General features: G+C 41.2%; 5 protein-coding genes, 4 long non-coding RNA genes and 1 pseudogene across 37 annotated transcripts; 7 read left to right on the forward strand and 3 right to left on the reverse strand.

Moving 5' to 3' along the window:
• Positions 1 to 70,883: 70,883 nt before the first annotated feature.
• LOC132382347 (axoneme-associated protein mst101(1)-like) lies at positions 70,884 to 72,798 on the forward strand. Its single transcript, XM_059952471.1, has 2 exons — positions 70,884 to 71,399; positions 71,439 to 72,798. The coding sequence occupies exons 1-2, from the start codon at positions 71,118 to 71,120 to the stop codon at positions 71,658 to 71,660; spliced, it is 504 nt and encodes a 167-aa protein (XP_059808454.1). The 5' UTR covers positions 70,884 to 71,117; the 3' UTR covers positions 71,661 to 72,798.
• A 35,193-nt stretch (positions 72,799 to 107,991) lies between these two features.
• Positions 107,992 to 610,793, forward strand: LOC132382495 (WD repeat-containing protein 72-like). 14 transcript variants are annotated; one of them, XM_059952748.1, is made up of 22 exons: positions 107,992 to 108,593; positions 156,699 to 156,864; positions 163,230 to 163,330; positions 166,065 to 166,143; positions 171,752 to 171,926; positions 173,586 to 173,662; positions 173,749 to 173,868; positions 175,424 to 175,605; positions 176,240 to 176,342; positions 181,303 to 181,444; positions 183,423 to 183,668; positions 185,933 to 186,040; positions 193,237 to 193,457; positions 195,076 to 195,271; positions 228,130 to 228,329; positions 314,540 to 315,384; positions 325,285 to 325,370; positions 327,883 to 327,977; positions 328,498 to 328,687; positions 438,893 to 438,997; positions 453,255 to 453,341; positions 610,596 to 610,793. In XM_059952748.1, exons 2-22 carry the CDS (start codon positions 156,712 to 156,714, stop codon positions 610,688 to 610,690), a joined length of 3,606 nt encoding a protein of 1,201 aa, XP_059808731.1. In that variant the 5' UTR covers positions 107,992 to 108,593; positions 156,699 to 156,711; the 3' UTR covers positions 610,691 to 610,793. The 14 variants fall into 14 exon arrangements, with proteins under 14 accessions (XP_059808731.1, XP_059808730.1, XP_059808740.1 ...); XM_059952751.1 differs by lacking the exon at positions 610,596 to 610,793 and adding an exon at positions 569,572 to 569,603 and having other exon boundaries at positions 107,993 to 108,593; XM_059952753.1 differs by lacking the exon at positions 610,596 to 610,793 and adding an exon at positions 481,997 to 486,808 and having other exon boundaries at positions 107,993 to 108,593.
• Positions 243,110 to 262,729, forward strand: LOC132382498 (uncharacterized). Of its 3 annotated transcripts, none has more exons than XR_009508353.1 (3): positions 243,110 to 243,161; positions 249,049 to 249,671; positions 250,562 to 262,728. It is a non-coding gene; the product is annotated as an uncharacterized LOC132382498 (long non-coding RNA). The 3 variants fall into 3 exon arrangements; XR_009508354.1 differs by lacking the exon at positions 243,110 to 243,161 and having other exon boundaries at positions 247,505 to 249,671; positions 250,562 to 252,182; positions 252,216 to 262,729; XR_009508355.1 differs by lacking the exon at positions 243,110 to 243,161 and having other exon boundaries at positions 247,505 to 249,671; positions 250,562 to 251,781; positions 251,942 to 262,729.
• On the reverse strand, positions 270,296 to 270,948 carry LOC132382497 (large ribosomal subunit protein uL22-like; annotated as a pseudogene).
• On the reverse strand, positions 521,580 to 565,695 carry LOC132382494 (uncharacterized). The gene is made up of 3 exons (XR_009508352.1): positions 565,242 to 565,695; positions 524,649 to 524,719; positions 521,580 to 522,075 (listed from the first exon to the last, which is right to left on the reverse strand). It is a non-coding gene; the product is annotated as an uncharacterized LOC132382494 (long non-coding RNA).
• On the reverse strand, positions 566,312 to 625,165 carry LOC132382500 (uncharacterized). 6 transcript variants are annotated; one of them, XR_009508358.1, is made up of 6 exons: positions 624,799 to 625,165; positions 616,657 to 616,743; positions 602,511 to 602,668; positions 576,103 to 576,195; positions 568,020 to 568,141; positions 566,312 to 567,471 (listed from the first exon to the last, which is right to left on the reverse strand). It is a non-coding gene; the product is annotated as an uncharacterized LOC132382500 (long non-coding RNA). The 6 variants fall into 6 exon arrangements; XR_009508360.1 differs by lacking the exon at positions 602,511 to 602,668 and adding an exon at positions 617,787 to 617,871 and having other exon boundaries at positions 567,178 to 567,471; positions 624,799 to 625,163; XR_009508359.1 differs by lacking the exon at positions 616,657 to 616,743 and having other exon boundaries at positions 567,183 to 567,471; positions 624,799 to 625,160.
• Positions 625,166 to 733,442: 108,277 nt separating this feature from the next.
• Positions 733,443 to 742,749, forward strand: LOC132382502 (uncharacterized). Of its 2 annotated transcripts, none has more exons than XR_009508362.1 (3): positions 733,443 to 733,736; positions 735,400 to 735,486; positions 741,280 to 742,749. It is a non-coding gene; the product is annotated as an uncharacterized LOC132382502 (long non-coding RNA). The 2 variants fall into 2 exon arrangements; XR_009508363.1 differs by having other exon boundaries at positions 741,283 to 742,749.
• A 1,203-nt stretch (positions 742,750 to 743,952) lies between these two features.
• Positions 743,953 to 755,561, forward strand: onecut1 (one cut homeobox 1). 4 transcript variants are annotated; one of them, XM_059952759.1, is made up of 3 exons: positions 743,953 to 745,429; positions 752,439 to 752,582; positions 753,031 to 755,561. In XM_059952759.1, the coding sequence occupies exons 1-3, from the start codon at positions 744,322 to 744,324 to the stop codon at positions 753,321 to 753,323; spliced, it is 1,545 nt and encodes a 514-aa protein (XP_059808742.1). In that variant the 5' UTR covers positions 743,953 to 744,321; the 3' UTR covers positions 753,324 to 755,561. The 4 variants fall into 4 exon arrangements, with proteins under 4 accessions (XP_059808742.1, XP_059808743.1, XP_059808744.1 ...); XM_059952760.1 differs by lacking the exon at positions 752,439 to 752,582; XM_059952761.1 differs by lacking the exons at positions 752,439 to 752,582; positions 753,031 to 755,561 and adding an exon at positions 750,473 to 750,729.
• Positions 755,562 to 835,170: 79,609 nt separating this feature from the next.
• atosa (atos homolog A) lies at positions 835,171 to 916,963 on the forward strand. Of its 5 annotated transcripts, none has more exons than XM_059952764.1 (13): positions 835,174 to 835,602; positions 873,061 to 873,481; positions 890,647 to 890,831; positions 890,999 to 891,204; positions 894,691 to 894,816; positions 896,202 to 897,780; positions 904,365 to 904,493; positions 905,899 to 905,978; positions 907,089 to 907,194; positions 908,391 to 908,549; positions 908,790 to 908,858; positions 911,520 to 911,719; positions 916,319 to 916,963. In XM_059952764.1, exons 4-13 carry the CDS (start codon positions 891,062 to 891,064, stop codon positions 916,470 to 916,472), a joined length of 2,745 nt encoding a protein of 914 aa, XP_059808747.1. In that variant the 5' UTR covers positions 835,174 to 835,602; positions 873,061 to 873,481; positions 890,647 to 890,831; positions 890,999 to 891,061; the 3' UTR covers positions 916,473 to 916,963. The 5 variants fall into 5 exon arrangements, 4 of the variants coding, with proteins under 4 accessions (XP_059808747.1, XP_059808746.1, XP_059808749.1 ...); XM_059952765.1 differs by lacking the exon at positions 835,174 to 835,602 and adding an exon at positions 871,487 to 871,535; XM_059952763.1 differs by lacking the exon at positions 873,061 to 873,481.
• Positions 916,964 to 929,259: 12,296 nt separating this feature from the next.
• Positions 929,260 to 934,958, forward strand: arpp19a (cAMP-regulated phosphoprotein 19a). The gene is made up of 3 exons (XM_059952768.1): positions 929,260 to 929,412; positions 930,812 to 930,934; positions 934,089 to 934,958. Exons 1-3 carry the CDS (start codon positions 929,353 to 929,355, stop codon positions 934,257 to 934,259), a joined length of 354 nt encoding a protein of 117 aa, XP_059808751.1. The 5' UTR covers positions 929,260 to 929,352; the 3' UTR covers positions 934,260 to 934,958.
• The last annotated feature ends 10,687 nt before the right edge of the window (positions 934,959 to 945,645 follow it).

Below are 945,645 nucleotides of genomic sequence, written 5' to 3' on the forward strand. Positions count from 1 at the left end.
GTCAGAGCCTTGTTTACAGGTTGAACCAGAGCCTCCTCTCCTGTACAGAGGAATGTCTCACAGAAAAGCCAATACTTTTCTGTATTGAGCACTGGGTTGCTGGAGATGCGGGCACCCATCGTTTTGACTCGGGAGAGGGGCACTTACTGGATTGATGGGGCAAGGGATGACCAATGGTTTGATGAGAAGAGGAGAGATGCCCACTGGATTGACCAGGGAGGGTTAGGGGTGTCAACTGCATTACAGAGGGGAGGGGGAGGGGCACCCATTGGATGGTCCAAAGGAAAAAAGCCCTTGATTATACTGGAGCAGTACTGGCCTCTCTGGGCAACAACATCCTATCCTTCCCCAAGAGGGGATGGGAATGGTTGAGAAAGGTTTCCTCATGATGTGCATTGTCCGCAAGTTGCACTCAAAAACTTGAGCCGAGCAGCAGCCCCTGCTTTGAGTGCACTTGAGGTAGAAAGCATTTCGTCCCTTGGCCCGGTGTCCTGCCATATACAAAGCTACACCTCATGGGCTACATGCTGAATAAGTTCATTTGAACTCCATGAACACCAATGACAGATTCCCAGTGTCATAGTCTCATTATAAATTCCCAATAATCTCCAGATCCCTGAACCATAGGGTTGCTTGTTTGTGTTCGTGCTTAACATTCAGTGTGGGTGTGGTTGCTATTGTGACTAAAAATGGGGCTGTGCACAAATTTCAATGTTCAGACCACACCTGTATTTTTCATAGATTTTATCTTCTTCTTCTTCTTGAACCCTTAGCTCCCAGTGGAGCACAGTCCATGAATGACCTCCTATCTCTCTCATCCTCTGAAGTCGATGGTATGGTTGGAGTTCATCAATGCTTCTGCAATCCACTGTAGAGGGGAATTGGCCTATGCATCTTCACCAGAGCCCTGTTGGCTAGCCTTATCCATCACCTCTCAAAATGGAGACATAGGATTGAACTTTGAGAGGTGATAGATTTTATACTCCTGCCCAATTGCTTTTAAATCAGAATCAATTTACAATTTTTATTGCACCATTAAGATGCCTATTTTCCCTTAGTGTCATCAACACAAGTAAAAGTTGTCCAATTAAGAAAATTACCCTTTTTAAAAGGGCCATAACTAATAGCAACAAAGTACAAAAAGCAAAGGCAAACAACAGATAGAATAATAGCTGTTTTCACAATCAAATCTTCAACTGCACTATTCACAGAGTGCATACTAATACAAATGAAAAATGCTGGAAATATTGGACCGGTTTTGGGCAGAAGGTGTCATGCTCTTTGATAACTGCCCCATGTTCTTGTGCATTGGCTAATATAAGCTACAGAATAGGGCAGTCACTTAACCAGAGTAAATTATTCTACAGATCACATCTTACCTGGGCACATTGCTCGCCATCTCAGCAGGTCTCCTACCTCTTTCTCCTAACTGAGTGACTGAAGTTCAGGAGCTTGGGTAGGAGATGAAGCCAGAAATTGAACAAAGTCCATTTCAGGTTTATTCAGATCAGAATTGCCTTCATAGACCTCGTTACATCAGTTTCAAATTCTAACAACACCCAGCTTGTTCTCATTGCCCTTGGCCCCTTCTTCTATCTCCAAACTGTCAGCCTGGGTTTCCACCCTAACAATAAATGAGCAGAATTTTCCTCCTGATGAATAAAGGAAAGAATGAAAACAAACTTCTGGCAGTGTTGATTCCAAGATAAACAAAGGACCACGTATCTTTGTCATCGTTAATGCTGGCCACTTCCACCTCTGTGATAATGCCTGTCTCCACTCTAGGCATGAGTCATCACTGTCAGGAAAGTTTTAAATAGATGTCAGCTGTATGGCAGTTTTTATCATGACCATAAACTTATTTTTAAACTAAAAAACCCACGTGAAGAATAAGTTACGTTTTTGCATAGTTGATGCTTGGTGATCATTAGAAGAACATAAAGAAAAATTACACTGGCTTTCCTTGTCCAAATTATTGATAAAGCTTGGGTAAGTAAGATCCATCCTATAAGCAATCCCTGCAATTGGTCAGATGTCACAGTCTTTGATTTTGTTTTCTGTCTGTTATCTAATCCACAACCGATACATAGAGGAACAGTTCAGGAGGTAGATTTTATAAAGGTTCAAAAATAACAAAGTTTTTGTCATGGATGACTTAATATTCCCTAACATTTATTGGTATCACCTTAGATAGGGTAGAATTTCTTAGCCATATCCAGCAAGGATTCCTGACACAATATATGGACAGGCTAACTAGAGGAGAAGCCATATTGGAACTACTATATCTGGTCAGGTGATAAATCTTTAGGTGGGTATGTATTTTGGAGACAATGACCGCATGTCTTTAACCTTTAGCATAGCCTTGGACAAGGTTAGGAGTAGATAGTATGTGAATTATTTGGGGGAGTGCTAATTATGATGCTATTAAGCAGGAACTTGGGAGCGTAAATTGGGAACAGATGTTCTCAGGGACATGTATGATGGAAATTGGAAGTTGTTTTGGGAGCACTTGGGTGGGATTCTAGGTAGGTTTGTCCCACTGAGACAGGAAAAGATTGGTAAGGTGAAGCCATGTTTGACAAGAAATGTGAAATATTAGTCCAGAGGAAGAAAGAAACTTACTTAAGGTTTAGGAAGCAAGGATTAGACAGAGCTCTAGAGAGTTATAAGATAGCCAGGAAGGAGTTTAGGAATGGTTTAGGAGAGCTAGAAGTGGGCAGGAGAAGGCCTTGGCAAGTATAATTAAGGAAACTCCAAGGCATTCTACACAAATATGAAGAACAGAACAATGACTAGAGTGAAGTTAAGACCGAACAGGGATAGAAGAGGAAATGTGTAGGGAGTTGGAAGAGCTAGGGGAGGTTCTTAATGAATCCTTTGCTTCAGTATTCACCAGTGAGAGGGACCTTGATGTTCGTGCAGACAGTATAAAACAAGCTGATATGCTAGAACATGTTGATATTAAGAGGATGTGCTGGGACTTTTGAAAAACACTAGGACAGATAAATCCCCAGGGCAGGATTGGATATATCCTGGATTACTACAGAAAGTGAAGGAAGAGATAGATACACCCTTGGAGATGATCTTTGCATCCTCACTGGCCACAGGACCAGAACCAGATGATTGGAGGGTGACAAATATTTATTTCTTTGTTCAAGAAAAGGAGTATGGATAACTGGCAATTATATACCAGTGAGTTTTACCTCAGTGGTGAGCAGATTATTGGAGAAGATTCTTTCAGACAGGATTTATAAACATTTAGTGAAGCATTGTTTGATTAGGCACAGTCAGAATGGCTTTGTAAAGGGGGGGTCATGCCTCAAGAGCATGATTGAATTCTTTAAGGATGTGACAAGGCACTTTGATGAAGGTACAGCAGTGGATGTGGTAGAAATGAATTATAGTAAAGTATTTGATAAAGTTCCTCGTGGTGGGTTCATTTAGAAAGTCAGGAGGCATTGGATCCAGGGAAACTTGGCTGTGTGAATTCAGAATTGACTTTCCAATAGAAGGCAGAGTGTGGTAGAAGATGGAGCAAGCTCTGCCTGGAGGTCAGTGACCAGTGAGGTTCTGCAGGAATCTGTTTCTGGGACCACTGCTCTTTAAGATTTTTACAAGTGACTTGGATGAGGAAGTGAAAGCGTGGCATAATAGGATGACACAAAGGCTGGTGGTGGTATGGATAGTGTAGAAGTTTGTCAAGGGTTACAGCAGGCTATTGATAGGAACAGAGAAGTGACAGATGGAGCTTAATCCCAAAAGTGTGAAGTGATTCACTTTGAAAAGCCGAATTTGAAGACAGAATACAGGTTTAACGGCAGAGTTCTTAGCGGTGTGGAGGAACAGAGGGATTTAGGAGTCAGTGTCCATAGATCCCTCAAAGTTGCTGTGCAAGTTGATAGGTTTGTTAAGAAGCTGTATGATGTGTTGGCCTTCGTTAGTCAGGGAACTAAGTTCAAGGGCTATAAGGCAATGTTACAGCATTATAAAACCTTGGTTAGACCACATTTGGAGTAGTATGTTCAATTCTGGTTACCTTTTCATTGGAGGAATATGAAGCTTTAGAGAGGGTGCACAGGAGATTTACCAAAATGCTGCCTACATTAGAAAGCATGAATGATGAGGAAAGGCTAAGCAAGCTGTAGCTTTTCTCCTCAGACTGAAGTAGGATTAGTGGTAATTTGGGAGCCATGGAGATCTAAGTATAAGATGATAGGAGGCATAGAATGAGTGGACAGCTAGTGCCTTTTTCCCAGTGCAGAAATGGCTAATAGGAGAGGGCATAATCTTAAGGAATAGTGGGGATGGCAGAAGTAGGTTTTCTTTAGCAACAGAGAGTGGTGAGTTCATGGAACACACTGTCTGGGGTGATGGTAGAGGAAGATACATTAGGGACATTTTGTAGTCTCTTCAATAGGCTCATTGATGAAAGAAAAATTGAGTGTTTTTGAGGCAGGTTAAAGAGTTATCACAATGTTGTGAGACAAAGGGTCTGCACTGTCTGTACTGATTTATGTTCATATCAGTGTATCACACCCAATGCAATGCGTTCTAACTTTATCTACAATCTCTTATAAAGCACAACAGTAAAGACAATCTGAAAGTTCACAACAAGTTATCTGTAATTATCTATTATTAACTACAGCTTCAAAAACTGCATAAGTGTTGTTAGACCGGTGTTGACTCTGTGCAATTGTAGTACTATTTTCCAAGTGCTTCCTTAGTGATAGATTGCACAATTTCCCTATTGATTCTATCAGGCTAATTGACCAATTTCTTCCAAATCCTCCCTCTACTTCCAATATAGTGGTGTTACATTTGCTATCTTCTAATCTGTGGGAATCATTATAGAATATATGGAAATTTGGAAGATGCAAAACCAGAGTATACATCATCTATATGGTCAACTATTCCAAAGCCATCAGTTGCAGGGATTGACTTTCAGCACCATTAATTTAATAATACTCTTATTTTTATAGACACAAAGTTCTTTGAGCTTCTCATTTTTCCATGAAGACAGGTACAAAATACTTGTTCCTCTCCTCTGCCATTTCCTTAATATAATTTCTCTTATCTCAGTTTATAAGAGCCCATATTGACTGGCTAATCTGCTTTTTCTCTATCACTACTGAAGCTCTTACAGTCTGTTTCTGTTTTTTTCCCTTTTTTAATCAATGAAATGCTTCTCCTGTGTTGAATTCCAAAATGTTTCCAATCCTTATGCTTAAAGCTTGTTTTTGGCAGTGGTCGGATCACATTCAGAAGGAAGATACTTATTCTTCCTTCTTCGCATTTGAAGATTGACAGTTCTCACTGTTGCAATGAGGAAGTGTTTCAATATTGGTGGCATTTTCTTTTGAACCAGATATTAGTCAGGGGCCATTTATTGACTCAGCTGGAGGCAAACAATCCAACAACAAGACAGTTGTCCTGGTATCCTAGCTAACATTTATCTCTCAAAACATATCACTAGCACGAGTTATGAGGTCATTTATCCTGGCTGTTTGTAGAAATTTTTTAATTCTCTCATGCTGTATTTAGAACATTACTTTTACGTGGATGAGGTGTTGATGTAATGTCTCTACTAGCTAGCTGATCATCATTATATTTCCTGGTGTAGAAATATCAAATACCAGAGGGAATGAGCTGAGAGGGGGAAAGTTTAAGGGAAATTTAAATGCCAAGATTTAAAACAATTTATATACATAGTCTGCAACACACTGCTGTGTTGGGGGGGGGGGGGGCCAACAGATAGAAAAGCAACATTTAAGAGGCATTTAGATAAACACACAGGAGATGGAACAATACACACTATTTGCAGGCAGGCGGTATTAGTTAGGAATGGCATTGTGGTCAGTATAGATATAATGGGCTAAAGAGTCCATTCTCATGATGAATTGTTCTATATTCTTTGGAAAGGCTCTTTTTTTTTGTTCACCTAGAGTTGCCATGTCTATTTTAATATTGAATTGTTTGCAAGCCACTTCAAAGACCCCTAAGAAATTGGGGCAGGATTTGGCTATGCGGTTCTGTGAACCTGCTCCATCATTTAGTTAATGAAGTTAATGCCCCTAACTACATTTTCCTGTCCAGTTGCCATAACCCCGAACCGGCATTGCTCTAAGATCACGGGCCTCCTCCCTTGGCTACACAGCCCATTGAGCCTGATTCTGGGCGTAATCTTCCCACATGGCAAGCCACAGTATAGAGGCAGTCTTCGTTCAAACAGATGGCTGCACAGATATTGTTCGGAAAATCAGCAAATGCCTAGCTGAGGTTGCTGATCTGTCAGTGATATTTAATGTTCGTGAATGCCAATTACTTTTGCTTAACATTTTTAGCTTTTTAACGGATCCCAGTATAAAATCAACTGAAACTTGTTAAAACATTAAAATAATTTTAAAAACTTAAACATCGAAAGGCCATAAGACCTACACAACAACTCAACAATAAAATTAAATCAAAGCCTCTCCTTACTCTTCACTGACTCTCAGCAGCTAACTTCTCCCAGTTGAATTAGATGTCTACGCTTGTGCTAGGTAGGTATAAGCAAGTTCAAGCTCAGTTTTCCAACCTAAGAGCTGGGTTAACCATTGAAATTCACATCATCCTCTTGGACCCAATGTCCATCATTATTATGAAGGTGAGGAGAGTTGGTAATCAGCTGCGAAATGGCTAAATTCAGATTATGCGCAATCATAGCCTACTTATGAGCCTAGTTGACCCTAGAACTCCGCAGTAGATTACCCCCAAAAATGAGCCAAATTCACAGTAATTTATCGGTCAGACAAGGAATAGGTTGTTGCACTGGGCTAGCAGAGAAAGAGTTGATACATGTTTTAAGTACAATCAGTGGCCACTTTATTAGCTACACCAGCTCATTAGTGTAAATTTCTAATCAGCCAACACATAAAATCATGCAGACATGGTCAAGAAGTTCAGTTAGACATGAAAAACATTATTAAAGGCAAATCAAAAAGATATGGAGAAAACAATGGAATTAAGAGAGACAAGGAAGTCATCTTTATAATATCCCGAAAGAAGTGGGATGGTTGAGGAATGCGGGAAAGAGCAGGAGGGAGGAGGTGATAATGTTGAAATAGAGGTTTGGACACACAGGGTTAAATAAGACATTGTTTTTAATGAAGGAACACAATGATGGGAGGTGTGAGTATTATAATCAATAAAAACGGTTGAGCACGTGCTGGTGAGGTATTCAAGATATAATCAAGAGAGGGGATGGTTGATTTTAAAGTTATCACAGAATAGTATGTGATTTAACATGAACAGTATTTTGCACAATGGATAACAGGATTATTGCTTTAAATATATACTGCAGTTCCTTAAGAATACAGGTCTTTTTCATGGAATTTGATACAAATATAAATAATATTAGATATAGTTTAGATATCCTGACCCTCGCTGCAATTCAGAAGGTGGCAGTAAAGCACCTTGATGCTATTTGCCAACTCCCATAAAACTTCAGAAGAAGAAGAAGCAGAAGTTCAATTGGTGGTCAGACCAAACACCGGAATGCAGAAGAAATGTGATCTAAGTGACTTTGACCGTGGAATGACTGGTGTGCCAGATGAGGTAATTGGAGTATCTCAGAATCTGCTGATGTCCTGGGATTTTCATGCATAACAGTATCCGAAGTTGGCGGAGAATAGTGAAAAATAGCCAATAAAAATCCATTGAGTGGAAGTTCTATAGCAGCAAAAAAAGCCTTGTTAATGAGAGAGGTCAGAGGAGAACGGCCAGTCTGGATCAAACTGACAGGAAGATGGCAGTAACTCAAATAACCATGTGTTACAACTGTAGTGTTCAGATGAGTATCTCTGAATACACAACACATCAGACCTTGAAGGGGATGGGCTACAACCACAGAAGGACATGAACATACACACAGTGGGCACTTTATTCGCTACAGGAAGTATTAGGTGCGGTTACTCTGAGTGTGTTGTGAAATGATGTGGCCAGGTTGATTTTGCTGTCGTTGTTTCTCAAAGATTGATGAACCAAAGTGGGGAAATTATTTAGCACTCCAAATTTATTTTCTGCATCTTGAAGATCCATAAAGTTTACCACACCTTTTCTTAAATGTAAAAATTCAGAGGATACTATAGTAAACAACATAAAATTCTTAAACTTTAACATTTTCAACATTGTAATCAACATTGGTGGAGAGAGGGAAGTTGAATTAACATTTGGAATTAAGGAGCTTTTGTAAAAACAAGTAGAGGAGCAAGGAAGGCACCAAAAGTCCAGAGAGCTTTTATACGGTAGAAGGCAGCACAGATTAAATCCTGATGAATCCTGACGAGTCCTGATGAAAAATCTTGGCCCAAAATGTCAACTGTTTATTCCTGCCACAGATGCTGCCTGGCCTGTTGAGCTCCTTCAGCGCATTGTGTGTAGTGCTCCAGATTTCCAGCATCTGCAGTACCTCTTGTATTGTACCTCAGATTAAATCCTGTTATAGGATGGTGTTTCAGAGGCAATAAGGTTTGTAAATATAGAGATTACAGATGGGTCTTGAGAACCAGTAAATACTAAGTTCAAAGTAAATTTATTATTAACATAATATATGTCACCATATATAAACAAAATTCTTTTGCTTGGACATTTACAGCAAATTTAAAAAATGCAATACTATTTAAGAAAATTTATACATAAAGGCTAACAAACATCCAATTACAAAAGGAGACAAATCATGCAAATAATAAATAAATAGATAGATAGATAGATAAAGTTCACGTTCATTTTGAAATTATGAGGACGCAAGTATAAAAGATATAGGATGATGGTGAATTTTGGTGGCTCTGGTTGAGGTGTTGATGTTCAGTGTTCACCGAGCTTGGCACCAGCTTGGAGATGCACATCTCGACTGGTGGCGAAATGTCTGCAAGCTAATCACCAAGCTCAGCGGACACTGCAACACCAAAGTATAAAAGATTGTTTCAAAAAAGCGTAACACTGAAAAAATGTAATCTATATCTTTGGTTAGAGAGGAGAAAATAAAATAGAGGGATGTATGTCGTTAGGGTTACAAATGCAGCCGTATTTTTTCAACACAGAGTAATAACCTTCTGGATTCATCCTGCTAATTTACTGTGTGCACCTTTCATGATTCAGATATCGGGCAGTCATTTTTCACCAGGTTTTTGTGAAGTATAATCAATGATCCAGGATAATTCAGAGTCCATTCATTTATTTATTTCTAGTCATTATTTGTGAACTCAGTATCTCCTTTTAGCAGAAGGACAAGAAACAGACACTTAGCATGAATCAAGATCAAGGCACAACTGAACAACTGTTCCTTCCTGCCTTTCCACAGGCTTACCCATTTCTACAAGCGGACAATATATTTCAACTGTAATTCAATCTGCGTAAGTGATCATTTCATCGGGATTTGGAATCTTAAATGATCTGGGATTCATCAGAAATTCTGCTGGGCTTGTGGTTGGAAAAACTTAAACTACCATGAATCTCTTCAAATTAGTGAATAAACATGAGAACGTCTGCAGATTCTGGAAATTCAAAGCAACACGCACAAAGTTCCTGAGGATCTCAGCAGGTCTGGCAGAATCTATGGAAATGAATGAACATTCAACGTTTTGGGCCGAGATCCTTCTTCAGACAGAAGGTGATAAGTGAAGCCAGTTGAATGGGAAAGGGCAAGGGCTGGAGAGGAAGAAATCTGATAGGAGAGGAGAATGGACATTACGAGAAAGGGAAGGAGAAGGGGAACCCAGGGGGATGTGATAGGTAAGTGAGAAGAGGTAAAAGGTCAGAGTGGGCAATGGGGGGGGGGGAGTTTTTAATACCAGAAGGAGAAATTGATGTTCATACCATCGTGAAGATCAATTTCTCCTTCTTTTGGAAGCTACCCAGACAGAATATAAAGTGTTGCTCCTCCAACATGAGGAGGCCATGGATCAACATGTCAGAATGGGAATGGGAATTGGAATTATAGTGTCTGGCCACTGGGAAGTTCCACTTGTGGCTATGTGAATGTATTGGTTATATTCTGTAGGTGATCTCTTTAATATTTCATTATAACTATGGTTTAAAAATATTCTTCAAGTGTAGTATCTACACAATCTGCTACTCACTGCAAAGACTGCTCCCATTGATGCTGTTTCTAACTTTTTTTTCTCACTGGTTTATTTCTCTTCATATATATCTTCTTCCCACATTCTGTACACCTTCTTTATACTTGGCTGACATTGTGATGCATGTTACTTTCAAATAAAGTTTTAAAGGGTTTTCAGTGTCACTTTAGCTGGTAATAAATCTCATGCCTAATATTCTTTCACTCCTATCATTGCCTTGTATTTCTCTTCCCCTTCCCTCTATTTCAATTTTATGTCAGCATCGATGTTCATTTCTGTGACCTCTTCACTGAACCAAAATGACTTTGTTCTTTAAACTTCTAAATTAAACTTGTTGCATTTATCAGTTTATGACTATTCTACAATTGAATGACTTCCATATGACTTGCATGAAGATATGGACATCAGTGGATCTGGGGTTGAGAGGCTACACAATACCTGAGGATTTCAGGTGGTCCTGTATATACTGGCTGTGTGGTGAAAAAGGCACAACAGCACCTCTATCAACTCAGTCAGTTGAAGAAGTTTGGTATGGGCCCCCAAATCCTAAGAACTTTCTACAGGGGCACAATTGAAACCATCCTGACTGGCTGCATCGCTGCCTCATATGGGAACTGTACTTCCCTCAATTGTAGGATTCTGCAGCGAGTGCTACAGACAGCCCAGCGAATCTGTAGATGTGAACTTCCCACTATTCAGGACATTTACAAAGATAGGTATGTAAAAAGGGCCTGAAGGATCATTGGGGACCCAAGTCACCCCAACCACAAACTCTACCATCCGGGAAATGGTATTGCAGCATAAAAGCCAAGACCAACAGGCTCCAGGACAGCTTCTTTCACCAGGCCATCAGACTGATTAATTCATGTTGACAGAATTGTATTTCTATGTTACATTACATTAGAACAAACAGTTCTACATACTGTTTATTATAAATTACTATAAATTGCACATTGCACATTTAGACGGAGACATAACATAAAGATTTTTACTCCTCATGTATATGAAAGATGTAAAAAATAGTCAATTCAGAATTCAGAATTCACAGGAAAATATTTGTAAGATACTCATATTCTGACAAGTATATGCTGTATAGAGTGAAATAGAAAGGTTAAAGTTCCTCTGACTTAATGTTAAAAAACATCCTGTGGTTCATTGAAGTTCTTTGGCTACAACCAACTGTTTTAAAATATTGAAATTGTCAACTCTCGCTGGCTTTCTTGTCTACAACTGGTGCTTGCACACACTTATGAAAATTTGGGAAGTTGGAAACATGGAAGTTTCAAAGTTGCAATTAATACCAACAATACCTTGCTTGTTCTTTGGAAGTAGTCACAGATATAATCAAGATAGAATTGATGATTGACAACCACTGCTCTTTCAAAAATAAAAAAAACATTGACACCCTTCAGCCTTAAGTGGGGAATATAACTTCCACTGGTATATTATGTCCAAATTATCGACAAACAGCTTTCTGGTGCTAAAGAAAATCTAAAATCATGGAAGATTAACTCCATACAATTGTAATTCAACAATTTTCAAAATGGTAATTCTTACTTTTAAATAGATTATTGAAAACCTTTTTAATTCCATGTGAATATTCCATTTGTTTGTTTTGATTAAATAATGAAGTACTTGAAGGCCATTGAAGAACGTGTATTGGATATAATGTGCATAGACTTTGGCATGGTGTTTAATAATAAGTTCTGCATGACAGGCTTTTCAAAAAAGTAAAAGGCTTTTGCAGTGAGAGGTCCTGACAAGTTGAATCCAAAACTGGTACAGTGGCAGAAATGATCAATAGAATTCAATGGAAACTTATACACAATGGGGTTTTAAGAGGCTATGTCTCTGTTTTTTTACAGTGTATATTAATGACCTGGACTTGAAGATAAAAGCCATGATTAAACTTTGACTATTGGGAAGTATAAAGTGCCCTTGGCATGCATGTCTATCGGTCTCTGCTGCAGCAGCACAGACAGACAAAGTGGTTAAGAAAAAGTACAGGATACTTTATCAGTCGAGTTATAGAATACAACAGCAGTGGGCCTATGCCAGACATGGGCAAACTACGGCCCGGGGGCCATATGCGGCCCATTAAGCTTTTTAATCCGGCCCGCAGAACTTGATGAAATTATATTAATTAATAAATATATTAATTAGTTAATTAATTATATTAATTAACGTTTTTTTCCCCGCAATTCTGGCGTTTTCCCAATAGATGACGCACTCTATATACATTGACCTTTGTTGAGGTGCAGCGTATTACTCCACATTTGCGCTTTACTCTTTGTTCGGCTCGACCTATTTGTGTGAACAGGCGTTCAGCGTCATGAACATCAACAAAGCCAGCCACAGATCCAAGTTAACTGACCAACACCTCAGGTCCATCCTGAGAATCGCCACAGCAAAACTAAATCCAGACTTTGATGCGCTGGCTAAAAAGGGAGACCAACAACACTGTTCCCACTGAAATTAAAAATAAGTTTCTTCGTTGTGTTATGTAAAAAATGCATTTGAAAATATTTTTTTCAATAAGCCTTACATGTTACATGTCATTTCTGTTAAGTGATGGACATGAGTAGTGCACAGGTGCACGTACGTTCTCAAAATAAAAAATGCGCTCCAGATCAAATAACGCTCCGCATACTGGCGCGCTGTCACTGTTCTGTCTTTGTGCTGGACGTTGTTGAGTTTTGGCACAGGGGACAATTGAATAAGAAGGAGCAGGACAAGTAGACCTGCATCTCCTACCGTTTTTGAAATAAAGACAGTCAGGTGGAGAGTGATGATGATAATATCTTGAAGGATAACAGAATTTTCAGTGCTTCAAAATAATAACTGTTACTATTAAAAAAAAGCTGTATTTTATTCATTTAATTTTCAGTGTTTTAAAAGTCATTTCAATAAATAGCTAAATACCATGGGACTTCAAAGACAGATATTTTGTTGTAATGCATTTGTTCATTTTCAATTGAAATTAAAGCATATGTTTTCTACATATCCCATGATATTTTATTTTCTCTTATGAGGTGTATTACCAAAACACTCCGTCCATCTGCTCCTGGTCCGGCCCCCCTGTCAAATTTTAAAATCCTTTGTGGCCCACAAGTCAAAAAGTTTGCCCACCCCTGGTCTATGCTAACGTCATATACCACCGATACCTTAAATATAGTCCTGTGTTCCATTCTGACCACGTTTCCAGAAAAAAAGTGATAGCACTAGAAGATGCAGAGGAGCTTTGCAAGGATACTACAGTGCTGAAAAATACTTGAAATGAGAACTGATCATCACTCCTTTCGAATAGAGCTGGTTAGGGGAAGATTTAATGGAGCCATATAAAATTTTTGGAGGCCTCGTCAAAGTAACCCATTTCCTTAGACATTGATTAAAGGCATTTTGTTCAGAGACTAGAGACAAGTTGATAAGAAGTGGGGTCTGGAATTCTTTGCATCAAAGGAAGGTGATGGCAGAAATGAGCAAGTTACATAGTATTTCTATCAGCACTGAAGGTCTATAACCTGTATGGATGAGACTAAGTGGCAATAATGAGGATTAATGTAATGAGCCCTGTCCACCCCACTAATCATGTCAGACTTGACGACCTGAACAGCTTCCTTTCTGTGAATCAATGGGAACATTTCAGCAGCAGTCTCACTCTCCACTTGCATATTCCTAACCATCTTGTCCAAAAATAGGGAAGGGGATTACCTCCTTTTGGCTTTTTCTTCACTAAATTTCAATGTAGTTGGGGTGTATATTTATCAGGCCTGTTCTGAAGGGAGTCTATGGAGAATCTATTCTCATTTTTCACAGATGTAATCTAACAGTTTTACTTAATCAGTCAAGCTTATTGTTACCTGCCCAAGTACAGTAAGGCACAAGAAGTATTGTTTGTTAAGTACGGCACAACGGAAATCCTCTTACAGCAGGAGGTACAGACAACACCGAGAATATAACTTGTACAAGGTAGAGAGAAAAAAGATGGTGTACGATCGAAAGTGCAAAATAAAAGAAACATAATCAAAAATAAATCCATGGTGGTTCAAGAAGCGGTCTATACTGAGGTAGGATTAACTCATTCAGGTTAGTTAATGAACTTCATGGTTGTAGGAAAGTAGTTGTACCTGAAGTTGGTGGTCTGACAGCAGCAGTAAGCACAGTCGGAATCCTTAATAATGGACGCCGCCTTCTGGAGGAAGCACCTCCTGTAGTTGACGTCAGTAATGGGGAGGTCTGTGCCCATGATGGATTGGGCTATGTCCATTGCATTTTGTTGCACTCTTGTTAATTGGAACTGCTGTACCAAGTCACGATACAACCTGTCAGGTTACTTTTAATACTCCAACACTGCACTTTGGCACTGAGAGCATGCAGCTGTCTCATAGCTCCAGCAACCTGGCTTTGATGATGACCTCTGGTGCAGACTGTATGGAAGTTATCTATACTCTTATGACTGCACAGGCTTCCTCAGTGTGTTCCTGTTTCCTCCACATACCAGGGAAGTGCTTTCTGGGAATATAATTAGTTACAATATATCGTCTCTTATGGAATATTGGGAGTGTATGGCATTGATGCGCATTTCTGAGAACTGGTTACGGTCATGATTGTCCTGTGATCTGGCACTCACTCGAAGGACTAAATGATTCCAGTTTCATAAGGAAGTAGATTGATATTTCTGCTATTGTGGAGACATAATGGAGCCTTTGAACTTACAAATGTTGCCATCAACATTAATAACTTCTGGAACATTTATAAAGCTGACATCAGTTCCAATCCAGCTTCAATTCAGATTGCTTTTGTTGCAACTACTCCAAAATTCTAATGCTAATATAACTGTTGTATAACAATACAATAATTGCAATAAAGATTCAGAATCAGGTATATTATTACTCACAAACAAGAGAAGATCTGCAGATGCTGGAAATCCAAGCAACACACACACACACAAAATGCTGGAGAAACTCAGCAGACCAGGCAGCAATATGGAAAATAGTATAGTCGATGTTTTGGGCCAAGACCCTTCATCAGGACTGGAGAAAAAAAAGATCAGGAGTCAGAGTTAGAAGGTGGGGGAGGGGAGGAAGAAGCACTAGGTGATGGAGGGTATAGGGTTGAAATAAAGAGCTAAGAGGTTGATTGGTGAAAGAGATACAGGGTGGAGACAAGGAATCTAATTGGAGAGGACAGATGGCCATGGAAGGAAGAAAAGGGGGGGGGGGGAGCACCAGTAGGAGGGTGATGGGCAGGTAGGCAGATAAGGTGAGAGAGGGAAAAGGGAATGGGGAATGGTGGAGGAGGCTGGGCCATGATTGGAAGTTCGAGAAATCGATGTTCATGCCATCTGGTTAGAGACTACCCAGATGAGGTGTTTCTCCTCCATCCTGAGTGTGGCCTCATCGTGACAGTAGATGAGAAATTTGCTTGCCTTTGGTGATGTACCGAATCTCCTCAAAGCTGCGATGAAGTATAGACAATAGCGTGACTTCTTCATGATTCTATCAACTCAAGATAGGTCCTCCTAGATGTTCATGCCCAGGTACTTCATGCTGCTTATAACTTTCTAGCAGTCACCTCTCAATGAGGACTGGTGTGTGTTCTCCCAACTTCCTCTTCCTGAAATTTACAAGCAATTCCTTGGTCTTGCTAATTGTGAGTGTGAAGTTATTATTGTGACACCACTCAATCAGAATCAGAATCAGACTTACAATCAATGACATGTGTTGTGAAATTTGTTAACCTAGCAGCAGCATTACAACACAACACATAATATTAGAGAAAGAAAATAAATAAATAAGTAAATTAATTACAGTAATAATATGCATACACTTACTGTATATGTGGTCTTCTATGCAGTGACGTGCTCGGGCAATGGCATCATCATGGGTGATGCCAACAGGCTCAATAAGCTGATTAGAAAGGCTGGTTCTGTACTAGAAGTCAAACAGGACACAATGGAGACTGTGGTAGAATGAAGGACCCTACAGAAAATCCTGGCAATTCTGGACAACATTTCTCATCTTTTGCATGCCACCTTGGCTGAACAGAGGAGCACTTTTAGTAATAGGCTAAGACAACTGTGCTGCTCCATAGAGTGCTTTATGAAGTCATTCTTACCCTAGGCCGGGGGTCGGCAACCTGCGGCTCCCGAGCCATTTGTGGCTCTTTCACCTCTGTGCTGCGGCTCCCTGTGGCTTTGGGAAATAATTGGTCAGTATTTAATTAAAATGTATTTTATGTTAGTTTGTTAGCTTTTGAAATGTAATTCTAAATTTGAAGATTATGGTGATCTTGTACAATCTAAGTGTGGCGACACATTTCCTCACAATTAGCCAGCATTCCGGCTAAGGGAGATAGCCTACGGGGGTTTGTGAGTACGCGTCTTTTGCAGCATCTGCGTCCATGGGGGCTAGGTTGAGGGAGGCTTAAAAGCAAGGCTGTTTAGTTCGAATAAAGTTATTCGACTGCAGTTTACTGACTGCGTGAGCACACCGCTACAACGTGTTTTTATCGCTATTAATATACGTCACCACTGCCAATACCTGACACCCGCCAGTGCGCGATTTCTTTAATTTTTCGATCAAGGTAAGCCAACTATGGAGAATTCTAAAAAAAGAAAAGTGACTGAAGAAAACAGAACGTTTAATGATACGTGGACAGATTCATTTGCTTTCACTGTTGACGAGACTGGTTTACCGGTATGCTTAATATGCAATGAGAAACTAGCAAACAACAAAAAGTCAAATGTCGCAAGGCATTTCCAGAATAAACACGCAGCCTTTGCTCAAAAATATCCGGATGGAGATGAGAGAAAAAAAGCCGTTTCGGAACTGATGCGGAAGGTTGATCTGAGCAAAAATCATTTCCAGAAATGGATGAAGTCTGGAAAATCAACGACATACGCCAGTTATATTGCCGCTCAGGAAATAGTCAGGCATGGGAAGCAGTTTACAGATGGTGAATATATAAAAGAATCTTTCATTAAGATTTCAGAACATCTATTCACGGACTTTAAAAACAAAAGTGAAATTGTGCAGAAAATCAGGGATATGCCCCTCTCTGCAAAGACTGTCAAAGACAGAACCATAAAAATGGCAGAAGACATCACAAGACAGCAAATTAAAGACATCAATTCAGCTGTGGCCTACTCGATTGCCTGCGACGAGTCTAAAGACAAAGGTGATATTGAACAAATAGCGTTGTTCTGCCGGTATGTAAACTCTGCCGGGCCACAGGAAGAACTGATTGAGTTGATACCTCTAAAAGACCAAACACGGGGGGAGGACATCTGTGAGGCTGTCTTGAATTGTTTAAGAGCCAAAGGAATAAAGACCACCCATCTGGTGTCAGTAGCTACTGATGGGGGCACCGAATATGACGGGAACGCACAAGGGAATTGTGGCTTTACTGCAGAAGTCGCTGGACAGAAAGCTGCTGACTTTTCACTGCATCTTGCACCAAGAGGCACTGTGCGCTCAAACATTTCCTCCGGAATGCACAGAAGTAATGGATGTTGTCATTCAGATTGTCAATAAAATAATGGCAAAAAGTTTAAATCACCGTCAATTCCGTTTGTTACTGGACGAGCTGGAAATTGCATATTCTGATCTCCTGCTGCACAACAAAGTCTGATGGTTGTCCAGGGGGGAGGTGCTGAAATGCTTTGTCGCGTGTCTGGAAGAAGTGAAAACTTTCCTGGGCAGCAAAGGGCTCAACTTTCCTGAGCTGGAACAGCCAGAGTGGCTGGAAAAGCTACACTTCATGGTAGACATGACAGCGCACCTGAACACGCTGAACACAGCTCTTCAACGGGGTAAGGACGTACAGCCCTGCACATGTTGGAGGATGTTTTGGCATTCGAGCGCAAGTTGACGTTGCTTGCCAGAGATTTACAGAAAGGCACATTGTCTCACTTCCCCAATTTGAGAGAGTTCAAACAAGGTCACGACATGATAAATTCGGAGTATTTACATTCTGCAATCATCGCAATGCAAACATCGTTTGGGAAACGCTTCTGTGAGTTCAGAGAGGAAAAAAACACATTATCCTTCCCGGTCACTCCCCTAAGCATCGATCCATCCCTACTAAATACGACTGCATTGTCAGGTGTGAGTCAACCTGAACAAGTATGATAAATATTTTAATTGCCTATTATTTTACGTATATTCATATGTTTTCATTGTTCAGTGAAATAGTCCTTTTATTTTTCAGGTTGACAGCTGGCTGACGTTATTTTTGGTTTGCTGCTGGCGGCAAATTTAAGTTTGGCGTTTTTCATAAATACAAGAAGGACTCAAATAGACGTTGAGTATTTTACTTAAAAGTAACCTTCAACCCAACGTCTTTTTTTCGGAGTTCAAAATGTTTTTGTTGCATGCAGAAATGTAATTTCATTTTCTCTGCAGGAGTTCATCAATTTCATAAATGCAACACATTATAGTTTGTTTATACATAGCATAAAGGCAAAACAAAACGTTGTATGCAGTGTTATTTCATTTTAAATGTCAAGCGGGTTTTGCGGCTCCCAGTGTTTTCTTTTCTGTGGGAAACGGGTCCAAGTGGCTCTTTCAGTGGTAAAGGTTGCTGACCCCTGCCCTAGGCCATTAGGCTCTATAATGAGTCAACCTATAGCTGGGGAAATGATGACCCTCCTCCTGTTAGATTGTTTGAGGTAATTTATTTTTTAATATTTCTACTTCTCTTCTAATAATAATATCTGTGCACTTGTAATGCTACTGTGACACTATAATTTCCTTTGGGATCAATGAAATATCTGTCTATTAAGTAGAGTAAAAGTAGTGGAAAAAAACAGAAGTAATAGTTATTAAGAAAAAAGTAAGGTAGTGTTCATGGGTTCAATGTCTGTTTCGGAATTGTATGGCAGAGGGGAAGAAGGTGTTCCTGAATCGTTGAGTGTGTGCCTTCAGGCTTCTGTACCTCCTTCCTGACAGTAACAATGAGAAGAGGGCAAGTCCTGGGTGGTGAGAGTCCTCAGTAATGGATGTTGCCTTTCCGAGGCACTGCTCCTTGAAGATGTCTTAGATACTACAGAGGCTAGTACCCAAGATGGAGTTGACTAATTTTACAACTTTCTGTAGCTTCTTTTGGTCCTATGTAGTAACCCACCCACCCCCCCATACCAGATGATGATGCAGCCTGTCTGAATGCTCTCTGCACTACATCATTAGAAGTTTTCAAGTTTTCTATGTGATGAGCCAAATATCTTCAAAATCTTAATGAAATATAGCCTCTATCTACCTAACTCCTGATTCTATCTTACTCCTGTATGCCTCCTTGTCACCATCTGAGTTTATAACAACAGTGGTATCATCCGCTAACTTATAGATGGTGCTTGAGCTGTGCTTTGTCACAGTCATGAGTGTAGTGAGAGTGGAACAGTGGGATAAGCACACGTTCTTGAGGTGCACCTATGCTAATTGTCAGGGAGATGTTATTAATGGTCCACACTAATGAGAAATCAAGGATCCAGTTGCAGAGGGAGGCACAGAGACCCAGGTTTTGAAAGTGGTTGATTAGTATGGGGGGACGTTGCTATTGAATACTGGCCTGTAATGGATAAATGGCAGCCTGATGTATGCTTTGCTGTAGTCTAAGAGCTCAAAGGCAAAGTGGAGAACCAGGGAGATTGCATCAGCTATAGACCTGTTGTGGTGGTAGGAAATTTGCAGCTGAGGCAGGAGTTGATTCTAGCCTTGACCAACTTCTCAAAGCACTTCATCGCGTAGACGTGAGTGCCCCTGGGCAATAGTTGTGGAGGCAGCTCACCCTGCTCTTCTTGGGCACCAGTATGATTGTTGTCCTTTTGAAGCAGGTGAGAACCTCCAACTGCAGCAACGAGCTTAAAGATCCTGACGAAGATCAATCCTGACAAAGGGTCTCGGGCCGAAATGCCCACTGTACTTCTTCCTATAGATGCTGCCCGGCTTGCTGCAATCCACCAGCATTTTGTGTGTGTTGCTTGAATTTCCAGCATCTGCAGATTTCCTCGTGTTTGAGCTTGAAGATGCCCTTGAACACTCCAACCAGTTAGCCTGCACAGGTTTTCAGTAACCTGCCAGGTACTTCAGTACCTGACGTCTTGTGAGGGTGCACTCTCTTGAAGGATGTTCTGACATCAGCCTACAAGACAGAGATCACAGGGTTGCCAGATGCTGTGGGGATTCGTACTGGCATAATGTTATTCTCCCATTCCAAGTGTGCAAAAAAAATCATTGAGATTATTGGGGAGTAATCACTGACATTTATGCTGTTAGGTTTCACCTTATAGGAATTAATGGCATGAAAACTTTGACACAACTGCTTAGCATCAAATTGTGTTATTTCAGTTGCTTTCAAAGGCACTGAGGGCATTGAGTCCTGCCAAAGGGTTTCAGCCTGAAACGTCGATTGCACTTTTTTTCCATAGATGCTGCCTGGCCTGCTGAGTTCCTCCAACATTTTCTGTGTGCTACTCGGAGTTCCAGCATCTGCAGATTTTCTCTTGTTTGAGGGAAAGTCATCAAGATTCATCCTCCTAAGATCATTAAATGGTGATGTTGTTGGACAGCATGCTTGTTAGGTCATTGGTTCTCAACCTAGAAGGCAAGGCAAACCAAGGTTATAGTTGGTTTGTGAGGCTTTAATAATGTTGGGGCAGTTTTGCTGTTTACAGGAACATGACAAGCAAAAGTATGGTTGTCAATGAGTGTCCTGACATTTGGGCTGTGAACAGTCCATGGGACAGTCCGAATGAAATGAAGGAGCAACTTGAGTATTACTGGAGTTGGAGAGTATCCTTGAATTGAAACTTCTACTAAGAAGGGTTGGGGAATCTGCACTGTGGACCCGTGGGAACATCAGGATGTCTGTAGAGCAGGTGTTTCAGTCTGTTTTATGCCTTGGATCCCTACAATCAACCGAGGGGTCCGTGCATAGAGGAATGCTGCTGACTGGCACAGTCCAGGTTTCAGGAGTCCATGCTGAGGAATGCACTGAAGTTTGATGTGGCCACCACAAGGGCTCGGAGGGGAAGGGTCATAGAATAGTGTTCTTCCACTACTGGACAGGGAGGGAGCAGAATGGGTGAGGAAGCACCTCATTAGTTGCAGTAGTGTACCACTCAGGGCAACAGGGGGCCACATGAGTGGCAATAGTCCTATTGGTTTTAAGGAATGTAAAAAAACACTACTTAAGGCATTGCCTATGAATTTAAGAATGAAAAAGCATTGTGTGGTTATTCTTGTAAATATTTTAAAATTATGAATGAAGTTTATTTGATGTAAAAATAGTACTGGAATCAACTAGATTATAACCATTAAGTGAGACCTGGATTGGCCTAAATTCAGACACCATGAGAAATTAGTTATTTTATTTGTTGTTGAGATACAGTGTGATGTAGGTCCTTCTGGCCCTTTGAGCCAAGCTGTCCAGCAACCTTCCCCCCCCCCCCCCACTCCTGATTTAATTCTAGCCTAATCACGGCCAATTAACCTACCAGCCGGTACATCTTTGTTCTGTGGGAGGAAACCGGAGCACCCGGAGGAAACCCACACAGTCACAGACGGAACATCCAAACTCCTTACAGGCAGTGGCAGAAACAGAATCCAGGTTGCTGGTGCTGTAAAGCATTGCGCTGGTCACTACGCTACTGTAGAAAATGCTGCAAACATTTAAAATATCAGGTGGCATGAGAGAAATGGAGCTAATTTTCAGATCGATGAATTTTGCTTTAAATAATTGCAATGATGCCAGGTGAAAGCTGGATTGGACAAAAAAAAAACTGTTCTGGAAATACTCAGCTGTCCAGGCAGCATCTGTGGAGAGAGGAACGGTTAATGATTCAGGCCAATGATCGTGGCTTAGCACCCTTTATTGCTTTTACATTTTGTCAGTGATTGCTGAGGAGTTCAAACAGGCTAGCTCAGGCATGGGCAAACTACGGCCCGTTAAGCTTTTTAATCCGGCCCGCAGAATTTGATGAAATTATATTAATAAACCTTGTTAACTTTTTTCCCCACAATTCTGGCGTTTTTCCAATAGATGACGCACTCTATATACATTTGTGGCGACCCATTTCCTGGCACATCCGACCCGGCTCACAATTAGCCAGCGTTCCGGCGAAGGGAGATAGCCTACGGGGATTTGCGAGCACAGAGCTTTGGAGCCTGTGCGCAGGGGGGCAGGTTGAGGGAGGCTTAAAAGTGAGGCTGGGGATTTCGAATAAAGTTTTTTTCTTCGACTGCAGTTACCGACTCCGTGTCGTAATTTTAGCGCTGCACGTAGCACACCGCTACACATTGACCTTTGTTGAGGTGCAGCGTATTACTCCACATTTGCACTTTACTCTTTGTTCGGCTCGACCTATTTGTGTGAACAGGCGTTCAGCGTCATGAACATCAACAAAGCCAGCCACAGATCCAAGTTAACTGACCAACACCTCAGATCCATCCTGAGAATCGCCACAACAAAACTAAATCCAGACTTTGATGCGCTGGCTAAAAAGGGAGACCAACAACACTGTTCCCACTGAAATTAAAAATAAGTTTCTTCGTTGTGTTATGTAAAAAATGCATTTGAAAATATTTTTTTCAATAAGCCTTACATGTTACATGTCATTTCTGTTAAGTGATGGACATGAGTAGTGCACAGGTGCACGTACGTTCTCAAAATAAAAAATGCGCTCCAGATCAAATAACGCTCCGCATACTGGCGCGCTGTCACTGTTCTGTCTTTGTGCTGGACGTTGTTGAGTTTTGGCACAGGGGACAATTGAATAAGAAGGAGCAGGACAAGTAGACCTGCATCTCCTACCGTTTTTGAAATAAAGACAGTCAGGAGGAGAGTGATGATGATAATATCTTGAAGGATAACAGAATTTTCAGTGCTTTAAAATAATAACTGTTACTATTTAAAAAAGCTGTATTTTATTCATTTAATTTTCAGTGTTTTAAAAGTCATTTCAATAAATAGCTAAATACCATGGGACTTCAAAGACAGATATTTTGTTGTAATGCATTTGTTCATTTTCAATTGAAATTAAAGCACATGTTTTCTACATATCCCATGATATTTTATTTTCTCTTATGAGGTGTATTACCAAAACACTCCGTCCATCTGCTCCTGGTCCGGCCCCCCTGTCAAATTTTAGAACCCTTTGTGGCCCTCAAGTCAAAAAGTTTGCCCACCCCTGGGCTAGCTTGAAGAAGTCTCTGACAAACTAACACCGACATGTTACCTGCAGAACCAAAGGAGCTAATACAATGGATCACTATTATACCTCCATCAAGAACCCTTAACTGTGCCATCCCATGCCAACACATTGGCAAGTCCAGCCACTGTCTGTACTTATATATGCCCAGCACATGGGCTGAAATGTCCCAACCACCACTTCCAAGACACAGTCAGTGAATTTACAACAGCTCGATCGTGAACTACACAGACTTGATTAATGGTTTAACGCATTCTCTATTTTGAAATTTCGACAATATGAGAAAGTATCAAGTCCTACAATATAAACAACTCATTTATCTTTTCAAGTCTCACACCTTCTTTATATAGGCAAAAATGCCTTACTGCTTGCTGGAAATGAAACTAATTATAAGAATTATAAGTGCACTCAACAAAGCATTGCGTTTGCTAACTCACTACCTGCAATCAATTATATCTTAGGAGACCAGGAGGTAACACATGTTCTGCCAAGTCTTTACAGGCTTAATTGTCCCTCAGGCACCAGTTTTACTGCTTACTCTGTCTGAAAATTACAGTTTAAACAGTTTCTTGATGGTTCAATAACTTACCTGTTCATTTGGGATTGTGTACAAAGTGAACTCACAGAGCTTGGGAAGGGAACATTTCCCACGATCATTTGGAAAGAGTTATTGTTTAAGTCATCCAGTGCGTAATTAGACCATCTCCTGTTAATTATATTGCTACTTCACTTGAAAGTAAATGTAACAGTGTAACACTGCTGCCATCAGGAAGAAGGTCCAGGAGTCTCAGGACCCACAGCACCAGGTTCAGGAACAGTTATTACAACTCAGTCATCAGTCTCCTGAACCAGAGTGGTAACTTCACTCATCCTGACACTGAGCTGATTCTACAATCTATGGACTCTCTAATTTGAACATCATAGCCCCTTATCTTTAGCTGTAATGTCTACAGAAAGCTACTAAATGAAATACCCTACAGTAAAAATTTTAACCAGGATATTGCATACTTCACAAGTCATTTTATCAATATTTACTTATTTGTTTGTTTATTTATTCATTATTAGTTTGTTTCCCGTCTTTTGTATTTGCACATAGGTTGCTTGTTTGTCGTTGTGTGTAGTTTTTCACTGATCTTATTGTGTTTCATTGTACTTACTGTGAATGCCTGCAAGAAAATAAATCATAATGTTTCACAATGAGAATTATGTGGTGTATGTACTTTGAAAAAACTACTTTGAACCTTGAACTACTGTTTCCTATCACATCACTCTGAGCACATGAGGTTCTATGACTTTCTTGTCAGGTGTGCAAGAAGTTCTAGGTCTTCAAAGTTAGTTCCCGTTTTGGCTTTGTAAGTTTGTTTTTATAGAAACTGAATAAGGCAGACTTGGAGGATGAAATAGGGTTGGCTTCTAGAGTCTGATGTGCACAAGCTGAGCAAACATTACCAGACAATAATTAACCTTGGGTATTTTGGCAATTGCATAATTTGTGTCGTGTGTGCTAATTTGCTTTGCCCACACTATTCGCCTCAGCTGCTTCTGACCCACAGAACATGTTGTCTGAACATGTCAGCAAACATTGCTAAAAATGTTTTCACAGTTGAACAAAAAACCGATCTGGTTAAGATGAACTATAGTTACACACTGACTCGCTCAAATTTTCAAGCAGGAGTTTGATCAACACAGCTGACCCAGAGACCTTAAAAATAAAATGCCAAATGTATTCAGCCGTTCAGGCAGTACCTATAGAGGGGAAAAATTGATCATTCACTAGAAATGATACAAAGTGGAAAGGCAGATTCCATGAAATTGTTGGAAGTTTGATGTTTTAGGCTGAAATATTACTCTTCTTTCACCAGAGGCCGCTGGACTTGCTGTGTATTTCTGTTACTAATTCATAGTTGCACATGTAGGAATAAACAAGACAACCATTCTAAATTACCTGATAACATGGAAATGGAAAACTTTTAAACTGAGTGAGAACTTTGTGATTTCAGTAATGCAAGGAGAAGATTTTTTGGACGTATTTAGCAGGTCAAGCAGCATCTATGGAGAGTGAAATGTTTTAGCCTGGTGACCTCCCCTCAGAACTGGAAAAGCTGTACTTTGCAGGCAGAATTAGACAGCCAAATGGAAGACCTGTGATAGGATGGGGGCCATGAATGGAAGGAAGTAATGTTGGTGCCGGTTGTATAAGAAAAGGTATTTTAGGAAGAGTTACAAAAATATAAAATGAATGAAATCTAAAATATCAGAGGTGGAGAGAAAATTAATAATTATTGAGAAGTTGTTGAATTTGCTGTGGAGTCCAGAAGTTTGCATTATGCCTAGTCAGAAGATGAGGCACAGTTCCCCAAGTGTCTGTCTAGCCCTTGTTAGAATGGCATTGGAGGTAAAGACAGAAGTCAGAATGTGCTTAGAGTGAAGTCAATAGAAACTCAAGAGCTATACCAATTAGGGATCAGTTCAAATCATTTGTTGCTTCATCTGAAAGGGGTGTTTATGTCTTTGGACAATGGAATCAGAGGAGGTAAAAGGACATTGTTGATTATCTGAAAAGGTGCCATGAGAAGGGGATTGAAGGTCACTGGAGGTGGAAGAATTGACCAGAATATCCTGAAGGAAATAGTCCCTTCAGAACGCTGAGGGGAATACGTGACAAAATTTATGGCAGAAGAGCCGTCAAATGGCCAATGGGATGGCAGCTGATGATAAAGGAAATCTTACTCCTGTTTTGGTTGGAAGCAGAAATATAAATCTGGCAAGCCCAGATGAAGAGTAAAGCACAGTTAAAGAAAAAGCAAGACTTCTCTGGAGGACTGTTGTGAAGGTAGCAGAATGGAGCAAGAAATTGTACAGCCCAGGGTGTAGGAGCCTTGCATCTGTTCTCTTTCTATGTTGTATTCTTTGTTGCACCTTTATTATGTTTATTACGGTAACTGGTCAGATGAGTGGGGGTGCAGTAAAAGTGAAAGGAATCCGTTACATCATCAGGCTTTGTTCATCGCAGTTTGTAGCAGATGGTTGTTGGTTGTTGTATCTTTTGCTGACTGATCAATAAGCTTAAGTTTTATCGCTTCCAGATTGTATGTTTGCTAACTGCTAATAAAGGATCGAATACATTTCCTCAACTTTTGGAGCAACCATTATAGGAACGAGGGCATGTCAAGCAAGTATAACAAATCCACAGCATGCCTGGCAGTGGCAATTGTTTTGGTTTTGGTTCAGGTTGGCCACTACACAGGGTGAAAAGGACAACCAAGATAGCTATGGGAGTTTGTGAGCTTGTAATGGACACCAATTGCCAGGATTTCTTCTGGAATGAAAATAAAGGGGGGAAAAACGGTTGAGCTGAAGACAGATCATTTGAAAGTGGGGGCAAAATAGATACGTACAGTATTTGCTCATGAAATTGAAAAGGGAAGAAAACTTGAGACTGCGAAGTTTGGCTGATTTTGAAGAGTTACATTGCAATGCAGAAGTGCTGTTTTGTGCAAGAAGTGGGTGACTTCAGTGGTTATGGTTGGAGAATAGATCTGCAAAACACAGGAACATTGTTCAGCCAACATGAAAAGCTATATGTGACTTTTGTAAAACATGACCAATTTAAAACAATTTGAATTCAAATGTTTTAAAAGTCTGGCCCAAAGTTGTTTACATTCATATCTGGGCTTCAGTGAGTAAACATGAGGCCTAGTCACAAAATGGACACCGCTTGTTCTGTCTATTGGGGACATTGCTCTGCACTCTCGCTGGAGTATATGAATACTTCACCAGTATTTCTATAATCTGCAAATAATTTGCCAGCTCACTTGGTCACACTGCAAAATGGCACTAATGCTGGAGACATTGAATGAATCCACATATCCGGATTTATTTGCTGTAGTAGTTGTGGGATCCCACTGAAATAGAGTTCTAATATGCAAGGCAGGCATTCTACGTATCCCAGAAGTCAACCTTTTTAAACAGCCTGAGAACATTAGATTCCTGCAAGAAAATTTCTCCTGGAGTTCTGCACATTCCCTGGAAGGAGTATATTCAAGTCATTGAAACAGGCTTTAATTTCCGACCAACTGAGCTAATTTCGTCGTTGTCAGTGGCAGGGAAGAGGTAGTGTCAGCTTGTTAAGGTGAAGTCCTCAAAGAGGGGAGAAATATTCTTCAGTGTTTTTTTTTCTTGTTGAAAGAATGTTTCTGATTTTAAAAAAATGGAAAAAAGAGGCCTATTAAATGAGCCGGAGGATGACATCAGAATTAATTGTTTAGAGGGAGAAAAACAAAGAAATATGTTAATGGGCTTGTATCCGCACTAGAGTTTCAGATGCTTTGAGGGTGGCATCACAAACATTCCCTATAAAACTAGTGCCAGCTTGCCATATTTTTTTTGGCTGATATTTGAATGGAGAGGAACAGCAGCCCTTTCTTGCCTGAATGTTGGAGAATGCTGACAGGACTGCAATTAAAGATGCAGTACATCTCTCCCACTGTTCAAAATACAGTTGCCTCAGGGGCAGCACAGTGCAGGGGCGGTGACAGAATGGGCTTGCACCATTCATGGTAGTCATTAAACACATTAAAGACATGTATACTTGAAAGCATATTTCTTCAACCTTCTTAAAAGTGGTCAAATCTAAATTCCTGCACACACCCCAAATTGCATTATTAGGAAACGGCAGTACACAATGCATTAAGATGCCTCAAAGCCACGTCCTTGGAATGATTCCCTACAGTTAAGCTTAGTGTCTGCAAATGACCAATTTACAATTATATATGTGTCTAGATGAGAATGACAGGAAGAAACTTGGTTTGCAGCAAACCATGGCATGGATCACTGTTCTCCCACCAGATGTTATAGTGGGCTTCCCAACCACAATTGTAACCTCATGGCCACTCTAGTCCACTACTTCTTGTAAATGGTTGTTGGCAGACCAACATAAGATGCATTACTGCCTCCTACTAAGTTGGAATGTGGAGCAAAGAGACTCCCCCCTCAAAAAACTGAAACAATATCAAAAAGTCTAATGCTTTTCAGAAAGTCAAATGCACACTTTTATACATTATGATGGCAGTGATATCCTGACACACTTTCCAAGTTTAAACTGTGCCTGTCCCAAAGATCTCAATTGAGATTAGGTTAGATTAGATTCAACTTTATTGTCATTGTGCCAAGTACAGATACAAAGCCAATGAAATGCAGTTACTGTAGTGTTCTCGCTCGGCGTGTAAGATAACGCTAAACTAAACACCGAGGTAAACCGTTGTTAATGAAGACAGGGTCGCAGTAAGATTAACCGTTTACTGTTCACTCTTCCACATTAACATATGGTGAAAACTGTTGATAAAACAATACAAGATTTGTACAGCATTTGTTTCCTTCTTGATATTATGTTTACATCGTAAATACTTGCAAAGGTAAAACTACAACAACTACATTACATTAAAGTGCAGCATACAGTCAGAATCTACCTACACCATTGACTGCTTTAAATATACTTCAACACAAACTATCCGCAACTCTTTAACTAACGAAAACATAAACCTTATCGACCGTCGTTACTTTTAACAGGATCGGCGTTAACATTTTAATTCAACATATCGATTATCTCATGACTTACGGCGTTGCTCTCATTATGTTCCTAGTGCGTAGAGAAACAACTTTTCTTGCTCTGGACTCGCACATGTGTGGCCCCCACCTTCCTGTTTCTCCAAACCGGTATTTTCCCACAGGACGCAGCGAAACCGGATGTGACATCATTGCATGCCGCGGTATATCACAGACAATGAATTTACTTTAAACGATCCTGACTTTAACTAAAATGCTAACAAATGAATTACTAAGTGAAAATATTATAAACTAAATAACTGCCATAAAGACAACACACTCCCCGCTTGACCTTCGTAAGATCACAATGAACATAATACAAACTTCAGTCTCTAATCAGTCCTTAGGTAGAAGTAGAATGACTTCTGTAACTGGCCTTTGGTAAATTTTCACATCACCTTGGTCGGTAGTTTTCAACTCAACCTTCCTAACATGTCCATCCCTACTATGGAATGTAGCAGTGATTCTGGCCATTGGCCAGCAGTTGCGGGCGATTTGCTTGTCTCTGAGCAGGACTAAATCTCCAACTTGAAGATTCCTGCAGGGTTCTGTCCACTTTTGTCTGTGTTGCAACAAAGGTAGATATTCCTGTCTCCAATGAGACCAGAACCGATTTGCCAGAGCCTGGACCTGTCTCCACTGCTTTGTGTACAAATCCTTATCAGAGAAGTCCCCTGGTGGAGGGGGAGCTCCTGCCTTCTGCGTAAGGAGCATTGATGGCGAGAGTATGAAGGGGTTTTCCGGGTCGGAAGACACGGGTAGAAGTGGTTGTGCATTTATAATGGCTGTGACTTCTGCCATTAGTGTGCACAGTACCTCGTGGGTCAATCGGGTGCGTTGCTGTATCTCGGGTTTCCTTTTCAGGGTTTTTAGCAAGGGCGTGAACCGCTTGACTGCCCGCTCTTTGTTGTTTGGCAAGCACTGGCGTGGTTCTCTGAAAGGCAGTGGGGCGACCCCATTATTTGCTTCATCTCTGAAGACCTTGGTGCCCTTTGTTTTTAAGAAAATGGCATCTTGAGCTGATTGAGCAAGTTTATTATCATGCTCAGTTTGACCGAAGACTGACTGACCCAGCGTCTCGTCAGTTACTTTACGTTTGTTAAAGCCTTGTAGTGCTTCCTTAATACACATGACATTTGTGCGAGGTTGAAAAATTGATTGGTGGCCACTCTCTAGCACATTGGTCTTGAGTGTGCTAACCGTCGGTTTGTGTACATTGCCAGGGCACACCTCTCCTATCACCACCCAGCCCAGATCCAGGCGTTGCGCAAAGGGGGCGTCATGTGGTCCATTGACCTGCTCCCTAACCTTGTGCACCCGAAGAACATCTCTTCCTAATAGCAGGAGTATTTCTGCTTTTGGATCCAGTTCTGGGATGTGTTTGGCGATGTGGTGGAGATGTGGCTGGTGTAGCACCGCATTTGGCGTTGGGATCTCAGTGCGGTTATTCAAAATTTCATTGCACTCTAAGAGTGGAGGGAGACAGATGACGACTTTACCATCCAGGGACTCGAGCTGGAAGCCTTCTGCCTTCCTTCCTTGGGTTTCCATGATGCCTGAGCAAGTTCTAAGGTAGTATGGGGACTGCTCACTCTCAATGTTGAACAATTTAAAGAACTCTGGACTGACTGGTGAGCGATTGCTCTGATCGTCCAGAATTACATAGGCTTTGATGTCTTTGGCTCCTTTAGGGTACACCTTAGTGAGGCAGATCTTTGAACAAGAATGGCTTGACTGAGCTTGACCGCAAACTTCTGTACAGCTCGAGCTGACAACAGTTGTCCTGGAGTGAGCCTCTCCCTCCCCACCGTCCTGTTGTGGGGGTGAAGGAGCGTTGTCGGTTTGCGGTAACGGGCCAGGATGCATGGCCCCATCATGATTAGTGCTATCACATTCCGGACACTTCACGGCGATCGTACACTCTCTAGCAAAGTGAGAGGTCGAGGAACAGCATTTAAACATATTCTTTTCTCCTTGAGAAGGGCCATCCTCTCTTCAAGGGGTTTTTCCCTAAACGTTCTGCATTTTCTGAGGGGGCGGGGTTTGTTATGCAATGGACAATTCTTGCTAGGGTCGCGGTTAGTTGTAAAGACTTCAGTCTTAAGCACTGAGACAGGTTTATTAATGTTGAAATTATTCGAAGAGGATTTATCTGGCTTGGTGTAAATTGTACTGCTTCCTTGACTCATGATGCCAGGGTCGTTTCGCTTCTTCGCCTCCCTGCACACAAACCTAGTGAAATACTCAAAGGGAGGAAATCGACCATTGTGGTCTTCTTTGTACTCTGAGGCAACAGACACCCACCTGTCCTGCAGCCCAAATGGAAGTTTGTCCATGATTTGTCTAATCCCGGATGGAGTATCTAGGTATACTAGACCAGCTGAGTAGCCATCTTCTTTGGCACCTTGAATCTCCATGAGTAAATCTCCGAGCTCCCTTAACTTAATGAGGTCCTTGGCTGACACCTTAGGAAAATTTTCCAGATGTCGGTATAGCGCCGCTTCAATAATTTCAGGAGCCGCATAGCCCTCCCGAAGTCTCTCCCATGCTTTGTGTCAGGCTAGCTCGAGGTTGTTGATGTACACTGAACGTATGCGTCTCACCTGTTTGCATGATTCTTTCCCCAGCCATTTCGCCATAAGATCCAACTCTTGGGTTGCTCTGAGATGGATTCCGTCGATAGCATTGGTGAATGTGGAGTACCATGCACAGTAATTTTCAGGTTTATCGTCGAACTGGTATAGTCCTGAAGTGACGAGATCTCGTCGTGCTAAATACTGTGCCAGGGGTTCAATTGCAAGTGGCATGCAGCCTGGGGAAATATGTCGGCGGGTATGTGACTGAGGGCGTACCTCTGTTATGGAATTTGCTGTTCTGAATTCGGTCTTTGCCTCTCTTCTCTCCAAATCTGGTAAGTTTGGTGTCGAGAAGTATTTGTCATCAGCCCCTTTGTTCTTGAATTCATCGCGGAGTTGCAAGGGTAAATTGTCTTCCTCGGATGGAGGTGATGCAATCGGGCCTCTCTGAGGCTCTTCATGACGTGGGGCGTTATCGGATAAGTATGGGGAGGAAGAACGAATCTTCCAGTCTATTTGAGATTGGACATAGTCGCTTGTGTGTTCCAATCTGGTCTTTTCTGAAGTAGATTTTACGTCAACCAGATCGTGCATTTCTTCAGCATTTTCTATTAACTCTGCTTCCACCCTGGCAGCTTCTTCTTTTCGTTCCTGCGTCAGCACTTCTAACTCTGCCGCTATCCTTGCCCTTTCCAACTGGTTTTGGGCTTCTCTGGCAGCCTTTTCCATTTCTCTGGCAGCCGCTTCCTTCCGGTTTTTGGCTTCTCTGTCAGCTTCTTCCATTTTGTTTTCGGCTTCACTGGCAGCTGCTTCCATTTTCAATTTTGCTTCTCATTTGGCGTAGTGCACTCGCACCTTGGCGGATTCTGCTTTAGCTCTTGCGTGGGTGGCCTTACTTGATGATGCCCTACTGCCCCTGTCACTGGATGGCAATGACTTGATGTTGGATCGAGTTGTCATTGTAGCAATTGAAGCACCTGATAATGCTGCCTTTTCATTGTAGTGTTCTCGCTCGGCGTGTAAGATAACGCTGAACTAAACACTGAAGTAAACTGTTGTTAATGAAGTCAGGGTCGCAGTAAGATTAACCATTTACTGTTCACTCTTCCACATTAACGTATGGTGAAAACGGTTGATAAGACAATACAAGATTTGTACAACATTTGTTTCCTTCTTGATATTACGTTTACATCGTAAATACTTGCAAAGGTAAAACTACAACAACTACATTACATTAAAGTGCAGCATACAGTCAGAATCTACCTACGCCATTGACTGCTTTAAATACACTTCAACACAAACTATCCGCAACTCTTTAACTAACGAAAACATAAACCTTATCGACCGTCGTTACTTTTAACAGGATTGGTGTTAACATTTTAATTCAACATATCGATTATCTCATGACTTACGGCGTTGCTTTCACTATGTTTCTGGTGTGTAGAAAGACAACTTTTTTTGCTCTGGACTCGCACATGTGTGGCCCCCACCTTCCCGTTTCTCCAAACCGGTATTTTCCCACAGGACGCGGTGAAACCGGATGTGACGTCATCGCATGCCGCGACATATCACAGACAACGAATTTACTTTAAACGATCCTAACTTTAACTAAAATGCTAACAAACGAATTACTAAGCGAAAATATTATAAATTAAATAACTGCCATAAAGGCAACACAGTTACCATCTCACCAGAAGTGCGAAAGAATAGTATTATTTACAAAATAACTGTGAATAAAAAGTAAATGCTACAGCATACAAATATAAAAGTACTGAGACAGTCCAATATGGGTGCAATACTGCTTAGCGCTGTGATGTGAGGTTTAACACGGCCACAAACCCAGGGAAGAAGCTCTTCTTGAGGCTGCTGGCTTCCTTTGCACCTCACAGGTGCTGAATTTAAACGATATACATTATGCTGCTCCATCTCTTGACAAGCACACATGCCTGTATTATGCATATTAATTCTGAATATTAAACTATTCAATCTAGTATGTCTAATACATAAGCATGCAAGTATAACTTATTCCCTCCTTTTATACCCATATTCCAGTTGTGTTCCCATCTTCTTCTGAATTTTCCTTATCCCAACTTTTTTGTCACAGTGATTGAATATGGCTTTTACCTCCCCTTTATTATTTTTAATTTTAAGAGACTGTTTGGCTAGCAAATCTGCCACCTCATTTCCTTCAACACTAGCACGGGCACAGGCCCTTAAGAAATGTATGCACAGGCCTAGGCCCTGCAGCCTCAACCAATATTGTCCAACCTCAAGAAGAGTGTCTGGCCTACAATTTGAAATACCTGTTTTAATAGATGTCAAATCCGAGAATGAATCAGAGCAAAGTTTGTAATCAGGGCATACTTTTTTGAGCCATACCAAGGCTAAAATTATGGCAGTCATCTCCGATGTGAATACTGACACAGTGTCTTGTAATCTTCTCTTATTTGTCACCTGAAGCTTTGGAAAACAAATATGAAACTCTTGAATGACCTTTCACTGGATCTTTTGAACCACCTGTGTAAATATGTAACATCTGCCTTGCATATATTGTTGAACTTCCTGTGCCACTAATATACAATAATTGCTCATCTTGATCTTTTCCTGAAGGCCCAAATCAGCCAAGAGGCAAAGGGAAAAAAAAACAAGGAAAAGCAAGAGAAAGAGCTAATCTGGAACTATATTCCACATTAAGCAACCCAAGTTTTCGTTCCCATTCATTTCCCGTCTACGAGAAACTGAAGACCCTATAAATGCTGTGCTCCCAAAACTCTACTAATGTTGCCAATATTGGATGACCAACTTTATGTCCTCTTGCAGTTTATGTTAAACCAATAAGCCATTCTAACTGTAACTTGCATAGATGTAAAGGTATGTCACTCATTTCTCGATAGATTGATAGATACTTTATTCATCCCCAAGGGGAAATTCAACATTTTTCCAGTGTCCCATACACTTATTTGTAGCAAAACTAATTACATACAGTATTTAACTCAGTATAAATATGATATGCATCTAAAATCACCCTCCCAAAAAGCATTAATAATTAGCTTTTAAAAAGTTCTTAAATAGTTTACTAAAGTGCATTGAGTGGTAACTTAAGCTCAGTCCTAACCCCGGCACTTTAACATGTCTTGCCCCTGGTGGTTGAATTGTAGAGCCGAATGACGTTGGGGAGTAATGATCTCTTCATCCTGTCTGAGGAGCATTGCATTGACAGCAACCTGCCACTGAAGCTGCTTCTCTGTCTCTGGATGGTGCTGTGCAGAGGATGTTCAGGGTTTTCCATGATTGACCGTAGCTTACTCAGCACCCTCCGCTCTGCCACCGATGTCATACTCTCCAGTTCTGTGCCCACGACAGAGCCCGCCTTCCTTACCAGCTTATTAAGACGTGAGGCGTCCCTCTTCTTAATGCTGCCTCCCCAGCACGCCACCACAAAGAAGAGGGTGCTCTCCACAACTGACCGATAGAACATCTTCAGCATTTCACTACAAACATTGAATGACGCCAGCCTTCTGAGGAAGTACAGTTGACTCTGTGCTTTCCTGCACAGGGCATCTGTGTTGGCAGTCCAGTCTAGTTTCTCGTCTAACTGCACTCCCAGACACCTGTAGGTCTTAACCTGCTCCACACATTTTCCATTAATAATCACTGGCTCCATGTGAGGCCTAGGTCTCCTAAAGTCCACCACCATCTCCTTGGTCTTGGTGATATTGAGACGCAGGTAGTTTGAAACTGGGTATGATTTAATAAGACCACAACAATATCTCAATGCTTGAGCTTGAACTTTATCTAGGGGCTTTAAGACTGCAGGTGAGGCTGATCCATAATCAAAGACAGATCTGATTAAAGCAATATACATTTGTATATGAACTCCTTCTTGTACCTCTATTACACCCATCTAACCTGAGCACATTAAAGGCTTTTAAACTTTTCTAGAATTTTATTCTTATGCACCTTCCACATTAGCCTTGTGTCTACCCACATATCTAGAAACTTTACCACTGATTCTTGTTTAAGAGGTTGATCATATAACTTGAGATCAACTGAGGATATAATGTACCTTTCGAAAAACAAATTACTTGAGTGTTTGCAACTGCAAATTTAAATGCTTTCTGACATCCCCATTCCTCTACTGCCTGCATTTCCTAACTATATGATTTATATTCCTGTCTCTCTTCCACACTGCACCATCATCAGCATATAATGATTTGGAAATGTCTGAGCCAATATTTAAGAAAATATCATTAATCATAATATTAAAAAGGAGTGGGCTGCACAAACTCCCCTGTGGAGTCCCATTCTCTGTCTCATTACTCCTTAGAATATGTTGATCCCACCCTAACTTGCATTTTCCTATCACATAAAATATCTTGAATCCAATTGAACTTCCTACCACCTATTCTCATCTTTTCCATTTTAAGCAGCAACCCTTGTGTCCATAACATATCACAAGCTTTCTCACTATCAAAGAAATCTGCTACCACTGATTCTTTATTATCTTGGGCCTTACGAATATTGGATTCCTCACTGAACACTGAGTCTATGATCAATTCTGCCTTTATGAAATCCCAATTGGTGTTCAGCAAATTTTCCACAACTTTCCACAAAATAAGGAAGCCCTGCTATGATTATCTTACACACATGTGAACTTAGTGAAGCAGATCTATAACTGGAAGGATCTGATTGATCCTTACCAGGTTTCACCACTCCAGTGTATCTTCCAACTCCTCACTAAATATTTCAATGGGCTTCCTGTAGGTGAGACTATGGGAAAAGATTGCTTAATTAACTGGGAGCCCACTGCATTTAGAACAAAATAAAAGTTAACTACTGGAAGAGGTCGGACATTTTCTGTTGGTTGGGATTTGAACATATTGTGGTGAACAAAGTTTTCTCATAATTATTTTTCTCCAACCACCAAGGTAAAGGGCTTACCACCAACACTATGATACTATCCCACTGAGACCGATCTAAAGTTAATTGTAGGGAGTAACTGTGAAGTAATCTGCAGAAGGCAAAATGGACAAGGTATTATATTGCACTTGGGACAAACAAGAGACTCCGCTTGAAAATCATACAATATGTTACGCAGCTACTAATTGGGGGCTAGGAGGTGAACTTCACAAGGATAGACATATCAAGTGGCCAACAGTGCAAGGCAAAAGTCATGTGATACTTTTCTGGAAAATGTCCAATCCAATTTATGATCCTTCTGTCTCAGCAAGGATTTGAGGACAGAAAGTGGTATGCGAAGCTCATTCATTATTTATCCCAGTGTATTTAATGGTTTTCTTAATGTCTGTTATGGCTTTCTTAGTGTTAATCAATTTGCATAGCTACCCACTTTTCTATTTTCTGATGTATTCCAATGCTATTCTTGTTGTTTTGAGGAAAGGGGGAGAAAAATCCTGATCCATTCAGGAGAAAGAAACGGGTGTGACCTAGTCTTTAGAGGGAAAATTTTCCAGAAGCCCAAACTGATGTGACACAAGGAATGCAAATTGTGAGAGAGAGCTATCAAATATTATTATATTTTATTCAGTATTCCGATAAAACAACTACGTTTTATTATTACTCATCATGTTTTGCAAAATAAGGGGCTAATACAACCCACTTGGAATAAAGAAAAACAGATTCCAAAGCTTACTTTTTTTGTGGTTCAGTTGTAATTGCACCTAAGTTCGGTGTACTTTTGTGTCAGAAGTCTGCAGACTTATTTCTGCAATTCTTCCAGACTGTGCTGGTGTCCATCCCCTGAGAGTAGTATTCTAGTTACACAGTTTGCGTGCAACGATGGCCATACCCTGGTACACCATTTCAACAGGTGGGCCAAACCAGGTGAGGTAGCCGAGAACCTCCACCTCTGGTGAGATAGGGAAATGCCAGTCCCAGCATGCGAAGCCAGCTCCGGCAGACTGGGTGAACGAGATCAACTACAAGATCCAATGGCCAGGAAGGTGGTGCTGCAACGCTTCGAGGAGAGAGAAGGCAAGACGAGGCACAGTATGTGTCATGGCTATCCACTGCAGCTGAGGAAGTCTCCAGTCATGACAATTTTTTGTAACATTGCACCAAAATATTTAAGGCCGGGAGAGTGGATCTGCCCCAGTATAATGGCTTTTTCACTGTAAAACTCCTCATCATCAGAAATGATGGACAACCAACACACGCATTCACCAAATATATAGTGAGCCTGGAGCTGTCTTGGTGTATCATCACATTTTTCATAAAATGGTAGATGCATATAAAAGTCTGAAGGTAGTCTATTAACAGAAATAAATGTTTATGTGCATTTCAAGTCAAGATTTTTGTTGATATGCTGTCACTCAAGATAAAACTCCAAATAAGTTCAGAAATCAAATATTGTGCTGGGAATGAGCCACAATTAACAATGGGCTTGTAACATCCCCAAATCCCAATGGATCACCATGTTGTAGCACAGGCATAATGAGTGATACCCATTCTTAGTACGTTACAGTTCTTTGAATGTGGAGGAGGGGGGAACATGCTTCATGATTAACTCATCATGGTGCGCAGATGTGACGGATCTGTCTCAGTCCTGCTCACCGAACCTGGAACATTAACACAAGGAAATCTGCAGATGCTGGAAATTCAAGCAACACACACAAAATGCTGGTAGAACACAGCAGGCCAGGTGGCATCTATAGGAAGAAGCACTGTTGACGTTTCGGGCCGAGACCCTTCATCAGGTCTAACTGAAAGAAAAGAGAGTAAGAGATTTGAAAGTGGGGGGGGGGGGGAATGTTGTCGGGTGTCATTCATTTTGCCTGCCACGGGTGCATTCCGCCATCATCCTGGTAGCAATGCGTACTACACCGGGTCAGCATCAGGCAGGCACCAGAGGAGCTGAGCAACGTAATCAGGAGTCACAAAACAATGCACCCTGATGCCTTTCTTATCAATGTGGCGGATTTTAACCAGGCCAACTTGAATAAGTCTCTGAACAACTAAAACCAACGCATCAGCCATGGAAAAGACGAACCAACACACTTCACCACAATTATACCACCATCGAGAACGGTTATGGTGCCATCCCATGCCTGCAGTTTGGAAAGTCTGATCACCTGGCTGTATTTCTACTCCTGGCCTATAGGCAGAGACTAAAGGCTACAACACCAGTGGTGAGGACCAAGAAGGTATGGTCAAGTGAAGTGGTTGAAAACTTACAAAATTGCTTTGAGCTGGTGGACTGGACAATATTCAGGGATTCATCTGAATTGAATTGATACATGAGGAGTGAAAATCTCTATGCTACGTCTCCATCTAAATGTGCACTATGCAATCATAGTAATTTATGAAAATTTATAATAAATAGAATGGTCAATGTAACATAGAAATACACTTAAATCAGCATGAGTTCATCAGTCTGATGGCCTGGTGGAAGAAGCTGTCCCAGAGCCTGTTGGTCCTGGCTTTTAAGCTGCGGTACCGTTTTCCTGATGGTCGCAGCTGGAGTAGTTTGTAGTTGGAGTGATTCAGGTCACTAATGATCCTTCAGGCCCTTTTTACACACCTGTCTTTGTAAATGTCCTGAATCATGGGAAATTCACATCTACAGATGAGCTGGGCTGTCTGCACCACCACTTTCTGCAGAATCCTGCAATTAAGGGAAGTACGGTTCCCATACCAGGCAGTGATGCACTTTGAACCTGAATGAATATTCAACGGTTATTACCGACTTTACCTATGTGGTTGAGTGTGTGTCTTTGAGAACATACCGGACATACCAAAACCAAAAGTTATGGATGGACCAGGAGGTTGGTAGTCTGCTGAGAGCTAGATTTATGGTATTCAAGACTGGTGATCCAGAACTCTACAGTAGGTCCAGATGCAACCTACTGAAGGCTATCTTAAGAGTGAAAAAACAATTCCAATTGAAAGTAGAGATGGAATTGGATGCATGTTAGCCCTGGCAGGGTTTGCAGGCCTGAACATCTGAACATTAAGTGAAACCTAACATCATGGATGAAAGTGTTGCTTCACTCCTACTTCACTGCTTCACTCAACGCTTCTTATGCATGGTTTGAAATGGAGAGCAAAACCACATCTATGACGATCCCTGCAGCATCTGGTGATCTTGTGATCACTGTCTTGGAGACCGACTACAGGGCATCTTTCAAGAGGGTGAACCCTCACAAGGCATCAGGCCCTAGTGACGTACCTGGTAGGGCTCTGAAAACCTGCACCAACCGATTGGCAGGAGTGTTCAAAGATACTTTCAGTCTCTCACTGCTGCAGTTGGAAGTCCCCACTTGCTTCAAAATGCAACGATCATACCAGTGCCTAAGAAGAGAAGGGTGAGCTGCCCCAACAACTGTCACCCAATGGCACTTACATCTACTGTGATGAAGTGCATTGAGAGGTTGGATGGCCAGAATCAATTTCTGCCTCAACGAGGATCTGGCCCCGCTGTAATTTGCCTATTGCCACAATATGTCTACAGTGGATGTAATCTCACTGGCTTTCCGCTCAGCCCTGGATCATCTGCATAATAGCAATACCCATGTTAAGCTGCTCTTTATTGATTATAGTTCAGTTTTCAACACAATCATACCCTTACTAATCAGAAAGCTCCAAAACCTGGGACTCTATACTTCCCTCTGCAACTGCATCCTTGACTTCCTCATTGGGAGACCACAGTCAGTGCAAATAATAGAAATGACATATTCCCCTTGCTGAGAATCAACACTGGTGTACCTCAAGGACACGTGCTTTAGCTCACTGCTCTGCTGATTCTGCACCCTTGAGCTGGCCAGGCCCAACTCAAATGCCCTCTATAAATTTACTGATGACACCACTATTGTTGACAGAATTTCAAATGCAACAAGGAGGAAGCATACAGGAGTGAGATAGATCAGCTGGTTGAGTGGTGTCACAACAACATTGCACTCAGTGTTAGAACAAGGAAGAGGGCTGGAACAAAGTGAACAGCAACTCCTTTGCTCGCATCTTCGGAAACGGCTCTATGCCTATCTTTGATATCTCTTTTTTTTTGCCTTTTCAAGGTTCTTTTGAAGACCGTAACCTGGAGTTACACTCTGACTTCAGTTCTTTGCGGGAGTGGGACCCGCTCTGCACCCAGCTGCTTTCGGATATCCCAAGGATGTGGCCTGGAAGACGAGTGCACCTTCAGGGTGCCGGGTTTTCTTGGCTCTGGAGACAGGCTAATTCAAGGCCAGTGGCCCGGACTGAGGCGTCACGGGAGAACACAGAACATCGGGAGCAGCGGGTTAACGCCATGGGCTGTGTGTCCAGAGACCTGAGCCTTTCTGGGGCTGACTCTCTGGGTGCAGAGCCCAGAAAAAGCAATGCAACGGACTTTTAACGTCATAAATCAGCTAGTTGCTTGCTATGTCTCCCCTTTTGCTGTGAAGTGGGAACACATCTTTTTCCCTTATTAGGGAGAGAGAGCCTGTGGTATGTCAAATTACGGGGTGAATGAATAGTTTGCGGGGTGCTGCAAGTCTGTGCCTTTATTGATGATTCTTTGCCTTGCTGCTGCTTGTGTGTGGGAGGGGGGAGCTGGGGGGGTGCTTTGGGGCTCTAAAGTTTAACTGTCATTCATTCTTTGGGGCACTCGTCTGTTTTTGTGGAAGTTTGCAAAGAAAAAGAATTTCAGGATGTATATTGTATACATTTCTCTGACATAAAATGTACCTATTGAAACCTATTGAATAGATTGCAGACTTCAGGAAGGGGATGTAAAGGGAACACACACCCCAAACCTCATTGAGGGAGTCTCCATTGTTAGCATTTGTCACCCATAAATAGTTACAGGGCATCACCAGTACCATCCTAAATGGAAAGGCACACATTCAATGTTTTAGGAATAGTTTCTCCCCTATGGCCATCAGATTTCAAAATATACAACTAACCCATGGACACCACCTTACTATTTTTTGCTCTCTTTTTTCACTGCTAGTTTAATTTAATTTTTAATATATATTTGTTATTGTAATTTACAGTTGATGATTACATTTGCACTGTACTGCTGCCAGAAAACAACACATTTTACAACAAATGGCAGTGATATTAAACCTGATTCTGATTCTGATACTAACCGGTACATCTTTGGACTACGGGACGAAGCTGGAGCACCGTCTGGGAGGATTTATAGACTCCTTACAGATAGCGCCTGGAAAGAACTCCAGTGCCCTGAACTGTAATAGTGTCGCACTAACTACTTTGCTACCACGGCCTCCTTGAGAAGTCTGATAATTTCTGTTGCCAATTTGGTTTCGATGAATAAAGCACAGACCTTGGCTTGAATATGAAGAGTTGGGATCAACATTATTTTTAGTTCAGTAAGCCAAGCTCAATGTGCAAACTTCATGTTTCCCTGACTCTTCTGCTGAAAATCCCTGCCCCCCCCCCCCCCCCCTGGCTCTTCCTGTAAAGTTCCAGCCTCATGAAACTTAACATGATGAGTGTTTATCTAATCACAAACAAGAGAAAATCGGCAGACGCTGGAAATCTGATCAACATAGACAAAATGCTGGAGGAGCTCAGCAGGCCAGGCAGCATCTATGAAAAAAAAGTTCAGTCAACGTCCAAAATGTCAACTGTTTACTCGTTTCCATAGATGCTGCCTGGCCTACTGAGCTCCTCCAGCATTTTGTGTGTGTTGAGTGTTTATCTAATCCAGGGGAATTTCTTTGGAAAGAAGATGGCTCATCAATCTTGGTGGAAAGTCTGCAACAGCCACCAGTGGTCATGCTCAAGCTTGTTTTCTGATTTTTCCCCGTCGTGTCAGAAGCTCCAATTATTTTGGTCCCTTCATGTGAACACATTCTTGGATTTAGCTACACCTTTTGGTTTGGGTACTGTATTTACCAGCCACCAAACTGCAAATTCAATCTGATTCATCAGTGTATGCTACACCCAGTCTCACGCTCCAATTGTCATGTCTTTGTCATTCATTTTTATGTACTTTTTAATGACGCATTGTGAAAATTATCTCTGTGGAACAGTCTTCACTTGCTATCTTCATGTTGTAGAATGGTGACAATTGGAAATTGTGCGCACTTTTAACGATTTCACTTTGTTCGAAGAAAATTTCAAAGTGAATATGCTGTATTATTGGAATAATACACCACATACAATCTTGAGATTCATTTTCTTGCAAGCACCCATGGGAAAATAAAGATATACAGTAGAATCCACCAAAGAGCACACATAACAAAGTTCGGAAAACACCTAATGTGGAAAGCAGGGCAAGCAGTACAAAAAAGTAAAGGGGTACTACTGAGAACATGCATTGCATGTCCCTGAAAGTGAGTTCACAGGCTGCGGAGTAGCTTCAACGCTGAGCTGAGTGAACCTGGTCCAGGAATCCAATGGATGCAAGCAACAACTTCTCCCGAACCTGGTGGCAAGGGCCCCAAGGTTCCCGCACCTCCTGCCCAATAGTGGTAGCAAGAAGCCGGGGCGGCAGGTCGAATGCAGGCAAACAGAACAGACTCACGTAGGGCGTCTTGGCTGGACAGATTTGCTTGCTCAGCTTTACCTGCATTTCTCCAGCCTATGTCAATAAGGTTTCACAAATCAAGGCTGAATTCATTGTCAAAGTACATATATGTTACCACATATTACCTTGAGATTCATTTTTGTGTAAGCATTTACAGGAAAATAAAGAAAATAAAATTATGCAGAAACAAAACCTGACAAACAGCCAAAGTAAAAAAGATGACAAATTGTGCAAATACTGTGGATTCCGGTTAATTGGAATCCACGGTTAATCCAGTACATCTGGGCCAGTACGTACGGCCCAGATAAGAGGCTGCCCCAGTTAGCCACAGTTTTATGAAATGGTTAAAAGGTATAAAAAGACAAATAACCTTTTAACTAAGCAAAAAATTATGTATTGAAATGAAATACAGAAAAAAATGAGAACACTATCAATACCACTATAGTGCTAGAAAACTGTTCCTAAAAATCATCTATGGAGGATTGCATTCAATGTTTGTTGCCCTGTTCTCTTGATTGACTGCAAATTAAGAGAATCAGCGCAGACACCTGAAGATGACAATGGACTGCCATCATACAATGCTATTTGATGATTCTATTCAAATTTCATTTTTATTGTAATATTCAAGATAATTATCAACACCTTCAATTTTGTTGTAGTTCTTATCTTGTTGAATTAGTGAAATCATTTCATTTTCAATCCCGGCTGTTTATGGCATCTCCTAGCCTGAATGCTTGAAACCGCAGTGAGCAAAGCAGTTTTGAATTGTCTTAACAGCTTATTTCTTGGCAATTATCATTGACAAAAATCACTGTTTTTTTGAACACAAGCACACACAAGTGATGGTGTTTTAAAACTGTTTGTTCTAAGCACAGCTTAACAGCCACACTACTGCATGCGTCCTACTCTAGTTAGAAAATATTCGGCAGAAGTCTCCAGTCCCAATTAAGTGGTATAGTGTCCCAAATAAACAAAAGGAATCATGGCTATTTTCTCCATTAGCTTTTGTTCTTTAAGAGTTGTCCCAAATAAGCTGCTACCTTGAATAACCAATGACCCAATTAACAGGAATCCACTGTAATGATTAAAAAAACCAACTACTAAAAATAAATTAATGTGACACTATTCATAATGAACCAGCATTCTGCCTTCATATGTTTTGCTCCACAGCAGCAGCAGACTTTGTTTACCTTTAACAAATGAACAGTGGGTTTTGTTCCCAGTTGTACATGAATGTTATTGCAAGTAGTTGCTTCTCTGACCTGCAAGTTGCTACTTGACAGTTCTGCTGCTTGAGCAATTTTAATGCATACTCCAAGGTTGGGTTCACTTCTGATAACAGCCATCTCTGAATCCAGACACACATTGATTCTGCACACTAACCTGTTTGTTAGCTTCTTGGACTCTTTCTTGCTAATATTGCTGTCTTGTGTTAACTTCCAAAGTGAATTGCTAACATTCCTGTCTTGTGTTAATTTCCAAGATAAAGTTGCAGACTGTCACCGATTTGCTCAGCCTTGGCTTCAGTGATTCTTCTATAAATACAGCAATTCTTTAATCTTCCATTACTCACTCCAGACTGAGTTGGTTTTCATTAAAGTATATGCAGAAACTCCCATCACAGTAATTAGGATATATTTTGTTTATCTTCATCATCAGCGGTTGCAGCGAAGAATGTAACTGTGTTTCACAATATCCCTCCCTTGTTTGAGAATCATATAGAACCACCAAGGTTATTACATTTTCAACTTCTTTGTTTTCAAAGTGGGTAGTCATTAGTTTCTCCCTCTGTGGTAAGTTCAATCTTAGAATGAGGAACATTTTTTCTCATCATCAATATGTCATATCTTCACTTCCAAACTCCACAAAGAATGCATATGTGTTCAAATGCAGCCCTTGCTGAGACCAACAACAATAGAGTCTGTCAAAAACCAAAAACGCTGACACAAGATAAGCTTCCCAAAGTACCATGACCGCTGCCGGCTTGGAAGGGAACAAATCAATTGTATTTATAAAATTGAATAGCTGGGGCTGCACAATAGCATATTGTTTAGTGCAACACTATTACAGCACCTGCAACCTAGGTTTAATTCTGTCTGTAATGAGTCCCCGTGACTGTGCGTGTCTCCTCTGGGTACTCTGGTTTCCTCCGAAATTCCAACGACATACGGGTTAGTAGGTTAACTGGTCACATGAGTGGAGCCTGGAGGCTGTCGTGGGATTAAAGGCCTGTGTATGTGGGTGGGAGGGAGGGAGGAATGGGGCTTGTTTTTGCTGTTAAGTTATAAAGTGAAATATCAGAGAGATTTATTGGATTAAAGGAATGACCAATTTAACTAGCACAACAATAATTCAGAGAATCCTAATCTGAAGGCATAAATTTAATTTTTAGAGCCAGTGAGCTGCCCCTCAGTTTATCACTGTATAGTCTACTGCTGCATTTTGACAGCTAGCTTGTCAATCCTCGCATGTTTCATTGCACCATGGTGAAAGTCAAAGCCAAGCGAACCCATGGGGAGAGTTTTTCTTAATGGAACTGCCAGCCAGAGCCAAGTACAGTCTGGTCCGTTATTTTCAGGGCATTTTAAGATCAAAAATAGTTCTTAAATATTTGAAATTTGCTGATTTACCAGTTATATGTAGACTTCTGGTGAGACTGTATCTAGAATACTATGTACAGATTTTGTCTCTCTGTCTGAGGAAGAACCTATTTTAGACCAGGGGTTCCCAACCTTTTTTTCCATAGACCAATACCATTAAGTAATGGGTCTGTGGACCCCAGGTTGAGAACCATTGCTTTTGACAGAGTATGGTGAAAGTTCACCAGACTGATTCTGGGAATGTTGTATTTGGAAAAGTTAGACAGAGAGGTTCATACTCTTGTACTTAACAAATGATCTCATAGAAAATATGAATTTCTTATGGGGCTTGAGAGAGTAGTTGCAGCAATGATGTTTCCCTTGGCTGGTGGGTCCAGAATGTGAGTCTCATATTTAGGTGCTGGGCAAGAAGACAAAGCTGACAATTCCTTTCTTTCCACAAACACTGCTTAATCAGAGCTCCTCCAGCAGATTATTTGTTGCTCCAGTTTCCAGCATGTGTTGCCTCTCATGTCTCCAAGAACAAGAAGCGAATACTTGGAGGGTGAAGAATCTTCTGAGGCCTCAGTTGCTGATAGCATTCAAAAATAGATCGGTAGATTTTTGGATCTTAAGGGTAAGGGGCTGGTGCAGGGAGGTGCGGCTAAGATGGAAGATCGGCTATGAGAGTAGCTGGTTTAGTAGCTCAGCAGTTAGTGTAACACTATTTCAGTGGCAACCACCCAGGTTCAATTCCTGCCACTGTCTGTAAGGCAGATGACTGCGTGGGTTTCCTCCAGGTGCTCTGGTCTTCTCCCACATTCCAAAGGCATATTGGTCACGTGGGTGCAACTGGGCTTGACAGCCTGTTATTTTGCTGTATCTCTTAAAAAAGAATTGAAAAGGCGAATTGCTTCACTCTTTCCATTTATGCTTTGATGTTCCCAAGTAGGGAAGGCCTGTCCAGCCCTGGTAAGAGTCTCAGCTAAAATACTAACTGTACATTTCTCTCCATAGGTGCTACCTGATCCGTTGAATTCCTTCGGCAGAAGGCCATGAAAGAAAGAAAATGGGAGAGGAGCACCAGCAGGAGGTGATGGGCAGGCAAGGAGATAAAATGAAAGAAGGAAAAGGGGATGGAAATGGTGAAGGAGAGTGTGGGGGCATATTACCAGAAGTTCAAGAAGTCGATGTTCACGCCATCAGGTTAGAGGCTACCCAGACGAAATATAACCATATAACAATTACAACATGGAAACAGGCCATCTCGGCCCTACTAGTCCGTGCTGAGCGCTTAATCTCACCTAGTCCCACCTACCTGCACTTAGCTCATAACCCTCCATTCCTTTCCTGTCCATATACCTAACCAATTTCTTTTTTAAATGACAAAATCGAACCTGCCTCTACCACTTCTACTGAAGCTTGTTCCACACAGCTACCACTCTTTGAGTAAAGAAATTCCCCCTCATGTTACCCCTAAACTTTTGCCCCTTAACTCTCAACTCATGTCCTCTTGTTTGAATCTCCCCTACTCTCAATGGAAAAAGCCTATCCACGTCAACTCTATCTATTCCCCTCATAATTTTAAATACCTCTATTAAGTCCCCCCTCAACCTTCTACACTCCAAAGAATAAAGACCTAACTTGTTCAACCTTCTCTGTAACTTAGGTACTGAAACACAGGTAACATTCAAGTAAATCTCCTATGTACTCTCTCTATTTTGTTGACATCTTTCCTATAATTTGGTGACCAGAACTGTAAACAATACTCCAAATTTAGCCTCACCAATATCTTGTACAATTTTAACATTACATCCCAACTCCTATACTCAATGCTCTGATTTATAAAGGCCAGCATCCCAAAAGCTTTTTTCACCACCCTATCCACATGAGATTCCACCTTCAGGGAACTATGCACCATTATTCCTAGATCACTCTGTTCTACTGCATTCTTGAATGCCCTACCACTTACCACGTATGTCCTATTTGGATTATTCCTACCAAAATGTAGCACTTCACACTTATCAGCATTGAACTCCAACTGCCATCTTACAGCCCACTCTTCTAACTGGCCTAAATCTCTCTGCAAGCTTTGAAAACCTGCTTCATTATCCACAACTCTACCTATCTTAATATCATCTGCATACTTACTAATCCAATTTACCACCCCATCATCCAGATTATTAATGTATATGACAAACAACATTGGATCCAGTACAGATCCCTGAGGCACACCACTAGTCATCGGCCTCCAACCTGACAAGCAGTTATCCACCACTACTCTCTGGCATCTCCCATCCAGCCACTGTTGAATTCATTTCACTACTTCAGTATAAATACCTAATGATTGAACCTTCCTAACTAACCTTCTGTGTGGAACCTTGTCAAAGGCCTTACTGAAGTTCATATAGACAACATCCACTGCTTTACCCTCGTCAATTTTCTTAGTAACCTCTTCAAAAAATTCAATAAGATTTGTCAAACATGACCTTCCACGCACAAATCCACATTGACTGCTCCTAATCAGACCCTGTCTATCCAGATAATTATATATACCATCTCTAGGAATACTTTCCATTAATTTACCCACCACTGACGTCAAACCTACAGGCCAATAATTGCTAGGTTTACTCTTAGAACCTTTTTTAAGGTGTTGTTTCTCCAGCCTGAGTGTGGCCTCATTGCAACAGTAGAGGAGGCCATGGATAGACATATCAGAATAGGAATGGGAAGTGGAATTAAAATGGGTGGCCACTGGGAGATCCCACTTTTCTGGTATATGGAGCATAGGTGCTCAGCAAAGCAGTCTCCCAATCTATGTCAGCTCTCACCAATATACAGGAGGTCACACCAGGAGCACTGGACACAGTATACGTTCCCAACAGACTCACAGGTGAAGTGTTGCCTCACCTGGAAGGACTGTTAGGGGCCATGAATAGTAGTGAGAGAGGTGGTGTTCTGCTTGCAAGAATTAGTGCCAGGAGGGAGATCAGTGGGGAGGGACGAATGGACAAGGGTAGGCGTGGAACACAGACTGTTCTATGTAGCTAACAAAAAGGCAGGCAGAGCTGGGACCCACATGAGTGGCAATGATGACTCCTTTTGTTTGAAGGAAGTGGCAAGGGCCAAAGGAGAAATTATTAAGAGTGAGGACAAGTTCCACTAGGCAAAGGAGAGTTGTGGTGAGGAGCAGTGATTGGGTCTGGTGTCCAGAAAAAAAAATGCTAGGCCAACAGGGCCGTCAAGTAAAGCTCCCAAACTGAAAGTTGACACCAACACTGGAGCTTGAAACAATAACTAATTCTAATGAAAACCACTCCTTGACAGCATCAGTTGAAATGGTAATCTTTCCCAGACAAGGATGAGGGTAAGCAGGAAGCATAAACATTGCTGTGCTTTTGGACATCTTGACAAGGCTAGAAAGAAAAGAAAGGAGTTAAATACCACCACAATTAGACAGTAACTAACTGGAAAGTGCATACTCACAAGTGCATTTGTCAAACTCGTTGCGAAGCCTGTCTGCACGGGTGCATAGACCCTGCAGCAGTGTCCATGGTTGTGACAGACCCTATCCAAACTTTCCTTAAATGATGCAGTTGAACTTGCATCAACCACTTCCAGCGGCTGCACAATCCACACTCACAACTTCTGAGTGAAGAAGATCTCCCTCAAATTCCTCTTAAATATTTCACTTGTCACCCTTAGCACACTGTATGACCTCCAGCTCTCATCTCACCCAGCCTGAGGGGGCAAAACCTGTGTGCATGAAGCCCTATTTAAACCTCTCAATTCTGTAGACCACTATATAAGATCTCCCCTCATTCTTCTGCACTCCAGAGACTAAAGTCCTAATCTATTCAACCTTTCCCTATAACTCAGGTTGTCAACTCCCAGCAACCTAGTGCAAACTTTCTTTGCATTCTTTCAAGCTTATTGATATCTTTCCTGTAGGTAGGTGACCAGAACTGCACGCAATGCTCCAAATTCAGTTTCACCAATGTGTTTCACAACTTCAACAAAACAGGCCAACTGCTGTACTCAGTGTCCCGATTTATGTTGGTCAATGTGCCAAAAGCTCTCTTTATGACCTTGTCCACCTATGATGCCACTGTCAAGGAATTGTGGATCTGCACTCCCACGTCACTTTCTTCTACCATATATCTCAGAGCACTACCATTCACTGTTTAAGCCCTACCCTGGTTTGTCCTCCCAAAGTGCAACATCTCTCACTTGTCTGCATCAAACTGCATTTGAAAATTTTCATCCCATTTTCCAAGTTGGTCCAGATTTGCAAGCTTTGATAGCCTTCCTGTGTAGAGGAGGTTTGACACAAATGCAGAGCAGCAAAGACAGTTAAGCAGTGAGTGATACCTTTAATAATATGACTAGCTACAAGGGGCCACAAAGCAAGAGAGAACAGATACTTAACATTAGGGTGTTTTCTGGAGTTAGGGTATTTAACAAATATTAATTTCAGCAAGGAATCTTTAGACCTGAACATGGATTGTAGATTAAATTAAAAATGCAGTTTGGGACAATAGCTTCCTGGAGCTGTGGACACCAGTTCACTGAAAATCAGACAATGCTGGTGCTGATTAATATTCATTTTGGGTGTCTGGAATGTGGGTGCAAAGAAGGAAGTGCAAAAATCATATGTAATTCAAAGGAAGCACTGTAGATACAGTGTAACTATCGAATCGCCTGCTGTTATCCTTGATCTTTAAGATATAAAATGTCATGTAATATCACATCAAGCAGGCCACTTCTTTGAAGAGAGTCTCATCTCGTTGAATAAAACACTTACATATCTATTAGCTTCAGTGTCTCTCTGGTGACATACTCAAATTTGCTCATCCAGTTTACCATATTATCATTAATATAGAGCAGGGGTGGCCAAACCACGGCTCGCACACATGCGGCTCATGGAAATATTTTGGTTGACCTCCTTTTTACCATGTGCTGCCATTGCACAGAAATTAATGGGAAAGCATTTTGGCAATAAATAGAACCGCGGGAAATCCCTTGAGACTTAATTCAATTGCTCAAGAGTCGGTGAGAATCGCTATGTGGCGCTGAAGACAGCTTGAAGCCAGAGACGCGAGGTTCAAACTACACGACGTACATCTACGTCGTTGGGCACTCAAAGAGTTAGCCGACCAGGGACAAGGCTATTCTGGATTTAGTGTTATGTAATGAATAGGATTTGATAAGCAATCTTGAAGTAAAGGAGCCATTAGGAGGTAGTGTTCATAATATGATAAGTTTTTATCTGCAACTTGAGAAGGATAAGGGCAGCTCGGAGGTGTCAGTGTTGCAGTTGAACAGGGGAAACTATGGAGCCATGAGGGAGGAGCTGGCCAAAGTTAACTGGATGGATATCCTAGCAGAAAAGACAGTGGAACAGCAATGACAGGTATTCTTGGGAATAATGCACAAGGTGCAAAATCAGTTCATCCCCCAGAGAAGGAAGGATTCAAAGGGGGGAAAGGGGCCACAATGGTTGACAAAGGAAGTCAGAGATTGCATAGCATTAAAAAAAAGTAAGTATGACAGAGCTAAGGTGAGTGGGAGGACAGATGATTGGGAAATTTTTAAGGAACAACAGAACTTAACTAAAAAGGCAATACGAGGAGAAAAAATGAGGTATGAACGCAAGCTAGCCAGGAATATAAAGGAGAATAGCAAAAGCTTTTTTAGGTATGTGAGGAGAAAGAAGATAGTTAAGAACAATGTTGGGCCCTTGAAGAATGAATTGGGTGAAATTGTTATGGGAAACAGAGAAATGGCAGAAGAATTTAATAAGTACTTTAGATCTGTCTTCACTAAGGAAGACACAAGCTATCTCCCAGATGTATGGATGGGCCAAGGACATAGGGTAACAGAGGAAATGAAACAGATTGACATTAGGAAGGAAACGGTGATGAGTAGACTGATGGGACTGAAGGCTGACAAATCCCCAGGTCCAGATGGTCTGCATCCTAGGGTACTAAAGGAGGTGGTCCCGGAAATTGCGGATGCATTGGTAATCATTTTTCAATGTTCCTTAGATTCAGGATCAGTTCCTGAGGATTGGAGAATGGCTAATGTTATCCCACTTTTTATGAAAGGAGAGAGGGAGAAATCAGAGAACTATGGACCTGTCAGCCTAACATCAGCAGTGGGGAAGATGCTAGGGTCCATTATTAAAGATGAAATAGTGGCATATCTAGATAGCAGTGATAGGATTGGGCCGAGCCAGCATGGATTTACCAAGGGTAAATCATGCTTGACTAATCTATTGGAGTTTTTCGAGGATGTAACCAGGAAATTAGACGGGGGAGATCCAGTGGATGTAGTGTACCTCGATTTTCAGAAGGCATTTGATAAGGTCCCACATAGGAGATTGGTGGGTAAAATCAAAGCTCATGGCTTTGGGGGGGAAGACATTGACATGGATAGAAAACTGGTTGGCAGATAGAAAGCAAAGGGTAGTGGTGAATGGGTGTTTCTCGGAATGGCAGGTGGTGACTAGTGGGGTGCCACAAGGCTCGGTATTGCAACCACAGCTGTTTACGATTTACGTCAACGATTTAGATGAAGGCATTGAGAATAACATCAGCAAGTTTGCTGATAATACTAAGCTGGGTGGCAGTGTGACATGTGATGAGGATGTTAGGAGAATTCAGGGTGACTTGGATAGGCTGGGTGAGTGGGCAGATACTTGGCAGATGACGTTTAATGTGAATAAGTGTGAGGTTATCCACTTTGGGAGTAAGAACAGGAAGGCAGATTATTATCTGAATGGTGTAGAATTAGGTAAGGGAGAAATACAAAGAGATCTAGGAGTCCTTGTTCATCAGTCACTGAAGGAGAATGAGCAAGTGCAGCAGGCAGTGAAGAAGGCTAATGAAATGTTGGCCTTTATTACAAAGGGAATTGAGTACAAGAGCAAGGAAATCCTCTTGCATTTGTACAGAGCCCTGGTGAGACCACACCTGGAGTATTGTGTACAGTTTTGGTCTCCAGGGTTAAGGAAGGACATCCTGGCTGTAGAGGAAGTGCAGCGTAGATTTATGAGGTTAATTCCTGGGATGTCTGGACTGTCTTACGCAGAGAGGTTAGAGAGACTGGGCTTGTATACGCTGGAATTAAGGAGATTCAGAGGGGATCTGATTGCAACATATAAGATTATTAAGGGATTGGACAAGATAGAGGCAGGAAATATGTTCCAGATGCTGGGAGAGTCCAGTACCAGAGGGCATGGTTAGAGAATAAGGGGTAGGTCATTTAGGACAAAGTTAAGGAAAAACTTCTTCTCCCAGAGAGTTGTGGGGGTCTGGAATGAACTGCCTTGGAAGGCAGTGGAGGCCAATTCTCTGGATGCTTTCAAGAAGGAGCTAGATAGGTATCTTATGGATAGGGGAATCAAGGGATATGGGGACAAGGCAGGAACCGGGTATTGATAGTAGATGATCTGCCATGATCTCAGAATGGCGGTGCAGGCTCAAAGGGCCGAATGGTCTACTTCTGCACCTATTGTCTATTGTCTATTGAATCTAGGCCTGACCTCACTCACGTCATGTACTTTAACGCAGTGTAACACAGGACGCCGAATTGTGCAGACCTAGTTGGTACACTGCGGATACAAGTTTTGTTAACAAGTGTCTGCGAAAATTTTGTGAAGGAAGATTGCATCATCAAACTGTAAGAAACAAAAATATGAAGATGAAAACAGTCATCTTAAGCCACAGTGGGAAGAAGATTTTGCATTCACCGTTAAAGGAGGCAAACTTTTGTGTCTTATCTGCAATGTGTCACTCAGTCATTACAAAGCCAGTGATTTGAAACACCACTATGAAACAAATCACAAAAACTTTTCGGCTGATTATCCACGTAAATCCGAATTACGGAAAAGCAAATTAACTGTGTTAAATTCATCTCTACATAGCCAGCAGACACTGTTGACAACGTTCAGTAAGGAAGCCAATACAACGACTGAAGCTAGTTTCATTGTGTTATGAAATATTGCTTGCGCTAAATGCCCATATTCTGATGGTGAATTTGTTAAGAAGAATATAGCTGAAGTTGTTGCAGTGTTAGATCCAAATAACACAAAACTTTAGCAACTAATAGCACCAACACCAGTTTCACGCCACACTACAGGGAGGCATTATCTCCCAGATCAGTGTTGATGTTGCAGGCAAAATGCAAAATGCTGTAAGGAATTCCCTTGCATTCAGCTTAGCTTAGATCTGATTAAAATATCTTTAATTTTATTGGTTTGCTTTTTTTTTACATATTTTATCCATGTTTTGACCAGATATTTAGTTAGACAAATAAATATAATTAAAAATAACAACACACACAAAATGCTGGTAGAACACAGCAGGCCAGGCAGCATCTATAGGGAGAAGCGCTGTCGACGTTTCAGGCCGAGACCCTTTGTCAGGACTTCTCCCTATAGATGCTGCCTGGCCTGCTGTGTTCTACCAGCATTTTGTGTGTGTTGTTTGAATTTCCAGCATCTCCAGATTTCCTTGTGTTTGATCATTAAAAATATCTCAGTTTTTTTCCCTTTTATTTTCATTTTTGGCAGTCTAATCTTATGTTACTGAAATGCAAGTTCACATATTTTTCTTAGATGTTCCGGTAGTTCATCGCTGTATTAAATACGCTCAATATAGTTAAAACAATCATCAGTCAAGATTTTGAAAACATTTGGTATATGTACATTATGATTACTGAAACTAATACAAATTAACAGTTTAAAAATTGACATGCATGAATAAATATTATTGCGTACATGTATTTCTTAACATTTATATAAAATTTTTGTAACAAAATGTGTATGTAACAATAAAAACGTGTGTGTAAATTTTGTTCGTGTCTTGCGGCTCTCAAACATCTGAAGTTAATCGTATGTGGCTCTTACATTCAGTAAGTTTGGCCAACCCTGATATAGAGGATAAACAAAGATGAAGTCAGAACCGATTCCTGCATTACTGCACTAGTTACAGGCCTCCAGTCAGAGAGATAACCACCTATCAGCACTCGAGCTTGTCCCGCTAAGCTAATGTTGAATCCAATTGACTACTTCATCCTGAATGCCAAGAAACTTCATTTTCTGGACCAGCATCCCATAAGAGACTTCACTCACCTCTCTTAGCACCTCCTCAAAAATCTCTATAAGATCAGTCAGATGACTGAAAACGCACAAAGCTATGTCGACTATGAGAAAGGACATAGTCTTTTCCCAGTGTATATGATGAATAAACGCTTCTTGGGCTTACAGCTGGGTATGGGCATTGATTCTAACCGATGTTTCGATGACAGACTCTGTGCCATCTTCCCTGAAGAAGTTGGCAGAGTTTGAATTGACACATTGGTTATAATCCATATTTGTACCCGGCTGGAAGCCCGAGAAGAGTTTATTCGCTATATTGACTATCTTTAATCAGGTCGTACTCATATATCCTTTCCCTTAGACTACCTTTATTTATTTGCCTAGTAAAATGGGCTCTGAATTTTGGAGATACTTTCTTACTAAATCATCAGTCTCTTCCTGCACAGTATGTAATCTATTGAAATAGCCACAAACAATTGTAAAGTGCTTTGTAAGAATCTCAATCTTTAAAACCTAGGGGCTCAGTTTATTAATTTCCCAGTAACAACCTCCTCTTTCTCCACCTCGTTGCACCAGGAACAAGAGAAATATCATTCCTTTGAATATTTCAGGCAGTTTATAGGATCAGTACTTCTGAACAAAACTAATGGATTTTAATACCAATTTTTAATTTGTAACAGTGGATGTAAAAACCTGTAAATTTTTTTAATAACATTCATTTTGTAAACAACAGTGTTAGGAAATTTAGATACCATCTGGAGAGTATTGTCTCCTAGAAGCTGTACCACAGTTAATCATTTTTCCAAGCATTTTCTCCCTATACCATACGCCTACCATTGTAGATGTCAGAATGATCAATGCACATAAAATGGGGCGGCACAGTAGCATAGTGATTAGCACAAAGCTTTACAGTATAGGCAACTCAAGATCAATTCCTGTTGATGCCTGTAAGGAGTTCTCCCTGTGACCATATGGGTTTCCTCCAGGTGCTCCTGCTTCCTCCCATAGTCCAAAGACGTACTGGTTGTTAGGGTGGGCCATAAGACATAAAAGCAGAATTAGGCCATTCAGCCCCGAGTCTACTCTGCCATTTCATCATGGCTGATCCCGGATCCCATTCAATCCCATAAACCTGCCCTCTCACCATATCCTTTGATGCCTTGACCAATCAGGAAAGTATCAACTTCCACTTTGAATATACCCGTTGAATTGGCCTCTACCACAGTCTGTGGCACAGCATTCCACAGATTCAAAACTCTTTGACTAAAAAAATCCTTTTTTCTTCTGTTCTAAAAGGTTGCCCCTCAATTTCAAGGTTGTGCCCTTTTGTTCCGGATGCTTCCACCAGAGGAAACATCCTCTCCTCATCCACTTTATCTAGTCCTTTCAACATTTGGTAGGTTTCACTGAGAACCCTATGCATTTTTCCAAATTCCTGTCAGTACAGACCCAAAAGGGTCAAACACTCCTCATATGTTAACCCCTTCATTCTCAGAATCATCCATGTGAACCTTCTCTGGATTCTCTCCAATAACAATACATCTTTTCTGAGATAAGGTGCCCTAAACTGTTGATAATCCATGACTCCTAGTATGGCCTAACTAGCATCTTATAAAACTTCAGCATTATGTCCTTGTTTTTATATTCTATTTCCCTTGAAATAAATGCCTTCTTTACCACAGACTCAACCTGTGAATTAACCTTCTGGGAGTCTTGCATGAAGATTCCTACGTCCTTTTGCACCTCTGATGTTTGAATTTTCTACCCATTTAGATAGTAATCTGCACTATTATTCTTTTTACCAAAAGGCGTTATAATGCATTTCCCAACACTGTATTCTATCTGCCACTTTTTTGCCCATTCTTCCCATTTGCCTACATCCTGCTGTAATCGTAATGCTTCCTCAGAACTATCTACTTCTCCACCTATCTTTGTATCACCTGCAAACTTTGCCACAAAGCCATCACTATCTACATCATTGACAAAACAATGTTGAAAAGTAACAGACCCAATACTGACCCCTGAGGAACACCACTAGTCATCGCAGCCAACCAGAAAAGGCCTCCTTGATTCCTACTCACTGCCTCCTGCCTGTCAGCCATTTATCTGTACATGCCAGTATCTTTCCTATAACGCCATAGGATTTTATCTTGTTAAGCAGCCTTATTTGAGGCACCCTGTCACATGCCTTTTGAAAATCCAAATAAAGGACATCCACTGCCTCTCCTTTATCCACCCTGCTTGTTATTTCCTTAAAGAATTCTAACAGAATTGTCAATTCCCTTCATAGAAATCTTGCCTGACAAATGCTGACTCTAACTTATTTTAGTATTAGACTCCAATACCCTGAAATCTCATCCTTAATAATGGGCTCCAACCCTTTGCCAACCACTGTGGTTAGGCTAACTGGCCTATAATTTCCTCTCTTTTGCCTTCCTCCCTTCTTAAAGAGTGGAGTGACATTTTAAATTTTCCAGTCCTCCGGGACCATGCCAGAATCGAGTGATTCCTGAAAGAGCATGAACAATGCATCTGTTATCTCTTCAGCAAACTCTCTCAGGACTCTGGGTTGTAGTCCATCTGGCCCAGGTGACATCCACTTTAAGAACTTTGAGTTTGCCTAACACTATTTTCCTTTGTAATAGCAATGACACTCATTCCTGCTCCCTGACACTCACAGACCCCGGTACACTGCTAGTATCTTCCACAGTAAAGAAGGAAACAAAGTACTTATTAAGTTCATTTCCCATTTCATTGTCCCCCATTACTACCTCATCAGCATCATTTTCCAGTTGTCCAATATCAACTCTCAGCTCCCTTTTATTCTTTATGTAACTGATAAGACTTTTAGCATCCTGCTTTATATTATCAGGTAGTTTGCCCTCATCGTTCATCTTTTCCCTTCTTGTATCTTTTTTAGTTGCTTTTTTGCTAGATTTTAAAAGCTTCCCAAACATCCGACTTCCCACTCATTTTCGCTACCTTATATCCCCTTTCCTTGGCTTTTATGCAGTTCTTAACTTTCCTTGTCAACCACGGCTGCCTGGCTCTGCCATTTAGAACTTCTTCTGTAGGGCATATCCATCCTGCACCTTGTAGACTATTCCCAGAAAACTCAACCACCTCTGTTCTGCCATCATCCATGCCAGTGTCCCCTCCAATCCCAAGCTAATTGATGATTGCAAATTGTCAAGTGATTGGGCTAGGATTAAATCAGGGAAGCTGGATGGCATGGCTTGAAGGCTGGAAAGGTCTATACCTCTATATCTCAATAAAATAAAATAATAGAAAACATACAGTCTACTGTTCTAATTTTATATTGTCATTTTATTAACTTAGTTTGTGGCAAACAATTAAATAATGTCAGTACTAACAGCTTGACGTACATTATCCTTAGATTTGTCCTGCGTTATTCAGACTTAATCACCTTTTATTTCACTACCAGAAACTTGATAGATCAAAATCAGATCAAAAGATATGCTGTAGCAGTGATTTTGTGAACTCTGGATTCCCTCCAGTGTATCTATAAGCACAGTTATGTTTTTATATGGGGGAGAGGGAGAGAGAGAGAATGAATATGAATGTGCGTTCATCCTTCTAGGACAGCCATGTTTGCTCATTTTTTTGCAAATTAATCATCTATCAGACAATCCAGTGTATTCAGTATGTTAGTTTAAAGTTTCAGCATGTAACTAATTTGAATGTTCTGCCTTGCAAATAAACCATTAACTCTAATATGCAATGTTTTTAAAGAACTCTTCTGCTTGATTAACACTGAGATGCATTTTAAATCAACATGCAGGATCCGCTCTGGCTTCAGGTTGGATTTTATCCCACTGCTGAAGGTCATTTACAATAACAGTAAACCATATTCTGACTGGTCTAGTCTTAACTTCACCAGGGGCCATTGCTCACTTTCCACCTGTGTATGAAGTTCTTGCATCTTCCCTGGAGCATGTTCAAATAGCCCAAGGTGGTCCAAACATTTCAAGGCAGCTTGAAACATAAGATTACTGCACTCCAATCCAGATGCAAAGCATGATGTTATTAGTTAATGCAAGATTGTGCTTTTCTGTAGTGGATTGTGCTGAAGGAGAGCTGACTGCAATCCAGCGTGCAGGAGATTTGAACTGTAATTGTGGGAAGCAAACAGCCAGAAAATTCAATGGCCTGCTTAGATCTCCACAATTACACAGCCTGGTTTTGAGAACGGCAGGGTTATTATCGAAAATTTTCACTTTGTGATGAATTAGACTGCTTCCTGAGTTTTTCATGAGAAGTTAAAGCATGTAAAAAGACTTGAACCCTTGCATAAATTGCATCAGTTTGTTGACACTGCACTGGAACTGGCTTAAATATAGGAGTGCTTTAACATAGAGTGAGATGCTAATCAGTGAATCGTGGACTACCCAGTACAACGTTAATGGGACAAAATGCACCAAAGCATTTTATAGCGGGCTATCGATACTGAATCAAAGAGCAAAGATAACCAAAGGGGTATAGGAAACAATCAGTCATGCTTCATCAATTATGGAATGCTTTGAGACTGTAAGTAAGTTGAAAGAAAAGCTCCTTTTAGGTCTAAATTATTCACCGCTGTCAACATGGGCGTACTTAAAGGATGCCCGCGTCGATCACTGCTCTGGTTTACTCTGCACTTGCGACTGTGTGGCTCAGCACAACTCCCGCACCACCTACAGTGTAAAGTCACAGGTGACACCACTGTTGTTAGTGAAATCACAGGCAGTGATGGGGAGGCCTACAGGAGTGAGATGGATTCGATGGCATGTGTAGTGCTGAGAAAAAAGCCTTGCATTTGACGTCACCATCATCATTACGTGCTGGAATGTATGGATCTATTGCTTTTAGAGCAATGATCCCTCCCCTTACTATTATGTTTTGATCTGTTGTCTACGCATGCACATTGTTCTCTCTCCCTCTTGTTGCAATGTGAATTCACCAGTTAAAGCCATCTCCCACCTGAGTGCTTTAATTTAATTTTTATATAGTTGTGCACAGATTCAACAAATGGGTGATGAGCACAAACCTGAATGCCAGAAGCTATCAAAAACTGTACTGACATTTGCAGGATGAAACAGCGAGAGTTAAACAGCGTGAGAGGTGAGGCCTCACCTTGAGTATTGTGAACAGCTTTGAGCCCCTCGTCTTAGAAAAGATGTGCTGGCATTGGAGAGGGTCCAGAGGAAAAACAAGGATGATTCCAGGAGTGAAAGGGTTACCATACAAGGCATGTTTGATGACTCTGGGTCTGTACTTGCTGGAATTCAGAAGGACGAGGGGGAAATCTCAATGAAACATTCCGAATATTGAAAACCCTAGACCAGGGGTCGGCAACGTTTACCACTGAAAGAGCCATATGGACCCATTTCCCACAGAAAAGAAAACACTGGGAGCCACAAAACCCGTTTGACATTTAAAATGAAATAACACTGCATACAACGGTTTTTTTTTGCCTTTATGCTATGTATAAACAAACTATAATGTGTTGCATTTATGAAATTGATGAACTCCTGCAGAGAAAACAAAATTACATTTCTGCATGCAACAAAAACATTTTGAACTCCAAAAAAAAAGACGTTGGGTTGAAGGTTACTCCATAGTTAGCCTACCTTGGATCGAAGAATTAAAAGAAAGCGTGCACTGGTGGGTGTCAGGCATTGGCAGTGGTGATGTATATTAATAGCGATAAAAAACACGTTGTAGCGGTGTGCTACACGCAGCGCTAAAATAACGACACTGCAGTCAAAGATAACTTTATTCGAACTAAACAGCCTTGCTTTAAAGCCTCCCTCAAACCGCACCCCCGTGAGCGTGGATGCTCCAAAAGACACGTACTCACAAACCCCCGTAGGCTATCTCCCTTAGCCGGAACGCTGGCTAATTGTGAACCGGTTCGGATGTGCCAGGAAATGGGGTCGCCACAACGTTTGATTTAGATTGTACAAGATCACCATAATCTTCAAATTTCAAATTACATTTCAAAAACTAACAAACCACGGGGAGCCGCAGCACAGAGATGAAAGAGGCGCATGCGGCTCCGGAGCCGCGGGTTGCCGACCCCTGCCCTAGACAGAGTAGATGTAGAAAAAATGTTTCCTGTGGTCAGAGAGTCTAGGATGAGAGGGCACAGCCGCAGGATAGAGGGGCGCCTTTTCAAAACAGTGATGTGGAGAAATTTCTTAAGCCAAAGGGTGGTGAATTTGTGGAATTTGTTGCCACATGCAGTTGTGGAGGCCAGGTTGTTGGGTGTATTTAACACAGATATTGATAGGTTCTTGATTGGACATGGCATCAAAAGTTATGGGGAGAAGGCCGGGAACTGGGGTTGAGGATGAGAAAAAAAAAGGATCAGGCATGATTGAATGGCGGAGCAGACTCGAAGGACCAGATGGCCGAATTCTGCTCCTATGCCTTATGGTCTTATGGAGAAAGCTGACGGACTCATGAATAACTGAAAGATGCACTGAATTTAAAGTGAAAATGTTGCAAGGATGTGGTGGTGGAACGAACCCAAATGCTGAACACGGGTGCGGAGGCCGAGTCGGGAGGTGTTACGGTCGTAGCGAGCGTGGAATTGGTGCCAAGGGAGTCTTTACCTGGAGTCTTGATCTTAGTAGAGAATTCATGTAGAGATGTTAGACTTAGAACTGGTAGTCCTAAGAACCATGGAACAAGGTTACTCATACATCAGTCGACCAAATGAACTGGCAGCTCCTTGTTGTGGTCACAGGGTTCTTATACTGCATTTGCTGATGGAAAGCAGGTGTTTGTAGTAAGTGAAACCTGAGAATGATTGGAACTAAATGAGGTGATTGAGGCCCAATTCCTGCAGAAAATAACCAGGTGGGCGATCACCAGAAGGGACCATGACAGTACCCCTTCCTCAATGGGAGCCTCCAGGCGATCCTGCAGGCCTGTCTGGATGGTCCCGATGAAAATCCTGGATGAGGGAAGGGTCCAGGATGAAGGAGCGAGGGACCCAGGAATGCTCTTCTGGACTGTACCCTTTCCAGTCCACCAGGTATTGGAAACCCCTGCCCCGATGGTGCACATCTAGTAGTTGTCGAATGGTCTATGCTGGATGGTTGTCGATGATACAGGCAGGTGGTGGAGTCTCAGTTGGGGGACACAAGGGGATGACAGAAACTGGCTTTAACTGAGACACATGGAAAGTTGGGTAGATGTGCACAGATCTTGGCAGCTTTAGGAGGACCGCTGTGGGGTTGATAACCCTTTCAACCATGAATGGTCCCAGGAAGCGAGGGGCGAGTTTCCTATGTTTGTTTTTGAGCGGGATGTCCTCGGAGGAAAGCCACACCATCTGCCCAGGTTGGTACTCCGGCGCAGAGTCCGGCGTTAGTCAGCTGTCTTCTTATTTGGATTTGTTGATCTGAGTAGGGCCGTGCGTGTTTCCTCCCACATTTTAAGGCACAGATCAATATGGTCCTGAACCGACGGTACTGCAATCTCCTCATCTTGTGCGGGGAAGAGCGGAGGTTGGTACCCAAGGGAGCACTCGAACGGAGACCTCCCAATGGCAGAGCTCACCAGAGAGTTGTGGGCATACTCAACCCACGGGAGATGGTCGCTCCAGGTCGACGGACTGTTTGCCGTTACACAACGTAGCGTCGCCTCCAGGTCTTGGTTGACTCGTTCCGTCTGCCTGTTCGTCCGGGGGTGGAAGCCGGACGACAGTCTGACTTGACAGAAGGCCTTCCATACCTGCGAGACGAACCGGGGACCTCAATCTGAGACGATGTCCGCGGGGATTCTGTGGAGGTGGAAGACGTGGTGGATGAAAAGATCTGCGGTTTCTTGAGAGGAAGGGAGTTTAGGGAGGGCCAGAAAGTACACCGCCTTGGAGAATTGGTCTACCACGGTGAGGACAGTGGTGTTTCCGCAGGAAGGGAGTAGACCGGTGACGAAGTCCAGGGTGATGTGTGACCAGGGACGACCAGGGACAGGTGGAGGACACAGGTGGTCGATGAGAGAGCTTTCCCTGGGCACAGATGGAACAAGCCGAGACATAAGAACGGGTGTCCCCCTCCACGGACGGCCACCAAAAGTGCTTCCTCAGGAGAGCCAGGGTCCGATCACTCCTGGGGTGGCAGGTGAACCAGGATGTGTGCCCCCATCGGAGAAACGAAGACCTGACGGAGATGGGCACGTACAGGCGATCGCCGGGTCCATTGCCAGGGTCAGGGTCGTCCCGCTGGGCTTCCCGTTCTTGGATCCTGGACGGAACGTGAGGGTAAACTTGAACCGTCCAAAAAACAATGCCCAGCGGGCCTGGCGGGAGTTCAATCGTTCGGCCGTCTGAATATACCCCAGGTTCTTATGATCAGTCCACACCACAAACAGGTGTTCTGCTCCCTCTAACCAGTGCCTCCATTCTCCCAGTGCTAGTTTGACCGCCAGCAGTTCCCGATTCCCCACGTCGTAATTCCGCTTGGCGGGGGGACAGTCGGCGCAGGGGTGAAGCTTTTCATCCGAACTTGCCCGTTGGGATAGGACCACTCCTACCCCGGAGCTGGAGGTGTCCACCTCAACGATGAATTGACGGGATGGGTCTGGATGGACCCGGATGGGAGCGGTGGTGAAACGCCTCTTCAGGTCGGTGAACGCTGAATCCGCTTCGGAGTCCCAGCAAAACGGTGTGGTGGGCGAGGTAAGCCGTGTAAGGGGGGCCGCCACTCGACTGCAGTCTCTGATGAATCTGCGGTAGAAGTTTGAAAACCCCAGGAATCTTTGAAGTTGTCTGCGTGTCTTGAGTCTAGGCCATTCCTCCACTGCCCGGATCTTCTCGGGGTCTGCTTTTACCTGCCTGCTTTCAATGATATATCCTGGGAAGCTGACCGAAGGGACGTGGAACTCGAATTTTTCCGCCTTTGCAGATAACTGGTTTTCCCACAGTCTCTGGAGGACTTGACGGACATGGTGTACGTGTTCTTGGGGGATGCTAGAAAAATATCAGGATATCGTCAAGGTAAATAAATAGGAACCTATTGATAAAGTCCCTCAGTATGTCATTGATCAGGGTTTGGAAAATGACGGGAGCATTGGTGAGGCCAAACGCATGACCAAATATTCAAAGTGGCCCAGGGGTGTATTGAAGGCGTCTTCCATTTGTTCCCCTCCCTCATCCTGACTAAGTGGTAGGCGTTGCGAAGGTCCAGCTTTGAGAAGATGGTGGCTCCACGCAGGGTTTCAAATGCCGAACTAATGAGGGGTGGAGGGTACCTGTTCTTAGGCCTTGGTAGTCGACACAAGGGCGAAGCGTCCCATCCTTCTTTTCTACAAATAAAGAAACCGGCTCCTACCGGGCAGATGAAGGTCTGATAATGCCCGCCGTGAAGGACTCACTGATGTACTATGGCCGCTCTCTTCGGTCGGGATAGGTTAAAAAGGCGACTGGTGGGTAGTGAGGCCGCGGGGAGAAGGTCGCTGGCACAATCCTATGGGCAGTGCAGAGGCAGGAAAAGAGCCCGTTGTTTACTGAATACCAGTCCCAGGTCATGGTATTCTGTGGGGACTCGGGACAAATTGAGGGGTTCCGGGACAGGTGGGGTTGCGGTAGCTTCCCTGGGAGATGGGGCTGACCACAGATAGTTAGCGTGGGAAGACCGGCTCTATTTGGCTATCCTCCCGGTAAACCAGTCGATGTGGGGATTGTATTGGGTCAGCCGTGGGTACCTTAGAACTACTGGGGCTTGAGGTGAATGAATGAGACCGAATCGTACCTCCTCCTGATGGTTGCCAGATAGGATCAAGGTCAGGGGAGGCGTACAGTGGGTCACCCGAGCCAGCAGTTTTCCGTCCAGGGCCCAGGCCTCCAGGGGTGTAGTTAGAGGTATTCCAGCCTGGGAGGCTATGTTGTAGTCCAGCAGATTGCCCTCAGCACCGGAATCCACCAAAGTGGATCGGGACAGAGACTGTCGTTGGTAATTCATGTTAGTCGGGATCTGCATCCGAGTCTGGGGGGCTGAAGGGGGTATCGTCGGACCCACCAGAACAGTAGGAGCAGGAGCTCTGCGAGGAACGGAAGGGGGAGAGAGGTTAGGGCTGGTTAAAGCAGGTAAGGTGGACCATGGGATGGCCCGAGGAACTGGGTAACCAGTCTTCTCTCTCAGACGTTCTCAAAGTCAATAATCTAGTTGAACGACTAGCGAGATCAGAGAGTCCAGACAGTCCGTGTCATCCCTCGTGGCCAACTCATCCTTTATCTGGACTGAGAGGCCCTGTTGGAACTCCTCCCTGAGGGCCTCGTCGTTCCACCCGGAGTCTGCGGCCAAGGTCCAGAACTCAATGGAATACCTGGCTACACTTCACGAAGCCTGACGAAGAGTAAGCAACCGTTTTGCGGCGTCCTTACCGCGAATGGATTGTCTGAAGACTTTCCTCATTTCAGCGACAAAAGAGGGGTAGGAGGAACAAACCCCTGGTTGGTTATCCCATATCGCAGTTGCCCAGGCATCCCCTCATAGCAGCCCCATGATGTACGCAATCTTTGATTTATCGGAGGGGTAGGTACGTGGCTGCAGCTCGAAGACTAGGGAGCATTGTAACAGGAAGGCCTAGCTCCTACCTAGGTCCCCGGTGTAGGGTTTCAGGCTCGGGTACATATGGCTCTCGAGGGGATGGTGTTGCTGATTCCGAGGGTGAAGCCATCCTGAGTGGTGCGGTTTGGGTAGTTGAGGTTCTCGGAGGGGACGGAGAAACAGAAGCAGAGACTCGGTCCACTTGCTCACTGACCTTCTGCACATTCGTGGTTAGTGTCCAAAGGTCTTCCGTGACCTCCCAAAGTAGTTGGTCGTGGGCGGCCAATATGTAGCCCTGGTTGGCCAGGGCCTGTTGTACGGGATCCGTGTCTGCTGGGCTCATCATGGCCAGTTCGTTCTGTAACAAGGATTACAGAACTGTGGCGGTGGAACGAACCCAAGTGCTGAACACGGGCTCGGAGGCTGAGTCGGGAGGCGTTACGGTCATAGCGAGCGTGGAATTGGTGCCAAGGGAGCCTTTACCCAGAGTCCTGGTCTTAGTAGAGAATTCAGGAACGATGTTCAACTTAGAACTGATAGTCTTAAGAACCATGAAACGAGGTTACTCATACACGAGTCGACCAAACCAACTGGCAGCTCCTTGTGGTCATGGGGTTCTTATACTGCATTTGCTGATGGAAAGCAGGTGTTTGCAGTAAGTGGAACCTGAGAATGATTGGAACTAAATGAGGTGACTGAGGCCCAATTCCTGAGGAAAATAACCAGGTGGGCGATCACCAGAAGGGACCATGACAGAAAATAACATGGCGATGGCTTCAGTCAGGAAAATTGATAAATTTGATAGTGATAATGAATGCTGTGAGTTGTGTATCAAGAGGGCGGAATTGTGTTGTAATGTGAACAACGTGGAAGAGCAAAACAAAGCCCCGCACTTCTGAGCTTAATGGGTGCAAAGACATGCAGTCTCTTATGGAACTTAGTAATCCCTGCAAAGCCAGCAAGATGTTTGATGAAATTATTAGGATTTTACATTACTTGAGCCCTAATCTGCTGGCAGTAGCTGAGAGATTTAGATTTTATTAAAGGAACCAGTCAAAATATGAAAGCATTTCCAAATACATTGCAGAACTGCACAAACTTTCCCAGTACTGTGACTTTTGAGATGGACTTTCTGATGCACTAAGGGACAGACTTGTATGTGTCATGCATAATCAAAGCACTCAAACGAGGTTACTGACAGAAAGAGACCTGGCCTCAGAACAGGCATTGACTATCGCAATATCATTAGAGACTGCAGCAAAGGATGCAGCAGAACTACAGAAAAGGAGGTTAGAATGTGAAATGCACAAAATGTCCCTGAATGGTGCAAAAAGCCAAAAATGTTATCAATGTGGCAAATCCTCCCGTGATGCAAATGATTGTAGGTTCAAAGAAAAAGACTGCAGAAACTGTCACAGACAAGGCTACATAGAGAGTGTATGCAAGGCTGACAAAAAGCACAACCGAGTGAGAAGTCTCAAACACAAAACTAAGCAAATGCATAAAGTTACTGAATGTAAAACAGAATCAGACAACATGGAGTCTGACAAAGGTGAACTTTCATGCTTAGAACTGCATAGCATTGCTGAAGATCACAATATAATATCGATCACAATAGATGTGTCTGGTGTAAAACTGAGGATGGAGCTGGATACAGGGTCAGCTTTGTCCAGAATTCCAGAGCTGGACTACAATAGACTATTTTCAGTCTATTACATGAGAGAAGACCTCAGTGATGCTAAAGACTTACACAGGTGAAAAAGTGTCTCCCAAAGGCAAACTGATAATAAATATGACCAAGCACAACAGTTAAGAGATTCATGTATTGAAAAGTGGAAGGCCAGCGCTTTTCGGACGTGAATGGTTGAGAAAAATCCAACTAGACTGGCACACAATCAAAGCTCTCAATGTGGCATCAACAAGTAAATGCAGCCTAAATAGTAGCACTAGCCAGAGACTGGCACAGCTGCTTAATGCTAGTGAGAAGGTGTTTGAGAAGGGATTTGGTCAACTCAAAGGCATGAAGGCCAGAAATGAAATGGATGAAACAGCAACACCAAGATTCCACAAAGTGCGTGAAGTGCCTTATGCACTAAATCCTGAAGTTGATGCTGAACGTCAGAAATTGGAGGCGTCTGGAATTCTCGCTAAGGTTGAGTGGAGTGATTGGGCCATGCTCATTGTCTGGTGATCAAGAAAGTAAAGGCTGGAGCCATTCGCATGTGTGGGGATTTCAAAGTGAGCATCAACCCTGTGCTGTGTACTGAGCAGTTTCCCCTGCCATGAATAGAAGACACTTTTGCATCTTTGGTAGGTGGGAAAGGTTTACAAAGATTGACTTGTCACAAGCCTATCTGCAAATCGAGATTGAGAAGCCAAGCAGGAAGTTCCTCACAATCAACACTCACAAGGACTGTTCCAGTATAATCATCTCATTTTTGACATCGTATCAGCTCCAGCAATCTGGCCAAGAGCAATGGACCAAGTACCCCAAGATAACTTAGAAACTTCGATTACATCATTCTGACTGGCAAAAACGATGAAGAGCACCTCCAGAATTTTGGTAAAATGCTTATGAGGCTGAGTGAATGTGGTCTGTGTGCAAAGAGAGAGAAGAGTGAGTTTTTCAAAAATGAAATCTCATACTGTGGACATGTCATTGACAAGCATGGTTTACATAAGTCACAAGAGAAGACTGAAGCAGTATTACAGGCACCCAAAATGGAAAATGTGTCACAGCTCAGGTCATACTTGGTCCTTGTAAACTACTACTATTGGTTTCTCCCAAATATTGCTGCAGTGCTGAACCATCGAATGCACTGTTACATGCAGGAGCAAAGTGGGAATGGTCAGAAAGATGTGAAAGAACGTTTGAGAAAACAAAGAGACTAATAATATCCAATGAATTGCTCACCCAATATGACCCAACCCTGCCCATCAGACTAGCATGAATTGCATCCCCTTATGGCATTGGAACCATTTTGTCACATATTATGAAAGTTGGATCCGAACGCCCAATTGCACTTGATGATTGCAGAACATGACTATGTACAGATTGTCCGAGTGGCCCTTAGTCTAGTATGGGGAATAAAGAAATTCCAGCACTACCTCTATGAACAGAAGATGAGCAGCCCCTTGTGTCCATTTTCAATCCCAGGAAGGGAAATCTAGTGATGACTGCTACCTGGCTACAATGTTAGGCGATATTCCTCGGAGCCCTCTCTTATGACATAGAGTTCAAGGATACCAAGCAACACAGCAATGTTGATGGCTTGTCATGTCCTCCACTATTAGCAACTGAAGAAGAAAAGTCTCTATATCGTGACCCAGCAGAAGTGTTCCATATTGCATTTGTGGACCAGTTGCTGGTAACAAATTCTGAATTACAAAGGGAAACAAGAGATGACCCGACCTTGTCAAAAGTCTATGAAGTCATCATGCAAGGATGGCCAGTTCATGGTAACCCTATGTTTCCAGAATTCTCAATGAGACAAGACCAGCTGTTGGCATGTCAAAGAACACTGATGTGTTGATCTCGCCAATCACCTTTCCAGCTCTTAGCTTCATCCCACCCCTTCCGGTCCTCTCCTATCATTTTGCATTTTCTCCTCCCCCCACTACTTTCAAATCTCTTAGTATCTCTCCTTTCAGTCAGTCCTGACGAAGGGTCTCAGCCCGAAACGTCGACAGTGCTTCTCCTTATAGATGCTGCCTGGCCTGCTGTGTTCCACCAGCATTTTGTGTGTGTTGTGTTGATCTAATGTTGTGATACCCTCTAAACTGTGCACCAGAAAACCTGCATGAAGGACGCCTGGGTACATTCAAGATCAAGAGTCTCACCCAGAGCTATGTGTGGTGGATGGGAATAGATAAACAGATTGAAGGTTTGGCCAAAAGCTGTATGGGATGCCAAAAAGTTCAAAATGCATACCCACAGGCACCGTTACAACCATGGAAGTGGCCGTCATCAACATGGCACAATTGATTTTGCTGGACTATTCATAGACTCCATGTTTCTGATTGCTGTGGATGCTCATTCAAACTGGCCGGAGGTTATACCAATGAAGTCAACCACCTCAGCAAAGACTGTCTTCACCCTGAGGACTATCTTTGCCAAAAATTGCTTACCCGAACAAATTGTGAGTGACAATTGTTACGCCCGCAGCGTAACAATTGTGAGAATCGCAAGAGCATTATTGGGTTGGGTCAGAGGACCCAGGAAATGAGAGAGAGACATGGCCATTGTCTCCTGGAGACAACGTTTGTAGATTGGGGACTATGCTACGTGCAGGCCCTCGAGCAAAGTGGGCTGGTTGAGAGAGAGATTGCATCAACCCAACCTGATTGACATCTACTACCCTGCGAGTTAAGATAAAAGAGGGGCTGTAGGGACAGCCCCTCAGATGCACCAGAAGAAATGCTAGCGATCCCGTAATAGCGGGAAGCCATTTGAAGGAAGCCACGTGCGTTCGGTTCCCTTGCCTGGGGGCTGGTGGCTGGTACCACGGAAAACGACTTGGAACTAACAACGGGGAACCAACTCCCCTGACTCAACGGATTTGCCTCATCAAAGACCCGGGCAAGTTTAAAACCCTCTCTCTTAAACCCAAAGAGCTGCAGCTTGAAAGGACAGTGACTTTTATCTTTCCATCGGACAATACATATCCCCTAGACAAATGATAGAGCTATTGCTTAATTGATGATTATTATTATACCCGTGTTTTTAGATTGAGCATTGACGACGTATATTATCTGAATGTCTGTATTAATCTTATTTTTGTGCCCCTTTATAAATAAAGACTTTTAAAAATAGTTCCATCAGACTTCAACGGACCTCTCTATTTTTGCTGGTAAGTAACCCAGTTACGGGAATTTCGTAACAATTGGGGTTCTCGTCTCGAGATTTGAAACCAAATTGGGGAGCCAGTGAATCGGGCTTGTAAGTCCAAACTTGGATCTGGTACGCGGGTAGCCAGACGGGAAACCAGCAAAGATGGATGTGAATGAATTTATAGAAAACCTGACTCTGAAGGTGCTAGAGGTGGCCACCAAATCAGACTTGGTAAATTTGGCGAAGGGGTTAAACCAGGGGTGGGCAAACTTTTTGACTTGAGGGCCACAAAGGGTTCTAAAGTTTGACAGGGGGGCCGGACCAGGAGCAGATGGACGGAGTGTTTTGGTAATACACCTCATAAGAGAAAACAAAATATCATGGGATATGTAGAAAACATGTGCTTTAATTTCAATTGAAAATGAACAAATGCATTACAACAAAATATCTGTCTTTGAAGTCCCATGGTATTTAGCTATTTATTGAAATGACTTTTAAAACACTGAAAATTAAATGAATAAAATACAGCTTTTTTTAATAGTAACAGTTATTATTTTGAAGCACTGAAAATTCTGTTATCCTTCAAGATATTATCATCATCACTCTCCTCCTGACTGTCTTTATTTCAAAAACGGTAGGAGATGCAGGTCTACTTGTCCTGCTCCTTCTTATTCAATTGTCCCCTGTGCCAAAACTCAACAACGACCCACACAATGACAAAGCAGGGAGAGTGCGCCGGTATGTGAAGCTCTGTGCTCGCAAATCCCCGCAGGCGATCTCTCTTAGCTGGAACGCTGGCTAATTGTGAGCCGGTTCGGATGTGCCAGGAAATGGGTCGCCACAAGGTCACAAAGTAAAGCGCAAATGTGGAGTAATACGCTGCACCTCAACAAAGGTCAATGTATATAGAGTGCGTCATCTATTGGGAAAACGCCAGAATTGCGGGGAGAAAACGTTAACAAGGTTTATTAATATAATTTCATCAAGTTCTGCGGGCCGGATTAAAAAGCTTAACGGGCCGCATATGGCCCGCGGGCCGTAGTTTGCCCATGCCTGGGTTAAACCTTGCAGAGGTGAGGTCGTCAATGAAAAAGCAGGAGATGCGGAGGGCCATAACTCAGTATTACATCGAGAAGAATGTGTTTGCAGCTGAGGTATTGGGAAATATCCTTGAAAAGGTACCAGCTAATGGGACGGCTCAGTTAGAGATGGAGAAATTAAGGTTGGAACATGAAATTAAGTTAACGCAGCTGGAAGCAGCCGAGAAAGAGAGAGAGAGAGAAAGGGCCGACAAACAAAGGGAGCATGCACGCCAGCTAAAGGAGTTAGAGGTGAAACGGGATCAGGAGCTCCAGCTAAGGGCGTTAGAGGTGAAAAAGGAGCAGGAAAGAGTTGAGAAGCAAAGAGAGCATGAACCTCAGTTAAAAATGCTGGAAGCAGCTGAGAAGGAGCAGGAAAGAGCTGAGAAGCAAAGAGAGCACGAACTTCAGTTAAAAAAGCTGGAAGCAGCTGAGAAGGAGAAGGAAAGGGCCGAGAAGGAGAGGGAGTTGCCCAGAGAGTACCTGGGAGGATCGGGGGAACTTAGAATTTGAAAAGGGTACAGGTATTGAAAGCCTGGAAGAGGCCAATGTCCCGTTTGAGTGTGTCCAAGATGGGGATGCACGAGGTGCTGAACCTGGTAACGGAGCTCAGAAGAAGTCTGAGGTATTTGATTCAGTGGAACGGGACGGCCGTCCTTGTGGGTCAGATAGACTTGGTTCAGTGGAAAAAGGGTTAACCTTGGTAATAGTGGGAAGTGAGAGTTCCCAGGTGTTTGTGCTTGAAGGTGTGTTCAAACTTAATGCAGAGTTCAAAAATGGGGAGATAAATATTATTATTGAAGGAAACGGAAAGTCTGTAGTTCCCAAATTGAATGAAGAAATTTTAAACCTGACAGATCGCTTACAGAGTAAGCCGGGAGATAGCGGGGCCCCCGACTCTATTGTTATTCCAGGATGTGGTGTGAAGAGGCCGAATTCGAAATGCTGCTTGAACAAAGAGTTCGAATTAAAAACCAATAGTCTGAAGGGTCCTGACGAGAGGGCTAGCCACTTGTGTAAAATTAAAGAATTGGGTGGAAATGGTCTAAGTTTGGGACATGGTGTTGATAAAATAACCCCTATGAAAGAGGCACCAGTCCACATCGAGCAGTGGAAAAGGTGAGCAGCTTCAGGTTTCTTGGTGTTAACATCTCAGAGGATCTACCTTGGGCCCAACACATGAAGAAGGCAAGAAGGTACACCAGTGGCTCTACTTCATTGGGAGTCTGAGGAAATATGAAATGTCACCAAGAACTCTTGCAAATTTCTACAGATGTACAGTGGAGAGCAATCTGACTGGTTGTATCATTGACTGGTACGGCATCTGTAATACAGAAGAAGTGAGGCTGCAGAGGAGTGTAGATGAGACAACTCAATCACAGGCAGAACCTCCCCACCAGAGAGGACATCTTCAAGAGGTGGTGCCTCAATAAGATGGCATCCATCACTGATGATTTTCACCATGTAGGCCATGCCCTCTTCTCATTACTACCATCAGGGAGAGGATCAAGAACCTGAAAACCTGCACTCAATAATTTAGGTGCAGCTTCTTATCGTCTGCCATCAGATTTCTGAATGTTCCATGAACACGACTCTATTATTCCTTTGCACTACTTATTTTTTATTTTATGGCAATTTTACGTCTTTACACTGCCATACTGTGCAAAACAACAAACAAGTTTCACAACAAATTGGCGATAAACTTGAACTGATAGCCTCCAACTTAGTGACATGAACATCGATTTCTCGGAATTCTGGTAATGCGCCTCCCCCCTTCACCATTCCCCATCCCCTTTTCTCTCTCTCACCTTACCTCCTTGCCCACCCATCACCTCCCTCTGGTGCTCCGCTCCTCTTTTCTTTCTTCCATGGCCTTCTGTCATCTCCTATTAGAAACCTCCTTCTCCAGCCATTTATCTTTTTCACCAATCAACTCCCCAACTCTTTACTTCATTCCCCTCCCCCCAGGTTTCACCTATCACCTTGTGTTTCTCTCTTCCCTCCCCCCACCTTTTAAATCTACTCCTCCGCTTTTTTCCCCAGTCCTGCCGAAGGGTCTCGGCCCGAAACATCGACTGTACTTTTCTCCATAGATGCTGCCTGGCCTGTTGAGTTCCTCCAGCATTTTGTGTGTGTTGGTCGGATTTCCAGCATCTGCAGATTTTCTCTTGTTTCTGATTCATTTGTTGTTTGGGGAATTAAAAGAATGAAGCAAAGAATACCTTAATTCCAATTTAGCATTCAGTATTACAGTAAAACATTGTTAATGTTTTGCTAGGCCCTACTATCTGCAAAATATTTTATCTACAGTTGGATGCCTTACAGAATGAAAACAGTGCCTCTGTATATTAAGGGATAGGTTTAAACTATTGAAATAACAAATTATTTACATGTGGTGTACAACAGTCTTTGAAACATGTAGACCTTGGAGCAATGATGTTGCAAGCCAAACTATATTTGGCAATGAGAGATAATAAGGCAAATTTAGTTAATGGCTACTTAATATGTGTGTGAATATCTATATCTATTTGCAATCAAGATTGATGAGTGTTTGAAAAGGAGAATTGCAAATACTGAACTACATTGTGTAAAGTTCCATGATTTGAAAAAGAGGCTAATCAAGGTGGAGATTAAATCTGCTGATAGGTAAAACTACAGCCAGGCAGAGAAAGTTTTTTGGAAGTAATTCAGTATGACTTTACTTCCACACACCAAAAGCGCTTTTGCCAACAAGGGCATTTGATCACTGAAGGTGTAAGAATAAAGCAAAATGAAAAATTGTACAAAAAGGCATAGCAGCACTAATTTTAATGGGTTGGGAAGATGGTGGGAGAACCAAAACAATGACAAAGTAGAGAGAAAAAGCTGCAAGCATGTTAAGTGTACTGGTGCAAAGATTATATGAAAACACATGTAGGGTTCTCAGTAATATTAACTGTAATGTTAACTGTTAACTGCTAATAATAAAATAGCTTCTCTGTAGTGTTATAATGAAATGGTTTCTCTATAATGTTAACTGATGAGGTAATGTTCTTTGTAGCTGAAATGTTTGGGTTATAATGATAGATAACGGGGAACTAACCAATGGAAGTCATGTTATTCTGACTGTATGTGTGGGAACCTGGGTGAGTGGGCGGGGAAGTTCGGCAAGGAGAAGTGAAGAGGAAGGACGTGCAGGAAGTGCTCTGGTAGACCACCGTGGTTTGTCCCAGTCCGAGGGTCAAGGAGTTCAGAGGAGATTGTATGGTGGAGAGAAGACCCTGTTCTTTGAGCTCCAACAATTGTGCACAACTGTTTAAGTCTGATAATTGTGGCACCTTTTTCTGTTATATTTCTTTCCCTACTAACTACATAGCCACAGTAAGATTTATAAAGTATATTCATTTAATTGCTTATTGTGTACTGTCTGACGGTTTACATTGTAGGTTGTACCGGGGTGCATTACACAGCATCTACGCAAATGTGAGACACAGTTTGGCGGGCAGATGGCAGTATCCCTTAGATGAATGTGGGTTGATAGAGCTGGGTGTTACATTTGTGAGTGCTCGTCCAGAGGTTGAATTCTATAGATGCTCTGTGACCACTCTGTTTAAAGTACAGTTGTGTTGGCAACAGCTGCCTTTCTGCGATGGTGTGCGGCTGCGGGGGTGCCAGTGAGCAATGCGTGTATGTTGAGGGGCAGGTGGGTGGAGGCTAATGTATCGGGTGAAGTGATACTCTGAGGTTTGAGTACGTTTAAAACTGTTGGCAAAGTAGAAATTGTATCGCGAAACTTTGATTTTGAGACAGGCACGGGCCTAGAGTTGGTGCAGACAAGCGAAGATTTACGAGGGGCGGAGTTGCCGGAGAGGATTGGCGTCCTAGGGGAGACAGGACCATGGCATCTGCAAACTGTTGGGGAAGGAGGGGCTGGAGCTTAGTGAACTGAGTCGCCAGTGGGGTGGGGGGGAGGAGATCGTAGGGAACAAATTCTTTTGGTACTGAGGGATGGAGGGAAGGAGTGGTCAGATTTGGAAAATTTGGTTAGTTCCTGCCCCTTAGCAAAAGGTGAAAGTTCCAAGTTGGCATCTGCCATTACCTCCCTGGCGAGAAAGGCAGAGGGACCCCGCCAGTGGGTAAGAAGTTTTTCTCTGGGATAACACCCACCCGAAGGTGAAGAGGATTATGGGACACGGGTAGAGCAAATGTCGCAGTTGTTAAGTGAGTGGCAGTGCTGGGATGAGAAAAGGTGACAGTGATTGGTTGGAAGTTTGCGGGGAGTGGCGGCCGGTGTAGTGCGCGGTGTGAAGGATAACCAGCCCACTGAAGGGTCAAAGACATGCTGGCCTGTCTGAGTGGGGCGAAGTGGTTCAGTGTGTTGGATTTGAGGAGTGGATATTACCAGATCCCGATGAGTGAGGCAGATAAGGAGAAGATGGCCTTTATATGCCCTCTGGGAATTTTCCAGTTCAAAAGGGTGCCTCAGGGCACATTGGGAGCCCCTGCCACCTTCCAGAGGGTCATGGAGAAGAAGGTGGGGGTTGTGAATTTGCTCAAGGTATTGGTGTATTTGGATGATTTAGTGTGATTTGGAGCCACTATGAAGTGAGGCTACTGAAGGTGCTAAGTCGGCTGAAGGAGGAAGGGTTAAAACTCTCCCTGGACAATTGCCAGTTCTGCAAGATGTCTGTTAGCTATGTTGGGCACATAATCTCGCGGGATGGAGTAGCTACAGACCCGGCTAAGATAGAAACAGTGAGCACATGGACGAGGCCCCAGACTGTGAGTGCTCTGCGCTTGTTCTTGGGGTTCTGTGGTTATTATCGGAGATTTGTGAAGGGCTACACCAAAGTGAGTCTCCCCTTGAACCAGATTCTGCGTGGTTACCCTCCTTTGGGGAAGAAAGGGAAAGGGGAAAAGGGGACAGGAGGTTGGAGAGTATCTTAACCCTTCAGATCCCTTTGGACAGAGGTGGGAAGCAAAATGTGAGGAGGCTTTTAAATCACTGAAAGAGTTGCTGACCCAGGCACCGGTGCTGACTTTTGCGGACCCCCAATTGCCCTATGTACTACACACTGATGCCAGCCAAGAGGGATTAGGGGCTGTCCTCTATCAAGATCAGGTAAATGGGCTGAGAACTGTAGTGTTTGTCAGCCGGAGTTTGTCACCCTCCGAGAGAAACTATCCCACCCATAAGTTAGAGTTCCTGGCGTTGAAATGAGCGGCGGTGAATAAGCTGAGTGTTTATCTCTACAGGGCCAAGTTTGAGGTGAGGACGGACAACAAACCGCTTACTTACATCCTTACCTCGGCGAAACTGGATGCTCCAGGTCACTGGTGGTTGGCCGCTCTGTCTGTATATGATTTTAGCCTGAAGTACCAGCCGGGGAGTCGGAACATCAATGCGGACGCTTTGTTTGGATGGGCGCATGAGGGACTGGACAGGGACGAGGAGCGGGAGAGTGTTCCTGCCCTAGGGGTGAAGGCCATATGTCAGTTTGCTATCACCATGAAGGCTGAGGAAAAAGGAAAGGTCAGATCGAGCAGTGGACCCACAGGGGGCTTCTGAAGATGCCCTACCCCCAGTTTACTGTGACCTGTCTGCTCTGAAGACCAAGCAGCTGCTGGAATTAAGTCCAGGGGACGTGGCAGCTGCTCAGCGAGATGACCTGGGCATTGGCACTGTTTGGTACGAAGGTGGTAAAGGGGAACGTGGCGCGGACGGAGAAGACGAAACAGGTTTCAGTGCCTCCATTACTGAGGGCATGGCTTTGTTGAAGTTGAGGAACCAAGTTTTATACCGGGTAGTGTTGCCCCTGGATCGACCTCAGTGTTGGCAGTTTGTCCTGACTTAGAAGTATCGGAAGCTTGCGTTGAAGTCACTGCACGGTGATTCTGGACATTTTGGGGGTGGAGAAGGCCTATGGATTGCTCAAAGACAGATTTTACTGGCCCAGAATGAAGTCGAAGGTTGAAGAGTACTACAAGTCGTGCATTCGCTGCATACGCCAGAAGACACTGCCTGTGCAGGCCGCTCTTCTGTCACACTTGCAGAGTGCAAGGCCCCTGGGCCTGGTGTGTATGGATTTTCTGTCCACAGAACCCAATGCCAGCAACATGGCAAATGTCTTAGTCATCATGGATCACTATACTAGATACGCTCAGGCTTTTCTGACCAAGACCAGAGGGGTTATGGGAGAAGTATTTTGCGCATTGTGGCTTTCCGTAGTGACTAGGGACGGGATTTTGAGAGCAATCTCATCTATGAGTTACTGGGCATGCTGGGAGTTGAGAAGTCGAGGACCACGCCCTATCATCTGCAGGACGATCCCCAGCCTGAGAGGTTTAATCGGACCTTGATAGACATGCTCGGGATCCTGGAGATCAGCAAAAAGAGCAGATAGGGACAACATATTGGGCATCTGGTTCACTGTTACAATGGTACACGCAATGAAGTTACTGGGAATTTGCCCTATTATCTTATGTTTGGGTGTGAGGCAAGGTTGCCCATTGACCTCTGTTTCAGGACTGATGTGTGTGACCTACTGCCGAAGCCTTATCTGAAGTAGGGGTCTGATATGAGGAGAGAGCTGAAAAGGGCTTACGAATCAGCTGGGGTGGCGGCCGCCAAGCAAAATCGGGGAAATGAGAGGACGTATGACCAAAAAGTGAAGTTCTCCCAACTCCTGCCGGGAGGCCGAGTCCTCATACGGAATTTGGGGCTACCTGGAAAGCACAAGTTGGCTGACCGCTGGGCGTCAGTGGTGGAAAGTCAGATTCCAAACCTACTGGTATTCCGGTTAGGCCCGAGGAGGGGAAGGGGCCTGTCAAGCTTCTCCATTGGAACCAGCTGTTGCCCCTGGGGGCAAGAGGTGCAGGTAGAACTAGAGCCCAACTTGGAGTCTACACCTAGTACGAGGACTCTGCGGAAGCGCGGGGCAATGGAAGAGCCCACCGCGAAAGAGAATGGGCCAGGCCCAGCCCCGGAAAGGGACACTGGTTCGGAAGCTAATAATTCAGATGAGTGGTACATGCTGTCATTCGCTAACTTCCCTGTGACAGAGGAAGAGACGCCAGCCGCTTCCCACACTGCGTCAGGTGAGGTGAGGGGGACTATTGGTGGGCAACAGAGAGTGCCACAGGACTTGGGAGGAGAGGGAGGGAGGCCTGAACCCGAGACAGGGGGCTCTGATTTGCAGGGGTTTGAGTGACAGATTGCGGGGGGTTTCGCCAGGTAGCCCCGAAGTGTCTCCAGTAGTGTCTGAGCTGGAGCGACTAGAAGAGGGGGTACGGAGGTCTCAGAGGATTAGGACCCCCCCCCCCACTGGAGAAGTTGGCCTATGGAGCACCTGGGGAGCAGGGTTTTATCTCTACTCTTTTAGGGAGTTATGTCACTGCTTTCTGTACTTGGGGATTGGGCTTTGTGTTTTGCAGGAAGGGTTGGTGAATTATCTGAACATTATGAGGGCATGACTAAATTCGGTCGGGGGAGAACGTTGGGCTCTCAGTAATATTAACTGTAATGTTAACTGCTAATTATAAAACGGCTTCTGTGTAGTGTTATAATGAAATGGTTTCTCTGTAAAGTTAACTGATGAGGTAATGTTCTTTGTAGCTGAAATGTCTGGGATGTACACATGTTGGTAAAAGATGACAAATCTCTTAAAAATGTACAATTAATACACAAGCAGATTTTTGTCAGGGATGTCATCTGACTGTCTCAAAGGACAAGGGAGTGTACACTATGGATTAGACTGTTGTAGAGCTGCAATGTCTGGGGCAGAAGCCCGGGCGGGAGGTATGGTGATCCTGGGATGCCCAATCGTCAGGATGCCTCTCGGTCTCACCGGTGTAGTCCAAAGGAAAGCAAAGCAGAATGTTCGGCACCAGCTTGCCTGCAGGAGTTGATGTCCAGACACCTTAGGGGCTCCACTCCAGATACTCCAGCTGGGTTTACTCCTGTATCTTCATCTGCACACAAGACAGTAGGGCTTTTTACCCCTGGCTGGGGACATGGTTCATGAACACCTGGGTACGTCCACACGCCGGAGGGCCAGCGCGCTAAGTGTGCAGGATTCAGACCTCCTGCCCATCCTCCGTAGCTCAGCCTGAGTCCGAAAGGAGTTCAGTTTCCGTGTGTCGCCAGCGAGGGGGCACTACATGGGGCTTGCTGTTGGGCAGGCTGTGTACCGGCAGGGGGAAATGTACTCATTCAGCTCTCCTTTTCACAACGTTGCTAGCCAGTGTTGGAAGTTGAAAGTGTTAGCAACAAGCACTCGCACACTAGACGCGTCACAACAGCCATTTTAGGAAGAGGATAGCAATCTGCACAGCCCAAGGATATTACAGTAAATCAGGAATAGAGTCTTGCCAAAGCTAATGGGTAAAATAACAATTGTGAATAATAGCACTTCAGAATGACAAGTTCCCAGATGAATTCCATCACTAATTTTAAAGGAAGTAGATAAGAATACTGTTGTTGCCCTGATTATAATTTTCTAAAACACATTTGGGAATAGAGCCTTTCAGTAGAAAATCTATATACAGTATGTTTATCCAGTGAGTGAGCAAATGCCATGGTAAGGCCAATGTATAAAAACTAACATTTTTTTCTCCAGCACATACTGTACAATAACATGTAAGTGACGCACATTTTGAAACTTAAAAAGAAAACATACCACTTTTGGCAAGTTCTTCAATATTCTTACAGTATTTGCCAAGTCTCATTCTTGGCTGACAGGTCTCCTCTGTACTTTAATTGCGGAGGTTAAGCTCATCAGGAATAGAGCAGATTTAATGTATCTGGTCAAAAACCCTTCATCGAAATTTCTATGGATGCTGTTCATACAGACTTCCAGAGGCATTGTATCAAAACTCTGTGGATTATAGTCAAAGCTGTAGGCTGTAGGACGGAAGTTATTCATTGGCTGGGTCAGGTAAAATGGTTTGGAGTCTTGAGACAAAGTTCTGCATATAAGCCGATGCACGAAAGAGCAGAATGTGAATGACTCAGTCTGAGGCTGATGTTATTCATAAAAACACAAAATGCTGGCAAAACTCAGCAGGCCATACACTGAAGGGTTTCGGCCCGAAACGTCGTCACTACCTCCTCCCATAGATGCTGTCTGGCCTGCTGAGTTCTGCCAGCATTTTGTCTTTTTATTTATTTCCAGCATCTGTAGATTCACTCGTGTTGCCTGATGTTACTCATGTTCATTATAGACTTGGTCTCTGGGATGGAAGACAATGTTTCTGAAAATGCTGACAACTCATTAGATGACATGGTAAGTGGTTCCACTGTCAGGGATTATTACAATATATATATCAAATATTGATAGATTTAGTACCAAAAATGTGATTTGTATCACGATCCAATTTTAACCCACATGCTACAAGTGTTTAGAGCAGCAGAAAAATTCCTAAAATTTAAAAGTGTATGGTGCAAATCATCTCCATTATGAAACAATAATAATTTTCACTCTGGAGGGAAACCATTCACTAACAGAACTTGGGAGGACAAAGGTATTACTACTCTTCAAGATATTAATGGGGCAAGTACTATCCTTAGCTTTCAAGAACTGGTATCTCGATATAATATTGATAAAGACTCTCTTTTAGAGTGTAAGAGTAAGGTCAGCTTGTAAAGACTGTGGGGTTCCCTGGGGGTCAGATTTAAAAGACCATCCCATTTTAAGTTGGATACAGAGTGCTCCAAGACAGATAGTGTTATATATCTATGATAAATTAAACTCCCAGAAATAAGTGCCCACATCAGGAATGAAAGCCTGGGATAGGGACATATCTGAACTGGGACAAGACTTAGACTGGGATGCGATTTGGGTTAATGCTGCTGGTGCTTCGAAAAACCAGAGCATATCTAACACCGAGAATTAGACATCAAATGGGACTGGTTCTTGACCCACATTGCTCATATTGCCCCTACGGAACCGTTGGCTCTTTTATACATGTTGTATGGGAATGTCCAGGGGTTTTTGGTTTGTGGGGAAAGCTTATCAGTACTTTTACAGAACTAACGGGGATACAAATACCAATGGACCCTGCTGTACATCTTCTAAATGGTGACTCCCACCTTTCCCTTATGGAAAAAACACGCAAAATCTGGCTGGTAGGCCTGACTGCAGCTAGAAGATTGTAGTCCAGCGTTGGAAACCTCCTCATGATATTTCAAGTACTCATTGGCTTCGGAGCTTTTTGGACATTTCTTACCTGGAATTATCATCAGCAAGAGTAAATGATGCATGACCAGACACAATCTTAATGTGGACAAATCTGATATCTAACTTAAAAGATCTTCTGTTAAAATAGGAACCCTCTGTCTGTGTATGCACTATTATTCAGTTGCTTGGTGGAGGGAAAAGGGGTCAGGGAGGAGAGAGAGGGGTGGAGAGGGTGGTGGGGATGAGGGTTAGGACGTGGCTGGGTTAAACAGTCAAAATGTAATCGGCAACTGCTTGTATTGAATGTAATTTGTTGGCGTTGCAATAAAAATAAGTGATAAAAAATTGATAGATTTAGAAATGTACAAAACCATCACAACCCAATTTCAATGTGGTCAAATGTAACGGATTGTCTCTAAACAGGATGGTGTGAACTACTTTCTAAATAGTAAAGGCAATAATAGTTGCAATTCAAAGATGCATAGGTTCATATGTTACTGGTTCCTACGTTGCTGCTGTCTATGCATAGATAGATTTACAGTAGTTAAAGGTAATGAAATGTTGGTCATATCTGGAGTTCAAAGTTCAAAGTAAATTTCTTATTGAAGTACTGTATGTATATGTCCTCATATACTACCTTGAGATTCATTTTTTGCAGGCATTCACAATAGAACAAAGAAATACAATGGAATCATTGAAAAACTACATACATTGATTGACAAGCAACCAGCGTGCAAAAGAAGACAATTTGCAAATACAACAAAAAGTAAATAAGTAATACTGAGTTGTAGAGTCCTTGAAAATGAATCCATAGGTTGTGGAATCAGTTCGGAGTTGAGGTTATTCACGCTGGTTCAGGAACCTGATGGTTGAAGGGTAAAAACTGTTCCTGAACCTGGCAGTGTGGGACCTAAGGGTCCTCTACTTCCTTCCCAAAGGCAACAGAGAGAAGAGAGCATTGTGCTTGATGAGGGAAACTGCTTTCTTGTGGCACACTCCTTGCAGACGTACTCATTGGTAGGGAGGGCTTTGCCTGTGATGGACTAAGCTGTATCGACCACTTTTTGTAGGTTTTTCTGTTCTTGGGCATTGGTGTTTACACACCAGGCTGTGGTGCAACCAATCAGGATAATCCCTACTGTCTGCGTCTCGAAGTTTGTCAAAGTTTTAGATGACATGCTGAAGCTGTGCAAACTTCTAAGAAAGTAGAGGCACTCTCTTGCCTTCTTTGTACAAAGGTATGGATATTATGTTATTGCAGGAATAGTCCTAATTAGAATACATCTGAAGTACTGTGAACAGATTAATGGATACATACTTTAGGAAAGATATATTGGTCTTGGAGGGAGGAGGCACAGGTTTGTCAGAATAATGTTTATGCTCCAAGGATTATGGAAATAACAGCAAGCAGATGTTCATTCCTTGGAACTAAGAAGTTAGGAAGTAATGTGAGGAAGGAAAGGAAATGTGAGGAAGGAAAGGAAATTAGATTTTTTTTCTCTAGGTTGAGGAGTTGAGAACCAGGGATGTAGTGTAAAAAATGGTTCTCACAGAAATGAAGTTGGGAATTGCTTCTACCTTCAGAAAGTAGTAGCTGTTTTGAACTCTCCTTTACAATTGACAATTGATGTTTGACCACATTTAAAATCTAAGATATAGTTCTGTTAATCAGAATGACTATGGAATATAGGGAAAAAGTTGGTGGTTGGAGATATGTCACAAAGCAGCCATGATCACACTTGAGAGCTTAAACAACCTGCTTTTGTTTCTATTTTCTTGTTGCCTTGAAAGCAGTGAGCTTTTTTTCCCTTAAAAAAAGAAGGAATTGAGCCAATCTATGCAGAGAACAATCATATCTCTACCATTGTAAATAAACAGACAGGCTGATGAACAAATCTCAACTGTTTGTCTTTGCTGGAACCATGGTATGTTTCCTACTTGGGTTTGACCAGAAACAATTACATCTTCTAATTAATTGGTTTCAAGAACTTCAGAAACTGGAACAGAGGTTGGGAAATTGACCACGATATTGTGGGCAAGGCTTTATGCAACTTTCCATCAGATCCCCAAATCACTTTGATGCACCATCAATAACTCACACTGAGACGTAAGGTGAGATATCGGCTTTTATTGACTGGAAGAAGGAACCAGGAGTGAGTGTCCATCATACTATGTCCTGGAGACTGAGGCCGAGCGTCAGGCCTCAGATCGCCTTTATACAGGGGCCTGTGGGAGGAGCCACAGGAGCAGTCAGCAGGGGGCGTGTCCCGACAGGCACATAGTTCACCACACACTTCATCTCAGAAACTGCTTGAAAGAGTGATGTTCAATGAGTAAGGACACAATTCCATCTTAACTCCTACTTCCTTCTGATGCAAGGAGAAGTACCTCCCTTCCATACTTAATTAATGTCCTTGATTTAGGATGAACCTAAATCCATAAACTACCGACATTAAATATCCACAATGTATTTTCATTAAATGATTTCTGAGTCCTACCTCTTATGCACAAAAGAGAATTTGATTTGAAAGATAAACAGATAAACTCTGCTGCAGCACTAAATAAATAATGCAAAACCCAAAGAATGAGATAGATTTCATGACACATTTAGGAATTTGAAAATGGAGGGGAAAAAGCTGTTATTAAAATATTGAGTTTGGGTCTTCAGGCTCTTGTACCTCCTTCTCAATGTGAAGAGGATGTGCCCTGTATGGTGGCAGTCTTTAATGGTAGGTGGCACTTTTTGAAATGCCGCCTCTTGAAGATGGCCTCGATAGCAGTGAAGGTTGTGCCTGTGATGGAACTGGCTACGTCCACAACCCTCTGTAGCACCTTGCGATCCTGTATATTGGAGGCTCCATACCAGGTTCTGACTGAACGAGCCAAAGTGCTCTCCACCATGTATCTTTAGAAAGTTATTAGTCTTTGGAGACATACTGAATCTCCTCAAATTTATTCTGCGTATTGTATTTCCCGGCGAGACAATGGATTGCATAGTTGACAGAGAGTTCAAAAGAAGCCAGCACGGTCAATTGGGCCATTCTGCTCAAACTTAATCCTGCGTGCTACTGTTTCCAAAGAGACGTTGGATTATGTAGTGAGAGACAGAGTTCAAGGGAAACGGGTTGGGGCAGCTAGGTAATTCTGTGTACCACAGATGGGTTGCATGGTCTCAGTCCTAATGAAGGATCGGCCTCAAGCTGCAGTGTTGCCTGTTTACAGCCACCCAGGGGAGAGGCATCAGAGATGGTGAGCTCCAATGGAATCGGTGTGGCATGGCGCCGAACCGGGAGTTGGTGCTGCCCCCCAGTGATCGCTGGCAGAAGACAAACTGTATTGTATTCGACTGCAGACTGCTGCAAATATTCATGAACTCAAGGTTTTGGACTATATATTTTGTGTGACCATATTTTACTCACATATGTGCAGGCTATGTTATATGCGTTATATGTGTCTTGTGCTGCGTATGACTGTTAGTACAATGTTCTGCACCTAGGCCCGGGATTACATTCCAAAGAAGTATTCTAAAGGCAGGACGACACATCTGGGTCTGACAAGAGAGGTCAAAGTCACCATAAAAGCAAAAGAGAAGCATAAAATAGAACAAAAATTTGTAGGAAGTTTTGGAAGCTTTTAAAAATCAACAGAAGGCAGCTAAAAAGTCCTCTACTGTGCCTATTGTCTTGTTTATTAATTATTGTACTGCCCTGCATTGTTTTGTGCACCTTATGTAGTCCTGTGCAGGTCTGTAGTCTAGTGCAGTTTTAATGTTGTTTTACGTAGTCTAGTATAGCCTTGTGCTGTCTCACATCGTCTAGTGTAGTTTTGTGTTGTTTCATGTAGCACAAGGATCCTGGAGGAATGTTGCTCCATTTTTACTGTGTACTGTACCAGCAGTTTATGCTCGAAATGATAATAAACTTGACTTGAAGTCCAAAAGGAGCAAAAAGATTCAATATGAAGGTAAGTTCACCAATAATATCAAAGAGGATACTGCAAGTTTTATCTGCTATATAACGTGTAAAAGAGAGGCAAGAGTAGATATCCGACCACTGGAGAGGTAGTAATGGGGGATAAGGAAATGGTGGATGAACTGAATAAGTATTTTGCACCAGTCTTCACTGTGTAAGACACTAGCAGTGTGCTAGATGTTTGGAGTATTAGGGGGCACAAGTGAGTGAAGTTGCTATTACCAGGGAAAAGTTGCTTGGGAACCTGAAAGGTCTAAAGGTAGATAATTTACTTAGACTAAGTGGACCACACCTGAGGGTTCTGGAAGAGGTAGCTGAAGAGATTGTGGAGGTATTAGTAATGATCTTTCATGAATCACTAAATTCTGGAATGGTTCCAGAGGATTGCAAAACTGCAAATGTCACTTTAAGAAGAGAGGAAGGCAGGATCAAGGAAATTATAAGCCAGTTAGCTTGACTTTAGTGGTTGGGATAATGTAGGAGTCCACTAATTCAGATGAAGTCTTGGGGTACTTGAGTCCCATGATAAAAAGGGCCAAACTCAGCATGGTTTCCTTAAGGGAAAATCTTGCCTGACAAATCTATTGGAACCTTTGAGGAAATTATAAGCAGGATATACAAAGAGAATTGGTGGATATTCTGTGCTAAGATTTTTCAAAAGACCTTTGACAAGGTGCCACACATGAGGCTGCTTAGCAAAATAAGAGCCTACAGTATAACTGGAAAGATACTAGCATGAATAGAAGATTGGCTGATTAGCAGAAGATAGAGGGTGGAAATAAAGGATGCCTTTACTGGTTGGCTGCTGGTCTCTAATCATGTTCCATAGGGCTTGGTGTCGGGACTGCTTCTTTTCACGTTATATGTCAGTGATTTGGATGACGGAATCGATCCCTCAATGGGTGGGCGCGCTCCCAACTTCCCCTTCCTGAAGTCCACAATCAATTCCTTGGTTGCACTGACAATGTGTGCATGGTTGTTGTTGGTCTCTAGGCACATTCTCCTTCACAGATACTTCAGTTAGTGATTTTAAAAGGCTTTTTAAAAATATACATGATTCTCCATGCCTTGATGAGATGCTGTTTCTGGTGTAGAACCACTTGGCAATCTCATTATTAGTTAATCTTGAATGAAATGTTCTTTCTGAAGCTACAACTTTGACTGGGAAATCTGTTGAACATTGGTTAGGTATTGGGAAACACACTCTTCCTCTCTGAATAGTATCTCAGAAAACACACGTGACTTTCATTTAATGTCTTTCCCAAAGTGCATTGTTTTATGACTTTAGGCATTTGGTTATCTTTATTAGCTTTTTTAAAAAATCTATAGTTCAACGGTGAAAAACATTTAAAAAAAGTAAATCTATTACTTGACTTCAAACATCCATAGAAACACGATACTTTACATTTCATATTTCCAATTACATTAATGTGACTGTGAACTAATGTAATCCGGAAAGCTCTTTGAAGTAGAACGCCTTTTGCACTCTGAAAACCATTTGCTACTAAAGTTCTGCAAAAGATCCCTTGAATGTCAATGAGCATGCTCCCAGATCTCCAGTCATCATTCCACAAGTTTTTCATAACCTTGTTTTATGGAATAACTTTAATTATTTTCACTGCCCTTTTGTAACCAACAACTGTGCCATTTATTCTTCACTAAATTAATTAAATATGTAATTAGATCTGAAAAATTTGAACATACACTCACTCAGAACTAATTGCATTGCCCTATTGACCCTTGCTTACTGAACTAAAAGCTAATATTTCTCTCTCTATAAGGCAAGTCCTCTTGCGGATAAACACATACGGTTTGCATGTGGCGTAATTGAAATGGTAATGATAGAAAGCCAACGATAAATTGAGTGATTGTCCTCGGATTGCCAGATTTGGGATTTAGAACCAGAGGGTATAATTGGAAATACTTTAGATCAAGTGATGATGCATCAGCCACAATTACATGGTACTAAAATACAATAACAGATTTACTGCCTTACCCCTTTAAATTCGGTTTATATCCATTAAGTGATAGATTAAAAACATGGGGGAGTCTGTGTGTACATTTGTCTGTGGTGGGGGTGGGGTGGGATTACCAAATATCACACAGGGCTCTTCCCACAGTAACCACAGTGCAAGTTAAAGACGTGTGGATTTCCTCCGTGTGCTCTGGTTTCTTCCCACATTCCAAAGGTGGACCAATTAGTAGGTTAATTGGTCATTGCAAATTGTCCTCTGATTAGGCTAGAGTTATATCGGGGTCTGGTGGTATGATGCCTCAAAAGGGCTGGAAGAGCCTGTTCACATTGTATCTCTAAGTAAAATAAATATGCAGATATCTCAATATTGGACGTGCTTCTTCGAAAGCTAACTAATTTAAATTTCTGTGCATGTCCTTGTGCATGAATTATAGTTCAGTCTAATGTAGGAAGAAAGGATTGTGCTTAAATTCAATATTGGGCCCAACAATTGATCCAATACATGTTATTTCCTTTCCACTCTCATTTTGAAAGTCATCGCTGAATCTGTGTCTGCTAAATACTCATTTAGTCAGTGCAGTCTAGATCAGATTTAATCGCAAAAGTACAAAATGGTTAGAGTTCTTTTGACCTGTTGAGTATTTGCCATTCCTGTGCAAGATTCACTCCCATTGCTCCTCTCCCTGCCCATCTTTGAACGTAACATTCAATTATTCTCTCATATTCATTTCCCGTCCAAATATCCCGGCTAGTCCTTCAGTCATGCATTTCAAATCCTCACCACTTTTAAGGTCATGAAGAGGTAAGAAATAAAAAACAAGTCACTCTGCACATCCTTGTTAAATTTCACCTGCTGTTGATTCTGCCAGTTTCACTGTCCTTGTCCTCTTGCAGTCCACTTCAATCCTCTTCATTGCTTACCACACTTTCAAATTTTGTGTAAACAGAGAAAATTCAAGTTTTCCTGGCACGCCGCAGTCTACTTCATTTGTGTGTAATAAAAATAGCAGTGGCCATAGCACCAGTCCCTGAGGGATACCACTGTCTACTTCCCTTTCAACTGAAAAGTAACCATTGGCGATAACTCTATTTTCCATTCTAATTCAATTTGTTTTCAGTTCTGTTCTTGACCCTCTTGTTCAAGAGTTCAGTTCTGTTAATCAGCCTCTTAAGCGAGACTTCATCAATATCTGAAACTCCATACATATGACAATTGTTTCATAACCTTCGTCTACCCTGTTAGCTGGTCAAAAAGCTCAATCATATTAGTCAAAGGCAATTTGTATTTAGTGCATATGGACTGGCTTCCTTTATTTACTTGCTCTCACCAAGTGTCATTTTTTTCCTTGTTATTGTTTCTAAAAGCTTCCCTGCTTGCAAAGTTGAACTGACAGGGCTGCCATTGCTGGATCTATCCTTTTAAAAGAGTCCCAGCAGGCCTGGCAGCATCTATGGAAAAGAGTAAACAGTCAATATTTTGGGCCGTGGGCACTCGCACGGATCCCAGCTATGCTGGTCTTTTTGTCGGATTTGTGGAGCAGTCTATGTCCCAAACCTACACCGTTATCAATCCTCAGCTTCTCCTACGCTACACCGATGACTGCATTGATGCTGCTTCCTGCACCCGTGCAGAGCTCGTCGACTTCACCAGCTTTGCTTCCAACTTCCCCCCTGCCCTCAAATTCACCCAGTCCATTTCCAATACTTCCCTCCCCTTTCTCGACCTCTCTGTCTCTGGAGACAGTTGATCTACCGATTTCCTTTATAAACCCACTGATTCTCACAGCTATCTGCACTATACCTCTTCTCACCCTGTCATTCGTAAAAATGCCATCCCCTTCTCTCAAGTCCTCCGTCTCCAACGCATCTGCTTTCATCTCATTCCAGAACTAATGAGATGTCCTCCGTCTTTAAAGAAATGAGCTTTCCTTCCTCCATCATCAACACCGCCTTCAACTGTACCTCTTCTATTCTGCAAGCATCTGCCCTCAGCCCATCCTCCTGCAACCACACCAGTGATAAGGTTCCACTTGTCTTCACCTACACCCCACTAGCCTCCACATCCAACACATAATTCTCCATCTCCAATGGGATGCCCCCCCCACATAAGCACATCTTATTCCCCCACCCCCCTCCATTTTCTGCTTTCTGCAAGGATCACTTCTTATGCCACTCCCTTGTCCATTCCTCCCTCCCCACGAATCTCCCTCCTGATACTTATCCTTACAAATGGACCAAGTGTTACACCTGCCCCTACGCCTCCTCCCTCACTACCATTCAGGGCCCCAAACAGTCCTTCAAGTAAGGTGATACTTCACCTGAGAGTCTGCTGGGGTCATCTACTGTATCCAGTGCTCCCGGTGTGGCCTCCTGTATATCGGTGAGACCCAGCGTAGATTGGGGGACTGCTTTGCCGAGTACCTACGCTCTGTCTGCCAGAAGAAGCGGGAACTCCTGGTGGTCACTCATTTCAATTCTACTTCCCATTCCCATTCCGACAAGTCAGTCCACGGCCTCCTCTACCGTCACGATGAGGCCACACCCGGGCCAGAGGGGCAGCACTTTGTATTCTGTCTGGGTAGCCTCCAAACTGATGGCATGAACGTCGATTTCTCAAACTTCTGGTAATTGTCCCGTCCCCACCCTGTTCTTTACCATTCCCTATTCTCTTTTTATATCTTTTTATTAATTTTAAACAAACATAAGAGAAACATAGAGAGTTTGAGAATACATAATTAATAGGTTAAAGTATAAATACAAATAGATGATAATCCATATATAATAACCTCCCAAACGCATAGTGATTACTAATCCCTATTCTCATTTCCCTCTCTCACCTTACCTGCCCATCTCCTCCCTCTTCCCTTTCTTCCATGGATTTCTGTCCTTTTCCAGCCGCTTATCTCTTTCACCAATCAACTTCCCATCTCTTTTCCTCATCCCCTCCCCCTCTCCTGGTCTCACCTATCACCTACTACCTTGTGCTTCTTCCCCTCCCCCCACCTTCTTGCTCTGACTTCTCATCTTTCTCCAGTGCCCAATGACCTCGGCCTCCATAACCATCTGTGGCAATGAATTGCACTGATTCTCTACCCTCTCACTGAAGAAATTAGTCCTCATCTCTCTTCAAGTTGGACATCCCTCTGTTCTCAGGCTGTGTCCACTAGCCCTGGACTCCCCCACTATAGGAAACTACTTCTCCACATCCTCTTTATCTAGATCTTTCAATATTCAACAGGTTTCGCTGAGATCTCCCCTCACTCTTTTAAACTCGAGTGAGTACAGGCCCAGGGTCATCAAACACTCCTCCCTTTCATTCCCCAAATCCTCTCCAATGCCAGCACATCTTTTCTTAGATAAAGGGTCCAAAACTCCTTACAGTACTCCGTGCAGTCTGACCAATGCCTTATAAAGCCTTAGCATTCCATCCCTGCTTTTCTAGTCTAGTCCTCTCGAAATGATTGCCAGCATTGGACTTGAGTGATTATATCACTGATACCAAATCTGGAACATGGCAAGTTTTAGATAGTATGGTTTATGATTTTAAATTTGGCTTGATTAACCACTCATCCCACCAGATCGGATTGCGCTCCTTAATTTTAACTTTAAGATGCAAACCATCAGTGATGAAACTGAGAACTTTGCTGAAGCGAGCAACCCTGCCATTTGATCGAACGAAACCAAACGCTTTGTGACTTGCTCTTCGAGGCCTTTTATTTCTCGAAAGTCGGAAGCAGAGGCTCAGTTCTGGGTGAAAGCCATCCCATGACGGGTTGTCCTTACACCCATGCTTCAGCGTCCTCAGGTCCATGGATCTTCTTCACTTCGTGTAGGTACCTGTCAACTTCCCAGCGCACCTGCCCCTCCCCTGAGCCTGCTGCAGCTCACAGCTTGCACGTGAAATCATGGTATGGCACAGATTTCATACATCTGATTGCTGACCACCTGTGTAACCAAACTCGCTGTAAGCAGGCAGATGTATGAATTCTGTACATTACTCTAATTTCCAGTGTAGGTGGGGAGACAGGGAGGTGGGGGGGGGGGGGTCATGAACCACTGCAAAAAAAACATGTCCTTTCCATTTTCATTGAAATGAAAATCTACTCACCATGAATAAACCGCTTTTCGAACAAGAAATTACCCCTTGTAAAGTCTTTTTTTCAAAGTCACTGGGCCTTGGTATGTGTATTCAAAGAGGCAGTGGAATCTTTGGCAAGGCAAAATATCTTGTCTATGTATATGTTGTGTCTTTAGCTCTTGCCAAAGATTCTTCTGTCTGTAACACTGTTACAAAGCAGACACGCCACATGAATTTCCTGTCCAATTGGGATCAACAGTATGAATGCACATAGACACACTGATAACAGAAGTTACTTTGCTTAAAGAAACGATATACATCTTATAAATGCCTTGGAATGAAATGAGGGAAATGACATTTTTTCAATGCGGTCAAATAGCAACTTATTTACTTGGGGGGGGGGGGGGGTTAAGTTTTGAGCCACAGAGCATTATTTAAATCATAGGAAAATTTACAAACTGCAACCTCTCATTATGGCACTCTGGATTATAATTATACTGACGACAACAGCACAAAGTCTTGATTCTAATAATATGCTGGTTAAGTATTTCCATTTTTGTGTGAAATGCAAATCACGGAAGCCATTTAACATAAGTTGCATGTTGCCATGAATGTGTATTTTGGTTCATTTGCCTCTGAGATAAACTAACAGAAAAGATTCAATTCGGTTTTTTTTGATCAAGATTTATATTGACAAAAATCTGTAAAATTTGATTTTGTCTCCTCTGTTAAAACATACACACAGATCAAATCATCGCCGATCTCTTTAATAAAGAAATAGTAAGCATAGTAAAGCTCAATTATCTTGTGCTTTGCAAATCTGAACTGTATTTCAGTAGCTGGAGCTAAGGCGAGTTACTGCTTTGGAAATGGCAAGCATAACAAACAGGTGGGACTGATAGTGTGACAACTCAGAGGGTGCCCAACCCTTGGAGAGACAGCACCAAAGGCTTCCTGTGCCAATGAAAAGTTGGCATCAAGGCGTGCTTGGACTAACGTTGGGACCGGACCTGGGGGTGCTCAGACTAATGTATGGACAGCACCCAGGGGCGCTTCAGCTAAAGAAGGATCAGCATCAACAGAAAAATTGAACTGATACGGGCAAAGTATTGATGGTGTGACCGGGTGACTTCTGATGATTCAATGAACAGCCGCTTGTCATCCAGAAATACTGGATGACAGTGCGACTGTAGTAAATAAGAAAGATGCATAATTAGGTAATGTTACAGCTGTATAAGACTCTGGTCAGACCCTACTTGGAGTACTGTGCTCAGTTCTGGTCACCTCACAACAGGAAGGATGTGGAAACCATAGAAAGGGTACAGAGGAGATTTACAAGGATGTTGTCTTGTTTGGGGAGCGTGCCTTACGGGAATAGGATGAGTGAACTTGGCCTTTTCTCCTTGGAGCGACGGAGGATGAGAGGTGACCTGATAGACGTGTATAAGATGATGACAGGCATTGATCATGTGGATAGTTGAAAGGCTTTTTCCCAGGGCTGAAATTGCTAACATGAGCAGGCAGAGTTTTAAGGTGCTTGGAAGTAGGTACAGAGGAAATGTCAGGGGTAAGTTTTTTACACAGAGAGTGGTGAGCACGTGGAATGGGCTGCCAGTGAGTGTGGTGGAGACGGATACGATAGGGTCTTTTAAGAGGCTCCCGGATAGGTACATGGAGCTTAGAAAAAGAGGGCTCTGGGTAACCCTAAGTAATTTCGAAAGTAAGTACCTGTTCGGCACAACATTGTGGGCCGAGGGGCCTGTATTGTCCTGTAGGTTTTCTGTTTCTACAATTGCAAAGAAAGGAAATGAGCAGGAACGCAGAGAAACAATTGTTGTGAATCAAAAAAAGGTGGTGCTACGCTGTCCTCTGCAGGACAGATAAGGTATTGCTGCTCTTATGTGAAATAAGAATCATGGGAGCTTATTAATGTAAGTTACATAGAACCATAGACACGTTATAATGAATATGGTTTTTAGTTAATTTTCCTTTAAGGTAAACTAGCAGAGGAGATTCAATCACTCAGGTTTCTTGATCAATGATTATACTGATAAAACTAGGCAAACAAAAAGGAAAACTGCTGTTTTTGTATACCATGGAGTACATCACGAGAACTTGCTGAACAAAATATTGAGATTTAAAGATAAAGATTAGCTTTTTTTGTCACATGTACATTAAGATGCAGCGTGAAATGCATTGTTTGTGTCTATTCAAATCAACGATGATTGGGCTGGGGGGGGTAGCCCACAAATGTCGCCACGTTTCTGGTGCCAAAGTTGCATGCACATGAGTCACTGAACCTAACTGTGCATCTCCGGAATCTGGAGGAAACCCACGCAGTCGCGAGGAGAATGCACAAACTCCTTATGGATGCCACTGGAAATCATTGGCACGGTAACCGTTACGTCACCATGCTGCCCTTTGGGGAATTCAAGGTAAGTTCTAATTTTTTTGTTATTGTTAGCTAAATCAGAAGTTATTCATGCTTGTGTTTGGTCAAAGTAATGAAGCTTCATGTTTGATGCCAAAGAACTGACACAACTAATTAGTTTGTGATTTGATAACATCTTTGGTTTTGTAAGATGACAAAAGGCCTCGTGAAGCAGAAAAAATATTTGCTCTATTTGACTTTAAAATCAAAGTTGCCTGTCAAATGAATCATCTCATTCTTCGGATACAAGCTGGAGCTTCCGTATCCAATGGGAGTGAAATCTTTTAAGGGACCCAACTTTTCCAATTGTTTAAAATTCGACCAGCTGGTGCCCACATGAATGGCAGTTGACTACGTCGTTTAGTATTCAGTCAAGGACCCTGTGAATGACACCACATACTTCACATTTTAGTAATGTTATGAAATAAAATAAATGTTTTCTCGTTTCCCACACTTGCACAGGAAATACAGAGATGAGAAAGGCTTTTCTATAGACCTTGGTACATCCCAAGGGACTTTACAGCCAATAAAACAGTTGTGAAAGTTGGCAAACATTGAACAGTAGGAAATGTTGCAATCAACTTATATACAGCAAACTCCCATAAATAGATACTTAAAATAATTCTGAGTAGGAACTTTCTGCCTATGGTGATCCAACCATTAACTCATTTACTCTGGAACTTTATATTAGACTTGAGTATTCAGAAGTTTAGATTAACTCTGCCGCTTGCTGTCCCTGAGCATGCACGTTACTGATGGTCTCACCTAGTCCGTCAACATCACCTCATTAGACAAGAGAGGACAATAGTGCTTCTGCTTCCTGAGGAAACCCCTCTCCATTCTCACCACATTCTACCAGAGGACATTGAGAGTGTCCTGACCAGTTGGGAATTGCCATATATCAGATCACAAGATCCCGCAATGGATATTGAGGACTACTGAAAACATCACTGGGGTCTCTCCCTTCTACCCTCCCCCCATTCAGGACCTATATCAGAAGCACAGTGCCTCTAGCATTGTCAAACACCCCTCCCATCCTTCCCACAATCGCTGACCTCCTGCCGTCAGGCTGAATATACTGCAGCTTTTGAGCCAGAACTGATACACCTTCTTCCACAGGCTGTTAGACCCTGCTGCCACCCAGCGCACAGCTACACCCCGTCTAAAAGCCCTATCACTCTCCCCCTCCCCCAACCCCCAACTCCCCAACTCACAGATGCACTCTCACCCTGCACTGGTCACTTTCCATTTTTTGTCGCTGTTGTCTCACGTATTGACACAACTGCTTGTTTCATTATAGTAGTGCCAGTAACGTCATACTGCCCTACGTAAGCATGCATCTCACATTTTATGTTAACCTATCAATCTTTCAGCCATGCCACTCAGGGGCTTGTGTTAATGTTATTTTTGTGAGTGTGTGTGCTGGATTGTAACGATACGTACTGTGTGTAACTGTATGTGCTGTGTTTTGCACTTTGGCCCCAAGGGAACGGTGTTTCCTTATGTTTCCGTGTTTAGCCTTGTACATGTGTATGATTGAAGGACAATAACCTTGAACTTGAACTTGAAATATCTAGGCGCCAATGTCAGAGCAAAGAGTCAGCTTTCTAGCTTCCCCGTTCACGTGGTAATCTAAATATTTGATTTAATTTATTTACAGGACATGGGCACCACTGACACAGATTATCCATCTCTGATTGTCCCAGTCCTGAGGAGGTAATCACATTGGTGGTCAGGAGTCACATAAAGGTCAGGGAGGTAAAAACATCCGATTTCTTCCCCTAAAGGACATAAGTGAACTGAGTAAAGATAAAGATTGTCTTTATTTGTCACATGTACGTATGTGGAAACATGTGGCGAACGTGAGTGCCGTTTGTGCTGGGCAAGTGTCACTATAGTTCTGGTGACAACACAGCGTGGCCATGGCTCCCTACCCGTAATCCATACATGTTTGGAATGTGGGGGTAAGTCCGTACTCTGAAGATCGGTAGTTTGCACAATTCAGTGGTTTTATGGATAAAGATTGTCATTGTTCCTATCTGCGCCTCGTGGCGCATCGGGCGGCAAACTTGCCGTTTCTTTAGTATTTGTCTGTTTTTTTTATGAGGCTGAGTCACCAGCTTGATGCTCGACCCAGCATGGATGGAGAGCCGGACTTAAACTTGCCTCGAAATCCGGTGCTGTTGCCACTACATCACCAGCCGGCTCATGAGTGAAGATACTGTAACTATTTCTCCTCATCTAAATTTTAGATCCTAATGGCTTGAACTGACGGTCCTCAGATGCCGTGCCAGGATTTGAACTTTAAACCACACCCCTAAACTTAAACTGACTGTGCAGTACAAAAATAATAGCATTTCCCAACAAGTTCTGGCTTCACATCATTTTAATTGCTTAAATATTGATCAGAGTATCAGATAGCATTCTCACATTTTGTTCAAAACAGTCTCGTGGGATCTTCTACATCCACTTGAAAGAATAAACATGACCAAGGATTAATGCTTCAACCAAATGCTATCTTGGTGCTGCACTGGGCATCAGCCTGATTTTTGTCTATGGAGTGGCACCGGAGAATAGAGACCCACCTACTTACTACCTGTTACGTCATCGGCGTTTAGGCCAGCAGTGAAGATCCTCCATCTCTGGCGGTGTTCGGGGCTTCCTTCATCCTGTCAGTAGTTTGGTTTTCACTACTGTTGGTTCTGGGTGGAGACTCAGGAATACTGTTGCGCTCAGATGTAGAAAGATTCTTCATTGCTGTTTCCATAACAGGTTTGTTTTACCAGTCTGGGTTGTCAGCTCTGAGCGTGGTGGACCGGCAGAGGACTCTCAGTCTGGTCTCTACGCTTTGACCTGTTCGGCTTGGGTGACCCTACCAAGAGCCAAAGTGAAAATCCCCAACTCCAGCCAACGTAACTCTCTGGGTCATTGAGGCGTGCAAACCTTCATGCCCTATGGCGAGGTTCTGGTCCTCATGGAGGGGTATCTAGGAAGTCCCGACACAAAGGCAAGACTGACACCAGGAGCAAATTTACAAGAACTTGTTAAGGAAGATAGTGAAATGAGAAATAACAACTGCTCTCCAAACGCTGAATATGTGAATATCTTGTCATTAAATTGTGAAGTCATACAACTCAAAGTGGTCTTTCAGCTTGCAAAGTCTGTGCCAATTCTAAGCCCTGTTTTATCTTCCCATTCACCCAGGATTCTACCACTCAGTTACACTCCAGAGGGAAATTTTGCACGTGCACGTCTGTGAGAAGTAGAGGAAACTGGAGCAGATAGAGAAAGCCCAGGCAGTCATATGGAGAACATGCGAATTCCACACAGAAATCAGTACTGAACTCGAGTCACTGGAGCTGTGGTACTCCCACCAGCTGCCCCACCCAGCTCTTCCTGATACTGACGCTGAATGGCACCGTGCAGGTGCATTTGCCAGGGCTGAAAATAGACCACATTTTATTCTGGACAAGAGACTTTACTTAGATGAGTGAAGAAAAATTGGAAATCATGATGACTTATTGTATGCGACCACTGACACCATGAAGACAATCTCTGAAGAGTATTGATAATGGCTGGGGTCACCTGTCTTGTAAAGACACTACTGAAGGACAGCAATGGAAGACCACTCTGTAGAAAAAATTGCCAAGAACAATCGTGGTCATAGAGCATGATTACCCATGTGTATGGCACGATAACTAATGACAAAAATGACGATGGTGACTTAACTAACAACCAGGAGTAGCTGTTGTTGGTAAAGGAGGAACTTAAGGACAGATGAGAGGATGGGAGGACAGTGAGAGGAAATGAACACAGAAAATGAGGAATAGTGAGAGAGAAACTCTTGCCTCTTGAGTTTAGAAGATCAGTGATGAGGGAATGAACTGTGGATTGGAGGGGAAGGTGTGAAGTATTTGCTTTTATTGGAGATAATGTTACCAATGATAATCATCACTTGACATAAAATCTTATAAACACCCCATTGTGAAAAAGGATCTAGTGCTTTCCCAGCGTATATGTTGAAAAAACTCTTCTTAGGCTTTTGGCCGGGTACAGGTATCGATTTTAACCAACATTTCAATAACAAACTCTGCCATCTTCATCAGGGATGATGCCTAGGCATGTCTAGTCCTATGGAACTGTATATCTACACCTGTTGTCTGTCCCTATTGATTAGTTAGTCCTCATCCAATCAGATTTCCACTATCCCACCCTGTTTACAATCAAGTTACAGTTCTTTCTTAAAGCGAGACTTTTGTGGTTGTTGAATTTCATTTTTCTCCAGTTTTATTTCAATGGCTTCCTTCACCAGGCAGTCCCAAAAGTGTGGCACAGTAGGCAAAGTCAATCCTATGGTCACTGCGGATGCAACGTTCTCTCCGGGTAACCTGAATCAATACACCCCCTGTGCTCCTTGATGCTGGTTTCCACTGTACATCCCATTTGGACTGGCGGCAGATATATGCAAGACACTTCTGTGTAGGCGTGGGTACCTCAAAGACTTTACAGACCCCCTAAGGGTTCCCACCTGAGTCCTATCATCAGCGTGATAGATACTCCAACTTACTACCTCACTGGACCATGCAGTCTTCCTCTGCTGGGGGCTGTGAGCATCACACCATGAATTCATCTGACTTCATAAAAAACCGATAAACAACATCCAGCTGACCCTGGAGGACATAATGGTGAGTTTCGATATGGTATCCCTGTTTATGAGAGTTCCCATGAAGGACAGCTTGGTCCTACTGAGGTCAAGGTTTGATAAGGGTACCACTGACCTTTTTGAACGCACCTGTACACCAATATACTTCCTCTATAAGGAGTTCAAATGGATAAGGCGGCCATGGGATTGCCCTTGTCACCAGCTATTGCTAATTTCTACATGGAGGACTTTGAGGAGAGGGCTCTGATTTCACCACCCTTTTGCCCCAGACCCTTCTTCAGATATGTTGATGACACCTTCATTGTGTAGCCTCATGGGTTCCAGGCACACCAGCAGTTCCATGACCATCTGAACAGCATACATTCAAACATTCAATTTACGGTGGAGATGGAGAAGAATGGTTGCCTCCCATTCCTGGACATTCTAATATGACAGAAACAGGATGGTAGCCTCAGACATGGTGTCTATTGGAAACCCACTCACCCAGACTTATACCTCAACAGTAACAGTCACCATCACACCTCCCAACGTAGAGCAGTTTTTTTTCTACTTTGATTAACTGTGTGAAAACTATTTCAGACCTGGAAGGTCTCCACAAGGAAATAAGATGATTATGCATGACATTCCTACAGAATGACTACAAGGTGAAGGAAATCAATCGGGCCCTTAAAAGGGTTGATGGAAGACCAGGAAACCTAACAACACAGAGGAACCCGTCACTACTGCCTGTCTTTCCGATATATCCACTGTTTCTGGAAGGATTGCCAGGATCCTGAAGAAATAGCAGATCTTATGCGAGTCAAAGTTGACCTGGTGTGGTGAACTACATATACCTGTCTGGACATGCCCCCTGCTGACTGCTCCTGTGGCTCCTCCCACAGACCCCGGTATAAAGGTGACTGAGGCCTGAGCCCGGCCTTATTCTCCAGGATGTAGTATGGTGGTCAACTACTGCTTGTTCTTTCTTCCAGACAATAAAAGCCGATATCTCGACTTCACGTCTCACAGAGAGTTATTGATGGTGCATCAATTTTATTGACTGGAAGTTTTAAAGCATGGAAAGCGTTTTACATCCGGAAAGGTTGGATTTGGACCCCCTAGACCCTAAAGCAGCTCTTGCCTTTGAACTCTGGCTTGCATGCTTCCAATCATACTTGGAGGAGGTTAGTGCAACTGAACCCGCTGTTATGCACAGAATTCTCCTCTCGAGGGTCACCCCGAAAGTTTACTCATTTATCAGAGGCCTGCCAACCTACGAAAGGGCACTGGATGCCCTCAAAAGACAGTACCTGCGGCCAGTGAACACCGTCTACGCAAGACATCGCTTAGCTACGTGACAACAGCGGCCTGCAGAGTCGAGGGCCCAGTTTCTCCGAGCCCTACAGACACTCGTGCAGACTTGCGACTGCAAAACACTCACGGCGGAACAGCATGCGGAGCTGCTAGTACGAGACGCCTTTGTTACAGGAATCAGGTCAGTGTACGTGCGCCAGCGGCTACTGGAAAATGCCGATCTTACCTTACGCTCGGCGATCGAGACGGTCGACACGCTGGAAGCTGCTCTGCGCAAACCTGACGCTGTCCAGCCGCGCGATCCCTGGCCGGTTCCGTGGACGCCTCAGACCCCGCTGCTGCCGGTTCCCGCGAGCGAATTCGCCAACGCAGCTGCCAGTTGCGATTCCACGAACTCCCCGAACCCGACCACAGCTGCTGCCAGTTGCAAGCCCGTGCAGTGTTACTTCTGTGGACTCGAAAAGCACCCCTGAAAATGCTGCCCGGCCCGAGAAGCGACCTGCTCCAGCTGCGGGAAGAAGGGCCATTTCGCCAAGGTCTGTAAGTCTAAACCACGAGCGGGGTCGGGCAGCGCTGCGTGTGAGGTGTGGGGGCAGCCATCTTGCCTGCCCGCCTCATGCGAGGCATGGGGGCTGCCATCTTGCATGCCCAGATGGGGGTGGCTATCTTTGTCGGTGCCAACGTGCCCCGCCCCCTACCCACCGGTGCTTACTGGGCACCAAGAAGGTAGTTCAACTCTGGCCACCATAACCCTCGACCAAAGCTCCCCACACCAGCTTGTAAGGTCAATGATGGACATCCTGGTGGAGGGGCACAGGACTAGCTGCCTGTTTGACACGGGCAGCACTGAGAGTTTTATTGACCCGGACACGGTGCAACACTGCGGACTCGTGACACGGCCGGTAAGCCAGAGGGTCACCTTGGCTTCTGGGTCGCAGTCCACAGACATCCGGGTGGGTTGTGTAGCGACATTGGTGGTGCAGGGCACAGAATATCGGAACTTTGCGCTATTGGTCGTGCCTCAACTGTGCGCGCCTGTGCTATTGGGGCTCGACTTCCAGAGCCACCTCGAAAGTGTGACTATGGCATATGATGGCTCACTGTCAGGAATCCTCAGTTTTGTGGGACTTCGCCATATACTCCACTACTGACCACACACACACACCGACCCACACATCCCACCCAGCACCATGCTGACAGCTGCGCTACTGACACCACTGCTGTCTCTCCACCCTCAAGATCCCTCCCCCACCGCTGTTCGCCAACCTGACCCTGACTGTAAACCTGTGGCAACTAAAAGCAGGAGGTACAGCGCGGGGGACAGGGCCTTCATTCAGTCGGAGGTGCAGCGGCTGCTCAGGGAGGGGATCATTGAGCCAAGCACAAGTCCTTGGAGGGCCCAGGTAGTTGTTGTTCGGACTGGGCAGAAAAATAGGATGGTGGTGGACTATAGTCAAACCATCAATAGGTTCACGCAGCTTGACACGTACCCCCTACCCCGCATCGTGGATATGGTCAACCAAATAGCTCAGTACAAGGTGTACTCGACAACAGATCTGAAATCCGCTTATCACCAGCTCCCCATCTGCCCAGTGGAACGCCCCTACACTGCCTTCGAGGCGGGTGGCAGGCTCTATCACTTCCTGCGTGTCCCATTTGGTGTCACAAATGGTGTCTCGGTCTTCCAGAGGGAAATGGACTGGATGGTGGACCAGTGCCAACTGAAGGCCATATTTCCTATCTGGATAACATCACCATCTGTGGTCACGACTGGCCGGATCACAACGCCAACCTCCAACGATTTTTCCAAGTGGCCAAAGCCCTGAACCTTACTTATAACAGGGACAAGTGTGTGTTCGGAACCACCAGACTCGCTATCCTTGGGTATGTTGTGGAAAACGGGGTCATTGGCCCTGATCCCGACCGTTTGCGCCCCCTGTTAGAACTCCCTCTTCCCACCATCCTCAGAGCCCTCAGATGGTGCCCGGGCTTCTTTTCCTACTACGCCCAATGGGTCCCCCATTGCGCAGACAAGGCCCGCCCCCTGGTCAAGTCTACCACATTTCCCCTCTCTGCCGAGGCCTGCGCGGCCTTCAGCCACATTAAAGGGGACATTGCCAAAGCAACGATGCATGCAGTGGACGAGACCATTCCCTTCCAAGTAGAGAGTGACGCCTCCGATTTCGCGCTGCCTGCTACCCTCAATCAGGCAGGAAGGCCGGTAGCATTCTTCCCTCGTACCCTTCAAGGCTCTGAAATTTGGCACTCCGCGGTGGAGAAAGAAGCCCAGGCCATAGTGGAAGCTATTAGGCACTGGAGGCACTATCTCGCCGACAAAAGGTTCACCTTGCTGACCAACCAGCGCTCAGTCGCATTCATGTTCAGCAACCAACAGCGGGGCAAAATCAAAAATGATAAAAATTTTGCGGTGGAGAATAGAACTCTCCACCTACAACTATGATATCCTGTACCGGCCTGGAAGGCTCAGTGAGCCCCCTGATGCCCTATCCCGGGGAGCGTGTGCCAGCGCACAGCTCTACCAGCTATATGCCCTCCATGCACATCTTTACCACCCGGGGGTCACCTGATTTTACCATTTCGTGAAAGCCCGGAACCTGCCGTACTTCCTTGAGGACATCTGGACGATGACCAGGGACTGCCAAGTCTGCGCTGAGTACAAACCGCACTTCTACTGTGCTGAAAAGGTGCAACTTATCAAGGCCACCCGCCCCTTTGAGCGACTGAGTGTTGACTTTAAGGGCCCCCTTCCCTCCACCGATCGCAATGTCTACTTTCTCAATATTATCGACGAGTACTCACAGTTCCCCTTTGCCATTCCCTGCTCCGACACCACTGCCACGTCTGTCATAAAAGCCCTGCGCCAGCTCTTCACTCTGTTCGGATATCCCTGCTGTATCCACAGTGATAGAGGGTCCTCCTTTATGAGTGATGAGCTGCGCCGGTACCTGCTGGCTAGGGGCATTGCTACTAGTCAGACTACGAGCTATAATCCCCGGGGAAATGGACAAGTGGAGAGGGAGAATGCCACAGTGTGGAAGGCCACACTTTTAGCCCTTAAGTCAGAAGGGCTGCCAGTCTCTCAATGGCAGGAGGTCCTCCCTGAGGCACTGCACTCTATCCGCTCTCTGTTATGTACATCCACCAATGCCACCCCTCGCGGGCGCCTATTCTCTTTTCCCAGGAAGTCTGCCACTGGGACCACCCTATCAACTTGGCTGACATCCCCAGGGCCAGTGCTGCTCCGGAAACATGTGAGGAGCAATAAATACTCCCCGATGGTCGAGAGGGTTCACCTTCTACATGCGAACCCCCAGTATGCCTACGTGGTCTTATCTGATGGGCGGGAGGACACGGTCTCCGTCCGCGACCTGACGCCCGCAGGAGCAGCAGACCACTACCTCGAACACTCCATGGTAACTATGAACCCTGTACCCGAGGTGACACCGCGCACACCGAGCCCTACACAGACTCCTCACAACACTCCTATACCGGGCGTCTCGTACACGCATATACCAGGTGCCTCGCACACGCATGAGGGATCTCTGATGCCTAGTGGGCTGACACCTCCAGTTAGGCCGGAACCAGCACAACCATCATCTCCGGTGCAATCACCACCGGCACCTGTGCGATCAGAGCCGGTGCTACGTAGATCGCAGTGACAGATTCGACCACTTGATAGACTTAACCTGTAAATATACTTGTAAGAAACTACGCCCAATGGGGACTCTCTCTTTTAAAACAAAGGGGGGGGGGGGTGAATGTGGTGAACTACATATACCTGTCCGGACACGCCCCCCACCCCCTGCTGACTGCTCCTGTGGCTCCTCCCACAGACCCCTGTATAAAGGCGATTGAGGCCTGAGCCCTGCCCTCAGTCTCCAGGATGTAGTATGGTGGTCAACCACTGCTTGTTCTTTCTTCCAGTCAATAAAAGCCGATATCTCAACTTCACGTCTCAGAGAGAGTTATTGATGGTGCATCACCTGGGAATCAGGATGGCTGGCATTTCACGATTCCCTGTGAATGCAGAGCAGCGCAGATTGGCCAGACGGGACGTACGTGGAAACCCGCAGCAAGAAGCCCACGAGGTGTATCGAATTGGATTACCCAGAGAAATCAGTGATAGCAGAATATTGCATTCACAATTGCCATAAGATTGACTTTGACAGTACAAAACTACAGTGCCACACCAGTGGCTTTTGGATCTGCCTGGTGAAGAAAGCCATTGAAATAAAAGTAGAGAAAGAGAATTTTAACAAAGAAGATGTTGCTCTAAGTTTTAATTATAAACAAAGTAGGACAGCGGAAACTTGATTGGATGAGGAGTAACCAATCAGAAGGGGCAGATGACAGGGGTATATACCACCAGACTAGACATGCCTAGGCATCATCCCTGATGAAGATGGCAGAGTTTGTCATCGAAATGTCAGTCAAGATTGATACCTATACCCGGGTGGAAGCCCAAGAAGAGTTTACACCTGTTCTAATAATCAACAAAAATGGAAATTAATTGCCTTCTTTTTATCTGAACTATACCTAGTTCAACAGTAAGGATTGGCAAATATGCCCTTAAACTGACAGGTGAAGAGAAAGATTTGATTGTTGGGTAGAATGGTCCCTCAAGTTAAGAAGTGTATTTTCTAAAATGACAAAGGATTCCACCAATTTTGAACAAATTGGGGGAAGGAATGAGGTATTGATAGGGTCTTTACTGAATATAAAATTTAACATTAACAGTCTTCTGATCAGATTTTAACTTGACTAGTGAGCAGAATAGACCTGCCACTTGTGTGATCCATGGAGTGAACGATGTGAAATGTTACGGAGCCATGATTTTAACACGTGCAGAATCAGTGAATTGTGCAGCTCAGAGTGGGCTCTCTTGGCCTGCTTTAGGCCTCAGCCTTTCCTATCCATCAACATTGTGTGAAAGCAAAAAAGTTAATGATTACATTTTTGTCAGCTTATTTTATAAAAATTACCTTTGTGAGTAGATTTTAAGGTACAATGAGTAGTGATTCATATTCAGCTGGCTTTTAAAGGCATTGTGAAAGAACTGCTACCATACGTCATTGTCAGTGAACAAAACCATTTCTTTGGACACTGCCACATTAGCAAGACTTGCGTTAATAGATTACTGACCAGGTAAACTTGACCAAAATTTTACAGATCCATTTTCCAACTCCAATCATTACAAAGGTGATAGTATTAGTAAAGTTCAGAATTCAGATATGTGATGTTGACCAGTGTCAAGTTAATAATCTTCCTAGTCTAATTACAAATTTCCAATGAAACCTGGGTAGGAATTTGTGCTTCTTTTATGTAGTGAACATTGAAATCTTAAAGAAATTTATACAATTGTCATCAAGAAATTTATACACTAGAATATTTTTCATAAATCTTCAGTGAAAATAAATCAAGTAAAAATATATAGCTCTTAGGTAAACTGGCTATTCACTGTCTTTTGGAATTACTATTTGACCTTGGATTTGCTAACATAAAACAGCAGAGGAATCAAAAATCTCTCAAGTGACATATGGATTTATATGTTTATGACAACTTAGCTGTTATGACAGCAAAGCACAGCAAGGAAGTGAGGGTAAAGGTTAGCTTTATTTGCAACACCCACATCGAAACATACTGTGAAACGTGTTACTTGCGTCAATGACCAACACAGTTTGGGGGCACAAGTGTCGCCAGTGTAGCATGCCCGCAGCTTAGTAGCTCTAACACGTACATGTGTCTTTGGAATGTGGGAGGAGACCAGAAGACCCGGGGGGGACCTGCGTGTCTGTGGGGAAAGTGTGCGAACTCCTTACAGATGGCAGTGGGCGATCTTACAGCTGGTGCTGCAGAGTGTTACACCAACCCTGGCCCTATAATGAGACTATTCCGGTGGCAGTAGTTTTGTGAAGGCTCCCTAATGCCACAGTTTTATCACAACTATCTCTAGCAGTGTGCAGCTCGTGCAAACCTATGGCTCAGATGTTAAATAATTCAAAAGGTCCAAAGGTTCATTTTATTATTTAAGTCTGTTTGCCGGAATACAACTCTGAGGTTTGTCTTCTCCAGACAGCCATAAAAGACAGAAAACCACCGAAGGAGCTGAAAGAATAACATCAATCTCTCCCTGCATAAAAAAAAGGAAACAAAAACCTGCAAACCCAGACCACCCCCACCTCCTCACCCCTCCCTAGCACAAAAACTAACAGATCACCTGCATGGAGAAGCAACAGGAATGTCAAATCCCAAATCCCCAGCCAGCCAGTCGGCAACAAGAAAGAATGGCCGAGAACACGAAAAAATTAATGGAGTTGCAAAAGGCCAATATGAACTACAGTACAATCCATCAATCTCAGAATTTTGGTAACATCTCCAAGAGCATTTTGTGCTTTTATATTCTGTGCTTTTGGCTTGTTTTTTTTGATTGCCATTTGCGCAATTTTTTTTGTGCGTGGGTGGGATCAATGTTTTTCTTCGTTTCATGGCTGTGGGAAGATGAATTTCAGGGTCGTATACTGCGCACATACTTCAATAGTAAATGTACTTTGAATCATTGAATCTTGATAATCAGCAACAAACTTGTACTGTTAGAAAATAAATTATCATCCTCTCCAATCCAGACCATTGGGCTGAGGAATTTGCATTCTTTCCAGCAGAGACTCAAAGCTCTTTGCACACATTTCAAGAACTAAGTCTTCCCAGTAAGCTCTCCCAGTGAGAACAGGTGGCAAAAATAGTGGGGCTTTATGAGAGACGAGTCTGGTCAGTTAAAACTTTTTACCTCATCGCTACCCGATAGTGTTTTGAATGAAGTCAGTTGCACTAGAAAGACTTGTAATAAGCAAGCAGATGAGGTGTTGATAGGAGCAGATGGGGAATGCAGAGTTAAGGTTCATCAGATCAGTCCCAATCTTAGTGAATGTGAGGTAGGCATGAATCGCAGAGCGGCCTATTCCAGCTCTTTGTTCATAGGTTTATATGTCTGGAAACAGAATTTCTACAGACCCTACTACTGCGAATCATGTGTCCAATATCACCATTTTCTTCCCAACATTCCTTTTGGGATGTTGCTATGGAAACTAGTCAATATTGGTCTGGCTGCAACCACCTTTGGCCTTTCCTGGAACAGCCACATTTTCACCGTACAGCTCAGTCTGGGACTCTGTTAAGGAAAACCATACCTATCTTCCGTCCTTCAGGCCCCACCAGTGACGATATCCAGTTAATTCCCTATCTCTCATGGCCATTGGTCTCCAGCTCCTCCGTATCTCAGATGGACTTGATCCTCTGATTTGCAATGCTCCTTCTCCCTTAGGCTCTTGTTATTGGCTTTTTTTTCCCTGCCTCCTGGACACAACCTTAGTCTCAGGCCACTTTCTGCAGGTAACTTGCCACGGCATTTTAAGACCTAGTTGGGTCGAGGTGGGCGTGGTAATGGGAGCCACTGACCTTTGCAGCATTGGCCTCATGAGTAGAACTGGGCAACAGGACATATAGGGGCCTATTATGGCCTAGTTTTTCTGGGCCAAAACCTTTCCAGTTAAGAGTCAACATCTATAGGAAGAAGGCATATTGAATATCTTTACATGTGAAAAATTGTTGGAATTAAGTCTGAAAATGCATAGTTGCTCTCCAATCTTGGCAAGCCATTTGCAAATGTTTCATCACCATATGGGGAGATGTCATCAGTGCCCTCTTCATTTATAAATAGGATGGAGGTCTACATGTCTGTTTATAGAAAACCATGCTTCTAGGAACTCTCTTGCATGTCGCATGTTTGTTTAAGCCATTTATAAGCCAATGCAAGCAAAATTCCAGACAACGCACAGAGATCGTCACGCAACCAACCAGTGATGAGACCCCCCACCCCAGGTCACAATTGGGTTTCTGTAATGATGGCCAATTAACGGAATGTAAGTATATAAGGGCCAAGCATTCAGAGAACACGTGAGAAGTGAACAACGCACTGATGATGTCTCCTTGTACGGGGATGAAACATTTACAAATGGATTCCCAAGATCAGAGAACAACTGAAGCCAACTATCGCTCTCGTGCAACACACGCAAAATGCTGAAGGGACTCAGCAGGCTAGGCAGCATCTACAGAAAAGAGTAAAGACTTGACTCTTCGGGCTGAGACCCTTCATCAGGACCATTCCTGATGAAAGGTCTTGGCCTGAAACGTCGACCGTTTACTCTTTTCCATAGATGCTGCCTGGCCTGCTGAGTTCCTCCAGCATTTTGTGTGTGTTGCTTGGATTTCCAGCATCTGCAGATTTTGTCTTGTTGGTGAATCACTCATGTGATTGCTGCATATTCAATGAGAAAACTAAGGGCTGCCATACGTCACCTTTGCCCATCACTAAAACACAAACATCGTTCAAGTTCAGTTCATTGCCATTCAACCACACACATGTATATTGCTGAATGAAACAACATTCCTCCAGACCAACGTGCACAATATAGTCCAAATATCTCATAATCTACAGATTCATAGCCAGAATCTCTTCACTGCCCTGGTGTTTACAAGGTGCTGCTGTTAATCTGGTTAAAACTTACTCACTGTTTTCACAGTTCTGCTTTTGCCTGTGTTGTTTGCGACAAATATTTGACAGAAATGTGCACACTACATCTTCAGGTCTGCACTAAGCACTTAACAGCCCTTGCGCGAAATTAAATCGCTGAACAGATAGTAGATGATTAGACAAGGTGTGAGGTGTTTGGAAATCCACAGGATTTAAGCAGAAGTGACTCTCCCTGGAAGAGCAGTTGCAAGCTACAGGGCTGGGAGCTTGAGTTGCTGAGTGCATCGACTCTGTGGTTTTCCCTTCCAGTTTCTTGAACGACCTTCTCAGGTGAGTCCCCGTGAGTGTTTCTGTGTTCCATCAGCTCTGAGCTGTTCCCTGTAGAGCAAATCAGATGGCAGCTGCAGACTTGATAATCAAACTTTTCAGTTTTCCCCTCCTTTCCCCTTAGGGGAATAAAATCTGTTTCCCAAATTCCTAGAAGGAAGTAAGTCCCTACCTGACCACAAATTGTTCTTGGTGACTTGGAAGGAATATCCTCACCAGTAGTGATATATCCTAGATGATGTGACTGGTCTGGGTGAGGGGGAGCACAAGCTTGAACTATTTCTGACAGGTATCGTGTTGGAGTACTGTCGTAGCTTAGTGCCCCTCCCATCCCCAATCTATCAAGGGATCAAGAAGCCACTTCCAGGAGCCTCCTGGTCCTCTTTCTCTCATCTTGGTACAGGTGTTTGCCAATTAGTGTCTACCTACTGCAGTCTGGCCAATCGCTGGTGATATTTTCCACAGATGGAATTTGCTCCACTAATATGATTGACGTAAATTTCTCCCCTGAAGGGGCAGAAGGCCAGCGGATTTCATAATACTTGGTGAATGAAGCCTACTTGTCATTGACATGGACAAAGTTCTCTGCATTTTTATGTTATCTGTGGCTTGGAACGGTGTGTGTGTGTGTGTGTGTGTGTGTGTGTGTGTGTGTGTGTGTGTGTGTGTGTGTGTGTGTGTGTGTGTGTGTGTGTGTGTGTGTGTGTGTGTGTGTGTGTGTGTGTGTGTGCGTGTGTGCGTGTGTGTGTGTGTGTGTGTGTGTGTGTGTACACGCGTGCATTTAAGCCTGTGCAAGTCATAAGCCTAATAATGGAAGTGGTAAGTTCTAAGCATTACAGATGCGCTGTAAAGTCACAGAAGGGTAAATCTTCACCCCCTTCAACTGCAGCTAAATTTCTGGCTTGTGTTACTCTATAAAGGAAGGCAAGGTTACCCCAGCCAAAGGGAATATTGTAAATGCTCCCTACCTGGGATAGATAGATAACATAGAGCGGGGCAGACATAAGGAACTGAAGGTTTTCTGCTGTACAAAATTATTTATTGCAGCTGGATGTTGGACCAGCAGACCAGCACAGATGAGGGCTGGTGGGCCTGCCCACAAGCCCCCACCCCGCCAACCCCACCTGGGTTGGCGAGTTGTCAGTGAGTTCTGGAGTTAGCTCTGTGCAGGCAGGAGGAATGAGATCTAATAACCCCCTGGGTTTGCGAATCCAGAGTTTGAGGCCTACTGTTCAGGGTCCTGTCATCAACAAGTCTGGAGTTTGGGACTTGGTGTTTGTTTTGAGAATCGGGGAGAACAGAGTTTGAGGCCTAGCATTTGGGGTCCTGTCATCAGTGAGTCTGGAGTTTGGGACTTGGTGTTTGGTTTGAGAATAGGTGAGAACAGAGTTTGAGGCCTACCGTTCGAGGTCCTGTCATCGGTGAGTCTGGACTTTGGGACTTGGTGTTTGGTTTGAGAATCGGTGAGAGCAGAGTTTGAAGCCTAGCGTTTGGTGTCCTGTCATCAGCAAGTCTGGAGTTTGGGGCCTGGTGTTTGGTGATCGGCAGACCTAAAATTGATGCTGATGGTCGAGTTGGAAGTTGAGGACCAGTGGCCGGTGTCCCAGGCTGCAGAAACTCAGTGAGCCTGCTGGAGTAGTCAACAGCCCAATTTTGGCGTACCGAGTCTACTGAGGCCGGAGGCAGAAGATGGCATCCTACCTTGAGGTTAGAGGACTGTATATATACCAGGATGGGAGGGAAGAATGGGGCTTGTTTCGTTGCTTCCTGTGCTCTGCGTTGTTCTGCCAAGCATTGTGGGCATGCCATGTTGGTGCCGGAATGTGTGGCCTTAGCACACCGTTGTGTGCGTTGGTTGCTAACACAAATGATGTATTTGACTGTGTGTTTTGACGTACATGGAATAAATAAATCTGAATCTTGAAACCAATACTGAAGTCATGCAAACACACAAGACATACTCATAAAACACACACGTACGCACATAACACATACAAAGACATTACGACAAGATGGTGTCTAACAGCAATGTCCATTGGGTTTGTGGCTCAGAGTAGCATTTTTTAAGCTAATGGGGATGGTTTTGGGAAAAGCGTGCGTGGTTGGGGGTCAGTTTAAGGTTTAAGGACAGGCAGAGTGCTCCATGTTCAGAGACCAACAATCACCAAGGATGGAGGGCTGAGTTCTCTGGACTCCAAGTATGATTGCCAGTAATCCTCGAGGGTGGCCAGCCCTGGGGTCAGAGGTCCACAGTCCCGGGATTTGAGGCCCAAGGAGGTTCGTTGGCACATCTTGAGATTAGAGGCCTATAATGAGTGAGGCCTGAGGTCAAATATCAGTGAGTGAGGCCCGAGGTCAAAGATTAGTGATTGAGGTCTGAAGGACAAAGCTCCTGGTTCAGAGCGTCTGGAGGGTGGAGACCTGATGAATGACAGTCAAGAATGGGAGCATGGAGGATGGGAGGCAGCCTGTCCTGGAGGCCTGTTTGTGTCTGTGAGTGACTGGGTGGGAAAGGGGCTTGTTTTATGTTGTTAGTGTTAATGTTGGCTTTGGTTTTGATGTTGTTGCTGCTGAATGAACAGTTTAGTCATTCTATTTTGGTGCTGAAAGGTGTTATGACATTGGCAGATTGTTTTGTTAACAAAAATGACACATTTCACCGTGTTTCGATGCACATGTGATAACTAAATACATCTGATCTGATAACACACTTGAACTCCCCCCATCTCTCTCCCACAATCACTCCCTTTCTCCTCCACTCTCCCCCCGATAACTCTCCCCTCAAACTTTGTCTCTGTGAAACTCTGTCTCCCTCTAACGCTCTGTCTCTCTTGTACTCACTCTCTCACTCAAACTCTTTGTCTCCCTCTCACCGTCTCTCTCTCTCACTCTGTCTTCCTCTTTCCATTTCTCATTCATTCTCCCTCTCACTCTGTCTCTCTCTATCTTGCGCACTCTCTCACTGTCTCTCTCATTCTGTCTGCCTCTCTCTCTCACTGTATCAGTCTCTCTGTCTCACTCTGTTACTCTCTCTCCCTCACTCACACTCATTCTCTGAATCAATCTCTCACATTTCTTCTCTCACATTTTATTTCTCTCTCGCATTCTCTCTCTCTGCCTGCCTCTCTCTCACTCTCTCTCTCACACACTCACTCTCTTTCTCTCTTGCACTCTCTCTCACTCTGTTCCTGTCTTTCTCCCCTTTTTCTCTTTCTCTCACATTCTCTGTGTCTTTCTCTCTCTCACTCTCTCTCTCAAACTCTCTCACACTCAATTGCATTCTCTCTGTCTCTCACTCTCTCTCATGCTCTGTCTCTAACAGTCTGACTCTCAATCACTCTCCCTCTTTCTCTTAATCTGTCTCTCGTTCTCCCACTCTCACCCTCTCTCACTCTCTTTCTCACTCTCTCATACTCTCATACACCCTCATGCATTCCCTCTCTTTTGCACTTTGTCTCTCTCACTCACTCTCAGTCTCCCTCTCACTCTCTCTCACTCACTTTGCATTCCTCTCACTACGTCTCTCTCTTTCTTTCCTCACACTCTCTCACTCACTCTCTCCCCTCTCACTACTCCCCCTCAAACTATGTCTCTCTCTCACTCTCTCTCTCCCTCCCTTTCTCTCTCTCTTTGTCTCTCTCTCTCACACTGACTCTCTCACTCTGTCTATCTCTCTTGCACCTTTTCAAACTCTGCTTTTCTTATTCTGTCTGCCCTTTTCTCTCTCACTCACTCTCTCTCACACTCTGTTTCTGTCTATTATACTTCGACTCTGTCACTCTCTCTTCCTCTCGCTTTCTTTCTTTCTCACTCTGTAACCCTTTCATTCTGTAAGCCCTCTCTCTCACTCACTCTCTCACACTATTTGTCGCTCACTCTGTATATCTCTCACTCACACACTCTGTCACTCTGTTTCTCTCTTACTCCGTTTCACACTCGCACACACTTCACTCTTACACCATCTCACAATTCCTTATACTCCCTCTCACTTTCCCTCTCTTACTCCCTCTCCACTCCTTCTCTTGTACCCTCTATCTCTCTCTCACACACCTTATTCTCAAGTGAGTTCTGATGAAGGATTTTGACCTGAAGTGTGGGGTGCTTCTCACTTCACTGACGCTGCCTGACCAGCTGAGCATTTGTACTTCTTCCTCTTGCTGTTACTGTGAATATTTTGTTCTGTGTTGGCTTGAATGCTTGAGTCCTTGATTTGTGCTTTATAATAAAATTATTTTTATTACAAACATTCTGCAGTATTTACCATGAGAGATTTGGGAACCTGTAGCCATTTGAGAAAATATATCCACATTGTGATGCATTGTCGAGCAGTGTGCTTCAGTTTATAACATTGCTATGTAATGCAACTTCGTTTACATTTTCCAATGTCATTTTAAAGCAGGTTCTGTTGTGTTCTGATAGTAAATTGATTATTTTTAGCTATTTTCTGGAAGAAAGTATTTATCTTGAGTGAATAAAAATAGAAGATGGTCCTGATACTTCACCGTTCCAGCAACCTGAACCTCTGGTGATGTCTTTGTGGAGTTTACGCATTTTCTCTGTGAGTGTATGTGTTTCCCCTGGTACTGTATATCCCAAATATATCAGATTGATAGATTACTTGGTTTCTGTAAATTATCCAATTTCTAGGAGAATGAGGATGTGGAAAGCTGTGTGGGAGGGAATAGGTTACTGGAAAATAAGTGGGAAATGGAACTGGTGGGGACGGATACAGTGGTCAGAATGGTCTTCCTGGTCATATGGAGATGTAATGTGTGCAGTTTAAGTGCGGGCTACATTAAGCAAGCTAGGGAAACAGCTTTTTCAAATGGAACTGCCGTCATTCAACAGCTCAAGCTCAAGGAAGTTGCAGGCGGGATTTACTGAGGAATGTGGGGCAGAGTCGACATTCAAATCTTGTTCAAAGTCAGACCTGGAACGAGATGCACACTCCCAGTAGTTTCATTGGATTTCTGATCCTGCGGATTTAGAGGCCAAAGGGAAGTTAAATTATTTCCGTAGTTGCTCTGCTTTAATTTAATGTGTTTAACTATTCCTCTGTTTTTATGTTTTCAACTAAATGAACTTTTTCATTTTGCAAGGAAGTTCAGTTCTAAATACTTTGATTTTTAATGCTTTGTTGAAGTCGCTTAATGTTGGAAATATTTAAACGCTATTGTATTCATTGACTGCTGCAAAGTCAACAAATTTCACAACCTATGCCAATGATATTAAACCTGAATTTGATCTGAGAAGAATCCAGCTTTGCCTGAGGTTTGCCAGCTGTCAGATCTTATCACCAGGCTGTGGAGCTCTCTACTCAATGTTATCTGCAGCTCTGTCAGCCTCCAGAATTTACCAGCACACCTGAGGATGTTGCTAATGTGCAGGCACCAGTCTAGTGAGAAACAACTTTGAAAAAAAGAAGATTCTAAACAAGACAAAACTGGTTCAATTTTGAATAATTTAGAAACTGCTTCTTCCCCTCTACCATCTGAACTTTGAATGGTCCATAAACACTGCCTAGTTTCTTTACTTTTTTCACTATTTATTTTTGTATCTAACTCTCTATCTATCTACCTGTCTATCTCTCTGTCTGTCTATCTGTCTGTCTGTCTATCTGTCTATCTATCTATCTATATATCTATCTAACTATCTCTCTATCTATCTCTTTATTTAGTGATACAGCATGCAGTAGGCCCTTCCCACTCTTTTAGCTAAGCTGCCCCAGTAACCTCACAACCCCGATTTACCCTAACCTAATCACAGGACAATTTACAGACCAATTAACCCCCCTGGGAGGTCTATCAGACTGTGGGAGGAAACTAGAGCGCCTGGGGAAAACCCTCATGTTCAACGGGGAGGACACACAGAGACAACCATTCCAGAACAGAGCCGGAATCGAACTCCAAACTCCGGAACACCCCGAGGTGAAATAGCATTGTGTTAACCGCTAAACTACCGTGAGGCTAAATTACGTGGAGAATCCTGAATTGCATCAAAATTTGCACACGGGCCGTAGTCCGGATGTTTTCCAGCGCTGAGTTGAAATTTCTTTATCCAAGTCAATCAACTGCTGATAATTTTGGGAAGTAGTGACTCCGTGACACTTCATCTGAAGTTCTGGAGACAAATGCCTCTAGTATTCTAAAACATTTGTTTTTTCTCCCCCAGAAAACTGTTAAATAGACCAGGGGCAAATTAAATAGCTTGTTGACATTTTTATGACCTTCCTTAAATTGCGCCTTATGCTTGATACTGATTCCCTGACCGACTGCTTGTAAGGAGTGCTGGCTGGCTAATTAGGTGCCCACAGGCATTAATGTTTCTTTCTCTTAATAATTTGGTGCAACTGAGCGCCTTGCTTCAGCAGGTCGACTGCACTGAGGTAGGACTGGAGTCAAGCATTGGCCAAGTGGATAAGGATGACAAATTTACTTTTCTGGCACAAGGCAGAACTAAATTTTAAGTGTTTCCCGCAATATGACCACTTCAAGGTCATGTTTACTGATACTTGCTCTTTATTCTGGATTTATTTACCAAGGGCTATAATTTCCCAACTGTGCACTATTTCTCACTTAGAACCATCTGATGGGATAATTGCTACTCATATTTCTTTCCTGTAATAAGCATTTCTCACCGTCGCCTGAAAAATGTAAGCTATCAGTATAGTATTGGAGGGAACAGAAATATACAGTGGGCAATCCTCACTGTATCAGGTGTAACCCAGAAACAAAAGCACGGATTGTTAGCCTAAGGCACATAACATCACATTTACTGCATACATTAAGTCAGCCCTCAGATATTACTGATTCAGTCTTGCCTGGGAACATTTTGGAGCGCTGGGAACAAACTTGACTTAAAACAACTAGCAGCAGCTAAAACGAAACAGATGTCAACTGCAGAACAAATACGGATTGTTCAGAATAAATTGATCGAATGCAAACAGCGGTAAAAATAAGCACAACGTCCTAGAAAGGTGGAACTAGCAAATGCAGAAGTGGAAAATGTGTGCTGTGCTGGAGCTGAAATATTCAGTTTGATGAGTCAAAAGTCTACTTTTTGTTATGTGCACAAGCGCATGTGCAGGTTTAAAGGGAAACTTACCCATAGCAACATTACAGAAACGTAGCATCAGATACACAGAATTCAAAAGATAAACGTTAAATAATGCAACATTTGTAGGACAGAAGTCTGCATGGGTTTTCTCCAGGGTGACCTACATCCAAAATTTGCAGATTGGTTTGTTAATTGACCACTGTAAATTGCCTGTAGAGTCTGGATAATTGGTAGAATCTTGGAGAGCTGATGGGAATGTCAGGGAAATAAAATGGGTTAAGGTAGAATTATTGGACAAGTGGATGTTTGATGGTTGTTTTTGACTTATTGGATGGTGTTTGTTTCTGTGAGGGTGGTGGTGGGCAGGTGAGAAGGAAAGGGGTGAGCTCTGTCTGAGTAGCCTCCAATTTGAAATTGAATGTCAACTTCTTTAATTCTACTAATTATTCCCTCCTCCCTCCTCCTCTCTTTGTCCATCCCCCATTCTGGTTATCCTCTCAGATCCCTTCCCTTCTAGTCCTGGTGAAGGATCTTAGCCCGAAACAGCAACTGCTTATTCCCCCCCATAGATGCTGACTGACCTGCTGACAGGGAAGAAGAACAGGAATTCCTTTACCCCTGAAATTGTTTCAGGTGCTGGTGTTTGGCCCCAAGAGATGGCAGTAACTGACGGAGTTATACTGGACTAATCCTTAAACAGCTGGGCTTAATTAAGCCTGAACACTCTCAAGGCAGCAATGAAATGGATGCTCATTGATTGCCAAAGCCTAGTCATTTCAATATTTTATATATTGTTTATTGAGATACAGTGCAGAATAGGCCCTTCTGGCCCTTTGGCCACGCAGCCCTGCAATCCCCCGATTAAATCCTTTCCTACTCATGGGACAATTCACAATGCCCAATTAACCTACTAACTGGTACTTCTTCAGACTGTGGGAGGAAACCGGAGCACCCAGAGGAAACCCATGCAGTCACGGGGAGAACGTAAAGGCAGCGGCGGGAATTGAACCCCCGTCATCTGTCTAGTAAATAGTTTTTCTAACCATTGCGCTACCATGCCGCCACATTTAATCTAAACATTGACTGTTCACTGAGCTCCGTTGGTGCTGCCTGACCTGCTGAACTCCTGCAGCATTTTGTGTGCGTTGCTCAACATTTCCAGCATCTGCAGAATCTCCTGTGGTTGTTACCTCTTCCCGTTCAGAATGTTGGAATGGACCAGTGAATCTGAACAGCTTCTCACTCTAAATCAATTCAACAGTGTCTGCTTGAAAGAATACCTGGACTAACTGCACATTTCACTTAGATTTACTTATAAAATGAAAAAAGTAAGAAGAATACTTCACTGTTAACTATATTCCACTTGCTCACATCCTGTTGTTTTGAAACCATATTTCATCTTGATGGTATGATGTTTAGCAAAGAAAGGAGAAATCTTGTCTTAGGAAAGCAATTTTTTTTTAGTGACTGGATGATACTCTGTTCTGTGGGCCTCACTATTAGTAATCTAGATATCAGAAGATAAAAGATGTCTTCTAGATCAGAGGGCTGGAAGGTTCACTTGCTGGATGTAAACAGGATAGCAGTTAACCTGAAAGTACATCAGGTTTAAAAACTGAAAACAGTAAGAGATGCAAGGAGGAAACCTTTGAGACTAAAATCTGCCTCATTAAAAATTAATCCTCACCTTATTAGTGGTTTTATCCTTTGTTCTTCCCTCTAGTACTTTATTGATTCAGAATTATTATCAGGAATACCGTTGTTCAGAGAGCCATATGGAAAAATTTCTGATTCTATAGATGGAAGACTGTAAATAAAAGAAAAACCTGAAATATTGATCAAAAAGCAACACAACTAGTCCTAGAATGTGGATTAACTGCTTCTGCACTTTCCTTCTTTCTCCATGTGGTTTAAATCCTTTCTCGTTTCTCAGAAGGTGTGAGGCAGAGGCCAGCTGGAGCTGAACACTGTTCAGCTTTGGCCGGCTACTTGTGTTGGTAATTTGCCTCACTTTTTTTTCTGTTGTTGCTTTTGGCACCCTATTTGTTTTAGATGTAAGCATGTTTGTTTTTGTGCTTTTTCAGGGAAATATATAGCTCAAATAAACAGAGAGAACGAAGAAAATATATTATAATGCTTATCACCATGGAAAGTATCTTAAGCAACTTGGTATGATTTACTTCTTCAGTACACTGGTGGTAGTGGTAGCAACTATTGTATGTTTGGTAAACAAAATTAAACTGAATAAACAATCCTTTTTTCCTTTCAAGTACAGTTGAAGGATCTGTGATTTTGACTGAATACCCTGCATGATAAGTTGAGGCTTTAGAGTCTGACAATGTAGCACTGCCTAAACACTGCTCTGGAATACTGAAACACTCACCTTCAAAAGTTTCTTTTTAAATTTTTGCTGCCAGTTTTCACCCTGCTTGCAATTTCACATGATCCAATCCTCTCTTCTTTGCCTTTTAAGAATTCTCTATCTCTATCTCAGGAAGTAGACTAGTGATCAGTGTGCATGACAGAACCATTGACTTGTTCGTATTTCATAACCACTTCTCACAAGAACTCCATTGCATTTCCCTATTTATTTCAACTCCATTGCATTTGTTTTGGTGATGGCACTTTCCACACCAATGCCTCCAGAATGTCTTCCCGAGTTTCCTGCCAGCAGCCATGGTTGACAGAGCTTTCATCTGTCTCTGTTTCACTTATGGTATTTCTGCTCTGATTCCATCCACTCTCCATACCTCATTCCCTATATCCTTACCTTGCATCCTACTTACCTTTACATGCAACAGATCAATCCCTATTGTTTCTGATACATTCAATATGATACCACCACTGGACACGCCTTCCACTCCCTTACCATGATCATAACCTTGTCCAACAGTCTGAAGGATCTATAATCTTCTGTAACTCCCTCATTTACTCTTTCATCTCTACCAACCACTCTCCTTCTTATGCCATTTTGCAGTGTGTTTAACACTTCTTCAATGACGTTGCCTCTACTTTGGGGAGAAAAGCAAGTACACATTGGATGATCATTTTGCAGGACACCCCAGATACATGACTCTGAACTTACGTTCGACTTAAATAATCTCTCACTGTTTTCATGATCTTTTCCTGAATTCCAATAAGCATAAAATCAAGAAACTAGTTTCACTGAGTCACATTACATTGCTCAGGACTCAGCACTGGTTATCTGAAATTGTGGAAATCAGTTTTTCTATTTTCCACCTGGACTGACCAGTTCGACATCAAACTGCAATGTTGCCCATTTTTCTCTTTTCATAAATAATGCTGAACATTTCCAATATTGTTTTTCTTTCTCCTCTGTTCTCATTCTCTCCCTTCTAGCAGATCTGCTGCATCCAATAAGCCTTTCTCAGCTGCTACTACCACTCGTGTCTTTGATCTCCATCCTATCACAGACATCCCCTTTTTTTCTCTTCACCCCTCCTCACCTTAAAGCACGTTTGATTTCTAACTTTTCACAGTTCTGAAGAAAAGTAATGACATGGGACATTTTTTTTCTCTCTCTTGCTGCAAATGCTGAGCACTTTCAGCATTTTCTCTTTACGTCTGACTTCACACATTAGATCAGGCTTTTCATCCTCTGCCTGATAATGGGAGTGCTACTGATAAGACTCACAATGAGCTACTATTCTTACTGGATTACTTGGCAGCAGATGTCTTGACTTCAAATTTAACTGTCAATTTTTCTTGATGGCGTTTATTTCTCTAAAACATCTCTTTCCATCCACTTTCCCCACTTTGTATTTCCTCAATGAGCCTTGCTGAAATAGATATGCCAACCCAAGAGGAATGATAGGATTGATTGTTCAGCTATATCAGAGAGATTTTTTTTTATACTTTTAAATAAAGCAAGTGTCACTGGTTTGACCAGCATTTTATGGTCTGTCCTCAGTTGTCTGTGAGGTGAATAACTTTCCACATCAGGGGTTCCCAACCTTTTTTGATGCCATGGAACATTCCATTAAGCAAGGACCCCCAGTTGGGAGCCCCTGTTCTAGACCATTGCAGTGGGCTGCTAAGAATAAAACACATTGAGATGGGGTAGATGAGATAATGGAGAAGAATTTTCTTCCCAAATGGATAATAGCAGAAAACAGTGCTTATTTTTGAAAGCAATTCTCTGGATGTTTCATGAATGCATTAACAGGTATTTTCTATTGGTTCCAGATTACTTTAACTAATTGAATTTAAAATTCACTGCTGCTATGCTGGCGTCTGAGACGTTTTTCTTGGATTTTTTATCCAGGCTGCTGGATCGCCAATTCAATGTCGACGTTGCTGCATCCTGGACCAGCGCCTAATGTTATTGACCCTGTTCTCACCTACATCATTGTGTAAAAGTCTCGGGTTTATATATATAGCTAGGGTGCCTAAGAATTTTCCGTAGTACTGTCTTTGTCAACTTGAAGCAGAAAGCAAGTTTGTAAATCTGGTGGGAGAAAAGGGTGTTGGGCTTGATGAGGGTGGAGCCATACCCTTGATGTGGGAAGAGTGTGGGGCAGGTGGTGGAGAAGGAGTGCCAGGGTCAGGGAGTGTCACAGGTGCAGACACACCCAGCCCTGAGACACCAGGCAAGGTCATTTGATTCCAAACAATTGGTTAATTGCTCATTACAGAACGTCTCTCTGGTAGTCCCACTCCCTCCCCTTTTCCCTCCCATTTTCCTACTGTGATTCCCCTCTCCCTGCTTCCTTCCAACTTTCAGCCCACAATAGAGACCCATGTCAGAATAAGGTTTATTATCACTCACATATGTCATGAAATTTGTTTGTTTTTTGCAGCAGCAGTACAGTGCAATATATAAAATTGCCACAGTACTGTGCAAAAAAGTTTTAGACACCCTTGCTATATCTATGTGCCTAAAACTTTTGCACAGTTCTGTAGTAATTTTATGTACTGTAAAATGATCCACTTCAAAGCCTGGAGAAATGGTTAGGAATAAGCTACCTGTTGGCCCAAAGTCCTATCCCAGTCTCTAAGTGCAGCTTCATGCTCAGTTCTTTTGTTCAATCATCTTCCCTTGGGAAAACATTGATCATCTTGATGGCTCTTGTTGCCCTGATTGGCCAGCAGTATTCTTGTGAGATCTGTTTGTTCATTGTTGATCTGGGGAGTTAAATCCATGAGTTTCTGCATGGCTTCTTTCCAGACCATAGTGACTTTGACCATCAGATTGTTTTGATTAGCGGTTAATTTTAAAACTCGGGAAAAAACAAGTTCTACTATATTTTGTCCTCAGCTGGTTTGTCAAATAATCATTGAATCTTTCAAACTTGCAACCCAGTCATGTGGCTGTAGAATAAATCTTCAAGCTCTACCTAATATATGCAACAAAAATACATTTCAGTAAGCAGAGGAAACAAATAAACAGTTACCCAAGTGAAGGGGGTTCTCAAGCTTCTTTTATTCCATGGACTGCTACCATTAGCTGAAGGGTCTATACACCCTATGTTGGGTACCCCTGCCCTAGTACTTGCTTGATGAAAATACCTTTTTGGTTTTGAACCTTGTCTATCTCTACCTCTGTGATCTCCTACCAATGCACTCCTTTAATATTGGCATCCTGTATGTCATTTATTTTTGAATGCTCCACTACTAGCCATTATTAACAGTTGCATTGTCTGCTTTTATGCCCCATGCTCCAGACATTTTCTCTCTCTATCTCTTTGCCTGTTTTTCCATTGCTAGATTTCCCTTAAAATCTACCACATCCATCCATTACCACAACATAACGGGCTCCTGAATTGGCTGTGGCAGACTTCGTGGCTGTGGACTCATTTTCGTGAACCTCAGTTCTGAAAGGAATTTGCTCAATTTTATTGTAGGCATGATGTTTTTCCCCTCTGCACATTGGATGTTTGGTGGTCTTTTTTCTTAAATGGGTTCTATTGGGTTTCTTTGTTTGTGCCTGCCTGTAAGGAGATGAATCTAAAGGTTATATAAGGTGTGTCAACTTCGATAATAAATGTGCTTTGAACTTTGAACTCTTATCTCTTCCTGCAGCTTGGTCTCCAATTGAGTTTAATAACACTCTTTTGAAATATTATAGGTGGTTTCAGATGATAAAAATCAAAATCGCTGATATTATTCGGCAGGTCAGGTGGCATCTTTGGAAAGTGAAACAGAATCACTGTTTGAGGTTCAAGACCACTCAAAAGGGGATGGAAGACTCCTTTCACAGATGCTACCTGATGTGCTGAGTGTCTCCACTATTTTCTGTTTTCTTTCTGTTATTGGAGATTAAGGATAAATACGTTTGCTGTTGTCAAACTTTCATATAGAATTTGCATCTATCTCAAGATGTATCATTCATTATGTTTAAAGCTAGTTTCATAATGATCATTATTTGATTAATGACATTCTTAGGCTGAAGGTTTGTCTGAGGTATGGGTCCAAGAGTTATTAACTCAGGATGTGCTTAGTTATAGGAATAAAAATTCTCAAGTGGACAGTTAACCAGAAAATAGACCAATATTGAGTAAGGTTCCTGTTCATTATTGTCTGTCACACAGTTAGCCCTAGACATTGCGTACAATAATCAGGTCTTGCAAATAGAAACACTAAATCATTTTTTGCTTTGTCTCTCCTATCCGTAGGTTGGGGATGGTTAATGGTGGCCTGTGCCGGTGGTGGGGTTGGGGGGGATGTGGGTTAGATTTGAAGCCACGGGCAGTAGGAGAAATGGGATCTTGAGGGTTGTGAATATGATTGAGTGGCGGAGGGTGGTTATCATGAATGCATTTGGATGGGGTAACAGTCAGAGAGTGAATTGATGTTTGCCTGATGGAGATGGTAGGAGAAGTGATGCAAGTAATTTTGACAGTGATTGTGGTGCATTATGTGGGACGGGAGCTAAGACTGATGCGACAGACCCAACAGTGACGACTAACAGTGCTTGTCTCATTTAAGTAACACAGTAATGGATCTTGACAGTATTGCTATGACTTTCGCAGTGTAGGGTGCAAATGCCACTCATGAGCTATGTCCACACAATGGACTGCAGTACGAATAATGTAAAAGCACGCATTTCATATCACTGTACATGCCCAGAATCCTGTGTGAGTGTTGGCACATATGTTTGGAGAAAGCGGAAAAAATGTAGCAACAGTATGACTGGGCAGAAGGGATCTAATTACATATAGTGATAGGGTTCAAGGTTAAATTTTTCTAAGCAGCATGCAAAAGCACGGTGGCGTAGTGGTTAGCACAACACTTTGCAGTACTAGCAACCCGGGTTCAACTCCCACCACTATCTGTAAGGAGTTTGTACATTTTCCCCATGACCCCGTGTTCCGGTTTCCTCCTACATTCCAAAGATGTGCCGGTTGGCAGGTTAGCTGATCAGTGTAAATCGTCCTGTGATAAGGCCCGGGTTACATCAGGGGTTGCTGGGTAGCAGAGCTCGGCGGGCCGGATGGCTGTGCTGCATCTCAATAAATAAATAAAACACAGTTGAATTTCTGGCTGACCTTTTTTAATGCCAGACTTCTGATTGTCATAGAGCCATAGACATCCCACCCTGCAAAAACTCATTTCAGGGAGGTAGCACCATCAATTTGTGGGAGACTCCCGGGAGAGGTGGGATGTCTGCAGTAGAGTAGCTCCTTAGCAGCGAGCCAGCTAGTTTAAATAACGTTAGCTAAGCTGATGAACGTCTGTTAAACTCACCTCAACATGTCTTTTACATTTTAACCCACCATGGGCAATAGAAAAGTCACTGTTGCAAGCAGTGCAGCGAGCAACACTCTCATTATTTTGACCCCTATTAGGCAGGGGTACACTTTAGTGTAGTTTTGCGTGAAGCACGTTTTATATTTTCTTTTTTTTTTGGAACACTCTGCCAAGGTGCGCTCTCTCTTGCTCTCTTTCTCTCACTCTCTCTCGCCCTCTCTCTCACTCCCTCTCGCTCTCTTTCTCTCTCACTCACTCTCTCTCACTTGCTCTCTCTCTCTTTCTCTCTCTCTCTTTGTTTCTCGCTTGCTTTCCAAAAAATTGATTTCCGGGATATTGTATATAACTCGCGGGCGTCAGGGAGCCTCTATCAATATGCGGGAGATTCTGGAGAGGTGGGATGACTGCATAGATTATGACAACAGCACAGAAACAGTCCCTTGAGCCCATCTAGTCCATGCTGAGCTATTATTCTGTCTAGTCCCATTGACCTGTACCTCCCATCCATGTACTTATCCAAACTTAAATGTTAAAGTCAAATCCCCATCCACTACTTGCGCTGGCAGCTCGTTTCATACTCTGAGTAAAGAAGTTTCCCCTCATGTTCACCTTTCACCCTTAACCCAAGCCCTCTGGTTGTAGTCTCACCCAACCTGAGTGGAAAAAGCCTGTTTGCATTTACCCTATCTATACCTTTCACAATTTTCTGCTTTGTATTCAGTAGTCTCTTTTTCAGACATTAACACAAGGTTTTTCAGAAAGTGAAGTTATGAGAAGGCAAAGTAAAACATTGCCCGGTGGTACAGATGTGAAGTCAACTGTGTAATAATAATTGCATTCAAACATACCAACACATTCTTGGCTACTTGTAAAGCTCTTACATCAATAGTTTACCACCATATGCTTCAACTACTGTCAATATTTGTCTAAAATATCTATATTCAGGCAATGTTCAGCTTGGGTAAATGTAATGACTTCTTGCTTCAGCTCTTTAGAGTAAATTTCTGGACTTTCAATGATACAGTCAGCCTCTAGTCTGACAACATTATAAGTGAGCGAGGAGGGAGAATAAGAAACCTGTAACGTGGCCAAAGGCTTTCAAGTAATTTGTTTAACACCATCAATTCCATGTGACCCCCCCCCATAGAAAGTGAGTCAAATGTTTAAACAACACCGAACTAAGGAGTTGTGCAGTTCTGTTCTTGTGCATTATCCTGTTCTGGTAAAGTGAGAAGTGCACACTGTGATTAAAGAAGAAATTTACCTTCAACAGAACAGGCTCAATATAGCTGAACCAGCTTGGGGCGGCTCCTGCTCACTGTCTGGTGTTTGGATGTGCCACTCCTGTTCCGCCTTTGATTTCAGTGCACCCTGGAGAGTTTTTAAAGACACAGTTGTGTACTCCCACTGCCGGCTCTTACCGGGCATGTCGCTTGCTGTCACCTCCAGTGCCAAAAGGACCGTAAGTTTATTTCTTTGAGCCAAAATTACTTTTTTTAAAGTTGCATTCTGACGCAGGAGAAAAAAAATCTTTTCAGGAATTTAGAATGTGCAGTAAAATATTTTAAATTCATGCATAAATCTTTCTCTGGGATAGAACTGGTACCTCTTGTGTAGCAATACCCATTCCTGCATTGATGGAAGACCATCCAAAATTTCCTAATTAAGCCCTGTGCAGCATTGTTCATGTGTTATTCTGTGAGTTGTTGTGTGACTTTATTTCCCAAACCAATGGTAGAAATACAAACACATCGGCAAAGCTGCCGGTGTTTCAATGTATTAAAAATAATGAGCATCCCTGATGATTCAATGAGCATATCTGATATGCAAACTTCCGAAAGGGACCTCCAAAGTTGTATTGCTGGAAAATTTCAAGGTAGTGTTATCAATGACATTAGTGATAGCTATCCACGGATATGGTGGGGGAGAATGTGGGGCTCATTTGAGATTTTAAAGCATGGCTCGAGGAAGCATTCAGAGTCATATAGCACAGAAGCAGGCCCATGCTGACCAAAGTTCCTGTCCAAGCTAGTTCCTTTTGCCAGCATTTGGCCCATATCATTCTAAACTTTTCCTAACCATCTACCTGTCTGACTGTCTTTTAGAAGTAGCTATTCTACCTGTCTTACTCTTGCAGCTCATTTCATATATGCACATATTCTGTGTAAAAGAAGTTTCCTTTTAATTTACTATTAAATCTTTCCCCTTTCATCTTAAGCTATGCCCTCTAGTCCTTTACTACCCTACACTGATAAAAATACTGAGTTCATTCACCCTTCCTATTGACCCTCATGATTTAATACACCTCTGTAAGACCCCCTTTTAGTCTCCTGCACTCTGAGGGAAAATAGTCATAGTCTGTTTAACATTTCCCTATGACTCAGTCCCCTGAGTCCCGTCAATAACCTTGTAAATCTCTTCTGCAGTTTAAAACATCTTTCTTATAGTACAGTGACCAAAGCCGAACCCAATACACCAAGTGTGGCCTCACCAGCATCTCATATGACTGCAAGATAATTACTCAACCTGCATTTTCAATATCCCAACTGACAAGGGCCAGCATGCCGAAAGTTGACTTCACCACCCTGTCTATCTGTGAATACTTTCAAGGAACCATGTACTTGAACTTCAAGGTCCCTCTGTTCTACAACATTCCCCAGTGCCTTACTCTTTACTCTCAAAGTCCTACCTTGATTTGACTTTCCAACATGCAGGACCTTGTACTTATCTAAATTAAACTCCATCTGCCATTCCTTGGCTCACTTGTCTAGGCTATCAAGATCCTTCTGTAGTTTTTGATAATCTTCTTCACTACCAATGATACCATTTATTTTAGCATCATTTACTGATCTACTAACCACCATACCATCTTTCAGTCCTGTTATGTAAATGTAATTAATATTCCATTGAGCTAATCTGAAGACAAAGAACAGAATTATTCCTTGAGCATTGATTGGTCAATGCTCAATCTTTAATCAACTTTCATTTTGTGGTAGTTGATAGTGTTATTTTTATGCCATGCAGTTGGTTACTCTCATATGGGAGGATTTCACATATTGCACTCTACAAGCAAAGGTTATCGATTAAGTTCTGTCAAGTATCCTGCATGATGCGCCATGGTGTGCGCTGCGCTATCCCTTAATAACAAACACAATAGCTTCTAAAATAGAAAATGTTGGGAATACGTAATAGGCCAGGCAACATTTGGTTAGTAAATTAGTCTGCTATGATGATGACTTTCTAACAGAAATGGGAGAAGGATAGATCATGATTTATGACACTAAGGAACAGTGGGGGGGGGGGGGTGGGAGAGAAAAATGAGTTATATGAAGAATGGCAGATGAGATTAACTGCTCAGTGGGAATGGTACAAACTTTTGGTTCTGATAATGCAAGAAGAAACCAAGCAAGATCAAAGGAAAACAATTGCACTACATCTACTCCTTGACAAGACGGGTAAATAAGAGGGCTGCAGTGATTCGGTGAACAACTTGGTACTCTATTGAATCATACTGATTAGAAAGACCACCAGTTTTTATTAGGTCCGCTGATTGAAATAGGGTGACTCATCTATAATGACAGTATGATAAAGAAGTAAATACCTCCTTGTGATCTTTGTAAAATAACCTCTGCATGAAAAAGGAGAAAGTCTTGGACTAGTATTTTGCCTTTGTGGACATCACAACCAATGAGATAATTTTAAAGTGTAAACACTGTTGTAGCAGAGGGGAAAAAATACAGCCTATTTATGCATTGCAACAGCACCATGATAGTTATCAGATAGCCTGTTTCTCTACAATTGCTTGAAGGATAGATATTCGCTAGGATTGTGTAGATAAGTCCTGTGTTGTTTTTTGTGCCATTTATTATATTCATCTGAGAGTTCATACAGTGTTTTTTATACAAAGGTTAAAGCTCAGCACTGCCACATTACTGAATAGAATGTCAACCTGGAAATTTGTACCCAAGTCTCTGGATCAGGACTTGAACTCACGCCCCTCTGTTACCATAGTTGAGGAGTGCGATGTATGTAGCAGCCTTGTTCATTTGATTGAAAAGCCAGTGACAATGCAATTGGTGATTATATTTCCGAGCTTTCCATGCAAGGGATTTGTTTGAATTTTGCTCGAGTGTTTGCAGAGACTTTGACAATTTCTGGCACTTATTTATTAAATATACTAATTTTTGTAGAGTTCCTGTCAGAAGGTAGAGAAATGTTAGTTCTGAGGAGACGTTTGCATAACGTCAGAGCCTGACACCATTACTGGAAGCAGTTAGATACTTAAGAATTTTCCACATAATATATAAGTTTGCTAACACTGCCTGGTTTTTAAAAAAGAAAACAAATTCTAAACACAAGAAAGTCTGCAGATGCTGGAAATCCAAAGCAACATACACAAAATGCTGGAGGAACTCAGCAGGTCAGGCAGCATCTATGGAATTGAATAGAGAGTTGATGTTTTGGTCCAAGACACTTCTTGACGAGTGAGAGGAAGGGGGGAAATGTCAGAATAAAAAGGTGGAGGAGGGGAAGGAGACTAGCTGGAAAGCGATGGGTGAAGCCAGGTGGGTGGAATCAATGGTTGGAGAAGAAGGTCAATGACTGGAGAAGAAGGAATCTGATAGGAAAGGAGAGTGGAGCATAGGAGACAGGAAAGGAGGGGACCCAGGGGGAAGTGATAGGCAGGTGAGAAGAAGTAAAGGTCAGAGTGGGGAATAAAGGAAGGGATGGGGGAGAATCATATACAATATATACATATTGTATACAATGTACTTGCTAAGAGGAGGAGAAGGCCACTCGGCTTGTCAGATCTGATTCACTATTTTATTTGATCACAGCTGATCTAACTGGAATATTAACTGCTTTCCTGTCATCGACCTGCTTACTTACCTAAAATTCTATCTCTGCCTTAGGATTTCAATTTAGCATGACAGACTCTGTTTCGTTCAAATGCATAGGTGGGATTTGCAAGAAAGTTAAGGAAAGAACATAACTGAAGCCAAATGGGAGGATTCAAAGATTCATACCACATTTATTATCAAAAAATATATGTTATATTCCTTGAAATTTGTCTGCTTCTGGGCAGCCATAAAGCAAGAAACTCAAGCAACCCAATTTTTAAAAAAGACCAAAAACCACAGTGCAGAGAAAGAGAGAAAAAGCATGCATCGTGCAAACAATAGAAACAAGCCACCCACATCCCGAGCCAGAATGAGTCCCAGGTCTGCTTCTGAAGCAGCTGGAGTGGGCCCAAGCCAAGCCCCAGTCCCCAGTTGTCATACCAGCTGGTTTGGAACGCACAGCTGCTGGATCAGTTCACAGCCTTGGCGCTGGCGAGAAAGGAATGACCTCTGCACCCGACTCTGGGGCTTCCAGGTCACCTGTGCTGGCATTTAATTTGTCTAAACACTGGGTAGTGCCATGTTCCAGGACCTAGATCCAGATGCCCTGATACACCTGGTCCACCCCGTTTGAGGCCATATTTGATCTCACCGTATCAGCTCAGCACTTGGAGCTATCCAAGCTCACAAGCGCGTTAGGTGGATGGAACATCGAAACTCTTCTGCATCAACTCCTCTCAAAATCACTCACTCCATCTCCGGCAGCGATACGAGCTCCACCTCCAACTGCGGTTCGAACACGATTTGCCTCACAATGCCCCAGCACGGCTCATCCCCTGAACTAGTCTCGCCGTCACCTGCCTCTCCACTATGAGGTTGATGGGGAAGGAATGGATGACGTGCACTTTAGACTGTTTCATTAAAATGGGCCCTTTTTCTTTTTATTTTCTTTACTAACTGTGGTGAACTACATATACCTGTCTGGACATGCCCCCTGCTGACTGCTCCTGTGGCCCCTCCCTCTGACTGTGGCTCCTCCCACAGACCCCAGCATAAAGACAATTGAGGCCTGAGCCCGGCCTTATTCTCCAGGATGTAGTATGGTGGTCAACTACTGCTTATTCTTTCTTCCAGTCAATAAAAGCCGATATCTCGCCTCACGTCTCAGAGTTATTGATGGTGCATCACTAACCCTATAGTCAGATTAAGATTTATAAAGTTCAATCGTTTAATTGCATATAGTGTACTCTCTGATATTTTGTGGTTCAGATTTGTAACCAGGCAACACATCATGCAGCATCCACACAAATGAGATTTCTCAGTTTGGCTGGGCCAGAGGCTGTCTTCCCCTAAACAAATGCATGCTGGCCGAGCCTGAGGATTACACTTGTGACAAACTACAAATGGAAGATGTGAATATCAACATTACATGGTGTCTATGAATGTGAAAGGAAGCAATTCAAAAATCTATTATTCACAAATGGCTGAACTATTCAGAAGTAACCAGAGAGATATACCTTTCAGGTCATGGTGTCAAACAGACAAGAGGGTTTTAGCTCAGCGGGTCGGGCAGCATCCGTTGAAACGAGCAGTCAACGTTTCGGGCCGAGACCCTTCGTCAGGACTGAAGAAGGAGGGGGTAGGGGCCCTATAAAGAAGGTGGGGGAGGGTGGAAAACCAATCAGAGGAAAGATCAAGGTGTGGGGGAGGGGACAGGCAGGAGAGGTGAAGAAGGAATGTAAGGGGAAAGCACAATGGGTAATAGAAGAAGGCAGAATCATGAGAGAGGTGATAGGCAGCTAGAAGAGGAGGCAGAGTGAAAGTGGGATGGGGGAAGGGAGAGGGAGGGAATTACTGGAAGTTGGAGAATTCGATGTTCATACCAAGGGGCTGGAGACTACCCAGACAGTATATGCTCGCAAGTGCTACACATGTCCCTACACCTCCTCTCTTACCACCAATCAGGGCCCCAAACAGTCCTTCCAGGTGAGGCAACACTTCACTTGTGAGTCTGTTGGGGTCATCTATTGCATCCGGTGCTCCCGGTGCGGCCTCCTCTACATCGGCGAGACCTGACACAAATTGGGGGACCGCTTCGTCGATCACCTCCGCTCCATCCGCAGCAACAGACAGGATCTCCCGGTTGCCACTCACTTCAACTCTCCTTCACATTCCCATTCGGACATGTCCATACATGGCCTCCTCTACTGCCATGATGAGGCTAAACTCAGGCTGGAGGAGGAACACCTCATATACCGTCTGGGTAGTCTCTGGCCCCTTGGCATGAACATCAAATTCTCCAACTTCCGGTAATCCCCTGCCTTTCCTTTCCCCCGTCCCACTTTCATTCTGTCTCCTCTTCTATCTGCCTATCACCTCTCTCATGATTCTGCCTTCTTCTACCACCCATAGTGCTTTCCCCTTAGATTCCTTCTTCACCTCTCCTGCCTATCCCCTCCCTGCTTCCCCTCCCCCACCCCTTGATCTTTCATCTGATTGGTTTTCCACCCTCCCCCCACCTTCTTATAGGGCCCCTGCCCCCTCCTTCTTCAGTCCTGACAAAGAGTCTTGGCCCGAAACTTTGACTGCTCATTTCAACGGATGCTGCCCGACCTGCTGAGTTCATCCAGCTTGTTTGTACGTGATTTGGCCACAGCATCTGCAGTGTACTTTACGTTTACTAGAGGGTTTTAGCTGCCGGTTGTGATTTAAATCCTCTGGTTCCAAACAGAATGTGGTTGCAGAAGCAAATGGAAGTGTTTCTCTTCCCACCCAAGGTAATGTATCTCAGACCCAACAGGCTTAATGAAGCTACGATTTTAGCAGGAAGTTTCCCTCTCATACTCTGTTCAATAATTGTAGTAATCCACTTCTTCCAGAGATTTATTGCCTGTCACTCAATCCATCTTCTCTTCTTCCTGGCCTTACCAACCTGACTTTCATCTGCTGAGCAGTATCTGGAACATCCATACTCTTGTGGTAAACTAACTTCCCTGGTAGATACTATTTTTTTAAAATTTCTGGTGCATTTCCATTTATTTCAGATGGTATATGAAATGTCAGTGCTATCTCAACCTTCTCTATCTTTCATCCTTTCTGAGCATCTATCTTCATGAACCACTAAAGATAATGAGAAGCTTGTTTTTAACAAGACCCTTGTCTTACAGGATTATATATCGAGAAGGTTGTAGGGAGATCTGCAATTCACACTGATGCCCACTGTCTGATAGTATGGAAAAGCAAAAGCCCGTACTCTAGTTCAAATATAATGGAATACGTACTTAACTTCTTGTAATCCGCAAGGTTAAGGACTAAATGCTCGGAAGAGCAAAGCTGTGATCTGGCTGGAATAGAGATTAGTTGAATGTGCTTAAAGTTTCTGTGATTCTGTAATTCTACAATCGTTGGGGTTGATGGCCTGTCCATTATTGAGTATTCTATGTAATTTCTTAATTCTTTATAATTCCTTAAATCATTACAGTTTTCAAACAATAATAAGTGTTCTTGTGATGAAGATTCATTGCTTCATTCAAAATCATTTAGCATATAATTTTAACAAACCATCATCGCTGGCTAATATGCTGACTGAAGCAGCACACAGGGAGATTTTTTTTTGAACTATTTAATGCTAATAATGTAAAATGCAGTTCCATTTCCTGAACTTTTGATCTTCCAGAGGACTATACAATAGCTTGCATGGTGTTTTTGAAATATGTGTTCCTTTGTCAGGTTTTTCTCTTACGAGGAAAAAAGCAACTAAAATATAAACATATACATCAGTATTTTTCAGACAAGGTCAAGTTACTTTCAGAAATATGTGCTGTTATTGTTCCATATTTATTATACTGTAGATGATGAATGAAGATTTTGATAATGAAGTAGACAATTTATAAAGCCTTTTAAAGGATTGCTGGGTGTGCTGTATTGTAAATGAACAATTGAAGCAGCTATTATGATCCATGCAATTCAGAAGTCAAATCTATTTACTAATCACAAAGAGTTTGCTTTTACATATAACTTTATATGAAGGAAGTTCAATTTTTGTTGACAGCTTCTTACTGTTGTGTTGCCATACTGCAGCTGAGCCCTGGTGTGCGAATTGGAACCCCATGCAATCACTAAAGAATACAGTTGCAAAATAGTGCTTAACAAGCTTGTTGTCTGTGTCCACGTTTATTTTATTGTCAGGCACCAATCTAATGAAGAGAGTGGGGATCTTTTTAAATGGAGGGTCCCTGACGTAAAACTTCAGTGTTTTAAATGTGCTCATTTTGTGCTGCTCTTGATATTTCTGAGCATTAAAATTAACAACCAGGAAAATGGAATGGTTGCCAATTAACCCAGTTGACCTCCAAGCTTGTTCTCCAATGCTGTCTGGCATTCAGCATGATTTTGCGTAGCAAACAATTTATCAAGAAATGCAACCTATTATCCTGTATGAACTTACTTACTACCTCTGGAATTTAGGATAGCAGTGAGAGTCCTCCATCTCGGAGTTTGACCTCTCAGATGTAGAAGGATTCTTCGTTGCTGTTACCATAACAGTTTTGTTTTACCAGTCGAGGTTGTTAGCCCTGAGCTGACCCCCGAACCTGGAGGACTGGTGGACCACTCTTGGTCTGGCAACATAGCTCTCTGGGTCATTGATGTGCACAGGCCTGCAAACCCAACAACAAGGTTGTGGTCATCTTGAAGGTTCCAGTATAAAGTTAAGAGAAAATTATTATTATCAATTTTATTATTATCAATGTGAAGTCAAAATCAATGACATTTAATAATTAAATTTGTGTTTAATTAGTCTTGTGCACATGCATAGGAAAATATGCATACCTTTAATTCTTCTCCCCCATGTTGTCCATTGCCATCATTAGGCCTTTGGGTCTAGACCCATTTCTGGAAGTCCCCAAAAACTAGATTTGGAAAAAGCCATTGCTGCCATTTGGTATCCTTTAGGCTCAAGGTTTACATGCTAAGGAACGTACTGAAGCTTGGTACAGGAAGGACTTTAGTTGAAGGTCCTGTGCCACTGGGCAGTGAGGGGCTGAGCACTCTATAATGTCCTGACAAACACCTCAAGAACACATTGTTTAAAGAAGCCTCATGAGTGGCATTGGTGCTTTGATGACAAGATGAATCCATGGACTTGGCAGCACTATGAATGTAAAGAAAGTTAAACTTCTGTATTTCTTGTATTTTTTAATGAGCCAAGGTTAATTTTGAAAATCAAAAGAAAAATAATGGTCATTGTCACCATGACCTGCTTAATCATTTCCCTTCCCCTCCCCTTCTTGTAGCAGATACATTATTGTATGATCCACTGGGTAGCTGATGGGAGTGGAGTTTGTCTGGTTATATTAGATTTGTTCTAGGTCATGCCTCCATGGCTACAGTCATTTAGACGTGTTACTAGGATGGTATACCTGTAATTCATAATGGAGTTGGGAATTGAGCTTTTGCTACTGGATGGGTTTTACAGTTTTACAGTTGTATTTCAATTGAAACATAGAAAACCTGCAGCACAATCCAGGCCTTTCGGCCCACAAAGCCGTGCCGAACATGTCCCTACCTTAGAACTACCTAGGCTTTACCCATAGTCCTCTATTTTTCAGATATCCATCCAGGAGTCTCTTAAAAGACCCTATCGTTTCCACCTCCACCGCCACTGTTGGCAGTCCATTCCACACACTCACCACTCTCTGCATAAAAAACTTAACCCTGACATCTCCTTTGTACCTGCTTCCAAGCACGTTAAAACTATGTCCTTTCATGCTAGCCATTTCAGGTCACCTTTCATCCTCCGTCGCTACAAGGAGAAAAGGCCGAGTTCACTCAACGTATTCTCATAAGGCATGCTCCCCAATCCAGGCAACATCTTTGTAAATCTCCTCTGCCCCCTTTCTATGGTTTCCACATCCTTTCTGTAGTGAGGTGACCAGAAATGAGCACAGTACTCCCAAGTGGGGTCTAACCAGAGTCCTATATAGCTGCAACATTACCTCTTGGCTCTTAAGCTCAATCCCACAATTGATGAAGGCCAGTGAACCATATGCCTTCTTAACCACAGAGTCAACCCCATAGCAGCTTTGAGTGTCCTATGGACTTGGACCCCAACATCCCTCTGATCTTCCACACTCCAGGGGCCTTACCATTAATACTATATTCTGTCATCATATTTGACCTACCAAAATAAACCACTTTACACTTATCTGGGTTGAACTCCATCTGCAACTTCTTGGCCCAGTTTTGCATCCTATCAATGTTCCATTGTAATGTCTGACAGCTCTCCACACTATCCACAATACCCCCAAACTTTGTGTCATCAGCAAATTTACTAACCCATCTCTCCACTTCCTCATCCAGGTCATTTATAAAAATCACAAAGAGCAGGGGTCTCAGAACAGATCCCTGAGGCACCCCACTGGTCACCGGCCTCCATGCAGAATATGACCCGTCTACAACCACTCTTTGCCTTCTGTGGACAAGCCAGTTCTGGATCCACAAACAATATCCCCTTGGATCCCATGCTTTCTTACTTTCTCAATAAGCCTTGCATGGGGTAGCTTAACAAATACCTTGCTGAAATCCATATAGACTACATCTACTGCTCTACCTTCATCAATGTGTTTAGTCACAACCTAAAAAATTCAATCAGGCTCATAAGGCATGACCTGCCTTTGACGAAGCCATGCTGACTATTACTAATCATATTATGCCTCTCCAAATGTTCATAAATCCTGCCTCTCAAGATCTTTTCCATCAACTTACCAACTACTCAAGTAAGACTCACTGGCCTATAATTTCCTGACCTATACTCCCTTTCTTGAATAAGGGAACAACATCTGAAACCCTCCAATCCTCTAGAACCTCTCCCGTCCTCATTGATTATGCAAAGATTATTGCCACAGGCTCAGCAATCTTCTCCCTCACTTCTCACAGTAGCTGGGGTACATCCCATCCGGTCCCAGTGACTTATCTAACTTGATGCTTTCCAAAAGCTCCAGCACATCATCTTCCTTAATATCTACATTTTTCAGTCCACTGTAAGACATCCCCACAATCACCAAGATCCTTTTCCGTAGTGAATACTGAAGCAAAGTATTCATTAAGTACCTCTGCTATTTTCTCTGGTTCCATACACCCTTTTCTGCTGTCACACTTGATTGGTGTTATTCTCTCATGTCTTACCCTCTTGCTCTTCACATATTTGTAGAATGCCTTTGGGTTTTCCTTAATCCTGTCCAGCAAGTCCTTCACATGGCCCCTCCTGGCTCTCCTAATTTCATTCTTAAGCTCCTTCCTGCTAGCCATATAATCTTGTAGATTCCTATCATTATCTAGTTTTTTGAACCTTTCTTAAGCTCTTCTTTTCTTCTTGACCAGATTTACAAGAGCCTTTGTACAGCACTGATCTTGTACCGTACCATCCTTTCCATGTCTCATTGGAACGTACCTACTCAGAACCCCATGCAAATATCCCCTGAACATTTGCCACATTTCTTCCGTACGTTTCCCTGAGAACATTTGTTTCCAGTTCATGCTTCCAAATTCCTGCCAGTTAGCCTCATATTTCCCTTTACTCCCATTAAACGTTCCCCTAACTTGTCTGTTCCCATCCCTCTCCAATGCTATGGTAAAGGGGGATAGAATTGTGATTACTATCTCGAAAATGCTCTCCCACTGAGAGACCTGACACCTGACCAGGTTCACTTACAAAACCCAAAATCAAACCCTCTCTTCTTGTAGGCTTATCTACATATTGTGTCAAGAAACTTTCCTGAACACACCGAACAAATTCTACCCCATCTAAACCCCTCACTCTAGGGAGATGCCAATCAATATTTGGGAAATTAAAATCTCCCACCACAACAACCCTCCTGATGAAGGGTTTCAGACTGAAACGTTATCACTACCTCCTCCCATAGATGCAGTCTGGCCTGCTGAGTTCTGCCAGCATTTTGTGTTTTTATCCTGTTATTATTACTCCTTTCCAGAATCTGTCTCCCTATCTGCTCCTTGATGTCTCTGTTACTATTGGGTGGTCTATAAAAAACACCCAGTAGAGTTATTGACCCCTTCCTATTTCTAACTTTCACCAACAGAGACAGTCCCTCCGTGACTTCCTCCTTTTCTACAACTGTGACACTTATCTCTGATCAACAGTGCCATGCTCCCTCCTCTTTTGCCTCCGTCCCTATCCTTTCTCAAGCATCTAAAGCCTGGCACTTGAAGTGAAAATACTTTCAATTATATAGCACTTTTGATAATCTCCAATTATTTCAAAGTGTCTAATTAACCAGCTGATTAATTATCTTTGAAGGGTAGTCAGTGTGGTGATGTAAGAAGTAACCAATATTAAGTCATTTGAGGAAATTCCCCACATTTTAATACCTTCTTAATACAGTGAAGGAGGCTATTTGGCCCATCAGGTCTATTCCAGCACTCAGAGCAATCCCATCAATGATATTCATCCACGAATACTGAAAGTTCAAGCAACACACAGAAAATGCTGGAGGAACTCAGCAGGCCAGGCAGCATCTATGGAAAAGAGTAAACAGTCGCCATTTTGCGGTGTGACCCTTCGCCAGGACTTCACCTCTTGGATACATCCTCATATGTACCCTCATATGTACACGACTCCTCCCACAAATTCCACTCACCTAATGAAGGGTCTCGGCCTATCTGCAGTTGGCGGTGTACACGAGGATGCTGAATAAGGAGGGGGAGCAATGAACTTGTATCTGAAGACTCTTTGTTGAGTAACCCACCAGACATTTCTTTACTGGAATAGTTATTTCAATGCATTGTTTAAGTTATCCCTCGACAATGTTTAATTCAGACTAGAAATAATAATGCTTGCAGCAAGGCACTATAAAAGGGATAATATTTGATCTGCTGTGCACACACACACAAAAAAAAAATCCAGATTCTGCCTTGCCTGGAGTCGCACCGAGGTGATATTTCTTTCCTTTTTCTGTGGGACTCAGTTCTTGGAATATGTTAAAATATTCAGCACACAAACACATTATATGAGCTCCCTTCCTGCTGGATGTATGCATTGCCCGTTTGTTATTTCCCAGTGGATATCAAAACAATAATATCAAGCGTAAAATTAATTTTGCAAAATGCTGCCACGGGAATAGAAGGCAGGCTCTGCGAAATCTCTAAGCTTGTTCAGTAAAGGCATTGTCCAGTACACCCTCAGTGGCCACTTAATGAGGTATCTCCTGCACCTAATAAAGTGACCACTGAGTGGTCATGGTCATGGTTCATGGTCATCTGCTGCTGGAGCCCATTCACTTCAGGTTTCTAGGTGTTGTGTGTTCAGAGATGCTGTTTTGTAACTCTTGTTGTAACGCATGGTTATTTGAGTTACTGTAGCCTTCCTGCCATTCTCCTCTGACCTCTCTCATAAACAGGGTGTTTTCACCGACTGAACTGCTGCTCACTGGATGGTTTGGCTTTTTGTACCATTGTCTGTAAACTCTCGAGACTGTTGTATGAAGTTTCCAGGATACCCTAGCCACTGCCTCTGGCATCTGGTCAAAGTCACGTTTCTTCCTTATTCTGGTCTGAACAACAGCTGAACCTCTTGACCAGGCCCGCATTGAGTTGCTGATGGATATTTTGCATTAATGAGAAGGAGTACCTAAAAAAGTGGCTACTGAGTGTAAATTTGATATTATCAATATAACATTGTCATAATCGGGGGACTGAGAAATTAGTCTCCAAAGTTCTGAGTAGTCACAGAGTTATAAAATACAGAAAAAGTCCCTTTGGCTCAACGAGCCCGCCAATCAACCTGCCTATCTAATCTCAACCATCTGCCAGCATTTGACTCATATTCCTTCAATGCTGTGACACATCTTAGGATGAACTGGGACACATCATCAGTGATATAACCTGAGGTTATCGGGTGTTTCGGGTCTTTCAAAATCAGACACCCTCACCTAGGCGATCCAGCCATGATTAATCAGATCCCAGCTTGTATCCCAACAGGATTGGTCCACAGGTTACACCTCTCGATCCATAGCCATCTGGAAGCATGCTTAGCCCTCTCTATGATGGTCTCGATGGCTCTTCTGTTTACAGCCCCCATTGTGCCAAGGGCGGAGTAGGTTCTGCGGTGCGAGCAGCCAGCTAAACCTCTACACCCCACATCTATAGATTTGCATTATACACTTCACCCCTGTCTCTGGCACTGGTCTATCAGCTCCTGATATCTGACTGTCTTATGCTCAAATGCCTCCTCAATCCGGTCTTCCCAAGGAGGCACTGTCAGTTCTACCATGACCATCTGCTTTGAGATTTCTGACAGATTAACCATGTCAGGCCTCAGTGATGACGATACGATGAAATCAGGGAACTCTAACTGATTGACTTTCAGTTGCCAGTCAGACGCCCTGGCAAGCAAGCCTGCTGGTAATTAGGATGAGGCTGTTGTTGGTCTCCAGCTTTGACAAAGGCTACGGGCTTTCTGGGTTGGTAGAGGTGCTTACTGTCGTTAATGGCTGAGGAGATATTTTCAGTCACTGCTTCATCATAGAAGCAGTTCCATCCTTTTCCCAGGACTTTTGAACAGCTGCTGAGGGTGTGTTTCAGGATCACTCTGCCAGAGCAGAGAGAACATGATGGTGCCTAACTTTTGCCCCAAACAAAAAGGTTCACTGGACTAGGCAGTACATTGTACATAGCCTGGATCATAGACTTACATTCCTATCCATATACCTGTCCAAATCTTGTTTAAGCATTGTAATTGCACCTACCTCTTGCACTTTCTCAGGCAAATCATTCCATATATTCAACATCCTCTCTGTGGAAAAACTTTCCTCAGGTTCCCTTCAAATCTCTTCCTTCTCACCTTATGCCCTCCAGATTTAGACTTCCCTATCTTAGGGGTGAGAGTCTAAACCTAGAGGGACGTCTATTGGTGGCGGGGTGCAGATACATCTCTACCAAAGGAGTTGTAAAGCACTCCTTCCCTCCACTAACCTGCAGATTCCCCTTGAGTGAGGCGTAGCACCTGCTTAGACCCCCCCACCCTACCCCGGATCAGAGTCACGTGAAGCCATGGGAGCAGGTGGTGGATGGTTGTACGAGCAGCCGGTGCATATCACAAATCCTGGCTATGCGACCACTGAAGCCAGGCAGACAATCTCTGAACAGTATTGATAATGGCTGAGGTCACCCGGTTTGTGAAGACACTGCCCAGAAGAAGGCAATAGCAAACCACTTCTGTAGAAAAATTTGCCACGAACATTCACGTCATAACATGATGGTGATGATAATAATGACGACGACTTTGGGGGGAGAAAGGCAGTGACTACCCGCCTCATCTATGCCTCTCATGATTTTATAAACCTCAATCTAGTCATCTGACTACCTACTTTGTTCCAAAAAAACAGCCACAGTCCATCCAGTCTCTCCTAATAACTCAGGTTCTTCAGTCCCGGCAAATCTTGTGAATCGTTCTGCCCTATAATCACATCATTCCAATAACGTAGCAACAAAAACTGCACATAATACTTCAAGTGCGGTCTCACCAGTGTCAGGTACCGCTGTAACAGGATGTCCCAATTCCTTTACACAATGCCCTGACTGGCACAAGCAAACATGCCATATGTCTATTTCAGCACCCTCTATACTGTGTCCCAGTGTCTTACATAATTATTGCAGTGAGGTAAAGTGTTGACAACCCATTCGGAAATATATTTTGTTCTCTTATTTACAGTAATATTGGACAGTGGTGGTTGGGAGGGTTGAGAGCCATGACAATGCTGCATAATGTGAAGTTAAGGATGCAGCAGTCCCAGGAAAAATATGCACTTTTTTTCTTTCGAACCCGAGTTTCCACTCAGTTCATTCGAACCACTTTACCTGAGAGTATGCATGTTCACCTAGTGATTCACTTCATCTATCCATTGTTGAGGGCTGGCACTGTAACCAAGCTATCAGAGATGGTTTGCTTGGGCAGTAGTTAAACTTCTATTTTTGAGGGTTTGACTGGAACCAGGAACAAAAGCGGGGTGCAGAAGATCAGGACTGATCATAATGATTGTAAGGGGTACCATGCTAGTGTGGCAGTTTGCACAATGCTATTACGCCTCAGGGCAATGAAGATCAGAATTCAATTCTGGCATCATTTGTAGGGAGTCTGGATGTCCTCCCCATGAAATGCATGGGTTTTCTCCAGCTGCTCCAGGTTCCTCCCACAGTCCAAAGACATAGCGGTTAGTAGGTTAATTGGTCATTGTACGTTGTCCTGTGATTAGGCAAGGGTTAAACGGAGGAGGGGTGGGTCGCTGGGCAGTGCAGCTCATAGTTCAACTTTGTATCTCAATAAATAAACTAAAAAATAAATAATGGAAACTGAATAAATTAGAGGCATTTTAGATACAGACATGAATAGAAAAATGGAGAGCAATGTAGAAGGGAACGTTCTTAGAGTAGGTTAAAAGGTTGGCACAGTAATTATTACAGTAATATTAGACAGTGGTTCTTGAGAGAGATGTGAGCCCTGACAGTGTTTTATAATATGAAGCTAAGACTTCATGATTTTACCGTCTTTTGATAACTGCCTGCCGCATTGCAAGGTTATTTAAGGATCAAGGATCAACTCTTAATGGTCAGCTTTAATCATCATATACACTTAATTACCTTGATATACAGTAAATATTAGGCACCTCCTGTACCTAGTAAAGTGGCCACTGAGTGGCTGTTCTGCTGCTGTAGCCCTCTACTTCAAGATTCAATATGTTATGTGTCAGAGATGCTCATCTGCACACCACTGTTGTAACATCTGGTTATTTAAGTTACTGTCACCTTGAAGCAGTCTGGCCATTCTCCTCTGACCTCTCTTACTAACAAGGTGTTTTCATCCACAGAACTGCAGATGACAGCATGTTTTTTTTTCCACACCATTCTCTGTAAACTCAAGAGACTGTCGTGTTTGAAAACCCCAGGAGATCAGCAGTTTCTGAGATACCAAAACCACCGTGTCTGGCGCCAACTAATATTCCATGGTCAAAGTTACTTCGATCACATTTCTTCTCCACTCTGATATTTGGTCTGAACAACAACTGAACCTCTTGACCATATCTGCATGCCTTTGTGCATTGAGTTACTGCCACATGATTGGCTGATTAGATATTTGCATTAATGACCAGTTGTACCTTATAAAATGTCCCATGAGTAAACATTTATATGTATTAGGAGATTGCTATGGTGTGTTAGTGCTATATGCAACAAAAATAGCAACATTCAACAATTATACAGAATAAAGAATTATATTAAAAGGAAATTAACAATACAGATATGGAATAAAATGTGCATAGAAGCATAAATACCAACATATATTTACAATGTAAACACTATTAAAAAAAGTGGTTTAAAATGTTTACTCTACAGTGCCGTGACTGTGGTAATAGATGGGGGGAGGCAAACTAGAATTGTTGCCTGGAGGAAGAAGCTTTTAAGATGGCGTAAAGTTTTTGTTTTGATAGACCTCCCTCAGAATTAGGAAAGATCCCTAATGCCAGGAGGCTGAGCAATAGCGCAGTACGATAGCATAGCGGTTAGCATAATGTTATTGCAGTGGCAGTGACCCGGGTCCAATTCCCGCCACAGAGTGAGGAGTTTTTTTATGTTCTTCCCGTGACTGCTTGGGTTTGCTCCAGATGCCCTGGCTTCCTCCCACATTACAAAGACATACGAGTCAGTAGGTTAATTGTCACATGGGTGTAATTGGGTGGCATGGGCTCATTGGGCCAGAGGGGGTCTGTTATCGTGCTGTATCACTAAGAAAAAATAGTTTTGCTGATAGTGGTCTATCTGAGAGTTGGCCCATAGGTTTTTCCCAAATGTGTTTTCTCCCTGATATTGCTGACTACAACTTCTGCCTTTCTGATTTACCATGACACTCAAAGCACGCCATTCTGCTGGGACTAAATGGCCTTTCCTACTGTCATTGCTCAAACTTTGCTTACTATTGCCAAATGGTGTGTGGAGCCTAGACAAATGATTTTACAGTAAATGCTTGATTTACCCAATTAGATAATACAGGGATGTGCTTTTGGCATAGTATCAATTACTATTAACTTTTCAGAGAATACCCTCTTCCTTTAAGTAAAACACAGGAGAAGATACATACTCACCATTGCAAAGCCCAGTGTTATACCCCAAACCAAAAGCATATTATTGAACTTCAATTATCAAGCCTTTAATTTTATTATTTGTTGTTATATGATGAACTGTTAATTGTTTTCATTATGATTGTCTTCTCCATATGTTGCATGAAGTAATTGTTCCTTGGTTATATTCTGAATTGAGGATTAAATTTAATTTGCAGCCCATCTGGTAGTGCATGGTTTTAAATTATCGCATGCACATTGAGTGGGGAGCGGTGTCTTAAAGATGGTCCATTAAGACTCACTTAGGGCTTGTCCACACTAACGTGAAAAGCTTTCATCTGATACCTCAGATTGACAATCAGTGTGTAATCTGAATTCGACACACTCTTCTACCCAAAAACAGTTCTCTGCTTTGAATATCAGTTTTATTTGTGGATGTACTAATTAACAGATCTAATTCTATTTAGGAGCACTGCATTGCTAACTACATTTATCTGTGCTAACCTCCTCTGTTTCTTGCTTGCTTCTTTACTCCAAATCTTCCTTCTATCCACCTTCACAATCAGCATTTTGAAGTTGGCTTGACTGCTATGCACAGGTGATTCTTGTAACAATTCCTTACTCAAATAATGACTAAACTATTGAATAATTAGGTAAAGGACATGGTCCTTACAGATGCAGGTGAAGGAGATAAATCCCTGTGCTCCATTGGCCAGTTATAGAGCTCATTTGAGTCTTTTAAGGCTGAAAATATTTTTCACCGGTGATCAAGTTCTCAAATTTTTCAGGTATGGAATTTATTGTAGTCTCCCAACAGAAACATTTTTGGTTTCACACAGATCAGTTGTTTTCTGGAACAGCTGACAAAGGAGGTGGTGGAGGTACATGCAATCACAATACTTAAGCGCATTTTGACAGACACTTTGGTGTTTAAGGCATACAAGGGTATGTACCTAATGCTATCGAATGGGGTTAGTAGAGATGGGTAAAATGAATGGGATATCAAGAGGGTTTCTTTCACTGCTGTATGACTTATTGACTCTAACTCACTTTTTGTCCTCACTGTATATCAATTTAATGTTTAACCCAACATAATCATCTGGCACTATTTTTTTTTTACAAATAATTAGTAATATTGGATAAATTGATCTTTTCTGAGTCTAAAACATTGTACTTTTCAGGATGAAACAGACCAAGCAATATGGGCAGAGCATGTTGGCTAAAGAAAAGGCAGTTCTTTCTTCAAAAGAATTCTTATTAAAAATTTATTATGTGTTAAATAAAACAGCAAGTATGCAGGAAGGAGCCGCAAGCACAAAAACAGGCTTGGAATTTGGTATTGAGTTTTAACACACGAAGGCTTGTAGAATGTGAAAGCTCAAATGATTTATAAAGTTAGCTGTGACTTTCAGCAACAGCTAGGTAGCAAGCTTTTATTTTATATGGGAACAAAAAGCGAAAGAATAATGCTTAACCTATCAGAATATCTGGTCAGCTCAATAAAATCTATTTCTTATGAGCATATGTTCTAACAGCTAACAATAAAAACTTCAAACATAAGTCTGCACAATTTGGCCAGAAAGTGAGCAGATCTGATAGATAGAATTTACACAATTAACAAAGTTTCTGGGCCTAGGTGTGTCATGTTTTTCTTGTCCTGTCATAATCCACATCTTCCATGCTGCACCTAATGATAAATAAAATATGGAGGCCTTTTCCTTTCTCTCATTTTCCACTGCTTTTATCCTGCAAATGTCTTTGCTAATTCATTCAAAGTGAACAACAGTAAACTGGATTTCGGCATCGGTTTTATTATTACTGACATATGTTGGGAATCTTTTTGTGGTGGTAGTACAGTGCAAGACATGAAAATAAGAATTAGAAAGAAAATAAGTCGAGAGCAAAATAGTGGGGTAGTACTCATGGGTTCATGGACCATTCATGGTGAATTAATATCTGAGGAAAAATTAAAATATTCTTAAATATTTTTTTTACCACCTATTTCCCTTCACAGTGCACTGAATATTTTTAAGCCACCTGTGACTTGCTTGGGACAATATAATTCCTGTTCCCATGTACTTTTCCAGCACCACTATTTCTCAGTTTTCTCCCCACCTGAGCACACACTACCTTATCGATTATTCATTAATTTGCTGGTTGAGGAATCTGGAAGCATGTAAATAGGCTGCGGCATTTGTTCCATTTTAGATATAATCCATTAGAATAGAAATATCCCCTGGCATTCTGAGTACTTAATCAGGCATGACCTAAATTCCAGTGCTCAGATTACACTGCATGGTGTTGGGATACATGAAAAAGACACTGAAACTGCAGATTGAGTAGGACTTTCTGAGGATGATCCCAAAGCTGGGAGAATAGTAGAGACAAGTGACTTGAAAACTAGAATTGTAGCAGAGATGGCTTAAAGGAGGTGCAAAATTATATTAGCAAAGGGAAGCTGTGTTTCTTTTAGTCAATGAATCCTTTGCATAAGGGCATTTAAAATCAATGTTAGAATTGCTAATAAGGAGGTTAGATGTGACTGCTTTTCAATACGAGAGGTTATCAAGACATTGTATAACAAATTAACCCAAGACTAGCTTTTTAATCTCAAGATGTGGTCAAATCTGCCCATTTTAACAGAAAAGGAGTCCTGTGAGAATCCTTACCTAAACTATTTTTCAACCTTGTGTCCAGCATTTTTGGTTCCCTCTCAGAACCATTCTTCCAATAAAGCTCTTGGCAATCAAGCTCGGCAGTGATTTACCAATATGTTGCCAAGGCTCAGTGCAGTAATGAAATGACTGGTTAAGGCTGACATTGTTTTCTTTGTACAAAAGGAGATTGAATTAAAGTGTATTGTTGTGCATTTAATATTTCAATAATATTTGAGTAATTTTGTATCCATATTGGTTGGTTAAGCATTCTTGTTTGTTTAAACAATTAATTATGGGTTATATGTAAAAATACATTAATTGCATACATTATCAGGCTACCATGTGATGTTCCAAAACATAACATGTCTAAAATTATAGAAGAACTGGATAGGGCCAACAGAAACCAGCACATGGGCTCATAAGTTTAAGTAGAAAGATCAGAAGTATGAAAAATATTAATTCACTCAGTGAATGGAGGTGATTTAAGTCTCAGTTCTTGAAAGACCAATGAAGACACAAATCTAGAACTACTGCTTCGTTCTCTGTACTTTCTGAAATAGCCTCAGCAGACCTCCTTTGACTGGGTTAGAAAGACCTAGGTGACCTTGGACTAATTCTGCTGCTTTGTGGCAAATGAATAGTGAACCACAATGACAGCAGGTGTTTTGGAAAATATTCAGTTTCACTTGGGAACTGCCAATTTAAAAAAAATTTTTGTTTAGAATCCGATGAAACTCACATTGTTGCTCCATTTGTGAATCTGGCTGCATTGCATTTGCTAGTGGGCAATGGACATTCATCCAGTGATTCACTAGTCTGTTCCATCCTGAGTTGGATATCCCTCTTTTCCTTTGGCCATCTGCATTCAGTTGTCACTTTATTAAGTGTAGGAGTGGAACCGAGTGTGGTTTTCTGCTGCTGCTGTGGCCCATCCACTTCAAGGTTTGATGTGTTGTGTGTTCAGAGATGCTCTTTTGCACAGTACTGTTGTAATGCTTTGTTATTTGAGTTACTAGTACCTTCTTGTCATCTTGAACCTGTCTGTCCATTTTGCCCACAGAGCAGCCACTCACTGGATTTTTTTTTCATAGAACGTAGAATAGTACAGCACAGTATAGGCCCTTCGGCCCACAATGTTGTGCAGACCCTTAAACCTTGCCTCCCATATATCCCCCCACCTTAAATTCCTCCATATACATGTCTAGTAGTCTCTTAAATTTCACTAGTGTATCTGCCTCCACCACTGACTCAGGCAGTGCATTCCACGCACCAACCACTTTCTGAGTAAAAAACCTTCCTCTACTATCCCCCTTGAACTTCCAACCCCTTACTTTAAAGCCATGTCCTCTTGTATTGAGCAGTGGTGTCCTGAGGAAGAGGTGCTGGCAGTCCACTCTATATATTCCTCTTAATATCTTGTATACCTCTATTATGTATATGCCATTCTTTTCACACCATGCTTTGTAAACTCTAAAGATTGTTGTGTGGAAATTCTAGAAGATCACCAGTTTCTGAGATACTCAAACCACCCCATCTGGCACCAACAACCATTCCACAGTCAAATTCACTTAAATCACATTTTCCCCAGTCTGATGTTTGCTCTGATTGACAAATGAACCTCTCGACCATGCCTGCATGTGCTTATGCATTGAATTGCTGCCACAGATTAGATATTTGCATTAATGAGCAAATGTACAGGTGTACCTGACAAAGAGATCAAAGAGTGCAAGTCATAGTTGTCAAATTTGAGCACTCGCATGCATGATTAGTTGAAACCAAGTTAACATTTCCATGGCAAGGGATGACTCTCGGGTAAAGAAGCAGGTGAATCTTGATGAGTGATTACATTGAAGTGCTCGATTTCTTACATTTGTGAGTATCCAGTTTACTGCACAATACATTGTTAAAACCAATGATCATTTGTGTGAAAAGGAGAGTAATTTACAGTGTGTTTGCACTCCTAGGTGCAGTTTGTCATAGATGTACTTTTAATGCTGAGAATGCAGTTTTGTCCTGCAGTAAACTACAATATTTCACATAAAGCTGCAACTCCCTGGCTTTATTTGACACTAATCAACAGAAGAAGATGCTTTTGTGTCAAAGTAAAAATGGTTCTCTACAAAGTGATCTAAATTTATTGCAAATATAATACACAAAATAATTGATTGCATAAGTATCCACCCCTTTAATATGTATTGTATTTATTTTATTTTTTTGCATCCAAGGGAGTAAAAATCTTTAAGATTCTGTCACAATGTACCGATGATAAAAAGGGGAAATGTGGGAGGATATTGTCCAAACACCACCATCAGATTAATGTAGAGTCAGATATGCAATCAGATCAATGTGTATTGATAAATCTGATGGCCTGGAGAAAGAAGATGACCTGGAGCTTGTTGGTCCTGGTCTTAATGCTGTGGTACCATATCCCAGATGGTAGCAGCTGAACCAATTGGTGTCTGGGATGGCAAGATCCCCTGATGGTCCTCTGCACTCTTTTTACACACCTGCTGCTGTAAATATCCTGAGTAGAAGAAAATTTACATCCACAGATGCGCTGGGCTGCCCAAACCACTCTGTACAGTGCCCTGTGATTGAAGGAACTACAGTTCCCATACCAGACGATGACACAGCCAGTCAGGATGCTCTCAATGGTCCCCCTGTAGAAAGTCCTGAGGATCTGGGGACTAATGTTGAACTTCTTCAGCTGTCTGAGGTGAAAGTGGTGTTGTGCTTTTTTCATCACACAGCCAATATGTACAGTCCAAATGAGGTCCTCGGTGATGTGTACACTGAGGAACTTGAAACTACTCACCCTCTCAATTGCAGTCCCATAGATGTCAATACAGGCTAGCCCGTCTCTGATCCTCCTGTAATCCGCAATCAACTTCTTTGTTTTTCTGACATTGCAGGAGAGGTTGTTTTCTTGGCACCAATGTGTCAGGGCATTGACTTCTCCTCTGTAGGCTGTCTCATCATTGTTGGAAATAAGGCCCGTTAGTGTCAAGTCATCTGCAAATTTGATTAACAGATTGGAGCTGCAGGTGGCAACGCAGTCTTGGGTGCATAGGGAGTAGAGGAGGGGACTCAGGACACAGCCCTGTGTTGATGGTCAGAGGGGCAGAGGTGATGGAGTCTATCCTTAAATCTCCCTAGAGCAGGCCATCCTCAAAAACTGAGTGACCTTGCAAGTGAAGGGGCACCGAGAGACCTATGATAACTCTAGGGAAGTTACAAGCTTCAGTGGATGGGATGGGAGAGACTGCATGTACAACTGTTGCCCGGGTACTTCACAAATCGCAGCTTTATGGGAGAGTGGCAAAGAGAAAGCCACTGTTGATAAAAACTCACATAAAATATCAGCTAGAGTTAGCCAGAAGGTATATGGGAGACTCTGAAGTCAGCTGGAAGAAGGTTCTGTGGTTTGATTAAACTAAAATTGAGCTTTTTGGCCATCAGACTAAATGCTATGTTTGGTGTAAGCCAGATACCACACATCATCAAAAACACACTATCCCTCCTGTGAACCATGGTGGTGGCTGCATCATACAGAGGGTATGCTTTACTGCAGCAAGCCCTGGAAGGCTTGTGTAAGAAGAGGGTAAGATGAATGCAGCAAAATACAGTGAATTCCTGGAAGAAAATCTGATGAAGTCTGCAAGAGAACTGTGACTTGGGAGAAGATTTGTTTTCCAGGAAGACAATGACCCCAAGCAGAAAGCCAAAGCTACTTAGGAATGGCTTAAAAACAAGAAAGTTAATGTCCTGGAGTGGCCAAGTCAGAGTCCAGACCTCAATTGACATGAAAAGAGCTATTCATTCACGATCCCCATGCAATCTAACAGAGCTTGAGCAGTTTTGTGAAGAATAGGGAAAATTGCAGTGTTCAGATGTTCCAAGCTGATGGAGATTTATTCACACAAATTCATGGCTGTAACTGGGGCCAAACGTGCATGTACTAAATACTGACTTGAAGGCAGTGAATATGTATGCAATCAATTATTTTGTGTTTTATATTTGTAATTAATTTAGATCATTTTGTAAAGATCTGTTTTCACTTTGACATGAAAGCATCTTTTCTCTGTTGATCAGTGTCAGAAAAAGTCAAATTAAATCCACTGTGATTCAGTGTTGTAAATCAATAGAACATGAAAACTTCCAGGGTGGTGGGGGTCAATACTTTTGTATGTATGTATCTAGGGTTCCTGATGAAGGATCTTGGCCCAAAATGTTGACTGCTTACTCTTTTCCATCGGTGCTGCCAGGCCTGCTGAGCTCCTCCAGCATTTTGTGTGTGTTGCTTAGATTTCCAACGTCTGCAGGTTTTCTGTTGTTTGTGAGAGCTCCTTAGACTTTTGCACAGTACTGTACCACTTCATTAGTTATTGCAGCATGTGCTTAAATATCCTGTCTGCGGCTTCCTTAATTCTTACCTGTCAGTTTATGAGATCGGTAGATTGAACAACAATCTATGGGGAACAGCAGATTGAGAAATATCTGTTAGGGGGAAAAGAACCGTTAACATTGTGGGCCTAAATCCTGCATCAGGACAGGACAATTCTTCCCTCTCCCCACAACCTCCCCAATGCCTCTCCCCCACAGATGCTGCTTGACCCACTGAATTCCCCCAGCAGATTAATTTTGCTCCAAATTCCAATATCTGCAGTCTCTTATGCCACCATTGTCATAATGAACAACTGGTTCCCATACTTTATTGGGTTACTGCTCCCTTTGCCCCCAGACCACATTGCCAGTGCACCCTTCTCCTTTTCCATCCAACACATAAAAGCCATAAAGAGCTTTGATTTACGATGCACAGTGAAAGAAAATGGGAACTGCAGATTCAAAACAGTGACAAATAAATTGCAAAAGTTAAAGCAACAAAATAAAATTATTTTTTATTTAATTACAGTAAAACAATTTCATCAACAATTTTAGAATGTACATCAGTTGTCCAACTATTCACTATTTCATTGCTATTTCACATTTTGGTGAGATGAATGGGCTTGGTGCAATGACATCAGCTTCTCAACACCAGGCTGAATATCACTCAGGAGGAATCTCAGATCCCCATGTTCAGTAATTTGCAGTCTGTTTCCTTACTTTGAAAGAAGTTGGGTGACATTACTGAAACTGCACTCCACTAAATATGACATTGGAAAGACAATAAAGAATTTCTTGACTTTTTTCCACAGTGCAGGATAGTGCTGAGAGATTTCTTCCTGTAACAAAAAGTTCTGATAAGATTTTTTTTGAACCTCAGCTTCAGCTCTAATTCATTTTGTACTAAGATCGGTTCTTCCACCATCTTTCCTGTTAATTCCTCAGTACAAGTGTTCAGCAATGGATTTATTACACAATCTGGAATTTGGATCAAGAGAAGATCCCAAAATCTCTAACATATCCTTATACAGCTCACCCAGGTGGGCACAGTGTACTTGAAGATAATCGACTATCTTTCTTTCAACTCAGAGAGGATCATAAATTGGAAAAGGTCATAATGTTGTCCAATGCTTCACTTAAATAGTGTTAACTTGGACAGAAACTGATTTGATTTTGATAAGATTCACATAATTTCCTTACAACTGAAGAATACTTTCACTAAAGTTTGCAAATAATTCTGAGAAATAAGCAGTGTCATGCTTAATATTCTTGATTTGAATACTGAATGAAGCAATCAAGCCTTCGAAGAATTTTATCACAGGTTCAAAAACCACATGAAAACATCTCAGGTAGTTTCTTTTTGAGAGCCATCTTACTTCTGTGTGCAACAGCAAGTGTTCGAACTGCTCTTCATTCTCAATACAAAGTTCTTGAAATAGTCCAGAATTGAGAGCATGGGTCTTGATGTTATTTACCACTTTGATATTTAACGTTTTGTGCAGCCGATCATTTAGGTTTTTGCAATGGGATGTCATCTGTGAATTAAGCAGTGAATGGTAAAAATGTTAGGTACAACTTTTATTAAGAAAGTAATAACCCCACAGTTGCGTCCTGTCACTGATGGTGTGCCATCTGTTGCAAAAGCAACAATGTTGGTGAGAAGAGTGTCCTTCTCTTTGAAAAGCTTTTCAACAACCAGAAATATTGACTCCCACATTATATCTGTTTCTCATCCCCTTGCAAATAATAACCCTTGAACCATGCTTTCATTCTTTATGAATCGAACATAGCGAAGAAGTGAAGATTTGTTGTCTGGCAAAGTAGACTCATCCAACTGCGAAGCAAATTCTTTTGTACTACAGTAAGTATACTGGGCAATGTGTCCTCCATATTCTCAGCCATTTCATCTATTTGTCTTTCAATAGAGCCGCCACTGAGTGGAAACACTTATTATTTGGTCTGGAGACATTTACAAAACCATACTGAAAACCTTCCTTACTGCTGGCAGAATCAGTTCTTCTCGGGTTTTATAGGGTTTTCCAGATTTAGCAATAAGCAATAAAATGTTGTATATTGCTGTTATGTGGGGGTTAGTTTAGTTGTCACTCAAAAGAGACTTCTATCATGCCGGTCATCGATTGATTTGTTTAAAGGCTGCAGCAGCTCTTTCCTGTTGGTTACCTTGTGTGCCATGTCACCAGTGTCTGGTTTCAGGTATCTCAGGGGTATAAGAATAGCACATACATGAGGATTGCCCTCTTTCCTTCCTTTTGTTCCAGGGCACACTTCATACTGAGGTCACGACAAATGCTGAAGAACTATTGGGAAAGCATGCTACAGAATGAGGGGAGTCCACCTTAGCCAAGCATCTGTTTGTTGAATATTTAGTCTTGTAATTTGTGTAAGTTGGGGGAGGGGTCTTTGATGTTTGGTTGTATATTTTACTGTTTGTAAATAAATGATTAATATGCTTATTCACATTCAGTGTCTTCTGTCTCACTCACTAAGCCCTGCTTCCCTGTTACTTTTGACAATGCTTTGGCAGGGTTTGGCTGATTGAGAGGAAGGTGAATGTCTTTAGAAGTCTGTTTAAGAGAGAGGACCATCTGTGTGAGCAATGCTGAGTCCTGGAGAGGACTGACAACATTGCAGGATTTGGGAGTCTTGACAAGCTACTGATGGGTCATGGGATGCCCCTAGATTGGTCAGACCAGTTAGCTTTCCCTGGGGTTGACACTGGACACCACATTCTGTCTATACTAACATGCTAGGATTTCCCAGGAGGAAGTATAGTTGGAGGGATGCTTTCTGGCTGTTCCCAGTCATCGCACTGCACCAGCACAACATGATTAGTGGCCTTAAGAATGAGGTGGAGGGCTTGTGGTGGGTGATCCTATAATACATTCCTGACAATGGCATTCGAATTTGCACACTGAACCAAAGTGCCAGATTACTGGATTTGTATGAGGACTCCTAAGTACAGTGCAGAAGGGATACCATTAATGCTGATTCCTTTTGATGACAAGGGAGAAGACCGTTGGGAGAAGTTGCCTAGCTTCTTGGGTTTTGGCATTTTGTTTTGGGGGGTTCAAGGATGGAGTAGACTATTCCAGCCAACCTTGACCCCTTGTATGGTGGCAGCCTTAAGGGACTTGGGGCCTAATAGCCCCCAAGGGATTAGGTGCTTTAAGGACCATTTGTATAATTGGGAAGTCCTGACTCTTAAAGGGATTTCCCCACTGATGGGGAAGGGAAAGGAATGTTGGTGTAGCTGATATGATAAGCCTATGTACAAGACAGTGGATATGGCAAGAGTGAGTAGGAGGAGTATTCTGGGACGACTGTGTCTGTGCCAAGTGGTACTTTGAAAGTGGACACACCCTCGAAACTGAATGGCACTGACTGGTTATTCAGCACCTAGGTCGACCTGTGGCTCCCATGGTGTGGTGCGCCGCTGCTCTCTGGGATACGTGATGCCATACATCTACCACCCCAGCACCCTGAATGAGCACCTAGCCCATGCTGGTCAGCGTAGTAAGAGGGCTATTACAGAGGAAGGAAGGTTTTGGATGATAGCTTTTCCTTGCATGGTGCCAGACCGTCCTGGGAACTGATATCAATGGCCCTAAAAGGCCTGTTTGCAAAGAAAGATTGCACTTGTGCTGTTATTGGTGAAAAATGCTGCACCTACATTCCTGATGAGTCGGGGAACATCACTCTCCTGGCTGATTACATCTGCTTTAAGTGGGGCACCAGCTCATTGGCTATTACTCTTTTGGTGGAGGCTGATGGCCTTTTGAGGCCCAGGAAGGCTGGTGGACTACTGTAGTGTACTGGAGGCTGACTTGGGTTTACAGTACTGCGTATTGTACTTCTGTGTTTTATATGTAACTTCGTGGGGTGTTTACAAGTGTCATACTAGTTTGATGGTTGAATTGTCGCAGTGTCACATCTTTTGAGGGGTAGCGTGTCATGTCAGAGTTAATTTTCTGGTTGGTCAAAAGTTGCTTCTGTTGTGCCGATCATTGATTGGCCTGTTTGAAGTATGCGGCAGCTCTTTCCATTTGGTTGCCTCGTGTGCCATAGCACTGGTGTCTGTTTTCAAGCACCTCAGGGGTATAAGGATAGCATGTACGGGAGGCTGGGCCTCTTTCTGTTTGTTCTCAGGGTGCACTTCACACGGTCATGACCAATGCTGAAGAACTATTGGGAAAGCATGGTCCAGAATGAAGGGAGTCCAATCACATTCTTAGCTAAGTATCTGTTTATTGAATATTTCATTTTATAACTTGTGTAACTTGGGGACTTGGAGGTTTGGTTGAATTTTTTTTTACTGTTTGTAATTAACTGATTAATATGATTTCTCTTAAACAGAGTCTTCTGCCTCACTCACCAACCCCATGAACCTGTTTCCACATTACAGAAACGTATCACTGTTTTGTTGTGAATTGTTGTGAAAATGTGTTATTATTTTGTTAAGTGCTGGCAAACATATTTTGTACTGTTTTTCATTTCTGAAAAGTTTCACGAAGTGACAGAAAATTAGTCAAGTTCTTGTTTGCTTCATCTGAGTGTATTTTCTTTAAGGAGCCTGGACAGTTTCATTTGCCTCATTTGGAAAAACTTTTTCACACACCAGGCACATTGTTTGCTACTGGCATAAATCCATATTTCAGATACTCCACACTCTACTGTCTACAATTCTTTTTCATTTGGTCTTTTTCTGCCATTTTTGTTATGGATTAACGATCATGGTCAATTGCCAATTGATTGTCCAACCTGAAGTGCTGCGATCAATAAAGGAGAAAGTTATTATTGTCATCATAGCTCAGGCAAAACCTCTATGCCTGAAGGTACATTAAGTGGGACTGTGATATCTCATTTGGGCCATGGGCTAGGGAAATGTGGTCAAGACAATTCAAAGGGGGCAAATTCTGAACTTTACCCCATTGAACACCATGCCCTAATTTACAGGAGTTACATCAGTGTGAGTAAGTATGGGAATCATACTAGCTAACGCTATACTACAGTAGAGAATAACAATAGTGAGTGAGTCAGGTACTACAGTAGAGATCAACAACAGTGAGTGAGTCAGGTCCAGAAATGACACTTTCTTCAGTCCAGTTTTCTCATGATATACCGAATCCAGAAGTGTCACATTGCTTTTCAACAACTATAATGCACTTCAAGCAAAGTCTACAAGAATGATGGGTAAGGAAGTGTTGACATGATTATGTGAACATGGTAATCAATTGGGTGACACTGAGGATCAAATGCTTATAATAAGAAATTAATTTATTAAATTAATTCTGTAATTCCCTCAATTTCCCATTGTTACCAAGCGTGCACCCCAACACCCCCTTTTTGCTTTATCACACTCTTAGAAAGAATTACTGTCTCCAGTGTGAGCAATATTCCCCACTTTGGTCAATTCTTATAATGTCAAACACTGGGTTAGAGTTCTTAAGGTTATAAGAATTGACTTAAAATTGCATTATCAACTGATGGTGATTTCATCTGAGTGAGAAATACTGATCTGTGATGGAGAAGTTTAAAAAAAGACTTGTCAAAGGCTTGCTCAGAGATGATAGCCAAAAATGTGTTTGAAAGGCATTTTCACTGCAGGTGCATTCTTGTCTATTGAGGCAGCTTTTGAACCAAGCTGTGGTTTTCCATCAGACCTGCCAGTAAATGGAAAAAGGACCATGAAAGCCTACACTGCCTGGAAACATGTAGGCGAGTAAATGCTGTTTGGGAGCTCCCCATGCCGCAGTGATCTATTGCACTCCAGCTTCTCGATCTTGCACATTTAAGACACTCACAATTCTATCCTCTGTTCACGATACCTTTGTGAAGTGAGTGGGAGAACATGGGAACGGCTCACAAGTTTCAGGTTTGGGCAGGAGGGAATTGGCTTCTGTCAGTGGGAAATCAGCAGCTAGAATGCAGGTTGCAGCAGCAGGTGGAATATCACTACCGGCTGCTGGGAGCAGAGCTCAAACATATGATTGTTGGGCATTACAGGACCCAAGGAAAAGTGAATGCAAGGATTAAGTTGTTTTCTCTCACCTCCCAGTGTTAGATTCCATGTCCTTGCCTTCAGCTTAAGTTGAAGCTGTCCTCATATGCGCTGGTGAAGATGTGTTTCTGTGTCAGTGCCTATAGAGAATTACAGCCATTCAAAGATTCAAGTTTACTTGTCATGTGTACATCGAAACATAGAGTAAAATAAATTGCTTGTGTTAACAACCAACACATCTGAGGTGTGCTGGCACATTCCAGTGCCAACATATTTTACCTTGGCAAAACAACACACAGAACACAACAAAACAAGCCCCTTTCCTCTCTCCCACCTATGCACATACAAAGTCCTCCAAGACAATGCCAAGTGTTGAAACAGAGGAGTTTGATCAAGGTGGGAAATCACTAGGCCTGCTCGGGTCACTCCATTAATGAGTGTGTCAAACTGATGGGGAAAAATGCCTTTCTGGCTTCCTCTCCCACCTTTCCAGTCCTGATGAAAGGTCTCGGCCCAAAACATCATCTGCTTATTCCTCAGCTGCCTGACCTGCGGAGTTCTGCTAGCATTTTCTATGTCTTACTCTGGGCGGTGGGGTGGAAGTATGTCGCTACCAAAGGAAGTGTAAGGCACTCCTTTCCTCCACTAAACTGCAGGTCACCCTTGGACAAGGTGTAGCCCTGCTTAGCCACCCATTTAGGGTCACAAGAAGCCATCGGAGCAGGAGCTGGATGATCGTATGAGCAGTTGGTGCATATCACAAGTCTTGGTTATGCAACTACTGACGCCTGGCGGACAATCTCTGAAGTGTATTCATGATGGCTGGGGGTCACCTGTCTTGTAAGGGCACTGCCCAGAAGAAGTCACTGGCAAACCACTTCTTTCGAATAATTTGCCAAGAACAATCATGGTCAAAGACCATGATCACCCATGTCGTACAACATAACACATAATAAACGACTCAGGAGGAAACTGATGGGCTTTGTACACAGAGCAGTCGGTGCTGAGTGACACTTAGTAATTTTCCAAGAAATTCTTTACGTTCCACATTTGAACACTATAGGCCAGAATATTTTTATTGTCACATAACTTATCACCACAAATGCATAAAAATAGCTGAACAGCACTTGCACTATACACACTCTGGAAGACACCTTTCTGATGTTTTAATAGGTTGCACCATGTACAGTACTGTGCAAAAGTAAATGTACACTGTATATAGTTAGAGTGCATAAGACTTTTGCATAGAAATGTATATGCAAGGATATAAGAATTGAAATACAAGGAATATATTGACAATTTTATATCATTTTCAGGTGTTTGCTCACCATGAAGAGCATTGTGCAGCCAATAGCGTTGTGGGGGAAGAAAGCACCATCTCACTCCATCTGTGCTCTAATGCTCACTGATGACCAGGGAACTATAGTGACAGGAAGTTGGGAGGGCCAGATTTGCCTCTGGAACCTGTCACCTGATTTCAAGGTTAGTATTTTGCGTGAATACTTCTCAGGTAATGATTGCTCATTACGTCTGCTTGTGAATGTACACATTTCTTGAAAATGTTTGATTTATTCATTTGCTTTGTACAAGTTAGAAAGAGAGAATAAAAATATGAGAGGGAGCAAGAGGGAGGCAGACGTGGCTTTGTGCTTTATATTTTGAATTGAAAATAAATTACATTTATGAAGCATAAAAGCTCATAAATTAATGGTTCTGGATGAAAAAGGCTACCATTATACACAGGCTTTTCATAAAACTATGCAATTTTCCTCTTTATAAAAAAGGCATTGAAATAATTTTAAATGACCTGCAGGTACAGTATGTTGGCAGGGATGAAATGTCAGTGAAATGCTGCTGCTGGTCAGCAATCTATGACTATTATTGATTGCCATGGTGAGCTGACAGCTGCCCATTGCAAAAGAAGGAAAACATTCTTCAATTTAAGGTTTCTTCTAGTTTCTTGAAGTGATTTAATAAGGAGGGGAATTGCATTGTAACATTTGTGCCTGTGTAATAAATGAGTCAACACCATGGCACAGTGGCGTAGTGGTTAGCACAACACTTTACTGTACCAATGACTCGGGTTCAATTCCCGCTGTTGCTTGTAAGGAGTTTGTACGTTCTTCTCGTGACTGTGTGGGTTGCCTACAGCGGCTCCGGTTTTCTCCCACAATCCAAAGACATGCCAGTTGACAGGTTAATTAGTCACTGTAAATTATCCTGTGATGAGGTTAGGGTTAAATCAGGGGTCGCCGGATGGCATGGCTCGAAGGGCTTATTCCCTGCTGTATTTCAATTTATAAAAAAATAAACTCTAGTAGACATATGAACAAAGATGTTTCAGAACAATGTCATTTCAAAACTCATTCTCTCTAGTGGAAGCTATCAATGATTTGGATGACTAAATTGATGGCCTTTTGGCCAGGTTTACAAACAAATCAGATAGGTGGAGGGACAGGTAATGTTGAGGAAACAGGGAGTCTGTGGAAGCAACACACACAAAATGCTGGTGGAACACAGCAGGCCAGGCAGCATCTATAAGAAGAAGCACTGTTGACGCTTCGGGCCGCGACCCTTCGTCAGGACTAACTGAAAGGAAAGACAGTAAGAGATTTGAAAGTGGTGGGGGGAGGGGGAAATGCAAAATGATAGAAGACCAGAGTGGATGGGATGAGGATCAGAGCTGGAAAGGTGATTGGCGAAAGTCTTACAGAGCTGGAGAAGGGAAAGGATCATGGGACGGGAGGCCTCGGGAGAAAGAAAGGGAGGGGAAGCACCAGAAGGAGATGGAGAACAGACAAACAGCTAAATCCCAGACATATTTAGTTGTTTGCCTGTTCTCCATCTCCCTCTGATGCTTCCCCCCCCCACTTTCTTTCTCCCGAGGCCTCCCGTCCCATGACCCTTTCCCTTCTCCAGCTCTGTATCACTTTCGCCAATCACCTTTCCAGCTCTTAGCCTCATTCCACCCACTCTGGTCTTCTATCATTTTGCATTCCCCCCCACCCCCCACTACTTTCAAATCTCTTACTGTCTTTCCTTTCAGTTAGTCCTGACGAAGGGTCTCGGCCCGAAACGTCAACAGTGCTTCTCCTTATAGATGCTGCCTGGCCTGCTGTGTTCCACCAGCATTTTGTGTGTGTTGTTTGAATTTCCAGCATCTGCTGATTTCCTCGAGTCTGTAGAAGATTATGAGAAGAGGTGGCAGAAGGAACAGTGTAGGGATGTTCAAGATTCAAAGTAAGTTGGTTATCATGTACAACCCTGAGATAAATTTTCTTGTGGGAATACTCAACAAATCTACAGAATAATAGCCATAAGAGAATCAATAAAAGACCACTCAACTTGGACATTCATCCAGAATATAGAAGGCAATGAACTCACAATACAGAAAGAAAGAAATGGTAATAATAAATAAATAAACAGTAAGTGTCAAGAATATGAGATGAAGTGTCCTTGAAAATGTGTCCATTGGTTGTCGGAACATTTCAGTGATGGGGCATCCGAAGTGAGTGAAGTTTGACCCTTTGGTTCAAGAGTTTGATAGTTGAGGGGTCATAACTGTTCCTGAACTTGGTGGTGTGAGTCTTGAGGCCCCTATACCTTCTTCCTGATGGCAGCAGCAAGAAGAGAGCATGCCCTGGGTGGTGGAGGTCCCTGATGACGAATGCTGCTTTCTTGCAATTGCATTTCATGTAAGTGTTCTCATTGGGTGGAAGGGATTTACTTGTGATGGACTGGGCTGTATGAAGTACTTATTGTAGGATTTTCCTTCGATGGCATCAGTGTTTCCATACTAGGCTGTGATGCAGCAAGTCAATACATTCTCCACATCTATAGAAATTTGTCAAAGTTGTAAATGTCATGCCTAATCTCCACAAATTTCTAAAGAAGTATTGGTAATGCTGTGCTTTCTTCGTAGTTGCACTTCAGTGCTGGAGTCAGGACAGGTCCTCCAAAATAATTACACAGAGAAATTTAAAGTTGCTGACCCTCTTCACACTTGATTCTTTGGTGAAAATTGGCTCATGGACCTCTGGTTTCCTTCTCCTGAGGTCAATCATCAGCACTGTGGTAGAAGCAGTAAAGGTGTAGACTAATTTCTAAATGGGAGAAAATTTTAAAAATCAGAGGCGCAAATGGTCTTGGATGACCTTGTATGGGATTCCTTAAAGGTTAACTTGTAGGTTGAGTTGGTGGGGAGTAAAGCAAATGCAATGTTAACATTCATTTTGAGAGGACTAGAATACAAGAGAAATGATGTAATACTGAGGCTTTGGTCAGAGCATACTTGGCACATTTTGAGCAGTTTTGGTCCTCTTGTCTAAGAAAAGACGTGCTGGCATTGGAGAAAGTCCAGAGGAGGTTCCCGAGAATGATTCTGGGAATGAAAAGGTTATCATATGAGGAGCATTTGATGGCTTTGGGCCTGTACTCTCTGGAGTTTTGAAGCATGGTGGTGGGGGAGGGGGGAAGAGAGGTCTCACCTGTTGAATATTGAAAGGCCTGGATGGAGTAGATGTGGAGACGGTGTTTCCTATAGTTGGTGAGTCTAGGACAAGGCAGCACAGCCTTGGAGTAGAGGGATGTTCATTGAGATCAGAGATGTGGAAGAATTTCTATAGCCAGAGAGTAGTGAATCTGTGGAATTCCTTGCCCCAGACGGATGTGGAGGTCAAGTCATTGAGTATAATTAAAAGAGAGGTTGATAGGTTCTTGATTAGTCAGGGTGTCAAAAGTTATGGTTGGAAGACAGGAGAATGGGATTGAGAGGGAAAATAAATCAGCCGTAATGGAATGGCAGAGCAGACCGGATGGGTTGAAAGGCCTAATTCTGCTCCCGTGTCTTACGGTTTTGTGGTCTAAGCTATCGTGTGCTTGGCCCTTTGTGTTTGTTTTGAATACCCTGTAGTGGGCATGTGAGATCTTTGTTTTGCTTTATAACAATTAACCCATTTGTTTTGCTTTGATAATAATATTGGCTGGTGGCAGTGTTATGCTGTGTTCATAACACTGGGGTATGTGTAAAAGTAAACCCATAATAACAGGAGTGGCATCCCAGCTAATCTACTCTTCCAGCTGCGACTATTCACCATCAGTCACTGAAGTCACAATGAGACCCCAGCGTTCCCTTCTAATGTTACCGCCCATTTCTGGGCTAGAGGGAAATGGTAAACATCTTCAAGTCTCAGTCTTCTTGAATGATAGTTCAGAAGTTAGGTTTACTTTCTTTTCGCCAGCTAACTCCCATTCTTTTTCAAACAATACTTTCCATAATCTGAGCCCTGCAATTGGCTCAGATGAAAGGAAAACAATTTCAATGTTAATAATACTAATCCTTGAGAATATCATCCAATATTTTACCTGCTCCGAAATCTAAAGCTATTGCATGGAAATTGGGATTCTACACCTCTTACTGCAGTAATTGTTTGACTGTGTATTGTGTTAATGACTGCCTAGATACTCTTAGTATTAGTACAAAAATGTTAATAGAGTTGGCACAGCAGAAACGATACAAGGGTATGCTTGAAATCTCCTTGAAATAATGCAACATTCTTAGAATCAGAATCAGGTTTATTATCACTGGCAAGTGTTGTGAAATTTGTTAACTTAGCAGCAGTTCAACGCAATACATAATATAGAAGAAAGAGAAACATAATCAATAAATTACAGTATACGTATATTGAATAGATTAAAAATCTTGCAAAAACAGAAATAATATATATTAAAAAGTGGGGAAGTGTTGTTCATGGGTTCAATGTCCATTTAGGAATCGGATGGTAGAGGGGAAGAAGCTGTTCCTGAATCGCTGAGTGTGTGCCTTCAGGCTTCTATACCTCCTACCTGATGATAACAGTGAGAAAAGGGCATGCCCTGGGTGCTGGAGGTCCTTAATAATGGACGCTCCTTGAAGGTGTCCTGGGCACTTTGTAGGCTCGTACCCAAGATGGAGCCAACTAAATTTACAACTCTCTGCAGCGGCTTTCGGACCTGTGCAGTAGCCTCCCCCCCCCCCCCCACTCCAGACCGTGATGCAGCCTCCATGGTACATCTATAGAAGTTTTTGAGTGTTTTTGTTGACATACCAAATCTCTTCAGATTCCTAATGAAGTATAGTCACTGTTTTGCCTTAGTGACTCTTCTGAATACCTAGCCCATGATCATGCAAGCTAGAGAAGTTTTGTAATCATATTGAGAACCTCAACAATTTCAACTCCACTTATAGGGAGAACACAGGTAATTGTCTGGAGTGGGACACCTCTCCAATTACCACCTGCCCAATCTGTCAGGCACCTTTTGCTCCAACGGCGGAAAGCTCTACAATTCCCAGTACGGGCTCATCCGTCATCTTGGAACCCATAAAAATGAAGTGGATGCAAGTCATCCTCGATCTCAAGGAACCGGCTAAGAAAATGATATTTTTCTCGTGGAAGTAAATGTTGAAGCAGGGTCACGCAGGAAAGAGTGGGCATGGTGGTTTCCTGTCCCCCCCAAATAGTGTTTCATGCCATGACTGTCCCTGATGGGGCGGTAATCACATCATGCAGCTAAGATTTGAACTGCTGAAGAAGTTACAAATAGTGAAGTGAGTCCTACAGTTGCAATTTAAATTATCCCGAGCATTGAAAACTGAGGCTGGCTAGAGTTGTGTTTTGGATATTGAAAGCAAAATGCGGAAACTTTAGCTGATGTCTCATTGCTACCCCCTCTGCAATGAGCTCCTAGTTTTTATGTCTGATCAGCCAAAAAATCATAGCCCACACAACATGCTACTAGTTATGCTACTGCAGGAATAAATGTGTAGCTCAGGTTCCCGAGACCAGGAACACCTCAGCTACTTAGTTCATAAGAATGAACTGCTTATGAAAGTGTCCAAGTCAATTTCCAGATGGCCACTATCTCACCCAGAAGTGCTAGTTAGTGTGTAAAACATGCACAATTTGAACCAATTTCTAGGCTTATGCTTCCAAAGTTTGATTGTTGAGAAGTTGCAGCTTCTGTGCCCATTTTGTGCATAATTTGTGCATGAGTTATTTTGCTTATATATAATGGTGCTTAATTATTAATGAGGGGAACCAATGAGGAATTGTCCTGAACATTGTTCACCCTAACAAGTTTGATGTTTGCCCAAGGCCAGATGTACATCTAAATGAGAGCAGCAAGTATACTGTAGTTATTTCCATGCTTACCGATAGAAATTACCTGTTAAAGGAGTGAAATATAATCTACATTTATAACTTAGATAAACATAAAAAGCCACCTGCCACAATAAACGAGAGTTTAAGGGGCCACAAGGTTCCATCAAGGCATTTTTCTCTCCACCTGCCAGTCACTAATGTTATTGCTCGGCATATTCCGAATAGCATTGCTGAGGTCCCATTACTAATTGTAGCGTTTGTGCATTATTCACCACAAGTATACATAATACCATCTCCATTAGTGTGATGTGCCCATGTCTTGCAGTATTTCAGGACTTGATCTGTGAAGACGAGTGCAGTATAGGGTGAGCTGGGGTGGCCAGCTACCTGGGAATTGTGTTCTCCTCCTCCGAGCCTTCTCTCACCTTCAAGCAGGTACCATGAATAGAAATTCGTTAAGGCTGTGACAAGCTTTGTGCAAGTTTCAATGCAAGATTCAAGAGATAAGCCATCCTCATGTCTTTTCAATTGTGTCCATTTGCCAGTTTCTTGATTCTTTGTCCATCACTCAATTGGATGACGGAAAGTTAGGCAGGATCTGTTTCGCACAACAAAAAAAGTGTAATCTGATTTCAAGCCATGTGTTAAAAGTCAAAATCAAGTTTGTTTCCTGTGCATATATGAGTACAATTTTTTTTACTTCCTCAGACTTTACCTCGCATCTTGATGTTTGGCCACACTGCTTCAATTACTTCCCTTGGTAAAGCAAGTGAGAAGCAGCCATACATTGTCAGTGCTGCTGAAAATGGGTGAGTCTCTCTTACTAGGTGGTCTCATTGAGCTCTGCACGAGGAGTTCCTGCCTTGCAGGAGATCAAGGTCAAAGTCAAGTTTATTGTCATTTGCACAAGTAATTATCTGTGTAGGTGCAAAGAAAAACTTAACTGCAGCAGTGTCACAGGTAAAGGGGGTCAGAGACACAGCATTCTCTGATTTCTCAAGAGAAACATAAATTAAACTTAACTCAAAGAATTATACAAGGAAGAAATAAAGCAGAAAATAAAGTATAATTTTAGTTTAAGGCTATCAAAGTTATCAAGGTGTTGCTATACTGAGGCAATAATTGGTGTTGTGCATGATGCTTCAGGGACCAAATAGTGTTGGCGCGTGGCCAAGTGGTTAAGGCATTGGTCTAGTGATCTGAAGGTCGCTAGTTCGAGCCCTAGCTGATGCAGTGTGTTGTGTCCTTGAGCAAGGCACTTAATCACACATTGCTCTGCGACGACACCGGTGCCAAGTTGTATGGGTCCTAATGCCCTTCCCTTGGACAACATTGGTGGCATGGAGAGGGGAGACTTGCAGCGTGGACAACTGCCGGTCTTCCATACAACCTTGCCCAGGCCTCAGTCATCATCAAAAATCGATGGACAGCCGAAGAAGGTTGAACGGAAGTAGCTGTTCTTCAACTTGGTGCTGTGAGGCTTCAGGGTGACAGTAGCTGTGAGAAGATGACACGGTGGGGCTCTTTGAAGATAGATGGTGCCTTTTGAGGTATGATTTGAAATCAAAATGCTGCAGATGTTGGAAACCTGAAATTAATTTTGTAGCACAGTTATGAGAATCACTGCACCCGAGACCTGGATTCAACCCTGACCTCAGGTGCTGTCAGTATGGGCTTTGTACATTCTCTCTGTGACTTTGCTAGTTTACTCTGGGTGCTCCATTTATTTCACAAGTTTCAATCACATGTGGTTTGGTAATTTAACTAGCCACAGCACATTGCCACTAGTGTGTAGGAGAGTGGTGGAGTCAGGAGGGAGCTAATACAGAGTGGACAATAATGAGACTGGTGTAGGATTGGCGTAAGTGGGTAGTTGATGGTTGGTGCAGACTTGGTGGGGTGAACGGCCTGTTTTTCTATCGTATCACTCCATGACTTCATGACTAAACGGCATTGGATAAATTCAGGTCAGACAGCCCCTATGGGGAGAGAAATAAATGTTTCAGCTGGTGACCTTTCACTCAAACCATATTGAGCTGAAATATTAACTGTTTCTTTCTCTGCAGATACAACCAGATCAGCTGAGTATTTCCAGATTCTCCTGTTTTGCTTCAATAAGTAAATAAAGCAAGGAAGATTTAAATTACAGAGCAGCAGCAAAGTTAAGGAAAACAGGCCTTTAGAAAAATAATGCATCAAGGCTAACAATGAAGTCAGCTGAACTTACTTTTTCAGTTGGTCCAGTGTGGAAAGTTTTTGTCCATTTTATTTTTCTATTGTCAGCAACTTAGGGAGAATGAACATGAGCTTTGATCACTTGCAGGAACGTATGCAAGTAATTGACCACATTTCACAGAGCCTGCCTTTTCCGATCATCAGCTGAGCATTCTCTAATTAAAATTTAAGCTTCATTAAGCAAGTGGATTTTATGGGACCAGAATATCATGTTACATCAGCAAAAGGGTACCCAGTGGATTTACTGTTAATAACAACTCGTATCTCTTTGGTGATTTTTACGGAAGGTGGAATGAGGTAGAGAGAATCATAAAAAGGCTGCAGTTGCTGGACATCTGAATTAAGAGCAAAAAGCACAGGCAGTGCTCAACAGGACAGACAGCGTACACGAGAGGGCATTAGAGCTGAGATTTCAGGTCAATTACCTTTTATCAGGAAGAGGGTAATCGAGCCCAGAGATTCAGTGAGGGTTTCTGTCATAAATGAGTTGAGGCCGGTGTAGTTTTGAGCAATGATACAGTTGTGTGGCCTAAACTTCATCTTTGAGTCAGCAATTTGAATCTTGTTCTCTGAATGAAACTAAATATTGGGAGGTGGGTGGAATGGGTCAGTACCATTAGAGTTTATCTTCCCCTGCTAGCCAAATATACATCTCTATCCAGACAGGGAGAGGGGGAGAGAGATCGTGCACACAATAAAAGTAAGCAAATCGCTTTAGATCTGGAGTTTTACAAAAGACACAAAGTCAGACGTCACTGTAGCAACAGCCACAGTTCTTTGTAAGCTCTCTCATTTGAAGAAAGACGTGCGCTGTAAAAATTTCCAGTGGGTGGCAGTGTGTTTTTAAAGAATGATAAAAGCTGAGCTTGGCATGCAGACAGCTGAAAGATAAATAAAAGTGAAGTCTCCAGGATGCATGGCGCTTTCAAGAATATCAGGTTTAATTTGGATGAAAGGCAACATTTGTTAATTGGATGTGACTCATACAAATGATGAACAATCTAAATCACTGACAACCCATATTGTTGGTTTACCTGCAATTTGCTACAGGCTGCATGTAGGTTAGTTACTAGGCTTCAAACTGAGGCTTCAAGCTGAGCTGCAGGATGTAATTACTTCAACAGAAAGGAGTAGATATGTTTCACCTTTAAGTAATGGCCAGAACACCTTCATGCTCAGTAATTTATAAAAAAAAAAGGCTTGCCCGCTTATAACTGTGGCATTAAAGAAAACCTGGACGCTATGAAATGATTTTGGTCAATTGACTTGAGACGCTGTGAAAATTAATGTATGAGGTTCCTTTTTCAGGGAGATGTGCCTTTGGAATGTCACCAGTGGCCAATGCATCGAACATACAAAACTGCCCTTCACTCACACTTCAATCTATGTAAGTACACTGGCATTTGATGTGACACTTAATTCACTTACATATGTTGCTGTCATGCATTGCATTTTGAAAGAACAGAACTGAAGTCTGCAATTTAAAAGAGTTCTCGAAAATTGAGATTAACTTTGATGACTTGAAAAGGATTTATTTTAATTTTCCATGAATACATGGTGAAGTTAGAAAGAAAACCAGGTCCTTTTAAATGGCTGAAACTGGCAGTATATTCAGTTTGGAATGGAATTAGCGACAAACTATGGTAAATTTTTACTGTTTCATATAAACACAGAGCTAATTTACTATTTATTTTAAAATTTGATTTTATTGAGATACTGCATAGACCAGGCCTCACAGAATAGCCACACCACTCAGCAATCCTAGCCTAATCTCAGAACAATTTTTAATGACTAATTAACCCACCAACTGGTAGATCTTTGGACTATAGGAGGAAACTGAAGCACTCGAAGGAAACTCACGCCGTCACGGGGAGAACATACAGACTCCTTACAGGCAGCGGTGGGAATTGAACCCGGGTTGCCTGTACTGTTCCACTCCAAATGACTACATGATAATATACGACTAAGATCTGATGTTATTCTTTAATATAATGTTGTATTCAACCAATGTTCAGCTTCATTTGAAAAGCCACTGTGGAGAAGCATGCTTCAGACAGAGTTAAACAATTCCACAGTGAACAGACCAGGTCAAAGATCTTTACTGCTGCCACATCCAGTCATGACTGGTGGTTGACAAATAGACAATTGGAGGTGGAGTCTTTATGAATACTCGGCGATGGTAAACATGAGGGTAAAAATCAAAGGTGGGTTATGTTTTCAGACGGACTTCCCAGGTGAATCATCCATCGCAGCCTCCTTCTAAAGTCCCTACTTTCAAAGAAGATAGTTTTCACTTAATTAAATTCACTTAATGACACTTCAAGAAACGACTGTATGCACTAGATGTGACCAGGGTCGTGATTCCTGAAAGCATGCTACGCTATGTGAGCTGCTCCATTGCTCTACTGACGTCAGTCTAGCAGTGGAAGATTACCCAGATTACCTGTCCACAAGCAGCTGGTCAAATCCAACCCATTAATCGCCACCCCATTAATCTGCTCCAAGTCATCAACAAAGTAATTCAAATAGTCTTCAACAGGGCTATTAAGTAGTGCTTACTCACCAGTAACTTGATCAGTATTGCGCTGTGGTACCTGACACCCCAGAACTCTTGATTCAAACATTTCAGGGGTGAGATGATTGTGATAGGCCTTAACCTCAAGGAACACCCACAAAATGCTGGTAGAACACAGCAGGCCAGGCAGCGTCTATAGGGAGAAGCGCCGTCGATGTTTTGGGCCGAGACCCTTCGTCAGGAGTCCTGACGAAGGACAAAGCCAAAGTAATATATATTATCAAATTCATTTCCTTGCAGGAATTTACAGAAAAATAAGTACAATACAATAGAATTTACAAAAAGCTATACATTAACAAAGACTGACAAACAATCAATGTGCAAAGCAAAAGACAAATTGACAAAGATACTGAGAACTGGAGTTGTAAGGAGTCCTTAGAAGCGAGTCTGTAGGTTAAAGAATCAATTCAGAGTGGTAGTGAGTGAGGTTATCCACACTGGTTCAGGAGCTTGATGCTGTAGGGCTTGATGGTTGGAAGACAGGCTGTCGGGATCCAAAGCAAGAGCCAATTTCACTTGCTCTGTGCAATGTTACTCCTCCCTCTATGGTGCTGAGACTGCCCTGGCTGCTGTGCTCCGTGCCCGTTAATATGATGAACTGATAAGAGAGGCTTTGGGCCTACTCTGGGCTGCTTTGAGGTTTGGATCTGAGGACTCAATTTGGTTTGAAATGTCGCTGTCGTTTGCTTCAACTGTTTGTACGATTTGTGATTTTTTTGTTTCCTTTCTTGTGCATATTGGATGTTGGTCTTTTTTTTTCTCCAGTTGGGTTCTTTCATGGTTCTTGCTTTGTGGCTACCTGTAAGCAAACACATCTCGTAATGTATAAATTACATTCTTTGATAATAAGTGCACTTTGAATCTTTGGTCATATGGGACCTAAAGCTGTTATATCCCCTCTCTGATGGCTGTGGAGAGAAGAAAGCATGGCCTGGACAGTGAGGGTCTGTGATGATATCTACAAGGAGTCCTGCACAAGAAGGCAGCAAACATCACCAACGATTCCCACATTCCAGGCCATGCTCTCTTCTCACTGTTGCCTTTGGGAAGGAGGTGCAGGAGCCTTAAGTCCCTTACCACCAAGTTCAGTAACATTTCTTACCTTTCAACCATCAGGTTCCTGAACCAGAATGAATAACTTCACTCATCTCAACACTGAACTGACTCCACAGTCTTTGACTCACTTTCAAGGATTCTACAACCACATATTCTCAGTATTATTTATTTGTGTATTATGTATTATTATTTGCCCAGTTAGTCTTTTTTTGCACGTTAGTTATTTGTCAGTCTTTGTGTGCAATTTTTCATTGATTCTGGTGTATTTATTCTGTGAATGGCTACAAGAAAATTAATCTCTGGGTAGCATGTGGTGATGTATGCAACCTTTGATAATGAATTTACTTTGAACTTTGATAGATGCTGCTTTCTCGTGGCAGTGCTCCATGTGAATGTGCTTAATGATGGGGAATGCTTTGTCTGTGGTCCACCACTTTCTGTAGGCGTTTCCATACCAGCTATGATGCAACCAGTTAGAATACTCTCCACTGTGCACATGCAGAAGTTTGTCCAAATTATTGGTGACATGCCAAATCTATGCAAACTTCTAAGAACGTTGAGCTTTGTTGTATCTTCTTTGTGATGGTGCTTACATGCTGGTCTCGGTACAGATCCTCTGATATGATTATGCCAAGGAATTTAAAAGTACTGACTCTCTCCACCCCTGATTCCCTGCTGAGGCTCATGGACGTCTGGCTTCTTCCTCTTGTACTCAATAACCATCTCCTTGTTTTGTAAGTGGCTCCAGCTAGAGCCATACCTTGCACAAAGAGATGTTTGTGTGGTTGTGAGGCCAATCATCTTGGGCCTTGGACCTCAGTGCAGGAGCTCCCATGACAGGGTCCTGGACCTAAACATCTTCAACTGCTTCATGAATGACTTCTATTCCAACATAAAATCAGAACTGAAGAAGTTTGTTGATGATCACACAGAACTCTATTCCATTTGCAGCTCATGAGAAGGTGTTGCATTGCACAAAGACTGATAAATAACATTAAATCTGGATAAATGCCAGTCAGTGCGTATTCCCAGCAAATCTAACCATCTCCCCTCAATAATATTACCATTGCTGAATCTCTCACTATAATTATGATCTTTGACCAGATACTTAACTAAACCAATGCATAAATACTTTGGATCATAAGAGAGGTCAGCGGCAATGAAAAGCTTGCCTCAAGACTCAATAGGATCTCTCCTGCATCACAAGGCAACAATGCATATGCATTGTTAAAGCCACCACCTGCCTTGAAAAACACAAAGCAACAACTTGGACAAAGCAGCAACTCGACTGGCACCATATGTACCACGTTAACTATTCATTCCAGACGGTAGATGAGGTGTTGCTCCTCCTGAGTTTGGCCTCATCATGGCAGTAAAGGAGGCCATGTACGGACATATCTAGATGGGAATGAGAGGCAGAGTTGAAGTGGGTGGCAACCGGGAGATCCTGTCTGTTGTGGCGGACGGAGCGGAGGTGCTCGATGAAGCGGTCCCCCAATCTGCGTCGGGTTTCGTCGATGTAGAGGAGGCCGCACCGGGAGCACTGGATGCAATGGACGACTCCAGCAGACTCGCAGGTGAAGTGTTGCCTCACCTGGATGGACTGTCTGGGGCCTGGAATGGTGGTAAGGGGAGAGGTGTGGGGACAGGTGTAGCATTTGCGCTTGCAGGGAAAGTGCCTGGTGGGAGTTTTGTGGGGAGGGACGTGGGGACCAGGTAGTCACGGAGGGAACGATCCCTGCGAAAAGCTGAGAGGGGTAGGGAGGGAAAGATGTGCTTGGTGGTGGGGTCCTGTTGAAGGTGGCGGAAGTTGCGGAGGATAATGTGTTGGATCTGGAGGCTGGTGGGGTGGTAGGTGAGGACAAGGGGAACCCTGTCCCTGTTGTGGTGATGGGAGGATGGGTTAAGGGCTGAAGTGCGGGAAGTGGAGGAGATGCGGGTGAGGGAATTTTTGATGATGCCAGAAGGGAAACCACAATCCTGAAAGAAAGAGGACATTTGACAAGTCCTGGAATGGAAAGCCCCATCCTGGGAGCAGATGCGGCGGAGACAGAGGAACTGGGAATTGGGAATGGCATTTTTGTATTGAGCAGGGTGGGAAGAGGTATAGTCAAGATAGTTATGTGAGTCAGTGGGTTTATAGAAGATGTCAGTGGATAGTCTGTCTCCAGAGATGGAGACCGAGAGATCAAGAAAGGGAAGAGAAGTGTCCAAGATGGACCAAGTGAATTTAAGGGCAGGTTGAAAGTTAGAAACAAAATTGATGAAACTGATCTCAGCATGGGTGCAGGAAACAGCACCAATGTAGTCATCAATGTAGCGAAGGAAAAGTTGGGGAGTGGTGCCAGTATAGATTTGGAGCATAGACTGTTCCACATAACCCACAAAGAGGCAGGCATAGCTGGGGCCCATGCGAGTGCCCATGGCTACGCCCTTGACGTGGAGAAAGTGTGAAGAACCAAAGGAGAAGTTATTGAGAGTAAGAACAAGCTCCGCCAACCGGAGGAGTGTGGTGGTGCTGGGGAACTGGTGGGGTCTGTTATCCAAAAAGTAGCGGTGGGCTTTGAGGCCTTCTTGATTGGGGGTAAAGGTGTATAAGGACTGCAGTTTGAGTGCAGCTGCAGGTCAAAGGCACTGACTGAACCCGTCCTCCTTGAAAAAGAAAAAAAAGAGACATTAAGGTAGAAATTAAGCTGTTTCTGCAGATGACCTTGAAGAAGCTGCACTCTAGCAGTATCATAGATCCACTCCTCTGATGCATGTGAAAATATTGACTGCAAAGGTTGGCTATTTACCTAACAGACCCATTGTGTTTACGTCACAATGTCTCTTACTGTCATCTAAAATGATATGTGCACAAATGTCCCTTTGACCAGTTCTAGACACCATAATTCAAAGAGAACATGAAGGATTTGGAGAAAAGGGAGAAGATATTTAGTAGAATGGTTAAAAGGATAAGGTTATATGTACATGGATAGATCAGAGAAGTAAATAGAATTCTCCTTAGAGAAGAAAAAAAAGGTGTTAAATCTTAAGAGTAAGTATACAAAACCTTCTCCTAGTGTTTTGATAACCACTGTTTACGGATTTAAGTTCTCTAGCAAATGAACCTGAGGTGACATCTAGAAAAACACTTTAATACTATATGTGGTTCTGGTTCAGAACTCATTGTCTGTCTGGACAATGGAAATGGTACAATACCTTTCAAAAGGACAGATTTTATTAATGGTTCAATTTATTGTCAGAGAATATATGCTGTATACAACCTGAAATTCTTGCTCTTCACAGACTTCCAGGAAGCAGAGAGAAAAATAAACAAAAGAATGAATAAATTAATGCCTGTGTTTGTATCTTCATCCTGCAGTATTATTACCGTTCCTTTCGGATGTCAGGTGATGGCTGGTTGCTTTGTTGTGGACAGTATCAGGATATATTAGTGATTGATGCACGTAGCCTGGAGCTTCTCCACGCTCTCGTTTCATCTGCAACTCCAGATTGGATTAGCTCGATGTGCATTGTCCGCTCCCAAAGAATTCAAGGTAATAGAACAGATATCATCCCCAGTGTTTCTAATGGTGTTGCTTTCCTTTGATTACACCCAGAGCTTTCCACAACTCCATCCTAACTCAGTACGAAAGGCCTTTTACAACAGACTTAGAAACACAATCAAATCCTGGAGAAAACCTAAAAATGGCAACTTTTCCAGGATCAGAATCGGGTTTATTATCACCGGCATGTGTCGTGAAATTTGTTAACTTAGTAGCAGCAATACCATACAGAATAATATAGAAAGAAAAACATTACATAAATAAGTAAATCAATTGCAGTAAGTATACATATATATGTAGATTGAATAGATTAAAAATAGTGCAAAGACAGAAATAATTATTAAAAAGTGAGGTGGTGTTAATGGGTTCAATGTTCATTTAGGAATCGGATGCTAAAGGTGAAGGAGCTGTTCCTGAATCACTGAGTGTGAGCCTCAGGCTTCTGTACCTCCTTCCTCATGGTAGCAATGAGAAAAGGGCATCTCCTGGGTGATGGGCAGTTCAGTGTAGTTTTTGTACTATTTCATGTAGCATCATGGTCCTGAAAAACGCTGTCTCGTTTTTACTTTGTACCGTTCTAGCAGTTACGGTCAAAATGACAATAAAAAGTGACTTGACTTGATTTGAAATTACCTAGGGTTACCCATATTCCCTCTATTTTTCTAAGCTTCATGTACCTATCCAAGAGTCTTTTAAAAGACCCTGTCGTATCTTATCTCTTCCAGGTATGTATTTAATCTCCTTTTGAAACTTACTATTGATACATGCCTGAAGTCTTTTCAGACAGTTTATTTCTAATCATTAAAATCTTCACACCCTCTTTGGGTGTTTTTGTTATATACCTTGATCTGGGATTCCTGCAGATTGGAAGCAATAAACAACAACCCAGTAAAGCAAAGGGTTCTAAAGCTTACAAAACATATGTAGGGTAGGAGGCGTGGGGGAAGTTGGGTGGCAGAGGTCAGTTACCATATTACAGCCCCTCTTGGTTATAATTGCTTGTTTCAGAAGATGGTTTATAACCATGAAATTGGGAATGCTCTTTGCATTGCAGATAATCTTTGAACAGTAATTAGTTTTAGCAATGGAGAGTTGAGGCAGGTAACACTGAATGGAGCGTTGCCAAATCTGGTGAGATGTTCATTCACTTTCCACCATTGACATTCCAGTCTGCTGTCCTCAGACAGAAGCAGCAGTGACAAGGTGTAATGAGCATGCTGGGAAGGCTCAGCTTTGGGTATTATGTCAAGGAGGCAATTCTCCTAACTCCAGAGGACCGAAAGAAACTCATTCATTAGTGTGAACAGTAGCATATGTGAATCAATCTCCACTTCCAAGTATTGGGTACATTTCAGTCAGTGGAACAAAACTTCTAAATGGAGGCCAACACACAATGGTGTGCTACATCACATATTTAGAATGTCTGATTGTAAGCAGGTTTTCTAGGATTCCTAACACATTTCCTAGATGGATGAATGGTCTGCTAATGGTTGCGTGCAGTGAATCAAAAATGTGGTATTCAACATCCTAAACATTTTTAAATAATAGCTGAAGTAATATGAAGAGAAACAAATACACTTTTGGATGGACCATCCTTTGTAGAGTGCCATTAGTCTTCTTGTTACTTAAAAGCATTTCTATACTTTGCAGAGGATTCGTTAGTTGGCATCTCAGTAACGGGAGAGCTAAAGGTGTGGGACTTGTCGTCATCAGTCAATGGAGTTCAGGTCAGTCCATTGTATGAAATGTCCCCAGAACTACAGAAATTCACCCAGACCTTTGCCCGATCTAATGACTCCTCTGTATTTTCCAGGCCAGAGAGAATGTTTATGAAGCGGAGTCCAAGTCACTTTGGTGTTTCAATTGTCAAGCTGTCTGCTTTTGCACTTACACAGAGCGCTTACTGTTGGTGGTTTGCTCTGATTGCTGGAAGGTAAGCTTTATGTCAAGCTGAAATAACTTGGTGACATCTAACTGGAAGTGCCAAAACACATAATGAACATTATAGTTAGCTGGCCAAGACATCAGAAGATTGTGGGCTCCAACCTCTTCCAGAATTAGATCAGATTATTCCAGCTGATATTGTAGTGGAATGTAAGCAAATTTCGCACAATGGAAGTAACTTTGATGTCCCATCCATTTATAACAAACGATAATGAAGAGCTCATGACCTTACACAATGAACAGTAGAGATTTCAGGTATCCAGGCAACAGTCCGCATTAGCTTCATCAGATCAATTTGCCCATCGTTATTGTTCTGCTTGATGTAGTTTGCTTGGAGCCAAAATATGCTTGCGTAACGTAAGTAACGGTACATGAGAAGGTAAAGAATTTTTTTTTTTTGAGATATGAAGGGACACAACGTAAAAACACTTTCATGTCTTTTAATTCCAAATAATTCCTGAAAAATCGTTACTGGTGTGATTAAATCTGCTTGCAGTTGGTAAAAATCAGGTTAATTATGTCCACTAGTCAAATTTTTTGAATCTTGTTTCAATCCGTCCATTATCTCCCATCCTCTTTACTCTGATATCCACTCGTTCTCCAAGCACTACAAGTTCTCTGCTTTACTGGACATATGCTCTCCTGTGCAAACCCGCTTCCTTACAGTTTGGCAGTGCCAGCTGTTCCTTTAACTGCCTGGGGCCTAAGTCTTAAAATTCTTCTCCATGTTTCCACTCCTCTCCTTTTAGTGAGAAGTTAAAATTCACCTGTTGGGGGAGTCCAGAACCAAAGGCCACAGTTTAAGAATAAGGGGAAGGCCACTTAGAATGGAGTTGAGGAAAAACTTTTTCACCCAGAGGGTTGTGGATCTGTGGAACGTTCTGCCTCAGAAGGCAGTGGAGGCCAATTCTCTGGATGCTTTCAAGAAAGAGTTAGGTAGAGCTCTTAAAGATAGCGGAGTCAAGGGATATGGGGAGAAGGCAGGAACAGGGAACTGATTGTGGATGATCAGCCATGATCACAGTGAATGGCGGTGCTGGCTCCAAGGGCAGAATGGCCTACTCCTGCACCTATTGCCTATGGTCTAAAACACACCTTTCTATTTTCACTCATTATTTTATTTATTGAGATACAGCCTTTCAGGTCCTTCGAGCTGCACCGCCCAGCAAACCCTGATTTAATCCTAGCCTAATCACAGGATTACATTGACATTAATTACATTGACCAGTTAACCAACCAACCAGTACATCTTTGGACTGTGCGAGGAAACTGGAGCACCCAGAGGAAACCTGTGCAGTCATGTGGAGAATGTACAAACTCCTTACAGACAGCGGCAGGAATTGAACTGGGTCACTGGTACTGTAAAGCACTGTGCTAACCACCATGCTACAGTGCTCTCCGGCGTGGTAGGATTATCAATAATTCTTAAAATGCTGGTATGAACTTATGTTGATAAGAGAGACTAAGGAAATGCTGGTTGTTGAATACAATACAGGTTTTTGTTTTCCTTATAGACATTTTACTTTCTCACTGTTGTCCGATAGGTTTTTGATTATTGTGACTTTTCATTGCTGTGCTTTGTGAGCTGCAAAGATGGCCATCACTGGGCAGGTGGTGAAGTTATAGCTGCAAACAAGATAATTGTCTGGACAGAGGACGGCCAGAGCTACATTTACCAGCTGCCTGACAGGTGGGCTCAGGTGGGAAAACCTCAAGAGGAGTTCAGGTATGGGATGAACATCAAACTCTTTGTTCTGAACAAAAATCACAGCATGTCACAAACGATTTAAAAAAAAGATGAGCAGAGACAAAGTCCGTACTGAGTTGGACATTTGTCAGGAACTTGGCAGCTGTGGACCTTGTCTCACACTGCAGACAAAAAGTAATTGGCCAGACTTCCTTGTACAGTTATGAGGATTATCCTAAAAAATAAAATCTGTTTGCTTTATTAATATCAAAAATGTTTTTGATAATCCATGCAAAATAGTAGAATATTTGAAAGAGCAAAATTATTAAAAATATGTGCAATTTGAGTTACTGAGAATTAATATAATGATATTGACATGGGTGTTAATATTTTGTGTTGTACAAAAGTAGTGTCAGATGTGTGGATAGTTTTTCTCCTGATAATCCATTATCTGCTTTTTTCATGATACCTCTGGCTCATTTTTAATGAGTAGGGAATTAATTTTTAATTTAATATAGAACGATAGAACATAAAACATAAATATATGCCTTAATATTAATAAATGATGAATGTACATACAATTCTTTGCCTTTCTAGAAGTTGCAAGCCTGTTTAGCTTTTTTCACATTTTTCTGCAAATGCAGTTGACAAATCAACTTCACTGTCTTTACAGCAGCTTGTTCAAAACTGGCATCTTTATCTCCCATGAACACTCATTAAGCGAGACTGTTACCCCTCGTCTGCTTTGCTACACATCAAGTGATATTAGCAGTAAGGTACTGACTATTTCTCAAGATAACGTTTAATATTTTATACAGCTTTCATTTACATATCTTTCAAAATATGCCTCAAAATTGCCGTGTACATTATAAAGTAATAACTGCATCAGCTTATTTGTAAAACCCTACCACCGATTCCAAACTGAAGAAACATTAAGGGCACAGTAATTAAATTATCCAATCAGTAATCCAGGCAAACAATCCTGAGACCAGGGTTCAAATCCGACTGTGGCATCTATGGAACTTAAATTTAGTTGATAATAATAATTACAACAAAACCCTCAAAACATTTGTCATGACAACTACTAGATGGTGATAAGATCCCATTTGATTCACTAGTACATTTCAGTGGAGAAAATCTGTTATTCTGGCCTGGTCTGGCCTGTATATGAGTTCTGACATGATCTACCAATGTAGTAGATCATCTCTGCACTCATTTGCACTACAGTGAAAGAGGAAAATAGATGAACTGCCTAACATTGACCTTGGCATCAAATTCAGTCAAGTCCCCCCTACAAACATCTGGAGCTTATCCCTGATGTGGGTGTCTCACCTTACAAAGAATATGCCAGTCTGTTCCTTCACAATTCCTGGGTACCTTCCATTCTACTGGCAGACAGAAGTGGAAATACACTGATTTACAGGTAGGAGGCAGTAGCTCTGGGAGTCTTTAGTATTAGTTCCAGATCCCATGACACACGGTGAAGGATGGACAAAGAAACTTGTTTTGGGCTACTATCTAATTTTCTCCTCAGCTGATGGCTCAGTGTTCGTCCATTTCAAAAAGTGCATTGAAACTTGCAAAGGCACAGAATATACCTAGATTGGAGATTTCAATTAATAGCACCAAAGCATCTTGTGCAGCACTGCAGTCGATACAAGGTATTGCTGCAGGAACTCCTCCAAGCAGAGTCCGAGACCCAAACTTCTCCAGGCATGCTGTCCATGAACTTCCTTTAAAGCCAGATGTGGGGGCTGTTCATTTTCATTTGCAATTCCTTAAAAGGGAGGCATCCATACTGCCTGCAGCAAGACCTAATCAGCATTCATGCATGGACATGTAAGTGGCAAATAACATCTGTGCCATAATAGGATCAGGTGTCCTATGATGCGCAACAACTTGGCTGATGTGTTAGACTATCGCTGTCTGGGGTCCTCGTATGAAACTGTTTTAGAGAATGCGTAGAATCCATCATAGCATAGTACAAATACACCTGCATGACTACAAACTCTCAATCAAACTGGTGACAAGCTAAAAATGAGCTTCTCCATAGACTCCACTTTTTTATGTTGTGCTCTGTCCACTTGTGCAAGCTGTAATAGGAGGAAATTCGCTCTCATTAACTGAAGCAGAGCTGACAGTATTACTCTGCTAGTTCCATCTAACTGTAAGAAAAAAAAAACGGTATCAAGCCATTAGGTAGCATCTGTGGCAAGGAAAAAGCAGTCAACATTTTGGGCCATAATGAATGGTCTAAGCCCAAAACGTTAACTGTTTACTCGTCACCATAGAGGCTGCCTGACTTGCAGAGTTCCTGCAGTGTTTTGTGCATGGTTCTCAATTTTCCAGCATCTGCTGTGCATATCAAACAATTAGCAGGCTCCATTAAAGCACTCCAGGTTTGGTTAAATATTCATATCCTTGATCCTTCTGACAGACTGAAATATCAAAAATGGTTTTTTTATGGAATCAGAATGCTTGAATGATAATGTGCTTGCATTACTGACGGAAGATGTACACTTCTCTATAAGTCTTACTGGAACATTTTGTATGGAATTGATTGGGTAAACAAGTTTTTATAAATATTTTTTTATGGTATGATAAGAATGGAGTGTAGTCAAATGCAGTAACTATTGTAATATGTACAGTGATGGAGACCAAACATCAAAGATGCCACAATAAATTTAGGATTCAGATGACATAAACTTTCAGAGCACAGAGCATTGAAATTAACCACCCATCCAAATCACAATAGAGCAGCCTAAACACATTTCTATGACACATTTATGCTAATATTCATTATAACCAAATCCTATAATATGATTGGGGAAATTACAGATAATTTGTTGGTAGAATTTCACCAAGACCCATCTTTATGTAAAGGTGCACTGAAATTGCAGAGTTAGTTATCTCTGATTCATCTCTTTCATCTTAATATTTCTATGAGAAAAATACAGCAACTGGAGCATTTTTAATACAGGTGATCCCTGTTTGAATTATTTCATCTTATGATTTTTTAAAAGGATGGGGCACCAGCTCTTGCAGAGATCTGAGGGGATTTGCACAGTTTAGCCTCCTGGCCAGAAAAGACCACCAATTTTGACATCTGGGAGAGATCTTCAACTTTCTTTTGTTAGATAGAATAAAACTTGGCATCTTTCCCATGCACAATTCTGATTTTGGCATTTGAATGCAATTAAAAAAAATAAGTTGGAATCTGCTGAGCCTCCGGGAACACACTTAAATCAGTAATTAGGTTGAGGATCAGCAGAGGATCTTGGCTGGAGTTCCCTCTTTCCTCCTTTCCCTCTGGGCACTGGTGCTTTCAAGCACCTGGCAAAGATTAAAAACTCACCATATGGGTGAACCTCAAACACAAACATTGCATCCCTACCATCTTCATTAACTCACTACTTAAATTGGGCTGCCTTCCAGCCAGATATCTTCCAGTATTATCTACATTCACTGGCCACTTTATTAGGTACCGTGGTCTTCTGCAGCTCTAGCAAATCCACTTCAAAGTTCATCGTGTTGTGCATTCAGATATTCTTCTGCACATCACCATTTAAATGCATGGTTATTTGAGTTCCTGTCAGCTTGAACCAGCTTGGCCATTCTCCTCTGACCTTCTCATTAACAAGGAGTTGTTACTCACAGAATGTTTTTTGTTTTCTCATGCCATTCTCTGTAAACTCTAGAGACAGTTGTGCGCAAAAATCCCAGGAGATCAGCAGATTCTGAAATAGTGAAATAACCTTGTCTGACACCAATAATCATTCCATGGTCAAAATCACTTAGACCACATTTCTTTCAATGGTTCAATGGTTCCATTTAATATCTGAGAATGTGTACAGTATACAACCTGATATTCTCACTCTTCACTAACATCCATGAAACCGAAGAGAACTCAAAGAATAAATGACAGAAAAATGTTAAAACCCCAAATACCCCCAACCCCTCCCACGCACAAATATCAGCAAAGCATCAAATCCCCTACCCCACTTGTTGCAGCAGAAAGCATCAGTGCCCCCCACCTGCCAAGCAAGGAATAGCAAAGGTCCCAAAGAGCCCATTATATGCAGTCCAACACAAACTACAGCCCATAACCCGGCATGTTGACATGCCAGAGGCTCTCGCTCACACTAACAAGGGACAGATAAAGTGTCACCCTTTCCACAGTGAGAGGAAGACCAACTCTTTCATGCTATAATCTGAAGCAACATTCATTTGAGCTCACCTGACCTGTGAGCCCGCAGAATCTACCCCTATCCCCAACGAGAGAGAGAGAGAGCGAGACCTCCAACAGCCGCACTTGCTGTCTCAATGTTCTAACCTCTGCGACATTTCAGTTAGTGACACCAGCGAGAAATCGAGATGTCTATGGTGGCTGTCCAAGGCCACACCTCTAAATAACCCAAAGGCACACACCTTCCAGGCTCCTCCTGGAAATATCAATAACACTAGGCCACTCGGATGCAGGAACCCACCACCACACAGAATTGCAGTTTGAGTACAGCTGTAGATTATGGTCTGCAACAGGACCCCAGCCACCAAGAAAAGGGGAAAAGAGACATTAAAGAGAGGGCTGGTCTAAACAACAACTGAAAATCTTGACCATGTCTTCATGCTTTTATGCATTGAGTTACTGCAACAAGATTTGCTGATTAGATATTTGCATTAATGAACAAATGTACCTAATAAAGTGGCTACTGAGTGTATATTTTTCTCATCCTATAAAGGTTGTTATGTTGTATAAATGTACAATATTGGTTTATATAGCCTTAACTATAGTATATAAATGGAAGTGTTAGCAGTAACAATTTCCCTTTTTTGCAAAATTGACCTATGAAACTATATGTTCTTAACTTTTTCTGATATATTAATGCAATATTGCTACAATTGTCCCACTGGTTTTGCCTCACATTATGGGGCCAGGAGAAAACTAGGTAAATGTATAAATTAGTTAACAATAAGCAAACATTTCTGATGTGGCATGAAGGTCAATCTTCACTTGGTTAAGCTGGGTTAAAATTGCTGAGCAAGTAATTCTAATAAGACATTTTACAGCAGGTCAAACAGCACTTGCTGTTGGATCATAAATTCAGATGAAGTGTTTAGCAAATGAAGAGAAGATTCATAATTCCATTTAAAATTATTTTTGAGCAAAAAACCCCAAAAAGACCAATTGGGAGAAGAGCAAGTTGATTTGAAATGTCTTCACGTGCAGTGTGTTCATTATTTTTCTTCTCAAACCTGTGATCTGATGATCGCTGTGAGTTTTGATACTTTCAGCACCTAAGAGACTGAACCAGCAGATGAGCAGGATTTTCTGGGTTCGGTTTATTGTAGAACCCCTGCTTAACAGCAAAGATCAAAAGCAAAATATTGCTAATGTTGTGAATCTGAAGCAAAGGAAATTTACTGAAAATATTCAGACAAAAGTTGTGGTAGGAGAAAAAAAGTCAATGTTTTAGATTGATGACCTCTCATTGACATTTTGATCAGTTCTCATGAATAATCATTAACCTGAAAATCATTAATCTTTTGTTTTTCTCCTCTCTACAGCAGCTACCTGACCAGCTGAGTACATAAATCCTGCAGTTTTGTCTTACTTATATTTGTAAGATGCATTTCAAAATCAGACATAAAAGATGAACTTTCACATTGAAGTTGTCAAAATCAGTACAGGAAAATTGAATTCATAGGCTTTTTTACCCCCACCTTTTCTCTTTTGAGTTTCTTCAGGCAATTCTGATTTTCATCAATGAGCGTAAAGAGCCCTTTCATAAGATTCTCTTCTGTGGCGAAGCATCAGGAAGAATTTCCATGTGGCATATTCCTGATGTTCCGATGGCCAATCGTGATGGCTCCCCGCAAGGTAACAGAGTTTTCCTCTATTCTGATTCTTTAACAGACATCCTTTAACAATTGCTTTAGCAATTGTTCTAACTATGTCCTTATAATGTCCATTAATAAATGAAGCAATTGTTAGAGCAGTTGTTAGAGCAATTGCTCTAACTATGTCCTTATAATGTCCATTAATAAATGAAGCACCAGCTACAGAAGAAGAGTAAAAATGTATTCACTTTCCATGACTAATTAATGTTTCTGCCCCAAAGTATAATCGTTGAATAATTATATTTCATTGTATACCATTGAAATTTGTTTTTTTTTTCCATCAGTGAAGCATGCTATTGAATCTTTTCAATTTGTTTTGTGGTCTTGGAAAATTGAACTGGGGTCTTCCTGTTATGAGTCGTGAAGCAAACCCACATCTCTGTGTCAAGTCACAAGGGATGACATGGCTCCTCAAGCAATCCATTTATTATGCTTGGCATTTCTTTTAACGTGATCCAAGCTCTGTGGTAACCCGATTTAGTTCCTGTTCTACTAACCTAGAGGACAGCTTCTGGATAAGTTCAATACTTAAATCTTTGCCTGCTGCTCCTTTCCTTCTTTTAGACCAACCTTGTATTATGCTCCGATCTCCAGTATCACCTCAACCTTGCAATCAAAGTTCAAAGTAAATTTATTAGGAAAGTAAATATGTCACCATATACAATCCTGAGATTTGTTTTCCTGTGGGCATACTCAATTAATCTATGGAATAATAACCATAACAGAATCAATAAAAGACTGCCCAACTAGGGCATTCAAGAGTGCAGAAGGCAACCAACTGTGCAAATACAAAAAGAAGAAATAATAGTAATAATTAAATAAGCAATAAATCTTGAGAACATGAGAGGAAGTGACCTTGAATGTGTGTTCATTAGTTGTAGGTGCATTTCAATGATGGGGCAAGTGAAGTTGAGTGAAGTTGTCCCTTTTGGTATAGTTTCTGAAGGTAGTCAGGTGGATAATTCCTTCCATCGCCAATCTCGTGTCCTCTCATCATACTTCCCCACCAAATCTCAATTAATCTAAACCCACCTTCCTCCTAATTCATCACCATTGCAGTCCTGGACCTCCTTCCTCACCCACCCACACCATTCCCAGGTTCCTTGCCTCTTCTTGCTACCTCCATAACATTACTGGGCACTGGCCTCCGGGACTCCTTGGATCTGTGGTCATGAGGTCAGCCTTCACAACCCAGTTCGATAACAAGGCAAACAAGAGAAAGTCTGCAGGTGCTGAAAATCCAAGCAAACACACAGAAAATGCTGGAGGAACTAAGCAAGAAAGAGTGCTCTTTTCCACAGGTGCTGCCTGGTCTGCTGAGTTCTTCCAGCATTTGGTGTGAGTTGCTTCTATAAGAAGGCAGTAGCCACGACTGAATTTGATACAGTGGAGCAGCAACCAAGATGTCCATTTTGATCAGGGTGGCATGATAGTGCTAGCGATTTTGAATGGGGATCAATTCCTGCCGCCTTATGTAAGGAAATTGTATGTTCTCCCTGTGACCACAGGAATTTCCTCCAGGTACTCTGGTTTCCTCCCTCATTCCAGACTCGTATTGGTTAGGGTTAGTAAGTTGTGGACCTGCTATGTTAGCACCAGAAGTGTGTTGGAACTTGTGAGCTGCCCCCAGTACATTTTTGGACCATTTTGGTTGTTGATGCAAATGATGCATTTGACCGTATGTTTCGATGTACTTGTGACAAATAAAGTTAATCTTTAAATCTTTTCATTGGCCTTTGCACATGAAATTCTAGCACACTCTTTATGATGCGCTGTTATCTCCAACTGCATTGCTCAGAGTTTAAGTTCACTGAAAAATAATTCTCTGACTGCACCTATGACTTTTGCATGTCAGAGTTGTATATAAAAAAAGCTAAAATGTGAAGACAAAGTTACGGTTTTGGAGTTGACATAGCTGAAGATCTTTCATCAGCACCTGTTATATGCACTACTTTCAGAGATTAAGATGACTGCAACATTGAGCCTTCAGGGAGCATTTGAAAAGCACAAGATCTTGACAGAAGAAATAACAGATCAGCTGGATGTACATGTGAATGGATTTCAGACTGGTTTGATCACTGCCAGTGTTTATATTCCAAACCTAGAAAACCTTGTATGTGGATGTGAAAATGGACGGATAATAATTACCTTGGGTTTGCATGCTGCACGAGCTCAACTCCTTGTAGAACATTTTTTCTTAAAAGGTATTTTTTTATTATATTTGTTTTACATTTCATTATATTTATATGTTTGGAAATATTTTGGGCTATTTCAAAATCTGAATTTCCTATGAAATGTATTCCCTTCTACTTGTCTATGTGGTGGTTGTCCATCATATCTGACATTGACAGGAAACCTGTGTGAGTGAGTTTTTAAAATGGAAAAGCCATTTTCCATCTAGGGCAGTTCCACTCTCTCGACCTTAGAAGTCCGGGTCCAGTGGTATGAACAAGTGTTGCAAACTGGGGTCTTCCTTGGTTGCAGTGGATGACCATGACATCATCTGTGCTTTGTCATGCCCTTTGCTCTCCACGGAGTGTTGCAGAACTACCTGCCCGGCTGTCTGATCTCACCGTGGGTCTCCTCTGTCCAGTCCACTGGAGCTGACCTCATCCGCTAGTACAGGCATGTCCCTGTCTTATTGGGGTATGAGGCCGCTGGCTATCCTCGCCTGGTTGAGCCCACCCATTGAGGCGGTGCACCAGGGTGTGGCTGGTGTTGCGTGCATACAGCTACTTGGTGCCACAGGTGAGAGGTGTGTCCAGTGGGGACCAAAGTTGAGTGAAGTGTCCCAAAATGGACGTGGCAAGTCCCATCACCAGTGGTGCCACCCTCCTGGTTGTCCACTTCACCTAATCTGCTTTGAGCTCTCAATTTTAATACTTGATAACGTGAATTCATTCCCTGCGAGCAGGCAGCTCTTGATTTACTCCAAACACCAACAGGTTGGCAGTAGGCATTGCATTTAACTACAAATACAAGTAACAAAAGAAACTAGTTTTATGTGTCGCAAGATCAAGTGAGATGCAAATAATGAAGAACTGCTACACACAGGTACTCAAACAAAAATGATAAGCAGCAATAAGGAGCATAGGGCCACTAATTTTCAGACCTTATTACAAATTTAGTCCAAACATGGAGCGGTAGAGCTCGAGAGATGTTATAGAACAGAGGAACCTAGCAGTACAAATTCATAGTTTCCTGAAAGTGGTATCACAACAAGGTAGGCTGGTGGAGAAGGCTTTTGGAACTCCAGGGAGGCACTAAGTATAGAATTTGGGACATTATGTTGCATTGTGGGACTGCTTTTGGAATATTGTTTTCATTTTTGGTCACCCTCTTATCAGAAAGAAGCCATTAGGCTGGAAAGAGAGCAGAAACGTTTTGCATAGATGTCACCAGGACTCAAGAGATTGGGTTATGGAGGGAGTTTGGGCAGATAGGGATTTCATTTACTGGAGCATAGGAGATATTACCAAGATGTATAAAATCATAAGGGGAATAGATAGGGTCAGTACACGTGTTCTTTTTCACAGATTTAGGGAATCAAGTCTTTTTTTCCAATATTGGGGACTAATCGTTCAGGGTGAGCGTAGAAGATTTAATAGGAACCTCAGAGTTCATTCCATATACTGGTTCCCTTTTCATCTATAGGGAGCCAGGATATGGAATGAGCTGCCAGAGGAAGTGGTTGGCATAGCTATACAATCAACATTTAAAAGGTACGTGACAGGTATATGTGGAGGAAAGGATTAGTTGGGCGTGGGTCAAACATGGACAAATTGGACTTGTTTAGAAGGGAATCTAGATCAATATGGACAATTTGGGAGAAGAGCCTATTTTTATGTCATATAGCTTAATGATTCGATGCATGTCATGTGAATTCCTGTAGTAACTGCCCTTACACCAATGAGGAATGTAAGATCAAGGAGCCCAAAATGAAAGGAGATAAAAAGGAAAAATCGTAATTTTGTGACAGGAGTCCTACCTAGCATAAAGGACAAATACTTTGATTGTGAATATTGGACATGATCTCAATTTGAACATATTGATGCAAGCGGTCTGGAAAGTAATGCCTTTGACCTGGTTATCTTCCGAAACTATACCAATTACCTTTGCACTCAAGAGAAGACACACTATGTAGCTTCATTTGGAGTTCTTCAGTAATAGAAGCAAACAATGCTAGTTTGCACTGAAAGAAAAATCCAAGGTTAGCCGTCACGTGGCAAGGACACACTTTTATTTAATATTATTGCATCTTCACAGTACACATCCTCAGAGACACAACTGCAAGAATAGCTGAGAGGATTGTACATTTATGCTATGCCATTCTTTATTTCTTCTGCACCATCTATAGCTATAATACTTCACATTTACTGGGTGGGCAGAATTAACCTTTTCTAAGACAGCAGTCCACCCAAATCGTATTGCAATAAATAGCTTGAAAATCCTCTTTCTCCGCCATTAGCTTACTGTGCCAATTGTGCGCACTATTCGTGGGAGACTCCCAAGAAACTCTCCACACTTGGGGCAGCAACTCAGAAGCCCAGGAAGTTCACAATTTGGAAGAACAAAGGTAGCTCCAAATTGCGCACTATCAATCAAATCAAGTCAAGGTTATTATCATTAAACTATATACATGTATATAATGTATGTAACCGTATAATGTATATAGAAACAAGTCAATGTTTCTCCAAACCAGGGTGTAAAGCACAGTAGTACACATAACACACATGACACATGATAACTTATGAAGGTAAGGATAAAATCTACAGATAAATCACGCATTGGCAACAAACTAAAGTGCAGTAATATGAAATATTGTAAAATATGGAACAGATTAACCAGTGACATTTTGAATACGATGTGGCAGGGCGTTCAGAAGCCTGATATGCCTGGGGAAAGAAATTGTTTCTCACCCTGACTATTCTTGTTTTTATGCATCGTAGTCTCCTGCCTGGTGGTAGAAAGTCAAAGAGGATGCTGGATGGATGGGTGGGATCGTTAATAGTACTATGGGCCCTGTGTATACAGAGTGCTCCTGATAAATGTCCCCGATGGATGGGAGAGAGACCCCCATGATCCTCTCATCTGTTCTCATGGTCCTTTGTAGGGACTTTTGGTCCAATGCTTGACCGCTCCCATACCAGATGGAGATGCAACTTGTCATGACAATCTCAATGGTGCTCCTGTAAAACGCAGTTAAGATGTTGGTGGGGGGAGGGGAGCCTTGTTTGCCTCAATCTACTGAGAAGTGGGGGTGATGTTATGCCGCCTTATTCAGGGAGGTGATGATAAGGGACCAGGTGAAGTCATCTGTAATGTGAACTCCCAGGAACTTGGTAAACTTAAGCCTTTCTACAGAGAAGCCATGCATTCACTGGGGCGGGCGGGGGCAGGGGGGGGGGAAATAATTCCTCTGCACTTCTCCTTTGCCTTCTCAATGATCAGGCTTAAATTCTTTGAGCTGGATCCTGCGACACTGTCATGTGTCAGCAGTGTGAACAGCTGTGGGCTGAGCACACATCCTTGGGGAGTACCAGTGCTCAGTGTAATGGGACAAGAGAGGTTGCTGCCCACACGCACCGACTGTGGTCTTACTTTTTAGTATCCAGTTGCAGAGGGAGGTGTTGAGACCCGGCAAGGACAGCTTCCCCACCAGCTTCTGGGGTATGATGGTGTTGAATGCCGAACTGAAGTCTATAAACGGCAGCCTGGCATATGAGACCCCATTTTCCAGGTGGGACAGGACAGGCGGAGAGCAGAGTCTATTGCATTGTCAGTGGATCGGAGAGGGTCCAATGTAGTCAGGAGAAGGGCTTTAATGCACTCCATTTCCAGCCAATCAAAGCATTTCGTAATATTTGATGTTAATGCCACTGGACGATAATCATTTATACAGGATACTGTGGCCACCTTTGGCACTGGAATGACGGTCGCTGCCTCGAAAACCGAGGGGACAGCGGACTGTCCAGAGAGATGTTGACGGTATCCATCAGCATGTTTGTCAGCTGGGCTGTGCAGTCTTTCAGAACCTGACCTGGTATATTATCAGGTCCCACATCTTCGTGTGGGTTGACTTTGGCCAGCATCTTCCTCACCTCAGCTGCCCTGAGAGGAGGGATACCTTCCTCACCAGCATTTTGTTCTGTGCAAACCAGGCATAAAAGGCATTCAGTCTTTTGGGGAGTGAGGATGCCTGGTCTCTGACACACAGAGTAGACTTGTAGTCTGTAATCCTCTGAATTCCCTGCTACAAGTGTCTCGTGCCTCTGGTATCGCAGAAGTGGCTGTAAATTCTCTGAGTATGCTCCCATTTCACCTTCCTGATGGAGCAGGAAATCATAGTTCTTACTTCCCTGAGAGCTGTCGCACCCTCCAACCTAATGGCAGCATCACAATCCCTCATCCTGGCACAGATCTCTGCAGTAAGCCATGGCTTCTAGTTTGCCCTCACCCGGATCATTGGGAATATATCACTTTCCTGTTGAGTTAGAATAAGAACCTTTAAACTGTCCAGTGAATCACATCAGTTGCATCGATTCAAAAAGGTTTATCATCACCTTCTGAAGAGCAATTAGAAAGGGGCAAAAACTGCCAGGCTTATCAGTAGTGCTATATTCCAAGAAAATCCCATTTGGGGCTATGAGGTGTTAACCTAATTCAGCAAAGTTAACAGTGATTCTTTTATCCTTGTCCGTACCATGGGACCTGTTAAATGAATTTTCTTTATGTTGTCAAGAATAAAAGGATTTATGTTTGCAGGGTGCACAAGTTTGTTGCCAGAGGGAGTTATAAAATGGATACTTTGATGCTATTTGTAGCTGGCAAACCATAGTCCTTCACTACAGTTCAAAAATTCTAAAGAATTGTGAATGTTTTAGGACGATCTTTCTGGCATGGCCAGCTGACTGCAACTCTATATGGTCAACTCAAACCCATTGATCTACTGTTGGCAATTGTCATCATTAATCACATTAAGGAAATGGCTCTGCTCCCTGCCATGACCATCTATGGTTACCCTACTCCTATTTTTCTGGTCTTGATACAGAGATGGCCTGATTCATCCAAGTCTTGAGCTATTTAGCTCTTGTAGCAGCAATCTTCAATGAAGGAGTCCTGTCCCCAAAATTCCCACAAAGGTTTTGATGACTGACAAAATCCCATACCCAGCTTTGCTGACTATCAAATCCAAAAGATTTTAAAAAACTTCTCTGCATATCTTGAACATACGGATAAAATTAGAAGCTATTAAGTTGAAGCAAGTTTTTAAAATCTCTTAAAACATATAAATTCTTAAAATTGGATTTTCAGAAGGCCTTTGACAAGGTGGTACACACAAGGCTGTTTAGCAAGCTATAAGCCCATGGTATTTGAGGAAAGATTCTAGCATTGATAAAGCAGTGGCTGATTGGCAGGAGGCAAAGAGTATGAATAAAGGGAGCCTTTTCTGACTGGCTGCTGGTGACCAGTGGTCTTCCACAGAGGTCTGTGTTGGGACCAATTCTTTTTACATTATATGTCAGTGATTTGGATGGTGGAATTGATGGCTTTGTTGAAAAGTTTGCAGATGATATGAAGATATGAGGAAAGGCAGGAAGTTTTGAGGAAGTAGAGAGGCTACAGAGGGACAGACAGATCAGGTCATGCACTTTGGCAGAAGAAATGAAAGAGATGACTATTTTTAAAGTGGAGAGAAAATACAAAAAAACTGAAGTGCAAAAGGACTTGGAAGTCCTTGGAAGGTTAAATTGCAGGTTGAGTTTGCGGTGTGGAAGGCAAATGCAACGTTAGCATTCATTTCAAGAGGACTAGAATATCAAAGCAAGGATGTAATTTTGAAACTTCAAAGCACTAGCAAGGCCTCATTTGGAGTATTGTGATACAGTTTGGGCCCCTTATCTTAGAAAGGATGTACTGAAACTGGACAGGATTCAAAGGAGATTCATGAAAATGATTCCGGGATTAATGGCTTGATGGCTCTGGGCCTGTATTCACTGGAATTCATAGGAATGAGTGGTAACCACATTGAAATCTATCGAATGGTGAAAGGCCTTGATAGAATGGATGTGGAGAGGATATTTCCTATGGTGAGAGAATCTAAGACCAGAGGACACAGCCTCAGAATAGAGGGGCGTCCTTTTAGAATGGAGGTGAGGAGGAAGTTTTTAGCTGGAGAGTGGTAAATCTGTGGAATTCTTTGCCACAGGCAGTTGTGGAGACCAAGTCTTCATTCATATTTAAGGCAGAGGATAACTGATTCTTACGACAAGCCGGAGGAACTCAGTAGGTTGGGCAGCATCCGTGGAAACGAGCAGTCAACTTTTCAGGCCACGACCTTTCATCAGAGTCTCCACTCAAAATGTTGACTGCTCATTTCAACGGATGCTGCCTGACCTGCTGCGTTCCTCCAGCTGGTTGTACGTGTTGCTGTGGCCCCATCATCTGCAGTGTATTTTGTGTTAACTGATTCTTGACTGGTCAGGGAATGAAGGGATATGGGGAGAAAGCAGGAAATTGGGGCTGAGAGGAAAATTGGTTCAGCCATAATGAAATGGCGGAGAAGATCCGATGGGCCAAATAGCCTAATTTTGCTCCTATATCTTATGACGTTATGGTCTTAATAGAAATAAAAAAGCATATTAATCTAAAATAAACTTTCCTTTTCTCTCAAGATGTGGCATTCCACACTGGGATATTTCAAATGCCCTCCTTTTTCCAGAGCATAGCTTCCATTCTGCTGTGGTTGATGGAGCTGACATTTGCATCTTCTCTGTTTCCCATACTTATGCTCTCCATGCACAGAACAAATTTCATGACATATGAGAGTGCTGATAAACCAGGTTCTGATATGGGTTTCTATTGTGGACTAAGAGTGGAAAGGAGGCAGGGAGAGGGGAATCATGGTTGGGAAAAGGGGAGGGGAGGGACTGGGAAGCACCAAAGAGACATTCTGTAATGATCAATAATCCAGTTGCTTGATGTCAAATGACCTTGTCTCAGGGCTGGGTGTGCCTGCACCCACACTACCCCCCCCCCCCACCCCTGACACTCCTCCTCCCACTATTCGTTCCACACCCCTCGCGAGGCACTCCACCCTCACCACTTCCAACATCCTTTGCTCCCACAAGATTTACAAACTCGCTCCCTACTCCATGCTGGCAAATACAGTATTGTGCATTAGTCTTAGGCACCCTAGCTTTTTTATATAGAATATATACACTGGCTATTGTACTTTATATATGCCAAAGACTGCTGCACAGTATTATATATTTTTTGTGTGACTTGCTACCTTATATGTGCTGTAAGTGCCTTACGCTGTTGTTATGGTGTTTCGCACCTTGACCCTGGAGGAACACTGTTTCATTTTGATCATGAGCTTTTTATTCATGGGTATTGATGTATGATTGAATGATAATTAAACTTGAACTTGAATTTGAGCTTTCAACAAGCCAACACCAACTACATCTTCTCCTCCATATCCCTTTAGACCTTCTGCAGGAACAATTCCCCTCTGTGACTCCCTGGTGTGCCTGTTACTTCCCACCTACCTCTCTTTGACCCCCTTGGCACTTTCCCCTGCAGTCACAGCAGGTGCAGCACTTGTCTCTTCCCTCACCACTATCCAGGAGCCTAAGCAGCTGTTCTGGGTGAGGCAATGGTTCGCAAGCATCTCCTCCATCCTTGTCTGCTACACTTGATACTTTCGGCGTTGGTTCCTCTACTCTGGTGATTGTTTCGCCATGCACCCATTCTAGGTCTGCAATGACCATTTTTGTGCTCCTTCCCATTCCCCATCCTTTGGCTTTCTATACTGTCACGTTGAAGGCGCATGCAAACTTGAGGACCAATACCTCATTTTCTGTCAGGTAGTCAACATCCCAATGTTATGAACATTGAGTTTTCAGAACTTATGCCACCCTTTCAACCCCCACCATCTCTCTCTCACACACATGATCTCTCTTTCACACTTTCTCACTCTCCCTCTCTCACACTCTTTCTCACTCTCGCACTCTGTCTCGCTGAAGAATCTCGAGCTGAAACGTCAAACATTTACTCTTTTCCATAGATGCTACCTGGCCTGCCGAGTTCCTCCAGCTTTTTGTGTGTGTTGCTTGGATTTCCAGCATCTGCATATTTTCTCGTGTTTGTGGCTCTGTCTCTGTCTGTCTCACCTTCCAATTTTCCTCCAATTGTCACATTTTTGTCCCCTTTGCCTCAAATCCACCCCCAGGATCCCATCACTCATCTTCATCTCCCTCCCCTCCTGGTTCCACCTACCCACTAAACACACAGTTCACTGACACCCCCCACCCCCCAATTACATCCTGTTCTGGTTCTTGTTCTGGTTCCATATGCCATTCACTTCACCCCTAATTGTTCCCATTCTCAGCTCCTTTACTTATCAGAATCCAGAAATGTTTCTACTTTGTGTTCCTGCTTATCTCCTTCTGGAAGATGTCTCCAAACTTCACACATTCCAAGTGCTACCCCTACCTTGCTCTGTCTGCCTCTCAATATATTTTTCTCACTTTGTCTCCTTCCATCGCTCACACCCCTCCCCTACCTGCCACCACCTGTCTGTCATTTTACACACCTCCTTGGTATACCAATCATCTCCATCTCCTGTCTCACCACTCCCTTCCTCTTCCTTGTGCTGACCATCTCTCCATTTGCCATCCTGATGCAATCCAAAATGTCAATTCATTTCCTTCCACAGATGCTGCTCGGCCCACTGAGTTCCTCCCGTAGAATTCTTGTTACATAATTTTCCATCTTTGCTTCCTTCCCTGCAGTCTTGCAGTTGCTGCTGAAAACACTGGGATCATGGATCCTCAGACCAGCTCCAACAGCTCATTCCACAGTGAAAGGGTTCTGCAATCTCAGCAGAACCACCTGGTAACCACAGCTGGACCCCATTTAGATTCCTGTGTATAGAACTGCCTCTATTTACTAGCAAACCCAGGGTATTATTGGAATTTAAATTTAAACTTGGGAGAAAATGTCTTCTTTGCTCCTTGTAGTTTGGGTATTTTTGATCTTTAACTGCAAAGTAGGGGCCTGGGTTTCAGACCCAATACATTCAGTTATATCATTCCAGGATGGCACAGTGGCAAAGCTGGTGGAGTTTCCTCCCGATAGCTCTATTAACCTGAGTTCAATCCAGTCTCTGGTACTGTCTGTGTGGAGTCTGTAATTTTTCCCTCTGGATTCCTTCAGCTGCTGCAGTTTGTTTCCACATCCAAATGGCGTGTGGGCTTGTAAGTTAAAATGGTCACTATAAATTGCTCTCTTTTGTGTAGGTAAGTTCAATGGTTTAGCCTTTCCATTTAATGTCAGAGAATGTAGACAACCTGAAATTCTTACTCTTCACCAACATGCACAAAACAGAAGAAAACCCACGAAGAATGAATGAGGGAAAAACATTGGAACCCCAAAGCCCCCCTCCCTCTGTCATGCACAAGCAGCAGCAACACATCAACCTTCCCCTCTCCCCCTACCCCAACCTGCCTCAGCAAGAGCACCAGCCCTCCCCCACCCACAATGCAAGCTGTAGCAAAGCCCTCAAAGAGACTATGATTAAAAAAAAAGGTAAATGGTAAACTCTGGGGTGAATTGATGGGAATGTGTAGAGAAATACAGCTGGATCAGTGTATTATTAGTGTAAATGAGCATTTGATGTTCTGCATTGACTCGGCGGGCCAAAGAGCTCGTCTCGTCCTGTATGACCATATCTCCATGACTCCTGCTGAAGAATGTTTGTTCCCTCAGCCTGGTTGCCCCACAGGATTCTGGTCGGACACTGTGGCCGGGTTACCTCCCTCCTCCACCCGCACAGTAAATCCGCAACCTTTGACGCCAGCTGGTTAGCCTCGGGGGACGAGGAGTCGTGCGTGATCTTGTGGAACATGTTCAAAGGAGAGGCTCTGCACAAATTTGTGCTGCATGCAGGCCCAGTTCTGAACCTATCCGTGTGTCCAGAGGAGTGCAGTGTAAGTAATGATAAGATGTATGCAAATGAATGTTCTCCCATTGAGTCCTTAGCTGCATTATGACATATTGGGGTAATAACAAACCATTGATTTAGTGATGAAAAAAATCATGATATTGATGTTGATATAAAGATGTTATGTACTAAACATTTTCATTATTGTACTTAACATTTTAATAGGTTCTAAATGGATGTAATGCATGCAGTAATGGGGTGTTTATAATCATTTCCTAGCTGGATATACTCATAGAAGAGCACATCAATACATTTGCTGGCATGGTGCCTAGTGTAACAAGAGCGGTGTCCCAGTTGGATTCTGCACAGGTTCACCTTTATCCACACAAAGCCCATGACCACTTCCTAATCACCCCACTCTTCCCCTTCTTTTAATCCTCTGCCACCCCTCACCCCTCAGCTTCGCAACCTTCCCAAGCTGAGACAATTACAGATTAATTTTATTATCAGGCATTTCAGTCAGGGCACAGTAGGGGAGCTCTAATTGGCAGCACCTCATCTGGCCCGAGGAAAAGGGAAACAGCAGGCTCCCCGCTACTAATTGTTCTCCAGCTGCCCGTGCTGGATTGTGCATTGTCGGGCCAGGACTGGGGTCAGGCACCCTTATGGTGATGAGAACGTTACAGTCTTCACTGTCACAACTCGCAGGAAGATTCAGCCTCTGAAACACGAGGAACTGGAAGATGACTCAAGGCTATCCCTGGAACCATGGCTAACCTAGGCGGTGATGCTCTTTGACAAAGATGAGCAGTGTAGCCCATTGAGGAGGTGCTTATCCTGCAGGGAATCTCCTTCATTAAAGAGCAATATATCAGAACTGAAACCGGCTTCTCTCCTCTGTGTTATTTTTGATCAAGTTTGTTTGCCTCAATAAATGGACATTGCTGGTGAGCCAAGCATTTATTTTCCATTGCAAATTGCCTCCTAAGTGGCATGCAATGATATTTTTGGGCACAGTTAGGAATCTACCATATTACCCTATTTAGTTTTCCTTCCACAAGGGACTTTAGTAAACCAGAGTACTGTTCATTGCAATCCATTTATTTTGCAGTCATCATGATACAGATACTTACTCTTTATTCCAGAGATATGTCTGGGGCAGCACAGTAGTGTATGGGGCTGTACAGTAGCATAGTGGGTAAGACAATGCTTTACAGTACCAGTGACCTGGGTCCAATTCCCGCCACTGTCTGTAAGGAGTTTGCACATTCTCCCATAGCTGCATGGCTTTCCCCTGAGTGCTTTGGTTTCCTCCCACCATCCAAAGATGTACTGGTTAGTAGGTTACTTGGTCATTGTAAATTGTCCTGTGATTAAGTTAAGATGAAATCAGGGGATTCCTGGGTGGCAAAAGGGCCTGATCAGATTGATCAATGAATCAATCAATAAATAAATAAATAAGTGTATACGTAGATAATTGAATTTAAATCTCTCCATCTTTTGTGCTTTTGTGCATCAGTGGTTGAGGTAACTTAACAGTAACCAACTATTCTCTGTCCAAATAATGCACAATATAATCACATGGTTTGTGTATGTGAAGTAAGATTGTTTGCTGAGTTGCCTTTAGCGAAGAACTAAACATGCCACCCATTTTCCTCCATCAGCCTGAGATGCGCCAGACTATCTGCTGTGTAGCAAATGATAACTCCGTAGCATTGCTGAGCCTTCAGTGTCGAGCTTGCCTGATGCATGCAAGGAAGCATCTCTCCCCTGTGAGCCTAATAAAATGGCGCCCAGCAGAAGACCTCCTGATCGTCGGATGCAAAGATGGAGCAGTTTATGTCTGGGACATTGAGACGGGTATGCAAATAACTCCCATAACTTACACACTTTGCAAAATCTCTCATTGAATATTTATTTATGATTGATTATTAATTTCCTGTGCATTTTCCAGCTGGGTAATACACAGTGGGCTACTGACATTTATTTGGAGTTGGCAGTGTTGGTATTGCCCTGCAGAGAAAACTAATGCTGGCTGTCTTTTCCCAAATGTACATTGATATTCCTATCCTAAGCCAGAGACCCTCGATTGTTGTTTAACAGCAACAATTTGAATTTATATGGCATCTCTTAAGTTGTAAAACATTCCAAATGTCCTTCATGGGAACACCAGTAAAAACCTTTTGACATTGAGCCACATGCTTAGATATTAGGATGCGTTGATCGATGGCTTGGTGCAATAAATTTTACAATCATCTTAAAGGAGGGGAAGTGATAACAAGGTGAAGAGGGTTAAAGAGGGAATTCCAGGGCTTAGGACCAAAGCTTCTAAAGATGATGCTGCTTGTGATGCAGCCATGGAAAAACACAGATGTGGAAGCAGCCAGAAATGGAGGAGGGCAGAAGTCTCAAAGGATTATAGGCCTGGAGGAGGTACATAGCAATGGAACTGATGAGCCCATTGGGAGTTTGATGAAACAAAGCTGAGGATTTTTAAATCACAGTATTTCACCATACTTCAGTTTAAAGCTAGCTCATTTGAAGACTCACTTTTTTCTTATCATTGTTAGACTGGTATAGTTGCAGGTCATAGCACACACTGTACTGACATATAGCTAATTCCTTCTGTGCCTGACTGCAATGATATTATGTGAAGCATTGGCATGGTGCGAGCATAAAGATGCATAAAAATCACTGTCTAAGCTGATCTCTATAGAAATGGCCACTTTTTTTGTATTTGGAATTGTGAGTGGCAGTTGAACTCTTACAGTGCTCTCAGAGGGCAGATAAGATTCAAGTGAAACAGTTTGGGAAGAGAGATACAACCAGATTTTCATTTGCTTATAATGTGCATCAAATGTATAGTCAAGACTCCATGATACAGTTTGAAGTAGAAGAGAAATCACTTCCAGTGTTCTGGATGATATTCTATCCCCAGCCAAAGCCAATTCTCTGCCCATTCAAAATGTGTAAGGTTATTTAGCAGAATTTGCATTTTTCAAGCGTGTGCAACATTGACAAATGATCTCTTTAATACAACTTCATGAATCTTTTTTCTGCAATGTTAATTTTAGTTTTCAAACTATTCCAAAGCATATTGCACCAATAAATTTTTCAGATTAAGCAAAGAAAAATAAATATATTTTTATAGTATGAAAGGTATGATTATTGCCAGAACTTTTTACTATTTTAAGTCTAAATTTTTACTATTTAGATTGATTTATTAAATCCATATCAAGTATTCTTTGTGATGTGATTGGCCCAGAACATGCAAGTGCAGTGATGACAAATGCTTCAAATTTCCCACTTTTACCTGGGAAAACAACTGCGTAGTTAACAGCCAGAATTGTGTTTAGTAAATCTCTGCTCTTCCACAAGGTGCAATGTTATACTCTTCACCAACTTAATTTTTGGCTTTAGTGAGCTGATTAGAATTTCAGATGTCTATGAAGGATGCTCATTTTAAGGTCTGCTAAACACAAAGAGGAACCAAGGAAATTGGGGTATATGAGAATCATGCAAGGAAGTGGATTGGAAGTGGGGGATCGGATATGATCTCACTCAATTGTTGTCCGGTTTCGCCAGGAGGCCATGCGGCCAACTCCTAATACTGTTTAGTATTGTAATGCATTGTTGCATGAGGTTTAAGTGAGATTTGAATGGTGAATGGAGCTCTGATTTTTGCTTAGCAACCTCTTTGGCACCTTCAGTCTATCTCTGTAGCAGGATTCCAGATGATCGCCACAATTCTTGGCCATAATATTGCTATCTACTCATCTCAGTTCATGGGGTTATCCATGAGAAATGCACATGCCAATACTATGACAACAGTTACATTGTTGAAGGTGCTTCACTCTACAAGTGATCCAAGATGGCGGTGCGACGCAGCTTGCAGCAGCCACTCTGGAACTGATTATCTGTTATTTGTGAAGTGGGGTGCTGTGTGCAATCATAATCGATTGAAAATGGACGTGGAAGCACGGAGTAACATCTGGAAATTCCAGGAAGACCTCCTTCATTGCTGCTGTGATGTCCGAGACTCTGCTGGGAAGTACAGGCCCCCAGTCCTCAGGCTCGCCTTACCGATGGCCATTGGCGGGGCCATCTTAATACGCTCAGCAGAGGATGGTGCTCGGAGAAGCTGTGCCGGAGGGGATGGTCGTCGTCGGCTCGGAAGTTCGACAGACTCGGGTCGCTTTTGGTGTGTGCTGCGTCTGCAAGGCTGGTTTTGACGGAGCTTCCATTGTGTGCTGCGTCTGCGAGGCTGAGTCGGGTGGCGCCTTGGAAGTCCATAGCGGGGGTACTCCCTTCTGCCGCCGGTGTGGGATGGCGAGTCTGTCGGAACCCTGGGGACTTGTGGAAACTGTGTGGTTATTTCTTTTGAACTTACAGTCCTTTAACATCTTAGACTATTTTTACTGTGCCCATAGTCTGTTTTTTAATCAATTATGCTATTGTTTGCACTGTTGTAACTATGTGGTTTTGTGCAGGTCTTGTAGCTTTAGTTTTTGGTCTTGTTTGTCTGGTGGATTTGGAGTTCCTTTCCGGGGAATGCACTAAGACGGTAGCGCGATATTAATACGCAGCAGCCACTCCGGATTCTGGATTGGGGATTGCCAAACATTATGTGGATTTTCTGGTGTAGTTTGTTTTGTCATATGCTTTTGTGATATCATTCTGGGGGAACGTTGTCTCATTTTTAAACTGCATTGCATTTGTGGTTTCTAAATGACAATAAACTGAATCTGAATCTGAAGTTGTGAGGAACAAACCACTTTACCAACTTTTCAGAAAAATCCCTCATGAAAATTATATTAAGATATTGCATTAGTCTATTTAAAAGTCAATTTTACATAGTCCTGTTCTGCGATGTTGCCCTTTTAGGATCAAATTATATATTTCTATGTCCAAAATTACTGTATGCATAACATTGCTGTCATTATAAAATAGTATATACCTTCATGAAGGAATGTTTTTCCTTTCACTCACTCATACCAAAGCTGATTGTGTGCTAAATGTGTTCCACTATTGGCCTTTTGCTATTGAAATAGAAAAAAAACTAGCAGACCCTAATCTGTCTGGCTTGACACCTTTTCCCTCAACTCTCACTTGAGTCTTTCTTCAGTGCTGTCCATTTATGTGTTGGTCTTTTTGTTCATCACTAACAGTTGGTATATCTATCACCATCACTGATACTGCCCTCACCCACATCTCCTCCATCCTTTCTTTCCAGTGTCTTAACAGGGATTGAGTTCCTCTTGTCCTCACCAATTACCCCATGAGCCTCTGTATCCAACACATCATACTCTGCAACATTCACCATCTTCAATGGGATCATATATCTTCCCCAAGCAATGCCAATTCTCTGCCCATTCAGAATGTGAAAGAATTCTGAACAGAATTTGTAATTTCCAAGCATGTGCAGCTTTGACAAATGACAAATATGTCTATGTGATCTCTTAATACAACTTCATGAATCTTTTTTTCCATTCTGCAATAACATTTATTTTATTTTTCCTAACTATTCCAAAGCATATTTCTCCAAGAAAAATTTTCAGATTAAACAAAGAGAAGTATGTTTTTATATTGCATGAAAGGTATGATTATTACCAGAGATAGCTACTATTTAGAATGATTTATTTAAAGGAACCTAGTGTTTCTATTGTTATGAAATCCCGTAACTGGATCACTTACCAGCAAAGATAGAGAGGTCCGTTGAAGTCTGATGGTACTATTTTTGAAAGTCTTTATTTATGATAGGGGCACAAAAATAAGATTAATACAAACATTCAGATAATATACGTAGTCTCTACTCAATCTAAAGCGCAGGTCTAATAATAACCATCAATAAGAAACAGCTCGATCGTTTGTCTAGGGGATAATATATTGTCCGATGGAAATATAAAAGTCACTCAGTTCCTGCAGGCCTCAGCCTTTTGGGGGGGGGGGGGGAGGGGAGACCGCTGGGTTTTCACTTGTTGGAGGGAGAGAGAGATTGGTGAGAAAAGAAACTTGCCCGGGTCTTTATGAAGCAAATCCGTTGAATCAGGGGTGCGGGCTTCCCCGTTGTTAGCTAAAGGCGGTTTTCTGTGATTCCAGGCACGGAATCCAGCGCACGTGGCTTCCTTCAGATGGCTTCCTGCTACTACGGGATTGTTAGCATTTCTTCTGGTGCGTCTGAAGGGGGTGTTCCCCCAGACCCTCTTTTATACTCCCTCACGGGGTCTCAGATGCCAATCAGGTTGGGATGATGCAATCTCTCTCTCAACCAGCCTACTTTGCCCGAGGCTTGCAAGTAGCATAGTTCCCAATCCACAAACGTGGTCTCCAGGAGGCAATGGTCAATGTCGCATTATTTTGCTTTGCAGTGGAATGTCTCCCTCTCCCATTTCCTGGGTCAACTGACCCCCCCTCAACTAGTGCTCTTGCGATTCGCACAAAGGAGGGGGCTCCCCCACCCCTTCGGCCCCTCAGAGCTGTGGTGCATTCATAACACTATGAAATATGTTCCTACCACTGTCTGTAAGGAGTTTGTATGCTCTCCCCATGACAGCAGGGGCTTACTCTGGTTTTCTCCCACAGTCCAAAAGCGTACTGGTTGATAGATTTATTGGTCATTGTAAATTGTCTCATGATTAGGCGAGGGTGGTGTGACTCAATGAGCTTGAAAGGCATACTCCATGCTGTATCTCAATCAACGAACTATAAATATATGTAAACTTTAGAAATATTTTAGTGTAGGATTGTCTGGTGACATATCAGTTTCTTCTGAATCTAAAAAAATTCTGAAAAGTTTTCTGAGGGAAGAACTTGGGACAATTGGAAGCCAGATGCTGGAAATCTGAAATAAAAACATAAAATGTTGTTAACACTGACCAGGTCAGGTATTACTTGTAGAAAGAGAAACAAAGTTAATGCCTCAGGGCAGAAATCCTTTGACAGAATTGGGATAGAAAGATAAAATACATTTTAAGTTGCATAGGGAGTGGCAGGACAACTGGATAGGATAAAAGAACTATCTATGAGAGAATGAGACCAGGGCATATAGTTTAATTAGAGAATGATAATGCTTTATTGTTTCTTTGTACTGGTGGTGAGGGGGTGACCTGCAATTCGTGCTGGAATAAAGGAGAGATGCGTACAGAATCAAAGATAAATGGTGTGTGATTAAATCATCTGTGTTTTCATTCATTTTAATATAATTTATTTATGCATGGTTTGTGCCATCACTTGTGAGACCAGTTTTATTCTTCCCCCTCACTAATCACCTTCCCGCACATATCCCTACAGGTGTGAGAAATGCTACACCTGCCCATTCACCTCCTTCCTCACCTCCAATCAGGGCCCCAAACAGTCCCTCTAGGGGAATCAACATTTCTCCTAAGGGGTCTGTTGGGCTCATCTGTTGTATCTGGTGCTCCTGATGTGGCCTCCTCTACACTTGTGAGACCCAACGTAAATTGCAGGACTGCTTTGACAAGCACCTTTGCTCCATCCATCAAAACTGGAATTCCCAGTGGCCAAACGTTTTAATTGCTAGCCCTCTCTGCTAGAGACAGAGCTTGCTGTGTGGCAATAGCTTGCTCTCCATATTGTACACTCATGCTTGGGGAAGCTAGCATGCAATGTCCATGGTCAACCCTCACTGATGGAGGCCTCAATTCAACCTGACTACGATACAGAATAGAATGGCAGGATGATTAGAGTAGAACAATATAAAACATGTGGGCCATAGCTCAAAAGCAGAGAACTACTACGGTCACTGTATTATAGGAAAGGGTGTTAATCACAGAGAGGGTGCAAGGAAAAAGTACGCGGACCTTTCTAATACTGGAGATGTTTAGTCATGAGATGTAACTGGTGAGACCAGTGAAGGATGCTGAGTGTGGGGATTTAATTTTGTTATAAAATTATGAGCAGTATAAATTGGGTGAACAGAGAGAAAGTATTTCCTATAGTAGGGAAGTCAATAACAAAAATTTACTTGTAAATGAGTTGAAGGATTAGAGAGAGATTAAAAAAACATTTATTCAACCGAAGTGTGGTAGAATGCATTGCTTGAAAGATTGTTGGGGGAAGAACTCTTGATTTATGAAGTGCCTGGATGAGCTTTTGATGTGCTGTAAAATGAATTTGCCTCAACACTATCCTTTTAGCTAACAAAAACATGAAGGCTGAATGGCCTCCTTAAGAGCAGTAATTTTCTATTATTGCATTCAATGAGTGAATTGTAGTATTGTTCATGTGACTGACGCATTTAAATTTCCTTTCATGTGTTAAAATTAAAAAAAAATTCCCAACTCATCTTCCAATTGAACGTCTATATGAAGCCAGGAGCAAAAATTTCTCAAGCTTCTTGGACAGGCAATAACAATCTGCCAAATAAAGATTTTAATATATTGGAGCTGTGCACTCGTCAGGATACAAAATGTTTTATGGACCAGATTAGCTGTACTCCATTGCTTTTCAAGGAGAAATAGTTCAATCTGTAGCTGCGAAAAAAAAAATCTGGTTGTTTTGTAGCTCTAAGCACCACCTAGTGAAATATTTTATTTACTGCCTTTAAAACAAAGGTTTGTGCTATTTCATGAGAGTTTGTTTACAGAAGGTTTCTGCAATGCTGAACATTCCCAGAAAAGAATGTAGTATTGATGCTGCCACCAGGCTGCATAGCCTCTGGTTACCGTTGTAATAATTCTGTGATTATATCTCTGAACTTTGTAATAAATTGTATTTCAGTGGAGCCTTTATTCTAGGTAAAAGATCAGAAGTGCCTTCATGTCAAGTTTTAACACCAACTCAAGTAGAAAGATATTAAGGCATTATTATCTGATATGGTCATAGAGATGGCGTCTTGGAGGAAGAGAGATAGACAAGTGAAGAAGTTTTAGGAGGGAATTCCATGCTTAGATCTGGGCAGGTGAAGTCATGGCCTCCAATGAAGGTATGTTCAGCATTGGTGATAACTAGGAAGGAAGGATTGGCCCTATTAAACAGGAAAAGAAACTGTAAGATTTGTCCACAGTTTGTTGTGAATGGAAGGTGGTTCTGAAATCATGAAATGATTGAATCTGTAGATGGGGGTGTTAATGTCATCTTGTAGAACCCTTTGAAAATATAGTAAAAGTTCCATCTCAGCTTACCTGAAACTTTAAATGACATCTCAGCTAATTCTTCAATGTAAGCAGAGAATTAAGCAGAGATTGAAATGTACATTTATATACGGAAGAAAATGCAACGTCCTATCTTATAGTTATCACATTGTGCATTTTTCTCCCACTTCACGAGTCTTTGCATTGAATATTGTTCACCAGTACTAGTTTGGAATAGTCACTGCAGGGAATACAGATAAACATGCCTCTTGGTTGGGTGTCTTACCTTTTTTTTTAAACCAATAAGGTGGAAACAGCACCCCACAAGATAAAAGATCTAATCATTGAAATTTGTATCCTCCTTGGTCATCACTCTATCCCACAAACCACTTCTAAATCCCGCCTTCCTTCCACCATTCTCATTGTTTTAGAACAGATGAATCGACTTAATACTCAATCACTGCCCAATGATTCTCTTCATACCTTGTCTTGTCCCCTCCTTGGAGGCTATACTCTAAAAGTCCCTCAACACCAGCTCCATAGCAAAGTAAGCCCAGCAATGTCTCTACTTTCTGCAAAGGATGGGGAAAGTCCATCTCCCATATCCCATCCTCACCACATTCTACAGGGGCTGTATTGAGAACATCCTGAGCAGCTGCATGACTGCCTGGTTCGGAAATTGCACCATCTCAGATCGCAAGACCCTGCAGCGGATAGTGATGTCAGCTGAGAAGATCATCGGGGTCTCTCTTCCCGCCATCACGGACATTTACACCACATGCTGCATCCGCAAAGCAAACAGCATTATGAAGGACCCCATGCACCCCTCATACAATCTCTTCTCCCTCTTGCTGTCTGGGGGAAGGCTCCGAAGCATTCGAGCTCTCACGACTAGACTATGTAACAGTTTCTTCACCCAAGCTATCAGACTCCTCAATACCCAGAGTCTGGACTGACACCTTACTGCCCTTTTGTCCTGTTTATTGTAATGCCTGCACTGTCTTGTGCACTTTATGCAGTCCTGTGTAGGTCTGTACTCTAGTGTAGTTATATCTGTGTTGTTTTTTACATAATTCAATCTAGATTTTGTACTGTGTCATGTAACACCATGGTCCTAAAAAACATTGTCTCATTTTTACTATGTACTGTACCAGCAGTTATGGTCAAAATGACAATAAAAGCGACTTGACTTGGGAAACTGTCTCATGACCTCTTTTATATTAACCTTACCCAAATGCATTCCCTACCCATTACCTCATGCTATCTTTTCCTATTGACCACCTCAATATTCTTACTTGTTATCCTCATCAGTCATCTATGTGGTCATTCTCCTACCCACACCCTGACTACTAAAATGTCATGGTCACTGGCATTACTACCCATCTGTCCATCAATTTCCTTCTTACTACTTTGTCACTTGCTGAATTTCCTCCCCTGTTTCAACTCCTCCTTCCCCTTTCTTCATTCCTTTTCCTTTCTTCCTTTCTCTCTACTTTTCATTCTCCTCTCTACCCATCTGCCCTTTTTACCAACACGTCCAAACAAGCTGGATGAACTCAGCAGTTCAGGCAGCATCCGTTGAAATGAGCAGTCAACGTTTCGGGCCGAGACCCTTGACTGCTCGTTTCAACGGAAGCTGCCCGACCTGCTGAGTTCATCCAGCTTGTTTGTACATGTTGATTTGACCCCAGCATCTGCAGTGTACTTTGTGTTTGCCCTTTTTTTTCATCTTTCTGGGTCACCTCCCTATTGCCTTTCTCTTTTCATCTTCCCTCCACCTCACTCTTCCTTCTCCTCAAGCCCTTTCTTTCCCTCTCACTACTAATTTTCTTAATAGATTATTCAAAATAATATGACAGCAATCACTAAGAGTGGCCTTGTAGATGCTTTTAGTGACCCTAGGAACCTATCGCTATTTGCTCCTTGCCTCTGAGATTGGAATCGGTAATAAAATTTCGGACATAATATCTTTAGGATTAGTTACTGATTGATATGGAAGCAAATGATGTATGGGTGATTGAAAACTAATTTAGTATTTAATCACTCAATTTCAACTGTAATTTATGAATTTGTGTAGAATTTCATTCCCTGCCTGCAGGTTTCCCTCTCCATTGCCTAATAATTCAGGTTCTGTGGTTTATGATTCAAGAAAGAGTTAAGTAGCAAGGGTACATTGAATTGACTTTGACAATTATGACACCATTAGCTATCTTGACTTGTCTAAGTGAAGGATGTGCTTTTGAATCTGTTTAAATTCATGCTGATATTGCTTGCATTGGTGAAGGTAATACATGGTGGTATATTGTTCCTTAGATTTGCTTCTGTGCCATGATATTTATCCTCCAAGGTCCAGCTTGGAACCTTTGGAGTCCTTAGTCCTATGACACAATTATTTCATTTCTCCAAGTTAGGGGACATTAAGCCTCACCTCATCTGTCAATAACTTTAACAACGAGCAAACACAAATATTTTTTATACAGTTGCCCTGTCAATAACAGTGATAATCCAGGAGCTTTTTACAATAATGTTCAATTTGTCTGAAGAAATTTAAGGAGCTGTTTGTCTCTTCTCAGATGCTGACTGAACAGCTGAGTGTTTCCAACATTTTCTGTTGCATTGTTCACATTTCTATCATTCACATTCTGCTGTATCTGAATTAAAATAACTTTTGCTGTGCCTTGCATGGTGGCATTCTGTCACTGAAAATATTTGTTTCTTATGCACCTAACAATAATGAATGTAATCAAATAAAAAACAATTTGTTGGCTGTGAATTTCTTTCTAAAATGATATAATTACAAGATACTACATAAATACTACATATTTTGGTTCCCCATTACCCTACAAATTTTACATTGTCTAACGGACATCTCAAACATAAATAGAGTTCAAATTTCAAAACTCTGTGTCCTTGATAAATAACTTGACTACATTAGTTACCTTTCTAGACCTGAGACAATTGGGGCTAATTAGATGGTGGGAGTGCAATGATGCATACCTGACTGCACCAGCTTCAAGTGTTTAAGCGCTCGAACTCTCCGGAATATGGCTCGCTGGCACGGTCTCTTTTAAGTTTCAGGCAGCTCCACTAATTAGCAGCCATACTTTGGTGCCAGGATTTTAATACTTAAAGAGTACCTGGACTGAAGTTTGTTGCTCAATTGTCAGCTCTACTCTGCGTCTAGTTTAGAATCCTGTCCTCATTTCAGTTTCATATCGTGTCTCAATTCCAGTCTCTGATACTCCAGCACTTGGGGTCCCAGCCTCCCTCGCCTAGGTCATTTGTCACGGGGAGATTCCCCACTTTGCCAAACTGAGAAAGTGCATAACAAATGTGCTGAGCGATCAGTAAAGTAAGCAAGTTTCCACACTGTTAATCCTGGTGTCGGACCTACAGCCTCTCCATATGCTGTTCTGGTGAGCTTTCCATCTGAAGCTCATTTATACTGTCAGACCTTGACTGAATGGGTGCGAAGGGGTAAGTAGTGTACGTGTATAAGGTGATCATGTTCAGCAGCCCTTATGATTTATGAAAGGGATCAGGAAGGTGGAAATTATTGCAGCAAATGATGATATACTTTTTGTTAGTCACACTCTAGCCATATTGGTTAACTCCTTTTCTTTTGTTCTTGGCCACTGGTTTAGCAAATGCAGTTTAAATTAAGATGTCGAGGAAAAATGCCTCAGGAAGGGACCAGGTACAGCACTGCTCAGTGCATTAGCTGCTAGATCTAATCAATAAAAGTGTCAAGCCTAAATGTTACACAAGGTCACACTAAGCCTAAGTGAGGTCTATGAAGGAATGAATCTGCCCTCTCTTCTGATCGTTAGTTTAGCCGTATGACAAGCATTCGAGGTCAGTGCACTGTAATACTCTGTTATAATTTAGTGCATATGTCAATGCATTTTGGACTTCTCTAACTTTCATTACTTTGGGATTTGATACAGGGGTTTGGGCATTAATACCGATTCCTCATTCCGATCACAAAGTGCTGTTTTAGAACGAGGATAGCCTGCCAGTACAGAAAAGTGTTTAATATATAAAAATTATATATAGTTTAGCCTTCCACCTCGTTAAAGCTTCTTTTATCACCACTTTGGCTCATGTTCTCAGAAAGTCTGCGGTGTCTTCAATTCACCCTGATTTTTGGAAATGGAGTAGAAGGCCTAACCTTGATTATGATGTGTACTGAGTGCTACTGACCAGGGTTACTTTTCTGGGCAATGATCTTTTATTTATCCAGTCCCCACTGAGGGATCCTGACAATCACAGTGGTAATTAGGAAAGTTGTTTCTCTCAATTAGGAATATTGAAGATGTGAACTGGCACAATTCACCATGGCAGTGTGAATAATTGGTCATTCAGACTGAAAAGGGAAGTGTGCGGTGAAGTGCAATGCCTCAGTGTGATGAACAGGTAAAGCTGTCCCAAGAAAGAGTTTTGGAGGAATTTCCTCATTAGCTCAGAATTTGAACTTCACACACCTGATATTAGTTGTCTCCTGGTCTAATTTGGCATCTTTTTACCACTGAGCTGGATGAATTCAAGCAAAAGCTGGATTTCTTCTGTATTTAAGTGAAGTGAAGGAATAATACACAATGATGTTGCAGTTGCTATTTTTCCAAGGTAAATGTTAAATAGAGATATATGTCAATGACTTGGATGATGGAATTGATGGATTTGCGGCAATGTTTGCAGATGATATGAAGATAGGTGGAGGAGCAGGTAGTTCTGAGGAAGCAGAGAGGCTACAGAAGGACTTAGATTAGGGGAATGGGCAAAGAAGTGGCAAATTGAATACAGTGTTGAGAAGTGTATGGTCATGCACTTTAGTAGAAGAAATAAAAGGGTAGACTATTTTTCAAATAGAGAGAAAATTCAAATATCTGATGTGCAAAGAGACTAGGGAGTCCTTGTGCAGGATTGACAAAAGGTTAATTTTCAGGTTGAGTGAGTGGTGAGGAAGCAAATGCAATGTTAGCATTCATTTCCAGAGGAATATAATATAAAAGCAAGGATGTAATATTGAGGCACCAGTGAGGCCTCATTTGGAGTATTGTGAGCAGTTTTGGGCCCCTTATCTATGACATTGGAGAGGGTTCAAAGGAGTTTCACAAAAATCATTCCAGGATGGAAAACCTTGTCATATGAAGAGCTCTGGGCCTGTACTCACTGGAATTCAGAAGAATGAGGGGTGACCTCATTGAAACTTATCGAATGTTGAAAGGCCTCAATTGACTGAATGTGGAGAGGATGTTTCCTGTGGTGGGGTATCTCAGACTAGAGGACACGGCCTCAGAATAGAAGAGCATCCTTTTAGAATGGAGATGAGGAGGAATTTCTTTAGCCAGAGAGTGGTAAATCTGTGAATTTGTTGCTACAGGCAGCTGTGGAAACCAAGTCATTGGGCAGAGGTTGATAGATTCTTGATTAGTCAGGGCATGAAGGGATATGTGGAGTAGCAGGAGATTGGGGCTGAGAGGGAAAATGAATCAGTGGAACTGACTCGATGGGCCAAATGGCCTAATTCTGGTCCAATATCTTATGGTCTTATACTTTGATTGTTCTTTCAGTTACTGAAGTGGGAGATATTGATGGACAGCACTCATACTGATTTCAGTCCTGTTCATTCTATCCATATAATGTCAAATGTAGCATAGTTATGTGCAAACTCTACCAGTCACTCTGCTGTAGCCTCAACGTAATGACAACAAATATTTCATATGATGTAAGAGGAAGCCATTTTTGCTCATTGGGTCTATGCCAGCTCACTAATTTTCCCTATTATCTATTCTCCCCATATTCCAATCAATCTCCTCCAAGTCTCCACTCCTCTGCACACAAGGAGAAGTTTATATGGCCAATTAATCTACACACATCTTTGGAGTGTAGGAAGAAGCTGATATCCCTCAGAGAAACTCTGGTATAATTCTCTAATTTCAATATTCTGATGAATATGGTTCCCTTTTGGCAGTATGAGTATACAAGCTATTTTTTGTTCTAGTTGCTGCAGATTGAACAATTATTTTCTCCAGACAAACCAGTCTACAAATTATGATTTGACAAACTATAAAGCAACCTTCCAAGTCAATGAGGAAATCAGGCCTGATTATTGATGGGAAGCAATTTTTATTCAATATGCTTGTATACTTGAACTCAGCGAAAGAGTAGGAATGCTCCTGTCTAATTTGTTCAGTCTCTTCAACTGGGAAACTGTTAGCATAGCTGCTACCTGCTATAACAAAAATACTTAAAGAATTTGTTTCCTTTAAGTGTAAATACTGATGAGTGAGATGGCTTTCTATTGCAACACAGACAATTGATAATTTAGAGTGAATTACAATGACATTGTATAAAAAACAAAGTTGTTATGCTGTAATTGTGTGTCATGAGAGACTTATAAAGGAATGAAAATAATTTGCTTGGTTATTGAACCTCATGCTACTTATATTACCTATCTGCCTGGCCCATTTGGGACTGAATGAGATTAATTTAAGCTTAGAATGGTTACAGCATAAAATGATAGAAGAAGGCCATTCATCCTGTTGAGTAGTTACTGGCTTGTTACACTCCCCCTCTTGCAAATTCTTTCCTTTTTGAATCAAGGGCCACAAGGATGGGGTACAAGAGGGTCAGTGTTGCTACATTTCAAAAGAACTGTTAAGCCTAGTGCTTTTTCCCCTGGCTCAGTGGATGTTAATAACAAGTGAGAGATCACTTCCTCCAACACTCCCTGAAGCTGATGAACCAATCATACTTCTCTTTGCCAGCTGACTGCAGAAAAAAAACATAATTGCTCTTCGAGATAATTTGTTGTGAAGCACTTGAGATGTTTTTGATAGATGCAATAAGATAGAATATCAATGCAAGTTTTTCTTTTTATATCATTTATTGGCTATATAACACAGAAATCGAAACATGTAGCATATAAACACATAATTCTACTTTCTTGGTACATGCGAAGGAGATTAACAGAAGCTGGTGACTGATTGACCAGACGAATGCCAGTTTCTTTTCATTTAACAACATTGAGATTGACAAAATTAAGGATTTTCATTTCACACCATTGCTTGCAAATGAATATATCCACATGTCTCTTCACATTTTTCTGAGTTTGAAGCAATGAAATAGTAAATATCTAATATATTTTTATTGAATGAATAACGTTTCAAAATTTGATCTGGTTTTCTTTTCTAACCCTGACCTAAAGCTTAACAGAGGAACGATGAAGAAGATGTTCACCTAAAACTGAAATCCTTTAAATCAGGGGTTCCCAAAATTTTTTATTGTGTGGACTGTTACCCTTAGGGCTGGACCCTAGCTGGGAACTTATGCCTTAAAATGAGATGCAATTTGTGTATTTTTTAATGCTAGATAGTGGAATTAATTTGATGTGTGGGGCACTATTGTTATTATTGATATTGTTTGCATATCGTCTCATGCACAAGATACAGCAAAGCTGATTGTGCAAGCTCTTCATACAGATCAAATCATTACACACCATATTGAAGAAAGTCAAGCAATTACAATAGAAGTCATGAACAGATCTGATGGTCATATTTCTAGAGCATTGACTCAGGGATGTCACTATAGCAGCAAGATAATTTATATTTAATCAGTTGTAAAAATGTCACTCCTTTAGCAAAGTCAAAGTCCTGACATCAGGCCGGTGCTTATGCTGGTTTCTGTGGCGTGAAGCGACTGAGACTATGAGACTCCACCCCCCCCCTCCCCCAGATAGAATGCTAGTCTATCACGAGGTTAACCCCCAGCATTTGCTGGTACCCATTTTTCAGCTGGGTAGACTGGAGCATTGGGCCTTGCTCAAGGACACACATGCTGCCTTGGCTGGGCTTGAACTCACGACCTTCAGGTTGCTAGTCGAACACCCTAAGCATGCACCACAGCAGTAGCAAAGAAAACTACAAGGTTATTACAGAAGTGGACTAAAGATATATTCTATTTGAACCCAGAGTGTGTGACTCCAGACTCACTAATGTAGCTGATGCAACTGCCTGGAAAAAGAAAACTGCAGATGCAATTGGAAGTCCAATTTGATAAATAGAAAATACTCAAAACACACAGCTGGTCAGACAGCATCTATGGAAAGAGAAACTGTTCTAATGAAGGGACTTCAGCCTGAATTTTACACATGTCTTGCTTACACAGGTACTACCTGTCTTGTTGAGTGTTTCCAGCATTTTCTTATTTAAGCTACTCCATAATTTAGGGGCAATTAGGGACAGATTATAAATACTGGCATGTCACATTATGTGGATAAAGAAAGAAAAGCTTCAATACAGGATACTGCCTGACTTGTTCCAAGCATCATGTCTATCCTCAAAATGGATGGTGGTTCAACACAGTGAATTTAGTGCTGAAAGATTTACATTTCCAAGTAGTGTATTCAATATGTGTCCTAAAAGCATCTTGAACTGTTTATCAAGATTGAGTACAGAGAGTCATTTGTGCAAATTCTCTTTGATGATTTTCTATCCCCATCCAATTAAGAAGTGTGACATCTTGTAATGTAACCAGTTACATTAGTCAATACTGGTACTTGATTTATTACCTACTCCTGTATGCTCTGAACAGGGAAATCTACTTCTAGGCCTTTTAACATGGATGTTATCTGTTGTGCTTTTATGTTCCTGGAACTGATGCATGTCATATTAGTTGTTTAACATTTAATTAATTTCATAGCAGAATTGTGTTTTATGTGGCCTTCAGGAATATTTTTAATTAAAAATATCTAAGGATATGTCAGGGGTGGTCATAATACAAATGATGGATGTCTCACAAGTGATGCCGGCCAGATAACTCATGAGTGACAAAGACACAAGTGAGTAATGACTCTCTGGAAGTAGAAATATTTCAGTGCCAGGGCTATTGTGGCAACTTGTGTTTGCAACACTCCGCTTTCAGGTGAAGATTAAATGTATAATTCTTCACCTCCAGAAAATTAGATGTTGCTTTGTGATGTCATTGCTCTGGGATAGATTTTCCAAATTTTTTTGCCCCCTGTTGACGATATGAAACTCGCTTGCACAAGGAATGGTTAAGTGGAATAATCTGGTTTTAAGGAGGCTGGATACGTGAGGGGCAAGGATAGAATGATTAGGATGTAAAGACCAGAGAGCAAAAAGGTGATATTGTGGAGTGTAGTTACGTTGGTTTAAATAATCTGTTTTTGTACTCCATTACTCATGTATACTTTTCTCTTGTCTTGAAATTAAATCTGCAGCTTTACCACCTAAAGCAGTGATTTTCTGATTGCTTAGCAGCAGTGCAGTTAATGAAGTAGCATCTATGTACAAATTTAAGGAACACGTAAAGCATCTATTCTGTAATTGGGCTTTGATTTGTGTGAGTAAGGTGCAGTGACAAGGGTCAAGAGAGCTGAATTATATTTTCGGTTTTGTTGTCACCTGCTAGCAGTACTCGCCACACGTTCCCAAAAGCTTGTCATACTTTTGATTTTTGGAGAGTGCTGCTGGGACTATGAGACTTGGCTAACACGAAGAACAATATGTTGCTTTGAAATCAAGCAAACAAAGTGTTTAAAAACTGTGCACCACATCACATAAAAAAAGGATTGGGTGAAACTCATTGCGGTATGAGAATACCTCATGGAAGGGCTTCACACCTGTTCTTTTTATTGTGCTGAACAGTCAGGTTGTCAACTTGATTTTCAAATTCATACCACTGATGCTGTATTGACATGAAGCAGTTTTTCCAAGTGTCTCCTCCTGTGTCACCTTGATACCACTTTAAACACAATGCCTTGAATGTGTGTTTAATTCTAACCCACTGAGTACAACCTGCACCACTAACCAAGACCAAGGAGCAAAATTTGGCCATTCAGTCCAGTAAACTCGTGCATATTTACTTTTCCACTAATCAGATAATATTGGTAAATGCAGATGACAAGCATTTGTTGTTGCTCTAAGGACACCTACAGCTGTAGAGAAACAAAGAACATCCTCTTGAATGCTGCATGAGGTATGACTGGCAGTAATTAACACCCCTATGCATGTTTTAATAGCGGTCATGTAATGCTGGAATATCAGTGATTTACACTTTTCATGGTGTCTCATGAATAAATGATACCAACATCTTTGGCTCGGAGAGTTGTTTTCCAACTAGAGCTGAAGACAATTCTGCATGCCTGGTGTGTTATTGCCCAGAGGCCTCTGGGCATGCACGGTGATATTAAAGTATTTTTACACAGAGAGTGTTGAGGATTATGGAACAAGCTGCTTGAGGGGATGGTAAAGATAGGTACAATCACAGTATTTTAAAAGCATTTGAATAGGTAAATAGATAGGAAAGAAATAATGAGATATGGACTGAATGCAGAAAAATGGGCTTAGTGTAGATAGGCATTTCTGTTGGTATGGACAAATTCAACTTCCAAAGTTAATTTATTATCAGAGTACAATTATGTATACTTTCTGACAGGCATACTCAGTTAATCCACAATAGAATAATAACCATAATAGAATCAATGAAACTAAAGATCGCACCAACTGGGCGTTCAACCAGTGTGCAAAAGAAAGCAAAATGAGCAGATACAAAAAGAAAGAAACAATATTTATAAATAAATAAGCAATAAATACTGAGAACATGAGATGAAGAGTACTTGAAAGTGGTTCCATAGGTTGTGGGAACATTTCAATGATGGGGTAAGTGAAGTTGAGTCAAGTTATCCCCTTTCGTTCAAGGGCTTGATGGTTAAGAAGTGATAACTTTTCCTGAACCTGCTGGTGCGAGTCCTGAGGCTCCTGTACCTTTTTCCTGATGGCAACAGTAAGAAGAGAGCATGGCCTGGGTGATGTGGGTTCACAATGATGGAAGCTGCCTTTCTGCCACAATGCTCCATGCAGATGTGTTCAAGGGTGGGGAGGGCTTTACCACTTTTTTTTGTAAGATTTTCCATTCAAGGACATTGGTGTTTCTGAGGCAGGCTGTGTGGCAGCCAGTCAATATATTCTCCACCACACATCTGTAGAAGTCAAAGTTCTAGATGTTATGCTCAGTCTTCATAAACTCCTAAGGAAGTAGAGTGCTTTCTTTGTAATTGCTCTTATGTGCTGGGCCCAGGACAGGTCCTCCAAAATGGTTACACCAAGGAACTTAAAGTTGCTGACCCTCTCAACTCTGATCCTCTGATGAGGACTGGCTCATGGATCTCTGGTTTCCTCCTCCTGAAGTCAATAATCAGCACCTTTGTCGTTCTGATGTTGAGTGAGAGGTTTATCTTGTTTCACTGCTCAGCCAGATTTTCAATCTCCCTCCTGTATGCTGACTAGTCACCACCTTTGATTCATCCTTTGACAGTGGTGTCATCAGACAACTTGAATATTTTATTGGAGCTGTTCTTAAGCCATACAGTCATGAGTGTAAACCAAGTAGAACAGGGAGCTAAACACCAAGTCTTGGGGTGCATCTATGCTGATGGAAATTGTGGATTCTGGTAGTAAGACCTGTTTTTTGTGTTGTGTGACTCCAAGACTCTATGAAATAGCATAAACATTTGATGTCATGGCAAAATTTTTATTAGTATTATGAGATCTATGAGACCATCATGGAAGGTATAAAACAGAAGCATGTTTATTAACCAAGTCAACACTACCTGGGTCTGTAATAAAGAGTATGAGGCATTAATCTTGTCTGGGTAAATGCTGCCTCTGAATTTCCACATCACTGGTAGCTCCAGTCTCACCCTGTCACTGATGACGTCGTCAGCATCTCCTCATGATCACCTGTTCCAATTCCAGAGTAGATTGTTCGGGCAAACTATGGACTCACTTACAAAAACTCTTCATCTCACGTTCTCAATATTTATTGCTTATTTATTTAATATTATTGCTATTTTTGTATTTGTATTTACTGTGAATGCCCGTGAGAAAATGAACCTCTGGGTTCTATATGGTGACATTCAGGTACTTTGTGAGTAAATTTCCTTTGAACTTTGAACCCAGTGGTGCAAGACCCAAAGATCCTGTATCTCCTTCATGAAGGCACCAATGAAAGGAGAGCATGGCCTGGATGGTGGGAGTGACCATCAGGAAGAACTCCCTGATCTTCAACTAATGTTGTGGCATTTTGGAATCTATGATCTGTGATAGATAATTGCAGCTCGGCACATACACCAGAAGTTACCACCATAAATTATTTCCAGCTTTAACGGTTCCTGTTTTATCTCAAGTTTATTGTCACCTGCACAAGTAGGTGCTTGCAGGTGAAATGGAAAACCTACTTGCCACAGCATCAGAGAAGCCACATTGAAGGGAATAAACAGAGCCATATTTTTCAGATGAACGTTGTGAGTTATGAATTTCTACATCCTTGAGAGCGGATTTTATACTTTCAAAAGACCCAAAAGGAGGCAATTTGACCACACTCGCTCTGAGGGGATCAATTGCATACAGCTTCTTATTACTTCCCCATTCACAAAGTTATTCCATCTCATACCTGCCCATAAAATGCCCTCCAATAAGAGGAGCACACCTGGAGTATTGTGTTAGTTCTTGTCACCTGATTATAATCAGCGGGTGCAGAGGAGATTTTAACAGGATGCTGCAAATATTTGAGAGGAAAGCTTCAGCAAGCTAGGGTTTTTCTCTTTTTTGAGCAAAGGAGGATAAGAAGTAACTTGATGGAGGTATATAAGATGATACGAGGCATAGATCGAGTGGACAGCCAGTGCGTTTTTCCCAGTGTGACAATGACTAACACCAGATGACATAATTTTTAGATGATTGGATGAAAGTATATGGGGAATGTCAGAGGCAAATTTTTTAAACAGGAAGACTGGTAAGTGTGTGAAATGCACTGCCAAGGGTCATTGGTAGAGGGAGATTTGTTATGAACATTTAAGAGACTCTTAGATAAACACGTGGATGAAAAGAAATTGAAGGAAAGGGTTAGATTGATCTTGGAGTAGGTTAAAAGGTTGGCACAACATTATGGGCTGAAGGGCCTCTACTGTGCTGTACTGTTCTAGAACTTACAATAGCCTATTAACTTGCCATTGCAACTTAAGCATGTGGGAGGAAACCATAAACTACAAAGTGAGCATGCAAACTCCACACAGACAGCATCAGAGATCAGGTTTGTATCCAGGAGTAGTGAGACAGCATCTCTAACTACTGTGTCAACATTTGATGTGCAGCGCACATTCTCATTTTCCTAACAATTCTAAACACTGGGAGATCTGCTAGGTAAGTTCCTAAAGGGCCTGTAAATCACCCTTACACTCTGCTTTTGCACTAAGTTTGAGTCACAAACCCCCTGGGGTAAACTTAAAACAGACAGAGACAGTGATATAGATCTGAGTGGCATGGCGTATTGGAGGTCCCTTACTGCTTACGGTTAGCTTGATCAAACGACACCTGAGAGTTATACTGCTTCTTTTGATCTCTGCACGCGTGATATAAGCATGTCTGATAATAAGCTTGTATTTGGAATAACAAAGTGCAATGATGTAGAAAAATAAAATTGTAGAGTAAAATTTTATCCTTGCTGCCTAAGAAATGGGTGTAAGATGCAAGGGTTAGAGAGCTGCCTTTAGCTGCATGTGCTAGTGAAGTGTATATGTCGCACTTTGCATCTGAAACTCACTTTCATTGGCATCTTAGGTGCAGAATTTTGGAATGAGAGCACAACAGTTAACACAACTATTTCCTATTTTTACTGCAGGAGTCCAAGGACAATTTACTAATGCTGGAATGTGCATTGTTTCAGAGATCAAACATATTAAGGGTTTAAAGATTTTCTTTAAAGCTTACCCTGTGTCGTCCATGACATATTTGTTATACACCATCATAATTCCTTCATTTTGACCCTTTTGTCCTTGCAAATATTAGTGATTTAGTGTTGCTATCATTGTCTCTCCCTCTATTTTTCTCCAGGTCATTGGTCAGAATTAGATTTGAGTGGGCAAATGTGGCCCTGCTGATAAATCCTGTAGTTGTCTTTCATGTCCTGAGGCTGTGGTGTAGCTCAGGTCAAGGTCGTAGTGGTCACTGATTTCGCTAAATATGTTCCTGGTAGCCTCGGGTTTTATGAATGCAAAGATTGGGTATGTATTTAATAACCCACCTCCTGAAAATACATTTAATCCAGAACTAAGAGCCTGTAAACTGAAATAGCCAGGCCTTCTGAAAGATTTTGAGTTTGCATGTAAAATACAATACAATTGTATTAAAACAAAATCTTGGAATGGTTCCTTTTACATTTATATGTCTGTTTTCATGTTTTGGGTTCATATTTTCTAGATAACTAACTCTATTATCTTAGGGTCCTGGAGGCTTGCTCAGATTTTCAGCCTTTTATATATTTGCAGGACTAAAGTGCAGTAACTGTGAAATGGTTTTGTTAGAAAGGGCACAATAGGTCGATGCGTGCTGAGTTCCTGCTGCCCAGACAATGAACTTCATCAGTAACTGATGATAAATGATGCCTGTTCAATTGGACTGAGTGACCAGGAACCACGATTGACTACTGGCGATTGCAAACTGTCTTCTTTTTCTTGCATTTTTTTAATTTTTCTGAAAGATTCTTCCACGATAGGATTGATTGTGAGACCTTGGATCATTTTGCAGCTCATTGCCACCGTTGAAAGCAGTAGGTGTAAAGTTGTGTACTGCATTTTAAATAGATACCAGATACTTTCTTACATAGGGTTTGATGATTATGATACAAGTGCATGTTTGTATTGATTTCAAGAGGAAAACGTGGAATTGTCAATCTAAGTGGTAGAAGCATTATTATAAAAGTGCTATTTTTGCTTCCATTCATTAACCAGTATTGTAGTAACTTTATCTGTTCAGGAGAATAGCAATATTGTTAAAAGCAATTAAAGTACTTCTGGATTTCCCTTGTTTTGAATTGTAGCTCTTCTGCTTTTAAAATACGCGAATATGAGTCATTTCTGAAATGTGTAAACTGAAGAAGATTACACAGCTGCTAAGCGTTTAAAGTTCTGGATATTATTGCACTGACTTGTTTGGGTTCATTGGCATAATTTTAGGGAGGCTGAATTTTTTTTTTTTTACAAGGGTTAATTTGAACATCCAGCTCTGACGTGTACAGAATTTTGCCACAAATGCACTGGAGAAAAAAACAAAAGAATCCCAGCCAACACAATCCATAATGTAGTTGTCCTCTCATGTCCTCTTCTCATTATTACCATTAGGAAGGAGGTACAGAAGCCTGAAGGCATGGAGTCAATGACTCAGGAACAGCTTCTTCCCCTCTGCCATCTGATTTCTGAATGGACACTGAACCCATGTACACCACCTCACTACTTTTTTGTATTTCCTTTATTTTGCACTACTTATTTGTGTTGGTGCGTGACCAAGTGGTTAAGGCGTTTGTCTAGTTATCTGAAGGTTGCTAGTTTGAGCCTTAGCTGTCGTGTCCTTGAGCAAGGCACGTGCTCTGCGACGACACCGGTGCCAAGCTGTATGGGTCCTAATGCCCTTCCCTTGGACAACATCGGTGGCGTGGAGAGGGGAGACTTGTAGCATGGGCAACTGCCAGTCTTCCATAAAAAAAAAACCTTGCCCAGGCTTGCGCCCTGGAAACTTTCCAAGGCACAAATCCATGGTCTATTGAGACTAACGGAGGCCTACACACTACTACTACTTATTTAATGTAACTATTTTAGAAACATACGTGTGTGTGTGTGTGTGTGTGTGTGTGTGTTTCATGGCATATGACGGTGATACTAAACCTGATTCTGAATTTGATTATACTATCATCTGATCACATCCTTCCACAGAATTCCTGATTAAGTTAAACAGCATTCAAACAGTATTGATATGAAGCACTCTTTCCAAAGATGTTGCCTGACTTGCCGAGCGTTCCCAGCTTTTTCTCTTTTAGTATTATTAGTACAGTCAAGTGCTGTAAGTTGTAGATGCAGTAGCAGTGTGATCACTTCAGTTGAGTCTGATGTCCTCCTAAGGGATTGCCTATTGGTGGGTCCTCAGGTGGTTGTGGAGGCTGATCCAGGATCCACATAACAACACACACAAAATGCTGGAGGAACTCCTCAGGTCAGGCCGCCTCTATGGAAAAGAGTGGACAGTCGTTGTTTCGGGCCGAGGCCCTTCATCAGGACCGGATTCACGTATTCTGGTGCAGCTTGGGCAAGGGTAAGCAGTGACTGTGGTTGCTGGTTGGGTCTTTTTGTTGCTTGTGGCACAGCAGAGGTTGTTCTTATGTAGCACAGACCCCTCTTGAACAGATTTGCTCCAGGTGTATCATTTGAGTGCAATGTCTTCCCAGTTTTTAGGTGTAATGTTGAATGACTTCAGGCTGATTTTGATGTTATCTTTGAACCTTGTGTTGTGCCTTCAGACGCAGCCAAAGATCAGGGAAGTGTGAATACGTAATTGGAGTTATTTGCAATTGAACCCTTATCAAATAAATAGGTCCTGGAACTGCTGAAAGGCATGGTATTCAATCCAGGAATGCTGCAGTTTAAATGCAAAGAGTGTTACTGAAGGGACCACACTGTTATTGGGTCTGCTAAGTGAGGAAAAAGCAAAAGTTAGATGTTTGCTTGAGAGCTCGATTGGCTTAGTTGTGATATACCTAACATTAAGTACAGCCAAGCACACTAGCTGTGAGTGCTGTATCAGCCATTGGTTTTGTCAGAAAGGAAGAAGTGAGCAGATGTTGCCCAGTTGAATTCAAAGCTTCCCTAATTGTTGAGCCACATGATGGAGCTCGATGGTGGATACAGCTCTCCCTGGCGTAGCACAATATGCAAACAATTGATACAGGCGAGCATTAGTTAAAGACGAACTACTTCTTTGTTGCTTCAGATGAACAAGGGCAAATCACTCTGTGATGTACCCAGATGTCACAACTCAAGGGAATGGTCATTATGGTTTTCACTATGCCAGTTTTCAATCACATATTACTGACAAAGGAGCCTTATGAAATTGAATTTCTCTGCTAATCTGTTTGAGAGGATTTTGATTGAGGGATAAGCATTGTCCCAGGCACTAGCAACTATGTCCCTGGTCAACCCTGGACATGGCAACCTGGGGTCTTCTGCACCCATCTGTGAGGGTGGATGGAGCCCTGGTTTGATGACTCATTCAGCACCATCTGAATGACACGGTGAGGCTCATTATTAAATAAGAACTGATTGCAATAAATTGTTTCTGTGATATTGTTCCCTCTTTTCTGATGAGTTAAAAATTGAAGAAGCCAGCAAAAGACTGCCCTGAAAATGGACCCTTTCAGTAGCTGTAGCTGCTCGCAGATTTGATGCTTGAGGCTGTAAATGAATAAAAAAAATGTCAAAACTGCTTCACCATTTCTGCCACCTGCCAAATTCTATGACTTTGAAAGATGTATTAGATACACACAAACCTTAGGTCCAGTTCACTTCCAGTGAATAATTTATATGATTGGCTGTTGAAATTTGATTGTAACATTGTTCAATAGCTTCTTGGTGATGTATGGGAGTGAGCAGTACTTGCAGTGCTAGGAATGGCGATAGAGCAGTGGTTTACTTCTTACCATGTACATGTAGAAAGTTTACCATACCCACACACACACACACACACACAAACACAAACAGCCTGCATACATACATACAGATACTTGTGTGTCCAGGCATGGACATGTTCAAATGTATCCATCTACAAACACACACAGATATACACACACACATCGATTCACACAAAAAAACAACACACACACACTTACACCCACTCACCTAAATGTATTCACATCCAGGTTTCACATCAAAGTGACACCACTTTTGTTGGTTGAAACAAGGTGGTGATGATTTGCATACAGGAGGAAGATTGAAAATCTGACTGAGTGATGTCACAACACCAACCCTCTCTTTTAAGGTCAATGAAACCAAAGAGCTGATTATTGACTACAGGAGTAAGAAACTGGAGGTCCATGAGCCAGTTTTCATTAGGGGAACAGAGGCGGGGAGGGTCAATGGCTTTAAATTACTTGGAGTCAATAAATCAGAGGACGTGTCCTGGGACCGTTCTATAAGAGTCATCACAAAAAAGACACAACAGCACCTCCACTTTCTTAGAAGTTGGGTAGATTCAGTACATCACTGAAAACTTTGACAAACTTCCACAGATGCACTGGGGGAGTATGTTAATTGGCTGGACTGCAGCCTGGAATGGAGACAGCAATGTGCAGCAATGAAAAAATTGTGAGAAAGTGGTTGCTACAGCCCAGTCCATCACAGGCAAAGCGCTTCCCACCAGTGAGTACATTTACAGGGAGTCCCGCCAGATGAAAGCAGCAATCATCATCAAAGTCTCCACCAAGCAGGCCATGCCCCTTCTAACTACTACCATCAGGCAAGCGGTATCAAAGCCATAGGTTCCACATCATCAGCTTCAGGAGCAGTTATTACCCTATGACTGTCAGGTTCCTGAACTGGTGTGGATAACTTGACTCACCATGACTCTGAGCTAATTCTACAAATTACAGACTCACTTTTAAGGAATCTGTACAATTCATTCTCTGTATTATATTTTTTTTATTTGCACAAAATTGTCTTTTGCACTTGGTTGTTTATCAGTCTTTGTTTATTTATATGGTAACATATATGCACCTTGAAGATAAATTTACTTTTAACTTTTCCTGAATGATGCTGTTCATTTCATGCATTTACAGAAGTGACTTCAGAAATGATGTGGTCTTGGCAATATGATTAATTGTCATGAATCTCCCACCACCGCTGTAATTGAAAACCTTCCTTTCCCCACCCCAAACTATATCACCAATCTATCAATCTCCGGCAGACTCATGGGAAATATGAATGCACTCTCTCTTCTCCCGGTTACAATCAGGTCCTGCTTGCCTTGTTATGACTCTTAATCACTTTGGGCCTTCTCAGACTTGTACCAGATTTCCTGAACTTCGGCCACGTTGAAAGTCTGTGGGCAAGGGCATATTTCGACTGGTACAGTTTTAATTTTTAATTAAATCATTGTTTTACTTCAATTACAAGGGTCTTAGTTCCCTCAGCTGTTTTCCTTCAGCTCCTTGTGTAAAGCATTGACACCCTGAGAACTCCTGGTCAGATATTTAAAAACTGGAAGATCTAATTGGACATGAAATAGTAAATACAACATGGACAACTATAGTTTGAGGATGGTCAGAACCTGTGAAAATGCATCAGCAGGTTGTTGGAAGGGCATCAAATGTGCTGCGGCTGGGCAAGTTGCTGAGAACTTGAATAGCACATGATGACCACTCCTCATAGCCATTAGGTATATTTAAGGCAGTCAGGGCATGAAAGGATACGGGGAGAATGGATCAGCCATGATGAAATGGCAGAATTGACCTGATGGGCCAAATGGCCTAATTCTGCTCCTAGATCTTATGGTCTCATGGACAAAGTTGTTCTAAACAACTGAATGGACCTGCATATGAGGAAGGGCTTGTCCTTTAGCCATTTGACTATGGTGGCGAATGTGAAAGAAACTGGATAAGGCAGGGGGCCTGGCGACAGAGGTCTACTAAGAGTGAGGACAATTGGAGATTGGTAGAATAGGGGTCAGTGCTGAATGACATTGGTGGGATTGAGTCGAAAGTTGTTCACTGAAAAGATAACCAGTAGGGGTGAGAGGAAGAAGATGGTTGGTTATTGGGGTGGGGAGATGGAAGAAGGTCAGTGTCAGTGAGTGAAGGTAGGCTGGTTCAAGAGAACAAAGAACTAGACAATTGGTGGAAAGGATGCCAGGTTGAACGAACAAGATCAATGAGTTGAAATGGTTTTTGAAGGAAGGACACAAGCTTGGAAGGGTGATGTTGCATATTGGTAAGAGTAGTGAGATAGTGGAGGGTGGCGGTGGGGGGGGGGGGGTTCCTGAGGGAGATCTGGCAAAGAGGTCCTACTTAAGGTATCCTTCAAGCATTTGTGGCCTCGTCTACATGAGTGACCCATGGATCAAAATTAAAGAAGAGGCATCTATGCACTTTGTTGGACATCACTGTACATAACTGGCTGTCAGATGTGTAGAGAACACTGAAGAAAAACCAACAATTCATGCAGCAATTTCCATATTTTCAATTATATTTGTCATTGAAATTGAATTGAATATTGTAGAAAAGTGTGGAACGAAGCAATCCAAATTGGGAACTGTAGTTCTTCTAACATAACTAGGATCGACTGTTTTATACACTTCTATTCAGAATCAGGTTTATTATCATTGTCTTATGTGACATGGAATTTAATGTGTTGCTCAGCAGTACAATGATAATTACAAATTAGATAAATAGTGCAAAAAAAGGAATAAATATGGGCTGCTCAGAAATCTGATGGCAAAGGAGAAGAAGCTGTTCCTGAATCATTGAGTGTGGGTCTTCAGGCCCATGCCCATCCTCCCCAATGGTGGTAACACAAAGAGGGCAGGGCCTGGATGGTGAGGTTCACCAATAATAGATGCCACCTCTTGAAGATGTTCTTGATGGGGTCAGGGTAGTGCCCATGATGGAGCAAGCTGAGTCTACAACATTCTGTAGTCTCTTGTGACGTGTGCATTACCAGACAGCTGCAGCCAATCAGAATGCTCTCCAGTGTACAGTACATCCATTGAGATTTGCTAGTCCTTGCTGACATACAAAATCTCCTCAAACTCCTAACAAAGTAGAGCTGTTGGCATACCTTCTTCATGGTTGTAGCAAAGTATTGGGTCCAGGAAAGGTCCTCTGAGATGCTGACACCCAGAAACTTGAATCTACTCAGCCTTTCTACCACTGAACCTTCAATGAGAGCTGGTGCTTGTTCTCCTGACTTCCATTTCCAGAAATCCACAAGCAAATCCCTTATTTGCTGATCAGTGCAACCTTGTTAATACAATGCTACTCACCCAGCCAAGCTATCTATTCTATGCTTCCTCATTGCTATCTGAGATTCTTCCAACAAAGCAGTATCGTCTGCAAATTTATAGATAGTGTTTGAGCTGTGCTTAGACCTACAGTCATGAGCGTAGATAGTGGTTGGGCTAAACACATATCCTTGAGATGTGCCTATGTTGATTGTCAGGGACGAGGAGATGTTCTCACTCATCTGTGCTGACTGTGATGACCCAATGAGGTTACTGAGCATCCAGCTGCAGAGTAAGGTTCAGAGCCCAGGTTCTGAAGCTTGGTGAGTAATGCTGAGAGAACGATGGTATTGAAAGCTGAGCTATTATTGATAAACAGCACCCTGACATTTGCTGTTGACTAGATGCTCCGAAGTAAAGTGGAAAGCTGGTGAGACTGGGTCCACTGTAGAGCTTTTGCAGCAGTAGGTGAATTGCAGTGAATACAAGTCCTTGCTTAGGCAGAAGTTAATTCCAGCAATAACCAATCCCTTGAAACAGTAAGTTACTGGGTTTTTTTTCCCTTTATCAAATAAAATTTCTAATTTTTTTTATGATTGCTATGAGGAGTTGTAGTTTTTTTGACTATATTGTATATATAACAGTGTAACATTTTACCTATCTGATTTTGACATTATATATTTTCTGTTTTTTTATTGCTCTTTATGTCTTTTATATTATCTGTTTGTTAAACTCCTCCTCTGATTTGTATATTCTTTATTTGAAAATCAATAAAAAGATTGAAAATGAATGAAACATAAAATGACAGATGTAAATGCTACCAATTGATGGTCATTGAGGTAGCTTCCCCTGCTCTTCTTGGGTTACTGGTTCCATGCAGGTAGATCGTGTACTTCAGACTTCTTAAAATATTTTGAAAAGAAAAGCTGTTCTTTTCACAAAAGAAGAAAGTGATGCAGCTTTTAAAAGTTGTATTTACTGATATTAACCATTTTCTCATCTTTTTCTTAACAATATATGAAGGGCTACACAAGGAAAATATGGTGCGTTCGGCGGTCTGGAATAAAAGCAGAAGTGCTGAGTATAATTAGCAAATCAGCGACTTCTTGTGAAGATTGAAATAGAGATTATGTTTCAAGTGATGCCAACGTATCCATGGCATTCTAATTTTGGATAGCTGTCAAATATGCTTAGAATCTGATTGAGGAACAGGCAAACTCTGAACTCTGCCATAATTTGATCATTTTCATTGTTTTCTTGATTAAGTATTTTGTGGTGTTGGGAAAAGAAAGTGAAGTATTACTTGCTGAATATTATCCTGCTTAATTACATTTTGATAATGTTGTGCTGCATTAAATACTGTTTAAATTAATCATTTTCAAAGTTATGGGTAGAAAATTAAAAGAAATTATATTCTCTACCATTAGACTAGGAAGGTTGGCATTAAAAGGGCATCAGGATAAGGGAAAAGGAAGTGTTATGAGAAAATGCATTGAATTCCCCAGTATGCTAAATATACTTTTAGCATAAGAATTCCGACGCTCTTAACTTTTATCACTGTTGACAGCTCAGCAGTTTGATTGGTGAATGAACAGTTGTATTTATAATTTGCCACATTAAATCCCATGCTGGTATCACTTGCTTCCAGTTTGCATGGGGTTTAATTGATTCTTACCAGTCCATGTAAAGGCTGTATCGTTTGCTCATAGCTCAGTTTAGGCATGAGTCTGGTGCTTCTCTCCATGCCAATGTCAAGGTTAGGATGTCTTCTTTGAAGATCACTGTACTAAAGATTGCCTGAGGTATGAAATGTACAGAGTTAACGTGATAATCCACCCTCATTCGTACTCTGTAACTGCTGAAGCTACCTCGTGTCCACGGCTTGTATTTTGTGAATGGATTGTCTGCTCAAACTATTTGAAGGGCTCAATGCAAAATGATACGGAGACTTAATTCCGAAGTGTCATGAATGGGAGGGTAAATTTAATAAAGAACAATCATCGGAATGCAAGAGCAACTGTTCATTGCATTAAAGACCTACTTTATTTTAAAAAATAACATTAACATTTTAACTCGCGACGATAGATCAGGAGTTAGGAAGCTGCATGCATGACATTGCAACTCCGGTGCATTTGTACGATTTGAGGGGGTTTGCTGCAAGTGAATAGAGATACTTTACCAGATCTCCTCCGTCTCTGAGATGCTCATATTGTTCCAGAACATTTGGTTCAAAATCTCAGTCCTTATCAATTTTACTAAAGAACCTGCGGCGATTATTCAGGTTTTCAAGCATATCGTTGAATGAGGAAAACATTCATCAATGCAATCATATTGATAGATGAATATTTCACTCCAGTTTAAAACCAATAGCTTAAAAGAAAATGTATTATATTACCAAATGCATAACTAGAGAAATGTGATATCTCAGTGATATACTCTGTTAGCCTGAAATGGGAGATAATGCATAGAAGGAAGAGAGGAAAGGAGTTAGGGTTTAATTTTGTCATGACAACCCATTACATTCATATTTAACTTGATGTTTTGTTTGAAAGTAGGATGACATTGCCCAATCAGATCCTCACAAGCAAAGATAGGTCTACAACATTATGTCCTTTACTGGGGTCAAAATGAAATACAAACTCAATAGCTGACCTTACTATGGTACGGGGTTTGTTATGTGTACTTTAAATGTAGATAGAGATTGTTTATTCATGAATCTTTAAAAATACTTTAATTAATTCTGATTATTTATTGCATGGTCCTGATCTTTAAGCGTGCTCTGCCGAAAACAATATAATTCTCTGCATGCAACACACACAAAATGCTGGTGGAACGCAGCAGACCAGGCAGCATCTATAGGGAGAAGCACTGTCGATGTTTTGGGCTGAGACCCTCCTTCAGTCCTGACGAAGGGTCTTGGCCCGAAACGTCGACAGTGCTTCTCCCTATAGATGCTGCCTGGCCTGCTGTGTTCCACCAGCATTTTGTGTGTGTTGCTTGAATTTCCAGCATCTGCAGATTTCCTCGTGTTTTCTTTTTAATTCTATGCATGATTATTCAGTGGGAAGAGAGAGCAGAAGAGCAGACAGCATCTACAGTATGGATTCATTGTGTATTGCAGTATAGAAACAGACTCTGGTACAACTGATCCATGATTTTCATCCGAGCAAGTCCCATTTACCTGCACTTGAACTATTTCCCTCTCTTTTTCTATCCATCTGCTTCTCTTCTTATATTTTAAATGGTATAATTCAAGATTCAGGTACATTTATTATCAAAGAATGTATAAATTATAAAACCTTGAGACTTGCTTGCTCACAGTTAGTCACAAAACAAGGAACCTCGATGAACCCAGTTAAATAAAAAAAAGAATAAAAATAAAAATCAAAGACCAACGCACGATGCGTAAGAAAACAGGAAAAAATCCAAATCATGCAAATAGTTGAAGTGGACAACAGCATTCTGAACCAAAATTGAGTACTCAGATCTGAACCCTGGAGCAGCCCGGAGTAGGCCCATGGCCTCGGTATCAGTTCATTATATTAGTGGACACAGAGCACTGCAGTCATACCCACCTCTGCATTTTCCCGTCAGCTTGTTCCATTTGCCCACAACCCTCTGTGAAAAGCTTTCCCCTCTGGTCTCTTTTAACTCTTTCCCCTCTCACTTTGCCCTCTAGATATATGACTACCTTCTCTTTCATTTATCTTGTCTGTGTCCCTCATGATTTAACATATCTCTATAAGGTCATCTCTCAGCCTTCTGTGCTCCAGTGAAAGAAGTCCCAACCTCTGCTTATAACTCACTCTCTCTGGTCCATCCTCCTTGTAAATATTTTCTTTTCCCTTTCTAGCTTAATGACATCCTTCTTAAAGCTGGGCAACCAGAACTGCATATGCTTCTCCAAGGGTAGTCTTGTTAATGTCTTGTACAGCTGCAACATAATACTGAATGTACCCATGGTACTCAGTCTGTCAAATGTCACCGTCACCATCCTGTCTACCTATATTGCCACTAATGGAGAACTATGTACCTTTATCCCAAGATCCCCATGTTCTACAATGCTTTCCATGGCCTTGCCACTTACGACTTGCTTCTGTATTGCTAATGGAAAGATACTGAGGGAATATACACTCAATATACACTGAATAGCCACTTTAATAGGCACACCTGTATACCTGCTCATTAATGCAAATATCTAATAGCTGATCATGTGGCAGCAATTTAATGCCTAAAGGCATGCAGACATGGTTAAGAGGTTCAGTTATTGTTCAGGCCAACATCAGAATGGGTAAGAAATGTGACCTAAGTGACTTTGACTGTGAAATGATTGTTGGCGCCAGATGGGGTGGTTTGTGTATCTCAGAAACTTCTGATCTCCTGGAAATTTCACTCTCAGCAGTCTCTAGAGGGTTTAAAGAGTACAGTGTGAGAAAACAAAAAAAAAAACATTCTGTGAGTGGCAGTTCTGTGGGCAAAAGCATCTTGTTATTGAGAGAGGTCAGAGGAATATGGGCAGAATAGTTCAAGCTGACAGGAAGGCACCAGTAACTCAAATAACCATGTGTCATAACAGCAGTGTGCAGAAGAGCAGGTCTGAACACACAGCACATTGAACCTTGAAGTGGATGGGTTACAGCAGCAGAAGACCACACTGGGTTTCACTCCTAAATCTAAAAAAGGTTATACAGAAAAGATCAGTCATGATCTTACTGGATGGCAGAATGGACACAAAGGGCTGAATAGTTAATCTCTTTTCCTTTCTCATGTCCTTTCTCTTTGACAGGAACACTTGATCGACATGAGACTGGTGAGATAGCAAAGGCAATCATTGGTTCCTGTGACGATTCTCTGTCTATATTCATGAATGCAATTGATTCTTTATCCATGGGAGCGAGACCTCTTGATTCAGTCAAAAAGAAGAGTTGTAAGCAATATGGATCTTTCAAATTCAGCACATCTCCAACTACTTTCCACACGTCAGAGGTAACTTGCATTCTTTCTATTCTGAAATGAAGGATTTTACTGTTTGAATCAGAAGAGGAATGGCAATACATAATGCCTGGACTTGTACTAAATTCAATTAATTTCCAGCTTTGGACTTATATTATTCGTGTTTGTTTCTCTTTGTCATAAAATAGAGTTACGGTGGAAAATAGTTGTAATGCCCTGGTTAAGATTTCTACTGCTATGCTGTGAGGTATTTTTTTGTATTTTAACAGTTTTCTGCAAAAGCATTGTGTCCAGCCTGTAAGACTGTTTTTGCTTTGGCTAAAGATAAGGAGCCATGTTGTCCAATTTAGGAATGTTGTATATCAGTGAATCAGGATTGTCTGGGTATGTGTTGTAACTCGGATTTCAGAAGGGCAGTTTTGGGGCTTTTGTCAGGAGCAGGGCACAGGGGAAGATGCCTGTAGAATGCTGCCTGAAGGAGACCCCATTGTAAGAAGTGCTTTGTGCAGATGAATGGCTCCAAGGAGGAAGTGCCAATACTCCTGAGTTAGCCTGTTCATTTGTGATGATCTTCGAGGGAATTCTGAACTGTGGCTGGTGTCTTTCACACAGAACACGGGTTCAGTGTGTGAGTATAGTGATACACTCGACCACTTCAGAAATGAGCTCCAATGTTCATGTGCACATTGGACTGGTTGAACTGTAATGGGCTCTTTTATCTTTCTTTTCCTATTATCTGTTTGATAAAGTTGAAAATTGGTAAATATACTCCCTTTATAATTTTATTCTGGTGTACAATCTGTCATTTCTTGGCAATTGATAATTGTGCGTGAGCCCTATTTACACAGCATTCACGACAAACAATGTTCTTTAATTGGAACATCTCGACTTTTCTGCTTAGTGGAACCCAAGTCATTACCGACCCTAGGCGTATATTGTTGATGCAAGGCAGCCTCTCACTGCTGAGTCATGTGGCTGTTAGCAGAGTTAGCAATGAGCCTTGTTTGTTTACAAGCCCTGGTGAGAGGGTTACATAGTTTTGCAAGCCATCCATACAGATTATTAAAAGCCGTATGTACATCGAGATAGTACAAGGGAGGAACAATAACAGAATGCACTATACAGTGCTACAACTACATTTTCAGAGGAAGTGCAGTGCAGGTAGACTATAACGTACAAGGGAATAGTGAGGTCAGGAACCCAACATTAGCAAGGCCTTTTCAAGCCCTTTACTGTGGGATAAAGCTATCGTTGAGCCTGCTGGTTGTATGTAAGTTGGAGCAGAGTAATATTTTTCCTCATCCCAAAAGTTTGCCCAATTAATGCTCATTCAACCTTCCGGATACTTTTCTCATCTCCCTCCCAGCCACCTCCTCCAACTCCCCTCCCACAACATGCATACACACATATAGACATGCACATACCTATATCCTGCACCAAGCCACTTCTTAGGTGTGCTTAACAGTTTTGTCCCTTCTAAGCTATTAATGCTGCGGTGGTCACAGTTGATGACAGTTAGTGAGTAGTGGTGTTGCGCAGGGGGAGGTGTTGACTGCGTCTGTTCATGGTGGACATCAATGATTTGTTTGATAGAATTGAGGATTATATGGCCAGATTTGTAGATGATATGAAGATAATGGAGGGCCAGGTAACGTGGAAGAAGCTGGTAGTCTATAGAAGGATTTAGATTAGGAGAACAGGCAAAGAAGTAGCAGATGGTAAATATTTTAGGAAAGTGTATGGTCATGCACTTTAGTTTTAAGGAATAAGGTGTAGACTATCTATTAAACGGGGAGAAAATTCAGAAATCAGAGGTGCAAAGGGAGCTGGGAGTCTCTGTACAGGATTCCCTAAAGGTTAGCTTACAGGCTGAGCGGGCAGCAAGAAAAACATGCTGCCTGGCCTGCTGTGTGTGTTTTTTGAATTTCCAGCATCTGCAGATCTCCTCGTGCTTGCAATTTTAGTATTCACTTTGAGAGGATTAGAATATAAAAGCAAGGTTGAATGCTAAGGCTTTATAAGGCATGGGTCAGACTGCACTCGGAGTATTGTGAGCAGTTTTGTGCCCCTCATCTTAGTAAGGATATGCTGGCATTGGAGAGGATCCAGAGCCGGTTCACAAAAATAGCCCTTCTTCATTTGGCTATCGGATGGCTGCAGGCACAGGGTTTAAAACCAACTCATCACCCGAAAAATCTGTGGTAAGCTTAATGAATGGTGATTGCTATTGATTTGCCTGTGAGTGAAAAATTTGGGTTATGAAGCATTGCTAAGAGTTTCCTTCATCTGTCCTTTAAAGTATTTATATAAACTGTGCCTGAACTGCACAGAGCGAATTATGATACATAGCACTTGCACCATACTTCTGTTTTATTAGCTGATTAGCCTATGGCATTGGCCATTGTAAATCAGAATACATGTGAGCAGGTGACTTGTACTATTAAATACCATTGAAATGTAAATGTGTGAATATTTACGGCAAAAGTATACAATAGTTCCTGTGATGTGGGGCCTAGGCGAAGATGGTTGGACCCAAGTGCTGGAGTATTGGGGCTGGAATCAAGACACGATGTGAGGCAGAAACGAGAAATGCTCCATCTCAGGTGTGCACGCATACATACCTTTTGCTGCAAGTGCACAAGGAAATTTAAATGATGCACAGCAGGTTGTCACCCTCTACCTCGGTTGGATGTTAAGTATATTTCACGATTGTACACAAACATATTTCCATTTCCAGTTTCTGATGTGGAAGGTGTTGACACATGGATTTTGAGGTGATTTTTCTGCAGATTTTTAGAACTGCCTCACTTCTACAGTTATTATTGAAGAAATAAATTAGTGCACAGATGTTGTAACTGGGCAAAAAATTGTACAGCACAAAATTTTTGCACATTCTTGTCATTACAAAGGAGCGGGAACATTGGAAACAAGAATAGAATGCTAAACGGGGTGAAAGATGACAGTCCATACAGAGTCTGTCTATATTGAATACCAAACCTCTGTTCAGGCACTCCTTAAATATTGAATCCTGATGCCAAATCATGGCTGCCAATTAGCAAGATGGTCCTGAATCTTTAAAGGGGCCATTCCAGCTATCCACATTCTGGAAAGTTAGAAGGTCTAAATGCTGGAAACTGGCATGGTTGGGTGTATATTGTAACAAGTTCTGAATTCAGTTAATTATTGAGTCTGTTACAGTTTGTTCGATCATATTCTTAAAAGTGATAAATTACAAAGATCATTCTAATATAAGAAATTTTGGCAAAGTGGTCAAGACATTCATGCATTTATGTGAGCCTCCTTTCTATCCTTTCACATCTAATATCATCAATGCATCTTTTTTTTTCTGTCTTGTATTTGACTGGGTTCTTCTTGAATGCATTTTTTTTTTGGAAACTATCTTAAGTAACTCTTTGTGGTAGTAAATTCCTCATTCTAACCCCCTCTAGGTGAATGTTCTCAAGAACTATTTATTAGAATGACTAATTTATCAATTGTTGGCAGCATAGTAGTGGTTAGCAAAACACTTTACAGCACCAGCAATTCGGGTTCAATTCCCTCCACAGTCTGTTTGGGATTTGTACATTTTCCCCACGGCAGTGTGTTCCAGTTTCCTTCCACATCCCAAAGAAGTACAGACTGGGTTTGGTAAGCTGTGGGCATGCTATGTGCATGTGGGAAGCATGGCAGTACTTGCAGTCTGCCCCCAGCACATCCTTGGACTCTACTGGCCATTGACACAAATGACGCTCATTTCACTGTATATTTTTATGTATATGTGATAAATGAAGCTAATCTAATCTAATTTCTGTCTGCACATTAGAAGCACCAGAGAAATATATTATAGTCTTCTAAAGATGCTACCTAACCTATTGTGCCGTGATTTATAGTGCAACACTGTTGTAGAGCAGAAGAGTAGAAGTAAAAGGAAACTAAGTGGATCAAACACCTCTCAAGTGTGCACTGTTAATCAGTAAGATCATGGATGAAGTTGTGCATTAACTTTGTGTGCAGAACATCTATTGATCTCCAAACCGAATGTACTCACTGGCTGAGCATTCACAGCACCATGGAGTTGAGAACTTCAGAGGTCCACATTTCTCTAGGTGAAAATGCTCGCCGGCTCATCAGTCTTGAATGACCAGTTACTTTTTCTGATACCGCGGTCCTTAGTTGTAAACCCTTCACCTACAGAAATAAGCTCTCAGCATTTACTTCATCAAGCCCTTAAGTAATTTTATATGTTTCCGAGAGAGCACTTCTCATTCTTTCGAGTTCCAAAGAATATAAGTGTATTCTACCTAGTCACTCTTCAGAGAACCGCCTTCTCATCTCAGGAATCAATGAGCATTTAAGTCACTATCTTCAAAACAAATGATGCACAATAGACCAAATTAGGAGACCAAAACCTTCCTTGAATTAGGAAACCAGAACTATACACAATAATCCAGGTTTGCACTCAATGCCAAATATAACTGTGCCAAAACGTCCTCGTTTTTTATGTCACAGTCTCCCTTCCTATACAGGCTAACATGCCATTTGTCATGCTAATTGCTTTCTGAATCTGCACATTAATGTTGGTATTTTGAGCTGCTGAATGCATAATTTTTTATTAAGGTTGCAGATTTATGATGATTGAGTGAACTAATTTATTAGGCATTATGGGATTATTAGTGGTACTTTTAGGTTCAATTTATGTTTTTAAGCAAAGTGCAAACCTGGATTTCATGGGCTTGTATAGTTACATATTATACCCTACTTTACAAATCTATAATGTCACAGCTATATGAAATTACGATTTGTGGTAATGTTTACGTAGAACATAGAACTCCACAACATAGTATGGACCCTTCAGCTTACAATGTTGTGCAAACCTTTTAACCTAATCTAAGATCAGTCTAACCCTTTCCTCGTAGATAGCCCTCCATTTTTCTATTACCTGTGTCCAGCCAAAAGTTCCTTAAATGCCCCTAATGTATCTGCATCTGCCATCACCCCTGGTAGGGCGTTCCATGCACTTACCACTCTCTGTGCAAAGAACTTACCTCTGACATCTGCCCTCTCCCCACCTTATATTCTTCCAATCACCTTAAAAGTTTACGCTCAGGAATTAGTAATTTTCACCCTGGGATAAAGTCTCCCTCTGAAATATATAAAATTACCTAAAGGCTTCTTGAAGTAAATACAGAGAAGCACGTGATCTATACCTCTTATCATCTTGTACACCTCTATCAAGTCATCTCTCTCCCTCTCTCACTCCAAAAAGAAAACCCCTAGCTTATTGTGTAGAATTCTAGCAGAATTGTGTACAGTTCTGTTCACCGAATTTATAGGAAAGATGCCAACAAAATAGAGAGAGTACAGAGGAGATTTACTAGAATGTTACCTGGGTTTCAGAACCTAAGTTACAGAGAAAGGTTGAACAAGTTAGGTTTTTATTCTTTGGAGTGTAGAAGGTTGAGGGGGGACTTGATAGAGGTATTTAAAATTATGAGGGGGACAGATAGAGTTGACATGGATAGGCTTTTTCCATTGAGAATAGGGGAGATTCAAACAAGAGGACATGAGTTGAGAGTTAGGAGCAAAAGTTTAGGGGTTACACGAGGGGGAACTTCTTTACTCAGAGAATGGTAGCTGTGTCTAATGAGCTTCCAGTAGAAGTGGTAGAGGCAGGTTGGATTTTGTCATTTAAAAAAAATTGGATAGGTATATGGACAGGAAAGGAATGGGCTGAGTGCAGATAGGTGGGCCTAGATGAGAGTAAGCGTTCGGCACGGACTTGAAGGGCCGAGATGGCCTGTATCCGTGCTGTAGTTGTTATATGGTTTAATGGTTATTCAGCCTATCCTCATAAAACATGCTCTCTAATCCAGACAGCATCCTAGAAAATCTCTTCACCCTCTCTGAAGCTTCTATATCCTTTCTTTGATGTGATAGGATGCTAAAGATGGCACACATTATACTGTATTTACAATTTTCAAGTGCTTGAGAAATTACATTTATGCTCCATAATAAACATTATTCATGTAATCATACCAGTTCTGCTTATAAACTGTATGACTACCCTAACTTCATGCCAAAATCTTTCCTCTATTAATGAGTTATGACATATGTGAATTCTCCAGCAACTTAGGGTCAAAAAGAACTCCAGCAACATACAAGCCAAAGTTTTAAACTGAAGTGTGAGGAGTTAAGTCTAACTATTGGGACTGTTCCTGTGTAAAGGCCATATTGCAATGCCCAGCAATGTGCCACTACCTCGTCTGGGGAAGAAATAGAATATGTTTGATGTTGTAATAAGGATGAGTTGGAGTGCAGAAAGGAACTAGTAACATGGTGTCACGGCAACAAGTTTTCTCTCATTGTCTGCAAACTAAAAGGACTGATTGATTGACATCGTGAAGAGCCAGGAGTTGTCTAAATGCTCCTGTTTACATCAATGGCGCTGAGATTGAGAAGGATGAGATTTTCAAATTCCTAGGATTGGGCATCACCAGTAACCAGCCCTGGTCCAACCATGTTGATGCCGCGACCAAAAAAGCTCGCCAGTGCTTCTACTTACTCAGGAGACTAAAGAAGGTTGATGTTTCTCCTTTGATCCTCACCAATCTTTACTGATGCACCACAGAACGTATCTGATCTAGAAGCACCACAGCTTTCTATGGCAATTGCCCATGATGGCAAGAAGTTCGGGGAGCTGTGGGCAAGGCTCAGCTTCTGGTCTATGAACTCTGTCCACACTTCGCACTCCTTGGTAGAGCAGCCAGCGTAATCAAAGATCCCATCCTCCCCCAACATTCTCTCTTCTCCTCATTCCCATCAGGTAGAAGATGCAAAAGCTGAAAGCATGTAACACCAGGCTCAAGGACAGCTTCTAACCCCGTTATAAAACTATTGATACAATAAGATGGACTCGTGACCTTGCACCTTATGGCTTACCTACACCATTTCCTCTGTACTGTAGCACTTTAATTTGTATTCATTTGTTTTATCTTATACTACCTCAATGCACTGTTGTAATGATTTCATCCATGTGGGTGGTATGCAGGACAAGTTTTTCACTCTCAGTTCATGTAACAGTAATGAACCAATTTATCAATAGGAAAAAAATGGAAATTCTCAACAAGTTGGGTAACAACTATGGTGTGTAAAGGAGAGTTTGTGTTTTAGGATGATGTCCTTTCATTAGAAAATGTAAGTTTTAACTAAGTGCAGGAATCGAAGTTGGGATATGGGGGGGGGGGGGGAAGGAAAGAACAAAAGGAATGAAGGAAGAGAGGAGAAATTAAACAAGGTAAAAAGGATGAAATGCTAGGGATGAAATCAAGATAAGAGTGAAAAGATGAGTAGGGGAAATGTAAGCAAGGACTTGCCATTTCTTCTTAAATCCTTTCATTATTAAATCAGTCAAGAAATCCACTTCTTCACCAACAGTCCATTTTGTTCTTTCCTAATTCTGTATTGCTTCAAACATCAATATTCTTATCAATTCCATTCATATGAGAAGTCATTGACCTGAGAGTATTAACTCTGTTTCCCTTTACAAAGATAGAGACCAATCTGACTTTTCAGCATCTTTGTTCCTCTTCCCGATTTCTAGCATCCACAGCATTTTGTTTTTGCATCCCCATCATTGTCTTGGTCTCCCTGTAAATTCCACTATTCCTTCTTACACCCCCTTCTTTGGATCAAGGGAGAGGATTCTCAGTAAGTCGCACAGCACAGAAACCAGCCCAATGCCAGCCATGAAGTGCCTATCTATACCAATCCCATTTTCCAGCTCTTGGTCCTTAGCCTGTGATGCCTTAGTAATTCAAGTGCCCATCTAGTTACTTCAATATAAGCAACCTGAACAGTGCATAAGACCCCTCTTTCATTCCTTGTTCCCAGTCTTGTTTGAAACCATTTCACCAACAATTGGCTAGAAACACAAAGGAGAAAACTTTGATTTCACACTGTGTTGGCTTTTTCAACTCTGCCTTTGTTGGCACGTATGCTGTTGCAGTCTCTATTGTTGGGCGTAGTGGTAGTGGAGAGATTTTTGAGTAGTGTAACAAATTTGGTTGAACTACAGTAGCAGTACACCCATCTTATTGTTGTGACTTGGCTTGAATGATTTTTTTTGCTGGATTTTAAAAGTGGGCATTTAAGGTAGCTAGTCAATTCATTTGTGAAAATATGCAACCTGTTTAATACTTTGTTGGGCAGTAAAATGTGTCTTCTTGCATAGGCTGAGCTTTGACTGAAGTGAAGTCGATGGATTTTGTGGTGAAGCACTATTTGAATAGCATGTTGAGAGAATACTTATAGTCCACTTGTCAGGAGCTCTTGTTGTAAATGGTGCAATTTGACTCCAGCTGTTAAATAGTGTCTTTGACAACAACCAAATAGCAAGGAGACGGTTTGCTGCACCACAAAAAAAAATCAATATTTGGTTCTTGTACTCAGCAACCTGCTTTTTGTTGCGATGATTTATAGAAGAAAATCTTTCATTTTCCTTAGGAATGTTTTGTAATTGTGTGATTTTGTACTCGTGCTCTAATTTTATCATTGAATTAAACCCCTTGCTGGGCCTTTCTACTGCAGTGTGGTTTCCACTGACGTTTAGAATCTCAGCTCCAGTGTGACATATGGTTGCTGCCTCAGCTATTCCAGCAACTCAGAATGCTCTAGCTCCTACTGAGTATGTTTAAGAATAAAGCAAAATTGTGAAGGCCAAGCTAAAATAATACTTTAAGTTAAAAAGGTATACAGTGGATTCTGGTTAATTAGGACTCATTTGGGGCCAGTTCATTTTTGTCCAATTAAGCCGTTGCCCCTATTAGCTGACGTTTGATGGAAATAGTTAAAAAGGTATCAAAAAGACAAACTGAGTAATAAATCAGCTATTTAAATAAAATAAAGAACAAAGTAGAATATTACCAATACTATTATGGTGCTATAAAACTGTGTATCAGTTCCTAATACTCATTGCTAGAGGAATTCACCCTTGTCATGTTATTTTGATTGTAAATGAACAAAATCAGCGCAAGCACCAAGTGCAGATGATTGACTGCCTTCATACAATACTGTTGATAATTGCGAGATCCATCCCTTCATTTTAATTGTATCATTCAAGATGATTATCAATATCTTTAAATTCTTCATAGTTCCTAATTTGTTGAAGTTGTGAAATGTTTCGTTTTCACTCCCAGCCGTTTCAGGCATCTCCAAGCCCGAATGCTTGAGTCTGAAGTGAGCAGAACAGATCTGAACTGTCTTACTGCTCATTTTTCACCAACTATCACTGACAAAAATATCTGCTTTCTGAAAACAAAAATGCACAACTGATGCGATTCAAAAACTGTCCACTCAAAAATGTGTAATGTTTAACGGCTAGTTGGAAACTGTTCAGCAACAATTTCCTGACCTGATTTAGCAGCTTATTGTCCCAAATAAGCAAAGGGCTTCCCAGCTATTTTCTTGATTCAGTTTTGTTCTTTAGGAATTGTCCCAAATAAGCAGCTGTCTTGATTAATCAATGGCCCAATGAACTGGAAACCATTGTATTTCCACATTAAACTTCAGCACTACCTCTTTAAAACTGATGATTATATTTAAGAACAAATAAGACCTTTTGTAGTGCAAAGGTAAGTAAGGGAGGTAAATGTTATCTTTTACTTGCCTCAAGTTTTATAACATGTTGGTGAGGACTAATTTGGAGTATTGTGTGCAGTTTTGGTCACCTACTTAAGGAAAATTTAGAAGGATGTTGCCAGGTCTGAATGACCGAAATTATAAGGAAGGATTCAATGGATTAGGACTTTATTCCTTGGAATAAAGAAGATTGAAAGGAGCTTTAATAGAGGCATTCAAAATTATGAGAAGTATTAATAGGGTAAATGCAAGTAGGCCTTTTTCACTGAGGTCGGGTGGGACTTCAACCAGAGGTCATGGGTTAAGTGTAAAAGGTGAAAAGTTTAAGGGAACATGTGGGGAAACTTCTTCACTCAGAGGGTCGTGAAGGTGCCAACACAAGTCTTGAATGCAAGCTCAATTTCAGCTTTTAAGAGGAGTTTGGTTAGGCACATGGGTGGCAGGGATATGAAGGGGAATGGTCCCGGTACAGATCGATGACAGTGACTGTCTTAAATACTTGGGCATGGAGTAGGTGGGCCAAAGAGCCTTTTTCTGTGCTGTACTTTTCTATGACTCTAACCAGAATGCAGAATTGCAAATTGTAATTTCAGTGCATTAGCATGAATTCTCACACTCTTATGCTAAATATTAAAGTTATTATGTTAAAGTTTTATCACAAGTGCTATTTGAAGCTACTTCAAAGCCAGGGAGTAATTGTAATAACTTACAGTGCATTTCTACACTGCAAAAGATCAGTTTTATAAATCCATACTGAATCTGCCAACTATTCAATCTTCTTTGTGCGAGAATGCATAGTGAACTTATTAGTGGTTGTTATCGCTTGCTTTCCTGGTGTAAGCTTTTGACTTGATGGCACCACTCCTTCCTCTGAGTGCAAAGTGAAGGGTTGGTGCCCCACTTCAGACCTCCAGCTCGATGCTCCCATGCAGACAGAGTGAGCACTTGTTTTCTGTTAGTATTCCTGGGTCAGGAGGGATAAGCTGGAATACCAGCCTGCTGTGTCTGTTGAGGATGGTTTGAAGGTATGAAAGGCTGGCCCTCCCCTCGCCACACTACACCTAATCTCAGTGCGGACATACACCTGTGGGGCACTTCAGCTTTGCCTGCAGCCCTCCCAGGGATACAACTTTATTATATGCCTTCAAGATAGCAATAAGAAGCCAGCTCTGGTATCCAGCTAAAGTGGACAAGGAATCTCCTGAAAGAAAATGAAGTACAAATACTAGACCCATTATGTTTTCAGAGAAAAACATCCCCTCCAAGTACTTCAAAGGCCAGCTATCCCTGAATCCACAGCAGCTGATAACATCCATAATCATGAATCCGCCCATGCATAGTTTTAGTATTTAATACAATGGCCACGAAATATTGTGGTTTCTGGAGAGATGAATTAACCCAGAGCCAGGCCGGCAGATGTGTTTTTATGAGGGCCGACACCTTCCATACTCTTCAGTGCTTGAGACTGAGGGCTTCATTGTGGTGTTTATGATGGAGAATAATGGTGCAGGCTGAGGGATAAAGTAGCAGGCATGGAGGAGTGCAGAGGGTCAGACAGGTGTGTATGTGAGGAGTGAGGAGGGTCTGTCTGGTGTGTATGTGAGGATGGAGGAGTGAGGAGGGTCTGTCTGGTCTGTTTGTGAGGATGGAGGAGTGAGGAGGGGCTGTCTGGTGTTTATGTGAGGATGGAGGGGTGAGGAGGATGTGTCTGGTGTGTACGTGAGGATGGAGGTGTGAGGAGGGTCTGTCTGGTGTGTATGTGGGGATGGAGGAGTGAGGAGGGTCTGTCTGGTGTGTATGTGAGGATGGAGGAGTGAGGAGGGGCTGTCTGGTGTGTATGTGAGGATAGAGGAGTGAGGAGGGTCTGTCTGGTGTGTATGTGAGGATAGAGGAGTGAGGAGGGTCTGTCTGGTGTGTATGTGAGGATGGAGGAGTGAGGTGGGTCTGTCTGGTGTGTATGTGAGGATGGAGGAGGAGAGGAGGGTGTTTTTGGTGTGTATGTGAGGATGGAGGGGTGAGGAGGGTCTGTCTGGTGTGTATGTGAGGATGGAGGAGTGAGGAGGGTCTGTATGGTGTGTGCGTGAGGATGGAGGAGTGAGGAGGGTCTGTCTGGTGTGTATGTGAGGATGGAGGAGTGAGGAGGGTGTGTCTGGTTTGTAAGTGAGGATGGAGGAGTGAGGAGGGTCTGTCTGGTGTGTGAGTGAGGATGGAGGAGTGCGGAGGGTCAGTCTGGTGTGTATATGAGGATGGAGGAGTGAGGAGGGTCAGTCTGGTGTGTATGTGAGGATGGAGGAGTGAGGAGGGTCTGTCTGGTGTGTATGTGAGGATGGAGGAGTGAGGAGGGTCTGTCTGGTGTGTATGTGAGGATGGAGGTGTGAGGAGTGTGTGTCTGGTTTGTATGTGAGGATGGAGGAGTGAGGAGGGTTTGTCTGGTGTGTATGTGAGGATGGAGGAGTGAGGAGGGTCAGTCTGGTGTGTATGTGAGGATGGAGGAGTGAGGAGGGTCAGTCTGGTGTGTATGTGAGGATGGAGGAGTGAGGAGGGTCTGTCTGGTGTGTATGTGAGGATGGAGGAGTGAGGAGGGTCTGTCTGGTGTGTATGTGAGGATGGAGGAGTGAGGAGGGTGTGTCTGGTTTGTATGTGAGGATGGAGGAGTGAGGAGGGTCTGTCTGGTGTGTGAGTGAGGATGGAGGAGTGCGGAGGGTCAGTCTGGTGTGTATGTGAGGATGGAGGAGTGAGGAGGGTCTGTCTGGTGTGTATGTGAGGATGGAGGAGTGAGGAGGGTCTGTCTGGTGTGTATGTGAGGATGGAGGAGTGAGGAGGGTCTGTCTGGTGTGTATGTGAGGATGGAGGAGCGAGGAGGGTCTGTCTGGTTTTTATGTGAGGATGGAGGAGTGAGGTGGGTCTGTCTGGTGTGTATGTGAGGATAGAGGAGTGAGGAGGTTCTGTCTGGTGTGTATGTGAGGATGGAGGAGGAGAGGAGGGTGTTTTTGGTGTGTATGTGAGGATGGAGGGGTGAGGAGGGTCTGTCTGGTGTGTATGTGAGGATGGAGGAGTGAGGAGGGTCTGTCTGGTGTGTATGTGAGGATGGAGGGGTGAGGAGGGTGTGTCTGGTTTGTATGTGAGGATGGAGGAGTGAGGAGGGTCTGTCTGGTGTGTATGTGAGGATGGAGGAGTGAGGTGGGTCTGTCTGGTGTGTGAGTGAGGATGGAGGAGTGAGGAGGATGTGTCTGGTGTGTACGTGAGGATGGAGGAGTGAGGAGGGTCTGTCTGGTGTGTATGTGAGGATGGAGGAGTGAGGAGGATGTGTCTGGTGTGTACGTGAGGATGGAGGAGTGAGGAGGGTCTGTCTGGTGTGTATGTGAGGATGGAGGAGTGAGGAGGGTCTGTCTGGTGTGTATGTGAGGATGGAGGAGGGAGGAGGCTGTGTCTGGTCCGTGAGTGAGGAGGGTCTGTCTGGTGTGTGAGTGAGGATGGAGGAGTGAGGAGGGTCTGTCTGGTTTGTATGTGAGGATGGAGGTGTGAGGAGTGTGTGTCTGGTGTGTATGTGATGATGGAGGAGTGAGGAGGGTCTGTCTGGTGTGTATGTGAGGATGGAGGAGTGAGGAGGATGTGTCTGGTGTATATGTGAGGATGGAGGAGTGAGGAGGGTCTGTCTGGTGTGTATGTGAGAATGGAGGAGTGAGGAGGGTCTGTCTGGTTGTGAGTGAGGAGGGTCTGTCTGGTGTGTGAGTGAGGATGGAGGAGTGAGGAGGGTCTGTCTGGTGTGTATGTGAGGATGGAGGAGGAGGGGTGTCTGTCTGGTGTGTATGTGAGGATGGAGGAGTGAGGAGGGTCTGTCTGGTTGTGAGTGAGGAGGGTCTGTCTGGTGTGTGAGTGAGGATGGAGGAGTGAGGAGGGTCTGTCTGGTGTGTATGTGAGGATGGAGGAGTGAGGAGGGTCTGTCTGGTGTGTATGTGGGAATAGAGGAGGAGAGGAGGGTGTGTCTGGTGTGTATGTGGGAATAGAGGAGGAGAGGAGGGTCTATCTGGTGTGTATGTGAGGATGGGGGAGTGAGGAGGGTCTGTCTGGTGTGTATTTGAGGATGGAGGAGTGAGGAGGGTCTGTCTGGTGTGTATGTGAGGATGGAGGAGTGAGGAGGGGCGGTCTGGTCTGTTTGTGAGGATGGAGGAGTGAGGAGGGGCTGTCTGGTGTTCATGTGAGGATGGAGGAGTGAGGAGGGTCTGTCTGGTGTGTATGTGAGGATGGAGGAGTGAGGAGGGTCTGTCTTGTGTGTATGTGAGGATGGAGAGGTGAGGAGGGTCTGTCTGGTGTGTATGTGAGGATAGTGGAGTGAGGAGGGTCAGTCTGGTGTGTATGTGAGGATGGAGGAGTGAGGAGGGTCAGTCTGGTGTGTATGTGAGGATGGAGGAGTGAGGTGGGTCTGTCTGGTGTGTGAGTGAGGATGGAGGAGTGAGGAGGATGTGTCTGGTGTGTACGTGAGGATGGAGGAGTGAGGAGGGTCTGTCTGGTGTGTATGTGAGGATGGAGGAGTGAGGAGGATGTGTCTGGTGTGTACGTGAGGATGGAGGAGTGAGGAGGGTCTGTCTGGTGTGTATGTGAGGATGGAGGAGTGAGGAGGGTCTGTCTGGTGTGTATGTGAGGATGGAGGAGGGAGGAGGCTGTGTCTGGTCCGTGAGTGAGGAGGGTCTGTCTGGTGTGTGAGTGAGGATGGAGGAGTGTGGAGGATGTGTCTGGTGTATATGTGAGGATGGAGGAGTGAGGAGGGTCTGTCTGGTGTGTATGTGAGAATGGAGGAGTGAGGAGGGTCTGTCTGGTTTGTATGTGAGGATGGAGGTGTGAGGAGTGTGTGTCTGGTGTGTATGTGATGATGGAGGAGTGAGGAGGGTCTGTCTGGTGTGTATGTGAGGATGGAGGAGTGAGGAGGATGTGTCTGGTGTATATGTGAGGATGGAGGAGTGAGGAGGGTCTGTCTGGTGTGTATGTGAGAATGGAGGAGTGAGGAGGGACTGTCTGGTGTGTACGTGAGGATGGAGGTGTGAGGAGGGTCTGTCTGGTGTGTATGTGAGGATGGAGGAGTGAGGAGTGTCTGTCTGGTGTGTATGTGAGGATGGAGGAGTGAGGAGGGTCTGTCTGGTTGTGAGTGAGGAGGGTCTGTCTGGTGTGTGAGTGAGGATGGAGGAGTGAGGAGGGTCTGTCTGGTGTGTATGTGAGGATGGAGGAGGAGGGGTGTCTGTCTGGTGTGTATGTGAGGATGGAGGAGTGAGGAGGGTCTGTCTGGTTGTGAGTGAGGAGGGTCTGTCTGGTGTGTGAGTGAGGATGGAGGAGTGAGGAGGGTCTGTCTGGTGTGTATGTGAGGATGCAGGAGTGAGGGGGGGCTGTCTGGAGTATATGTGAGGATGGAGGAGTGAGGAGGGTCTGTCTGGTGTGTATGTGAGGATGGAGGAGTGAGGAGGGTCTGTCTGGTGTGTATGTGGGAATAGAGGAGGAGAGGAGGGTGTGTCTGGTGTGTATGTGAGGATGAAGTAGTGAGGAGGGTCTGTCTGGTGTGTATGTGAGGATGGAGGAGTGAGTAGGGTCTATCTGGTGTGTATGTGAGGATGGGGGAGTGAGGAGGGTCTGTCTGGTGTGTATTTGAGGATGGAGGAGTGAGGAGGGTCTGTCTGGTGTGTATGTGAGGATGGAGGAGTGAGGAGGGGCTGTCTGGTCTGTTTGTGAGGATGGAGGAGTGAGGAGGGGCTGTCTGGTGTTCATGTGAGGATGGAGGAGTGAGGAGGGTCTGTCTGGTGTGTATGTGAGGATGGAGGAGTGAGGAGGGTCTGTCTTGTGTGTATGTGAGGATGGAGAGGTGAGGAGGGTCTGTCTGGTGTGTATGTGAGGATAGTGGAGTGAGGAGGTTCTGTCTGGTGTGTATGTGAGGATGGAGGAGGAGAGGAGGGTGTTTTTGGTTTGTATGTGAGGATGGAGGTGTGAGGAGTGTGTGTCTGGTGTGTATGTGAGGATGGAGGAGTGAGGTGGGTCTGTCTGGTGTGTATGTGAGGATGGAGGAGTGAGGAGGGTCTGTCTGGTTTGTATGTGAGGATGGAGGTGTGAGGAGTGTGTGTCTGGTGTGTATGTGAGGATGCAGGAGTGAGGGGGGCTGTCTGGTGTATATGTGAGGATGGAGGAGTGAGGAGTGTGTGTCTGGTGTGTGTGTGAGGATGGAGGTGTGAGGAGTGTGTGTCTGGTGTGTATGTGAGGATGGAGGAGTGAGGAGGGTCTGCCTGTTGTGTATGTGAGGATGGAGGAGTGAGGAGGGTCTGTCTGGTTTGTATGTGAGGATGGAGGTGTGAGGAGTGTGTGTCTGGTGTGTATGTGAGGATGGAGGAGTGAGGTGGGTCTGTCTGGTGTGTTTGTGAGGATGCAGGAGTGAGGGGGGCTGTCTGGTGTGTATGTGAGAATGGAGGAGTGAGGAGGGTCTGTCTGATTTGTAAGTGAGGATGGAGGAGTGAGGAGGATCTGTCTGGTCTGTGAGTGAGGAGGGTCTGTCTGGTGTGTGAGTGAGGATGGAGGAGTGCGGAGGGTCTGTCTGGTGTGTATGTGAGGATGGAGGAGTGAGGAGTGTCTGGTGTGTATGTGAGGATGGAGGAGGGAGGAGGCTGTGTCTGGTCTGTGAGTGAGGAGGGTCTGTCTGGTGTGTGAGTGAGGAGGGTCTGTCTGGTGTGTAATTGAGGATGGAGGAGTGAGGAGGGTCTGTCTGGTGTGTATGTGAGGATGGAGGAGTGAGGAGGGTTTGTCTGGTCTGTGAGTGAGGAGGGTCTGTCTGGTGTGTGAGTGAGGATGGAGGAGTGCGGAGGGTCAGTCTGGTGTGTATGTGAGGATGGAGGAGTGAGGAGGGTCAGTCTGGTGTTTATGCGAGGATGGAGGAGTGAGGAGGGTCTGTCTGGTGTGTATGTGAGGATGGAGGAGTGAGGTGGGTCTGTCTGGTGTGTATGTGACGATGGAGGAGTGAGGAGGATGTGTCTGGTGTGTACGTGAGGATGGAGGAGGGAGGAGGCTGTGTCTGGTCTGTGAGTGAGGAGGGTCTGTCTGGTGTGTGAGTGAGGATGGAGGAGTGAGGAGTGTCTGGTGTGTATGTGAGGATGGAGGAGTGAGGAGGGTCTGTCTGGTGTGTATGTGAGAATGGAGGAGTGAGGAGGGTCTGTCTGATTTGTAAGTGAGGATGGAGGAGTGAGGAGGATCTGTCTGGTCTGTGAGTGAGGAGGGTCTGTCTGGTGTGTATGTGAGGATGGAGGAGTGAGGAGGGTTTGTCTGTTGTGTATGTGAGTGGAGGAGTGAGGAGGGTTTGTCTGGTCTGTGAGTGAGGAGGGTCTGTCTGGTGTGTGAGTGAGGATGGAGGAGTGCGGAGGGTCAGTCTGGTGTGTATGTGAGGATGGAGGAGTGAGGAGGGTCAGTCTGGTCTGTTTGTGAGGATGGAGGAGTGAGGAGGGTCTGTCTGGTGTGTATGTGAGGATGGAGGAGTGAGGAGGGGCTGTCTGGTCTGTTTGTGAGGATGGAGGAGTGAGGAGGGTCTGTCTGGTGTGTATGTGAGGATGGAGGAGTGAGGAGGGGCTGTCTGGTGTGTATGTGAGGGAGGAGTGAGGAGGGTCTGTCTTGTGTGTATGTGAGGATGGAGAGGTGAGGAGGGTCTGTCTGGTGTGTATGTGAGGATAGTGGAGTGAGGAGGTTCTGTCTGGTGTGTATGTGAGGATGGAGGAGGAGAGGAGGGTGTTTTTGGTTTGTATGTGAGGATGGAGGTGTGAGGAGTGTGTGTCTGGTGTGTATGTGAGGATGGAGGAGTGAGGTGGGTCTGTCTGGTGTGTATGTGAGGATGGAGGAGTGAGGAGGGTCTGTCTGGTTTGTATGTGAGGATGGAGGTGTGAGGAGTGTGTGTCTGGTGTGTATGTGAGGATGGAGGAGTGAGGAGGGACTGTCTGGTGTGTATGTGAGGATGGAGGAGTGAGGAGGGACTGTCTGGTGTGTATGTGAGGATGGAGGAGTGAGGAGGGTCTGTCTGGTGTGTATGTGAGAATGGAGGAGTGAGGAGGGTCTGTCTGATTTGTAAGTGAGGATGGAGGAGTGAGGAGGATCTGTCTGGTCTGTGAGTGAGGAGGGTCTGTCTGGTGTGTGAGTGAGGATGGAGGAGTGCGGAGGGTCTGTCTGGTGTGTATGTGAGGATGGAGGAGTGAGGAGGGTCAGTCTGGTGTGTATGTGAGGATGGAGGAGTGAGGAGGGTCTGTCTGGTGTGTATGTGAGAATGGAGGAGTGAGGAGGGTCTGTCTGATTTGTAAGTGAGGATGGAGGAGTGAGGAGGATCTGTCTGGTCTGTGAGTGAGGAGGGTCTGTCTGGTGTGTAATTGAGGATGGAGGAGGGTCTGTCTGGTGTGTATGTGAGGATGGAGGAGTGAGGAGGGTTTGTCTGTTGTGTATGTGAGTGGAGGAGTGAGGAGGGTTTGTCTGGTCTGTGAGTGAGGAGGGTCTGTCTGGTGTGTGAGTGAGGATGGAGGAGTGCGGAGGGTCAGTCTGGTGTGTATGTGAGGATGGAGGAGTGAGGAGGGTCAGTCTGGTGTTTATGTGATGATGGAGGAGTGAGGAGGGTCTGTCTGGTGTTTATGTGAAGATGGAGGAATGAGGAGGGGCTGTCTGGTGTGTATGTGAGGATGGAGGAGTGAGGAGGATGTGTCTGGTGTGTACGTGAGGATGGAGGAGTGAGGAGGGTCTGTCTGGTGTGTATGTGAGGATGGAGGAGGGAGGAGGCTGTGTCTGGTCTGTGAGTGAGGAGGGTCTGTCTGGTGTGTGAGTGAGGAGGGTCTGTCTGGTGTGTGAGTGAGGATGGAGGAGTGAGGAGTGTCTGGTGTGTATGTGAGGATGGAGGAGGGAGGAGGCTGTGTCTGGTCTGTGAGTGAGGAGGGTCTGTCTGGTGTGTGAGTGAGCATGGTCTGTCTGGTGTGTAATTGAGGATGGAGGAGTGAGGAGGGTCTGTCTGGTGTGTATGTGAGGATGGAGCAGTGAGGAGGGTTTGTCTGGTCTGTGAGTGAGGAGGGTCTGTCTGGTGTGTGAGTGAGGATGGAGGAGTGCGGAGGGTCAGTCTGGTGTGTATGTGAGGATGGAGGAGTGAGGAGGGTCAGTCTGGTGTTTATGTGAGGATGGAGGAGTGAGGAGGGTGTGTCTGGTCTGTGAGTGAGGAGGGTCTGTATGGTGTGTATGTGAGGATAGAGGTGGGTCTGTCTGGTGTGTATGTGAGGATGGAGGAGTGAGGAGGGTGTGTCTGGTGTGTATGTGAGGATGGAGGAGGAGGAGGGGTGTCTGGAACGTATGTGAGGATGGAGGAGTGAGGAGGGTCTGGTGTGTATGTGAGGATGGAGGAGTGAGGAGGGTCAGTCTGGTGTGTATGTGAGGATGGAGGAGTGAGGAGGGGCTGTCTGGTGTGTATGTGAGGATGCAGGAGTGAGGGGGGCTGTCTGGTGTATATGTGAGGATGGAGGAGTGAGGAGGTTCTGTCAGGTGTATATGTGAGGATGGAGGAGTGAGGAGGGTCTGTCTGGTGTATATGTGAGGATGGAGGAGTGAGGAGGGTCTTTCTGGTGTATATGTGAGGATGGAGGAGTGAGGAGGGTCTGTCTGGTGTGTGATTGAGGATGGAGGAGTGCGGAGTGTCAGTCTGGTGTGTATGTTAGGATGGATGAGTGAGGAGGGTCATTCAGGTGTGTATGTGAGGATGGAGGAGTGAGGAGGGTCTGTCTGGTGTGTTTGTGAGGATGGAGGTGTGAGGAGGGTCAGTCTGGTGTGTATGTGAGGATGGAGGAGTGAGGAGGGTATGTCTGGTGTGTATGTGAGGATGGAGGAGTGAGGAGGGTTTGTCTGGTGTGTATGTGAGGATGGAGGAGTGAGGAGGGTTTGTCTGGTCTGTGAGTGAGGAGGGTCTGTCTGGTGTGTGAGTGAGGATGGAGGAGTGCGGGGGGTCAGTCTGGTGTGTTTGTGAGGATGGAGGAGTGAGGAGGGTCTGTCTGGTGTGTATGTGAGGATGGAGGAGTGAGGAGGGTCTGTCTGGTGTGTATGTGAGGATGGAGGAGTGAGGAGGGTCTGTCTGGTGTGTATGTGAGGATGGAGGAGTGAGGAGGGTCTGACTGGTGTGTATGTGAGAATGGAGGAGTGGGGAGGGTCTGTCTGGTGTGTATGTGAGGATGGAGGAGTGAGGGGGGTCTGTCTGGTGTGTATGTGAGGATGGAGGAGTGAGGAGGATCTGTCTGGTCTGTGAATGAGGAGGGTCTGTCTGGTGTGTGATTGAGGATGGAGGAGTGCGGAGTGTCAGTCTGGTGTGTATGTGAGTATGGAGGAGTGAGGAGGGTCTGTCTGGTGTGTATGTGAGGATGGAGGAGTGAGGAGGGTTTGTCTGGTCTGTGAGTGAGGAGGGTCTGTCTGGTGTGTGTGTGAGGATGGAGGAGTGCGGAGGGTCAGTCTGGTGTGTTTGTGAGGATGGAGAAGTGAGGAGGGTTAGTCTGGTGTTTATGTGAGGATGGAGGAGTGAGGAGGGTCTGTCTGGTGTGTATGTGAGGATGGAGGATTGAGGAGGGTCTGTCTGGTGTGTATGTGAGGATGGAGGAATGAGGAGGGGCTGTCTGGTCTGTGAGTGATGATAGAGGAGTGAGGAAGGTCTGTTTGGTGTGTATGTGAGGATGGAGGAGGAGAGGAGGGTGTGTCTGGTATGTATGTGAGGATGGAGGAGTGAGGAGGGTCTGTCTGGTGTTTATGTGAAGATGGAGGAATGAGGAGGGGCTGTCTGGTGTGTATGTGAGGATGGAGGAGTGAGGAGGGTCTGTCTGGTGTGTGAGTGAGGATGGAGGAGTGAGGAGTGTCTGGTGTGTATGTGAGGATGGAGGAGTGAGGATGGTGTGTCTGGTCTGTGAGTGAGGAGGGTCTGTATGGTGTGTATGTGAGGATGGAGGAGTGAGGAGGGTCTGTCTGGTGTGTATGTGGGGATGGAGGAGTGAGGAGTGTCTGTCTGGTCTGTGAGTGAGGAGGGTGTGTCTGGTGTGTATGTGTGGATGGAGGAGTGAGGAGGGTCTGTCTGGTGTGTGAGTGAGGATGGAGGAGTGAGGAGGGTGTGTCTGGTGTGTATGTGAGGATGGAGGAGTGAGGAGGGTGTGTCTGGTGTGTATGTGAGGATGGAGGAGTGAGGAGGGTGTGTCTGGTGTGTATGTGAGGATGGAGGAGTGAGAAGGGTCTGTCTGGTTGTGAGTGAGGATGGAGGAGTGAGGAGGGTCTGTCTGGTGTGTATGTGAGGATGGAGGAGTGAGGATGGTCTGTCTGGTGTGTATGTGAGGATGGAGGAGTGAGGAGGGTCTGTCTGGTCTGTGAGTGAGGAGGGTGTGTCTGGTGTGTATGTGTGGATGGAGGAGTGAGGAGGGTCTGTCTGGTGTGTGAGTGAGGATGGAGGAGTGAGGAGTGTGTGTCTGGTGTGTATGTGAGGATGGAGGAGTGAGGATGGTCTATCTGGTGTGTATGTGAGGATGGAGGTGTGAGGAGGGTCTGTCTGGTGTGTATGTTTGGATGGAGGAGTGAGGAGGGTGTGTCTGGTGTGTGATTGAGGAGGGTCTGCCTGTTGTGTATGTGAGGGTGCAGGAGTGAGGAGGGTGTGTCTGGTGTGTATGTGAGGATAGAGGTGGGTCTGTCTGGTGTGTATGTGAGGATGGAGGAGTGAGGAGGGTGTGTCTGGTCTGAGTGAGCAGGGTCTGTCTGGTGTGTGAGTGAGGATGGAGGAGTGAGGAGGGTCTATCTGGTCTGTGAGTGAGGAGGGTGTGTCTGGTGTGTATGTCAGGATGGAGGAGTGAGGAGGGTCTATCTGGTGTGTATGTGGGGATGGAGGAGTGAGGAGGGTGTGTCTGGTGTGTATGTGAGGATGGAGGAGTGTGGAGGGACTGTCTGGTGTGTATGTGAGGATGGAGGAGGAGAGGAGGGTGTGTCTGGTGTGTATGTGAGGATGGAGGAGTGAGGAGGGTGTGTCTGGTGTGTATGTGAGGATGGAGGAGTGAGGAGTGTGTGTCTGGTGTTTATGCGAGGGTGGAGGAGTGAGGAGGGTGTGTCTGTTGTGTATGTGAGGATGGAGGAGGAGAGGAGGGTCTGTCTGGTGTGTATGTGAGGATAGAGGTGGGTCTGTCTGGTGTGTATGTGAGGATAGAGGTGGGTCTGTCTGGTGTGTATGTGAGGATGGAGGAGTGAGGAGGGTGTGTCTGGTGTGTATGTGAGGATGGAGGAGTCAGGAGGGTCTGTCTGGTCTGTGAGTGAGGAGGGTGTGTCTGGTGTGTATGTTAGGATGGATGAGTGAGGAGGGTCATTCAGGTGTGTATGTGAGGATGGAGGAGTGAGGAGGGTCTGTCTGGTGTTTATGCGAGGATGGAGGAGTGAGGAGGGTTTGTCTGGTCTGTGAGTGAGGAGGGTCTGTCTGGTGTGTGAGTGAGGATGGAGGAGTGCGGAGGGTCAGTCTGGTGTGTTTGTGAGGATGGAGGTGTGAGGAGGGTCAGTCTGGTGTGTATGTGAGGATAGAGGAGTGAGGAGGGTCTGTCTGGTGTGTGTGTGAGGAGGGTGTGTCTGGTGTGTATGTGAGGATGCAGGAGTGAGGAGGGTCTGTCTGGTGTGTGAGTGAGGATGGAGGAGTGAGGAGTGTCTGGTGTGTATGTGAGGATGGAGGAGTGAGGACGGTGTGTCTGGTCTGTGAGTGAGGAGGGTCTGTATGGTGTGTATGTGAGGATGGAGGAGTGAGGAGGGTCTATCTGGTGTGTATGTGAGGATGGAGGTGTGAGGAAGGTCTGTCTGGTGTGTATGTGAGGATGGAGGAGTGAGGAGGGTGTGTCTGGTGTGTGATTGAGGAGGGTCTGTCTGGTGTGTATGTGAGGATGGAGGAGGAGAGGAGGGTGTGTCTGGTGTGTATGTGCGGATGGAGGAGTGAGGAGGGTCTATCTGGTGTGTATGCAAGGGTGGAGGAGTGAGGAGGGTCTGTCTGTTGTGTATGTGAGGATGGAGGAGTGAGGAGGGTCTGTCTGGTGTGTATGTGAGGATGGAGGAGTGAGGAGGGTCTGTCTGGTGTGTATGTGAGAATGGAGGAGTGAGGAGGGTCTGTCTGATTTGTAAGTGAGGATGGAGGAGTGAGGAGGATCTGTCTGGTCTGTGAATGAGGAGGGTCTGTCTGGTGTTTATGCGAGGATGGAGGAGTGAGGAGGGTCTGTCTGGTGTGTATGTGAGGATGGAGGAGTGAGGAGGGTTTGTCTGGTCTGTGAGTGAGGAGGGTCTGTCTGGTGTGTGAGTGAGGATGGAGGAGTGCGGAGGGTCAGTCTGGTGTGTTTGTGAGGATGGAGGAGTGCGGAGGGTCAGTCTGGTGTGTTTTTCTGAGGATGGAGGAATGAGGAGGGGCTGTCTGGTCTGTGAGTGATGATAGAGGAGTGAGGAAGGTCTGTTTGGTGTGTATGTGAGGATGGAGGAGGAGAGGAGGGTGTGTCTGGTGTGTATGTGAGGATGGAGGAGTGAGGAGGGTCTGTCTGGTGTTTATGTGAAGATGGAGGAATGAGGAGGGGCTGTCTGGTGTGTATGTGAGGATGGAGGAGTGAGGAGGGTCTGTCTGGTGTGTGAGTGAGGATGGAGGAGTGAGGAGTGTCTGGTGTGTATGTGAGGATGGAGGAGTGAGGATGGAGGAGTGAGGACGGTGTGTCTGGTCTGTGAGTGAGGAGGGTCTGTATGGTGTGTATGTGAGGATGGAGGAGTGAGGAGGGTCTGTCTGGTGTGTATGTGGGGATGGAGGAGTGAGGAGGGTGTGTCTGGTGTGTATGTGAGGATAGAGGTGGGTCTGTCTGGTGTGTATGTGAGGATGGAGGAGTGAGGAGGGTCTGTCTGGTGTGTGAGTGAGGATGGAGGAGTGAGGATGGAGGAGTGAGGACGGTGTGTCTGGTCTGTGAGTGAGGAGGGTCTGTATGGTGTGTGAGTGAGGATGGAAGAGTGAGGAGGGTCTGTCTGGTGTGTATGTGAGGATGGAGGAGGGAGGAGGCTGTGTCTGGTCTGTGAGTGAGGAGGGTCTGTCTGGTGTGTGAGTGAGGATGGAGGAGTGAGGAGTGTCTGGTGTGTATGTGAGGATGGAGGAGTGAGGACGGTGTGTCTGGTCTGTGAGTGAGGAGGGTCTGTATGGTGTGTGAGTGAGGATGGAGGAGTGAGGAGGGTGTGTCTGGTGTGTATGTGAGGATAGAGGTGGGTCTGTCTGGTGTGTATGTGAGGATGGAGGAGGAGGGGTGTCTGTCTGGTGTGTATGTGAGGATGGAGGAGTGAGAAGGGTCTGTCTGGTTGTGAGTGAGGAGGGTCTGTCTGGTGTGTGAGTGAGGATGGAGGAGTGAGGAGGGTCTGTCTGGTGTGTATGTGAGGATGGAGGAGTGAGGAGGGTCTGTCTGGTGTGTATGTGAGGATGGAGGAGTGAGGAGGGTCTGTCTGGTCTGTGAGTGAGGAGGGTCTGTCTGGTGTGTGAGTGAGGATGGAGGAGTGAGGAGTGTGTGTCTGGTGTGTATGTGAGGATGGAGGAGTGAGGATGGTCTATCTGGTGTGTATGTGAGGATGGAGGTGTGAGGAGGGTCTGTCTGGTCTGTGAGTGAGGATGGAGGAGTGAGGAGTGTGTGTCTGGTGTGTATGTGAGGATGGAGGAGTGAGGAGGGTCTATCTGGTGTGTATGTGAGGATGGAGGAGTGAGGAGGGTGTGTCTGGTGTGTGATTGAGGAGGGTCTGCCTGTTGTGTATGTGAGGATGGAGGAGTGAGGATCGTCTGTCTGGTGTGTATGTGAGGATGGAGGAGGAGAGGAGGGTGTGTCTGGTGTGTATGTGCGGATGGAGGAGTGAGGAGGGTCTATCTGGTGTGTATGCGAGGGTGGAGGAGTGAGGAGGGTCTGTCTGTTGTGTATGTGAGGATGGAGGAGTGAGGAGGGTGTGTCTGGTGTGTATGTGAGGATAGAGGTGGGTCTGTCTGGTGTGTATGTGAGGATGGAGGAGTGAGGAGGGTGTGTCTGGTCTGAGTGAGCAGGGTCTGTCTGGTGTGTGAATGAGGATGGAGGAGTGAGGAGGGTCTATCTGGTGTGTATGTGAGGATGAAGGAGTGAGGAGGGTCTGTCTGGTCTGTGAGTGAGGAGGGTGTGTCTGGTGTGTATGTCAGGATGGAGGAGTGAGGAGGGTCTATCTGGTGTGTATGTGGGGATGGAGGAGTGAGGAGGGTGTGTCTGGTGTGTATGTGAGGATGGAGGAGTGTGGAGGGACTGTCTGGTGTGTATGTGAGGATGGAGGAGGAGAGGAGGGTGTGTCTGGTGTGTATGTGCGGATGGAGGAGTGAGGAGGGTCTATCTGGTGTGTATGTGAGGATGGAGGAGTGAGGAGGGTGTGTCTGGTGTGTATGTGAGGATGGAGGAGTGAGGAGTGTGTGTCTGGTGTGTATGTGAGGATGGAGGTGGGTCTGTCTGGTGTGTATGTGAGGATGGAGGAGTGAGGAGGGTGTGTCTGGTGTGTATGTGAGGATGGAGGAGTGTGGAGGGACTGTCTGGTGTGTATGTGAGGATGGAGGAGTGAGGAGGGTCTGTCTGGTGTGTATGTGAGGATGGAGGAGTGAGGAGGGTGTGTATGTGTGGATGGCGGAGTGAGGAGGGTGTGTCTGGTGTGTATGTGAGGATGGTGGAGGAGGGGGCGTACCTGATGGGTGTGTGAGGCTGGAGGAGGGGGAGGAATTATTGTGTGTGAGAGCGGTCTGGGGTGAAGCTGAGGAGTAGGACAGATTGGTAGGGGGTTCATGCTTGGCTGCTGTGTTACACTACTGACTGAGAGCTCCTCAATCTTTCTTCTACGACTTCCATGCATATAACAGGTTTCTGCACAGAAATGCCCAGTGCCAAATTGGTTGTGCTTGGAGTGGTCCTGAAGCAGAAGCATTGTAAGCAATAAACTTTAATTTTATGAAGCAACTGTCAAAGATGGTTACCTGTCCTAGACATTGGTCTGATTATGACTTGTCCATGTGATGTTTACCCGTTCTCCTTGTTACTGTGTGTACTTTCTCTGTGTGTGCTGGTTTCCTCCCATATCCCAAAGACTTTAATTCACTCTACTGTCCAATATGCCACTGATGTTTCAGGCAACAATGAAAGTCCTCCATCTCTGGGGGTGCTCAGGGCTGTCTTTATCATGTCTGGAGCTCACTTTTTACTATTGTCAGTCAGACAATTCCCAGGTGGAGTCTCAGGAATACTGTCACACTCTGATGCAGAAGGATTCTTTATTGCTGTTCCCGTAAAAATTGTGTTTCACCCTGAGATGAAGCTCTGAACCGGGAGGACAAGTGGGCCACTCTTGGTCTGGCCTCTACCCTTTGACCTGTTTGGCATGGGTGACCCTATCGAGAGCCAAAGAATGAAGCACTGACATCAGCGAATGTAGCTCTCCTGGTCATTGAGACATGCAAGCCTCCAAACCCTACAACCAGTTTGTGGTCTTCTTGGAGGAAAGGCTTCAACTGGCCACTACAAAATATTTTAGAGTGGGTGAATGGAAAAATGGAATAAAGGGGAATAGGTGTGAGAAATTAGTTGCAAGGCCGCAAAGGAATAGGAAGTAGGAAAATGTAGCTCGCATGAGCCAAAATGCCTCTCTCAGTTTCATGACAAAATAATATGATTTCTGATGTGGCTAGGTTCCTCTGTTCTCTGAGAAGTCCTTGAATTTTTCCTCATGTAAGACCAAAGGGAAATTCAAGGAGTTCTTATTCCATGTGGTAAGAGAGAAATAAAACTTTACAATATTTTATTCCCCCCATAGATGCTGCCTGACTTGTTGACTTCTCCATTATTTGGTATGTGTTGCTCAATGTTGCGCTGACAAGTGGTAACTCTTTATGAGGGGGGGAGTCATCAAAAATTCCCACTTGGGTCTGCTATGGCTGAAATTCACAGTCACAGTCGAGGGTATTTCAGTGAGCAATATCATTTTAAGACATTTAAAAAATCCATCGATACTCAAAATTTGTAGATCCTGGACTGCAGATTCAGGTCAAGAATGATTTCTGTGCTTCTATTTTCTTGAAGAGAAACTGCAAACGAGTCTGCAGGTACAACGGAAATGCAAGGTTTTAGACCCCCACTCCCAACTATCCTGCTGGTGAATGTAGAGTCTCTGGAAAATAAAACTGTAGACCTCTGAGCAAGATTGCTGTACCAAAGGGACATTAGGGACTGTTGTGAACTTTGCTTCACGGAAACATGGCTATCTCCTGCATTTCAGGCACAGCGCTGCAACTCAATAGCTTCAGTATTCTCTGTGAACGAAGGGCAGCTCAGGCCATTACTTCCTACAAATTGAAATCTAACATCATAAATAGCTGTGATGCTTTACTCCCAGATAAGCTCAATACTTCTTATGCACACTTTGAAAAGGAGAATAAAAACTACACTTGCGTGACTCCTTGCAGCACCCGGTGATCCTGTAATCCCTGTCTTGGAAGCCGACATCTGAACATCTTTCAAGTGGGTAACCCTTGCAAGGCGTCAGGCCCTAATGGTGGACCTGATAGGGCTCAAAAAACTTTTAAAAGTTGAAGGTTCCACCTGCATCAAAAGGGAGACAGTCGTACCCAAGAAGAGCAGAGTGAGCTGCCTCAATGACTTTCGACTAGTGTCAATCATGTCTACAGTGATGAAGTGCATTGAGAGGTTAGTCATGGCTAGAATTGACTCCTACCCAAGCAGGGACCTCAGCCCAGAGCAATTTGCCTATCGCCACAATAGGTCAATAGGTCTACATTGGATGCGATCTTATTGGCTCTCCACTTGGCCTTGGATCACCTAGACAATGGTAATATGTACATCAGGCTGCTGTTTATTGATAAAAGCTCAGCATTCAACAGAATCATAGCTTCAGTTCTAATCTAAAAGCTCCAAAGCTTGGCCTTTGTACTTCCCTCTGCAATTGGATCCTTGATTCACTCACCAGGAGACCATCGTCTTTGAGGATCACTGACAATCAACACTGGCACACCTCAAGAATCCATGCTTAGCCCACTGCTCCACCCTCTCTACACCCATAACTGTGTGGCTAGGTAGGCACAGCTCAAACACAATCTATGAATTTCCCAATGTCATATCTATCTTAGGCAGAATTTCAGATGGTGATGAGGAGTTGTACAAGAATGAGATAGTCCTGCTATCTGTAAGAATCTCACACTCGATGTCAGTAAGACCAAGGAATTGATTGTGGACTTCAGGAAGGGGGAAGTCGAAGGAACACACACCAGTCCTCACCGAGGGATCAGCAGTGGGAAGGATGAGCAGTTTCAAGTTTCTGGGGATCAACATCTCTGAAAATCTCTCCTGGGATGATCATATTGATGGAGTTACAGAGAAGGCATGACAGTGCCTATATTTATTAGATGTTCAAAGCGACTTAGTATGTCACCAAGGACATTTGCAAATTTCTACAGATGTATTGTGGAAAACAATCTAACTGGTTGTATTACCATATGGTATAGAGTGGCTACTGCACAGGATCAGAGAAAACTGTAGAAAGTTGTGAATTCAGCCAACTCCATCATAGATGCTATCCTTTCCAGTATTGAGGACAGCTTCAAAAGGCGATACCTCAAAAAGGAGGCATTGCTACCATCAAGTATTATGTATTGCAATGTACTGCTGCCGCAAAACAACAGATTTCACAATATACGCCAGTGATATTAAGCCCAATTCTGATTCCGAAGCTTTCCAGCATTAGGTGATTATCCTTCAGAGTGTATTTTTTCACAGAACTCCGCTGTGTACTTCAGGTAAAATTTGCACTCTCTAACCATATTTCTTGGCCAATATTTATAAAAAATATATATTCAATAACATAGAAATTCCTTTTTAAGCTGCATGTGCCAGCAATCTGCATGACTATTATCTTAGGCTGAGAGAAATACATGAGATTTTACTGAAGAGAAGCCTTTGATTGGCTCTCACTAAGGAGGAAATGCAATAAATTTCGGAGAGTCACAAGTTGGAGGATGTCAATTCCTAAATTTGATTTCTCTAGAATCCTTATTGAATTATATGAATCTAACCAAAGATATGGCTTTCACACAGTAGCTGTGAAGGACACATAGTGGACAACACTGTGAGAAGTAATTGTTGCTGTAACAAAGGAAGTTCTAATCTTTAAATCATGTAGCCCAGAGCAGAATTTGAGAGCAATCTTAAAATTCAATCTAGCATTTTACTTTATTTGACATGAAGTGCATACCTCATAACGTAGATCCCTTAATAGAGTTTGATGAAAAAAATGGAAAGCAGATATTTCTAAAAACTCTTGAGACTGTAGTACTGATATCCAAAAGGGCCATGCCATTTTTGACAATACACCTTTCTAGTGTTGAAAGAAGGTATTGTTAAATTCAGAAATGTTGCTTTCAGATATTCAGTTGATCAGGATTGATTTGTTATGCCAGCTGAATCAATATGGGTTGTAATTTTACAGCCTTTCGATTTGCTGTCCTTTTTTCAAGTGCCTGCTGTATCTTCAGAAAGTCCAAATTCCTCTTGCTGTGTGTTCACAAGGTCTATCTCTCCCTTCCTATAGGCATGGAAAGTCCACTCCTTTGGACATAGGAGCAGAATTAGACCATATCGCCCATCAGGTCTGCTTTGTCATTCCATCTATTTCTATCCCTCTCAATCCTGTTCTCCTGAATTCTCTCCGTAGCCTTTGGTGCCCTGACTAATCAAGAATCTATCAACCTCCGCTTTAAACATGACCAGTGACTTGGCCTCCACAGCTGTCTGTGGCAATGAATTCCATCATCATCTGGCTTTATCTCAGATCTAAAGGGACATCCTTCTACTCTTGGGCTGTGCTCTCTGGTCCTAGACTTCCCACTATAGGAACAGTTCCCCCTTGCTAAGTGTTCATAAGATTTATCCCTCCCTCACTACAAGCTTCAGAAGTTCCAAGCTTTCATCTCAGTTGTAGTTAAGGCTGAGCCATTGGCTAAACCATGAAACCCTGAGTGCTGCCTCTGTACTCACAAGGAATAGAGCTTAAAACAAATCTGCAAGGTATTTAAATATCCTCCTTCAGCATGCAAAGCATGCCATTGAAATTCTGCAAGAAAGACAAAGATTGACTACTCTCCCTTGCATGTTAAACAGTGCTTTGTTATCACTTCATTCAAATTCATAATCTATATTTAATTATCTGGAATCACAGAAGGCAGTTCTACTTTATGATGATACTAGAAATTAATCTTGACATCTGAAAGGCTACATCACAGGAGCCATTTGGCAGGACTGCAGTAGGGAAATTCTATACAGATTGTTTTTTTTTGCAACTGTCCTTACAAAATATACCTGCAACCAAAACCCTCAATTATTGTAGTAGTATGCCACCCCGGAGAATCACAGGAGTGACAGCTGTGCTATTGATATGTAGGAATGATAAACAACAGTACTGTAAACATTGACTATGAACATAAAGAATGAAAAGGCATTGCGCTGTTTTTTCTTTTTGAAATAAATTTTGTTATAAAGTTTATTTTGATAAAGATATATCTATCTGCAGCTGACATTGATGCCTTGGGGAGATGTGTTCATAAGTCTTAACTAGTCACTCATCCAATCATCTGAGAGGTTGACAGGAAAACGTCTTCCTGATAGTTGTACTAAAGTATAAACAAAAGAAATCTTCCCTCGCCCTACCTCCCATCTCCTCAGATGGGAAGAACTTTGTTTCAGCTGCCTGTTCTGTTTCTTATGTCATGGAAAAATTTGCACTGAAAGGAACGTAATTGCCTTGTGCCAAGGTTAGGCTTACAACGTGGATCTGTATTTTTTTCTTCTCCTGTGCCTTCTCTCTCATTTGCTTTCAAAGGCAAAGGTAGAGATCTGACTGGGGTTTGAAGGGAAACAGTGTTATCTCAGCCAAAATTCAAAGGTAGGTTTATTCCTCCACAGCAGACGTGTGGGAAATAAAATGAGATCGGCAGTCATGTACATCAGAAGGAAATTTGGATGATCTAGGTCAGCGGAACACCCATTCCTGGAGAACAGTGGCATGTTTAGTCAGAGCGATTGCAGACTACCTGTTAGTACCAGCTTTCCAGTTCCCTGTGCTGGATGGTGATGCAACATCGAACCACCACATCTTTGTGCACTTCATTGACTCCTTATAACACAGGTGATATTTTGAACAAAATAGGTTTCTCATTTTCACCTTCTGATTATCTGTCATTCTTCTATTTCACACTACCTAATGTCTTCTCATCCTCACCTCATTTCCTTCTTCAGACTACTTGCCATCCTTGGAATGACTCAGTGTCAATATTCCTCACAGGCAGAGGAGAAATGATTTCCTACTGATTCTTCCCTCTATTTCTCAAGTCCCCCATTTAGTAAGAAGACAGCATTTCTGCTTGCTCTTCTAACTGTATGGCTAAGATTAGCAAGCTCTGCTTTTTTCCAATGCAGTATTTGTGAAAGAAATCTTCCTTGTACAGTATGATACATAGCAAACATTTAATCGTTCAACAAAGAGATGAATTTGAAAGCAGAATTTCTTTAAATGACAGTTAGATACTGCAGCAACTTACTGCAAAAATGGCAGGGAAATTTATTTAAAAATGCTGTTTGAGATGCTTATATGCAGTAAGTATGTAAAAGGCTGTCAACCTTTTGTATGCCACGGAGCCTTACCATTACCAAGGGGTCCATGGACCGCAGATTGGGAACCCCTGGGATGCAAGCTAAACATGGGAAAATGAGACTAGCTCGGGTGGGCATCATTGGTCAGCATGGTTGAGTTAGGCAGAAGGAGCCTTCTTCTGTGCCGTATTTCTTTATGAACAGAAGTGAACAGAGGAGATCAGATAGAATTCATTATGAAGGACCTTATAAAAACTTTGTTTATTAAATTATTGAGCAATGGCATGAATGTGTTGAGGAGGGGTTTTCCCTGACTGATTCAACATGGAAACAGCTCCTTCACAGCAACTTGTCCACACTGACTAAATTATTTACCTCTGCTGGACCAATGTGTCTGCATTTGGCCCATACCCCTCTAAATCTCTAACTTGATTGAGGAGATGGCAAAGAAAGTGGGAGAGAATGTATTTATTCTGGTCCATGTGGATTTTGTTAAAGTGATAAAATAATACTTGGATTTGGCATGACACTTAATAATTTGACAATATTCTATAAATGTGTGGTGGAGAATATGGAAATACCAATACCCTTGAATAGAAAATCCTACAAAAGGTAGTAGATATAGCTCAGTCCATCATGGGTAAAACTCTCACAACCACTGAGTGTAGTCACAGGAATGTTACATCCATCCTCAGGGAACCCCACCACACAGGATATGCTCTCTTCTCATTGCTGATATCAGAAAGAAGGTACAGGCGTCTTCAGGACTCACACCAACAGGATCAGGAATAAGTTTTACTCCACAACCATCAGGCTTTTGAACCAGAGGGGATAACTTCACTCAACACACTTGCCCTATTACTGAACTGTTCCAACAAGCTATAGACTCACTTTCAAGTACTCTTCAACTCAAGTTCATGATATTTATTGCGTATTTACTTATTATTATTATTATTATTTGTACTTGCGAGGTTTATAGTGTTTTTGCTCACTGATTGTATGCCCTTTTGGTGTCGTCTTTCATTTATTCTGTTATGGTTATTAGATATATTGTATATGCCTGCAAGAAAATGGATTTCAGGGTGTATATGATGACACGTGTACTTTGATTATAAATTTACTTTAAGTTTAGAAGAATAAAATTTCGTAGGATCGAAGGGAGAGTGGTATATGGATCCCAAGTTGGCTCAGTGGAGGGAAGCAAAGAATAATGGCTGAGGGGTATTTTTGTGACCAGGAGCCTGTTACCTGTAGGGTTTCACAGGGTGCGTTGGTCACCCTCTGAATTTTCAGAATCAGAATCAGTTTTATCATCCCTGGCACGTGTTGTGGAATTTTCATAGTACTTATAAAAGATTTAGACTTTGTAGATGGTATGATAAGGAAACTTGCAGCGGATTAAGAAATGGGCTGTGTTGACAGCAAAGTGATCAGGAAGGACATTGTATACTGAAGAAGAGGGATCTTAATATCTGAGAAGAAATCTAACCCAGCAAAGCGTGAGGTAATATATTTATGGAGATGGCACCAGGGAAAGTACACTAAATGGGGGGACATCTTCCATACTGGTATGATGGAACAAAGGGACTGCATGCTCACAGACAGCAGCTTAGGTCAATCAGGTAATTGAAGAGCCATAAAGAATATTTCCCTTTATTAGTTTTCTCTTGGAACAGGGAGGGCGTGCTGGATTTGCACTGTATTCAGCCTTAGAGGACCACAGCGTGAGCACTGTGTGCAGTTCTGGTCACCACATTACAGAGAACTGTGACTGCAACAGAGACCGTGATAAATCTGCAAGAACATTTCCAGGATTGGAAAATTATCGGACACAGGGGTAAGGTGTCACCAAGAGTAAACAGAAAGAACCAATTTCCCCAGGCAGTTAGGATTGATAGGGGTTGAGTCAATGAAGAGTGGGGTGGGATGACATATATTTAAAGTACCTTTGGAAGGATCAGAGGGGAGAAGGAAAATTGATTTCACCCAGAGGATGATAGAGTTGATACCCACAGCCTGAAAGAATGGTTAGGCAGAAAAGATTATCACATTTAAATGGTATTTGAAGAGCAGAGAACGACAAGGCTACAAACTTATGGCGGGACAGTAGGATTAGACCTTTTTCAACTGGACTGGACACATACGGTGAATAAACGTTTTGTTATCCTTTCTGTGAGTTAGACATAAATTATGTATAAAACATTTTAAGTCAGTTACACAGTATGTTCACTGTTTAATTGACAGGATTATTACCCAAACATCTTCATTGTGCTTATTTGCATCTCCGACTGTGAAGGAGAGCTCTATTTTATAACTTAGCAAAGCAAGTTGCTGGCAAGCTGTGCCTCACTTGATATTGGCAGAAACCTCTTTCTTCCTTAAGTCTGTCCCCCTGTGTGATTTTCATCAACAACTGCTGCATTTTAGAACTCATCAACATGAATTCTGTGCAATAATGGTAAAATAGATTAAAATATAACTAGTCCAGTATGCCAGCAGTGCACAACAAAGAAGACAACACTTTCTTCAGAAAGGGAAAATACTGCAGATGCTGGAAATATGTAATAATTGAATGCTCATGTGACATTTGCCTTCCTCACCACTGACTCAAGCTGCAAGTTGGCCTTTAGGGTGTTTTGCACAAAGACTCCCAAGTCCCTTTGTATCTCAGATTTTTGGATTTTCTCACCTTTTAGAAAATAGTCCGCACATTTAATTTTACTACCAAATTGAGGATCTCACGTGGTCTGTACACCAGCTCTGTGGTGAAAAAGGCACAACGGTACCACTTTCACCTCAGACGGTTGAGGAAGTTTGGTATGGGCTGCATCACTGCCTGGTATGGGAACTGTATCTCCCTTAATCGCCGGACTCAGCAAAGAGTGGTGCGGACAGCCCAGCACACCTGTAGATGTGAACTTCCCATGATTCAGGACATTTACAATGACAGGTGTGTAAAAAAAGGCCCGTAGGATCATTGGAGACCCGAGTCACCCCAACCACAATCTATTCCATCTGCTACCATCCGGGAAATGGTACCGCAGCATAAAAGCCAGGACAAAAAGGCTCTGGGACAGCCCCCCACTGGGTCATCAGGCTGATTAACTCACGCTGATTTGAGTGTACTGTGTGTTACATTGTTCATTTATTATAAATTACTATGATTGCACATTTAGATGCAGCTGTCTCAGAGCCTGTTTGTCCTGAGGAGGTTCACAAGGATGATTCCAGGAATGAAAGAGTTATCATACGAGGAATGTTTGATGGCTCTGGGTCTGTACTCACTGGAATTCAGAAGGATGAGGGGGCATCTCATTGAAACCTTTTGAATGCTGAAAGGACTAGATGGAGTAGATGTGGAAAGGATGTTCCCCATGGTGGGAGAGTCTGGTACAAGAGAACACAGTCTCAGGTTAGAGGGGCGCCCTTTTAAAACAGAAATGTGGAGAAATTTCTAGCCAAGTGGTGGTGAATTTGTGGAATTTGTTGCCACATGCAGCTGTGGAGGCCAGGTCGTTGGGTGTATTTAAGGCACAGATTGATAGGTTCTTGATTGGACATGGCATCAAAGGTTACGGGGAGAAGGCCGGGAACTGGGGTTGAGGATGAGAAAAACAATCATCAGCCATGATTGAATGGTGGAGCAGATTTGATGAGCCAGATGGCCTAATTCTGCTCCTATGTCTTATGGTCTAAAAAGAAGGCAGGCAGGAATGAATGTTTCAGCCTGATGTTACCCATAGACGTGACACTTGTCATCTGCAAGTTTTTTGCTCCACCTGTAACAATTAGAGGGTACTTCTGCAGTGAGAAATCAGAGTAAAAATAATTGCAACGCAGCAGCATACACTTAATGTCCACTTTATTAGGTACTCCTGTACCTTATAAAGTGGCCACTGAGTGCATGTCTGTGGTCTTCTGCTGCTGTAGCCCATCCACATCGAGGCTCAGCACGTCGTGCATTCAGAGATGCTCTTCAGCACACCACTGTTGTAATAAGTGGTTACTCAAGTTACTGTCACCTTCCTGTCAGCTTGAAACAGTCTGGCTATACTCCTCTGATCTCTCTCATTCCCACAGAACTACCACTCGCTGGTTGTTTTCATTTTGTTGTTTTCAACACCATCCTCTGTAAATCATAGAAACTGTTGTGCATGAAAATCCCAAGAGATCAGCAGTTTCTGAGATACTCAAACCACCCAGTCTTGTACCAACACTCATGCCATGGTCAAAGTCATTTAGATCACATCTCTTCCCCATTCTGGTGTTTTGAATGGACAAAAACTTAACCTCTTCATGTCTGCATGCTTTTATGCTGCTACATGATTGGCTAATAAGATATTTGCATTACCAAGCAGGTGCACCTAATATATTGGCCACTGAGTATATTTATGCATTTTGCGAAAAATGTCAGAACCTTCCCTTTTATGTTGCTTGGCTTACCATGACCAATTTCACAGACCTGAGTTAAGGTGGTGTTGCAACTCATAGACCTTCCTGAACATCACGCAAAACAGTGCTGGTTAAATATTTAATACTAACTGCTGTGAAAACTATTTTCTCACTGTTTTGTGTTGCTCTGTATGTCATTCATTTCATGTCAACTTGTTACGGCTTGATGGTGTTCTTGAAAAGATAATGTTATATGATGTAGGAGATCCAGTGGACCTAGATATCTGTACCAGCTGACTGCAGTGGGATCCTAACTACCATCTCTACTGTGGGGCACCTTACTGTAGACTCAATTGCATATTTTTGGATTGAGGACAGAAGAAAACAGGGACAGGGGTGTGTGGAGAGCAAGGAGGTGCTAGAAGGCTGAATGTAAGAGGTAGGATAAGGGTGACCAAGGAAGAGAAGTTGCAGAGAATTTTCATTGAGAATTAGGGCTTTGGATTGGGGCTGGAAAGGCAGTGTTTAGGAAGGACCAGGGTCAGCCATTAGAGATGTGCTCAGCTAAGTCAAATGCAGTTTGTGGCCTCCAATGGGGTCTAAGAGACTGCTGAGTTGGGGTCTGGGAATGATTACAGAGGAGGAAGAGAGAGGAAATTAGGGCATTGGAAGTCTGGGGCTCATTCAGAATTTCAGGAAGCCAGGCAAAATATTACTGGTTTGGGGAGGGTTGGCGGTGTGGAGGTCAAAGGTCAGATGCACCTTGCAGAGCTGCCAATGAAACTCTGCTACTGCTGTATGGTTACCCAGGGAGAATCCCACAGCGGCCACTCCCAGGATCACTTGGCTTAATTTCTCCTGTTTTTCAGAGGGAATGATTGAGGACAAGGACAATTCCTGCAGGAGGTGCTCAGGCGAAGCTCTAAAGTAGCATTAGATATTGTGGAGTGAGTTATCACGTCACACTCCAGATAAAGTGAATTTCCAATTCTATAAAGCTGAATGGAACAGCATTACACAATCAAATTTTTAATGTGACTTAAATTCCTAGGTGATTCTTACTCAGAATCATCGAGTATTTGACGAATTGATGCCTCTAATTACTTCTGCACTGAGAAGTATTTGAAGGCGTGTACAATGTAAGGTGCAATGTTGTCCCAACTGATTGATACTTATTAATACATGCGCTGAAGTCGGCTCTATTAGTTGTGATCAGTGGGTGGAATGATAATCAAAAGCCTCTTAAACAGTTTTACAGATGTCCAGCTCAAACTGAGGGTGATAGTTTAATTTCCCCAAATGTGCAATTAAACATGAATGGAGTCAGAGTTGAGCATTGACATTCTGCATGCCTCACAATCTCCCATTCCAGATTCCGGTTTTCTGTGCAGCTCTTTTGTATTGATCTGCCCGCGAAGAGAGCCCACAATCTTTATAAGGCAGTCATGTAATGTAAATGAAGATGGAGGATTGCATTTTCGTTCCCAGCACTAAAGACCTTCATTTGTTGCATGAAAATCTCCAGCGTGCAGTAACCACCAACTTGGCATCACCTGACAAAATGTCAAAACTATAAATTAAAGATGGACTGTAAATAAAGCCTGCTGTAATGACAACTGGAAGCCAGGTGGCGGCTTCTCAATAGACAAAGATTAGACTGCTTCAGACAACACTGCTAGACTTGAAATGTTTCTCCTGCAGTTTCAAACTGCACAGGTGCCGTTACTATGGGAGATTTAGATTTTTAGACTCTCGATATTTTATTCCAGCATTTAATTTTGCAATGACTAATAGATAATATTATGGGATTGTAGGCACAATAGCTTGACTATTGAATGGCTTGCGTATTGATTTTGTTTTGTTCTCTTGATTTTGAAATGAATTTCATGACCTAAATTTTCCAGGGAAGCTGGACTGCCATTATCAGAAAATTGCAGTGAAAGTTCCTCTGAAGTCTTGGGTAGCTGATCGGGGCTTATTTCACCCTTGACCTTACCCTTCAAAGTCTCGGTGAGGCCGACATTTACTGGACTGCTTTCCACCCAAGGGCAAGTCTGTTGAAATTAGCCTTAGGACATCTATGTCATGACTGAAATATAAAATACTTCAAAATAAAATAATTATAATCTGGCTTGGATAAATGAAGCAAGATAAAAAGTACACAGTTGCTGATTGAGAATACTTGCAAGTTTGTATTGTATCAGGGAATGGTACAATACCTTTGGTATTAAAGCACTATAGCGACTCACTGTGATGTTTGGTTTGGTGTGTTCAGGAGGGGTATAAATAAAATACTCCAAAGGGTATCACTAATGAAGGAGATATATAAAGCTCACTGCATTATTTGAGTGGGTAACAGAGGATAACACTTTGGTTTTGTGTATAGGGAGAGGTCTATTATGGGAAGTGTTGCCTTCATTTAAGTACAGATATTATACTTGTCTGTTCATTGCAATATTTCAGGCAAAAGTATTGAAAACTTCAAATGAAACACAAAGTGTTGGAAATACTCAGTAGGTCAAAATATCTGCAACGAGAGAGAGAGAGAAAGCGGAAACGAGAGAAAAAAAGCAATAATAATTTAGACTGGTCCTCTTTTATTAGAAGTGATGAATAGACATAAACTTTCTTATTCCTGTCTCCACAGTTGGCTCCTGGCTTGCTAAGTACTTCCAGCATTTTCTGTGTTTTTGTTGAAACAAGAGGAGGAATTTGAGACCAATATTCCTCTTTTGGTCAGTGCCACTAAAATTAACCTATTTATTCTCTTTTTGTAGTCTTGGTGTACACAAAGTGAACTCGTGTTCATCTATATTACAACAGCCAGTGATGCCCAAGTCGTTAATTATAATCAATGTGACCTCTCAGAGTGTGTGAGCTTTCGGTAAAAACATGATATCACAATTCAGCAGTGTAACACAATATGTTTTTTTTCCTGTGCAATACCATTTTAATTATCATCCAACCAAAAGAGGAAGTTGAACAATAGGACCTCAACAGTTAAAGTCCCTTTCAGGATATCGTCACTGCCATTTTGAATATACTTTTGCTGCCTCCCTTTCACATCTCCTATTTGGCTCTTCACCTCCCCACTTTGACTCACATTTGACTGCCACAGAAATTAAAGATTAAGTACAGAAAAACAAGGCCTCCGGATGGTAAATAAAATATTGCAATTTTACTTTGTTTTAATAAAAGATGATCAGTACAAATAAAATCAAATCAAGTTTAATTATCATTCAAACCATGCAAGGACACAGTGGAATGAGACAGTGTTCCTCTGGGGCCAAGGTGCATATCATACTTTCAAAATAGCAAGCGAGAGAGAGAGTAACGAAAACACAAGTCATTACGCAAGGAAAACGGATGGAACGTCCAAATTCCTGAGCGACATTCAAATAGCTCCTGGCAATCCTGCCTGTTATTCCACTGGTCAAACACTGGAGGGCAGTACTGACGGGAAAAGCCAGCTCCCAACTGAGCATGGATGCCACGCTACACTGCTTCCAGCATCATCTCACCTGGTCTGCAGCAACTGGCAAGCCTGCTTGAGGCCTAGGACACGCTGCTGCCTTGTTGCCTGTCTTACGCCAAACGAAGGAAACAGACCTGTGGCATCTCATATTATCAATGTCCAACAGGGTCTTGCAATTGCAGAAGAAAAGTCCAAGACAGTCACTCATGGTTACATCCACCAACTCTTGACACTTTTGAGTAGCAAGCAGCAACACAGTCTGCCTCCAGGTCAGCTCCTCCTTTCATCTCTGAGAAAGTCGTTCCACTAATTTTTATTCCATCTTCATTTTGGACATTTTTTAGTCAAATTAATGTTAATATTCCCATTTAACTCACCATTGCTACAATTTAAACAGGGGCTGTAATCTTGTTGCAAAAGCCAATAATCCTAGGCCTCAGTCACTGGAAAGAGCAGTGCTAAAAGGATCATTTCCAGAAGTGACATTTTTATAACTTCTCATACACCACATCAATAAGTGGTACAATCTTTAATACAGTGGTCATGTTTAAAATTCCATTGAAATGCCAGCATTTGGATTATCAACCCTAAGAATTTTTTTCACGCAATAGAAGTATTAAATCAAACCTCAGTTCAATTTACAATCTAAATTGTTGTTCCATTTGTATAGTGCCATTGCTTATTAGAGGGAATGACAAAACTGACTGTTGAAGAGCAAAGAGTAAATGAACTGCAAAATTTAACTGAGATGAAACCCCAGATAGCCTAGCTTTAAAGGTCTCTTAATTATTTAAATTAAAAAATATTGATGGTAGAATTTCTTAATTATATTAGTGATGCCATGCCTTCCAGAGATATTGCTTTGATCTTATGATGCAGCACAAGGAGGCACTTGATGGCACAGCTTGGAATACTGGTTTAGATTTTCCTACCTGCTGAACACATTCATTGACATATAGTTTGAAAAAATTTGTCTCTTGCATCTCCCTAAACAAGAACCTCCTGGTTGAGAGCATGCTAGACCAAATCAGAAGCACACAAATTTATGGCACAGGGGAGGCCATATAGTTCATCATGACCATATACAGATAGATAGGTAGATACTTTATTCATCCCCGGGGAAGTTCAACATTTTTCCAGTGTCCCATACACTTATTGTAGCAAAACTAATTGCATACAGTATTTAACTCAGTATAAATATGATATGCATCTAAAATCACCCTCCCAAAAAGCATTAATAAATAGCTTTTAAAAAGTTCTTAAATAGTTTACTGAAGTGCATTGAGTGGTAACTTAAGCTCAGTCCTAACCCGGGCACTTTAACATGTCTTGCCCCTGGTGGTTGAATTGTAGAGCCGAATGGCGTTGGGGAGTAATGATCTCTTCATCCTGTCTGAGGAGCATTGCATTGACAGCAACCTGCTGCTGAAGCTGCTTCTCTGTCTCTGGATGGTGCTGTGCAGAGGATGTTCAGGGTTTTCCATGATTGACCGTAGCCTACTCAGCGCCCTCCGCTCTGCCACCGATGTCACACTCTCCAGTTCTGTGCCCACGACAAAGCCCGCCTTCCTTACCAGCTTATTAAGACGTGAGGCCTCCCCAGCATGCCACCACAAAGAAGAGGGTGCTCTCCACAACTGACCGATAGAACATCTTCAGCATCTCACTACAAACATTGAATGACGCCAGCCTTCTGAGGAAGTACAGTCGACTCTGTGCTTTCCTGCACAGGGCATCTGTGTTGGCAGTCCAGTCTAGCTTCTCGTCTAATTGCACTCCCAGATACTTGTAGGTCTTAACCTGCTCCACACATTCTCCATTAATGATCACTGGCTCCATATGAGGCCTAGATCTCCTAAAGTCCACCACCATCTCCTTGGTCTTGGTGATATTGAGACGCAGGTAGTTTGAGTTGCACCATATCACAAAGTCCTGTATCAGTTTCCTATACTCTTCCTCCTGACCATTCCTGACACACTCCACTATGGCCGTGTCATCAGCGAACTTCTGCACATGGCAGGACTCCGAGTTATATTGGAAGTCTGATGTGTACAGGGTGAACAGGACTGGAGAGAGCACGGTCCCCTGCGGCGTTCCTGTGCTATACAGTACTTGTCCATAGAATTCCTCTTGCCAGAAGTCTCTTTGTTACTTCATCATTTTCTGTCAGAGTCGCCTCATGATTAGATGCTCCTGCACAGAGTATCAGTTTATGTTGTTAAAATCAGTTCATGTATAAAAGCTAATCTTATAGGGTCACACTCAACAGTTGTGCATATTGTGTTTTATAGGATTGCTATTATATTTATTGTGTTTTTTTATGCCACATCAGATCTGGAGTAATAATCATTCTCTTCTCCTTTATATTCATGTACTGAAGAATGCCAATAAACTACCTTGAATCTTCAAAATAGACTTGAGGTCCACTTCCTGACTTTCAGCCTGAACTCTATAAGAACACCTTCTAAACATAGCAAGGATTTCTGGCTCTGCTACCATGTTAGCTAAAGTGTCAGATTTCTCCTGGTTCTTGAGTGAAATAATTTTTCATCTTATCCTATGAATTAATTTAAATCTCAGGAGACACTAGAAACTGCAGGTGCTGGAACCTGGAGCTACAACCAATCGGCCAGAGGCACTCAGTAGGAGGAAAGGAGTTGTTGACATTTTAGGTCAAAACCTTGTTCCTTCAGGAGTTCCTTCAGCAGATCCTTTCATGCTTCTGAACTTAAATCTCTGTCCCCTGGTCACTCATCTGTTTATTGATGGAAAAGGGTCCTTTTTGCATATTCTACCTAGGTCATTCATAATTTTTTTTTCATGGCTCCCAAAGTTTTATTGTATTTACAGTTCAATCAGTAAAATCTAATCCCGTGCCATGAGTTTTTGTTTCTTCAGCTTCTTCTGGGAAACCTTTTTCTTCTGAACAACCTCTTCCTCTGGTTTTGGAACAATCTGCTCCTTCTCATTGAGGATCATCTCTATATGGCAAGGGGAGCGCATGTCTGGGTTAATACGACCATGGGCACGATAAGTCCGTCGGCGCATTTTGGGAGCCTTGTTCACTTGAATGTGCTCAATCACGAGGGAATCCACATCCAGACCCTTCAGTTCGGCGTTACTCTCTGCATTCTTCAGCATATGCAGAAGGAACTCCGCACTCTTTTTAGGCCAATGACCCTGTGTCCAGCCCCATGCCTTCGCCTGAGCTCACCTGCCAACTCCTCCATTGTAGCAGCGGAAAGGGACGCATTGCCTCTTGATGATAACATCCTTCAGGAACTTTGTTGCCTTACGTATGTGCATACCTTTGATGGTCTGCGCAGTCTCACAAGTATTCTTAAAATCGCAAGTTGGAGCCCCTTGCCTTGCATGACTTGGTGGGATTCTCTGGATCCAATGAGTACCGAATCATTTTCAGAGAACGTGAGAGGGGGCAGGGAGAAAGGGGGGGGGTCATTCATAATTAAATGTATCTGGTTTATACCTCTGAAAGAAATTGGCTGCAGAGATAAGAGGACCCAATGGCTTTTAAGTTTTTCATAGCTCACTAAATTCTGGGATGATGCTCATGGCTCAGAAAACTGCAAATATGATTCTCTTGTTTAAGAAATGAAGAAGACAGAAGACAGGAAACTATCAGCCAGTTAGTTTAGCATCTGCTGTTGGCAAAATGCTAGAGTCAATAATCAAACAAGGAATAATTTATCACTTAGGAAAGCTAATCTAATCAAGCTAAGTCAATGTGGTTTCATGAAAGGCAAATCTAGTTTGAAAAATTTGTTTGAATTCCCTGACAAGCAGAGTTAATAGAGGGGAACTGTAGATGCAGTGGATTTGGATTTTCAAAAGACAGCTGACAAGGTGGAACATAAAAAGTTAGTGCGCAAATTAAATGTGTAGTATTGGACAAAATCTGTTAGCGTGGATTGAAACTGGTTGATGTATTCAAAATGGGGAGTTGGAATAGATGGGTCTTTTTCAGGTTTGTTGTAACTAGCAAAATACCCCAAGGATCAGTTCTTGACCCTCAGTTATTTACCTTTGATGTTAATGGCCTGGAGGAGGGGGCAGGGTGTAACTTATCTAGATTTGCTGATGACATGAAAATAGGTGAAAGAGCATGTTTGTGATGAGGATACTGTGACTGTCAAAGGATGTAGATAGATTGAATAAGCAGTGAAAACTTGGAAAACAGAGTTTAATGCGGGGGAAATATATGTGTATGTCATATGCTTTGTTAAGAAGAATGAAAAGGCAGATTATTAGCTAAGTGAAAATAAATGTAAATGAGTAATGTGTAAAGAGATCCAAGTGTTTTGAACATGAATCACAAAAGTGAGTAGGCACTGGCAGCAACTATTTAAGAGGACAAATAGCATATTGGCCTTCATTGCAAAGGGGGAGTTTAGTAATAAGGAAATTGATGAGACCAGGCATGGATTACCACGTACAGTTTTGGACCATGTACCCTTAGCCCAAAAAAATGGCGGTACTGGAGGCAGTCCAAAAGAGGTGCATCACACTAGGTCTTGGGATGGAATGATTGTGCTATCAAGAGAGGCTAAAAATGTTGGTTCTGTATTCTTTGTCGTTTTGAAGAATGAGTGGTAATCTAATAACAATATGTGATATCACAAGTGGGATGACAGAGTAGACATTGAGATCTTCTCACTTGTGGGAGTGAACTTGGGACCACAATTTCAAGATAAAAGTCAGTAATTTAAAGACAAGGTGCGTAGACATTCCATATTGTAGTGTGGTGAAGCTCCAGAATTCTGTACCCTAGACAACTGTGGAGATCAGCTCACTAAAAGTACTTTAACTTTAGAAAGATTTGAAATGGTGGACTTTGGAGATCTGACAGAAGAAGGGGTAATTAGCTATGATAATGTTAAATGGTGGAGCAAAGTTAACAGCCAAACGGCTGGCTTCTGCTCCAATTTTTTTTGTGGTACTCTCATTAGATTTCATTTCAAAGAAGTTAACATCAGCCAAGCCAGTCATTACTCATAAGGAGAATTCTCCAGTTGTCTTAAACTAACTCTACACGTCTTCTCTAGGTGTGATGACCAGAGTATTAAAACAGCAGTGCCCAAACTAACGCTTTAAATAATTCCAGCATGAATTCCCTTACTCTTAAGTCTCCTAAATTCATTTCCAAATGGAAAGTACCATAGCACAAACAGTAAACCCAGTGGTAACAGTCACTAAAGCAACCTTCCAATTTATTTCTATCTCCTGCTACCCAGCCTGGTTTGGATACTGTAGTATATGTGTCTATTTCTTCTAGTGCAATGACTCCCATTAGCACTAATTATTGACTGATAACTTACTCATATGGATTGATTAGTTGCTCTCTCTGCAAAGTGAATAGACAAGTTAACTTCACCTCCAAGGGCGTGGCTTCATTTATTTGATATGTGGTTGTACAGACACAACAGTTCCCATTTGCCAACTTTCCCTAGATTCTCATGGCTTCTAAAATTTATGGACTAATCCGTCACGACAAAGGTCTTTCTGATGTCCATGTAGGCCACATCAATTGCATTCCTCTCATTTATGTATTTTTTAGCTCTTCAAAAAATTCAATTCCATAACAAAATCACATTATGCAATCTCCACCTTTCCAAGTGTCAAATAAGTATGACCCCCTACCCCCAGAATATTTTTCCAATAACTTCCCTACCAGTGGCATTGGTGTTGGCGCGTGGCCAAGTGGTTAAGGCTTTGGGCTAGCGGTCTGAAGGTCATTGGTTTGAGCCTCTGCTGAGGTAGTGTGTGTCCTTGAGCAAGGCACTTAACTACACACTGCTCCTGCATGTTTATAGCCCAGTGGTGCCAGTTGGTGCAGTATGGACAAGACAAGACACAGGGGTTTATGATTACCTCTTGTATCCCTTCTGTCCTCCTTGAATAAGATGCTTTCCAGTCATCTAACACCTCACCCGTGGCCAACAATGATTTAAATCCTGTCCGTGTCCTGGCAATTTCTCCCTTTAACAGCTCCCATCAAAACCTGGAAACATTGCATCATATCCTGTTATCTTATCCACTATTAAACTTGCAAAAAGTATCTTTGCAAGTTTAATAAAAATAACATTTATAATTTTACCTCCATTCCTCCCTGCCACTAATTCTCAAACTCCAATGTTCTTCTCCCTAGCAAATACAGATGAGAAGCATTCATGAGTTAATCATTCAAAACATCATCTACAACCTCTGCCTCACATGCATTGTACCATTTTGTTTTCAAAAAGGATTTCACTCATTCTCTAGTTACATCTTTCTCTTAATATATTTAGCAAATACATTAGTATTTCCGTGATGTCTGCCAGTGGTCTGTTATGCTCCCTCTTTGCTTTCATTTCATTTTCAAAGGTTCAAAACTTCATTTATCAAAGCCTGTATCCATATACAACTCTGAAGTTTGTATTACTCCAGACTCTCAAAACAAAGAATGTGAAAGTCAGTCAGAGAGAAACATCGAACCCTCCTCCACACCCCCTGTATAAAAAAAAGAATGACATCCCGATTACTTACTTTCTAAACTGCCACCGCCCCCCCACAAAATGGAACAGGAACATCGACTCCCTCAAAAAAAATCCCTCCCGCACACAAAAACTAACAGAACATGAACCCCCTCGAACACCCTCCCCTTGCACAACAAAACAGAAAAGGAACAGATGATTTAAAAAAAACACAGAATTTAAAATCAATAAGTCTGAAAAAGTCCACAGTCCAGAAACCCAGTAGTCTAATCCATACACGCAGAACTGCATACCATCCTACGATATCAGTGACATTCATTGAAAGACAGGGACACAACACAAGGCATTGGAGGTATTGTCTGATACTTTCTGCACTCCTGAACTGCCTTTCCCATTTTCAGCTTTAATGCCTGTTTTATGTTTTACTTTTTGTTTCTTTATCCATTTTTCAACATTCTGGGGTCCTTGAAACAGCCGTGAGTGCTTCTCAATCTTGTGGAAATGTAATGGGCCTGAACTCCCATTATTTCGTTATAAAATGACTCAACCAGAATCAGGTTTAATATCGAAGACCTGTTGTTTTGCAGCAGCAGCACATTACAATATATTATAATAAACACTATAAATCACAATAAGAATATATAAAAAGGTATTTCAAAAATAGAGGAAAAAAATAGTGAGGTAGTATTCATGGGTTCATTGTCCATTCAGAAGTCTGATGGCAGAGGGAAAGAAGCTGACCTTGAACCATGAGTGTATGTCTTCAGGCCCCTGTACCTCCTCCTTGTTGGTTGCAAGGAGAAGTGGGCACGTCCTGGGTGATGGAGGTCCTGATGATGGATGCTGCCTTTTTGAGGCATCACTTTTGAAGGTTTTCTGGATGCTGAGGAGGCTAGAGCCCACGATGGAGCTGGCTGAGCTTACAATTCTCTGCAGCTGTGGTGCACCCCTTTAGAATGCTGTCAATGTAGAAATTTCTCTTCAAGCTCCTAATGTTATATAGCCACGATCAGGCCTTCTCTGTAACTGCATCAGTATGTTGGACCCAGGACAGATCTTCAGAGATATTGACCCAGGAACTTAAAACTGCTCACCCTTTCCATTTCTGATCCTTCACTGAGGACTGGTTTGTGTTCCTTGACTTGCCCTTCCTGAATTCCACAATCAGTTCCTTGGTCTTACTGACATTGAGGGCAAGGTTTTTGCTGTGACACCACTCAACCGACCGATCTACCTTGCTCCCTTACGCCTCCTCCTCATCCTCTGAAATTCTGCCAACAGTAGTTGTGTCATCAGCAGATGTGTAGATGATGTTTGAGCTGTGCCTAGGCACTCAGTCATAGGTGTAGAGAGGGTAGAGCAGTGGGCTAAGCACGCATCTTTGACATGTGCCAGTGAGAGGGAAATGTTACTTCTGATCTGCCCAGACTGTGGTTTCCTGATGAGGAGGTCAATGATCCCTTTGCAGAGGGAGGTACAGAGGCCCAGGTTTTGGAGCTTGCTGATTCGAACTGAGGGTATGATTGTCTTGAATGCTGAGCTGTAGTCTATAAACAGCAGGCTGACATAGGTATTACTACTCTTCAGGTCTTCTAAGGCCAAGTAGAGAGCCGGTGAGATTGTATCCACCGTAGACTTCTTGCAGCAATACTCAAATTGCAGTGGGTCTAGGACCTTATTTAGGCAGAAGTTGATTCTAGCCATGACCAATCTCTCACAGCACTTCACCACTTGTCCCACAAAGTCTGTCTGCAAAAAATCTGCTCCCAGTCTACGTTAGCCAAGTCCTGTCTTATGAAAATCCTTGACAAACAAACTCCCCCCACCCCCAGCCCCATTATAACTCACTAATTTTCTTCCTTCTTCCAATCAGCACCTTGCATTTCACCGATCCTTCCCTGAAGTTAAATCACAGCCCTGTAACCCAACTCTTCAAACCTCGACTAAAATCTCCCATCATTCCGATTTAAGTAGCCCTGCAGTATAACAGCTGACCCTTCAGTAACTCCAACCTTCAATGGACAGGCACTTGAGCAGACATAGGCTGTTGATATGCAATTAGGAGCCAGAGGATGACTTGAGTATTGTACAAAATGGAACCTGGGAGTAGAAATGTGAAAGTTATGCAAAGTTGGGGTTACAGGTGAGGCATATGACAGAAGAGAGCTGGGACTGAGACAATAGAGAAAGAGGGGAATGATATGTAAAGTGGCATGGATGGGATGTGGCCTGGAAATTGGGCTTCCGTTGTTGCATTGAATGCATCAGAGGGCAAAGGTAATTGAGGGATCATTGGCTTCAAACAGTTAATGAGACATAGGTCTTGATTGGTGGCTCACAGGAAGATTGAAAGGCAAGTAGGGAGATGTTTGTTTATATAAGAGGTCCTGTTTAGTGTTGGAGGCGATTAGCCTTATAAAGTCAGCCTGATCTCACCTTCTGGAGGTAGAATCCAATGTAATGTTGCGGAATTCATCCAAGGTATGGGCAAGACTCAGCTTATGTTGTTGTGAATGATGTACATCCATTTGTGTGTACAGTAGACCCGCCTTATCCGCGAGGGATTCGTTCCGGGACCCCTCGCAGATACCAAAAAACGGGGATGTTCAAGTCCCTTATTCAACCCGTCTCAATGCGGTGGACCTTAAGACCCAGCAGAACCCCAGACCTTATTTAACCTGTCTCAGTGCGGTGGACCTTAAGACCCAGCAGAACCCCAGACCTTATTTAACCTGTCTCAGTGCGGTGGACCTTAAGACCCAGCAGAACCCCAGACCTTATTTAACCTGTCTCAATGCGGTGGACATTAGGACCCGGCGGTGGAGCTCTGAATCCGCAGTGTTTCTGATCATGAAAATAATCACGATTGAAAATAAAGTGGAAATAATAAAGCAATCAGAAAGAGATGAAACACCATTGGTCATTGTAAAAGCATTAGGTTCCATCGGTCAATGATTGGAACAGTTTTAAAGGATAAAGTGAGAAAGGCTTTGCCCCGATGAAAGCTACAATTATTACTAAGCAATGCAGTGGTTTAATTATTGGGTTTTGGGGTTTCGCGTTTTTGATTCTCTACATGAACCTGGCACGGATGGAGAGCGCACTCGGAAGCGGTCTGTCACTGGATTGAACCCAGAAATTTCTGTTCCCGAGCCTGGCGCTGAAACATACGTTCTTAAGTGTTTTATATGCATAGAAAGGTAAAATATATACTATATACTAAGACAAACGTTTGACTAACTGATGCTAAATAATACCGGATGTACCTGTTCCAACTGACTTAGTAGGAGAACTTCCAATTTTTTTCGATCCCGATTCACGATAACCCACGCACATTTTCCCGTTTACTTTAAATCATCTCTAGATTACTTATAATACCTAATACAATGTAAATGCTATGTAAAATAGTTGTTATACTGCATTGTTTAGGGAATAATGGCAAGAAAAAAGTCTGTGCATGCTCAAACAACAAGTGCTGGAAGAGCACTTCCGGGTTTTCTCGATTCGCGGTCGGTTGAATTCGCAGATGCGGAACTCGCGGATAAGGAGGGCCGACTGTAATTTATCCAGATCGCAGCTCTGCTCTTTCTGCACAGAATATAATATATTCATTATGCACTATTTAGAAAGAGCTGACCCACAAAATGCTGGAGGAACTCAGCGTGTCAGGCAGCAAGTATGGAAGTGAATAAAGAGTCGACATTGAAGGGTCTTAGTCTTTAGATGCTGCTTGACCTGCTGAGGTCAGCATCCAGCATTTTGTGTGTGTTACTCTGGATTTCTGGCACCTGCTGAATCTCTTCTGTCCAGAAAGAGCTGATCTTTACTTATGGTGAGCATTTCATTGTTATTATTTGAACAAATTATTTAATGTAATACATATCCAACCTATTAAAATAAATAATAATTTATGGTGGTAATTAAAGTATGAATTAACAGTGAGTAGATTAAATCATTTAATAAAATACAGCTAGTAATTTATTAATGTATTTTATTTTCTTGTTCTCGTTACAATGATCAGACCATAAGAATGACAACAACCTTTTACTGTGTGTGTCTATTATAGCTAAGATGTTCTGGTTTCTCAATAACAGATAGCTAATGTTCTTGTGTAAATATTGGAGATTAAATGCTGTTTTGGGATAACTATTTTCTCCCAGAAATGTTCTGCTGGAGCTAGTTAGAAACCAAATTTGTTTGGTTGTTTTCATCCTAAAAGCTAGACGGATCTACCAGCAAACCGCCAGCTCGCAGTATAATACAGAGAGCTACTGGGCTGTGAGAAATACATTTCATCTATGGGCAACTCTGCCACGGTGTTGCATTGACTCAGTGTGGTTCATTTTACCATGTACCTGAAAAGTTCTTTGAGTTGCAGCTTTGTTCCCTTTGGGCACCATTCCACACTCAGATGAGCAGTTGAGTTGGAACGTGTTGCAAGCCTGTAACAACTGAAAGGCGACAGTGACACCATAAACCAGGAAAATGAACAGTGGACAGTTTTTGTAGTCTGCAGAGATCTCAGTTATATTGCAGTGCATGACCCACGACCATTTGTGTGTAATTTATATATATTGTAGTGTTTAATGAAATGTTTATGAACATGGCCCAGTGATTGTGTTTAGGAGGAAGTCATTAGTGGGATTATTAGGTAACATTTAAAAGGAGCACACGGGACGGCAGATGCTGCGATCTGGAGCAGCAATCAATTGCTGTAAGGAATTCAGTGGGTTAAGAGGTGTCTGCAGTGGAAAGGTTTTGTCAACACTTCGGGTTTCAACTCTGCATCAGGTTTTACTAACCCAGCCACCTATGGTTTCCTCCAAGTCATTTAAATACATCACAAACAACAATGAGGAGAAGTAAAGGTCCCAAAACTCTAAAGGGTTTTTCACTGCCATTCTCCTAGCAGCACCCTCCATTAGATGTGGAGGGTAGTGGCTGGGAAATAATTTCCTGCACGGGTTCGGAAACATCATTTATTTTAATGGAAAGGAACAGGTATGAATAAAAGTAGGTTATTGATATTAATTGAGTTGACTTAAGAGTATTACATTGTATGTCAGTGTTCTCATAAGCTTGTATGCAATTTCACTTTTTAAAATTTCTTCCATTAGCACTAATGTTCTTTAAAAGTGTGATTAGGTTTGAATTTTTTGAATGCCCAGGAATGCTCCCACACTGAAAGGTTTTGGCAGCCAGTATCTCTGAGGAGCATGTTAGCCATTGTACTTCAGTGGGTAGGGTACCACATATGACCAGAAGGACTTGCCAAGGAGTTAAAAAGTTAGATTCATGGGTAAAGTTGTTGAATGAAGAACCCTTCAGAATAAACTCAGATCTAATGATTGACAAGCTCAGGCAGTTGACTGCATCCAGGAATTCCCAGTGTTTTGTACACACTACAGATGGTGAATTGTTTATTATTATTTTGTCAGATTCAATGCTTTTTCTCATGGAACTATTTAAATTTATAAGTTGCATTGTGTAAATGTAGAAAGATATATTTCTACTCAATCCTTCATCATATCACAAACACGATTGTATATAGTTCCCTTTGCTATTGTGAATAGCTCAAGGCATATTGCAGGAGATTGGTTGATGCAAGGAGAGAAAAAACAGTTAAATAAATGCCTGAGGGAAGAGATGTGTGAAGGTGGAAGTGAACAAAGCAGAGTAAGCTTGGGAGAGTATTGCAGAGTGCAGGGTTGTAGAAAACCACCAATAGTCAGCAGGAGCAAGGGAGAAGGGCAGCACTAACTGGAGCAAGTCTGAAGCACAGAGGTTACGACCAGGTTATAAGTTTCAAAGATTCTACCAGCATGAGATTGTTAAGACCCAGAGGTTTTAAACTTGCAAACTACTGTAAATCTCATTTTAGATGGATGTCTAGCTTAGAAATTTGATCTGCTCTATTTGGGTTCTTGTATGGTGCTTCATACTGTATAAATTCATTTTTACGGGATTCCATACTTAAGAAAGTCCTTTGTGTTATTCAATTTTCAACTTCTTTAGTCAAATTATATACAAAAAGATGCATTTCAGCCCATTGTATGTCTGCTCGGTCTTTGAGAGAAATGCTCAATTAAGCCACACTGTTACTCTTCTTCTATAACTACTTACTTTTTCCTTTTCAAGTGCACATGCAGTTTTGTTTTGTAAGCTGTTGTAGAGCCTTCTTCCTCAACCAGCTCAGCAGAGGTTTCTCAGATGTAACAGGCTGCTTTTCCATTCCCTACTTTAATCCAAAACCCTTCAGCTCAGACAGTCCCAAGGACACTTTAGCCTTCCAGAGCCTTTGCTGATTGCCCATTCTACACGTGTGAGGTAAAATAGTGGTTTCCCATAGCAGGAATCACAGTTTGGTCCAATATTATCCAAAGACCAGGTTGTCACTGCAAACCTGTGGGAACTTGAATGATCCTCAGCAGCAGAAGCCCTGGGTCTATGAATGAACGAACAGCGGTAGTTTGATTAATGAGCCAAGAAGTAGTTAACTTTCAGATTAGTGATGACATTTTCTTGGAGTGAGTGGATAATAGGATCTGGGAAAGGAAAACAAAGTACCCTGCTTTCATCGCCTTCTCATTTCACTTTACAGACTGGAGCACAAAAATCTATGCTGGCTCATTGATCTGGCGATGAGTTAGTTCCACACTATTGGCAAGGTTACCATCCAAATGAGATGTAACACTGAAAACCTTTCTATTCTCTATGGACGTAAAGGATCCCATGAAATTATTCCAAAACACAGCAGTAAAGCTATCTGTTGGATCTTGACTCAATTTTTATCCTTCAGCAAAAATCGCTTAACAAGATCACCTGGTCATTTTAACTTTGCTGTTTGGGAGGGTATTGACTGAAAATCCCTGCATAATGATGTCAGAGAGACTATATTGTAAGATAGATAATGGGGAAATACTGAGGTTGTCAAAGAATCCATTAAAAGCTTTTTCTTTCTGAAGTGTTCATTGTCCCTTTACAGTATCCCACCTGCTTTGAAGGGAGCACATTGAATGTTTAACAACCAATGGCCTACATGAAGTAGAGCTGAGTTAGGAATCTTGCTGCAGAAAATTCTGTAGGGCAAATTATAACTCCTTTTTGCTATTGACTACATGTGTGGGCAGTGTAAATGTGGCCACTGCCAGTTCCATAGATCCATTAAAATCGTTTGCCTTCCAAAAGCAGATGGTGCTGTATTTACATTCTTTTCTCAGCCAAAGACTGTTATGAACTTAATCAGCACCACTCTGTGTTAATGAAACCACTTCAGAAGAGGCTGTCCTTGTTAGGCAGTTGCAGTAGGAAATCTGATTGCATCTACTATGCCCCCAATGAGAGCCAACGTGGCTGGGTGAGATCTATTTTCTTACTGCTATTCACAGTATTTATCCCTAAAGTTTTGCCGGTAACTTTATATGGCATTGTTCCAAACGCATTAGGAGTACTGTGAACAGATTTGGGCCCGTTACCTGAGAAAAGGTGTGCTGGCATTGGAGAGGGTCCAGAGGAGATTTATAAGAATGATCCTGGGATGGAAGGGTTAATGTTTGAGTAGCATTTGATGATTCCATGCCTGTCCTCACTGGAGTTTAGAAGAATGAGAATCGATCTTATTGAAACCTTTCAAACATTGATTCTTACAGTTGGGGTATCTAGGACCAGAGAGCACATTCTCAGAACAGAGTAATATCCCTTCAGAGCAAAGATAGAAACTTAGAAAACCTACAGCACAATACAATCCCTTTGGCCCATAAAGTTGTGCTGAACATGTCCCTACCTCAGAAATTACTAGGCTTACCCATAACCCTCTATTTTTCTAAGCTCCATGTACCTATCCAAAAGTTTCTTTAAAGACCCTATCGTATCCGCCTCCACCACTGTTGCCAGCAGCCCATTCCATGCACTAACCACTCTCTGAGTAAAAAACTTACCCCTGACATCACCTCTGTACCTACTCCCCAGTACCTTAAACCCGTGTCCTCTTGTGGCAACCATTTCAACTCTGGGAAAAAGTCTTTGACTATCCACATGATCAATGCTTCTTATCATCTTATACACACCTATCAGGTCACCTCTCATCCTCTGTCGCTCCAAGGAGAAAAGGCCGAGTTCACTCAACCTGTTTTCATAAGGCATGTTCCCCAATCCAGGCAACATCCTTGAAAATCTCCTCTGCACCCTTTCTATGGTTTCCACATCCTTCCTGTAATGAGGCGACCAGAACTGAGTACAGTACTTCAAGTGGGGTCTGACCAGAATCCTATATAGCTGCAACATTACCTCTCAGCTCTTAAACTCAATCCCATGATTGATGAAGGCCAATGCACTGTATGCTTTCTTAACCACAGAGTCAACCTGCACAGTTGCTTTGAGCATCCTATTCACTTGGACCCCAAGATCCCTCTGAGCTTCCACATTGCCAAGAGTCTTAACATTAATACTGTCATCATATTTGACCTACCAAAATGAATCACTTCACACATATCTGGATTGAACTCCATCTGCCACTTCTCAGCCCAGTTTTGCATCCTATCAATGTCCAGCTGTAACCTCTGACAGCCCTCCAAACTATCCATAACACCTCCAACCTTTGTTTCATCACCTAACTTACTAACCCCATCCCTCCACTTCTTCATCCAGGCCATTTATAAAAATCACAAAGAGTAAGGGTCCCAGAACAGTTCCCTGAGGCACACCACTGGTCACCGACCTCCATGCAGAACAGAAAGAATTTCTTCAGCCAGAGAATGGCAAATGTCTGGAATTCAATACCGCAAGTAGCTGTGGAGGCCAAGTCATTGGAAATAACTTACACTGGAGGTTGATAGGTTCTTTATAAGTAAGGGCATGAAAGGTTATGAGAAGAAGGTGGGAGAATGGCTTTAAGAGGGAAAAATAGATGAGCCACGATCAAATGGCGGAGCAAACTCAATGAACTGAGTGGCCTTATTCTGCTTTTATTCTCAGTTGTCTTTTGGTAATTTTGGGCACTCATGTTATCTTCATTAGTTGGCTCTTCTCCCCTTTGCTGAATACCATACAGACAGTGCTTTTTGCAAAGGTGCATACCAAGTGGTTAAGATGGCACTACTGAGTGTGTGCAACAGCTTCTGGCAGTCAAAAAGCAACAAAATCTGACTAAAAATGTCGCTAAAAATACTTTCTCTGAGGTAAACTGTGTTCAATTAGCAGCACAGATAGTGCAGAGGCAAGTGATGGCGAGGCAAGTTTGAGGAATAAATCCTTGCAGGTGGAGTTCCAATACCTGTACAGTTGGCCTGGGGGCGAGCTTGGATCACTCTAAGCACTGTTATGAGAAGCTGGGGCTCAGGGAGAGGGGATTTGATTTCAATGCTGATACAACTGCCTGGTTGCGAGGTTGAATTACCCTGGGAACAGAGCTGATTTGAAGAGCTTGAGAGTGGCTTCGGGCTGGGCGATGAAACCTGGGCCCAGAGCAAGTTGCCGGGCAGCATGGTCTAGGCCCAGAGTGAGTCACTCGTGGTCCTACCATCTTGCACACTTCAAGATTCAAGTACCTTTATTATTAAAGAATGCATAAAGTGAGTCACTGGGTGGCATAGTCTAAGGTATGTTACCTTCTGCTTAGTCAATTTAAACGCTGGCCCAGATCAGTGGCAAGAGCCAATTTTGCACGCTCTCTGTGATCTCCAGTCCTCTCTCCGGGGTGCGGAGCTTCTCGCTGATCCGATGTTGAGTCAATTCAAACGCCAGTCCAGATAGACTGTAAAGGCAGGGTGTTGGTCAGGTTGAGAACTGTCTTAGCGATACTCACCTCCATGGCACAGAGGCCATGAAGACTGCCTAGGCTGCTCTGCTCCATGCTTGCTAATGTGATGAACTGATAAGCAAGGCTTTGGGTCTACTCCAGGCTGCTCCAGGGTTCAGATCTGAGGACTCAATTTGCTTTGGCATGTTGTTGTTCACTTCAATTGTTTGCATGATTTGCATTTTTTTCTTTCTCTTGCGCATTGAGTGTTGGTCTTTTATTTTTATTTATTTTTAATTGTGTTCCTTTGGGTTTCTTGCTTTGTGGGTATCTCAAGGTTATATAATTTATACATTCTTTGTCAATAAGTGTACTTGAATCTTGAAGTGTGGAAGATGGTAGGACCATGAGCCTCCTGATTTTAACTGCTTTTCTACATCCACTCTATTTCCTCCTTATTCACACATTCTTTAATTTGACCCTCAGTTAGGTAGAATGGGTAGTCACTGAGCAATACGATATTTTCGCCAGTATCTGTGTGCGGTTTGTGCAGTCCCATTTTGAACATCAGTGGGGAGCCATTGAAGTGATGTTATGTGGTTTGTGTTCTGCCAGAACTTTGCTATCTGAGTTGTTGGAGATTTCCTGTACACAAGCAATCATTAGCCACCACTTTATATAACCATCAGCCCCTGTTTCCACCAGCACATAGGATTCTGCAAATTTCTCAAGTAATCTAGTGTCATTATTGTTAATGATTCAGACCCATTCATCCCATTTGACCAACAGTATTTGTATACCATAGAACAGTACAGCAGTCTGGCCCTTCAGCCCACAATGTTGTGCTGATCTATATAAATCTAACCCTTCCCTCTTACATAGCCCATAATCCTTCATTCTCATGTGAATATCTATAGGTCTCTAATATGGTCCCATTGTATTAGCTTCTACCACCATCCACAGCAATGTGTTCCAGGCACTTACCATTCTGTGTTAAATAAATTCCTACTGACATCTCCCCCTAAATATTCTCTTGTTCACCTCGAACTTGTGGTATTGATCTCCTCTGGTATTGCTTATTATCTGCCAAGGAAAGTCAAGGATTTCATCTGTCTCAGCCTTGAATTGACTAGATGCCTCAGTTCTCTACGGTACAGAATTCCAAAGTTTCACATCATCTGAGTGAAGAAATTCCCCCCCCTCCCCCCCCACCAATAGGAAAGGAAGGCTCCGTATTCTAAGGCTAATTACATTTCTCGACTCTTGGGTGAGGGAACACAGCCTCTCAGCATCTACTCTTTGAATCTGAGTCGATCCTTCTCTCAGTTAGGAGACCAAAATGTCACTAACGAATAGTTGGTCCTGGTAAAATATCCTCCAAGGCTCTGTCAGTGACACTTGAGTGCTAACTGGGAGGACTGGATCTCGACCAGTAAACCACTTCAGCAAAGCTAATTCACCTGAAAGCTTTGAGTTGAGGACTTGCAAAGCCATATTTGGTGAGGGATCCCTCCAACTTTATTTCCAATTCTGTTCTGTGTCTCATCATTTCCCTCAAAGAGGTTGGTACAGTTTGTTTCTTCTTGCCCTCCAGTGAGCAGTTCCTCTTGTCATCTCTCACATTTAGGCTGCAGTTCACAGTGTGAGGCCGACGGAGGTCTCACTCACTTGCTCGTATTGTGAGGTAAATTTACCAAATCTCTGCTACCGGTGAGGCTTTGTTAGCCACAAATCTCGAATTCCTTTCGGAATAGTGCCTGCTATTTGCCAGTGCTCATTAATGGAGTAGGTGAGGAGCATCTCCATTAGTTTAGTCCTGGAGAGTTGATCCACACAGCAATGGCACAGAGGAAAACTGCTGAATAATGGCACTATGGTGGTAGTATTGTTGCTTCTTTAATGCTCACCCTGGGCATATTCTAATTTGCATCTACACAGGAAAAACATTCTCAGCCAGCCTTTAGTTTCTCTGAAAGGTTTAAAAAAAAATTAAAAACTTGAAATCTGAAACAATGTTCTAAGCAAGTTGATCATTAACGTACGTATATATCAACATATACTGCCTAAGATTTGCTTTCTTAGAGTCATAGAGTGATAGAGTAATTTAACACAAAACAGGCCCTTCAGCCCATCTACTCTGTGCCAAACTATCAATCTGCTTCATCCCATTGACCTGCACCCGGACGGCAGACCTCTATACCCCTCCCATCCATTTATCTTTACAAATTTCTCTTAGAAGTTGAAATCAAACCCACATCCACCACTTCTACTGGTAGCTTGTTCCGCATTCTCACCCTGCTCTGAGAGAAGAGGTTCACCCTCATGTTTCCCTTAAACATTTCATCTCTCACCGTTAACCCATAACCTCTGGGTCTAGTCTCACTCAACCTCAGTTGAAAAAGCTGTTACTTTTATCCTATCTATACACCTCTATCAACCCCCCTCCCTCAACATTCTCCAATGCTCAAGGGAATAAAGTCCTAACCTACTCAAGCTTTCCCTATAACACAGGTCCTCAAGTCCCAGAAACATCCTTGTAAATTTTCTCTGTATTCTTTCAATCTTCTTGATATCTTTCCTGCAGATAGGTGACCAGAACAGAACAATACTCCAAGTACTCCTTACCCACATCTTATGCAACTTCAACGTAACATCCCACTCCTATATTCAGTACTTTGATTTATGAAGGGTAATGTGCCAAAATCTCTCTTTATGACCCTGTCTACCCTGACACCATCTTCAGGAGATTATGGATATGTATTCCCAGATCCCTCTGTTCTACTACATTCCTCAATACCCTACTGCTCACCGTGTAATATTGGATAATTTTTCTCAATATATAAATGAACAAGTATATTTCTTGTGTTATTTATTTAATTGGGTTCTCATTAACTAGTTTTAGGACTTGTGTGAACATCTGATCACATTTTAGCTCATATTTATACAGAAATAGAGAAAGTTCTAAAGGGTTCACAAACATTCTAGCACCACTGCATATAAAGAGAGAAGACTGTCTAACACACAATGGCCAGAGAATAAAAAACACATCATGCCCATAAAAAGAACCATAAAAAAAGAGTAAGGTAACCCATAAAAAATAAGTCTGTTGAACTCGCAATGTGCAATGGGAAAAAAAAATCATCATACAAGCAGTAACGGTAAGCAAATGGCATTTCTGAACTGAAGTCCATAAAGAGACTCCCATAGTTCAGCGCAGAGCTGAGTTAATATTTCATGGAGCAGCGATCTGAACTGGCCTGCACCTTGTCTCGGACCTCGACACCCTGACTTTTTCAATCAGGCTGAGGTTCACCAGTGCCATCTTAAACCAGAAACAGCTCATGCTTGCCAGTATTAAATTCCATCTGCCATTTTTTTAGCCCAATTTTCCAGCTGGTCCAGATCCTTCTGCAAGCTATGATAGCCTTCCTCATTGTCCAATACACCCCAAATCTTGGAGTCATCTGTAAATCTGCTGATCCAGTTAACTACATTATTATCCAGATCGTTGGTATAGTTGACAATGATCAACTATATTGATCCCTGCGGCACACCACTTATCACCGGTCTCCGGTCAGAGAGGCATCCATCTACTACCGTGAAGCCAATGTCTAATCCAATTTACTGCCTCATCCTGAACGCCAAGCAATTGAACCTTCTCAAGCATCTTCTCATGTGGGACCTCGTCAAAGGCCTTGCTAGAGTTCATGTGGATAGCATCCACTGCTTTTCCTTCATCAAATTTCCTGATACTTTCCTTGAAAAGGTTTATAACATTGGTTGGACATGTCCTACCATGAACAAAGCCACATTACCTATCCCTAATCAGTCTTCTTCTAACCAAATATTTATATACCCACCTCCTTCAACTTCATGCATAGATGGCAACTTTGATCTTCTAGAGGATCAATTTTGTCCCTTGCTAACATTTTGCTCTTAGTATATCTGTAGAAGCCTCAGGGATTCTCCTTCACTTTGTCTCCTAGAGCAACCTCATGCCTTCTTTTAGCCTTCCTGATATCCCTCTTAATTATTCTCTTGCATTCCTTATTCTCCTCAGGTAACTCATTTTGTTCCTTCCTACCTGTACATGCAATGCATCTCCTTCTTCTTAACCAGGGCATCAATATTCTTGAAATTAAGGGTTCCTGAAGCTGGTTATCCTTGCCTTTTATTCTGACATGAACATACAAACTCTCAAAATTTCACTTTGGGAGGTCTCCCAAGAACACCTTTGCAAAAAAAAACCTGTCTCAGTCTACCATTGCCAGATCCTTTGATCACAACAAAGTCGGCCTCTCTCCAATTTAGAATCTCAACCCAAGGAACAGAACAATTCTTCTCAATAATTATCCTGAAACTAATGGCATTATAATATATATTCTTGCAGGCATTCACAGTAGAAAAAAATACAATAGAATCAATGAAAAACTATACACAAAGATAAACAACCAATGTGCAAATGAAGACAAATAGTGCAAATACAAAAATAAAATAAATGATAAAGATACAAACAATAAATAAATAAATAAATACTAAGAATATGAGTCATAGAGTCCTTGAAAGTGAGTCCATAGGTTATGGAATCAATTCAGAGTTGAGGAGAGTGAGATTATCCACGAGTTTCAGCAGTAAAGCTGAGATACTCAGCTTTTATTCAGGACACATGAAGAGTTGTTGACATGAACTACTGTTCCCCTCTCCATAATTTCTGTCTGATCTCTGGTTTCCTCTTCCCTCCACGCTGGGGTTGGTAGGTTGATTGTCTGCGGTAAATTATCCGTAGTGTAGGTTGTTAGGGACTTGATGACACGTGAGAAGGTATATGTGGTAGAGAAATAAGTGAATGAATGGATTGCTAGGATTATTCTGAGAACCAGCAGGGACTCTGTGCTTCTTTCCAAGTCGTGAGGAAATCTGAAGAGAAAATAAGTGAAATATGGACAAATGCACTGCCATCCAATTTGGATCTTAATTGAGGGAATAGCTACTTACTAAATGGTGAAAAACTAGAAACAACAGTGGTTCAAAGAGACTTTGGTGTCTGTTTATCTGAATTAATTAAATTGTATTGAGCAGCACAGAAAACGATCAATATGTCTCTGCCACATCTGTTCTCAGGATGAGACTTTCCATTCCACAACGTCTGCGTTGTCCTCCTTCTTCAAAGAGTTACTTTCAAGGACTTTGAGTTGTGCTCCTCCTTTTTACCATCAATGCTGTGCTCTCCTGCTTCTCCTACATTTCCTGCACATCCACTTTCACCTTATCTACCGCTGCCATATCAGGGATAGAGTTCCACTTGTCCTTACCTATCACCTCAGAAATCTCTGCATCCTGCACACCATTCTCTGTACCATCATCTTCAATGGGATCCTACCACAATACACATCTTTCCCTCCCCACCCCACTTTCTGCAGGGATATCCACGTGACTCCCTTGTCCACTCATCCTTCCCCACTGATCCCTCTCCTGGCACTTATTCCCGCAAGTGGGACATGTGCTACACCTCCTTCCTCACCACCATTCAGGGACCCAAACAAACCTTCCAGGTGAGGCGATGTTTCATTTGCAAATTTGGCAGGGCCATCTACTGTATCCTTGGCTCCTGGTGCCGTCTCCTTACTGCACCATGGTGAAATCCAGCATAAGTTGAGGGACTGCTTCATCAAGCTCCTTCTCTTCATCCACCACAAAAGTTCATATTTCCCAGTAGCCACCCATTTCGATTCCACCTCTCATTCCCATTTGGACATGTCAGTCCATGGCCTCCTTTATGATCATGATAAGAGCACACTGAGGCTGAAGCAGCAACACCTCATATTTGGTCTAGGCAGCCTCCAACTTGTTGGCACGAACATCAAATTCTATAACTTACAGTAATTTCTTCTCCGTCCTCCTTCCATTCTTTATTCTGGCTTCCGACTTACTCCTTATCTTCTACTCACCTGCCTTTCACCTATTTCTGGTGCCTCTTCGCTTTCCCTTTCTCACATGGTCCACTGTCCTCTCCTATCAGATTCCTTCTTCTTCATCCATTTACCTCTTCCACCTATCACCTCCCAGCTTCTTATCTTATCTCCCTCCCCACCCACCCACCCGCGCCCACCTATCACTTGCTGATTTGTACTCCTCCCTCTCCCCCCCTCCCCCACCTTCTTATTCTGGCTTTGTCTTTCTTCTTTTCCAATCCTGATGAAGTGTCTCAGCCCAAAGTGTAGAGATGCTGATTCTTATTGTTCTAAAACCTGATCAATTTGGGAGCTGTATTACAGAAAGCAAGTCAGAGGAAAGTTGCAGAATATTTTTTTTGTTTTGTTTCCATAGATGCTGCCTGTCCTGCTGAGTTCCTCCAGCATTTTGTGGGTGTTGCTCTGGAACTGCAGCATCTGTAGAATCTCTTGATTTATAACCAATATGCCTTTGGGTAGATGGAGCTAGTCAGCCTAGGAAGGCAGTCCATCTAAGAGAGGGAAAACTCTGACTTTAAACCTCCGCTGCCTTGCAGCCATACCCACTCATGGGAAAGGCTTCAGGAGTAAACCCTAAGGATAAATCTGGAGCTGGAGTCCCCAAGGCAGTCCGACGTTGCCTTCAACCTTGTTCTGGCAACTCCTGCGATGACACTGGTGCCAAGCTGAATCGACCCTTGCCCTTCCCTTGGACAACATCAGTGGCGTGGAGAGGGAGACTTGATGCTTGGGCATCAGCTGGTCTTCCATACAACCTTGCCCAGGCCTGTGCCCTGGAGAAGACTTCCCAGTCACAGATTCATGGTCTCGTGAGACTAATGGATGCCATTCATGTCTTCTAAGATGATCATCTTTATGTCTAAAGCATTAATATACAAGTTGCGTGCAGCAGTGCAAAGTTATGAAGTAATGTGAGGGGTCTGGGCACCACAATTAGGAAGGATATATAGAGAACAGTGCAGATAGTACCTAAAGTGTGAAATCGTGTAGTGAGGTGACACAAAGAATAGTTGTATTTTTTTGGAATTGAGATAGTTGACAAGAAAAGAAGAGACAGTGATGAAGTTGATCTGCATTAACTATTTCAACCAGCCTTAATGATTTTAGGTCTTTCAGGAGTGAGGTCAGGAAATAAATGGAGGTGGTAGAGATTTTGATATTTCTTCCACAAATGACTATTTATGAATGGTCAGATTTTAATCTAATACTGTTAATCAGATAGGACATAGAATGTAGAAGAGTACAGCACAGAAACAGGCCATTCAGCCCACAATGTTATGCTGAACTATCTAAAAAGCACTGAAACAAAAAACCCTTCTAACTACACTGTGCCTATACCCTGCCATCTTCCTTAAGTGCTGATCCAAACATATGTTAAAAGACTGATGTATTTGCCTCTACCAGCATACCAGCCAGTGCATTGCAGGCATCCATGACTCTCTCAGTAAGAAGCTTACCCCCCACATTCCCCTTGAACCTACTCCCTCTCACCTTCAATGTATGCCCTCTGGTAGCAGACATTTCAATCTTGGGAAACAGGTACTGTCTGTCCATTCTATCCATGCCTCTCATAATCTTGTAGACATCTATCAGATGTCCCCTCAGTCTCCGAAGCTCCAGAGAAAACAACCCAGGTTTATCCAGCCTTTCATAATAGCACATGCTCTCTGAACCTGGCAGCATCCTGATAAACCTCTTCTCCAAAGCCTCAACACTCTTCCAATAGCGGGGCAACCAGAACTGTATGCAATACCCCAGATGTGGCCCAAACAGAGTTTTATAAAGTTGCAACATAACCTCCTGACTTTTAAACTCAATGTCTAATAAAAGTAAGCATTCTCAAAGCTGTCATTCCACCTTATCGGACTGAGTGGCTACTTTCAAGGAGCTATGAACTTGGATCCCAAGATTCCAGCTCAGCAAGACTGTTAAGCACCTTGCCGTTAACAGTGTACTGCCTTCATGCATTGGCCCTACTGAGATGCAGCACCTCACACACTTATCTGGGTTAAACTCCATCTGCCATTCCTCAGCCCATATCTACAAATGGTCTACATCATGCTCTCTTCTGTGCCAGTCTTCTACACTATCCACAACTCCACAATCTTGGTATCCTCCGCAAGTTTACTAACCCACTCGTCTACATTTTCATCCAGGTCATTTATATACATTACCCAACAGCAGAGGTCCCAGCACAGAGATCTGCAAAACTCCACTAATTACAGACCTCCAGCATGAATGAATCCCTTCAAACACTACAAGCCAGTTCTGAATCTAAGCAGCCAATTTGCTGCAGATCCCATGCATCTTAATCTTCTGGATTAGCCTTCCATGAAGGATTCTGTCAAATGTTGTGGTAAACCATGTAGACAAGTTCCACGGCCCAACTTTCATCAATTTCTCATATCACCTTGTCAAAAAACTCTGTCAAGTTGGAAAGCCTTGATCTGCCATGCACAAAGCGATGTTGGCTCCCCCTAGTTAGACCATGGCATTCCAAATGCTCATATATCCTATCCCTAAGAATTTTCTCCAGCAATTTCCCTACAACTGACATGAGACTCACCAGTCTATAGTTCCCAAGAACTTTCCTCATTCCTTCCTGAAAAAGGGGTACAAATTAGCCACTCGCCAGTCCTCAGAGACCTCTAGGGAGGACACAAAGATACTGGTCTAGGGCTCAGCAATCACATCTCTTGCCCCCTTCAATAAACTGAGGTAAATCCCATCAGGCACTGGGACCTATCCACCATAATACTCATTAGTAGGCCCAGCACTTCCTTCTCCTTGGCCTCTAAATGTTCTAATGTATTTATACACTTAGCACTGATCTCCTGCTCCTCTGCATCCTTTTCCTTGGTAAATAGTGAGTCAAAGTACTCATTATGTACATTACTCACATTCTGTGTATCCAAGCAAATGTTCCCCCCCCCCCCTTTATTCTTGAGTGATTCCACCCTTTCCCTAGTTATCCTCGCATTCTTGATGTATGTTTAGAATGCCTTGGAATTCACCTTAATCCTACTTGCAAGGACTTTTCGTGGCTCCTCCTGGCTTTTATAATTCCCTTCTTTATTTCTTTTCTGGCTTCTTAATACTCCTCATGTTCTTCATTCGATATTAACCTCCGAAGCTTTACATACTTTTTTTGTGGCTAAGTTCATCACCTCTCTTGACATCCAAGGTTTTCTTATCTTTCCGTCCCCATCATTCCTTCTAACAGGAACATACCTTTCCTATACTCTATGCAATTGATCTTTAAACATCCTACACATGTCTGCTGTGGACTTGCCAGAGACAAGGTGTTCCCAGATTATGCTTCTTAGTTCCTGCCTAAAGCCCTTGTAATTTTCCCTATTCCAATTTAAAACTCTCCCACAAGGACCATGCCTATCCTTATTTATAGTTATCTTGAAAATCAAGGGGTTGCAGTTAGGGTTCCCTAACTGTTCACCCACTGAAAGGTCAGTCAGCTGGCCAGGTTCATTATCAAACACCAGGTCCAAGACAGCTCATCCTCTCGCTGGACCGTCCACATACTGATTTACAAAACCTTCCTGGATACGCCTAACAAATTCAGCCCCATCTAAACCCCCTATAATGAGAACGTCCAGTTTACTTTAGGGAAGTTGAAATCCCAAATGATGACAACCCTATTATTTTTACACATATCCTTAAACTGATTGAATATCTGTTCCTCATTGTCCAGGTGGCTATTAGAGGAGCATATTAGGATGGCTATTAGGGGGAATATATCAGATATATTATTGGATTTGGGGAAAATGGGGTGGAATTAAGCCATTCATCAACCATAATGTAATTGAATCAAGGGGCTTAAAGCCCACTCCTGCTTTTATGTCTCAATGCTCCACACAACTTACTTACAGAGCATTCAAACATGAGAATGCTCTTTTACCTGCATCAGAAAGCTGAAAGCACTTACGATAGTGGAGGCAAATTCATTTCAAAAGGACTGACTGATGCAGTGAAGTGTGATAACTGGATGCATTATACACTAGGTGACAGAAGCAGATTCAGTGGTATCATTCAGCAGGATTTTGGGATCCATAGTTAAAAAAGAAATATTTACAGGGCAATAGCAAAAAGTAATATATGAGGGGTGATTGATATGTTTGTGGCCTAAGGTAGAAGGAGATGAGTTATACAGCTCTCGTTACATGCACATGCAGTTCAATTCTTTGAGTGATTATGCAGTTAATAACTCATCTCCTTCTACCTTAGGCCACCCCGATGAGTTATTAACTTCAAACTTTCTGCATAATCACTCAAAGAGTTGAACTGCAAGTGCACGTAACGAGAGCTGTATAACTTTATCTCCTTCTACCTTAGGCCATGAATTTATCAATCACCCATCTGTGAACACTTTCTGGAGGTCCAAGATCCATATGCTCCACGACCGCTGGACTAAGTGTGTAAATGTGGGAGGGGACTATGTTGAAAAATAAATGTGCTATGTTTTCTAAAATTGACTCAATAGACAATAGACAATAGATAATAGGTGCAGAAGTAGACCATTTGACCCTCCGAGCCTGCACCACCATTCTGAGATCATGGCTGATCATCTACTATCAATACCCAGTTCCTGCCTTGTCCCCATATCCCTTGGTTCCCCTATCCATAAGATACCTATCTAGCTCTTTCTTGAAAGCATCCAGAGAATTGGCCTCCACTGCGTTCTGAGGCAGTGCATTCCACACCCCCACAACTCTCTGGGAGAAGAAGTCTTTCCTTAACGCTGTCCTAAATGACCTACCCTTTATTCTCAATCCATGCCCTCTGGTACCGGACTCTCCCAGCATCTGGAACATATTTCCTGCCTCTATCTTGTCCAATTCCTTAATAATCTTATATGTTGCAATCAGATCCCCTCTCAATCTCCTTAATTCCAGCGTGTACAAGCCCAGTCTCTCTAACTTCTCTGCGTAAGACAGTCCGGACATCCCAGGAATTAACCTTGTGAACCTACACTGCACTTCCTCTACAGCCAGGATGTCCTTCCTTAACCCTGGAGACCAAAACTGTACACAATACTCCAGGTGTGGTCTCACCAGGGCCCTGTACAAATGCAAAAGGATTTCCTTGCTCTTGTACTCAATTCCCTTTGTAATAAAGGCCAACATTCCATTAGCCTTCTTCACTGCCTGCTCTACTTGCTCATTCACCTTCAGTGACTGATGAACAAGGACTCCTAGATCTCTTTGTATTTCTCCCTTACCTAACTCTACACCGCTCAGATAATAATCTGCCTTCCTGTTCTTACTCCCAAAGTGGATAAACTCACACTTATTCACATTAAACATCATCTGCCAAGTATCTGCCCACTCACCCAGCCTACCCAAGTCACCCTGAATTCTCCAAACATCTTAACTCCTAACTCCTTCTACCTTAGGCCACGAATTTATCAATCTCCCCTTGTATATTACCAATTCTAAATTGACGTGGAAGGATTTGCTTCCTGCTTTGCAGCAATATATCTCTGGTAGGAAATATTCAGTTATCAACTCTTTTAACTTTAATAAACACTTCTTACTTATTGAACATAATTGAATAGTCTTTGATTTTTATTAGGTATGACTGCTTTCTTAATCTCTCTCAATCTGTTCCTGCTCTAAATACTTCAGGAGAATTAGTTAGTTAGATGTTCTGTATAAGTGCTGGTGGTTGTGGTGTTGTTTCTGTGCAAGGAGGCTGTGAAATTTTCATGTAGATGAATCAAATGAATTTTTGCTTCACAAACATTGTTTTAGCATAACCAGCAGAGACGAGTTAATATCATCGCTAACGTTGAAAAAATCAACAATTTAATTCTGGCAAGTTCAATATGGCTTTTTTTTTCTGCAGCCGTTCTTCCTTCCTTCAGTTGGTTCAGATTTTCAACTGCCAGAACCAAGCGGTAGCGCAAAAGCAAGTGCAAATCATAAGGTACTTGAAAGGCATCGGGTGTTCAGTAAAATGAGTTTATAGAATCTGTCATGATTAAAATAGGCTTTTTGCCTCCAAGCACATTAACACAGATTCATTATCACTGGCAGAAAATAATTCACAAAATCTAAAGCGAAACAACTCAGTGATCCTGGTGACTGGGGCTGTTTGTTGGCTCTGTTCATGTATTTGTCCAAGTTCAGCAACCAATTCTAGGCTGAAAAATATATCCAAGTCTTCTTGGAAAACATTGAGCCATCTGTTATTCTCAGTAAAACATGCTAAGTTTTAAAAACACCAGCTCGTGCTTGTTCCCACGAAAATGATGCAGAATACATAGCAGCCTAATGGCTGGGCATAGCACCCTTTGAATAACACCAAAGATAAAAAATGTTCAGCAACTTTTTTCAGATATGCTTTCTGTAATACAGCCCTACCATAACACTCCCAGCCTGATCCGCTTTTAGAACAATAAGAATCGGAATAATCTGAAATGATTTTGTCTCCAAGCTCTCTCATCTTTCCTCTTGAAGAACATGCAACTTTGTTTCTTCAAATGTGTAGAGAATGCTAAAATAGCTGACTGATTCTCCTTAGAGGCTTTTCCCCACAGACACAGAAAATCCCCAAATGCCGTGGAAACGGACTAAAATTTAATTTTACTACGGAAATTAGACCTGCCTCTCCCGCAGTGCAGGTCAACAGAAAAGGAGGACTGAAAGATCTTCATGACTGCTCAATTGACAAATTAGAACGATGAATCTCAGTTTTATAGTAATTAATTTTAAGAGGTTTATTACCTCTTTGTAGAAAATATGACAGAGACAGTTGTATTTGAATGTAAAGATAAAATCCTTTAATACACACCCTTAACTACATCAATCTTTGAACAGGTTTGACTACTTTATACATTTTGAAGCAATTGTGATTTTTTAAAAAAAACTAGATCCTTTCCAATTTTACCCTCACAAACCATTTTCAAACCCAAGAACAATACCATTCATCTTTATTTTCTAGGCTTTATAGGAGCTTGCAGTAAGGTGTCCATCTGTTCATTTGAGATTGCACTAAGTAGCAAGTGGTCAATGGATATTAACTGACAGAGGTCAAAAGGGCCTCTTGACCCTTTGGGTCCTACTCACACAGTTGGAACGTGAAAGTGTGATCTACAGCAGGATAAAAATTGCCAAAGCTGTCATAGCTTTAATTAGTAACGATAGCAGGAATATGTGGTGAAATTGTTGGCAAGAGACAACAAAGGTATCCAATATAGTAATTTATTACCAGTCACTTGGTTTTGTGCAATAGGCTGTATACCCCTGCCGTGGTTCAAGAAAGCAAAAAGGCACTCCAGCACTTAACTGAAAATAGATGCCCTGCTGCTATCAGAGATGCATGATGGTCAGAAGATTGCCTGTGCCATTAGCTTGGTAATGTTTTCTCTATTGTAAACCGAACTCCCCACGTTCTTCCTGTGCATCAGCTGCAAATTGAGGGCTTTCTTGCCTCTCTTCTATTTATGCTGCCAATCACTGAGCTGCTGTCCTTTGGGTGCATTTGTGAATTCAATCGTTACTGTTCAAAACATTGTCGGTCCTGCACCACACCTCAGGAGAAAGGATTTCAGAAGTGGCAACCAGTGCTTTCAGTCTTTAGTGTCACGATTGTCATTAAGGGGGAGTTTTGTTTTTGTCCCTAAGTAACCTATTTTGCATCTAATTAACAAAAGAGCGTAGTGGTGTAGCCAATCACTTGGAGGCATTTTATAGCCCGCAAAGCTTTTGAGGTTCCATTGCGTGTTCATGTTTTAAACCCGAAAGAGCTTTTCATTTTCCCTTATTGTAACTATTAGTTTCACCTTGATCTCAGCAAGCGTATTTTGTGTACTGATTCAGCTTCAGAGTATAGCACTAACAGTGTTAAACAGGATGCAGAATATATTCTTTCAATTTGACTAAGAAGCATGCATGTTACAATATAATATAAACAAACTGAAAGAGAGGATTAACACTGCTCCTGTAACCTGCACAACATAACACTGCACGAACTAAGTTACCTTTGCAACTCTTTGATTCTAAAACCCTGTTTTAGTATTCAGGAAAACCAGTATATGCAGAAGCAGCTATAATGTAATTTTCCCTGAATCAGTAACAAATGGAGAACCAAAAACACACTGGATGTTCAGAGTAAGTAATAAGCTCATCTGGAGGTAGCCCAATTCATCTCTTCGCAACAAAATCCTCACAAGCATATGTTGTTCGATGTGAACTTTTCTAAATGGCACAAAGGAATATAATTAAGTAAATTTGCCACAGGAACTTTTCAGTTTGATAAGCAAACTGAAATATGATCTTATGGGGAGTGCTACAACATAGATGGTTGGCCTTCTGAGATTTCTACATAATATATTCCACCTTTCAAAGTCTTAATTTTATTGTTTCTTAGTGAGGTTGGCAAAGAACCCTCAGCCTTTACATTGTGGGTTAGTTTTTTTTTTGCCTTTATATTTCAGTTTCTTTATACTTGTCAGCCTGAGGCACAGGCCACTGGAGAACCATCTGCTTAGGAGTAGAAAAGCCAGGCCAAGCATGACATCTGGCAGTGCTGGACTCTAGATCCCCTTGAGCTCAATAGAGGTCCATCCTTATGTATTGATTAAGCCAATACCTTGAGTGCCCATATGGCTTAGGGTAAAACACCCAAGGGAAGATTGCCCTTTCCTGAGGCTGAAGATGACCTCGTTTTAATGGGGACAATCTTATTGCTGAGATTAAAAAAAGGAGTCAGGTTTTGTGAAATGAAGTAAAAAGCAACATGTTGCAGTGTTTCTCAATGCCCCATGCTCTTTGAGATTTATAACCCATTTGGGGATTAATCCTAAAAAAAAAACATTTTTCGTCCTGACTTTGAGAAGTAAGAGAAAATATTGGGCAGCTTTTGTAGGGGCATGAAGCTGCAGGTAAACAGGGTAAAGGGAAAACATACTCCTGGGACAGAAGCTAAATTGAACAAATAAAATGGCATAAACAACAGAAAATTTATGTGGACTTTAATTTTAACATTTATTAGCAAACTGCTTTTATGAAGAAAAAGCTGGACCTCTTATTATTTCTTCTGTGAAGCCCATGAGGGTTGCTGCATATGGATGCTTTATGGACCTTGTAATAAGACTTGTAGCAGTGGTCCAATTCACAACATTGCCCTCACTATCTGCTATATTGTTCTCATTATCTGCTATAACACTGACACCTTCAGCATCATTTTAGCATAGGCTGCCATGAAATGTTGCCTCATTTCCATTGCTTATATCTTTAATTTGTACTCCTAACACAAATCTGACTAGAGTTATATTGGCTAGACTATGATAATAAGGATGTAATATTGAGACTTCATAATAAAAAAAAACTTGAGGTTTCTCTTGGAGTATTGTGAGCAGTTTTGGGCCCCTTATCCAAGACAGGAGGTGCTGACATTGGAGACATTTCAAAGGAGGTTCATGAAAATGGTTCCTGGATTAGAAGGCTTGTCATATGAGAAGAATTTGATGGCTCTGGGTCTGTAATCACTGGAATTCAGAAGAATGAAGGATGACCTCATTGAAACCTATCGAATGTTGAAAGGCCTTGATAGAGTGGATGTGGAGAGGATGTTTCGTATAGTGGGGGAGTGTAAGGCCAGAGGACACAGCCTCAGAATAAAGTGGTGCCCATTTAGAAGGGAGATGAGGAGGAATTTCTTTAGCCAGAGGATGATGAATCTATGGAACGTTGCACAGGTGGCTGCGGAGGCCAAGTCATTGGGTATATTTAAAGCAGAGGTTGATAGGTTATTAGCTAGGGTCTGAAGGGATGCGGGGAGAAGGCAAGAGATTGGAACTGAGAGGGGAAATGCATCAGGCTTGATGACATGTTGGAGCAGACTCATTGGGCCAAATGGCCTAGGTCTGCTCCTACATCTTAGGGTCCTATGGTCTGAAATGCAGTCACTGAAGCAATCAAAAAATATGCAGCATTTTTATTGTAAGTAAATTCGCCAGCCTTATCTGCAGCAGAAGTTCCTGAAGGCATTTCCCATTGTAAATCTCTGTTGTAGCATCTGCAGTTCTAATGATCAATACAATTGCTGTCAGCATTTGGCACCAGACTTACCTCTGGCACAAGGATATTCAAGGTCTGCTTGGCATACGCATTTGACCTGATGCTCCCGATTACATCTAGTGGTCACTGTACTGCCTTTTGTTCCGCAGATTTACCGAACAGATTGCTGCAACTTTGCAGTTCATGAAAATAATTAAATGATTAGCCAAATGCATCTCTGGCTTCTTTTTGAGTCTGCAGGGGTTTTGCGATTGTTGCGTCAACAGGGAATGTAGTAGCTTTCATTTCCTTTCTGAGAAAAAGACTGAGCTCCCTATTCAAACTCCCTTTAGAGTGAATCAAAATTCAAAGTAAATTTATTATCAAAGTACATTTGTCACCATATGTACCGCCTGAGATTCATTGTCTTACAGGCATTCACAGCAGAGTAAAGAAATTCAATATACAGTTAATTCAGGTTCCTTGGGAGCAGTACATCTTGGCCCAATTAACCAGTGTTGTGTGTTTAATGTTTCAGTAATATTTGAGTAATATATGTATTGGAGTTACAAACAATACAAGCAGCTGCCACAATTAGCCAAAGTTTCATGAAAATAGTTAAAAAGGCATAAAAAAGACAAACTACTGTTTAACTGAAACATAGAAACATAGAAAATCTACAGCACAATACAGGCCCTTTGGCCCACAAAGCTGTGCCGAACATGTCCCTACCTTAGAACTACCCATAACCTCCTATCTTTCTAAGATCCATGTACCTATCCAGGAGTCTCTTAAAAGACCCTATCATATCTGCCTCCACCACCACCGCTGGCAACCCATTCCACGCACTCATCACTCTGCACAAAAATCTTCACCCTGACATCTCCTCTGTACCCACTTCCAAGCACCTTAAAACTATGCCCTCTCGTGCTAGCCATTTCAGCCCTGGGAAAAAGCCTCTGACTATTCACACAGTCAATGCCTCTCATTATCTTGTACAGTTCCATCAGGTCACTTCTCATCCTCCATCACTTCAAGGAGAAAAGGCCAAATTCACTCAACCTATTCTCATAAGGCATGCTCCCCAATCCAGGCACCATCCTTGTAGATCTCCTCTGCACCCTTTCTATGGTTTCCACGTCCTTCCTGTAGTGAGGCGACCAGAGCCGAGTACAGTACTCCAAGTGGGGTCTGACCAGGGTCCTATATAGCTACAACATTACCTCTTGGCTCTTAAACTCAATCCCATGATTGATGAAAGCCAATGCACCGTATACCTTCTTAACCACAGAGTCAACCTGCGTAGCAGCTTTGAGTGTCCTATGGACTCAGACCCGAAGATTCATCTGATCCTCCATTCTGCCAAGAGTCTTACCATTAATACTATACTCTGCCATCATATTTGACCTAACAAAATGAACCACCTCACACTTATCTGAGTTGAACTCCATCTGTCACTTCTCAGCCCAGTTTTGCTTCCTATCAATGTCCTGCTGTAACCTCTGACAGCCTTCCACACTATTCACAACACCCCCAACCTTTGTATCATCAGCATATTTACTAACCCATCCCTCCACTTCCGCATCCAGGTCCTTTATAAAAATCACGAAGAGTAGGGGTCCCAGAACAGATCCCTGAGGCACTCCACTGGTGACTGACCTCCATGCAGATTACGACCCATCTACAACCACTCTTTGCCTTCTGTGGACAAGCCAGTTCTGGATCCACAAAGCAATGTCCCCTTGGATCCCATGCCTCCTTACTTTCTCAATAAGCCTTGCATGGGGTACCTTATCAAATGCTTTGCTGAAATCCATATACACTACATCTATGGCTCTACCTTATTCAATGAGTAATGAATTATGTATTTAAATGAAATACAAAACAAATTAGAACACTACTAATACTACTATAGTACTATAAAATTGTGTATTAGTCCCTAATGGTTATTGATAGAGGAATTCTGGTGTACTCTGCTGTGTTCTTTTGATTGACTGTAGATGAACAAAAACAGAACTGACTCCTAGTGCAGATAATGGACTGCCTTCGTATAATATTTTTGTCTATTGCATTCCCCAGATCTTCATTTTCATTGTAATATTCAAGAAAATTGTTAACACCCTCAAATTCTTCATAGTTCATAACTTGCTGAAGTAGTGAAGTAATTTTATCTTCGCTAAACCTTCTCCAAACCTGAATGCTTAAAACCGCAGTGAGCAAAACAGTTCTGAATTGCCTTACTGCTTATTTCTTGCCAACTATCATTGACAAAAACTGTTGTTTATCTGTACACAAACACAGGTAACTAACACTATCTAAAAACTGTTCACTTGAAATACGGCATAGTCTCTAACGGCCACACCAATGCACACTACTGACACTAGTTAGAATCTGTTCGGCCGCAGTCTCCTGCCCCAGTTAAGTTGCATAGCATCACAAAGAAATTCCCAACTACTTTCTCAATCAGTTTCTGTTTTTTAAGAGTTGTCCCAAGTAAGCGCCTGCCCAGATTAAGTGATGGTCCAAATAACCGGAATCTGCTGTAATTAATGCAAAACTGCACACAAACAGTGACACAACCAATGTGCAAAAGAGGACAATGTGCAAGTACATTAAAATAAAGAAACAGATGAATAAATAATTCTGAGAACATAATTTATACAGTCCTTGAAAGCGAGTCCATAGGTTGTGGAATCAGTTCAGTGTTGAGGTGAGTGAAGTTCTCCACGATGGTTCAGCAGCCTGATGGTTAAAGGTTAGTAATTGCCAATAGGCTGGTCCTGGACTTATTTCCACTTGAAATAATTTACTTATTATTTAATTTATGGTTTTATATTGCTATATTTCTACACTATTCTTGGTTGGTGCGACTGTAACAAAACCCAATTTCCCTCAGGATCAATAGAGTATGTCTGTCTGTTTGTTCCTGAACATGATGGTGTGGGACCTGTACCTCCTTCCTGATGGTAGTAGCGGGAAGAGAGCATGGTTTCGATGGTGGGGGCTGCTTTCTTGTGACAGGGCTTCTTGTGGATGTGCTCAATGGTGGGAAATCCTACACAAAGTGTCTCTAGGTAGCAACAGAATTATATTTCATAAAATTCACACATTTCGGATAAAAATTACCTCTCTGACTCATTGTCATTGTCATTCAAATAAACCTGATAAGCCTATTGCAAATAGCTTTATATCAAAGGCTTTCATTTTTAAGGTTGTCTTGCAATACTATAGGATTTAAAATCCTATCATGGCATAATCCCTGTTGCATTGCCTGGTTTAGAAATATGCAAATTTTATGTTGCTAGCAAATAATTATAATTCTAAATGTGCAGACAAGAATGTCCATTGCCTTAAAGCATTATATAAGAGCCAGAGATATACGGCATGGATATACTCCTTTTAGTTTGTGGGGCAATTTAAAGGCACAGTATCCATACATCACAAAGGTGAAGGAGAATTCTAAAGGGAGGATGAGGTAACCGTGGTTGACAAGGAATGTCAAAGACAGCATAAAAGCAAATGAGAGGGCATATAATGAAACAAGGATTAGTGGGAAGTTAGAGGATTGGGAATCTTTTAAAAACCAAGCACCCATTGACACCAAATGTACACTGAGCATATTTTGTTTCTCCCCTCCCCTCATTCCCACACTCACCAAAACACTCGGAAAAATCTACACTGATTTACCACTCTGTTCATCTTTGGGATGTAGTGGGAAAATGGGGCTCTTGGCGGAAACCCCCAATCGCAGTGAGAAAAAGCGAAGTCCACACGGGCTTTGATGCCAGCCAGTCAGTCAAATGCTTAGACGATCAACTAATCATGTAAACATATTTTAGAACATAAAAACATAGAACAGAGAAAATCTACAGTACATTATAGGCCCTTTGGCCCACAATGCTGTGCTGTCCACGTAACCTACTCTAGAAACTGCCTAGAAATTCCCTACCGCATAGCCCTCTATTTTTCTAAGCTCCAGGTACCTATCTAAGAGTATCTTAAAAGACCCTATTGTATCTAACTGTACCACCTTCGCTGCCTGTGGTTTCCATGCACCCACTTCTCTCTGTGTGGAAAAACTCACCTTTGACATCCTACTCCCAAGCACCTTAAAACTATGCCTCCTGGTGTTAGCTTTTTCAGCCCTGGGAAAGAGCCTCTGGCTATCCACGTGATCAATTTATCAGAATTTCTTAAAAACTAGACAAGTGTTATATTCCATAATGTGCTACATCTCCAGATCTCCAGACTTGTGTCTGGTCTGGTGTGAAACAGTGTTATTGTTACTTTTCGACTAGGCTTATACTCACTGGAATTTAGAAGATTTGGGGAGGGGGGGGGGAATCTTATTGAAACGTATAAAATCCTAAAGGGATTGGACAGGCTAGATGCAGGAAGATTGTTTCCGATCTTGGGGAAGTCCAGAACGAGGGGTCACAGTTTAAGGATAAAGGGGAAGCCTTTTAGCACTGAGATGAGCAAAAACTTCTTCACACAGAGAGTGGTGAATCTGTGGAATTCTCTGGCACAGGAAACAGTTGAGGCCAGTTCATTGGCTATATTTAAGAGGAAGTTAGATATGGCCCTTGTGGCTAAAGGGATCGGGGGTATGGCGAGAAAGCAGGTACAGGGTTCTGAGTTGGATGATCAGACATGATCATACTGAATGGCGGTGCAGTCTCGAAGGGCCGAATAACCTACTCCTGCACCTATTTTCTATGTTTCTATGTTTTGTATTGATATGTTCTTCACTTGCCTGAAAGCAGCAGTCCAACCATGTCCAAAGGATCAGTCTGCTATCCCGATATCTATTATTGTATTTTAATTCCACTAAAATCATACATACTTATTTCATTATTAGTCTAAAGTAGGCTCTTCAGCCCAATGGGTCTTTGCTAGCTCCCATACATACAACCCATTAATCCCACTCCGATTGTTTGCCTATAGTAGCAGTGCGATTGCTCGAGTCGATCGAGTACAATGTTCTCCCAAGGGGTTACTCCCTTCACGGAGAGCATCTGTGCATGACTTTATGTGATATGGGGAGGCTGATGCATAAGCCGTCAACACACGGTCCTTGATGGATCGGGGTCAGGGTCCAGTGACATGGCATCCAAGACGACTGGAAGTCCTGCATCGCTGCAGGCTTCCTCTGACTTCACTGTCGTCATGATGTGCCATCAACTTCCGTCAGCACCATCATTCACCTATCATCTTTCTCAATCAATTATTAACTACTCCTTGATTCCTTTTAACATTTGCCTACTCTAGAGATAACCTGTACCTGTTAAATAATCTACCGGTACATCCTCAGTGCAAAGCCTATCAAAAACTTCTGGTCTATTACTACCAAAAGCATTCCTTCTCTTATTATTCATAACCAATGTGATTGGCTCCTTCCACTGTACTGCTGACCATTAGCCTTCAAAATAGCGTTATTTAATTATTTACTTAGCGATACTTATAACCATATAACAATCACAGCACAGAAACAGGCCATCTCGGCCCTCCTAGTCCATGCCGAACTCTTAATCTCACCTAGTCCCACCTACCCGCACTCAGCCCATAACCCTCCACTCCTTTCCTGACCATATACCTATCCAATTTTACCTTAAATGACACAACTGAACTGGCCTCTACTACTTCTACAGGAAGCTCATTCCACACAGCTATCACTCTCTGAGTAAAGAAATACCCCCTCGTGTTTCCCTTAAACTTCTGCCCCCTAACTCTCAAATCATGTCCTCTCGTTTGAATCTCCGCTACTCTCAATGGAAACAGCCTATTCATCTCAACTCTATCTATCCCTCTCAAAATTTTAAATACCTTGATCAAATCCCCCCTCAACCTTCTACGCTCCAATGAATAGAGACCTAACTTGTTCAACCTTTCTCTGTAACTTAAGTGCTGAAACCCAGGTAACATCCTAGTAAATCGTCTCTGCACTCTCTCTAATTTATTGATATCTTTCCTATAATTCGGTGACCAGAACTGCACACAATATTCTAAATTTGGCCTTACCAATGCCTTGTATAATTTTAACATTAGATTCCAACTTCTGTACTCAATGCTTTGATTTATAAAGGCCAGCGTTCCAAAAGCCTTCTTCACCACCCTATCTACATGAGACTCCACCTTCAGGGAACTATGTACTGTTATTCCTAGATCTCTCTGTTCCTCTGCATTCCTCAATGCCCTACCATTTACCCTGTATGTTCTATTTGGATTATTCCTGCCAAAATGTAGAACCTCACACTTCTCAGCATTAAACTCCATCTGCCAACGTTCAGCCCATTCTTCTAACCGGCATAAATCTCCCTGCAAGCTTTGAAAACCCACCTCATTATCCACAACACCACCTACCTTAGTATCATCGGCACACTTACTGATCCAATTTACCACCCCATCATCCAGATCATTTATGTATATTACAAACAACATTGGGCCCAAAACAGATCCCTGAGGCACCCCGCTAGTCACCGGCCTCCATCCTGATAAACAATTATCCACCACTACTCTCTGACATCTCCCATCTAGCCACTGTTGAATCCATTTTATTACTCCAGCATTAATTACTGAACCTTCTTAACTAACCTTCCATGTGGAAGGTTCTGGCCCAACATGTCCATGCCACCAATTACATCCATACCAACTTACAATTAACTTACTAACCCATACAAACAAGGTGGATGAACTCAGCAGGTCAGGCAGTATCCGTTGAAATGAGCTGTCAACGTTTTGGGCTGAGACCCTTTGTCAGGACTGAAGAAGGAGGGGGCAGGGGCCCTATAAAGAAGGTGGAGGGAGGGTGGAAGGTGCCAGGTGAAAAACCAATCAGAGGAAAGATCAAGGGGTGGGGGAGGGGAAGCAGGGAGGGGATAGGCAGGAGAGGTGAAGAAGGAATGTAAGGGGAAAGCACTATGGGTGGTCGAAGAAGGCAGAATCATGAGAGAGGTGATAGGCAGCTAGAAGAGGAGGCAGAGTGAAAGTGGGATGGGGGAAGGGAGAGGGAGGGAATTACCGGAAGTTGGAGAATTCGATGTTCATACCAAGGGGCTGGAGACTACCCAGACGGTATATGAGGTGTTGTTCCTCCAACCTGAGTTTGGCCTCATCATGGCAGTAGAGGAGGCCATGTATGGACATATCCGAATGGGAATGTGAAGCAGACTTGGTGGGTGGCAACCGGGAGATCCTGTCTGTTGTGGCGGACGGGGAGGAGGTGCTCGACGAAGCGGTCCCCCAATCTGCGTCGGGTCTCACCGATGTAGAGGAGGCCACACCTACAATAACTTACTAACCCGTATGTTACAGACAGCAGTAGAATAGCATTCTACTAATCGCCGTCTTCCATGTCACCTCAGCTTGAAGCTTTCTACTTACTGGCGCTTGCTTTCAATTGCCAAATCAATCATTAATTCAACGAGTATGGAACTTCTTTAAAAGTAATTAAGAGGCCCCCAAGATAGCATAAATCATTAAACTGAATTATTTCTTTGGAGAACCCCTTGATTTTTTAGCAAGATAATGGCTTGGAAAATCTCATTATCCATTACTTTTGGTCCTTGATAGCTTCCAGTACAATACTCTTGAGCCACTGCATCATATTAACATTAGAATAAATGGCCCCTAATTTTTTGGTTTCAGTGTAGTTTTTGTTTGAATATTGAATCAATGTTTATTATTCTATAATGTTCCTTAACTAGAGCCTTGCTTTAACAGAACGCCTAAAATATTAACCATGGCCATTCCAAATTCCTCATTAGTTTCTTTGGGAAATCTTTCTGAAAGCCCAATTGCTTTTAGCTCTCATTTTTAGAGTTCTAATTCTGAAAGTTTATTCCTAAATTTGTATAAAATACTTAGCAATTTACTACTTGCTATGCGTATTTGATCACAACTAAGCAAGAACATCCATCCCTTTTTATTACCTTTCTGGAAATAAACCACATTTTCTCATCCCTTAATCTAGTTGTCATGATTTTTGTCTTTTTTTCACTACCAGAAGCTCACTCTACACTGGGCCCTAAATTACCTTTGCTAGTTTGTTGCAACACCTTTGTTTAGTAGCCATGCTTTCCTTCATAATGTTAACAAACTGCCTCCCATTCATGTTTACTTTCTTATATCAGTTTCTGTTCACCTTTCTCAAGGCTGGTATTTTTACGGTGCAGTGTTTGAAAAGTGAGAGGTTTGCATTTATATTGCATCCTTCATTTCCTTCTCAGCATGCTATAGTGTGCTTCACGGCTATGTGAGTGCTTTTATGTGTAAACACGTATAAAAAATGGGAATCAAATTACATACAGGAGGACTTCGAATAGTTTATTTATTTATTAAGATACAGCAAGGAATAGTCCCTTTCCTATGACTTCCTATGAATAGTCACGGGAAGTCATTCCTGCCTGTCTGAGTGTCACAGGAAGTCATTCCCGCCTGTCTGAGCGTTACGGGAAGTCATTCCCGCCTGTCTGAGCGTCACGGGAAGTCATTCCTGCCTGTCTGAGTGTCACAGGAAGTCATTCCCGCCTGTCTGAGCGTTACGGGAAGTCATTCCCGCCTGTCTGAGCGTCACGGGAAGTCATTCCCGCCTGTCTGAGTGTCACAGGAAGTCATTCCTGCCTGTCTGAGCATCATGGGAAGTCATTCCCGCCTGTCTGAGTGTCACAGGAAGTCATTCCTGCCTGTCTGAGTGTCACGGGAAGTCATTCCTGCCTGTCTGAGTGTCACAGGAAGTCATTCCTGCCTGTCTGAGCATCATGGGAAGTCATTCCTGCCTGTCTGAGTGTCACAGGAAGTCATTCCTGCCTGTCTGAGTGTCACAGGAAGTCATTCCTACCTGTCTGAGTGTCACGGGAAGTCATTCCCGCCTGTCTGAGTGTTACGGGAAGTCATTCCTGCCTGTCTGAGCGTCACGGGAAGTCATTCCTGCCTGTCTGAGCGTCATGGGAAGTCATTCCCACCTGTCTGAGTGTCACAGGAAGTCATTCCTGCCTGTCTGAGCATCATGGGAAGTCATTCCTGCCTGTCTGAGTGTCACGGGAAGTCATTCCTGCCTGGGGCCATCAAACTTTACAACTCCTCCCTCAGAGCATCAGACAGCCTGAACCAATAGGCTGGTCCTGGACTTATTTCCACTTGGCATAATTTACCTATCATTATTTAATTATTTATGGTTTTATATTGCTACATTTCTACACTATTCTTGGTTGGTGCGGCTGTAACAAAACCCAATTTCTCTCAGGATCAATAAAGTATGTCTGTCTGTCTGTCTTTCGACCCTTCAAGACACACGACCCAGCAATCCCCCGATTTAATCTGAGCTTAATCACAAAACAACTTACAATGACCAATTAACCTACCATCTAGTATGCCTTTGGACTTGAGAAGAAACCCACATGGACATGGGGAGAATGCCCAAACTCCTTACAGGCAATAGTGGGAATTGAACCTGGGTCGCCTGTACTGTAAAGCGTTGTGCTAACTATTATGCAACCGTGCCACCCTTATCAACACACGTTATTGTAACTCCGTTCTCAGAGTGGAACTTGAACTTGTGAATGTTATATGGCTACTGCAAGTGTAATGGAATAAAAATTGGAATACATACTGTTTACTTCACTCTTAATTAAAAGTGCTTAATTGAGTCATCCAATATCAATAACCAATAGCAGTGAAGTACAATTGTGGCCACTGAAGATCCCAAATGGACTATGTACGTATATATTTGTGTAGTTGTGTTTTTACCAATATTCTATATGTGCTTGTACATGCAAGGACTGGCCTTCAGAGCTGCAGATTCGCCTAGCGGGAGTCGGCTATGGGGCCTCAAAGTCATTGTATTTTTACTGATACTCTGTAAGGGTTTGCTGGCTCATATATTCGAGGGCTGGGCATCAAGCCAGGGCGCGCGGTGTGTGGGTGGGTGGGTGTCAGGACTCTTACAACGTGATTGTGATCTTGTGTGTGCTTACTGTGTGTGGCTGTTGGTAATGTATGTTTGCACCTTGACCCCATGGTCAGGCTGCCTTAGGTTGGCTGTATTCATGAGTTTTCGTGTATGGTTGAGTGACAATTAAACTTGAGCTGAATTGAATTGATTCAATGTTTTACCTAACACTGGTGGTCATTGTTGCAAATGAAAAGACCTTCAAGTGGCTATGAAAGTAGAGAAAAAAATAAATTAATGAGCTTCAAACCCAAAGCTTATCAGAAACACTACACATGAGCTGTAGGGGAGAGAATGGTTCAAATGAAGGAAAAGTTTGGCTCAGTCCTGCTTTATCCAAAGCAAGTGACAGAAATTAATCACTGTTATGCAACAGAAATTAATTAGCATTGTGCAGAAGAAGAAAAACCTTTCCTGGTTTAATCATTATATATTTAAGTTCAGCAATATGACTTTTTAAGCCAAATTATTGTCAAGTGATTTATACAGTGCTGCATAACGTTTAGTTAGTTTCAGGAATTTGGTGTTTTGCCCCAGGCAAACACGAAGCACTAATATTTAAACATGATAATAAACTGCCAAGTTGTACAGCCTTCCCTTTCTAAAGATTATTGCATGAATCGTGCTTTTAAACAGTTAATGTTTATGCGTTTTTTCTTAACGCATGCTGTGTTGATCTGAGCTTTCCACTGAGCTGTTCACCGCTTCGTCTCATTAGTGACATCTTTGGTCAGAGGGGCTTTGTTAATTACAATCTGAGCACAATGGTGATGCTTTTTGCAAGTGATGGCTCATATGAGCTCAGGGTTGGCAGAAGCTCTAAGTTATTGTGTCAGCTTAGCTGGAGGGAAAGTGTGAGCACATGTTAGGAAGCTGATGACAGAACTCTGTGGAGTAGCATCTGTGCTGATTGTTCCTCCTGGTGTACCATCCTCATAATAATGGAAGCCAATTTATATTCAAAACAGATATAAAATCTAAGATGCTAATTATTGCTCAGTCAAAGCACTGAAATTTTCCATATTGATGCATTAATACAGACTTTGACTAATGTTTCTAATGAAATAACTGAAAATAGATGATATCTGGTAAACTTCCTATGTTTGTTTGTTTTAGTACCATAGAATACTGCAGCACAGTACAAGCCCTTCAGCCCTCCATGTTGTGCTGACCCATATAATCCTTAAACAAAAAGTACTAAACCCACACTACCCCATAACCTTCCATTTTTCTTTCATCCATGTGCCTGTCCAAGAGGCTCTTAAATACCCCTAATGTTTTAGCCTCCACCACCATCCCTGGCAAGTCATTCCAGGCACTCACAACCCTCTGTGTAAAAAAACTTACCCCTGATGTCTCCCCTAAACTTCCCTCCCTTAATTTTGTACATATGCCCTCTGGTGTTTGCTATTAGTGCCCTGGGAAACAGGTACTGACTATCCACCCTATCTATGCCTCTCATAATCTTGTAGACCTCTATCGTCCCCTCTCATTCTTCTATGCTCCAAAGAGAAAAGTCCCAGCTCTGCTAACCTTGCTTCATATGACTTGTTCTCCAAACCAGGCAACATCCTGGTAAATCTCTTCTGCACTCTCTCCATAGCTTCCACATCCTTCCTATAATGAGATGACCGGAATTGAACACAATACTCTAAGTGCGGTCTCACCAGAGATTTATAGAGTTGCAACATGACCTCTCTACTCTTGAACTCAATCCCCCTGTTAATGAAGCCTAGCATCCCATAGGCCTTCTTAACTACCCTATCAACCTGTGCAGCAACCTTGAGGGATGTATGGATTTGAACCCCAAGGTCCCTTTGTTCATCCACACTCTTAAGTAACTGACCATTAATTCTGTATTCAGTCTTCTGGTTTGTCCTTGCAAAATGCATCACCTCACACTTGTCCAGATTGAACTCCATCTGCCAATTTTCTGCCCAACTCTGCAGCCTGTCTATATCCTCTTGTAACCTTCAACAACCTACAGCTCCATCCACAACTCCTCCAATCTTCATGACAAACGCAAACTTACTCACTCATTTTTCCGCCTCTGCATCCAGGTCATTCATAAAAATCACAAATAGCAGGGGTCCCAGGACAGATCCCTGCGGCACTCCACTAGTCACCGACCTCCAGGCAGAATACTTTCCTTCCACAATTACCCTCTGCTTTCTTCTGTTAAGCCAATTTTTTATCCAAACAGCCAAGGTTCCACTTATCCCATGTCTCATGACTTTCTGGATGAGTCTCTCATGAGGGACCTTGTCAAATACTTTGCTAAAGTCCATGTAGACCACATCCACTGCCCTACCCTCATCAATTTCTTTTGTTACCTCTTCAAAAAACTCAATCAGGCTCATGTTGACTATCCATGAGTAGACTGTACTTCTCCAAATGTTCCTAGATCCTATCCTTAAGAATTCTTTCCAGTAGTTTGCATACCACCAACGTAAGACTCTCTGGTCTATAGTTCCCAGGTTTCTCCCTATTACCTTTTTTAAACAAGGGAACTAAATTTGCCATTCTCCAGTCCTCCGGCACTTCCCCTGCAGCCAAAAAGAATTCAAAGATCATGGTTAATGCTCCTGCCATCTGTTCTCTCAATTCCCACAACAACCTGGGGTGTATCATATCCGGCCCTGGGGATTTATCAATCTCAATGTTTTTAAGAAGATCCAACACTTCTTCTTCCTTAATTTCCACATTGTCCAGCACACAGGCCTGCTCTACTTCGACCTCATCCTGATCAAGATCCTTTTCACTTGTGAATATTGAAGCAAAGTGTTCACTTAGGACCTCCCAACCTCCTCCGCTTCCAGGCACATGTTGTCCTCTTTATCCTTTAGCGGTCCCACCTTTGTTCTTGTCATCCTCCTATTCTTCACATATGCATAGAACGCCTTGGGGTTCTCCTTAATCCTACATGCCAAGGCTTTCTCATGCCCCCTTCAAGCTCTCCTAAGTCCTTTCTTTAGCTCCTTCCTGGCTACCCTATATTTTTTATAAGCCCCTCCTATTTCCTGCTTCTTATATCTAACATATGCTTCCTTTTTCCTCTTGACAAGTTGCTTCACATGTTTTGTCAACCACGGTTCCCTTTTCCTACCATTTTTTCCTTGCCTCAGTGGGACAAACCTATCCTGGACCCAGCTCAAGTGGTCCCTAAACTTCTCCCACATTACTTCTGTGCTTTCCCCTTTGAACATCTGTTTCCAATTTACTCTTGCTAGTTCCTGCCTCATCCCTTTAAAGTTAGCCCTTCCCCAGTTAAGCACTTCACCATTTTGTCTGACTTTATCCCTTTCCATAGCCATGCTGAAGCTAAGGGAGTTGTGGTTACTCTCACCAAAATGCTCCCCCACCAAGAGGTCTGTCACCTGACCAGGTTCATTACCCAGAACTAGATCCAGTATAGCCTCTCCTCTCGTCAGCCGGTCCACATACTGTGTCAGGAATCCTTCTTGAACACACCTGACAAATTCAGCCCCATCTATCCCCCTTACACTCAGGAGGTGCCAGTCAATATGAGGGAAGTTGAAATCACTCACAACTACTACCCTGTATTTCCTGCACCATTCTAAAATCTGCCTGCTTATCTGCTGCCCGATGTCCCAAGGGCTATTTGGGGGCCTATAGGTTACTCCCAGCAGAGTGATTGATCCCTTCCTATTTCTGACTGTGGTGAACTACATACACCTGTCTGGACACGCCCCCCCTGTTGACTGCTCCTGTGGCTCCTCCCACAGACCCCGGTATAAAGGCGATTGGAGGCACTGTTCCTCCCTCGGTCTCCAGGATGTTGTGTGATGGTCTCTTGCTGCTGACAGTGCTCTCTTCCAGCTAATAAAAGCCTATCTCTCGCCTCACATCTCCGAGAGTTATTGATGGTGCATCACTGACTTCCACCCAGACTGACTCCATGAACACTCTTTCTGCAGCGTCCTCCCTTTCTATAGCCGTGATACTATTCCTGACTAGTCTCTAGTGTCTGATAATTGTTTGTGTTTTTTAATTTCTTTACACTTTTCTGTTCTATTGTTATAAGACTTCTGAAAAGACCTCTTATACAAAAAGGATAGACTCTTGACCTTGCAATTTATTTTCTCCTGGCCTTGCACCTCACTGTCTGCATGCACTGTATGTTCTCTGTGATTGTAACACATTATTCTGCATTCTGTTACTGCCTTTACCTTGTACTATCTTGTTTTACTGATGGCGTACCTTGGAAAATATTGCTATAATAAACCAAATGCTGGCGGAACTCAGCAGGACAGGCAGCATCCGTGGAAAAGAGGACCTCTCCACTTTCTTTCCAGTCCCGCTAAAGGGTCTCGCCCTGAAGTGGCAACTGTTTACCCTTGTCCTGCTGAGTTCCTCCAGCGTTTTGTGTGTGTGTTGCTTGGATTTCCAGCGTCTGCAGATTTTTTTTCGTGTTTCTGGCAATAATAAACCAAATTGCCAATCAGTCAATTTTCTAAAACTGAGCTGAAGGCCTTGATTCCTTGTTCAACATTTACCTCCCTGTCAGATGAAGTTATTAACCTGAGTCACTCCTGCACTCAACTCTAAGGGACATCTGAACATGTCTGTGTACCTCATCCAAAAACATATTGATGGTAAAGTGTGAGTGTTGGCCAACCATTTAATTATGCAATCCTTCCTTTAACTTGGGCCACTGCAGCCAGTCATAATGCCTCAATTTAAATGATCTGAGTTCGGCTCATTCAAGGAATCTTCTTTTGCTGAAACTTCTTTCACAAACCTTACAGGGTTTCTATCTAGTTCGCGAATAGGTATTACGCCATTGTTTTCCTTTATATCTTTCCCTTTGGGCATGCTTTGGACTTGTCTCGGTAACCAGTGTTTTTTTTTGCTTTTAAATTGCAGTTTGCATTTCCAGACCCCATCGCACAAGCGTTCACAATCCAGCCAGTGAAGGCAAAGTGGAGCGATGGTGCCATTCACGTGCTGTTGTTTGACGTCAGCACCATTTGCGAACAGCTGCTCTCACATCAAGAAAAGGAACAGAAGGTGCAAAGTACTGTCCAAAGCCATGAGACGTTAAAGAGACTAGCTAACGTTGACTGTAAGAAACCACCAATGTCTTTAAAAAGAAACAAGGCACCGACAAATCTCTGCCAGACGAATAGTTCAGTGAAAGATTTGGTCCGTGAACATTTCTATTACAATGAGCACAATGCAGATGGATTTGGAAGGGAAGGAGCTGGAATTAGCAAACACAAAACAAAACCCAAAGGCACTAAAAAGGTTACAGCATCAGCAGTGAAAAAAATGGATGTTAATGTGGCCACAGACACAGCCAAGTTACTAATTTCCTGTCTCTTTCCCTGGGGTGTGGATAGGGATCTAGATGAACTCTGCATTAAGCATCTGGGGATGTTTCAGCCTCGCTGTCCAGTGTCCTTTGGCCTTTTGTCACCGGATGATTATTTGTCTCTCCTTTTGCCGGGATGGTATCAATTCAATCGAGAGATGACAAAGGACCACGTATTCTGCAGCAAGATATCAAATAAAGTTCTGGGCCTTGCAAAACAAGTCTCAAATATTACCCAAGCTTGTACTGTTTCTGTGGTGGAGACCTTGAATGATGATGCAGATGAAAACTTTCAGTCAGAAATGACATCTTATTTATTATCTGTCATCTTGTTAGTCAACCTGCAGATGAGAATGCCTTTCCTGTCCAAGGGGAATGAAATGCATAACATAGTGAGGTAAGAACAGTTGAGTTTAATCATTTAACTGTACAATGTAAGGGATTGAAATCATACCATTTGCTTATCATAAATTGTATTAAATATCAAACATTTATGCGTGGTCTAGCTAACAGATAAGAACTCCATTAGAAAATGCTGTGACTTAACCCTTTCAAGTTCCTTTTATTGCTTAGTGATTACTGGTATAAGTGCAAATATTAGTTTCATTAAAAATGAGAGGAGTGTGTTCTCTTGAAAATAATCCACTTCAACCAAAATAATGCAGAGGAGTATTGTTATGTTTTAGGCAAACTAAATTCCATGCTAATCTCAATAAGTATAATTCTATATTTAATCACCTTCAAATCAGACATCAGTCTATAGCTGTCCATCAGTAAAATTCTTCACTGAATAAATCTTCCTCACAGCTATTTTAATCAAAATACACATAAGATCACAGGGATTTTATGCAATTTAGGTTTCCATGGCTTCTTCAAATGTAGTCATTCATGACTTTTTTTTCTGAAGAAAGGTTACATTTGCTTAAGTTAAAACAAATAAATATTCAAAAACACACCATTTAAAAAGTGTAGTATTTTATGTATTTAAAAAAGTCAAATTGATTTGAAAGCATAACTGACCTCTCTAAAATAAAATTGTATTCTGAATTTCCTGAAGGAACTGTATTCAACCAGTGAATTTGCATGCAATATTCACTGCAAACATTTGCCCTATTGGTGTGGAGAGAGGTATTGAGGATGGGTGTGAATGTGGTGAACTGGGGCAATACACAGAATCGTGGACAAGTCCTAAACCTTTGGAAGAGTTATGGATCCTTGCAGGACATCATACTGCGTGCCCGGACATCAGTTGTGACCGGACATCAGTTGCAATATATGCTGCACCCCAGAATCTACCCATCTCTGACTAGTAGTTGCATAGAGAACTGTTGTCTATCTCCTCCTTCCAGATTAGTTTATTTCTGCCAACATGTTGAAACGTGAGAGTTAGACATGAACTGAGGTGCACTAGTGAGCTGAGAGGGCATCCAAATTCACTGCACAAATGCAGCAAAGTACTTTATTTATTTATATTTAACATACTTAAGTGGTGTTCATTTCTGTCTGTTATTTAAATTTGTTCAAACTCTGCTTAAGCAACCTATTTTGATGCAGCCTGAGAGTTGATCACTACTTGTAACCCACTCCACTATGTGGAGGAGTCCTGTATAGATCATTGGGCTTGTTGTTGAAGCTGAGATAAATTAAAAGCAACACACACAAAATGCCGGAGGAGCTCAGCAGGTCCGGTAGCATCGATGGAAATGAATAAACAGTCGACGTTTTGGGCCGAGACCCTTCCGCACTTTCTTCAGCACTGGAAAGACACCAGAATAAAAAGAGGGGGGTGGGGGAAGGAGATTAGCTGGAAGATGATAGGTTAAGCCAGATAGGTGGAAAAGACTAGAGAAGAAGGAATTTGATAGGAGAAGAGAGTGGACCATAGGAGAAAGGAGAGGTGGTTGGGACCCAGGAGGAAGTGATAAGCAGGTGAAATAGGTAAAAGGCCAGAGAGGGGAATAGAGGAAGAGGGGAGGGGGAGGAATTTTTTTACCAGAAGAGGAAGGTAATATTCATGCAACTGAGTTGGAGGCTACCTTGACTGAATTTAGGGTGTTGCTTCTTCATCCATAGAGTGGCCCTTTAGCACTAGACGAGGGAAGTGACTGACATGTAGGAATGGGAATGGGAATTGGAATTAAACTGCTTGGCCACTGGGAAGTTCTGGTGATTGGAGCGGAGGTGCTCGATGAAGAGGTCCCCCCCAATTTACAATGTGTCTCACCAATGCAGAGGAGGCCACATCGGGAGTACCAGACAGAATAGGTGACCCCAGCAGGTTGGCAGTTGAAGTGTTGCCTTACCTGGGAGGACTGTTTGGGGCCCTGACTGGAGGTGAGGGAGGAGGTGAATGGGCAGGTGTAGCACTTGGGCTGCTTACAGGGGTAAGTGCTGGGAGGGAGATTAGTGGGGAGAGATGAATGGACCAGGGAATCACAGAGGGAACGGTTCCTGTGGAATGCGGGGGTTGCGGGGTAAAGAAGTGTTTAGTGGCAGGTTAGAAGTAGAGATATGTGTAGTGGTGGGTTTAATGTTAATATGGGTTGATGGGCACTTTGTATGGCAGGCTGGGTCTGAAACAAGTTGGCCCTGAGATTTCCTAGTTGCATTTTTTTGCTTCATCAAAGAATGTCAACTTGGCAAAGGCGAGCAACATACATTGTCACGATAGGTCATTTCAGAAGCAGAGACAATTCAGGTTCAGTATTAAGCACTAAACTACAAGTTTGGAAACAAACTTGAGTCTGATTGACTAAATGCATTCCATTAGGAGGTGGTCCGTCAGTCACTATTGTAGAGCTGGTGTACACTGCTAACTTCTGCAGGACTCCAGGAGCTATGAACATGTGTTAACTCTCGTGCTTACTCTATATGTATGATGATAATTTATCATGCACATGACTCGCTTACATATTTACAGGAAAATATACTACACAGCTCTCCCTTTTACGTATGTGCTGCACTTACAGCGTCAGCCTACACAATGTTTTTCTTGGACCCTCTCAATTTTTTGAGCTCTCTGATGAAGTTACTTCTGGATCTGAAACATAAGTGACATGTTGGTTTATCTCATAGTTGACTAGTGCTTCTTGTTCAGTAACTGGTTCTACATCTATTTGAGGCATATAAGTATGATCACATTTCACATTTTTCATCAACGTGCTCTAGCATGGGGAACTCTAATGACTTTACTTCCAAGATGCCCAGTGATGCCATCATCCCAATATCCCACTTCTAACATTTTACTTGTTTGTGGTCTGAATGCCCCTACCTTCTTATTTTGCTTGAATTGCTGAGAGTCATAGGAAAATACAGCACAAAAACAGGCCAATTGGCTCATCTAGTTCATGTTGAAACCATTTAAACCGCCTATTCCCATCAACCTAAACCAGGATCATAGCCCTCCATAACCCTACCATCCATGTACCTATCCAAACTTCTCTTAAACGTTGAAATTGAGCTTGTATGCGCTTGTGTTTGTGTTGGTAGCTCGTTCCACACTCTCACAACTTCTGAATGAAGAAGTTTCCTCTCATGTTCCCCTTAAACTTACCACCTTTCACCCCTAACCTATGACATCTATAATCCCACCCAACATTAGTGGCAAATGCCTGCTTACACTTACCCTATCTATATCCCTCATAATGTTGTATACTTCTATCAAATCTCCTCTCAGTCTTTGATGTTCCAAGGAATAAAGTCCTAACTTATTCAATCTTTCCTTATAACTCAGATCCTCCAGTCCTGGCAAAAGCCCTGTACAGAGTTTTCTCTGTATGCTTTTCACATCTTCCCAGTGAGCTGATCAGATGCAAATCATAAGTTCGACTGCTGTCCCACCCCATTCTACTCCAAGCTGGACTATACTTAGCAAACATGCAGTCAAAACTTACATTGCATGACCAGCTACACCAGGGTGAGCCTTTTGTTAGTTTGTATAATACTTGAATAAGAAATTAACTGAATAATGTTTTAAGGTTGGACTCGCACCATCACCAAAAGCTAGTCATTTCAACCTTTCTTTGGAAAATGTACCAACCCTTTGGCTACACCAATAGAGGCAGGAATGCAAGGAATAAATGAATAAATGCTTGATGCCATTGCACCTCATGACGTGTTCAAAGAGGCATATTGTGAATTGAGGACTGTTTTCCAATACTAATACTTCATATGTATCTTGAATTATAAACACTATCTCGTTCCCTCAAGTGAGTATGTTCTGCTGGAGTGCATGGGCCTGCATGTCATCCTTCAATCTGTTTCAAATCAACCAGGACAAGAAATTGCTTTTCTGACAGAAATCAGCATGGGCTCCCTGAAATGGCTTTGTTGGACATTCTATTTATGTGGGTCTGCCTTGTTAGTTCTGTAATTTTGTGATACAGCACGTTTGTAATGGGTATTGTTCTTCATCAACGGCCTAACGGTGGTCTCTATGGTTTCCACCTAATCTAGCTCTCTTGTCAGCATTGTGTGCGACCACAATTGAGGTTGCCGTCCACCTCCATCCATTTTCAAAGGTCTCTGTTCCTTACCTTGTTTGGTCATCTGTTCACCTAGCTTCTTGGACAATATAATACTGTTTAAAGTTTATAATATTACTAGTTATACCAGTTTAGCATTAACATTGATGAGTATGTATGCCAACATAAGCATCTTTAAAGTTTTCTCTCTATTTGTATAATGTTGTTTCCAAGAGTAATTTTTGCAGTCTCTGCATCTTTCAAACTGACCTTTAATTTTACAAGCTAGGCTTCACCTGCTAATATCCATTGGTGCAGTAAACTATTGGCAATACTAATTGTTACCCATTATACATGTCCTGTGAATTCCCTACCGCACCTGGCTTGAGACTAATTGTACTTTTTTTGATAAGTAGGTGAATGAATTTCCTCCTATAGAGGTCTCTACCCAAAATCTCCTACTATGTCTATACTTATTTATACTTATCGCTTGTTTATCTACACTTTTAGTGATGTCTTGCTGGTTCTTCCCATTCCCATCACCAGTGTTGATATTCCTGCTCTACGAGAATAAACCCAACTGTTATGCAGACTCATGTTCTATATGTTTCTGGACAAATCTCCCCTCTGCAAGGAGATTGCACATATAGAGCTGCTTTGATTCATTGTTCTGGATTTGGTTTTAAGTGCCTTTGCTCTACAGTAGCCACTTAATTATGTACACCTTTACACCTGCTCATTAATGCAAATATTTAATCAGGCAATCATGTGACAGCAACTCGGTGCATAAAGACATGCAGACGTGTTCTAGAGGATCATTTGTTGTGCAGGCCAAACATCAGAATAAGGAAGAAATGTGAGCAAAGTGATTTTGACTGTGGAATGATTGTTAGTGCCAGTCGGAGTAGTTTGAGTATCTCAGAAACTGCTGATCTCCTGGGGTATTCATGCAAAACATTCTCTAGTGTTTACAGAGAATGGTGTGGAAAAACAAGAAAACAGCCAGAAAGCCACAGTTCTATGGGCAAAAATGCCTTGAGAGAGATGTCAGAGGAGAATGGCCAGACTGGTTCAGGCTGACAGGAAGGTGACAGAAACTCAAATAACCACGTGTGGAGAAGAGCATTCCTGAATGCACAACACATCGAAACTTGGTGAATAGGCTACAGAAGCAGACGTTCCAAGGTGTACCTAATAAAGTGGTCACTGAGGGTATATACCCTCTTAACACAGATTACGTTTCCCTTTTCATAAAGAAATGAACCTGCAGTGAATGGCTGCCGTTGCATCTGCAACAAGAGTTCCCATTATTTATGCACATGCAATCTCCTCTGATTCAAAAAGGGAGCATTCACTTCCTTCTCATTATAACCACTGTCGTGTTTGTGCCTGGTGATGGATGAAATTCCCTGACAAATTTCCCTGCCATTTCCATTGAGGTTGCAATATTGAAACCAGGTTGAATGCAGGGTGCTGTAGTGCTTCATAACTTGGTCTGAATCTGTTTGTCATTTAAGCAACACAGAAATATAGTTGACAGCACATTTTTCAAGAATACACCCAAGCTACATTGTCAGTATAAACCTTTTAATCCAACAATATCGTTGCTGATTGCGTCTTTCATCTTTATGCCAAATAAGCAACTTCCTGAGATATCAAATGACTATATTTTGAAATAATTCTCCATTTTCTGCTTTACCTCTGTGAATGAAATATTATCACCTTTCTTTGGAGCTACCAAATTGGTAAGCATGCAATGAGTCTCAGGGCTAATTTCCCTGCACCCGATAGTCCCTTTGAACTCCCTTGAGACTGAATTCAGTGCTTGTATATTTTCTATGTGATCCTCTATATCTTCTATTTCCAGAATATTTTCACCAGTACAAACATTTCTATTCTCTCAATATATTGTATGAGGGCCTCATGCATTCTATTGGACACTCCAAAGCTATCTGTATATTCTGTGTGAATTTGGGTTAGCATTTCAATTCATTTAAGGAATGAAATTGCAATACAAGGCAATTTATTGATGATGTTACTTTACTTACAGAAACTATAAAAATGAAATACAGAATTTAAAAACATTAAAATAATGAAAATTATATTCAAACATCAATTTAAATCAATTGCAAACAATTAAGAACAATACTGGAAGCGCATATGATTTCACTAGGACATTTAAAAAAAAATTTCCCCCTTCTCTCCCATTGCGGCTTGATCCTGATCAATAAGCTTATGAATCCTGCACAGGATCTGCGAGCACATTCCCCAGCTAGGGAATCTCAGCAAGACCTTGCCCCTTTTCTGAGAGACGCGGAGAGCGGTGGCCAGGGGCAGCCAGGAAATGGCTGGCGGAGATCAAGCAGTTGGGTCAGGAGTTTCAGGTTCTGAAACCTTCAGGCATCTGCCATCGCAACATACAGGAACTCCCAAGCATAACTGCCAGCATTTACAAGAAAAAAAAATCCATGCCCGTTTGCTCATACTTTTAATAATGTAACTGGCTAATCTGAAAACATAACTATGATTTCAAGGCTAATTATTCAAAGCACTAAAATGAATTGGTATGCAGAATGGAGAAGAGTCAAACTCAAACTATATAAACAGTAACTTCTGCATAAAAGCACATCCTGGGACATTAAATATTCACCTTTAGCCAGACCATGACAGAAAATCCATACATGTAACTGTAGGCTAGAAGCTTTATGAGTGACTGATAATTTAATAGCCATTTATAACTTTAACATAAATAGTGTCTTTCCATGAAAATTATGTTGAATCATCTAATTATGGGGAAATTTAATATTTGATAGTGTTATTTCTAATGGGCTGAGTCTGAGTCAACAAAGCAGCTGATGTCTTAGCAACAGCCACCTTATGGATTCTGTAGTGTTTGCTATCTGATAGACTGAAAGCTCAAGGCTGCCAGGTAATCTGAAAATAAACATTGCCTCTGTATTTGATAGCAATGTGCAAAGCTGTTGGAGGTACCAATCAATTTTTGTGTGGCATTGAAAATTTTAATGATTCTTGTCAGCAGATATTCCGTTAAAAAGCATCAGTTCCCATTTCTTTTGTGCTATTGTGCTGTAGTTAATATCTTGGTACTTGGCATCTTGTGTACGCGCAAAATTGTCAGGCTTCAGATTAATGCAATTTACTCTAGCCCAAATCTATATGATAGTTGGAAAAGATCCACTTACCTCTTGTGCTGACTTGCATTTTTAAATTAATTCTAGCATGCACCAAATGTTCTTCTTGTCATTGTTAAAGTTGAAGTTTCAAACCATTCTGGTCAAACATTAGAATTGTTTTAAGAGAATTATGTGTGTGTGCTGGATGGTTAGGGTTTTGGGTGGAGGATGATAGAAAGGTGCTGACAATCCCCAAACACCCCAGAGAATAAGCACAAGGTCATAAGTTAAGGGTGAAAAGTGAAATATTTAAGAGGAACCTGAGGAGGAACGTCTTCGCTCTGAGGGTGACGCGAGTGTGGAATGAGCTGCTGGTGGATTCGATTTCAACATTTGAGAGAAATTTGAATAAGAACGTTGATGGGAGGGGTATGGAGGACTATGGTCCAGGTGCAGGTCAATGGGACTAGGCCGAATAATAGTTCAGCATGGAGTGAATGGGCCAAATGGCCTGTTTCTGTGATGTAGTGTTCTATGACTACAAGAACATAAGGAAAAATGATCAGGGGTAGGCTATCTAACATCTTGAGTTTATGTCATTATTTATCAAGATCATAACAGACCTTCTGCTTTGGTGTTATTTTCCAAAACTATCCCAGAGTCCGTTAATGTCACATACTGCTCATTACATTGATATCATTATGGTTATCTCAGAATCAAGGATAAGTTATCTCTACTCCAGTTGTCTAGGTTCTGGGACAATGGATTCTGGCGTAGATGGGATAGGAGGTTCCTGGTGGGATGGGCAGTGAGCATAACAAAGTACTCCTTCTATCTTTAACATTGGGCTTGAACCTTCATAATTCTCAAAGTGCTTGTTGCTAAGACAACCTGATCTGTTGGTTCATGCACAGACCTTCAGTAACAACGACCTAATATCAAATGCCTCCCAAAAAAATTGTGATTTGAGCATTTTGTTGGAAATACTTGTCTAAAATATAGAAATGATAATGAAATCCATAAGCTTTTGACTTGCTGATACATGTATAGATTTTCTGTACATTCAACACCAATGAACCTGCCGCAGATTTCCAACAACTAGGTGCCGCGTTTCTGATTTGAAAATGCCACTGGTAGTTTTGCCAGGATTTAACACCTGTAACACAAATGTAATTCAGAACCAGTGCATTAGGACTTTCAGTTTAATCATCTAAGACTGTTCCTTCACTACAGCTCATTTGTCACTCAAAATCAACAACCTGCATTTCATAATATGCCAAGTTAGTTACTGAGCTCTACCTTATTGACACTTCGAACATAGCTGTTCCGATGGATCATATTTTCCATATATATCATTGACTTCAGGATTACTAATGATCCCCCATCAAATGGTGGAAGAAAGCTGAGTGAAGGAAACAAACTCTTAATGCACCACCCATTCCAGAAGTACAAACTTAATGATGCTTATTTTGACTCTCACCCTGCAGAGCATAGCAATTTCATATTCAGAAACCCAAAGCTGGCTATCAGAAGTTCATTTCCTTGCCTGCTTTACTTCTCCATTCCAGATATAATTCACTACTTTTCATTTAGCGTCGTTAAGATATTCAGACAATAAAGGGGCATTCTAGTTGATCTGTTGTACATGGTAACATAATGGTTAGCACACGCTTTACAGTACAGGCGTCACAGGTTCAAATTCCGCCACTGCCGTTAAGGAGTTTCTACTTTCTCCCCATGACCATGTGGGTTTCACCCACAGTCCAAGGATGTACTGGTTGGTAGGCTCATTGGTCATTGCAAATTGTCCCGTGATTAGGCTAGGATTGAATTGGGGGGTTGCTGGGCAGCATAGCTCAAAGGGCCAGATGCTGTATCTCAATAACTAAATAAATAAACAGACAAACAAACAAACATAATTTGAAAACTTGTTCCCCCAGTCTTGCTACTGTAAGAGACTGTACTGTGCTTTGTGAAAAGAAAATGATTGTTATTTGTTTTGTGGTTTCTGCTTCCAATATCCCCAGTAATAGCAGGCTGGTCAGCTTGCTCTCATAATGATTGTGCAAGGATCTAGAAACAAGATCTGGCCTGCACACTGCTTGTCGACTGCATTGAGTGTGTCGGGGAGAGTGATTCTGCTGTAAGGGCAAAGGTTCCACCTCTGTCTTGACACTTTTGGTAAATAGACTATGGTGACTCCTAAAACTAATAGATTTCAACAGCTACGTTTCCCCGCCCACTTACACTGCACTAAGCCCGTGAATAAAAGTAGTCAAGTACACTGTGCTTCCTCAGGTCAGACCCTGACAATGACTTCATAGAAAAAGCTGCTTGTTCAATTTCATGCTGAAACATGGAATAGTCATCATTTTTATTTAATGATGGGAGTGATAAAACACTGGTTTATCAAATACTTGAGAAAAATTGAAGATATCATGGAATCATACAATTTCTGTTTGTATGAATTGAGTACAATCTGAGTGTTTGCTGTTTTCTGTAACTTTGTCTTGCTAATATTAATAATCTTTAGTTGATTATATTACTTGAGATGTGAGCTTGCATTGGTGTTGAAAGTTGTATGCATGTGAGCAGGCGGACAACTTGACTTGAAACAAAGAAATCTCTTGTGTCCACAAAATGTGCAATAGTACATGTAGATCTTCTTTGGTAAACCAGCAATACTTTGCTATTCTGCAGACAACAGAAAGTGGAATGCCTGCGAGGGAAAGGAGGGGATGCGTCGCAACTGCCCGTCTCTCCGTTCACAGGAGAAGCATCCCAAAGTAAGTGCAAATCCAAAAAGCCAAAATGGCTAAAGAAACCAACCTTCTGCAGAAAAAAATATGGCTTATTGGAGGAAAATACTAAATTGATGTGAACAAAATCTTTGAACCGTTTTTCAGCATTTATATCTCATTTTCTTAGCAAAATCAAACAACATGGTTTTCCTTGCTGTTTAATAATATGCATTTTTACAGTATTATATTTTAGTAATGAACATGTGAAGGTTTTCTCTATTCTAACCAAGGTATTTAACGATTTAGCTCTGATTACACATCTTTATTGTGCATCTCCTGTACTTAATAAAATGGCCACTGAGTGTATGTTTGTGATCTTTTGCTGCTGTAGCCCGTCCTCTTCAACAGCTGACGTTGTGCATTCAGAGATGCTCTTCTGCACACCACTGTTGTCACACATGGTTATTCGAGTTTCCATCGCCTTCCTGTTGAGCCAGTCTGGCCATTCCCCTCTGACCTCTCTCATTAACAGGGCACTTTTGCCCCTCAAAACTGCTGCTCACTGGATTTTTTTGTTTTTGTTTTTCACACCATTCTTTATAAACTCTAGAGGTTGTTGTGCATGATAAGATTGGGAGATCAGCAGTTTCTGAGATACCCCTTCTAGCACCAGCAATCATTTCATGGTCATCGTCACTTAGATCACATTTATTCCCCACTCTAATGTTTGGTCTGAACAACAACAGAACCTCTTGACCACGTCTGCATGCCATGCTTTAATGCCTTAAGTAGTTGCCACATGGTTGGCTGATTAGATACTTGTATTAAGGAGCACACAGGTGTACTTAATAAAAGAGTGGCCATTGAGTGCATGTCCCGCGCTGTTACATATAGTCCTGTTTAGAGAATTGTCCAGTTCTATGCACCCTACTCCAGCTCACACGTGAAGAATGGTCAGCTTGGGTAAGGTTTTGGTAGCAAAATGTTGAGCATTCCTTCTTATGTTTCTCCTCCTCCTCCCCTAAAGGTATTCATGGTGGCAGGTCAGCAGAAATATGTATAGGTAATGAGGAGCCTAGGATATCAAAGAAATTAGACAAACCTGTCTTCATTCCAGGAGGATTAGATTTAAAAAATTAAGACATCTGCTCCAATTATCTAAAGCCCTTGGGAGACCACACTTGGAATATTGTGTACAAAACATGTCTTTTTCTAGGGAAGAATATACTTGTGATAGAGTGACTGCAGTGAAGTTTCACTAGATTGTTCCTTGGGAGGGTGAGTACTTTGTATGAATCCAGGACCATATTCCCTTGCATTTGGGAGAAGTGATCTTATTGACACATATGAAATTCTTGACTTGGTAGGTGCAAGAATGATAATTCCTCAGCTGGCACATGTAGAACCGGGGTTATGGTCTCCAAGGTAATGGGTCAGTCATTCAAAGCAAAATTGAGAAGTTCCTTCACAGAGTAAACCTTCCTACCTAAGAAGGTCTCTGAATTTTTTTTAGATATCAAGCACATGAAAGGATATGAGGTTAGTGCAGGAGAGCAATATTGAGGAAAAAGATCTGGAATGAACTTATTGAATGACAAATCAAGCACAAAGAGATGGATGGCCTGATTTATTTTCTTTAGTCCCATGTTCTCATGTTAATATTTGTACTTGAACTTCTTGTTCTATTTCATCAATCGCTCTTCATATTTCTTCCTTATGAAGCATTCACTTAAATACATCCATACTATTTTCCAGATGGTACTTGCCACAGCTATGTCTAAGTTTCACTTTCTGACTGTTCTTTATGTAAACAAAACTGTCCTGCATTCGTCTTTAGATTAATGGTACCAGGATACTTGTGACAGCTGACATTACACCTCCCACTCTCCAATATCTAGAGCTATTTCTCGTATGCCATACCAGTCAAGATTTTTGTGGAACACTATCTGTTAACTCTATCCTGAGGATCTTAGTCATCAGAACTGAAGGCTTCTATAGGTGAGCAGATCTGAATGGTGCACTCCTTGAATAGTTAGAAAGGGGCCATCAGACCTGTTAAGGCCAGCGCCAGCTTTCTGTCGGGCCATTTCCGTTTTGCAAAAGCAGTGCAGAGCACTGTGATTAACCATCAGAGTTCAGTTAGCACGGGTCGGATACTAGGCAAGAATCTTTGGACCCAAACTGCAGTCAAGACAACAATATTGCATAGAACATGCATAGAGCATAGTACAGGCGCTTCGGCCCACAATGTGGTGCTGACCTGTTAATGTACTCTAAAATCAATGTAACCCTTCCCTCCCACATAGCCCCCTGTTTTTCTGTCACCCAAATACCATTCTAAGAATCACTTAAATATCCTTAATATATTCTGCACAGGGTTAAGTTATATGATGATTTTTGTGGATAATTTAAAGTGGCTCATTGGGAAATATTAATATTCAGATACTTTTGAATTCTTTGAAATAATACTTGAAATTCCCTTTGATATAAATATAGCACAGATTTTTATTAATTGAATTATTTCCAAATATCATAATTTCATTTTCCTGTTTCATAGACAGATCTTTCTGTCTATACCAGAGCTTAAGCAAAGAAGCAAGTTATGATGTCCTTGCCAATTTGATCACCAGCTGGCAATTCCAATCAGTAGAGGTAAGTTACTGCAGTCAATAAAAACCATGTACAGTTGCCAATTCTTTTTGGGTGTTCATTCACATACAAATTATTCATCTCCATCACGGGCACCAGCCTCCGTAGTATCCAGGACATCTTCAAGGAGTAATGTCCCAAAAAGGTGGTGTCTATCAATAAGAACCCCCCCCCCCCCCACCAAGGACATGCCCTTGTCTCATTGCTACCATCAGGAAAGAGGTACAGAAGCCTAAAGGCATACACTGAATTTTTTAGGAACAGCTTCTTTCCCTCTGCTATCTGATTACTGAATGGACAATGAATCCATGAACACTGCCTCACTACTTCTTTATTTCTAATTTTGCACACTATTTAATTTAACTATTACAGTAATTTAACTATTACAGTAATGCACAGCTTTCTCTCACTATTATCATGTATTGCATTGTACCGCTTCCGCAAAGTTAACGAATTTCGCGGCATATGCTGGTGATATTAAACCCCATTCTGATTCTGACGTCTGGCCCAATGCTTTTCACAGCTATTGGAAGCAATACAAGCCATGTTACTAGCAGAGGCTCAAAGGATTTTGAGAACTTTGACAAAGAAAACAATCGACAGACAACCTATAATTGGAGTCCGGAATGGAAATGGTGAGCCAAAGACAGGGTCACAACTTGAACAAATAGAACTGCAAGAGAAGAAGAAAAATAGCAGGGCAAACAGATCAGGTAAGTGAATATATGCAAGCTTTGATTTCCTTGCCTCTCCATTCTAAACCTGATGGTGTTCAAGTTTTAATATTGAGCAATTATTCATTAATAGCTTTATTTAAACCTTTAGATCTTAAAATCACTCTGCTTCCTTCATGTGGTTCTTGCACTGTAACTTGACCAGCTTGGTAGGCAGTTTTTGAGAGGAGGGTGACTAACTTGGTCACTGTAGCAACGTGCATCATCCATTTTAAAAAGTCTCTTTGCATTGCTGATTCATAAAAGAGAACAATTCGAATGATGGGAGCCTACTTTCTCTGTAGCGGACAATGCAGAGCTATTGTAGTCCTTTTCAGTCAGCTTAATAACTATATTAAGAGCAAGAGGGTAGATGTCGAAAGAGTGAGACCCTTTGAGATCAAAGGGGTAATCTATGTGTGGAGACAAGTAATGTGGATGAGGTCCCTAATGAATATTATTCAGTTGTATTCACCAAGGAGAGGGACAACGAGGGAGAGATATATTGATAGTACGGAGCATGTCAGTATCAAGAGACAGAAGGTTTTAGACGTCTCAGAATGCATAAATCTATCCAAGAAAGTTATGACCAATAAGGGAGGAAATCGTCCTGGCCCTAATGGAGATTTTTGAATGTCTTGATGCAGGGTTTCAACCCAAAATGTAGATTCTTCCTCTTTCCTACTCCCTCCCACAGATTTTTTAATATTCATTCAGTTACAAGATGTGGGTGTTGCCAGCTAAGTCACTATTTATTGCCCATCCCTAGTTGCCCTTGAGAAGGTGGTGATGAGCTGCCTTCTCAAACTACTGCAGTCGCTGAGGTGTAGATACACACTCAGTGCTGTTAGGGAGGGAATTCCATAATTTTGACCCAGTGTCAATGAAGGAACGGTAATATGTTTCCAAGTTAGGATGGTGAGTGACTTGGAGGTGCTTTTCAAGTGGTGGTGTTCCCAGGTATCTGCTGTTCTCATCCTTCTAGATGGCAGTGGTCAGAGGTCTGGAAGGTGCTGCCTTAAGAACTTCGGTGTGTTGTTGCAGTGCATCTTGTAGATAGTGCACACTGCTGCAACTGTTTGTCGATGGTGGAGGGATCAGCTGACTCACTGAGTTCCATCTGTATGTCATTTGTTGCTCGGGATTTTTGCACCTTTGTTAACCACAGTTGAGCTGAGGACGGGAGGATCCAAAACTGGTGTGGTGGTAGGAGGCAGAAAGTAGTGTGGAAGAAAGTTCCTCTCTTTCGATCTCTCTGAAGGTGGTCACTGTTTCCTCTGAGCTCTACAGGTGCGCGGCCACACAATAACTGAAATTCTCCTACGCACATACCCTTTGTTGCCGCGCAGCTAGATTTTTCTTTTATGTAATGTTAATATAAAGTGCCATGAAGTTTTCCGGCTGTGTAAAAATTTCCTGCTCAGAATAATGGTTGTTCTGCACAGCTGTAAAAGAAATTAGAGGGTACATTGCAAGTGGGGTACCTCAATGATTCATGCTTGGACTCTTACAGTCTGTAATATGTATTAATGATATAGATAGGAATACAGAAGGTACAGCTAGTTAGTCTGTAGATGACGCAAAAATTGGTGGCAACTTGGAGAGAAAGGAAGGTTGTCTCAGCAGGATATAGATCAGTTGGAAAATTGGGTGCAACTTTGGGGCATGAAATTTAATCCTAACTAGTATGTGGTAATGCATTTTGAGAAATCAGATAAAAGTAGGACAATAAATTGTTCAGCATGAATGAATGTTGAAGAAAAGGGAAACCAAAGCGTCCAAGGCCTCAGTTTCCTAGAGGTGGTAACATGGTTATGCTTGCCTTCATAGGTTGGAACACCGATAACAGAAGTTGGGATACAACATTTCAACTTTACAAAGCACCACTTAGGCTGCACTTGGAATACTGTGTGCAATTTCAGTCATCACTTCATAAGAAGGATATGATTGCACTGAATTGCATTCAGAGAGATTCACCAAGATGTTGCCTGGATAGGTGGTGTATAGTTATGGGCAAGATAGGACAAGTGTGCCATTTATCCTTCAAGTGAAGGAGACAGGGGAGGTAATCTGAATTATGTATTATGGGAAGCATAGTTTGAATAATAGTCAAAATCATTTTCAAATGGCCGGGGTATCAAATTAAAGAGTCAGATGTTTAAGATGAAAGCAGAAAGTTTTAAGGGGATCTGAGGAGTAATTTATTTGAATAGAAGGTTGTTGATATCTGGAATGCATTGCCAGAGGAGATGGTGGAATCAGATACAATTACTATGTTTAAGAGGCTTTTAGGCAGGGTGAGGCAGAGAAAAGTATGGTCATAATGTGGGCAAATGATATTAGTGTAGATGGGCAAATATGTCAGTCTGGATGTGATGGTTCAAAGGATTTGTTTCTGTGCTACATGATTCTATGACTCCTTGACTATGCTGAAATTAAACTGTTTACTCATGTACAAAGTTGTTCATGATTACAGTGGCAAAAATTACCCTGGTGGTTTGCACGATGAATTCTTCTTTTGGAGTTTGGTGACTTTTTCTGAAGATAAATAGCAGCTATATTTTTATGACCCATATAAAGAGGGGACTCAATTGTGAAAATACTCACTATTCTAAGATCATCCTAAAAATACAAAATACAATGCTCATTATCCCTCTCTCGCAACTCACCTTCATAAACCTTTCATCTCTGTCTCCTCCATGTTAACCTCTAGTGACAAGAATGAGGAACTATTGAGTCATTTGTAGCCAAGAGTGAGACCATATGATCATTTATATGTGTTATCTCCCTCCCTAACCAGAGCCCAGTCACAGAGATCAGTATCTACCCCTAACCCAGCTAGAACTCATAATTCTTTTAGATTTAATTCAATTTCCCTTTTTGAGCTGTTTTGCTTCACCATAGTCATTAATTTCATTGTTTCTAGATGTTACTGCTCTAATGTTCTTTTCACGACTTTCTATTGTTCAACTCACTGTAATCTTAATGTATTCCCAGTTAAGGCTATCTTATTTAACACTTTCAGCCCTGAAGAAGGATCTTGGCCCAAAACATCAACTGTTTATTCACTTCCATAGATGCTGCCTGACCTGCTGAGCTCCCTCAGCATTTTGTGAGTTTTGGTCTGGATTTCCAGCATCTGTTTCAGAAGATGTTTCTACTCCATGGGCTATTATCTCTAATTCCTACTGTTTTTGTCCTAACATTCATCAAATCACATGTCTGCAATACTTTTATTTATTTATTTAGAAACACCACGCAGTCAAGCTCTACCGGCTCGAGTTGCACCATCCAGTAGTTCACCCACGTAGCACTAGCCTAATCTTTTTAGGCATCCGTTCATCCCGTGAGACCATGGATTTGCGCCTTGGAAGGTTTCCAGGGTGCAGGCCTGGGCAGGGTTGTATAGGAGACCGGCAGTTGCCCAAGCTGCAAGCCTTCCCCTCTCCACGCCACCGATGTTGTCCAAGGGAAGGGCACTAGGACCCAAGCAGCTTGGCACCAGTGTCATCACAGAGCAATGTGTTGTTAAGTGCCTTGCTCAACGATACAACACGCTGCCTCAGCTGAGGCTCAAACCAGTGACTTTCAGATCACTAGACCAATGTCTTATCCACTAGGCCCACGCACCAACAGTAGCCTAATCACAGGACAATTTACAATGACCAACTAACCTACTAATTAGTACATCTTTGGAATGTGGGAGGAAACCAGAGCACCTGGAGGAAAGCTATGCATTCACAGGAAGGATGTACAGACTCCTTACAGGCGGTGTTGGAATTGAACTCTGAAAGTCAACACCCTGAGCTGCGATAGTATCGTGCTAACCACTACATTACCATGGCACCTGGACCCACATTGATTCCCAATAAAGGAGCTTCAAATTTAAACAGGAAGTGCTAAATATACTCAGCAGGTCAGCTCTCATCTATAGAACGTAAAACAGAATGAACATTTCAATTCTGTTTCTCTTCCCTCAGATGTGCCCTGACTTGCTGAGAATTTCTAATATTTTCTGTTTTTATTTTAGATTTCCAGTATTGAAACTTGCTTTTCAGTCTCATAATTTAAATCTTCTTCCCTGTTTTCACATATCTTCATGACTTATCCATTCAATTCTCCATCCATGTAATCTTCAGCCCCTGAAATATATGCATTATCGAATTCAGGGGTTCACAATGTTTTTTGTGCCATGGACCATATCAAGGGGTCCGTGGATCCCAGGTTAGGAACCCTTGTTCTAATTCAAGCCTCTTGGTCCTCTCCAGATTTTAATCTTTTATCATTGGTGGTCTTGCTTTCAACTACCTTGACCCCGTGTTCTCCATTCCTCTGTAATCTCTTTCTCCCGACTTTAAGATGCTCTTTCGAATCTCCCTCTTGGTCCAATCCCTTGGTCATCTTCCTTGATGTCCTTGTCTGATGTTTTGTTAAATCATCTGAAGTTGACTTAGCTTGTTCGGCCATGTTACAAATTCATCCATAAATGCAATTTGTTGTTATTGTTTTTGCAAACTAAATCCACAGAGAACACTAGATAAATTGCTGTTTACCTGTTGGTAGTGCTGGTTGAGGAAGAAAGTTCGGCCAGTGTAGAAGAAGACGCCTTGTATTTCATTAAGTAGTGTAGAGACAAGAAGATAGGAGTTACATTTAAAATTTCTGCTGAAGAACAGCCTATCCATTAATGCAGGACCTCCTTGGTAATGTACTTGACTAGCAGCTCACAAGTCAATTTGTGATATTAAACAAAATCCCAATCTGAATAATGCTGACATGAACAGCATTATCTTTATTTAACCTTAAGACTTTGGATATAATCATTCTGAAGAAATATTGAGAGGCCATCACTTGTTGACTATATATTCTACATTTATATCATGAACTATGGCTTCATGTCGGACAGAGTACACACCTTCTCCTCTGCATCAACCTCAGCTTATCATTATCCAAGTAAAGTGGACTCTTGACATGTGAACAAAATAATCAATAGTGCTTTTCACTGACTTACTCTCACCAATGCTCACTTCAGATCCTGTCAGATCCATTTGGCTCCTGGCCCCATCACCATCTTGATCCCGACATGGTGAAGAGAACTGACTATCAGCTTAAAATCTCACTTTTTTATCAATGCTGACTCACTCTGTGGCATTCTTGCTCTCCATCAAGTTATGCTGTCAAGTCCAACAAAATTCTAAGGTGGCATACCAGCACATCACTGAATCCCACATTGGCAGAGGTAGTGTCTTGCAATTGAAACCAGGCCTGTTCTCCTAAGAAGCAACCTGCTGGAGGAACTGAGCAAGCCAGGCAACATCTATGGAGGGTAATAGACAAGTGGTGTTTCAATACAGGTATATAAATCTGGATTGAAGCATAGAAGAAACATTGTGAAGGGAAAGGAGAGGAGCAAGAGCTGGCAGGTGATAGATGGTCCACTCTAATGTTAGTTTTTTTTTGCTCCAGGTTCTCAGATCTGCACTCTCTCGGATGTCTGTAAAAGACATTCTTGTGGAAGTTGTATCTCCATCTGCCCATCATCACCCTCCTCACTTGCTTCCACTTGCCCATCGGCCCCTGCCTCTCACTTTGTACTGCCCTCCCCTCTACATTCTCAGTCCTAATGCAGGGTCTGGACCAGAAAAATCTGAAATCCTTTTCCGTCCTAGCTGTTGCCTGACCTGCTCCATTCCTCCCGTGGTTTGGGTTTTGCTCCAGATTCAAGCAACTGCAATCTGTTGTGTCTCCATAAAGTAAAGCCCAATTTTTGAAGTCAAACAACCTCTTCATCATTATTATGTGCTGTGTCACATGACATAGGCAATCATGTCAATAAATGTATTTATAATCAGTAAATACAGATTATCTGACACTGAAGTTAACTTCCCTGCAGATCTTTGGAACAAGACCATAAAATTGATAGCTTTCAACAGTGAGAACAGTTAAGTGCCTCATCCGAGTGATAGAAACTCCATCAATGAAGCATTCTTTTAATACTGGAGAGAAGAATTGAGTTTATTCATCATCCTTGGGTTAACACCAAGAAATAAATCCACAACCTTACAATGCAAACGGAATAGCAAATGAATTCTATGTATTGCAAATAGGCTGAAAAATAGAGCTGAGACCAGGATCTGATCAACAATGATATTGCTGCAAGGTAAAACCCCCTCTGAGAGATGATACCACTGTTGTGGAGGTTAGAAAAGCATTAGCATTGGTCATTTTGACACCCTTTTCCCTGATTTGAATTGAACTCTCTGCCAGTAGCCCAAGGGCTACATCTGCCCATTCACATTTTTCCCCAACTGCATTCAGGGCCACAAACGGTCCTTCCAAGTGAGGCAGCACTTCACCCATGAACCTGTTGTCTATTGTGTCTGGTGCTCCTGATGTAGTGAATCCCCTCATAAACTGAGGGACTGCTTCGAAGAGCATCTCTGCTCCATCCACCAAAAGCAGAATTCCCAGTGGCCAAACATTTTAATTCCAATTCCCATTCCCATTCCCATTCCAACATGTCATTCTATGGCATCCTCTTGTGCCAAGATGGGGCCACCCTCAAGGTGGAGAGGCACAACATATTTTGTCTGGGTAGTCTCCAACCTGATATCATGAATATTGGTTCCTCCTTCTAGTCAAAAAAATCCCTTCCCCCTCTTCTATTCCCCATTCTGGCCTCTTACCTCCTCACCTGCCTATCACCTCCCCCTGGGTCCCCTCCTCCTTCCCTTTCTCCTGTAGTCTAATCTCCTCTCCTATCAGATTCCTTCTTCTCCACTCTTTTATCTTTCCAGCTTGCCTGGCTTCACCTATCACCTCCTGGCCTTCCTCCTTCCCCACCCTCTCCTTTTTAATCTGACGTCTTCCCCATTCCTTTTCAATCCTGAAGGAGGGTCTCACTCCAAAGCATTGACTATTTAATGAAATCCATAGATGCTGCCTGACCTGCTGTTTCTCCAGCACTTTTTGTGTATGATTGCTTTGGATTTCCAGCATCTGCAGAATTTCTTATGTTTATTCTTTACTTATAGCTCTTTACTGTTATATTTTCTTTCTCAATTGGATCTAGTTGGAAAATAATTTGTCAATGTATAAAATAGCTCTGTCTATGGACATCTTCCATAATATAGAATACGATAAGTCTGCTGTTTACAGTATATCAGATTTATTGATGTATTTATTGAGATATAGGGCTGAGTAGGCCCTACCAGCCCTTCGAGCCACACCACCCAGCAATCCCCATTTAACCATAGCCTAATTACAGGACAATTTATGATGACCAATGATCTTAGCAATTGCTACGTCTTTGGACTGTGGGAGGAAACCAGAGCACCCATTGGAAACCCACGTGGTCACAGAGAGAACATACAAGCTCCTTACAGACAGTGGCAAGAATTGAACCCAGGTCAATCCTGGTGCTGTCAAGCATTGTGCTCACCACTATGCTACTGTGATGCCGTGTTAGTGCGTGGCCAAGTGGTTAAGGCGTTCGTCTAGTTATCTGAAGATCCCTAGTTCGAGCCTTGGCTGAGGCTGTGTGTCTGTCCTTGAGCAAGGCATTTAACCACACATTGCTCTGCGATAACACTGGTGCCAAGCTGTATGGGTCCTAATGCCCTTCCCCTGGACAACAAGGACGGCGTGGAGAGGAGAGACTTGCAGCTTACGGATTCCATTAAAAAAAAACCTTGCACAGGCTTGCACCCTGGAAACTTCCCAAGGTGCAAATCCATGGTCTATCAAGACTAACTAATTAACTGTGATGCCCCAATTGGATTGGTCCAAACATACATTGCATACATTGCTCAAAGTCAAAACAAAAGAGTTGTTGAAAAATTATTTAGCAATGTTCATCTATGTTTAATAAAGGAACTGCTCTTTTAGAATAAATTACAGGCTATCTATTGAAAAGATATCTGTTGACAAGATAGCTTTCTTGTCAACGGGAAGGCTATCATTAATGTAACAAGTAATATTTAATTAATTTGCTTTAAGATTTTTATATCCAATATAATATAATAGTGCTGGCATGACTGAAGCCTAAAGTTTGTATACAATGTGAAAATTGATGGAGTTGTGGGTCATGAAGATGGCAGTCAGGAAGATATAGATTAGCTCTAAATTTGGGTTGAGAAATGGTAAGTGGAGTTTAGTATGGGCAAATGTGATGTTTTGCATTTTGGGAGGTCAAGTGCAAGAGGATAGTATACAGTACTTGGCAGAACCCTTAATGACTATTATTGTACAGTGGAATCTTGGGGTACTCCCTGGAAGCTGCAATACAAGTGCATATGACATGCTGAAGAATAAAAGTCAGGATGTCACGTTGCAGCTGCATAAAACTTTAGAAGGCTCCATTTGGAGTGCTGTGTGCACTGCTGGTTGTCACAGCACAGGAAGGATGTGGGACCCTTGCAGAGGCTCTAGACAAGAAGGATGTTGCTTGGACTGGAGAGGTTGGACAAATTTGGAATGACTTATCTGGAGCCTCAGAGGCTAAGTGGCAAGCTTAGAAGTATATAGAATTACGAGAGGCATAGATGTGGTACTAGGGTCTGTATACCAAGGTGGTATTGTTAAATACTAGATGCATAGGTTGAAGGTAAGAGGGAGAACGTTGAATGTAAATCTTTGAGACCATTATTTTATGCACAGTAGAATGTGGTGGGAATACGCTACCAATTGTTGTAGTAGAACCAGATATGATAGCAACATTTAAGAAACACTTAGACAGATAGGGATATAGGGATGCAGACTGTGTGCGGGCAGATGGGATTAGTTAATTTGTCATCATAACTGTTGCCGAGAAGGTGGGATGAAGGTTCTTTCCCTGTGCTGTGTTGTTCTAAGTTATCTGTACTAAAATTAGGAACAAAAAACAATTTATTCAGTTGGTAGCACTTTTACCACAATACAAGAATTTCTGGTTTCAAGATACATTCTTGAGACATTAGCAGAGATAGGGAAAAAACAGACTGGGAATCCAAAGGAGAACTTCAGGGAGTGCTCGAGGAATATAGTCTTTCAAATGAGGTAAGCTGACAGCCCCCCTCTGTTCTCAACCTTCTGGATCCCACGGTGGGATAGCGTTCCTGGTCAATATATTGCTCAGTCAAACTCAGCCTGAAAGATATGATCTTGCATTATCACATTGTACCTTAGGATCAAAAACAGAAAATGCTGAAGGAAGTCATAAGATCAGGCAGTATCCTTAGAAAATAGAGTTAATATTTCAGGTTGAAGACTCTCTAATCTGAAATCATTAACTCTCTTTCTCTTTCCACAGATGCCTGTCAGACTTGCTGAGGCTCTCTAGCATTTTCTGTTTTTGTTTCAAATTTCTAGCAGCTGCAGTTTCTTTTTTTTTATTTTCCTGTACTTCAGGATTTCCTGTGGTCTTGAAAGGCATGAAATAAATGCTGCTTATTTTTTATATTTAGTTTAGAATAGCAAATATCATTAATACTGGTAATGTACACCCTCCACAGACTGGGATAGAAAATGTTCACTGATCACGGTAGTTGTTCACTGATTGATAAGTGTTATCCAGCTGACTGTAATTGGAGCTCTGCGCCATAAAGGTGTCATCTTAAAGTGAACACAATGATTTATGACCTGAGAGCATTGGTTTTCTTGGTTCGATTAAGCTTTTATTGGGATATTAAGAAATGCAGTTGAATTAGCAGCTCGGATGGGTTAAGTTGAAAATGAACATAAAAGTTTTACATTCCAGAGGAAGCACATTTATATTGAGAAGTTTACAGGAGAACCCATTGTTGTAGCTAATAAATATAGTAATTGGGTTAACAGTCAGCTCATAAAAATGGACTGTAATTACATGGTATTATATGTGAATCAATGGTGTCTATATCAAAAGAACGGCAATGGGAGTAATTTAAACTCTTTGTTCATAATCCTTTGAGTGTTTGAGAATCTAGAAACTAATCCCACTAAAAGAAGTAAAATATTTAGAGGCTTCTATTTCAGGTTCATAACACTTCCACAGAGCTTGGGTGTACAGGGATTGTGTTAATGCTGTTGTATCCCTTTCCAAACAGACCTGCTAATCAAATCCACAACGTTTAAAATCAACCAAGCACAGTATTTTCAGATGGACCTGTTAAAAAGATTGGTCAGAGGACAGAGCTGTGGTTGGCTGACTTTGAATGTGTGAATCTGACAAGAGTGACAGTTTCAGATGTGATGCTGCAACTTCCCTATCCAGCATTTAAATGCATTTTTTTTTGTGGAATGAAGCAGGTTTTCCAAATTAAGGAGATATAAGATTAAGTGGTGTGTGCTCGTATGTTTATACGTATGTGTTCATATATGCACGTTCACTTAAGCATCCATGCTTGTGAACATGCATCATCTGTGTCTATGAGTACAGCCTTTCATGTGTACCACCAATGTGAAATGAGCAAAAATTAATATTAATTGGAACTATCAGCATTAGTATCGAACCATCACAAAAGAATGTGGCTGGTTAAACTGTATGAAGTCATCACCATGTTTTAACAGTATCTTTGAATTTTTTTTAAATGGTAAAATAAATCTTGAATAATCCTTGATGCTGTGAGAGAAATAACTAAGTGTGTTTTTCATATTCTTCTAAAGTCTGATTTTTTTTAATGACTTTGCTGTTGAACATGTCAGTGCCGGAGGATGGAATACTTTTGGCATCTGGTGTCAGCATTTGGCCATCGTAGACCAGCTATAGCATAAACAGCTGTAGACTTCATCTCCCTTTGCTCTGCCCCCACAAAGGCCCTTAACCTCAACCTCATTACAACACCCCCTACTGATGATGTTCTCTTGTCATACTACAGCCATGCTTCCGACCTTTCTGACTGAGATTGCCAATTAGAGATGGATTATGGGCAGTTCTGTACTGTGGGCTTATATCTATAAGCAACGGGGATGAAACCTCCCAAACTGCCTTTGCTCAAGATCCTTACAAACAGGAAAAATCAACTTTTGTGGCATTAGTCCAGTTTGGACTTGAGCCCCAGTCTCAGAGGTGAAGGGACAATGTGCTTAACCACTGTTATCTAATCCCCCTTTTTGTTCTATTGATTGATGCAACCATTTCTGTCCGGACTTTTAATTGAGCATCATGGGGTTTTATGATTGGACCAAATTGCAAACTTTAATTGGACAGGTCCTCAGTAACCATTCATTCTGATTATGACAATTGCCAGGCCAGAATTTCTAGATACTTTCAAGATACTTTTGGCTAAGGAATTGAGATAAATATATTTGAGGAAAACTGACCCTATACACTCTTCCATTTGCACAGAATATAAACATTATTTTTCAGACTGGAATTATGCTAAACTGATCAGAAATATTTGATCTCAGTTTATAATGGAGTAATTGAACTCAAATGAGCTATCTGTATAATATATGTGAATGAAAGTCACTTGGGTTTGTGATTCACTCTGCTCTTTTCCCACCTGAACAGTAAAGATGAAAGTTATTCTTTATTCCTATTACTCTATGGATAACTGACTGGAAAACCATAAACTTGCCAATTTTGAACTAGTTAATAATATAACTTCTCAATAAAGCATTATTATGATTTGGTGCCTTGGGAGGATTGTGATTAAAACTGGAATAAGATACAAAATGAAGAGGCGAAAATCATTTAATATTACTTCCAGGGTCCATAAAACATACCAGAGGTTTTGTGGGAAACCTGCGCTTTAAATATCATCAGGTGTGGATAGTATCAGATTTGGGCATGGTGAGTCACACTTGAGTAGCCAGGCAATAGTTATTGTTTAATGGTGTTTTGCAATCTGGAATCCCAGCGGTCCACGTGCATACACTTTAGCCAGCATCCGTCAGCGCATTCCTCAGCTCATTAGTGTCATGAATTCATAGAGTCAGTCGTACAGTGCAGAAGAAAGGCCACTACATCCTTGCTGACCTTTTTGCTTATATACATTGATCCTGTTTGCCCACGTTAGGTCTGTATATTTCCAAGACCATCTTGCAGAGGGTAAACAGACCAGGAAAGTAATAGATATTCATAATGCCAGTTCTCCTTGTTCTCTTACACCTGATGTTCAGTTCTGGTCAGTTTGAGACCAGACAAAGATGCAAGCCACATTATAATATTTTAATATTATGAGAGAGATGTAACTATACCCTACATATCCTAAGGCAGCCATAACGTTAGATTCCATTTGGCTCTTAATGACACATTAGGTGGCCTTTCAGGATCTGTAGTTACATTTTTACTTTAGCATCTGACCCAAGAAATAAGCAGCTTGTAGGTGAGATGTGGTAGGAAATGTTCATGTATAATTGCACATTTTATGCAATTCTATAAGTAAAGCAGCCTTACGTGACCACTGGGTGGTTGCCTGTTGTTTTAACTCTTCTCTTTAATATATGGGGCCATTTTCAGAATTGCTCTTTTGATCACATTTCTTGCATTTAAAAACCTAGAAGAAGCAGTGACAAAGATGCAGGACTGCATTTGTCAGATCTGTGCAGACAGGCATCTCTCAGTCTCCACTCAGCTAACAGGAGTCATTTGCCACTCCTCACCTGCAGCCTATTTAGACCCAGCTGCCATCCACAGTTCTTGTTCACCCACTAAACCATCCAGCTTCAATCAGTTGCTCCTTGTCTTCAGTTAACTTCTTGTATTGTCGTGTTAAAGAGAGAAAAAAAAATCACCTAGTCCTTCAGGAAATCTGAAACACGACTAAAGGTTGGTGATATCACTCAAATAAACATGACTGCTCTTTATGCTGGCATTATTCTGGCATCTTCCTCCTTCCTTTCCAGTCTTGATGAACGGTCTTGGCCTAAACCGTTGACGTTTATTCATTTTCATAGGAGCTACCTGACCTGCTGTGTTCCTCCAGCAATTTGTGTGTGTTGCTCTGGATTTCCATCATCTGCAGAATCTCTTGTGTTTACACTTTTTCTGCGTGCCAAATCTTGCAAAAAGTAGATGGGACAGAGGAAGATTGTCTGGCCCATTGCCTCATTAAGTTATTAAAAAAGCCTGGACTTAGTGCAGCAAGGAGTCACTGGCCCCTGTATCTGAACTTCCAGCATAGTCTGAACTTCCACACCGCAGTGTCCAGGTGAGGAAGACCAGAAGACACTACGTACTGAGGTGACTGACAGTCTTCTAGAGAGCTGCTGGTCAGCAGTTAGTGCAACGAGACATCTTGTAGCTCCAGACTTACGAGGGAAAGTTTTGTTTCACTGACTCAATAGTTATATACCCATTTATCTGCAGGAGTTGCAACACCTTCCTGATATCGACAAACCAACACAATCCATCCGGGTGATTCATAAACACAGGCGATTCAGCATATGCTGGACTTCCAGAGCAACACCTACAAAGTGCTCTAGGAAATCAGAGGGTCAGGCAGCATCTATAGAGAGGAATAAACAGCTGACGTTTTAGGGAACTCAGCTCGAAACACCGACTGTTTATTCCATTCTCTAATGCTGCCTGCCCTGCTGAGTTCCTCCAGCATTTTATGTGTGGTGCCTTCCAGGTGAAGCTGTGATTGACCTGTGCTTCTCTGTCAGTAACGTACGGCATTTGGCATTTACAGTATGGTATCCTCTGTGTTAAAAAAACAAAATGCAGATCATGTGATTGCGTTGTTGAAAATCCAAGTTCATTCCATAAGGGTGTCCCTTAGCTCCAGGTCTTTTGTCACTTTAATTCTCCATTTTTACTTCAGTTCCAATGTCTCTCTTTGGCCACCTATGCTATTCCAAAATAAGCTTGTGAAGCATTTTTACTTTTGATTAAACACATTGCCTCCCTTGCAACTCAGCAATTTCAGATAACCAGCCTATCATCAACCTTTCACATTATCACAGTCTTTTCACTCCACAGCTGAGACTTTAAAAAGCTGTTTTTCCAGCATTCACCTTTTATCTCAGATTTCTATCAAAGCCCATGTTTTACATCCCAGAGTTCCAACATCTTTTTATATCTTTGACTTTTCTCTTTCTAACTGTCCTTATTCAGCTATTATCTGTATGGCACCAAACATCTAGTCACGTGGACTCTCTGGGCCTCCATCTTTTCACAAACATGACCTTTCTTCCCTTCACCTTTCTTCCTCTCTGCAATTTAAAACCTGCTCGGTTACCCACTTTTCCAGGTCCAATAAAGGGTCATTAACTTCAGCTGTTTCTCCAAAGATGCTGCCTGGCGTGCAGAGTAACCCAAACACTTTCTTCTTCTAATTCAGGTCTCCGGTCTCTGCCATGAATTTGTTTTGCGATGAGACACACTAACAGGGTTACTCATTTTACATCAGAGTGCTTTCCAAATGATCACTTTGGTGAGCCAGCTGGAACAAATGACCCAGTCCACAGAGGAAATTGGGCTTGATTTATGAGAATGAGTTCTCCTGTTTATTTCAATGTTGTGCCATTACAAATAAACTCTTCATGAAGTGAAATGTTCTCACAATTACATTTGAGGTTTTTTTTAACCTCACACTGAAAATATGGCCCTACCATGAGCTGTATTTGTAAGTCAGGCATGGTTTCAGCATTATCTGCTGTCATTCTTCATGTAACACCATCGCTGTGAATTCCTTGGACAAATGGGCCGCAGTAATAGTAGCATACCAGACTAGAACTCAACAGAGCTAAGTCCCAGAGCAATTCCCGATCCCATCAATCCCATGGTACCACCCAATCACCCACTGTAACCCTCCAGTCAGTCCAGGTCTGCGTTCTCATCACAAACGCTGCAATCAATCCGGGTCCCAACACTGCCCCCAGCACTGCTCTCTTCTCTGACTCCTGGATCAGTATAGGCCTGAGCCTAACTTCTCCCTAACCACCAATGATTCACCAAAGCCTTCTGTAGAGTCTTGAGATCCCAGCTTCCATTTCCCTGCTACTGATTATTGTTATTGCCATTTCCCTCAGCCTGTTATTGATTTTCCGCCTCTGGGTACTACTGGAATTTGTAGCAGCGGGATCGCAATTCCAGAAGCAATTACATCATTGCAGTGGCCATATAACACACCCTTAGGGGAACCTTTGGACTTAAACAATTGATGCACCGATCAAGTGACACTCATGGTTTCATAATTATTTAAACAACATTATTATTTCAAATATTTGGACTTGTCTAACTGATTTCAGAAATCAAACTGAAAATAACTGAAGTTACATAAATGTGCAATGAACATCTAGGATATATAAATGCCTCTTGGACATTACGAAGTATAGCTTTCCTTAAAAATGCTCTTTGTTGCCTCTTAATATACATCTGTTTATATGTGTATATTCAGAATGGATATTGCTGCAAACAGTATTGATACTGGCTAGCTTATCTGGGGGGAAAAAGCAATTTGAAATATTATGGTGATGAATTCAGTTTTATGATTTAATATTTCAATTAGAGGTATTCTTTGTCGGAGAGTGCTCTAATGGCAATGATTCTGAAGCAAGGAAAGAGCATTTCTAATATACTTTACTAAAGTCTTTGTTATTTCAAATCTTGGGTATACATGTTTAGTGGGGAAGCCCTAATGCAACAGAAATCAGATTTTGTCTGTATTTTTTAAAACAAAATCAAATTTTCTAGGCGCCACTTCAGCCTCTTTCATAGCTTTGCAAAGGATAAAGTTCCAGCAGTTACACCTCAGGACGCAGCAGATTGCAGGAAAGCACTTGCACATTAAGTTCAGCCAACTTATGAATACTGCTGCGTTTCTGAATCTCTGCATTTCTTCTACACATTTAGATCATATCTGAACTAAATGCACAGTTAAATTGCCTCCTTCTAGGCTGTGACAGCATTTCATTTTCGCATCAGTCCTTAAGGTTACCAGCAGATGTCTGAAAGCAGAAAGGGATAAGTTCTGCTATCAGAATATCCCAAGTTACATGACTGACTGTATTTTGCACCAAACAATAGCAAAAAAAACACTGTGGCTGTGTATACCTTGTCATCCATGGAGCCTTACCCTTCCACCTCCCAAACACCCTTATTTCCCATGCATTACACATTCAGCGGCCACTTCATTAGGTACACCTACACACCTCCTCATTAATGCAAATATTTAAGCAGTCAACCATGTGGCAGTAACTTTCCACTTGCTTCTTCCACCAGGCCTTCAGAATGATTAATTCTCGCTGATGCAACTGTATTTCTAAACTATATTAACTATTTTGTTGTACGTACTATTTGTTACAAATTACTATAAATTGCACATTGCACATTCAGATGGAGACATAGCATAAAGATTTTTACTCTTCATGTATGTGAAGGATGTAAGAAATAAAGTCAATTCAATTCATTGCATAAAAGCATGCTGACTTGTTCAAGATGTTCAGTTGTTCAGATTAAACATCAGAATGAGAAAGAGTAACGCACACGCAAAATGCTGGAGGAACTCAGCAGGTCAGGCAGCTTCTGCGGAAAGGAATAAACAGTTTTGGGCTGAGACTCTTCATTAAGATTGCTAGATGCCTCCTGACAGTGTTGAGTTCCTCCAGTATTTTGTTTGTGTTACTCTGTATTTCTAGCGTCTGCAGAATCTTTTGTGCTTAGAATGGGGATGAAATGTGATCTAAGTGACTTTGACCATGTAATGGTTGTTGGTGCCAAATGGGGTGGTTTGAGTATCTCAGAATCTGCTGATCACCTAGGATTTTTACGCAAAACAACTTTTAAGAGTTCACAGAGAATAGTGAGGGAAACAAAAAACAAAAAAATACAGTGAGTGGTAGTTCTGTCGGTGAAAATATCTTGTTAATTTGAGAGAGGTCAGAGGAGACTGGTTCAAGTAGAAACGAAGGCAATAGTAACTCAAGTAACCATGCATTACAACAGTGGTGTGCAGAAGAGCATCACTGAATGAACAACACATCAATCCTTGAAGTGGATGGACTACAGCAGTAGAAGATCACACTGGTTTCCACTCCTGTCCAAATAAAGTGGCCGCTGAGTGTATATCTTAACTTTGTGGGTGTAACAGGACAGAAAGGAAGGAATTAAGTAATGCAACTACATCCAATCTGTGCCTGGTTTGGCTGATGAACAAATCTGCTTCTTATGCTTGGTGTCACGTAAGCATAAAACTTTGCTTAAGGAAGTATAAATGTGCACAATTTGTTGCAGTGACTTAACACATCAAATGCTGGTGCTGTAATGGTGAATCTGTGCTGACCCACTATGCAGCCTCCCATCATGCACTGCTTCAGGGGAATTCTGACCAAAGCTTTGTGTAACCATCTAAACTGGCTTTGTTCTCCAGTTCCAGTTTTAAACCCAACATTCTACTAGTTTTTTGATATTTTTTCACCTGACCGGCCAAATTCCTTTGTTCCTCTGTAGACCTAAATCTCTCACCATTGACTGAATACTTTAGTTTTTTGTTCGATTTTCTGCCTGGTTTGACCTTGCATTCCCAGCTGCTTCAAAATGGTGCAACTTCTACCGAGAGTAATAATTAAAAGTGAACAGGCGATGGCTTCTGAAAAGTTGTGTAATTTTTTTGTTTAAATTATGTTTGAAGAATTCTTTCCTGAATTCTATCTGAAACCCAGTTGCCAAACGTGATCAGGCTCACTGTGTGTGGACAGTGCACTTCCAGACATTTGATACAGGCATTATATTCTCCAGATTCTTCTCTGTATTCAGGATCTTTACAAAGTGTGGGCTGCTCACATTGAAGCAGGCCTTAACTAAAAAAGCTGAGCCCTTCTTTAGCAACAGTTAAAGGAGACCAAGCTTACCTGACCCACTGTTGGGGAATTCCAGGGCATTCATCTGCTTCCAAATCTGAATAGCTAACTTCTCCCCATTTCATTTTGCTGTCTTTCAGAATCAGAATCAGAATCGGGTTTATTATCACCAGCCTGTGTCATGAAATTTGTTAACTTAGCAGCAGCAGTTCAATGCAATGCATAATGTAGAAGAAGGGCAAAAATAATAAATAAATAAGTAAATCAATTATAGTATTTGTATATTGAATAGATTAAAAATCATGCAAAAACAGAAGAAAGTGATGTAGTTTTCATGGTTCAATGTCCATTTAGGAATCGGATCACAGTTATAGTCCCCTCGTATTTACCCTATTACCCTCCTGAACCACTTTTTGATTGCATTTTGACATCTAATTCTCCACCTTTGATTCTACTGTAATACAATCTTCCAACATGACCTGCTGCCTACCTCCACCAACTCCACAACAAGGGAACAGATACACCAAAGACCTTTCTGCCGATTTATGTATATAAGCACTGTGCTGGTGAACACCATGGGCCTAGTGAGAATAAGGGCCAGTGTAGGGACCTTAACCAACTTGCTTAACTGCCCCAAGCATCTCCCCTTTGCGATATCTTTACCATTTGGAACTATATCTAATTAAATCACACAATAGACAAAAAAGCCCAGATAGCAAGAGTGTAATTGGGAGAAATGCAGCTAAGATGAGCAACACTAAGTGCTTGTTTGGGATCAGCCATGATATTACTGCCCAGCTATATCACCGAAGGCTACTTGACCCATATACCTATGACAGCTGATTGTGGAGTAACCTATTCAGTTTAATTCCCTGCCCTTCCTCCATGGCCCTTGGTAAGGGTGGACCAGATGGGCTGACGTGCCTGTTTCCATGCTCAAGAACTCTCTGACTCTATGGCTCTGCAAATTATTTTCTCTCAAGTGCCTGTCCAATTATTTTTCAAAAGCGATGATTGAATCAGGTTGTGAGTTCCAGCTATGTGAAATGCAAGCCAATACACAAGCTAAGGAAGTATGAAATGCAGAACAAGCTGTGGCCCTTGAAGTAGACTCCCCCTCTCCATGCACCTAATGAATCCAAGGGAACAGTAGAGACCAACAGAGTTTAGCAACTGTGGCATTGCAGGAGCTGCCAGTCAGTCTTGTGTTAGGGTGTATTCTGAAGTTAGGGTATATAGCAAATATTAATTTCACCAGCAACCAATCTTCAAGCCTGAATGTGGATTGTAGATTGAATTTAAAATGCAGCCCTGAACAATAGTTTTCCTGGAGCTGTAGACTGGAGTTGATTACAAACCAAACGATGCTGATTTTGGGTGTCTGGAGTGTTGGTGCGATGAAGGAGGTGTGTGAAAACTATCTGTAATTCAAAGGAAGCACTGCAGATACATTGTAACTATAGAATTGTCCTGCTGTTCCCTTTGATCTTTAGCATATAAAAATGTCATGTAATATTGGATCAGGAGGCTTCTTCCTCCACGAGTGTCTCAATATGATGCACATTGCTTGTTTTTGTTGAATAAAACACTTCTCAATCGACTAGCTTCAGTGGCTTTCCAGTGACTTTGTCCATATTACAACAGTTAGACTCATCATAGGACTGCCTTTGGCACTCCAGCTCTGGAATTTTCCTTGGGGTTTGCTTCCAAAGCTTTCCCCATGAGTGGGTTTGGCTGCAAGGCAGCAGAGGTCAGAGATCAAAGTTTTCCTTCTCCTAGATAAGCTTCTGACCACGGCTGATGAGCCCCATCTGCCCAAAGCGACTGGATTTAAGATGCCAGTAATTCAGTGGACAACAATTTTTTTCAAAAGTGTTGCTTCCTCAGAATTTCTTTAGTTTATGATAGACTGCTTGAAGATGAACAGAAATATAATTTCAGAGTATTTGTATCACGTAGGAATTTGGAGAAACAACAAATTAACTTTTATTGGATAATGCATAATGGTGCTGATGCTTTGCAATAGTTCAACTAAGTTCAACTAATAATTCAACTAAAAGAATATTTTGTTAATAATTTTCATTTGTACTCAGTGTCTGAGGCTTCTTGCTTAAGTGTCCAACAATAATTCACCAGCATTGATGGATTCCAGTTGCCCTGGTATCTTTTCTCCATGACCGCAATGTCCTGGTGAAACCTTGCACCATGCTCGTCACTAACAGCACCAAGATTTGCAGGGAATAAGTCTAAATGGGAATGCAGAAAATGAATCTTTAGTGACATGTTGCATTTCATGGTTTTATATGCTTGAAGCATGCTTTCAACCAGCTGCATGTAGTTTGGTGCTCTGTGGATGCCGAGAAAAATTTCAACAACTTCCTTGAATGCCTTCCATGTGATTTTCTCTGGTTGCACTAGAAATTCTTCAAATTGTCTGTTATTAATAACCTGTTTGATTTGTGGACCAACAAAAATGCTTCCCTTTATCTTGGCATCAGTTATTCTGGGAAGCATCTGTCTCAAATATCAAAATCTTTCATAGAAATTTTGTGCCCGGTGATAGCAAATTCCATCCTTACAGTCCTGAACCCAATAATTATCACTAAAACCTGTCCTGCCATGCAGCAGCTGTGCCGCCTAAGCCTGCCTGGACAAGATAGGAAACTTTCCAGCTTATGTTGTAGGCAACATTTTAATTGACTTGAATTATGAATTGAAATAATAAACATAAATTTATTAAAAATATGGAGTGTTTCATGATCAGTAGCCCAAAATTCATAAGATACACCTAAAGGTATTCAGGAAGCAAAATCTTTGTTGTCCAGTGTAACCTGTCTTTGCCCCTTCTCCTGTCAGTGGAAACAGTTCCAAGGAGTAGCTTAGCCACACATGAAGGCCAGGAGCTCTGGACCTGCTTGTCAGAGGCTATTTGGCACGCATGCCATTGAGAACATTTAATAGGTAGTGGGAGCTTATCACCACTATCACCCCAGTTATCACAACCTTAAGGAGCCTTCCACTCTCTATATGCAAATATAAATAGTTTCCTCATGTTTGCTCATGCATCTTCAGTCAAACTAATTGGATTTGAGTCCCTTGGCCCTTTATCAGACTGCTCATAACAACAAGTTCCCTCGTTGCATATCCTGTATGAACCCATCATGATTTTGTGCTTTGCCTTCAGGAGAACCATATTTTTCTAAGCTAATGTTACAACTGAAACCACTCATCTCTGTATCCATTCTGGTAGATCTCTTTCTGAGTTTTTTCTTGCAACTTTGCATCCTTTTTAAAGTGTGGTAACAAGAATTGGATGCAACACTTCAGTTGGAGCATTATCAATGGTCTATAAAGATGCAACAAGCCCTCCACAACATTGAGCATATCTACATGGAACTCTATCGTAGGAAGGCAGCATCAATTATCAGGGGCCCTCACCACCCAGGCCATAGTCCCTTCTCCTTTGCTTCCATCGGGAAGGAGGTATAGCAACCATGATTCAGCAACGGTTATTACTAGCCAACCATCTGGCTCCAGAACCAGCATGGATAACTTCACTCAACATTGAACTAATTTCGCTACCTATGGACTCACTTTCAAGGACTCTACAATTCAAGTCATCAGTATTATTTAGTTCATTAATTAATGATTATTATTTTAGTTTTTTTTAGTTTTGCACAGTTTCTCTTCTTTTGCACATTGATTGTCAGTCTTTGTGAGTAGTTTTTTATTGAATCTGTTGTAATTCTTTTTTCTACTGTGAATGCCTGCAAGAAAATGAAATTCAGGGTCATATATGGTGACATATACAGTATGTACTTTGATAATAAATTTACTTTGAATATAGAATGTTATTTCTTTGGTATTGTACTCTTGATCTCCATTTATAAAGCCCATGTACTTTAGTACTTCCTTAACATGCGCTACCGTTTTCAAAGATTTTTACTGAAACACAATCAGCTCCGTGTGTTCCTGCATTGTCTTTGAAACTGGGTAGTGTTTATAGTTGCATTCAACCAGAAAATGATGCTTATGTGTCTTCTGACCTGCTGGTATTTGGAAAAAAAAAGCTATTATATCCTTCTAATACTCTTTGTTTGTTTCATTTATTTAAGTAAAGTTTTGGTGGCACTAATGTTATTCAGCTGGCTTAAAAACTCAGTAATTGGAACGATTGAAAATGGTAGCTCACCTTTCGAATTCAGCTTCAAAATTTGTAATAATACTAATGGATACATAAAACCACTTCACATACAATCACAACATGCGTGCTGCCATATCTTCTCAAAGTTTACATCCTGATACTCAACTCAAATTGATCAAAGATATGAAAAAAGCTGAAAGCAGTTGCAACATACAGTATTGACAGAATAAATGCCAGGAGATGAAATTGAATTTGGATGCCTTGTAAGTAGTTGCAGATGAGTGTAAGATATTGCGAAGGGACGTGGACAGTTTAAGTAATTGGGCAAAGCTATGGCAGGTGAAGCTTATTGTGGGCAGGTATGCAGTTGCCTACCTTTGTTCCCAAAAGATAAATCAGATCATTATCAAAGTTGAGAAGTACCAGGGTTTGGAGAGACAACTGGATTTGGGAGTCCAGCACAAAATCAATTAAATCTCAACACTAGGAATCTATGGTACTCAAAATGATCAAGACATCACAGACAGAGAGATTAAAATGCAAGGAAAAGGACTTAAAAGGATCTTGAGGGGCAACTTCTTCATGCAGATGGTGGTGAATATATTGAACAAGCTGCTAGAGGAATGGTTGAGAAAGCACATAGAAATACAATGTTTAAAGGACATTTGGATAGGTACATAGAGAGCGTTGGATCCTTTCGTGATCCAGAAGTTCTTCGGAAGTTAAGAATGAGGCATAAAACTTGTTGCTTATGATCGCTTTAACAAGTGCTCCAAGAACAAGCAAGATGAAGGGAGAAGCATGATGAGACACAGAGGAATGAGAAGAGCAGGGAAGGAGCAGAAGAAGATAGTCTTAATGAAAAAAAAGATAAAAGAGATTGAACAAAGGTTGTCTGATCTTTTTATACCAGACCCCAAATTCCATTGAAATTCCTACAGATAACAATTAGCCAATTAAACAGCCAGATTCAAATAATATGATACTTTAGGGCACTGAAGAGTGCAGTGGAACAAAGGGATCCAGGAATACAGGTCCATAATTTGTTGAAAGTGGCATCACAGGGAGATAGGTTTGTAAAGAAAGCTTTTGGCACTTTGTCCTTCATAAATCGAAGTATTGAGTACAGGAGATGGGATGTTATGTTGAAGTTGTATAAGACATTGGTGAGGCCTAATTTGGAGAATTGTGAGCAACTTTGGTCATCTTCCCATATGAAAGACATAAATAAAGTTGAAAGAATACAAGGAGGTTGCCAGATCTGGAGGATCTGAGTTATAAGGAAAGATTCAATAGCTTAAGACTTTATTCCTCAGAATGTAGAAGTTTGAGTGGGGATTTGATAGAGGTATGTAACACCCTCCCAACAGGCTGGTATATGTCTAGGGGAAAAGGAGATCCAGCCACTCACCAACCCCACTTCCCGTACACGCAGGTGCTGTGAGAATCAAGTTTATGCCGCACATACACACACAATATCAAACTCACACCAAATACCGTTATGGAATACACTTGAAAGGTTTTACTAAAACTAAAAGAGTACTATGCAATACAGTATATAAGAAGGAAAAGAAAATAAAGTAAAAGGCGCCAGCTTATCAAAGTTCAGTCAGTTTAGTGCACATCGTTGGAGCTCAACCATCGAACCATTTGATCCCTCGTCACTTTCCTCCAACCTCCATGTCCTCGCACCTGGGACCACCCCCTGGTGGTTGACCGAGCAGTGCAGCGTATGTCCACCTTCCTCGGCATCTCCTTCCCGCCTCTTCTGAAAAGACCCTGAAACCCCCAAGCTCACAGCCTCACAAGACAAAATAACATTCCCCATTGGTTAACAAATGAATACAATCCCCATATCAGCAAGTCCAAAGCTAAACAACTGCTAGAGAAAACACTTATCAAACATAAAAGCATTCCTACTCTAGCAAACCAAAGAAGCCATTTTGATTAACATACACAGTGCATTGTACAGGTATACAAAATTATGAGGGGTGTCGATAGGGTAAATGCAAGCAGGCTTTTTCACAGATGTTGGGTGGAACTACACCTAGAGGTCATTGGTTAAGGTTGAAAGGTAAAATGTTTAAGGGGAACATGTGGGAGGGTCATGAAAGCATGGAATGGTGCATGATAGCTTGATTTCAATGTTTAAGAGAAGTTTGAATAGGTACATGGATGATAGGGGTATGGAGGGCTATGGTCCTGTGCAGGTCAATAGGAGTAGGCATTTTAAATGGTTTGGCATGGACTAGATGGGCTGAAGGGCCTGTTTCTGCGCTGTGGTTTCCTATGACCCCAAGACACCTGCCACTGAAACCAAAATACCGAGGCAACTATAACCATTGAAAATCTCACTGAACAATCACATGGACTGTATTTAAGTGATTACATAAAAATGCAAGTAAGCATAAAAAGTTCAACTACAGAGAAAATAATAATTCTACAGCCCTATCCAACAATAGGAAAATTTTATGGGGAGATGAGTTAAGGGCAGGTAAGTAAGTCTAGTTCACATGGGCTCCATCTGCCTTTATCTCAAGGATTATAAACAGGAAGGAATTATACTTCAAAGGTGCAAGTCTCATTGGAATGAGAGCATTTCATTTCTTTTTTGCATCCTACTTCTCATGAAGCATTTACTAGCAGAACAGGTGTACCCTAGGGTAAAGTACCCAGGTAAAAGCAATGCTTGTGTTGCCTTGAGTTTAGGAAGTTGGTGTGATCTAACTGATCAAAGTGGTCAAAGTATGGCATTGGTTCATCCTGTGTTACAGACATCAAGAACTTGGCAATAGAGACATAGAATGAAGGCCGGGCTATTCAGTGGCAAAATCAGACAGGATTTCTTCCAAGCAGAGGGGAACAGGAAGATAGAGTTCTCTGATCCCCAGTGACTCTACATGCTGGGTTATTTGTCTGTTATGGTGCAAAGCAGGGAAAATTGTGTTGAGATGTAAGTCAGTTTTTATCTGAAGGATTATTCCTGTTGTTATGTTCCTAGGGAGATATAAGAAAAAACTGGTTAGGCTGCAGGCAATATTATTAAAATCCAGTCATGCTATTGTAAATCATAGACCACTCATTAGAATATGTTTCCAGAAATGTATTCTCTGTGCCACTATTGCTGCTTAATTTTGCTTTAGATAAAATATGATTTTCTGTTAATTTTTCCAGAATTTCTAATATGCTCAATTTCTATTTGGATCATAAGCAGTATTATTTCATAGAAAATATTAATGGAAGTGGCTTTCTGTATTCATAATATCACCATTGCATTTGTTTTAAATTGCTTTCAATTCATTTCAGACCCCTTACTTATTAACTGTTTGATTAAAATGCATTTAATATTTAGTGCGCATTAGACCGCCAATAGAGAAGTGACTGGATATTTCTATGCAGATCCTTTTGAACAGGGCTTAGTAAGATCTGGCATAATTTGTTGTTGTTTCGATTTCACTTGCCCCAGTGGGACAGGTCCAGGTGATTCCTGTTCTATTTGCTATGTACTGAAGAATCTACCCTTATTAAATATACATTCAGTCAAAATAAGCATGTCTCTTTGATCATCATCAGTTCAAAGATTAATAAGTAAACAATTTAGTCCAGTGCACAGATATAGGCATCTCCAACCTCACAAGTGCAGCCGATAATTCAGAGAATCCACTATTTTATAAAGGTAGGTTTATATGATATAAAACTATATAACTTATATACTGCTAAACAAAACCCCCCTTCCTCTATTCCCCATTCTGACCTATTACCTCTTCTCACCGCCCATCACTTCCACCTGGGTTCCTTCCTCCTCCCCTTTCTCTCATGGTCCACTCTCCTCTCCTATCAGATTCCTTCCTCTCCAGCCCCTGACCTTTCCCTCCCAACTGGCTTCACCTATCACCATCCATCTAGCCTCCTTTTTCGCCCTAAACCTTTTTATTCTCGCACCTTCCCCCTTCCTTCTCAGTTCTGAAAAAGGGTCTCGGGCCAAAACATAGACTGTTTATTCCTCTCCATTAATGCTGTCTGACCTGCTGAATTCCTCCAGCAATTTGTGTGTGGTGCTTAGGATTTCCAGCAGCTCAGACTTTCTCATGTATATAATTTATACAATATAGGTATTGTATAAATAAAGGTATATAATGTAATTTGCTACATCGTCTTCCAGTAAAGGTGCCAATCTCTTTAAATGTACAGGAAAAAAATTATTGATTTGCATTTCGAATCATTTGTTTTTCATATGAAGTTCTAACTGTTACTAAAAGTGATTAGGATCTCAATCATTTCAACACAAAACTATAGCTTTGAAATTATAGTCCTGATGCACCATCAATAACTCTCTCTGAGACGTGAAGGCGAGATATTGGCTTTTATTGACTGGAAGAATGAACAAGCAGTGGTTGACCACCATACTACATCCTGGAGACAGAGAGGCCGGGCTCAGGCCTCAATCGCCTTTATACTGGGGTCTGTGGGAGGAGCCACAGGAGCAGTCAGCAGGGGGCATGTCCAGACTGGTATATGGTTCATATGAAGTTCTAGCTGTTACTAAAAGTGATTAGGATCTCAATCATTATAGCTTTGAAATTATAGTCTGTTAGAATGAGTGAGATATAGACTATGTTGCCTGTTTTGGCTGTTGCTTCACATCACAAAACTGAGGCACTTTATCTGTCATGGTCGCTTTTCTTGTTGGACATTGGACATTGTTAATCTGGTACACAGCAAGTTTAATTTGCTGATTTATTGGATGAGAGCAGGGCAGATGGTAGGGGCCTAGTCCTCAGTCATAGTGAGGATTAGGCATTAAGCCTATTTGCAGCCTCTCGGGGGCGGTTGTGACATAGAGCCAGAACGGAGTTGGATCTCCCCTCCCAGAGTTTCACTCAACAGAAGACAAGCCCCGTTGTGGCCAACAGCAGATTTTTTAGCGGTACTGAATTGACTCAGGGCTCAAGCTGTGGGGTCACTTGCTTTTCAGCCACTTGGGGAGAGGCATCTGAGCTATTGTGCTCCACCAGGGACTGCATAGTGCGGTTGTGACAACTGAAAATTTCAAATGGGCTGAGGGCTTTGGACTATATACATATATATATTTGTCCGATTGTGCTTTTGCTAATATTATTGTATGTGTGAGGACTAGGCCTCAAAGCCATGAATTCGCCTTGTAGAAGTTGAGTGTCAGGGAGAGGACTGGGCCGCAAAGTCACAGTGTCACCAAGCAGGTGCAGGGGGCCAGTCAACAGATGATATCGGTGGGCTGGGACGTCTGGACTATATATAATGCATATTCTGCGTCACATTTTTACTGATGTTCTATATGGGTTTGTTGGACTTGTATGCAAACACAGTGGGGGGGGGGGGGGGGGGGGTGGAGGTGAGCCACCAAACTCTTATTCTGTGATTGGGATCTTGTGTGTGCTTACTGTGAGTGATGGTTGGTGATGTGCCTTTGCACCTTGATCCCATAGTAACACTGTCTCATTTGGCTATATTCCTGAGTATTCATGTATGGTTAAATGACAATTAAACTTGAATTGAATCATCCGATGCACGGAAATGCACCCCCATCTGGATTTATTCATCAGCCACTGGGCCCTAGTCTGGTGATGTGCTGGTTTGACCACAATTGCCCAGTGGGGTCTAACCTTCTGTATGGTGTTTCAAAAGGAGCATTGCCCAAGAAGGAAGTCATCACATTTGGTCCTGATAATGAAAATTATTTTCAGGTACAGGGGTGACTTGTGCTAAGGATTGTCTGATTGAGTTCTTTGAGCAATTGGGAAACATTCTGGAGTTCTTTGTTGTTGTGCATCACTCATGAAAAACCAATTTTCATTCGCATTAACAGAAAAAATCAAATGCTATGCAAGTTAATTCCAAGGCATGTATGTTCATTAGTTTTAGATTGTGATGAAAAGCCTTCGCAGTCTTAAATTTGTTTTAAAAGTCTGCTCCTGGGTTATGGGTGTTGCTGCTAAACCCAGGTCTTGCTCAAATTTGAAAACGCTGTTGGGAAAAATGGTTAATATCTAAAATGTAACGGACTGAAGCAATGTTTTTGTGGGCCTATACTTTGCAGAAAGTTATCAACAGTTATCCATGTAACTGATGCTTTTGTCTTTATTCTCCCATTATAAATTTATAATGGTAACTGACAGCAGCCTCGGGATTTCTGTGTGAGCTGGGAGCTTTCAAAGTTGTTGTCAGCTGTTGGCAGATGTTTTTCAAGAATGTGCGGTGATAGTGGATTCCATATTGGGCCCAGTAGAGCAGAGCAGGTTGCAGCTTTTCCCCAGCACTTATGATGGGAAAGCTGCCAGAGTAACAAGTAAACAGTTTCACTGCGGAAACAACAAGCCCATTCAATAAAAACTACAAGTCCTGCTGAAGGGCCTCGGCCCAGTGTTCAGATCTGGCACTGGGCACACGCAATAGGGCAACCAAAATCTTCCACACCACACTTTGTTTTCTTATACATTATAAGAATGTTATGATTGCATTGGGGAAATGTATTTGCCTGGAAGGCAGGTCACAAAACACCAAGATTTTTGCACTTTTTCGATTCCATGTATAGGAAAAGGACATGTACTGTGAATTGTACAAAGTTCTGGGTCCTCCTCTCCCCAGCTGACTTGCTCGGAGATGGAGATATTCAGCCTTGGGTATACTGAACTTTTCCCTTCAGTTGGTAGGTACTTCTCTACTGGCACCATTCAATTTTCAGTTACTTGTGTTTAAAGAACAGAGAACAATACGGCACAGTACAGATCATTCAGCCCACAATGCTGTGCCTGCCCCCCTTCTTGTTCAACTTGTTGTTACACAATATTTGTGTATAATATTGAAACATGTAAAGAGCCAGATATAGGAGGTAATTGATACTGGAGATTTGGTGGTCTTTTTGATTTGGAAAATAAATGCTGAGTCAATTTCTAACTGCTCAGTATAATCTGAGAGTTCTTCAATTAAGAAATCATTGACGCTTCAATATTAATGAAAGAAAAAAGAAACTGGGCCAGCCCATTAGAATAGTTCAAATGGATTAGATTGCATTTGAAAATATTGGGCTGTATTAGTAAAGGAATCCTTCACCAAATGTTTAATATTTAGTGCATCTCCATTATATTTATCTTTAGCCATCTATTCACTTCAGTAAGGGAACATTTTGAAGTGCTTAAGGGTAAATATTTGCAACAATAATGATTTCAATTTGCAACCCAACTAGAGCTAACTATTTCTCTTAGAAATTCAATGCAGGGGCAAGGTTTTAAATTCACATTAGCTGTAAAGGAAATGGGGGCTATCCCTCGGGTGCTGGGAAGAAAAAAAGCAGTTCTCACTGTTGGAAGTGTGGATTTTGTGTAACGGAGCATAAAATCTGTTGAAGGTTTTTGGTGGAGAATTCCACTTTATCTCTGGATGGTTAATAGTTTAAGGGTAGTAAAAAGAAACTGAACATAAGGACATTGAAGTTGAACTTGACAACATGTATGACTGTCAAACGTATCTTGGTCTACAATTTTGAAAGGACAATCACTCATCGCTTCAATATTTGTACAATTTAGAAGCTTGAGTACTATATCTACCTTTAGTTAAGCTTTTCCCTGCAGACTTGAAGTAAAGAAAATAAGGAAGCCACATAAGTCTCTCTGCTTGAAAATGTTAGAATTATATAAGAGATTATCAAATGGGCTTCCCAATCATGAAACCACAGTCCCAGTACACGGTTACCTTCTCCTTACCTAGTTAAGGCAGCTTTGAGTCAGGTCCTCTCACTCACCAACCCCAGTGTTTGATTAGATAAACTAAATCTTAATGCGGTGTGGATTTCCAGGGCTTAATTTCTAATTTCTGTATCACAAGTTGATGTTACAGGCTCACAAGATAACTTGAAAATCCCTGCTTCAGTAACTGCAAAAACAATCATGCTGTCTGCATTCAGTGACCTGGAGGCATATTCTGCCTAATCATTCGCTCCAGGCATTTAGACAACCAGATGCCACTGGGATATTCTGGTACCCCAGATCTAAAGGAATCATTCAGAGATGTTGCTGGCTGCTATTCCCCTCAGCATTATCTCTTTATAGATCCTTTTATCTTTAATCCTGGTCTGGGGAGAGCAACATGAAAATCAACCTTCAAGCATTTCTATTCCAAGTTATTCAGACTGCCCTTCTATCTCTCTCTCTCTTGCAAACACTCACACTCACACACACATTCTCTCGCTTGCTTTCCTGTGCACACATAGTACTTCTCTCCTCTCTCACCCCTCTTTGTCCCTGCTCCACCCTCTCCCCCACCTCACATTTCTTCCATCTTCCCACTCTCCTCCCTTCCCCTCTCCTCCATTTCTCTCTCTTCCCACTCTCTCTTAAAGTAGGAAGCATACTGTAAACATGCTTTAAGGGATCAGGTTTGTGATGTAAGTGTAAAATCATGACTGGGAAATGATTGAAATGAAGAATCATATACATCTTTAAAGTAACAATATGTCTAATTATGCAAAATAGCTATCAGCATATAATCATAGAGCATTACAGTGCATTAAAAGACCTTTTGGCCCATCTAAATCATGCAGAACTTTTTATTCTACCTAGACTCATCAACTTGCACCTAAACCATAGTCCTTGATATCCTTCCCATTCATGTACTTAACAAACTTCTCTTAAATATTGAATTGGACCCTGCATCCATAATTTCCACAGGCAGCTTGTGCCACACTTGCACCACACTCAAAGTGAAGAAATTCCCCATAAATATTTTACCTTTAACCCTTAACCTACAGAACCATGCCAAAGTCTCAGCCACAAAAATAGAGCTAGGGGGGCCTCAGACTTTTGCACAGTACTGTATTTTTTCAACGTGGAGCGGAGAGCAAGTTTGTAAACCTGGCAGGAGCAAAGGGTGTTGGGAATAGCAAGCACTGAGCACCATGGGAAGGGTGTGGGAGAGGTGGCAGAGAAGTGTCAGGGCAGGCGGGTGACATGGGTGCAGACATACCCAGCCCTAAGACACCAGGCAAGGTCATTTTACTCAAAACAATTGATCTATTGATCATTACAGAATGTCTCTCAGGTGCTTCCCACCCCCTCCTCTCTCCCTTCCCTTTTTCCCGGACAGGATTCCCCTCTCCCTTCCCACATTCAGTCCACAATAGACACCCATATCAGAATCAAATGTATCATCACTCACATATGTCATGAAATTTGAATTTTTTGCAGCAGCAGTTGTACAGTGCTATACATGAAATTACTACAGTACTGTGCAAAAGTCTTAGACACTGTAGTTCTATACATACATATCTTCTGTATGTATATCATCTTCTCTTCTGTAATCCGGATACAGACCATGAAGCCACCACTGTTCTGCCACAGTTCTGTGGACTCTGTGTCTGTCTCCTGAGTACGTACAGATTCAAAAAATCCACTTACAGTCCTGCCCATCTCTTTTGTCTCCATGCAAAAATCTTCAAGTGGACAAATTTGTCCCTTGCTATCTTTTTGTACTGGAAGAAGAGGCAGGTTCAGAACAAGCAAGCCCCATGAGAAATCAGCAGACTGAGGATTCTATCCACTGAAGAAATATGCATGTGTATCCAACAGTTCAATATAAGGGAACTAAACCCAGATACCTTCAAAAGGGAGTTAGATGTGTTGAAGAATGGTGATTGCAAATTAAAGAGCTATTCCCAGTAATATTTTCAGGGTAGGGACTTTAGGCCTGGGAATAGTATGTTACCGTGGAAACATTGTTCAAGCAAGCACTGCAGCAATATTTCATTCATGTGCTCAATGGAGGACACTCCCCACCATGGAGCATATTTACAAGGAGTGTTTCCACAAGAAAGCAGCATCTGTCATCAAGGACTCTTATCATCGAGACCATGCTGTCTTCTCACTACATCCATTGGGAACGAGTCCAGAAGCATTAAATCCCATACCACCAGGTTCAGCAACTGTTATTACCCTTCAACCATCAGGCTCCTGAACCAGCGTTGATAACGTCACTCCTCTCAACACTGAACTGATGACTAAACAAAACCTATCAGCTCGCTTTCATGGACTCTACAACTCATGTCTCGGTATTATTTATTTATTTGGTTATGTACTTGCCCAGTTTGCACACTGGTTCCTTGTCAGTCTTTGCGTGTCATTTTTCATTGATTCGAATGAATTCCATTGTTCTACTGTGAATGCCTGCAAGAAAATGAATCTCTGGGTAGTATTTGGTGACATATTGTGCTGAGCATTTGGACTATGATGACAGATGAGAGAAGCTCATTTAGCTCAACTGAATTGTTATTGCAACAACCACAATAACAGACCGGGAGCTAAGCTGAGGAGGGAACCCATTCAGTCACATACAGAGGGGGAGGTGATTATTACACTCCCTGGTTTAGTCAGAGTGACCCACAAACACACAAGTGAATAACTGTATAACCCAAGCTAAAATGTAGCAATAAATGAACTGGAACATCCCACCATAATGGCACAAATGCATTTTAACATAAGTAGCACTGGCTGCCAGGACAGCTGGAGCGAGCTGTCGGCCATGCCCCTGCTGGAGAGTCATGCTGCCCCCACCTGAGGCGTCAGCCTTCCCCGGAAACGCCACCATCTGCAACAAAGTCCAAGAGTCCCGGTGGTGGTCGGTGCTGTTGCCTGGGGTGCTGGGTGGTGTCTGCAGCCCCCTTCAGGGGAGACACTGTTTGCTGAGGGAAAAAGCAGGGCACCCAGAGTGCCATTTCCTTCCTTCAGCCTCGCTGGGTCTGCGGTGGCCACGGACCAATACGGTGCCAGCCGATCCCGGTGCAGCACGAGTGCCTTCTGCCGCGCAGGCAACCGCACCCAATATGCCACGTCGGAGATGCGGTCAAGCACCTCTCCCGGGCCCTTCCTGTGGCTTCCCAGCTCAGGAGGGACAGTCGGCCCATACTAGGACTCCCACCATACACTGCTGCATTGGCACCATAAACTGGCAGCCCAACCCTTTCTGGGACATGCAGCTGTTGCAGCAGTGCACGAATGGCTCCATGACCTGCCTGTACCCGGGCCAACAGAAGCATTCCTGCAGCTTGCCCATCATCTTGGCGACCCCAAGATGCCAACACCAAACGGCCTATGCACTGACTGCCGCACCCACCGTGGACCGGAGTCCCCCGGGGGGATGACCAGCGGCAGGAGACGTCTGCTGTAATTGGAAAACTGCCACCACTGGAACAGCAGCCCATTGTGCATCTCCAGCGTTCCCCACTGAGAGTAAAGGATCCAGGGCAGTGACCTCTGCCCACTTCAGCCACCGTCCCACGCTCAGCCCTCCCCTCACCATGGCCTGCCCCACCTCACCGGCACCAGGGACCACTCCACGGCACATGGCATGGTTGGTCGTATCTGTCTCATGGGCTCCTCCTTATAATTTCCCTCCTCCATCTCTGTGACTCAAGCCTGGGCTCGTGACATGCAGGGCACCGCTGGAATGCCCTTTGGGGGGTTAAAATTGCTTCTGCCCTCTCTGCCTCAGCCAGTGATGATGGTGATGTCAAGTGACCGTACTGCCAAAGGCGCTCCGGCGTCAGAGCCTTTACAAAGACGTGGAGGGCAAACTCTTCCTGGGCTGCGGGAGGGAACTGGGGGGGTAGCCATGTCGGGCACGGATGTATAGATCTGGTGTCAATGCCCCTAGGCTTTCTCCCAAATGGTGCCATCTGTTGTCCAGTTCTTCTCTTGTGACTTCCCACGATGGCCTCTGCCCAAGATGCCATTCCAGTGCCACTACAAGGGACCTGTAGTCATGCTGCTCAGCCAATGTTAGGTCAGGAGGGGCCCACACGGCATTCCCCTCCAGTCCTGGGTAAGGTCCACCGCTGTCTCGTGGGGCTCCATCTTGCACCATCCAGCTGTTTGACTTGCACCAGGTAAGGCTCCAGGATCAGTAAGCATGACCTGGGTGAAGAATGGAGAGGAAAGTCAAGTGGAAAAAAGAGTGTATCCCTATTCTGTCTGGTCTGGTATTTCTTCCATTTAAATGGTTGGAACGCCAGCTCACTGTGCTTTGTAGTGAATTTTCCTTTCTGTGCTGTATTCAGTCTCAACTTAATGCCAAATAACAAAGAAAAATACCTACCTCCACTCTAGGCGATGCTGTTTTTGATTAAATCAATTAAAAAATAACATTTAAGTAGTATAAATAAGAGAAATTTGTCTAATTTAACATGAGGAAGTATATTGTCTGCCAGCTCCACTTGATGCCTGTGGCTTAGTTACACTAACCTCAATACCCTTGAACACGCAAATGTCAGTACAAGCTTTGATAAATGTTCTTACACACATATTGCCCTAACAACCAAAGACAAATTTATTCATGTGTCTCTACCACTAAATGTTAATAATCCTCCCAGTTTTATAGCTTAGGGTGAGAATGTGAGGGTTGGGGGACTACATTATCCAGTAACAGTCACGTTTACAGTTTTGTTACACAGAATGGAGAGGGTCCACAGGAGGCTTGTGAGCATGATCCCAGGAATGAAAGGGTAAACAAATGGAGAAGCTTTTGCTAGCTCTGGGTCTGTACTCACTGCAGTTTAGAAGAATGAGGGGGGATTTCATTGAAAACCATTGAATATTGGAAGGTCACTATAGTGTGGATGTGGAGAGGATTTTTCCTGTAGTGGTGGATTGTAGGGCTAGAGTGCACAGACTTGGAGTAGAAGAACATCCCTGTAGAACAGAGATGAGGAGTAATTTCTTTAAGCAGAGAGTGGGGAATCTGTGGAATTCATTGCCACAGATGTCTGTGGTGGCCAAGTCATTGGGCATATCTAAAATGGAGATTGATAGTTCCTTTATAAGAATGAGCATTAAATGTTATGTTGTAAAGGCAGGAGAATGGGGTTAAGGGGTTAAGTCAATCAACCATGACTGAATAGCAGAGCAGACTTAATGGGCCGAATGGCCTAACTGCTCCTGTGTCTTATGGAGAAAATCTCTTCAGCCCTCCCACTTCCCCCAATTTCCCTGACTGAAGTGAACCAGTTAAACCCCAACATCTTCTTATATTCTGATGAAAGCGTGAAACCTCAGCTCTCCCCTGCTGACTATTTTCAGCATTTCTGTTTTATGCTCAGATAGCTACTGCTCAGTTTTTTGACGTGTTAAGTGCTTGAAGGAGTTTGCAACATGCACTTGTTCAGTACTTTCCTGCTTGTTAGAAGAACATAAAAATATATAGGAAGAAAAGTCCTTCAGTCTGAGTGTGTGTTTATTTTCCACACAAGCAGCAATCCTAATCCTATATATCCAGCCTGTTCTCATGTGCCTTTATCCCCTTCCAAACCATCCAGAAGTATTGACATGACCCCTGTTTCAATCACATCCAGTCGTGATTTCCACCTCAGAGCGGATCAAATTCTGAGGTAAGAAAAACGATTACATTTAATTTTCATCTTGTGCCTTCTCAGTTTAAACTCTTGAAGCACTGAGACTTTTCAGCAGTTTGGTTTCTTCTCTAGCACTTTAACACTATCAAACAAAAGTGGCCCCAAGCCCAATAAGTGGTAAAATATTAATTACTCTATTTACTGTAGATATTCCTCAATTTACAAATGATAAGCTTCCAAATTTTCAATGTAATGCCTCTGAGATTTTACAAGTATTCTCAACTTATTTGTTATAACAAACAGTGCACTCCCCTTCCGTTGGACCTCATGGTATTGAGTTAGCCATAACACATTCAATTCAGCCCTTTTGACTTTAAAAATTCACTTAACAAAAATATTTTCTGGGAGCAGATCCCTTTTGTAAATTGAGGGATATTAAGATGCCCACTGTTGTGTGATTTTTTTGACACAAGGTCCTGGAAAGTTGTTGAGTAGGTTATTGCCCACAGTCATTACCAAAGCACACCTACGTCATCTATATCCAGAAAGATCGGCCAATGCTATGCTGGCAGCAATGATCTGGATTAGGTTTATTATTGTGACATGGACCAAGATACACTGAAAAATGTGGCTTGCGTGCTGTGCATACAGATCAGATCATTACACAGAGCACTGAGTTAGAACAAGGTAAAACAATGCAGAATAAAGTGAAACAGATACAGAGAAAGTGCAGTGCAGGTAACAATAAGGTGCAAAGGTAGATTGTGAGGTCAAATCCATCTTATCATACCAGGGAGCAATTTAATAGTTGTGTATCAACAGGGTAGATGTTGATACATCTGCAAAGATGTGCTTTCAGGATTTTATAGCTTAAACTTGATGGAAGAAGGGAGAAGAGAGAATGTTTGGGGTGGGTGTGATCTTTGATTAAGCTGGCCGCTTTACTGGGGTAGTGAGAAATATAGGCAGAGTCTGCAGAGGGGAGGGTGGTTTCTGTGATGTGCTGAGCAGAGTCAATGAATCTCTGCAGTATCCTGTGGTCATGTGCAAAGCAGCTGCCATACTAAATCTCACATGGAAGCTGGGTTGTTCTCAACGGATGACACAAAAATCAGTAGTGTTGATAGTGAGGAAAATAATTGTAGGCTGCAAAATGTTATTGATCAGTTAATGGGTAAATTCATTAATTAGTTATTAAGGTTAGCGAACTTAATCTTGATACACTTTGGGATATACACAGTGAATAGTGGGGGCGTATTGCTGGACCAGAGGAAACTTGTTGGACCAGTTGAGGACCCCTGGAGGGTCGTAGTACAGGTTGATAAGGTGGTGAAGAGGGTATGTAGGATACTTGCCTACATTTTCTGGAGTACAGAATACAAGTGCAGAAATGTCATTGTAAACCTCAACGAAATATTTGTAAGGCCACCAATGAGGTATAGCTGCCATATTATAGGAAAAGTGTGATTGCATTGTAGAGTGTGCAGATGATTTTTACCCAGGATGCTGCCTGGGATGGACTGCTACACCTATGATTTCAGACTGGATAGGCTGGTTTAATTTTCCTTGGAGTGGGTGAAGCAGAGAAGATTATGAAGATTGATAATAAAATACTTTCATCCTTCTAAAACCAGAGGGCATAAGTTTAGGGTAAGGAATAAGTGATTGAACACATCTTCAAGGAGTGCTGTCAAAGGAAAGTGTCATCCATCATCAAGGACCCCCACCACCTGGACCAGGCTCTCTTCTTGCTGCTGCCATCAGGAAGGAGCTACAGGAGCTTTAGGCCCACACCACCAAGATCAGGAACAGTTATTACCCCACAACCCTCAAAATCCTGAACCAGAGTGGATACTTCACTCACCTTGACACTGAAGTAGGTCACAACTGATTTCGAAACTATGGAATCACTTCCAAGGATTCTATTTCTCCTTTTCTCAATATTAGTTATTACTTATTTATCGATTTTTTTTCTTTTTGTATTTGTACGATTTGTCTCATTGGTTGTCTATCTTTGTGTGTAGATTTTTCATTGTTATTATATTTCTTTGAATTTATTGTGAATGCTTGCAAGAAATGAATCTCAGAATAGTACAGGGTGACACACATGTACTTTGATAATAAATTTACTTTGAACTTTGAGTTAAAGAGAATTTGAGGAGGATTTTCCATAGGGTGGTTGGAATCTGGAACGTACCGCCTGAGTGGCTGGTAGAAGCAAGTACTCTCACGACATTTGAGAAGTGTATACTGTTGAAGAGCTGGATAGGATAGAGTTTGTCAATATGCTCAGGACTGTTTCCTTAATCAATATATAGAGGTCCCAACTCGATACCAGACCACATATTACAGAATGAGACAGGACAGGTGACAGAAGAGCGAAAAGGGAAATACTTTGAATCGAGTAATCAAATTCCATTAGTTTCAAGATAGTTATGGAGAAGGATTGGTATGGTCCTTGGGTTTAGATACTAAATTGGAGAAAGGCCCATTTTGATTGCTCTGAAAAGCTCTGGGAAGTGTGGATTAGGATAGGTTGTTCGTCTCATAGGCATGATGATAACTGGTAGGCCAAAAGCGAAATTCTTGAGAGTACAGAGTTTATTCCTGTCAGATTGAATGGCAAGGCCAACGGCTTTAGAGAGCATTGGTTTATGAGAGAAGTTGAAGCCCTGGTTAAGAAGACGAAGGAGGTACATTGCAGGTATAGGCAGCAAGGAACAAGTGAGGTACTTGAGAAATATAAGAAATGCAAGAAAACACTTAGAATATAGAATATAGAACAGTACAGTACAGAAACAGGCCCTTTGGCCCACAATGTTGCGCCGAATCAAATAAATTTGTAATCCAATGGCCAACTAAACTAATCCCTTCTGCCTACTAATGTCCATATCCTCCATTTTCCTCACATTCATGTGCCTATCTGAATGTTACTTAAAAGTCCCTTACGAATCTGTAACCCCAGGAAGTCCCTTCCAGGCACCCACCACACTTTGTGTTAAATATATGTCCCCTCACATCTCTTTGGCCCTGAATGCATGCCTTCTGGTATTAATAGTTCAATAGTTCCATTTAATATCGGGGAAATATATGCAATACACATTCTGAAATTCCTGTTCTTTGCATACATCCACAAAACAGAAGAGTGCCCCAAAGAATGAGTGGCAGTAAAAACATTGGAATGAGAGAGAGAGAGAGAGATCAGGGGAGTTGCTGTTGAGGACCATCCTGGTCTGCAGAAGAGCATTATTAGATATTTCATCGCTGGGAAAAAGATACTCTATACCTTTCTTATAAACCTCAGTCAGATCTCCTCTCAGCCTCTGCTACTCCAGAGAAAACAACCCAAATTGGTCCAATCTCTCACAATAGCACATGCCCTCTAATCCAGTTAGCATCCTCATAAACAAGGCCCAGTTAAAACTCCAGTTAGGTTTCATCTGGTGTATTGCAAACAGTTCCAATCACCCCAGTATAGAAAGGATGGCCAGGCAAACACGAGGAAATTTGCAGATGCTGGAAATTCAAACAACACACACAAAATGCTGGTGGAACGCAGCAGGTTGGGCAGCATCTATAGGGAGAAGCGCTGTCGACGTTTCGGGCCGAGACCCTTCATCAGTCCTGACGAAGGGTCTCGACCCGAAACGTTGACAGTGCTTCTCCCTATAGATGCTGCCTTGCCTGCTGCCTCCAAGCAAATGTTCCTCATTTTATCCTTGTGTGTACTGTATACATTCTATACAGTATGTATAGAAATCTTTGGGATTTTCTTTACTCTTACTTGCCAAAGACTTTTCATGCCCCCTCCTGGCTTTCCCAATTCCCTTCTTTGGTCTTTTTTTCTTACTTCTTTATAATCCTCAAAGGCTCTGTTTCTTCTAGCTTCCTAAGTTTTACATACTTTTTCTTTGTCGGCTTAATTAAATTCATCATCTCCCTTGACATCCAAGGTTCTCTTACCTTCTATCCTTGTCCTTCCTTCTGACTGGAACAACCCTGTCCTGTACTATGTGCAATTGCTCTTCAAACTCTCTCCACATGTCAAATGTGGACTTGTTCAAAAATAGCTGCTCTCAATTAACTTGCCCGGGTTTCTGCCTAATGCTCTTGTAATTTGCCTGGCTCCAATTTAATGCTCTCCCACAAGATCATACTTATCATTACCTACAGCTATCTTAAAACTTAAGGAATTGTGGTCACTGTTCCCTAACTGTTTATCCACTGAAAGTTTGGTCACCTGGCCAGGCTCATTACCCAACACCAGGTCCACTACAGCCCCTCCTCTTGTTGAACAGTCTACATATTGATTTAAGAAAATCTCCTGGATGTGCCTAACAAATTCTGGCCTATCTAAGCATCTTGGACTAAGAAGATCCACAGTTTATATCAGGGAAGTTGAAATCCTCATGACAACAACCCTCCTGTTTTTATATCTTTCTTTAATCTGCCTGCAAATCTGTTCCTCGATGTCCTGGTGAATATTGGGGGAGAGGGGGGTCTGCGGTAGAATCCCATCAGAGTAATTGCCCTTTTCCTATTTTTGAGATCTACCCACATAGACGGATGAGACCCCAATATGTCCTCTCTGAGTGCAAATGTGATATTGACAATGATCAGTAGTGCAACTCACCCACCTTTTTTACCTCCCTCTCTATCTTCCCTAAAACATCTAAACCCAAAGGCATTAAACACCTATTCCTATCCCTCTCTCAAACAAGTCTCTGTAATGGCCACAATGTGTATTGATCCATGCTCTAAGTTCATCACCTTTACCCCAACACTCCTAAATACACATGTCAAACATCTGTCCAATCATATCTATTACTTTGTTCCTGCCTGTTTCTACTGGCCCTGACATCTTCCTTCCTCTCCACTTTCTGACCTTGTGCTCTGATTCCCTTCTCCCTGCAAAACTAGTTTAATGTCATGGTTCCGTTTGGCTGTTCCCCGTTAACGCTCCTTTCTCCTTGATTATGCCCTAATTTCAGTCATTATATTTCCGATTGCTGCTAGTTTACTCAATTACAGTACACCTGGTTTTCATCAGAGACTGTGAAATAAGTACAATGGCGTCACTATCACAGGTTGCCAGTTTGTTGCCAGTTATTCTCAAGTGATACTTCGTTCCCTTGTCCGATTAGAACCGTTAGTTCTAAGTCAGCTCTAGTTTCTAGATAGTCCCTGTAAATCCCGTCTCCTTGTCAAGATTCCTCTGGTTTGCTGTTCTGCATTCACATCTACGCCAGCATCCCCAACCCAGCCGACATGCAGGTGTCCTGCACTTAGGTTCTCCTCGGTTACCCCGTGCAACATTTAAACCTTCTAGAAAAACACCAGCAAACCTTCCAGCCAGAATATCGGCGTTCCTCCAGTTCATGTAACTCATGTAAAAGTTACCCCTGTCCCGGAAGAGGTTCTAATGATCTAAGTACCTGAAACCCTACAGCCATGCACCTCTTTCTCAGCCACTCATTCATCTGTACAGTTATCCTTTTACTACCCTAACTAGCAATGGGTCTAGTAATCCAGAGATTACTATCATGAAGGTCTTCCTCTTCAGCCTGTTTCCTAACCCCCTATACAATTAAGAAGGAAATCAGGAGGGCTAAAAGAAGGCATGGCTTTGCTCTAGCAGACAAGGGGAAGGAGAATCCCATGGGCTTCTACAATTACTTCAAGAGCAATAGAATAGCAAGAGGCAAAAATAGTCCCTTTGAAGACCAGAGTGGTTATCTATGCGTGGAGCCGAAAGGGATAGGGGAGTTCTTAAATGGGTTTTTTGCATCTGTATTTATTGGGGCCACAGACATAGAGTCTACAGAAATGCAGAAAAACAGTAGTGAGGACTGATCACAGAGCCTATTGAACTGAGACAAAGCAGCAGTGAAGTTATGGACTGTATACGGATTGCAGAAGAGGGACTACTTGCTGTCTTGAGGCAAATAAAGGGAGACTTATATGTACTTTGATAATAAATTTAATTCCCCAGGGATAAATCCCCAGGGCCTGACAAGGTGTTCCCTCGGACCCTGCGAGAGACTGGTGCAGAAATTGCAGGTACCCTGGCAGAAGTACATAAAATGCGCTAACCGTGGGAGAGGTGCTGGAGGTTTGGAGGATAGTTAATTTATTCAGTTGTTTAAGAAAGGCTCTAATGAACTGGGAAGTTATAGGCCAGTGATCCTGTCAGTAATGGGTAAGTTACAGGAAGGTATTCATCGAGACTGGATAGATAATTATATTAATAGACAGGTCCTGATTAGGGATACTCAACGAGGCTTTGTGCATGGTAGGTTATGTCTAAGCCATCTTATAGAGTTTGTCAAGGAGATGACCAGAAAATTTGGTGAAGGAAAGCTAGTGGTTGTCGTCTACATGGACATTACCAAGGCCTTTGACGTGGTCGTACATGGGAGGTTGGTCAAGAAGGTTCAGTCGCTTGGCATTCAAGATGAGATAGTCAACTGGATTCAACATTGGCTTTGTGGGAGAAGACAGAGAGTGGTTATAGATGGTTACCTCTCTTACTGGAGACCTGTGACTGGTGGTACTCTACTGGGACTGGTGCTGGGTCCGTTGATGTTTGTCATCTATGACACCGATCTGGATAATAATGTGGTAACCTGGATTGGTAAATTTTACAGATGACCCCAAGATTGGGGCATAGTAGACAGTGGGGAAGGCTGTAAAAGCTTGCAGTGGGTATTTGACCAGCTGAAAAAATGGGCTGAAAACAGCAGACAGAATTTAATGCAAACAAATCTGATGTGCTATGGTTTGGAAGGGTGGGGAGGGAGGTAGGATTTATACAGTGAGCAGTAGGGCACCGAGGAGTGTGTTAGAACAAAGGGATATGGGAATACAGATCCATAATTCCTTGGAAGTGACATTACTGATAGATAGGGTCTTAAAGAATGCTTTTGGCACATTGGCCTTCATAAATCAAGGACTGAGGAACTGGGTACAAGAGCTGGGATGTTATGTTGAAGTTGTGTAAGATGTTTGTGAGGCCTAATTAGGAGTATTGTGTGCAGTGCTGATCAGAATGGAAATAGGAAGTCTAATTGAAATGAGTGGCAAACAGAGTGAAGGTGCTTGATAAAGTGATACCCCAATCTGCATTAGCCATATTTCTTAATGGCCACCAATTTCAATTCAACTTCCCATTCCCATTCTGACATGTCTGTCCATGGTTTCCTTTACTGCCAGGATAAGGTCAAACTCGGGATGGAGGAACAACACTTCATTTTATCTGGGTAGCCTCCAACCTGATAACATGAACATCCAGGTCTCTAACTTCTAGCTATCTTCCCCCCCCCCCCACTTTTGTCATGTTCTATTCCCCATTTTAGCTATGTTCAACTGCTCCTCTACTCCTTATCTACCTATCACCACCCTCTGGTTCCCCCCCCCCCCACTTTCCCTTTCTTCTTCTTCCACCTATCACTTCCTAGTTTTGTTACTTTATCTCCCTCCCCCACCCACCCATCTTCCCCTCACCTGGTCTTACCTGTCAGCTTGTGCTCCTTCCCTCCCCCCCCCCCCACCTTCTTATTCTGGCTTCTTCCCTTTACCTTTCCAATCTTAATGAAGGGCTTCAGCCCAAAATGTTGTCTGTTTACCCCTCTCCATTAATGCTGCCTGACTTGCTGAGTTCCTTCAGCATTTCATGTGGGTTGCTCAAGATTTCTAGCACCTGCAGAATCTCCTGTACTTATAAATACAGGATCTAAAAACACTTCACTAAGAGCAAACAGGAATAATGAGAGTAAAATATCATACATTATTCACATCATTCTTCATTGAACCCATAAATATTCCATTCTGATGAAGGGTGGAGTGTTTATGAAGAAAAGATCTAGAAGTATCAATCCAGGAGGATCTCAGCAAGCCCCAGTTCCATGCTGATTTCACCGGCAAATCCACTTCTGAAACCTACTGTGGAGCTCAGGAGGTCTGGGACTTCAGCATTCAAGTGGAAGTATCAAAGTTGCCAAAATATATGAGGGTAAATGTTCACAGATCTGCTAAGCAAAATCTAGACCAATATTTCTCCCAGTAGCAGTACAAAAAAAATCACAAAATTGAATGTGAAAACAATGCTCATTTAAACTCTAGATCTAACACTAGCTTAAAGAAAACTTTGCTCAAAGATGCCACCCTAGATATTATTGAATTGATGGGATCAGCCATTATTGCCTTAGCCACCAACTTCTAAACTTTAGGATTAAATTGTCAAATCATGGGGAATAATTATATTTCAGTCCCATTAACTTCAGAAACTATTTATTTCACTAATATGAATTTCTTTAAATTTTTCATTTACCTATAATCCTTCCCTATTCTTAGAACATTTCTTCTGTCTGCTACCGCAAAGACAGAAACAAAATATTTGTTTAATCTCTGTTCCATTTTGTTCACCCCTAAAATATTTTACCTTGTCTGAATCTGAGGTACCCACATCACATTTTGTAGACCTTTTCTTTCCTTTTTACATACTCTGTTGAAATATTTATAACAGGTTTCTGTGCTTGGCAGCCTACACTCATAATCTACTTTCACAATCTACTTTCACTTCCCTTATCAATGCCAATGACATTCTATCCCTAATTTTGACCAAGTATTATCACCCATTTCTGCACTGCAGTGTGGATTTCTTCTCTTTGAACATCTGTTGTAAAGGACATCACCCCCAAAGGAATTGTGACAGCCAGCAAAAGTGATGTCATCAGGCAGGTTAAGCAGCGAACCATATCAAGAATTTGCAAATAGATTCTAAAATAAAGTAAATGAAAGCATAACTTTTTACAATCTTCTTAAATTCCTCAAGAAATAATAATTGAATGATGCGCAAGTGATGAACATGAAAATTTTAAAAAGCTAAAAGGATGTTGCAGGAAACTAATTATTTAATGAAGCATGGAATTCTTAAATAGTCTAAAGCTAGAGGACACAGATTGAAGGTTAAAAGGAAAAACTTAACAGAGACCTAAGGAGAAACATTTTCACACAGAGGATGAAGGATATAAGGTACAAACTCCCAGAGGAAGCCGTAGAAACAGGTCCTATTGCAAAGTTTAAAAAACAATAGATTGGTACATGAACAGAAAAGGTTTAGTAGGTTATGGGCCTATCATTAGCAAATGGAACTAGTATGCATGGACATCTTGGTTAGCATAGGCCAGTTGGGCAGAAGCGCCTGTTTCCATGCGGTATAATTCTGTGACTATTATCTGGAAGAAAGAAAATACACACATATAAAATTGTTCATTCATTTGTTGTACGATGTGGGCAATCATGGTCTTTCCACGACCATGATTGTTCTTGGCAAAGTTTTCTACAGTGGTGGTTTGCCATTGCCTTCTTCTAGGCAGTGTCTTTACAAGATGTGTGATCCCAGCAATTGTTAATACTCTTCAGAGATTGTCTGCCTGGCGTCAGTGGTCGCATAACCTAGAGTTGTGATATGCACCAGCTGCTCATACGACCATCCACCACCAGCTCCCGCGGCTTCATGTGATGCTGATCAGGGGCTAGGCAGGTCCTATACCTTGCCCAAGGGTGACCTGCAGGCTAGTGGAGGGAAGGAGCACCTTATACCTCCTTTTTGCAGGGACATATCTCCACCCCACCACTCCACATAAAAAATACTCCTTCAAAATCAGACAAGTTGTTAAACTGTTATTATGGCTAAGTCTGGAAAATCAATCAACAAATGGTAACACGTTCCTTTTTTTTTTAACCAAAATTGTTGGTAATTATCAAAGGGCCGATATTCAACTTGAGGAGTAAAAGCATCACACGGGAATGTTGGCTTATTACTTTGCGCCCTGCTTGGTAGATTTTAAAGCACCATAGTTACCTCTGCCTCGAAATTTCATTCTATTAAGTTCAACTGACCATAATTCAGAGGCAGGGGTCGGGAGGGCTATGGTCTGGGTGCAGGTTGATGGGAGTAGGCTGTTTAAATGGTATGGCACTGACTAGATGGACTGAAGGGCCTATTTCTGTGCTGTACTTTTATATGACTCTGTGACTAAGAGTTGTAGGGTCCTTGAAACTAAGTCCATGAGTTGTGGAATCAATTCAGTGTTGAGGTGAGTGAATTTATCCACACTGATTCAAGAGCCTGATGACCAGTATCTTGCAGGCCATTGAAGCAATTCCATGCCTTATCTAAAATTGTTGACTTTTAGGGCCAATCAGATTGATTCCTTTTGCTGTTCTCTGGGATGGTAATGCAATTTGAAATCATCTAAATGATGTCCTGTTACATCATATCTACGTCCATCTGTATTTTAATTCACTATGCTTGCTAACCAGCCGTTAAATCTGTAATTCAACAAAAGTGTATCTTTTATTAAAAGTATCAGCTTTTATTACCTTGTAGTCTAAGCATTAGATAGCTGAAGGATCATCATTTGCTAGAAGCACATGAGATGATTGATGATGTTCACTGATATCCAATGCTAAGTGATTGGGAAAACTGGAAGGATGCAATTCACTAAAGTAGCTTGCTGTTGAATTCAGCAATCTGTGCAATGCGCCAACCTAAATGTATGCAGGCTCACCACTTGATGAGGGCAAGAAGTAAAACAAGTGATTTCACAGAATTTTCATGTAATCTGGTGACAGTATAATAATGTGCAGATTCAAACACATCATGTGATCTACAGCACTGTGCAGAAGTCTTAAGGCTGATTTATACTTGTCCGTCGCATCTACGCTGTAGGTATCGCATACCCTACGCTGTAGGGTGACGTGCACCTCTCCAGAAACATTACGCACGTGTCACGGCGACGCAGACTGCAATGACTGTGATTGGTCCGCTTGGTAGCATTTCCTCTTACGCATTTCCGGTTGTTTCTTCTCCCCCACATTTGTAGGCTGTGCACACGCTGATGCGAAATAGATTAACCAAATCTTCAAATCTACCTGCCGACATGTGAAAATGTTTGAAATGCATTTCCTCATCCATGTCTCTCATGAAGAAACTCAACACTGTGGCATAGAAACCCTACCGCCAACTTGCGTTTTGGCGCACACCAATGCATGCTTGCTACAGCGTAGAGCGACGCAGAAGTGAAAATCAGGGTTGCGGCTTATGCTGCGGCATAGCCCATATGCATAATTATAAATCTGCCTTTAGGTACATATATATGTAAGCAAAAAAGAACTTTGACCAGCAGCCAAGCCGGACATTGAAAATTTTGAGAGAAGGGGACTTTAATCGGGTTCACTGCCGGAATACAAAAGGCAACAGTGGTTGGCTGCATTGAAACTGAACTTTGACCAGCAACCAATTGGCGTTTGGGGAGCAAGTTAAAGGAAGGGAGGGGCAAGTGCAGCAGCCATCATCTGAGTAGGCAGAGTCAGGGTGGTGATCTCGAGGCTTTAGCTCTTTGAGGCTTCCTGCTAAAAGTGGCTTCAGTCAGAGAAAGCATAGAAAAGAAAAGCTCAAGTTTTTTTCCTTCTCCTTTTTATATCTGCTCAGCTAGGACAGTAAAGACGCCAGATAGGATAGTTGAATGCTCCCCTTTCAGGAATTTGGAAGGCAGGGAGATCTCCCATGTCCCAGATGACTACACCTGCGAAAGGTGCATCCAGCTGCAGCTTCTAACAAACTGCGTTAAGGAGTTGGAGTTGGAACTGAATGAATTCTGGATCATTCAGGAGGCTGAGGGATCGATAGATAAGACACATAGAGTGGTAGTTACATCCAAGATGCAGGACATGGGAAACTGGGTGACAGTCAAGAAGGGGAAGTGGGTTAAGGAACCAGTGCAAAGTACCCCTGTGGCCTCCCCCCAACAACAGGTGAATCAGTTTGGATACGCTCAGGGGGTATGAACTAACAGGAAAGTCACAGTGGTCAGATCTCTGGTACTGAGTCCCCCTCTGGGACTCAGAAGGGAAGGGGGGGGGGAGAAGAGGCAAGCTGTGGTGATAGGGGATTTCTTAGTTAGGGGAATGGACAGGAGGTTCTGTGGGAAAAAATGAGATTCCAGCATAATGTGAGTGCCAGGGTCTGGGATATCTCAATCTGAGTCCTCAGCATTCGAGGGTAAACATTGTGACATGGGTAGGATGAGTGACAAGGTTCTGCATAGGGAATTCAGGGAGTTAAATGCTAAACTAAAGGGCAGGGTCTCCAGGGTTGTGATCTCAGGATTGTTACCCATGCCACATGCTAGTGAGGCTAGAACTAGGAAAATTGTACAGTTCAATACATGGCTAAGGAATTGATGTAGGAGGGAGGGCATAAGATTTTTGGATCATTGGGCTCTCTTCCAGGGAAGGTGGGACCTGTGCAGAAGGGTTGGTTTGCACCTGAGCTAGAGAGCTACTAATATCCTAGTGGGAAGGTTTGTTAATGCTGCAAAGTGGAGTTTATACCAGAGTTGCAGAGGGATTAGAATGAGAGTGCCAGAACCGTTGGTGGAGAGGTCGTGGAGGAAGCTGCTGGTAAGGCCTCAGATGAAGTTAGGAATCAAAAGATTGAGCGTGGTGCGACTAGTGTCCTGATCTGCATTTACTTCAATGCAAGAAATATCACAGGAAAGGCAAATCATAGTGCTGAAGTTGAGCTAGCTGGTTTACAAACAGAGTCAGTGTGTAGTGGGGAGAGGCTGTTGATAGGGCAAAATTGCAGTCAACGAGATGAGTTACAAAGCAAAAGATGGATAGTCGAAATGGGTGAATACAGGACTGAAGGTGTTTTATTTGAAAGAGCGGAATAAGGTCGGTGAACTTGCTGCACAGTTGCAGATTGGGAAGTATGATGTTGTATGCATCACTGAATCATGGCTGAGAGAAAATTATAGCTGGGAGCTTAATGTCCAAGGATACACATTGTATCAAAAGGACAGGCAGGAAGGCAGAGGGGGCGGCATTGCTCTGTTGGTAAAAAAATGAAATCAAATCGTTAGTAAGAGGTGACATAAGGTCAAAAGGTGTTGAGTCATTGTGGATAGAGCTAAGGAATTGCAAAAGTAAAAAGACCCCGATGGGCGTTGTATACAGGCACCAAAACAGTAGTAAGCATGTGGCCTACAAATTACAAAAGGAATTGAAAATGCAAGCCAAAAGGGCCATGTTACAATAGTCATGGGAGACTTCAATATGCAGGTAGATTGGTACTGGATTTCTCGAGCTCCTATGAGATGGCTTTTTAGAGTAGCTTATGGTTGAGCCCACTAGGGGATTAGCTATTCTGATAGGAGTAGAAGACATGCTGAATGGCAGGAGGTTAAGAATGGGAATAAAAAAAGAGCCTTTTCTGGTTAGCTGCCGGTGACTAGTGGTGTTCCACAGGTATCAATTTTAACCAACATTTTACTGCCATCTTTATCAGGGAAGATGAATGAGTATGTCTAGTCCAGTGATATTTATACCCCCATTGTCTGTCCCTCCTGATTGGTTAGTCCTCATCCAATCAGATTTCAGCTGTTCCACTTTGCTTACAGTCAAATTCCCATTCTTACTTTGAGCGAGACCTTCGTCTTTGCTAAAATTATTTTCGTCTGGTTTTATTTCAATGGTTTCCTTCACCAGGCAGTCCCAAAAGTCATTGTGCGTTACAGTAGTTTTATGTAGAAAAGATATGCTAAAACTGGAGAGGGTTCAAATGAGATTCATGAAAATGATTCCAGGATTGAATGGCTTGTCATATGAAGAATGGTTGATGGTCCTGGGCCTGCATTCACTAGAATTCTAGAAGAAGGAGGGGTCACCTCATTGAATCCTTTTGAATGGTGAAAGGCCTTGATAGAGTGGATGTGGAGAAGATGTTTCCTATGGTGGGAGAGTCTAAGACCAGAGGGCAGAATGGAGGGGTGTCTTTTTAGAATGGAGAAGATGAGGAACTTTTTTGGCCAGAGAGTGGTGAATCTGTGGAATTCTTTGCACAGGCAACTGTGTAGGCCAAATCTAAATGTATATTTAAGGCAGAGGTTGATGGGCCAAATGGCCTAATTCTGCTCCTGGATCTTATGGTCTTATTGTGAAAATAGATTCAAAAACTTGTAGTGATCTACATACAGTGCAAAAGTCTTCGGCACGTATACATTGCTGCAGTGCCTAAGACGTTTGCACAGTACTGTAGTAATTTTAAATATTGCACTGCACTGCTGTCTAAAGAAAATTATGACACAAGTGATTGATGATAAACCTGATTCTGATATCAGTCTCTATCTTGGGCTGAGTGTGGGAAGGGGGCAGGTAGAGGGGAATTATGACTGGGCTGAAGGGGAGGGAGTAGGAAGCACCAGAGACATTCTGTAATGATCAATAAACCAATTGTTTGGAATGAAGTGTTCTGATCTGGTGTCTCAGGGCTGGGTGTGTCTGCAACCGTACCAACTCCCCACCCCCGGCACTCCTGCTCTGCCACCTTTCCTACATCTCTCCGTGGTGCTCTACCCTCGCCATTCCCAACATCCATTGCTCCCACCAGATTTACAAACTCACACTCTGCGCCACGTCGACAAATACAATAGTGTGCAAAAGTCTTGGGCACCCTAGCTACATATATACCTAAGACTTTTGTACAGGACTGCTCTTTTGTCATTTGTCCTTTTACCATCAAATCTTTCCTTCTTCCTTTCTGTTGTTACACGGTAATGGGATGTGGCCGCCCAACAGTGACGACATTTATTGTCCTAATTCCCGCTTAAACGGAATCAGAGGAGAGGTAAGATTCAAAAATAATGCCGTGGGTCTGGAGGCACATTTAGGCCAGAGCATTTAGGGGTGGCAGATTTCTTTCCTCATGGGAAATTAATAAAGCCACAATTTATTTCCAACTTAGTGGTCATTAGAGGTGTTGGCCCTTTATTCCAGTGTCACCAAAGAAAAGGGTGGAGTCTCCTCGAACCCTGGTAACATTATTTCCCTCAAACTAAAACCACAAAAAGCAGATTAAAAAGCTACTTCGGGTTTTAGCTGCTGGGATACAACCCGCTTTTGATTGGTATCATTTTATTAAGTCATTGTATTTTAATTCTTTGTGAAATAACCTTGAAATAGAAGAAGGTCATACACATCCTTTAAATTGAAAAAAAAAGACTGGTAGGCCGCATCCAAGAAAATAGACTTGGAGCAACTTCCATTTATATTGTAATAAAATAGCTGTTCATCTGTTGTCAGAGATCATCATGAAAGACCTTGAGTTGCTTTACTATATTCTATGAAAGGCTATCAGGCAGTTTTGCATCATCTAATCCTATCAATCAAAGCTTTGTCCACTGTCCTATTGCTGAAATTTACGTTTGGCTGTGCTTTTCTCTTTTGGACAACTCAATAACATGTCTGAGCAGCTGTGAGGCAGCCACATTTACTGAATTGACATTTTAATGTTGAGCAGAGCTCAGATAGACCAGTACAACAAGACTTTTCACAATAGTTTATGTATGCTGAAGGTATTTTTTGTTTAGTTGGCTTACTGGTCCTCTGAAATTGTAGAGAGAGACTTGTTACACAAGTACATCAATTGGAAGGATAAAGGTAATGCGAACAGTTGTCTCCAGACTTATTTTTCAAGCAGCCACATCCAGCAAATGGACTATTTTAACACTTACAAGCTTGTAGTCATTTCTCTCTCCCATCTTATTCTAGCTTCTTCTCCCCTTCTTTTCCAGAGCGATGAAAGGTCTCAGCTCTAAATGTTGACTCTTATTCCTCTCCATAGATGCTGCCTGACCTGCTGTACCTACAGTATTTGGTGTGTGTTGCTCTATATTTCCAGCATCTGTAGAATCACTTGTATTTAGTTTCCAAGTACAGTCTAATCTATATGTTCATATTCATAAGAGGCAGAGATAGAGAAAGAAAAGATAACAAAAACAATCTCCTAAAATGGAGGATTCTAAAATCATGAAATCATGATATTTGGGACCGAAATCAAGATTACCTCACATGAATCGGTAGCAGAGATCTTACGATGAAAGTTCACAGACATTGGATCAATTGAAGCTTTCAAGACTGAGATCATTGGATTTGTTCAATTAGTGACACAAAGGTAGAATCCTCCCCCATATACGTGAGTGGCTGTATACTCTCAAGGGGCTACTGCTACTTTTTTTTATTACGAAAGTAATATTTAATCATACTTGTGAAATGAGTTCCAGTATGTTTGTAATTTATTTATAACAACTTTAGTAGATGCAAGAGGTTTAAAATTAAGCACAGTGAGGAGTTTTTCATTATTAAATATTTAGGTTGGCATAACCACAAAACTTTTCACCATTGGAGTTACTTCAACGTTTTAGCTCATTCAAAGAGCTATATTAGCAGGTTTGTATGACTAGAGTACAAGGAGCAGAAATAGACATCAGATTTTGGAACACTTGGAAGAAATAATTGAAAATTGACTGTTAAAACTGCTGACATCTTTGAGAGATTTAAGGAATCATGGCAGATTCGTCATGAACTGTGTGCGCATTTTACAAGATTGTGCAGTTGTTAGTGAGTTTCTCCATCATTAGCTTTGTATTAAAACATTAAATTTTAACTGATTTGATTGAGCATGTTACTGATTTCACAGGAGAGGATGTCTTATTGCCTGAGTCCACAAAATCTGATCCTTGCCCTTTTCCCTATTCCTGAATGTTCAAAGGTCCTATTACCCACCATTGAGAGAGTCAATGTTTTATATCGTTAACAAAATCCTCTTACACCAAGGTTTTAGGATGATGTGCTCTGTGGCTGCGGATACTTCTCGTTTCTATCTCCTTTCCCTGTATTATACATTCAGCTGTCACATTATTACCTGTGTTTTTCGGCTGTAACCCATCCACTTCAAGGTTCATGATGTGCATATTCAGAGATTTTCTTCTGCACACCACTGTTGTAACACATGGTCATTTGAGCTACTGTCACCTTCCTGTCAGCTTGAACCAGTCTGGCTGTTCCCCTCTGACCTCTCTCATTAACAAGGCATTTTCGCCCAAAGAACTGCTGCTCACTGGAAGTTTTTTTGTTTTTGCACCATTTTCTGTAAATTGTAGAGACTGTTGTGTGTAAGAATCCCAGAGGTAGGCAGTTTCTGAGATAGTCGTAGCACCCTGTCTGACACCAACAATAATTAAACAGTCAGAAGTCACTTAGATCACATTTCTTCCCCATTCTGATGTCTGGTCTGAACAACTGAACCTCTTGACCAGGCCTGCATGCTTTTATGTTTTGAGTTGCTGCACATAACTAGCTGATTAGATATTTATATTAACAAGCAGGTATGCAAGTGTACCTAATAAAGTGGCCACTGAGTTTTTGCTTACGTAGCATAGACTCGATGCTGATTAGTCAGATGCTTCCTACACCAAAGTTATCTTAAGGAGCTGGAATAAGAATAAGCGCTCTCCACAGTTTACAAAGTTACAGTGGGAATATTGACATTCAGCGTTCTATATATATATCTTTTTAGTGTATTTTAAGTATAAACGACTCTCTTTGAAAAGTCATTAAAGAATTAGGGTCTACAATTTAGTGGAGTAGACTCGGCATATTAGTGCAGATGTAGATATTAGGCATCACTTAAAACTTCATTAGGCCCAGGAAATGTGTGAAATAAAGCTGTTGATACAGCATGAGGTATTAGGGACATATTTTCCTCTTCTGTTGTTATAATATAAATGCTTTCAAGATATCTTGCCTTTGACGTTAATGACTTGCAACAAGTCCTACAGATATAAATGCTTAATATTAAATTAATCTTGCTTGGGAGACTATCAGACTATTCAAAAATAGTCCAATAATTTAATCTGGGCCTAATTTGTGGACTGAAATTGTAGATCCAGTCCAGTAACACTTCTGCTTCACCAGGGAGTCATTGAGTATTATACAAAATGCAATGTGCTTACAGGGTTGAGGAGTCACAGGGGTTTACGGTTTCTTTTAGCACAGAAAAAGACCTCTTGGCCATTGAGGTCTTACTAAACATCAGATTCCCACTTACACTAATCATGCACTATTTGCCCTACATTCTCATTGGTTCACCCCAGATTGTACCACTCACCTGCATGGTCAATTTACAGTGGCCAATTAACCTGACCCCCTACGCTTCCCATGTATGGAAGGAAATCTACAGGGAGAGTGTGCATATAAAGAACGTGGAAGGTCAGGATTGAACCCAGGTTGCTGGAACTCTGAGGTGGTCACTCTATTTGATCCAGAGATGAAACCCCTACAGTAGTCTCCAGGCCTTATCTGGGTCATTGCACAAAGGGCTGTAGAAAATGCTTTGCAATTTTTAAGAGTAGCACATTATTGGGAACAACACACACACACTCTCTCTCTCTCTCTCTCTCTCTCTCTCTCTCTCTCTCTCTCTCTCTCTCACACTCACACTCACACTCACACTCACACTCACACTCACACTCACTCACTCTCACTCACCAGGTCAGGCAGCATCCACGGAGGTGAATAAACAGTCCAATAAGGTTTTTGGGGCTTTCAGGATCTCATTACGATTTTGTTTTTGTATTTACATCTCTGATTAAAATGAGGTGAATTAAAAAAGTGGTGAGCTCACATCACAAAAGCATAAATTTCCAAGGTACCATGTCAGTTCGTAATAACCTCAATTTAAGCGTATGTGAGATGTTGTTAAATGTCATGTATGGGATACCACCAAAGTTCAAAGCAAATTTATTATCAAAGTACATATATGTCAGCATTTTTCTTGTGGATGTACACTGTAAATCTAAGGAACATAATAGAATGCACCCAACAGGACGAGTAACCAATGTGCAAAGGACAACAAACTGTGCAAATACAAAAGAAAAAAAGAATTAATAATAATAAATAAATAAGCAGTAAATACTGAGAATATGAGGTGAAACGTGCTTGAACCTGAGACCATAATTCAGTGAAGTTGTCCCCTCAGAAGCCTGATGGTTGAGGGGTAATAACTGTTCCTGAACATGGAGGTGTGGGCCTGTGGCTCCTGTACCTTCTTCTTGATAGCAACAATGAATAAAGAGCAGGGCCTGGGTGGTAGGGGGTGGGGGTCCTTGATGATGGATGCTGCTTTCTGGCAATAGCACACTTTGCAGATGTGCTCAATGATGGGGAGGGCTTTACCCGTGATGGACTAGGTTGTGTCACTACTTTTTTTAGGGTTTTCCATTCAAGAACGTTGGTGTTTCCATCCATGGCTGAAATGCAACCAGTCTATATACTCTCCACTCTCTGTAGAAGTTTGTCAAAGTTTTAGCGAACACCTAAGGAAGCAGAGGCACTGCCATGCTTTCTTCGTAACTGGATTTATATGCTGAGCCCAGGAATAATCCTCTGAAATAGAAACATTTTTCCATAGAAACATTTTGAATGATGAAAGGCATGGACAGAGTGGATGTGGCAAAGTTGTTTCCCATGGTGGGGATGTCTAGTACGAGAGGACATGACTTGAGGATTGCAGGCGGCTCATTCAGGACAGAGATGCAAAAAAAAATTTTAGCCAGAGGGCGGTGATTCTATGGAATTTGTTGCCATGGGCGACAGTGGAGGCCAAGTCATTGGGTGTATTTAAGGCAGAGATTGATAGGTATCTGAGTAGTCAGGGCATCAAAGGTTATGATGAGAGGGCAGGGTAATGTGACTAAAGGGGAGATTGAATCAGCTCATGATGAAATGGCGGAGCAGACTCGATGGGCCGAATGGCTGACTTCTGCTCCTTATGGTCTTATGGAAATGATACATTAAGAAATTTAAATTCACCGACCCTCTCCACTTCTGATCCCCGATGAAGACTGACTGGCTCATGGACCTTGGATTTCCTCCTTCTAAAGTCAATAATCAGTTTCTTGGTCTTGCTGACGTTGAGTGAGAGGTTGTTGTTATAGCACCACTCAGTCAGATTTTCAATCTTCCTCCTCTATGTTAATTCCTCACCACCTTCAATTCGATGGCAGCGGCAAACTTGAATATGGCATCGGAGCTGTGCTTAGCCTCACAGTCATAAGTGTAAAGCGGGAAGAGCAGGGGGGCTAAGCACACAGCCTTCTGATACTGCACTGGCTAAATGATAGCATTACTGGACCAGCAACCAGTTTACAGGACCTTAGTGCAGATACACTATTACAAATCCCACTATGGCAACTGGGCAATTTAAATTTGAGTTATTATGTACCTGGAATTTAACAGTAGCAAAAGCCATGAGACTACCAGATTGTTCTGGTAAACACCACCTAGATCACCAATATCCTTTAAACAATGCCCTCAATGCCAATACTATGCCCTTAACTGTGGCATATTGGCACAGCTGGTAGAGTCTCTGCCACTCAAAGCCAGTGATTGGGATTCGCTCTCAGTACGGAGTTTGCATATTCGTCTTGTTACTGCATGAGTTTATTCCAGGGGCTCTGATTTCTCCCCACGTGCCACAAATGTGCAGGTTGGTAGATTAATTGTCCAATTCACTGCTGTCTAGGTAAGTGGTAGTAGAATCTAGGGGGAATTGGTGAGATTAATGTAGGACTAGTATAAATGGCTGGTTGAAGGTCAACAAAGATTTGGTGGCTAAAGGATATGCTTCCATGCTCTGCAAATTTATACAGGAGATCTAGTGGCATGGTAAATCTCTCTGCAAATAATCTCTATGTAGGGGATCTACAGGGGACAGCACGGCAGAGTAGCAGTATTACAGTGCCAACAAGCAGTGATCAGGGTTTAACTCCCACAGCTGTCTGTAAGGAGTTTGAATGTTCACACTGTGGCCACATGGATTTCCTCTGTGTGCTCCAGTTTCCCTCCACAGAGACAAGTGAGGATTGGTAAGTTGTGGGCATGCTACGTTCGTGCTGGGCTGTACCTAGCATGTATACGCACTGGATTGGTTATTGAAGCAAATTACACATTTCACAGCATGTTTCAATGATAAATAAAGCTAATCTTTATCTTATCTATATCTGCTGTCCTTACCTAGTTTGGCCTACATGTGACTCCAAACCCACCAGTCTCAGAATCAGAATCAGAATTAGGTTTATTATCACCAGCATGTGTTGTGAAAGTTGTTAACTTGGGAGCAGCAGTTCAATTCAATACATAAAACAGAAGAAAAAATGTAGTAATAATAATAATAAGTAAATAAGTAAATCAATCACAGTATACATATATTGAATAGATTAAAAATTGTGCAAAAACAGAAATAATATATATTAAAAAAGTAAGGTAGTGCTCATGGGTTCAGTGTCCATTTAGGAATCTGATGACAGAGGGGAAGAAGCTGTTCCAGAATCACTGAGTGTGTGCCTTCAGGCTTCTGTACCTCCTACCTGATGGTAACAGTGAGAAAAGGGCATGCCCAGGGTGCTGGAGGTCCTTAATAATGGATGCTGCCTTTCTGAGATAGTGCTCCTTGACAACCTTCTCATTTTAGGTCAAGTAGGAATACCTAACAGGAACAGAAAATGTAGGAAAAAAAAACACAGAATGAGAAAATAAGAAGGGGAAAGAAAGAGAACAAGTTAATTTAAAATTCTGATCGAAGGTGTTGCAATGTGAAACATTAACTATGTTGCTCCTTCCACAAATGTTGACTGACCTGATCAGTGTTCCCAGAAAGTTTTCATTTTTATTTCAGATTTCCAACATATGCAGATGGGTGACTTTTTTAAAGGGGGTAGATAACAAATAATTGTTAACAAAAACATTTTTCAAAAATGAAAAGCACACTGCATCAACTGAAAGGCGAAAGAATGAATTACAAAGTCCAAACTGAAACAGAACCTCACTGCAAATCGCATTAGCGTACGTTATCTATTGACTTTCTGATAAAACAGCATGCAAATACTTCACTGTAGGTCACACTATACAGTGTTTTTTTTTTAGCTTAGGTACCTAATGGACCAAAGCACATTGTAAAAAATTGCCTGTCAACCAAAGTAGTATTCAATGAGGTTGCCCTAAAGCAGGCTCTTAGAACTCCTTGTCATCCCTTGTCAGGGCACAGATGTATTCTACCATGATGTGTGTTCTCTCATGATATCCAGAAGGACAGTTTTCCTATGTTCCACTGGATAAATGGTGTTAAAGCACAGATCACCACAGTCTAATTGAATGGTGGAGGATGCTCGAGGGGTTGATTGACCTACTCTTGTTCCTACTTCCCAATGTTGGCTTTGTAGTGCAGACTCAGCTCACCATAATAAATGAATGCCCTCTGTTCCAGAGAAACAGTAGTTGGCTTTACAGACTTCTCGTCGGATCTATGTATGTGGTATAAGTGTTGATCTGAAATTGATGATTGGGTTATTGTTAGCAGTTGAAGGTTTGAAAGAAAAGTCTTGTCTTTGATAAACCTGGCCTAGGAGATGATATTAATTGTTTTTTTTATGCAGGATCGTATTCTGAAAATCACCTTAAGGATGAATTGTTCAGTATTTTAAGTCATCTGAATATTGTGGGAATTGTCCCTGTTTGCCCTGACATATATCAGTGGATTGAAAATTGGTATAATCTTCAAAATTCTGGGAACTCCAGCAATGGATAAAACTATCCTGGGAGAATGAGAAACCCAGCCATTCTTCATTAGATTTCCGAGTGTTGGTGAATTTATGATGATCTAGTTAATGCAAGATGTTTTCTTTGGAGGCTGGAATGATGTTGGCCTCCAAAGTTCAATGTCGTTATCAGTTGTTGAGATCATAAGACATAGAAGCAGAATTAAGCCATTTGGTCCATTAAGACAGCTCTGAGATAGCTGGTCTATTATTCTCTCTCAGCCCTATTCTCCTGCCTTCTCCCCAAAACAATTGACAACTTTACTAATCAAGAATCTTTATTCAGAGAGTGGAAAACACTGCCGGGGCGGTAGAAGAGGTTGATGCACTAGGGACATTTAAGAGACTCTTAAATGGATGAAAGAAAAATGGTGGACTATATTGGGAGGGAAGGGTTAAATTAACATTAGGATATGTTAAATGGTTGACACAGGATTGTGGACCAAAGGGCCTGTACTGTTCGATATTCTGTGTTCTAAACTATCAATCTCTGCTTTTAATATACTCAATAACTTGCTTCTACAGCCATGCGTGGTAATGAATTCCACTGATTCACAACCCTTTGGCTAAAGAAATTCCTCCTAATCATTGTTCTCAACCAGGGTTCTCAACCTTTTTTAATGTCCATGGACAAATGACATTTAGCAAGGGATCTCTGTACCCAAGTTGGGAACCCCTGTTTTAAAGGGATGTCCTTTCTTTCTGACTCTGTGCTCCCTAGTCCCAACTCTCCCACTACTCTCCATGTCCACTCTATCCAAAGCTTTCAATATTCATTAGGTTTCAATGACATCATCCCTCATCGTTCTAAATTCCAGTGGGAACAGGCCTGGAGCCATCAAACATTCCTGATGCATTAACCCCTTTGTTACCACAGTTATTTGCATAAATCTTCTCTGGACACTCTCCAATGCCAGTGCATCCTTTCTTAGATATTGAACACAAAATGCTGCTCACAATAAACCAAGAGGGGTCTGACTGATGCCTTACAAGACTTTGGTATTTCATCCTTGCTTTTATATTCTAGTTTTCTGGACATGAGTGCTAACATTATATTTGCCTCTCTTACTAGAGACTCAATTTACAAATTAACTTTCAGGAAATTCTGCACTAGGACACCCAAGTTCCTTTGCATTTTCAGTTTCTGAATTCTGTTTCCATTTAGAAACTAGTCTTCATATTTATTCCTTCTACCAAAGTGCATAACCATACACTTCACTACAAAACATTCCATCTGTCACTTCTTTGTCCATTCTCCCAACTTGTTCAAGAAAGTTGATGTTTCAGGCCAACACCCTTCAGCAAGACTGGAGAAAAAAAGATGAGGAGTAGAGTCAAAAAGTGGGAGGGAGGGAGAAACACAAGGTGACAGGTGAAACCAGGAAGGGGAGGGGTGAAGTAAAAGCTGGGAAGTTGATTGGTGAAAGTTGGCTGGAGAAGTGGAAATCTAATAGCAAAGGGGATGGGGACTGGTGAAGAGACAAAAGCCAATACCAGAAGTTTGAGAAATCAATGTTCATGCCATCAGGTTGAAGGCTACCCAGATGGAATATGAGGTGTTGTTCCTCTAACCTTAGTGTGGCTTCATCACGACAGTAGAGGAAGCCATAGATAAACTGGGAATGGGAAGCACTCTGTGGGTTTATAATAGACATCAGTAGATAAGCTGTATCCAGAGACAGAGACAGAAAGATCAAGAAAGGGGAGGGAGGTGTTAGAAATGGACCGGGTAAATTAAGGCTAGGGTGGAAATTGGAGACAAAGTGGATAAAGTCAACAAGTTCTGCATGGGTGCAGGAGCAGCACCAATGCATTCATCAATGTAGCATAGGAGAAGTGGGAGAGAGCCACCAGTGTAGGCTTCGAACGTAGACTGTTCCACAGCCAACAAAGAGGCAGGCATAGCTGGGACCTACGTGAGTGCCCATGGCTTCAACTTTTGTTTAAATTGTGGGTTTATAATAGGTATCGGTAGATAAGTTATCTCCAGAGATAGAGACAGAGAGATTGAGAAAGGGGAGGGAGGTGTCGGAAATGGACTGGGTAAATTTGAGGGCAGGGTGGAAATTGGAGACAAAGTGGATGAAGTCGATGAACATTAGTTGTGTGAACATTTCATTGATGGGGCAAGTGAACTTGAGTGAAATTATCCCATTTGGTTCAAGAGCTTGATGGTTGAAGGGTAGTAATGTTTCCTGAACCTTGTGCTGTGAGTCCTGAGGCTCTTGTACCTTTTTCTTGATGGCACCAGTGAGCAGAGAGCATGACCTGGGTGGTGGGGTCCCTGATGATGGATGCTGCTTTCCTGCGATGCCAATTCATATAGATGTGCTCAATGGTTGGGAGTGCTTTACCTGTAATGGGCTGGGTCATATCCATATTTTTTTTTAGGATTTTCCATTCAAGGGCATTTGTGTTTTCATACCAGGCTGTGATGCAAGCTGTCAACATGCTTGCTTGCTTGCTTGTTTGTCCATCGTCGTCGATATAATGGTGTCGAGACTAGCGCATGATTTGGATTTGAGTGAGGGAGAGTTGCGCAACGTCAGCCTCACTCTCTCTTCCCAATTCCAATCTGGATCCAATGGCAAGACAAGAGTCGAGATGGCTGGAGATGGGACTAGGTGCAGTGGATGACCAGGATGTCTTCTGTGTCCAGTCGTGCTCTACGCATTCCGCGACGCTTGCAGAGACCGCCTTCTTAACCATTGGATCTTTCCTTAGTCTCATCCGCTCAGTCTGCCGGAGTCTGTCTTCACATGCTGGGGTAGACAACTTCCTATCTCACTGAGGGTTTGAGACCCGTTGGCTACCCTCACCTGGTTTAGCTGGCTTGTTGAAGCCTTTGCCCAGGGTGTGGCCCCTGTCACATTCAAACAACTACACGGAGTCACAGGTGACAGCTGAGTGCCAGGTGGGGACCAAAGGTGGACAAACCACCTGAAAAGGATGCGACATGTTCCCCCACCAGAGGTACTACCCCTCCCTGACACCTGAATATACACCTGAATATACTCTGTCAGTATACTCTCCACTACACATACATAGAAGTTTGTCAAAGTTTTAGATGTCATGGCAATTCTCCATGAACACTTAAGGAAGTAGAGCTGCTTCCATGCTTTCTTCGTAATTGCACATTGGTGCTTGGCCAGGATAGGTCCTCTGAAATAATGCCTCTACTTGCCCTCTACCTATCTTAGTATTATCCACAAGCTAAGCCACAAAGTCAATTTCATCATCAAGATCATTAATATAATGTGAAGAGTTGAGGACCAACACTGACTCTTGCAGAACACCAGGCGTCATGGGCAGCCAACCAGAAATGCCTCCTTTATTCCAACTCTTTGCCTTCTGCCAGTCAGCAATCTTTTATGCATGCTAGTACCTTTCATGCAATATCAAGGGCTGTTATCTTATTTGGCAGTCTCATTTGTGGCACCTTGTCAATGGCCTTCTGAGCAGATGGAATTGTTGGACATCTCTTCTGAAAGATGTGCTGTAAACCTACACACCATCTTCTGAGCCTGTGTCTTTCCAGTCACTGGTCAAATATATCTAGTTCATTTATTAGGGCATGTTATTACTTTTGCATTCCCATGACAAGCTGATATTTGTAATATAAGTAGCATTTTGCTGGTCTTCTGCAAGACTCCAGTGACAATAATATATCCAGGACACGTGCATAAAAACAAGGGATGTGTTCTTTGTTTATGACTAACCACGTGGCACATCAACATTAGACACATGTATTTTGATATCATTATATTTCTTATCACACAGCTTATTTACATATTTTGCATAAATATACCCCTTTATGAATTTCTTCCATTAAGACTTCACTCTGTCTTGATATCACAACATGTGGCAAAATGTAATTATCATCTAGTTTTATACAATTTTGATAGGCTCATTATAAGTGAATTTCTGTGAAGCCTTTGTGGTCCATATATTGATTCATTATGCTCTCATGATTTTCTGCTTTTGCTTATACAAAAAGGTAATAAGAACACATCAGATAGAGTACAGGGTTGGGAAGTGTATGGTCATGCACTTTGATAGAAGGAACACAGGTGTAGACTATTTTCTAAACCAGGAAAATAATTCAAAAATCCGAGGTGCAAAAGGACTTGGGAGTCCTCATGCAGGATTCCCTGAAGATTAACTTGCGGTTGAGTTGGTGGTGAGGACAGTATTATCAACCATTTCAAGAGGACTAGAATATACAAAAAGAAGGATGTAATGCTGAGTCTTTATAAGGCACTGGAGTCTTTTGAGCAACTTTGAGCCCCTTATCTAAGAAAGGATATGTTGATATTAGAGAGTGTTCACAGGAGGTCCAAGAAAAAAGGGGCTTAAGGAGTGTTTGATGTCTCTGGGCCTGTACTCACTGGAATTTAGAAGAATGAGGGGGATTTCATTGAAACTTCTCAAACAATGAAAGGCCTAGATAGCATGAATGTGGAGAAGATGCTTCCTACAGTGAGGGAGTCTCGAACCAGAGGGCAAAAGCTCAAAGCAGAGAGATGTCTATTTAGAACAGAGATGAGGAGGAATTTCTTCAGAAAAAAGGGTGACGAATCTGTGGAATTTTTTGCCATAGGTGGCTGTGAAGGAGAGGTCATTGGATGTATTTAAGGTGGAGGTTGATGGATTCTCATTAAGTCAGGGTGTGAAAGGTTACGGGGAGAAGTCAGGAGAATGGAGTTGAGAGGGAAAAGAATCAGCTATTATCAAATGGCAGAGCAGACTTGATAGGCCAAATTACATAATTCTGCTCAATTGTCTTATGGGCTAACACATAAATTTTGGAAATGAGAGAACATTCAGTCCCTCACGCCTGCTCCTCATTGAATAAGAGCATGGCTAATCATCAACCTCAAAACAATTTTCCTATTCTAAATCCATATCACACGATCTAGAAATTTAACAATCTGTGTTTTGAAACCAATCAATAAATAAACCCTCTAGGCTAGAGAGCTCCAAAGGCTTGCTGCACTCTAATTTTAATTAAATCAATTATAATCAGCTCAAGTAATCATCATCAGTTTGAATAATGATGCATTGAACTCAAGTAAGGAAATGCAATAAAAAATTTGCTCTTTTTCACTTTACCACACCTCCTGTACCTAATAAAGTGGCCTCTAAGTGTACATATGTGGTCTTCTTCAACTGCTGCCCATCCACTTCAAGGTTCAATGTGCTGCGCATTATAAAGTAACATTAACTTTGATCATCAGAAATAATCACTGAAATTATATTTTATTATGCACCTGGAGCAACCCACTGTTAATAAAGATTCCCAGACATATTACCATAATGTTTTATCTCAGGTTATCAGTAATAGGTTTATTAATATATGCTATTCGCCTTCAACAACATTATTGATGGTTTCATAAAATCTTAAAACTTTTCTGTAATCATGGTTATGAACATCCTTGCACCCTGCTCTGTAAGAATTCTGTAAGCAGGCAAGCATTACATGTTGATATAAACGGTTTCTGTGAGAAAAGTAATGGCGCCTAACAATTCAAAGATAATTTCAAGAAATTCTGTAAACAATTGAAGACAAAAAAGATGGAGTGCCATGGGGAATGGATGGAAAAGATAGGGTGCTCTTTCAAGAGTCAGTAGATGTGCAATGGGCCAATTATCTCCTTCTGGTGGGAAGTAAGGAGGGATGCTGGGGCGGGTATTGATGGAAAGTGAATGGAGAATATGCCAAGTGGCTAATCAAGGTCAACAGTTTAATAAGTTCCACTTAAGAGGAGGTGGGCATTAAATTGGCAGCATTTATATATATTAAAAAAAACAAACTGAAAGGGAAAAGGAACTATGCCGAAAAAATTTTTTGAATAGCAACCTACTGATCTGCTGAAAGAGAATTAATAATTTTTCCTTAAAGTTGAAGTGCATGGAAAATTATGTCAATATTGCAGTTTTGCTGATTTCAACAGGTTACATCTCTGATCTTTGGAACCCTTATACATTATGTATAATTGCACATGATCAAACACATCTGCTATTGACAGGAACCGATTTAAATAAATAATTTTCTCAAGTCCACACACCACAACTGGAAGCCACAGTGAAGGCTTAGTGGAACAATTCCTCTGTGGTCTTTGGTTATTTAAGATCTCCTTATCCTACTCCTTCAGTCATTTAACACTGACTCAACAGTACAAAGCCCTATAGCACTGCTTTTGACTTATAAAAAAAGCACCTGAGCCTAAGTACACTAAATATTTAATTTTTTTTATAAAAATCTAATCTTTCTCAATGTCATCCTTTATTAGATGCCCAGTGATGTTGTCTCAATAAAACATAGATACAAAGCATTATCACAACCTGGGAGCATAAAATTTTTTTTATTTATGTTTATTTAGAGAAAGGGTCCCAGCTTTTTTATGCCATGGGTCCCTACCGTTAACTGAGGGGTCCGTGGACCCCCAGGTTGGGAACCCCTGATTTAGAGATACATCACAGAACAGGCCCTTCTGGCTCAGTGGGCTGCACCACCCAGCATTCCACCTATTTAATAATCACCTAATTGCAGGACAATTTACAATGACCTATTAACCTGCTAGCTTGTATGTCTTTAGACTGTGGCAGGAAACCAGGGCACCTGGAGGCAGCCCATGCAGTTCAAGGGGGAACATAGAAACTCCATACAGGCAGCAGTGGAATTGAACACTGAATTCTGGACTACCCCTAGCTGTAATAAAACAATAAGACCATAAGTCATAGGAGCAGAATTAGAGCATTCAGCTGCTCTGCTATCCTATCATAGCTGATTTATTATCCCTTCCCGTTCCATTCTGCTGACTTCTTCCCACAGCCTTTGACGCCCTGCCTAATCAAAAGTCTGTCAACCTCTGCTTTAAATATACTCGATGACTTGGCATGTGACAATGAACTCCACAGACTCACTACCCTCTAGCTGAAGAAATTTCTCCTATCTCTGTTCTAAATGGGCATCCTCTTCTATTCTGAGGCTGTGCCCTTTAAGTCCTAGAATTCTATCTGATTATGATCACTGTATCCTAAGGGTTCCTTTTCCTTAAGCTCCCTAATCAAATCTGGCTCATTTCACAACACTCAATTCAGAATTGCCTTTCCTTCATTGGACTCAACCACAAGCTGCTCTAAAAAGCCAGCTGGTAGGTGTACAAATCTCCTCTCTTGGGATCCAGCACCAATCTGTATTTCCCAATCTACCTGCATATTGACTACCCCATGACTATCCTAACATTGGATTTTTACATGCCTCTTCTCTCTCCCATTATAATGTGCCCTATACCCTGGCTATTGTTTGGACCCCTGTATATAGACCCATCAGGTCTTTTTACACTTGCATTTTCTTAAATCTACGCACAAGGATTCTTCATCTCATGTCACCTATCTCACCTCTTTCTAAGCAACACACTCAAACTGATGGAAGAACCCAGCAGGTTAGGCAGCATCCATGGAAATGAACAGTCAACGTTTCAGGCTGAACCCCTTCTTCAGGGCCTCTTTCGAAGGATTTGATATCATTTTTTACCAACAGAACCACCCCACCCCCTCTACTTACTTGTCTTTCCTTTCGATACAATGTATATCCATGATGTTAAGATCCCAACTATGATCGTCTTTCAACCATGACTCAGTGATGCCCACAACATCATACCTGCCAATTTTTAACAGTGCTCCAAGTTGTCAACCTTATTCCGTGTACTGTGTGTATTCAAATATACCACCTTCAGTCCCGTGTTCATCGCCCTTTTCAATTTTGCCCCCACGTTACACTTCACCTCATCCCACTGACTGCAATTTTGCCCTATCATCTGTTACAGGCTCACTACACACTACATCTGCTCGTCTATCAGCTGGCCCATCCTCAGCCCTATCTCTCCGGTTCCCACCCCCACTGCCAAATTAGTTTAAAACCTCCCCAACAGCTCTAGCAAACCAACTCACAAGGACACTGCTTCATGCCTTATGGCTCACTAATCACTATGCTAACATGGCACCCTACAATAATACACAAGTAGAGTTACATTTTAAAGTCTGTGCAATGCACTTTCACATTTTTTTTGCCTGGCTATTCGACATATTAAACATGACCACTTTTGAGAAGATCTCAGGAAACTTTTGTTTATCGTGACCAAAGTTGACATTTCTTAAATAAGTCAGCAGGAAAAGGTTTAAACACAAAGTACACTGCAGATGCAGTGGTCAAACCAACACGTACAAACAAGCTGGATGAACTCAGCAAGTTGGGCAGCATCCGTTGAACCGAGCAGTCGACGTTCCGGGCCAAGACCCTTCGTCAGGCTTTCTGAAATCTCACCATGGCCTCATCTCTCTGTCTCTGCAATCTCCTCCAGCCTGATAATCTGTTGAGAATTTGGCTGTTCTCATCTCGTGTTTGCTCCCAAAGTTAGTCACTCCATTTGCTATCTAGGGTCTGGAATGTGCGCCCAACCTCTCAGCCACTCAACTTTGCTTGTCTCCTGTAAGATATTCCTCAGAATTTATATTTTTGAACCATCTATTATCTGCCATTATATCTGCTGGGATGGCTTTACGTTACTTTGTGCTTGATAACATTCTAATGAAACACCTTGAGGCATTTTTTCAAATTAAAAGCACCATATAATTGGAAGTAGTCACTGATACACTCCAGCCTGGATTCTTTTTATTTTTCCCACTTTTGCTGTTTGATAGCTCAACCAGCAAAGCTATTGTGGAAAGCAATTTTATTTTTTGTTCTGTTCCAGTTTTCTACCAGGAAAGACATTAAGTAGTATTGATAGATAATCCCACATGAGGAGGTCATCCTGCAGTCTTCTACCTTCAGCTGAAGTATAAATCTAAGCTCATTCTGTCCTCTCTGGCTGCATATAATTCCAGCAAGAATTGTTGGATACTGACTTAGACAAGGAAACTCTGGACATCTGACCACTTCTTCCGAATAACAGTGAATACTCCACAGGTCGAACCTAGAAAACCAAATCATTGTAGACCTTGTCACTGTGAGCTGAAATACTATCGATACTTAAATTAAATCACAATGCGTCAGCAGAATGTAAAATGTCCTTTCTGTATGCAGGTGCAAGGGTTTAGAAATAAAAATTCATCTCTGGTCACCTTACAGGATACTATAGTATATGTTGTTTGTTGCATTTGTCATCTAATATTCAGTTCCATTTAATCTAAGTCCACCAACAACAGTGTTCTACTGGCATTGGAAACCACAGAGATACACTCAGTTGCCACTTTTTTGAGTTAATAATGCCAATATGTAATCAGTTAATCATGGGGCAGCAACTCAGTGAATAAAAGCTAACAGAGAAAACATCAAGGATTCCAGTAGTTATTGGGTCCAGTAATTATTCAGACCAAACATTAGAAAGGGGGAGAAATGTGATCTAAGTGACTTTGGCAGTGGAATGGTTGTCAGTGCCAGATGGGGTGTTTTGAGTATCTCAGAAACTTCTGATCTTCCGTGATTTTCACGCACAGCACTCCATAGAGATCACGGAGACTGGTGCGAGAAGCAAAAAAGGCATCTGCTGCACAGCAGTTCCGTGGGCAAGAATGCCTAGCTAATGAGAGAGGTCAGAGATGAATGGCCAGGCTGGTTCAAGCTAACAGGAAGACAACAGCAACTCAAGTAAACGCACATTACAACAGTGGTGCTCGAAAGATCATCTCTGAATGTGCAACATTTCAAAGCTTGAAGTGGAAGAATGGGCTGCAGCAGTGGAGATCCATACTGGGTTCCACTCCTGTACCTAATAAAGAGTCCGTCGAGTGTATATACTCGATAGTTTAGTATTGTCCTCCTAGTCTTCTATTAATTGCCAAAGATTATATTAAAATCTGAGTATTGATCACTTGGAATGACTGAGGCAATCAATGTGGATTTGTAAAAAAAAATGGTCTTAACTAGATAATAAAGTTGTACGTACTGTGAAGTGAAAACAGCTAATGCTATTGAAGAGGAACTGAACCCAAACATGCCTAATTTTAATGTACAAGCTGCATACAAAAGCTATTTTGTGCAAGTTAGACTATGGTAGAGATTATCGCCGGATAAATTAGTAACCATGGGGAAATTGACCTGGCACATCCAGGCATAATTCACTTCAGCACATTTTTCCCAACAGTCATTGCAAAAACCAATCGCATCATGGTTCAAGCAGTGCATGTCCTGCACAGTGGGAACTGTTTTTAGAGGAAGCCTGCAATCTTCTTTTATCAACTGACAAAAAAGCCGGGAGCAAAATTTACATTGATCAAAAGTCAAAGATTTTCCTTTTTTGCCAGTTGAGTGCTTTTTGAAATTCCACAGTGAAGCATTAAGCAGTAAAATCTTGTAGTTGGATTAGATCAGCAGAGGCAGTCTTATCAGATATGGTTTCTGTGAGGAGGAAAGCCCTGACTTTGGCTTTGAGAACACTGCAGGTATGAACTTGAACTTTCTTTTCAGAGGTCGCAGACAATGCTCAAGTGGTTAACTAGTGACTTTTCTATTTAAACTGCGAAAAAATATAGATATTTATACAATCCACTTATTTTTATAGACTTTTCCGACAATTTCTTGCAGATAAGCTATACAAATATGCAAATTAGGATCACGGATAGACTTTAGCCCCTCATACTTTAACTGCCATTCAATAATTCAAGACAGATCTAACTGGAACCACAAAACTGCATACCTGCCTCCCTGAGATTCTGTGGATGCTGGTAATCTTGACCAACACATGCTAAAATCTGGAGATCCTCAGCAGGTCAGTCAGCGTCTACGGAGGGAAAAAGAAAGTCTTCACAATCTTGATGAACGGTCTTGTGTCAAGCCATCTACGGTTTATTTCCTGCTCAGAGGCTGCCCGACCAATCAAAATGCTTTGAATGAACAAATAGACAATCTCTTCTTTTTAAATGATGATCCTTCATTCTAGATTCTCCCCCATGAGGAAATGTCTTTTCCATATCCATCGTCTCAAGACCTTTCTGCAAAGATCCAGTGGATATACCTAGCTTGTCTGCTGTTACCTGTAAGGCAAACTGCCCATTCCAAGTATTAATCTGGTAAACACACAAAATGCTGGAGGAACTCAACAGATCAGGAAAAGATGAAACATCCTGGTGAAGGGTCTTGGCCTGAAAGGTCAACCGTTTATTCTTTTCCATTGATGCAGCCTGACCTGCCGAGTTCCTCCAGCACTTTGTGTGTTTTGTCTTAGATTATTATATGTTTATTATTCTGGTAAACCTTTCCAAAACTGATTCCAGCCCACAGTGTTTTTCCTTAAGTAATGAGACTACCATATTCTAGACATTGCCTTCACAACGCTTTATAAAATTGAAGTGTAATTGTAATGAGCTCTTCAGGCCTGTGCGGGGAGACAGAGATCTTTGGGCTCTGATGCTGATAGAGCACCTGAATTGGTTAATTGTTGTTTACTGAAAGCTATTAATCGCTCAGATTTCTTGTGGCTTTTTTTCTCGTGCACCTTGCTCTTTGTAATGCGGTCTCCTGGTGCTTTCTGTTTAAACTTGCTGAGTTTATTTTGATAGACTCAAGGACTCAGTATTACTTGTAGTATTTAAGTGGACGCCCGATTAGCGTTAATTGCGGGGTCCTAGTTTTGAGGATGCTGCATCTCGAGGTGTTGCTTGTCCGAGCTACTGTTGTTCTGTTGGAGTTGTTATGAATAAACTCTGGTCACCGGCTCCACATTGGAGTCTGCCTTTCCTCGACTCTTGGTTTCTTACATTGCAAGCACACATTGTGATAGTGATCTCTCTACCTTTGTATTCAATTGCCCAAATAATTAATTGCAACATTGTTTTTAGCTTTCACCATTACTTGTAACTGCACACAACTATTAACAAATCCCACATTAGAGTTCCCAGAGCTTTTCAATTTCTCAGCAATTATTATGTTACCTTTTTACATTTTCCTATCAAAATGAACATTTTCACAGTTTTCACTTTATATTCTCCATTCATTTAACATTTACTGTATGTCCCGTTGTAACATCCCCATGATCATGTTCATATTATTTTATGAGCTCTTTGAGATATACAGTATTGTGCTCAGCTCGGGTGTCAAAGACTTCTGCACTGTATTTGACAAGGTGGCGTGGGGAGCAAGATTGTAAATCTAGGAAGGAACAAAGGATGTTAGGAATGCTGAGGGTGGAGCGGTGTGGGATTGGGGCAGAGAAGGAGTGCCATGGGTGGTGGGAAGCACGGGTGCAGACACACTCATCCCTGAGACACCAAGCAAGGCTATTTGATTCCAAATAACTAGTTTATTGATCATTACAGAATGTCTCTCTGGTACATCCTGTTCCTTCCTCTTTTCCAACCATGATTCCCCTCTCTATACTCCCTTCCCGTTCTCAGTCCACGGTAAAGACCCATATCAGAATCAAGTTTATCATCACTCACGTATGTCATAAAATTTGTTTTTTTTTGCAGCAGTACCGTGCAATAAATAAAATTACCACAGTGCTGTGCAAAAGTCTTAGGCACCCTACCTATACATATGTAGCTTGTACTTTTGCACAGTGCTCTGTGTTCTGTGTTTTGTTCTTGAGGAACATTGTTTTGGTTTGCTGTATACATGTGTACGGTTCAATGTCAATAAAATTGAACTTGAACTTGAATTTTAGAAACTATAATTTCAATCAAGTCATTCATATAAGTTGTGAAGCATTGAAGCCACAGTACTCCATTGATCACATTGTGCTTGTAAGCAGAAGATCTACTTATGCCTCTCTCCTGTTTTCTGCCACCCTGATTTCTCTTGCCCATGGACTTTTTTTTGCAATAACCTTTAATGCAACACTTAACAAATCCTTCTAGAAAACAGCCCTCTACTCATTCAAAGAACTTCAATATATTAGCGAAGTGTAACTTTCTTTTCCCAAATCAATGTCAAATTATGGCCTTGCATATTGTTGTCTGTCCTGTACTCTCTGGAACTGTAATATTTTGTTCTGCAATCTGTTATTGATTTTCCCTTGTTCTACCTCATTGTACCAATCTGACAAAATGATCTTCACACTCAGAGGCCACTTTATTGGAAACAGCTGTACACCTGTTTGTTAATGCAAATAACTAATTAGCCAATCATGTGGCAGCAACTCAGTGCATAGGAGCATCAAGATGTTCAGTGGTTATGCTGACCAAGTAGCATAATGGGGAAGAAATGTGATCAAAGTGGCTTTGACCTTGGAATGATTGCTGGTGAATGAAGGGGTAGAATGAGTTTCTCAGAAACTGCTGATTTCCTGGGATTTTAATGCACAACAATCTCTGCAGTTTGCAGAGAATGGTGCAAAATAAAAATCATCCAGTGAGCAGCTGTTTCGAGGGTAAAAATGCCTTGTTAACGAGAGAGATCAGAGGAGACTGGATAGAATGGTTTAAGCTGACCGGAAGGCAACGGTGCCTCAAATAACCCAGAGGAGCATCTCTGAACGCACAATATGTCGAACCTTGAAGTGGATGGGCCACAGCAGCAGAAAGCCACATCCGGCTTCATTCCTGGGGCCACTTTATTAGGTACGCTCCTGTACCTAATAAATTGGCCATAGAGTGTATGGATGATATGCAAAGCAAAGTTTCTCACTGAATCTTGTTTTGACAATAATAAACCCATTTACCAGTTGAATTAACCTGATTTATTCTGTGCCTACTATGTCTTTAGTAATAGATTCAGCACCTTCCCTTAGAAGCTGTCTCTTGTTTCCATTGTTTTTCAGAAGCCTTTGAGGGTTCCTTTGCTAGAAAGGAGACTCCCATCCCTTTGCCTCACTGTAGCATGCACTGGTCTCTCACCAGACTTCTCTGGCAGCTCAAAGAGTACTTGTTGCATGCTGACATGAATCACAAAGAGCTATATTCTGAGGTCAACCCTGTGAGAAATGTATTATTCATATTGTAGATTTGACCCCATCATGAAGGATCCCCACCACCCAGGACATGTCCTCTTCTCATTAATACCATCAGGGAGGAAGTATAGGAGCCTGAAGATGCACACTCAATGGTTTTGGAACTGTTTCTTCACCTTCAACATCAGATTTTTGAATGGACAATGAACTTCAATACTATTTTGCCTTTTTTGCAATATTTATTCTAATTCTATATAGTCTACATTTCTTATTATAATTTATAATATATCTTAGGTACTGCACTGTACAGCTGCTGCAAGGCATCAAATTTCATGACATATGTCAGTAAAAATAAACCTGATTCTGATGTTCCTGAAGAAATATTTGAATGTGATTGCTACTGCTCGTTTGGAACTGATGCCAACCAGCTCAGGATTTCTTCTGTGGCTTTTAGGAATATCATTCAAGAAACTTCCAACACAATATTAACACTGTAAAACAACACAGGTGAATTTCCAGGCCCCCATTTTGTAAGATAATACAAGATCTCAGAGGGTCGGGTAGAGGAAAATGAATGGGAGATGTTTTGCATCAGAGCCTTCATTCGAATCTCAGTCCAATTCGAATTAGCAGTCCAAGTAAAGGATCCTGACCCAAAATGCAGACTATCCATTTCCTTCCATAGATGCTGCCTGACCTGCTGAGTTCCTCCAGCTTTTTGTGTGGTGCTCCACTTTCAGCATCTACCATCTCCTATGTCCCCATTTTTGTAGCCTAATCAATACAGGGTAATAATGTGATAACAGCAAGTAGTAAATGGTGCTTAATGTTTCTTCTGCTTGAAAGCTGCAACAAATCTAGATGAAGACAGATATGTGATTAAAGCCAAAATGCAAGGCTAGCAGAAACAGCAACTGGCTATTTGGCCCAGTGTTGAAACACATTGAATGGCTCCATTTCAGCAGTAGTTACATTCTGAAGTCATCACAGAAAGTTCAGTTCTGTTGACTTCAGAATGAATCTTTTAATTTTATGATGACTATCTGTCTGTGCCAGCCTCACTGGTACAAAATACTATTTTAAAGGGGGTGCAGTTTTTTCAGGTTTTAATTGTTGCTGCAGCTTTTAGAAAATGTTTTAATCTTTTAAAGATACTTGCATTTGTTTTCTGTCTCTCTTTTCTATAATACTCCTGCTTTCATTCTCTGCATTTCTTACGTGTGACTTGATTGGCCATTGAATGCACACATTCTAATACACATTTCCCCAGACAATTCTTCTCATGAACTTCACAATCATTCGATTGGACCAGCTAAGAAAATGAACACGTCTGTTTGTCGGTTTTCCTCACTGAAAGATTAAGGACTCACTCACCCTTTCAACAATTTTCCACACAAAAGGAATTTTAAAAACTTGAACATCGCAAAGCCTGTGTGACGTGTGGAAATATTGTTGTTTGCCAGGGTAATTGTAGATTAAGTATCTTTAGGAAAGAATAGACAAAGATGATAAAAGGATTTGAGAGGAGACAGCATGGAAGTAGGATTATGTTTCAATGTAAAATTAACATGAGCACAAAGCAACATTTACTCTGGAATTCTTATTTGCTCTATGACTTTTTTTTCAATATGTTTTACATTGAAATATTTCATTGATCGATTTTTGGATTTGCTGATTTTACTCCTGTTGAGATTGTATCATTTATTGTTTTGTAGTCATTGCATTCTGCTCCAGTACCTGGTGCTACTTCACAAATTTTTACACCTGACCATTGTTAGCTTAAACAACAAGCTTAGCTCAGCACTTAATCAGCATTTTAATTGACGAGCAAGTGAAATTGGCTTTCGGCAATTCAAAACTGTGTTCTGAAACTTAGTTCTGATAGCTTACACTTTAATGTGAAGCATTCTAACAAATGAAAAGGAAATGTTTGTGTTTTGCTGGACTAGTGCAAAATAATGAATGGTAGCCTCATCTTGAGAAATAAAATAATTAATTATATAATAAAATAATTTTTCATTATTCTGGTGTATTTAGAATTAAGTAAGTATCCATGCTAAATAGTATCCTTGTGTAGTTAATGTTTTTTTTCGGTTCTACATGAATCAACACATCTTTGTAGCTGTATCTTATTGGGAAGCTCATTAGCTTGGATGTTGGTGCTTCAATATCTGCCTTCAACATCTGGTGAAAGGATGGCTGCTGACCCTGCCAGATTTAGGTTGCAAGGTCAGGAGTTCTCATTTATTATTCAAAATTGCTCCCTGGCCTTTCTCCAGCTGGGTCAGAAAATTCAGCATTCTTGTTGGTTGAAATTTCTGAACTGAATCCAATAGCTTTTGTCTTCTTGTGTCCTTCACTGGAAATCTTTGTTATGAGAGCTAGGTCAATCTATTTTGACATTCACTCTTTTAAGGAACAATGGCAAACGAGGTTCTCCAACAACATTTACACGTTCTCATTGTTTGGATGTGTTAACACTCTTGAGCTTATAGGTGCTTCCTGTTGACAGATTATAAAATAGATCTTTTTGTGATATATGTAGAGAGAGCAGCAGCAGACTTTGGGTAAAGTAGTATTTTTAAAAGAAAATTATCTGTACATTGCATCAGTTTTTCAGCAACGGTTAGCTGAATAGTATTCCCGATAGACCGGATTAATGGAGCAAATGGGAAAAGATGGACATAGCTGGTCCATTTTTCTCCAAACATGATAGAGAGCTGTCCAAAATAGATTACTTATCAGTAGGGGACAGGGGGCTTGATTTAAAGCTGAAGATGAAATTTGGGCACAGGCACATTATTATCAGGAGTGTATATATTTTTCTATAACATAAAGAGTTGTGTTTACAATTATGATTTGCAGAGTTGCAGGGAGATTTAATATGAATATATTTGGTTGATGTAATTAAGTGGAGCTTTATTTAATTTTCCTCCAGTGCTTCCACCAGGTAATGAATTTATTAGAAAATGAGATATTAATTGAATAGCAACAGATTAGTTCAATTTAAATTTTTTTGGACAAACCTATGGATGGAATTATGGTTATTCTATTAACAATATTGATAAAATATTAATTAATAAATCATACTAAAATTGCTCTTAGAGCAAATTAAGTATTTTCCTTAATGTTTTCATTGGTAACACAATTGTGATTAAACTAGATCAGCCAAAATGAAGAAAAAAACAAATTCACTTGCATTTATGAAATGTTGAGTTAAAATTGAAATACTGTAGATTTTAAATAATCTGTAGAGTTTGGAAGGAACACAAATAGCTATCAAATGATTCTGAATGGTTTGATTATCCTTGTAGTTGGCTTGTATTGATGCACTGTGAGTCAAGCTCAGAGAAGAAACAAAAAGCCAAAGGTCATTATAGGTCTCAACCTTCCAGCAATCTGTGAGGGATGTGACCATGTGTTTCATGACAGTCCAGATGATGAATAACCCAGGAATTATAATTTAATAATGCTTTAATAATGCTTTGGCTGAGAGAGTGAAGGAAACCAAATAGAATAATACAAACATTTTTATATTTTAGGCATTTTACTGACGTATTATAAGAATGGTTACCTAAACGTTTTAGCAAATGTTTAATGAATAATGGTGGATTTATTAATGATACAATTATCAACAAAAATATGGGCACGGGTACAGTTTATTTTATAACTTTACAGAAAATAAGGAAAACTGATGATAGATGAGAATTTTATAAGGTTGCTTTTCACAGTGGGATTTGCAAGGCCTTCCTTGCAAATGTTCTGTTTTGTTTTATTTCCAAAATGGACTTTATTGATGATTTAAAAAATCTATACAAAAGGAGGATTTCAGTAGTTCAGGAAGGTGGCTTACCATCACCTTCTCAAGGGAAATTAAAAATGGGCAATAAGTGCTACTTTTAACACTGATGTCCATATTCCAATAAAGAAAGAAAATCGAGGAGTTCCTCTCGAACCAGAATCATTACTAGTTAAGAAATAGTTATAATAATAGAATATGATAGGGATGGTTAGAGGGAAGAGTTGAGTTTGTGAGGAGTAGGTTGGACAGTTGGTTTGGTGGTTAATGAGGGAGCTTGGAGCAAGATTGGATGATGGGTGATTGGAAAAGGTGGACTTAGGAATAAAAGCAAAAGATTCTACAGAAGCTGGAAATCTAGAGTAACACACAAAGCGCTTGAGGTACCCAGCAGTTCAGGCAGCCACCTTGGAGAGGAATAAAGAGCTGACGTTTCAAGCTGAGACCATCCATCTAGACTGCTGAAATCTTGATGAAGGTTCTTAGACTGAAATGTCAGCTCTTTATTCCTCTCCATTGATGCTGTCTGACCTGTGGACTTGCGTCCACAGTAGGTATGCGTCATTGGATGGGGAGGGAAGATTGTGAATCGGGAATGGAAAGGTCAGGTGGAAGGGGAGATGGAGTGCACTAGGAAGGAGGCTGGGCAGAATCCTTATGGAAAGACGAAGGACACTTCCACCTCAGCTGAATCTCAGCTGACTAGTGAATTTCTCTTGAGAGATATGTATCTGATCCCAAATCCTAATGAAAGTTGATTCCCAAGGCTTGGGTTTACTTTGTTAAAATATCTGAAAAGGAAGGGAAGAAAAAACAGCCTTAGGGAAATATTTACTCTTCAGCACCATAGTTTGATCAAATCAAAGTATGAACCAAATCAATGGGTGTGTCAGTGTCACTTTCTACAGCCCCTTTACATCTGAAAGCAACATGATTGTAGGATCATTCAAGAAAACTACATGGTGATAAATTTGTAACAGTGGCATTATTTAATGAAACTGAGGTTCCAGGGTGCATTAAATTTCTGCCTTGTTATATGACTGAAACAAGCTGTTTTCGTTCATGTACCCCCTTGAGGTACTGTTTTCATTTCTTTCATATCCTGGGGTGGGGAGATACAAGAGCATATTTCCCTGAAAGTGATGCTGCAGAGAGACAGAATGGTAAAGAATACTTTTGCAGTGTTGGCCTGCATCAGTCGGAGCAATAATTACAGAAATTTTGATGTTATATTGTAGTTGAGCAAGACATTGATGAGGCTTCATTTGAAATATTGCCTTCAGCTTTAGTCATCCTACTATAGGAAAGATGCCATTAAGCTGTGAAGAGTGCAGAGCAGATTTACAAAGATGTGGTCAGGACTCAAGCTTCTGAAATATGCCAAGGGGTTAATCAGATTGGGACTGTTATCATGGAGTATAGACAGAAGGCTCATTCAGAAAGCAAGGAGACCTTGCTTTGTGGATCCAGAACTGGCTTGCCCACAGAACGCAAAGGGTGTTTGTAGATGGTCCGTATTCTGCATGGAGCGCGGTGAGCATTTCACAGGGATCTGTTCTGGGGCCCCTCCTCTTTGTGAGTTTTACAAACGAACTGGATGAAGAAATAGAAGGGTGGGTTAGTAAGCTTGCTGATGACACACAGGTTGGGGGTGTTGTGGACAGTCTGGAGGGTTGTCAGAGGTTAGAGAGGGACATCAATAGGATGTCCAGGCTAAGAAAAGGCAGATGGAGTTCAACCCAGATAAGTGTGAAGTAGCTCATTTTGGTAAGACAAATTTGAAGACAGAACATAGACAGTGTAGAAGATCAGAGAGATCTTGGGGTCTGTGTCCATAGGAACTCAAAGCTGCTGCACAGGTTGATAGTGTTGTTAAGAAGGCATATGGTGTATTGGCATTCATCAACCATGGGATTGAGTTCAAGAGCCGTGAGGTAATGTTACAGATATATATGACCTTAGTCAGACCTCACTTGGAGTACTGTGTTCAGTTCTGGTCACCTCACTACAAGAGCAGGTGGATACTATAGAAAGAGTGCAGAGGAGATCTACAAAGATGTTGTCTGGATTGGAGAGCATGCCTTATGAGAATAGAACCATAGGACATTACAGCACAGAAACAGGCCTTTTGGCCCTTCTTGGCCATGCTGAACCATTTTTCTGCCTAGTCCCACCGACCTGCACCTGGAACATATCCCTCCATACATCTCTCATCCATGTACCTGTCCAAGTTTTTCTTAAATGTTAAAAGTGAGCCCACATTTACCACTTCATCTGGCAGCAATAGGTTGAGTGAACTTGGCCTTTTCTCCTTGGAGTGATGGAGGATGAGAAGTGACCTGATAGTGGTGTATAAGATGATGAGAGGCATTGGTTGTGTGGATAGACAGAGGCTTTTTCCCATGGCTGGAATGGCATGGTTTCAAGGTGCTTGGAAGTAGGTAGAGAGGGGATGTCAGGGTTAAGTTTTTCACTCAGAGAGTGGCGGGTGCATGGAATGCACTGCTGGTGACTGTGGTGGAGGTAGATACAACAGGATCTTTTAAAAGACTCTTAGATAGGTATATGGAGCTTAGAGAAATAGAGGGCTATGTAGTAATGTAATTCAGGAAATTCTAAGCAGTTTCTAGAGTAGGTCATGTGGTTAAAACAACATTATAGGCTGAATGGCCTGTAATGTGTGGTAGATTTCTATGTTCTGTAAGGGATGACCTCATGGAGATGGATAAAATAGAGAAGTGAATGCACATAGACTTTTCACAGGATTTCACAGGGAATCAAAAACTAGAAGGAACAAGTTTAAGGTGAGAGGGGAAGCGCTTTCGTAAGAGCCTGAAGGGCAATATTTTCACCCAGTGGCAGTCAGTAAACAGAATGAGCTGCCAGAGGAAATAGTTGAAGCAGGTTCATTAGCAATATATAAAAGGCTCTTGGGCAGATACATGGATAGGAAAGGTGTGTGGGTTTAGAGTTAGGTTTCTAAACATGGATGGCTTTAGGGCTAGGTTTCTCAACCTATTTTATGCCAAGGAGCCTTACCATTAACCGAGGGGTCTGTAGACCTCAGGTTAGAAACCCCTAGTTTAGAGGGATGTAGGCCAGACATGGGCAAATGGGAACTACCTTGGTCTATATAGACCAGTTGGACTGAAAGGCCTACTTCTGTGCTACATGACCTCATGTTCCTATATCCTCTCCCAAACTTGGTGATTTCCTGTTACTGTTGATTTCCTGTTGTTGTCCTTATTGGGCTACATATGAGATTTGTGGAGTTGGTGTCTGGGCCTCATCCATTCCAACTAGTATTGGGCTAAATGATCTTTTAATGTCCAGTCACTGTTAATGATCACTATAATGACCACTTCCCGATGCACTTTATGGGACTGCAGAGTGCACAAAATGAATGGAGCCTTTGAGTTCTATTCTGAAGTGTGAACTATTATGAGTTGTTCCTGAAAAATAATCAGAACAATGTGATTGATTGGTAACTATCACTACATGTGTTTGGTGTATTGCACTCTTCTTTTGGCTTGTTGTTATTACACTGTTGTTCTGCTCTCCATTATGTCAATATCTCTAATCTCCCTTTAATTACAGTTTTCTCTTATATTCTCCCTACACATTTTGATACTTATACCAACTGGTACTGTATTTAATTCAAACTTCTGTTGGCCAGAAGGAGCTACAGTCTACAAATTAGTTGACTGAATGAATCAAGGGCAAGGGGAGCCTGCAAATCAATCGTCTTTGTTTCCCCCCATTTTGTGGATTCTGAACTGATTCTTGCTCTGAGATAACCTAATTGAATGTGGACACAAGGAGCCTCAGTTAATGACCTGCTAAACCTGAGACCATTCTCAGATGAGTAGCTTTTGCGTAACGTGCCAAACCTCCCAAAGAGGCACTCTGTAATCTCATTAGGCTCTGTCTTGTCACCTATTTTAATTGGTTTGGACCAGTCAGAGTTGAAAAATGCAAATATACAAGGTTGGTGGGGGGGGGGGGGGGGTGGGTGGAGTGGTGAAGGACCATGAAACAATGTTGGTTGTAGCCCTGGACTCAAAGCGGAAAGAAGGTGACCCAGGTAGATCAGGCGACCTTGAGCCAATGGGATGGAGATCCACCAGTTCAAATGATGAGGAACACCGGGAGAGTCAAGAGCTCCAAATATGTAATGTTGTTAACTCCGTAGGAGAACAACTATCACGGATGTGAGGTGCCCCACAGATATGTGGAGATTCGAAAGGGGGCTACAAGGTACATGTTGTCAGCAGCAGAAACTCCTTTTTAACTGGTAATATCTTTTTTATTCTTTGACTATTCATGGAAGGTCAGGAAAACTTAGTTGGTGTGCACATAAGGTACGAATTCACGTACATGTTAGTTTAGACAATAAAGATAATTGTCAGTAAATACAGATTCTGTCTCTGTACCTCACTGATCATCATTACAGGGGGTGATTTTTGTAACATTTCCAATATTATGATTACTTAAGAGTAATTACTGAGTAACTCCTTAGTACCAAACCTTAACGTAGCAACTTACCTCTGTGGATCCAAAGTACATTTAGCAGATAAGTACAATAGTTAGTCATTGGCCACAGAGGTAAGTCGCTACATGTATATAAACATACACACAGTGGATTCCATTTCAAAGTTCAAAGTACATTTATCATCAATGTTTGTATACATTGTACAATCTTGAGATTCATCTCCTTACAGGCAGCCACTAAACAAAGAAACCCAAAAGAATCCATTAAAAAAAGACTGTCAAATACTTAATGTGCAGAGAGAAAAATATCATGCAAACAATGAAAGCAAGCAAATGACATTCAGAACTGAAGTCCATGAAAGAGAGTCTGCCCACAGACTCAAAGCTGCAGTCTTAATTGACCCACCAGCTTATTTTGGACAAGACCTAAAACTAATTAAAAAAAAACAGGATTCCCTTTGTTTACTTGGGGCAGGAAACTGCTGCTGAACAGTTTCTAGCTGTCAGATGTGTGAATTTGTATAGCTGTTAGTCACTACACTGTGCTTCAAGCAAACAGTTTTAAATAAAGTCAGTTTCATATGTTTATGTTAAAAGAGCAGTGATGTTTCTCACCGATAGTTGGCAAGAAGTAAGCAGCACGACAATTTAGAACTGTTTTGCTCACTGTGGTTTCAAGCATTCAGGCTTGGAGATGCCAGAAACAGCTGGGAGTGAAAATGAAATGACTTCACTACTTCAACAAGTTAGGAATAATGAAGAATTTGAAGGTAGCAATAATGATCTTGAATGTTTCAAGGAAATCAGAGCTTGGAGTTGAATTCTAATGCCGTCTGTAAGAGGTTGGTATGTTTCTTGCCATGCTCCGGTTTCCTCCCACAAGGCATACCAGTTTGCAGGTTAATTGGTCATTGTAAATTGTCCTGTGATTTCTCTAAGATTAAGTACATGGATTGCTGGGCATGCAGCTGGTTGGACAGAAATGTCTGTTCTACGCTGTATCTCTAAATAAATACAGCACTTGCAGTTTTTTTATTTATTGTCATATCCATTGCGATAACTGATTTTTTCTCACAGAAGTAAAACTGACCCTTAAATACAAAACAAATTGAACGTTCACCATCTGGGTAAATTTTGGTTTAGTTCTAGAAAATGGATAAAAGAACCAAGATTAAACTGTGCACAGATTAAACTGTTTAGTTCTGATTATATTGAACTAAGTTCTTAAATGTCTAGACAGGGCCTTTGCCAATGTTTGAATATAGTTTTGGGACTGTGGGTTTCAAGGGTATGTAACCAAGGATAGTATCAAACTGGGATTACAATGAAGGAGCACAATGCGGATTGTACTCTGCTGGTCTCATCTTGAGAGGACAACAGACTGTTCATTTAAAAAAACCTAAAATTAAGAAGCTGCCATTACGTTTTTTTCATTAATGATGACTTGAGGACGATCAACACAACTGTTGCAAGCATTTGCCTGAGTTTAATTGAATTTGGATCTACTTAATCATCTTCTGGTTAGAGCATGTAAGAAGATGATTCTCGGCTGTTTTAAAGCTTAACGTGTAGACAGACAAAATGATCAGATTGAGTATAAACCCGATTTTAATCAAGTAGATGCAAGGTTTAAATTATTAATGTCTGTCTTATGCTTTTAATAAAGGCATTTGTTTTCTCGATTGATTTGATCTTGCATGTAGAAAGAACAAAATATTTCTGCAAATATACTGAAGCTAGATACTTCATATTGCAATGTGCTTTATTTAGATGTGGGTTTACATGTAGAAATCATAAATATTAAGCAGTACTTTCTAAATACTTTGATTAGATTTGATTGCAAGTGTTTGTAAATGCTAAAGCTAATAAAAATAACACATACTGTGCATGTCATTTAAATACGACAAAGTTCTTTTTTTTAATAAACATGCTGAAAAGTGCCAGCAAAACCTTGTGCACTGCAGGAGTTTACACTATATAGTTTGTCAAGAGAAAATTATCTTTGAACTAGTCAGCACTGTGCAAGCTGAAGATTGGGATTTTCCTTATGTTTTCTGCATGTCTGAGATGCTAATGGAGACTCTTGGGCAGGTGCAATGGCATCTAATGGCATGTAATGCATGTCTAGATGCTATTTCTCTGACTTTTGTCCACTTCAGAGTGCCACTCATGCAGAAAGCTTCACACCGCATGAGGTCTGCTTCAAGTATACTTCAAAACAGTTAAAGGACAGCTACCCAAGATGGCCTCTGGCACTCATTAGATCCATTGACTTAATATCTACCTCTCATAATAGCTCTCCTTTGGTATCCCAACCCATACTAATAATGACTGCCGCATACCCAAATCCAATTTCAAACTTAAACCATTACCCTCAACCTTACTACCATACCAATCTCCCTGTGCTTTCTTTCTTCGAAGGTCCTGCCCCCCCACCCCACCATTCTAGACCACTTTGCACCCTAGGCCCTTTGCAAGCCAAACCCACTTCAGAATTTCAAAGGAGTGAACTTTCTGGAGGCTGCTGGAGGAACTCAGTAGATCTGGCAACTTCTGTGGAGGCAGAGGCTTAGCTGACGTTTCCATAAGGCATGGAAGCATGATTGGGCCATTCATCTCACCATGTCTGCTCCTGCATCAGATCTGAGAACATTGAGCTAATGTAAAGAAGGAAGGGAAATGAGTGAGGTATGAACTGGCAGGTGATAGGTGAAATCAGGGGAGGAGGCGGATGATGGGCAGGTGGAACTAGGTAGTGGGAATGGAGGGTAGAGTTTGAACAGAGACTGGAAGCTAATACTTGGAGCCGAAAAAAAGGGCTGTAGATTCTGGAATTCAATAAGTAAGGTCAGTGATAAGTAGAACTAGATTGTGTGTGGATGGAACCAGTGGTGGAAGGGATAAGACACCCAGTGAGTTATTTGTGTGAGTTCTGGAACAAGGTGCAAGAGGAGAAAGAAACTGGCTAACTCAGCATGTGGAGAGAGGGATCATTGTGCTTGGAAGAATGGGATGAGTAAACCAGAGTCAGTCAGAAAGAGAGAGAAGGAAACACAAGACTGTGGGTTAGTTGAAACTAGAAAATTCATCTTTCGTACCATGGATTTGTAGGCTACGAGGCAGAATATGGGTTCTGTTGTTCTTGTAGACTTTGGATTTTTATAATATAGGTAATAGTTCATATTAAAAGTTAGTGATTATAAAGGCATGGAAGATAGTTGGTCTTATTCCCTGAGATGTTGAATATAAGGCAATCAAGTTAAAACTATTAATAGGTGGGACACACCTTTGTACAGCTCTAGTTACAATATCACAAGAATAGGAGATAACATGTTAAAGGATGCCGATTTATGAGGACATTCTGTAGATTGATTGAGAACTCCAGTTATGAAGAATGATATGCCAAGCTGTGGTGGGGGATGTTTTTGAAATATAGAGGCTAAATGGGAATATGGACTGCATGAGAGGCCTAGACAGGTGAAGAGAAAGAACTTATTTCTGTCCATGAAGGGCATAAAATTCATGGGGTGTAGGTGAAAGGTACTGGCAGAGGATTGAAGAGGCTTTGAGAAAATATTCTTCACCTAATGAATGATGGTGTTACATGAAAATTTATGGGGACAAAAATTATCAACATACTGAAAAAGGCACTGGGTTGAATATTTATGGCACAGGAACTCAGATTTAGGGCTGGAAAGTGGGCCTGGTCTAAGTGTCTCATTTTGTCCATAATTGACCCTGTGGCCTCAATCACAGCTATAAATTTTGATGACCCCTTAACAGAAACATCAGGGGAGTGGTTCAAATGAATTGTCATTCTTTCTATCAAATAATATTGCTGGTCTTTAATCCAAAGTTTAACAAATTCTGAAGATTTTGCTCTATTTTGTTTCCTTCCGTGAGGGGGCCTCTGTTTATCACAGTTGACATGGAGTTGCCAGCATCACAGCCAGCGTTGTTAATGCTCAACTGGTTCAGCCAGTGAAGCAAGGCCCAGCTGTGCTGCCTGATATTTTCTGATTGCACAAGTCTTCAATCTGTGAACTGTTTCCTGGATCTGGATTCAACAAACCCTGCTGCTTTTTTCAACAAAAAACCTCATGCACGCAGGCAACCTAGGAGACACCATTATCAACCACTGCCAGGGGACCATCCAGGAGATAAATGGAAACTGTGTGAAGTAAATTAGTGTGAAGCAGTCAATCTGTATGTCACTGTTGAGCCATATCTTTGCATAACTAGCTTCTTGGCTGATAAATCCACTGACATCTGACAGTCAACCACCTAGAAGCAGATCTTACCCATGCTAGCTTCATGGAACCATGCAGGATTAACCGACAAGCATGACCTTTTGATCTGCAGCAACTGGGGCTTTTGCTTGCCTCAGAATTTCTCGGCTTCATTTTTGCTGTCGCGGCTGAAAACAGGAGATGCAAATAGTCTGAACCTTGAGCACGCTGGGGAGTTTCAGCTTGGTTTTCTCAGGAAGATCATAGCTCAGTCTACATGGATGGGTGTACAGATGTGGATAGGTCATCTGTCCCATAAACAGCTAAATCACATTGCTGTTGCTGCCGATTTTACTGCTTGCATTTAGGGCAGCAATGAAGTTCCTTCATTCCTGTCTGTATAGAAGGGTTCTTCAGTACTGTTTCAGTGACATTTTGTTGACCAATCAGGGTCGTTAGCACTGAACTGAACCCTCAAACTTGGAAGACTGGTGGACAACTCCTAGTCTGGCCATTACCCTTTGACCTGTCTGGCTTGGGTGACTCTATCAAGAGCCAAAGCACAAGGCCTTGACTCCAGCCAACATAGTTCTTCAGGTCATTGAGGCATGCAAGCCTCCAAGCCCTACGACAGGGTTGTGGTCCTCTCAGAGGAAATGACGTTGGGGAGATTTTTATAGTGCTTGTGTTTCCAAACTGAATTTTCTACTTACATATTTTATGCTCCATCATACCAGAGTGAAGTGAGATTCCCATTCCATTAGTTTGGTTGGACTTGATTTTGTTCCTATACTGATCATGCAGCACAAGCACCCGTAGAATATAAACAAATCCATTTTAACAGGAGAAAATTATGGGGACTCTAGGAGTAAATCATGCATGGAACAATGAGTATTCCATGTAATTTGCAACATTACAGCAAAGTGCAGGTATTAATCTTATTTAATATTTTAACTGAACTAGTTATTATTTTCTTTTATACCAATGTTTACATTCTAGCCACCAAATTGACTGGCCTTTTTCTTTGACATAATTAGCCATACTGGCTTTGTCATCTTGTCTTTGGCCTTATAAAGAATTATGTCCAAATAATGTCACCATTTTTAAACGAGAACAATTATCATCCTAATAATAAAAACAGGCCACTGAGAAGCAAGAAACACACAGAATAATGATCTCTGTGCAAAGTCTTTGGATTCAAAATGCAGTTGCTCCCAATTAAATACTTAAATGCGGTCAGCAGGTGTCCTCAGTTCTTTGTTCATTATTTACCAAGCATTGTGCATGATTTTGAGAAACCAAAAAGCTTTCTTGTTCTGTCTTTATTCCTTAGTGTGTCCTGAAAGAATGCTAATCCAAAATAGACATCAACTTCTTTTCCTTCCTCCAGTATCAATTGCTCTGGCAGAGGTGAGCCATGAAAAATATTCTCACGTATGAAACGCTTATACATGTACTGTAATGGGAAGTTGTCTGTGAGCCAGTATTGCTCAGCTGGTAAGTTATTATTACAATCATCTCTGTTGTTGTCGTTCTTGAGTGCTGTCGATGCATGGCGATTCTGTTTATAGTGTAGTTATCCTTAGGGTTTTCATGGGAAGATACAGAAGTAGATTGCCAGGCCTTTCTTCTGCGCAGATACAGCTGCTGCCCAGGTTGGGACTCGATTGGATTTGAACTCAGGACCCTCCAGTGCTTACAGCACTACGCCACCGACTGGCCCAATTATCTCTCAGAAACACTAAAAATAGAATAAGGGGGTGTACATAATTGCAGACTTACAACAATTAATATGTGTGCCTACACCACATGCATGCTATGGGGATGAGTTATTTACATAGTTACGTATAAATATCCCACTAAGTAAGCAAACTTCTTCCACATTCTGCATTAATGGTGTCATCCTGTTTGCATTGCCTTTGGTGAGGATTTGAGTTAGTTGAGTCTGTCGTCCTTGTGGCTATCCCTCGAGGTCGAGGATGATGGTCTTCATTCCGTTGATCTATTTATGGGCTCTCAACTGGCTTATGAGTCCAATCTTGGCTTTGAAAGTTCTTCCGCATTCAGGGCAGGTAGTTCCAGATAGCAGATTGAGCTTTGGTTGTTGCTGCCTCGCTTTCCATTTTCTTCTCTTTTCTTCTAATTCTGCACATCTGTTGGCTTCGAAAGTTGCTGTTCCTTCTCGGATGATGGTTTGCCAGAGTTTCCTGTCCTTGCTGATGTTGATGTTACATTTCTTCATGTTGGCTTTTAAGACGTCTTTGAATCTCTTCTGTTGTCCGCCTCTTTTACGTTTGTCTTCTTTAAGCTGTGAGTAGAAGATTTGTTTCGGCAGACGTTCGGCTTTCATCCAAACAATATGACTGGCTCCATCTTAGTTGGTTGTTGATGATGTAGGCTTCAACACTCGTTGTTTTTGCACCATTTAGCACACTGACATTGGTTCTTCTATCTTCCGAGCTGATATTTAAGATATTTTGATGACAGTGTTGATGGAACTTTTCAAGTGCCCTCAGATGTCATCGATATGTTGTCCAGGTTTCTGATGCATCCAGGAGTGTTGGGATCACCACTGCTTTGTACACTAACATTTTGGTGTCTGTTCGGATGTCATGATCATGAAAGACTCTTGTTCGGAGACGTCTAAAAGCTGTTCCCGTGCATTTAAGATGATGTTGGATCTCATCATTAAGGTCAACTTTGGAGGAGAGGTGACTTCCAAGATACGGAAGGTGGTCCATATTTTCCAGGGTTGTTTCACCAAGTTGAATTGTCGGTTCTATCTGATTTGTTTCAGTTGGTGATGGTAGATGATCTGAGTCTTCTTGGAATTGATGGTAAGTCCAAGTTTCATGTATGCACGGTTGAAGGCAGTCAGAATCTGTTCTAGGTGGTTTTCTGAGAGAGCTGCAACACTGTTGTCATCTGCATATTGAAACTCGATGAGGGAACTCGTGGATGCCTTTATTTTTGGACGATACAGGCAAGATTGAAAAGTCTGCCATCTGTAGACAATTTCAATTCCTGGGGGTAGGTCATCCTTGATGATGCAGATGATGAGACTGTAGAACGTCAGGATAAGAGTGTTGCCCATGCATATTTATGGTGATGCACCATTGACGCTTTTCATTAATATCTAACTACGCATATGGTGTAACAGTTCTAAGTCCATCAAAACATTGTGCTCCTGTCATTCTTTCATGTTCCTTGAAATATCAGCAATGAGTATTGCTCATCATCAACTAAGAGTTTGGTTAAGAGTATCCATAGTTAATTGCCTTGTCACCCATGGGTTGGGTTTACACATTGATCTCCAGTTTTCTTTTTCTACTTTGTTCACTCTGGCATTTTAGCGAATGCTGAATTGCTTGAGGTTTGCAATGTACTGGTAAAGCAGTGGGTTTACTGCATACATGTGCTTTGTATTCCATCATAATGGATGCGTCTTTAAAGTTCAGGTGATATTTGCATAAGTTTTACCATACCAGTCTCAGATCATGCATTATCTTCATATATCTTTTCTCAAACTTCAATATCTTTAGTTAAAGTTGCATAGTAAAATTGGTCACTCAACATAGTTAGCTCTTAATAGAGAAAATTTCAACCATTGGCCAATATAATATACCATCAATTCCATTTTCCAGAACTTCACGTGAATTGTTTTGAGGTTGACTTTGCATCCTGCCAACTGTGAATGACTGAATGTCAAATTGTAAGGATCTCTACTAATGACAGAACAATTACAACTGCACCAATCTCCAATTCCACCCATTGACTGTTGATCAACTTCATGGTTTTAAAACTGCGATAGCAAGAGATGCTGGAAACAAGAACTTCTGTAGATGCTGGGGGAGAAGGAGCACCAAAAAGCCCACATGAGATAAAGATTTAAGATTCAAACATTCAAAGTACATTTATTATCAAAATATGTATGCAGTATACAACCCTAAAATTTGTCTTCCAGACAGTCAGAAAGCAAAGAAGAACCATGGAACCAACCCATTCAAAGAAAAACATTAAAAATCAACCCCCACCGTGCACAAAAAATTTTGAGCAAACGGCAACAAAAAAAATGAGTGAGAAGACAGAATATAAACCACAAAATCAAAAGGCATATTTCAGTACAGTTCAGCTCAGTGTTGATTATCTGCAGGCCATCCCAATTCAAAATTCCCCTCAAAGTAGTAATAACAAAGAGTTACCAGAACTAGAACTGGAAACATCATAAACCTGAATTTCAGGTCCAAATCTAGAAACTGCATCGATTAAACCTTGCCGACAGCATTGAGGGAGAGAGCTCACTCAAATGCAAGGACCTTCCCTTGGGAGCAGTGAATGAAGGACTGCCACAACCAGGCACCTTTTCCAGCAGCAGCGAGAGAGAGGCTGATGGATGGCGCTAGGAACTTGCTCAGCTCCCGCATCCGCCTCAATTTTTCAATCTTCCTCGGTGCTTTAATCGGCGAGGTTAGCGAGAGGTAGAGTCGATCATGCGATCTCCTGGCTTCCTGGCCTCTCTGCACGTTTTGCCCGCAGCCTTGTGGAAACCTCTTGAAGACAGCAAAGCACCGGGTCACTCGAATGGCCCAAAGTCGCACGGCTGGAACGTGGATAGAGGGCTCGAACAGTAGCAGAGCCATATCTGAAATAAAAAGACGATGTAAAAGAAGTGAAAGGAATTGCTTCGTGAACCGTCTCAAGGATGTCACCTTTGGTAGCGTTGTTCACTGACACCCACCTTCTTCCGGAATACAATAATAAAAAAACACAATAAATTTAAATACATAATATAATTTATATATATTGGTTGTATGCCCATTAAATGACGCTAGGCGCAGGACCGTCCGTACATAAGGTGACTGACAGGAAATGTAAAGTTCTGTTGGTAGGGGTATGGTGTGGAGAGTGAAGTTAATGGGTGGAGTTGTTGATCAACTTGGGGAAAGTAATTGTTTTTGAGTCTGATGGTCCTGGCCTGGGTGCTACATTGAGGGAGAGAGGGAGAGAGTTCACTCGAATGCAAGGAGCAGTGAATGAAGGAGTGGGACGTACAGTCCATGAGTCGGTTGGGTGGTTGGGATCCTTCATGATGTTACTGCCCCTTTTCTGGCATGTTTCTGTGTATCCATGTCCTTGATGGTGGGTAGGCTGGTGCCGGTGATGTGTTGAGCCACTTTGACCACCCACAGTAGAGCCTTCCTGTCCGCCGCAGTACAGTTTCCTAACTTGACAATGTGACTAGTCGGGTGTTCGGCTATGCAGTCATGTGTGAGCAGGGTGCACCGCAATGGGCATAGCTCAGAGCTCTGGGGCGCAGCCGTGTGGAGGGTGATGGTGAGGGAGGGGTGGTTGTGCATTCTGACTGCCTGAGGCCTGTCGGTTAACAAGTCCAATACCAAGTTGCACAGTGGTGTCTTTAGACTGAGGAGTAGGAGTTTGATCACTAAAGTCTGTGGGACAATAGTGTTGAGCACGAACTGAAATCCAGAAACAGCATTCTGATGTAAGTATCCATGGCAACACACACAAAATGCTGGAGGAACTCAGCAGGCCAGGCAGCATCTATGGAAAAGAATAAACAGTCGGCAGTTCGGGCTGCTTGCTAGGTGTGTCAGGGCCAGGAGCATGACCAATGCTATGGCATCTGTCTTAGAGCTGTTCTGTTGGTAAAGCATATAGTGACTGAGTGTCCACTGTAGCAGGAATGGAGTCTTGAAAAGTCATTCAGAACATTTCATGATGATTGGTGTCAAAGCCACCAGATGGTAGTTGTTCAGTTATGAAGGTGCAGCATTCTTTCATACGGGGATGAAAGTGACAGCGGCCTCTATGAATGAAGTGCTGAAGGTCTCCGTGAAGCTGCCAGTTAGTGTGCACACTCCTTGAATACTTGGCCTGGGATGTTGCCTGGCTAGGCTGCCTTAGGGGGGTTGACTCTGCAGAGTCCTTCTCGTGCCTGCCACTATTGCCTGCTCACCTGGGAGGGGGTAGCTTTCACGGCTGGCATGGAGCCGCATGTCTTGAAGCACACATAGAAGTTTTTAGAGCATCAGGGAGGGTGGTGTCACTGGTATAGTCAACATTGTTTTCTTTGCATAGTTAACAATGCTCTTGATGTCCAGCCACACATGCCAGGGTTTATTATCAGACATGAGTTCGCTTTTTTGTGCATAGGCACTCTTTGCCCTTTTGATGTCTAAGATGAGGATTTTCCTGGCTGCTGTGAGAACTGTTCTATGTCCACACTTGAAGGCATCACCCTGGGTGATCAGTGGGGGAGCGCACCTCTGCATTCAGCTGCGAGAAGATCGTTCTCAAGGTACAACGTCACCTACATACTTACCGATGTAGCCGGTGACAGATGAGGCATGTTCCTCAAGGTCTGTGTCTCCCCTGTTAGTGGCAGAACACCTGCCAGTTAGACCATTGAAAATAGTCCTGAAGCATAGATGTTGTCTCATTAGGCCATACAGTGACAGTCCTCTGAACTGTTTACTCCGTTTTCAGTAATGAATGGTATACTGGTATTAACATTATGGACTTTGTTTCTTTGCTTTAATTCTGTCCCTTCTTGTAAAAGTTGCATGATTCATGTTTAGGTTATGACTTACTTTCGAATTTTTCTTATCTAATGCTACGTGCCTGTAAGTAAAAAGCAGTTTTTCATTGCACCATGTGTACAGTGCATTTACTTGTGCATATAACAATCAAGTTGAATTTGACTTGTCCTGATCACGTGTTGATGCACTATCAATAACTCCGAAAGACTGGAAGTAGGGTAAATACTGAAAGGCTTTTATTAGCAGTAAAATGGAGCACATCCATGCTGGAAGACTGCCCTGGACTGTGGGAGGAGCAATGACACAATTGCCTTTATTCAGGGGTCTGTGGGAGGAGCCACAGGAACAGTCAGCAGAGGGGCGTGTCCAGATATATATGGTTTACCACATGTGTCTTGGCTTGAAATATCAACTGCTTATTCCCCTCTGTAGATGCTGCCTGACCTGCTGAATTCGTCCAGCATTTTGTGTGTGTCGCTCAAGATTTCCAGCATCTTGAGTTTGCAACTTTAATTATATTGCTTTGATAACATTACTACTTCTTGCTGTGTTATAGACTTGTAACCTGCCACTATATAACATGCTTTCTGGAACATAAAGCAGTTTGCTTCCTTAAAAGAACGAACTGCAGTAAGTAGCTATCATTACATCCAGAACCATAACTTGCATTCCATATACACATGGTCTGACCCTGTTTTCAGAATGGAGCTCTACGTTCTGCTTTTTGAATAAGGACTACTAGCAACAGTGAGCCCGGCTTTCAACAGCATTCTTTAGCACTTCTGTCAAGGTTATAATCTTGCAAGCCTAACAACTTAGAATGGATTTTCTTATACTTGAACCACACACGTGTCTGTCCCAAGTACAGTCAAAAGACTTAGAAAGAATCACCATGTCTGAGAGTTCTTTTCAATGACACAATATTGTCATTAAATGCCCTTCTCTTTCTGTAGTTCCTTCTGCTGAATTTGGAGGTTTTTTCAGACTGAAATCATCCTCCAATTTCTGTACCACTTCTATGAATGGAAGATCTTTGGCTTTTTGTATAAACACCAGTGTAGTGAGTGTACTTGAAAGTCAAGGTCAACTTCAATAAATTAAATAGCTTTCTTATGAGTTCTCACAGCACTATTCATGCCTGCACATTCTCATCATGATTTCCTGCCTCAACAATATTACTAGCCATGGGCACTTCCATTCTTTCCACTGACTCAGATGCTTGATGGTATAACCCAATGCAGTCTGCATATCTTATACTTGGGCTCCCATTTTGTCCCATTCCCCCTATAAACAATGACTCTGCTGCAATCCAGGATCTAATGTTCATTATTTCATTCCATGTAATGTACTAACTAGTAGAATTTCCCTCTTTTGTTTCATTGCTGCTGCCAATACAAATATTTCAATCCTCTACATACCCATTTTCTGTCCCTGGCTGTGGATCGTTGAGGTCCCATTGTGTGTGTTATTAATTGACTTAGCTCGGTATTTGAATTGAAACCACTATGGTGATCATTACTATCCTTTTTGCTAGTTGTAGTGTACTTAGAGGGATCCGTGAGATAGCTTAGCATTTCTGATAAGTTCTATTTATAATAAAGAGCTTTGGAACAAGCTGTGTATATTATAGTAAACTAAACTTACATCACATGTATGATGGCATCATAAGATTATGAAAAATAGGAATAGAATTAGGCCAATTGTACCAGTATGTCTGCTTCCCATTTGATCAAGGCTAATTTATTTTATCCCTCTCAATCCCATTCTTCTGTCTTCTCCCAATAACCTTTGATGTCTTTACCTCCACTTTAAATATACCCAAAGACTTGGCCTCCATAGCTGTCTGTGGCAATGAATTCCACAGATTCACCACCCTCTGGCTAAAGAAATTCCTCTGTCATATTACATTCTCAAATGACTTAATCATATAAAAGACCTACAATGGAGACTTTTTAAGGTCACTCTAAACTCGTGGGATTTTGAGGATGTAACTTTTGTAATTTAGCATGACTTTTAAATATGCAAATCAAGCAATGAGGTACTTCAGTCTGATGTATCGACTGAACCCCTCTCTTTCCCCTCACCCATACAACCACAAAGTTGCATGAATCCCCCCACCCACTCTGGGGCTAAAGGACGGTATAGTTGTAGCCTATACCTTCAAGGGCTCTAAGTCATCTAATTAGAATTATTAGATCATAAGACAAAGAAGCAGAATTAGGCCATTTGGCCCATTGTGTCTGCATCGCCATTCCATCAGCTGATTTATTATCCCTCTTAACTCCATTCTCCTTCCTTCTCCCAATAACCTTTCACATCCTTGCTAATCAAGAACCTACCAAGCTCTGCTTTAAATATATTCAATGACTTTGCCTCTACGGCCATCTATGGGCAATGAATTGCACAGATTCACCAGCCTTTAGCTAAAGAAATACTCTCATCTCTATTCTAAAGAGATATCCATATATTCTGAGGCTCTGCCCTCTGGTCTGAGATTCCCCTACCATAGGAAACATCCTCTCCATGTCAGCTATGTCTACACCTTTCAATATTTGTCAGGTTTCAATGAGATCCCCCCCACCATTTTCTAAATTCCAGTGAATTATAGAATCATCTTTCATCATCTGCCAATATATTTCCCAGCAGCAGATGCATTCCTTGCTAAAAGATTCTATGGCTTGGAGTCAAACAATGTTTAATTAGGTTATTGTTAAGCTCACTCTGATTTATTGTATACCATTTCTCTTCCATTTGGTTAGGCACCTGGGGTGCTTCACCCAACCAGGAAGAACAAATCATGCACTTCAATCAAAAATATGAAATGGATATTAATAAACCCATTGGAGAACTTGGGAGAAACTTTAATCTCTGAGTGGTCTGAATGTGATACTTAGGAAAAGATTACCTAGGTTTCATAAATAAATTGCATGAACCTATCTCCAGAATTAAAAGGGAATAGAAAGTTACTCTGATAAAATTAGGAGATGCAGGGTTGGAAGTGGCTTGCCAGTTCGACTGAATGACCTGCTTTGTATTACCCTTTAGATTTTCTGACAATTAGGATGAAGGGGGTTACTTCAGGTGATCAGAATACATTTCGTTTACCTAATTTGATGGCCTGAATGTCTTTATCCTATTCCTATGATTCATTTGTCCATTGTTCCTGCAATGGATTATCAGCTGCAGATGAGATTGAAGCTCACTTTACCACAGTGATGTCTTGCCTTTATGCTCAAAACGTACTTTTTCCTGAACCAGGATTTCCAAGCTAAGTCAGGCACTTCAGGTGAATTCAGAGGAATTTTGTGTTGTGATGCAAGCCCACTTGAAATTGTATTTGGATTGTTCCATTAAGGATGATCTCGTTATCATTCTTTTCTGTTTTTCTGTTCCTTTTCTATTCTCTTTTCTCGCTGCTGCCATCAGGTCGAAGGTACAAAAGCCTCAGGACTCACACCACCATGTTCAAGAACAGTTACTATCCTTTAGCCATCAGGCCCTTGAACAAAAGGGCTTATTTAAGGACTCTTTTATCTTGCTATTTCATGCTCTCGTTATTTATTGGAATTTATTTATATCTGCATTTACGCAGTTTATTGTCCATTGATCGCGTTCTGTAAACTTGCTAAGTATGCCTGCAGAAAAATAAACTCAGGGTTGTATGGCTGATATGTATGTACTTCGATGATAAATTTTACTTTGACCTTTTCTCTGGTGACTTTCAGGTCTTACCTCTTGATAAATAAAGGAGTGGGGAAAAATATAGCATAACACTTCCCAAATTACTAGACAGCCAGTAAAGTAAGAGTATCCCTAGACCACATTTGTTCCACTGTAATTAAAGCTTTGCCATTGTGATCAGTAGAACATGATGCTCAGGAACTCCACTGATAAATGAAGATGTGTAAAATCAACTCTTCCAGAGGATTGATACCCTCATAGGGAACATTTGAGGTTACAGAAAACTTGTTATGTAACCACTGGACATGAAGGTGAGTATTTTCCAATACTGATTGTACACATCCAGAACAAAAAATAAAAATCATACTGCTTTGCAGATCAGTTGGCTCCTTCTGGTTTGTTTTGGATTTTCAAAGTCCTCACTATTTAAATTCATTAAAGTTCCCTTCCTCGACAGAGCCTCCTTGTCCTTAAAATCAGTCATAAAGACAACCCTCCTCAATAATCAACACTTTGACCCTCAGATCTTCTTCTGACCTCCAATCTCACTGGGCACATTATAGTCTCCCAAATTTGTATCCCTCTTTCTTGGAACATCTTGTTTGAACTTGCCATTTGAAAAATCCCAAATCCAGAAAATATTGCCACAGAATTCAAATTAAACCAATCTAGAAAAAAAAGAGGAAAATCTTTTAAAAATCTAGAAGAAGAGAGGTTAGTATTGTGGCACCACTCAGCCAGATTTTCAGTCTCCCTCCTATATGCTGATTCATCACCACCTTTGAGTTGGCCAACTTTGGCATTGGAGCTGTGCTTAACCTCACAGTCCTAAGTATAAAGCATACATGACACTTCTTGTACCATATTTGTTCATTTAAAGGAATTGATATTGGCTAAATTACTTCATCTTCTCACTTTCTTATAACCATCAAAACTAAGCTATCCATTCTTCACAGGGTGTTGATAGGTTTAGTGTAATGATGTGAGGTTATTATACCTTGGATGTTATCTTTCATCTGGTTGTCATCATTTCGACATGTAGCAGGCAATTCAGTAACCCTCAACAGACATGCTCAATCTCATAGCAGCTGTTGCCAGTATGAAAACCTGTGGAAAAACACCCTACCTTTTTCTGCAGTTTATAAGCCTTTTTGGCTCTATGATAGTTTTAAACCAACAGCAATATGCATACCAACTAGAACAAAATATTTCATTTATCCTTAGTTTTCATTTACTTATTTTAAAATGGCATACAGCACGAAAATAGCAAGTTGCCCAACCATCCCTCAGTTTAATCCTAACCTAATTACAGGGCAATTTACAATGTCAATCCACCTATCAAGAGTCTGTCTTTCGAAACTAGAGCACCCAGAGGATACCCACATGGTCAGGGGGAAATCACACAAATTCCTTACAGGCAGTGGCAGGAATTGAACCCAGGTTGCCTGTACTCTAAACTGTTGTGCTCACCAGGGGTGCAGTGCTAGCTGGAGTGCGTCCGGCATGTCTTTAATAAATAAGCTGAAAGAAACAAGCTAATTAATTAGGTGCCACCCAGGGTGATTTGAATATCTCAGAAACTGCTGATCTCCTGGGATTTTTACGCAGAACAGACTCTGGAGTTTACGAAGAATGGTGCCAAAAACAAAAAAAAACATCCAGCAAGTGGCTGTTCTGTGAGCGAAAACATCTTGTTAAATCCACTCGCTGGATGTTTGTTTTTGGCACCATTCTTCATAAACTCCAGAGTCCGTTGTGCGTAAAAATCCCAGAAGATACTCAAATCACCCTGGGCAGCACCTAATTAATTAGCTTGTTTATTTTGGCTGTTTTCTTAAAGACGTGCTGGACGCGCTCCGGCTAGCACTGCACCCCAGGTGTTCACCATGATGCTACTGGGCCAAAGCAGATATTCAGTTGACAGCAAGTAATTGATATTTGTAACGTTCTCCTTCGCGTGTCACGAACGCCGAATTTAACGTCGAGATAAACCACAGTTAATAAGAACCAGATCGCAGCAAGATTAACCATTTACTGTTCACTCTTCACATTAACATATGGTGAAAACTGTTGATAAAACAATACAAGATTGATACAGTATTTGTTCCTTGCTTAATATCACATTTCAATTGTAAATACTTGCAAAGGTGACTATAACTACATTACACTAAGGTGCAGTATACAGGGAGAGTTTACCTGCTCCATTGACTACTTTAAATACACTTCCATGCAAACTATCCGCGACTCTTTAACTAACGAAAGCATAAACATTATCTACCGTCGTTACTTCTAACAGGATCGGCATTAACATCTTAGTTCAATATATCGATTATCTATTAACTTACAGCGTTGCTCTCACTGTGATTTCTCATGCCTGCAAAACAACTTCTGCTCGGGTCTGCCTCGTGGTGAGCCCCCACCCTCGCGCTAATTTCAAACCGGTATTTTCCCACAAGACGCGGCGAAACCGGATGTGACGTCATCGCATGCCGATATATTTACAGGCAATGAATATACTTTAAACACTTCTAATTCTAACTAGAAAATACTATCGAATGAATTACTAAGCGAAAATATTATAAACTAAATAACTGTCGTAAAGACAGCACATATTACTTCAGCAAAGTTTAAAAAAAGGTGTGAATTAACTTGGCTCAGTGGTTAAGTTACCAGACCAGAAGCCTAGACTAATAATCTAGTAATCTGGGTTCAAATCCCACACTACAACAGTGGAATTTAATCTAAATTGATCTCCTGGAATTTGATAAGAACAGAATTAGTAACACTGATAAAAAAAATACCATATTGTCATAAAACTCAGCTGTCTCATAGAGAGTGAAAAGGTCAGGGGGTACCAGAGGCTAGGGATGGGATGGTTCTGCTTGCTGCTCCCCGACCTTTACACAGCTCTGTGCTGATCTCAGGCTGTGGCCTGCTCTGGCTACATTGATGCCTGGTCTCGTGTCATTTCGTAAAACTTCAGTTCTGAATGCTATTTGCTTACTTTTACTGTTTGCATGATTTGTTTTTTTTTCTCTCTGCACCTGGGGGTTGGGATTTCACAGTCTTTTTTTTTTGCATTTCTTTGTTTCATGGCTGCCTGTAAAAAATGAGTCTCAAGTTTGAATAATATACGCATACTTTGATAATAAATGTACTTCGAACTTCAGACACAGTCACATGTAGTTGCCTTTGCACTGCCCTCTAAGATGGCCTAGCAATCTTTTCAGGTACACCATTGCTACTGCATTACAACAGCTCAAGAAATTAGCACTCCAAGCACCTTCTCACGGGCAATTAAAAATGCCCAATGAATGTTTCTCCTGTATAAATAAAAGTGAATAAATAAAAATATCACATATTATAAGAGAGGTACTGGCAAATCTTAAAACAAAAAGGAGTAATATAGGCATTGAAATTGTGGAGAGAGGAGAATCTGAATATGCCTCAGCATTCTGGATACAATGTCACCATTAGTTTCTGGATTTCATCTTGTTTCGTGACAATAAAATTTGATGACCTTCAACATTCTTTGATGCAAGCTAATAGGATCAGAGGATCATTACGGCACAGAATAATAATAATCTATGAAGTGTAGACTTTATAATGAAATGATTGATCCCACAGGGAAGCAAATTGTTTGCTGTATTACGTTTTCAGTAAAAAATGAATACAGGACCACCCAGGCAAAATGTTAATGGAACATTTAACAAGAAGAAATAGTAGTACTGGAAATATAAACTTGCAGTAAATTTGCATTCAGAATATTAATGATATTTTAAGAAATTAGGTCCGTCAACGATATTTCATTATTTGCCTCATTTGTTAAAGGAACATACTTGTGATTACCTTCAAATATTAAATTGCTTTCTGCTGTAATATCAGTTATAGACAAGTCTGGATCTAAATTTATTACCAGCACTTTGACTAATACATTGGGATCTATCATGTTTAGTATAGTTTTACCATAACTCCCACTGAGGATTAGGATCAGCTCTAATGATGACTGTGTGCGGAATTAATGAAAATACAAAGATTAAGGAAAATTTTGATATGGTGTAAACTGAATTTTAAAGATTAATGAGAGAATTGAGCAAATTATTTCCGGTAGCATTAGATACCTAAGGCACCTTTGAAGGTAAGGCCCAATCCAAACAATGAGACGGAACTGAAACAAAGGTGGAACCTATGAAATGATGTTACTCCTCATTTTCAATTTTCCATAGCTCATGGCTTTATGAGTAACAATATCCTTTTATGGTTATTTTACACAAACTTACATAATGATAAATTAATGGCATTGAACAATTGTCTAATTTTTTAAAGTTGACTTTAGCACTGAAAACCACACTGATGGTAATGAGAAATGAATCAAGGAGGCCAAAGAGGAACACAAACTTCGGACTGGGGACTAGGGACTAGGATCGCCATGGACCTGGGACTTGGAAACAGGGAACTGGGATCGTCGCGGCCATGACTGGACAGCGGGAACGTGGACAGCCGCGGACCTTGGACTTGGACAGGGGGAGCATTGGATACCATGGATCGCTGCAGCCAGAAACGTGGACACCAAAACACAGGACAAGGAATCTTGAACCAGGGCTCCTCCTTCGGATCAGGCATCAAGCTGGGACTCTTCGAGGTGTAAACACAGACACCGGGCATGACATGGAGCCAGAACTCCACCTTCAACTCAGGCACCGAGCCGGGACTCTTCTTTGGGGGGTAGACACAGACAATGGTTATAAACATCGAGCCAGGACTCCGCCTTCCACTCAGGCACCGATCCGGGACCCTTTGAGGGGTAGATACAGACAAGGGGCATAAACGTCGAGTCAGGACTCCGCCTTTAACTCACCCCTGGTGGATGGACCTTGCCCGGATCCACTCTGGCAACGGAAGGCGAATTGCTGGTACTCTGATGCGGGCTGGGTCACTCTGGCAATGGAAGGCGAATTGCTGGTACTCTGATGCGGGCTGGGTCACTCTGGCAGCGGAAGGCGAATTGCTGGTACTCTGATGCGGGCTGGGTCACTCTGGCAATGGAAGGCGAATTGCTGGTACTCTGATGCGGGCTGGGTCACTCTGGCAATGGAAGGCGAATTGCTGGTACTCTGATGCGGGCTGGGTCACTCTGGCAATGGAAGGCGAATTGCTGGTACTCTGATGCGGGCTGGGTCACTCTGGCTTGTTGTGGCGACAGCAGCGACTTGCGAAGGCTTCTTAACATTCTCGTCCCGAACAGCTAAAGCCAGGGGCTTATAAGCTGCCGGTTCAGCTCGAGGGTAGATCACCTTAATTGCCAAGCTCAAGGGACACGTAAAACGGAATTAGAAGGGAACAAGGCGTCAATGATCCGGATCGCAACCTAACTAAATTTAAAGGGGAACCGATCCGGACCATGACACAGGAAGTTACACTCCCTTCATTGGAACTGGGAAGGCTAGAAGTGCTGGAACATTGAAGAAGGAGGGATTGAAGTCAAAGTCTTTAAGCTTATTGAATAGTTTTGACGGGATGATAGTATTCGATGTTGAGTTCTAGTCAATGAAGAGCATCCTCATATATGCATCTTCACTGTCCAGATGTTCCACAGTGGAGTGAAGAGCCAATGAAATGGCAATTACCATAGACCTGCTTTGACAGTAGGCAAACTGAAGCGATCCAAGTCACTTCTCAGGCAGGAGTTGATGTGTTTGAATACCAACCTCTCAAAGCATTTCATAGCAGTAGATGTAAGTGCAACTGGACGATAGTCATTGAAGAAGGTTATCATGTTCTTCTAGGCACCTGTATACTTGAAGCCTGCTTAAAGCATGTGGATACCTCAGACTGCCAAAGCAAGAGGTTAAAGATATTGGTGAACACTCCATCTAGTTGATCACATCTTTAGAACTTGGCTAAGTACCCTATTGGAAAGGATGCTCTCAGTGTTGGGCTCAAAGACTGAAATCACTGGGTCATTGGGGGTGGGGGTGGGGGGCTTTGGGAGTTCGCAAAGTTTTGAAGGCCAAAGCAAGCCTAAAGGACATTGAGCTCATCTTGTAGTCAATGAAGAGCATCCTCATGTCTTCATCTTCACTGTTCTAATGTTCCAGGGTTGAATGAAGAGCCATTGAAATGGCATCTGCCATAGACCAGCTCTGACAGTTGAGAAACTGGAGTGATCTGAGTCATTTCTCAAACAGGAGAAAGAAGCCTTGTTGTCACCTATGTCACTTGGTTTCACTTTGTAGGAGGTGGCAGCATTCAACCACAGCCACAGCTGTTCATCATCCTTCACTGATCCAAGTCTGTAAGTGAGTTGGCTTTCTGGAGATCACACATGGACCTCTTGTATTCGACTTGGTCGCCAGACATGAATGCCTCTGATCTGGCCCTCAGCAGACTGTGGATATCATGATTCCTCCAGGGCTTCTGGTTTGGGAATGATTTTGTGGGGACACACTCATCCATAACTGTTTTTATAAAGTCTGTGACAACCTTGGTGTATTCTTTAGTTTCTCTGATGAGTAATTTTGGTTCTGTAGAATGGCTTATTTCTCAAGCTGTGTTCTCATCTGTTCATTCAAGCTAAGGAAAAGATCCTCAAGCACTATTTTAATGAAGAGAAAGAAGTTTTCTCTAAAGTACTTAGCCATCAATATGGGTGTTTGCTCTATGTTGGCATTAAGGCAGCTAATTTGGACCTTGGGATAGCACACATAAACCCAGTTCTATGTAACATAATTTTAATAGCACAGTGTTTACATCAGCACCAGATACCAGCGAGGATGCATCATTCTCATCTCCTTTACTCTCCTTTCCTCCATCTCCTTCACTTCCGTCTTGTCAAATGGTAATGGTGGATATTTAAGCCTTTCTCAATTTTTTTACTTTCAAGGAAGAATCACCCTCTCATCATCTTTTACTTTATTCCATCCCTTTCAGAGTCATTCAGGACCACCAAGTCATATTATGCAGGAGGAGGGTATTGGTCCTCATGCCTGTGAGTTGATTTGAGAAATCTGTTAAATTAATCTTCCTCCCTTTCTCTTTCTCCCTTGAGCTGCAATCTTTCTTTTCATTTTCAAATACGACTAAAATTCTCTTGAAATCAACTTTTGAATCTAACCCTGTCATGTTTCCTGCTTCATTTCAGTAACTTGCATTGTTAAAATCAAACATCACTTACATGGTGAATGGTAAGACACTGAGGAGTGTGGTGGGATAAAGGGATCTGGGAATACAGGTCCATAATTCATTGAAAGTGGCATCACAGGTCGATAGGGTCATAAAGAAAGCACGTTGGCTGTCATGAAACAATGTATTGAGTAAAGGAGATGGGATGTTACGTTAGAGTTGTATAAGATACTGGTGAGGCTTCATTTGGAGTATTGTGTACAGTTTTGGTCACCTACCTACAGAAAGGTGTGAACAAGGTTAAAAGAGCACAGAGAAAATTTACAAGGATGTCGCTGGGTCTAGAGGACCTGAGTTATAAGGGAAGATTGAACAGATTAGGACTGTATTCTTTAGAATGTAGAAGATTGAAAGGAGATTTAACAGAGGTATACAAAATCATGCAGGGTGTAGATAGAGTAAATGCAAGCAGGCTTTTTCCAGTGAGGTTGGATGAGACTACAACCAGAGGTCATGGGTTAAGGGTGAAAGGTGAGAAATTTAAGGGGAACATGGGGGAAACTTCTTCACTCAGAGGGTCGTGAGAGTGTGGAATGATCTGCCAGCATAAGTGGTGCATGCAAGCTTGATATCAACATTTAAGAGAAGTTTGGACATTGGACAAGTACATGGATAGTAGGGGTATGGACGGCTATGGTCCCAGTGCAGGTCGATGAGGGCAGGCAACTTAAATGCTTTTGGCATAGACTAGGTCTGTTTCTGTGCTGTACTTCTCAATGAATCTATGAATCATCCTATTATTGGTTGTCTGTCAATTCTTTTACATCCGCAACCTCTACCAGTAGAAAATAATTTCCTTATGTACTCTGCCAAGCCTTTCATATGAGACTCCTTCATCTCCCATTAGTTTCTTTTCTGTCAAGGAGAACAATCCAGCTTCTCTCATCTCTATACATACAAGTCCCTCTTCGATGGATTCACTCCAGTAAATCCGTGCATAAACAGAAAAGTCTTGATATTCTTCCTAAAATGTGGCACATGAACAGAGAAGCCCACTTGAGGTCCAACCTATGTTTAATGTAGCTTCCTTTCATCAAACTTAAAACCAGTATTTAAATTAGACAAAAGAAAGTTCTTCCTCCCCTCCCCCCACCTTCTTACTCTGACTTCTCAACTTCTTTTTCCAGTCCCGATGAAGGGCCTGAGCCCAAAACATCGACTCTTTATTCCTTTCCATAGATACTGCCTGACCTGCTGAGTTCCTCAGCACTTTGTGTGTGTCGCTTTTGGTATCCACCATCTGCAGATTTCCTTGTGTTTGGGTGCTCTGGCTTCTCCCCACATTACAAAGACATACGGATCAGGGTTAGTGAGTTGTGGGCACACTATGTTGGCACCAGAAACATGGCAACACTTGTGCCCAGCATATCCTCACTGATTTGCTTTGACGCAAATGACACATTCCACTGTATATTTCCATGTACATGTGACAAGCAAAGCTAGTGATAAAATAATCTTAATCATAACTCAGAAGTACCTTTTTATATTTATCATTTGGAGTAACTGCTGTGATCAATTTAGCTGAACCCTTATAAAACAAGGCAAAGATTTTACACAGCCTATATCATATTGCTAGGAGATTGAAAGAAATCTTCCGGATGAGAGGAGATTTGATAGAGGTATGCAAAATTATGAGGGTTATCGATAGGGTAAATGCAAGCAGGTTGGGTGAGACTAAAAATGGAGGTCATGGGGTAAGGGTGAAAGGTGAAATGTTCAAGGAGAATATGAGGGTGAACTTCTTCACTCAGAGGGTGGTGAGAGTGTGGAGTGACCTTCCAGCGGAAATTGTGGATGTGTGTTTGATTTCAATATTTAAGGGAAATGTGGATAGGTATGTGGATGGGAGGGGTATGGAGGACCCTGCTCTGGATGCAGGTTGATGGCACTAGGCAAATTAATAGTTCTGCACAGACTAGGTGGGCCAAAGGGCCAGTTTCTGTGCCGTAATGTTCTGTAACTCTATGACTTTATGTCTTTATTTTCAGATATAGAGTACCAACCATGGGTAGGCTTTGATCCATTGCAATATGTCAACTTGTCAGCATTGATGTCAAATCAAAATAATAACAGAAAATGCTGGGAATACTCAAAAATTCTGACAGCTTCTGAAGAGAGGGTTGGTATTTCAAGTGGCTTTTCTTTCATCATCCGGAACTATCGAGCTGGACTTTTGTTGCTGTGATTACAGGGAAGGTCTCAACCTTTGCAATCATCGTTCTGTAGTGTTAACAATTGCTTTGTGATGTTTTGTAGGCAAATCCTACAGCTGGTGATTTGTCCCACCTCCCTGGCCTCTTGTTGTTTCGACAGCCGTGCCTTATCAAGGGAAATCAGTGAAATTTGTCAGACCGCAAGGGCCTAAAATATTTGTGCGGCAATGTTTGTGTGAATTAAACATTAGATAAGCTGACTAGGGTTGCTTCTGCAATTGTTACCCACTTTGGTAAACTGTTTCTGTGCAGATTATGAGCTGATACTTGGGAGTGCCTGAACGTGACTGATTGGGTAAGGAAAGAATTCCTTTAACTAAACATTTGAGTTGATTATCGTTTACTTCAGGTTCACATTAAGCCAACTCGAATCTTCCCAGAACTACAGCACTGAGAATATCGCTGTGCAAGGTACAACCCAATGTAATGCCGAAACATTGGTTAAAAGCTCTTTCCTTCTGGACAGTTTAATCACAGATGTGCTGATCTCTGAAGAATTGTCATTTTATGTTTTATTTTTCAGTAGGGATTGTCTTTTTCAGAATTCCTATGTTCTGACATAATATTCTCACCTGGCCACCAATTGATAGTGACACACTGAGTGGAATCTCTGACAGGAATGCACTGTGTACTCGGCCGGGTTTCCCATCATGGTAGCCTCTAGTTAACCTCAGCGTTCCTTTGCAGAGTATGGTGGTTAATTTTGCAGCTTTCCTACAGGTTGAAAATTATTAATTTAAAATGCAATGCATTAATTAGTAGATTTTTATTCCATTCCTGCGCAGTTACGTTATTTTATAATTATTTCTTAAATAACTGAAGGGGTTTGATTAATTGATTGTCTGCATTATAATATACCCTTGTATAGTGGGTCTCTTTTAAAATTGACTCTGCAGAGACCAAATACATTGTTTTCCTTGTGCAGATTCTTTTTAGTTCACTGTAGTGTAATTTGTCACCATTAATGTCAACTCTGCAAAACAAACTCTGTTTCCTTGTCAGCATAATGGTAACTGATCATTTAAAAGTGAGGTTTTTAGCTTTCAGTTCCATGTCTGTGCCTCTGCATATGAAAAGACTGAGATATATAAAAAGAGAAAGTGTGAGAGAGTGCAGGAAAGAATGGGAAAAAATTTAGCAAGGAAGGGTGTCAATAGATGCACAGTTTAATATTATCACTTCTGTATGTTGTTATTTGCTCCGTGGCCACTTTGTTAGGTACACCAGTACACCTGCTTATTAATGCAAATATCTAATCAGCCAATCATTTTGCAGCAACGTGATGAGCAGACATGTTCAAGAGGTTCAGTTGTTAAGACCAAACATCGGAGTGGGGAAGAAATGCTATCTCAGTGACTATGATCATAGAATGATTGTTGGTGCCAGACAGGGTGGTTTGAGTATCTCAGAAACTCCTGATATCCTGGGATTTTCTCGCAGAGCAGTCAGTGGAGTTTAGAGACCGGTGCAATAAGCAAAAAAAATATCCAATGAGCGATAGTTCTATGGGCGAAAACACCTTGTTAATGAGAGAGGTCAGAGGAGAACGGCCAGCCTGGTTCAAGCTGACAGAAAGGGAATAGTAACTCAAATAACCATGCACTACAACAGTGGTGTGCAGAAGAGCACTGATGAACGTACAAGTCGAACCTTGAAGTGGATGGGCTACAGCAGCAGAAGACCACAAACATGCACTCTGTTGCCATTTTATTTGGTACAGGAGTTATCTAATAAAGTGGTCACTGAGAGCATAAATGCGGTGTCCATATGCATATAATTTCTGCATCTTAATTAAGCAATTGATAATCTTTTATTTCAGTATAATTAGTCCTCACTTTCTTTCTGTCATTTCATCATGAGTAGAGATTTCTAACTAGAGTACATCCTAAATGTCCATTGTTTTTGCTTATATGTGATGAGCTATTTTTTGCCCATTAATGAATTGGTGCAACGTCCTGGGATTTAAATCTGTTTCCAAAATTGATCAACATAGCGTTCAAGTTTTGTGCCCATAATGCCGGTGATGGGGAGCCTCTCCCTTCTACAGCCCAAATTCTAATTGTCAACATCCTTACAGTGTTGGCTCATGATCAGGTGGTTAAGGCATTGGTCTAGTGATCTGAAGGTCACTAGTTCGAGCCTCAGCTAAGGCAGCGTGTTGTGTCCTTGGCCAACAACCAACATTGTACATTGCAGGCCACTCTTGTGAAAGGGTCGGCAAGTGTCTCACAGGGTGTTGATGACAGGTTATGGTGCTGATACTGTATCGAGTTTCCTGTGTAGTTCTGCCCAGCATTATGGGCATGCTATGTTGGCACCAGCATGTGTGGCATCGCCTGACTTTAATGCAAGCAGAGCTTTTCTCTGTAGGTCTCGATGTACACGTGACAAATAAACCTGAAGCTTGCTCTTGAATCTTGCATTGATGACTGAAATAAAATGTGATCTATACAAGAAATATTTTCATAAATATGTGGTACCTTGATATAAGATATTAAAACATTTGGCCAGGATTTAGAGATACATCATCTAACTGAAGTACAAAGGTTAACTGTCACCTTAGTATTATTAAGGATCTCACCCATCCAGCCAGCATCCTCTTTGATTTTACACCATCACGCAGGAGACTCCAATGCATAAAAACATGAACAGTCAGGATGGGAAGCAGTTTCTTCCGTCAGGCCAGCAGGCTACTGAGCTCCCGGCTGCATCATATTTGAAGTGGCATGGTTAATCATTTCCTTACCTTGCAATATTTAATTTATGCACTTTAGTTTGTTATTTTGCATGATTCATCTGTAGATTTTATCCTTACTTTCATAAGTTATTGTGTGCTATGTGTACCACCAGGCTTTACACCCTGGTGTGGAGAAACATTGTCTCATTTCTATATGCATTATATGGCTATATGTTATATATATGTGTATATAGTTAAATGACAATAAACTTAACGACTTGATTTCCATACATGTGATTTGTGTTGTGGCAAATAAACATGTGACCTTTGCTGATCTCAGTATGGAGACCAGGAGAACTTTGTATCTGGCCCCTTAGCTTTACATCAACCAAAGCTACTGTATGCAATTGAATGCGGTAACAACTTAGATTCCAAAATGAATGTCGTGATTTATATACATTTTAAACATTTTGAAATAATATTTGCATTTTAATTTCAATCTGCATAACTATTTTAAATGTCAGTTTTGTCAGTGATATTTAAAAAGAGTTTTGGTCGAAATCAGGAGTCAAACGACCATTAAGATGGTACAAGGACAGGACTGCAGGGTTAACTGTCTGAGACCTTGCAGGGCAGCCACAGCAGTGAGGATGGACTTACAGCACCATGAAAAGTCTGTGTGGCAAGGCATGTGAAATCAGCATGAGCACTGGTCCAGATCCTGACAGAACTGATACTATCAACAACACCAGCCTGGGAAGCTTTTTTTCACTTTCTCCTTTGACAGAAGAGTTTAAATGTGGATTTTAAAGAACTTGCTAACTACTTCATGATAAAGGCAAACTAGAAGTCCTCCTTATATGGCCAACTCCCCAAAATCCCCAAAATGGCATTAGGGGATACGGTGAGTGAGCAGGTAAGTGGACATGAGGCTAGGTTTAGATCAGCCATGTGATCTCCTGGACCAGTTTTCGATAGCCTGGATGGGTCGGAGAGGAACTTTCCAGATTTTTTCTCCTCAATTGGCAAATCGTTTTTTTTTCCCCCGGGTGATCACATGGGTTTGGGCGGGATGAATAATAAAATAAAATGGGCGGCATGGTGCCCTGTTAGTTGGCACTGTTGCCTTGTGGGATTCGGTGAAAACTAGAGTTAAGATTGGATCAGCCATGATCTTGTTGCATGGCGGAGCAGGCTTGAGGGGCCGATTGGCCTACTCCTGCTCCTATCTCTTATGTTCTTATGTTCTTATAAATGTAGTGCAGGTTAATCTAATTGTATTCCACTGAAAGATGATTACAAAAGACTAATGATTAATAAACATGGAAATATACAGATATTTACAGTGCCTAGACTTTATATTTCTTTTTGTTATTCATAGTTTTATTATGTATTGCAATGTACTGCTGCCACTAAGTTAACAAATTTCACAATGTATACCAGTGATATTAAACCTGATTCTGATTCTCATTTCTTTCTGTCTTCACATTGGATCAAAACAGCATCAGTGTTGTTGGAATCCTAGTAGTTTCAGCTTTTTTCACTTGTTTACAGTATATGTTTGTAGAGTTTTAGTAACTTAGTTTATTACTTCAGTAGCTCCTTTGTGTGCAAAGCCGAAGAGTAACACAGTCAGTAGGTTTTCACAGGTTTCTTATCTCAGGCCAGCTCACAATATAAAAAGAATGTATATGCTCACGTTCCTTTATACTTCTTTACTTGCCTTGCTCTTTGCTATAGGCTGACCCTGTCCGGCCTGTACTATCGTGAACATCTAATAAAATGATGGTAGCTGTAAGATTTTTACCTCACTCTTGACTTCAGAAGGACCTGTCCACAGCTTCATCTTCATATACAATAGCATAAGTACATTCCTCCGTAATACCAAGGCCGAAACACCCAGTGATGTCGAGGTACACAACTGAAGATGTGTCATAATGGTAGTAACATCATCTAGTGGTCATCTTTAAGAACTGCTTCCACTCAAGCCAAGTGCAGTGCAGAAACTTTGGGGATTGTAACATCCAGTCCTATTAATCAAACTGTAGTATGTCAGGCCTAATTTAAAGTTTTAAGACTTACCCAAGATTAATGTGTGCTCTTTTGTCTCCTCCCCTCCACAGTTGCATATATGGCTTGCTTCACTTCCCACTTTTCTTATCTGCACTGTAAAATGGTCCAAAGTTGATTGACAATAGGATTGGTAATTGATTGGCGATGGACAAAGCTATTGGGCTTTATTGTATTTGTTTTATATTTTTGTTTGAACATAATAATTGTTATTTCATTAAACTTGTACTTCTATTCATAAACATCATGGATTTTCCTCTGTCCTTAACTCTCTAAAGATAAAGATTGGCTTTACTTATCACATGATATTTTGAAACACACATTGAAATGCATCATTTGTGTCAACGACCAACACAATCCAAGCATGTGCTGGGGGCAGCCCACAAGTGACGCCAACATAGCAGGCCCACAACTTACTTACCCTTACGTTGGAGCATTCAGAGGAAACTCACATACAGATGTGGGGAGAATGTGGAAACTCCTTACATATACAGAGGCAGGAATAGAACCCTGATCACTGGCGCTGTAAAGTGTTTCGCTAGCCGCCATGCTACCCTGATACACGATCTCTAACACTAACTGGTTCCAACTTCTTTGTGTTATATTTCTGGGCTGTTTTTTCAGAGGACTCATTTCACCCCCACCAGTGACTCGTTGTGCTGAGGTGAATAGTCGTTAGTCTTGGAGGGTGCAACGTTTAACTTCTGCCACTCTTGTAGAGCTGAGCCCACTGCCCCCTTGACCCAATTTTGATTGTACCTTTACTCTTCCTGCCTTCATCACAATGTGGAAACCCACAATGGTCTACTTTAAGGCTTGGTTCAGAAGTGGTGAAAGAGCATGAGAAGATAATTCCTATTTTGTAATGTTGTAGAGATTAAGAAATGCAGCATTAGATTCTCCAAGCTCTTGGACAGGTTTTTTTTTTCTCTCTCTCTCTATTAAATTAATATTTATCTGTAAATACCTGCATTGAGAAGCTCATGAAACAAGAGTGATTCATTTTTATGTGGATAGGTGTTACAAGCCTTGTGATATTTGTTCTGTGCCATTGCTTTCAATAGTACTTGGAAAGAGAACTGAAGGAAAGAATCACATTGATTCTGGTGGGCAGCAGAGTCTCAACTGCATTCAAAAGCAATGTGTGTATCATTTGACTGCACAAATTGATCATAGTAATTCCTTACTCAAGTATGTGGTGAATTATTTACACCAATTACACACACGAGCTGCATAAAAGATTCCAAAATATGATTGTATAACCATATTGTTTCATAATACTGCAGGCTTGCTTTTCATCTATTTGTTCTGACTCAAAATAAAGTATTCAGTCATTTTCAGGTTAAACTCTAATATTTTGCCACGTTTCAAGTGTTGGTGTATAGGGCATCTGTTACAAATTCAATCAAATGTATGGTCATATTCAGTAAGCATTAAGCAAAATAAATGCAAAGACAAAATTTAAGTACCATTCCTGAATATCGGATGTCTGTGAGAAAAATTATAGCATTTACATAGATTTTCTTCTGTTAATGTTGGGTATGTTAATTGTGTGCCGGTAATTGCTTCATTTCCACTTCTTCATAATCAGATAGCACGTCAATTCATGTTGCTCAGTGCTAAACTTAGCCCTGGAAAGTATTTTGTTATTAATGCTTTTTCATAGTTTGCTCTTTCTATTGTTTTACAGCTTCAGTCAACGTAGTCACACATGACTGCAGCCCAGACCTGGAAAAGCACCAAGGACCCAAGGAGGTGGCTGATGGATGTGCCTTTGAGGAGTCTGACAGTCCAGGTGAAAGCCATTGAAAGATAGGTGGGAAATGTAGAGTGACAAATATGACATGGAGTTGTGTGTCTGCGGAAGCAGAGAGGACCTTGACATCTTTATGTCCCTCTGACTGCAGCAACATACACTGTACATTCAGAACGTGTATGTACAATTCCTCATGTTTTTTTCAAAGGAAAACTCTTCATTCAATTTCTTGTTTTACTTTCCCACTGAGTTTGTATTCCTAATTTAGTTTGGGTGTTTTTGTGCGATCATTTCTTTGGTTGCTTTCTTAAGTTTCTTGGGCAGGCACTGTGTGCCGAATCATGTATCATTTTCTTTTATTCCTTCTCTCTGAGGCCTGTCAACTGAGCTAAGAGGTTTCCAAATCTTGCAGCCAGCCCTGACAGGGGCAGCTGCGAAAAGTCCCCTGATCCATCTCACAAGAGAGCTGCTGAGATTTAATTTTCAGTGGAAGGGTGCAGTTTGAAATCCATGTCAGGTCCCCGAGGTCATCTCCAAACCCAGATTGGACTCGTGGCTCCAGGATTATCTTTCAGCTACTCCACTCAACCTAGATTCCTCGGAAGTTTGACGCCTGCTTTGCTGCCAAGTTTCAGGGCCTATTCTTCTAATCCTTTCTCTAAACTGCAGTATGGTTTTAAAGGAATGACGAACTTGTGTGCATCCCTTTTGAATGTTATCTTTCACTTTACAACGTCAGTCAATCATAATGATTCAAACACACAAAATTAAAGATCTCTTTAATGTAATGTACTTGTACACAGCAGGTTCTGATGTGAAGAAAATTATTGCTTTTTTTTGTGAGCAGACATTCCTATATCAAAATATGTCTTGCTTTGTAAGATGGAAACCCTCCAGAGATTTCAGTACTGGTCTCATTGGCTTCCATCGAGAATATGTGGCTTTGTTGCCATGGATACATTGTATTTCTCCAAGAATTGTTCGTATTGATCGGTCGACAGGCGTGAAGGACGCGGGCATGTGTGAAGCATGAGGGGGTGGGGCAGTGGTAAATGACCAGAGGTTACTGGTCAGATATTAGCTGATGTGGCATACACTTGTGCAAAAATAAAGGGACCCTTTTTCTGATTTCTGGGCTTTTGCGCCCACCGCATTGTGTGCCAATAGAACAAACGAGAAGAAACTTGTTAGTTGCTTGTCATGTCAAATCTCCAGTGTTTGTCCAGACACAGCTGTCAGTATTCCAGCTTGCAATCTCGGGGATGTGCAACAAAGAGCTCGACCCATGAATTATTTATCGCAGCACCTCAGCGTGCGATTCAGTTATAAGAAATTAAGATAACTTGGAAGAAAATGCCAACTGAACCATAAGTGACTGGGGCTGCCCTTTTAAAAATTTAGCTGAGAAGTAGGGAACAATTTTTCAAATCCCAGCTTAATTTATTATATTTCATTGGCTGATTGCCGCAACATGTAGTATTCACGTCATAGTACATACACTTCTCCTGCAATTTCTGCACAATTTGCTGGAGTCCTGCAGAGTTTCGCAATTTGTTTTACTTTCAGACTAATTGCTCATGCATCTAAACTTGCACACAATTGTATTAGACAGTTCAGGTGATGCACCCAATGTATGCATTTAGTATAGACAGAACTGCACACTGTTATTAGTCATATGGTTATGCAGTTACAAAAAATTATGCCTTTCGATGGTATCATACAGAAACTAAGACAGGTAAACGAAACCCTTCAAGGAGAGGTCACCCATTTTCTTCAGCCTTTCAACATATAGAGGAAAGCCCATGTGCTGCTCGCCACTTAACAAACATCAGCAAAATTATAAGCCTCTTACAGACTTTGGAGCAAAATCTTTCAGTTGCTCAGTTTCCTGCAGTCCCAACAGCCCTCCCTGCCCCCAACTCCCACCAACACACACATCATCGAAAAGCCTGGTCGGAACGCATCCACGGCCCATCTGTAAAGTGCACAATGTGTAAAGTGTCAGCAATGAGTTATCTGTGCTTCCTCAGTTCAGATCTATTGGCTTCAATGAAATGAGCGTTTTTGAAAGTTGTGTATGATCTGCAGTGTGGAGCAGAGAGTGAATTTTTACTCTGTATATGATTTTATTTCTCCATGGCCATGCGAATGTAAATTACATCCAACATGGAACTTCACAGAAAAATCACCAAATTTAAAAAAAACACTCCGAATCATCTTTCTCCAATGACCATTTTGTAACACATTGCACCTTTAAAGAGAGCCCAGAGTACAAAATATACACAAAAGCTTTTTGCCACATATCTTTCCATTCAGCCAATCTTTACACCGATCCATTGTGATGTTGGCATACTTCTGTGTTAATATCCTCTTTCCAAGAAAGATAATATCTAAAGAAATGAACAGATTAAGGCATTATGATATAGATATTTCAAAAAAGCTCCATGCAAAGCTACAAGATGTTGACAGTGTGCAGTGTTTGCTGTCTACAATGAGTACATATGTATCTATTCAGTGAGCTTCCAATTTAGTCTGGACTGTCAAGAGCAAGCCTCAGAAGGTGGAAATGGTAAAAGTTTTGATGGTCACTAGTTGTACAACTGAAAGATAGGACAGTACCTTGGGTTATACAGACGTAAGGATAATCCCTAAGTTTTTCTACACCATTCTCCCAAGGTCTATTCGGTGAATAGGTAACCTTATGACAAAGTGTACTATTATGTTTAAAGAAATGAGGAAAAATCCTCATGGTGTATAGAAACTCGAGCTGCAAATGAATTCGTGGTGGGATGGACTTAATATGAGTGGCATTTCTCACCTGAAGGATCATTATGTTAAGAAAATATTGCTTAAGTGGTCTGCACAGCTGGAGTAATTCTACAAGATTTTCATTTCTATAGCAATTTATATCACACTTTCTGGAGAACTGGATGGGAAAGGCTTATCACTTATTACAGGCAGGGCAAACAGGTAACATCTCAGCTCCTACGACTTCAGCTCGATCCTGTCTGTACGGAATTTGCTTGTGACCATATTCATTCCCCTCAAATCATGTATGCTTCCCCCCAGCTCCTCCACTTTCTTTCCCCACCCCTAAGACTTGCTGGATGTTAGGTTAAATGGTTATTATTAAAATGTAGTTGATGCACCATCAATAACTCTCGGAGACGTGAGGTGAGATATAGGCTTTTATTGGCTGGAAGAAAGAAAAAGCAGCAAGTGACCACCACACTACACCCTGGAGACTGAGGCCGGGGCTGTGCCTCCAGTCGCCTTTATACCGGGGTCTGTGGGAGGAGCCACAGGAGCAGTCAGTGGGGGGGGGGGGCGTGTCCAGACACAGGTATATGTAGTTCCCCACAGTAGTCCTACTGTAGGTGTATGTTGGGAAGAGTAAGGAGTTCTGGGCATTTGAGAGAGAATATGACAGGCAAACAAGTGGGAGCATGGGATTGATAATATTGCTCTGTGTTCTTCCTTAGACTCAAAGGCCTGAATGATCATTTGCTGTCAGGAAATAATAATAAATATGGAATATAAAATATCATGGGAGCATATATGAAATATGGCAACCAGCATGTTCACATTGCTAATTCAGGCATGTGCTCCATACAATAAAAGGCCAATTTCTACAGTATCCTGGTCATATAAAAGAGGAATAATATTAAACTGGCTGTGGTAGTTTTATGGTGATAAATTAGGCCCACCATTTGAGGATCAATATGCAGCACCACAAGGTCACTGTTAAATCTCCAACCACCAAGTTCATCAGCCAATTTAGCAGGCATGAAGAGGAACTTGACACAAATATACAAAGATGCATTGTGGGGAAAGCTGAGCCTGCTCAGAATTCCTAGGTAACCATTATCTTGCAAACTTAACCAACTACATCTTTGATCATTTTAAACTGCAAGCATTCTATAGATTATTTCAGATAGCCAAATGACCAGTTCTGTTGGAAGGTCATCCACTTTAACTCCATTTGTCACTCTTCACAGATGCTGCCTAATCTGCTGAGTATCTCCAGCATTCTCCTTGGTATCGTATTCACAGCAGCTACTGTCTTCTCCCTCATATATTTACCAGCAGGCTTCTTTTTTTTATGCTCACACTACAATCCTCATTCATCTAGTAACTAGGTAACTATATCACCTGAACAACCTTTGTTCCCTCTACACCTCCCCCTCTGCCACTTAAGGCTGGATTTCTCACTTTTCCAGTTCTGACGCAAATGCTGCCTGACTTCTGTGCATTTCAGGCACTTTGTGTTTATCTGAATTGACTGCCTGAAGTCAGTGAACAACATAGCACTAAATTAAACTGAACTGAAACAAACTGAACATTTCTGGACTGTTCAACGACTCTATGGTTGGGTGTTTTGTATTTTGTATTTTTCATTCTTTTTTTTTTTGCCATTTGCGACATCCGTTCTGTTTTTTGCGCATTGGGTGTTTGATGTTTTCTTTGAACAGGGTCCGTGATGTTTCTTTGTTTCATGGCTTACTGTGGGATTGTATACTGCATGCATACTTCGAACCTTTGAAAAGTTTGTTTTAACTATGTCTTCCTGGATCATCAAGAAAACCCTCCTGATTCACTGATGCCCCTTAGAGGAGGGAAGGGCAATGGCACAACTGATGGATTGCTGCCTCACAACTCCAACAACACAAGTTGAACATAAGAACAGAAGAAATGGGAGCAGGTGTAGGCCATCTAGCCCATCGAGCCTGCTCTGCCGTTCAATAAGATCATGGCTGATCTGGCCATGGACTCATCTCCACCTACCTGCCTTTTCCCCATAACCCTTAATTCCCCTACGATGCAAAAAGCCATCCAGCCTTGGCTGAAATATGTCTACTGAGGTAGCCTCCTCTGCTTCAGATCAGACCTCTGCTGCTTTTTACATGCTGTGACTGTGTGGTTTTCCTCCACGTGCTTTGGTTTCCTCCCATGTCCCAGAGGTGCGTAGGTTGTGAGCTTAATGGTCACCGTAAATAGCTCTGAAGACCGGATGTGGTAGAATTGGAGGGAAACAACACACACAAGATGCTGGAGGTTAGGCAGCATCTGTGGAAATGAATAAACAGTTGAGGTTTCAGGCCAGCACTCACCTTCAGGACGGAGAAGGAAGGGGGAGGATGCCAGAATAAAAAGATGGGGGGAGGGTAAGGAGAGAGGTGATAGGTGAAGCCAGGTGGGTGGGAAAGGTCAAGGGCTGGAGAAGAAGGAATCTGATAGGAGTGAAGAGTGGACCATAAGAAAAAGGGGAAGAGGAGGGGACCCGGGGGAAGCGATTGGCAGGTGAGAAGAGGTGAAAGGTCAGAATGAGAACTAGAGGAAGAAGGGAGGGGGTTCATTTTATTCCTAGAAGGAACAATTGATTTTCATGCCATCAGGTTGGAGGCTGCCCAGATTGGGTATAAGGTGTTGCTCCTCCACCCTGAGTGTAGCCTTGTCTTGGCACAAGAGGAGGCCATGGATCGACATGTCAGAACAGGAATGGGAATCAGAATTTAAATGTTTGGCCCGCGGGAAGTTTGGCTTGTGGCAAATGGAGCAGAGGTGCTCGATGAAGCAGTGCCCCCAGTTTATGACGGGGTGTCGCCAATGTAGATGTTAATGTGGAAGTTAATGGGAACATGGGGAGAGTAAAACAGGATTAGTGTGGAGTTAGTGTAGGTAAATTCTGATTGGTCAGTGCACAGTCAATAAGCCAAAGGGCTTATTTCCATATCTCTATGACACTGTGATACTCTCTGAAGGAAACCTCCCATCCTTAACTCCAAAACCAAGAATACGTTTACTACAAGCTCCCTTCCGCAATTTAAGTGCAATTCAGGATGGAAAATAAATCAAGATGTTGCAAATGACGTTTGCATCCCAGAAGCAAATAAATAAAACCTATTACTTGACATGTTTGCTGTGGCAAGCTTTATTAAAATAAGCTTGTGTTCCCACTATCAGAATCTGTCACAAAGAAACATTGAGAACAAATGGCAACTGAACTCCCTGTACAGTTCTGACTGTTGGTGATAGATTTCTCTGTTGTCATGGTGTTCTTCTCATGCGCTCTGCCTGCCTCTGGGGGTAACGCTACAATTGGATACTCGCGTGTGCATTGCCTGCATTTCCTGTCTGTCCATCCTGTCCGCTGGGAGCACAGAATCGTAAATTATCCTCAACACCTTATCCAGATTGTGGAAATGGAAAGTCAGCAGTTATAAGCAAGAATGGGAATGTAAGTTTAAATGTGGTGTGTGTGTGGAGAAGTTTAGAATAAGCAACATTGTATTTTGCCAAGAGATGAATTTAACAGTCTTGCTTTCCCAGTAGACTGCTTCAGTCAACCAGAACACTGAGTGGATGGAGCCACAGCACAAAAGCACTGATCTGTGAGCCGGGATTCTCCATAGAGTAAACCATGTGGAGTCTCCCATGGTTTACAGCATAAAAATATTAAATTATAGCTGAAAATTAGTTGTTTATTTCCAATTAAAGTCTCCAAGTGGAGTGGTTTTAACTGATACATTTTGTAGCCCAGCAAATCAAATGATTGAAATTGGAGGGTGAATTTCGCATTAGTAGTGATTTTCTACTTTACCCTCTCATATACGTGACTTTTCGCTGACAGAAGTGAATAGAGTAAGATACAGAAAAATACTGTCATTCCTTCATCATATCTGGGTTTAAAGCCTATCAATTTACATTGGTTTAGGAGGTTGGGATTGAATCACCATAAAAAGATTAAAAATATTCTGAAAGGGAAATCAGGAGAATCAAACGAGGGTAAGAGATGGATCTGGCAGTTAAGTTTAAGGAAAATAACAATATATATTAGAAAAAAATGGATAGCTGGTGAGAGAGTAGGTCTCCTTAGTGATCATCAGGGCCACAGGAGATCAGTGAGATACTTAAAAAATATTTCTCCTTAGTATTTATTGAGAGAAAATCATAGCTGAACAAGAGACAAGAGAAACAATGTTCTGGAGGGCATTCATATTACCAGAGAGAAGGTTTTTGTAGCGTTACAGCATATTAAGGTGGATCAATCCCCAGGTATGACTGAGGATATCCTCCGACTAGAGAGGAAATTGTGCAGGCCCTTGCATGTATATTTTTTCTTCATCACTAGCTGCTGGTGAAGTTCCTCAAGACTGGAGGGTGGCTGAAATTATTCTACTGTTTAAACAGGGTAGCCAGGGCAAGCCAGAGAACTACAAGTTGGTCAGCCTGACATCTGAAGCAGGGAAGTTACTGGAGGTGATTCTGAGGGACAGGTTCGACCAGCATTTGGATAGACAGTCATGGTCCCAGCCCAAAATATTGACTGTTTATTCATTCCCATAGATGCTGCCTGGCCTGCTGAGTTCCTCCAGCATTTTCTGATTATGATGAGTCAGCATGACTTAATGCATGTGAAGTCATGCTTGATGAACCTCTTAGAGAGTTAGGCAGTAACCAAAACTGTAGATGAGGGTAGGACAATGGATGTTGACTATTTGGACTTTAGCAAGGCCTTTGACAAAGTCCTACATGGTAGGCTGGCCTGGAAGTTTAAACCACATGGATCCAGGGAAAGCTGGTTCAGTGGATTCAAAATTGGCTCAGAGGAAGGAAGCAGAGAGTGGTGGCCAAATGTTGCTTCTTGGCATGTTGTTTTGTGAGTAGTAGCATGCCACTGAGGTTGGTAGTGGGACTCCTGATATTCATTGTTCTTACAAGTGATTTGAATATGAATATCCAAGGCTTGTAGATGACATGAAATTGGGAGGCTGTGTTGATAGTGGTGGGGTGGAGATATGTCTCTACCAAAGGAGATGTAGGTCGCTTCTTCCCTCTGCTAGCCTGCAGGTCACCCTTGAGTAAGGTGTAGCATCTGCTTAGCTCATCCTCCACCCTGATCAGGGTCACATGAATCCATGGAAGCAGGAGGTAGACAGTCATACGAGTAGATGGTGCATATCACAAGTCCTGGTTATGCGACCTCTGACACCTGGCAGACAATCTCTGAAGAGCATTGATAATGGCTGGGGTCACCCGCCTTGTGAAGTCAAGTGTCCAGAAGAAGGCAGTGGCAAAACGCCTCTGTAGAAAAATTTGCCAAGAGCAGTCATGGTCAGAGATCATGATCACCCACGTCATACAACACAGCACAAAATGATGATGATGGTGTTGATAGTGAAGAAGGCTATTATAGATAACAAGGGGATCTTGAACATTTAGGGAGGGATCTGGAGAGTGACAAATGGATTTCAGTACAGATAAGTATGAGGTACGGCATTGTAGAAAGTGTAATAGGTAGTTCATTCAAAGTGGTATCACAGGTAGTCAGGGTGGTAAAAAAAGGCTTTTAGCACACTGGCCTTCATCTGTCAGAGAACTGAGTATAGGAGTTGGGACATTTTGTTGCAGTGGTCAGTGGAGTATTGAGGGAAGTTTCAATCATCCTGCCATTGGGAAGGATATGGTTAAACTGGAAAAAATTAACAAGAATATTGCTGGGAATAGAGAGCCTGAGTTACAGAGAGAGGATGGCCAGACTATATCTTTATTGCTTGTAACATCAGAGAATGAAGGGCGATGTCATAGAAATGTTTCATTATGAGAGGCATAGAAAAGGTAGAGGGTAACAGTCTTTTCCCCAGGTTAGGAAAACTAGGGGGCATAGATTTAGGCTGAGAGGGGAAAATATTTAAAAGGGACCAGAAGGAGGGGCAATGTTTTCATGTAGAGGGTGATGAGTATATGGAATGAGCTGCCAGAGGAAGTGGTTGAGGGAGGCACCATTTTATTATTGAAGTATCATTTAAGAAGCACCTGGATAGGTAGATGGCAGAATGGAGATATTCAGGAAATTAGAACCAGCTGAGTGGGCACTGTGGTCGGAGTGGAGCTGTTGGGCCAGAGAGCTGATTGTGTGCTGTATAGTCTCTATGACCCTGTAAGTCCAGGTGATTTTCTTCACCAGGGGTTTTGCAGCAGTGCGAGAAGATAGCTCACCGTCTCATATCCATGAGCAATAAGTGTTGCCCTGATCGGGGAGGTCAGCGTTTATTGCCCAATGACATATGTTGTCTAGGGGCATGGCTGGAACAATAAATAAGTAAATTAATAAAATAAGAAAACCTTAAATGAATTTGAAGCAGCTGAGTAAATCCAAGAAGATAATTTGTATCTCCATTATTAATCTATAGATTGAATCACACATAATACCCCAGGAAAGGAATATAGTTGTGATAATATCAACTGACTTCTTGAAATACAAAAACAGAAAATGCTAAAAACGCTCCATAAAGGAGATCAGAGACCATTACGTCAGAGTGCAATGGGCTGGAGAAATCAAGTAGCCAGCAACAGGAAGCTCGGAGTTGCCCAGGTGGACTGACTGCTGATGGTCCACAAAGACCAGGAGAAGTACCTCAGGTTCGACCAACAAATGAAATCCCACCACCAGACGCAAGTTCTCCTTCTGCTCCTTTTTAACTGTCTGAATCAGCTCTACCTTCCATGACTTACTGGTTCATTCTTTCATCTTTTCCAATCACTCCCCTTCTCATGGCAACGTTCAATGCCTCCGCAGGAGATGGAGCACCTTTCCTTCACTGCAGCTAGAGCTCAAATAGCCTTTTACTTGCATAGATTCACTTACAGTTCTTCCAATCTAGTGCACCGCATTCACAGTTCACAATCTGATCTGCTCTACGTTGGGAAATTTTGACCACACTGCAGAGGACCTGCCTTCAGTCCATAAGGTTTACTCAGTGCTTTCTGTTGCTAGTCATTTTAATTCTTCATCCCACTTGGACTTATCTGTTTGTGGGCTCTTGCACTGTTATAACAAGGCCTGACGTAAGCTTGAGGAGCCCCTCATCTTCGTTTTAGGCACATTGGTGCCTTCAGGATTCAGCGTCAAGTTCTGCAAATTCGGGTAACTTTCATCCCACGTCTGTATCTAGCTATCTATTTATGTATTTATTTATTGGCACACAGTGCAGAATAAGCCCTTCCATCCTTTCAAGCTGCACCATCCAGCAATCCTCCAATTTAATCGTAGCCTAATCACGGGGCAATTCACAATGACCAACTAATGTACCAACCCCTGGTACACCTTTGGACTTGTGGGAGAAACCAGAGCACCCAGATGAAACCCTTGCCATAATGGGGAGTATGTACAAGTTCCTTACAGGCAGCGGCAGGAATTGGATCTAGGTTGCCGGTACTGTAAAATGATGTGCTAACCACTATGCTAGCATATCAGAATGGTCAGCTTCCTCTAAGCTCCTGTCTTCTCTCTCCATTAGATCAGCCTGATCTATTGGGTACGTCCTATAGCCCTGCATTTTGAAACTTTTACATTCTTTTCACTGTGTTCTCACTCTGTACCTGCCCTCATTTCAATACTCTTTGGAACTCAAAACCATGTCCTCTCTCCTATCTGCAAGGTAACTTCATAGATCAATAACTATGACCTAGCCCTATCAGAAATATTCTGACTCGTCTCGTCTCTTCCAGCAACTTCATACTGTCTTATTTTCTTTCCATCCCAGTTCTGACGAAGGCACTTAAACCTGAAACATTAACTGTTTCCACAGACTCTGTTTGATCTGCTGAGAGTTTCCAGCGTTTCCTGTGGAGGAAATGCCAGAGGCAGTACAGTGTAGTCTCTCCCGTTGGAGCTGCCTCCCGTGGTTGAGCAGTGGAATGACAGGCTGGATTGCGTGCACTTGCACATTGCCGGGAGACTGTATCATTAATTTCAGGACATCTTGGACTATATGTGTGTGTGTGTGTGTTTTGCGTGAATATGCTTCTTTGCACACTATTTTGACGCATGATTTGGCCCCAGATGAATGTTGTTTTATTGGCTGAATCTATGCATGGTTGAAAGATAACTAAACTTGATTTGATCTGATTTTTGCTTCAGGTGTCCAGCATCGGCAGTTTTTCAGTTGCCATTGGCTGCCCTAATCTGAATATTGATGTCTGTATGAAAAATCTTCACTTTCATTCCATGTGCTTCATTCACATTTACCTTCTGGAGAGGAGAGAGAAATGAAGGTTGGGTGGATATTTTTGTCTGAGTTGATGTGGTCAACAAGAAACATCAGTAAGGGAGCTCCCAATGTAAGGGGAATAACAGGTGAAGGTTAAGAGCCAATGCGTGGAAAAACATTTGGAAAGTGACACCTAATGGGTTTAATAGCTTATGAATGGATTTTTAATATACAGACAGCGGACACTAAAAGCTTTACATTTTTTAGTAAAGCTCTCACTAGGTGCAGAAAATTCCATTGATAGAACTTGCCTGCTCATAATCGTGAACCGAAATTCACCTCAAGTTCACCAGATCCGTATAAAAAAGGTGCTTCGTAGTGGCATGTATTTATATAGTGGCTTCCAAATTGTGGGGCTCCTAGCCGAGCATGTTTCCAGGGCAGTGCACAGCAGACTCACAAAGGATTTATTTCTGAGTCCTCCAGGGTGAAGCTCTGCAGTGTATGAGATCCAGAGTATTGTGTGCTGCAGAACAGAGCTTATGCGATCTACAAGTTCTGCAAGGCAGGTTGTTAACGCTTTTCTAGTCCCCACACTGCAGGAGAGTTGCGGAGGCTTTGAAGAGCATGCAGAAGAGGATTATCAGGCTGCTGCCTGAATTGGAGTGTGCATTAGTGATAATGAAAGTTGGACAAACTTGGATTCTTTTCTCTAGAGAGGTTAGATTATGAGAGGCATAGATAAAGCAGATAGTGAGAGCCTTCTTTTTTATCCCAGGATGAAAATGTCAAATACTAGAGGGCATAGATTTAAGGTGACAGGTGGAAAGTTTAAAGGAGATGTGCAAGGCAAGATTTCTTTTCTAGGTGCCTGAGAGCCCTGAGAGGGTAAATGATAAAAGGAGATATGGTAGCAAAACATTTAAGAGAAACTTAGTTTCTGCCTATACACATGTCTGTCTACATGCAGGCAGATGGGATTAGTTCAGATTAACATCTTGGTTGGTGCAGACACGATGGGCTGAAAAGCCTGCACCAGATCTACATTCCGTGTTCTTTGGCCAGGGGCGTTGCCACCTCATTTGGGCAGGATCTGGGTCTTTCTGCGTCCAGTCAGGTCATCAACGGAGTGTTGGAGTTATCCAGGAGAGTTAGTGTGTTGGAACTATACAGCAGAGTCAGTAGGTTGGGGTTAAACAGGAGAGTCAGTGAGTTGGAGTTATACAGGAGGCAAGGGACTGTTGCTGAGGGGTGAGGACCAGGCTAGAAATTGCGGGGCTGCAGAACCAGGATGGAAATTGTAGGACATGGTTTTAACAACTTAAAGAATGATCTTCAGAGACTAATACAGAGATCTGCTGATATCTCAGTGACTTTTGTGAATGGGGGAAAAAAATCAAGATTTCAGTTTTCTTCTAGTTTAAATATGAAGAAACTAACAGAGGATAGTGAGGTGAGTCAATTAGTGAAGAATAAGTCCTTAATGTCCATAATTTGCAATTGATTGTCAGTCCCTCTTTGAAGGGACGGTGTGCGGATTAGGAAATCCATATTGAAATCATGGCAATTTGTTGGTCCAAGTGGATGGTGATTCAGTTTATGTCTTATGCTTTGAAAACTGAAGCGACTTGCAGAAATGAGAGTGATTTAAGTTATCCAGTAAGGTCGGCATGATATTGAGGGAGAGGGCACGGTGGTAATTTAGCAGTTAGCGTGACGCTAATACTACCCGGAGCATCGGAGTTCGGGGTTCATTTCTGGTGTGCTCTGTATGGAATGCATGGGTTTTCCCTGGGTGCTCTGGTTCCCACCCCGCAGTCGAAAAACACACCAGGTAGGTTAATTGGCCATTGTAAATTGTCCCGTGGTTAGGTTGCTGGGGTGACGTGGCTCGAAGGGCCGGAAGAACCTATTCCACACTGTATCTGAAAATAAATAAAATTAAAAATAAATAAATAACTACCTTGAGGGATAATGACTCCACCCATCTACATTTACTCTCTGCCTGCCTTTTTGAAAGTCCTTTATCAGATGGTCTGTCTTCTGCAGTTGGATTAATCAGTAGCAATGGGATATTCAGGTTATCATCATTGGTCTACCAGCGTCATCTAACCGATGGTCGATAGGGCCTGTTGCTGTAGTTTATCTCTCCTTACGCTCTGCTTGAGGGACCCAATGCATCCCCCAAGGCTACACAAAATGGAGAAGTTTTTGCTACCACAGTTCTTTGGTGTTATCTTTTCAGAAGACCTGTCTTGGGCCCAGCACATAAGTGCAATTACAAAGAAAGCACAGCAGCGACTCTACTTCCTTAGGAGTTTGTGAAAATTTGGCATGTCATCTAAGACATTGACAAACTTCTATAGATGTGTGGTGGAGGGTATATTGACTGGCTGCATCACAGCCTGGTATGGGAACACCAGTGCCCTTGAATGGAAAATCCTACAAAAAGTAGTGGATATAGCCTGGTATGGGAACACCAGTGCCCTTGAATGGAAAATCCTACAAAAAGTAGTGGATATAGCCCAGTTCAACACTGGTAAAACCCTTCCCACTATTGAGCACATCTACATGGTTGTCACAGGAAATTAATATCCATCATCAGGGACCCCCAGCATCCAGGCCCTGCTCTCTTCTTGCTGCCACCATCAGGAAGAAGGTAGAGGAGCCTCAGGACTCACACCACCAGGTTCAAGAACAATTATTACCTCTCAAACATCAGGCTCTTGAACCAGAGGGGATAAGTTCATTCACCTCATCACTGAACTGTTCAAAGGTTTCAAAGGTATATTTAATGTCAGAGAAATGTATACAATATACATCCTGAAATGCTTTTTCTTCCCACAACCTATGGATTCATTTTTAAGGACTCTTCATCTCATATTCTCAATCTTGATTGTTTTTTTTCTGTTTGTATTTGCATAGTTTGTTGTCTTTTGCACACTGGTCTTGCATTGATTCTATTATTGTTATTGGATGAATTGAGTTTGCCTGCAAGAAAATTAAACTCAGGGTTGTATATGGTGACATATATATACTATGATAATTAATTTCTTTCGAACTTTGTCTTAATTGAGCATTGTCTTAATTGGTGTGAAGTGAATGTTAAATTCCAGTTTCAAGCTAATACCCAGTTTGTGAAGATTAACAATCTGTAATTGTATACTTTTAAGCTAAAATAATATTGAAAAACATAAAAAATATAAATTTTCAGTCAGAGAATTCTGCTGAATTTACATTAGTTATCATATTATTAAGAGCAACATCATGATTAATAATTAATTTATGATTAATGCAGATAGTCTGCGAGAGTGGCCTATGTCCCGAATCTGCTTTTGCAAAGTCTGCTGAAAGAACAAAGGGAATTCTCCTGTATACCATGTCTGAAGGTTTGTTCCTTGTTAAAGTCCGACTTGCAAAGACAAAATGGTGGAAACTCTCCAGACTTCTGGTTTGTTTGTGGCTGAATGAGTTTGAAAGATTGTTTGGAAACAGTGAAGAATTTTAAGATGCAAAAGAAATAGTAAAATATTGCTGTCACATAACTATGTCTAAAGAATTGAAAGGATTTTCAGTGCAACTCTTGGATTTTTAGTGTGGCTTACATTCCTTGAGTAGAGTATGTAATAAATCTGACCTGATATTTATTGGCAGTAAAAGTTACACTGTTTTGTGTCTTTTGAATCCTAATCAGTCGAATTCAAGATGCTTCTGATTTATTTTGAAATCTTATATTTGATGAAACAGACTATAAAAGGTATTGATAAACAAAAAAAACACCCACAGATGCTGGAAATCCAAGCAACACACACAAAATGCTGGAGGAATTCAGCAGGCCAAGCAAGGGAAGGGGAGGAGGGGTGAAGTAAATGGCTAGGGAATTGTTTGGTGAAGGAGATACAGGGCTGAAATCTAATAGCAGAGGACAGAAGGCCACGGAAGAAAGAAATGGAGGGAGGAGCACTAAAGGGAGGCGATGGACAGGAAAGGAGATATGGTGAGAGACAGAAAAGGTGAAGGGGAATGGTGAAGCATTACTGGAAGTTTGAGAAATCAATGTTAATGCTTGCAGGTTGAATATAAGTTGTTGTTCTTCCAACCTGAGTGTGACCTCATCACGACAGTAGAGGAGGCCATGGATAGACATATCAGAATGGGAATTGGAAGTGGAATTAAAATGGGTAGCTGGAGATCTCAAATATATTTGACCTGAGGGAAATGGACAACTTCAGCAGAAGGCAAATAAACAGAAATCTCAGGCTTTAAACAACATAGGAGCAGAGTATCTAGAAGAGATTGTCTGGGCGTCAAAGGAACTGCTATCCACAACACTGAGAACGGGTACATAGGTAGGTGGAGCAATTGAGGATTTTCTTTCTAAAAATGAGGCTGGTGAGGTGGATTGCAATACACCTTAACATTCCCAAACATTATGTTTTCCTACATGCAATGGTGTTAATGTTGTTCATTGATAAGTTGAAGCACATCAAGTAATTAGTCATCGCAAACACGAGAAAATCTGCAGATGCTGGAAATCCAAAGCAACGCACATAAAATACTGGAGGAACTCAAGAGGCCAAGCAGCATCTATAGAAAAGAGTAAACAGTTGACATATCAGGACTGGAAAGAAAGATGAGACGTCAGGAGCAAGAAGGTGGGGGGAAAGGAGGAAGAAGTACATGGTGATAGGTGATAGGTGAAACCGAGAGAGGAGGAGAGAGTAAAGTAAAGAGCTGGGAAGTTGGTTGCTGAAAGAGATAAAGGGCTGATAGGAGAGGATAGAAGACCATGGAAGAAAGGGAGGAGGAGGAGTACCAGAGGAGGTGATGAGCAGGTGAGAGAGAGAATCAGAAATGGAGAATGGTGAAGAAGATGTGGGGGCATATTCTATTTAGGTAGCCTTCAACCTGATGGCATGTATTCAGTCTGAGTAGCCTCTAACCTGATGGGCATGAGCATCCATTTCTCGAACTTCTGGTAATTGCCCCTCCCACACCTTCTTTCAGCATTTCCCATTCCTGTTTCCCTCCAGACCCTCTCCATTCATCTCACTTGCCATTCTAAACCCCCCCCCCCCACCTGAAGTTCTCTGGACAGTGGGTTCAGGTGATTGGGACAGTTCTGTATGCCCCATAGGCATGGCTATACCTGTCAGATTTCATAATGGAGGGTTAGACAAGAGGGCAGTTGATAATCTGAGGGAAATGATGGTAATGATAAGGGGCAGATACTGTGGAAGGAGGCAGGGGAGTTGCTGGCTGACTCTCTCTGGGAGTGACACACACGAAGTGCTGGAAAATCTTAGCATTTATGGAGAGGGATAAAGAGCCAAGACCCTTCATCAGTGGCCCAAAACATTGTTTATTCCTCTCCATAGATGATGCCTGACCTACTAAGTTCCTCCAGCATTTTGTGTGTCTGTTGCTCAAGATTCCCAGTATTTCCTGTTCTCATATTTATGATTTCTCTGAGAATGGTTTAGACAACCATGTCTGAAAGCTCACTCGACTGGCAATTACCAAATTGGCTCCCCTGTATTAGATGTCAAAAGTTATTGTGCCCAGGGTCTTCCCTTCCATTAAACTTGTATGCCAAAGTGGAAGGTGTGTTTATTTTATTTCCCTAGAGGATCCTGGCCTGTCCTTGGTCAGAAAGCTTTGCTTTTAGAGCTCTGCTTAAAAAAAAAGCAGCTGCTGAAGCCTTTAGGTTAATGAACACTCTTCTCAGTATTATTCTTTTTGTATACTTTCCTCCCTGATTGAAATACCCTAACCAATACAGTTTCATGTAGCTGTTATCTTCATGAAATGGAATCCTCAATCTTTCCAGCCTTACCCCCATCAGCTTATCCCTGTCCTAACTCTTCGCACTTAAGAGGTGCTGCATCCAGAACTCTTTAGTGAGAGGTGTCATGCTAACAGTTGAACTTACAATAAGGAGTGCTAGGTAGGGACCTAACTTAACCAGCAACGTAACTTGCCATTTTACAGCCTCCAGGTGGCCAAAGTGATTGAACTAAGTCTGGAGTCAAGGTGTGGCCAGGAAAAGCCAAGTTTAAAAAAAAAATTGTTACATGCTGGTGAAATCATCACGAACTGGGTAGGAATCCTTTCCTGAATTCCACCTGCAATTCCTGGGTCTCCCCAGCTCTAATGCCCTTTCCATTCTAATACCCTTGGGTATATTTAAGGCGGAGGATGATAGATTCTTGAATAGTCAGGGCATGAAGGGATGCAGGAAGAAGGTAGGAGATTGGGGCTGAGAGGCTGAGAAGTTAATCAGCCATGATGAAATAGCAGAGCAAATGTGATGAGCCAAATGGCCTAATTTTACTCCTCTATCTTATGATCTTACAATTGTCTAAAAAAATCTTGACAACCTCCCAACAGCTACGTCATTTTCTCAGACCACCAGAAGCACTAACTTCTGCCAGATTTTGCTCCCGCACACTTCACCAGGAAATGTTAATTGGCTGCTTAATTTCTTCAGGTCGTGAATCCTTCACAACCAAGGCTCAGTTGAAGAGAAGTCTATGCACTTGAATGCCTGTCTGTGTCGAGTTCACCAATACTATAGATAATGATTGTTCCCAAGTTAATTTGTTTTAAGTTTTGATAGGGAAAATAAAATTATTGGATAGAACTAAACATCTTCATTTTGTCTTTGTTTCTATTTTACTAGCATATTTCAATCTTTCTATTCTGGGATACTGCAATATTCGTGAGCCTCACAATATTAGTCAATTGCATATGATTCCATAAAACCACTGGGATTGACGGCATTAGGGAATGCCAGTCTTCTGCACTGTACACAGCCCTGAGGAAGTACGGGATGTGCTAAACTCGCCATTGAGTCCAGGAGCATTCTGCAATCTCCGGAGAATCCTATGATTTGTGAAATTCCCTTGGAAGTCATGCCTCACTGCCAGAGCCAGAGTCAGGCTGCTTCAGATCAGATTGGCCTTTGAATGGTGGCAGCAAACACTGCAGCCAGTGGAATAACGTATCATTAGATGCGGACGTCCATTTTAGGATTGGTTCTGGATCTGCGTAATTGAGGGAATTAGCTGTCAAATGCAAAACAGTTGGAATATACCGAATGAATCACATTATTGCTTCACTATTGAGATCCATATTTTTATGGGAGTTGGAAAGAAAGTTAGGCCATGCCGAAGATTAAGCCAACCGTCATCTATTGAATGGGAGGGCAATATTCTTCTTATGTCCTTAGACAATAACTAAGATAGGCACAGCACATTAAATTGAGCTCAGCAATTATTTTATTATTTGGTAAATACCTGCTGTTGTGTTCAGTACCCACATTATTCCTTAAGTGTGTATAGATGCTAGAATATCCGAACAATGAAGACAACCATGATAGATAACACTGTTGCACACTTGATGCTCTCCATGTACAAAGTGTGTTACATAAAACAACAACACTATCCTACTGAATGCTCTATGTCCACATACTGTGACACAGTGGCACAGCAGTTAGTATGACTTTCACATTTCTCCTAACCTCAGACCTTGCCTGCATGAAGTTCACATGTTCGCTCCATAGCTACATGGGTTTCCTCAAAGTGCTCGCAAACATGCTGGTAGATTAATTGGCTACTGTAAATAGCCTTAGTATACATTACAAGCTAAAAGAATCAAAGGGGAATTGATGGGCATGTGAAGAAGCGGTGTTCTTCAAGAAATAGAGACTAGTAGGATTGTTCATCCAAGTACAGACTTGTGGGCTGAATGGCCTTATTCAGTGTCATTATAAGATTATCAGATTAGATATGACTGGGTGACACATAGAAGTTTCTCATTTAGAAGGTTGACTCATAGCTCTAATATTTAAGCATTTCAAAGCATATTAGACATCCCAATCAGGCAATGAAGGCAAAAGAACATTTTCTAAAAATGTGCATTTTGTAGAACACCTGCAGTTAGATGGGATGGCTTGAAAGAAAATAAGAGTGAAGAAGGGAGCATGATGTGATATCGTGAGGGATTTTTTTGGAAGTTACTTATAGCTGTGTTTGGTGGCTGGTTGGACTATATCAAAAAAGTATTCATACAGTGAATCTCATATACAGTGGGGTCAATATGTATAATTAAATAATCAGATTACAAGGGGGTATAAGAATACCCGAATTAACCAATACCCAAATAACCCAATGCTATAATCCAAGTGTGAATCTTTGCAGCATAATCAGAGTGAAATTATCATAATTTATTCTTTTGTGTGTACCTGTGACTTTTAAAAAACATGTAACAGGACTTAAATAGTGAAGAATTTTTGAAATCACCATGGTTTGAAACCCAATTGCTAAATTATGGCTTTGAGTTGCATTTTAAGAAAATGCTATGTTAAGTACAGTATTTTCAATGAATAGCTTTCAGTGTTCAGAGATTCCTGTAACAATTCCACTCTCTGTCTTTCTCTGCTCCTTCATCTGATTCTTTGTCTGCAGCTTCTAATTTTAAACAATATCCAATTTTCACAGCAGGCGCAGCCACTCTCCTTGTCTCTCAGCTCAAACTGCCGCTTTAGTCTTCCAGCATTTCATCAGCTGAGCTCTTGTGAGTTGGTGTATTTCTCCTCTGCCAGATACGCATTGGGTTTTGGATTACCATGACAAGTTTAGTCACAATTCCAAAATTTCTACCCATTACCCCGCTGGCCCATTGACTGTGGAAAACAATACCAATCCACGGTGAATTCAGCAAAAAACCAGCACCAACAAACTTTAGAATGGACAATCATGCTCCTGAATAATGGGCAGAGGATGGTATGAATTTCCATTTGGTACAAAAAAGTTTTAGTCCAACCTTACTATTTTGAATGGTCAAAAGTTTTTACCTATAGAGAGAGAGTAAATGCATGCGTATGTGTGTGTGTATTTGTTTATTTATGTGCATGTTATGCATGAAATTTATTTTTCCTCACATATGTCCAGCTTTTCCTATTGGTTGTTTTGGCCACAAACTGACACTAGGTGGTCACTTACAGTAGCTAATCAACAGAGGAGCACCCAAGAGAAATCCATGTGATACAAAAAGCATGCAACCTCCACATAAACACAATACCTAAAGACATTGGAGCATAATTAGACTCTTCAGCCCATCAAGCCTGCTGCACTATTTCTTCGTGGCTGATTTATTATGCCTTCTCACCTCATTCTCCTGTCCTTTTCCTGTAAGCTTTGACACCCTGATGAATCAAGAACCTATCAACCTCTGTTTTAAATATACTCGATGACTTGGTCTGTGGCAATGAATCCAAAGATTAGCCACCCTCTGGCTAAGGAAATTGCACCTCATCTCTGTTTGAAAGTGACACCCTTCTATTCTGAGGGTATGGCTCTGGTCCTAAACTCCCCCACTATAGGAAATATCCTCTCACATCCACTCTTATCTTGACCTTTCAATATTCAATAGGTTTCAGTGAGATTTCCCTGCCCCTCCCACCCCATTCTTCGAATCTACAGCACCAGAAGGTATACTTCAATCTAAGTACCTGGAGCTGTACAGAAATGACAAATATAAGTACAGAAAAATGTATCTATTCAGATCATCCATCTCAGAGTACTGTCAGAGATTTTGGTTTCACACTCTTTTTCCGAAATGAATCTTGAGCGAGTCCAGAGGCTCACCTTTCTGTCACCTGCTTGCTCTCGAGCTTCTAATAAGACACACTCCTAGGATGTTTTCCAATCATTTTCCAGTGTTGCTGTGGAAACTCTTTGAACTACCCTTTCAATGTTAAGAGAGGCCGTCCCAACCTGGAAACGTCAGAATTATGAACAATCTGGCAAACTCAATAATCTTCTACATTGGGTTTGAAATATTTCTTGAAGATGTTGTCATTGATACTGGTCAGTTCAATGCCAGTGTGGGGAAAGCATCCCCTGAAGCTTGCTTTATTTACCAATACCACTGAACTTTTTTTTCCCCTGGGCTTACCCAGTCATCCCTTCACTTACACGTTTTACAATGCCTGATATATTAAAAACCTTCCAAAACTTGGCTTTTAATGATAAAACCATCCTCTGTCCGGGAATGTGAAACGTGCTGTACATCAGATCAGTATCAGTTTTTGATACTAGCACGTGTCATTAAATTTGCCAAATCCATTGGCAGATTAATGAATATCAAAAGAGAAAATGCAATTGTGCAAATGCCTCTTTAAATTCTTGCATCAAATTGGACTTTTATATATTTCCCGGTTTATTAGTTTGAATTTCTGATGCTGCTATTACTGAATCCTCTCCGTATCTTTCCAGAAAGAGCATTTACAGGAAATTATAGTCAGAAGCCTCCTGAATAACCTGCTTTATATTTGTTCAGTTATGTGCAGTGAAAGTCATATCATAGGCCTCAAGTCAAATTCCGCTGCTGCTTATTCTCCACTTCGGCAGTGAAAGCCGGTTCTTCAAAATATCTATTATAGTTAGCAAAGATAAGAGTTACTTCAATCTTACGGAGTTGTTGACTTACAGGTAATTGCTTTTTACTCTAAAATGTGAATTGCTCATGGTGAATTCAAAGGGTTTATAAAGCACTGCAGAGTTAGGATTGTCTTAGATGTGTAGATAAGGAACTCTGTGCTGTGTCAGAGGTCTGCTGTGGATATCAAGAAATTCCTTATCAGTAAGAGACTGAAGTAATAGCAAAAATGTATTTTCAATAATCTAACCTTTAGTGTTCTGGTACAGCAGAAGCTCAAATGTCGACTAATTTTAAAGCTCAAATGGAGTTTAAGATACCATTTACGATCAAGAAACGGAACAAAGAAAAATATAGCCATACAATGTACTTAAGGAATCTCAATTACGTACAATAAAGAATTATTTTATTGTGGCATTGTATTTAACATCAAGTAAATGAACAAGGAATATAATACTTGCTCATGGTACTCCAGATATATCAAACCACATAAAATATTTTTTCTATTAAAGCATGTCATGGTTTGTCACCAAAGACATTTGCAAATTTCTACAGATGTACTGTGGAGAGCATTCTAAATGGCTACATCATCATCTGGTATGGGGGCGGGGGGGCTTCTACTGCAAGGGATCAAAATAAGCTGCAGAAATTTGTAAACTCAGTCAGCTCCATCACGGGCACTAGCCTCCCTGGCATCCAGGACGCCTTCAGGGAGTGATGCCTCAAAAAGGTGCCATCCATGATGGATCCGCATCACCCAGCTTTTGCCGATTTCTCATTGCTACCTTTAGGAAGGTAGGAAGGAGGTACAGAAGCCTAAAGGCACACAGGCACACGCACAATGATTTAGGAACAGCTTCTTCCTCTCCGCCATCCAATTTCTGATAGGACACTGAACCATGAACACTACCTCACTACTTTTTTTAAAAATATCTATTTTTGCACTATTTAGTTAACATAACTATTATATAAAAATATATTACTGTAATTCACATTTTTCCTATCATTATGTATTGCATTTTACTACTGCCGTAAAGACAACAAATGTCACGACATACGCTAGTGATATTAAACCTGATTCTGATTCTGTTTCATAGCAGTTAGTACTGCTGACTCAGAAACTACAGAAACACAGCTACGCTCTGCATCTTGGCAGTAACCTCATGGAGTTAACACATTCTTCTGGTGACCTCGAGTCTTTTTCCAGCATCCCAAAGATGTGTTCCTTGTCCAGGAAGGTAGCAGTGGATTTCAGGGAATGGAATGAACCAGCTTGAATGCTCTTATAGTTAATAGAGACTTGATGGGCCAATAGCTTTTGCCATTGTAAGGAAATGAGTAAAAATAAAGTTATAACCTAAGTTATAAAGTTATTCACACTTCCTTTAAATTATTGGATGTAAAATCAGTTTGAAGATTCTTTTTTCCAAATAAATATTTATTTATATATATATGTATCTCACACAAAGTGATGGAGGAACTCAACAGGTCAGGCATTGTGGGGGGAGGGGGAATTAACAGTTACCACCTTGGGCCGAGATCCTTCATCAGGCATAAAATATGTATCAGTTATTACTGAATAAAAACTTTGTCCTTAAGGCTAAGGTCAATTAAAATGGGGATCATTAAGGAAGGTGTAACTAACTGTCAAGCATCCACTGTAAAATAGGAACAGGTTTTTACTATTCCCCTTTCCCAAGCAATAATTTATTTTCTAATAGGCTGTCAGTTTTATGATTGTAAGTTTCTGTCAAGGATGTTATATTGCAGCAGATTTGTCCAAGCTGCAAACTGGTGCCACCTGGGGATTTGCTTTATCTGCTTCTTCCACATATTGCCAGATGCTAACAAAATGAGTGTCACCTTACAATGCACGTTCTGATCAAATTGTTGAAAGGAGGCTGTCTGGCCCATCATCCCCCTGCTAGGCTATTTGCAGTTGGTATCAATATAGTTGTTTAATTTCTGTTCTTGTTGTTCAATAAAAGAAGCTGATAGGCATTCATAGTGGCCAGATCAAGACAACACCCGACACTTTTCATCTAAAATGCCGCCAGATATATCAGGGAGCACCCAATGACCTAAAGAAGTGGGACAACAGATGGAATTGGCAGAGGAAGAAAAGATGAATCACTGGTTAGTCACAGTAAGAAAATCAAAGAAACTGCTGATGCCAGAAATCTGAAATAAAATAAAAGCAGAAAGTGCCGGGAACATTCAATAGATCAGGCGTCATCTGTGGAAAGGGAGAGTTAATGGTTTAGGTCAAAGACCTATTTCAAACCTAGAAAAGTGAAAAAAAAATACTTTTCTCTTTTAATCCGTCCAGATAAAAGAGTCTTTCACCTGAAATATTATCTTCCCACAGCTATTTCCTGGACTGCTGAGTGTTTACAGTATTTTCTACTTTTATTTCAGATATGCCATTAATCATTTTATATTCTCTTCCAAGCTGGAAGGAAGCCTTTAAGGCTATTCTGGCTCAAAGATTAATCCAAATCCAAACTAATTTTTCAAGGAGTCTTTCTTCCTCATGTACACATTAACTCCTGCAAGATACTACCATTAGCCTGCACTGGAGGAACTGACCAGTAATTAATCCAATACCATGTCCTTGGGATGAGGGAAGAAACCAGTGAGGCCCATGCATTCACAGGCATACTCCAAACAGACACCAAAAATGATCAAAACTGAACAAAGTTTGCTGGTGATAAGAGATGGCAGCTGTACGAACTGTTTCACTATGCCATCCATCTAAAGTTCAAAGTTCATTTATTACCAAAGTACGCATCCTTTATAGAACCTTGAGGTTCGTCTCCTTACAGGCAGCACAAAACAAAGTAACCCAATAAAACGCATTAAAAAAAGACTGTCAAACAAATCGTGCAAGCGATTAAAGTAAGCAAATAACATTCAGAACTGAAGTTCATGAAAGTGAGTCCACAGCCAAGAAGCCAGTCATCACTGCAGCCAGTTCAGGAGCCCGTTAATTGCAGGCCCCAGCCTCAGTTCAGTGTAGATCAGTGAGCTGAACTGGCCCAACCCTTGCCTCTGGCTCAGCAACCTGACTTTTTCAATCTTTAAATTGTCCAAACCTTGTGTTGTTTGTACTCTGAGAAATTGGATAGAACCCAAACACTGGAAAACAACGTATTAAAATCCGAAGCCACCATGGCCCAGAAGGAGGCAGAGGAAAAGCTCTAGGTGATGGTCAACTTCATTTGGATATCTATGATACAATTTGGTTGGGGTCTTAATATGATTCTACACTCAGTCTCCATTTTATTTAGTACACTTGTTCATTAATGCAAATATCTAATCAGCCAAATACGTGGCAGCAAGTCAATGCAGAAATATTCAAGAAGTGCAGTTGTTCAGACTGAAAGAAATGTGATCTGAGCACCTTGACCATGGGATGGTTGTTGGAGCCAGACAGGATGGTTTGAGTATCTCAGAAACTGCTGATCTCCTGGGATTCTCACACTCAACAGTCCTTAGAGTTTACAGAGAACAAAAAAAAATCCAGTGAGCAGCAGTTCTGTGGGCAAAAAACACCTCGTTAATGAGAGCGGCCAGAGGAGAATGGCCAGACTGATTCAAGCTGACAGGAAGGTGACAGTAACTCAAATAATCACACTTTACAACAATGGTGTGCAGAAGAACATCTCTGAATACGCATGTTGACCCTTGAAGTGGATGGATTCCAGCAGCAGATGACCATGAACATGCACTTAGTGTTCACTTTATTAGTTTCAGGAGGTACATAATGAAGTGGCCAGTGGGTGTCTGATTTAACTAACAGAAGCAAGCAACATGTCATTTGACCTTGGATTCAACTTAACTTCAAAAAAGCCCTGACTGCAGCCCGTCCACCATAAGGAATTTATGATTTGTCAAAGAAGACCGTTGTTAAAGCACAAGCACTACCAGGATTAGATTTTCACTTTCGTTAGTACAAACATGAAAGTGCTGAGTTTTGATTTACCATATAGCTAGCCACAAGCCTATTGACAGGAAATTTTGTGTCATGTGTCTCTTAGGTGGCCAGCTGGTGGCGCAGTGACATCCGCGCCTGACTCCGGAGCAAAGGTTCCCGAGTTCAAATCCAGTCGGGCCGCACCCGGACACTCTTTCCATCCGTGCCGGGTCGAGTGTCGAGCTCGCAGCTCAGCCTCGTTAAAAAAAAAACTGCGCTGCGAGAAGAACGTGGGGGAACCACTCACAGAATCCTCCCTCCAAGACAACCACATGAAAAGAAAAGTGGTCACCGAGGCTCTGGCAGAGTATGGCACACAAAAAAAAAATGTCTCTTAGAAGCAAATGAGAATATTCGGATATCATGTGGTAACTGACTCATGGGTTTACTAATGGATAAATTAGAAGCAATTACATTGAGCTTGTAGTTCAGTTCCTCTCCCTTTTGATTTTCAGTGTGATGCACCATCAATAACTCACCAAGACGTGAGGCGAGATGTAGGCTTTTATTGGCTGGAAGAAAGAACAAGCAGCAGTTGACCACCACACTACATCCTGGAGACTGAGACCAGGGCTCAGGCCCCAATCGCCTTTATACCGGGGTCTGTGGGAGGAGCCACAGGAGCAGTCAGCGGTTGGGGGGGGGGGGGGCATGTCCAGTCAGGTATATGTAGTTCACCACACAGTGTGAATGATTACTTTCTCATTACTATAGTCAGTATACTGAGCTTTTCATTGGCACCCAGTGGAATACCACAATCAAAGGGGAACAGTTTCATAGACTGATTCTCTGCACCTCCAGCACATCAGAACCAGAACCAGGACCAGAATCAAAGACCTGTTGTAAATTGGGGGACTGTTTTGCTGAGCTCCTCTGCACCATCTGCCACAAGCGAGATTTCCCCGTAGCCAAGAATTTTAATTCCGGTTGCCATTCCCATTCTGGCATGTCAATCCATGGCCTCCTCTTGTGCCAAGTTGAGGCCACCCTCAGGTGGAGGAGAAACACCTTATATTCCAACTGGTAATCCACCAACCTGATAGCATGAACATCAATTTCTCCTTCTGGTTAATAAATATCAAACCCTCCCCAACTTTTCTCTATTCCCCTCTCTGACCTTTCACTTCTTCTCACCTGCCTATTACTTCCCCCTGAGTCCCTTCCTCCTTCCCTTTCTTCTATTGTCCACACTCCTCTCCTATCAGATTCTTCCTTCTCCACCCCTTGACCTTTCCCATGCACCTGGCTTCACCTATCACCTTCCAGCTGGCCTCTTTCCCCACCCCCTACCTTTTTATTCTGACATTCTCCCCTTCCTTCTTGGTCCTGAGGAAGGGTCATGGCCTGAAACGTTGACTGTTCACTCGTTTCCACAGATGCTGCCTGACCTGCTGAGTTCCTCCAGCATTTTGTGTGTGTTGCTCTGGATCTGCAGCATCTGCAGAATTTCTAGTGTTCAGAACAAAAATCAGGTTTACTGCCACTGACATTTGTTGTGAAATTTGTTGTTTTGTAATATCAGTTCAGTGCAATGCATTAAAATTACTATAAATTACAAAAATATGTGAAAAAAATAAATAAATAGTACAAAGAGAACAAATTAGTGAGGTAGTGTTGATGGACTTGTGGACTGTCGAGAAATATGATGGTAAAGGGGAAGAAGCTGTACTAAAACGTTGAGTGTGAATTCAGATGCCTGTACCTCCTCCCTGGTGGTAGTAATGAGAATCATTCTACTGGGAGCACAAGATCGACAAATTTACTACATATGTAGTTTGGGTTAGGAACAAAGATGTATTCACTATTATCAGTAAAAGTGTAAATGTACTGTGTTCATCATTGAAATTATGATTTAAAATGTTTCTACTCACCTTTTTTTAAGAAATCACCAGCTTTGCTAGAATTTATAAACTGACTTTGTGACTAAGAGGAATTCATTGAAATCATACATTGCAATTACTTTTACAAAAGAGGAATTTCAATTGTAAGCTTCGTTATTGAGATACAAATGGAATAGTGCCTACCAGCCCCTCAAGCTGTGTCATCCAGCAACCCCAGATTTAACCCCAGCTGAATCACGGGACAATTACAGTGACTGATTAACAGACCAGTCGGTATATCCTTGGACTTTGGGAGGAGACCAGAGCACTCGGAGGAAACCCATTTCACAGGGAGAACGTACAAACTCTTACAGACTTCTGCCTGTGTTTAAAAAGAATCACAAGTTCCTACTCATATAGAAATCCACAATTAAATCTCACCAGGAAGCTTGTTTCCTTCAAACCTTAGTATCTTCTTCATATTGGCTTACTACTGGGTGGCACAATTGCAGCCCATAATTCTGCTGAGAGCTGTTTGTGGCGTATCTGATCACAGACAATGTGGAGACTTATTGTGGAATTTACATTCATTTTATTTTCGAAGATAAATCTAAGTGATTTGCTTTCATTACTATGTTAATAGAAAGATTTTCTCCTGTTCCCTTCCTGACCTCGGATGGAATGTGAGTTTGTGACCTTGAAATTACCCTGCCAAATGTGACTCGACATTCTTTTATCTTTTATTTTAATGGGGTGGATAAAGCAAATGAGTTAATTCCTCCTCTAGATGTCCCGGGAATTTGAATGTTTAATCATTGATACCTGTGTTATCTTTGAGACCTAACTCTTTTTCCAAGCAGAATGGAAAGAAAAACCAAAAGAAATGTTAACAGAATGTACTCCTACAGCCTATGGTGGTAGAGACAAGTGTGGATCACCAGTAATGGAGATAAATTAGCGTACTTCACTGCAGAAGATTTATGAATTAGAAATGACAGTGCAGAATGGCAAGGGAACACAATTGTTGTTTTTCTTTTGTGGAGTAGGTAGAGAAGATTTTGTATATTCCTGTTGGTTGTGTTAAGGAGCCATTGTTACATTATAAAGGATTGTCAATGTGAAGATTGGAACAATATTAACTGTGAATTAATATTATAAATATATATTGGATGATAGTACCTACACTGATTCTTTGCACAGAACCGGCAATGCAAAACATTTAATCCACCACTGGAAACAGAGTAAATGTTAAGTTCCACAAGTTTCCACGTTGTCTGGGGTTAGACACACATGGTACATTATTCCCATCAGAATTATGAACTACAGGATAGTAAGCTAATGAGATATTATTTGATAATTAATGATAATTATTCTTGTCCCTCTCCAAGACTTGTGGGCGCCTCGGGCGGTAACCTTCCCATTTTTCTTGCATTATGTTTCTTACAAGGCCAAGTTGCTAGCTTGCCATTCAACCCAGCACATATAGAAAGCTTGCAAGGAACTGGCCAGTTTTGAACCCAGGACCACTGGCCTCTAAGTCCAGTGTAGATGCCACTACACCACCGGTCAGCTAATGAGTTAATATGTACGTATAAAACACTGAGCTGCATAGGGAGCCAGTTTGCTTAGGAGATTTGATTGTGGATTTCTGCAAAAGTGAGAACTTTTGATACTTTCTTTTTTTCAGTGAACAAAAATCTATTTGTCACCCTGTGCTATAGGCTGTTTCTCACCTTTTGACCAAGCACACATTTAACAAGGTGACAATAATGGGTTATAACTGTCATGTTTTTGCATTCAATCCCTCAGTGATATGTTACATTTGGTAGCCAGTCTGAGGCAGGATATTTCTCTACTCACTAATCAAACTGTTCACATTACACTCAGAGGCATTGGCTGTTAGATGAACTTCATTCGTTCTTGCGATCGTACAAAATAGTACAATTTTCAGGTTTATATTTTCATTACTACATAATATAACCCCTGAGTGACATTTTGAACTTACTAATAGTAGTGCTTTATTTCAACTATAGTTTTGTAAAAAAAAACAAGACATTTTGGCATTAAGACTCATCATGCTGCTGAATTAGAATCTGGCAGACAAGTAGCAAGCCCAGACATTTCCCAGTTGTGTTTTCAATAACCTGGAGAGGGCATTTTTCAAAGTGAAAACAATACAACTAAAGACTGCTGTTTGCAGCAACACTTCATATTCTGCCAGTGTCATTTTTCAGCAGTTTGTTGTCCTTGGCAAATATGACCACGCATCATGGGAATGCATTGTTGAAATGGACTTTTTTCTTTTCAAAATTATATTCCTTTACCTCTTTAAATCCTCCCATGGCACACATGCCCAGACCCCTCAACAGAAAAGGTAAGCAGGCTATCTATCTGAAACTCCTAATATATCTTTTGTTACTGACTGCAGAGATGAGTGCAACTAGAATAGAGTCACCCTCTTTGATTTCTCTCTCCTGCCCTGTGGAACGCACAGAAACTTCTACAAATGGCCCATTCACAAATAGAAATTTGGGACTTGCAAACAGTAATAAATACACCTCCATTATTCTGTAATAATTGAAAAGTCTTTGGATATATGTTAAGTATGAACACAATATTAATGGACACTTTCATTTTTTTATATTTTAGAGTCACGGGAAGTTTTAAGTATTTCTCTAGTGCTTTCGATATGGTTATACAGAGTATTTTTTCAGTATTTGTTTGGTCCTGTAACTTTATTATGTTCTTCAATAGTTATCTAAGTTATATTGTAACACAGCCTTTTTCCTATAACATTGACAGTAGCCAGACATAGGTGCATCAGCTCTACAATGAACATTTTGCTTTGAGGGTTTAAAAGTAAAAGCAATAGACATAATTAAAGACAGAGATGTTGACCTTAGTTGAGAATACTGACATTGTGCAAAGAAAAATAAAGATGTTAAAGATTAACTTTGGCACATGTACATCGAAGCATGAAAACGTACAGTGAAATGTGTCATTTGCATCAATGACCAACACAGTCCGAGCATGTGGCGGGACAGCCCGCAGGTGCTGCCACACTTCCACGGCCAACTGAGCATGCCCACAACTTAATAACCCTAGCCTGCACATCTCAGAATGTGAGAGGAAACAAAAGTACGCAGAGGAAACCCACCTCGTCGGTGAGAGAAATACAAACTCATCACAGACAGCAGTGGGAATTGAGCCCCGATCACTGATCACTAGCGCTGTGATGCATTGCACTAACTGTTACGTTACTGTGCCAAAGACAGGATGAGACTGAAAGCAAAAGAAATCAACAAATGTAGATCTCCTCAATCATTGTGAAGTGCTTTCAATGGCTGATAATAGCATAACAAAAACTCTATTCCTGCCACACTCGCCAGTATGCGTACCAACAGAACCGCTCTATGACGGATACTGTAGCATCTGTCATGCAACAAACCCTAATAAACTTAGAAAATTAAGACAGTTATGTTGGACGCTGTTTCTGGATTTCAGTTTGGCATTGAACACTATTGCCCCACAGGGCTTGGAGAATAAACACTCCTGTTACTTGGTCTAATACATCACTGTGCAACTCGGGGTGTTGGACTTCCTGATGAACAGACCTCAGATAGTCAGGATGCACAACTGCTTCTCCCTCCCAGTCATCCTCAACACAGATGCCCGCCAGGGCTGGGTACCGAGCATATTTATGTAAACTCTTCTGCACGGCCAAACACCCGAGTAATCACATTGTCAAGTTCGCCAGTGACATGACGGTGGTGGGGCTGTTCACCAACAACAGTGAGACAGCCAACAAAGCGGAGCTGGAAGAGCTCAAGGCCTGGTGTCAAGCAAATAACCTCTTCCTCAATGTCAGCAAGACAAAGAAGATGGTTATTTACTTCAGGAGAACCCACACCACTTTTTACAGCAGTTTCAAACTGCTGGGAGTGTTCATCTCACACAACCTCTCATTTTCACAGAACACATTCTACACGATCCAGAAAGCTCACCAGCACCTCTGCTTTCTGGGGAGGCTGAGGAGAGCTGGACTATGTACACCTATACTCACATCATTCTGCAGATGTGCAGTAGACAGCATCCCAGCATGCTGCATCACTGCAAAGTACAGAAGCTGCACAGTGGCGGACAGACAGGCTCTACAAAGGGTAGTCAGAACTGCTCAATGCATCACCAGCACTAAGCCTACCACCATCAAGGACTTATATATGGAAAAATGCCAATAAGGGACCAGTAACGTCATGAAGGATCTCACCCGCACTGCTCATAGACCATTTGTCCCTCTCCCATCAGTGAGGAGACTACGTAAAATTCTCACTAAGACCACCAGTCAAAAACAGTTACTTTCCCCATTGTAAGGATAATCAACATATCCACCCACTAACCCACCCCTCCACACTCCCAATCATCACTACTTTATCATTTCCTGTCAGTCACCTTATATACAGACACTCCTGTGCCTAGAGTCACTTTATGGACATACAATCAATGCATGTACATAACTATCTTGCGTATTTATATTTATTGTGTGTTTTATTATTATCGTGTTCTTTATCTTTTTGTGTCTTTTTCTGGTACTGCATCAGATCTGGAGTAACAATTATTTGTTCCCCTTCACGCTTGAGTACAGGAAATGACATTGGTGAACTTTCCTGATTGTGTAGGACGTGTTCTGGGACCATGAGAGAATGCGTAGGATGTTCTTTGGCAGGAGTTTGAAACTGCTCTCAGTTTCCGCTGTTGTACGGAAAGAAGGCAAAAGTGGTACGAGTTCTCTTGAAGTCAATAACCATTCATTGGTCTTGTTGTCATTAAGGAAGAGGTTATTTGCTTGGCACCAGGTCTTGCGCTCTTCCACCTCCTTTCTGCAGGCCGTCTCATTGTCCAGCTCCTTTCTGAGCACACCTCATTAAAACATGACAGGTTTACATAGAAATAAAGTATTCCCATCAGTGGACAGTTCAAGAGCTAGTGGCACAGATTTAAAGTGTTGGGCAAAGGACACGAAACTTTTAAACCACAGAGTGGTTATGACCTGAAGCACCTTTGCAGGTGATAGGAACAGCAACTTTCAAGGGTTGCAATGGGGGGAACTAATCAGATAAATGTGGGAAAATAATCAACAAGACAAGATTGGAAATCATGAATTTGCTCTACAATAAATGAAATAGGACAAATAACCTCTTATGTCATAGCTATTCAACAAATCTGTGATCTTAGGGCCTTCCTCCTCAATACCCTCTCCCATTAAATTGATGACTTAAGACCATAAGATATAGGAGCAGAATTCGGCCAATTGATCCATTCCCTCGGCTTCCCTTCCCAAATACCCTGCCAGCTCCCAATGTAAACATTAAGTAAAAGACCATCTCCTTTTCAAAGCAGTGATTACCATCCTCCTGAGATGTCACCCTGGACCCTAAAGTATTTTCAAGCTTTCTCCCTCTATCTTGTTGCAAGCTCATTGGAGCTCAAAGCACTGGCAGTTACTGGAATCCCTGATAAATATTTAATGGTAGTTGATGAGTAGTATCTGTCAGAAACATACCTTCCTCTTAAAGAGAAGTAAACACCAACAAATGAATCTTCCCAGAATTCCTCAAACAATTCCCACGTGGTGGGATGTCCAAATCTTTGAGGAAAGGGCCTAGGTTGAGGAGGGACAGATTTCAAGTGAACCTGAGGGCAACTGATTCATGCAGTGGGTGGTGAGTAAATGGAAAAAAGTACCAGAGACAATGGTTGTGGTAGTGCAACAGTGTCACTTAAGAGGTACTTGGATATAGAGTGCCGTACAGATATGTCATGCCTCACGCCTTATGGATGGTGTGTATGTGTATTTTCCCCTCAATCTCAGGTCCTCCACCAGAGGCCTAGGATCTTGAGGGTTTGAAGCAGTATCTTTGCTGTTCCTAGTAATGCAATCTTCTGGACCAAGATCTCAGATGTTGTTCCTGGGAGCTGTTAAGTCATTCTCCCAATCCAGGTGTCACAGCTCCAAATGCTCCTATCTCCACTGGGATTACTTTAGCTTTAACCTTCCACATCCTTTCTATCTGCTCCTTCAAGGCCCGGTATTTCTCCAGCTCCTCGTATTCTTTCTTCTTGATGTTACTGTCATTCAGTAATTGCCTCATCTATTACGGTCTCTTTCTTCAGTTGCTTGTCCAGTATTTCAACGTCTGGTTGTTTGGCCAGTACCTGCTTATCAGTCTGCATTTGGAAATCCCACAAGATCTTAGCTCTGTCCTTCTCCACTACCTTCTCAGGTGTTTCCCATTTGGACTTGGGAGTCAGCGCGGATGTTCCTGTACACAATTCCTGCAACTTGGTTCTTCCGTTCAGTGTGTGCTGTCCTTGTCTGCATCTTGCACCCTGCTACTATGTGCTGGATGGTTTCAGTGGATTCCTTGCACAGGCTGCATCTTGGGTCTTGTCTGGTGTGATGGACCCCTGCTGGTATTGCTCCTGTGCTCAGCATCTGCCTTATACCGCCATGAGCAGCACCTCTGTGCCTTCCCTCAGCCCTGCCATTTCCAGCCATTGGTAGGGCTTTCTTATGTCAGCCACCTCTGATGTCTGGTGATGGTACATCCCGTGCAGGGGCTTGTCCTGCCATAGCCTCTGGTCCTCTGGCTCTGCTTCACCCACTTCCATTTCCATGTCCTCTGCCTGCTGTCTGAGGGATTCTCCTCGCAGGTGGCCATCTTCCTGACATACTCAGGGATGTTTCGCATTTCTTCCAGGACTGTGGCCTCAATATTTCCAAGTCCCCATCCTCCTTTATTCTATCACTCAACATTGGACTTTGGGTGGAATCCTCCATGTATTGTTAGAAGTTTCCGGGTCTTGATGTCAACGGCTTCCAGTTCATTCCTTTGCCAGCGCACTGTTGCGGCTGGGTTTCTGATGACTGGTAGGGTGAATACGTTGATGGCTCTGATCTTGTTCTTCCCATTCAGCAGGCTTTTTAGTACCTGTCTCACTCTTTGGAATGAGGCATCCTTCCTTGTGTCCCCATCGTGGCTTCCATGCACCTGCAGGATCTCCAGGTATTTGTAGCTGTCCTGTACATCTGGTATGTGGCCTTCAGGTAACTCAGCTCCTTTGGTCTTGATGAGTTTGCCTCTTTTCACCACCATCCAGCTGCAATTTTCCAGTCCAGATGACACCCCGATGTCTCTGCCGTACAGCCTTGTCAGGTGGATAGTGAGTCAATGTTTCTCTCATTTCTGGTGTCCAGCTTGATGTCAGCCATGTACAGGAGGTGGCTGATGGTCACTCCACTCTAGATCCTGTACCCACGTTCACTCTCTGAGATGATCTGGCTGAGGGGGGTCAAGCCTGTGCAGAGCAGCAGTGGGGATGGTGCATCACCCTGGTATCTTCCACATCTGATGGTCACTTGTGCTATTGGCTTTGAGTTAACTTCTAGCATTGTCCTCCAATGGCCCACTGAGTTCCTGAAGAAGATCTTAAGTGTTTTGTTGACCTTGTACAAAGACAGGCATTCCAGGATCCATGTGTCATCGTATACATTCTGGTAGTCAATCCAGGCTGTGCTTAGTTTAGTTTGCCTGGTCTTGGAGTCTCACATGACTACCAGTAGTTGGTGCTTAAAGCCTCTGGTTCCATTCCCAATCCCCCTCTGAGCAGTGCTGAGAAATTACACACATGTTCATTCAGCTTGCTGCCTGTGATGCCCGATAGGAGCTTCCATGCTGTCGACAGGAAGGTTATAGGCCGGTAGTTTGATGGTGTTTCTTCTTTGAGAGGATCCTTCATTATGACTAGTATCCTTCTTTGAGTTAGCCAGTCAGGGTGGGATCTTGCTTTAAGCAACTCGTTCATTTGAGTTATATATATAGCTTAGGGTGTCTAAAGGCTTTTGCACAGTACTATTCCACATTAAAAAAAAATCATCCGTCCTGATGAATGGTCTCGGCCCGAAATGTTGACAGTTTATTCCTATCCATAGATGCTGCCTGACCTGCTGAGCTCCTCCAGCACACTGTGTGAATTGCTCTGGATTACCAGCATCTGCAGTACCTCTTGTGTCTGGGGAAAAAAAAGCAAATTTCATGGCATATGTGAGTGATGATAAACCTGATTCTGATATGAGTCACTATTGTGAACTGAGAGAGGGAAGGGGACAGGGAGAGGAAAATCATGTTAATAAATACAGTACTGTACTAAAGTCTTAAATACCACAGCTATATATTGTATGTGCCTTAGACATTTGTAGAGTACTGTATTTTTCAATGCGGAGATGAAAGTCTTGTAAGGATAGTGGGCCGAATTCAGAAAATTGAGGCTAACTGGTAGGGTACTGTGGTTGTCATGGATTTCTTGGGCCAAGGGCGCTGCATCGATGGGGCATTGCCCTACGATTCATCATTGAGAATCACATACTAACAAAATGATCTATGAAATGCCAGAATATATTTTCAAAATGAATTATCCAAGGAAGGCTAAGTTAAGGCACAACTGAGCGGACCCTTCAAATATTGTCTGATCAAAGGATTTCCTCTCAGTCATGGTCCAATACATCTGTGTGGAATTCATCAACAGCAACAACAGAAAATGTGCCATCAAGAATAAGGGTGATGGATGAAAGACGCTTGGTGCAAGTTCAGACAGGGTCTGCAGAGTTTTGGATTGTAGAGAGAAGTCCAATCTTTGGTTGGCTACTGTGACAAAAGGTGAGATATTTTATGATGAAACAACCCCGAGATAGTTTGGAGCAATCCATATTATAGAAAAATATTTCCGGTTAGAATTACTAATTTTGGTATTTTTATAGTATAAGAATATTGTACTCAATCATAACCTTATTTATGTACAAAAAGGTCACATATTCCAGTCATGGAACCACTTTTCCTCTGGATTTTACCAAAAAAAAGTTGGAAAGCAGTAATGGAATTTTTGTTCTTATTATTTGTGGCTCAGTATTCATTACTATAAATGGACCGAGGGCAATTAACAAATTTTCAATATTTGCATTGAGTAAAAAATTGCTTTTAAATGAACCAATCTATTTCTTACGTCTTTGAGAGTAAAAGTTAGCAGGTTGATTTGATCCCGTCTTCAGCGCACAGAGTAAGTTTATAAATAGCTTTGAATGGAATCACAAAAAGGGGTTGAATCAGCGCGCTGCTGAAGAAAGACTGTCCGGCTTTGGAGTAATCCTTAAACTGAACTGATTCCACAACCTATAGACTCACTTTCCGAGATTCCACAACTTATGTTCTCAATATTATTTATTTATTTGGTTTTTTTTTTGTATCTGCACAGTTTGTCCTTTTGCACATAGATTGTCCGTCGTTGTTTGTGTGTAGTTTTTCAATGATTCTATTTTGTTTCTGTGTATCTACTGCAAATGCCTGCAGGAAAATGAATCTCGGGTTAGTGCATGGGGATGTATACTGTACATACTTGATGATAAAATTACTTTGAATTTATGAACTTTGTTGGCAAATATTTGTACGTGCACATGGGGAAACAGACATCCTTGGCAGCATTGTGCAAAGTGCAAGCAAGAGCACTCTCAAATCCAATACATAGAAAGTAAGTTGGGTTTGAGACAAAGCCCGAGAGAATCCATTTTTTAGACTTTGAGTTGGATCATCCTATCCAATCGAGTAGTGTGTCTGTGATTACAATGAAAAATCTTGCTCAATGTCAAGGGGTGTCAATAAATAGAATTTATTTAAATCTTATATCCACCCCACAATATGAGGGAGTAAATATCTTGCGTTAGGATTCCATTGCAATATACAAACATGTGAATTTACAAGTCTAATGGCTTGCAGAAAGAAGCTGTCTCGTAGCCTGTTGGTCCTGGCCTTAATACTGTGGTACTGTTTGCCAGACGGAAGCAGCTGAAACAGTTTCTGTTTGGGGTGACTGGTGTCCCCAGTGATCCTCCAGGCCTTCTTTCTGCCCCTGCTGCTGTAAATGCCCTCAATGGAGGGGAGTTCGCATCCACAGATGTGCTGGGCTGTCCTTACCGCTCTCTGCAGTGCCCAGCGATCGAGGTCGGTGCAGTTCCCGTACAGGTGGTGATACAGCCAGTCAGCATGCTCTCAATGGCGCCCCTGTAGAGGGTCTTGAGGATTTGGGGGCCCATGCTGAACTTCTTCAGTCGCCTGAGGTGGAAGAGACACTGTTGTGCTTTTTTTTGGCCACGAAGCCAGTGTATACAGTCCAGATGAGATCATCAGTGATGTGTATACCGAGGAACTTGAAACTACTTACCCGCTCAGACGCAGACCCATTGATGTTGACTAGGGTGAACCCATCTCCACTCCTCCTGTAATCCACAATCAGCTCTTTTATTTTTTGGACATTGAGGGAGAGGTTGTTATCTTGGCACCACTGTGTCAGGGTGTCAACCTCTGCTCTGTAGGCTGTGTCATTACCATTCGAAATAAGTCCGATGAAAGTTATGTCATCTGCAAATTTGATTGGCAGATTGGAGCTCTGTATGGCAATACAGTCGTGGGTGTAAAGGGAGTAGAGGAGGGGACTCAGAACACAACCCTGGGGGGCATCTGTGTTGCGGGTCAGAGGGGCAGAGGTGAGGGAGCCCATCCTTACCACCTGTCAGCGATCTGATAGGAAGTCTAGGATCCAGCTGCACAAGGTGGGGTGCAGGCCGAGGTCTCTGAGCTTCCTGTCAAGTCTGGAGGGAATTATGGTGTTGAATGCTGAACTGTAGTCCAGGAACAGCATTCTAATGAAAGTATCCCTCTCCTCCAGGTGAGTGAGGATGGTGTGTAGTGCTATGACTATGACATCATTGGTAGACCGGTTCTGTCGCTAAGTGAATTGTAGGGTGGTAGCATGCTGCAGATGTAGTCTTTAACCAGTCTTCTAAAGCATTTGCTTATAATTGAGGTGAGTGAGACTTGCCAATTGTTCAGGCATGCTACCTTGGTTTTCTTAGGTACAAGGACAATGATGGACGATTTGAAACAGGAGGGCACTACACACTGGGTGAGGGAGGGATTAGAAATGTCAACAGCTGTTCAACACACACTTTAAGGATGTACCCTGGGATGCCGCCCAGCCCCACTGCCTTGGCATGTTGACACGTAGGAATGTTTACTTACCTCAGCCTTGGATATGACCAAGGTGCAGATCACGTCGGCGGCCTTCCTCGGGGTTACCGTCCTATCAATCTCGAATCGAGTGTTAAAAAAAAACATTTAGCTCCTCAGCGATGTTGGCTGTACTGCTGCATTTCCTCTGGAAGTCCGCCATTGTGTGCAGCCCTTGCCATAAGCTGCATGTCATTGTTGCAGAGTTGTGACTGAATTTTGTCCTTCTTGCCGTTTTGCCACCTTGATGGCTCTATGTAAATCATCGTGGCCTCTGCTGAGCTGCTGTTGGTCTCAGGAGATAAAGGATTTACCCCCTGAACTGAGAGCAACACGCACTGAGCTATTCATCCAGGCTTCTTGATTGAGTAGACCCTGACTGATTTTTGGGGAACCATGTCTTCAAAGCACTTCCGAATGAAGCTTGTGAACACCTTCGTGTACTCGGAGGTACCCTCAGCTCGAAAAACCTCCCAGGTGATGCTCTCAAAGCAGTTTTGTGACATTGAGTCTGATTGGTTGGACCAGCAGTGGATAATTTTCACTATGGTTGCTTCCTGCTTCAGTTTCTGCCTGTAAGCGGGTAGGAGCAAGACGGAGTTTTGGTCAGACTTTTCAAACAGAGGGTGGAAAAGTGCTTTGTCGTCATTGCGGAAAGGAGAGAAGCAGTGACTGGGTATGTTTCCTCCCCGTGTGCTCACCTCGATGTGTTGGCAGAACTTCGGGTGAGCTCTGCCCAGCGAAGCTTGGTTAAAGTCTCCAGCAATGACAAAAGCTGCCTCTGGGTGTGTAGTTTCATGGATATTGATAGTTTTGCAAAGCTCATTGACAGCCAAGTTGGTATCGGCCTGTGGTGGGATGTACACAGCTGTAATAATAACAGACTTGAATTCTCTAGGCGGCCAGAAAGGTCGACATAGTAGCATAAGATCCAGGCAGCAGAAGGATTTGAGGGTGTGCGTGCTACCTGCTCGCACCAAGCATTGTTCACCATGAAACATAATCTCTACCTTTACTTTTTCCAGAGAGGCCTTTAGACTCTCATTATTTGCACTGGTTTATCTACAGTTTATTTTAATCAACAGTGGTAGTGTCAATTTGTACCCCCATAATGTTATGCCTTCACTAGCTGATTATGGACAGAACTTACAATGGGGCTGAGGTTTTTTTTATACCTGTTTTCAGTAAAACTAATACTTTATGACATCAAATAGAATAACAGATTCCAAACAGATCACCAAGCTCAATCAATATTGAACAATAAAGGAGTTTGTGGAGATTCAGCACGGCAGTTAAAACTTTGACGAACTGCTATGGATGTGCAGTGGAGAGTATATTGATTGGCTCCATCACAGCCTGGTATGGAAACACCAATGCCTTTGAATGGAAAATCCTGCAGAAAGTAGTGGATTTGAACCAAAACATCGTGGGTAAAATCCTCCCAATCATTGAGCACATCTACTTGAAACGTTGTCGTAGGAAAGCAGCATCCATCATCAGGGAACCCCACCATCCAGGTCTTGCTCTCTTCTTGCTGCTAACATCAAATAGAAAGTACAAGAGCCTCAGAACTCATACCACCAGATTCAAAAACAGTTACTGCCCCAGAGCCATCGGGCTCCAGAACAAAAGGAGATAACTTCACTTAACTTCATTTGCCCATCATTGAAATGTTCCCACAACCACTTCCAAGGACACTTTATCTCAGCAACTTCTCATTATTTAATGCCATTGAATCATATTTGCATTTGCACAGTTTTTGCACTTTGATTGCTCTTTCATTGATCCTGTTATAGTTACAATTCTAAAGAGTTTCTGAGTATACCCCCACGAAAATGAATCTCAGGGTTGTATATGGTAACATATGCTGTATGCACTTTGATAATAAAACTTACTTTGAACATTGAATTTTGAACTTTAAAATATATTTGCTTGTAGACTTTCCTTAGAGCACAGGTGGTAAATGAGCAGTCATGTGAAGACAGTAAAAGACATGGCTGGATGCCTGAACTGTCGAGGAACAAATATGTATCATTGGTCTCTGGTGTTTTGGTTGCCATGTTTTTGTTTGTTTCTTGTAACTTTAATGGGATTAACTGGTGGGCAACCCATCAAGAATTAATACTTTACAAATTAAACAGAGGCACTGCAAATACTCTACAGGTTAGGCAATAGGTATGAAGGGAGAAACAGAGTTAATGCTATCATCAGAGTATGGAAAGACTGAGTTAAAAAATTGCACAGAAAGTAAAAAGGGCACTGGCACAAGAGAGAAAAAACTGAATCACGGAAGAGTGAGAAGCAAATAAGGAAATTCTATTCGACGAGAACAGCAAAATTCATTATTGAGTTTATATTTTTATAAACTATAAATTTGTTGATGACTCAACTACCGTTGGCAGAATTTCAGGTGGTGATGAGAAGGTGTACAGGAGCGGGATAGATCAGCTGGAAGAATGGTGTCATAGTAACAACCTCACATTCAACGTCAGTAAGACCAATGAATTGATTGAGATCTTCAGAAAAGGTAAGTTGAGAGAACACTCATCAGTCCTCATCGAGGGATCAGAAGTGGAAAGGGTGAGCAATTTCAAGGTCTTGATGTCAACATCTCTGAGGATCTATCCTGGGTTCAATATATCAATGGTTACAAAGAAGGCACGACAGTGGCTACTCAGTGGCACCTTTTACCAAGGTTTAAGACCTTAATTAGCTCGTTAGGGCTATGGCTTGTTCACATTCATTGTTAGGAAAGGCCAGGTGATGCAGATTTCAAAGTTTTATAAATACCCTGATTCCTCAAACCTTGTCCCAACAATCAGTAGCCTTGTGCTCCTCTAATCAGCTGCCTAGCACTCTGAAAATTAAAATAAATGATGCCCACAAAGCAGGAGAAGGCTATAAGAAGATAACAAAGTGTTTTCAGGTAGCTGCTTCCTCAGTTCGTAATGTAATTAAGAAATGGCAGTTAACAGGAACAGTGGAGGTCAAGTTGCGGTCTGGAAGATCAAGAAAACTTTCTGAGAAAACTGCTCGTAGGATTGCTAGAAAGGCAAATCAAAACCCCCATTTGACTGCAGAAGACCTTCAGGAAGATTTAGCAGACTCTGGAGTGGTGGTGCACTGTTCTACTGTGCAGTGACACCTGCACAAATGACCTTCATGGAAGAGTCAGAAGAAATCTTTTCCCGCATCCTCACCACAAAATTCAGCATCAGAAGTTTGCAAAGGAACATCTAAACAAGCCTGATGCATTTTGGAAACAACTCCTGTGGACTGATGAAGTTAAAATTGAACTTTTTGGCTGCAATCAGCAGAGGTATGTTTGGAGAAAAAAGGGTGCAGAATTTCATGAAAGGAACACCTCTCCAACTGTTAAGCACGGGGGTGGATCAATCATGCTTTGGGCTTGTGTTGTAGCCAGTGGCACGGGGAACATTTCACTGGTAGAGGGAAGAATGAATTCAATTAAATACCAGCAAATTCTGGAAGTAAACATCACACCATCTGTAAAAAAGCTGAAAATGAAAAGAGGATGCTTCTACAACAGGATAATGATCCTAAACACACCTCAAAATCCACAATGGACTACCTCAAGAGACGCAACCTGAAGGTTTTGCCATGGCCCTCACAGTCCCCCAACCTAAACATCATCGAAAATCTGTGGATAGACCTCAAAACAGCAGTGCTTGCAAGACGGCCCAAGAATCTCACAGAACTAGAAGCCTTTTGCAAGGAAGAATGGACAAAAATCCCCTAAACAAGAATGGAAAGACTCTTAGCTGGCTACAGAAAACATTTACAAGCTGTGATACTTGCCAAACAGGGTGTTACTAAGTACTGACCATGCAGGGTGCCCAAACTTTTGCTTCGGGCCCTTTTCCTTTTTTGTTATTTTGAAACTGTAAAAGATGGAAGTAAAAAAGTAGTCTTGCTTAAAATAGTAAAGAAATGTGTCATCTTTAACTTTATGCCTTTTGGAAATCAAGTCATCTTTTATTTGCTTAGCTATTCACAGTAACAGAAATTTTGACCGGGGTGCCCAAACTTTTGCATGCCACTGTATTTCATTAGGAGTTTGAGCAGAATTGGTATGTCACCAAAGATTCTTGCAAATTTCTACAGACGTACCAAGGAGAGCATTCTACTTGGCCATATCACTGTTTGATATGGGGCGGCAGTGGGGGGCACTGCACTGGATCGAAATAAGCTGCAGAAAGTTGTGAACTCAGTCAGCTCCATGATGGGCGCTAGCTTACCCATCAAGCAGGACATCTTCAAGCAGTGATGCCTCAAAAGGCGGCATCCATCATTAAGAACAGCAATTACCCAGGACATGCCCTTTTCTCACTGCTACCATCAGGGAGGGGATACAGGGGCCTGAAGGCACACACTTAGCAATTCAGATATAGCTTCTTCTCCATTGCCATCAGATTTCTGAATGACCATTGAACCTATGAACACTAGAACTCTATGTCATTACTTCTAAAAAAATCTCTTTTTGTACTATTTATTTAATTTACATATATATACTGTATTTTAGTTTTTATTACTATGTATTGCAATGTACTGCTGCTGCATAACAACAAATTTAATGACATGTGCCAGTAATATTCTGATTCTGAGTCTAGAAGACTGTAATATGCCAAGAGAGAAAATGATGTAATGCTTTTTGATCTTGCATTATATAGAGTAGGAGGCCAAAGACACGCTTGGACTGGGATAGGAGTTGAGGAGACAGACAACTGAAATCCATGAACAGAAAGGAGGTGTTCTGCAAGTAATCATCCAATCTGGGCTTGGTTTCTCCAATGCAGAGTGGATCAATACACTGCAAAGGTCCTCATCTACTCTTCAGAATAATGGCAAAACCGCGGTAACGCTCAACTTTTCCAGGGGAAATGTATTAAATGAGGTGCACATAACCACAGCTTGTGGTTATGCTGACTCGAGCAGCCTCTGCCTTAATGCCTGTGTGTCAACAATTGTTCGGCAGTTTAAAGACAAAAGCTATTGGTTGGATAAACTGAAGCAAACCATTTCCTGCAATCATGTGGAATGTCATCTGAGCTGTATCATGGTAAAGTTGATCAATATTAGAGTATTTAAATATGTTACAGCCTGAATCTGATATTCTGGATGTTTAACTGCATAAACAGATCAATCCACCTGCATTGATCTTTATTGATATTTGGTAGCTTTCAAATACAATTAAACCCATTATTCTCACCATGGATAGCATTTGAAAAAAGAAACAATCGACTGCTGTTTATAATTTAAACAGCTGCTAAAAAGATTTAATAGATTAAGAGGCTGCTTAGCCCCTGTATTGTCTAGGGAGAATAACAATTCATCTGTTGGGCACAGATGCCAGGTTGAAAGTCAAGCAGCTTTCCATGATACGGTATAATCACATAGCACATCTCTGCTGTGAGTTTCCAAAAAATACTAAAGCATGCTTAATTTGCTCCATAAAGCTAAAGTGGAAACAGCATTTTCAGTTGTACAAATTGCAACAATTCATTAACTCCTCCGAACAAAGTGAGTTTCTCCCACAAGTTTGCATTAAATTCACAATAGAGGTACTGATTTCTGCACTCTATTCTCTCCTGAAAAGACTGCTCCGTTTCCGTAAGTTGCTTAACACAGTAGCTTGAGTATCTGTGTTACTTTAGTCCAAAAGGAATTTGTCCCTTGACTGAAGTGGGCTGAGTATTTTCCTGGGATATTGTCCTAACAGTTTGGCAATTTCACTTCTGTACCTGAAAAAACTATCTGCAGGTAAATACTTGGGTGTTAATGCCTCTCTAAGGATCTGCTATAACACAGTGTACATGATTTTGAGCTCTTTTTCCTACAATTTGTTTGGGAAGTACAAAGCTAACCACTTTAAATGGCATAGTATAAATCAAACTCCACAAGGATTCACATTTTTAACAGTAAAATGGCAATACATTGGAAGGCAGGGAAAAAAAACACATTTGCACCTTTACCTTTGCAGGAGTGTTTCAGCCATCCATTTGATGAGTCCTGAACACCAGATGTTCTGCAGATGCTGAAAATGCGGAACATCACACACAAAATGCCGGAGCTACTTAGCAAGCCAAGCAGCAGGCATGAAAAAGGAACAGACAATGTTTCAGGCCAAGACCCTTCATCAGTACTGGAAAGGAAGTGGAAAGAAGCCAGATTAAGAAGGAGGAGAGGGGGACAAGGGAAAGGAGTACAAGCAGACAGGTACTCAGTTGTTTCGTATGACAGGTGTTCTTCTCTTTACCCTGTTTTTGTCAAGATGAAGTGTAACCCAGAAGGGGCAGACGCGAGTCTATCCATTCGGGCAGTGGTGTGAGGTACCAGGTGAAACCAGGTGAAGGGGAAGGTGGGCAGGTGGAGGAGAGGGGATAAAGTGAGAAACTGAATTGACAGGTGGAAGGGTTAAAGGATTGAAGAAGTAGAAATCTGATAGGAGAAGACAGTGGACCATGGGACAAAGGGAAGGAAGAGGGGCACCAGACGGAGATGATGGGCAGGCGGGGAGAAGAGAAAGAGAAGAGGGGAGCCAGAATTGGGAATAGAAAAATATTTCCCTTCTCTTCTCCCACTTCACGCTCTCCTTATGTTTCTTATTGCTATGGGTGTTGGAATCAAGTCATTCTGGTCTTTTTCTTCCTGTAGTCAGGGTGCAAAGCATAGTAGAGCCTCGGTGGCAACAGATTCAATCATGTGCCTGGCAACCTGTCCCTATGACAGTTTGTCAGTTTTACACACCTCATCGTTACCAAAGGCTTTTAAACAAATTTTAAATACTCAGACGTTTATAAGTTACCCAACTTAAATCTATTTTGAAAGTATTTGAGGAAATAAATAACTATACTCAAAAATGCATTCAAACACTAGCCGTGAACCAGCTGCACAGTGGTACATCCTGGGTAGCACAGAAGCACTGCTAATGGAGCGACTGTCTCACAGCTTTAGTAACCTGGTTTAAAACTGACCTCTGCTGCAGGTTCCTCTTGAGACCACTCATTCCAGCTGCTTCACTTTTACCCCCAACATCCCAAAACCATTCAGTAAGTCGGCCACTTGTAAATCCCCTATAATGCATTAGTGAATAGTGGAATCTGAGGGGTAGAATAGCTTACAGTGAAAATTAGTTGGGAAATAGCATTGCTTTGTGAGTCAGTGTGGTCAAACAACCTCACTGTGTCAGAAGAAAATATGGAAATAAGATTATAAGATATAGAGGCAGAGTTAGACAATTCAACTCACTGAGTCTGCTCCGCCATTCAATCGTAGCTGATTTTCTTTTCAACCCCATTCCCCTGCCTGCTCCCTGTAACTCTTGACTCGTTTACAAGAAAAATTCAATTTCTGCCTCAGCTACACCCAAAGTCTTGGCTTTCATTGTCCTCCATGTCAATACAGTCCACAGATTCACCACCCTCTGGCTCAAGAAATTCCTCCACAATTCCACTTTTATTTTGGGCTTGAGCCCTCAGAATAAATTAGGCAACTCAAGCACAATCTCAATCATTCTCAGAGGTGTGTATAGCAGTCCAGCAGATAGGCAGCTGATTAGGCATCTCCCCTCAGATCGAGCTTGCAGGGAAGCCCGAGACAAGCTAAGCTCTGAGTGCCTGATAACACTGCTGGCTATTTATCAGCGCAGTTTGACCAAACAACAACCATGCATCTCCATGCAACTATGGTAGAAGCAATTCAATATTGCTTTAAGAACCATCTCGAATTCATACATTGCCAAATATGAGGGGTTGCCACTTCACTTAGTCTCAGATGCCATTAAAAAAATTAAGGGGAAAAATTGTAAGTGTTTCAAATTCATTCTGAAATCATTACAAAGGAGACTGAACCTTCTCAGAGTAGACATGGCCAATTTTACACACGGTCAGGCCTGCACAGTCAGGCAACTCCCAACCAACACCCAGCTAACAGGAGTCACCAGCCACCCATTTCCAATGCATCACATGCAGCCTATTTAAACCCATCTCCCATCCATAGTCCTTTCTTCACCCATCAAGCCAGCCAGCATCAACCAAGCCTTCAGTTACCTTGTTGCTGTGGTATGTTAAGTATCCCGCTCTTGTTTCATGGCCCCTCGAGGCTTGTTGTTTTGCAGTTTCTTGGGATTATTATTAGATGCCATGTCACTGGCACTTCTCTCAACCCTGGAACATCTGGACAGCAAAGGTGCACACATCAGGTTGCTCTTTATTGACTATAGCTCAGCATTCAATATCATCATCACCTCAGAACTAATCAATAATCTTCAAGACCTCGGCCTCAATATCTCCTTGTGCAATTGAATCCACAATTTCCTCACTTGCAAACCCTGGTCAGTTCTGATTGGCAACAACAGCTCTTCTACAATCACCATCAGCACAGGTGCACCATGAGGCTGCGTGCTTAGTCCCCTGATCTACTCACTTGACACTTATGACTTTGTGTGTAAGTACAGCTCCAATGTTTGCTGATGACACCACTGTCAAAGACCGAATCAAAGGCGGTGATGATTCAGCATTTAGGAGGAAGATTGAAGACCTGGCTGAGAGCTGCCATAACAACAATCTCTTACTCATTGCCAGCAAAACCAAGGAACTGATTATTGACTTCAGGAGGAGGAAACTAAGCCAGTCCTCATCGAGGATCACAGATGGAGAAGGTCAGCATCTTTAAATTCCTAGGTGTTATCATTTCAGAGGACCTGTTCTGGGCCCAGTACATAAGTGGAATTATGAAGAAAACACAACAGCACTTCGACTTCCTTAGGAGTTTGTGAAGATTCAGCATGACATCTAAAAATCTATAGATGTGCGGTGGAGAGTATATTGGCTGGCTGTGTCACAGTCTGGTATGGAAACACAAATGCCCTTGAATGGAAAACCCTACAAAAAGTACTGGATATGGCTCAGTCCAAATGTATATCTTCCCCTCTCGCTCCCCCTCTCTCTCCCACTCCCCCCCACCTATGGTGGGGGAGAATTTGTTACCGATTCTTGAGTTGGAGAACTCTGGGGAAAAAGAAGCAACACAGCAGACTTCATCATCGCAAATCAGTGAGCTGACTTATTTGTGTCTCTCCTCTCACTGTGTGACATCTCTCTGCCCTTTATTAGGGAGAGAGAGAGAGCCTGCAGTTTGTTGAATTGTCGGCTAAATGATTAGTTTTTGTTCTACTGCAGATCATGGTCTTTTTGGGACGCTTTGCTGCTGCTTGCTTGGTGGACGGAGGATGCTGTTGTTTTTTTTGCCGAAGTAAGTGGGGACAGGGAGGGTTGCTTTGCTGCTGTTTGTATGTGGTTCAGGGGGAGAAGAAGGGCTTTTTGGTTCTAACATTTTTAGTGTCACTCGTTCCTTTGGGATACTGTTCTGTTTTTGTGGATGTCTGTGAAGAACAAGAATTTCAGGATGCATATTGTGTACACTTCTCTGATATTAAATGGAACTATTTAAACTATTAAACCACTTTCTTAATTTACACTGTACTCGCCTCTGGTCATTCCTTAAGGTTGTTATAGCCAAGGGTGGTAAAGGGCACAAGCTTCCACTACCTATTAAATGCTCTCAATGGCACGCATCTCAAATACCCTCTGACGACCAAGCCCAGCTCCTGGCCTTCTCATGTGACTTAGCTGCTAAGCCCAGATAAACCATTTCTACAGACAGGAAAAGGGGCAAAGGCGACTTACTGGTGCTCGAAAAGCATTTGCTTCAGCTCATCAGCCTTGGTTAGCAGCTCACCAAGGAGAAGGAACGCTCTGATCCCAAACCCCTGCTGCCTTGCAGCCAAACCCACTCATAGGGAGGGCCTCGAGAGCAAACCCCGAGGGAAAAATCTGGAATCAGAGTCCTTAATACAGTGCTATAGTGAACCCAACACTGACTGACAGCTCCTGTGACGCTGCGGGCACCAAACTATATCGGTTTCAGCCATTCCTTTGGGTTCATCGGATGGATGGAGAGGGAGAGTTATCCGGAGGGAGAACAACAGCTTGCTCTCCATATCATACTGCTCAGCCGTATGTACCTGGACAGCTCGGATACAGCATCCATGGTTGTTCCCGGCTGACAGAGGCCTCAATCACTCACTCACTCACCGCTGGTCATAACCTGCCTTAACAGAAACGTTCATGTGCTTTCAGACTTGGCAGTTTACTTTGTTGGTTTATTAGGAAAATGTATTTAAAGATCCTAGTTACACTACCAGCTCTGCACTCTTACTAGCATCAAGACCCAGTTTAAATTTTAAGTGCAGCCATCAATTATCAGGTGCCTGATAAAAAAACTAAATAAACCATTCTTAAGATTTAAATCCTAAATGTAATCCTGTCCATCAACCCTGTGCCTGCTGTGTTGCAGTGATCAGCTTCATAATCTCTAATCAGTGTAAATACACTTTGTAAGCGGTTATCAATTGACTAAATAAAACAACTTCAGTTCAGCTGGGCCTTGACTTATTCACAAAATGAGCCTAAACTTTCCCTTAAGTTTATTTCATTCAAGGCTATTGATAAGAACACATTCTCTTGGCCTTTTTCTACATTGTGAGTATAAAGCAAGCCAAAACCAATGGCAAATATTTACTGACATCACGATATTTGACACTCAGTGTTCAACACAAGGCAATCTGGGTTCTGATAGGATTCTGTGACAATATTGTTTAATGTCTGAATGCAAGCATTTGCTAAGGCAGAGAAAATATGAAGAAGTCAAATCATGGTTTTAAGTTATTGACTGGACTGTTGATTCAAGATTATATACACAATGGTGCATTCACTCGTTTGTTGAGCCTCAGCTGGAGAGTTTTTCAGGCGAAAGCCATAGCTTCTATGTAGATTTGAGCCTCTTGGCACTCTTAAGTTCACTTAGCTAGAGTTTAGAATTCTCAAAACATGCAAACCTGAGTTTTTTGCCAAGTCTGAGTCCTTGACTTTCAAATGCCCTTTTCCTCATTTGACCAAATACCACGCTAGTGCATCAAAGACACTGATAGTTTCATCATCAATGTCTCCCTTTGTTGAGACATGTCTTCCTAGTTGCTCCTCCAGGTTCTTGCCTTTAATTTTTACTGTTAAAGGACAATATACACTCAGTGGGCACTTTAATAGGCACAGAAGTGGAACCTGGTGTTCTGCTGCTGTGGCCCATCCATTTCAAGGTTCGACATGTTGTGCATTCAGAGATGTTCTTCTGCACACCGCTATTGTAATACATGGTTATTTGAGTTACTGTCACCTTCCTGTCAGCTTGAACCAGCCTGGCCATTCTCCTCCGACCTCTGTCATTAATAAGGCGTTTTTCCCCACAGAACTGCCAGTCACTGGATGATTGTTCTGTTTTTTGCGCCATTCTCTGTAAGCACTAGAGACATTTGTGCAATAACTTCCCAGAAGATCAGCAGTTTCTGAGATACTGGAACCACCAAATCTGGCACCAACAATCATTCCACGGACAAAGTCACCGAGGTCACATTTCTTCCTCGTTCAGATGTTTTGTCTGGACTACAACTGGACCTCTTGACCATGTCTGCATGCTTTTATGTATTCAGCTGCTGTCTCATTATTGGCTGATTTGATATTTGCATTAAAGAGCATTTGTACAGGTGTACATAGTAAAGTGTTAACTGAGTGTCATGAGCAATTACAGACTGGTTGAGGTTCTGCAATATTGAGTACCAAGCTCATCCTGTTGTAAGCTCCAATCACCATTCCCTTGAAGCTCGCCCACTGAACATGTGCAAAACAGGATTCTGCAGTTGTCTCCTGAAATCTGGGTGATCTTGTCTGTAGTTGCTGTGGGTTGAAGAGTCAGATGACTAGCAGACTGTCCACCACCTAATCTGCTTTTTTACATCCATCAAATGATTAGCAATAAAGTGTTGAAAATGTTCAGGACTTTAAATCTTCAGCATTTGGAAAGGCATGTGCACCTGTCATTGAAGCAATGGAGCAAATACACGTATCCATTAAATTAATTTCTACTCTTCATCTCAATGTTTATTGGGGGTGGGCCCCTGTTACCATTCTCTGTCTCACAGATTTTCTTTTTTTTCCTCAGTATTATTTGCCCAAGCATGCCAGAACCCAATGTTGGATTAAAGCGTAAAATGTTATTTTTCTCTTTCCTGTGCTTTCTTCTATTTTTATATAATCACCTATATACATGTATCTGTTCAGCGAATTTCCCAGTAATTGCTTTTGTACTTTTCATTTAGATACTCTGCAGCAAGTGTCATGCCTCTTGAATCTGACTATTTCTTAGGCTATTTGTTTTTTTTCAATCTTTTTATTGAATTTCATATATAAAGAAAACATAACATAATAGTGAATAGGTTATAAGTGCAATAGACTTGAGATTACATTAATAATAAGATAACAATATCCTATTAAATATCAACAACAAAAAAAATAGTATATTAATCAATCAAGTCTATAATAATTATATATGAAAAAAATAAAAATAATCATCAAAAGAAGAAAAAAAATTTAAAAATACAAGAAAAAATATATATTGAAAAAAAAAACACTAAACTAAACTAACATGGGCAATAATAACAGTTTATATGTATATGATAGTGTCAAAAACTCCGGAACTCCATACCTGAACAAGAATAAGCAGAGAGAAGGTCTGGAAGAGGTCAAATTAATTCATATGAAAATGTCGAATGAACGGTCCCCAAGTTTCTTCAAATTTAATTGATGAGTCAAAAATAGTACTTCTAATTTTTTCCAAGCTCAGATAAGAAATAGTTTGAGAGAACCACTGAAACGTGGTAGGAGGATTTACTTCTTTCCAATTTTGTAATATAGACCTTCTGGCCATTAATGTTACAAAAGCAATCATTCGTCTAATTGAAGGGAAAAACTGATTACCATCCTCATTTGGTATATCAAAAATTGCAGTAATAAAATGAGGTTGTAAATCGATATTCCAAATTGAGGAAATGGTAGGGCTATTTGTTATCATGGACTATATTGTCATCTTTCTAGTCCAAGATCATTTTTGTATGGGATGATCATGATTTCTTTGGTTCTTTCTCTCTTTTCTTTGCTTCACTCCTCATTCTTGTCACACTCAATAAATGGCTAAAAAGCAACAAGTTTATATGCCTCATTCCTGGCTTCCAAAGAACCTCTGGGTAACAAGATCACCAGGTCTAATACCAATGAGCATGTCTGAACCAGGAATAGTGATACAGCTGCTGTTGGATCCAGAGTAAGATCTAGAGGAAAAGGTGTTCATTTCTCCGACATAAAACAAGGTCTCTGCTATCTTCCCCGTCACTCAAGTTGCTAGATAGTTTCACTAACTTTACAACCCAACCATCAATCTCTTCCCTGTCACTATTGCCATCCAAACTCCCAACCCAATTGACTGCCCTGCACTGATGTTCCAACTTATCCACTGGCAAAGATGCCATCCTGCTGGCTAGGATAAAGAGATACAAAATGCGAACAAGGTCCCACCACTATACCTCTGGCACTGTTGTGCATCAAAGGCCATTCATGTGCCTTCCACACATTTCTTCCCTGTGAATATTGGGTCCTTGAAAGTAAAAGCACACCATTGCTATCTTGAGCGCCAGAAGTGGAACTATCCAGTGGCCAAACATTTTCATACCCATTCCCATTCCCGTTCAGACGTGCCTCTCCTTGGCTTCCTCTTGTGTCACTCTCACAATGAGGAGCAACATTTTATCTGGGTATCCTCCAACCTGGTGGCTTGAATATCAATTTCTCCTTCTAGTAAAAAAATTCCCTCCCCCCTCTTCTTCTATTCTCCACTCTGATCTCTTTCTTCATTTCACCTACCTATCACCTCCCCCTGGATCCCCTCCTCCTTCCATTTCTCCTCTGGTCCACTCTCTACCATTGTCAGATTCCTTCCTCTCTAGGCCTTTATCTTTCCTACCCACCTGACTTCTAGCTATCGTTCTTCCCCTACCCCCACCTTTTTATTTCAGCATCTTCCCCCTTCCTTTCTAGACCTGAAGAAGGTTCTCAGTCCAAAACATTGACTGTTTATTCATTCCATACATGCTGCCTGACCTGCTGAGTTCCTCCAGCATTTTGTGTGTGATCCATTGACAAGGATTTGGTCATTACTACGCAATATTTGCTGCATTCTTCACTGAGAAAGTGTTGAAGATGATAGATGAGGGTGGAACAGTGGAAATTATCTACAAGGATATAATAAAAACATTTGACGAAGTTCCTTAAGATAGTCTGATCCAGAAGCTTAAGCTGAATAAGATCCATAGTGAGTTGGTAAACAGGATCCAAACTTGGCTTTGTAATAGAACACAGAAGGCTGTGGTAGAGTTGTGCTTTTCTGACTGAAGTTCTGTGACCAGAAGTATTCAGTAAGGATCAGTGCTGGGATCCCTGTTGTTTCTGATTTATATTAATGATTTGGATGAAAATGGAGATACTCTGATAGTATGTTTGCTGATGACACAAAAATTGGTGGAGTTATGAATAGCAAAGAAGATTATCAAAAATAAACTTGTTGGAAATTTGGACGGGAAAAAAGCAGATTGAGGTAACCCTGGACAAGTATGAAATTATGAAGTCTTGAGAGGTCTAATGTAAGAACGAAGTATATAGTAAATGTCAGGATCCTTAGGAGTGTTGATGGTCAAAAGGATGTTTGTGTGCAAGCCTTTAGCTTACTGAAAGTGTCAGCTCATGTGGATAGGAGGGTAGGGAAAACATATAGTATGTTTGCCATCATTGGTTGTGAAGCTGAGTAATCAGAGTTGAGAAATCATTGCTCCAGCTGCATAAAAATTTGGTTATGCCACATTCGGAGTATGGCATACAGCTCTGTTTGCCACATTCTAGGAAGGATGTGGGGACTTTGGAATGGGGATAGAAGGGATTTACCAGAAAGTTGCATAGATTGAAGTATATTTGTTAATAAGGAAAGATTGGACAAATACGATAGTTTTCTCTAGAGCATTGGAAGTTGAAAGGTGGTCTGAGAGAGCATAAAATTAGAAGAGGCATTGATATGGTAAATAATTAGTCTTTATTGCAGGATATAAGAGCAAAACACACAAAATGCTGCAGGAACTCAGCAGGTCAGGCAGCATCAATGGAAGGAAATAAACAGTTAATGTTTTGGACCAAGATCCTTCATCATGCCTGGAAAGAAAGGGGGAAAACCGAATAGAAGTTCGGGCATGTAGGAGGACAAGCTGACAAGATGGCAGGTGAAGCAAAGTGAGGAGAATGGTGGGTGGGTGGGGGAGAGGGGAATTAAATGAAAAGCTGGGAAGTGATAGGTAGAAGAGTCGAAGATAAAGGAAACTGATAGCAGAGGGCAGTGAACCATAGGAGAAAGGGTAGAGAGAGGACGGGGCACCAGAGGGATGCTACAGTCAGATGAGGTAAAGAATAAGGGGTAAGAGCAGGGCCAGAATGGGGAATGGCAAAAGAGAGAAGAGGGAAGGAGAAGTTAGAGAAATCAATGTTCAAGGTTGGAGGCTATCCAGATGGAATGTGAGGAATGCTCCTCCGACCTGAGAGTGTCCTGTTCATCACCATAGAGGAGGCCATGTCCGAATAGGAATGGGGAGTAGAATTAACATAGTGACCACCAGGAAATCCCTTTTCTGTGATGGTTGGAGCAAAGGGGCTCAGTGAAGCAATCCCCCCCGATCTGTATCGAGTCTCACTGATATAGAGTAAGACACAACAGGAGCACCGGATGTTACTAATCCACCTCTCCATTTGTTAAAGTATACTTACAAATTTAGTGGTTATCATTAAGAATATAATGTATTCATAATATTATATGCTTTACTGATTGTGACCATACACAATAGTTCACATAACTTAGACCATAACACTAGAGGAGCAGAATTAAACCATTTGGCCTATCAAGTCTACTTGGCCATTCCATCACAGCTCAAAACCATTCTCCTGCCTTCTCACTGTAGCCTTTGATGCCCTTACTAATCAAGAACCTATCAACCTTTACTTTAAATATAGCCACTGACTTGGCCTCCTCAACCACCTGTGAGAGTGAATTCCACAGGCCCACCAACCTCTAGCTAAAGAAATTCCTCCTGAATTCTATCCTAAAGCGATGTCATTCTATTCCAAGGCTTTGTCCTTTGGTTCTAGACTCCCCCAATATAGGAAGCATCCTCTCCACGTCCACACTATCTCAGCCTCTCTTAGGTATTATATCCGGTTCCTTAGTTTTCACACTTACTGGGTTATGTTGCCTTCTCAGAATTAGTACAGAGGTTACTCCAGACCCAGCAGTTCAGCTTCATTTGTAGGGAAGTTACTGTAATTGTGCATCAGGGCAAAGTGATTGCAGACTTGATCAACAAGAATGGAGATTAAGGGTGTATCTGATTGAATATTTAATGTTGCAATTAATGAGGTGATCAAAGGACTGGTGAATGCTTAAAACTTCACCCCTGGTCAATGCTACTAAGCTGTACAGTAGTGACAGAACACTATAACCTCCTTCTGAAACTCAGAGCTGAGTTTCAGTGATGAAACAGGAGACAGCAAACACCAGGGGGCACATGTACAAAATTAAGGGAGGGAAGTTTAGGGGAGACATCAGGGGTAAGTTTTTTACACAGAGGGTTGTGAGTGCCTGGAATGACTTGCCAGAGATGGTGGTGGAGGCTAAAACATTAGGGGTATTTAAGAGCCTCTTGGACAGGCACATGGATGAAAGAAAAATAGACGGTTATGGGGTAGTGTGGGTTTAGTAATTTCTGTTTAAGGATTATATGGGTCAGCACAACATGAAGGGCTGAAAGGCCTGTACTGTGCTGTAGTGTTCTATGGTTCTATGTCGCCCCTGCTTCCCCGGTTATTTAGAACAGCCAAACAAGGATGAAATTTAGGCATCTGGGTCTGCCAATACGGAATTTCAAAAGGCATTTTATAAGATCCTACGCATTAGATAATCAAGGTAGTTCACACTGGAAATAATCCTGTGATATTGATTGGTATTTGATTGGGAAACAGGAGATAAAAGGTTACAAAAATAAAAACGTACCCCAACTGGTTACACAGCAGACAGTGGAAACCTTAATTCTCTCTCAATGTACTAATTGAAATATTTAAATTATCAGGGAATATCTAGATGAAGGGAGGATAAATGGATTTCATGTAATGGTTAGCCAAGATGTAACTGGATATTGTCCATTGTATCTGACAATGACAGATTTGTGCAGCTTGACAATGTAAACTGCACCAAGAAACCTGTGTTGGGAGTGTTTTTAAAGTGGAAAAGCTGTTGAACTAGGGCACTTCCACTTTCTTGACCTCACAATTCTGGGCCCAATGGCATGAGTAGTGCCACAACTGGTGCCACAGATGCCCATGACTTCTTTTGTGCTTTGTCATGCCCTTCGTTCTCCACAAAGCATTGCACGACTACCTTCCTGGCCGTCGGATCTCACTGTTGATCTCATCCATCTAGTCGATTGGAGCTGATTTCGCATACTAAGACAGGTATGTCCCTATCTCACCTGTCTCACCAGGGTCTGAGGCCCACCGGCCTGCCGGCTAGAAAGGAGTTGTAGGGTAGGAGAGTTGTTGTAAGGCTGAGTCCTTTCCCTGGCTGAGTTCACTTCTTTGCACAAAAAACACAAAAGCAAATGTGTGCAAAATCTGCGTTTTACTGCTGTTTCTTGGCCAGGACGCCAGGGTGATTTTCCTCCTCTTTACCGATAAAGTTCAAAGTTCAAAATAAATTTATTATCGAAGTACATATAGGCCACCATGTAACCCCGAGATGTAGCCATACTCAATAAATCTATCATAGAATAATAAATATAATAGAATCAATGAAAGACCACATCAACTTGAGCATTCAATTAGTGTGCAAAACACACCAGATTGTGCAAATACAAAAAGACAGAAATAATAAAAACTAAATAAATAAATATTATAATATATCGACTATATGAAATGACTAGTCCTTGAAAGTGAGTCCATTGGTTGTGGGGACATTTCAATGATGGGGCAAGTGAAGTCATCCCCTTTGGTACAAGAAACTATCAACATTTACTTTAAATATACCCAATATACCTCCACAGAATTCCACAGACTCACCACCTTCTAGCTGAAGAAATTCCTCCTCAAATCTGTCCTAAAGGGACGTCACTCTAATCCACGACTGTGCCTTCTGGTTCTAGACTCGGGTAATAAATGTTCCTGAACCTGATGGTGTGAGTCCTCAGGCTCCTGTACCTTTTTCCTGATGGCAGCATAAGAAGGCATGTCTTGGGTGGTGGGAGTCCCTGATGATGGATACTGCTTTCCTGTGACAGTGTTTCATGTAGGTGTGCCCAGTGGTGGAGAGGGTTTTACCCGTGATGGACTGGGTCATGTCCATACTTTCTGTAGAAACATAGAAAACCTACAGCACAATCCAGGCCCTTCGGCCCACAATGCTGTGCCAAACATGTAGTTACTTTAGAAATTACCTAGGGTTACCCATAGCCCTCTATTTTTCGAAGCTCCATGTACATATATAGGAGACTCTTAAAAGACCCTATTGTATCTGTCTCCACCACCATGGCCAGCAGCCCATTCCATGCACTCACCACTCTGCATAAAAAAAAACTTACCCCTGACATCTCCTCTGTACCTGCTTCCAAGCACCTTAAAACTGTGCCCACTCGATCAAGCCATTTCAGCCCTGGGAAGAAGCCTCTGACTATCCACACTATAAATGCCTCTCATCATCTTATACACCTCTATCAGGTCACCTCTCATCCACCATCACTTCAAGGAGAAAAAGCCAAATTCACTCAATCTATTCTCTTTAGGCATGCTTCCCAATCCAGGCAACATCCTTGTAAATCTCCTCTGCACCACTTCTATGGCTTCCACATCCTTCCTGTAGTGAGGCAACCAGAACTGAGCATGGTACTCCAAGTGGGTCTGAGCAAGGTCCTATATAGCTGCAACATTACCTCTCGGCTCCTAAACTCAGTCCCACAATTGATGAAGGCCATTGCACCATATGCTGCTTGACCACAGAGTCAACCTGTGCGGCAGCTTTGAGTGTCCTATGTACTCAGACTCCAGGATCTCTCTGATCCTCCACACAGCCAAGAGTCTTATAATACTATATTCTGCCATCATATTTGACCTACCAAAATGAAACACCTCAAACTTATCTGGGTTGAACTCCATCTGCCACTTCTCAGCCCAGTTTTGCATCCTATCAATGTCCCACTGTAACCTCTGACAGCCCTCCACACTATCCACAACACCTCCAACCTTTGTGTCATCAGCAAATTTACTAACCCATCCCTCCGCTTCCTGATCCAGGTCATTTATAAAAATCATGAAGAGAAGGAGTCCCAGAACAGATTCCTGAGGAACACCACTGGTCATCAATCTCATTGCAGAGTATGACCCGACTACAATCACTCCCTGCCTTCAGTGCACAAACATTTCTGGTTCCACAAAGCAAGGTCCCCTTGAATCCCATGCCTCCTTACTTTCTCAGTAAGCCTTGCATGGGGTACCTTATCACTACATATCTATCGAAGTTTGTCAAAGCCTTAGATGTAATGCCAAACCTTGGCAAACTCCGAAGGAAGTAAAGGTGCTGCTGTGATTTCTTTGTAATTGCAGTCACATGCTGGGCCCAGGACAGATCCTCTGGAATAATAACACTGTGGAATTTAAAGATGCTGACCCTCTCATGAACACTGGCTCATGGACCTCTGGTTTCCTTCTCCTGAGGTCAATGATCAGCTTGGTCTTGCTGACATTGAGTAAGAGGTTGTTGTTGTGGCACCACTCAGCCAGGTTTCCTTTCTCCCTTCTATAGACAAATTGATCACCACCTTTGATTCAGACTGTAACAGTTGTATCATTAGGAAGCTTAAATATGGCATTGGAGCTGTGCTTAGCCACACTGTCAGAAGTGTCAAGTCAGTAGAGCAGGGGGCTAAGCAAGCAAACTTATAGTGCATCTCTGCTGAAGGAGATGGTGGAGCAGATGTTGTTGCCAACTCAAACTAACTGGGATCTGCAAATGAGTAAATAGAGGATCCAATTGCACAAGGAGGTATTGAGGCCAAGGTCTTGAAGCTTATTGATAAGTTTTGAGGGGACGATGGTATTGAATGCTGAGCTGCAGTTGATAAAGAGCATCCTGATGTATACGTACGTTTTTGCTGTCCAGATGTTCCAGGGTTGAGGAAGAGCCGATGAGATAGCTCCTGCTGTGGACCTGTTGCTCTGATAGACAAATTGGAGTTGATCCATGTTGCTTCTCAGGCAGCGTTTGACAGGTTTCATCAGCAACCTCTCAAAACACTTCATCACTGTGGATTTAAGTGCTACTGGACGATAGTCATTGAGGCATGTTGTTCTAAGGCACCAGTATAATTGAAGCCTGTTTAAAGCATATGGATACCTCAGACTGCTCAAGCAAAAGGTTAAAAGCTCAACGAATGCTCCAGCCTATTAGTCGGCACAGGTCTTTAATACTTCGCAGGTACTCTATCTGGCCTAGATACTTTTCGTGGATTGACCCGTCTGAAGCAAAGTGTCTGTGGATCTTTTTACATGAGTTTAAACAGGTGGAATAGCCATAATTACACATTCAATATTTTTTAAAATTTGGTTGCTTTTAAAAGATTTTGTTATTTCTCCATAACACTTTTATTTTGTGTAGTCCAATCTTAAATAACAATCTACAAGCTCTGTAGAAGAAATTTAATGATGATCCCACAGTAGCTTCCCATTGGTCTGTGGTGCTGAAAAATTCTCAAACAGAATACGTCCCCATGCAACAGCCAAAAAATTGAATTGTGTAACAATGTCCCTTTTAAGTGTTATGCAATCTATTTCTGATTTTAACTTTAATAAATCATTCTGGTAATTGCTCCTTGTTGGGTGATGGGGTGGAGAAACGTCTCTACCAAAGGAGGTGCAATGTCCTCCTTCCCTCCGCTAGCCTGTAGGTCACCTTTGGGCAAAGTGTAGCACCGACTTATCCCCTCCGATCAGCATCTGTCATGGTGTGGTGAACTACATATACCTGTCTGGACACGCCCCCTGCTGACTGCTCCTGTGGTTCATCCCACAGACCCCTGTATAAAGGCGATTGAGGCCTGAGCCCGGCCCTCAGTCTCCAGGATGTAGTATGGTGGTCAACTACTGCTTGTTCTTTCTTCCAGTCAATAAAAGCCGATATCTCGCCTTTACGTCTCAGAGTGAGTTATTGATGGTGCATCACATGGTCCCTTCTGGCAATCCCCCACCTGGCAGGAATTGGGCCTCTAACCCTTCGTTTAGTTCCCAATCATTCCCAGGTGCCACTAACTACAAACACCTGCTTTCCATCAGCAAATGCAGGATGAAACCCGGTGATCACAAGAAGGAGCTGCCAGTTTGTTGGTTGATTGTGGTGTGAGTAACCTTGTTTCATGGTTCTTAGGACGGCAAGTTCTAAGTCTAGTGTTGCTCCTGGATACTGACTCCATGCTCGCTATGTTAAGACTGCCTCCTGACTCCTCCTCCGCCCCTGTGTTCTGCACTTGGGTTTGTCCACTGCCTTGCTTGTGTAACAGTATCACGTGAAGCTATGGGAGCAAGTGGTGCGTATCAGAAATCCTGGTTATGCTACCACTCTTGCCAAAAAAAACTCTCCAATCTCGGGGGGAAAAGAGGATCTAGTGTTCTTCTGGTGTATATGACGAATAAGTTTTTCTTGGGCTTCCAGCTGGGTACAGGTATCAATTTTAACCAAAGGTTTGATGACAAACTCTGCTATCTTCATCAGGGATGATGCCTGGTCATAACCAGTCTAGTGGTATTTATACCCCAACATCTGTCCCTCTTGATTGGCTAGTCTTCATCCAATCAGGTTTCTGCTGTCGCACCTTGTTTACAATTGAATTCCAGTTCTTGCATAGCGAGACCATTGATTTTGTTCAAACTCTTTTCCTCTAGTTTTGTGTCAATGGACTCCTTCACCAGGCGGTCACAAAAACCACAGTAGTTCCGTGCCATCAAAGTCAATTTGATGGCCATTGCGAATGCAATGTACTGCTACCGCCGATTTCTCCGGGAAACCCAAACCGATACACCTCCTGTGTTCCGTGATGCAGGCTTCCACTGTGTATCCTGTCTGGCCGATATACTCTGCTCCGCATTCACGGGGAGTTCTGTAAACAACAGCCATCCTGAGTCCTGCTCATACACTTCCTGAATTCTACATAATGTGCTTAAGCAAGCAGTGAATACTTGTGTCAGCTATGATATTCATTCAATGGGGTATCAGTGGTGATACCACTGACAGCACTATTGGAACAGTTGTTATAGATATGGCTAGCCACTCGGTCCTGTCAGAGATCTCAAAGGCAAAAGGCGGTCATGACCATCTCTAAAGACCCCAGAGGGTCTTCAGAAGCACTATATTTTCTGCCTGGATTTCACTGATAAACAATCACTTTCCTGGCAATTCTGATAAAGGGCATTGACCCAAAGTACAGACTCTGCTTCTCCCTCCATTCATGCTGCTTGACCTGATAAATAAATGCAGAATTTTCCAGTTTTATTTCAGATTTCCAACAGTACTTGCAATACATGGATTTTCAATAGCTTTTCAGGATCCGGTTTTCCCAGAATGCGCACCAAGATCCAGAGTTGTCCTCTCTTACCGGCATGAATGGCAAGTCCTTCAATAAGCCTGAAGTCTGTGTGAAATACACTTTCTTTATGTATTTCTCCATATTAGATGAATTGCAAGCCCTGGAGCCCCCATAGTGCAGGGCATTGCTTGGAGCTGATGGATCTCCAGGCTCCACTCATGTTGGGGCACAAGATCTTCTTCCTGGCATATACCTCATTGATCAGATCTCTCATATTGATATGAGTGCACGATGGTGGTCACTCCTTCTCCCTTGCAGCTTCCGAGGCAGCTGTTGTGTGGTGTATTTGGGTCTGCCACCAAGGGACTGTGCCTTTAAGGGCGAACAGTTTCTCCGATTACTGTAAACACAAAGTACACTGCAGATGCTGGGGTCAAAGCTACACGCACAACATGCTGGAGGAACTCAGCAGGTTGGGCAGCATCCGTGGAAACGAACAGTCAACGTTTTGCGCTGAGACCCTTCGTCAGCCCTGAAGTTTTTTCTTTCTTCTGTGACACTAAAGCTGTAAATGCCTGTTGTGCCGATAACACCATAACTTTTGCATTCAGTGACATTACCCTTTGTGTACATCAAGTTGAGGTATGTTGAATTCCATGTTATTTGAACCAATTAACTATTTAACTCTACAGTCGGTTTACTCCTGAAAGCTCTCATTATTTCTTGAGAAAATTGTGCATATTTAATGGATATTCAGATGGCAAAATCCTTACAAAAATTCATGCATGATGTATTGAATGAAAAGCTTTATAACCATAAGCCAGTTGCATTACAAGATTTTACACAGTGTAAATGTGTTCATTGCTCAAGGAGTGAAAAAGCATACACATTACCTGCACTATAAAATGGCACTTTCAGACTATTCAACACAATATAGGTAACTATTATGAGACAGGAAGACAGGTTTTGTCTAAATTTGCTTTTATGTTTTGCTTGCTGCTGTCTTACTAATGCATACTTATGCTGCAAAGGTCCAAAGGTGGGTCATAAGCAGCACTAAGTAGCATGCAGTGATGGTCAGATAACCATTAACACTCTGGCATTGGGGTCAGATTTGATGCTTCCTTTTGTTTGCAAGACTAAATTAAGATGCAGCCGCCGCGCTCTCCCGATTACCTTTTCCTAAGCAGCCTCCTGAGCTATCACACACTGGTCGCATTTTGTCTCCTATTAGCTAACCATTAACACATTGATGAAAAAGTACCTTCAGCAGTTCTACAAACGCCGAGACATTTTCCGGGAAGGCCCAATATCTGCAACAGTTTCATCAACACTTTAGCTTGTCATAGTCAAGTCTGAAAGAAATTTTCTGAGATGCAGGTTTGAAAACCTTTTACATAGCTTCTTTTTATTATTATTATTATTGCAACCATGTTTCAAAAGGAGGGGGTTATCTTGCTCTTTTTTCAGAAGCCAGTATTACCAGCCATTTCAGTTGTATTTTACCATTATTATCTGTTTGATAGCTGTGACATGTTGATCATATGTGGCAGTGAGAAAATTGATTTCCTTCAACACAAACGCATCCAATTTTCCAAGGCCCATAATTTTATGTCCACAACAAAATAAAAGGGTCATTTTCCAGAGGATGAGGGGGATTGAAATCTTTGATAAAAACTCAGTAAATGTAGCATTTTTGATTGTAGTGACTGCAGCTTACTACAAACGTCTGGACAGTCTGGATTGTTAAGAAAAGAACAGCTTGTGATATATTGACCAGTGGGGGGAAAATGGTTCACTTTGACAGAATAAAAAGTATGCATTAGTGCACTGGCAGATAAGGTTAGACTGTAAATTGGAGATGGTACACTTTAAAGATGCACTATCCCTTTTCTAAACCAATCGCACACAAAATACTATTTCCTGCTGATGACACTTAACTTCCTTGGATTGTTGCAAAGGAATAAAATTTAAACTTGAAGATGACAGAGTGCTTTAAATATTTTATTTAGGCAGCATTGACTGGACAGCATTAGATACCATCTTGTAGTCTCATCTTGATATAATTCTCTATAATTTGTTGAATCAGGTCTTAGCCTGAGGATGAAAGGAACTAAAGGAATTATGCTGAAACAATAGACAATCTTCATAAAATTGTACTAAGGAGTCACATAAAGTATGTATTAATGGCACTTATCCTTTCATAGATTTTATGTTCTCAGGCCACCACTTTAGCAGTTCTTCCCTTTGCTTCAGAACAGGCAAAATCGTATAGCAGGAATAGCCTCTGGTCTTTCATAGTTACTTCTCGTTTCAACTCCAAATAAGTGTAGAATATTTTAAATACTAATAATATGAAATACTTACATTTAAACAAAAATGTGCAAGTATGTCTCTCCTGCTTCAAACAGCAATGTGCATATCACATTTATTAGGAGATCTTACTAAGGAGCCTTTATACTATATGCTTAGCATTTGACATAATTTGAACTTGGTGTACCTATATTTCATAGATCATGATATCAAATACCAGCTGCTTAATCTGTTGTGGAACTTAAACATGTGTGATCAAATAGAACTGTTAAAAAGGAGGAAAATATACTTAATGTACTAAAAGTTGTCAATCTAATTAGGGTTTAACTACTGTCGTGGTATTTATTGTCCTACCATCAGATTGACCAGTGGCCTTCCTAACTGCAAAGTGCAAAGTGATATAAATTTCATAGCAGGATTGTTTAATCGGGTCTTTGAGCCCAAAGTGGCTCTGAAGGGAATTAGGGACAGACTTCCTCCTCAGTGTCGCCTCACTTCCCTTAGCTATGGAGTCATTTGTCTGGATTTAGAATTAATTTCTAGCATAACTGCGGGGACGTGCAAAGTGAAATTGCATTTAGCATTTGGGCAAATGCACCCTTAGAAAATAATATTGAAAGTGAAGGCAGAAAATGAATTTTGTTCAGGAACTACTGAAGATCTTATTAAAGATGAGAAGGTTTGTGATATTTCTTCCCACCACCCACCCCACTCGTTTATCTGCAGCCAAAGATTATGCGTTGTTATTCTAAATTAATTTATATTTCCTGTTATTTTGAATTACTGCTACTGGCTCAACTTGTACAGAGGAAATCAAATAGCCATTTGGCATATAATATAACCTTTAATGGCTGAGTACTCATTCCAATCACTGCAAGGCTACATTCGCCACGTTGTGCATTTATTTCTCCTGTCAGTATGGATCTGTGGTGGACAGCATTCTTCATAGCTTCCATGATACGGCAGAGAGGAAGGTGTTCCTGCCCGCTCTTTTAGATGACGACATAAGGAATGCTACTGCCTGGAAATTAGGATATACTGCAGTTTTGATTTTGTGCTTTGTGAAATGGCTCCTAAAATTCCTTTTAGGCTTTTGATTTAATTCCCTAACTTGTACAGTCTTACTTTTTCTCTATTGCTGCTAAAGCAAAGAGCTAAAGGTCTCTATTAGTGTCTCTTCCTGTCTTGTCTGTCTTATCACTCTGTTTCAAAAGGTCAATCAGGTCTAGAAGCATGAGACACATTACAGCTAATCAAATGCATGAAGGGTCATTTCTATTATGCTAGCAGGATTAAAGCTACTGAACTAGAAGGAAAGTGGATATGGATACACCTCTCTGTTATGCACCGCAGCAGCCTAAGTTGTCAAAATGCACTTGTCTTCACATTAAAAGCGCTCCACGACTTTCAAGGGGAGAAACCCTCAGGGCAAAGAACAAAATCAGAGGCAGGGGTCAGGACCTTGACTATTGATCTGCCCTCTATAACTTCCACATCTCGCAATGGCCTGCTCTCCGAACCTGCTGGAGTACATTAGAGTTGAAATCCATAACAGGGCCATGTTCAACCAAGCACAGGAAGAAACTAAATTAAATGTTAAAAAACAATCTGGGGCTGGAGTTTGAGACAATTCATCATGATCCAAGGTGTCAGGCAGGTGGGATAACCAAGAATCTTCAACCAATAGCCTCAAGAATAGAAAATGGATGGACTTTTGTTGAGTCATTTGTCTGGTACTGAGCAGTTAGGATCCGGACAAGCGACAAAATTTCTAGCCAAGGTCAGCTGGGTTTAACTTCGGAAAATAAGTATTTATCTTATCGAAAGCAGTATTTCAAAATAGAATCAACATTTTAATATGCTGTATGCTTAGAACACACATAAACCACTGGTCACTTGTTAATCAGCCGTATTTAAACTGCTTTCTTTTTAGTTTCTTATGAAGTGCTCAGCCGCAGAGGGCAGAGGCCTTTAGAAAGAAAATTACTTTTCAAAGTGTGAAGAGAACACTAGAACTCATCTGTAGTAATTTTGATAATGGCCTGGAAACAGCTGCTTGCATTGTCCTCTAATGATGATAAATGGCATCTTGAAAAAAATTACTGCCTAGGGGGAGGGAATGATCCATTCTCGAATAGCTGCTGGCAGAGTATTCACTTGGAGGTTTTTAGATTCAGATTTATAATGCTATTGACTTGAGCTGATTGCATATAATCTGGCTTTAAATACAGCAAGGCAGATTCTCATTCTGCTATGCTGAATCCCATAATCAAGGAACTATAAGTGGAAGATGTGGATTTGCATTCCTGAACCAGTAAATCTACTGGTCAGCATAAACTAGCAGCTCAGGAAGGTACAGTCCAAATGCAGGTAAAGGACTCCACAGATGAAAGACGCAAATCCAAAGCCGTTTTCAGACCTAATCCTGTAAAATTGCCTCTTCAAAACATTTTGGATTTTCAGTGAATATGACCATGTGATTTTGCAAAACAATTAATAAAGATATATCAATATATATGCCTAATAATTTTTATTTTCATTTAATAAATACATACAGTCTGTGAAGCACAGCTAGCATAAGAAAAGGAAATGGCACATTTTATCATTGTTTTGAACATTAAATTCAAGATGTGACAAAGGTACTGTCTAATTTTACTTTCAGAAAGTCATGCTGATTTTCCTGAGTAATATCAAAATAACGTCATGTCAGTTTTTGATCTGCTAATTATGTTTCTGAGAAATGTTTTCTGATTGTGCTATAAATCTGAACTGCGACCACATGGTGTGTAGTGTAAAGCCTGACTTGCAATTACTGCAGCAGAGAAAAAGGGGTGGGAGGTTGATGGTAATTTTGTACAATCATGACACAGTCAGGGTTTAGGTTGGTAGGTTGGATTCAGCAGTAACCCTTTCATGTCCATTTATGAGCGAGCAGATAACAAAACATTTTCTAAGCCTCCAGTCTGTTATTTTGAGAAGATATGTAGGAATACACTTCTTTTTTTAAATATATATACTGGTGTGATGGCTGATTTTCAACTAACAATCCGATGGGAAATTACTGACGCTTGGCAGAGGAATGCCGTTCACCATTTTCAACTGGACTGTACTTGTCCACAACGATCTGGATAAGGGGCTCCCACGCTGGGCTCCACAGACCCCTCTGCTGATGGTAAGGGTCCATGGCATAAAAATTATTGGGAGCCTCTGTTCTAGATTTAGGTTCTGATTCAGATTTTTTTTATATCACATACAGAGCAATGTGCCATTTGTATTAACAACCAGCACAACCTAAGGATGTGCTGCGTCTAGCCCTCAAGTGTCACCGCACATCCTAGTGCCAACGTACCAGGCCCACAATGTTCAACAGAACAACAGCAAGAAAATAACAACAGCAAAACAAGCCCCTTTTCCTCCCTCGTACATACTGACAGTCCTCCAACCTTAGTTATCGTAGATCTAATCAGATTGTTCACAATTAAATTAACAGCCATGCAGTTGGCCTGAACTGAGTGGAAAAGAACACTACCCGGACTGATGGCAGAGCAGCAATGGCTGGAATTTCTGGAAGCAATTCAGAAGACACAGGATATATACATCCCAAAGAGGGAGAAGTATTTTAAAGGAAAGGTGGCACAGACAGTGACTAACAAAAGAAGTCAAAGCCAACATAAAAGCCAAAGAGAGGGCATAAATTAGCGGGAAGTTAGAGGATTGGGAAGCTTTCAAATACCAACAGAAGGCAACTAAAAAGTCATTAAGAAGGTAAAGATAGAATACAAAAGTAAGCTGGCCAATAATATGAAAGAGGATGCCATCAATTTCTTCAGATACATCAAGTGTTAAAGAGAGGTGAAAGTGGATATCAGACCAAAGGAAAACAATACTGGAAAGGCAGTAATGGGGGACAAAGAAATGGCAGATGAATTAAGTGAGTATTTTACATCAGTCTTCACTCATACCAGGAGTATGGTGGAAGTTCCAGCTGTCTAGGATTATGAAGTATGTGAAGTTACAATTGCTATGGAGAAGGTTCTTGGGAAACTGAAAGGTCTGCAGGTAGATAGGTCACCTGGATGAGATGGTGTGCACCCCCAGGTTCAGAAAGAGGTGGCTGAAGAGATTGTGGAGAGATTAGTAATGATCTTTCAAGGATCATTAGATTCTAGAACGGCTTTGGAAAACTGAAAAATTGCAAATATCATTCCACTCTTCAAGGAGGAAGAGAGGCAAAAGAAAGGATATAATAGGCCAGTTAGTCTGAGCTCAGTGATTGGGAAGATGCTAGAGTCAATTGTTAAGGATGTGGTTTCAGGGCACTTGGAGGCACATGATAAAATAGGCCATAATCAGCATGATTTCCTCAAAGGAAATTCTTGTCTGACAAATCTGTTGGGATTCTTTGAAGAAGTAATAAGCGGGGTTGACAAAGGAGAATCAGTTGATGATGTGTACTTGGATTTTCAAAAGGACTTTGACAAGGTGCCACACATGAGGCTGCTTACCAAGCTACAAGTCTGTGGTATTACAGGGAAGCTTCTAGCATGGATAAAGCAGTGGCTGATTGGCAGGAGGCAAAGAGTGGGAATAAAGGGATAACAAGTTGGAGGAACTCAGCAGGTCAGCCCGAAACGTTGACTTCGCGTTTCCACGGATGCTGCCCGACCTGCTGAGTTCCTCCAGCTTGTTTGTACATGTTGGTTTGACCACAGCATCTGCAGTGTACTTTGTGTTTGGGAATAAAGGGATCCTTTTCTGGTTGGCTGCCGGTGACTAGTAGTTTTCCACGGGGGTCTGTGTTGGGACTGATTCTTTTGTTATACGTCAAAGGTTTGGATGATGAATTGACGGCAGTTTTGCAAAGTTTGCAGATGATACAAAAACAGGTGGACGAGCAGGTAGTTCTAAACAAATTGGGAGTCTACAGAAGGATTAGGAGATTGGACAAAGAAGTGACCAATTAAATATAGTTTTGGAAGTGTATGGTTGTGCACTTTGGTAGAAGAAATGAAAGTATTGACTATTTTCCAAATGGAGAGAAAATAAAAATATCTGTGGCACAAAGTCCCTGTGCAGGATTCCCTAAAGGTTAATTTGCAGGTTGAGTCTGTGGTGAGAAAGGCGAATGTGATATGAGCATTCATTGCAAGAGTACCAGAATATAAATGCAGGGATGTAATGATGAGGCTCTATAAAACACTGGTGAGGCCTCACTTGGAATATTGTATGCAGTTTTAGGCCCCTTATCTTCAAAAAGATGTACTGGGACTGGAGAAGGTTCAAAGGAGGTTCACAAAAATTACTCCAGGATTCAACGGCTTGTCATATGAAGGATGTTCGATAGCTCTGGGCCTGTATTTGCTGGAAGGAGGGGTGACCTAACTGAAACCGGTCGAAGGCCTTGATAGAGTGGGTGTGGAAAGGATATTACATGTGGTGGGATGTCAGAGGACACAGCCTCAAAGTGAAGGGGCTTCCTTTCAGAACAGAGATGAGGAGGAATTTCTTTAACCAGAGAGTGGAGAATCGGTGGAACTCGTTGCCACGGGCAGCTATGCAGGCCAAGACTTTACATATATTTAAAGCAGAGATTGATAGATTCTTGATTGGTCAGGGCATGAAGGGATATGGGGGAGAGGGGAAAGGCAGTAGAACTGGGGCTAAGGGAAAAAAATGGATCAGCCATGATGAAATGGTGGACTCAATGGCCCAAATAGCTGAACTCTGCTCCTATAACTTATGGTCTTGAACTGAGTGGCTTGTTCGGCGATTTAAAAAAAAATTAAAGTAAATAAGTTTATATCTCTTGAAACACATCATTGTAAATCTAATATTCATGCAAGGTGGTAGAGAAATGGTGAAATTTGCAGAGTGGTCACCTAAGATGCCTGAAGAACATCAGTGAATAAGCTGAATTTATACAAAAACTTGATGCTTCTTGGCCACTGTTACTGGTGCTAAATTTGATGCCAAGTGATGGTAATAGTTGTTTAGTGGTGCAGTTTAATGGATTCATCCTCCACTTGGAATTGAAATGAAAAGCATCCTGGGAGAAGATGTGGTGGAGATGGAGGAGCTGAGAAAAGGGGATGGCATTTTTACAAGTGATAGGGTGGGAAGTGGTATGGTCCGGGTAGCTGTGAGGATCAGTGTGCTTGTAAAAGATTTCAGTAGATGGCTGTCTTCAGAGATGGAGGCAGAGAAATCAAGAAAAGAGAAGGAGATGTCAGAAATGGGCCAAGTAAATTTGAGGGTAGAGTGAAAGTTGGAGGCGAAGTTGATGAAGTTAATCTCAGCATTGGTGCAGGAAGCTGCACCAATTTAGTCGTCGATGTAGTGTAGAAAGAGATGGGTAGTGATACCAGTGTAGGCTTGGAGCATGGCCTGTTCCACGTAGCTGACAAAAAGGCAGACATAGCTTGTGCTATGCAAGTGCCCATAGCTACAAAAGAGAAGCCAAAAGGAGCAGCCAAAAGAGAAATGATTGAAGTTCCGCCAGACAGAGTGGTGGTGGAGGGGAACTGGTTGTGTCTAAAGATCTAAGGCCCTCCTGATGGGGAATGGAGGTGTATGGCGACTGGACATCCAACCTTTTAACTTCACCCCCTCCCATCTCCTGGCCTCACATTTCACCTACCAACTTGCTAATCTTCCTCCCTGCTCCCCCCACTCTGATTTCTCCTCTCTCTTTCCAGTCCCAATGAAGAGTCTCAGCCTGAAACATTGACTGTTTACTCTTCTCTATAGATGCTGCCGGCCTGCTGAGTTCCTCCAGCATTTTGTGTGTTGCTCATCACACTACGCTGTTTCAGTTCTTGCTCTGTGTGTACACAATAGGGAGTACCAAAGAGGATTTGAGGAATGCACTAACTGAGGAGGTACTGGAAGCAGATACTCTCACTGCACTTAAAAAGCATTTCAACGAGCACTTGGAACAAGGTATTGTAGACTAAGGACCAGGTGTCAGCAAATGGGATAGGTATGGGAAAGTTTTCCTGTCAAGTTGAACCTCAGTTGTATCTCAGCTTTAATGCACCCCTTCCAGACAATTACTGGTGATGACACACCCATCGCTGCAGCAGGAGGGTCACGAAGTGTGTCTGCACTGGGAGGAACACTTGTTGTGTCTGCTGTGGACAGAGCAAAGCAGGAAGAGGTATTCAAGTCTTTATTCACATTGGCACTCACATTGTTCGGCATGCTTCTTCTCAACATCCTGGCTTCGATCTGAAAAGAAAGGGAAATAATACCATCATGATAAGGTACGGTATGGTAGTGTAGCAGTTAGCATAAGGCTTTATAGCACCAGCTATAAGATTAGGATTAAATTCCTACCATTATATGTAAGGAGGCTGGACATTCTCCCCATGATCACATGGTTTTGTCTGGGTGCTCCACATCCCAAAGATATACAAGGTAGGGTTATTAGATGGTGGACATGCTACGTTGGTCATAGAGCACTACCATTGCAGCACAGAACAGGCCCTTTGGTTCATCTAGTTCACACCAAACTATCATTTGCCCAGCCCAATTGACATTTACCTGGGCCACTGCCCTCCATACCCTTCCCATCCAATTCTCTTAAATATTGAAATCAAACCCACATCTGACAGTTCATTCCACACTCGTTGGCAGTTCAGTCCACACTCTCACTAGGTTCTGAGTTAAGAAGTAGCCCCTCATGCTCCCCTTAAACATGCCACCTTTCACCCTTAACCCATGACCTCTAGTTCTAGACCCACCCAACCACAGTGGAAAAAACCTGCTTTACATTTACCCTATCTATGTCCTTCATAATTTTGCATACCTGTATCAAATCTCCCCTCATTCTCCTATGCTAAAGTACTAATCTCTTCACCCTTTCTCTATAACTCAGGTCCTCGAGGCTAGGCAACTTCCTTGTATATTTTCTCTGTACTCTTTCAATCTTACTGAAATCTTTCCTGAAGGTGAAGAATGGTGCCTGAAGCATGGGAACACTTGTGGGCAGCCCCCAGTACATCCTGGACTGTGTTGGCTGTCGACACAAACAAATCATTTCATGGTAAGGTTCAATATTTTGATGTACATGTGACAAATAAATCGAACCTTTATCTTTATCCAACTTTCAGGTGGCTGTTGCCTGTGCATTGTGGAGAACTGTGGTGGTTTTCCAAGTAATGGGCAAGACACATTTATCCTGCACAATCCTCCATGGTTCCAATCAGTGCACCAGATAGCTTGACTATGACCCCAAACTATGACTATGACTTCCACTATGACTAGACCCCAAACACAGAAGCATCATGTCTTATTGTTTATGTATCTTCTGAATATCTCTGACCTTGCTGCTATGGCCTTTTTATCCCCGGGTAATTCAAATTCTAGCCTAGATATTTCTTAAAAAGCTGTCAGTAACTCTGTCGCAACCATTTACTCAAACAGTGCATTCCAGGTAACACACACAAAATGCTGAAGGAACTCAGCAGTCCAGCCAGCATCTGTGGAAAAGTGTAAACAGTCAACGCTTCACACAGAAACTATTCCCCAGGATCTTTTTGACAGATGCTGCCTGACCTGCTGAGTTCCTCCAGTACTTTGTGTGAATTGCTTGGATTTCCAGCATCTGCAGATTTTCTCATGCTTGTGACTGCATTCCAGGTAGCTAGCACTCTCTGGCTGAAGGACGTCTTCCTCATAATCCCACTAAAACTCTTCCTCATTACCCTAAATCCATGTTCTGTAGTTTAATCTAATCTGATATGAGAGAAAGTTTCCTGCTGTCTTTCATAATTTTAGGTACCTCATTAATTTATATACTTCATTCATAGCTCCTCTTAACCTCCTCCACTCCAGGGAGAACAGATCTAGCTTCTTCCGTCTCTCCCCATAACTGAACTGTGCCATCCCAGACAACACCCTGATAAGTCTCTTCTGCATCCTCTCCTGTCCTCAGAATCTAGTTAGATCCTTCCTATGTCACTGTGATGAGAACTGCATGCAATACTCCAGACGCAGTAAGGGAGCATGACCTTCGTACTTCCATATTCTATGTTCTGACTAATGAAGGTGAGTATCACTGTGCCTTGCAGATTGCGCTATCTACCAATGTTGCCACCTTCATGGATCCAGGGTCCCTTTGTTCCTTGATCGTCCCAGTCCTGCTGCATGTTCTAGCCTTATTAGTGCTCCCAAAAAGAATCACAGGACCATACGGTATAGAAACAGAATTAGGCCATTTGGCTCATCAAGTCTGCTCCACCATTCAGTCACAGCTGACTTACTTTCACTCACAAGCCCATTCTGCTGCCATCTCTCCATAACCATTGATATCCTAATTAGTCAAGGAATGATCAACCTCCACTTCAAATATACCCAGTGACTTAGCTTCTAAAGCCATCTGTGCAATAGGTTACTCTGATTCACCACCTTCTGGCTAAAGAAATCCCTTCTCATCTCTGTTCTGAAGGGATGCTCTTCTGTTCTGAGGCTGTGCCCTCTGATCCTAGACTCTTGCACTATTGAAAACATCCTTTCCAAGTCCTCTCTATGCAGACCTTTCAATATATGAGTACAAGCCGAGGGTTATCAAAAGCCCCTCATATATTAACCCTTTCATTCCCAGAATCAACCTCCACTGGACCCTATCCAATGCTAGTACATCTTTCCTTAAATACAGGGCCCAAAATTGCTCACAATACTCCAAATGTGGTCTGACAAATGCCTTATAAAGCCTTAGCATTACATCCTTGCTTTTATATTCCAACCCTCTTGAAATAAATGCTAACATCGGATTTACCTTCCTTCCTACCAACTCTACACGCAAGTTAACCTTTAGGGAATCCTGCAGTAGTATTTCAAAGTTCCTTTGTACATCCAAATTCTGAATTTTCTCCAAGTTTAGAAAATAGTCCATGCCTTTAATACTTCTACAAAAGTCCAAAATCATACACTTCCCTAAGCTGTTTTCCATCTGCCACTTCATCACCTATTCCCCTACTCCTTCTGCAGACTCCCTGCTTCCTCAACACTACCTTCTCCTTCTCCTATCTTTGTATCATTTGCAAACTTAGCTAGAAATCATTAACAAAGTATGAAAAGCAGCAACCCAACACCAGCCTCTGTCAAGTACCATTAGCCATCAGCAGACAACCAGAGAAGACTCTCTTTATTCGCACTCTTTGCCTTCTGCTAGTCAGCCAACCTTCTATTCATGCTACCATCTTTCCTGCAATACCACACATCCCCCATGTGCAGTCTTCTTAAAACCCAAGTAAACAACATCCACTGATTCTCCGTTGTCTATCCTGCTTGTTATTTCCTCAAAGAATTCAAACACTTTTGTCAGGCAAGATCACGCTGACTTCTGCATATTTTATTGAGTGCCTCCAAATATTCCGAAACGTCACCCTCATAATAGTCTGTAACATCTTTCCAATCATTAAAGTCAGGCTAACTGGTCTATAATATCCCATCTTTTGATTCCCTCTTTCATTGAACGGTAAAGTTACATTTACGATTTTCCAATTCTCCAGAACCATTCCAGCATGTAGTGATTCTTGAAGGATTACTACCAATGGCTGCATAACCTCTTTAGCTACGTACCTCTTTCAGAACCCTAGGGCCAATCCAGTCCAGGCAACTCATCTACTTTCAAACTTTTCATCTTCCCGAACACCATCTCCTTAGTAATAATGACTGGAATCACTTCTGTGCTCTCAAATTTATGGAACGTTTCTGGTGTTTTCCACAATGAAAACGGACACAAAATATTTATTGAGTTCATCCACCATTTCTTTGTTCCACGTTACTACCTCTCCAGCGTCATACTCCAGCAGTACAATGTCCAGTCTTTCCTCTCTTTTACTGTTTGTATATCCGTAAAAAACTTTTGGTTAACTTTTATACTATTGGCTAGCTTAAGAACTTATTTCATCTTTTCTTTCCTTTTGGCTTTTTTAGTTGCTTCCGATGGTTTTTAAAAGCTTCAAAAATATTCTAGCTTGCCATTAATTTTTGCTGTATTGTATGCCCTCGATTTTACTTTCATGCTGTCTTTGACTTCTCTTGTTAGCCACAGTTGTCTCACCCTCTATTTAAAATGTAGTTAGAGCTTGTTCTTGCAGAAACATGGCTCCAGGACAATATCCATGCACCATCAATCTACAAGCCATGACACTCAGGGACTTGGGCTACATATATTATTAATATATTTTTGTAACTGTATGTTTTTCTGCTGTCTTAATTATATGTGCTATACTGAGCACTGGGCGCAACTGTTGGTACTATGTTTTGCTCCTTGGCTGCAGGGGAACACTGGTCATTTGGCTATATTCCTGTTTATGGTTGAATGATAATTAAACTTGAAATTGACTTACAGTAACTTGACTTTTTCTTCATTGGGATAAGTCAATCCTGCACCTTTTGAATTACTTCCAAAACTCCAGCCATTGCTGGTCTACTGTCATCTGTTCTAGTGCCCCTTCCAATCTAATTTGGTCAGCTCCTCCCCAATATCTCTTTAGTTACCTTAACTCAATTGTGATATCAACCCATCTGATTTTAGCTTCTCCCTCTCAAACTGCGGGGTAAGTGCAATTATATTATGATCACTGCCTCCTCAAAAGATATCAAAATAGTTGTTGTGATGTGTCTGGTGTGGTAGTATAGTGGGTAGTGCTTATCTCTCTCACTTTCAGCTTCTACTGCTGGCTAGCAGTCTTGCAAAAAAGAGAGCTGAACGTGGAAGTCTCTCCCTGCCGGTACGTAGCCTCTCCAACAGCAAGCCCCATGTAGTACCCCCTTGCTGGCGACACACCGAAACTGAACTCCTTTCGGACTCAGGCTGAGCTACGGAGGACGGGCAGGAGGTCTGGCCCCTGCTCACATACAATCAGGCCCACCAGCATAAGATATACTGTACATACTACTCATTACAAATTAATATAATTTGCACATTGCACATTCAGACAGAGACATAACGTAAAGATTTTTACTCCTCGTGTATGTGAAGGATGTAAGAAATAAAGTCAATTCAATTCGATTCAGTTTGTGGACACGCCTGGTGCTCATGAACCAGGTCTCCAGCTGTGGGTAAATAGCCCCACTGCCTTGTGGGCAGCCTCAGGAAAGACAAAGGCTACAGAAGTAAACTCCGACGGAAAATCTGGAGTGGAGCCCCTAAGATGGCCGGACATCACTGAACACCCTTCCGACTGCTCCTGCAGCCAAGCTGGTGCCAAATGTATTGCTTCATAAGCTCTCGATTGGACTACAATCTTGAGGCTGAGAGGGGAATCTTGACGACTGGGAATCTCAGGATCTCCATTCCTTTCACCCAGGCTTGTGACGATGATCATCACCACCCAATGTCCTTCGAGACAGACGGATGTCAACCACTTCCTCTCTAGTGCTTGTTCCTGTACCTTAAACTTCCTAATCAAATCTGGGTCATTGCATAACACCAAATTCTGAATTGCCTTTTGTCTAGTTGCCTTGACCATAAACTGCTCTAAAAAAAACCCATCTTATAGGCATTCTATAAATTCCTTCTCTTGGGATCCAGCACTAACCTAATTTTCCTAATTTATCTGAAGTTTGAAATCCCATATGACTATCATTACATTACCATTTTGCATGCCTTTTCTACCTCCTGATGTGATTTGACCCCACATCCTATACAATCAGAGGCCTATCTATACAGTAATTCCCATCAGGATCTTTTCAGCCTTGCAGTTCCTTAACTCTACCTACAAGGATTCTACATCTTCTGATCCTGTGTCCACTTCCTTCTAAAGATATGATTTCATATTTTCTAAGTGTCACCCTTTCTGACCAGTCTGTATTTTCTATAGGATATTTGGATGTTTAGCTCCTAACTAAGGACCTCTTTCAACCATGACTCTGTGATGCCCACAGAATCATACCTGCTAATTTCTAACTGTGCTATAAGCTTATCTATCTTATTTTGAATACTGCATGCATTCAAATATAATATGTACAAACCTACATTCTCCACCCTTCTCAAATTTGTCACCATGTTGCTGGAAGTTATATTCTTTTCATTTTCTAAACTTTCTGTCTTATTCTTTAATCAGTAACCTCTCCTGCACTCACCTTCTTTTTTAATTTATCCATACTTTTCTGAGCTTTTCAAGTGAGAAAAATAAATTACCGGAAGGAGAAATCAACATTCATGCCATCAGGTTGGAGGCGACCTAGATGGAATATGAGATATTGATCCTCCACCCTGAGAGTGGCCTTGTCATGGCAAAAGATGAGGGCATGGGCCAACACATCAGAATGGGTCAGAATTCTGCAGGTCAGACAAAATGTCCTGAGCCCAGGCATCGGGAATATCCAACTACATGACGCAACCTTTGGGACTCTCGATCCTTGCGAGGAAAATGGTGTATACTCACACTTGTCCAGATTACACTCCATCTGCCATTTTTTCAGCCCATTTCACATCACTAAGTCTTGGCAGACTAAGACTACCTTCCACATAATCAATAACTTTGCCAATCTTCATGTCATCCACAAGCTTGACCAATTATTCCTCCCACATCCACATCAAAGTCATTGAAGTATATCTTAAACAGCACACGAGCAGTGAAAATCACAACTGCAGGAGGTGAGTTGAAGCAACTCTTTGAAACAGAGCCACATTGATTGATGACTTTCTAACTACTGGAGCACTCATTACAGTGTCACCCTCTCCATCTCCAAGGCACAGCAGCCCTGGAATTCTTATGAAGGCCATCCACTTGTGCTCTTTCAGGCTAGTCGTATAGATTCTGCCCTCACCTTCCACACAGAAAGAAAAATATATTCGGCCAAGTTTTGTCTTTCACTGTACTCATGCTGGAGTGGATTGTCTGCACTTCATACCAATGCAACTGCTGATCAGATTCAATGAAGAATGGGCAATCTGCTTCATCAGATTCCCATCTAGTCAGTGAGGTTGACAAGCTACCCTATCAAGGTGACAGTTGGAGAAGCGTACAGGCAGAGGAAGAATGCAGAAGGGAGGACGCAGTACCTGTCTCTTAAAACCAAAACACAACTTCCCCCATAACTCCATGTACCCATTCTACATTATGTAACACCATGGTCCTGAAAAACGTTGTGTCATTTTTACTATGTACTGTACCAGCAGTTATGGTCGAAATGACAATAAAAAGTGACTTAACTTGACTTGGCTTGCCGATAACAAAGTTATGTTATTTGTCTCTACAGTTTGCCTGGGCTTGCTGAGCCATCTGTGATTGAAAGGATGGATGAGCCAGCCAATCCCATGTGTTGTCACCACCGTGGAAGTTCAAAAAGCTGCCAAATGTAAAAATCCTCAACAAGATCTAAAATAATCAATCAACTTCTTCTTCTCTGCATCTATCATCTAACCAGTTTAGTCATAATTCACTTCATTCTGCATGATGACTGATCCTCGAGTTCACACAGACTGCATGCCCAGTGCTGCACACTTGTGAGCTGAAAAGCTCAGAGATGCTGACGTGTATCCTGAAAGAGTCAGCGAAGCTTGCGATGAGGCAGTGTGCTTTGTTTGAGAGTGGAGCCAAGGTCACTTGTCTTGCGGTGAGGAACAAACTGCTGGGAGAACTCAACAAGCTGTGTAGCAACTGGGGAAGCAAAGGGATAGTCTGCATTTTGGGTCATGATCTCACAACAGGATTTGAAAACTCTTCAGGATACATGGGGACACATAGCATCATCACCCTCAGACAAATATGTCAAACTTTAACTTCTGTCAGCACTGATTCCTAAAGTATGACTGGCAGTTATTTGAACTTCCACAGTAGTGACAACACTGATGATGACATGGGATTGGCTGGCTTATCATCGTTTTGGTCCCCGATGGCTCAGTAAACCCAGGCAAACTAGAAGAACAAATAACTTAACTTTGCTTTAAGCAAACAAATTGTAGGATCTATACATGGAGTTATGGAAGTTGCATTTTGGTTTTAAGTTTGGTTTTAAGAGATGGGCGCTGTGTGCTATCTTCCGCATTCTTCCTCTGTCTATATGCTTCTCCAAGTGCAATAGGTTTCAGTTACCTTCAAAGGATATCTTGCCCTCCTCGCTGACTGGATGGGAAGATGATGAAGCAGATTGTCCACTCTTCATAGAATCTGATGATCAGCTGCACTGATGATCAACTCCTTTCCAGCATGTTCCGGCAGAGAGGGACAATACTTCCCTAAATACAGTAAGTTTTTCTTTCTCTGTACATCTTTCTCTCTGAAGATTTATTCTATTTTCTTGCTGCTCTCCACATTCCATTCCTACTTTTATTCTTTCTTTTCACCTCAAGTTCCTTCATTTTGTCCTTTTCTCCAAGGCACCAAGTTCTCCAAATATCCTCGCTTTTCCAATCAGTAAACAATCTGCTGCAGAAGCTCAGTGGGATGAGTGGCATCTGTGGGACAAAAGGACCCACTGACATTTCGAGTCAAAGCTCTGCAGAATCCAGCATCTGTGGCTTCTTGGATGTCACGTCTCCATGGAAGTCCCAATTCAGTACGAGTTAGTTTGAGACATGGATTCTGGAGGCCAGGACCTGGGATGGGAAGGAACGGTGCTCCACACTCTGCAGTTAATGTAAGGAAAGTATGGGATCCTAACAAAACTGTGGATGCAGCAAGAAGCATTAAAAAAATATATTATATCTTATAATTATGTTTATATTTCCATATAACAGGAGGCCTTACAAGGAATTCGTTGCCAAGCCAGGTAAATGGGTACATTTAAGGAAGAGGTTGATGGTTCTTGATTAGTCAGAGCGTGAAAGGCTAGGGGGAGAAGACAGGAGAATGGTGATAAAAGGAAAATGGAAAAGCCATCATGAAACAGTGGAGCAGACTCAATGGGCTGAATGGCCTTATTCTGCTCCTATGTATTATGGTCTTATAGTCTTAATGCTAGTTGGAGAGTTGTTTGAGTGTGTGTGTCTGAAATAAAAGCTCTCAGCATCTGTAGAAAAAGAAACAGGCTTAATGTTTCAAGTCTGGCACCTCAGTTGGAACTGTTTATGCTACTTGATTTCCATCTAGAGGTCTCAACTGTTGAATAAGAAATGTGAACTTGAATCTCACGATTTCAGTTGAGGGAGTTACATTTGTGATAACATAGAACTGGTTTTCTTAGTGCTTCCCATGAATCTTTGAGATCATCATAAAACCCATACAATTAATAATCACCCTTTGAAAAGGAAATTTTCCTCTTTACCGATCTAGCGGGTAAGTATTCTCAGACCAGCAATACCATAGTTGATTTCTGTCTGCCCTCTCCTTGGCCACTCTCAACATGGACAGTAAACTATGGCCATGTGGGTATTCTTGCCACTCATACACCTCTGAATTCTTTAAAAGAAGGAATGATTGCTGCTAAAGCAAACAAGTATATTGATCAATTATTTTAAAATTATTCCATAGATAATTAACACAAGCTACCCAGCAATTCTAATTCTGTTTAGTGCAAAGGCTGAGGGTCAGATTTTGTTATGAGTATTATCTTGCCAGGCATAAAAATGGCAACTTTCAAAATATCACAAGCTCAAAAACAGCTGAACTCGCAGCATGGAAACACTGAACATCTGGTAAAAGCATCCTCCCAGTCCTAATCTAGGGTTTTTTATATTTTTGTACATAATGTTTCATTAGGTGTGGGAAGTCACTACTTTTAAAGCAAAGTTGCTGCGAAAAGAAAACAGAGAAAAATATTCTGAGTCTTTTGGGATGTTTGTTGTCTCATTATTGGTAACTTAGTGAAAAACTTTGAATGATTTTCTCTGTTCAGGATTTCTAGTTTTGTTTGTTAGCTTTACCTGCGCATTTGGTGGATGAAGCCATTTATATATTACACATCATTCAGTAAATAAAAAAGTCACCTCATCAACAAGATAATACATAATGGTTATTTGAGTCAATCGTGGTTTACCTTATCCTAAAGATGAATAAATACATGAGAAGGTTTTAATATAACTGAAGGAAGGTAGATCCATGATTTTAATTATATATGTATACATTAAAAATAATTGTATTTCCTTTTATAATTTTTCAAACAATATGTCAGACTTCAGTCATCCAGCATCAAGTTGTCAGTAAAATCATTTACATTTTTAAACTTCCATTATGTTACATTTTTATAAACACTACTTTACCTTTAAAGCAAATAAAATATTATTGTTCTCAGGAGACTGTGTAATATTTAGTGGAAGGTTTCATACCATTTTACATCCAGCACTCTGCTAAGCAAAGCACCTGTCAAGCTGATGTGTTGACCCCTTCCTCAGCAGTTTGTACAACAGACCATCTGCAGAATGGTAGGGAGTGACAAGGAAGTCAAACTTTGTGGTGCCTTCTATCAGATTGACAAAGGGATCCTTCCCGAAGATGAATCCATTGTCTCTGTGGAGGATTATTGAGGTTATTCATGACTGGCCCATGCTATCCCAGCTGAGGCCTCAGTCCCTGTTTTGACGCATCCGCACACCTATTATCTTTCTCCATTAAAGTGTGATAAACCAGCTGGCAAAAAGAGGTCAAGCAAGGAGCAATGCTCCCACCAACCCCTCATTACAAAGCTGGGCTGCTGGGCAAGACTCTAATTAGCTGAGGCATTGTTTGACCACATAACTCCTGCTAACCTAATCATTCCTCCAAAGCAGCCCAGCCAGTCCAGCCAAACCAAGCCAAGCCAAGCCAAGTCAAGCCCTACAACACGAACTACTTAGACAGACAGGGAGCCATTTGACTGCTGCACTTGACTGATCAATGAGCCGGGCTCAATGATGTATTAACTCAGAATACAAGTGTGCAATGTAGGATGTAGTTTATACAATGAGAGCTGCCAGGAGGTAATGTTAATCCTTGGCTCTTCTGACTGCAGTAACATCAAGAAATCTTGATCTTTTGATCTGAAGAGTTGTTTCTAATCTTAAGGGAAAAGGCATTGTGCTACTTTGTTAAGGCTGTTCTTTTGTTACACCACAGCTGCTGACAGGCTGCCCTTATGCTACGGCTGTTCTGAGGTTTTTTATTGTCATGTTAGCTTGGAAAAATCAAAGCTAAATCTCAAATATTGTGATGGCTCTAGTCACTTTTTAAAAAACTGTAATCTGAAACACTTTCATGTCTTCCCCCCTAAAGAATCACCTTACAGATACCCTGGATTTCTTTTTAGCCTGTTACCGGTAAGATAATTGTCAAAAGTACATTTCTGAATTGTTCTTCATGAAGAACCAATTTCTGGTGCTTAACTTATTCAGTTTTGCCAGTGTATTTAATTGACACTGAGGTGACCTAAGGAACAGCTGTCGGCCTTATCTGCAAAAGCCCGTAAAACTGTGGTGCTGGTGGAAGCTGTAACAAAAGCCTACCACGAGTGCTGCCTCTGCCCTGTAATAAGATTACCACCACGTATGCAAGGGCTTTCAAATGCGCCATTCCCTTCTGCAGCACGGTATGTATAATTGATTCTAATTGATCATATCATCTGCTGGTTATGAAATTAATTTTGCAACATATGCTCTCAGTAATGCCATTGTTGTCCCACAATAGATTAACACTTAATGCATTTTAATCACTTACTTTAATTACACCCTTTCTGTCAAAACAAATGACAGCTTTTGCATCTAGCCCACCCCCCTCCACCCAGCCCCTAACTAACATGGGAAAATTATCATAGATGCCTGTTTATTATCAGGCAGTAATACAGTATCAGCCCAGTGGGAGCTGACAACTCTTATGTGTTTTCCGTCAAATCACCTGTTCATTTCAATTGCTGTTTGCTACTGGGATTATTCAAAGCAATAACACAGACTCAACCAAAGCCTTTTAGCCCAATAAGGAATGTCCAATGGATGTGGTACTGTTCTCAATTAATATTTCCGGACATGATTTTATCTTCATGTAAGAAAATGTTAGTTAATTCTATTTAATTTAGACATTTAAGGCATTACACACAAAATGCTAAAGGTTCTGGGCAGGTTAGGCAGCATCTATGGAAAAGAGTAAACAGTTGACATTTCAGGTCGAGACCCTTCTTTAGGACTAAGAAGGAAAGGGGGTAAAGCCAGAATAAGCAGATGGAGGAAAGGGAAGAGTTGGGGAGTATAACGAGGGAAGTCTGAAAATAGGTTGTTCTACATAGCCAACAAAGAGGCAGGCAAAGTACCTAACACCTTCCACCTAACCTCCTTCCACTGCCCCTCCTTTTTATTCTGGCATCTTCCCCCTTCCATCTCAGTCCTGAAACATCAACTGTTTGCTCTTTTCCATGGAAGCTGCCTGACCTGCTGAATTCCTCCAGCGTTTTGTGTGTGTCACTTTGCATTTACAGCATATGCAGATTTTATCATGTTTGGAATATAAAGCATTTGTTGATTGTGCCAAAAAAAACACATTTTTGAAACAGAAGTGTTCTTCAACACCAAACAAATTCTGCTACTAATTTTCAAAGTTCAAAGTAAAATATATTATCAGAGTACTTACTTGTCACCACATTCACCCCTTAGATTCTTCTTTCTGCTCGCAAACCTATAGAACAGTAACTGTAAACAGGATCTGTAAACTGTAAACATCAGGAATGGCAAATTGTAAACAAACTGTGAAAATGCAGATAATAAATCAATAGCAATAATTAAGAGCCTTTACCTGAGTGTAGGTATCCCATTTTGTTCAAGAGCCTGATGGTTGAGGGGTAGTAACTGTTCTTAAACCTAGTGGTGTGACTCCTGAATTTTGAGGTGTGAATTTTTCTTGGCACATTATACTCATTCAAAATTCCAAAAGTCAAACTGTCAATCCTCATAAATTATTCCGTCAATTGCACTTTAACCACCTATGAGGCCAAACGAGAACTCTGTTGGAGCACAAGTCATCATTCTTCACAATGTTAAGGGTTTAACTGCAATTTCAGAAATAAAATATTCATTTCCATTAAAGATAAGATACCATTAAGGTAGGTGAGTTAGCTTAATTGACTGTCTGGAGAGAAGCAAACTCTTTAGGCTTAACTTTGCCAGGCTTGACTGTGTAATGTACCGAAGTATCAGAGAAATAGGCTGTGTGGAACAAAACAGTTGCTAAAAACAGTAATGGATGTTGTTTGTTTCCCTTACGTCCCTTGCTTTCAATACCACGTCTCCACTTCCTGCATTGGTTGTTGTCGACTTTCTGACTGAGATTGCCAATTTAATCTTAATTAGCCATAGAGCCAGAGTGGTTTTGAATCATAGTTTTGTGTGCCCTGGAACCTCATTTCCTTTAGTACCTTTTCAGCTGACACAGACGAGACTTTCATCTTATCACTGTAGGCTAGACTCGAGAATATGTCGCCTAGATGAAAGGATGCATTTGAACAGACTGCTCTACCCAGTCCATCATAAACAAGAATGCTTTTATTAGCAGTTTGGAGCTCGGACTGAACAAGAGAGTAAAGTTCAGAAGAGCAGGAGCCAAAGTGGTATGGTAAAATTGACAAATGTCCGCTAATCAATGATGAAGGGCTAATGGGGAAAGCATAGCCTCTTTCAGATGACAAGAAGAGGCCCCTTTTTGTTATGAGCCATAAACAGTGAAAGCTGAAATTGGGTTTTTTTTTTACTTCTTATGTTTTATTCACCTCATGGTTTTTGGCGAAGCAGCACTTGAAAAAAATTACTTCTCTTTCATAATAACTCATTAAAAAAATCTTCAACCAAGGATTGCATTAATTTGTGGTAGCTATGAAAAGCAATCAGATAGAAGATGGTATCGGTGACAACAGTGTACAGTCAAAGACACATTAACTTGCTAAGTTTTACCATCATCCACTAGGCTTCCACTTCATACCACTATCCAGTGCCTTCGAAAATATATTTATGTACTTATTTATTGAGATACAGCACAGAATAAGCTCTTCCGGCCCTTCATCCTGCACCACCCAGCAACCTTCAATTTAACCCTAGCCTGGTCATGGTACAATTTACAATGACCAATTAACTTACCAGCCCATCCATCCTTGGACTGTGGGAGGAATATGGAGCACACAGTGGAAACCCACGCAGTCATGGGGAGAACCGTACAAACTCCTTACAGACAACGTCAGGAATTCAACCCAGGTCGCTGGTACTAAAAGTGTTGAGCTAACCTCTACGCTACTGTGCTGCCCCAATATGTGATTGGTCAGTGTCTAAGAATTGTATTTTATAATTTCTCCACAGTTGATGCCAATTGCTTGCATGGAGTTTATTCCTGAAATACAATTTTAAGAAGTGTTTTAAGAGGCCTCAAAGGGAAAGTTCATATTTTTATTTGTCTGAACAGAAAATTTCATGCCCTAGCTACAGGCAAAAAATGTTTTTGGAGGCCTGTGTCTGAATCAGAATCAGAAACAGGTTTAATATCATCGGCACATGTTGTAAAATGTGTTAACTTTGTGGCAGCAGTACAAAGCAATATGTAATAATAGAAAGAAAAAAGCTGTGAGTTACATTAGTATATATATAAAGCATACACACACAATTATATATTATATATTTTTATAGTGTGTATCTATATACAGTATATATATAATATGTATTAGTTGAATTAAATAAGAAGTGCAAAAATATAGAAAATAAAAAAGTACGAGGTAGTGTAGACTATCCATTCAAGTAATTTTTAGCAATGCAGATTTGAAAATAGTGATTAAATTATAAATGGAAATATTGTCTTAAAAGAAATATTAAAGGATTGCTTATTTTTCAGTTTCTCCAAATTGGTAAACCTGACATTTAGCCAACAAAGTAATAAGCCAATTATTTTAGTGAAGAGCAGTATCTTGAGAATCCTGCAGTCTTTGTGAAATTTCAAATTATCACCTGAAGGGTTAATTTTGAACTGCTTTGAGACTTCTTGATTTAGTCTCAGGATTAAATAAAAAAAATTCTATCTCCTGCTTTTGTTCTTCAAATTAACCAACTATTTTCTTGGAATATTTATTCCCTCTGTGTTTCCTAACTGATAAGGACTTTTCTTTTGTCAGAAGGACTGGGTTGGGCATTTCAGTTCATTGAGCCTCTTGTACCTTTGGCCTAAACATTATCTGACCAATACGAAACAGGTTCTGCCAAGTGTTTGACTCAGCTTCATCTCTTTTTATACAAGAAAAAGACATTTTAATTTTCTGGTACGGCAAGAGTTTTAGAAATGATCTGGGAATTTCGTCCTGTGGCTCCAGCTGTTCTTCTCTGAAGAGTGCAAATCAGTGTTCCAATCTGGATTGATGGAACATATAGACTGATAGCCTCAGTCAGATTCTTTTTTCCAATCCTAGCTAATTCTCATGATACTTGAAATTATTAAGTACCTGCAGAATGAAACTCAAAGACTTAAACATTCCTTCTCTGAATACTGAAAAGTACATTGCTGTGCATTTAAAAATGGACTTACTATTGAGAAGGGCTTTTGTGCTGCATCGGATCCAGAGTAGCAATTATTTCATTCTCCTTTGTACTTGTGTACTGAAAATGAGATTAAAGAATCTTGAATTTTGAATATTGCACGCACAGCCATTCATTGAAAACTTACACTCCTTAACGTTCAGCAAAAAACTCAAATGCACATGCAAGTTTACACTAACATAAAACTCACACAAAGTACATTAAGAGTATTGCAGTGCCCAAAATTAGCTTCCAGAGTAATTTTCAAACTTTACTGTTGTGAAAATCAGTAATTGTTAATTATTTCTAGAACAAGCAGGTCTTACTAAACCTGTTTCCCCGGAAACCGTGTTCAGACTGAATCCTTTATCTGCATTGTGCTCAGTCGTCTTCTGTAACCTCCTGTACAGGGTCAGATGCACCCTGCTCCCTTCCATCCAGGGAAGTCACGGTCGCGGTCACCACCAGCTTCACAGTCATTCTGTCATAACTCATATGTTGATAGATGTTATGGCATAAAGCAGATATATCCAACTTGTCAGTGGAAGAAGTCCAATAAAAATTTAGACAACTCCAAAATAATTCCTTGTATGGTCAAGGAAAGACATTGTATAAGACTTTTAGTTAGAAACTCCAAAAGAGACAGTATTATCTGGCTTAAACAAATGGTCCTGGAGAAGAGCAATTAAGCACAAATTTCTCGCTACCTTAGTTCCCATCAGGAAATTTATGTCCCTCATTTCTCACCAGGACACTTGTTCTTCCTGGCACTTCTTTTTTCAGTGTAATTCTCACCTAAATGATGCCAAAAATAGTGCGATGCAAGAAATATACAATTAGACTTTTAACCACATTGGTTTGAAAATCAGCTTCCATATTTTCTTGCAGAAATAAATTAATTTTCTTAAAACTGTGTTGCTTCAAGTTCCAACAATAAGACAGCATTGTGCCCACAGTGAGTATGATGACTTCCTATGATCCTAAACTCAATTTTGCACATTTTAAATAGAAAATAAAAGCAAAAGTATAATGCTGGGGTTTAATACGACCCTAGAGAGGCCTTGCTTGGAGAATTTTGAGCAGTTTTAGCCCCTTGTTTAAGAAAGAATGTGCTGACGTTGGAGAGATCTCAGAAGAAGTTCCCGAGAATGATTCCAGAAATGAAAAGGCTTATCGTATGAGGAGCAATTGATGGCTTTTGGCCTTTATTTGCTGGAATTTAGAAGAATGGAGGGGGGGGGCAGAGCTCATTGAACCCTATTGAATGTTGAAAGGCCTTGATAGAGTGAATATGGACAGACTGTTTCCTATGGTGGGGGAGTCTAAGACCAGGGAATAGAGGGATCTCCTTTAGGACAGAGATGATTCCTTTAGCCAGAGGGTGGTGAACCTGTGGAATTTGTTGCCACAGGCAGCTGTAAAGGCCAGGTCATTTGGTATATTTAAGGCAGAGGTTGACGGGTTCATGATTAGTCAAGGAATGAAAGGTTACAGGAAGAAGGCAGGAGACTGGGGTTGAGTGGAAAATAGATCAACCATGATGAAATGGTGAAGTAGACTCAATGGGCCAAATGGCCTAATTGTGCTCCTATATCTTATGATCTTATGGTCTTGTGGGTCTGGGCGTTACCTGTGATGGTCACAGTCACATCATTCAAGTTTCCTGTTCTCAGGATCATCTCTGCCACGTCTCAATGCTGCTTTAGGAAATTCCGTCAAAATCCACACTCAAGTGAAGGAGACTTCACCTATTTAACACTGAACCTACAGGAGCAGGTAAAATGGTTATGGGTATTCCTGGCATTGTAAGTTTTCCCCAAGTGCAAGTATTCACAGACTGCAGTGATGGCCCTGCAGAGGTCCCCATGGCAACCTCTTTCCAGGAGTACCAGCCAAGTGCCTCCATACCTCCCTGGGATAAAGAACATGCAGTATTGTTCTTCACCATTATTCCAGGAGTCTGCCTTTCTGGCAGGACTCACTTACCTACATCCCCAACCACCCATTGCATACTACCGCAGCCATCAGTTGGCACAATTTCCTCATGGTTGAAGTCTTAGTACAGTATATGTTGTATATCCTTTTAAGAGTCAGTAGTGAAGATATCATCTTTTCACTATCATGGCACAGTAATGTAGTGGTTAGGGTGTGGTTTTACAGTGCCAGCAATCACCAATCAGAGTACAATTCCTGCCACTGTCTGTAAGGACTTTATGCACCCTCCCTGTGATCGTGAGTGCTCCCTCCAGGTCCTCCACATTCCACCCCCATTCCAAAGATCTGTGGTCAGAGTTAGGGTTAGTGAGTGCTGGCGACAGAAGTGTAGCAACACTTGTGGGCTGCCCAGCACAATCCTCACTGATTAGACTGCATACAAACGATGCATTTCACTGCATGTTTCAATATTTTGATGTACATGTGACAATGCTCAACAGTTAATACCATCACTCCCACAATCCTGATTGAGAAGTTGCAGAACCTGGGCCTCTGTACCTCCCTCTGCAATTGGATCCTCGACTTCCTAACCAGAAGATCACAATCTGTGTGGATTGGTGATAACATATCCTCCTCGCTGATGATCAACACTGGCACACCTCAGGGGTGTGTGCTTAGCCCACTGCTCTGCTCTCTATATACCCATGATTGTATGGCTAGGCATAGCTCAAATACCATCTATAAACTTGCTGACGATATAACCATTGTTGGTAGAATTTCAGGTGGTGACAAGAGGGAGTACAGGAGTGAGATACGCCAACTAGTGGGATGGTGCTGCAGCAACAACCTGGCACTCAATGTCATTAAGACAAAACAGCTGATCACAGACTTCAGGAAGGGTAAGATGAAGGAACACGTATCAATTCTCATAGAGGGATCAGAAGTGGAGAGAGTGAGCAGCTTCGAGTGTCAAGATCTCTGAGGATCTAACCTGGTCCCAACATATCGATGTAATTAGGAAGAAGGCAAGACTATACTTTATTAGGAGTTTGAAGAGATTTGACATCAACAAATACACTCAAAAACTTCTATAGTTGTACTGTGGAGAGCATTTTGACAGGCTGCATCACTGGCTGGTATGGAGGGGCTACTGCACGGGACCAAAAGAAGCTGCAGAAGGTTGTAAATCTAGTCAGCTCCATCTTGGGTACTAGCCTACAAAGTACCCAGGACATCTTTAGGGAGCAGTGCCTTAGAAAGGCAGCATCCATTATTAAGGACCTCCAGCACCCAGGGCATGCCCTTTTCTCACTGTTACCATCAGGTAGGAGGTACAGAAGCCTGAAGGCACACACTTAGCAATTCAGGAACAGCTTCTTTCCCTCTGCAATCTGATTCCTAAATGGATATTGAATCTTTGGACACTAACTTGCTTTTTTTAAATTCAGGTATACAGTATTTCTGTTTTTGTACATTTTTAAGCTATTCAGTATACATAATTGATTTACTTGTTTATTTATTATTATTATTGTTTTTATTTTTTTCTCTGCTAGATTATGCATTGCATTGAACTGCTGCTGCTAAGTTAACAAATTTCATGACACGTGCTGATGATAGTAAACCTAATTCTGATTCTGATTCTGAAATAAGGCTAATCCTGGTATCTTCTGTTGCAATGTATCAGTTCTGAGAACTTACCGTGAATCAATAGGGAATGGTTACTGAAATGGACAATGTTATTCTCAGCGCAGCGTTCACAGAAACAGAACTTTACATTTGAAGGCCAGGCAGTATCTATAGATGGGAATATAGAGTTGACTGAGACCCGGTCTTGGGCCAAAACATTGACTGTTTATTCCCATTCATAGTTGCTGCCTGACCTGCTGAGCTCCCCCAGTGCATTGTGTGTATTGCTCTGTCCCGGCATCTGCATTACCTCTTGTGTCTACTCTTCATTTGAACTTCCTATTCTTTATGCAACATCTTCTTTCTAACACTAAAAAAAAATGTGTGCAGCAGTTTCTATGCATCCTTCACCTTCAGGCAAAGTGGAAAATAACAGCTGAACAGGAATGTGTTGGCATAGCAGCCATCCTCGAGCATAGACCGCATTCCTTACAGAGACCTCCTTACCAGTCTCTTGCCAAGGTGGATCTCAATGGTCATCTTGCAAAATAAATGTGCTTCCAACTAACAGTCTTTAACAATTTATCCTGAGATCCCGAAAGCACTCTCCCATCCCCCTACACCATTGCAATTTCCAATCTTTAAGTTGCACCTCTCTCCATTAGTGAAAAGGATGCTATTGCATTGTGTATGCCTTCCTTGAAAGACTGGTTCCCAAGGTTACAGCTGCTGGGTAAGTACCAGAAGCTGGGAGAATTGGGAAAGTGATGAATAGATGGTACAACACAGATAGTGATATTGCACGGCGTTTCATCAAGAACTTAACTCTTGTTGTTCTGGGAACATCACAACCGAAGACCAAGGTATCAATGGGATCATTAAAATCAACTTTGGGTTAACATAGCATTGCCGTAATGACCCAAAAAAAATGACAAAGCAGCTTTTAAGGCAACATTTTGAAAAAAGAGCTTTTTATAAATCTCTTTAAGACAGCTCCAGTATGCAAGTTTAGAGTAGATGTCAGGGGTATGTAGTTATTTTACATAGAGTGATGGGTCTCTGGAACTCACTGTCAGGGGTGGTGCTAGAGGTTGATACAGTAGGTACATTTTGAAGAATCTGAGGTAGGTACATGGATGTAAGAAATAGGAAGGGTTATGGCCTGTGTAGGAGGAAAGGGTTAGATTGATGGTGGAGCACAACATTGTGGGCTGAAGGCCAGTACTGTGCTGTACTATGTTCTACATTCTATTCTCCTTGATCTGATGTAAGTGAATTTAGTCTAGATTGCAAATTCTCTGTTCCTTTGTCATTGGGTGCAAATGACTTGCCATGTGGTGAAGAGTTGCTAAATATTAGACCACAAGACCACATGATATTGGAAAAGAATTAGGCCATTTGGCCCATTGAGTCTGCTCCACCATTTCATCGTGGCTGATCTGTTTTCCCTCTCAGCCCCAGTCTCCTGCCTTCTCCCTGTATCCTTTCTTGCCTTGACTAATCAAGAATCGATCAACCTCTGCCTTAAATATACTCAATCACTTAGCCCCCACAGTTCCTTGTTGTTAATGCACAACAAGATAGCAGTTTTCATTAATGTTATACCCCAGTACAACATTGCCCAATACTAAACCATGTACTATCAGAGAATGTGATTTAGAATCAGATACAGGTCCTACACTCAATGTTTTAGCAACAGTTTTACTCCCCCATCCTCAGATTTCTGAACGGACAATAAACCAATCCATGAACACTACTGCACTATATTTCTCTCATATTTAATTTAATTTTATATATATATATATATATATATTCCTTAATGCAATTTCTAGGGTTTTTCCACGTAATGCACTCTAACGCTACTGCAAAACGACAAATCACATGACGTACATCAATGATATTAAACCTGTTCCTCATTCTTCATTTATCCCCTTGCCTGTTCTGCCAAGTATTAAAACCATGGCTGATTCTATATTTTCTCTTTCTTTAATTAGTGATAGCAAAACAAATCAGAAGCTAATGACACTGAACATCATAATGCTGTCTCCAATACAAACATTTTATTGATTGTAAACATTAACCATCTTTGGTATGAATATATGGATTACTGCTTAAAGGTGATTTGAGAGAAGGAAGACAAGTATCAAGATCATCTTATCATGCTTTTGAGGCCAAGTGGCCTATTCCTTATTCATAATGTTTATTACTTTCTGGGATTGAAAGCTTCATTTAAAACTTTTGTTATGACTGGAGCAAGGGGCCTTTAAGAAGATAAATGGTCTCTGAAACAGTGAGAGGAAAGAAAATCACTGGTCAACTAACGTTTCTCTTCACTACATCATAGATTCATAGAGCACTAGGACACAAAAGTAGATCCTTTGGCCCACCTAGTCCATGCCACAGTGTTATTCTGCCTAAACCCATCAACCTGTACCTGGACCATAGCCCTCCCTAGCCCTCCTATCCATGTATTTATCCAAACTTCCTAAAATGATGCAATTGAAGCCACATCCATCATTTCCACTGGCAGCTCATTCGAACCTCTGAGTGAACAGGTTCCCCTTAAATAAATCACTTTTCACCCTTAACCCATGACCTCTAGTTGAAGTCCCACCCGACCTCAGTGGAAAAAGCCTGCTTGCACTTACCCTGTCCATACTCCTCATCATTTTATATATCTCTATCAAATCTCTGTTCCTTCTCATTCGCTCCAGGAATAAAGTCGTAGCTGATTTGCTTTTCCCTGTGACTCAAGTTCTCAACTTCCAGCAACGTTCTCGTAAATTTTCCCATTACTCTTTCAATCTTCCTGATAACTTTCTTGGAGCTAGGTGACTAGAACTGCACATAATACTCCGAATTTACCCTCACCGAAATCCTACACAACTTCAGTATAATATCCCGATGCCTGTACTCAGTAGTCTGATTTATGAAGACCAATGTGCCAAAAGTTCTCTTTGCATCCCCGTCTACTTGTGACATCATCTGAAAAGAATTATGGATCTGTATTTCTAGATTCCTTTGTTCCACGGGAGCTACCTCCCAGAAACGGAATGGGCAAAGCTTTGCTGTCATTCATGTTTGCATGGTTGCCTATTTCATCCAGGCTTCACCTTCTGAGGGGGAGAATCTTACAGAAGCTAATTTTCAAAGGAGAGCCTGGTGACAAGGTTGTTGCATCATTTCTGCAGAAAGCTCACTGTGTGTACACTACAATTGAATAATTAAGGTTGTGCTAACACACAACTTCTAAAACCCAGAAGTAATTGTTAGATGGGCCGACAGAAAGCCAACATTGAAACTTGAAGTGCACCACTGATCTTGGCAATTCATTTGCAAACGTTTCGTCACCATACGAGGAGACATCATCAGTGCACTCTTCACTTGTGGTGTGTCCTCCGAAGTCTTTGCTATTATATACTTCTTGATCAGCTGATTGGTCCTAACAATGGAAGCTCAATTGTGACGTGGGGTGGGGGGGGGGGGGGGGGCGGTCTCATCACTGATCGGTTGCGTGGCGAATTCTGTGCATTGTGTTCTGGAATTTTGCCCGCATTGGCTTATAAAGAGGATTGAGGTCTACACGTCTGTTTACAGGACTGTTTGTGGAAAACCGTGCTTCTAGGAACTCTCTTGCATGTCACAGGTTTGCTTGCACCATGACTTCTTCCACTGAGGCTCAGTCGAATTTGTGCCCCTCTTGATCTTTAGGGGTAGAGACTAGGGATATTGTGAAGTGGCATGACAACGCTCCCTAGCCTAACGATGTCTCCTTGTATGGTGACGAAACATTTGCAAATGGATTGCCAAGATCGGAGAACAACTCAACTCAACCATTAACCTCCCGAGCCACACATTGTCCGAGTTATTTCCAAGAAGTGAGTTGTTTAAATCCACGCCATGTGCACCGCAGCTTAATTTGGCATTCTGTTCTTTCATTCTACCTTCCAGATAACAGTTTACTCCAATACAGAATGACTGATTGCTGAAACCCCTCCATGTTGCAAACATTGAGGAACTTGCCTCACTGCAGGTGATTAGCTCTCTCAGCGCACCTCCTCCTCCTGTTCTGTGATATACCTGCCAGTGTCAGTGGTACTGATGCTCTTGGGCAGAAACCAGCTGTGCTCTGTACCTGGGGGATACTTTTAAAGGGTTTCCACTCCAGGCCTGACCTGGAGTAAAGTGTTCAGTGGTTTGATTTGATTGTGCAGCTGCGGGCTGCAGCACTTCCATTAATCACAAGGTAGCAATAAACAAAAAAGGAAATTCTTTTGGCTAAAGCTCATTTATCTATTTTTGGAGGGGCAAAATCAGCACTAAATGTGCATAGATAGCCTGACACTTCCACCTGACATGTCATTTACTACACTTGCATAACTTCTCACTATCGTTAGTTAGCACAAGAAATTCAGCTCCAGGTGATTACAGGCACTATTAACCCACAAGAGCTGCTAAATACATTATTTAATCATTTAGTCATTGTGGCGTTTCTTTATACAAGGTGAGGAACTCATTGCTTCAAATAACCTCTTTCATGAATACAAGTCAACACAAATACATTAATGGTGCATAGTGAGTGTGCTTCGTAAAGCTACAGAGTCGTTTTTAATTCAAAATCTATTCCATGTTCTTGAGATAAAATCTCAAACTGGATTTTTTTTTGCTATTACAACTGAAAATCTAATTTATAATCAAGCGTGACCTCTCCAACATCCCCAAGAGCTTACTACCTCCCGGAAGATAAAGGACAACGTCCCCTTTCTAACCTTCATCAATCCAGTCCTAAAATCAAAGTACAAAGCATGCAACAAAACATCTTCCTCTTCAATATTTGATAATTACTACACCAAACTGACTACTGGGTACAAAGAATGATGGGTCAAAGTTTTTGCAGTATTTCTTGTTGATTCCTCTTGATTTTAAATACAGGTATTTTAAAGCAGCCACTGTAAAAGTGACCAATGTTAATCTCTTGCTATTGTCCCATAAAATGAAATGTGAAATATTTTAAATAGGAATTTCTGCGGAGATCTATTTGTGACTTGGGTGAAAAAAATAATAATTCTCTATTGAACTTGCAGGGCTGGAGAAAACCCCTGTTTCTGTGTCAATCTGAATGAAGGTTTCTTACAGCTTCTATGATCAAATGCTTATCAACAGCTTAGTCCCTGCTGAAATATGGCCCAGTGTCCATTCCAGTAACTTTCCCATTGCTCTTCTTGCTTGACCAATAAGTGCTCATGCAGCTCAATTTTGATTGCTTGTACTCAACAGCTTCAATGGGACTCCATAAAGGCCATCAAAATTTTTAAAAACTAACAAGCGTTAATACGGGTTTTATTGTCGACGTTTCTGGCCGAGACCCTTCATCAGGTCTCGGCCCGAAATGTCGACAGCACTTCTTCCTATAGATGCTGCCTGGCCTGCTGCGTTCCACCAGCATTTTGTGTGTGTTGCTTGAATTTCCAGCATCTGCAGATTTCCTCGTGTATACGGGTTTTATTATTCATTTGCATGTCTCTTTAAAGAGGGAATTGGAATTGGTTTATTATTGCACAAAGCTGCAGTGAAAATCTTGTCTTTCCGTACTGTTTATAAAATCAGAGCATTATACAGTGCTTTGATGTAAAGCAATAACAGTACAGAATAAAGTGAAGGTACAGTTCAGGTAAACATAACATACATGATCATAATGAGGTAGATTGTGAGGTCAACAGTCTCTGAGAGAACCCCAGTGTAGTATTATAATCAAAGTCAAACTTTCTTCTATTGAGTGCTTATTACAAGTGTTACAAAGGAACTAGAAACAAAAGGCACACTAATTAGATTCTAATTTTAAAATATAGAGAGAGATTTTGCAGCCAAAAACTTAGAGTCCATCAGTGATATACTGTGAAACTGATAGCAAATTCTGCAGGACACATGTGGAGAGTTAAACAAGAAAATCCAAAGCAGTGGTCAGCTTTCTTCCACAAGCTATGATATATTGGAGTCATTTTTCAATACAAACTCCAGAACTGATGAATTTCAATCAATTATGTATTGTTATTTTATTAAATATAGTATTATGCTATACTTCAATGCATATGCCCAAATAATTTTTAATAATACACCAAATCCTAATTACTAATTGGCAAACAGATCATACAAAATGTCTGTAAATACAATGCATTTCCTATAAATACTACTTTCAATTTGTTCTTTAGCTGTCTACTTTAATGTTTCATCTTCTACTTAAATACAATGCATGTTCTAATCTTCGCTTTTCATTTCTATAAGTCTTTAAAAATATTAAATAAAAAGTTCGCTTTTTACTTTCTCTTTCACTGTTGTAGAACCATAGAACACTACAGCAAAGAAACAAGCCCTTTAGTCTGTGGCAAACCATTATTCTGCCTAGCACCACCGACCTGCACCTGGCCAAAGCTCTCCATACCTCTCTTATCCATGTAGCTAACCAAATTTCTCTGAAATGTTGAAATTGACCCTTCATCCAACACTTGCACTGGAGGCTCATTCCAGACTCTCACCACCCTCTGAGTGAAGTAATTTCCCCTCTTGATCCTATTAAACATTTTTTGTTTCAGCCTTAACACCTGACCTCTAGTTGTAATGTCACCCAACCTCAGCAGAAAAAGCCTACTTGCATTTACCCTATCTATACCCCTCACAATTTTGTATACTTCTATCAAATCTCTTCTCAATCTTTTACATTCCAGGGAATGAAGTCCTAACCTGTTCAACCTTTCCCTATAATCCAGATACTCAAGTCCCAACAACATTCTTGTAAATTTTTTCTGCACCCTTTCAATCTTATTTGGTAGGTAACCAAAACTGCACACAATCTTCCATATTAGGTCTCACAAATGTCTTATACAATTTAAACATGACTTCCCATCTCTAGTACTCGGTACATTGATTTATGAAGGCCAATATGCCAAAAGCTTTCTTTATGATCCTATCTACTTGTGATGCCACTTTCAATGAATTATGGACCTGTATTCCCAGATCCTTCTGTTCCACCACACTCCTCAGTGCCCTACCACTCACCATGTAAAACCTGCTCTGGTTGGTCCTCCCATACACAACACCTCAACAAAGGTCTCAGTGATGGTCCCTCTGGCATGCCATTAGTCACAGGCCTCCAGTCAGTGAGGCAACCATCTACAACTATTCTCTGGCTTCTTTTGTGAAATCAATGTCTCATCCAATTTACTACTTCATCATGAAAGCCAAATGACTGAACCTTCTTGACCAACCTCCCATGTGGGACCTTGTCAAAGGCCTTACTAGTCCATGTAGACAACATCCACTGCCTTGCCTTTATCAACTTTCCTGGTAACTTCCTTGAAAAACTATAAGATTCGTTAGACATGACTTACCACACACAAAGCCATGCTGACTATGCCTATTTAGTCCCTATCTATCCAAATACTTATGTATCTGGTCCCTTAGCATACCTTCCAATAACATCCCCACTACTGATGTCAGACTCACCAGCTTATAATTTCCTGGCTTATAAACCATTCTTAAACAACAGAACAACATCACCTGTCCTCCAATCCTCTAGTAGTTCATCCGTAGCTAGGAATATTTTAACTATCTATGCTAGGATCCCTGCAATTTCTGCACTAGCCTCTCACGTGGGTCTGAGAGAACATCTTGTCAGGCCCTGAGGATTAATCCACTCTAATTTTCTTCAAGATAGGCAACACCTCCTCCTCAGTAATCTGCACAGGGTCCTTGACCTCGCTGTAGCTTTGCCTCACTTCTGCAGACTCTGTATCCATCTCCCAAGTAAATACAGGTGCAAAAAGATTCACTTACGATCTCCCCCATTTCTTTTGTTCCGTGTAAAGATTACCGTACTGATCTTCCAGAGGACCAATTTTGTCCCTTGCTCTCCTTTTGCTGTTAATATACTGGACCTGTAGAAGCCCTTAGGATTCTCCTTCACCTTGTCTACTAGAGCAATCTCGTGTCTTCTTTTAGCCCAACTGATTTCCTTCTTAAGTATTCTCGTGCATTTCTTATACTCCTCAAGTACCCCATTTGTTTTTGCCTGCCTATATCTGCTATACAGCTGCTTCTTTTTCTTAACCAAGGTCTCAATATCTTTCAAAAACCAAGATTCCTCAAACCTTGCCTTTTATTCTTACGGGAACATACAAACTCTGGACTCTCAAGATTTCATGTTTGAAGGCCTCTCATTTACCAACTACACCCTTGCCAAGGAACGATCTACCCCAATCCACATATGCCAATCCTTTCTGATACCATCAGAATTGGCCTTTCTCCAATTTAGAATCTCAGCCCAAGGACCAGACCCATTCTTATCCATAATTACCTTGAAACTAATGGCATTATAATCACTAGATGCAAAGTGTTCCCCTACACAAACACTGTCACATGCCCTGCCTCATTTCCTAAAAGAAGATCTAGTTTTGTACTCTTTCTAGGTGGGACTTCAATGTACTGATGAAGGAAACTTTCCTGAACACATTTGACAAACTCTTTCCCATCCAGCCTTTTAACAGTATCTGAGTCCCAGTCAATATGAGAAAAGTTAAAATCACCTACTATCAGAACCTTGTTTCTTGCAACAGTCTGCGATCTCTCTACAAATTTGCACCTCTACCCCCACGGTCTGTTTGGTGGTTCACAATATGATCTATTAATGCGCTCATACCTTTCTTATTCCTCAGTTCTACCTTCACTAGATGAGCTCTCCAGTCTGTCCTGACTGACCACTGCTTGACATTTTCCGTCACTTGTAACACACCCTTCCGGCTTTAATCCCTCCCTCTCTATCACATCTAAAGCTACCAGTCTTGCCCCCTCCTGCAACCAAGTCTCAATAACGGCTACTGTAATTCCACATGGTCATCCATGCTCTTAGCTCATTCACCTTTCTCAGAGCATTAGTCCTGCCATGCTCACCCTTTTGATTCCCGACCTTGTACGTAGGGTTAACATCTTTCTCCATAGCCACTGCACAATTTCTCTGGTGCTCTGGTCCCCATCCCACTGCAAAACTCAGGTTTAAAACCTCCTGTGCAGCGCTAGCAAACCTTCTTGCTAGGATATTAGTCCTCCTCCAGTTCAAAAACAAACTGTCCAGCCCCACCTTCCCTGAAAGAGAGCCCAATAATCCGAATATCTAAAGCCTTGCCTCCTGCACCAGCTCCATAGCCATGTATTAAACTGTTTTTTTAAATCTTCCTATATCTGTTCTCACTAGCACAAAGCATCGATAGCAATCCTGAGATCACAGCCCGTGAGGCGCTGTCCTTTAATTTAGCACCTAACTCTGAATACACTTCATCACCCATCCTACCCATGTCATTGGTCCTGACGTGAGCCATGACCTCTGGTTGCTCGGCCTCCCATTTAAGAATGCTGTGAATTCGATCTGAGATGTCCCTCACCCTGGCACACAGGAGGCGACAAACCATCCAAGAATCTTGTTCTTGTCCAAAGGACCTCCTTTCTGTTCTCCTAACCAATGAATCCCCATCATTACAGCTCACCTCTTCTTCCCCTCCCCTTCCCCCTTCTGAGCCGCAGATCCAGACCCAATACCAGGAATGTGTATACTGTTCACACAAAGAGTGGAAGATACAATAGGGTCTTCTGAGAGACTCTTAGATAGGTACACAGAGCTTAGAAAAATCGAGAGCTATGCAGTAGGGAAATTCTAGGTAGGTTCTAGAATTGGTCACCGAATTCCAGGAAGGATATTAATAAGGTTAAAAGAGTGCAGAGAAGGTTTACAAGGATGTTGCCGGGACTTGAGAAACTGAGTTACAGAGAAAGGTTGAATAGGTTAGGACGTTATTCCCTGCAGTGTAGAAGAATGAGGGGAGACTTGATAGAGTTATATAAAATTATGATGGGTATAGATAGAGCGAATGCAAGCAGGCTTTTTCCACTGAGGCTAGGGGAGAAAAAAAACCAGAGGACGTGGGTTAAGGGTGAAGGGGGAAAAGTTTAAAGGGAACATTGGGTGGGGGCTTCTTCACACAGAAAGCGGTGGGAGTGTGGAATGAGCTGCCAGATGAAGTGGTAAATGCAGGCTCACTATTAACATTTAAGAAAAGCTTGGACAGATACATGGTTGAGAGGTGTATGGAGGGATACGGTCCAGGTGCAGGTCAGTGGGACTAGGTAGAAAAATGGTTCGGCACAGCCAAGAAGGGCCAAAAGGCCTGTTTCTGTGCTGTAAGGTTCTATGGTTACAAGGTCAGCACAACATTGTGGGCTGAAGGGCCTGTAATGTGCTGTAGATTTCTTTGTTCTATGTTATATATGTTATACATACATATGTATTTTTTGTACAATAGATGTATATACTGTACTATGGGTAGTACTATAAACTATACTATGGATGCTCTCTATAATGGCAGTATAGAATTGCACCAGTATCTTCCCCAGAACATGCTGGTGCAATTCTAAACTCCATCATAGAGAGTATCTTCACATCAGCCATTACTGTCTGGGTTGGGTGCAGCACACTGTCACAATACACAAAAACTACAGTGAACTGTCAGGTCAGCAGAAAAGGTGACTGGCTGCAGCCCACCATCACTGCAGGACTTGTATGTGTCCAGGGCAAAAAAAAAGCAGCAGGAAAATAATTGCAGAAGCTCCCCACTCAGGAAACTGCCTTTTCCAAAATCTTCCTTCTGGAAAGCGCTATAGGCTATTAAAACAATAAGCTCACACCATCTTCCCCCAGACAGTCAATGTAATCAACCATTCTAGTCTTCTAGTTAACCCCCCTCCCATTCCCCTCCCACTATTGCCCACTGTCACTGCATTACACTGTAAACTCTTTAAACCATTTCTTAAAATGTTTATATTGTCAATATGTGTTGGTGTTTATCAATTTATGCATATCCTATTCCATATCCGTACTTTCCATAACCTCTGTCTTTATTTTATACAATTCTTTATTCTTAACTATAATTGTTAAATATTGCTGTTTTTGCTGCATGCCACACCAACACACCACAGCAAATTCCTAATAAATGTACGTGGTGAATAAAGTTGAACCTTGATCCTTGATATAATAAAGAGGAGTTCCAAAATTAGGGAACTGTTAGACTCATTTATAATTGTTAAAGTTAGAACTGCACACCCACATTGTATCAAGCTAGAATTCTACACTGAAAAATCCTTCTTGAAGGGATGTTCAGCCTTCCTTAGTTAATTAAATAAACACGTGTTTCTTGAAAATTTCGACATAAGAATTTGCAGAGGAACCAATGCTCTTAGTACCTCTACAAGTAATTGATTGATTTAGTCTTTGGACAATCAGCAGCTCCAGAGAATTCCACTGACCCAGATTCTGCAAGGTCTTCCAATTCAGCTGATGCTGTGACATTGAAACAACTCCAGATGACAGGAAAAGAAGATTCTCCCTTACTGCAGCAGCATTGCTCTGTAAGATCAACCTTGTACTAAAATAACCAATACACAGAAGAAAAGTAGCTTGGTTTCCCTGTCCCTTCCCCCTTATTTTGTTTTGTTTATGCAATATTAACATTGCTTTTGATTAATTTATAAATGGCAATATATTGTAGCTTTAAAATTCTGCTTCTTCCTTTAACAATTAGATGTAATTTTCCACCTGGGGATCAAAGCATTGTCCATTCTGTTAGTAGGGTTTCTTGATGTCCAAAGCCAGACTTTCACTCTCCAAAAGATGGATTCAAAGGTTGTTTCCTTTAGTCAGTAAAATTTTAGAATATTAAAAACTGAATTTGCATTACTAAGTTAGCAAAAGTAAAGTTAAAACACATTAGGCTATTAGAGTGAATATTTCTGAAATTCAAGAACACATGTTCAGTCTCCTGGAAAGGAACACAATCAAGCACTTGTGTGTCTGATGAGTTGGAGGGTGAAATTTGGGGGCTGGTGGTGGGGGGAGGGTATAAATAGGAGTTGGGATGCTATAGGGTCAATTATTACTTACTGGGGCTATGGTTAAAATGCTTGTCTGCCACTCTTGGGAGATCACGGCAGCTAAGTCCAGTGAAATGTTTGTCTTGCTGTCAACGGGTAGCAGAACCACGGCTCCCTCCATTATTTTTCTTGAGAAGCAGTAGGAGTCCAAATTTATTGCCATTTCTTCAAAAGGCAGCAAGTAGCTTGAGCACCAAAAAGAATGAGGGAGATTGCCCTCCCACTGAGTGTACAAGAAAGAAAAAATGGGTGAAAGCAAAAGGCTGATTGTGCGCCAGATGGTGAGACAACATCAGACGGATAATAATATCAGAAGGTCTTACCCTGCAACAAGCAAAAAAAAGATTTATTTCATCTCAAAGAAATTGCTCCAACAATGCTAGTCAGAGAAGTCATTCTATGATATTCAAATCTTTCTTAAAGATGATTATTCAATTCATTAACCAAGTCAAAATAAAGCAGATTCTCTTGGGTTTACTTTGGAGCACAAATGTTTCATTAACACTTCTTGTACAATTCTTGTGCAATAGATATGTACTTGTTCTTCAGGTTTATTAACAATCAAAGTCCAATGTGAGCAACTATTTAGGTGGTTGTTCTAATCTACAGCCAAGCCATTGTAAATCACACTTTATCCAAACATGGACTATTTAGCAGTAGCCGGGCAATGTGGAATCTTATTAGAATTAGGACTTTGCTAAGTTTGTGAAATAATGAAATAAACATTCAGGAATTACACCAAATAAAATCACATTTTTTTAATTAAAGGGACATGGCATGATTTTAGTTTATGTCTTACATGATCAGAAGATTTTGAATTAAAAAATAGATGCCAAAAAGATAAACTGATTCTTAAAATTCAAGATTCCTATGTGACTTTTTTAAAATCTCTGAATCACGTGCCAAAACTAGCATAAGAAAGACATTGCAATATCAAAATTCAAAGTAAATTTATTCATCAAAGTGCATATATGTCACCAGAAACAACTCTGAGATTCATTTTCTTGCAGGCATATTCAATAAATCCAATAGCCATAATAGAATCAATGAAAGACCCCATCAACTGTGTGTACAACCAGAGCTATGTTCTTGGAATGCAGTCATTTTATTTATGTTTCTGCAGAAATATGCCAAGAAGTTGTAAATGGAATTGAACACAGAAACACCTTATGAATATCCCCACATCCATTATCACTACTGCATAATTTTCTACCCACTGGACTGAGGACAAGGAACGTTGCAAAATGGTACAGGGAAAAAAGAAGAGTTCTTCATTAAATTTCACCCTTTACCATTCAGGATTTCCAAGTCACTTTATAATCAATGATGTCCTTTTCCGGCCCATTCACTCACATTGGAAGAGTAAACCACACACTTGCACTTTCTTTGCTCTTGTATCCAAATTTTCTCCTTTGCGTTTCCTTTCCCACTTCCTCTCCCTTTAATAATCTTTTCCATAGATGCTGCCTGACCTCCTGAGTCCCTCCAGCATTTTGTGTGCATTGATTTTGAACTCAATGCCTGAACTAGTAAAGGCAAGCATACCATATCCCTTCTTAACCAGCCTACATGGCTTTGCGGGCCATGTGGGCTCCTCTATGTTGTAAGCAAATATGATATCCTGTGTAAGTTTTACAACTGAAATTTTATTGGCTGATTGATGCTTTTAGGACTGACTTCTCACCATTTCATCACCCGATTTAAGAAATTTTGGTCATTTAAATGGAACCAAAATGAGATGAAACATGGCAATGAAAGTGAAAGTGATTACTGTGGTGAACTACATATACCTGTCTGGACATGCCCCCCCCCCCCCCGCTGACTGCTCCTGTGGCTCCTCCCACAGACCCCGATATAAAGGCGATTGCAGGCACAGCCCCTTCCTCAGTCTCCAGGATATTGTGTGGTGGACACTTGCTGCTTGTTCTTTCTTCCAGCCAATAAAACCCTATATCTCGCCTCACATCTCCAAGAGTTATTGATGGTGCATCAGTTACAGAGATGGTCTGGAGGAGAAACTGGGTTTAGAGGACAGAGATGTAAGGTAACTGGTAAAAGGACTTTTTTTTTACAGAGAGAGTTGACACGATGTGGAAAGCATTGCATGAAGGAAACTAAACAGACTCTCATTAATTTCCATCAGGAATTGCTGATGAACTTGAAAAAGAAGAACTTACATAGCTAAGGAAAAGACTAAGTGATGGTCTGACTGGTTGGTCTATTCAGAGGAGGTACACACAATCTGAGACACCTTTGTGGCTGCCATTGGTTAATGTTTGTAATTCAGCTGTATAAAGTTGTATCAAACTTTGGTTAGGCCCTATTTAGAGCAGTTTTGATCACGGAAAGAGACTGAGGCTTTGGAGATGGTGCAGAAGAGTACACCAGGGTGTTGCTTGGATTAGAAAGTATTAGCTGTAAGGAGAATTTGGTCAAACTCAGATTGTATTTTCTGGAGTGTGAGAGGCTGTGGGTGTGAGCTGTTTTGGTCTCTATCCTGATGGAACTATATAACATTATGAGAGGCATAGCTAAGTTAGATAATCAGAGTCTTTTACCCAGGGTGGAAATGTCAAGTAGTAAAGGGCAGAGATTTAAGGTGAAAGGGAGAAAGCTTTAAGTAGTAGGTGTCTAGGAAGTGCTACCAGTGGAGGTGGTAGAATGAGATACAATAGTAAAGTTTATACAGAGACATCAAAAGGCAATGAATAGAGGGAAATGCATGCAGTTAAGGTGGAGATTACTCTAGACTGGCATCATCATTAGCTCAGATATCCTGTCTATAGGGTCTGCTCCTGAGCAGTAGAGTTCTATGTTCTATGTTCTACCAGTTGTTGTGGGTATGTTGGCAAGACCAGCATTTAATAGCCATCTCCAAATGTACTGGAATTGCCTTCCTCACAATGAAAAATGGACGGATGTATATTTCCAAATGAGAGGTCCTTGCAGTGGGATTTGTCCCCGTCCACCTGCTGGCCTTGCCTCCAAGCTAACTGAGATTCACGATTGGAAAGGTGCTTCTGAAGAAGTCTTGGCATGTTCATGTAAGGCACCTGGTAAGTTTTATCATTCCATCCTTGTTGCACTCAGCTAAAACCTGGAAGGCATTAAAGTTGTTGGAGCTATACTCATCCAGAACATGGAGAATATTTCTTCTCATTTCTTCGAATTGTACTTTGGAGGCGAGTCATTTGCCTCATGATATCCAACACCAGACCTATTTTTACACCCACTCTACTTTTTGGATTTGTTCGTTTTTGTTTTTGTTCATTCCGTGGTTGAAGGTCGATACTACAATTTAGGACTAGATTTAACAGCCCAACTCTGAATGTTGCCTATGTCCTGTTGCAGAGGCCTCAGGGCAGGTGAACCAACTGGATGTTGTGAACAGTTTTAAGCGTTATGATTTGTGACTATCTGTACTATGGGACTTATAATAGAGGGAGGACTGCTGATAAACCAGTTGAACATAGCTGAGCCATCAATGTGTCACCAACAGCTCTAGCAAATTTCTACAGCTGTACCATGGAAAACATTCAGACTTGTTGCATCATCATCATCTAGTATGGAAGCTCCAAAGCTCAGGATTGAGAAAGGCAGCAGAGGACCATAGATTCAGCCAGCTCCGTCACAGGCATGAGTATCCCCACCAGCAAGGACATCACCAAGGCAGTGGCATCCACCATTAAGAACCCTCACCATCCATGACATGTCCTGTACCATCGGGGAGGATGTACAGGAGCCTGTAGACACACACTCAATGATTTAGGAACAGTATCTTTAACTCCACCATCAGATTTCTGAATAGTTCATGCCCTCTTCCTCACTATTATGCTCTCTACATGTACTATATTTTTTGCAATCCATAGTAATTTTATGTATTGCACTGTAGTGCTAATGTAAAACAATAATTTCAGGACATATGTTAGTGATAATAAATCTGATTCTGATTCCAATGTTTCTTTTACTTCTTTCACATATTTTTAATCTCTTTAATTGCTGCCTTTAAAGTAATTGTGCTCTTGACAATTTTGGTCTCTATCCAGTCACAAACATTCTATCTATTTTCCACATCCTTTCGACTTAAACTATGTTCACTCTCCAGTCGTGATGGTGGGTCCTTCCCCCAAAATGCCAACTCTGCTTCTCTCCTCGCAGATCTTTTTTTACCTGCTGAGTGTTTGGAATATTTTCAGTTTTTAATCTTTTGCCTGTACTTGATCTGATGCCATGAAGCTCCCTGAGCTTCAGTGACAATAATTAGCAGGATGCAGTTGCCTCAAGTGAATCTGTTGTGCTGTTGGAATAAAATCAACCCCAGTCATGGTGATAGAGCTTCCAGCTCAGCCAGATTTTTGGCACACATCCCCATTGAGTAGGTCTTTGTATGGTCAGATAGGTTGAGCTGCACATTTTCTGACTGTCCTGATGTAGGTTAGTTGGCATCTTTGGACAGAGGTTAAAGTAAATTGGTTTATTATTGTCACATGTACTGAGATACAGTGAAAAATCTCTTGCTCACTGTACATACAGATCAATAAATTGCACAGTCCATTGAATCAGTACAAGATAAGAGTACAGGTAAGGTTTCAGAGAAAGCGCAGTGCAATTATACAATTATGTACAAAGTCATAAGAACAAAGGTTATGAGATCAAGAGTCCATCTTATTGTACCAAGGAACTGCGGCCCTGAGCCTGGTGAAATGTGATTTCAGGCTTTTTTTATCTTCGACTCCATGGGAGTGGGGAGAAGAAAGAATGAACAGGGTGGGTGTGGTCTTTGATTATCCTTTACTGATGTAGTGAAAAGTGTACACAGAGTCTATGGAAGGGCCGCTGTTTTCCGTGATGTACTGAGCTGTGTCCAACACTCTCTGCAGTTTCTCCTGGTCGCGGGCAGAGCAGTTGCTGTATTGAGCTATATGATGTATCCAGAAAAGATACTTTCTGTGGTGCATTGATTCAATTTGGTGAGGGGACAGGCCAAATTTCTTTGGCCTCCTGAGATAGTAGAGGCGATGGTGAGCCTTCTTGGCATGGCAGCAACATGGTTGGGCCAGGACAGGCTATTGGTGATGTTCACTCCTACAGACTTGAACCGTTCAACCCTCTCAACCTCCGTACCATTGACATAATCAGGGGCATGTGCACTGACCACTTCATGAAATGAATGACTAGCTCTTTAACTAGCCTGCTAAACACTGTTATTCAGTATAACACACACAAAATGCTCGAAAAACTCAGTAGGTCCGGCAGCATTTATGCAGAGGAATAAAGAGTCCATGTTTCAGGCTGAGACCCTTCATCAGGACCCTATCAGGATCCCTGTAATTCAGTAATATTTCAATTACTCTTGCTCTCTATCATGATTCCTGAATAGCAGCTAAGTTAAAGAACTGAAAAAGATTCCCAACAGTTGCAGTTACCATAATCTTCTAATTATACAGAGATGAACGTCAGTGATGTGCCTTTCAGTCAGAACACTGGGTTAAAAGACAATGGGCAAATGTTGTGGGATTGAAATCCAGAAATATGCTTTCATTCAACTTTATCCTTGGATATTCTTGAAGCAAATGTTTTTAATAACACTGCATTGATACAAATAAGTAGTGATTTACTATTACTCTCCTCTAAAACAATAGGATCAGCTCAATATTTTTTTTACTGGGGTTGGGATAGTTTGAGTTAGAGCTCAAACATTAACAGGACAAAACATCATTTTCTATGAATGAAATGTCTATTGTGTACAGAAATCCTTTTATTTTGTTTAGTTCCAAATTCCAGGTTATAAACTGAACTTCAATTTCACAACTCTGGCCACTTAACCACTGCATTACCATTGCATATTGTCCAATCAATTGATGAAAGGTCTTTAGCTTCAAGAATGAAGCCTGTTTACTCTCCACAGATACTGCCTGATTCCCTAAGCCTTCCTTCACAATTTCTGTTTCTGCCTTTATCTTGGGCAAGAGAATGTTTAAAAATACTATCAATGTATTCCAAAGAATTATACAAAAACTACAAAAGTCAGGCTTCAGAAATTCCTGATTAAGTTCAAAGTAAATTTTGTTATCAAAGTACATATATGTCACCATATAGGATCTTGAAATTCATTTCCCTGCAGGAATACTCAGCATATATACAGTATAGTAACTACAACAGGATCAATGAAAGATCAACCAGAGTGCAGAAAACAATAAATTGTGCAAATGCAAATATAAATAAATAGCACTAAGTGACAAGAACATGAGATAATGAGATAAGGAGTCCTTAAAGTGATACAATTGGTTGTGGGAACATCTCCATGGATGGGCAAATGCATGTAGTTATCTCCTTTTCTTCAAGATTCTGATGGTTGAGGGTAATAACTGTTCTTAAACCTGTTGGCTTGAGTCCTGAGGCTCTTGTCCCTTCTACCTGGTGGCAGCAGTGAGAAAAGATCGTGGCCTGGGTGGTGGGGATCACTGATGATGGATGCTACTTTCCTACAATAGAATTTTATTTGGACGTGGTCAATGGCTTTCCCCTGATGTACTGAGCTGAATCCATTGCCTTCTGTAGAATATTCCATTCAAGGCCATTGGCATTTCCATACCAGGCCATGACACAGCCAGTCAATATACTCTCCAATACACATCTATAGAAGTTTGTCAAAGTTTTAGATGTCATGCCAAATCACTGCAGACTCCTAAAGAAGTAAAGGTGCTGCCATGCTTTCTTTGTAATTGTTCTGACAAGCAGTTAAAGTTGCTGACCCTCTCCAACTCTGATCCTCTGACGAGGACTTGCTCATGGACCCCTGGCTTCCCTCTCCTGAAGTTCTTTATGCGAATATTGCAGGTGAAAATAAGCAGTCCAATTTGACAATTATGTCAGCCGTAAGATGACATGAGCATACACTTATAAACTGTGGGAAGGGCTTGTGACAACTTGAGCTGATAAAATGGTGTCAAGGCTATTGACGGAGCAAGGCTCAGCATCCAGGCCTGGTTACTGCTAATGGACTGTTCTGTTTTACAGGAAGCATTCCTTACATCTAAGTGGCATGAAAAATAGATCCTTAAGGCACAGGAAAAAGTCCATCAGCCCATGATATTGTGTTGAACTAATAAAATGCTCATCTAAGCTAATCCTTTCAATCTACACAATGTCAATATTCCACTATTCATGTGCCTATCTAAGAGCCTCTTAAACACCTATATTGTTCTTGCCTCTATTCCAGACTGCTGTTTATTGATTATAGCTCAGCATTCAACACTATCATGCCTTCAGTACTGATCAACAAGCTCCAAAACTTGGGCCTCTGTCCCTTCCTCTACAACTGGATCCATGACTTCCTCATCAGGAGACCACAGTGTGAACAATCGCTGACAATCCACATTGGCGCAACTCAGGGATGTGAGCTTAGCACGCTGCTCTACTCTCTCTACACCCACAACTGTGTGGCTGGGCACAGCTCAAACACCACTTATAAATTTGCTATTGTTAGCAGAATTTCAGATGGTTACAAGGAGGTGTATGGGAGTGAGATAGACAGCTGGTTACGTGGTGTTGCAGCAACAACCTTTCACTCAGCATCAGGAAGACCGAGGAAATGACTGCGGACTTCAGGAAGGGGAAGTTGAGGAACCCAGGCCAGTCCTCATCAAGGGATCAGCAGTGGAAGAAGCGGGCATTTCCAAGTTCATCGGTGGCAACATCTCTGAAGAGCTATCCTAGGCCCAACATATTGATGCAATTGTTGGGAATATGTGGTCATGCACTTTGGTGGAAGGAGTAAAAGCATAGACTGTTTTCTAAGTGGAGCGAAAATTCAAAAATCGGAAGAGCAAATGGACTCGGGAGTCCTCATGTAGGCAGACAATCTCTGAAGAGTATTGTAAATGTCTGGGGGTCACTTGTCTTGTCATGATACTGCCCAGAAGAAGGAAATGGCAAACCACTTCTGTAGAAAAACTTGCCAAGAACTATCATGGTCATGAGATCATGATCCCCTATGTCATACAACACAGCACATGATGGTGATGATAGTGATGATCTAGGAAAGGATGTCCTGACATTGGAGGTAGTTCAAAGGAGGTTCACAAGAATGTTTCTGGAATTGAAAGGCTTATCATATGAGGAGTATTTGATGGCTCTGGACCTGTATTCGCTAGAATTTAGAAGAATAATAGGGGATCTCATTTAAACATATCAAATGCTGAAAGGCCTAGGTAGAGTGGATCTGGAGAAGATATTTCCTATAGCTGCGGAGTTCAAGACTAGAAGGCACAAACTAAGAATAGAGGGATGTCCATTTAGAAAGGAGATGAGGAGGAATTTCTTTAGCCAGTGGGTAGTGAATCTGCTAATTCATTGCCAAAGGTGGCCATGGAGATCAGGTCATTGAGTGTATTTGAGGTAGATGTTGATAAATTCTTGATAAATCAGGGCTTGAAAGGTTATGGGGATAAGGCAGGAAAATGATGTTGAGAAGGAACTAGATCAGCCATGATTAAATAACGAGCAAGGTCAATGGGTCAGGTGACCTAATTTTGTTCCAATGTCGTATGGTCTAATTACAAAGAAGGCATGACAGGGCCAATATTTCATTAAGAGTTTGAGCTTATTTCATCAAAACTGCTTACAAATTTCTACAGATGTACTTTGGAGACCATTCTAACTGGTTTCATCACCATCTGGTATGGAGGGGCCACTGCACAGGACCGGAAAAATCTGCAGAATGTTGCAAATTTGGTCAGCTCAATCATGGCATCAGCCTCCCCAGCATCGACGACACCTTCAAGAGGCAATGCCTCTTAAAGGCGGCATCCATCAAGCCCTCTTCTCATTGTTACCATCAAGGAGGAGGTACAGGAGCCTGAAGATACACATTGAATGTTTCAGGAACAGCTTCTTCCCCTCCACCATCAGATTTCTGAATGGACAATGACCCCATGAACACTACTTTACTATCATTTGGGGTTCTTTTTACAGTACATAGTTAATTTAATATACATATTTCTTATTGCAATTAATAGTTTTCTTTTTATTATGTATTGCACCAAACTGCTGTTGAAAAACAACAACTTTCATGACATATGCCAGTGGTATTAAACCTGATTCTGATTTTGAAACCACCCCTGACACCACTTTCCAATCACCCAGCCTCTGTGAAAAAGAAAAACTTGCCTCGCATATCTCCTTTGAACTTACCCCTCTCTCACCTTAAATGCATGACCTCACAACATTGATTTTTGTCAAGAGCTAACGCAGGCTTTCATCTCATCCCACTCTTGAGAAGGCTTTCTTCTTCTTACAGGAGTGCATGTAAGAAGACAGCATATATTTTGAAGTAAGACTGAATGCTTAGAAGAATATGTGACTGAGGTTTCCAGTCTCGTGGTGGGTAATGTGCCAATCCAAGACAACGTATTGGATAATTATTCAAGCAAGGCTCAAAAATATGGAAGCTGCATGACATTTTTACCCCAGCATTTTGTGTATTTAATAACTTAGCATCTGTCGTATGACCATGGTGAAGCACTAGCTTTCTTTCTTCACAGGTCAAGGTTCCCAAGCCAAACTGCATGATTATGTACCAAGGTCATTGGTGCAGAAGTGAATGATAAAACTATATTCACCTCAAAATTCATTGCTGTCACTTGCTTACAGCCATGAAATAACTGTATTCAACTGTTCAAAAGGAATATTACAGTATGTATGTACAACAGGATCAACTATGACAATCTCCTCTCATATATAAAGTAGCTAAAGAAAAGCAGATTTTTCAATTGGATGTTTGCCTTAATCCCTAAACATAAAAGTTCAATGATTTTCATCGACATAATGATGTATATTGTGTGTGTGTGTGTGTGTGTGTGCGTGCGTGTGTGTGTGTGTGTGTGTGTGTGTGTGTGTGTGTGTGTGTGTGTGTGTGTGTGTGTGTGTGTGTGCGCGTGTGCGTGTGTGTGTGCGCACGCGCTTATTATATTAATGAGTACAACTTCTAAGAATTGTCATGTGGAGGTAAACCATCAGTATCAATCTCAGCCCAAGGCCAACAGTAATCAAAGCAAATTATAGACAATTGTTTTTTTTTGAAAAAAGGTCCCAGTAGTATCTTATATTGGGCGGTGGGGTGGAGATATATCTCTACCAAAAGAAGTGTAAGGCACTCCTTCCCTCTGCTAGTCTGCAGGTCACCTTTGGGCAAGGTGTAGCAGCTGCTTAACCCCTGGGAGCAGGTGGTGGAAGGTCAAATGAGCAGTTGGTGCATATCACAAGTCCTGTTTATTTGACCACTGACACCAGGCAGACAGTCTCGGAAAAGGTTTGATAATGGCTGGGGTCACCCGTCTTATAAAGAAACTGCCCAGAAGAAGGCAATGCAAATGTCATGGTGTTTACACTTATGTGCATTACACAGAAACATAACATCCAATTTATCAATAAGCATTGAGATAGCTAGATCCTGCTTACAATTAGTGACTGCTGAGAAATAAGTTCAGATTTTCCATGCACATTTTTTAAGCCAATTGCCACAGTCACACACTGAATATATTTATTGTGGTTCAACATGAAAATCACTTCCCTGATATCCTGTGGTATTGTTGTTACAATGCAGAATATTGTTAGACTAGCCAATAACCCTGATGAATCAGGCAGTCTGTCATAGTTCATATTACAAAGAGGCTTTGACAGAATTGACTGCCTTCGCTGACATTCAAAACCAGTTAGAAGATTGTGCCTTGGAGATTTATCTCCATATAGTTCACTCTTCAGATGAACCGATGTCCAGCTGTTAATATGAGCAAGGTGCCGTTCAACATTTTGCCTTTGCAAAAATTCTTCCCTTGCTTTTATATGGACAGTCATTAGGTGCTCCATCATTAGCTTCCCAGAGAGATTGAGGATTACAATGAAATGGTCCTCCTAAAGATTATTCTACAGTAGCAAACAACTCTCATTATTTCCTCAAAATTACCACCTCCCTTCTGAATTGACAGGGTGGCATCGATTAGCTTTAACTATTTACTATTGTCGTAAGATAGTGATAGGTGGTGGGGTGGGGTGGAACCATGAAACCACAAAGGCCCATTCTGTCTGCGTCATGTACATGTGTCAGTGAGGGTCCCGGGGATGATAGTGGATTAGGAGTCATGGTTTACTTTCATTTTTCACCCCTCCTGTCTATTGTCTGTGGAGCCACCATATTTCTGTTCTGAGATCAATTGATCTTATAAAAACTTTCCTTATTTCATTCGTTCAAAGGCAGTGCATTTACTAATACTGACACAGTCTTGTTTATTATTTATATGGCAAAACTTTATCTTTGGTCTTTTGCGTGAGTTTGCTTCTTTGGCACTTACAAGACAAGATGGTCAGAACAGAGCTACTGGCAAAATATCAATTCTTCTCATCAGGATGCCAATGGTATGGGACTTCTAATGTACTGAGGAAATATGGGACACCTAGATCTGGAAGCTCATTTGCAATCTCCACTGGTATCTTTGATCAAAAGATGACCTGGGCATCTGCCACCTGCTTGCAAGGATCAACCCTACTCCAGCACATTGAGGCTCCACAATTTCTAACAGATCACCATCGGAGTCACTGAAGGGATAATAGCGTGTGCAAGTTGGCCATTGATCAACAGCGGTATGATTCATCTCATCCCCTGAGATTGCAATCCATAAATTTTCAGCCTTTTGTTTCTTATCTTATGAGTAAGGAATCTCACCGGTATCTATTCTTCAAAACCACAATGGAAAATTCTCAAATATTATACATTGCAAAAAAATATCAGTTCAATCTGCTTAACCTAGTCATTTAGGCTGCATAATTTTACTCAGGAGCCATTTTATTAGATACCCTCTGTACCATATTTGCAGTCTTCTGCTGTGGTAGCCTATTCACTTCAAGGATCAATATGTTATGCATTCTGAGATGTTCTAACGCTCACCACTGTTGTAACATTAGTTATTTGAGTTACTGTCGCCTTCCTGTCAGTTTGAACCAATCTGGCCATTCTCTTCTGATACTTCTCATTAACAAGGCGTTTGCACCCACAAACATACTAGTTACAGCATAATTTTTGTTTTTCACACCATTACCTGTAAACTCCAGAGACTGTTGTGTGTGAAATTCCCAGGAGAACAACAGTTTCTGAGATACACAAACCATCCTGTCTGGCACCAACAATTACCCACAGTCAACGTCAGTTAGATCACATTTCTTCCCCCATACTGATATTTGGTCTAAACAACAAATGAACCTCTTGACTATTCCTGCATGTTTTTATGGATTGAGTTTCAGCCACATGTTTGGCTGATTAAATATTTGTGTTAACAAGTCGATATACAGGTGCACCTAATAAAGTGGCCATTGGGTTTATATTACACTGGCAATAACGTAAGACTGTATTTGACAAGATATCTTGCTTCCTCACGAATTATCAGGTCACAGGTTAAAAACTGTCATCCAACTAAGGTGTATCCGCATATAATAAAATAGATGTTCAGCCTCAACTTGTGGATTACCAATGATTCTGGCCAACAAAGGCAACAGCCTTGTTATTTCATAAACAGTAAAATGCCATTTAAAACCACTCAAAACAAATCATTATTCACTGATTGGAGTCAACAGGTAAAATAATAGTTTCTGTCAGGTATAAGTATTATTGAATATGAATATTTTGAGAGGTATAGATAGGGTAAATGCAAGCAGGTTTTTTCCACTGAGTTTGGGTTGGACTACAACCAGAGGTCATGGATTAAGGGTGAAAGGTGAGATATTTACGGGGAACATAAGAGGGAACTTCTCCAGTCAGAGGGTGCTGAGAGTGTGGAACAAGCTGCCAGCAGAACTGGTGGTTGTGAGTTCAAATTTCAACATTGAAGAGAAATTTGGACAGGGACATGGATGGAAGGGGTATGGTCCTGGTGCAGATCGATGGGACTAGGCATGGATTAGATGGACTGAAAGGTCTGTTTCTATGCTATAGTGTTCATGGACTCTATGAACTCTCTCAATTGTGGCAGTAAATTATCTTCTAGATGCCAGAGTTTCACATTTTTAATTGTAAATATTTTAACATTTCACTGGGCTATCCTGGTCCCCTTAATACACTTCAGTGAAGTACAAAGAACTGTGTTGTTCACAGGTTTTTAATCACTGAGTCAACATTCACTCAGGCAGAGATCACTATGGATTAACTATTAATAACAGTTCATGAATTAACTGGCAAATGAACTTAAAATGGAACATGCATTCAAAGTCTCAGTTGTGACTGGAATGCCAGTATTTAATCACAAGCTAATTCATAAGAGAACCACTTTACAGGGAAATACAGTAGATCAAAAGATTGCAGAGTAAAAATATCACCGTGATGCTTTTAACAGTTCCATTTACCAGAAGCCAGCACTGGTCAGCAATTATGAGTTAAATAGTAATTAGTGGTGTTGCCTTGCTAGTACACCCTGCCAGTAGTGGTTCGGGATTATAGAAGACTTCCAGGTTGATTGAGATATCTGATTGTTGCCAACAATCTCAGAGAGGCGTCATATTGAAGGAAGAGTACATTGGCATTTCTCAGAAATGAGAAAACAAGGTGCTGCCTTTGCTTGTACTTTCTACGCTGCTAATCCATGAGTAATGAGCTTTGAGCAAGCTCAGCAACTGTAAGCAAAATGACCTATCTGCGACTTCGAGATTACCCAGGTAGTTCATTGACCATTTCCTTTCCAAATAAAGATGATTCACCAGATAGAATCATAGGGTTATCCCAGCAGATTTTTAAAACAATTACACCTTTTTTCTCTCTTTCAACTAGTGATGTCTGCTTTGACAATTCCAAACCAAATGCTTTTGCTGATAATTTCAACCTGGCTCTTTAATGTGATGCTCCTTCAACTCCAGAACTTGATAATCATCTAGTTATTCCATTACTCAACCTTTCTGTTCTGAACAGAGAGTTTACCCTGCTCCCATCAATTCCATAGACTAACACGCTAAGTGCTAAAGGAACTCAGAAGATCAGATAAACTGTGGACATTTTGGGCTGAGACCCTTCATCAGGACTGAAAAGGAAGGGGCGAAGAAGCCAAAATAAGACAGTGTGGTGAAGGGAAGGAGCACAGGCTGGCAGATCATAGGTGAATCCAGGTGAGGAGGAAGGTAGATGGGAGGGGATAGGGGAAAGAAGGGATGAAGTGAGAAGCTGTGAGGTTACAGATGTTAAAGGGTTGAAGAATAAGGAATCTCATAGGAGAGAAGGGTCGACCATAGTAAAAAGGGAAGAAGGAGGAGCACCAGAAGAAGGAGAAGGGCAGGTGAGCAGGGAAGGGGTAAGAAGGGAGCCAAGATAGCGGATTGAAAAGAGAGTAGGTGGGGTGAGAAATTACCAGAAGTTAGAGAAATCAATGTTCATTCCATCAGTTTGCGGGCTAGCCAGACAGAATATTAGGTTGCTCCTCCAACCTGATAGTGACCTCATTGTGGCAGTAGAGGAGACCATGCACAGACATGTCAAAATGGGAATGGGAAGTGGAATTACAATGGTTGGTCACCGAGAAATTCCACCTGTTGTGGATGGAGTAAAGGTGCTCAACTAATTCCATAGAGTAACTTACCTTCTTAATTCTTGTTGGGGAAATTTTATAACATGTGAGAGGGTACTACTCAAAACATTTCCATAACCTTTAAATTCGCCAGTTGCCATGATTTCTCCATGTCCCTATGGGTTTATTCATTTATCAGAATGTTAATTCATAAATCCAGATCTTTATGGTTCAAATGGCCTCTTTCCATTTTGATAACAGAACTATGTTTAGCATGTCAGAGTCCACCGAAGACAATAATAAACTGAGCCAAATCTTCCACTACCTGAAGATTGCTTGCTGTCTGTAGCTTAGACCATACTGTTCCTTCTGATCCCAGATCTTTGTCATGGTTCAGTACAGGAAAAAGACTTTCCTAGTGTAACTGCACCAATAGCAATTCTTTGATGACCACTGTCATTCCAGTCAAAAATGCTGTTTAAAGTGAATACTTATGTACTCTTTGAATACTTATACTTTTGATATTCAAAAACATTTAAAATTATTCAAGACATGTCAAATTTTTTATTGTCAAAAATTTAAGAGTAATTTAAAAAAACTTGAAGACTAAAATCACATTTACACCAAGATAGTGAATCTGTGAAATTGCCATGGACAGCTGTAGAGGCCAAGTCATTGGATATATTCATAGTGGAGGTTGATTGATTAGTAAGGGTGTCAGGAGAATGGATTTGAGAGGGATAATATATCAGCCATGATAGAATGGTGGGTCAGACTCGATGGGCCAAATGGTCTAATACTTCCTTTACGTCTTATGGTTTGTTATGTATTGTCTCTTACATTTAGGCCAACTTAATTAAATCAAATAAAATGCTCTGTCTAGCAGCTTACTTTCCGCATTCATTCTAATGGGCCTGCTGTAATTGTGCCAGATTCAATTGGCGTATGCCCAAGCCTCAGAACTGGGAAATGAGTGGAAGATCTCACCATCCTGTTGGACTCCAGTACAAACATCTCCTCTGTTGTGCTGCAGCCTTCACTCAGGAACAGCCCAGTTGCAGGCATATCCGTTGGCAGATCCATCTGATGCAGAAGCTTGGCTCCATTGCCTTTAAGTCATCATCAATATTAGGATAGCAAAAGAATGATAAATAGTCACATTAGCTCACCATACTCTGGTCTTGTATACCAGGACTATATATTCTAGGATAATTGGGCAGCACAGTAGCGTAGAGGTTAGCACAATGCTTTACAGGCGACCCAGGTTCAATTTCCACCGCTGTCTGTAAGGAGTTTGTACATTCTCCCCATGACTGCATGGGTTTCCTCCCACAGTGCAAGGAAGTACTGGTTGGTAGGTTCATTGGTCATTGCAAATCGTCCCGTGATTAGGCTCGGATTAAATTGGGGGATTGCTGACTGTGTGGCTTGAAGGATGGGAAGGGTCTGTTCTGTGCTGTCTTTCAATAAGTAAATAAATAAAATTTGTTGCGACAAGAATAGCATTAAACCAGCTCAGTACCTTTTCAAGAGAATCTTTAGGCTATCAATGTAATGGAGGTTTTAAAATTCTTTTAAGCAACATTTTTCATGTGAAAACTCAAGTAATGGTTCCAAACAGGTAAATAAAATGATAGAGGACTATGTTTGAATTCATGAAGAAATGTGATCAACAGTGAAATGGTCATAAAGAAGCAGAAGGTACTATAACAGCAGGTCCACATGGAATGTATCTAAAAGTATTCAAATAAATTATGAAGGTGGCAGTGGGGATATTGCAATGTTTCGTGAACAAAGGAGCCGTAACAAAGGACTGGGACATTGCCACTGAGGTTTCAATCTTTAAAAAGGGTCACAAGTACGGTCTTGGGAATTATAGGTCTGTTATGACATCCACACTTGGAAGAAATACTGGAGTCTATTATCAGAGAAACAATTCAAAGGAACCTTTGCAACAAAGCAGACCATAAGAGCTGATGAAAGACAGGCAATGCACCAACAAATTTATAAGACTTTTTTGAAGGTCTGAGATTGTTTTTTTCCTTTATTTCAAAAAGGAGTAGATGGATATGCAGTTGGCATAAAGACAAGATGAAGGTATAAGTGATCGTGAGAACTTGGGATCAAATTTACATATCTAGTTACAATTATCTTCCATTCCTGCTCGTACGCTGAGTTAAAGGTCACTATTTGTTTTAATTTTCCTTGTGGATTTTGTTTTCAATCTGTTGTTTAACATAAAAGGAAGATGAAAGGGCTTTATAATATAAACGTTTGAACATTGACTTCTCTAACTTCTGTTAATGCCCCTCCTCCCCTTCTTACCCCATCCCTGACATATTTAGTTGTCTGTCTATTCTCCATCTCCCTCTGGTGCTCCCCCTCCCCTTTCTTTCTCCCGAGGCCTCCTGTCCCATGATCTCCTCCCTTCTCCAGCTCCGTATCACTTTTGCCCATCACCTTTCCAGCTCTTAGCTTCATCCCACCCCCTCCAGTCTTCTCCTATCATTTCGCATTTCCCCCTCCCCCCCACTACTTTCAAATCTCTTACTATCTCTCCTTTCGGTTAATCCTGACGAAGGGTCTCAGCCCAAAACGTCGACAGCGCTTCTCCCTATGGACGCTGCCTGGCCTGCTGTGTTCCACCAGCATTTTGTGTGGTGTTGTTGTTGTTTGAATTTCCAGCATCTGCAGATTTCCTCGTGTTTGCTCTCAGCTCAGACTCTTGCTCAGTTGTTGAAAAGAATAATGATTCAGGCCGTAATGAGTCATCCAATTTGCTCCAGTAGCAACTTGGTGTGGAAAAGGAGCCTCAGTCCCCACACCAGTAACAGTTATTACCCTACAACCATCAGGCTCCTGAGCTGGTGTGGATAACTTTACTTACTACTCTGATCTGATTCCACAACCTATGGACTCACTTTCAAGAACGCTACGACTCATGTTCACGGTATTATTTATCTATTTATTTATTATTTGGGGTTTTTTTTGTATTTACACGGTTTCCCTTCTTTTGAACATCGGTTGTTTGTCAGTCTTTGCATGTAGTTTTTCCCTTATTTTTGTTTTGACGCATGGTTGTGTGAGTTACTGTCGACTTGCTGTCAACCTGAACCAGTGTGGCCAAAGTCACTTAGATCTCATTTCTTCCCCATTCCGATGTTTGGTCTGAACAACAGCTGTACTTCTTGACCGCATCAGAACACTTTTATGCGTTGAGTTGCTGCCACATTAGATACTGTGATTAGATATTATCTGGCTGATTAGATATTGCATTAATGAGCACAGATATAGATGTACCTAATGAAGTGACCACTGAGTGTGTATTTCTGAATCAAGTTGCAATTGCGAGATATAATTTACAGATAAGATTTAAAATAACATGTGTGGAGAGGCTCCTTATTTTTGAGTTCTATCTTTTTGTAATTGAAGATTGAAGAAGTTCTTAATTGAATTAAAACAACACAAGACCATGATAAGCTTCAAATTTCTACACTCTTTTACATTGTCTGGATGACAGTGATTGAGGTCCTGTATTAGAGGGAGCAGTGTCAACACTTCATTAATTAACTCAGCAGTCTTAATACCATAGTCATAAAGTAGATGTTCCTGTTTCAAATAGCACTTTTTAAATTTTGTTTAAACCCAAATATACTTGGCAATATTTTCTACAAACTGATTTTAACGTGATTCCATCAGATATAAGCAGTAGTACTTATCTGCATGCACTAATGGCTTAGATAAAATAGCAAAGAAAGGAGCTGGATGACAAGTTTAGGGTAAAATTTAATAACTCTAAGATTAATCACAGTGTCCATTGTATGATTAACCCACAGTCATTAGGGGGTTGTAAGCAACTTTTGAACATAATGCCATGATTATAGTGCCTCGTCAGCAGTAACTGCCTGTTTATTCGCTCAATGTATCAGCATGGATTCAACATCGTGACGGTTATCTCTGATAAAGTTTTGATGCAATGCTCTAAACTACGTTTTAAGGAGCAAGTGTAGTGTGACTGGGGCAAGTGCTGGCAGGTGCTCAGAAGTTCAACTGAAAGTGTAAGGCATCGGAAAATGGCACGCCATTTGAGGGACCATGCCCAGAGGTTTCGAGAGGCTCCACGAGAAGCTCTAGTGAGGAGGTGAGAAGCAGGGAAAGTTATCCTATCTGTAGATCCATGAGCAGAAGTCAATGAGAGTAAACAGCCTTGGAGGGAGCTACAATCAAGGGGGCGTATGCCAGGAGGCAAGCCCTAAGAATGGGGTCCCACAAGACGACTAATGATAAGTGATTTAGGTTGGTAAATGAATTTACACAAACCATAGCTGCCCACCAGCATCAGGAATTACTTTATTCACTGCACCTTCATCGTGCCAACAACCTCCATCAATTAGGTTACAATGCATCCACGTGCTCCATCGCAGCTTCATGGCATGCAGCATAGTTGCAAAGCCTCATACCCACACCCTGCAGCCCGCAACCGTGGTCAGCTGTTCAACCAGGGTACATAGAACCGTATCACCCCAACAACTGGTAGGACAAGGTAACATCCAACAGAAGGCAGACAAACCTAACCAGAAAAGGAACAGACCATCTGTATGTTCATCAAACTTACCCGTACTCAGTGGGGAAAAAAATGGACCTGGCTCTCTGTTGCTGATGCCACTGAAGATATTGCCTTCGTATCCTCAAATTCCATCAGCCAAGGGGAAATATTGCAGCCCTCGCACCCTGAGACATGAGATTCTGTGGATGCTGGAAATCGAGAGCTACACGCACACAAAATGCTGGAGGAAGCGAGCAGGTCAGGCAGTCCTGAAGTAGGGCCTTGTCCCGAAACATCACCTTTTCATTTCCCTCCACGGATGCTGCCTGACCTGCTGAGCTCCTCCAGCATTTTGTGTGCATTGCTCTTTCATTCTAGTTCCGACACCATCTCCTTCCAACTGTAAAGCATTCCTCCTCTGATCTCATACCTCATTGTGTAACTTTGCATCTAATGTTGTTAACACCTGCTGTGCAGAGCTGTGTGATTTTTTTTATCATATATTAATGCCAGTGAGTGAGAAAACTGGAAGAGGATGCTGACTATTAGGCCCAGACTGGCAGCAAGAAGTTCTAGCAAACACCAAGGAGGGCGAGTGAGCCAATCTTCATCAACAAAGTTAAATAAAATAACATCAATATCAAAATAATAAATATTATATCAATTCATTGTTTGCAATTTTATTCCAAGAGCTGTGTATCCTATTTATGAAGTTATGTTGCTGAATCAAAGGAAGGCTCTCGGTTCCAGTCCAACACAACTGATAATATTCGATATTGTTGACACAAATGTGCACACTGACAGTGTGGGCTGAATGGCCTGCTTCTACATTTTAAGTTGCACAGATAAGGTAAAAGGTACATTGAAGGAAGGATCACAACTCGAAGGATGCCAGAAATTAGAGCAGCAAAGATTTATAAAATAATTATTAAATTCAGACCATCAATGAAAGGGAAGGATGCTAAGACCGGCAATATAGTATGCTTAAAGTTGTTCATTTTAAGGTAACCAAATAACAGTGATGTCTACTTTGGCAACACACACAAAATACCGGTGGAATGCAGCAGGCCAGACAGCATCTATAGGAAGAAGTACAGTCGACGTTTCAGGCCGAGACCCTTCGTCAGGCCAAAACGTCGACTGTACTTCTTCCTATAGATGCTGCCTGGTCTGCTGCGTTCCACCAGCATTTTGTGTGTGTTGCTTGAATTTCCAGCATCTGCAGATTTCCTTGTGTTTGCATGTCTACTTAGGGTTTTGAGACAGTTTTTCTAAAGTATTGCCAATTTTTCTCAAAGCTACCATTTTTTTCATTGCAGCATTATTTTAACTTTGCTTTTTTATGTAGAGAAGGCCAGTGCCTGGGATACACAGCCAGGATTGTGGAGGAAGCACAAACACAACAAATACTTTCAAGAGGCACTTAGACATGCACGCGAACACACAGAGAATGGAGGAATCTGGACCTTTTTGCAGAAAAGTTTAGTTTTATTTGGTATTATGGTCAGCACACACATTGTGGCCCAAAGAGCCTGTTCCTGGTCTATAATGTTCTATTTTCTATTACTCTCTAAAGACATTCCCCAAAAAACATGTCGCTGGATTGCAAAAAAAAAATGCAAGGATAGATTACGAGGACATAAAACTAAAAGAAATTGCAATGAAGTAAAGAAGTTTACATTTCTGGAGCAGCACATTGCATTGCTTGAAGCAGTTCTAGAATTCTTTTGCTTCATTTAAGAATAAAAGACCTAATACTGTAGTCTTCAGCTAATAAGCAGAAAAATATTTTTGCGTTCTTTCTGATTGCCTTAACATCAGAGGCTACTTAAAGGGAGCAGGAGTATAACTTCAGGTCAAGTGAGCAAAACAAGGCTTAGTAAATAAATGACAGTCACTGTTTACAATTGTCAAGAATGTGTTCATCACATACCTTTGAGTCCGTGAAATGCTGATAGCAAACATTGGCATTAGTAAAGTACACTGCACGCTCTCTTCCCAGAAGCACTGAAAATATATACTTTTACTTTAGGGTAATTGATTTTTGAGTGCTTTGTGTTCATGCACGGAGGAATGTCTGAGAACGTTTACATGTCAGCACTGTTAAAAATGTATTTACGTAAAATGGGCATTCTTTTCTTTTATGCTCGTATAGATATATTCATGTGATGTAGAAGGTGAAGCTGTTAAATTGATGGTAATGCAAATAGTACATTGTGGTGATCAGAGGCCAGAACTTTAGCCTCATGTGATAATGTTGCACAGTAGGAGAAGAAAAGTGGCACTCTGATCTCGGCAGTAGCCTTAACCTAATTAACCTCACAGGAGGATGTAAAAGATTCCGAAGTTTTTTGAAGCTCAGAGTGTTTTCTCAGTGCCTTGGCCTGTATCTGTGCCTCAAGCAATACCACCAAACGCAACTCATGAGGTGAAAAGCAAGTAGTCATAGCTTTTTTTTGTAGTTAAATTCATTCCGCTAATGTGAATGCCAATGGCAATATTGGTCTTTTCACTCTAGAGGATGATGTAACGGACATTCTGAACTACTTCAGAGGGAGGCTAAGAGTCAACCACAATAGGAAGGCAACTGAGTCACAATAGCTAGATCATAAGAGGGTTGTGTTGTTGTTCAGATATATCTTCTGCTTTATTATTATTACTCTTATTATTATTACAGCCCAATACACCATTGGCACTTAGGGCAGCAATGGACATCCTCCATCTCTGGAGGTGCTCAGGACTTCCTTCACGGTAGCACAGTGGTTAGCACAACACTTTACAGCACAGGCGGCTGGGGTTCAATTCCCGCCACTGCCTGTAAGGAGTTTGTACGTTCTCCCCATGACTGCACTGCAAACTGTTCCCCAGTTTCCTCCCACAGTCCAAAGTTAGTAGGTTAATTAGTCATTGTATATAGTCTAATGATTAGGCTCGGATTAAATCGGGGGATTGCTGTGGGTTGTGCCTCGAAAGGTAAACAAATCAATCAATAAATAAATAAAAAATCATGTCAGTAGCTCACCATTATCAGTTGAGCAAGTCCCGGGTGGAGCCTTGGGAATACCATTTTATTCAGATATAGAGGATTCTTCATTGGTGTTTCCACAACAAAATTTGTTTTACTAGTCGGGGCTAACCCCCAAACTAGTGGACCACTTTTAGTCTGGCCTCTACTCTTTGACCTGTTTGTCATGGGTAACCCTACCAAGAGCCAAAGCATAAAGTCCTGACTCCAGCTAGCAAAGTTCTCTGGGTCATTGAGGCACTTGGGCTTCCAAACCATGACAAGGTCGTGCTCCTCTTGGAGGATTCTTTAAAAATATATAAAAAAGACTTCATAACATGCAATGCAAAAGAATCTTCTGGTTTTATAAAGAAAGGAACATACAGTATGTGGATGAGCACACAAAGTCTTGGAGGAACTCAGCAGACAGCTGATGTTTAGGATCAAGTCCCTTTATCTGCACTGGACATAAAGAAGAGAGACAGCCGGTATAGAAAGTTGGGTTGGGTGAAAAGGCTGAAGCAAGGTTCTGGCTTGATTCTGACGTGGTCCCAGAGGATTAGAAGATTGCAACTATCACTTCACTCTTTAAGAAAGGAAAAAGGCAAAATTATAGGCTGGTTAGCCTAACCTCAGTGTTTGGGAAAGTGCTTGAGCCTATAATTAAGGATGAGGTTTCAGGGTACTTGGACACTAATGATAAAATAACTCAAAGTCAGCATGGTTTCTGTAAAGGGAATTCTTGCCTGACAAAGCTGTTAGAGTTCTTCAAGGAAGCAACAAGCAAGGTTGACAAAGGAGAGGTAGTGGGCATCATTTACTTGGTTTTTCAAAAGGCAATTGCTAAAATGCCACACATTAGGCTACTTAACATCCTATGGCATTATAGAAAAGATACTGGCGTGGCTGACAGGCAGGAGACAGGGAGTGGGAATGAAAGGGGCCTTTTCTGGTTGGCTGCCAGTGACTAGTGGTGTTCCTGAGAAATCAGTATTGGGACCGCTACTTTTCATATTGTTTGTCAAAGATTTGGATAACGGAATTGTTAGCTTTGTGGCAAAGTTTGCAGATGATACGAAGACAGATGGAGGGGTAGGTAGTGCTGAAGAAGCAATACGATTGCGGCAAGACTTGTCCAGATTGGAAAAATGGACAAAATAGTGGCAGATGGTGTTGGGAAATATATGATAATGCATTTTGGTAAAAGGAACAATAGTGCGGACTAATATTTAAATGGGGAGAAGGTTCAAACATCAGAGGTGCAGAGAGACTTAGGAGTCCTTGTGCAAGACTCCCAGAAGGTTACTTTGCAGGTTGCATCTGTGGTAAAGAAGGAAAATGCAATGTTGACATTTATTTCAAGGGGAATGGAATATAGAAGCAAGGAAATAATACTGAGCCTTTATAAGACATTTGTCAGGCCGCACTTAAGTATTATCAACAGTTTTGGGCCCCATATCTCAGAAAGGATGTGTTGTCATTGGAGAGAGTCCAGAGGAGGTTCACATGAATGATTCCAGGAATAAAGGGAATTTAGAAGAATGTAGGGGTATCTCTTCGAAGCCTACTGAATGTTGAAAGGACTAGATAGGGTGGATGCAGAGAGAACATTTCCTATGGTGGGAGTATTTCAGAACCTGAGGACATAGCTTCAAAATTGAGGGGTGACCTTTTAGAACAGAGGTAAGGAGGAATTTCTATAACCAGGGAGTTTTGAATCTGTGGAATGCTCTGCCACAGATTGCGGTGGAGGCCAAGTCTGTACATATATTTAAGGCAGAAGCTGATTGTTTCCTAAGTCAGGGCATCAAAGGATATGGAGAGAAGGCAGGTGTATGGGGTTGAGTGAGATCCAGGATCAGCTATGGTGGAATGGCAGAGCAGAGTTGATGGGCTAAATGGCCTAATCCTGCTCCTATGTCTTATGGAGATTTAAGAGCTGGCAAGGTAAATCCAGGTCTGTGTTTATGGAAGAGGAGGAGATGTTAATCAGCAAATGATGGAGGGGAGAGAGAGAAAATGATGTCGAAAGCTGTAAGGTGATAGGTGGAAGCAACAAAAAGGGCTAGTCAGCTTCAGACATGATTCCCACTCACCCACCTCCCTCACTGCAGAGAGAATTCCTCATTGGTATATATCTGCTCCATATAGCACCTGGACATTTTGCTGCTTTTGGATGGCCTTAATCTATAACTACTTCCATAGGGTTGATGCTGTGTCTCCACCAAATCTCTACAAGTCCCTTACCATTGCTTCTCAGAAGATCTGGATTACAGCAACGATCTCCCATTTCCGTGCATGTGCTACACACTATCTCATAGACAGCAACTCTCAGACAGTTCACAATAAAAGGACTTGAGTTTGTAATCAGTTACATTAACTCCACTCGAGTCTCTCCACAGCAGCTGCCTATGCTGCTCATTATTCCCAGCATTCTCTCTTAGCACATAGAACAGTACAGCGCAGTACAGGTTTGTTGGCCAACGGTGTTGTGCCAACATTTCAACCTACCCTAAGATCAATCTTACCATCTCCTTCTACATTGCTCCCATTTTTCTATCATCCATGTGTCTATCTAAGAGTTACTTAAATGCTCCTAATGTATTGGACCCGACCACATCCCTTGGCATAGCATTCCACACACTTACATACCACTCTCTGTCTTAAAAGAAAGGTATCTCTGTCATCCATCCTACATTTCCCTACCTTAAAATTATGCTCCATCAAATTGATAGCCATTTCCACCCTGGAAAAAAGACTCTGGCAATCCATTTGGTCTATGCTTCTTATTGTCTTGTACCCCTCTATCATGTCTTCTTTCACCCTCCTTCAATTGAAAGAAGAAAGACTTAGCCTACTCAACCTATGCTCATAAGGCATGTTGTCTAGTCTAAATCTCCTCTGCACCCTCCATAAGCCTTCTGCATCCTTCCTATAATGAGGTGACCAGAACTGAGCCCAATATTCCAGGTGCAGTCTTACCATGATTTTATAGAGCTCCATCATTTCCTTGCCACTCTTGAACTCAATCCCCCAAATAATGAAGGCCAACATGCCATTTGCCTTCTTAGTTCAGGATTTTCATCAAGTCTTATATCCCAAGTTTCTTGTAGTTTTTTTTTTCTCTCTTTCCACTCATCAATCTCCTTCCATATATATCTCCTCCACTCAAATCAAGTGCAGTTTAGAAGCTTTCACCACCCTCCTTCCATTCACACGGCCAAAACTTGAGCAGTTCAGTCTCCACTTATTGCAGATATCGTCTTTGTTTTATTTTAACCCCTGTGCCTTCTCCGCAGCTGAAAAGATTTTTGATTTCTAACTATTCCTAATTCTGTTGAAAGGTCATCAACTTGAAACGTCAGCTCTTTCCTTGCTCTTCACGGACAACGCTGGTCTCACTGAGTAATTCCACGGTTTTCTGTTCCGATTTCTGAATAAACTGTCTAACTGATTATTGTTTCACCCATTCTTTACATTTAGATGGAAGAGTGACTACTGGCAAGGACAAGCTAGCCAAATAATATTTAACCTCCCAATAACATGGAGTGCATTAACTTCCACTGAGTATAAAATCAGTAAACAGACACAAGTTCTAACCATATTCTGCAAAATATTAACTAGCCCATTAGTATTTATAGAGTGTCACGAGAAAGTGACAGTACAAACTGTATCATATTGTGGTGTGTTTATTTGCAATGAAGATGAACCCTGACAGGGCCTATTGAACAAAAGCCAGTATAATAGCCTCTGTTTCATTTGTCGGTTTTTTTGACCTTCGTTGCAAATAGAGGGCAGTCAGAATTCCTGGTCTTGTAATGTTTTAAAATTAGTTCTGCTTGTCTAAAATGCTTAGCATTTCATGTGCTGGACAGCTCCAATGCAACTGGAATAAAAGCCCATTTGTGCTTAAATAGGCAAGGTTACTAACTACAATTGCCTTGAGCTACTTTGTCTCTTTATATAGATATTTAAAGATGTAGCTGCTTGTTTAGATGGATGAAAATGCCCATCCAATCGCAGAACAGTTTCTGGCTCCATAGTAAACAATTTCAAATGGCTGTGTGGATCCAAGGAAGGAAATATTGTAAGCTGAAAGATACTAAACAAGGAAAAGGTCATATGACTTTTCAATTGTTCCTTTCACTTCTGTTTAATCTATTTTATCAAGGTTTCTACCGACAGATGTCAAAGGATATTAAACTGAGATTCAGAGTTTGCAAACGTGAGCCCATAAGCCACATACTTCCTGGACCTTTAGCCAGCACTATTTAATGATTATCTCTATGGGATTGTGTGAGTTAAAGAAAAGATATGAAAATTTCTAACACTCTTTCTTGCTTCAGTACTCACCCCAAACACTTACTCACTCTGGGTTTGTTTCCTCTCCACCTTCTCATTCTTTCTCTCCCTATGTCACTATCTCCCATTTTTTCTCCATTTATATGGTTTCCTGTCTGTCTCTCTGTCCATCTGTCTGACTCTCTATGTCTGTCTCTTTCTGTCTCTTCCTGTTTGTCTCTCTCTGTCCATCTCTCCATCTTTCAGAAACGTTTCTTGACAGTAGGTCAATATCAGTTACTCCAGTTTGGTATGGATGATTGAGGAGATGGTTGTAAATGTATGTACTAATATTACTAACAGTAGGAGTCAGAAACAAAAAAAAATTCTCATACTAAGCATTCTTTGTCATAATGAGAGTAAGTAACAAGGGCGAACTTTCCATCTGAGACTAGATGAATGGCAGATATATTGAAAGTCTTCTAAAAATTGAGCTGCAGAAAATAATTTGATGGGGAGCTGGACACAAAAATTGAGGTTTTGAACAAATAAGCTTTACCTTTTTATATATATTTTTTTGGCAGAATTGCAGATATGTAGAGTTGCTTCAATTTGTCACACGATCCACTGGGGCATCTTTGATGTACAAGGAATAGAAAACACAATGAATCCAAATAAGTTACCACCTTCAAAAAGGGTTTTGATAATCAGTTATTTATTAGTTGTGGTGTAGGATATTGGAATGAGCTCTGATGATTCAGTATTGTCTGAGAATAATTACCATCTGCTGGAGTGGACTTGCTATCATAGCAGTGTCGTTTCCCTTCAGACCACCACCATTCAAGCAGGCAGCTCATCATCACCTTATTGAGGGCATTTCAGGTTGGGCAATAAATGTCCAACTCTGGATGAAATTCCGGATTTATTTTTCCTGTGGAAGGTAATTATAGAGATGCAGAGAATAGGTGTGCATTGCAACTTATTTTTCTTGATTACTTTCTACAAACAAGTTCTCCTCTGGAAATAACTGAAGGCTTGATGTGTAACTTGCAGCTACTGTAGTTCCATTTGATGAGCTAATTAGTCTCTTCCTACTTCACTTTGAAACTTGAGTCAAAATATTACTCTGCATTTATAACTTTGTTTTAGATTAGTAAAATCCATATCTAATAAGAATAATTGGCATATGAATATCAAAAAAGTATCACAGGGATCATTTAAAAATAGAGAAGGTTGCTTTCATTAGTAAATGATTCAAGTTTTTTTTGCCATTTGTCAGTACACAAGTGCAAAGGAAAACAAAATTATTATATGCAGCATAAAGATCACAATAAAATATAAAAATATAAATACATAAGATTAGCTCATATACACAGATTGATTGCATGTACATAAGATGATGGCATGTACATAAGATGATGTTAGGATATAGAAGCCTTTGTACATAAGATGATTCTGACAGGAAATGATAAAACGTACTGGTGGTAGGGAGTGTGACAGGTTGGTTTAGTGGGCAGAGGTGTTGATCATCCTGACGATCTTGGGGAAGTAACTCTTTTTGTGTCTGGTGGTCCTGGTGTGGACACTGTGCAGCTTCTTTCCTGTTGGGAGTGGGACGCACACATATGAAACATATAACACAGGTATAAAACAACATATACTTTCAAATGCTATATTATAGGAAAAGTGCTTTAGTAAGGTGGGAGGGGGTATTGCATTTGGTTTCAATGAAAGGGTTAACATTCTGCTTTTTTTCAATGTCTAAGCTAATTTTAGAAAGCATTTATTTCTTATTATCACTGTCTTTGTTACTTCAGCTACCCCATAATAAGGCAATAATTGTGATGGCCATCTGGTTACAATCTTCAGTTATCTAATTGAGGTACACATCAAGGTACACCCAACATACAGCATTATTCCCACCACCCCCCCCCCCAAGTTCAACACAATATTAACATTCCAATATAGATCAAAATGTAATGATTTCCAAATTACAGAGTTTAAATAATATCAATACAGCACAAATAGAATGGGAGTGATTCTTTATTTCCCGACTAAGGTCAGTCATGATGCGGTGTCCATCAGTGCAAAGTGACCTTGCGTATTGTTTGAAAATCCATTATTATCATTACATACACTTCAGAGAAGTGGCAATTTTAGGGATGGATGGTGTAATGCTGCCACTTAAGATACAGAGTGCATGCATTACTGACCTAATAAGTTAATGGTATTTGTTACTGTGAAAGCTGTTCAGTATCTGGAGTTTATTGACTAAATACATAATTATATAAATTAAGTGTATCAATAAAGATATCAAACACATCAACAGTTCCTTTCCTGTATTTTTATCACCTCATTTAACATTGGCAATTTTCTCCATATTATTTAAAAAAAACTCCAGCTATCAACTACCTATGTTGTCATACAAACATTAGGATTCAGTGTCTCTTCAGGATCTAATCACTGACCTAAAGTCTCTTTAATTTTGATTGTGTCAAGGGAATAAGTTTGCACAGAAATTTCTCATCTCCGGTCCTGAGCATATTAACAAAGAGTCTTCTCATTCTGGGTAGAAGTATTGCTCAGTATAATACAAGGGAATCAGAAAACAGTGGTAGAAAGGGAAGGTGCAGGGTGGGGGTTTGGAAATCTGACTCATGCCACTGGCATCATGCCACTCTATAATGCTTAGCAAAGCCAATGCCTGCACGTGCTTCCTACCTATCTATCTGTGCTGAATTGATATTATTTTAAGTCCATAATTTGCAAGCCTTTGGCTTCAAAGTGATGGTTAACATAAAATGCAATCCAATGGGCAGCCTGATGTTGCCCCGAAATAATGAGTTGGAAAGTATTACAACTTTTTTCTTTGCTTGCATCATTTATTTAATTAGTGTGCCAAAGTTCAACTCCTAAACAAGATTTGTCAAGGTTATGCATGGAGTGCCAGGCATGGCCTTCCTCTCTGAGTCATAAGGTTGCAGCTTCAAACCTCTCCCAAAGACTTTCACAGATTATCCATGTCTTTCAGGCAAAGTGATGAACTGAGGAAGATACAGAAGCCACTACTGACGCTTTATGAGGTGTGTAGAGCCCCTTATCTAAGAAAGGATGTGCTCTCATTGGAGAAGATCCAGAGGAGGTTCACAAAAAAGATCCCAGAGATGAAAGGGTTAATGTCCGAGGAGTGTTGGATGACTCTGAGCCTGTACTCACTGGAGTTTAGAATGAGGGGCGATCTCATTGAAACCTATCAAATATTGCAAGGTCTAGATAGAATAGATGTGGAAATGTCATCTCCAATAGAGAGGGAGACTAGGGCCAGAAGGCACAGCCTCAGAATAGATGGGCATCCATTTACAAGATCGATAGGGTGGGATTTCTTTATCCAGAGGGCAGTGAATCTGTGGAGTTCATTGCTACAGACAGCCAGGGAGACCAAGTCGCTGGGTATACTTAAAGCAGAGGTTGATAGGTTCTTGATTAGTCAAAGTGTTAAAGGTTACAGGGAAAAGGCAGGGGAATGGGGTTCAGATGGATAATGAATCAGCCATGATGGAATGACGGAGCAGACTTGATGGGCGTAATAGCCAAATTCTGTTCCTATGGTCTTATTGTCTTAAGATGCCACCTTTCAATTGAAATATTATCTGGGGTCTTCTTATATTTAACTATCATAGTAATCCTCCAATTTTCTTGCCCACGTATATCTATCTACAGCCACCACCAGAAGTTACATCTCACTATTGCTTGAGGGACCTTGCTACGTGCAAATAGGCTCTTCTGTTCTAAACTGCACTTCAGTCCTGAAGCAAAAAAAAAGCTCCTGTTTTTCAAAGCTCTCATTATTTATATTTCCTCTTAGCAGGCATTTGGTGTATAGTCTTTGGCCTCACAGCCTTGTTTTTGATCTCAAAGTTATGCACAGCAGCCCAAATAATGAGCTTCTATATGGATTCAGTATGGCAATTTGTCTCTTCTTGACATGGTGGGGTCTTTAATGTGATGCTGCTGTTTATGACTTAAGAACTTGAATTATTATGTCTCTACTTTTCTGCATCACTCTTTCCCCTTTTGAATTGTAATTCTTAGATTTTTAATTGAAATGAGCCTCCTTACATTTACAGAGATTGAATTCATTCACCCTCATTTTTGTCCATTTCATTACCTAATCAGTATCTACTTGGACCTTCCTTTTAGTCTTTAGAATGGTTCAGATATACAGTAGATAACATGGCAATTACAGCGCATGTTGGCAATGACCCACAGTGAATGGAATCAATCCAAGTCTCATGCACCCCTTTCTTTCTCTTTTGTTTCATAGAATCATTGTCATAGAGCACTGCGGCACAGAAACAGTCCCTTCGCCCCATCTTCTCCATGCTGAACTATTAATCTGCCTCATCCCATTGACCTCAGCTGAACCATAGCCCTCTCACTCATGTGCCTGGCCAAAGTGCTTTTAAATGTTGAAATCAAACTCCAATTCACCACCCACTAGCAACTCATCCCACACTCTCAGCAGCCTCTGTGTAAATAAATTCCCATCATCTTTGCCTTAAATATTCCACCTTTTACCCTTAACTCATGACCTCTATTTCTAGTCTCACCCAATCTCAATGGAAGAAGCCTGCTTAAAATTACCCTATCCATACCACTTAGAATTTTGTATACCTCTATCAAATCTCCCCTCATTCTGCTGTGGTTTAGGGAATAAAGTCCTAACCTATCCAACCCTTCTCTACAACCTGGGCCCTCAAATCCTGGCAACATCCTTGTAAATTTTTTTTGCACACTTATTGATATCTTTCCTGCAGGTAGGTGAGCATAACTGCACACTATACTCCAAATCAGGCCTCACCAACATCTTGTACAATTTCAATATAACATCCCACACAACTCATCCTTGACCGTTCTGCTGATCAGCCAAAGGTCAGAAGCAGCGGCAGAGCAACACCTCATGGGATATCCCACCTCACTTGTAACCATTTTTGGAAAAACGTGTCACCCTTCAAAATAGTTTCAATGCAATTTTTCCTAAATAGCTTTCTTGAAGCAGAAATTGATAGATAGGATGTCAGAGACATTCAAATAGTATTTAGCCCCACTCATTTGCGCTAAAACAAATTTTCGGTCACTTTTTTATTTTGCATCGTTTTCTGCATGGTGAATTGCCTGTTCTCCACCATCACCATCTCCCTGCCCCTACGTATATCATCTCTTCACAGAATTCCATCAAGATTGTAACATACATATAGCTTAATTATTTTGGAGGAGCACATTACATACAAATGTTTTGTTCCCACTGTAATTTTCAATGCCCACAATGAATATGGAGAATGCATTCACAAAAAGTGTTCACTAATTCCATTTCCTTCCACAGCAGGAAGAGAATTTAAAATTGTAGCATGACCATTTACACTCAATAGCCACTTTATTAGGTAGGGAGTGGAACCCAGTGTAGTGTTCTGCTGTTGTAGCCCATCCACTTCAACATTCGACTTGTGCATTCAGAAATGTTGTAAAGCGAAGTTATTTGACTTCCTGTTGTCTTTCTGTCAGCTTGAACCAGTCTGGCCATTCTCCTCTGACCTCTCTCATTAACAAGACTATTTTCACTAGATTTTTTTTGTTTGTTTATTGCACCAGTCTCTGTAAACTCTAGAGACTATTGTGCGTGAAAATCCCAGGACATCAGCAGTTTCTGAACTACTCAACCACCCCCGTTTGGCATCAACAATCATTCCACAGTCAAAGTCACTTAGATCACATTTCTTCCCCACTCTGATGCTTGGTCTGAACAATTGTCTGCATTCTCCTATGCATTGAGTTACTGCAACATGATTGGCCGATTAGATACTTGCATTTGCCAGCAGGCGCGCAGCTGTACCTAATAAATTGGCCACTGAGTGTATATAAGAACATACAAAGGGAATTTCTAACAGAGTAGCCCAGGAAATACATGCAAATGCAAAGAAAAATAATTGGCTGTGATATAAAGCAAATGGTAAAGTAGAAAAGAGCAATCTTTCCTGATACACGTCTATAGGTAAATAAGTTTGTTCGGTTGGGAAGTAGTAAATCTACACCAATAAAAAGAATTGAGTAATGCCTTAGAATAAATTGGATGTCTGTTTTTGTGGCTCCTTAACATGCTGATTAGCTACCACGATAACTGCCATTTCCTTGGCGTCTCACGGGCATTCTGCAGAATCTATATTTGCCAACCTTCCCCAGAATGACAGACCAAAAGCCAATTTTGTCTGCTAAACATTATCATGGCCAGCTTCTTGGCAGATTTGCTCCCTGCAGAACAGAGGAGGAATTAAGTTTATCAAAGAACTCTATATCAGATAATTTAATTTTTCTAAATTGTTCTTTATAACAGTGGAAAGATTTCATTATTTCTTTTAAGCACCATTCATATTTCGTTGGATTGAAGTGCCCTCTAGAAAGATTCCAACAACAAGAAGGAGTTTACTTTTTTTTTGAGATATATCACATTCATTTAATCTTTTGCCCAGAATCCCCAAGTGCTCACGATGACTTCTGTTACTCCATAGGGATTCTGTGAAGATCTCCTCGTTTCTGCTTAATAACAGTTGGTAAGGCTTCTCCTCAATTTTAAGCACCATATAAAATGTGTACAAAAGCAAAATAACATAGATGCTGGAGGTCTGAAATAGTCAAAAAAAAATGGGAGAAACAAAGCTAACATTCTAGGTCAATGACAAACCCATCAGAGTAATATGTATTACCTTCTCATCTGATGTAGACCACAAATGATCACATCGTTATTGCATAATTTTGAGTTCTATGACAAAGACTTGAAGCCAATGATAGTACACAAATGTCTGGTGTGGAAGCTACATGCTTAATGGGCAGGCAATTTGTATATTTGCCGATGAATGAATGTGTCAGACTCTTTGAAATTCAAATGCTCCTTAGCAGGTGCAGTGCTCTGCAACAAACTTTAATTCCCAAGGGCTTTCTCAGAAATATATCGTGTTAGAGGCCATGATTGCGAAGTCAGTGTTCATCAACCGATCTTTGCTTGTGCTGTGGCCTGGAGGTGCAGAGGAGGTTCTTCAGCTTTTGGTTGAGGCTATGGTGGGATCAGGGGTCAGAAGACCAGCAATGGCTCATGGTAAGGTGGAGTTACCAGGGTGGAATCAGTGCTAACAGCACATTGGCAGATGAGGGTACTGGGAGTCGTTGTTGGTACTATACCGGACGGATTGTTAATGGAGACTGGTATTTTCCAAGAATAGTATCACAGCATTGACTGCGAGTTTAGGGAATGTGCCTGGAGATATGGGTTTATTTGGAACTCTGTTCAGAGTGTGAAGAGGATGGATTACAGGTATTACGGCTTGATGTTGTGCTGGGAAGACCATTTTTTTTCCACAGCAATCCAATAATGGGCGGTCCAAATTCCCTTGAAATGCTCCAAAAGGAAAATGTAACCAGGCACAAGGAAAAGCCTGGAACACTTCCCATAGTGATGCAAAGTGATTCAGACTGTGCTCCAGTCCAGAAATAACCAATTTTTAGGTGCATAAAGAAACAATAATGCTCTTGGATTTCTAGACAACAATTGTTGAAAGCTCCATTTGATTTGGTTGTTGCAAGCAGCTCACAGGAAATAACTAGACACCTTTTCCTTGATAACTCGTAGTAATTGTTGTACCAGTTTATCACTTCAAGACCAATGAAATGAATAGCCAAACAGTTCTGTATCTTGTAACAGATTCAGGACTTTTCCAAATTGGTACTGGCAGCCAAGTATTAATGGGAGAAAAATCAATTCTGCATTACATAACTTGTCATTTTCTCCTGCTCTTTGACTATGATGATAATTGTCAAGGCTGAATCTGAAACAAAAATAAAAATTGGTAGCAAGGAATAGATGTGGATGATGGAAACTGTGCTTTGAATTTCACTGGTGTGGTATCAGAAATGCGGCATTACATCGTGCCCACTAATCCAGGTTTGGTGACAAAATTAATATTATCTATAACCTAAGAAATATCATATTTGAGATGAGACAAAAATAAACAAAGATGGGATTGCATTGCCAAAAACCTGCATTCAGGGGAATCCTGAGATTCCTGTTGCCTGCCATTTAATACCTCGTCCCACTCCCACTCAGACAACTCAGACTGGCTTGTGGTCTCTTGTACTGTCATGGTGAGGTACAATGCAAGGTTGAGGAACAGCACCTCATTTTCTCTCTGGGCACATTGTAGTGTTCTGGACTCAATAATGAAATCTGTAACTTCAAGTAACTCAATTTTTCAGTCATCTCAGTCATCCATCTGTAATAATAACTCAACTTGCCTTTACATTCCTTCCTTTTGTTCTCTCTCTAGGAGTGGAGGACATGTCCAGGGTCACCTTCTGGGCTTGTCCACCTGTTCTGCATTTTGCAACATCCACATTCATTGATCTGCATTCTTTTGCCTATGCACTCACTCTCTAACTGCCCCATTCACCATTGACCTTGTTGACATCTTACCCCCAGGGTTCCGTGGAATGGAGAATGCACTACAATGGACAGGAAGGTTCTACAACAGGTAGTTAAAACTGCCCAAAGTATCACTGGCACCAGCCTATCCGCCATCAAGGACCTATAAACAGAAAGGTGCCAGGAAAGGCCAGCAGTATCCTAAAGCATCCCACCCATCCCGCTCATGCGCTGTTTACCATTAGGGAAGAGGCTACATAGTATCCATGCCAGGACCACTAGACTCAAAAACAGTTACTCTCCCCAAGCCATCAGTCTGACCGACTCCTAAGCCCAGTAACCTACCCAACCACCACTACATCCACTTTGCATCATTTTATGTACTGTACATACAATTAATCAATGTATATAAAATCTTATCTATATACACGGCCACACTCAAACAGTTGCTTGTGCTCTATAGAATTGTTTTATATTTAGATTTAGTGTTTTTTTTCCTTGCATTGTGTTCTTTTTGCTTATTGTGTTTTTTTACGCTGCATCGAATCCAGAGTAACAATCATTTCATTCTCCTTTTCACCTGTGAAACCACCTCGGCTGTGTAAGTCGAGGGAAAACACACTCCGGTCCCCCCAAGCCCATGAGGTTGAGACAAACCCTGGTTTGTGTGGATGCTGTGTAATTTGCTACCCTGTTACAGCTCAGTGCCAAGAGAAAACAGACTGCACACCACATAAGATTAAAGGAATTATATCTATGCATCTTAACTTAAAGGTTAGTCAAGAGAAGAAAGAAAAAAACAAAAAGGTCCCTTTATAATTAAACAAATGTGCATAAGTTGGAGCTTAACTCTTCCAAAAGTCATACATATTCACCAAGCCTCAGCAGACCCCAGGACCTTACTCCATCGAATCACTGTCCCCCTGTGGTGTACTACATATACCCCCCCCCCCACTGACTGCTCCTGTGGCTCCTCCCACAGACCCCAGTATAAAGGCAATTGAGGCCTGAGCCCGGCCCTCAGTCTCCAGGATGTAGTATGGTGGTCAACTACTGCTTGTTCTTTCTTCCAGTCAATAAAAGCCGATATCTCACCTTTACGTCTCAGAGAGAGTTATGGATGGTGCATCACCCCCACCAGGTTGAATCCTGTGACTGATTCTCTCCGGCATCTTCTCTCTTCATCTCCTGCCAAACAAAGGACGCAGTTCACACTGAAGTCAGTCCCACAACACAAAAACACACTCCCCTCACTGGACAGCTCACACTCCAAAGCACCTGTTACCTCTATCCATAACCCAAAGATGACTTCTACAGAAAGACCATTACACTAGCAGTGGAACACTTCCCAACGTGTTACACTTGTGTACTGGCAAATGATAATAAACAATCTTGAATCCTGAAATACCCAGCTTTACCCTCTCAAGAGACATTTCTCTGGCTCCCTGCTTTCTTTATGGCTTTATAAGCATATTTTGTTTCCTTGTCAATTCTGATGAAGGGTCCCTGCCCTGAAACACTAAATCCATTTCTCCTCCCACAGATGTGAGCTGACCTGCTGACCACTTCCAGCATTTTTATGTTCTACTTTCGGTGGGATGCATCCTGGGATTGGTTACTAGCCCACAGAGGGGAGAAGTGACTGAGAACTTTGCTAAATGATCAGTTCTGAAATGAATTCTGGGAGGAGTGAACAGATGAACCTGAAGTGCTTAAAAGAGAGTTTCCACAAAACAAAGCCTCAACCTTGTTGCCTTAGCAACCACATTACATACATTATTATGGATTATACTGTGTTGTGCTGTTTAATGGCAGGTGGCAAGTTTCAACTTACAGAACAGTGACTGCAGTAAAAAATTTCAGCATATTAAAAACTAACTAAGAATCCAAAGGAATAAATTAATCACATATTGCTATGGGGGGGGGGGAATATAACAGCTGCTAAGCAGTTATCTTATGAAGAAAATAATTTATTACAATCTGGTTACAAGTAGATAATCATGAAAATGTTGAACAAATAAGTGAATGACTTGCTTAAAGAATACTCTGATCTGACCAATAGGTTAAAAAAAAGCCAATGAAGGTTTCTTTATAGATTGCTCTACTGTGTGCTCTGAGAAGTGAAAATTGTCTATGGATTTCTTCGATAAATGAAATATGCTTTTGAAAAAGCAAGTTCAATGCTGTTCTGTACCTGGATGTTCGATGAAGATTGTCACTCTTCTCCCCCACTACAAAATGTGTTCTATTAGAACTGAATCTATTTGTTTTTCATCTAGCAACTGTGCCACTAAAGATTCCACTTCATGGTGTTTATGTATTGTGAGGCATGCTCATTATTGACTTGGTGTCATGTGACGCACTGATTCTGTGTACCTTCGGTGTGAAGGGCTTACAGCACACTGCCATGTCTATTCATCTCCTTCCCCCGCACCCCCCCCCCCCAAGTGCCACGTTCTTTGTAAAACATGAAGGACAATCATGAGGGCAATGGGAAAGAAGGACAACGAGATAGCTGGGCAGACCTTTGAGCAAACGTCTTCCTTTCGAAAGGTATGGTGGTCTGTTCGAAGACAACATAATCATCCTAAACAACACATACAAAATGCTAGAAGAACTCAGCAGGTCTGGCTGAGAGCTTCAGGATCCTAAGCATGCCTGGAGAACAATGTGCTACTGTATTTTGAGGTACTTTGGCCCATCAAGACTAGTTCAAAGTGATCCTATGCTAACAATATACTTCTCTGTAACTGATTCCCTCTCGCATCAATTCCTTTCATATTTAGTGAGGAGAAACTTCACTGTAGTGAGGAGCCCATTCGCCTACTCAGTAGCGTGCCTTTGGGATACAGGAAAATATGTAGCACCAAGGGCAAAAATTACCATTATATCACGGGGAAAATGTGAAAACTCCACACAGACAGCACCCTAGATTAAACCTGGGTCACTGAAACCATAAGGCAGCAGCAGCTACCTGAGATGTCAATGATTGTCAAGAGTGAATACACCACTGCACAACTAATAAACCGGATTTGTAAATATAATCAAACATCTTCTAGACAGGAGCCACTCAGTCTGCCTAGCTGTGTTACCAGCGTTACTGAAGTATTCAATTTAGCAGTACTCACATGGGCTGCAGCAACTATTGACCTTCTGTTCCAGGTGAAATTACTAAGACTGCCGACTTTAAGTCATTTGATTGTTGTCTCAGGCATGTATCATTTTGCTTTCTCAAAAGATCAAAGTGAATTTATAATCAAAGTAGGTTTATCTCATCAGATCTACCTTGAGGTTCATTTTCTTGCAGGCATTCACAGTAAGAACGAAGAAACACAACAGAATCAATCAAAAATTATGCACAAAGAAAGACCGACAAGCAACCAATGTGCAAAAGAAGACAAACTGTGCAAATGAAAAATATAATAATTATATCTAAGTAAATAAATAAATAATGCTGAGGACATGAATTGTAGAGTCCTTGAAAGTTCCATAGGTTGGGGAATCAGTTCGGAGATAAGGTGAGTGGCACCATCCATGCTGGTTGTGGGGCCTGATGGTTGAAGAGCGATAACTGATCCTGAACCTGGTGGCATGGGAGCTAAGGCTCCTGTACCTCCTTCCCAATGGTGGGGGCCACCTAGCTTGCTGTTTCTCCTCTTTAGTGTAACACTTGCATTGTTTCTTTGGAGCCCAGGGACTAATTTTGTTTAAAAAGAAATATTTTTTGCTGGTCGCTTCTCCTTGATATTTGGGTTCACAGTCAATGATCATGATCTGTTAGCCTGCAATTGTGGCCTTTATTCATTTGCCGTTCTGAGCTGGAGAGCAGTTTTACCACAAGGAACATGGCCGTGCAGCAAACGGCCACATAGTGCACAAAATGTGAAAACACATTTGGGAACTTGATTGTGTTTAAGTTTAATGTTACCCCATTTTGAAATATTTTTAAGCAAATAAATATAATGTTTCCATACTCAGGCTTAACAGCATCATTTAACATTTTTTGTGCAAACGATAAAGACGTCATAGAAATAAAAGCCAAAGCAAATGGGAGATATGCATGATGGTAGATTATGATCATTAGGGCCGTCCTTTAGGCAGTTGTGTATGAGCTAATTTTCAACTTCAATGTTTACTAAAACCTATTTTTTCAACAACCTGCACCTTCACAAATGTGGTGCTAATTGTTGGTTTTCACAATGGCCCAGAAATCGTTGGAATGGTAAAGAGGAGGAAGGGTCAACATTTGGACCCATGAGGCAGCAATACCATTGCATCTCATCAATTTCTACTCCACTATCTGAATGTAGTGTTTATCACAACTGACTAGTCATGGACTTGCAAGAAAAAAATGGCAAATTTGGTAAATTAATATTTTTAAAATAATGTAGGTGTTTATCAATCAATTGCTCTATTATTCCTCTGCTTCCCGGCACAACTATATGCAGTCTCACTGCGCCCACGAACACAAGAGGCTCTGCAGATGCAAAAAATATTGAGCAACACACACAAATTGCTAGAAGGGTACCAGTCTTGATGAAGAATTTTGGACCAAAACATCGACTGTTTATTTCCCTCCGTAGATGCTGCCTGCCCTGCTGAGCTCCTCCAGCATTTTGTGTGTGTGTTGCTGAGCTCAAAAGTGGGAAGCAACTCAGTGCCTTAAAGTGAACTCTCCATCATAGTCACAATATGGTATTTCACAACCTGCCATGAAGCTGGAAGAAACTGGTGAGCAGGTGAGCACACGTGTCTGTGGTGTATCTGGCCATACACACCTCACTGGCTTCCCTCATGCCCACCACCCATCTCTTCCTGTTCCCTAAGTGGCATAATCCATGGTCGGACACAGGGTTACAATGCAGACTGAGAAAAGGCATTGATCTCTGGACTTAAAAACGACCAAGCTCACAGACACACAGGACTGATCTTTTGCTGAAGTAGATCAATCCCTATTCATAGGCACAATAAGAAATGGAAACATGAGTGGATCATTCCGCCCTCTTACCTACTCAACAATGCAATAACACTGAAGGGACAGCCGACCAGTAACATCATGTCCCAGCAGGGATACTTCAGTTACCAAAACTCCTGTAAGGAATGAGTAGGGTCAGCATGGATTACCCTGGACAACAAATCTTTTAGAAAGTGTTGCTTCCTCAGAAATCCTTTTTGTTTATGATAGAACACTTGAAGCTGAAAACAAATACAATTTCAGACTAGTTGCATCATGTAGGAATTTGGAGAAAGAAGAAATTAATTTTTATTGAATAAATGCACAACAGTGCTGATGTTTTACAATAGTTCAACTAAGCTAAAAATGGTTTGTTCATGATTTTCATTTGTACTCGGTACCTGAGGCTTCTCGCTTAAGTGTCCAACAATAATCAGCCAGCATTGATGGATTCCAGTCCATCAATATCGTTTCTTCATAACCGCAATGTCCTGGTGAAACCTTTCACCATGCTCATAACTGACAGCGCCAAGACTTGCAGGGAAGAAGTCTAAATGGGAATGTAGAAAATGAATCTTCAGTGACATGTTGCACTTTATGGTTTTGTGTGCTTGAAGAATGCTGTCAACCAGTTGCACGTAGTTTGGTGCTCTGTAGTTGCCAAGAAAATTTTCAACAACTTCCTTGAATGCCTTCCATGCGATTTTCTCCAGTCCCACTATAAGTTCTTTAAATTGCCTGTCATTGATGATCTGTTTGATTTACAGACCAACAAAAATGCCTTCTTTAATCTTAGCATCATTATTCTGGGAAATGTCTGCCTCAGATATGAAAATTCTTCATGAAAATTTATACCCTTTCTAAAACCTGTCCTGTCATGCAGCATCTGCCCTGCCTAAGCATGCCCAGGCATGGTTGAACGGGATAGAAAACTTTTCACCTTCCATTGTGGGAAACATTTTAATTGCCTTGAATTATGAATTGAAATAACAAATATAGGCAATTTCAAAAACATAATGCGTGATAAGGAAATTTCATGGTGATTTTCATGATCAGCAGCCTAAAATCCATAAGATACATCCAAAAGTTTTCAGGAAAGAAAATCTTTGTAACTGAACAGTTAACTGAATCTTTAACTTAATCTGAATCTTTGTAACTGAATCTTTGTAACTGGTGTAACTGAACAGAAATTCATCTACTAGGGGTCTTTCAGGGTACGATTACTAGAATATATTAATGGAACCAGTGGAGATGGGTTTTGGAAGGCTTTTGATAAAGACTGGTCAACAATATTAGAGTACAGCAAAGTGGAGAAAATATACCAACATGGATTGAGGTTCAGTCATCATATAGAAGGCAAAGAGTGGGAATAAACAGATTGACAGGTTGTGACAAGAGGGGTACTGGAAAGCTAGATGTTTGGGACCCAACTATTCATTACCTGCTCTCAGGTATAATGGGGAAATGTAAAGTTTGCATTTTTGTGCACAAAACTGAAAAAAATACAGTATATTTTTAATGGTGATAGACTGGTTGAATTTAAAGTGGCCTTAAGTGTGCTTATACACAAAGATATCATGTCGATGCAACAAATAAGTAAGGAAGAAGGCAAATGGGCTACTGCCTGTTATTACAAGATGGTTGAAGTACTAGAGTAATGATGTTTTGCTATATCTACATAAGGCTGGAATATTATAGAAACATAGAAAACCTACAGCATAATACAGACCCTTCGGCCCACAAAGCTGTGTCGAACATGTCCTTACCTTAGAAATTACCTAGGGTTACCCATAGCCCTCTGTTTTTCTGAGCTCCATGTACCAATGCAGGAGTCTCTTAAAAGACCCTATCGTATCCACCTCCACCACTGTCATCAGCATCCCATTCCACGCACTCACCACTTCTGCGTAAAAAACTTACCCCTGACATCTACTCTGTACCTACTTCCAAGCACCTTAAAACTGTGCCCTCTCATGCGAGCCATTTCAGCCTCTGACTGTCCACGTGATCAATGCCTGTCATCATCTTATACACCGCTATCAGGTCACCTCTCATCCTCCATCGCTCCAAGGAAAAAAAGCTGAGTTCACTCAACCTATTCTCATAAGGCATGCTCCCTGATCCAGGCAACATCCTTGTAAATCTCCTCTGCAGCCTTTCTATAGTTTCCACATCCTTCCTATAGTGAGCGACCAGAACTACTCCAAGTGGGGTCTGACCAGGGTCCTATATAGCTGCAACGTTACCTCTTGGCTCCTAAGAATCCCACGGTTGATGAAGACCATTGCACCATATTCTACTTGACCACAGAGTCAACCTGTGCAGCAGCTTTGAGTGTCCTATGGACTCGGACCCCAAGATCCCACTGATCCTCCATACTACCGAGAGTCTTACCATTAATACTATATTCTGTCATCATATTTGATCTACCAAAATGAACCACCTCACACTTATCTGGGTTGAACTCCATCTGCCACTTCTCAGCCCAGTTTTGCATCCTACCAATGTCCTGCAGTAACCTCTGGCAGCCCCCTACACTATCCACAACACATCCAACCTTTGTGTCATCATGTACCATTGTGGTCAAGTCCCCTTTCCAATTAAAAAAAAATCACCATAGAAGAAATATAGCAAAGATGTGCTGGGCATTTTCTAAGATTGGCATTATGTTAAAAAAAAAACAAACTGAATAGACTGGACTTGTATTCTGTAGAGTTTAGGAGAATGAGAAAAAATCTCATTGAAATTTACAAAATTCTTACATACAGAATGAATGCAGGGAGGATGTTCCCCTGGAACCTAGATCCAAGGGTCACCACCTCAGAATAAGGGTAGTGAATTAGAAATGAGTTGAAAAGCTGTTTTCATGCAGAGATTAATGAGCCTTTGGAATTCTCTACCATAGTGGTAGACCAGCTCAGTCACAGAGTTCATCCAAAACAAAGAGATGCTAATGGAAACGAGGGATATGGAGATGGTGCAGAGAAATGCCATTAAGATGGAAGATCAGCCAAGATCTTGAACATGGTTGAGCAGGCTCAAAGGGATAACTGTCTTCCTGTGCTTATGTTTCTGTTAACCTTGTGTTTCCAGTTCATTTATGGGTGATAATTTGGTGTCGAGCTTGTGCCTTGATGGAAACTGTATGGAAAGAGTTGGTCATGGTTTCACATTTTGTATTTTGAGGAGGTGAACATTGCATACATTAAAGGCAGATGGAGGACCAGGATCACCCACATCATACGATATGGCGCACAATGATGATGATGATGAGGATAATACATTAATGAAGTCATTACTCTCAGGAAACAGTACACCTACATGTCTATGGTGATTTGTGCTTGGATGTGTCCAGTCCAATTTCCTGATTTCAAATGGATGCAGGTGATCAATGTGCAAAATAGTCAACATCCAGTTGACACAAGAATAGGACCAAATTGGTCCAATCTCTAAGACTACCTTTCAGACTCCAAGCTGGTGTCCATGAACTATGCATACACTTCTGATGCAGAATGATCTGGACACTATCGTGCTCAGTAGAATTGGATGGTGTGGTCTGCCAAAAGCACGTGCTATAGGCTGGCGAAACTGATTAGGATGCAATTCCACAATGATACTGGCCTTAATGGAACCCAATAATCTAGTTTACTCTCTTTAGCAATCAGAGCTAATCACAGAGTAACCAGTTGGAATAAGTGTTCTCTCTGACTACCTATCTGCCCACACACTAACAGCCACCACCCTAGCAGCATCATTTGAAAACTTTATTTACTACTTACAGATTAGCTGCTCATTGGCGATTTGGTTATCTCCACTGCGCGATTCGTGATTCTACAAGTGCTTCAGATTTAAATTTACTTATCATGTGTACATTGAAACATACAGTGAAGTGATTTGTGTGCAGTAACAACCAACACAACCTATGGATCCTTTGAGAGGGCTGCAAGCTTATCATGATTTGGAGATTTGTGTGCCTCAATGACCTGGACAGCTATGTTGGCTGGAGTCAAGGCTTGATGCTTTGGCTCTTGGTAGGGTCACCTATGCTAAGCAGGTCAAAGGGTAAAGGCCAGACTAAGAATGGTTATCCAGGTTCAGAGGTTCATCTTAGGGCAAAAAACCCTGACTGGTAAAACTAAATTGTTATGGAAAGAGCAATGAAGAATCATTCTACTTCTGAGTGTGATGGGATTCCTGAGTCTCCACTTGGGACTTGGGACATGAATGACAGTAGTGAAAACTACTAAAATGATGAAGGAAGCCCTGAACACCAGCAGAGATGGAGAACTTTCACTGCTGCTCTCAACACCAGTGGTGTAACGAGCAGTAAGTTCAACTTAGGGACGTGCTGGGGGCAGCCTGCAAGTGTCATCACATGTTCTGGCACCAACGTAACATGCTCAGAACGCCCGACAACACAGAACGCAACAACAATGGCAAAACAAGCCTTGTTCCTCCGTCCCATCTGCCCACACAGAGAGGCAGTCCTCTAACTCCGGGGCAGGTCTCCAGGCTCAGCCATCAGGCTTCGACTTTCATACCACCTATCAGCCTTTGGGCTCTGAGCTTCAGTATCAGCCCTAGGCCAGCCAAGGATGGGACCCTGAACTTAAGGCTCAAACTCTGGAAGCACATACCTCCATGTGCTTCCTGCTTGCACGAACATCTGATCCTGGGGCACACCAACTGCGATAGAATGACATCCAAGGTTGTCCTCTGAAGGATGCCGGCTCCACTTTGCCAGCCGGATTTTATTGTGGACACTGTATAACTGAACATTTCCATCGTGAACAAAATGCCAATGTGATATTTTGCAACTCCAAAGCATTAACCTAATTCAAAGGCAGACACCAGGGTCTGAAATGCATGTCTAACTTCACATTCATTTTAAGTGAGGCACGCACATATCACATGGTAGTGTGATGACGTATACAATTCACATACTTATATGTATAATCAATAATGAACTATTTAAATGAACAAGAATGTTTAATCAACCAATATGTATACAAGATTACTCTAATATTACTTAAATATTAAATACCTAACAATCATGTATTGTCATCTAACTAAAAACCAGTAGAGGGTGAGGCAGAGTCTAGGCGATGTCTTTCTGTCCAAGCAGAATAGGAAGAAATAGTTCCTGTAGAATAGTTCACTAAACCCCATTAACCAACCGTTCCATAGTCCTTGACTTCCCTTTGTCACTACCTGTCATATCATCTTTCTAGTCAAAAGTAAACACAAAACCAATATTACAAAAGAAAACTCCCAGGGTACATCTGAATCGTAACCACTCGCCCCTAGATATTGAAAGAGGGACTTCACAATGATGAACACATCATTATCAGAATTAGTTAAAGTAAGATGCCAGAAGTCTTTCCTTATTATACTGTATGTTATCAGTGTTTGTTCAAAGGGAACACCATTCGCATCATGCTTTGAAGCCAGACAATGCGATAAAAGTTTCTGACTGATTTGAGCTTTCTGTTTAAATAATTAATATCCCCTGTGCAGATGTTTTATTTTCTGGGCTGCACTTGCCAAATAATCCTCTAGTTAAATACAGATCTAATCAATAAGAAATTATCAAGAGAGGCATATCAGGAATCCCACAGTAATTGTTAGGGGTGCTACTTTTAGGTGTTCATTGGTATTTAGAAGTAAGAATTGATTTTTCAGTTGGCAGATGAGACATCTTCAGCCTTTATAAGGTAGCTGCTAGCCTTGTATTTGTAACTCTTGCCCCTGCTTAAATATCTGTTGAATGATTCCTTACAGATCAAAGAAAAAAAAGAGAATGAGAAAGCAATATTAGGGGTTCTACTCAAAACAGAACATGTTTGAACGCTAAAGCATTGAAATGGGTTATTTTGCCCACTACGATTTGTAGTTGTAATTTCCTTAATGCAAACTATTTTTCGCATTAATGCTTGCTTGCATATTTTACATCCAGTTCTGTTTTTAGACCATAAGACCATGGGGTATAGGAGCAGAATTAGGCCATTCGGTCCATTGAGTCTGCTCCAACGTTTCATCGTGGCTGATTCATTTTCCCTCTCAGCCCCAACCTCCTGCTTTCTCCCAGTTTCCCTTCATGCCGTGACTAATCAAGAATGTATTAACCTCTGCCTTAAATATAACCTATGATTTGGCCTCCATAGCCATCTGTGGCAATGAATTCCACAGATTCACCACTCACTGGCTAAAGAAATTCCTTCTCACCTTCTTTCTAGAAGAACGCCCCTCTATTCTGAGGCTGTGTCCTCTGGTCTTAGGCTCCCCCACCATAGGAAGCATCCTCTCCACATCCACTCCATCGAGGCCTTTCAACATTCAATAGGTTTCAATGAGATCACCCTTCATTCTTCTGAATTCCAGTGAGTAGAGACTCGAAGTCATCAAACGCTCCTCATATGAAAGCCCTTCAATCCCGGAATCATTTTCCTTTGAACCCTTTGAACCTCCTTTGAGCCCTTCTCTAATGTCAGTACATCCTTTCTTACGATAAAGGGCTCAAAACTGCTCACAGTATTCCAAATGAGGCTTCACCAGTGCTTTATAAAGCCTCAACGTTACATCCTTGCTTTTATATTCTAGTCCTCTCAAAATGAATACTAACATCACATTTGTCTTCCTCACCACCTACTCAACCTGCAAATTAACCTTTAGAGATTCCTGCACAAGTCCCTTAGCATCTAAGCGCATAAGGTTTTCTACAAAATAAAATGTTTCTTTGCATAACGACATGCAGCAACACACTTTCAAATTAAAGCCACTGAATACTTTGACTGTTAACAACTATGAAATTTCATTTAAACTTTGACATATCCAGGACCAGAGGGTGTAGTCTCAGAATAAGAAGATGTCCTTTTAGAACAGAGATGAGGAAGAATTTCTTTAGCCAGAGGATAGTAAATTTGTGGAATTCATTGCCAAATTACAGTACTGTGCAAAAATCTTAGGCACCCTAGATTTTTTCTATGGTTTTAGACAGTATTTATTTATTGACATATGATACAGCATGGAGTATGCCCCTACAGCCCTTCGAGACATGCGGCCCGGCAGTCCACAATCTAAACCTAGCCCAATCACGGGACAATTTACAATTTCTAATTAACCCACCAACTGGTACATCTTTGGAAACTGGGAGGAAACCAGTGCACCCAGAGGAAACTCAAGTGGTCACAGGCAGAACGTACAACCTCCTTACAGACAGGCGGTGGCGGGATTTAAATCAGTGTTGCTACAACTGTAAAGTGTTGTGCTAACCACTCTGTGACAGTGCTCTCCTCTACAATGCCCTGATCTCAAAATCATTGAGGCTGCCTTGGATTACCTGGAGAGACAGAAGCAAGTGAGACAGCCAAAATCTGAAGAAGAATTGTGGCAAGTTCTCCAAGATGCTTTGAACAACCTACCAGCCAATTTTCTAATAAAACTGTACGACAGTGTACCTGAGAGAATAGAGGCAGCTTTAAAGACAAAGAGTGTTCATATCAAATATTGATTTGATTTTGTTTTTTATAGTTTACTGATCTTTATAGTAATTTTTTGATATTTAGAAACTTTTTGTTTCATTATTTTTTAAAGAATCTTTGTTTTACAGGATATTTTTACGTGCCTAGGACATTTGCACAGTACTGTATGCTGTGGAAGCCAAGCCATTTGGCATACTGTACTGTACTTAAATTGGAGGTTGATGGGTTCTTGATTAGTAAAGGTACCAATGGTTATGAGGAGAAGGCAGGAGAATGGGGTTGAGACGGATAATAAATCAGCCATGATGGAATGGCGGACCAGACTCAATGAGCCAGACAGCCTAATTTGCTCCTAGATCTTAATGTCTAAGCAAGAATAAAGATCACATCTCAAGGCATGCCACTTGATTTTTAGCCATTCCCTGTACCTAGCCCCTATCTAAGTCAATGTATGTATAGTCTAACATTTCTCACCATCACTCTCAAATGTAGTTAGAAGGCCTTTCTACCAAAGGAACATGGTGCATGAGGTCCTCTGCCATTCACCATTAAAATAGTTTTTGCTGAAATAATGTTCAGAAGAATTTACTTCAACTACGTTGTGGTGTTTACCAGTTTCGTTACATCACAGAGTGCTATTTCAATGCCTCGATCGTTGGCAGTAACTGGTTGAGAAACCATGCCCATTTGGGGAGAAGGGTTCAGTATTTTGTCAACCCACTTCAGAACGGAGCACTTATAACAAGTATCACAAAACCAGGCTGGAGTGGTTTACTCGTCCTGTCCTATAATATTCCTCAAAAGGTAAGAGAATTAGTGGGGATCCTGTCCTATTCTTAATGAGGATAGCAAGAGTATACAGTATATGGAGGAACCTTTAACTTTGCTGTGTGATGGAGCAGATCCATCAACTTAAATAGGAAATATATAAGAAATAGGAATGAGAGTAAGTCAGTTGGCTCCTCAAAACTCATCTTCAGCAATACTGTGGCTGATCTTTGGGGTCAATGCTATTTTGCTGCCTTATCTTTGTATTCTTTAATTCTTCAACATCTCCTGTTGTCTATCTACTAATATCAGTCTTAGACAAAATCAATAACTGAGCCTGCAAGGCCTTTGTGCTAGAGAATTCCCTAGGACCATAAGACGATAAGATATAGGAGCAGAATTAGGCCACTTGACCCATCGAGTCTGCTCCACCATTTCAGCATGGCTGATTCAATTTTCCTCTCAGCACCAGTCTCCTGCCTTCTCCCCATATCCTTCATGCCCTGACCCCTCAAGAATCTATCAACCTCTGCCTTAAATGCTGTATACATAAAGACAGCCTCCACAGCTACCTGTGGCAAAGAGTTCCACAGATAATTCCAAATATTTAACACTCTGTAAATAAAGAAATATCTTTTCATTTCAATCCTCATTGGCCTGCCTCTTAATTCTGAGCCTCCTTGCCCAGATGAAACAACCTCTCTGGGTCTAACTCTGTTGAATCCTCTCAGAATTTTGAACATTTCAGTGAAGACACTTTGTATTCTTCTCACATGTGAAGAGCAGCTTGCCTTATCTCACATTGCATCACAGAAACCAGTCTGGCTGATCTTCATTCCACTTCCTCTTTTGAAGCACAGTATATCGCTTTTCAATAGAAAATGTAGGCAGCACTCTAGATTTGGTCATATCAAACCCCTATATAGAGTCATAGAAAAGCACAACACAGAAACAGGCCCTTCAGCCCACCTAGTCTGTATCAAATCATGGCCCTCCACACCCCTAATTCATATACCTACCCAAACTTCTCTTAAGCATTGAAATCAGAAGTTGCAGAGAATAATGAGTTAGATACGGAGGCTGATGGGTTGGTAGGTGGGGACAAGAGGGATTCTATCACTATTATGATGGAAGACAGGGTGAGTGCAGATGTGTGGGAATTGGAGGAGATATGAATGAGGGTGTCATCAATAGTAGAGGGAGGGGAACCCTTATACCATTTCCAAATAAACCCAGCAGGTCGGGCAGCATCCATTGAAAGAAGCAGTCAACGTTTCGGGTCAAGACCCTTTGTCAGGACTCGCCCCGAAACGCTGACTGCTTCTTTCAAAGGATCCTGCCCGACCTGCTGAGTTCATCCAGATTTTTTGTACATTTTGATTTGACCACAGCATCTGCAGTGTACTTTTTGTTTCCAAATAGACCCTACTGTTCAACATATCTTTACCTCTCCCCCACTCTACTTTCTGCAGGGATCACTCCCTCCATAATTCCCTTATCATTCATCCCTCCCTACCAATCTCCCTCCATAACTTATTCCTGAAAGCAACCTAAGTGCTACACCTGCCCGTACACCTCCTCCCTCACCTCATTCAGGGCCCCAAACAGTCCTTCCAGGTGAGGCGACACTTCACCTGTAAATCTGCTGTCTGGTGGTCCCATTGCAGCCTCCTCTACATTGGTGAGAACCATCATAAATTGGGGAAGCACCTGCACCCCAGCACCATCTGCCACAAGTGGGACTTCGCGGTGGTCAAATATTTTAATTCCCACTCCAACCTGTTGATCTCTGGCTTCCTCTTGTGCCAAGATGAGGCAACCCTCAGGGTGAAGGAGCAACACCTTTCATTCCATCTCACACCCACCAATTTGATGGTATGAATATCGATTTCTCCTTCCAGTGAACACAGTTTATCCTTCTGCCCCCCCTCCACTTCTATTTACCACTCTGACATTCTACTTCTTCTCACCTACCCATTACTTCCTCCTGGATCCCCTCCTCCTTCCCTTTCTCCTATTATCCACTCTCCTCTCCTATCAGATTCTTTCTTCTCCAGCCCTTGACCTTTCTCACCCACCTGGCTTCTCCTATCACCTTCCTGCTAGCCTCTTTCCCCTCCCCCCACCTTTTAATTCAGGCATCTCACTCCTTCCTTTTCAGTCCTGATGAAGGGTCTCAGACCAATACATCGACTGTTTACTCTTTTCCATAGAAGCTGCCTAACCTGCCGAGTTCCTCCAGGATTTAGTGTATGCCCTTTGCATTTCCAGCATCTGCAGACTTTCTTGTGTTTGTGATTTACTTTATCAAGAGCCCCCTGAAATTCCAAATCCATGAATTCATCCTCATCTACTCTATGTTCCTCAAATTACTGCAATATAAGAAAAAGAAATGTTACTAACACTCAGCAGGTCAGGTAGCATCTGTAAAAAGAGAAGGTCCTTCAATAGAACAAGAAAAGTGAGAAAATAATAGTTTTAAATTGCATTGAGAATTGGCATACGTCATGAAATGTGTGGTTTTGTGGCAGCAGTACATTGCAATTCATAACTATAAATTGCAATAAGAAATATATGTAAAATAGAAAATTAAGTACTGTAAAATAGTGCAGAAAGAGAGGGGGAAATGCTGAGGTAGTGTTCATGGGTTCATTGTCCCTTCAAAAATATGATGGCACAGGGCAAGAAGCTGTTCTTGAAATGTTGAGTGTGTGTCTTCAGGCTCCTGCACCTCCTCTTTGATGGTAGCAATGAGGAAAGGAAATGTCCTGGGTGATGAGGGCACTTAAAGATGGAAGCTTTGCATTTTGAAGGTGCCCTGGATGCTAAATGCCCATGATGAAGCCGGCTGAGTTTACAACTTGCTGCAGCTTTTTCTGATCCAATGCAGTGGTCCCTCCATACCAGACAGTGATGCAGCCAGTTAGAATGCTCTCCACTGTACATCTGTAGAAATTTGAGAGATCCTTTGGAGACAATATAGCCACTGTCGTGCCTTCTTTGTAATTGCATCAATAAGTTGGGCCCAGGATAGATCCTCAGAGATGTTGACAGCTGGAACTTGAAACTGCTACCCTTTCCACTACTGATCCCTCAAAGAGGACTGGTTTGTGCTCCCTCAACTTCCCCTTCCTGAGGTCCACAGTCATTTCTTGGTCCTACTGACGTTAAGTGTAAGGTTGTTACTGCAGCACCACTCTACCAGCTGATTTATCTCACTCCTGTATGCCATCCTGTCACCATCTGAAATTCTACCAACAATAGATGTGTTTTCAGCAAATTATAGATAGTGTTTGAGTCTGCCTAGCCACACAGTAGTAAAGAATCATATATGGCAAAATATTATCTCTAGGACGGTGAGGTCAGGGTTGTCATAGTGATTCCACAGTTTAAAAAACAACCTTGATAATAAATTTATAAGAGAGATTAAAATGAGAGGAAAGCTGAAGTCATGCAAATGCTATAGATACAGGTTCAAGATCTTGCTTACAGTTAAAACTATAGGAGAATGCTGGAAATGCCCAGAAAATCAAGCAGTGTCTGTGGAAAGAGGAAGAAAAATAGTTAATATTTCCACAACTTTTCACCAGAACAGCAGGTTCTGATACAAACTGTTCTGGAGTAGTTACATTTGATGTTGAGTTCAGAAGGTTGCAATGTGCCCAAATGGAATTTTATTGTGGTTTCTGAATCATACATTCAGCCTTCTTGGAACAGCATCAGAAAATCATAGACAGGTAGATCGTCGAGGGAGCGGAATGAAGAATTAAAGGGATGAGCCCTGAGGAGTGAAGAAGGATCCTCACAAAGTGCATTAGGTCTCCAAGGTAAAAGAAACCATTTTGTAAGCACATAATGTAATGCATAAGAGCATTAAAAAGTGTACAGTAAATAAATCCTTTTTACACGGCACTTACCCTTGCAACAGTTATGGATGTAGCACCTGCTTTCATCCCTTGCCATCATTTAGGGACTCATTTCAGGTGAGGCCACAAATCACTTGCAGTTTCTCCAGTCTAATATACTGCACCCCAACATAAAAGAGTGGGCAATCCACAGCCGCCTCTTTCAAACCTCACGACCTTGGGATTTGTCAGTTCTCAAGTCCATTCAATTCTCCAATCACATTTCTTTAGTAATATTAATTTTTAGCACTTTCTCATTTTTAGTTCATCAGGTAAAAATTTCTCTTAAGGAAACCATACTGACTTCTTCCTGCCTTGTCCTGTGTCACAAAGTACTCTGTAACCACATCCTAAACAATTAACTCCAACATCTTCCTGGCCACTGAGGTCAGGCTAACTGGTCTACAATTTCCTTTCTGATGCTTCAAAGAGTGGAGTGGCATTTACAGTTTTCCAGTCCTATGGCACCATGCCAGAGTCCAATGATTTTTGAAAGATCATTACTAATGCCTCCACAATCTCTTCAGCTACCTCTTTCAGAACCCTAGGGTGCAGTTCATCTGGTCCGGGTGCCTTATGTACCCTTAGGTCTTTCAGCTTTTTGAACACCTTCTCCCTTGTAACAGTAACTGCACCCACTTCTCTTCCCTCACACCCTTCAACGTCTGGCACACTGCTTGTGTTTTCCACAGTGAAGACTAATGAAAAATACTCATTCAGTTCGTCTCCCGTCTCCTTGGCCCCTGTTATTACTTCTCCGGCCTCATTTTCTAGCAGCCTTATAGCCACTCTCATCTCTCTTTTAGTTTTTACATACTTGAAAAAGCTTTTACTGTCACTTCGATATTGTTTGCTAGTCTGCTTTCATATTCCATCTTTTCCCTCCTAATGATTATTTTAGTTGCTCTCTGTAGATTTTTAAAAGCTTCCCAAAACTCTACAATAATACAATAAACAATAATGTCATTAGCAATCATCTTAAAATATTAAACAATCTTCCTCCACCTTAATAATTATTATACTCTGTTAATTATTTCTATGGCAGGTGGTTCAGGAGCTTTAGGTCTCTCAACACCATGTTTAGAACAGTTATTAGCCCTCAACCATCAGAGTCCTGAGCCAGAGTAGATAACTTCACTCACCCCAACACTGAATTGATCTTACAACCTGTGGACTCACTTTTAAGAATTCTAAAGCTCATGTACTCAATATTTATTACTTATTTATTTTTGACTACTAGTTTCCTTTTTCTTTCTGTTTTTGCACAATTTGTTATCTTTTGCACATTGGTTGTTTGTACAACTTTGTTGTCTGTAGTTTTTCATTAATTCTGTTATGTTTCTTTGTATTTGTTGTGACTGCCCGCAAGAAAATGAATCTCGGGATAGTATACGGTGTCATATACATACTTTGATAATAAATTTACTTTGAACTTTGTAGACCAAGCATTTTAAACACAGAGGAGGCAATTCAACCTAACATATCCAAGCTGATGTTTACACTTTGCACAGCCCTGCATGCTGTAACCCCATCAATATACCCTTTGATTTCTTTCCTGATTATGCATTTATGAGGAAAGTTCTTGTGGTGAGTTTCATCTGCTAGCCATTCTCTCAGGAGAGAAGCATCGCATGAATCCCCTATTGGACTTATTGATTTAGCAAACCCTCGGTGAGGTAATTCCCATAGGTGAAACATCTTATGATATCTCTGTCAAACTCAACATTGAAGATCTCCATTAACTCAACCAACTTTTCTGAAGGAAAGCATCCCAGCAAATCATCAAAATATGCTGGTTACCAGGTTAATTGGTTACTGTAAATGACCTCTCCTTTAGGTGGGTAGTAAAAGAATGAGGACAGTTTGTGATTACAATAACATTTTCAATTATTTCATTGATTTTATTACATTTTCATCTGATTTGTTTTGTTTTATGCATTCTTCAACCCTCACTCAAGAGTAGTCCATGTTTTCTTGAGCTAGACAGATAAATAACTCTAACCCAGCACAGCTGTAGTTGAAGGTGGTTTTATTATTCACCAACATGTTGCAGTACACATGTTGTAAAGACAGTACTTCTTGGTATTCTTACGAAAGGCAGATTCAAATATTGATTGAAATTCCTACGGCTTCTAACAAGTGCTCCTATCTACTAGCGACTAAATGAAATGTACAACCAAGCTAAAAATGGCCAGCCTGTTGACGAAAGCTAATGCCTAACAATGCGATAATACATAATTAACAAAGCTGTGGATTTACAATTAAGCAATGAGTTCTAGTAATTAGAAATAAAATGACAATCCCAATCAAGATGAACAGAACATGCATAATTTACAAAATGTAGTAAGCTCTACATTTTATGCTTAGTAATCAGTATATATTTCTGAATATCAAGGACACTCAAAGGTTTTGATACATGGTGAAGTTGATGTGAAGTGTTGTACTTAGTATATGATTCTTAACAAATTTCACAAGCCAGTGGCAATAAAGCTGATTCCGATTTTCAGTAGATTTTGTTAACAGGGATTGTACGAGCCCCCCATGTACATTAAATGCATTGAGCAAGGAGCCAGGGTGCCATCATTTGGCTCCCAAGGACACTAGTTTCCAAGAATATCTAAAAGGAGCAGGACTTTACCAACTGAGTTTGTAATGCTGACATCTCTGTGGTGAGTCTTGGTGGCAGGCCTCTCTCCCCAAGACTGAATCGCTATATCTCTGAAAGGTCAGCACAGGACGGATGTGGAAAGGGCGTTCCATACTTGGAAACTTGCGCTGATGCCTATCTTACTTTGCACTTCATGTATTTAGAGGTATTGTATAGTGAAAAGTACGAGAAGCAGCTTAAATAAACAAAAGTGCTATTTTCGCCATGTTTATATTTTACATTGTAAATTCACAGGGAGCACAATTTGGAATTTTTTTAAAAAGCTTTACGCAAAGGACAACAGGAGCTAACACAGAATAAGGAAAGGTAAATGAAAGAATTCTCTTCCTCACTTGAAAAATGTTCAAAGCACACATTTTTCATTGAATGACCAAGCTTCTTATTTAATGCATCAGTTCTGAGCCTCACTTGTAACATTTTCTTATAATATTCACTGTGACTATAAACTCTTCAATCACTACTTGAGGTCACATAACATCACCCTGAAAGTTCACGGCACGTCTCGGAGGAATAACACAGCTAGAGAAAGTGTCCTGGATTTGTGTTACAATACCAGGGAACTGTGTGTTTTTCATTATAATTTAGCAAAACAGACACACATGCACACAAAATTTCTGAAAAGAATGTTTTTGATACACAGTTTCTAAAAAGATTTTGTTCCAAATAACAAACTAGCAGCCAACTGGAATTCACCCACAAAAAGAACCCTTCAATAAATCTCAAAGTTTTTATATCAATCCAGAAATGCAATCATCATTGTCCGTTTTTGCTGAATTCACAGATGAATTCTTAAAATGAATCCCTAAATTTGATCATTCAAACTTGTTTTTCTCTTAAATACTTCAACATGTAAATATCATGAGCACCAGCCAATAACAATGATCTAAATTCTAGAGTGTATCTGATTTTCTCTGGCCACAAATTTCTCCTTAAAATGGCTGAAAATGGATAAACACATAATGGTAAAATAATTTTTACTGTGAGTCATTTGATTCTGACAGAGACTTAGTCCTCCAAGATGTTTGGCCAATATAGCACATGTTTTATATATGGCTATGTTTGTACCATTCACCCCGGACTTCTGAGGTCGAGAGTGTGGAATTGCCCCACTGCAGTAGTTTTTCCATTCTTAAACTCTCCCGCACAAATTTTCTGTCATGGTCAGACACAACGCACAACCACCAGCATTTGTTCAATTACAGGGTACCTAGCTTAGGGCAGAGTTAATTTCTATGCCACCACAGAGATGTACCAAATGAAGAAATAAGGTTTGTGTAATGGGAGGAGTATCAAAATTGGCATTTTATTAATTCTCAACCAAGTCCTGCTGCCTCATAGTTTGCCCAGCTCAACCAGCCAATCTGCTTGCACTCCTTCCATGTTCTTGGTGGCTTCTCTTTTGATATAACATACTGTATAAATCTGAGGAATGGTTTTATCAGTGGAGCACTTAGGAATGCTCTGGAGTTTTTGCCAAGGTTTATAATGCCACAATAGATAAAATGCCGAGCTTGCAAGTGACTGCTGTACTATCAGGGTTACATAATGAGATATGCCTTTCTTGATGGAGGTTGCAGTGAAGGATCTATCCCAGAGGAGCTTCTTTCTTTATTGCTGGCCTGTAGTGATGTACAACTCTATTTTGCTGTAAATATTTACAGGCAGAATAAGTCAACTGGACAGAAGCATTGAAAAAAATTGGGTTTCAAAAGACAGCCTCTGAAGTTTTTTTTTAAAGTGTGATGCACTTAAGTTAGTTTAGAAACATAATAACTAACCCCTTCACTGTGAGCAAAGGGTGAGAGGGTAATTTTGGCAGCAGTTATGTGGAGTGACAGAATAATACAAAAGTTGTTCTAATCCCATCACCCATGAGTGTGCCCTGGATTTTGTTGCTGTAACAATGTCAGAACAGTTAATGGTCACCCTTATTGCACCAGAAACTGAGACAAGCTTTGGTACTTTAGGCAATGCAATATTTAATGCAGACATCCATAGTTTAAATTCTCCTCAGAATCAGAATATCTCTGGCATAAGTCGTGAAATTTGGTGTTTTGCATCAGCAGTAAAGTGCTATATGAAAAATGCTACAAATTGCAATAATAAATATATTTTTAAAAAGTTAACTAAGCAGTGCAGAAAGAGATCCAAAAACTAGTAAAGTAGATATCATGGTATGATTCATTGTCTGTTTAGAAATCTGATGGCAGAGGGGAAGAAGTTGTTCCTGAAAGTGTCCCGCCATCTTGCTTTGTATACTACTTCAATGTGATAATGAAATCAGCAAATTCACAAAAAAAATTGTAAAATCACTTGAAAATGTTCCACTCTGTTACGGGAAAAGGATGCTTTATACTTCATGGTTTCCCATCTGTGAGACTCCCTCATTGTAATTGGCTGCTCAGCCAGGTTAATGTAATCACAGTTGCCGGATGCCAGGAATCTCCTTGAAGTGATGCCTGACAGAAACTGACATCTGGACAAGGGAAGTCTAAGCCACAGAGATCAATAGATTTTCACGGGGAGCTTTCTTTGAGGTTGGCAGTGGACATCAAACCTGAGGCAGTTGGCCAAAGCTGCATGAAATATTAGTGACGCTGCCTAAATCTGAGAAGGCGTTTTGCATTTGTGAGGTTTAAAAGCTTCAATAATCAGACTGCATACTTGTGATTTTCTATAGCTACTCAGAAAAAAAAGCAATTTAATATTTTTAAGCACTCCTTCAATAAAACCAAACAAAAATCTGTACCAGAAATAAATACTAAATACTGCAGGTATGCTGAATATTTTTATATGAAACATATCGTATGTAGATAGAGTAAGTAAAACATTTTAGCTGACTGCTAACACAAACTGATGCATGTGATTCAACTTGGAAAATAATATTTAATCATTAGTCATTGAGCTGTAAACCAAGGGATCCCAACCCTTTTACTGCCATGGACCAATAACATTAAGTAAGGGGTCCGTTGACCCCAGGTTGGGAACTCCTGCTCTAAAAGGCGAGAAAGCACAAAACTGCTTCCAAGATTATCATAATTTGGCAAAGCCAGAGCATAAGTAAAATGGATCTGCATAATTTGGGCAAGGTTTTGCATACCCAAACGCACAAGGGGAAGTGCATGTGCCATTTAAGAGAGCCATCAAAGGTGGAACTGGCCTCAAAATGAATCAGTACACAAATAATTACATTTTGCTTGTGTTACTCAAGTACACAAACAGTCCATCCTTACATTGTATCTGGGCCACCTATGTCCCCAGTCTTTCCCTATAGTCTTGAACTTTTCTTTGTTTCTTAACTACAGTATATGTCCAATTCGTCTGATGTAGATTGCTGAATTTGCTTCCATCATCCTTGGAAGCACTGCTCTCACTATCATGAGATTACCATAGTCAAACCATCAGATTTGCAGTCGTGATTTCAAATGGTACATGATTTCAATCTCTACCTGGCAAATTTAAATTCAATTAAATAATCTGAAAGGTAGTATCAATAACAGTGACTGGATAACTACTCATTTGTTGTAAATGCATCAAACTCCTTTTGTGAAATAGTGATGATGATATCTTTAGGGGAATTAAATCTGCTGTCTTTACCCACATATAAATTGGTCCTGGTCTTGGTGCTGACATCCAAAGCTGTGAATCAATAAACCTGAACAACTCAAAGAGTCAAAGTTGTTTTCTCATCCCCTCCCCAATTTTCTATTGAGGCCATAAAATGTAGAGAGGGCACATTTTATTCCCTGGAGGAGCTGAAAGGCAAAGTTGTGTGGCCAGCTTTCCAGTTTTTAAGAACTGGTAAGACATGGTAAGACCACCACCCACGTCAAAAGGGGCCTCAAATATGCTGGTGGTGACTGTGTTTCTGCTTTTCGTATGCATAAATAGATAGGAAGGTTTGAACCGTTTCTTAAAAAAAACAAGAAGATTCAGAAGGCTTTCAAGCTGTACAGAATGGGCCAAGTATGGAGACCTGGATAAATTGACGGGAAGTTACTGCAGGTGAGTGGTAGTCAAACTGAAGGTGGACTAAAGCAATAGATTGAGCTTAGGAAAGGGAAATAGACAGGATAAATGAAATAACTCTGGACAATGGTGCAGAATGCATAAGGCATCTAGGCACCTCATGAAAGTAGCTGTCGACTCAAATTGGCAGTGAGAAGATCTAGTCATACATATGATAAAGAGAAAACACCCAACAGGTGATTGCAAACTTGTTCAAAACCTCAGAACGGCTAAACCTCAAACTCTGTGCCCAGTTTTCAGCAGCCAAATGCAGAGTGGATAACCAGATGTTGGAGACACTCCAGAAAATATCATTTGGAGGGTATTTACTTCTGAGCCATTAGAGGAAATGGAAAACTCTGCAGGTATTTATGACTAAAATATTGCATGCCCGTTAAGCCTGTTAGTACAATTAAGCATCTTTACGGTTCTCATTTTGTTTATATCAATGGAGAAGAAGATCAGACAGCACTTGTAATCGGCAGCTAATCCAGCAATACCTGTTTTAAAATTTTTGCAGAGGTCAAAAGTTCCACCTATTGTTCACAAGTTCAATATGTTGATGATACTTGATAAACACCTGTAATATATGATTTCCACTGAGGCTTGAGCCAGTGAATGAGGTTTGAAAAGGTTTAGAATTAATTACATTATACAGACCATTAAAATGTGGAAATGGAGCAATAAAGTTCAATAGTGTTGAGACTGAATACGAAGTTTGTGTAACTTTTTTTGATAGAATGGAGATTGCACATGGATAAATTTGTGGCTCCAGCGAGTGAACTGGTAATGATCTTTACATCCAAGGAACTCTATTTGTCGCAGGTGGTCTGTAACCAGAGGATTGATAGGTTCAAAATAGCTTGTGGAGAGGAAGGGGGAGAGACAGAGAGAGATTAAAGAAAATATCATCCAGTTTATTGAAAACATCTGGATCATAGGGTGGGGCATATCTGAGTGATAGTATGTCAACCTGGTTACCAAAAGTGGAAAGGAAGCTGGAAAAATCTGATTGAGATAGAGAATTTAATTTTGAGTAAAAGATCCTGGTCTATAGGTATTGCTGCTGAACTGAAAATTGCCATATGCTGTTTGACTGCAAAATCATGGTGACGATTGCTTCGGTTTGCTGCTTCTGGTGACCTGGCTAATAGACTTTAAAATACACATCGCTAAATTTCATTACAAATTCAAGCAGAACTCTTAAGGAATATTTTCCGGACTCCACCAAAAAAAAGTCAACTTCACATTAGGGGTGAGTCTTCGGACCGATTCCACATTTTTGTTGGATATGAATAGACACCATGGATTTAAAATCAAAGGCAGGATTAAAGCAGGAAATGGTTGGGTTTCAAGAAGAAAAAAAAAACAACAGGGTCACGAGAGGGTGGGGGAAACTATCTGGATGAAAATCATTTACAGTAATTGCCACGGCTATTAAATACCACAACATGTAGTGAGGGACCAGGAAGGTTGATGTTGGTCAATGATTTGGGGCTTGTGGTTTTGCTGAAAGTACTTGCTAATTGTGATAAAGTAGACCAACAGATGATTGGCATGAAATCAGATGTTTAAGATGAATATAATATGCAGCAAATGAAATTCTCCCATCACCATGGCAAATTACATTACTGGAGTATTTAAACAAGAAGATGTCCTCAGTGCCATCAATTAATTAGCATTAATACAAGGCGTAGATTGTTTTCACGGATTTGCACGATTCTGTGTATATACCTTAATGCTTACTGCGTTGACCAGTTGCCTGACTGAAGATTAGAAGCCTTGTTATAGTAATCTACTCCAGTCTATTTTGGTGCATTCCTGGACAGTCCAATCCAATATTGTCTACTTCAGTATTAATTTATCTTTTCAGCTATTTCAACAGAGAATAGAGACTGTGCCCTCCGCTGCTGCTGAGCTCAGACCCATTCGTCATTTTATTGACCTGCTGGGAACAATATCCCATGGTTCCTTGCTCACAGATTGGTATCCTTTGTGACCACAAGACTGAATCTAGAGAATTCTATAGATTTTTTTTTGTTCATTCACATCCATTCAGGGTCCACATAATGCGCAGAAAAATCTTTGTCAAATTTTTGTCAAATCTTTGCACATATTATAAAACAGAGATAAGTGGAATTTTTAACTTCCACTAAAGCCAGAATCAAAAAGAAACAATACTAATTCCACACATCATCATTTAATAACCTCTCTCTCCCAGTTTTCTGTTTTGATTTCTCATCAAGCTCTGAAACATGAAAATAAGAACTCTCCCAGCCTCTGTACAATAAAACTATCAGCAATGCAGACACTGAATTAATAAGAGGAAGAAGGCAGCCAGGGCAGCAGCTCTTAATTCTATCTATTGGTATTTCCTGCCTGCCCTCTAGGGACCGAGCCTAAACCCTGGACATTCAGACCAAGAAAATAGCTCTGGCCTTGGCTGGACTAATAGAAGTCAAAACTTCAATCAGACGCTTATTAGTTACTCTGCAGACATGGTATGAGGCGCCTGTATTTGCAGCAAATCTGTGCAGTGGTGACTTTAAGAGCTGCACTCAGCAATGAATTTTTCCTTGTTTCTTGGCTCAATATAAGGTTAACTCTAAGGTCATCGATCAGGATGAAGACAAAAACATAAGTTTTGCGTAAATTGAATGCATACAAAATAGGGGGAAGGAGAGATGCGCTTGATGGCTGCTGCTTCAGAATTAAAATGTGTTCTGGTTTGATGTTTCATTTCTCAGTTTGCTTCATCTTGTTATTGATGCCCATTGTCTCTATATTTTTTAAAATACAATAGATGCTTCCTTCAGGTTTCTGCCAGGTGATTTTATGCTCTTCTATGATTGCTTTGAGGTTTACCTTGTTTGATTCAGGGATCTTTCATACTAGTGATGCGTGCAGTAAGCGATCATTTGGCAGCATGCCTTCTTTCTTCTCGCTAATGATTTCCACTACACCGCCATTTGTGTAATAAAACATATATCCTCCCTTTCCCGACCTTCATCTGTGAAACCTGGTCACTTCTCAGCATCCTTGTTAAGTGTTAACCTTTCTGTCACTCCTTATTTTCAGTCTGATTGCTGCCCAGGCAATAATTCTGCCAGTTTCCCTATGGCCTCTTCCCTTTGATTGGTCTTTATATAGTGACTGAATGGCAGATGTGTCTGTTAAGCTGATTGGTAATTTTGCTAATTGAACCTTGTTTACTCTTTGAGAACGTTGCCCTGATCAGAAGGCCAGGAGGCTGTTTGCATACTGAACAGCTATCCAGTTCCTGCCAGCCGGTGCACGGAATAAAGCTTCGGCAGAAACGATCCCTGCACTGCATTGCATATGCAAATCCTATGTGGAATACGTGTTCGCTTTTGGTCCGACAAATTGGAGCAAAATTTCCAGTGATGTGTGCTGGCAGCAATTTGATAATTTATTATTGATTTACACGCAGTCTGTCAATCTAAAGGAAGCAGCAGGGTTCCCATTGATGGACAGGAAGAGGACTGGACATTCACTGTCTGACTAGGAAACCTCATCTTGAAAATGAACTTAGATGAGATAGTGCAGGAGGATAAGAGTAATTGATGGTTCCCTCAGTGTAGAAGCCAAGCAGAGGGAGGTGGGGGTGGGGTGTTGGTGGGGAGGGAAGTGGGAAAAAAAAAGCAACTCCTGTGCATTCATCCTTTGCACGCCAGACACAGCACTTTATGAATACACACCTTATTGGATTTGTATTGCGTCTCTCTGTGTGCCCTCCTTGCTGCGAGTTCCTGTATTCTCTCATAATGATCCAAACTCCCTCTCAGCTCAGAAATAATTGATGCTTCTCTTGCACAAAGTGTACTCTCCCACTAAGAATCAGCACTGTAATTGGCACCTGCGACGGGTATTAAAGAAACCAAAAATTACATCACCAGCGGTCAGCTGAAGGCGTAAGTGAAAAACACTTAGTGAGTGTGTACTGAGAGACAGGGCGGCTCATATAATTCCGGAATCTAACTTCTTGCTGGTTTTAAATATACTTACCTTCCTGGAATTATCTTTTTTTTTGGTGCGGTTGTGAAGGGGCGAAGGAGGATGATTAAGTACTTGGATCTGCTTCACATCGGTAACAGTTACCACCAAAGAATAAATCTCATTATAGCCAGTGTTCCTTGTTTATAGTCACAATAAGTGGTGTTGACAGTTGGGTGATATGAAAGTCCTTGTCTGTTTTACCACACGTTTGACCAATAGCTGCTTGTAGCTGTAAGAAAGGATGGTATTGCAGGTTCTACAGAAGCCTTAAGACAGAGGGCTTGATTAAAAGGAACAAAACACATGCCACTGTGAATGAAATCTACCACGTCCTGCAGTCAAGCATTCCCAGTGCGTGCACCTGCTTCTAAATCCTGATGACTCTGGTGGTGCGTTTTTTTTCCAAATTACCTCAGGATTCAACAATGCACACTGCAAGCTGGGATAGGTGTGGCATGAGTGAAGATTCAATTGTGCTCTGCTTTTGGCCTCAAACCTATATTTTCAAATCATCCTGCTTTATCGGACCACAATCATCCAGAAATAAAAGGACAGAATATAGGAACCCCGTGATAAATATTATGCAGTGTGGAACTAATCCAAAAAGCAGCTCGACGGAAAAATTTGTATGCTTGGCTAGCAATGAACAGTTAGATGCATTACTAAGTGTTAATAAAAATAATTTCAGAATAATAATCTGAAATTCTTATATTTTGTCTTGTATGCACACTTTCAATTAATTAGGAATTCTAATCCTATTATTGTGGGATGCCATATTGAAAGTACAAAGTAAAATTATTATCGAAGTATGTATATTCGTTCGTGTTTGTTGCACCCTTCTGGCCCTTTGAGCTATGTCACCCAACAACCACTGGTTTAGCCCTAGCCTAGTCATGTGACAATTTACAATCACCAATTAACCTATCAACAGTACGTCTTTGGACTGTGGGAGGAAACCCACACGTTCACAGGGAGAACAGTACAAACTCCTTACAGGCAGCAGCACGAATTGAACCTGGTACTGAAAAACGGTGTGCTGGTCACTATGCTGCCGTGCCACCATGTCCTGCCTTGAGATTCGTTTTCTTGCCGGCATTCGTAGTAAAATGAAGAAGTGCAATAGAATCAATGATAATCTACGCACAAAGACTGACAACTAATGTGTAAAAGAAGACAAACTGTGCAAATAACAGCTAGATAGATAAAACTGAAAACATGAGATGGAGAGTTCTTGAAATCGGTTGTAGAATGAATCAGTTCAGAGCCGAGGTATGAACATTTACTGTAGGTTGTCCTTCCATCTTTTGCTCCCCTGCCTGCAACATACTCGCTGATCTGACAAACACTGTCAATCTCATGTCATTATTGTTATGAGCTGCTTGCTTATGAAATGTGAAGGGAATTTACTAGTCTTCCCCTCCTGAGTCCAATCACTCCCAATTCTTCACTGTAATGCAAAAGCATTACCGAAATATTTCTTTTGGGAAACAAACATGAAAAAAATGAGTACTCGTTGTGAAATGTGGGCTTTGCAGTGTGATACAAAACTCTCTCTCTCTTATTTTAACCATATAACCATATAACAATCACAGCACGGAAACAGGCCATCTTGGCCCTCCTAGTCCATGCCGAACCCTTAATCTCACCTAGTCCCACCTACCCGCACTCAGCCCATAACCCTCCACTCCTTTCCTGTCCATATACCTATCCAATTTTACCTTAAATGACACAACTGAACTGGCCTCTACTACTTCTACAGGAAGCTCATTCCACACAGCTATCACTCTTTGAGTAAAGAAATACCCCCTCGTGTTTCCCTTAAACTTCTGCCCCCTAACTCTCAAATCATGTCCTCTAGTTTGAATCTCTAGTTTGAATTTTGTGTTGTATTTGAGCTAACAACACAGATTATCCCTTGAACAACTGCAATATTATCTAAATTGAAAAGCCTACATCATTCCCAATCCCTAAACTCAACAAATTTGGTACAGCTTTCATTTGGTTATTTATGATTAATAAAGTTCCTTAATAATTCCTGATCTTGAGGGTTTGAAACAGGTTGAAAATGTTAGCTCGTATCAATGATGCCTTGTGATAAGGAGCACCACTACAGGCTTCAAAGGGTTTATTAAAACCCTGGAGAGCAGATGAAAAATGTACTCCATATGAGTTACTGAATAAAGTAAAGATAGCTTTGTTAAACAGAAAGGCTGCCACATTACACAACTTCAAAAACAATCCAGATTAATGATATGTTTCCACACAGAAGTAGTTTTGAACTGGCTTTAAAGTTTAGAGAAATCTTGTACGCTAGTGGTGTAAGAGATGCAGGTACAAAATTGGAGAGCCTTGGAAAATGCACCCAGGGATCATGAAGTGTGGTCATACCTGTGCAGTAGAAAGCAGCTTTCCATTTTCATGCTGTTTGCTCATTTGATTAATTCAGCATTAATTGTCCTACTCATTGGCTGGAAGATTCGGTGGGAGGCCAACACCGATGCCAGCATCAACTAAAGTCAACCACATTGCTTTTAAAGTTGTGGAGCATTAAGGTAGGTATGAGCAAAAGGTTATTATGAAAAATTATTATTGAATCATAATCTTTTTATGCATTGATTCTTGCTGGGAAAACTGCCCGGACAGGTGTGATATCCTGCTGAGGTCCAATTTCCCACAAGACCACCCTGCCCTCTGCTGCTTTCTGAGCCTTCTTCTTCCTGCAGGTTGTCCTACCTCTCTCAGTCAGGTCGTATCGTTGCTGTAAATGCTGATATGTCCAGAACCAGAAGCCCAGTTTCAATTTAAGGTCCTTAAATACCTGTTGCACCATTCCCAGCAAGTCTGCATAACTTGAGTCAACTTCTCAAATACTGAAGCCAGTAGACTTGGAGAAATTGCTGAAAAATGTCAACCTGCGGGAATATTTCCCTGAAATATTGTTAGAGGAGGATGAAGACCGACGGACATTAAGGAGATGATGGAAGGTGGACCCCACATGTTAACTTGCTTTGTTGGAAATGGGGGTATTAACTAAGCTGTTACATTTCAAAATGCTGTTACTGAATAGTGAGCCCAGCCTGAACTCCTTAGTAACCATTCAATATACAAGGCCAGCTGCCCTCAGTAAAAATACACGTGGCTTGCTGTGGCCACAGGTACTTAGACCTCTCAGGAATCTCACAGTGGCTGAAGAACAAGTCCAGAGTCTGTAATATTGCCCCAGATTAAATGTACACAGAAATATGACTTTTAGGATGTACGTGATACAAACTATCAAATTATCAATAGCAATATTCAAACTACACAAGGTCTCACTGAAGAAAATAGCCTTGCAGTGCTCTGCACAAAATGCAGTGAAATTTGATTTAATTATTGGAACAGGGTCAGGCTTGAACAGATCTTGGTAATCAAAGGCTTTGCTTTTGGATCCAAAACATTCAAGATCCCGACATATACATACTGAAAAATATGACAAGTAAGAGAAGCTTGCAAGATGAGTGTGTGTGTGTGTGTGTGTGTGTGTGTGAGTGTGTGTGTGTGTGTGTGTGTGTGTGTGTGTGAGTGTGTGTGTGTGTGTGTGTGTGTGTGTGTGCGTGCGTGCATGCGTGTGTGTGAGTGTGTGTGTGTGTGTGTGTGTGTGTGTGTGTGCGTGCGTGCATGCGTGTGTGTGTGTGTGCGCGCACTCACAGATTCACGGACTCTGTCCAGGTTCAGATAAAGAAGCAAAAACCAGCATTGGCTCTTGGCTGATATTATTTTCTTAATTGGCATTTAGATGCCAGAAAGCCAAACTCTGAGCACGAAGATAAGTTATCTTGCCCAGAAAACCACTTGCTTATCCAAGCTGTGATGCAAGGTGTAATATAGCCTTGTAAGCAGAGCCAAGAGACCAGATTGCACTGATGATCACCATAGCCATGTTTTAATAGAGAAATCAAGAAGGCATATGGCATGCTTGCGTTCATAGCTTGGGACAGAGAACGTAAAGGCTGGGACATTATGTTGCAACTTTCCAAAACACTGATTAGACTGCACTTGGAGAACTTGGTGTAGTTCCGGTCTCTGCACTATAGGCACAATGTGAAGAGGAAGTTCACCAGGAAATTATCTTGGTTGGAGGACTTTAATTATGGGAAGCGTTTGGATAAGGCTGAGTTTGTTTTCCCTAAAGTGAAGAGGTGATGGAGTGACGTGATAGAGGTACATAAAATTATAAGAGACTTAGGTAGGGTAGGTAGTCAGAATTCTTTCCCATGGTAGGGATAAATGAGGACATAGAGGAGGGAGTTTTAAAAGGAGTCTGAGGGGCAAGTATTTTTTACACAGAGTGGCTGATAATTGAATGCTCTGCCAAAGGAGATGGTCAAATCACTATATTTAAGAGATATTTTGACAGGCAGTTAAATAGGCATAGCAGAATATGCTCAAGGCAGGCAAATGAGATTAGTGAAGATGAGCAAAAACATTGATCTTACTCCCATTACCATGTTTGTGTATTTAGTATTTCAGGTACATTTGAGCAATCTTGTAGATACATTACATTGGTTGATTAAGCATTCTTGTTTAAATAATTAATTACAGGTTATACACAAAAATATGTTGCATACATCATCACGTCACCATGTGACACGTGCACACCTCACTTAAAGTAAAAGACAAAGTTATACCCGTATTTAGGACTCCCCACATCTTGCTTTGAATTAGTTTAATGTTTTGAAGTTACAAAACAGAACAACCACAAGGAGCCAATATGATACATAGATGATTGAACATAGAACATTTCAGCACTGGAACAGGCCCTTTAGCCCACTGAACATGATACCAGATTAAACTACATCTCCTCTGTCTGCACAAGATCCATCTCCCTCCATCATGAGCCCATCTCAAAGCCTCTGAAATCCCACTATCGTTTCTGCTACTACCGCCACCACCCATGCTCGGCACCGACTGCCTCCTGTGTAAAAATAAAAATTGCCCCGTATATCCCTCTTAAACTTTCCACCTCAGTTTCAATGCATGCTCTCGAGTCTTTGATATTTCTATCCCAAGGAAAAGACTGACTGCGCTTCTCATAATTGTAAAACCTCCCCTCATCCTCTAATGCTTTAATGCTGGGGTTCCCAACATGAGGTCTATGATCCCTCAGTTAGCGGTAGATTTCCATGGCATAAGAAAGGGCGGAAACCCCTTCTCTAGAGGAAATGACCCAAGTCTGTCCAACCTCTCCTTATAGCCTATACGCTCTAATCTAGACAACATCCTGGTAAACCCCTTCTGCCCCTTTTCCAAAGCCTCCACATCCTTCCTGTATCGCAGCGATCAGAACAGCGTACAAAAATAACAGACAGACAGACATACTTTATTGATCCCGAGGGAAACTGGATTTTGTTACAGCCGCACCAACCAAGAATAGTGAAGAAATATAGCAATATAAAACCATAAATAATTAAATAATATTAAGTTAAAAGTGAGGCCAAACCGAAGTTTCAACAGGGGCAAAAGGGCATGTCTCGTTATCAACATATATTTTCTTGTGCAATTGGAATTCTAGGCTGGAGCTGGTTTAATGTCTAATTTTAACAACGCCTCAAACAGGGCAGCACCTCAGTACTGCACCGGAGGGTCAGCCAAACGTGCGTGGCCAGCCTTCGGAGGGGAGGCAAGCCCACAGCCCCCTGGGCCAGACACAAGCGCTTCCACTCAGCCTGCCCACCATGACGTAAATGGGAGCTTTATGTGGCATTGTAAATGCACTTGTTTCACAGTGGGGACATATCTGCCAATTTTAAATGTCCCCTGTCAATATATTGTATTGTTCACATTGTGATAATAATGCACCATTATTTTTGACCAGGTGCCTGGGAAAATAGCTTTTCCAACATGGGCCCATTTTCCCAGAGCAATACACTATTCAGTTTATTTTGTCATTAACAAATATCACACAGTTTCTGTACAACAGTGGATTCTTATATTGAAGAAATGCCATTCTCCTTCCTGTGCGGTATTAAAAAAATAAATGTCTACCGTCTTAAGCCCCTACCTTCTACCGGTAAGCATGTAACTGTAACAACAGTACAACCCATTGAAAAGGTAATTTATTTAACTGGATTTAAACATTGAGATACATTGTTCTCCTCCCAACCCCCACTCTGTGCACTTTCCTGTCAATCTATTCGGCCAGCTTCCGTACAAATCTGATTATTCCTTTCAGAACCGATTGAGCAATATTCCAGCCACATAGATCTGCTTGTTATGATTTGCAAAGGTTACGCTACACGCTCCAATTCTAAGCTGGCTGGCGAGCACGTGTTTAATAACACCGAGAGCAATGTGTGTGTGTTTTTTTTATTTTAGCTCAATTGTTTTTATTAATCGTGTATCAAGACAAAGGGTGCAGTACCAGCGACTGAATTTATGGGTGGTCTGACTACTAATAATCATGTTAGGGACAGGTTTGTAATCGTTACAAATTATTGTGATAGATTACAAGAGGCCCATATTTGATTATTGGTTTGCTGATCAATATTGTCCCTGTTCTTCTCTTCACTTGCCCTTTTCTTTCTCCTCTTCCCTCTCACTGTGTCACATTCAGCGCTTGGTATTTAACCCTTTAGGGAGACCTTGTTATTTTTCTATCAACAAAGGACAAATGTGCTTATGACAAATGCACTTCTCTTTTAATAGATATAGTAACTCAGTTTTATATATTTGAAATGAAGGCATCATGTATTTGCAGAATGACACTGTTCCCAGAAATTTCCTGGCAATAAGTGGGAATCACTAGATTTTTATAAATGCATCAAATCCATAGCAATGACCATAAATGCTGGCTCTTGTCTGGTGAATCCCGAATAGCTGTCTAAATCACTGGAATCAAATTAGCTGGATTTCTTTAATTACTAGAGCAGAACAGGCAGAGGAAAGGATGGATGCTCCCAACTGCAGGTCTCTCCAAAACCACCAGCAGACTTAGTTTCCCAATTTGACCAGCTTTGCACAAGCAAGCACTGCAGGCTTGGGTCCCAGCAGAAGAGAAAAATTACACTCGGAGGGCTTTGTTAATTGATGACTTTGTGCCTTCACATAAACCTCTGCAATTAAATGTTCTACCAATATGTCGTTTTCTTTACAAATACAAAGAACTTCAATCCACATAAAGTTCAAAGTTCAAAGTTAATTTATTATCAGAGTACATATATGTCACTATATACTCATTTTCTCATGCTAATATGAAAGAACATACTATTATTTTTATATCCAGAAGTATATTGAATCTAATAAAGTTATACATTAAGCTGCACCATTTAAAGTTAACATAACTACCACAAATTAATATATTTCTGACCCCAACTTCAGTAAGGACCTACGAAAGCCCAAGGTATTTCTTTGTTTTACACGTATCCACTATTTATTAATACATTTTTTTAAATTCATTGGTCATTTCAGGAAATTCAAAGCTGACGGGGAAAAGGTAAATGAAAGTGACCCGGAGCAATTTGCTCAAGAGTCTCCAATCAGGATCTGGTGAAAGGGTCGAGCCACAAACCAAACACTCAAACCGAGACACCGCAGTTCTATTTGGATTTTGTTGGCTTCATGTCCGATTGGTGCTTTAGAACAATAAGCAACAAACATTGTCAAAACGAGTAGTTCATGCCTTGAGTCTAACTGATAGCTGTGTGAAAAATGGCTTTGAAGATTGCCTACTTCCAGGCTCTCACTCTACTCCTATATACTGTGCGTTGTACGAGAGGGATTGCATGTTTGACTTTTTTTTATTTATTCAGTTACAGGGCGGAGTAGGCCCTTCAGGCTGTTCGAGCCACGCCGCCCAGCGATCCTCCGATTTAACTCTAGCCTAATCACAGTACAATCACCATAATTGGTTAATAACTACCAACCGTCACGTCTTTGGACTGTGGGAGGAAACCAGAGCACCCAGAGGAAACCCACAAAGTCATGGGGAGAGCATACAGATTCCTTACAGGCAGCGGCAGGATTTGCACGTTCTCAACATGGACAAAAGGGAAACAATCCCACTGTTAATTAAAAATCTTTAGGTATACCTTTCATTTATTGCCATGGTCCTACTCTCTTCTTAAAGGGACTTCTGTACATAATGATGACTTCTTATGAGGCCAGCACCCACTCTCATAAATATATTTCACCAGGATAAAGGTGAGGTTGAGTTTGGACAAGACTGGGACTCTTGCACCCAGCTCACCCTGTGGAGACAGCTGCTTTAACTTGTTTGAGTTAAAACTCTAAGGATTTGCTGATGGGGTATGAAGAAGGATTCAAATGTCCTCATCTCAGCTGTGTAACTAAGGACTGTCTAATCTATGGGCTATTTCCAGGATCACACACTGAAACAAACACCACAGGCTCTGGAAGGTCATCAGTTCACTGAAAAACTACCTTTGGTCGTTGCACATCGAAGTGTTAAAGTTAAAGTCTGTCCCAAGCCTTATAGGCGTGTGCTTATGCTGGTTGATATGGCATGAAGTGACTAAGAGTGACTAAGACTCCCCCCCCCCCCCACCCCCAGTAGGATGCCAGTACCCATTAGGTGGACTGGAGCAATGTGTGGTTAAGTGCCTTGCTCAAGGACACAACACATTGCCTCGGCTGGAGCTTGAACTCACGACCTTAAGGCCGCTAGTCCAATGCCTTAACCATTTGGCCACGCATCAGACACACGTCAAAGTGTCCATTAGGAAGTGCTGCTGAGTGGCCCATTCCAGGCTGCAGGAGTGCACGGAAGCTTGGAGCAGCCACCACAAGGGCCCGGTGCAGAAGGACCAGAGAACTGGGTTCTTCAGCAGCAAGGGAGTGAAGGGCCCGGCTGGGTGAAAAACCCTCAATTATTGTAGTAGTGCCCCACCCAAGGGGGGGGGGTCACATGAGTGGCACAGTCCTATTGGTATTAAGGAGACTAATAGAACAGCACCAAAAGCATTGACTTTGAAAGTAAGGGAGAAAAGAATTGCACGGTTTATTCTTGCAAATAATTCTTATTTTGAATAAAACCTATTTGTTAAGAGGGCATGGGGAAGGATGGAAGAATCTTTGTCTCAACTCATCCCCAGCACCCGCGTAGCTCCGATTTATGGGCTGTTTCCAGGTTCACACACCGAGACGACCATCACGCACCAGTTGGAAGGTCATCGGCTCTGTGGATGATGGCCCTTAAGCTGCCCGAAACTTGTTGACCTTCCAGAACAGTGAGACATCTGCGAAGGAACACTGCCACCTTGCACATTCCAGACTGCAGGAGTACACGCTGAGGAAGGCACTGACATCGGCGCTAGATGGGCTGAGTAGGGTGGGGAAACCCCTTAAACAATGAAAGGATGTATTATGGTGCTATGGTTTATAAAATACCAAATGTCGTGATCATGAATGTCAAACTTCTGCAGCTTTTCTTGTTTACTACAGTATATACACTCAGTGGCCACTTTATTAGGTACATCTGCACACCCGCTCGTTAACGCAACTATCTAATCAGCCAATCATATGGCAGCAACTCAGTGCATAAATCATGCAGGCATGGTCAAGAGGTTCAGTTGTTGTCCAGACCCGAGATCAGGATAGCAATGAAATGTGATCTAAATGACACTCTCCATGGAGTGATAGCTTGTGCCAGATGGGGTGGTTTGAGTATCTCAGAACCTGCTGATCTCCTGGGATTTTCACACATGGTGGTCTCTAGAGTTTACAGAGAATAGTGTCAAAGCAAAAAAAAAAAAACATTCAGGGAGTGGCAGTCCTGTGGGATAAAAATGCCTCAGTAATAAGAGACATTGGAGGAGAATGGCCAGGCTAGTTCAAGCTGACACGAATGCACCAGTAACCATGCCTTACAGCAGTGGTGTGAGAAGAGCTCTTCTAAACTCACAGCATGTCAAACCTTGAAGTGGAAGGGTTTCAGCACTAGGAGACCACGAGCAGGAGATACATAAGGTGCCTAATAAAATGGACACATTACATTTTCTAAAATGAATAAAGTTTTCTTTGAGATAATAAAAATAGAGAAGGAAGATAAATGGGACATCTAGCAAAGCTCATGCTTCCAAAGCAATTGATCAAATGTTCAACTTAGCCAGGCCTTGGTAGAATCAACAGGCGGTTTTAAACATTATTGCAAAGGTCCATATTATTTGTTTCTCACACCATTCTCTTTAACCTCTAGGGACTGTTCTGTGTGAAAATCCCAGGAGATCAGCAGTTTCTGAGATACTCAAACCACCCCATCTGGCACCAACAATCCATCCACAGTCAAAGACACTTAGATCACATTTCTTCCCCATCTGATCTTTGGTCTGAATAATAACTGAACCTCTTGGCCATATCTGCATGCTTTTATGTATTAAGTTGCTACCACGTGATTTACTGATTAGATATTTTTATTAACTAGCAGGTGTACTTAATAAAGTGGCCACTGAGTGTATATTCTTAAGTATCCAAAACCTTTCAGTGTGAAGATGCTTATCCCTAGACTTAAATGGTAGACCCTTTATCCCAAGATACGGGCCCTAGCTTCCTCCCCCAGTCAGAGGAAACATCCTATGTTAAGCCCTTCAGGAAGTTTGAGCCAGTTGTAGAATTTTCTACAGCATACTCTTGGTGAAGCAGAAATCCTCATCTGAACAAGGACCACCTCTGTATAAGCTGGTGATTGATGAATTAATGCCCTATTGACAAAAGAGTCTTTCAACACTTATCTGGACTTTCTCTTGAAGAATACGTACTGGTGATATCTAAGTAACTACATCTCAACTAGATTTTGTCACTTAATGGGAATAAGGGAGAAAATCAGAAGTAATAAAATAGTGTACAGTATTTACAGTGACAAAAGATTAAAGTAATGGTGTATGTCATAATGACTCTACATCCAGAAAACCTCATTTGTTGTTGTCTCGTCGATAGCACTGCAATAAGATTCCCAAGTAGATTAATGGATATTTTCTTATGTTTTTAATAATAATTTTGAAAACTGTTGCCCCTTTGTGGCTAATTCCCAAAAAATTTGGGAAGGGAAGGGTATTTGGGTATTCCAAAGGCAAATACCAAGGCAAATATAGCAGATGCTGGAAGTCTGAAATAAAAACAGATAATGCTGGGGACCTTCATTGGGTTAATTCTTTTCCTACAGATGCTGAATAACCTGCTGAGTTTTTCTTGCATTCATTGGCTTCTGTTAATTAGTTGCTGCCTTTTGCTCTCAGTACTGGGTCCTCAAGAAAAGGTGCTTCCAATATGCATGTTCATGTCTAAACTTCTACAGATGATTCTGGGTTGCCAACTTGTACATTGACTGGTGAATGTGCTCTAAGATCATGACTTCTTATCAAAGCAGGAAACGTCCTCATGAATATACAGTATATTCAGTGGTCACACTATTAGGTGTAGGAGTGGAACCCAGTGTAGTCTTCTGCTGCTGTAGCCCATCCACTTCAAGGTTTGACTTCTGTGTTCAGAGATGCTCTTCTGCACACCACTGTTGTAACATGTAGATGTTTTAGTTACTGTCATCCTCCTGTCAGCTTGAATCAATCTGGCCATCTTCCTCTGACTTCTTTCATTAACAAGGCATTTTCACCCACAGAATTGCTGCTCAGTGGGTATTTTATTGTTTTCACACCATATTTTGTACACTCTAGGGACTATTGTGGGTGAAAATCCCAGGAGATCAGCAGTTTCTGAAATACTCAAACCACCCCATCTGGCACCAACAATCATTCCATGTTCAAAGTCACTGAGATCACATTTCTTCCCCATTCTGCCTTCAGTTTGAATGACAGAACCTCTTGACCATGTCTGCATGCTTCAAATGCTTTGAGCTGCTGTCATATGATTGACTGATGAGATATTTGCATCAGTGAGCAGGTGTACAGGTATACCTAATAAAATGACCACTGAATGTATATCCCTACAGAAAATTGCTGCAAGCCAGATGGATATAAGAGTCTTTTATTTTAAATACTGTGCAAACATTCTTCAGTAATGCCTTCACTGACTAATCTTCCTGCTACTCAGGTGGCACTTGGGTATCTATTTCTCTCCTCTGCGTTTATAGCGGGCTGATGTTTAGCTATTGGGATCCTCAGGAAGGGCATCAATAGGGTGACTCCTTTTCCCAGGGTTGGGATGAGAGGGCACACGTTTAAAGTAACAGAGGAAAGATTTAACAGGAGCTTGAAGGGAAACTTTTATTTGCACAAAGGGTGATATCTACATGGAAGGAGCTGCCAGGGGAAGTGGCTGAGGTAGCTACAGTAACAACTTTTAAAAGACAGTTAAGCAGGTACATGGATTGGAAAGGTTTAGAAGGTTTTGGGCCATATGTTGGTTTGGATGGGGAATGCTGGCCAGCATGGACCAGATGGGCTGAAGGGCTCTGAGGCTTCCGCATAGAGGGCCTTCAGTCAGAGAAATCAAAGGAAAGAAAAGCTCAAGGTTAAGTTTTTTTTTCCTTCCCTTCTTTATATCTGCTCAGGTAGGAAAATAGAAATGCCAGACAGGACAGTGGAATGCTCCTCTTGCGGGATGTGGGAAGGCAGGGGGGCATCCAGTATCCCTGACCCTCGCGAGAAATGCATCCAGCTACAGCTTCTAACAAACAATGTTAAGGAGTTCAGGCTGGAAATGGACGTACTCTGAATCATTAGGGAGGCTGAAGGGGTGATAGATAGGACATATGGAGGGATAGTTACTGTACATTCAAAGTTCAGGACACAGGAAACTGGGTGACAGTCAGGAAGGGACAAGGGGTTAAGCAGCCTGTGTAGAGTACCCCTGTGGCCACCCCCCTCGACAGCAGGTACTGTATATCACTTTGGGTACTCCTAACAGAGGAAAGCCGCAGTGGTCGGGTCTCTGGCGCTGTGACTCAGAAGGGAAGGGGGAAGAAGAGGCAAGCTGTGTTGACAAGGGATTCGTTAGTTAAAGGAATGGACAGGAGGTTCTGCGGCCAAGAACAAGATTCTCAGATAGTATGTTGCCTCCCAGGTGCCCGGGTCCAAGATACCCTGGATTGAGTCCTCAGCATTCTTAAGTGGGAAGATGAACAGCCAGAAATCATGGTCCATGTAGGTACCAATGACCTGGGCAGTACAAGAGATGAAGTTCTGCATTGGGAGTTCAGGGAGTTAGTAGCTAAGTTAAAGGGCATTAAACCTGAGATGTTTATAGAAAGGACAGCTCCAGAGCTGATGCTAATTCAAAATACTGAATAATATCTTGCTTTAGAATAGTCTATGAAATAATTAATGAAAGAAGAATTCTTTAGCTTGCATTTGAAGTACTGTCTGCAGTTCTGGTCACCCCCAGTGCAGGATGGATGAAGAGGCTTTGAAGAAGATGCAGATGTGATTCTGCAGGATGTTGCCTGGATTAGTTATTAGATCATTGGCTACAAGGAGAGGTTACACAGATGTCAGAGGCTGAGGGGAAATGTGATGGAGATACGATTATAATAAAATTATAAGAGGTAGATAAGGTGGATAATCAGAGTCTTCTTTCCTAGGTGGAAATATCAAATATTAGAGAACACAGCTTTAAAATGAGAGGGGGAAGTTTAAAGGAGAAGTGAGGAGTAAGGGTTTTTTTATACAAAGTGTAGTCGGTACCTGAAAAATGCTGCCAGAGACAGTGGTGGAAGTGGGCATAACAGTGGCATTTAACAAACACAAAGATTCTACAGATACTGTAGCCTCAAGACTCACACCACCAGGTTCAGCATCAGTAATTATCCCTCAACCATCAAGCTCTTGAACCAAAGGGGATAACTTCACTTGCGCCATCAAAGTTCAAAATCAATTTATTATCAAAGTGGGTATACGTCACCATCTCCAACAAGAGAAGATCTGCAGATGCTGGAAATCCAAGCGACACACACACAATGCTGGGGGAACTCAGTAGGCCAGGCAGCATCTATGGAAAAGAATACAGTCGGCATTTCGGGCCAAGACCCTTCATCAAGACTGGAAAAAAAAGACGACAAGTCAAAGTAAGGAGGTGTGGAGTGGGGAGGAAGAACCACAAAGGTGATGGGTGAAACTGGAAGGGGGAGTGAAGGGTGAAGAAAAGAGCTGGGAAGTTGATTAGTGAAAGATATAAGGTGGAGAAGGGGGAATCTGACTGGAGAGGACAGAAGGCCATGGAAGGAAGAAAAGGGGAGGAGCTCCAGAGGGCAGTGATCTACTACCTTTAGATTCATTTTCTTGCAGGCATTCACAGTAAAACAAATAAATAGAATCGAATCAATGATAAACGACACACAAACAGCCCATATGTATGAGAAGACAAACTGCAAATATAAATAGATTGGCAGATTGAGAACATTAGTAGCAGAGTCCTTGAAAATGAGTCCGTAGGTTCTGCAATCAGCTCAAGAGTTGAGGTGTGTGAAGTTATCCATGCTGGTCCAGGAGCCTGATTGGTTGAAGGGTAATAACTGCACCTGAATCTAGCGGGGCAGGACCTTAGACTCCTGAATCTCCTTAACAATATCACTCTCAGTATGAACCTCCTCAGCCTTCTAACTAAGCATAAAAAGCTGCTATCCAGACCTAATGAATCAGCTTTATTTTTTTTTATGATGTTGAGGTCATTGTACAATCTGAATATACAAGTTCAAATTTAATATCATTCAAACTTACACACGTAAATGGAACATTGTTCCTCTGGGGTATAAACCCGAAAGAAGAGGAGGGGAATTTGGTGTCCAAGGCTAATGGAGACCATTTCAATCCCTTTCCACTTCCACCACTTTCTCAACTTTCCGTGATTGAGAAGGTCGGCATGGAAACACACACCACTGCCTTACAAAAGTCGCACTGCACCATTAAAGACCCCTTAAGTATAGGGTGTCCTCGGCCCATTCTGTCACAAGCACTTTTCAAATAGGGAAGGGCAGCAAGCGGCTGATCTCCAACAAATGAACAGAGTTACGCATTTGAAAGGATTCAGCTTACCCTGAACACAAGAAAGTCTGCAGATGCTGGAAATCCTAAGCTATGCACACAAGATGCTAGAGGAACTCAGCAGTTCAGACAGCATCTATAGAAATGAAAAAACAGTTAATGTTTCAGGCTGAGAACATTCTTCAGGACTGAAAAGGAAAGGGGAAGACAACAGAATAAAAAGGTGGGGGAATGGAAAGAAGATAGCTAGAAGGTGATAGGTGAAACCATGTGGGTTGGAAAGATAAAGGGAGAGAGAAGAAAGAATCTGATAGGAGAGGAGAGTGGACCATAGGAGAAAGGGAAGGAGGAGGGGACCCAGAGGGAGGTGATAGGCAGGTGGGAAGAGGTAAAAGGTTAGTGAGGAATAGAAAAAGAGCAGAGGAAAGGGTATTTTACCAGAAAGAGAAATTGATATTCATGCCATCAGGTTGGAGGCTACCCAGATGGAATATAAGGTGTTGCTCCTCCAACCTCGGGCCATACACTGACATGGTGGAATGGGAATGGGAACTTGAATTAAAACATTTGGCCACCGGGAAGTTCCACTTCTGGTGGATGGAGCAGAGGAGCTCGACAAAGCCGTCCCCCAGTCTACAATGGGTCTGACCAGTGCTAAGAAGGCCACATTGGGAGCAGCGGACACAGTTTACACCCCTCCTCCCGCAAATCTTCAATCACTTCACCTTCTCTCCGGGAGAAGCAGATTAACATGCTTATAACTGATAGGGACAAGGTCACTCGCATACTTTAAAGTGGAAAATAAATTTCTTATCAAAGTACATACAGTATACATGCTACCATATACGATGTTGAGATTAATTTTCTTGCAGGCATTTACAGGAAAATGAAATACAATAGAATTTGTGAAGAACAAAGATGGACAAACAATCAATGTGCAAATGAAGACAATTTTTTAAAAATGCTAACATGAGGTGTAAAGAGTCCTTGAAGGTGAGTCTGTAGGATGTAGAATCTGCTCAGAGTGGTGGTGATCGAAGTTCTCCATGCCAGTTCAGCAGCCTGATGGTAGTAGGATAATAACTGTCCCAAGGCTGGTTGTGTGGGAACTAAGGCTTCTGTACCTCCTGCTTGATTGCAGTAGCAAGAAGAAGGCCTGGGTCATGAGGGCCGTTGATAATAGATGCTGCTTTCTTATGTGAATATAAATTCGTTCAATGGTGACGAGGGCTTTGCCTGTGATGGGCCAGGCTGTATCCAACACTTTCTGTAGTCCTGGGCATTTGTGTTTCCATACCAGACCATGATGCAACCAGTTAGAACACTCAGCACCGTGCACCTATAGAAATCTATCAACGTTTCTGATGACATGCTAAATCCACACAAACTTCTACAAAAGGTGGGGCACTGTTACACTTTTTTGTGATAACACTTAGGTGCTGGTCCCAACCACCATGTCTGGTGATTTCTCCAGTAATGTCAGCTACAACTGCAAGAGGTAAGAGGTGCAATCAGAAAGATGTGGGATCTAGGACTTGCTGCAGTACAGCTGCATGCACCACGTTCAATCTAAGTGAAGGACAATTTCTTCTAGGTGCTGAATGCAGGCCGTAAGGGTTAATTCATTCAGCAGAATCTCGCCTGTCAATGCATTGCTGAGTTTGTGCTCCCAGAGGGAATTCAGTGTTTCAGAACCCAATCACTGCTCTGGAATCCTCCCTACTCGTTAGACCATAGAACCCTAGAACACTACAGCACAGAAAACAGGCCATTTGGCCCTTCTAGTTTGTGTGGAAACTTTATTCCGCTGGTCCCATTGACCTGCACCCAGTCCATAATCCTCCAGACCTCTCCCATCCATGTATCTATCCAATTTATTCTTAAAACTTAGGAGTGAGCCTGCATTTACCACGTCAGATGGCAGCTCGTTCCACAATCCCACCACTCTCTAAGTGAAGAAGTTCTCCCTAATGTTCCCCTTAAACCTTTCCCCTTTCACCCTAAGGCCAAGTCCTCTCGTATTTATCTCTCCTAATCTAAGTGGAAAGACCCTACCTGCATTTACTCTGTCTATACCCCTCATAAAAACATAAAGACATCAAAAGCCTTCAGGTGGCACAAGAGATTGCAGACTCTGGAACCTCCAATCCTTCACAATGGGGGGGGGGGGGCAAACGTGTGTACACATCCATACCCTCCTACTCAACCTTCTCTTGCCCTCCCTTCCCCAAACCACTCTCTCCTTCTCGCTCTTTTGTTGCACAGCTTCCTCCTCCTCAGTTACACCTCTCCATTGTCCTCACCAACCCCTCTTAGCACTTGGGTCCTGAGTGAACACCCTTCATTCACAGCAGACAACCTGCTGGTGGAACAGCATAGGTCGATCAGCATCAGTGAGGAAACAGGACTGATGATGGCTCAAATGAAAATCCTGCATCCGGTCTCATGCAGCAGGTTCTAACTCTGGGCTGATTCACGTCCTGATGTGTGATTTCGACCCAAAGTATCGACAATTCCTTACTTCTGCCCCTGCCGCGCCCCCTCCTCCCCAGGTATCTCACTGAGGTCCTCCAGCACACCTACAACTCTCCCTCGTTGTGGCCTACAACCCTATCAGCAATCAAAGTTCAAAGTAAATTTATTATCAAAGTACATGTAAGTCACACTACCTTGAGATTCATTCACAGCAGAACAAAGAAATTCTACAAAATCAATGAAAAGTGCACATTAACAAAGACTGACAATCAATGTGCAAATACAAAGCAGCATAAATAATAAATGAACAAATACTGATAACGAGTTTGCATGTCCTCCTCATGACCACATGGATTTCCTCCAGTTTTGTCCCATGTTCCAATGATGTTGCGGTTTGTAAGTTTGTAAGATGTCCCCGGCACATCTTCAGACTGTGTTAGTCATTGACACAAATGAGGCATTTCACTGCATCTTTCAATGTGTGGCATCCATTAGTCTCATGAGACCATGGATCTGTGTCCTCTCCAGGGCACAGGCCTGGGCAAGGTTGTATGAAAGGCCAGCAGTTGCCCATGCAGTGAGTCTTCCCTCTCCTCGCCACCGATGTTGTCCGAGGGAAGGGCAAGGGCTGATACAACTTGGCACCAGTGTTGTCACAGGAGTTGTCAGAACGAGGTTGAAGGCAACGTCGGACTGCCTTAGGGTCTCCAGCTCCGGACTTGTCCTCAGGATTTACGCCCGAAGCCTTTCTCAGGAGTGGGAATGGCCACAAGGCAGTGGAGGTTTGAAATCAGAGTTTTCCTTCTCTTAGATGGACTGCCTTCCCAGGCTGATGAAGTCCATCTATTCCATCTTTTAATGTACAGTGACAAATAAAGCTCATCTTTAATATTCTGCATATTCTGTTTTCTTTTCACTACCTCAATACACTTCTGTATGGCCGAATCTGCCTAGGGTGCAACAGCAACAAAGGCTTTTCATTGTACCTTGGTACACTTGACCATAATAAACCAATAAAGTTACTTGTTATTCCGGGTCTCAGGGAGTCCCTCACTACACAGCTCCTCGCTGTCCAAGTGAATCATGGTCAGGAATGGTGCCAGTATTTTGGATGCGTCCAAGACAGGAGCAGGAATGGAGAGACAGCACAGCAGCTGCTCCGTTGTCCAAATCTTGTTCCTTTTCTGCTCTTAGGATTACATTCCAGCCCATCACTCACTTGCCATCTCCCAGTAAGGCAATCCCATTACTCCCTTTCCTCTCTGTTTTTCCCAGTAGCCCTACAATTTAATTACTCTCACATGCCCACCAATTCCATTTTGACTTTTTTGTTTCCTCAGCCGCTTGGCCTGCCAGCACAGCTCTGGGACACAGATGGAAACCAGAGCACCCAAAGCAAGCCATGGTAAAAAGATGAGCTGACGCCAGCGAGGGCTCAAAGGGGGTTCATCAAAATGATTCCGGGATTGAAACGCTTATCATATGAGGAGTGCTTGATGGCTCTGGGCCTCTGCTCACTGGAATTCAGAAGAATGAGGGGGTATCTCATTGAAACCTATCGAATGGTGAAAGGCCTTGATAGAGCGGATGTGGAGAGGATGTTTCCTCTGGTGGGAGAGTCTAAGACCAGAGGACACAGCCTCAGAACAGAGGGACGTCCATTTAAACAGGAATTTCCTTAGCCAGAGAGTGGTGAATCTGTGGAATTTGTTGCCACAAATAGCAGTGGAGGCCAAGTCATTAGGTATATTTAAGGCAGAGGCTGATAGTTTCTTGATTAGTCAAGAGCATGAAGGGATACAGGGAGAAGGCAGGAGATGGAGGCTGAGAGGGAAATGGATCAGCCATGACAAAATGGCGGAGCAGACTTCTGGGCCAAGTGGCCTAGTTCTGCTCTTTTTTCTTATAGTTCTGTGGTCTGGTCTTACAGAAAACATGCAGATTCCATATAGACAAGCCAGGGACTAGATTGAATCCAGATTCCTCCAGATGTTAGAGAACAGCATTAACTGTGTCACCTTGACAAAGTTCAGCTTCAGAACAGTAGACTCAGCCCAGAACATTATGGACACATCCCTTGCCACCATTGGTAGTATCTGCAGAAGATGCTGCTTCAAGAAGGCAACATCCATCATCAGAGACCCCACCGTCCAAACCATGCCAGCACTCACAGCTGGCATCAGGCAGGAAATGCAGAAATCTGAAGACTTACACCACCAGGTTCAAGAACAAGTAATTCCCTTTAGTGATTGGTTCTTGAGCTGATAGGCAAAATCCTAATTACTGCAGTCCAGCAACACGTTGACCACTTTGCACTAAAATTGACGTATTTTATTCTACGAGCAAACACGAGGAAATCTGCAGATGCTAGAAATTCAAACAACAACACACACAAAATGCTGGTGGAACACCTGCTGCGTTCCACCAGCATTTTGTGTGTGTTGATATTTTATTCTAATTGTTTTCTTGTAAAAAGAAATTGTGTATAATTTATGTTTAGACCATAACACATAGGAGCAAAATTAGGCCATTCAGCTCATCAAGTCTTGCCCAACATGCAATCATGGCTGATTTATTATCCTGCATTTCTCCTGCCTTCTCCCCATAATCTTTGACACTCTTACTAAGCAAGAACCTATCAACCTCAGCTTTAAATACAAACAATGAACTGGCCTCCAGAGCCATCGGTGGCAATGAATTCCACAAACTCACTACCCTCTGGCTAAAGAAATTTCTTCTCATCTCTGTTCTACAGGGACATCCTCCTATTCTGAATCTGTGCCCTCTGGTCCGAGACTCCCCCGGTATAGGAGACATCCTGTCCGTGTCCACTCTATCTAGGCCTTTCAATATTCAATAGGATCCCCCCACTTCTAAACTGCAGTCCAGAGCCATCAAACCCTCGTGATGCATTAACCCTTTCATTCCCAAGATCATTATCCTCTGGACCCTTTCTGATACCAATTTTAAGATGTCCAAAATTGCACAGAATACTCCAAATCCAGTCTGGCCAATGTCTTATAAAGTCTCAACGTTACATCCTTCATTTAATTTATGCTTTTCTTGTGAGTGCTTCTATCATTCTTTGTGTCTGTGCTGCTGCAAGTAAGTTTTCATTGCACCTGCACCAACACGTACTTATGCAAGTGGCAATGCTTGGACTTTGTCTTTTAATGCAATGTCAAAGAACGTTAACAAAAATAACCTTCTTGATAAAGCTGATAGAGCTGAATTGATGGTGAAGCGACGTCCTTTGTGTATATTTTCTTCCTAATTTCAATGTTCAAATTAAATTTATTATCAAAGTACGTATATGAGATCATATACTACCCTGAGATTCATTTTCTTGCAGGCATTTACTGTAGAACAAAGAAATACAATAGAATCAATGAAACACTGTCAAACAACCAATGTGCAGTGGGATTTACAACTCTCCAACAACTTTCTCTCCTCACCCCATCTTCACCCAAATTGGCTTGCTTGGACGTCAATGTTATATCCCGTGTTTGGCCATAGGGGGAGCTATATGCCAGCCTTGGCTTTCCGGATCTCAATAATAAATAACAAGCTCACAAATTGCATAACCCCCAGAAATAACGCATTATTTGAGCTAAACTTTTTTTAAAGTACCTGTCAAATGTTGCATTGCATTATTCCTTGGTGCCTTGATTATTTTTCTGATATAGAGCTTCATTTCTGCAGCACTGGCACTAGATGTCAGCTTCATTTTGATGCATATGTGGGTATGCTTTTTAACTATATATATATATATATAGCTTCCCCCACCCCCCATATATATCTCGATTTCTTGCATCTCTTCTTTTTATTCTTTTCCAAAAAGGAGGTTCCAAAGTTGTGTCAGAGATTAGATTTCAGGCGGATCGCAGCTCTGCCCCGTGACGAAGGCAGGAGAGCTCCCAGGGGGACGCGGAGGGATGAAGCGCTTCTGGTCAGCAGTCGCAGATCACACAATAGACCAGACCGGACAGTGACCGTGATCTGCTGTGTCTGGGTGGAGCCCCAGCCAAATGGTGATTGCAAGCTGATCGGGCCACTGTGCATCTGTCAGTAGCTTAAAAAAAAAACAGGCTGCGGCCTGACTTAATAAAACTAAGCCCAAGGAAGGTATTTGAATCCAGAACACTGCATTTGTAAAGTGGGAGGGAAAGGTGGGATCAAAACTATAAAGAATCCCTTCATAGGTCTAAAGTGGGTCGTCAAATGTAGGGTGCGCTGTATTTGTAGATCTGGCAGCCTATTGTAAAGGAAACGTGGAAGATGGCTGCTTGGAGGTATAGTTTTGAATTATGTTCTGTAAATTATGGCATGCTGCGGGAGAGCAGGTATCGATCGGAGAGTGACTGAGCGCGACCTCATGCTGCTTCCCCGGCGCTCTGCAGCAGCAGAGGTGAAGTGTGTTCCGAGAGCCAACACTGGCGTTGTTTCAAAATTCAGCAATTCATCAATCAAGGAAATAGTAATCAGAATAAGTACATGGCAAGCAGGATGCTTTTTATAAAGTTACAGGCAACGATTCCGTTAGCTACTAGGAAAATTAGAACAATATAAAGCAGATTAACAACGGTACCTCTGGGAACCTTTGGCAGTTAAAGGTGTTTGTCTCGACTCATTGCTGCTGAATAATACTGACTGATATCCATAATACGCAAGGTAACGAAAGCCAATCCTGGCGATTGGCAAAGAGCATTGAACGCTTAACCCTGGCTATGCAGATTGGATTATAATGTTTCCCACGCTCCAGATCGGTTTTCTATTCCCTAAAGGCGCTGCCTCATGCGAGTGTGTAGGTACCAAGTCTCTCAATGCTTGACTGCAAAGGCCGCTCTTCATTCTGCAGCCGGCTGCTCGCCGATGGGAAGGCTTCCCAACCAGGAATCTGGCCACAAAGTCACACTTTTCAGTGGGAGTCACTAAATGGGAATGGAAAATCTCCATCCGCATTCTCTCTCTCTCTCTCTCTCTCTCTCTCTCTCTCTCTCTCTCTCTCTCTCTCTCTCTCTCTCTCTCTCTCTCTCTCTCTCCCTCTCTCTCTCTCTCTCCCTCCCTCCCTCCCTCCCTCCCTCCCTCCCTCCCTCTCTCTCTCCCTCCCTCCCTCTCTCTCTCTCTCTCTCCCTCTCCCCTCTCCCTCTCCCTCTCTCTCTCCCTCTCCCTCTCCCCTCTCTGTCTCCCTCTCCCTCTCCCTCCCTCTCTCTCTCCCCCTCTCTCTCGTTTCTAAATCTAATCAGTTCTAGCCACAGCAGAAAGGATATTGCAGTGGCCCGGAGGAATTGGCAAAGGCGTCAATTTGAATATACAGTATATCCTTTCTGAAATAAAGTCCTATTATTAATTAAAATAGCAGGATATAAAAGGAATGATTAACATATAAGAACTTTTCCTAACCCAGTAATAGATTTGGAAATAATGTATTGCGTTAGAAACATAGAAAACCTACACCACAATACAGGCCCTTCAACCCACTAATTTGTGCTGAACATGTCCCTACCTTAGAAATTACTAGGCTTCCCATAGCCCTTTATTTTTCTAAGTTCCACGTTCCTATCCAAAAGTCTCTTAAAAGACCCTATCTTATCCGCCTCCACCACCGTTGCGGGTAGCCCATTTCATGCACTCACCACTCGCTGTGTAAAAAGCTCACCCCTCACATCTCATCTGTACCTACTCCCCAGCACCTTAAACTTGTGTCCTCTTGTGGCAACCATTTCAGCCCTGGGAAAAGCCTCTGATTATCCACATGATTAATGCCTCTCATCATCTTATACACCTCTATCAGGTCACTTCTCATCCTCCATCTCTCCAAGGAGAAAAGGCCGAGTTCACTCAACCTGTTCTCATAAGGCATGCTCACCAATCCAGGCAACATCCTTGTAAATCTCCTCTGCATTCTTTCTATGGTTTTCACATCCTTCCTGTAGTGAGGTGACCAAAACTGAGCACAGTACTCCAAGTGGGGTCTGACCAGGGTCCTATATAGCTGCAACATTACCTTTCGGCTCCTAAATTCAATTCAATGATTGATGAAGGCCAATGCACCGTACGCCTTCTTAACCATATAGTCAACCTGTGCAGGTGCTTTGAGCATCCTGTGGACTTGGACTCCAAGACCCCTCTGATCCTCCACAGAGCCAAGAGTCTTACCATTAATACTATATTCTGCCATCATATTTGAACTACCAAAATGAACCACCTCACACTTATCTAGGTTGAACTCCATCTGCTACTTCTCAGCCCAGTTTTGCATCCTTTCAATGTCCCGCTGTAACCTCTGACAGCCCTCCACACTATCCACAACGCCTCCAATCTTTGTGTCATCAGCAAACTTACTAACCCATCCTCCACTTCCTCATCCAGGTCATTTATAAAAATCACAAAGAGTAGGGGTCCCAGAACAGATCCTTGAGGGACTCCACTGGTCACTACCTCCATGCAGAATATGACCCGTCTACAACCACTCTTTGCCTTCTGTGGGCAAGCCAGTTCTGGATCCACAAAACAATGTCCCCTTGGATCCCATGTCTCCTTACTTTCTCAACAAGCCTTGCAAGGGGTACCTTATCAAATGCCTTGCTGAAATCCATATACACTGCATCTACTGCTCTTCCTTCATCAATGTGTTTTTGTCACATCCTCATGTGAGCTGTGTTAATTCAAAGCAAAAAAATGTTTAGTACGCCATAATGAGTCACAGTGAGAAAAAAACTTTTAAACTGGAAAATTTGAAATTTAAAAAAAATGAAAATGCTAGAAAAACTCAGCAGGTCAGGCGGCAGAGAGTGTACAAAGAAGAAGTGAGTTCCAAACACCACAATATTCTGATGAGGACGAACCTCGCCTCATCTCTAAGTTAAATTGGTGACCCTTTATTTTTAAAGTGATTCCTAGTTCTAGAAAGTAAAACATCTATTCTATTAAGACCCTTCAGAATCTCATATATGTTTCAATCAGATCCAATGTCACTCATTTAGACTCCAACATTTCCATGTAAGATATCCCAACCATGCTGGGTGTTAATGAATATTCTCTGAGCGACTTACAAAGCATGAACTTCCTTCCCTAAACAAGGAAACCAGCACTGTAGGTGCTTCCAGTATGGCCTCCTCTTCCTCAGTGAGATCTGACGTAGATTGGGAGACCGCTTCATCAGGCACCTGCACTCTGTTCACCACAAAAGATGAGTTTTCCCAGTGGCCACCCATTCCAATATTTCAGTTCATGGCCACCTCTACTGCCACAGTGAGAAGCAACACAGTGGTACAGTGTTTTGTGAGATGCTGGAGTTCAATTCTTCCTCTCTGTAAGGAGTTTGACAAACTTCTATAGATGTGTGCTGGAGAGTACAGTATATCAACTGGTTGAATCATGGGCTGGTATGGAAACACCAATGCCCTTGAGAGGAAAAGCCTACAAATAGTAGTGGATACAACCCAGTTCTTCATGGGTAGGACTCTTCCCGCCACTGAGCACATCTACATGGAGCATTGTCGCAGGAAAGCAGCATCCATCATCAAGGACCCCCACCACCCGGGACATGCTCTCTTCTCGCTGCTGCCATCAGAAGCCACACCACCAGGTTCAGGAACAGTCATTACCCCTCAACCTTGAACCAGACAGGATAACTTCACTCAGCCTCACTTGCCCCATCACTGAACTGCTCCCACAACCTATCAACTTATTTTCAAAGACTCTTCATCTCATGTTCTTGATATTTATTGCTTATTTAATTATTTATTATTTCTTTTCCCCTCCTCTCTTTATTTTTGTAGTTGCAGTCTCTTGTCTTTTGCACATTGGTTTTGTCTGTACTGTTGGGTGCAGTCTTCCATTTATTCCACTGCGTTTCGTGTATTTACCATGAGGACCCATGAGAAAATGAACCCCAGGGCTGTATATGGTGACATATATGTACTTTGATAATAAATTTACTTTGAGCTTTTTGAGTTTGTACATTCCCCCGTGACTACGTGGGTTTCCTCCGGGTGCTCTGGTTTCCTCCCACAAAGGTACACTGGTTAGTAGGTTAATTGGTCAATGCAAGTTGCTCTGTAATTAGGCCTGTGTTAAATCCGTGGGTTGCTGGGCGGAGTAGCTCTTTATTATGGAAGGGCCTGTTCTGCGCTGTATCCTAAATTAATAAAACAGAAATCACCCCTCATATTACATCCGGGTAGCCACCAACATGAAAATCAATTTCTCCTCTCTCTTTTGTCCCCCTTCCCCCTTTTCCTTTTCCCATTCCCCACTCAGGCTCTCCTCTACTCCTTCTCTTCTTCTCACCTGCCTATCACCTCCCTCCGGTGCTTCTCCTCCTTCCCTTTCTCCCATGCTCCACTCTTCTGTTCTTTCAGAGTCCTTCTTCAGCCTTTTATGTCTTCCACCTATCAGCTCCCAGCTTCTTCCTTCATCCCCCCTCCCCTCCTACCCACTCACCTGCCCCTCACCTGCTTCATCTATCACTACCAGTTTGTAATTCTTCTCCACCCTCCCCCTCCCACCTTCTTATTCTGCCTTCATCCCCCTACTTTCCAGTCATGATGAAGGGCCTTGGCCCAAAACATCAGCTGTTTATCCTCTCCAAGATGCTGCCTGACCTGCTGAGTTCCTCCAGCGTTTTATGTGCCTTGCTCTGGATTTGCAGCATCTGCGGAATATCTTGTGGTACTGTCATAGCCCTCCAGATGTGGCCTTACCAATAACCTACTCAACTAAAACATAACCTTCCTGCTTTTGTATTCAATTTCCCTAGCAATAGCTTTCTTAATTGCTTGAAGGAGCTGCATACTAGTATTTTGAAAGTTGTACGTTAGTACACCAATATCCTTGTGTATCTTAGAGCTCTGCAATCTCTCACATTATGCTTTTTTTAAATTTTTGCCAATATGAAAAATATCACATTTTCCCCACTCCATTCATATTTTCCAGACCTCTGCGCAGTCACATAGCATCTCATGCTGCCTTTTGTAACCCCCTTATGTCTCCTTGACAACTTACTTCCTATCCATCTTTGCATCATCTTCAGAATTAGTAACTATACATTCACTCAATGCCTTCATCTGGAGGTAAGCATAAACAGATGGGGCCTCATGTTCAACCATTTGATGTTCCTATTGTGACATTTTGCTAAATGGCATAAGATCTATTTATGCCAACTCTCAATTTGCTAGGAATTCTTTGACCATGTCAATATGTTACCTCCTTTTGTATTTTGCATCTTGAAAACATTCTCTATTCTTTTTCATACATTTTGGATTTTAAGTATATATTTCTGACTGAGCAACCTTGCAACAATAATTTCCTCCGGGATTAAAAAGAATGTTTTATCTTATCTTATCTATATCATAAGGTTTTATTTCCCACAATAACTTTCCAGTCAATCCTGCTCCATTCGATCCCAAAAGGTAATTTTATCCTTTTGGTTCTCATCTGATCTCATTCCTCTTATTCAATGGATTAACCCAGAGGGTAAAAAAAAGCACTGCTTCTCAAGCTGAATGCATAATACCGATCACAGACTCAGTAACAACATGCTAAAACCGACCCCACCAACTTTTAAGAAAGGGGTCTGTTCTACCTGTCTCAGTAAGCATGTTAAATTTGTTAAAGTTCTGTCATTAGCAACTCCTGTGAAGGTGAGCAGCCAACCCAATTTCAAACCTGCTCCTTCATAATTTCTCTGCTGAATTATATTTATCTCCTGAGAGTCAAGAAGGTGACTGGAAAGGCATTAGTCTGATAAAACATCCTAAATATGGAAGTACAAGACACTAAAGAAAGGACTTGTGAATGATGCCAAGTTTTGTGATGTTGGCTATGTTAACAAGTGGTCTATAATTTCAAAAATGAGATTCGAGAACTGGGCATCCTGGCCAGAAATGTAGTTTTCACCAGTTGACTGCCTTGCCATCGATGTGGTGCAGTATTCGGTTCTCATCACAAACAAGGCTGACCTTCAAAATGCTCTTTTTGTTCACTTTGTGGTGATGGGGCACATTTGAACCAGTGGGTGGAAACTGGATGTAACTCCTCCAAAATGCTAGGAATTAATAAACATTCATCATTCACCAAGCAAAGACCACTCTTTCATATTGTTAAGATGTTCTAATTATTCTGTTTAGATACTAAATAAATGGATTTGTTTTGGAGCGTTAGAAATTCTGACATTACTTTGGCATCAAGTATCCAGAAATGTGACAGGGACACCAGCAAAGAATCTTGTTAATTTTGCAGCAATTTAAAAATGGCACTTCTTTAGAAAAAAGTATCGCTGCCTACGCCTGTGTTTATTGGACAAGTTTCAATGAGCTTGCCTCGGTTGTTCATTGACCTAGGTGCAGTCAGACATGCTTCATGCGTCACACTGAAGGATCTCAGGCTGGTTCCCAGAGGACGCTGCAATTGATCAGAGTGACCCTGAATATGAAGAGGAACTAGTGCTAAGCTGGGAAGGGCATGACTGGTCTGAGCTTAGCTGTGATGCTTGAATAGCTTCCCAAAGCCAACTGTCTGGGGTTCGGCTGTGACAAGTGAAGAAACATGATTAGAACCCAGTGAAAGCTACCTGTTAATCAACACTTTGACAATCAGCCATGGTTTTAGGAAGGGAAGGGAGAAAAATGGGATGGATCAAAAATTTACAAGAATAGTGATATCAGAAGTGCTAACCCTTTCTGGGCACATTGAAATGACCTGTTGTTTATGAGTTTATTGCAGTTCTGGTTAATGAGAAATATAATATTAATTGTACATTGGTATCATCAGCATTTGGACAGACTGACTTCAACAGCATTGACTGAAGAGGAGCTGATGATCAATAGCTGACCTGGATTTTGGTTTCAATTTTGATTTTTGCTGGGATAGCCGGCAGATGTTTTAAACACAAGGGGTTCTGCAGATATTGGAAATCTTGAGAAGCGTGCACAAAATGCTGGAGGAACTCAGCATCTATGGAGGGGAGTAAACAGGTGGCATTTTGGACCAAGACCTGGAAAGGAAGTGGGAAGAAACCAGGAGAGTTTGGAAAGAGAGTTTCTGCAGACCTCTCATTGTGTTGGTGAGCTTTGATGTTTCTCCAAGCAAACTCAATTAATTGACTTTTATCCGCAAAGTTCAATTAGACCATAAGACATGGAAAAATATTTAGGTCATTCAGCCCATCAAGTCTGTTCCATCATTTGTTCATGGCTGATCCATTTCCCCCTCAAACCCATTCTCCTACCTTCTGCCTGTAACATTTTTACATCCTGACTTGTCAAGAATCCATCAACCTCTGCCTTAAATACACCCTGGCCTCCTGTGACAACAAAGAGTTAGATAGTCTTATTAGCTGCGCCTGCTGATTACACAGAAAAACTAGGAATGCATCTTCTTTTTATATAGTGGCAATGCATCACCTGTACAGTTTCCTGCAATTTGAAGAGGAAAGTTGAATATTACCTGAAAATCAGAAGGATCAAGAAGATCAAGAAAATCCGAAGATCAAGAAGAAATAAAGAAGGATCATTCTGACACTTTCAATTCAACATGCAATACGCAACCAATTTTTTGGCAACAACCAGGTAGGGAAATTGCATCTATTAAATAGTGTTTCCCTTTGTGATAAAGAGAATAACGCCTTTTCCTTTTTTTTTAATTGCCATAGACATTTTTGCTCTTAATTCTCTGTTAAGTTAAACATCCAAATGAAGTTTGTTGGCACAGAAGAGGCTGTTTCTAGTACAATTCACAACAGTAGGGGCTCATATTGTTCAGCTTACCAAGCCTATATTCTGTCCGGTGACTGTCAATTATGAAATGCTCCAGGGAAGTATTCTTAAGTTGGAATTTGGAAATGTACTCGGACAATTAGTTAGTTGATCACTTTGAATAACTGGATGAAAACTTCTCCCATCTCTCACATCTATTATTGAATCTTACAATGTTATAACTTTTTCTTACAATCAATTAATTGTTTGCACTTTTTTTCATTTTCTGCTTTCTCCTTTACTTAGATTTCATAACTTGGAGAGAATGACAGTACATGGAGTTATGCTGATCTCCAATTATGTCTAGGATGTGTCTGACCAAAGGCAATGCCAGTGGTGAAAGGTACAATATACCATCACCTTACCAACCCCTCTCATTGAACCTCTATAAATCCAACTCTAAAAAGTAAAGCATTCCTAAACAATACGTCCCTCGGAAACTTTTCCTGATCTTTCATGCATTTGGTCATTCCCAATAACTACCTCTTTGATCAAAACTTTCATCATCTGTTCTAAAAAATCTTTGCATGCCTCAGTGTCAGATTTCGTTTGATAATGTTCCTGTGAATGTTTCTAATTATGTTAAAGATTCCATATCATTATGAGTAGCTATTTAATTTATCCTCCCTTGTCATCTTTGGCTTTTCACATCCAATCAATTAAGGTAGGTAAACAAAATATTAGGCCATAAGTCTGCACTTCACCTGTGCAATGCCATCTGCCAGGCAACCGCAAACTACAACTAAAGCATCTCCAGTTGTGGAGACAATTATTATCCACTTCCGCAGGTTGGGTACAGAAAGATTGATGCTCTGTTTCCAATTGTCGATGCAGCATAGATCTAGATGTAGACACAGGAGAAACTGCAGATGCTGGAAATCTGGATCAGTATACAAAAAGCTGGAGGAACTCAGCAGGTCTGGCAGCATCTACAAAGGAAAATAAACGACCAATGTTTCAGACCAAGTCCTGATGAAAGCCAAAATATTCACTGTTTACTTCCCTCCATAGATGCTGCCTGACCTGCTGAGTGCCACCAGCATTTTGTGTCTGTTAAGAGATCAAATGTAGGTGCCCTTGTTCTTTTATGAGTACTGAACATGGCAGAAATGTTGGCCACTAATTACTGATCTGGTACTGTGTCTGGTTGGATTACACTTAAGGATTTGCCTCAGGTCTGGGTTGCCATAATGCAGAGGATGTCATAGAGTCATAGAGAAGTAGTGTGCAGAAACAGGCCCTTCTGCCCATCTAGTCCATGCCAAAACTGCCTACTCTCATCGACCTGCACTGGGACCATAGCCTTCCATATCTCTGCTCTGCACGTACCTATCCAAGCTTCTCTTAAATGTTGAAATTGAGCTTACATGCACCACTTTTGCTAACAGCAGAATAAAGGAGGAAATGTAAAGTTTTACAAGCATGATACCAGAAAATGGATGATAGGTGTAGCATGAAAAGAATAACCGGCTAGTCCCTTTAGACTTAATTTAAACCTAACATAGGGTTAAAGTAATAAATCTGAGGAGCTGTAAAATGCATATTTGAGAAGCAAAACATAGCAGATGCAAGAAATCTGAAATAAAAACAGAGAAGGCAGGAAATACTGTGGTGAGTAATTTAATGTTACAATTGTGAGGGGTTAATCTGATGTATGAGGGTGTCTCTGCTGTGGTGAGTAACCTGATTTATGATTGTAATGGTATTGTGGTGGTAATCTAATGTATGACTGTGAACATGCTGTAGCCAGTCACCTGATGTACGATTGTGATTGTGCTATAGAGGCAATCTATTGCACAATTATGAATGTGCTGGCATCTCAATGTGTAATATCTGCCTCAATCCTCCTTTAAGACAGGCAGCCTAGCCACATCTGATGTAGATGCATAAGCCAAAAGTGGAGGTCATTTTAAGTTATAAGTACACTAGCTGAGATAGTTTGGTTCTTGCTAACACTTTTACCACATGTAATCAGTAGAAAGGTGCTGTGCCTGATTAGTTTTGACAAGCTGATATTTGACATAAATAGTGAAGCATTTATTGAAATATATTTCAAGCAGACATTAAAATGGAAATGGTATTACATCAATGAGGAAATAAAAGTTTATAAGGCTCCATGTCATGCTGAAATGTCTGAACATGCATTTTGATTAATAAATTATTTTTAGAGTACAGTGGCTATTCTCCTGTAAGAAAATTCTCCTCAGAATGTCAGAATACAGAGGAACAAAATGGATTGGCTATTGTGTGAGGGAGGTTATTCACTGGCACCTTAAAGATATGTCAGTTCCTAATAACTTGTCCAGCAAATGTGTAATTACGGAAATGTAAATTTGGATATGTTTATACCACAATTAGTACTGAACCAAATCAGGGGATGTGTAAGCAATTGTGATAAACACATTGCACATCAGATGATTGTATTTGCATGAGTGGTCTATTCAAATTTGAATCACGGGGTTTATTTTATGTGTAATTTGAGGCATGTGAATTTAAGTGTTTTTATTACTCTTTAACGGTTATGAATTGCTATTATTACCGCAATGACAGGTATTTTTCAGCTCATTCAGAAAATGATATCGTGGCTGATGTGTTCTCTGCAATCTACCTTCCGTCTTCATCATTCTTTTAAACGTGAATGATGATAAATGTACAAACTCCATTTTTTTGAAGCTATTATCTGGCAGAAAACATGTTGCCGTGCTTCAAGGCACAAAGAGAAATCAATAATCAGAGGGTCAATTACAATGTCTGGGTCACATGATTTCCAGCAAAATTATCCTTTTTATCAAAAATTTATACAGTACCTGCAAAATTAATCTGCATTTATACACACGAACCTAACAGCCCATGATTGAGTAACTGTAATGGTTAACCTCTGTTTTCCATGAACTGGGAGCATTTTAAGTGCCTTATTTCTGCAGTTGGGCAGTAGCCAATAGTATTTTTTCCACAGTTCCAGGTACAGAATAAGATTGACCAGTTCTTGAATGTTTATTACCTGATTGTGACGCACACAAATAGCATCTACAATGGTGCGTAAACAGCCTCTTTTTCCCGATTTTATATTTTTTTTTCCTTTGTAGTGCTTATTGACAGTTTGATCACCTCACATACAGTATATCCTTATAATTAATGACTGTAATGTACATGGGTAGGGGAAGGTGGTCGATAATTCTCTCTTGCCATAGAGACATTGTTATATTTGAGATTTCTAAAACTGCTTCACAATCTTAGAACAATTTTGAGAAAAAAATAAGTCAATCCTCTGCTGTTCTGTGCATTAAAATGATTAACTAACATCATATTGTACAAATTATTATCATGTGATCCATCAACAAAACCTTTACTAACTCTGAGATAAATATGAAACCCTCATATTTTCCCCAAAAGTGTGTTTTGTAAATTTATATGAACGGTTTTGAAATATGTGTTTACCTCAATAACTAGACAGGAATCTGGCGCATGCAATGTAATCTAGAAGAAAGTATGGCTAAAAGGTAAATTGTAAATTTGATAACTAATTGGAAAAGTTCTGCATAATTGTAAATCTCTGTGTAATCTTTCCATCTTGAATTAATATAGTTTTAATTTTACTGATATTTCAGGAAGATGATATTAAGAGAGGGAAGAGAGCTCGCAATGGCAAAGAAGAATACAGGGCGAAGGATTGTGTTTTATTTATTGTTGTGCATAATCTAATTATCGCTCATTAGGTCAAAGCTGATTATTTCATTTATCTTTGTAAGAGTGACTTCAAAGACTTGCCTTAATTAAGCAGATCGGCAATTAGCCGCTGTTTTATAGGCAGTTTAGACGTCTCTGTACAAATAGCACAGAGGTTGATTATAATCAGTTGACGACCAGAGTGTTGTAGTGAGGGGCTTATGTGATTTACTGCATTGTTTGGGTAAGGCTGAAAACTCAGACTGGAAGCCTTCACCCAAGCAACTCTTAAGTGCTGGAGCTGTATATGAATCTTTGTCATGTCATGGTGAGCTGATAACTGAGTGCAGATTGATTACAGCACCACATAATTCCAGCAAATTTCTCTTTGTTGCTATACAATGGGACAAGACCATTTGCTTTCTCAAGGAACATATTGTGATTTGTTAGTATGTACATTAAAGGTTGGCACTTTTAAAAAAAAAAACAAGACTTGATGCAAGAGTTCGTTCATATTCTGTGACTTAATTATGGTTTGTTCTTGTGTTGCAGGAGTGACCTAAGTCCCTGGTGGAGACTAGAAAAGGGTTACTCCAGGGAGAAGGGACCTTCTGTCCATGGTTTACAGTTGCACAGTTGTGTACATTGGCTCTAATGGGAAACAATTAAAAGTACTCATGCTCTTCCCTTTAAAGGATGTACTTAACAGCAGCTATGTTAGAAAATGTCTCCTGCACTAGTTTTTCATAGGAGTGTTTAACCAATATCTGGTAACCATACATATATGAAAAGAAACTATAATACGCAAATAATAGTAACTTGGAATGAATGTGCCATTTGTTTGATCCAACAGTCCATAATATCAAAAATATCTAGTCTTGCATTCAGAATAAACAATTGTAAAATTGGTTGGGATACTTGTTTTAACACTTTGGGCAAATTGGAATCCTGCACTGGCAGAACTTAATGAGTTGCTCACACCATCAAAGATGAGCAAAGTCTCGTCCATAACGTCTTCGATATTCATTCTCATTAAAATTCATTCTGAACGGTTTAACATGATTACAGGAAATAACTGTCTTTTAATGCATCCCCAATCTGTATCATAGAGCTTAGCCACATGCCTCTGTGTCTGTGTTCCTTTCTCGGCCTATTATTAACTTCTTAGCAATCTAGGATTGCCAGGCCAATACATGGCTGCTGTGATTCAGGTTTTCTTGCAATATAACTGGAAATATATATTCTTCTATGCAGCATTTAAATTAATTTATTTAGTGCGTGAGTTTTAACAATAATTATGCATTCTTCTTTTGTAATGTTAAACACATTGTTAAAGTTGTTCATTGACAACTTATATGCTTCATCGGGAAACAAACAGAATACGAGGGCATTTTCTGCCCAGGCACATTTTGCTGTCTCATCAGATGACTTCTGACATTTCTGACAGATGCTTTGGCTGATCAGTTTGATAAATAATTAAACTGCATCAGCTTTTCAATCTGGGAGGAGAGAGGGCATAGTTCCAGTAACCGTTCCATCCCTTTTGGGCTCTATGTGATATTCCCAGACTACAGAAGTTTCCGCGCAAAATATAAATCTCCGAAAGGAGGACCTCCGTTCTGAACAGAATGTCTGGCCAAATAGTGGGACTCTTTAGTGCCAGAGGTTAGGAGGTTGAAGCACAATAATTCCAAATGAAGAGGATGCCATTGACCTTGTGGCATAAATGTGTCCACTCAGAGCTGTAATGTGAGAGAAGGGGTCAGATATTAGTTCCTAAAAGACATCTGTATCCATTTTGAGGTTGTCTTTTAAGAGATAGTCAAGGGGCAATATGTGTGTCAGCCAACATCAAATAGTTATTTTCAAAGAAGATCCATATGATAGGGAAGAAACTGAAATTAGATACGGTCTAGTGGCAATGCATTTAAAATGTGAGGGAAGTGAAGCAAGTAGATGGTTTGGGTTGAATCACAATTTTAACAATCTTTCCTCCAAGTAAAATTTATTTGGGTTTATATTATATTATTATCATTTTTGGTAATCTGATTCATATTATTTACTAGGTTAAAGCTTCAGAGCAATGTAGTCTGATACAGAATTCGTCTCAGGTTGCTGCGGAGTTTACTAACCAGGTACCCATCTCCCTTCCAGACCAGATACAGCCGATAGCCCCAATGTTCACTTGCACCTTATGAACACTGAACTCTATCCTACTCTTTGGAAGCAGAGGCAACAGCAGCTTTCCTCAACATTGCACCTGAATTAGCAAAAAGTACAACAAGGTGCAATACAACTCCATTAATCTCAAGATCAGCAGGGGTATTGGGGCATTAAAGAGAAATGAGAACCAGAGGCAGAGACTTGTGGGTGGAATTCTGGAACCTGAGGCCTTGCAAGCTGCAGGTTAAATGACTGAAACTCAGGAATGATCAACAAGTCAGAATTACTGGAGGCAGACACCTCAAATATTAAAGTCCAATTTATTGTCATACACATAAGTACATGTATGCTCAGGGGCAATGAAAAACATACTTGGACTGGTATCACTGGCACAAAGCATCATATAAGCAGCATTCCCAAGAAAAACATAAATTATACCCAATTTTTACAAGAAAAAAACCACAATTTGAGAATGAGGAAAAACAGTCATTTTAGTGCAAGGTGGTTAAATTGATAATAGTGTTGTAATAGTGATTCGGGTTTTGGTGGTTGGTTCAAGAGCCAAATACTTGAAAGGAAGTTACTGTTACTGAACCTGGTATGTGTAACTTCAAGCTAATGTACCTCCTGCCCAATGGTAGCTGCAAAAAGATGGCATGGTCCGTGGATCTCTGAAGATGCATATTGCCTTTTTGAAGTCCCTCCTCCTATAGGTATTACCAATGGAAAGGAGGCATATTCCTGTGATGTATTGGGCAGAATCCACTGCTCTTTGCAGCTTCTTACTTTCCAGTGCATTGGAATTGCTGTACCAGACCATGATGAATACTTCCACCAGTACATCTGTAGAAGTTCGCTGAGTTTTTGGTGACAAACCAAACCTCCTTAATCTGTAAGTAAAAGTGTGTTTCCCTTAGGACTGCATCTATTTGTTGGGCCAAGAACAAGTCATCTGATATGTGAACTCCTGGGAATTCAAAGCTGTTGGCCCTCTGTGCCACTGATTCCCCATTGTAGAGTGGTGAGTATTCATCCTCCTTCCCTTCTCTGAACTCAGCAATCAGCTCTTTGGTTTTGCTGATATGGAGTGAGAGGTTGGTGTGGTACCTTTCAACAAGGTGATCTTCACCGCAGTAGGAACAAGTGAGACCAGTGAGGAACTTGAAAACAAGGAACAATATTTCAGACTACGAACATGGCTTAACTGAAAGGCAATCTAGGTTGACAAATAGAGATGGTGGGAGAATGAAATTTGGAACAAGCGTTGGATTAGGCTGTAGAATTGTTATATTTTTCTCATATTTTTCTTGTAGTTTAACTTTCCAGTGCTGGCTACTTGCCCCTCCTCTGTCTCTCTCTCTCTCCTCTCTCTCCTCACACACACACTCTCTATCTACCTATCTATCTCTCTCTATCTCTAGCTCCCTATCTCTCTATCCCTAACTCTCTCTATCTTTCTCTCTCTCTCTCTCTCTCTCTCTCTCTCTTTCACACCCACCCCCATTTCCCTTACAACTTTACAAGGTTCTCAGTTTTTCTGTAGCAGGTGCCACATCACCTGAATCAGGTTACTTTATAGGTTAATTGTTGTAACTGGATTTTTCAGTCTCAGCTCTGAGTATGAGATAATCATGACTTACTTTTCTTATTTTATTCATTCTCTCATCCACTCTTCCTTTGTTCATTCTCTGTTCTCATAGCACTTAATAAAATGGCTGTAGACAATGTGCTTTATGTCTGGAAAGGAAGGAGAAAGAACACAAAATAAGAAGGTGGGAGGAGGAGAAGGAGTACAAGATGGAAGGTGATAGGTGGAAAATATAGGGGGATGAAGTAAGAAGCTGGGAGATGATTGTTGCAAAGGATAAAGGGCTGAAGAGGAAGGACTCTGATAGGAGAGGAGAGTGGATCATGAGAGAATGGAAGGAGGAAGGACAGCAGAGGACGGTGATAGTTAGGTGAGAAGACAAGAGGTAAGAAGAGACCCAGAATTGGGAGTGGAAAAGGAGAGAAGGGAGAAGGTGGAATTACCAGAAGTTGGAGAAATCAAAGATGTTAACATCAATTCTGGCTTCTTCCCCATTCCTTTCCATTCCTGATTAACGGTCCTGGCCAGAAATGGTAGCTCCTTATCCCTCTCCATAGACGCTGCCTGACCTGCTGAGCTCCTACAGCATTTAGTGCGAGTTAGTCTGGATTTCCAGCATACGCAGAATCCCTTGTGTTTATGTTTTATGCCTCCTTCGTGACTTCCAAAGAACCTTTGGTTTGCAAAAGACACCAGGATCCAACACAAGTTAGGACCTGCAAGCTGAACTTGAGTGAGCTTATATTGATGGAGAATAAATTGAACAACTCTGGTCGAGAGTATGCATGCAACTGTCAAACTGAGAGGACCTTGTTATTGGCTTCGCTTCCCAAGCCCACATGTTCACGAAGCACCTGTCTCTTTGTTCTCCCTATTCCACATCTGTTTGCCGCCAACCTGCATTATCATATGAGTCACAAAATGTGTGGAGGCAGTTTCAACTAGTCAGTAAGGAGACAAATAGTCAGGGGATTGGAGTTAAGAAATAGGAAGGTTTGTCACAGTCCCACAGGGTATTGATAAGGCCACACTTGGAACATGGTGCTTAGTTTTTGTCCCATTATCAGAAATAAGATATAGTAGAATTGAAGGCAGTCAAAAGGAGATATGCAGGCTAACTCCTGGAGTGAGAGGGTTATCCTGTCAAGAGAAGCTAGACAGTTTATAGACACAAGAGGTGCTGCAGGTGGTGGAAATCTAGAGCAATACATGCAATGTGCTGGAGGAGCTCAGCAGGTCAGGCAGCATCGATGGAGAGTGTAAATAGTGGATGTGTCAGGCTGAGGACAGGAAAGGAAGAGGGAAGAGCCAGAATAAGAATGCGAGGGGAGGAGACATTAGCACAAGAAATTCTGCAGATGCTGGAAATCCAGAGCGACATGCAGAAAATGCTGAAGGAACTGAGCAGGACGTTCCTCCGGACCAAGGTCCACAACACTACAGATAACTCATTCACAATACATGAAGTAATATTATCACAAATAACAAATAATTAAGAGCATTTACAATGTAAGCTTAAAAGTAAAGAGTATAACGTGACTGGTACTTCATTCGTGATGAGACCTGAACAGTGGCAAGGAGTTCAGTAATCTTATGGCCTTGGGAAAGAAGCTGTTTCCCATCCTATCAGTCCTTGGCCTAATATCTCAGTACCTCCTACCTGTTGGTAGGGCGTCAAAGGGATGGCCAGACAAATAGAGGCACTCCTGGTGAATATCTCGGATGGGTGAAAGAGAGATACTGATGATCTTCTCAGCACTCTTTGTATTCCTTTTTAGGGCCTTGCAGCTCCCGTCTGGGATACAGCTAGTCAGGGCACTCTTAATGGTGCTCCTGTAAAAATTGTTTACATATGGGTGGGGGAGGGCAGGGGAGTCTCACATTGCTCTCATGCTCCTCGGGAAGTGGAGATGCTGTGCTTTCTTGACTAAAGAGGTAGTGTTGAGGGACCAGGTGACAATTATAGAGATCTTGCTCAGTTGGGGTGATGAGCTGAGGAATGTCAGATGGATTCTAACTTACATAAGTGTGAAGTGGTTTATTTTGGACATTTAAACCAGGGTAGGGCCTATACAGTGCACTATTCTGGAACAGAGAAATCTGGGAATACAGGTGCATAGTTCACAGAAAGTGGACAGGTTGGTGAAGAAGACATTTAACATACTGGCCTTCAGCAATCGGGTTATTGAGATTAGGAGTAGGGATATTAAGTTGCAGTTATATAAACCATTGATGAGACTACACTTGGAGTATTGTGTACAGTTTCGGTCACCCAGGAAAGTTCAGCTGGTCAAGTAAGCTCAATCCGACAAGGATGCTCACTAATGTCTCTACTTACTCAGGACACTTAGAGAAATTTGGCATGTCCCCGTCGACCCTTACCAGTTTTTTATCCATGCAGCATTCTATCTGGATGTACCACGGCTTGGTACGGCAAATGTTCTGCATGTGACCAGAAGAAACTGCAGAGACATGTGGACCCCGCTCAGAACATTACAGAAACCAGCTTCCCTCCCCTGTATGGTCTCTGTCTATACTTTCACTTCCTCATTAAAGCAGACTGCATAATCAAATACCCCACCCACCATAGACATTGTCTCTTCTCTCTTTCTCTGTCAGGCAGAAGAAACAAAAGCCTAAGAACATGTACCACCAGGCACAACAGCTTCTACCCCTCTGTTGTCATACTATTAGATAGTTCTCTAGTATCATAAATTTGACATTTTACCCCACAATCTACCTTGTTATGTTTTTGCACCTTATTATTTATACCTTCTCTGTAGCTGTCACACCTTATTCTGCATCTTTATTGTTTCACCTTGTTCTACCTCCGTGCACTGTGTAATGATTTGATCTGTATGATCAAATTGCAAGATAAACTTTTCATTGTGACAATACCAGGCCAATTCCAATTCTAATTCGCCCTGTTATAAGAAAGGCACCTTGAAGCTGGAGAGGGCGCTGAAGAGATTTGCAAGGATGCTACCTGCACTGGAGGGCCTGAGTTAGAGGAAGAAGTTGGTCAGGCCGGACATTCATTCCTTGGGAATGGAGGAGGATGAGAGGTGACCTCAAAGGAGTCTATAAAATCCTGAGGGGTATGGAGAAGGTGGATGGTCATAATCTTTTCCCCCAGGCTGGGGAGTTCAAAACTAGAGGGCACAGATACAAGGTAAGATGGAAGAGACCTGAGAGATAACTGCTTTACACTGAGGGGAGTGAGTACCTGGAGTGAGCTGCCGGAGGAAGTGGTCAAGGCGGGTACAATTACAACATGTAAGAGGCATTTGGATAGGTACATGGAGAGGGAAAGTTTGGAGGTTTATGGACTGAATGCAAACAACCGGTGGTGAAGGGTCTCTCTCTCTGGCTGTATTATGCTACAACTGAACTGTATTGGATCGATTGTGAGAATATGGCAAGAGTGCATGCAGTAAACCGATTGTGCCTTTTGAGTGCGCGTGTTTTTTCATCTCAGTGGGCACGGTTCATAGCCACTGCACTGTAAGATGCCCAGCATGTACCATAGCTAACACGACTCAGTAAAAACATTTAATCCCACTGATCTGTTGCCGTTCTTGCACTGCACATACACACCGATGAATATGAAAAATAAAACATTTTCCCTAATAACTCTCTGAAACTTAAGCAGTTTTTGCAAACTTAGTTTCAATAAGCCCTAGGTTTCCAATCACTAATCTATGACATCTTCAAAACCCTTTTTCCACTCCAATGCTACTATTCTAATGTAAGTTCCTCCTTGTTCTTGTTCTGCCCCCAGCCCATCATCTTCCCTTGTCCCATAATCCTTTGAGGTATCTGTGCTCCTGAAACTCTGACATTCTGAATCTCCCAAAATTTAATTCTGACAATTCTAGAATAAGTTTCAGCTTAACAAGCAGCAGGTTTATCCCAAGATGGCTCTCCAGTCTGGTAGAGATATAAGCAGCACGAATGGTAAGATCGGAAAATAGTTTAATCAAATGCAAAACTTTGTTAGAATAGGTTATACTTGGTGGATGAAAAAGTTAAAAAGAGATTAGAACAAAGGGGAGAATGTAAAAGAGAAGGTTCATCTAGGTACATGTAGATTTTCAACTGTTGTCCAGTGTCTATCCTGCCTTCCGCTGGTGTCATGTGGATCTTTGCTTCATAATCCACCAAATCAACCCAATCCAATGAGGTGATAAATTTATCGGTTCTGTCAACAGTTAAGAATTCATCACACATGGACGATGTGAAAGATCCTGCTAGTCAATGTTCACTGTAAGAGATACCACACGATGGCAAAATTTATCAGGACTTCCCCAGGCCACATTGAACTTATGAAGCAACAATGAGAGCTTGTGTTGTGCCACCCAGAGCAAAGGACAAATTTATAAGTGTTGCTCAAAGAATGGATATTGAACCCATGAATACTACCTCACTACTTTTTAATTTTTATTTTTGCACTGCTTATTTAATTTGACTATTTAATATTTACATACTTACAGTAATTCATGTTTTATGTTTGTATGTTTATTATATTATTATACTATATTATTGTACTGCTGCCACAAAGACAACGCTTTTTACTACGTATGCCAGTGATATTAACCCTGATTCTGACAGAGAGAGCAAAAGTATCCCCACCTGAGAGTGAGTCCAAAGGACAGGAGCATAATGTTGTAAACTCTAGAAATCTGAAATAAAAACAGATCTTCAATTTTTTTCTGTTTTATTCCAGTAATTGAATAAAGTATGCATAAATGATCAAATGGGAAACAGAAATAACATTTTTGGGCAATTTCATTTTATGATCTGGACATTGCCTGGTGATGGATGTAAAAATGAAGTTAATCGGTAACAGGAAGGAAAGAAGCAGATGAAATCCAGAAAGAAAGGAACAGATGAACATTCGGGCTGAATGGATAGCTCTTACAAAAAGGCCAAATAACCTCCAGCTATTACTGCTTATTCGGTACAAGTGAACATATTGGCTTAAGTCCCAGATAATTGAAAGTTGGGGTTCATTTTCTGTCACAGCTTATAGAGTCATCCACACCCTTTAATAGGATAACAGTTTGACAAAGACCCTTAGATATCCATCAGCATCTAAATAACTCATTTTAAAGATTATGGAAATCCCGTTTTCAGGAAAATGTCTTAAAGATGCAATCCTACAGTGGAGGAAAAATGGCATTGACTGGGTTGGTATCTGGACAGGAAATCACAAGATTTGCGCAGTTCTGGAATGCAGACGTGAGGAAGTTATGCTTAGATTAAATAGAATCTTGTCAGCAACTGAACCGTAAGTTTTAAATACTGGATCTCAGGAAGGATATATAGGCATTTCACCATGGAATTTGATTAAAAACAATCATTACAGTAAGCATTTATCAAGTTAATGGTCTTTTAATCACACAAGAAAAACGCGTAAAGAAGACGCTTACCAATTAACAACATACTGCAGCCACTCTCCACCCTTTTCCAAAGTACTCTGCTAGCTTCCCTTTGCCTCTTCTGGACATTGGGTACATAAGACGTAGCAACAGAATTAGGCCATTCAGCCCATCAAGTCTGTTCTGCATTCGATCATAGCTGACTATTTTCCCCTTCAACCTCTTCATCCCACCTTCTCCCTGTAACCATTATCGCCCTTACTAATTACCTATTAACCTCCACTAAATATACCCAATGACTTGGCCTCCACAGCTGTCTGTAGCAACACATTTCACTGACTCACCACCCTCTGGCTAATGAAATTCCTCCTCATCCATGTTCTAAAGGGGCATTCTTCTCGTCTGAGTCTAAGCCTTCTGCCCCGAGACTCTTGCGCTATTGGAAACAACTCTGCACGTCTGCTCTGTCTAGGACTGTCAATAATGAGTAGGGTTCAGTAGGATCTGCCCTCATTCTTATAATCTCCCAATCTACCTCTGTCATCACCCTTGCATTTCATTCATCTCTATGCTATCCATTTTCTCTGCAACCATAACACGTGGTCACATCTGTGTCAGTACGTTGTGAAGCAAGAAGTGGGAAGATGATATGATTGGGGCAGGGACTTCATACTTAACTGCACACAAGCAGAGGCTGAAATATCAGAATGATTCAGCTGCTGTGGAAAAGCAGCAAACCTGTGTGAGAGTTCAGCATGACTAAATTATCCTTTGACATTTGCCTTTAAGTTTTTCCCTCAAACTTGCCTAGTAGTTGTGGCGGACAATCAGCTCACCCATTAGGATATCTCTTACACATGAGCCAAGTAAAAAAGAGAGGGACGTTGATGTAGTAATCATTTACAGATCTGGCTTTTTTAAAACATGAAAGAACAGAACTATGCACTGTACATGTGAATCATTACAAATCCACAGCCAACAACCTGTCTCACTTTCCACTCATTTGCAGAGAGTTGGCTGTTTTACGGGACCTCTGTTAATGCAGGAAATATTTGCACTAGTTTAAACTGTAAGTTGAGTGATAGAGCAGTGGGAGTGTCATTAGGAGTGCCAGTGTAAATCCTGGCATTGGCTATACACCTGACACAGGCCAACATTTGCTTTCACTAATGTTACACACTGTGGCCATACAAGTGAGCTGAAAACACTACATAGGCTGCTCCACTTTATACCAAAGCAGACTTTTGCATGAGGGAGTTAAATAAATACAGTTCAGCTTCATGGTGGTGTACTTTATGCTTTTCTTCTCCGATGACATTTAACAAATTTATCTTGGTCATGTCCCGGAAATATATTCTAATTAGTAATGAAGTAGAAAAGGCTAATTTTGTTAGCTTTCACCATCTGCTTCTGATAGCTGATGTATCATTTCCGGAGAAATATCATCTCTCATCCATTTTATTAATGATTCCTTACAATTGTTTATGTTTTAATTGGGGGCTTGTTGATTTCCTGCTGTGGTGAGACAAGCAACCATCAGGCTCCTAAACCAGTGTGGTTAACTTCATTCACCAATGCTCTAAACTGATTCTACAATCTAGAGACACACATTCAAAGACCCATTACAACTTGCATTTTCTGTATTATTTTGATTTGCACTGTTTGTCTTCTTTTGCAATCGATATTTGCCAGTCTTTGTATGTTGATGTATGGTTTTATTTTGTAAAATTTTATTGTTTTATTTCCCTGTGAATACCTGTAAGGAAATGGATTTCAAGGTAGTGTTTTGTATCATACAAACATTGATAATTGATTTACTTTGAAATCAGTAAGACCATAAAACATTAAGAGCAGAATTAGGCTGTTCGGCCTTTCAAGTCTTCTGCGCCATTCCATCATGGCTAATTAACCCTTTCAGCCCCATTCTCGTGACTGTCCACCTATCAATCTCCGCTTTAAATATACCGAATGACTTGGCCTCTACAGCCATCTGTGGCAATAAATTCCACAGATTCACTACCCTCTGGCTGAAGAAATTCCCCCTCACTCTGTTCTAAATAGACGCCCCTCTATTCTGAGGCTGTGTTCTTTGGTCCTAGTCTCACCTACAATAGGAAACATCCTTTCCATATGCACTCTATCTAGGCCTTTCAATAGTTAATAGGTTTAAATGAAATCCCACCTCATTCTTCTAAACCCCAATGAGTACAGACACAGAGCCATCAAATGCTCTTTATACACTAACACTTTCATTCCCAGAATCGTGACTCTCCTCTGGACCATCTCAAATGCCAGCACGTCTGCTGTTGGCCTCTGCCCTCCACTCTGTCCTGTCCCACCTGGAAAACAGTGTCTCATATGCCAGACTGCTGTTTATAAACTTTAGATTGGCGTTCAACAGCATAATACCCCAGAAACTGGTGGGGAAACTGTCCTCATTGGGTCTCAACACCTCCCTCTGCAATTGGATTCTGGAATTCCTAACAGAAAGGCCACAGTCAGCCTGTGTGGGCAGCAGCCTCTCTCATCCCAGTACACTGAGCACTGGCAATCCCCAGGATTGCCTGCTCAGCCTGCTGCTGTTCACACTGCTGATGCATGATAGTGTCACAGGATCCAATTCAAACCATGTCATCAAGTTTGCGGATGACACAACAATGGTTGGCCTAATGAAGAAAGAGGACAAGACAGAGTATAGAGAGGAAGTGGAACAGCTGGTGGATTAGTGTGGGAACAACCATGGAAAAGACAAAGGAAATCATTATAGACCAGGAAGGTGCAGGCAAACCATCCTCTTCTGCATGGCTCCTCATAGAGAGAGTAAAAAAGCTCAGGTTTCTGAAAGTTCACACCAAGGATGGCCTCACCTGGCCCCTTAATATCACCTCCCTGAACAAGAAGGCACAGCAGTGCCTTCACTTCCTAAGGAGATTGAGACAGTGAGGCTCCCTACCATCCATTGGGGACATTTATCAGGAGTGCTGCTTGTACAGAGTGCTTATGATCCCTCCAATCTATATAGCATCCTCTTTCTACCATCAGGCAGGAGACTACGATCCATAAAAACAAGAATGATCAGGGTAAGAAACAATTTCTTCACCCAGGCCATTAGGCTTCTAAACTCCCTGCTGCATCATATTGAAAGTGTCATGGGTTAATCTGTTCTGTACTTTACAATATTTAAAATTAATGCACTTTAGTTTATTTATATGTGAATCATCTGTAGATTCTATCCTTACTTTCATAAGTTATCATGTGTCATGTGTGTTATATGTACTACTGTGCTTTACACCCTGTTCAAAGAAATATTGTCCCATTTCTATATACATTTTATGGTTATATAAGTTATATGCATATATATAGCTACATTACAATAAATGTGACTTGACTTTTCTTAAATAAGGAGCTCAAAACTGCTCACAATACTCCAAGTGCAGTGTGATCACTGCCTTATAAAACCCTGGCATTACATCCTTGCTTTTATATTCTGGTAGGTCAAGATCAAGTTAAGGCTTCAGGTAAAGAGGGGATTATAGGATGGGGAATAATTATATAGTGCTATTTAATGGAATTTAAGGTTCTGATGAAGGATCTCAACCTGAAACATTGACTGTTTATTCCCCTTCATAGATGCTGCCTGTTCCTCCAGTTGCTCTGGATTTCCAGCATCTGCAGATCCTCTTGTGTTTATAATGTAATTTGGTCTCTGCTTAAGTGTATTTATTTTGGGTTTGTTTTTGCATAATGCTTTAATTTGCTGAGAATATTTGTAGTGGAAAAATGGAGCAGACAATTCTGGAAAGCAGTATTAAGTGAGTACAGGAAGCTGAAACCACTGTTTGAGTGCCATTCTTGCTGGGGGGGCTGAAATTACAATGTCACACAATTACATAGTAGTCATTTATCATCGGAGGGTTAAAAGGACTATAGTATGGAAAAGGATGTAAAATTTCATTGATGTGAAGCTTGCTGCATACGTGGGGCCCTTAGCATCGTCAGTGATCTCTCCTACCCGTCCAGCGATCTCTTTAACTCCTTACCATCAGGTAGGAGATCCCATAACATTAGGACAATAATTGTTAGGATGGGAAACAGCTTATTCCCGCAGGTCATAAGACTACTGAACTCCCTGACACCACCCAAGTCCCATCATGCTTGAAATGCCAATAGCTTTATACTGTTTATGTATTTTTTAACTTGTGTCACCAATGTACCTTATTATGGTAGTAATATTACTTTATGTGATATGTGTGTGAGTTATGTCTATTGTGTTATGCACCTTGGTCTGGAGGAACGTTGTTTCCTTTGGCTGTATACATGTGTGCAGATGAATGACAATAAACTTGAACTTGATAAAGTTTGTAAAATATAGACAAACACATTGCACTTTTATTCAATTAAGTCTCTTCTTGTTGTCAGCAGAGAAGAAAAAACTTTTTACAGCTTCTCTTAATCATTTCCTGATATGATGAGCTCTTTTAAAATAGAACTTGTGCCAGTGAAATTTCAGCCGATGGTTTGTTTCAAACCCCGGGGGTGTATCCGTTCACGGTCAGTAATCCCAGGAATTGTATTAATCCAAACAATGCCCTTGTGGTTGGTGCACCAGCATATGGACAGGCCACATGAAACTGGCCTGTTTTGTATCAATGCGACAAAGGGCTGTTGGATATCAAGGAAATCAGATTACCATACAATAAGGTATATAAAGATTGAAGTGGATCTGTCAGTCAGTATAGGCCATGTGAGCACCTAGAGAAGCCTACTCAATAGTAATATTACTTTGCTCTAAGTTTAGAATGAGACTGTGATCTTCCTTTTCTATGCAAGGTTCTTTTTCTGTTAGCACTTCCATGCCTCTTGTGTCGTTGGACGAGGGCAGGAGTCAACAGCCTTGTTTTACCATATTTACTGAAGCAAAGCAAACAGTGCTGATCAGATAAACTGTGGTGAACCTCCCCGCGTTTATCAAGGGACAGAGTTTGCCTGGTGCCAAGAAGCTAAAACCAACAGATTACAGTGAGGACGGAGGCCATGAAAAATGCTCTTCCACTCTACTGCACACCTTGGATGGAAAGGTGCAAAAATGCAGGGAACGCCTCAAGTCCACATGCGGGCAAGTGATTGAAACTACTGGCCACAGATACAGGAATTATATGACCATTGCTGTCCAGCTTAAGTTTAAATTTGGTTCCCACGTAATGCATAAGGTTAGTATCCCAGCAGAAAGGTTCATAACTTTGATTTTTTTATTATTGTAGCTGCTTGAGGAGATGTACCCTGCCCAGTGTAAACTTATAAAACTGACCATAAAGTATCCTTGTACACTCAGTGATCACTTTATTAGATACACCTGTATACCTGCCAGTTATGATTAAATATCTAATCAACCAATCATGTGGCAGCAACTCAATGCATGCAGACATGGTCAAGAGGTTTGGTTGTTATTCAGACCAAACATCAGAAAGGGGAAGAGACGTGACTGAAGTAACTTTGACCGTGGAATGATTGTTGGTACCAGACAGGATGGTTTGAGTATCTCAGAAACTGCCGATCTCCTGGAATTTTTGCACACAACGGTCTCTAGAGTTTACAGGGAATGGTGTGAAAAACAAAAAACATCCATTCGGTGGCAGATCTGTAGGTGAAATACTTTGTTAATGAGAGAGGTCAGAGGAGAATGGGCAGACTGGTTCAAGCTGACAGGAAGGCAACAGTAACTCAAATAACCAAGTGTTACAACAGTGGTGTGCAGAGGAGCATCTCTGAATGCACAACATTATAAACCTTGAAGTGGATGGGCTACAACAGCAGAAGAGCATGAATGTACATGAATGCCACACTACCAGTTACAGGAGGTACTTAACAAACTGGCCACTGAGAGTATGAATGATTGATTGACTAGCACAATCTGTAAACATGTTTGAAAAGATGGAAGACCACAGCCATTGCCTTCAGCCATTCTCAAATTATCTGTTTCTGACTTAATATTTCCATCTCATCCCAGAATTTCCATATCCTTAGAAATATTTTCAAGAAAAGACAGCCTGCTCACATCAGGAGATCCTGTCCAATTTAAGATATTACTTCAAATCCTATCCATCACAAGACACTGGCTATCAGCATCTTGCAGTTTCACCTCTCTCAGGCCCTGCTTCACTCTTCTGCTGATGAAATCTTCAGTGATGTTTCTGGTACTTCCAGATTCTAATGATCAAATAGTCCTCTGGCCGACCTCTCATCTTCTATCTAACTCTAGGTCATACAGCACTCTGCTACATTTACTTTCTCTTCATCCAATAGCCTCTGTGTTCATTTGCCTAATTGAGTTATTGGATTACTAATGCCTCAAGTTTAAACTTCCCATTCTCATTCCAATTTCAGACATGGCACTTTCCTTCCTTCTCGCTGAAATCCCCTTCAAACTTTTGACTTCTTTCCCACTGTTAACCTCTGTCACCCTGTACTGAAGTTCATGTTCTAATAACTTAAGCCATGAACTATCTCTTCCAAATCTTCTTGTCTCGCTGCTTCTTTAAAATGATCCTTAAAACATTTCTCTTGATGCAAGCTCCAGTTCTAAACTTCTTGCCACCTGCATTATATTGTATCCTTTGGCTCATTTTCAGTTGCCAATAAACGTTTCACATCATTGTGAGCACTTTGGTCAGTGGATTGACATTGCAGAAAGTTCAACTCTCTCACAGCTCTAGTGATCTAGGTTTGATTCTGACCTTCAATGAAATTGGTGTGGAATCTGTGCATTCTTTCAGAGAGGGTACCTGGCCACTCACTAAAGTTCTGAGATGATCAACTGGTTGGTGTCTTCACTGAGATCTTCAACCTCTCGCTTTGGCAGTGTATGGTACCCACCTGCTTCAAGCAGACTTCAGTTATACCAGTGCCCAAGAAGAGCATGGTGACCTTCCTCAATATCTATCACCTAGCAGCACTTACATCCACAGTGATGAAGGGCTTTAAGAGGTTTATGATGAAACCAACTGGCGCTCTGGTGCAGTCGGAACAATCTGGAGCTGAACACGCTCAAGACGAAGGAGATGATAGCGGATTTCAGGAGACATCCCCCCGTTATGTCCCCCCTCACAGTCCTCGGCAGCCCTGTGTCCACCGTGGAGAACTTCAGGTTCCTGGGAACCACCATCTCTCAGGATCTGAAGTGGGAGCAGAACATCAGCTTCATCCTGAAGAAGGCCCAGCAGCGGATGTACTTCCTGCGGCTCTTGAGGAAATATGTTCTGCCTCAGGAATTGCTGCTGCAGTTCTACACTGCAGTCATTGAGTCTGTCCTGTGCACCTCCATCACTGTGTGGTTTGGAGCAGCCACCAAGCAGGATAGAACCAGACTACAGCGCACAGTGAGGACTGCCGAGTGCATCATTGGAGCCTCCCTGCCCTCTATTGTGGACCTGTGCTCTTCCAGGTTGAAGAAGAGGGCGGGGAACATCATAAAGGACTCCTCCCATCCTGCGCACGGACTGTTTGAACTGCTTCCGTCTGGTAGGCACTTCAGATCCCTCCAGACTGACTAATAGGCACTGGAGAAGTTTATTCCCTACTGCGGTCACTTTGCTGAACAGTTAACTGCCGGTTAACTGTCGGCTAACTATTACTTGGATTGCACTACTTGTGTGTATAATCTATATTTTCATTTATATTTATCATCTGTTATGAGCAGAGAGACAACGTCTGCCGGAAGTAAATTCCTTGTATGTGCACAGGTACTTGGCGATTAAAGTCTGATTCTGATTCATATCAACTCCTGCCTGAGAAGTACCAGATGCACTCCAATTTGTCTACCGGAGCAACAGGTCCACAGCAGATGTATGTCACTGGCTCTTCTCTCAACCCTGGAACACCTGTACAGCAAAGCTGCCTAGATCAGGATGCTCTTTATCAACTACAGCTCGGCGTTCAATACCATCATCCCCTCAAAACTAATCAGTAAACTCCAAGACCTGGACTTCAAAACCTCCTTGTGCAATTGGATCATGGATTTCCTCAATTGTACGCGCCAGTCATTTTGGATTGACAACAACATCTCCCCCATCCACATGTGGTGATGAATCAGCATGGATGAGGGAGATTGAAAATCTGGCTGAGTGATGTCATAACAACAACCACTCAATCAATGCCAGCAAGACCAAAGAATTGATTATAGACTTCAGGAGAAGAAAATCAAAGGTCTGTGTGTCAGTCCTCATCAGAGAATCAGAGGTGGACAAGGTCAGCATCTTTAAATACTTAAGTGTTACTATTTCAGAGGACCTATCCTGGACCCAGCACTTAAGTGCAATTACAAAGGAAGTGTAACGGCACCTCTACATCCATAGGAGTTTGCGGAGATTCAGCAAGACATCTAAAACCTTGTCGCACTTCTATCAATGAGTGGTGAAGAGTACATTGACTGGCTGCATCACAGCTTGTAAGGAAACACCAACGCCTCTTGAATGGAAAATTGCTTCTTCATTTTGAATTTGCACAGTTTGTTGTCTTCTGCATTCTGGTTGAACGTCCTAGTTGGGTGGCCATTCGTTGATTCTGTTCTAGTTATTATTCTATAGATTTGTTGAGTATGCCCACAAGAAAAAGAATCTCAGGGTTGTATTTGGTGACATGCATGTACTGTGACGATAAATTTTACTCTGAACTTTCACTAGATGTTTCTTCTCAGGTATTCTGTTTCTTCCTATTCACCAAAGGTGCTGTTGAATATTAATTGGCCACTTTAAATTACCATTAATCTCGGTGGGTGGTATGAGAATCAGGGATTGTTAACAGTGATGTTCAAGAGAGTGGGTTAAATCTAAATAAATGGGGGAATGGGATTATTGCTATTGCTCTGTTATGCATGGTCTCGATGGGCTGAATAGTCTCCTATATTGAAAGGACTTTGAGGTAGAATATATTTTACTAGCTTAATGGCATTAAATTCCCTCAAACAGCTTTGTAAATGTATAATATAAATTCAAGAGATTCTGCAGATACTGCAAATCCAGAATGACTCATACAAACTCCGTAGGAACTCAGTGGATCAGGCAGCATCTATAGAGAGGAATAAAAAGTCGACCTTTCGGGCTGAGAACCTTCAGATAAGTAGTTTCAGATCCTAGTTAGTAAACTTCCAATGATTTTCAAAATAGCAAGAGTATCCATCTCTAAAATATAGAACTGAATATCAGCTTAAGTTTACATACATGACTCAATTACTGAAAACCCAAACTGTCATCATAACTTGGCTTTTCTCATCACACAGATAATATTCAGTGTGGGCAACCATCTCATGTTTTTAGGTAGTGATTGACCTCCAGAAGCATGCTTCGATTCTTGTGTTATTGAATTGAATCGACTTGATTACTTACATCCTTCAAATACGAGGAGTAAAAATCTTTACGTTACGTCTCCGTTCAAATGTGCAATTATAGTAATTTATGATAAATATTATGTGCACCTGGATAGTCAATATAACTTAGAAGTATGGTTGCATCAGCATGAATTAATCAGTTTGATGGCCTGGTGGAACAAGCTGTCCCGGACCCTGTTGGTCCTGTGCTGTGGTGCCGTTTCCCGGACGGTAGCAGCTGGAACAGTTTGTGGTTGGGGTGACTCGGTTTTCCAATGATCCTTCAGGCCCTTTTTACACACCTGTCTTTGTAAATGTCCTGAATAGTGGGAAGTTCACATCTACAGATGTGCTGGACTGTCCGCACCACTCTCTGCAGAATCTTGCAATTGAGGGGAGTACAGTTCATACCATACCAGGCAGTGATGCAGCCAGTCAGGATGCTCTCAATTGTGCCCCTGTAGAAAGTTCTTAGGATTTGGGCGGTCATACCAAACTTCTTCAACCATCTGAGGTGAAAGAGGCACAGTTGTGTCTTTTTCAGCACACAGCCGGTATGTACAGACCATGTGAGATCCTCGGTGATGTTCATGACGAGGAATTTAAACTGTTCACCCTCTCAACCGCAGATCCATTGATGTCTATAGTGATTTGCCTGTCTCCATTCCTCTTGTAGTCCACAACCAGCTCCTTTGTTTCTGCGACGTTGAGGAAGAGGTTGTTTTCTTGACACCACTTTGTCAGGGTGTCTCATTATTGTTTGAGATTAGGCCAATCAGTGTAGAGTCGTCAGCAAATTTAATTAGCAGATTGGAGCTGTGGGTGGCAACACAGTCATGGGTATACAGAGGGTAAAGGAGGAGGCTTAGCACACATCCCTGAGGGACACCTGTGTTGAGGTACAATATTGAACATGAGATACAATAGTCAGTGAAACAGCAGTATAAATAAAATCACAAATCCCTTAACCTATTGCAATGTAATGTTCATTTGCAATCAGACTGAGCTGGAATGAGAAATTATACTTCATATCCATTAGGCATTTTTCAAAGTGCTGGTAAATTTTCAAATTCAACTAGAGTTTGCTTGCCTTTACCATTCTGAACTGGATTCTCTCACTGACTATTACTGAAATCAAATGCTTGTGTTCAAAGTCTACAGCATGTTGTATGTTGCATGCAGCCTGATCATTTATACTACACTGATCCAAAACATTTTTTATTCCCTGAAGGGATGATACTGGCCAGGCCAGGGATTAATGCCTTTCCCTGATTCCCTTGAGAAGATGGTGGTGAGCTATCTTTTTGAGCTGTTGCAGTTTGTGGAATGAATGCAATTCCCATGGTGTTGTTAGAATGTAGAAGATTTAAAAGAGTTAATCAGACGTGTAAAATTGTTACCTTCTGTCTAAAGCAGGGGTTCTTAACCTGTGGTCCACAGGCCCCTTGGTTAATGGTAGGGGTCCAAGGCATAAAAGAGGTTGGGAACCCCTGATCTAAAGCATTTTAAACCATAGATGGTACAAACTGTTGGAATTATACCTTGATTTCTGATTTTTCTTTGCAGCAAGAGAAAGTAGTTGAGGCAGGTACAATACCCACATTTAAAAGACATTTGAGTAAGTATCTTCAAAGGAAAAGTTTAAGGGATCCAGGCCAAATGTGGGCAAGTGAGACTAGCTTAGGTCTGGATGAATTAGACTAAAGGGCCTCTTTCCATGTTCTTTCACTCTATGACTGAAAGTGAGGTAAATCCAGACACTTATCTGGGCAGTCATTTACACTGGAAAATACAACAAAGGTGTTTAAATCGTAGTCACTCTAGGAATGGGACTTTAACATTCATTCTCAAAGTCTACATTTATTGCCCAGTCCCAGTGGTCTCTGGAGATGGTGATGGCTAATTCCCTTCTGGAACAATGCTCTCAGAAAACTCTCAAACTTGTTGACATAAGGCTCCACGATGTTGATTCAACAACGATGCAGGAGCAGTGAGATACTCAAGACCAGCTGTTGTATTTCTGAACGTGATCGGGCTCACGTACACACACTGCCCTTGATCTTCCTGGTGGTGGACATTGAAGGGGGCTTTCAACCTACCGTTTTGCATCCACGAGGCATGATGTGGCAGTTGTTGAGGGAAGAGATGTTTAAACTACTAGGTAAGGTAGATTTGTTCTTGAATGGTGGTCAGCTTCTTAAGGAGGAAGCATAGATAGGAAAAGGCCAAAATGGCATGTAAAATTATTACCAAGATACAGACTGAAACAATTTCCCCCTCCCCCTTTCTCCTGCTATATGTCTTTCTGTGATCTTCACAATTTTGCTCTCTACAAAGGATCTGTACAAATCCTTCTTGAATTAGGACTATCCAACATTATCTCATTTCACCATCTTTTCAGATAGCTCCCCTGGTTAAGCAAAGATTATTTCAACCAAAATGTTGATTTAGCCATTACTGAGTAATCAAGAGTAGGAATTCCTGTGAAGAGTACAAGATAGCAATTGTAGTTTTCAGTTACAGTCCTGGAGTGTGCAGTTGGTGCATCACAATTCAGCCAGACAACTATTGACTTGTAATAGTATCAAAATGGTGATCTTTGGATAAGTTTGGAGCTGAAGGCCGAACGAGCATCTTTGCTGCCCACCTGTCAGTATAATTGCAGCAACACACACAAGATGCTGGAGGAACTCAGCAGGCCAGGCAGCATCTATGGAAAAGAGTACAGTCGACGTTACGGGCCAAGATCCTTCAGCTTTTTGTGTGTGTTGCTCAGACTTCCAGCATCCGCAGAGTTTCTCTTGCTTGTGAGTATAATTGAAGCATTAGTCACACCAACCGCAAAGAGTAACTTGGAGATTTTTGTCCTCAGTGCTGAATACCAGATTAATTTTGTCTCCCCAGTTTGCACAAAGAATAGAAGGTCTTATCAGCAAAAGAATCAAAAACATCAAAAATGACTTCTTACAAACTTCGAATCCTTTCGCATTAATGCTGGTTGATAAGAAAATAGAGCAACCTACCCAAATATTCAGCTTTGCCTCCCATCCTCTTTCCCCCACCACCTCACCTCAGCTACCTCTTCTGCCGGTATGGTCTGTGTGTAATCTCCAAGCATTGTTGCACCACTATCATCAAGCTGATAGCTTGGAATCCGGGATGAAAGTAGGAAAACGTTGCTGAGGTCTGTTTCAAATCAGTCCTCCGTGAGATGACTGCACTTGATCACCTTTGTCTCTGTAGTCTTGAGGTCGGCAGAACAATATCTGCAACAGCATCTGCGCCCCAAAAGTTAATGCAAAGCGATATCGCCAGTTGATTTGCAACACTAATCTGAGATAAAATATTGTAGAACATTGCTGGAATTTCTTCTAGAAGCATGTTCCAAAAGAACTATTGTAAGTGAGTTTAAAAAAAGAACTGGTTTCTGTTTTTGGAGCCAATTGTGCTTCTAATTTTAACATGCCTGAACAAAATTATGCCGTGATAACATTTGAAGAGTGTATTTATAATTCAATACTGCCTGCATCTTTTTTCAAGTTATCTAAATATTGACAATGTTGTGTTTGTGCCTCTGTCGAGCGGGTAAGTCTGAAATTACTCACTGATGTGGGTTGAATTTGCTAAACTATCCTGAGGTTAGCAAGGAGATAGTCAAGAGGGAGCCTGCTCAATATTGTACACTCAGGGTTGTGTGCTTTGCCTCTCAGAATTTTCGGCATGGAACCAGTGGTCAATTTTTAAATTTTCTTAGGTAATCGGGAGCTTATACCTCTCATTACTGTGGCAAATGTTTTACCAGCTCTCTTGGTCTGTGTTATCCCTTTGCAGTGCTTGAATGCTACTGTGCCCTTGGATGACATTGCTTGCAAACTTTGATTGACAGTATACTGCACTGCAGACCAGAACTGCACATGCCCAATGTACATTTCTAACTTTCTTGCAGGGTTTCCACCCCTACCAATTCATGGTTGTAATTTTCCTCCATCTATGATTTGCTGAGTATTTCTTTTTATTCAGCCTAGCATATTAATACCACTGCATTTTGTCCACCCTCAGCACCAACAGTTAAAAGGCCAGCCGCGGTTAATCAAAATTGCCCCCACCACTTTCTTCTGCTGTCCAGAAAAAAGACAATGAATTATGCCTAGGAACTTTCACCTTTCACCCTGAGCAAAGTATGCTGGGGAACTTTCACCTTTCACCTCAACGCTCTAACAAACATACAGATATGAAAAAATCAATACACTGAATCGATGCGAAAATATTTTTAGCTTCTAACTGGACAATAGGTTCTGACAAGGCCAAAAAGGCTCAGGAAGGATGCATAACAGATACAAAAAAAGAGAGAAAAGAGGTGTTTTGCTTAAAGGCCACGGATTCACCTCGAATCATATCTCAGTGTAGGAAAATCAAGTGTACACCTGGCTGACAATTGCTATTGTTCCCTCATCTGTACTTATCAAGTGTTGGGTAGAATCCGTAATTAAAATTTCTGTGCAGTTATTGGCTAAAATTTGCAGAAAGGTGTAAAACCTAACAGATAGCACAAAGGGACTTCTGTCCGATAAAGTTAACTGCGTATGTAATAGGACAGCAAAACTAAGAAAATTTGCAGAAATTAATACCACTTTAATTACTGTGGGGAGAAAATGAAAAACAAATGAGTACAAAAGGCAGGAGTTTCATCAGCACCTGACATTACGAAATCCCTTTTTAAGATGGAAGTCATTTTTCAGTCAGGAAGTTCACTTCGTCTCTTTTTTTTTAATTAATGTCGGACAAGGACCAATTTATTTTAGTTTCCCCATCCTGTTGTCTTCACTGCAATGAACTGGCACATCGGGTGTGACAGAGGCAGCTGACAGGACTAGCCCAGCCAAACCATGGCAAGGCAAGGGCTGAGGAAGTGACCTCATAGCGAGCAAGATGCACCCTGGCCTTCACTTTGCCTGAGATTTATTAGGTAAAGCCATGGATTCAAAGCTTTAGTTAGGCCAGTGGCCACAGATTTCATCTCAAGGTAATAGTCACCTCTGACCTTTATGCAGACTGCAAATCTACTGTCCATCCATCTTAAAGCGGCCCTGACACTGGCTTCTCTACCCATTTTACAGCCAACGAACATTTCCTATTGATTTATTGATTGCTGTCTGCCTCTGGAAGGAGCTCAGAGCAGACTATATATGCTCTTACAGTCTCCCTGCATAGATTTTTTTTTCCCTTCGCTTTTATCCCAGCCGTGTGAGCAGTCTGTGGCGAGGCAGGAATTAGCCCATGCGGGAGCCCAATTTGCTGGCAGTGAATATAACTGACCGCCAGACTGCAGATGGAAAGCCAGCCTCAGTGCTCCAGTTTCTTTTTAAAGGCTCTCGACCCTTCTGCTTCTCAGCAGACAGAAAAGAAAAAAAACATCTCATTTGACGAGTGAGGAAACCTAAAGTTTTTTTTATCAAATATTTAAAGGGATTACAAATGTCCTTTCAGATTTTTTTTTGCTTAAACTGCTCATTCCTTTATAAAAATGCACCTTCATTTTTGAGTGCTCAGAATTAATCTTCCTATGACCTTGCACTCTCCAAAGAACCCTGTGTTAAAATAACAGTCCTGACCTCTGGTAATTGGCAGACAAGAGGTGGTGGCTGCACATAATGCTATCCACTATCTGTTTGGTCACAGAAAAGAAAGAAAATGGAAATTTGCTGTGAAAATTGTGAATTCAACATTATGTTTAACTTGGGACCAGGTTTAATGTCATCAGGTAATACAGCCCTGGGCATTTGATGTCCACATTGTTCATCTCCCTGATGATGTAAAAATTTAATTTAAAGTATCCAGCCGAAAGTTTGCCAGTATTGTGACATAACTGGCAATACACATTCCCTGTTTTACAATGAAAGGGGCTTCTGGAAAATGTGGGTGCCATTTGAAAGGGCATCATTTCCAATGAATTCTGAAAGTGTCAACGGTGTATTGATCGGTCAGACTTGCCGGCAGCACTACGAGGGCAAGCAAAGAGCTGTCCCTCTGATCCAATTTTCAGAGCCTGCAGACACCTTCACTCTCAGGCAAATGGCGTCAGAGCACAGAAGAGACTTCACACTGTTGTCTGCTTGTCTGAGAATTAAACGTTGTCAACGTCCTTTGTGCAGTGCGAGTGCCTGCTTTTATTACAAGCAAATTTGAGCAATTTGGGAGCCTGCTGTCATCTTCAGTGCAAGCTTTGGGGTATTCTTTCAGCAAGTAAATACCTGACAGGGTTTGATACTGACCCCAGCATCTTATCCATCTCCATTCTCCCAGCTAGATATCTACAGCTTTTTCAACACTGGGTTAGACCAGCCAGGCTCCCGAGATTACAGAAGGTTCCTTTTTGATTTTCTTCGGGTAGTAATGACTTTAATGTTTTGGTGGTGATGCAGCTTAGATAGTAAAATATGTGTGTATCATCCGTCACCTCTGGGTGATAATTAGAAGAGGAAAGTCAATAACAATAGTGCATAACAGTTCTTTACCAAGATTTAAACAAGCTGTAATATTGTACATCTATTGATGACTCCGCGTGTGCCACTGGCTAATGGGTTTCAGGTTTGTTCCCCTGTAACATTTTCCATGAAGGTTGGCAGAAGATTTTATGACCTGCGCATTTTTCTAATAAAAAGATTTGAATCTGTTTGGTGGGAGCACAGCTCTCTCATGTTTTATTAAGAGCCTCTTAACAGTTAAAGGACTGCAACGATTTCCATTTCCTCAACTTGAGAGCATCTCTTGAAGCCGAACTCTGGCCTGCAAAAGCAACCTGGGATTAATGTAATCTTGTCTTCTCACACTGACAGAACATATTCAACACGTCTTTCGATGTTGGCCTGAAATTCATTTGGAGGCTTTGTTGTTTATATTAGGTCTGAAGAATTTCAGCCACTGCACCTGCAAATGGAAAACATTTTAATATCCCATCACATTATCCTTCAGTCCAGAGTTCCTGTGAAAAATCATCTTCCATTGACAGAGATTGTTAAAGCAATACATAGAAGCTCTCCAAATATTTTGCACACATACTAAGGAAAAGATGTACTGTATTTGTGGTGAATTTATACACCCACTATATGATGAGCACAACAAAAATGCCCTGTCTGTTTTAGTTTAAAAAAATGAATTTTAGCTTTTAATGTTTACTAGAATGAATAGTTGAACTTTATATTATTCTATCTGAATACTCTTGCCATGCTTTTCTTAAAGAATGAGATGTGCAGCAAAATAATAACTAAACTAAAAATAAAATCCCAAAACTCAATATGTGAAACATTTTTGTGTGGTTATATGTCTTGATAGGAATACATGCACAGAACCAAGATTGGTGCTACAAACTTACATCTTCAGGTTTCTGGCTTTTGCCTCTGTATCAAGTTAGCTGTCCAGAAACATCCTACTGGGATGGTTGCAACTGGACAGAGACAGTCAGTCGGCTGGGTCACATTGATTGCATGACCTGTCCAGAGCAGACTTCTGGGACCTGAGCCTCCCCAAATTAGAGTCAACGCAGCCTGGAGGTCAGTCTTTCCTGGACAGTTGCTTGGCCTTTTTCCTTTAAGCCTTTCAAAGCTCTGAAGCTATCCAAACAGGTTTTTTTTAGATACTTTAAATAGAAGGTAAACAGTTATCTAATTTTGACAGCAACAAGAAAATTATTGAGTGCAATATGACAAAAATGTTGGAAGTACAATATTTTTTTTATCCTGTCCTTCATTCACTAGATTCCTGTTAATGCACCCACACATCTGAGAAAATGGCTCACACTGCTAATGATTAATGATAAATCTCTGCCGTAGTTTGGGGAACTTTAAATTTATTGGCCCTCCCCTTCAAAAAAATAATCAACAATCATCACAGGGTGCAGTGAAAAGCAATGAAACATCGGAGTCTAGAATTTTGCCTGCATTATATTAATGTTATTCACAAAGGAACAAAAATGGAATTTTGCTGAAAGTGAAATTGGATAATAGGTATCAATCTATTCAAAAATTTGGACAGACATCAATAATAATCAGAGAAAAGAGAAATTATTTAATCCTGTGATATTTTTAGCTGCGGTTTTTGGTTCTAAACCAGTCACTCATACACCAGAAAGGCTTTGTGACTGAAACTGCTGCACTCTTGCCCAGTGTTTTGTCAGTGATGTTTTTACAAAGCATGGGATGAATCAATACAAATTATATGCAGGTTTGGATATTTACTCCATATATTTATTTTAATGAGCATTGAACTACCATGTGCTGATTTGCTACACAGCCTTAAAAACTGGATAAAGTAAAAACAATACATAATCTCTCAATGTGTTTCGTGTTACATTTAAAATCACCAGTCTGTTTTATTTGTGGACATTTCTTGCTAATTATGAGTTGAAGTACCTTTAAAGTATTCTTTCATTTTATTTAGTTAAATACTGCTACGAGCATAATACGTAGATAATATTGTAATGCTTAAAATCTAATTATGGCGGAGTGTTATGCATCCTAGAGGGTTAAATGCAAAACTATTTATCTGGCAATCTGCAGTTTATGAATGATTGCTTGCTGTACTGTATGCATGTGAAGGAGCGGAAGTTAAAAACATTAAGTAGAAAGTGCATTATGTCTTGTCAACTGCAATATATGTCTGATGGGTAAGCTATTATATGGGAATTGTATTGATAAGTATTTTAGTTGATGGTGAAAACACGCTCTTGACACATACATATCTCCAGTTGGGGAAAAATATCTAAGCTGTCTCGCGACTGGACCAATTAGTTGGGAGAGTAGTGGGGGTGGACTTAAATGCAGGGAGCATCCACACTTGATTACACTAATGAAATGTCCATTGATTCCCATAGATTAATGTGAAAAGAGCAGTAGCTGTAGAGTGGCTAACTCTTCCAAGTTCACTGCTTGAGGAGAGAGGCAGGGAAAAAGGTGGGAAGGAAATTGATAAGACCGGCTGAAATGTCAAGGAGGTGGAGAGAGAGTCCCAGTTTCGAGCACGGCAGTGCAGTGACTCTGCAGACCTGTGTGCCTCCTATTTCTCTTGCGGATTTTGCTGCGCTCTCAGGGCAGCTGCTGATTACTTTAACATAATGTAAGGAGAAAATGATGGGGAGCAAAATAATTTTATCCTGTGAGTGATTCTTTGATCAGCAAAATTGCTACCCTTCATGTACAGGGTAATATGTGAGATGTATAAGTGTGGAAAGCAATAAGTCAACGTATGTATATTGCCACAAAGGATGGATATAATTAGAATGCAGAATGTACAGGCCCTTCGGCCCACAATGTGGTACTGATCTTGTAACCTACTCCGAGGTCAACCTAACCCTTCCCTCCTACATAGCTCTCCAGTTTTCTATCATCCATGTGCCTGTCAAAGAGTTTCTTAAATATCCCTAATGTATCTGCCAAAGCATTTCATGCACCGACCACTCTCTGTAAAGAATTTACCTCTGACGTCCCTCTTATACTTTCCTCCAATCACCTTAATATTGTTTTCCCTTGTATTAGCCATTTACACTCTAGGAAAAGGTCCCTGGCTATCCACTCTATATCTATCAGTGTGATTTTCCTTATTTCTTAATCCTCTGCAGCATATAATTAAAACTTCCAATGCGGGACCTCCACAATGCAAAGAAAACAGAAACTTTAAAAATAGGTTTGACCCCAAAACTGCAATAGCACACCAAGGTAAGACAAAAGACAGTTGGAAAATGACATAGAGTGCCTATCCATCTGTTTAATCACAGAGAGGCCTTAAAACTGGTACATAACATAGTTACATTTAGTCAACCGGTCTGACTTTGAATGCTGCATTGCCTTACACTTCCTACAGATAGATACTGTGAAAGTTATGTGTAATAGTTTCTGGGGATGTATTTCAATTAAACACTCCCTCAAGGCTGAAGGGTTGATGTGAAGTCAATAATGGCTGTCTATTGTGAGAGGCCCATGTGAGGAGAAGGCCAAGTGGGCTTGAAGGATGAATTATCATTCTTTACCAAGTTACTTTAAAACATTAGTCTTGAAACTATGCTGTAGGTTCATAGGAATGCGCTTATTGGTTTGGCTGAAATTGCTCCCTGCAATTTTAGCCAAAGTGACTTATTTCAAATAGATCAGACTGAAATGTTAAAGAAACCAGACATCATTCAAACATCTCATTCTGTAAATACAAAGTTTTGTATCTACAATGAAAAGCTTAATTTATATAGACCCCTTAGCATATCAAGTATCTCCCAAGGGGCTTCACAGGAGCTTTATGCCATGTGGGATGTTAGGGAAGATGACCAAAGCTTAAGTCTATGAGGTTGAATTCCAGGATACTCTTAGAAGAAAGAGAGACAAAGGATAGATAATTTCAGGAAGTATTTCCTGAGTTCAGATCCTTGAAAGCTCAAAGCCTTGTTGACAAAGATGAAACAATTAAATTTTGATTGTGTAGGAGGCCAGAGTTGAGAACCACTGGTACTTAATAATGTTATAAGGCTTTTGGTGGCTACAGAAATAGGGAAAGGCAAAGCCATGGTAGGATTTGATAACAAGGGGAAAAGTTTTAAAATGAAGGTATGCTTAATTAGGAGACATTCCAGGTAAACATGAGCTAGTCTAACAGATGAATGGGATGACACAAATTGGGACACAGGTAGCATTGTTGTCCGTGTCCTTCAACATACTGTACACCAGGTAGAATGTGGAATGTCAACCAGGAGCAACTTGTGTATAGTGAAAGTATGAGCATAGAATCCAGCTGAACTGTGTTTGATCCCGTTGTAATAAAATAGGATGGGGAAGATTACGTCCTGACCAAATTCTGTGTATTTTTTGGTATAATCAGAATGAAGTGTAATTAGACAGGTTGTATTCTGAAACATTTCTAGGCAGTGTACGTGATCCATAATTAACAGATTATTTTTTGAATTGGTGGGGTTTTGCGCTCAGGGTTTGTACTTTACCAAACTATTGCTTAGCGTTATAACACTGAGAGCTCAATAACTCCATTTTACTTTGATGTCAATGGAAATAAAGTCAGTGGAGTCTGTAATGGGCAGTGGAGCCACAATTGGCTAGTTGGTGACCTCATTTCTTGGGGCAATTCAGATTACACTCAACATTTTATCAGACCCCCAAACACATGCCAGCCATGGCTCAGAGGATAACCTGCTCACTTTATAGTTGGAACATTGTGGGTTCAAGCCTTAATCTAGTCATCTGGTTCTAAAGTTCTTTTCTGAATCTCCATTGTGGTCCAGAAAGAATTGCAGTATCGTAGATGATATCTTTTGCTAAGAAATTAAGCTAAGCCGACTTCTGCTACCTCAGCTAGTTTTTGATGAGACTTGTCCAAAAACAGATTTGTTAGCCATGTTGCAGATTGAGGGAGCTTGCTGTATACAGTTTGGTGGCTGTGTTTCTGTAATTACACAGTGTCTTGTTTTTAAAATGATTTTATTTATTTTGTTTCCAGGAACAGCACGGTGACAGGCCCTTCCGGACCAAGGAGAGGGTAGCGCCCAACACACCATGTGACCAATTAGCCTGTAGCTCTTTGGAATGTGGGGGGGAACCGGATCAGTCGAAGGAAACCCCCACCGTCACAGGGAGAATGTACAAATTCCTTACGGACAGCAGCAGGAATTCAGCCCAGGTCGCTGATGTTGTAATAGCGTTACACTTGGTGTGTCACTGCCGTGCTGCCCCAATTTGCTAACAGTAAAGCATATTGGAAAGTCCTGGTGTCATGAAAGGTGATGGAAAAATATAATTCTTTTATATAAAGCTTTTTTTTTAAGAAATCCTCTCAATTTTCTAATCCTGGAGCAGAATCTGGGATTTACAACCACCAAGCCATCCAAAGAGAGATAATGACCCTTTACTTGACCTTGAGATATGCCTTGTTATAGCAATTAAACTTAATGACCTAGAAGCAGGGCTCTGGCAACAGTGGAATGGTCCATTTTAAGTGAAGTAGAACATGCCATTGTCCTTTAAAAGCAGTATACTCTCTGACTCGATCAACACCACAGGAGATTGTTTAAGCATTCTATACGTGAAACAATGTGAGCTTGATGGTGAACTATATTGACATTAATTGGAGCAACTCGGTTTAAAATTAATCTGGTTGTAAACAATAACAAACATGTGCATGTGTATAAATACTCTGTAGTAGACGGTTTGACCTGTTAGTCCGAAGTTGATTTAAAATGATTAGAGTCGATATGAGAGCAATTACTTGTATTGTACTTATAGTATTTAAAATTAAAAAAATAAATTGAAATACTGTGACAATTCATAACTTTCAAAGCCAATCTGAATGTATAAAACTTAATTTTTTTATTGCAGTGTGACAAATATTAAAAGGTATTAAATGATATGAACAGCACAGGAATAAAATGGCTTCCATCTCAACACTGTATCCCTAGTTTCAACTTTAGTGATTATTTCTAAGCTTTCGAACATTGCGCTTGCCTCACTACAATGTTATTTGAACAGTAAAAGAAGCGTATCTACGACTGACAAAAGGAAAACTATGGAGGTTATATTTATACCTTGTGTTCCAGGTGGGAACTGTATTTTTATGCTGATTTTGTAATTTTGTAGACCAAGATTCACTGTGTTCTCATACGTAACAGCTAGTGCTGCAGCTGCTTCAGTAAATAGCATCACATCTCATCAGCGTTGAATGCCCTACATGCTCTGCCTTTCCATGTGTAATTATGAGGTGTTATTAGCTGCAAGCTGCATCCTTTGCCACAGCTGACTACTGCTGATCTGGAGGTTTGTCCCTGCCATTTCCTGCTCTTGCTCTGCGTTGACCATATTGGCCAGAGGCTGCCCTTGGTTTATAATTTGTCATTGATTTTTCCCTGGATTCTGACAGAATCATAGATCCAAGGCAAACGAAGAAATGCTTTCTCTGCTATGAAATGTCTTTAATTTAGGCTGAAGTAAATCAAAGTCCATCTTGAACATCTCACAGCTCATGAAGCAGAAGGGTGACAGGCGTTCGCCCAAGAACACTCGTAAAAACAACAATGGCTACTTTGCTATGCTGTGCCTTGAATAATTTCTAGGGGACAGTACTGTCAAAAATTTTTAAAATACATAAAAATTTCCCTCTTACTCAAATTCTAGTCATAGCCACATCCCATACACCAGGTCCTCACCACCCCTCCCCCAACATACATCCGCCCCCTCTCCATTTACCCTTTCAGTTTAAGTGGCAATGGAAGTTCGGTAGTTCTTGTAATGACAGGAGAATATCAAGAGTAGGGAACATAAAAGAGAATGGCAAAGGCTGTCCTTTCTACAACACTAACATCTTTAGGAAGAAAAGATAGTTTGAAAGACATTATAGACAGTAGGCTGTCATGTCTAAATTGAGACTTTGAGGCACTAATAATAATTAACTACTTTCTTAGTAAAGAAAAATCTTAAATGCCTATTTACTTGATAGTCCCCTAGGGTGTCTTTGTTTTTGAAGGGGGGGAAAATCTTAGCTGAAAAATAAGCAGGCGATTCCAATCAATAGTGCCAGAGGAGTGTATTGATTACTGCAACTACATTCTCTATTTATTAACCCTTTCACTTCTGCAGCCGCTGCATTATTACAGGTTGAGACTTCCCTGTAGACCAAATGGGTTGTCTGTTTTAGCTAATGGCTCCAAAGGTAGTCTTGATGGTTCTACAAAATGCAACCTGAACCGTTTATTTTCACAAACATTATAGATCCGGATAAAATTGCTTGGTGGAATATGTCCACAAAAATTACAGGGTACTGTAATAGCTTTCCTGTCATTGTTTGAGATCTGCGAGGCAGCCATGTTGCATGTTACCGGACAGAACAAGGGCACTATTTCCATACAAAATAACAGTATTTTAAAACTGACTGCTAAAGCCATCAGAAATCATTTTTAAGCTGATTTTGGGCATCATTTACTCTTCTTTCAAATCAATGATCTATTTTAAAAATTATAATTGCACAAAATGCTTGGTCCTGTAAGAGTATTTTGAACAGCGTAGCTGCTTGCTATATTATTTAGTTTCTGACTTACAGATATATCTCATAACACAATTTCAGTATTGATTTCTAAGATCCTTTAAGTCTAATAAAATTATGGTTAAATTTGATTCTTATTGATAAATCTCCAATATATCACTAAATAAAAAGATAGGGCTTGAAACCCCGTTAACTATTATGATTTTTTAATGATGCTTTAGTATTATTTTACATTTGCTACAGTCTCCTCTGCATTGCCCATACTGTGTATAATTGTGCTCACACATCAATTAATTTCTTAACAATTCTAGGCATTTTTTTCTAAAACTGAAAATCACACATCGACCAAAGGATCAAATTACATTATCAAATCATAAATCTTCAGTTTGTGATCTAAGTTTGAAAAATTGTTTAGGATTATAGAAACTGGTTTTAGTAATTGGAACTGTTTGCACAGATTTCTTTGTTATCCAGGTTCTTGAATGTTTGCTGCAAAATTTCACACCATACCAGAAGCAACACTACAGCTTTAATTTTCAAATTTTATTTGACCTCTTAAGCTCAGTGTATTCCATGATTTTGTACCCATTTTTCGACTCATCGTCTCAGCAAAACAGACATTCAGTGCCTTAATCAATTGAAATAGATTTCCGAAACAACGAAAAGGAAACTATCCTTTGTCCGTCATTGTAGGCAAGTGTAATAGAATTAGACCAGACATTACTACTCACCTATAACATCTGGTTTTTTAAATCAGCAGAATTTTATAAAAAGGATTTTTTTTAATTAGCTGAAGAACTTTTAATGTAAAATAGTCAAACATCTTTCGCTTTTAGGATATGCCTTTAGAAGCAAACACCACAAAGATATTCCTGTCTATAATCAATAAAGAAACTTGTTTAAGTATTTTAAAAAGGCTGAGGCAACCTTAAGTTTACTATAAAAATACCTTTATCCATGTGATTAAGAAATGAAAGGGCATTTTCATTGTAAGTCTTATGTCCTGTGATATGTCAATCCATTTCAAAGGTAGGAGACTACATTTTAAAGAAAAAAAAAACATTTTTAGCACCAGCCTTATTAAGGTACAACGACATGCCATTAAAACTGAATTTGCACCCACACACTCATTGCCAAATGCCCCATCTGGTAACATTTCCACGTTCTCAGAGAAGGAAATCAATACTAATAATCTGTGTGGGCCTCACAGGGTGTGCGTTTTTCATCACAGGTTAGCTGAGATTTCTTTCTCTATCTTTGTCCTGACAAAGGTTTTATGCTGTGTTTACCTGCATTTAGACTCACCCTCAAATACTGCAGAGGGATTAAAAACTGTAATTTGCTTAATGTTGTGCTAAATTATAGAGCCTCACCATTCTTAAATAGAAGCAATTTCAGATCAGTGTGGCATGCATGTAATTCTTTGTAGAATTTTTGTTCACAGTTAATATTGGAAGAAAATGTGAAAAATACAAAAGCAAGTTCCACGTATGAAAATTCTTAGGTTTATAATACTTATATTTTTTTCAATGATTGCTAAGAATTGTATTGAAATAGACTTTTGGGTATTAATGTTTGACGAAAATGAAAAGGGTCCAATGCATGGCAGTGCAAGGGCAGAAGTAGCCTTGTTTTCTGGGTGTAACAGACACTTTGGCATCTGTCATAGAGCGGTTTTGTCGGTAAGCATATTGGTGAGTATAGTCTCCAATACAGAACAGAAAGATGCTGGAAAAGAACCAGTAACATGAATGATCCCTCCCACCCTGCTCAGGGACTGTTTGACCTACTACCATCAAGGAGGAGACCACGTAACATCCACACCAGGAACACCAGTCTCAGAAACAGTTACTTTCCCCAAGCAGTAAGCCTGATCAGTTCCTCCACCACTACTTTATGATTTCTCATCCGTCACCTCATGCACAGCCTAGAGTCACCTTGTGAACATACAATCAATCGACGTTTATAAGATACCTTCAGTATTTATATTTATTGTGTTTTCTTTTATTATTATCATTTTTTATCTTTTGTGCTTTTTTATGCTGCATCAGATCCAGAGTAACAATACTTTTGTGTTCGTGAAATAACATAAACAATCTAGAATCTTGAATCTTGAAGAAGAATGCTGATGGCGATTAGTGTTTGAAAATGTGGTGTTCGCAAGAAAACTTAAAGAAGGATCCAAACCAATATTGTTTAGAATTTGACTTTCGTCTCTTACTATCTTTCCTTTTGGTTAGTCCTGACGAAGGGTCTCAGCCCAAAACGTCAACGGTGGTTCTCCCTGTAGATGCTGCCTGGCCTGTTGTGTTCCACCAGCTTTTTGTGTGTGTTGTTGTTTGGAATTCATTGTTTGGTGAGTGGTTACTTTGAACTTTTGCTCTAATCAGTGCTAGTACCATGGTTGCATAAAAGCATGGGTTTCCTGAGAAGAAACTGTCACGTGGAACATCAACTACACAGTGGAAGGGGACACACTGTCCACATATTCACTGGAAATTTCAACTGGGTCTGGTTTAACTCTTCAGAATCTGCTGAGCAGAGCAACCTAGTCACACTAAACTCTGATATGCCAAATGTTAAATGACACTTCTACCACAGAAATTAATTTTACAGCAATGGCCTTCAGTTTAACATCTTGCTAAAGAAGGAAAGTATGCTATCTTTTTGTAAGCTTGATAATAGTAGCAGCATACAAGTATAGTAATAAATGTCAGATTTATTGACTGCAAAGAGAAGCTTTGAAAAATGAATATCATTGGCACATATTTTATAATATGCAGCAAGTTTGTGCTTGGTGGGCTTTTGTATTCCTAGTTTGAAAAGGGATTCATTTTGGATAGTGGTGCTATCCACCCAGGCAGTAATGAACTTGAGTGGAATTGGAATCCACAGTGTCCAAGATTATGACAGAGGACAATCTTGAAAAACAAATCTCAAATTTGGTAAAAGTCAGGTGAGGCTCAATGACACAGTCTCATTCCAGGGAATTCAGCACATAATTTGGGCTCACAATTGTATGCTATGCTGAGGAGGAACCACGTGGTCTGAAGTGGCAGCTTTCAAGAAGAAGTGTTCAGTTGAGGTTCTTTCTTCCATCTCAGACGGACATAAGCGATTCTGGTGCAGACTTCCATTTAGTCACTAGAAGCATAGACTTGGAGCCATGAGCAGGCAAAGGAGAAAATGAAGAGAGCAAGGAAAAGGGAACAATAGAGGGACAACAGCATAAAACTATATCTATGCAAAGTACGAAGTACACTTATTATCAAAGCACGGATATGTCACTATATACAACCCCGAGATTCGTTTACTTGCTGGCATGCTTAGTAAATTCAAGAACCATACTAGAATCATCAAAAAGTTGAACTCAACAGAGTGGACAAGCAATCAATGTGCAGAAGACAACAAACTGCAAGTGGAAAAGAAAAACACATAAGTCCATAAATAAAAAGGTGTGTAAAATTGGCCCAAAGCTTCACTAAGTCAACCCAGCCACAAACTGTTCTAACTACTACCATCCGGAAAGCGGTACCGCAGCATAAAAGCCAGGAACAACAGGCTCCGGGACAGCTTCTTCCACCAGGCCATCAGACTGATTAACTCATGCTGATACAACTGTATTTCTTTGTTATATTTGACTAGCCTGTTGTACATATTATTTATTATAAATTACTATCAATTGCACATTGCACATTTAGAGGGAGATGTAATGTAAAGATTTTTATTCCTCATGTATATGAAGGATGTAAGAAATAAAATCAATTGAATTCAATATATAGTAAGCAATAAATACCAGGAACATGGGATGAAGGGTCCTTGAAAGTGAGTCCATATGATGTGGACTTCAGTAATGGGGCAAGTGAAGTTGTGTGAAGTAATCCCACTGGTTCAAGAGCCTGATTGTTGAGGGGTAATAACTGTGATGTGAGTCCTGAGGGTTCTGTAGCGTTTTCCTGATGGCAGCAGTGAGAAGAGAGCATGACCTGGGTGGTGGGGGCCCCTGACGACTGATGCTGCTTTGCTGTGACAGTGTTCCATGTAGATGTGCTCAGTGTGGGAGGAGCTATACCATGTGATGGAACTGTGGTGAACTACATATACCTGTCTGGTCACGCCCCCTGCTGACTGCTCCTGTGGCTCCTCCCACAGACCCCGGTATAAAGGCGCTTGAGGCCTGAGCCCGGCCCTCAGTCTCCAGGATGTAGTATGGTGGTCAACTACTGCTTGTTCTTTCTTCCAGTCAATAAAAGCCGATATCTCGCCTCACGTCTCAGAGAGTTATTGATGGTGCATCAGGAACTTTACTGCGTCAGTTCTTCTCCAAGTATCATTAGCTTGCTGTGGTGGCAAGGCAAGAGAGTCCCTGAGGTCCTGAGAGTGCTGGCAGCTGTAGCTTAGCAACCTAGTGGTTAGCTCTTGGTAGAATCACCCATAGCAGAAAGCCAAGGGGGAGGTTCCAGACAAAGCCAACCAAGACGCCAGCGATGGGGCTGGTGGAAGATGATGGCACATCACAACAGCCGTGAAAGTAGAGGAAGACTGCAGCCATGAAGAGTCCACAGTAGTCTTGCATTCCACGCCTCTGGACCTGACCTCGATCTGTTGTGGATGACGTGGTGGCAGCCTGTGCATCAGACACCCCCTGTTAAACAAAGTCATGCACGGGCATTCTCCATTAATTAAACATCCCTGATTAAGTATGTGAATCCCAGGTTGGCCTCTATAGCCACCTGAGGACACACCCCTGAGGCGAACATCGGACTCGACTCCAGTAATCGCACTGCCTCCGCTGTGTCAACATACCCTGCAAACAACCGACGTATACATGATTCTCAGATGCAAAATGTGGTATGTTTACCTATATATCTGAAAGGTCAGAAGTATTGACGTTCACTTCTGAAGGTCAGAGTGCAGTGACTGTACAGTGTTTAATTCTATTCAGATTACAAAACGATACGTGTCCATATGAGGTAAGACCTGGATTTCATTCTGGCTGGGAATGAAGTGACGAGTATCATTCCCAGCGGTCAGGGGTCAAGCAGTGAGCATCTCCAACAGAAGAGAATCAAATCCTGCACTCCTGACATGCAATGATATTGCTATCAATGAATCCGCATTATCAACACTTCAGGGGTTATCATTGATCAGGAAGTTAATTGGATCAGCCTCATAAATATTTATTTAGAGATCCAGCACAGACCAACAAGCCTGCTCTGCCCAATTACACCTAGGTGACCAATTAACCAACTAGCCCATACATCTTTGGACTGTGAGAGGAAACCAGAGCACCCAGAGGAAATCCACATGGTTATTATTTTTATCTTTTACAGTTTCAAAATAACAAAGAGGAAAAGGGCCAGAAGTTTGGGCACCCTGCATGGTCAGTACTTAGTAACACCCCCTTTGGCAAGTATCACAGCTTATACTTTCTGTAGCAAGCTAGGAGTCTTTCAGTTCTTGTTTGTGGATAACTCACATTCCTGGTTCTCCAAAGGGAACCATGATCTCCATGAGCAACCCAAGAGTACAGCTGTCACATCATTTCTCGAGAAGCTCAACACCACAGACTTTGAATGGCCTCACATCCCTACCATCCTCCACCGGCCACAGTGTGGACTTTTCAGTGTAGAAGGATGGGGGTGGCGGGGGCTGTTCACTGAGGACTACCAAACCCTGAAAGGCCTGGAGAGAGTGGACTCTCTATCAGTAGGAGTGTCTAGAGTTCAGGGGAACTCCCTCAGAATGAAGAGATGTCCCTTTGGAAGTGAGATGAGAAGGAACCTCTTCGTTCAGAGGGTAGTGGATCTCTGGAGTTCCTCGCCATGGACGGCGATGGAAGAAAGGTCCTTGGGTAAATTTCAGGCAGAGACTGATAGGTTCTTGCATGGTAAAGGGATTAAGGGTTCTGATAAAAAAGAAGTGGTTGATTGGGATTGAGAAAAAAAAGTAGGCATGATTGAATGGCAGAACAGACTGAATGGTCCAATTCTGTCTCTATGTGTTATTATCTTATCTTCAAAATATGTTGCAATAATTGGTCTTCTCAACAGCATCTTTTGGTCTGCGATCTCCATTACTAAGGGGTGAAAACACAATAGGACATAAGAATACTCCCACCTGAACATCTGAATTTTGGGCGTAATTTCATGAACCATAAATACTATTGTCATTGTCCGGTCCGTGGACTCCAGACACCGGGTCTTCCAGCTGTCCCTTGTTTAATTTGGGCTTAATCATAGGCACCTGATTCTCATCTTGGTGCTGGGAATATAAGTGGCCCTGGGTTCAAGTGGTTTGTCTTGTCAGTGTCCTGTCCTTGCTTCTGTGAGGTAAGCCATGCTGTCTTTGCTGTTACCCTGAGGCTGGACTGTTCCTTTTCCCTTCTTTCTGCAACCCATGCCTGAGGCCTTGCCTGTATTGTTGTTAAGTTCACCTGCTGGAGTGAGACTGGAGCCCTGCCATGCCAACAGAAGGAACTATTTATTGTTGAGCTTGAAACTGTCTGTGTCCCTGTGTTTAGTGTCTGTGTAAAGCCCTGGCCCTATGTCCTGTTCCCAAGGAGGGATCTTGGCTCTGTTCTGTGGCTCCAGTCCAAGGCTCAGTTTTCTCGTGCTTGTGTCCAAGGCTCTGGAGGTTCCAGTCCATTTCCAAGTCCAATTTCCAAGCCCTGAGTCCTGGTCTTATCCAAGGTCAGTGTCTGTGTCCAGCTATGCCTCTCCCTGCTTCTGCTTTGCTCTCCCTTGACCAAGACCAAGTCTAAGCTTCATGTTCTTGACCAGCCCTGGAGTCCTGTGTCCTGCCCCCATGTCTAGTCTCACCTGGATCTGGAGTCCAAGCCAGAGTCAAGACCCAGGTTCCAGGTCCCTGCCCAGTCTCTGGCTCGGAGTCCTTATGCAGGTTCCAAGTTCCTAGTTCTTTGTCCAAGTCCCACTTTCCCTGGTATCTCAGTGTCTGTGTCTTGCATTTGGGCTTGCTCCCAACACCTGCCTTATGACTCCTATGGAGATTCAAGGAAACAAATCACCATCATGGGATGGGAATTATTGCCCACATCCTGCAAATAAGCAAAATATTATGGTTTATTAATTAGTTTAAAAGCAAAGTTTTCTATCTGCAAATTAGCAAATTATATACCTCATCACATTTGGTCCTTTTTTGCTCCCCCCTCTTTCTATCTAAATATATATATATTTTTTTATTTTTATCTTTTACAATTTCAAAATAACAAAGAGGAAAAGGGCCAGAAGCAAATGTCTGGGCACCCTGCATGGTCAGTACTTAGTAACAACCCCTTTAGCAAGTATCACAGCTTATAAACACTTTCTGTAGCCAGCTACGAGTCTTTCAGTTCTTGTTTTGGGGATTTTCACCCATTCTTCCTTGCAAAAGGCTTCTAGTTCTGTAAGATTCTTGGACCATCTTGCATGCGCTGGTCTTTTGAGGTCTATCCACAGATTGTCGATGACGTTTAGGTCGGGGGACTGAGTCATGGCAAAACTTTCAGCTTGTGCTTCTCAAGGTAGTCCATTGTGGATTTTGAGGTGTGTTTAGGATCGTTATCCTGTTGTAAAAGCCATCCTCTTTTCATCTTCAGCTTTTACAGACAGTGTGAAGTTTGCTTTGAGAATTTGCTGGTATTTAATTGAAATCATTCTTCCCTCTACCAGTGAAATGTTCCCTGTGCCACTGGCTGCAACACAAGCCCAAAGCATGATTGATCCACCCCCATGCTTAACAGTTGGAGAGGGGTTCTTTTCATGAAATTCTGCACCCTTTTTTCTCCAAACCTACCTTTGCTCATTGTGGCCAAAAAGTTCTATCTTAACTTCATCAGTCCACAGGAGTTGTTTCCAAAATGCATCAGGCTTGTTTAGATGTTCCTTTGCAAACTTCTGATGCTGAATTTTGTGGTGAGGATGTGGGAAAAGATTTCTTCTGACTCTTCTATGAAGGTCATATTTGTGCAGGTGTCGCTGCACAGTAGAACAGTGACCACCACTCCAGAGCCTGCTAAATCTTCCTGAAGGCCTTTTGCACTCAAACAGGGGTTTTGATTTGCCTTTCTAGCAATCTTATGAGCAGCTCTCTCGGAAAGTTTTCTTGGTCTCCCAGACCTCAATTTGACCTCCACCATTCCCGTTGACTGCCATTTCTTAACTACATTATGAACTGAGGAAACAGCTACCTGAAAACACTTTATCTTCTTATAGCCTTCTCCTGCTTTGTGGGCATCATTTATTTTAATTTTCAGAGTGCTAGACAGCTGCTTAGAGGAGCCCATGGCTTCTGATTGTTGGGACAAGGTTTGAGGAGTCAGGGTATTTATAAAGCTTTGAAATTTGCATCACCTGGCCTTTGCTAACAATGACTGTGAACAAGCCATAGCCCTAACAAGCTAATTAAGGTCTGAGACCTTGGTAAAAGTTATCTGAGAGCTCAAATCTCTTGGGATGTCCAAACTTTTCCATTGTGCTACTTTCCTTTTTCCCCCACTGTAAAATTGTACAGAACAAAAATAATACACTAATCTTGCTTAAAATGTTGAAAAAGTTTCATGTTTAAATTTGACTTTTGGAGATCAGTTCATCTTCTACTCAACTGTTCACAGTAACAAAAATTGACTAGGGGTCTGCCTTTGCCCCATCACTTGTCAGTAGAAACAGTTCCACCAGGCCTAGTAGCTAAGTCACACATGAAGACCATGAGTTGGACTTTGATGTCAGAGGCTGTTAGAGTCTCATGTCATTTGGAGCACTTTATAGGTAGTGGGAGCTTATCCCCACCACCACCCTTGGCTATGACAACCATAGCATCCTTTGTAATTTGTAATTTTTTATTATTATGCCTTGCACTGTCCTGTCATAAAACAACAAATTACATGCCAGTGATATTAAAAATGATTCTGATTCTAAATTAAACCTGGGCATATTGAAATTGGAAGCTGTACCCAGCACAGAGGACGTTCTTTTAATAATGCTTCCCCCATTTTTGTATCCACAGGTGCTGGCTGAAGGAATTGATCATTCCCTGTAGTTTAATTTGGACTCATTACTGTTCATTGTGCTGCTGTTGCAAGTAAATTGTGAACACCAGCCTCCACCTTTTGAACAATTGTATCCCTGATATGTCATACTGCAAAAGACATGTTTCAAACTTCTTCAGTGTGTGCATAGATCTGAGTATTAAAGATGAGGCTAAAATCCACACTACATCAGTACTTCTGAGGTGTTCATAATAACTTTCTGTCACAATAATTCATTTAAAGGTTTTTTTAAAAAACTGTATCTGTAGCAGTTCATTTAGTTTAAAAATTCGGTTTCCCCTTTTGGTGACTATTGGAATCAGGTTTAATATCTCCTGCATATGTTATGTAATTTATTATCCTGGCATTGTCCTATAATATATCCATAATATAATGAAGTTAATATATCCATAATATAATGTTACCCTTAAGTTGCCCCTGGTTTAGATGACAAACCATCACACTACTCTGAGCTTGCACAAGTCACCTGATTCTACACTGTAACATCCTTCATGGGCCATGATCTCTGATACAACACATTGTTTATGGCTTCATCACTGTTATTAATCCTGTATAATCTCATCCTCTATATAATCTCCTTCTTGTCATTGCAACTTTCTTTTTCTGCCATCACAGGCACCCAATTTACTTGGCCTTCTTCTGTGTCTTACAGCAGCCCTGCTGTTGACAGTCTCCCTCTATCAACATCACTAAAACAGATTATCTGATCATTACCACGTCGGGGCCTTGCTGTGTGTAAATGGCCTGTCACATTTCTTATATTACAACATTGAATACAATCCAAAAAGTTCTTCGTTGGTTGTAAAGTGCTTTAAGAACATTGCAGGCACTATATAAATGTAAATCCTTACTTCTCTTTTGCCTATTACCGATCAATGAAACTTTTTCTAGCCGGAGGGACCTCAGTGAGCTAGTTTCTGAAGCAGAAGCGTTTTGAAAAATAAGTATGATTGCAGCTTCGTTGTCTGAAGCTTTGTTCAGCTTCATGTCATTTCTACATACGCTCAGTGGCCTCGTTATTAGCCACATCTGCAAGTATCTAATCAGTCAATCATGCAACAGCAGCTCCCTGCGTAAAAGCATGCAGACATGGCCAAGAGGTTCAATTCGGACCAAATTTCAAAGTGAGGAAGGATTGTGGACTAAATAATCACATTGGAATGATTGTCGGTGCCAGACCAGAGTGGATGGTTTGAGTATCTCACAAAATGCTGATCTCCTGAGATTTACATGCACAACTCCCTTGAATTTAAAGAGAATGAGGTGAAAAACACAGACAGTGAGCAGCACGTTCCGAGGGTGAAAATGTCTTGTTAATGAGAGGGGTCAGGGGAGAATGTCCAGACTGGTTCAAACTGACAGGGAGGTGACAGTAACTCAAATAACCATGAGATACAACAGTGGTGTGCAGAAGAGCATCTCTGAATGCACAAGACATCGAACCTTGAAGTGGATGGGCTACTGCTGCAGAAGACCACAGCAAGTTCCACTTCTGTACCTAATAAAGTGACCACCAAGTATATGTAAATACTAAAAACAGTTTTTAGTATAAAGGCATATATTCCAGTGAAAGAAAGCCTTTAGAATGTTGGAAGGTACACACACCATGCTACCATCACTTCCTCAGGCAGCTCAGCGATGTAACTACTTCATATGACAGACTACCTAGAAAGGTTGACTGTACGCACAACTTTATAAATCAATGGAACAAGATCATGTTCAAACAGTAATCCAATAACTTAAAAACAATTAAATTTCAAAATAATATGAGCTTCATAAAAAGATAAGTTTTCTATTCCATTCAAATTAAACCAAGCCTCATTGTACTCTTTAAGTATTAGGAATAATAAAATTAAAATTAAATCATGGTCAAACCATCTCTGTAATCAAATAATGATCTCTCTCAGCCAGCCAAAAGGATTCACTGTTTGGCAGGCTACTCGACGCTTGCAGTGAATTTTTGCTGCAGAATGTGGGGAATCGGAGTTCTCTACCCACCCAGCGAGTTAATGTGTGCATTCTTTGAGCTGGTAGTTCTCCTAGCTAGGGTGGTAGCCAGAAGGAAATTTTGGAATTTTCATCCAACTGTAATGAATTTTAGGATTAATTTTAAGATTATTGGAAGGGAAATTAAACTAATGGTATTCAATGAGATTTTGCTTCTCTTGGATTTCTTGGTTGTCAAGATTTTGGGAATGGCACATGCTAAAGAAATAAGGTCACCTACTGCTTTGCGTTATGTCAGCTGCTTATTCTGCAGACATAGTTGTCATGGATATACTGAGCAGAGGGGCCTATTTCTATGCTGCATAACCCAATGAAACAATGCGTATTGTTGCAGAAATATTCATCAATGCAGCTCACAAACAGGAGAAAATTCGCAGATGCTGGAAATCCAAGCAACACACACAAAATGCTGGAGGAACTCAGCAGGCCAGGCAGCATCTATGACAAAAAAAGTACTGTCGAAGTTTTGGGCTGAAACCCTTCTGCAGGTCTGGAGAAAATAAAGCTGAGGTGTAGCTTTGAAAGGTGGGACGAGGGGGAGAGAAGCACCAGGTGATAGGTGAATCTTGGAGGGGGAAGGAATGAAGCAAAGAGCTAGGAAGTTGATTGGTCAGAAAGCCATGGAAGAAAGAAAAAAGGGAAGAGGAGCACTAGTTGGGCAGGCATCAATTTCTCAAACTTCCGGTAATGCCTCCCACATCCCCCCTTCTCCATTTCCCATCCCCTTGCCCCTCTCTCATGTTATCTCCTTCCCTGCCAATCACCTCCCTCTGGTGCTCCTCCCCCCCAAAATCTTTTTATTTCTTCCATGGCCTTCTGTCTCTTTCACCAATCAATTCCTAGCTCTTTGCTTCATCTCTCCCCCTCCAAGTTTCACCTATCGCCTGGCACTTCTCTCCCCTCCCCACACCTTTCAAATCTACTCATCAGCTTTTTTCTCTCCAGTCGTGTTGAAGGGTTTCGGCCTGAAACGTCCACTGTACCTTTTTTTCCAGAGATGCTGCCTAGCCTACTGAGTTCCTCCAGCATTCTGCGTGTTGCATCTATGCAGTTGGTTACCCTTCTTGCCTTGCACTCCACAACTTTAAATGGGCACGAGTTTAGCCATGAGCCTCTACCCCAGCCGAACATCCATGGTGTTCAGGCAGTCATTGGTTAAAACCCAGGCTGACGATAGCAGGGAAACTGCAGTAGTGATATTGGAATGTTGTCTTGCCTTTATTGGCCATGAGTGTTGCTGCCTGGCCCCTGTCAGACAAGTATGCCATCTAGTTCCCAATGTAGAGAAGCACAAGGTGGTTTGAATATTGTGTGATTGAATGCTGTGAAATCATCACTACATTGCCTCTTCTTGATAGTATGGTGGATGGAAAGCCCTTGATTAAGTAGATCATTGTGGAGTATTAGGAGGATGCTGTCCTGAGGAAGCCCTTCAGCAAAGCCCTGTAGCTTTAATTATTGACCAACAGAATCAGAAAATGTCTTGCTTTGTGCCAACATGTCTGATATCAACAAGGACACAAGAGGTACTGCAGATGCTGGAAATCTAGAGAAATTCACACATTGAGCTGAAGGAGCTCAACAGGTCAGGTGGCATCTCCGGATGGGAAGAAACAATCAATGTTTCAGGCCAAGATCCTTCATCAGGACTGGACGCAAAGGGGGAAGAAGTCAGAATAAGGAGGTGAGGGGAAGGGGGCGGGGGGAGAAGAATAACAAGGTGGCAGATGATCAATGAAATTGGGAGAGGGGGAGGGGTGATGTAAAGAGCTGGCAAGTTGATTGGTGGCCACGCATTTCAATTCTACTTCCCATTCCAACATATCAGTCCATGTTCTCCTCTGCTGCCACAATAAGGCCACACTTAGGTTGGAGGAGCAACATGCTGTATTCCATCTGGGTAGCCTCTAACCTGATGACATGACCATCGATTTCTAGAACATCAAGTTATTGCCCCCTCCCCGCTGCCCTCCATCATTCCCCATTGTCTATCTCTCACACCCTCTCTCCTTACTAGCCCATCATCTCATTCTGGTGCTCCTTCCCATTCCATTTCTTCCCTGGTTTCTGTCCTCTCTTATCAGATTCCCCCTTCTCCAGCCCTTTATCTCTTCCACCAATCAACTTCCCAGCTATTTATTTCATCCCCTCCCCCTCTCCCAGTTCCACCTATCACCTGCCATCTTGTGCTTCTTCATCCCCCTCCCCCACTTTCTTAATCTGATGTCTTCCCCCTTCCTTTCCAGTCCTGATGAAGGGTCTGGGCCTGAATCATCGACTGTTTATTCCAGATCACAGATGCTGCCTAACCTGCTGGGGCCCTCTAGCAGATTGTGTGACATCAACAAGGGTTTGACTTTGACAACTGCTGACTATACTTGCACTACAATTGGAAGATCGCAATCACACCATTGTGAAGATTCGCAGCCTTCAAATTTTTATATTAAATGAATCAATTCAGCCACACAATGAAGCATAAATTGAGGAGAACACCTGGAACTTTGCTGCCATTGTGAGTTTCCACAGTCCCCATTGTAGCAGAATAACTCAATTATTCTTAAAGTTAATACAGATCCCCTCCACTGTACAAGTTTAGTGCACATTTTTGAGTGTCTTTTAATTTCTGGTCCTTAATCACTTGATCTGCAGTGGAACCAGGTCATGTCTGCATGCAACAAAATCCATACAACATTCAAGCATAGATGATAACATCCGCACTACAAAAGCAGGCAGTGGACACCCCCACATGTGAAGGTTTAATGAACTTCCCTTGATACTCAATTGCCATTGGTGATTCCACCACTATCGACATCCTGGAAGTCACCATTGACCTAAAACTGCGGGAAGTGGGGAAGCTGTTAAGAAATGTTCCCTATTCACCCCTGTTTATCCTTCGAGTTAATGATGCATGTTCTTTGAACTGCAGCACTCTATGGGCTGGTAGTTTTTCCAGAGTAGTGGGGAATAGGGAATTTCAGAATTTTCATCCATTAGTAATGAAGCTGAAATGGACCAGACACATGAAAGCTATTGCTACAAGCTCAGATCAGAGACTGAAGCAAATGACCCACCCCCTGACACCCTAAAGCCATTGCATCATTTATACACCAAAAGACCAGAGTGAGATGGAATACACTCCGCTTGTCTAGATGAATGCAACTCCAATAATTCCCAACAATCTTGACTCCATCCATATTAAAGCAGCTCTCTTGATTGGTATCTCATTCAACTTGTATGTTCATTACGCTAACGTCAGCGCAGATGCCAACTACAAAATCCAATTTAGTTCCTCACCAAGGTGACTTCATCAGCATCTCCAGAACTTGTAAACTTTTTCCATCAAGAAGGACAAAGGCAGCGGGATAATGAGAACACCACCATCTTCAGATTGCCCTCCAAGTCACACACCTCCCTCCCTTTTCCTTTACCTTTATCAGGTCTAAATGCTGGAACTCCTTGTGCAAAAGAAATTTGAGGAGCCCTCACCTCAAGGTTTAAGGACACCACTTTGTCAAGGACAATTAGGGATGGTCAAAAAATGGAGGGTCTTGCAGCAGTACGCAGATCATAAAAAAAAACTGAACACATAAATTGGGAAGAAGATAGAAAGATTGACAGTTATCTGCCCAAAATGGTCATTAAATGAACTACAAACTGCTGAGGGATGAGATCCATCAGAAGTGAACTGAACATTACTTTTGTTTTCAACATCATTGCAGACAAGGTCTATCCTCCTAAAGAGGGCTCATTCAAGTTTACTCTCCTAGTTACAGTTCACACTGTTTCATAGTCTCATATTCACTTTGGTGTTAGCAAAGAAACATTGCACCAGCTTCCATGTTGAATGACATCACTGTCGCAAGCCCAAAGTGCCATCTGCATGGAAGAAGTGAATTCACATTCCAAAAGTACACCATGTGGATGAAAAAGTCTTAATTGTATTTAATAATTGATTTTACATTTAAATTCAATCACATAGCACATAAAGATCATGCTATATCTGTTTGGATTTCTAGGCTGAGATGCATTGCTTTTGTCTGTCAAACAATAAGAGAACCCTTTCGAATTTTAAATCAAGGATGCTTCTTTCTTTAATTTTAACCCATTAAAGTATTTTCCTATGTGAGACAAACTCTAAATTTTTTTGGCTGCATTATTATCAAATGTGGAGCAGAATTCTTATATTGGCAATTACTGAGCAAATTTGATTTTGCAAGGATGAAGTCCAATGGTTCACAGGAGAAATTATACTTTATCCATTTAATTCCAATAATAGTTGAGGATTTCCATAAAATGTCCATATAATGCAACATCAAGGCTGTATTTTAATGGATTTAGATTCATTTTTGTTTCCCTAGTCTTTTCATCCCCTGTAGCTCTTGTTCATCATAAAGCATTACTGGCAGTGAAGATGAAATATTGCTTCTGGAGAAGAAATTTATTTTCAGTAGATCTGCCCTCATTTCAGAACGATAGAATAGGATGCCAACTGTCCAGTTTCATCTCTTTCTGGTTTGGTCTAATTTACTTGGTTAATGTCAATCTCATCATGATTGCCCAAATACATGAGCTGCACACTCAAATAATTGAATTATACACTCTGGAGTTCCCAGAGTTGTGTCTATTAATGGGGAGCAGATGAGGTTTTTGCTATTGTTTTATGGTATAATTTTCATCATCACGTTGGACACTGATTCGGAATTTCCCAAGGTTATGAAACTGTAGCAAGCTTTCCTTTATGTTCTTCATTCTGTCATCAGTTCACAACAACCTCCCACCACCCCCACTATCTCATCAGGTGTGTTTTCACCCCTAATGGCCTGAGTCAGATTCAATTTGACTCTGGGAAAATGAAAGTGGAAATGGTGAACACTGGTTTCTTTTATCTTTATCCTAGTCTAAATGGCTCAATAAAAGTTAATTCTTCAAAATGCATGCAGGAAGCAAACCACATCATGCAGACAAGCTAAACAGAGATACTGCGCTTACAGTTTTTCTTCTAGTGTGTACAAATGATCGCTCCTATAGTATATCAACATTTTTCGGCAAGTTATTCCTGCAAATGCTGTCTTTCCCAAATCCATGACCAATTGCCTCATTGATATTCTAGATTAGATTTGATATTCCAGTTATGAAGGAGTTGTGGTCCCATCAGTTCCATAATTTTAATTTCTAAATTCCCATTCCTACATCTGAAATTAATTAAATTTCATTGATGTGGAAAGACTGACTTCGTTAAGGCCACATCTCCCTGCCTCTGCAGATATAAAACTGTGTTTCATTGTGCTCAAGACGTGTTAAGCTTTATCCAAAGCATTGCAATTTTCAAAAGTCTGAGGTGTGCAGACTCTTTCTGATCACAGATCATCTGAGGCACATATACATGTTGTGGACATGAATAACATATTTAAATGTCTCTCCAAAAATGTCTCTCTAAAATCCTACGTACACATCTAATCCTAATTAATTCTTCACTCAAATGTGCAGTGATGGTAAAATATAAATTTCTAAATGTCCTCACTTACTTGAAGTCAACTGAATCTCTACCTAAGGTAAAGAACTAATTTTGTAAATCTACTAGTTCAAAAGGTGCAAGGAGTGATTTAAGATATGTACAATGCTTATCCTGGGCTCTGCATCTTTTACTGCACGTTGATAATATTTTTGGTTTTGAAGGAAAGAGTTACGTGTGATGAGAGACAAAGTCATTTTTCTTCATTACGTCTGTCAAGAACCAAATAATGCAGTCATAGAAATTTATAGAATGATTGTGGAAGAGCTGACAGTAATTCTGCAGCTGTTGAAACAAAGCAAGATAGGTTCTTAGAAACAGGCATACAAGAGGCAGGTTCCCTCAGATTATTGTGCACTGAATTGATTTAAATCTGTACCAACATAAAGAAGAAAACGAATAATAATTATGCTACCAAATCTTCCTCAAATATTGCCTAAATTAAACATGTTCATCTGGTTTGGGGAACAAGGTTAGTTCTGTATTTTATCCTTGTGATTTGGGTTAGATATCTTGCCTCAGTTCTCAGATGTTAATATGCAAGCATTCTTCAATACCATGTGCCATCCTTTTCAGGTTTTATTTATTTTATTTAGAGATAGAACGCAAAACAGGCCCTTCCGGCCACCCAAGATGTGCCGCCCAGCAACCCACTGATTTAACCCAAGCCTAATCACAGGGTAGTTTTAAATGAGCAATTAACCCACTGATTAGCACGTCTTTTGACTGTGAGAGGACACCTACATGCACAAAGGAAGAACTTTTGGGATACAGCACAGAACAAACCCTTCGAGCCTCGTCACCCAGCAACACCCAATTAAATCCTTGCCTAATCACAGAACAATTTACAATGACCACTTAACCAACTGGTACATTTTTGGACTATGGGAAGAAACTGAAACAGCCAGGGGAAACCCACATGGTCGCAGGGAGAACATCTGTTGAAATGAGAAGTCAACGTTTTGGGCCGAGACCCTTCGTCAGGACTCAGCCCAAGACATTGACTGCTCATTTCAATGGATGCTGCCCAACCTGCTGAGTTCATCCAGCTTGTTTGTACGTGTTGATTTGACCCCAGCATCTGCAGTGTACTTTGTGTTCTCTTTATTACTTACCTCCCATACCTAATAAAGTGGCCACTGAGCAGATGTTAGTGGTCTTCTGCTGCTGTAGCCCATCCACTTCAAGGTTCGACGTGTTGTGCATTCAGAGATGCTCTTCTGCACACAATACGTGATTATTTGAGTTACTGTCGCCTTCCTGTCGGATTGAACCAATCTGGCCATTTGCCTCTGACCTCTCTCATTAACAAGGCATTTTTGCCCACAGAATTGCCACTCACTGGATGTTTTTAGTTTCTCACACCATTCCCTGTAAACACTGTGCTATGTGAAAATCCCAGGCGATCAGCAGTTTTGGAGATACTCAAACCACCCCATCTGGCACCAACAGTCATTCCACAGCCAAAGTCACTTAGATCACATTTTTCCCCATTTTAATTTTCTGTCTGAACAACAAATGAACCTCTAGACCTAGTTGGCATGCTTTTATGCATTGAGTTGCTGTCACATGATTGGCTGATTAGATATTTATTGAGAGACAGCACAGAATATGCCCTTCCAGCCCTCCACACCACCCACCCAGCAAAACCCCTGATTTAATCCTAGCCTAATCACGGGACAATTAACAATGACCAATTAACCAACCAACCAGTACATCTTTGGACTGTGGGAGGAAACCAGAGCACCTGGAGGAAACCCACACAGTCAAGCAGAGAACGTACAAACTCCTTACAGGCAGTGATGGGAATTGAGCCTGGGTCGCTGGCACTGTAAGGCGTTGTGCTAGCAACTACACTACCATACTGCCCCATTATAATATAATTTCACAATTATTTTCTGTCAGCCTGACTGTTATAATTTGCCTGGTCACAGATTGTGAGTTTATTTCTGGAATTCTTGCATACTTAAGGAATGTTTTTATTAAGGATCTTTAAAGTCGCTGCACTAATCTGTCAGATTCCAGTATTCCAATCTTTGGTAATATCTTTCCTTTGGTTTTAAGCAGTCCTCAACCTTCCAGGATTTTTGAAATATTTTGAATTTCAGCCTCTGCATCAAATTTTCTTGGATTCCCCAGGTCACTGCTGGAAATCCTTCTTCATATTTAGAAGTTATTCCTTTATTTATTAACTGGATCATCATGTTTGCTTCATTAAATCTATGTGTGCTGTCCTCTGGGCTGTAATATGTAATGCACAACATAGCTTAAAAAACATCAGATATTCTGTGGTCAATAATCCCTGTCCAAACATGAACATTGGGAGCATCAACATCAAAAATGCTTTAAATTTCTGTCATTCCCCTCATTGCTTCATAAGTCTCATTAAAGCAATCCAATGCCGGATTTTGTGGGATAACTCATGCATCGAGTAATGCTGTGGTAACTTGGCAACCAACCATGGTGTCAGTCATTTGTTTGAAAGCACTTGTAATATAGATTTGCTGTAAACATGAGTCGTATATTGACCCTGAAACAGATCATATTTTGGCATTATACATCGCCTAAAACTGCAGCACTTGTGCGTTATTTGGTTCAAGCGATGGCGAGAGTTTACTCAGGTTGGTGCGGTTCCCGAGAAAATACGAAGGCAGTGCTCACAGAACTGGTGGGTGACTTCCAGTTCCACAAATTTGGTGGAGCTCGCTGGTCATGAAGCCTTCATTATCAGTGCAACCCTGACCTCCTGATTGCAGCTGACCAGAGTACACTCTGATGTGCTCACCCTCAGTGACTGAAATGAACCTGTCACAAGGAGATTCATGACTGGAGATCCTTTGTGGCTACATGTAATGCAGTGGGCATTGGTGGATGTGATTCCCAGGCAGGGTGTTCAGATCATATGTCAGTGTGACCCTGTCTCCTCTGAAATGATAATGACAGGCTCTGATACTGTGTCTCTGCACTTTGTGGTCTCTCGCGAATTGTTTTTTATATTTTTCTCCGCTATTCTCCCTTTTCCCCTCCTTTTTCTTCCTCTTACTCTCATTCGTACATAGTGGTTGTGTTTTTCTCAATCCACCGGCTGTAGCAAACAGGATGGTGCAGTTCCTGGTCTTTCGTTAAACAAGCTACATTGAAGGTGAATTGCCATGTCTTCAGCTTTCAAAGCTAAGTGGGAAAAGCAAGCTGTCAAAAGAATATAAATATTAGCTATATTTTTCAGGGAAATGCATTGCTTTGCATTAAGTCATATCAGTGAGGATTTTGCTGGGCAGCCCCTAAGGGTCGCTACGCTTCCAGCATCAACACATGAACACTAACCGTACATCTTTGGAATATGGAAGAAAACTAGAAACCCACGCAGTCACGACAAGAAGGTACAGACTTCGTACAGCCAACGGTGGAAATTGAACCCCAATCAGTGATCACTTGAATTGGTAGAGCGATGCACTAATCACTAACCGCTCCTGCTGCCCATACCATCCCAATGAATGACATAAGTCTTTTCCCCAAAACTAGTGGGCATAGAGTTAAGGTGAGACAGGAAGTACTAAAGAGAGCCTGCAGGGAAATTTTATCGCACAGTGGGTTGTAACTATATAGATTGAACTGCCAGAAGAAGTGGTCAAGAGAGGAACAATGGTTTCAGTTAAGGAGCAATTGGATAGGTACTAAGAGGAAAGGGGCCTGGGCCAAACACAGCTAGGTGGACACAGTGGTCAGCAAAGGCCTGTTGGAATGAAGTATCTGTACTTCATTGCTCTATGACTCTACGACAATTCAATAAATGTGGCTTGGCATTGTATTTCTAGACCCTGAATTCAACATAAAACTTCAGATTTCAGTTTGCTTAATCTGGATAATGGTTATATTAATTGGGTCATCCCAGCCAATTAACATCTGTTTTAATTTCTACCACAATTCTGTAATTCCATAAGGACAATGCAGGTCAAGGAATAAATACAAGGTTGGACTCTGGAATAAACATAGTCACCCTGATCAAGTGCACTTCAGTTCTGAATGGAGCATTTCTTTTTACTTAAGTTGAAAAGAGTAAAGAAAGAATGACTCATATAGAGATTTCCTTGACCACAAGAAGTCCTAAAGGGTTTCACAGCCAAAGGAGCAAAAATTTGAGGTGTAATCAATAACATAATGAATGAAACACAGCTGCCATGGTGCCCACAGCTGGTTTCCCAAGTGCCACATTCCAAGCACCAATATTCAAATGCAACGCATTCTACCCTAGTCTCTTTTTAACATGTATTCAGTTTTGGGATCTGGGTGCCTCTGGCAGGGCCAGTCTTTACTGCCTCTCCCAAATTGCCACTGAGGAAGCTGGTTCGGAAAGCACAGCAGATGATACTCCCACAGCTTTGTTGGGTTGGCCTTTTAATGACTTAGACCCAGTGACAATAAAGAATCAGTGATGTACTGTCAAGCACATTGGGCGACTTGGAAGGTGTTCCTGTGAGTGAGTTATTAAGGAGACATCCGGGACACCGGGAATAACCCAACAATCCTTTCCCAGAATAACATGGTGGATTACTTCACTCCACCGGAGGAAGTAGGCGTTGCATTGTTCTAGGCATTTCATCCAGGAGGCATTATCATAATTTATTGCACAATTTGCTGGAAGAACTCAATGGGTGGAAACTCAGTGTTTGGTGGGAAGAATAGAATTGTCAACATTTTGGGTCGAAATAAAGAGGAAAGGGGAGTGCTGAGAAAGAACTCTGAGGTGATAGGTAGATTTAGTAGTCTATTGTTCTACGCATAATTTTTGTCCCATACAATCTATGTTTTGAAGGTGGCACAAACCTCAGAGCCCAGGCATAAACGACCTGCTACTTCTTCTAAGCAATTGAACGTGACCCCATTATGTAAGGATCCAACAATAGCACTACAGTGTTATATGAACTAATTCATTGCATTGTTAAACTTTGATGCAGTTGTAGAGAGATGAAATAGATCACTGAATAAGATGTATCTCTAAGCAGATAACATTCATCCCAAGGCATTCTCTGGTTGTCAGAGAAAAAATAACCAGTGTGATTGGAGCTCCGATATCACGCTTGGACTGCACTGTTGATTTGAGTATTTTTTCACAGAGGCTATATATATTGCTGTCAATGCTTTTGGACTATATCAATAAGATTCTTTTTAGCTATGACCTGGCAATGTAATTCAAAGTAGCTGTATCTACATAAACAAATGGGTGAGAATTGCTTATATAATTCTGTGTTTTTAAAATACTATTTGTGGTGTGAGCCTACAAGTATCTGTCTGTGCTGGGGCATTTCTGTACCTATTTTTAACTTAATAACAATGTTCTAGTGAGTTACAAACCCTATTGATATACACTCAGTGGCCACTTTATTAGGTACACCTGTACACTTGCTCGTTAATGCAAATATCTAATCAGCCAATCATGTGGCAGCAACTCAATGCATAAAAGCATGCCAACGTGGTCAAGCGGTTCAGTTGTTGTCCAAATCAAACGTCAGAATGGGAGAGAAATGTAATCTAAATGACAATGACCATGGAAGGTTGTTGGTGCCAGATGGGGTGGTTTGAGTATCTCAGAAGCTGCTGATCCCCTGGGGTTTTCACACACAGTTTACGGCGAATGATGTAAAGAACAAAATCAAGTGAGAAGCAGTACTGTGGGGCAGAAGTGCCTTGCTAGTGAAGGAAGTCAGCGGACTGGTTCAATGACAGGAAGATGATAGTAACTCAAATAACCATGTGCAGAAGAGCATGTCTGAATACACAACACATTGAACCGTGAAGTGGATGGCCTACAGCAGCAGAAGGCCACAAACCTCTTGTCCCTAATAAAGTGGCCACTGGATGTATATGGTAAAACCATCACTTCTAGCTTTATCTTTTTTGGCTCTTTGTGTAATTCCATAAAAATTTAGTTCATCAGATTAATGTACAGACTATCAGACATTAAGTGGATGGAGGAAGGGCAATGAATATTGTTGTCTGTCATTTGGTGCTAACATATAATTTATAAAACACATTAATTTAAGGTAATCCAATATGAAAAATTGGAAGTAGCTTATGAAAATCAGCTCCCTAATTTCCCCAATGGAATGCTACTGCACAGTGTGTTGCACATATTTAATGTCTTTAGTGTCTTCATTAAGCTGTACTCTCTTAAAGACATCTTCCCTAATTGAACTGAGGGTGTGAGTACTCAAGACCATGAGTAGTCATTGCTTAATGGATCTGGGCATTCTGATAAACACACACTAAAAAGTAGTTCATGAAAATAAACACACTGATCACCTCAATGTGACAGTTAGAGAATGAATCCAGCCTTCAGGGCGCCTGTATAGAGAGACTACCTGTCTGTAGCGACAATCTATGGTGACAGTCTCAACAGAATATTAATTATTCAGCTTTGGACCTGCATTAAAAAGCCACCTGTCTATAAAAGCTACCTGAAGCCAGTCCCAGTGGTGGTCATTATAGACAGCTTTAGCTGTACTGTCAGCACAGGATCAATTTGCTCGACCACAAGAGTGTGATAACATACTGACTCTCTGCAGTGGCAACAAAGGTGAAAGACTCTTTGTCAGAGGTTGACCAAAGAGCCTTACAGTCCATGGCAACAATGAGTTTTGCCTGTAGTGTCTAACTAGGACCATTATGAAAAGATTGCTTGTGTAATTATCTGTTGATGCTTGTATTGTGATAATCAAAAGTATATTGGTTGGAAACAATGCAAGAAATAGAATAGTGAAGACAGAAACAAATCCCCTACTATTATAGACAGCTTCCTCCTAGCATTATCTATCTTTATTACCAGTCATACATTACTCACCATGCCAACATGGAGAAATTATTATGTAATAATATTTATATTGCTTGATATTTTATCCTCAATTCGTGCCATCATCTTGTCATACTCCTTCAGAAGGAGCCTTGATGCTGAATGAGCAACACAAAACATCCAGTTTAGACTCCAACAGAAAAGAAAAGAGGAGCCCAGAGAGATTATTCTGCTTTACTGTACTCCATCCTTGGACAGGAATCTTTCAGGAACGAGACATTCACTCTTCAAAGGTAAACGGAAGAAGAGCTGTTGACGTTTCTACCGATTAGGCATGATTCTCTTTGACCCCTGTTGTAGAGAGACCTGAATAGAAATCCATTCACCATCTTTGCATGCCTGAATGGACAGAATTCTTCTATCATTCCCCCAGAATGCCCTACATCATTCATCATCATCGTTAGGTCGCATCTGGAATTTCTAATTGGCGAACGATTTCCCTCCACACCGCTCTGAGTTATTGGGAAATCACGTACTTGGCAGGTTACAGCAGTACTTTGCTATTACCTTCAGCCGGGTGAATTTAAAAAGATCACCTGCTCTTGCAGTGGACGACCAGGACATCTAAGTGTCTTGTTGTGCTCTTAGCGCTCCACTAACGCCTGCTGGCCGGCCTCCTTGACCATTGGACCATTAATCGGCCTCCTCCGCTCAATCCTCCAGGGCCAGACGTCACACGCTGGGACAGACAGGTCCCCTACCTTACTGAGGGTCGAAGACCTGTCAGCTACCCTCACCAGGTTTAGCCCATCTGCCGAGACGGTTTACCAGAGTGTGGCCACTGCACATGCTACAGCTACTTGGAGCCACAGGTGAGAGATGAGTGCCAGGTGGGGACCAAAGGTGGACGAGCTGCCCTGAAAAAGGGCATGGCAGGCCCCCCCACCAGAGGTGCTACCCCTCCCTAGACCCCCTACATCATTGCAATTATTGAATATAACTGCTGCTTCTTATTTGCATCATTGATAAATCCTGAAGTCACTGCAACTGTATTGATCCTGCATGGATTGTGGCAACTTGGAATTATTGGGCAGGAAGGGAAAAAGAAGAATAAATATTCAATTGGTTTTGAGAACTGCCACGCTCCATTTCACACAGTATTAGTATTTCCAGATTTACAAGACAATTCAACATATGGTATTTGTCTTACCAGGTGCAGGGTGAGTCAGTGGAATACGAGTTCCATCGAAGGACAAGGCTCAGGTAGGAGTCACCCTCGGTATTTTTTAAACAATGAGTGTCCATTCCCTTTGATAATTGATATCAGTACCTGGAGAAGTGGGTAGGGTAAAATTTAGTGAACAATAATTCTAGACTCAATCCAGTCCTATGGGAGAAGATAACACAATCTTCTTCTTTCCCTCTTCAAATACAGGCTATGTCCTAACAGCTTTGCTATTTCTGGGACCATATGCAAAATCTCAGCAAAGTCAACAACTACAATAGGAGACACTTCCTGTAAATTTACTCATCGCGACACTTGACTTCTCCCAGATCTCTCACATTTCACCAGGTGAAATTCAAGATTGTTTCTTGTCAATCTTCAGTACACATGTGTAAGGGAGAATGGGATGATTATTACTCTGGATTTGATACAGCACAATAAAAACACAATAAGCATAAAGGACACAATAAAAAACAGAATGCATATAAATACATAAGATCAGCTTATATACATGGACTGACTGGACATAGAGGGGGAGGGTCAACAACTTTAAATTGCTCAAAGTTATCATTTCAGAGGATCTGTCTTGGGTCCACCACACAAGTGCCATAATGAAGAAAGCACGGCAGTGCCTCTACTTTCCTAGAAGCTTGCGAAGATTTGTCATGTCATCTAAAACTTTGACAAGCTTCTACAGATGTGCGGTGGAGAGTATATTGACCAGCTGCATCACAACCTGGTGTGGAAACACTAATGGCCTTGTGAAGAAAAGCCTACAAAAAGTAGTGAACACAGCGCAGTCCATTATGGATAAAACCCTCCCCACCATTGACTCAGAACACTGTAGCCAGAAAGTAATGTCCATCATCAAGGACCCCAACCATCCAAATCATGTTCTCATCTCACTGCTGCCATCAGGAAGAAGGTACAGGAGCCTCATGCACCTCACCACCAGGTTCAGGAACAGTTATTACCCCCAAACCATCAGACTCTTGAAACAGAGGGGATAACTTCACTCAACATACAAAGTAATTTTATTGTCAGAGGTGCTACATTTTGGTAGGACTAATCAAAATAGGACATACATGGTAAATGGTAGGGCATTGAGGAATACAGTACAACAGAGTGATCTAGGAATGATGGTGCATAGTTCCCCAAAGGTGGAACCTCATGTGGATAGGGTGGTGAAGAAAGCTTTTGGTATGCTGGCCTTTATAAATCAGAGCATTGAGTATAGGAGTTGAGATGTAATATTAAAATTGTATAAGGCATTGGTAAGGCCAAATATGGAGTATTGTGTACGGTTCTGGTCACCGAATTATAGTAAGAATGTCAACAAAATAGAGAGAGTACAGAGAAGATTTACTAAAATGTTACCTGGGTTTCAGCACCTAAGTTACAGAGATAGGTTGAACAAGTTAGGTCTTTACTCTTTGGAGCGTAGAAGGTTGAGGGGGGTAGATAGAGTTGATGTGGATAGGCTTTTTCCATTGTGAGTAGGGGAGATTCAAACAAGAGGACATGAGTTGAGAGTTAGGGGGCAAAAGTTTAGGGGTAACACGAGGGGGAACTTCTTTACTCAGAGAGTGGTAGCTGTGTGGAATGAGCTTCCAGTAGAAGTGGTAGAGGCAGGTTCGGTATTGTCATTTAAAGTAAAATTGGATAGGTATATGGACAGGAAAGGAATGGAGGGTTATGGGCTGAGTGCAGGTCGGTGGGACTAGGTGAGAGTAAGCGTTCGGCACCGACCAGAAGGGCCGAGGTTTCTGTGCTGTAATTGTTATATGGTTATAACTTCACTTGCCCCATCACTGAACTCATTTTCAAGGACTCTTTACCTCATGGTCCTGATATTTATTGTTTGCTTATTTATTTATTTGTTTGCTTGTTTGTTTGCTTCTGTTTTTCTCTCTTTTTGCATTTGCACAGTTTTTAGTTTTCTCTTTGCACATTGGTTGTTGTCTGTCCTGTCGGAAGTGGTCTTTCACTGAGTCTATTGTTTCTTGCATTTCCCATGATTGCCTGCAAGAAACTGAATCTCAGGGTTTTTATATGGTCATATATGTACGTTGATAATAAAATTACTTCGTATGTACATAAACTGATGCTAGGTACAAGTGTAACTGTACATAAGGTGACCACTCTGACAGGAAATGATAACTTAGTAGTGGGGGGATTTGGGCTAATGGCTGGAGGGATTATACCATCACAACATAGATACTGCTGCAAAGTCTGGACGTGCTCACAGGTGGGCATCTGGAAGAAGATATTGAGAATGTACGCATTGCAGCCAGTTAGGGTTTCTTTATACTGAAACTATATTTAACTCTCTTCCTTTTGTTTCAGTATGGTCAAGTCTCAATTAGAGCACAGCGATGACAACACTCCCTGCTTACCTTATTCCACATTTTGGGAAGGAAGATTAGTGATTTAGATCGTTGCTGTTAAAGGAGCGGTATTAATTTTGTTCAAGGTTACTGCTTTCGAGCTGCAGCGATGGCATTGGTTTTTAGTTAGTTTGAGAATTTTTGGTTAGTGGCTCTATTGGCTCTTGTTGTTGTTCAGTTGTTTGGTCGATTCTGACTCTTCATGACTTCATGGACCATCGGGCAAAATACAGAAGTAGGTTGCCAAGACTTTCTTCCGCCCAGATACTGCTGCTGCCCAGGTTGGGACCTGGCTGGGTTTGAACTTAGGACCAACTGCCTTGAAGTCCAGTGCTGATGCCATTACACCATCAGCCAGCCCCCTGTTGGCCTAGCATTTGTTATTTTCCTTTGTTCTGACCGTTTCTTATTAAAACTCAGTGAACTGTTTATTCTGTGTCCGTGCCTCTCCCTCTGCACTTGGGTCATCACTGAACCTTTGTTAGATCAGCCTGACGGGTTGGGAGATGCAACTGTTTTTGAAACTGGTGGTGCTGCATAACCTCGTCCCTGATTGGAGTGGGCTAAACTCCCGTGAGCAGGTTGTGTGGGATCCTTCGTGATATTGCCAGCATTTTTTCCAGCATCTTTCTGTTTATGTCCTTGACTGGTACCAGAGGTGTGTTAGGCAGTTTCAACCACCAGCTTGAGAGCCCAATGCAGTACCACACAGTGACGCAGTATGTTAAAATGCTCTCAACTGTGCATCTACAGAAACTCATAAACGTTGATGTGCATAGATCAGCTCTCTTCAGCCTCCTCAGAGATATTGGCAGGCTTTCTTGACTGTGGGAGATGTGCTTTGGGACCATAAAAGTTGTGCAAGATGTGCACTCGCAGGAGTTTGAAACTGTTTGCAGTTTACATTGCTCTATCACCAATGTAGAGGAATGTGTGTGGTGCGAACTTTCCAGAAATTATTAGGCCATTTCTACCCAAGTTACTACCGGCCTAAAAGAAAGAAAGGAAAGACCTTACCTTGACTCACGTTATCATCAATCAACCTCTATACCGAAGCCTCACTCATCAAAACGTCTGTACTTATACCCCAGGGACAGCACTTTGGCCTCAGAAAAGCCTTTTCGATACAGCTTACTATGTCTTAAGTTGCCCCCTTGCCCTCTGTGCAAGTGCTGTTGGACTGAAATTAAGTTGTAACTTACAAGAAGAATATAACCATGAGCATAAGATCACTTGCATGGATTTTTCAGAGAGTAATGTGAAGTTTTATTGTTTCTGTATCTGCCGGGTACATGTTGATATTTTTGTTAATATTTAATGACTCAGTCTTTGCAGAAGAAAAATCTGTGACTGATTTCCATTTTTTTAACCTAGAATGCTAAATTATGAACATGAGATAAGAGCTGGAGTAGGTCACATAGCCCTCAAGCCTGGCCTGCTGTTTAATATAATCATGATTGATCATCTCCAGTCCGCAACCACTCCTCTGCACCAGATCTACATCATTCTTAATCCCCCAGTTGTTCAAATATGTATCCACCTCCACTTTGAATAATTATAATGAGATAGCCTGCATAGCTCTCCAAGGTAGAGAATTCCAGAGATTCACTACCCCCTGCGAAAGGAATTTCAATTTTCAGTGACAGGCCCCTCATTTCGAAACTATGTACTCTCATTGGATACTGTCCTACTAGTGAAAATATCTTAATGTCTTCCTTGTCATGGCTTCTTAGGATTTGATATATTTCAATAAGATCACTTCTCATTCTTCTGAACTCCAAAACACATGATCCAACCTATTTAGTCCCTCCTGGTATGACAACCCTGTCAAATTCTGATTAATCTTGTTTGGACTACCTCCAATCCTATTATTAATTGCTAAGAAAGTACGGCAGCACCTCTACTTCCTCAGGAGCTTGCAATGTTTCGGCATGACATCTAAAACTTTGACAAACTTCACTAGGTGTGTACTGGAAAGTTTATTGATTGGCTGCATCTCAGCCTGGCATGGAAACACCAATGCCTTTGAATGGAAAATCCTGCAAAAAGTAGTGGATTCAACCCAGTACACCACAGGTAAAGCCCTCCCAGCCACTGAGCACCTCTACATGAAATGCTGCCGTAGGAAAGCAGCATCCATCAGCAGAGATTCCCACCACCCAGGTTATACTTTCATCATGCTGTTGTAATCCGGTAGATGGTACAAGAGTCTCAGGACTCACACCACTAGGTTCAAGAACAGTGTAACGTTCTCCTTCGGGTGTAACGAAACGCCGAATTTAACGTCCGGATAAACCACAGCCAATGCAAACCAGATCGCAGTAAGATTAACCATTTACTGTTCACTCTTCACATTAACATATGGTGAAAACTGTTGATAAAACAATACAAGATTGATACAGTATTTGTTCCTTCCTTAATATCACATTTCAAGTGTAAATACTTGCAAAGGTGACTATAACTACATTACACTAAGGTGCAGTATACAGGGAGAGTTTACCTGCTCCATTGACTACTTTAAATACACTTCCATGCAAACTATCCGCGACTCTTTAACTAACGAAAGCATAAACATTATCTACCGTCGTTACCTCTAACAGGATCAGCATTAACATCTTAGTTCAATATATCGATTATCTATTAACTTACAGCGTTGCTCTCACTGTGATTTCTCATGCCTGCAAAACTGCTTGTGCTCAGGTGAGCCTCGTGGAAAGCCCCCACCCTCGCGCTAATTTCAAACCGGTGTTTTCCCACAAGACGCGGCGAAACCGGATGTGACGTCATCGCATGCCGATATATTTTACATGCAATGAATACACTTTAAACACTTCTAATTCTAACTAGAAAATACTATTGAATGAATTACTAAGCGAAAATATTATAAACTAAATAACTGTCGTAAAGACAGCACAAACAGTTAACACCCCTCAACCATCAGGCCCTTAAATAAAAGGAGATAACTACACTCAACTTCATTTGCCCCATCATTAAAATGTTCCCACAACCAGTGATTTCACTTTCAAGCATTCTTTATGTTCTCATTTCTTGAGATTTATTTATATTTGCATTTGCATTTTGTTGTCTTCTGCACTCTGGTTGATCTTTCATTGATCCTGTCATAGTTACTATTCTATAGATTTGTTGAATATGCCCTCAAGAAGACAAATCTCAGTGTTGTATATGATGACATATATGTACTTTGATGATAAAAATTACTTTGAACTTTGATAACTTTCTTAGATGAGGATCTAAAACTGCACAGTACTCCAGATGCAGCCTCACCAACAACCCTTCCAAACTCAACAAAGTCCATTATGCCATTTGACCCTTTAACTATTTGGCGCTCTTTCCTATTAACATTTTGTGATTCATACATTAGAATATCTAGGTGCCTCTGTACTTCACTCATTTGCAGTCTCCTTCTCCAAAAATAAAAAACTGCCTCCAGATTCTACTTACTGGTGTTTGACCTCAGACTTTCCCACATTAAATTCATTTGCCATGTCTTTGCCCACTCATTCAATCTATTTATATCCCTTTGCAAAGTCACAATATCTTCACAACTTGCTCTTAACACCATAAGACTATAAGATATAGGAGCAGAATTAGGCCATTTGGCCCATCGAGTCTGCTCCACCGTTCAATCATGGTTGATCCTTTTTATATCTCCTCCTCAGTCCCACACCCCGGTCTCCCCATAACCTTTGATGCCATGTCCAATCAAGAATCTATCAAGCTCTGCCTTAAATACACCCAATAACCTGGCCTCTACAGCTGCTTGTGGTAATAAATTCCAGAAGTTCACCACCCTTCGACTAAAGAAATTTCTTTGCATCTCTGTTTTAAGTGGACACCCCTCTATCCTGAGGCTGTGCCCTATTGTCCTAGACTCACCCACCATGGGAAACATCCTTTCCACATCTACCATGTCTAGGCCTTTCAACATTCGAAAGGTTTCAATGAGATCCCCCTTCATCTTTCTGAATTTCAGCGAGTACAAACTCCAAGCTATCAAACATTCCTTGTATGATAATTCTTTCATTCTTGGAATCATCCTTTTGAATCTCCTCTGCACTCTCTCCAATGCCAGCATGTCGTTTCTTAGATGAGGAGCCCAAAACTCTTCACAATACTCAAGGTGGGACCTCTCCAGTGCCTTATAAAGCCTCGGCATCACATCCCTGCACTTGTATTCTAGACTTCTTGAAATGAACGCTAACATTGCATTGGCTCTCTTCACCACCAACTCTACCTCGGAGTTAACCTTTACATTGTTCTGCACAAGGACTCCCAAGTTTCTTTGCATCTCACGTTTCTGGATTTTCCCCCCATTCATAAAATTGTCTGCCCATTGATTTCTTCTACCAGAGTGCATGACCATGCATTTTCCAACATTGTATTTCATTTGCTATTTTTTTGTCCATTCTCCTAATCTGTCTAAGTCCTTCTGTAGCCTGCCTGTTTCCTCAACACTACCTGCCCCTCCATCGATCTTCATATCATCTGCAAACTTGGCAACAAAGCCATCTATTCCATCATCTAAATCATTGATATACAGCATAAAAAGAAGCAGTCCCATCACCAATCCCTGCAGAACACCACTAGTCACTGGCAGCCAACCAGACAAGGATACTTTTATTCTCACTCACTGCTTTCTACCAATCAACCAATGCTCTAATCATGCCAGTAACTTTCCTGTAATACAATGTGCTGTTAATGTGTGGTACCTTGTCAAAGGCCTTCTGAAAGTCCAAATATACAACATCCACTGCATCCCCTTTATCTATCCTACTTGTAATCTCTTCAAAGAATTCCAACAGGTTTGTCAGGCAAGATTTCCCCTTAAGGAAACCATGATAATTTCATCTTATCTTCATTCTGTGTCACCAAGTATTTCATAACCTCAATCTTTACAACTGACTCTAACATCTTCCCAACCAGTGAGGTCAGGCTAACTGGTCTATAATTTCCTTTCTGCTGCCTTCCTCCTTTCTTAAAAAGTGGAGAGACATTTGCAATTTCCAGTCCTCTGGCACCATGCTAGAGTCCAAAAAGTGTTGAAAGATCTTTACTAATGCCTCTACAATCTCTAATTCTATCTCTTTCAGAACCATAGGGTGCAGTTCATCTGGCCCAAGTAACTTATGTACCCTTAGGTCATTCAGCTTTTTGAGCACCTTCCCCCTTGTAATAGTAACTGCACTCATTTCTCTTCCCTCACACGCTTCAACGTCTGGCATGCTGCTAGTGTCTTTCATAGTGCAGACTGATGCAAAATACTCATTTAGTTCATCTGCCAAGGAGATCCTTGACCCCATTATTATTTCTCTAGACTCATTTTCTAGCAGCCCTATATCCAGTCTCATCTCTCTTTTATTTTTAACATACTTGAAAAAGCTTTTACTATCCACTCTGATATTGTTTGCTAGCCTGCTTTCACATTTCACCTTTTTCTCTCCCAATGACTCTTTTAGTTGCTATCTGTAGGTTTTCAAGAGCTTCCCAATCCTCTGTCTTTCCACTAATTTTTTGCTTTGTTTTGTTTTCGCTTTTTCATTAGCTTTGACTTCCCTTGTCAGCCATGGTTGTACTATTTTGCCATTTGAGTATTTATTTGTTTTTGTAACACATCTATCTTGTACCAACCTCATTTTTCTCAGAATCTCAAGCCATTGTTGCTCTGCTGACATCCCTACTAGCATCTCCTTCCAATTTACTGTGGCCAACTCCTCTCTCATACCACTGTAATTTCCTTTACTCCACTAAAAAATACTGCTATTTTCTTCCTATCAAATTTCAAGTTGAACCCGATCATATTGTGATTACTGCCTCCAAAGGATTATTTTACCTTAAGCTCCCTAATCACCCCCTTTTCATTACATAACACCCAATCCAGTGTAGCTTATCCCCTATTAGGTTCAAAGACAAACTGCTCTAAAAAGCCATCTCATAGGCAGTCAACAAATTCACTCTCTTGAGATCCATTACCAACCTAATTTTTCCAATAGACATGCATGTTAAAATCTCCCATGACTATCATAACATTGCTCATTTGATCACCTTGTCTATTTCCTGTTGTAATCTGTGGTCCACATCCCAACTACTGTTGGGAGGCCTGTATGTAACTGCCACCAGAGTCCTTTTACCCTTGCAGTTTCTTAACTCAACCCACAAGGATTCAACGTCTCCCAATCCTTTGTCACATCTTTCTACTGATTTGATGCCATTCTTTACCAGCAGAGCCACGTCACCCCCTCCGCCAATCTTCCGATCCCTCCAATACAATGTGTAACCTTGGACGTTCGGCTGCCAACTACAACCATCCTTCAGTCATGATTCAGCGATGGCCATAACATCATATCTGACAATCTGTAATAGTGCAACAAGATCATCCACCTTATTTCTTACACTCCATGCATTAAACCTATTGTCAAATCTTTGGCAAATTTGAACACCTTACATTCTGTCTTCCTTCTTCCGACCATGAATATGAATGGTACTGTACATAGTTAAAAGCCAAGAACTGATCAAAGATCAAGGACCAACTTTATTCCTCATTTGTGAATAATGTAATGGGAATTTGTGTGTAGGCGTGACATGCAACACAAAAGAACGACATTCAATAACAATAAATAATTACAGGACTATATGGAAATAAAGTTAGATGTACCGATAAGGAAAAAATGGTCAAAAATGCATAAATACCAGCATGTATTTGCAATTTAAACAGCATTATAAAAAGTGAATTAAAGTGTTCACCATGCGTGCAGTAACTGGGGTAATAGACAGAGGGGTCTAGAATGGTTGATCAGATTAACTGCCTGGAAGAAGAAACTTTGAAGATGGCATGAAGTTTTTGGTTTAAAAACCCTATAGTGCTTTTGGAAAAGACAGTTCACTGCGTGGGCAATGATTTTTCTTGCATGCCTCTTTGTTCTGGACACATACAAGTCCTCCAGTCATGGTGGACTGCAACCAATCATTTGTATTTCCCTGCGTACTCCACCAGTTATATCCTTTCAATCTGAAAGGATCCATTATTCTAACTCTCTGTATTCTACATGGCAACCAATTTTCAATCCATGTTAACTGGCCTCCCCTCATACAAAGAGATCCTAACTTGTGCACGAGCATTTAGCATAGTGCATTGTCAAATGCCTTTTGGAAATCCAAAACACCGTTTCTACTGATTCTCCTTTATTCACTTCTGTTTCTTACATCTTCAAAGAACTCAAGCAAATTTGTCAAAGATGACTTGCCCTTCATGAAACTATGTTGAAACTTTAGCTTCCTCTTCTTTGATTATTGACTCTAGCATCCTGCCAACAGCAGATCTTAAACTAACTGATGTATAGTTTTTGCCTTTTATTTTCCTCATTTCTTGAGCAAATTTGCTGTTTTTAAATCCATTGGTACCCTCCCAGAATTCAATGAGCTTTAAAAATATTCCAGCCAAAGGGTCCTCTAACTCTGCAGCCATTTTCCCATAAAACCATTTTGAGTAGGCTATTGGATCCTGACGGCTTGTCAGCCTTTAGTCCAGCGAGTGTTCTAGCATTTTCTCCCTTCATTGGTATTTTTATGTTATTTAAAAAGAACATGCCTGTTACCTTGAGGTATTCGCAGTGTACTCCATGGTGAAGACCAGTGCAATAAAATGATTTAGTGTATTTGTCATTTCCTCTTTTGCTGAAAACAATCCCCCAGCCTCATTCTCTTGATGTCCTACACTAACCTTTATCACTCCCTTTCTTTTTATTTCTTCATAAAAATATTTACTATTTGTTTTGATATTACATACAAGTTTTCTCTCAAGATCAATTGTCTCCTTTCTTATGAATGTTGGTCTGCCACTGGCTTTTACTGCTTAGTATAGCCAATTTTCCAGTTTAACATTATCCTTGACCTCCTTTATTCACCATTGATGGTTCTTTTTTCCAGTTGGAATCCGTCTTTCTAGTTAGGAAATTTTTCTGCTGAGAACTAGCACAATATCTGTCATTGCTCATCTGCTGACAACTGATTTAAGCTCTCTTATCCCATCCATCCTGAACAGCTCCATCTTCATCCCATGTTAATTGTCCTTAATAAGCTGAAGAGCCTGGCTTTGAGCTGGGGGTACTCACTCTCAAATTCTACCTGAAATTCTGCCATTACTTCTTCAGAGGTTCTTAAGCATAGGATCTCATAGAAATCCGTCCTCTCGATATCATTTAAATTATTTCTGATCGAAGTTTCTGGGCTGAAAATGCTGAATGTTTTCTCTGCTTTTCAGTTCTGATGGATGGGCTTTAGTGTGAAATGTTTCTGTTTCTACAGAGGCTGCTTGACCCACCGAGTGTTTCCAGCATCTTCATTTTCTGTTTGATTTTGTAATAAACAAACAAATTGTCTACAGGCATAAAAAAAATGCTCATACATTGATTGGTCTCATTTGCTTTCACAATTTTTAACATTGAACTATGGCATTAGTCAGGAAAATGAAAAATTAACCTCAGTGACATTTTCTCTTCACTTAATGCAAAATCGCTTCTTTTCAAACCTGTTCTCGTGGCATTTTTAACATTCATGTGCACTTTATTTTATCAGCTGCACATTTAGCTCCTCCATCATCCCATCTTTCCCGCTCACCCCAAACTCTGTGTGTGTGTCTGTGCGCCTTTAAATCTTGGTGGAGTCGTTGAGGCACCGTCATGACAAGCTTTTTGCACCGATCTTTTTGGTTGATTGCTCATCATACAGTGTGCCTTGGGCATCTGAAACCTGGTGGAGACTATCCCTCTCCAGGTTTTTTTTACGAGCTTGACACTCAACCCAGGCCAGGGAGCCGGCCAGATTTGAACTCAGGATCTCTCACCCCAAAGTCCAGCGCTGATGCCACTACACCACCAGCCTGTTAACCCGAACTGTGTCTTTCCCTAATTTCTCTCCTTTGTCCTCTCATACTCTCCAAGGCCATTTATGACCAGCATTTATAATTTTTAAACCCACTTCTGAAAAATTAAGCATTATCCCTAGATGATAGTCCTTTGCAAACCTATTGTTTCAAAAATAAACCCACCCTCAACTCCTCCATTTTTTCAGTCTACTGCCTCAAATCTACCAACCGTACTCTCATTTAGTCTCAAAAATTCTTAAAAATATTGATGTTTTCGAAAGCTGTGTACATCATCATTACTTCCATTTTTGAGGCACTCCTGTCAGGTTATACAGGAAAACAATTAGACTTCCAGCTTCTCGATATTCCACTGAGTTAGGGTTTTGTGCTTCAGCTCCAGCTAATTCTCTGGCCTACAGTACTGTGCAAAACTCCTCGGCTAGGGTGCCTAAGACTTCTGCACCGTACTGTTTTTGTCAGTGTGATGTGGAGAGTGAGCTTGTAAATCTGGAGAGAGCAAAGGATGTTGGGAATGGCAAGGCTGAAGTACCACAGGAAAAGTGCGGGACAGTGGCAAAGAGGATGTGCCGGGGTTGGGGAAGTGGTGATGCGGGAGCAGACGTGCCTAGCCCTAAGATACCAGGCAAGGTCAACTGATTCCAGAAAAAATTGTTTATTGATCATTACAGAATGTCTCTCTGGCTCTTCCCACTCCCTCCTCTCCCTTCCCATTTTCTCAACCATGATTCCCCTCTCCCTGCCCCCTTCTCACAGAGACACATATAAGAATCAGGTTTATCATCACTCACATATGACATGAAATTAGTTTTTTGCAGCAACAACAGCAGTACATTGAAATACATAAAATTAATACAAAACAATGCAAAAGTCATAAGCACCCCAGCTATATCTATGTGTCTAAGACTTTTGTGCACTACTGTGTATTTCTCCATTCACTCAGCAGAGGGAAACCTTTCAAGCTTGTTCTTGAGAATTTCAATTGGCCCAACATCCTTAAGTTTTTGAGAAAACATTTCTGATCAAGCCAGCTCCCGTGTACAATGCTCCTTCAGTTGACATCTTCTGGATAGATCACGACACCATACATTTCACTTCTTTTATGTACTTTATGTTTGCTTTTTGATGTGAATGTGATTCTGGAACAGCTGGAGCATGTGAATTGCTTTTAGAAGATCATTTGGGTGTTTCAGCACTCAACAGTCGCTGAGAGGATTCTGGGAGACAGAGGCAACGTGTGTGAACCACGTAGCAGGCAGGCTGTGGGACAGGCCGCAAGCTGATATTCCTGTATGACTGCCAGCAGGTAGTAAGATTGAGCTGCCTCATCTTCACCCTTTTGCTCTCAACACAGGAGCCCCTCAGGGCTGTGTACAAAGTCCCCACCTTTACTCCCTGCATACTCACCCACAACTCTAATCTGCTATTTAAATTTACTAACAACACTACATTGATTGGCCTAATCTCAAACAATAACGAGGTGGCCTACAGGGAAGAAGTCATCTCTCTGACACAGTGGTGTCAAGAAAACAACCTCTCCTTCAATGTCGCAAAAACAAAGGAGCTGGTTGTGGACTGCAGGAGGAATGGAGACAGGCTAACCCCTATTGTCATCAATGGATCTGGGTTTGAGAGGGAAACAGCTTTAAGTTCCTTGGCATCCACATCACCGAGGACATCACGTGGTCTGTACACACCATCTGTGTGAAGAAAAGGGCACAAAAGTGCCTCTTTCAACTCAGATGGTTCAGGAAGTTTGGTATCGCCCCCCCCCCCTCAAATCCTAAGAACTTTCCACAGGGGTACAATTGAGAGCATCCTGACTGGCTGCATCACTGCCTGGTATGGGAACTGTTCCTCCCTTAATCGCAGGACTCTGCAGAGAGTGGTGTACGTCTGTAGTTCTGAACTTCCCATGATTCAGGACATTTACAATGACAGGTGTGTAAAAAGGGCCCATAGAATCATTGAGGAACCAAACCATCCCAGCTGCAACTATTCCAGCTGCTACCATCTGGGAAGCGGTACCACAGCATAAAAGCCGGGACCAACAGGCTCCAAGACAGCTTCCTCCACCAGGCCATCAGACTGATTAACTCATGCTGATTTTAATGTATTCTTTGTTACATTGACTGTTCCGTTGATTTTTAATTATTATAAATCACAATGATTGCACACTGCGCATTTAGACAGAGGCATAAGGTAAAGATTTTTACTCCTCATGTATGTGAAGGATGTAAGAAATAAAGTCAATTCAATTCAATTCAAAACTCCATTTCACCAATGAAAGCTACCGTTGTGCACTGATTAAAGTGATAAGGAAGATTAAGGCATTGAGGCAAGTGAGGAGGGTGAGCATTGGCTTTGGATCACTCTATGCCAGAAGGGGAAGATCCTGCATGACTGGAGAGCGTTGCCCAGGTTTTCTGTGTTTTGGCTGTGGACTTGGACGGTAGACTTTTTCTTCAGTCTTATAGTGTTTTATAGTCTGTGTTCTTCACCAGATCTTACTTGTCATTTTTTTTGTGCAGGGAGGAGGGATTTGGGGGTTGTTGTGCCTGTTCCATTTTTGATTGTTTTGCTTTGTGCAGGAAGAGGGATTGAGGGTTGGTGATCATGCTGATTTTTTTGGTTTCATGGCTACCCAGAGAAGAATTTCAGAGTTGAATACTTTGATAATAAATTAACCCGAAGTAGATGATTTATTCTTCCTTCACATTGAGCCTCACATGCCTTCTCACATTGACTTTGTAATTATTTTACTCATATCCACATAACTCACTGCAGCTCATTACCTGGTTTACTGGCAAACAAAGATATGCAGTTCCTCACTTCTTCATAAACTAAGTTATCTGAAGATGACATCATTGAAACATATGAAGATATTTAACTGACAGTCTGAAGTTTATTTTACCTTATTTATGTAGCCATACAGCCCTTCTGACCCAATGTGCCACACCTATTTAACCCAAGCCTAATCACAGGACAATTTGCAATGACCAATTAACCAGCTAACTAGTACATTCTTGGAATGTGGGAGGAAACTGGACATCCTGGTGAAACCCATGCATTCAATGGGAGAACAACACCAGAATTGGATTCTGGATGCGGACACCCCAGGTTGTATTAGCATCGCACTAAATGCCACACTACATGACGCCCAAGCTACCCAATCTCTTCCTCAGACCCTTCATAGATTGCAGTGACAATTGCAGTTTTCCAATTCAATTTGAATCAAAAGAGCTTTAGAAAAGTATGAGCAACATACTTATATTTGCCTATTTCCTTTCACACCCGGCTGTGTAGACCTTCAGGTCACCTTTCAAACTCCTCTAATAAAGCGTCAGCCTCTTCAGTCTCCCTGGATGGGTGGATTGTGGTGCTACTTTGTTCACTTTTGTGTCATCTCTTGTCCACCTTAAGTTATCTTCCGTCATTTGGAAATAATAATTTTTATTCCATAATCCTCTACTTTGTTTACTGCAGCCTCTGTCTGGTTAGAGGTAATCATATATCCAACTCCAAAGTCCAACTTGTTTGTGTCCAGTTAAACCAAGTTTCTACACAAGCTTGGCAACTCCAGTTTTCCAGTCCTTCCCCTCTATAAATGAACCACTGCGTCTTACATACATGGTTTTCAATAGAGTAACTTGTACTTCCTTCCCATTTTAACATTTCTGGAAGTGTTCATAGCTTCCTCATTTCAAGCATCAAAACATACTGCCTCACACTTATTCAAGTCAAAGTTCATTTGCCAGTCAGATGCTGCATTCAACAGGTTTATTAACAAAACTGTGCAAAAGTCTTACAGCTAGGCTGCCTCAGACACTTATAGACAATAGACAATAGGTGCAGAAGTAGACCATTCAGCCCCTCGAGTCTGCACTTGCACAGCATTGAGCTGTTCTGTTGCCACAGAAAAAAAGACAAATTTCATGACATATGTGAGTGATGATTTGTAACCAATTCTGATATGGGTCTCTATTGTTGAGAGTGGGAAGAGCGCAGGGAGAGGAGAATCACAGTTAGGAAAAGGGGAAGGGAGAGGGGACGGAGCAGGAAACACCAAAGAGAGATTCTGTATGATCAATAACTTAATTGTTTGAAACCAAATGACCTTGTCTGGGGGCTCAAGGCTGGGTGTGTCTGCACCACCCCCCACCTACACTGCCACCCCTGACACTCCTTCTCTGCCTCTTGTCCCACCCCACCCCCCAAAGAGCTCCACCCTCGCCATTCCCAGTATCCTTGTTATGACGCACACCAGCCTCCAGGGTTTAGACTCTGGAATATGGCTAGCTGGCACTGTCCCATTATAAATTCTGACATGCCTCACTAATTGATGGCCATGTTTTTCCACCAAGATTTTAATATTTAAAGCCACCTGAATTGCATTTTGGTGCTCAATCATCAGCTCAGCTTTGGATTCTCATCTAGTGTCCAGTTTAGAACCCTGTCTTCATTTCAGTCTCCTATCTTGTCTCGATTCTAGTCTCTGATACTCCAGCACTTGGGTCCTAACCATCCTCACATGGGTCTCTTGTCGCAGTATGATTGAGCCTGAAATTGTCCCAACTGGGCACTGGAGCCTCTCGTCCGCTGTGGCCAGCCACTATGAGAAAACTTCAAGGCAGAGTTTGGAGATACACAACCTCCAGGTCGCCATGTGCCAGCTAGCACAAGAAGGAAGCCAGAGACGCGTGGGCAGGGCCATAAGTTGCCCTGTGGAGTCAGCCCTTCTTCCAACCCCAGAGAGATTCGGCGCTGACCTGTGCTCTTGCTGCGGCTTCCACAATTAGTGCTCATTGGTGCTTGAACTCAGGCCGTCCTGGTTACCCATGGAGCGTGGAAAAGTGGCCTGGCCAGGAGAGCCCTGGCCTGGGCCACAGCGCATTGGGAGGGGAAATCGGAGATATGCTTGGCTTCAGAGGAAGAGGGTGTTCCACCACCCTGCTGGAGCAAACAGAGCCTTAGACTGTCTGATGAAGGTGCGACAGGGTAGTCGGTCCACAGCCAACTCTGCTATTGAATTTCAGACTTTGGTCGAGGAGAGTGGCTGGAACAGAGAGACCTTGGCCGCTCTGCACCGCCAAGGAGTCTGACGCAAACCAGAGGATGCCCTTGCTTTGGGAGAGCTGATAGAGGCTCTGATCAACCAGTCCATCTGCCTCAATGATCACCTAGCAATGACTACCTCAAGAGGTTGAAGAGGGCTAGCGGCTCAGTGCATCGCAGCTCCACCTCCTGACCTCAGACAATGACCAGCCCATCTCCTGCTCATGATTCTGTCGAGCCCGTGCATATCAGTCACACAAGACTCTCCGTCAATGAGAGGTCCCTGCATTAGAGTCGAGTTTGCCGCAGTTACTGCAGGGAAGCAGGTCTCTTCCAGGTTGAATGTCCAAAGCAGCAGCCATCACTGCTAAGACCATCCTGTGTCAGGAGGAATGTGACCCGAGCAGCCACTGATTCTGGTGTCATATGAAGATCTCCTGGCGGTAAGGACCAATGAGAGATGAATGCCCTTGTGGACTCTGGAGCAGCAGTTAATTTCCTGGACTTGGCTCAACGTACTTCAGGGGAATTGAGTCACCCCATGCCACCCCAGCCCTGGACAGTCAAGCTCTTGGTTCTGAGCAAATCCTACAGCAGACATCAGTTTTGCAGATGAGGGTGGAAGAACTTGTGGAGGATATTTGTTCTATATCATCAATTCTCCTCACATACCTCTAATCCTCGGTCACCCTTGCTGTCCCAGCATAACCCATCCATGAACTGGAAGGAAGGGAAGAACATTGCATGGTCCAGTCACTGCAAGAGGGTATGGTTTTGAGGTTTTGATGGTGTTCCAGCCCCCAGATTCTCCCTAGACCAGTGGCCGACAAGGAGGCTGACTTTTGTTTGTGGAAACCTGGATTCTTTGGGAGACCCAGTCCTGCCTACAAGGGCAGACAAGCCAGCTCCAGCCCACAGGTCCCTGTTTAGAAGGGGGTGTGCTGGAACCAGAGAGAGAGGGTCTCTAGTTCCGGAACAAGCCAAGCAGTCTGGAGCTCTAGCAGCCAAACCTAAGGATCCAGTCACCAGGTTCTATCTAAGGGAAAGGCTCCTAAATGTAGACCCTTGGAGCCTAGTCCCAGGAGCACCAAGAGCATTTGTAGCACCTGTCTGGCACTGTCTGAGGATACTGATGAGGAGTTGCATTCTGATTTTGCCTCTGTTTCAACTGAAGCCTCTAGTGAAACTATGGAAGGGGCTCTGAGGGCTGCAGAATCCCCCTCGCTCCCTAAGGAGCCTCAGGTGTCACCCTCGGAGGAAGGTTTGGGGTAGCTGCAGCACCCAAACAGGTGAAAATCCCTTCTGTCTGTAAGGATTTGGAGGAGGTCTTCAGCAAGGGAACAGCCTCAATTCTTTCACCTCACCGACCTGGACTGTACTTTAGATCTACTTGCTGGTACTTGTCCTCCATGGGGTCGATTATACATGCTCTCAGGGCTGGAGAGAAGTGCTTTGGAGAAGTACATAAATGAGGGTCTTGCCATGGGATTCATTTGGCTCTCCACCTTACCAGCCAGCGTTGGCTTTTCCTTTGTACAGAAAAAGGACGGGAGCCTGCAGCCATGCATTGATTATAGAGGGCAGATTTGCCTAACAGCCAAGGATCGTTACCTCCTTCCAGTCACAACCACTACCTTCAAGATTCTCCAAGGGACAAGGAGCTCGACTTGTGGAGTGCGTACAATCTGGTCCACGTAAAGGAGGGAACTGAGGGAAGGCTGCATTCAACACCCCAAAGGTGTTCCGGGTGTTCAGCAATTCCTCATGGACTAGGAAGAATTTCATGAGGGCTAGAACCGCGCTGGTTTCTGGACATCTTGAATCTGGCATTGTCTGACTACCATCATCATCTGAGCAGCCAGGGCTGTCCGCAGTTGGCTGTAAGGGAAGGGGTCATTTTATGACATGCAACTGACCGCATCAGCCTCAGGGGTCTCGACGCTCTAACTCTCCAGAATATGGACAGCTGCTATTCAAAGATTCAGTCTTGACCGCTAACTGGCGGCCATGGTTTGGCGCCAAGATTGAAATATTTAAAGAGTACCTGAACCGAGGTTTGGTTCTCAATCATCAGCTGAACTTTGGATTCTCGTCTAGCATCTAGTTTAGAACCCTGACTTTGTTTCAGTCTCATATCATCTCGATTCTAGAATCAGATACACCAATACCACATGGGTGCTTCATCTTTCTCACCTTCTGAAACGTCTTATAATGTTTGCTCATAAAAACCTTGTCCTCTAGTCATCTAGGTGAGACTTAGATCTACTCATCTGAATTGATTTGTATTCATGGCATCTGCTGCAATAGTATCATCTAACCATTTTTCTGCAGTTCTGTGAGGAAACAATGCTTGCAAACTTCCTTTTTTCATGCCTCTTCTTAGCCTCATCAAGGGATGATCTTCCACAGGTGAAACAGTAACACCCCACTTTGCTTTTCTTGGAGACACAAGAGAGACTGCAGATGAACATCTCAGCTTATAAAGGCAACTGTTCATTTCTCTTCATAGATGCTGCCTGACCTGCTGTGCTGAGCTCCTCCAGCAGATTTTTGTGTGTTTCCCTTTCTTGACTTTTCCACTTCCTGTGTCACGTCAGACTGCCTAACTAGCATCCAGTCTGAGTCAGTGACAAACTTGTAAACGAAACATAGGAAAACCGAAACCCTCTCTTCATCCCCACTTGTACAGTATCCGTGTCACCAATTCCAAGCTCTTACCTGCCCAGCAAAGCAAAGTGCTTCAATTTTTCAGCTTTATAATCTAAAATGATCTTTTCAGTTCCATTTCTCACCATCAAAGTTCAAAGTAAATTTATTATCAAAGTACATATATGACACCATGTACATCCATGAGATTTGTTTTCTTGTGGACATGCAAATATAACCCAAAAAACACAATGGAATCAAGGAAAGACCACACCCGTCACAGCAGACAACAACCTCTGTGCAAAGTACAACAAACTATGTAAGTACAAAAGAGAAAAAATAATAATCATAAATAAAGAAGCAAGAAATATCGAGGACATGAGATGAAGAGATCTTGAAAGAGAGCCCATAGAATTTGGGTGCAGTTCAGTGATGGGAGAGTGAAGCTGAGTGAGATTATCTAGTTTGGTTCAACAGCCTGATGGCTGAGGGGTAATAACTGTTCCTGAACCTAGTGGTGTGGTTACTGAGGCTCCTGTACCTTCTTCCTGATGGCAGCAAGAAGAGAGCATGCCCTGGGGGGTAGAGGATGATTGATGCTGCTTTCTTGTGCTCTGTGTAAATGTGCACATTATGGCAAAGGCTTTACCCATGATGTACTTGTTATGGTCCAGTCCGGAGGCCGCATTCCGGGTCTTGATCCAGTTTCGCGGCCTCCAGACTCCGGGTCTTGTAGCCGTCCCTCCTTTTGCCCTGGAGCCCAATTAGTCGCACCTGTGGATCATCGTGGCTTGTTGGGGCTCAAGAAGGCGACCCTGATGCCCGTCGGCTGGCGGTGTATATAGGGGGCTCTGGGACTGAGTGGAGCTGGGGGGTTGTCCTGCCTGTCCTGTTCCTCTGGGTGCCCTGGCTTGGAGTTCCCCTTGTTAAAGATGAGTTCTTTGAGTAAGTCTGGCAGTCACCCTGGACGTAGTTCCCTTCCTCTCCCTTGCCTCCATCGGGTGAGCCTGGCTGGACTGCTGTTGCCTGGTGGAGGACTCTGACCCTTTCCATCCCTTGCTGCTGACGGGTTGTGCCCTGCAACCTACCCAGATGCCCCGTGACCTGCTCAGGCCCCGTGTTCCTGCCTGGGAGGTCCGGGCCCTGCCTAGGGGTTATGCGGCCCACCCAGTGAACTCCGGGATCCTCCTGTCTGCCTGAACTCTAAGACTCTCCCGGAACCCCAGAATCACCTTGAACGTCAAGTCCCTCATGCACACCATGGTCACCACATCTTGTCTATCATTTAGTTGTTCCCGGTCCTACTTCAGTGCCTGCGTCCTGCACTTGGGTCCAGTCCTGTCCCCTTTTGACAATACTGGACTGTATCCACTACTTCTTGCAGAACTTTCTCTTTGTTGGCATTGGTGCTTCCACACTAGGCTATGATGCAACCAGTCAATAAACTCTCCACCACACACCTGTAGAAATTCGTCAATGTTTTAGATGTTACGCTGAATCTTTGTAACTCCTAAGGAGGTAGAGGCTTTCTTCGTAATTGCACTTACATGCTGGGCCCAGGGCTAGTCCTCTGAAATGATATCACTGTGGAATTTAAAGTTGCTGACCTTCTCCACCTTTGACCCTATAATGAGGACTGGGTCATTGACCTTTGAAGTCAATAATCAGCTCCTGGGTCTTGCTGACATTGAAAAAGAACTTGTTGTTTTGGTACCAATCAGCCAGATTTTCAATCTCTCTCTTATATGCTGATTTGTCACAGCCTTTGATTTGACCAATGGTGTCATCAACAAACTGGAATATGGCATTGGGGCTGGTCATAGCCACACAGTGATAAGGATGAAGCGAATAGAGCAGGGGGCTGAGCACACAGCCTTGCAGTGCACCTGAGCTGATGGAGATTGTGGAGAAGTTGTTGCCAATCCAAACTGACTGGTGCCTCCAAGTGTGGAAATCAAGGATCCAATTGCACAGGGAGATATTGAGGCCAAGGTCTTAAAGCTTATTCGTTAGTTTTGAGGGGATGATAGTATTGAATGCTGAGCTGTAGTCAATAAAGAGCATCCTGATGTATGCATCTTTGCTGTCCGGATGTTCCAGAGCTGAGTGAAGAGCCAATGAAATAACATCTGCTATGTTGCTCTGGTAAGCAAATTGGAGCAGATCCAAGTTGCTCTTCAGGCAGTTGATATGATTGATCACCAGCCCCTCAATGCCCTTCATCACAGTGGGTGTAAGCACCGCTGCATGATAGTCTTTGAGGTAGGTTGCCATATTCTCCTTCTGCACCATTATAATTGAAAACTGCTTGACTGCTGAAGCGAGAGGTTAAAGATATTGGTGAACACGCCAGCCAGTTGATCAATACAGGTCTTCAGTACTTGGCCAGGTACCCCATCTGGGCTGGATGCTTTCCATGGGTTTCACCCTCTTGAAGGATGATTTCATATCAGCCTCCCAGACTGAAACCATAGGATCATCAGAGGCTGGGGGAGTTCGTGAAGTTTTGTCCATGTTTAGATGGTCAAACCGAGCATAGAAGGTGAGCTCATTTGGGAGTGAAGCCTTGTTGTCACTATGTCACTTGTTTTCACTTTGGAAGAGGTAATAATATTCAAGCCCCATCACAGCTGTAAAGAATCCCCCAGTGAATCAAGTTTGGTCCACAATTGCCACTTCACTCATGGGACAGCTTTCTGTAAAATGCATCTGGTCCTCTTGTATCTTACTTGGTCACCAGACCTGAATGCCACTGGCCCTAGCAGGTTGCAGATCTCATGGTTCATCCAGGGCTTTGGGTTGGGGAAGACTCTGATTGATTTTTGGGGCCACCTTTGCCCACAACTGTTTTAATAATGTTTGTAGCAAACATATTTATTCATTCAGGTCCTTAGATGAGTTTCTGAACACAGCCCAGTCCACCAACTCGAAGCAATCCAGTAATTACTCCTCTGCCTCCCCTGACCACCACATTTCTGTGATGGCCACATTTCATTGTCCATATTTCTGGAGCTTTGCTCTTTAAGCCTCTGCCTGTTTGCAGGTAGGAGAGGCATGTCCAAGTGATGGTGACTAGGCAAGGAATGGTAGGCATTCCTAATCGTTGTATAGCAATGGTAAATCAAAGAGGTTTCATCCTATTTCCACACCTTTCACACATCTTATTCTGAAACTCTTAACCTTCTCTTTTGTAGTTCTCCTGTAATCTAGAGTTTTTAATCCTATCTCACATTAATCCTGCTAACCTATAAACCTACACGCTCAATAACATACATTGGTTTCTGGTCCCTCAAGACCTTTAATTTCAAATTCTCATCCTTGGATTTGGATCTCAAATATTTTCAGGCTTTCTTATCTCTATAACCTCCTCCAGTATTAGCTAACACCACCTCATCCTCAAAACCAACACCTTTTCACAGCCTTCTTGTTTTTGGCCCTTCATTGATACAGAACCACAAAATGGTAACAGCATAGGCCATTCAGCCCATCCAGTCCATACCAGCTCAATGTAAGGGGAATTCAACTCGTCCCAACCCCTGCCCCCTCCCAGTAGCTCTGCAGATTCTTTTGCTTTTCTGGATGCATACGCAGCTTGCTTTGAACCGCGAGCATGCTATGTTGGCAGTAGAATGTGTGGTATCTCTAGGTGTGTTGGCTGTATAAGCAAATGATGCATGTTTGACTTACATATGATTAATAAATCAGAATCTGAATCCTCTTTCTATGTCCTCTTGTTCGTGACCTCTTTGCCAGGAGAAAAGACATAGATGGAATTGCCTCTCTACCCATTCTGCCCAGACCATTCTTGGTTTTCCATACCTCTATCAGATCCCCTTAGTTCCAAGGAAATCAATCTCTGTCCTCCAGTCTAGCCATGTAAACAAAATCTCTAACTGCTGAAGTCACTTTGATATATCTCTTCTGGGCCTCCTCCGAAGACTTTACAGCTTTTCTAAAGTATAATGCTCAGAATTTGACACAATTATAGAATTATACAGGTTCATCACAATTTTTGTTGCCGTTTTATTTTATTTTTTCTTTCTGCAAGGCCCAGGATAGAGTGTATTTTCCCAATGGAACAACTCAGCACAAGAACAGGTCCTTCCAGAAAACTCTGCACATCTTCACACAGACGCCTCTGTTTTTGTAACTCCTTTAGTGCCTCAACTGTTTAAGTGACTTGGAGTTAACTTGCTAAAACTCTTCATCCCCCTCCCTAAACCTATCTTTTTGAACATTCCTGCTAATACTTCTCACTTACACTATTTTTGACTGGATACATTTCTACAAATTGCCTTCGGATGTTTATCCCGTGTCAAATGAACAATATAGATAAAAGTTTTTATTGTTCATTTCCTGACTTGATATTTTGTTGTAATTATAGTTTTCCATCATGCTTACTCTACAGTTTTCTGCATGTGTTGACTCTGGAAATTATCTCATTGTTCCTTCATTACTTGTCCTACCTTGACAGGAACAAAAAGTAATCCATGTTAGAAATCTCGTCAGAAGCTTTCTTAGACTAAAGCTACTACCACCTGGACTGTATCCCTTCCCACCGTGTCACTTGTAAAAATGCCACCCTTTTCTCTCAGTTACTCCATCTCAGACTTATCTGCTTTCATGATGAAGCTTTTCATTCCTGACCTACTCAGATGTCCTCCTTCTTCAAAGAAAGGAACTTCACTTACTCCATCACCAATGCTGCCCTCACCACCATCTCTTCCAATTCACGCACATCTGCCCTCACCCCATCTTCCCACCACCATGTTAGGGAAAGGGTTTCTCTTGTCCTCACCTACCATGCTGCTAGTCTCCACATCCAGCATATAATTCTCCATATCTTCTGCCATCTCCAATGAATCCCACCACCAAGCACATCTTCTCCCCCCACCCCCCACTTTCCACTTTCTGCTGGGACACTTCCTATGTGAGCCCCTTATCCAGGTCCCTGTCCACTGATCTCCCTCCTGGTACTGATCCTTGCAAGTGGAACAAGTGCTACACCTGCCCCTACACCTCCTCCCTCACTACCATTCAGGGCACCAAACAGTCCTTCCAGGTGAGGCGAGACATCACCTGTGAGACTGTTTGGGGTCATCTATTGTATTTGGTGTTCCCGGTGTGGCCTCTTGTATATTGGTGAAACCCAAGATAGGTTGGGAGATCACTTCACCAATAACCAGAAAAAGTGGGATCTCCCAGTGGCCAGCCATTTAAATTCTACTTCCCATTCCCATTCCAACATGTCAGTCCACGGCTTCCTCTTCTGTTGGGGGAGCAACACTTTATATTCCATCTGGATAGCCTCTAACCTGATGGCATGAAGATCAATTTTTCAAACTTCTTGTATTGCCCCCACTCTCTCCTTCACCATTTCCCATTCCTGTTTCTCTTACTCACCTCATCACCTTACCTGCCCATCAACTCCCCCTGGTGTTCCTCCACCTTCCCTTTCTCCCATGGCCTTCTATCCTCTCCTATCAGATTCCCCCTTGTCCATCCCTTTATCTCTTTCACCAATCAACTTTTCAGCTCTTTACTTCACCCCTCCCCCCTCCTGCTCTCTCCTATCACCTACCACCTTGTACATTTCCCTCCCCTCGCCTCCTCCTTACTCTGACTTCTCCTCTTCCTTCCCAGTCCACATGAAGTACCTCCCAATCTACACTGACTGTTGACTCTTTTCCACGGATGCTGCCTAGCCTGCCAACTTCCTCCGGCAGTTTGTGTGTGTTGCTTTGGATTTCCGGTGTCTGCAGATTTTTCCGTGTTTCTGAAACTTCAAAGTTGCCTTTTTACTGAAGTTACTTCAAACTGGGGTAAGGAGCTTGTTCAGCAAGAGCAGAGGAATGAATTGATCCAGTCTGATAGCCAAAGGATAGCTCAGGATAGCCACATTTTAACACTGACCAGCCTCTTTTGTTCCTCCTCCTAATATAAAACTATGTACCATATAAGATAAAGCACCTGTCGTAAAAGGGTCAGTCCCAAGGGCAGTTAGGGATATTGGGATTCCATAGAATTCACAATACAATTTCCATCATTGGTAATTCTCAACTTGAATCTCAGGGTAGTAAATGGTAACATACGCATTCTTTGATAATAAATTCACTTTGAACTTTTAAACTTTGAGCACCCATCTACTTTTCAAGTTAACTTGCTACATCTGATACACTGAAACTATCATCCAGCCATTTACCAACCACGTTACTTCTTTTCTGAGATCAGACAAAATCAGGCATATCCAAGCTAGGGTTGATAGAAATAAGCAATGTACTGAGAAAAATGAAAACATCAAATGCTAGAAATCCTTAGAAGAACAGCCTGTGCTTTCCAATGACACGCCAGACTACTAACTGAAATGGGTGGTTTCTATGGGGTAAGATCAGACAGCTTAGGCTCAAAACCACTGAAGTTTCGTCATGTGAAAGGTGACAAATAAAATTCTAGGTTATCTTGGTAGGGTGTGGAGAATGTAGAACTAGGAGTTGCTGCTTAAAATACATTTATGTGCTTTTTTTCCTCTCCCAGAGGGCTATGAGTTTTTTTTTCAATTTTCTTCCTCAAAAGGCAATGGAAGCAGGGACTTTTGGTATTTTTAAAACAGAATTAGGTCCCTGAAAATGGGATGAACATTTTAGGGTAGGTAGGAATACAAAGTAAAAGTTACAAAGTAAAATTAAATGTAGCTCAGGTGATTTAATGGCCTCTTCCTGGTCCTAGAGTCATAGAGCAATACAGCATTAAAACAAGCCCTTCAGCCCAACTTTTCATGCTGGCAGTGATGCCCACCAAGCCAGTCCCAGTTTCTTGCATTTGGCATATCCCTCTGGTCCAATGTACTTATCCAAATTTCATATAACCAATCACACACTATTTCTAGTCATACTCAGCTTACACTGCGCGCTCCTCTGTTTTTGGTTAAAGCCTGTAATAATATATAATCATGTCAAAAGGTTGCCAACCTGAAATAGCTCCTCAATACCTCTTTTTAGTCACTACCTGATCTGCTGAGTATTCTCAGCATATTATTTTTTAACTTCAGTTCTCCGGCTCCTGCAATATCTAATTTCTCACATTCAGTGAGAAGTTTTGCATTCTAATGTTCTTCAACAAAGGACATTTAGAAACTATATTTTTAGTCATCTCTCTTTCATCATTAAAAAACAGAACGTAGAACATTTAAGCAGAGTAGGGACTCCTCTGTCCATGATGTTGTGCTGAACTTTTAATTTACCCTAAGATCAATCTAACCTTTTGCTCCCACATTGCCCTCTATTCGGCTATCATCAATATGTCTATCTAAGAGTTTCTTAGATGTCCCTAGTTTATCTGCTGCTACCACTAACCATTCTCTGTGTAAAAAAACTTAGTTTTGACATTCCCCTATACTTTCCTCCAATCACTTTAAAATTATGCTCCTTCATATTAGCTATTTCTGCCCGGGGAATACATCTCCAGCTGTGCACGTGACCTATTCCTCTTACCATCTTATACACCTCTTTCATTTCACCTCTCATCATCCTTTTCTCAAAAGACAAAAGCCCAAGCTTGCTCAGCCTATCATCATAAGACATGCTCTCCAATCCTGGCAGCAGCCTAGTAAATCTCCTCTCTAAAGTTTCCGCATCCTTCCTATAATTAGGTGACCAGAAATGAACACAATATTCCAAGTATGTTCTAACCAGGGTTTTGTAAGCCTACAACATCACAATGCGGCCCTTGAATTGAATCCTCCAACACACCATATGCCTTCTTAACAACCCCATCAGCTTGCACGACAACTTTGAGGGATCGATAGACATGGACCCCAAGATCCCACTGTTCCTCGACACTGATAAGAATCCTACCATTAAAACCCTGTACTCTGCCTTCAAATTCAACTTTCCAAAGTGATTCTTTTTCCTGGGTTGAAGCCCATCTGCCACTTTTCAAACCAGTTCTGCATCCTATCATTGTCCTGCTGTAAACCTCAACAACCGTCTGCATTATTAACAACACCATCAGCCCTCACGTCATCTGCAAATTTACTAGCACACCCTTCCACTACCTTATCCAAGTCATTTATAAAAATTGCAAAGAGCAGGTTCCGAAAACGGATCCCGATGGAACACTACTCAACACTGACCTCCAGGCAGAATACTCTATCTACAACCATCCTCTGCATTCTGCAGCAAGCCACTTCTGACTCCAGTATTATTTTAGAAGTTATGGTGTAAGCTCAAGACAAATGTTTCCTCACCCTGCCTTTATATTTGTGTTGTTTACATCTGACAGGAAAGGAATTGAACATTACTTTTCCTTAAACTGAGAAAGTAGGAAATAATTTCAGTTCAACTTTGCTTCAGATGGTCTGGAAGTGTTTCCTCATTACCGAGCTTGAGCAGAATTTGTGATTTGTGAAGTTACTCAGTGTGCTCCTGCCATAGGTAAAAGACTCAATAAATCCTGTCCCTCCATCCAAAGTATTTAAGGTTCGTTTCCACATCCTGTCTGAAGCCAATCGCCTAATGTGCACAGCAGATAAGTGTAAGTAAATTAGATACAAAACAGGGCAGCTGCAGTGATGAAGTGTCTGAATGGGAAATGTGATGACTCTGTTATAACATGCCAGCCATAACCTTATGTCTTTGCAGAGTCCAATTTTACAAATTGGATATTAACTGAGTACAACACCGTGAGGGATTATATAGAAAGTAGTCCTGATGTGAACTGCAAATTTTTGAATGTCTGTATTCAGTGTTAACTTTGCATAGAGTCCAATTTCATTAGGGAATTAGCTGCAGCAGAAGACTTCTGATTGAATTATAGTGTAATTATGAACCAGTTTTTGTGTGCTGAGAAACTGGGCAGCTTGCCACATTGTTGTGAACCCAAATGTTTCATGCACTCCCTGAGATATTTGACATTCTTGCCAGCCAACAACCTCCTTTCTCCTCACTGTCAATTAAGCATTCCAATAAACTGCTATTTACACAAATTAAACAAGTCAGGCCCTGCCCCACCTTGCCAGTGAGAAGAAACTGAGATGTTCAAATAGAGAATTGCATAACCTTATCTCCATATGGGGCTAATTGTCGATACAACCTTTCCTTTGGTAGTCGATGGTTTTTAAATAGGATTTATTAATTTATACAGAAAATAAAACATAAATTCTCTCCAGGTCCCAATCAAAAAATGTTGCAGCAATTCAGTTGCAATTTCTCTCCAATTATTTCACCTCCTCAGCAACAGGCAATAATGTTCTGGATTTACTAGTAAGTTACATATAATTATCTAGCACTTCAGTGATTATTTATATGAATCATAAAATTGCTCATAATAGCAAAAGAAGCTATTTAAAATTCTGCTCTGCATGATTTTAAAATGCATTTTATCCTGCCCAGTTTTAGCTATTTAGGTGAGAGCTGTCATGAAATCATTTAATGTAGAAAATTCTATCTATATTTTATTTCTAAATGGTATTAAAGACGTAGAGTATCCATCAGGTGAATTGCTATGATTGGGCTGCTGCAAAGCCACGGTGATTTGACTTTGTACAAAAGGTTCATTGAACAGAAGGTCAGGCAGCTGGGCATTTCCATTTCAAAGATGCTATCAAAAGGCCAAGAGGCAGTTGATCCAGCAGGCGTAGCAAACAAGATTTCCCCCCATTATTTATGATTTTTTTTATATATACTAAAATAGTTTATGGGCTTACACTAGAAGGCCTTACATTCATTTCCTCTGAACAAAACTGGACTAATAGGAAAAGATTTTGGTTATAGAGAGTGAAGGAGCTTTGAGTAATGAGCAGCCATTTGGTGACCAGTTATCAGCAGACAGGCAGCGGGGCAATAAATCATTACTAGGACTCTCCACTTCAGCAGAAGACAATTAAAGAAGGTAGCTCCCTTATTACAAATTATTTCTTATCACATCGCAAATGACAAGCCTCAGCTACTACAAATACTTCAAATTACTGTGTACCTGTTCACAACCCACAAGCCCCGGTGAAGGTTTGCTTTGATTTCATTTGAGTCCTGTACTTTTTGTAGGTGATCCTAAATTTTAGCACCCCTTATAATGACCAATTCTCTTAAAACATGGCATTGATTTTTAAGATGTCATTATGATTTATAAATTAAAACTACTTCTTCCCATTTATTACTGAAGGCTCAGCCTGCAATTTATTGAGAATTCCTTGCGGTTTGGTTTCAATTTCTTTTCATACAGCTAACTGCTAACTTTTGGTTTTAATATACACAAATGTATATATCTGAATTTAAATGATCACCTGACAAAAGATGGAAATTATGCTCTATAAATGGAATGATTCTGTAGTTAGTTATCTGCAGGTTGAAGATTATTTGCTGTCACTGAGGTCATTTAAAGCTTTCCTGCTGCAGACAGCCTTGGAGAGACAGATATGTAAAGATGATGTTTTTCCTTCACAAACAGTCACTGATGAGTTACCTGCAGCCAGGACAGTGTTTATATCAATGTGTGTCAAACAGCAATAGACTTACATTACCATGGTTCTGGCATTTTAATTTGTTGTCACTTATTAGTGATGCCTCCTCTAACAAAGGTTATGTCAGAAAGATTAAAATCCCTCACAGATTAATATACTTCTCAGCAATGCCTCAGACTTAACTTTTGTACACTGTCCTCATCATTTCCCATCTGCAGAGTCAACCGATGAGAGCTCTGATTCCTTGGGCATCTTTGATTTCCATTGCTTCACCATTGGTGACCATACTTCCAGCTGTCTGAGATGGCGGCCCCTAACCTTTCTGAAGGAAAGTTTTACTTGATTGTACTCAGTAAAACATCAGCCCACTAGTCCCTATAATGCTAAGGTCACTAGAGCATTACTTCCAAAGAAACTAAAAGAGTTCTCTGCAGCTAAGGCAGACAGCTTGCTGAATACTTCTTTTAACATTTATTTTTGCTTTAATTCTTACCATTCTAGCTAAATTGTATAAATATAATCAACGCTTTATGAGTCCCCGATAATCTTTGATGCCACTCCCACATTCCTTTCAGTCACCTAGGGGGCTGCACCCCAGGGTTGGGAAACACTGGACTGTATCATAAACTCTGTATTTCCATCGCTAAATCTTCTCACCTCCTATGCTTCCTCTAAGAAGCACCTTAAAGCCCCTTGAACTGATGTTTGTGCACACATCTGAAAATCTCCTTATGTGACTTGGTTTCAGATCCAGCCTGTGATCCACCTTAAGGTGATTTAACATATAAAATGCATTGTATTAATGCAAGAGGTTAAGAGATTTTCTTTGAAGAAGACTTACACCTATAATTCTAATATAAATGATACCTTGAAATAATGAATCTAAGTTAATTTTTATTAAGATGAATATTAGGCAAATATTTAAATAAAGGTGATGCTCAAATCAACAAATCTATTTCTCTCCCATCATTGTTAAGGTAGACCTTGGTTTACAGCCTGTGAGACTACAGAAGTATGCAGATGTGACATTTAGTGTTGCTTTTCCTGCCTGAAACTAGATAAGCAATTCTATTACTCACCATTCATCATTCTACTGATCGATAACATATTGGTTCAGAATATCTGGAGAATGTTTTTTCTGTTACCAGGAAACTGCAGCTTGTGGGCCTTAACACGGCATCTTGGGAAGTGAAGTGTGTTATGTGTCAATAGCCATCGTATTAGAGTAATTGTTGTTTATTAAAACTGGAAGAGTTTGAAGCCAACCATACATAGGCTAAAGTGACAGAGGAATAGGTAACTGGTACAAAATGCCCAGCGTGCTTGCAGCTCCACAATTGTGGATGTATTTAAGCTGGAGATCTCTCCAAGTACATTTGTTAAATAGTTGGAATTGTTATATTGAAAGTCCACAATTATATTATTTAATCTACTAAGGAAGAAATGTGCTTTTTGGGAAAGTAATCAAAATTATACTGAATACACTGAATAATATTATTCCCTTTTCATCCAACGAGATCCAAATAACATCATCCATCCCATGATATCCCATTTCCAGAAATCATGCAATTGATGTCAGACAAAAGGCAACATCCTGGTAAATTTTCTCTGCACCCTCTCTAAAGCTTCCACATCCTTTCTATAACGAGGTGACTAGAAACGATCACAATATCCACGTGCATTCTCACCAGAGCTTAATAAATCTGCCTCATTACCTTGTGGCTCTTGAACTCAATCTTCAATAAATGGTGACTGCATATCCGTGCTTCAAAGTATAGGTTTAAAGTGGAGCTTAATAAACTTAGCTTGTACTTCCCTGACTCTAGGAGACCGTTAAAAGGTTAACAGGAAATGAACATAATAACAGAGAGAAATTATTTCCTTGAATGGAGCAAATAAAAAAATTAAAAGTTCAATGATATCAGTGCTGGATTATACAGAGTCTAAATCTGCACTGTTTTGATGCAGGGGAAATATGGTATCCTTCCCTGAGATGGCCATGGCTGCCTGGCCAGGACTGAATTAGCTTTTATTGAATAAATCCAACAAGAGACACAGAAAAAAGGTAGTTAATTGTGTACATGTATATTATGTAGATGATGTAGATGTAATTTGATTTATTAAATTGGGAAGAGGAAGGACTAAGCAAACAGCTCCTGCACCTTATATTCCTAGTTGTGAACAGTTATATCCCAGCAATGAAAACACGTATTATATCAACAGACTTAGTAAATGAGTGTTAATCTTACCCGTAGTCTGTAAGCTGTTACTTGGTCAAATTGAAATAACTTGTTCAACCTTTTTACAAGATTTTAAAAAATTTTGCGTTTTATGGGATATTGTGTCCTGGCCATTCTGCCTGAAAGTGTAGTTAAAGAATTAGACTTTAATAAGTTCATTGACTTTAACTGCTCGTCAGAGGGATTGGACAAGTTTTGTAAATGGTGAAAAATTCAAAACTCCTACAACCTTGCGAATACAAGGCAATAATGTAACGTTGAGCATAGATGCAAGGTTTCCTTTTTAGACCATAAATCTGTAAAGCTAGGAGAAGGAAATTAATGAAGGGGAAGAAGTCATAGAGGGAAATTAATAACATAATGGGAATTTCAACAGCATAATTCTAAGAAGCAATGAAAAGGAATCCTGTCCCTTCATTGTCACAGCCCATTCATGTCTGTGCCATAATTACCTCTGAAATCATTTTTTTATGTTTTTGTCTGTACATTCTATTCATATCTTGTAAAAATGCATTGATGTTTATTATAGCCTTTCACAAATCTTATAAGTATTGAAGATAATCCAATTCAAACATAACTTCAATTCACTAATGGCCTTTATGATGTCGATATTTGAAAGAACTGTTTCATTGGTAGCTCATTTCAATTTGAATATTCAGAATTGTTATGCTCAGTTGTAAGAGGTGACCTGCAGACAAAGCAGTAGTTGACTGTAATGGGTGGTGGCATATCAAAATACCCTTACTAAATTAAATCAGGTACTGACTTTAAAATGCATTGTAAGAATATACCCTGTTAATTACCTCAAAAGTGTTATGTCCTGCATGAAGTCAGCCTACTGAGGAAACTTGATGAATAATTTCATTTAGAAATGGATATTCACCAAAAAGTGTTTAACCAGTATCTGTATTTTCATTAATGATTCTGAACTGAAAGATTTACTGATTTTGACAGTGTAAGAGAGCTGAATTAACAGCAGCTGATACCTTCATTAACCTAGGTTATTGCAACTTCAGATATGTAAAAGCAAGTTCAGTATTCTTTTAGCTAGGGTAAAGCATTCCCTCAAACTGCCACAGACACCAATGCCATGAGTATTCACCATTTAAAAAGTACTTCAAAGATTTCATCCTTCCCCTTATTAGTTTTTAAAGATGATCTGATTCCACTGTCAAAATTGAGCCTCTTATTGTAATCAGGAGAACAGTTACTATATTCCTACACTTCATATATTCTCAAATAATTTTTAAATTTGACGCAAAATATTTGAAGAACGTAAGATTTTAAATATCCAGAAAGCTGCGCAGTGCAAATATGCAAAAAAAATTGAGTATTTTGTGCTCAAAGACTAGCTTAGATTTATAGATTAAGAGTTAGCAAGACTTTTTTCTAAAAATAGTGAATGCTTTCAGCTCTACCTGCAGATTTAAATTTGGTGCACCTTGAGTCTTCATTTTAAACCATTAATTGAGAAGTAAATCAGTTCCCATGACATCAAAAGCCTCCGGTTATCATAGTTAGTACTACAATGACAACCAGAATGGCTGCAGTCTGTAACAGAATATGTTCAGTTATTAAGTGCAATGAAATGGTTTATAACATATGAAGACAATTTCGCGCAAACGCAGTAACAACAGAGGAGATAAGTTATTGCTGTCAAGCCCGAGGAGCCAAATGTAATTGTATATGTTGTACTTGCTATTTTTTCCAGTGAAATCCATAAGCCAACATGAATGGGCACACATTATTAATAACATGCACTCTGAAACAAACTTGATAAATCATCTTTGAAAGCTTTGAATGTCGGTGCGCACACATTAAACAGAAACCTGAGAAGAAACAAGCTTATGCACTTCTCATAGATCTGGGCACTCATTTTTGGCCTTACTTTGCTAGGTTAGTTTCATAAAGAATTGGCACATTGTTCTTAACCGTGTAGTAGAAGTCCAACACCAGGTCTGAGACTGCAGCATGTTTTGTGAATTACTGCCATCACAGAATTGCCGACTGATGGATTTTTAGCATTGATATCTATCCAGCATTTTTATGTATTCTGTTTTATTATGTGATATTAGATTAACTGGTGGTGTTACATATAATATTATGCTCGTGTGTGTGTGCATTTGCACATTCTTTTCTACGGAATCATCTTCAGTTAATAGAATACTACATAGCGAATAAATTTACTATAAATTTCCTGAGTTACAGCTGGACATCTACAATGGTGTGGAGGAAGTTAATCACTATAATGACATATCCATGAAATGAAGTTCCTGTACTTATATTGTTTCTAACTGATGAAATAGCTGTAAAGAGTTTTAAAAGGTTAATTTTGTTTATACTTCATTGAAGAAGTCTGTTTGAAACAGATAAGACAGTTTAAACCAGTGGGATTGCTGATAAATTTATGTTTTCAAAAATCTGTTGATTCACTCCACTTACTTTAATAAATAAAATCATTTTGACATCTTTGAGTATATTGCACGTGACTCCGTAATTAGTTGCACAAGCACCCTTACTTAGCCTGTGCCAAAGTCACCCTAATGTTTTATTTCAAAACATTGCTGTGAGGATTTCAATATAGCATCCCAAAAAGAGAAGTACAAATAGGTTACATTGCATTAAGGGCATTGGAGAAGTATCAATCGCAACTACAGTTATTCAAATTAACATTTATCCTATTTCATTCAAGATAACTTTATCCTATTTTGTTCCTTGAGCTATAATGTAATCTTGATGTAATTGTTGCGTATCATTGGTGATACTTGCCTGGCCTTTAACCCATGAAAGATATGATTAGTTATAACTGCAGAATAATATCGAAAGCACCCCAGCTTCAATGTCTTCACCCCTAATTAGTAACCGAAAAATTCCCTATAATGATAATTTAAGTAGAACACCATTAAAGCTAAGAGCATTTTATGTTTCTTAATGAAAAATATATTGTATACATATGGCTCTAAATTTTTCCATAAATATAAATTCTTAATAATGTGATTTATACTCATGATTAGAATGATCTGAAGGAACCTTTAAAAACAATCCCTAGCAAACTGCTAAAATTTTCTTTTCACCTTTCGCATTTTACTAGAATATTAACTGTGCAACTTACACTAATGTTACATTGATACTGATCAAATGGGAAATGTGCAGATTCACAAGGTCTGAGTAAATTGTGAAATTAGCACTGTAACTCCTATCACAAACAAGAAAAAAAAATCCTCGGATTCTGGAAATCAAAATAATACACACAAAATGCTGGGGGAACTCAGCAGGCCAGTCTGTGGAAAAGAGCAAGCAGTCAATGTGTAATGTAAGTCCTATCTCCCAGTCTTATGTTAACATTATCTCAATCCTGTAATGATGGTGGGGCAGCAGTTACATTACCACATAGGTAACCAACAGGCAGGACTAAGAGTCCAGCGACATGAGTTCAAATTCCAAGGTGGTGTATGAAGAACATTAATAGTTAATAATCTTTAATTTAATTAACCTCATAACTAAAGAACAAAAGCTACTGGATTGTTGTAAAAATACAGCTAGTTGGGCAATGTCCATAAGTAGACATTATTATTATTATTGTTGTATTTTTATCTTTCTCAGCTGAAGCTGATAAAACCACATTTCTCAATTCCTAGCAATTTTCGGATTATTCTAGTGGTGTTTAGTATTATGGCTTTCTGGAGATTTACATGCCATAGATATTGCTGTGTAGGTCTAATTGTTTAATGCTATGGTGGTGACTTTGGGATGATACCAGTTGTAGATATTACTACTTAGACAATCTACACACTGTTCACGTTCCATAGTCTTTTGATTTCCTCTTTTAATTCAGCCTATTTCTAGCGTTTTTCACTTGTTAATTTCTGGACATTATGTGTCTTTGGAATGGCGATATCTATTAAGCAAGTTGTTCTTGCTTGTTTATCCTGTGTATTGTATCTGGATGATTATTATGGATAGTCTTATCTGTAATAATGGATCAGCTATAATATAATTTGTGGGACTCTGACTCAAAAATTGGATTAGACTTGTATTTATACTAAGGTATGGTTTCTTTTATGAGTTAGTATTTTAAAGCAAGACTTTGGTGAATGATATTTGCCGCTTGATTGTGCCTCTGTAAGTAATCCAATTGAGTTAAACTGCTGCAGGATTATTATTATTATTAGTATTATTATTAATAGACATTGAGGTGACATGGTAGCATAGTGGTTAGCATAATGCTTTTCTGCACCAGTGATTGGGGTTCAATTCCTGCCACTGTCTGTATGGAGTTTTTAATGTTCTCCCCATGTGGGTTTCCTCTGGGTGCTCCAGTTTCCAGTTTCCTCACACGTTCCAAAGACATACAGATTGGGAGGTTAATTTGTCACGTGAGTGCAATTGGGCACTGTGGTTTCATTGGGCCAGAAGGGCCTATTACCATACTGTATCTCCAGATAGATAGATAGAGAGAGAGAGGGAGAGAAGGGGGGAGAGGGGGAGGGAGAGAGATTGAGAGAAAGAGAGAGAGAGAAAGAGAAAGGGAGAGAGAGAAAGAGAAAGAGAGAGAGAGAGAGATACTAATTGAGAGAGAAAAAGAGACAGAGATAGAGAGAGACCAATTAGGAGAGAGATTGAGAGAGAGAGAGAGAAAGAGAGATAGAGATTGAGAGAGAGAGAGAGAGAGAGAGAGAGAAAGAGAGCGAGAGAGAGATATTGAGAGAGAAAAAGAGACAGAGGTAGAGAGAGACAGATTAGGAAAGAGAAAGAGAGAGATAGAGAGAGAGAAAGAGGTAAGAATGTGGCTGTCCTTTTCTGAGCTGCCCTAAGTGTGACTCCAGACCTAACAATGGCATTGTCTCTTGTTATGTCCTCTGAAAGGGCCCAGCAAGTCATTCAGTTCAAGTTCCACCAGAGACAGTCAATAAATGCTGGTCTTCCCAACAATGCAATGCTGAACAAAAATGGACTTTTTTAAAAAAAATATGAGTCCTTACAAAGAGATTTCAGAAAAAAATATATTATTTCCAAGAGTGAATAATCATACCTTTAAAATTACAGAACTAATATATTGCAATTCTGAGTGTGTTGTTAGTTTTTAATATCTGCTGTGTTTAATAAGGAGGACTGTTTTAATCTAAATGATTGCGATTTGAAATATAGTCTGCTCCTGATAATTCTAAGCTCCCATTGCCCTAAAAAGTGAATTATTCAGTAATTTGAATGAAGCGGTATAAATAACATGGAAAGGGACCGACGGAGTAGGTTAAAAATGAATTATCAGATAATTCAAACTAAGTGATTTTGAATTAAACATACATAGTATTATTCAGTCGGAGTGATGAAAGTTCTTAGTAGCTCAATAACTAACAGTGAAATGATCTCGTCTTTGAAGCTGTAAAGGACCGTGTGCTTATTAGAAAAGGAGAAAAAAACGAGCGAGTGAAAATTAGAGTTTGTGGCACTGGGGACACTAGTTTGTTTCCTATAGTATAGGATAAAATATCTCACAGGGGCGTACATATCGTCTACCTCTGCCCTGCTCAGTTTATATTTCGGCAGCAAACTGTTATTTTGAAAAAGTTGGAAATTGTTTGACTAAATGGACTTTAGTGGGAAATTGAGAACGGGAAATGAGAATTTATTCTCCGTGGGTTGTTACGAACTCTTTATTCCAATGAAACCATACGCAAATGTAATCACCCGAGTCATTTGAACTAACGTCACTGAGTTCCAGATTCATTCTTGTGTAATAAGTAATCAGAAGTCGTCAGTTCTGACTCCAGATTTGGCTTTACGATCAACCTCACTCCTTCCTCCAGCCGGGTTGTGAAGCTGTCCAGATTTAAATGCAAAGATGCTTAAGAGGAATCCGCATTATCATTCTAACAATCCTGAGAATTGGATGTGAAAGAACATTGAATCAGGATGGATTTTATGACAATAAAACTAGCTGAGACCTTCCACGTGACCTGAAATAATTTCTGCTGATTTCTCAATATCTCCAGAAGCTATTAAACTGAATAATATCCTAGAAATTTCCGAAGACCAGCTGTATTTTAGAACATTAATAGCTGCATGTTTCAACACTTGAGGATAGGATTTGATCATGTGTTCGCTTCCTTGGGTTCTAAAAGTAAATGATGGCTAAAAGGTTAAAAATTCGTGACGAATTGATCGGATGTCGAAATGGAGCTGTTCGCCAGAAAATAACGCAAAATCATTCCGCAATATTGTTATTGCACAAATCGGGGTGTGTGATGTCGAAAAACAGAACTGGACAGAAGCGACCATTTCTCAAAGGGCGGAGATGCAGATTAACTCTAGTTGTAGATTACATGTGTTTTATTTGAATAAGACCAATCCTACCCGCTCCAGCGATATCGCTAGTTAAATATTTATGGCCTTTAAATTAGCATGGAGAAGTCTCAATTTGTTTATGGTGTTTTGTGTGAAAGCTTCGGCTAACTCGTTGAACTTGTGTTTTTTTAGTTTATATTGCTGGGATTGCGTCTTGTTTTAACAGAATCGGCAGAGTAACAATACAAACGTCAATTTATAATGACAACATATGAAAAATGCCAAGTATCATTGAATCCTCCCTAGTTAATGCGCTGTTTCATGTGCCCGATTAGAATTCGCTAGTATCTGATAATTTAGTTATGAATGGGGTGGGGGTGAGATTATGATGACGTGTAGTAAAATCTCCCGCTTACTGACAAATCAGTGAAGCACTCTCAAGTCCGTTTCATTAGTTTACAGCGATTCTGCTTTGCTGATTTCCAATCATTTTAGAATATCTCCGTTGAGAGGAATTAGCTCAATTACAAAGAGAGGCCAAAAGATGTTGCTCAAATCCGGAGTACAGTTGGTGCAACTTTAAACATGAAAATTCAAATCCTGTAATCTATTGTTTGCTGAAAGTGTGTATGTCATCTGAAGGAACAAAGTACTACAATAGCTTAAATAGAACCCGGGTGCTGTCTCCCCCAAGCACTCAACGCAAGCTTTACATAGGCAAATATTCTGACCTGCCCAGCCTTGAAGAAGTGCCAAGCGTTTAACATTTGAACTTTTGTCGCCTTTCTCTGGCAGCTTTACGTTGTCCTGGGGCCGCTGACCCTTCTGGTTACAGATCAGCTGCCCTGAAACGTTAATTGAATGACAGATGGTCAGCTTAGCCTTAAGCTTCAACTGGGCCCGTCAACATCTAGATCGCTAGAGAAAGGCAAGTCACCTATACTGGAATCAAGAAAAATCAGCTTCGTCTCACGTATCTGTTTGGGGTTTCCCATAAGTTGTTTGCATTATTATCAATGGAAAATCGATTGTAAGACGACTAAGGTCTGCTCTTTCAATCCAAATAATTTGGCTAAGCAAAGGGAAGATTCGTGCTGGCTTGCGTATCAGTTATGTGTCCTGTATGAATAAGGCCAGTTGTCAGCACAGGGTTTTAAGTTGTCGCCCCTCAGCATGGACATGGAGGATGCAGGCAACTCTCCGTGGGGCTCCATCGACGTTGAATATGCGGCCAACCGTCCAGCGGCTGCAGAAGGTTGCAAAAAACACAAGGATGTACCCGAGATGTTCAATGCTCGAATGGGATGACACCAAAATCGGAAGCTTCAAAAATCAAACACTAACTATTTTATATCCGAAAATAACGGGAAGGCGGTTCACTTTTAAACATATATTTCAGCAGTTATATTATAAAGTCATATGCTATCAGTATTATTTCAAAAGAGCAGTTTACGGATTTATATCTATAATAGGTTTTTGCTTTCTGCATCGATTTTAAAAAAAAAAATTCTGTTTAAAATTGCCTTGGTGGTTCTAGGGTTGTTTTGACGGGAAACCCTGTCATGTGGTCACATTTACAACACCGTACAGCTCCGGGAGTTGCTGTAAAACGCAGTTCGGGTATTAATGACCTGCGTTCTGCTCAAAGGCAATTTTTAAGAATCAATGAACTATCCATTTTGATGATAAACAGCGTAGTAACTGGGTTGTACATTGTGCTTTTCCTCCCCAAAACCGGATTTAAAATCTATGAAGAGGGGGAAATTCAAATTGCTGTTACTATTTCGAAACATGATTCCTCCAAACACCGGCCTGTGAGCGCTGGTCCCTGACACGCCACGCACATGCTCCCTGATACTGCATTTGGATTTTATTTGATTTCTGGCCATGTATAGAGAAAGGTCAGAAAGGGCAATTTTAGCCTATAGCAGAGGGAACAGACCGCGGGTTACGGCAATCAAAGCCATATTTTTTTCCATATTAGAGGTAGTGTGAGGTTAGACCAGGTACAACTGACGTTAGGAAGCGGTGTGTGGGGTAAACCAAAAAAACCGCAGCAACACATTTTTGCTGTGTTCATTTACTGCATATATTGATTGGTAAACGTTGGATTTGCAGTGCAGAGACTCTGAATAGGAGCAGGTGTCCAACCCCCTTCGTCCTGTTTAAACTGCAAGCATTTTCTCTAATATACTAACACACATTGCAACCCACCAGTTAACACCTGCAGAATGATAATTGTCTTAAAGGGGCTATTCAGCCTTCACTGGAGGGGTTGTTGGGGGGGGGGGGCCGTCGTGTTGTAAACTCTGTTTTTTTTAATTAACAAGAATTTAAAACACTACTTCACTGGGCCGATATATCTCGACTAATCCAGGGAGAGCTGACATCAGCTTCCGTTAGCGAGCACCCTCAGATCGAACCTTTCGATTGTAACTGAAACAATTTGCATACTGATTCCCTTTCATAGCCATTGAGGTACATAACAAGCCAGAGCTATTCAAATGCAACTGGCATTGCGAGGATATACTGACCGAAACGAGCTGCTTCACCCCACCGACAAGGTAGAAGGCTAGAACGGCTTTATTTTGTTTTAACTGGTTTAATATATTTTCTTGCTATTTCCGGCGACTGTTTCGAAAGCAAGAGGGCGAGATATAGGATGGGGCGGCGGGAGGTGCGGAGGGAGGGTAGGGGACCTTTGGTCTTTCTCCTGAAGTCCACAGGACGGGCCAAAGGGGGCTGGATGTTCCCCGGCCCCAGGACCGAACGCTCGGACTCTCCGGCTGATGCGGGCGACTCCCCGGACAAGCTGATAAAACTTTTGTATGCTAAGAGGCAACCCCGAGCCCGAACCCCGAACAACCCCTCCCCACCACCCAAAAAAGAAACAGGCCCTGGAACTGAACAGGAGATCTTCCAACTGAAATTATGCAGATCTATTTCTCCTTGGGTCACATACGACATTTGATTATCCGTGGATGCTTATAAAAACTGCAACATGCCACGAAACAGCTGCAAATGTGCCTTTAGCACGGATTTCGGTAAGTATGGCTCAAGTCAGAATTGCAAAGAGATCCAAGGGGTACGATTATCAATAGCTTTCGGCTACGTCCCAGTTACATGTGGCATCCCGCTGGGTTTGGAGTGGCAAATCCGCTGGTAACTCCGGCGAGGGCGAGGGGCATGTGTCACGGACGCGGAAAGGGATCTACAGCATCACACTTGTGTGAGGGAGAAAGGGCGTCTCATTCAACTCTTGTAAATAGATGTCAACATCCGGGCGGGGTGGATAAGGAAGGGGGGGGGGGGAGAGAAAGTGTTGAACTGAGAATATGTTTTGATATGATCTGGGAATGGGTTGGAATTGCATAGGAACGATGGTAGGAGGAGGGGTGGATGACGTTGAGAATTTTTTAATACTACATGCCAACAAAAATATTAAACACGATTTGTATATGCGTCTGATATCAAGAATGAATTTGGACATTTGTGATTGAGACTTTTGAGAAATAAGCAGAAGTCTTGATGGGCGGGAGAACAGGTCGGCTTGTGGCGGAGACTGTACGTGGAGGATTAAGCAACTGAGACCCGCTTGACATGTTTCAAGGGATATCATTCATTAACTCTATTCCTAGCTTCTAAGAACTGTAGAAGCAGACCATTATAAACTTTCTTGAATGGATAAAAACAGGAAGTGACGTGACAGGTCACAGCTCATAATATTTCATATATATTTCAGGGAATTTGAGAGCGCACTAGCATACAAATCACAATGCGATTGATGAAAGATTTGTGTAATGGTTTGATGGCCGTACTAACGTGTAGTTTCCAGGATGTCTTGTTCGTATTTCTTGATCGTTTAAAAATAATAATTTAGCTTAGTTAAAGTAGATTAATCTCAATTATGTGACAGTTTAATAATATATTTTAAAAATATACAAAATTGAGATGCCTTCCTTTGAACCGAGATGACCAAATCAACTAAAGGACTTCTTGTGTAAATTTGAACAAGACAGACTATTATCTACACTTAACTGCTTCGAAACCAAGCACTTATTTAAGCGTATAAAATTGACAGAGCAATTGCTTCCAGTCAACCTGATATCACTTCCTTAAATTGCATGCACAATTCTCAAAGTGCGTATCTTCCTTCTGTTATTTGACCAAATGACATTTAAGATTTAATGTTGTGAAAATTGCATGAGTGAACTCACAATCAGATATAATGGGTGGCCTGGCCTGTATTAACCATATAATGATTTTAAAGTACATTTTTTCGGAGGTTCAATAGTTAGTGGACCTTTATATTTAAACGTAGATGTGCTTTCACTGTTAACGTGGGGGATACTTATAATTAAAACAGACGACATAAAGATTTCGCCTACTGCCTTTTGGTATAATAAATGCTTTCAATATATTGTCTGAATAGTAAACTCCGGATATATAGAGAACTGCTCATGCTACCTATTAATGTTGTTTTAGAAGTAGATTCTAATGAAACCCCTATTAGCTCCTTTATCAAGACCGGTGATGTTTCAGCTTTAGTTCTGACCTTCTGTCATTAGGCTTAATATTAACGTTGGGGATATGCGCGTTGTACTCATTCGGGTAATACATGTTACGCTTTCTGAAATATTCTATAATTGTCTTAGGCAATTTACTGTATTCTATTTAAGAGTCTGTTTTAATTCTCTTCTTTTATAGTACCTGAGAGTGATGATCATAATTGTAGAATAAAGATTGTGGATTAAGATGGGAGAGAGATGGCCGTTTGGTAATACAGTGTTAAAGGTAATGATTTCATCAATGTCAAGGTTCAATGTTAGTTGTTTCCAAATTTCACAATATTTTATTTAATTAGTTACTAGAGGGTGTGGTAATTGACAAGATATTATTTTTATGGTGATGGATTTCCCTGTACAAAATGCAGTGCTAATTGGATACAACAATTCTCGGTTCAAAATCACGTCCCTGATTGAGTTGCAAAAATTTTTTTAAAACGTTGCAGTTCTCCTAGTTGGTTGTGCAGTAGTTGACGCTATTAAGCAAAGTTCTGTTTCCTAATTTGACCAGGGCGTCTACAGAACACAAGAAGTAGTTCTCCACCATGTTTGCCCATTAAGTGCGGATGAAATGAGAGCTCCTGTGCATTGGTTGAGAGAGCGACACTCAATGATCAAGTGGCGAAGCAACAAATAAAAAGATTTTTTTAATGTCATATACAACGATAACGGCACCAATTCTAAATGGAAATTTAGGTTATTGTGATACAAATTACGTTGCATATGGGTAAATGAATATCCAGTAAACACTGAACGTTTGCTGTGTGAACCATTTCAAATATCATTGAATTGCTTTGCTCAACAGTGTGAAAATGCTGAACTATCTTCGTCTCATTTATTGATTGGTGAATCGTGTTTTCGATTTTGCTCTCGCTGTACATTCTTCACTACGTCTGTGCGGTAAACCCGCAAAGGCCCACAGATTGATAATTACAAATTGATTGGCGTGGAACCATCTCTTTGAAACGCTCTCCTGTTTTAAGCCTGCACATAGTTTCACTGAAAGATCTTGATAGGTAGTGCAGTAATAACTAATAGGCTAGGCACTATAACAGCCATATTTGTTGTGTTTATATTTACAAGACCATTGCGACAAACCGAACGCAGTTCACATTGACCAATTGAACATAAATTTAGGTTACAGAAGAGACGGCGAAGCACCTCACGTTAACTTTCTGCATCTGGCCCTGCTTTGAATTAGATAAGAGTTAATTATTTTATTTTGCTGCAACGTATCGGTTGCTGCTGTTGTTAATAGGCCATTTAATTGTCACCGGATCTTGTTCACTGGCCTGCCGCTCTTCGGATTTTTTTAACGGGTGGGGAATGGGGTTGAATGAGATTATTTAACCGAGTACACAGTACAGGAACTTTCTAACCATTGGCGGTACATACTCGTCTCATGCTATTAAATCCACACATTTGTACACATGCCATTCAATAATCTGTATTATGCGTGATGTTTCATGTTAAATTATACTAACTACTTTTTTGTAATTGAACGATGCTTGGGTTCCGCCCTCGCCGTTTGGTCTGTATTGGGCATTTTAAACATTAACAATTGCTTAGCTGCATGTATAGATGATCCTTTTGTTGGATATAACAGGACGGAGTGGTCCGGTTTTGTTTGTGTTGTCATTTCAACTGAGACTTTTCCCGCGCTGTTGACTTTCCACAACTGTGCCGGAAAACTAACACAGCTTTTCAAACCTGTGCCAAGCTCGGCCCGAATTAATTAGCCCCGTCAATTCCGAGAACGATTGAGACAGCAGAATTTGTTTATAATTTTGAAACTCGGCGCTGGGAATCATAACCAGAAACAGAGTATCACCTCTGGAGAGTTACATGGAACAAAAGTTTTAGTAGCATCTTTCAAATCGGTTTTTTTTTCAAATTCGTAATTCAAATCAATTTTGCTATCTAGCCAATTGAATTTTCTCCCTTGGTGGATTCCCTCTACCATAGCTCTCGCATAGTGAATTACTATTAAATTTACACCAGTCTTTTGATTGCTTCTTTAAATGTAATGATTTCAGGTGACATTAAATGATTCAGTTGCTAATAATGGAAGTTTTGTCAGTTACATAGAGCTCGTTTTGGCATTTGAGCTTGAACATGCCCTGCATCAGGTAGAAGGAACTATTACAAAACCCTTGGAATTTATTTGCTCATCATTACAGTGGGTAATATTGGGAATATTGGAAACTTGAGTATTCAAAAATCCTTCCCCGTTCCCAAACGGGGTCGACACTAAATATTTAGTCGTTTTAACAACTATTGCCAGTTAGTTGCTGGTCTTACAACATATATTTTATTTTCCTGCTCCCATTTGAGCAGGAATGTCATCTAAGCAGCGTCTGGAGAGCTGAACAGACTTTTTGTGCGTGTATATGTCTAATGCTCAGATATTTAAATCGACTTATTATTTTAAAAACAATTCACCCCTGTTCCTGTCACTGATCGTTTCGATTCCATTGAAATTCTGTGAAATATATTCCTTAACTTTCAGAACCGTCAACATTATCAATGTTGGGAATTTAATAAGGGATTTCTAGAAGTATGTATGGCAGTTGGTAGCAAAGTGTTTATTTTTAGCATTTTTCACCTAAAGCAAACTTGATCTGTGGTTATCTAGTTACACATTTCCTACCTGTTTCAGCACACGCCCAGCTCTGAATTCCTCCATTGCCAGGGACAGAGTCGTTTGAAGGAGACTTTGGTTAATGTCAATGTATGTGGACCTGTATATTGAACGTACCAAAAACAAAGTAATCGTTTTGCTCTCACAAATTTGGCACATTTAACCAACCTAGATATATCACATCCATTAATCAACATTATTCTATATTTTCCAAATTGACTTACAGTGCAGATTTTGTTACGTAAATTCCGCACTTCTTTAACATTTGCAGATTCAAACTTTGCATTGTTTACCCGAATTTCTTGATTTACGTTAAATTAATTAGTTTTTTTTTTAAAATGACAGACATCTTTTCTTAACGGCTTTCGTTTCAAATGTGTGTAAAATACATTTGTAGTTGCCCCGGTTGCATTAAACAGGAGAACCACTCTGCCGAGTTCTTTTCAAACGATGACTTCGAATTATCAGCAACATCTTTCCCTAAATTAAATTTCCTCCATTCAACCGGTTCTATAAACTGATGGTGATTTCGGGTCGCAACATTTTTTACAATTTAAGTGTTAAAATATTCCAGGAATCAGAAAAGAAATTAAAAGTTGCATTCAGTTGTAAACAGTTTTCGATTATGGAAATAAAACCAAGTAATTTTTAAAAAAGCTAATGGTAGCAGTAGCTCTACCATTTTCAAATAAATATAAACCAAATACAAAGCATGTATTTAAGAAAATAGAAGGTGATGTTGACTGAGTATCTAAAGTGTTTTATCGACAATTTATTTTCAAAGCAAAAAATTAGCAAAAACGTCTAGACGTTAACGGCACATGATCAAAGTGAAAGTCAATATCAAATATATTCTGACTAGATTACAAATGCTTTTTGAAAAAATAATACTGGTGAGTATCAGTATATTCGCGTTTAGTTTTAGTGTGTGGTATCAAAGTAATGGGAAAGACGGATCTTTAGTTAAACATGTTGAGGCTGACTGCTGCTTAAGAGTACTTGAACCGAAATAGCAAGTTGATTTTAAGTTGTCGTTAAAATACAAGGAAAATGGATCCGTCTTCTAACGCTTTTGCATTGATTTCCATGCAGAAAGGGTCACTTGGAATCCTCGCTGGTTACAAGTAGTCGTTATTCTGACAATCTCTCCATGTTTCTGGTGTTGTTACTGCAGATATACAGCAATTTGCCCGTTTTAGTCCTAATGATTGTGGCTTTACGTTCTTATTTATTTTATACTATGAAGTAATTTACATGCCTGCTATCAATAATGCTGTCATTTGCAGACTTTCAGTTCGCGAATTTCACATTATTGATCCTTGAAGCTGTTAATCTCTGACGTGCAAGACATGAAATAATTTTCGCATTATAGAAGGCAGTAATAATTTGAAATCATATTTAAAGCCTCGCAGACTCTCCATTTCAACTTAAAATGACCAAAGGCGCCTAATTAATAATTTGAAACAAGAAGACATTAGAGTGTAAATATTTAATGGGAACAACTCTGCTTGCTTAGCAAATAGTTCATAAAATGCGAAATAAGGGGGGATAATGTACCGGAGCAAGTGCAATAACTTCTGTAGGGATGGAGCCTGCATTAGTGGTGTTTGGGAACCATTATTGTGCAGTCAATAACAGATTTACCTGGACAATTATACATGAATTCTTTTTGTACTTTTGTCCAAGTGAAATGCGAACTACGCCTTTCCACGCTGCCCATTATTTGTCAGTAGCCTCTCTCCTTCATGTTGGAACAATAGAAGGGTGTTTCGTAACCCAGTAGCTGAACTATGACAATAATACACTCATGTAAGCCACACTTCCTTCCTCTTCCCCTTATTCCTCTCGTTCCCAGCACACTGCCATTATCATCTCACACAATGGCAATCTTGAATCTTCAATCACCAGTGCATGGGCATTACCACCCCACTTCCCCGGCCAATTGAAACAATAGAACCGAAAACGAATTACGGTAAACCACTTGTTTTTTGTGTCAATTTAGTGAACAATACAACATAAAAGAAAATATAATTGAAAAAAATTAATAAATCTCACAAGAGCCTTTATCACACATGAAATTGCGTTAAATAAGGAATAACCCCGTAAATTAAAACTAAATACAAAATATTTTGAAAATTCCAATAAAAAGTGTATTTAAAAGTTGACCGCTTTAAAATAACGAATATTTTATATTATAATTCTACAATAAAATCTAAAGTGAAAGTGTATAATAAAATAACAATTGCTAATTGTATAAAATGAACTTAAAACAAATTGGCAACAAAATTGAGAATGCCTCCAATCCACGTGTATGTTCCATTTGATATTAATAACATAGGCATTTATGCCAATTAATCTCCGCCAAATTAATTGCCACGTGCCTTTTTTCTAATCCTATTCTTCGTGTCTGCTGGCTTAGCGGTCGGGCTTTTTGGAGGATACTGAAGTGCCATCAGGTCACGACCATTTTACATTTTAATTCAGTCACAAAACATATGCGACAAACTCGCGTTCTAACACGAATAAGATTTGCTTGAGTGAATCTCAACAAAAGTCTAATTTTCCCTTTACAAGCCGCGGAGATGCGAGTGTGAATGAGAAATATCGACCAGTATGAGAATATGAACAGATGCAGTTTTAGCGTGATGGCTGGCCTCTGCTTTGCTATGAGGGAACATGTCTTAATGTTCATTAAAACTACATGCACCGCCGTCAGTATAATGAAGTTTGAGGCTAAACAGTGGAAATCTAAATAAGGTCAAAGAGTGTTTTCGTTATGAAGATATCACTTGCAGGACAATCATCAAATCTGATGTCAGCTTCTGCCTTGCGTCGCGACAACGGTTAACTTAAGGTTCCTGTGTACTTCCAAAATAAATCGTGTTTACACGGGTGCTAATCACAGTGAGGCAATTAACTGAAATTCAAAATACTTCCAACTTTAGCGATATTTGCATTGAGCTGCAGGGCAGTGTACTTCGAGATTGGAATCCTTCTAACGTAGGAGTCTAATCTAAACTCATAATGCTTTCAAGAGAATAACACATACATTTAAATACGGTTGAAACGGTGGCTCAAAACTTTTAAAGATTTACCATTGCTGCTAATTACCTTCCTGCTAACTCCAGCAGCACGCATTTCCTGTCACTCCCTGACGTTCAGTCTTGTTTATTGAGAGATCGTTAATGGGAAAACGTCGATACGAGGAAGAATGTATCTTGCATTTTTTTAAGTTTGATTTTTTTTGTGCATGATTTTTGTGGAGAAGAAACAGTTGTTCAGGAACAGCTGCATTTAATTCCACCCTTAGTAATTTTAAACATCCGCCTGGTATTTCTTATATTTTTTGGACTGACAGATGTGTGTTTTCTTATGGCCAAGTAGGTCCCAAGAAGCTCAACAGGCGAAAGTACAAAAAAAAATCTCCGGTTAATCTGTTGAAACGGCAGCTGTTGGCTTTTGGAGTTTTGAAGTTTCACCTTTGACATGTCCCTTTTCAATCAAGACAGACCTTCAGCAACTGACCACTACAAGCCCCATAAAAGAAGAGCAAGAAGACGCCTGCTCAAGATGCGGCTAAATTTACCCTTAAGAGTCTTTTCGACGTTTTGTTGGATTAACTAATGCCGGCCTTTAGTTCCTAGCCACTACCCTTTTGATTTCAAATATGTGATTTCTCCTCATCCCGTACACCCCCACCCCTCCCCAGAACAATAAATGCACAAACGTTGGCCGCAATGCTCCTGGACCATTAATAATCATGTACACGCGCTGGCACCTGGAGCAGCTTTACTTTATTAACCCAATGGGTTATAAACAGGTCTTGTTGCAACCCAATGTTACAATTCTACAATTTGTTCTTTTATTAAAGTTTCGTGTGGTTCCTCGTGGGTCAACTGTGAGTCGGACTTTGGAAATGCAAAAGAAATGCTCGGCACGTGTGCAAGTCCAATCTGTGTTAATGTCAATGCATAAGTAAATTAATTTTGGGTCCTAATATTTCCATGAAATCGTATTGACAGGGTTATATAAAGGTCGTTTCGTCCAACTATTTATCGCATCTAATCTATTGCATTGACTAAGATTCCACTGAATTAACACAATCAATAATCAGAATATAAGTTATTAATTGATAAAACTGCTGAGGAATATTTGAAGCGTGACAATAGCTTGATAAATCATGGTTGTTCTTAATAGTGATTATTTCATTGTTGCCAGGGATATATAGCAAATGACTACTTGAAACAAATATTGTTTAATGCTTCTGCTAAGATAGCGGCTTAATGATATAACTGATGTAATGTATCCATCACAGTGCTAAGTGGGGTTTGATTAAACAGATAATAGTAAGGTTGCTGCTGCGATGATCTGTTTTAAATTCTTTTCATCTGTTTGCTATTGATGTTTTCTTGGCTAATCGCATTTTGCCATGTCATAATTGCTATCATAGTAATTTTGTTCTGCTGAAATATAAGACCGAATGATTGATTCCTTCTCACACTTACATATATGTGTATTAATATTATATATATGAGAATTCTGATACGTAATTCGACACTTGCTTCGTTTACATTTATCATTCGATTCTCTCCCATCCAATCAATTTGATCAATTTCTCGTAGATCTGTACGAATTCAATCAAATATCATAATCTATTATGTCATAATTCCGTCCCTCCCGCGGCTCGCCTGCGAGAACAGGGCCACGTTTTCCATACCCTTGTCTAGCCTCATCCGTTATTGTTAATCGTAGAACAATGGGCACATCTGTCCCGTTTTTGCTTAGCACCTTATCGGACCAGCGCCTGAAACAGCAACAGTGGCATGTGTCACGCCGCGTCCCTTTCAGAAATAAAACCATTGTCTTTTAACACATTTCAGCACCTCTGCGTTTTAATTGTTTAGCCGGCAAGCGTTAACCTTTAGTTTTAAGGGGAATCCAGTCCATTAAGAGAAAACTATTACTGACCTAAAAATAGATTGGTGGCTTGGAGTTTCTTTTCTCATCCATTTAATTTGTTTGCCAATTTTGTAGCACTGTGCTCGTCAGAAGTGACTTGTGTGGTTAATTAATTCTACATCATCACCTTTTGTTGGCCTATCCAAGCTCAGTTTATTGATCAAACATATATTATACAAATTTAGCTAAACATGTTGCAACCAGTTTTTGAGCGCACTTTACACCTGCTTCATTTGCCGGAATATCCAGCCGACACGTTCGCCTCGCTGCTTCGCCTCGCCGCGATGGAAACCCGGGGGGTTGCATTTTTTTTTCTTTATCTTTACAAACCCTCTCGATCCCAAACAAGGAGATGGACCAAGGTCTGATTTACATCTTCAGCCCGAGGTTGCGGTGGAGCATCACATTAACCTAACGTTCCCCAAGGAACAAGAGCAAAACAAACTGGTTTCGGTGATATTTTACCCCGATTTCAAACGTGGAATTAACAATCGTGCATTTGAGAAGAGAATGGATCTGGATAGGGATAACCAGTATGGAGCGGTCTTCGCACTCACTAAAATATCTCGGCTATCTAACAATATCGGGTCAGTTTTAATGTGTTTCTGGCGATCCTGTCCGCATTCTGCACCTAATGTATAATAACGAAGCAAGCTAAAAATAAAAATGGACATGGGGAAAATGCACCCTGAGTGTTAGACGGAGAATTTGCTGTGAGTGCAATGTGTGTTTGTGAGAGGGAGGAGGGGCGGAGAAGCCGGTGCAATGGGCAGCTTGAACCCAGCGCTGCTTTAAACAGGAGGCTGAGATTTGATTTGATTTCCACCCCCTCTCTGGCTCATTCTCTCCAGTTTGTGTTGACATGGGGAACCCGGAAGCAAACGCCAGTCTCCAATTGGCTGCTCGACGTCAGGGCGGCTTGCAGAGGAGTGCGCAGACGGTGAGTGCGCACCGCTCGCGGCAGAAGACAGGAGGGAGGGTAGTGGTGGTGGGGGGGGGGGGGGGTTGGTGATAGTGGTGGTGGGAGGGGGGGAATGTAGTCGAAAGGAAGGGAGGGAGGAGGGGGGTGGAGGATGGGGGAGGGTTGCAGCAGAGGCAGCGACTGCTCGGGGGGCCAAAGACAAGCGAAGTGTGGACCAAACACACACAGTGAAGATATGGCTGCAGAGGCGGCGAGGGACCGGAGCGGGCTGGCACCGCGGCTACAGGCGTTCTAAGCAACGAATTTACCAACAACAAAAAAATAGAATTGGTGGGAGGGAGGAACGGGAGGGGAGCCTTACAGTAAAGCAAGAGAGAGAAGGAAGTCGGGGCAAAAGTCTTGGGGTTGCTGGGGGGGAACAATAGACCAAATCGGGAGTAATAAATGAATGAATGAAATGCAAAGTACAAGTGACCACCTTGATGTGGAGATCTCCCAGGGACACGCCAGATAGATGTCTGGTGTAAAACCGTGCGCCGACCATGAACGCTCAGCTGACGATGGAGAACCTGGGCGATTTGCATGGGGTGCCTCATGAACCGGTGCAGCCGGGAGACCTGCTGAGTAGCCCCAGCCCGCACAGCCGCTCGATCGGCCATCGGAATCTGCCGGTGCACGCTCGCTCCATGGTGTCCAGCATGGCTTCGATCCTGGACGGTCCCGGAGACTACCACCGGCCCCCGGACCACGCGCTGGCCGCCCCGCTGCACCCGACCATGACTATGGCTTGCGAGACGGTGCCGGGGATGAGCAGTACGTACACCACGCTGACCCCTCTGCAGCCGCTGCCCCCCATCTCCACCGTGTCCGACAAGTTCCCTCACCACCACCACCATCACCACCAGCGGCTGGCCGGCAACGTGAGCGGCAGCTTCACCTTGATGAGGGACGACAGAGGCTTGACTTCAATGAACAACCTGTACAGCCACTATCACAAGGATATGACCGGCATGGCCCAGAGCCTTTCCCCGCTCTCCGGCTCCCCTCTCACCAACGGCCTGGGCACCATCCACAACTCCCAGCACGGTCTGCCGCCTTACGGGCACTCTGCACCCATGCCCGCCGACAAGATGCTGACCCCGAACGGCTTCGACGGCCACCCGGGCATGCTAGGCCGGGCGGAGCAGCACCTGAGCCGGGGGCTCAGCCCTCCCTCCGTGGGCATGGTGCCTATCAACGGTCTGCACCACCACCCCCACGTCCATCCGCACGCACAGGGCCACGGGCAGGTCCTGGGCTCGGCCAGGGGCGAGCAGCCGCCCCCTTCCTCCAACGGGTCGCAGGCGGGCGGCGGAGGAGGAGGAGGTGGGGGTGGAGGTGGAGGAGGAGGTGGCGGCGGGTCAAGTCAGCTGGAGGAGATCAACACCAAGGAGGTGGCGCAGAGGATCACCACCGAGCTCAAGCGCTACAGCATCCCGCAAGCGATCTTCGCGCAGCGGGTGCTGTGTCGCTCGCAGGGCACTCTGTCCGACTTGCTGAGGAACCCGAAACCTTGGAGTAAGCTCAAGTCGGGCCGGGAGACCTTCAGGCGCATGTGGAAGTGGCTGCAGGAGCCCGAGTTCCAGCGAATGTCGGCCCTCCGCTTGGCAGGTAAGCAGAGCTTGCCGTTTCATTGCGGTTTGTCCTCAGTCCTGCGGACACCCTATGGTGGTCTGAGTGAATGTATAAAACGGGGAAATTATACCGTGAAGGAGAATCCGATCCCATTTTTAAAAAAAAAACGTCAGAATCAGTCCAGTTCATAACTAGAACTGGTCATACCCCAACCCAGAAAAGCCCTTCACCCCGGTCTCTCATTGGTATGGAGTCATTTCAGGCATAGCAGCTACCTGACCCGGTCATTCCCTGTCTACCCCGGTCTCTGCCGTCCTGCAGTGCAGACTGGATGGTCTCACTGCACCGCAGCCGATTTGTCCCCTGCAGAACGAGACACATCTCGGAAAATGTCACCTCATTTTATGACTTGGTTACTTTCGGGGCAAGGGTTTGGTCCTCCGACACTCAGCCGCTCCTCTTACGGTAACGGTGTGAATTTAAATCGGGGTCCAAGAGAGACCGGGGTTTAATCAGCAAAGCCCGTGAAAGTAAATCATTATTGCTTCACGTTACTGGGTTGACATTGAAGCCAAGCGTGATATTAATTGGCGTCATTTCGAGCCCTACAGTTTTATTGAGCAATAGATTTGTAGCAACCGATTTCGATAACAAAAGGCGAATTGTTACTTTGGCCAACTTTTTGATTGTATGGTAGTGAATGAGGGAAGTCTGGGGTTACTCTCTCGGTGTGGCCCTGAGTGAGGTTTTGTTAATTAACTGATAGGTCTCTATTAATTTTTCCCAAGAGAACGAAAGACAGTCAATCTGAGCCGGAGTCAGGAGCAGTGATCCGTTTCGCAGAGACTCTGACGTGCACTTGCGGGCAATTTTAATTCAGATCTAAGTGCACAAAGGAAGGCCGTTTTTGTGTTTTCTCCAGTATCTTTGACATTTATATAAATAAGCACGTTTATATAAAACATGGAAGTGATTAATGCGCATGGTCCCTCCATATCCCAGCTGTAGATTGTACATGAAACTTTGTTTTTGGTTTTTAAATGAATTGTAGTGCATTGGTAGTCTGGTTATCGTTTATTTGGAAATTGATCACAAACTATCGCAAAAATCCCAAGATCACACCTAAAGATGTACTTTATTTTGAAAGTGATAGTCCAGCGTCTTTAAAAAGGCGAAGATTTGATGAATAATGTCGAACAATGTCCTGAATTTCTTCTGTATTAAATCAGATTGGCAGAATATTGTCCTTTAAAATACAGCAGAGAACCCTTGTACATGTATTTAAATGATCTACCCCGAGTTCTTTGTGTTCTATAATTTAAATCCAAATTCAATTGCTATGAGAGCATGCGTACGCTTGAGTAAATAACTAGCCAAGAAATCTCCATCGAACGATTGATAACATTCGTATTGTTCGATTTTTAGACGCTGCCTTGAGTGTATTTTTACGACAATTTTGTCGACCTCAGTCTACATTTATTTGCATGGATCGATACTGGAAACAACCACTTGAATTAGAAAATGTTGTAGAGTCTTATGGGTGTTATCGGAAGGTAAACGCTGCCAAGGCGGGTTGGCTGATATTGGAACAGGTCACGTCTCCACTTCAGCAGAAAATACCCACACACTGATTTGGATTGCTAATCACTTCTTTAACCACAACTGTTCACTTTACCTTATTAATATGCATTTTTCAGTTCATCGTAGCCTTCAAAAGAGGTTGTGTTCCTTCCAATATCTCTGACATTGCGATTTTTTTCGTTGTCCATTATGTAATAAATGTTTACGTTGATCCATTATATTTATAGCTGCTAAACATAACAACCTGATGGAAAGCTATCTAAACGTGCCCTAACCTGTGATCTATTATTCAGTCAATTCATTTATTATTTATTCTTTCACACTGAACAACTCAGGACCTCGTTTAAACACAAAATGAAAGGAGCATCTGTCTGAACAAATTGTACAATCACCCGCAGAAATGGTTTAAACAAACCAAATTCCATTTCATTTCTTGATAAATAATTGCCATAAAACTCCCACAACAGGCAATTGTGTCAGATCTTAGAGGTACTGATCATGTTTCATGAACTTAAATGCCTTCTTGCTGTGTTTTAATCTTTGGGAGAATGAGCACGGTGAATGTTTAAAGCTTATTGTGAAGGAGTGATCATTTGCCATTGTTAGTACGGATACTTTCTCTTTTTCTCGCCAATCTGTATCTGAAGGACACCAGGTTTCGTTGCTTTATGTAGGATACCTATGTTTTTTTTATTTTAAAAAGGGGTCTTGTAAGAAGAGGGCGAAGCAATTCCACTAAGTGAGATGCGTAATTCATCCAGTCCCCTTCTTGCTTTGTCAAGCTCGCCTCCTGTGTTTGCTTCTTCCCGCGAATCCCTGGGGGATTTCTCGTACCGAGATTACATTGAACCTCCCGCAAACAGTCTCAAAATTGGTAGTTACATGTAAAGAATATTGAGGTCTTGACACTTCCTGTACCGTCTTCAAATGCAAGCAGAAGATACTAATTGCGAGGGTGACCTCTTTACACTCCACGTTGTTCTTTCTTTGTCGTAGGTAATCTAGATTTACCTATTTTATACACATTTGATTTAATAACTGTCGTTGAACAATTTTAACGTTATATCCTTGTTTAGTATCTTGCATTTTAAAAGATGGCGATAAGTTCATTAACACTTAGGTTCACATTTCTATACACAAAACAAACGACCAAATACATATTTTGAACGTGTCGAAATTAATAACTTTCAGGTACTAATTTTCAGATTGAGAGGTGATCTCGGTCCTAGTTCTTCGGGAGGGGGGCAAAATCAACCAAAGAAAAGGCTTTTTTGGGGTATTGGTGGTGGTAACAGGTCTCGGAGATGCTGGTAAAGGACTTTAAATGGTGCTGTCAATAGAGGCTAACGCATGAAGTCGGTAGTTACTGACAGGTGCGACAATGGCAAAGCAATTAACTCCACGACGTACTGTATACTTCGTTCGAAATTAATTCTTTCCCGACTATATCAATATCTACATTTTAATCTACATAGGATACATTATAATTTCAATGTAGAGATTAAGAATCTCTTGAGAATTTCGTTAAGTAGGAAAGTATAAAATGGGGTAATTAATCAAGTATTAAATGAAATAGTAAGAATATACTGTAAATTATGCCTATTAGTTCAAATAATTAAAACATTCTGAATGCTGGATTGTCTCGGTGTAAAATCACCAACTTTAACAGCGTAGGTTTTTCTTAACATAATATCCCAAATGTGTTTAGTGCGATTCAAATTAACACTGTTTAACAGGTCTCATTAGTTGTACTCCCAAAGACAAATGAGGGGACTTATTTCTCCCTGTGAGTTTTGATGTGTTGTACCCTGATACAACTGGGGACGGTCGCATCAGTGGATAAAGGAAATACTCTTAAGCCAGAGATCTATAGAAATCTGTTGAATTGAAATCAGCAACTGTAGCGAAATGTTATCAACAGGCCTGCGCATGCAAATAGGCTTTTGAATGTGAATATATTAGCATGGCAGTTCTTCTGTTGTGACCCGTGTAACAGTGAGACGAACAAATGTCACGGGTTTAAGGCGTACATTTATTTAAGACTTAATTTGCCAACATTTCTAATTTATAAAAAGAGACATCTATTTCTCCAACTGGCTACAACAGTTGTCAGCATTCACTTTGTCTTATCGTCGCGCTCCGCCTAAATAATTGATTCCAAGCAATCATTTACGGACACAAGAAGTGTAAAATGTGGTTGGCGTAGACTCCAATAGCGATCAACTCAACCGCGGTTTTGCCCCAACATTTGGAAGATAAGTTCTTGCCCCAAGATCAAATGACGTGTTTTGAAGAATTTTCACAACTGCTGATGTCTTTGCACTTTCAATAATAAAAGAGACCATCAATGACATTGGAAATTCATTATTTTTTTATTTGCTTCCGGGCCCTAATTAGATGCTGTAAAATATAGTTGAAGGGAGGAAAGGCCATCGCCGTACTTTTAAATGTTAAACTTAAATTGTGAAACAATCATTACACTGTGAATAATTTCCTTGGAGTATGTTTTATATGTTTTATGTTGCGTTGCCTGGAAACCAGAAATTATTAATTATTTCGTCTGTCTCTTCTAACAAGGCAATGATATGTTCCAAGAATTATAGGATGTACTTTCCAGAAAGGTCGCTTGTGATTAATTATTTAATTAAAATTCTGACCTAGAAATCCCCTTCTGTGGAAGAGTACAGATGTGCACTTCTCTGCTTTGTCTGAGCCTGTTCCTGGTCTACAGCAGGTTCCTTTGTGTGATCCGAAGAGCTTCACTTGGATGGAAGCTTTCGGGTTCTCATAAACTTAGTTACATTTGAAAACCACAGTTTGCAACCCACGCTGCACGCTATTTGCTTGTTTGCATAGTAAAGATAAGGGAAGTGATACGAGTCATGGAATATTTTAGGCTAAATGCTTGGGCTCTGGGAAAGTTCTACACCTGTGACATTTCCAGATTTTGCTTGACAGTGTCCTTGTAACCTCATTGATTTATAGCTGCCTAATATCCAACCACATTTGTTTTCTGTTAATGTTTGTCTAAACTGAAGGCATTTACCAGCATTAAAGCGATGTTACTGCTACTTGGGCAGTTAACACAATCGCCCATTTAAGAATATTAATGATTTTTTTAAAATATCATGCAAATTTTGAAATATTTAACCTTCAGTTTTGTGCTCGGAATGCTGGAGTTTAGATTGCTTGTCATGATGCAGAGAATGACTATAACACACGCAGACTTTTAGCCAATGTTTGTGGGGTCCAGCAATATTACAACCAAAGCGCGCTGTCAAACTAGTGGTTTTGGAATAGAATTACAGTCTATTGTTGGTTCATTCTGTGCCCATTTGTGTAACAATTTCGCCTCGATTAGGTTTCAGTAAATAATTAAAAGCACAATTGATAGCCTTTTTGCACTTACAACGATGACGACAATTGTAATTAATAGTTAAATGATGAAGTTTAAAGTGTTATCTGCCTATATCTAATTTGAGTGAGTGATTGATTTAGGTCAAATGACGTGGGAGCAATTAAAGTGAGGCAAAGGAGGACGTCCTGCGGCAGCAGTGAAATTGGCACAGCTTGCACTCAAGGCTTTTCAGCGGGAGTTTGTTTTAATTTGCCCCATTATTATTCCGGACACCTTGCTACTGGTTGTGGCCAGAGGTACTGAGCGGAAACATCCATGGCAATTATGTTGATCAGTTTATTCTCAAACTGGAAAGAAAGCAACAGCAAATTAACAAAGATCTTCCTTCTCTGCCATTCCATGAGCTTGCTATTTTGTTCAGATATTGAGTAATTAAACACGCCTGCTTAGTGGATATGTGTTTGATAAATCCCTGAGATTAAAATGTTTGAGTGGTAAATAGGGGGAAACTTTCCGTTTATCCAAACTTATAATCTTTACGAAATAAAATTAATTCCATGTATAAAAGGAGAGAAATGCCGCATTTCTGTCTTCGTTCTAAAATTATTTTCAAATATCATTTTCCCTTCCGTTGGAATCGAAAACGCAGCAAGGTGGTAGACATACGTGGAGCATTTATGCGTTAAAACTAATCAGAATCTTAAAAGATTTTTCTTCACCGTCGACTTATTCCAAAGTACAAGTGCGCCATCATCTGGCTGGTTCTCCAACTTCAGCTCCTCTCGTCAGGAACTGAATAAATATTTACAAGTGTAAACACCTACGTTTACAGCAGTGGGCAGTGAGGTAATTTAGCACAAGGAATCAAAACAAGATGTTGGCTGGGGAAACTGGGCCAATGCATAATTATAGATTATTCAACGTATCTCTGAAAGCCTATTCCAGGATGATTTCAAAACGAGTTTTTCGAAGTTACAGTCGGCAGAGGTTAAATGCGATTTCATCTCTATTTTGAAAACAATGTGTAGAAATAGAGATTAAGTGGATTATAGCTTTAACTAAAATGTAGACTTCAATTCCACGGAGTGTTTATTTTTACAACCGAAGATTGTTTTTAAAGGATTAAAATAGACCAGCAGCACAAGCATTACTAACTCAAGATCTCCGCGAGGCTCCGCCGTGGAGATTGCATTCAGCACCGCGGACAGATCCCTAGCTTTTTTCCGGGCGCTCCAATGCCCCAATATTGTTTCTGAAAGTTCACATCCTATTTAAAACGACGACCTTAACTTGCAGTTTTGATCGATATTCCCTTCTTCCCTCCTAGTTATTTACATGATAAATGACAACTGACAGCTCTATCTTTATCTTGGGCTGCAGGTTAGGAGTCTCTCCGCGTGGAATGAGTCTTCTACCTCCCGAGATGAGACTGTTGACCTCTGCTGAAGCATATTTCATTGGACAACCACAGCTCAATTTTGTATTGTAGTCATTGACAACCGAAAGATTTTAATTAAGTAATGTGGATTTTTAAAAAAAACTAATGCAACCAAAACGAAAGTTTCCTTCTTGATTATGGTGTTTACAAACAAGGCACAGAGGTTGAAATTGAAGGAAATCTTCAGCAACTGGAAAAGATCTCTGCATTGTGACTGAGCGAACTGCTTATTGTGGGATTTAAATATTCACTAAATTTTGTTTCGGTACAGTATATGTATAAAGAGTATTTAAGATTAAGGCGGTTGGTACAATTGGTACATTTCAGAGAACGATAAAGTAAAATTTATTTTAGCAGACAAGTTAATAATACTCTTTTTAAGCCGTTGATCTCAAATTGCAGGAAGTAATTGTGTTTATCAAGTCAGTCTAGAATTCGCCTCTACTGCTTTAGCTTATTTTCAGAGTACAGCAGTCGCAGTTAGTTTGTTAGAACTGCGCCATCTATTGATTCATAGTTGAAATTCATCTCGCTGTTTTAAGGAATCTAGTAATAAACTTTCCGTGTCTTAATCGGCTCTGGTCAGTTAGTTTATTTCACCATACAACAAAAAAATTCTATCCACCCTCAAATCAAATTCCGGCGTCCGTTTGTTTTTACACATAAAGGGAGCCAGATTGGGAGACAAAATGATGCCAGGTACAGGGCACCCACAACCTGGCAGCTTTACTCGAGAGAGTTGGGCGAATTCCTGGATAGGGAGAGAACCGAAGAAGTGGACGTGGACTTGGAGGCAGATGGTTCTAGACAAGGTAACGCAGAAATCACTGCAGAGTTAAGCATCAAAATGAGTTGGTTGGCCTGATATGGCATGTATTCCTCGTTAAATTTTTAATGTTTCATCTCATATTTAGAGTATTTTGATTTTGGCACGTGTATAAAGCTATTTAAATGTGGCTCCGGAGACCTCGTTGGGCGGTGACTTGCGTGTAGTCAATAATCCCAATCACACACAAGTGGTTACATTTAAATTGTTGTCAGTAATCGACCCGAAATTGACAAATAGCTGCTTGTGAATGAGTTTTCCAATCGTTAAACGACTAATTGGGATCTTATTAGAAAACTAAGAAAGTCTGGTCTAAATAATACAGCCCGATCTTTCTTTTTTAGATAGTTGTATCCGTTTCTCACCTTGGCGTTGTCTAGGATTTTCTCCGGCGTTGAGCGTGTATCGATTAATATTGTGTCTTTGTCTTACAGCGTGCAAAAGAAAAGAGCAGGAGCACGGTAAAGAGAGGGGCGCCGCGCCCAAGAAACCTCGGCTGGTGTTCACTGATGTTCAACGAAGAACTCTACACGCAATATTCAAAGAAAACAAGCGTCCGTCCAAAGAATTGCAAATAACCATTTCCCAGCAGCTGGGCTTGGAGCTGAGCACCGTCAGCAATTTCTTTATGAACGCGCGGCGGAGGAGTTTGGATAAGTGGCAAGACGACGGCACCTCCAACCCAGTCAACACATCTTCCTCATCAAGCACTTGTACCAAAGCATGAAGGAGAACCCCGGACTAAACCTCGGTGGAATAGCTTTAAAATCAATGACCAGGACTCCAGACAGCAGGTCTAATTAATGAACTCAAAGACAATATAATATTTATATGTCCAACGAAACCAAAGACTTAATTGACCTGCATAAGGACTCCGTTCTACAACACTTTATTATGACTTTTGCAAAAAAAAAAGAATCAAGCCGCTGGCCGTACACCTTCATCGTCCAGCATTGTTCAGTGTGTGTGGCTGTAAAGTCGTTGGAAACATCGTCATGAAACGAACATTATGTCAAACATTGACCCATTTCACTTCCTCGGATATACCACCAAGGTGTATGTTGTAGAAATACCAATGCACGTGCCAGTGGCCAGAAAACTTTGCAAGGGGCTGGTCTGTGGGTTGTGCTCAGGCGTGACCCTTACGATTGTGGAGTCGTTCTGTGTACACTTGGAATGTGATTGAATTCGAGCTCTTTGCCGGTTGAACGCGAAAGCTCCAATTCCGGGCACAGTTCAACGCTGTAAGAGCTCTTCTGTCACCTCACACTAGTGCATTCTCTTTGTACCACAGGCCGAGGAAATGCAACAGCTAACGACCAAAAAAAAAGAATACCCATTCTATTTCACCAAACCCAGTATTGTAGATGAAAATTCTGTTGGATAACAAAGAGCGGGATAAATGACAGGGAGATTTCGTCAGAAGCACAAATATTAGTTGTACTAGGAGCTTCGTTCTTCTACAATGAAATACGCCACTTACACTTTTCTATTCTAGTATGTCTTGCATACCAAATTACTAATATGGTATATTGGCTTTATATGTTACAGACGTGGTAGTAACTGTAAAATCCATGAGGAAACACAGATTTGATCCCTGTTCCTTGCTATCCACACTGCTGCAGAGGCAAATAAAGGCAACAAAGGATACTTCCATTTGGGGTTAGGATGATCAAATATTACTAACGGAATGAATACTTCATTGACCACAGTAATGAATGCCGCAGCCTTTTCCGTGTCAGAAATACCAGCCCGTACTTACAAGTAACAGCAATATCAAATTCGCCTAGGTTTGGCACAAGATGCCAGGATAAATCACTGCGGCTCGCCCTGTATGTTTTAGGGTAAATTTATTAAACTTCCTTAATACCATGCAAGGAATATTCTAAATCACGGTGGTTTGCAAAATGAGTATCGTAACACAATTAATAAAAGACAGTCACCCCACCTTATATGTTAGAAAAATAATAACTTATTAGGTTTGTTACATCTTTTGGATAATCAACTCCAAAATGAACATTTTTTTAAAAAATCCCCTTCATTAGACGTATCTTATGGAGTATGCCGTGTTATGTCAATTATTGGCCAACGTAACAATCTCCAAAATTTAGGTTCTTGTCCCTTATGGAAGTATTTCTACACATAATGGTCTGCACGGGCCGGGGAAGGTAAAGCGTATAACCCTGGGAAGTCAGTACAGTAGATGCATTATTTTTTCCCTAAGTTACCATTACCAAATGCTGACAGTAAAGCCATCCAGTTGGACGCACCAATAAAAAGGGAGGCACTTTACTGCTCGGTGCTGTTAACACCAAGAGTTGTTCTATGATTCAGGTGAGTTTTCCATAGTGAAACCGAACAGAGGTCGAACTCTGTTGAATAAAAATCTGGGCTACTGAACGGTATGTTTCAGGTTTTAGTCAAGATGTGATATATTCTTGACAGAATGCAACACTTCAGTCACCCAGTTGCAGTTACGTATTACCCTTTGTGCTTTAAAAATTCTGCTAAAGAACCAAAGATAACTCGTTATTCAGGAACATTGCACTTGTCAGCGAGCTACAATGCAAAACTAGTTTTAATGAAATCGATCAATTGTATTAGTATCCATCTTCGGGATAGCTTATCACACATATTACAATGCTCTCAGATGAAGTGGATCAAGGTATCAGCAAGATACTTGGAGAAAGATCTCATGGGGCCTATGACGACACACAGATGTCTTATGAGAAAAATAAATCAGTCGCCGATGTAGAAGAGGAACGGCCTCTTGCAGTTTAATTAGATTTAACAAACATACTGCAGTACTCGCTGTGGTGTTTTATTCTGCTACAACCCTTTTGTGGCATTTCTGATAAAAGTCAATAACACTAGCTTAAATAATTATCGAGGATTAAATATATTTATTCATTGCAACAAGTCAAATGACTCCATTAAAATAATTTCTTTACCTCAAGTCTAACTTAATATGCAAGCAAATCCATTATTTTATACTATTTTTTTATTTTGCTCAGTGGTGTTTTTTTACAGAAGCACTGTCAAATAATCACGCGATGTAAATATATAAAAAGTTAGATAATGCGGCAGTAGTCAGAAAGTGGTGTGGGTGGGCGGATATGCTGCATTATATAAGGAATTCATACTGCTTTCATTTCCTGAAAGGAAAATGCCAAAAATATTTTAGCTTAGCAAAGATTTCTCTTCGTAGGAAACACCTACCTTTTTTGAAACAGATAAATTCCTGGAGAATTTCTTCTGAAAAGCTAAGTGTTTATTTGTGGGAATAATTGATTTTTAAAATGGACATCACAATTGTGAATATATTTAGAGACTCGAATTTAGTCAGACTTGGAGTAATTTCTCTGACTTCTGTTTGTGCACCAGTCACTCACCCCAGAAGTTATGCAGTTATGAAATATATATTTCTGTCAGATATTGCTTTCGTAAATTTACACGCCTTGAGTGACTTTTTAACTACTGTTAATTCCCGCTATACACTTCAATTTTATAAACGCCCTTTCCCATTCACGCGTCCCTTTCACAATGACCAAAGGTAACTGTCTAGCTTTATTTTTGTTAAAGGAGGCTCCTCGCACAAAGAGAATGAACTAGTGATTTTTTCAAAGGTGACATTTAGCCAGGTGCGTTTATACGCAGGAGGCCATTGTGACGGATAATAATCCGGATTTTAACAATATTCTGGCCTTGTGTTTCTTGTGGTGTGGTTAGCTTTACGATACATTTGGTAATCATTTACTATTATTAAGACAAAGAAGCAAAGGTAAAATAGCTGCTTCCACGTGTAAAAATGTGTAAAGATCGACTATTTATAGTGTGAACCAAAGACGCTACCTCACTCGATTTCCATTCGTGATTCTAATCACATTGATGATACCAAAGAATACCAAAGATTTTTTCTTGCACGGCCTTCGTGAGTGGGCTACTCGGCGTTCTTTCCTTAAACCCTCAACTGTCACTCAGTGTGAAGTTTTCTTCATAAAAGCTATAGGCAAACATATTGCAAAATTTGTAAAATCATAGGACGAGTGCCTTGCTTGAACCAAAGTGTTAAACCGCTGTTGACCTCTTCTCACCTTACTCTTGAATACCTCAGCCTCTAGAAAGGCCACTACTTAAAAAAAAGGAATAACTTTTCACCGTGGTGCTTTGCATGCAACCATGCAATGAAACTTTCTTTGATACCAAAGGATATTTCCACTTTTTGCTGACTACCAAAGCTCTTTTTTGCGTCCTAGAGTATTCACACAACGCAGGCCGTGCATTCCTTATCAATTTCTCAAGATACCTCATAGTAATAAATCTTTAGGGTTATGTTGTATAGAGAGTCTATGTGATAAGGCAGAACTTAATAGTTTGATAATTGTTAACGTTACTTCAAAGCTTTATAATTATTTATTTTGTAGATTTGGCAGAACTCTGATAGGCTCGAGGAAGAAGTATTTTGCAGACGAGGTGGTAGTGCAGGGTTGGTTGCTGTTGGTTCTGAGAAGAAACCTAAACATTCTGTTAATTTAAACTAGGTCTTTGTGTTATATTAAAAAAAATAGTCTTTTCACAGGGTAAGCCATTCTCTGCTAAAATGTATGTAAGTATTTCTTGCAAAAATGTTCGTGTGCTGTGATTTATTTTAATTCATTTTGTCTCATGTGAATATTTGTTTTGATTCTTGAATTAATTAATTTATGTATCTGTACATCTTTAAAATAGTGTACATAGTGGGTTCCTAAAGCAACCGAAGCTATCTGATAACAATCTGCAGGTAATGAGTGCTGTTCTCGTGTCCCGAGAAAGCTGGTGGGGGGGGGGGGGGGTGGGGGGAGGGAAGCTGTAGAAGTGCAAAGTCCAATATCATCCGACGTCTCGTAGCAAGCACTTCAAGTGTTACAAACACTACCAGATTCCAACAAATCAAAATGCCAAAAAAAATGGATTCCATTATCACTAAAGTTATCACTTAGTCACTTAGAAGGCTTTAATGATTTGTTCAGTCTCTTTTTGTGTGTATTTTTAATATGTACTAATGAGGGGTCTTTCCTCGGGGAAGACCGCAGTTCCAAAGAATTTTAAATTTGTTTAATGTTTAAAGCACTGGTACTTGTAAAGACGAAGCATTGTTTTAATGTGTCATTCGCACGGGCAAAGAAAGCAGAGGGCGAAGAACTTAACGGGCAACCTAACCTGACGCTGGAAACCATCATTCCACTTTAAGTTCCGTATTCCAGGACACGATCGTGAGTTAGATAGTGCATTTGAAATGTATTTCCCAAAATTGCCAAGAGTTCCTGAAGTTATTTGCCCGTGAGGTAGCATTGTAGGAACAGTGGCGATCCTATTGTGGATATAATGCAGAAAGATAATACCCGACCTTAGAAATACTGAAGTACAGTTTTGAAACCGTGATTTATGTTATTTAATAAAGTTGTATTTGACGCACTTACCAGCATTTTAACGTGCATCTATCTGTCTTTTAAACCAAGAACTTCTCTCTGGTAGTCCTTGTCTCCCGGAAACATGCTTATTTAACTAGGTTAACTAGTGGTGTTAGACTCTGGAGTCTGAGATCATCCAACTCAACCCCTCTGATTAATGGGGAATATTTAACCAGATGTTGGAAACCTTTCCTTTCAGTTTGGCAATTATATCAATCATGGTTGGATGTTCCCATTACTCCGCTGAGCGTTCCGAGACGTTAGACCAATAATAAACTGAAACTGTGTGGGATTGGTGATTTTTTTATAGACAAATTCTAACCGTGCAATATGCAGCACAATTTAAAACTGCACTAATAAACTAAGCTGTAAGATATTGCCAGGTACATCGTTTCAATGGATGTTACCAACATATGTTAGAACGCGAGTTTAACGATCAAATACGAAAAGCAGCTGATAGAGCTGCATTCATAATTTTCCAATAATAATAACAAATAGCGACAAATAATTTAACAAGTCTCCCCAACACATAACAGCAAACGTTGGTGGTTCATTACAGACTAGATTTTAGAATAAGGGGTGTGGATCTCATTGAATATTGAAAGGCATAGATAGAGTGGATGTGGAGAGGATGTTTCCCATAATGGGGGAGTCTAGGACCAGAAGGCACAACCTCAGAATAGAAGAACGACCTTTTAGAACAGGGGCTTCCAATCTGGGGTCCATAGACCCCTTTGCTTAATGGTATTGTTCCCTGGCATAGAAAGGGTTAGGAACCACTGTTTTAGAACATAGATGAGGAGGAAATTCTTTAGCCAGAGGGCCATGGATCTGTAGAATTCACTGCCACAGATAGCTGTGGAGGCCAAGTCATTGGGTATATGTAAAGCGGAAGTTGTTAAGTTTTTGATCAGTAAGGATGTCAAAGGTTATGGGGAGAAGGCAGGAAAATGGGTTGAGGGGGATAATATATCAGCCATTGTGGGATAGGGAGAAGACTCAATGGGCTGAATGGCCTAATTCTGCCCCTATGTCATATGGTCTTAAATTCAACTGTGCTTCTTGTCATCAATAATGCACACTTTCAAGTTTATTGTTCCTTGATTCGAGAAAGGTTAATTGGACAGCATTTTTGCACTTCCGCTTTCAAGTTAGATTGCCTTGGAGTTAATACCTAAAAGAGAGTGCCTAAGACAATCAACAGGTGAAGGGTGCATAGTTAATAGTATCTCTTCCAAGAGCCAGAGGGAGTTCTTCCATAGCAATGAAATCAGAAAAGCTTTAAAAAAAGGTTTTGATATAAGACAATTTGCTGACATTTTGCAAATTAGAAAGCGGTAGTAGTTTATGCGTTTGCATCTGCATTTCCAACTAAGTGATTCTTGTATATGATTACAGTTTATTGCTGATATTTTGTCAATCTTTCTCTTAGTCAAGCGCTTCTTATGTATTTTTGTGCTAGCTGCGAGTGTAATGCAATAGGCATTATTCTGGTTTGTTTCTAAGTATCTTTCCTGTACTGCGTTAAGAAAATTTAATTTAGTTTTGAAGCTTTGCTAATGTTCTCACTATATGCCGTGCAATATCATCTGCTGTGTTTGCTAAGCAAAAAAAGCAAGTGATGATGTCATCATGCTTTTTCAGTGTTAAAATGTTTCAGCGTTTATGTAGTCACAAAAATGTAGTAAATAAAATGTTGGATTTTCCTGCACTTTAAATGTATATAGTCTTTTGTGTTTTTAAATCTTTGAATCTTTGAACCATTACCATTAGCTTCTGGTCAGACCCTAGCATGTTGGGATCTGTGGTAAATGGTGGCTACCTCATAGCTCCAGTGATCTGGGTTTAATCCTGGCCTCCACTACTTATACATTCACACTGAGACTGTGTGGGTTTAATCTTGGTGTGCCTAACAGAGATGCATGGATTGGTAGGCTAATTGGTGACTATAAATTGCCCCTGGTGTATATGTAAATAGGTATAAGGAGATTTAATAGGAATGTATGTGAAATAAAATGGTGTTGGTATAAATGCTTGATTAGTGATTGGCACATATTTAGTGGCCAGAAGGCTCTATCTATGTGTTGTATGTCTCTATGTCTCTTAATAATGTAATGGATAAATTTCTATCTCTGAAGAACTGGGACCAAGAGCTAAGCTGACACCAGTACAATAATATTGAGGTGCTGTCTCTGAGCTGGGACACAATCCTGAAGCCACACCCATTTGCTAAGGTAGGAACAAAAATTCCGTGCCATTATTCAAACAAAAGGAGAGAGATTGTCCCCCAGGTCCAAGTTACATTTGTCCAGTGAAATGGACTATCTGATGAACATCAAATGACTGTTTGGGGCATTCTGCTGTGTTTATGTTTGTATCTTTGAACATTGCAGCATTTATCATATTTGTATTAGCTTCTCTGGCTGGATGGTGTGAAGCTACTAAATTCCTGTTTGTGTTTTGGAGTTCATGACATCAACCTCACTAAAATCTGTCCACTTGTCTCGAGTATTGTTCCGGGCAAAAACCTATACAAAATATCTCAGGTTTTTCTGTGACTTTTCATTTGTTCTGTTATTCAGTGTTATTCAATGAAAAAAAAGCATCAAAGTCAGCCCTAGACCCATCCACAAGATCATAAAGTATATCCCTCCAAAAATATTATGAACTGCTTAAAGAGTAAGTATTCACAGAAACATTTTAGACATTCACAGAAACAAACAATCTCAAAAAAAATTTCCAGAAAAATTTTTAAAATTCCAAAACAGTAAAGTTCTGTAAAGATTTTAAGTTGTTTGGAAATACTTGGAAAGTGCTTTTCAATGAATATGCCAATGAAAATATTTTAAGAAGTTTCTTTAATAAGTTATTGGAAATATTATCAGGATTATATTTAAATGACCAAGCTTTGATTGTTAGCACTGTCTGATTCAATGTGCATGTGATAAGTAAATCTGAATCTGGACTTTACCACATATTTTGAAAGAATTCACAACACCTTCTAAAATGATTAAGTGGTTGTTTAAAATGTTTTTCAATTAATGCTCTATTTAAAATCTACCACCATGTCTTGCACTACTATTCTTCATGATCTTCCAATGGAATCTTCTTCAACTGTAGGAACACCTACCTTACAACTCCAGAATGCCAGTGCAAATTCTTCAGCTAAGTTAATTTAGTTAGTAGTAGGAAACAGCCCAAGTTCACATTATTTATATTACAAATTAATTTTGCTGCACTAACAGAAGACAACGTGGAATCAAAGGACATGAGCAAGTTATTCCGAAATCCCAGAATTCTAAATCTAAAAGTAGAAGATAAAGTTCCTGGTTAAGGATCCGATTGAGATTAGGAGGAGTTCATCCCTGTAAGTGGGTTGTGAAACATTGCAATCTATTTATATATTTATTTGTTTGTTTGTTTATTTAGTGATTTCAACCTTCCAGCCCTTCAAGCTGCACCGCCAGTAACCCCTGATTTATCCCTAGCCCAATCATGGAACAATTTACAATGACCAATTAACTTACTAACCAGTATGTGTTTGGACTGTGGGAGGAAACTGGAGCACCTGGAGGTAACCCATATATTCCAGGGAGAGGAAATACAAACTCCTCCCAGAGGACTCTTGGATTGGATTCCAAACTCCGATGCCCCAAGTTGTAATAGTGTTGTGTTAGCTGCTACATCACCGTGGGGCCCAATTGTCCAATAACTCAATATCAAGAACTATACAGAAATCAAGCTTTCAAGTCATTTATTTAAAAAGTCACAGATGGTAGTTATCCAAATTAAAACAAAAGATGAGAAGTGCTGGAAGCCTTTAGCAGGTCAAGCAGAATCTGTGGTAAGAGAAACAGAGTTAATGTCAGAAGGGGCATAGACGAAGAACAGATTAGGTTCAAATTGTGAATTACTTTTTAATTTAAGGGGGAGGGATGGATAGAACTAATTGGGTATCTCTGATAAGACCAGGGTTGCTAAAGGTTTAAGTTATGGGAGGCCATCTGATAAAACTAGGCCAATATCTATAGCTCTGATACAGAGAGGATGGCTTCCTGAAATAGGATTTGATATGGAGTCCAGAAGGCAGGAATCTCCCCAGATGGAAGATGAGATGTTGTGCATCACACTTTCATTGTGCCCCATTATAACAGAGACCGGGTACAGATAAGTCTGGGTAGAAGAATAGACGATTAAAGCAGCCAGCAACAGCAGCTCTGAATCTGTGTTAGGTTTCTCCAATGTTGACTATGCCACATTGTGAACACCAAATTCAGAGTTCCAGATAAGAAATTTTCAAGTGAATACTGCTTCAGTTATTATGATTTATTTTTGTATCCCTGAATGGTAGGAAGGGAAGAGGTAAAAGGGCAGGTATTACATTTTCTGTGGTTGTCTAAGGAAGTGTTGGTAGAAGGGAAGTGGTGGGTGAGGACGGAAGAGCATGCCATGGTCCCTTCTGGTGGTCGCCCACCTGGCTATTTTCCTCAGGAATTGGCCTCAGTCACCTCGTTTAGTTTCCAATCATTCCCAGGTTCCACTAACTACAAACACCTGCTTTCCATCAGCAAATGCAGTATAAAAACCCTGTGACCGCTACAAGGAGCTGCCAGTTTGTTGGTTGACTCTGGTGTGAGTAACCTTGTTTCATGTTTCTAAGGACTGCCAGTTCTAAGTCTAGCATCGCTCCTGGATACTGACTCCACACTCGCTATGTTAATAATGCCTCCTGACTCTGCCTCCATGGCTGTGTTCTGCACTTGGTTTTGTTCACTGCCACGCCTATGCAACAGAGCAAGTCAGTGAGCCACAAGGACAATAGTTCTTTTGAAGTAGTCAAAAGAGAGAAAATGATGTGCCTGAAGGAAGAATCTCATTGAAGGAGATGGAGAGTGAATCTCATTGAGGAGATGTATGGTGAAGATAAGGACCAAGAGAACTTGATCTGTTCAGGAAGAGAAGATCTGAGAGTACTACACTTCCATTACCTCACACTCCCATGCAACCGGGCAAGAAGCAAACCCCTTTGCCCTAACATGAACCAGTAGTCCCTCCAGGTGAAGCAGCAATTCACTTGCTTTTCTTCTGAACTAGTGAAATGCAATCAACATTCATGATATTGAAGAAATCAAATGCAAACTGTGAGACTCCCTTAAAAATATAAGAGTAACTGTGCAAAGTACAAACATAAAATGCTGGAAACACTTAACAAGTAAGAGAAAACTAAATAAATTAACTTCTATCAAGATCCTCAATAAGAATAATTGGGGCATCGATCTAAAATATTTGAAATGCTTTTTCTATTCATAGATTTTGATTAAACATATTTTTATCACTTTTTATAACTAATGCACTTTGTATTTGCTGTTTGTTGGAATACTCAAAATTCTACTCAGTTGACAGAAATGGGGCAGATATCTTTTTAATTATTTAGGAGAATAAACATAAATGAAGACTCATTTACCTGATCACATTAACTTGTATTTGGTCCTGGTTTGAGGAATATTAGATCAGAGCTGTTAAAACTGTACATCACAAATACAGGATAAAAAACAGGGTAATGGATATGAACATGTAAGGAATCTAGGAAACAAGTTAGCCTTTCATTTACAATTGTATCCAATTCAGTAACGTGGGTTATACTGTTGTACTTACTGACTTTAAAAAAAATACCTCATAAGATGCATTCAGCCAATAATCATTGTTCAACAGTTCCATTTAATGTCAATGTATACAATATACAACCTGAAGTTCTTGTTCTTTGCAGACATGCATAAAAAACAGAAGAGTGCTTGAAGGATCAGTGACAGTAAAAATGTTAGAACCCCAAGGCCTATCTACTCCCCACTCCCACACACAAGCAGCAGAACGACACTCCCCCTCCCCCCACTTATTTCAGAAAAAAAAGCCTCAGCCCCCTCCGTCCACCAAACAAGCCCACAAGAGAGACCATGATACAGAGTACAACAAAAACTAATTATTCAGGGGACAACAGGAGTTGACTTTGTGCCTTTATACCACATAGGATTCTAAGAAATGACGTGCCAATCAAGCAAAAAATCTGCAAGTACTAGAAATCTAAAAGAACAGAAAATGCTAGAAAGACTCAACAGGTCAGGCTACATCTGTGGGAAAAGAAACACATTCATTCTCTTCCTCTTCCCACAGATACAGTCTGACCTGCTGAGTCCTTCCAGCATTTCTGTTTTAATTTTAAGTAACATTCCAACTAACACCGAAGCTTCAAATAATTATGTATTAGAAATGAAAAACAACCTGACGTTTTGTATATAAGCAACCAAATTGTGTACTTCCTTGCTTACTTACAGTACTCAGCAAAATTCTTAGCCGCTCTAGCAATATATAAATGTGACTAAAATATTTGTACAGTATGGTATGTTATTCTCTAATGCTAATTAATCAAAAGACATTATTAAAACTATTTGCCTCACAGGTGAAAACACTTCCCACAATTGTCTTCACATGTTTTGAGTTCATCCATTTGATTGACTTCATCATTGTTTTCCAACAAAGTGAGATCTTTCAGCCCTTGGAAAGCTCTGTGATACCTTGGCAAACTTTGTAAAAATTAATCTATCCTTAGACAATGAAGATCATGTGGGAAATAATGGAGATTTACTTGCCTTTCTGCTGGTATGTTCTGGTTCAAATGTGAAAGTCATATAAAGTAAAGTTGATGTATGCAGAGTATTGTTAAAAATTAATTAAAACACGAGAAATTGCAGATGTTGGAACCTGGAGCAGCAAACAATCTGCTGGAAGAGTTTGGTAAGTCAAGCACCATCTGTGGTGGTGGGAGGGTGGAAGGAAGAGTTGATATTTGATTTCCTGCACCCCACAACTCCCAATTGTGCTGTTTATTCACTGAGTTTCTTCAACTGGCTATTTGTTGTTAAAATCAATGCTCTGTTTATAGGTGCATTAATATTAAGTTCATGAGTTTTGGCATAAGGCAGCTTTGCATCACTTTGATACTGCATTTAGACCATAGGTGCAGAGGTATGCCATTCAGCCCATTAAGTCTGCTCCTCCATTTGGTCATAGTCGATTTACTATCCTTCTCAACCCCATTCTTCTGCCTTCCAACTGTAACCATTGATGGCCTTTCTAATGAAGAACCTCTCTGCTTTAATTATACCCAGTGACTTGGCCTCCACAGCCATCTGTTTAAAGGGTAGAAATGGACTGAGTTCGGACATATCTTAACCAAGACACAAAAGAGTGAAACACCGTGGAAATGGGAGTTGTTACCAATGCTTTATTGGGTGGTGTCTGCATTACCAGGTGTACCTTCCCAGTAAACTCAATATGGCTTTATATTGTCATTAAATTTTAAAGATCGAATACAGTATATGGCCATGCACTTTGGTAGAAAGAATAAAGGTGTTGTCTATATGTTCTAAATAGGAGCAAATTCAGAAATCAAAGGTACAAAGGGAGTTGGAGGACCTAGTACAGGGTTTTCTAAAATGTTTACGTGCTGGTTGAGTAGGTAGTAAGGAGGATGAAAGCACAAAAGCAAGGATGTAATGACTTTACAAGGCATTGGTCAGACCACATTTGGAATATTGTCAATAGTTTTGGGCTCCTTATGAAAGGAGGTTTAAGAAAGGATGTGCTGGCAGTGGAGAGGGTCCAGTGGAGGTTTACAAGAATGATCCCAAAAATAAAAAGTGTTAATGTACAGTATGAGGAACATTTAATGGTGTTGGGCCTGTACTTGCTAGATTTAAGAAGAATGAGGGCGAGGATCTCATTGCAACATATTGAATATTGAAAGGCCTAGATGGATTGAATAACCTTTTTTGTTATTTGAGTAATAATTCATAAAGAAGTTTTTTCTAAATTCAAGATACATACAGTAGATCCTATGTACAAGCCCTCTTGGTAGGAACAGGGACAACATTTGAGAATTCAATTAATTCAAGAAAAAAATTACTGGATAATTGCAATGAACTCATGATTTTAGCCTCTCTGAAACCAAACATTAATTATGACATGCTGAAGAAGGAGTATATGAATGTGTGCTAAAACAGATCTCCAAGTCATTTATAGATAATTTTGTTGTCAATATGGAGAAGTGGGTCATCAAACAAAAAGTTGATTCAGTGCGAATGAAAGGCAAATGCATATAATCCCTGTGATTTTGATTTATGCAGTTTTGAAGAGAAGAGTGGATCAATAGCATCTCTTAAATGCCATCACTGAGAAACCAAATGTGATGCCTGAACTGATGAACGTTCAAACCTTGAACCACTATCATGTCTTTTCTTTTAGCAGCTATAGGCAACCTTTCGTATCATGGAAGAATTCAAAAATCCCCAAATATTTGAGATGGAATAAAATTCACTCTCTTGAAATTTATGTTGTGGGGGAGTGGGAAGAAAATCAACAATTTATATCGTTATTGAACTCTCACTTATTCAAGCTTCTGCAAATGACACGACTTCACATGAGACAAAACCATGATTACAGAGTTCATTCTTGTCCAGCCCTTTATCTTTCCCACCCACCTGGCTTCACCTATCACCTTCCAGCTATCCTCCTTCCCCTCTGCCCACCTTTTTACTCTGGCACCTTCTCTCTTTCATTTCAGTCCTGAAGAATGGTCAACTCTTTACTCATTTCCATGGCTGCTGCCTGACCTGCTGAGTTCCTCCAGCATTTTGTGTGTGTTGCTTTGGATTTCCAGCATCTGCATATTTTCTTATGTTTATAATTACATGTTTCGGGGAAAGCAAACCCCCTTTCACCCACAAAGCAATGGTCTATTTCATACCGTTGTAGCGATTAATTGTGCTCACTTCTGAATTTGTGCAAATTTGCTAGAATATCTATTTATGGCATTTGTATCACTCAATCTAGATGTTCACTTTTTTCTCCACCCATTCCTTTGTCGTTTTAATAAGTATTTATGAAAATTTGTTATTAATATTTTGTTTTTTTTCTCACATTGTCTTGCTGGGGAAATGTCTTAGACCTAAAATATTAACTGTTTCTGTCTTCACAGATGCTGCCTGATTTGCTGAGTCCTTCCAGCAATTTTTATATCAAAATGGGGTAGGTGCAAAATCCACACCCATCTGCTAATCTTTAGTTCCAATTTCCAGTTTGCAATTGTCTTCAACTTTATTTTTCCAAGATAATCACAATGTCTTTAATAGCTTTGGGCATATGTTTAGCATTATGACAATCATTATTTGCAAAATCTTCTGTTATAATTTCATAGCTTGATTCATAGATATATTAATTTTAATGTATAATCATGATGCACAAGATGGTCAAAGTCGTATGGAAACCGCAATGGGTGTTGGAGAATAGATGTATTTTGAAAATAACTAATCTGGCAGCTAAGGAACAGTTTCCTATTTGACTGAAAAGCCAGAACCTGGTTATTGTATCTGCTTTATATGACATGAAATTTGGTGTTTGTACCAGTGCAGATCAAAGACATAAATTACAAAATAAATAACAAAATAAATAAAGGTGTAATGAGATAGCGTTCATGAACCGTTCAGAAATCTGATGGTGGAGAAGGAAAAGCCAAAGCCCTTTCTGTTACACTGGGTGTGAAGTTCGGCTGCAAGTAAACTGCCTGTAGCACATACCGAGAATTTGAAGCTGTGTTTCATCCCCTTGTAAACCTGTCCTAGTATTCCCTAGAACCAGTTGTTAAGTGTCCTATAAAAAGAAGAGGGTCATGTAAGGTTAATGTGGAGAAATTTCTTCATTCAAATGGTTGTGAATGTTTAGATTCCCTATCCAAAGGTCTGCAGAGGCTCAATTTACAGAGCAGATTCAGTGCCAGGAGCGATAGATGTTTGGACTCCATGAAGGCATCTTGAAACCAAAAAATTTAAACTGATATTGACCAAAGCATGGTATCAATTGGGGGAAAAAAAAAGCACAGATATGACTGCACTGCTTGCCTGTTGCTTGAGATGTATGGCCACTTTTATAAAATTCTTCATAGTTGTTGAATGTTGGGTGTTGTGCCAACACACTACAGCAAATTCCTAGTACATGTAAATGTATATGGAGAATAAAAACTGATCTTTGATCCTTGCTGGGGATTGGGGAGAGTTAAGCTGAGTCAGAAAATCGGCTGTGACCTTTATGCATATAAGGTGGAGTTGATGAACCTTGTGGCTGACTGATCCTTGATGGAAGCAGTGTTGAATGACTTTTATGGTAGAAATCTAAATAAATGCTAATATATAAAGTAAACTTCAGAGAGCACAAAGTTGGGAAAATTGAAGTGATCTCAGCTTTTCACCATGTAAAACTGAAGAATTTGAAAGCATCAAACAAGAAGAACGTAATAATATAGAGTCATAAGTGCGAAGTTACATTTTCAGTCATTGTAAACTGTCGACCTAACCAAGAAGTGGGTACTGTCATTCATTGTTGGAAGAAAAAATGCCCTGTTTTTTCCAAATTGTTGCCAAAATTACCTCCAAATGACATAAATGAATGACTCTTCACATTACAGGATTGAAAGCTGGATCTGTATCTCTCGTCTCCAATGTATCCAAGCATTGCACTGAGAAATACAAGGGATCAAGTTATGCAGTTGACAGATGAAAGTTGAACAGAATGTAAGGCAACAGTCAATGCCCCAGGGCAATGGAGAAATGCACAAAAAATATAGTTCCTCATGTCTATTAGTCACGTGCTGCTAGCTGGGAATTCTTGCTAACACAACTGAAGTCTTCTGGGATGCAGCAACGTACTTTTCCACTGATGTACATGATCTGAGAGTTAACCTGTTTCTACCCAGCCAATTAATATCCAGCGGTGTGTGATATCGTTTGCATGAATGGATGACATCAGGGGTTGCCGAGACACAGTGTTTGTCAATCACATGCCAGTCTTCCATTCCTTCCAATAAAATGACTTTTTGCATCTGATATCCCTGGGAGCAATAAAAGGCTCAGAGGATCATTGGGTTGTGAATGTGGCCACCAAAGTAGTAACCCAGTCATATCAAATCTTGTTCTGGAGATCGCGACCCTGATGAAAGATGGCCATCAGCTAATTCAATGCACTCTGTGTGAAAGCAAGAAGTGAATGCGAGCACTTGCACTTCAGCACTGGTAATGCCTCTAGCCAAGCTGATTTGATACAGCTATAACAACAATAAAAACATAAAATGCCACAACTTTCATCAGGTCAAGCAGCATCTGTGGAAAAACAGTTCAGGATGAAGGATCAACTCCACTTCCTTTTCAATAGATGTTGTCTAATCTGCTTCCATCATCTACTTTTTTCAGATCACCAGCAACTTCTTTTTCATTGCCACACCTATAAGAACTTCTATGCCTATTATCTTACCCTGGTGTCCCTCCTCCTTCCCTTTCTCCCATGGTCCACTCTCCCTTCCTATCAGATTCCTCTTTCTTCAGCCCTTTACCATTTCCATCTATCACCTCCCAGCTTCTCACTTCATCCCTCTCTGCTGATGGGAGTTGTATTTAGCACAAGGGTTGTTAGAGGTCAATGATCTCAACTCCAGTACCTCAAGAACACGTCATAAGCCTAATGAAGGGTCTCGGTTCAGAATGTTGACTTTTTATTCCTTAACAAAGATGCTGCCTGACCTGCTGAGTTCCTCCAGAATTTTGTGTGTGTTACTTTGGATTTCCAGCATCTGCAGAATCTCTTGTGTCATAGGCCCAACTGTCTGAAACTGCTTCATTAATGACTTTCCTTTTGACAGAAAGTCAGACATGGACACAATCACAAACCGCACAAGATGCAATACTCTCTTATTTACCTCTAAGAGGACCACGACCTTGTTGGGTTTGGAGGCTTGCCTGCCTCAGAGAACTATGTTGGCTGGGGTCAGGGCTTTATGCTTTGGCTCTTGGTGGGGTCTCAATGCCGAAAAGATCAAAAAGTAGAGGCTGAAGAGTGGTCCACCATTCCTTCAAGTTTGGAGGTTCAGCTCAGGGCTAGAAACACTGACTGGTGTAACACCCTGGGAAAGGTTTCACTGCTAGTGTAATTATTTTTCTGTAGCAACAATGGTTGGGTTAAGGCTGGAGATAACGGGGGCTTTGGAATGTGCGCCGTCCACTGAAGGGAGTGTTTTGTTTCCTGTTGTGAGCCTGCGACTGAGATAATCTGGGTCTTTTGTTTGGCGGAAGATGAAGAGAGAAGATGCCAAAAAGGAGAGGTCATAGACACCAGAAATGAGTGGACCTGGAGTGGAGCTGGGAGTCGACAAATCCCAGGGAAATTGATGGATAACCAGCATGTGTGCATTAGATTGTTTCATTAAAATGGGCCCTTTTCTTTTTGTTTTACTTTACTAACCCTTCGATCAAATTAAGAATTATAAAGCTAAATCATTTAATTGCATATGGTGTACTGTCTGTTACTTCATGGTACTGATTTGTAACAGGGGAAACACATCACGCCGCATCCACACAAACGGGAAGTTTTGCACCTCTGATGTCACACGTTTGGCGAGGCCCGAGACTGTCTTCCCTAGACTAACACTGTGGCCGAGCCTCAGGGTTAAACACTGGTAAAATGAAATTGTTATGGAAACAGCAATGATGAATCCTTCTACACCTGAGTGCGATGGTATTCCTGAGTCTCCATGCGGGACTCGCAGGACTGACAGTCGTGAAAACCGAGAGGAAGCGACTGACACGATGGAGAAGCCCTGAACACCATCAGAGACGGAGAACCTTCATTGCTGCCCAGTGGTGTAATGGGCAGTAAGTGCTCTCCCATTCACAATTATACTCTATTCATCATACTGACCATTTCCTCTCTCTGCCACCAGCACATCAGCAACACTCTACCTGTAATATATGACAGTTGTAGATCATGACATACACCTAAATGGTGGGAGATACCCATTTCATAAGTATGACTGTGCCAGCTTTGTGTGTACGCTGTGGTCTGTGAACCCTGAGATCTGCAAATCCCTATGCTGAATGTCACGCTAATTTGGACATATATTGCTGTTCCATCATCATACTGATCTAAATCATGGAAAGTCACTGCACAACAATATTATAGGAGCACCTTTGCTACAATATTGCTTCAGTTATTTCTATTCCATCAGGAAAATTTGGTTGCTGTCATAGTCTTCCGCGACCCCCCCCCCCAAAAGTGATTTATCAAAGAAAAATGCACTGAATTTAAAATGGATTATTTTTGGAAGGACAGCATAAACCTTATACATGTGCACAAAACTGAAATAGGTCGGACCAAGTTATCACTGGCCTAATGATTCCCAGGATATGATATCACATACACCAAGTTGTGTATATCTGGAGTTTATGTACAAACCCCATTTCCAGAAAAGTTGGGATATTTTCCAAAATGCAATAAAAACAAAAATCTGTGATATGTTAATTCACATGAACCTTTATTTAACTGACAAAAGTACAAAGTAAAGATTTTCAATAGTTTTACTGACCAACTTAATTGTATTTTGTAAATGTACACAAATTTAGAATTTGATGGCTGCAACACACTCAACAAAAGTTGGGACTGAGGCATGTGTACCATTGTGTTACATCACCTTTCCTTTTAATAACACTTTTTACTCATTTTGGAACCGAGGATACTAATTGTAGTAGATTTGCAATTGGAAATTTTGTCCATTCTTGCTTGATATAAGACTTCAGCTGCTCAACAGTCCGTGGTCTCCGTAGTCTGATTCTCCTCTTCATGATGCGCCATACATTTTCAATAGGAGATAGATCTGGACTGGCAGCAGGCCAGTCAAGCACATGCACTCTGTGTCTATAAAGCCACGCCGTTGTAGCCCGTGCAGAATGTAGTCTGGCATTGTCCTGCTGAACTAAGCATGGACGTCCCGGGAAGAGACGTCGCCTTGATGGCAACATATGTCTCTCTAAAATCCTAATATACGCCTCAGAGTCAGTGGTACCTTCACATACATGCAACTCGCCCATGCCGTGGGCACTGATGCACCCCCGTACCATCACAGATGCTGGCTTTTGCACCTTTTGCTGATAACAATCAGGATGGTCGTTTTCATCTTTGGCATGGAGAATTCGACGCCCGTTTTTTCCAAAAACTAGCTGAAATGTGGACTCATCACACAGTGACCACAGCACACAGTTCCACAGTCTTTTGGTCCATCTGAGATGAGCTCGGGCCCAGAGAACTCGCCGGTGTTTCTGCATAGAGTTGATGTATGGCTTCCTCCTTGCATAATACAGTAATACAGTTTCAAGTTGCATTTCTGGATGCAACGACAGACTGTGTTAAGTGACAATGGTTTTCCGAAGTACTCCCAAGCCCAGGTGGCTATAATTGTCACAGTAGCATGACGGTTTCTTAGGCAGTGCCGCCTGAGGGCTCGAAGATCACGCGCATTCAACAGTGGTTTCCGACCTTGCCCTTTACGCACTGAGATGTCTCTGAATTCTCTGAATCTTTTCACAATATTATGTACTGTAGATGTTGAAAGACCTAAATTCTCTGCAATCTTGCATTGGGAAATGTTCCTTTTGAACTGACTAATAATTCTCTCATGAATTTTGGCACAAAAGGGTGAGCCACGACCCACCCTTGCTTGCAAAGACTGTGCCTTTGATGGACGCTACTTTTATACCCAGTCATGATACCTCACCTGCTACCAATTAGCCTGCTTAATGTGGAGTCTTCCAAACCGGTGTTACCTGAATATCCTGTGCACTTTTCAATCTTATTTTAACTCTGTCCCAACTTTTGTTGAGTGTGTTGCAGCCATCAAATTCTAAATTTGTGTATATTTACAAAATACAATTAAGTTGGTCAGTAAAACTATTGAAAATCTTTTCTTTGTACTTTTGTCAGTTAAATAAGGGTTCACGTGAATTAACATATCGTGGTGAACTACATATACCTGTCTGGGCACGCCCCCCCCCCCCCCCCCGCTGACTGCTCCTGTGGTTCCTCCCACAGACCCCAGTATAAAGGCGATTGGAGACGCAGACCCTTCAGGATGTTGTATGATGGTCACTTGCTGCTTGTGCTTTCTTCCAGCCAATAAAAGCCTACCTTAACCCATGTCTCAGAGTTATTGATGGTGCATCACATATCACAGATTTTTGTTTTTATTGCATTTTGGAAAATATCCCAACTTTTCTGGAAATGGGGTTTGTAGTGAAAATACCATAAATACTGTGAAGATACTGTATAAGGGGCTCCTTTATTTGTTGAGTAAATGTTTCTGATTTTTGCTTTTCCTCAGTAAAGTGTCAGCAATTATTTTACTGAATCCCTTAAACATTAATGAAAATAAACTAAGCTCATCCTTAAACCATTAATGATTCCAAGCAATTGAAGAATCCAAGAAATATTTTCCTTTCTTATGCTGATGCCAAGCAAGCACATTTGTTAATTCAATGAAATCAAACCACAGGCCAAAGTGAATAATCTTAAGCACTTCTTGTGATTGATGACTTGTTTCAGAGATAACTTACTTAGAGAGCAGGTACAGGATTATAAGTGGATATTTCTCAATGTAAACTTTACACCTTACTGGAAAGAGGTGTAACCAAAAATAACTACTGAAAGATTTCCCTGGACTTGAAAAAGACAACTTAATTCCTTCATTTCAAAATTGTCCTTTTTAATAAAAGTAATTTTATTTTGTCAAGGTTCTTTTCTTATCTTTCATCTTTAATCCAAGGTGTATGTTCCAGTCTTTATTTTGTACTGCAATCAATTCTGTACTATCAAGCTGTTTATATCCTTTTATGCTGTCTAAAAAAGTCATAGTTAGCATGGCATATCGTACAATTTCTATTGGAACATATTCCTCTTCTGCTAGTAGTTACTGCACTTCCAAAGCGCCTTGATGTGATTGCACCAGGAACACTGTGAAGAGATCTGTAAACTTATCAAATATAAACATTTGATGGAGCAATACCCTATCTCCCGCCTAGGTAGCCTCGCACCTGCCGGCATGAACATTCAACTCACAGACCTCCATTGATACCCCTGCCCCCCACCCCTTACCTCATCCCTAAATATAATTTTAGTCTGGTTCTCTTTCTCTCTCTTTTTTCCCCCCCTCACTATTATCTTCCCCCCAGCCCTACCTTTCTTTCTCTTTTATTTCCCATAATTCTCCACCTTCCCTCCAGCCTATTATTTCCCAGCTCTCTACTTCATCCCTCCCCCCACTTCTTATCCCCCCCCCCTCGACCATCCCATGTTACTTCACTCCTGATGAAGGGTTTTTGTCACTACTTCCTCCCATAGATGCTGTCTGGCCTGCTGAGTTCTGCCAGCATTTTGAGTTTTTCAAATATAAACATAGTTGTGAGAGAGGGATTGCAATGAAGGTTTACTAGATTGATTCCTATGATGGAATTGCTGTACACAGATTGTGTTTAAAAAATAATGGCACAGTGGAAGAACTATCTGAACTGTGGAACTGGAGTCACTGCATTCTTGATGAACACTGAAGCCAGTTAGGCATTGAAGGCTACAGATTTACTTCTGGAAGATGGGAATGTTACCAACAAGTTGTCTACAGGTGACATAGACAAGGTAGGCTGCGGGCCTACTTCCATGTTCTGTGACCCTAAAGGAGTTGCTGCCTCACACTAGTTTCCTGACATCTACTGCTGTCTGTGAGGAATTTGCACACTCTCACTCTGACCATGTGGGTTTCTCCAGATGCTTTGGTTTGCTCCTGTAATGGTGCTCCAGTTGGTAGCATGATTGCTAACTGTAAACATCCCTGAGTGTGTATGTGACCAAGAGAATCTGATGGTCGGCCTGTTTCCGTGCCCTCTGACCCTATGACTCTAGACAGGAGATGATGTCATTGAGAGTCACTGATAGATGCAAGGATGATGTTTCCCCAGGCCGTGGCTGGAGAGTCAAAATTAAAGATTAGTGATTTGAGGTAGAGAAAATGTCTTTTGTCCCCAGTCTCAAAAGGCGAACACCTTATTTTGGGACTGAAGGGGAAAAAAATCTCTCCAGAGTTTAGTGAATCTAAGGGGACTACAGAAGGTAGTTGCTGAATTTTAATCCAGGTATGGTACAGCAGTAAAGTGGTTACAGTAACACTATTAGAGCACCAACTCTCGGAGTTCAGTTCCTGCCTCTGGATGTAAGCAGTCTGCATGTTTCCCTGTAACCGTGTGTGTTTCTTCTGAGTGCTCCAGCTTCCTCTAAAGACATACGAGTAAGGGTTGGTAAGTTGTGGGCACGCTATATTGCTGAAAGCATGGCAACACTTCTCAGCTGCCCCTTCCCAGCATATCCACAAACTCCTGTTGGTCATTGACACAAAGTGACACTCTATATTTTGAGGTACATGCGGCAAATAAAGCTAATTTTTATCTTTTTTGTATTAAATGGACGTTTAGAATTCATGAGTAGTAAGGGAATAGAATTGACTTTGAGGAAAGAGATCTAGCACATTATTGAACAGTGAAGCAGGGCTGGCGAGCTGAATCACCTACTCCGGTTCCGGTTCAATGTTCCCAGAGCTGATGCTTTCCTACTTCAATACTTGTGCACGGTAGCACAGAAACACACAATGTACTGTGGTCAGGTTCCAGACTAGGTCAGGCTCAGTGAGCCGACTTTGATTCATATCTGACCTAGCCTGGCCCGTTGACTACCTCACGCAATCATCAGGGGCTTTTGGAAATAGTTGAAAAGTCCTCTCGTAACCTGTGCTGTTAAAAGACCTTTAGGGGTCTGGGGCAGGGTCTGTGGTTCAGCTAGCTGAGGTCAAACCGTTTCTCCGATCAGGCTGCTCCACTCTGCTACGGTAAAGCCTCCAATCTGCACGGCAGTGAAAGGTAAATGACGGTGTGAAGTCTGGGCCAGCTCAAGTATGAGCCCACCTGGAATTTTATTTTTGGTGAAAGAAGTCTTTGACAGTAATTTGTCGATGGTAATAGAAGGAGCAAGATTAGCAGATTCATTGGGCAGTATTGTTCACATTTCTTACTCCATCAAAACTCCAGTCTCAATTCCTAATTAACTATAAACTTAACATATGACTGGCGGTTTATAGTTCATAGAACAGAACAGCACAGGAACAGGCCCTTCAGCCCACAGTGTTGTGCTGTACCAGCTAAAAAACAACTCAGAAACACCCAAACACTATTCCCTCCTTCCTAAACAATGTCCATATCCTTTAAAAAAAACACGAAATGCTGGCAGAACTCAGCAGGCCAGACAGCATCTATGGGAGGAGGTAATAATGACATCCTCCCCACGGACCTCCCTCCAGGCACTCATCCCTGCAAACGGAAGAAGTGCTACACCTGCCCCCACACTTATTCCCTCACCACCATCCCAGGCCCCAGACAGTCCTTTCAGGAGAGGCACCACTACACCTGCGAGTCAGCTGGGGTGATATACTGTATCTGGGGTGATATACTGCTCCCGATGTGGCCATTTATACATTGGGGAGACCCGCCGCAGACTGGGAGACCGTTTCGCCGAACACCAGCGCTCAGTCCTCCAGCAGTGGCAGGATCTCCCTGTGGCCACACACTTCAATTCCACAGACCACTCCCACTCCAATATGTCTGTCCATGACCTCCTCTACCGTCAAGATGAGGCCACACGCAGGTCGATGGAGCAATACCTTATCTCCCACCTAGGTAGCCTCCTTCCTGCTGGCATGAACGTTCAACTCACTGACCTCCATTGATACCCCTGCCCCCCATCCTTACCCACATCCCTATCTATGATTTTAGTCTGGTTCTCTTTCTCTCTCTTTTTCCCCCCTCACTATAATCTCTCCCCCCAGCCCTACCTTTCTTTCTCTTTTATTTCCCATAATTTTCCACCTTCCCCCAGCCCATTTCCCTCCAGCCTATCACTTCCCAGCTCTCTACTTTATCCCTCCCCCCACTTCTTACCCCCCCTCGACCATCCCATGTTACTTCACTCCTGATGAAGGTTTTCGGCCCGAAACGTCGTTATTACCTCCTCCCATAGATGCTGCCTGGCCTGCCGAGTTCTGCCAGCATTTTGTGTTTTTTTTTAAATTTATTTCCAGCATCTGCAGATTCACTCATGTTGCCTCCATATCCTTTCGTCTTCTTCACATTCACGTGCCTGCTGAAACATCTCTTAAAAGCCTGCAATGCATTTGCCTCTACCAGCATATCAGGCAGTGCATCCCAGGCATCCACCACTCTCCAAGTAAAAAAACTTACCCCTCACATCCCTTTAAAACTAGCCCCTCTCACCTTCACATTATGCCCTCTGGTATTAGACATTTCGGCCCTGGGAAACAGATACTCTCTGTCCACTCTGTCTGTGCCTCTCATAATCTTATAAACCTCTATCAGATCTCCCCTCAGCCTCCAGAGCTCCAGAGAAAACAACCCAAGTTTATCCAGCCTCTCATGATACCCAATGCCCTCTACACCAGGCAACATCCCCTTCCACAGTCTCAACATCCTTCCTATAGTGGGGTGACCAAAAGTGCAAGCAGTACTCTAGATGTGGCCTAACCAGAGTTTTATAAAGTTGCAACATAACCTCCTGACTTTTGAACTCAGTGCCTCGACTAATAAAAGCAATCATTCCATGAGAGTTCTTGAGCACATTATCAACCTGAGTAGCCACTTTCAAAGAGCTATGAACTTGGATCCCAAGATCCCTCTACTCAGCAACACTGTTGAGGATCTTACCCTTAACAGTGTACTGTCTCCTTGCATTTATCCTATCACAGTGAAACTCCTCACATTTATCTGAGTTAAACTCCATCTGCCACTTCTCTGCCCATATCTGCAACTGATCTTATCATAAGAACATACATAAGAACATAAGAAATAGGAGCAGGAGTAGGCCCATCGAGCCTACCCCGCCATTTAATAAGATCATGTCTGATTTGTCCGTAAACTCAGCTCCATCTACCTGCCTTTTCCCCATAACCCTTAATTCCCTTACTATGTAAAAATCTATCTGACTGTATCTTAAATATATTTAGTGAAGAAGCCTCAACTGCTTCCCTGGGCAGAGAATTCCACAGATTCACCACTCACTGGGAAAAACAGTTTCTCCTTATCTCCGTCCTAAATCTTCTCCGCTGAATCTTGAGGCAATGTCCCCTCGTTCTAGTCTCACCTACCAATGGAAACAACTTTCCTACTCCTATCTTACCTATCCCTTTCAAATTGTGCTGTATTCTTTGCCAGTCTTCTGCACTATCCACAACTCCACCGATCAAGTATGTATATGTCACCATATGCTACCCTGAGATTCATTTTCTTGCAGGCATTCACAATAAAACAAAGAAATACAATCGAATCTAATAAAAACTGCAAACTTAAAGGATATTAGAAGGATATCACAGTCTTCAAAGACTGACAAACAAGCAGTGTGCAAATACAAAAAAAAAGATAAATAAAAAACTAAATAAATAATATTGAGAACATGAGTTACAGAGGCTTGAAAGTGAGTCTATAGGTTATGGAATCAGTTCAGTGTTTAGATGACTGGCTTTCCACATTGGTTCAGGAGCCCAATTGTTGAAGGGAGCTGTGGTTACAGTGTAATGTAAAAATGATCTTTATTCATTGATTAAGAAGGGTGGGAGGCAGCAGAAAGGAAACTATAGACCAGTTAGCCTGACATCAGTGGTTGGGAAATTATTAGAATCGATTGTTAGGGATGAGATTACATGGAGACACATGACAAGATAGGTCAAAGTCAGCATGGTTTCCTGAAAGGAAGATCCTGCCTGACTAACCTACTGAAATTTTTTGAGGAAATTACAAGCATGGTAGACAAAGGAGTTGCAGTGGATGTGGTGTGCTTGGATTTTCAGAAGGCATTTGACAAGGTGCCGCACATGAGGCTGCTTAGCAAGATAAGAGCCCATGGAATTACAGAGAAGTTACTAGCATGGGTGGAGCATTGGCTGATCGGCAGAGAACAGAGAGTGGGAATAAAGGGATCCTATGCCGCCTGACTGCTGGTTACCAGTGGAGTTCCACAGGGGTCAGTGTTGGGACCGCTGTTTTTTACGATGTATGTCAATGGTTTGGACTATGGGATTAATGGATTTGTGGCTAAATTTGCCAAAGGTGGAGGAACGGGTAGTACTGTGGAAACAGAGAGCCTGCAGAGAGACTTAGATAGTTTAGGGGAATGGGCAAAGAAGTGACAAATGAAATACAATGCTGGAAAGTGTATGGTCATGCACTTAAAGGAAGAAATAAATGGGGAATTATTTAGATGGGGAAAGAATTCAAAATGCAGAGATGCAAAGGAACTTGGAAGTCTTTGTACAGGATACCCTAAAAGTTAACCTCCAGGTTGAGTCAATGATGAAGAAGGCAAATGCAATGTTGGCATTCATTTCTAGAGGTATAGAATATAAGAGCAGGGATGTGATGTTGAGGCTCTATAAGGCACTTGTGAGACCACACTTGGAGTATTGTGTGCAGTTTTGGGCTCCTTACTTTAGACATGATATACTGACATTGGAGGGGGTTCAGAGAAGATCCACAAGAATGATTCCAGGAATGAAAGGGTTACCATATAAGGAACATCTGTGAGCTCATGGGCTGTATTCACTGGAGTTCAGGAAGATGAGGGGAATTTCATAGACACATTCTGAATGTTAAAAGACCTGAACAGATTAGATGTGACAAAGTTGTTTCCCATGGTAGGGGATTCTAGGACAAGAGGGCATGACTTCAGGATTGAAGGAAGTCTATTTAGAATAAAGATGCAGAGAAATTACTTTGGAAAATCTGTGGAATTTGTTGCCACAAGCAGCTGTGGAGGCCAAGTCTTTGGGTGCACTTAAGGCAGAGATAGATAGGTTCTTGATTAGCCAGGGTATCAAAAAGTTTGAAGAGAAGGCAAGGGAGTGAAGATGACTGGAAGAATTGGATTAGGCCATGACTGAATGGCAGAGCAGACTCGATGGGCCGAATGGCCTACTTCTGCTCCTGTATCTTATGATACCAGTTTATGCGAGTAGATACAAGTTTTTAAGATCTAATATTACTGATTTGTTTGCATACTAATGTTATTGCAATTCATTATGATGCACTCAGTTAAGCACTTTACTACAGTTCAATAATTATCCATCCCATTGACTCCAATTCACTCTGCACCATATTAAATTCAACCCAACATTTCCACCACATTTATTAGTAAAGGTGAAGCTTCCCAGTCATTGCCGGTTAATATAGATTTGCCTTCACACTAAAGAATAAAAGACAGGTGTGGCCTGTGAGACCTTTGTATGTTGGATATCACAATGAAAACCTACAGGCATAAAGGTCTCTCCTGACTGCAGATTGGAAATACAGTAGGTGGTGTACAATGCAGTTATTTCCCACTGCATGTTGTGTTCTACTGTTCTCAATATTAGATAACTAATACAAAGTATCATGGTCGTGTGGCTCATACCAGGTATGCCAGAAACTCTAACCTTCAATAAACCACTACAAAGACATTTCTCAAGAAAATATTGTGAACAGGCAGCCAACTGATATCAAATCTGAAACCTGCTTTGAAGGGAAGTATTGAAGAGTGCTTGGAAGCATCTAATAAATCAACATTGCCCAGCTAAGTAATTCATAAGGGCTTGCATGGGATCATCTCCATCTGGATGGACCTGTGGGTCAGGGAATGAGTTTCTGAGATCCTTCGGTGAACTATGTTAAAAAATCTCCTTCAATGTGGAATTGCCAGAATGCTGATAGGGCTCCATACCAACCAATTAACCACAAAGATTACTGGTGCTGCCTCTTCTCAGGTTAAGTACACATTGGTAAATAAAAGTGCACATTGAGCCTGTGACTTACAGTAAAACCCAAAGCGGAGAACAGCTGGCTGCGGCCCAGTGGTGTAGCTGGTAGACCTGTTGTCTCTCAGTCCTGAACCTGGGTGCGACCTGTGTGGCATTAACATTTTCTCCCTGTGACGGCATGGTTTCCTCTTGGGACCGCAGTTTCCTCCCGCATCCTATGTTGGAAGGTTAATTGGCCACTGTAATTTGCCACTCGTGTGCGGGTGAGCTGTCAAATCTGAGGGGAGCTGAGGAGAATGTAGGACCAGGTAATGTAGGGAAGGTGGAAATGGGTGGTTGGTGCTTGGCATGGGCTTGATGGGCCGAAGGTGTTATTACTGCAGTGTCTCTGTTGCAGTCTCATTAGTAGTAGACCTAATTTCAGAATAAACTGGTGTTTCATCACATCAGGGTAAGAATACCTTGCAAAGCACCATACTAGAGATACTCATCAACTAATCATGTCCTCCTCAAATATCCTTTACCCATCTATTCCAATGCCAGCACAATAGTCTGAGGAGGTTCATGAGAATGATTCCAGGAACAAAAAGATGAACGTGTGAGGAGTGTTTGATGCCTCTGGGTCTGTACTCGCTGGAGTTTAAAAGAATGGGGAGGGGGAGAATCTCATTGAAACCTATCACATATTGAAATGCCCAGATAAAGTGGATATGGAGAAGATGCTTCCTATAGTGGGGGAGTCTAGGACTAGAGAGCATAGCCTCAGAATAGAGCAGGGGTCCCCAACTTTTCTAATGCCATGGACACCTACCATTAACTAAGGGATCCCTGAATCACAAGGTGGTAACCCCTGAAAGAGAGGGACGTCCCTTTAGAATGGAGATGAAGAGGAATTGGTTTTGCCAGAGATGGTGAATCTGTGGAATTCATTGTTACAGACAGCTGTGGAGGCCAGGGCACTGGGTATATTTAAAATGGAGGGTTGATTAGTAAGAGTGTCAAAGATTAAAAGCAAAGGCAGGAGAATGAGGCGAGAGGGATGACAAATCAGTCATGATGGTTGAGCAGACTCAGCGGAATGGCCTTATTCTGCTCCTACAGTATGTTTTACAGCTTTATGGTCTTACGGTAATCTTATTTATGGACACTTGATCCATTATTTTCCATGCCTTGTAATTCATGTGCTCTTCCAAATACTTCATAAATATGAGAGTACCTGCCTCCACTCCACTAGTCAATACGTTCCAGATCCCAACCATCCTCAGGGTAGAACCTTCATTTCTGGGAGAAAACCATTCTGTTCTAATCTTCCCTTTAACCCTTCTACCTATTAAGGTAGATGCCTTCAACATCTCAGGATGGCTGACTCACAACCGAGCAACAACACTTTTGCATTCAGATGGTGCATTAACTTCGTAAGTAGGTTTTAGTGAGGCTTTAAAGGGGAAGAGGGAGGCTTAGAATATCAAAGGGGTTCAGCAAGTAAATGAGGTATCTATATAGGGAATAGGTGTGAGCAGGTGTTCAAGAAGATTGGAATTACATGAGCAGACAGTTGTCACTTTGGACAAAGTAATAAAGGAGAGAGGGTTTATACATGATTTAAGAAATATATCATTTAAGGCATTATGTTCATTAACTAGGTGTACAAAGCCGAAGGAAGTAGAAGGTGTGTTGCATTGTGAATTAGATCAACAGCAGAGGTTTGATGTGCTGTTACATTTGCTGGCAGATGAGCAGGTTAGTGGAGAGACCGGTGGGGTAGTTGGTTCTGGAGGGGATAAAGGCATTATCTGGACCTACCGTGCCAGGCAGGTAGAATCAATGTTGAAAGTAGTTGATTGAAATGCAGTGAGGATCAATTGGGGTTCATGTAAGTTTACTGGAAATAAGATCTCGATGGGCCAAAGGACCTGTTTCCTTGCAGCTTGTCTCCAATGACATTTTAAATATGACGATTTTGGTCTCCACCACCAATACAAGCAGTGAATTCTAAAATACATTCATTTCTGGGAGAAAACCATTCTGTTCTAATCTTCCCTTTAACCCTTCTACCTATTAAGGTAAACCTAGTTATTGGCCTTTTCAAAGGGTCTTTGCTCCTCTCTCTATCAAAGAGTTTATATACATATGTATGTCTCCATTTCCAATTTTTTCAAAGAAAGTAGTTCCAATCAAGCCAATATTTCCTTAGAACTAAAATTCCTCTGTCATTGTAAACCCTCTATCATTAGCAGTTTTTTTCTGTAACAGGGTGAACAAAAACATACAAATGAGTCCAGCTTTAGCTTTACTTGTGTTTTATATGCAACGTAAGCTCATACTATTTTGCAGACGTGATAGCGACGTGCAAAGATTTTCCAAAACAGCAGCAGTACATATGAAACAGATGTTTTTTTGAATTGAGTAATATACAATGAGTTTAGTGTTCAAAAAGCCAAAGGTGTTGGCAATAAAATGACGTCAAATGAATAATGAGGCCACTTGGGCCATTAAATCTGACCTCCTTGTAACCTCAACTCCAGACATTCCAGTCTACCTGTAGTACCTTGTTTATCCCAAATTGCTGTTCTTCAGAAGCTCCTCTTTCACTGCTGTTTGGGAAAGAGAGTTCCAAAGAGTGATGGCTTTGTGAGTGAGTCTTTCCACACCTGCCCTTTCTCTGCAAATTAAAGTTCTCCCATTGATTTAAGAAAGGTCATGTGGGCTGGAATATTCACACTTCTCCTTGCTCCAGAGGTGCTGCCTGGCCTGCTGACTATTTCCAGCATTATCTACTTTTATTCTCACCTCACACAACAAGTCATTCCAATCTCGTGGGTTAAGTAAAGATGCACAAACAAAATAAGGTTGCTAAGGACAAATTGCTCAGACAAAAATCATGTCAGCAGCACACTAGTCCAAATGCTGTAGTATGGATAGATAAGTTTGAGAGCCTTATTTTATGTTTTATCATGATAACGAATAAAACATGTATCATTATCATGATAATTGGGCGGCACAGTAGCGTAGTGGTTAGCACAAAGCTCAACAACCTGGGTTCAATTCCCACCCCTACCTGAAAGGTGTTTGTAAGTTTTCCCCGTGAATGCATTGGTTTCCTCCCACAGTCCAGTGACATACTGCTTGGTCAGTTAATTGGTCAATGTAAATTGCCCTGTGATTAGACCAGAATTAAATCAGTGGTTACTAGCCAGTGCAGCCCGAAGGGCCAGAATGGCTCATTCTGCACTGTATCTCAATGAATAAATAAATAAAATATACAGAAGAGACAGTGCTCTATCGAAACATTATGTTAAGCAGTGAATCTTAAGCAGTCTTTGAACTCCTTAGTGCTGTCTAAGTAAATTGTTCTTCTACTATTTTAATTTGAATTTAAATAAAGTCTATCTAGTCCTCAACATCCAGTGCCTCGTAGCTACAGCAGACTTGAGCTGATGAGCATATAAATAGATACTTGATAAAAGATCAAATAGGCAGGTATGCATGTCAATCACAGTAAATTCACTCCCCTGATGTTCAAATGAATACCATGTCAATTAGTTATTTTTAAAAGCCAGATAAATATTTGAACAGGATTGGCATGTGAAGCATGAGAAGAGATTGAGCGCTGCCTGAAACATAATATGATATAGCAATGATTGGGAAGTTACCAGCATCGTTAGGGCTACTCAGTTATTGTGATTGCCGGCCTTGGAGCAAGGCCAGAAAACAAGCAACTTACAGGGAGAGCAAATTCAATGCAACAAAGCAGAGAGAAATCTGATTGGAAATCCTCAATTGACTCCACAGCTATAGCTTTGCTCCATTCCCACCCTAAGGTCACAATCGTTTTCCCATTCCCCTTAAAGAATTCCATTTTAAGGCCAGTAGGGAGGTTGAGGAAAAACTGAAAGTGTAATTTCTGGGAAACGTTACTTGTTTAGTTAAATAAATGTCTCCTTTGTTTTAATATCATAATATTTATACAACAATTTAAGTCATTTGTGGTATACAAAATTATGAGGGGATAGATGGGATAAGGGCAGGCAGGCTTTTTCCACTGAGGTTGGGTGAGATTGCAAATAGAGATCATGAGTTATGAGTGAAAGGAGCAATGTTTAAACAGATACTTCTTCACTCAGAGGGTAGAGAGAGTGTGGAATGAGCTGCCAGCACAAGTGGTGCAGACAAGCTCGATTTCAACATCTAAGCGTAGTTTGGATAGGAACACGGATGGGAGAGGAATGGAGTGCTATGGTCTGGATGAAGGTCAATGGGACTAGGCAGCTTAAATGGTTTGGCACACATTAGATGGACCGAAGGGCCTGTTGCTGCGCTGTACTTTTCTATGACTCATTCATTGGGCCCAGGACCTGCAGTTCACATTCCATTTTGTTGTCTGTTTCCCCAAGTATTTTTTATTGCTTCCAGGCTGCCTTGTGATATTAACCTTGGCTCTAATCGATGTCTCGGCTATTAGGTTGTGGTTTCAACTCTGCACCAGAGACTTTTAATACGTGCACTCCCCTTCTTCCCTACCAAAAATATACAGTTTAATATTTGCACGGAAAATTGGTATATTATTGACACATATACTGAGGTAGAGTGAAAAGCTTGTCTTGCACACCATCCATACAACCACTTCATTACATCAATGCATTGAGATAGTACAAGGGACGACAATAACAGAGTGCAGAATAAAGTGTTACAGTTAAAGAGAAAGTGCAGTGCAGACAGTCAATAAGGTGCAAGGCCATAATAAGGTCAAGAGTGCAGTTACCATACGAGGGGATTGTTCCATGTTCTTATAACAGAAGGGTAGAAGCTGTCCTTGAGCCTGGTGGCACATGCTTTCAGACTTCTGGATCTTCTGCCTGATGGAAGAGGGAGAAACAAAAATGTCTGCAGTGGCTGAGTGCGCTGATTATTCTGGCTATTTTAACAAGGCAGCGAGAAGTGCAGACAGTGTCCACGGAGTGGAGGCTGGTTCCTGTGATGTGCTGAGTTGTATCCACAGCTCTCTGCAGTTCCTGGTAATCACAGGTAGAGCCATTGCCAGACCAACCATGGAACATAGAAATCTACAGCACATTACAGGCCCTTTGGCCCACAATGTTGTAGTTTTACCCTAGAAACTGCCTAGTTTCCCTACTGCAGCTCCATGTACCTATCTCTTAAAAGACCCTGTTGTATCCACCTCCACCACAGTCACCGGCGGCCCATTCCAAGTACCCACCACTCTCTGTGCAATAAACTTACCACTTGCACCACCTCTGTACCTGCTCCAAGCACCTTAAAACTATGACCCCTTGCCCTGGGAAAAAAGCCTCTGGCTATCCACATGATCAATGCCTCTCTTCATCTTAAACACCTCTATCAGGTCACCTCTCATCCTCTGTTGCTCCAATTAGAAAAGATCAAGTTCACTCAACCTACTTTCATAAGGGACGCTCTCCAATCCAGGTGACATCCTTGTAAATCTCCTCTGCACTCTCTTTATAGTATCCACATCCTTCCTGCAGTGAGGTGATCAGAACTGAACACAGTACTCCAAGTGGGGTCTGACCAAGGTCTTATAATCCAAATAGTGTATTACCATGTTCACTGTACAAGACATAAACTCCACTTACAAGATTTACATTATGTCCAACGGCCTGACATTTACTTTCCTTTGATAAACTTTCTATCAGTATCAAGTGCAAATGGCTTTCACACACCTTTCGGCCACTCAGCATGCAGTGGAAGGAAGAGCCATGCTGTGGTCTTCTCCATTTCCATCAAGGCAGCCACATCAGGTTCCAGTGTGTCCCCCAGCACATGGTGCAGGACCATGGACTGTGACGACCTCCAGCGTTTGGACAGTTCTTTGCATTGCAAGGCCTTGCCAGTTTTGGGCAGATCAGGGAATGCCTTTCACCAAACCGATAACCTTCCACAACAGCTGATGTCTGGTTCAGTGAGAGCCCCTGGGAGAAAATCAGGGGCACACAGAGTCCCCCGTAATGCAACTGTTGGCAGTGAACCACCGTGTCACAACCCAGATCTTCTTAGCAAATGTATATTTCAAAGAAGGACTGAAGAAAGAAAGATTTGCTTTATTTGTCACATCAAAGCATTGAAACATGCTGTGAAATGTTTTGTTTGTTTCAACGACCAACACAGTCCAAAAATGTGCCAGGGGCAACCTGCAAATATCGCCATGCTTCTGGCACCAGCTTACTAACCATAACCTACATGTTCTTTGGAACGTGGGAGGAAACCAGAGTACCCAGAGGAAACCCACATGATCGCAGTAAGAACATAGTAACTTAGTACTGACAGAAGTGGGAATTGAAAGCTAATGGCTGAGGCTGTAATAGTGTTATGCTAACTGCTACACTACCGCACCATCCAAAGGGAGGTGGGTTATGGTTTGATCCACAGTGTATTTGCCTCAAGCTAAGCATGTGTCTGTCCTAGGAAAGGATTGGTTTCCAAAGACCATGGTCTCACTTGATCTCTCAGATTCACTCTAGCTCACAAGGCCTGGTTGAACTGACCACAGATGCATATCAATATTGGACTGACCATGGGTGTGACAACACCAGCCACGTAAGGAAGACCTGAGCACCTCCATTGCCTGGGCCTATTGTCCCTTTTATGCCCATCTCCTTGCTGGCACAGAAGGGCTTGCAGATCTTTAACATGTCAGGCTGCAAGAAATATATTCTTCCTGGTGACTTCACATCATAGAGTTCCCTCTATGATCATTTAGAAGAAGTGTGAGAACATACCCTTCTCTCCACAAAATCTGGATCAGATGTAGATACTGGAGAACAACGTCAGAAACTTTCTTTGCACTCCTCCTTAATATCCACCCCATCAGTTGCTGAAGGTATAGATCCTGCATTGCTCCTGAAGTTCACATACCTTGACTCTCTCACCTGCTGAACACCCCTGAAGATAAACCTATTGATGTCCACAATCACTTCCCACCAGTGCATCAGAAATTCAAAGAGATGTTTTGTGGAAAATCCATTTTAAGTTCTTCGATGTTTACAGAAGTCACCGGTTTCATATTGAGCTTTTGCATCCCCTGCTGAAGCCTCTAGTCTTGCTGAAGCTCACAAATATGCCAGCAGGAGGGTGCGACGAGAGAAGAACACCAGTCCTGGATCTAACCTTAAGTGTTTGCAATACAAGCAGGAAGTCTACTTAAGACCAGACTATGTCATCAGCTCTTGGCCAGGTACTTTGCTGCAATGGTCCATGTGCACTTTATGGTAGTTTGGCATCTTTGAATCTTTCAGTCAGGACACTGGAGGTGGCTTCTAGTTTGCTGTCAGATCTGCTGGGTTGTCAATTCACATAAATCACAGTCTAGAACCACTGGTCAGATGTTGCCAGCAGTTTAGTAGCTGCTAGAAGACAGCTAGATGTTTGGCCTTCAACCCAGGGCATACTTACTGAGCAGCCAGAGTGGATAGCACACACTCATTTTGTCAGCCACTGCCCATCTCTTTGACCTCTGCGATGATGCCATTTTCCCTCTGTGGCACAATGCCCAGCAGAAAATAACGGCATTGTCTCCTGGTCAGGGCACCATCGTGTCTGCTACCCGTTGTGGCTGAGATGCCGTGAAAAATAGGTCAGTGTTGACCTTGACAAGGTAACCCAGAATTGAAACACATCTCATTATCCTTCTAAAGATCTGCATGTTAAAGGATTCTATCTTTGTGCCATTGCACTGTGTGATACATCCTAGGACATTTTTTTTTGTGCCAGGTGCCCACTCTGTTGTCCATGCTTCAGTTGAGACAGTCCTGCTCTCCCTAGGGTCATGAGCTCTGCTGCGATGTTTACGAGATACCTGCTTGATTCGTGGTTTGTGTTTCCTCACCCCTCTGGCTCTCAACTCCAGGGCTGCTGCTGCCAGATTCCTGGAGCACAGCCTGTGCCTAACTCCTGGTCTCCAGAAATCATTATGCAGTGGAGACCATGCCTCTCAGGTTCCCGTGGCTGAAGTAAGGAAGAGAATGTTTCTACTGGAATCCTGCAGGTTAATGTGGACGAAAGCTCTCAGATTTCCAGAGACGGGCTAGAGGCGAAACCACTGCTCCCAGACTCCCAGAGACCTCTGGGACCTGGAAGCGATCACTGCTCGCTGACTCACAGACTTATTTCTCTGGGCTCTTTGCTTTCCTTCGACATCATTGACCCAGGTATCTTTTCAGCCTCTGCCGTTTTGATTTGCTGGTTCCTTTGCCAGGGGTGTTGTTGTCCTCACCCGATGATGAGGAACAGCTGCACTGGGACACTCGCCGCTTTCAGCCTCTTGTCTCTAATTTCACAGAAAACAGAGTCTTAGCCATCTCTGTTCTGTGGTACAGAGAGTAATGCTCACGTTCTTCCCCGCCCCCCCCCCCCCCGAACTCTCCTTCCCCTGGCCGCCACCTGTACCCTCAGAGTGGAGATGGAGATGGAGAGAATTGATTCTCCCCACGGCGGGAAGCATAACCCTGAATCTTCCTTTTATGAGTCAATCCGTCTACAAGAGACACAATTAAAACAAGCTCAAGAGACTCTGTCAACCATTGCATTTCTCCAGATGTCAACAATTCCATTCCCATCCGTGTCAGACCTTGAATAGTGTGTGGATGAAACCTCTGCTGATAAACATTTTTTTTTCTTTTCATATATCTATTTTGAAACATAATTTTATTCATAACAACAAAGAATTACAGGAATAAAATGTCCAATGCCTTTTCATTCTTAAATTCATAGTGAATGTTTTAACTAGTGTTCCATTATATTCTTTGAAAACCAGTAGGACTGTTGCCACTCACGTGGTCCTCTAGGGGGGTACACTGCTACAAGAACTGAGGTGCTTTCTCACCCAAACTGGTCCCTGTCCCCCCCACGGTCCACCAGCAGAACTGTGGTCCTCCCCCACTGAGCTTCAAGCGCCAACCTTCAAAGTTCAAAGTAAACTTATTATCAAAGTCCATACAGTATATGTGACCATGAGATTGAATTTCTTTTCGGTATTCACACTAGATACTGTGCAAAGAAACAGAACAGAATCAATGAAAAATGACACTTAACAAAGATAAACAATTATGTACAAAAGACAACAAATTGTACAAATTTAAAAAGAAAAACAAAATAATAAATAAATAATACTGGGAACATGAATTGTAGAGTTCCTGAAAATTAGTCTGTACGTTGTGGTATTAGTTTAGTGTTGAGGTGAGTGAAGTTGTCCATGCTAGTTCAGGAGCCTAATGGTTGAAGGGTAATCACTGTTCCTAAACCTGGTGACGTGGGTCCTAAGGCTCCTGTACCTCCTTCCCGATGGCTGGAGTAAGAAGAGAGCTTGGCCTGGACGCTGATGATGATGGATGCTGCTTTCCTGTGACAATACTCTATGTAGAAGTTCTCAATTGTGGGAAGGGATGGGATTCTGCAGAATATGGCTTTTCCATTTAAGGGCATTGGTGTTTCCATACCAGGTCATGACGCTAACAGACAGGATATTCTCCACTGTGCTTCTATAGAAGTTTGATAATGTGCTGAAACTTTGCAAAGATCTAAGAACGTAAAGGTGCTGTTGTGCCTTTTTTGTAACGGCACTTAACGTGCTGGTCCCAGGACAGATTCTCTGAAATGGTAGCACTGTCCAGTCATGATCCCCTGATGAGGACTGACTCATGAACTTTTGGTTTCTTCCTCCTGTGGTCAATAAATCAGCTCTTTGATACTGCTGATGTTGAGTGAGAGGCTGTTGGTGTGGCACCATACACCCAATTTTCAATCTCCCTCCAGTATGCGGATTTGGTGCCATCTTTGATTCGGCCAATGACAGTGATACCGCCAGCAAACTTAAATATGGCATTGGAGCTGTGCCTGGCCTCCCAGTCATGGGTATGAAGTGAGCAGAGCCGGGGGCTAAGCACTCAGCCTTATGGTGTCCAGGATCTGATGAAGGGTCTTGGCCCAAAAGTCGACTGTTTATTCCTCTCTGTAGATGCTGCCTGACCTGCTGAGTTCCTCCAGCATTTACTGTGCGTATTTTTACACTCTTTTCTGGTTGTAGAAAACAGAGAATATCGCCTTTATTCTCTTGATGATTAGCTGCAGTATCACAGCAAATCTGGCAAAATCTCTTTGCAGTTCCAACAGACCACAGAAAAACCTTTTGTGACTGTGGTTGGCACAACGGCGCAGCAGTTAGAACCACTGAGCTGGGTTCAATCCTGACCTTAGGCATTATCTGTGTGGAGCTTACATCTTCACCCTGTGAGCACATAGGGTCCCCCGAGTGTTTCCATTGCACCCACGTCCAAGAGACACGCAGGTTAGTGGCTCCATTGGCCATTGTCAATTGCCTCTGGTGTGTGGGTATGATATGAATGTGGATAAAAGGAAAATTAGTTGGAGGGAGGGGTGGGATTAATCTGTGAGCACAGACTCAGAAGACTGAACGCCTACCTTCTATGTTGTAAGGAAGGTACGCAAACCTGTCTCTAGTCTGTACAGCTCTATGATTATGAGGCAAGTTCCTCCTGCATTTTATATGTTTTGCTTTGGATATCCTGCATCTGCAGAATTTCTTGTGTTTGTAATTTTAAGGTGATTGGAGGAAAATATAGGGGGAGGGATCTCAGAGGTAAAGGTTTTTACATAGAGAGGGATAGGTGCATGGAAATCCTTGCCAGGGATGGTGGTAAAGGCAGGTACATTAGGGGCATTTAACAAACTCTTAGATAGGCACATGGTTGATAGAAAAATGGAGGGAATGGTTAGATTAGAGTAGGTTAAAAGGTTGGCACAATATCGTGGGCCGAAGAGCCTGTACTGTGCTGTAATGTTCTATGTTTTAAAAGATTAATTGACTACTCTAGATTACGTCTAGATTAGAAGAAACAATAGGATGTGATGGTGGGCCATGGAGTTGAAGAGAACGTGGAAGAAATAAAATGGGCTAGAATATTATTAAAGGTTCAAAGGTTCTGGATTTTTCTTCTCCAGACAGTCGCAAAACCAAGAAGGAAAAGAATAGCAGCACAATTATCAACCCCCAGATCTCTCCTCCACACACAAAAGATGAACAAAAAGGGGAATGGGCAAATCAACAGCCAAATCCCCCTCCCACACACACACACAATGAAACGAGAAAGATCGGAGTAAAAGCACTGAATATAAAAAATAATGAGACTGAAATGAAGTCTATAGTCCAAGTCCATTTCCAAAATGCAGAAAACCTGGGTAACATTCTCTGAGCACAACGGCAGGCCTCTCCTTCTCCAGCACCAGGGATCTAAAGGCAGTCTCCCCTGTCCGGCAGCACAGCGATTCCCCCAGTGACAGAAAGGCAGTCTCCCCTGTCCGGCAGCAGGGCGATCCCCCAGTGACAGAAAGGCAGTCTCCCCTGCCCGGCAGCAGGGCGATCCCCCAGTGACAGAAAGGCAGGCAGCCCACACTCACCTTCTGCATTCTACTCGATATTTCAAACTCTCTCGTCACTTTAATCAGCAAATAATGGATGCTTCCCTCGGTGTAATGGAGTCAAACGTGGCCTTGTACCCAATCCCACAGACTTCTCGCCACAATGTTCTCTGCCTCCTAACATCCCCTCGGAGTCGGCAGACTGCTGCAACACCCAGACGATCCTCAAACTGCAAATCACAGGCTCCGGCAATTCCAGAGTCACATTCAAGACAAAAAACAAAAGTAAAAGAACTGAAATACATGGTTTAATGATCTATCCAGAAGAAGTAGACCGAAGGAGTGTTGTATACAGGGGCCACCTTGGCCAAAAGACAAGAATGTATTGTAATTCTATACAATTAATGTAAAAAATGGGTGCTTGATACAGACTATGGCCTGTTTCCTTGCTGTATCTCTCTGTGAAAGAACAGGAGATTAGGACTCACTGAACAAGCCACCAGATACATGATTACCGGTACCGGTAATTTCCTTGCATTCTGTACTAACCTAGGCAACCTGTACATTATCAAAATTACTTGCATTAACGCATGCCGGTTTACTAAAAAAAATACAGTTACAATAACTTAGGAGTCAATCGAATGAATCAAATTTATGAGATTTCGGTCAGCATGGAGCTAAGAATTAATTTGTCTGGGAACCATTTCAAGAGCTCACTAATGAAATAGAAGTTCCTGTTTGTTCAGAAACACTAGAGGTTCTGCAGTTGCTGGCAATCTCGAGCAACAAACACAAACTGCTGGCGGAACTCAGCAAGACAACCAGCATCGATGGAGAGGTACAAGCAGTCAATGTCTTGAGCTAAGACCCTTCTACAGGACCTTACCCTTTATTCATTCTCTGACACCATCAATTACTTCCCAATGCAATCAATGCCCCTGCAGGGCCTGAGTGCACAGCCCTGTGTTGGTGACGTGGTATCAGTTATCAGCCATGCAGGAAGAGGAACCTCTTGCTGGTCTCAAGGAGTCCCGAGTTCCTACCCAGTTGACTAGGTAAAAGCTAAGTGTGTTTGCTGGTTTTCCCATTGGGTCAGATGTTCGCCGCATCCCATGATCCCACCCCACAGCCACATTTGCCTTTTGCAACTCTGCAATATCAATCGTGCTCAAGGTCAATATTCAAGGTGGAACAGGCAGTGAACAACAGCTAGGCCACCAATGGTGGATCCCAAGGCCCTGCCTCTGAAATATACTGATGGCTTTTTGACATTTTTCCACCCAAACATACCAAGGGGAGTGGCCAGAGGCACGTTATCTATCCCTTACTTTATACCAAGGAAGTTTATAAACTCCCTAAAAATTAGAGACATTAGATTAATCCAAACAACTTTAAAAGTAATTAGAAATAGCTTAATTTACTTGAAATTCACATTTATAAAGTAATGTCCCTAGGCTATCTACTGCTATGCTGTGAAATATTTTTATTTTAGCAGTTTTCTGTAGAAGTGTGTCCTGCTGGTAAGAGTGTTTCGGCTTCAGCTAAAGAATAGGAGCCATGTTGTCCAGCTTGGGAATGTGGTGTCAGCCAATCAGGGTTGTCTTGGGACGTGTCGAAACTTTCTGCCCAGTGGAACATCTGAGAGTGCTAGGCAGTTATAACCCATACAACCCATAATGGATTATATAAACAAATAAAGAATGCTTAATGAAAACAATATATTTACAATATTACTCAAATATTACTGAAGTATTAAATACACTACAGCATGTGCAGTCAGAACCCCAGGCTAGTAGTTTTGTGACCCACCCCAGAGAACGTGCCACAGAGGTAAGTGGTGGTCTGGGTGTTAATTGCACAGGAGGGAGGCTCTCCTGCAGTTTGCTTCTGGCTTCATTCCCCGGTTGTGGAATTCAGAGGTAAGCTGACCCACAAACTGAACGTAGGCCACAGTTTTCTACCGAACAGACAGCCACCGGTACGAGCAGTCTGAATCATTATTTCTTCCTACGCTGCGTGTCATTGAGCACAACCAGCAAAGGTCAAATGAAGGGAATAACAACGGAAAATTCTGGAAACACTCAGCTGGTTAGGTGACATGTGTGGAGAACAAGGTTAAATGTTACACGTCAAAGACCCATCCACAGAACTCAGAACTACTTGAAAGTTTAAATGTACTTTAGGGACGAGGGAAGTTCACAGAGTAGACTATACTGAGATCCGGGCATGCAAACATAATCCAAGATCCACTCTGCAGTTTTGCATTCTTGTTTTTCTTCCATCATAACAATCTGACAAAACCTACAGCAATTGAAGAAACAATAAAGTCAGATATACCAAATGAGATTCTTGGCTGGACTGGTCAGAGAACTCTTGAGGCTGAACTGTGACAAGAAAGGCTTCAAGTACTGCTGGACATAAGAATTTTAATTGTATGTCCCTTTCATCTGCCATTATGATGCTGAATAACATCTTCATCAGCTTTGTGACAATTATAGTTTACGATCACTGACAAACCTGTTAGTTGAGAGAGCATCTCCTAACTTCAGTCAACTTTGTCGTACCCACAAAAATCATTTAATGTTTACAGAAAACTCTTAGCACAGTAAAGTTTGAATTAATTTGCCATAAACTTAACTGATCCTGTATTTTTGAAACTCGCCACTGGCAACAATTGCCATTGATTGTAATATCAGCTATAACCACACGATGTCAGCCACGCTTAGAAAACAAAATAAAATTCTTGAACCAACAAACCAAACAGCTGTTATTCAAAGTTAAATGTTAAAATTAGTGAAATTCTGTTCTTTAAAAGTTTTTTTTTAATTTCAACTTCCCATAGAATGTTCAAAATGCAAAATAAGATTGAGTCGCCCTACAACTTTGGTTTGTCCTGAGGCATTAGGACGCATCTCCACTTACTGATCACCAACCACTATTCCTAATCCAAGATCCAAATCTTCACTCTACTCTTCTGAAAGTTGCCATGCCAACCTCGCATTACCTACTGCTGGTTCTGATGCTGTATTAACTCCATCCTGGTCGGGCTTGTGGCTCACTATCCACACTTCTCTCAACCTCGGAAAAGCTGCGAGAAACTTCCCGAATAGGATAAGATGGTTTTGCGACCTCACAATCTGCCTCATTATCCTCTCACACCTTACCGTCTACTACTTTCTCTGGGTTCAGTCGCTGCACACTGGCAACGAGGGAACCCGAGAGTGGAGGAACGACAGACTCCCGGGTAGAGACGCAAACAAGATTTTATACGTAGCAACACAAACAGAACATGGCGGCTCGACTGAGCAAACACCGCAACACAAATCATTCTCAAAACGAGGACCCTCCGATAAGCGCTGATCGGGAGTCTGCTTTAAGTAATCGCAGTAAACAGAAAACCTAGGCCAGTCAAAACAAATTTACCAAGATTAATCAGAAAGCAGAAGGGATTAACAACTCTAATTGAGACAACAATTAACAAATACAGGTGTTCAAGAAACCTCGGAGCCCAATGCTCTACGGCTTGCTGCTCAGGCCCTCAGGGATCATGGAAGTGTGATGATTTGATCTGCATGATCAGTATGCAAGATGTTCTACCCCGGTACAAGTGACAACAGCAAACCAATTTCAACTCCAATTCCAACAATATTTGGGGATTTCTGTGCCTCATTTCTGAAGTTGTTGATTAATATACAGAGTTGAGTGAATCCCTTAATCTAGGCTTGTTCTGACAGTTGGTGAGTCAATGGAAAAGCAAGGGAACAGATAAGGATTCCCAACACATACGACACGCTGAAGGAACTCAGCAGGCCAGGCAGCATCCGTGGAATTGTTGACTGCTCGTTTCCACGGAAGCTGCCCGGCCTGCTGAGTTCCTCCAGTGTGTTGTATGTGTTGATTTGACCACAGCATCTGCAGTGTACTTTGTGTTCAGATAAGGATCCCCAACAGAAGAGGTTTTTGCATTGAGGGATATTTTATCCCAATAGAACACTCTTGGTACAAACATTTTATATGCTGTATTTTTCTTAAGGAAGCTCTATGCATTTGCGAATGGATATGTGGACATAATGGACCATATGTTTGAGCATAAATTACAGGAAAGAGGACTATATTGAGGGCCAAAGAGGGAGAGTGGTTTCGCGGCTGTTTGGGAGTTTGTTGGTGTGAAGTTCCCTCAGCAGCAGACCTTGTGGTGAAGATTAGTGCAGTGGTTTACTTTGGCTCTGCTTCATCTGTCGCCACCAGTCTTGACGTGTGAACTCAAAGCAGTGGTTGGAGGGGGCTCAATCGTAGTCAGGATTTCCATCTCCGACCAACACCCCAAACAGGAAGGCATTATATTAGGCCTGTCAATAGTGACATTAACTGCCTCTAAACTGGTGAAGTGCAGGTGTTGTTCTGGCTGTAGTTACAAGAGGGACTGGGGTGATAGAATTACTGCTAATTACAGGTAAAGAGTTGCAGTATACTTCTGTAAGTCTTCAGGGAATCGTTTCAATGAGCTTCTGTATTGCTGCGGGGAATGAAGGATTCTGAACATTACGAGTGGACTGAGCACACTTCAGATTTTGCTCTCAACCATTCGCAGCCTGTGCTGAGAAGGCCTGCATTGATAGCTCATCCCCCAACGGCTGGACCCGTCAGAAACCTAAAAATACCACACAAGTAATATCAGGAATAGACTGAACAGGGAACCATGCTGGGTACCTCCTTAAGCAAAGAGATATAAAGATTGTGAAGTGATGCACCATCAATAACTCACACTGAGACGTAAGGCGAGATATCGGCTTTTATTGACTGGAAGAAGGAACCAGGAGTGAGTGTCTATCATACAATGTCTTGGAGACTGAGGCCGAGCGTCAGGCCGCAGATCTCCTTTATACAGGGGCCTGTGGGAGGAGCCACAGGAGCAGTCAGCAGGGGCGTGTCCCGACAGGCACATAGTTCACCACATGAAGTTAACTCTGAACTGATTCCACAACCTATGAACGCACTTTCAAAAACCCTATGAATCTTTCTTAATATTATTTATTTATCTATCTTTCTTTCTATTATTATGATTATATTTTCATTTTCTCTTAACTCAAGCTGGTAAAACCTGAGGTAGGGACTTAGCCAGGCATGCTCATTTCTCAATTACTATGAGCTTTCAGAATATTCTAGTTGTGTTTAGTATTGTGGATTTCTAGAGATTTACATGGATATAGCTGTGCAGGCCTAACCGCTTAATGCTTTTGTGTAGTGACTTTGTGGTGATACCAGTTCTATTGGGACAATGTATACCCTGTTCATGTTCCATAGTCCTTCAATTTCCTCTTTTAATTCAGCACATTTCTGGTGCTTTTCGCTTACTGATTTTATGTATGATATGTGTCTTTGGAATGGCTACATTTATCAAGCAAGTTGATCTCGCTTGCTTGTCCAGCATATTATCTCTAGATGGTGATTATTATTTTTTTTCAGCTCAAACGGGTCAAACCGGAGGTACAGGCGTAGCCTAACATATGCATTTCTCAATTGTTAGGAACTTTCACACTATTCTGGTGGTGTTCAGTATCGTGGCTTTCTGGAGATTTACACAAACATTGCTGCGTAGGCTTATTTAATGCTATTGGTTATTATTATTGTATTTACACAGTTAGTCTTCTTTTGGTTGCTTGTTATTATTTGTTTGTGTGTAGTTTTTCAATGATTCCATTGTATTTCTATGTTCTACTGTGAATGCCCACAAGAAATTGAATCTCAAGGTAGTATATGGGAACATATAGATACTTTGAAAATAAGTTTACTTTGAACTTTGACACCACCAGGGTAAAAAAGTGGATTCAGAGTTAAGCTGGCCAAACAAAGAGAAATACTATTAAACTAAAACAAAATGGAAAGACTTGTAATTCCATGGCAGCTTTCATAATCTGAAGATATCCCAAATCCAGGAGAGAAATTTGGAAGTGAAGTCTCTATGATGTTGCAAGGATTGCAGCAGAAAATTTGCAAACAGCAGAGCTGCCACATTCAGTAATGCGATAACAAACATTTAATCACCACTGCTCTACCAAAGGACAAGCTTCACTGAAGTGAATATCCATCTTATAGCTGGGGTAGATTGGAGTTTAGACGACATTTGGAATCATAAATTTATCAACTTTCATTGATGCACCAAACAAAACATCCAGTACAGATGCATCACAGATTGGTGCAGCAACTGCAGCGAGTTGGGGACACAGATTAGAACGTCGCAGATTCCACCATCACCTCTGTGGACTCTTGTCTTCATTTCCCATTTCTCACCACCTCAGTAAAGCAACGAGCATCATCAAAGATCCCACCAATCGAGCCTAGAAGTATGTGCCGCCACAGTTTCTACCCCACTGTCATGAGACTATTGAATGGTTCCCTAATACAATAAGATGGAGTCTAGACCGCATAGTCTACCTTGTTGTGTTCTTGCACCTTGCTGTCTACCTTCACTGCGCTTTCTCTGGACAGCAGAATTTTATTCTGCACTCTTATTTTTTTCCCTTGTACCACCTCAATGCAGTGTTGTAATGAACTTACCTGTATGGACAGTATGCAAGATCTTTCCCTCCATGTACCTCAGTACACCTGATCATAATAACTCAATTTACCAATACAAATATAACTTTTTCACATGGATGCCATGTACCATATTGATGAAAGTGTAGGTTCCGGCAAATATCACTACATCCTAAAGATATATCAGGCTTGTTTCTTAAAAGGAGCTGGAAACTGATTGCATTGGAAGTAAATTAGAGAAAGATATTGAGTGAATTGACTTTGATGGATTCAGTGTTTACCAATACTCTGATTGACTGAGGTAGTACGGCAATTGGTATAACTGTGATAAAATATTCTGCATTGGGATGAGAGGAAATCCAACAGCAATCAGCAACAAAGTCCAAGACAAAAGCAACAAGATTGACTGGCATTTCATCCATTGTCCTAAGTCTTCTCTCTGTCCACCTTTAGTATACACCAAAGTTGTAGTGTGGATTACATGCTCTGCAGAAACCCAACAACAGCACCTCTCAAGCCCAGTGCCTCTACTTCCTAGATGGATGTAGAAACACTACCAACACACAAAATGCTGGACGAACTCAGCAAGTCAAGCAGCCTCCACAGAGGAGAATAAACAGTCAACGTTTCAGACCAAGACCCTTCATCGGTTCTGGAAAACAAAGAGGCAGAAACCAGGATAAGAGGTTAGGAGAAGAGGAAGGAAGGAGTACTTCAGCTCTGCTCCTGTCCAGTCCTTATAAAGGGTCACAACCTGAAATGTCAGCTGTTTATTCCCCTCCATAGATGCTGCCTGACTTGCCAAGTTCCTCCAACATTTTGTATATGCTGCTCAGGATGTTGATTTGTCTCCATGTTTTCTTCATCCTGCAACAGTGGTGTCATCAGCAAACTCGAGTTCTGCTTAACCACACAGTCATAAGTGTAAGATGAGTAGAGCAAGGGACTAAACACAGTCTCGTGGTGCACCCGTGCTGATAGAGATCATGGAGGAGGTGTTGTTGCCAATCCGAGTTGACGGGAGTCTGCAAGTGAGGAATTGAGGATCTAATTACACAAGGAGGTATTGAGGCCAAAGTCCTGAAGGTTATTGGTTAGGTTTGAGGGGATGATGGTATTGAATGCTGAGCTGTAGTCGATAAAGAGCATCCTGATGTTTGAATCCTTGCTGTCCAAATGTTGCAGGGTTAAGTGAAGAGCTAATGAGAAGACATCTTCTCTGAACCTGTTCCTCTGGTAGGCTAATTCAAGCAGATCCAAGTCGTTCCTGAGGCAGGAGTTGATATGATATACCACCAAACTCCTAATGCCATTCATCACTGTGATGTAATTTCAATTATACCAGTGCAGAAGAAGAAGGATGACTATCACTGAGGCATGTTACCTCCTTCTTCTTCTGCACCAGTATAATTGAAGCCTGCTTGAAGCAGATGGGTATCTCAGACTGCTGAAGTGAGAGATTAAAGATCTCAGTAGATACTCCAGCCAGTTGATCAGCACAGGCCTTTAATACTTGGTCAATTGATAGTGTAAGCAAGCACAGAAGGCATACCTTATGTGACTAGGTTGAGTGAACTTGGCCTTTTCCTCCTTGGAGTGAAGGAGGTTGAGTGGTGACCTGATAGAGGTGTATAAGATGATGAGAGGCATTGATCGTGTGGATAGTCAGAGGCTTTTTCCCAGGGCTGAAATGGCTGCCACAAGAGGACGCAGGTTTAAGGTGCTGCGGAGTAGGTACAGAGGAGATGTCAGGGGTAAATTTTTTACTTAGAGAGTGGTGAGTATGTGGAATGGGCTGCTGGCAACAGTGGTGGAGGTGGATATGATAGGGTCTTTTAAGAGACTTGGATAGGTACATGGAGCTTAGAAAAAGCTAATAGGTAAGCCTAGTAATTTCTAAGGTAGGGACTTGTTCGGCACAACCTTGTGGGCTGAAGGGCCTGTATTGTGCTGTAGGTTTTCTGTGTTTCTATGTTTCATAGACGACATTGTGCTCACCCAGAAGCAAGGCCCTGTTGTCACCTATGTCGCTTGATTTAACTTTAGAAAAGGTGACAGTACTCAAGTCCTGCCACAACTATCGAGCATCCTTCATTGATTCAAGTTTAGTCCAGAATGCCACTTCACCTGTGAGATGCCTTTCTGGAGATTGTACCTGGATCTCTTGTAACTTCTCTGGTCACCAGAGTTGTCTGGCTGTCAGCAGATTGCGAATCTCACGGCTCGTCCAGGGCTTCAGGTTGGGGAAGGCTGAATAACCTTGTGGGGAGACACTCACCTACAACAGTTTTAATAGTCTGTGATAACCATGGTGTATTCGTTCAGATCCACAGATGAGTCCTTGATCTCGACTCAGTCCACTGACTCAAAGCAATGCCATAGCCACTCCTCTGCCTCCTGCAACCACCTCTTTGTTGTCCTAGTCTCTGGAATTTGGCTGCTTAGCCTCTGCCTGTATGCAGGACAGTGAAAGGCAACCAAGGTTTACCAAAATGCTCTCTGGGCATGGAATGGAAGGCATTCCTTATCCTAGTATATCAGTGATCTATTGTGTTGGGATCTCTGGTGCTACAGATTATGTGTTGATGGTAAATGGGCAAGGTCATCTTCAGACAAACCTGGCTGAGGTCCCTGACTATGATTTGAAATACATCCAGATGGACCATTTCTTGTTTGGAGACGGCATCATGCATATGTCAAGCACATGAGTATAGTCGGCCGCCGACGGTATGTAAACTGCAGTCAGGATAATGAAGGAGGACTCCCCAGGTAAGTAGAATGCCCATTAGGTGTTCAAATTTGGAGGAGCACAAGTTCAACAAAAGCACCACATTGGAGCACCAACGGGAGTTTATTATGAAACATATCCTCCACCTTTAGCCTTTTCCAAATCAGCACTTCGGTTAATTCTAAAATTAAATTAATCTCAGAATTAATTTAATAAATTATACAATGGAGAGTGGATTTCATGACATTGCAATTCCAATTTTGCCACATTTTGTGAGCAGGAGTTTCTCCAGGGTACTTATTTTCATAAATATTGTAGATTCCATCCCCACCTTGAAGTAGTTAAACGTATTTAAATAGTACAAAGTTCACAGGGTATATTCAAAGCACTTTGCAGCCAATTCAAGCACTGATGTGTCGATAAACACAACAGGTAATTTCTGCAGTGCAGCATCTCACAGAAAACAATGCAATCAATGCTCAGCTAATCAGCTCCACACTTAGAACAATCATGCTTACTCCAGAAAAGAATAAAACTGTGGAATTTCTGGTAATATATTCTTCCCCAGAAAAACATCTACATCTGCTTGAGCTGCCAAGTAGAGGAAAGATACAGAAGCTCTTTTAAAGACAGGCAAAAACTTTGGTTCTATGATACCCGTGACCCCAAGCATTACTGACTGCAGGCACACCCTTGCTCCCTCTGGGGAACTGTTACAAGAAGTGCCTAAAAGCAGTTGCCTGCTCTCCTGAGGACTTGTACTCCTCAACATCAGAGCGTTTGCTTCATGGGAAAAGTTACCATGAAAATATTTTAGCGCCTTTATAACTTTCAGAATATAGAACATAGATCAGTACAGCTCAGTACAGGACTTTGGCCCACAATGTTGTGCTGACCATTTAATCTACTTCAAAATCAACCTAACGCAAGCTCCATAGTCCTCCATTTTCTTTATCATTCATGTGCCTAAGAGTTTCGTGAGTGTCCCTAATATATCTGCCTCTACCGCCATACATGGCAGGTTGTTCCACACACCTACCACTCTGTGTGTAAAAAACCTTAATTCTGATTATCACCCTCATACTCTCCTCCAACCACTTTAAAATCATTTCCTTCGGTATTAGCCAGTTCGGCCCTGGGAAAAAGTCTCTGACTATACATACTGCTTTTGTTTGCTTAAATTAGTAAAAGTCCTTGAGTGACACGGCCTGCAGTTTGATAGGTTGACATAAAGTGTAAGCTGCATGTTTATGCAGGACAGTACAATATTGCCGACACTATTACAATAAAACAAGCACTTGTATAAATGTGTGAAGCAGCAGCCATAAGAGATCAAAAGTGACCAGGGCAAGATGAGTGTGTGTCTATGAGTTGAAGTGTTAGGGGATGGGGGCTTGGAAACACGTGGCATTCGGACAGGGTATGCATGTGTGCTGGGTGGCAGAATGGCTTTAAGAAGTCTAACAGTCTGTGGAAGGAGCTGTTAGACAGCCTGACGTTTCCCGCTCTTATGCTGCAGCATCTTCTGCCTGAGAGTCAGAGGTCAAAGAGGTCGTGGGAAGGATGGGGGGGGCAATGCTGGAGGCTCTGATTTTGCAGACCTTTCGCTGCTGTTTCTAGCAGTTCCCACTATCCATTGCGGGGTCTCGTGATCTGATGCTTTGTAATTCCCAAAGCAGACAGTGATGCGGCTGCTCAGGACCCTCCCGATGGTAGAATGTGGTGAAAATGGCACTGGGTAGCCTGGCTTGCCTCGGTCTCCACAGGAAGTGGAGGCACTGTTGTACTCTCTTAGCTAAAGGGTTGGTGCTGAGGGACCAGGTGAGATCGTCAATAATGTGCTCGCCGTGAAAGTTGCTGTTTCTGACTCTCTCCATGGTGGGCCAGTTGATGTGCAGTCGGGAGTGGCCAGCCTGCTCCTTCCGGAAGGGCACAATCATCTCATTAGTGTTGTCTACGTTGAGACACAGGCTGGTGTGTTTACACCTGTCCACAAGATACTCCACCTCCTCTCTGTATGCTGTTTCATCACTCTTGCCGGTGACGCCAACAGTTGGTGTATCATCAGCGAACTTATTTATGTGGTTAGAACTGGATTTGGCCGTGCAGTCGTGCCTTAGCAGTATGAACAGCAGTGCTGGGCAGCGTCAGTGCTCAGTGCGACAGAGCCAGAGATGTTGCTGCCATCTCGAACTGCCTGAGCTATCCCCGGCAAGCAGTTCCAGAGAGAGGTGTTGAGACCCAACAAGGAAAGTTTCTCACCAGCTTCTGGGGAAAGATTGAATTGAAAGCAGAACTGAAGTCGATGAACAGTGTTCTGACATAGGAGACACCATTATCCAGGTGGGATAGGGCAGAAAGTATGGCATCGTCGGTGGACCAGTTTGGGTAGTACGCAAAATGGCAGGTGTCCAATGTGGTGGGAAGGCGGGATTTAATGCAGTCCATGACCGTCCACTCAAAGCACTTCAGTATTACTGAGATCAGTGCCATGGGATGGTCATCATTGAGGTAGGATGCAGTCGGCCTGTTGGGCACTGGGATGATGGTGGTGGCCTTGAAGGCTGCAGGGCCGGAGGTCTGATCCAGGGAGGTGTTGAAAATGTCAGTGAGAATATCTGCTAACTGAGCTGCACAGCCTCGGAGCACACAGCCAGGTACTTTCCCAGGTCCTGGTTAGGGTCCTCCTTGGAAGGATCCAATAAATCTTACTCTGATTGTGATCCATGCCATTTCGGCCATGATAAGATCTTCTGATGGATCAGAGACAGAGCTAAAAAAAAAAAGGCTGTAATAGTCCAGAACAATGTTTGTATTGTGTTTAGTATTGTTAATGTCAAAGTCAAGTTTATTCAAGATTCATGATTGTTTACTGTCATCTTTCAGTACAGGAGCATGATAGAGATCAAAATGATTGTTACTGTAGATTCGATGCAGTATAAAAGCAAAATAAGCATAAAGAACACAATACAAACACAACAAATACAAATATAAAAGCAATCCTATAAAACATAATATCCAAGTAATTGTTTGAGTGTGACCATATATATTAGCTAATGTACATAGACTGACTGCACATGCAGAAAGTTAAAAACTCGAAGTACGTTTATAATCAAAGTACATATATGGCACCATAACATCACTGAGATTTGTTTTCTTGTGGGCAAACATAGTAAATCCAAGAAACACGGTAGAATCAATGAAAGACCTCACCCAACAGGATGGGCAAACAACCAAAGTGCAAAAGACAATGAACTGTGCAAATACAAAATTTTTAAAGAATGAATAAGTAACAAATATCAAGAACATGCCTCCAAGATTACCACAACCTTGCATACCTGAATGACCCAAAGAGTTGTGTTGGTTGGGGTCAGGGCTTTATGCTTTGGCTCTTGGTGGGGTCACTAATGCCAAACAGGTCAAAGGGTTGAGGTCAGACTAAGAGTGGTCCACTGGTCCAGTCATGGTTCTGGTTGGCCTTTAACGCTCCCTTCTCCCTGATTATGACCTAATTTCAGTAATTAGATCTCTAATTGTTGCTAGTTTACTCAATTACAGTACACCTGGTTTTCATCAGAGACTGTGAAATAAGTATGATGGCGTCACTATCACAGGTTGCCAGTTTGTTGGTCTATTCCCATGTGATAACTTTGTTTCTCGACTGCTTAGAACTGTTTATTCCAAGTTCAGCTCCAGTTTCAAGATATTCCATGAAAGCCCCGTCTCAAGACTCTGTATCAAGCTTTGTGTCAAGCTTCCTCCTGTTTGCTGTTCAACGTTCATGTCTACACCAGCATCCCTAACTCAATCTCTGTGCCATGGTCCTGCCCTTAGGTTCTCCTTAGTCACCCCGTGCAACAGGTCCTCCAGGTACAGAGATCTAGTTCATGGCTAACAACTCTGACCGGTAAAACAAAACTGGTATGGAAACAGCAATGAAGCATCCTTCTACGTCTATGTGCAATGGCATTCCTGAGTCTCCACCTGGGACTTGTGTAACTGACAGAAGTGAAAACCGAGAGGCAGCTACTGACATGATGAAGGAAGCCCTGATCACTGCCAGAGATGGAGGACCTTCGTTGCTCCCCCAAATGCCGGTGGCGTAACAGGCAGTAAGTAAGTAATCGAGATCATGAGATGAAGAGTCCTTGAAAGTGAGTCCATAGGTTGTGGGAACATTTCAATGATGGGGTGAGTGATGTTGATTGAAATTATCAACTGTTCAAGTTCTGGTTCAAGACCCTGGTGGTTGAGAGGTAATAACTGTTGCTGAGCCTAGTGTTCCTGAGGTTCCTATACCACCTTCCTGATGCCAGCAACAGGAAGCGAGCATGTCATGGGTGGTTGGGGTCCCTGATGATGTACGCTGCTTTCTTGCTACAGCACTCTGTGCGGATGTAATAAATGGTGAGGAGGTCTTTACCTGTGATAGTCTGGGCTGTATCCACTACTTTTTGTGGGATAGTCTATTCAAGGCCATACCAGGCCGCGATGCAACCAGTCTATATACTCTCCACCTCCCAGTTTCCCACTTTATCCCTCCACCCACACACCTGGTTTCACCTATCACCTGCCAGCTTGTACTCCTTCCCGCCCCCATCTTCTATTTCTGACTTCTTCCCCCTTCTTTATCAGTCCTGATGAAGGGTCTCAGTCCGAAACATCAACTGTTTATTCCCCTTCATAGATGCTGACTGACCTGTTGAATACCTTTGGCATTATGTGTGCTACCAGGGCATTTATAGTCAGGATTTACAGCACCATCTTCAGATATACATAGAGAGAGAGCCTAAGCTTTTTGCATAGTACTGTGGTAATTTTATGTATTATACTGTACTACTGCCTCAAAAAAAAGGCCCCCCCCCCAAATTTCCTGACATGTGTGAGTGACGATAACTGTGATTCTGGTTGGGTCTCTATTGTCCACTGAGAGTGGGAAGGAGGCAGGGAGAGGTGATCATGGGAAAAGGGGAAGGGAGTGGGAAGCAGCTGAGAAACATTCTGTAACGATCAATAAACCAATTGTTTGGAATTAAATGACCTTGCCTGCTGTCTCAGGACTGGGTGTGTCTGCACCCATGCCACTAACCTGTGCACCTGGCACTTTCTCTGTCAGCTGTTCCCCACTCCTTCTGTGGCACTCCACCCTCACCATTCCCACCATCCTTTGCTCCCACCAGATTTACAAACTTGCTGTCCGCTCCATGTCGACAAATACAGGACTGTGCAGAAGCCTCCATTGCTGCCTATGGCAATGAATTCTACAGATTCACCACTCCCTAGCTAAAGAAATTTCTCCTCATCTCTGTTCTAAAAGTACACCTCTCTATTCTGAGGCTGTGTCCTTTCATCTTAGGATTTCCCACTATTGGAAGCATCATCTCCATATCCACTCTACCAAGGCCTTTCACCATTCAATAGGTTTCAATTAGGTCAACCCTCATTATTCTGAAGTCAGTGGGTACAGGCCCAGAGACATCAACCACTCTTCATCCTGGAATCATTTTTGAGAGCCTCCTTTGACCCCCCCCCCCTCCAGTTTCAGCACATCCTGTCTAAAATAAGGGGCTCAAAACTGCTCACGATACTCCAAGTGAGGCCTCACCAGTGCTCTTTAAAATCTCAACATTACATCCTTGCTTTTATATTCTAGTCCTCTTGAAATGAATGCTAACATCACATTTGCCTTCCTCACCACAGACTCAACTTGCAAATTAACCTCTAGGTAATCCTGCACAAGAACTCCCAAATCACTTTGTGTCTCAGATTTTTGTATTTTCTCTCCATTTAGAAAATAGTCAATCCGTTTATTTCTTCTACCCAATTGCATGACCATACACTTCCTGACACTGTGTTCCATCTGCCTCTTCTTTGCCCATTTTTCTAATCTGTCTTTCTGTAGACTCTCTGCTTCCTCAAAAATACCTGCCCCTTCACCTATCTTCATATCATCTGCAAACATTGCAATAAAGCTATCAATTCCGTCATCCAGATCACTGCCATATAACGTTAAATCGGTCCCAACAATGACCCCTATGGAACACCACTAGTAACTGGCAGCCAATTAGAAAAGGCTCCCTTTATTCCCACTTTGCCTCCTGCCAATCAGTCTGTTTTATCCATGCTAGAATCTTTCCTGTAATACCATGGGCTCATAGTTTGTTAAGCAGCCCATGTGTGGCACTTCATCAACGGCCTTCTGAAAATCCATATACACAACTGATTCTCCTTAGTCTATCCTGCTTGATATTTCTTCAAAGAGTTCCAACAGATTAGTCAGGCAAGAATTTCCCTTGAGGAAACCATGCTGACTATAGCCTATTTCATCATGTGCCTCCAAGTACCCTGAAACCACATCCTTAATCAACTCCAACATCTTCCCAACCACCGAGATCAGACTAACTGGCCTATAATTTCTTCTGCCTCTCTCCATTCTTGAAGATTGGAGTGATATTTGCAATTTTCCAGACTTCCAGAACCATTCCAGAATCTAGTGATTCTTGAAAGCTTACTACTAATGCCTCTACAATCTCTTCAGCCATCTCTTGCAGAACCCGAAGGTGTAGACCATCCGGCCCAGATGACCTACCTACCTTCAGACATTTCAGTTTCCCTAAGAACCTTCTCTCTTGTAATGGTAACTTCACACACTTCATGATCCCTGACACCTGGAACTTCCACCATACAGCTAGTGTCTTCCACAGTAAAGACTGATGCAAAATACTTATTCAATTCATCTGTCATTTCCTTGTCTCTCATTATTACCTCTCCACCTTCAATTTCTGTCGATCTGATATCCACTCTCACCTCTTTTACACTTGATGTATCTGAAGAAATTTTTGGTATTTCTTTTAATGCTATTGACTAGCTTACTTTCATATTCCATCTTTACCTTTTTAATAACTTCTTAGTTGTCTTCTGTTAGTGCTTAAAAGCTCCCCAATCCTCTGACTTCCTACTCATTTTTGCACTATTATATGCCCTCACATTGGCTTTTACGTTGGCTTTGTCTTCCCTTGCTAGCCATGGTTGTGTCATCTTTCCTTTAGAATATTTCTTCCTCTGTCCTTTGCCTTCTGAAGTGCTTCCAAAAATTCCAGCCATTGCTGCTCTGCTGTCATCCCTGCCAGTGTTCTCTTCCAGTCAATCCTGCCCAGCTCCTCTCTCATGTCTCTGTAACTCCCTTTACTCCACTGCAATATTGCTCAAGATTTCCAACATCTGCAGAATCTCTTGTGTCTCTGCATGGTAACATGCTTCCTATTTTATCTTTCTCAGTTCTGACAAGGAGTCTTTGACCTGAAACATTAATTCTGTTTCTCTTCCCACAGATGTGGTCTGATCTGATGAGTTTTACCAACATTTTCAGTTACACTTTTAGATTTCCAGCACCTGCAGTTGTTTTGCTGTTTTGATTTTCATTTACCCAATGAACGTGTAAGGCTTGACAATGACTCAGATGTGATGTTAGAAATAGGTGGGATTAAAGGCGTGTCAAGGGTTGGAGGGTTAAAGGCTAAACCTTGGGAGAAGGGAGAAGAAAGGATGTGCAGGAGGAGAGAGCTCCAAGCAGCTGGCCCAACGAGGAATATGAACAGCAGAACAACACCGTGGCACAGTTAGTAACTACGCTGCCTTGCAGCTCCAGAGATGCATGTTTGATTCTCACCTTGGGCACTGTCTGTGTACTGTTTGTACACGCACACCGATCACGTGCATTTCCTCTAAGTTCTCTGGTCTCCTCGTACAAGCCAAAGGCTTACTGGTTGGTTGTGCTGCTGCACGCTTGCTCCCAGGGGAGTTGGAGGCAGGAGAAGTAGACAGGGCTAAGAGAGGGAAATGGGATAGGACTTGTGTGGATGGATGTTAAAAGGTGGGCTGAAAGGCCTGTTTCTGTAATCTACCATGCAAATCTGTGTAAAGGAAGACAGAAAAGGAGGAGAAAGCTGATTTTTTTCTTACAAGAGAAAAATATTCTCCCAGTTCAGAAATAACATTGTTGGCAGTGAAAATATGCAGGGTCTTTATGTGTTCACGTTACTCTCTAATCTTTTGTGAATACTTGCTTTGTTTTTTAACTTCCTGCCCTCGTGGTGTCACTTTGAAGTACAAGACATGAAAACACATGCACCAATCCCAAAGAAATTAATCAAACAGGAACCATACCTGCCTGCCTTCCACAGATTGTACCCAAGCGTATCTCTGGAGAAGGAGCATGTGGCATTCCTCTGTGTTCCTGAGACTTCCAGCAAACCGCTACTCCCACAGGGGTTGGTGGGCATGGAAGAATCGAAAAAATTTTTGGTTATTATGATTTCTGTGCCCCTTTAAAGGAGGAACAATGCATCACTTTAGCAAATGTCTGTTTTTGCCAACAACACAGCACATGTTGAGACACCTCACTGATTTTGATTGTTGTCTGTATTTGCAAGATTTCTAAGCTTAGAAGCATAGGCCTGGCATTAGTATTAAGAATAGGAGTGGTGCTCTCAGCTCTCATGTCTTAAGTGCAGTGCAGTGTAATTTGGAAATCCAGGACTTGCTGTCTCCATGCTTTTAGTTCTAATGGCACCCTGTCAAGAGATTTGACATGATGTTTCTGTATTTACCTACTAATTACCCACAGAAACACAGGGCTTTTCCATTTAGGTTTAAGAGTATTTTTAAAGACGAGTTCTTAACTGTCAATGGTCTCTCAGCACTGAAGATTATTTTTCACTGTTCTAAGTTCATTCCTTCATAAAGTGTTCTATTCCTTCATATTATAGTTCTTGGAGAGTTTAAAAACAGATTTTAAATCAATGTAAAATTATTTCCTTTCCATCTCCTTTTCTCTATCAGGGTTTCCCTTCCTCTCATTTTTCCCAGCTTCTTATTTTTTCACATTCAGCATGTGATTTTTGCATTGAATTAAAAAGTCTGATATGTACTTACTGATTGAAACACTGTGTGCCTCTTTAATGATTCTTCAGTCTGGCTGAAGTGCGCATGACTTTATTTGCCATTTTGCACAGGCCTCATATCATCTGTAAAAGACACTCTACCACAATGGGTGGCCTTGAATTACACAATGAATATCAACAAATTTGATTGGTAAGGACAATTGTTATACATGATAAGTCCCTTTATCACTTACAAACGATAACAAAATCCATGTTGACATCATACAATCAACACTGTGGAACAAATGTACTGCGAGGGTTAATAAGTTTGCAGATGACATGAAGTTTGGTGGCATTGTGGATCATGTAAGAAAGCTGTAGGTTACAGTGGGCCATTGATAGGATGTAGATAAAAGAAAAATGAAGGGCTAAGTGGGAGGGAAGGGTTAGATTGATCTTGGAGTAGGTTAAAGTGTTGGCATAACATTGTGGGCCAAACAGCCTGCACTGTGCTGTACAGTTCTATGTTCTGAACTTGAGTTTATTTTTTGGCAATAATCTGGAAGAAAATCAGACTGATATCCTTCATGAATGTGTTCATTTCAAGGTCATAAATCTCAACTCTGAATAATCTTTGCTATTAGTTTATGAATGATAAATGCACTAAAACTTACTAAAGTTCACAAAAATAAGAAACAAAGCTGGCATTTGTATGTGATGAGGTTTGTGATATCATGTTCCAGGCTTCTGTGGGAAGGCTGGATTTATCATTTTAGTTCTGTGCTGTGTGTAGGCTGCATTGAAGAGATTTGCTTACAAAAGATCTGACTGTCTGGAAACAAGAATTTGTTTGGTGAGTGAGGACAAAGTGGACAAACTATCCTTTCTTCATTGATGACTACAGTCCAAATCCACCAAGACGGTAGGATGAAATTCCCTTTCAAAATATGTAAACTCAGCATGTGGGAGATTTGATCAGTATGGGGCCACAATAGTTGACTGTTTCAAACCGTGGAAGTACATCCAACAGACATCATCTGCCAGAACATGGGACTCCACGGTGTCAAGAAAGGAATGGATCTAGGTAGAGGTGCTTGACTAGAGAAAATATATGCAGAATTAATAGTATTTCATATTTCATAGAAGCAGTTTGTTTCTCACCTGCAAGTAAGTTGTTTCAATACACAAGGATGATCAACTCTGCCTTGGAAACAGCTTCCTAAGCCCAAGCTGATATTGCTACACACCGTCATTGTGTTCAAAATCAGACTAGGGGGTTTAATATCACCAGCACACGTCGTGAAATTTGTTAATTTAGCGGCAGCAATACAATGCATGATAGGATGGGGTAAATAAAAAAGGTAAATCAATTACAATATGTGTGTATAGTAAATAGTAAATTAAAACTAGTGCAAAAACAGAAATAATAAAGTGAGTTAGTGTCATGGGTTCAATGCCTATTTCGGAGTAGGATAGCAGAGAGGAAGAAGCTGTTCCTGCTGAATCACTGTGCCTTCCGGTTTCTGTACCTCCTACCTGATGGTATCAGTGAGAAAAGGGCATTCCCTGCCTGGGTTGTGGGAGTCCTTGATGGTGGAGACCATCTTTCAGAGACACTGCTGCTTAAAGATGTCTTGGATACTATGGAGGCTAGTAGCCAAGATGGAGCTGACTACTTTTACAACTTTCTGTAGCCTCTCTCGATCCTGTGTAGTAGCCACCCCCCTCCCCCCATACCTGAGAGTGATTCAGGCTGTCAGAGTGCTCTCTGTGGTACATCTGTAGAATTTTTAAATGCTTTAGGTGTCAAACCACATTTCCTCAAACTGTTAATGAAATATAGTCACTCTTTTTAGCTGCATCAATACATTGGGACCAGGTTAGATCCTCACAAAACTTGACACCCAGGAACTTGAAATTGCTCATTCTCTCCACTTCTGAAACTCTGAGGATTGGTTCATGATCCCTTGTCCTACTCTTTCTGAAGTGCACGATCAGCTCTTTGGTCTCACTGACAGTGAGTGCAAGGTTGTTGCTGTGACACCACTCAACTAGCTGGTATATCTCACTCCTGTACACTCTCTCGTCTCCATCAGAGATTCTGCCCACAATGGTTATGTCATCAGCAAATTTATAGTTGGCCTTTGAACTATGCCTAGCCATACAGTCATGGGTTTAGAGAGAGAGTAGAGCAGTGGGCTAAGCACACACCCCTGAGGTGTGCCAGTGTTGATCATCAGTGAGGAGGAGTTATTAATACCAATCCATGCAGACTGTGATCTTCTGATTAAGAAGACAGGGATCCAATTGCAGAGGGAGGTACAGAGGTCCAGGTTCTGTAGATTATCGATCAGGACTGTAGGATTGATAGTGTTAAATTCTGAACTATAATTAACAACCAGCATCCTAACATAGGTGTTGGTATTGTCCAGGTGATCCAAGGCCGTGTGAAGAGCCATTGAGATTGCATCTGCCACAGACCTGTTGTGGTGATAGGCAAATTGCAGTGGGTCCAGGTCCTTTGCTGAGGCAGGAATTGATTCTAGCTGTTACTAACCTCTCAAAGCATTTCATCACTATAGATGTGAATGCTATTGGAAGGTAATCATTAAGGCAGCTCACACTGCTCTTCTTTAACACTGGTATAATTGTTTCCCTTTTGAAGCAAGTGGCAACTTCCGACCATAGCAATGAGAGGTTGAAAATGTCCTTGAGTACACCCACCATTTGCTTAGCAGAGATTTGCAGGGCCTTACCAGGCATGCCATTGAAACCAACCACCCTACGAGTGTTCACCCTCCTGAAAGACAGCCTGACATCAGCCTCGAGACAGATCACAGGTTCACCGGGTGCAATGGGGTCTTCACAGCTGTAGTTATATTCTCCCTTTCGAAGTAGACACAAAAGGTACTGAGCTCATCTGGTAGTGAAATATCATTGCCATTCATGCTATTGGATTTTGCTTTGTGGGAAGTAATGTCTTGCGAACCATGCCAGAGTTGACGTGCATCTGATGTTGCCTCTAACCTCATTCAGAATTGTTTCTTCGCTCTTGAAATGGCCCTCTGCAAGTCATACCTGGTTTTCTTAAAGGCCTGGGTCGCCAGATATATAAATGATACAGATCTAGCCCACAGCAGATGACGAACCTTCTGGTTCATCAACGGCTTTTGGTTTGGTAATGTACAGGAGGTTCTTGTAGGCACACATTGATGCCTACACAGGTTTTAATCCACGCAGGTTTTAATGATGTCAGTGACAACTGCATCTTGCTCATCAGGATTCAGAAATGAATTCCTGAATATGATCCAGATCCCCAATTTAAAGCAGTCCGGTAGGCGCTCCTGTGCTTCCCTTCTTGGTCCTCACTACTGGTGCCGCAGTCATCAGTCTCTGCCTGTACTCTGTGAGTAGAAGTACAGCCAGGTGATCAGACTTTCTGAACTGAGGTCATGGAATAGCATGGTAAGCACTCTGATCTTAGTGTAAGTGGTCCAGTGTGTTGTTTCCTCTGGTACTGCCAGTGATTAGTTGATGGTAATTATTTAGTGACTTTTTCAAACTGGCCTGGTTAAAATCCCCCCAAAATAATGAAGGCATCAGGGTATGTTGTTTTGTGTATGTTAATCCCATTAACGTGCACAAATGCAAGCGTTCTCTTTCATTTCTTATACTCAAGTACCTCATTTGTTCCTGCCTGCCTATATCTGCGAAGCACCTCTTTTTTTTTTAGCTGGTGCTTCAATATCTCTTGAAAACCAAGGTTCCCTAAACCTGTTGTTCTTGCCTCTTATTCTGACAGGAACACATGAACTCTGTACTCTCAATTGAACTTTTGAATGTCTCCTGTTTACCAAGTACACCTTTGCCAGAAAGCAATCTGCTCCTGTCCACACTTGCCATATCCTTTCTGATGCCATCAAGGTTGGCCTTTCTCCAATTTAGGATCTCAACCCAAGGACCAGACCTATCCTTTTCCATAATTACCTTGAAACTAATGGCATTATGATCACAAGGTTTGAAGTGTTTCCTTGCGTATGCCCTGTCTCATTCCCTAATCAGAGATCTAGTATTACACTCATTCTAGTTGAGACTTCTATGTACAGATTAAGGAAACTTTTCCTGAGCACATTTGACAAACTCTATTCCATTCAGCCGTTTTACAATGTGAGTCCCAGTCAATATGTGGAAAATCAAAAGCACCTGCTATCACAGCCTTGTGTATCTTGCAAAAGTCTGCAATCTCTCTTCTAATTCCTGAGGACTGTTGGGTAGTCTATAATATAATCCTATTAACATGTTCGTACCTTTTATATTCCTCAGTTCCACTCATAAAGGCTCCCTAGAGGAGTTCTCCAGTCTGTCCTGACTGAGCAGTGCCATGACATATTTCCTGACTAGCAATGCCACCCCTCCCACTCTATCATGCCTAGAACAATGGAACCCCAAACACTGAACTGCCAGTCCTGCCCCTCCTGCAACCAAGTCTCACTAATGGCGACAAAATCACAATTCCATGAGTTGATCCATGCCCTAAGCTCTTCCACCTTTCCTACAATACTCCCTGCATTGAAATATACATTAGTCCCACAGTGCTTGACCCTCTGATTCCTGACTTTGTATGTCGGCTTAATAACATTCTCCAAAACCATTCCACCATCTGGTCTGGCACCCTGGTTCCTATCCCTCTACAACTCTAGTTTAACCCTCCACCCCCCACCCCCCGCCCCCAATCTTACAGATTCGATAACACAGAAAATCGATCAATTTTCCTCTCAGCTTGACTTGCCTAAATAAGTTCCTCTTTGCACAGCAACAACTATCACACACAGTGAAACGCAATTCAACTGAATAAATGTTTCATCTGTCTGTATTAATCGTGCTGTCAAATGTTATAATTCTCATTACAAATTTCAAATTGCCCTGTGGTTGTCATTCCTATTTCTGTATTCTCCTGCAGACATAAAATCCTCTGTAATTTCTACTGTCCTTCAATTCTAGCTTTCTCATTCACCATTTCCATCACTTCATTTTGGAGGTCCAAGATTCGCCCACCAAGCTACTACAGACTGGAATTATCTTCCTAAATCTCTCTGCCTCTCTAAATCTCTCACCTCTCTTCTCAGTAGCCTCAGTATTTGTAATTATTTGTCAGGCAACCATGTCTTGATAGTATACACCAGAGAGCTTGGTAGTCTACTGTATCAAATGCCATTGTCAAATCTATGAAAGCCAAGTACAAGGGTTGACTTTGCTTGTGGCAATTTTCTTGTAATTGGTGTACTGTGAAGAGCATGTCAGTGGTATCTCTAGATGGGCAGAAACACTGCGATTCAGAGTATAAGAAACTTTACTACTACAGTGTTATATACATGACAGCTGTTGTTGACTTAAATCAAGAATATAAAGTGCTTTCCAAATAACTAAAGTACTACTAATTCACAGCCAACACAATGTGCTCAAGCTAATATTCTATTGCCAAAATCAAAAAAATCTAAGTATAATTCATAACCATTACCAATTGTTGCTGTTCCTCTCCGAGCCTTCTGGCACATCAAGCGGCAACCTTGCCATATCTTTAGCATTTGTCTGTTTCCTGCAAGACCAAGTTGCTAGCTCAACGCTCAACCCAGCATGGATGGGAAGTGTGCAAGGAGCCAGCTGGATTCGAGCCCAGAACCATTCGCCTCAAAGTCCAGTGTTGATACCACCACAGTTGTGAATATTAGTACTTAATAAGCAACTTGATTTAAGGTGTCACTATCACAATTATTCTCACAAGAGTAACATCCATCATGTACATGAATTTCTCAGGTTTGGTTTATTTTGTGCTACATGGAAATAGTGTATTTTCTCGTCAGTTTATTCATATAGTATCTTTTACATTCTAACTTTGTCAAGGAGGGAAATTGCACTGGTTAATGTACAGGTCAAATCTCCTTTAAAATTAATTTATATTTTCACATACTTCAATGAACCAATGGAGAGGGGGAGATGATGCTTATTTTTCCCTAACCATTAGAACTATTCTTTGATGTACTCAAGACCAATGACCTTAATTAATACAACTGAAAATGGACATCACTAAGCACAAGTATCTTGAGGAAGGACATCTGGTCCACAATCTGAGAGCAAACTAATTTTTAGTGTACTTAAACTGACTGAGCCAACTAGTATATTTTTAATTTAATTAGTGGACAGTAGATAATTTCTCCGTGTTAATGCAATTTGAAGATCACTCCGTAGCCAATGCAGTTATCAGGATCCCGGATCTTGTAACGTTCATGGAGGCAAGAACGAACTGTCAAACTTGGAATGGAAAAATCATCAGAGGTGATTAAATCTTTAAACGCTTAATGGAATTAAGTTGAATTGTAGCTGTAGTCAGTTAGCAGGTACGGCCTGATTTGATCAACTGACTTTGAAAACAAGATAAAAGATCAAATTAAAATACTTGATCTGGTTTAAAACAAAAAAAAATTATTCACTAGGACAAGCTGTGCCTGTGGAAGAGAAGTTTCAGATCAGGTGTTAATTTTAGATTTCCACCATTCACACCTTTTGTTTTGATTTTTTAGTTACTAGTTTAAACATGTGCTTAAAGTTTCTAGATCTTTTGCACTTGATCAACTGGTTTCATTCAAATTGCACTCATGTTGTGTAAATATTCTTGTATTTCACATAACTCTGAACTTCGTCCAACCCCAACTTTTTGGTAAACAGAATCTTGGAGCAGGACAAAAGATCTAGTAAAAACATAAATGTTACTGATTAAACATTTGGGTTTAGAGTGACCAGATCTTTTGTTAACAGATTTCATCCAAATTGAAGTTTTTAACATTAAGTTATTAAAACTTTCATATTTTTACAGTCTCAGCCCCCATTGGACATATAACTAGTTGTATCAGCCACAAAAGATGCAAGATTATTCAAAACAAAAATTATCAATTTCCTTTTTAAAATATGTCTGCTAAGTATAGGAAAATGAAAGAATTCAATTGTGTGGCTTTCAGCAAGAAGGAAGACTACAATTTTCACTCTAAGTTACATTGTTTTGGGCTGTATTGGATCTAGAAATGTAACAACCTTTGGATGAAATCTCTGCAGAATTTTTCTGATGAAATCTCTGCAGAATTTTTCTGCAGAATTCAATACTCTTCACAACAGATTGAAATGCACTGGTGAATCTGACAGAAAATTAAACACCATTGGGATTATTTCCATGAGAAATTCTGCAGATGCTGGAAATCCAAAGCAACACTCTCAAATTGCTAGGGGAACTCATCAGGTCAGGTCTATGAAAATGAATAGATGGCCCACATTTTAGGTTGAGACTCTTCTTCAGAATTGAGAAGGGGGAAGATGCCAGAATAAAAAGTTGGGGAAGAGGGGAAGGAGGCAAGTGGGGAGGTGATAGGTGAAGCCCAGTGGGTAGAAACAGTCAAGGGCTGGAGAAGAAAGATTATTTATAAAGGTAAAAACACAGTGGCAAAGTGGGAAAATATCTACAAGGGTGATTAAGCTTTTAAAGAAAAAGTCAATGCAATTGGATTATTTTTAGCATGTTTGTACACAATTCAAAATGCTTAGGTTGATGCCAAATGTTTGTTTTTATCAATAATATTGGATCTCAAAGTTCCTCACTTGTATGTGAAACATTTGATTTTAATTGGATTCTAAAACGAATCAAATATTTGCCCAGATTGTTTCTTTGTTTAGTATTTTAGGATTTTTTTTGGAATCTGATCTTTGCTCCCAGTGGTTAAGAGTAGCTTTCAAGTGAGCGGTGTGGAATCAGTGGCACTGTTCAAAATAAATACTCATAAGCTCTGTTTACAAATGCCATTATCCTCTGCTCCAAAGTTTTCAGACTCCTGCTGATCAGGCTCGCATGGAGAATAACAATGTGCAAGTTGTAGAAGTGGTTTTGCAGTGGAGAGTGTACGAGTCAACTCCCCTTGCAATTCTCAGTTGTGACGTCGGGTTCAACCCAAAGCATTGATAATGCCTTCCACACCCCACACCCCATAAATGCTGCTCAGTCTACTGTAACTTCAAGTTCCTGAGCATCAACATCTGAGACTCTATCCTGAGCCTAACACATTGATCCAGCCATGAAAAGGCAGTGGCCGTACTTCATTAGGAGTTTGAGAAGATTCAGTACATTACCAAAGGCAAATTTCTATAAATGTCCAGTGGAGAGCATTGTCACAGTCCAGTCTGGAGGCTCCAATACACAAAAGTTATTACAGAGCATTATAGACTCGAGCAGTTCCAACAAGGGCACAATCCTCCCCTCCATCAAGGACACCTTCAGCTGGTGGTACCCCTTATGGTGTATTGGCCTTCATCAATCATGGAATTGAATTTAGGAGCTGAGAGGTAATGTCGCAGCTATATAGGACCCTGCTCACTCCCCACTTGGAGTACTGTGCTCAGTTCTGGTTGCCTCACTACAGGAAGGATGTGGAAGCTGTAGAAAAGGTGCAGAGGAGATTCACAAGGATGTCGCCTGGATTGGGGAGCATGTCTTATGAGAACAGGTTGAGTGAACTCTGCTTTTTCTCCTTGGAGTGACGGAGGATGAGAGGTGTACAAGATGATGAGAGGCATTGGCCGTGTGGATAGTCGGAGGCTTTTTTCCCAGGGCTGAAATTGTTGCCACAAGAGGACACAGGTTTAAGGTGCTGGGGAGTAGGTACAGACACATCGGAGTGATGAGTGCCTGGAATGGGCTGCTGGCATCGGTGGTGGAGGCGGATACAATAGGGTCTTTTAAGAGGCTTTCAGATTGGTACATGGAGCTTAGTAAAATAGAGGGCTATAGGTAAGCCTAGTAATTTCTAAGGTAGGGACATGTTCAGCACAACTTTGTGGACCAAAGGGCCTGTATTGCGCTGTAGGTGTTCTATGTTTCTATGACACCCATCACTAAGGATCTTCAACATCCAGGACTTTAGTCTCCTCATTACTACCATCAGGGAGAAGTTTCCGAAGCCACACCACTCTAGCTCACCACTTCAGGAACAACAGTTTTCCCTCTGTCCTCAGATTTCCAAATGGTCCATGAACTCCACCTCATTATGCATTTTTGCACTTTATTTCTTTGTATAACTTACAGTAATTTTGCCTTTGCACTGTACAGCCACTGAAAAACAAATTGCATGTCATTTAACTTGGTGATAACAAATTCTGATTCTGCTCCAGGCCCCTGTATTTGCTGTCCCATTTTGTCTTCTGTATTGAATTGTAAGCAACTTGAGAGAGAAATGACTGGAAAGAAATAAAATTAAGACAGTTATTTGAAATATCTTAATCCTAAACTTTAAAATAAATTGTGGGACACCCCATCTTTGGAATAGTAGTGCAACAATTGCAATCACTATGAAACATGATCAATAAAGGTACCAGCACTCTGGGGGTGGGGGGAGGGGGGAAGGCCCTTGCTACTCAAGACATTGGGTGCTGGGAAACAAATACAATGGAAATGGGAAACCAATCTTAAACTATTAAATTATTATCTCTTAAGTATCACACACAAAATGCTGGTGGAACGCAGCAGGCCAGGCAGCATCTATAGGGAGAAGCGCTGTCGACGTTTCGGGCTGAGACCCTTCGTCAGGACTAACTGAGAGGAAAGATAGTAAGAAATTTGAAAGTAGGAGGGGGAGGGGAAAATGCGAAAAGATAGAAGACCGGAGGGGATGGGGTGAAGCTGAGAGCCAGACAGCTGATTGGCAAGAGGGATACAGAGCTGGAGAAGGGAAAGGATCATGGGATGGGAGGCCTAGGGAGAAAGAAGGGGGGGGTGGGGGAGAGGACCAGAGGGAGATGGAGAACAGGCAGTGATGGGCAGAGAGAATAAAAAAACTAAATATCAAGGATGGAGTAAGAAGGGGAGGGGCATTAGTGGAAGTTAGCGAAGTCGATGTTTATGCCATCAGGTTGAAGGCTACCCAGCCGGTATATAAGGTGTTATTCCTCCAACCGGAGTGTGGCTTCATCTTGACAGTAGAGGAGGCCCTCTGTTTGAGCATGATGTTATTTATTGTTGTTAAAAGCAAATGTTTTCTTTTATTTGGAAATCCCCAATTGCGATATAGATATATAATTTATTCCCCAAAAATACCCTAATTAGAGTAGGATCAAGGTTGAATAAGGATTAACTTCCCTCCCAAGCAGCAAAAGATGTCAACATCTACCTGCTGTGTGCGTACATCTACTGATACCTCTGGACATATCTTCAGTAATGTTCCTGGAATCATCGGGTGTTTCAGGTCTTTCAACATCATACACCCTTCTCCAGGTGACCCAGCCAGGGCTGATCAGACCCCAGCTTGTGTCCAGATGGCTAGCTACTTATGACTCCATGGCTCCCCTCTCTTGAGCCACAGCCATCTTGAGGCCCTCTCTGGTGCATCGGTGGCACTGCGGATGGCTCTCCTCTTCCTCTGTCCCTCGATGCCCAAACTGCTGAAGGCTCTGGCTAAGGAACAGGCTGCGAATCCCCTACAACCAACTTCCACTGGAAGACACCTCACCCTCCATCCAGCCTGCTGGCAGTTGCTGACTAGTTCTGCATACTTGGAGAGCTTCATTTCAAAGGCCTCTTCCAAGCGATCTTCCCATGGGACCGTCAGCTCCAGCACCACCACCTGCTTCGTAGACTCAGACACAAGGACAATGTCTGCTTGCAGGGTGGTGGCTGATATGGTTGGGGAACTTCAGCTGCCAGTCCCTTGCAGAGGTCAGGATACCTGCAGATGTTCTTTTGGCGGGTATTGGCTGTCCCCAGCTCTGACAAAGGCAATGGTCTGCTTGGAGGGTCGGGACCACTTCGCCCACTCAACTCCTTTCGCTGAAGGCTTCAGTGATGGTCTTCAGGACCTGATCATGCCTCCACTGGTACCGTCCCTCACCAAGTGCCCTTGTGCAGCTACTGAGGATGTGCTCCAGGGTTCCTCGCTTACAGCATAGTGGGCACGCTGATGACTCTGCTTTGCCCCATGTGTGCAGGTTTGATGGGCTTGCAAGGATACTGTTGAAAAGAGTCCAAAATTCACACCTGTAGGATTATAGAACAACTTCAGGAGTTTGCCGTGTTGTGTTGGTGCACCACGCAACAGAAGCCCAACAACGTTCAACAATTAGAAGAATTATATAAAAAATAAAGTTAGAGGTTGAAGTATGGATATGGAGTAAAATGTGCATAAATACCATGTAGTTACAATATAAACAGCATTATAAAAAGTGGTTTAAAATATTTACAGTTCAGTGACTGAGATGACAGATGGAGGGGGCTGGGGTGGCTAACTAGAATGGTTAATCAGATTAGCTGCCTGGGGTCAGAAACTTTTAAGATGGTGTAAAGTTTTAGTTTTAATAGCCCTATAAGCACTTTCCAGATGGGAACTCTTGAAAAATGGCAATTTGCTGGGTTGGTAGTGTCTGCAGTGATTTTTCATGCCTGCTTCTTTGTCCTGGACACACACAAATCCTGCAGTCATGGTAGACTGCAGCCAATAACCTTTAGAGCTGACCTGATAATTTACGAAATCTGCAGCAAACTGCGAGAGGATGCTGCACCAAACCAGACAGTAAGACTGATATTGTATTAACCTACTAAGTTATGCATGGTGGCATCATAGGTTGAAGAAAATGGATCATTAGATATGTGCAGTTGCCTTACTCTATTTCATGTTTGTGTTAACCATACAACATTAGGAGATTTGGAGCTGTGCCAGTAACTTGACCATCTCATTTTTTCCATCCATGTCATGGAATTACAATGCACATCTCTATTTGAAGTGCTTTGTGTAATGCTCCAATTGTTTAGCCAGAGTTGTAATAAATTTCTTGCAGAGTAAGGCCTTGTCACATTGTAACATGGAACTGTAGCGATGATTCCTCTGTTTATTGTGTATCCTGATCTTGTCCCTAGAGAACATAATATTAATTTGGCATAAATGTCACTTTGTCACTGGTTAATATTTAAACTGTTTATGGAAAATGTAAGAATTCTGTGTCCATGTTCAAATGAACTTGAGTTTCAGAAACCTGATGGATATGTTACCTTCTTTCCAAATTCATAATCATTTATAATATAGTGGGACCATCACATTAATTGACTGTGTTCTTGCCTTCTCTATTTTATGAATTTCTGTTTAAATCTTTTGTTTGCTCCCCACCCAATAGTTGGAACATATTAAGTTTGTTTTCCATTAAATTTCAAACATTAGTTTAAAAGTAAATATTATGACATACTTGGGATACTAATCAAAGAATATCTGTAGCATGTTTTATTGTAGCTAAAGGGTCTGTTTTGAATTGAGTTAAACGTGTTGGAATACAGACAACAACTTCATTAATTTTACAGTTTAGAAACTGTGCCTTATTCACCTACATTAAAGTATTTAGATGCAGTTTTGCCTTCTAAGGTAACCTTGTCAAAGTAAGATAGCCCCAACACCTTCGGAGCCAGAAGTATATGGTTCAAAGGTACTTTTATATCTGACTTCCAGAAACAGGTTGCCTCTGGTGACAAAGGCTTCTATTGTCTCTTTAAGGTTATTTTGGTCTAACTATAGCAGGCTGATCAACTTTAACCAATTAATAGATGGAATTAAAATGGTAAAAAATAATTAGTCCTGCAATTAATGTTCATGGGCAAGATTCAACATGTGCAATTATTCAATCATTAATGAATCCACCCTCCAGTGTTAATTTAGTCAAATTGAAGAAAGTAATATACTTGGAGCACTTTTTTTTTTGCTATGCTGTTCTTTCCCTGGTTCAATGCAAAAATTGTTTGTTCTGCACTAATGTACTTTTTCAGTTTCCGTAATGCTAAGCTGAAGCAATAAACAATCCATTGTTTGTGACCAATAAATTTCTGTTGGCTAAGCACAGAGTAAGAACTAGATTACAGTGAATTCATTGAATATCAAGTCAGCTGAGCAAGGTTGAATACAGGTCAGAGTTCACAAAGTGAAGAGCAGTTGGAAGTTGGCAGTGTTGTCTGAATGAGACACTATTACTTGACTGTAAAATTGAATGTGACCTCTTGTTTTGAGTCAGATCCTTGTCACAAACATTTCACTAGAATAACATACTCTTCTTAACCCCAGTCATGCTATGCAGTTTGCTGGTAGGATGTAACAAACTAGAATAAAGATTCAAATGGAAATTGCTGTATATTGCATTACACATATTCTGCAGGTGCTGGAAATCCTGATCAGCACGCACAAAATGCTGGAGGAACTCAGCAAGTCAGGCAGCATCTGTGGAGGAGAATAAACTGTCGACAAATCAGGCTGAGATCCTTAATCAGTCTTGACTTGCTGAGTTCCTCCGGCTTTTTATTTGTGGAAAGATTTCCAAGATGGCGGCGCGACGCAGCTTGCAGCGGCCACTCCGGAGCTGATTATGTTATTTGTGAAGTGGGGTGCCATGTACAATCATAATCGATTGAAAACAGATGTGGGAGCACAGAGGAACATTAGGAAATCTCCAGGAAGACCTTCTTTGTTGCTGCTGCTGTGAGGTCCGGGACTCTGCTGGGAAAAACAGGCCCCCAGTCCTCGGTCGCATTGCCGTTGGCGGGGCCATTTTAATATGCTCGGCCGAGGACGCTGCTCGGAGAAGCTGTGCCGGAGGGGATGGTCGTCGGCTCGGAGGTTTGACAAACTTGGAGTACACTGCGGTCAGGTCGCTTTCAGTGTGTGCTGTGTCTGCAAGGCTGGTTTCGATGGAGCTTTCATTGTCTGCTGCGTCTGCGAGGCTGAGTCAGGTGGCACCGTGGAAGTCCATAGCGGGGGTACTCCCTTCTGCCGCTGGCATGGGATGGCGAGTCTGTCGGGACCCTGGGGACTTCTGGAAACTGTGGTGATTTCTTTGTAGTCCTTTAACATCTTTGGACTATTTTTACTGTGCCCATGGTCTGTTTTTTAAAATCAATTATGCTATTGTTTGCACTGTTGTAACTATGTGGTTTTGTGCAGGTCCTGTAGCTTTAGTTTTTGGTCTTGTTTTGTCTGGTGGATTTGGAGCTCCTTTCCGGGAAATGCGCTAAGAAGGTAGTGCGATATTAATACGCAGCAGCCTCTCCGGACTCTGAATTGGGGATTGCCAAATGTTATGTGAATTTTCTAGTGTTGTCTGTTTTGTCATATGCTTTTGTGGTATCATTCTGGAGGAACGTTGTCTCATTTTTTAACTGCATTGCATTTGTGGTTTCTCAATGACAATAAACTGAATCTGAATATTGTATAGCACAACATCTTAGTGCCATGGCATTTTATTTTTTTTTTTTAAAAAAAGCAAACTCATCTCATACTTGGTACACCAGTAGCACAGTTGTGGATTTTGTGTAAGATCGCAGGTTCATATAATGATTCTAAAGAGCTAAAGCTTTCATTGCTAATTGAAAGGGACATGGCTTGCTATCACATAAACAGCTAGGATGCAACATCCATAGTTGAGGGTCCAAGGTCCTATTTGGTCCAGTGTTTGGAGCATGCATCATCTTGTAGGTAAGACAGTGTAAGTGATTTGCTTGGTGATTACTTCTACCCTTTCTCTTCATTTAATTGCTAAAGTGCTCAAGGTCCTGTTAACTCCAAAACTGCATCCATGCCTCATTATTTGACCAACTCTGACTCCTTTTCTCAATCCTTGCTCTAACACCCTATTCAATGCCTAATAGATTTTCTCCTTTTGGAGTTTGCAAATTAAGGTCCTCTCTGCACGTTTACGCAAACATAAATCATCAAGGCATTGGGCTTGTTGAAATACCACTGCTGGTGAACCCCCACAAAACTCTGCCTTACAATAACTTTTCCTGCTCACTAACTTATCGAGAAGGTTATTGGCATTGGTGGAGGAGTGCAGAAGGATCAAATTGCAAGGTACTCTTACCTGCTACTATTTGCACAATTCACAAAGGAAAGATCTTGACCAGGGAATAAGTCCAAGTGGACCACAGTGTTTGGGACTAAATGTTTGTTGGTCAGAGACTAGATCATGGACACTGAGCATTCAGTGAGAAATTGGCATTAGGAAGGGGAGGGTTGAGGAGAGATTATTGAGTCAGTGAGGTGTAATGGATGTTAGCAGATTGGAGCCACAAACAATTTTTTAAAAAACTACTTCATTAGGAATCTCAGTCCAATACCTAAGAAGAAGGAAGATTGATATATGGATGTTTACAGAAAGGCAAATAGTAAGTCTCCTTCCAATAACTGTGACATAATTCCAGGAGCATTGCACAAAGAGTCACACCAATCCTAAACATCTGCAACAGAAAATACACCATTCACAGGAGCAATTACCAGCCTGGTCAAATTTCTAGACGGGTAAGATTTGACAGGGAAATCATCACAATTGCTTTTCTTCTAGGGGGAAAAAAATCATGTATTTAGCAGTGAATCAATGCAACTTTCTAGCTACCCTTTCCAGTTTGATGCTAATCTTGAGGTCCACAGTTTGTGTGTAAGAAATCCACTGGATATATTGGTGTAAGTATTATACTGGATTAGGTTGCATAAGGTCATAAATTTAATCTCAACAGTTCGATAGATTTGCACGTTATTGATTAGTACTGTCAGAATTCTGTATTGTCATAAAGAGAGCCTATTTAGTTTACTTATTAATGGACTTCCCGATCCAGCTTAGTCAATTCCAATCTTAGGTTAGATTCTTAATATCTTATGTAGTGCCCAGAAAAACCACTAAGTTGTTAGGAGCATTATCCCACAAGGCCTTAAACAACTGATCAAGGCAGCTCACAGCAACGTTCACAGCAAATGAGAATGTAACAACTGAAGAGAAAAAATCCTTGGGATTAGTTTCATTTCTTCATTAATCTACACTGCAAGTTCCTGAACTAGTACACCTGCAGTTTACAATAAATTTTTACGATCCATTGACATCTCAATTAGGTTGCAGAGCAGTTGTTATAAATGCTGGTAAATAACTGTGGACACTACACAAAACAAAAGCATTTTGTTGGGTGGTACATCAGTATCAAGCTGCTCAGTTTATTCTCAGTGAATAAACATGACTCTTAAAAAGGAAGAAAAACATCTTTGACAGTTTACATCACAGTACTCAGCTGCTGTTGTACCTTGTTTGCCAGATTTCAGTTGCTATTGGGGATAAACTGATATTCCAAAAATAACCCTACTTATTTATGAATTCAGGTTTGAAAGTGTAGATCCTGCATGCAAGTTCCTCTTCAGAGATGCACATTAATAATGCAAAATGTTTAAGTCTATTACAAAACGGCAATGCATTTATTTTGGAAATAGCCCTCAAGTCTTTCTGTTGATTTTTCAGACTATAGATATGAAAAAGACATCAATTATTCTGATAAATGCTTTGTTACATAATAACATAAGATGTGAAAATACATGAGCTTCATTGCAGGTATCTAGCATTCATAGTTTTTTCTTACTAAAATATATGTATTTGTTCAGTAGGTAACCTTTGTGGGATACTGTTCACTTGTATTGTTTTGCACATTAATTTCAGTGAATTATGATGTAACAACCCTTGAACTTTACTGCCTAGGATTAATCATTTAGTACTAAAATTGGCCTCCAATATAAGACTTCCGTGTGTTGCTTGGATTTCCAGCATCTGCAGATTTTCTCTTGTTTGTAAGACTTCGATGTCCCCTTTTTACAAATCAGCAGAATGAAAACAAAGCAATATACCATGGTTTCCGGTCTAAACTGTTAATTGGGGCGGCCACTTATTTGGGACAACTCTTGTATATAAAAAAATAAAAAACAAAAAACATTCAAGAAAATAGACCGGATTCCCTTAATTTATTTGAGCCACTATGCCATTCAATTGGGACAGGAGGCTGTTGTCGAACATTTTCTAACTAGCATCAGTCACATGCACTTGTGTGGCTGATACACTACATTGTGACTTCTTGAATAGTGTCAGCTGCTTGTGTGTGTGTTCAAAAATGGTGATTTTTGTCACTGATAGTTGGGAGAAATAAGCAGGAGGATAATTCAGAACCGTTTTGCTCACTGCAGTTTCAAGCATCAAGCTGGGAGATGCTGGAAATGAAAGTGAAACGATTCCATTACTTCAAGTCAGGAATTATGAAGAATTTGAAGGTATCAATAATCGTCTTGAATGTTTCAAAGAGTATGCAATCGTCGAAGACATTGAGTGAAGGCAGTCCATTATCTACACTAGGCATCTACTATGCGTATGTTCATTTATAGTCAATCAAAAGAATGCAGCAGCTTACACTGGATCAATCCATCTGTTGATGACTATTATGAACTGCTCTATAGTACTGTAGTGGTATTGCTAGTGTTCTGATTAGTTCTGTATTTCATTGAAATACATAATTTGTTAATCACTTAAATAGTATTTCATCTTTTTTATCCCTTTTTAATTGTTTCCATGAAACTTCAACTAATTGCGACAGGCTCTTAATTGGGCCAAAATGTACTGGTCCTGATGTGTCCCAGTGAATCAGGATCCACTGTATTTAAATTGAGCTGAACAAAATGTTCCCAACAACTGTTGTATATGGTGACCTGGATCTCGGGAGAAAAGTTAATAATAATCAAATGTCTGGCTGCCTACTCATATTTAGTTAATAAAGAAACTGCTTTCCAGTTGGAAAATGCAGTTGGTAAAATGTCCAGACTCTTGAAGATTTAGCACATATTCTAAACCACACTTCCCAAAGCTCCACAGTATATTTACCATCCCCTTAGTTTTAAAAAAAAATAACTGGCGATTAACAAGATCTCATTTTATTAAGCATGTTGCTCCAGAATTCACAGTGACTTCAACATCTGGGTGGATATAAGAACTCGGACAGCACACTTGAAGACTGTTGTCCCATCAACAAGTCATGAATTTTTTAATTCCTGCAGACATTCTTGTTTGAAAACCATAAGCATGGCTATCAAACAAAGCACATGCTTTTTTGATTCCTGAAAAAATGATAACAATTTTATTGGATATAAATATTAAAATAGTACATTAGAAAGTCAATGTCCCAACTTTATCAAATTTCAATACAGTGTATTAATTAAAGTACTCATCTCCATTTGTAATCAGTCTCATTTGGAATTGGAATTACTTTTGTTGTCTCATTTGCCAAGTTACAATGAAAAGCTTGTTTTGCAAACTGCTCCTACAGATCAGATCATTACACAGTGCAATGAGCTACAAGGTAGAACAATGCAGAGTAAAGTGCAACAGCTTTGAAAGTGCAGGTAAACAATAAGGTGCAAAGGTAGATTGTGAGGTCAAGAGTCCATCTTACCATACCATGGAACCATTCATAGTCTTTTATCAGGAGGGTAAAAGCTGACCTTGAGCTTGGTGGTACATGCTTTTGTATCTCTGTCCTCCCCCCCCCCCCCCCCCCCCACCACCACCAAATCAGGCAGAAGAGATGATGTCTGGGGTGAGTGTGGTCTTTAAGCTGGCAGCTTTACTGAGGCAGCAAGAAATACAGACCATAGAGGGGCGGTTGGTTTCCATGATGTGCTAAACTATGTCCATAATTTTCTGCAGTTTCTCATAGTCACATGCAGAGCAGATACACATCATGCCATTGTGCATCCAGAAAGAATGCTTTCCGTGGCAAATCAGTTTTAAAAAAAAAAGTGTTGCTTCACCAAATTGCAGGGAAGGATAAGATAGTGGAGTGAATGATATCATTTTTGAGTTCATGTAATTTAACAGCTCTGACACATTCAATTTAGTGCTATCACCTAATAAGAACATCAAACTACAGAGAAAAAAAATTAAAAACCATATTTATTACAGGCAGAAAAGGGATCTGCTCGTAAAATGTCACCTTTACATTGGCACTTATTTACTGTATTCAAATTCTAGGAGCCAGTAGTTGAATTTTCACCTAATTTCAATCTTGACAACAGAATGAATTTTTTTCATGAATTTATGAAGTTATCGTTGACACATTAAAAATAGATGTAATAGTGCCAACACCGAAAGCTAAATATTGAGACTGATCTGCTGAATTTAGAAAGAAAAGCTCACACAAGAACGGAAAATGCAGCGGATTGCAGGTCAAATGCCATGGGGCAAGAAAACATGACCGATGATATTTCAGGTATAAAATCACTTGTTGGGCTATATGGTACTATAAATAGCATTTAAGAAGAAACAGAACACAAGAAAAGTGCTAACACCAAAAGATAATTAAGTGCTCAGCTGGAAAGGCAAAATCAGGAACTGATTAAAATCCAGAACTGATATGTCCAGAAAGCATAATATGATAAACTATCTAGAAAAAGAACAAAGATAAAGAAAATTTTAAAAGGTGATTGGTAAATTGAATTAAGACAAATGAAATATTAGCAGAGTGGAAGAGGTTACAGGAATTTGAGTTTTATAAACACCTCTTTAAACTGGAATGTTTCCTCATTATAAAGATCTTGAAGACAAGATCTATGAAGGCAAATAGATAATATTCAGAACTGACAAGGTAATTTCAACATGTGAAGTATTTGAGAGCTAATATATAGAATAACACAACTATATGCAATTAGTTCCAAAAAAGTAAGGATATCTGTGGTATTGCTTCAGTCTTAATGCTAACCTCATAATCAGGTGGGCACAGGATGTTGGGCAGGAGCAGGTATGAAGACTTTTGACTCATTCATCACTCCATGTTTCAAATTCTTGATGTTTGGTTATGGCTTCAAACAACACAACTTGGTTGTCTACTGCATGTGGTTCTTCTCACCTCCTCCCTAACTGCTCCTATTATCTCATTATCAGAGGGCAGCATCGGTCCTCTCTTGTATTTCTGCTTATCATCCTCCAGCAGGCCTTTATGTATGAAGCCAAAAGAAAAGATCATGGAAGCTACAAAACTGAGGTGAATAAATTGCAATGAATTGAACTATATATGAACGGCCCAAGAAAAATTGTTGGCTTAATGTACATTTAGGTGGATTAAACCCCCCAGGGCCTGATTAAGTGCATTATTAAACCTTGTGGGAAACTGGTGAAGAAATTTCAGAGGCCTTTAGGAAAGATACTTGCATTATCTTGAGCCACAGATGAGTTCCAGAGGACTGGAATAGAACTAATGTTGTACTCTTATTTAAGAAGGGCTGCAAAGACAAGCCAGGGAACTTCAGGCTGATATTAGTGGTGGGTAAGTTATTGGAGAGGGATTCAAGGACACAGGATTTACCTGTATTGGATAGCCAAGAACTGATCAGAGATTATGTAAATGTGTATCTCATAAATCTGTTTCAAATTTTTTGAAGAGGAATTGCTGAGGGCGAGGTGGTAAATGTTATTTATATGGACTTTAGGAAAGTGTTTGACAAGGTCCTGAATATAAGATGAACCTAAAAGTTTAAATTGCATGGAATATGGGGAGCTAGCTAAGTGGATGCATAATTTGCTTGATGGTAGTAAGCAGAGAGAGGCCAATAGGTCATTTTCCAGTCTCAAGGCCTATGATTTGAGGTGTGCCATAGCTGATTATCATTTATATAAATTACTTGGATGAGAATATACAAGGCATAGCTAGCAGGTTTGCTAATGACTCTTCTCCATTTTCAACATGTCTGCTCTCACCCCATCCCTCCACTGACATACAAGAATTAGAGCTCCCTTCATCCTGACCTATCACCCAATGCAGTGAGGTTCAACTGAAGCAACTGGTCTACAGCCTGCATTAGATTGGTCTCACAGATGAACCTTTGGATGTCTGCAAGGGATGGAGAAGCTTGGTCATTTTTACTGAGGGAAAACAAAATTAAGAGAAGTTTTGATGTATACAGTATAGCTAATTCCAGTTAATTGGGGCAATTCAGGATCAGTACATTTTGACCCAATGAAGCAGTTGCCCCAATTAGCTGGTTTCATGGAAATAGTTAAAAAGGCATAAAAAGGACAAACTACCATTTTACTGAGTAATAAATTATGTATTTAAATGAAATACAAAACAAAATAGAACACTACCAGTGCTACTACAGTACTATAAAACTATGCATTGGTTCCTGATGGTTATCGTCAGAAGAAATCATCCAGTGTACACTGCCATATATGGGGGTCCAAGGAGTGGTAGCACCTATGGTGAAATGACTTGTAGTATTAATTCTGGGGCAGCTCACTTACCTTTGGTCTTCACCAGACACTCACTCTGTGGCACCAAGAACTGTTTGTACGTGACAGCGGCCACACCCCAGTATGCCACGTTGACGAGCAAGCTAAATCAGGTGATGGTGGCTGGCAGGCCTCATATACCAGTGAAATAGGGACATGCCTGTCTGAGCATATGAAGTCAGATCAACAATGAGATCCAATGGCCAAGAAGGTGCTTCTACAACACTTCATGGATAGTGAATGGCATGATAAGGCACAGAAAGTCCTGGTTAATCTCTGCAACCAAGAAAGACCCCAGTTGGTGATGACTACTCATACCACTGGACATGGACATGTGAGGTCGAGAGAGTTTACCTGTTCCAGTGCAGCGGCTTTTCCACTTTAAAAGTTTTCCTACTCGGGTCTCAAAGTCATTGTTGGACATGACAGACAATCAACACACTGCCATGTTCTTTTGATTGACTGCAAATGATCAAAATTAGAGCAGACAACTAGTGCAGATAATGGTCTGCTGCCAATGTTTTTGACAATTGCATCATCCAAGTCTTCATTTTCATTGTAGCATTCAAAATTATTGTTGATACCTTCAAATCCTTTGTAGTTATTCCTTGTTGAAACAGTGAAATTGTTTAATTTTCACTTCTGGCTGTTTCTGGCACCTTCAAGCCTGAATACTTGAAACCACAGTGAGCCAAACAATTCTAAATTGTCTTCCTGCTTAGTTCTCAACAACGATCTGTGACAAGAATCATTGCTTTTTGGACACAAACACATAAAACTGATGTCATTTAAATGCTGTTCGCTCTAAGCAGGGTGTAGTGTCCAACAGCCAAACAGGTTCACACAACTGACACTAGTTAGAAACTGTTCGTGAACAGTCTCCTATTTCAATTGATCAGTACAAATAAAGTAAGTGAGTCCCAGCTATTTTCTCAGTTAATTAAGAGTTGTCCCAAGTAAGCAGCTACTCTGATTAACCGGTGGACCAATTAACCAGAATCCATTGTATTCAGATTCATTATATTTTTTGGTAGGAATTAAGAAATCAAAATCATATGAGACAGTTTACGTTGAGTGGGTTGAGAATGTTGAATTTATTACAAGTACAGCTTGAAAACCCCTTGAGCGAAATGCTTGAGGCCGGAAGTGTTTCGTATTTTGGATCTTTTTCAGATTTTGGAATGTATAATGAAATAGCTTGGTATCACCATTTCCAACTCTGAATTTATGTACTACCAGTAAACAATCTTTGTCTTACACTTGTTATCTCACATATGTACTGAACAGTAAAAATTATTAAATACCTTTTAATACAATGAAAATATAAGGTGTGTAGGAAGATAAATGCAGCACAACAACATTGGGGAAATAACTGAATTTGCTGTTGAACAACAACAAACAACAGCAAGCTTTCAGTCACTGCCTACAATGCCATGTTTTGATTAAAAGGTTACAATATTTGTATTTATGTTTTAGGTTTTATTTAAGGTATTAAGAGCAATCAGCACTGTAGACTTGTTCTGGTGTCAGGTTTTCATCAGAAATAATCTTGGCAAAGTTATCAATGAATTTATCTGCTGCTTCATGAACAGGAAACACTTTAAATTTTGAAAAAATCTTTTCTTAAATCTTTGCAACCAGCCTGCTGAATTATTCACAATGACCTTCAATTTTTAGTTCGCCACAATAGATCTTTGCTTGTTTCGTGATCAGCATACCATTAAATTGCTCATGTTCACCCCGCTGCTGTCAAATTCATTCTTTCAACATAAGATCGAGATCTTTATTTTTTTGCTTTATGAAATGTTTTCCAATTTTTCATTAACCTCTCAGTGACATCACTTCTCAGGACTCTCTGTGATGTGCATCACCTCGGCACCTGGAATTTTCCATTTATGATGCTATGTAAACACTTTAAAAAAAAAACAAATTTGGATTTTGGAGGTTTTTGGATTTTGGAATTTCAGATGAGGGATAGTCAGCTTCTGACAGATGCAATAAATGTGTTTGGGGGAAGCTAGAAATCATATGAAAGAGTGAAATAGTGAGTTGTACTGGTGGAATTAAAAAGACTTATTGACTGGATTGGCTTTGACTAGAACATGTGTGCTAGCATGGACTGGTTATACCAAAGAGGCGGTTTCTATGCTACACTGCTTTCTGCCTCAAAAATACATTCCATTAACATCAGTGAATTTAATTCAGAGTCAGAGTATTCCATCATACTATTGCTACTATATTGTGTTTTAGGTGCCAGGATTTCTGGGCAAATGGCACTAATTCACTGAACATTTAAAAGGAAAAACTACATTGCCTGGAAATCTGAAATGGAACATGCTGGAAACACTGAAACACATCTGTAGAAAGAGAAATAGTAAACATCTCAGGTCCAGGAACTTATGCCAGAACCAATTTACTAATTCATTTTGTCTGAACTTCCAGCTCTGCCTCTTGAAGAGATTGTGCTTTATCTTGATTTCACTAGAGGAAGAGTCATGGGATGATTAATAATTGTTAAACTTTGTGAAGGTTTTTTTTGTCTTTTGTTGAACAGCTACAGGGCTAGAGATTAGCAAAGGAAATGCTCATGCTGTTCACACCTCTTTCAGCAATTCATAGAGCACTTTACACAAAATTAGTACATTTGTAAAGTAATTCATTAATATATAACCAATTTCTACACAACCACAAATAATGTGATAATGACCAGATTATTTGTTGATGATTGAAGGAACATGGAATCACTGTGATGCAGGAGGCCATTCTGCTCATCACATCCAAACTGGCTATTTGTCATTTTTATTGCTCTTTCCATTTATTCCATAGTTAATTGATATATATTCATAGCTATTGGTAATGAGCCAATGCAGAACAAGTTTCTAAATACAAATGTTTTTTCTTCTCAACAGCATGTTAGTGAATAATTGAAATTGCTATCCTGGATTTTGTAAAATTAGACAGGTCTTGTAGTTAGGGATCTTCTTGAAAAGAGTGATCACATTCAAAATCAGAATTAAGTTTAGTATCTCTAGCTTATGTCGTGAAATCTGTTGACTGAATGATTGAATTTCTCATAGAGATGGTGGGTGCAATAGTTCGATCTAAAATCAGTGTAGTATAATCTACATCAGGGAGACTACAACTAGATGAGCGTGACAGACATTTGAACAAGAGGGAGACGCGGGATATGGGGACAGCTTGGGAAAGGGATGTTGAAACCAAGATTGAAATAGCCGTCATCTTTTTGAATGGCAGAGCAGGATGGATGGGCCGACTGAGCTAATTCTGCTTCATTTGTTCTTATAACTGAACTTCTGTGCTTCCAGCATTTCTTCTCCCGGAATGCACTTTGGGGAAATTGAAAGGGATGCTACAAAAATGTAAGTCTGTCTTTATTCTTTTAACATGCGAAGCCAGCGCCGTAACGAAATCACTTTTAAGGTGGAGATAATAAACTTCCCCGAAGTCGCTGACGGGGGGGACCTCCACCCAGGCGACGTCAGGCCTTCCTGCTCCTCCTTCTCAGACAGCGCCGAGCCCGTCTCCATGGCTACGTGCCCAGACTCAGGCGAGGGGAGCGGAAGTGAGGCGGGGCGACGTCAGAAGAGGAGGAGGGGGCGGGCCGTTGTTGGGACACGTGACCTGGCGGCGGCCCGGGTGGGGGATGGGCTTTGGGCGGGGGGGGGGAGGAGAGTGTTGTGTTTTGACAACATGGAGGCTGTGGAGTGACAAGAGGTCGGGACAGTCGGGCAGATAGGCAGAGGGTGGGGCCCACCACTGGAGGCACCTGCACTGTCACACTGCCGTCCCCGGCACCGCATTCGCCTCGGCTGCGCTTAGATCCCACCTTGGTGTGGAAGTCGGAGGGGGGACCCAATGACATCTCGGCAGTGAGGCGAGCCGGGGGCCGCCAGGGGCTGACGCCGGGGGAGGGAGGAGTTGTGGGGGGGGGGCTCGTCAGTTTACACCTCGCCCCCCTCCCCCTCACCCTCACCCTCACCCTTACCCTCCCATCTCGAGGCTCGAAGTTGGACTGCGGGAAGAACGGGCACGGCAGCTGCATCAACTCCGGAGCAAGCCACAGCCGATCATGAAGTCAGACCGAGGTAAGGGGCATTTCGTGCATCTACTTCACCGATTCTGTCCAAGAGGTAATTATAATCTGCCCCAGGGGGCGAGAGATGTGGAACGCGAGGTGAGTTTTTATGTACTGTATTCCAACTCTGCAACTTTGGCTATCAGAAGTTTAGGAAGCAATCGGATGGATAGGAAAACAAACTTCTCTGATCGGCTGGCTCCAGTGCATTTAGTTCGGTCACTCAAAATAACTGTGATGTATATTGGCGACGTGTCAGTCAGTCTAGCGGACTGTCATCAGCGATGATCGCCGATACTGAACGAAAACGAGCCAGTTTAAAAAACACTCTCCGATTGGTCTTGGAGCTATAAATGGAGTAAGCCGTAGGTTTCACCCGTCTTGCATCATCACTGACTGTTTGTAGTAACAAGCTCCCTTTAACCACATTGCAAAGTTTATATCATTTATCGTGTTCCGTGTTTTTTTCCTTCTTGGCAACAAGGTTTGTAGATCCTTGTTAGCTATTTACTACTTCGTTTGGAGTATCCCTACAGATTTTGTATTTAACTTTCAGCCGAGTACATCTCTGCTGTAGTGTCACTTGCTGGCAAACCTAATACCAACTAAGTTACACTGAATTTCCAAAGGAACGGGAGGATTTAAAAAATGACGCGTCAAAGAAAGTAATTAAAATTTATCTTCTCAAGACATGCTTTACATCAAAAAATTGTTTTTTTTTAACACCCCAGACCTGAACTTCATGTGATGCTGAAAGCAAACACAGGTTCAGGAATGGCATTCTGCACAATGATTGTCAAAGTGGAGATTCTGATTTTGGTTGGAGATGGTTTTGAGAGAATGGGTTGTAAAATGTAAAAAGTCTACTCCTTTGGTATTCACTTCCAATAAGCTAAACATCTAGGGAAATTGGACACATAGAACATAGAATAGTACAGCACATTACAGGCCCTTTGGCCCACAATGTTGTGCCAACCCTCAAACCCTGCCTCCATATATAACCCCCCACCTTAAATTCCTCCATATACCTGTCTAATAGTCTCTTAAATCTCACTAGTGTATCTGCCTCCACCACTGACTCAGGCAGTGCATTCCACGCACCAACCACTCTCTGAGTGAAAAACCTTCCTCTAATATCCCCCTTGAACTTCCCTCCCCTTACCTTGAAGCCATGTCCTCTTGAACTGAGCAGTGGTGGCCTGGGAAAGAGGCGCTGGCTGTCCACTCTGTCTACTCCTCTTAATATCTTGTACACCTCTATCATGTCTCCTCTCATCCTCCTTCTCTCCAAAGAGTAAAGCCCTAGCTCCCTTAATCTCTGATCATAATCCATACTCTCTAAACCAGGCAGCATCCTGGTAAATCTCCTCTGTACCCTTTCCAATGCTTCCACATCCTTCCAATACTGAGGTGACCAGAACTGGACACAGTACTCCAAGTGTGGCCTAACTAGAGTTTTATAGAGCTGCATCATTACATTGTGTCTCTTAAACTCTATCCCTCGACTTATGAAAGCTAACACCCCATAAGCTTTCTTGGATTGAACAAAAGTTGTTTCTTTCTTAAACAAGAGAAGATCTGCAGATGGTTGAAATCAAGATAATGTACAGTCCTGATGAAGGGTCTCAGCTTGAAATGTCGACTGTTTACTCTTTTCCATAGATGCTAGCTGGCCTACTGAGTTCACCCAGCGTTTTGTGTGTTTCTTACTTGATATAGATATGGTAAAGAGCATTACAGCATTTGGCAGGACTGCTGTCGGCATGGAAATTATCCAGGTTTACCTGTAAATAGACAGTGTGTTCCGCATCATGATTTCAAGATCTGTATTGTGAGGATCCAACAGCTGATTTACTGGACTGCATCCATCTGAAACATTGTTCTCTGTAAAATGGAGCTATGCAGAAATCATGATGTACATGGTAGCTTAGTGGTTAGTGCAATGCTTTACAGTGCAGGCGTCCTGGGTTCAATTCCTGCCACGGTTTGTAAGGAGTTTGTACATTCTCTGCATGACCACATGGGTTTCCTCCCACTGTACAAAGACGTAACGGTTGGTAGTTGGTAATTGGTAAATTACCCCATGATTAGGCTAGGGTTAAATTGGAGGTTGCTGGGTGGCCTGCCTCAAAGGGCCAGAAAGGCCTATTCTGTGCTGTATCTCAATAAACCAGAATAGGTAGAAACAAGCTTTACCAGAAACCTTCATCTGATGGTTGAGTATGGTTGGAATTTACAACTCATGTTTTTATTGGAAAAGGATTATATAAATATTTGAAAGAAAAAAAAATGCAGGGCTGTGGGGAAAGAGCCAATTTGCTTCCTCTTACAAATGAAGCAAGTTTGATGGACCAAATTGCTGCCTTCTGTGCCTTAACAATTCTGTTTGAAAGATGGAGGAGAGCCATACTGTTCCCTCTGACACACATGCATTTCTAACCCTTTAGCACTCATTCTTGTCAAGTATTTTTTGCCACCTGTGGTTTCTTTTCCCCCATGCACTTGAAATAATCAACAGCTGACTTTGGATCTAACTATTTGTGTTATGAGACAGCTGTTAGATGTTTGAGATGATAGTCCAGGACCTATATCAGGAGGTTACTGTCATTAGGTCAGTCTGGGTTAGGATAAGGTCAGCAAAGTTTTGAATATTTGTGATCCTGCAGTATGTAACTAGCTAGGACTTGAGAGTCACTGGTGAAAGAACATTTTGCTTGAAGCTGTCTAATAGGCTTCAGCACTGCGCCCCCCACAGGAGATCTGGGGAACTGCGTGAAAAGGGCAGACAATTGTCGCTGCTCCCAATGAGGTAGAGGAATCACCACTGAACTTCTCTAAATAAGGAAGTGTAAATTAGGGTATGGATGTTAAATCTATCCAGCAGCAAAGTGATTTTCATCAATAACAATTAAAATATGATGGAATAAAACTATGTGTAAACAAACACACAAAAAAACTCAGCAGATCAGGCAGCATCTACGGAAATAAATGAACAGTTGATGTTTATTCAACTGACTCTTCACCAGGACTGCAAACGAAGGGGGAAGAATCAGTAGGTGGGAGAGTGGAAGGAGTACAGGTTAAAAGATACGAGCATCTGCAGATGCTGGAAATCCAGGCAACGCACACAAAATGTTGGAGGAACTCAGCAGGCCAGGTAGAGTAATGTAGAGGAAAGTAATGGAAAGGACTATGCATTCAGTGTTTCAGGATTGGAAGAAAAAGATGGGAAGTCAGAGCAAGAAGGTGGGAAGGGAAGATGTACAAGGTAGTAGGGATAGGTGAAACTGGGAGAGGGGAAGAGTGAAGTAAAGAGCTGGGAAATCAATTGGTGAAAAAGATAAAGGGCTTAATAACGGGGTATCTGATAGGAGAGAGTAGAAGACCATGGAAGAAAAGGAAGGGGGAGGAGCACCAGAGGGTAGGTAAACAGATGAGGTGAGAGCTGAAAATAGGAATGGTGAAGGGGGGAAGTTACCAGAAGTTCGAGAAATAGATGTTCATGCCTTCATGTTGGAGGTTACCCAGATGAAATAGAAGGCATTGCTCCTCCAACCTGAGTGTGGCATCATCACAGTAGTAAGAGGGGCCATGGACTGACATGTTGGAATGAGAATGGGAAGTAGAATTGAAGTGGTGGCCACTGGGAGATCTCACTTTTTCTGGCGGAAGGAGCATAGGGTCTCAGCCAAGCGGTCTCCTAATCTATGTTGGGTCTCACCGATATACAGGAGGCCACACCGGGAGCACCGGATGTAATAGATGACTCCATCAGACTCATAGGTGAAGAGTCGCCTCACCTGGAAGGACTGTTAGGGGCCCTGAGTGGTAGTGAGGGAGGAGGTGTAGGGACAGGTTTGGCACTTGTTCCACTTGCAAGGGTAATACAGGTGGGAGATCAGTGGAGTGGGGATGAATGGACAAGGGAGTCATGTAGGGAGCAATCCCTGTGGAAAGTGGGGGGAGAGAAAGATGTGTTTGTTGGTGGGATCCCATTGGAGATTACAGAAGTTATGGAGAATTATGTACTGGATACGGGGGCTACAGGGGTGGTACGTGAGGACAAGAGGAATCCTGTCCCTGGTGGGATGGCGGAACGATGGGATGAGGGCTGAAGTGCGTGAAATGGAAGAGACGCGGGTGAGAGCAGCGTTGAAGTGGAAAGAAAGCTCCTTTCTTTGAAGCAGGCCATCTCATTCTGGAACAAGATGATAGGTGAAGCCAGGTGGGTAGGGGATGAAGTAAGAAGCTAGAGGAGATAAGTAGAAAAGGTATAGGGCTGGAGAAGAAGGAATCAGATAGGAGATAGGCCCTACATGTGCTCTCTCCACATCTAAATAAGCTTTTTCTATTTGCATCTCAACTTTGAGCTTGGCATAAGCCACTTCACCTCTGACACAGTTTTGTGCTGCGGCTATGCTAATTGTGCTTTCATTTGAGCATCGCATAGCCATGATTCATGAGCCACATTCTGACCTGATTTCTGGGTCTTTAGAATCGATGTTGCTCGGGCTGGAAGCTGATATTATCATCTGTGACATTCAGCTGCGTCTCCAGTCCATGGGCAATGCCTTTGAAGATGCATGATCTTTCTCACTCTACTGCCCTTGCAGTATGTACAAAGCTATGCACTGAGTTAAACACCTCCTCAAAAATCACCCAAGATGAGAGCTTTCTTCTGGGGTTTTAATGAGATCTTACCAAACGCCTCAATATACTAATACTGCCAATTATTCTCACAATCGGTGTTAACCAAAGTAATGCATACCCGCAACACTTCATAACTATGCTGTGTGAGCAAGAATAAACTCATGCCACAACAATATCTTAGTAGCGGTGAGCAATAAACATAATACTTTGTGCAAAATATATCTACGAATGTTTACTGATATTAATAAAAACATAAGACCTGCAGATATTGTTGTTTCATGGGCAAATAAAAAGAGGGTGGAGATGAATGTTTTTCCACTATGTGCGTCAAATCAAGTAAAAATTACCCATGTAGGCAATGATATAAAAATCAGCTTGTATACAGGAAGTGATGTTTATACAAAATGAACTGTGACTCTAGAAGTCAGAATAGCAGGTGAGAAGAGGTAAGGAGGGACCCAGAGTGGGGAAATGAGGAAGAGGGATGGGGGAAGGGGAAAAGAATTAACAGAAGGAGAAATCAATGTTTGTGACATCAGGCTTGAGGCAACCTAGGCAGAATATAAGATGTTGCTCCTCGAAGCTGAGAATGACCTTATCACGGAAGAAGAGGAGACCATGGACTGATACCAGAATGGGAATGGGGATTGGAATTGAAGTGGTTGGTCACTGGGAAATCCTGCTTTTTGTGGATGGAGCAAAGGTACTGAACAACGTCAGCTCTCACCAACGTCAGGAGCACTGTATACGGTTGACAACCCCAACAGATTCGCGGGTGACGTGTTACCTCACCTGGAAGGACTGTTTGGGGGCCTGAATGGAGGTGAATGGGCAGGTGTAGCACCACTGTCACATGTAGGTATAAACGGGGAGGGATGAATAATGAAGGGAACCATTGGAGGGTGTGGTTCCTGTGGAAAGTGAAGAGTTGGAGGTGAGTTAATGATTAGTTTGATGGTAGGGACCCATTGAAGATGGCAGAGAATGATGTGTTGGATGTGGAAGCTCATGCGGTGCTATGTGAGGACAGGAGGAACCCAATCCCTATTATGGTGGCAGGAAGATGGAGTGAGTGCGGATGTCTGGTGAATGGAAGAGATGCAGGTGAGGGCAGCATCAATGGTAGAGCAAGGGGAAACCCCATTCTTTGAAGAAGGAAAACATCTCTGATATCCTGGAAAGGAAAGCCTCATCCTGGGAAAGATGCGGTGGAGACAAAGGAACTAAGGAAAGGGAATGGCAATTTTACAGGAGACAGGGTAGGAAGAAATATAGTCAAGATAGACATGGGAATCGGTAGGTTTATAAAAGATTTGATAGATGGTTTGTCCCCAGAAATGGATACAGAAATATCAGGAAAGGGGAGAGAGGTGTTAGAAATGGACCAAATGAATTTCAGTGCAGCCTGGAAGTTGAAGCTGGTGACAATGAATGGGTGACCTCCAGGGTTGATGAGGCTGGTGAGGGTGCAGAAAACAATGGCCTAATGGATTTGAATAGGTAAGTAAGGGGTAAGTAAGAGGAGGTGTCTTGAGAGTTTCTGCCTGGCCTCAGTAAGTTAGAGGTCAGTCTGCCAGACTGAGCCCGACAACCCCTTTGTCTGTGGGTATGATGGTGAAGTTGGGATTGGTGCAGCGAGAGCAGAGGGCAGTGCATTGAGGATGGAGTAAATTTCAAAGAGAAAAGAGTGCTGAAGTTGTGGCTGTTGATGTCTCGTCAGCAGTTAGAGGTGAAAAGATACAGAGCGGGCAGAAAACTAGAGCAGGGTGTCCAAGAAGAGGAGGAGGGTTGGTGACAGGAAAAGTTGTCATCTGTGTAGGGTGGGGAATCCTTGCCAGAGAAGTAGGCTTGGAATTGGAGGTTATGGAAGAATAGCTTCCATCATGGTGGACTTGGAACTCTTTGAGGTGTGGGCAAAGGGGGACAAAGGTAAGGCCCTTTCTGAGGACAACATTCCACCTCAGACGAAGGTCAGAGGGAATGGTAAAGTCACAGCAGGGGTTAGAGCTGGGATTGGAGGGGGGAAGGGGAAGAGAGTTGTTGGCACCAGCTGAGAGGGAATGGTTTGCGTGTACAGGGAATGTATAGTGTCAGGAAGACTACAAGGAAGGTATGGTGAGAAGATGTGTAAATGACTTTTATTTGACAATAATGAAGACATAAAATATATTAATTAGTAAATTCTCATGTACAGATGTACAAGCCTAACTTTCTCTGGAAAGTTTATTACGTAGTGAGCAAATACCGTAACCTTGTACACTTTAGCATTGATATTGAGAATTGTAGAGGAACAGAAAGCTGCAACAAACAGCTTTGGGTTTTTTTGTATTGAACTGTGCTTGGAATTACTGTTATAGTGAATTGTATGCTGACAGTCTAAGAATTATTACTAATATAAAGTTGGGAGTCTTTATGACCTTGGAGACAGGCAAACCAATAGTATCATTTGAAGATCTCATTGAAGATTTACTATATCATTAAATTTAGCAGTTCCTGTCCATGATTGGAGAGTTTGCAAAGAAGTTTTTGTTGATTATTTTCTTGAAAGTTTATTGATCTTAATATTAATGAGTAAGTTTGAAATTATTTTTAGTCAACACATCTGTAAATAACTGGTATTTGCTATTCAGTTTGTCTCTAACTTCAGTGCCTGTCATAGAAATGTTGTAATAAAGAGATGAGCTGGAAGCCAGATGTTTTTCATTTCAAAAATAAACTATGTTCTTAAAAATATATACAGTCGGCCCTCCTTATCCGTGGGTTCCGCATCTGCGGATTCAACCAACCATGGATCAGGAAAATCCGGAAGTTGTCTCCCCAGCACTCATTGTTTGAGCATGTACAGACTATTTTTTTCTTGTCATTTTTCCCTAAACAATACAGTATAACAACTATTTACATAGCATTTACATTGTATTAGGTATTATAAGTAATCTAGAGATGATTTAAAAGTACAGGCAGTCCCCGGGTTATGAACGAGTTCCGTTCCTGAGTCCGTCTTTAAGTCGGATTTGAAGTCGGGACAGGTACATCTGGTATTATGTAGCCTCAGTTAGTAAAATGTTTGTCTTAGTGTATAGTATATATTTTACCTTTCCATGCATATAAAACACTTAAGAAACATATGTATTTCAATAATTAAACCACTGCGTTGCTTAGTAATAATTGTAGCTTTCATCGGGGCAGGGCCTTTCACATGTTCCATTAAAATTGTTCCGATCGTTGACTGACTGTAGTCTAACACTTTTCCTATGACCGATGGCGTTTCACCTCCTTCTGATCGCTTTATTACTTCCACTTTATTTTCAACTGTGATCGTGATTATTTTCGTGAACAGAAATCCTGCAGATTCAGAGCTGTGCCGGGTCCTAAAGACCACTGCAACTGATACAGGTTAAATGAAGTCCAGGTTCTGCTGGATCCTAAAGACCACCACATTGAGACAGGTTAAATAAGGGTCTTGAGCATCTGTGTTTTTTGGTATCCACGGGGGGTCCCGGAACCAATCTTCCGCGGATAAGGAGGGCTGACTGTACAATAAATATAAAGAGTGCATGGTTTTCTTTATAATCATCATGTCATTGAGTGTATACATTCATATTATTGAGACTATACATTTGTCATGTTAATGCAGTTTATGAACGAGGCATTATTGCCATTTGTAATACAAAATTCAAATGTTTAAGACTATTTGTAATAGGTCCCTCAGGGTATAGTGGCATCAGGACCTTAGAATGTTCTTCGTGTGTTAGGTGCACTGGTACTTTTGCAGCATCTCCTTACAGATATCTCATGATACTGGAAGACCAACAAGTGTTGTCTTACACTCATTTAATGGTCTTCCAGCAGCATTTGATGTTTGTCTCATTGTGAGGTCCTGGGAATAGTCTGTGGATCAGAGTACTCTGTTTTACAGTTGCTTGGGATGAATGTTGATAAAGACCCTTGTATCCTTTTCCAAACCTTCTTTGTAAATCCATAGTCTGCATTGTCTCATCCTTATCACTCCTGTCCTGAAGGCAGAATGCTTTGGGAGTGAGACTCTGACTGTACAGTAAGGATCTGACGAAGAGGATCGAGCCAAGGTAAGTCCTGATGCTTGTTGCTTAGTTCTGGCAAAAAGCATTCTGTAAAATGGTTTCAGCAGTCTGTGTAGAAAACCATCCATTGTGTCCTCCTTCCAAAGTGCCTGGAAGACGTCCTGTGCAGACCACTGTCTGATGGATTTTTCCATTAAGGGCAAGTAGTGCACCATTGTCCAACTAAGTGGACCATTTGCAGGCAACGAGACCAGGCCCATCCTTTCCATCACCAGGGACTGGTAGAACCTTAGCATGTAGTGACACTTGATGTTGTGCAAACTTGGGTTTGTGCACACAAAGGTGGCTATCAGGATGAGGGCAGGTGTGGTTAAGCATCTCACCTTATTGGACATGTTCTACTTTGGACCCGTTGATGAAACAGAAGATGACCTAGTTGTCTGAGGAGAGGAATGGGCTATAGGCAACATCTGTGCCAAGTACAGCAACATGGAGACCATATTGCATGACCAGGCTCTTGTCTATCATCTAGAAAGAGCACAGTCCCAATTTTTTTCATTTAACCATGCTTATGTCAATTTTTGTTACATGACTCAGCTCTTCCAAATCAGATCTCAATCACCTTCAGGTGGTCAGATGGTTTTGAGGAAGACAGTGCACCATTTAGGCCAGTTGCCGAAAATCATGGATATGTTCTTCCTGCAGTTGACTCTGTCCCCTGACGCCACCTCACATCCATTATAGACTGACCTTGGATCAATGCAGAACATGGTGACATTTCCACATACAGGTAGAGCATAAGTTTGGACAGCACAAGTCCTGTCTGCAACATGTACACATCTCCATTTGCAAACACCCAGAGCAAATAGATGATGGTTCCACCTTCACTGCAACTTTGATAAGTTGTTTACTTGTGCAGATTCCAAAGAGATCCTTAATATTGCTGCGGTTGAAGTAATGAGACAGGAAATTCAATGCATCTATGACTGGAATATGAAGATCAAATGTTCACAGAAGCCTCTTGTTGCTTCTGCGTGAGGAGAGTAAAGAGCAGCTGCCACTTGTCTGGATAATACTAGGTTAGAGAGCCAACTTGTCCTGTGTAAACCTGCCCAGTAGCAAAATAATCCCTGCAGTGATAGAATTTTACTCTTTTTAAAAAAAAAAATTAGCAATAAAATGTAGTGATAATGAGTTGTATTTCACCCAGTGCTTTCATAATGAGAGCATTATAGCATTAACATTATGGAATGGAGAGCAATTCTGTAGCTGTCTTCACATGTATGATCTCTTTATTAGGTTAAAATCTAAAGAATCTATTGTTTATAAGCTCAGTGGTCACTGAGTATACATCTGTTCATTAATGCAAATATCTAATCAGCCAATCATGTGGCTGCCATATACATTCAGTGGCCACCTTATTAAGCATTCTGTACACCTGTTCGTTAATATGACTATCTAATCAGCCAATCGTGTGGCAACAACTCAATGCACAAAAACATGTAGACATGGTCAAGAAGTTCATTTGTTTGTTAGGCCAAACATCAGAATGGGGAAGAAATGTGATTGAAGTGACTTTGAATGTGGAATGATTGTTTGTGATATTGTTTGAGTATCTCAGAAACTGCTGATCTCCTGAGGTTTTCATGCACAGCAGTGTCTAGTGTTTACAGAAAATGGTGCATGAAACAAAATGCCTTGTTACTGGGAGAGATCAGAGGAGAATGGCCAGACTGGTTCAAGCCAAGAAGCATTTGACAGGTGACAGTAACTCAAATAACCACGTGTTACAACAGTGGTGAGCAGAAGAGCATCTCTGAACTCACAACACATTGAATCTTGAAGTGAATGGGCTACAGCAGCAGAAGACCATTAGTGGTCACTTTATTAGGTATAGGATGCACAACATGAGAAGAAGTCTCTTCACCAGAGAAGAATGAATCTTTAATATTTATTCTAGATAGATGTGGAGGCAAAGTCACTGTAGATAATCAACAGGAAATTGATATTAAGGTATGAGTGTAGGAAAGTGCACAGTGTGAGGTTCAAGGTCACCCATGTATAAGAGGTAGGTATTAGAGAGCAAATGTCTTCCAAATAGAGAGCAACCGTGTACACAGAACAGGGTGGAAGAGTAAGAATCGAGACCAAGTGAGGAACTGAAGGGGTGAACAGTGTTCTTATATTTTTTAAAGCAGGAAGGGTGGTGGTAAGCAGACAGAGCAGAGTTGGTCAGTTTAGACAGAAATGTCTTTATTTTTTTCAGCATTTTTTTTCAAAAGTTAAGCAGGAGGTTCTGAGATTCAGTTTAAAAAGTAACATAATATAGAATCTGCTCAGTTAATAACCAATCTTTAATTATTTTCCTTAAAGAGGTATGTTTCTTGGGGGGAAAAAAGTAATAATCAGACATTTGTGTTTAAATCTCATTCCAGCTGATTTCAGCATGTGTCTAACTGAAGGAATTGTACTTTTAGCACCTGTTACTCTGGAATATAAGCTTATCAAAAGCAAATGTTTAAACAAGTCCTTAAACTCTTTTACATTTATACAGCATTGAGGTTTATCTGCAGTTTGTGCCTGATATTTGTTTATAAGGATCTGGATGTTGTTTTACAGGAATCCTGCACTTGTTTTGGAAAAAAATTGAAAGGTGTGGCACTGTAACAGACTGTGCCTCTGGCCAAGGGAAGTATGGTCATGGGAACTCTTTGTAGCAATAATTACTGTTGGTCATGTACCCAGTATACTTAGGGACCAACAACAAATTGATGTAAATGAATTAATATTATTTTGAATTTTAAAAATACATCAGAATCGGGTTTAATACCACTGGCAAAATGTCATAAAATGTGTTGTTTTGCAGCGGCAATACGTAGCAATTTTTTTTTCAAGTATCTTGCTGTTCGGCGTGGGCAATCTTGCCTCTCCATCCATCGTGGTCCCTGAGCCTCCGAGTTGTAGTTGTTGCCTCCGTGTTTTTAACCATGATGTTATCCCATCTATCTTTTTCACTCTGCTTTTGCTTCTTTTTCCTTCCAGCTTTCCAGTTGTAACTAAATGTTCTAATGTCTCTCTTCGCATGATGTGTCCAAAGAATTTTGATTGCTGTTTTCTGATTTTTTTTTAAGTAATGTACGTTTTGTTTTCATTCTCTTTGTTGGTTATCCTGTCCGTATATGATATGCATAGCATTGTTCTGAGGAACCACATCTCTCTGCATTGATTCTTTTTTCCACTGCATTTGTGATGGTCCATGACTCGCAACCATACATCAATATAGGAAGAATGTAGCAGCTGAGAGTTCTAAGGTGGATGTCAATTGCTATTTTCTTGTTCGTTAGGATGTTTCTCATTTCTGTAAATGTTGTTCTTGCCATTGCTATTCTTGCTTTCATGTCTGTTTCACATTTGCCATCAGATATTACCCATGATCCAAGGTACTTGAAGTTGTGAACTTGTTTCAGGATTTCATTTCCCAATATGATCATACCGTTTGGGATATCAGGTTTCTTTGATATTACCATTACTTAAGTTTTCCTTTTATTTAAGGTTAGGCCAAGTCTTTTGCTCTCTCTGTTGATGCTAGTTTCTGTAAATTTCCTTCACTGTTTGCTGTCAGTACTGTATCATCCCTGTACAGTGAAACCATCATGAGAACCATACAAGACCTACCTGGAATAAGTAGGAGGATACAATATCAACAACCTCCGCTATGTGGATGATACATAGCAATACATAATGATAAAATAACTATACATTACAATAATTATATATTTTAAAAATTAAGTACTGCAAAAAGAGAGAAAAAGTGAGATAGTGTTCATGGATTCATTCAGAAATTTGATGGTTGAGGGCAAGAAGCTGTTCCTGAGACATTAAGTGTATGTCTTCAGGCTCCTGCACTTTCTCCTTGATAGTAGCAATGAGAAGAGGGGATATCCTGGGTGATGGAGGTCCTAAATGATGGATGCACCTTTTTGAGGCATTGCCTTTTGAAAGTGCCCATGATGAAGCTGGCTGAGTTTACAACTTTCTGCAGTATTTTCCAATCCTGTGCAATGGCCTCTCAATACCAGACAGAATTGCCCCAAAAGGAAGAGACAGTGGATGTTGATTAGTTATCTGGTGTTTGTACTTAATGGAGTATTAATCATCCTAGCTGCCTTTAGACTTACATTAATCCAATGTAATAAGATATGGCTTTCCCCACCTAGCAACAACTTTGTGTATCTGTCATCTTAACATCATTTCCTGCTGTTTGGGCAGCTGTCAAGATTATTGTGCTGTGAAGGTCAGGAAGATAGCAACATCTTTCTGTTTGGGTGATTTGTTTACAAGTATAGCAGTTGTGTTAAAGGATTGAGAGAGATGCACTGGTATGTTTGCAAATAGGAATCTGAAGCCTTGTCTAGAATGTAAAATAAATAGTTGCAACAGATTTCAACCCATAGCTTTTCTTCCCATCAGTTCCTATAATGTTTTAAGTGAAACACAAATCAAAAGGTGCAGAATGAATTATTCCTTTTGAGTGGATTTTTCCCATCAACTAGTTCCAATTAAATTAACTTTAATTTAGTAATATATTAACCTAATTTTGGCTTCATTTATTTTCACCATATATGGTAGATCTGTACATGAATTAAGCAAATATAAAAGTAGTCATTCAGTAGCTAAATGGAGAAGTATCAATGTTGCCTCCAGCCAGTGGTGTAGTGGCAGACTTTGAGGCAAGTTGTCCTGGGTTCGAATCCAGCCAGCTCCTTACATGCTTTCCATCTGTGCTGGGTTGAGTGTTGAGCTAGCAACATAGCCCTCATAAAAAAAGAGAAAATGCTAAAGAAACGGCAAGGGTACTGCCCAATGAGCCAAAATGCGTGGAGAGGAATGACAATCAGTGTTGCCTTGCTCGTTTAGTTTCCTGCCAGCTTAATTTGTCAGCTGTGGTCAGGGTGGAGAAGACCACAATGCATGCAATTTTTAATCACTAGAGTTCTGAAGATGTTTTGATATGTTTTGATATAAACTCTAGAGAAAAAAAAATCTAATTCACTCCTACTACTTAAAACATATGAAGTTGTCAATACCATTGAATACTTTCCAGAATTTATTCAAAACTAGTTTAACCCAGTGGGTTTAAGTCCTATTTAAGGACATATGCCTGCAATAAAGACTGATATTTCTTGAGACATTAAAGGTCTGATGACATTGATGAAATGTAATGGAGGTCTACTTTTATTCAATAAAGTATTGAATATAATAGAGAGGGATTTCCTACTGAAGCCATGAGTTATGTACAGTACATTCCCTCAGACTGCAATCTCTTTCTAGGCATGCCTCTTCCTCCCCTTCCTATATTCTCTTCCTTTTACCCTGATTTCTCCATTCACCCTCTACTTTCTCTCCATTCTCTTGCCTTATCCTTCTCCTGTTTTAGGCACTCCTCGTCCCTCATATGTCCTATCCTGCCTTCACTTCTTTGCCCGCATTTAATTCATTTTCCTTTCTCTCTTCCTCCTCCACTTTGGTTTAGTTGGTTCTGAAGTAGTTAATGATGGCAGTGTGGAAAGTGTTGATTCTTCTGCAGAATGAGGTGCCTGAGAGTGTGAGCAAATAATTAGTGAAATCTTGCACTCCTTCCCACTGCAGCAGGGCTCTGTGCTCATGATGCATAACTTCTATGTTCTCAATACCATCCCGAATGTTGCTTCTCCATTTTGAGTGCTAATGGGGTCAGAGCTCCCAAGAGTCAGTTGTTACATTTCTTGAAGAGGGCTAAGAGCGCATCCATCTTTTTATCCTTTTTGTTTGTTTATCTCATCCCACCACACAGTTTGGAGTAAAATGTCTGATTTAAGAGTTTGATACTAAGCTTTTGAGCAACTTTGCCTGTCCAACATAGCTGACTGAGAGTGATGATCTTTTTGTCAATTATGGGTTCCTGAACCACAAGAATCAGGCTGAGTTAGCTGGTCACTCATCCTATTGCTGAATTTAGGATTTTGCTTGTATGAAACACAGTCATAATCAAACAAGGTTGATGAGGAGCACCAGGTAAAAGCTGAGATATTTGAAAGAACCTATTCTTTTGCCTCTTATATTAGAATGAGTAAATATCTGTACTGGAAATACTAAGCCAACATCAATAATTCATTAATTCAGTAGCCGTTGCTCTACATACCGTGCTTACACACCTGAAGAAGGATGCTTATATGAGAATGCTGTTCTTGGACTACAGTTCAGCATTCAACACCATGATTCCATCCAGGTTCAACAGGAAACTCAGAGACCTCGGCCTAGATCCTGCCTTGTGCAGCTGGATCCTGGACTTCCTGTCAGTTCGCCAGCATGTGGTAAGAGTGAGCTCCCTCACCTCCACCCCTCTGATTCTCAACTCAGGAGCCCCTCAGGGCTGTATACTAAGTCCCCTCCTTTACTCCCTGTATACCCATGACTGTGTCGCCACCCACAACTCTAATCTGCTAATTCAGTTTACAGACGACACTACATTGATTGGCCTAAACTCAAACAATAACGAGGTGGCATAAGGAAATAAGTAATCTCTCTGAGCAACTTTGTCAAGAAAACAACCTCTCTCTCAATGTTGCAAAAGCAAAGGAGCTGGTTGTGGATTACAGGAAGAATGGAGATGGGCTAACCCCTATTGACGTCAATGGTAAACAGCTTTAAATTCCTCAGCATCCACATCACCAAGGACCTCACATGGTCTGTACACACCAGCTGTGTGGTGGAAAAGGCACAGCACCTCTTTCACCTCAGATGGTTGAGGAAGTTTGCTATGGGCCCCCAAATCCAAACAACTTTTTACAGGGGCACAATTGAGAGCATCCTGACTGGCTGCATCACTACCTGGTATGGGAAATGTACCTCCCTTAATTGTAGGATTCTGCAGAGAGTGGTGTGGACAGCCCAGCACATCTGTAGCTCTGAACTTCCCACTATTCAGGACATTTACAATGACAGGTGTTTAAAAAGGGTTTGAAGGATCATTGGGGACCTGAGTCACCCCAACCATAATCTATTCCAACTACTACCATCCGGGAAGTGGTACCGCAGCATAAAAGCCAGGACCAATATGCTCCAGGGACAGCTTCTTCCACCAGGCCTTCAGACTGATTATCTCACGATGATTTTTGAGTGTGTTTCGATGTTATATTGGCTGTTCTATTTATTATAAATCACTATGATAGCACATTTAGATGGAGACATATTGTAAAGATTTTTACTTCTCATGTATGTGAAGGATGTAAGAAATAAAGTCAATTCAATTCGATTTTGTTTTAGAATCATGTTTAAAGGCATACTGATGTACATTTCAGGTTGGAATTCTATTGGAATTTGATATTGGGTGCTCCTCATTTACCCCATTACTTGCAATAATAGGGCAATCCTAATGTTACCATGAAACTTGTAATCTAACTTTGTCCATTAAGATTTGGATAATATTTGATTGGTAAGCAGGTTAAGAATAAGGAGTTAAAAATCAATTATGATGGAATGGTGGAGCAGGCTGTCCAAACATAGTGGCCTAATTCTGCTCCTATACCTTGTGGCCTTATAAAATGCAATTCCGTGATGTAAAATGTTGTATTTAATGTTAATTGAATTTTATGTTTAACAAAATAACTGCATCAAGTAAATACTTCCTCTGAAGACTTTTTATTGATGTTTTAATTGTTTGATAGTCAAAATGACTTACAATATCTACATCTTTTTCCTGTCTTCAGTTATGCAGCTGTTGTAGTGGTATCTCTGATGACTTAAAACTTTGTCAGGATGGTACTTTGAGACCTTTCACCTGAAAATTAAGTCGATCAAATTGATTCATCTGTTTACTTGTATCTATCACAATTGCACTATTCTTCCAGAAGGCAGTTTTGGTTTAAGATTTATTTAATTGATTTGAAAGATTTTAAAACGTGCTACTCAGTTGAAAAATTCTTAATAACACAATTTGATTTAATAACTTTTGTTTTAACCTGACATCTTCTGTTTTGTTTTGTTAAATAGAAAATTTCACTATTGGGAAATCAATTTGTGCATTTTTTTCTGTTTGCTAATTTGTTAATTGTTTCCATGTTTTCTTCTTTGTGAATTAATCTATATATGTAATTCAAATGGTTTTGCCTAATAGTATCAGGGACAAATGGCAATAACACTGTGATGTATTCTAAACCTATGGAGAACTTGTATTTTGTGCAAAGCAGTAAGTGATCTTGTGATGGAGTTTGAATGATGTCAATGAGTGAAGTAGCTTTCTTAAAACAATTACTAATAAAGGTAAGACAGTGGAGTAATTTTTCTTGAAGTCATTGCCTTCATTTAATCCTAGATCACCATTTCTCCACAGGCAGTTGCTCATAATCAAAAACCATTTGAGTTCACTCCCATTTGAGAGTTTCTGAGGCAACTGAAGACATCACGGGACTGCAGACTTGCTTACATGTGGGGCAGGGCTACTGATAATAGCTTGCAACATTGTGCATATCTTCTGCTTTTATGGTCGCCACATGTGTTCCTAATGCATTAAATTGAGGTTTCTAACATCACTTCAAATGTTTCTTCTCCACTTTGAGCAAGCATGGTTTTTGGAATCACAAGATTCAGAGAGAATGCTCCATTTTTCTTCAGGTTTTGAGCAAATTCTTTCATCTTTCCCTTTTGCTGTGGGGTAGTCTTTGTATGACAGCTTGGAATCATGTCTATTTCAGGAGTCTACTGTTGGACATATTCAATAGCAGGACCTGCACAACAGAGCTGTGTTGGTCTGGGACAGGACACTGATAGTTATTTGCGTACAAAATCCTATGAAAAGTAGTGGGTACAGCCTGGTCCTCATGGGTAAAACCCTCCCCACCACTGAACGCACCTACATGGAGCATAGTAAGGCAGCATCCTTCATCAAGGACCCTCTCTGCTCAGGCCATGCTGTCTTCTCACTGCTGCAATCAGGAAGAGGGTACAGGAACCTCAGGTATCATACCACCAGGTTTGGGAACAGTTAGTACCACTGAACCTTCAGGCTCTTGAACCAGGGGAGATTAACTTCACTCACCCCATTGAACTAAGGTCTTACAATTATTTTATATTTCTTGGATTTAATGTGTATGCCTGTGAGAAAACAAATCTTAGGATTGTATATGGTGACATGTACAGTACCGTGTAAAAGGCTTAGGGAGAGCAAGTTTGTAAACCTGGCGGGAGCAAAGAATGTTGGGAATGGTGAGGGTAGAGCGGTGAGGGGTGTGGCACATGTAGCAGAGAAGTGCTGGTGCTGGGGGGTGGTACAGGTGCAGACACACCCAGCCATGAAAAACCAGGCAAGGTAATTTGATTCCAAACAATCTATTTATTGATCATTACAGGAAGTCTCTCTGGTACTCTCTGTTCCCTCCCTCTCCGTTCTCCATTTCCCAACCATGATTCCCCTCTTCCTGCCCCCTTCCCACTCAGTTCACAATAGAGACTCATATCAGAATCAGGTTTATCATCACTCACATATGTCATGAAATTTGTTATTTTTGTGGCAGTAGCAGAGTGCAATACATAAAATTACAACAGTACCCTGCAAAAGTCTTAGGTTCTCTAGCTATATATATATATATATATATATACACACACATGTGTGTCTGAGACTTTTGCAAAGTACTGGTAATAAATTTGCTTTGAACTTTGAGGTGTCTACTGTTTGTGGTCCAGGTCTCAGAAGCATTTATATACACCAATTATGAAAAGGAAATCTGAGTTGTATATTTTGTCTTCCATAGCCCAGAGGCAACTACTTTTAATAGGCTCCAACTAAATTGGCACAGACCTGTGATTGAACCAGATTTTTTTTGCCTGTATGGTTCATCTGTAAAATTAATAAGTTTGCACACCCAATGGTACATTCATGATACTATATTTACAAGCAACTGAAGATTTTAATCCTAGTAGTATCTAATGGCATTGAACAGAAATTTCAGGTTGAAAGCATAGTATTGTAAAGCTCAGAATAATTCAGGATCCTTTCTACTGACTTGTTTACATTCATCACGTGCACCATGATTAGATTGCAGCAATAATAGTTTCTTTGCCTCTTGTGAAGATGGCAAACAAATATATCGCACAGACATTTTAGGTCCTAAATGTTTGTTGTTCATTTTATTTCTAAAGGTGTTTTGTCAATTTCATCAGTTTCTTTAATTGAGCCTGTATGTGAAATTGGAGGATGGGTTATTGTATTGAGATATAATCATCTTAATTGATATTAAAAGAGATTCATACATGTTTGCAAGAAAGGAAATGAATGGTCAGTTATTTCTTCTGAGTTGAGCACTGTGCCACTCCATCAGTTGGTAATTGATTAGCTTTGGTGACTGGTTTAAAGAAACGTTCACTTTGCTTCTGAAGGTGGCTGATTAACAGTGCAAGCAAAGTAGCAAAAGAAAGCTTTTTCTTTGTTTAAAATTATTATATTTAATAAGTTTTGTCTGGTGACATACCTATTAAACTTTTCTGTTGATTGTTTTTATATTGGGAATATGAATTTTCATGATTGAAAATATATGTGACTCAGCCCTATTGTTGTCAATGTAATAAGGTGCTGTTGTACTCTGAACTTTAATTTGTCTGATTGCAGCTGTGAGCAGGGAAGTACTGGCTGCTGCTGAACAGACAGGAAACTATAGCAGAGTTTGACACTGTGTGTTTCGTATTGCTGCCAGCCAATCAGGTTGCTTGGCTGTTGCTATGCCAGTCGAAGTCTGCCTCATTGTAGAAGCAGTGCATTGCAGAGTGATAGGCTGGAGCTAATATGCACCACAGCAGAACATGTTGTTTTGACCATTGCAGACATCTGGTGCACTCAGATACTGACAGTGCAGCCCAGCATTAGCCAGAGGCAACTTCCTTTACTCAAGAAGTCAAACATTCTTTGTTCAAAAAGGAAAATTATGGCTGCATAGAAAAGGTGTGTACTGTGAAGAGTGCTTTTATATGTAAGATTTTCATTGCTTTCTCTTACATTTCCCCCTATGTAACATGTTTAAAGGGGTGGATCACAACAGTGTACACAGAAATGTTGAGTTTCCCTAACTTTATTCTTCTATGCGATTGAATTCAGCATATTTAATAATTATGATTCACATTAATATCAGTTGCTCAATGGATAGCAAAGATTTAGGTTATGTTTCATTTGCACTTAGCAGATTCTTTAATTTCTGGCTTCAGAAATATTTATCTTTGAATTACCTCAAAAAAATCTTTTGTTGATGTTTGTCTGCCTTAGGTTGGACATAGTTTACAGTTTATAAGAGTAAAACCCCTAAAAAGTCACCTTCCAGACATCTCTTTGGGTTTACACAGCTTCTGTTTGAAGTTGTGAATTTAGTGCATTCTCAACCTATCTTGCCTTTGAAACAAAGCAATGTAAAGGCAACAGACAAATTTCAGTTCCTATTTTATTTCAGCAATTAACTAGAAAATTAATGATTTACACACCATTAAAGAATTTATTGATACTTTACACTATATTGTGTTGAAGGATTTTTTTCTGGTGTTCTTTGAGTCTGCAAATTTTATCCAGTTTTCGAATTTTCAATCAACTTTGTAACTGACTTTCTAGCATAAGAGATTTATTCCTTTTGACTGGTACATAATTGTCTTTTGTTAATCATGCCAGGTTAAACTAACTTTCATGTTACAGAAGCTACAATGACATTTGGTACAGCAACACTAAGGTCATATTTATTAGTTCCTTGTTGTTGACAGTGAAACAGTGTGGTTTTACTCCCTCATATGGTCTACATCTTCATACTCGCTTCCCTATCTGCAAAACATGTTATTTTGTCAGGGATTATTTCCACTCTTAGTACTATTAAACTTCTATGGCTACTTTTCGATCCAACCAGCACTACCTCACATTCAGCATCCCACCTCAGATCCTTCCACTTGCGCTCATCTACTTTTTCTGGTCTTTCACTGTCATAACCTAAATTTTATCTTTTCTTTCCTTCCATGTTCCCAAACTTGAGAAAATCATTTATGCAACACACTTAAGATTTCCCAATACTTTTCAAATCACATTAGAGCTCCTCCCCAGGTTATGACAGGATTTTGTTCCTGAGAGCTGTTCGTAACCCAGACAGCTCACAAGTCAGAAATGCAGCTGCCCAGTAGTATATTTAAACAGTCCGCAACTTGAGTTCCTGTACAGCAGAAGATTCCTGTAACCCCTACAACAGATAGAAAATCCATCCTATATGTCTGGGCTGTATGCAAATTGTGGGCAAATCTGGGCATGTCTGTATATTTCTGAAGTGATTTGACATTTGGTGCTGGATCAGCTAACCAGTGGACTATCTGAAAAGTTACTGCAATTGCTGTTGCTTAATTTTGGGTCATGACTAAATAAAAGCTGTTTTTAAATTTCAAACCTTAATAAAATGAGTCTGTGCCGACCTTCAACCGCCCTTTTCTGCTAATCTTACCTTGCCCTCACATTCACATCAGCTCCTCCAGATTCTATCTCTCACCTACTATTACGCTTGGGGCAATTAACATCGGCCATTTAATCCACACATCTTTGGGATGTTGAAGGAAATCTACATGGTCACGGGGAGAATGTGTCAACTCTGCACAGAGTGTATCTGAGAAGATTAAACTCTGGTCTGCAGCATTGTGGGTCAGTGGCTGTACCAGTTGCACCAAAGTACTAGGTCTTGCTATATTAACTGCTTTATTTGTTGAAGGATTGCGGAAGAAACTGAAATTGTGCATACCTCATAAATTTTTGTATTGCTGTGCTTAGTGTGGAAGGAAAATTATTTTTTTAAGCAGCTGCAGATGATTGACCATAGAAGACCACCCTGAGAAGCTCCTGCTGTAATGTCCTGGGCTGGAATAATTGTCTCCAACAACCACAACTGAATTTCTTTGAAGATTTCTTCCTCTATGTCCATAGACTTAAGCTTTATCAGACACTCAATCTCATCTCGAATTCCATTTTTGGAGCAAGGATGGGAGTAGAATTGACCTGATGAAACCCAGGCTGGTCATTGATTAGTAGGTGCTGCTTGATCATGCTGTCAACAATGATTGAGAAGACTGTGATAATCAGCCATGTTGGATTTATCCTGCTTTTTGTGAATAGCAAATACTGTCATACTTAAGATGTCAATAATAGAACATAGTACTGTGGGTCTTCAGTATGGTGGCTAGGGTGTTGTCAATTCCATAGTCTTTGCTATAGTTAGATTTTTGAGCTGTTTCTTGCATAGTGTCAAATTTGTTGAAACACAGTTTCTATGATGATCTTGATTTCACATGGTAGTTGAGATGGATCATCTATTTACCAGTTCTGGCTGTATACTGTTTATAATGCAGACAAGGAAGCGGTTAAACATAATTGCTTTACATGTGTGTGTTTTATATCCGTGGACTAGACTGCAAAAGTAGGGATTGAATAATAGCCTATTACGCAAATTTAATGATTTGGATAAGAATCACTTTTGGAAAAACAGTGATGAAACCATCCCCAATATTTACACTGTAGTTAGCAGCAATGCAGTAAAACTGGTTGCTGGTGTTTTGTCACCTGTAACTTATTTGATGGCTCTAGTGTACATACTATATTTCTGATGCTCACTGTTACAACGAGCAGTTTATTATTTTCATATCTATTGAAGCCGTTCAAAGTCTTGCAGCAAAATTTATAGCCGTGAATCGTAGCATTTTTCATGATCTGAAAATTGTGATTCTGTTCAGTTAATAGTCCAACTTTCATAAGTATTGTGCCCATCATCTCATCTCCACATCCCCTCTGTTCACCTCATTTTTTTGTAGTTATTAAAAATAATGGCAAAAATTGTTTTACTGTGGAAATGTAAATTGCACATTTCATTGAAAATACACAAAGTGCCATGATCAGTACTACATTCTACTGCCATATGACATACCGGTATGTTGAAATACCAAGCTGTGGAACAAAAGTATCCAAATATTTATTAAAGCTTGCTGTGGAACCTCTGAGCCATGTGTAATGTCTGGAATGATGTTCACATTAAGTTATGCACGTCACATTGTTAATACTAATAGATCTTGGTATTCTGTTGTAAGATTTACCAATGATAGACAGTAAAGAGAGTGGGACTTTTCCAAATCAGCAGGACCCCCAAAACCTAAAGCCTAAAAAAAAGCAAGAAGCATTGGAGAATATTGGTTGGTATTTGGGGATAGGGACGAGACTATATGTAGCTTGGGGATTGTAGTATTCACCTTCCTTTGGAGAAGTATATATCAAGTGTATTTATTAAAATTCTCTGGTGAAAATGAAAAGGTAATGAGTTATGTAAAGGAAAATCCAAAAGGCAGGTTGAAGTAGTTTCTAAATATGATTCTTCATAACTTCCAACACCTCAAATTCTTGCTTAACTGTCTATTACTGATGTCAAAATCATGTTAGATTTTTCAGCTTTAGATTGACGCATCCGCAGATTGTAACCTAAATGTTCTGGCACATACACTAGTTTTGAAAATGAGGCCCCTCATATGCGGGCTTTGCAAGGAGATCCTACAGGATTGGCAGGGAATCTCAAAGGGCTGTAGTTGTGTTTACCGTGTTAGCATTTTATTTTTGTAATTGTAGAATTTTTAAAAAGAAAATCAATGTTTGCCTATGGATAATTAGTGTTACTTTTGAGAGGATAGAATCCTTGGAAGTAAATCAATATTTGCAGGGAGTCTCTTAGGAACATGTTGGTAATTTCAGGGATTTTTGTCAAACAAACATTTGAAAACCACTATTGTATGGAATTTGATTGCAGCTACTTTGGTTATCATAAGTACCCTTTTTATGAGAGTTTGAAACAATATCCCATAGTGCAACTCAAGGGAATAAAACTCTTTATCATGAAGAAACTAGGACTCTTTGTAAAAAGGCTTTTGCAACAAGCTTAGGCTGCAACTCTTGATAATGTGACCTTTTTTACTGTACTGATGTCATTGCACCAAGAGGACATTGAAAGACTGAGGCTTTGTATGTAATTAAGTTTCTAAATGTGACTTGTGGTGGTTTTCTCACATCTTTGCTTCAAGTTACTGGGTTAGTTTTTTTTTGAAAGATGTTCATATTATGTTACTCAATTATGTATGCTGAATTATTTTACTGGGATTAAAACAAATATTTCATGAAAAATGATTGTTCTTTTCAAAAGTAGCCTCTGTTGTAATTATTTCTTTGTCTGTAAGCTGCTAATTCCCCATTTTTAAATACCTGTTAATTCTTCTGACCACTAAACACCCTGTAACCATCAATTCATAAATTACCAGCACAAAGTTACCTTGTGAACTCTCTGTGCCAGATAACCTTTGATTAACTTTTCAGTTTCAGGTTTTCTCAGTATTATTCTGTTTTCAATTCCCTTGGCACGTGCCCAGATCTCTATCCACTCACTCACACCTCCCCCCACCCCCCACCCCATCCTCCACCTTGCATCTTCAGGATAGGAGATTTCAGTCCTATAGAGTTTTGTTTTCTCAGTATGCTTTACTGCTTTAGCACTTAAGATATAGTTTGTTTTTCGTCTCCATCCAATTGGTGGGCTCCAGTTCCCCTTGTTTTTAATACCATATTGCATCATATATTAACTGTAAATGCTCCCCAGAATTATTCTTGTTTAATTCTTTTAATTATCTAACTGATAGATAGTTGGGGTATCACCAGAAGTACAAAATTAGATTTCATATAAACACATGTACAGTAGCTTTAATTTTCAACAGTGTACCAGCAAATACCATTGGTACTTATTAGTTAGGTGCAGTGATACTAAAATTGGGAATGTTTATAAATTACTTTCTCTTATCTTGCATGCTATTAATTCACCTTTTAATTCGTCACTGACTTCTACCAAAAGTTCAAAGTAAGTGTATTATCAAAGAGCAAACACGAGGAAATCTGTAGATACTGGAAATTCAAACAACACACACAAAGTGCTGGTGGAACAGTCCACGTTCCAAGTCTATATGGGTATCCGTTCCCCTCTTTTCCTTCGCTTCATCGACTCCTCCTGCATCCATGCTGAGCTCGTTGACCTCATTAACTTTGCCTCCAACTTTCACCCTACCCTACCTGGTCCATTTTCGACACTTCCCTCCCCTTTCTTGATCTTTCTGTCTCCATCTCTGGAGACGGCTTAGCCTACAGACTCTCACAGCTACCTGGACTATTCCTCTTCCCACCCTGTCTCTTGCAAAAATGCTGTCCACTTCTCACAATTCCTCCATCTCTGCCGCATCTGCACTCAGGATGAGGCTTCTCCTTCTAGGATGAAGGAGATGTCTTCCTTTTTTAAACAAAGGGGCTTTCCTTCTTCCACCATCAACTCTGCTCTCAAACGCATCTCTCCCATTTCCCGCACATTTGCCCTCACCCCATCTGCTTGCCACCCCACTCGGGATAGGGTTCCCCTTGTCCTTGTTCCACCTCACCAGCCTCCAGGTCCAACGTATAGTTCTGCATAACTTCCGCCACCTCCAATGGGATCCCACTACCAAGCTCATCTTTTCCTCTGCCTCTCTTCCTGCTTTCCGCAGGGATCGCTCCCTACGCGACTCCCTTGTCCACACATCCCCTCCATCCATTCCCACCGATCTCCCTCCTGGCACTTATCCTTGTATGCAGAACAAGTGCTACACCTGCCCTTACACTTCCTCCCTCACCCCCATTCAGGGCCCCAGACAGTCCTTCCAGGTGAGGCGACACCACACCAGGTGAGTCGGCTGGTGTGGTATACTACGTCCGGTGCTCCCGGTGCGACCTTTTATATATTGGTGAGACTCGATGCAGACTGGGAGACTGATTCACTGAACACCTACGCTTGGTCCGCCAGAGAAAGCAGGATCTCCCAGTGGCCACACATTTTAATTCCACATCCCATTCCCCTTCTGATATGTCTATCCATGGCCTCCTCTATTGTCAAAATGAATTCAAACTCAGGTTAGAGGAACAACATCTTATATACCGGCTGGGTAGCCTCCAACCTGATGACATGAACATTGACTTCTCTAACTTCCGTTAATGCCCCTCCTCCCCTTCTTACCCCATCTCTGACATATTTAGTTGTTGGGTTTTTTTCTCTCTCTCTCTACCCATCACTCTGCCTATTCTGCATCTCCCTCTGGTGTTCCCCCCCCCCCCCACCTTCCTTTTTCCTGAGGCCTCCTGACCCATGATCCTTTCCCTTCTCCAGCTCTGTATCACTTTCACCAATCACCTTTCCAGCTCTTGGCTTCATCCCACTCCCTCTGGTCTTCTCCTATCATTTCACATTTCCCCCTCCCCCCACTACTTTCAAATCTCTTACTATCTTTCCTTTCAGTTAGTCCTGACGAAGGGTCTCGGCCCGAAACATCGACAGTGCTTCTTATAGATGCTGTCTGGCCTGCTGTGTTCCACCAGCATTTTGTGTGTATTGTTTGTATTATCGAAGTACTTATATGTCACCACATACGATCCTGAGATTCATTTTCCTGCTGGCATACTCAATAAATCCAGTATCCATAATAGAATTAATGAAACATCACACCAACAGGGTGGACCAGCAGTGTGCAAAAGACAACAACCTGAACAAGTACTAAAAGAAAGAAAAATAATAGTAATAATACATATTGAGAGCATGAGTTGAAGAGTCCTTGAAAGTGAGTCCATCAATTGTAGAATAGTTCAGTGATGTGGCAAGTGAAGTTATCCCCTTTCGTTCAAGAGCCTGAGGGTTGATGAGCAATAACTGTTCCTAGACCAGGCGGTGTGAGTCTTAAGGCTCCTATACCACCTTCCTGATGCAGCAGTGAGAAGAGAGCATGTCCTGGGTGGTGGGGTTCCCTATTGATGGATGCTGGTCTCCTGCGACAGCACTCCATGTATAAGTGCTCAGTGGTGGGGAGAGCTGTATCCACTACATTTTGTAGGATTTTCCGTTCAGGGGCATTGGTGTTTGCATACCAAGCTATGATGCAGCCAGTCAATGTACTCACATTTATAGATATTTGTCAAAGTTCTGGATGTCAAAGGTTCATTTATTATTGAAGTATACAATTCTGAAAAAAAGAAAAGAAAGGTAGCACGATCATCAACTCCCAAACACCCCTCCCACACAAAAACAGATCAGGCATATCAACCCCCCCCCCATCCCTCCTGTTGCACAAAAATGAGCCAAAATGGAACAAGCATATCAACCCCTCCCCAAAAAAAATCAGGTGAGAAAACACAAAATATAAGAAATATAAGACTGAATAATGTCTATACTCCAGTACAGAACAACCAGTCTAAAGGCAGTCAGCCAGCGCTGACCCTCTCTGCTCTTGCTTCGGTGCTTCAGTTTCCCTTGTTGCTTTTATTGGGTTGCAGTGGAATTCATGCTGATTCTTTGCAAACTCCTAAGGAGGTATAGGTGCTGCCATGCTTTTTTCATAATTCTACTTGCATGTTGAGCCTGGGACAGTTCCTCTGAACTAATAACACTGAGGAATTTAAAGTTGCTGACCCATTCCACCCCTGATGAAGACTGGCTCAAGAACCTCTGGTTTCCTCCATCTGAGGTCAATAATCAGCAGCTAGGTGTTGCTGACATTGAGTAAAAGGTTGTCACCAAGCTTCTTGGCGTCTTCAGACTCAATTTCTGTAAGATTTTCTTCATGGGATATTTTTTCTACTCTATATGTTGCATTCTTTTTCTCTATTATAAACAAGCTGTCTATTTACATGCAAGATTTCCATGTTGTAAGGAATCAATTTCTGTTGTCAGAGTTTAGAGTCACTTAAACTTCAGTGGTGTCATTTTGTCATTTCCTGTCTTGCAGTACTTGCAGCTTTGGGTCTGCTGTTCGCTTCACAATGTAAAGTAATTTCTTCATGTATACCAAATATGTATCTGATTCCTTCCATAACTAAAACAAAAATCAGTTAAGATATTTCTCTTCAACTGGTTTGGACATCTCCTTTATACAGGCTGTTTATGTGCTATATCAATTTGTGATAAATAATTCTATGAAGTCTTACATGGGGTGCATTATAATTGTAAGCTATTGAAGTAGATCTGTAAAAGAGTGAAGTCAAAGTCCCTTTGGCTTTGATTAATTTTTGCACTAACTGTTAGAACATGACACTGGAGGGGTAGTAATGGGGAACAAAGAAATGGACAAACTGAATAAATATTTTGCATCAGTTTTCACTGTGGAATAAACCAGCAGCATGCCAGAAATTCAAGTGACAGGGCAGAAGTGAGTGTAGTTGCTATTACAAACGTGAAGGTGCTTGGGAAGCTGAAAGATCTGAAGGTAGATAATTCACCTGGACCAAATGCTGTACACACCAGGGTCCTGAAGGAGATAGCTGAAGAGATTGTAGAGTTGTAGTGACATTAGTGATTCTTGAAAGATAGTTACAAGATGATGGAATGGTCCCAAAGGACTGGAAAAGTGTGAATGTCACTTCACTCTTTAAGAAGGGAGCAAGGCAAAATAAAGGAAGTTGCAAGCCAGTTAGTCTGACTTCAGTGGTTGGCAAGATGCTAGAGCCCATTATTAAGGATGAGACTTTGGGTTTTTTGGAGGCATACAATAAAAAGGACCGACTCAGCGTAGTTTCTTTATGGGGAAATCTTTCCTTCCAAATCTGTTGAAATTCTTTGGGGAAACAGCATGTAGGATAGACAAAGGAGAGTAATTGGGTGTTGTTTACTTGGATTTTCAGAAAGCATTTGACAAAGTGCTGCACATGAGGCTGCTTAACAAGTTAAGAGCCCATAGAAAAGATATTAGCATGGATAGATGATAGACTAATTAGTAGAATGCAAAGACATAGAATAAAGGGGGCCTTCTCTGGTTTGCTGCCAGAGAATAGTGGTGTTCCGTAGTGGTCAGTGTTAGGTCTGCTAATTTTCATGTTAAATGTTTATGAACTGGAAGACTGAATTGATGGCTTGGTGGCCAAGTGTGCAGACGATACAAAAATAGGTGCAGGGGTACATAGTGTTGAAGAAGCAGGAAGTCTGTGGAGGGTTTGGACAGATTAGGAGAAGAGACAAAGAAGTGGCAGATGGAATACAGTATAGGGAAGTGTATGGTCAGGAATATACTCAATAGTGGGGAGGGCTTTATCTTCTCACAAGTCCTTAGTCTTGTCTGGCTTGTTAGACGTGGTCTTTTACTGATTTGTTTGTACTTACTGTAAATGCCTGCAAGAAAATGAATCTCAGAAGTATATAATGACATATATGTACTTTTACTTTGAACTTTGCACTATTTAAAAAAATAACAAACAATAAACAGATAACAATGCGGTATAAGCGGAAGCGAGGCGAGCGGGCAGGAGTCCATGCCAGGAAAAAAGTAAGCTCTAGCTGGCCGGCTGTCCCATCCTTTCTGCTCTCCAATGTCTGCTTGCTGAGGGAGTCGGGCCTGCAGTCCTCGGAGTCGCCTGATGCTGGTGGCTGGAGGTAGGGACGTCATAAGCGGTGTGTGAGGAAGCAGAAGCGAGGTGAGTGGGCAGGAGTCCGTGCCAGGAAAAAAGCAAACCCTAGCTGGCCGGCTGTCCTGTCCATTCTGCTCTCCAATGAACATTAAATTGGACTACATCTGTGGCAACAAAATACTCGGCGAGAGTACAGAAACGGACGGAATCCCGGACACCACCGTTCAGCTGATTATTTATGTAACAGATTTTCCCCCAAGCCGTCGGACTACCAACCTACTGACCTCTGCTGTGCCTATTGTCTTGTTTATTATTTATTGTAATCCCTGCACTGTTCTATGTATTTTATGCAATCCTGAGTAGGTCTGTAGTCTAGTGTATTTTTTGTGTTGGTTTACGTAGTTCACTGTAGTTTTTGTATTGTTCATGTAGCACCATGGTCCTGAAAAACGTTGTCTCGTTTTTACTGTGTACTGTATCAGCAGTTATGGTTGAAATGACAGTAAAAAGTGACTTGACGTGACAATGCAAATTGAGATCCTAGCAAAAATTTCATTAATAGTATGGCGGCTTCTTTGTAGACTTTGCTAAAGATAGAGTAGTTTCTTCTCATCTAATAGTATAATAAGAATCTGAAATGGAATAAAATATGCACTGGTTTAATTGTAAGCATATAGACTGCTATTATGATGAATGTTATTTCAAAATGACTTGTATATTTGTGCTTTTAAAAGGTAAATTTGGACCAGGTTGAATCTTTAAAAAAAGCATAAGCCAATCCAGTTTACAATTCTCTTCCATGTATCATCATCATAAAGTTGGACTTTAGCCTGCTTTGTTGTTTATGAAATAGTAGTTGTTTTGATATAAGAAAACATTATGACAATTTGTGCATGGTAGTTAAACAGATATATAACACTGTTTCTGGTGGTGTTGAATGAGGGATAAGTACCGTATTTGGTATGGGTTCACGGACGACAAAAGAAACTCATCCATTCTTTCTTATAATGCTTTGTAACTTTTAAATTAAACAGAGGGCAGCCAAAAGCTAAATTAGCATATTATTTCAGAAAACTCAAAGGGGATGAAATTGTCGGCATTTTGAGCTTAGGGTTTTGAACCAAAGCTCTACACCAACTACCTCTATGAGAGAAAACAAAGAGAGAGAGAATGGGAGTAAAACTCATAAGTGAGGGCACGTGTGATTAATTAAAATATGATAATATAGGCAAAATGATTTAGTGATAGAACAATTAACTAAACGGAAAGGAGGAGCTGTATATGTAAAAGACAAAACTTAAAAGGGTGTGGTAACTGTAGAGGAAGTTACTGAAATAATGGTTGAATGAGCTACTAAAGTATTGAAAAGATCAGATGTTCTTTGAGCTTCCATTGAGTGGGATGCTGAGAGCAGAGAGAACCAAAGTATAATGGCAAGCACTTTGAAGTTCATGATCACAGTATGCCTGAACACAGATGTACAACTAAATGGTCAGACGTCTTGTGTTTGCCTCCCCAGTGTAGAGGAAACCACAATGAGAACAAACTATAAAGTAAGTGAATGGAAAGAAATGAAGTATGTCATTGAAACCTAAAGAGTTTAGTATTAATGAATAATAAGCATTCATGGAAATCTTTTTCATCATTATTAAATATGTTGAAGGAGTTCAAAACCTTATCTAACAATATTGATGCTTTAACACGTGGAGATATTAGGGACGATGATAAAATATTTAGTAAGAATTTCCTTGAACAGGAATAAAGAAGAGAGGTTTAAGGAAGGAATTCTGGAATATAGGGTCTTAAAAACTGGAAGCACAGTGCCAATAGTAGATACACTAAATTTAGGGATGATCAAAAAGCCGGAATCTAAGAAGTATTTATATCTCAGAATGTTAAAGGGTAAGAGGAGATTTTACAGATAGAGTGAGGTTGATATCATGAAGGAAATTATAAACAGATGAGGGAGTTTTAAAATTAATGTATTACTCAACTGGGCTTCATTGTATGTCAGTAAATGTGGAGGTAATGGGTGAATGTGACTAAGACATAGACAGCTGAATTTTGGGTGATTGATATTTGTTAGAGCAAAAGAGGGAAGCTGAAGAGCTCTGTGATGTGAGTTCCAGCAGTCAAGTAACTGGCATTGGCCTTGGTTCAGTTACAGGCAGTTACAAGGAAGAAGGATATATTCAATCTGAGATGCATTTTTGTATGATGGCAAGGGAAGAAAGCAAATTTCAGCCATTCAGATGAGGAATTCTGTGCATTATAAACTTAAATCTGAGTGTACAAGGCCTTAAGATTTTAGAGAGGAGTTTGAGAATGAAAGAATCAAGGTTAGTTTCATTTTAACGAAATAGGTAATAATGGCAGATTTAAAATGGAGAGGATTGTACCTGACTGGAGAGAACCACTAAGATTATTACTATCACAAGAGTCTGTTAGAAAGCCTTGGTATTTCCCAATTCAAATAGGGCGAAAGCAGCAGGAGATGGAGAACAATATTAACACAGAATGAAGTGAAAATGCAGTAGTGTATCCCCTGCATTGCACAAGAACATGCTTTTGAAAGGATACAAGATGTTAGAATAATTCAGGATTCAAGTTTATTTGTCATTTGTACTTTGAAATATACAGTGAAATGCATCCTTTGCATTACAACCATTGCACTAAGTGTGCTTGGGGCTGCCCTCAAGTTTGGTGAATGTACTAAGACTGTTGCACACAAGATGATACCTTGAATGACGATAGTAGTTTCTACGATGGTACCAAACTCAAAAGCAGTTTCCCCTAGCAATAAGGCTGATCAACACCTCCACTCACTAACCCACCTCTCCACCCCTACCCCCCACCACCATTAGTTCATCATTTCCTCTCTGAGTCACCTTATATACAGACACTTCTGGGCCTAGTGAACATACAATCAATCACTGTATATCAGCTTTCATATGTATTTATATTTATCGTGTTTTTATTGTGTTCTTCTGGGCATGATCGGATCCATAGTTACAATTCTTTCATTCTCCTTTACAATAGTGTAATGGACATGATATTAAACAATCTTGAATCATAACATTATGTAATCTGTCAAATTTGAAAACTGATGAGATGAAAGATAAGGGAAGAGGGCATCCTACCTTAATTCTGAGGAAAATTGAAAGGTCTATGGTAATCAATCTCTCATTGCTACAGTTGGAAGTTCCCACTTTCTTCAAAAGGGCAGTAGTCATATCAGTGCCCAAGAAGAGAAGAAGGAGCTGCCTTAACTACTATCGTCTAGTAGCACTCACATCTGTGGTGATGAAGTGCTTTGAAAAGTTGGTTATGGCTAAAATCAACTCTTGCCTAAGCAAGGATAGGGAACTTCTGCAATTTGCTTGTTGCCACGATAGGTCTACAGAAGGTACCATCTCATTGGCTTTTTAAGTGGCCTTGAATCACCTAGATAATACTAATGCTTATGTCAGGCTTCTGTTTATTGAACACAGCTAAGTGTTTAACACAATCATTACTAGAGGTCTGATCAAAAAACTCCAAAACCTGGATCTCTGGATCTCCCTCTGTAACTTGATCTTCAGCTTCCTCACCAAAAGACCACATACCGTGGAGATCAGAAATAACATTTCCACCTTGTTGATAAACAACATTGGCACAGCTCAAGGATGTGTGCTTAATCCACTCCACTGCTCTCCCTATACCCATGACTGTGTGGCTAGGCACAGCTCAAATACTATTGTTGGCAGACTTCAGATGGATGATGAGAAAGCGTGCGGGAGCGAGATAGATCAGCTGGTTGAGTGGTGTTGCAGCAACAGCCTTGTGCTCAATGTCAGTAAAACCAAAGAATTGATTATGGACTTCAGAAAGGGTATGACAATGGTACACACCGTGGGAGGGATCAGAAGTAAAAAGGGTGAGCAATCTCGGATTTCTGGGTATCAACATTTTTGAGTATCAACACATTGATGCAGTTACAAAGAAGGTACAAAAGTGGCTATATTTCTTTAGTAATTTGAGGAGATTTGGTATGTCAACAAAGACATTCACATCTTTGTACAGATGCACTGTGGAGAGCATTCTGTATCGCCATCTTTTATGGAATACCACTGCACAGGATCAAAAGAAGCTGTAGAATGTTGTAAACTCAGTCAGCTCCATTATGATCACTAACCTCCCCAGCATCCAGGACATCTTTAAGAAGCGATATCTCAAAAAGGCAATATCAATCATTAAGGACCCCCATCACCCAGAACATGCCCTCTTCTCATTGCTACCATCAGAAAGGAGGTACAGGAGCCTGAAGGCACACACTCAATGATTCAGGAACAGCTTCTTCCCCTCTGCCATCAGATAATCTGAATAGACATTGAACCCATGAATGCTACCTCACTACTTTTTTTTCTGTTTTTGCATTATTTGCTTAATTTAACTTTTTGGTAAGTATATACTTACTGTAACTTACAGTTTTTATTATTATGTATTAATGCACTGCTGTCGCATAACAGGTTTCACGACATATGCTAAACCTATTTCTGATTTTGAATTGATATGAATGGGCTTGTTGGCCCTATCAGCTACACTGGTGAAGAATTCTTTCAACATATGCAGGTCAGGGATCAGATTTAGGTTTTTTTTTATCTTATATGCTTGGGCTTCTGTACCTTCTGTCTGATGGTAGTAGCAAGAAGAAGGCATGGCCTGGATGGTGGGGGTCCTTTGATAATGGATGCTGCCTTCCTTTACAGATATAGTTGGGTAGCAGGGAGTTCTTTGCCAGCAAAGTATGGATTTTAATTTTTAGGGTCACAGAGTCAGAATCCTAGAGCACAAAATGAGTCCTTGGTCTGCCACACCCATGATGACTTTTGCCCATATATTCTAATCCCATTAGGACCGTACCCATTTCTGCCTTGCTTATTTAAGTGCTTGTCTAAATTCTTCCTAAACACGATAATTGTATCTGATTCCCCACCATCTCTTCCGGCAGTGCATTCCAGATACTAACTACTCTTTCATGTATAATCTCTTCTGGACTGTTGTTGTTTTCACTTAACTTGTTTAGTATCTCAACCATCACCTAAAGGGAAATCAAGGTTGTGTAATAAAATCAGACACTATGCTGGAAATGTACAACATAGCCATGGTGGTCACAAAGCATAGTGGTTAGTCAGGCGCTGCTATGGCTCGGGGCATCAGATTTTGGAGTTCAAATCTGGCATCCTCTCTAAAGGGTCTGTGTACTCCCTCCCTATGGAATATGTGTGTTTTCTCCAGGCGCTTTGGTTTCCTCCGATGTACTGGGGAGGTTAATTGGTCATTGCAGATTGTTCTGTGGTAAGGTTAGGGTTAAATCAGTGTTGGTTTTGTTGGCATTTGCTGGGGGAGTGTAGTTCTAAGGGCCGGAAGGGCCTTTTCTGTGCTATATTTGTAACTAACTAACTAAATAAATAAATATCTGGTTGTATCTGCGGGGAGAAAAACATAAAGACCATGTATTATTTCTCAGCATCCTGTTCACGTCCATTTCAAATCTCAATAATAATCTTGAGCCCCCAAAATCACCTTATGCCCAGAAGATCAGATGATTCTTACATATATTTGTAATTTCAGTTAGAATTTAAAAATGTTTTTCCATACTTTTCATTCAGGACAATGAGACAAGCTACCGTTTTTCCAGAACCTTAACATTGAATAAAATTGTCATGATCTGTTTGGAAGCCTAAGAAGTAATCATGCCCATTCAGATATTTATTTTGATAGGCTTCCAACAGATTTATAGAAATCGTAAGTGACAAATAACAGTTCTAGCTGGTCTGTAGTTTATTATCGCATATCTTCTTTCATCTCAATTAATAAAGTGACAAACCAATATGACAAAAATATAACTTACAGTTAATGTGCATTAGTGTTCTGATAAATTGCATTTTCTTTTCCTTTGCCTTTTAAAATTTCTATCCTATATTTCACAGCCAACTGGAACCAATATTCTCTCAATAGTATCTATAGGTTTGAATAAGGAAGCACAGATAACAGTTTTGCACAGACCTTGTGTGTAGTCTGGCTGGCTGGATCTTGATGAATTGGACTTAGGTCTTCAGAAGTAATGCTGAGTGAGCAAGTTCTTGACTCGTCTTAGAAGTTGTGTATCAGTCTTTTCTGCTCAGTTTATTTGACCGCTGCAACTTGAATGTGGGTCATGTGGGTTGGAAGAAAAGAAAGCATTGTCATGCTAAGCCTGAACTTGTATTTGCCATGGTAAGCCATGAAAGGGAAAATGCAGATTCTGACATCACTTGCTGATTAACAGGGTAGTTGTGTAAAGCAGTAATTATCTGTGAATATGCAGGCATGGCCCATGAGAGGAAGGCAGGATTGTACACGTAAGGTTCTGCTGGAGCTAAATCAACATACTTCAGATTAAAGTCAGTGTGCATATAATTTAAAAGACTCTCAAAATCAAATTGCAGGAACAAACAATTTATTCACATCGACGTAAGAACCTCTGAACCAATCATGGATAATGAAGATGATACCACTACAAAATTCAGTAGTGTAGTTTTAATTATGGATGTACAGAGAGCAGGAGGACAGCATGTATTATGTAGTGGCAAATGGGGTTAACCCCAGTTGTCGTCACACATGTTTTGTACACAACAAGATACAGTAGACAGGACAATTGACTGTCATAAACTCCAATAAAGTGTTATTATATATTCAGGTCATGAAGAAGATCATGCTGAAGTAGAATGGATAATGAACGCTTTTTCTGTTCTTAACATGGTAAGCCATGTGTTCACTTTTATCAAAAAAAAGTTTTTGAGAATCTTTCAATTCTTTTAAAGTTATGTTATATGGCATCCCAATTTATAAACTAATTTCTTGGACTTAAATGATATGCTTCATGGAGTCAATTCAAATTATTCTGGTTTGGAAGTAAACAAAATTAATTGCTATGATACCCAACAGTAATAATAAATGTGGTATACTATAATTAATGTTAATATTAATGAGTTTTGTGAAAATACCAAGAAAGCTAGAAGCAACTGTTGCTCATTCTTTCAAATCAGTGAAATTCAGTCTGCAGTTAAGACTTGTACCTTTTCCCACTACTCTCAAGCATATGGGACATGATTTTAGGGATGTAGCGTTGGTTAATGGTAAAGTTCAAAAGGTCTGACCAATGAATTGAATTTTTTTCTCAGAAAATAAAAAAAATTCCTCTTAATTTTTAATGGCTAAATTTCATTCTGCCATCCAACAAAATCAAATCCTTGAACATAACTATGTAGGAATAAGAATAAATAGGAACATTTTTCCTCAGTCAATGAAATCATATTTGATCTGCAGCCTAACTTCACATATCCACCTTTGCCCATGTTCTTTAACTTGTTTAACTACCATAGATTTAAATTAACAATTACCATAATGTCATATCATTCACAGAAACTTCAATCTCCACAAAATTGAGAATGGAGCAGTTGGTATAAAGGTAGATGCAAAGAGACAGTGAGAAAGGATAAACAGAGTAAAGTTTTAAATGCAGTCAGTTGGATGGATTGAATAATGTCTACTTTAATGCAACAAGTATTGGGAAAATAGGGTGATGAACTTAGAGCATGGATCAGTACGTGGAGTTGTGATATTGTGACCATTTCATAGATTTGGCTGTTGCAAGGGCAAGTTTGGCTGCTGGATGCTCTGGGGTTTTGATGTTTTAGAAGGGACAGAAAGAGAGGTAAGAGGTGGGATTGCTAATCAGGGAAAGTATCACAGCTGCAGAATGGAAGGATGTCATGGAGGGATCATTTATTGAGTCAGTGTGGATGAAAGTCAGAAACAAAAAGGGAGTAATCACTGTTATGTTTCTTTTCTATAGACCTTACCCCCACCACCACCCCCCAAAGCAAGAGACACTGAGGAACAGATTGGTAGGCAGATTTTGGAAAGTTGAAAAATAATACGTTTGTTGTCATGGTGACTTCAACATCCCTAATACTCTTCAGATGGGGCAGAATTTGTTAGATGTTTGACATTTTTGGCTCAAACAGAAGGCAGTTTATTCATACAAGAGCTGTAGAACATTACATGGATGAGTGTTTGCAGCCAACAGTGAAGCACGCAGAAGTTCCCTGCAGATTTGGGGTTGCATATCTGCAAATAGAATTGGTGACCTTTATATTCCCAGATGAGGATTGCTGTGTCACATTGACTCTGATCAAGGAACAGATCACCAATGTGAGTGTTTGTCAGGAATTATATGGACTGTATAACATTGAATAGTGTTTTCTTTGTCCGCATCACCCAGAGTCATCAGGACAAGTAGAATGAATGAATGGAACCATCAAATGACAATTGACTATCATGAGGAAGGTGAATCATGGCCTCTAGCTCTTCTCATCGTCTTATGTCACGTTGGCGCATCCTCAAACAAGAGAGCTAAACGCAAGGCATCCTACATCACAACCGTGAGCCCTCGATCTCAGAGAGGCTGTTGAACATGTTATGGCAGACAGTTTAGTTAACCATTGTGCAAAATTAACCCAAGCTGTCCAGTCCACTTCTCAACTAGTTTCTGCCACTTGGGAAGAGCCATCAGAAGGAGGTCACGCTCTGATTCCCGGCGAGTGTGTCCTGATTAAGAAACTACAGAAGGAACCACTGGGAGCTGGATGGGAAGGTCCTTATCAAGTGCTGTTAATTATCAACTCAGAAAGTAGAAGATATAAGTAAGTGGCTATATGTTATGGCTATAAGTTCCCATTTTATGTTCCCCAGTTCCACTGCAAGCGAGCTAAAGTGCTACCCGATGAAGATAACATGCACTGTGGTTAATGTGCTAGTAACCTCTTGATCACAGTGCCTGCGCTGCTGGGCAACAGTGTGAAATCACTAACCAACCAGAAGACTTCAAGCAATTTGTCATCTACTGGACATTATGAAGTTTATGCTAATATTATTTATTGTTACATTTTTGCCAATTTTCCCAAATTATAATGTTCCAGTTGAGGTGACTCATAATGTATACTTGTATTATTGATGAACAGAAATATATTACAATTCAACAAAGCACCTGTCAAGTAATCAGAAATGGTCTAAGTTCATGGAAAAAAATGTGCTCTATATACAGAAATGGAGCCTACACCTTTCTTCCCTGTAATTGGTTAGGATCTTGTTACCACACCGTGAGCCTCCGCGTCCAGCTATCTTCCCCACCTTCAAAAGGATCCTATCACTAAACACATCTTTACCTCCCCCTTTCTCCATTTTATGCAGTACTCATTCTCTCTCATTCACTTATCCATTCACCCTTCCCCATTGATCCTACCTCTGGCACTTCTTCCTCCAAGCAGAAAAAATGCTGCATCTGCTTACTCACTTCCTTCCTCAAGAGCCCCAAACAGTCCTTCCAAGGGAGGCCACACTTCACCTGTAAGTCTGTCAGGGTTATCTACTGTATCCAGTGTTCCCAGTGCAACCTCCTCCATATCGGTGAGATCCAATGTAGGTAGGGAGATGTCTTTTTCAAGCATCTTCACTCCACCTGTAACAGAGAGGATTTTCCAGTAGCTAACCGTTTTAATTACACTTTCCATTCCCAATCCAACATTTTGGTCCATGGCCTCCTCTAGACCTTAAGACATAGGAGTAGAATTAGGCCTTTCAACCCATCGAGTCTGCTCCACCATTCCATTGTGGCTTTTATTATCCTTCTCACCCCCATTCTCCTGCCTTCTCCCCATAATATTTGATTCCTTAATAATCAGCTTCCATTTTAAATACACCCAATGATCTGTTCCTCACCACATCCACTGTATCTAGGCCTTTCAATATTCAACAATATTTCAATAATCTACTAATCTACTCTCCACTTGGAGGAGCAGCGCCTCATGTTCTGTCCAGCAGCCTCCAACCTGCCAGCATTAACATCAATTTCTCCAATTTTCAGTAATTTCTCCCCTGCTTCCCCACCTCCTCCTCCTCTCCTCCATTCTCCATTCTGGCTCCCCTCTTACCTCTTCTCTTCTCCTTCCATGTCTATCACCTCCCTCTGGTGCCCCCTCCTTCTCTTTCTTCATTCTCTTCTCTTAACAGATTCTTTCTTCTTCAGCCCTTTATCTTTTCTGCCTATCACCACCCAGCTTCCCACTGCATCTCCCCTTCCCCCTCACTTGTATTTGTATATCACCTTTCAACTTGTACCCTTCCCCTCCCTCCCCCCTTCTCTTTCTGGCTTCTTCCCCCTTCCTTTTCAATCCTAATTAAAAGTCTTGGTCCAAAACACCAACGGTTTATTTCTCTCCATAGATGCTGTCTGACCTGCTGAGTCCTCCACCGTTTTGTGTATGTTACAATATATGTATTGAAATATTATTCTGTGTTTAAAAAGCACTACATTTTATGGATCAATGACAAATGTGATACAAGCATTATCTTAAAGTGCACCGAAGTCTAGATTTGGAGTTCTAAATTGTTATTGGCACCAATTGTTATATTAGTCATTGAATAGAACCAGTTTCATTAGCCTTACAGGAATATAATTCTGTTCATAATATTTAGAAGTAAAAGATCTTGCTCTTCTAGATTTACAAGTCAGCTGAACACTCAAGTGGAATTGAAAACAAGTTAAATGCATAAAGCTGGGTGAACTATAGGAAAAGTTTAAGTTGGCTAGTGGTCATTATATCTCATGAATTTAGGCAAAGTGTCTCTATTGATTGGTATTGTGAATCATCAGTAGCTTGTTAATGTTTCATGATTCTATTGCATTGAATTAAAATAAGTGAAAATTTCCTTACTCTGAAAACTGAGTTCTAGGAAGACTGATATATCCAAGTTGAAGAGTGTTTAGATTTCTGTATTCAATTCAGGGTATAAAGTTAGGGTGGGGAGGTAGAGTTGAAGCGAAGATCATTATGATTTTAGTAGTTTGTAGAGCAAAGGTTGGTGTAGGCTTCTCCAATTTCTTATGTTTTTGACAACTTCTGTGCGGTAGTTAGTAAAAATAGAACATGACCATGAACCAGCAAGACATCGAAGGCATGAAAGTGATTGCAATTTAGTTTGATTCTTCAATCTCTGAAACAGTGTATTGTGACTTCCATCATTAGCATGGTTATTTTAGTATTTGTTCAGTTTGGAAGCTCCATGACAGTCACTAGCTGTGATGCTGCGCTTGTCCCTTAGGAGAGCAAGCTAAACTGGAAATTTACCCTTTGCTAATATCAGAAATAGGATAACCACATGAATATTTGGCATACCTGACCTGGTACTGCAAGCTTTTCCTCTATTAAGGTGGGTTGTCTGCCAGGTTGATTTTGATTGAGAGCAAAGGTTATGACATGAACACCTAGTAGCAGAATGGGGTTTCAACAAATGGATGTGGGTGTGACGACACCCTGTAGGTGCTGTACTTGATATTTTGTATTCATCATTATGTAATGGATTCAGCCAAATGGCATTTACTTTGATCCTTTAAATTCTCTTTGGTTCCATTTACATACTTCAGATACAGAAGCCTTTATGTTTACTGCTTTTTAAAGTTAATTTATCTGAAGGGAAAACAATGAATTTGTCACAAGCTCAAGAATTCAGACACCTGCTAACCAATATGTACCAAACATTTTTTCACGAACATGATCATATGTGGCTTTCTTAATTTCAAAGGCCACAATTAGCAAAGTGCTATTACAGCTCGGCGCTTTTTGTTGTTCAATACCGACGTGGTTCTGTAAGGAGTCTCTGTATGTCCTCCCTATGGAATGCATGTTAATTGGTCGTTGTAAATTGTCCCATGATTAGGTTAGGGTTATTCATGTTTGTCAGGGGTTGCTGGGATGGCATGGCTTAAAGTACCAAAGGACTGTATCACCGTATCACTACATAAATAATAGGTTAGAAATTTTTCAAGCACAAATTTAAATTCTGGTGTTACATTATAAAATGTAAGTACGTAAATCAAATATGGTCTTAATTGTTTACAAATTTGCAAGTAATTGACTTTACCATATCTTATACTTTTGGCAATATAGAATGTACTGTATCAGCTGATGCTGAATACATTTTGATTTGAAAGGCTTCATAAAACCGTAACTATAGTCAGTAACATGATACTACAGGACAAACATAGGAGCTGGCGGATGGTTATCTGCATGGAAAATGCTTTGAATTTCTTCCATGATTATTAGCAAAGTACATAGAGCAGTGATCCGTGAACTGAGATCATGTTTGTTTTTTTTGTTTATTAGTTTCAGGATTTCAAGGTGCTAAATTTACCTACTTTTGTATTTTAATGCACAGATCCCAAAATTACAATGATAGGTGTTCACTTCCAATTGAAGTCCATGAATTGGGCAACTAAATGCAGCATGATTAAGTTGATGAAACTTAAAATGGCTGAAGTATGTAACATTGTACATTTCAAACCCACTTTACTCAGTAATTGGAATATATTTATATCCAGGTATTCTTGTGTGATTTGCTGATGAAGGTTTGAGTTTAAAAATAAACCTGGTAACTGTGGTACTTATGATCCACGAAATAATTAGCTGTCCTATTTCTCTCTGCTATCAAATTTGAACCCTGCCCGGATCTGTTCTGAGTCCAGTTATTTATACAGTTAATGTCTTTTCATTTGTTCCAGTGATGGCTATTCTTTCAGTTTTTCAGGACATGCTGCCTAAGGAATTCTCTGCCGGAGAATACTTTTTTAACCTCCATTTAAGACCATGCTTAAAACCACTTCCTTCTGTTTTACCATTCTCTTTAACCTTTCAAATTAGTACGAAAGTTATATTCCTCACTGCTCTGTCATGGGCCTGCATCATTCACATTAAATGGACTTTACAAACACAAGGCTGTTGCCATAGAACTCAAAGATGGGTGATACACAAACTCTTCCAAGGCTAACTCAGTGCTTCCATTTGGGCGGAGTGCTTGGATACACAAATATTTTGGAGGAAGACATTCCTCTAAAACATTGAAGTTCACCTGAGGTCATAGTGTATCAAGTTCTCTGCTAATAAAAGAGCATTCAGAAGAATTGTGTGCATTTAATTTATTTGATCAGTGTGATAGTGCATTAGGCTAAATACTTCAAATTTTGAACCTAAGGCATTTCATTAGATGATATATAGTTAACGTTAAATAATATTAAAGATAGTGACACACAGGGTGTGTTGTGTTTGAGACTAAATATTCCCAGCTGCCTACATTCACAATTACATCAGCATTTAGGAGCTTAGCTGCTTTGTGCTTTGTTTATAAGAAATCCGTTCAGCTTTCATCTTGTTTTTTATTGCCTGACAACCCAGTTTTTTCCTCTCCTGCTACCAAGATTGTCATTGAGGTAACCCAATTTCACATGTATTCTGTAATTTCGAATGGGATAAAATGGATAAAGGGAAGGACTTTTGCATTTGCTTTCTAATGCTGTTTCTTGTTCTGTTATCTTGAAATCACTAAAATGTATTGCGACATTGTTTTTATCTGCTTTACTCTCTCTATAATCGTATTTTGATAAGTTTGTTGCCATTTCAAATGTACATTCAAAATTATTAGCAGTTTCTAAGAAGTAAGAACAACTATTTCAAACTCCTTAAAAGAAGCTCCGCCAAAAATGAAATTGTTTAAACACAATCTCTTTCCCTTTCATTCAAAATACATTTTGATCACTTTTGGTGCACTAATGACAAATGTGAAGTGTACTTAGACTTTATGTGGGTTACAAGCTGAAAGGAAATACATATTTTTGACTGAAGGGTTTGAGTTACTGTGACATAACCTGATTATTTCCCATCTGTATATAACTAGTTACTGGCTATATGCATTTACTTTAAGTAAATATACACTGTCTTTTGTTTTGTGCTCTGCCATTGTTTTATTTTGGTATGTCCTAAGAATTTCCTTAAGTTAAATGACCTCTTTTAGCTATCATTTGAATTTGTACAAGCAGTGTTTGGTGTGTACTGATGGCTAAAGTGATAAATAAGGCAATCACCTTATTTACTCTCTTGCCATTTAAAACACACCTATTCTTAAATCATTCTTATTTATTTACATACTTTGTTTCAGAAAATTGATCTGTACTTTTATTCTTTAAGACTCGTGAAGTATAAAGGTGATCACATCTTGTGAGGATTGACTGGATAGATCTAGGAATGATGGTTTCTCTGGCTTGGTGGTCACAACTAGAGTTTACACAGTCTCAAAATGGGAAATTAGCATTTCATAACAGAGAAAGGAAAACATTCCTTCTGTAAATCCTTGAGTGAATCTTTTGAATTTTCTACTTAAAGGGCTGTGTCAAGGCAGATCAATACATTTTTAGATATTAAGGGATATGGGGATAGCACAGGAAAGTGGCCACGATAAAAGATAAGCAATAAGCTTATGGAGTGATGAAATAGATATGAGGGACTGAATGGCCGACTTCTGCCTCTACCCTAAACCTACCCAAGGTTACAAATCAGGTGTCAAAATACAGAGCTTTTTCCCTATCATTGGAACAGAAGTGAAAGATTACTGTATTTGAAACAATTAAATCAACCATATTTAAATATAAAATGTTAAATAGTTTCTTATTTAAATACTAGCTGGCTAACACCATTGACTACTACTGCAGTTTTATGAGCTTTAAGCTTAATAGTTTTATATTTACTAATATTGAATCTATAAAGTTAAAACCTGATTCTTTGGACTGTACATTTTCAATCCGCAAAAGAGGCCAATGCCTTCTTGGAAACAGCATTATTGTCACTAACTGTATTGAAATTGTGCATCTTTTAGCCTATATACAAGCTGTGAATGTTGTAATGTCTCAATAAACATCAAATGTCTTTTTCACATGAACAGAATGTTTGCCAGTCTAAATAATGACTATTTGCTAGCAGTGCTTTGATAACAAAGGTTACTTCCTGAATTTGCATGTTCTTGCCAAGAACATGTATTTCATATCTGTAATATAAATTACTTTAAAACATTGAAACATACATTGAAATGCATTGTTTACATTGAAAACCAGCACACCCGACGATGTGCAGGAGCAGCCCACAAGTGTGCCAGCATAGTGTGCCCAAAACTCCAGGCTCGCTGATGAAAATACCCTGAACAATAGGCCTTGGACTCTGGTCTCACCAATTCACAAAACACAGGGGGCATCAGACCTCGTTCCTCCTAGCAGCATGTGTTACGTACTCCGTAACTGGGTGTCAGACCAGCAAAGACAGAAGTATCCGTTGGAGTCTGGTGGTACTATATTTAAAGGTGTTTATTAATAAAAATAAGCAAAACCATACCAATAATGCAAATATACATATAACACAAGTTAGCAGTAATAAACCTAAAAGTGTAGGAATAATAATAAGCAATAATAAACAAGCTCTATCAATGTCTAGGGGTAAATGAATTGTCATAGGATATAAAGTTCAGTTCATGAGTGCTGAGATAGTTATGCTTGTTGAGTTGTAATCGTTGGAAAGAGAGTAAGATGTAACAGCAACTGTTGCGGCAGGCAAACCTTTTTTTGTGGCTTTCTTAATCCGTCATATCTTTGTGGTCATTCAGCTAGACCGTTCTTCTGTGGTGGACTCGTCACCCTGGCATGAGTGGACACACACACACACAAGTCCCCACCGGCCCTGCTGTAACACTGTGAGCTTTACTGACCGATCTCCTGGTTCAGTCTCCAAAGCCCCCACCTTTCTTGTGGGTCCACAACACTCGGTCAGTGTCCACTGGTGTGTCTGAAGGGTGTCTTCCCAGACCTGTCTTTTATCCCCACTCACAGGGTCTCAGCTATCCATCAACTCTGAATGACCGTGTCCATCAAATCATGCCACTCCTACAGTCCACTGAGGAATGTTAACGAGCAAACTATTGTACTTGCAGTGAAACAGTAAATAATTCAAAAGGAGACACAATACAGTTAATCAGCAATATCCCTCTCTCTCTTATCTGTCGCAGATGTTCTTGCCTGTTTTTCATCTCTCTTTCTCATGGTCAGTATAGCAACAGTAATAGTTCGTGGTTCTCGGGGGGGATAGTTAACTCTGTACCCCATTGTCCATCAGGTCTGTTCATCACTCATAACACATGGAACTCCCAACTCTGGAACCTACCAACAACTCACTGATCCTGGGGGTGCCATTAGCCTTTGGCCATAGTGGTCTACCAGTCTGACATCTGGCCATATTTCCCGGCCTGGTCCATGGATGTGTCATGTTGTTGGGCTTTGAGCACAGACCAGAAACTTTTATTCAATAATTCAAGTTCTGATTAATTTTGAATGTAATTGCCATGTAAAGTTCTGCACAGAAATTGCACATTTCATGCTCTGTGACAATTTTTTTCATGTTGTTTTTCTTTCTTGGTCTTCTCTTACGTTTAAGCAGTTCTTTACAATTTGAGCATATGGTTCTGACAAATTTTCACTGAAATGTTCTGAAAAGGTTGCATACTTTGTATTTTGAATAGAATGTTAAATCAAGGCTTGTCTTTTTCTTCAACCTATTCAGATGGATTGCACAAATCCAGGAAACAAATGATATCTTGCTGACATGGCATGTACTCATAAAAATGTGTATAATTGAACAGTAATTACTTAAAAGTCTTGCATACTTTTCCACAGAATTTTGTTTTAAAGTTATTTTAATTTTATTTGAGCAGAGCTGTTTTTTTCTCTCATTTTTTAGAAAAGACATCAAGTTCCGATATCCCTCCTCAATTAAATAATATGCAGTTTTCTGGGGAATCAGTTTAAGAACCTTATATTAATTGTTTTGTAAAACAACTTCCTGTTTATTGTTAAGAGGGCTCAATAAAAGCCACGAGTCAGTGCAACAAACAGGCACTGTGCTATCCTATTCTGTTTAAATTAAATAATGTCAGGTTGGTTGTTATGTTCACTCTATTATTATGTAAAGACAAGCTCTATTGATTGAAATAAATGAAATTCATCGTAACTGTTGTCCTTTATTCAGATAATACAAAATAAAGCAGCCAAGTGTCTGCTTTGACTTCAGAGAGATTTAGAGAAGTATGGATGCTGAGGTGATGTAAAATTATATAGTAGTGCCATTGTACTGGCCTCTTACTATTTTATTGGATAAGCAGTATTAGCCAACATTTATCAACATAAGGCATTCTGATAACCTAACAAAAATGACAACAAATTTGACATCAATCCAAAGCTACACACACAAACTGCTGGGGGAACTCAGCAGGCCAGGCAGCATCTATGTAAAAGATTATAGTTGATAGTTTGGGCCAAGACACTTCACCAGTCCTGATGAAAGGTCTCAGCCCGAAATGTCGACTACGCTCTTTCCCATAGATGCTGCCTGACCTGCTGAGTTCCTCCAGCATTTTGCATGTGTTGCCTGGATTTCCAGCATCTGCAGATTTTCTCTTGTTTGTGATCTATTACGGGTCTAACACATTGTAAGAGATGGCTATTGTGGACTGTTGAATTTCCAAACTTTTATCAGAATGGAGATATTTTCTTAATAGTAAGAGATGATCATCCATGTAGTTTATTGTGGATCAGGTGAAGGATTTTTTTTTATCCTTCAAGAAAAGGAATTCTCTCTTAATTTGGTGTACACAGGAATTATTTCAAAAGTATTTATACATTTTATTAGCAAGAAACAAACTATGCATTACTAACGTAATCTGAATAGCGCAATACTTATCTAGAGTGTTAATACAAGATTATAATCAGTAGAGTTTGTAGATAAGTGATGACATTTTTTTTTAGTATCAACACTTAAAGTGGCATGCGAAAGTTTTTTGGGCACCCCAGTCAAAATTTCTGTTACTGTGAATAGTTAAGTGAGTAGAACATGAACTGATCTGCAAAAGTCATAAAGTTAAAGATGAAACATACTTTTCAACATTTTATGCAAGATTAGTGTATTATTTTTGTTTTGTACATTTTTTAGAGTGAAAAAAAGGAAAGGAGCACCATGGCAAAGTTTGGGCACCCCAAGATACTTGAGCTCTCAGATAACTTTTACCAAGGTCTCCGTCCTTAATTAGCTTGTTAGGGTGTAGCTTGTTCACAGTCATCATTAGGAAAGGCCAGGTGATGCAAATTTCAAAGCTTTCTTAATACCCTGACTCCTCAAACCTTATCCCAACAATCAGCAGCCATGGGCTCCTCTAAGCAGCTGCCTAGCACTCTGAAAATTAAAATAAATGATGCCCACAAAGCAGGAGCAGGCTATAAGAAGATAGCAACCCATTTTCAGGTAGTTGTTTTCTCAGTTTGTAATGTAATTAAGAAATGGCAGTCAACAGGAATGGTGGAAGTCAGGTTGAGGTCTGGAAGTCCAAGAAAACTTTCCGAGAGAACTGCTCATGGGATTGCTAGAAAGGCAAATCAAAACTCCTGTTTGAGTGCAAAAGACCTTCAGGAAGATTTAGCAGGCTCTGGAGTGGTGGTCACTGTTCTACTGTGCAGCGACACCTGCACAAATATGACCTTTGTGGAAGAGTCACCAGAAGAAAACCTTTCCTGCATCCTCACCACAAAATTCAGCGTCAGAAGTTTGCAAAGGAACATCTAAACAAGCTTGATGCATTTTGGAAACAAGTCCTGTGGACTGATGAAGTTAAGATAGAACTTTTTGGCTGCAATGAGCAAAGGTATGTTTGGAGGAACAAAGGGCACAGAACTTCATGAGAAGAACACCTCTCCAACTGTTAAGCATGGGGGTGGATCGATCATGCTTTGGGCTTGTGTTGCACCCAGTAGCATGGGGAACATTTCACTGGTAGAGGGAAGAATGAATTCAATTAAATACCAGCAAATTCTGGAAGCAAACATCACACCATCTGTAAAAAGGCTGAAGATGAAAAGAGGATGGCTTCTACAACAGGATAATGATCTTAAAAACACCTCAAAATCCACAATGGAGTATCTCAAGAGGCGCAAGCTGAAGGTTTTGCCATGGCTCTCACAGTCCCCCAACCTAAACATCATCGAAAATCTGTGGATAGACCTCAAAAGAGCAGTGCATGCAAGACAGCCCAAGAATCTCACAGAACTAGAAGCCTTTTGCAAGGAAGAATGGGTGAAAATCCACCAAACAAGAATGGAAAGACTCTTAGCTGGCTACAGAAAGCGTTTACAAGCTGTGATACTTGCCAAAGGGGGTGTTTCTAAGTACTGACCATGCAGGGTGCCCAAACTTCTGCTTTGGGCCCTTTTCCTTTTTTGTTATTTTGAAACTGTAGAAGATGGAAATTAAAAAAGTAATCTTTATTAAAATTATTAAAGAAATGTTCATGACAAACTTTTACTGAGCGCAAGATATTTTAGTTTGAATATAATTAAACTGACTTAGGAAATTACCAAAGAAATAGTTAAAATGAGTGATTGTTTTTCTGTGGAATACTTGCTCAGTTTGTAACAGAATATGGAAATCTAATGTTGAATTAGAATCCGAATCAGGTGTATTATCTCGGACATATTGTGAAATTGGTTGTTCTGTAGCAGCAGCACAATACCTAAAATATGTATGTAAATTTTCATTACACACACTCACTCTCACACACACTCACTCTCACACACACTCACTCTCACACACACTCACTCTCACACACACTCACTCTCACACACACTCACTCTCACACACACTCACTCTCACACACACTCACTCTCACACACTCTCTCACTCTCTCTCACTCTCTCTCACACACTCTGTTCTGAAATGTTGTGTGTGTGTTTTCAGGCTTCTATTCCTCCTCCTTGATGGTAGTGATGAGAAGAGGGCATGTGCTGGTTGGTGGTGTCCTTAATGATGGATTCTGTCTTTTTGAGGCATTACCTTTTGAAGATTTCCTTGATGGTGGGGAAGCTAGTGCCCACGATGGAGCTGGCAGACTCTCCAACTCTTTGTAGCCTTTTCCGAATTTGTGCATTGGCCCCCTCCATACCAGATGGTGGTGCAACCAGCTACATCTCTGGTACATCTGTAGAAATATGCTAGAGTCTTATCTAAAACTTATAACCGATATATTTTAATATAATTCATTTATTCCAGCATGCCAGCTTCAGGAGCTTTTTTCCTGTCCTTTATCCTTTCAACCTTCTGCTCGCCTCTCCTTTCAGCATTCCAAAAGGGTTTTGTCCCTTCTGTGTTGCTCTGACCCTATTTCCGATATATGCCACTTTTTCATGCAACCATAGGAGATAGGACACAAGCCCCTTTCAGCTCCCCTCTTCCCAATATATAAACAATCATTCCAGTGAATTTTCTTTTTGTTGTACTGTTATTGTTTCCAACTTAGCACATTGCATTTGCTGCTCCAGATACAGTCTACCCTACCTGGGAAGGAGAACATTGCTTTGCAGAGTGGCTCTGTTCACTTTACTAGCGTGACTCTTAACTTCCAATTGCAAGTTTCTTTAAAAACTCTTGACTGTTCCAGTAAAACTAGATATAAGCTCAGGTACCAGCACCTCATGCAACATGACTCATTAAAGAAACTACAGGACACCAATTGTTTCAGATTCAGCCCTTCCAGATTGTTTCTCACATTTCCAGTATTTCTGTTTTTCTCTCTTTTGGTATTTTAAATTTCATTTGTTATTTCCTATTTACAGTTCCTCTTTCAGTTAACAGTAACACCACTTCCATCATTTAATCTGTTATGGCCTGCACCTCCTATTCATAGAACTTTATTCTTGTTATTCCTTCCTTCACAAAACTAAGGCTAATAAAGAAGCAAGTTGAGTCAAGATATTTTTAGCTTCTACTGGAGTGAAACACCATAACAACAATTTTTAGAACTTCTAACATCAATCCAGAAATATAATTAGGGTCTTACAATCATCCTTGCTCAATTTAAATAAATTCTGCTTCAATTGCATTTGGGATGATGTCATTCCCTATGCAAGGCTTCTTTTCGAGCATTACATAGAGAGCTTAGACAAAATAGCCCCAGGAGCAACCATGGCTTGGTACAAGCTGCGTTTCTTTGAAGCAGTGCTGGATTGGATCCTGTATGAGGTCCCTTACTGTGATTCAGTTAGTCTCATTTTCCATCCCAACCTTAACCCAAATGTGGGCCCTACTCTGTGATCCGGAAATGGACCGGATGATGGACCAGTGCCAACTGAAGGCCACATTTCCCTATCTGGATAACATCACCATCTGTGGTCACGACTGGCTGGATCACAACGCCAACCTCCAATGATTTTTCCAAGTGGCCAAAGCCCTGAACCTTACTTATAACAGGGACAAGTGTGTGTTCGGAACCACCCAGCTCGCTATCCTTGGGTATGTCGTGGAGAACGGGGTGATTGGCCCTGATCCCGACCGTATGCGCCCCCTGTTAGAACTCCCTCTTCCCACCACCGTCAAAGCCCTCAGACGGTGCCTGGGCTTCTTTTCCTATTATGCCCAATGGGTCCCCCATTACGCAGACAAGGCCCGCCCCCTGGTCAAGTCTACCACATTTCCCCTCTCTGCCGAGGCCTGCGCGGCCTTCAGCCGCATTAAAGGGGACATTGCCAAAGCAACGATGCATGCGGTGGACGAGACCATTCCCTTCCAAGTAGAGAGTGACGCCTCCAATTTCGCGCTGGCTGCTACCCTCAATCAGGCAGGCAGGTCAGTAGCATTCTTTTCTCATACCCTTCAAGGCCTGGAAATTCGGCATTCCACGGTGGAGAAAGAAGCCCAGGCCATAGTAGAAGCTATTAAGCACTGGAGGGACTATCTCGCCGGCAAAAGGTTCACCTTGCTGACTGACCAGCGCTCAGTTGCGTACATGTTCAGCAACCAACAGTGGGACAAAATCAAAAATGATAAAATTTTGCGGTGGAGAATAGAACTCTCCACCTGGAAGGCTCATTGAGCCCCCTGATGCCCTATCCCAGGGAGCGTGTGCCAGCGCACAGCTCTACCAGCTATACGCTCTCCATGCACATCTTTGCCACCCGGGGGTCACCCGATTTTACCATTTCGTGAATGCCCGGAACCTGCCGTACTCCCTTGAGGACATCAGGACGATGACCAGGGACTGCCAAGTCTGCGCTGAGTGCAAACCACACTTCTACCGTCCTGAAAAGGTGCAACTTATTAAGGCCACCCGCCCCTTTGAGCGACTGAGTGTTGACTTTAAGGACCCCCTTCCCTCCACCGACCGCAATGTCTACTTTCTCAACATTATCGACAAGTACTCGCGGTTCCCCTTTGCCATCCCCTGCCCCGACAGCACTGCCACGTCCGTCATAAAAGCCCTGTGCCAGCTCTTCACTGTTCGGATATCCCTGCTATATCCACAGTGATAGAGGGTCCTCCTTTATGAGTGACGAGCTGCGCCAGTACCTGCTGGCTAGGGGCATTGCTACTAGTAGGACCACATGCTATAATCCTCGGGGAAATAGACAGGTCGAGAGGGAGGATGCCACAGTGTGGAAGGCCACACTTTTAGCCCTTAAGTCAGAAGGGTTGCCTGTCTCTCGATGGCAGGAGGTCCTCCCCGAGGCACTCCACTCTATCCGCTCCCTGTTATGTACGTCCACCAATGCCACCCCTCACGAGCGCCTATTTTCTTTTCCCAGGAAGTCTGCCATTGGGACCACCCTACCACCCTACCTGGGACATCCCCAGGGCCAGTGCTGCTCTGGAAACATGTGAGGAGCAATAAATACTCCCCGCTGGTCGAGAGGGTTCACCTTCTACATGCGAACCCCCAGTATGCTTACGTGGTCTTACCTGATGGGCGGGAGGACACGGTCTCTGTCCGCGACCTGGCGCCCGCAGGAGCAGCAGACCACTACCCCGAACACTCCACGGTAACTATGAACCCTGTACCCGAGGTGACACCGCACACACCGAGCCCTACACAGACTCCTCATGACACTCCTATACCGGGCGTCTCGCATGCGCATATACCAGGCGCCTCGCACATGCATGGGGGATCACTGACGCCTAGTGGGCTGACACCTCCAGTTAGGCCGGAACCATCACAACCACTGTCTCCGGTGCAATCACCGCCGGCACCTGTGAAATCACAGCCGGTGCTACATAGATTGCAGCGACAGATTTGACCACCTGATAGACTTAACCTGTAAATATACTTTTAAGAAACTTTGCCCCATGAGGACTCTCTTTTAAAACAAAGGGGGGGGTGAATGTGGTGAACTACATATACCTGTCTGGACACGCCTCCCCCCCCCCCCCCCCCGCTGACTGCTCCTGTGGCTTCTCCCACAGACCCCAGTATAAAGGCGATTGAGGCCTGAGCCCTGCCCTCAGTCTCCAGGATGTAGCATGGTGGTCAATTGCTGCTTGTTCTTTCTTCCAGTCAGTAAAAGCCGATATCTTGCCTCACGTCTCAGAGAGTTATTGATGGTGCATCACATCCCAAGCCCTCTCTGTGTCATGGGCTTCCCACTCCACACTCAAGACGCATTGACCCCCAAGAACAAAGCAATACTTCACCCACATTCCCCTCCTTTTGCCATAAGTCCTGGCCTATCATCCTTATCGACTCTCTCCTCACCACTCCCCTGTCCTGGCCTTAATCCACACCAAGAAGGGGCTTGTTTTTTGTTGTTTGTTTTGTTCCATGTTGTTCTGCCAAGCATTGTGGACATGCTACATTGGTGTTGGAATGTGTGGCAATACTTGCTGGCTGCCTCTGGCACACCCTTGGGTGTGTTGGTTCTTAAGGCAAACACTGCATTTCACTGTATGCTTTGATAAATTTGAATCTTGAATGTCTGGCTGAACAGGTGATGCCTGTAGAAAGGAAAATCACCTTCTTTTCTCCTGTGTGCCTCTAGAATGTTAGCATTGGTTAGAGTGTGAGGAATAGGGCTTGAACCTACCATCATTTTATGAATAAACAAGCCAAGACTAATGCTTTTTAGACAGTAATTTTGTAAGGAATTGTGGCAAATCAGAAGTAGCAGGTGACACTGTAGCGTAGTGGTTAGCACAGTGCTTTATGGTACAGGCAACCCGGATTCAATTCTTACCATTGCCTAAAAGGAATTTGTACATTCTCCCTGTGACTGCATGGGTTTTCCCTGTGTGCCCCGGTTTCCCCCCATAATCCAAAGATGTACCAGTTGGTAGATTAATTAGTTATTGTAAATTGTCCCATGATTAGGCTAGGCGGCATGGCTCATCTGGAAGGGCCTACTTCATGCATACCTCAATCACTAAATTAATAACTGGGAATCAGATTTACCTGCTGGTCACCCAAAAGCTTAAAGGGAGAGGCTGGGAATAAATGAAGCCAGGATTTTCAGATATGGAGGGCACATTACACAGTTGACCAAATGACTGAAATTGGAGCTTCAAAAGACACCATGTTCTCATTGAAACCTTTTGAATGTTGAAAGGCCTAGATAGAGTAGATTTGGCAGGGGGAGTCCAGGACAAGAGGGCACAGCCTCAGGATAGAGGGGTGTCCATTTAAAACAGATGCGGGGAAATTTCTTTAGCCAGAGGGTGAATTTGTGGAATTTATTACCAGAGGCAGCTGTGGAGGTCAAGTCATTGGTGTACTCAAGGCAGAGCTTGATTGGTTCTTGTGTGAACACAGCATTAAAGGTTACAGGGAGTGGGGGCTGAGGAGGGGGGATAAAGGATCAGCCATGAATGAATGGCTGAGCAGGCTCTATGGGCCAAATGGTCTTCATGATGAAATGTAGGAAATATATAATCCAAGATATCGCCATTAGGTAAAATGTGTTTGAAAGATTTTAACAATCTTCACACACTGTTAGCGATAACATTAACATCTTGCCATGATTGAATACCATTGTACTGTGACAGTTTATGGCCTGTACTTCATAAGATGTTATTGGTAACATGCTTGGACTATCCAAAAAAGCAGTACAGTATAGAAAATTTGTATACTGTGGCAACTTACTTTAGTTGTTCTAATGGATTTTTGAAAAACTCTGAATAATTCTTGAAGTATATTTCTAATTCTCCTCCTTACAAATTGAACTGCTTCTTTGGATGATGCCTTCCATAGAAGCACAATTGTTCATATTTTGTTTTTTCTAATGATTACAAAAATTGTGAAATATCTACCTTGCTCAATAAATCATTATGGCTGCAAAATATGGTGCTGTAGTTTGTTGGCACGGTAGAATTTACAGTAAAAAAAAGCTCTGCAACATGTATACTGACAGCTGCAGTTGTAATCGCCATGAAGTGCTGAATTTTAATTCCTGCTGCTAATTATTGGCTAGGTTTGGTATCAGCTGGTAACAAAGAACCCAGTGTATATTCATCATAAATCCTTCCGTGTGTGATGGGATGTAGGCATTATTGCATTTAAAGAAGAAACAAGTGTTTTTATAATTGATTGTATTTACATCTTTCGTTTTCTACCAATAGTAAAGTCTAAATGTTAACTGAAGTGGAATATGGTAAAGAAATACATTAGGAAGACTTGTATTTTTTTTATTTCAAAGAGCTCCAGGAAAATATCTCAGGTTGTTTTAATTGTCACAAATAGCTGGCATGGACACAAATAATCTAGGACATGCCCTCTTCTTATTGCTACCATCAAGGAGGAGGTACAGGAGCCCTGAAGACACACACTCAACTTATCTGGAACAGCTTCTTACCCTCAGCCATCAGATTTATGAATGGACAATGAACCCACGAACACTACCTCAGTATTTTTTCCCTTTTTGCACTGCACCTACTTGTTAAATTTTGTTATATATATAGTTAGTGTTCTTTGTTTACAGAGTTTCAAGAACTTGCTGAACTTCCATTTACAGCAGTGAGCATTATTTAGTATTTTGAGTTTGTTCTTGTCTAGGCATCTGTATGTAATAAAATACTGATGACTAATAAAAGGATTACTTAGATATCTTGTGCATTAAGTAGGTTCTCTTTGTTCTTTACAGATACAATAGATGAGTACTTTGAATATGATGCAGAGGAGTTTTTGCTTTCTCTGACGTTGTTGATCACAGAGGGTCGTACACCAGAATGCTCGGCAAAAGGTCGTATAGAAGGGTTTCATTGCCCTCCAGCACAGCTTGGACAGTCCTTAAGTACAAAGCACGAATGCACTGAAAAAGTGCCGCAGGTACGTCTGGAAATAAAATTTTTACTGGATACTGTTTTCTTTTTAACTGAAGAAAATCATATATAATGATGCAGAATTATAAGATTTGTGGCTTTAGTTCTGGAAAAAGTTGTTTTTCAAATATTCTTTTGATAATTTCTTTTCTTTTTGTGCATGTATTCTGACAGTGTTACCAGGCCAGAAAGACCAGATCTCAGGTTTTGGTTCTGTGGAGGAATAATATTTCCATCATGGTTGAAGTGATGTTGCTTCCTGACTGTTGCTATAGTGATGCTGACGGTCCATCCACAGAGGGGAGTGATATAAACGACCCTGCTATCAAACAGGATGCTTTGCTGCTGGAAAGGTGGTCTTTACAGCCAGTTCCCAAACAGTAAGTCTTTGTTCTTCAGCATAATGAAATACTAAAAAAAGTCAATAAAATTAACAGATATCTAATATTTTTTCCTCCTTTTGTCTCGTAAAATTAATGAGTATGCCTATAATTGAAACAAAGAGCATAAATACAGATACCATTGTCTGAGTCTAAGAATCAGTTTACAGGCCATGTATTTGTTAGAATTTGTTTAGATACAGCACACTATAGCTGTCGACTTTAATCATTTTGTTTACAATAAGTAACGGACTTAGAATCTGTTATAGGTAGAAGTAGATTGCTTGGTACAATCTTCAATGTGATTGTTTCATAACCTATATATAAAATAAACTGTGCAAGTTATTAAAACACTGCGACTAAATTTGGTATTATATGCACCTTTAAGAAAGCATTTCTGTGGTAGTTGTCTTTTGTAGTCTACTTTTCTAAATGCTGTTACAGAAAATATGTAGCAGTTTCCTGATTAGATAAATTATTTGCTGTACATCCCAATGTACAGATGCTTACATGACCGGAATAGTTCAAACTACAGTTTCAGGTGCATTTGCATTAAAATGCTTTATCTTCCTGTTTAGACTCCCAGGGTTTATACATTAGTTTATGGACTGGGGAAAATATTTTTCTCAGTAAAATGTCAGTTAATTTGAATAATGGATCAGGATCAGCACTGTAATTAAAAACAACAAAAAAAGATGAAATCATGTTAAATAATTCTGAATAAACATAAATGAGTTTCAGTCACCACAAGGAAAGACCCATGTATAAATCTGCTGTCTTTAATCTCAAAGAATGCTTCAAGGAGCGTTAGCAAACAAATTTTACTGAGTTCCATGAGGATCCGTTAGTGCTGGTGCCTAAAAACTGTGTCAAAGATGTAGGTTTTAACAGATGTGGCTTAAATATAGCAGAGGTAAGGGGGTTTAGGGAGTTTATTTGGTATATAGATACTTAGTAATTGAACATACAGCCAATAGTAGTGGAACAATTTTAATCTGAGAATGATCTGGGGAATGCCCTGGGTGAGATCAACCAAAGTATTTCTCGGACAAAGTATTGTTTAACTAGAAGCCATTTATTCATTATCAAGCACAGGGATGTTAAGAGAAATGGGCAGAGATGGGTGAGATTTGGAAGATCTTGAGAACACTAAGAGAAGAAATAGGCTTATGTTAATCAAATTCTCTATTCATGAAGGAATAGTTCAAGGCTCTTAGCAGCAGGTCAAATGAAAATTGTTGGTCTTGATTGCATGTAGTGAGGCAAACTGGGTTTTTGTCAGCATTTGTGTGAAAATCACATTGTTTTTTGATGATGTTGCTGAAAGAGAGAGGCTATAACTGTATAATTGTAGAACACTAGAGATGACTTATGCCTATTATTTAAACATTTGCATTATCTTGCTGTGGGATCCAGAGTGTACTAGTAGAATCAGAATCAGGTTTATTATCACTAACAAATATGTCACAAAATGTGTTTTTTTTTTGTGGCAGAGGTACAGTGAAAGACATAAAAAAGTATGATAAAAATAATGGTGCAAAAGATGAATAGCGACGATGTATATGAGGTCATGTTTTGAAATTTGATGGCAGAGGGGTAGAAACTGTTACTAAAGCATTGAGTTTAGCTATTCAGACTCCAGCGCTGGCTCTTTCTTGGTAACAATGAGAACAGGGCACGTCCTGAGTGGTGAAAACCTTTAATAATGGATGTGCCTTCTTGAGACATCCTCTTTTGAAAATGTCCTCAATAGTGAGAAGGTTTGTGCTTGTGATGGAGCTGGCTGAGTCTACAATCCTTCACAGTATATCTGTAGAAATTTGCTTGTCTTTAAGAGAATACCATATCTCTTCAAAATCCTAATGGCATCGAGCTGCTTGCACGCCTTCTTTGTGATTGATGAATATTTTGGGCTCAGAATAGATTCTGTGAGATGTTGATGCCAAGGATCTTGAAATCGTTTACCCTTTCCACCGCTGACCCCTCAATGAGGATTGGTGTGTATTCTCCTGACCTCCCATCCTGAAATCCCCAATCAGCTCATTGTTAAAGTTGAGTGCAAGGTTGTTGTTGTGACATAACTCAACCAGCCAGACTATCTTTTTCTTGTAAGCCTCCTCATTGCCATCTGTGATCTTGCCAACAACATCGGCAAATTAATAGATGGAGTTTGAACTCTGCCTAGCCACACAGTCATGAGTGTAGCACTGACTATGCTCTTCCAGTGAGGAAGTTGAGAGTCCATTTGCAGAGGGAGGTGCAGAGGATTTGGGGTTTGTTGATAAGTAGTGATGGGGTGATGATGGTGAGCACAAAGCAGGTTTGAGGTTCTGCAGTCTTACCATCATTATTGGATAAGTGTTTTATTAATGATACTCCTATGATGCAAGAGAAATTAATTATTACTTCCTCAGTTCTTCATTAATGATTGTTTTCCATAAGGTCAGAGATTAGGATATTTTCTGATTGTAGTGTACAGATTTTGTGACAATTCCTCAGCAAGTGAAGCAGACCATGCTAGCACTTGGTAAGATCTAAACAGCAGTTAGGCCTGGGATGGAAAATTGAAAGTAGTATTTGTGCCATAAAGCTGCTAAGGAGTGACTACTCCTAACAAGGGAGAATCTAACCACTTACCCTTGATGTTTAGCGCATTAATATTGCCAAGTCCCCCGTCATTATCATCCTGGTGGCCATCCATTGATAAGAAACCCAAATGGACCAGCCACATGAATCTTGTGGATACAAGGACAGGGTCAGAACCTCACTTTCCTTTGGTGAGAGAGCTTTAACAGCAGCACAAGGCACAAGTCAGGCACAACATCTCAAGATTTTCAGTGCTGTCCAAGAGAAAGCAATTCTCTTTCTCAATTGTTGTCAGCAAACAAGCACAATTTTTTGAAAGTGGTTTGTTGTGTATTATGGTTTCACTGTAGGGAGATTGTATCTTACCTTCATTTGGGAACCACAAAGTACATTTTTGTGTTGGTCCTTTTGAAATTTAAGTTATAATTCCCTTGTGCAGATACAGCACTATATAAGAATCAATTTGCCTGCAACTGGAGTTACTGAAAAGGAGGAGACATGAGCTTCATTATTATTCATCCAATTGTAATGAGGAAAATCCCTCATTTTAGATCAATGGGTATGTTGAGAAATAGAGGAGTTCCTTTTTAATAACTGTCAAGAGGATGGTTTATTATAAAGAAACAAAGTCCATTTGCAGTCCATTCTTTAGTACCTCCATAGCACATTTTCTATTTTTAATTTAAAAAGTAAAGTTATTGATTTATTTTTGAAGAATTGCTTTATTAAGGTTATCATTTTTGTTTGAGAAAGGCAAGAAAGAACTGTCATTCCCTTCACTGTATCCAATGAGAGTATTAGGTTTTGATAGTGTTTCAATTGTGTGCATGTTTGATAGATGTCTCATTTTATCAATGCTTTGAACTAATTATATTAATGTTTCTATCTTTTAATTTTAAGAACTGGAGATCGTTTAATTGAAGAGAAAAGTCTTCTGCAGGCTGTTCGTTCGTATGTCTTTTTTTCTCAGCTGAGTGCTTGGCTGAGTGCATCACAAGGTGCAGTTCCACGTAATATTCTGTACCGGTGAGTATTATATAGAGAGAGTTACAGTTCATTGTGGGAATGTGCTAGGTTTTTCACTTCTGATATAAGAAAGATAGATTAGAGCTTTTCCTAAGTAGAAATGAAATTATGAATTACAGGTGTGCGTAAAGGACTTTTAAGTACAGGAATCACTAAAAAGCTTATAGCTAAATCAAAATTAATAACAAAAAGGTTGATGGGTGTAGGATTTTATCATTAGATCTGAAGTATAAGAGGGTTAAAGATATGTTAGAGCTGTACAACCTCCATTTGGAGTCCTAGAGATGCACTTCAAGAAATAATTATTTGCCTTTAAGGATATGTAGGATATATTTACCAGTGTTGAGTTATGATACCAGGGTTGTATCGGTTAGGTTTAATTCCCTTGAATACCAAAGATTAAAGAATGGTTTGTTATAAATGCTTAAGATGATTGAAATGTTTAATAGGGTAAGCAAGAATGAAGCTACTCCTTTTGGTTGAAGAATCTAGAATCTGGCTCCAATTTTAAGATTATGGCTTAGTGCCAGAAACTTTTCTCCATCCATAGCTAGTGAGATTCAGGAATACAAATAGACAAAAATAAACTTTAGTCATTATTCTAATTGTAGAGGTTTTTGATCAGCTAGACTTTTATGTCCTAGAATCAAAGCAAGTAGATGGATTTTAAAGAACAGATAAATCACAATCTAATTGAACAATGGATTTAAGGGGCTGAATGTCCTTTTCATGTTCCTGTGTTCCTTCATGCCCCTTTTATACCTTTGATACAGATTATACTAAAATAAATTAGAGTTCCACTGGCACTAGCGTGACAGTATGCTACTCAAATTTACCATTCACTACCACCCCTGACAACCTTGGCAAGTCCTGAAGCACTTTAAATTCAACTGAGTACTTTTGATGTATAGTCACGCTTAAAGTAGGAGCAAAATGAAAATGGCAAGATAAACTGTTTTAGCAAATTGATCGTGAGATAAATTTTGGCTAGGTCTCTTTGGTAGAGGTCCCTCGTTCTCCAAAATCCACTTTAGATAATTTACAGGACCATGGTTTAATATTTCATTTGAAAGATGCACCCCTGACAGTGCAGCACATGGGAACATCTAGTCTATAGTTTCATGCTGCAGTGCAGCTTGACCATTCAGCCTTTAAGCTCTAGGCATGGAAAATAACTACTGATTTGAGGTCGACTTGACTGCAAGTACTCTTCCAAAAAGATGCAAGAAGCACGATATTAGGGACATCAGAATGACTTTTAGTATCTTCATTTTTGTTGTTCCAGCTAAAATGAAATAGCTCAGTACAGATATGGCATGCATTAATGATCCTTTGTATAACAAAATTTTGCAATGCTTTTGTTCATGACTTTTTTTAATATTTAGGATCAGTGCAACCGATGAAGATATGTTGCTAAATTTTACGCAGCCACCAGTTGAACACGTGTTTCCAGTTCCTAATATTTCACACAGCCTGGCTTTGCAAGTGAGTGTGCTATCACTCCCTAGGCAACCGAGTTACCCATTGCTGACATGCAGTATTCACACCAACTTCAGTTTCTATGGGAAAAATATCCCCAATCAAGAAAAGGAAACTTATCAACGTACCAATGTAAAAGAGCAAGACTACTGCAACATGCCACAAGTACAACATAAGTACAATAAGCAAACACGCACTGCCATTCAAAACCATGAATTGTTGCCAACAAGTTCAGTAAATGTAAGAAAATGCCCTTCTCCTGAGATCTCAGAAACAAGCAAAGCGGGAACATTATGTGATACTGAAAAAATATGTGATATCAGAAGTTCACAGACTAAATCTCAGCCTTGTAAATGGGCAAATACTGCTGAAATAACTAAGGTACATCCCTATGAAACCCATACAGTCAAGACCTTAAAGTCATTTTCTGTGACAGATTCCAATCAAACCAGCAGTCCATCTACTCAAGTGTCCTTGGGTGAGATGAACCCTTTGATAGGAAGCTTGCTTCAGGAAAGAGAAGAAGTGATTGCAAGAATTGCTCAACGGCTGAGTTTTTGTGATCAAAATCCTCCATCTATTTCTGGAAGCCATTTTAATACAGTACAAGAATCAAGTTCAACAAGTGCTAAACTACTGCAGAGCTCTTTTGAAGAAGAAAGCCCAAGAAGTACAGGGAAAGAAACACTTTGTAGTTCTATCACCGGCACTGAAAGTAGTTTCTTAGAAAACAGGAAAAAGGCCAGGACCCCATCTCAAGATACTCCAGTCACATTATGCAGAAAGGATAAATTTGGACATGATAAAACAGCTTCTCCAAAGCCACAGACACGAAGAAAACTATTCCCAGCTGATTCTTTTACCGATACCATTGGTAAATCTGAAACAAAGCACTCTGCTGAAAGGACTCTAAATAAGCATGGTAAATCCGAACTGTCACAGATCAATTATATAGGTAAAGTGAACTGGAAGTGCCCAGCATCTGGCAACAGTGTAAATGAGAAAAAATCCAAAGTTGAGTCATTGTGTTCTGGTTCCTTCCATAAGAACATTGTGAACTCTACAGATAATTCTGAATTAAAACTGCATTCTTCTATACATCACAGTCCTTCAGAACTTGATACCAGTTCATTTAATAGAGACAAGTCAGACTGTTCCTTTAACTCAGGCACTTGTTCTGAAAATAGTGTCAACAATGCAAAAAACAATCCAGTTAGTATAGAATGTTCATGTGCCTGGCATTCAGACTCTGTAGAATGTAGCAAATTTGGGACTAAAAGTGAATGCAATAAATTGGATATTTCTGATGACCATTCTGGTACAATAAAAACAAATGAAACTGTCAGTTCAAAAAAGCGAGACCAAGAAAAAATAGACCTGCAAACCCAGAGCTGTGATGCATCACCGTGCTTACGTAATTCAACAATGCCAAGAAGACTTAATGGAGACTGCAGAGAAAGACCTGGAGAATATCAAATGCAAAACGTAAGAAAACTTTACCTTTTACCATATTGGTAGTTTTTTAAAAAAAATCTATGTTGGTCTCAAACAAAAGCTGTTTAATTTGACTTGCACTAAAGTAGCAACTTGTTAACATCACACACTTAGAGCTTTATAATCCTGATGCAGAGTTTCCACCTGCAACTTAGACAATTCCTTTCTTCCCACAGATGCTGGTTTACCTGCTAATTTCTCCAACAGGTTGTTGCTTTAGCTTTTATAAAAGTTTCATTGTAGTTGACATACAAGTCTGCATACAGCTTTAAGTACAGGTGGTATCATCCTGAGCTGAAATAAAGCTAATGGAAGTCTGTTTTTCTGAATTTAGGAGAAGAGTTCAATCTTATTGTTTAGCTCCTTATGATCAATCCAATATTAGATGATTCAGGTTTTTTGGTAAATGACCAAATTTGCCGATAATACAAAGCTAGGTGGAGGAGCGGGTAGTGTTGAGGAAACAGAGAGCCTGCCAAGAGACTTAGATAGTTTAGGGGAATGGGCAAAGAAGTGGCAAATGAAATACAATGTTGGAAAGTGTACAGTCATGCACTTTGGTGGAAGAAGTAAATGAGCAGACTATTATTTAGATGGAGAGAATTCAAAATGCAGAGATGCAAAGGGACTTGGGAGTCCTTGTGCAAGATACCCTAAAGTTTAACCTGCAGGTTGAGTTGGTTGTTCAGAAGGCGAATGCAATGTTGGCATTCATTTCTAGAGGTATAGAATATAAGAGCAGGGATGTGATGTTGAGGCTCTATAAGGCACCCATGAGACGGAGTATTGTATGAAGTTTTGGGCTTCTTATTTCAGAAGGGATATACTGACATTAGAGAGGGTTCAGAGAAAATTCATGAGAATGATTCCAGGAATGAAAAGGTTACTCTATAAGGAACGCCTGGCAGCTCTTGGGCTGTATTCCCTTTAGTTTAGGAGAATGAGGGGTATCGCAAAGAAACATTCCGAATGATAAAGGGCTTGAACAGATTAGATATGGCGAAGTTATTTCCCATGGTAGGGGATTCTAGGACAAGGGGGCAAGACTTCAATATTGAAGGACGTCCTTTTAGAACTGAAATACGGGGAAATTACTTTAGTCAGAAAGTAGTAAATCTATGGAATTTGTTGCCATGAGCAAAAGTGGAGGCCAAGTCATTCAATGTATTTAAGGCTAAGATAGATAGGTTCTAGATTAGCCAAGGCATCAAAAGGTGTGGGATGAAAGCAGGGGAGTGGGGATTACTGGAAGAATTGGATCAAGCCCATGATTGAATGGTGGAGCAGACTCTATGGGCTGAATGGCCTACTGCTGCTCCTATATCTTATGGTCTTATTATTCAAGAATAATGGATTCCATGAGAACTAAACTCATAGCCTTGGAAATCATGCTGTGATCATGATGCACAGGTAACTGTTGGCCATGGTGTGGATGAAGGAAGCATAACAACAGTTAAGCTTCCATTCATTCATGGTTCCATTCATTTTCATGGTTGTAGCATCCTGCCACCTCACTGGTTGAGCATATAAGTTGAAAAAGGGAAATGTGCATTGCCAATCTGACCTGGAATGCATTGAAGTATGACACTGTACAAGAGGGACAGTTTCCAATAGTTTTTCTTGTTTGATAGACAAGGTGGTCAGTTAAAAAGAGTGTTTAACATTTTCCAGATAGTTTCAAAATAAAAGCTTGATTTCTTAAAGGGAGTTGTACAAGTCAAGTCCTGAGATTATGGATTAGGTGTTGAATATGTCTTTAACTGTGTATCATATCTTCTCATTTGCTTAATACAACTCACCGTTATCATTCTGCTCCCAACAATGTCTACTAGTTAGGTCCACTTTCATATATTGCTCTGTACACATAATCAGGAGTGCTGCAAAATACACCTATATGTTGCTGGCCACATTGTCATGATGATCACATCAATCAAATTGATTGCATGACACTGCCATACATCCTCCATTGTGCAGGACACAATGGTTGAGAACTGTGAAGACAACAGAAGGTAAATGGATGAATCCGCATGTACTGATCCTCCATGGAAGATTATTGTGTTTCTCATTGCTATGGCCATTGAAATTGATAGCATCCGTATGCTGTGTCCTCATTCTAGTATTCTGTGTTTCTCCAACTTGGGTATATTCTGATTTTCAAGCTGTAACAAGTGTAAGCTTGGAAGTCTTAGTTCCTTCCCTGTACCACAGTCTTAATTTTGTTGATTTTTCATTTTAAATACCCTGGTAGGTGGCTTAACAACAAGAGGGTAAAGACTTTTACACTAGCCCCAATTTGGATACTAGCACTGCTCACACTGTTCTCACTGTTACCATCAAGAAGGAGGTACAGAAGCCTGAAGGCACACACTCACAGATTCAGGAACAGCTTCTTCCCCTCTGCCATCCGATTCCTAAATGGTCATTGAACCCTTAAACACCACCTGACTTTTTAAAAATATATAGTATTTCTGTTTTTTGCACGATTTTTAAATCTATTCAATATAGATATACTGTATAAAGTATACTGAATGAGATTTACTATTTTATTTTTTTTCTTCTCTATTATGCATTGCATTGAACTGCTGGTACTAAGTTAACAAATTTCACATCTCATGCCAGTGATAATAAACCTGATCCTGATTCTGATTCAATGTTCTGAGGATAGCAGAGTGACAGAAGCTTCATTTGATGAAACTCAGGATGCAAGTGGTCTGAATAATAAAGTAATAATACAGCATGGAAAGAGGCCCTTTGGCACAATTCATCCATGCTGATAATGGTGCCCACCAGGCTTGTCCCTTTTGCCAACATTTGGCTCATGTCCCTCTAAACTCTTCCTAATCAATGTACTTAAATGTTGTTATTGTACCTCAAGCACTTCCTCTGACAGTTCATTCCATATACTACCAAGTTCTGCCTGAAGAAGTTGCTTCTCAGGTCCCTGCAGCAGAGTTCGTGTGTAATCTTGCCTTCTAATTTGTTGGAGGGAAAAACTGCACATAAACTATGCTGCAGGTGCTTCAGATGATGACTTTGATCTAGGCTGTGGAAGATTGCTGCTGAATAATGTATTGGATCATTTAGTTGCCATTATAGCACAAATACATGTGGTAGAGCAGACTGTTACAGAGTAAAGGCTTCATGATAATTTCAGCATACTCTCCATTGGCATCAATGATTCACTATCAGTGGTTGTACACCAGTTGGATATTGAGGGAAGTGCTGTGGAGAGAGAAAATTGTAACATTTCAGGTTGGTGACATTTTGTCAGATGAAAGGTCATTAATCTATATTAATATTTGTATTTCTCTCTCTGCAGATGCTAAAGTACTTATGGCATTTTCTGTTTTACCAGCTGTACTTTGTTTTTACATATTGAAGGAGTTTTAATGAATTTTGGTTCTATGTGATCAGCCATGGAATGCAATGCTCAAAAGCAATGTAGATTGGGCCATAGAGAAACCTGCACCTTTAGCAAAGAACAGCGCTCTAGCTTCCTGCCAGTCAGAAGCAGAGAGACTTAAATGAAGTCACTTCCCATTGAATGATCTCCCTTACACATGATACCAGGTAAATTGAGTGTTCCATGTTTCCCATCTTAGACCTGGAAGAAGCCAGGGACAAATTACGGTCATCTCCAGAACTGTCACTGTGATTGTGATCATTGTCCTGCTTTCAGCAGGCAGTAATGGATGTAGGAAGTGACAACCTCAAGTGAGGACACCTAAAAGGCTTCAATATTACTCTTCTGAAAGTCAGGCAGGAGGTCACCCTTCTCCTCTCCTACTTATGCAGCTCGGAAGCAACTGGCAAAAATGTCAGTAAATGGTTCGTTCCTTGGTGTTTGACATGTAACTGTGGAGGTTTAAAATTTGGAATAAGTATGGAAAGCACATAACATCTAGAACCGAACACCCTTACAAGCATGCATGTATGCCACAAACCACCACTTTGGAGGTGCAGAGAGACAGTAGCTACTAAGAAATAGGGGCTACTGGTATAGTTATTCATTTTTCTATCATGTTAACTTTCTCCAATTATTACTATCGTTATCTGCTGAAAGGTTTTATGTATTGCACCTTTCCTTAGGAAGGTTGCAGGGCTTTGGTGTATGTTGCTCAGATGTTCAGCTTTTCACTTAAGAGATACTAAATTGCAGTCCTTGCACACAAGCACATTTTTTGTTGTTCTTTTTTTCGGAGGAGGGTGCTTCTGGCAAGGCTCATCATATTGTTATCCCTGATTACTGTAGAAAAGTTGGTTTTTAGCCGCCTTCTTCCAAACAAAACTGCTGGGCTTTAAGTATATGAGTCACTTATTGACAACAAGCATGCCCAATTACCACATTGAAGGATATGATCTACAGAACAGAAGGTGGTTGGAGAAACTGGAGGAGTCTCAGCAACTTGTTGATAAGCATGATGTACAGGTTCTTCAATAGTGCCATGCCACTTTTAGCAAACACACCCCAGGAACAACCACTGAGAGCAAGGAATGAAGGACAGTTAAACAAGGGCAAAGAGGGACTTGGTGCCTGCCAAATGGAACACATAGTGGATGACTCTTCAGTCATGACTTTGTCCTCAACATGAGTGTCCTTTGACTCTATCCCACAGCAATCCATCCTAGCCAGACAAAATGTCAGTAGGGAAGTGAAAAATATTAATCTGGATGTTAAGAGAAACTTATTATAAATTCAAAATTTCATCTCTCACTTCCTAGAAGAGGAGGACATGTGTAGGAACTTAAAAGATAGGATAATTGTGACCATCTCCAAGGAAGGAGAGAAATCCAGCTGGGGTAGCTACAAAGGGTTGTCCTTGCTGTCTGCCACAGAAAGAGAAGTCATCCCTCAGGGGCCCCTTCAGTGTCCTCCATGCTACTCCCCAAATAGCAGTTTGAATTTTATGCTATCTGTCTGGAAACATAAGGGACATGATTCTCTCTGTGTCAACTTTTAAGAAAAATGTAGGGAGTAGAAGTAGCCTGCATACATTGTCTTACTTTTTGAAGAGCTTTTAGCTTCTTTAGCTGAGAGAGTCTATGACACATTCTTGTAAAATTTGGCAGCTCTCAGAAATTTACAGAGTTTAAAATATGTGTGCACACATTTAGGGGCTGAATTCCAATCACCACAGAGTCATTTAAGTAACATATAAGAGTGTAGACCTTACAAAACATCCAGAATAAGGTCTCATACCAATCTGCTGCTGCAGAATCGTTCTTCCTGACAATAAATGTCCATGAGAAGTTTCTAACTGATTTCTAGTTTGAAAGGCAGTTGGAAATGGAGAATAAATACTGACATTGCTAGTGATGTTTCATGAATGAATAGGGGAAAAACAGTAAAGAGTGATTTAATATTTCCCAACTGCAGATAGTGAGAGTGAGGATATGCTGGGCAGTTGAAAGGGAAGCTGATAGCATTGAACCATAGCTGGGGTGCAGAGAGGAAGAGATAGAGAGACAACATTGGAGTAATTGAGAAGAGGGGCGGTTGATCAAGAGTCTAGCCAGTGGGAGATTGTAGCTTATGTTGAAATAATTTTTGGTAATGTTGGTAATTAGACTCAAAGCAATGCAAACCTTTTGGATCCATCTGTCTGTTACGTTTATTAGTTTTGCTTTTCAAGTGGTCTGAAAAACTTGCCCAGCTGGGTGATTAAATCTGACCAATCTACCATCTCTGATCCAATCTATCATCAGCTTTACTATCTTGCCTCCTTTAAAACCAGAAGTGTGCACTCTTGGTTAAGTCTTAGGATTTTATATTGTATCCAATCCAGTTCACCCCAGCTCACACCCCCAAACAATTTTGCACTTAGACTGAAGGACACCAAATGTTCCAGCATAAACACTAATATTAGAAATAGTAATTCTTCTGCACTCTTGTCACATTTGAACCGTTTTTCTACTGATTTGTTGTGCTTGTTCAAGATACCTCATCTGTCCTTTCCAACCAACAGAGACGAGTCATCATTAGGGGCATAGATTCAAATAATGTTTGATTGCATATGTTATCTGTAGTACTGTGTAAAAGTCTTAGGCACATGTAAAAAAATCTGTAAAGTGAAGATGCTTTCAAAAATAATGAAATGAAAAATTTAGCTATCAAAAAAATTACTATAAAGAGCAGTAAACAGGTTAAAAGAAACTAGATCAAATCAGTATTTGGTGTGAATACCTTTTGCCTTTAAAACTGCTTCAATTATCTTAGGTACACCATTTTGCAGTTTTATAAGAAAATTGGCTGGTAGGTTCGCCAAGCATCTTGGAGAACTTGCCACAGTTCTTCTGCGAACTTTGGCTGTCTCACTTGCTTCTGTCTCTGTAGGTAATCCCATAGAGTCTCCATGATATTGAGATCTGGGGTCTGTGGAGGCCGAACCATCTGAAACTATATAAAAAAACTAGGGCACCTAAGACTTTTGCACAGTTTTGTAGGTGTAGTACCCCCCAACATAAAAGCAATAAAAAGCACTCACTGGAAATATCAGAAGTTTTTGATTAACCTATCAAACTATACTTTATAACAAAATTTGAGTTCAAGTTCATAATAAAGATTTTCCTTGCAGAAGAATTTTTCAAAATCTCCACTGAGACCTTCTGGGAACTTCTGGAAGAAGCAAAACCGCCGTTCATTAGATGGAATCTCAACAAAAGTTTTTCATCCATGTACTGGATTACCTTTACATTCAAGTCCTGTAAGTTAAAGACTGATGACAATTTTTAAATATTTTAATGCAAAAATATAGTTTACAGCTTTTGAACGTTTATAAAAGCTTTACAAAGTTGAAATACTGTTATCATTTTGGCAGTTTTAAAATTGGGTATTTTACATCTAGAGTCCCCCATGAAACAATAACTAATACAGGTGTTTTCAGTCCTAGCTACATATAAATCTGTGCACATTTTTTCTTATTGCTTTGTTTTAGAAAGGAGATTTTAAAATGTTAATGTTAAAATCTCATGTTTCAAAGTGATGCACTTACATGGTATAGGACTGTTTCATTAAAATTACACATGCAAGATTTGAATTATTAAATAATCTCATTGTCTTTAGTTAAATTTATGATCAATTTCAATTAAATTAAAACTGGTCATATATGCACCCGATAGAAATAGCACATTTATTCTTTCAGATAGTTAAACAACTTGTTTCACATATTAACATAGATTGCCAAATTTGTTCCTGTTGCCAATGCTAACAAGGTCTGATATTTGAGTTATACAGTTGTTTATTTATCAAAGTCTAGAAATAACTCACACTTGACATCCTCTTTCTGTTTGGCAAACAAACATGATGTAATCTTGGTTGAAAATATTATAGATTATCAAACCTGCTTTTTAAAATGATAATGGAGTTCAGTAAGGGAGATCCGGAGAAGCTGTGTTGTTTTCTGGTGAGGAAAATTCAGAGCACAGTCAGAATCTTAGAATTAGAGTTAGATGATTTAGAATGAAATCAGGAAGCAATCCAGAAAGCACTCAGCCTGGACCTCCCAAGAGACTGCGTCAATTGAAATCTTCAAGTACAGAATTCATAGATTCATATCTGAAAAGGCTAAGAGCAAATGTATAGATCGAAAGCCGGTGAATGCAACTGGGGTACAGATAAACCATGATCTAATTGAATGATAGAACAGGCTTGTGGAGTCGATTAACCTACATCTACATTCCTATATATGTACTATTTAATCCACTGAAATTTCTTTTTCTCTACATAGGATTCAAACAGAACTATGTATTGATATACTGTTCCTGCTGTTCCATGCTGGAGGGCTTTGTTTTTGGGTCATTTTTGATAGCATCAGAATTTTGCGTTCTCGTACTGTAATAAAACATTTAAAAAAATAGAAGCATGAATAGATCATTTGGTTGTCATGGAGCTCTGTCATTCAGTGACATTATGGCATTTTTTTCACTTCACCCCTCTTTTCCTGCACTAAATCCATATTTCTTGATTTCCTTTCAATCTTGAAGTCTTGTATTTCCTAAGGATTATTGTTGAGCATTGTTTATTACAATCGTAGGAATGGTTTAGTGTCAAAGAGTCTGTAAATCGGCATAACTTAATTGTTAATAGAATTTATCTTGTTGTACATCAAGGTTCCACCAAGAAAAATACAATCGGGATACTTTGACCTGGACACTTCATTGCAAAGACTAAAAGGGGTACCTTGCAAAAGGTATTTCTGTGTCTTTTTCTACAGTTAAAAGAAAGTGGCATACAGTCTTTTGATACAGATGCTTGCCAAATTTAGTTGGCAATTTACTCATCAACTCTAATGAATTGCATTTCAGAATTTTTAGGTTGGCTATGTTCTACTTTTAAATAATATCATTGTTTTAACTGAGAACATTTTGCTCTATTGACTTCTTTTCTTAAATTCCTTAAGCAAGCTACAACTGACAATTTCTGGTCAAGAGACTTTGAAATGAAGCTGCAGGTGAAATGGTGATATTAGGATGACCTACCCATAGAGTTGTCTGCCAGAGAACTTGTTTTTATAATATTTATGATAAATAATATCTCTATTTGAATTTGAATTGGATGTCTTGATGCCACTTTCCTCATTGGGATATATTTTAATCTCTTAGTGTCCAAATAAATTTCATATTTCTGTCCTGTAATATTACTGGATAAATAATATATTTTAACATCTGCAACCTACAACACTATTTAGTAAAAAGTCCACGTCAGACTTTTCCCTGATCTACATCCACACCCATTTTGTGGTTGCCAAAGTCAGTTTTAAGAATATAACTTGGTGTTCTATAATGTTGATATTATTCAGTACATTTGCTCTTAAGTATCTTTAATGGAGTTGAGCACCATCTGCTGGCGAGTCATTGGTGTTTGTTATGAGGCATTTGATTTTGACCTGGTACTTGTGCACGGAAAAAAGATGCTCATTAAAGCCAAGTAAATCAGTATTAATTACCAGCATCAGTATCCCCAGTGAAGAGTTGAAATACAGAAATGGAAAAGACTGCAAGATGGAGGAGGGAATGGGGGCAGAACTTGACAGAGTCGGTACACTGTTGCACTGATTGTTGAAAACAATTTACTGTGAAGAGAATCCTATATTGAAACACACGATTTAGAAATATTAGTAACCATTTGTTTGAACTAATTAAGGATTAATATTCTTTCTTTAATTTCTAACAAAATATTCTGTTTGTACAGCTTTTACTATTGAACTTAATAAGCAGTGTTTGATTCCTTGTGTTATTGACTCCACTCGACACAAGGCAAAGTTTCTTAGTTTTATGACGTGTTCTCGTTTTATTTATAGCCAGAGGAAGTATTTAAGACCAGAGAATGATGCTGACCAAGGGAAACAGCAGCTGAGTGTTAGTGCTCCACCTGCAACTAGTCTAAGCCTTCTTGGAAACTTTGAGGTACAGATTAGTAATGCATATATATCATTCAGAAAGAAATAATTTAAACAAGTGATTCAATATTTATATCATTTAAGAGGTTTTTTACTGGAAGGACCTTTCTTGGGTTTTGAGTTTCCTTTGTTTGACCTTTAATCGGATTTATTCACTTCTACTGTTGTATTACCAGTTCACAAATTTACTGATGGCAAGCTTACAGATGGTGTACCTGTTTTAAAAGTAAAAGCAGCAGTGTCATAACAGCTACTGATGAGTTTTTGACTAGTATGTTTTTACTGGATAACATATGAGTTTAGGAAAGAAGATTCAGAGAATAGTACAGAACCCTTTTAGAACATAAATTATGCAGTCAAGAATAACATGGATCTATAAATACATGTCAGAAAACAGCACTGGCAATTTTGAGAACCTCAATACTATTTAAATATTCTCAGTATCTCAAAGGAATTAAAGTGTTTCGAAGATTAGATTGTGATTCAGGAAAATAATGTAGTAGAAAATAGTACTGAAAAAAATCTACAGTGTAGTTGGAGCCTGTCATGCTTGTGTCACCTTTCAACAGGGACTTTAACTTGTTTCCATTTCTCCTACCCTTCCATTCTTTAATGTTTCTTGTCCAAATAGGTTCTGCCACCACCAATGTTGCAGGCAGAGTGACCACACATGAATACATTGTCCCAACCCCAGCCTTTTACTTTTGAAGGAGGTCCTAAACTCGTACCAGATCTTTATTTACTAAAGAATGGAAATACTTTTTCTCTATTTTCCTTTGTGTAATTTTGCAGCAGCTTCATCAAATCCTCCCTTTCCCCTCCACATTTCCCATGCAGAAAGCTTAATGTAACAAAATCATGATTTCTTTTGTCTGTTCACATGTGCAAAGTTTGTCCGTCTCTTCTGCATACTATACGTGGTCTTAATAACCATCGAAAATTAGACATTCAGGTCTGTTTCCCTCCCACAGTAATGAGAAACGCTACTTGGTAGAATACTGGTGGAGTTGATTAAGCAGATTTGTTATAACAGTATTTCATTAAATACAGGGATATTGAAATGTATGGAACACTAATGCAAGAATCTGATCGGATATTTGGTGGTTAATTAGTCAGAAGCATTACAAAATGTACAGAGAGAATAAAATATTGTAATTCAGTCTACCTTGCACTCGTAACATTGATGTATCTTAATGTTCTTAGGAATCTATTTTGAATTTCCGCTTGGAACCTTTAGGAGCAGTCGATGGTTTCACAGCTGAGGTGGGAGCAAGTGGAACATTCTGTCCCAGTCACATGACTCTTCCAGTTGAAGTGTCCTTCTACAGTGTTTCAGATGATAATGCACCATCACCCTACATGGTATGTGTTACCACACATTCCTGTAGTTAAGGACTTGTGATCAAGGTCATGGTGTAGCAGTAATTGATTAGGACCCTATCTCACTGACTGGTAAATCACTCACTTATTCATTTGTTGAATTTTGTTTCTTTATGGGTATGTTGAAGCTATTTCTTTTCAAATTAGTCAATTGATTTTTTTAAGAACTAGAATATCTCATTTGAAATAATCTGTTCTGAATTGAGGATTATATCTTTATAGGGTGTGATTAGTTTGGAATCCTTGGGAAAACGAGGCTATCGAGTGCCTCCATCAGGAACAATACAAGTGGTAAGTTTAGTTAGAACTTGTACTTGATTCATTGATGGCTATTTATACCTATCATCTATGAGGCTGGGATAATGTGAAGAAACACCTTAAAAAGAACTGGTGACACATTGTGTCTTGGTTAATTGCCAGAACTAATTGTATCTAATGAATTTACTAGAATTTTCAGCTAGGAACTGGTCAATAAAGTACTGTTTATTTCAGATACTCTAAATCGAATGTTTCTCTAAATTGAATGTTTCAACTGGGTACTATCATCAAAAGTAGACTCGCACTATGTTCCATATCTATCATAACACAGGTGTCTAAATGCGGTGATTCATATCTCAAGTGAATCAAACTTCAAAGTTCAAAATAAGGATCATCAGAGTACATTTGTGTCACCATATACAACCCTGAGATTCATTTTCTTGTGGGCATACTCAATATATCCATGATAGAATAATAACTATATCAATGAAAGGCTGCACCAACTGGACATTCGACCAGTGTGTAAAAGACAAACTGCACAAGTACAAAAATAAATAAATATTAATAAATAAATAAGCAATCAATATTGAAAACATGAGATGAAGCATCACTTTAAAAGTGAGTCCATAGTTAGATAGTAGTAGTATATTGCATAATTAATGGAAATTAATCTGTATCCAGTTTGGTCCAGTTCTGTTTAAGTATTTTAAAGGTGCTCTTTGAGTGAAACTAAGTTGATGATTGTGATTAGAGAACTCCAGGCTCTCTTCCAAAGAACTCTTTGGGACTAGCAACCTTCTTAAAGCTCACAGGGCCTCAGAAAGAAATACCATCCTATTACAAACAGAACTTCCTTAGTTCTAGACTTGAATTTGACATCTTTCTGGATCAGTACTGTGAATCCAGCCTAATTATAAGAAATAGGAGCAGGAAGGGCCATATGGCCCCTTGAGCCTGCTTCATCATTCTGTAGATCGTTGCTGATATGATCATTGGTCACAAGTCCACTTCCTTGCCTGATCCCCATACCCCTTGATTCCCCTATAGTCCAAAATTTTATCCATCTCAGCTTTGGATGAACTTATTGATTTGACATCTACAGCTCTCTGGAGGAGAGAATTCTACATTCACAGTCCCATGCGAGAAAAAATTCTCCTTATTTTTTATTAGATTAGATCACTCTCTGAGAACTGTATTCCAATCAATCATTTAATTTGTTGCATTTATTTTATTTTTCAGTAGCCATGTTGTTGTTGTGAAATGGAACTGCTGAGGATGCTGACCCCATCCATTTTAGGAACTGAATAGGAATTGAAAATCACTGCTCCATTTAAAGCTCATTCAAAACACGTATCCGCATAGATAATCTGTATAAATGATGAAAGCTTATCAGTGGTAGTGAATAATTTGGCTCAAGAGCCTAAAATTGAGAATTACCTTAAGAAAAACTATTACTACTTTATGAATTGTTATCGGAGTAATGCTACCATGTTGTTATAATCCATTTTTTGCTTTGAGAATGGGAATAGACTGAGATTTGGTCATTGAGGTTGTGTGTCTTTGCAGTCCCATGACTAGTACTTCCTAATAGGGGTGCAGATTTGGCGAATTGAAATGCATGTCATTGTAATCATCCTCTATTCAATAATGCTTACAGAATGTGTTTATAGATGCAGCAACTTACTCTCTGATCATATTTTGAGCAACTATTCAAAGATAACATCAGTCCATATTTTTTATCCTTCTGCCTTAGAATAACACAAAGGAAGAAAAGGATAAATAAATGCATTGCTTAACTCTTCTTAGGTGTAGATGGCCTACTCCAATTTTCTTGTGCTTGTGTGATATTTTAAAAGTACCGAATACTCAGGTTTGATATAGTCTTTCATTACCTTTCTAAAGATGCCTAGGTAGCTTAGCCTTGTGCATTACGAATCTATGTTCACATTCTTAAATATGGATTTTACATTATGTTGAGTTTTTCAGAACTTTCTGGCCAGTATTAATCTCAGAACATTGCTATGTAGTAAGGTCATCTTTACAAGGCTCTTTCTGAGAACTTGCCATGCCAAATTGGTTACTGCATTTGCTATTTTTCACTTTATTTACATCTTGAAAGGAATACAAAAGGTACATTATAAATAGACCCCCCGCCCCATTTCGTTTGTTGACAGAGAGGCATGCAGTAATGGGATAAAAGAATGATTTTTATTTTCAACACTTCACTGAGTTATAGGTTTTCACCACATTGATGTGTGGCCAATGCAGGAAGGCCTCATTGCATCTTTAGCAGAAAAAGAATTGGGCCAGTTATTACTGCATTGCTTTTATGTTTTGTTTTCGGGCTTTAAGTGGCTTTGGCAAACTGGCAGATATTTCTCATGGACAGGCTTACCCTACCCATTGTTGGCAGTGATGATAGACTAGGAGAAAACAGAAATCATGTCTCTTTAAAAAGTTTGAAAATGTTACAATGCCATGCTATTATTGGTCATTAACATTAATATGAATAGATTTTTTTGAAGTGTAGATTGGTATTGGAACCGTTATGTCATGGTTCCCTAAAGGAATATTTACATTTTGTACATACTAAATTTGCTTATCAGATTTGCTCATGGCCTGTGGAGCCATTTATGTAGCACTTTTTTCTATATTATAATAATTTATAATGTACAAATGTAAATTACATTTCAGACCTTATTCAATCCTAACAAGACAGTGGTGAAGATGTTTGTAGTGATTTATGACTTGAGAGAAATGCCAGCCAATCACCAGACATTCCTACGACAGAGGACATTTTCTGTTCCTCTGAAACGTGAAACTGTTGGGCATGCAAACAAAGAAAACATAATCCAGACAGAAGAAAGGATACTTCGCTACCTCGTGCATTTGAGGTAAGCAGAAAGACGAGAGTAAATTCACAGTATATTGCAATTGTCATTAGTAGGAGTAGTAAGTAATTGTAGTCATCTATATCTTTTAACACAAAGTTACATGGTTTAACTTGTAATGACTGAAGTATTCGAATATTCTGTATATAAATCTAATTTTTCAAGGAAAATTCTAAAAACAATTGTTTTAATTTCATCATAGCATTGATCACTGGACTCTATTAGAAAAGAATGTGACGTTTTTGTCTTTAGCTTGGAATCTGCTTCAAACAGGATAACATCACAGGAAATAGCTTTGTTTGTTTTCAGAATAGACCTAGAACAGTAACCTTACAACAAACTCTATGAGAAGTTGAACACTAAAACAGCTCAGAAGAAATCCACCAGTAGTTGAATCGATACTTAGAGATAGAGTCTAGCACACTGTCTCAAAGTTCCTGGAAATTTCAGCCTGTTTTGGGAACAGAAATAACCCATTGAATCCATTACTCATTAAAGTAATGACTGATCTGTGATCTTATTCCATACACCGCTTATCATGACACATATTTGCTCATAAAGCCCAAGCTTAAAATGAGCAAAATATTTGCATTTTTACACTTTTATTCTTTGTGACATTTAATAGTTGGAGTTGTGGGGAATAGGGATGATGGTAATATGACTACATGGAGTAGAATTATTTTACTTTTTGGCCTCATTTCTTCAACCAGCATAAGAATAAGTAAAACACAGATCTGTTGTAGGCCAATTCCTCCTAATGATGTTGCATTCCTGAAATACTGCATTTACTTAGAATGTCTGTTTTCTCCATTTGTAAATATTATCATTTAAATTCTTAAGTTATGACCATTATACTGAACTGAGACCTTGAGTCACTGATCACACACACAGCAGATTTTAAATTTCATTTCAATCTTGAAGGAAACAGGGTGACAAAACAATTTAATTGTATAGTGTTTGTTTTTTCTCTGGATGTGCATTGAATTTATCTGGTGGTAAGATATCCTAGTTTCTGTCATTAGTAGTATTCTGTTTTAGAATTAATTATTTTATGATTGAGTCCTGAGACAAAATTTTAATTTGCTATGCCAAGCAAATTTGTTTCAAAATGGGATTTTATCTTTCCTTGCTGCAATGAGGACCACAGCTCTGATGATGCAGATTACTTACTTATCTGCTGTGAATCTCTTAGTTCCTAACAAACCAGTTAGGGCAGAAACAAAAATGAGTTGGAAATTACCTGCTTCATTCCTGCTCTCTTCAACGCAGCCTATTTGATAATTCACATTGCTTATTATACTGAAGCATTGAATAATACAGAGATGTAAATTGATTAAACAAATGGATAAAACAAAGGTAAATAGATTCTTATATGTGGTCATTCAATTTAGCACTAAAAGGACAAGTATTTTCTAATTTTCCTATTCATATACCTGTCCTAAAAGCTAGAAACAGTGGATATATAGAGAAACTTGGGTTTGCAGACTTTATTTGAATATAATTGATAGACAGAGAAAATTATCAAAAAGGTGAGTTTGTCATGGTATAAGTCCCTAGAATACTGTAAACCTGGCGAGAGTATACAGCTAGTTTAGTAACTGGAATCAAAAGGTTAAATTATAAAGACAATATACACAGTTTTCTTCCTTAGAATTGAGTTAATGGGTGGTTTAAGTGAAGTTTTCAACTTAATGAGGTGAACCACAATAGGGTATACATAATTATTTCCACTGGTAATGGGCTGTAGTTCTGGCAGCATAGAATGAAAATTAGAGCCTGACTTTGCAGGGGTGAATTTGAAGAACATTTCGGCATGCAAAGAGTGGTAATGGTTGGAGCTCCTCTTTGCAGACAGTGTTTGTTAATTTTAATGAATTTCTCTCAATTAAAGGAATTAAGGAAGATGGGACAAATTATGCTATTTATAGTTATGTTGCAAAACATCTGTGATTTGATTGAACAAAAGAATGGACTTGAGATGAAATGGTTGCTGTTTATTAAATGCTACTTGCTTAACCATGGGGTTCAGCTATTCTTCCTAAGTAAAAAGATTTCCTTTATATATTTAAGCTGGAAGCATTCTGAGACTGACTTCAAATAAAATGAGATTTATATAATTCTTGAGGCTTAGTACAAGTCCCTAAGGGAAACATTTTACTCCTATTGCTGACGATTCAAGTTTACAAAACTGAGTTTAAAATCCAGCATTTCCAAGAAAACTGCTGGTAATGGTTTTATTTGAACTATCATGGAAGAGTTACGCATTCATTTAAACTTGACAACTTACAAGAACCAGAGAAAACTGCAGGGCCCGAAGAAGAAATGGGTTCACAGGACTGTTGATAACAGTTTTTACGTGCGTTTTTCAAGCATCCCTCACAACTTCAACACTTCTCAGTGTTTTACTGCCAATTACCTTTTTAATATTACTGTTGAAATTCAGAAATACATACACACAGGAAAGTCTCAGAAACACCAATGACATTAGGACAGCTGATCGATATTATTCATGTCAACATTGGGCAGGAGATTGTCAAATTAATAAGTATTGGAAACTTTAAATGTATATAAAAATAGAAATTTGTAACTTTTATACATTCTAATGGGATCTCAATATTATCAGCCAAGAAATGTTGAAGATAAAGCCTATATAAGATAATAAATGATTGATTTAAAAGCGAATGTTGGAAGAAAAGGCTTTAACAATTGGATAGGTAGAAATGAGAAGAAAAAATGAACAATATACACTCATGTGCTTTATATTACAACTATCAGTTTAAAGTGATAGCTGTTAAAAGCAAAATGGACCTTCTAATTTGCAGAGATTTATTGATTCGTAGTTAATGATCTGAAAGAAAATATTAAGATATTTGTTGTGCTTTCATTGATCTTTTTAGTGAAGAAAGGGATATTCACGAGGAGATGATTATGAATTAATTGACAGCAAGTTGAATGCTATTGTAATTGGTGAGGACATTTTTAGAAAGGTATACAGTCGGCCCCCCTTATCCGCAGATTCTGTATGCACGGGTTCAACCAACTGCTGATCGGGAAAACCCAGAAGTTCTCTCTCCAGCACTCGTTGCTTGAGCATGTTCAGACTATTTTTTCTTGTCATTATTCCATAAACAATACAGTATAACAACTATTTACATTGTATTAGGTATTGTAAGTAATCTAGAAATGACTTAACAGTGCAGGCAGTTCCTGCGTTATGAATGAGTTCCATTCCTGAGTCCGTCTTTAAGTCGGATTTGAAGTCGGAACAGGTACATCCGGTATTATTTAGAGTCAGTCAAACATTTTTCTTAGTATATAGTACATATTTTACCTTTCTATGCATATAAACACTTAAGAAACATACATATTTCAATAACTTAACCACTGCGTTGCTAAGTAATAATTGTAGCTTTCATCAGGGCAGGGCCTTTCACATGCTCCATTAAAATTGTTCCGATCGTTGACCAACTATAGCCTAACACTTTTCCAACGACCAATGATGTTTCACCTCTTTCCAATCACTTTATTGCTTCCACCTTATTTTCAATCGCGATCGTGATTATTTTCGTGAACAGAAACACTGCGGATTCAGAGTTTCACCGTCAGGTCCTAATGTCCACCGCACAGACATATGTTAAATAAAGTCCAGGGTTCCGCTGGGTCCTTAAGACCAGCACACTGATACATGTTAAATAAGGGACTTGAGCATCTGCGAATTTTGGTATCCGCAGGGGGTCCCGGAACCAATCCCCTGCGGATAAGGAGGGCCGACTATATTTGGCTAAAGGAGCATGTAGCTTCAGGATGCTAAGGGAAATGAGAAAAGAAACTACCATGTTCTTAGGGTTATAATTTAAACGTCTCTAAGTGACCGAAAACCTGAGACTGACTAGGATGGTACCCAATTTTGATCTGGGTAATTGCAGGCCTTTATGACATTGGTCTTTATATTTCCACAACTCAAGCATGATCAACAGGAGTCGTCAAAAGTAGCATGGATTCCAGAAATGAGTGGTTATGTATGATGATCTTTGTAGACTTGATTATTGAGGGGATTTTCAAGTCCATACAGGATCCTTTTAGAGATAATTAAAAGGTAAAGGAGAATAAGTAGAAAAATGTGTTAAAATTGGTAAAAAAAAAGAGCGAAGACAGTGGGAGTTGTTGGAATGGTTTGATGGATAAACACAGCAAAATGAGATTGAAATCTTTGTTTTTGTTACAAGGTCTAAAATCCAAGAAATAATTTGCTATTCCTCTTTGTTGTTTTTACAAAATTCTGTATATTGGGTTAGTTACAATATAAATTCAGTGTCCACTAAGTTATATTACCTTTCAAAAATACATTTCTTAAGGCTAACCTCAGCTAGATTTGTAAAAGTAACTTCAATATTCAAATTTATTCTTTAATGAATCAATTCTTTAATAATTTTTTTTTGACTTGTGGACCATAACTCTGCTTTTGGGTAGCATACAAGAAGTTGTTAAAAATATAATGTGTATCTGTGTTTAAAAATAGGTGATGGATGAATCAGATGTTTATTTTGCTTGTAATAATTTGAGGTCTGATGAACGTATAATCAGATTGTTTTTATGTTGTAGGTTCCAGAGTTCAAAATCTGGGAAGATCTACCTCCACAGAGATGTCAGACTCCTTTTTTCTCGGAAGTCAATGGAAGTTGACAGTGGTGCTGCATATGAATTAAAATCTTATACAGAGTTTCCAACAAATCCTCATTTTTCAGCACGATGTTAGCAACTTTTTTCATTGGTTAGGATATATTTTTTCTTTTTTTTCCGGAGAATGGCACATGTTCAGCTAATTAATGGAAATAAAGTATGCACAGTACATAATTGTGATAAATTATTGGTACTAGTCTTTTAGAACCCCAGCGCCTATTAGACCGTGGACCCAGTCTTGTGTAAGTGTTTTGAATAAAATCCCTTGTACTTTAAGCAAGCAGTAGACTGGAATGAAAACCATGTTGTCCTGATATTATCTGTACTGTTACAATGGAAGTCACAAACCACTTTATTGGATGTGTTGCAATAGTAAAAACAAGTAGTTTAGTGTTAAAACATTTTATTTTATTTGTATTTTATTTAATATTTAAATTAATGTTTCACTTATTGGGCAGATAATTTTTTGTCCTGTTTAGTGTTATGTAGCAAAAAGTTCTCCATGTAAAATCATACTCTGTATTTTTTTGACATGGTTAATACTCAAATATACAAAATCTATGTAAATCAGTGTCTGTCTGTCCATGACTCTGTGTCTGTGTGTGTGCGCGCGTGCATGCATGCATTGAAACACTGGAGTAAAAATATGTCTTCGGTAACTTATGTTAGGTGCACATGTAGTTGATGGCTACATATTTTGCTCAGCTTCCAGAATTTAGTTCCACTGATAGATTTCTACTCCAAGTGTTTTTATTAACATGTATAAGAGTCCATTCTTCATAACTGTATTAGGATTGTATTTTCCTTAAACAGTTTTTTAAAAAATTGCTCTGGCCCTCCAGTCCCCTCAAGGCATGATTCCTTGCTGCTGTTTAATTTGAGGAACATAGGCAAGCCTCTAATATCTTGCCCAAGTCATCCTCCAAGGCTATGACGTATCAAGACATTTGATTACACAGGACCAAATAGCTGACCACATTTTCTTACTACTTGTTCTGTAACAGATTCAGAAACAGTGAGAAGTACTTTATCAATCCCCTCTAAAACACGTCATAGTGGGAAGGAATCAGTAACTTGAGAAGTTTAGGTAGAGAGCTTCAAGTGAGGTTTTATATGGGAGCTAGGTATGGGTTAGGATGCAGATGGGAAATTGACACGGAGTAGAAGCAATCTGAAAGTAATGCTGGGACAAAGAGGGAATGGAATTAATCAGAATAACATGTAGAAAGTCAAATCTGGAGGGTAATAAAAAACAAAATGTTGAAACCGCTCAGTAGATCAGACAGCACCTGTGGAAAGAGAAACAGTTAAATATTTTGGAGAATGCTGTTGCTTTGAAGGGTTTTTACTGTTTCACTTCCACAGTTGCTGGCTAGCATTCTGAGTGTTTACAGCTCATCCCATTCTTGGTACAGATTTTCAGCATCTGTTTTTTATATATTTGAACTCTGGAGCAAGCTTGACAAAAATGATAAACTTTGTTAAGTGATCCCTGGGGTTTGACTGGATAAATGCCTTTAATGCAGTCACAGCTATACTTTGGTGTTTGCTTCAAGCAGGTTGAAAGCACCATTGAAATTTGTGTAATAATGAATAAGACAATCTGATCTGGTTCGGTCTGTTATTTTTGGGGGAAAAAAAGATGAGTAATGAGTCACTCGTGAGGTTTTTTGAAGCAGTAATGTCAGCAATTTGAAAGATGAAAGAGCAGCATTGAATGCAAAGGAACCATTGAGGACCTTTCAACTAAAGAAATGCGGTGCATTGGAAGGAATTTGGAATGAGTTTGAGGGGAGGAATTAGGCTGTACAGTATAGAATATGTGAAAAGTTGAAACCTGCATTTACATGAACCAGTCATCACAGAGCACTTTACGAACATTCAAGTATTTTTAAGCTGTAGTCATGGTTCTCGTATAGGGAAAGTAGCAGCCAATTTGGACACAATAAACCAGCAAAGAGGTATGTAGAAACTGAACTGCAGCCTGACAAGTGCATTAAATAGTCATTGAATACCATGTCAATGACCATTTTGGTTGTAGCATCAAGAAATCTAATGTCTTCAATTTTATTGAACACGCAATAAATTTCTGGACCTTCTTATGCTTTGAAATAGTACTGTATTCACGTGTTGGTCTTTTTTGGGGTGGGAGGGGGTGCTTAGAACGCCAATTTTTCATCTTGGGGTGAACTCTAATGGTAGGAATGTATCAAAAATGTGGAGCGGTGACCACCTTTATGACAGAACTTTTCTCAACCATGTTATTATAAGAGTGACATAACTTAGAAAACTGGAAGCTTGCAAAATGAAAATGCCCACTATAATTGATATGACATCTAAACTTTGATTTTTTTCCCCTACTTAATCAATTGCTGGATTACAACAAAATATAATGGAAATATGCAATTAAATATTTAGAGAGAGTGCAGTGGAACTCCTCGGGAGTCTTTATCATAGCATTTCATATGATAAATGACACAATACATGAATTTGGAAGTATAGCTCACAATTTCTGAATTTGCAGAATGTTATCAGCTTGATGGAGATGGCAAATGTGCAGCACATGGCATTTAATCAAAATAAAGTTGCCTATGGTGTTATATTTTATTTGGAACAATGCAGGGAAAGCAATACAAACTAAGTGGCACAACTCCAAATGGAGGATAGGGAAATCTGGGAGTACATTTGTATAGATCAATGAAAATGAACGGACAGCATGAGATCTAGTGCTCCAGTAAATTAAGATACAGAGCAAATGACTGACGGAAGTTACAAGGAGCCTTTATGAAACATAAGTTTGGATGCAATATTGATTATTGAACCTGGTTTCTGGGGACCAAATGTAAGGAAATATGTGGCTTTAGTGAGTGCAGAATAGATTTGCTGGAATAATACCAAAGATACAGGGTTTTTCTTACTTGAATAGACAGGAGAAGCTTGTTCTTTCTCAAAACAGAGAAGTTTGGAAGGGGATCCCAATCGAAGTATTTAAAATCATGAAAGATGTACAGGAAACAGAGAGAAACTAGTCCGTTGATGAAAACGTCATGAAACAAATGGCAAAAGTAACATTGCAAAAATGTTTTTTGTCCATGAGCTGTCAGTGGATATTGATTCAACTGTGGCATTCCAAAGGAAACAGAATGAGTACGACAAAGCTCTTGGGTAGTAGGACCAGCTGGATTGTTCTTGCAAAAAGACAGCACAGGCTTGAAGAGCAAAATGCCCTTCTTCCATGTAATCCCCTTCTGTGATTCTCTGAAAACATTGTTAGTGTTATAACTCATTTATATTTTCTGTTTGTATCATGGGGATATGAAATACACTGTATGTAATAAAGTGGCCACTGATGGTGTCTTTATGGTCTTCTGCTATAACCCATCCATTTCAAGGTTCAACATGAAGTGTGTTCAGAGATGCTCTTCTGCACAACACTATTGTAACACGTAACTTGAATTATTATCGCCACCTGTCAGCTTGAACCAGTCTGGCCATTCTCCTTTGACCTCTCATTAACAAGTCTCTTTCAGAGCTTCGCTCACTGGATGTTTTTTTTTTGTTTGTTTTTGCACTATTCTCTGTTAACTCTAGAAAATGTGTGTGAAAATCACAGGGAATCAGCAGTTTCTGAGATACTCAAGAATCCCATCTGGCACCAACATTTATTCCACAGTCAAAGTCACTTTAGTCACATTTCTTCTCTATTCTGATGTTTGGTCTGAACAACAACTTTACAGCCTGACTCTGTCTGCATTCTTTTATGCATTGAGTTGCTGCCACATGATTGGCTGATTAGATATTCATACTAATGAGCCGATATACAGATGCACCTAATAAAGTGGCCACCGAGTGTGTATCCCAGACTCTTAAAGAAGCAAGCAAGGAAATCAAAGGGGCATTGACTACAGTTTTCTATTCCTTCCTGGAGTGGTGCCAGAGGATTGGAGGAATGATTGTTTTAAAACATTGCTTAAGAAGGGAAGGGAAAACCAAGTACAGTAGCTGCAGGCCAGACAGTCTAACTTGGTGAACAAATTGTTGTATTCCATTTTAAGGCTCAGTGTAAATTTTCATTGAGAATGAAACAGATTAATCAAAGACATACTGCATGGATGTATTAAAACAAAGTCATGTCTGAGTAATGTGATATTTTTTAACGTAGTGAGGACAGTGGTGAAATTGATGGCTTTTAGGTCAGGCTTGTGGATGATGCAAAGATAGGTGGAGGAAGAAGTAGAGTTGAGGAAATGGGGAGTCTGCAGAAAAACTTGGAAAGGTTGGGAAAATGGACAAAAGTGGCAGATGGAATACAGGGTAGGGAAATGTATGGTCATGTACTTTGGCAGAAGGAATGAAGGCATAGACTATTTATAAATAGGGAGAGAATTCAGAAATTGGAGGTGCAAAAGGGCTTGGGAGTCAGAGTGAAAAATTTCCGGAAGGTTAACTTACAGGTTAAGTTGGTAGTAAAGAAGGTAAATACAAAGTTAGCATTCGTTTTGAGAAGACTGGAATTTAAAGGCAAGGTGTAATGAGGAGCCTTTATAAGGTATTAGTCAGACCACGTGTAGTATAGTAAGCAGTCTAGGGCCCCATATCTAAAATATACTAGAATTGCAGAGGGTCCATATCAAGTTTATGAGAATGGTCCCAGGATGAAAGTGTTAATTTATGAGAATCATTTCACTGTCAGCCTCAATATCAGTAAGATCAAGGAACTGATTGTGGACTTCAGGAAGTGGAAGTCGAAGGATCACACTAGTCCTTATTGAAGGATCAGAAGTAGAAAGGGTGAGCAAGTTTCAAGTTCCTGGCTGTCAACATTTCTGAGGATCAATCCTGGGCCCAATATATTCATCCAATTACAAACAAGGCATAACAGCAGTTATATTTCCTTAGGAGTTTGATGAGAATTGGTATGACACTAAACACACTCACAAGTTTCTACAGATTTCCAACTAGCGTGGAGAGCATTCTAGCTGGTTGCATCGCCATTTGGAATGGAGGAGCTTCTACATAGGACCAGAAAAAGCTGTGGAAAGTTGTAAACGTCATGGTACTATCCTCCCCAGCATCCAGGACACGTTCAAAAGGCAATGCCTCAAAAAGATGGCATCCATCATGCCCTCTTCTCATTGTCCCCACTGCCATCAGATTTCTGAATGGACAATGAACCCATGATCACTACCTCAGTATTTTTCTGTTTTTGCTCTACTTATTTAACTTACCTTTTATATGTACTTATTATAATTTACAATTTCGATTATTATCTGTTGCAATGTACTGCTGCCGTAAAACAACAAGAGTTCATGATATATGCCAGTGATATTAAACCTGATTCTGATTCTTTACTTGCTGGGGCTTAGAAGGACAGGGGAGATATTGACAGAGAGGAAGAGAAGAGGATATTTCCGGTAGTAGGAGAGGCTAGGACCAAAAGGCACAGCCCCAGAATAAAAGGATGTCCCTTTAGAATGAAAATGAAAAGGAATTTTTTTAGCCAGAGAATTGTGAATTTGTGGAATTCATTACCACAGATAGCCATGGAGCCAAGTTGTTGGGTATATTTAAAGCAGAGGTTGATAGGGCATCAAAAGTTATGTGTAGAAGTCAGGCGTATGAGGTTGAGAAATAATGGATCAGTAGCTATTGCACTACAACCATCAAAGTTCTGGACCAGCATGGATAACTTCACTCACCACAAAACCGAACTGATTCTGCAACCTACAGACCCACTTTCAAGGACTCTTTGCAACCCATCTTCTCAGTATTTTTTTATTTACAGTTTGTATTTCACACATTGGCTGTTTGGAAGTCTTCATTTATGTTTTTTTTTTGGTAGATTCTTTCTTTGGTATTTCTTTATTTACTTGTAAATGCCTGCAAGAAAATGAATCTCAAAATAGTACTGTATATGGTAACAAATTTACTATAATAAATTTACTTTGAACTTTGAATAATCAGATGGTGGAGCAGATTCGATTAGATGAATGACCTAACTGCACTGATGTCATAATTTTTAAATTGGCTCTCTAGCAATAGCAAAAGGTTCATGGATGTCTTTGTAAGGTTGTAGCCTAGTGGGTTTCTAGAGTTTTCCGTCTCCTGCTATGCAATATATTAACTTAAATGTTGGAAACTCAGAGAAAAAGCTTGCACTTGACACAAGCATTGGAATGCAGGTGAAATTAGATGGCCTTGTCAGTTGGGCAGAAAATAGGAAATATATATATATAGCTACAGTACCTAAGACTTTTACACAGTGCTGTAGTAATTTTATGTATTGCACTGTACTGCTGACACAAAAAAACTAATTACATGACATATGTAAGTGATGATAAACCTGATTCGAATTTAGGTCTCTATTGTGGACTGAGAGTGGGAAGGGGGCTGGGAGAGGGGAATCATGGTTGAGAAAGGGGGAAGGGAGAGGGGAAGGAGTGAGAAGCACCAGAGAGACATTCTGCAATGATTGATAACTCAACTGTTTGGAATTAAATTACCTTGCCTGGTGTCTCAGGGCTGGGTGTGTTTGTACCTGTGCCATCCCCTAACCTCTGGCACTCCTTTTCTGCCACCTATCACACACCTCTCCTACAGCACTCCACCCTTGCCAATCCCAACATTCTTTGGCATGTTTGCTCCTGCCAGATTTACAAAGTTGCTTTTCCTTCCATGTGTACAAATACAGTACTGTGCAATAGTCCTAGGAGGAACAGGGGAATCTTCCTGTGTATGTCCACTGATCCATGAAGGACAGGTCAATGTCATGGTTAGATGGTTGTAGGAGTAACACACACAAAATGTCAGCAGGCCAGGTAGCATCTACGGACAGGAATGAAGCACTAACGTGTCTGAGACTCTTCATCAGGACCTATATGATTATAAGACTGTTCTTATTTGCTGAGACACAATATTACAGTTTTGAACAACACTTGGGGCTTTTGACTTATGGAACTGTTAATCCACATAACGTAACCAAAAAATATATTGTTTCATCCATTCCATTCCATACTTGCTGACAGTTCATTGCAAATTTGGCTAGTACTTTATCAACTAAGTCAACTTCAATTACTGTTATGGAAAATGTAAGCTAGAGTTGAACACAGAACAAAGATGTTGTAAATAAGCACACCAAGCAATATCTGAAGAAATAAACATTTTAGATTGGTCACAACTGGAAGTTTAATCATCAACTTTCAATCATGGACTGATACATAAAGAGAAGGAAGACTGAAATAAACTACAAGGAAGGTTAGTAAATGGGTAGAGAGCAAGAATGTATAAAGGATTCTGGGGATTATGATACAAGAATATTAATTTTCCTTTTCCCTACAAAGACACTGCCTTTTCTCCTGACCACTTCTAGCAATTTCTGTTTTTATTTTAGATCTCCAGCATCTGAAGAACTTTACTTCTGTTTTAGCCATCTCAGAGTCAATCTGAGCCTTCATGGCAATTGGTCAGACTAGCCAACGCCAGATTCTAACATTTGCCATCTTTTGTGTCTCCAGACCTGTTAATTTGAATAGTTGGAACAAAGTAATTAAGTACATCCCGTGACCACTGTATTAGGTACGTCTGTACATCTGCTTGTGAGTGCAGATAGCAAATTAGCTAATCATGTGGCAGCATAAAAGCATGCAGACATGGTCAAGAGGTTTTATTGTTGTTCAGACCAATTATCAGAATGGGGAAGGAATGTGATTTAGGTGACTTTGGGAATGTTTGTTGGTGCCGTACAGGATGGTTTGAGTATCTCAAAAACTGTTGATCTCCTAGGAATTTCACATACAACAGTCTCTGTCCAAAGTTTACAGAAAATAGGGTGAAAACAAAATAAAATCATCCAGTGAATGGCAGTTCTATGGGTGAAAAAAGCTTGTTAATGAGAGACGTCAGAGGAGAATGGTCAGACTGGTTCACGCTGACAGAAGGGCAACAGTAATTCAAATAACCATTCATTACCTCAGTGGTATGTAGAAGAGCATCTCTGAATGCATAAGATATTAAACCTTGGAGTTGATGGCCTATAGCAGGAGAGGACCACACCAAATTCCACTCCTGTGCCGAATAAACTGGGTGCTGAATGTAATTCTAAAACTGTAGGTTAACTATATGCATAGACATTATTGTCCCATTATAAGTTACTTGATCATCCTACAAGATCTTTCTAAATTATTTTATCACATTGAGGTCTCAGATAGGAATCATTAGCTAGTTAACTCAAAGGAAAAATCGGTATTCCATCTGTGGTCACACTGCAAATGAGTACTCAAAGCACAGAGGCAAAGGTACTTATAATGCCATGGGACACTAAGACTCAGCTATAACAATCATCTAAAATTTTAAAAAATGTACCATTTTTGTAAAAAAAAATACAAAAGGCAGGCAAAGACGTTGTTTTCTCTAAAGAATTGTCTATAGCAATCAATACCCTTGAGAAACAAGTATAGCTATAATGGACATAACTGCAAAGTTTCTGAAAAATGGTGCTTGCTGTTCTCCTTCAGGAAATCTTCCTCCAAAGATTCAGTGATCACCTTTGCTAATCCCTGGGATCATTTCTAAAGGTAATTAGGCATCCAGCAACAATGATGTTACCAAATTGATGTATACCAGAAAATAAAAGCATAATTTCAATTATGTTTTAAATATTTATAGATTGTAAAACACCATAGAGCATTAAGATGACTAACTTAAAAACTAAAATAAATATCAGTGAAATAATATTTGTACGTTGTTGATTTCCTTGTATAGTTTCAAAGAAAATGTTCTGTGCCATTGGCAGTATGATTAAACATTTCCTGCTTCTTATCCCATTTTTTTCCCCCACAATGTCATGTTCTTGTCCTGGGGCTGTATCTGAAACAACTTCTCATTTCTTTTCAGCTGTGTTTTCAAGATTTAATTCCCAGCTTATGCAATTTCTATTTTGGACTTCCGTTTTTCATCAGTATATTTGCAACAGTGCTCTCTAATAGTAAATTATATAAATGCAAATTCCACCTGTTATAGCAGCCGATTTATCAAATCCATTACTGTCCTTAATAGTACACAGGTGATAGAAATGGTGGTGTTTGTTTTTGTCTGCACTTATGACCACCCACAACCCACCTACACACTTTCATGTCCTTATGCAATTTCCAGAATCAGACTGGAATTCATTATGCAGATAGTGTGCTCTCAATTGCTCTTCTGCCCAAACATTTCCTCATCTCAATGTCAAATTCTGTGAGATAATTCTGTACTTTTATGAAGTGGCTTAGCTCATCTTATTATGTTAAAAGGCCCAGACAAAAATACATAAATGAAAGAAGCATTATGCCATTATTTTTGCAGGGTGGTGCTGACGAGAATTGAATTTTTCCACAAGTATGGTATTTGATGTACTGTTGCAAGCGTCCTGACCGGTTACATCATGGTCTGGTATGGCATTTTGTATATACAGGAACATTAGAAGCTGCGGAGGCTAGTGGACTCAACCCAATACCTCATGGGCACAATGCCTCCCTGTCATTAGTAGCATCTTACATTAGATGCTGTCTCAAGGAAGCAATATCTGTGAGCAAAGTTCCCAGCTATCCGGGCCATGCCATCTTCTTGTAGCTATCATCGGACCGAAGTTACAAAAGGCTGAAGTCACACACCGCCAGGTTCAAGAACAGTTACTTTCCTTCAACGACTTGGCTCCTGAACCAACCTGCACATGCCTAATCGCTTCCTCAGCACTGTAATGTTATAACCACTCTGAACTATGACGAATCTCAGTCTGAAACATCGCCCACTCATTTCTCTCCACTGATGCGGACTGACCTACTGAATTCCTTCAGCATTCTCCGTGCTTTGCTCTAGATTTCTAGCATCTTAAGTCATGCTTGTACCTACAAAGAACTTTGTTCTTATTTTCTTCTAATTATGTTCGTCCTTGTAAAAAAAAGTGTATGATTTACCCTGTTTTTTTGTGACTACAATGTGCCTGTGATGCTGTTGCAAGTATGGTTTTTATTGCAACTATGCATAGTTGTATTATGGCTATGACAATAAGTTTTATTTTGATTTTGAAGCAGATGCTCTGCCATAACCTAATTGAAGGTTAGAGTAGACTTTCATTGACCTGCTTTGTTAAATCTATTTCTCCCTCCACAGATTCTACCTGACCTGCTGAGTATTCTTGTCGTAAAATAGGCAATATATGATTATATTATGATAGAATTCATCCTGCAGTTTGAGAGGGAGAAGCTAAAATTGGATGTATCAGTAGTACAGTTGAGTAAAAGTAACAGCAGAGGCATGAGAGAGGAGCTGGCCGAAGATGATTGGAAGTGGAAGATATGACAGCAGAGAAGCAATGGCTGGAGTTTGTGGAGTAATTTGCAAGGTGCAGGATCAGTTCACTCCAAAGAAACTTTCTAAAGAGAGGCTGAGGCAATCATGGCTGACAAAGAAAGCTTAAAATCAAAAGAGAGGGTATACAATATAGCAAAAAATAGTGGGAAGCCAGATGATTGGGAAGCTTTTAAAAACCAGCAGAAGGCAATTAAAAAAGCAATAAGTAGAGAAAGGATGAAATAAGAAAGTAAGCTGGACAATAATACAAAAAGAGTGTTCCAAAAGTTTTTTTTTCCCAAGTAATGTACATAAGTTAAAGAAAGGCAAGAGTGCATACCAGACCACTGGAAAATTATGCTGGAGAGATAGAAATGGGGGACAAAGAAATGGTGTATTTTGCATCCGTCTCTACTGTGGAAGACACCAACAGTATGCCAGAGTGTCAGGGGGCAGAAGTGAGTGTATTTGCTATTGCTAAGGAGAAAGTGCTTGGGAAACTGAAATGTCTGAAGGTAGATAAATCACCGGGACTAGGTGGACTACATCCCAGGGTTCTGAAGGAGGTAGCTAAAGAGACTGTGGAGGAATTAGTAGTGATGCTTCAAGAATCATTAGATTCTGGAATGGACTGGAAAATTGCAAATGTTACTCCACTCTTCAGGAAAAGAGGGAGACAAAAGATAGGAAATTATAGGCCAATTAGCCTGACTTCAGTGGTTGGCAAAATTATGGCATCCATATTAAAGATGAGGTTTTGAGGTACTTGGAGGTGGAAATCAACATGGTTTCCTTAAGTGGAAATCTTACCATAAAAATCAATTAGAATTATTTGAGAAAATACCAGTCAGGATAGACAAAGGATAGTCAGTGGATGTCCAGAAGATCTTTGACAAGGTGCAGCACATAAGGCTGCTTAACAAGATTACAGTCCATGATATTTCAAGAAAGATACTAGCATGGAGAGAAGATTGGCTGACTGATCAATAACTCACTCTGAGATGTAAAAGCGAGATATCGGCTTTTATTGACTGGAAGAAGGAACAAGCAGTGGTTGACCACCATACTACATCCTGGAGACAGAGAAGCTGGGCTCAGACCTCCATCACCTTTATACAGGGGTCTGTGGGAGGAGCCAAAGGAGCAGTCAGCAGGGGGCGTGTCCAGACAGGTACATGTAGTTCACCATACTGACTGGCAGAAGACCTCTTCTGGTTGGCTGTAGGTGACTATTGGTGTTCCACTTTGGTGACTATTGCTAATTTTCATGCTATGTGTTCATGATCTGGATGATGGAATAAGTAGCTTTCTAGCCAAGTTTGCAGATGATAAGTAGAGGGGCAGGTAGCATGAAGACTGCAGAAGGACTTGGACAGATTGAGAGAATGGGCAAACAAGTGGAAGATAGAATGCATTGTAGGTAAGTGTATGGTCATGCACTTTAGTAGAAAGGAAAAAAAAAGACAAACTATTTTAAAATGTTTATAAAAGCCAAAATCTAAACAGGGGGCAAATTTAGAAATTGGAGATGTAAAGGGATTTGGGAGTCCTAGTGCAGGTTTGCCTAAAGGTTAACTTGAAGGTTAAATTGGTAGTAAAGAAGGCAAGTGAAATGTTAGCATCCATTTCAACAGTTCTAGAATATAAAATTATGGATGTAATATTGAGGCTTTCTAATTGTGAATAACCTTGGGTCCCATATCTATGAAGGGGTTTGCTGCCACTGGAGAGGGTTCAGAGGAAGTTCACAAGAATTATCCAAAGAATTAAAGGGTCAACATATGAGAAGCTTTTGATGGTTCTGGCCCTGTACTTGCTGGAGTTTAAAAGAGTGAGGGGGAATCTCATTAAAACATACTGAATATTGAAAGATCTAGATAAAAAAGATGTGGAGAATACGTTTCCAATCATGGAACAGCCTAGGAGCAGAGGACACCATCAGAATAGAAGGATGTTATTTTAGAAGAGATGAGGAGGAATTTCTTTAGCCAGAGGGTAATGAATCTGAGGAATTCATTGCCACAGACAGCTGAGGAGATCAAGTCACTGGGGTTATTTAAAGTGGAAGTCAATAGGTGGATGATTACCAAAGGCATCAAAGGTTATGGAGAGAAGGTAGGAAATGAGATTGAGATGAAAAATGATATAGTCATGATCACATGGCAGAGCAGACTTTATGGGCCGAAGGGTCTAATTCATCCCCTGTTTTATGGTGTTTTCTGAGTTTATTTCAGATATTTAGCAACTGCAGCTCAGCATTGTTGTCTGTTTCTCTGAAATAGATAAAATTGAGTGCTGAACGTGTGAGGGTGCCTCGAAGGGACTTAAAACTACATTTCCCAGAATCCAACTCAGAAAAGATTTATTCATAAGTAATTATCAAGTTAAGAAGAAATGAATGAAAATAGTTATTCAAACAGAGTAAATTGTGAATGCGATGAAATACACACTGGGGGGGAGGGGAGGAAAAAGTTTTGAAAGGGCTGGCGCTGGGTGACGTAATGAATGGGCGGAACCGTAGTGGGACGACGCAGAGCGTGGCGGCGCGTGCGCAGCAGGGCCGCAGTGCGGAGGGATACAGGGCGGCGGAGGCCTGGTTCGTCGCTCGCTGCTTCGGTTCGCTGGCGATGTCACTGAAGTACGAGGCGGTGAAGAGGTCGGAAGGATCGTCGACCGACGAGCGGCAGGTGGGGAGCTGCGGGGAAATGGGGTGGGCCGAGCCGGGGCAAGCGAGGGGCAGGGGTGCAGCTGGGTGGGTGGGTGAGGAGAGCGGGGGGCTGGGTGTGGAGAAAGGTGAGGCATGGGAAGGGGGAAAGATGGTGGAATGGGGAGGAGGGAGAATCGTGCCTGGATGTTTTCAGCTGGATTCTGTGACAATTTTTGCGCTTCCTTATGAACACCCCTGTAGTAATTCTCTTTCACTGCTTCCATGTGTGTGGTTTTTTTTGAAAATCTATATTTTCGTCAACAAATATCTGTTGAGTAGCAGCAAGCAATGTGTTGGAAACACAGCGGGTCATGCTGCATCTGTGGGAGGAAAGTAATTGTGGCTCCAGATTCCAGCATCTGCAATCTGGTGTCCCTCCGTTGAGCAGAATGTGCCTTAATAAATTCACGTTGATTTACATTTGTTGTCCTTAATTTCCTCGTGTAATTGATTTTTCTTGCTTATTGGCAAAATATAAAGGATATTATCCAGAGTAAATTGTTTGACTCACATTGAAATTATTTGCTTTTTGCATGCTAATTATCCAAATGTACTTATAACGTACATCTTGATGCTCTTTTTTCATGATTATACAACATCTACTTCCTATGTCAGGTTTGAATTCAAATGAAATGGTCCCAACATTAATTTATTGGAACCCTGCTTCTTTTTATGAAAATATGTTTTATAATCAGATTCCCCTTAAAATTTGATTGGAATTATTTGGATAGCTTGAGAAATCATTTTGAATAACTCCTCAAGATGGCTTGTTTGATTTAATTTTGCATTTCAATTAAATATGAACCTTTCATTTCTAATCATGTTAAGTCTACCATGATCCCTTTTGATTTCTGCGATGTCACAAACGACCAGCTGAAGATTTTTCAGCTGGCTTGCTGTGTCATTATGTCAATTCCTGCCAAATCTTGAGTTTTGTCCAATTAAAAATTGTACTTCAACAGACAGACAGAGCTGTCATTTTATGCTTTGGCTTATTAAGCCAGACTACCTGTCTGCACGTCCAACTGCTTTGTGCAGTGACCAAAGAGTGGTCTTCAGTTACTATGGAGGAAGAGATCGTAAGACAGGAGCAGAATTAGCCATTCAGTCCATTGAGTTTGTCCCACCATCTGATCATGACTAATTTATTTTTCTTTTCAATCCCATTATCCTGCCTTCTGATGACGCCCTTACTAAATAATGAATTATCAAAGATCAGTTTGTTGACAGGTACCTCTTTTTTTAAAAATGGCTATACTGTATGGGTAGCAAGAAGACAACAGTTTGGGTTGAAGAGATGATCAACTGATAATTTTCTATGATTGTATGCTTGGTTTTTAAACTGTCCAACTAAGTTTCCTAATGGATTTCCTTTTCAGGAAATGGAGGACACAGTCATCAGTCCTGAAAAGGCTGAAGAGGCCAAGTTGAAGTTAAAGTATCCGAAGTTAGGACAGAAACCTGGTGGATCGGAATTTTTGAGGAAGCGACTACAGAAAGATGCAAGTATTTAGAGGAAGAAATATTGCATATCAGCTGAATCTTGTGGATTCTTTGAGATTTTTCTTGGTCTAGTGTTAGGCATACATAATTTGTGAACGCATACTTCTTGGCAGCATTTCCACCTGCATTAAATAAGGATTTTTTGAAAAAGCCATACAGTGTTGACTGTAAAACAAGCAATGCATCTGAAAGTGGGAATCAGAATTTGTTTGGGAAGAACTTGCTCATGTTAATATTTCTTTTGTAAAGGACCTTGGTATTTGTGCTCTGATAATTAGTCCTGTTCATAATAAAAATTCATTTTTTCCTTCAATTAGTATTTTTTTTAATGGTGTGAAGGTATTTTATCCTTTTATACACTTTTTGGTTTTTTTCAGAAACAGTTTTATCCCTGTTATCTTGCCTTTGTTATTTTCAGACTGAGTCTTTGAAAACATTCACAGGTTGCATTCTTTGTTCTACTGTGCATTGGTTAGAAGTCTACTTCCTGTGCTCTCGCTCCATACAATTGCTCTGCATATCACTTTGTTTACTGAGTTGTTTAAATTGTTATTAAGCAGCATGTAGGTTTTTAAAAATCTTATCCATGTTTTCATATCCCCTGATTTGTTTCCTCCAGCACCTTATTGAAGAGAAATTTGATCTTTTCAATTTCTAGGCTTATATGAACTTCCAAATTTAATGAGGTTTTTTTCTCAGCTATGCCTTTATCTGTTAAAATCCTAAGCTCTTAAATTCCCTCCAGATTTTACTATTTCTGTGATGGTGGTACTAATTTAATCAGTTGTTTTCTTTGACATTATTATCACTGACATGTCCTGAAATTGGTTTTGTGGCAGCAGTATAATGCAAGATAAATTACTACAAGTAATAAAAAATATAGTACAACAGAAGAGTAAGGAGGTAGTGTTGTTGGACTGTCCAGAAATCTAATGGTGGAGGGAAAGAAGATGTGCCTAAAATGTTGAGTATTGGCTTTTGGGCTCTTATGTGGTAACAAGAAGTATCATTAAAATGTTTCTTGACTCCTGATTATCCTATCCTATTTTCTAGCTACCAAAATAGTGTTTTATTATTGAAGTGCTTTTAATTGTCTTGGTTTACCCCTTTTTTGACAATTCAGCTTTGATATTCACTTTAGTCGCTGAAAGGTTCCCTGTGCTGCAAATTTCACGTGCTGTCTAAGCAATGCTTTTTAACTTGTGAATCTTGCTAGATTTTTTAGATGGGTCCCATCCTACCAAGGCTCTATCTTACTGGATATACTGAAATTTTACCTTTCCATCTCTGGGCTCTTCTCAACATTTCAGCTGTGCTCTTACTATGATGTACTTTCTTAAGTCATTTTCCTTTGCCTTGATAAGTTTCCTTTTTTATTTACCTACTTTCAGATGCTCTTGATTAATTATCCACAATTCTAAACCCAAATTAATAATGCTTTCTTTACAGTAGTGATAAAATGGACAAAATGTGCTGAACATACACTGTCCCTATGTGTTTGGATCATTAAAGTTAATTTAGTAGCACTGATTTTTTTATTTTAAAAGAAAATACATATTTCCTTTATATTATTTGTTCTGTAATACAGTAACTGATATTTTGCCATTCCTCATTTTATTTCATGGAGGCTTAATTTAGGTTACTACTTTTAATATACATTATAACGTTATTCTCCACGTATAAGCATTTACACTGTTGATAATACAACTGCTTCAATTCTGTTGTTGCCTAAATAACTATATGGAAAAGCATTGGCTCCGGGTGAATGTGAACGATGTTTAAAAGATATATATCATTGTCTTCATTTGCATTGAGGTGCAGCATTTTGATGTTTTTAGTCAACTTTTCAGCCATCCTTGCTGAATCAGGAGGTCATTTCAGTCAACTGAGTCCTTTAGAGCAATCCTTCAAGCTCCTTTGTTGTAGACTTGCAAATTATTTCTCAATCCAGTTCCCTTTTGAAAAATCCTTTAATTACCATAATGGACAATAAATTCTTGATCACTTCCCCCTCACTCCCCGCGTTCTTTTACTCATTAAACTGTCATCAGATTGGAGTAGCATCTGGACTGAATCTTGTCATTTCTATCTAAAACCAATTTGCTCAAAGAACAGCTGAAATAGAACAAACTGATGGAAACACTCAGCAGAACAGGCTGCATTTGAGAAAAGAGAAACAGCAACATTTCAGGTGTGCAGCTCATCTTCAGAACTTGGGAAAGAGAAAGTTTAAAAGTTTAATAGACCAAATCTCAGATATGAAACATAAGCTGATTCTCCTTTTACAGCTTCTGCTTGATCTGCAGTACAAACTCATTCGTAAGGCCAGTGATGTTGTGGGGCTGGAACTGGACTCTCTGACAGTGGTGTCTGAAAAGAGGATGCTGTCCAAGTGGCATGCCATCTTGGACAATGACTCCCAACCATTCCATAATGTACTGGTTAGGCACAGGAGTACATTCAGCCAGAGACTCATTCCACTGAGATGCAACACTGAGCATCATAGGAAGTCATTCCTGCCTGTGGCCATCAAACTTTACAACTCCTCCCTCAGAGTGTCAGATACCCTGTGCCAATAGGCAGGTCCTGGGCTTATTTCCACTTGGCATGATTAATTTATCATTATTTAATTATTTATGGTTTTATATTGCTATATTTCTTCACAATTCTTGGTTGGTGTGGCTGTAACGAAACCCAATTTCCCTCAGGAACAGTAAAGTATGTCTGTCTGTTCACAGCATTTTCTGTTTTCTATTTCAGAATTCCAACAGTTACAGTTTTTCGGAAGCCAAAATCTCAAATACATAAACATACATTTTCTCTGGAAGCTGTACCTCCTTCCTAAACTCTCATACAGTACTCCATTTTTGGCTACACTTTTTACATAAGATAACTGCATAACCTCTCGCCTTTGCCTCCACCTAAGTGCATTACTAAACTTGTTCATACATGTCTTGATACCTCCAAGATTGTTTAATCCTGAATAGCCTTCATATTCTTCAGGACTTTTTCATTAATCTCTACTGCCTTAATTTGTTAAAAATTGAATGGAGGAATTGCAAATTTTAAATATCAGAAGCCAGGCTTGTAATAGTAAACTGTAAGCAAGTTGTGAAATGGGATTATTTACTGTGAATTATTTTTATGTTGCAGCCGAAGTATTTCGATTCAGGAGATTATAATATGGCTAAAGCTAAAATCAAGAACAAGCAGCTGCCAAACAGTGGAGCAGACAAGAACCAAGTGACAGGCGAACACATTCCTACTCCGCAAGATCTGCCTCAGAGAAAACCTTCACTTGTTGCTAGCAAACTGGCTGTCTGATAACCTTGAAGAATGCATAAAACTTGTCATTCCTCTTTCTTGCTATTAATTCCTGTGTTAGCTTTTTTCTTGTACCATTACATCAATACGTCTGACAGCTTGGGCAGATAACTACAACACTGTTGTTGCTGCAAGAAAGATCAGTAAACACAGAACAATGAGATTTCAGATACTAAACCATGCACTGATGGCAAGGACATTGATGTTATAAGTAGGAAGTAGTGGACTACAATACTGAGGCACAAATATAACTTCATGTAGAAGTATTGACATTTTGTTTTTACTGTTTCAAGATCATTAGTACTACTGTAAAATTCTAGATTGGGTAAGTCTGATTTGTTTTTCTTAACCGTTTCCCTGTTTATTACTAACTTCAGTGTTGCAAGTGACAGTCCTTGGTGGATGTTAACACAATTGCACAAAACATATTTTAAAAAAATTGCAACCCAGTTTTCATTGGCCCTTCAGAAATGTTAAATGTATTAAAATATTTGTTAATTGGACAATATTTGTCCATACTGCTATACCCTTCCTGGATGTATTTCAATCTACAACTTGTGCCTCTTGTAGTTCTGAATGGTATCCCTAAAGATTAGTAGGTTAGGGCGGCTATATATTCAAGGTGATTGAAATGTGCATGAGCATAAACTGTGCAGTCACTTTGTGCCATTTTTTTGTAAATAAAATAGTTTTGCACTATGTGCTGTTGCTGCATTTGAATGCTGGGGATGTGTGTGCAATTAGTTAACTATATATAAATCAAGAAGTAGGTATTGATGTCTTCTCTGCGTTATTAGGTTTCAGTGCTTTGTAGTTGTAAGGTGATCTCAACCTCCAAATATCACTGGGAATGGTCAATGGAGTCCATGTGGCTTTGGTTAGTCATTTGGTAGAAATAATTCAGGTACCATGCTAAGCATGTTCCGCTGTCTGGACTGGACATATGGAAACTAGTAAACTGGTAGCATTCATGTGGCCTCCATCACTCAGGGTCAACCCTGAAGTTACCTTTTAGCTGTCTAGATACGCAAGTCAGGACAGTACAATATTAAGAGCAAGCTGTCGCCCATGTAGCAAGCTTCCCCTCTCTCCCCCCCCCCCCCCCCCACGCATCTAACAGAACCCAAAGGAACAGCAGAGACCAATACAGTTTGGTACAGCAGCATTGCAGGAGCCATCGGTGAAACTCTTGTCTAAAAGTAAATGATACTTTGGAATTAGTACTTGAACCACTTTCACATGTTACTTCCAGTATCTGAATTAGTGTTGGTTTATGTTGGCACTTGCCAGTTAAATGTATTTGTTGTCTGCAGTCGGGCAGATGGGCTCGTCAGCCGTGGCTCACAGCTCATCTTGGAGAAGGAATAAACCCTGAGGGACCAATTCGGAGCTGGGGTCCCAAAGGCAGTCCTACATTGAGTTCAGTGCAAGTCCTGCAATGCTGCTGGTGCCAAAACTGCCTTTCCTTTGAGTTCATGTAAAGAGGGCGAGCTTACTCTTCATATTGTACTGCATCAACTTGCTTATCAATTCACCTAGGAAACAACATCCATGGTTGACCCTGAGCGATGGAGGTGTCATGTATGATCCCAGTTTGCTTGTTCCCATATACACTTAAAGCCAGTTCAGATGGGGGAACAGGCTTGGCATGGTACCTGAATCATTTCTACCAAATGATTAACCATCAAAGACACATGGACATAATTTGCTCACAGTGATAAATTTCATATCAGATTGGCTGATCTGTGAGCAGGTTTGGAGTAATTTGCTGGAGTGAAATTCAATTCCAGTTTAAAACCTTGATATTTTAATCTCAACTGTGCCACTCTTGAAATTTATATTCAAGTTGTACATCTTCAAGGAGCATTATTCAACACAGTACTCAATACTTCAAAAATTAAATCCTCCTTTATACATGCACATTGTTTCCTCCAAGATGGGGAGGGGAGGAATGTTTAGCCAAATCTTTCCAAAAGCACTAAGATATGCCATCCATTTGAATTTTCCTCTGTCATTTGGATGATTCAGTGCTTAAATTAGTGGTGACTTTGTAATATTGGGATTTGTCTTGTTGAATGTGCCATGTCTGTAGCTTGCTTATAACAAGTATTCTTGGTCTAGAAAAAAAATGTTTTATTTTTGGTGGTTAATTTCAGTTTTAGTGGAAACTGAATATTTTAATAGAAACAAGACATAACCCTTAGCTTTTGAATATCAATAAAGAACAAGAAAGATAACTATAATTCAATATAGCCTACTGTCAGAACTCAGAGTCTGCGTCAATAACTCCCCCGAGTGTTAAACTTGCAATAATGATCATTTTGAGTGATGTTCCACATGATTTGCTGCTCCACTTCTTCAATTTCATCTCTAGCAGTTTATTGCCTGGTCTTCAACTAGGCATGGATGAGTACTTGACAGTTTCCATGACGTATTTATTTGACGCCATTTGAGGTGTTCCAAATCCCAAATGCTTAGTGATTGGGTGGGGGGGGGGGGGAGCTGACCTGTAACTATGATGCTGTTCTCTCCTTGTGGGTGCTACTTGACCTTTTTTAACCAAAATAAATTTAGCTGGACAGCCTGCTTGAATCTTTTGAAACACAGTCACAATTGTAAGTTGTGTTTCAGCTGACCTCCGTTCTCTCTGAATACTAGTCTAATTGTCTTAATTTCTGTGCAATTAATACAGCATCAAAGGCGATCATATTGACTAATCATTTTTTTAAAAACACAACTAAATGTGTTATATTGAAATAGTGAAATTAAAAATCGTCCACTCAGGTGCTGCTTGTTCCTACTGTGTTGGGTGTTACTTTACCACAAGATCTTGGTCTTCAAATTCTTACCTATTTACTATATTTTACTATTTAAAAAAGAACTATTTTAAAAGAATGTAAGACACTAAGCTTTTTATTAATAGTTTCATCTTGGCCACCTAGGAGTTTCTGCAAACATGCAGATGAAGAACTGCCTGCATAGCTATCAACTTCCAGTCAGTGAGTGACCTGTTTCTCTACAAACATTGCTTGACCTGTTGAATATCTGCCACTTTTTTTCAGTCAAGAATCAACCAGGGCAATAAACCTTAAACATGTAAAACTAAATTTAATCAGGAAACGTTTCCATTGCAATGAAGAGGTGTGGATGTCATTAAGAAAACTGGCATTTATAAGCTCCTGAACGACATCAGTTTTGTCGTACAGGGGTAAAGATATCCCAAGCAGCACACACATTGCTGGACCCATGAGCTTCTCTTCTGGACTTTGAGATAGATGGAGTTTTGCAACTCTCCAGTCTTTTTGGTCACATTTTTAAGAGTCAGTTTTTGTGTTCTCCAAACAATCTAGGGTTTATATTCATCTTTTGTCCAAACAATTGAGTCAATAATCACAAGTTTCTGGCTCAGTTATTAAGTTTATTGGTGGATTTTATGTAAAAAAACTATATTTCTAGATGGAAAGAAGTGTTGACTGCTAGAAGTACCAGTACCAAAAATCTTGTTACTCACGGAGTGTAGCCTGAAGAAAGGTGTGTTCTTGTGGATGTGGAACAAAACATTGCCAAAATGCATATTCAGATATCTACAAAACCAGAGGAGGCTGTTAGATTTACGGAACTGAAAAGCAGTGTTACTCTAGAGTGAGAATTGTTACCACTGCAACATCGGAAGGATGTGGAATGCTTAGAAGGGGGTGCAGAGGAGATTTACCAGGCATGAATGTCTAAGAAGGAAAGGTTAAGCAAGCCAGGGTTTTCCTTTTAGGAGGGAAGGAGAATGAGAAATGACAATGGAGGAGTGTAAGATGAGAGGCATTGATAAAGTAGACAGCCATCGCCTTTTACCCAGGATGGGAATGGCTAATATGGGAGGGCATTATTTAAAGGTGATTGGAGGAAAGAATGGGATGGGGGAGATGTCAAAGTTAGGATTTTTAAACAGTGGTGAGTACATGAAACATGCTGCCAGGGGTTGTGATAGAGGCAGGTACATTAGGGAGATTTAAGAGACATGCACATGGATGAAAAAAATTGAGGGCTATGCAGGAGAGAAGTGTCAGATTGATCTTGGAGTAGGTTAATGAGTCGGCACAGCATTATGGACTGAAAGGACTACTACACTACTGTTCAAAATAAATTTATTATCAAAGTACATACATATTTTCCTGAGTATGTACAGTAAATACAAAGATGTACAATAGAATTACTGAAAAAATTCACACAAGATGGACAACCAAACTGCAAAAGTAAAAAAAAAACATTAAGCAATAACTTGAGAACATGAGATGAAGAGTTCTTGCAAGTGAGTCCATAGGTTGCAGGAACAGTTCAGTGTTTGAGTGAAGTTATCTACTCTGGTTTGGGAACCTGATGGTTGAGGGGTGGTAACTGTTCCTGAACCTGGTGGTGTAGCTCCTGAGGCTCCTGTACCTCCTCTCTGATGGCCGTAGTGAGAAGAAAGGATAACATGGATGGTAGGGGTTCTTGATGGATGCTTCTTTCCTGTGACAGCATTTTGTGTAGATGTACTCAATGGTGGGGTGGGCTTTACCCATGATGGCCTGGCATGCCTCTACTACATTTCATATGCTTTTCTATTCGAGGGCTTTGGTGTTTTCATACTGGACAGTATACTTTGCACCACATGTCTATTGAACTTTGTCTCAGTTGTAGATGACTTGCTGAAGCTATACAAGCTCCTAAAGACATAAAGGCACTGCCATGCATTCTTTGTAATAGCACTTATGTGTTGGACCCAGGACAAATCCTCAGAAGTGATAACACTGAGGAATTTAAAGTCGCTGACCCTCTCCACCTCTGATCCTCTGTTGAGGACTGGCTCATGGACCTTTAGTTTCTTCTTCCTGTCAATAATTAGCTTGTTGGTTATGATGACTTACATAAATTTTACAAACCAATTAATATGGAAGTTTATAGGAAGAAGTTTCTAAACAGAAAAAGTAAAAGGTTAAAATATATTCTCTGAATTTGTTATTTTTGATTAATTTGTTGTATTGAAATAAACAAGGTGATAATGCAAGTGTCCCCACACTATTTCCTACAAAAGTATTTTGGCTTTGGAAAAAGGTGCCAGATAAATGGGTGTCAATTTTTTTTGCTGCCTTTAAAAATTGCAGAATGTGGCTGATGCCTGATGAAGCAGATGGTCAATTTGGAAGGAAAGTAGTCCATTTGCATGAGTCTTCTGTGTAAACCTCAATGCAAAAACTTGGTTCTCAATACCTTGAATGGTCTTTCTCTGCTTTGAGTTGTCATGGCCTGGTGAAAATGTAAATTTCTTTTTTCAGGAGACCTGGCATCCACAGCCATCAGTGGCAATGATTTCCAAAGATTCACTACTCTCTGGCCTCCTATGCTAAATCTTCATGCTTCATTAAATATCTCAGCTTGAGTGTGATGGTGTTAGAATTACCAACTTATCTGCAGTTTTGCTGTAATATCCCAGAGGTTATCAATCTAATTCTGGACATCACAGTTGGTTTCAGTCATTACAACTTTCAAAATAAGTCTTTGTTGATATAACTCTTTTTCAGGTAAACTCCAATTCACATTGCTTTCTTATTCAATCTCATCCTGATATAATCATACAGCACAAAAATATAACCCTTGAGCTCATTATGTCCAAACTAATCACATTTCACCACATTTGACCTGCAGCCATTACGTCTTGAATCAAATGCTTGTTCAGATACTTATTAAATGTAATGAGAGTATCTCCCTTTACTACCCATTCAGATTTCAGATTCCAGCTGCACTCTGGTTTGCAAAACACAGATTTCCTTTAAACCTATGCTGTCTAAGTTTTGATAACTCTGCTTTGGTGAAAATCTACGCTACCTAGACTTTAAAAGTTTTTAACCACTATTAGGTCCCTTCTTTACCTCCACTCCAAGACAAGCAAGACTATCTAGTCTCTCCTCAACACCGATAAGCTTTATTTCAGACAAGCATGAATCTCCTCTGCACTCTTTCCAGTGCAGTCACGTCCCTCCTAAAGTGTGGAAACCAGAACTAAACACAGTCTTTTAGCTGCAATCTAGTCAATGCTCTTATATTCTAAGCTCCACCTATTGAAGGCAAGTACTCCTATGCCTTTATCATCTTATCTGATTGTACTGTCATTTTAGGGATCCTTGGATTTGTATAGTGACACTTGTATTTGTATATGGCTAAACAGCTGTAAAGGGTTGTAAAGTCAGCCAGCTCCATAATGGGCAATGGCCTTCCCAGCATTGAGGACATCTTCAATAGGCAATGCCTCAAGAAGGTAGCAGCAAACATTAAGGACCCTTACCACCCAGGACATGCCCTCTTCTCGTTGTTACCATTTGGGAGGAAGTACAGGAGCCTGAAAGCATACACTCAATATTTTAGAAACAGCTTCTTCCTCTGTCATCAGATTGCTGAAAGGACCAAAAAGCCATGTATCTCACTTTTTGCACCACTTATTTATATATATTTCATATTTCTTATAACATGATAGTTTTATGTATTTCACAGTACTGCTGTTGCAAAACAACATATTTCATGACGTCAATAATAAACCTGATTCTGAATCTGTTTTCATTTATCATTTTCTTTACCTTCCAGCCTCCATATCTGTGTTGCTCCTGCCCTCCTCCTGTCTTGCTCCATCATCCCCTTCCATCTCCTATTTCCATCAATCGTCTGCCAGCCCGAGGCTCATCCCTCCTTCTCATTTTGATAAAATGCCTGTCTTCCCTCTACACTCTTATTTGTGATGCAGGGGTTGGCTATCCCTTTGCCTCTACTGATGCTGCTTGATCAGCAATAAATTTCCTTTTTTGAGCAAAGTATGACTATTCTCACTGTCAACAACAGTTTCTGTGTCAAGTACAGAATTAATAATTATACCTCCTACATTTGTATCATAATTGCCACAATAAACAGTAAGGGTCACAGTACTGATCACAGGCTTGCAATTATAAAACAGCTTTCTGCTATCAGCCTCTTGACTCCTACTGTGAAGCCAACTTTGGTTCCAATTTTCCAACTTAATCGGGGCTCTAACCTTTTAGACCAGTTTCCTAACCTGGCTTATTCATTTTCATCTTTGGCACAACACACTTTGTGCTGTTACATTCTTTCTAACCTTGTAGTCTGTGTACAATGATTTTGATTTTGCATTGTAACCGAAGTTTGATACAGAGGCAACCTGGGTCTGGCATTTGCTCTGTCAACTCAGCGCTTAAGGCATGCAGAAGGAAGTAATCCTGTTCCTCTCTGAGGTATGGTGGCATTGTAAAAATTAAGTAATTTCAAATCTTGAATTCAAATCACACCATTGCTGCTTGCATATGTTAAAATTCACTAAATCTGAATTCAAATAAAGGCTAGTTACTAAGTGATGTTTCAGTTGTTAAAAGAAGTAGTTGAGGCCATGTTTGCAGTATAGTGTACAGGTTTGAATACATTGTTATAGGGAAGACAATTTATCTTTAAGGTGCACAGAGAAGATTTACAAGAATGTTGCAGGATTCAAGAGCCTGAGATATAGGGAGAGGATGGGCAAGCTAGCACTTTAGGATATTGAGGCTTGACCATTTAGAAGTGTACAAATCATGAGGGGTATAGATAGGGTAAATACAAACAGTCTTTTTCCCAGGGCAATGGTATCCAAAAACTAGAGGCCATAGGTTTAAGGTGAGAGGAGAAAGATTTAAAAAGGACCTGAGGGGCAACTTCTTCACACAGAATGTGTTGCATATACGGAATGAGCTGTCAGAGGCTGACACATCATAACAACATTTAAAGGACTCTTGGACAGGTACATGGGTAGGATAAGTTTAGAGGCCTATGGGCCAAATGCAGTTCAATGGGACTACCTTACATGGGTACCATGGTTTCCATGGATAAGTTGGGCCAGAGGAGATGTTTCCATACTATACTGCTGTAAGACTCTGTGACTGTAATTCTAATGATAGAAAAACTACCCAATTGTTGTAATGACCCATCTAGTTCATTAATCCTCCTTTGAGGTGGAGGTGGTAGGTGTTGGCAATTTAATATTTCAATAATATTTGAGTAATCATGTGTGTGTGTGTGTATATATATATATATATATATATATAGTTTGATTATGCATTCTTGTTCATTTAACTAATTTATTATAGGTTATGAATGAATTGCCGATATCACCATGCTACCACATGATACCAATGCGTCTTGCTAAAAGTAAACACGGTTGGACCATGCACTTTGGACTCACATGTCTTCCTTTGAATTAGTTTACTGTTTTGAAGACACAAAAGATAACTCTGGTGACAGGTATTTTTTAAAATGAACCCAAGATGGCTACTGACCTGTTGAAGTACAGTGAGATGTTCAAACTAAAAAAAAAATGCAGCGAGGAAGGTTGTGTTTGAAAAACAGCAGCACAACACATGTTCTTCAGAAGGGAAGACACAATTGAGTTTAAAAAAGGCAGTAAATGAAGAATGTCACAGGTTTTTAAAGAGTGAGTACTAGGTGATAATAATCATAAATAAAAAGCAGAAATGGCTAGCTACGGCAGAAAGATTGACATGTTTGATTACACAACAAATAATTGGATTTTCTATACTGAGCAAATTGAGTTGTATTTTGAAGCAAATATAATAGCCAATGAGAAACAAGTACCAGTTTTGCTGAGTTTATTGGGTTTAAAGGCATACAGTTTGCTTAGAAGTCGACTGCTCCAACCATACCAGCCAAAATGAGTTTTGCTGATATTGTCAAAGTAATGCAGGAACACTTAGAACCAAAACCATTGTCGATTGCAGAATGCTTTAGGCTTCATGAAATCAAAAAAAGAATGGAAACCGTTTCAGCATACACTATGTGGCTGAATTGAAGAGATTATCTGAACGTTGTCAGTTTGGTAATGGACTTAATAACGCATTGAGAGATCATTTAGTTGTGGAATCTTACAAGAAATCTTTAAAAATAACTTCTAACCGAAGCACAACTCACATTTAAAAGAGCCGTTGAAATAGCTATTTCAATGGAAGCGGCAGACAGAGGTACAATTCAGTTGCAGTCAGGAATGAAAGTCAGTGTGAACAAAATTACAGCGTTGAAACAGAAACCAGCCTGGCCAAACAAATTTATGTTACCATTGTTGCAGGAGCTCACATACACCAACCAAATGCAGATTTAAAGGTGAAATTTGCAGAAAATGCTACAAAGTAAATCACATACAAAGAGCACGTCAAAAATAAATGGAATGCACAGAGAAGAGAAAAAGATAAAACAAAGTCAAGTTGCAGTTACAATAAGAGCACTGATCTGAATGCAGCTGATGAAAAATCTGACAACAATGAGAGTGACACTGGATTGACGAGCCTTGTGATTTACAATTTGAAAACTAACAATAGGCAAGCAATATGGCTTATGCCAGAAGTGACCAAGAAATGAACTAAAATTGAATTAGATACTGGTTCAGCTGTTTCAGTCATTCCACAAAAGGTGTTTGAATGGCATTTCAAAGACACAGAACTGAAGCCTGTATTATATTCGATAAGAACTTATACTGGGGAAAAGATAACTCCTGTGGGAATTACATTCGTAGTTGTGAAATACAGCGACCAACAAGCTTGGATGTGGTAAAAACAGGAGGACCAGCATGGCGGGGGCATGACTGGCTGAACCAACGGCAGCTTGTTCAGAGATCTATCCACTATTTGCATGTCCCATTCCCTGCAATGAAGCCAACTGAAAGCGAATTAAGAAAGGTACTAGATGATGCCACAACTGTCTCCATGCTGTACTCCTTGAACCATTGTCAAACAGGTGCTGCTTCCAACCTCTGTGCCTCTGGTTGGAAAGCATTTTGGACCAAGGAAAGGCCAAGATGCTCAGAGGAATCACGAAAGTGACGAAAGCAGTGGTCCGATAACAACAGTTTTTGTCGGCAACATATCAGAGAAAGCTTCTGATATGTTAATCAGGCAGCTTCTTATGAAATGTGGTTTGGTTGTAAGCTGAAAGAGAGTTCAAGGAGCTTCAGGAAGATTCGATTGAAATCTGCCATCCTTATCATCTGGCTTAATTGCGATTCCAGACATATAGAATACATAGAAAATTACTGCACAAGAACAGTCCACAATGTTGTGCCATATCAGCTAAAATGCAAATCAAAAACACCTCCTACCTACACCTACACTATATCCATATCTCTGCATCTTCCTTACATCCACGTGTCTATTCAAATGTCCTTTAAAAGCCTCAAATGTATTTGTCTCTACCACCATACCGGGTAGCACACTCCATGCATCCTCGACTTCCTGAGATTAGAACTAACCCCTTGATCCTAACCCCCCCCCTCCCACCTTCAATGCCTCCTGGTATTAGACATTTCAACCCTGAGAAACAGATAATCTCTGTTCACTCTATCTATGACTCTCCACCATCTGGTGGTGTAAACCTCCTCCAGATCTCCCCTCAGCCTCTGACGCTCCAGAGGAAACCCAAGTTTATCCAGCCCTTCGTGTTAGCACACATCCTCTAAACCAGGCAGCATCCTGGTAAACCTCTTCTGCATCCTCTCCAAAGCCTCCTATAGTGGGGGTGACCAGAACTGTGTGCAATACTCCAGATGTGGCCTAAACAGGGTTTAATAAAGTTGCAACATAACCTCCTAACTTTTGAACTCAGTGACTCAACTAATAAAAGCAAGCCTTTCTAACCACCTTATTGACTGGTGTAGCCACTTTCAAGGAGCTCTGAACTTGGACCCCAAGATCTCTCTACTCAGCAACACTGTTAAGGACCTTACCCTTAACAGTGTACTGTCTCCATGCATTTGCCCTACTGCGGGGCAACACCTCACATTTACCTGTGTTAAATCCATCTGCCATTTCTCAGCCCATGTCTGCAACTGATCTATATTGTGTTGTATTCTTTGCCAAGTTTTCTACATTTTCAACAACTCCGCCAATCTTGGTATCATCTGCAAACTTACTAACCCACCCATCTGCATTTTCATCCAGGTCAGTTATATACATTACAAACAGCAGAGGTCCCTGCACAGACCCCTGCAAATATATGATTGACTCTTAAAAGTCACTCATTTCAAGGGCTATTTGGGACTGGCAAAAATGTTGATATTTCCAATGACACCCAGATTCAAAAAATTAGCAAAAATGATGATATTTTGCTATTTAACTAGAGATAGGCTGTGGTTTCAACATCAGATGTCAAACAGGAATTATCCAAACCATTTATTTCTGGCTGATATCACCTATCACAACATTGTAAGTAACAGCACACCACTCAAATTAGTAGCAAGCTATTCAAATCAGCGTTGTCATTTCTCACCTTATATTCCCTTTTCCAAGTATTTATTGAATTTCTTTTTGGAAGT

This window comes from Hypanus sabinus, chromosome 28 (genome assembly GCF_030144855.1).
Source record: "Hypanus sabinus isolate sHypSab1 chromosome 28, sHypSab1.hap1, whole genome shotgun sequence".
In the NCBI taxonomy this organism is placed as follows: Eukaryota; Metazoa; Chordata; class Chondrichthyes; order Myliobatiformes; family Dasyatidae; genus Hypanus; species Hypanus sabinus.

Coding starts and splice junctions, on each gene's coding strand:
- onecut1 (XM_059952759.1), top strand. CDS start 744,322: ATGAACGCTCAGCTGACGATGGAGAACCTGGGCGATTTGCATGGGGTG. Junction 745,430..752,438: donor GTCGGCCCTCCGCTTGGCAG/GTAAGCAGAGCT, acceptor TTACACATAAAG/GGAGCCAGATTGGGAGACAA. Junction 752,583..753,030: donor GGCAGATGGTTCTAGACAAG/GTAACGCAGAAA, acceptor TTTGTCTTACAG/CGTGCAAAAGAAAAGAGCAG.
- atosa (XM_059952763.1), top strand. Junction 904,494..905,898: donor TACCTTTACATTCAAGTCCT/GTAAGTTAAAGA, acceptor TTGTACATCAAG/GTTCCACCAAGAAAAATACA. Junction 911,720..916,318: donor CGCTACCTCGTGCATTTGAG/GTAAGCAGAAAG, acceptor TTTATGTTGTAG/GTTCCAGAGTTCAAAATCTG.
- LOC132382495 (XM_059952743.1), top strand. CDS start 156,712: ATGAAGAGCATTGTGCAGCCAATAGCGTTGTGGGGGAAGAAAGCACCA. Junction 156,865..163,229: donor ACCTGTCACCTGATTTCAAG/GTTAGTATTTTG, acceptor TTACTTCCTCAG/ACTTTACCTCGCATCTTGAT. Junction 327,978..328,497: donor GGCAATTCCAATCAGTAGAG/GTAAGTTACTGC, acceptor TGCTTTTCACAG/CTATTGGAAGCAATACAAGC.
- arpp19a (XM_059952768.1), top strand. CDS start 929,353: ATGTCACTGAAGTACGAGGCGGTGAAGAGGTCGGAAGGATCGTCGACC. Junction 929,413..930,811: donor CGTCGACCGACGAGCGGCAG/GTGGGGAGCTGC, acceptor TTTCCTTTTCAG/GAAATGGAGGACACAGTCAT. Junction 930,935..934,088: donor GGAAGCGACTACAGAAAGAT/GCAAGTATTTAG, acceptor TTTATGTTGCAG/CCGAAGTATTTCGATTCAGG.
- LOC132382347 (XM_059952471.1), top strand. CDS start 71,118: ATGCCTGGGTTAAACCTTGCAGAGGTGAGGTCGTCAATGAAAAAGCAG. Junction 71,400..71,438: donor GCCAGCTAAAGGAGTTAGAG/GTGAAACGGGAT, acceptor AGGGCGTTAGAG/GTGAAAAAGGAGCAGGAAAG.